The 1142546-nt window shown below is 39.1% G+C and overlaps 6 protein-coding genes, 2 long non-coding RNA genes, 2 other non-coding genes and 3 pseudogenes across 29 annotated transcripts in view; 9 read left to right on the top strand and 4 right to left on the bottom strand.

Annotated features, from left to right (window-relative positions):
- The first annotated feature begins 32433 nt into the window (after positions 1–32433).
- On the top strand, positions 32434–32538 carry LOC116272038. The gene has a single exon (XR_004180772.1). It is a non-coding gene; the product is annotated as a U6 spliceosomal RNA (small nuclear RNA).
- Positions 32539–148932: 116394 nt separating this feature from the next.
- Positions 148933–336638, top strand: ST6GALNAC5 (ST6 N-acetylgalactosaminide alpha-2,6-sialyltransferase 5). Of its 2 annotated transcripts, XM_003892090.5 has the most exons (5): positions 148943–149390; positions 150209–150448; positions 313358–313767; positions 319421–319528; positions 332094–336638. In XM_003892090.5, exons 1-5 carry the CDS (start codon positions 149376–149378, stop codon positions 332323–332325), a joined length of 1005 nt encoding a protein of 334 aa, XP_003892139.2. In that variant the 5' UTR covers positions 148943–149375; the 3' UTR covers positions 332326–336638. The 2 variants fall into 2 exon arrangements, with proteins under 2 accessions (XP_009209418.2, XP_003892139.2); XM_009211154.4 differs by lacking the exon at positions 319421–319528 and having other exon boundaries at positions 148933–149390.
- Positions 183323–189707, top strand: LOC101009244 (annotated as a pseudogene). Its single transcript, XR_159687.5, has one exon. The product of XR_159687.5 is annotated as an adenosine deaminase pseudogene (transcript).
- Positions 336639–357919: 21281 nt separating the features above from the next.
- LOC103886139 lies at positions 357920–359733 on the top strand. Its single transcript, XR_002516566.2, has 2 exons — positions 357920–358078; positions 359391–359733. It is a non-coding gene; the product is annotated as an uncharacterized LOC103886139 (long non-coding RNA).
- Positions 359734–363356: 3623 nt separating this feature from the next.
- Positions 363357–547219, bottom strand: PIGK (phosphatidylinositol glycan anchor biosynthesis class K). Of its 2 annotated transcripts, none has more exons than XM_009211223.4 (11): positions 546628–547219; positions 470190–470243; positions 466426–466517; positions 437943–438078; positions 435055–435166; positions 432199–432295; positions 429973–430090; positions 429666–429776; positions 422803–422975; positions 392757–392841; positions 363357–366870 (listed from the first exon to the last, which is right to left on the bottom strand). In XM_009211223.4, the coding sequence occupies exons 1-11, from the start codon at positions 546853–546855 to the stop codon at positions 366754–366756; spliced, it is 1323 nt and encodes a 440-aa protein (XP_009209487.1). In that variant the 5' UTR covers positions 546856–547219; the 3' UTR covers positions 363357–366753. The 2 variants fall into 2 exon arrangements, with proteins under 2 accessions (XP_009209487.1, XP_003892140.1); XM_003892091.5 differs by lacking the exon at positions 546628–547219 and adding an exon at positions 479179–479316 and having other exon boundaries at positions 366055–366870.
- LOC108587562 lies at positions 479370–502436 on the top strand. Its single transcript, XR_001906259.3, has 3 exons — positions 479370–479521; positions 480722–480849; positions 500546–502436. It is a non-coding gene; the product is annotated as an uncharacterized LOC108587562 (long non-coding RNA).
- Positions 545576–848825, top strand: AK5 (adenylate kinase 5). Of its 3 annotated transcripts, none has more exons than XM_003892093.4 (14): positions 545576–545967; positions 550541–550727; positions 557204–557371; positions 561028–561197; positions 561306–561419; positions 613813–614004; positions 691537–691627; positions 698428–698504; positions 774213–774255; positions 777217–777261; positions 808324–808487; positions 811891–812007; positions 824586–824777; positions 847476–848825. In XM_003892093.4, exons 1-14 carry the CDS (start codon positions 545908–545910, stop codon positions 847542–847544), a joined length of 1689 nt encoding a protein of 562 aa, XP_003892142.1. In that variant the 5' UTR covers positions 545576–545907; the 3' UTR covers positions 847545–848825. The 3 variants fall into 3 exon arrangements, with proteins under 3 accessions (XP_003892142.1, XP_009209455.1, XP_009209462.1); XM_009211191.4 differs by having other exon boundaries at positions 545610–545967; positions 557276–557371; positions 847476–848822; XM_009211198.4 differs by lacking the exon at positions 545576–545967 and adding an exon at positions 547155–547232 and having other exon boundaries at positions 847476–848822.
- LOC116272090 lies at positions 701099–701160 on the top strand. Its single transcript, XR_004180806.1, has one exon. It is a non-coding gene; the product is annotated as a U7 small nuclear RNA (small nuclear RNA).
- Positions 848826–851075: 2250 nt separating the features above from the next.
- Positions 851076–973704, bottom strand: ZZZ3 (zinc finger ZZ-type containing 3). Of its 6 annotated transcripts, none has more exons than XM_017962693.2 (14): positions 973568–973704; positions 929839–929972; positions 927784–927939; positions 920194–921749; positions 872863–873001; positions 870361–870508; positions 870158–870270; positions 869380–869451; positions 867944–868045; positions 867184–867279; positions 864376–864528; positions 857107–857241; positions 854922–855022; positions 851076–854625 (listed from the first exon to the last, which is right to left on the bottom strand). In XM_017962693.2, the coding sequence occupies exons 4-14, from the start codon at positions 921696–921698 to the stop codon at positions 854481–854483; spliced, it is 2709 nt and encodes a 902-aa protein (XP_017818182.1). In that variant the 5' UTR covers positions 921699–921749; positions 927784–927939; positions 929839–929972; positions 973568–973704; the 3' UTR covers positions 851076–854480. The 6 variants fall into 6 exon arrangements, with proteins under 6 accessions (XP_017818182.1, XP_009209555.1, XP_009209549.1 ...); XM_009211291.3 differs by having other exon boundaries at positions 870158–870273; XM_009211285.4 differs by lacking the exon at positions 973568–973704 and adding an exon at positions 972905–973281 and having other exon boundaries at positions 853346–854625; positions 870158–870273.
- Positions 973705–986167: 12463 nt separating this feature from the next.
- On the bottom strand, positions 986168–1056866 carry USP33 (ubiquitin specific peptidase 33). Of its 4 annotated transcripts, none has more exons than XM_003892097.3 (24): positions 1056637–1056866; positions 1034859–1034990; positions 1034625–1034678; positions 1034125–1034187; positions 1032496–1032648; positions 1029295–1029397; positions 1027278–1027347; positions 1023303–1023416; positions 1022537–1022615; positions 1020981–1021398; positions 1017683–1017823; positions 1014759–1014871; positions 1013463–1013635; positions 1013270–1013364; positions 1012299–1012332; positions 1009639–1009684; positions 1008916–1009096; positions 1006773–1006899; positions 1005412–1005581; positions 1004025–1004106; positions 1002564–1002672; positions 991234–991336; positions 988033–988101; positions 986168–987643 (listed from the first exon to the last, which is right to left on the bottom strand). In XM_003892097.3, exons 2-24 carry the CDS (start codon positions 1034937–1034939, stop codon positions 987486–987488), a joined length of 2736 nt encoding a protein of 911 aa, XP_003892146.1. In that variant the 5' UTR covers positions 1034940–1034990; positions 1056637–1056866; the 3' UTR covers positions 986168–987485. The 4 variants fall into 4 exon arrangements, with proteins under 4 accessions (XP_003892146.1, XP_009209520.1, XP_009209513.1 ...); XM_009211256.1 differs by having other exon boundaries at positions 1034125–1034182; positions 1056637–1056865; XM_009211249.1 differs by having other exon boundaries at positions 1013270–1013340; positions 1056637–1056865.
- A 6779-nt stretch (positions 1056867–1063645) lies between these two features.
- On the bottom strand, positions 1063646–1064847 carry LOC101013138 (annotated as a pseudogene).
- A 5034-nt stretch (positions 1064848–1069881) lies between these two features.
- MIGA1 (mitoguardin 1) overlaps positions 1069882–1142546 on the top strand; it is a 95272-nt gene continuing 22607 nt past the window's right edge. Inside the window, exons 1-8 of one of the 6 annotated variants that reach the window (XM_021943205.2) lie at positions 1069882–1070129; positions 1073646–1073759; positions 1093709–1093886; positions 1096292–1096428; positions 1099693–1099819; positions 1104151–1104284; positions 1105533–1105656; positions 1134110–1134210. In XM_021943205.2, coding sequence (XP_021798897.2) covers positions 1073661–1073759; positions 1093709–1093886; positions 1096292–1096428; positions 1099693–1099819; positions 1104151–1104284; positions 1105533–1105656; positions 1134110–1134210 — 900 coding nt within the window. In that variant the 5' untranslated portion in view covers positions 1069882–1070129; positions 1073646–1073660. Of the gene's footprint in view, positions 1070130–1070366; positions 1070488–1073523; positions 1073548–1073645; positions 1073760–1093708; positions 1093887–1096291; positions 1096429–1099692; positions 1099820–1104150; positions 1104285–1105532; positions 1105657–1134109; positions 1134211–1142546 lie in introns of those variants that run through there. The other 5 variants (XM_009211344.3, XM_009211336.3, XM_009211347.3 and 2 more) reach the window with 5 other exon arrangements.
- On the top strand, positions 1138578–1140973 carry LOC101013748 (annotated as a pseudogene). The gene has a single exon (XR_159690.5). The product of XR_159690.5 is annotated as a nuclear speckle splicing regulatory protein 1 pseudogene (transcript).

Consider the following 1142546-nt stretch of genomic DNA (forward strand, 5'->3'; position numbering starts at 1 on the left):
TCACTGAGCAGTGGTTTGTAGTTCTCCTTGAAGAGGTCCTTTACATCCCTTGTAAGTTGGAGTCCTAGGTATTTTATTCTCTTTGAAGCAATTGTGAATGGAAGTTCATTCATGATTTGGCTCTCTGTTTGTCTGTTACTGGTGTATAAGAATGCTTGTGATTTTTGCACATTAATTTTGTATCCTGAGACTTTGCTGAAGTTGCTTATCAGCTTAAGGAGATTTTGGGCTGAGACAATGGGGTTTTCTAAATATACAATCATGTCATCTGCAAACAGGGACAATTTGACTTCTTCTTTTCCTAACTGAATACCCCTGATTTCTTTCTCTTGCCTAATTGCCCTAGCCAGAATAGCAAAGACTTGGAATCAACCCAAATGTCCATCAGTGACAGATTGGATTAAGAAAATGTGGCACATATACACCATGGAATACTATGCAGCCATCAAAAAGGATGAGTTTGCGTCCTTTGTAGGGACATGGATGCAGCTGGAATCCATCATTCTTAGCAAACTATCACAAGAACAGAAAACCAAACACCGCATGTTCTCACTCATAGGTGGGAACTGAACAATGAGATCACTTGGACTCGGGAAGGGGAACATCACACACCGGGGCCTATCATGGGGAGGGGGGAGGGGGGAGGGATTGCATTGGGAGTTATACCTGATGTAAATGACGAGTTGATGGGTGCAGCACACCAACAAGGCACAAGTATACATATGTAACAAACCTGCACGTTATGCACATGTACCCTACAACTTACAGTATAATAATAATAAATAAATTTAAAAAAAAAAAAAAAAGATCTATCCACAAAAAAGAGCATTTGCTATGAGGAATCAATGTTGCACGGGATTCCTACCTTGCCTAAGTGCATCTCAATCATTTCTTTAAAATGTTTTCTAAGATCTTCATTCCCAAGTGGACTTTCTTCAGCAGACATAACATGCTGATTTTTTTCTATAAAAATCTTGGACCTTTGCCTTCTCTCTACACCACCTTTAGCATGTCCTGTTGAAAAACATTTCTTTTCAAAGGAATCCTACTTGCCTACCAGTCTTTCAACATGAGCAGGGCTGTTTGAAGCTAGCACCCTAGCAATCGTCATTTTCTGCCTTTCTCATTTTGAAGCAAAAGAGCCCTGGACATCAGGGCAATGGTGCATTGACTAAGCCTAGGCTTTGGCTTCATTCCACAGGCAGTCTTCTGCACCAGTATTCCGGGGACATTGCCCACAGTTCCCTGGGTCTACTCAAAACACCCCAACACACACAGCTAGTGAAAGCTCACAGAAGGCAAAACTAATACCAGAAATTTGGAGGCAATTTTACCCTGTTTTCTAAGTTTAATTCCTAAATATGTATCTTCTTCTGTTTTCTACTTTATTCTTCCAATTACCTTTTGCATTTTCTCCCCTTCTAGGGTGTACAGTTAAACTCTGCAACTCACTCAGAGCCCTTAAAGAAACAGAGCCCTTCACAGGCTCTTTCTAGGGCTCAAGACACACGGCATTGAAAATACTTTGTGCTGCAGCCATAGAAAGGGACACCAAGAAATATCGTTGTTTAACATGTTTAAATGAATGCTTCATTTTAAACAATACTAAAATCTCAAGAGAAGACGGCTTATTTCTTCTCACCTCATATGTTGGATCAAACATTTGTGAGAATGTGCTGCAATAAAATGATGTTGACACTTGCATTTCAGGAAACCATATTCTTACAAAAATCATCTGTCCTGAGTTATTTTCTGTCTTTTTTCTCTTTTCTGCTAAATATTTGGGAAAGGAATAGTCATTCCTTATGCTATATAACAGAAGACATACTAGATTTAAAAATGTACACACAAAGGCATTGCTGTTTTAACGGCTTTTAATCAACAGCTGTGGCCTTCCATAGAATGGTTTCAATTTTGATGGCATTACATAATTTGAGAACATTCGCAAAATGAAAATGGGCATTGTAATGTTCCGTTTGATACATTACGACCCTCTAATATGCTTTTGTGCCTATTTAAAGCTCAAATTAATTTTTATAGGCCATAGCATTTACCAGTTAGTATATGTCATCGTCATATTGGATCTTGGGTTTCTAGCCAATAGATTTTTCTTTCAGACCTAGCTGTAAAGTTGGTATCCAAATTTAGAACATTAGTGTACCTAATTGTGAAATCCTGTAAGTGATAGTAGACAACTCTCTGATTCTCTATTAAGGAAAATAAAACTTTCTCTATTAAGGAAAATAAAACTTTCAGCTTATGTTTCTCTGCAGAGCACAAATGATCGCTAACTAAACAAGGAATATAGGCCTGGTTCATAGGGCTCAAGAGTCTACAAAAGTAGGGAAAAACCATTGTCAGACTGGATGAGGAAGTTCAAAGTAATGAGGAGGACATGAGCAGGAATACTGGGGACAAAGGCAGGCCTGAGGCATCAGAGGGAGCCTGTGTGTGACAAGGAGTTCATAAATATCTGTGGGGGGAAAACTGTTTTTCACAGTTTTTTTCCATAATGCTTGATTTTAAAAATATCTTCCTGCATCCTCTTCCCATCAAAGCAAATGAGTTTTGGTTCATGAAACATATGCATTTCTGAATTCCAAGAAAAACAAAAAATTCTAAATGCTTCTGAAGAGGTAAAAACAGACTCTCAAGAAATTGCTATTAGAAATATTATATGAAACATTAAATTCTGGAAAACAATAGAGCAATGTCTTCAAAGTGTATCTGTTTTAAACATAGATTTGTTTGCCAAGCCAGCAAAAGAAGGAAAGATGGGATAGTTTTAGACATGCAAAGATTTGGAAAGCATATCACTGAAGAGCTACTTCTGCCAGAATATATTTCCACTAAATAAAAATAAATCCAAGCAGAAGGAACGCATGGGACAACAGAAAAAATGTTGACCAAAGGACCAATAAAACTAAGAGCTATCTATATCTATGTCACCTAAAGTGCGAAGGCTTCTGTTTCTGGCCATGACAGAGTATCAGGGACTGGAATAACAACTGGAAAAACATGCAAAATAGATGAAACATTAGTTTTCAGCCATGGAAAACTGACAGTACAGGATAGTTCTGCCTGAAAGTTCAAAAAAAAAAAAAAAAGATGAGTTCTATAATTTTCCCAGTTTACTTCTTGGGGTGACTTTCCAGGCCTCAGTGCAGGGAGACAGAAGCCAAATATCTCAGCAGTTTTTCTAAGTTGAGGAGATATATTTCATAATCTAGAGATGCTAAATGGCAAGAATTTGTGGGGCAAAATACTAGAGATGAGAGAGTTGCACAAAAACACAGCTCTAGAGGTCTGCAGAGAGATTCCTCAAATCTCATTCTGAGTACTAATGTGCACATGCATGGTAAGAAATTTTTCAAATCTGGAGAAGCAGCACTGGAAAGGAGTAGATGGAATAATCACAAGAAATCACATAGGATTGGGAATGTTCCAGCCAGCCAAAGTGGAAATGTCTCTAATCCACAGGGCAGTGGCTGGAGTCCTCAGCAGGGTGTTACACTCATAGTAGAGCCAAATCGGCTCCTGTTAAAGACTGCTCTAGAGCTCCCTTCACAAAGCATAAAAGTAAGACTTGAAAAAATCAAACTTATTCCAAGTAATTTAACTACGTCCCAAACAAAACCCCACAATATTTAAAGAAATACAGCAAAATCCAGTGCCTATTACACATTTCAAAATGGCTAGCTCTATTAAAAAATTAGGGTGCACACAAAGAATCCAGAAAATATAATCCTTGAGCAAGAGAAACACCAGTTAGAGAAATGACATCACTAAAAGTAATAAAGTAAGGAAATCCAAATTCTACCGCTCCATCAAAAAAAAAAAAATTGTAAAAACTTTTCGAATCAACTTCTGGAAATTAACCAAAGGCTTGCAGCAATCTGGTGCTGAGGTCAAGACTTCTCCTCCAGGCTCCACTTCTGGGCAATCCTGAAACTGACTGAGTCAGCCACAGCTTTCTGCTTCCCTGATGATTCAGTGTTTAGTTGTAATTAAAAGTGCACCTACCTTCTCTTAGCACCATCAGGAAGAAGGGTGAGATTTTTAAATACCCCTGTTCTTTAGCAAGACATCTCAGCATAGTACTTGGTGCTAACATAGCTCTTGGTATGTAATTACCTGTCACCTGGAGGAGCTATTAGTTTCCTTCTCCTTCCTCGAAGGACAAATGTGAAACACAAAAGCGTCCATCAAGATGAAGGATTAAAAATATTTTAAATGGTGTCATTATTTACATAGTACATGGCCCTTAACCAGATTGACAGATCCAAAGTGGGGCCCAATGAGTTGACGGCTTGAAATCTCAAAGCTTTATCCACCAAAGAGTGGCAGCAGGATTTAGTGGACAGTAGGACAAGCAACAACTGAGAGTGACTTTTCCAAGTGTTTTAGTCTGTACATAATGTAAATGTGTCCACACAGAAATAGGCTTCAGGGAAGGAGTGTTATACTGGTTGTATAGACCAATGAATACAAAGCAATGAAGAGAAGGAAAAGAATGTTGGGTGTGAGGTGCTTTTGGCAATGCCCATGTCTGTCTTTCACAACACCCTGCAAGATGGGTAATCACACCTCCATTTTGCAGATGACACAACTGAGGCCCTGAGAAAGAGTGCAGACATTCACAAGGACACACAACAGATGTCAGACCCAGGATTCAAACCATATTTCTCTTTCCATAACTTTTGCTCTCTCTTGTATCAAGCAATTATTCCATGAATACAAGACTTTCCCGACTACTATCTAAATATTTCAGCAAAACAAGATTTTCACACATGCCCCACTTAGAAGACATTTGTCTCAGTAAAAAGGCAGTCACTTACATTCTAAATCTCTCTCTCTCTCTCTCTTTCTCTCTCTTTCTCTCTCTCCCTCTCTCTCTCTCTCTCTCCCCGCCCCCCCCGTGCCTCACTGTGGAGAGGAATACTAGCCAACAACATGTGAGGACAGATAAAGAGAGCGATTAGAAGAAAGGGTGTGAAAATGAACTGTAAGAAGGCATGAAAGTCAGGTTCTCTACTTATAATTGGCTTCAATTGAGAGTTAACTGCATGAAAGAGAGTCTAGACCAAGCCCTTTATGTGTAATTATCAGGAAAGTGATTTTGAAATGACATCTTGTTACTCTGTATAACTGTTCCAGCCTGAGACCCTGTGCTGCTTATTTTCATATTTTAATAAGATTCCACCACAGTTCAGACAGTATAGCCTTTACAGCTATGAATACTCACTGGATTTCATCCTTTTTTTTTTTTTTTTTTTTTACAGATTCTTAACAATTAGCTAATTTCTACTAATGACAGAATACTGGAGGAAGTAGCTGATTTTGTCAGAGGTGCCAGTCAGTAAAAATTTTTAATGGTCTTACCACTCACCACAACCACTTGACTTCTATTTTTCTTATTTATTCTCATGACTTTTTTTCCCCCTCTTCCTTGTTTTCTGCTCACGTTGTCTTTTTTCATCTTTCCTTGTAGCTAATAGAGTTTTTTTCTTTCCTGATTAAACTATCCAAAGTTTCATATGGGTTTTCTTCTTCCCCAGAGTCTATTGCTAGATTCTGCCTATACATTCGTTACCTTTGGAATAAATTAATATTTCTAGATGATATGAATAAACTATTCCTAGAGAAATGGCCTCAACTCCCTGGTTCAAGCCATTATCATCTTTCTCAAGAACTTTAATGAACTCTTCAGTGGCATTCCTAGTTACACTCTGCAATTCCATTCTCACATTTTCATGCAGCAGCTAGAGTTTTTCCTTTTTTCTTTTTTTATACAAATCCATTCTTGTTATTCCCCTCTTTAAAACCCTCCAATGGCTTTGATCACACACAGAAAAAGGCTGTATAGGAACAGCTAGTCCTTTGCCTCCCTCTCCATCCTCATCTTATACTTCTCTTCCCTGTTTACTTTAGCTAGAAGGCCTCTCCCTGCTCCTACAGTCCAGCAGCCTGGTTTCCTCCATAAGCCTTTGCATAAGCTGGTTTCATTCTCTCTGTCAGGAATGCTCTTCCTGAGATCTTTCCACGGCCAGTTCATTTTGTTATTCAGCCACTGTTTAATGTCACGTTCTGAAGGGGCCCCCCTGCCCATGCAAACAAGAGTGTCTCTGAAGCTCTATCACATCAACTTGTTGTTTTCATCATATTTTCTTGTTCATTTATTTATTTTCTGTTCTCTCTACACACCCAAGAGAATCACTGCCTCCATGAAATCTGGAATTTGTCTTTTGTTCACAAATTGCCATGCTCAGAATGGCACCTGACACATAAAGGGTGCTTAATGAATACACGTGAATTAGCTTAATACATATTTACAGTATATTTTTGACTAGAAAAATATAGGCTATAAAATAGTACATCTCAATTTTTGCTAGTGTATTTGTGTTACATGCCCGTGTGTGTGTGTGTGGCATACGTATATGTACAAAGTAAATATTAAAGTAGCAAAAAAAGTAACTGGTTATTTCTTGATGATTATGAATAATTTTTTGTCTTTTTATTCTGCTGTATAATGTCTATCATTTCTACGTGTTCTTCAATTACTATGAATTTGCATGGGATCACCAGGTCAGACTTACTCCTCAGTATTTCTGATAAGTCTGCCCAACAGTGTAGAGTGAGGGCCAGCCCACCTCCCTATTGCCTCTGTAACACCTCCCGTACTGGAAGGTTATGGCACCTAGAATTTCAACTGTGAAATTGCTCCCCTCAGTCTATGGTTTGTGTGAGAGCGTAGATGACACAGTCATGCACAATGACAGTCATGGAGTCGAGCAGAAATCTAGCTGACAGTGAAATGCCTACCCCAGGAAACATCCCCATGGCACTGTCAAACACAAATGGAAGCAAGGCATATACAAATCACACAAACCTGCAGCTCCTAGCAGAGGGCTTGAGACATGCAGGCTCTCAATAAATCATTATTGAATAGAATGGAATATTGCGGGGTTTATTGTTCACAGTAAAATAAGAGGCTGAATACACAGCTTGATGTCCCTATCCCAGAGCCGCCCTGAGGTCTGTGACCTTGGCCAAATGACCTCATCAACCCATATACTTTGAGGTTTGGAGAGGATGAGCATTGTGAAATGGAAGTAAAAGTAGTCATGGTCCTGGTGTCATTTTGATGTCATTTCCAAGATATCTTCTTCTCACTTCACAATGAAGAGCTGGCAAAACTGCTCACCTGGAAAGGGGAATTAGATGTTTTTGAGTTTCGCCTTCCTTAATAGTTCTTTAGGGGTACGTAACATTCAGTTGCAACCACTGCCATTTTTCTTTGCACAGGAATGACAGCCAGATCAGCTTTGGCTATGTGGTTATATGGTTATGCAAGATCAATTGTTCAATACCGTAATTATCAGCTATACTGAAGAAATTGAATTTAGCCATGAGAGTCAGCAAGCCTGATGCATAGGATACATTGGGGAGAAAAGGATGAGTTGTTAACTGTTCAGTGAACATACTCGGGGCTCTGCAATTTTCATTATGATGAATTGTTGACCCAGGAGAGATTTGCTGGCCTGTCCTCTACCATATCGTTCTGCTAGAGCAATTCCATTGCAGGCAACGGTGGCTGTTACTGAAAGTTGAAGGGGGAAAATGAAGCTAAGCATTACCAGGCTGAGGCATAGCCTGTTTTCAGATCAATAATCAGCACTTGTGCAAGTGACGTTGGAATATATAGAATGAGTCTCTCTGGTTCATTTTTATTAAGGTGAAGTGAGTTTTATTGCAGCTGTTATGATCAATTGAAGGCAAATAAGGAGAGAGAAACCTACTCAGAGGAGAGGAGGGGCTCCTCTCAAGGGCAGCTAGAAATCCATCACAGCAGCCTCATCGCTCCCAACACACTGTGATCCTGGTGGTTCTTTCACAAAAAGGGTTTCCATCTGGACACAAGCAAAGGAAATGGTACATGTTTCCTGCAAGCTAACCAACTGCAGAAAGTTCCCTGTAAACGTATCCATCCACAATCTTACTTAAAAGTGTTGTGTGAGATAACAAAAGGAACATTCTTACAGCTGAAGTTGGAATCATAATCACATATTTTCTACTCAAGTTCTGCATAATTATGCACAACTCCACCCTATGGGGGAAAGAGGGTGGATCTGTAAACAAAACAAGCCAGATTCACAAAGTGAAATCGGAAAGCAGATGGGAAATGTATGATTGCTCCACAAACATGACAATGAGCTACCCATAAGGCACGTGACTCAAATTCTCTCTCCTTCAACATTTGTGCCAGCTCAGCTTTAACTTGTTTGTGGAGGGAGTAAGTGATCGTGACAGCAACAGCTTAGCACAGTAAAGCCTCATTAAGTCCATCGTCACTTATTTGAAATTTCCTAGGTCTGAGAGTGCTTTGTTTTTGACACTCTCTTCCCATCCTGGAGGGCCTCCCTTTCTGGCACTGCCTCCCTCTCTCCTGCCTCACCTGTTGGCCCCACTCTTTTCTTAGACCTCAAGATGGCTCTTGTCAGCCCCTGGATCAGAGCTTCTTTCCACTCCCCTGTCCCCAGGTGGCACTTTGCTCTTGCTCCACGCTCGGGTTTCCCTCCAGGTCCTACTCTGCCACTCAAAAGCCATGCAGCCATGGAGTGACTTAAACTCTCAGTGCTTGAGTAAAGCAGGAATAATAATAGTATGGTCTTCATCAGGCTTTGTGAAAATTAAATAAAATAATGCATATTATTTAGCACTTAACACCATGACTTATGAATATTGTTTTTTAATAAACATTATTGTTGCTACCTTTTTTTATTATAACATAAAAATTTCTTTTAGGAAACCAAATTCCTCTGCTTAGGAAGTCATTTCCTCTGTGGCTCAGGTACAGCTGATAAACAACATTTAGGTTTCCCCTCCTCTTCCAGGGCACGTGACTGACATAAACCAGGTCAAATCAGAGCACCCGTCTCTCTGGCTACAGTGATTTTTTCAAGGTTTGGTGCATCATCCCAAATTACGTGGGACTATTGGGAAAGAGAAGGCTTTTTTCCACCGGGTTTTCTGAGTGGTAAGATGTAAGTTTGGGACTGTTGTTGCCACCAGAAAAAGACATCCTTTCTGGAAATGAAGCCAACACAGTCGAAATCATTGAAAAAGAGAGAGACTTCATGGGAAGGAGACCAGATGACAGAGTTTGAGCATCTCAATGCAGTTGTGCCTGAAAATAATAACTTCCAGTGGTTGGCAATAGAGTCCCAATTAAACAAGCTCCTCTTATCCTTGTTCCTCTGGAATTTTGAGATACTAATGAACAAAAACCTATCCTGCCACACAATAGTGCCCACTACTATTAATTATGCAAAAGAGGAGCTCAGTATCTTTTGACCTAACTTGTTTTAAAATCACCCAAGCTCCAAGTGACCCAGTACCTGAAGCCGCATGTCCTCACAGGCCCAGTCCTCATCCTCCAGGCTTGCTCTACTGCTGAGTCAGCCTCTTTTTGCAGGAGAGAGAGCAGTGGCTTGAAGGTCACATCTCCCATTCCTAGTAAGCTGCCCCTCCACAGCCTCCACACTCATGGAACTGCCCTGGATGGAGAGCTGCCCTGCAGAGCCCCTTGGCCTTCCTCCAGGACTACACCATTCCAAGTGATAGAAGTAAAGAGCTGCCTAGTGACTGAACCAGAAAGTTTCCACTGATTACTTTCTTTCCAGAGACAATGAGGACTGATCCCAGGAGACCTCACATCTCTGGTTTCTTCAGGCACCATTCGACAGCCAAGCCCATCATTTTATTTCATTGTCGCATCCCTCCCTGTTCTTCCAAAACTTCCAGACTGCCCTCTAGCATTCATTCTGTTACAGCAATCTCCCCATGCCCTCAATCTTTTCTCTGAAACTTCTGGCTCTAAGGTACTGATTTCTAAGAGTATATAGTCTGTGGACCAGCAGAATCAGCATCACCTGGGAACTTGTTAGAAATGCAGATTCTTAGGCCTACCCCAGGTCTACCAAATCGTAAACTCTGGGGATGGGGCCCAGCAATATGTGTTTTAATGAGTTCCCTGTAGGATTCTGATGCTCTAATGGGAACCAGGATTTCCCCTGAAAACACTGCTTTCCTAGCAACTCTCCTAAGATTGCGGCATTTCCTCCTCTATCTTCCCTTGGCCTGTATCTTGGGAGTAGAGGTGGGTTACGTCCTGCTTAGTCCACTTTGCTGCTCTCAAGCCAATTATCCTTCTTTCTTCTAGACCCTTTAAAGAGTAAGTCATCAAATTTGGTACCTCCCATCCTTCCTGGTTGCTGCTATCAATCAACACTCCGGTCCCTGCTCCTCAATCATGGCGGCTATAGAATCCTAGCCTCTATCTTCGTATCCACCTCTTTTCCTGCCATTATTCTGAGTGACTGTAACATCCCCCGGAAGGATCAATAGCAATTCCCTAACACATCCTCCACCCTCCACCTCAGCACCTCCCTCCCATGCTCCTAACTTAGGCATCATTTTCACCAATAACAATCACAAATTCTCAATCGCCCTACTGTCTGAATATTCCTTCCACCATCCGCCTCTCCTACTCTGGTCCTCTCAACCTAACTCTCCTTTGATCCTATAGGAATAGTCAATCTACTGACCTGTTGCCTCCATTATTGATGACTTCCAAATCAGCATCTCCAATCCTAACACTGTCATGAGCTACAGACATATAATTATGACTACCTGTGAGATGCCTCTATTTGGATACCTAAAAATCTACTTCAAATTTAACATGTCTTCAAATAAGTTCTTGTGTTTTACCCCCTAAACTTGTTATTTTCCCAGGGTTTCCCCATCTCAGTAAATGGCACCACCACCCAGGAAGTTCAAACCAAAAATCCAACACTGTCATCTTTAATTTTTCTCTTTTTTACATATATTTCATTCAGTCATTCAGCAAGTACTGCAGACCCAGCTATCAATGCATAGTCCAACCCAACCACCTCCAACTGCTAAAGCTTCAGTCAGCTCTTGCTTACGCTATCACACAAGCTCCTAATTATTTTCCTGTTTCTTTTTTTTTTGTCTCCCAAATTCCGTTCCGTGCTCCACACTGTAGCTAGAGCAATGTTTAATGCATATGTTAAATCACATCAGCCACCACTACCTCCCCATTGCAAGGGTCTTAGTAGAGGCTTAATCTCTTGCTAACCTCATCTCCTCCTCTTTCTCTCTCACTTAATATATTCTAGCCATACAGGCTTCTTTTCTGTCTCTTGGACACATCATTTTCTATCATGTCTCAGGTTTTTGCACATGTTCTACCCCCTGCCTAGAGTCCTCTGCTTCCCCAATGTTAGTCTGACTGTGTTGCTGCATTCATTTCGATCTTCGATCCTTACATCAACTCAGAGATCTTTCCTGATGCTCTAACTGAAGCAACCTCCATTTCCCCAGGCATTCCCTATTCTAAATTTCATATTTAGTATTTTTTACAATACTTAGTGATATAAAAATGTGTTGTTATAGTAACTCTTCTATCTCACCATCCGCATACACCAAAATAAATGAAAGCCCTATGAGGTCAGAAATTTAGGCTTATAGTTTATGCTTTATCTCTTATTTGCCTAAAATAGTGCTGAACACAAAGCAGACCCTTGATAAGCATGTGTTGAAAATGAAGTCACTAACATCAAATTGAGAAACAGCCTGCAATTTAACTTTGTACTAACAGAGATAAAGTAGTGTGCTTCCAGAACAATGAAATGTATAAACAAAATTTTGAGGAAGATTTTGGCTGCATCATAGAGCAAAGCTTCTGAAAGCTTTGGAAGCACCCATTTTCATACAAACTGTGATTATCTAAATTCTTATGCTGATGCTTCCATTTAATAGCTATAGGTAATTTTTTATTTCTATATATTAGGTCAGAATAGCTATCCAGAATCATGTTAGCCGGCATAATTTCTGTCACAACACAGAGTGAACATAGTGATATTTATAATTGTTTTAAGAGCCCAGAGTTCAGACATTTTACCATGCATTCCAAACTGGAATTGTTTTTCCAGACCTGATCTTTGCACTGTATGCTAATGTGACAGGTGTATTGTGAGTACCCAACACAGGATGGTAAAAAGACTATTTCAAGGAGGCCCATCCCACCAAGGTGGTCAAGGAGAGCACGCTAAATACTGGTAGGCAGCCACCACACTTTTAATCTCTGTCGCTTTTTCAGCACGTGTCTACAGCAACACAGAAAAATGATTGATAAATTGTTGGAAATCATTAGCTAACAATTGACAGAGCTTGCCTGGAGCTGTGCATAGACTGGAATTGCACTGCCTTTCTAATCAATGTTTAAATTTACTCTGTACCAGGTGTGTTTAAGTAGTACTAAAACATGTTTGACAGTATCCATTTTGTTTGGAAACTGAAAAAAACTGTGAAAACATTGGACAAAAGGCAAACTGCTACTTACAGTCAGTAAAAAAAGGTAGTTCTTATTTTAAAATATATCCTATTAAAATAGGATAATATTCTATTAGAACCTTCTCCTCTTTCTTCTCTTATGATTCCCTAGCTGTTAAGACTATTCGCCATCATCAAGTGACCCAAGATGAAACCTTGCTGTCATCAGAACTCATCTCTCTCCCTTCCTTTGATTGCCTCTTAAGCTGAAATTTCTTTGACTCCATTGGTTCCTACAAGTCTGTGTGTGTTTTTTTCCCTAGCATTGCAGAGATCACCTAATTAAATTACCTCTCTGCCTGCTGTAACCAATTCTCTGTATTCCAGGCATTGAAGACTGGGGAGCCGGGGGAGATAGGGGTTGGTGATGTGTTGCAGAGAAACAAGGCTGAGTCCCTAAAGGCATGCCTAACACCCTCACAGCCTCATTAAATTGTCAGGTCAGAGGACTCAATGAAAAGGGCCCTTGCTCTTGCCCTGTGAAATTCACTGTTGAATGATCAGATTATCCATGTCAGGTGATCTCCATTAAAGAAAAACTTCATGAAACAGAACAGAAGCTTTTCCTGACATGCTCTCCCCACTCCCAGGGAGATTAGGTACCACTCTTCTCTTCTATCTTAGCACCTAGGCACAAATTTGTTAAGGGCCTGCCTGCCACAGTTACGGAGCTTATACAATTAAAGCTTTGTCTGACCCACTTAAGTCAGGAAGCCAGGTACTTATCATCATTTTGTCCCTAGAACACAACACCTAACATATGACCAGAGCATAGAAAAGAACCTGGTATGTAATATGCATTCAATGGCTTTCTGGTTAATTAATGAATTAATTATTGCAGAATTAGTTAATCAGATTGCTCATGGGATGGGAGGAGATGACATTAGGCATTTAAAACTTACATTTTTGGATACACAAAAGATGTGACATTGACAGTTCCAAATAGAATTTGAGCAGCCAATGATCTGTGCTATATTGTAAAATAAAAATACTAATGTTTTTAAGAGCTCCATTTTCATATGTCAGGTAATATACACTGTCTCAAGCATAGTCTTAATTCTCTGCATTTGCTCTATGCTTCTTCAGAGCTCAGTGAATGGTACTTTATGGTTGATTCAAGAAAATTGGTTTAAAACTCCAAGATTCTCTAATGAGTCAGAAAAAGAAAGATGTTACATTATCTACAGTCTGACCACTTTCACCCATTGCTCATTTCTGAACACATATTTATTTATTTTTTTATAACTGCATGTAATTTTAATTTGTGCATCCTTTTCATTGGGTAGTGGAAACAGCATTAATTAATTCAGAGTGTCCTCTACCAATTTATTTTTTTATTTTATTGTGGTAAAAACACAACATGAGATCTATATTTTGAACAAATGTTCAAGTGTATAATACATTACTTTTGTCTGTAGCTACAATGTTGTACAGAAGATCTCTACACTTTATTCATCTTTCTTGACTGAGACTTCACGCCTGTCCCTGGTAACCACCATTTGACTCTTTTAGATACTTCACATAAGTGGAATCATGCAATATTTGTCATTCTGTGCCCAGCTTATTTATTCACCATAATGTCCCCAAAGTTCATCTATGTTGTCCCATGTTGCAGAATGTCCTTCTTTTTAAATGGCTGGAGAGTGTTCCATTGGTTATATTACTACATTTTCTTTATCCATTCATCTATCTATAGAAATTTAGATTGTTTCCACATCTTGGCAATTTTAAATAGTGCTGCAATGAACATAGTTCATTGCTAATATCTCTTTGAGATCCTGATTTCAATTAAAAAAAAAATACCCAGAGATGGTATTGCTGGATCATATGGTAATTCTACTTTTAACTTTTTAAGAAACATCCATACTGTTTTCCATAGTAGCTGCACCATTTCACATGCACATCCATAGTGTGAAAGGGTTACAACTTTCTGAACATCCTTGCCAACTTATTTTCTGCTATTTATTTTGTGCAATAACCATACTAACAAGTGTGAAGTGATAGCTCATTATGGTTTGAATTGAATTTCCCTGATGATTAATGATACTGGGCATTTTTTCATATGTCTGTTGACCACTTGTATATCTCCTTTGGAGAAATGTGTATTCAAGTTCTCAGTCCATTTTTAAGAGGGTCTTTTTACTACTATGAGTTTTTATTTTTTTGGCGGGGGACAGTACTACTGAGTTACAGAAGTTCCTCAGATATCTTAGAAATTAATCCCTCGTCCGATAGATAGTTTGCAAATATTTTCTCTTCGTTCTATAGGTTATCTTTCACTTTGTTGTCTCCTTTGCTATGCAGAAGCTTTTTAGTTTGGTGTAGTCCCACTTGTTTTATTTTTGTTTTTGCTACCTGTGCTTTCAGTGTTATATCCGTTAAATTATTGACAAGAGTAACATTACAAAGCTTTTCCCCTATGTTTTCTCCTAGGAGTTTTGTGGTTTCAGGTCTTAGGGTTAGCTCTTTAATCCAGTTTGAGGTGATTTTTGTGAATGGTTTAAGAGTCCAATTCCATTATTTTGCATGTGGATATCCAGTTGCTCCAACACTATTTGTTGATAAGCCTATCGTTTCCCCACTGTGTGTTCTTGGTACCTCTGTCAAACGTCAGTTAACTATATATGCATAGATTTATTTCTTGGCTCTCTATTCTGTTCCATTGGTCTATGTACTTGTCTTTATGTCAGTATCACACTCTTTTGATCACTGTAGATCTGTAACTTATTTTGAAATCAGGAAATGTGATGCCTCTAGCTTTGTTCTTCTTTCTCGAGACTGATTTGGCTACTTGTGAGCTTCTTTGGTGGTTCTATGTAAATTTAAGAATCGGTTTTTTATTTCTATTCCTAAAAAATAATTAGGATTTAATAAGAATCGTGTTGAATCTGTAAATTGCTTTGGGCAGTGTCTCAGTCCATTTGGACTGCTATAAAAAATAACATGGACTAGGCAGCTTATAAAAAACAAAAACTGGCTGGGCGTCGTGGCTCACGCCTGTAATCCCAGCACTTTGGGAGACTGAGGCAGGTAGATCAGGATGTCATGTTGTTCCCCTCCCTGTGTCCATGTGTTCTCATCATTCAGCTCCCACTTATGAGTGAGAATATGTGGTGTTTGGTTTTCTTTTCTTGTGTTAGTTTGCTGAGAATGGTGGTTTCCAGCTTCATCCATGTCCCTGCAAAGGACATGAACTCATCCTTTTTAATGGCTGCATAGTATTCCATGGTGCAAATGTGCCACCTTTTCTTTTCTTTTCTTTTTTTTTTTTTTTTTTTTTTGAGACAGAGTCTTGTTCTGTCACCCAGGCTGGAGTGCAGTGGCGCGATCTCCACTCACTGCAAGCTCTGCCTCCCTGGTTCACGTCATTCTCCTGCCTCAGCCTCCCGAGTGGCTGGGACTACAGGTGTCCGCCACCACGCCTGGCTAATTTTTTTTGTTTTTAGTAGAGACAGGATTTCACTGTGTTAGCCAGGATGATCTCAATCTCCTGACCTCGTGATCTGCCTGTATGTTGGTCTGTATGTCTGTGTTGGTACCAGTACCATGCTGTTTCGGTTACTGTAGCCTCGTAGTAGAGTTTGAAGTCAGGTAGTGTGATGCCTCCAGCTTTGTTTTTTCCTTAGGATTGTCTTGTCTATACGGGCTCTTTTCTGTTTCCATATGAAATTTAAAGTAGTTTATTTCTAATTCTGTGAAGAAAGTCAATGGTAGCTTGATGGGGATAGCATTGAATCTATAAATTACTTTGGGGAGTATGGCCATTTTTACTATATTGATTCTTCCTATCCATGAGCATGGAATGTTTTTCCATTTCTTTGTATCCTCTCTTATTTCCTTGAGCAGTGGTTTGTAGTTCTCCTTAAAGAAGTCCTTCACATCCTTTGCAAGTTGTATTCAAAGGTATTTTACTCTCTTTGTAGTAATTGTGAATGGAGTTCACTCATGATTTGGCTTTCTATTATTGGAGTATCGGAATGCTTGTGATTTTTGCACATTGATTTTGTATCCTGAGAATTTGCTGAAGTTGCTTATCAGCTTAAGGAAATTTGGGGCTGAGAAGATGGGTTTTTCTAAATATACAACCATGTCATCCGCAAACAGGGACAATTAGACTTCCTCTCTTCCTGTTTGAATACCCTTTATTTCGTTCTCTTGCTTGATTGCCCTGGCCAGAACTTCCAATACTATGTTGAATAGGAGTGGTGAGAGAGGGCATCCTTGTCTTGTGCCAGTTTTTGGGAATGCTTCCAGCTGTTGCTCATTCAGTATGATATTGGGTGTGGGTTTGTCATACATAGCTCTTGTTATTTTGAGATATATTCCATTGATACCTAGTTTATTGAGAGTTTTTAGCATGAAGGGGTGTTATATGTTATTGAAAGCCTTTTCTGCATCTATTGAGATAATCATGTAGTTTTTGTCATTGGTTCTGTTTATTTGATGGATTATGTCTATTGATTTGCATATGTTGAATCAGACTTGTATCCCAGGAATGAAGCCGACTTGATTGCGGTGGATAAGCTTTTTGATGTGCTGCTGGATTCGATTTGCCAGTATTTTATTGAGGATTTTCACATCGATGTTCATCAGGGATATTGGCCTGAAATTTTCTCTTTTTTGTTGTGTCTTTGCCAGGTTTTGGTGTCGGGATGATGCTGGCCTCATAAAATGAGTTAGGAAGGAGTTCCTCTTTTTCTGTTGCTTAGAATAGTTTCAGAAGGAATGGTACCAGCTCCTCTTTGTACCTCTGGTAGAACTTGGCTGGGAATCCTTCTGGTCCTTAGCCTTTTTTGGTTGGTAGGCTATTAATTACTGCCTCAATTTCAGAACTTGTTATTGGTCTATTCAGGGATTCGACTTCTTCCTGGTTTAGTCTTAGGAGAGTGTATGTGTCCAGTAATTTATCCATTTCTTCTAGATTTCCTAATTTATTTGCATAGAGATGTTTACAGTATTCTCTGATGGTAGCTTGTATTTCTGTAGGATCAGTGGTGATATCCCCTTTATCATATTTTATTGTGTCTATTTTTTTCTTCTGTCTTTTTTCTCTATTAGTCTGGCTAGCAGTCTATCTATTTTGTTAATCTTTTCAAACAACCAGCTCCTGATTCATTGATTTTTTTTTTTTGAAGAGTTTCTCATGTCTCTATCTCCTTCAGTTCTGCTCTGATCTTAGTTATTTCTTGTCTTCTGCTAGCTTTTGAATTTGTTTGCTCTTGTTTCTCTAGTCCTTTTCATTGTGATGTTAGGGTGTCGATTTTAGATCTTTCCTGCTTTCGCTGTGGACATTTAGTACTATAAATTTCCCTCTAAACACTGCTTTAGCTGTGTTCCAGAAATTCTGGTATTTTGTGTCTTTGTTCTCTTTGGTTTCAAAGAACGTATTTATTTCTGCCTTAATTTCATTGTTTACCCAGTAGCCATTCAGGAGCAGGTTGTTCAGGTTCCATGTAGTTGTGCGGTTCTGAGTGAGTTTCTTAATCCTAAATTCTAATTTGATTGCACTGTGGTCTGACAGACAGTTTGTTATGATTTCCATTCTTTTGCATTTTCTGAGGAGTGTTTTACTTCCAGTTATGTGGTCAATTTTAGAATAAGTGTGACATGGTGCTGAAAAGAATGTATATTCTGTTGATTGGGATGGAGAGTTCTGTAGATGTCTATTAGGTCCGCTTGGTCCAGAGTTGAGTTCAAGTCCTGAATATCCTTGTTAATTTTGTCTCATTGATCTGTCTAATATTGACAGTGGGGTGTTAAAGTCTCCAACTATTATTTTGTGGGAGTCTAAGTCTCTTTTTAGGTCTCTAAGAACTTGCCTTATGAATCTGGATGCTCCTGTATTGGGTGCATACATATTTAGGATAATTAGCTCTTCTTGTTGCATTGATCCCTTCACCAATATGTAATGCACTTCTTTGCCTTTACCATTATGTAATGCCCTTCTTGCCTCTTTTGATCTTTGTTGGTTTAAAGTCTGTTTTATCAGAGACTAGGATTGCAACCCCTGCTTTTTTTTGGCTTCCTATTTGCTTGATAAGTGTGCCTCCATCCTTTTATTTTGAGCCTATGTGTGTCTTTGCACGTGAGATGGACCTCCCGAATACAGAACAATGATGGGTCTTGACTGTTTATCCAATTTGCTAGTCTGTTTCTTTTAATTGGGGAATTTAGTGCATTTACATTTAAGGTTAATATTGTTATGTGTGAATTTGATCCTGTCATTGTGATGCTAACTGGTTATTTTGCCCATTAGTTGATGCAGTTTCTTCATAGTGTCAATGGTGTTTACAATTTGGTATGTTTTTGCAGTGGCTTGTACCATGTTTTTCTTTGCATATTTAGTGCTTCCTTCAGGAGCTCTTGTATGAGAGGCCAGTGGTGACAAAATTTATCTGCATTTGCTTGTCTGTAAATGATTTTATTTCTCCTTCTCTTGTGAAGCTTAGTTTGGCTGAATATGAAATTCTGGGTTGAAAATTTTCTTTAAGAATGTTGAATATTGGCCCCCACTCTCTTCTGGCTTGTAGGGTTTCTGCAGAGATATCTGCTGTTAGTCTGATGGGCTTCCCTTTGTGGGTAACCCGACCTTTCTCTCTGGCTGCCCTTAACCTTTTTTCCTTCATTTCAACGTTGGTGAATCTGACAATTACATGTCTTGGGGTTGCTCTTCTCGAGGAGCATGTTTATGGTGTTCTCTGTATTTCCTGAATTTGAATGTTGGACTGTCTTGCTAGATTGGGGAAGTTCTCCTGGATAGTATCCTGAAGAGTGTTTTCCAACTTGGTTCCATTCTTCCTGTCACTTTCAGGTACACCAATCAAACATAGGTTTGGCCTTTTCATGTAGTCCCATATTTCTTAGATACTTTGTTTGTTCCTTTTCATTCTTTTTTCTCTAATCTTGTCTTCATGCTTTGTTTCATTACATTGATCTTTAATCTCTGATATCCTTTCTTCCACTTGATCAACTTGGCTTTTGATACTTGTGTATGCTTCACGAAGTTCTCATGCTGTGTTTTTCAGCTCCATCAGGTCATTTATTTTCTTCTCTAAACTGTTTATTCTAGTTAGCAATTCCTCTAACCTTTTTTTTAAGTTCTTAGCTTCCTTCCATTGGATTAGAACATACTCCTTTAGCTCGGAGGAGTTTGTTATTACCCACTTTCTGAAGCCTATTTCTGTCAATTCGTCAAACTCATTCTCTGTCCAGTTTTGTTCCCACACTGGCGAAGAGTTGTGATCCTTCGTCAGAGAAGAGGTGTTCTGGTTTTTGGAATTTTCAGGATTTTTGTGCTGGTTTTTCCTCATCTTCGTGGATTTATCTACCTTTGGTCTTTGATGTTGGTGACCTTCAGATGGGGTTTTTGTGTGGATGTCCTTTTTGTTGATGTTGATGCTATTCCTCTCTGTTTGTTAGTTTTTCTTCTAATAGTCAGGACCCTCTGCTGCAGGTCTGCTGGAGTTTGCTGGAGGTCCACTCCAGACCCTGTTTGCCTGGGTATCACCAGTGGAGGCTGCAGAACAGCAAAGATTGCTACCTGTTGCTTCCTCTGGAAACCTCATCCCAGAGGGGCACCTGCCAGATGCCAGCCAGAGCTCTCCTGTATGAGGTGTCTGTTGTCCCCTTCTGGGAGATGTCTCCCAGTAGGAGGTACAGGTGTCAGGGACCCACTTGAGCAGGCAGTCTGTCCCTTAGCAGAGATTGAGCGCTGTGCTGGGAGATCCACTGCTCTCTTCAGAGCCAGCAGGCAGGAACATTTAAGTCTGCTGAAGCTGTGCTCACAGCCTCCCCTTCCCCAAGGGAGATAGGAGTTTTATCTATAAGCCCCTTACTGGGGCTACTACCATTCTTTCAGAGATGTCTTGCCCAGAGAGGAGGAAGCTGGAGAGGCAGTCTGGCTACAGCGGCTTTAAGAGCTAAGGTGGTCTTCGCCCAGTTCGAAATTCCCAGCAGCTTTGTTTACACTGTGAGGGGAAAACTGCCTACTCAAGCCTCAGTAATAGTGGACGCCCATCTGCCCACTAAGCTCAAGTGTCCCAGGTCAACTTCAGACTGCTCTGCTGGCAACAAGAATTTCAAGCTCGTGGATCTTAGCTTGCTGGGTTTTGTAGGGGTGGAATCCATTGTGCCAGACCACTTGTCTCCCTGGCTTCATCCCCCTTTCCAGGGGAGTGAACGGTTTTGTCTCACTGGCATTCCAGGCACCACTGGAGTATGAATGAAAAACTCCTGCAGCTGGTTTAGCATCTTCCCAAATGGGTACCCAGTTTTGTGCTTGAAACCCAGAGCCCTGGTTGTGTAAGCACCCAAGGGAATCTCCTGGTCTGTGGGTTGCAAATACCATGGGAAAAGTGTAGTAGCTGGGCAGGAATGCACTGTTCCTCAAAACACAGTCCCTCACGGTTTCCCTTGGCTAAGAGAGGGAGTTCCCTGACTCTTTGCACCTCCTGGGTGAGGCAACGTTCCACCCTGCTTCAACTCTCCCTTCATGGACTGCATCCACTGTCTAACCAGTCCCAGTAGATGAGCAAGTACCTCAGTTGGAAATGCAAAAATCACCTACCTTCTGCATTGATCTCGCTGGGAGCTGCAGGCCAGAGCTGTTCCTATTCCGTCATCTTGCCGGTCACCAGCCGTGGGCTTATTATATGTGACATTTATTATGTTGGGATAATTTTTTTATTCTTAGTTTGTTAAGAGCTTTTATCATAAAAGGATGTTGAATTTTGTCAAAAGCTTTTTCTGCACCTATTGACATAATCATGTGATTTTTATCCTTTGTTCTGTCATTGTAGCAAATCACATTCTTTGATATTCACATGTTAAACATTGAGTTGCATCCCAGAGATGAATCCCATTTGGTCATGGTATATAAATCTTTTAATGTGCTGTTAGATTCAGTTTGCAACTATTTTATTGAGGATTTTGCATCTATGTTCATTAGAGATACTGGCCTATAGTTTTATTTTCTTGTGTTGCCTGTTTTTTTGGCTTTGGTATCAGGGTTACCCTGGCCTCATAATATGAGTTTGGAAGAATTCCCTCCTTTTCCATTTGTTGGAAGAGTTTGAGAAGAATCAGTGCTAGTTCTTCTTTAAATTATTGTTAGAATTTGCTAGGGAAGCCATCTGTCTTGTGTTTTTCTTTGTTTAGAGGTGTTATTATTATTATTATTATTATTATTTATTACCACTAATTCAATCTCTATACTAGATACAGGTCTTTGCAACTTTCTACTTCTTCCTGATTTAGTCTTAACAGGTTGTTTGTTTCTAGAAAAGTATTCATGTCTTCTAGTTTGTGTAGTTTGCTGGCATATAATTGTTTAGAATAGTCTCTTATGATCCTTTATATTTCTGTGAAATCTGTTGTAATGCCTCCCCTTTCATTTCTGATTTTACTTATTTGAGTCTTCTCTCCTTTTTCTAAGTTTGTCTAGCTAAGGGTCAGTCAATTTTGTTTATATTTTCACAAAACCTATTCTCAGTTTTATGATTTTTTTCTGTTACTTTTAAATTTTGTATTCATTCATTTGTCTCTAGACTTTGCTTTTTTCCTTCTGCTAACTTTTGGCTCAGTTTTTTCTTCTTTCTCTGATTCCTTGAGGTGTAAAATTAGTTCGTTTATTTGAGATCTTTCTTCTTTTTTAATGTAAGCATTTATCACTATAAAATTCCCACTTGGTTCTGTTTATTTTGTGTCCCTTAAGTTTTGGTGTGGTGTGTTTTCAGTTTCATTCGTCTTGAGGTATTTTCTAATTTTCTTCTTTATTTCTTCTTTGACCCAATCATTGCTCAAAAGTGGGTGGTTTAATTTCCACATATTTGTGAATTTTATAAGTTTTCTTCTGCTATAGATTTCTAGTTTTATTCCATTGGGGTCAGAAGAGACACTTGGTATGATTTCAATCTTAAATTTGTTATGTCTTGTTTTGTGACTTAACATGTGATGTATCCTGGAGAAAAAGTCATGTTTGCTTCATAAGAATGTGTATTGTGTATTCTGTTGCTGTTATGTGAAATTTTCTGTATATGTCTGTTAGGTCCATTTGCTCTACAGTATTATTGAAATCTTCTGTTTCCTTTTTGGTCTTATGCCTGGGTATTCTATCCATTATTGAAAGTGGGGCACTGAAGTCTTTTACTATTATTGTGTTGCTATTTATCCCTTCAGTTCTGTCAATGTTTGCTTTATGCTTTATATGTTTAGTAACTCTGATGGGGGCATATATATTTATAATTATTCTATCTCCCTGGTTAATTGACTCTTTTATCACTATAAATTATCTTTCTTTGTCTCTTGTAACATTTTCTTATATTGGAAAAAGATAAATCAGTCATTTGTATAAATAGAGCCACTTCTGCTCCTTTTCGGTCACAATTTATTTGCATGGAATATCTTTTTTCATTTATTCACTGTAAGACTATATATGTTCTTAATTCTACAGTAAGTTTCTTGTAGACAGTCTGTAGCTAAGTCCTGGATCTTGTTTTGTTATCCACTCAGTCACTCTATGTCTTTTGATTGGGGATGTTAATCCATTTACATTTTTAAAAGTTATTGATATAAAAAAATTTAATATTGCCATTTTGTTCATTGTTTCCTGTTATTTTTGTAGCTCTTTTACATGCCTTTTCCTCTTTTGTTGTCTTCCTTTGTGTTTTGATTTTTCATATAGACTTTAATTCCTTTCTTTTTTTTCTTTTGGGTAAATTCTACAAGTTTCTGTATGTGTGCCTGTGTGTGAGTGTGCATGGTTACCTTGGTGTTTTCATAAAATATCTTATAGAAATAACACTGTATGTTAAGTTGATAACAACTAAAAGTCGATGTCATACAAGAACTCTACACTTTAACTTATCCCCCCACTGTATTTTATTGTTATAAAAATTTCCATCTATTCATATTGTATAACTTTAAACATATTTTTAATTAGAGTTATTTTCAATACTTTGTCTTTTAGCCTTTATACTAGAATTAAAAGTGATTTAGCCACTGCTATTGCAATAGTACAGTATTCTGTATTTGTTTACATATTTACCAGCAGCAACAAATTTCATATTTTCTTATGCCATTGTCCTGCTGTTTAGCATCCTTTCAATTCAACTTGAATAACTCCCTTTAGCATTTCTTGTAAGGCAGATCTAGTGGTGATGAACTTTCTCAGCTTTTGTTTGTCTAAGAAAGTCTTTATCTGTCCTTCATTTTTGAAGGATAGTTTTGGGAACAGTATTCCCAGTTAGCAGTTTTTTTTTTTTCCAGCACTTCGAACGTATCATTCCACTCCTTCTGTCTGCAAGGTTTCTGCTGAAAAATATGGGGCTTGTCCTAAGAAAGTTCTTCTGTATTTGACAAGTTGCTTCTTGCTTGCAGCTTTCAATATTCTCTTTGCCTTTAGATTTTGACAATTTGATTATATGGCTCACTATGGACTTTTTTCGGTTCAAATTATTTGGTGCCTTTTGGACTTCTTAAATCTAGATGTCCTTTTTCTTCCCCAAATTTGGGAAGATTTTAGCCATTATTTATTTGGATAAGCCTTCTCTTCCTTCCATTTATTTTCTTCTTCTGAGACTCTCATAATGTTTATATGTCTGCTTGATGGTGTCTCACAGTTCTTTTACATTTTCTTCACTTTTTACATTCTTTTTTTCTTTCTGCTATTTTGACTGAATTATTTCCAGTGACCTGTTTTTGCATTTGCTGATCCTTTCTTCTGCTGTTGTATCTCTCTAGCAAACTTTTCAGTTCAACTATTGTATTCTTCAGCTCCATGATTGCCATTTGGTATTTTTTAATATTTCCTATCTCTTTATTAAAATTTTCACTTTGTTCATGCATTATTGTCTTGATCTCAGTGAACATCTTTATGAGAATTATTTTTAATTCCCTGTCAGGTAAATCATATAATTTCATTCCATTAAGATCATTTTCTGGAGATTTTTCTTATTTCTTTGTTTAGAACACTTTTTCCTGGTTTTTCATTTTTCTTAAGTTTCTGTGTTGATGTCTGCACATTACACAAAGTCGGCACCTCTTCCAGTCTTCACAGACAGGCGTTATAGAGAAGAAAATTCCACCAAACAACATGGTCAGATTCTGGGGGCCTCCACCAACTCTTTTTCTCTCCAGGAAGAAGTAGGAAGTTGTGGTTTTGTCCATGTCCTCTGTTATGACCCAGAAGGGAAAGCTATGCCATCTACCAACCCAAGATGCTGTCTCCATCCTACCCCATGTGGCTGGAATGTGCCAGATCTATTGGTGCTGCAGGGTTGGTGAGAAAGATGCTATTTCTTTGGGCAGCCCCAAAGAAGTTGGAGTGTGGGATCTATGAATCAGCTCTTCTGTCCGTGGGGAAAGGGAGAAGCTGAGAGCTGGGATTTTTTCATTCATTCATTCTGTATTGAGCAGTGGGGAGAATCAATGGCATTTACCAGGCCAAGCCACTGCCGCTGTTCTCTTTCACTTGGCTATACTATGCCAGACCCATCAGAGCTCCAAGACTGACAAGGCAGAGCCACTCCTCTAGGTAGTGGCTCATAAAAGTCAGAGTGCTGGATGTGTAAAACAACCCCTGCCTCCAATGAGTAAAGTTAACAGTGAGGATTCTCTTCTTGATCCTATGATGCTGCACTGGGGTCAGGGTCTCTGGTAAGAACATATCCCATGTCTCCCTATTGGCTTCAGTGAGTTGCTATTGGTCCCTCCCAGGATGCAAGAACCTTTCGATTAGTTTCTGGTTTCTCACGAAGGGAATTTGCCTATGAATTATTGCTTAATTTATGTGTTTGTTGGAGGGAAGGAGGATCCAGGTCTTCCTACTCTACCTTGTTGATAACATCACTCTCTGAGACATTTATCATGAGGACATACTGCACACTAGGCTCTGTAGTCATCCCTTTAGATTTATCATAGCACTTAGTCATCACAACATTACCACAAGATAGGTTTTATGATCATCCAGATCTTACAGACAAAGAAACTGAGGTTTAAGAAAGTTGAATAAATTGTTCAAGATTACAAAGCTAGTAAGTGCAGGGCCAGAATTATAAATCAGGTATGTCTAACTCCTAAAGCATGTCTTAAGCACCATGATATTCTGCCTTTGCACAGAAGATGAGAGGACATACGGAAGAGACAGGGGAGACAAGCCAACATTTTCTCAGAGGGAAGCAATGCTTTTAGGTAGTGCCAACATCGTCAGTCAGTCTAGGACTAATGCCAGTGTTGTCTACAGGAGAACAGCATGAACCCCTACACTGGGTAGGTCAATAGTGAATCATATATATGACACTTATGTATGCCTTGAATTGTGCTATGTGCTGGAAGGAACAAAATCAGTAAGACATGGTACCTGCCCTGGAGAATGCCTTAATGTGAAAATAAGATAAAGATATGTTTCAAATTCTCAGGAAACAGTAGACACAGTCATTTGGTCCAGTCTGGAGTCTAAGAAGGCTTCCCAAAGAAGCTAATGCCCAGAAGTTAGGTATCAGAAGCTAAGTAAGAAAGGGTTTCCAGGTTGAAGAAACAGGATGTGCAAAATCTCAAAGACTTGAAATTATATGGTGGGTACAAAAACCTAAAAATACTTAAGTACTACTCAAGTGCTTAAAGTAGAAATTAGAGAGTGGGCAGATGAATACAGTGACCATATGCCCAGGTTTCCCTGGGATGGTACAGTTTTATACACATTGTACCAGCTAGGTTGTCAATTACACCCACACTTCACACTAAAAAATATTCTGCTTTGGGTGAAAAATTATATGGCCACCTTACAATCACCCTACGAGATGAGGCTACCCAGTGAAATAGAGGCCAAATCACAGAGTCCTTTACATCATGCTAAGAAGTTGACTTTGGGTAGTTGTGCGGGTTGGTTACATGAGTATATAGTGTGACATTTACAGACATGTTTACAATATTTTCAACTCATAATGAACTTATCTGGACATAACGTCATCATAAGTCGAGGACTATACTGAATATGTGTAGCTTTCGCACTATTATAAAGTCAAAAGTCAAAACATCAAAAGTTGGGGACCATTTGCACTAGGTTTACCACTGGTAAAGGGGAGGTGACTTTAGGTAATAAACTTCTAAAAATTCATGGTTTTATATGTATTTTAATGTATGTTGAGGGAGAAATATATCTAGCACATTCAACGCATGGCTTCATGATTATTGCTGCCCTGGATAAACTAAATATGTATTGCTCTGGTGATGCATCCTATTTAAATCCATGAATTTTAAACCCAGTGCTCTTGCATGAATGTTTCAAACATTGAACAACTGAAACTTCTCTCACAACTTTGGAAGGTTGAGAAAGCACATGATATGTGTTGGTCATATGGATTCTCTTATATTGAGTATCTATGGGTATCAATGTATTCTTTCCAGCAATACACTGAATATCACTTCCAGTGGTATAATACTATGGCAACAATATCAAAGAACTATGAAAATGGCTGAAATCTAAGATGCACTATTATGGGAGACTGGGGAGGGGGTGCTGTCAAAGGGCTCTAGGCCAGGGATTTCCATGGGAATCTCACCATTTTACTCTCCTGCTTAAAGCTCTACATTCTGGTTCCTGGTTGGACTTAAGGAAGTAATTGTGAAAGAAGGAAATTATTTTAGTAATCAGTTAAAAGGTGGTAAAGACTAAACTGAAAAAGTGATGGTGAGCTGGTGGGAAGAGAAATTTTTGAGATGTATTTAAAAGCTAAAATCAATGTGTCTTAATGATTGAGCAGAGGTAGGAAAGAAAAAGTAAATAGTCAAGCTTGAGTCCTAGGTCCCTGACTCAAGCAACTTGATAGAGAATGGTTCCACCAATCAAACTTGTACTGTAGTCCAGGACTATAGAAGAAGCATGTTTAAAGTGAAAGACAACAAATTCATCAGCTCTCCAGCCACAGTGTAACCACACAGAAATGGGAGGGAGATAGGTTTTCCAGAAAAGAGCATCATATTTAGATTTAGAATAACTTGGCTCAAATTTTAGTTTTGTTAGTTGCTTCTTCTGGGAAATGTGTATAATATATTAGAAGGTTGTTGTGAGAATTAAATGAGAGGCTATGTGTGAAAGCACTTTGTAAATTGTAAAGTGTCAGTTGTTATTTTGAAGTAAATAAGCAGAAGTGATAATGAATTCTAAGACTTTAGAGATTATAAAGCTCAAAGGCACACTTAAGAAGGCAGACCACATGGTCTATTCTTAGCATGCTGTACTTAAACTACCTCCCACAGATAAGAATTTGTTTTTTAAAACTCCTAAAGTAACCTTATTAGCCCATTTTAGAGTTTTTGAACGCTCAGTATTTAACAGTACTTAACCTAATTTTATTATGCTCCAACTCCTTTTGTGCTATATCCATGGTTCCCTTACATTCTTGAAAACCCTTCATGAGGGTTTTCAATCTTTTCTTCAGTAGGCTAAATGATACTTTATCTTTTAAACTATCTATAAGCTATTGCATGCATGCGTTTCTCAGGGTAGCTAGATTAAAGTAATAACAACTTCTCATCTCCTTAAATCCTTTTTTGAAAAAAGCAGGCTATAAATAATGAAGGCTTATTGCATGCTGCTTTTTTTCAAACCTGAACATCAAGCTTTGCCACTTGTAATTTGTATGAGCTTAGATCAGTGACAAGACATCCAAGCTTTAGTTTCTTTATCAGAAGTCAATTCAGTGATGGCCGTTCTCTACTAGAGATGAGGGGTGGGACTAGAGTAATAATGGAGTAGTAAAGAGAAACTATGAGGACTAGAAAGTCAAGAGGGGCACTAGAACTGAGAGCACTTTGCAAACTGTAAATGCCTACACCTTGCAAAAACTATTTGTCATGCATTATCTTATTTGACCTTCTTTTCAGCCCCGTGAGGCATTGGCATGTAATGTCACCATTTCAGAGTTGGGGAAAAGCAGATATGAAAAAGTCAAGCCATGTGCTCAAGATCCTGTAGCCAATCAGTGATGAGGCCAAATCCCAGATCTACTGTCTGACTGCATTCATTCATCATTAAACGTGTTCTTCTCATGCCAGTAATCCCAGCACTTTGGGAGGCCAAGGCAGGTGGATCACAAGGTCAGGAGATCAAGACCATCCTGGCCAACATGGTGAAACTCCATCTTTACAAAAACACAAAAATTAGCTGGGTATGGTGGTGCACGTTTGTAATCCCAGCTACCTGGGAGGCTGAGGCAGAAGAACTGCTTGAACCTGGGAGGCGGAGGTTGCAGTGATCCGAGATCATGCCACTGCATACCAGCCTGGTGACAGAGCAAGATTCTGTCTAAAAAAAAAACAAAAAACAAAAAACAAAAACAAAACAAGAATATGTTCTTTTGATCTCTTACTATATATATGTGATACATTAGGTGCTTGGGAAAAAAGAAAACTACAGACCCTACCCTTCCTCACTGACTTCTCTACCATTCACCAGAGCTCACAGTCTAGTAGGGAAGAAAATAGATAAGGTCCTTGAGATCTAGGTCTAATATCCACGCCATCTCTGCACCAGCAGAAGTTTGATAGAATCTGGTTAGCTGTTTCCTTTATGTTACAGAAGCTTGAAATAACCTCTATGATGAATCACTCGGAGTACGAATTTGGGAAAATATTTATTCCATATGTTATAGCATGAGAAAAATATAAGCTGCCTAACCAATAACTTTACCAATAAGATATTAACTATATTTTTCACCAATAGGGTCCTGGAACTTTTACAACCTACTTTGCTAAGTGTGGCCATTTGCTCCTGTTCTGATCAAAGAAATGGAAGTAGAAATCGACACAGTTAAGATTTTAGGAAAAGCATTTTCCTGATAAAAAGGGACAGACTCAGCCAGCTTATCTCATTTGCTTTTTATCTTCCCTCTTCCCACACTCTCTGCTCTTTTTTCTTGGAATCGGATGTGATGCTCAAAAGAAAAAAAAAAAAAAAAAAGCCATCTTGGAAGAAAGCCATAAGGAAGAAAGTCAAGCAGTAAGGGAGTCAAAGCAGAAAGGCAGGGAGAGCCTGGGTTCTAGACAACATCATGGAGCTGCCCTAAAGAACTAGAATTTGTACGTTCATACTTGAGTACACAAGAAAAACAAAACCCTACTCTATTAAACCACTGAGGTCAAATTTCCATTACATGTAGTCTAACACAATTACCAATATAAATGCAGCCCGTATTTTATTAGCAATGAAGAATACTAGCTAGCACTCTCTGACATAAAAGGACATTGACAAATGTCACAGAGCCACCTGGACTTTGGTTTTGTTTCTGCACTCCACCAGCAACTTGGAAGTAATAAATGAGAATAATCTATAACAATGAGTGTTCTTAATTGAGATGTCTAAAATTTCTTTTAATATGGTTGCTAGATCACAATTTTTGGAGTAGTACAGATATCCCTCGGGTGATTGGATGGTGTCTGGTCAGAACTGTTTGCTGTGTGCCTTTACCCTATTTGTTTGATCGTCCACTGCCATGACACAAGGAGGTAGGTGTATATGAGATATCTGAGGCACAGTATCTTAGAACAGATGCTTGTATAGTCTGATGATGGAGATGCAAAATAGATTCTCTCCAAGATTAGTCTATTTACATGGAGTTATAGATTCACACCATCTGGATACAAACACAAGCAAGCACTAATGTCTTGGTCCTGCTGAAGTCTAGTGGAAAAGAGAATGAAGGATCCCTGGCAAAGAAGAGATGAACTCTTCAAATCTCAAACCACCCCAGGCAGAGTGTGGTGCAATTGTTCTGATAGCCACAGATCCTGTGAGATCTGGATCACTTTATCAGTGGGTCCCGACTGATAGGAGAGCAGCAGCATGGGCTAGCTGAGTGCCTCGCTGCCTCAGGCTGTGCTGGATAGCTAGTCATAGTACCATCCTCTAATAAGACTGGAGGAGATAGTCCTGACCCTTGTCAGAAGTAGCAGGGCAAGCAGAGATTGGGCTTCTAGCTTCACCAATGGTAACTAACTGTGCACATGTTGTACCGACAAGTATCAAAAGTGGCTAGGCATTCAAGAGCAAGAGACCTCAGACAAAAGTAACTCATTCTCCAGTCTTTTAAAAATGTATACCTAAGAGACAACACACATTGCTTTTGAAAAAAATTGATATATTAAGTTTTGGTTGCATGGTTGCAACAGCTGGTTTTATACCCAAGACCTAAAAGCTTTTTTTTTTTTTTTTTTAACTATTTCAGGGTCAGTCTGAAGAGTAATGAGAGGAAGATAAAAAGCACAGGAAGAGGATCTTTGTGCCTTCTTCCCAAGACAGCATCCAGTAAAAATGCTGAATAAACCATATGCAGATGTCCAGTAAGATAAGAAATCCTTCCTTCAAATGCAAAGAAAAAATCGTTTTATTAATTCAACAAATATTTATTGAATGCTGATTCTACAGGCTTAGTGCCCTTAATTATATAATTTTTCATTGTGCATGCATGGGTTTACACCATACAGCTTACATGTGGCAAGCTTTTACCCTGGCCTGACTTTCCAGCCAGCCAACATGTTTCTCCGTTCCTTCTCTCTCCCCATATACCTTGTCTTTCCTTTTCTCCTACTCTCCTTTCATTCAACTGCTGCCAAATATCTTCCAAATGCAGAATGACTACAAACTAATTTTACTATTAGCTTAAGCGAAGCAAATAAGATGTAAATCCTCTGCCAGAGAAGTCAAAGAGTGCATTCCAAAGTCCCATTTTTATAAGCAATTTTTAAATAATCTACTATGTGGTGTGATTCATGACACTGTTCTTCTTCCATTAACTGAGAGTTAATTATGTGACCTCTTCTTTTTACCACCTGAGATTCTAGAATTAAATTCAGCATGCTAAGAGTTCCTGTTACTTTCTGCTGTGGTGAACAGCCACTATTCTTATACTGAAATACACAGAGAGTCATCACAGTTCATTGGCACCCCCACCCCATCCCACCAGCAGTTTGCTTGATGCTTGTATATGACCTTTGAGAGTTCCCATGGCACAGGCAACTTTCTCAATCACTAAGTCCATATGTCAGTACAAAATTTCATAGAAACCACAGGTGAAAAGATGGTGAAGTAGCTCTGAAAATAATATTGTAAGGATCCAAATTGATATCCAGAGATAGAGCATCGCATAACCCAAAACTTGTGCCAGGAAATTATTTTAGTCCATTTAACCTTTGCTGCCTCTCCAAGTCTCTCCCTCTCATTGAGATGTATCTGCTTGGTTGTCTAGAGTTAACTTTCCTAGGCGTTTGTTTTCACAAACCTTTTTTTTTTTTTTTTTTTTTTTTTTTTTTTTTTTTTTTGAGACGGAGTCTCGCTCTGTCGCCCAGGCTGGAGTGCAGTGGCCAGATCTCAGCTCACTGCAAGCTCCGCCTCCCGGGTTCCCGCCATTCTCCTGCCTCAGCCTCCCAAGTAGCTGGGACCACAGGCGCCGCCACCTCGCCCGGCTAATTTTTTGTGTTTTTAGTAGAGACGGGGTTTCGCCGTGTTAGCCAGGATGGTCTCGATCTCCTGACCTTGTGATCCGCCCGTCTTGGCCTCCCAAAGTGCTGGGATTACAGACTTGAGCCACCGCGCCCGGCCTACAAACCTTTAATTTGTATCTTTTTTTCCTCTTCTCTTTCTCCTCTTCCTCTTCTTCCTTCTTTCTGTTTTCTTCTTTTATTCTTCTGATTTCCAATTATTTTAAAAATCCCATGCCTTTATTTGCTCCAAATGACATTTGCTAATGCTCTCAAATGAAGTCCAAAACTAAATTTAATTTTCTGATTGCCACTGGAGATGTTATGCACACAATGCTGCCAGAGTGTCCTTCCAACATGTAAATATGATCTTATTACTCTGCTGCACAAAATTCTTCAACTGTCCTTATTAGGATCTCAAAGTTAAATCAAGCTTCTTTACCGGGTCTTCATGTATTCATCTGATCAAATGAATGTATTTTTACTGAGAGACTATTATGCATGATTCTAACACATAGAAATACAATATTAAACAAAATGTCATGCTTGTTTTGGCAGCACATAAACTAAACTGGAATGATACAGAGAAGATTACCATGGCCCCTGCATGTGGATGACACGCAAATTCATGAAGCGTTCCATTAAAACAAAATGCCTTATATCCTATGGAGTTTACATTCTAGTACTGGGAGGGGTTGGGGGAGAGAGAGAGAAAGAGAGAGAGTGAAATACAATTTTTGGTATAAAATGTGAAGAAAATAAAAAAGTTATAAGGGGGAAGAGTGACTAAAGGAGGGACCTCTTTAGCTAGGATGGTTAGGGAAGGCCTCTCTGAGGCAGTGATATTTGACCTGAGACCTGAATAACAAGAATAATAAACTCTTAAGATTAAATTGTTACTTACCTGTGAAATTCAGTTATATAAATGAATTTTTCCCTTATAATATGAATCTTACTTTGTAAGAAGTATTTTGAATAGCAATCTAACTTTGTCTATTTTTATATACTGCTTCCTTGCAGACTAAATCTTTGTATTTGTGTGTGTCCTGTAAGTTAATAGAATTTTTTACAGTCCAAGAGAGCAAACTCCCTTCCAGTTAGTCCTACTGCTACTCAAAATATGGGTCTTATTGGGCTTGTAACTCCTAAGTATTGTGAGATCTTGGACAAATGGGTTCCCTTTCCGGCAGAAAATGAAAACAGCTACTATCTAAGATCCCTTCCAAGTCTGAAATATCTAAAATGGCATGATTCCACTTTGAGTCATATGTTTATGATCTACAAAAAACTAGCACCTAAATTGACAGAAATCTACTCATCTATGAGACAATGTTTTAATGGAATAGAAGGTAATTAATAATGATTGATGAATTTACTAAGTTTTAAAAATTAATTTGTCACTTAACATCTTCTAGATCTATTATGTATGCTAAGAGGTTTAATTCTTCAATGTTAGTGTTTTAGCTCCTTTTAAATTCCGACGGCTGTAGTTTTAGAAAACCTAATGAATGGCCTTATTTTTTCAGTTGCAAATAAGATAAACAAAAGGAAAATTGGACAATAATAGGTAACACTGATTGAGGTCTTATTACGAACCATGCTCGGTTCTAAGTCTCCATATGTGAAAATTAACTTACTCCTCACAACACTGAGATAGGTCATTATACTTTTTTCACAGATCAAGACATCAGGGGTGATTACTTTAATAATTCAAAACTATTCAATGGTAAAGCTGGAATTTGATCACTAGCAGTCTGATATTAGGGGCTATATTTTAATTACTACATTATACTCTACTCTTACGCACTATACTGAAGACCCTATTTACATGAAGGCAAATTTGCACTTAACGATAGGGCTATGAGAAACAGAGAAATTACAAAAGTTCTTACAGTTTTTTAAAGATAAATTTATCTCTCCGCCAAAAGAAATAGCAATCACTACTGGACAAAAATATTATATAATGCACTTTGCTAAGTCATAATATACAGGTAAGAGGAAGAGTGGAAGTGAAATTCACATACTCCTTTAGACCTTTGTGCAGGCAAGGCATCAAGACCACAACTAAAACTGAGAAGCAAGTACATGCTAATACCAGTAATTAACTTCTTGAACTAGCATGAGTTATATCTATCATCAACATGAATTGCATTTCTTCCCCATTTACCACCTAGCTTGGGTTATATCTAGCCATAGATATAACTCAAGCTAATTCATAAGGTGTATCTCATAAGTTATACCTATGGTCAGTTTCAGGTTTCTTGATTGTAACTTAATAGAGATATGATCACTAGGCTCCTGCCAAATAGCAGTGAAATATGACTGCAGGTACCATATTACATACATGTTCAATAAGTATTATGTAAAATTAGGCTGGTGGGCATGTATGTATAAGAAATAGATGAGCCGGGCGCAGTGGCTTACGCCTGTAATCCCAGCGCTTTGGGAGGCCGAGGTGGGTGGATCACCTGAGGTCGGGAGTTCAAGACCAGCCTGACCAACATGGAGAAGCCCTGTCTCTACTAAAAATACAAAATTAGCCGGGCGTGGTGGCGCATGCCTGTAATCCCAGCTACTCGGGAGGCTGAGGCAGGAGAATCGCTTGAATCCAGGAGGCAGAGGTTGCGGTGAGCCGAGATCGCGCCATTGCACTCCAGCCTGGACAACAAGAGCGAAACTCCGTCTCAAAAAAAAAAAAAAAAAAAAAGAAATAGATGCAAACTAAACACATGGTTTGTTTGTTTGTTTTGCATGTACATAAAATAAAAGAGATTCACAGAAATAAGTCAACATGTTGCTGGTTCTAGGGACTACTTTTTTCTTTCTTTTTTTTTTTTTTTTAAACGAGGAAAGAAGTTTCTGTCCATTTGGCTGAAAAGAGGAATCACGTTGGGTCCACTATCGTAACTCACCAGAAGACCCAGTAGGCACTGTAACGCAAACTATTATTGTTCAGTGAATGGACTCTGATGGGAGATTCTTAGAGGAGGGATTGCCACCATCACTGGCTATTACTGACTAGTGTCCTAGACCTAACAGACAAAGCCTCAGAAGGAACATGATAATGCCTAAGTCTTGATTGTGAGGATACCTGATCTTTCTAGGGTTTTTCACAGTTGTGCAGTCCACTGCCAGGGATAGGTTTAGCCCATGCAGCTATAAAGGTATATTTACATCCTGCTCAAGTCAATTTCATATATAACCTTTACCATGTGCAAAGCATTTGGAATGAGGCAGAGGATACAAATGAATAAAATACAGTCTCTGTACTCAAAAATTTGCTTTTTAACAAAATATGTAGCTATAATACAAGACAAAGTGAAATTCATTCTAATGACATTCTTGGAGAGGAGCTATAGGCGGACAGAACTTTGAGTTACTTAAAATTTAGTATATCACATGGAATTGGGATGGATCACTCAGTTGCAAGCAAAGACAACATCTCTAGCTAAAGTGAGCAGAGAATAGTTTTAATAGAAGAGTATTGGGTATCTTACAAAACCTCTAGAAGGGCCAGATATGGAAGCTTTGCAGACAAAAGCAGTGTCCAAAACCACATGCAGCAGAGCTGGTCTGATGAAGACACAGCTGCAGCAAGAGCTGGACACAAAGTCCACAATGTGTATTTCCAACTCATGGGCAATAGGCACACATTCGGTCCCCAGAGCCACTTTCTACTGCCTCAGAAAACTCGATGCTGCTGCTGCCATTCTCACCAGAACAGAGTCCATGCTGTCCTTCCTTTTCCATGTTATCAGCATCCAGCTTTGAACATGGAGTGGCTATCCCTCATTGTCGAGGTCTGGGTCACGTGCCCACTCCTTAGCTTCCAGGGTCTAGGCGAGCAATTATGATGTTCTCAGCTTCTCTAGTAGGAGCCAGCTCTTTACAATGTAATGGAGGGTGGGGGACTCACAAACATATGAAGAGTGCTCAAATGCTGGGAGACCAAAATTCATTGCAACCATCCATTCCATGAAGGAAGCCACACTGGACACTCAGCTTAAAGACAGGAGATCTGTAGTCAGCCCATTTTGGCTTTCATGTCTTCTTTCCTTTGTTCAGTGAGATAATGCTTTTTATCTCTCATTACCATCCTGTATTTCTTTTTGTCTTAGAGCATTTTACAGTTTCCTTGTTGAGATAATCTGAGTTGGGACTCCTAAGATTTATTTAATCATGGTATTTTCATTTGTGCTTAGGATTATAAACAAGGCAATATTGAAGGGCCAACTGGTTAATTAAGGGAAAAAATGATAATTCTTTGAAATTAGAAGATGATGTAGAAGAAAAACAGATATTACGGCATATATTTTCAAAGAGACAGTGGTGATAATTCATAGAGGTGGATCATTCATCTCACAATCAAGATAAGTTTGATACTACAGAAGTAGAGGTGACACCATCAGCTATTTGTTTCCAGACAATAAGCAACATGCAATACAATAAATTTAATGATGCAGAATGATTTTAGCAATGGAAAAATGCAATAAAGAGGAAAACCTCACCCAAGCATTTAACAGGATAATATGGAACAGGTTTCTCTAAGAGGCTCTGATTCACTAAAAGACACTCCCATGATATCCTCTGATTATTCAGTGAAAAACTTTTACTAACTAAAAAGAACTTTAAATCAAATAATCACACAGCACAAATGGCCCTATAGAAGATTTAAGTCATTCCCTCGGAATTTCAGGCTCATTTATACAAATGTCCACTAGAAGTTCTACTTAGACACCCTTAAGTACATCCCCCTAACTGAACTCATTATCTTCTTGCCAATTCCTCTTCCCTTTCTAGAATTTCCTATTTAGTGAATGATGCCCCAGCACACCCAGGCAACCAACCAGGTACTAGAAAGTTGCCAGCAAGTCTTCCCTTGCCTAACGTCCTCCATCTAATCTATCTCAAAATTCCTCAAATTTTATGTTCTAAATATGTTCACAGTCTCTGCTTCTCTTTGTCCTTATCACCACATCAACATATCCCAGCTGAAATGACAGCATCTTGCACAGGAATTATGGCCATGTGCTCACACCTGCCTTTCCAGTGGGCCTGGTGTCCAGAGAACCACCCCTGCACTGCAGTCAGGAAGCTGCTGAAACACAGTGCTCTTCATAGTTCCTCCTTGGGGGGGTTTTTTTTATTATTTTTTGATTCATGTGAGTCTGGTTTCAAATTCTGACTTTTCCACTTATTAGTGAGATGGTCTTGGGCAAGTTACTCAACCTCTAAGCCTCAGCATCTACATTTTTAAAAATGAAAAATAATGTTTTTTAAAATGGAGATTAGTCTGAGGATTAAATGAGAAAATGTGTTGAAAATTCCTAGCACAGTAGCCAGCATAAAATAAATCCTTCAGTGAAATTTTTCATAATCACCATAAGGAATTAAAATCTTTTTGATGTGGATTCCCAATCAGAGGAGAATTCTAATACAAAGCAGATTTCTTTTCTAAACTAAAGAAGCAGAAAGGACCATGGATAAAGAGTTATTTGCATGCCATAAGGAGCACCATGTAACATATGACACCCCTGGAATCTCATAAGGGAAAAGGCGAAAGGAGGTTGTTTACTTCTCAGTGGGAATAGTGTTCGAATGCAAAATAGAATTCCACTGAGACGCATGAGAAGTGACAGAAGCAACAGCTGCTGTGCCATTAAATGTTTTACAGGTATTTATTCATTTATGTATTCATCAAACATTTATTAAGCACCTATCATGTGCTCTATGCTTTTTGCTGGAAATACCAACAATAGAATTCAAAATATGCTCTTAGAAAAATTCACAGAGAAAACCATAATTTCACATGCTTTATATGATAATGCAAATACACCCCACATCCTTCGAGATCTATAAGACAAACATAGAGAGGGGAAGGAATTGAGAGGAGTGACCAGAGTAGGAGGAAAAGGAAGGAGGAAGGAAGGTCACCGGACTCAAAGAGCAGCACCTTGACAAATTCAGATATCGGAGTTCTGGTTGACAAGTCGGTGATGAGTCTAAGGTGAGTCTTTTGCTGTCACTGAAACATGCATCTGGTTGTGACAGGCCCTTGCTTTGTAGTGGAACACCAATCTGAGGCAATAACAAGTTTAGTACTATTGCCTCTGGAGCCCAGGGTCATCTGAGTGCCTCTAGATCATGCATCTCTCCAATATCCAAGCTTAGTTCATTCAAAAGACCAGTATCTCTGTAGCTCCTTTACCACTAAGACACACAAGAGGGATTAAATCAGCCTTTCTTCAGGGCTACTCGGTGTGTCTACTTCTACCTGACCAAACTCTCATTTCTGATATCTCTCTCTCTGTCCCTCTCTCCCTCTCCCTCTCCCTCTCTCTATCTCTATTTCTATCTCTATGTGTCTCTGCCTTTCTCTCTCTCCCCTTCCCCTACCCTCTCTTCTCCACACCACCCCTTCATATCTCCATTTAGTCACCCAACTCCCCCTCATAAAATTTCCTCCAGTATCTTCTTGCCTCAATTACTCATGGCATTCTCTTCAGCCTGGTTATTGAGAGCTCCAGAGAAAGAAGAAGGAAATATGTCCCCCCAATTCCAATCTCACCCCCTTCTCAGTGCAAACTGCAGTTCCCCTAAATTATTTACTAATACTGAAGTCACATTACCTGAATTTTAATTCCAGACCTACCTTTACCTGCAAAACCTTCAGAAAGCTATTTAACCTCTGTGCCTCAGTTTCTTCATCTGTAAAATGGGGATAATCACAGTATCTTCTAATGCTGTTTAATGCTTAAATGAATTAATACATATAAAGTCTTAGAATACCTGTTATATATTGAGTGGTAAGTATTATTATCTCCTATGAAGTAAGAACACTTAAAAAATACTCATTATATTCATTAACATTTCTCAGGAAAAAAATCCATATCTTTGGAGGAAATAACATTTTGCCAGTAGACGCAGTGTTAGATTAACTCTTTAGGTTAACTATCTCGCCCCACCCCCCTGCTAGTACTGAGAAACACTTCACTGCTCCTGCCCGATGTGAGTCTCGCTGAGGTATAAGGCATGCCCACACCTTGGGATTCTCCCTGCTATCAAGGCGGAAGGCACCGGCTTTGATGCTGCAGCTCACATTAAATCCTTTGTTCTCTCAGAGCTGATTCAAAAGGCCTTAAGATCACCATGAGGGTTTGTCAATCATACTAGTGTGTTTGGATTTTAATTTCAAGGCAGTGGGGATGCACCAAGATTCTTGAAGGAGGAAAATGGTGATCAAATTTCCATTTTAGAAAAAGAAATCTGGCAGCAATTTATGTAGCTGTATTGAATTGGAGGTAAGAGAAGCTGGAGGCAGGAAAACAATGCAGTGCGCTGGTAGGGGGGGGTATAGCTCAGGGGTAAGCGTCTGACTGCGTAGAGGGCACAACTGAAATAGTACAGGTGTGAGATGCTGAGGCCTGGCCTCAAGCATGGCAAAAAGAAAGATGGATTTCTTCTGAAGAAGACATGCTAAAATTTAGATATGTAAGGGAAAGGTAGCAAGTTTTTAGCTTAGACAACTGGGTAGATGACAGTCCATTAATTGAGATGAAGTATAGAAAAATCTAGAGGGTGAATAATGAGCCCCCTTGGGCCATGCTGAGTATGGGGTATCTCTGCACAGAGCACAACACACTGTTGGAAATATGGATCTGCCCCTTGGGAGATAAAGACCTAAGAGACATCATCATGCAGGGAGAGCCTAGGCCACCAAAATGGATGAGGTTGCCCAAGAGCAAAATATAAAGCAGAAAAGAAAAAGGACCAAGAACAAAATCCTAAAATCCAAGGAGAATGAAGATCAAGTGCAAGCAAGAGAGGGCATGGTCAAGGAGGCAATAGGAGGACCAGAAAGAGTGGCGTCACAGATGCTAAGAGATGAGGGGCATTGAAACTCATTCAACCCTTAGAGTAGTGACCAAGAGCAGCTACACTTACAGAACATCTACTATATGCTAGACACTACTATGGCTGCCAGAAATATACTTGCAAAACAAAGAGGAAGAGTCCCTGACCTCATGGAATTATATTCTGGGGGATACAGAAAAAGAACAGGTAGGTAATGATACATGCTCTGAGAAAAACCTAAAGCAGGTAAGAGGATAGAAAGTGATGGCAAAGAGATGGGCAAAGGGGGTGCACTTTAGATAACAGTGTTCAGGGATGGCTTTGCTAAGAAGTGACACACACAGGTATCAGAATGAAGACAGAGGGAGCCATGAAAATGTCTGGAGAATCATGTTCTAGGGGCAAAGGCACCAACGCATGCCAAGGCTGTGAGATAGACTGCCGTTTGCAGAACAGTAGTATGCCACTGTAGCTGTGGTGTGGAAGCAAGGGGGATGTAACAGGAAATGAGGCAAGAAGCTTGGCCCCAGGCCAACCCATGCAGGGTCTCGCTGAGAGGTCAAGTGTGATGACTGAGAAGATGCTATTGGATTTAACAATTAACAAGGCATTGATGACCACCGCGAGAGTAATTCAGTCAAGTGTTGTGGAAGGAAGCCAAATAGACTGCAGGAGTTGAGAAGTGGATTGCGCAAGAGAAAGAAGAGATGGCTAGTACAAATTCTCCTTCCAGATATGTGTCAATGGTGGAAAGTAGAAAAGGCAGGTGCTTGATTAGATCACTTCCCAGCCTCCAGAACCATAAGAAATAAATGTCTGTTGGTTATAAGCCACCCAATTTATGGTATTTTGTTATAGCAGCCTGAATGAACTACAAAAGTGACTTCTCCAAGATCACACAGCAAGGAAGAATAAGAACTGGGATTTGAACTCTGTTTACCCGACCCTAAAACATGTGCTCCTTTCACTAAATTGCTGCAAAGGTTTTCCCTTGCAAAGGTTACATTTACATGATAATTTCTAGGTATAGAATGTAATGTATGTACTTAATGGTATTCTTCTTTGAGTGGTTTGTGTGGTGTGCTTTCATATATACATCCCCGGCAATGGAATCCAAATCATCTCATACAACATCCACACATGTATGCACACACACACACACACACACGCACGCACACATACAAACATACACACTCCAAGCTGAACACTGAATCACACCCCAAGTTTTGAGGTTAAGTTTAAAGTATATTTATTTTGGTTTGGTTGTTTTAAACCTTTAATGGCATTTGATACATTAACTTTCTGCCACCCTGAAGTATTTTGAAAATGTCAACTGAAATGATTGATTTGCACTCACCTTTTAGAAGGTTGCTCAAGCCCTACCACAAAACGTAGATGGCTTATTAAAGAAAAATGAGCTATTTCCTTTATCTGTCTTAGGGTTTCCCCCCATAAACAGCACAGGACATTTCCATTCTGGATCCCTTGCTGAGCTGCAGCCTGCAGCTGCAGTCTCGGGCTTCCTAAATTCCAGTCCAGACTGCTCTGTGATGGTATTATAACAGATCTGCAGCAAAATGAGAAAAAAATAAAATAAAAATATCCACATGAACTCACCCCCAGAAACATCCGAGTATGTTTGCTGAGATTTCTATTTTTGGAAAGAATCATCTTATTAGAGATGCACAATCATATGATGCTCAAGATCCCACATCATACATTCCAGAGCCTGTCTTGTGGATTCAATTCCCAGCCTTACCATCTATCAGCAGATGACCCTAGTCAACTTCTCATCTCAGTGCCCAATTTCTTTTCTTATAAAATTAAGGTGTTAGTGTCCACCTTTTAGTCTTTTTGTGAGGATTAATAGAGTTTATGTATATAAAGCATTTGGAACATGCCTGGCACATAACACTCAAAACACATAACTCATTGGTATCATTATGACATGTTGTTCTTTCTGCTTTTTTGGTTTTAGAAATATCCTTTACTTTTATATATAATATCACTAGTTCATGGTTGTTACAGAGGTTGATTTTGTTTTTTGGTATGTTTAGGTGTTGGTTGTTTTAATATTCCTACTTGGTACAATTAAAAGGTTTAAACAATGTCACTAGCACATGGTGGTTGTTGATTCTTGTTCATTTTGTCAGTTGTTGTTTTAATATACTTATTTGACAAAAGAAAAAGTTTGCAAACCTATGTCATCTTCAAATTATGTTTTAATGTTTACTAGCCTATGAATCCCTTAAATTTGGGCATCACTATTCATCCTTAGAAATTCTCTCAATAAAATAGCTGCACTACTAGTTCTTGTGCAACCATGAATTGTATCCAATTTTAATCCATCCATTTTAATCCAACCACATGGGATAAAGGAATACAATACAGACAGGCTAGTGTAACTCCTGGAACACTTTCACCAACCTATCTAATTAAAGGCTGCAGCAGTTATTCAGGCAAGGCAGAAAGATCGTGTTGGCTTAAGTAGTGAAACCAGGTGAATAATTTGAACATTTGAGGATGGAAGAAGGCAGTCTGTCCATTTGCTTTACACAATATCTCATGTAATTGGCCCAATATTTTTCTTTTAATTGTGAAATAACATCAATATAGTCAGAATTTACTCTGCCTGCAAATATACAGAAAATCCTAAATTGAGTCTAAAACTTCTTAAAATCTCAGACTTCTGCAAATATATTGTTAGACCATTATATCTGTTATTGTGGTAAGCCTGTTAAGCAGCATTTCTCAAAGTTCCTCAAAACAGTGTTCCATTACATAGTGCATTAGTTCCCAGGGCTGCATAACAAAGTACCACAAACTGAGTGGCTCCAACAACAGATATTTATTGGGTCACAGTTCTGGAGGCTGGAAGTCGAAGGTCCATGTGTCATCATGGCCATGCTCCCTCTGAAGGGTCTGTTCAGTCCTCTCTGGCAGCTTCCAGGGGTTTCTCGGCCTGTGGAAGCATAACTCCAATGTCCATATGGCATTCTTCTGTGTGCATTTGTCTCTGTGTCCAAATTTTCCCCTTCTCTAAGGATATCAGTCATCTGGATTAGTGGTTCAGCCTACTCTGGTACGACCGTATCTGTACTAACTATATCTGCGATGATCCTATTTTTATGATTCTTTCAAATATTTGAAAGAATTTTTAAAGAATGTTTTCAAAAATTCGAAATAATAGAGAAAAAGGATTCTAAGGCCGAAAAGTTTGCAAAACTTTGCCTATTCTATTCACTATCCACATCCAAAAGGCACATCAGCATCTTAAAAATATTGAGCCACTTACAATACAGATACTTAATACAATTAGAAAACCCAATGTTTCTCAAGTTTAGGTGACCGAGGAATCTATTTCCATAAGTGACACCCATTTTCATCCCTCTAGTGTTCCATGAAATAACCCTTAAAAAATGCAACCAGATTTCAAACAGCCCAGTCGGAGAGCAGCCCAAGATTTAAACCCTGATCATTGTCTATAACAACAGTGAAAATAAATTTCAGGCAAGCCAGCAAGCCTATGACAGCCCATAGCCCTCTCACCTCTTCTTGCCTCTTTGGGAGGAGAGTGGGAGTGTTACAAAGTCCTGAACAGAAGCTCTTCACTGCAATTATAACAGACTCAAAATCAAGTGGCAAAAAGGAACGCCATCATTAAGCGAGGAGGGGAAAAACATGACGCTGACATTCTGCCAAAGCTCTTTAAATGAGGTCATGCACTCGAGCGCACAGACTATTGCTGATAACTGGCAGCGCAGGAAGAATTGGTAGGAAACAATAGAGCATGCATGGCGTGGCTGTTTTATGAGTGGGAAGGAAAGTGAGGGTGGGGCGAGCTCTGGAGCGGCCCTCGCTGCTGCCCATAATCAAATTCACAGCTGGCTGACTTGGGCAAATGCATCGGCCCATCTCAGCGCCCAGGCACCCGCGGGCCAGAGCTCTGCTGCCACCCGGGCAGCCGCCGTGCTGTGGGTTGATGCTCTGCTAATCCCACTCCGCACATCCCCCTGCTTGACGGAACAGGAGAAAAGTCACTGTGCAGCGGTTGATGTGCTTTCCTTTTCAAGTAGATGCTGCTTTATTGGACGCCCGACTTTGCGATTAACTTTGGCTTATTTTTTGCCGTATGCCTTTCCCAAAGCTGCTTTAGTTCCGGGTGCAAGCTGAGTGTCTGTGATTTCATTAATCCAGTACTTTCTGCTCTCAGTAGCCTGGTTCATCACCAGGTCTGAAATTGGCATTTTGCTTGTTTCCTTTGGCCTGGCTACAACAATTGCTGGCCTATTTGTCTCAACAGGCTCATTATCGATTTGGCCCACGGACTCATCTCAGACACTGCACAGGCACCGTCTTCATTCAGACCTGATAGAAAAATATGCTAACTATGACAACACCTTTGGAGTCTTCCTCAGGCCTGATATGGAAGGGGAAAATGAACAATTGTAGTGCAGAGAAGAGGACAGCCAACTAGAGGCATTTAATTGGAAAGCAAACTCGCCTCAGGTATGTGAAGATGTGGGAAGTGATACCCGAATGTTGATGAGAAACAAATATTGAATAAATCATTGTAAAAGAGAAGAACACAAAATCTGTTTTGTTTTGTTTTTAAAGAAAACCCACTCAACTGAGCTCTTCCAGGTATACATAAAGAGGGATATGATCTCATATAGAAGGCAATAGGCATCCTCTGGTTAAAAATGAGGCTTTGAAAGCAAACTTCCAGCACATTCAATTCCATCCTCTAAATCCCCAACATATCCACATGAAACAACTGCTAACCAGGTTAAATGATTAGCTGAGCAGGAGGATCAGAGATTGATATTCCAGTGCAACGTGTCATGAAACCCAAGCCAGTAGTGTCTGTAACATAAGCCTGAGCTCCCATTTGGTCATTATTTGAAGTCATACAAGAAGATTCCTATTATTCCCTTTTCCCACACTCCAAGGGACTCAAGTGCGCACATACACGCGCGCACACACACACGTACATGCACATACACACACACACACACGTACATGTACATACACACAGAAATATGGCTGAAGTTTCTGCTTCCTTATTTAGGGAAAAAAAAAAAAGTAAAACCTCTGCTTTTAAGACCGTCTGTGAGAGGGGTCTATACGTTTACCTGCCTCCCCTCTCCATTCCATCTTAAGGGAGGGTATGGAATAAAATAAGCATGAAACACATTGGGGAAAATTGTGGGAAAATATTACTTGGTTCTTCTGGTGAGAAATTGAAACCCAAAAAGACTATTATATAAAATTCAGTTTTTCTTCAGTCAGCAACATATCATAAATTCTGCCTTAGAAACCAAACCAAAGGACTGCAGAAAGTTTGGAGATCTAGAAAGAAGACAAAACACCAGAGAGTGGTTAGTGATTCTCTCCAGGTGGTCTAGAGTTTTCTTTAAAGCCACATCATTATGGCAGGCTCCCTGCAGGGCTTTCTCTAAGCAGCCCCTTCTAAATGCCCTGAGACTCTAAACATATTTTAAGTTCAATGAAGAATGAATTTCTGAGATGGAATATGCAACCTCTTTGGGATCTATGAACCAGAGGGTGATGCAGGAGAGCATTTGATGCTAGGCATTAGAATTGCTGCAAGAGATAAAATAGGGTGGAATTCAACCTTATTCCAGCAAAATTTGCAATATTTTGCAAAATTTTCACAAACAAAAAAATCAAAGCATTTTCTTTCTAGTTGCGTTTCTTTCTTTCCTACCCCAATGCTACCTAATTTTTGTTTCCACTAATAAACCACTTTAACAACAGTATAGATGTACTGAGATGATGAATTTCAATTCAAATACACTCTATTTTACTATTGAGACTAAATGTGAGCCAGGCATGCTATGGACCCCTCTGGACCCTTTCAGAAGAGAATATTCTCAACAAAGTGGTTCTCAATCTTGGCTGAACATTGGGATCACCTGGGAATTATTTTTTAAATACTGTTGCCAGGATCCTCTCTCTTCAGAAATTTTGGTTCATTATTGGTCTGGGCTACAACATGGTTTTTAAATTTGCAACCAAGACTGAGAACCAATGTAAGGGTAACCTATATTATTTGAGTTTGTCATTTTTCAGATGTGTTTCTCTGGTTCTGGCCCTTTGGAGATTCTCCACAGACATCTCTCCTAAACCTGTACTGATATCATCAGTCCAAGCCATAGCCCAGTGAATGGACATGATATCTTTTACAAGATGAACTAGGACAGCGCCCTCTCCCTGCTACCTGACCTCTCAGTCTCCCTGAATGCACCAGGCTATATCAGACAGATTGAAAACAGAAGGGTTTGAGTAATATCAGAAAAGAGTTACAATTCTAGAAAACAATAGGAGGTTCTACTAAATTGGACTTTTCTGAGCCTCAAAAGGAAGGTATCCCTCATGGATATTTTCCCCACTGTTTACCAGGGTTCCCAGCCATCATGTAGCAAACTTTTTCCACCAAAGGGCCTCTGTGTAAAGTCTCTCTGTAGAAATCTCTATCTTTCCTAGGAAAATTCCTCCCCTTCCCACTCCCAGATTCTCCCCATCCCCACCTCATACACCATTTTCCAAATTGGATTCCTGCCAGCTTAAGATACATCTGTATGTGTGTGCCAGATGAGCCCCCCAAGCCTCTCTACTTGCCAGGGGAGAAATGGGGTACAATCTCATACGCAAGGGTGGTCCTGGATCCTCCAATTGAGATTTTTTTTTCTGTAGCTCACCACTAGAGCTGTAGTCCTATCAGTGACTTCAACAAGAACATCTTAATTAGGCAATTTATCCCAAGGATAGATTAATTGTTCCTCCTAATTACCTATGCACACCACTACAGTTCAGCTAGGGGTCTCAAACTTAAATGACCTCGGAGATCTGGGAGATAAGAAATGAGTTAATGGTCTCGGTACAAGACAGTAGAGAATGTTGGGAACAGAAATCATTTAATACCATTTAATAATAAAAGCATAAAGTATAAAAAATAACTGTGGCATTCAAACAAAATACAGTTGAGGACCTAAGCCAGTCCACTGGCCCATTTTTGAACTCTAAATTCTTATTGAGAAAAAAATATTTTCATTCAACTTTCAAGGCATATGCCCTAGACTTAGAAGCAATAGGAGTCACTGCGGAGCTCATAAAGGGGTTTTGCTTGTTCCTGCCCCTTGAGGAGGTAGGTCCACCTAAATCAATGAAGGCCTATATTGGCATTAGTGGAGACATTCTGTCCTCCTGCCCACCTGTGCCATATGTACTCCCGCTTCTACACTTTCCATCAAGCTGCTCCCTTTAGCCCTACCACCCTTCCCACCTCCCTACACCTGGCTAATGCCCATTTATGCCTCAAAACTCAGCTTAGGTATTACTTCCACAAGGGATCCCTCTCTACCACACCTCCCATACTAGTTTGGACTTTCCTTACACATTCCCATAGCATCTTGTATTTGCTTGTTCACAGAACACGTCATAACACTGAATATCTGCTCTGCACCCACTGGCCAGATTGGAAACAATTAAAAGCCAGATGGTATTGTTTGTTGATGAGGTTGTGTAGCAACATGAACTGTTTAACATTGCTGGTGGTAGTGAAAATTTAAACACGTAATAATACAGGAATTCAATTCTTAGGTACAAACTTTTAAAAATTTACTGCAAATATGTGCAAGAGATATCAATGAGAATGTGCGTAATAGTATTGTTTGTAATGTCCATTATAAGGAAAATGGATATTTAAATTGTGTTAATGAAAGTTTATCCATGAAATGGACTATTACCCAGCAAGGAAAAGGGAATTATTAAAGCTACATGTACCAAAGGATGAATCTCATAAACATCATTCTCAGAGAAAAGTACTGATATCATAAGTCCGAGCCATAGCCCAGTGAATGGACCTGATATCTTTTACAAGATGAACTAGGACAGCGCCCTCTTTCTTTCCTACCCCAATGCTATCCAATTTTTGTTTCCACTAATAAACCACTCTAACAACAGTATAGATGTACCAAGATGATGAATTTCAATTCGAATACACTCTATTTTGCTGCTGTAAAAGTACTCATGGAAGACTACCTGCAAGCTTAGTATAACAACATAAAGCTTTAACATGTGTAAACAAAATTATGATTTGTTTAGGAACACATACAGGTATAATAAGTTGTGTTAGTTTACTGGGGCTGCTGTGACAAAGTACCACAAACTGAGTAGCTTCAACCGCAGAAATGTATTCTCTCACTGTTTTGTAGGCTAGAAATCTGAGATCAAGGTGTTGGCAGTGCTAGCTCCTTCTGAGGGCTTTGAGGGAAGGATCTGTTCAAGACCTCTCTCCTGCTTTGGGTGGTTTGTTGGCAATCTTTGGTGTTCCTTGGTTTCTAGATGCATCATCCTATGCCTTCCTTCATGTTCACCTGGCATTCTCCCTGTGTGCTCTATATCCAAATTTTCCTGATTTATAACAACACAGTCATATTGGATTAGGGCCCACCTTAATGATCTCTTCTTAATCTGATCATTTGCATGCATGCTGTTTCCAAATAAGGTCAAGTTCACAGGTACCACGGTTAGTACTTAAACATTTTTGGGGGAACACAAGTCAACTCATCACGTAAATACATAAAGAAATGCATGGTAATAATAAATGTCAAATTAAGGGAAATAATTATTTCAGGGTTGAAGGAGAAATCTGTGTTCAGGAAAGGTTTAACAAGGGTTTCAACTGCCATAGGAATATTTTATTTCTACAGCTGATTGTGAATACACAAGTGTTTCCTCTATTAGTCTCCATAGCTCTTTTTAAATCTAAAATACTTCATGGTAGCTACAAAATATATATTTTCTGATAATTAAAATAGATATTTTCTCCTGTATGTCTTCACATTACACTATGAAACATATGAGGGCAGTGCCGCTGTGTATCACAGGGGAGCATAGTGCTGATAACAGTAGGCATTCAACAAATCTTTGAATTAACTAATGAGGCTGACTTTATCACTATCTGGGTGTGAGGAACTGAGAGGACATGGGTTTTGATTGCATTATCCTGTGGGTGATCAGCAGCATCAGGATTTTAACTTAAGTAATCTAACCTTCCAAATACTATCATCTCTCTTCCTTGACGTGCAGGAGGAAAACTGAGTACTACAGAAATCCAAAGAGTTGTTTTTGCTTCTTTATTCTTGTCATTGGATACTCAACAGTTAAGTTGGCAGAGACACTCAGATGGTACTAGGTCTCAACATATTTAATTACAAACCCACTCTTCAAGGAATTCAGAGACCAAGATGTTAATATATAGAGATTCACAGACACTGTAATCTCAGCACTTGCCACCATATGAATATGGCCTGGGTGCAGATAGGTAGCCTTAAAGAATTACAGTGAACATACCTTCCTTATGACAATAGCATGTAAGTAATGAACTAGAAAAATCTAGGAGAAAAAAAGAAGGGTATACAACAGCACATTGCTGGGGATAACAGTACCTGGTAAATTTGCCTAGTTCCCATTTGTCCCCCCTTATTTGGGAATTATCCCTTGGTCCGCAGAAATGGGTCTTTCCATCAAGTTATACTCTGTGTTTTCACCTCTTCAATTGCATTTGGTTGCAGCAGAGATCACCACCAAACCAAAGCTTACCAATCAGATGCAGATTAGAAACTGGGACTGAGAAGTATTAGTCTCTGTAGCTGAATAGAATTTTAACATCTGAATTCAGGCACTGTGGGGTGGCCACATTCTACTTTTTGGAAAAAAAAAAAAAAAAACTAGAAAGAGGGTCTGCAGAGGAGAGAAAGAGAGAGAGACAGAGAGAGAGAAAGAGAGAGAGAGAGAGAGAGAGAACCAGTGAATCATGAGAAGATAAGAGATGAAAACAGGAGAGACTCAAAGCCTTTCCAGGTGCTCATTCCAAATCCTTCCTGAAATCTACCTGTGTTCCTGTCGAGTTCTATGAAGGTTCCCTGTATTGTTAAAAGAAATACCTATTTTATTTAAGTGAGGTCAAATTAGTTCCTGTTACTTGTAACCAAAGAGACCTGACTAATATAGCTTGGCAGATGGTGGGATAAAGCACAAAACAGAAAAGAACTGAATTTCTCAGCCTAACAGGTGGCAGGAATGATGCACCCAGTCCCATTCTTTTAGACCTGCCCACCCACTACCTTTCCATCCCACTCAGCAGACGAATTTCCATTTTTTTCAATCCAGAATGGGAAACAAATGAAAGAAACAAAACCTTCTAAATTATTAGCACAAGCCAAATGGAGCTGGACAGCCTCCAGCTACCCACTCAGCCGCCCTCAAGCAGCTGTCTCCAAGAGCTAAATGAGAACAACCATGACAATAAGAATTCAGCTTTGGAGCACATAGGAGCCTTTCCTGGAGCCAGTGAGGTGGAACACTGAGTCAGCCAAGGGAGTGGGAAAGGGTTTTGGGGATGAGAAGTCTGAGCAACAAAGGTGGGAACTGGAAGAAAAAAAAAAAAAAAAGAGGCTGATGGGCAGAACGACCAAATACCTTCTTTAACCTCTTTAAGAGCTCTATTAGTCACTATTAAATGAGTCAGTGACAATTTGCAGCCAAGAAGAAAAAGAAAAATGCCAAACTCACTTATTGGTATATCTCCATGCCTACTAGCCGCCCCACACTGGCAACAGGCATATATTAGATGAACAACATCATCTTTAATGAATTACACAGAACTAAGCTGTATTTGGACTGTGAGCGCCTGTAATCATATCTTGTTCAACTTTGTATCACCAGTAACTAGCCTGATTCTTGGCTTAGAATTGGCACTGAATATATGCTTAGTAAATGTGATTACATTTACTTGAGTGTGCTGTCAAAATGCCCATTATTGGTGCCGGAGCTTAGGAATATCCTCTTGATTATTGCAACCAGAGGTGAATACCTAATACTAATACATGGAACCCTTGTTTCTGCCCAAAAGAAGGAAAATTAAAAAGCTACTTTTCTACCAGGAAGGTTTAAAATGATGCCTCTATACTGCAGCATAACTAGGAAGACAAAACATAGAAAGAGGGCCTAAAGCATCCGGACTATAAAGAGATAAGAGTTTCAGTTCCAAGCCAAGTGAGACAATGAAGCATTCCCTACATAACTGGAATGCATTTCTCCAAAATGCCACCCTACCCATGTTTCCTTCCACACTGCCCATATGCCCACCAGCATCATAGGCTTTCATTGTTTGATTAAGAGAGCTTGTGAGTGTTCCAGAAGGGTTGAACAATTGGAGAATGTCCATTTAAGACAGTTCAAATGGAGCTCAGCAAAGCCACACTTCTGATGGACAACCCACCAGTGACAGGTGGGCTAGAAGCCGTCACCAAAAGGATCTCACCAGGCACACAAAAGGGCTAATGTAACTTCCTAGCCCAGATACTGGGTATTGCTTCCTGGGATGTTGCTGGGTGGTCCGGAGGATTGCTCTGACTTCCAGGAGGGTCTGCACTGCACTGGGAATCAGTGATCTTTGGTTGCTGACTTTATTCTTCTACCTGTGGTTCCTTTAGGGGGACCCCTCCTCCAGCTACTTCTCTATGCCCAAATTCCATTCCATTTTCTACTTCCCTCCAGGTCTCACTGACCCTCATTCCAATCCCCTAGGAGCAAGATCATCTGATCTTTTTGCTTCCCTTTCCAGCAGGTTATTCTGATATAATCTTTAGGTCCACTGTGCTCTAGGGCTGACCTTGGGATTCTCAAAGCCTTTCCTCTCTTAATTAGTCTCTTCTAACAAAAAAGCTTTTCCTTTTAAAATTTATTTCTCCTACAGACCCCAGTAGCCTATCTTGGAAATCAGAAAACCTCAATTTGAGTCTTTTTCCTCTTTACATTTCTGCTATACCAATTTTCATTCTTCTCAAGGTAGTGTGAATATTTCAACAGTCTAAGGAACATGTCACTCATCTACAAGTAGATGCTGAAGATAAATAGACTCATTTCTTGATATTACCTTCACAAACCATCTTAACAGGAACCAAGAGACCAGCATTTTGCAAAATCTTTTGCAGGAAGAAACCTTGGCAATATTATTTCTGAAGATGGTACCTAAAGGAATTCCAAGTAGGACCATAAAAAGAAATTTTAAACCACTTGTAGTCTTTTCTAAAGTTTTGTAGACAAAATCTGAAGTTCCCGAATCCTAGCTTGGAACGAGGCTTCTGATGCATAGACGCCCAAGAGACACCTCAGAAAAAGCAAACTCTTAGTCACTGGCGAGGCTTCGCCCCCTTCTTGCTCTCTCAAGTTTTCTGTCCTAGTGAAAGTAGCTGGTATGTATGAAAATTGAAAGAATAATATTTCAGGCTGAAGTCAAGGCTTGTTGTTGAGCGTCTACTCCCTCCTATCTTCACTTTGGGGCTCCCTTTGTCTCCTCGGACTTCCAAATGATGATGAGTCTAATAACCCAGATGTCCTCCAACATCAATGCTATATGATGTGGAAAGAACAATGAAAGAGAGGAAAAGAGAAGAAGAGAGGGAAAAGACAGCCTTTTAACCCTCTTGTTTCTTCCAATCCAGTTACATCCCTCTCAGAGAAGTTCCACAGGGTGTGACTCAAATATTCTATGTTTTCTTTTATCTAATCAAAGTTTATTTTTCTGAATTTCCACTGTCTAGTGTGATAGCCACTAGCCACATGTTTAAATTTAAATTTCAACTAATTAAGATAAAATTACAAATTCAGTTCCTCAATCACGTTAGCCACATTTCAAGAAGTCTAGAGCCACAAATAATAGCTACTCTTTGGAGAGCACGATATACAATATTTCCATCACTATGGAAAATCCTAATGGAGAGCACTGTAAGTGTGGACAGTGAGAAAGTGGGGAGTCCTTAGAATGCAGAGTTCCTTAGAACTTAATGAATGTGACCGATAAAGCAGATTCAGCTAGTAATGGTAGTAGTAGTAATAGCTTAACATTTATAGAACACCTCTCTAGGTTGTTACAAGGATTATTTTCACTTTACAGAAGGGATTAGGAAGACTATGGTGTTGTGGAGTTTGAATCCAGCAAGTCAGGTTCCAAGAGCCCATTTTCTTCACTATGCTTAGATATGCAATATAGAAAAAGTATCGACAGGACCTGAAAGAAGAGTCACCCACACCAAACCAAACAGAGCCTACTACAGTGATATTTGAAAACGAGTAAGTCTATGCTCTTGCAAATACTGGCTACAGGTTTCCATCTGCTACTTAGAGAAAAGGGTTAGGACATCCATATCAGAATCCAGCAATGTATCCTTTGTACAGATGTCAGTTGTTGTAAAATGCATGTTCATTATTATTCCACAATCTCTAATTATACCTTAGCTGTCATCCTAGCCTTCCTAGATTCTAAGTTTCAAGGAGGTGGGGATTATGCCTATCTTTAACATGACTATATCCCCAATATTTAACACCAGTATTTAACGTAATATAGAGTATGTAATAGTCTCTCAACACATATTTTTGCATGAATAATAAGAGAATAAAAAAATAATCTTTCTAAGTTTTTTTCTTTCCAAGACCTACCTGATCATAAAGTCAGAACTTTGGTGTGTACAGTAGGCAAAAAAAAGATACTCAGTACCCTTTTCAGAATGACTTTCTCATGTAATGGGCATTTGTTGATATAGTAACTCAGACTACATTCTCTCTTCCTATGGTACAACACCCGAATTTCTATTTAGGGAATGAATAATTCCCATCGTGTGCAATCTTAGAGTATTATCAGTCAAGGATATCTGTATTCCTCTAGCCAAATGGCAAGCCAACGTAAACCAACTCTCCTTCCAGACAGAGACTGCTAAGTGGAGCTGCACAAACTTAAATGATCAGTTGGAACACATTCATTCAAAGTGTGATGCCCATATGATTGTCCTTTCATTTCTGCACCTGAATCCCTAGAACTCTCCTGATTTCTTTCTCTTCTGCATCTATTTTCTCAGCTTTTCCTTCAGGTCTATGAGTACCCTGCATCCTCCCCAAACAAAACAAAGTAAAACAAAATGTTTTTCATTAAGTTAGCCAAGTTAGTTTTTTCTTTCTTTAAACCCCCAAATTCATCTAAGAAATCTTTTTCCTACTTGCACCCTTATACAACCCAGGGTTGGCCACATAATTTGTGGAGCCCAGTGCACTATGAAAATTTGGAACCCCAGGTACAAAAACAGGGTAACAGTGTCATTAAAGGTACTAAAATATAAAGCTCTTTCCTTTCTTCTGTAGTCTCTCTCAGTGCTCATCATAAAGTTTGTTCTTTTATATATAATGCTTGAAGTAAAGAAATATTGTAATTTTAAATTATTATCATAAATTTTATCATTTATCTTCATTGTATAATGCCTGTGTTAAGTGCAGTAGCATACCATTTAACTGATATCCAGAATTGCCAAAATTACACAATTCTCATTTCATAGTTCATATATGTGTATGTATTTTGTTCTTACTAGAATAGTGATTAAACAAGAAAACTTACTCAAACTGATTTTATTTCACTTCTTGATACATATACATTACACTTTTGGACTTAGTGATGAGTAAAGAAAGAATTGAAAGGAATGAGAATTACAGAAACCTTCCCTTTTATGTCACCATTCCCAGCCTGAGTTTCAGGGATGTAACAGAAGTAAAAAAAGAATATCATAATGTTTTTTGGTCATTCATATTTATTGGAACATCATTGCTTTCCTTTTGCATTCAATACAAGTTCTGGGTAAAATAGAAAGTATACGCTCTTAGGCTGTCAGTGCCCTTGTTTACTCAGTTGTAAATGTACTACAGTTAACCTTATATAGGCTTTGAATCTCATTGAACTTCCACACAGTGTGGATCCACCAGAATTCTATCCTCACGGGGCGTCAGGAAGGCTATATATGGATGGGGTGTCAAGGAACAGCAGCAAATACACATTGCCTTTATCTCCTCTGCTTTCACACCTACTCTATTATTCCATTGAACTTGGCTTACAAAATGTAAGTTCAAAAATAAAATTATTGAGAATGTCAGAATAATGACAGCAGACTACTAAACCACTTCTGGGCATGGGATCCCATGCAGCTGCCCAGTACGATGCTACACCCTGACATCACAACTTGCATTTGGACCAACAGTAGTCAAGCTACCTATCCTTTCATCAGCTTACGCCCTCAATTCTGCTTGACCTGTGGATATCTCATTGCAAGAAGATGTTCCTGTATGATGGTTCACTCTGTCCTTTGTGTGAGAATCACTGAGAATAAGAGAAGATGGAGTTTCAAACAAGGGTTTGTGCTTTTCCTATTTAAATGAGTTTCAGAGAAGCCTCTATAGCCTCACTTAGGAAGGAACAAAGAAAAACTCCTGAACATTCTACTGCTTTCTATAAAGGTAAATGAAGGGACATTTCACAGGGCAGGAGAGGATCCAATAGTGACCGTCTAGGAGAAAAGATTAGAACATTACAGGAAATATCCTCAGAGAGAAGACCAGAGAGTGACCCTACTCATTCCCAAAACCTCCGTTCTGTCCTCCTATGGCAATTCAGATGCCATAACATTTAAATCCCAAAATCATATGATTTTGAATTGGAAGGGACCTTTGAAGTCGTCAGATACAACTCTTTCATTTTACAGATGAGGGTAGGTGACTTTCCTGATGTCAACATGCCAGTTACTAGCAGCACCAGGCAAGGGTCTTAATTATTAACTTTTACTCCCATAATTAGCCAAAGTATTCATTCTCCTAAAGATGAAAATAAAGGGTATACTGTATTATTTTATTTTTACAGCATTCTTGAAATGACAAAATTATAAAAATGAGAACAGATTAGTGATGACCCAGGGGGTAGAGATAAAAGAAGGTGGAGGGAAGTGAATGTGTCTATAAAAAAGAAGTGGAGGGTCTTTGTGGTGAATCTGTGTCTTGTTGTATCAATATTAATATCCTGGTTAAAATATTGTACTATAATACTAGAAGACACTCATTTGGGGTAACAGGGGAAAGAATACATGTGATCTCTGTATTATTTCTTACAATTACATGTATCTACAATTATCTCAAAATTAAAAGTTTAACGTAAAAAATTAACAAAAGACACATTTAAAGTTTGACTTTCTTCACTTAAATAATAAAGAAGCCAAATACTTGGCTAAATTGATAATAATTGAACTATTGAAATGAATCCCATTCTCTTACATGAATGATTTGATGTTGTACCTGGATTTTTATTTTGTATGCCATTCCTGCTTTTTGTATCACTATTAGACCTCACTTTTCAGAGTCACCTCTTTTTGTAGTCTATCTGACTACACTCATCCAAGAGGGCAAGAAGTCATAACCCCAGAATGCACACAATGGAGATGACATGGATGCCACTGGTGACCAAGACTGTTTAGAATCCAGACAGATGATGAGCATCAGGCAGCACATCTAGATGACGTTGTTTTGTCTCTCTGGGATGTCTCAATGCAGGAGAATAAAAATTTTAGAAAAAGATCTTCATTGAATGCAAACCTAATGAAGATTAGTAAGGCCATTTGGAGCTGTTAGGACCCATTCTGAAAGACCAGAGAAATAGAGTGTTCCAAATGTGTCAGCCTCATCTTAAACTAAATGAATCATTAAAGGATGGTGTCACTTCTCTGAGTAAACACACTCAGCCATCTGTACCAACTACCATCAAAGAATTATTCCTTCCTTGATCAGACATACCCTCCATCATAGATGTTTTGGAATATAACTTTAAGGAAAGAGAGAGAGAATGGAAGCATTAAAATTCACAACAAGAATAATAAATTGGCTTCAAAGGAAGTTCTAAACAAGGAAGTTCTTTGTTCCACAGAATTCCCAGTGGGTCACCTTTGATTCTATTTGGAGGTACAGCTAAAGCACATTGAGGAAGAACGAGAGTATATTCAAGGGTGGATGTGCAATGCCTTTTCACAGACATGATTGCTTTGTAAACAATCATGAAAAAGAGTTTACATATATTATTAGAGTAATTAGGTGTATAGAAACATAAACAAAAAATATCAGCTCACCACTTTAGGTGTATCCATATTTTGATTTTATTCTAGAATTTGAGACAAAACAAAGGTATTTTGGTAAATGTGGACTTATTGACTTAAGAAAAAAATCTTTTTCCTTCTACGAAAAAGAGGAAATACAACCTTTGTTTCTCTTATTTATTCATTGATTCCTTTCATTCCCAACTCCTCTGCATAAGCACTATATTAAGCTTTGGGGCTACAGCTGTGAATAATAATAACAGCAACAGAAGTTTATATAGTTTACATAGGCATCAGACACTATTCTCACAAATATTAAATCACACAGTTTTTCTAATAGCCCTGTGAGGTAGATATTACCATCATCCTTGTTATGTGGCTCAAGAGGCTTAACTTTCCCAAGGTTACAAAGCTAATGGATAGTGAAGCTGAGATTTGAACACAGTAATCCTAGCTCCAGAACCAAATTCTTAACTGTTCCACTTAGGTAAAGATTCACTGATACCGCTCCAATTTCATGGAGCTTTTTGGTTTATCAGGGGAGACAGACATTAAACTAATAATGTTCATGAATATTAACAAATGGAAGTTTAGGGCATAGTGAGAATTAGCCAAGGAGAAATGGTCCTTTCATTCTCTTTTCCCAAAATATCTTACCCCTCCACCTTGCTGGGACAGACTCCCGTTCACTTTCATGGTTTTTCTCATTGATTAAATCAAGCACAGAACAGGTACTTGCCTTGTGCTGGATCCTGGCTATCTTCAGCATAACGCATCTGGAAACTTGTAAATTCTCCATAAGGAAAATTATCTCTGGTCCATGGTAAACAGCAAAGCTGTAAAACGTGCCTGGCAACCGGGTGTCAATTTCCAAGCTTTTCTTATGGGCATTTAAAAAAATCTTGCTGTTAGTATTTTATACTTCTTGCTGCTGATATTTCCACTGAAAACGATTTTTTTAATGCGAGGATTCAAAAGGACAACGTGAAGTGAAATTTAAGTAACTTTTTCACAGTACAATAAACCTTCATGTGGGAACTGATAGTTAGAGCTCAATCTTCTTTGCTCATTGAGGGCACCACAAGCCTAATTAACACTGGCTTGCAATCAAGGTTATTATTTGGTGGCTACTCCCTCCACGGACCTGCCACCACAGCATTTCTGACCCTACATCTTGTTTTCAAGTTCACACAATAGATCTTTTCTAAAATGTCTCTCTTTCCCTTATGAGAATGAAACTAGTGGTATTAGCTCTCTCCCCTACTGCTTTTCTTTGCAGATTCCCTTTTTTTTATTCCTAGGGCTCTCTCTGGAATGAAAGTACTTTTTCTATTTTGCAAAGGCCTCCTTTCACACTGGAAAAATTGGAATTTGGTACTAAGTAAAGTGGAGGCCCTCTGACAGTAAAATGATTAGAAAGCACTTTGTTCAGAATTCTAATCCCCTGCCCCACTGTGAGAACAGGATTACTCCCCAGAACACGTTCAAGGGGCCCTGCAGGAAACTGGAAGAACACAGGCCTCAGAGTGAGACGGGTTTAATTTTAAATTCTAAATCCGATACTTTCTAGTGCATGACCTTGGACGAGTTAGCTGAACCCTCTAAGCCTAAGTTTCCTCACCTGCAAAATAGAGGTACTAAAGTCTACTTAGCAAAGTTGTTTTAAAGATTCAGCGAGTGCAGGACAGGGTCTACAAAAAATGTATGTGTTTTTTTTTCTTGTTTGTGTTGGGGGAAGATGAAGATCAATGCCAGCAGGTAGAGCAATCAGACAGAGAGTGAAAGTAAGACCACTCTGTAAAGACCCAGGATGTGGAGGTCTAGGAATTAGTGACAGCAAGAAACTCATGACCACAGCACAGGCACCTAGTGTGGACTGTAGTTGAGGGGGTCCATGATGAACATCACCTGCCAGTTCTGGAGACAGACCTGAGTTCAATCCAGTCTCTACCACTTTCTAGTTATATGATCAATCTTTCCTTCTCCTACAAGTTGGGGGAATTGATATCTGTTTCAAAAGGTCATTATAAAAATAGTAATAATAATAATAATAAAAGTCCGGGCACACCTGTAATCCCAGCACTTTGGGAGGCCGAGGCAGGCAGATCACCTGAGGTCAAGAGTTTGAGACCAGCCTGCCCAACATGGCGAAACCCTGTTTCTGCCAAAAAAAAAAAAAAGGGAAAGTCATTATAAGAGTTAAGTTAGACAATATTTGCAACATGCTTAACCCAATGCATGGCACATGGAACTCTCTTAATAACTGATAACTGTTTTTATTATTATTGGCAGCAATTAAATGCCAGTTTTACCTTAATTAAATTTTTAAATTTTTCCAGGCCTCAATTTTCTCACCTCTAAAATTAGATGTAATAGAAGCTACTTTGTTTGGTTATTGTTAGAATTGAGACAACCCACTTGAAAACAGATGTTAACATACTTGGCACCTAGTGGGTAATCAATAAATTGTTTCTTTTCTTGCCCATTCTGATTATTATAATCATAGCCAGTAATTGCCCCCTTGACTTCATGAAAATGTACCTCAATGAATGAATATTCTGTTACTTGCATCTACTTCTCACAGTTTCTTTGTATTTCTCTCCACCTGTTAGAGATCGTGGTGTTTTTTGTTTATTTGTTTGTTCGTTTTCTGTCATTCTTAGAATGGGCCCTTAGTGTAGCAAAATTGCTGGTGACCTGGAAGATGTGTCTAAAGTTTCCCAGGAAGATCTTCCTTACAAAAAATGTCTCTGCCACAGATCCCACATGTTTACTATTAGTAATTTATTTCACCATGTTCTCTATGAAACAGAAATTCATTTTAACATTGCAGTCGGAGTGAGTTTTATCAGAAAACTCTGCTTCTTGACAGGAAAGCTCAGGATCCTATAAGGGACTGGATGCTGCAGTAAATGAAGGGTGAGAACATAGAAGAAAAAGCTTTACCAGGAAAGACAGGCAAAGGTGGCAGTTCTCAAAGGACACCAACTTCATATTTTTACAGTGTTTTAAGGAATAGATCAAGGCCGTCTAGAGTTACCCTCTGTTCTCTCCTCCCCCCATCCCCCACTTCCTTTCCCCCTCTCTATCCATCTCTTTCTCCCTTCCTTCCTTTTCTGATTTATATTTATTTTGTACATTTAAATAACCGCAACTGATTTCTCTTTCTCTACCAGAGTATTGGAATTCACATTTCTTTCCATCTAAATAACTGTACCTGCTTTCTCTTTTTCTATCAGAGTGTTTTAAACTGGTTCCCATTTCCCCTTCTTAGTTTCAGACACCATTTTTATTTCATTTGCAATCTATATGCTGACACAGCACCATTCCCCTCCCTCTCTTTTCCCTTTTATATCAAACACTATGCAGAAAATTCATCCTTCTCAGTGTCAAATGCCAGATCCACTTTGGATATGCATTATTTTTGTTCAATGTAGGCTTTATTCCCACTCTTTCCCATAAACCACCACGCCACCTTCTCTCTCTCTCTCTCTCACACACACACACACACACACATACACACACACACACACACACAGGCTTGTTCCCTACCATTACCTGCCCAATAAATCAAGAAACTGTCTATTTTTTATGCCATTTGGAGATGGGTGGAAATATTAGATGGTGAAAACTGGATCAGTTCAGAATGAATTAGTGCCCAAAAGCTAGACAGCATGGAAGCTGGAAGCTTATCTAATCAGATTTCTTTTTTTCTTCCTCTGAAACTTATCCCAGCTTTTGATTTTGTAAAGTGAACGAATAATTTGGTGAGAAACAGATTTCTCAGAAGATTTGCATCATCTTCAGCTTCTCTTTAGGCTGAATTTTCAACTAAGAACACTCTTGTCTTCTAGCAGTTCGAGAAATTCAGGTCCAGGGAAACAGAATTGACTCACAACCAAAGGACACACAGCTGAAGGAAACACATGTGCTATCAGAAATATTAGGTGAGTCTGTAATTATCTCCATTTGAGTCCAGTTTAAGCCTAATACAGAGATCAATGTCTACTCTGGTGTTAACTTTCATTGGATTGAAGATTTGATACGTAATCTGTGACCAAAATTATTGGAGAGTTCAACTGAAGAAATGCTCCCAACCATGAATCCAAAAACAAATAATTCCTTGGGGACACAAATGTGAAGTGCTTTGGTATATGATAATTACATTCCTTTGTCTCACTATGCCCATTAGACTCCAGTCTCTTTGAAGGAAGGTTGTGTGTGTGTTACTAATAATCCTGACCATTGAGCCCCAGCACAGTGCACATGGCAGGTTTGTGGTAAATGCTTTTTGTGGTGAACTGAATTGAACTTAGTGGATGTTTGCAAAGCCAATCTTAATGAATGATGCTCAAGATGAATAGATTAAGGTTCAAAATACAATAGCTAGCCTCTTGTCACCTTCTGCTATGTAGTCCCAGCCAGGTTCAACACACATTTAGACTCAATTTAAAGGCAGATACAGTGGCCAGAGAAAAATTGCCTTTCTCTCAGGTTATTTTCCATTTCTTTTTTCCTTTTGCAACAGTATTATGCATGTTATACTTATTTGGTTTGTTGCTTCACTGAATTGTGCAATGCAGTATCACCGGACTATAAGTTGAGACAGTCAATTTATGTGCAACCAGAAAGATCCTCGGAAGCAGTCATGTTGCACTGAAACAGCTTTGTCCTGACAGGAGGCTATTAGCAATGAGTTCCATCACTTCCAGGAAGATTTGCCTTTCTAAGACTGCAACATGGTTATCCTTTGGAGTATCATTTTTTATAGACACCTGGAGCTGGAATCAGGAATCCTGATTTCCATTTCTGCTTTTTCCTATACTTAGCTTTCGGAGTTTGAACAGGTCATTAAACCACTCTGGACCTCTCCAGAGACACTATAAATCTGTGCTTTTGCATGGATTATCTCATATTTTTTCCTTAATACAGTTGTTTAGGTTAAATGTTTCTATTCTTATACTATGGATTTTTTCAACAGCAAACATTTTTGAGCACCAGCCATGTGCCTTGCACTATCACATCCTAGGGATGATCAATCTTAAGACTCACAGGAGTTTTGTAGTAAGGTCATCATTACCTATAAATTTTTTCCGGTGATGGTGTTCTAGGTAATTTTAATCAACCTTCTCAACGAAGACAACAAAGGGAAGGGTTGAAGTATAAAAAGCACCTTTTTTAAAGTACCTAAAAGTTCACAGCATCTCAAGAATGACTCAGCCACAATCTAGGAGGAGCTGAGGATCCGGAAAGTAAGTGTAGCACTCAAAGCAGCATTTGTCCTCAGCATGGTTACCTACTTGGAAGAAATAGCTTCAAAACAAAGCTGTGGTTCTGATGACCTTAAAAGATGAGGAGGAAAAAATAAAATCCCAGGATTTTCCCAGGCTGGGGGAGTCTGACAACCCCTGCACATTAAGTTGAGACCTCCAAAGGGCTACAGTCTCAGGAGTAAACTAGTAATAAAACAACACTTGTTGAACTGGTAGCCCAGGTTCATAGCAACCAGGAGGTCCAGGGAACTTCAAAGAATATACTCTGATGAATGTTATCCAAGATTAGGATTACCCCCCAAGCCCTTGGAAGAGGCCAACAAAAATCTTCTTTGGAGAAAAGTAGCTTTATCCTAGGCCTCCAGTTATTTATGTAAATATTTTTAAATATAATGTCCAGTACATAAATATAACCAGACAGCCAGGAAACATGATACCACAAGCAAGACAAGCAGAAAAAAACATACAACAGAAACACATGTATCATCTTAATGTTGGAATGACTAAGTCAAGGGTTTGCATGGAGGGAACCTATAAAGGAATGGAGAAGGGACACATGGAAGGGAAGGCAGCCAATAAAAAGCATACATCCAGATAGTTACTGCTATGGGAGATTGGAGCTCAGTCCTGCTAGGGACCTCTGGGATCCAGTGAAGACACAAACTTCAGAGTTATCCACCTTAAGGTGAAGACAGCAGAGGCAAAGCTTCTCCCAGTCGATGTTAGTTGCCTAATACTTCTGACCTATGGGTTTAGACCACCATAGAAAGCCTCCAAACAAAGAGATGCAGAGTCTGGCACTGGGCCAGCATGCACTCAAATGGTAAGGTCTGAGGAACTAGGGGTGAGGCAACAAGGGTATTTTCTATACTCACAAAAACTTGATATCCTTAAGTTATCAGACATAAACAATAAAATAACACATTTTGCTTACCATGTTTAAAGAATAAAAGGCATGCTTAAAATATCTATAAGAAATAGGAAAGTTAAGAATTTACACAGCAAATTTGAAGAGGAACTTCTACAAAACTTCTAAAACTTAAATTGCAATAACTGAAATTAAGAACTAAATTACTATATTTAACTTTGTTAGACCCAGCTGAAGAGAGAATTGGTGAACTGGAAAATAGTTCAGAAGATATTTTAGCAAATGTAGCACAAAGAAACCAAAATACAGAGTATATTTTTTAAAAAGTAAAGTATATAGAAGATACTACAAGACTTTCTAACACATATTTAAAGTAGATTACCAGAAGGAGAGGCGGAAAAGAATGGAATGGAAGCAGTATTTGAAAAGATAATGGCAGATGATTTCCAGAAATGGGAAATTAAACTCAAGGCTTACAGGTGCAAATTGTATGCTCTTTCATGGTGTTTGGAAGAGACTTGGATCCCTTTATCACAAACTTTATTCATTTAACATTTACCTTTATTTTCCCTTATTTATTCTTATTATATATACTTTCCCTGAAAAAGTCTGGTCCTCAGAAGAATGATGATGAGGTAGCTCCCCAATCTCTTATAGAAAGAAATAGGGTAGAGGACTTACTGAGTAATTCATAAAGAGTTCACTACAATGCCAACGGATTCGTGCCACAGTGAAGTGTTTTTTTTAAATAGTGCTATGAGAACACAGAGCAGGAAGCAACTAATTCTGCCACTGAAAGTTTGAAAATCCTTCACCAAGGAGATGACACTTCAATTGGGTCACAAAGAGTCTTGAGGGATGAGTGGGAGTTTGTCAGAATAATAAGGTGGAATGGGCATTGCAGGGAGAAGGAAGAAAATATGTGCAGTCACCAAGACATGGTAAGTCAGGGAATGGTAAGGAAAAGGAAGCAATGCATATGGCTGGAGGACAGATTATACGATAGGGAGGAAGAAAGGTCTGGTGAAAAATTAAGGTGACATGTAAATGGAATGGATATTCCTTTAAGGAATTTGGATTTTATCCTATAGGCCAATATTTCTCAAACTGAAGCCCATGGACCCTTTAGGCAGAGAAAGTGAGGGCACACTTTTGGGATGCATAGTTTCTCTCAGAAAAGCTTTTTTTCTCCACTTAGTTTGAGGAGAATTTAAACAAAATGAAACAAAAACAAAAATCTTAAAATGAATACATATCTTTTCTGGATCATTTAATAACAAACATGTTTACTGCCCATGGTTACATTATAGTCACCTTGGATACAGTATGGGAATTGAATATTCAATGGGTTCCATTTTATAAATAAATGATCGTATACTAACTATAAAACTGTCAAGAGTGATAGAGTCCATTGTATATTAGAGATTATCTGCCTCATTTTTTAAAGTATTCAAACATGATTTTAAAACTAATAACTCCATGCAGTCCAAGCAAAATACTGCACCACCAGTTTGCAACCCTGACCTAAAGTGATAGTTTTCAACTTTGAATGTGCTAGTAAGTGTATTTCATTGTATGGGGTTAGATCGGCACATCAAGTGACAAAATGACAATTGTCCTACAAAGAATTCACTGTAATTGTGTTGAATTATTTTACCAGTTATAATAACAAAACTGTTATTTCTGACTGATAATTGAAATAAAACACATTTTCCAAAAATATGACTTTTGTTTCTTAAGGTAGACAATAAATTGAAACTCATGTGAAATCATCATAATAATATTGCAGAGAGGAGTAATCCCCTCCCTTTAAGTGTTTCTGGCTTATAACAAATGAACAGAGACAGACTTATTAAGCAAATGCTTTGTTTATGCCAAGTAAAGGCCAAATAACATCATAGGACACTGTATAAAGGAGGCTTTTGCTGTAGTTTAAATAGGCTTTCTTCTAAATTTTAGACAAAATGGAAACAATGATAGAAAATTTGATTTATGGCTAAGCTACTTAAAAATGGTCTGAATGAGTCACTTCCATTATTTACTGATGTCTTTCCACTGGCTCTGTGCTGGGACTATGAATATTTTTTCAACAACTATAGGAAACCAAAGGTAACCTCAAATATTGTTTTCCTGTTCACGAGTCCAGTAATAATTGGATTAGGTAATTGTTTAATGCAGATTTAAATATGCCATAATGATAACCTTATCTTTAAGTCAACTAAGACAGATTCATAGGGATCAAGGAATGGCTCATTAAAATTGGCATTTGATGATGACTCCACAGGCAGAATTAGGGTAAGTGGGTGATCTGAATACCCTAAAACAGTAACCAAAACTGTGATGTTACTTAATGTCGTTACGAACAACATTCTTCAGTAAACAGCATTGCCCACTTTACTACTTTTAAATTTAAGGTACAGAAGGAGATTAAAGACAGAACGTGCAATATAGAAAGATTTAGCTTTAGCTTTGTGCTATTAATCTTTCACATAATTAGAATTTTATTGATTTTTATCTTTTTTATGTTTAATTGTATATCTGTTTCTGGATTTAGATTTGTATATTATCCATGAGGAAAAGAAGTCATTATATCTAGTCTTATGTGTCTGTAGGCTTTATTAATATTACAATAAATAATTTAAGTCAATGCTGGGAGTTTGAAAGAATTACTTTTTCCTTTAAAAGAGAACCATTATCTTAGGACCTAGGTTATTATTAGAAGATTTAAAAAGGGGAGTAGGTAATCAGGTTTTTATTTTAAATTTACCCTTAGCCATCATATGAAGCTTAGGATGGGAAGAGGCAAGATCAGAGGCAGGCGTCCCACTAGGAAGCTCTTCCAGGAAGCCAGTCCAGAGGTGATGAGAAGTTTGACAAAAGATGTTGTTTTAGGGTGGTAGAGGAGGGGCTTGAAATGTAGCATGACAGGTAGATCCCTATGGCTCCCTTCCTTTTATGTACCATGATTTGAGATACATTCCACAAGGGTACATGGCAAGGGTTAAGGAACAGGCATCTGTGAAGAAGAGGGTAACTAACAAGCTGAATCAAGACACCAAGAAGGGGGCACCCAAGATGGCCAAATAGGAACAGCTCCAGCCTCCAGCTTCCAGCATGAGCGGCACAGAAGATGGGTGATTTCTGCATTTTCAACTGAGGTACCGGGTTCATCTCACTGGGCGTGTCGGACAGTTGGTGCTGGTCAGTGGGTGCAGCCCAACCAGCTAGAGCTGAAGCAGGGCGAGGCATCACCTCACCTGGGAAGTGCAAGGGGGAAGAGAATTCCTTTTCCTAGCCAAGGGAAACTGAGACACACAACACCTGGAAAATTGGGTAACTCCCACCCTAATACTGCACTTTACCAAGGGTCTTAGCAAACGGCACACTAGGAGATTATATCCCACACCTGGCCCAGAGGGTCCCATGCCCACAGAGCCTCTTCATTGCTAGCACAGCAGTCTGAGATATAATGGCAAGGCAGCAGTGAGGCTGGGGGAGGGGCGCCCACCAATGCTGAGGCTTAAGTAGGCATACAAAGCCTCCTGGAAGCTCGAATTGGGTGGAGCCCACCACAGCTCAAGAAGGCCTGCCTGCCTCTGTAGACTCCACCTCTGGGGACAGGGCATAGCTGAACACAAAGCAGCAGAAACCTCTGCAGATGTAAAAGTCCGTCTGACAGCTTTGAAGAGAGCAGTGGTTCTCCCAGCACAGAGGTTGAGATCTGAGAACAGACAGACTGCCTGCTCAAGTGGGTCCCTGATCCCTGAGTAGCCTAACTGGAAGACATCCCCCACTAGGTGCAGACCAACACCTCACACCTCACACAGTGGGGTACACCCCTGAGACGAAGCTTCCAGAGCAAGAATCAGAAAGCAACACTCGCTGTTCAGCAATATTCTATCTTCTGCAGCTTCTGCTGCTGATACCCAGGCAAACAGGGTCTGGAGTGGACCTCAAGCCAACGCCAATGGACATGCAGCTGAGGGTCCTGACTGTTAGAAGGAAAACTAACAAACAGAAAGGACACCCACACCAAAATCTCATCAGTACATCACCATCATCAAAGACCAAAGGCAGATAAAACCACAAAGATGGGGAAAAATCAGAGCAGAAAAGCTGGAAATTCAAAAAAATCAGAGCACATCTCCCCCTCCAAAGGAACGCAGCTCATTTCCAGCAATGGAACAAAGCTGGATGGAGAATGACTTTGACGAGTTGAGAGAAGAAGGCTTCAGTTGATCAAACTTCTCAGAGCTAAAGGAGGAACTACACACCCAGCACAAAGAAACTAAAATCCTTGAAAAAAGAATGGATGAATGGATAACTAGAATAATCGATGCAAAGAAGGCCATAAAATAACTGATAGAGATGAAAACCTTAACATAAGAACTACGTAGCAAATGCACAAACTTCACTATCCAACTCGATCAACTGGAAGAAAGAGTATCAGTGATTGAAGATCAAATGAATGAAATGAAATGAGAAGAGAAGTGTAGGGAAAAAAGACTAAAATGAAATGGACAAAACCTCCAAGAAATATGGGATTATGTGAAAAGACCAAATCTACATCTGATTGGTGTGCCTGAAAATGACGGGGGAAATGGAACTAAGTTGGAAAACACTCTGCAGGATATCATCAAGGAGAGCTTCCCCAACCTAGTAAGGCAGGCCAACATTCAAATTCAGGAAATACAGAGAATGCCACAAAGATACTCCATGAGAAGAGCAACTCCAAGACACATAATTGTCAGATTCATCAAAGTTGAAATGAAGGAAAAAATGTTAACGGCAGTCAGAGAGAAAGGTTGGGTTACCCACAAAGGGAAGCTCATCAAACTAACAGCAGATCTCTCGGTAGAAACTCTACAAGCCAAAAGAGAGTGGGGGCCAATATTCAACATTCTTAAAGAAAAGAATTTTAAACCCAGAATTTCATATCCAGCCAAACTAAGTTCCATAAGTGAAGGAGAAATTAAATCCTTTACAGACAAGCAAATGCTTAGAGATTTTGTCACCACCAGACCTGCCCTACAAGAGATCCTGAAGGAAGCACTAAACATGGAAAGGATCAACCGGTACCAGCCATTGCAAAAACATGCCAAAATGTAAAGACCATCGATGCTAGGGAGAAACTGCATCAACTAACGAGCAAAATAACCAGTTAATATTATAATGACAGGATCAAGTTCACACATAACAATATTAACATTAAATGTAAATGGACTAAATGGTCCAATTAAAAGACACAGACTGGCAAGTTGGATAAAGAGTCAAGACCCATCAGTCTGCTGTATTCAGGAGACCCATCTCACATGCAGAGACACATATAGGCTCAAAATAAAGGGATAGAGGAAGATCTACCAAGCAAATGGAAAACAAAAAAAGGAGGGATTGCAATCCTAGTCTCTGATAAAACAGACTCCAAACCATCAAAGATCAAAAGAGACAAAGAAGGCCATTACATAATGGTAAAGGGATCAATTCAACAGGAAGAGCTAACTATCCTAAATATATATGCACCCAATACAGGAGCACCCAGATTCATAAAGAAAGTCCTTAGACACTTACAAAGAGACTTAGACTTCCATACGATAATAATGGGAGACTTTAACACCCCACTGTCAACATTAAACAGATCAACGAGACAGAAAGTTAACAAGGATATCCAGGAGTTCAACTCAACTCTGCACCAAGCAGACCTAATAGACATCTAAAGAACTCTCCACCCCAAATTAACAGAATATACATTCTTCTCAGCACCACATCACACTTATTCCAAAATTGACCACATAGTTAGAAGTAAAGCACTCCTCAGCAAATGTAAAAGAACAGAAATTATAAAAAACTGTCCCTCAGACCACAGTACAATCAGACTAGAACTCAGAACTATGAAACTCAATCAAAACCGCTCAACTACATGGAAACAACAGCCTGCTCCTGAATGACTACTGGGTACATAACAAAACGAAGGCAGAAATGAAGATGTTCTTTGAAACCAACGAGAACAAAGATACAACACACCAAAATCTCTGGGACACATTTAAAGCAGGGTGTAGAGAGAAATTTATAGCACTAAATGCCCACAAGAGAAAGCAGGAAAGATCTAAAATTGACACCCTAACATCACAATTGAAAGAACTAGAGAAGCAAGAGGAAACACATTCAAAAGCTAGCAGAAGGCAAGAAATAACTAAGATCAGAGCAGAACTGAAGGAAACAGAGACACAAAAAACTCTCCAAAAATCAGTGAATCCAGGAGCTGGTTTTTTGAAAAGATCAACAAAATTGATAGACCACTAGCAAGACCAATAAAGAAGAAAGGAGAGAAGAATCAAATAGGCACAATAAAAAATGATAAAGGGGGTATCACCACTGACCCCACAGAAATACAAACTACCATCAGAGAACACTATAAACACCTCTATGCGAATAAACTGGAAAACCTAGAAGAAATGGATAATTTCCTGGACACTTACACTTTCCCAAGACTAAACCAGGAAGAAGTTGAATCCCTGAATAGACCAATAGCAGGCTCTGAAATTGAGGCAATAATTAATAGCTTACCAACCAAAACAAGTCCAGGACCAGACAGATTGTCAGCCAAATTCTACCAGAGGTACAAGGAGGAGCTGGTATCATTCCTTCTGAAACTATTTCAATCTATAGAAACAGAGGGAATCCTCCCTAACTCACTTTATGAGGCCAACATCATCCTGATACCAAAACCTGGCAGAGACACAACAAAAAAAGAGAATTTTAGACCAATATCCCTGATGAACATCAATGCAAAAATCCTCAATAAAAATCTGCAATCCAAATCCAGCAGCACATCAAAAAGTTTATCCACCATGATCAAGTGGGCTTCATCCCTGGGATGCAAGGCTGGTTCAACATATGCAAATCAAAAAACATAATCCAGCATATAAACAGAACCAAAGACAAAAACCACATCATTATCTCAATAGATGCAGAAAAGGCCTTTGACAAAATTCGACAGCCCTTCATGCTAAAAACGATCAATAAATTTGGTATTGATGAACGTATCTCAAAATCATAAGAGCTATTTATGACAAGCCCACAGCTGATATCATACTGAATGGGCAAAAACTGGAAGCATTCCCTTTGAAGACTGGCACAAGACAGGGATGCCCTCTCTCATCACTCCTATTCAACATAGTGTTGGAAGTTCTGGCTAGGGCAATCAGGCAAGAGAAAGAAATCAAGGGTATTCAGTTAGGAAAAGAAGAAGTCAAATTGTCCCTGTTTGCAGATGACAGGACTGTATATTTAGAAAACCCCATCGTCTCAGCCCAAAACCTCCTTAAGCTGATAAGCAACTTCAGCAAAGTCTCAGGATACAAAATCAATGTGCAAAAATCACAAGCATTCTTATACACCAGTAACAGACAAACAGAGAGTCAAATCATGAATGAACTCCCATTCACAATAGCTTCAAAGAGAATAAAATACCTAGGAATCCAACTTACAAGGGATGTAAAGGACCTCTTCAAGGAGAACTACAAACCACTGCTCAGTGAAATAAAAGAGGACACAAAGAAATGGAAGAACATACTATGCTCATGGATAGGAAGAATCAATATTGTGAAAATGGCCATACTGTCCAAGGTAATTTATAGATTCAATGCCATCCCCATTAAGCTACCAATGAGTTTCTTCACAGAATTGGAAAAAAATGCTTTAAAGTTCATATGGAACCAAAAAAGACCCCGCATTGCCAAGACAATCCTAAGCCAAAAGAACAAAGCTGGAGGCATCACGCTACCTGACTTCAAACTATACTACAAGGCTACAGTAACCAAAAGAGCATGGTACTGGCACCAAAACAGAGGTATAGACCGATGGAACAGAACATAGCCCTCAGAAATAATTCCACACATCTATAGCCATCTGATCTTTGACAAACCTGAGAGAAACAAGAAATGGGGAAAGGATTCCCTATTTAATAAATGGTGCTGGGAAAATTGGCTAGCCATAAGTAGAAAGCTGAAACTGGATCCTTACCTTACTCCTTGTATGAAAATTAATTCAAGATGGATTAGAGACTTAAATGTTAGACCTAATACCATAAAAACCCTAGAAGAAAACCTAGGTAATACCATTCAGGACATAGGCATGGGCAAGGACTTCATGTCTAAAACACCAAAAGCAAAGGCAACAAAAGCCAAAATTGACAAATGGGATCTAATTAAACTAAATAGCTTCTGTACAGCAAAAGAAACTACCATCAGAGTGAACAGGCAACCTACAGAATGGGAGAAAAATTTTTAAATCTACTCATCTGACAAAGGGCTCATATCCAGAACCTACAAAGAACTCAAACAAATTTACAAGAAGAAAACAAACAACCCTATCAAAAAGTGGACAAAGGATGTGAACAGACACTTCTCAAAAGAAGACATTCATACAGCCAACAGACACATGAAAAAATGCTCGTCATCACTCGCCATCAGAGAAATGCAAATCAAAACCACAATGAGATACCATCTCACACCAGTTAGAATGGCAATCATTAAAAAATCAGGAAACACCAGGTGCTGGAGAGGATGTAGAGAAATAGGAACACTTTTACACTTTTGGTGGGACTGTAAACTAGTTCAACCATTGTGGAAAACAGTGTGACAATTCCTCAAGGATGTAGAACTAGAAATACCATTTGACCCAGCCATCCCATTACTGGGTATATACCCAAAGGACTATAAATCATGCTGCTATAAAGACACATGCACATGTATGTTTATTGTAGCACTATTCACAATAGCAAAGACTTGGAATCAACCCAAATGTCCATCAGTGACAGACTGGATTAAGAAAATGTGGCACATATACACCATGGAATACTATGCAGCCATAAAAATGGATGAGTTTGTGTCCTTTGTAGGGACATGGATGCAGCTGGAAACCATCATTCTCAGCAAACTATGGCAAGAACAGAAAACCAAACACTGCATGTTCTCACCCGTAGGTGGGAATTGAACAATGAGATCACTTGGACACAGGAAGGAGAACATCACACACCAGGGCCTATTGTGGGGAGGGGGAAGAGGGGAGGGATAGCATTATGAGATATACCTAATGTAAATGATGAGTTAATGGGTGCAGCACACCAACATGGCACATGTATACATATGTAACAAACCTGCACGTTATGCACATGTACCCTAGAACTTAAAGTATAATAATAAAAAAAGAAAGAAAGAAAAAAAAAGGCACCAAGAAAAGGTCAGGGTCTCTGGATCTTGGGATTACTCCAGACAGGGTTATGCTGTGAAATATGCTCTACCAGACAGGCATTTTTAGTCTCTGTGCCAGTGGAAAGGAGATCTCCACTCAGCCATGGGTCTCTCTTTCTATAGGATCAGCTTGAGAAAATAGCCTTGCCACTGAAGTAATACATAGACTGCCTGGTACAGGACTGTCTGAATTTGAGATGCCAGCAATTTAGGAATTAACTAAGAATGTCGGCTCTTTAGAACTTAGGGCCATGAGATATTGCAGTTGACCCTGCTGGAAGGAGGAAACCTCTTGACCCATGGGAAGTAGAGCTTGGGTGCAGCCTTTCTCTCTGGAAGAAGAGTCCCTAGTTACTGCTGGCTCATTGGTCAACGAAGCTGAGGCCAGGCGCAGGGACTCATGCGTATTATCTCAGCAGTTTGGGAGGTTGAAGCAGGAGGATCACTTGAAGTCAGTAGTTATAGACCAGCCTGGGCAACAAAGTGAGACCCCCATCTCTAAAAATAAAATAAAATAGCCAGGTATGGTGGCACATGCCTGTAGTTTCAGCTACTCTGGACGCTAAAGCAGAAGCATTGTTTGTGTCCAGAAGTTTGAGACTGAACTGAGCTATGTTAGCATCACTGCACTCCAGCTTGGGTGACAGAGCCAGACTCTGTCTCTAAAGAAAAAAAATAAAATGAAGGTGAGCTTCCAGCATCACTTTTCTGTTCATTACAACACAATTCAAAAGTTATTTTATAGATAAAATTAACCAGACTTGATGATGAAGTGGATTCAGAGGAGTATATGATACAAGGAAAGAGAAGTCAAGAACTACTCCGAGGACTATACCTTGGCTAATTGAAAGTATGATGATTTCATTAACTGAGATCAGCAATATAGGAGAAGAATAGACTTTACAGGAGGAGATGATACATTCACGTTTGGATATATTGAGTTTGAGGTATCTATGAGACATTCATCTGAAAGAAATGTAGGCTAGGGAATATTAATTTGAAAGTCAGATGTATTCATTATACTTGAAGCTTGGGAGGTGAATGACAATGACATTGTTCTATGTAGACTGAGAAGACAAGAGAAGGGAAGGGAATTTTAACATTTAAAAGGCAGTTCAGTACAGTTGGTCAGCTGTTGAGTGAGGATAATGCTGAGGATGGAAAGAAAACAAACATGATTTACATTTTAGAAAAAAAACATGACTTCAGATGATAATGAGCTGTCAACAACATGAACCATTCAGACAATGTGAGAATTTGTAGGAAAGTAGTGAAAGCATGTTTTTGCTTTTGTTTGAGAAATGACTAAGTTGAGAAAGGAGATGGCTTCTTTTCAAGAAGTTTGCTGATGAAGAGAAGAGAAAGAGAGAAGATGGGCTAGGAATCAAAGGAGTATCAAATAGGAGAAGATAATAGTATTTGTTTTGCCATAAAATCATATTAAAGAAATACCTTATAAAGCTTTGGGTTCGCATTCTATAATATATGTAGGATAAAGTTGGGATATATTTGCCTACCTCAAATTTTTTTTAAATGGTAATTATGGTTTAAGGCATTTACCAGAAGAGATTTTACTTTAAGTATAAAATGGATCTTCAAAATAGTTCCTCTATTTTAATGCCTTTCTATGGCTTTCCCTATCTTCATTTTTAATCCCTCTGAGTCAGCCTTCCCCTAATTCCCAAGACCATAATAATTGATCAAAAATAAAAATTTAGTTACATTGCTAGATGTTCATGCCTTCCATGATCTGTTTCTTGCCCAGATTCAAATATCATTTAGCATATATTTATTACTTACCTTTATGTGAGGTGTAGTGCGGAAGAGAGAAAACTAAATGAACAACCATGATACAGCATGCTGCATGCTATAATAGGGAGAAGAATGGCAAACCAGATCTAGAGAGTCCTCCAGTGTGGTCATGGGTGAGCCAAGTCCTAAGGAAATGTCAGGAGTTGCCTTCATCTCCCACAAATGCCCCCGCTTTGCTATGGCCTTTCTGTTTCAGATTTCCATGTCTTCGTATGTGCTGTTCCTTCCAAATGAAATGCTTACCTTCACCCCCATCAGCCTGTGGAACTCCTATTTATTTTCAAGACTACACATACATGTCACCTATCCTTAAAGCCTTCACTTATACCTAGGCTCCTAGGCTGAATTAGGTGTCCTGACTTTGTGGTCCCAAAGGATGCTACAGCTGCTTCTGCAGAGACATTTCTCTCCACATATACCTAAGAATGTGCTCTTCAAAGGCAGGGTATGTCTTTCATCTCCAACTCCTCTCTTCCAGCATAGTGCCTGGCATATAATAAATGTTCAATAAATGTTTGTTAAATGGCTGAGTGAATACATGTTGTCTGTATTCTAGAACATTTTAGGATTTGAGGCAAGGGGGTGCTGTGACCCTTTGAAAACTTTTCTCTCCGATTTTCTCCAGCTCTGCATTTGGCTGTTAATTACTAAGGTCCTTTACCACAACAAAAGCCTGGGACTCCATTTGACTCTGTGTCTATAAACATATATAAGATTTGATTACTGAAACATGTCTGCAACTGGCAGAGTCTGATGAACTAATTCATTTGACTTTCAACCAATATTTATTAAATGTTTACTCTGTGCAAGGATCTGTACTTAGCATAACTATCAACCACGCAGACAGACAAAGACCTTGTCCTCATGGAATACATGATTTAAGGAAGGAAACAGTAAAGAAATCAACTTTTATATAAATACAATTTGGGATACAAGTAATGGAAGAAAAATAATATAACGCACCAAGAGAGATTAACAGGGGAGGTCTAATTTAGATTATGGAGTCAGAGTAGGTCCACATGGTGAAGTGATTAAAACTAAGACATAATGGGGGTATAGGAGGTGAGGAGAGGGCAAGATCATTGCCTGCTGAGGGGAGGCATTTGAGAAGGTCCTTTGTCAGGAAGGCTGGCATGACCAGAGACTGGTAAAGGAAAGGCAAGCCCCTCAAGATGAGGTTAAAGAGGTGGCAGAGGATGCTGACTTTCGGGCCAGGCTATTGATTGTGCAATTATTTCTATGAGTAATAGGAAATTATTGAAGGACTTTGAATGAGAAAATCATATAATCATTTATGTCTATGGTATAGAAAGTGGATTTGAAGAGGCAAGAGGGAATATGAGAGCCCAATTAGGAGGTCTATTGGTTAGGAATTTGGACTTGGTTCCTTGTAATAGAAAATCTCAGAGAAGAATGGTTTTAGAAAGCTGGAAGCTTGCTCTCCTCTCATGTGAGCAGAAACCTAGAAGAGACAACTCAGGCTTGAAGTAGCTTGTCAGGGCTGAGACTTCTTTGATTGCCTGGGCCTTTCTCTCATGGGGTGGGAAGATAAAGCGTCCGCCAGCACATTCACATTTCAGGCAGAAAGAAGAGGAAAGCTTTAAGGGCAAAGACAGAACATGTCAACATCCAACTATCCCTTGCAGCCCCTGCTTTGAAAAGACTTTTTTTTCCCAGAATTCCACCCAACAATTTTTACTCACATTTGTCTACCCAAAGCTGTGTCACATGGCCACCCTTATTTGCAAGATAACCTGGAAAATGTTGAATTTTTTTCAAAAACCGGATCTGTTACCAGCCCAGACAAAATCAGGCTTAGTAAGGAAGAAGAGAAAAATGAATATTTGACAGGCAACACACTACCTCTGCCCTGTCCACCACTTTCCATCACTTAAAGGGAGAGTGAGTGTGGTTTGCTTGTATGAGGGATGGCTGTACCCTGTTAGGCAGAAGCAGACTGTTGTTTCTAAGTTTAATCATGGGAAGAGAAAAGTGAATGTAAGCACTGAAGAGGAGGCCTAGCAAATGACTATAAATTGGCTCACTCAAAACCCACCCTTCTAGCTTACCTTCCTGAACTAGATTCCTTTGCAACTGAGATGCTGGTATATTATCTGGTTTACACCTTGCATACAGAGTCATCCAAATTTTGGATGCAGAAGTGAGCAATGTATAGTGGCATATCCATACTTATAGGGATATCAGCTTCTGTGGCAAGCAATTGGCAGATATATCTGGTCCACCTGGTGCTCCCACGTTCTAGGGTCTCAACCTTAAGCTTAATAGGTGCTAAACAGTCCAAGGGTGGGTGTGATTGGGCACTCTTCCTGAGTGTGTTGTCTCTAACTGTGATGTTCATTGCTACAAAGTATCCAAAGGTAGTCCTCTAGCTCTATCATACATTATTTGAGTCAACTAAATTTCTGTAATAAATACTGTCCTGCTATGAATAACTAGAGCAGATTCACTTGTCTACAACTAAGAACCCTGAGCAGGATAGAAAGCACCAGCCTATGGCCCAACATATAGGCAGTTTCTTGTATTGTTGTGAATGTATAATGTTTATATATTATGAATACAGGTCATTTTACTAAAAGCTTACTATGTGCCAACTACCTATTGAACTCTCCTCTTGGATATCTCAAAGATACTCCACACTTCAGCAGACAAGGAACTCCTGATTTTTGCCATTCAGCATTGTTTTTATGGCTTTGGGTTGTGTAATCCAGAAATCCAGTAATTTGGGAGGCTTTGTAGAGATCCCTCTCAGTATACACATTTATTCCACAACCAAGTTCTATTTTGCCTCCTAAATACTGTATCTCTGGATTTCAGACACTTTTCTACATTTCCATCATCATCATCATCATCATCATCATCATCATCATCATTCTAATCCAAGCTACCATGATCTCTCACCTGAACTACTAAATTAGTTTCTTAACTGATATAAGTGCATCTTCTCTGCACTCCCTCATATCTAGATTTTATAATTTTGCCACAGTTTTCAACATGAAATAAGATCATGTCTCTAACTGGTTAAAATCCTCCAATGGTTTCACATTGCTTATGGGATGCAGACAAATTCATGAACCCACCCAGAAGTCCCTGCACAGCCTGGCCCTTGCCCTCCTTTCCCACACTGCCCCTTGCTTTCTATCTGTCCGCATTCTTGTCACACTCCCAGCCCTTGCACATGTCACTTTCTCTTCTAGAATGTTCTTCCTTCCCCTCTTTTCCTAGGGAACTCTCATACATCCTTCAGATCTCAGCTTAAGCACAACTTCCTACTTAACCAGGCTCAGAAAACCATCCTTTACTGCATTAATCACAGTGGCAATTTTAAATGTATTTGTTATTATTTGGTCGATGCTTACCTACATCTACTAAACTGTAAGTTCTATGCAAAAATGAATAATATTAGGTTCTTTCAGTACCATATATTTTTTTAATTCATATTTCTTTGATCACTGAAGTTGAACAAGCATAGAACTTTTGAATAGTGAATAGAAGAATGATCAAGCCAGGTAGTTGTATGCAAAATTGATAATTTTGATGTCAAACTTGCAAAGTAGGCATTATTTCCAAATCTATAGACAGGTCCCAAAAGCACTATGTGGCAGGAAAAGGTGGGACAAAAATCCAGGTCTGTCTGAATGAACCCTAAATCTGAATTCCTCCTACTTGACCATGCTGTCTTCCCCTCTTAAACCGCACAGAGTATGTGAGAGGACTTTGTGAAAAATATTATTGTTTGGTACTTTTTATCCTTATTATGTAAGCTGGGAGAATGAATGAAGGGCAGTACTGCTGTCCATCATCAACATAAAATACCAAATAATGAAGGGAAGTATCTAGCACACCCAGTTTGCACAGCACCACACTGGCAGCATCCTTGCATTTCAGTTTGGCTGGCAGTCTCAGGAATTTCATATTTTATTAGGTGTCTTGTGATAACAACCACTCAAAACACAATTCATCTTGATTATTAATGTCTTCAGTATTTCTATAATAAATACAGTGTTCTGATCTGAACCAGATAAAACTAAGACTTTATTCAACTCTCCACATCTCCGAAACCTATAAGTCATCAAGGATATAATGTGAGAGGCAAAGAACAAAGGGGTAGAAAGATGAGGACAGACAGAAACAACTCATCATTTTCTTATTTCTGAGGAATGTGCCCTCCCTGTATTTCTGACTAACTCCAGCCAATTACTTTGATTTGTAGCTGGGGGGATTGGTTTCCTCCAGGTAAACGCATGGTCTACTCCTTATACTTAGCAGAGTAGCAAGAGGGAAAGTGCATAGCTCCTTGCGGTCTTACGCTGACCCAAGTCCTGAGGGCAATAACAAAAAAGCAGGCAGAATTTGGGAAACACTGCCACGGGCAGGAGGAGTAGAGACTCTGAGGACTATAAATGCAGGCTAACTGATGCCCAGCTACTCCAGTCCCCATCTTAAATTAGGAAAGGGAGGAAACAAAATCAGGACAGTTTTTCCAAGATACTCAACGTGACCAAAGTTACTCATTAAGTGGTGACAGATATTAAGAAGAATGCTCTGGTATATTGCTTTAAAAAAAAGTATCAGTTTTTTTTTCTTTGAGTTGGGGTCTCACTCTCTTGCCCAAGTCAGGGTGCAGGAGCACAATCATGGCTCACTGCAGCCTCAACCTCCTGGGCTCAAATGATCCTCCTGCCTCAACCTCCTGAGTGCTGGGACTACAGATGCACACCACCCAGCCCAGCAAATTTTTGTATTTTTTTAGAAATGGGGTTTCACCATGTTGCCCTGGCTGGTCTCAAACTCCTGGGCTCAAGTGATACACCTGCCTTGGCCTCCCAAAGTGCTGGGATTACAGGTGTGAGCCACCACACCAGGCCAACATTTCATTATTTTTCTATCGAGGATTTGAAAGCTGACATATTATAAGAAGCAGAAAGATGTGCATTAAAAATCAACCAATAATGGTGCCATAGAAATAGCCTCTGTTAAGTTTTGATCAGACATTTTACTTCCAGTGTTATATGAATCTCTTCACAGAGCTGTCAATAGCCTAAATATACAATTTTGCATCTTTTTTATAAGATATAGTGGTATTATTTTACCAAGTCATTAAAAATTTTTCATAGACATAATTTGAATAGGCAGCATAGTATTTAATTATACAGATACACATACCGTACTTAACCCTAGCCCTAATTTTAAGACGTTTTTCTTGTTTCCTTTTATTATATAGCACCATAATAAACATTTTTGTTGCTAAATCTTGTCTATATATATCATTATTTCCTTAGGCCAGATTCTGTAAGGGAGTTTTTGCATCAAAGAATGTGAAAATTAAGGCTTCCAATACAAATTTCAAAATTCCTTTCCACTGCCAGCATAAGTTAATCTCACTTTAAATATTAGCAATTTAGAAAACTTTTACTATTCCAAAGAGTAGTAATAGTCTTATTTAATTTTCATTTATTACTAATGAGAGTCAATGAGAATATTATATTTACAGTTTACATTTCTTATTTTAAAAAATACGTTTATGTATCCTTGGTCTGTTTTTCTACTGGACATTGTTCATTTTCTTAAAGATTTATGTAAGCCCCTTATATAGCTAAGGCCTATGAGTAGCTGTGTTTCCTGAAAACAATAGAGTTTGACAATTCAGTTTGCTCTAACTCATCTAATTTACTATCAACATTTTAGAAGACGGCCAAAGAGATTAAAGAGATAATCAAGACTAATCAAGTAACTCTAATTTTTTTATCTAAAATAAGTGATCTTTATGTAACCAGGGCTCAGGTAAAACAAGCATATTTTTAGGAGGAAAGAGGAGTTCCAAAGACCCTCATGGTCTGAAGGGAATTCGTGTTTGCATTCAAGGTAAGAATTTCATTTCCATTTGACTTCCTATCTAGGTGGTGACCAATTACGTGTGTTTAAAATGCAAACTGATCAGCGAGTAAGAAAATTAAGATGAAAAGGCTTGAGCAGTTCCTTCTATATTGCTTTATATTGCTAGAATGATGTGTTCCTAGACAAGGTAAAATAAGTTATCCAAAAGTCAAACAGCAAAAAGATACTTTGAAGGTGCAGAAAAAAATAAAAATCAAATTATTTTTATTTCCATCACTATGCTTTTTTGCATTTGTTTTAGTAAGTATGTATACTACAAACATATTGTCAGAGAAAACAATAAAGCTATCAAAAAGTGGCCTGAATTTTTGGCAAATTCAACAAATTTAACGGTTATTCCTCAAAGATCTAGAAGCAGAAATACCATTTGACCCAGCAATCCTATTTCTGGGTGTATACCCAAAGGAATATAAATCATTCTACTATAAAGATACATGCACACATATGTTCATGGCAGCACTATTCACAACAGCAAAGACTGGGAATCAACCCAATTGCCCATCAATGATAGACTGATAAAGAAAATGTTGCAGATATACACAATGGAGTACCATGCAGCCATAAAAAGGAACAAGATCATGTGCTTTGCAGGGACATGGATGGAGCTGGAAGTTGTTATCCTCAGCAAACTAACAGAAAACAGAAAACCAAAACAGAAAACAGAAAAACAGAAAACCAAACATCGCATGTTCTTACTTATAAGTGGAAGCTGAACAATGAGAACACATGGACATATAGGGGTAACAACACACACCAGGGCCTGTTGGGGGTGGAGAACATTAGGAAGAATAGCTGATGGATGCTGGGCTTAATACCTGGGCCATGGGTTCCTCCGTGCAGCAAATCACCATGGCATGCATTTATCTGTGTAACAAATGTGAACATCCTGCACTTGTACCCCGGAACTTAAAATAAAAGTTTATTTTTAAAAATCTAAAATAAAGAGAAAATGATACCACCAGAGCTGTAATATGCGATTATTAGTGGAGGGAAAGTCTGGAAGCAGCATTTCTACTAACACCAAAGAAGGGGCATGTATTCAGCGATAAGATAAATTCCCTTGTAGTTACCACGAGGAAAAACTAGAGAGTGTGATTTGGAGTCAGACAGACTTAGACTTACACCACTACTCATTAACTGGCTAATCTTAGAAAAGCCCCTTACTCTCTGATCCTCATCTTCCTTATCTGTAAAACAGGGGCTAAGAATACCCACTTGTAGGATAACTGTGAAAATTAGCGCCAAGATATGCAACACATTTAGCATAGATGGACACAAAGTAGGTACTGAGTAAATGGACAAATATTATGTTTATTATAATTGTCACATGCTGATCACATGACTTGTCCTGACACAGTGAATCAGCAGAATACTCACTGACTTCCTGAAGGGAAATCCAAGATAGGTACCTAGCAACTAGTCCAGAGCCTAGGATATCTTTTTGTAGGTATTATTTAAAGCCACTACTTATTGAGTACTCATTATGTGCCAGGCATTGGCATAAGTGCTTTTTATGCAGCACCTTATTTTAATCCTCAAATAATCATTTGAGGTGCTTTCTATCCCCACTTTACAGATAAAGACACTGCTCAGAGAGGTTAAATAACTTCCCCAGGAGTTGGTAAGTCATGGAATGGGATTTGACCAACAGATACTTAGCTTCATAGTTGGCTCAGAACCACTAAGGTGCTCAATATATGATATTTGAGTGAATGAATAAATATTGAATATGATGATAATATCCCCAAAGCCAGTTATGCAATCAAGAGAAACCTGGATTCTATCCTGGGTGAGTTTGAAGTTCTAGCTAGGAAACAGAAGGACTTTGGAGCCTACATGCATTTAACTTTTTTTCCCAATAAATGTTTCTGACTCTGTATGAAAAAGGACTCCTTCTAGTCAAACCTCCATACAGGGTGTTAGATGAACCAGATTTAGCCTTTAGATAAAATTTGTGTCAAGAGATAAAATACATGTCACAAAAGCTGGGAAAAATATGTTTGGCAGAAGACACAGTAACCTGACCAAGAGGGTTTTAACCTGAGATGTGGACAAGAGAAAAGTAAATAAAGAAAACCACCAAGGCGCATTCAATGGAGGACAGCAGGTATGACAAAGAAAATCACCATCATGAGGGTGCAGCTAACAATTCTCAAGGAAAGACTGTGAGAAGTGGGTCAGTCACAGGCCTTGCAGCACCAGGCATGTTGGCATGGCCAAGGGAGAGAGGGAGGTGTTCCAGGAAAAACAAACAGTATGTGAAAGCACGCATGGGATGAAGAGGGGTGAGGACATGGCACAGTAAAGGGGCTGTAACAGTGTTAAAATGGTTGTATGGAAGGATGTCCATGGCGAATTATGAGAGGGAATCTAGAAAGACTGGCAGAATTCAAACTAGAAATATCTAGCATGGCATGCTATGAAGTTTGGGTTTTATCCTGATAAAGAAGAGGAGCCACTGTCAGATTTTAAGACGGGCAATGATACTTTCAATTTTTGTGTTTTTAATGGAGACTGGATGGAGAAAGTAATGACAGTTGGCCATACTGGTGGTTAGGATGCATATGAACTAATTAGGGCAAGAAAACATGAAGACCGAAATGCAACACTGTGCAGAGAAACTGGAAGGCATAAGGCTGGTTCAAGAGCTGTTTAGAAAATAGAAGCCATAGACCTGGCTGTGTGGGATGCAGGAGAATGAAGCATTGCAGATGACTCATCAAACGTGGAACATCTGCACTTGCTTCCTTTTTCTCCCGATGTCTCAGTTAAAATGTCATTTCATCAGAGGAGTCTCTTACCACATTATTAAAAATAAATCTCTTTCCAATTTTCTGTCTATCACATCATCCTGTTAATGTTTTTCTTAATAGCAATCTCAATTGGCAATTATTTTACCTATTTATTTACTAGCTGTTGTTTGTGTCTCTCACTAAGTTGTAAATTCAATGAGAAGAAAGATATTTTTTGCCTTATTCATCACTACAGAGCCAGATACATACTAGGCAGTTGTGGTCATGATTCTAACCTGGGCAACTGAGAGACAGTGCCAATGACAAAGTTAGAAAATACAGAAAAAATAACAGATTTTGGTGGGGGCAGAGGAGGAAGTTGAGAAATTTTGCTTTGGAAGTAAACAGTTTTAGGCATTTGTAGAAATTACAGATGGGGTATCTAGTGGCCAATTGATCAAACACCTATGAAACTCAGGGCACAGACATGGGCTGGAAATGGGGGTTGAAGAGCCAACTGTATTTAACAGCAGCATTGAAAGCATTCATATGATGAGGTTCTGTGCTCACAGGCACTGATCCAAGGGGATTAGTAGCGGCTGAAATCCAAGCCTGGGTCTGGCTTGCCAAGCCTTATGCCCTAGAGCAAATCCAAAGCCCCTGGAGGAAAGAATGTTTTGTTCTTCACCAAAAACTCCTGTTGGCCAGACAAGCCACATGCCCAAGAAACTGTGACACCTACCAAAGCAAAAAGGACCTCCTTTTTCTAATTTGACAAAATTAGTCTAGGCAAACTGCATGCCAGAATATGAATGAAGAATATTCTGAGCATAGAATGGACCACAAAGGACTTACCACAATTATCATTCTGTTGGGCTTAATTTTGATGCATGGGTGATTTCAGCTGAGAATCTATGGGAGGCTGGGTGCGGGCTCCTGGGTGTGAGTGATTCCATTCAAAGCCTAGCTCCTCTACTTACTACCTGTCACCCCAGAAAAGTCACTTTATCTTTCCTGGTTTCAATTTTCTTATTTTTAAAATTGGGGAAACAGCAGTACTCATCCCACGGGATTCTAGAGAAGATGAGGTAAAATGATGTCAACAATGCATGTAGCACAGTGCTTGGCACAGACCAAGCCCTGGGAAATGCTGATTGTCATTATCAGAACTATGGGGGGGCCTGATGTGCCACCACACAGACTCCTCTTCAGGAATAAAAGATTTTTCCCCCCAGTGAAGAGTGCTGCTAACAGAAAGCTCTTACAGCTTCTACAGAGATAGTCATGGTCCCAGAGAGCCATTTTACCCTAGGTCACACATCGTCCCCAGAGTAACCAGCATCCAATGGATAGTCCACCTGTAACACAGAAGCCAATCCCCTTCACCCACACTCAGAAAAGCTCTGAAGGCTTATCCCAGCTTTGGAACTCCTCTTAGGGTCATCTCAGCCTCCGTGGTGACTGTATTACAGCTCCAACTTCTCCTTCTGGACCCTTGGTTTTCCTTTCACAGTTGAAAACATCCCCAATAAAGATTATGCACATTAATCTCCATCTCAGAACCTGCTTCCCAGCAAAACCAAATCTGAAACAGTGCTGAGAGTGATTGGAGGAAGAGATGCTGCGACAAGATTTTGGAGCTTGCTTACTCACCATCTGATGGCAACGAAAACCCAATCACTGGTGGCAGGTGGAGCACAGATAGTCCCTGATTCATGGTGAAATTGTTAAAACTTCTTGGCCGGGCGTGATGGCTCACGCCTGTAATCCCAGCACTTTGGGAGGCCGAGGCGGGCGGATCACGAGGTCGGGAGATCGGGACCATCCTGGCTGACACGGTGAAACCCCGTCTCTACTAAAAATACAAAAAAAAAAACTGGCCGGGCGTGGTGGCGGGCGCCTGTAGTCCCAGCTTCTCGCGAGACTGAGGCAGGAGAATGGCGTGAACCCGGGAGGCGGCGGAGCTTGCAGTGATCGGAGATCGCGCCACTGCACTCCAGCCTGGGCGACAGAGCGAGACTTCGAAGACTTCTGCCAGTGGTAAAAAGAGAAGGTACACTAGTGACTTCTGCCAGTGGTAAAAAGAGAAGGTACACTAGTGGAAGATAATGCATCAGCTGGTTGATGTATTAGGCTTTTATGAAATATGGAAGAAATAGTACCTCTAAGTAGAATGGAATTGGGTGGTCATTGCTAAATCAAACTGACCTCTAGAAAAAGACAACAAGAAGTCAAGAGTGTTTAATAAATGACAAACTTACTATGAAAGCTAAAGGACTTATTTGGAAGCATACAAAGATGCTCTGACCTCCTGCAGTGTGAAGGCAGAGAAAGCTGAGGACCAAGCGCAGGACTTCCTTGGAAGAGTAGCATAAATCCAAAGGAAGTTAAATTCCTAACCAGGGAAGGTCAGCTATGTCAAGCTCATGGCCTTGGCAAGAAAGAATGTGATGCTGACACGTGGGGCATCTATGCTGATGCACCTGCAAAAACTAACTTCCAGATTCTCTGAACACTCTGAGCCTAAGGAAGCATCCCTTCTTTAAGAATTAGCATTTCTCCTTTGCTTGTTACAGAGGAAAGGGAGGATGACCCAGAGGCCTCTCTCTAAGATGAAATGTGTTCCTCTCTAGCAATGCCTCACCTTCCCTCCCAGTCACTACACAGATAATAAGGGTAAAATTACACCACAGCCCAGCTGGAGAGGTACTGGGCTTGATAAACAGGAAAGAGAGTGTATCCCAAAGGAGCCACAAGACATAGCTAGCATGTAATGACAGGGGCTGGGATAATACATGTGGGACTGGATTTTGGGGATACTTTATCAAGGAAGTTGAACATAATGTTTGATAAGGAAGAGCTGATCAATTTGGGAGCGCTTTCTCGGGATGTAAGATTTAACACCCTGGAAAGGATTTTGGAAGATGATGTGAGCATGCTACTAGAATAACACCTATAAGCATGGTAAAAATGATCCACACAACACGAACTGGAATAACTATGACATATGGTAAAAGGAAGGAATAAAAGACTCAAAAAAAAAAAAGCGGGCCATAATAAAGTGGATATACTATTTAAGGCCAAAAAAACAACTAGAGGACTATGTTCCATGGGGGAGTCCAAATGATACACCATTTACCAAAGTAATAAAGAATGCACTAGTGAGATGGGCACCACTGTCACTAAGCAGTTTAGTGGTGCCTCGCCTCTGCAGGCCAGAGCTGACAGTTGGAGATTCCATTACAGGATTGGGCTCACAAATAATCAGGCAATAATAAGACCCTGAAACATTAAAGACCAGATGCCAGAAGACATATGGATTCAATTATGGTGAGTGACAAAGTCAGAAGAGCTGCCAGGGGACCTGACCTACAGAGGATATGGAGATGATTAATTGTGTATGACATTCCTGAGGGGGAAATAGATGAGTAGTCAAAAATAATACTAGTCAATATACCCAATCAAAAAAATGGAGGATAGATGAAGTGATATTTTGTGAAGATGAGAATGAAGGAACAGGGAAGTCACTCTAGTAAAAGGTTACAATTCCTTGCCCAGTTTCCCAGCCTAAGCTAGGTTTCAGACCCAGAATCCACTGACTAAAAGAGATGGTGAGTCACAAGAAGGGCCCTGTAACCACACAAGTATACATAATAATGATTGCCCCTTAGGGACTGTTTTAACTCGCAACACTTCTGACACAAAACGTGTGGAATTCTTCATCCATGCCAACCAATTTAAAGACACTAGCTGGGTGTCCTGCAATTTAATTCAATTCTGACACTGTGTACCTGGAGTTAGCATCAAATCCTACAAGTTAAGGACTCGGTTTCACAATATGGCCCTTACTTCAGATGCTAATCGCCAGTCCCATGCCTCCCATCACAAATTGGGGGTTCCCATGACTCTATCTTCAGGTTTAATAATTTGCTATAACCACTCACAGAATTCAGGAAAATAGTTTACTTGCTATTACTGATTTATTATAAAGGATACAACTCAAGAATTGCCAAATGGAAGTGATGCACAGTGCAAGATATGGGGAGGGGGAAAAGTGTGCAGAGCATTCATGCCCTCTCTGGATATGCTCCCTCCAAGCATCTCAATGTGTTTGCCAACTCAGAATCTCTCCTGAGTTTAAGGTTAAATCCTGTCATTTAAGGTTTCTATGGAGGTTCCATTACATAGGCACGATTGATTCAATCGTTGGCCATTGGTTATTGCACAAATCTCCAACCCCTCTTCCCTCCCTGGAGGCTGGTGGATAGAGCTGACAGTTCCAACCCTATAATTACATGGTTGGTTCTTCTGGTCACCAGCGCCTGATCTGAAACTATCCCAGGGCCCAACGAGAGTCAGCTCATTGGCATAAACTCAGATATTGTTGAAAAGATCTTATTATTAATAACAGAGTCTCCTTTCACTCCTATCACTCAGGAAACTGTAAGGGTTTTAGGAGCTCTGTGGTGGGAACCAAACAGGAAGACCAAATATATATATTTTTATATCACAATATCCCACCCCCAAACTGACCTGTAGCCATTTACTTGAGTGGCTGTACACTGAAGAAAGATTACTCAAACACTGAGAGGGCTCTTGGACACAGAGTCTAGGTTGACACCGATACCTAAAGACCCAAGGTCGCATTATAGTCCTCCACTAGCATGAGGATATAGAGGGACAAGGCAATAAATGTAGTCCTAGCCCAGTCTCAGGTCACAGTGGGTCCATTGAGTTCTTGGACCTACCTAATATTCATTTTCTCAGTCCCCATATGTACAATTAGTATGAACACACCTAGCAGTTGGCATAACTGACACAGAGAATGCTCCGCCTATAAGACAAGAGCTATTATGGTGGGGAAGGCCAAGTGAAAGTCTCTGAAATTGTTCCACACTCTAAGCCAACATAGAAAATTAAAAATAATATTACATCTCAGGGAGAATGGAAGAAATTCATGTCACTCTTAGACCTAAGAGATGTAGAGATGGTGATCCCCATCTTAAGAGCATTTAATTTATAATTCTGACCTCTATGAAGAAGTAGATGAATCCTGGAGGATGATAGTGTGTTACTGCAAATTCAAAGAGTAGGAACCCTATTTGTAACTGCTATACTAGATACGTTATCTATACTAGAGCAGATTAACACAACCTCAGATATATGCTATGCAGCTATTGATCTGGCAAATAAATTCTTTTCCACCCCTATCAGAAAAGAGGATCAGAAATAGTTGTGCTCACTCGAACAGACAGCAATATATATTTGCAGACTTGCCCTAGGGTTTTGTGGAAGAGACAGAACACAGGACATCAAACGATCATGCAGCCCGAACTGTCCATCATGTCAGATTCACCAACTCATAAAATTGGATAGGCCCAGCAGCAATCCATCTTAAATTGGAAGTGGTACAGCCAAAATTGAGCATGAGCAATTCGGGAGTGCGCAAGCAGGCTACAGGAGGAGGTAGGACAGATCGATATGCCATCCACCCTGGTTTTTGCACCAGCAATTCTCCCTCACCCATTCTCCCACACCTATGGGCCCCTGGGCAATCCCTGACGACCCACTAATGCATGAAAAAAAGGCCACCAAATTTGGTTTATAGGTATGTCAGTTTGGCATCGAAGTGAAAGCTGAAAATAAAGAGTGACAGCAATATGACATCACTTGGTGGTGTCCCTGATAGTAATGAGGGGAAATCCTCTCAATAAGCAGAGTTTTGAACAGTTTACCAGGCCATCCAATTTGTGTCAAAAGTGAAGTGACTCAATGCAAGAGTATATGTGGACTCGTGGACAGTAGCAAATGGTGCCCCTAGTTAGCCAAAGGCCTGAAAAGAGAAAAATAAGAACATCAGAAACAAGGAATTGTAACGAAGAGGGATTTGATAGTGAGCACTAAGTAATTGTAATCTACCAAGAGTATATTGCCACGTATTCTCTCTCTGCACAGTTCTTCCTTCTGCCCTTCGTGCTCTTACATGGTAAACCCAAGAGCACAACCGAATACATCTTCAGCTCAGAGTCTGCTACCTAGGGAAGCCAACCTACAAAAAATACCTCAAATATTTAAATCATAACTTCATTTTCTGCTGTATTCCCAGTGCCTCGTTCTGCCTGGCACATATTAGGTTCTTAATAAATACTTGTTAAATAAATTATTAAACCTCAAGGAAGGTGATTTGACAAGACCCATGACAGAACTACCTCTGAGCTCTGTACCCAAATGTAAATTCTTGCCTTCTTGGTCCTAATGTAGGTTCTAGCAGCCTGAGGAGGACATAAAATGGTAAGGGGAAGAGGATCATTCTTACTAAATTTTGTAGGTCCAAATGGTCATAACCACAAAGACACATACACATAGGCACAGACACATACACTCAAACAGACATACTGAAATGCACACTTTTGTCTGCATTTTGGACAGCCGTATTATATATTAATAACTTATAAAATCATTAATAACACAAAATATCATTATAAAATAATAGTTATTAAACTTCTTGATAAATTGTATTAGAGAAAAAAATAGCATTTTTGTACATCATTAGATCTTTTAAACCCACAAAAAAGAGTCACTTGGTTGTCATTCAATATTCGTGGCTTAAAATTTTTTCATGGGTACTCAAATGCAATGCATCAGTACAGTTGCAAATGTGTTACATATTGTAAAAATAATTTATGTTCACATATTCAAAATAACAGAGATATAAATTTTTACAAATATATATGTAGAGTTAGTTGAAGGCCAAACTGGAAGGGAGCTTGAGAAATGTTCTTGGTGATATTTGATGTTATGCATAATAGCATCTGCTGTGGTTTAAATGTGTCCCCCAAAGTTTATGTGTTGGAAACTCAATCCCAATGCAACAGTGCTGAGAGGTAGGACATTTAAGAAATGATTAGGTCATGAGAGCAGACCCCTCATGGACTAATGCTATTATCATGGGGTTGGGTTAGTTGACATAGGAGTGGGTTTCCAATAAAAGAATGAGAGTCAGCTTCCTCTCTCCCTCTTTCTCATGTGTGCACTCTCTTGCGCATATAATGCTTTCCTTCATGTTATAAGTTAACAAGAAAGCCCTCACCAAATGTGACCCCTTGATCTTGGACTTCCCAGCCTCCAGAATTATAAGCCAAATAACTCTCCATTCATTATAAATGTTGAAGTCTGTGATGTTCTATTATAACAACATAAAACAGACTAAGACAGAAAATTGGTACCAAGAAATGGAGCTGTTTTTATAACAAATACCTGAATATGTGGAAGTGGTTTTGGAACTGAGTGAGTGGGCAGAAGGCTGGGAGAGTTTGCAGGAGCAGCCTAGAAAAAGCCTAGATTTCTGTGAATGGATAGTTAAGGACATTTCTGGTGAGGGCTCAGAAGAAGACAAGAGCCATAGGGAGAGCTTAAATCATAGAGATGCCCTAAGTGGTCAGGATCAGAATGTTGGTAGAGACATAGGCAGTAAAGGCCATTCTAGTAAGGTCTCAGAGGGAAATGAAGAACAAGGTATTGGAAACTGGAGTAGAGGTCATCCTTGTTATGAAGTTGCAAAGTCCTTGGGCATGTCGTAGTACTTTGTGAAAGGCAGAACTTAAGAGTGATAAACTAAGATATCTGGTGGAAGATATCCAAGCACTCTTAGATTTCTCTTCTATTTTTGAGATGGAGTCTTCCTCTCTTGCCCAGGCTGGACTGCGGTGGCACAATCTCAGCTCACTACAACCTCCACCTTCTGGGTTCAAGCGATTCTCCTGCCTCAGCCTCCCAAGTATCTGGGATTACAGGCGCCTGCTGCCATGCCCTGCTAATTTCTGTATTTTTAGTAGAGATGGGATTTCACCGTATTGTCCAGGGTGGTCTCAAATTCCTGACCTCAAGTGATCCACCCACCTCAGCCTCCCAAAGTTCTGGGATTACAGGCATGAGCCACCGCACCCAGCCACGTTCTTAGATTTCTCAGCAGCAAAGCACTCAAGGTGCTGCATAGCTTCTTTTGGTTGTTTAAAGTAAAATGAGTGAAGAGAGAAATGATTTAAAGATGGAATTAATAACTTAAAGGAAAGAAGAATGAAAAGATTTAGAAAACTCTTGGCCTGGCCTTGTAAAGATTAAAAAAGCATGTTTGAGAAAGAATACCAAGGGTGTGACCAAGCAATTGTTTGCTAAAGAGATGAATATGGATAGAAGGAAGCCAAGTTCTATTCACCAAGACAAGGAAATAATTACCCTGAAGGCATTTCAGAGATCTTTAAGGAAAGCTAAAACCTTGAGGGCAAGGTTTCCAGAGAGATGCCCAAGGGACCTCAGCATTTGTTGCCTTACACTGCTTCAGTAGTCTGTCTCCCTATATTCCAATACAGTGCCCCTCAGTCACCCCAGCTGTGATTCAGGTGTTTCCAGGTGTGGCTTAACATGCCACTCTGAGAGGTGCAAGCCTCGGCAGCATCCAAATGGTGCTAATTCTGCAGTTGTGCAGAATGCAATAGCTGTGGGGCCATGGCAGCCTCCATCTAGATTTCAAAGGATGTTTTGGACAGTGTGAGGACCTAGGCAGAGACTCATCACAGGGCAGAGTCACCACAGAGAATCCTCGCTAGACCAATTCCCAATGGAGCCATGAGAGAAGGCAACCTCCAAAACCTCAGAACTGTAGAGCTACCAGCATGCAACTCCACCCTGGGGAAGTTGCAGGCACAAGACTTCAACCCATTTGAGCTGTAGGGTGGAATGAGACTAGCAAAGCCATAGAAATAGGGCTGCCTGAGACCCTGGGGGCCCAACTCCCACCCTAGTGTGTCCAGGATATGAGACATAAAGTCAAAGATTATTCTTCAGCTGTAAGGCTTAATATTGTTTTCTCTGTTGGTTTTTAAACTTGCTTGAGACCAGTTTCCCCTTTCTTCTTGCCTTGTATCCCTTTTAAAATGGAAAAGTCTATCCTATGCCTATCCTCCACTGATTTTTTTTTTTAACTTCACAAACTCACAGCTGGAAAGGAATTCTCCTCAGGATGAGATTCACCCACATCTGATTCAGATTATACTCTGAACATTGGACTATTGAATTGGTGCTGGAATGAGGTAAGACTTCGGGGCTACTGGGATGGAATGAATGCATTTTGCATGTGAGAAGGACATACATTTTGAGTGCCAGAAATGGAATGCTATCGGTGAAATTTGTGCCCCAAAGTTCATGTGTTAGAAACTTAATTCCCAATGCAAGATTGTTGAAAAGTAGGATCTTTAAGAGGCGATTAGGTCATGAGGGCTTGGCCCTTATGAATGGATTAATGCTGTTATCTCTAGAGTGGGTTAGACATCATAGGAGTGGGTTCCTGTAAAAGGATGAGTTCAGCTCCCCTCTTGCACACAAGTATGAACTTGTGCACTTGCTCTCTTGCCCTTCCACCTTCCTCCATGAGATGACACAGCACGAAAGCCCTCAACAGATGTGGACCCTTAGACCTTGGACTTCTTAGGTTCTAGAAGTGTAAGAAATAAATTCCTTTTCTTTATAAATCACCCAGTCTCAAGAATTCTGTTAGAGCAGCACAAAATGGAGTAAGACAGCATTCCTCCTAAAATGTGACAAATTAACTACTTGCTTTTTGTCAGGTTCCCTTCCCAACTTGCTCTCATATTCTACTTGCCTGAACAGAGAAAGAACTGAAAGTTCTGCTTGCACCACTATTTGTGAGATAATACAAATTCTACTTCTAATCAAAATAATTTTCTTTGTAGATGGGCCAGAATAAGTTGATTGAATATGAAGCTTGGGATCTCATATAATTTAATAAAACTGTATTGACCCAGCCTGGGTGTAGGAAAGAGCTTCCACTTATCTGAAGGCTGTGCTGGTGACAGCAGCAGCAGCAGCCTGACATGGTCCTTTAACGTACAACATAGTTGTCTGGGACATTGAAGTAACAGCATTTTAATTACCAATTATAGATGGTAGTTAGAAACTCACGTATTTCAGTATTTTTTGGCCTGGATGATCACTAAAATGTTAGGTTAATCTTTATTGCTAATCCGTCTTTCATTTATTTATTTTTAAGTATTTGGTTATGTTTACTATATTTAAAAGTAATATTTACACACTATAAAAATGCTAAAGCTAAAGTTATGACCCTCCCCTTCCCTTCCCAATTCAATCCATATTTCATTATTATGAACAGGGAATGTGTGCATGTGGGGGGGGTGTATAAGAATTTTATATACATTCATTTTTATATAAATGAATTGTAGAATCATCCTATTGTTTATATTTTTTCAGTTATTTGCTAGATGGTCTATGATATGCCTTGGCTGTGTCCCCACCCAACTCTCATCTTGAATTGTAGTTCTCATAATCCTCACGTATCGTGGGAGGGACCTGCTGAGAGGTAATTGAATCGTGGGGGTAGGTTTTTCCCCTGCTGTTCTTGTGATAGTGAATAAGTCTCATGAGATCTGATGATTTTATAAAGGGAAGTTCCTCTGCACATGCTCTCTCTTCCCTGTGTCCATATAGGACATGCCTTTGCTACTCCTTCGACTTCTGCCATGATTGTGAGGCCTCACCAGCCATGTGGAACTGTGAGTCCATGAAACTTCTTTTTCTTTATAAATTACCCTGTCTCTGGTATATGTCTTTATTAGCAGCATGAGAACGGACTAATATAGTCTATATTTTGGTTTTATTTTGTTTCGTAAATTTTCATTTCTGACCTACCTTTAGTTCTTTCAGTGTTAATTTTGTAACTACATAAAATACACAGATGTCTCTGTTTCTTAGTTTAACAATGTTATATTGAATCTGTTGTCTCTAATATGAAAGGTGAGAGCATTAGCATGTGTACCTCTCTCCTTGTTCTTCTCCAAATCTCCACCACCTCACAACCTCAGTTTTGTCAATGGTATTATTACGTTTTCACCTTGTCAATCATAACAACATTTATAATTTGGTTTGCAACCATAATTCTAATAGTTTGTTAACCCCTTCTCTTTTTGTAATAGCTTTCTAATGCCAGAGTTCTTCATTTCCCTTCTCATAATTGGCATAATTTCTTTACTAATTACAGCTCAAATGTTTGAGAATATATTACTCCTGTATTTTTTCATAAACAAATTGGCTTGATACAAATTTTTGGATTACCCTTTATTATCTCCTCTCAGACTTCTAAAACTATTTTACAATATCTCAAAAATTTGAGGCCAGTCTGATTTTTCCTTTCTGTATGGACTTACTCTTTCTACATGGATATCGATAGGGCTCTTTTTAATTTTTCCTGGGGTTCACTGCCTCAGCACACCATGCCTTGGGGTTATTTTTGTATTTTTTTGTGTTGTGTTGTTCTTTCTGGAACAACCTGATGTAAGAGAACAACACACTCTCCTGGAGGTCAAAAGACCTGGGTACTAGAACTTGAGATAAATGGATGATTTTGAATAAGTTATTGAAGCTCTCTGGGACTCAATTTCTATATAGTAATATAGGAGGAAAGATTACATTATCTCCAAGGATACTTGTAGCTCCCAAAGCCAATGATACCCATTCAGACACATGGCTTTATGCAATATTTATTAAGCTACTGCAATTCTTGATAAACTGATACTATCACAGTAAATTTAAGTTAATTATAACAAAAAAGAGAGAATAGATGTGAGTATCTCTTTAGCTCTTCCTTCTTGCTACAGGTTCAGTTGGCTAACATTTAACATAAATGAAGGTTCGTAAGTGATACTATAAAGGATATGGGAGAATTAGTAGGAGAAAGAAACAAAAAACATTCAGAGCCTCAGGCTTTATTCTTAGGGTCAAGGTTCAATCTTGCTTGGAGGCATCATATCAGTGGGAAAATCGCTGGGCCATGAGTCAGAAAATCTGTATTCTGGTCCTATTAATGCAACTGACTTATTGGTATGAACTTGGGCAACCGAGTCAGATAAACCCAGATTTGAATCCTGGCTTTTCCATTTCCAAGCTGTGTGATGTTGGACAAATTACAACATTTCTCTGAGCCCCAGTTCCCTCATATGTAAATAACAATAATTATTCCAATGTTCTAGTGATGTTGTGGGTATTAAAAGAAGCACATTTATTTAAATGGATGTTTGCTTCTCCACCTCCAAGCCACTTTCTGAGTGCTCTTCCCATTTTAACGTTCTGTGAGTCTAATTAAAATTGGGACAATATAGAATACTATTCATTTCCCCCCATTTCTCTGTAATATTTTTGTAAAGCACTTGTCATTATAGTTTAGGTATAACATTTTTCTATTATTTGGAAATCTCATTTTTAATAAAATATTTACCGAAGACCCATTTATGGTCCCTAATTAGGCATGACTGATGGGCATCCTTGAGACCACCATTTAGTAACTGCAAAATAGATACCATAAAAATACATAAAGAGGAAGAAAACTGCATCATAGCAACCAGATTCTCCTCATTCCTCTATTTAACAGTTTCATTAGATCTGGGGAATTCTCTGAGGTCAAAAAGAAATTAGATGTGTGAACAAGAAACTTGACATTTTGTTTCTAAATAATCCATCTGCAGAATCTGAATTTGACATGAAATCTTGTTCAATTAAAGAAAAGAAGTTAAATATAGTATTTTGAAAACAGAAAACAGGTGCTGATTAATATACTGTATTCTTGTTCTGTTAAAAATGCGAAAGAGAAATAAACTATATGCTTAACTGCTTTAACTCTCTTAATTTTGTTTCCTGAAGCCATACATCATCTGGCTAGGTGATGGATGGTATCAATTAAACTCAATTCTCAAAAAAAAAAAAAAAAATCCATTAGGTTGCAAATAAAATTGTCATATTTTTCATTGACAAAAAGAAAAGGTAAGAGATGAATAAATTAGTAATCTCGCATTCCTCCTCAGGGAATCTGGCATTAAATATTTTTGAAGTAATGAGCAGTGTGGTGGAATCAACACTAGGATGAGCTCTATTTACTAGTAAGGTGACCTCAGGAAATGGCTCCATCTCTTTGGGCCTCATTCTTTTCATCTATAAAGTGGTAGGGGGCGGGGAACTATTCCAAAGGTTGTTTTAAAGACGAGACTAAGATAGTAACCTAGAAAAGGCATTGTAAAATAAAATGGCATCATTAATAATGGCTAATAATTAAAATGAAATCTTGTCATCTCTTCATGCTTTTTATTTCATTTTCCTACAGCGCTAAATCTAGAAAATTTTTATTTCTTCCCTTTCTCTCAGTTTGTAGAAGAAAGTATAAATTTTAAGAAACTATCACATTCCTCTAGATTTTAGCTCCAAATTTAAAGCCTTAAGACATACCCATCTAATCAAATCAACACATCTTTGGGAAAGAAGGAATGCTGAGGCACATTAATTTATGGGATGTTATAAAACAGAATCACATTAAGCAAAACCTCTTCAGTAAAAACAAGGCTGAATATTAGAGTCCTCCTTTGAAAAGGGACTTACTCCAATCTCTTTTTTCTAACACCTTGAGTTAGATGTCTTCCTTTTGCTTCGCCTTCTTGTTTTCTGCCCTCAAAGGCTGATTTGTCTGCCTGTATCGGCAGTCTCCCCAGCCCTGGTTGATTTCAGTCAAAGAGGAGCCTCGCCGGTGACTGGAGGCAGGAAGGAGGCTGAAAATGAGATATTTCCGCAGCCCCTCCCATGGACTGGAAGTGACCTTCAGCTGAAGGTCACAGCTTCTTCTCTGCTTCCACTCTGGGGATGGCTCCTTCCTCCATCCTTGCTCATATAGTGGCATGAATGGTGTCTGGGCACTGTACTGCCCTTTATGGTTTTCCTACACTCTGCCAAAGTTGTAAACAGGCTCTTTAATAAACTCTCCTCAAATTGCTCATTTTGGACACAACTCCACTTATTTTCAAGCCCCTAATGACTACACCCTTCTATTCTCAACCTTCCACCCAACTCTACCTAGCACCCATCCACTTCCAATTCTAGGTCTTTATAGGAGAGGGAATATTTCACCTTTATTCTGTTAGAATCTCTAGCTGGGCTTAAGAATTAAACTAACATAAGACAGAATAACTGGAGAAAAGTATACAAGTTTCCTTTTTTTTTTAAGGTTCATGTGAGTTTCACAAGAAAAATGAAGACCCAAAGAGGCAGTTAGAGTTGAAACCTTATATACTAAGTTGGACAGAGAGTAGTAAATTGAGAAACATGACAAAGCAAAGGGAGCTGGGCTAGGGTAGTTAATCTTGAAGAAATAACTAGGAAGATAAAAGTTCCTTTGATAAAGTTTGTTTTGTGTAGATTTCTCTCAGCCTCAACTTTCCATTCTTAGTGATAAGAATGTTTCTTTCCTTCTGATATAGGAAAGGCATCCTTCTCAAAGTTGTTTCATCTCCTGATTTCAGGAAGAAAAAGAAAGTTCCAAGTGTCCTTCTTGCATCTGCTGATTTTCAAGTGCTTTCAACTCAAAATCATCAATATGCCAGAGCAGTATATTTGGGGGTGGTCATGAACTTGTTCATGCTGTTTAGTTTGGTGCCTGAACACCAGCGTTTCTCAGACTTAGGGATTTGAAGACCCCTGAGAATACATTTACGACATCTCGGGAGTCTATGGATACCAGTCGGGAAAGCATTGTTTTGTCTATTATTCCATCCTCACTCCCCAGCATGAGAGCCCCATGGACGAACTCTTTTTCTATTTAAAGGAAAATTACCTTACTAGGAAGAAATCAAAATAACAATTCTACGTTGTTGTTTTATTTTTATAACATTACATATTACAAAATCCAATAGTCTACATGACCTTAGATTTTTAGGACGAAGACAAAAACAGAGAATTTAATGCAATGTTTTTATTTTGCAAAATGAATGAACTGAGATTTAAAGAAGTGAAGTGATTTACTCAAGGCCCTACAGCTGTCATTGACCGAAGCTATAATCTGCTTCCTGGGTCCTAATCCAAAGCTATTTTCTGCCCAATACCATGCCCAGTGTACACTATCTTATATATAAGATAATGAAAAATATAATGTGTGCCCGAATAGGAAGATTTTTCTAAGAATCTATTACTAGGAGTGAAGAAATTATAAATCTGTGAGATATGGGAGCTAAATAAAAGATACTTTAGGACTCCCTGATTTTCTAGACAGGGAATCTGAGCCCCAGGAATGATCAATATCTTGTGCTCCCCACATTTCTTGGATGATTTCCATAGCATTTTCTCCATCACTTTCAGGATCCCTAGGGGAACTCTGAGTAATTTTACAACCCAAATGTCTCCATAAATCTGTCATTTTTCTTGATGGTAGGATTTTAAGGCTCAAAGAGGTAGAAAGATACAGAATGAAAAAGCAAAATATGCCCTCTGATAGTGAATATTACAAGAGCTGACCTGTAAATTGAAATATGAGTTAGTTAGCAGATCCCTTTATACTAGCTTGATGGCAACTGACAAAGGCTCTGTGAAAAGGACGTCCTTGACCAGTGAGCCCACAGAGTCCAGGTATCCGTGGTAGTGCATGTTCTATTAGTATGTACTCTGGCACTAACAAATACAAGGAACGCTTTTGCCAGTGCAAGATACTCAAGATAAAGTTTTCAATCTCCATCTGAGGAAGGAGCAACTACCATTCAATCCACGGGAACACTTACTCAGCGTCAAAAGATGCTATTAACGCTCAGCTGGCATCGTTTTTCATCTTAAAGAGGGCACTAAATAAGCACAGTAAATTCATACCAGTGAACCTACATGTACTAGCCATAAAACAGCACATTGTTCAGGTTGAATTCCTTTATTAATGCTTATTCTTTGAGTCAATTGACCAATAACTTTGCCAAATTGTTAATATCTATATTGAGGAAAGCCATGAAATTGAGGTCCAGGGCCCCCACTATGTTATAATCAGCTCCAATTGTCCTTTTCTGCCATAATCAGTGGGCACACTGGAATTTGAAGAGAGACACCTGCGTTTTGTCCTTGGGGGTCCCTTTCAGACAATGCAGGGCTACTCATCCCTGGTACCTGGTCATTACATGTTGCTCACCCTTAGAATAGAAAGACCTTTTGGAGCACAGGCATTTGCTCAGTCAGGTTAGAACTTCTCTATCAGAAAAAGAGACTGGAGGGGGGAAAAGAAGTGAGATGTCTTCATGTCTGAAATCCTAGTGAGAAAATTTGTAGATTAGGAAGGCAATTTGATTGGATAATCCTCAAGGTCCCTTCCAACTGTCTAATCCTCTGGTTAGGAACTACGATGTGCGCCTCTGCCATGGTCTACAGCTGAATTAATCCACCAAGATTTGCCACAGAGTAACCTAGACTTCCATGTGTCTCACTGACATACCCTCCAGCCCCTTTCTCTACTCTGCCCTCCATCCAGGATGCAGTGCTATGACTCTCTGAGACTTACCTAACCAAAAGAGGGTCTTCTACAGCTGCAGAAGATTTCTCAGGCCCATCATTCTGTTTGAAATCTTTAAATTGTCTGCAAAACAAGATGGAGTCCAGAGGTGCAGCCCACAAAGACCACTAGGGTGCTTAACCCAGTTTATTGCAGAATGAGAGCCTCACAATCCTAAATTTGAGTCCTGGTATAACCTTAGTCCAGTTAATTACATTCTCTGAGGACCCTTGCTTTCATCTACAAAACTGAGCATAGATTTCTATCTAGTGGGGTGTATGAAAGCGTTAAAAGAGATCATGTGTGAGGCTTGCACTGAAGTTCATCTCCAGGCCTGGGGTTTAGCCAAAATCTGGTACAGAGCTTCAGCTTTAGCCCTGATCTTTAAAAAGCATGATAGACAATTTACCTACTTCATCAGCATTTCTTGCATCCCTCACCTTGAGAGTGGTCAATGATTGTGTGCTCTCATCAGTAACACAGGATCAATACAACACACAACAAGATTGGTAATGAGAACAAGGGACTCTATTCAGATTCATCATTAATATCTTTATATTCACTTTCTAGTAGACTGACATTCCTGACCCTGCTTTATTTTTCTGTCTAGTCCTCATCACTACCTGACTCAATAACATAATGATATTTGTGTTTTCTACATATTGTCCGTCTCCCTAACTAGTACATAAGCTACACCAGGGCAGAAATTTTGTGTCTCATTTATCGCAGTTTCCTAAATGCCTAAGCAGTGCCAGCCACTTCACAGGCACTCAATAAATTATTGTCAAACGAGGGAATAAATGAATGAATCAGCAGCAGGTCCTAATCTCTATCTTCACACTCAGACATGCAAGAACAATCTCTTTTTTACTCCCCTGTAACTGAACTGACCTGCTCTTCACCAGATTGGCAGTGTGGGATTCAGCCCCTTTTCTAAGGTGGGTCTATTATATATAAGATCTGGACTTTACACAGTATCAGGGTATAGGGTGGCACCAAGACCTCAAAGTAACCTTTCACTTTACCATGATGACACCCACTGTCTTTTTCCATACTGTTACCCACAGATATATTCGTTCTAATAGCTACTGTGTCATTTCTTCTATTCCACCAGACTTTTAGTAGCTCTCTTTTCCTGCTATTTCTAGGCCACTCCTGGACACCCAGGAAACATTGTGCAACTCCCATGCCACATTAGAACTGAGGGGAATCCTGCATTTCTGAAGCCCAGTCTGCCTAGGCATCACACAGTCACTCCTCTTCTAGTGTCTATCACTTAACCAGGGCTCTAGCTAGGAGAGGTCCCAGAGACCCTCTATTTTCAGATTTGACAAGTCCATCTGAGTTTTCCAGTGGTCCAGAAAGCAGGACACACACAGCTTCTTCCTTAGGGACTCATGGGTGCTGCTTCTTTAGCTCCTATCCCTAGTGAGAGAATTCTTAGGCAGTCTTTGTTGAGCAGTCTGGGAATCTTCTCAGAGTCTGTGCTTTTGAAACTCAAAAACCAGGAGAGCAACTCCCTTTTCTCTTTTCTATGTAGGCATTTTCTTCATCTAGGCCAGTGAACACAGACTAGTTTGTCAAATGTGGTAGAAGAGTCAGGCATAAGAGGAAATATAAGGAAGAAAACATGCATTAGCATTTCCAAAGTATCATCCCCACCCCACCAGCACACACACATACAAAACTGAGCAAATTTAAAAGTATCAGTTCAGCTGTTTCAGCCTCTCAATGAAAACTTGCATTCTCTCTTATTTGGGAAATAGCAGACCAATTTACGTAAGAGCTCTCAAACCCTCCTTCTAATAAACTGGTCTAGGCATTGTCAACAACATCTATAAATAGATACTATGGTACCAAGCTCTCAACATCAAGGAATGCAAAGGAGGCTTATTCTCCCAGACCTGCTTTACTATCACCTACTCTGAGAAGCCTTCCCTGTTGTCCCAATTAAAAGGTCACCAGTCCCTCCTTAGTGTCCTTCACTATATCCTACTGTGTTAACCAAATTAAGTTAGGCTGCAAGTTGCAGAAAATGCTAAAGAATAGTAGCTTAAACAAAATGTATGCTTATTTTTCTCTCATGTAAATGAAATTTGATGGTAAGACACCCAGGCTGGAGGCTGGCCTCATAGTCACCAAAGGATCTAGATTTGGCAGTAAATCTCCTTTGCTGCACAATATTGTCTCCCTGCAAGACATCCAGCTCAGAGAGAAGACGACTGCTGAAGCCCCAGCTATCACAGACAGCAAAGGAGAAAAAGCAAAAGAAAAGGAGACATTAAAGAAATATGTGTTTACCTTCAGGAAACATTCCAGATGTTGCGCACAGATCTTGTGTTTATCTCTCATTGGCTATAAATTACTCGCAAGGCCATACCTAGCTATAAAATGGAGTTGGGGATATAGTATTGGAGCCAAAGGGCAATGTTTTCAACAAAAGTTTGGAATTCTTGTTTGTAGAAAAGAAGAAAAGATGGACACTAGAAGGCATCTCACACTTTCTTCCACCCCTTCTTACATTTTTTGTTTGTTCTGTTGTTGTTTTCACCCCTTCTTGTAAAATGGTCACCATGCTTGTTTACCTATCTTCTGAGCCAGGTAGTCAGTTTCTCAAAGAAAAAATAAAAGAAAATAACATCTCATTTATTTTTCTTTCCCAGATTCTAGCACGGGGCCTGATTGGAGTAACACTCAGTAAATTCTTATCAGTAAAGGAGAATTTGAAATTCCTGCAATGTATGGGACACCTGATATATGTAATCTCCAGTTCCTGATTAAAATACAATACCAAAACCAAGAAAAGTCAGTTTAAAAAGAAGCTGTTTCTTTTTTTGTTTCTTTCTAAAAGAAAAAAAATACTGGAACACTTTTTTCCTTCTCCTTTTCTAAAAGAATCCCATTTTAGGGGAAATGTAGAAAATAGACTCGAAAATATTAAGTCATTTACACAAGATTTCATGTCCTCTAAGTAGCAGAGGCCAGAATTAAAGAAAGGACTGCCTGATTCCAAAGTCATACTCCTCCTACTATATGAGTGTCCCTATTCACTGCTTTTGGGCTTTTCTTCCATCCCACTGTGGTGACAGTACCAGGGAGGTAACATGGGCTTCTGAACCTTGGTTTACTGAGTCCTGTGATCAGCCATATCGTGACCACTCTGGTGGGAAAAGCGGCTGGTGAGAGCAGTGCACCACTCCAGGCTCTTGAATGTGAAAACTTTTATTTACCAAGAAAACCCTTCCCCATTTAATCTCAGACTTTACTGTCTACTCCAACCATTCCTTTACTCCATCCCAAGCCCTACTTTCAGGGCTGGATGATATGAGCCTGTTCTATTCTGCCTTGGTGACTTCATTTGCATGTAATTTTGCTCATCTTAGTATCGTGAGATAAGGAAAGGCTTTGTACTTGGACCACCAAGAGTGATGCCTGTCAAGTCCATGCTTACCCAAGATTTCTTCCCATTTAATGAGATGCTAATTGATGTTCTTGGCTCTCATTATTGCTATGGTCACAAAAACACAGAACCTCACAGCCTCATCCTCTCCATCTTAATAGTGCCTTAAAATAGCTAACTATCTAGAATCTATTCCCCCGAACTCACTGATTCATTATATTCTATTTCCATTAATACAGCACAAATTATTTCCAAGCATATGTAACCGCATAATTATATCTTTATAAACCCTCTAACCAAATACATTTTATATGCTTATTAATTAAACTAATCAAATTTCCAATAAAATTTTATACAGATCTACATTATACACCACACCACACTATGTTGTCTCTCAAACAGAGAAATTCTTAACCACTTTTAGCCTGTGACTACAAAACTGAATTCAGTCACAGATCAGGATTAGAATATGAGGTCTTTGGAGAAATTGACTATCTGTACATCTTCGATGCCTCTGTTCTCTGGCCCCCACCTTGACATGCATCATATCAGCTCTCGCTTATTTCTCAGACTGATCCATATGGAATAACAAAGCCTTCAGCCAGTGATCAGGCCTGGCTCTAAATGTTCTTTGTCTTCTTACCAAATTAGAGCTTTCAAGAAACCAGTAACACTCAGGAAAAGAGAATTTTGTTCATGTTTGTGTCCTCTATTTTCTGACCAAGCCAGGTGGTAATAAAGAACATCTGAAGAAATGTTCGACCAGAATAGCAAACTGCCCAACCAAGGATGGGCATCCCTTATTTTCTTCAGGCAGTGTCTCTAAGGGTATTGCAGTCATCTCAGTGAGCCTTTGATTACAGCCAGTGAGGGATAAGTCAAATACTACTGGCATCCTCTACGCACATATTTGAAACACAAATATCAGGAGCTTTCAAGGAACTGGAACCTGGAATAGGCATAGAAATCCTAATATATATATGTGCGTGTGTGTGTGTGTGTGTGTATATATATATACTCAATATATGTATTGAGTGCTTAGTACATACCAAGGACAATACTAGGCACCATGGAGGGTCAGATCGATGAATAAAACACACTTTCCATCTTCAACAGGTTTACAGACTACAGAGAGGGATAGAAGTATGTATAATTAGTTGATTCATGGCACATTGTAGCACGCATTCTAATAGAGGTATAAGAATATGAATAAGAACATGAATAATAGTATAAATATAGATACAAACGCAAACATAAACATGGCAAATATTTGCTGAGTGCTTACTGTGAACTCTAAATGCATTATCTCTTTTATTCCTCGTGGTAACCTATAAGATAGATATCAGTCGTCTCCATATTGCAAACAAAGAAATGCTACTGGGATGAACAGAAGGGAGCAACAAATTCTGCCTTCAGGCATTGGGAAAGGCTTCACTGAGAAAGTAACATTTGTTGGTATCATCAAATCTTGTTCCTGGTACAGCCCCCAGCAGGCAGCAATGAAACTTCATAATAAAGTCACTAATAGAAATTACATACTGGGGGATTTCCAGTGAAATTGCTAATGGGGAAACTGCCTATATTCGATGACCAAATATGCTGTTCTGGGTCATTAAAATTGTATTATGCATATGCTAAGGTTGGGATTGGCTACAGCATTACAGAGGGCTGCTAATCTGATCACTAGACCATGTTCAGTAAATTTGTTCAGGGATGAGCTAAAGATAAAAGTATAAATCCAGCTGTAAATAAGGAAATAATTGGACTGCCTGAATCAGTTGATGGGAGTCTCTGGCCAGCTGGAAACTTTTAAAAAATGTATTTTTCATAAAATATTTCATACATTCAAAAAAGGATGTGTAATGAATACCTAAGGTATAAAGAATAATTAAGTGAACATCCTTGTGCCCACAGCCAACTTAAGAAACAGAAAATTACTAATTTTGGTAAAGCCCTTGATATTCTTCTCCATTACTTTTTTATTTCCCTTCTTCCACCAGAATTACAGTTTTAAAAAATAGTAGTAATAATCCACCAAGTATTATCGTTTTTAAAAATAGTATTATTACATATGCATATAACCCAAAATTATAAACTACTCATTTTTGTACATCTAAATGTTATGTAAGTGAAATCATGTTCTGTGTATCTTTCGTGATTTGTTTTCTTCACTCCAAATTATGTTTTTTATTCTTATCCATGTTGAAGCATGTAGTTGTATTCAATCATCTTTACTGCTGTATAGTATGCAATTTATTGATACATTCTTCTGTCAATGGACATTTGGGTAAACATAGTAGGAATATTATTATACAATGTGCACAAAAGCAAGAACCTCTTTACCACACATACCTAAGAATGAAATTGCTAGGTAATAGGATATAGTTTTCTTCAAATTTAAAAAAATGCCAAATAATTTTCCAAAGTGATTATAAATTTACAGTCCTACAAGGTCTAAGTGTCTCACATTCTCATCAAAAACTTGTCCAACTTTGCCAGTCTGATAAGTATAAGATGTTAATTTACAGTTGTATTAATTTGCATTCTTCTGATTACTAATTAGGCTGGATATTTTCTTCAGGTATTTACTAGCATTAGGGTTTCTTGTTCTGTGAAATGTCTTTCATGTCTGTGCTCATTTTTCTCTTAGGTTTCTTTTTACTTTTCTGTCTTCTGATAAGCATGTAATTTTTTGTCAGTATGATCAAATGTATTGCTTTTTAAATTTATGATTTATGTTTCATGTGAGTTGTTTAAAAATACATCCCTACTCTGAGGTAAATGAAGATTTTTCTCCTATATTCTCTTTCAAAAGTTTAAAGATTTATTTCATTTTTAAACTTTTAATTCACCTGAAATAGATATGTTTAGAATATGAAGTAGAGTTTCAATTTCACTTGTTTCCACACGGATAGTCAGTTGTCCCAGCACCATCAATTGTACAGTCCATTTCTTCCCCTTGGTGCGCAAAGAGCTCCCTGGGTAATAAGCTTCCATAGATGGGTTAGCCTGTTCCTGCTCTGTATTCTGTTTAGGTGATCTCTTTATGTACCCACATAGGAAGCTAATATAAAGCTTTATCATAAGTCTCCATAGCTGGTAGGTCAAGTTCTCCACATTTTTCTCTTTTTGGGATGTGCTTTGCTATTTGTTTTGCCTTCCGTTTCGTATACATATTAGATGGCATCTACCAAGTTTCATAAAGAATTCAATTTATATTTTAACATATCGGTTATGGGAGACCCGATCACTTTACCCAGGAACACTTCATGTCTCCATTTATTTAGGTCTTCTTTTCAGTAAAACTGTATACTTTTCTGACTGGTGTGAAATGGTATCTCATTGTGGTTTTGAATTGCATATCTCTAATGCTCAGCGATATTGAGCTTTTTTTCATATGCTTGTTGAACACATGTATGTTTTCTTCTGAAAAGTGTCTGTTCATGTCCTTTACCCACTTTTTAAGGGGGTTGCTTGTTTTTGTTGTTGTTGTTAATTTGCTTAAGTTCCTTAAAGATGCTGAATATTAGACCTCTGTCAGATACATAATTTGCAAAAATCTTCTCCCATTCTGTAGGTCATCTGTTTACTCTGATGATAGTTTCTTTTGCTGTACAGAAGACCTTGCATTTAATTAGATCTCGTGTGCCAATTTTGCTTTTGTTGCGATTGCTTTTGGCGTCTTTTTCATGAAATCTTTGTCTGTTCCTTTGTCCGGGATGGTATTGTCTAGGTTGTCTTCCAGGATTTTTGTAGTTTTGGGTTTCACATTTAAGTCTTTAATCCATCTTGAGTTGATTATTGTATGTGGTGTAAGGAAGGGGTCTACCTCCAATCTTCTGCCTCACCAGTTATCCCAGCACCATTTATTGAATAGGGAGTCTTTTCCCCCATTGCTTGTTTTTGTCAATAGCTATTATTAAAAAGTCAAAAAATAACAGATGCTGGTGAGGTTACAGAGAAAACAGAACTCTTCTACACTGTTGGTGGGAGTGTAAGTTAGTACCATTGTGAAAAACAGTATGGCAATTCCTCAAAGAGCTAAAAGCAGAACTACCATTTGACCCAGCAATTTTATTGCTGAGTCAGTATATTCCTCTGGTATATATTTAGAAGGATATAAATTATTCTGCCATAAAGACACATGCATGCAAATGTTCACTGCAGCCCTACTCACAACAGCAAAGACATAGAATCAACCTAAATACCCATCAATGATAAACTGGATAAAGAAAATGTGATACATATACACCATGGAATACTATGAAGCCATAAAAAAGAATTAGATTATGTCTTTTGCAGGAATATGGATGGAGCTGGAGGCTGTTATCCTTAACAAACTAACACAGAAACAGAAAACCAAACACCACATGTTCTCACTTGTAAGTGGGAGCTGAATGATGAGAACTCATGAGCACAAAGAAGGGAATAACAGACCTGGAGTCTACTTGAGAGTGGAGAATAGGAGGAGGGAGAGGAGCGGAAAAAATAACTGTCAAGTACTAGGCTTAATACCTGGGTGATAAAATAATCTGTACAACAAACCCCCATGACACAAGTTTACCTATATAACAAACTTACACACGTATATCAAAACCTAAAATATACGTTTTTCAAAAATCTTTTAAAAAATAGTGTACTTTTCTACATAAATAACTTGGATATCTTTTGTTTAAATTTATTCCTTGATCATATTTTTTCTGCTATTTTGAAACATTCTATTTAAAATGAACACTTTGTGGCTATTGGCTGTTGTTGTACAGCTATGCAATTGACTTTTTAAAATTGATCATATATGTAGCAATCTTACTAAACTCTCTTAGTGTATTTATGCGTGCATGTGTGTGTGTGTGTGTGTGTGTGTTGTATGTCTATAGTACACATTAGATTTTCTATGTGGACAATTGTTATATTGTCTCTGAATAACCAGTTTTCCAATCATGGCAATTTTTGTTTCTTTTTCTTGCCTTACACCAATGGCTGGATCCTCCAGTACAATGTTGAATAAAAATAATAACACTTGCCTTGAAAAAATTAGAATGTTTCAATAACATTCTTACACAGGAGTCATGCTAATATTCTCGGACTTGCTCCATTGTTAGCACATGTGCTGCCAAAGGGAGACAGCCAAACTGTGCTCCCCTAGGTGGCAATTGACCCCTCCCAGGTGGACCTGCAGGGACCTGAGGAAATGACTGTGCAGGTGAGGTCTGTTTTCTGAAAAAAGAGAGACTGCCTCCAGGACAAGAAGTTCTAGCCCTTGGATTGGAATCATCCTTTTGACCATTATCTCCCTCTGGCCCATCCCCTTAAATATATTCTGCATCTTATAAGTAACCATGAGATTTGTCTTGTTCCCTTACTTTAACCAACTTGAAGAGTGAGCAACATTTCTGCCACACAATGAGCAGAGATCCCAGGAGAACAGATTCTCAGTCCTCTAGAGGGCCACATTTGCAGTAGGTACTAACACACTTGATTATTTTGCAGCCCCAGATGTGTCATCTTTATCACCTAAGTAACCAAGTGAATGTACTTGGGCTTTCAGCATGCAGTGTTTTGCCTTTCTTTCTAAATCTCTATTACACAACTTGAAATTTCAGCAGCCAAAGGCAGGTTTTGGTCCATGCTACATTTTTCTAGTTTCTAAGATTGAAATTGAGCACATCAGTGTTAACTCTGCTGGCTATATAATTTAATGAACAAACTGGGACACTTTTGAGAGTGGAAAGAGGTGCTAAATGCATAAGGTGGCTGAGCATAGGTATAAACCGGGGCTCCCCTGAGCAAACCAGGGTATGCAACCACTCCAGCTATAATACTTTCATAAGTCCTGTTTCTTTCCGTAGCTCCTCTCCCACATAGCATTTCTGCCTGTTATATTTCATCCCTAGTTCAAACATTCCGCAGTTCTATTTTGGGAGGGATTCACCCAACCACTGTCCAACCTATTAGTCCACTTGAAAACTGTGAAGCCACAAATGAGGTATAGCTCAAGTACCTCATGTAAAATGATTTCAAAGAACCTCTGATTGACCTCTAATGCTGTTCCACATCCTTTGTAGTATTACAAAAGATAAGCCTCTAATCTTCTCATCTGCACTCTTCTTTCTAAATTGTACTATCTAAATGTCCTGTTACAGCAAACAGCCTACATTACTTAAACACACATACACATACATAAAATAAAACACAAATGATGCCTTTATCCCTGATCAGGGAAATTTGCTATAAGCAGCACCACATCAAAATGTTCTTTGGTCATGTTTTTTGTGCTTTATTGGTGACACTCAAAGTAAAGCATTTCAGTTCTTTTCAAAGAACATTTAGTTGGGTTTCTAGCTTATTCCACCAAAGTGACAGGCATGCTGGGCTGCTTGTCTCTGAACGCCTCTGCCACAAGCCAACATCATTCTATACCAGAGTTATTATTTATTAATTGCCTTTTAATTGGTCTAGCTATTGCCAGCTAATGAGGAGATGACTGTCAAGTGTGACAGATATGAACTTAAAAGAGTGGAGTAGGCACTACACAGAAGTGGCCAATTTGAGAACTGGCTTCTCTGAAAAAGGCAATATAACTTCCAGAAGCCACATTTCCTAATACTCCAGAATGGTCTCCTGATGGTCTCCAGTTTTATATTTGCACAAGAAATTATGTTTATCTGCCAGAAGGATGGCTCCAAAGAGTCAGATTGAAGACTGGCACTCAGTCTAGTGTTTCACAGGTACACAGAGAATGACACACTCACAAAATAGCAAATGATAATAACAGTTAACATTTATTGAATTTTTACTATGTTCCCAACACTTATCATGTCAAGAGCTTAATATTTATTATGACATTTAATCCTCAGATGCCTATGTTGTAGGAAATATTGTTAATCTTCAGTTTACAGGTGGAAAACCTGAATAACTTGCTATGGTTGTATGGTAGAGTAGGAGAGATGGAGTTTGATGACAAAGCTGGTGCCTCAGTGTACAGTATGGCTTGTACTATGTTTGCATTAAGTGTCAAGCTATTGATGTTTGTCTTTACAGCCTTTTGGTATCTTATTCTGCAGACGCATCCAACATGCCGAAGAATATTTTTTACCCATGACCCCATGAATATGGCAAGATACAAATTATTTACTTATTCACACATCCATTAATTCACCAAAAATATATATTGCTACAGCTTTACAAAGAAGGACAGTTTGCTTTCAGACTGCAATAATAAAGCAAGATTTCACAGGTGAGGTTAGAGTTAACCAATTTCTTTTAAAAGTTAGGATGGGAATCTTTCCAAGCAGAGGAAATAGAACGTACAAGACACAGAGTTAGGAAAGCACAAGAATTACTTAAGAAACGTGGTGGTTCAATGTGGACACAGCATAATACAATGTGATGGAAAATCCATGTGGAAAGGTGGGTTGAGCCAGATGACAGAATTTATTAGACTAAGCCAGGCATCCATGCTCACCCCAGAATGACTCAGAGTTCCTTGGGGTTAGGGATTATGATTATTCATCTTAGTGACTCCTTCTTCCCAGCAGGACGTTGCATGATGTCTGGCTCATTACAGGCATTTATAGATATGTGTAACATATAAAGGAATGAAGTGTCAATCTTACCAAGACATGATGTTTTTTAAAAACATGGATCTAAACAATAAAGGAAATATGTTCAAGTGTTGTAGTCGGAGTATCATAAGAAGATAGAGAAAAATTTAAGAAGTTTTCAGCATCTCACTAGAATTCCTAAAATTGCACAAGCTAATAATAACTAACATTTTCTGTGCTTGTGCTGTGTGCTAGACAATGTCCTTGGTGTTTCATTTAGCATCACACTTAATCTTCACAAATCCTATGAGTACATACAATTATTATGACTAGTGTCCATTTAGGGATACGAGGGAACCATTAGTAATCTTTGTCACATTAAACTAAAATTATGTGTTATCAGCATTTACAGAGGCTTCTAATTTAGTATTCTATTAAGTCTGACCACTCTTCAAGGCTTGGCAACACTGGGAACATTCTACTGCCTGGATGTATAGTAGTTACAATTCCCACTATTTGTGAGATGAAAACATGTCATTAGAATATTACTAATGTTGTCTTGATTGACCAGGATTTTCCATGGGTGCTATCCTTGCTTTTAAATTAGCATTAGTTTAATTTCATTGTTTTTACTTCAATTTGTTATCAGTTAATTAACTCTAAAATTAATAATGGCATTTTTGGCTTATAATTTTTCAGTAACTAACCTGAAAGAGTTTGACTATGGTTTTTATTATTTTGTTCTTCTCCAATTTTTTGTTACCATGGAGTATTTTTTACACTTGAAATTGGAAATGGAGAAGATATATGAATCAAGGAATCTTTTGATCCACCTAAGAAGGCTTCAGTGAAAGATAAAAAAAGAAAAAAATGACCTAGAAGAAGGCTACTAAACGAATACCAGCTATAACCACCTCCTGCTCTCACAGCTGACATCCTAATTAGTCATGGAACTCTTTTCACTGAGCTAAAATGCAGCTTCAGAATCCTCCTTAACTCAGCATTCCAGATAGCATGTGAGTGGAAGAGTGAAACCCTATTTCAGTTTCTATCTTATAGCTATTACTCTAATCTTTGATTGGAGAAAATCTGCAACATAATTATTGCTTGTAAGTTATTGTTTTGCTTGGCACAGTTAGGACTATCCAGCATAATCAACATCATCATTCCCATAGCCATGTTTAGGCATCATGCTAAGGGCTTCACATGTTATCTCCTTTAGTTCTCACAATAGCCATATGAGGCAAGTACAACCAACAATCACTTTGTGATAGTTTCGTATTTTAATTCTCAGAAGTGAATCTTATTTCCAAGCTATTGACTTCACTGTAGTCTCCAGATCCTAACAACTAATGGCATCTCAGTCTTTGGGCAAAGGACGGAGACCCTGGAAGAATATTCTGGAAAAACTTCAAACAGCAAATGTCTAAGCAGCTCTGAAAAAAATATGAATACAAGTGCAGTGAGCAAAGCATATTTGTAAAAGATAAGAAGACTGTGTAGTGGAAATGTTTTAAGGCAGACAAAGTTAGAGCTGAAATTAAGCCTCTGGTTATAATATAAAAAAAACACAAATATTCGCACAAGTGTGCATTATATCGGGGAATATGACAAGTTGTTTCATCACACCTTATCGCCACAGCTATCTAGAAGGTAAGTACAGTTTGAGCATCATTTATCCAAAACATTTGGGATCAGCATTGGATTTCAGATTTTTTCAGATTTTGGAATATTTGTGTATAAGATATTTTGGGGATGAGAGCCAACTCTGACTGTGAAATTTATTTATGTTTCATATACAGCTAATACACATAGCCTGAAGGTAATTTGTTCAGTATTTTTAATAGTTTTGTGCCTGAAACAAAGTTTTGACTACATTTTGACTGCTACTCATGAGGTCGGATGTAGAATGTTTTACTTGCATTGTCATGTTGGTGCTCAAAAAGTTCTAGATTTTGAAACATTTTGGATTTTGGATTTTCTGATTAGGGAAACTCAAGTTGCATTATTAGCTCCTTCTACAAAGAAGAAAAACAAAATTCAGTGAGATTAAGTCACCTTTCAAAGTCTCACCACCAGGAAGCAGGATTCAAACCAGTTTGCCTTTCCCTACTCTGTTGAGTAACTAACATGGAAGAGCTTCAGTAAGGGTTTTCATTATTTTGTTGCCTGATGAGGCAACCTGAGGAAAAAAAAAAAAAAAACAACGTCAGTCCTATGTAATTTTTTTACTGGGTTCAAAATTCACTGACATTAAAATTCAGATCCACTAGGTCCTACAGTTTGGGACTGACAGACTTAAGAGCAAGATCTAAGCAACTTGTAAGTGTTAAGTGTAGGGTTAAGTGATGAAAAGGAAAAAAGAGCTCCATTCTTTGAGCACTTTTGTCCAATAGTTCTTTAATCAAATATTGCTCTTCTCTAATAAAAAAAAAACAAAAAACAAACTCTCATCCTTTCTCACCCAAAGTACAGGTGCCAAGGGCCATGATCATTCATTTTTCCCCATTGTGTTGTCATCAGACAAATAATGCTAGTGATTATTTCTGCTCAAGACTTGCCAGTGAAAAATGCATCAGGAAATGTCAGCCTTCCATTTCTCATCTTAAAGACGACAACATTAAATAAGAACAGAAATTCACACAGGTAAACCCATCTGTGCTGAGCATAAAGCCACACAGTCTTCAAGATGAATTATTTCAGCGTGTGAGCCTTTGAGTCAGATGGCCAACTTTGCCAAATTATTAATGTGTTGGGTGTTTTTATCTTCTCTTAGAAAGAGACTGAATTCAGAAGGAAGTTCTCACTCATACTCCCTTAGAATCTGAAATTTAAATCTTGGGTTTCAATGGCTAGATTTTTCTGACAATTTGAAAGCAATCTGGGTTTAGAGAGTCTGCATCCTTTTTCTTGTTGTGCTGCGTTCAAAATATGTCTCCTATCCGTCTCCCAACCAGTGGGTAGCTCCAGCAAAATATGCTTCTTCATTTTCCCCCACCCTCTGCTATAATAACATTGGTCAAACTTCATTGACTCTCACTTGACACTACAGGCATTGCAGGGAAGTGTAAGATCACTATGAGGGTCAGGATTAGGAATCTGTTGATTTTTCCTATGGTGCACTTCGTCTTAATTTTTTTTTAAATGAGGACAAATATCCTTCCCTTCATAAAATATTTCTCTAAATGAAGTACAACTTATACAAAAATAAAATGTTTGTAAGTTCCTCCCCTAGCAAGCAAATTTTAAAAAATAATTACTTTTATACTTATTTAACAAGGAGAATGCTCAATTTTAGTATTATAGCCATTTTAAAAAGCAGTCGTTTCAGAATTATTTGCCAAGTCTTCCATTTTATGCCGTATATAATAAGAGTTAACATTAGGAGCTTAAGCATAAAAATTAGTCTTAAACATAATTACCCAATTTCTTATCCACTAAATACTCTATTTAATTATTTTCCTATCACAAGAGTAATATATGCTTCTTGGAAAAGTTTTGCTTAAAAATAAAATTCACCCATAGTCCATCATGTAGAGTTAAGCTCTACTGATATTTAAGTGCAGATGTCCCTCTCATTTTTCCCTAGGAATTAACATATAGATAATGTATTCACTGGATGTGGGCAGAAGAAACCTAATTGAAGTAATTAAAGCAAAAGGGAGATTTATGATAAGAATAGCAGAATGTCCCCCTGACCTCACAATAAAAAATTCACCAGGCCTTAGAAACAGACTTAAACACTGCTGGGAATTGGGAAAATACCTGTTCTCTGCATTCTTCACCTCTCTTTCCTCACCCTGTGGCAAAAAATAATAATAATAATAACAACAATGGCTAGTAACAACATCTTGTGATTTTAAATCTCCCTCTGCTTAAGATAACTGCCAGACTGAGACCGGACATTCTTAGTCACAATTCCAAAACCCTCTGGGTAGAAAATGAGGACTGGTCAGAGAACCCTTCACAGATTTAGTCAGCTGTGGACAGAGCCATGCATATGTTCTATAAATATGACTACCTCCATTGAAAGTGTGTGTCTGGGCTGAAGGGGGACAGGAAACAGAAAAGAGGCATTACTCTAAGCTAGGGAGACAACCACAGATATTCACTAGTGGTGGATTTGACATCTTTATTTTGCAAAAGTGAAAATAACTACACATATTGTGTTGTAACTTTCTCCCCTCATTTAATACAAAATGGTTAATGTTCAAATGAGTTTCCTTCATTGCCCCTTTATTTTTGTTATTAATGAAACTTTCTCTGTATATTTGTTTCCCTAATGCAGTGCTTCCAAACTTCTTTTACATTATGACACACACACACACGGAAAACAATACTTGTGTTGCACACTCAGTAAACTGGAGGAAATATGAGGGCATATATAGGGCTTGGTGCAAAATATATTTTCTTTGTATTGTAAAAGAAGTAAAATATATTTTCTTTATATTATAAAAAAGTAAAATAGTACAAACAGTAAAATTGAGGAACACATTAAATATTAAATTACATAAAGCTTCTAATTAGAGTATTTTCAAGATGTTTGATGAAAAATTTGAGCTTGCTTCCACAACTCTTTTATTCATGTCAGATTTTACGCTTGAAATAACTACACAAAATTCCTGAAGAATTTTCCATGATGATATTTTCAAATTCTTTATAAGCACCATCATGAGAAACTTTGCACATGTAGGTGATAAAATAAAGTAAAGCATTTTTACAATTATTCCGAAATGGACACATTTAAATTATATTTAAAGAAACTAACAGCTCTTCCTTTTATCTATTAATGTAATATTGAAATTTCTTGTGATAATGTGAATGGCTTTTGAATCCATCGAATTTTTTCATATTAAGTATCTCAAAATAACGGTAATTTTCTCATTTTCAGAATGAGCATATATTCTTAGAAAGGCCATTCTGAAGCTAGCTAAGTTGCCACTATAAAGACACTCTATCAGAAATGGACAGAAATTTCAGATACATGTGAAGGCAGATATTGAGGTTATCAGAGGGAGCGGTACCCACATGGGCCCAATCCCACCTGGAGCTAGTGCTATACTCTCCCAAGAACATCAGGTTAACATTCGCTGCTGAGGGAGATCCAGGTGATAGTAGTTCCTCCTTGTCAGTGCCATGCACATCATGGTGGTGCAGAGTGAAAATGAATGAAGACACATTGTCAGCCTGTGGGGATTGAGAGCATACTATCAGACCACTGCACTCTTCAAGGTGCCCTGGATGAGGCAGCTCCAAGTGAAAGGCTATGGGACTCCAGCAGCCCCAGGCCTGCCCAGCTACCCCATGGTCAGAGATCAATATCTCATGGCAAGTTGTAATCCATTCATAGCAGATTGGCAAAAGTTGTAGTCTAACAAAATGGAAGTTTTATTGATTTTATCCTACTAATGCAGTGTTTTCAAATTTTGTTCCATGAAGCAAAATCTATGCAGGATTTTGCTACAGGGCTCTGAAGCAAAATACAGGTGAAGAGAAAGCCCAGGGGTTAAAGTCCTGGGTTTGCTGCTCTGTCTCAACCAGCGCAGTCTTCACTGTTACTTTTTCTATATTCAGGTGTGTGGGTGCATGTATAGGAAGAGGGGTGGATTTTAACCACTAAAAACAAAAAGGTTTAACCTGCCACGCTGATGTCCATCCTTAAAACTTTTTTAAAAAATAAATGATTATATATAGATGTATATATATTTCTATAAATATCAAATATGACACAGTAGTACTCCTTCATGTAAAATGTGAAATTTCACATACACGTCTCAACACTCAGTTTTTGTTGAAATGATCTAGAATTTTAGATCTCAGTTCTTTTAATACATTTTGACATTAGGTATCTCCTGTTTCCCTTTATTTTTGACATTTGCAGTAAGTTTCATAACTACATTAGCATTAGTAATCTAAATGTAATACTATTTCACTAGTTCCATCTTTCATTACATTTCCTTTGAAAAATCTTCCTGATTTCTAAATTCTTTATTATGATTAATTTCTTGGTTCATTGGAGCACTTATTCAAGTAATTTTTTCAGGAAGAATACACTGACAGTATGCTTTCTGAAGCTGTGCACGTTGAAACTTGTTTTTCCTCTACTCTACCATTTGAAGACTAATGTGGGCAGGACTAGAATTCTGGGAACATATTTTGCCCCTGGAAATTATGTGGACAATGTCTCATTGTTTTCTGACAATGTTCATTTTAAGGAGAAAAGCTCTGATGTCACCTAGATTATTTTCCTTTACATTGAATCCATTTGTTTTCCTCAAATCTGCATTCAGGGATGCTTTGAAGGATTGAGAAGTCATTGAGATTTTAAAACTTTGGGATACAGTCATTTTAACTATTTCAACTCTAAGATTCAAGTTTTTCCTCCATTTAAATATATTTTCTTTGACTAGTTCTTTGGTTACTTCCCTCCACCTATCTTCTTCTTAAGGCATTTCAATTATGTGATGTTAAATCACCAGGATCATGCCCCACATCTCTTTTCTGTCATGATTTCCATTACTTTATCCTTTTCCTTCATGTCTTGTGACAAGTTATAAAGCTTATTTTTTATTCATTAATTGAATTTTCTACTATGTTTCACTTATTGCCTGCTTCTTCCATTGTATGCATTGAGAGTTCATGTTTTTCGTCTTCAAGAAATGTTTTTTACTTTCAAGAGACTCTTTTAAGGACTGCCTGCTTCTGTATTATAAATGAAATACTCTCTTATTAAAAATACAAATGAGTCATTATGTGGAAATTCTCTTCTTCCTGTGACTTGTAGGGTAACAGTTGCCCAGGTGTGTTAGCATATCTGCTGTCTTTTGAGCCAATGCCTCCTCTAAAATACCCAGTGAGTTTTCCATTTGCCTGCTCTGCAGAAAGATGGCTGTGTTTGCCCAGCATGAGGTACTCACTCAGATTCTGCCCCAGAGGATATGGGTCCCTGATCGAATATTTCAGGCTCAAGACAAATTAAAAAGGAAAGGATTTAGATTGACTGTAGTGTCACTTTGTGAGATGAGAAGTCTAGCTGCCCAGGGAAATTGGGAGGAAGCTACAGCCCCAGGGCTAACACTTCGGGAGCCTCATCTCTGTGCCCATGGTTCTGATTCTTTTCCATGCGTGATGTGGCAGCCAGAATGTGAGCTGGGGCTCTTGCTTTCCTTCTCCTCTAATAGGCACAACCACCTTTGTTAAGAGCCTGCACAATTTAACTGATCATCTGAGTCAATTACAAGCCCTTAAGTGAGTACTAGGAGGGAGTCCATTTTCTTATCTACACATGGGGATGGTAGTACTTACCTCATGATGGTGTTCTGATGATGGAAGGAGTTACTGCACATAAAGTCCATAGAACACTGCCTAGTGTGTAGTAAGCACCATGTTATAGTCTACTATTTTCATACCGGCCTGCACTCTGGGAATTCCAATAACAGCTGCCTTTCTCAGAGGTACAAGTGAATGAAGCTTTCTCTCTCTCTCTCTCTCTTTCTCTCTTTCTCTCTGTCACACACACACACACACACACAGAGTCACACACCTGTCACATCATGTGTCCTGCTGTGTAAGCTGGTAGTGTTGTGGACTTTCACTGTGTCTCTTCTTCTCCACCCACACATTGGACTCTTCCTTCACATACAGCAATTTCAAAGCTGGGGAATGCTTCCCTCAACCTGGCCACACCATCTTTTCCAGTAACATTAATTTGCTCCTTTCAATGAAAATTTGGCAAAGGGAGTAAGATTTTGCCCCATTCTGACAGTATTTGGCACATAGTCAGTTCTTAATTTAGTTCTGTTAAAGGAAAGGCTATCCATAGCATCAACTCCCTTTGTGAATCTAAAACTTTCCTGTTTATAAGTGTGAGAAGTGACCTAATGTCATCTCTAGAATGTCAAGGCTTACTGAAAACAGTTTTATCACAGCTGGCAGCAGCTGACACCAATCAAAGTCCAATTAGTCGATGAGAATGTCAGAGAAATGATTTCAGACTCCTTTAGGACTGGGAGTTGGAGCGGCAATCGGTCAGTTGTGTTAGACAAGAAGCTTGGAAACTTAATGAAGAGTTTTTAAAAGAGTTGGAACACCTAAGCGAACGTTCCTGATCAAAGACAGACTGAGCTGCTAAAATCTGTTCAAAGGCTTTTAGAGCTTCAGCACTGAGCTAATTTTAATTACCATCTTTAGATAAGGGAGAAGTAAACAGATCGCTTTGGTACATTTAGAAATGCTATGTGAGTTTTGAGCACTTTGAGCAAGGAGGTAGAATCCTGGGTCTAAACCTTCCTCCTTCACACCAGGATTGCAGAGGCCCAAATAGCACTCTACATCTTGAGACCAATACTTCAGTGCAGTTCCTGGAATAAGTTCAAAAGAATATTGAATTTGGAAAGCAGGATAAAATTCATTTTGGACCAACCAAACTAATCCTTCTTTAATGATTAAAAACATGGTACATCCAAAATCAAAACAAATCTCAAAATGGCAAGAGTCAAACTATGTAAACAAGCTAAGAGGATCTGAAATACAAGAAAATAAAATAATAATTCAGACCTTCATGAGGTCCTGTCTCAGTGGATTTGGTTATGCATGATCCAAATAGAAGCTGGTCAGGTAAGTTCAAAGCCATAGATGTTCATGACAATTAATTTAGCAATGCCTAAAAGGAGACTATATCCTGGAGAAAATGGAACCCCATCTAGCCTTCCCTAAATGAGAACATTAAACTCTTTTATGCCAAGCCACTGAGATTTTGAGATTTATTTATTACTGCAGTGTAGTCTAAGAGTGTCAGCTTTCACTAAGTTATACTGGAAAAACAACCACAAAATACTAGTGGCTTATAATACTATTAGATGTTCTCCCATCAGATATGGCTGTGGATTGGCTGTGTTTCTGCTGTATGAGTCATCTTTATTCACGGGTTCAGAGGGATGAAGCAGCTCTTGTCTTGAATATCATTATTCAAGACATGGAAGAGGCAAGAGAGCTGGTGGAACCACATGAAGACTTTTGCACCTTCTGTTCAGAAGTGGTACACAATGCTTCTGCCTTCATTTCATTGTTCAAAACAAGCCTCGTGACCAAGCCTTGATACAATGGGGCAGAGAACTGTGATCTTTTCACAGGGAGGGGTAGCAAATAATTGGGAATAATAATACAATCTATCATATCGTCTTACCTTGATGAATACATATATTGGGAAGAGAAGTGGTGAGCTACTACCAAATAACAAAGCAAAAACAAAAACATAAAGCTAAAATATGTGGCATTGGCCTAGCCATGAGTGTTGAGAAACCTGCTTTCTGAGGTTGGAGAGATGGAGATCTATGTAACATATTTGGTGGAACCATCTTCAGAGGTAGCATAGGAAGCTGGTCATGTGTCTGCTGAGCAGGCATCTTAAGAAGAGAGGTTGGAAAACCGAAATTTAATAGTTGTTGTTGTTATTGGCTGTTTGGCAATATTACAAGATAAATAATATCTCAGGAAAGAATTTGGCAATTTCAGGCAGAAATGAAGTAAATGGAGAGTCCAGAAATGTGAGGTCTTGCAAGACCAGAAAAACTGATTGCTTTCAGGCTCCAAACAGTACAGATGGAAAAAATGACCTTAAATGGCAGACTAAAATGGAATTTTTGTCTTTGGAACAGAACTGCCTACTCATGTTGGTCCTGTTACATGAAGAATAAACTTCTATCTACGGTGAGCTACCAAGTTTCGGGGTCTCCTTGTTACAGAAGCTTAGCTTGCACCTTTACTAACAGATAACTGTAAAGTCACTCTGAATACCAAGATTGCTTTCAAGATTGGTCTCTTGGAGTCTAGGACAACTGACTGGCCTTCTTTGGCATCTAACCTAACCTTGAATTACTTCTTGTTCATTTAGACTTTGTAACTCCCCAAAGACAGGATCTTGCCCAATATGAATGTCATTCTTAGGGAAATATATCAAGGAATTCAAAGCAAGTTCATTGCTCTGCAGAAAATTATTATCTAGTATATAATTTGCATTTAATTTAAAGAAAGCAGAAGATGCAACACCAAATGTAGGTACAGTCAGGCACCACTGACCAGGATACATTCTAAGAAATGCATCTTTAGGTGATTTCATCGTTGTGTGAACATCACAGAGTATACTTACACAAAACTAAATGGTGTAGCCTGCTACACACCTAAGCAATATGGTATAGTCTATTGTTCCTAGGCTACAAACCTGTCCAGCATACTAAATACCATATGCCTACTGAATAATTGCCTACTGTACTGAATACTGTAGGCAATTGTAACTCAATGGTGTTTGTATATCTAAATATAGAAGAGGTAATGTAAAAATATGGTATGAAAATCTTATAGGACCACTGTCATATGTGCAGTCCACTGTTGATCAAAATGTCATAATTTGACACATGACTATACTGACATTCTTGCCAACCTAGTTCAGTTCCTCATTTATTGAAAAACAGAAAGAAAAAAAAAAAAGGAAAAACAGAGAGATAAAGAGATATGCAGTTTTTACCCTCAAGAAGGTGACAATTGATTCAGGGAAACTTATCTTACACATATAGCAGTGATACAGTGTGATAAATGGTATTACAGAGAAAAGTAAAAGGAATGCCGCCGTGGAAACACAGCTATAGATGCCTATCTCAGTTGGAGGCAAGGGCTCGGGGCAGGTTTTACAAAGAAGGAGGTGCCTTAACAGAGTCTTAAAGAAAAATAATGAAGACATTATCCTGGTAAAGAGGGAGATAATCGTGTTCCCATCAGAGGGAGCCATGGGAGCTAAGTCAGGTATGCAACGGAGACATCTTTACTCCTACTCCAAGGTCTGCATTGAATACTGAATCCAGATCTGTCACTCTGTGAGTACCAGGTCGCTGAGACTCTGGAAGCTACTTGATATGCTTGCCTTTCCTTTCTTGAGGAAGCGTTCTTAGACAGGCAGTCTTAAAGAGTGTCCTTAGCTACATTTGGTCGTGTGTGTAAACTTACTAAAGGCTTAATATTCTTCTCTTAGGTGTCAGTTGACAATTCTCCATGGTGTTTCTGCATGTCACCTATCAGTTTTTGTTCCAGGCTACCTTGTCAAGGATGTTTGTTAAACAAGTAGCCTTGGAAGATAGAGATAGTGTCTCCCTTGAAAACAGAAAACATGTATGTTTCCTGACCTAGCATAATAAAGATAATGTCTCCAAGGTTGAGCAGGTTTACAAATAGCCTTTAAAAGATGTGGGTTTTTAAATTTGCAATGTATACCCACCATGTGCACATCATCACCTAGGTGTGCCACCAAATCTCCCCATTAGGATTTGACAGGTAAAGAGAACCAATGTAAACATGAAGTTCATGCTGATTGCTGGCTTGTTGTGCCTTCAATAATAAATAAAGTCCTTTGTCTCTGACCCGGGAGTTTCATATCTCCTGCCAGTATCTGTGAAATTGTGGCAGGGTAATTTGTTAGGTTCTGAGTGGGTAAAATCTCAGATTCCTCATCATTCTTCATATTCCAGATATATTTTCATTTTGGAATGGAAAACATTCCCCTAAAACAAGGTGATGAATTTCCAATTTGTGTTTTAGAAGGATGAATTTTCTTTATTAAGAATTTCAGACATTAATGAATGATTTTTAAGCAATAGACCTTTCCATTGTGTCCCTTATCCAGCTGATAGGACAGCCTGAGTTGAGTGCTTTGGCACTAGCTCACCTCCTGAAAGTAAAGGACTGACAAAGTCAGGGTGAGCAGAGCCTTTAGAAGACAACAGATGCATCTCAATATATTGTAAATAAAATGTTCTAGAAGCCTGGCAATATATTGCTAATATCTTTTCTATTGTTGAACGCATTGTGTCTGGCTCTGGAGTATGATCTGTGGTTCAGTCAACTTTATGGGAAACCATACATGTCAAGCTCCCTGCCTTCTGAGTGATAAGGACTCTGTCATCTCCTAGGGAGTAGTCCTAGTCATATCACCAAAACTATCTCAGAAGCCCAGTGCTCATTTCCAGCCAGTGGGAAAACAGAAAGTGAGTACCTGCCTGGAAGGCAACCAAATTTCTTTAAGGAAAATAATGGAAGTTGCATACTTCCCTTCCACTCATACTGTTTCAGGAAAATGTGGTCATTCCTAGCTGCCAGGAGAACTAGGAAATGTTGCCTTTACTGAATGCCTCTAGCTGTGTGCCCTGCTAAAATCTGGTGGAGTTGAGTGAAGGCTCTATAACCACAGAAAGAAGGAGAGAAAGAATATTGGGAGACAGCTGTCTCTTTCACAGACTGAAAATATATTAATAATAACCCACTTTACAGTGCATCTTTGCAATAAACCCAATTATCAAAGGTATCCTGGATGAGATAGTTCCTTAAAACGTCCAACCAGTACATGTGTAGGACCTCAACAAATGCTTTTTAGTCAAACTGAAGGATTAAAGGGTTCCTTTACCTTTATACTATAAGCAGAGCAACTACAACAGAACTTGTGAGTGTTCATGATAGGCCCCAGGAGAGATCCAGAGCTGATGCCCACATAGAAATGAAAATCCCTTGTGTGGCCTGGCCAGCTGGACTTACTCAGCAGTGAGAAGTCAGTATCACTCGCGCTGAAGGGTAGCAGACACTTCTCCCTCAGCATTACCTTATTAAAAGCCACTGGTGGTAGGCATGGTGGGGAGGATGGGGTTAATCGTCCCTTCTGATCTGAGTGAGGCTGACTGGGGGAAGACATTGTGATAACAGGAAAGCGTGGGGAAAAACTTTCTTCCTTGGATGCAGGTTGTTCTAGAATAAAAAAGAGAAGTGGTGTCCAGTTAAGACTGGTCTGTTTTCTTTCTCAGTAATTTATCTAAATAATTCAGCAACATATTTTCTTGCTTGATGCAGAGGATGCAGTTCAAAAGGTGCCAAGCAGCATTTTACTTGATATTTGTAAGAATTTGAAAATGAGTTACTAAATTGGTTTGGATCCCAAGAGTGATTCGAATCTAAGTTTAAAAACAAAACAAAACTAAAAAGACCAACAAGCCTTCCATCAGTATTTATGCATGTTAAGTGCAAACGCACTCTACTAAAATGAAGACTAAGTTGGGAGCCTCATGTCATCAGCACAGTCCCCATTAGCAGCTTATAGCCTGAGGGAAAGACACCTCTACCAGCTTAACCCTTCCACAGGCAGCACAACTGCCACCAGCATCTGAAATAAGCCCCTTTCGCGGTGTGATTTTATTACGCCGCTTTAGGTTGTTGGCTGGTTTTGCTCTGTGCTGCCAGTTCTAAAATGACACTCTCCTCATCTCAGGCATCCTCTAGCTGTATGTTTCTCCTTCTTCTGAATTATCTACAGGGTGGCTGGAATAATCCTTTTAAAACACAAGTCTCATCATGCCGCTGCTCTACTTAATTTTCTTCAGTGACTTCTCCTGGCCAAGGACAGTGGCTGTCAGTGCTCTTCCCCTGCAATACACAAAATAAATGTCATTTAGAAACAAGAATCCACCTATTGCCAAAGCCCACTCCCCTCATTTTGTGCACAAGCAGAGCAAATAGTATCACGAATATTTATCAGAAGAACCTCATGGACATGAGGTTCATCTCATTTCATAAGAAAAAATACTGCTAAATACTGCCAATTTTTATTTTTAAAGAGGGACTGGGCTTCCCCTCTTCCATTCCCCAGGACCATGAGGTTCTTCTCAGTTTCAAGGCCTTTGCAGCCTCTCACATCTTCACACAGTTTGCCACACACACTGGCGAAGGCAGATCTCCCCTCCTTCCAGTTTCTACTCTGTTGCCACTTCTTCAGGGACACCTTCCCTGACTGTTCCAGTCAACACCATCTGTTCCCTTAGGTACTTTAATTTTCTTCCGTGCATTTGTCACTCCCTGCAGTTTTATAATGCATTTATTCATTTGCTTATGTGTTTTCTCCTTCTGCTAACAGAATATAAGCTCTTTAAGGGCAAGACTTTTTCTTTTACGGCTATATCCCCAGTAACTACCAAAGAAAGTGAAAAATTATATTTGTTGAATAAATACATGTTCATACACTATTCCCTGTCTCCCAAGCTAGCATTATTTTTACATCCAAACTTTTAATTAAAGTTTAATATACATACATTAAAGTACATTTACAGATCCTAAACTTACAATGTAACGAGTTTCACAAGTTGAACACATCTGTGTAACCAGCATCCAGATCAGAAAATATGTTATCAGCAACCCCAAAGCCCTCTCTGTACTTCCTTTCAGTCACCAACCCCCTTCAAAGATAATTATTATCCGAACTTCTACAGCATAAATTAATTTATTTTGTTTTTGAATTTTATCTAAACAGGATTATATTAATAAGTACAGTCATCCCTCAGTATCCGTGAGGGACTAATTTCAAGACCTCCCTCAGATATCAAAATCCACAGATGCTTATGTCTTTTTATGTAAAATGGCATAGTATTTGCATATAGCTTGCCACCTGCACACATCCTCCCACGTATTTTAAGTCATCTCTAGACTATTTATAATACCTAATACAATGTAAGTGCTGAGTAAATAGTTGTTATGCTGTATTGTTTAGGGAATAATAATAAGAAAAAAAATCTGTACATGTTCAGTACAGACACAATTTTTTTCAAATATTTTCCATCTGTGGTTGGTTGCATCCGTGGATGCAGAACCCACGGATGTTGGGGGCTGACCACATACACTCGTTTGCATCTGACTTCTTTCATGAATTGTATTTGTGAAATTCATATATCTTGTTATATGTAGCTGTAGTTTGTTCTTTCTCTTTGCTGCATAGCTTTCCATCATATGAATGTGACATTATGTGTCTATCATTACCCAGTGTTGATGGCAATGTGGTAGTTTCCAGTTAGGGGCTAGTACACTCTGTGCTGCTCTGAACTATTCAAGGATGTGGTTTTGGTGCATATAACCAAGGTGTAACTTAGCAGTGAAATCCTAAGTCATAGAGTTTGCTATACATTCAGTCTTTTTGTTTGTTTATGTTTTTGTTTTTGTTTCTGTTTTTGTTTTTGTTTTTGAGACAGCGTTTCACTCTTGTCTCCCAGGCTGGAATGCAATGGCATGATCTCTGCTCACTGCAACCTCCACCTCCCTAGTGCAAGCAAATTCTCCTGCCTCAGCCGCCCGAGTAGCTGGGATTACAGGTGCACCCCACCATGCCTGGCTAATTTTTGTATTTTTAGCAGAGATGGGGTTTCACTATGTTGGCCAGGCTGGTCTTGAACTCCCAACCTCAGGTGATCCACCCGCCTCTGTCTCCCAAAGTGCTGGGATTACAGGTTTGAGCCACCGTGCTCGGCCACATTCACTTTTAATAGACACAACCAATCTTTCCAAGTATTTGTACCAATTTACATTCCCACTGAAACAGGTAGGCAGGCTGGTTTCCTGATTTGATGTTGTTTAGAGCAAAAGAACAAAAGCCACTTACTCAAGCTGTAGCTTACCTAACTTCCAGTCAATCAGCAACAAAGGAACCAAGCAGCTATTAACCACAGGTTCCTGTCTTAGTGGGGTAGGGACTTCCCTGAGGGCCCCGGCATGCACAGTTAGACTTAAACTTCATGCCTGGGGTGGAGACTTAAAATGCTAAGGTTACTTCCAATATATGAAGAAACATGTAAAGCCACTGTGCATGCATTAAAGAAACCCTCCTCTACATGCCCTGATGAAACGCTTCCCTATGGAAATGTCCTGTAAAACGAACCCACCACATACTACCATGGGGCCCAGCCCACCCTTTTCCTTTCATCATGCTCGTTTTCTTGTGCACAAACTCAAAACACTTTCACTTTCTCTTTGTTACTATGTCTGGTGATCTCTCTTGATTTTTCCATCCTGGGAGATTACAAGAACCCAGAGCGCAGTGCCAATAACATTACCATCAGTGTATGAGAGTTCTAGATGCTTTTAGCAATTCATAATTTCAATGATTATATATTTTTTCCTAAATATATCTGATTGTTTTTGATAGTCTCTTGTTTTTTGCTTTCTTTTCTTTGGCATTTCATACATAATTATCATACTGGTTTTTCCAGGACTGCCATAACAAAGTACCATAGACTGGGTGGCTTAAACATCAGAAATGTATTGTCCTAACAGGTTATACGTCCAAGATCAAAGTGTCTGCGGGGCTGATTCCCTCCGAGGGCTGTGAGTGGGATCTATTACAGGTCTCTCTCATTGCCTTGTAGATGGCTGTCTTCTGCCTCTGTCTTCACATCATCTCCCTTCTGTGCAATACTGTGTTCAAATTTCCTCTTCTTATAAGGACACTAGTCATATTGGATTAGAGTTCACTCTAATGACCTCTTCCAACTTAATTACCTCTTTAAAGATGCTATCTCCAAATGTATTCACATACTGAGATATCAGGGCTCAGGATTTCAACATATGAATTTGAGGGAGAGACACATAATTCAGCCTGTAATAGGTATATTATATTATGTCTCTGATAACCCAAGTATCTGAAGTTCATAGGGCTCAAATCTTTGATTGGCTATTTCTGTCGATTCTCAAACATATGTTTGCTAAGATTGAATTAGTTAAAACCATGAGCTCATATAAGGTCTGGTTTTCTCCAGAGAAGTTCTGAAAAAGTTCTGGATGCCAGAACCTGTTGAATTTCATCTGTTAGGTTGCTATTTCATTGGCCACAGAGGTCATATAAATTTAAATTCCAAACACCACTTGACAGTAGGTCAATGGTAGCAAATTCCCAGAAGATACCTCTGTTTTTCCACCTGGCAGAGATAGGCCAGTTTCAGTGTCAATTTCTAGTCTACTCTTTCAGTGAGAGTGCATACACTTAGAGTGTCTCCAGTGAATGTGGGAGTGACCCATTCAGCTGTCTGCATTGCAGAGGGCTCAGTCTAGTATTCCTCATCCCTGTACGTGTCATTGATCTCCAAAGTTCTATTTTGACGGTAACTGCATTTCTTTCCCCTCCCTGACGCAGGACATCCCCAGGTTGCTGTGCCTCTGGATCCCTCTGGTTTCAGCTCCTAACGATTTAATTTTTAATATTCCTCTGTTTATTATGTTGTTGGGGTTTACTGGTCTTGGGACACTCCCCTTACTTTTTGCATATTTAGTAATGTATTTATAACTTTTTTGTTTGTTTGATGTTAATTTATCCATCATCGAGATGTTTGTCAGTGAGAGATCTTTTCAAAAATATGCAATCTATTGAGAAAAGAAGCGCTTCTTCTTTCTTTTCTTTCTCCTCCCTCTCCCTTCCCTTTTCCTTGGAAATGATGGCCTAGCTGGGACCAGGAAAGTGGTGAAGCTGAAAGACAGCAGGACCAAGGAGGGCTGGCTGCAGGGTGGGAGGTCCAAGGAGGCAGTGGTGCTGTGGAGAGGGCAGCGAGACCAGGAAGTGCAACAAGGCTAGAGAGGCAGCAACAAGGCTGAGGACCAAAGAGACAGCTGCATGACCTAAAGATTGGTGCAGGAGGATTGAACAAATAAATAAGTGTATTGCAAATAATGGAAATAAGTTTCCCACTGTCAGAGAAAGGATTACAAATATAGAAAGAGGGAAGACTAGAAAGAGCTCTAAGGTGTTAGAGTGGAATGGGAGAAATCAGTGTGAACTCATGGTTTTTAATGGATATATAGATAAATATTGATGTATGTGTGTATAAATATATGTATATGTATGCATACATGAGTGATACCTTTTTAAAGGCTAAATATATATATGTATATATATGCACCACTCTTTTTATTCATCTTTCTACAGATACTAAGGTTGTTTCCATATGTCAACTATTGTGAATAATGCTGTAATAAACATGGAAGTGCAGACATCTCCATTTCCACTCAGTATCCTTGAGATACTGATTTCATTTACTTTGGCTATACACCCAGAAGTGATTTCTAGATCACATGGTAGTTCTATTTTTAACTTTTGGAGGAACCACCATACAGTTTTCCATAATGGCTAAACCAATTTACACTCCTATCAACAGCAAATAAGGGTTCTCTTTTCTCCACATTCCCACCAATACTTACCTTTTGCCATTTCAGCAAACATGAGGTGATATCTCACTGTGGTTTTGATGATGATCAGAGATGTTGAGCACCTTTCCCTGGTGATCAAAGATGTTGAGTACTTTTTCATATACCTGTTGTCCATTTACATGTCTTTGAGAAATTATCTATTCAGGTTCTTAGCCCATTTTGTAATCTGTTTTTTGTTTTGCTTTGTTTTTTTTTTTGTTTTGTTTTTTTTTTTTTTTGCTATCAAGTTTTTTAATTCCTTATATACTTTGGATTGTAACCCCTTATCAGATGTATGGTTTGTAAATATTTTCTCCCCTTCCCATATTGCCTTTTCATTCTGCTGATAGTTTTCTTTGCTGACCATAATAAGCTTTTTAGTTTGGTGTAATCCCATTTGTCTATTTTTACTTTTGCTGCCTGTACTTTTGGTGTCATATCCAAAAAAATCATTGCCCAGACCCTTGTCAAGAAGTTTTTTCCCTATGTTTTCTTCTAGTCGTTTATAGTTTCAGGCCTTATGTTTGAGCCTTTAATCTATTTTGAGTTGATTTTTGTATATGGTATGATAAGGATCCAATTTCATTCTGCATGTGGATATCCAGTTTTCCCAACATCATTTATTGAAGAGACTATCCCTTCCCTAGTGTGTGTTCTTGGTACTTCTGTCAAAGATCAAGTGACTTTATAGGCATAGATTTATTTTGGGGATCCATATTCTGTTCCATTTGGTTCATATGTCTTTTTTTATAATGCCAGTATCATGCTGTTTTGATTAATGTAGCTTTGTAATATGTTTTAAAATCAGGGAGAGTGATGCTTTCAGCTTTATTCTTCTTGTTCAATATTACTTTGTCTATTCATGGTCATTTTGGGGTCTATATGAATTTTAGAAATTTTTTCTATGTATTTAAAGGTTGCCATTGGGATTTTGATAGGAATTATATAGAATCTGTAGATCACTTTGGGTATGAACATTTTAACACTATTCTTTCTTAATCCATGAACTTGGATGTCTTTCCATTTATCCGTGTCTTCTTTAATTTCCTTCACTAATGTTGTACTTTCAGTATACAAATCATTTAACTCTCAGGTTAAATTTATTCCTAAGTATTTTAATTTTTTATTGCTATTGTGAACAGGATTTCTTTCTTAACTTTCTTTTCAAATATTTCATTGTTAGTGTATAAAACTAAACTAATTTCATATTTTGATTTTGTATCCTGCAACTTTATGAAATTGTTTATTATCTAAGTTTTTTGTTGAGTCTTTAATATTTTCTTCATATACAATCATGTCTTCTGCAAACGGAATTTTTCTTGTTCCTTTCAGTTTGAAATAAACTATTATACAATGTAACTTCTTCCTTTCTGGTTCAGATGTTTTTTTCTATTTTTCTATTTTCAGATGTTTATTTATATTTATTTGATCTAATTGCACTAGCTAGAACATCCAGTACTTTGTTGAATATAAGTGGTGAGAGTGGGAATCCTTGCCTTGAACTGGATCTTAGAGGGAAAGCTTTCAATTTTCCTTCACTGATAATGTTAGCCATGGGCTTTTCATATATGACCTTTCTTGTGTTGAGATAAGTTCTTTCTATTTTGTTGAGAGTTTTAATTATTAATAGATGTCAAACTTTGTCAAATGTTTTTCTGTGTCTATTTTTCTTTCATTTTGTATTTTTCTTTCATTTTGTTAATGTGGTGTATCACATTGATTTATTCATGCATATTGAACCATCCCTGCATCCCAGGGATGAATCTTCCTTGGCCAGGATGTATAATCCTTTTAATGTGCTATTTAATTTGGTTTTCCAGTGTTTTATTGAGAATATTTGCATCTATGTTCATCAGTAAGTTTTCTTCTGGTGTCTTTGTCTGCCTTTAGTATCAGTGATGCTAGTCTCATAAAATGAGTTTGAAAGTATTCCCTCTTCTATTTTTATAAGAAGTTGAAGAAAAATTGCTATTAATTCTTTAATGTTTAGGAGAATTCACTCATGAAGCCATCTGGTCCTATGCTTTTTTTTGTTGGAAGGTTTTTGTTTCCTATTTCAGTCTCCTTATTTGTTATTGGTCTGTTCAGACTTTCTATTTCTTCTTGATTTAGTTTTGTTAGAATGCATGTTTCTAGAAATTTATCCTTTTCTTCTAGGTTATCCAATTTGTTGGCATATAATTGTTCATAACAGTCCCTTATGTTCCTTTTTTATTTCTGAGTCATCTGTTGTAAAGTCTCCTCTATCATCTCTGATTCTATTTATCAGTCTTCTTTTTCTTAGTCTAGCTAAGAGATTGTTGATGTTGTTTATTTCTACAAAAAAAAAATCTTGGTTTGTAGATTCTACATATATACACATATATTTATGTAGATTCTACAAATCAAGATTTTTTTCTATTTTATATTTTATTTATTTCTGCACTAATCTTTATTATTTTCTTTCTTCCACTAACTTAGGGTTCAGTTTGTTCTTTCTTTTCTAGGTCATTGAGGTATAAAGTTAAGTTGTTTATTGGCAATCTTTGTTTTAATGTAAGCATTTAATATTATAAATTTCCATCTTAGTGCATCTTACGCTGCACTGTATAACTTTTGGTATATTGTGTTTCATTTTTGTTCCTCTTAAGATATTTTTAAAATTCATTTTTGATTTTCTCTTTGATTCAATGATTGTTCAAGAGCGTGTTATTTAGTTGCCACATATTTATGAATGCTCTTATTTTCTTACTGTTGTTGATTTCTGGTTTCATTTCATTGTGGTTGAAAATAATACTTGGAATGATTTCAATCTTTCTGAATTTGTTAAGACTCCTTTTGTGACCTAACATGTAGTTTATCTAGGAGAATATTTCTTCTGTGCTTGAGAAGAATGTGTATTCCTCTGCTGTTGACTGGAAAATTCTACATATATATATATGATATGTTTGGGTGTGTATGTATATATACACCATATATACACATATATTTATATATGTACACCATATATAGATATATTTTTAGATATATACCATGTGGAATATACACATCATATATACATATATACCATATATATATACCATATGTGTATATATGTGTATGTGTATCTGTATATGTTCTATATATGCCATATATGTACCATATATGTGTGCCATATATGTACCATCCATATATACCATATATGATGCATATCTATACCATCTATATATACTGTATACATATATACACCATATATACCATATATGGTACACATATACACCATATATACCATATACGTATATATGGTACACATATATGGCAAATATATTTGGTATATAAGCCATATACCTATATACATACATATATGTCTATATGTCATATATATTTACACATATGGTATATGTGGTATATATGTATATATGTTGTGTATATATGGTATATATAAATATATGTATACGTATATGGTGTGTGTATATATATGGTGCATATACACATATATTTTGAACATATATGGTGTGTATATATGGTGTCTGTGTACATATATGTACATATAGTCTATATGTATATATTTATATATACATCATATATTTATCTATATGGTATGGTGTATATGGTGTATAAATATATGGCATCTATGGTTTCTCATGTATATACAAACACATAGGATGCCATATATATGTATATCTATATGTACACATAGATGATGTTTCATATATGTGTGTATATACATGAGATACCATATACACCATATATACATGTATACCATATACACTATATATACACAACGTGTATCTATGTGGTGTGTGTGTGTATATATGTATATATCACTTATGAGAAAAGATTGGGTAAATGTGGTAAAATGTAAAATGTTAACAATTGGGAAATCTGAATAAAGGGATTTTGAAATTTTTTTTTTACTGTTCTGTTAGCTTTTGTATGTTTGAATTTTTTAATAATGTAAAAATGTACCTATGGATAAAATGAAAAATAAACATGAAATGAAAATGAAACTGCAACTCACAAACACCATAACAATGCATTGCCACTACAATCATCAACATCACAACAGTACCGGTGGCTCATCCTGCTCTGTGACTGAGATAAGATAGATGGTGACCTGTGTGCAATTCTTGGAGCCACAGTTAAAATTCTACTCCATTGTCTTCCATTCAAGGAAACAAATTAGAATGCAAATAGACAAGATAGATTAAAGAAAAGTCAGCCTAGAATATGCTCTAATTCATAAAAGAAACAATGCACCTATAAACTTTGTCATTTCAACTAATATTAGTATCGAATTGTGACATGATAGACAAGCATGTTAACCATTTTACAGTTGAGAACTGCTGAGTTAGATTAAATGGTTCCCTACCATTTGAATGGTAAGACTTCTTGTACTTCAAATTTTTTCACAGTATAGTACATGAAAGTAATTCCATGGATTTTCATTCAAAAGTTTGACCATATAGGGATTCTTAGAAACTTTGTTTTTTAGACTGTCCAATATCCATTGGATTCATATCTCATACTGGGAATTACCACACAAGGATAAAAACTCCTTTAGGATTAATTTTGCACTGATTCCTTGGTCTGATCTACTTGGAATTATCCAGACTCATCATGCTGTTTGAGACAGTCACCACTTTACTCGTGTCTTCCCTCTGTCAGGAGAACTTATCTCTCCTCTTCCTGCTTGCTTTAAAAGCTTTTCCATTCTTATGTACTTAGGATTGTTAGATGCCAAATCTCTGATAAACACAAGACAAAATAAAATTTTTTAGAAGGCTATAGGATGGTTCCCAAGACTGAATGAATATCAGAAGAACCAGGCTCAGAAGGGGCAGGAACCAGGTCAGCTCCAGAGATCCTATTGGAAAAAAAGTGAACTATGAGTACTGCCACCGTGGGGATGAGTCCACTTCTACTAGTCTTTGTTTTCATCTGTGCATCACTCTGCTCAAGCTCTTAAATCCTGGGGAGGGAAAGTGTGATTGGCGTAGGACATGTCTGCCCACTCATTGGCTAGAGGAGGGCAGGACCCTTTGATTAAGAATGCCATCTAGCTGACACAAATGTGAAAGAACTAATGCCCCAAAAGGAAACCAAGAGAATAGATTCTGGGCAGCAAGAAAACTAACCAAGCTTACCTCCAAAATGTTTAAGACTTAGTTCAAGAAGTATCTTTATCAGGTAAAATAAAAGCATATCAAACCAAAAATGTACTCACTTTCTCACCCCAAAATGAAGAATACAACAATGTAATATAATACGATTTTTTTTTATGGACTTCTGTCCTCCACCCAGCTCCTATTCTAAAATTGGGCCAAACAGAAATTCATATCTTCTTGAGAGGGGCAAGGGGAAAGGTCAAGTTAGAGAATGACTGCCTTATAATCATTTGGGACTTCCTTAGTTCAATTTATAGGACATATTTTGTTGGTAATTATTGGTGTATTTCCCACACAACTAATAATTTTGGATACTTTATTTCATAATGACTGAAAGACCAACTGTTTTAGTTCATTTTTGCTACTCTAACAAAATAACCAAGACTAGATAACTTAGGAGCAGAAATATATTGGCTCACAGCTTTGAAGGCAGTAAATTCCAAGATCTAGGGGCTGGCATATGGTAAAGGCCTTCTTGCTGCATCATCCTATGGCAGAAAGCAGAAGGGCAAGAGAGAACAAGAGGAGGATGAACTCATCCTGTCATAGTAGCTCCATGCCCATCTATCAGGGTGGAAGCCTCATGAACTAATCACCCCTTAAATGTCCGACATCTTAATACTGTTACAATAGCAAGTATATTTCAATATGTGTTTGGGAGGGGACAAACATTCAAACCAGAGCACTAAGTAATAAATACTATTTCTTCACCAACCTCATAATAACATAACATTTTTTTTTTAAGTTTCGGGCTCCACTTTTCATGTTATAGTGCTTTAATATGTGTGTGTGTGTGTGTGTGTGTGTGTGTGTGGTGTGGTGTGTGGGTGTATCTATATGTATATAAAGACACATGCATACACACATAGATACATATACATATATGCATGCATATACAGAAATATATAGACATATGCATACATGTTCATATTTGTATTTGCACATATATATATCTGTGTATATATGCATATGTCTATATATATAGAGTCAGATATATATATATAGACACATGCATATCTGTCTATCTATCTGTATATGTCTATCTACCTATCTACCATCTCTACAGAATAGCAAGGAGACGAATACAGGTCAAAGCTATACATTCTATGTTCCCTTACTTTGAATCATTGATTCAGCCATTGGGGTTCTCTGTCCAGTTAATTAATGCAGACTTTCATGATTTAGGGATTTGAACCCTTGGTGGATCTGCCTATGAAGGGTTGTAACAGTGTTCTGTTAAGATTCCATGCAGAGTCTACTGTTTCCATACTTTCTTCTCTCTATTCTCACTACATAACAGCAACCCTTGTTCAAGTTGCTACTCAAGTTCAACCAGCCCAGCTGAAATGCAACTTCTTTTTGTGTGATCACCTCATGGCATAAAGAACCAGAAAGGCCAAGGGGGCACTGGCAACCTCCAATTTAAAGGAAGAATAATGTCTTCTGTAGAAATAGAACCCAGAGTCATAAGGACAAGCAGCACAAATATTGCTAGGAGGTCATTAGATGCAATAATGCAAAACATCACTCCCTTCCAGCTGTTGGTTCCCAAATGTCCTGTCCACATCTTACTCATGAAGAGTAGTAGCAGGAAAACAATATTTATCAATTTCTGATTTATTGCAGCATCTAGAAGAACAAACCAGCTTTACAAGATGTTGGCATCAATCAACAACAATAGTCTGCAATATTGCATTCCTCCACTGTGGAAGAGTAGCTGCTCGTGGGTGTTGAGGCATACGACGGTACCAGTGATTTCCAGGAGCATAATCCCATTGCCCTTTATTCTGCTGTGATCTGCATTCTTTAGCCCAACATTGCATAGACGACCATAATATTGCATATGGCATTGGTATGCCCAGAGTGGGTGCTGGCAGAGGCATGATGAGTGGGGAAACAAATCCAAATCTTCTTATCCATACTATGATACAGGTATTCTTATTATTTCCACTTTACATAATGAGGCAGTTAAGACATAAGTTAAATAAAACTTGCCCAAGGTCACATAGTAAGTGGTAGAGACAGGATTCACATCGCTGTCTGGGTCCAGTGGAAGATCTTAACCACTGGGCCTCTTAGGAGAAATTAGGTGACTCAACCAATGCAATAACCAAGACACTGATCCTCTAATTACTGCTTCATCACTGTGTACTCTCTGCTATACTACCTGCCTGCTTTGTGGGTGCAGGAAAAACACTAAGGATTTATAATCCCTAGGAGAGAAAGAGTAAACATTTTTTACATAACCATTGAAAGTGCTAAACATATCATGTTGTTTATCTTACAAATACGAAATGTGAAACCTCATTAATTTTTAAGTAGCATAGATTCAGTAACATAGGTTTTCACCAAACAGAAGTAAACTGAAATCATTGTCACCCTCCTATGTAAAACCCTGAAGCAATTCCCCGCTCACTTTAAAATAGTGTCCAAATTCCTTAGCCAGGTGAATTTCATGAATTGACTCCTGCCTACCCCACCACCCTACACCACCACTCCAGTCTTACAGCTCCTGTTGTATCCTCACTACAGGTTCCAAATATATTGAAACACAAACAAATTCTTCCATGTACCTGGGCATTTGTGTAAGATGAACCCTCTTCCCAGAAGGTTCTTCTATTTCTGGTTTAGGCCTCTGCTCTGGTCCCATAGAGTTGTATTAAGCATGTTTTTTAATTTTGTTTATTTTGACACTTTGACATTTTAGGGCTTGCTGTCTCCCTGGAGGGATTGCCCTTCCAAAGGTTAGCTACTTCCTAGAGAGAGCAGACAACTAGCTGGGAGTATGCCTTTGATATGCAAACTACCAATGCAGAGCCTGTACCCCCAACCTCCATCTTTATCAGCTCCCATCTACCTGCCCGAATCACCCCAGGGCCAGGTATCAGAAAACTAGAAACAGCCCTTATGCCAGAGACTGCTGAAATTATTGAAACTAGCCAATCCTAAATCTGCTCACTCTGCTTTCTCTAGTCACAAGAAGGGCTGTTGCCCACATTGCCCCATCCATCCTCCTCCACCCCCACCTCCTGACTGACCCTAGTGCTTCCCCACATGGCCTCTCATAGCACATTGTACCCTCTCCTCTTGAAGTTTCTGAGTGTAACTATTTTTTTCTATCTATTCATCTCCTAATCTGTTGGCCTTATCATACCTAAATAATAACAAAAACTTTATTTTAAGATATGATGAGTTGATTGCTCCTGCTTTTTTGCTACCATCGTACCATAAACATACTGCTGTTGTACTTTTCACACACCACACTGCATTTCTTTATGGAACGGTCTCTGCTGATGGCCTATGAACTTTCTGAGAAACACTTCCATGCTTGTACTATCAGCGCATAGCCTGCTGCCGGTCACGGCACAGGCTCTCAATAAATGCTTAATAGATTAATTAATTAATTATTCCTAAAAACCACAGCATGTCAAGTCACTTCTATTCAAATCTCACTTTTCAGCTGCCCTTTCCAGGTAACAATGCTTATAAATCCAGGCACCAAATTTATGCACGAAAAATTAGAACTCAACTCATTGGTGCATATAACCAGTTAATGTAAGTATGAAACAATTCCAACCATGGTAGCAAATGTCCAAGTCAGAAATAGGCTTTACAACTGGAAAATATTATTATTAGCTACAAAAATGTGTGTGAAAGAAGTTGAGAGCAAAAGTACAGAATGTAGCTTTATTGCATTAATTTTAAACTCTTCATCCCAACCCCATGAATCTGAGGGTTCATAAATTCTATTTGATGATAACTTACAAAAGGAAGAAATGACCTCCATATATTTAAGCCCTAGATGTATAAGAATACATAAATTGTAAATGATCTCACAGTATTTCATTTCAGCTACCATGTTGCTAAAGAGGGGAAATATCACATGTAACTGGGGGCCTACTATGTGCCGGGGCCTGTGCCAGGTGTTAAATGAGTTATTGAGGTTAGGCCTCATGATCATCTAGCAAATTCAGTGCTGTGGCAGCCCTCTCCCTTCGAAGACACCATGTTAAATGAGCTCCTATCCTTCTACCTGACTTGCAAAGAGAAATAAATTCACATGGGAAGTTAGTCCTGGTTGGAAGGCAGTGGGAGGGCAGAACTGAAAATAGAGAATGAAACAATGCATGCTTCTGCTGGAAGAGAAAACAGAAACACCACCGAACATATAAGGATACGTGGGGAAGGATGCCAGTATCTGGGTTGAGATGGTGCAGCAAAGAAGTAGTCATCCAAACTTCACACAGGAGGAAATAAGTAGGCAGGGTGGGTGGTGGGGGGACTTGCAAGTGCCAAGGTGACATAGAGGGAGGAGGTGTAAGGGTACATAGCTGGGTTTCTGCTTCGATATCTTCAGCCCACACTAGAATTGTGTCTGATTCATTATTTGCACTCTCAATATTTGTTGAATGAATGAATGGATGAACCAATGAATTAACATTTTTCAAACAGTTTAAGTTGTCATTTAAGTACAACTTTTAATGCAAAACCCATCTGGTTGTGCCACTGACATACTTATGTGCGGATCTTATAAAAATGGGCCCCCCAAAAAACTGCTGTCATGGCTCTTGTCTGTCATCTTAAGAGATAACAGCTGTCTGTTTGTGGAACAAAAGGAGACATAGTTACTTCTGAAGTATCCATAAGACACTACAAACAGAACATAATGTACAGGGATCCATCAGCCTGTTTTCACTTCTTTTTATTAATGTTTGCATTTCTCTCCCAGCATTAGGAAGTCTTGTTCTTTCCAAGCTATGCTTGTTTTCTAAGGAAGTGCCTTGGTGGCCATCTCAGCGGGGAGAAAGAGATCTGGGCTTCCTAATCCGATGTCAACCACAGCAGCTTCGATTTAAATTCATATCATGAGCCTCCAGGTCAGAGTTTTACGATAATAATTAATATGATTTGTTTTAAGTTAATTATGTGCCAAGGTCCAAATTCTGACACTACCACTTAGTAACTATGTGACCCTGAGCTTTAGTAACTATGTGACCTTGGGCAAGATGCTGATCTGTAACTCAGTTTTCTTATCTGTAAATGGGGAATAGTAACAATACCTACCGGAAAGAATTGTTATGAGGATTAAGTATATGGAAAATGCTGTACCGTATACATATTAGTTACTCTTCTCATTGTCTCATTTAATCCTTAAAACAGTCCTTCTGAGGAAATATTGCCATCTCCCTAGAGAGATTTGGTATCTTATTCAAGGTCACAATCTATACGTGGCAGGGCTGGGATTGAAACACAGACCTAGTCAACAGTGGAGCCTATACCTATAACCTTACGCAGAGGTAAAATGGAGGTACCACAGATAAAAAGACATTTGAAAATCAGAAATTTACATCTTCTGATGAGGAGACAAGATTCAAACTGACTCTTTAACTGAATGTTGACTTTTTAAAGTTTAACATTTCAATGCTGCTTAAATAAAATCCGCTACTTTAAATGGCATATGCAACATTTCCAAACAAAAGTAAGAAGACACCAGGATGATATAAATTAACGCGTGAAAAGAGGCAGAAAAACACATGTAGATCAATCATGCCTTTTACGTTAGCAGAAATATTGCAAGGCCACTCAAGAATGCATGTTTAAATTCATTTTGAAAACTCGAACTGGTTTTCCTTCCTGCAGCTGCTACCCCTTATGTTGCATGCTCTACTAAAAGCACAAAAGAGCCTGCCTTCCTCAATGTGTGCCATCATCACCCTTGACTCTCTTGGTTAGCCAGGAGCGCAGGGAGTTGACAGCACAGCTTCTCATTCAGCTTCAGATTGTTACATTGGGTCCTGCAGGGATGGTCCCTTTTCTTTAATATTTGGAGGAAATATCTGTTTTCTTTTAGGGAGAGTCACAGTATTTGCCCCTATTTATCTTTCCCCATTTTACTTTGAGATACTATAAATAATAAAATGCAATATCTATTCCCAATGTGAAAAGCAGCTCCCCTTTCTGAAGTGTCCTGGTCTTCCTTCATAGTTGTTGACCTGACCTCATATATGCCACATTTAATATGCCATTGGGGTTGATGAATCCCCATACTTTCAAGAAGAAGGTGGAAGAGCTGAGTTCAAGCCCTGATGCCACTAATCGGGTGGGTAACTTTGGATACGTTGCTTAGCAATCTCAGTCCTAAGTTTAAAAAAAAAAAAAGTTAAAATGGTGATGACGATAATAATCATTTAGTTGTTCATTCACAATCACATTTTCTAAGCACCTACTTTTTGCGAGGCACTGGAAAACAATGATGAGTAATTAAAAAAATTTCTAAATGCAACTGCTCACAATCTAGATCAGGAGACAGGCATCTAAACAAATCAGTAATGAGAAAAAGAAGGGCTGTGACAAGAGATATCTCTATTTGGAGCAGCAGCTGTGGAGGGAGGAGGAACTGACCATTAATAAGAGATACACAGCCTTAGTTGGAAACCACCCATTTTTCTACTTCACAAGGTTATTGGGAGGTTCGAGTGACAAAATGAATTTGATTCCTTTGAGAACTTTACAGAGCAATTTCCATGTGCAGCAGATGCTGTTGATGCCCCGCCCTCATCCCTGTGCCTTTACCACTTCAGTGCAAACTGGGGACTTCAAACTTCCAGCACCTGCATGTCTGCCGGAGGGATTTTTCCAGCCTCCAGGACCCACCTGCTTTTCCACCTGTGCTGCCAAGGAATCAACGCCCACAGCCCCATGCCCAGAGCAGTCCTTAACCAAATAAATATCACGACTCCCTCACCCCTCAGGTGGAAAACTGAGGCCTGAGTTCCACACTGGCTGCCAGGAGGTTCCCAGCAGGACTGAGCTCCAGTTGCCTATAGTAGTAACTTGCTTGATAATGCAGCATGTATTGGCCGCCTTCCCTTCCTGTGCCACTCCCCTACTCTCCCAATGGGGTTTCTTTCACCTGCCAAATATTACTCCATATGGATCCTTATCCTAGGGTATGCTTCTGAGAGAACTCAAACTAAGATAAGATGTAAGCCATTTTTTCTTCTTATCCTGTATCATTCTGAAATGTGACCAGAATTATACACACCATTTTGCATGGAAAAAAGCACGCTTTGTATTTATAAATCCTCTTCACAAAGTTAGGATTTAATCCACTTTAGCCATTGTAACATAATACCTGCCTAAGAATTTCTCAAATCCATCCCAAGCCAACACTGCTCTGGCTGAAGCCTTCATCTCTCACTTGAATTTCTACAACAGTCTCCTATTGCTCTCTGACTCCACTCCTCCCCCCAACAAATCCATCCTTCTCACTATCTATCTGCAGTGACATTCACCTAGAAAGCAATTCTGAGCAGACTACTCCTAGCCCAAATAATACTTTTATGCATATTTATATAGGTCCCTGTTACTTGCAACACTTTACTTTTATCTACTGGAAAATTGTTGTGACACTGATATCTGGTAAAGCAAAATGCTTAAGTGTCATCTTCAAGGAAACTGACAGAATAAATACACAAATCTACAACATGTATGATGAGTGATGCCCATTTAGATGTACATCCTCAGGCACTGCACAACCTGCGCAACTGTACAGAACCATCTTGGCTCTGACAACTCCCTGCCTCACTCATGAAGTGCTTGTCTGTTTCCAGCACGTATCACGAGGTTCCATGCCTTTGTTTATGCTGCCCCCCCTGCCTGGAAACACTGACTTCTCCTGGCCTGCTTCTGGTGTTCCTTAAAAACCAGCTGAGCATTTCTCTTCTGCCAAAATTTATATCTGAACCTCTCTCACATGGCTACGTGTCCCTCTTCTGTGCCCCTTCCACTTCTTGGTTTGTAACTCAATCTTTACACTTAGCATATTGGGTTAGAACTATCTGCTTATGTGGGCTTAATACCTAGGTGATGGGTTGATCTGTGCAGCAAACCACCATGGCCCAGGTTTACCTATGTAACAAACCTGTGCATCCCGCACATGTACCTGGAACTTAAAATAAAAACTGAACAACAGCCAGAAAGAACTATCTGCATATGGGTTTGTCTTCCGCAGGGAGGGCTGTCTTTCTCTTCCTCACATCCCCGGTATTTAGAGGAGGACTTAGCCTAAGGTCAGAACATTTTGGAAACAGTGGAGTGTGGAATGTGGAGTTTGCGAGAGAAGGCTCCGCAGTGACACAGACCTAGTCAAATCTTGATCTGTCACGTTCTAGCCATGTGACCTTGGGCAAATGGCCTCACTTCTCTATATCTCAGTTTCTTTGTTGGTAAGATGGAGGTGACACCATTACCTGCCTCAGACAGTGATGGTGAGGGTGAAATAAGCTTCTGCGTGTATTGAGCACAACAGCAGGCACACAGTTCATATTAACTCTTATTTTTTATTATAAGCTCAATAAACATTTGAAAGACGAATGTGCCTCCCTTTATACCAAACAAGCAGTCCCTCATGAAAAACCTACCTTCAGATGGACCCTTCTGTATACCCAAAAGGGTGAGGAACACTTTATGTACATCAGTATATTTTGTCTATACAACCACTTTGCTAGAAAGGTTTAATGACCAGCCTGTTACAAATGAGGAAATTGAGAACAAAGAAATCAGTGGCTTCTCTTGGTGGTATGGGAGTTAAGTGTGAGAGGCTGGGCCAAACCTGATCTGCATGATACAAGCTTGTGCTCTTAACCAAATTATGGAAGCATAAAAGAGGAGCACCACTATCCTACTGGAAGTTGAGGAAGTAAGGGAGGCTGGTGGAGGGCGCAGATGGAGACATAAGGAAAGAGGAGGAGGTGGAGGGGTGGAGGGACTCCTTAAAAGACTCGATTAGTGTAAAGACTGTGAATTAAAAGAGCAGTTTTCATGAGTAGTTCCAAGGGTTCTTGTGCAGAAATTAGGAGGTGAGATTGAAAGGGAATGGTGAGTGCAATGTCAGTAAGGATCCTGTGTACTAAGCAAAGCTTTGGGTTTTTGTTTGTTTATTTGTTTGTTTTTGAGACAGAATCTCACTCTGTTGCCCAGGCTGGAGTACAGTGGCGCAATCCTGGCTCACTGCAAGCTCTGCCTCCCAGGTTCACGCCATTCTCCTGCCTCAGCCTCCCAAGTAACTGGGACTACAGGCTCCCGCCACCATACCCGGCTAATTTTTTGTATTTTCAGTAGAGATGGGGTTTCACTGTGTTAGCCAGGATGGTCTCCGTCTCCTGACCTCGTGATCCGCCCGCCTCGGCCTCCCAAAGTGCTGGGATTACAGGCGTGAGCCACTGCGCTTGGCCAAGATTTGGGTCTTTATCTTGAAAACTGTATAAACCTTTTGAAAGGCAAAGGACACTAGAAAGATTGACCACATCGAGGGCTTGACAAGGATGTGGAACTATCTAGAACTCTCATACATTGCAAGTGGAAATATAAAATGGTACAACCGCTATGGAAAATTGTCTGATAGCCTTCTAAAGTTGACTAGACACGTATCATATAATACAACCACTCCACTCTTAAGTTAATAGCTTTGCTCGTAAGCACCCCAAACTGGAAACAAACTAAATGTTCATTAACGGGAGGAAAGATGTTTTTAAAATATTGCTACAGTCACACAATAGAATAGTACTCAACAATAAAAAGGAATAAGATATTAATACACTCAACAACATGGATAAATCTCGAAAATGTTATGCTAAGTAAAATAAGTCAGAATAAAAGGTATATGCTGTATGATGTCATCTATATTAACTTACAGAATAGGAAGATAAAACTCAAAACAAGGTCTCCATGTTTGCTTTTTGGTTAGGGGTAGTATGACTCCTAGGAAGTATAAAAGTATTCTCTGGAGTGGCAGAAATGATCTATATCTTGACAGTGGTGGTAGTTAAAAATGCATAATTTTGTCAAAACACATCAAACCATACACTTAAATTCTGAACATTTTATTGTATGTATAGATCTTAAAAAATAAAACTAGCAAAAAAAGTACCTCACAAAATGATGCCTTTGGTTATACTATCTAAAGATTGGATTTTAACTATCCATACAATATTCTTGTAAATCAGACCAATTTAGGGTTCAATAGAAGAACTTGGCTATTGGAACTCTCACAAAGTTTCTATTCATTCTTTTGTTGTTGTTGCATTGTTGCTGAGATAAGGTCTCACTCTGTTGCCCAGCCTGGAGTGCAGTGGCCTGATTTTGGCTCACCACAGCCTTGACCGCCCATAGCTCAGGTGATCCTCCCACTTCAGCCTCCCTAGCTGGAAATACAGATGCAGACCACCATGCTTGGCTAATTTTTGTATTTCTTGTAGAGATGGGGTTTTGCCTTGTTGCCCAGGCTGGTCTTGAACTCCTTTGCTCAAGCTATCCATCTGCCTCAGCTTCTCAAAGTGCTGTAATTACAGGTGTGAGTCACCATGCCTGGCTTATTCATTCATTCTTTAACCAAAAAAATGTATTTGTTTTATCAAATGTTTATTTACCCAAACACTACCATCTACTATCTTGGTGACTTTGAACAAATGACTCTTTGATTTTCAGTTCATTCATTTGTGAAATGGGAATAGTAATAGTACCTACCTCATGAGGTTGTTGTAGGGACTAAATAAGTTGATATATGCAAAGTTCTTAGAATAGTGCTGGTGCATAGTAAGGGCTAACTAAATGTTAGTGATTAATATTATTATCCTCAGTTATGTGCCAGGCTTGGTGGATATAAACAGTAATAAGACATAGAAAATTTATAGTCTAGAAGAGAGGATGAACAATAAACATGTAAATAGATATGACTAAATATGCTTGGTGCAATAATAAAATTTGAAAAGTGCTTTGAGAACATAAATGACTGTGTTGGCATGGAAAAATCCATTAAAAATGAAAATAATCGGCCGGGCGCGGTGGCTCAAGCCTGTAATCCCAGCACTTTGGGAGGCCAAGGCGGGTGGATCACGAGGTCAGGAGATCGAGACCATCCTGGCTAACATGGTGAAACCCCGTCTCTACTAAAAATACAAAAAAAAACTAGCGGATCATGGTGGCAGGCGCCTGTAGTCCCAGCTACTCGGAGGCTGAGGCAGGAGAATGGCGTGAACCTGGGAGGCGGAGCTTGCAGTGAGCCGAGATCGCGCCACTGCACTCCAGCCTGGGTGACACAGCGCGAGACTCCGTCTCAAAAAAAAAAAAAAAAAAAAAAAATGAAAATAATCAGCCACCTAAATCAAATCAAGTTCTGATAGTCATTTGTTGTTTTTCAGTACCGTGGTTACTAAGATTCCTCCTTTTCTTGGCAACTCAAATTTACAACTCTCAAGACTCAGGCCTGTGACCTCTTCTGTTCTGTGGCTCATTCCTAGGTGATCTCATCCATTCCTACTTGTGATACTCAGTTCACATCTCTAAGCCCAACATCATGCTGAACTGCAAGTGCCTGTGACATCTCACACTGATTGTGTCTACATCCAAATTCTCCCTCCACAGCCTCTAAACCTTCTTCTCTCACAGTGTTCCCCATATTGGAAATAACAGCTCCATTCTCCAGCTGCCCAGTCCACAAGTCTTACAGTTTTCCTTCCCTCCTCTCTACTTCTATTATAGTATCTCATACCCAGTAATCAGCAAATCTTGAATTCAGTCACTTGTTAAAGTTCTATGACCTCATTTCACCTAGACCATTGCAATAGCCTAAACTGATCTCCCTGCTTCCACTCTCCCTTCTCCAAAAGCTATTCTCAGCACAGCAGTCAGGTGACCTTTCCAAGGCATTACGGATCCATAATCTTTACCTGCCTTAATCCCTCCAGTGGGTTTCCTTCACACCATCTATTTCATGGCTGAAAAGGTCCTAGATGATCTGGTTCCAGACTGCCTCTCTGCCATCCTCCTCTACCACTCTCTGGCTCCCTTTATTCCAGCCTCACTAGCCCCCTTGCTATCTCTTCAACATGCCAAGCAAGGTCTTAGGCAAGCTATCTCTTGCCTCGTGGTCTTTGCACATGATGTTCCCTTTGCATGGGATGACCTTCCTCCAGATAGCCTCATGGCTAACTCCTTCACTTCACTCATTTATCTGCTCAATTGTTGCCATCCTAGCTACAACAACTCCTACACTTCAATCTCTAACTTTTCCCCTGCTTTTCTTCCTAGCATCTGACATTCTTTTTTTTCTTGACACAGGGTCTTGCTCTGTCAGCCAGGCTGGAGTGCAGTGGCACAATCATGCCTGACTTCAGCCTCGACCTCCCAGACTCAAGCAGTCCTCCCACCTTATCCTCCCAAGTAGCTGGGACTACAGGCATGCACCACCATGCCCAGCTAATCTTTGTATTTTTTTGTAGAAACAGTGTCTCACCATGTTGCCCAGGCTGGTCTCGAACTCCTGGGCTCAAGCAATTCTCCCACGTCGGCTTCCCAAAGTGTTGGGATTACAGGTGTGAGCCACCATGCCTGGTCCTATTGTATTAGTTTATCATCCTTGCTTAAATATAAACCTGATGAGGCAGAGTCTGTCTGTGTCTTGTTCATATCTCCATGACCTAGAATAATACCTGGCACACAGTAGATGCTCAATTGATATTTGTTGAATTAATGAATGAGTTACTATTACCTTAGTTTATGCAGGGCTTCACAGTTTACAAAGCAGTTACATACACAATATCTTAATAAGCCCTCTAACGATTTGTGATATAGGCTTTGTTATATCCATTTTATGGATATATTGACAGTCCCTTGCTCAAGGTCATACAGCAATTAGAAGTAAAAGTCAAGCTCTGCTGTTTTGCCTTCAAGCTCAGTTTATTAATCATAAATATAAAATGCTATTAACAATTTATTAGTGTTGCTCAAGACGTTTCACTTGTAGTACCTTGTTTAACCTTCACAACAATGCTTTGTGGTGGGTGCTATTTTGCAGATGTGGAAAGTACATCCCTGCAAAGTAACATACCCTAGATCACAGAGCTGAAAAATGGTAAAGTCAGAATCTGGGTCCTCACAGCCTGATTCCAGGAGCTTATTCTCAACCGATGGAACCACTAGGCTTAGCCTATAAAATGAAGAGAGCTAAGGAAACTGCAAACATAAATGGACAAGTATCAAGTTTGTCCAATGGGAACTTTCCACCATTATTAAAATTTTTGTTCTTGTTGCATGTAGTAAAACTTTCTTCTTTTTCTTTGAGATCATAATGTGGAAAGTAATTGTATCTCAAATGCAGTTCATTATGTTGTTTTCTGGTTTTAATCCATCTTTGAAATGTTTGAAACGTTTGTTTCTAAATTGAGAAGTCACTTAGGAATTTTAGGAATCGTGGGCAGATCTCGTGGATTTCCAGCAGTCTGTCTTTCTTCCTCCTTTGGTAGCTTCTTGCTGCCTTTTGTGGCGTGAGCACAGGCTGGTGTTCCCTCTGAGCACAGATTCCACCTGCTGTCTCATCGCCCTATGACATGCCTTGTTTCATCAATTCTCACCTTCATTTTATCACATAACCTACGTTGCAGAACACTCAATTTCTTTTCCTTTCTTTTTTTCCTTTTTTCAAAAGGAAGAAGCTATTTGATTGGATGTGATGGCACCAGAGGCAGAAATGTGGCAAAATTTTAAATGGTGAGAAATCCATCTCAGCTATCTGGATTTTGAGAAACAAATTGTGATTTCTCAACTCACTTTGTATTGAACTGTGCAAGTTAGATGAACTAAAAAGCTTCACTGACTTGTCTACTTGTCCACTTGTCTCCAAGTCAGTCAAGTGTTTGTGAATGCTGCCTGTTTTCTACTCTGTGTAGCTATTCAAATGATTAACTTAAAGGTGCATATAAAGGTACATAAACATAGGTAGATGCCCTTGAAATAACAAAGCCCTCAGACCTTACATAAGCAGGCATTTAGAAGTTGAAAAACAAATCAGGTATGTTGACTGTTTCTAAAGGTTGTAACAGAAAGATTCTAAGCACTTATCTGGGAATAGACTATGAGGATAGCATGTGGTCTATTGATCCAGGTATCACCAATGCCTGGCACATAGTAGGTACTCAACAGAGTAAGTGCTTAACATAGGAAGTGCTTGATAAATTTGTGTTGACTCTATAGTACTCTGCCTTTTATTGCCTATTCATGAACTCGTCTCAACACACGTGCATACACACACACATATTAGGCTGTAAGCTCTTAGAGGAGAAGGTCTGTCTTATTCACCACTGTATTCTCTAATACAGAATCACCAAATAACAGGCGATCATTAGTGATCATCAAATTGAAGTAAATTCTATGACTTGTTTTCTTTATCTCGCTTCCCTCACCCTATCTTGTCCATCTGGCTCTCAAGCCAGAATGCCTAAAACAGCCGCATTAATCTAATCAAATATGTAAAAGCCAAGACCTTGAAATCTTTCAAATCAAGCTCTGAATTACATTTTTAAATTTACTCTGGCCATTTCATAAGTAGATTTAGCAACTAGCTAACTGCTATCCCAGGAGGGGAAAAAAACCCATAAGCTTAATGAATTTGGTCAGACATACAGTGTAACAGATGTCCAACATGCCGCCATGAACTTAAATCATAAACATGATGCCTCTGTTTGGCATGGCAAAATATATTAGAATTGTTTTATCAGTCACTGGGCAACTTGCTAGATGGAGAGGGAATAATCCTGAAAAATGCAGGAGCTGCTTCTAATAGCATCTAAAAGGATCCCTGGAGAAACACAGATAATCTGCTTCCAATGATTCATCAAGTTGGTCCTTTGTTTCATTAATTTGAGTGTCAAGTGCAACCATACAATAAAGAATTGCCAAGACCTGATAAGATTCTCCTCTGGCTGCTGCTTTTCCTGCCCTAACAACTGATACTATTCATGCCTAAAGCACAAACTGAATAAATAGCTTCAAGGCTGGCAATGTTGGACAGTGCTTCCTATTTTGCTTTTCCTTGAAAGGCTAAATTATGTGCTTTCTTGCCCTCTCCCAAACACGTTGCTCTGATATTCATTATTGCACCAATAATTTTAACTTTCTTAATACTAAGTATGGAAGGATGCCTCATAAGGTAAAAATAGTTCCTGTTGTATCATCAGTCCAGCAATAGATTAGGGAAGATTAAAAATGGATTGTAATGCCTTTTTTGGCCTTGAGAAAGCTCTTATTGTGCCCATGGTTCAGTAGGCCTGCTGATCATTTCCATTTTAATGTAATCTTTAACATTACACTGCTACAGGTGAGGTGTTAAGTAATACATTAAGACAACTATTTTCACTGAGCAATTTCACAAGAAATACGTTTTTAGGTAAATTAGACGTTTAACAAATGCCATTTGTAATTCAATGCAGAGGAGAGAGCATCCTTAAAACAAGCTATTGATGTGAATTTCCCAACATAAGACAATAATTATGTTCTTTTAATTTTAATTGAAGTCCTGAATGTGAAATTATGTGCCGTCAGTACAGTAGAACAACGGAAAGCACCAAAGACCTTAGGATTAGGAAATAAGCCATACGCAGTTTTATCTCTAGCAGACAGAAATTCTTCATCCAAATTAGGAAGAATCTACAGGTCAAGTTAATCATGTAGCTGTGACATGCTGAATGTTTTTAAAACTTTAAGATCATTTAGATGAACACTAGGAACCTCAAAAGTCAGGCAGAAATATAAATGGCAATATTTAATGAAAATAATAAATGAAACACTTGAGACGAAATATTGTGAGCTAAAGATTCCATGAGAATAACTGGATCTGATAAAGTAAAAATAAGAGGGAAGAGAAAATTATAAAGCGAGCAATTGAAAAACGTAATAATAAATAATTTTTTAAGAAAAATAATTTCATTATAGATTTCTGTATGCTACGAACATAAATGCAAACGCTATAGAGTTGTTGACATCTGGCAGACTGACTTGTTTTTATCAACATCGCAAAACAGAAAATTTAGTTTGCAAATTTTCAAATGGCTATCACGTTCAGAATCCAATCAGGTTCTTCTTCTTTATTACTTGATGACTTCTTTAAAGATAAATAAGCCCGCGGACCAAGAAGTGGGTACACTGGCTCGGTTAACTCTCTCTGTCCAGAAATCTCACTACTGAAAATTTCAGATTGTTATTTGGGGGCGGGGAGGGGGATGCAGAGGTCTTTAGGACCCAGCAGGCGGCGGCAGGCGGCAGTTGTGTAGATCACTGAGAGACTACGAGGGTCCGGTTCAGTTTTAATTCTGTCTCTAATCTCTGCAACAGCGGCGCTTCCCGGGTCCCGCGGCTCCCGCGCGCGATCTGCCGCGGGCGGCTGCTGGGCAAAAATCAGAGCCGCCTCCGCCCCATCACCCATCATGGAAACCCTCCAGGAAAAAGTGACCCCGGACACGCGAGCCTGAGGATTCTGCACAAAAGAGGTGCCCAAAATGAAGACCCTGATGGTGAGTCAGTTGTGGCAACTCCACTGGGCAAAGAGGGGGATCCCCGGGCTCAGGGTCCGCTGGACGCCCCGGGGAGACTCCGGGACGCCTAACCCTGGGCCGCGAGGTCGTCTGTTACAAAGGGACAACTTTCTACCCGCTCCGCGTTCCCTCCCGATTCTCCAGCTCTGCCTGGCTCGGAATCCCAGAGCCAGGATGGGAACCCGGGTTGCCTCGCCTCCTAGATCTCCGGCGAGAGGTCCGAGGGGGTGGTAGAGAGCTGCAGGTGCGATGGAGGAGTGGGCAGATTGCTCCAGGGATGGGGGTGCCCAAAAGCAGCAGCCTGCCAAAAACTAAGAGGGACAGGGAGGAGGGACCTTTGCAGACTTTCTTCGTTTTCTTGGATTTCAAACTTGCAAGGATCGCCAAGGGAGAGCCCCAGGGCCCCAGGAAAGGAGAGGTGTTAAGGACTCAAGATTCCAGCAGCTTGGCTGGGGTGGCTAAGGCAGACGGACCCTTCCACAAAGTGCAAACCCACCCCTGCCCTCGGCCCCGGCGCGCTCCCTCCCTTAGCCTGGGGCCGTACACCACCTGCCCTCTACCGAGAGATCTGGGCGGCGGCGGCCGAAAGCAGCGACGCGCCCGGAGCATCCCTTGCGGTACGCAAGGGGACGGTGCTTTCTCTGTCCCAGTTGCGTGCGGCGGGGCTGGGGCCCAGGCCGTCCCCCGCGCCAAATCTCCCCCACTAGTGTGACCACCGCGCAGGTGTCCCCGCTGGGCGCGCTCCTCCGTTGTCTGCACTCAGCCCCTCTCCTCTCCTCTCTCCCGCCCGCCCGCAGCGCCATGGTCTAGCAGTGTGTTTAGCGCTCACCACCATGTGCACCAGCTTGTTGCTCGTGTACAGCAGCCTCGGCGGCCAGAAGGAGCGGCCCCCGCAGCAGCAGCAGCAACAACAGCAGCAGCAGGCGTCGGCCACCGGCAGCTCGCTGCCGGCGGCGGAGAGCAGCCCCCAGCCGCGCCCCGGCGTCCCCGCGGGACCGCGGCCACTGGACGGATACCTCGGCGTGGCGGACCACAAGGTGACAGCATGCCCGCCAGCCCGCTCGCCACTCAGCCTGGGGATCCCGCACACCTGAGCCTTCCCCCTTTCCCGGGGCTGGGAGGCGCTGTGAGTAGGTGCCGTTCGCTGGCTGGAGGGGAGTGGACCTGCTGGGGTAGGGTGGGCTAGTTCCAACTTGGTATGAATTCTTATTTAGAGAAAGACACAAAGTTTTGTAGAAAATAGGGGTGAGGTGAGTGGACCCCAAAGTCTAATTTCCCAGCAGAAATCGGCCCTGGAACTAGAACTCCCTCATCCCCAGAATTGCAGCTGTGGATGGAGGTCCGGTTCCTGAAGCCTCGGGTTTGGCTGCCGAGTCACTCCCAGGTGGGAGGAAACTGGGGATGACGCGGGTACCAGCCTGAGCGTTCCTCTGACCCGGAACCGGAGGGTGAGCGCAGCCAGCCCGCGGCCACTGCTCAGGATCCAACGTTCCCCTCTGATCTCTCCAGCGCATTGCTTTGGGCTGAATTCTCTCAGCCCTGGGGAGCGGTGCCCAGGCACGCATGGAAGACTTGAGGCACAAACTCAGCTTCCATTGGTTTGAAACTCATCGTTGTGAGCCTGTCTTCCTCTGCCTTCCGGGAAGCTGCTGGATGGCGTGGCTAATAATTAATACGATGAATCTTTTAAAATTGAGCCTCCTTTCCCTGGAATAATAAATATCTGGTTTCAGTGTGTGAAGCCTCTGGGAGAATCCTAATCAAGTTTGCTGATTCTGAAGATATTTTAATACAGTTTAAATGTATCCCTCATTATTTGAAGTTGCTCATATGTTTTTATTAATACACAATTCCACTCAGCTTTATAAAGCTAGAGGATTTCTTGAAATCTCCCAATTATTCCTTTTATTTTACTAAATTTTATGGTTGTGAACCGAAGTAATATATAGGAGATACTCCTTTTGTGTGAAAAGGTCGCTCTAACCATGTGAAAAAGCCAAACTTTTTAAAAGTGGCGTTCGAAATATTGCCACACACTTGTTCAATGCATAATGCTAAGGATTTGAAAGGTATAAAAGAATTTAAGGCAGGACCCAGTCTTACAGATCTTTAAATACCTGAGGACAAAACAATGTACTATGAAATGTGTGTAGATAGATAAACCGATAGATAAAAATGTATAATAAATGCTAGAGATGAACAGTACTGTAGGCGTGCAAAAATGAGAACGATGACTTCCCTGGAAAGATCAAGGAAAGCTGCTTTAAAAAGTGGAATTTTGCAATGGGAAGAATTCAGGGAAGTAAAAAAGGAGGAATCAATTTCATCAGGAAGCGATTATTTATTTATTTATTTATTTATTTACTTATTTTTGTGGCAGGAGCAGGGGTTGGGGGTGTTAGTAGACTTAAAATCCAAAAGTAGATGGCTATCAATTTTACAGTTACGGCTTTCGTTTCCTCTCTTAGTTGTTGATTGATTATATGCTTCGTATCTGCATGTGGAAGCAACCAATAAGGGCTGGAGTTCTAGGAAAGTTTAGACATTAGCTTCTGACTGTGGATGGCTGTGGTGTTTATGTGTAACTGGTGTATGATGGATATATTGAGCTCATGGATTTCCATGGCTATTGTTTGGTGGAAATTACTATCTAACACTTGAGAAGCTTTGATTAATGGCAGCATCAAAAGGTAAATTTGCTGAAAGTTTTGATCAGCTTTTGGGAAGAGATTTCTCATACTTTTCTTCTTGTGTTCTTCTGCTGGACAGACACCAGCTAACAATATTGATAGCTTAATGCAAAGTATAATACCCTAAGGTTTATGTTCAAAACAATGTTTATTGACACAAATATATTTGATTTCAATTTTTGTTTATCAGAGCCTTATTTTACTGAAACAAAGAACCGTCCTTTTCTATTTGGTGGGGGGGATGTTGATACTCTACATGGGAAATTGAAATGATATGCAGTAAAAGGGTTTTACAAATTGTGAAGTGCTATATGAATGATAAATATTGTGTGACAGTCATTGGAATTCCTAGTAGAAGAAGGTCTTTGGAGATAAATATGAATATCAATGAAATTATTTCATGGAACACCAACATTTCACAAAATTCTATACCCAAATGTTTTGAGGGAGTTCACGTCACCACAAGCAAAGGAACAAAGGCATATCTTAAAGTCTATGTCTTCTGTTTAGACATTATCCCAATTGTCCCACTGAACTAAATATAAACTTCTCAGAATGCATTAACTGATTCTCTTTACTGCTACTATTTAGCTGACAGGAAATTGGGCAGAGTTCCCTTACGGATGGTCATATGAAGGTGCATATGTAAAATGTTGTTTATATTCTCTCCAAAAGTTGCTGTTTAATTAGGTTTATTTGAGATCTTTCTATAGTCTTGCAAAGGCAAAGGTGGAAGACATTTGTTAGAATATTGCTAGGAATTTTTTTTCCAATTAGCACAGGACAGAGTAAGAAATGAAAGCTTTTCTATTCTTATTATATTGCCAGATGATACTCAGATTGCTTATTTTTCTTTTACCCTCACATCAGGCCTCAGAAAAATGATGGAATATGCTGGATGTGATGACCACCAAGCCATATGCTGCTGCATATTGAATCAGAATTCCAACAGCCTTTTTTATCTGCCATTGATTTACACAGTCTGGAGAGAGTTACAGATATTATTTAGGAAAATATTCACACCTCCATAGCTGGAGGCCCCAAAGACTGATAAATATGTAGTGTTTATGCTCAGTTACATGATGTGGTTAACATTAACAGTTCCAAGATTAAATTCAACAGGTGGTCCTAATCCCCAGCACCTGAATTTCACAAATTACAGCCTGTCTGCAATGATGGTCTTGTCTCATATGGCTGCAGACTGAATTACTGTTGAGATTAAATCACTATGTGCTTTTGTTGAAAGATATGCTGCAAGTCAAGTCAGTGATGAGCAGCATGTGTTGAGGCTTAAAATATCACTTTTCATGGTCATATTCTCTACTTCCTCTTTCACAAACTATGTGAGCTGCAGTTGTAATTTCAGTATCACTAAATGAAGGCTACATGGAGTTTCTTGTCATAATGAAGGCATTTTCTGTTAGAGTCTTTCTCTTCTTTCCCAATCCCTCTCCCCAGACCTCTTCCCACAAATGTTCCACCAACTCATTTCCCTCGTGTTACATGTCTGTCTCTTCAGGTACTATAGCTGTATTCTAACATTACTCTCTTGGTCCCGATTTTTGGAAGCCAATGATAACAAGACTGCTTAGGTACAACTGAAGAAGCCAATTTTCATGGCTTTGGGAAACTTCTGCATTTAGAACTGCAGCCTGATGTATAACCAAGCTAACACACACACACACACATTAAATCAAGAAATCCTTAGAGGAAAGCTCCAAGTCTTATAGCAGAGTGGAAGGGAACTTGGAATGCAGTTCAGTTTCCAGTCCGGATCTCGTTTGGGTAGACGAGGTCATTTGCCATCTGGTAGACCCTGTAAAATGAAACTGTGAGCTAATTCCCATTTCTAGAGGATAGACTCTTATCACAGAAGGCCCACTATCACCCAGGCTACCCTTTACTGAAATGGCTTATGAAAGGGCAGTGATCAGGGGGGTCTACAGCTGAGCAGCTATCTCTTTGCTTCAGAAGTATCCCCCAGGGATGGATTTTACACATACCAATAACATACTTGTCCTTGGTTCTTTCCTTTTTTAGGCACTCAGTTATTCAGACAAATCAAAATTGCTTAGTTGTAATAGTACTATTACTATTAACTGGTAACTATCCAGTTGGAGTGGTAAGACAAGTCAGTGCAAAAATTGAAAAATAATAATCCAAAACCAGAATTTGGATAAATGCCATCTAACTTATTTTGAAATTATGGGATGAGTATTCCTCCTTTAGAAAAGTGTATAAATTCTCAAATGCAAGTTTACATAATGTATTTGACCGTATATTATGACATTTGAGTTGTGAATGAATGACTGAAATGAATGCTAAATCATTTGAATCTCAAGGAAATTCAAAGTGAGCTAATTTTCAATGTTCAGGTATTATAAAATGTAATTTGCCAATAATAATGAAACCCTGTTACCACAAAGCATCAAACCCCCAAAATCAGAAAAAGAACACTATTTCACAGGTGAGGAGTTGCAATAATGTAGTTGCTTTTAACAGGATAAATTGTTTTATAACATTTATTAAAATACTTAACCTTCCTTAAATATGTGACAGCCAGGATAATTTTTCCAGCTTCCCACGGGATAATTTCAAGATACCACTATTCTCCTATAAATGGCAGATGAGTTTGACCTGGCTCACTCTTAAATTCCAGGTATGCTGGCTTTCCTGCTGATCTGTGAACATTCATTCTGCCTCAGGACCTTTGCACATGCTCTTCTCGCTTCCTGGAAAGCTCTTCCCCAAGTCTTTTGCATGGTTGATTTCTTCTGGTCATTCAGTCATCAGGTCACATGTCATCTTCTTGTGAACCACATTCTTTAACTAGCCCCCTCTTCAACAGTCATTCTCTGTCATATTAGCCTGTTTTATTTTCCTTATAACACTTAACAATATCTGAAATAATCTTAAAGTTTACTTGTCTATTTTCTGCCCTTCCCCCAACTGGAATCTAAGTGCTGTGACAGCAGTGTCTTTTTACATCTTGTTGAACAGTTTAATTCCAGGACCTAGATCAGTATCTAAAGTTTAATGGGTGCACAATAAGTATGTATGGAAAGAAAGAAGGAAGTGAAGGTGGAGGAGAGAAGAACAGACCTACTTACCTATGTCAAATTTTTTCTCTACAAGAATCATCAGTGCAGTCTCAAGACCCTAGTGTGTCTCATTTTTCCTAAATTTGTTCTGCCCACAAAAGTAATTCTAATAACGGGGAGGCAGAGGAGGTAATGATTTAAGAGGAAAGACAAAAGAATCTTTGGGAATGAGATTTAGGTATCCATGTTTAACAAGCTTCCTTTTTAAATATTGCACACATTAAACTTTGAGAAACATTGTTTGAAATGTTTTTAATCATCACAATGTGTAGTTCTGCAGCTAATTCATTTCTAGGTTTTTGAACTCATCATAGCCCTTGGTAAATACTTGTTGAAGGCCTAATAGTTTCAAAATTGGGCATTCTTGAGGAAGAACACAGTCCCTACCCTCAAAGAACCTTTGATCTAATAGTTGCAGAGAAAAGACAAAGAAGCAAGAAAAGTTCAATAATAAGGCAAGCAATGAATAATAATTTGAAATCAGGAAGCAATAATTCAAGGCACTGACTCTAAAAAGAAGATAATTTCTGTGATCTTTCTCCATCTATAAAACGAGTTAAATTATATTATTACCTTAGAAGTTTGCAAAGCTTTCAAACTAATATTCCACTCCTTATTAGCCTCATATCTGTTCATGCGTGTGTGCAGGATATCCAATGAATAATAAGTGAACAAATTGGATATCAAAGCAACTTCAAAGTGGATTGATTTTAAATTCAAAATTTGTCTCTTTATGATTTTCCTTTGGCATGACATAGGGTCTTCTGCACTCATGAAGTTAAACCTTCTTAAATGTCTCTGTAACATATGGCGACCACCTTAACCAAGCTAAATCTCATAACTGATTGGATTAGTCAGGGTTCTCTAAGGAGATAGAGCTAATAGGGTATTTATACACAAACACACACACACACACACACACACGTGGGAGTTTATTAAGTATTAACTTACACGATCACAGCTTCCCACAATAGGCTGTCTGTAAGCTTGAGGAGCGAGGAGAGTCAGTCTGAGTCTCAAAACTGAAGAACTTGGAGTCCAATTTTCAAGGGCAGGAAGTGTCCAGCATGGGAGAAAGAGGTAGGCTGGGAGGCTAGGCCCACCTCGCCTTTTCACGTTTTTCTGTCTGCTTTATATTCCCTGGAAGCTGATTAGATGGTGCCCACCAGATTAAGGGTGGCTCTGCTTTCCCCAGCGCACTGACTCAAATGTTAATCCCTTTTGGCAACATCATGCAGACACACAGGATTAATACTTTGTATCCCTCAATCCAATCAAGTTGACACTCAGTATTAACCATCACAAGTCCACCCCTTGTCAACTTGAACCCATACACATCTCCTGAGATCATACATAATCTTCAAATAAAGACAATAATGAGGTCATAATAATGCTTAACATAATATAGCTATCCTTCACACAACTGGAAACACACCAACCACCAACCCAAATACTATTACATAAAGTTAATACTTAACTGCTGATATGTGGTCAATACATCTTATGTCACACGATAAAGGAAAAGGAAATAAAATGAAGATCTTTTCTTAGTACAAGTGTATACATGCACAAACGTGTTTTTAACAGAAGGAGGGAATACTCATGACAATTACAGTCTTCATTTCTGCAGCTGCTCAAGTAGCTAGCAATGATTACTACCTTCTTCTACTACCCATTCTGTATTCCCTTTGCCTTCAGCAAGTACCTCAGCAGGTCATGGTTTTTTCCCTGGTGGAGTGACCCAAACCTTCATTCCTGAAGGGTCATTTGTAGTCCTACCTGGATTGGGCGGTTGTAGTTTCCCATTGACTTTAGTCACAAAGCATGATAATACCCTAATGGACACCCTAATGGATCTCCTGTATTCCACGCATACTCTTCCTTACCTCTGTTGTGGAGCAGTGGACTGATTTCATCTTGATAGTCTGGGTCAGTCACCCTAGCCAACTGTATAACTCCCTTCTTGGCCTGTTGACTTAAAGGTAGGAGCAGCCCAAGGTGTCCAGGTGGCAATCTTAACTTCAGTTTAATGGAATCATTGTGTCTCCAGGTGGCAGCGTTCCTGTTTTTGTAGCTAAGACCTCTAGGACAGCAGAACGTAATGTTGCAGGAACAGGAAGCAAAAATTTTGCTAGTGGATCACTAGGGGTGATGGTGAGCTGTTCCGCTTCCACTTCCACCCCTTGATTCCTAGACCCGTGAATCCTGGCTATGGGAGAAACAGTACCATATATGGGACACTGACGCAGAGCATACGTCCCTGCCACCATGGCCTTCTGGAGAACTTTGCCCCAGCCCTGCAAAGTATTGTCACCTAGTTGGCATTGTAATTGTGACTTCGAAAGGCCAGTTCACCATTCTATAAATCCAGCTGCTTCAGGATGATAGGGAACATGGTAAGACCAGTGAATTCCACAAGCGTGAGCCAACTGCCACACTTCTTTAGCCAAAAAGTGAGTGCCTTGATCAGAGGCAATGCTGTGTGGAATACCATGACGATGGATAAGGAGTTCAGTGAGTTCATGGATGGTAGTCTTGGCAGAAGCATTGTGTGCAGGATAGGCAAACCCATATCCAGAGTAAGGGTCTATTCCAGTTAGGACAAACATCTGCCTTTTCCATGATGGGAGAAGTCCAATATAATCAACCTGACACCAGGTAGCTGGCTGATCACTCCAGGGAATGGTGCCATATCGAGGGCTCAATGTTGGTCTCCACTGCTGTCAAGTTGGGCACTCAGCAGTGGCAATAGCCATGTCAGCCTTGGTGAGTGGAAGTCCATGTTGCTGAGCCCATGTGTAACCTTCATCCCTGCCACCATGGCCACTTTGTTCATGGGCCCATTGGGCAATGATACGGGTGGCTGGGGAAAGAAGCTGAGTGGTGCCCACAGAATAGGTCATTATTTAAATCCTCCTCTGCTGAAGTCACTCCATGTGAACACCGACATGGGATACAAATATCTTCACATTTTTTGACCCCTCAAAAAAGTCCATCCACATACCTCTTCCTTAAATTTCTTTGTCACCAATTTTCCAATCATGCTTCTTCCAAGTCCCTGACCATCCAGCCAAACTATTGGCTATAGCCCATGAATCAGTATATAATCATACATCTGGTCATTTCTCCTTCCATGCAAAGTGCACAACCAGATGCACTGCTCGAAGTTCTGCCCACTGGGAAGATTTCCCTTCACTGCTGTCCTTCAAGGATGTCCTAGAAAGGGCTGTAGTGCTGCAGCTGTCTACTTTCAGGTGGTGCCTGCATACCATGCAGAACCATCTGTGAACCAGGCCTTAGTCTTCTCTTCTCTGTCAACTGATCATAGGGAACTCCCCATGAGGCCATCCATGGAGGCTGAGGGAGAAGGCAGGGTGGTAAGAGTGGAGACCATGGGCATTTGAGCCACTTCCTCATGTAACTAACTTGTGCCTTCAGGGCCTGCTCAAGCCCGATCACATATATACCACTTCCATTTGATGATGGAATGTTGCTGTGCACGACCCGCTTTATGGCTGAATGGGCCAGAAAGCACTCAGTTCATGATGGGCAATTCAGTTTGCATGGTGACTTGATGACCCATAGCCAAATGTTCAGTTTCCACCAAAGCCCAGTAACAACAAAAGGAGAGTAGTTATCCGCAGAAGATGGCAGGGCCTTGCTCTAAAATCTTAGAGGCCTCTGCGGTGATTCACCAAAGGCTCCAAACAGCATCCCTATCTGCCACTGACACCTCAAGCACCGTTGGATCTGCTGGGTCATATGGCCCAAGTGGCAGAGCAGCTTGCACAGCAGCCTGAGCCTGTTGCAGAGCCTTCTCCTGTTCTGGACCCCACTAAAAACTGGCAGCCTTTTGGGTCACTTGATAAATGGGCCAGAGTAACACACCCCAGTGAGGAATGTGTTGCCTCCAAAATCTAAATAGGCCCAGTAGCTGTTGCGCCTCTTTCTTGGTTGTAGGAGGGGCCAAATGCAGCAACTTATCCTTCACCTTAGAGGGAATATCTCGACAGGCCCCACACCATTGGACCCCTAGAAATTTTACTGAGGTAGAAGGTCCCTGAATTTTAGTTGGATTTATTTCCCATCCTCTGGCACGCAAATGCCTCACTGATAAGTCTAGTGTGTTTGCTAATTCTTGCTCACTGGATCCAATCAGCATGATGTCATCAATGTAATGGACCAGTGTGATATCTTGTAGAAACAAAAAGTGATCAAGGTCTCTCTGAATAAGATTACGACACAAAGCTAGAGAGTTGATATACCCCGAAGGCAGGACAGTAAAGGTATATTGCTGGCCTTGCCAGCTGAAGGCAAATTGCTTCTGGTGGGCCTTATGGACGGGAATGGATTTGCCAAATCAATGGCCAGATACCCGGTACCAGGAGATGTGTTCATTTGCTCAAGTAGTGAAACCACATCTGGTACAGCAGCTGCAGTTGGAGTCGCCACTTGGTTAAGTTTATGATAATCCACTGTCATTCTCCAAGATCCGTCTGTCTTCTGCACAGGCCAGGTGGGAGAGTCGAACAGGGATGTGGTAGGACTCACCACCCTGCATCTTTCAAGTCCTTGATGGCGGCACTAATCTTTGCAATCCCTACAGGGATGCAATATTGTTTTTGATTTACTGTATTTCTAGGTGGAGCCATCTCTAATGGCTTCCATTTGGTCTTTCCCACCATAATGGCCCTCACCCTACCAGTCAGGAAGCCAATGTAGGGGTTCTGCCAGTTACTAAGTATGTCTATGCCAATTATACATTCTGGAACTGGGGAAACGACTACAGGATGAGTCTGGGGACCCACCGGACTCACTGTAAGTCAGACCTGAGCAAAACTCCATTAATTACCTGACCTCCATAAGCCCCTACTTTAATGGGAGGACCTCAATGACATTTTGGGTACCCTAGAATCAACATCAGCTCAGAGCCAGTGTCCAGTAGTTCCCGAAATGTCTGATCATTTCCCTTTCCCCAGTGCACAGGTACCCTGGTAAAAGGCTGGAGATCTTCTGGGGGAAGGATGGGAAAAAGAGTCACTGCATAAATTGTCGGTAATGTAGTAGGGTCCTTCCTCAAGGGGATCCAAGCTCCCCTTCATTCAAGAGATTCTGGGTCTGTAAACTGGCTCAATGTTTGGAAATTGATTAAAGGGCGATGATTCTTTGTTTTTACAATTCAAATTAGTCTTTTGTCCATTTGACTTTGAAATTTTCTGCTTGTATAAATTAAGTAGAAATGCAGTGGGCTTCTTATAAATTTCACTTCTAGGAACACTTTGATTAATTAGCAAATGCCAGAGCTCTACATGAATCGGGCTATTCTGATTGTTGCTTTGCCTCTGCTGTCCATTACGGTAGCTATGCCCACTTTGCCTTTGACAGTTGAGTGCCACCACTTGGCCCCAACACCTCAAGATCCAATTATTCCCACTATATTTAAATTTTATAGTTGACTGACTTGGTTCCCACTGTTAGATCTGACATACAGAGAAGACCAATTATAGGACTCTTCAAAAATGCGGGTGCTGCCCTCATAAATCTATTTCACAAGGCGTTGTTCAAGGGTATATCTTCTGGACCCTCCCAGATGGGTCTAAAGTGACAAATCGACTCCACCATTCCAGTCTCCCTAAACCTTTGGGTCCCTTCCTCTCCATTAAACCAGGGGAGATCAGACATTTCCAGCTCACTCACAGTGAGTCATCTTTTAATCCATATTTCAGCTAACCAAGCAAATAAACTATTAGAACCTTTTTTAACTCCCGGAGCTGCAGTATTAAAAGCAGAGTGGGCCCAAATCAATAAATTCAACCTGATCCAACTCTATGTTCCTTCCACCATAGTCCCATACCCTTAATATGCATTCCCATGCCTATTCTCCAGATTGCTGTTTATATAAATTAGAGAATTCGAACAATTCTTTTCAAGGGTAGCACACCTCTTATTGGGTCACACTCTCAACCTCATCTCTAGAGGCCTACTGGGACTTTAGTCTAGTTATAGGTCTAGAAGCAAACAGCGGTGTTGGGGGTGGCTCCTGAGGAGAATCAACACTATTTGGCCTGGCAGCTGCCTCAGGGGAGGCCATCACTGTTGCCTCAGGCAGTACAGGGTTTATCTCCTCAGACGGAAGTGGAAAGGCTGATGGCAGCATGGGTCTGGGAGGGGATGTTGCCACTACTGCGGATTGGGAAGCTGTTCCTTCTGGCAAGTAAAGGTTCATCAGAGTTTACAAACTCAGTGTCCCCAGCTTCACTGGGGTCTTCCACATGTCCCCATTCCAAGTTGCAGGGTCCCATTCTTTTCCAATCAATGCCTCTAACAGTAGACACCTGGCGAGGCTGTGCACGTACCTTTTGTTGCAAGTCAGCCACTTGCATAATAAGAACTTGTGTCTATTTTCCACAATTTCAGCTCTTTCTCTACGGGAGATAAGACTTTCACTCAGGGCAGTCTTATCAGATTTGAGGCGCAGTATCTGCTTCTGAAGCCAAGAAACAGAATCCCTGAGTTCATCATTTTCTTTCATCACTTTGTCAACTGAACTTAGGAACAACCAACCAGCTTCATTATGTTTCTTGGTTCTCCACATATGATCAAAGTTATTACATATAGAGTCACTAAACTCCTTGCCTCTCACGAGCGGTGAATCAGGAGTGTCAAATGCATTTATTTTGCATAACTCTCTAAACAGTTTACACCAAGGACTATCAGTGTTCTCCATAGTATTAGAAGTAGAGTCCTTGGCATTTTAGGGTCTAATCATATTAAGCAACCAACTTCAGAAACCCCAAAACCAACAAAAGAACTCCATCCTTAATATTCTTTTCCTCTAGAACCACTCCTGCTACCAAAATCTGTATGAGTCAGCATTCTGTAGAGAGACAGAACTAATAGGATATACATATATATAGGGGAGTTCATTAAGTATTAACTTACACAATCACAGGTTTCCACAATAGGCTGTCCGCAAGCTTGAGGAACAAAAAGCCAGTCTGAGTCTCAAAACTGAACTTGGAGTCCAGTGTTCGAGGGCAGGAAGCATCCAGCATGGGAGAAAGATGTAGGCTGAGAGGCTAGGCCAGTCTCGCCAGCTTCGCTTGAAGCTGATTAGATTGTGCCCATCAGATTTAGGGTGGATCTGCCTTCTCCAGCCCACTGACTCAAATGTTAATCCCTTTTGGCACACACATACCCAGGATTAACACTTTGTATCCCTCAATCCAATCAAGTTGACACTCAGCATTAACCATCACACTCATGCTATGGTGAATGTGGATATAATTGTGTTGGCCCCACAAGACAGAGTATTTGCAATCAGGTCTGTCTTAGAAACATGATACCTGTTATAAATGAGAATTTCCATAACCTCTAGGGTGAAGTGTCAGTATAGTATAATTTCTGCTTTGCAAATACTAGGATTATGGAAGATTAAATATGTGAAAGGACTTTGAAAAATTAAAGCATATCATTAATCAACAAGTCATTCCTTAAAACCTCTTATTCACCTATTATATACTCTTTGGACAGCTGTGTAGGGCCTTAAGTATAGAATGACAAGGAGTGATTATCTCTTAAATAATATTGTCATCCATACCCCAGAACTTGATCCAATGGAAGAACTCTCATGGGAGTCAGTGAATTTATGATCAAATGATTGGTAAAACTTGGAGAGGTATGTGCATTTATGAGATGTGTTAAAATTCTTCTCCATAAGCTCTGAGTCTTAAACACTTAGTCTGGGCCTGGGACAAATAAATATTTTTATTGCATGCTCTATTCAATATGTCTTTCCAAATAAAAATCACAGGAATGCATATTCTCAGCATAGACAGCCCATCTGCAGTGAAACCTTCCCTGACTTATAGCCCAGGTTTGATCTGAGCTGTATGTTTTGTCTTCATAGTTGAGATCTCATGATAATACTTATTCCACTTTATTGTTATTTCTTGTCTAAAATTGTCTGCCTTCCCTACTAGACAGCCAGCTCTTGGAGACCAGGCATTTTTTTCTCTCTTTTTCTGTCATTGTATCCCCAGCCTTTAACATAATGCCTGGCGTATAATGAGTCTTCTATAAATACTTGTTGAATGAATGCGTATATCTACATAAAGATTTTGTATTTCTTCTAAAATAAGCCTACCTCAAGAGTTTCTAACCATTTGGAGTTACCGAAAAGGAATAGCTGCACGTCATAAATATCAATTCCTCCTGCCACAATTTGTAGGTCTTAACTAATTCATTTCTACCTTCTTGTACTAATCAGATCTCTTAAAACATACTCAGAATTTCAGAGCTAGAAGGAAAACTTAAGAATTATCAAAAGGAATTCCAGAGTGTTTGTGTGATTTGCCCAGGGTCGTGCGTTAGTGGCAGAGCTGGGGTAAAATGTCGATCTCTGACGTGAACATCATTACCATAAGGGAAATTCAGTGCCAGCATCTTCTAAGCAGTGACTCAACATTATTTGGACAGAATTTATTAAAATGAGGAGCCTGGGCCTACCCAGTTATTGAAAAGTAATAAATATTTAAACACCTTATTATTCTGAAATGAATATGAGAATATGCCTCTGGATAGTTAAAAAGAGTCTTTCACCAACCACCAACTTTGCAATGGCTGTTTCAGAGACCGCATATAATGCATGGTACTAATTAATTGAAATAATTTTCAAATCAGAGTAGATTTTTGCCTTTAAAACATAAACCAAGCCAAAAGGAGTGTCATGTTTAATTATTTGCACAAAATTTTCTGACCAGAGCGCTCATTTAGCTGAATTATCTTCTCCACAGTGGAGACTTAGTTAACCAAGTGTTTGAAGAACTACCATTCTGCAAATATCATTGACTCCCCCTAAATTCTGAGATGTAATACTTACTCTAGGCTGGAATTACTTTAGGCAAATAAGAAACCATTTTACCTATCATAGGGAAAATTAACCTTGATCATTGCTATAGCTGTGAAAAGGAAACTTTTTTAGTATATTCACTCTTAATGACTAAGGAAGTGTCTGTAGAGTTCCTGGGAAACTGCACAGATTCTGAGTATTCTCTGGCAGACTGAAATGCAGTGTCAAATACTTTTTTAATAAGAAAGCATATTCTGGAAATTGATTGCACATATGAGCCATCTCCACTGACTGAACTGCAAGCATGACTGCATTTCCAACTTACAGATCTTTTCATGTTCCTTGCATGTTTCCTATGGCTCCCCATTGCCTACAGAATCAAGTTCAGACCCTCAGGAAGGCTTGCAAGGCCCAACAGGATCTTGCTGGCCTAATTCTCCAACCCTACCCCCACCGCTGCCCTCAGTCTAGGCACCATGAACCCAGGGAACATACCTGACTGTTTTGTTCTTATCTGCTTTTGCTTCAGCGCCTCCTTTCTAAAGTTTTCCCAGATACAACATCTCTGCAGAGTAGACCCAACATTCTCTTATGTCAGCTACACATCAGTCAGTCAATCACATATTGGCTGAGAACCTACCATGTGGCAGGCACAAGGGAGGAAACAAGATAAAGGACACGGTCCCTGCCCACAGGAAAATCAGTGGAGTAAATAAATGTTATAATTACTACACCTTGGTAAGTACTAAAATATTCTCTGTATCTTACACATGCTTCTAATCACACAATGTTGCAATTATTTTCCACATGCATGTCTCCCTGACTAGGTTTTACCTTTCTGAGGCTAAGAACATAACTTATTTATCTCGGTATCCACAGAATTGAAAACTGTATCTCAGACATATGAAAGCTAAATAAATATTTGTTGGATGTTGGGTAGGCAAAGTTCTATTTTAATTATATGTAGTATGAAGAGATTTCACCAAGTCTGGCTAATAGACCCTTAATTATAGGAATGGACAGAAATGATAAGTAAGGGCAGAAGGGCTTCAGGTATCTGACATATATATCTTTAATTTCTGTTTCCCCTTTGAATACAGAGCAGCATCTCCTGACCTTTCCAGAACAGTTGACCAGATGTGGAGATGCAATGATGACCATATTTGAAAACAGTATAGTACCATGAGAGGCAGGCAGGCCCAGGCTGTTTATTTGTTGTGAGCTTTTTCAAAAGTCATAACTTCTAGGCTTGATCCAGTTTATAGAAGAGGAAGTTAAATTATATTCATTCATTCCCTCATTTATTAAATAATATTGTGTTTCTACCACATGCCTAGCATTGTGTTCAGGACCCAGGAAGCAATGAACAGTGAAAAAAGATGTGATCCCCAACTCCATGAAACTTACATCTGTTGGGAGAGGCAGAAACACACATAAAATTTCAGTGCAGATTTGGAGAAGTGTTATATGCTGTGGAGATTGAATTTTATCCTGAAAGCATTGAGGAAGTCTTTAAAAGGTAACTTAGAGGAGTAACTCCATCAGATATGTGTGCCAGTGGATCACCCTGGCTTCCATGTGGCATGGGTTAACGTAGCCATAAGTTGTAGGAAGAGGGACCAATTAGCAGACTGTGGCTGTGGTTTGAGTAAGTGGCACAGCCAGAGGATGATGAAGAGACCTCAGGTTTCTACCTGCTAAGTTTCTGTGATTGGCCACCCTCCTGTGTCTGTGCAGACAGTCTGAATGCAGCTCCTCCACCAGCAGAAGGTTTGTGGTTCAAGATTGCCTCACAATAGCTGGTAAAGAGAGCTGAGGATGATCCCAGATGGCACTTCAGCTTTGTCTAATTTTGAACCTTGCTGTGCATCTGAATACCACATACTGACTTGAGCAAAACAGTAGTGTTATGGTGAGGGCTGAAGCAAGCTGTTTGTCAAGACTCCATAATGCATACTGGTGGCAACAAGAATTAAACTCTCCACCTGCAGGAGAGCCAGCCAGTGGGGTGTAGAGTAAGTGTGCTGGCAGAGACTTTAGTATGTAAAAGTGCCACAGGGAAAGGGGGCACACTTTATTCTAGAATAATCTTGTCAGAGAGATTGTTACATAGTAAATTTTACCAGGTATAGATCTGTTGGAAGTATAGGGTAGAGAATAGTTTTCTCTCCTTTCATTTCCTACATAGCTATAGACAGAGCAGTTATCATTCTTTCAAATCACTTAAGTTTGTTAACAACTTCTAAGGAAAGTAAAGTTTCCATTTCACTTGCATCAGAAGGAAATTGGCCATAAAGTAATGTAAAATTTGTCAAGAGGAGCCTGGTTCCTAATTCATTCAAAAGCATTTGATTGGGAACACAAATGTATACATCTGAATGAACTCCAGTTTTATGGGGCATATATTTGGAGTTATATGGCAATGTCTCGCATCTACCAGGCTGCCGTCAGGGATATAGCCAAGTTGTCTCTCTTTACCTGAAGTGGTATCTGTCTCTGCTCTGTACTGAAAATCATAAAGCTGGTTTATTTCATTTTTATTCCGCTTGTACGAGATTTGAACAATCAGAGCACTGGAAGTGATAACGTGCCACTTGTATTCCAGAACACAGAAAAGGGAAAGAGCACTGTAGGAACTTGTATGTATTCCCCACTACCAAATCCCAGCCACACTGACTGAAGCTCCCACCATCACTAATCCCTGGAAGAATTATGCTCATTACTCTCAGTAGCAACTGTGTATGATTTGGGGCTCAGGTTGAAATGTGATGGGCTTTTAATCCAAAAGTTCAGAAATAAAAGAGAAAGATGTCATGGAGAACAGGGTAACCCAACTGAATGAGCCTGCAGCGGTGAAAGCTTATCTTAGTTCATCTTGTGTTGCAATAACACAGTAGTACCACAGGCTGGGTAATTTACAAAGAAATTTACAAATTTACAAAGAAGTTTATTTCTCACAGTTCTGGAGGATGGAAGTTCAAGACAAAGGTGCCGGCATTTGCTATCTGGTGAGGGCTGCATCCTCCAGAAGAAAGGAATGCTGCATCCTCATATGGCTGAAGTCAGAAGGGCAAGAGAGAACAAACTCCCTCCTTCAAGCCTTTGTAAAGACATCCAACCTCATTCACAAGGGAAGGAGCCCTCATGGGCTAATCACCTCTTAAAGGCCCCTCCTCTTAATATTATCAGATTAACAGCATCTGAATTTTGGAAGACCCCCAATGAAACCACAGCAGGTAAAGATATTATAATTAGAACCAGAATCAAGAATAAGTACTAGAGTGAGAAATGACACCAGTTTGCTTCTTCCCAGTATTTGAGAGTGTCTCTTTCTGGCTACACAGACATGAAATGTTGATTGGGTTCCAGAAAGGCAAGAAAGGGTGGCTTGTCATGGGCTTTTCAATGTCTACGAAGGACTCCACAGAGATATAGACCAATGTAACAGAACAGAGCCCTCAGAAATAATACCACACATCTACAGCCATCTGATCTTTGACAAACCTGACAAAAAAAGAAATGGGGATAGGATTCCCTATTTAATAAATGGTGCTGGGAAAATTGGCTAGCCATAAGTAGAAAGCTGAAACTGGATCCTTTCCTTACTCCTTATACGAAAATTAATTCAAGATGGATTAGAGACTTAAATGTTAGACCTAAAACCATAAAAACCCTAGAAAAAAACCTAGGTAATACCATTCAGGACATAGGCATGGGCAAGGACTTCATGTCTAAAACACCAAAAGCAACGGCAACAAAAGGCAAAATTGACAAATGAGATCTAATTAAACTAAAGAGCTTCTGCACAGCAAAAGAAACTACCATCAGAGTGAACAGGCAACCTACAGAATGGGAGAAAATTTTTGCAATCTACTCATCTGACAAAGGGCTAATATCCAGAACCTATAAAGAACTCAATCAAATTTACAAGAAAAAAACAAACAACCCCATCAAAGAGTGGGCAAAGGATATGAACAGACACTTCTCAAAAGAAGACATTCATACAGCCAACAGACACATGAAAAAATGCTCATCATCACTCGCCATCAGAGAAATGCAAATCAAAACCACAATGAGATACCATCTCACACCAGTTAGAATGGCAATCTTTAAAGAATCAGGAAACAACAGGTGCTGGAGAGGATGTGGAGAAATAGGAACACTTTTACACTGTTGGTGGGACTGTAAACTAGTTCAACCATTGTGAAAAACAGTGTGGCAATTCCTCAAGGATCTAGAACTAGAAATACCATTTGACCCAGCCATCCCATTACTGGGTATATACCCAAAGGATTATAAATCATGCTGCTACAAAGACATGCACATGTATGTTTATTGCGGCACTATTCACAATAGCAAAGACTTGGAATCAACCCAAATGTCCATCAGTGACAGACTGGATTAAGAAAATGTAGCACATATACACCATGGAATACTATGCAGCCATAAAAAAGGATGAGTTTGTGTCCTTTGTAGGGACATGGATGCAGCTGGAAATCATCATTCTCAGCAAACTATCTCAAGAACAGAAAACCAAATACCGCACATTCTCACTCATAGGTGGGAACTGAACAATGAGATCACTTGGACACAGGAAGGGGAACATCACACACCGGGTCCTATTGTGGGGAGGGTGGGGGAGGGATAGCATTAGGAGATAATCTAATGTAAATGACGAGTTAATGGGTGCAGCACACCAACATGGCACATGTATACATATGTAACTAACCTGCACGTTGTGCACATGTACCCTAGAACTTAAAGTATAATAATAATAATTTTAAAAAAGAGATGTTACATTTGAACATGATTTTGATGTGCTGTTTGATACAAGAACATCAATGGGCAAAAGAATCACTTAGTCAAAAACAAGTTCTTCTGACTAGGACTTATGACAGCTAGGGAAGAGTAGCAACTAGGCTTTTTTCTGGCATAAGCACTATAGTTTCCCTCTATGATGAGCAAGATCAGGTCCTCCAAGGAGTTATACATCACAATATGGACTGGTCTGACAAGTAAAAGACCATTCTTAGTGCCCCCACAGAGCATGCTGTTGGTATCCCAACCTTTGGAAGGTTTAAAGGATGGAATGGCACCCAGACCTTACTTTATATCTCTTCCAGGGTTTTGTGCCAACCTATCAATATGAAAACTCAGCAGTGTAGCAAACTATGCCTGTAGACCATATATAAGAGTATGGAATGGTTCTCTCTGGGAAGAGTTTCCTCTGCCTCATCCCCAGTATAGCATGTCGAAAAGAAATAAGGAAGAAGAAATCCAGGATGCTAGTTTTGAAAAAGAAATTTTGCTCCCTTCCCAATTTTAAATGAATGTATACTCATTGTCTTCTCAAAATGACAAAAGGAAAAAAAAAAGAGGAAAGTTAACAATTATTCATAAATCTACCAACAAAATTGTAATTACTGTTGATACATTAATGTATTTTCATACAATCGACACGTGTATATATGACATTTAAATGTATTCCTTCTAGTTTTTTATTCATCTATGTTGGATATGTGGGGTCTATGTGTACATTAATTTAGCAGTGCTAAATTAATATTTAGCGTGATCAGTGGTTTAAATATAGCATGATCAGTGGTTTAAAGGAAGGATGGCTTTGCTGTTAGATCCCAGTTATAAAGAGTTATCTTGCTTAATAGTTTGAAACCAAAATCTATTTCAATTAGAGTTGGAATAATTAGGAAATAGTCTTGATGCTTACACTAAATTATCCATTTACTAATCCAGAAGATATATTCATCCCTCTAGTAGCTTAAAAACCCCTTTCTTTCCCTGCTGTTTACAACCCTTAGCACTTTTCAGTTGTGGCATGCTTCCATCTCTTTCATCCCCCACCTGTATGCTCAGGCACAGAATGTGTTCAGGCAATTTTCAAGTTTTGTAAATCATTCCCAATAGTCCCTTAATCCTTCTTGCCACTTTTCTCTAAATCCCTTTCAGACGATCAGTAGCTACTTGGAGGGTATGGCCCGCGATAACCTCACACAGGCTTCCAGGACACTGTTAGAGATGATCGCCATCTTCATGGGCAGTGGGGCAGTCCTTTGTACATATGCAGCCTCACGTTTGCCTTTATTTTCCCGGCTTTTGCTCCGTGATTCGATTTCCTCTCCATAAATGGTGCAGATCTAATTCCCTGACCACATATAGTAAAAGTTTACTTTGACATACTGTCTTTCCTAAAAAGAAATTGTACAGCACAAATAGCTATAATTATCACATTTTTCTTAACAACCTCTTTTGTATTTCTTTCTCATCTTCCAGTTTTATAAAACATTTTCTTTATCTTATTTTAACCCAACTTACTGAATTCTATGACCATCTTCTTGATTCCTTTTTTTGTACTTGATAAGATCTCTGAGCTCCTCTTTATTGCTTAGATTTTTCAAATATGTGGTATTATATCTTAATTTTGGTGTAATCTCAGAACTCTAGCTATTCTTCCAGTCCATGGGTAGAATAATTCCATCATTAGAGACACTGGAGCCTGCCTCTCCTGTGATGGCCAGCTGGCAGGGGATGTATTTTCTATGTCTTGGTTGATGGCTTTCAAGTAAAAGGGTGAGTCTAAGAAGACCAGTGCTCCTTGCCAACAAGCTCTTTATAAAATCAATTATTTTATTTTGCTGCCTGAGCTCTCCTTTAGCCTCTAGATTGAACAATCACTGGAAGTTTCCTAAATTTGTCATCAGCCCAAACAGAGACTCTGTAATATTAAGTAATAACTCCTTATTTTCCCCTTCTACCAGTCCCTGGTAACCTCAATTCTACTTTCTGTTTCTATGAATTTGGCTATTCTAGATATGTCCTGTAAGTGGAATCATTCAATATTTGTCATCTTGTGTCTGACTAATTTTATTTAGCATAATGTTTTTAAGGTTCATCTGTGTCATAGCATGTATCAGAACTTCGTTCCTCTTTAACACTGAATAATATTCCATTGTATGGATATACTGTACTTTGTTTTTCCAGTCGTTAGATGATGGACACTAAGGTTGTTGTCACTTTTTGCCTATTAAAAATAATGCTGCGATGAACACTGGTGTTCCCGTTCATTTTTTGAAGTAACCCCCTCTTTTTTTCTTCCTTCTCAGCCACATGGTAGCACTTGAGTCTCCAACTGTCATATCCATGGAGGCTGTCCTACTTCCAGCTGTTCCCACCTCCACACACAAAACTAAAATAGAAATTTTTTAAAAGGGAGAAAAGAAGCTATTAGTTGCCCTAATTGTATTTCTTTGTTTAAAAATTATGTATATTTTTGAAAAATATAGAAAAAATAGGAGAAGGGAAATGTTCCCATACTCCTACCACTTTGGTGTACGTAATGATAGAATTTTCGTTTATTTCTGCCAGTTTTTGGTATTCCATTCTTTTTCATAGCTAAATGTGAGCATGTTATGTGTTCAGAAGTCTAAGTCTGTTTTGTTTTTGTTTTGCTGAAATTAAAATAGCCATTAAAATTTCCTTTGGTCAGTGTTTGCCTTTTATGTCTTTTTCCATCCTACAATTTTCAGTCTTTCTGTGTACTTACATTTCATGTATGTCCAAGTCTGCTCATAATATTTGCAGAGCCTGAGGCAACAATACAAATAGAGGCCCACAAACATCCTAATTGCTTTATTCAGTAATTATATCTTCATTTAGGAAAGATTTTTAAATTACAAAGGTCTCATCTGACCGATTCCAGTTACAAATTAGATCAGAATAATTCTCTTGCTCACTTTTATTATTTTGGCTAGTAATTAAATCTTCATTAAATATAAGATGTGTTGTTTGAAAATTTTTTATGATGAATGCTTGACAGAGATTTACCACTTTCATTATTTCTAGTTTTTAAAAATGTCAGTAGACTGCTTGTCTATTTTATTTTTTTGGCTTTTTTCCTCCTGAGATTTTTTTTCATAGGTTCTCTTTTATCATAATCTCAAATTCTTCTTGTTCTATTTCCCCTCCCACCATATACACTGTGAAGCAGTGACTAGCTCCTTCTTAGCTGCAGTACAACCTACAAATCTTTATGGCATTTGAACACAGTGACCATTTGCTTCAAGGATTTAGGGCAAGGAAATGTCGAGAAGTACATTTTCTGGAATGTGAATGGTATTAGACACAACCACGGATGTTTAGGATTATTGATCATGCTGTGACAGAATGACAAAGGTGTCAATGTGGTCTTTAATATAATTTGTGTATTATAATCTGTGATATGATGTGCCATTTAAAGCAGTGCTTCTCAAACATTAATGCTACATATGCATCACCTGGAGAAGCTTCTTAAAATGCAGAATCTAAATCTTTAGATCTGGGATGGGGCCTGACAGTCAGCATTTCTAACACGTGCCTGAGTGATGCTGTTGCTGTTGGTCCAAGATCCATCTCTTGAGCTTTAAGACTCTGAAGCATAGAACCTAGATCAGGGGTTTCTCTCATCTGATATTAAGAGTAATACTGTGTATGTCCTATATGAATACTATATAGCTGGAATTGATTTTTGATTTAAAATTATAATCATTGCCTTTTAAGGGTCATGTTTAATTTATTTACATTTATTGTAATTTTCATTGTAAGTTATTGATATATTGGAATTTTTTTCCCCTATTATTTAAACACTGGCTTTGCATTTTATTCATTCTGTGCTTTGGGTTTTTTTTTTAACTCTCCTTATCCCCTCGACCATTTTTTCCCCTTCTCTTATTCCATTTTTAGCCTGTACTAGTTTAAAAATTAAATACTTGATTTCTATTCTTTCAACAACATTCTTAAAATTTTAACGTGCATACTACCAAAGTCTTAAATGAATTAATTTATTTTTAAATTTATTTTTAATTGGCAAATAAAAATTATGTATATTTATTGTGTACAGCATGATGTTTTGGTATATGTATACATTGTGAAATGGCTGAATCAAGGTAATTAGCATATGTATTGCCTCACATACTTATCTTTTTTTGTGGTGAGAACACTTAAAATCTACTCTGTTAGCAGTTTTTAAAATACAATATATTGTTACTAACTATAGTCACTGTGATGTACAATAAGTCTCTTGAATTTATTCCTCCTGTCTAACTGAAATTTTGTATCCCTTAACTAACATCTTCCCAGGTGCACCCCCACCCCTCTGGTAACCATCATTCTACTCTCTAGTTGTATGAGTTCAACTTTTTTAGATTCTACCTATAAGTGAATTAATTAATATCTTTGTCATCTTTCCAGATAATTCAAGGACCTTAGCATTTTAACTCTAGTCAACTCCAATCTTACATTCCATTGTATCGCAGCATTTTAGTCCTCTTCTATTAAGCCTTACAAACTGGATATTAGCATTATTGTGGTTGTTGTTTCAGATAGTCAATATTGGTACAGATTTACCTGAATATTACCCATGATTACCATCATTCCTTCTTTCTACTTAGATCTCCATCATTCTTCCTCCTGAAATATAATTTTTAAAAGGTCCATTGATGAAGTTCTGTTGATGGTAAATACTGTTTTACTTTCTTTGAAAATGTCTTTATTTTGTCCACATCAGTTATTTTCTTGTTCAGTATTAAGAAAACCTAATTCCTGTGTTTTCTCCCAATCATTGTTAATATTGAGTTGTTTGCCATCAGGTGAATGTCATTACTTTTTAGGTATTCTAAACTGTTGTCTCTTTAAGTAAGTACATTGTCTCCCTTTAATCTATTCTCTTCATAATGTTTTATTTATTTGTCTCACTATGATGAATTCTGGACAGTTTCTTCTGATCTTTCTCTCAGTTTGCTAATTCTCTATTCAGCTGTATCTAATTTGCTATTTAATTCATCCATCAAGTATTTTTTCCTTAGTATTTTATTTTAATAATTTTATTTACTCTTTCTAGATTTTTTCCTAATCATCCTGGTCTTTGTCGTAGTATCTTCTTCTTTATATACATTTTATTTATGTATCTGATGACATTAATAACTTAAACCTTTGTAAGTATAAGTATGTTTTTAGTTTTTGTTCTGATTTCATTCAAAGGAACATATTTTTTACGTGTGTTGTTTGTGTTCATGCAGATGTGTATGCTTATCATCACTCTATGTTCATCTGGACTATATCTTTGAGAATTCTTCATATTCTATATTGAAAATGCACTCCTTCAAAGAAAGATTACGTTTGCTTTTGCCAAGCCCCTAGAAGCTCTACTAACTAGAACTAAAGCTTTACTAAAATAAGCCCAGACCTTGTGCACACATGCCAATGGTATGAATGCAAATCACAAATCTATATCATTTTTATGAATTCTAAACTTTTATGAAGCAGAGAATTTTTTTTATTCTTCACCCAGAGCCAAGGACAAAACAGACACGTTTTCTTTTACTTTCCCCGTGCTGGCTGGATTTTCTTTTTCTAGTTTACTCATTCCTTAGGGTCATGGTTTTTCAGGTCTTCCCTCATTGCTTAGGCTCAAGACTGTGCCTCTTGTCCCTCCACATGGCTGTTGAAATGCAAAACTCTAGGTTAAAGGATCAGCAGTTACACTTAGAGCAGCCACTGTCTGCAATGCCCATTCATTATGCTAGATTTTTACTTCAGGTTTTTTTCTTTTCTTTTTTTTTTTTTTTTTTTTGAGCTCTATGGATTTCCCTTACTCAACTGTTAACTTGCTTAATAAAAACAGATTTAAGAAACATTTTGAATGTTTAAATACCGGCTTTTCTTGGTGTTCTATAATGTGAGTGCTTGTATCAATGACAAATTTTAAAATACTATTTGTAAATTAAGTGGTTAATATGGTTGATTTAGAAGTGCAGAAAAATCGAAAAATAAAAAATTTTAGGAATTTTGTAAACTAGAGATAGCATAGCCATTATAAACATGTTAGAATTTAAGATTTTTTCCATATATGTTTTTACATAAATGAGATTACACTACATTTATCGATTTGTGCATAAGATATTCTCAAGTGAGAAAGTGAATGATTATATTGAGAGGTTGGCAGCAAATAATATCAAGTCTTTCCAAATGAAAACCTCAATTATCATATCATTAAATATAAATTTTTCAATGTGGTAATAATTCATCATGTATATTTTTAACAATAAAACTTTCCCTTAAGCAATCCTCTATTTGTGGAAGTACAAGTTTGGCTAGGGGACACATGTTTTCACTTTTCCGGGGTATATACCTAGGAGTAGAATTGCTGTATCATATGGTAACCTGAGTCTTAACCTTTCATGGAACAGTCAAATGGTTTTCCAAAAGGCTGTACCATTTTACAGTCCTGCCAGTAAGAAGAGGACAGTAGGACACAGAGACCACGTGAAGATACTTTGCCAACACGTTATCATCTGTCTTTTAAAATTTTAGCCATCCTATCAGGTATAAAGTAGTATCTCATTGTAGTTTGAATTTGCATTTCTTCAATGAAGAATGATGTTGAACATGTTTTTATGTGCTTATTGTCTATTTGTATATCTCTCCTGGATTATGTCTATTCAGATTCTGGGCCCATTTTTATTGGATTGTTTTTATTTTTGAGTTGTGTTTTTAATATATTCTGGATACAAGTTCATATAAAATACATGATTAGCAAATTATTTTCTCCCATTCTGTGGGTTGTCTTTTCATGGTGTTCTTTGAAGTACAGAAGTTTTTAATTTTGATGATGCTAATTTATCTATTTTTGTCTCACTTATACTTTTGGTGTCTTATCTAAGAAACTGTCACCTCATCCAAGATCATGAAGAATTACTCCTACGTTTTCTTCAAAGAGTTTTGTAGTTTTTGCTTTTACATTTAGGTCTACAACTCATTTTGGATTAATTGTATACATGATGTGAAAGAGAGAGTCCAGCTTCATCTCTTGCATGTAGATATCCAGTTGCCCAAGCATCATTTGTTGAAAAAACTCTGCTTTCCCCTATTCAATTGTCTCGGCATGCATTTTTATAAAAAATAAATTGCATATCTATGTATTTTAAATTCAGTTATATATACTGTCACTAGCCACACCAGGCATCATATGTACTTACAAGCTTAAGACTAGCATGGAAATGATTATCACTGGCCCTGGCAAAGAATAATGATCTGTTATTTCCAAAGATTCTGTGAAGATGACTGTGCAGCTGAGAATTTATTTGGTTTATACAGACTAATATTCCATCTGCTTTGTTCACTATTGAGTTAGTAGCTAAACGGTTGTAAAATTTCTCAAGTCTCTCAGAGCTCACACTTGCAGGAAGCTTGATTTCACAACTTGTACATGACAGTCTCACATAAAAGCACTCTCGTGAGAGTGTTACTATGGACAGAAAAAAAGACTATACCTCTTTTATGACTGCTGTTGTTATTTAGGGCTTCTTTTTTCTTGATGTTGTTTCAAAAGGTTGCATTTTGCAATAAGCAGCAACACCTTAAGATAGATCTTAAACAGAACCATGTTTAGGGTTTTTTTTTTTTTTCTCCCCTTCAGTCACAGTGATTTTCCATTTGCCCTGGAAGGCATTCAGCATTACTTGTAAACAGCAAAGATAAATGTGAATTCTGATATTCATCTTTATGAATAGTTCATATGTTTATAAATAGGAATAGAACAAAAAGTGCTGTCCCAAACTTTCCTTTAAATTCTAACCAGTATTTTAAATATTCCACCGCATTAATCTCACTTTTAAATAAAACATTGCATGTCTAAGGTGAAAAAACAGAAGACTCTTCGGCAATGCCACGCAACTGCATATTTTTGAAAATAGGGTGGTCACTTTTAATTGATCTAGAGGAAATTTGGGAAAGAAGAAAAGTAATCAACTTTCCTATATCTGGAGTCCTTTAACCAATAAACAGACAAACCAACATAAAGGACACATGGTAAGCTCAGCACACATAACTGAATTTCTCTTTTTAAGTTTTTGCACCTCAACCTGTCCAGTTGTGCAAAGAAGGGGAGGAGAATTAAATACGCAACTGAGTAGCCAGGGCCTCTAGCTGCTGGGAGTTCCTCAAAGCTGTACGTCCCTCCCTTACTATAACTTGTTTGTTCTCTCCAGGAAGTATCATTTACTAGGGTGCCCAAATTCACCTCTGTAGGCCCAAGACTGTGAGGTTCCTAGACAACAGAATTTTGCTCTAAATATCATCCATATATCCACTCTTTCATTTAGCCTCGTCTTGGCAGGCATAAGGTGTAGCACAATGAAAAAATGTAGATCCTGCCCCCAACAACTGTGTAAGCTTAGGAGACCAGCACTCAGAAGATATTTTAGCATAGAGTAAGTGCTCAGTAAAAGTTTGTTAATAAGGAAGGAAGGAAAGAAAGAGGAAGGGTGTGCAGGAGGGAGGAAGGACAAATTTGGATTTCATAACTCATACCAGAGAAAGATGAAAGCAGCATATTGAGATATAGAAGTGGTGTAAAAGACAAGAAGAAATCAGTTTAGGAAGGCATAGGAAACAGAAGTGGAAAATTATGGTATAATGCTTCAGTGTCTTTGGAGACAAATCGGATTTGAATCTTAGATTTGCCATTTGCTGGCAGTGGTTTTGGGCAATTTACTTTATTATGTTTGATCTTCAATCCACTCTATGATGTGTAAGGAGTAACAGTATCTACGTCATTGGAATTATTAGGAAGATTTAGTAAGATAATAAGTGTTACCAATTTAGCACAATACCCAGCACATAGGAAGGACTCAGGAAATATTAGCCATCAATAGAAGACACAATTTATTTATTTATTTATTTATTTTTGAGACAGAGGCTCACTCTGTTGCCCAGGCTAGATTGCAGTGGCATGATCTCGGTTCACTGCAACCTCTGCCTCCTGGGTTCAAGCGATTCTCCTGCCTCAGCCTCCTGAGTAGCTGGGACTACAGGTGTGTGCCACTACATCTGGCTAATTTTTGCATTTTTAGTAGAGACAGGGTTTCACCATATTGGTCAGGCTGGTCTTGAACTCCTGACCTCGTGATCTACCCACCTTGGCCTCCCAAAGTGCTGGGATTACAGGCATGAGCCACTGCTCCCAGCCTAGAAGAGACACTATTTATATTCGGGTTTTCTTTAACCCTGAGATGTGGCCATGGCACACAAATGTAAACATTTTCAAATCAGTCCCAGGTGGTAGGCTTCTAGATTTTTGTTTTTTACCTTTGAAGTTGGTTCAAGACAATGCCATTATGGAAAGCCTCTGTAGAAGAAACTATTTTTATTGTACCAATTGCCTTTCTAAAATCTGTCAAATCTCTTAAGTTTCTCCCTTGACCTTTTTGGAAGCTTAAACAGAAACTGAATCATCGTAAAATTTTTTAAGTTTGCCTTCAATCTACTTTGGAGCTGCATGAATTGAGATCTCTTGGTAACTGACCTTGTGTTGACCCAGATAGGCCTGTTGCTGTGTACACCGCCCACCTGCCACCGCCCCTGTGGAAGCAGTGTTCGCGAGCCTAAAGAGTTTTGGGTGGGGAGTTATGCCAGAAGTCAGCCAAGTGTAGGTAATGATGTCAGGTAGCATGGGAGGTTGGAGCGCAGGAAGAGGCAGGGGGGAACTTTAGGCAAGGAACCCTTGTAACCAGCTGTGCCAAATGGGCCTTCCCTGAGGACTTAATAGGCACCCTATTGTCACTTGTAACTCAACAATTGAGGTCACAGTCAAAGAAAAAAACCTTTATTTTTCACAATGTCATCTTTCAGCAGTGCAGCTTCATAAGCGAAGATGATGATGTTCCAACAGTTCATCTAAACTGTTTAAAATCCTACCAAATCCGTTGCAGGTGGTTGGTATGTAGGAAAGGTGGATAGGAGGAGGGTAAATATTAAAATCTGTTTGAGATGTGAAATTACATGAGTAAGGTTTGGTGTTTTCACCACAACCATTCATAATAACCAGAACTTTATATTCTTAGCCACAATTATTAAAGATTTTATAGGTTACAATACACTGGGATATTCCTTTCTCAAAGAAACTAATGTTATCCCAGAATTAAAATATGTTTTTGGAAAATAAAATGTTTATCAAGTCTGCCAAAAAGAGAGCCAATTATTTGGGTTTCTCTCTAGGATTTTAATAAATTCCTTTGATACCTAGTCAAAGCAGTTGAGCATCCTCACATTGAACAAAATGAAAGCAAGGAAGCGATCAATCTCATTTCAAAAGTGAACACACATAAAAACCATTATATTTTCAGATTTTTCATTTTTACATTTTGCAAATAAGAATAACCTTTCTTAGGTTTCTTACATGTTTCTTATTTCCTCAGTAATTTAAAAATCATATTTAGATACATTTATTACTAGTGAATATTTTTTCATAGTTTAATCACATTGATTTGTTTAGAATTATCAGAATATATAATTATTGAGATAAGGAACTGTGAGATAAGACAGTCTTATGGATTAATATGTTCTCAGAACATCAGTGTTTTAACAAATAAGATGTTATTTACAGTTAGCACATTGTTAGCCTCCCTAGATGTCAGTGTAGTTCTCACGTAAGTAAATATTTTACATAGTTCCTCAGTAGTGTTGAATGAGAAGATGTTTTGCTTTAGAACTTACAGATTGAGAAGATGGAATAGTTGCAATAAGGGTTTGTGGTACATTAATTCCAACATCCTTCTCTAATGAAAACACATAATTGGTAAATTTATACACATCAATTCAGAGCCACAAAATATTCCAAGGATGTAAATAATTATGGATTCATAGGATACATTGTGCTTTCTTAGTCACCAATGTATTCTCTGTAGAATGAAAAGTCTTACTACACATCACAACATACTGTCAGCCTTTTAGGGCTTTTCCCAATTGCAAAGGGAGCGTGGTTACTCCTGCCAATACCTACCTATGCCCTCTCAGCATCTGCCATGAGAGGGCAGCACTGAGATTGTCTCCAGCCCAGGGAGCAGTGGGCACTGTTTAGTATGGGTTAGCACTTAGGTTTTTATGTGGAAGCATTCAAGTCAGGTTGTGGTGATACATGTTCTTAGAGTCTACTGTAGTATCATTTTAGTGCTTTTATTACAAGTCATCAAACAGTGTATCTGAGAAACATGAGGATAAAATATGGTACTTTCAAAAACTGCTGATAAATAACAAAGAAGAGAACAGGACACTTTGGGAATATAAGGCCTTTTGCATGAGAAATGTTTTGTGCTACCTATGAGTGAATTTTCTACATGCAGAGAAGTTCCATTTGGTCCTCTGAACTGGTTAACATTTTCTTGATTCTTTGCTTAGTGTAACAAATAAAATTCTGTTTATTCTTTTTGAGAGTTCCCAAAGTATCTTTATTGATTTGGATTTTGCTTTTTCACTTTATTTTATAGTTGATTTTAAGTTTCTCTTGAGTGTGTACATGAGATAGCCGTATAAAATGGGACAACATATTTGTAATAGCAAATATTATGCATGATATCTTTTTGGACAGCCCAGTTGCACAGTCAACTCTGAAAGTGGAACGTATCACTCTCCTCTTAATTCCTTTTTCATGTTTTTCCTCTGGATCAGAAAATGTTACCTTCTCATATCCAGAAAAGTGTTATAAAATGATACATTGAGATCATCTGATTCCCTCTTTATTGTGATTGTTTCTTTAAAAGAAAAAAAGCAAAAAAGGGCCATGAACTTATAAAGAAAGTTTTAAAGAATACACCAAAAATTGTTAAAACAATAAATGATTTCATCAAGGTTGCAGGGCACAAGATCAACATACAAAAATTAATTATATTTTTATATAATTGAAATAAATGATCTGAAATGAAGGAAATAATTCTATTTACAATAGCATCTAAAAGAATAAAATATTTAAGAATAACCATAACAAAAGAAGTGTAAGACTTATACTCTGAGAACTATAAAACATTACTGAAATAAATTACAGAAGATCTATATACATAGAAAAACAGCCCATGTTCCTGAACTGGAAGATTTTAATCTTGTTAAGATAATAGTGCTCCTCAAATTGATCTACAGATTTAGTGCAATCTCTGTTGCAACTGGGATTCTCTAGGCCAGTTGGCTTCTTTGTACAAATTGGTGAGCTGATCCCAAAATTCATATAGAATTGCAGGGAACCCAGAACAGTCAAAACAATCTTTAAAAAATAGAATAAGTTGAAGGCCTTTCAAATTTCACAACTTCCCAATTTCAAAACTTACAATAAAGTGACGATAATCAAACATATGTTACTAACATAGGGATAAACATATAGATTAATGGGATAGAATTGAGAGTCTACAAATAAATCTATATGTCTTTGGTCACCCAAATTTAACAAGGGTGCCAAGGTTATTCAGTAAAAATATTTTTTAAACAAATGGTGCTAGGATGATTGTATATCCACATGTAAAACAATGAAATTGGACCCTTACTTCACACAATATAGAAAAATTAACTCAAAACTGATAAAAGATGTAAATCTAAAATGTATGTACATATAAATCTATAAAACTCCTCGAAGAAAACTCAGGGGTAAATCTGCATGAGCTCAGATTTGACAATGAATTCATAGGTATAATTCCCAAAACATGAGCAACAACAGCAACAAAAAATTAGTTTTCACCAAAATTAAAATTTTTTGTGCTTCAAAGGATGCTATCATGATGTAAAAAGACAACCCATGGAATAAGAGAAAATATTTTTAAATTATATATCCCCTATGGAACTTGTATCCAGAATATATAAAGACCCATACAACTCAATAATAAAACAAATGAACTCAATTTTAAAATGGGCAAAGAATCTCAATAGACATATCTCCAAAAAAGACATACAAATAGACAAAACACATGAAAAGATTCTCAACATCATTAGCCATCAGAGAAATGCAAATCAAAATCACAAAGAAACAACTCTTCACACCCCCTAAGATGGCTGTATTCAAAAGATATAACGATAACTTTTGGCAAAGATGGAAAGAAATTAGATCTCTCATATATTGCTGGTGAAAATGTAAAATGATGCTGTCACTTTGGAAAATGACCTGGCAATTCCTGAAGTGGTGACACATAGAGTTACATGCATCCCAGTAGTTCTACTCCTAGGTATATACCAATATAAATGAAAATATCTAGCTACAAAAAACTTGTAGACAAACGCATTATTCATAACAGCATTATTCATAACAATCATAAGGTAAAAACCTAAATGTGTGTCAACTGTTGAATAGATAAGCAAAATGTGGCATAAAATGTGGCGTATCCATACAATTAAATGTTATTTGGCCATAAGATGCAATGAAATACAGTAGTTAGTGATAGATGCTACAATACGAAGGAAACTTGAAACCGTGAAACCATTATGCTAAGTTAAATAAGACAACCACAAAGGACCACATATTATATAATCCCATTTATATGAGATGTCCAGAATAAGCAAATCCATATGAACAGAAAGTAGATTAGTGATTGCTCAGGGCTGGGGGTGATGTGTGGGTAGAAGATTGATGGCTAAAGGGCAAAAAAAAGTTCTGAAGTTGACTGTGGGGGTGGTTTCACATATCTCTGAATAAACTAAAGTCATCCAGTTGAGTGAATTTAGTGGGTGAATTCACACAGCTGTGAATTTTATCTAAATTGTAAAAATAAAACAGGAATGTGATGCTCTAACCAGCATATGCCCAAGCACATGCTTCTGGGGAAGAAATTCCACCTGAATACTTGGGCTGTAAATAGGTCATTTTCCTGGGAAAAGGATGAATAGACACCAGATGGTAAGAAGGGTGAAAGTCTACTACACATGTCTGTGAGGTCAATAAGGGATCTGGTCTTTGCAGAGGAAGGTTATATTAGAGCTCAGTTGAGAAGAGAAAGGGAAAGGGACTCAAATTCATGGTTAAGGGTGCTGTGACAGGAATCCATACCTTTAATAAGAGACATGTACAAGAATGTTCATAACAACACAGTTTATTAGCCCCAAATATCCATCAATATTTGGACAAATAAATTGTGGTATATTCATAATGGAATACCATATGGCAACAAGAATGAACAAACTACAAAAGCACACAATATGAATGAATCCCACAAACCTAATATTGAGTAAAAAGAGTTATTCGGCCAGGCGTAGTGCCTCAGGATTGTAATTAAGCATTTTGGGAGGCTGAAGCGGGCGAATCACTTGAGGTCAGGAGTTTGAGACCAGCCTGGCCAACATGGCAAAACCCCGTCTGTACTAAAAATACAAAAATTAGTTGGGCAGAATGGTGCATGCCTGTAATCCCAGCGACTTTGGGAGGCTGAGGCAGGAGAATCGGTTGAACCTGGGAGTCAGAGGTTGCAGTAAACCAAGATTGTGCCATTGCACGCCAGCCTGGGCAACAGAGTGAGACTGTCTAAACGAAAAAAAAAAAAGAGTCATTAACAGACATACAAACTATATGATCCCATTTACATAAAGTTCAAAAATAGGCTAAATGAATCTATGCCATAGGAAGACAGATTAGTATATGTCCTTGTGGGGGGTTGTGAATGGGCGAGTGGAGGAGAGGAAGGACTTTGGGGTGCTGACAGTGTTTCGTTTCTTGATCAGGGTGCTGTTTATATGAGGTGTTCACTTTATGAAAATACTTTCAGTAGTGCACTTGTTATTTATGCACCATTCTCTATGTAAGTTAGACTTTGACAAAAGTGAAATGAAAAAGAAACTAAATACCCTTGTTGTTGTTTACTTTCCCTAAAGACAGCGAGCACATCGTGTTTATTTCTAATGCTTATTCAAAGGAGTAGAGACTCTGAGGAAGGGTGAGGTGGCAGGATAACCCCTTACGAGAGTCAGAGTTATGGGCTACGATTTCCTGGGCATGGAAAGAGTAGACCCCTTCCAGCCTAGTCGTTTCGTTCTTATTATCTTGGAAGCAAACTGTCCAGCTGTTCTTCCTAATGTCAGGTTAACAATGATTGTGGCCGTTCCCTGCTGCATGGGTCAGGCTGTGAGACACCCTCCCCTTAAATTTACTTAGAGACAGAAGGTATAGATGGATGCAAATGGGAAGGGAACAGTGTATTTCTCCACTGTGTGCTTATGTCCAAATCAGAAACCAGCCTTATTCTTGCTTATTAATTATTAAGGAAAATAATTTTAACTATCAGGGCACTGTTCTTCAAATGGTGATTGGGTGAAGGGGATTTTCTTTGAGTTCTGTGAAATACCAAAAATGCTATGTGTTGATAATGACTAAAAATACATTTTCCACTCGTAAAGACAAAACTTTGGTATTGCAAAGTTATTGTCATAGAATGAAATCTTAGTTTCTTGAGTCAGTCTTTTGCAAATAGGGGTCTATGTATAAACTATCAAGAAAATATTTCCAATAAATGCACTGGGGTATATTTAGGTTTATTTGACATATACAGGAATATTTGAGGGAAGGGAGCAATAAATTCATCTCTTTAATTTGCTGCAGGCTTTCCTTAGAGGGAGTGCTTTTTTAGCTGGTGTTAAGATGGAGAAAGGTGCCTTCTATCGTGCTATTGCTGAATTCTCTGCTCCAGAAACATGCAGAACATTAGCATGACCCAACTGCTTGAAAGCATACAAGATGCTCTTGTCTTAAAGAGCATCATTTCGGAGGAAGAAAAGCCATAATGAGCCCTTCCTTTTTCTTTTTCTTAACTGAGGAGTAGCAAATGGTATTTAAGCTGTTATCTGGTAACAAAATATTTCAAGTAATGTTTTTTTAAAAAGCCTGCCAACACTTCTTTCTGTTGGGCAGTGATATATCTGAGTTAAAAGCCCTTTCAAGATGGAGAATATGACAAGAAAAGTTGCATACCCCTAACCAAAGCGGCTTTCCAAGAGCTAGAATAAAGCCACTTCATTAAGGTTTCTCACACTGGTGTTTTTTGGCAGCATTTTTCAAGAATCATTTCCTCTATGGGGGAAATGAAGTGGCAGTGTCTTTCCTGACTGTTGCTAAAGGTGAAGTAAGCATTTGAATTGAGAAAGGCGGTTAAAATAGTATCTGAACTTTTGAACTTCCTGATCAGATAATTATTCTTGAAAGTCTGTATAAGATGGAAAAGAGAGTTAATGCCACTTAAAATGTTTAATTTTAGAGGGATATCATTATTAAATAGTACTCCTTCTATAATTTTTTGATTATTGAGTACAGGTATGACAAGAATTAATGAAGATACTTCTGATTGATAACATGGGATATAAACAGAAAGTTCTCTTAAATAGGAAGGTGTATATGTTTGGAAATTGAACTTGTCTCTTTTGCTTGGAAGTGTGTATAAATTAATGCAAGATATTTGTCTATATCTCAACCCCAGGTCTCCCTCCTGAGCTGCAGATCTGCATATCAAACTACTTACTAGACACATCCCCTTGAATGCCCCATAGGTACCTTATTTCAACATATTCTAAGTAAAACTCATCATCTCAGCCTTCTCCTGCTCACCCATCTTGGCCTTTTACCACTATTTCCTCATTATTTTTTCTATTAATCATTGTTAAGCCAGTTTCCAAAATCATGCATCTAGTTATCAACCTTGGATTCTGCCATCACTGATGCCACACACCCCAACAGGCCACTTGCGATTTATTTCCTAAATCTACTCACTTTCAGCAACCCACTGTTGCCCATATAGAGGGGACCACTATCATTCTACCATTCAACATTCTGCTAATGAGTCTTCTTGTAGCCCTTCACTCTTTTGCCTCCTTCAAGCTGTTACCACGGGAGGGATCCAAGATTCAACTCTCATTTTTTCCATTTCTATACCAAAACCATTCTTTGGGTTTCTGTTCTTAGGATGAACTCCTCAACATGGTTTGTAAGATTCTATATACTCTGATCTTGACCCTGCTTACTACTCTCGCTGATGTGAAGCCTCCTATTCCTATTATCTCTGAGCACACCCAACCCTGCTTGTTGGCAGTAAGGGACAGAAAAAGCACTTGAGGCAGCAGGCTGTCACATTTGCTAACAGTGCAAGCCAACTTAGAAAAACCACTACGTCCAAGACAAGGGCTCTTTTTGTGAAGTAACAATGACAAGTAGAAGAGACATTTAGTCAGTGTTCACTGGCTGTACCTGGACTAGTGAGAGAAAGTCCTGCTCCATAGTTTCTTGCATCACTACACTCTGGGAAGCTGCTGTACTTTACCATGCAAGTGTAGGCCCACATCTTCTCACTCTTTGTCCTGAGTTTAAATTCCTCCAACTCTACCCAAGGGTCCACATGCTCCTATCCCTGGATGCCATGTGTTTCATTGACATGAGGTTTCCTCCTATTAAGCAAGGAGGAGTCTTATAAATGGCGCTGTGAGGACAGATACTTGCACTTTGTCTTGACCTCTGCTTCACCTAGTGTATTCTAGCTACAGCCTTAGCTCACTTCAGTTTTAGTCTCAAGATCGTCCCGGTCCCCTCCTCTATATTTGGTTCATGTTTTCATGTATTGTTAATCAGGAATGCTAAAACTATTAATTTGATGCATTATATTTATGGGAACACTTGAGATGTTTCTAGCACGCAGAACCACCTGCAGAATCTCTGGAAGGGTTTATTTCCTACATGCACAATTAGCGCAAAACCTTTTGAATAAAATAGATTTTTTTTGATGATACTATCTATTACTTACCTTTTAACATTTTCCTTTTCCCACCTATGGCTCCAAGCAGACTAAATTTCTCTCAGGTTCTTATTTTTGTTGTGCTCTCTGTCTTAGTCTGTTCAGGCTGCTATAACAAAATATACCATAAACTGAGTGGCTTATAAACTATAGAAATGTATGTCTTACAGTTCTGGAGGCTGGGAAGTCCAAGATCAAGGCAGTGGCAGATTTGATGTCAGGTGAGGACCTGTTTCCTGGTTCATGGATGGGGGCTTCTCACTATGTCCTCACATAGTGGAAGGGGCAAAGCAGCTCTCTGGAGCCTGTTTCATTCATAAGGGTGCTAATCCCATCCATGAGGACTCTGCCCTTATGACCCAGTCACCTCCCAAAGGCCTCACTTCGTAACCTCATCACATGGGTGATTAGATTTCAATATGTGGATGTGAGGGGGACACAGCATTCAGATCATATTACTTTCTTTCCAGACTTTTACACAACAGGTTGCCTCCAGATCACAAGGCTCTTAGCTCTCTTTTGTGCTTGGCTACTTTATAACATCCGTTTAGACCTCATTTCCTTCAGGACACCTAGGTTAGACCTTTGCCTGAGTACTTCCCTAGCACCTTCCACTCCCTTCACATAGCACCTAACACACTCTGTAGGGTTTCTCTGAGGTAAGCTCTGTAACAGCAGGGTTCTTGTCTTTCTTCTTCATCCTTGCAGTCTTCAAAGTCTGCTGCATCACCTGGCCCAGAGCAAGTACTTAATGATCATTTGTTAATGAATTAATAATAGATTTTTCCATTAATCATCTAATCAGTGAATTTACAATTCCATGCAATTCTTTGATGCTCTAAGAAATTGAAGTTTTATTTTCTGAAGTTATATATTAGTTTTATTTCCTAAGGAATTTGATTTATCCTTACTTGAAATCATCACTACCCAGTGGTTATTATAGCTATGCTGCCATATGGTAAAACACATGAAGCATCTAATATTGCCTTAAGAAAGCTGTTTCACAGTAAAAACTCTTCAGGCCTTTCTCTCCACACTTTTCATTTTATGTTGAAATTATTGGTGTTTGTATCTCTCTTACCTGTAAGACATTAGGTGCCTCAAAGGCAGTGACCATGTGTTATTCACCTTTGTATCCTCACAACCTTGTATCTAGTGCAGTGTTGGAAGTCAGAAATGTCTATATAAATGCTTAAGATAGGCCAGAATCCACATCTTGGCTCAAAAACTGTATAACTGCCAACACCTGTCTCTGTACTTACACTCTCAAAGCCTCAGTTTCTACACCTGTAAAAATGAGGATTCTGCTGTTATAAAAGATCATCTTGCAGGGTTGTTATGAAGTATTACATAAAATATAACGTAAATAAGGAACTCAGCATAGTGACTGAAACATAGGAACTATGAATAAGCTAGGATGGGGACAAATCTAAGTTCCTTTGTGAAGACGTATGGTGTGTCAAAATGTTAATTTTTCACTGCCACAGGCTGGCAAGACACGGTCTTATATCTAGTAAAATTGTTGCAGAAAGAAAACAATGAGGCAAACTTTCCAATTTTTATGTTAAGAATATTTGTCGGGCCCCAGAGAAAGCCAAGTGGCCACCGAGCTGGCAGAGACGGGCGGAGAGCGTAGGCGGAGGGAGCAGCACCTGGGCGCATGCGGGCACCATGACCCAGACGCCTGCCTTCGACAAGCCCAAAGTAGAACTGCACGTCCAGCTAGACGGAGCCATCAAGCCTGAAACCATCTTATACTATGGCAGGAGGAGAGGGATCGCCCTCCCAGCTAACACAGCAGAGGGGCTGCTGAACGTCATTGGCATGGACAAGCTGCTCACCCTCCTGGACTTCCTGGCCAAGTTTGACTACTACATGCCTGTTATTGCGGGCTGCCGGGAGGCTATCAAAAGGATCACCTATGAGTTTATAGAGATGAAGGCCAAAGAAGGTGTGGTGTACGTGGAGGTGCGGTACAGTCCGCACCTGCTTGCCAACTCCAAAGTGGAGCCAATCCCCTGGAACAGGCTGAAGGGGACCTCACCCCAGACGAGGTGGTGGCCCTAGTGGGCCAGGGCCTGTAGGAGTGGGAACGAGACTTCAGGGTCAAGGTCTGGTCCATCCTGTGCTGCATGCGCCACCAGCCCAACTGGTCCCCTGACGTGGTGGAGCTGTGTAAGAAGTACCAGCAGTAGACCGTGGTGGCCATTGACCTGGCTGGAGATGAGACCATCCCAGGAAGCAGCCTCTTGCCTGGACATGTCCAGGCCTACCAGGAGGCTGTGAAGAGCCGCATTCACTGTACTGTCCACGCTGGGGAGGTGGGCTTAGCCGAAGTAGTAAAAGAGGCTGTGGACATACTCAAGACAGAGCGGCTGGGACATGGCTACCACACTCTGGAAGACCAGGCCCTTTATGACAGGCTGCGGCAGGAAAACATGCACTTCGAGATCTGCCCCTGGTCCAGCTACCTCACTGGTGCCTGGAAGCCGGACACAGAGCATGCAGTCGTTCGGCTCAAAAATGACCAGGCTAACTACTCACTCAACACAGATGACCCGCTCATCTTCAAGTACACCCTGGACACTGATTACCATATGACCAAATGGGACATGGGCTTTACTGAAGAGGAGTTTAAGAGGCTGAACATCAATGCAGCCAAATCTAGTTTCCTCCCAGAAGATGAGAAGAGGGAGCTTCTCAACCTGCTCTATAAAGCCTATGGGATGCCACCTTCAGCCTCTGCAGGGCACCACCTCTGAAGATGCCACCCCTCCAAGCCTTCGCCCTGTGGAGTCACCCCAACTCTGTGGGGCTGAGCAACATTTTTACATGTATTCCTTCCAAGAAGACCATGATCTCAGTCGTCAGTTACTGATGCTCCTGAAGCCTGTGTGTCCATTTCTGCACACACATATACCTCAGCATGGCCGTATCACGTCTCTGATTATGTGCCCTGGCCAGGGACCAGCGCCTTTGCACATGGGCATGGTTGAATCTGAAACCCTCCTTCTGTGGCAACTTGTACTGAAAATCTGGTGCTCAATAAAGAAGCCCATAGCTGATGGCATGCAAAAAAAAAAAAAAAAGAATATTTGTCGGCAATATAAAACAAAGTGAGAAATTCAATGCAAATAAAATACACTACAGGAAAATTTATAGAGCTCTCAAATGGATGAGTTGCATAATTTGTCTTATGAATATTCTTAACTAAAAGCAAAATAAATTGGACAAATAACATTCTTAGACTGTGAATCATTGAAAATGATATATACAGTTGGAGAAAAGGACAAGAAAATCATAGCAGGACCTGCTCTTTCCTAATTACAACTCCATAGAGTTGTCTGTAGTGTGCTTGCTTTTCATTAATTTTGTGATTATCCTTCCCTTTTCTTTGAAATAACAATAAGAAAACACCAAGGAAAAAGGTTCTGTAGTCATAATATGTTTAGGAAAGTCAAGATGTTAAACATTCACATTCTAGGACTGAGAAACAAATTTTAAGGGAAAAGAACTTTACCCTTAAGCCTTAAGCCTCAGGTCTCCCAGTGTAACATGTTTCAAGTTGTTGAGACTAAGGTGTTTGGCTGGATTGTTTGCTGTTGTCTGGTTGGGTTCATCTTAAAGTAGTTTCTATTCTTGTATGGGTTTGTCTGACAATTTTCATATCATTTAGTGAGAATTTGTATTTTTTTCAATTGTTGCCTATTCCTCTGTAATTATTGTAATTGCATCTTATTTATATAATTTGTGTAAATATATGCAATCATGAAATTAGAAAATGCGGGTGGTGATATGCAGTGTCACAATTGCAGTGGTTAAAGATGTGTGATTTTTTAATCTTTGAAAAAAATAAAAGCTAAGTAAATATTGTAATTTCAGGGGAAAGCATTTTAGCTGTCTAAAACTGATTGCCCAAAGAAATCAACCAAACATTTTTATTTAGACATAGATAAGAGGTTTCATGTTTTCGACTGTTCTAACTCAGAGATTTGGAAATCTTAGTTTAAAATATCAGTTTGATGACTGCTCAAACACTTATAAAGTTTCAATATTAATTTTAAACTATAAAATACTGATCATATGCTTCTAATGATACCTTTTCTGTAGGTTGTTATCAATGTGAGTGTGAATAAGCATTTATTAATACCGTGAATAGGATGCGTATTATCAGTATTAACATCTGTATCCATACAGTTGGAGATATTTATGTTGATGTAAAGACACAGACAGTGGTAATTTATATGCCTTTCAAAATCTCAGTGATTATAAAATTCTGCTCCTCTGACTATACATTAGGTAAATGGTATATTTAAATAAGTGGTCAAGGCCAAAAAAAAAAGAGCATAATTCAAGTTCAGCACCCACTGCAATTGTACATGATAAAAATGAGGCATTCATCAGGCTAACCCTTTTGCCTCTAGAATTTCATGTGCACTGAGAGAAAAGTCCATTGATCTACATTCAGCTCTTAAAAACTGCACTTTCTATTAGAAGACAGAACATACGCTCACTTAGGAAATACTTCAGGCTGATACTGCTAAGATTTTAACACATTTATAAAACTTCCTTGGTGGTAATAATAATCATTTTTTCTACTTGAGAATTTGGAATGTTAACAGAAGACATGTTTTCTACCAAAATAAAGGCAAGATTGATCTAGCCATCTGCATTTTAAAAAAACCTCATTGAAATACTCCTGTAGAATAGATCGCTAACTTTTCCTTGCTTTTGTAGTTCATAGTTTTTAGGAAAAAAGTATCTTTTACCTTTAAACCAAGAAGGGAATCCAAATTTTGATTGAAAGCACTCCTGTACCTGTGTTCTCATAAGTATTTCTTTTTTTTTTTTTTTTTTTTGAGACGGAGTCTCGCTCTGTTGCCCAGGCTGGAGTGCAGTGGCCGGATCTCAGCTCACTGCAAGCTCCACCTCCCGGGTTTACGCCATTCTCCTGCCTCAGCCTCCCGAGTAGCTGGGACTACAGGCGCCCGCCACCTCGCCCGGCTAGTTTTTTGTATTTTTAGTAGAGACGGGGTTTCACCATGTTAGCCAGGATGGTCTCGATCTCCTGACCTTGTGATCCGCCCGTCTCGGCCTCCCAAAGTGCTGGGATTACAGGCTTGAGCCACCGCGCCCGGCCTTTCTCATAAGTATTTCTGAGACAGAAGTTTGCAAGTAGGAAGCTGGCACGGATGACACAACTGGGAGGGACGGGACTAAGCCAGCCTCATCCAGCTACATGCAGCTGCTTCACCTTTGTCTCCAAAGGACTCATCCCTTGTTCCACATTTTAAAAGCAATCACACATTTACAAAGAAATTCTCAATCTTCTTGTTTTCTCTTTAATTCTCTTTAAAGGAATGAAAAAAAAAAATCTGTATGTCCTATGCAGATGCTATACATTGGTCTTAGGGACTAGAACTGAAAACTTTTATGATCAGAAAATTTTCTCCTCCAGTTGTCATCCTGTTCTAAATTTTACTTTATTTTTTGATGTAGGGATGTTTCTTTAAACATCAAGATTTTAGTTTCCACTAGAAAACTAATGAATTATTAAAGGATGGGAACTTGAAACAATCTTTAGTGCTCAATAAGGAGAAACCACAAGGCTTGAATAAACTGTTCCAGACTTCTCTTTTAATGCTCCGTTTAAAATCTAGACGGTGTGTCATAAGCCTTTAAAAAAAAAAGGATTGTGTTTACCAATATGGAATATGAGGTTTTTGTTTCTTTTTAGGTACTTTTCTTGTAATTAGTATATACCTTGATGTTACCATGGCTATGGCTTCATGTTCCAAACAATGAGTTTTTTCTTATGTTTGGTTCAACCAAAATAATGTTAGTATAATTTCCCTGTAAATAATTCTTTGTTGATAATCAGTGTTAATGCCACTAAAAATTGAGTATAAATATCAACAGAGTACATTGGTAAATGATTAACAGGACAAATGAAAAGAAAAATAGAAATTCTAAACAGAATTGCTATACTTCTCCAGAATTCGTTCCTCCTAGAATAACTCCCTCACGGTGAATGAAAAGTCAGGTGGGCAAGGCTATGAGTTCCACTTCCTTCAACTATACAGGTTTTGATTTGGAAAAGGAAATTTTGACCTCATTATTTCATCCTGCCTTGAACCCAGTTTTTATGTATCTACTTTATTATTGCTCTTTGCATGTACATTAAAACAAATATTTTATTTTCACTTTAACCTAGAATGAGCATTACAGTTATAAGCAATTAACACAAGATAAACCTAAAAGAACTAAAAAAACACATAAGAGTAAGGTTCATGATAGACAAAAACTGACTTGCTGGCAATATTAAACATTGCTAAACTCAAGCAAGGAAAAATTAGGCTAAACATTGTCATTATTGTCAAAATGTCTATTCATTCATAATCTATTATTGATCTAGGATAACTAATAAATCTGTAGACTGCGATTCATTTTTTTGGAAAACTGAACTCCCAACTTACACACAATATTCTAGTTGCCTCTGAGTAATGAGGTTATAAATAATGTAAAATTTTGGTGTCTTGTTTTTCTTTAGTAGAAAATTTATTGCCTAGGTATAGTAGTGTATTAGTCAGGGTTCTCCAGGAAATCAAAAACAATAGGCATTACATATAAACGTATATTTATATTTGTATGTGTGTATTTATTATAAAGAATTGGCTTATGTGATTATGAGGCTAAGAAGTTCTAAGATCTACAGTCTCCAGGCTGGAGACCCAGGCAAGCCAGTGGTGTAAGTTCTGATACAAAGGCTAGCAGGCTGAAGACCCAGGAAGAGCCAGTTTTTCAGTTTGAGTCCAAAGGCAGGAAAAGACCCATGTCCCAGCTCAACAGTCAGTAGTAGGTGCTCCCTCTTACTGGGCCTTTTGGTGCTATTCGAGTCTTCAACTGATTGGATGGGGCCCACTCACATTAGGGAGCAGAGTAAGCTTTACTCAGTCTACCAATTCAGATGGTTATCTCATCCAGAAACACCCAGAATAATGTTTGATGAAATGTCTGGGCACTCCATGGCCAAGTGAATTTGACACATAAGTTAACTGTCACACTAGGTAACATATGAAGACTTATTTTTAAAAAATGTTAATCAGCTCGGTGGAAATTACCATCTTTCTAGAAAATAGAGTTGGAGAAGAGAATGAAGCTGATAATGTGCCTGAAGTCTTTTTTCTGGCTTCTATTCCAGTCTGAGAGTGAGGAAAAGAAGAGATCTCTAATGAAAATGCTTCTAATGTGTTGGTCATTTTTACCACGACATCAGTAATAGAAGAGAAAGTCAAAAGAATGAGGCTCCAGGCCAGGTTCGGTGACTCACGCCTGTAATCCCACTTTGGGAGACCGAGGCGGGCAGATCACAAGGTCAAGAGATTGAGACCATCCTGGCCAACATGGTAAAACCCCGTCTCTACTAAAAATACAAAAAGTAGCTGGGCGTGGTGGCACATGCCTATAGTCCCAGCTACTCAGGAGGCTGAGGCAGGAGAATCACTTGAAGCCCGGGGGGCAGAGCTTGCAGTGAGCCGAGATCACACCACTGCACTCCAGCCTAGCGACACAGTGAGGCTTCATCTCAAAAGAAAAAAAAAAAAGAATGACACTCCAAGCTGAGCACCTGGGCACCAGGCAGTCCTCATCCCTCTCACTGCTTTGGAGTTTGCCAGATTTGGGTACTTTGATCCCTAGGGAATAAACACTCCTTAGCTGGACAGCAACACAGATAACTCTTAAATGAACTGTGTCTGTTACACACACAGGCGCACATAGAGTTTCAATGAGGTTTACTGAAATAAAGTGGCCTCTACACTGAAGAATTGTAAGGACTGTATTCTATCCATTTCCTGTTTACTTCTCCATTTATTTGCATTCATAGATAAGGTTTACTAGCACATCATTAAGATACTGTAAAACAGCATTAAAATCCTACCGTTTAATTTCCTCAGGTAAGCACCTCTCTTCTTGTCTTAGCAATGCCTCGGTTCTCAGGCCTTGGTTATCTTACTCTGTAATTGTGAGTGAGGAACTTTCTGAACTGGATGACTGCCTCTGATTTTACCCCTTCAAATTCCTCTTCCTTGCAGCTGATTGACTGATCCCTCTAATGAACAAATATGATCATGCCCTCCCAATTTAAACAGCTTCCAGGCTGCCTCGATAACATGAAGATTGAGGGAAAATGCCTCAGCCTGGCTCGGACAGTGCCTCCTGTCTTGGGCTGCTTGGCTCCTCTCCTCCCATTCAGCCTTGTTACTCTCCGGAAGTACCAAGCAGCTTATAGGTTTTCACATGCCCCAAGGAATGTGTGCGCCATTGTTCACACTGTTATTGCTCCTAGATGGCTCCCCCACTCGCTGAAAATCCCCACCTGGTTCCCTTAATGGGTGTCGATTTAGTCGTCAAGGCATGACTCAGGCATGTTCCTTTCCCAAAAGTTTTCTCTGACACTCCCTCTATTAAAGGACTAGGTGCCTTTCCTCTGTCTTTCGGAGGAAATTTACCAGTGATCGCACCGAGCGTATATCCAATAGTCTCATCCCCTCGGCTATAAAGTCTTTGGTTTTAGAATCTGTATTAATTCATCTTAACATCCCCTGTGCCTAACAGAGTATAAGTGCTGAGTGAATGGGGGCTGAGCTAAGCTAAATTCCAAAGATCAAGCCAAGAGTTCTTAGTTACTTTAAAAATAAAAAAATAAACTTCTGACCTTTCTTCATTATAATCTTGGCAAATCAGAATACCCTTGCCCTAAAATAACTGTAATCAGGGAGTTGACGCTAAGGTGATAATGAGAACTGCAGTATTACTACAGTAATGAATTACTACACTAATGAATCTTTTAGCATTGTACGAAAAATAATAGAAAAGATCCATAACCAGTTTCACAAAGAACTGCTAATAAAAATCAGAGAAAACACTATAAATATGGCATTAAATACGGTAGAAAGCTGGGCTGAAACTTAAAGATGGAAATATTTGCAGAAAACTAAGGCAGTGAGAAATAACGCCCTGTATCATGTTTTGACGTGTTATATTCATCTTTCTGGTGATGACTTTATTTCACATGTAAATTAGGAAAAAGGAAAGGGAAGCGTATCCATATCATTCATGTCCAGGGAAGGAAAGTCAAGTATCTTAGAACAGCTTTTTGAGTCAGCTCTACATAGCTGGGCTTTTGAAGTGCTGGTGAATTTTTTTACTCTCACCTTCTACAAAGAAATTACAAAACTTAGAAATTTAAAAATCCAGGCTACTGTCAATTCTGTGACTTTCCATGAATCAGTCTCATTATTCTTTGACATATTAAAAGAAAACAGCCATATGACTGATAAAATTTGGTGAATTTCAGATGCATATGCCATAGAAACTGTGAAGAAATTTAAATCTTAAAGTACTGATCTTTGGGCTTTTTAAAAAACCTTCCAGTTCAGATATAATGTCTGACACTGAATAATCAACTTATCTACTTTACTAAAAATGGCCAGTACCCCAAACTAACACTGTAAGTATACCCAATTGGGAATTTTAAATTGTGGTATACTCTGAGTGCTTCATAGAAGTTCCCACTCTTACCTCCTTCTGAAAAGTTTTTTATGCATAGTCATATGCTGTGTACCTGCATTACCTTCTTATACTGGTCACAACGCATTGGATCAGGGAACAGTGGCTGGCCCAAAGTCAGCCTATGGGCTAATCTTATAAGTAGATGTGGCCAATCTGACATTTATACTGGAGAGTAACTGACAAGTCAATCAGATACTCTGTTGAAGAGTTTGAATATGGAAACACAAATAATAGAGTAATGCCCAAGTCCCCAAACAGAAAACATACCGTAGAAAGAAGAATAGAGAGCTCAGGGTGGGTTGCTGTAGTATAAACCATCATTTAATCGTAGTTAAGGCATGGTCATGAGAATAGGAAATAGCCATAATGAATGAGAAGTGAACTGCTAATGGCAGAGAATGTAGACTATCTGCTTGAGAGATTTGGTGAAGGAAAGCAATAAAATAATATTTTAGTGAGAATTATGCCTGAGAAACTTTATTTAGGGTAGACTGGTAGTAGGAACAAATTTAGAGTCTAAGGCATAGCTTGAAGATGAAAGAAAAAAGAAAGTTACAAATGTGGCATGGCCCCAGAGGAGAAAACTGAAACCAAACTGGGAAGAGAGAATTTATCCTTGGAAAGAGGGAAAAGCACCCTTTCTCTAACACAGAAAGAATGGAGAAAAGATAGTGGAAGACACTAAGAACTGGAAAGAAAATGAGTGAAAAGGGGCTCTTCTTTTCCTATCTTGGGGATTGATCTTCAGTACAAAGAAAAGTAAGAAATATAAAACAAGAAAACAATGGAGAAAAATCAATGAAACAAAAAACTGATTCTTAAAAACAAGTCAATAAAACTGATAAACCTCTAGTAAGACTCACAAAGTTATAAAACAAGAAGACAGAAATCACCAACAGCAAAAATAAAATAAGGATTTCAATACAAATTCTGCAGTCATTACAAGGATAATGGGAGACTATGAGCAGCTTTACATTCATAAATTTGGAGAAATAGACCAATTCTTTATAAATTACAAACTACCAAGCCTTGGCCAGAATAGTTCTATAACCATTAATGAAATTGGATTTGCAATTGAAAAACTTCAGAGATATGCAATACTAATTCACCATTTGGAAGTCAATAAATCATTAACAGAGTAAAGGAGGAAAACATGAGTATCTCAATTGACACAGAAAAGCATTTGACAGTATCCAGCACCCATTCATGAAAAAAGCTCTCAGCAAACTAAGAATGAGAAGGGAACCTACTCAACTTGATACAGAACATCTACACAGAAACCCTTACAGCATATATCATACCTAACAGGGTAAGACTGAATACTTCCTTTTAAGATCAGGAACAATGAAAGGACATTTGGTGTCATTCTTTTTAAGTATGGTACTGGAACTTCCAACCACTAAAATAAGGTAAGAAAAAGAATATAAAAAGCATATGTATTGTAAAGAAAGAAATAATGCAAAAAAAAAAAAAAAAAAAAAAGAGTAAGTGGACAATCAGGAACAGAGAATGGAGACCTACAGCCATTGGACAGGGTTTGGGACAGTCCATGTGGAAGGTACTCATTTGTCAACTGGAGATGAATAAAAGGATTACCCACAGCCGGGCACTGTGGCTCACACCTGTAATCCCAGCACTTTGGGAGGCTGAGGCTGGTGGATCACTTGAGGTCAGGAGTTCAAGAGCAGCCTGGCCAACATGGTGAAACTCCGTCTCTACTAAAAATACAAAAATTAGCCATGCGTGGTGGCAGTTAGCTGTAATCCCAGCTACTTGGGAGGCTGAGACAGGAGAATCGCTTGAACCCAGGAGACAGAGATTACAGTGAGCTGAGATTACACTGCTGCACGCTAGCCTGGGAGACAGAGCGAGTGAGACTCCATCTCAAAAAACAAACAAACAAACAAACAACAAAAACCAGTTCCATCACTAGTCCCACTGAGGTTAGATCTCATGGATTTGCAGCAGAACAATTAAGTGTATTTGGAAAAGCATGATCTCAAGATAGGATGACTTCATATCACATCTCATACATACTATATAGATATTCACAGAAACTATAAAGTATCAGCTCCAACATCTTAAAAATTAATGGCCATTCCAAAGAAAATATACTGCATGCACTTTCCTGAGCTTTTGCAAATGCATCAAATGAAAGTTCTATTGAAAATATGGTCAAATAAGTACAGCATGACGGTACAAAAATGTGATGCCAAAGAGTAGGAGGGACAGATTTCTGCTGGGTTGTCTTAATCTGTTGAGTGTGTGTGAGTGGGTGAGTGTGTGCATCTATGTAAGTTGAAGTGTGAACAAAGGACCTTTACCTCCAGATACAGAAATATTATTTCTATCTACAAAGCCCACAAACCAGATTCTGTTCAGTAGCATTGTTTTCCCATTCCACTAAGCCGTTCCATTCCAATTTCAACTGCAAGACATGAAATGCAGCACACTGAAGAGATACTCTGAAAGTATCTAGAGATCATGCTTCTACTGGGAGGAGAAGATTAATTTGAATTAAGTTTCTGGAGGGCAGGTCCATTTCATGCATCTTAATATCCCCTCCACAGTTACTTTTATGTAAGAACACACAAGTATCTTCTGAGTGACTGGATGAATACACTCCTTTTAATGAGCTCAAACTTTGTGTCTAACATTTATTGGACTTAATGGAGGATACCAAGGCATTTAATATACTGGTCTTTCCTTAAAATATTCATAACCAGAATTTTTGCCTCTCCCCTTTTCTCTACAATGACAACTTGATGGAAGAATTAGTTCAAATGTGTTTCTTTGTTTCCTCACATACTTTCATATATGTACCGAAGTTCCATTTACACCATATCCTTGGTGCACAATGACTGGAGCATCCAGTTCTATGAGCTCAAACACCTATGGTTTCAGACCAAGGGCAATTTCAACTAAGGTAACCAAAAGCTTCTAAGAAACCCTGAAGAAATCTGTAATCCTTTGTGTCCAAACATTCCTGACCTGTACAGACCCATGAGCAGCAATTAGATTTATTTTTCAGTGTTTTGAAACTAAGGAGAGTAAGTAATTCCAGATGGCCTGGTGTGTTAGTTTGTTTTTGTAATACTATAAAGGAATACCTGAGACTGGATGATGTATAAAGAAAGGAGATTTAAGTGACTCACAGTTCTGCTCACTGCACAGGAAGCATGGCACTGGCATCTGCTCATGGTAAGGGCCCCAGGAAGCTTACAATCATGGTGGAAGGCGAAGGGGGAGCAGCACATCACACGGCAAGAGCAGAAGCAAGAGTGAAGGAGGGGAAAGGTGCTACCTACACTCTTTTAAACAACCAGATCAGTCTCATGAACTAACAGAAGAACTCACTCATCACCAAGGGGATGGCATTAAGCCACTCATGAGGGATCTGCCCCCATGATTCAATATACCAGCAGGCCCCACCTCCAGTACTGGAGGTCACATTCCAACATGAGATTTGGAGGGCACAAATACCCAAACCACATCACCTCGTTTTCTTAAAGCAATCTATTTGAATTTGCCAATTCAAAGCCAAAGACACAGTTTATTATTACCATCAGAGTCACTCAATCTTGAAGACGATAGGGCTGACAGGATCAGAGCTGAGTCCATTTTCCTTCCTTCAGTCATCACTGCACTGAAATTAATTCAGATTAAAAAGAGTGAGTTCTTTGCTTTAAAATTTCAAATGACAGAGTCTCTCATGGAAATGCCTTCAGGAGTTTCAAAGCCTCCATCATTAGGTGCAGCCATCCAAGGCAAAAATTTGATACTTAATGAAGAGAACAAGCAATAAGAAGATATGTGTGTCCTACACGATACATTCCATAATGGATGATATGTTTTAAATATATATATACAAATAAAAACCTAGATTCTATTTTTTTCTGGTATTTCATTAATAAATATAAACATTTCTTGCATCTCTTGAACTGTGGGAAATACAAATTTCCTTTTCAAAAAGTCTGTTTTGCAGTTCTCAACTTTAAAGAGGCAATATTTTAAAAGGTAACTAGTGACAAAATTCTCTAGAAGAGATGGTTGGGACCTAAAAGGACATTTTGATCCATAAGCCAGCAACACTGAAACCAGGACTTTCAACCCACATGCAGCTCTTTAGATACCACATGCAGATTTGACGGGCTCTCTGGTTACAGAAACCTGGCCAAGTTCACAGAACTCTGACAGCTCCGTGCCTCCCACTCCAGCTGACACACTTGTGGGAAAACTGAGCAAATGGATCTGCCTTGCAGGATCAGAGGAAGTAGGCACCAGCAATTCCATGGCTCTTCTCTTCCTTGTTGTTTTATTTTTCTTGTTATGAAATAAAGCAAAGTCATACAAAATATATAAAGTACAAAGCAAAGAAAATGTTAAAAAGTAATGAATGCTCTAAAAGAGAAGTCACTTATAATTCCACTATCAAGTGTGAATCACTTTTATCTTTGCATACAAATCTTTTGCGAAAGTTAAAATAGCATGCTTATTTAGAAAATTCAACTATCACCCAGCGGCAACCATTACTAATCTATTGGTAATTACTCCGTCATCTCTTTATTCATACCTACACACACAGGTGTCTCTGTAATTTATGTAGGGGTCACTCTATATCATGCCTTGCATCTGGCTCTTTTATTCAGTTGAATTTCAGAGAGATCTTTTGATTATCAAGAAATATGAAAAAAGTATTTTTAATTGTTGCAGAGAATTTCTTCAAATGGATAGATAGATATTCTAGAATGTATGCAGCTAATCCCTCATTTATGAGTATATAGGTTGTTTCTAGGTTTCTCTTCTCTGAAATAATGCTTCAGTGAAGCTTCTTGTACATGCATTCTTGTGCTTAACCTAATAGTTCCTTGAGACAAATTTCTAGAAGAAGAATTACTGGTTCAATTTTGATGTGTATTTCAGGATTGCCGAAATAAAAGTTGTGAGAATGTATGCGCTCACTAGCAATACAGGAAAAGATGGATTCTCCATACCTTTATCAGTATTACTAATATTTCTCTAGGAGAAATTTACTAGGAAAAAATGAAATATTAACCCCATTTGTTAGGTAAAAATGATGGGCCATTTTTACAGGTAATTTTTCATTAATAGTACAATCAAACATCTTTTTGGATATTAATTTACCATTTTATTTCTTTTGTGAACTGCTCTTTTTTAAATTGTGATTTTTATCTTATTTAAAATTGCTTTGTAAAGGTTTACTTTATACCTATACACTTCATGTCTATCATGTATTGCAAATATTTCCCCAATTTGTTATTTGTCTTTTGATTTATGATGTCCTTTTACTGTACAGAAGTTTTTAAATTATGTATATATTTTAACACCTTCAAATAACACGTAATACATCATTTCATATCTGGCTTTTGCATTTTTAATACTGTATTGCTTTTGTTTTTCCTTGTTATTCAGAGTTCTAAAAAGTATTTTAATGATATATAAAATATATTTTAGGAATGTACCATTATTTTCTTAACATTGGCTATATTTATATTTTTTTCATTTCTCAACACTAATAGTGCTGTATTGGAGGACAGTGAGGCGATGAAGAGAAAGAGAGAGAGAAGTAGCTGTGATTCAAAACTCTAGTAAGAAGAGACAAAAGCAAAGTGAGACTGTTTCCTTTATCACTATTGGGAAAGGGACAAAGATTTAGCAAAGCCCCAATTTTGATATCTCAAAAAAAATGATGAGAGGCATGTTAAGAAAAAGTAGCCCTAGGGGAAAATAAATAATTCTTTCTTCTGAGTGGCAGAGGACTATAACACATTTAATTTGTATGTTTTAGTAGACTTATAATTTTAATTAAGCCTCTGGGTTTTGTCTTTGTGCTTGTCCCTTTTGTTTTAATGGGACATGAGGTCTTTTCTTTTTTTCCTTATCTGTAGAATCCCCAATGACCTCTATTGCGTTTTGTTACTCTTGGCAACAATAAAATGTATCTATTCTCTTTAGGCTTGTCTAATAAGTGGCATTATTGCATTATTCAAGCATTTAAATTTGATTGATGAGTTTATCCATAAGGTTGTTCATAAATCTGTTAAAGTCATTTATTTTTGATTCTGATATAATTGTGCATGCCATTATTAATGCTGCTTTCCAGAAGAGTAACCATATGTTGTAGGGCCTAATTTCGGATTCAAAATGGAAAGTGGTGATCTTCTCAATGTGTGATTTATTGGAGGAAAATGGAGCTTGATGGGGACAATCTGGGAGTATATGGTTGGGAGGGAACCCCCAAATAGACCTCATGTTACTTTGCTGTTACTCAACAGTTTGCATTGTAGGACTTCCAGCGCCAGTCAGGGTGAAATATAGTTCCATATTTTACTACCACCTCTATTGTTCCTCTCTATTTTCTCTACTAAGACCAAGAAACAGAACATAAAGGTCAACAGCTTTATCCTAATCTGAATTGTTTTGAATACTGCGCTTGTATTTTCATCCTTCATTGATTTTTAATGCCATGTGATGTATTATAGCCATATTCATTACAGTGTGCTGCACCAAAATTATGCTTTTGGAAGTGTGGCTTTTAATAAAAGGAAACACTTGTGATTATTTGGGCCATATCAGCTGTGTCACATCAAGTCCTTAATATACATAATTCAGTAGGGGTTCTTTTCCCAATTTCTTAGCAATCAAGGTAGCATATTGGCTCCATTGCCTTACTTAGGTTTCAGACTTGTTTTGAAATATTAAGGATTTTGATTTTAGTTTCTATGCCATTTCATTTACATCAGATGAGTAAGTCCACCCCAAAAAATGAGTTGGGTACATATTTGGACAGCTACAATAAGTGAGAAGGGTGCCTTATTTTGCAAATGGGCATGTCTACTCCTGCCTAGCCTCATCATCTGTCAACTTTGCTCTTTAGAATGTGGCTTCTTGCCACCCTCACTCTACTATCCCCACCCTCAGCCTGAAGCTGATTAATCACTTCCAAGGCTGTTTAGGTTCTGTTCCATACCTACACTGTAATGTTAAAGTATTTGTCTCCGTTATGTGCACCTTAAGTTCAAGATCTGGGCCTGTCATCTGCATTTCCTTCAGGGCTTGGTGCTCACCATAGGCTCCAGCACAAGGTAACATTTAATGGATTCAATTGAGTGAGCCCAACGTCACCATCTTAACATATTGAGCCATTAATACATGCAATTGATTGTTAAAATACCAAGTCCAGCTTCCTTCAAGCCTTCCTTTCTTTCAAAAATATTTGTTGAATACTTGCTGTTTTGTGGATGCTGTTTTGGCACAGAGAACATAGTAGAGAGATGATAGAAATAACCCCTGGCTTCAGGGAGTTGCAATCTCATGAAATAATTCATTATTCTTGTTTCTCCAATTCACATCCTTTCAAGTTTCAGGTTGAGAAAACAAATCAAATATCCCCTTAAACTGAAATACTGCATTTGGATGGCCAGGTGCAGTGATTCGCACCTCTGGTCCCAGCATTTTGAGATGCCAAGGCAGGAGGATGGTTTGAGCCTAGAAATTGGAGGCCAACTGGCCAAGACCATGAGACTTATCACTATAAAAAACTAAAAAATAGATAGGCACTATGTTGCATGGCTGTAATCCCATCTACTTGGGAGGCTTAGACAGGAGGCTCCCTTAAGCCAAGGAGTTTGAGGCTGCAGTGAGCTATGATCACGCCACTGCACTCCAGCCTGGGCAATAACATGAGACCCCATCTCTAAGAACTGAAAAAAAAAAAAAACCTGCATCTGGAGCTTTGCTACTGAGAGCATAGTGTAGCAGAGATGCATGGTAGAGAGCTATGCTGTGCATTACAGTAGCTGCTAGCCACATGTGGCTATTAACACTGCAATGTGCTAGGTCTGAATTGAGAGGTGCTGTCACTGTAAAATACATAACAGGTCTTGAAGATTTATATATTAAAAACTGTTCATTGTCTCAATAATTTGTAGATTGATTATATGTAGAAATAATATTTTTGTAGTTTGGATTTAATAAGGTATTATTAAAAGCGGGGCCAGGAGTGGGGGCTCACACCTGTAATCCCAGCACTTTGGGAGGTTGAGGTGGAAGAATCACTTGAACCCAGAAGTTCAAGACCAGCCTAGGCAACATAATGATACCTCATCTCTACAAAAAATAAAAATTAAAAAATTAATTACTCCTGGTTCTTTTCATATTTTTGTGGGATTATAAGATACATTTTAAAAAGTAGATGTAGCTTGTGTTTGTGGCTTGAATTATTTTGCTATTCAAAATCCAAGTCTAGAGTGAGGCATAGCATAGACTGGAAGCACATTGCTTCACTTCAAATCCTGATCCTTCCCCCTACTCATTTTGTGGTCTTTGATAATTTATTAAATATGTCTTTTATTATTTGTCTTATCATCTTGTAAAATCAAGATAGTGATAGTACCTAACTCAAAGTATTGTTATGAGGATAGTTTATATGTCTAAATCATTTAGAACAGTATCTGGCATAGAGTGCATACTCTTTAAACGTTTGTTGAATAAGTAAATAAACCCACTGGTCATGTGCACCTTCTCCCCAGTACGTAGAATTATCAAAGAAGTAATGCAGTTTTTAAATAGCAGTTTTGTGAATAACCTGTATTTTTCTAGAAGCAATAGTAGCAATTGTAGACTGACACAGTGAACATTTTTGATGGCTTATTAGTTTAATTCCCTTCTCCCCACTTTCTTCTCCCCCAAGAACAGGTGGAAGGAAAAAAGCAAAACTCAAATAAATTAATTACATTACTCTCTAGTAGACTCTTTGGGAGAATGATTCTGAAGTGGATGGCAAATCCAGAAATTTTTTCTTCGCATTATGGCAGTTTCCTGTCACATTATGTAGGTACCTTGAAAGAAATCTAATATATGAAAACTCAAGCTTCTACGTTAGGGAGTGGATTCTTTGGATCCAATGAAGAGCATTGTCAGCAACTATCCAGACACCTCCATGTATTCGTGTATTCATTAACTAGAGAAGAAACACTATGAAGTCAATCAAAATTTAAAATATTTATGAAGCCTATATATAAAGGGAAGATATATTGGTTGTGGCAGAGAGACTCTTAAAATGGCCTCCAATCCTTGTCTCCTGGTGTTCACGCCCTTGTGTGGGACATTCCTCTTGCGAGTAGGCAGGACACGTAACTTGCATAACCAGTACAATATGGCAAACAGGATGGAATGTTCATGATGACACATATGCAATAACATGACATAAGATGGTAGCACCCATGCTTCTGGAGTTTCTCCTTTGCTTGATGGCTTTCAGAAAGTATGAAGCCCTGCTGGGGGACCTGCATAGCAAGAGACTTCTGGCAGCTTCTAGTGGCTGAATGTGGTCTCTGCCAACAGCCAACAAAACACTGCCAAGAACTAAGTTCTCCTAACAACTGGATTAAGCTTATAAGTGAATCCTTCCCCAGTCAAACCTCTGATGAGACCACACCCTGCCAACACCTTCATTTCAGCCTTGTGAGACCCTACCAGAGGACTAGGTATAGCAGTGCCAAACTCCTGGCCCACAATAAATATGTGTTCTTTTAAGCTGCTAGTTCGTGGTATTATTGTTATTCATCAATAAATAACTAATACACTGGGCATTTTTACTTGCCCAAATTTAGCCTCCAAGCATATTTTATGGCAAAAGAAAGATATATGCATTGAAATTATTGGGTGATTTTTCCTTTTCTTCTTTTTACTAGCATCGGAGGGATTTAAGTGTACGATACTTAGCAATAGAATCAGTCACTATATTTATAATATTTCACAGCATTTAAAACAGTATACACACAAAAGACTTTAGGTTGGCAGATGATGATTCAGTTATTCATATGTTGGTCTGATATAACTATGTTGTTAGGAATGTATGAGACACATATATTTGGGTTTCTGAAGACAGATATGAACTGAAGATAATTTTTTCAAGTTATTAGCATCTTCCAGATGGTAGTTGGAATACTGAAATGGATTAAATCACCTGATCATCTGTAGACATTAAAGAAGGCTAAGGAAGAGTCCCCAAAGTAACAGCATTTAAGGATCATGCAGAAAAAGAATCAGCAAAAGAAAAAACAAACCAGGAAGGTAAGGAAGCTTTAGGAGAGTGATGTCAGAGATGGAAAGAGTTTCAAGATGAAGAGAATACCAAAAAGGAGAAGCAAAAATGAGACCGGAGTTAACTGAATTTAGGAATTAGGAAGTGACTATTGACTTCAGCAGGGTGGAGTGGAAGTTGGATTTTAGTGAATCACTAAGTTAGGAATAAAGAAATAGAGGTAAAATATTCACTTAGGTAATAACTAAAAGGAGACATTGAACTAAGGAAAGAGTTGTCCTTAAATGATGCAAGAGATGTTTATGTCTGTTGGCCTTGACAAGTTACTAAAAGAGGTTATCATATGGGAAAGGAAAGGAGTAATTGTTAAAGTGAGTTCCGGGGGGTTGAGAGGGAATATGCTGAGTGGCGTCATAAAGAATTAGCCTGAGATGGAATAGAATATATCTTTCTCTGACTAGAGGGGAGGAAACTAGCCTACATGGGGAAGTAGATGAGTTACAGGTGTGGGGGATAAGTCAGAGAATGCACATGTCTTCAATTTTCCCATTTGCTGAGAGTAACTGTCATAGGGCTGAGTAGGGCTTTCAGTAAGCATGTAAGTAGGTAAAACTGCTGATGGCAATTAGAGGGAAAGCTCACTAAACACAAATGAGAGTCTTGCTAAGTAGAAATGAACTTCTAAGAGGCATTGAGAATTTCACCAAATCTGAAAGTAATATCATTATGAAATCTCCCTTGGAATTAAAAGTGAAGGGATTTTGGTTTATGTCCAGCCAAGTGAGATAACTGAACTTGGGAAGTACCCTGCATCCCTACTTCCAAGCTGTTGCCAAGGCCATCCTTCTTGCACACATGCAGACTATGCTCATGCTTCTTGGCTGACAAACTAGGCTTGTGTTGTATTTTACCTTAGCATAGTTAAAGGAAGAAAAAAAATTAGGATTAGGTCTTCAGATTTGAAGTAACAAATTCCATATGTAGGAGATGCTCTTTTCAGTGGGGTGTGGCATGCCCACTTTCTTCACTAGAGGGTGTATTGCTGTTTTGCTCTCTTCTTCCTATTGGAAATATATTTTCAGTCACCATCCCTGTTTTCCCCCAATTTAAGTGAAACAGGTAAGAGCCATCCCTCATCATTCTCTCAGACTGGTTCTTTTGGAAACTGCACACATTATAATTCTTAGGGGTAACTTTTTTAAAAGAAGAATCTAAGACCGTAAAACTGGAATTGTTGTCCATTTAATTTCGTAAATGGAATCCTGAAATTTTGTGTCTAGGGAAATGTTCTATAAAAAAGGCATCCTCTATATCTAGATGATCTGTGTATGGGTGGAGCTTTGGCAATGGTTACTACAAGAGTCAACATTCAGATCTTCTGAAATTACTACAGCAGTTCATTCTTTCACTTAGTGTAATGATCAAATACCTGCTATCTGCCTGGTGCTATTCTAGGCTCCAGATAAGGACTCCTGCTTTAGGGAGCTAACACTGTTGTATGCACGCAATGGGGGAAAGGAACGAGAGTGAACCTGAAAATAAACAAATATAATATGTTTAAAAAAAAAAAAAGGATACATTGAATCATGTTAAGTGATAAGTATAAACAAATTAAAATGAAGAGAGGTGATGGACAAAGGCTGGGAAGAAGAGGCTGGCTTTAGACACCTAAAATCTACAGATTTCAGAAGATTTCTGGGTTGTGACCAGACAGCTAAACAGTCTGTGAGTACCTTGGCAAGAACATGAACTGCTGTATCCATATTTTTGAAAAGCTGACTCTAAGTCAGGAGAAATAAGTATCTTCTGTGAAGCCGGGAGAAGACACGTATCCTTGACATCAGCTGAGGTCAGTATGGTCAGTCAATTCTTTTCTCTGCCCTCCTCCTCCCCAAAAAAAGCCCAGAAAGCCAGGAAAACAAGAGGGCAGGAGCCTCATAGATGAGGAAAATCATATCTTTAAAACACAGTTTCTTGTTGATGAATAATCCTCTTACTGCATTGGCAACCAGGACTCTCTCCTGCCGCTCCCCCTTTGTCTTACGTTCTTAATCAGTTGATTACATACCACTAAAAATACACATAATGCCATTCCTCCTTTCCTGATCACGGCCACAAACCTCCATTTTCCTTTTTTGTTGCTGTTTAGGCTTTTGGTTCTGAACTTTGTGTTTTTAACTACATTTAGACTCTGGTAAATGGAGGTTTCTGAGGTTACCTTTGAAACATCTTTGAGTGACAGGCTCCCTTTGGCCACACAGAATTTCAAAAGTGGAATAAAAAATGTGGATTCAGTTCAAACTCCAGTAGCTTTTTTCAGCTCAGAAATGGAATCTGGCTTTGACTAGCCCCAGGGAATGTAAACAGAACCTTACCTGTAATTAACCTAGGGCTTCTCTTGTTCTCAATGCAAATGGAGTTATAATTGTATTTCTTTTAGTAGAATAGAAAGCCTGTGTTTCAGAGGGGAGCTGGCAGTTGAATAGAGGACAAGTTATCTGTCTAACTGTGACAGCTCTCTCCTATCTCCTTCTAGAAAAGCTGAATGATAATAAAACTGGAGTTGCATTTGATGTAAGACATATGGTAATTACTATAATAATATTATCACCCGGGTTCTGCAGTGGCTTTGTCAGTGAGGTGCAATTTCACATATTGTCTGCGATAAAATCCCCGTTTTTGGTTATTGATAGCCATGCCTTTCTCAAATGCTATAGGTATTTTGTGACAGCTGCGAAGTTCCTGCTTCATATCCAGGTAATTGGGTTGAGAATAAGGCCTGCATGCTAAAACCTGACGATGTGAGAAGCAGTGAAAGCCCAGGGAGTACTGTGAATATTTTGGTAGTTATTAACAGACTAAATGGGAAGCCTTTGCTAGTCAGTGCTTCTGAAGCAATTCTAGAGAAAAAGAAAGAAAAGAAAAGAAAGGCAATCTCCTTTAGAAAGCCTCTGTTGGGTCTTCAACAACGATTTGCAAATTTTGAGCTAATCAATTATATTATGAATCTATAGATAATATTTAAAAGCTATATACAGATTCACAAATTAATTACTTTCACATCATTCTGCTATTGATTGTTTCATAAGTCAAATTTTACTTGGCTTAATTATGGTTTAATAGAAGGTATTTCAGCATAATAAGTATGTGAGCATGTAATAAACATTTTTATTTATTTGTCACAGAAGGAATTGGTCCTATAGTATATTAGCCTGAGCTTAGCTGTATATGTTTAATTTCATGGCTGTTTCCAGGGAACCAAATTTTGAAGACACTAACAACATGTTAAAATGGACTACTATAAATCCTTTTTTAGAAATATGTGGGAAATAAATAATAAATAACAACAGTGTGTCAAAGCGATTTTATTGCTTAGATTAATAAAAGGAAACTAATACAATATCTGGATGGGGAAAAAATCATATTATGGATTTTTTTTTCCTTGTTAATGTTATCCCTTGTGCAGAATTCATTTTTTAAAAATCCCACCAAAGACCGATAAAACAGTGAGCTCTATTCCAGAGTTATTATTTAGGCACCAATAATCAGTAGTGGCAATATTCAGTGAGTATGGCAGAGCATACTCTTGTTGAATCAAATACATATGTATATGTAAAGGTACAGATTGACAAGTTAATTCTGCTATGAAGTGCTAAATAACTAGAAATTATGTTATTAATTTGGGGATAAAATTGGTATTTTACTGGTTTGTTGTCATGATTTACATTCCTTGGTTAATTCCTTTTTTTCCTCGTAAAGGGGAAAATGCCCAGTTTTTGAATAATTGAACTGCAAAGTTAGCACAAAAGCTGAAGACCTTTGGCCCTAGATTTTATGGAAAAACACTTGGGATTTCTATAAAAAACCTATAGCAATGTGGTAATTTAAATCATCTTGATGCAATTCAATTCAAGGATTGCAATTATTAAACGCCTGTAAAGTCCAGACACTTTCTAGCCCTTGGGATACAGCAATGAACAAAATTAAATTCTACTTCCATGAGCTTACTCTGATTAGGCATGGCTTCTGTGCCAGAGTATGTGTATAATGCAATATCTCAGGTATACTTGCTAATCACACCAGATGAAGTTGAGATTCTGAGTGGCCATTTTTTAGTAAGAGAAAGAACCAAGAATTAGCTCCTGTTTGACTCCCCAAGCACTCTGAACCCTAGTGTAGCAGAAAGATTATCTTCTGCAGAAGTAAAAATATTCTGGATTTCCCAAGAGAAGTTTGCTAACAAAACAGGCAATAGATACCTCTAATTGGGTGGCACAGTTTGCACACGTTTGGTAACTCACTGTATTATTTCCTTCTCCAAATTGTTCTTTGACTATTTTCCAGGAGTTTTAGCATTTTTACATTCATTTGAAGCTCATTGTATAATTAAGGTATTAAGCCTTTTTCATGTGTACCATAACTAGTGTTCCCACCTATGATTTTCTTTATTTTGTTGGTGCATACCTTTTTAAAGCAAATGTCTGATTTATTGTCTTTAATTTGGAGCAACAGACTTATCTTCAGATGGAAGTAAAAACTCAACTTGTAGCTTATTTGGTTGTTCATAGTCTAAAATGTAGTAAGAAAAAGGTAAACCCCGAGAATACTGGCCAGTGTGAATTAGCCTTTCTTCTTGGAGAAAAGATCACAGGTCAGTTTCACAGAAGAGCATTCTTTCTTTGAGATTTTATACACATGTGCTACTGAAATCTGAAGGAGAAGAAATATTTTCTATGGCATAGTTCCCTTTGGAGGGTCAACCCTTAATTTACAGATCATTATTATTAGATAATTCAATAGTGTTTGTGAGCTTGTCCAAAGGGAATAAATTTTATAATCACTTATCTTTTGAAATTGCATTAATTGTTGAACTACTGATAATAAAATTTAGATACTAAAGATTTTTTCTAAGGCAGAGGTTATGTGGTCACATGGTGGAAAGAGCATTGGACTTTGGACTCTGGACCAGAGGTTGTGGATTTTCACCTAAAAATGAGGGGATCATACTAAGACTGAAAAGACAATTCAAGTCAGGAGACTGGAAGAGAAGCACGGGGTGTGTGTGTGTGTGTGTGTGTGTGTGTGTGTGTGTGTGTGTGTGTGTGTTAGAAAGGGGAGCTATAAGAGACATATTTTGGACATATTCCTCAGAGATGCCATGTTGAGATGTTTTGTAGATAACTGAACATCATCTACTTCTCAAGAGAGTGGTATGGCCTAGAGAATATAGGTCTGTTAACAACATAGCAGCACTAATAGAAGCCAAAGAGAAAAACAGATGACTTAGGGAGAAGGTGTGAAATGTAAGCCCTAAACTGACCCTGCAAGTGGTTTTTATTATTTTCCTTGTTGTTTCTTTTGGTTTTTGATGTTTGAACATAACATCTTTTCTCAAAGACAAAATTTTGCAAAATCACACAATATAGGACATACTAAGTCCAATAAATAATAGGACTTGGGGGAAAACTGGGATGTGACGGATCACTCAAAAGTCATAGATGTGTAACCATAACACTAACAAAAATAACAATAACCTTATTAAATTATCAGCATCGTCAAAAAGCATGTTAACTTCCTGATGAATTTTTTAGAAGAAAAATATTTGACAACTTGCTGGAAGATGGAGTAAGGAAGGGTTGAGGCCTCTGAGTTATAGAGGGAAGAGCAGAGGCAAACACTCAAGGCACTTCCAAGTCAGAATACATACACACATAAAGGAAGGATGGAACACGAATGCAGTCAGCTGGCTAGTGCACTTTGTGCTCAGCTTCTGTTACTTGCTGGAGCAAGATGTTAGGACATTGAGAAAAACCACTGTGAACCTGTACCTCACACTGATGTTAGCCCCATTGTTACCAGAGGAGCACATGGAAGAAACACACTTTTCTTTTCCTCTGACCTGCCTGGCCAAATAATATTCGTAATTCATTACTTTCAGTAAGGCCAAGAGAACAGAACTTTCTGTATTCCAATCTATTTGCCATGAGATCCACCATGCCCTGTTGTCTTATATCCCCTCATCTCCTATCCATTTCACACACGTATGTTTCCTGTCTTTTTTCTGTTGGATTTAGTTTGCACGCCCTTGTGTAGGGAAGAAAAGAACTTAGAGGAAAAGGTTGCATTTAAGGGCAGGCTCTAAGAACTGATCATTAGAGAGATAGAAAGAGCACCGAGAAGAAAATGTTAGATTGGAAACAAAAGGAGGAGAGAATTTCAGAGTAGAGTTGTGAGTATAAGATCCTGCAGAGAGGTCCATTGAGATTATGGTGTCTCTCCAGTAAGACAGCACTGGTACCTTTGGTAAGAAAAATTTTTGCATGGTGTGGTGAAGGCAGAGCCAGGCTGCCATACCAGGGAAAGGGAGCAGCAAAGAGTGAAGAAAGGAATGTGCTCCACTCTTTCAAGAAGTTTGATGTGGAAAGAAAAGAAAAAGGAGGACTGGCTGCTTTTTAGGGAGACATGCTGAAAGAGTTTTCTTTGTACGGCAAGGAACACTTAAACGTATCATTTGTAGATGGAAGAGAAGTAGCTACTGGGGAGGAAAAGGGAAATGATTGAAGATGAGAGAGCAAGAGTAAGAGAAGAGACTAAATAGAACGACTCTCCAGGGAGCTTATTTCCATTACATAATTCACTCTACAAACGTGGGCTCATCTTTGTTGCATTTCTAGCTCCTTCTGACTGGAAGTGTGATTTCTAGCAACATATTTATAGAATCTCCTCTGCCCCCCTTCAAACACTTTTCAATAAATGCTCCATGTGGTTCACTTGTAGAGCTATCTCTACTATAGCAGTTTCTACCAGAAGTCATCTGCAGATAATGCAATTCACCAAGTCGGCAGGAAGGGTTGAATCCCTGGAACAACTAGGAATTGTTGCAGGCTATTTCTGCTGTGACACAGCCCTGAAGTGGCTAGCAGATATTCAGCCTGAGTAGACCCCCTTTATTACTGATCTATTGCCTGTCTAATTGTGCTTAACATTCCAAACATTATTAATTTTTAATTATTTACATTTAATTATCTGCATTACTTAAGCATTCGAATTCCACAGCTAATGTTCTCAATGAAATAGTTACTAAAGAGTCAAACCTCTTGGATTCCACAGAATAAAATGTTTTCAATTTGCAGCAAACCTTTCCTCCAAGAGGCATGCTTTGCACTGTAGTGTTCTGGAGGTGGCTGCAGTCTGGGTGGTCATGGCTTCAGCCTTACCAATCCTTTTCATCTCAGGGACACTGTCAACTCTAATGGGATGGATTGCTCTGCTTGGCATTAGCATTAGCAGGTTGAGTGCCGTTGGGACACTCATGCCATCTCTCTTCCCATTTCTCTTCTGTTAGGTTCAGAAAATGCATTAACAACAAGCCAGTTCTGGTGATAGGAAAGTGAAACAATATTATCGTGGTCAAAAGGCAGAGGCATGATGAAAACTAATAATAGCTCCTACAAGAGATGATTACTCACAGCTGATCAGCCAGAAAGCTTTTCCAGAGCAAAATCGGGACCCACTGTCAATGGAAATGCTGTTTCCAGAACAGAGGCCAAGGAAACAGGATTATTCACGCCAGCATTCTTGACATAAATATTTTATACCTCCATTATCCTTTGTACAGAACAAGGGGGCCCATGGTCAACAAAATGTGAATTGGTTTCAGTTCATTTTCTAGGAGTGGAGATGGATGGAATTGTGCTGATGTACCTATGCTCACTAATGGTACATCTCCCTTGTCATCAACTACAAAATCACTGGGAGGGTTGATGATGTGATCTGTACGCATATAGTGGTTAAGACTGAGGGATATACACTGGACCTTCCTTCATTCCACAACTATTTACTGATCACCTGCTCGATGCCAGGCACTGTGCTAGACACCTGAGAGATGGAATATAGCAAGACAAACATAGTTGCTTCCTTTATGGAACTTCTAGTCCAGTAAATACAAGACTCCCTGGATTTGAGTCACAATGGCTCCCTCCTAGCTGAATGACTTTGGGGAGCTTACTTAACCTCTTCAGACCTCAATTTGCTTATCTTTAAAATTGGAATAATCATAGTACTTTCCTCATAGGGCAGTTATGACTATTGAATTGTTGATATGGGAATGCATGTGAAACTCATAAATTGCAAGACTGGCACTTACAGGTTGTTTCACTGGGTTGTTGATTAGGTGTGCATGTATGGTTTCACTAAAAGCTTGTACTTGAGGCCTAACAAAATTAGCAATTTAATTATGAGTATTTAATAAACGCTATAATTACTGGACACAACTCTAAGTAGCAGAAGATATAGCTGGCGCGAGCAGGCAGATGTTAGAGAGTACAACTTTCTGAGTTTGGGTAACAAGTAGACACATTAGTCTTATTCCTGGTATGAAATAAGTGTTCAATAAATGTTTGTTGTTGTTACAGTTGTTATTATCATTATTAGGCCTTCATATTAAGCTGAAATTCATGTGAGTTTGTGCCTAGTAAGTAAAACTGACAAAATGGAGCACTGGCGTGGTACTTGTACATGTCAAATAGTAACTGTTAGCTGATGCACACGTGCACACCCACACAAGCACATACATGTTAGTGTGCATTTTTATTACAGGCTATTAAAAGCATTTGTTAACCAGAAGGGACCTTAGATATGATATAGCATGGTTCCCTCAGGATGATGAAACTCGAGACCTGGAGGAAGGGAAGCAACTTGCCAGACCACACAGTGAGTGGTAAACCAGGCACCAAAATCTGGTCCTTTGCCCCAGCTAGAGAAAGTCTGCTGGACCCCACCCTGCCTCTCTTCTAACTACTTTACAGCATGTACAATAACAGTGACAGTAAGTAATATCCACACCCTGCTGGCAGTCTGCAGACGCCTTTCTCTTTCATGACAAGCTGAATTAGAAGCTTTGGAGTATACTGATTTTGCCTTCTCTGTCTCACCACCTTCCTGCCACCTGTCTTTTTGCATTCCTAATGAAAATAAAACCCAAATGCATAAATCATATGACTGATAGTCATAACTGGTTTTATTAGATTGCTGTAGCTAAGTTATGCATGTATAGATTCACTGAAAACTTTTTTTGACACCTCATAAAATTAGTATGTAAATTGGAGGTAAAATTGAATACCCCTGATTTAAATTACTGGGCACAGTTCTAGTTAGGTAGCATTTGGAGACAAGGCTTGGAGACAAGACATAGAAGATGTGGCCAGGGTGACCAGATGTCAGGATTGACAACTCTGTGAGCTTAGGCAATGGGTTCAATGTTTTTAAATTCCTTGTTCCCACAAGCCTCATAAATACTACCTTTGTGCCTTCTTAAATATGCAGTGTTTTGCTTGGCTGTGTGCATGAGGCATGCGACAGACAGCAATATTTAGAAAGTTAGGGGGCAGCACCTTCCAAAATGGACCTGGATTTATCTTTTTATCGTGTTTTTCTCCTGCTGAGGAGTTCACATTATCATCAACATAATAAGCACCTCATCACTGATTATTTTTGTGTGAGGTAATCCACAGAGTTTTGTTTGAACCCCAAAAATCGAATTAAGAGAACTAGCTGCTGTTCTCACTTGCTACAGTGGGTGTGTCCCAAAAAAATATCCCACTTCCTAATCACTGGAACCTATAAATGTAGCCTTTTTCAGAAAAAGGGTCATTGCAGATATAATAAAGTTAAGGTTCTTCAAATGAGATCATCCTGGATTACTCAAGTAGACCTGAAATCCAATGATGAGTGTCCTTATAAGAGACAGAAGAGAAGATGACATGGATACAGAGAAGAGGAGAAGAGGCCATGGGAAGACGGAGGCAGAGATTGCAGTGAGGTAGTCACAAGCCAGTTATGCCTGGGTCACCTGAAGCTGGAAGAGGAGCCTTTAGATGGGGCAAGGCCTGGCCAACAACTTGATTTCTGATTTCTGGCCTCTAGAACTGTGAGAGAATAGATTTCTCTTGCCTTAAGCCACAAGGTATGTGGTAATTTGTTATGACTGCCTCAGAAAACTAACACACCTGCCAGCTGCAAGGTGGCCCTTCTCTGAATGCGAGGTGTTAGAAGGGACAGTGTCTCTCAGAGTCAATTCTGAAAAATACTAGTAGTGTGGGTGAAGAGATAGGTGGGCCTTAAATGGCAGAAGGAGTGAGTGAGATGAAAGTATGAAGAGACCAGACACCAAGACACCGGAGGGGGGGATTATTTTCTGCATAGGTGCATCACTTCTAAAAGTATTGTTTGTTTGCTTGTCGTCACACACATGCTTCCATTTATTCCCTCTTCTCATGTATGTGGTGGAAGAACACTCAAAATTGGCCTTTTGTCTTCTAACCTGTAACATAAGAACAACTTGAACTTCAGAACCAGCCATTTCAGCATGCAGTATTCCTGAAATTGGTTTTAGTTATTTCAATTAGGTATTTAAATCAGCATTCGTTTCTCTTTTACCATTCATTCTCACACATTGGTCACATGAAGTGTCAATGTTCTTTTAGGTTTGGGAAGTTCACTTGCAGTAGATAAATCAGTCACCTAAAAGGTTACTGCCCAAAATCACTGGAGCAGTTGATACCACCAGTATCCATGACTGAGTGCATTCCTTCATTTGGTCTATGGAGATACTTATCAAGCCCTGTGTGTGCCAGACACCGTGTCTGGCATGAAGTGAACAGTGCGGCACAGAACAAATATGATTTGGCCCTTCTGGAGCTCTAAGCACAGCAGCACATCTTCTAGATCTCTGCTGACTCTGGACTTGGTGTTGCCCAAGATCTTTTCAGGATCTAGCTGAGTTGGTTTTGTCTTAGACTCTTCTGTCTCCCAGGCTGAATTAGAGAAACCAGACTCGAAAAGGCAGCTGTATGTGGTCATCTATCGGTTTCTGGGGACACGGGATGATGTGTTTGGCAGAAGTCTCCTCTCCTGTCATTCTCCACCCCCACAGACATTTAGAAGAGCTCCGTCCAGCTGCATATCTAGACAGAACTTAACTTGACATACACAGTATCTGATTTGTACTGAATTTGCTACAGATACATAGAATCTGAAGTTTCCCTTCTAAAGGGGTATTTTGTGCCATAACAAATTCCATGAAAAACAACTCTATGTCCTCCCTAAGTGATAACAATATTAAGAGTGGAAATTGTCACCCACAAAGAACTTGACTAACAAATTCCCATTGTTTCTTACAGGCAACTTTTGTCTCCTCTCCTTCCTCTAGCCACAGTTAATGTTTGCTGAGATGTAAATTCACCCTCCACTGCTCTAAATATATTAGAGGTATCATACAACCAGAGATAGGTGCTATTGAGAGGCGACAATGTGCTAGCAGCCCTCACTCTTGCCACCTCCTCGGCCTCGGTATCCACTCTTCAGCCTGCCACTGCACTGTGGGAGCCCCTCTCTGGGCTGGCCGAGGCCGGAGCCAGCTCCCTCCGCTTGCCAGGAGATGTGGAGGGAGAGGCGAGGGCAGAACTGGGGCTGCGCGCCGCACACGCGGGCCAGCGCGAGTTCCAGTGGGCGCAGGCGTGGGCTCCGCGGGCCCCCACACTCGGAGCGGCCAGCAGGTACCACCGGCCCAGGGCAGTGAGGGACTTAGCACCTGGGCCAGCAGCTGCGGAGGTTGCGCCGGGTGCCCCAGCACTGCCGGTGATGTGCTCAAAATTCTCGAGGGGCCTCAGCTGCCTCCCCATGGGGCAGGGCTCAGGACCTGCAGCTCGCGTGGCCCAAGCCTCCACGATGGGCGCCGCCACCTGCTCCATGACACCTGGTCCTATCCACTGCCCAAGGGCTGAGGAGTGTAGGCGTGGCTCAAGACTGGCGGGCAGCTCCACCTGCAGCCCGGTGCGGGATCCAATGGGTGAGGCCAGCTGGGCTCCTGAGTCTGGTGGAGACTTGGGGAACTTTTATGTCTAGCTAAGGAATCATAAAGGCACCAATCAGCACTCTGTGTCTAGCTCAGGGTTTGTAAATACACCAATCAGTACTCTATGTCTAGCTCAAGGTTTGTAAATGCACCAATTGGTACTCTGTATCTAGCTAACCTAGTGGGGACTTGGAGAACTTCTCCGTCTAGCACTCTGTGTCTAGCTCAAGGATTGTAAACGCACCAATCAGCAATCTGTCAAAATGGACCAATCGGCAGGATGTGGGTGGGGTCAGATAAAGGAATAAAAGCAGGCTGCTGGAGCCAGTCAGCAGCAACCCACTCGGGTCCCCTTTCACACTGTGGAAGGTTTGTTCTTTCGCTCTGTTTAGTAAATCTTGCTGCTGCTCCCTCTTTGGGTCCACGCTGTCCTTATGAGCTATAACACTCACCGACTAGGTCTGCAGCTTCACTCCTGGCAGCGAGACCACGATCACACCAGAAGGAAGAAGCTCCAGACACATCTGAATGTCTGAATTTACCAACTCTGGACACACACTCACCGCGAGGGTCCACAGCTTCATTGTTGAAGTCAGTGAGACCAAGAACCCACCAATTCTGGACATGCTATTATTCCCATTTTACAAGTGAAGAAACTGAGGTAAAATTACTTGCCCAATTTTCAAGGACATTATGTGTAAGAGTTGGGACTCAAATTCAGACCGTTTGGCCCTAGGGTCCGCAGTTTTTACCATTATGCCAGACTACCATCACAGAATCAGATCAACATGCATTGTTAACCTCTCTGTGACTGATGGTGGTTTAGCCAATGAGTAACCAAACTGCAAAGAACCTGAGTTCTTCAACTACAGGTACTAATGTCTCTACTCTGAGCCATGTAAAAAAAATAATTGTAGAAGAGAGGGAAATTGAAAATTAAAGTGTGGGGGTATTGCATTGAAGCCGCACATTTACGTGAGTTAAGAGTCCCTGATCACAGAACACCCTCTCCAAACCAGCCTCCCATCCCCTGAAGGATGAGGCCCCGCTGACTGACTTCTACCACAGAACGTGCAACCTTTGAAACATTTCCAGAAACAATACAACAGTCCTTCATAACAGTGTAGGAATGAAACTATCTAATTCCCTATATCAGCCATCAGAGGTACAAGTGACTTGAAAGTTTAACTGGAATCTTTTTTTCCTTATGTCTCAATGCATACTTTGCACTTCTAATTCAGTATTGTGACAAGGTCATACATCTGATTCATGGAAACTACTTATAAAATATGAAGACACGTTAGCAACAAACATTTGGTTAATACACATTTCAAATGTTGTGGGATTTCTTGGAGTACAACAATACCTAAATGTTGCATTCCTTAACAAATGTTGGGGTGTGGGTTTGTGCACATAGGGTGCCCAGCAGGTAATTTATTTCGTGATCATTTCCTGATGAGCACAAGGGCCCGATTACAGGCAGATCAAAAGAGGTAGGACTATGTCCCAAGTGTTGCTTCTCTTACCCCAAGGTTGCCAATGCAATGGTTTTCATCCTGGTACATGCAGGCATGTTTCCTCTAAGGTGCAGTGCCAGAAACCTAGAGGAAATGTGTCTTGGTTTTGTCTGAGAAAACTGGCAACAATTCCTTTGGAATTGATTCCTTTTTATTATTATTATTATTTTAAAGAGAATAGATGGCTATTATATCACTTCCGCAGCTAATAGTTTGTAGGTCAAGATGATCTAGTGCCAAGAAATGTGATACTCATTAAGATACAGCATGAAAAAGAGAAAGTTTTGTTTGTAAAGGATGTTTTTATTAAGTCACAGGCCCAAGGGAGTACAGAAAGCTATTTAGGGTACCAAGAATAAATTGGATGGCCCCTCTCCATTCCCTTTTTTTAATCCCCGTAATTATTTATTCTGCAACTTCTCCCCCAACAAGAATGTAAGCCACATTAGGGCTGGGGTTTTTGTTTATTGTGGCATCCCCAGTGGTGGTATGTATTCTGTATTTAAAATATATGAATGAATGAATGAATGAATGAATGAATGAATGAATGAATGAATTTCATCTGAAGAATGAGTCTTCCAAGAGAATTGCTTGTTAAAATAAGCCAGTGCATTGTCTATAAAGCAGCTTCTTTGAGGGGCAAGCTCTCAGGTTAATGTGAGATAAGAGTTTCTGATTTCAGCATCCAGCCAAATGATACTGTTCTTTGAAACGCACTCTCTTCTTCCCTCCACTAGTTTTTCTTCCCTACGATTTGTTTTGGATCTGTAGTTACAGCATTTTCTGCTCAGAATTCACCCAAGGAAAAAAAAATGTGTTTTGAGTTATACTCATTAAAGTGAAAATCTGACCATATTTTGAGAAATAAGGGGTTTGGAAGCTCAGGACAGACCATCCCACTGCTCTCTTAGGGACATTGGGCCACTGGAGCCTGGCCTAAAGAAGGTCTCCTGGGAAATCAGGACTGAGTCTGGGCAATGCTAGAGTCAGTGGGTAAAATCGCTTTGGGGTGTGGCACACATAGTAAGGGTCTGTAGAGCCCTCCATATTGACCTGAGCCTGGCCTGAGGTAGGAGTCATCTAAACCTAACAAAAGGTGTCTACGGGACTTGGGGTTAAGGCCGAGTTATTCTTCAAGTACGCAATTATGGTTGCCAGTAAAATGAATTTCATGCTTGAGGTGATATTTGTGGGAGAAAAAAAAGGAAGATTAAAAGGCTGTGTCAAAATAGTGTTTTGATTAGACCAGAAGCATCGTTTTAGAAAATGCAAAATAGGAATGCAATAAAACAAACAAAACCCAAACAAACAAAAAATGCTTTGGGCATGTCTTTCAGGGATGAACGATGAACCAAGGTCATAAATCATCCCCCTGTATTCTATTTTTCTATTTTTCAGGCTTTATGTTTCTCTATTTTGTAGACTTTCATGTTCTACATTGTGAAAAAATAACTAATGCACAATCCTGTATATTTAAGCTTGTATGATTATATTTGTCATCTTTTTAATTTGTAGAGGATATTTAATTTACTCTTTTCTGGAATATATGATAATCCTGTGCTTTACTTTCTCATGAAGGAGAGAGAGTAAAACAATATGCACCTTGGTTTAAAAAGAACTAATTAGCAATTTCCCTCCGGTTCTCCAGGCTTATGGCAAATAACTTTCTTCCTGACAACTGAACTTTACAGCCCAACCTCCATTAGTCTTAATAGAAGTCACGCATTCTCTCCCACTTGCTGTGATATAAGAATAATTTTTCCTCTGAGTAGAATAATGGTTGTGTAGTCATTTAGGTAGTCTTAGAAAAAAATAGCCTTTTATTGTTGTTGTTGGGTTTTCTTTGATTCTGGGAATGAGGCTAAGAGAAACCTCGTTCCATTTTACCGTAAATACTATTAATCCAGAGATGTGTCCTTCGTTTTCAGAAATAATTGATTTTCATTTAGTGAGTGAATATTCAGAGTTTCTAGACTCAGATAAAACATCAAAATTATCCAGTGAGCATGACTACATTTTAGAGTTACTACTTAGGTGGCCTAAACAAAAGCTTATATTTTCAGCACGACTACCATCTGAAAAAAAGAATGAAAGCTACCATCCACCATTCTGATGTAAATTAGACCCTGAAAGTATACAGTTTACCTCCACTATTATTGATTTATTCATTTCTGACCTCATTCCCAAGACAGCTCACTCATTTCCTCCACCAGGTCCAGGACCAATATCTTACTTTAAGTAAAAAGTTTTCACTCAGAAAAATCTGGTTGACTTTTATATTTGACACAGTAGAAAACAGAGTTATGGTGCTGTTTTAAAAGAACTGGGGAGGTCTGATTCCCAATCTACATAATAAGGCTGTCTTTAGCACTGTGCATTAGCAGCAAGTAATTACCTCCAACTAGAATGAAATGAGGGTCAAGAATGGTTCCAAGTAATCCAGTGGAAGTGTTACTTGCTTTATTGAACATGCTAATACAAAGCTGTATTTGGAAGAGTCAAAGAAGAAAAAATGCCTCAAACCCAAATTGCCTTATGAGCTTTTTCACAAGAGCAGTCCAGAGTGGTTTGTAAATGATAAATCTAAGAGTTGCAGTTATTTAGTTTTACCACTTTAAATTAATTCACCTAAGAATTTAAATGATTTTGGGTTTCTGTTTTTGTGTCTAAATTTAATGATGCATTCTGTGAATATAAGGATAAGCACACCCAGATTTTTATACATGTAACCAACCTACTTTCAAATAGGTGTGCCTATTCCCGAATAGATAGATTGGTGTCCTACCAGATTGCAAATTAAGTAGACATGATTTATATGGTTTTAGTATGTGAAAGTATTAGCTGATGCTAATTTCTTCTTTTGAAATACTAAGCAAATGAAACATATTTACTAAAACTCAAACAAACTATTATTGATGTATAGTCATCTATAGTTCTAATCTGGATGGGTGACAATTCAAAGTCATAACAATAATTTATTTATTAGCAGCAAATTAGCTTTGAGAACAAAAATGCAATCAGCTCCAGAATTCATGCATTTTTTTCTTTCATTAGACATTAATCAACCAAAGTTTAGGGTGAATATATTTTATACATCTAGGTCAATAATAATACAAAGAATGCTGACCTAACAGCAATATCTTGCAGCTTTTTTTCCCTTCTAACATACAGCAGAAAACATGTAGAAAATAAGCTCTTTCAACGAAATAAGTAATTAGAAATGATGGATTGTTCAGATTTAAATTAGAGGATGATTATTTTAAAATGACAGAAGTATTGGAAGTTTATCATTCAAACCACCTTAAAAGTTTTTCCTAGTATACACTACTAAGACTTTGAGAAGCCAGGCATGGTGGCTCACACCTGTAATCCCAGCACTTTGGGAGGCTGAGGTGGGGAGGGTTGCTTGAGCTCAGAAGTTTGAGATCAGCCTCAAACTTAAAGAGACCCCATCTCTAATAAAAAATGTTTAATTAGCTAGGTGTGGTGGCATGCGCCTATAGACCCAGCTACTCAGGATGCTGAGGACGCTGAGTGGGGAGGATTGCTTGAGCCCAGGAGTTTAAGGCTACAGTGAGCTATGATCATGCCGCCGTATTCTAGCCTCGGTAACAGAGCTTGACCTTGTCTCAAAAAAGGAAAAATAATGATAATAAGACCTTGGGAAACTTTTAAAGCAGAAGAGAAAATGTGGTCATATGTATAACTTCTCCTCAAATTCCTCTATCCTATGCTGACACACTCATATTCCTAAGAAAGATAGCCAGAGAGAATTGCCAGAGAAATACAAACTTTTTTTTATCCTGCAGAAGTTTCCTGTCCTGCATTCTTGCCTTCTTGTCATCTTCAGATGAGATGAGCTTAATAGATCAGAAAAGTCAGGATACAGTAGGCTATGCTCCAGTAACAAATAAAACCCAAAGAGTGAACTGTTTAACACACTAAGTTTATTCTACACTCAAAAGTCCAAAATGAATCAGATGGCCCTCTTCCGTCTTATAGCCTGCAAGGGTGCTGTGTCAAGAAAGAGAGAGCTAAAAGTTTCCATGAGATGTGTCTGTAAGGGCCAGGTTTAGAAGTGCCTTGTGAAACTGCACCCCCCCGCCCCTTCTGCCCCCCCACCCCTACCAGCACCACATTGCATGGTTCAGGGCCTAGCCATGTGATCCCCACCTAAGGCAAGGGAGATTGGGGAGTGGGTGGCTCCCAAGAGGATGTGAAGTGGATCTTAACACTGTCCCTGCTGCAGGAGACCTTCTAGCTCCCTTAAGCTCATCAGGCTTAGCAGCCAGCTCTGTTTTCTCTCCTCAGGGCTGTGCTGTGGGCCCTCTGATTCTCCAGAACCAACATCCCTTCAGAGAAAGAAAATGTTTAGTGAAAGAGGAAGAGAGAGAGATGGAATAAGAGCACTAGCTCTCATACGAAGTCCCAAAAGCACAGGATTCCAGAAAGGAATTCATTCTGCACATCATTTTCTTCAAGTGGGGAGAGAGAGAGAGGTATGGGAGTGGGTGCAGAGAGAGAGAGAGAGAGAGAGAGAGAGAAAACTATTGAAATAAGAATATACCCTTACACTTGAAATAAGTAAGAATATAAATAAGAATATCCTTCTCACTCTCCTTCCTCCCACGTAACTACTCCCACCATAGTGAATATGATAAAGTATGTATCTGATTTCTTTACTCAAAAAGATACCAAATGAATATGATAAAGTATATATCTGATTTCTTTACTCCAAAAAGATACCAAGAACCTTAAGCTTTCTTTCTGAGCCACTCCTCACCAACCTTATCTTCATTTCTTTTCTTTCTTTTTTTTTTTTTTTTTTTGAGACGGAGTCTGACTTTATCTCCCAGGCTGGAGTGCAGTGGCGTGATCTCGGCTCACTGCAAGCTCCGCCTCCCAGGTTCACGCCATTCTCCTTCCTCAGCCTCCGGTGTAGCTGGGACTACAGGCGCCCACCACCATGCCTGGCTAATTTTTTGTATTTTTAGTAGAGACGGGGTTTCACCATGTTAGCCAGGATGGTCTCTATCTCCTGACCTTGTGATCCACCCGCCTTGGCCTGCCAAAGTGCTAGGATTACAGGCGTGAGCCACCGCGCCCAGCCACCTTATCCTCATTTCTTAAAGTATAACTATAGCTGGGCCATTTTACATTCTACTGAATATTCTGTCACATTGTGGTCACCAGCATGAACGACACTTTGGAAGCTCATCTAACCAATATTTTGGATGTCTCCCCATGTGCCAAGTCTTGTGCTAACTCCATCCTGAGGCTGTGCCTCTCTCAAAGGTCTTGTGTGTTCTAGCTGTTGACATCTGAATACTGACAGATACATTACAAGAAACACAGCTACTGTTGCTTGTAACCCACACCCTGAGGTGTGTTGCTGGGTATATGCCCAGCCTCACATCACACACAAAAATGCCTTCTGAGATACCAGTTGTGCACTGCTCTAGAGTAATCACATCCAAGATGGGATGGCACATACATTAAAGACCAAAGCTTTGCTCTTCTCATGGGTGTTAAGAACTGGAAAGTAGTTTCTTCCCAAGGCCAACTCTCACAGTCTTGATCTGTCAGAACTTACTGGGGTTAAGGAAAAAGGTGATGTTCTGAACATGGCCTGTTTGGGCTTGTTTGGGGCTCAGTTTTGCCATCAGAGATGTTCCTTGCTGGCAGTGGCACTGGTCCACAATGGATAGAGCTGGCATGAGGAGCAGAAGCTGTAAACCAGGACACCAGAAGTTGCCCTTTTTAGACCCAGCTCTTCCACTAACTCACTCGGTGACCTTGGAGATGTCCTTTTGGCCTCTCTGAGCTCCAGTTTTCCTCATGTGTAAAATCAAATGTTTGGACTAGACAAGGGTTTTTCCAGCTGTGACACCCTGTTATTCTGGGCATCTATGTTCCTGCCTCTGTAATTGAGGTCATCAGTCCTATGTCATACTGGGTCTGCAGGGAGGATGCATTGGAGCAGAGTCACCAGATTGATCAACTCGAGAGGCATCCCTTCCACAGCGACTCACCAGGAGAAAAACCATTAGACCCATCACCTCTGGAACTTGTTCACACTGATTTTGGTTTTTTTCTATAACTTCTAAATGCTCACAAACTGAAGAAGGCAATAACCCTTTTTCAGTCAGTGCAGCTACCAAAATGGAATGCAAGTACTTTTGCACCTACGGCTGAGCTAGCCTCTCCAAAATGTACTTAGCCCATTGCTGAGAAAGTCTGTGGGTTTAGAGAGAGGACTTTATAGAAGACAGAGCACTGCCTGTCACTGGAAGCCCAGCTTAGCATGAGGGGACTTGTCACACAGTACTGTGGTATTACGCACTTTTAGAGCTACCAGTAAGCTCAGCCTTCTCCTTACCTTCACACGGATTTCTTCACACACACTTTACACACAGGGAAGTGAAGCCCAGAGAGGTTGATTAACCTAAGATCATGCACGGTAGGAAGGACTGAGATGAGAACTGGCATCTTCTGACTCCTGACTGTTAGGCCAGTGCTCTTGCACTCTACTGCACTAAATAATTCGTAGACGCACTCACCGACACAGGAATCTGGTATCAAGAACAGTGACATGATAATGGTATAGCCAATAATGGTACTTACATATACCACATATTTATTTTATATGTATATAATATGTACAGTATATATAATACATAAACTGAGACATGTAGACATGAACTAATTTATTCATTTGGTGACATATAGCTCAGTTGTTCCACTGAAGCAATTTTTTTTAAGTGCTTGTCAGGAGCAGGCATTAAACTAGTCACTATGATGGAATTTAGAGATAAATTAGAGCTCTGCCCTCAAGGAGATGATAGTAACGTATAACCTAAACCACAGACATGGGTAACAGTTATATAAGGGAGAGGTGGGACTGATGTCAGAAGAGGGAGCTGGCTAGATTTGGGGAAATTCAAAGAAAGGGATGTATTTTTTTTTCCAGATTGAATGGGTTAGAGGAGGAAATACAAGGGAATAGGTGACTGAACTGAATCTCCAAAGAAGAGTAGGTTGTAGGGCATAGAATAGGGAGTGAAAAGCCAGAATGGGACTAAAATCTCTGCATGAAGCCAAACAGCACATCAGTTGAGAAGTTTGATCTATGACAAGTGTGCAGCCACAACCAAGGGATAGCCAGTGTAAAATGTTTAGTAGTAGGTGAAGACCGGGAATGTGACTAATCTCATGAACCACCTGTGATAAAGAAATCTTTGCTTTCTGATTTTGTTACACCAAAAAATAAAGAAAAGAAAGAAAAGCCATTAGAAAACTTGTAAACTTGGTGTCTAAACTATAAGCAAATTGAAACTGACCCAGCTCACTGTTAAGAGTCTCTTTGTGAGAGAAACTAGAGCATTTTCCTGTAAAGTTGACAGGGTTTACAGTTGTAATAGGCCATTGATTCTGAATACACAAATCTGAACAAACCAAGGGTCAAATCTGTCTCCCTGAAAGACGGCAGCTGCAAAAGGTAAAAGCCAGATGCAACAGAGTTAACCTACATCACCACTTTAAAGAGGAGCAGGGCTGTGATTGTCTCCACTGAAGAACAAAATGAAGATTGGGTTTAAACCAGTGTTGTGCTGGTAAATATTTGAACACTAGCTCTGTTTAAAAATGTGTGTGTGTGTCAAGAACAGAAAACCAAACACTGCATGTTCTCACTCATAAGTGGGAGTTGAGCAATGAGAACACATGGCACAGGCAAGGGAACATCACACACTGGGGCCTGTTTTGGATCTGTAGTTACTGGGGGCCTAGGGAAGGGATAGCATTAGGAGAAATACCAATATAGAATGACAGGTTGATGGGTGCAGCAAACCACAATGGCACATGTATACCTATGTAACAAACCTGCACATTCTGCACAGGTACCCCAGAACTTAAAGTATAATAAAAAAGATAATATTTTAATGAAATATTAAAATTAAACTGCCAAGAATGTATATTTTTAAAAGTGTGTGTTTATTATTAATTTTCCCAATAAAGAGCACATAATTTACAAATAACAATAAAATGTTCAGTGTTCTTTGTTCTAAATTCCATGTACCCAATTGTTTCTTTAAGAATGTTTTTATTGATTTTTGCCAAATTATTGTATCTATAGCTAACCTATGGGTGCAACTTCTGAATGAATATAGTCCCAAAATAATATGGTTAGTATTTTTGGTTACCTTAGTAGGTAAGAAGAAGGTGAAACCAAAAAGACCTGTGTTGGAACCTCATTTGCTCCTCAATAATATGAGTAACTTCCTTACTGAATCAAATAACAGTGTTCAAAGAATAGACCACCACTATTTTTCCAGTTTTCTGCTTCTCATGATGTAATGTCTACAAACACAACACACTTTGAAGTTTAATCTGTAATATTTACATTTTCTCCATCTGTTTCTAATAATCAACAGTATAGCAAATCAAGTCCTGATTGGTGGTGTTTGCTTATTTCTGTGATACAAATACTTCCTTATAGCTGGTTTCCAGCTACCCATCAGATATCACTGAATGCAGAGCTGGGAAGAGAGGTACAGTAGCAGACCTTACATTTTCACTATTATGAATATGTGCCTGTGTGTCCCCAAGTCTATGTGTTGAAGCCTTAACTCCCAATGTGATGGTATTTGTGGAAAATCGCAAAAATTTAAAATGAAAAAGACTCGGATTGAGTTTAGTGAATTATTCTGATGCATATGTACTCCTGAGCTTAAAATAGATGTTGAGAGGAAAAAAAGAAATAGTGAGTGTTTGTAAATAAATACATATTTAAAACATTATAAAAACATAAGGGCCCAGAGGTAGCATTAGTATCATCTTGTAGAAAATTAAAACTCAGGTTTGAAACTCACATTTTGCTAGCCTCAGAGGGAGGAACCAGGAATGGGATGTAATTCATGCTATTACTTTGAAATTGCTTAATTAATAGATTGCTTTCAAACTAATTGGGTGGCCAGGAAGCTTAGTAGAATAATCATGGCCTCTGTGGTCAAATGGAGCTGGGTCTGAATCTTGGCTCTGACATTTACCAGATTTGAGGAAATGCCTTATTCACCATCAGTTTTCCTTAGTGTTAAAATGGAGAGAATGCCAAGAATCAAAAGCTGTGTTCATTAATTTAACAAATACTTGATGAGTTCCGGTCTATGGAGAAGGGATTGGGGATACAGCAGTGAGCAAAACAGTCATGATTTTTATCCTCAAAGAGTTTACAGTCCAATGAAGAGGTAGACAGTGGACAAATAAGCACATTAGTGAGATGGTATTACCATCGTGATAAGTGGCATGAAGGAGAAAAAGCAGATGTAGTGGTTTAAACAGACAAACCCAACACTTAGCACTTTTCCCAGCACACAGAGTTTGCTCAGAGGCAGCTATTCGTATTGTTGCAGATTCGGGTAAGATCACTGTGGCCCAGGCAGAGGTTTGGAGGCCTGTCTGGGCACCTGACCACTGTCATCTGTGTTGCATGTTGTAGTGCTCATTTTGCATATCAAGCTGAATTGGATGTGCTTCAAGGTGCTCCTCTTACTCTAAAAATCTGTGTCCCTTAGGTGTGTCAAGCAGGGATGAGTTTAATTTCTTACAAAAGGTGAGGGTAAATTCAGCAATCAATATGGTAGTCATTGAGTCAGTTGCTATATGTATTTACATTTTAATAATGTTTTTCTGTTATATTCCCTACTCATTATGCCTTTTTAAAAATGGAGTAAATTATGAAAAAAGACTTAAGGAGCTAGAATCCTAGGACAATGAGATGACTGCTGAAAGTGTTTACCAACTTTGCTTCCAACTATTGGCACATATTGAGTTTTGTTTGGACATAAGTTATTGTTAGTCAATGTTTTTTTGTAATGAAGTCCATAAATCCACATTAAATACACACCCAAACTTGTCGAGGTCCTTTTGATTTTGCGTATTTCATCAGAATAATTCACTAAACTCAACCCGAGTCTTTTTCATTTTAAATTTTTGCGATTTTCCACTAAGTGTCCTCTGACTTATTGAGCAGCAAGTGCAGTGTTGGCTGCCTGGGCAGGGAAGGGAACAGCAGGGGCTATGTAAGCATCTGAGTGATTCAGCTTCTTGGCTCTTGTTCTTATGATTTAAAATAGAAGGAATAATCTTTTCACTACTGTCTCCACCACCTCCGTTTTTCAGTGGGAAGATGAGGAGTAAGAGCTATATGGTTAGTTATTTTCTGTTTCCCTTCTCTAATTTCTTTTATTATCAAATTGATACTGCCTTATTGTAGGAAATTTGGAAAATAAAAACTACAAAGGGGAAAATAAAACTTATCTATAATGTTATTTTTAGGAGTCATCGTCTCCCATACTTTGAAACCAGATATGATAATTCCATAATTTCAGGGTTAGACTCTATTAAAGTCCCTACTTATGCCTCTACAACACTTTGAGACTAATGGAGGAAGCCATACACCTAAATGAGGCCCAAGATCCAGAAAAAAAAAAAAAAAAAAAAAAAAAAGCCTGGGTAAGAGCCGTATAATGCTGTGTTACAAGAACTATTCTAAATACATTGCAACTATGTTTCTTACAACCACACTCTATGGGTACTATTATTACCCTCATTTTTCTATAGTCACAAAAGCAGTAAGAGGTAGAACCTGAATTCAGGCCCAGCAAGACTGGCTCCAGAGTCCACAGGCTAACAAACTTTATAATACTACAGAAAGCTGAGCAACCATTTCCCACTTCCCTCCTCCCCTCGCTCATTCCCTCCTGTAGGAAGTCAACACTTCCATTGTTTCTTTATCTCACTCATGGCCCAGTATTGACTTTGTTCCTATTTTGACTTGTTATGTGATGTTGTCTGTCACTCCTGTGAGTGGAGGAACTGTTTTGTCCCATTATCCTCTTTCTAGAACTTTCCCTCCACTCACTTTTACTGAAGGCCAGCTGTATTTCCGTGACCTAGCAATATAACTCACAACTATCTCCTGTGAAAATCTGGCAGTTTTACACAATAACTAAAGTCACATACAATCCTTAGCATAGATTTGGGAAGAACAGAGGGAGATGATTAAATGCAGTGTTTAACATGGGGTCGGGGAGGTTTTGTGAGGTCACTGAGGGGCTGACAATTCCTTCAAACCATCAGGGAGATAACCTCTATTGATCGGTGTATTTTTCTCGAATTTTTTTCTATGCATACACTTTTCTGAAGTTTATTTTATTTGTTTTTATTTTACCCAACTTGTGATTTTGAAATAACTCAAACCTATAGAAAAATGGAAAGTATTTTCTCTGAAGACTTTTTACCTTTACCTACTCTGTCAGTTTCCTGGGACTGCTATAACAAATTACCACAGACTGGGTAACTTAAAACAATATAAATTTATTGTCTGACAGTTCTGGAGGCCAGAAATCTTAAATGGAGGGGTTGGCAGGGCCAGGGCCATGCTCCCTCTGAAGGCTCTAGGGAAGAACTTTTCCTTTCGTTTTCCTACCTTCTGGCAATTGCCGGCAGTCCTTGGGTTCCTTGGCCTGTAGAGGCGTTCCTCGAATCTTTGACATCACATGGCCTCCTTCCTCATGGTTCTCTCTGTTCCTCCTCTCTTCTTATAAAGAATACAATTGTGTTGGATTTAGGGCCCACCCTAATTCAGTATGACCTCATCATAATTTAATTACATCTGCAAAGGTCCTATTTCCAAATAATGTTACACTCTGCTGTTTTGAGAGGACATTAATTTTAGTGGATATTACCCAGCCCAGTACACCTGCAGTCACCAATTATTAACATTTTGACACATTTGTTTTATTTTTAACTGCATCTGTCCACCCACCCACCCATACACACACACAGATTTTGTTGATCCATTTGAAAGTACTAAACACGACACTACACCCCTAAATACTTCAGCTGCTGGTATCTAGCAGGCAAAATAACATTTTCTCTACATAACCACAATACTACTATTATCTCATTTAATATGAATACCATAATATCTGATATAGAGATCATAATCATATTTCCCCATTTGTTCTAAAAACATTCTTTATGGCTGAAGGATTTTTTTCTCCACAAATCAAGACTTAATAAAGGATGAAACATTGCACTTATTTATTATGTTTCTTTATTCTCCTTTTAGCTAGAAGAATACCTCCCCCCCCTTTTTTTTTTCATGATACTCATATTTTTGAAGAGTCCAAGCCAGTTGACTTTGAGAATGTACCATATTCTGGGTTTGTCTGATTATTTCTTCATTATTAGATCGGATTAAGCATTTTTGGAAAGAATTCCCCGCACTGTCTACCCCAGTTGCCTGACATCCTGAGGCTTGCGATGCCCGTTTGCTCTGCTGGTAGTGATGCCACATATGACAGCTCTGCTGGGGTGCCGGCAACCGCTTCTCTGCACAGTCATGCACATTGTTTCCCGGTTCTTTCAACTCCGGCTTCACAACATCTTTTTATTTGTCCTTTTTTCTTCAGAGCTTTTGGATTTCTGATTAGAAGTGTTTAGAAAATATATATATTTTTTGTAGACATTTAACTCAGTCCAGCGGTAGTGTTAGTTTTCTTCTGCTATGTAGTTGTTTGGAAGAAAAGAATTTTCACCTGCTGAAATGTTTTGACTCTCATTTTCTAAAGTTTTATAGTGGCTTTGTGGGGATGTCATCTGCTGTTTTATGTTTTAATTGTCTTGCATTTTCCTGTACCAACAAAACCAGATGATTCTGTGTAGACAGCAATAAGGTTTTGGAGAGACTTAATTGATTTCCTGGGTCAAGAACACTGTCTTTTGTTGATATAGTGAAGTTTGTTTTTTTGTTTTTTAGTAGTAGATGGCACATTTTGTGTGACGGGATGGGGGTGGTAGTGTGCTGTCTCTTCTTCCTGAACACCCCTTAATTTCATGACCATCATATCTCCCCTGCCAGGTAAGTCTGATGTCATATGGCCTCCTTCCTCATGGGTCTCTCTGTTTTGAATGCTTACTTTCTTCTACTGCTTCACTATCTAGGCTCCAAGGGCACCTCCAATCCCAAAAACGCCATGCCTGGACGTGCATTCTCAAGCCTCCTCCCTTCATGCCCGAGTAGCTCTGATTCACCAGGTCATTGACCTTTCTGTCTTTACCCTCTTGGGTGTAACATTTTCTCACCGGGAATGATTTTATCTGTGCTCTTCCACTTGCTAGGCCCCACTGCCTCCTCCTCTTTCCCAAGCATTCTCCAGCTGACTTTCGGCTCCAGCAAGGCCTTCAGCGCTGGCTCTGCAGGTGTTAAATTTTTATTTCCCCACCTCTGTGTAAATTGAGATTTGTAGCATTCTCAGCCTCTTAGTTATGTTGTAGACAGGGGTTATGGGTGGTTTTATTTGCTCTCCTTGTTCATCTCTGTAGGTTTCAAAAATACGTGTGGAGAGATCCATATTTAGTTAATGTCTAGAAACTCCAAGCCTGGGATATTTATTTTTGCTTCATTGATGTTTTCATGTAAATACAACTGTATATTTCACGTTTTAAAAATCTGACATGGTCCTATTCATAGCATTGGAAGTTCTGGCCAGGGCAATCAGGCAAGAGAAAGAAATAAAGTGTATTCAATTAGGAAAAGAGGAAGTCAAATTGTCCCCATTGGCAGACGACATGATTGTATATTTAGAAAAACCCATCATCTCAGCCCAAAATTTCCTTAAGCTGATAAGCAACTTCAGCAAAGTTTCAGAATGCAAAATCAATGTGCAAAAGTCACTAGCATTCTTATACATGAATAACAGACAAACAGAGAGCCAAATCATGAGTGAACTCCCATTCACAATTGCTTCAAAGAGAATAAAGTACCTAGGAATCCAACTTACAAGGGAGGTGAAGGACCTCTTCAAGGAGAGCTACAAACCACTGCCCAATGAGATAAAACAGGACACAAACAAATGGAAGAACATTCCATGCTCATGGATAGGAAGAATCAATATTGTGAAAATGGTCATACTGCCCAAGGTAATTTATAGATTCAATGCCATCTCCATTAAGCTACCAATGACTTTCTTCACAGAATTGGAAAAAACTACTTTAAAGTTCATATGGAACCAAAAAAGAGCCTGCATTGCCAAGACAATCCTAAGCCAAAAGAACAAAGCTGGAGGCATCGTGCTACCTGGCTTCAAACTATACTACAAGGCTACAGTAAACAAAACAGCATGGTACTGTTACCAAAACAGAGATATAGACCAATGGAACAGAACAGAGCCCTCAGAAATAACACCACATATCTACAACCATCTGATCTTTGACAAACCTGACAAAAACAAGAAACGGGGAAAGGATTCCCTATTTAAATGAATGGTGCTGGGAAAACTGGCTAGTCATAAGTAGAAAGCTGAAACTGGATCCCTTCCTTACACTTTATACAAAAATTAATTCAAGATGGATTAGAGACTTAAATGTTAGACCTAAAACCATAAAAACACTAGAAGAAAACCTAGGCAATACCATTCAGGACATAGACATGGGCAAGGGCTTCATGTCTAAAACACCAAAAGCAATGGCAACAAAAGCCAAAATTGACAAATGGGATCTAATTAAACTAAAGAGCTTCTGCACAGCAAAAGAAACTACCATCAGAGTGAACAGGCAACCTACAGAATGGGAGAAAATGTTTGCAATCTGCTTGTCTGACAAAGGGCTAATAATATCCAGAACCTACAAAGAACAAGTGAAAAACAAGCAACCCCTTCAAAAAGTGGGCAAAGGATATGAAGAGACACTTCTCAAAAGAAGACATTTATGCAGCCAGCAGACACGTGAAAAAATGCTCATCATCACTCGCCATCAGAGAAATGCAAATCAAAACTACAATGAGATACCATCTCACACCAGTTAGAATGGCAGTCATTAAAACGTCAGGAAACAACAGGTGCTGGAGAGGATGTGGAGAAATAGGAACACTTCTACACTATTGGTGGGACTGTAAACTAGTTCAACCACTGTGAAAGACAGTGTGGCGATTCCTCAAGGATCTAGAACTAGAAATACCATTTGACCTAGCCATCCCATTACTGGATATATACCCAAAGGATTATAAATCATGCTGCTATAAAGACACATGCACATATATGTTTATTGTGGCACTATTCACAATAGCAAAGACTTGGAACCAACCCAAATGTCCATCAATGATAGACTGGATTAAGAAAATGTGGCACATATACACCATGGAATACTATGCTGCCATAAAAAAGGACGAGTTCATGTCCTTTGTAGGGACATGGATGCAGCTGGAAACCATCATTCTCAGCAAACTATTGCAAGAACAGAAAACCAAATACCGTGTGTTCTCACTCATAGATGGGAATTGAACAATGAGAACACTGGGACACAGGAAGGGGAGCATCACACACTGGGGCCTATTGTGGGGTGGGGGGAGGGATAGCATTAGGAGATATGCCAAATGTAAATGACGAGTTAATGGGTGCAGCACACCAACATGGCACATGTATACATATGTAAAAAACCTGCACATTGTGTACATGTACCCTAGAACTTAAAGTATAATAAAAAAGAAAAAAAAAATCTGACATGGTATAGTATAATTTATCTATCTTTTTTGTGGTTTGCTTTTTACATTTAACTCTTTAATTCTTCTGGAATTGTTCTTTGCTTTGGCTTGTTTATCTAGACCTTCTGTTCTTGCTTATGGCCACAATAGAACATAAGGAAACATGGCCTAGTTTGCTTAGCAATGGACAGATGCTTAGAGAAATGAGGGGCAAGTTCAGGCCTTGTGCAAATGTGATCCAAATGTGGTAGATGCTTGCTGAAGCACAGAATGGACAAGACCAGGGATGACCTGACTGAGAGTTTCTTAGGAAAGTTGAGTGTCGGTCTCTTGGCACTTGAGGCTCTCATTTCTACAGAATTTTTCAAGGACCAACTGTCCATCAAATCTGGCTGCTCGTCAGATGCCTCAAAACAACTTTATGGCTTGTCACATTATTAGTCACTTGCTTATGCCCCAAATTCTCTACTAACATTTCAACTTCTCATGAGTAGTGACTACTTCCTTGTCTCGGAGGACATCCAGCTGGAGCCTTGCCCAAAGTGATTTCTCAGAGACAATTCAGTCACCTTTGAAAGTTTCTATCCTGAGATCATAAAAGGTGTTACAAGAAAAGCAGTGTATTTTTCTTTGGAGATGGATAAGAAAAGAAAGACACCTGAGCACGAGTAAGTAGAAAAGGTGCTATGCAGCCTCTATGAGGCCTGACCCTGTGACATCCTCAGGTCCTCTCCATTTTGCTCAAGAAGAACTGAAAAAAATGAAGCCTGTCAATACCCCACTTTTAAATATACACTATGTTGGTATATTCACCAGCAGCCACCCAGATCCTGCCCTAAGTTGCCCATAAAGCACTTTTGGAGAGGCTGATTATGGATCCAATTAAGAATCCGTGTACTGCAAATTCTAAAGGTCTGGCATAGAGTCCTGTGAGCTATCCTGTTTACAATTGTTACTAGCAGCACACACATGTCTCTGGAATGCAAAGAAGAAAGAAAAAAAAAGACAAGGAACATGAAAATTGGGTGATGTTAGCCTCCCTTGGATAAAGCCCATCAATGATTTTTGTTGTCTTGGGGTGAGGAACAAATCCTTAACAGAACTAATATGATCCTCCATGATCTGCCCACGCTGGCTTCTCCCACATCATTTGCTACTCCAACTCCCTTGCTGCCTGTGCACCAGCCCCTGGCCTCATTTCAGTTTCTCAAACATTCTGAGTTTCTTTCCACCAGAGGGTGTTTGCATATGCTGTTCCCACTCCCTTGAATGCAGCTACTCCCTCTTTTTCCTGAGTTAATGCTTGGATATCTTTCATATCTCAGGTCAAATTTCACTTCTTCAGAAAGTCTTCCTTGATTGTCCCTCTTACACACACTTTCTCATAGCAACTGGTATTTCCAGGGTATTTCTTGCAGTTGTAATTTTACATCTTTTGCAGAATCCTTTCACTAATAATGTTCTTCTCCCTACCCCACCAGGCTACAATCTCCATGAATGCAGAAAAAGAGTTTATTTTTGCCAACCATTGAAATCCATGTGCCTAAAATAAAGACTGGCCCACAGAAGATGCTGAATAAAATGTTTGTGGTGTGCATGAATGAAGTGATTAATGTAAAGCAACTGGTGAGGGCTAAATGTCCAAAGTGAAATGAACACTGAACAATCATGTGGGCAGATAAACAGTTGGCTGATTTTTTTTAAGAAGTCATTCTTTGGTAATCTCTGACAAAGATGCTGAAACAACTGAATATATACATAGCTGAGAGACAGATGGAATAACTAAGACAAAAGTTGAGGAAGAAGACTGAAGAAAACATGATAAAAAATTCAGAGCTATTTGCTGGTTGTGTCTGAAAGTAGTGTTCATTTCTAGTCATATCACTGCCATAAGGAGTTGAAAGACAGTGAGGAGAAGAACCTAAGAAGGGCAGCATGGATGGCCCCAGATTAAATGTCAAGCCGCTCACAGAAAGTTTAGAGACTTACAGTAGAAAGTCAAAAGGACTCGAAGGAGATGTAATTACAGATTCAAAGCTCCATGACTGTATGTGATAATGTCACCTGCTTTCATTTTTACAGAGACCTATTTACACAACACAGATCCTAAAGCGCAGATTTGGAAAATTCCAAGTAAATTTATGAAGGGTTTTTTCAATAGCAACAAAAGGACCTAAAGGCATAGGGTAGTGGAAGGTATTAAAGTTGCTATGTGAGAAGAAACACTTGAATCTGTGAATGAATTCTCTTTCTTTTGCCCTCACTCTCTGTCTCTGTCTAGTGCATGTGCACACGCATTTATATTTTAAGAAAAGTATTTTTAAAAGGAATCTAACAAAGAGATGGTGTTAATTTGAATCTTTTAAACCAAAATACTGCATATTCATTTTGCATTTTAATCAGATTTTTTCATAATCTGAAAGAAACAGATATATGGCTGCTGTCTTCCACTCATTAGTATATTCTATTGACTCCAAAAGTAAAGGGAGATTTGTAATTCTTTACTGTTTACCAAGAGCATTGAAGGAAAAAGCTGAACATTGACTTTTTTTTATAGAGTTGTTATATTACACTTCATATGGGTATGGAGATGGAATTGGCTTCTCAAAGCATCATCCGTGATATTTATCTCTTCCTCCCTATAGAAAATTTGTGCACAGGATTATTAGGGACATTTGTGGAAGGTCTGGTGAGAATAGAAAAGCAGGGAGGTGGGAGGATGACTGGGAACAGACTGAGCTAAGGCAAGGTTAAGTGAGACCCTGATAGTAAAGAGAGATTGCCTGTTAGCTAGAAGTTATTGAATTACTTATCACATTAAAGAATGTGGCTAAAGGCTCAAATAGCCATATTTTTTTCCAGCTAGAAAATAAATCAAATTTAACATGACCAGCCAATGCTTTATTGATAATAGGCTAAGATCACACAGCAAGTGCTCAGGCTAATAGGATTGCTATGCACTTACAACCATTGCTATTACAGCAGATACAATTCTGCCTGCAAAAGCACCATGGAATTGCTCATGACCAAAGACTTGAGTTGTCCTGAATATCTTTGACCTTGAGAAGAGGAGATAAATAGGACTGAGCAACATGGGGACTAAGAAAGACATTCAGGACAGACCTGAATTGAAGAATGGGGTGTCCAAATCACTAGCCTGGTCTGGTTTAGGTGACTATCATATACAGAGTGGATTGGGAGTCTTAATTTAGTAGGTAGGTGGAGGCTGCCAGAAGCACTCGGGCTGTTTCTCAAAAGCAGGTGAATACTTTGATTATGTCCTCTTTTGTCCATTTTCACCTCCACATTTGTGGTAGACAGAACAAAGGTCCACAAATATACCCATGTCCTAATCCCCGAACCTTTTAATGTGTTACCTTACCTTACTAAATAATTTACCTTGACTTACTGAAAGGGACTTTGCACATGTGATTAAGGTGAGGGGCCTTGAGATGGGGAGATAATCTTGTATTATTCCATTGTGAACCCAACCTAATCATATGAATCCATAAAAGGGGAGAAACTTTTCCAGCTGAAGTTGAAGTCAAAGAGAGATATGCCTACAGGAAAATGCAATGTTTTTGAAGATAGAGGTGGGGGCCATGAGCCAAGGAATGTGTGTGGTCTCTAGAAACTAAATAAAGCAAGGAAATGGATTCTTTTTTGGAGTCTTCAGAAAGGAACACAGCCCTGCCAACACTTTGATCTTAGCCCAGTGAGGCCTGCTTTGGACTTGAAACCTATAGAACTTTAAAATAATAAGTTGTATTGTTTTAAGCCCCTGTGTTTGTGGTAATTTGTAACAGCAGCAATAAAAATAATAATAATAATAATAAAGTCTCTTAATCCAAGTTGCCAACACCACTTGTCTGAAGTACTTACTGCAGTAATCTTCATACGGGTTTCCCTGCTTCCAGTTCTGTCCTTCCAAAACCCACAATTGTTCAGAGTTGTCCTCTTGAAAAATACCAGGTCAGTGATATTTCCTGGCTCAAAACTATCCAATGAATCCATGGCCCATAGCGTGAAACCCAGAATTCTAAATGGCCCCTTTCAACCTCTTATCACACTACTTTCTCTCATGGGCCCAGAAGTTCCCCCTCAGAGATAACATTTCTGACTTTTATGATTGCTTTCTTGACTTTTTTTCATAACATGATTGTCTATGTATAATTTGATTTTGTCAGGTTCTTAAAAATTATGTAAGTATGATAATACAGTAACTATTTTTATTATTATACTTTAAGTTCTAGGGTACATGTGCAGATTTGTTACATAGGTATACATGTGCCATGTTGGTTTGTTGCACCCATTAACTTGTCATTTACTTTAAGTATTTCTCCTAATGCTATCCCTCCCCCTGACCTCCACCCGATGACAGGCCCTGGGGTGTGATGTTCCCCACCCAGTGTCTAAGTGTTCTCATTGTTCAATTCCTACCTATCAGTGAGAACATGCAGTGTTTGGTTTTCTGTCCTTGTGATAGTTTGCTCAGAATGATGGTTTCCAGCTGCATCCATGTCCCTGCAAAGGACATGAACTCATCCTTTTTTATGGCTGCATAGTATTCCATGGTGTATATGTGCCACATTTTCTTAATCCAGTCTATCATTGATGGACATTTGGGTTGGTTCCAAATCTTTGCTATTGTGAATAGTGCCACAATGAGCATATGTGTGCATGTGTCTTTATAGTAGCAAGATTTATAATCCTTTGGGTATATACCCAGTAATGGGATCACTGAGTAAAATAGTATTTCTAGTTTTAGATCCTTGAGGAATCGCCACACTGTCTTCCATAATGATTGAACCAGTTTACGCTCCCACCAGCAGTATAAAAGCGTTCCTATTTCTCCACATCCTCTCCAGCATCTGTTGTTTCCTGACTTTTTAATGATTGCCATTCTAACTGGTATGAGATGGTATCTCATGTGGTTTTGATTTGCATTTTCCTGATGACCATTACCATTGATGATGACCATTTATTCATATGTCTGTCAGCTTCATAAATGTCTTCTTTTGAGAAGTATCTGTTCATATGCTTTGCCCACTTTTCGATGGGGTTGTTTGTTTTTTTTTCTTGTAAATTTCTTTAAGTTCTTCGTAGATTCTGGATATTAGCCCTTTGTCAGATGGGTAGATTGCAAAATTTTTCTCCCATTCTGTAGGTTGCCCGTTAACTCTGATGGTAGTTTCCTTTGCTGTGCAGAGCCTCTTTAGTATAATTAGACCCCATTTGTCTATTTTGGCTTTTGTTGCCATTGCTTTTGTGCTTTAGTCATGAAGTCCTTGCCCATGCTTATGTCCTGAAAGGTATTGCCTAGGTTTTCTTCTAGGGTTTTTAAGGGTTTTAGGTCTAACATTTACATCTAATCAATCTTGAATTAATTTTTGTATAAGGTGTAAGGAAGCGATCCAGTTTCAGCTTTCTACATATGGCTAGCCAGTTTTCCCAGCACCATTTATTAAATAGGGAATCCTTTCATCATTTCTTGTTTTTGTCAGGATTCTCAAAGATTAGATGGTTGTAGATGTGTAATGTTATTTCTGAGGCCTCTGTTCTGTTCCATTGGTCTATATATCTGTTTTGGTACCAGTATCATGCTGTTTTGGTTACTGTAGCCTTGTAGTATAGTTTGAAGTCAGGTAGCATGATGCCTCCAGCTTTGTTCTTTTTGCTTGGGATTGTTTTGGCAATGCGGGTTCTTTTTTGGTTCCATATGAACTTTAAAGTAGTTTTTTCCAGTTCTATAAAAAAAGTCATTGGTAGCTTGATGAGGATGGCATTGAATCTATAAATTACTTTGGGCAGTATGGCCATTTTCACAATATTGATTCTTCCTATCCATGAGCATGGAATGTTCTTCCAATTCTTTGTGTCCTGTTTTATTTCATTGAGCAGTGGTTTGTAGTTCTCCTTGAAGAAGTCCTTCACCTCCCTTGTAAGTTGGATTCCTAGGTATTTTATTCTCTTTGTAGCAATTGTGAATGAGAGTTCACTCATGATTTGGCTCTCTGTTTGTCTGTTTTTGATGTATAGGAATGCTTGTGATTTTTGCACATTGATTTTGTAGCCTGAGTCTTTGCTGAAGTTGCTTATCAGCTTAAGGAGATTTGGGGCTGAAATGATGGGTTTTTATAAATATACAATGTCATCTGCAAACAGGGACAATTTGACTTCCTCTTTTCCTAATTGAATACGCTTTATTTCTTTCTCTTCCCTGATTTCCCTGGCCAGAACTTCCAACACTATGTTGAATAGGAGTGGTGAGAGAGGGCATCCCTGTCTTGTGCCGGTTTTCAAAGGGAAGACTTCCAGTTTTTGCCCATTTAGTATGATAATGGCTGTGGGTTTGTCACAAATAACTCTTTATTATTTTGAGATACATTCCATCAATACCTAGTTTATTGAGAGCTCTTAGCATGAAGTGCTGTTGAATTTTGCTGAAGGCCTTTTCTGCATCTATTGAGATAATCATGTAGTTTTTATCATTGGTTCTGTTTATGTAATGGATTATGTTTATGGATTTGCATATGTTGAACCACCCTTGCATCCTAGGGATGAAGCTGACTTGATCATAGTGGATAAGTTTTTTATTGCTGCTGGATTCAGTTTGCCAGTATTTTATTGAGGATTTTTGCATCAATGTTCATCAGGGATACTAGTCAAAAATTCTCTTTTTTGTTGTGCCTCTGCCAGGCTTTGGTATCAGGATGATGGTGGCCTCATAAAATGAGTTAGGGAGGATTCCCTCTTTTTCTATTGATTGGAATAGTTTCAGAAGGAATGGTACCAGCTCCTCTTTGTACTTCTGCTAGAATGCAGCTGTGAATCCATCTGGTCCTGGACTTTTTTTTGTTGGTAGGCTATTAATTATTGCCTTAATTTCATAGCCTGTTATTGGTCTATTCAGAGATTCAACTTCTTCCTGGTTTAGTCTTGGGAGGGTGTATGTGTCCAGGAATTTCTCAGTTTCTCCTAGACTTTCCTGTTTATTTTTGTAGAGGTGTTTACGGTATTCTCTGATGGTAGTTTGTATTTCTGTGGGATCAGTGGTAATATCCTCTTTATCATTTTTTTATTGTGTCTATTTGGTTCTTCTCTTATCTTTTTTATTAGTCTTGCTAGCAGTCTATCAATGTTTTTGATCTTTTCAAAAAATCAGCTCCTGGATCCATTGATTTTTTTCAACGTTTTTGTGTCTCTATCTCCTTCAGTTCTGTTCTGGTCTTAGTTATTTCTTGCCTTCTACTAGCTTTTGAATGTGTTTGCTCTTGTTTCTCTACTTCTTTTAATTGTGATGTTAGGATGTCAATTTTAGATATTTCCTGCTTTCTCTTGTGGGCATTTAGGGCTATAAATTTCCCTCTCACACGGCTTTAAATGTGTCCCAGAAATTCTGGTACGTTATGCCTTTGTTCTCATTGGTTTCAAAGAACATCTTTATTTCTGCCTTCACTTCATTTTTACCCAGTAGTCATTCAGGAGCAGGTTGTTCAGTTTCCATGTAGTTGTGCGGGTTTGAGTGAGTTTCTTCATCCTGCGTTCGAATTTGATTGCACTGTGGTCTGAGGAGGCAGTTTATTTGTGATTTCATGTTATTTTACATTTTGCTGAGGAGTACTTTGCTTGCTATGTGGTCAATTTGGAATAAGTTTGATGTGGTGCTGGGAGAATGTATGCTCTATTGATTTGGGGTGGGAGTTCTGTAGATGTCTATTAGGTCTGCTTGATGCAGAGCTGAGATTTCGGAATCCTGGATATCTTTGTTAACCTTCTGTCTTGTTGATCTGTCAATGATATTGACGGTGAGATTGTTAAAGTCTCCCATTATTACTGTGTGGGAGTCTAAGTCTGCTTTGTAGGTCTCTAAGGACTTACTTTATGAATCTTAGTGCTCCCTGTATTGGGTGCGCACATTTTATTTAGGATACTTAGCTCTTCTGGTTGAATTGATCCCTGTACCATTATGTAATGGCCTTCTTTGTCTCTTTTGATCTTTGTTGGTTTTAAAAGTCTGTTTATCAGAGACTAGGATTACAACCCTTACTTTTTTTTTTTTTTCCTTCATTTGTGATAGATCTTCCTTCATCTTTTATTTTGAGCCCATGTGTGACTTTGCACGTGAGATGGGTTTCCTGAAATACTGTGCAGCTGTGAGGTCTTGATTCTTTATCCAATTTGCCAGTCTGTGTCTTTTAATTGGGGCATTTATCCCATTTTACATTTTAAGGTTAATATTGTTATATGTGAATTTGATCCTGTCAGTATGATGATGTTTGCTGGTTATTTTTGCCCATTAATTTGATGCAGTTTCTTCCCTAGCATCGATGGTCTTTACAATTTGGCATGTTTTGCAGTGGCTAGTACCGGTTGTTCCTTTCCATGTTTGCCTGCTTCATCCAGGACTCTTGTAAGCAGGCCTGGTAGTGACATAATTTCTCAGCATTTACTTTACTGTAAGGGATTTAATTTCTCCTTCACTTATGAAGCTTAGTTTGGCTGGATGTGAAATTCTGGGTTTTAAAATTCTTTCTTTAAGGATATTTTGAATGTTGGCCCCACTCTCTTCTGGCTTGTGGGGAGTTTCTGCCGAGATCCACTGTTAGTCTGATAGTCTTCTCTTTGTGAGTAACCTGACTTTTCTCTCTGGCTGCTCTTAACATTTTTTCCTTCATTTCAACCTTGGAGGATCTGATTCCGTTCCAAGATGGCTGAATAGGAATAGTTCCAGTCTGCAGCTCCCAGCGTGATCGATGCAGAAGATGGGTGATTTCTGCATTTCCAGCTAAGGTGCCTGGTTCACCTCACTGGGACTGGTTGAACAGTGGAGTGCAGCCCATGGAGGGCGAGCCAAAGCAGAGACTGAGACATCACCTCACTTAGGAAGTGTGGGATTCAGGGGATTTCCCTTTCCTAACCAAGGGAAGCCATACAAGGCGGTACCTGGAAAAACAGGACACTCCCATCCAACTACTGTGCTTTTCTAAGGGTCTTAACAAACGGCACACGAGGAGATTATATCCTGTGCCTGGCTCTGGGTGCAAGCAGTGAGATCCAGCTGCAGGGCAGCGGCCTGGTTGGGGAGGAGGCATCTGACGTGCTAGCCAGAGGCTTGAGTAGGTAAAACAAAGCAGCCAAGAGCTCAAACTGGGCAGAACCCACTGCAGCTCTGGCAGACTCTTTCATGAATGGCATCCAGAACAGACTGTGCGAGAGTGGGCAACTGTAGAGCAGGCCTGTGAGCAGCTCAGAGGGCGTGGTGCCTGGGGTGCAGGAGCAGAGGGCACCTCCTCAAGTGGAGTCCCACTGAGCCCCCATGTAGCCTAGCTGGGAGACACCTCCCAGTAGGGGTCAACTGACACCTCATACAGGCTGGTGCCCCTCTGGGACAAAGCTCCCAAGGAAGGATCAGGCAGCAATATTTGCTGTTCTGCATTATTGCTGTTCACCGCAGCCTCCTGGAGATACCAGGCAAACAGGGTCTGGATTGGAACTCCAACTGACTCCAGCAGACCTGCAGCTGAGGGACCTGACCAAGTAGAAGGAAAACTAGCAAGCAGAAGGAATAGGACCAACATCAACGAAAAGGGCATCCCGCAAGAAACCCCATCTGGCCAGGTCACCAACTTGTCAGAGAACAAAAGGTAGATAAAGCACAAAGATGTGGAGAAACCGGAGCAGAAAGCTGAAAATTCACAAAACCAAAGTGCTTCTTCTCCTCCAAGGATCCACAGCTCCTCGCCAGCAACTGAACAAGCTGGATGGAGAATGGCTTTGACAGTGACAGTAGGCTTCAGAAGGTTGGTAATAAGCTTCTCTGAGTTAAAGAGGGATATTTGGAAGCCATTGCAGGAAGCTAAAAACCTTGGAAAAAGATTAGACAAATGGATGACTAGAATAAACAGTGTAAAGAAGACCTTAAATGACCTGATGGAGCTGAACACCATGGTATGAGAACTACGTGATGCATGCACAAGCTTCAATAGCCTATTTGATCAAGTGGAAGAAAGGGTATCAGTGATTGAAGATCAAAATTAATGAGAAGCCAGCAGAGTTTGAGGAAAAAGTATAACCTGAAAGTGACAGGGAAATGGAACCAAGTCAGAAAACTTGGTTTTATCCAGGAGAACTTCCCAACCTAGAAAGGCAGGCCAACATTCAAATTCAAGAAATACAGAGAACACTACAAAGATACTCCTCGAGAAGAGCAACCCCAAGACACATACAGTAACTATTTTTTTTAGTATGACATTCACTCAACACTATCATTGAGAATCATGTGTTGCATGTAGCTGGAATCTGTTCATTTTCATTCTAATGACTCATCTTTGAATTCTTTTTGATGTGTTACATAATTTGTAGCACTACATAATTTGTAGATGATACAATTTACAGATAATTACATCATTGGTAATAAGAAAATAGTTGTTTTCTTCCAAAACTACTTGTATTTCTTGTTCTTTCTTGATTGCACTGTAAATGAACTCAATTATTATAGTGAATTAAAATGGTAATAGCCACTGTTTTTGTCTCGTTCTCAATTTCAGAAGGTCATTATTAGGTATGAGCTTTATTGAAAGTTACTTTTTGTTTTGTTTAAATTTGTAGATAGCATTCCTCGGAGTAAGGAATTTCTCTCCTGTATCTAATTTGCTAAATGTTTTGGCATGGATGAATGTCGAAATTTACATAATGATTTTTCTATATCTATTAAGATGATCATATCACATAATTTTTCTCTTTTAATGCTATGATCTTACAAAATGGTTTCTCTTCTTTCCAATTCTATATTTTTCCCTGTTTTTTGCCTTTTGTTCAATTGATTGCATAGTTTTTATTACTCCATTTAGTCCTTCTCTGAGCTTAGAAATCATATACTCTTTCAGAACACTCACATTAGCCTACAGTTGGGCAAAATAATCCAACACAAAGCCTGTTTTGTAATAAGTTGTTGAATATCTCATGAAATTTATTGAATACTGTACTGAAAGTGAAAAAAAGAGTTCTATGAGTAATCGAAGTATAATTTCCACTGACTTAGTATCACTTTCACACTATTGTAAAGTCAAAAAATCTTAAGTTGGAGACTGTATACACATTGTTCAAATATCCAGAAAGTGTAAAACAGTATACAGTGAAAGTCCTTTTCCTGCTTTAGACCTTCATTCATCCAGTCTCCATCCCTCTCCACATAATGTGTAACTTTTGAAAGTTTTCATACTGATCTTTCCCAAAACATTTTATGCATATATAAGTCAATATAAGAATATTGTATTAGTCTGTTCTCACAGTGCTAATAAATAAATATCCAAGACTGGGTAATTTATAGAGGAAAGAGGTTTAATTGACTCACAGTTCCACTAGCTGGGGAGGCCTCACAATCATGGTGGAAGGCGAAGGAAGAGCAAAATCATGTCTTACCAGCAGCAGACAGAAGAGACTGTGGGAACTCCCTTTATAAAAGCCATCAGATCTTGTAGAGACTTTATTCACTATCATGGTATGTATAGGAAAGGCCATCCCACGATTCAATTACCTCCCATAGAGTTCCTCCCATGACACATAGAATTATAGAATCTAATTCAAGTTAGAGATTTGGGTGAACACATCAAACCACGTTTCAAATATTCACAACTCTTCATTTTATATAAGCGATGCTGCCTACACATGATTATGCATCTTCCTTTTTACCTTATATCTTTACAGCATTTCATAGCTACACATGGCAAAATCTTTATTTTTTCAATAATGTATAGGTTTGTCCCATATTATATATTATACGTAATTCAATCAAACCCTTATTTATAACATTTTGTGTTGTTTCTGATCTTTTGTTTTTACATACCTGCAAACATAGTACAGATGTCATTTTGCACATGAGAATTATAATCTGTAGAATAAATTTCTGGAAGTGAAGTGCTGAGTCTACAAGCAGGTGTCTGTCATCTTGATAGATAATGTCACTTGAGCTCCATATGGGTTGTACCATTTTGCACTCCCATCATCAGTGACGCTGGACACTGCTTATTTTCACCTATCCTCACCCACAGTGCCTAATACATTTAGATTTTTGTCACTCTGAAACTAAGAATGATAATTCTGTGTAACTTTATTTTTTGTTTGTAATTATGAGTGAGAGTGATCATATTTTCATAAGTTTAAGAGAGATGTGAGACTATTCATCTCTTTTGCCCATTTTTCCATTGGTCTGTTGGTCTTTATTGAGCAACAAATGATTAGTCTGTAGCAAGGATATTAGTCAATTGTCTGAACAAATGTTTTTCCTACTTCATGAAATGTATTTGAATTTTTTGATGGGTAGGGTTTCTCCTGTTTTGTGTTATTTGCTTGTCTCTGGTTTTGTTTGGTATATAGACCATTTTTCTTTGTATATGGTAGAATTTTTCATAATTGCTACAGTGTTTGTCAGTGTTCCTCAGACAAACAGAACTAATAAGATATATATAATTATATAAAGAAACTTATTTAAAAGGAATTAGCTCATACAATTAGCAAGTTCAAAAAGTGTAAAATTCCAGAGGGATGTTCTTGGGCGAAGGCCCATGGAAGAGTGGATGCTGCAGTTCCAGTCTGAAGATTGTCTACTGGCAGAATTTCCTCTTACTCAGGGAGCAGTCAGGGTTTATTATTATTATTATTATTATTATTATTTCAGGCCAAGTAATTGACCCATCTACCTTATGAAGGTTAAACTGCTTTACTTGAAGTCCACTAACTTAAATGATAATCTCATCCAAAATCACCCTCATGAAAACATCCGGAATAATGTTTGACCAAATATCTGGGGACTATGACCCAGTCAGGTGACATATAAGGTGCTATCACTGCCGCACATGGATTCTGAATTTTTGTGTCATTTTTGGAAGATCCACCCCTACTCCCAAGTTATACAAAAAATCCCATTTTTATCTCTAGTGCATTATGATTTCATTTTTAATATGTATATCTTAAATTCTCATGAAATGTTTCTTGTATGTGTAACCAGACTCAATTGTCCAAATATTGTGGATTGAATATAATCATGATCATCTTCTCCTGATTTAAGATGCCAACCTTTTCCTAAAGTTTCATGTGCATTTAGATCCCTTTCCAAGCTTTATGTTCTGTTTGGATTGATTTATTTGCCTTATTATGGAAAAGAACCAGACTGCTTTAATCACTGAATATTTATAGAATATTTTAATTTCTGATAAAGTTAGTCCTTGCTCTCTTATTTGGTTTCTTAACTATTCTAATATATAAAAATAAAAAAACCAACTAATTTTATTACACAAAAATGTCATGTACCATATTGGTGTTTTTATTAGATTTGAATTAAAATTACAAATTAGTGAAGATTGACATCTTTTTTAAATCTTCATTTCTAAAAATGTAGTATGTCTTTTCATTTGTTGAAGTATACTTTTGTATTTTTTTCTTTTTTTTTTTTTTTTTTTTTAAAGAAATAAGGCCTCACTCTGTCACCCAGGCTGGATTGCAATGGTGCAATCACAGCACCTCAAACTCCTGGGCTCAAAGTGATCCTCCCACCTGGGCCTCCCAAGTGACTAGGACTATAGACATGCATCACCACACTCAGTTAATTTTTCAAATTTTTTTTTGGCAGGAAAGAGATTTCTCCTGGCTTCCAGGCCTGATCCTCAAACTACCTGGCCTCACACCATTTTCCCACCTTGGTCTCCCAAAGTGTTGGGTTTCAGGCATGAGCCACTGTGCCATCCTTCTTTTGTATTCTTTAGACCTGTTTCAGAAGCTTCTTTCTTCTTAATATAAGTCTGTAAATTTTCTTGGTACATTTTTGCATAGTTATTTTATTATTTTTGTTGCTGTCATAAGTGTGGGTCTGGTTGAAGGTTATTGAATTATGTATGGTAGTTTATAACCTGATACATTTCTGCATTTTCATACTGCTTGTGTACGTTTTTAGATATACAATCTTATAATTTCTTCTCCTTTCCAATTTTTATATCTGTAAGTTTTTTCTTTCTCTCTTTTTTTTTTTTCTTAAAGACAGAATTTTGCTCTTGTTGCCCAAGCTGGAGTGCAATAACGTGATCTCGGCTCACTGCAACCTCCACCTCCTCCCGGGTTGAAGTTATTCTCCTGCCTCAGCCTCCCGAGTAGCTGGGATTACAGGCATGCACCATCATGCCTGGCTAATTTTTTGTATTTTTAGTAGAAACGGGGTTTCACCATGTTAGCCAGCCTGGTCTCGACCTGCTGACCTCAGGTGATCTGCCTGCCTCAGTCTCCCAAAGTGCTGGGATTACAGGCATGAGCCACCGTGCCCGGCCTTTTTCTTAAAATTTCATGAGATTCTAAGTCTGGTATATTGTTAAATAATAAAGTTAATACTTAATATCCTTTTCTTATGAGGGTACTTCTAGTATTTCTCCATTAATTTTAACACTGGCTTTGGGACAGAGATGGATACATTATCCCATAGTTAAGCTACCATTCATTGATGACTGTTTTCTTGAGTGTTTATAAAGAATGGATTTGGATCATTAAAATGGCTTTTTGTATCTATGGAGATTATTGTATTACTTTCCCTTTTGACCTACTGAAATAATAAGTTATATCTATAAACTTCTTGATATTGAACACCACCTTTCCGTATCTGGAGTAAGCTGCACTTGGTGAGAGTGATACTTTTAATTCAGCAGGGTGAGAATGTTTAGTGCAGCATTATACATTCAAAAACTTGAAATAATCCAAAAGTTCATCAACAGATAAATTGAGATACTTTAATAGGTGGATATATGTAAGTGGAATTAATATTGTATGTGAATGGAAATTAACAGATTATAAACATATGTAGCAAGGTAGATAAATCTTATAACTTTGCATCCTCTGCCCCTTCCCAAAAGAAAACCAGATGCAAAAGAATACGTACTGTGTGATATCATTTGTATAAAGTTTAAACGTGAGAAAATTTAAATGATAGTATTTAAGAATGCATATTTTAAGGAAATAATCATCATAAAAATCAAAATATTAGTTATTTTTATAAAACAGAGTGGGACTGGGCACGGTGGGTGGCTCACACCTATAATCCCAGCACTTTGGGAGGCTGAGGTGGATGGATTGCTTGAGTTCAGGAGTTCCAGACCACCCTGGGCAACATGGTGAAACCCTATCTCTAGTAAAATACAAAATTTAACTGGGCATGGTGGCACATGTTTGTAATCCAGCTACTTGGGAGGCTGAGGCATGAGAATCGCTTGAGCCTGGGAGGTGGAGATTGCAGTTAGTTGAGAGTGTACCACAGCATTCCAGCCTGGGCGACAGAGCAAGATCCGCCCCCACCCACCCCCCAAAATAAAGACAGAGACAGAGAGTGATTGGGCAAATGAGGGACTTCCAGGGTGCTGATATGTTTAAATTCTTGATCTCGGTAGTATTTGCAAAGCATGTGCTTTATAATAATTCATGGAGTTTTACATTTATATTTAATGTATTTTTCTCCATATGTGTATGTTGTATTATGAAAAGAATTTAAAAATTATTTGCTTATAAAGGTTTTCATGTCACTATTCAGGAGTGAAGATGTCTATAGTTTTCTCCTGTTTTTATTCTTTTTTTGAGGTTTGATATGTTGATTATATAAAAAGAACTTGAAGATTTCCATTATTTGTCTTGGCTCAGAAAATGTTAAAAATCACTGTATAATTACCCGTTCTTTAAAGATTTAATGAAAGTTCCCTGTGCCTTCATCTGAGCTTGTTGCTTTTCTTGTTCATTGCAGAGATAGTTGCTTCACAACTATCTGTGCTTTGTTTGTAAAATTTGGTTTAGGTTTTCGCAATACTATCGGTCACATTTGGATAAACTTCATATTCGTAGAAAATTGTCTGTTTTATCCAGGTTTTGTATATTTACATCAAAATAAATAAAGTAGTCCTTTTTGATCTTTTAATTTCCTCTATTTTTGTAGTACCTCCCGACCCCCCATATCATTTACTAGTTGTGAATTTGTACCTTCTCCTGTTGCCCCTTGATTAATGAAACTAATGGTTTTGAGATTTTTTTTTTTTTAAAGAACCAACATTAGCCTTTCTTTATAATTTAACTGATGATTTGTCTAATTCAATCCTTCTCAAACTTTGATCTCTATACAAATCACATGGAGACCTTGTTAAAATACTGATTCTGATATAATAGGTCTGAGTTGGGGCCTGAGATTCTGCATTTGTAGCATGTTGCCAGTGATCCCAACATTGCTGGTCCATACTTTGAGTATTAAGGTTCTAGCACATCTATTTATTCTTTTATATGTTTATATCTATGTTACTCTCTTTCTCCATTTATTTTTCTAATTTCCTGAAATTGATATTTAATACATTTCTTTTCATTCCATTTTATTTTTCATTACTAATAAGTTTTTTATTTATAGTTGACGCAATAATTGTATATGTGTATAGAGTGCAGTGTTATGTTTTAATGCATGTATACCTTGTATAATGATCAAATCAGGGTAATTACCATATTTGTTACTTTAAACATTTATCTTTCTTTGTGGAAATATCATGCAAAATCTTTTTTGCTGTCTTGAAATGTACAAGGCATTGTTATTCATTATAGTTGCCTAGCTGTGTTATAGAACACCAGAACCATTCTTGTCTAACTAAAACTTTGTACCCACTGACCAACCTCTTCTCATCGTGCTCTGCCCTACACCTACCTTCCCCAGCCTCTGAAAACCTCTACTCTCTATTTCTATGAGGTCAACTTTTTTAGAGTACAAATGAGTGAGATCATGCAGTGTTTGTCCTTCTGTGCCTGGCTTATTTCAATTAACATAATGTCTTCTAGGTTTATGCTGCCACAAATGATAGAATTTCATTCTGTTTTATGACTAAGTAGCATTCCATTGTATACTATTCCATTCTATACACCACATTTTCTTTATCCATTCATCTATGGATAGGCATTTAGATTGATTCTATATCTTTGCTATTGTGAATAGCACTGCAATAAAAACAGGAGGGTAACTATCTCTTTGACACAAATGATTTCATTTCCTTTAGGTATATATAATAATGGGATTGCTGTATCATATGGTAATTCTATTTTTAATTGTTTGAGGAACTTCTGCATTCTTTTTCACAGTGACTATATTAATTTTACATTATTACCAACAATGCATAAGAGTTCTCCTTTCTCCACATTCTCTCCAGTGTTTGTTATTTTTTATCTTTTTGATAATAGCCATTCTGACTAGGGTGAGGTAATAGTTATAGCAGTTTTGATTTGCATTTCCCTGATTATTAGTATATTGACCAATTTTTGTCATATACCTGTTGACTATTTGTATGTATTCTTTCAAGAAACATCTCTTCAAGTCTGTTGCCCATTATTAATCACTCTGCTTGTTATTTTGTTATTGCATTGAGTTCCTTATATATTCTGCATATTAACGCCTTGTTAGATGCATAGTTCACAAATACTTTCTCTATTGTATGGGTGCTCTTCACTCGATGTTTCCTGTGCTGTGCAGAGTTCAAGCACACAGTTTGATGTAATCCCTTTTGTCTATTTTTGCTTTTGTTGTCTGTGCTGCAGAAATACTCAACAAAATACTAGCAAATCAAACTCATCAACACATTAAAAAGATTATTCACCATGATCAAGTGATTCATCCCAGGGATGCAAGGATGGTTCAATATATAGAAGTTAGTAAATGCAATACATGACATTAACATAACTAAGGATAAAAACTCTATGACCTTTTAAATATATGCTAAAAAAGCATGCAGTGAAATTCAACATCCTTTCATGATAAAAACTCTTAACAAATTGGGTATCAAAGGAACATGCTTGAACACAGTAAAGGCCACATAGAACAAATTCATAGCTAACATCATACTGAACAGGGAAAAATTGAAAGCTCTTCCTCTAAGACCTGAAACAAGACAAGAATGCCCACTTTTACCACTTACATTCAACACAGTACTGGAAGTTCTAAGCAGAGTCATTTGGCAAGAGAAAGAAATAATGGACATCCAAATCTGAAAGGAGGAAGCCAAATTGTCCCTGGTTGCAGATGACATGGTCATATTTATAGAAAACTCCAAAGATTGCACCAAAAAACTGTTAAAACTAATAAATAAATTTAGTAAATTTACAGAATACAAATCAACATATAAAAATTAGTAGCATTTCTATAAACCAATAGCAAACTATACGAAAGAGAAATCAAGAAAGCAATTTCATCTGCAATAGCTAAAGGAAAAAAACGCAGGAATAAACTTAACCAAGGAGGTGAAATATCCCTATAGTAAAAACTATAAAACACTGATGAAAGAAATTAAAGAAAACACAAAAAATGGGAAGGTAACCTGTGATTAGGGGTTGGAAGAATTAATATTGTTACAATGTTCATATTACTTAAAGCTATCTGCAGATTCAATACAATCCCTATGAAAATAGCAAAGACATTCTTTACAGAAATGGAAAAAAATCTTAAAATTCATATTGAAATGCAGAAGATTCTGAATACTCAAAGCAATCTGGAGCAAAAAAATAAATAAGTAAAGCAAGAGGTATCACAATACCTGATTTTAAAATATACCACAAGGCTATAGTAATCAAAACAGCATGGTACTGGCATAAAAACAGACGTATAGACCAGTGAAACAGAATAGAGGGCGGTAGATGTGCCTTTACAACCAATTGATTTTCACAAAGATGCCAATAAACATACATTGGGGGAAAGAGCAGCCTTTTCAATAAATGGTGCTGGGAAAAGTGATTACATTCAGAAGAATGAAATGAGACCCCTACCTCTCATGATATGCAAAGATCAACTCAAATTAAGACTGTAATGTAAGACTGGGCATTGTAGCTCACACCTATAATCCCAGCACTTTGGGAGGCCAAGGCGGGCAGATCACCTGAGATCAGGGTTCAGGAACCAGCTACAGCCAACACAGCAAAAACCAACTCTACTAAAAATACAAAAATTATCTGGGTGTGGTGGCAGGCACCTGTAATCCCAGCTACTCAGGAGGCTGAGGCATGATAATCACTTGAATCTGGGAGGCTGAGGTTGCAGTAAGCTAAGCTCGCAACATTGCACTCCAGCCTTGGGGATAGAACAAGACTCCAAAAAAAGACTGTAATGTAAGACCCAAAACTATGAAACTACTAGAAAAAAAAATAAGGGATATACTTCATAAAATTCAACTGAGCAAGGATGTTTTTAAGAAGACCTAAAAAGGACAGACAACAAAACTATTTTATTTATTAATAATTTATTAAATAAGATTATTTTAAAAATTAACTTATGAAATTAATGATTTCTTAATATAAATGTTTCTGTGAATTTCCACAAGTCCTACTTTAATAGTATGTAGTAGGTTTTGACCTACATACTCTGGTATTTTTACCATTTCTTTATGAATGTTTTGATATTTCGAATATTTTGTACACCCTCTCACAATTAAGAGTTATTTATAATGAGAATTTTTTTAACATTTAGGTGCTATTGAGCATTGTTTTCTGAATTTTGTTAATTTTTTTCATTTTGCGTGATAAGCGCTGTTTCCTACTTCACCCACAATTTATTGAAGTTTTTCTCTTCCCAGAGGCCTAGTGGGTGGTTAATTTCTGTGACTGTTACACAAAAAGAAGGTGTATACTTCATCTTCAAGGTATATTTTGAAGCATATCAATTAGACTGTATCTATGTTAGTTAGCACTATATATTTTGCTACTTAGTACTTCTGCACCTTGACTAATTTTTCCCACTGGATGTGTCATAAACAGAAAGAAGAAAATTAAATTCTCCTTTAAATGGTGGAAAGAATAGGTTTTTCAACAAATGCTACCTGGACAACTGCATATCCATATAGAAGGAATGGATAGGGCAGCACTTCTACATACCACAAAACTATCTCTTGATAAGATCAAACAGCTAAATGTAAGAAATAGCACTACAAAATTCTCAAAAGAAAATGCAGGTACAAAATCTTTGTATTGTGATTAGGTAATAGGTTACTTAGATGTGATGCAAAACTTTAAGCAATATAAGAAAAAATAGAGAAAATGGAAATAATCAAAATTTAAAACTTTTTTCCTTCAACGGATAACATCAAGAAAATGCAAAAATAACCCAAAGATTCAGGGAAAATTTTAACAAATCATATATGTAATAAAGGACTTGTATTTAAAATAATATGTAATGCAAAAGGGGGGCACATTCCAAGACGCCCAAATAGAAACAGCTTCAGTCTGCATCTCCCAGCGTGACTGACACAGAAGACAGGTGATTTCTGCATTTCCAACTGAGGTACCTAGTTCATCTCACTGGGACTGGTTGGGCAGTGGGTGCAGCCCATGGAGGACTAGCTGAAGCAGGGCGGGGCATCACCTCACCTGGGAAGCACAAGGGATCAGGGGATTTTGCCTGGTCAGGGAGCCGTGAGCAGAACTACCTGGAAAAAGAGCAGGGCACTCCTGCCCAAATACTGCACTTTCCAGGGTCTGCTTAACTGGCAGACAAGGTTCTCTCCGTGCCTGGCTCCAGCAGGTCCCACGCCCACAGAGCCTTGCTCACTGCTAGCACAGCAGTCTGAGCTCAATCTGCGAGGCAGCAGCCTGGCTGGGGGTGTGTCACCTGACATTCCTGAGGTTTAAGGAGGTAAACAAAGCAGCCTGGAAGCTCAAACTGGGCAGAGCTCACCGCAGCTCAACAGGGCCTACTGCCTCTAGACTCCACCTCTGTGGGCAGGGCATAGCTAGACAAAGGCAGCAGACGGCCTCTGCAGACAAACGTCATGTCTGGCAACCCTGAAGAAAGCAGTGGTTCTCTCAGCATGGTGTTTGAGCTCTGAGAATGGACAGACTGTCTCCTCAAGCAGGTTCCTGACCCCCGTGTAGCCTAATTGGGAGACACCTCCCAGGAGGGGTTGACAGACACCTCATATAGATGGCTGCCCTTCTGGGACAAAGCTTCCCAAGGAAGGATCAGGCAGCAATATTTGCTGTTCTGTGATATTTGCTGTTCTGCAGCCTCCACTGGAGATACCCAGGCAAACAGGGTCTGAAGTGGAACTCAACAGAGCTCAACAGACCTGCAGCTGAGGGACCTGACTGTTAGAAAGAAAACTAACATACAGAAAGGAATAGCATCAACATCAGCAAAAAAGTCATCTACACCAAAACCCCATCTACAGGCCACCAACATCAAAGAACAAAGATAGATAAAATCACAAAGATGGGGAGAAACCAAGAGCAAGAAAGCGAAAATTAAAATCAGAGCACCTCTTCTCCTCCAACGGATCACAGCTCCCTGTCAGCGATGGAACAAAGCTGGATGGAGAATGACTTTGACAAGTTGACAGAAGTACACTTCATAAGGTTGGTAATAACAAACTAAAGGAGGATGTTCAAAGCCATGGCAAGGAAGCTAAAAACCTTGAAAAAAGATTAGACGAATGGCTAACTAGAATAAACAGTGTAGAGAAGACCTTAAATGACCTGATGGAGCTGAACACCTTGGCATGAGAACTTCGTGATGCATGCACAAGCTTCAATAGCCGATTCTATCAAGTGAAAGAAAGGATATTAGTGATTGAAGATCAAATTAATGAAATAAATTGAGAAGACATGAGTAGAAAAAAAGGGGAAAAAGAAAAGAACAAAGCCTCCAAGAAATATGGGACTATATGAAAAGACCAAATCTACATCGTTGGGTATGCAGTGATGGAGAGGATGGAACCAAGTTGGATAACACTCTTCAGGATATTATCCAGGAGAACTTCCCCAACTTGGCAAGGCAGGCTGACATTCAAATTCAGGAAATATAGAGAACACCACAAAGATATCCTTGAGAAGAGCAACCCCAAGACACATATTGTCAGAGTCACAAAGGTTGAAATGAAGGAAAAAATGTTAAGAGCAGCCAGAGAAAGTCAGGTTACTCACAAAGGGAAGACCATCAGACTAACAGCGGATGTTTCAGGAGAAACCCTACAAATGAGAAGGGGAGTGGGGGCCGATATTCAGCATTATTAAAGAAAGAATTTTCAACCAGAATTTCACATCCAGCCAAACCTTCAAGCTTCATAGAAGTGAAGGAGGAAATAAAATCCTTACAGACCAGCTACATGCTGAGAGATTTTGTCACCACCAGGCTACAGCCTCACAGAGCTCCCTGAAGGAAGCAGTAAACATGAAAGAAACAACGGGTACCAGCCACTGCAAAGAACATGCCAAATTGTAAAGATCATCGATGCTAGGAAACTGCATCAGTGTAGACAAAATAACCATGAAACATCATAATGACAGGATTAAATTCACATATAACAATATTAGTGTGGTGGTTGGTGAGACAGGGGCAGGATGGATGAGGTCAGGGATAATCAGTGTGCTGTATTCAGGAGACCCATCTCACATTAAAAGATGATATACATAGAGCTCAAAATAAAAGGATGGAGAGAAAGATCTACCAACAAATGGAAAAGAGAAAAAAGCAAGGGTTGCAATCCTAGTCTCTGATAAAACAGACTTTAAACCAACAAAGATCAAAAGAGACAAAAAAGGCCAATACATAGTGGTAAAGAGATCAATTCAACCAGAAGAGCTAAGTATCCTAAATAAATGTGCACCCAATACAGGAGCACCAAGATTCATAAAGTAAGTCCTTAGAGACCTACAAAGAGACTTAGACTCCCACACAGTAATAATGGGAGACTTTAACACCCCACTGTCAATATCAGACAGATCAACAAGACAGAAGGTTAACAAAGATATCCAGGACCTGAACTCAGCTCTGCATCAAGCAGACCTAATAGACATCTACAGAACTCCCCACCCCAAATCAACAGAGTATACATTCTTCCCAGCACCACATCAAACTTATTCCAAAATTGACCACATAGTTGGAAGTAAAGTACTCCTCAGCAAATGTAAAATAACAGAAATCACAACAAACTGCCTTTTAGACCACAGTGCAACCAAATTAGAATGCAGGATGAAGAAACTCACTCAAACCCTTGTAAACCACATGGAAACTGAACAAGCACCAACCACCAGACCAGTACTGGGTAAATAATGAAGTGAAGGCAGAAATAAAGATGTTCTTTAAAACCAATAGAACAAAGACACAATGTATCAGAATCTCCGGGACACATTTAAAGCAGTGTGTAGAGGGAAATTTATAGCACTAAAAATGCCCACAAGAGAAAGCAGGAAAGATCTAAAATCGACACCCTAACATCACAATTAAAAGAACTAGAGAAGCAAGAGCAAACAAATTCAAAAGTTAGCAGAAATAACTAAGTACAGAGCAGCACTGAAAGAGATAGAGACACAAAAAACCCTTCAAAAAATCAATGAATTCGGCAGCTGGTTTTTTGAAAAGATCAACAAAATTGATAGACTGCTAGCAAGACTAATACAGAAGATAAGAGAAGAATCAAATAGGCGCAATAAAAAATGATAAAGGGATATCAACACCTATCCCACAGAAATACAAACTACCATCAGAGAATACTGTAAACACCTCTACAAAAATAAACAGGAAAGTCTAGGAGAAACTGAGAAATTCCTGGACACATACACCCTCCCAAGACTAAACCAGGAAGAAGTTGAATCTCTGAATAGACCAATAACAGGCTGTGAAATTGAGGCAATAATTAACAGCCTACCAACCAAAAGAAGTCCAGGACCAGAGGGAATCACAGCTGAATTCTGCCAGAGGTACAAAGAGGAGCTGGTACCATTCCTTCTGAAAGTATTTCAATCAATAGAAAAAGAGAGAATCCTCCCTAACTCATTTTATAATGCCAACATCATCTTGATACCAAAGTCTAGCAGAGATACAACAACAAAAAAAGAGAATTTTAGACGAATATTCCCAATGAACATTGATGCAAACATCCTCAATAGAATACTGGCAAACCGAATCTGGCAGCATATCAAAAAGCTTATGCACCACGATCAAGTCGGCTTCATCCCTGGGATGCAAGGCTGGTTCAACATATGTAAATCAATAAATGTAATCCATCACACAAACAGAACCAATGACAGAAACCACATGATTATCTCAATAGATGCAGAAAAGCCCTTCGGCAATATACAACAGGCCTTCATGCTAAAAATGCTCAATAAACTAGGTATTGATGGAACATATCTCAAAATAATAAGAGCTATTTGTGACAAATCCATAGCCAATATCATACTCAATGGGCAAAAACTGGAAGCATTCCCTTTGAAAACCAGCACAAGACAAGGATGCCCTCTCTCACTACTCCTATTCAACATAGTGTTGGAAGTTCTGGCCAGGGCAATCAGGCAAGAGAAAGAAATAAAGGGTATTCAATTAGGAAAAGAGGAAGGCAAATTGTCCCTGTTTGCAGATGACATTGTATATTTAGAAAATCCTATCATCTCCGCCCAAAATCTCCTTAAGCTGATAAGCAACTTCAGCAAACTCTCGGGATACAAAATCAACGTGCAAAAATCACTAGCATTCCTATACATCAATAACAGACAAACAGAGAGCCAAAGCATGAGTGAATTCCCATTCACAATTGCTGCAAAGAGAATAAAATATCTAGGAATCCAACTTACAAGGGATGTGAAGGACCTCTTCAAGGAGAACTACAAACCATTGTTCAATGAAATAAAAGAGGACACAAACAAATGAAGAACATTCTATGCTCATAGACAGGAAGAATCAATATCGTGAAAATGGCCATACTGCCCAAAGTAATTTATAGATTCAATGCCATCCCCATCAAGCTACCAATGACTTTCTTCACAGAATTGGAAAACTACTTTAAAGTTCATATGAAACCAAAAAAGACACAACATTGCCAAGACAATCCTAAGCAAAAAGAACAAAGCTGGGGGCATCATGCTACCTGATTTCAAACTATACCACAAGGCTACAGTAACCAAAACAGCATGGTACTGGTGCTAAAACAGAGATATAGACCAATGGAACAGAACAGAGCCCTCAGAAATAACACCACACATCTACAATCATCTGATATTTGACAAACCTGACAAAAACAAGAAATGATGAAAGAATTCCCTATTTGATAAATGGTATTGGGAAAACTGGCTAGTCATATGTAGAAAGCTGAAACTGGATCCCTTCCTTACATCTGATACAAAAATTAATTCAAGAGGGATCAAAGACTTAAATGTTAGACCTAAAACCTTGAAAACCATAGAAGAAAACCTAGGCAAAACCTCTCAGGGCATAGGCATGGGCAAGGACTTCATGACTAAAACACCAGAAGCGATGACAATAAAAGCCAAAATAGACAAGTGGGATCTAACTAAACTAAAGAGTGAACAGACAACCTACAGAACGGGAGAAAATTTTTGCAATCTACCAATCTGACAAAGGGCTAATATCCAGAATTCACAAAGAACTTAAACCAATTTAGAAGAAGAAAACAAACAACCCCATCAAAAAGTGGGCAAAAAATATGAACAGACACTTCTCAAAAGAAGACATATATGAAGCCAACAGACACATGAAAAAATGTTCATCATTGCTGGTCATCAGAGAAATGCAAATCAAAACCGCAATGCAATACCCTCTCACACCAGTTAGAATGGCAATCATTAAAAAGTCAGGAAACAACAGATGCTGGAGAGGATGTGGAGAAATAGGAACACTTTTACACTGTTGGTGGGAGTGTAAATTAGTTCAAGACAGTGTGGTGATTCCTCAAGGATCTAGAGCTGGAATTACCATTTGACCCAGCAATCCCACTTGGAATCAACCCAAATGTCCATCAATGATAGACTGAATTAATAAAATGTGGCACATATACACCATGGAATACTATGCAGCCATAAAAAAGGATGAGCTAATGTCATTTGCAAGGACATGGATTCAGCTGGAAACCATCATTCTGAGCAAACTCTCACAAGGACAGAAAAACAAACACCACACGTTCTCACTCATAGGTAGGAATTGAACAATGAGATCACTTGGACACAGGGCCGGGGAATATCACACACCAGGGCCTGTTGATGGGTGGGGGGCTGGGGAAAGGATAGCATTAGGAGAAATACCTAATGTAAATGATGAGTTGATGGGTGCAGCAAACCAACATTGTACACGTATACCTATGTATCAAACCTGCTTGTTGTGCACATGTACCCTAGAAATTAAAGTGTAATAACAAAATGTTACATAAATAAACAAAAACAATAATAAGAAAATTTTTTTAAATAACTAACTATTACAATTCAATAATACAAAGACAAATAACTCAATTTTAAAAATGAGCAAAGGATTTCAATCGACATTTCTCCAAAGAAGATATGAAATTGCTAACAAGCACTTGGGAAGATTTTCAACACCATTAATCATTAGGGAAATGCAAACCCAAATCACAATGAGATATCACTTGACACCAGTTAGGTTGGCTATATTCAAAAAGACAAAAAATAACAGGATGTGGGAAAATTGAAACTCTCATACATTGCTGGTCAGAATGTAAAATGTGGCAACCTCTTTGAAAAGCAGCCTGGCTGTTCCTCAAATGATTAAGCATAGAGTTATTTTATATCTACCCAAGAGAAATGAAAACATGTCCACACAAAAGCTTGTGTATGAGTGTTCATAGCAGCACGATACACAATAGCCCAACAGTGGAAAAAACCCAAATATCCATAAATTGATGAATCGATTAATAAAATGTGGTAACCCATATAATGGAATATTCTTCAGCAATAAAAACAAATGAAGTACTTGATGCTTTTGCCTCACAACTCTTAAGATTATTTCATTTGTCTTGACTTTAGATAATCTGATGACTATGTGCCTAGGTGATGATCTTTTTGTGATGAATTTCCCAGGTGTTCTTAGAGCTTCTTGTATGTGGATGTCTAGATCTCTAGCAAAGCCAAGGAACTTTTCCTCGATTAGTCCCTCAAATATGTTTTCCAAACTTTTAGATTTCTCTTCTTCCTTGGAAACACCAATTATTCTTAGGTTTGGATGTTTAATATAGTCTCAAAGTTCTTGGAAGCTTTGTTCATTTAAATATTTTTTTTTCTTTGTCTTTGACAGATTGGGTTCCTTTGAAAGCCTTGTCATCAAGCTCTGCGGTTCTTTATTCTGCTTCTTTGATTCTATTGCTGAGACTTTCCAGTGCATTTTGCATCTATTTAAGTGTGTCGTTGATTTCCAGAATTTGTAACTGTTTTTTATTTATGCTATCTATTTCACTGAAAATTTTTCCTTTCTTATCCTGTATCACGTTTTTGATTCTGTCACTATCTTCTGTGTCTTTGTCAATATTTTAATTAAATTATTCACTCTGTGGTCAGTTATCTTCACTTTATTTTCTCTGTGAAGTTATATTTTGGTGCTCTTATTATTAGTTATCTTTATAGTTATAAATTGATCTTAGTCCTCTAGTGTTTGTTTATTCTTACTAGTTATAACTGTGAATATTATTATATTTCTTCCTTTTCTCTCCTTTTATCTCTGGATCCAGCAGCATACTGATTTTAGTCAATAATCTCTTTTCTAGTGTTTGCTTTGATATAATTGTGTTTCTGATTTATGACTTGATTTGCCAACTTTAAATGAAATCCTTTGACTTCCAGCTCTTTTAAATTAAACAGTAAACACATTTTCTCATCATTCCAATTTCTTTCCCTCTTTCTCTCTCAATGTTTCAGTTATGTTGTTTCTGCCACTCTAACTCACATTTTTCTAGTTGTGGTGATATTATTAAATATATAGTCTCCCTCAGTCTTTTCCCCAAAGTTATTGATTGACTGAATTCTGTCTTTTATTGGTTCCCACAAAAAGACATCAACAAAATAATATTGCTCCAGTTTTTGAACCTTATTAAAACTATTGTTTGTAGCCGTTATACTTCAAGAAGAGTTTGCATATATATTCTTATCTCAAACTCTCTTTGCTTGAGAATCTCATGGGATTGTATCTGTATTCAGTGTTGCTGTGTAAAAATAGGAAGGCAGCCTGAATTCTTCCTTCTTATAAAATTGACCTGATCTTTTCACCTGTCTCCCCAAAGGATTCTTTATCTTTGAAGCCCAGCAACTTTATTGGGATATGTCTCATTAGTCATTCTGGGTCTTTCTTTATTCTATCACATGAACTTACTCATTCTCATCCTCTGTGAATCTACTGTGCTTTTTATACTGTCTGATTCTTGTGCCCCATTTTGTTTTTATTTCCTTAATTCTTCTATTTTTTTTCTTGGACTATGCCTTTCCTTAGTTGTGCAAGCTCGTATCTTATCTCCTCCTGCTATGCTACCATACTTTCCTTGAATTATTCCGTTACTGCATTATATATCGTCTTTCATCCAAGTGATCACTTTAATTTGAAGGATTTTTTTTCCTCCAAATTCCTGGCAAGACATTTGTTCATAACATTCACTGCTATGGTAATATTTTATAGAAGGATGTACTTTATTAATAAATTTTTTGCCTTTTTTCCCTTTGTCTTGGAATATACGTATAATTTTTATTATTCATCTTTGAATGGTTTTCATTTTCCTAAACTCTGTATTTATAAGGGTTTCCTTGAGGCAGGACCAGGTCAGCTTTCCTGTCTAGCACGCTTGCCCAATGCAAAGGTTCTTCTTGCCACAGTCTCCACAAAGATAGAACGCTTCTCAAAAAAATGTGCCTTGTCTTTCCAAATCTTTATTTGGCCTTGCTTCTTCATTTTTATGAAATTAATTGTAGTCCCACTGGGGTAGAAAGTCACCTCCTGCTTCTGCCACACTTTTGCCAGCAAGGGGTACAGCTTCTGACTGTCAAGGTATACCCATCACTTTCGGGAAGGAAATTGTTAGTGGTGTGTTCTACGATCTGTCATGGCTGGTCTCCTACAATGGAGGTCTTGAGGTCGCTCTTTAGCCTCTCCCAAATTCTTCCCAGAAGAATTCAGTTGCTTTTAGAAAATCTTAAAAGTATGTTGAGTTAGGCTAAATACTTAAAAGTATTTAAACTCTCTCCGGAAGTGTATTTAACAATTGAGTTTTTGTTTTGAGTTTTCCGTTCTTTATTTGCCTTCGGGTGGTTCCAGGGAGAGAAGTCTGGAGAAGGCTGCATGATGCAGCCATGAGTATACACTGGGAGTTTCCACTCCATCCCCAATCTCCACCAAAAAAGACGGTGCTTCTGAAGGTATTTTTTCCTTCTAATGCCTTAGTTTCTTTATATAGTGGCCTAAAATAGTACAAGAATATCTTCATGGCAACTACAGGCATTGCTCATTGTATGGCAAGCTGATTTATGGAACTTTTCCACAGCGGAATTGATGGTTCTGAGCATGAACTCAAACAGCAGTTACCTGAAAATCCAGACACATGAGGTCTTATCCCCCAATCTGTCAGTTTTGTCAGGGTGAAATATGCGCCTTCTCAGCCTTCTGCCGTCTTTGGTGCTCATTGCTAAATGGGTGAGCAGAAATGCCTCAGAGGAATCATCTTGGTGCTGGCTCCAAGGCTCTGTGCAGTCAGCCAGGCTACCAAAGAAGGCAGCCTGTGCCTTCTCCAAACTGATTCCTGCTGCCTCCTCAACCTAATCTTCTTGAATACACTCTCCACTCAAGAGCTGATGGAAAAAAATGGATCACTGACAAATAACGAATTATTGTATGAATTAACCTCTTGCTGGCAACTGGACAATTTGATAGTAGACTCAAACTGGGTGATTTGAGAATTTAATAAAGGGACTACTAATTCATCCTATGCGAATGTGAACCCTCATTTAGAGTTGAGAGAGAGTAGCCAAGGGATAGTGCAGTTAGTTGGGGATTTATAAATGGCAGAGAGCCTTTACCATTTCTTGACCTGGAGGGGCTAAATGGCACAGGAAACTCCCAAAAGTATTGCATAGCGAGGGCTTCTGGAAAGGAGCTTTGGCCTTCAGTAGCAGGTTGTAGGCTGTATAAGGAGGGAAGTAGGGAAAAGAATCTCACCCTCTCTGTGTCACCTTCTCAGCTCCTGCCAGTGCTTCTCATTGGCCAAACCAAATCAAAAGCCAGATAGCAAATGGAGCTACTTGATCAAGTCCTTCTCCTATGATGCGGGGAAGACAGTGGATCTGGAGGGGCAGAATAAAAATAAACAACCTTCCAGGGATCCAGCAATTGCTTGAACAAAATTTCAAAGCTGTTTTATTCTGTACCAAACACATTGCAAATATTGTTGGCTTGCAGAAAGCAAATATAAGATTATTCTAAAGAAAACATTAAGCCTGAGGCCATATATCAATTACAAGGTGAATTTTAGGGCTCAATACAGTTATATATCATCATGTTCAAACGAACAAATGCCTGGATTTGAATGCTAAGGCATAGGATTATTTCAACATGCACACACTGAGCATTTTCTGAAAAGTATCAAGCTTTTATTACCATTTTGTCCTAAATCCCCTGACCACTTCTCATTCAATTTCCACGAACAGGCCTCCTCTTTCCACCCTTACTTTAATCCTGGGGTTTCCTAACTCAGCCTTCTTCTCTGCTAATTCTACTCCTTCTCACAGACAGGTATTTTTTTCTGTTCTTTGACATCAGTTTCCACGTCTTCTTTAGTGAGATTTCATACTATTTCTTTAGCTCAGCCCTCCGTTATGAATTCCCAGCTCGTAGACCGTAGCTGCCAACTGGACATTTTCACCTGGATGCTTTATAGACATCTTAAATAATGTTGAAAAACTAACTCATTATCTTAAGCATTCCCAAACAACCTCCTAACACACGCGTGCATGCGCACACACACACGCAGACACCCTGCCTATTCCTGAATTCTCAAACTTATTTAGTATTTTATGGCCTTCATTTTTGTTTTCTAACAAAAATAGATAAATGTATGGATGGAATTTCTTTCTTGGCAGAGAAATAAGTAAATATTTAAAACATTTCTTCAGTGTTTTCTACAATGAAAACGAAATCAACAATTTCTATAGTCTATGTAAGGGTGAGTTTCCCAAAGCTATGGCCCATTAGTAATCATTAACACCTTCTCCCTCGTGTCCCATATCCCGGTGGTCATAAATTCATGGCGAAGAAACATAGCTCATGTCTTCCTTGCTAGGAACTGTATGCCCATGTCTGGCATTAAAACAGCTATTTCTTGAATGAATAACTCTATGTCTTTTAGCTCTACCCTCTAACTATCTTCACTGCCAGCCCTGCTTCATCTATTTTAGTCAATAATTTCTTTTCTGGTGTTTGCTTTGAGGACCTATATCAAGGTCTGCTGCCAACATCTTGACATAGGTTCTCAGTGTCTTTGTCCTATAGCACCAAAGGGCCTTCCAGAGGCTTTCCTGCCTCCAAATATTCCCTTTCTAATCCTTTCTCTTCACTGCTGCTAATTACCTTTCTAAAGAGCAATTGTGGTCCCTCTTTAATTTTATTTTATCTTATTTTATTTAAGACTGGGTCTGGCTCTGTCACCCAGGTTGGAGTTCAATGGTGCAATCTCCGCTCACTGCAACCTCTTTCTCCCAGGCTCAAGCTGTCCTGCCGCCTCAGCCTCCCAGGTAGCTGGGACTATAGGTGCATGTCACCATGCCCAGCTAACATTTTTATTTCTTTGTAGAGATGAAGTTTCACCATGTTGCCAGGCTGATCTCAAACTCCTGAGCTCAAGCAATCCACCCACCTCGGCCTTCCAAAGTGCTGGTATTACAGGCGTGAGCCACTGAGACCATAAATAATAATAATAATAATAAAATAAAACTCTCACTACTTCTGCCTTGCTGGCTGGGCCACAGATGATTCCTGTGTATTTGCCAAAACAGTGTGCACACACTTGCATTTGCAGGTTAGAGACAAAGTATGTCCACTCTAGGTTCCTGCTGCCCTTGAGCTACCTTCCAGTTTGCTACCTCCTATCTACAGGACTAAGACCCAAGTCCTTAGCATGGAAATCAGTTTTCCATTTTAGCCTCACTTCCTGCCTTACCCATCCACTCACTTAGAACTTGGATTCTTCAACCTCTTACAGTCCTCAAAAATGTTTTCTGTGTGCCATGCCCCTTTTTGCTTCCCAGGAGTTCCTATTTATGCTTCGAGAAGCATCTCAAATATCATTCCCTCCATGACGCCTTTGTGAACTCTCTGGCATTAGCTGCTGCATCCTCTGATGTTGTCCTATTTTTGTCTATCTCTATGTTGTGCAATAATTACATCTTTACATTTCTGTTGGCCCAACACAAGCCCTACAGGCCAGGATGGTATTGTAGTTTTTCTTTGTCATCCCATCCACCAGTGCAAAATTTGGAAAATAGCAAGAACTCAATCAATAGATGCTAAATTAATGAACACTTTATTAGCCTACATTTATGGAGCATTCTTGGTGTCCATGAAACAGTTTCATCTCTCTCACATCTCAGTGTTATGTTTCACTGCAGCTTTCTCTAAGGAATTTTGTGAGAAATATGGAGTATTGCAGCACTATTCTTTGGTCATGTGGGGGTTTAATTCCTATTGATACTTTTCTGGTATTACTAGAAATAATGACTGTAACTACTTATCTGGCAAATCTCTGAAATTTCTTTTTAAGGAAATTGTTATTGTTGGAGAAATTTGCAAAGCCTGACTCTGCCGGGGCTCTATTCCTCTTATCTAAGCAGTTAATTCTCTACTACGTTATGTTTAGCTTTTGGCTCTGGAAAACACTCTTTGAACGCCTCCTTTGTGCAGATTTATCCAACTGTCTCCTCTTTCTTTCATTAAGCTTGCCCAGTAAAGCCATGTTCCTTCTGTTTTCAACTGCAAATTTATTTCCACTGGAGCTTTCTGACTTAGAATCTATTTGAACTTCTATAGAAACTTTGGTTGAAAAGGAAAAAAAGAAAAAAAGGCCTGTTTTTAAAGGTTTTCTCTTTCACCTAATATTAGAGGGGATTTCTTTGTGATTAAACAAGTTTGTTATAAAGTAACACACACTGTGAAATATCCAAACAACTACAATGTCTTTATAAATACATTTTTCTTATCGGAGAAGGCAACAGACAGATCAGCCACTCTTGCAAGGTCATATTTCACAGAGACAGCTGAATTCACCCACCGTTGAATTATGTTATGCAGCCAGTGATTTAGCATTGTCATCTATTTTGATTGACACCAAAAGCCTTCCAGGACAGTAAATGTAAAGACGTTAGAAGAAAATCACTTACAAAATGGCTTGATAGTTCCTGTTAATGAGTTTTAAAATGCGGTATAACAACTTAATCAAATCAGACAGCTCCATAAAAGAATTAATCTGGTCATTGGCTCTCTTTCCAAAACGACTTTGTTGTACTGAGTAAGGTGAGAATTTTTCTGTGGCTAAAACATTCACAACTAGATTCTAAATGACATGACCTGGAATAAGTTATGGATTACCCAAAGTTTCTCAGGAGTTATTTATATTGCGGCCTCTTGTTAAATGAGATGCATGTCTTTTCTAAAGTTTCATTTTAATGAAAAAGAAGAATATGAATGACATGTATTAAAGACCCTGGGCCTACACTTAAAAATCTCAGTTTTGGATAACTTGTGTGTTGCTGTTTAGAAATTAGAGTGACATTGAGATGCTACTATGGGTTGCCCATGGGAGGGGATTCAGGAATATCTCCATACTGCCCCAGACCATGGAAATAATTTTCTGCAATGTCAAGAGAAAAACACAGGACGATAACCAGTTGAAAGCAGCAAAGTTCTGCATTATTTTTTGCTGTCCTCTTGTTCAAACTCTAGAGGAGATTATTAGAAATGTAGTATCTCTCCCTGTAGAATTATGGGCTGATGCCAAGACTAGAGATCTAAGGAGACTCGTTTCTTGTCTACCTGGGCTCAAACACCAATCTCTTTAGTGCACCTCCAGACTGAAGCTGTTTCTGAGGTCAGCTTTAAGGAGAAAATTACATATAATCAGAATTACCCTCCAAAATTCATAAATCACCTTCCATTGGTATAGATCACTGTCCCTCGGATTGAGCAGCAGATTAAGTAGTCAGATTGCATTTAGGTTTACATTATATAAAATTTATTATGTTTTGACTGGGCTTGGTGGCTCACACCTGTAATACCAGCACTTTAGGAAGCCAAGATGGGAGGATGGATAGAGGTCAGAAGTTTAAGACCAGCTTGGGCAACAAAGCAAGACCCCATCTCTATAAAAACTTTAAGAATTAACTGGATACAGTGGCACATGCCTATAGTCCCAGATACTGGGGAGGCTGGGGCAGAAGGATCATTTGAGCCCAGGAGTTTGCAGCTGCAGTGAGTTATGATCATGCCACTGTACTCTAGCCTAGGTGACAGAATGAGACCCTGTCACTTAAATAAATAAATAAATAAATAAATAAATAAATAAACCCTAGTATCCTTAAATACTAGGAATCACCTTCAGAATGGCATTGAAAGGCAGGAAGTCTGCCAGGCAGTGCATGAGGGAAGAGCAGAGTCATAGACTCTCCCTCAGACTATCTTATTGACAGACAAGACACTTTTAAAATCAGTCTCTCCTTTTCTTCCTCTCTCTCTCTTTTTCTCAGCTTTCTGTCTCTCTCCTAGAGTTAAATTTTAATGAAAAAGAAAAATAATGTGAATTGTGTGTTAAATATGTATAACATTTCTATATATTTATATTATTAATATGATATAATAATATAATATTTGTATTATTAATATTTATTTAAAACCATCAGCACACACTTAGAACCTCCATTTTGGATAATGTAGTTATTACCACCATTCTTATCTGACATTTATTTGTGTATTTGTTCAGTGTACATCTGTGCATTCTATGAGACTGTGGGGTTTATGAAGAAAGGGACCATGTCTCTTTTGGGTCACCATTTCATTCTCAAAACTAGCATGGAGCCGAAGAGGAGCTGAAAACATTTGTATTAAATGAATGACTAAATGAGAGAGGCCATTAGACATTACTGTCTTTGGAAGTTCTCTTAGTGATTGTGGCTTAATCATGTTGCAGTGTTATAGACACCTTTATAATTTACAAAGAGCTTTCACAAACATGGCCTTATTTTAAAGGTGACAAACATGATTGTCCCCCACCCCAGCTTGTAGAAGAAGAAACTGAGACTTGGAGAGACTAACCAACTTGTCCAAAGTTGCACAGCTAACCTGTGGCAGAACTAGGTCTTGAACCCCTGTCTTCTAACCCTGAGCCAGACCAGTTGGAGTTCCCCATCCCTAGTGACCTCTCCTACATTTATGGGGACTCTTGTGTATCAGAGTTTGTGACTCTGTGCCCGCGTAAGGCAGTGGTCACATCTTGTCCCTCATAACAGGAATGTATTAAGTGCCTACTATGCACCAGACATTGCGCAAAATTTCCAGGACACAAACATGAATGAGATACAGTTCTTGCCATCAAAACAACTCACAATCTAATGCAGCATAGTGTTAAACATGCACATTTTTAATATACTGTTGAATATGTTTGTGGATGAAATCCTATCCTGCGCATGCAGTTGCAATAATATGCAGGTTAAATGAAAGGAAAAGCAAGCCTTGCTGGTTTGCACATACGTTAACAACTATTAGTTCAAGTTGGAAACAAGATTTTAACCATTCTGCACAAGTGTTAAGGAGTGTGTATTTGCAGAGCTGAGGCCAGGAGGCTTAAATTTTAGAAACAGCTGTGGAACTCCTTTCAGTATGTACAGTTGGAAGGAGGCTGGCATTGTCAGGGAGTTGCTCTGGAAAATACAGGCAGTGAATATATTTTATCTTTTCCCTTATTTCAGTGTTAGTCTCCCCATAGAATTCCAAGTGAGAAAATAACCTGCAAAGGTGTGAGGTGGGAATCATATTACAACATCGAAGCGGGTGAGATCCTCAGAGATGAAAGGGGAAGAAAATGACACTTTATTGCATGAGAGTAATCTTCCAGGATTTGTACCATGATGTGTTATATTTTAACAAGAAGAGTACCCAGAAGGGTCAGTTTCAGGAACATCACGTGAACCCCTGGAGAAAAGTAAATGGTTGATTGGCTGTCACACTTACAGTTTCAATATGCTGGGTAAAGCAAAGCAAGGAAAGGTGAGGTCTCACCAAGTGCAGATTACAAAACAAATGCATTTTTTGTGAGCTTTTTTCATAGTAGATGACTTTGAAACAAAAAGAGAAAAATAACCCTGTAAGTAAGTAGAAACTCTGGAAGTAAAACTGAGTGATAGAGGATTAGTTTTCACATGTAGGCGATACACAGAGTTTGTACAGTTTTCTAGTTACAAGACTGGGTAGAATTAATACTCAAAGAGAAGACTGTTACGAACAATGGTTCAGAAGGAAGAAGGAACTTGATGAGGTTGTGAGGGATCGAGAAGGAATGTTTTGCTTGAAACATGGAGTATGGCAACAATGAATTAGCCTAGTTTTGAATCAAAGTGACCTGAAAAACTTCTGTAGAAAGCTTCCAACCAAGCATTGCTATATTATGGAAGAACCTACCATATGGATTGAAACTTTTCTAGAACTTTTAATAGATGAGCCCTCGTAAGTAAGATCCAGGCTACCAAATTACTCCTCTTTGAATGCTATTGTGGGTATCATGTCAAGATCCAATGTTTTCTTTCCATGTTATACTAAAGAAATAAAACTTAATATCTATAGTTCAAGTTACAATTGAAACTTACAGTTCTTGACTGAAGCTAGTATAAAAACACTCTGTAGGCTGAACATGGTGGCTCACACCTGTAATCTCAATGCTGTGAGAGGCCTAGGCTGGAGGATCACTTGAGGCCAGGAGTTCAAGACCAGCCTGAGCAACACAGCGAGACCCCATCTGATATGGTTTGGCTCTGTGTCCCCACCCAAATCTCACCTCAAATTGTAGTACTTCCCATGTGTTAAGAGCGAGACCAGGTGGAGATAATTGAATCACGGTGGCAGTTTCCTCTATGCTGTTCTCATGAGAGTGAGTTATCATGAGATCTGATGGTTTTATAGGGGGCTTCCCCCTTTGCTCAGCACTCATTCTCCCTCCTGCTGCCCTGTGAAGAAGTGCCTTCTGCCATGATTGTCACTTTCTTGAGGACTCCACAGCCACGTGGAACTATGAGTCAATTAAACCTCTTTTCTTTATAAATTACCCAGTCTTGGGTATTTCTTCATAGCAGCATGAAAACAGACTAATACAGTAAATTGGTACCAGGAGTAGTGGATCACTGCTGAAAAGATACCCAGAAAATGAAAATAAAAAATTAGCCAGACACGATGGCATGCTCCTAAGGTCCTAGCTATTCAGGAGGCTGAGGCAGGAGGATCGCTTGAGCCCAGGAGTTCGAGGTTACAGTGAGCTATGATTGTGCCACTGTACTCTAGCCTGGGTGGCAGAGTGAGACTTTGTCTCTTAAAAAGTATAATTTAAAAAAACAGAAGGAAAGACTCCATGAATGACATTTTAAAGGGAAAAAATGTTTAGGACAATTACATTGTGTATTCGAACAAAATGTATTCTTATTTCACAACCAGTGAAAATCTGCACTGACTGGAAGAGAGATGAATTATGGTCACCGAGAAACAGAATGTAAAGCATTATTTTCGGGAAAGGAAAACCTAATTTCCTTTACATGCCACTCACATATTGATATTTTCTCATTATTAGATCATACATTTTTTTAAGTTCAGAGTTTTAAAATTCCCCAGAGACTTCTGCAAAACCTGAACCATCATTGAGTAATCCATCAAAAATCCAAAGGCATTAAAAATTCCATGACTAATATGTGTGAAATGTTTGAAGATGAAACTCTCTTTTGTAATTATAGACCGCGGAATGTGGAATAGTTTCTGCCGTTTGAATTACCTACCTGAGGATACTACTTGAAAGTTCCATCTTCCGTAAATAACAGTCAGCCTCTTACAGAAGACAGGCAGTGTTTTCATACCTGGCATAGAAATTATTTTAGAATCATTTCCATGCAACATTTTTTCATTATTACCGGGATCTGGTGACTATGAAAGGGAGTAAACTTACACAGCTGGCTCTTTTCAGACAGAGCGATTCAATTTATTCTTGCTCCAGTACTGTAGGAAAATAAAAAGGTTAAAATTACCTTTTGGATTCAATGTGGTATTTTCCCTAGATACCTAAACAAATGGAAGACAGGCAGCTTTCCCAGCTTTGGAATAGGGGACAGTAAGGGATTTCCCTTGCAGCGTGTTGTGTTTTATCTGAAATCTGGTGCTTTTCCATAATTAAAAAAGGGATTTAGATACTGAATTTCATCCTTAAAACAGTCAATATCTTGTAAATTTTCCAGGTATTTCCCTGGTTCATCACGAGGCAAGAGACTTACTTTAATTCTGATCTAATGTGCACATACCTTTTAATTAGGTGCTAAAACAATTTGGGAGATGGGATGGTTTGGTACAAACTTGCTCCTGCCATGGAAATGGTGACTTGGTTGATCTATGTTCTGGTTCAAGAATGTGCAGGTTTGGGTTTTTTTATGATGTATATTTTTATATCATAAAATGTACATATTATAAAATGTACCACTTTAATTGTTTTTAAGTATACAATTCAGTGGCATTAAGTACACTCGCATTGTTGTGCAACCAATATCACTATCCATAGGCAGAACTTTATTCTCATCCGTAATTGAAATCCACACTCATTAAACAGTAGCTGTCCATTTTCCTCTTCTCTCAGCCCTTGGTAACCACTATTCTACTTTCTGTCTCTATGAGTTTAACTATTCTAAGTGTCTAATATACATGAAATCATACAGCGTTTGTCCTTTTGGGTCTGGGTTGTTTCATTGAGCGTGTTTTCAAGGTTCAGCAATGTTGTAGTTTGGATCAGAATTTCATTCCCTTTCAAGGCTAAATATGTTCTACTGTATGTTATACACATTTTGTTTATCCATTCCTCCATTGATGGGCATTTGGATTGTTTCCACCATTTGGCTTTTGAGAAGAAAGATGCTATTGACATCGGTATACAAAATTTATTTGAGCCCATGATTTTAGTTTATATATATATATATATATATGAATTGCTGGAGGATATGGTAGTTCTATGTTTAATTTATTGAGGAATTATCATACTATAGAAATGTGTAGTTTTTTGTTGTTGTTGTTGTTTGTTTGTTTGTTTGTTGAGACAAGGTCTCCTTCTGTTGCCCAGGCTAGGCTTCGGTGGCATGATCACAGCTCACTGCAGCCTTCACCTCCCAGACCCAAGCAATACTACCACCTTAGCCTCCCAAGTAGCTGGGACTACAGGTGCATGCCACTACGCCCAGCTAATTTTTTATTTTTTATTTTTATTTTTTTTTTGAGACAGAGTCTCATTCTGTCATCCAGGCTGGAGTGCAGTGGCGTGATCTCAGCTCACTACAACCTCTGCCACTCAGGTTCAAGCGATTCTCCTGTCTCAGCCTCCTGAGTAACTGGGATTACAGGTGCCAGCCACCAAGCCTGGGTAATTTTTGTATTTTTTTTTTTTAGTAGAAATGGGGTTTTAACCATATTGCCCAGGCTGGTCTCAAACTCCTGAGTTCAAGCAGTTTACCCACTTCAGCCTCCAAAGTGCTGGAATTATAGGCATGGACCACCACACCAGGCCAGAATGTGTAGGGGTTTTTTTGTTGTTTTTTTGTTTTGTTTTGTTTTGTTTTGAGACAGAGTCTTGCTCTGTCGCCTGGGTTGGAGTGCAGTGGCACGATCTCGGCTCACTGCAAGCTCTGCCTCCCAGGTTCACGCCATTCTCCTGCCTCAGCCTCCCGAGTAGCTGGGACTATAGGTGCCCGCCACTACACCCGGCTAATTTTTTGTATTTTTAGTAGAGACGGGGTTTCACTGCGTTAGCCAGGACGGTCTCGATCTCCTGACCTTGTGATCCACCCGCCTCGGCCTCCCAAAGTGCTGGGATTACAGGCGTGAGCCACTGCACCCCGTGAATGTACAGCTTTTAATCAGCATTCCAGGTAATGTTATAATCAGATAATCTGAGAAACATTTATTTGTCAGTTACCTATAGCTATGCAACAAACCACTCCAAACAATTAGTAGCATATAACAACAACCATTTATTTAGCTCACAATTATACTGGGTGGCTCTTCTGGCCTGGGCTGGGTTCCTCTGGGTCTGTTGGCCTAGCTCATGTTTCTGTGGTCACTTGGCTGGTCATTTGGGTGCTGGCTGTCCTCAGATGGCCTCAGTCATGTATCCAGTGGTTGCTTGGCTGTAGGCTGAGGCAATGGCTTGACTAGGCCTAGAACCTTTCCTTGTTCAGTAAGCTAACCCCAGCTTGCTCCCAGGGTGGCAGGGTCCCAAGAGCAGCAAGTGAACAAGCTCCACTGCATAAGCTCTTTTCAGGTCTTTGCCTATGTTATGCTTGCTTGCCTATTGGCCAAAGCTAGTCACCTGGCCAAGCCCAGTGTCAGTATAGAGGACACTACCAAACGATGTGGATGCAGAGAGGCAGAAAAGGAGCTGGGACCATTACTATCATTATTCCACCACAACTTAACTGCTTAATTCAGTATTCTCATGTGAACTCAGGGTTATCTGAAAACTTTCTCCTGCCATAATAAATCTGTGAATGCAGCATAATCATGTCTGAAGTTGCATAGAGCCCTCTGAACCATATGCCCCAGCACCTCTACGATGCTTTCCATTTGAGGGTTCATTCGTTAATTTAATAAATACTTATTGTGAATCTACTGGTGTCTGGAACTCTTCTAGGACCTGGGGATATAGCTATCAACAAAACAGTCCAAGTTCCTCTTCTCTAGGGACTTACATTCTACTGCAGGTGGAAAAGTTTTAGGAGTGAGAATAAATGTTTGGATCCCTGGCACATATCCAGGAAGTTTTGTGGTTGTCATTGTTGTTTAAAGAAGAAGAAGCTTGGAGAATGTTCTTTATTCCCTATTCTCCACCACTATGTGCTTTTACTAATATTTGAGTAGAGGAAAATATTTTGGTTAATTAGAATTTCCAGGTATTTAAATGCCAGAAGGCAGATGCAAACCTGTGTCAGGACATGAGAATTGACTTTTAACTTGTAATCCATATAGCTTGGTGCAAAAGTAACCGTGGCTTCCCGTAACAGTAAAAGCCGCGATTACTTTTGCACCAACCTCATACAAGACTGATGGATTCGCATCTCACTTCATTTATGCTTTCGGCAAGGCTCTGTGGCTAATACTTTTGGCCCCTTAGCTACCTGAGGAAAGGCTACTGATCTTTACCGCTCAAAGGGCACTGAAGAGTCACACTCAGCCGAGTAGTGATGGATGGCTACAACAGACTGGATACTTCTTTATTTTATTATTATTATAGTGTGTGTTTAATCCTATGGGAGTAGACCAGCATTCTATATTTTTAAAGTAGCACTGGTTTGTTGAAAAACTTGACTTTTATAAACTGAAAGTGTATGTCATCAGTACCTGGAGATGAGATGGGTTGAATGTCCAGCTGATGCTCAGAGGGGCTGCGACTCTCTGCATGGGTTAGTTTGCCAACTAAAACTCACTTCATGCACAAGAGCTGTCATTGAATAACAGTCAAGCTTTGCTTCAGTGTAAGCAGATATTCCAGTGGGGGAGAATTAGGGGACAGCATGTAGGAGTATTCAAATTAGGATCTTTAGAGTCAGACAGATGTGTCCGTTACTAGCATGGACCTTGGGCAAATGACTTAACCTCTCTGAGTCTCAGTTTCTTTTCTACAAAATGGGATAATAGCACTATCTGCCCCATGAAACTGGAAACACTAACAGAAAGCATGCAAAGCTTGTAGCATAGTGCCTGCAGTGGGCACTTGATTAAAAATGTTAGCTAAAAGTTGTTATCTTTTTTTTTTTTTTTTTTTTTTTTAAGACGGAGTCTCACTCTACCTCCTAGACTGGAGTGCAGTGGCACAATCTCGGCTCACTGCGACCTCTGCCTCCCCAGTTCAAGCAATCCTCCTGCCCCAGCCTCCAGAGTAGCTGGGATTACAGGCACCCGCCACCACGCCTGGCTAATTTTTGTATTTTTAGTAGAGATGGGGTTTCACCACATTGCTAGGCTGATCTCGAACCCCTGACCTCAGATGATCCACCCACCTCAGCTTCCCAAAGTGCTGGGATTACAGACATGAGCGACCATCCCTGGCTTAAAACCTGTTATCTTAATAAATGCTGTTCTGATCTACAGTTACAGCACCACAAACAGGTGCCTTTGGCCTGGCTCACAGTGCCAGAATGTGAACTATAGGGGAGTTACTCTTGGGACCACCCTAGCACAAACCCAAGCTGAGAAAAAGACATTTATGAAACTGATTTGCCGTTTATGTGTAGCCAGTCAGGAATTCCTACTTGGACTCTTGGCCACTATTTGAGCAACTTTTCTGTAACACTGAACCATAGAAGCAGTCCATCCACCACCACAACAATAAAAACTAGCACTTCACACACTAGCACCTTACCTGGAATGATTTTAGGGGTGTTAGAAAGAGAGACCCAAAATATCTCCTGTGTAACTTTCCACCAGACTTTATGGAAGAGCCCACTACCAACCTGTAAATTGATTGAATATTGTATTTTCCTCTGTGGACTTAGCTGAAAGTAGCAGCTGGACCCAGTGAGAGTTTAGTTGGGAGTAGATTTTGATGGATGGGAACAGGAGTTTCATGAGGTAAGAGGAGAAGAGAGAGAGAATTTTGGTTCATGGATATAGGAGCCATGCAACTTGTATAATTTCATCATAAACATGGCACGCAGGGACAGGGTGAAATGCCCCCAGGTAGCCAGAAGAAATTGCAAGGCTTTGGTGTTGGGGAGACCAGGGAGATAAAGAAATTAGGGGTAGGAGAGGGATCCAAAGGGGAAATGAAGGAGAGTGAAAGGCAAACTTTTCAGCTGAGTTACATGAGCAACATCATCTGTAACACAAGGTGGAAAAATCCTATCTTCCTGTCCTCCCCCATGTGACAGGAAGCTGATCTGCCTTCTTGGATTTATTTCCTTCTGGGGTTGTATTTCTCTCCTTGCGCTTTGTCTCACCTCCTACCTTGTTATAGGCGATCTTTCTCCCCCTGAGGAAATCATAATTCTATCACTGTGGAAATTGAAGTGTCTTCAGCTTTCTTAGCAGTCTTAGAGTATTTTCTTAGGACAAATTGCCAATTTCCTCTTTTATGGAAAATACTAAAATACTTTTTTTTTTAATAGAGTGACCTTGATTCTTTCCCATTTGCTATTCTTTCTAATTTCTAGACTGGAGCTAGAAAAATTGAACGAAGTTGTCAGCCTAGTGGCAATAACCACATTAAAATGTTTCTCTGAAAGTCTTTGGAGCAGAGTCCTTGGGCATTTTTACCAGTGACCATCCATGAAGTGACAGCACTATAGACGCAGGGTTTTATTGTGCCCACAGAACTTTCCACCAGCCCTTCTGGTATGATTTACTGTGTCTGTCTTATCCGGGCCCTAACACAGGGCTTGGAGCACAATCAGTGATCAATAAATGTTAACTCAGTGACAGGACAGATGGTCACTGATTTAAAAATAACAACCTTGGGCCAGGCGCGGTGCCTCACACCTGTAATCCCAGCACATTGGAAGGCCAAGGCAGGCAGATTACCTGAGGTTAGGTGTTCGAGACCAGCCTGGCCAACATGGTGAAATCCCATCTCTACTAAAAATACAAAAATTAGCCAGTCATGGTGGCATGCACCTGTAATCTCACCTACTCAGGGGGCTGAGGAAGGAGAATCTCTTGAGCCCAGGAGACAGAGGTTGCAGTAAACTGAGATCGTGCCACTACACGTCAGCCTGGGCAACAGAGCAAGACTCTGTCTCAAAAAAATAAAAATAAAAATAAAAATAACCTTGCCTTATACTGTTGGGGTACACACTTCCAAGAAGTGGCCCTTGGCAGCTCTGGGAAGCTCTGAGACACTGTTCTTCCTTGGAGTAGTCCCTCTCAGCCTGAGACACTGTCCATCTAAATCTGCGGTACAGGTTCTCCAACTCTAGGAGGCCAGGGGGCACGGTGTCTGACAATCGTTTGACCTTGTGGCTCCAGGACACCCCAACACTCTGGACTGAACACTGGAACACTCCTGTCCTTAAAGACATTAAAGATTGTGCTCTAATTAGTTTGGAAATGGAATTTCTTAAACTATTTCTAAAAGCAGTAGCAGCCTGGGGACAAATTGATTAAATTCACCAGTTCTCCTGAAAATGATATTTGAAAGGAAAGTTGAGCTGCTTCTATCTTCCCAGAGAAATCGACATGTCATTCAGATGTTGGAGACCCTCAAGAGGCAGAAATGTCTTCATCTCCTGCTGTTCAGGTGCTGACTAAAACCGTTGATCCTTTTCCTTGAAGTATGAGTTTCAGAGGTTGGCCTCAGAAAAGCGGGGGACAGAATATTCTGGAGACTCTGGCAAGTAGAGGACCCCTTGCTGGGAGTAAGCTTCAGCCTCTTCCAAGGTCTGCCACAACAGAAGCAGTAACATGAGAGCGGCACTCAGTAGGACAAAGACGACGAGGCTAATGAGAGCTTTTGGCCGTGAGAAACACTGCCTCCAAGCAGCATTTGGATATGTAGAAACAGTCTTGTTTTATGTGCCGTGGTGCCTCGGGCCTGTACAAGGTCACCAACACATTCAAACTGGGGTGGAGAATTGGGGATATAAAAATGTGATTGCTGAAGACAGCACCGTCATAACCCCTGGAGTCGTCGAGTGCTCATTTGCTGCTACGGGACAGAAAAGCCATTAGAGATATTCCCTGGGTATGTAGCCCAGTTATTTTTGTTTTTTAACATATACTCCAAGTGATTCAAGAGCATGGCAAGGTTTGGGAATTACAGTCCTTAAGCACAATCTCCCATTGGTAGTTTACAAGGTTATACTTTAGACTAATTGAACTTGTTTTATTTTTATTTTATCTGTAATAATATTTGATATTCATTTTGTATATAAAATAATTTTGTTTTTATATTTTGTATATGTGGTATGTAATACAATATAATTATTTTGTTAGTAATATTTTTATTTTGTAATGTAGTGATAATACTATAGTAACTGCATATAAGTGCTTATTATATACAAGATATTGTTCTATTGTAATACAATATAATTATTTTGATAGTAATATTTTTATTTTGTAATACAGTGATAATGATAATAATATAGTAACTGTGTATGTAAGTACTACTTATTATATACAAGATATTATTCTGAGTGCTTTTACATACATTATCGCAATTAATCTTCGCAATGACTTTTTGAAGGAGATGGTATTATTAACATTATTTTACAGATGAGAAAAGAGAAGCACAAAGAAGCTAAATGATTTGCCCAAGGTTCCATAGCGGTCAAGTGGTAGAGCTTGAATTTACACCCAGACTTGGCGATTCTCAAGTCTGAGACTTTTAACTACCACACTGTGATGATCCAAGTGACCCAAAGCTTTAGGAAATTTGATTGGAGAGAGTTGCATCACTAGGTAACAGAGAGATATAAAAAGTCTGTGGGAAGGGAAAGAAAGATGCTTCTCTGCAGAAATAACGTTTAAGAGTTTTTTGAGCCTTAAGTAAATTAGACCATCTGTTTGTGGCCAGGAACATACTCAGTGGAATAATGTCCCAGCCAATAGAAAAATAGATTTTGCAGAACCCCAGCAGTCAGTTGCTGACATGAGTATGGAATCCACAGGAATTCCAGGTCACTCCTTGCTCCAGAAATAAGGAAAAGCATTAATACGAAGCAGATCTTGGTTTCACCCAACCTGGGAGTGGGAGTATGTCTGCCCCTGAATGCCAGAAAAAAACTATGGGTAGTAGGGGACACGCAATGCAAGCCGATTCCTCAAATCTCCGCTTGAAAGCTGGAAAGCTTCACTATGTATTCTGCACTGACAGGGAAAGATGGGTCCTAATTGGATTGACTGATCCTTCTCTTGGTGGGAGAGGCCTTGGCCTTTGTGAACCAAGGAAAAGATTTTTATGACAAACTGTTCTAGATGCTTTTTAGCTGATGTTAAACAAGATTATGGGTGAATTAGAAAAGGGATTTACAGTAGATCTTTGGATTAATTTATTCATTCACAAACATTTATTGAGTGCTTTGGCTGAATTAGGCAGTACTCTAGGGGATACAGAAATGAAGAAAACAATGGTTCGTCCCCAAGAATCTTACAACTGAGTGGTAGAGACAGACGGCAAAACCAGCAAACGCTTAATGTGGTGTTTCCATAGACATGTTTGAGAATTCCTATCGTTTACGAGGCAAGGGCACTTTAAACTTCTTAAGGGTGGGAAAGTCAAGTGCAAAAAACTCCTCCAAAGAAGGAGGCCTTGCATTATGTCACAAAGTAGTTGCAGTTGCCCAGGCTGATATGCGAAGACCTCCCTGGCAGAAGGAGCAGTGTGTGCACAAGAGGACAGAAGGCAAGGGCACCCCACGGTCCTGCAGGTGCACGGTGAGCAACCAGAACTAGCCAGCTGTTCACCCAATTCATGTCCTCTTTTGGTGGAATCTCCACATCCAGCTCTATAACCTCAAGAATCCCAAGCCAGGGTCTAGGTCTCAATAGGAAGTCAGATTCTGTTTCTGAAGCCTACTTTGTGATTCTATGCACAGTTTCATGCTGATATTCACCTGGACAATGCAAGGCATGAAAAGTCATTCGGCCTCTTTTGTGAAATTAGAATTGTCAAAGAAAGCAGCTGATACTTCTCAAGTAATCAGGCATGGGGCTAAAGGCTTTCTGGGTTTTGGCCGGGAGGTTGTTGTTTGATTTTACGTATCGTCTTTATTATAAGCTTTCTCACCCAACTGTTGCTGTCTGTCTTAATCACTGAAAAGCGTCCTCTCCTAATCCGCAGTCATGTTATGATTTGTTTTCTCCTAGTCTCATATTTTCTCTGGATGCATTTCATCCCCGTGTGAGGAGAAGTCATCCCTACATCCTAACGCTACATTGTATATTTCTAAGCACTTGCCTCAAGGCCCCACTCCCAGCAGCTATTGATTCCTGAGAGACTATTACATTTATTTGCATTGACACAGTGGCTTACCACCTTAAGTGAAAGAATAAACAATTAATGTCCCAGCTCCTGGAAGTTGGATGGCCTTTCTGGGATGCCATTAAGACTTGTCTTGGAGAGGGCTATTTAAAGTAGCTGCTCAGACTGAACTTTAACTAATTATTCAATCAACAATTTGGCAGATCAGTCAATGGGAAATGATGTACAGTCTGCTGAAATTGATCACACTTCATTTCCCATCAATTGTAAAGCCAAATTGTGGATAAAGTCATAAGTAAAGGATCATTGCCTGCCATTCTTAGGACCATGTTTCCCTATCCCTTCCACTTACTTAAACCCTAGCCTCATCCATAAAAGCAAGAGAATTTTGCACTTACAGGGGGAATCAGTATAAAATGTTTACCACCTTCTGAGATGGAAGGGGAAGGGAGAGTGTTTTCTATTTCATAATTGATGTGTTGCAGCCACATAATCCTCTAACCTTTTCAGGCAGCTCGGATGTGGAGGCTGGATTTTAAGTCCCATGATCCATTATGCATCACTTACTTCCACATCTATTACCATTCCGTCGGCCAAATGACAGGATTCCTCATCAGGGCCTTTGACTGTGTGGGGCTCTTCAATTTCATGCTGACGGATAAGCATGTGGAACTTCATACATGGGTGATTTACAGACAATTAGCAGGAGGCAATGGCAGATTTAGTGTAGCTTTTCTGAAAAGTTATGAAAAAAGGATATAAAAAGGAAGGTCCCCTCACCCGGCCCCTTCCCAGGAAAAGGCTTGGAATGATCTAAGCAGTGGATTTTATGACAGTAACTACCACCCTCTCAGAAGATGCAAAATGGAATGTGTGCTTGTCCACATTGATTGACAGCTTCTGAAAGCAGTCACTGGCCCAGGTCAGCAGAGCCCCAGTAGTAGGCCAATAGATCATGAAGGAAGCAGAGACATAGACTCAGATTTCCACATAAGCTTCCTCACCAGCTCTGTTCTCCCAAGCCAACTGGCCTTTTTTCTTGCACACTGGGACCTGATAAAAGCCTCTGGGATCTGAGATGAATCACTAGAAAATAATCAGAATGGAATTTTCGGGGAAATGTGGCCATATGAAAAAAAAATGATTTTCCTCACAAGGTGTTGCAAAGTGGAAAGAGTAGTATTTTAAAATCTGTATTTTGTAGCAGAGAAAACTAAGGTTTAAAAATTTGAATGACTTCCTTAACAAATATTTATTGAGAACTTACCACGTGCTAAGCACAGTATTAAGCGCTGAGCTTACTCAGTATTAGTCAGAATTCTCCAGAGAAACAGAACCAATAGGGCACACACACACACACACAGAGCTTCATTATGAGAAGTTGGCTCATGCAATTACCAAGGCTGAGACATCCCGTGATCTGCAGACTGCAAGTTGGAGACTCAGGAAAGCCAGTAGGGTAAGTCAGTCCAATCTGAGACCCAAGGGAGCTGATGATATAAATCCCAGTCCAAAAGCAGGAGAAGATGAGTTGAGATGTCCTAATTGAAGCACTGAGGCAGAAAAATAGGTTGTTAATCCTTTGCTTAACTCTTTGTCCTTTTCAGGCCCTCAATGGATCTGATAATGCCAGCCACACTGGGTAGGACCAGCTACTTTATTGAGTCCACCATCTCAAATGCTAGTCTCATCCAGAAACACCCTCAAGACGCATCAGAAGTAGTGCTTACTCTGTGAATACTGTAGCTCAGTCCTCAAAGGGCTCACAGTCCACCCGTAAATATGTACATATATTATGTATCAATAAAAATGGTTCTAATTGTTTTTATTAAAAATAAAGAGCTTGCAGACCTGAATGCAGGCAAAAATGATACAATATGGGCAGAGCTGAAGCGGTTGAAGTGGAAGTGCTTTGAGGGTTCAGAGGAGGGGCACCTGCCTCAATCTTGGGGTGGCAGAGGTTCCGGCAAGGTCTGTGCTGAGGAAATGACATAAGGCATCAAGGACAGCAGGAGTGAACCAAGTGGAGAGGGCTTTTCAGGCAGAGGGAACAGCATATACAAAGACCCAGAGGCAAGACAGGGCTTCACAGGCAAAAGGTTAGAGCCCCAAATACAAGGAGGAAAAGAGGAGAGGTGGGCTGGAGAGACCCAGGGGCCTGTTAGGGGAGGCGTGTGTGAGCTTGTAAGTTGCTTTCTTCTCAGAACCAGGCCTCTGATCCCAGCATCCTGAAAGGTACAGGGCTCAGCTTCAGCTCTAGCCAAATTCACCCTCCTCCATCTCCTCCTCCTCCCCTCGAATCTCCTCCACCTACCCCCGCATCCCCTCCTTCTCCATGCCTCCCCCTCATCCTCCTGTATCTCCTCCCTCTCATCCTCCTATAGCTCCCCCTCCTTCTGCATCTCCTCCCCCTTATCCTCCTCTATTTCCTCCCCCTCCTCCTGTATCTCCTCCTCCTCCTGTATCTCCTCCCTTTCCTCCTGTATCTCCTCCCCCTCCTCCTGCAGTTACCCCTCCTCCTACTCCTGTATCTCCTCCCACTCCTCCTCCTGCAACTCTTCCTCCTCCTCCTTCTAGTCCTCCTCCTCCTCCTTCTCCACTCATCCTCATTCTTGCTAGAAGGAAAAAGATTTGTTTTTTATTGATACATAATAATTACACGTATTTGTGGGGGGGGTGTGCTATTTTGAAATTTTCCTTTCAGTCACTGTCAAGCACTTCTGGAGGTAATGCCTCTTCTACAAAGTGCACAATGGTCACTGCACACTCAAACATCCCCCAGCCCCCTGCCCCCTGAAAGAAGGCCATATGGGCTAAGTGATCTGATCAAAGTCACTTGGTGCTAATTAGAGATGGAGCCGGGATTTAAGGCCAGGCTCTCTGTCCCAGCTGCTTTCATTGTGTAAACTAAACGCTGACTTGGCCTCTTTGTATGTCACTCAAAAAACTCACTGGGATGCACACCCTTTTAAATGACATCTTTTTCTTTTTAGAATTGTTTCATGTTGGAGAAAATAACATGGTTCTCAAGCCTTTCAACGGTCCTACATCCACAAAAGGGGAAAGGGACACTGCACTGAAATTAGAATCTTCAACAACTTCTTCAGTCTTTCCTGTTGAATTGGGTAAAAGTAATGTACTCATAATTATTTGAGAAATGATGTGATAAGCCCCATTATTAAGACCTCTTATTTCTGAGTGACATGAGCAATTTAAAAGGAAAGGAAATTAACAATGGCATGAATGGTGCATTGTGTGCTCCAAGTTCGGGTACAATCATTGAACCAAAGGAGAGGGGGCAGGGGAATGAGACTGGGCTTTCTCGTAATATTTCTGAGTTGGTGAGCATGAAGGGAGAAAAAACCCTAGTCCTAGCTTGTGTTACAGACTCTGTAATCAGGGAAAAAAAAAAAAAAAGTAAACACACAGTATCTTTCCTTTCCTTCTCAAGCAGTAAACACTGGGGGACACTTGTAGTGAGTGCATCTGACATCAATTTCTATTTCTTCAGCATCGGAATATCAATGAAGTAGAACAGGGGATGTTTCCACAAGATATGAAGATGACAGACAGTCTTACTCTCTGTTCACTGGAGAGTAGAGTTGGTAGCTTTCCAACTGGTATGATTTTAGGGGGTGCAAATACAAACGCCTTGGGGAACCAGGAAGGAGCTATCCGTGTGCAAGGCTGGCGTGGGTGAGGGTCAAGGGCATGGGCACGTGGCCTCTCTGCACATCAGGGCTGCTTCTCTGCTCTGCATGACTGTCATCATAAGCAAGAGGGACCCAGGGATCCAGGTCCTCTGAGTTTTCAAGGGAGGCCAAAGAATTCTAGGTTTTATGTTTATGTTTTTAAATGAGAAACCTCCTCATTTTGAAATGTTGCAGTGCTGTTGACATGTTACTAAATAAGGTTTGTGTTCTTATGTTGTAGAAGGAAAAGTAATGGTCTGCTGAATATTATTAAAAGTTCTTATGTAGGATTTTGTAAATCTCGATAGTATGAGAAAGAATGAATGTGAGATAAGGATTTGGTATTAAATATTGAAAACTTCAGAATATGGAGGTCATATTAAAGAGATAATATGTAAAGAGACATAATATGGTACAATGGAAAGAACACTGCACATGGGATGAGAATTACTCAGGATGTCCACAGACAAGGGCTTCATTAGCCCTGCCTCAGTTTCTACATCTGGAGAGCCAAAGATTCGATTCGCAATCTATCTAAGCTCTCTTCTAACCTTAGCCTTGGTGACACCCCTGGACCCACACTGAAATCCATCAGAGATCCTCCATTGGTGCTGAGCAGTTTTTGTTTCATTCTGAATGATGGAGTTCTTTTCCATTAGGCAACTTCAGGCAAGAAGAAGAAGAAGATTGTATCAGAGGTTCACAAAATAAAGACAAAAGAAAGCAGGAAGGAGAGTTCTAGAAAGAGCCACCCTTTAGAAAAATTCTGGTGCACCTTCATCTTCTCACCATCATGATACCCCCATTTTTGCTTCTGAGTCTTTATAGATCGTAAGCCAACTTCCTATCAACAGTTAAGAATCTTAACAACAGTTAGAAATTCAGAATCCTAGCAACACAGCCATCTTCTGACTACTCACCATGCACGAGGCACTGTGCCACTTACAAACATTCATATTCTTCACAACAACCCCAAGCGACAGGTTTCTAGAGAACTGTTACTGTACACATCTTGCAGATAGGAGAACTGGGGCTGAGGAAAAGCCATTTGTGCAAATCCACACAGCTAGGAGGAGGCAGATCACCCAGCACTGACTCCATAGCCCTTGATCTTAGTCACTCCCAAGAGGCTGAAACATGTGCTACACCATTTGGGCTCTGGGAATCTGGCCTCAGTTTAAATCCTGCGTCTGCCACACAGTGAATGTCCTTGAAAAAGTAATTTAACCTCTTTAAAGCCTCAGTTTTCTGACCTGTCATTGAGAGGATGAAGTAACTGCCACAAGTTTTGAGGATTAGTGAGCTCTACATAAGGAATGTCAGGTACATTATAAGTGTTCAATAAATGGTGATGATTATTGTCATGAGTCAACTATCATTCTCAAATGTCTTCTTTCTTACTGAACTGCCAGGAGTTGCAAAACCATCCTGTTAAGCAGGAAAAGCAAGGAAACCACCTAACAGATGCACATGGCATTTCACAAGGGAGTCAGACAGGGGCTGAGAAGGGACTCAGGTGGCTTCAGCCCAGCTCCTAGCTTACTGGACAGATCACTTCCTTGAAGCCTCTAGAGGAAGCAGTGAAATGATATCAATTCCCCTGAGCTTTCGGGAGGGGAAAAAAATTCAATCTCCCTTAAACTGTTCCACTGTATAGAAGTCACATGCTTTAGATGTCAGGGCAGTGGGGAAATACCCCTGCATCTTCCCAAAGGTCATTTTTTGCAGGCAGAGGGATTAAATACATCCCACTGCTTGCTGGCATGGAACACTGAGAACACATCTTCTCTCTAGATAGAATACATGAAACAAAAAGGAGCCCCCTTCTGCTGCCTGAGTGAAATTGTAGGGCCGTGCACTTTGTTGTCACCATGGAAGTGCCTGGCAGAAGAGGTGACATTGGGCAAGAGAAAGCCCTTCAGTGCCAGGTTTGTTTTCATCACTGTGTTCTGTTCTCAACATATTGTGGTGTGAGACTCGCAAAATCTCATGCATTCTCACCACGGGAGCCTGCATCTTCATTGCTGAAGGGAAGTGGAGAGCTCAAAGTAGTTCATGCAGGCAATTCCTCCAAAAAGTTCCCCAACTATCTGGAGCATCATCTCATTCTCCACTCCAAGTTAATTCCACAGGCTGGCCTGGAGGAACTTCTGCACAGAATTTATCATTAGCCCAGCTTCATGGAACAATCAGGCCCGAGTCTTTTGTTCACACTGATATGAGTAGCAGAAGGGTTTCTGCAAGTTCCTGCCCAGTTGCAATTGAAGTGTTTAGGCGGTTAGTTCTTTCTACCAAAAAACTCACCTTGGGTGTGCCTGCAACTCTGGCACATGTCTTCAAAAATGTGCTTTGTCACATTTAAATATTGGTGTTTTGCTCATAGTTATGGAAATGTAGGAGTGTCTGTCTGATGGTTCATTTCTAACCCCCAAATTCCTATCTTACACTTTAAACTGCCCTGAAAATTAAAAGCCCTTGGAATCAAACTCCAGATACCCAGCCACGTTGCCAATACACTACTTTAGCAAAAGATCCAGAACATGTGTTACATGAAAACCTGTCAGACTGGTTTTTATTGTAAAAATAATGTAAAGAATTGAGCCAAGCACCCATGTTATTCTGACCACGAAGAAAACGAATGGTGCTAATAACATTAAGCAGAGTCTTCAGCAATCACTCCGAGCTGTAAACTGGGGATGCTTTTTCAACTGTGGAGCCTCCTTATGAGGTATATGAAGATAACAAGCACGCTTTTGAGGGGATTCATGTGTAATTGACATTTTTTAAGTGCCTAGAATGTGGTTCTAAGAGACATTTGAGACTAGGGTCTTGCACTCATCAGGCGGTCCAAAGTATTTCTAGCTTCCTTCTCATTGGAGAGCTAGCATTTGGGGTGTAGGGAGAATGACGCTTATGCCATGTTTTTGTTTTGTTTTGTTTTGTTTGTTTGTTTGTCGGGGAGTGTGGGGATACAGGATCTCACTTTGTCACCCAGGTACAGTGGCACGATCTCTGCTCACTGCAACCTCCACCTCCCAAGCTCAAGCAATCATTCCACCTCAGCTTCCCAAGTAGCTGGGACCGTAGGTGTGCACCACCACATTCCTCTAATTTTTGTGTTTCTTTTAGAGATGAGGTCTTGCCATGTTGCCCAGGCTGGTCTTGAGCTCCTGGACTCAAGACATCTGCCCACCTCAGCCTCCCAAAGTGCTGGGATTACAGGCCTGAGCCACTGTGCCCAGCCTTATGCCATGCCTCTTACTGAACGCACCTAGTAACAAACTACCCTAAACTTGGTAATCGTTTATGATTATTATCTCTCAGAATTCTGAAATTTGCAGTTAGATGGAGGCTGAGGCGGGAATCATTAAAGGCTCCCTTACCCCTCTGGGGGCTGATGCTGGCTGGTGGCTTGCACCTCAGCAGCTATAGGCAGGAACACCTACAGATGTCCTCTTCATGTTACCCGGGGTTCCTCACAGCATGGCTGCTGGTTTGCAGCATGGAGCGTCCCAAGACAGAGAGCCAGGCAGAAGCCACATCACCAATTCTGATCTAGCCACAGAAGCCACACAGTGACACTTTCCACTGCATTCTGTTCATTGCAGGTGAGACACTAAGAGGAGCCCATATTTAGGGCAAGGGAAATTAGGTTCTACCTCTTGATGAGGGAAGTGTCAAAGAATTCGAGGAGATGAAAAACTTCAAATCAGTCTTTTTTAAAAATGTAGTCAAACCAGTCTCTTTTTAAAAAAGTATTCAAACCTTTCTTCCATCCCCTGCTTATAAACTCACATCCAGAGGAATAATGACTCGAATAATTCTACCAGAATCCAAGAAACCAAATTGGTTGGGGGCAGGGGTATGTTGTTTTTATTGTTTCCAAGATGAAGTTCTCTGTGAAACTAGAATGTGGTTCCTCTTATAGAACCCTCTGGAATTAGCAAATGATTCCCAAATAGTACAGGTAAGACTCCTGAGTGTTAATGACTTCATTACGTTTTGTTACCGCCATACCTCGAGTCAGGATGCTTGATGGCTTGATGTGATATGTGTGTGTCTCCTCCCATTCTCCTTAAGATAAGCAATAGGCAATATCCAATTGTGTGAGAACCTGCATTGTTCACATGAGCCTTTGTCCTGGATAACAGCTCCTGTTCATCAATATGATACATTGCACTCTGACTTTCTACTTCAGTATTTCTTTGTGGATATTCCTTTCTCCTCTCTGATTGCTTTTTCTTCTTAGACCATTACTCTAGTTGATAGTGCCAGGTTATCATTGGATCCCATCTCCCTCTCCAATAAGCCTGTGATTGATACTAATCTTCCTCATGGGACACATTTTATAGGATGCACATTGGAAACCACTCTCTAAATCTTAGCTTTCTATGTGCTGACAATTTACAAGGTTGCACCTCACACACATCTCAGGAGGCTTAAGGGGAAATTTGAGAGCCATGTAATCAGACCGCCTAATAAGAACAGAAATGCCTTTCATACACAGATGCTGTCATGCCATTCAGCAGTCTGTGTTGTGCCCCCGTTTGTCTTTTTTTCCCCCAGCCAACAAAATGCACATCTAGGTAAGTGCTATCTGGGATGTCGCCAGTTCCTAGAAGCCCAGCATGAATCATTTCTCTCTTCTGCAGGAGAGTAGTGTTTTAATTATTCTAATGAAAGCTTTCACTTGCCATGGAATCCATAAAAGCAGAAAATTAAGGTGGTTGCAAACACCTCTCTGAAGCAGAAACCTTGCTTTATAATTTATCTGCACCTTTCCTAGCAAAACTGGGACCCCGAGAAATTTATAGACACAGGATGTTACCCTTCCAGTTTAACATATGCTTTGGGGTTGAAGTTGTACCTTTTCAGACGCAAGAAAGTATTTTGTGAAAAGTTTTAATTTCTCACGTGAAGTTTGTACCCTTAAAATATGCAGGCCAAGAAAGCCAATATAATGCAGTATTTGCTTGCAACAGTATTAGATTCAGTGTGTCCTTTAAATGAAGGCTTGTGTCCAGAAAATAGAGGGAATCATGGGACTCAAAACTTTTAAGCAACCTAGGTTAGATTCATGATTCGATTATTAGTTTACAGGAAACTCAAAGGAGGACGCTGTGGTCTCTCATACCTCAGTAAGGTCACACTATGGACCAGTAAAGTTTAAGCATTAAGAAACCGGGTTTGTTTTGCATTTTAACTTAGAAATTCAGACCCAGTTATACCTATTGTGAAAAATAAATATTTAAAAACTTGGGTTTTCTTGAATTGCTAGACTTCATTCCCAATTTTGTTCTCACCTCTGAAAATGGGATACTCCTTTGTATTGGCCCTTTTAGGAGAAGTGACATCTCAGAACCCTTCTGTTTTTCTTCCTCTATCGTCTGTGTTCTTTATGGATATGTATTTCTTGGCAAATTTGGTGTCATGGGCCAAATTGTATCTCCCCAAATTTGTATGTAGAAGTCCTAATTCCTATCACTTCACCATGTGACTGCATTTGAAGATGCAGGATGTACTTAAGGAGGTAATTAAGTTGAAATGAGGCCTTTAGAGGGACCCTCATTCAATATGACTGGTGTTCTTATGAGAAGGGGTTGGGACACTGAAAACACAGGCCAAGGGACCATATGAGGACACAGTGAGAAGGCAGGCCCCTGCAAGCCAAGGGAAGAGGACTCAGAAGAAACCCAATCTGCCAACACCTTGATCTTAGACTTCAGCCTCTGGAACTGTTGCGGGGAGGGATTCTGTTATTTAAGCCACGCAGCCTGTGGTATTTTGTTATGGCAGCCTAGCAAACCAATACATTGGGGATTTCTCCTGCATACAATAGAAACTCATTTTTCCATATAACAAACTAAAACTCCCTTGCTCATCCCCAGGTACAGCTCTGTCCATGGTGACAGTGGATTAAAGCTGTAATACTCTCCATGGCTTAGCTCCAGGGCCACCGGCACCAGGCAGAGCCTGGAACCCGATAAGCACAACTGAAGCTCTTCCAGCACGGGTTCCCACTGAGAGGCAGGCAGAGCAACTGGAGGTTTGTGCTGACAAAGCAGCATGGAGCTATAACGTCCAGAGCCACTCAGAACTGCAGGATGGCACAAGTCAAGAAGGAACTGTGTCAGAGCAGAGCTGAAATCTGGGACAGCTCAGAAATCTTGGCACTGAAGGAGGCAGGAGCCTTCATAGTTAGATTGAGAGTGGACAGTTTTTTCTCTGTCTGCTGCACTTTATTACATTGTGTTTATAATTATCATCATTATTATTATTGTTATATTATATCCAGCGCCACAAGGAAGGGTGAGGCTGAGCACAGGGACCTGGTGGAACTGGGCCATTGTAGAGCCAACTAGAAGAGTGTGAACTACAAAGCAGGAGGAACAGTTTCTCAAAGGGCCGAATGGGGGGAGTCACTGGGGTGCCACGGGCAGGTGTCCTGTGCTGATGCTGGCAGATTAAGCCCGCATGGGTTTGCTTTACATTTTAACTTCAAAATTCACCCTCAGTTATATCTACTGGAGAATATACACATGAATAAAAGGGTCACTGTAAAGGAGACAGATCTGAGAGAGCCCAGATAACAAGCTGCAGCCAGGCCCCAGGCAGCAGAGGAAAGGGCTGCTTGGTTAGTATGGGCCTGGAAGCTTGGGAGCTTCCCAGAAGCCAGGACCACAGCTTTATTCCAACACCCCGCAGCTGACCCAATGTGCTCCCCACAGAGAATGTTCTCATTACACCTTGTACTTTTCTTTCATAGCGTTGGCTGCAGTTGTAATTTTGCATTTGTGCAATTCTCTGGTTAATGTTGGTCTTCCCCACCAAACCGCATGTTGGTTAGGGCAGTTGTGGCTGTTTTACTTTCCACCGTATTCCCTGTACCTAGGTGGTCCTTGGAAAGAGCTGACACTCAGGATATTTCTTGAATGAATGAATGAATGGATTCATGTTAATATCACCTCCCCTTCTCCAAGTACTCAGAGCCTTGCTACTGGTACAGGAACTTGTAAGATGCACAGAAGGCCAGGGACAGGAGACAGCGTCTCCCAGGGGCTCACTGAAAAACCTGTGCCCTTCTCCAGCTTCCAGGCTTCAGACGGCAGGTGCCTCCAGGCAGGCTGGGAAGCATCTCACCTCTGCCTAGCACTGTGTGCTCTGGTTGGCCAGGGAAGATCTCCAGGGCAAGACCTGATTCTAGGGATTTCACAAGGGACTTTGATATGTGAGACCCAGAAGCTCCCTGCAGAGAACAAAGGGGCAGTGTGGACTGCCTGTGGAGTCTGAGCCAAGATATGATCTGGGCCTAAGGAGGCACCATGGCATGGCTATTCAGCAGTCCCCCGTCCTGCTCTGGAGCAAACCAAGACCTAATCATTCACAGAGCAACAGAATCCCCAGCTAGTCAGTTCAGGGATTTAGAGAAGCTTCCTTTCTCCCAACTCCATCTGCTGTGATCCACCTTCCTTAGTCAGCCCCTCACCAGGCAGGTCCTCTTTCTTGCCTCTGCCCTTTCTACCTTCCTCTGTATCCTTCCCCTGGCCCCAGCTCTCTCTTTCTGTGGATTCTCTTTGTCCTGGGCGTAGGCATAAACATAATAGGTATCAAGAGGTGCTAGAAAGCCTCATCGATTCTGAAGTCTTGCACTCCCCCGCCATCCTATTAAAAATTTTAAAATGCCTGATATTCCACCACCATTATCCCTTTTGGCCTTAGAAATTACATTCTTACGCCTGGACACAATTTACTTTGTGAGAATCAACTCTCTCTATGACCCTGAAATAGTCTGTTAAAAATGGATCATGGAGCCTGGGTGCGTTGGCTCACTCTTGTAATCCCAGAACTTTGGGAGGTCGAGATGTGTGGATGACCTGAGGTCAGGAGTTTGAGACCAGCCGGGCTAACATGGTGAAACGCCCTCACTACTAAAAATACAAAAATTAGCCAGTTGTGGTGGCAGGCGCCTGTAATCCCAGCTACTCTGGAGGCTGAAGCAGGAGAATCGCTTGAACCCAGGAGGTGGAGGTTGCAGTGAGCCGAGATCACAGCATTGCACTCCAGACTGAGCAACAGAGCAAGACTGTCTCGGGGAAAAAACAAAAACAAAAACAAAAACAAAAGGATCGTGGAGTAGATCAATTTTGATCAGAAAATGTCATGAGGAAAGGTCTGAGCCGGGCGCGGTGGCTCACGCCTGTAATCCCAGCACTTTGGGAGGCCGAGGCGGGCGGATCACAAGGTCAGGAGATCGAGACCATCCTGGCTAACACGGTGAAACCCCATCTCTACTAAAAAAAAATGCAAAAAATTAGCAGGGCACGGTGGCGAGTGCCTGTAGTCCCAGCTACTCAGGAAGCTGAACCAGGAAAATGGCTTGAACCCGGGTGGTGGAGCTTGCAGTGAGCCGAGATCGCACCACTGCACTCCAGCCTGGGCGGCAGAGCAAGACTCCGTTTCGAAAAAAAGAAAAAAAAGGTCTGGAACATGGGGTGCATCTGTAGCCACACGGGATCCTTGGGTGGCCAGGAGGCTGTGGTGGGGTGACCAATTGGGGGTCACATGGGAAGGAGGCTTGGAAGAAGAAAGTGAGAGAAGGGGGTCAATGGAAAGACATAGGTCAGTGGGCTCACAGTGTCCACTGTCCTGGGTCATCAAGGCCCACTCAGGCTCCCTCCTTCCTGCTGCCCCTCCTCCAGGCAGTCTTCTCCCCTGCAGCTAGAGGGCCCCTGCAGCGAGGCCACAGAGACCCACCCACCCTCCACAGGCGGGAAACATGAACACAGGCAGGTCAGCTCAGTCTTCTATTACAAAGCTCACATACGTAGGGAGACCCAGTCTCCTCCAGGGCTGATTTCAGGAAAGAAGATTATTCTTCAAGATTTTCTCTTAGGAGGCAGCACCACAAAATGGAAGGGGAACTGACTGTAAGTTCTAACCTGAATTCTAGTCTTGGCTTTGGCAGTAACTCACTGGGTGACCTTGGGCAAGCTCCTTCACCTCCCAGGGCTTCTCTTTCTTCTGTGGCACTCATGTGGTTTATTTTAAAGGTCGTGCATGCTATCTTTGACCTGTTTGCTGCCATTTTCACTGGAAAAAAGAGCCCTGGGAGATATGATTAAGGAGAGACTCCTGGCCTGTTAGCCAGGGGAGGCCTCCTGCCCAGACCCTGTAAGCACTCTGGATCAGCCTCCGCTCCTCTTATGTTAATTTCCTCCTCTTTCTCACCTATCCTGCTGTCTCCATATAAGGGCACAGCATGGCCAGTTGCATTTTAAATTGCCTTCTAAAAGGCACACACATGCATCCTGGCTGGGCAGCCTTTGTGTGGAGCTGGGACTGATTCATCTCAGGGGCCTAATTCCAGCTTTCGCACTGGCTTATGGAGGTGTCACTGAGAAGGGTTCAGAGAGCTAAGCTTACCAGCCCTCCAGAACCGGGGAAACGTAGCCTTGGCTCCACGTGCCAAGCAGCAGCATAACATGCGGGGCTCTGCAAAGTCAGCAGAGAAAGGATGGCAGGTGTCAATCACTGCACGTATTTTACTTATTTATTGATTTACAGTCCATCTTCCCAGTTTGTATGTAGCCTCCTTCATAGTAGAGATTCAGCCTCATTACCTGTCTCTGGTATCCTTAGCTTGCAGAATGGTGCCTGGAACATAGTGGACCACTAAGGAACACTTTTTTAATGAATGAATGAATTAATTAATTAATATGTGTTGGGTACAAGTGTTGTGCTGTGGAACACACTCCTGGAGTCTGGCTCCTGCCCCACAGGCTTGTCTCTAAACTGATGAAGAGCAAGGCAGGCACTGGGCACAGTGGTTTCAGTCATCAGTGGCCCAAGAACGTTATCAACAGTGTAGGTGCTCCCCCCAGTTGATGGGAATCTGGGAGAGGTGGTACTGACAAGAGAGTTTCTTCACCTCCACTCCAAAGACAGAAAGCAATGAACGTTAATGACAGAGGCAAGCAGCAGGCGCCAGTGCCAGCTCCACTGCTCAGTGCTTCTGGATCCTTTCATGGTTCTGTAATGTACTCAATCCCCAAAGGTATATCTCCTGCCTTCTAATCACTTACAACAAAATACACGTTGCCCTTTACACCGAAGATAAATTGAAATGTGTTCAGGTTCCCTTCTACCTGGGCTTATGACCCAGTCTCAGAGCACCTACATTTGGGGGCAGGGGTGAAGTATACTCTCCCATGAAGTGTGAGCTTACGATGGGTGACCATTTATTGAGCATCTACTCTGTGTGTTGAAAACTGTGCCAAGCTCTGTAAGTAAGACAACATCCCAAGGCAAGGCGACTGTAACCTCCTGAAAGATGCTGGCAAACAAACCACCATTATAATTGAATTGGAGTCATTCAGGGCAGAGATGGTGGAGGGCTGGACTGAGGAGCACAATGGAAACTGGGAGATGCAGAGTCGAGAGAAATTGAGTGTTTTAAGACTTAATGGTTGATTTGTTGCAGAGAAGGAAATAGACGGTTTTTGTGACTCCCAGGTTTCTGGCATGGGCAGCCAGGTGGGGTTGCGACCTTCACTGCATGGAAGACAGGGTGGCAGATCTGGGGAGACTGAAGTTGAGTTCAGCTTTAGATGTGTTGGTGGTGATGTTCTGATGTACCATCCAAGGGGAAAAGTTCATTAGGAAGTGGAATTACTTAATACCAGGTATCATTCAATGAATGGGGGTGTTTTATTGTTTTAGTATTTTTAACTTCAATTATGTTTTAGAGAGGCATGTCCTCTTTGTGTCTGACAAAACAGATTTGCAGTTCTGGTATCCCTCCTGAGTAAGTCTTATTTTTGAGATAAACATCACATCAGCCCTGAGTGCAACTAAAAATGAGCTGGGCCAGGGCAGTGGGGACTGCGGTCTGTCAAGGCTCTGTATTTAACAATGCCTTTCTCCAGTGGCCTCTGCCCTGTGCCTCCCACACTGTCAGCTCTAAAGGATATTTAGTCCTTGCAGCTTCAAATTCTTTAACCCTTCTTTGGCCTCTCAAGACAAGCCCTGGGTGTCACCGAAACCTCAGGCATGTCCAGAAACAAGCACAAAAGAAGAATGTGACCACTTCTGCTTAACCTGGCCAGAGCAATTCACTAAGCTTTGCACCTGAAAAACGGAAACAAAACTTCCTAGCAAATCAGGTCCCCACAATCAAAGGGTGGAAAATTTCACTGAAGGTTGGAAAAATGATCAGAGCCTCTTCAAAACTTCAGGACATCCAAAGACCTCACTCTACTCTTATTAGAATTCAAGCTGGAAGGAAACATCATAGTCCTCCAAGTGACGCATGAATGAACGGAAAGCTGAAACCCACTTTCTGCAGCTTCAGAAATTCATATTGTTATTCATTCAACCAACATTTATGGAGCATCTTTTATATTTAAAACACTTTGTGAGACAGTGTGGGACACAAAGCAAAAGAAAGTTATTCTGCCTCCCCATGAAGAGACACACAAATGGCTGAGTTTGGTGAAGAAAAAACTGCAAAGAGTAGTGGGGTTTGCTAATAACAGTGGAGGAGGTGGAAGCTCCTCTACAGATTAACTCATTGAACCCTCACAGCATTATGAGCTCGGGTCTAGCATTACCAGTATTTTATAGGTGAGTTAACTAAGACACAGGGAGGTTGAGAGATTTTCCCAGAGTCAACAGTTGGTAAGTGATGGGATTTGAACCCAAGCAATCACTATTAAAGACAACTCTGCTGAATAAGTAACCTTTACATAGGACCTGGAATGTTGGGTTGGCTGTCAAAAACTGCAGCTGGGACAGCAGGGAGTGCATTCCAGAGGAAGGCTATTCTAAGGGGAAAGGCAAGGACAGGGTACATTTGGACACGTGGATGGTGGTCCAGTGTGGGCATGTGTAGAGTTCTTGAAATGAACTCTACACATTTTACAATTTTTTTTTTTTTTACATTTTGAAAATAAGCTATAAAGTGGCACTTTTGGAAATGTAGACATCCCTCTTTAGGGAAGAGAGGGTTACAGAAGATCATTGCGTTGGAGTGACATGATCAGAACTGTACTTTAGAAAGAACATATGACTCCTGCACTCTAGCTACTTAGTACAAAAAGTGGAAAAAAAGAGAAAGTTTCTTGGCTTCTGAAACAATGATTGTAGTTGCATTGGCTGCTATCACAAAGGGATCCCCAAACGTGTAATAGCTCCAAAATGACAGCTTTTGTCTTGTTCACATGGTCAAAAAAGTGGGAGTTTCTACTATGTCTCATCCAAACCTGCTGTTTATTTGTGTGAAGTGCAGGGATGGCTGCTAGAACAAGAATAGATAGCAGGAGGGCCAGTATGCCTCCTAGTTTATTAGGGATAGACTGTAAGATTGCATATGCGAACAAAAAGTATCACTCAGGTTTAATGTGGGGTAGGGTATTTAGGGGATTGGCTAGGATGATTCAGGAACTTGGTCTCCTTCTGTTCTTTGTCTCTGCCACCTTCTATGTGTGGCTTCCAATGTTACTGTGCCATGTGTATCAACGTGTCAGAAAGGGTAAGACTGGAGAAGACACCTGTTTCTGAAGTTTTCCAATGACCTCTGCTCCCGTTCCGTTAGGAGGCACAGGGCTCTCCCGAGAGGCATGGGGACTAGAAACGAAGTCCCTGACTGGGCAGCCACTTACATCTGTGACTCCATACTGTGAAAGGGAAGCATGAATTTTGGTGGAAAGTGAGTCATCACCATCATACCTGAGTGAGGAAAGAAAAACATATTTACCCTTCAGCAGTAACTTTTCAAAGTAGTCTGGCACCTCATTTTGAAGCCTGGTTGAGAAATAAGTTTTACGAGCAAATGAGGCTTAAAATAACATAAGCACAGTCCCATTTAGCACCAAAGCTTATTTGTCTAAATTATTGTTGAAGGCTCCAAATTGATTTTATACTTTCCTACCTAAGTGGACAAAACTTAATTTAAGCTTTTCTTGATGACTTAGGATCACCATTATGAATGTCATTTATGGGAATGCAGTGTGTTGTATACCAGCAGCTTCTGAGTGGTGTGGAAATGTTAGTTCCTGGGCTGAACGCCTCCCGAATTCTAGGCTGCTCACTAAGTCCCTTTGTCAATCTCTTGGGTCCCTTAGAATTTTTACAGTCACTGTGTGTTCTCAATACCTCCAATTTCTATGTTTTTCTGCTTTCTGATTTCTTCTGCCATTTTTATTATTTACTAACCCATTTATGTAGGTTTTCTTTTTTCTTCTTTAAGACTCCCCAATCCTCTTTTCTTTCCAGTCCTTCCACTGATTTTGTTTTGCATATTATGGTGGAAAGAGCATGCACATATGTGGGAGTGGCTTTGGCCTCAGTACTGACACAAGCTGTGCCGCAGAAACTATGACCTTGATCAATTTAACCCCGAGCCCCTGTTTCCTCAATATAAACTAAGGTGGTGATATGGATCTTACAGGCTTACATTGGGATTAACTGAGATGCTCGTAATAATACAAAAATTCATCTGTAAAAATTGATAGTCATTATGACTGTTATTTTGGCACTTGGACTTGGTTTCTATTGTCATCGTCAATAGAAATAGAAAGAGTTCATAGGACTCCAGGGAGTTGGAATCCAGACATGAACAGGGGAAGAGCTAGAATGCTCGAGACATCTCTACAGAGTGGACAGCTAAAGCCATGAGTCAGGCTCCTGAACGTCTCCAAGAGGTTATAGATCTACTAATGTGCTTAAGCAGAATCTAAAGAAAGGTCTGATATAAATGGATGAAGCCACAAGAGGAATATCAAGAAAAGAAGACTGGATAAAAATGTTCCCTGTTTCTAAGAAAAGAAGAAGTTTTCTAAACCTTGAAACTCTTTTAAGCTATTAATCCTATCTGCCTTCATTCGCTCCCAGCCTTCTTGAAGGAGCAGGGGGCCTCCATCTCTTCTTACCAGGAATCTGCTTCTTGTATTTTACAATTCCTTGCCAAATCTGGGCAGAGTCAGCAGAGTGAAGGCAGTTGTGTCTGGGCAGTCTGCCTAAGAGGTTCCATTATATAAACAGTAGGTGCTTAATAACTTGCATTGTGCACATAAAAGGGAAAAAGAAGAAAATGTGATTTTTCACTGCTACAGAGCAAACCATTCTGTGGCCCCAGAGGATGCATCATGTTTAGCAAGATTAACGCAGGTGGCAAAGCGCCTCCCCAGTGGGTATATCACAGCTAATGTCCATCAATGGTTAGCAAATGAGTAGACGGTGCCTGTGTCAATAATCCTGTTTCTACCCTCATGCTTTATTTATTTAACTAATGGCTGCCTCACTGGTAGCTCATCAAGATGGTGTTTACTGAGCTTGGCAAAGTGAAAAATTATGATTTTGTTTACTCATGTGTTTCCAGCTGGGGTGCTGAGTTGTTATCCAGGCAGCTGATGACCGTTCTTCCACTCTCAGAGCCCCTAACACAGGCAGTTCAGTAAACAAACCATCAGCTTGAGAACCAGAGCGTCAACACTGCCACAATCTGGTTATTTGCTATTTGGCAGTCGTCAGTGTCCAGAACCTCAAAGGATGACTCATTCTGGAACCTCCCTTATACTTAGATATTAAAACAAGTATAAGTCAGATTAAGTGTAATCGGTTTAGTTTGAGCTATTCAGTCGTTTTTGAGAAAAAAAAATGAGTATTTGCTCCAAATTAAATATTTGATTTGGGATAGATTTGTCTCTTGCTCTATACTCAGGCATGTAAAAATAGAATGAAAACCCAAATAGAAAACCTGAGAGAGGTCATCACTCTGGAATGGTTCTCACACCTGCATTAACTAATTTAGTTACTTGTACAGCAAATATTTAGTGAGTACCTACTGTGTATTAGGTCCTGGGGATATTGTGGTGACTTAAACCCAATACAAACATGAACCTAGTTCTTCAGAACCTAGCCACTTTGTAGGAAAGAGAGACATTGAATCAGTGATTGTCAATATGATGAGAATTATAAAGGGAGAAACAGGGTGCTACACTAGTCTTGGGAGTTTAGGGAAGGATCCTTGAGAAAGGGATGCTTTGAATGGGAGATGAAGGAGTTCCAAAAATCATAGACAGGGAGAGGCAGAGAGGGTAAGTTTAAATATTATTATCTCAGTTAAGTCACAAAATAACTCTGCGAGGTTGGTATTATTGCTCTGGTTTACAATTGAGGAGACTTGGGTTCCAGAGGAAGCATGTGCAAAGACCTGAGGCCAGACTTTATGAATAGTGCCACTTGGAGCTACAAGGTCGAGCAAAGTCAGTGTGGCTGGAGTAGAGAGGAACCATGAGAGGCATGAGATACAGAGGGACTTGCCAAGGAGTTCCTAATTAAAAGTGCATTTTAGAAAGCCCAGTCTGGCTGGTATGGAGAATGGATTGAGGTGGATGTGGGAGGACTGGCTTTGAGGCATGGCAGTGACTGGGTGAAGATGATAGTGAGTTGAACTAGGGGTGGAGTCAGGGGAAGCAACCTGCCAGAAGATAGAAATGATTAATGTCAACAGACACACAGGAGGTTGGGTCAGCAGGGTCACTGAGTGGCTGGATATGAGGGGAGAGGTACTGGCAGGTTATTCCACAAGGCTCTCTTTATATCTGTAACAATTAAGCCATAATAATACTAATAGCTACTGCTTACTGAGTGTCTACCATAGTCATTTTATAGATGAGAAAACTGAGACTGAGAGTAGGGAAGTACCTACCAATAGATGACTGAACTGAGATCTGAGCCCCAGCCTGACTCCCAAGCTAGTGCTCTCTCCACTCTAATGCTACACTTACAATTCTGGTCAATTCAATATTTTTCTCATTTGGTTGACTGAAACCTCAGCTTTTTTCCCCCAATTTCATTCAGCTATATTTACGACTCCAAGTTCTCATAATTCTTTTGCCTTTGACCATTAATTCTCAGTTATCCTCCAGATTTCGAGCCATGCTATGTTTATCTTAGGGACATTTCAAACAGCAGAGGCCAAAGAAGTCAGTTTCGTGGAATCGGGCTTGTCGGGCCACATTAAATATCACCTCACTCTAATGAAAATGCAGCTTTTTGTTTGTTCTAATGAGCGCAGGGGGCCTTTATGTCCAATCTCTTCCTAGAGGAAGTAATTGCATACGAGTGACCTTTGAAGGAAATCACATCAGGGAGTTATTTGAAGGCACTGAGGTGAGCCAGTGCGTAACATCAACCAATGTACTAGCATTCCAGAAAAGAAACAAATAGGTTTGTCCCACTGACAACTCGTCCATGCCCCCTTTGGACAGAGGAAAATCATCTACTGCTTGCTGAGAAATTGAGGCACTGAGGCACAGAGCTTTCTTTAACTATTTCTTGAACACCTGCTGTATGCCGTGCACTGTGCAGAATCGCTGCCTCAGGGTGCTCCTGTGGCAGGGAACAGACAATACAGAAATTTTAAAAAAAATTTAAATCATTAAAGATTTTGATAATTACCAGGAAGGAAACAAATTGGGTCATGAGAGGTGGCAAACTGTACCTCAACTTCCTCATCTAGTTAAAAAAGAGAGGATGGTAGAATTTGCCTCTCGGGGCTGTCTTCAGGACTAGGTTAGATAGCGTATGTATTGGGCTCGGAAGAGGTCCTGGCACATCAGTTGAACACTTAGTCAGTGTTATGCATGGTTAACATCTTTGTTATAGAATCAGTGGGGGAGGCAGTCAGGAAGGGCCTCATGGAGGAGGTGACATTTAAGCTGAGACCTGAGAGATGAGAAGGAACCAAGCTTATGAACAACTGGGAAAGCAAAGGCTGGAGACCAGAGAAGGAATGCCTACTGTCTCCCAGGAACAGAAAGAAGAGGGAAATCAGCCAGGCCGGAGAGTAGAGAGTAGGGAGGGGAGTGAAATGAGTGAGGGCCATGAGGCAGACAAGATCCCAACCAGGTAATTAACTCAGTTTTATTCTATAAGCAAGAGAAGGGAGTGGTGTGGGCTATGCTTTGAAACCACACTCTGGCAGGCGTGCAGAGAATGAACTGAAGGGTGAAAGCTGCAAGACAAAGAAGGAGAATTACAAAGTCGAGGCACCAGAGGGAGGGTGTTAGGCAGAGGGTAGCGACCTTGTTGGTGGCACAGTATTAGTTTCTTAGGGCTACCAGAACAAATTATCACAAATCGGCTGTGCTAAAACCACAGAAATTTACTCACAGTTATGGAGGTTAAAAGTCTGAAATCAAGGTGTTGGCAGAGCCTTGTTCCCCCTTCAAGCTCTAGGGAAGGATACTTCCTTGCATCTTCCAGGTTCTGGTGGTTGCCAGTGAATCCTCCACGTTCCTCACCTGCTAGACGCATCATCCCAGTCTCTGCCTCTGCCATCAAGTGGTGTTCTCTCTGTGTGTCTCTGTGTTTTGTGTCTCTTCTTATAACTTCACCAGTGACTGGATTGAGAGCCTGCCCTCATCCAGTATAACGTCACCCTGACTTACATCTCAATTACACCTGCAAAACCTCTGTTTCTAGATAAGACCATATTCACAGGTACCAGAGTGTAGGGCTTCAACATAGCTTTTGAGGGAGGCAGAAAACCTACAATAGCAAGTTGAGTCTTGACTGTCCCACCTCTAAGGGGCTGTGCTGGCCTGACAGTAACCCCCCATGGCCCAGCTTCTGGGGCAAGAAAAACCCCCAGCCATGCACAGAGATATTCAGCATCTTTCCTGTAATTGGGAGTTGAAATGCTGTGTAGCTATTCCCAGTTGCTTATTCCAAATAAGCAGGCAGGTGGTGGAGAGGAAGGCAGCCCGCTGTGTGAGGGCAGCATATTAAACAAGGAATGTTCCTTCTTATTTATCTGTTTCCTTAAAACCACTTACACTTTTAGGTTGCAACTTAAGTGTACTATTATTTAATGATTCCTTTTCCGTGAGTACCCAGTGACTTTGAACAGTCTATGAATACAGGTGGATTGTCTTGGATTTTTGGAAGTGAGGAGACTTGGGGTTCATCCCAGATGCTATCTTTTGTGTATGGTTTTGGACAAATCCCATAGCCCCATGAGCTTCGGCTTCTTCTGTAAAGTGAGAATGTTGGCCCAACCCAGTGCTTCTCAACCTTGAGGATGAAACAGAAGCACCTGGAGGGCTTAGGAACACACAGATTGCTGGGCCCCATCCTGGAGCATCTGATTCAGAAGGTCTAGAGCAGTGCCTGAATATTCGCATTTCTGGCAAGTTCCTAGACTTTGTTGTTGCTACTGGCCTGAGAACCACACTGTGAGAATTACTGGCCTAGATCATCTCTGAGATTTCTGCAACAATATTATTCCATGAGTCTATGAAACTCATTTTAATGTAAATGACTAGGTGAAGTGAATTTTCTAACCTTAGCTAACAAAATTTGGATTCAGTATAAAAATATGTCTCAGCTACTGCTCACTCTATTTTTCACTTTGGGTTTATCTCTCTAGACTTAAGAGTGTTGTACAGAGAATAGAAAAAGAGATGGGCCATTTAAACAACACCCTTAAGTGTAGAGAGGTACCCAAATTTTGCTAGGTAACATTAGAAAATTCACTTCATCTCCTGTGTCTAGTGGGGCCTCCACATACAAGGCTCCCAGAGAAGTCAGCTGAATGTTGGCTCAGAGCTCAGTAGAATCACTTAGCTTTAGTCGCACTTATTTAGGGTGGAGGGTGGGGCACAGTAGATGCAATTGAAAACCTGAGAATAATGGCATAAATAAGCCCATGAAAAGATGTTCATCATTAGTCACTCAGAAAATGCAAATCAAAAGCACAGTGAGGTACTTCTTTTCACCCATTAGAATAATCAAAAGAGACAGTACTAAGTGATGACAAGGATGTAGAGAATTGGAACATAGTGGGTGGGAATGTAAAATGGTGCAGTCACTTTGGAAAGTAGTTTAGCAGTTTTTCAAAATGTTAAACAAAATTGTCATATGACCCAGTAATTCCCCTGCTAGACATCTATTCAAGAAAAAATGAAAACATATGTCCACATACAAATTTGTATGCAAATGTTTATAATACCATTATTCACAATAACCAAAAAATGGAGACAAATCCAATGTACATCAAGTAATGACTGAATAAACAAAATGTGGTATGGACAAAACTAAAGTACTGACACATGCTAGACACATATGTATATATGTACAAGATGATGCAGAATTTTGATGAACCTCAAAATTATTATGCTAAGTGACAGAAGCAAGACACAAAAGACTATATATTGTATTATTCCATTTATGTGAAATGTCCAGAAAATGCCAATCTTTAGAGACAAAAAGTAGATTAGTGGTTGCCTAACGCTGGGCATGGAATGGAGAGTGACTATAAATGGACATGAGATTTCTCTTCAGGATGATGGAAATGTTCTAAAATTAGGTCATGGTGATGGTTGCCCAACTCTGTAAATATACAAAAAAAAATTGTTAATTCATGTTTTAAATTGAGGGATTTTATGGTTTGCAAATTAATCTCAATAAAGCTGTTAAAATAATTTTAAAAATAGAATGGAATTAAATAAAAAAAACTAATGGGATTTCCTGCATCTCCCTCTGAAGGTCATTTAGTGCTGAAGGTGGTTATGACATATGCAGATTCCAAATACTGGGCTTTAGAAAATATTATTCTAGTTACCCAGTGAGAAAATAGCAGGAACTGCTTACTGGAAGAATGGGGACACTTAAATACAATAAACACATCTATTTCACACTCGTTATGTGCCAGACACTGTGGTGAGTGCTTTACATGGCTTATCATTCACTTCCTCTTTGCAAAGTGTATTTGTTGAACGCTATGTGCTGGGCACTGTCCTTGGTGCTGAAGATACTGTGTGAACAAGACAAAGTCCCTCCTTTCAGGGAGCTTAAACATGTAGACATATAAAGATTATTTTATGTAGTGATACATGAATTTAAACAAAAACCTGGATAATGAGAGGTAGTTATAGTAGGTGGGAAAGGGAACTAGTTTAGATTGAGTGGTCAGGGAAAGCTTCCCTTGGGAGGCTGTCTGAGGTAACACCTGAAGGATGTGGAAGAGTCATCATGCAGACATGAGGAGAAGAGTGGCTTGGGTGGAAGAAATTGCTAACATAAAATATATCAGACAGCAAGGAGTAGAGAAATGACAGTGTAAGCAAGGGAGAGTTCTTTACAGGATGATGTTGAAAGGATACACAAGGATAGAAGCTGCAGATCTTGAGAGTCATGACACAGAGCTCAGTATAAAGTTTGTCTTTTCATGGAATAGTACACAACCATGAAAATGAAATCATGTCCTTTGCAACAAAAATATGGATACATCTGGAGGCCATTATCCTAAGTGAATTAGTGCAAGAACAGAAAACCAGATGCCACATGTTCTCACTTATAAGTGGGAACTAAGCATTGGGTAGTCATGGACATACAGATGGCAAAATAGACACTGGAGACTACTAGAGTGGGGAAGGACTGATAGGGGCAAGAGTTGAAAAAGCTATTGAGCATTATCCTCATTATTGGTGATAGGATCATTCATGCCTCAAAACTCAGTATCACACAATATACCCATATAAAAAATCTGCATGTGTACCCCTGAATCCAAAATAAAAGTTGAAATTATAAAAATAAATATAAAAATAAAGTTTGGTTTCTTATTCCAAAAGCAATAAGAAGCAAACAGTAAGATCTAAGCAGATGAGTGACATAATCTGATTTACATATTAAAGGGGATCCTGAGATCTACACAGGAACAGAAATATAAAAGAAGTGAACTTAAGAGCTAAGAGTGCTGCAAGAACTACAAGACAATGGTGGCTTAGATGAAGATGGTGGCAGTAGGGACGGTGAGAAGTGGTAGGATCAGGGGCATATGTAGTAGGATAGACCCAATAGGATTGTATGAGTTGTAAAGGGCAGAGAAAAAGAGCTATCAAGAAAGATCCTTGAATTTGGGCTTGAGCACCTGGGTAGAAGGTGCACCATTACTTGAGATGGCAAAACTTCCCTTTGAGTTTGACTTTACTATCTTCATGTCACAGATTAAAAATGGGGCTCAGAAAAGCTAAGCAACTTTGCTCCAAATTATCTATCTAATGAGTGGAAGAAGCAGAGTCAAAGCCAGTGACTCAAGAAAACTATCTTCTAAACCACTCAGTACTGCCTTCTGCCCGCGGATTTCTTGCATCCTTAGCCAGCCAGTAGATGGAAATCAGATGAGGTGGCATTCACTGGGTGGAGACAGGAAGACTTCTTGGCAGTGAAGGCTGGTGGGTGGGCTTGTCACTGAACAAAAAAGAAAGGAACAACTTGGAAGAGTAACATTTTCCTAGTGAATCACATTAAATAATCAGCATGGCTTATACCCAGTGTCAGCCTGAACTGAGATTGACAGCTAATAAAAGCATAGTAATTACAGAAAAACATCAGATTGGAAAGTGCAGAGATTCTTGAAACACCTGAAGCCATTTAATATGTCTTATGTTTGCTCCAGACCAACAGGCAGCTCCCAGAGCAAGACCGGTCTCATTACTGAGCTAATGGACATTGTGCTCTGAGGTACTTTTCCCTCTGCCAAATAAATCAGAATTTTAAAAACGGAAGCCTGATATTGCCATGCTGCAAATGTTTGCAAGGACATCGCTGAGTGGTTTAGGTGTCAAGTTTAATTTGAGTTGGCCTGGCCTATTCTCTTAAGGAAGGCTCCAGAGGCATCAGCTAGGTCACAGGGAGAATTCCTTCTGCTCTTGCTCTTCAGGCTGTGACAGATACCAGACCTTGATACCCTGAGCACGCTTCCCAAGAAGGGATTGCTCCTGTCGTCACAGCCCAAAGGAGTTAGTTGTGATGAAAGTTGTCATGCTTCCCTATTCCATGATGTTAGGTTTGTTTGGGGGTTTTGTTGATAATGGTGCTGGTTTTTGTTGTTGTTGTTGTTGCTGGGGGCAGGTAGGGGTGATGGAAGGAGAAACTCATTCACACATTCTAAAATATTCATGAGTCCTCCTCTAAACTGCAGATAGTGTCTTAGATTCTGGGATGATGGCAAATACCTAAAATTATCAAAGAACAAAAGAGACAGCAAAAATAAAATGGTAAGCTCTGAGTGTGCATGCGTGTGTGTGTCTGCACACTCTAGAGACCTGCCTCCCACTGGCTCCTGTACAGCATGCTGCTCCTGGGGGCCCAGGCTGTAGCCTTGAGCATCAGCAGCCTGGAGAACAGTCACTCCTCCATGTGCTGTGCATTTTCCTGGGCATTCTTCACCTCACAACAGCTCTAATGACCTTGGCATCAAGCTCTTACTGGGGATTAATAACTGGCTGGGCTTAATGGCCCTTACTGTGTCCTGGGCCATTTTCCCAGCCAGCCATTAATTCCAGGCAGTGCCCTGGACTCTGGTCATTATGGTTCCCTGGGCTGAGAGGCTGCCCAGTGGCAAATGGCTGCAGCCTCCTCTGCAGACAGAGGTTTCCATAGCCCACCACCCTTTCTCTTTGTGGCATCTTTACCAAGGCCTGGGGTTTACAGACAAGTGATTGGTTATGGCACCACATTATATCTACTTTGTATGTGACAGGAGGTAGGTTTTGCAGAGGATAGATAAGGCAGGAGGTTGGGTTTCATTCACTCATTTATCCATCCACCTATTCAGTATTAATTAAGTGATTTTTTTAATGAGTCAGGGTGGAAGAGAGACTACTAAGCTAGGAGTGAACTAAGATAGAGACCTATGTTTCCTAAGAAGGAACAGAGTATCTCACCAATGAGGCTTTAAGAAAAATGTTCCAAAGAATGGAGGAGGCTGAACACTATGAGGAAGAAGTCGGAGAGAAGGCCTTGCTCGGCAGAGAGCCCGCTGGAGCCACCTCCCCTCTTGTGTCCTCGGCAGTGCATCATCTCCCAGGCCTACGGGCAGAGCTTCAAGTTCACCTCCCCATGTTCCACTTAGTGATTCATCAACCCAGCATCTGAATGCTTAAGGGAAGAACATGTAAATATTACGTCAGGAATCTTGACTCACCAAGGCATGAATATTTCCACCCATATCATTAAGATGCTAAAGGTTATAATGGTACTGAGAGTATGGGAGCACGCTTCTCTCAGAGGACTGTACCAAATCATGAGAAACACAGTCACACAATTTGTACACTTTTTCGCCATTCTGCCTTCTAAAGTATCATCAGTCCCCCTGAATACAAGAAACAGACTTCATTTTGTCCTTTGGAAGTGGATCAACCTTTAGTACATGATCTTCTCAGCTGCTGGAATTGTAACATTATGTTTAGAACAGCTATTGTCATTTTATTGGCACCCCTTACCAAAAGCACCTAAGGCATAATTCTGACTTCGATCTTTTTGCATTGTTTGATGCATCTGCACAACTCAAAGAATGGGTGTTAGTGTCTGAGGTAATCAATACCAGAGCTCAGATTTCTCAGGTAGCAGAAGTCATGAGGGTGGCTTTTTAGAACTGGGCTGACCTGGCATGTTCTGGTGGTGCCCAGTAATCACAGAGGGTCGGTATGGCAAGGTCAGGAAACTTGGCCTTCTCTGAAAGAGTGTTCAGTTGGCCTTCTGTGGGCAAAGAGAAAGAAAAAGCACCAGGTCCTTGGAAGGCCCCGAAGGTGATATGCTTCACCTGCTAACCAGTCTCTGTTCTGAGAATCGAAGCAGAATAATTAATTAAGGGGAAAGAGATGCTTCTGGGACCTTTCTTCAGAATGTTTTCCCTAGTAATAATGACTATAATAAAATTACAGATCAAACCGGAAAATTCAGGATAATTCTAGGTGAGCATGATGAGAAAAAGCAGCTTCCCATGGCCTTAGGGTCCACTGGGATGAATTTACAAAGCAACCTTATTAAGCAAATGTGCTGAGTTACACAGAACCTCAGGGGTGTATTAAGTCCTCAGTGACGGTCTTTAGAATGAATGAACAAATCAATGTTGTCTGGACACAAGTATTTAGTGTCAAAGTCAGTCCTGCCATGCTCCACCGTCAACCCTCTATCAACTCTTTGCAGTCAGCTATAGTCTCTATTTCCTCAATCCAACCACAATCAGACTCTGTCACTTCTGTTCAGCTGAGACTATTTTGGCCAAAGTCATCAAATCCAAAGCCCACTCACCGAGTCTTGTTTTACTTGTCCTATGACACTGTTGACTACTTGCTCCTTTTTAAAATCGTCTCTTCTGCTGGTTTCCATTACATAATCCTTCCCTGGTTGTTCTCCCACTTCTCTGGCTCTTCTGAATAGGCTTAAATGTTCCCTCCTCTTTGGTCTCATGGCCCCTTGTGCCTAATTGCATTATAGCACTTACAGCACAGTCCTGTCATGGTTTTTCTGGGGGCACCCTCAACCTAGACTGTATGTTTTTTTTTTTTTTTTTGAGAAGGAGTCCCGCTCTGTTGTCCAGGCTGGAGCACAATGGCACAATCTCGGCTTACTGCAAGCTCTGCCTTCCAGGTTCATGCCATTCTCTTGCCTCAGCCTCCCAAGTAACTGGGACTACAGGTGCCCGCCACCATGCCCAGCTAATTTTTTTGTATTTTGCATAGAGATGGGTTTCACTGTGTTAGCCAGGATGGTCTCGATCGCGGGACCTCGTGATTCACCCGCCTCGGCCTCCCAAAGTGCTGGGATTACAGGCATGAGCCACCGCGCCCAGCCAACTGTATGCTCTTCTATTGTGTTATTAAGGTTGGTGCAAAAGTAGTTGTGGTTTTGGGCATGCTTTTAATGGCAATTAGTTTTGCACTAACCTAATATCTGTAGCACCAGGTTCAGTGCCTGGTACATAATAGAAATTTCACCATTGAATAAATTATCATGGAACTCTTCCCTCTTCATCATTTATGTATGGGATGTGCAAGTAAAATAAGGGAAAGGAAAGTTAAGCATTTCCTCCATTTTTTGGCCACTGAAATTGCCTCTCATCCCAACAGTTCGCCCAGGGATTCAGGACTCCTTACTCCAGGTTTCGGTAGTTTTCTGAGGGGATCAGGGGTCACCTTCTGGACACCTGGAATGTGGTTCTTCCTGAAGAAGGTTTGGTCTCAACCACATTTCAGCATCATGTACTTAATGTTGTAGTTAGATGAATCTATTTCAAATGATCCTCAAAGGAATGGAGGTATTTGGTAGAAGATTCTTGTCACTTTACTGCATCCCCTGAGCCCAGTGTCCTCAGAGTGGTAACAACACTACTGATTAAAACATAGCATCACTGTGTTTCTAAGAGGGAGGAAAGAGGCAGGGAGGTGAGAAAACATCCCATCACACTGATTCTGCTCATTCTGCTGTACTACTGTGTTGTCATAACGGTGAATCCCTTTGTCTCTGCAGTCGGGGTTTCGAGGCTCAAATTTCAACACTGCCACCGCCTTACAGTGTGATCTTGAGCAAATTGCTTCATTTTTCTATCTTTCAATACTCTCATTTGTAAAATGAGAGCGATAATATAGTATCTTAGAGTATTAGTTGAAGGATTAATGCAATTATATTTATAAAAAATCAGAACAGTGCCTAACACAGTTGTGGCCGAAAAGCACTCAATAAATATTAGCTGATTGGCCACTGTTTTCCTTTGTGCCCCCAGCGTTGCTGAGTTCTCAACAGCCCCTTACTCAGACTTCAGCAGGGCCTCCTGTCCTCATACTGTGTCACACTGTATTGTCCTCCTTTACTGACCACTGTCCCTCACTAAAGTGTAAGCTTTCAAGGCTGGTTGCCCCATTTTTGCATTCTGACTGCCTAGCACAGTGCCTGTCATGTAAGAGTAATTAGATGTTGGGGGAATTATGAAAATTTGCAATGGTAGAACCTCCATTTCATAAGCCCTGCATCAATTATAAACCCTAAGTGTTCAGTGCTGATATCATGAGTACTTATTGTACAATTACTTTATGGACCGCTGCATTCTCTTCTAAATGGGTGATAGGGAACACTGGACAGGAGCAAAAGGCTCCACACTGACCAATAATCCTGATCGCACCTATCATTTATTGAATGACCTCTGTGACAATCCTATGCTAAAGGTTCAATCACATGCAGATGCTATTTTTGCAGGCCAAATATTGGCAGTTTCAAAGGGCTCAATCTAATACTGTATGTATCTTAATTTTTTTTATTCTACCATAGTAGAGTGAGGTTTTAACCTCAGTTAGAGATGAGAAAACTGAGACTTGTCAAGGTTAGTGACTTGCCAAGGTCCCATAGCTAGTAGGTGGTGGAAGCAAGGCTGGGCCCATCCCAGAGCTGATGCTTTGAGGCACCACAAGGCGAGGGAAGCTGGCTGCCCTCAGGTGCTCTCAATGTAGTTCTGAAGACACAGCCATGTCTCAGGAAACTCCCAAAGTAAACACAAAGCTGAATATATGCAGTACTAAGTTGGATTCAATTTCCTGAGACAGTGCAGGAAGCCAGCATGTCCTGTTCAAAGTTAACAGAGAAGGGCATAGGCTCTGGAAAAAGTCTAACAATGCAACATGCCTTCAGAACATCTTGATTGTCATTTTCTTGTACATTTTCTGGCCTTGGCCTCAGGTCCTAATTACATTATCTTCAAACAGCAACTAGAAATATTGCTCATTAAACATGAACAAGGGAATGTTTAATTTGTTAGGACGTAGGTGTTTTGAAAGCAAATCATTGGTTCAGGGCATTGAACTGAGCGCTGCCATTGGAGTTGTCTTTGGTGAACACCATGTCCCGGCCAGAACTTCTCCAGGATGCGTATTCACTGCAGATGAGAGAAGGACCTAGGCCCTGCAATTCCTAGATGGGGTCTGTGACTCTGAGCTTGAGGCTTTCTTTATGTTTACGAAAATGGGACAACTGAGTTTCTCTCCCTCATCCGTTAAAATAGAAGAAGCAATCCTAATTGTCATTTCAAAATTATGGCCTCTAAGGGGTTACAATCAGCATGTCATTTCCCATATGATGCTTAGTTGATGTTTATTTAGGATAAACATATTTGTACAGCATCCAAGAATTCTAATCAGTGTTTAACTTTCAATAAGGTGAGTTAAGAGCATCACAACTAGTTTCACAGCAATTTGCAGGATAGTCTTTGCTTCAACTTGGGAGTAACTTTGGACTCAAAAATACCTAGTTTTGAAAGCTAAAAGCACGACTTTATTACTTGCTAGGAATACAGGGCAACTTTGGACAAATTTGTTAACATCTGTATGCTTGAGTATCTTCATCTGTAAAATGACCACGAGAGCAACCTTGCTGGGTTGATGTGTCGATTTGGTTATTTAATATCAGTAAAGCCCTTAGTCCAGTGTTTCACAGATCGGTGCTAACTCCCTTTTGCTCTTGTCCAGTGTTCCCTGTCACCCATTTGGAAAAGAACACTAGGGTCCATAAAGTAACAGCAGAAGGGATATACTCTGACATGACGGGGAGGAGAGGAGAGATGGGTGCCCTTCTCCCAAGGCAGGGAAGTAGCCTGCTGGTGCTGAGTGAGGGTTAAGCCCTTTGCCCCTGACAGTGTCCTTCTCCCCCTGCCTTCCAGCCCCTGAAAATGCACTGCAGGGACTGTGCCCTGGTGACCAGCTCAGGGCATCTGCTGCACAGTCGGCAAGGCTCCCAGATTGACCAGACAGAGTGTGTCATCCGCATGAACGACGCCCCCACACGCGGCTATGGGCGCGACGTGGGCAATCGCACCAGCCTGAGGGTCATCGCGCATTCCAGCATCCAGAGGATCCTCCGCAACCGCCACGACCTGCTCAACGTGAGCCAGGGTACCGTGTTCATCTTCTGGGGCCCCAGCAGCTACATGCGGCGGGACGGCAAGGGCCAGGTCTACAACAACCTGCATCTCCTGAGCCAGGTGCTGCCCCGGCTGAAGGCCTTCATGATTACTCGCCACAAGATGCTGCAGTTTGATGAGCTCTTCAAGCAGGAGACTGGCAAAGACAGGTACAAAGGCACAGGGAAGAAGATGCAGGGGAGGGTGAGGATAAGTCATCGTTGGCTGACTCACCCAAAGCAAAGCTTTTGCTACAGGTTTTTGTTGTGGGCTCCCCTGCTCATGTCATTGCTAGAGTTCACTTGTAGGGTCCTCTGCGTGACTGGGCTGCTCAAGCTGACTTTACAAGGCAAAGTGAAAAGAAGCATGGAGATAATTATATGGATATTTCAGGGCCTTATTTTTGAGGAAGGAGGCTACACAGCTACTGGCCTTCATTGGTTAAAAGTGCAATATAACAGTTTTATTGCATTTCAGTTTACTTGCATGAACACTCACCAAAAAAAAAAAAGTGTGTGGGTTTATTTTTTTCCATCAAAGGCAAACATTTATTTAGTCAACCAATATTTATTGAGTGCCCACTACTTGCTCAGCACTGCTTGGTCCCAGGGAAACAGTCAAACACAAGAGCCCACCCTCCAAGTATATAAAGTCTTGGACACTTACCAAGTAGTAGCCAGTGCACTGAGGGTCTTGGGAGGGAAGAAAATGGTGCTGTAGACGTGCCCTGGGCCCCAGTCCGTGGAAACCCAAACTGTTAGCTACAACTCCATATTAAGACATGAAATCAATGTAGTGAGGCACTGAAAGATTTTTTTCTAAAGTAATGGGAAGAATGGGATAAAATGGAACAGAGTAGAATAGAAAATATATTATCAGCATTCATCCCACACAGTAAGTTAGGCGAGGTATTGTTTCATGAAACTTTTATTTCGGTTTGATAGAGATGGAGATAGATGGATAGGGATTTCTTCTCAAAGTGATGAAAATGTTCTGAAATTAGTGGTGATGGTTGCACAGTCCTGTGAATGTAAAATAAATATCACTGAATTACACACTTTAGAAAATGAAATTAAAACTGTGTGTGTGTGTGCCTCAATCACGATGTAAAAATGTATTTTTCACTATAGGTTGAAAGATTTTGGAAATTACTGGTCTGGGAGATGAGGAAAATGCTTTCTCAAAAAGATATACATAAGCTGAGACCCAGGGCACCAAGTCTTGGATAAAGTAAAGGATCTGGGCGCGGGAGGGAGAAACCTCCCTGGAGATCCAGGGAATCAGGTGTGAGAGAACATGCAGTGGGTTGGAGAAAAGCCCCCTGTGGCTGCAGTCAGGAGAACTTGGGGGTGGGGGTGACACAAGGTGAAGAAGAGAGGTGAAAAGACGTCAGCTGGACAAATCTAGGTGAAGAAAGGACAATGAAGAATCAAGGGCCACTAGAGAGTACAGCTCTGGGTTGGAACTCTGGCTCTGTCACTCTCTAGTTGTGAGGACCTGGACAAGTTATCCAATCTTTTAGAGTCTCAGTGACCTTACTGTGAAAAGGGGATAGTGACTACCAATCGCTGGAGGGACTGGTATAATAATCAAATTACCTCATTTCTTTAATTCTAAAACCTGTACTGTTATACATTTATGTTGTAATTTATCCCTCTTACAAAAACTGTTACTGAGTCAATTGCTTATCTTTAAACTAAAGGAGAGTCAGACTTAGTGGTGCATGCCTATAATCCCAGCTACTTGGGAGGCTAAGGCAGGAAGATGACTTGAGCCCAGGAGTTCAAATCCAGTATGAGCAATATAGCAAGATCCCATCTCATAAAAATTTTTTTAAATAAAGTGATATGATAAATGCAATAAAGAATATAAAGTAATAAATCCATTATTTAGCTAGCAACTCATTATTAGAGAATAGTCTCAAAGAAAGACTTAAATCCAGTACCCCCAAATTCTTTGTGTAGAAGAGCTAAATAGTTTTTAAATCCTAGAAACCTTGTGACTAGTCAAGGGCTAGCCCAGGCAGGAGTGGGCATGGGTCTGGTGGAGGAAGGAGGAAGAGCTGGCTGTTGGTACTGTGGCCTTTCTCCCTGGAAGGCCCAGCAGACACCATAGGTAGCCCAGCCAGCAGATCACGTTGGGGATTCTGATCATCGCCAGCTGCCACAAAATCCAGTCGTGCATTGACCTTTGCAACTCACAGATAAGAGAGACTGTCACTCATTTGAATGAGTTATTTAATCAAGAAAATATTTTACAAGGAATCAAGAAGGAGGGGAGTTATTTAGCTTCATTTTTTACTTGCTGAAAAATCCGAAATAAGTAGAAACCGTCTCAACGGAAAACACTTCTCTCTTTGTAGTGTAATGGTTGATTGCTAAATAAGTATTCCTAAAACACTGCCGCAGTGTTAGCTATTTAGTATAATTAAACGTTGTTCTGGACTCCTTAAGAAATCATTTAAAGCTGATAAGTTAGATACTAAGTCATCATACCCTTTGGCCACTCAGGATCTTTAGGAAGCCATCTCACAGTAAGGCATATCCTGCTCACTAAATTCACTAAATTCTGACCAATGAGAAGGTTTTTCTCACCCGGTCTTTCTTCCTGGTCTTCCTGGTTGGTAAGGAGGGAGCCAAAGCTTTGTGGAGGGGCTGGTGGGCCTCTTTCCACAGACATCCGTCTGCCAGGGTCCACGTAGTCCTACTCAGGGGAATCACACTTATGAATGTGGAGGATGCCAGAGTACACTGCTGCTTCCAGAAACTTTGTGCCTCTTGCCTTCGGGAAACCATCTTAAAGAAGCCAATACTCTATTGACTTAATTTTCTTAACCTGTAGCCTGCTCCAAGCTGAAAGAAACAAGTCAGAAATGGCCCTTCAGGACAAAACTATTTCTGTAAATTAAAACCTAAAACATTTAGGGTGTAACGGTATTTCTCAATGCATGCTTCTCTTGAAATCCAACAAAACAGTAGCATCTGATACATAAAGTGCAGAATATCTAACTTGCAGATGTCATGATCAGGACTTTCCTTTTGGGTGAATATTTTGAAGAAATAGAGTCATTTAATGGATTGTGATTGATAGAAGTTTCACCCTCCCTAAAAGTGGAGAAATAAGTGGCTCAGGAACAATCTGCAATTAAGAAGTATGACAAATGACTTAGATGGCCAAGTGGTATTCTTTGATATTAAAAAGTAACTGTACTTGAAAATAACTTTATAATTGAATAAGGGTACATTAGGAAAATATGATTCAGAACCAATATTATAGTAATTAGATAAAGGAAGCATAAATGAAATAACTGCAGGAAGAATATTTCCATAGAGATTATAAATGAGATTCTGGTGGAGCAGAAAGGCCCTTAATTGTAATTTAGTGTGCACTATAGAATTATCAGCTCAGTGTGTTACTTCATCATATAAAAGAATATCTGATAATTTTCCCTAATAAGCACATGACAGCTCTTCATATTCTTTCATTACAGCTGATTAAGTATAAAAACAGTAGATATTCCTTTGTTAGAAAAAGAGTTCAACAAGAGTTTTAGAAAGACAGCACAAAGTGTTACATTTCTATAGCACGTGACCCCAAAAGGCTGTTGTTTAGGAAGTCTGGGGAATTTTAAGTGTCACTTTAAAGAACTCTTCACTTTAGTTTCTTTCGTCCTCTACCTTGCATTCTTCTCCCCATTTTACCCACAAAGCCTTTTCCTGTGCAGCCACATCCTCCTGTATTCAGGCTGTGGTTTATGATCTCTACTACATCACATAAAACAGAACCAGAGTTATGGGAGAGTTTCTGCCCCTGGAGAAAGTCCCCCTTCATGTGTCCAATAGCTCTAAAAACAGAGGGAGTATAAGTATGATTCCCAGATTAGGCTCCTGAAGCTGTAAGTGAGCTGTCATCCTCTTCCTGGGTTCCACATCCTCCCAGTTATTCACTCACCCGGATTAGGTCTAGAACACATGGCCAGTGCATTGTCATGGCCCATAGGTGAAAACAGCCTCTAACTTAAGGGAAGCCACTTCCTCTTCTTGCTCTTTGCCATTCAGTCAGCTCTACTCCGTCCCAGCTCCTTCAGTCTCAAAGGTCTTATGAATATATAGCCTTCGTGAGAAAGAAGGAAAATCATTAATACCAAATGTAGGCTGAAGGTTTCTGAATTTCCTAATTCCTGCCCTGACTACTGATGGTGGCCCCTACACAGCCCCCAGTAGCAGGGTGTTGGAAGAATTTTCTTCATGGTTGCTAAAAAGCACTGAAAGGAATGGTGAAATTATTTACCTTGTTTGCTCAACTTCGCAACTAAAAGAGGAGGAAGAGATGTCAATGTATCAACACAGCAAGCTTGGTGCTTTTCATGCATGCTTGCTCATTTAGCTCTCAAATAGCCCAGGGACAGAGATTCCTATGCCTCCTTTACAGATAAGAAATGGAGGGTCAAAGATCAACAATAACTTGCCTCAGGTCATCCAGCTGGTTATGATAGAAACAGGTAAGATTCAGCCCATGTTATTCCCAGGAGCTTTTAAATGTGCTTCCTGGGATGTTACCAGGTCAAAATACAATGGAATAGGGGAATGAATGACCAAAGGGCTTAAGAAATAGAAAGTTGAAGCCATGATCCTCAGGGATAACTAAGCCACCCATGCTGTCAGGTATTGGACAAAATGAAGGACTCCTTCAAAATGTCCTTTCTCTCTCTCTCTCTCTCTCTTTTTTGGTCCTTATATGAAATGGAAATAATGATGCAAACTGATTGACAGAAGGTTTTCCTTCTTCTCAAGGATGGGTGCTACACAGTGCAAATAGAAAAGCCTTCCTGCACCTCTGTTATTCACATCACAAATGGTGCTATGGCTGGGCAAAGTCAGACAGTCTGACCTTGGGGATAAGGTGTTTGAAACTGGCTAATGAGGCATGCCATAAGCACTGAAGGAAAAGTAAAAGCAGCAACCCCCGAAGAATTGAAATTAATATCCACAGCAGTGTAGCATGGTAGGCTGAGTCATTCTCGCAGGGTCAAATTAGACCTTGGCGTTATGTCTCCACAGTTATCCTAAGGCGTAGCATATGGTTGAAGCTCATTACAGATGTCTGAATGGGAAAATTAATGAACGGTGGGGTGCACCAGTTCATTCCTTAAATTTTGTCAATTATTGGTCTCCTAATAAAAATTTTCTTATATGTAAAATGAAGCAAATATTCAGTTAAATAGAAGCATTCCTGTGGCTCTTTTCCTCTGGTCATTAGCCCATATCCAATTGAGTGTACCCTTCTTATGGAAAAACATTCAATCAAGATGTTGGTGTTAGTCTACTTGAAGGCAAGCTTTCACCCTAAGTTCAGTCAATCAACCAATTGGTTAATAGATAAATACATGTGCATGTTTATTTATATTTAATAAGCTACTCATTATCTAGCCTGTTTGGCGAACAAGGAGAATTTCTAGTTACTCAAGTGTTCTTGTTAAGAAAGAGTTGTTAAACGGGGACTGTCATAAGAAATTGAGTTGTGGTAACATATACACTTAAACACTGAAACACCGATCATCATCTTTGATGATGCAGAAGTCCCTTGAGCATCTTTTATTGTCACAAATTCAACATGAGCATCAACATCAATTATGACTGTACTGTGGAATATGGTGATGTTAGTAAGAGATGTCAATTTGGTAAATTTCCAGATATTTACCAAATGGAGGGAGAGAGGGAGAGACTCTGTTTATAGTTAGCCTTACTCCAGAAAGAATTAAAGATGGTAGTGGGTATAATGGTTACTTTACCAGCTTGCAGACTTAATTATTGTTCCTTCCAGGAAGATATCCAACACTTGGCTCAGCACTGGCTGGTTCACAATGACAATTGCACTGGAGCTCTGTGACAGGATCAATGTTTATGGCATGGTGCCCCCAGACTTCTGCAGGTAGGATTTATTCTGCAAGTGTAAATCATCAGCCGTGTTGTGCAGGGTTTATAAATATCTGATTCTGAATATCAACCATGAAACATGTCTAACTATCTTCTTGAAGCAATTAATTAGCATGTCCCAAGTTCTCATTCTAGAAACAACAAACAGCATTTAATTATGTGATATAAAATATTGAAAGTTTTTATTTGTACTGCTGGAGAATAAATCCATCTTGTGGGCTTCATTTATCCTCTGAATATTTATCAGCCAAAAGTAATGCGATAATTGGCATAATATTAACGATGAGCAAGTATTAAGAAATATTAGTTTTACTCTCATTTCAAAGGAATGTGATAATTTTTTAATGAATTAAAGAGAGCAATTCCGTTGACAGTAAGACCTTTTTTCTAAAATTAAAATATTCCTCTGAGCCTCCTTCCCTTACCACATCAGTGGCCTGGGCTTGCACTTCTAAGGCCAAAAGCAAAGGCATAATTAATTTGAGGTGTCATTTTAACGGGAACATGCACACATCTCTGCTGCCACCTTAACTTTCCTCCTGGCATGTGCCCAGGCAGAGTTCAGGGCATACCACAGATGCATTCAGCAATATTCAGGGCCTGATTTTTGGAAGCCTGCTTGAAAACGCACCTGTAATTTAAAATAGTGAGGCCAGAAATCCCAGAAAATATCCTAGTTTTTGGGAATGCCTGATGGCCTGCATGTGGCCTGAATCCTGATCTTCAAATGGCAAAAGCTGGGGTGGGGGTCATTTTAAACTTGCTTTTTAAAATGTGTGCTTACTTACACCATCTGGTGTTTTATTTGTTTATTTTTTCTAACAATGTCTTGAAGGCCATGAGTCTTTAGGCAAAAGCTGCAATTTGGAGGTTTAAAGCAAAGATGAGAAACAGCATCTAATCATCCCATTACCATTTTGCCACTTTTCTGTCTTTTTAACCCAAAGATCCAACACAGCAACAATACTAATTGATATGGAAGACTCAGGCCACAAAGAAGGAGAGAGAAGTACAGACAGAGCAGACCTTTGATGTAAGGTCAGGGTCAGAAATGCTGGGGCTAGGCTACACAGGTGTAAAGCCTGGCCTGGTCACTTACCCACCTAGTACGACCTTGAACAAGTCACTTAGTGTCTCTAGGTCTCAACTTCCTCATCCATAGACGTGGATGTGATAATAATAGACTCTGCCTCAAAGGCCTGTAGGCAGAGTAAATAAGCTAATACATGTGAAATGCTTGGAACAGCGCCTAGTAAGTACATGGCAAGCACAAGGCAAGTTAGCTTGGATCCTCACCCAGTGCTGCCTCACTTAATTCACTGGCCCAGTGTCCCTGCTTAACAATCTATACTCAAAAAAGTAAGTAGAATGGCATAAAAAAGCAAACCGCCTCCTCAAACCAACAGGCTAACAGACAGTGAGAATGGCACTTATGGGCATGCAAAGAGCCATCAACGTTGATGGTTATACAGCAGATATAATTAAGCAATATTGCCATTAGGATGCCAGAAAGAAAAAGCATGAATAAATTGAAATGTTAATGACTTCAAGTGTTCAAGGAAATATTCCATTTATTATGGAAAACAAATGAAAGGCAAGTTAACCTGTCATTTCTCCTACTCAGAGTTAGTTCATCATGACTTCATGTACGGTAGGATGGAAACAATTTATGGAAAATACTAACAAAGAAGTTAAGATAATGTCAATGCTTTATATATTGCCACTGGCTCCGTGTTTCTCTTCCTAAGCCATCATCCCCAAAGGTTTGATAGTTGTTTGCACAAGACGGTTTCAGCAAGAACTCTTCAAAAGGACCCCTATGCCCAAGTTCTGTCAGAGAAGTGGAGAGTGTCATGTGGAGGAAGGGTTCAGTGCTGGAGAGAGCATCCTGCTCAGTCATAAAGCCTGTTTAAGGAAGGGTAAGAAAGAAGACCAGGAGTGGCACAGATGAATTCCCCGGTTCCATTCATCTGCATTTCCAGGACATGTTGACTGGACCACCGGGCATCCAGTTTCAAATTGTGGGGCCTTGAGCCTTGTTTTCCTTGTTTGTAAAATGGGTATAAGAAAATAAGAAGAAGAATAAGCAGGTCATGGTGAGAATTAAATGAGATAATAGATGTAGAGTGTTGGATGCAGTTCCTAGCACACAGTATTCAGGAAAGAGTATCAATATCATTAATATTAATAAGATATGTAAAATAATTTATATTATTAACATTATCCCAAGCACTTGAGAGTTTCCCTGAAAGATACCAAGAATTTTGAGCAGGGGGCTGGGCGTGGTGGTTCACGGCTGTAATCCCAGCACTTTGGGAGGCTGAGGCAAGCAAATTGCTTGAGCTCAGGAGTTCAAGACCAGCCTGGCCAACATGGCAAAACCCTGTCTCTACAAAAAATAGAAAAATTAGCCAGGCATGATGGTGTGCACCTGTAATCCCAGCTACTCGGGTGGTTGAGGCATGAGAATTGCTTGAATCTGGGAGGCAGAGGATGCAGTGAGCCGAGATCGTTCCACTGCCCTCCAGCCTGGGCGACAAAGTGAAGCTCTGTCCCAAAAAAAAAAAAAAAAACTTAAGGGGGCTTCAAAGAAGACACAGATCCTTGCCTCCTGGAAGCTTATAATAAGCCTTAACCATGCCAGAATATAAAGAACACAGCAAAGCCACTTACCATGTGACTATAAAAAGAGGCAGCTTTTGCAATCTTCATCTAAGAGTCAAATGAGTCTGTAAACAGTACCTTCCTCACCACCAGAGAATGAAAAAGCAACTGGTATGGTAGTCTGCTACTCATCTGACCATTCCCTCTTTTATCTTTATTTTGAAAGAAGCAGAGAACTATTAGGGGCTGAAAACATGGTGCATGTATCATGAGCTCCATGGCTTAAGGAGGTAAGCTATCGCCAGGGCCAAAAATGGTTGTGGATGGTTTTGTGAGGTGGCAGAGCTCACACTGGCTGGGGCCACTGGAATATAGCCTCCCTGAAAGCAGAGTTTTGTGTGTTTAGTTCAGTGTTTGAGACCTAGAACACAGGACAGTAGATATTTACTCTCCTGGCATATGGCAGATACTTCATAAATATCAAGGGAATGAATGGTTGTGTCCTCTGCTCTCTGTAGTGCTATAGTAAAGTGTGTTGTGTATGGATAAAAATAACCATTTCTGCCTCTCAGAAACTCTGACCTTGAGAAAGTTACTTGAACTCACTGAGGCTTAGTGACTGATACTGGGCAAGTTACCTAATGCTGCATCTCAGAAGCCTTACCTGCAAAATGGTGATGACAATTATCATATAAACTCTCTTGCATTGTGAGTTTATATGATAATTGCATGAAGTCATAGACGAAGAATGCTTAGCAAAGTCCCAGGGTCTGTTCAGTACACAGAAAGTTATGGGGTGAAGGGATTCACTGATCTGCAATTGTAGATACTCACTGGCGCATTTTACGGAACTGGCATTATGTGGCCTCCAGCTCCTTGCAGGGCATCTCATGGGCTGCTCAAAGTGTGCCTAGCCTTTCTATAGCTTCCCTAAAGTTCGCAGTGTCTCACTGCAATGAAGAGCTAGCCACATGGAGCAGATTTTAGCAGACAAAAAGAGAGCCGACTGTTCAGTTTGGGCAAATTAACCATTTCAGACCGTAAGACACAATTAGTACCCTCAAAAAAGTCACTAACTAAATAAACCACAAGCCTTTTATTCATTCCACTAACTCGTGTTGGGCACCAGGGAGGTAACCAGAGATGAATGAGACAGGGTCTCTGTCTTCAGTCGCCTGAGACTCACTTGACCACAGTTCAATCATGAGGTACAGAAGGTTACTCGAGGTGCCAGTGGGAGATGATGTTCACTCTCTGCCTGTCAGTAGCATCTGACCCACTGAGCTTTATTGGACCATCTGTCTCGAACTTTCAAACTAGACTCAGAGAAGTCCTTGCATTCCTCTGATTCTATCAGGTGGCACACGGATAAGGAGCTAGGACAACAGGAATATTGGACCCTTCCACCCTACTTGGTCAGGGGCAGACCCACTTGGCTCTGTTTGCATACGGGCTATTGTATAAGATTTCTTTTCAGCAGAAGATCCTTTGACAAATAAGAACTTTAACAACCTCTAGTCTAAGACATAACCATGCTGCTTTCCAATCTAAATCAAACTCTTTCACACTTTTCAGGAGAGTGGAATCATCACCTTCTTATTGTCCCAAAGAGAATGTCAGCTGTCATATGCATGGTGTGAGGGAGGGGAGGCAGTGGGACAGAGAGAGAAGAGCTGAATTATATCTTGGGGGTGCAAATAGCCAAGCAATCCGTGAGTGCCTGATCCCCAAGGGGAAGTATGGGTAGGCTGGAGAGTCATTTCCCATCTGCTGTCCTGGAGGTCTGCCTTCTCATCTCACCCAAAGGGCCGGAGTTACTTCTAGGAGTCATTCATTGGCAAGAAAACTTCTGGTACCCACTTAAAGTATTAAGCCCATGGACTTCTTAGGAAGAAAGATAGCATCACATTTCATATTTAAAACCACAAATGGAAGTGGTGGACATATAAATGGCCATGGTGGCAGATGACAGACATATCTCATTCAAGATCTAGCAGAATCTAACTGACTCAAAGTCATTTGAATGGCATGCAGCATCTTTCATTTGGTACTGCGATAGCCTCCTGGACTGCTCTCTCCAACTCTTGTCTTTCTCTCCAAACATGACTGCCTTGCTAGATGACAAGTCTGACTTCGGGGAGTTACTTAAAACTCCTGAGTGACCTCTTTCTGAGAAGAGTTCACACTCCCTAGGTTAGCACACAAGACCTTCAGGTTATGGCTTCTGCATATCACTTTAGTCACATCTTCTCTATTGATGCAGATTTATGTGTTTATTTGTTTATTCAACCTTACTGAAAAACTCGTAAAGCAACTCACCCTACAGACACCTGTTCCTATGCCCTCAGTTTGGACTGCCCATCCCCTACTTCCTTAAGCTGGCTGGTTTCCCACCAGCTCTTCACTAATAACATTAAAGGCTGATATTTGTTGTGCACATACCTCATGCTGGCTCTGTGCTTAACATGAACACATGCATTATTTCCTTGAGTCTTATAATAATCTTAGGAGGTAAGCATCATTAATATCACCATTTTACGTAGAAAGCTTAAAGACATGAAACAGCTGCCCATGGTCATAGAGCAAATAAATAGCAGAGCTGGGATTTGAATATGATCTCCAGGGCTCAAGAGCCAATGCTCTTAATCCTTCAGTTCACTGTTTCAGATACAGCAGCCCTTCCTTCTCAGCTCTCCCTAGCCCTGTCTGAGTCAGACCTACTGGGCCCACTGGGCCTCCGTCTACCTCTGCCCTGCACCATCTCACTGATTGGTTTGTCCATCTCCTTTGTTTGACTCTAGGCTCCTTAAGAGGAGTCCCCTGTATCAATCCACATTTGTCTCATTAGCACTTGTCATTGTGTCTGGCATAGAGTGTATCTTCAGTACAGATTAGTTCAATGAGAAACAAAAATAAGCCTTGTCCATGGGGGTGTTTAAGAGATTGATTCTAAACGTTATTACTGCAACACCAAAAGTGCCAGGCACATTAAAACTCTAACTAGCAAATTCAGATTTTGAGGGGGCCCCAGAAGTCAATGGAGGCCACCTTGTTTTATTTTCAGCCAGAGCCAGCTCTGGGTACTCAAAGAGGGGCTCAGGCATCAGTCCCCCACCCTGCCTGTATCACCAGACTTCAGGCACATCAAAGTTCAGAAAGCTAGAGAAAATTAATGCCATGTTGCACCAGAGACAACATCAAAATATATTATTCTGTGGACAGTGGACTCTTAAATCATGCCGTATCCATACTGTAAGCCAAATTCATTCTCTCTAGATGGCCTATAAATTGCGTGAAAAGATCGATTGTCGTTGCTTTCCAAACTAAGTTATGCTGAGTATTTAATCTCATTTTCCATTGTAAATTATTTGTGATAATAATGGGCCAAGCATTTAAATTCTACCTAATAATCTTATTTGTGGTCATACTTAGCACATTACCAAGTTTACAACTCTCTGTTACCCATCGTTTCTTGAGTATTAATTAGCGGGGTAATGATTCAGAGTGATCACTGTCATGGAACTAAATTAATATCTCATCTGTAATGTGAAGGACATCTCAAAGGTATCGTGAATATCAGAGAGTTGATGCTGCCAGAATTATTAGCTAGTGAACATTAATAAAGCTGCCAGCCTAACAGGGAAAGTTCTTACTTGGAGACAGTCCACCGGGTAGAATCGGAAGCTTACTTACAGAAGACGGGTGTGGAATGGCAATGCCACCCATGTGGTTTACGTTTTATGAAGTAGACTTAAAATATATGGTTGTGTTTCTTCCAGGGTGAGGGTGGGGCTTGGGTGATTCACTGTAGCTCTTTGTCCCATGAAGGGTGGGCAGCTGCAGGCTCTTGGTGCTCCATGCGCCCAGACATACAATGCTATTCCATGGGCTTCCAAGGTATACAGCTCTTTTCCTCCCAAAAGAAGATCCAAGGACCAGAAATTAAGGCAGTAGAATAAGGGTGGCTCAGTGCACCTCCAGGACTGTGACAGATGCTTGGGAAGGACTGCTGCAAGAATATTTTCTTCTCAACACCTCCTAGTGTCACCAAAGCCCCCAGTGCAAGCCAGTTGCAGAACAACCTAGCAGCTTCACAGCTATTAATTCAACCCTATTCTCTCTATTCTTCAAACATTTCCTGAGTACCTACTATATGCCAGGTACCGCACCAAGAATAGAAATGTGTTTAAAGAGAATGTCTAAGAGTTCTAGAAAGAGGCCAAGACACCATTCTTTCCTCAGGATATTTGCAGCCTTCTGCCTAGTCCAGCCCCAAACCCAGTGGGCAGGGTCAACCTAGATCATACTATAGGAGAGAAAAAGCAATTTCTTTTCCTCCTCCACCATAGGTTCTTTGCTGAGTCTCCTATGACAAAAGACAGATTAACGAGAGAAAAGCATACACATTTATTTAATATAAATTTTACGTGACACCAGCGCCTTCAGAAATGAAGAGCCAAAGAAACAGGGAGATCTCCTTATTTTTATGCTAAGTTTGATGAGGAAGTGGATAGTTGTGAAGAAGTAGGATTGGACAAAGAAGGTGTGATCTAATGGTAATAAACCAGGGTGGGTGGGGGGAGGTAGCAAGGTCTGTTTGTTCAGATTCTTTTTGGCATTTCCTTGTCTTTGAGGATAGGGATGTTCCTTTCCTCCGGGTATATGGAGGGTACCTCTGGAATGAAGGTTTACGACCTACTTTAGAGGAGGGCAAAGAAATCTTTTATGACCTGCATCAGAGGAGAAGGGTGAAGGGAGGCAAAAGTGATCTCCCTGCTTCTGTTGTTTCCTCAAATGCCAAGGTACCATATTTTGGAGCAACATGTCCTACACCTCGTCAGTACCCAGATATGGAAGTGTCTTCCCTTGCTTGTTAGGGTTATGAGGTTTTTTTTCAGTTGTAAAACTTAGCTTTAGAAGAGTCAAAAAGTGGAACATTACAAACCCCTGCTGCCATTAGCACTGATGGGCAGAACTGTACCTGAGCACAAAGCCTCTGTTTAACACCCTGAGCAGATCACAAGCACCACACACGGGGCTCCTCTGTAGCAAGAGCTCAGAGGAAAGCAGCAAGGACAAGCTGCTTTCAACCACACGCTGTTGATGCCCGCGAAACCTGGGTGCCATTAGTACAGAAACCCCACCTGGGGGACAGGAGTTTTTCCGAGACACAGAACCTCACTCTTAAGAGTACAGAGTCTGGAGTCAACTGGCTTTGGTCCAAACCTTGGCTGCGAAACTTCAGTTTTCCTGTGCATGAGTTTCCTTGTCTGCAGAGTAGGGGTGCTAATAGTAACTCTCTGCTATAGTGTGGATATGTTTTGTTTGTTCCCACCAAATCTCATGTTGAAATTTGGTCCTCAATGTTGGAGGTGGGGCCTAGTGGCAGGTGTTTGGGTCATGGGGGCAGATCCCTCATGAATAGATTAGTGTCCTCCCTGGGGTGGGGCATGAATGAGTTCTCATTTTGTTTGCTCCCAACAGAGCTAGTTGTTAAAAAGAGCCTGGCACCTCTCCCTTTCTCTTCTTCCTCTCTCGCCTTGTGATCTCTGCACACGCCAGCCAGCTCCCCTTCACTTTCTGCTAGGGGTGGAAGCAGCCTGGGGCTCTCGCCAGATGCCCAATCTTGAATTTTTCCAGACGTCAGAATCATGAGCCAAATAAGCCTTTTTTCTTTATAAATTACCCAGACTTGGGTATTCTTTTATAGCAACGCAAAATGGACTGACACTCTCTTATAGGGGTGTTGTAAGGACTAAATAAGTAAGTATATGTGGAGTGCCGAGCACTGTGCTCTGAGCTGAAATGGTCAACTCCAGCAGCTTGGATGGACAATGAGTGAGGTTGTGTGCTGAAAGCCAGGCAGTGGACTGTCTCCCTGGGCGTCAGATGCTCCCTATCAAACGGGGGCTGCAATATTTGCCTCAGAGGGCTGATGGGGATGTAAAGGAGATCACACCAGTTAAGCACAGAGGTTGAGCAGGTACTTACAAAATCAGTTGTCTCAAACTTGGCTGCATATTAGAATCTCAAGGAGCTTTCCACCATTAGAATCTTCTAAGGAGCTTTGTTGTTATGATATGTATTATTTAAAAATATATGTTTATTTTTGTTTTAAATCATCTTAGAGTTACAGAAAGATTGCAGAAATTAGTACTGAGAGTTCATATAACCTTTATCCAGCTTCCGCTAAAGCGGATTTGCGTTCCTGTGGTCCAATTATCAAAAGTAAGAAATTAACATCAGTACAATGGTCAGCTAAACTACATTTTACCAGTTTCTCTACTAATGTCCTTTATCTCCTCCAAGAACGAATCCAGGTTCCCTTTGCATTTATTTATCAGGTGTCCTTAGTCTCTAAATCCATGGCGGTTCCTCAGGCTTTCCCTGCATTTCATGACACTTTTGATGAGTACTAGTCAGGTATTTCATAGAATGTCCCTCACTTGGGGTTTATCTAATGTTTTTCTGTGCTTAGATTGAGGTTATGCATTACTGGGAAGGATACCACAGAAGCCATAGGCCCTTCCCAGAATCTCATAACAGGAAGTATGTGATGTCCGTATGTCTTATTACTGGCAATGTTAACCTTCATCACTTGGTTAAGGTAATGTCTGCTGGGCTTACCCATTGTAAAGTTACTGTTTTTCCCTTTGTCATTAATAAATAACTTGGGAGAGATACTTTCAGGTTATGCAGATAGCCTATTTCTCCTCATCTTTTTCCCCATTAATATCCCATTCATTGGTGCATCTTGCCTGCAACAATTACTGCAACGTTCTAAGGATGGTTTCCTAGTCCCTCATTCTTTCTACATTGTTTATTGGAATTTTTCTGTCATGAAATGCTGTTTCTTCTCCTCCATTTATTTATTCAGTTATTTATTGAAATTATCATGGACTCATGGATATTTATTTTATTTTATTGGTTTTATAATCCAATACCGACATTTTTTATTTTGATTCAAACCTAAGACACTTTCTAAAATACCTGTGCCTGAGTTCCCCTCCAAGTCATCTGAACCAGAGTCTAGGGGGATGGAGCATAGGTATTTCCTTAAAGCTCCCCAAGTGCACTAAGTGTTAGTTCCCTCACTCTCCCCACCTGCTCCCTCTAAAAAGAAAAAAAAAAAAATTCTTCCTCACATCATTCTGCAGGGCTTGTTCTCAAACTGGCTGTCAGAATGTGGATGGCAGGCTGCAGCCACTTGGGGAACCGGCTCTGTGGTCATCTCCATTCCTGCCTCCCCAGCCCACATATCCTTTCCTTCAGCTTACCGGGCCCACAATGGGAACTTGAGCACCAGAATCCCTTTTACAACTGCTTCATCGTGTGGAAATTCTGCTGATGTTTATCATAGTTTTCACTGAGGTCAGGTGAAGGAAGAAAAAACTAGGGCAGCCTTTAGAAAGTCAGGTTTGAGAAAAGACCCAAGGAAGTATGACCTTCAGCTAGGAGTGTCTTTCTAAATGGCATAGTGAATTTAGTGAATTCCAGCTGATGGCAGGCTTACAGCTGGGGGAGATGTTCCTGCAGTTTCCAGCTCTGCCTTCCGACTCCCAGAAAGCACTTTTCTGCTGCTTGGACAGAGTTTTAACATGTGGAAACAACTCGCTTACATGAATAACTTATCTTGACACCTCTGAAATCACAGTAACCAAATATGTAAATTTAATTCTCCTTTTAGGGGATCAATATAGAGTCAGATAAGTTTTTTTTCCAAAGAGATGGTCTTCTTGAATAAGGAAATTGATCCTATAGCATCTTTAGCTGGTTTCCAATTACCCTCCACTCCTAGGTGCCAAATCAATCTCATGATATTTTTAGAAACCTAATTGTTTCTTTAGTCAGATTGATGCCAATAAAATGTCCAAAACTTAGATGAATCAGATTTAAAAAGTGATTTGCGATGGAACAAAAACTTAACCCCAAGCATACCATGGCAACATGAAATTGGCATGGTTCCCCCAATTTATGCCATATGAATATGGGAAGATATGTCTCACAAATTCTTATTTTTTTCTTCGTAGTGGTCAGCTTCAACCTGAATTTTTGTTAGCAGGCATTCTCTGTATTGAAAACACGTTCTATTAAAATTTTAATGGGATTCCAATTTCTAGGGTAAGTAAGTTAATAAAATCTGCAATAACTAGTCAGGAAAGGATCCAGTGTTTCACTATAGAGCATAGAGATAATTCCAAGACAAGCATATTAGAGATGCAAAGTGTTAATTTAGCATAGCATCCAAGCCAGGATAAGGAATGTTTAGATGCTGCATGACAAAAATAAATCTCTCTTCCTGGAAGAACTTTAACCTAAGAGGAGAAACAGCTCAAAGGTTTATTGTTGTCAGAGCCACAAACATGACACCCCTCTTGATAAAAGACTTCAATCCCTGACCCCAGTAAAGTTGCTACTCTAAAAGCTATTTGTGTATTGATCTCCTCTGAAGAAAACAAATAGGTGTCTGGCAGGATGAGCATCTTTGGGAAACCAAGTTATTATACTTAGAGGAGAGCCCAGGTGACCAGAGTGGGAACCCTAGGGCATCAGGCTCTGAAAGATGATTTGCAAGATGCTGAGAAGCCCGGGTCTTCTCTTCTTAGTCTCTGCAACAAAGCCAGTTGCTGAGCATAGCTCAAATTAGGAGAGTTTGTCTGCCAAGAAACCTTGACTAATCTTACCATTCATTCTTCAAAAGACAGAAGAGGTGGGGTAGATTAGCCTATTATAGAAACCAGTCTGAGACCAAAACTCTTTAGTGCATAAATATTGTATTAATCCTAAAACAAGGGCACTTACCACCCCCACATATTAACCCTGTGCACACATCTTGAAGAAATGAGCTAGTGTTTCCTGTTTGAGGCTGAGACAGAGATATAGAGGCAGAAAAACACTTGAAGACTCTCAGGCCACCAAGCAAGGACTGAGGATGTAGAGTTTCTGGACTAAAATACTGTAGACTGAGTACATAGGCCATCTGAAGTGCCAAAAGAAAAATTGTGGCCTCTTGCTTGCTGTCTTCCTTTTTCTCCCATAGGATCAAGCTAGGATAATCAACTTTCCATACTCAGAGAAGAAAGTGTCTTTAGAAGTTTGCTGTTTAGCTGCTAATTCTATATACATTTCTTTCAACAACAGAATTTTTTAAATTATTTATTGAGCACCTACCAGGGACTATTCTAGGAATAAGAAAAAACACTGCCATCATGAACACCCAATAAACAAGTAAACAGTAACAACAATTTCAGAGAGCAGTTGATGCTATAAAGAAAATGAATTCAAGTGAGATGAAGTGAGGGGAGCAAGTGTCAGGTAAGGCCTCTCAGAGAAGGATATTATTTGAGCTCACACCCAATGGTGAGGAGTGAATTCAGAGTATTCCAGGCAAGTGACTGCCATCAAGTGCAAAGGCCCTGAAGTAGGGATGAGCATGGCAGAGTTGACCGGAAAGGCCAGTATGGTGGGAACATAGTGAACAAGGCTGAGTGGATTAGGAGAAGACTTGGAAGAGGAGCCACATCATAATGCACCCCAGCAGACATGCTCTCTGTATAACTGGAAGCATCTGGAAGCTTAGTGTAGTAGGGAATGGGAATGACATATTTTGTTTTGGTAATATCTCTACAACTGCATGTGGTAAATAGACAGTAAGAAGAGTGAAAATAATACTATTGTTGTGACTCATTAATATGTAGGGTCTAACTCTGAGGAGACTGAACATTCTGTAGCTGATTTTCAATCTTTTTGATGAAAATGATGGTCACTGATTTTATTTCACCACCTCAAAAACTCTCCACTTCCTTACTGTGTAATCAGAAAAACCATTTGTCGAAACTCATTTAACTAGAAAATACAATTTGTGTTTATCAGCTTATTAAAGATAACATCTTACCTCAATCAGTCAAAGGAAAAAAAAATTTCCTTTAATCAGTTATCTCAATTTCCTCCTACAGGGATCCCAATCACCCTTCAGTACCTTATCATTATTATGAACCTTTTGGACCTGATGAATGTACAATGTACCTCTCCCATGAGCGAGGACGCAAGGGCAGTCATCACCGCTTTATCACAGAGAAACGAGTCTTTAAGAACTGGGCACGGACATTCAATATTCACTTTTTTCAACCAGACTGGAAACCAGAATCACTTGCTATAAATCATCCTGAGAATAAACCTGTGTTCTAAGGACTGAGCGTGCCAGACTGTAATCCCAAGTATTCACTGCATCAGACACCGAGACCCTGAACTTGCTGAGCTACCAGACAGGAAAGGGTAGCAGAAAACAGCTTCACTCCTCAGGAAGTACCATGGACAGATGCCTACCAGGCGTGACAAAGCAGTGCAGTTGGATTGTAAGGAAAAATTCCAGAATTAATGCATTCTAATGAGTGTTGTCCCCTTCAATGGTGTTACTTAGGAGCTGAACACTCAATTCAGTTATACCACTATGGCTAAAAACATTTTGGATCTCTTAGTATTGCCTTTGAAACTGCAACATAAGCAACTCAACAATATTAGTTGCATTCCTTTATAGAAACACCGTGTCAAAGACATTTTTCTATCAAGTTGTATTCTTTCCTGTTCTATAACCTTTGTTATCTGTTAGGCTGTGTATGTGTGATTTGTAAAAAGCAGGCTGAAACTATGGACATGATTTCTGAAGAGCACATCTCCACTGACTTTCATAAAGCAAATGTCCAATATTTATTTATTGAGAGTTTTTTAGTGCAATCTAGGCCAGTATTTTTATAGATTATCATTATGTGGTAATTTATCCTTCCTAACTCTTTAATCCTGAATGATGGTTGGAAATGGCCTAGAATTGGGTTACTCTGTTCACAATGCTCATTGTTAGCATGCAATTGGTATTTGACTTGGAAATGTTGTGTTGTATTTTTTGAACCCCTAGGCTTCAGGAAAACTGTTCTTTTATAGAAAGAATAGCAATGACATTTTCTAATGTGCAGAAATGTTCCAAAAGGACAAAATTGAAAACCAAAACCTATGTTATTAAAACACAAAGATGCTAACAAGAGAAATTTAAAGGTAGTTTTCTTTAGTAATAATTGATATGAGTGTCCTCTCTTGAGCCCTGGATTCCTCTTTGGCAGAATGATGTCACTGTACCAGAAAACCTCTTAGGTTTCATCCCAAATCTAAACTTGTGGCCTTCTGTTGACTCATTTGAAGACTCTGCACTTGGAGGAATGGGGTCCCAACAGTAGCAGGAACCTTATCTACATTCATATTACTTATCTCACTCTTGTGGTTAAAACTACACTTCTTCCTCAGTCCACATGGGCTAAAATCTACCCCCTGCTTCTCTCGAAGCATCACCATCCACCTCTTCCCCAGCCTCTCAACACAAAAACACAGGATAGACACACACACACAAAAGGCATACTTCCAAGGGGTTCCCTGGCTACAAGAGCACAGAGCTGCCCTTCTGTGAGGAAAAGAGACTACAAGGACATGCCCTATCATTCGACTCATTGATGCTATGAACTATTTAGACTCACTACAAATCTTCTTAGATTATATTCATTACCATTCCATGGTCTGAAGGAGTATAAAGGACTAATTTTATTCAGAGCCAAGATAAATTCATACTACAGATTTTTATTAAAACAAGTAATATTGTTCAAAAATAGTCTCATAAATATACTAGTGTTTTCTTTACACATGACTCAGAAGGCATTAGAGAAACTAATTTGAAGGCACCAGCAAATATTATGTATGAAGACTGACATTGTTTTACAGACATGACCTGTCTTGTGATTAAAGAAGCTTTATCACATTACCACTTCTTTCCCTTTTCTTAATTAGTACACTAACTAGTACTATTAATTCTATGGAGTACTGTTGTTAAAATGCAAACATAATCAGGGTACTCACATAACATAATCAAAGTTGATATTGTTGAGTGTGACTTGGGCTGTTCAAAGCCAGTAAGGGTGAAATGGCTGTTCAAAACATACTGGAATATGTTCTTTAAGTTTTCTAATAGTTTTTAAAGGGACTATGAATTTTATTCCAACACATTGTCTTCCACAGCATGGACTCTGAACACATCGTATTTTATCAACATATGAAAAAGTGTATAAATTTTATACAATTTACTTATAGACCACCTTTATAATCACTTGAAGAGATTATGTTGCTCAAACATAAGTGACTCCTTTGACAATTTCTATATTTGTGGAAATTTGGAAAGGCATAGTTTCGATATGTAAGAATGTAATTATATTGCCTCATCTAATAATATCTCACATATCTGTGTATCTTCAGATTTTAGATTTTCTTTAAGAAAAAACCATCATGGTAGCTCCATCTTGTTTGTAACTTCTCCCTCTCAAATACTCAAAAGAATGAAAAGAGACCAAATTCGGAAAATCCTGGCTTCACTGGGAATGTTTTAAATCTACATGTAGCTAGGATATGTGATTTCATATTTTTAAAAAATGTGGTGTATACAAGTGTAAAAATTACCACTTGCAAAGTGGTTTTATTATAGCATTAAAGAAAATGACTAGAATTCTGATAGATTGTGCTGATGAACCTGGTTGTGGGCAATTGAATTCTTGTCTTGCCACGACCGTTTCATGACTGTCAGTCTTAACACTATTCAACACCATTAAATATAAACTCTGATATAAAAGATGACTACAGAACCATGTTTATAGACCTCAGTGATTTCAGTGTCTGATTGTGTTTGAAGCCTAAGTCATACTCGTTATGTTACATACCTTTTTCCTCTCTCCCAGCTGTGTCATCAGCTCCCTCCTAGCTTTTAAGACCACAGTAATACAATGCCACAGCTGGCCGATCCATGGCTTCTGTTATTTCAACACAAGAACATTTGGCAGAGGCCATTACAATAGATAGCCATTATGGGCAAAGATACAGGAATTTGCAAACAAAATCAATCACTTCAAATGGCCCATAAAAAGAGGAATCTCAGATTTAATACTCTACAGTAAATATTCACCCAAGAAAGCATACATTAAAAGAACATTAGGAGGTAAATATTCAGCATGCTGCGTGGGGACTTAGCTGTGTGATTTCCATTACCGTTAATGGGCGTTTTCTAACTAAGTCCCTGTGCTTCGCCAACCCTGGTGTGTACTCCTAAGGGCTACACATAAAACCTGAACAATTCAGGGAGTTCTGAGGTCGTCAGATTTCAGAGTAAGATCTTTTCTTTTAAAAAAAAAGAAAATAGATGAAAGCAAAATACAATGTACTGTACCTAAAAGAGAAATTTGTGTGGTCTCTCACAATCCTTAGGTTACTACCAGATTTGTGTATCATTTGTTTTCTGAAGTTCTCTCCATTACTGATCTGTTTGAATGACATGAGCATGGAGGGAAATAATCTCATTTTGAAATAAAAACTCTCCTCAAAAATTAAAATTACCAACTTAGAAGATAATGAATGCTGAGTAAAAGTAGAAGGAGAAAGTTGAACTTCTGTTAGGATTAAGACAGTGTTATTTAAAGGCATATGCACCCATTTGGTACCTGACTAAATATTTGTCCTTGTGTAAGAGCAAACTCATTTCAGAAATATATCCTGAATTCCACCAGGGTGATGCTTCAAATTGTTAAATAAACCTACTCTGAGAGAAGGGTCCATGTTCCTATTCTCTCTCTGCAGTGTTAGGAGGTGATGTTAACACTCTGTATGTTTTGTGTCTGACCCAACCATTTCTTCCATTCTTATTGCTTCTTTCTTAAACCTCATTGTATCTCTTTATTGTCATTTTCTCCCGATTGTCTTCTTTTGTCTACAGTGTGCTTTTTAAAACCAGCAGACTTTGGGACTGTTAAGGTCTTCCTTGTAGGTTTTTAAACTAAAAATCTATCTGGGGAACAGATTTGGGGTAGGTCCTACCAGAGTAATGACCATGGTAGGTGGGAGGACTATATCTGGCTACCATACCTGGTACTTCAGAAGTACCATTATGGTTTGCCCAGAGCCAAGTGAGGAGTGAAGAAGAGGAGTCCCCAAGACACAGACTTCAATGATAAAACTAGGGAAGCCCTGGGCTCCATGACAGTGGCTCACACTATCAGAAGACCATCTCAAAGAAAACTATAATAATAAGCCCTGGGGGGCAGGATGTGTGAACCAATTGCCTAGGTGTTAGCACATGCCAGAGGTACTTTGGAATGGAAAGAGGTGAGAGTGTCTCAAGGTTTAAAAATGAGCAAGCGTAGCCCCTCTTTGGTAGCTCACTCATCCCACCTTCTCAGGGTATTGAAATGCAAATGCAAAAAGGCTGAAACCCTGTTTGTTTCTACTCAGTGCCCTAATATTATATACTACCTTGAATTGTCCTTTGTATTTTTATGTATGTGTACTGTTAGTCTATTTAGATTGTAAGCTCCTTGAGGGCAGAGACTCTTTCTCCTTTGTCTCTGTAGCCTATACCTAGTATAGTGCCTTGCACACAATAGGCGCTCAATAAATGTCTGTTGTTCATGGTGACCTCTTAATGTTGACCCATTGGATTGGTAATTGTGTATAAACACATTCTTCTATTTTAAAAGTATAAGAAATGCAATATGTTGTGACATAGTAAAATTTTAAGTGGGTTTTTATAGGGTTAGTTCTTAAACCTGTAATGTTTTTAATCAACAGAGCTGACCTAGATTTCAGTAGGATAATGTTGCTGAATTCATTATGTTTGCTAATGCTGGCTGTACTGAGCACACAGGTGAAGTAAAGTTCAGCAAGCTTTGTGTTTTCGCTGTTAGTGAACTGCTCTTAGCACAAATTAAATTTAATATTGACAAATGCTATACCATCTGCAGAAAGGCAGAAGAACAGCTTGGGCTCTGACTTCTGTGGTTCAACAACAAAAGGAAGGCTAAAATGAGACAGGTTATAACCTGCTTTAAACTTGACAGCTTTCTAAAGCTGCTAGAAATCCAACTGGTGGTTATTGAAGGTCTATAAAAATTAAGTATACATTTATCTTAAAAACTAAATGAAACAAACAAACCAAAAAACATTTTGTTTCCATGAAGCAGATCCAAAATGGTTTCATCTCTACCAGAATATGAAGGGAAAGGAGAACCCTTGGGAAAAGCTGTCCTCAGGCGGAGCATCGCAGGCTCCTGAATCACCACCTGGCCAGAACCTGATGTTTGGTTACCTCCCAGCTACAGGAGAGGGCAACAGGCAGGCAGTAAAGGTGAGTCAGCTGCCACCTTTACTTCTACAAAGGACCATATTATTCCCTTCTTGAGCATGCGGACACTCTAGTATTCCTCTTTCATCATCTACTCTTCCACATACTTATTTAAATGTGCGATCTCAATTTCATTTTTTAAAGCATAGGAAAAGGGCTAGAAGATACTAAACTGAGAAAAGTGCTTATTTCTAAATGGAGAGGATCACAGATTTTCTAGCATTTTCAAAATTTAAATTATATTCACAAAATGTTATTTCATAAACTTTTAAGAATGTCTTTGCTCACAGCGTAGGTTATCTCAAGGGTTAGTGTCTTTAGTTCTTTACCATGTGACTAGCTCTTTAATTTCAAAACCAAATATAGGAAATCCATAAGATTGAGTCAAAATTTTTATAATTATACTCTACCTACTGAATATCTTCTGTGTTTTGCACAACGTCTTTTGTGACATATATGTTATTTCACCATAATCCTATTATCCCATTTTGCAGACAAGCAAATTGAAACTACCAGAAGTTGTGTATCTGGCCCCCTGGGTGATGAAGATGCGAACAGGCATAGCATGTCTTGTACCGAGCATTCTTCTATGTGCTTCACATATATAAATGCATGTAGTCCTCACAATAACCCCATGACATAGGTTCTTTTATCATTCCCCTTTACAGGTGCAAAAATTGAGGAACAAGGCACTTCAGTAACTTACCCAAGGTCATGCCTCCATTAAGTGGGAAAGGCAGGTTAGAAGCCAAAGGGTCTGTCTCTGGGGTGTCTGCTCTTTGTCACCAAGTACTTCATGGCAGAAATTTAATTCTATGGGCAACAATTGCTATTAGAATATTCATTATATAATATTTGATACACACCAAATAATGTGATGAATATGTATATTTTGAAGGAAACATAAAAAGAACATTATCACTACTTTTGAAGCTACCTGAGTATTTTCCAATTGCCTTGAATTTTTTTAGTTACCATTTTCTTGCTTTCTAAATGGTTTTATTACATACAGATTTATATAAAATTACTATATCATTCAGTTTTGTATATTTATAAATGTTATAAGCCTGTTAAAATGTCTTCTGAAACTTGCTTTTTCCCAAGATTTATCCATACCCTTTGCATATATACAAATCCAGTTTATTTGCACTACTGTATAACACCATCATGTGAATATACCATAATTTACTTTTATCCATTCTTTCAGTAAGTATTTGGGTTTTTTGCTTGTTACTAATATGTACAATGCTTGTATGAATGTTCTTAGAAAATTCTAGTACATGTGTGCAAGAATTTGTAGAGTGCATACCTAGGAATCAAATTGCTGAGCTATAGAGCGAAACAGTTCACATGTGCATGATGTTGCCAAATTGTTTTCCAAAGTGGTTGGACATTTTATACTCCTAACAGTAGTTGTCCACATCCTTGCTAACACTTGGTATTTCCAGACTAAATTTTTGGCCAACTGGTGGATGTAAATTATATCTCATTATGATGATCTTTACGTGTATTTCCCTTATTTTTTATGTAGTTCAGCATTTTTTCCTATTGTTAATTCTGCATGAGTGTTACTTCACCTGTGAAATGGCTATTCATCTTTGTTCAGTCTTCTCCTGGGTTACTTTACTTTTTGATTTAAAGAATTCTTAGTATATTCTTGATACTATTTTTGTTGATTCTATGTGTTATAAATATCTCCTTCCAATCTGTGGCTTGTCTTTTCTTTTGCTCTGTGGTGCCTTTCAAGGAACAAAAGTTTTACATTGTACTGCTTATGTCAATTTCATGTTTTCTATCTTACATCGTTAGAGCTTCTTATTCCTTATTTAATAACTCTTCCACTGTTCTTAATCATTAACTATTTTCCTATATCTTATTTTAGAAATTTCAAAGATTTTGTCTTTCACATGGCAGTTAGGGATTTATTTTCTTGAATGATGTGAGGTAGAACTCACTTTTGTTTTTATATAGATACCAACTGTCCCAGCCAGCACAATTTACTTAAGAATTTGCTTTTTCCCTAGTGATTTGCAATCAAATTTTCATATATGTGGGAATTTCTTTCTGCTCTCTGTAATCTGTTCAATTCTAATCAAATTGACTATCTCTTTACTAATAAATTAATAATTAAGTACTATAACTTTATAATAAATCTTGATATCTTGTAGTAAAATTTCTTCCTCACCTTATTCTGCCTCCGGGAAATGTCTTGCTTATTCATTTTTTTAGTTATAAATTTTTACCAAGGTAAAATTTTCATTCAGTAAGTACACAAATCTTATGTTTATAGATTAATGAAATTCTATATGTCTATGCCCCGAGTAACCACTACCAAGGTCAAAATGTGGTATGCTTCCGTTATCCTGGAGGCTCACTCATGTCTCTTCCAGTCAACCTTTCCATCCAGAGTAACCATCATTCTGACTTCTATCCATGTAGATTTGCTCTGCCTGTTTTAAAATTTCATACAAATGGAGTCATGTGCCATATACATATACATATATATATTTTTTTTCCTTTTTTTTTTTTGAGATGGAGTTTTGCTCTTGTTGCCCAAACTGGAGTGCAATGGCGCACTCTCACCTCACTGCAACCTCCGCCGCCCAGGTTCAAGCGATTCTCCTGCCTCAGCCTTCCGAGTAGCTGGGATTACAGGTGTGCGCCACCACACCTGGCTAATTTTTTTGTATTTTTAGTAGAAACGGGGTTTCACCATGTTGGACAGGCTGCTCTCGAACTCCTGACCTCAGGTGATCCACCCACCTTGGCCTCCCAAAGTGCTGGGATTACAGGCATGAGCCACCATGCCCAGCCCATGTGGTCTATTTTTATATCCAGCTTCTTTCAGTCAAAATTGTGTTTGTAAGGTTTTTTTCCTGTCAATAGTTATTCTTTCATTGCTGTGTAGTGTCACATTGCAGTAGAATTACTAATTCTAATATTCATGGTCTTTGGGGTTGCTTTCATTTTAGGGCTACTATGAATATAGTTGTTATGAACATCCCTAAACATGTATTTTGGTGGACTGTCTTGGTCCATTTGGATTGCTAACAAAGTGCCATAGACTGAGTGGCTTCCAAACAGCAGAAATTTATTTCTCACAGTTCTGAAGGTGAGGAAGTCTGAGATTGGGTGTCAGCATGTTCGGATTCTGCTAAGAGCTCTTTTCCACATTGCAGAGCCATCTTCACATTTTATACTCACCTGGCAAAACCATGGCAAGAGAGCTATTTGAGGTCTGCTCAGGGATTCTTCAGGCCCAGTTCCCACTTTAATTTACTCCAACACACTGATTTTCAAATGTTAATACAAACTTGCATCAATAGGAAAAAACCCCACTTAGTCATGATGTAGTATCCTTTCAACTTTTTATATTTGAGTGCTGCTTTGTAAAGGATTTTTTACACAAGTTTTCACAAGATAGCATGGTCTGTAATTTTTCTTGCTTGCATTAACTTTTTCAAGTTTTGATATCAAGGTTATGCTAGTGTCATTAATGGATTAGAAAGTGTTTCCTCTTTTTCTATTTTCTACAAGAGTTTGTGTAATGTTGGTATTATTTCTGCCTTGAGTGTCTGAAAGAATTGAAGCCATTTGAAACTGTAATTTTCTGTGTGAAGAGATTTTTAATTATAGATTCAATATATTTAATAAATACAGAAGTAGATTTTCTATTTCTACTTCTGTCAATTTCGGTGAATTGTGTTTTTAAATAAATTTGTCCATTTCATCTAAATGAAATAAAGTTGTTTGTGATATTCTTAGTCTCCTTTTAATTTCTGCGGGATAGCTTGTATATCTTTTTCTCTTTCCTGGTAGTGGTTCTCCCTCTCTCTCTCTGTTTAACTTGACAGGGGTTTCTTGTAGTAATTGTTTGTTTGTTTAACATATCCTTGAAATTTTTATATTTATTAGTGTTTTTCTCCTCCTGTCATTGGGTTTAATTTGTTGTACTTGTTCTAGCTTCTTGAGGTAGTTTAGATCTGTGATTTTTTTCATTCTTCTTGTCTAATATATGAATCTAGAGCTATAAATTTTTCTCTAAATTCTGATTTAGCTATATCTCACAAGTTTTGATATGTCGAATCTTCATTAACATTAACTTCAAAATATTTTAAAATTTCCCTTGTGATTGCTTCTTTAATGCATGAGTTATTCAGATATATGTTGCTTAACTTCCAAATATTTTGGCATTTTCTAGAAATGTTTTAGTAAATTTTTAACTTTGTTCCATTGTGGCCAAACATCACAATAATGCTCTGGCAAATAATACTCTGTATTATTGCCATTCTTTTTTTGAAATTTATTTAGACTTTTCTTAATGGTCCATAATGTTGTCTATTTTGGTGAATATTCCATGTGTACTTAAAAAGTGTGTACTTTATTATGGTTGTGGATAGTAATCTTTATGTGTCAGTTAAGTTGATTACTAATGTTGTTTAAATCTTTTTTATACTTAACTGATTTTGTTGTCTGTTCATTCTATCATTTACTAAGGGGAATATATGGAATCCTACAATTATTTCTCCGTGAATTTCTGTATTTCTTCTTTTAGTGTGACTTTTACCTTCAAAACGTGTTGTTAGGTGCATACATATTTAGGATTGTTATACCTTCCTTTCGAAGTGATCTTTTTGCCTTTATAAAAAGCATCTCATTATCTTTAGTAATGCTGCACTCCTTAAATCCTATTTTGCCTGGCACTGGTATAGCTACACTTGCTTTTATTAATGTTTTTATGTTTATATCCTTTTCTACCCTCTAATGTCCTTTTAATTTCAATTGTCTTGTGTTCTTTCATTTAAATTGTTTCTCTTATAAACAGCAGTAATTTACTTTTCTTTTTTATCTTGTCTGATGCAAGATATTTTTACTGAACATTGTCTTCTTGTTTCCATAGTTTCCATTTTCATTGTATAAGCATTTATATACACACATATACATATATACATATGTCTGTATTTATACATATAAGTACATATGCATTTTATATATTTATATGTACAAAGAGAGAGGGACGTTCTATCAGTTTTGTTTCTCTCTGAAAAATCTTGACTAATACAGGTACTGTCTTAGGTTTCTTCACTCGAAAGTTACTCTTTTCCCCTTTGTAATCGTTAAGAATCTTGCAGGTTGACACTTCGAAAATATGCAAATATCCTGTTTTTCATGATACTTTCACTCACTAATGTTAGCATCCATTGAAGTTCCTTGCTGCAACAATTATTACTCTGGTGTGTACCAAATAGTGATTTTCTTTTTATTTTCGTAATCTATTCTATATTTTGTCTGGAATTTGGAATTGTACTGTAAGGAAGAATCACCTCTTTTCCTAAGTTATTCAGATATTTTAAATTTCCAAATATATAGGACTTCATTATTCTTTTTATGTTGATAGCTAAGTTAATTGCTTGTGGTTAGAGAATATGGTCAGCATTATGTTAATTATTTTACATATTTGAGACTTGTTTTATACAGTACATTGTCAACTTGGGCAAGTGTTTCATGTGCATTTCTCTTTAAGACCGGGGCCCAGTTTTCCATAATATACCCATTACATCAAGCTTGCTAATTGTGTTGTTCAAATATTTTATATTTTTACTAATTTTAGTTAGGTTAAACAATAATAAAGAAGCAGTTTTTACTTACCTGATATAATATTGAATTTGTCATTTTTCCTCTATACATCTACAAATTTTTTTGCTTTACTTATTCTGAGGTATATACAAGTTTTTCATTGTTTTAAAGTTAGTTTTTATCATTTGGTATTAACCACTTGTATTCCTAATAACACTTTTACCTTAAAGTTTGTATTTTTCTGTCATTAATACAGCTGAATGCTCTTTTTTGTTACTATTTTTTATGAATATCTTTAAATAACACTTTTTTGCTTTCAATCTTTTGTGCCCTTATATTTTAGGTATTTCTTGTCAACAACATAAACAACATAATGTTTCTGCTTTCTGAAATCTGACAATCTCTGTCTTTTATTAGAAAGTTGACTTAATTTCCAATTTGGGGGAATTAATAATTTATTTAGACTTGTTACTATAATCTTATTTTGCAATTTCCATTCATTCATTCTTCTTCTAAGCCTTTATCTCCTTTATTGCCCATTTCTTCTAATTGGTTATGTTTATTGCTACTCCACTTTTCTCTTTCTGTTAGTTTGGAAGTTAGATACTTTTTCTGCTAATGGTTACTCTTGAAGTGAAATTTTATCATATATACTTAACAACTTAAGAAATTATATGATTAATCAATATCTTCAAATTCCTCCTCCCTGCTTGAATAATCAAGGACCTTAGAAACCTTTAATTCTCAATGATATCCTTTCTATGTACAGTCAATTAATTCTATACACTTCTTTTTCAATTCTACACATTAGAAATTAGTTTAATTTTGTATACATTTTACTTGTTTACTTTTTTTTTTTTGCTCTCCATCCCTTTTTTCATATCAGAAATTTTCACTGTTTTTTCCTATTGTTCTTAAATTTTTTAGAAGCTTCATTGACAAAGATTTATTGTGGGGAAACTACCACATTTGTATGCATGAAAATGTCTTCCATCCTTACCTTGCTTTTCTGTATACACAATTCTAGGTTAATAGTGATTTTCTTCTCACCTGTTTAAAGATATTGTTCAACTATCTCCTGATTTATGTCACGTTGAAAAGTCTTCTGTCATTGCTTTATTACTCCTTTGTACAGTCTCTGGCTGCTTGTATGATCTTGTCTATCTTCAGAGTTCTAAAGTTTCACTACAATATGTCTAGATATGGATTTTCTTTATTCTGCTAGTTATGTAGATTAATTCCTACATCTACAGAGGGACATCTTTTATCATCTCTGGAAAACCTTTAACCATGATCTCTTCACCTATTGCCTCTATTCTCCCTTTTAGGACTCGAGTTAGATGCATATTAGATCTTCTGTTTTATCCTCCATGTTCTCAATCATTTTTCCATGTTTTTCATCTCCCTGTCCTTTGTGTCACATTCTAGGTCATTTCTTCAATTCTATTTCCTAGTTTGTTAATTTTCTTTTACCTGGTCTAAGCTATTATTTAATTCAATCCGACCATCTGACCAATTCAAAGCAATATCCTTTGGCCCAAACCTGTATTTCTGTTAATACATTTTTTTAGGATGCAGCATTCCTTTGTAGGCTTCTCGTTAGACATGTATCTGTATAATCTATGTAAAATCACAAAATACCAAAGGAAATATACCAGCATACAGGAGATTCAACAGAAATAACAAACAACAATTTAGAAAGCTGAATTATTTATCAGATATAGAATATAAAATAATTACATATGGAATATTTAAAAATACTTAAAATGGATTTTTAAAAGAGCAAGTTATCACAAGATCAACTACAATTCCCAACAGCATCTTAGTCAGTTTGGGCTGCTATAACAAATTACCATAGACTGGGTGGCTGAAACAACAAGCGTTTATTTCTCACAGTTCTGGAGAGTGGGAAGTCCAAGATCACTGGTGCTGGCAGATCCAGCGCCTTGTGAGGGCCTGCTTCCTGGCTTAGGGATGTCATCTTCTTAGTTGAATCCCACATTTCCTCCTCTTTTGAAAAGGGTATGGATCCCATTCATTTGGGCTCCACCCTCATGAGTTAATTATCTCTCAAAGGCCCCACCTCCAAATATCATCACATGGGAGAATAGGCTTCAACATGGAAATGTTGGGAGTGGGAGTGCACAAATATTCAGCCCATAGCAGCATCTTCTTATAATCCTGTATACTAAGCCATAGAAACCTCAACAGAAGAAACAATCATCCTAAATACAGAAGTTAACATTTATCTATGTTAACTGTAATTGTACTGGTGTCAGCTTGTCAAAATAATTTTAATTCTGTCATCTCTTGGACATCTAATCCCTTATTGTTTATGCCACGTGTAAAGTTGATAAACATATTATTAGGAGATGGTAGGCCAGCCACGGATTCCCTGCAGGATAATAGAAAGCTGCTTATTTGGATGTGACTGATCCACCTGGTATCTGTTACCTGATCCAAAGCATATTTCACTTAATTTTACAAGGATGCAGTGGAAGGCTTTAGCAGATGTGTTGCTGAAATACAAACATTTTCTGACTGTATCATCCCCCTGGCCTGTCACCAGTCTAAAAAGAAAATCAAGTTGGTAGCTGGTGAGAGCTGCATTCCTTCTTGTAAGTTCTTGCTTCAAATGTAGAATTTTCAAAGCCCTTTTTTGGTGAGTCTTCATTTTACAGCATGATCCTTTCCTGCAGTATTCTACTATGATTTCAGCTTCCTCTTTTCTTGAACTGTGTTACAAACCATATTCTTTTGCCTCTGGTGCCCATATGTTAGCCTCCTTCCTTTTCTGATTTCAGACATATGAGTCTCATTTGAACTGGCCTGGTATTTTTAATAAGGGATTAAAACCAGACAACATGTTGGGAGGGTTACCTTGATTTTTCTCATGCCCTGCTGTATTATTCCACTCTCACGTTGCTAATAAAGACATACCCGGCCGGGCGCGGTGGCTCACGCCTGTAATCCCAGCACTTTGGGAGGCCGAGGCGGGCGGATCACGAGGTCAGGAGATCGAGACCATTCTGGCTAACACGGTGAAACCCCGTCTCTACTAAAAATACAGAAAATTAGCTGGGCGAGGTGGCGGGCGCCTGTAGTCCCGGCTACTAGGGAGGCTGAGGCAGGAGAATGGTGTGAACCCGGGAGGCGGAGTTTGCAGTGAGCCGAGATGGCGCCGCCGCACTCCAGCCTGGGCAACAGAGTGAGACTCCGTCTCAAAAAATAATAATAATAATAATAAATATAAAATAAATAAAAATCTGTGTAAACTCCAAATTTATATATTGATTTTTACCAGATGATTCACCCCCAGCGTGGACAGAGGTTGAGTCTATTGCCTGGATTCAGGCAACTTAGAGTCCTCTTAGAGTTTCTCTAAGAAATTGCTACGTATTTCTGAAGACATCATGAGTTCAAAGTTGCTTTGGCATTCTCCATGTTCAAACATCCATCTACCAGATAAGCACTTTCCAAAGACCCTCCTTTCTGCTGCCTTCTTTGACTACCTGTCTTTTAAGACTTGTTATTAAGTATTGCTTCTGATGAAGCGTTTCCAGTTCTTACCGCACACAGCGGACCTCTCCTCCCACTGCACTCTGTGCCCATGTCTCTCCCAGCACTTGTTAAATGCCTTACTTCCCACACTAAACCAGAGCCTCCCTAAGTTCAGGTCTAGCTGGGATTCATATACATATCCCGGCTCCAGCCATGGTGCTTGGATCCAAGTAGAGGTGCTTGTGAAAGAGGAAAAGAAATTATTTTACTCAACCTGAAGAGGTTTCTGTCACCCCAAATCCTCATCATAATCTAGTGGGTAATAAAAAATGCACATATGTAATACTGGATGGTTGGAATGAAGGTTCTGTAAGATAGGGATGAGAAGAATTCTAACCATAGGGCTCTAGGGAGAGAGACCTCTGGAGCCTGTTTGGTGACTTAGAAATGTCTTTGTTTCATTTCATTTGTTGCAAAGTAATTGAACCATGTGATGAAATAGACTTCTGTGATGAGTTACATAACTATTCGTTTATTTTTTTCGAACAGGTGATTTCTTCCTTTTTGAAAAGTAAAGCTCTCAGGAATTATTTAATCTTTGTTTGAAGCCAATTAAATATTAAAGGATCTCTCCCGCCTTTGCATAAGTCAACAGAATGGAAAATTTCATGGGGTGATGGGATAGAGGGGCACAGAGCTTTGGAATCAATTCCTCTCCTTTCTCTACACTCACTGCTACCCTGTTTGGCACTCCATTAACTCTTGCCTGGAATACTGTAATCTTCCAGGATTGTCTTTTTCCAATGCATTTCTGTCCCATTTCATTAATGCAAAGTTAATCTCCTACGGTGCTAATTTTACTTAAAATCTTTCTCTGAATTCTGACTAGCTGTTAAATTTAGTCTTCAGTCTGTAGCCTGGAAATCAGAACCCACAGGCTGCTTTATCAGCTCTCGTCTCATCTTTCACTGCTCCTCAGTGTGTGTCCTGAAGCTCCAGCTACACCAGATGACATAAGGTGGCCCCAGGCCTCACTCATGCTGCTCCTTCCACCTACAGTGCTGCCCTTGTCCCAGGCTTGCCTCCCACTGACAAGGCTTCCACACCACAACTTTTTTTCCTATCTCCATGTTGCATTTGAGGCTCAGGGGAGTAAGCACCTGCCCTTGGCAGCCCCACTTCCATTTTCCCATCTTCCAAGTCACAGTTCTCTTTATTTTCTTTGAAAAATCAGTCCTCTCGCTCTTAATCATGTGGGAGCTCCAGGAGCAGGCCCTGACTGGCTTACACCTGTTGGCATATCCTGTCTCCCAAGACACAAAAATTGGTTCAGGAATGAGAACATGACCCTAGGCAGACACATAAACTTTTCCTCCAGTTCATGGTGCTTTAGGGTTTGGAACTATTATAGTCATATTTGCAAACACAAGGGAGCCACCTTGAGAATGGGGACGTTTCAGGGAAGCAGAGCTGAGAGATACATCTCAGAATATCATTGAGTCCTGGATCAAGCTGAGCCTGAAGACAAATATCTGCTAAACATTCAGTTATGTAAATAAATTCTACTTTTTATTTAAGCGTGCTCAAACAGGATTTTCTGTAGCTTCCAAAAAAATTATGTCCAACAGATACTCTCCATTTAATGACATGTAGAAACCCTTCTAGAGCCTCTTCACCAGTATCCTGGCTCCCCATCCCCTATCGTAAGCACCTTACAGATAAAAAATATTAATATTTCACAAATATTGGGGGAACAAAGACACAATGTATAGACCAGATCGACAATAGGAAGTAGTAAAGTGCGTTTTCAGTACAAAGATGTTGTAGTGATTCTACCACCCTTTTGGGCACTTTCCTTGCCTGTGGTTCTCTATGCTGTCATTGAGTTGGCTTGATAGGAATCCTGGAGTTGCTAATGTAGGTAGATATAGCTGGAAAGCTGTAAACAGAACTATAATACAATACAGTAAAAGATGAAAAGATATGCTATTAAAAGAAAGAATATTGCATTGTGAAACTTTTAATTATATAGATACATACACATATGTATATTGGGACACAATGTTAAATGTATTTCTTAGTGTGGATGGAAGTATTTTTTTTTTCTTTTTTTGAGACAAAGTCTCAGTCTGCCGCCAGGCTGGAGTGTAGTGGCGAGATCTCGGCTCACTGCAACCTCCACCTGCCGGGTTCGAGTGATTCTCCTGCCTCAGCCTCCTGAGTAGCTGGGACTACAGGCGTGTGCCACCACGCCCAGCTAATTTTTGTATTTTTAGTAGAGACGGGATTTCACCATATTGGCCAGGATGGTCTCAATCTCTTGACCTCGTGATCTGCCCGCCTCAGCCTCCCAAAGTGTTGGCTACCGCGCCCAGCCAGCAAAATGTTTTTAAAAACCATTGCTCTAGCTCCCACATGAGACAATTCTGTAATACACAATACAAAAGAAAGCAACAGAGGGCATGATATTAGAGAGGGTATTTATTTTACAAATTTTATTTTTCAGTTATATAGATACATACGTATATATATGTATTGAGTCACTAAATGAAATGTACTTCTTATTGTGGGTGGTAGGGCAAAAGTTTGAAAACCACTGACTTGCTCTCTACCTGTGGCCTGAAATATTACAAAACAGTATGATTGTCTGAACTGCAGTCAGCAACGTGAGAAGAAGAAGGAGAGTCCATAATAACCTCAGCAACTGGAGCTACGGAGGCAGGCAATATATCTGTAGAGTGATTCCTGGGCTTCCTGGCAAGCAGTGAAGTGCATGTCTGCAGGACTGCTTGCAGAGCCAAGGCAGACAACAGAGCTGGCCAAACCAGGGCATGTATCTTTCCAGCCTGTTTCCATGGCCAGCTCCTCAAGTTATCTAATTAAAGGCCATGCAGACACGGGAGACAAGAGCCTTTGGAGAAAGAGGAGCCAGAAGAGGTTAAACATTTTGAACTGCTTGCTACCTTTGGCTTTGGCCTAAAGGAACCCTGAGGGATGCTTTGCAAGGAACCTGGCCTCCCGAATCAAAAGTACAGAGACAATCTACTGGAATGTGTGGCTGCTTTAGTATTTGGAGAATAATAATAACAAAAGCCAGATGTCTTTAAAAAGAAGGTAATTTGCTTTTCGAAAAAATATTTGCTCTTCTCATGTTTTAAATTGTTCAGCTCTTGTCTTCTACATTTAAGTTGTTTTGTTCTCTAAATGTTTAGCACTTAGAGAATGATATATTCCTTTGACTAGATTTTTGCTTAGTTTTTATCTTTCTTTAAAAGGTTTCAGCTACCTGGCTTACTCTTTCTATTCCATTTAATTTTTTCCTTCATTGTTTTCACTTGAAAACATTGTTGTTACCTTTTCTCCTTAAGCTTTATTCGCAACTATATCCTCGAAATTCTACGTTTCTGATTTTAACATCTAAAATTTTGATTATTTTATTCTCATTTTTCCCTAGTTATACTTTTAATTTCTGAGCCCCGGTTTTCTTTTTTTTAACCAGTTCAATGTGTTATCTGTATTCCTTTTATTTGATTTCTCTTATTTCAATCTCAATTTTTTTCCTCCACATTTGGTTTTCTTGGTTTATATATGTATTTTCTTATTTGTAATTTTAATCATTATGTTCCTTGTATAGTGTACATTTATTAGGCTGACAAGCGACAGAAATGCAAAGCTTAGGCTTTTAACCTCTATACCATTCAGGCTTCATCTGCAAACAACTTTGTAGCTAACTAATCTAGAACATTTCCTACACCGATTGGCCGCTAACATGTTTTTTTTCTCTTTTGATCTATCTCCTTTCTTAGCAGGGTTACGGGAAGCTCCTCCTGCTCCTGAATCTTTCCATTTCCTCCACTTGTCAGAAGAAGCAAGGACAGGCTGCCTAAGCCAGAAGAATTCAGGGTTATTAAAACAGTCACTCAGACTCTTGCGGGATGGCTTTCACATACATGATACGTCTGTGAGTCACATAGAACAGATCCAACTCCCAGAACAGTGTCAGAAAGTGGTGCCTTTTCATGTCTTTTTTTTAAACTTTTATTTTAGGTTTGCAACTACATGTGCAGGTTTGTTACCTAGGTGAACTTGTGTCACGGGGATTTGTTGTACATTATTTCATCACTCAGGTATTAAGCCCAGCACCCAGTAGTTACCTTTACTGAGCCTCTCCCTCCTCCCACCCTCCACCCCCAAGTAGTTCCCAGTGTCTTTGTTGTTCCCTTCTGTGTATTCATGTGTTCTCATTCTTTAGCTCACACTTATAAGTGAGAACATGTGGTGTTTGGTTTTCTGTTCCTGCATTAGCTTGCTAAGAATAATACTTCCAGCTTCATCTATGTTCCTGCAAAAGACATAATCTCATTTATTTTATGGCTGCATAGCATTCCGTGGTGTATATATACCATATCTTCTTTATCCAGTCTATCATTGATGGGCATTTAGGTTGATTCCATGTCTTTGCTATTGTGAATAGTGTTGCAATGAACATTTGCATCCCAGGGAAGCCCTCAGAATTAGGGAAGGTGGTCAAGAATGTGCTCTGACCCTTTTTTCATCTCTTTTGGAGAGAATAAGACTTTTCCTTAAACCCAGAGGAATAATCTGAACAATTTAAATGACCATGGCCAAGAATTTCATCATGTAATACTGAGAGATGGGACTACCTGGATTTCCTAGGTCAACTAAGAATCCCTAAGTCTAGCTGGGAAGGTGACTGCTTCCAGCTTTAAACATGGGGCTTGCAACTTAGCCCACACCCGACCAGAGAGCTCACTAAAATGCTAATTAGGCAAAACAGGAGGCAAAGAAATAGCCAATCATCTATTGCCCGAGAGCACAGCGGGAGGGACAAGGATTGGGATATAAACCCAGGCATTTGAGCCAGTTACGGCAACCCCCTTTGGGTCCCCTCCTCTTATATGGGAGCTCTGTTTTCACTCTATTTCACTGTATTAAATCTTGCAACTGTACTCTTATGGTCCATGTTTTGTTACCGCTCGAGCTGAGCATGCGTTTGCCGTCCACCACTGCTGTTTGCCGCCATCGCAGACCCGCCCTTGACCTTCATCCCTCCAGATCCGGCAGGGTATCCGCTGTGCTCCTGATCCAGCAAGGCACCCATTGCCACTCTCGATTGGGCTAAAGGCTTGCCATTTTTCCTGCATGGCTAAGTGCCTGGGTTTGTCCTAATTGAGCTGATGGTTCTCTTCCGTGACCCACAGCTTCGAATAGAGCAACAACACTCACCACATGGCCCAAAATTCCATCCTTTGGAATCTGTGAGGCCAAGAACCCTGGGTCAGAGAACACGAGGCTTGCCACCATCTTGGAAGCGGCCCACCACCATCTTGGGAGCTCTGGGAGCAAGGACCCCCGGTAACATTTTGGCGACCACGAAGGGACCTCCAAAAGCGGTAATATTGGGCCACTTTCGCTTGCTATTCTGTCCTATCCTTCCTTAGAATTGGAGGAAAATACCAGGCACCTGTCGGCCAGTTAAAAACGATTAGTGTGGCCGCTGGACTTAAGACTCAGGTGTGAGGCTATCTGGGGAAGGACTTTCTAACAGCCCCCAACCCTTCTGGAGTGGGGACATTGGTCTGCCTGGAGCCAGCTTCCACTTTCAATTATCTTGGGAAGCCGAGGGCCGACTAGAGGCAGAAAGCTGTCGTCCCAAACTCCCGGCAGTAGCCGGTTGAGATCATGGCGCAGCCAGAAGTCTCTACTCCACAGTTGCCCATGCGTGCACCCCTACCTTTCCTTCCGACCCACACCTCCTGGGTCCTGACCACCACAATCTTGAAAGTGTAGCCCCAAAATTCTCCTTACCTCTGAATCTACTTCCTCTGATCCCTGCCTCCTAGATACTAATGGTTCAGACTTTCATTTCCTCTAGCAAGTTGTATCTCCAAAGGGATCTAAGGAAGCTCTAGGCTGCATCCTTAGGCATCTAGGCTATAAACCCAGGGAGTCTTATTCCTGGTGTCCCTCCCGATTTAGGTCTACAGCTCTCAACATGGGCAGTTATGTTGGACCTGTTCCCCACCACCCTTGCCAGGGCCCCAAGTTTGTAATGGCTGAGAGAGAGAGACTCGGAGAGAGAGAGACAGAGAGAGAGAGACAAAGAGGGAGTCCAAGAGAAAAATAAAAAGATAGAAAAAGTTAAAAAGTGTGCCCTATTTCTTTAAAAGCCAGGGTAAATTTAAAACCTGTACTTAATCATTGAAGGTCTTCTCTGTGACCCTATAACACTCCAATACCACTTGGTTGTCAGTGTAAATAAGGGCATAGCCCGAAAGCACTGATGCTACTGACAACCCAGAGCTGTCCTGTAAAAAATCCTTAACCCAGCAGATTTCCTAACAGGGGATTAAATCTTAATTACCATGCAAGGTCCAACCAGAACTAGAAGGAACTCCCTTCAGGATAGGACGATAGATGGTTCCTCCCAGGTGACTGAGTAAAAAACCCAATGGGTATTCAGTAATTGATACGAAGACTCTTGTGGAAGCAGTTAGAAAATTTGCCTAATAATTGGTCTCCTCAAACGTGCGAGCTGTTTGCACTTAGCCAAGCCTTAAAGTACTTACAGAATCAAAAGACTATCTCAATCCTGACTCAAAAGGTTAGCTACACCCTTTCTCAAACGAATTTGCATAAGAACTGTTGTTTATAGGAATGTATCTTGACGGGGCAGCTGGGTTGTTATAAAATACCCAGTCCAGCTCTAGGACTCACCCCTGAGCGCAAAGGCAATGTTGGGCACACTGGTAAAGGACCACTAGAATCCAGCAGCCCAGACCCCTTTCTTTGTAGTCAAGAGAGGCGGGAAAACAGGTGCAGGACTGCTACATTGGTGAGCGTAACTAATCCGATAAGCAGAGGACCATGAGTGGTTACGCACCCTGGAAAGGAACTCACCGCCGAGCGCAAAGGCAATGTTGAGCACGCTGGTAAAGGACCACTAGAATCCAGCAGCCTGGATCCCTTTCTTTGCGGTCAAAAGAGATAGGAAAACAGGTGCAGGACTGCTACGTCAGTGAGCGTAACTAATCCGATAAGCAGAGGTCCACAGGTGGTTACGCACCCTGGAAAGGAATAAGCATTAGGACCATAGAGGGCGCTCTATGACGAATGCTCATGGGAAAATGACAAGGGGTGCTGGCATCCCTATGTTCTTTTTTCAGATGGGAAACGTTCCCCCCGAGGCAAAAACGACCCTAAGATGTATTCTGGAGAATTAGGACCAATTTGACCCTCAGACGCTAAGAAAGAAATGACTTATATTCTTCTGCAGTACCGCCTGGCAATGATATCCTCTTCAAGGGGGAGAAACCTGGCGTCCTGAGGGAAGTATAAATTTTAACACCGTCTTAAAACTAGACCTCTTTTGTAGAAAAGAAGGTAAATGGAATGAAGTGCCGTATGTACAAACTTTCTTTTCATTAAGAGACAACTCGCGATTATGTAAAAAGTGTGATTTATGCCCTACAGGAAGCCCTCAGAGTCTACCTCCCTACCCCAGCGTCCCCCAACTCCTTCCCCAACTAATAAGGACCCCCCCTTCAACCCATTCGGTCCAAAAGGAGATAGATAAAGGGGTAAACAATGAACCAAAGAGGGTGAATATTCCCTGATTATGCCCCCTCCAAGCAGTGGGAGGAGGAGAATTCGACCCAGCCAGAGTGCATGTACCGTTTTCTCTCTCAGACTTCAAGCAAATTAAAATAGACCTAGGTAAATTCTCAGATACCCCTGATGGCTATATTGATGTTTTACAAGGGTTAGGACACTCCTTTGATCTGACATGGAGAGATATAATGTTACTGCTAAATCAAACACTAACCCCAAATGAGAGAAATGCTGCCATAACTGCAGCCTGAAAGTTTGGCGAATCTCTGGTATTACAGTCAGGTCAATGATAGGATGACAACAGAGGAAAGAATGATTCCCCACAGGCCAGCAGGCAGTTCCCAGTGTAGACCCTCATTGGGACACAGAATCAGAACATGAAGATTGGTGCCACAGACATTTGCTAACTTGTGTGCTAAAAGGACTAAGGAAAACTAGGAAGCAGCCTATGAATTATTCAGTGATGTCCACTGTAACACAGGTGAAGGAAGAAAATCCCACTGCCTTTCGGGAGAGACTAAGGGAGGCATTGAGGAAGCATACCTCCCTGTCACCTGACTCTGTTGAAGGCTAACTAATCTTAAAGGATAAGTTTATCACTCAGTCAGCTGCAGACATTAGGAAAAAACTTCAAAAATCTGCCTTAGGCCCAGAGCAAAACTTAGAAACCCTACTGAACTTGGCAACATTTTTTTATAATAAAGATCAGGAGGAGCAGGCGGAATGCGACAAATGGGATAAAAAAAGGCCACCGCTTTAGTCATGTCATGGCCCTCAGGCAAGCGGACTTTGGAGACTCTGGAAAAGGGATAAGCTGGACAAATCAAATGCCTAATAGGACTTGCTTCCAGTGCGTTACAAGGACACTTTAAAAAAGATTGTCCAAGTAGAAGTAAGCTGCCCCCTCGTCCACACCCGTTATGTCAAGGGAATCACTGGAAGGCGCACTACTCCAGGGGATGAAGGTCCTCTGAGTCAGAAGCCAGCAGTAGGACTGAGGGTGCCCGGGGCAAGCGCCAGCCCATGCCATTACCCTCACAGAGCCCCGGGTATGCTTGACCATTGAGGGCCAGAAGGTTAACTGTCTCCTGGACACTGGCGCAGCCTTTTCAGCCTTACTCTCCTGTCCCGGACAACTGTCCTCCAGATCTGTCACTATCCGAGGGGTCCTAGGACAGCCAGTCACTAGATACTTCTCCCAGCCACTATGTTGTGACTGAGGAACTTTACTGCTTTCACATGCTTTTCTAATTATGCCCGAATGCCCCACTCCCTTGTTAGGGAGAGACATTCTAGCAAAAGCAGGGGCCATTATACACCTGAACATAGGAGAAGGAACACCCGTTTGTTGTCCCCTGCTTGAGGAAGGAATTAATCCTGAAGTCTGGGCAACAGAAGGACAATATGGATGAGTAAAAAATGCCCATCCTGTTCAAGTTAAACTAAAGGATTCCACCTCCTTTCCCTACCAAAGGCAGTACCCCCTCAGACCCGAGGCCCAACAAGGCCTCCAAAGGATTGTTAAGGACCTAAAAGCCTAAGGCCTAGTAAAACCATGCAATAGCCCCTGCAATACTCCAATTTTAGGAGTACAGAAACCCAGTGGACAGTGGAGGTTAGTGCAAGATCTCAGGATTATCAATGAGGTTGTTGTTACTCTATACCCAGCTGTACCTAGCCCTTATACTCTGCTTTCGCAAATACCACAGGAAGTAGAGTGATTTACAGTCCTGGACCTTAAGGATGCCTTTTCTGCATCCCTGTACATCCTGACTCTCCCTTTGAAGATCCTTCAAACCCAGCGTCTCAACTCACCTGGACTGTTTTATCCCAAGGGTTCGGGGATAGCCCCCATCTATTTGGCCAGGCTTTAGCCCAAGACTTGAGCCAATTCTCATACCTGGACACTCTTGTCCTTCACTACATGGATGATTTACTTTTAGCCACCCGTTCAGAAACCTTGTGCCATCAAGCCACCCAAGCGCTCTTAAATTTCCTTGCTACCTGTGGCTACAAGGTTTCCAAACCAAAGGCTCCGGTCTGCTCAGAGCAGGTTAAATACTTAGGTCTAAAATTATACAAAGGCACCAGGGCCCTCAGTGAGGAACGTGTCCAGCTTATACTGCCTTATCCTCATCCCAAAACCCTAAAGCAACTAAGAGGGTTCCTTGGCATAACAGGTTTCTGAACAATGGAACAACTTCAGCACAGAAATAAACACCACTTCCGTTTTAGTAGGACCTCTTGTTTCCAATCTGGAAATAACCCATACTTCAAACCTCACCTGTGTAAAATTTATCAATGCTATAGACACAACCAACTACCAATGCATCAGGTGGGTAACTCCTCCCACTCGAACAGTCTACCTACCCTCAGGAATATTTTTTGTCTGTGGCACCTCAGCCTATCATTGTTTGAATGGCTCTTTAGAATCTATGTGCTTCCTCTCATTCTTAGTGCCCCCTATGACCATCTACACTGAACAAGATTTACACAATTATGTCATACCTAAGCCCCACAAAAAAGAGTACCCATTCTTCCTTTTGTTATCAGAGCAGGAGTGCTAGGTGGACTAGGTACTGGCGTTGGTGGTATCACAACCTCTACTCAGTTCGACTACAAACTATCTCAAGAACTAAATGGTGACATGAAATGGGTCGCCAACTCCCTGGTCACCTTGCAAGATCAACTTAACTCCCTAGCAGCAGTAGTCCTTCAAAATCGAAGAGCTTTAGACTTGCTAACCGCCAAAAGAGGGGGAACCTATTTATTTTTAGGGGAAAATGCTGTTATTATGTTAATCAATCAGGCATCATCACTGAGAAAGCTAAAGAAATTTGAGATCGAATATAACGTAGAGCAGAGGAGCTTCAAAACACTGGACCCTGCAGCCTCCTCAGCCAATGGATGCCCTGGATTCTCCCCTTCTTAGGACCTCTGGCAAGTATAATATTGCTACTCTTTGCACCCTGTATCTTTAACTTCCTTGTTAAGTTTGTCTCTTCCGGAATCGAAGCTATAAAACTACAAACAGTTCTTCAAATGGAGTCCCAGATGCAGTCCATGACTAAGATCTACTGTAGACCCTTGGACCAGCCTGCTAGCCCATGCTCTGATGTTAATGACATTGAAAGCACCCTTCCCAAGGAAATCTCAACTACACCACCCCTACTAAGCCCCAATTCAGTAGGAAGCAGTTAGAGCGGTTGTCAGCCAACCTCTCCAACAGCACTTGGATTTTCCTGTTGAGAGGGCGGCTGAGAGAAGGACTAGCTGGATTTCCTAGGCCGATTAAGAATCCTTAAGCCTAGCTGGGAAGGTGATCACGCCTACCTTTAAACACGGGGCTTGCAACTTAGCCTACACCTGACCAATCAGAGAGCTTACTAAAATGCTAATTAGGCAAAACAGGAGGTAAAGAAATAGCCAATCATCTATTGCCTGAGAGCACAGTGGGAAGCACAAGGATCAGGATATAAACCCAGGCATGCAGGCCGACTACAGCAACCCCCTTTGGGTCCCCTCCCCTTATGGGGGAGCTCTGTTTTCACTCTATTTCACTCTATTAAATCCTGCAACTGTACTCTTCTGGTCCATGTTTTGTTATGGCTTGAGCTGAGCATTCGTTCTCTGTCCACCACTGTTGTTTGCCACCATCACAGACCTGCTGCTGACTTCCGTCCCTCCGGATCTGGCAGAGTGTCTGCTGTGCTCCTGATCCAGCTAGGCGCCCATTGCCACTCCATATGGGGCTAAAGGCTTGCCATTGTTCCTGCACAGCTAAGTGCCTGGGTTTGTCCTAATCAAGCTGAACACTAGTCACTGGGTTCCATGGTTCTCTTCCATAACCCACAGCTTCTAATAGAGTTGTAACACTCACCGCATGGCTCAAGATTCCATTCCTTGGAATCTGTGAGGCCAAGAACCCCAGGTCAGAGAACACAAGGCTTGCCACCATCTTGGAAGTGGCCCACCGCCATTTTGGAAGCCGTCCGCCACCATCTTGGGAGCTCTGGGAGCAAGGACCCCCCGGTAACAATACCATCTAGTTTCTTTAAGGACTTGTATCAGTGAAAGTCCAATCAGGACACAGAAATTACATGGCAATTTGAAAAAAGAAATAGAGTAAAGGTATCATGCGCACCCATGTGAAGAGAACACCATACATGCTTTATGTGAGCAATAAAGCTTTTTAAGTACCTGGGTGCAGGCGGGCTGAGTCCGAAAAGAGTGTCAGCGAAGGGAGATAGGAGTGGGTCGTTTTATAGGATTTGGGTAGGTAAAGGAAAATTACAGTCAAAGGGGGTTTTTCTCTGGTGGGCAGGGGCGGGGGTCACAAGGTGCTCAGTTGGGGAGCTTTTGAGCCAGGAAAAGGAATTTCACAAGGTAATGTCATCAGTTAAGGCAGGAACAGGCCATTTTCACTTCTTTTGTGGTGGAACGTCATCAGTTAAGGCATGAACCGGGCCATCTGGATGTATACGTGCAGGTGACAGGGGATATGATGGCTTAGCTTTGGCTCAGAGGCCTGACAAAAGGGGCAGTTGCTAGTGAGCGATAACAAGTACTCTAAAGAATACGGGAGTGGCAGGCACATTCTCTTGAGCTTTGCTACTTTGGAGGTCTTCATCCCCAAAAGGGGGAATGCTTTCATCAGGAGACACAACAGTAATTTCACTGAATTTGAAGAGATGATTGCCAACTGGTCATTTGAGGCTGTTTATGTCACTAAATCAATGGGCCAAAAATAAGGAGCTGCTTCACTGGTGGAGTGATTGATCCCAATTACCAAGGAGAAATTTAATGGGCAGCCTTCTCCCCTGGGACTGAGCCAGAAGTCCAAGGAAGAAGCCAACACCTCCCAGGGCTGAGATCAGACATCATTGGAGAGGGCATGGCAAGGCACACTGGCAGAGAAATTCACTGAGGTGTCATGTCAGTGGAGCTTGCTGGAAAACTGCCCCTTGGAGTGCTAAGGTAATATCCTCAGGGAGGAGCCATGTCTCAGAAGTCACTGGAAAGCCACCTGAAGGAATGTGGGGAAAGTTGTTCAGAGGAAGCTGCCCTGTTAGCAGCTCTCTGCAAGGAGGTATGCTGGGGGAAGATGTTCATAAGGATGTGCCCACCATCTGCACTTTGCTTAAAATGGCTGGAACCAGTTGCCTGAGGCAGCCATTCAAGTGAAGGTGTTTTGCTGGTAGCCCTCCCACTATAAAGTTGTTTACAGGAAGTGCTCTATGCTGCCGGCCACTGGGCACGGTAGAAAACACAGAGCGTGTGCACAAACACATGTACTCTCTCTCTATATATATTTATCTCTCTCTCTCTCTCTCTTTCTCTGCAGGAGATGATCACCAGAAACAAGAAGAAAAGCTCCTTCCTTCTGTGATCCTCCAGCACTGTCTATTGACAAAGCTTAGCAACATGTTCACTGTAAAGAAGAAATTCTTAAGGGGTTCAGCTCCATTATCCTAAAATGGTAATAAATGGATTGGGGGTTGAGACAATGAGTTGATAACTGGGAATAGTACATTCCTTTAGCTACTTATTTTCCATATTTACCCTTCACTCATGTGAGTTCTGTACAATGAAGCAACTCTGTGTTTCCACCTAACAAGATATTGCTATTCTCACAAATGAAGAAATTCTCACCCTTCACAAAATAAAGAGATGCACAGTCCTAACCATCACTGTATCCATTGCCAGCTATAGTCATTACTCCTCAAATTCTATGATAGTTTCACTGATTATTTTCTTGCCTAAAGACTATTATGTATGGTTAAGCATCACTAGTTTGTGTAAAAATAAAAATGGAAAAAAGATAAAGAAATAGCCTACATAAACATATAATAGCCAAAGAGACTACAAAGACTACAAATAACACAAAGCCACTACAGCCCTCATTTCAGTAGTGGGGCACAAGGCCATCGTTGATACCTCTGGCTTATATTTCTTTTGACCTTGGCCAGAAGCTCGGCGGGTCAATTCTTTATCCAGTAGAGTGACCTAAAACTTCCTTCAGAAGAGTGAAGTCCTTAATCGTCTGCCTTTTTTTTTTTTTTTTTTTTTTTTTTGGTATAAGAACTGCTAATGGGCACCCCAGATAATCCCCTGGATTCCACATAATCCTCCTTCTCCTCAGTGTGTAGCAGCAACTCAATTTCCCTTTGAAAATTGAGATCAATCACTCCAACCAGTGAAGCAACTTCTTATTTTTGGTCTGTTGTTTTAGTGACACAAACAGCCTCAAATGACCAGGTGGCAATGTTCTCTTCAAATTCAGTGAAACTGTTGTGTCTCCTGATGAAAGCATTCTCCCTCTTGCTGCAAAGACCTCCAGATTAGCAAAGCTCAAAGTTTCCATTGGATTTGGCAGTTCCATCACTGATAACAGTAAAGAGAATCATTTCAGGGGAGTAGTGGGAACAGAAACCAGATTACAAGAGGGTTTACGATGAAGAGAAGGCAAGGCAGGGAAGCCAGTAAGTAAATGCAGCCCACTCTTTCAAAAGAAAAGCTATGAAACTAAGCAGAGGAGAGCTCTGTAAAGCACTTAGAAGAGGACACAGTATTTTGAGAGGAATTTTTAAGATGAGGAAAACTTACACATCTTATAAAATTCAAGTGGAAATTCTTCTATGTAAAAAGAAATTGAAGGAAGAGATGAGTAAACAAGATCCCAAAAGGGATGGGATCAATATACTCAAAGCATTGGGATCTCTGCCTCAGTCTCTGAGCCCAAAGAAGTGGGTAGGGCTGTGATGGGAGAAAATAAAGGCAAATCTGTAGGAGGTGGAACAGGAAGTTGAGCTGGTTACCTTCCCCCAGTTTAATTTTCAGATTACAAAGCAAAGCCTTTTGATGAAAGAACTGAGTTGGTAGAGCAGGAAGATTGAAGAAAATGCACAATTTTGAAAAGAACAATAGTGGAAAATAGAGAGGGACAAGGGATAGAGAAATCTAATCTTGTTGTCTATAAATCATGACTCAAATTTTACTTCCTCCTTGATGTGTGCTGTGCCTCTTCAACTGATAGTAAATAAAAGATTAGTAACATCTCTATATAGCAATTAAAAACAGAGGTTTCTCTTTAAGCTCCTATCCTATAACTCTTATATAGCACTTGTCATTTTCTGCTATGTAGTTTTTTTCCTTTCTGGAATCCACTGTAACTCTTTAATGTATTAGATTTTTGTATCCCTCATAAGCATCTACTAGAGTGTGTAGCTCATTAACACAGTGTTTCAATAACTAATTGTTGTACAACAAACCACGCTCTACTAATGGAGTAAAGTAACAACCTTTTGCAATTATTCTCTCTCATGGTTCTGGGGATAACTAAGTGGTTCTCACTTGGGGGTCTCTCCTGAGGTTGCAGTCAGGAAACATCTGGAGGCTCCTGCCTGCACATCTCTGGAGTGTGATGTTGGCTCCTGGTGGGACCTCAGCCAGGGGGCTGCCCTCCGCAATACACATATGTGACTTCTCCATGCAGCTTGGGCTTCCTCAGGGGACAGTGGCTGGGTTCCGAGAGCAAGTGTCCTAGAAAAGAGCTGGGCAGGTGCTATAATCCTTTTTATGATCTCTGAAGTCATGCAGTAGTATTCTGTAACATTATATTTATTAGAATTAAGTCACTAAGGCCAGCCCATATTCAAGAGGTGGGGAGTTTAGACTCCATGTCTTGATGAGAGGAGTGTCAAGGGATTTGAAGATACTACACATATAAATGCTAATTAGTTGCTTGTTTTAAGCATTTATTGTATTTTGAAAAAGCCCCAGAAAGAGAATGAGAGTGGTGCACAGTCTTACAAGGTCTGAATAGAAGTCAGGAATAATGCTAAAGAGTCAATTAACCCATAAAAGATGCTAACCATGGCTGCTTATTTCACTAGTGTTTGTAATCTTCTTTTACAATCTCCTTTTAGGAGATAAAATTGAGCTGTTTGGTCTAGAAAGTTGTAGTAGGTCAGTGCTTCTGCTACTTTATGGGCACACAAACTCCTGGGGATCTTGTTAAAATGCAAGATTTTAACAATGTGATGCCAGGGGCATCACATTCTGCATTTCTAGGAAGCTACAAGGGAGATACTGCAGCTCCATGGGCCACCCATTGAACAGCAAGTTAGCAGAAAGTAATACGGGTAACTGCCTGGCTCCTGTGATCCCACCTTTCTCTGGGAGGAGCGCTAATGGGGTATGCCACCAGAGGTCCTTATGGGCTTACAAGACCTTAGCCCTCTGGCCTGTGAACTCGTGATGCCAATAAGGTTAATCTGTTCTTCCACAAGACTTGTAGAACTGGAATTAAAGGAAGAGAGTAATTTACCTCTCTCTTGTGGTAGAAGCACGGAATATGAGGCTCTATCCATCATGTCAGAAAGCCAGTTTCCAGGAGGAATAAAGGGAACACACAGAGAGAAGAGAATCCAGGTGACACTCCAGTGCCTGATGAGGCTCAGACCTGACCCCACTCTGAAAGATTATACAAAATATCCTAATATTGTTCCGGCAAATTCCCCTCTTGGCCTAAATTTGTTCTACCTGGGTTTTTATCATTTGAAACTAAAAAAGCTCTAACAAAGGGTAGGGAAAGTAGGGGATATGTTCTCTTGGAAATGTAATGCTCACTGTTTTGCAGTACTAGATGATTATCCAGACGTCTGCAATCTGAGGGTGAGGAAAGACTGTCCCTTAAGTCATGTTAAAGGTGTGTTCCCAACAGAGTGGACTGAATATGAAAGAAGACGACAATGGAACACTAAGGCCGAGGGAAGATGAGAAAAGTCTCAACCTACCTAAAATAGGAAAAACATCTGGAAAAGGGAGGCAAAGAGAGTCTATGGATTAAAATCGTTGGATAGTATCGAAAGAAACTGTTACCCAAAAGTGATGCCTGCTGAAAACAGATGGGAAAAGGACAGTCTAGGAATAGCAAAGCTAATATTCTCTAAAGAGTGACCAGACCCTGGGCCTGAGTGGAAGTTAAAAGCAAGATAGTCCTGCCCAGCAAAGAACAAAACATTGACTTTTCATATATGTTGGACATTGTGTGATTTGCTTTACATTTATGACCTTATTAAATGACCCCCTAAGAAAGTTTCGCTCATGCCCATCCCTGAAACTCTAGCACAGTCACAGCTGGCACTCCAAGTCGAAAGAGAGGAAACCGAATGTGGATCATATCATGTGGTTCTCACCTGGCAGACCCTATGACTGGGTATGCCTCAGCAGGCAAATCTCAGAGTCCTCCGAAGTCTCAGAGACTGCAAGCTGTGCAGGTGACACAAGAATGACACAGCCACCTTTCCATGTTTGGAGTAAATTTTTAATAACCAGTTTCTTGGTTACAACTTCATCTATATAAATCCCCTTATTCTAGGATCTACACAGTTAAACCTAATATTTCACAGCACATTTCTAAAACAGTACATTTTTTACACTAAAAAAATAAAATAAAATAAAAGCCTGGTTACCACCAAGGTGTATTGTCCATGAATTGAAACGCTTTCCTATTTAAGTAGCAGGTACATGTGTAAATAGGGCAGGCAGCAACAGAACAGCAATATTGGAGAATGCTTTCTTTGTAGTAAATGCCCTTGAGTATGAGATGTGACAATGAAGCAATAAGGCCAATTCTATAAAGCAAAAATGGATACTGATCTCCTTATTTTGTAGCCATATCTTATGGTATGTTTATAACGTATTTCTTTCACATGTTAAAACAGTATCTACTAAAGATGGGCTTAATTTTGGTAAAGTGAACTGAAAAAAGTTATATGTTAATGCAACATTTGTTGTAAAGATTCCAGAAACGCAGGAGTCAAAAATTCAAATTATGATTCCCACAGTAACTGTAACTCTGGTATACAACATACATAATGGAAGAAATGTTATCAACATATACCATAGTAGAAAATACTCAGTAAGCAGAAACAAGCTGAGTTATGCTTGCTGTGGGAATCATCATTCTCAACTAGCTGGGAATATATAAAAATCGAAACCATAAATGCATGCATTATTTTTTGCAGTTAATTCTAATTTTTCTTGATCCAATTTAATCAGCTTTGTATCCAAACTACATTTTCCCTTCACAAACTGCAAATGAATGTCTTTCGTAATTTTAAAATCCACATCATTTGATTTCTTTTTCTCACACAGGCTGCCTTTTGCAGGATGGCATCATTACACCCTGTCCCTCCCTGAAATGTCAGGACACATCTGCTGGGATTCATTTATCTACATTCCTTTTCTCTCTGAAGGACACCATGGGGAAGGAGAAAAAGAACAGCAAAGAGAACAAGAATCACATTGAGTAGCTTAGAAAGGTACATAAGTGCAACAGAAACAGGGACACTGTCACCATTAACTTCCCCTATGGTATCCTCCTGAGCTGACACAAGAACAACGCCACCATATATTTACAATTTCCAAAGTGTTTAGTCAAAATATTATCTCATCTGATTCTCACCACAACACTGTGAGAAAGGCAAAACCAAAACACCTTTCTGTTGTTCAGCTTTTGTGACTCAAGTAGAATATATTTAAAGATTTGTTTTTATGTTATCGTCTAAAGTGTAGGCCATTTAATTGCAATGACAATATTTCCTAAATATACTCATCTACCACATGCAGAGGATTTAGTTATTATGAAGGCAGAGTATGGTCTATGTAAAAAGATTATGGTTATAAGTGAAACATTTAACATATTTTAAGCTTTTGGCTTTAACTATATTCTAAAGATTCAACAATGAAACAGAGGAATAACTGCCCTTTGAAATTCTGCCGAGGCAAAATTTATCCTGAATATTTTATCCAGTATTACTTTTCCCAGTTTGGTTTTAACTAAGAAGGGCACCTTCTGTAACCTCTGAAGACGAATCCTTTTACTTTCTAGCAGTCTTTATCCATCAGAGTATGTTTCATTATATTCAAACTAAATTACTTTGGCTCAAGAACAATCATAGTTCCTTTACCACCCTAAATAGCTCCGCCTCCCCACGGTGTCCATGACCTTGGATGAGTGTCTGGAGGGTAACATGGTCAATCTGTGTGTGTCTCAGTGCTACTGTGATCAGTCTATTCAATTGCAAGTTTATTTTCCCTTCTTTTCACCTACAGAAAGATCCTTCACATAATCAGACAAAATTTTCCTTCCTCATTTATATAAGATACCAATAAAAAGATCAATTAAAATAAAGATTCAGAACTGGCAAAAAGTCTCAATATCATTTGTTCTAACTAGGGAGATAACACAGTCAAACCTTTGCCTGTGAAAAGTATGACAACCTTGCATGCAATTAAAAGGTAATATTTTAAGTGCAAAAGGAAAAACAAATCTTAAGAAATATTTTAGGAGGTTTTCTTGTGGAGGAAGAGTTGTCTTCTTAATGTTACCTACAATCATAAACAAAATTATAAAACAGATCTTTGCACTGAATAAAGATGGACACATAAGTTCTTGCATAAAACAGGTAAGACACTTGAAGGTATCGCCCCAGACATAAATGCTGAACTTTTAGGCTTTTCCTCCACTCATACGCAAAAGTTTGAAAAGAAAAAACAGTATCAGGGCTTGGTCATAGCACAGCCTCAATATTATTTCCAAGCTAAAATGTCAGTGATGGGGATGTGAGCTCTTGCATCTTATCAGAGACCAGAAAAAGGCCTTACTGCCTTATAGGATACATCAGCCAGACATGAAGGCTAGGCCATAAGCATACATTTTCTTCGCAGGTCCATCCACTTTATGGGATTTTTTCTCAGGGAAAGTATAGATACAGATAGTGGGCAAGGTTTACCTTAAACAGAATGAAATAAAGTCCTTGTTGGCTCTCTCTTTCAAGGTGGAAAATGAAAAGGAGGTGACCAATTCTAGAAGATCACAGAACGCTTACAAATGAAAAATAATGGGGTATGTTTCTCTTTAGCAGTCAATAAGTGAAATTATCAAAGGTCTAAAATTTCCCAAATAAACTGACAACATATAAGGTCCTGGAGACTGTCAGTGCCATAGATCAAAAAACCAATTTTTCATCTTTGCTTTTAATTAAAGTTGCAGGATTCCATGAGTGAACAGCAGTAAAATATTAATACATTAAAGAATAAACCAAAGGAAAATGTTTGGTGCAATGTAAGTGGTCAAACAATAGAAGACTGTGAAATGAATTAAATATTCATACAGTGGATATTATGCAGTTATTCACAATGTATTTTTGAGAGGGAAAAGGTTGATAATACATTGTAAGATGAAAAAAGATATTACAAAATAGTATATTCCATATGATCTCCATATTGGGAAAAAAATATGTGCATAAGTCGAAAGATTGGGAGGATATACAGAAAATAATTAACCGAAGTTACCTCTGTTAGTGAGAATTTAACGTCTTCACAATTTTTTCTTTTCCAAATGAAAAGGGGATAAGGGGAAATTACTATTTTCAAAAACAATCAATGTACTCTGATCTCTTTGTTCCATTTGCTTTTATAATACACAAAATACAAAACTGGAATATATTTTGTGCCATCACACAATTGCATTAACAATTATTTTTCTTTAAGTTATAAAATTAATAGTTGATTCAAATTTAGTTTCCTTATACTTATTTCCAATTCACACAAGAGAAACACATTTTTAAAAATATATAATGACATAAATTATTATCCAAGGTTGCAGTCTTCCATGCTTTCTTCACTCATCATCAAATCTAAAAAATGAACTTCATATGCTTAATTCCGTAAGTTTTGAAGAAAACCATGATAATAAGTGCCCATAATCCCAGAATAAAGCCCCCAGGAGGATGCCAGTCTTTCAGCTTTGGTTTCTGCAAAACAAGAATAACATGATAAATTTTATAACAGGTAAATAATTCAGCAATCAATAAAGCAAATATTGATGAAAAAGAGAAATTTCACTGGCTGTGTTTGAAGGGGGACTAGTTTAGTCAAATTAAGTATATTGGGATATCAACAATGGTAAAAACTTCAGACAGGGTAAATATCCCACAGGGTAAACTGGCTCCTAAGAAAGATCAGTTTCAGCTTATATTTTGTTTCATCAAAGAGTCCTTCCCTGATTACCCAATCACACCATCTATCCTCACTCAAGTTATTCAGTAGCCTAACAGTCTTTCTCACTTTGGATTTATATATTCATTAATTTGTTGGTTTTATCCATCTCTGCTACACTGTAGTTCCATGAGGGTCATCTTATTATATTCCCAGCACCAACCTGCCACGGTGCTTGCCATTCAAGAGGCATTCACGTATCATACTGAGTAAATCAGTGGAAGAACAAACACTACCCAACTCCATCAGATATTCAACACACACTTGTTTGAGGGCCAGTGCCTTGGGTCATGTTTTTCCCTTGAGGTAGAATGCTCCTTAACCTATTCACTGTGCCTATTCAAAACTCACTAAGTCAAATGCCTCCTCCAGACTCTACCATTATTCCCACCTGCTATGTTATTTTCTTTGAGTTCCTATAGTACCTGAACTGTAACTCCTTCTACTGTTACTCCTATTCACTATTATATTTACCTTTATCATTTATCTCCCTGTATACTCCCTAATATCAAAGTCCATCGAAGTCAATTTTTTATCACCCTTCTCTATTCCCCACCCCCAAGTGTCACATATGCTTTTCTGTCCAGCAAGAAAAGTCTTCCTCATTTAGTTGTCATTTCAACAGCTACATTACAGCCTTGTAATTGGAAGTTTGTGACAATGACTCTTTTCTACTTACTGAATTACCGGCCAAGACTCTAACAACAGTTATGATATTAGAAGCATATTTTAGACCATCGGGGAGAGAAATGGTAAGCTAAAATTGGCTTTAGTCATCATATAATGTTCATCAACTCAAAATTAACTTTTCAAACTAAAAGGAGAGGAAGCTACCTCAATATTTTAACTTGGATCATAATGCTAGAGTTTTCAGAGCTTTTAATCAGATGCTTAATATAAACTGACCTACCAGTGTTTAAAGTGGTTACCTTCCATCTTCATTCCTATGCTTACCCTCAACCTCTACCAGTCCATCCAGAAAACTCCCCCAAAATTTATCCCAAAATATTAAATCCAATTTTCCTCATGTTATTTTCCACTTAAGAGTCTGCAGTGGCTTCCACTCAACATGTGTAATGATAAACGCAAAAGGTCCTTGCCCTCTAGTATCTTACAAGATGGTAAGTTCGGGGGTTCTCAAACCATTTGTAATGGCAAAGCTCTTTGAAGTTACGGTGCTTTCTGTGCAATACCGTGACAAATCTTAATTCCAGTAGAAAATCTAGAATATTTAATAAAAAGCAAAGCTATATTAAACATAAGCTATATAAATATCACAAGCATGTGTCAATGAAAAAATAAGTGAGTGAACTAAACAAGATCACTGCTCAGTTTTTGTCCTGTTTATTTTCTACTAGTCAAACAATTTGTAATTCACACAAAAGGGTTGAAAACATTTAAGATCTAAAACTACTTTTCCACATACCGGGAAAAGATTATTCATTATTAGTGGAAGCACACTTTTATACAATCTATAGATATTCCCTGAAAGCCCAGTTTAAAAGCACTGACCTAGTTTGAGAGATAAGATACTGATTTTCCCTAACAACTAGGAGTCCCTGATTTATATGGCATTTAAAAACACTTACACTTAGGTTACTACTGTAGAAAAGTTAAATACATATTGTCAAAATCTGGCACCAATGTAAACTCTTAACTAAGGAGAACAGGCTATAGACAATTGTTCCATAAATCCAATTAATGAACTTCAGTGCTAAAAGAGTTAAGAAGGCATTTAAACCAACTCATGTTTTTCAAAAAATGGTGAACACCATTTAAGGTCTACATTCATTAGAGATTATAGAAATAATAATCAAGTAGTTAATAGCAAATCTTTTTTTTTTTCTTAATTATACTTTAAGTTCTAGGGTGCACAACGTGCAGGTTTGTTATATATGTATACTTGTGCCATGTTGGTGTGCTGCACCCATCAACTCGTCAGCACCCATCAACTCGTCATTTACATCAGGTATAACTCCCAATGCAATCCCTCCCACCTCCCCCCTCCCCATAATAGGCCCCGGTGTGTAACGTTCCCCTTCCCGAGTCCAAGTGATCTCATTGTTCAGTTCCCACCTATGACTGAGAACATGCGGTGTTTGGTTTTCTGTTCTTGTGATAGTTTGCTGAGAATGATGGTTTCCAGCTGCATCCATGTCCCTACAAAGGACACAAACTCATCCCTTTTTATGGCTGCATAGTATTCCATGGTGTATATGTGCCACATTTTCTTAATCCAGTCTGTCACTGATGGACATTTGGGTTGATTCCAAGTCTTTGCTATTGTGAATAGTGCCGCAATGAACATACGTGTGCATGTGTCTTTATAGTAGCATGATTTATAATCCTTTGGGTATATACCCAGTAATGGGATGGCTGGGTCATATGATACTTCTAGATCCTTGAGGAATCGCCATACTGTTTTCCATAATGGTTGAACTAGTTTACAGTCCCACCAACAGTGTAAAAGTGTTCCTATTTCTCCACATCCTCTCCAGCACCTGTTGTTTCCTGACTTTTGAATGATTGCCATTCTAACTGGTGTGAGATGGTATCTCATTGTGGTTCTGATTTGCATTTCTCTGATGGCCAGAGATGACAAGCATTTTTTCATGTGTCTGTTGGCTGTATGCATGTCTTCTTTTGAGAAATGTCTGTTCATATCCCTTGCCCACTTTTTGATGAGGTTGTTTGTTTTTTTCTTGTAAATTTGTTTGAGTTATTTATAGGTTCTGGATATTAGCCCTTTGTCAGATGAGTAGACTGCAAAAATTTTCTCCCATTCTGTAGGTTGCCTGTTCACTCTGATGGTAGTTTCTTTTGCTGTGCAGAAGCTCTTTAGTTTAATTAGATCCCATTTGTCAATTTTGGCTTTAATTCTGCAGCTGTAATAACTCCAGTGACTTTCCAGTGAAATGGATTTCTTGAGGTTGTAATTTTACTATCAGATCTTAAACTTAGCAGCCAGAAACAGTTGCCAGAGATAAGACAACTACAGAAAAAACAGCATCTTTGAAAGTATCATTTTTCCAAAGATTCAACAACTAGCCCTGGCAGTCATTTTGACCCATTATTCCACAGGCTGGCTTGGAGAATTCTGGAGGCACTTCATTCTGGTCTTTCAACCTCCTTGACAGGTATGTGTTTCACATCTAGATCACTGATGGCCAGGGTAGGAACAAAGAGAAAATCAAAGTGCTATTTCTCCAACAGCAAACTTTAAAAGTAATAATGGAGGACTAAGAATTATATGTAATTTCTCCAAAATTATAATGGAACGGTAAACTTATTCACATGATAACACTGCACCAGCTACCAAAAACAGCAAATCTTGGCCTTTCAAAACTGCTCTTTACAGTTGCTATGTTTTTTTAATGTTTATTCAATACCTTTTTTTGATTAATAAAAATGGAAAATGCATTATGAACTAAATGCACTTTAGACTCAGCTTAAGATGGTATCTGAATAGAATCCCCTAGTGCAGTCTCTCCCACCTTCTCACAACAATGCATACAAAGGCACAGAAAAAGACAACAGCACATCCTACCAAAATTCAGTTAACCTCTGATGAGAAATCTCTAACAGTTTCACTATCTGAAAGTCCCAGAAACCAGCACTAGAAACAAATTAATGGTAGTCTCAGTTTTCTGTTTGGTAGATACCATGCAAAGGCTTGCTTTGCTCTGTGAAACACAATACTTCTGCCAGCTGCGTAAAGGACTTTAGCTCACTCCCTTTTTCCGCCTGCTGTTTAACAGACACAGTGCTTATGCAGTAGAAAGATGGCTTTATGAGGCAGCCAGAGTTGTGTAACTCATTCCCAGTTCCCAGTGGCACACCTCTGCACAGAAGCTGTCATCAAGAGGTAGAATCTATATCCCTACCCTTTGAATCAGCAGGTCTTACGACTTCTTTTGGCCAACAAAATGCAAAACAAGTAACAGTGTCCCAACTCCGAGTTAGCCTCAAGAGTCTTGGCTTGCTTCTGCTCTCTCTCAGACCTCTTCCACCACCAGGAAAAAAGCCTAAGCTTCTAGAGGATGAAACATCAGCTACAGAAGAGCTGAGCTTCCCTCCAGCTAATAACCGGCCAACTATAAGGGCAAAACCATCTAACTAATCCAGAGTTGACCACACCACAGACTCACGATGGAGCCTGAGAACAGAACTGCCAACTAAACTCATACTAAATTGCCAGCCTGCAGCATTGTGAGCTAAATAAATGACTGATGTTTTAAATTACTAAGTTTGGAGTGGTTCATAATACATCAAAAGTTATGAAATACATCCACAGTGGTGACAATTAACGTGAAGAAAAGAAAAACCCTGATCCTTTATCACCATAACAAAATAGAAAAAGTTCCCATCTCCATACTTGTAGCTTTAGGTTTTTCTAACAATGGCATAAGAACAGCATGACAGGCAGCAGATCAAGCCCTCAGTTTAGTGGAGATGCAGTGGTACTCTCCTCTAGCTCTCCTTTATAGTTTTCCTGGAAAGAAAGAAACTCCAACTGCCACCATGCCAGGAATTGCTTTCAAGGAAAGACGGTGACGCAGGGGAATCTAGAAACTAACTCATCTAGCTTCCTTTTAGCCTTCTTCCAACTGAAGTCTAGATCTGAAGTTTGGTTCCTCTTCTTTTTAAAGTTACCAATTAGAGGTAATCACATATTACCCCCATGCTGGGAAATGCACACTACCCAAGATCTTTATGTACCTTTTTCCATGATAAATGTGCAAGGCAGTTAATGTAATCTAGAAAATTAAGGATGATTTGTTTTCAACTATGATTTGGGTTTTAACTGAAAGATGACCACAGTTTTTCCTTAATCGTGATTTTAACTTTCCTGTGATAAGAACACCCACTGTTAACATTATTAGTTAACATTATTCTGGAATTTCTAGCCAATCCAGGCATAACATGCAGGAAGGGAAAGTAAATGTTCACTACTCATAGATATTATCTTTAGATATCAAAAAGCTCCATAAAATCAATTCTTACAATTATTGAGAATAAAGGGCTCGGATTTCATATAAATATTTTTTAAAAATATCTTTCAAGTATGTCAGCAAATATGACTCAGAACATAGAAAAAATTTCATTCACAATAACAATAAAAAACAAAATAACCATGAATACCCATAACATGAGATGTAAGGTAAACACTCTACACTACTCTACAGAGAGGGGTAAACAGTCAAAAATATTAAACAAACAAACAAAAAAACAACAAAAAAAACGCTAAACAATAATGTGATTCTGATGCAAAAGTAGAAAGATGAATAAAGCAGAATAGAAACTAGGCAATCAGTCCAGTATCCCAGGATTTAGTATATTACAAAAGGGCTATCACATATCAGTGGGAAAGGGAATAGTAGTCCTACTGGCGCTGTAACAATGGATTAGCATTTGGAAACAAAATCAGTTTTGTTCCTAACCCAACACTGTAAACAAAAACACACTTTACATGGTTCAGAATTAAATATAAAAATAGAGAAGAAAAAAAAAGATAAAATGTAGGAGCATCTGTATGATAAAGGTATTAGTAAGCCTAAAAGCAATCAGTGAAAATAAAGAGAAGGTGGAGGAATTTTTTTTTTTTTTTTTTTTGAGACAGGGTTTTTGTCACACAGGCTGGTGTGCAGTGGCATGATCTCAGCTCACTGCAGACTCCTCAACCTCCCAAGTTCAAGTGATCCGCCAGCCTCAGCGCCGCCAAGTAGCTGGGACTACAGGTGTGTGCCACCATGCCTGGCTAATTTTTGTATTTTTGGCAGAGACAGGGTTTCGCCATGTTGACCTGGCTGGTCTCAAACTCCTGAGCTCAAGCAATCCTCCATCCACCTTGGCCTCCAAAAGTATTAGGATTACCGGGGTGAACTACCACGCCTGGTTGTAAAGGGATTTTTAGAAGAGTTTTTTGAAAGATCTGTATTTCAAAATATATAGAAACCAAATTAATAGGCACATAAATGGAAACTATGACAGAAAAGGGGATAAATCCAATACATGAGGGTCTCCCCCAAATCAGTAAAACACAAGGGTATATCAATAAATGGAACAGGGAAATATTTTCACAAAATTACAAATGGCTAACACTTGAAAAAAATCATTTTTCTTCATCATAAACACAATATATTAAGTATTTCCTCCTCTTCTTACAATTAAACTAGTAAATGTTAATAAGGACAGTCAACTTTTCTGGAAAATAACCCGTTAACATGTTTAGAGGTCTTTAAAATTCATTTATTCCAATTCCTAGGATTTGTAACACTTCTAGGATCTATATTAAGGAATTCAGAAATGCTCACAAAGGTTTTGCACAAAGGCTTTCTTCTCAGTGGCTACATAATAAAAAACAGGAAGGAATCTATAGTCATATAATACAGGAAACATTGTACATCCACATATTAATCAATAAAAATATTTTCAAATAATTTTAATGATTTGGAGATGCTTATACTAAATTAATAAAATGGAAATGATGCAAATTGAATCTGAAATACGATGTTTTTCTATAACAATATGCAAAGAAGGGAAATATACTAAAGTCTTAGTGTTTTTCTGGGGGAAGCAGGGGTACAGTTGGTTTTAAATCTCTTCTCTATACTTACCTAAGCTTTTGAAAATGTTTTCTATAATGAGTATGTCTTACTTTAGTTATTTTGGGGAGAAATCGGATTATGCAGCAAAAATTTGTATTGAAGGAATCCACCTAGAAGAATCTTCATATACTCTTTTCCAAATTAGGAGAAGCACTGCAGCAACACTGTTTATTACTGATACCCAACTTTATGAAAAAGTAACCTGAATAGCATAACAGCAACATAATGTAATAAAGTGCCTTTTCAGTATGTGTTTAATGATACTGTTGCCATATGACAACACTGCTATTTTTAAAACAACTATATGCAACCTTTTAGTCATTTTACAATGATTTTACTTAAAATCAAGTGACAAAATTGGTATAATTATTGCATTTGGCAGTATAGTTGCATTTGAGGTAAGTTCATATTAAAGTATATCGTGTAATTTCATTTGTGTCCATTAGAGCTTCTTAAAAAAATGACTGATTTTATGTAGTTACTCTAGTGACTGCCATTAAATGCACTCCTCTTTTTTTAAACTTTCACAATAAGTTACAATACAAAGGTAAAAAGCGTACATAAAACACGGCAATATGTTATAAGCAAACACTTAAAAGCTTAAGGGCTACCCTCTTATTGAAACGCCTAATATTTCAAATTTAAAAGAGAGGTAGCTAAGCAACACTGTACTTCCAATTGCAAATAGTATTTTGTTTCCCCCTCCATGTTGCTAGGAGAACATTACCACATAACTTTCAAAATAGTTAAGAGAGCACAGATCTAAGTATTAAAATTATGTAAAAAAAAAAAAAACTTAGGATTTTGAAAACTGTACACACTTATTGGGAAGCAAATGGAAAATTTCCAAGGTTTCAATGAGATTCTTAAAGTATAATGAGCATATCAGTTCAGTTAAATTGTATTTTAAGGAAATAAAGTATAAAACAATCTACTAAGGTTATAGTTATAATTATTTCAGAAAATAGCTGTGTTCAACTATTTAATTAGTGGTAGTTTATTAATATTTCCAGTCTATATCCTTTATATAAAATACAATTTGTATTTTTCAAATTATATTAATAGTATAAGTCAAACTGGTAGGCAGAATGTAAGACAGCTTCTAAGATACCCTCAACCTGGGATACATGCCCTATATAATACCCATCCTTTGAGTCTGGACAACACCTGTGAATATGATGGACTATCACTCCTATGATTAGGCTGAATTATATGGCATATGAGGGATTCTGAGGATATAATTAAGGTCCCTAATCAGTTGATTCTCAGTTAATAAAAAAGGAGATTATCCAGAGCATAAGGAGAGAGGTGGGAAATAAGGCACTGAAATAATCAGATGAGCCCTTTAAAAGGAGGTCTAGGTATCAGAGACTGAAATTGGAAAGACAGATATATTCGAAGTAGCCAAGATGCTCTCCTGTTGGCCTCCCTGAATCAAGCGGCCAGGTTGTACAGTGCAGTACAGACACGGAATGGCAGACAGCCTTTACAACCGATTGACACCCTCAGTCCTACAAACACAAAGAACTGAATTCTTTTAATTAGTAGGCTTGGAAGAGAACCCTCAGCCTCAAATAAGATGACAGTCCTGGTTGACACCTTGATTAAAACTTTGTGAGACCCTGAACAGAGGAACTAGCTAAGCTATGCCTGGACTCCACTCATGGAAAGTGCGAGATAATAATGGTTTTAAATCACTAAGTTTGTTATACACCAATAAAACTAATTCACAAACAAATCTGCCAAACCTGGATGAATAAACAATACATGAACAAGACATGAAACTATTTATTACATCTGATACTAAAAAAGTATTCAAGGAATCTACTTGCATTGTTGGCAGAGTTCCTTGGGTGGAATAACACAGTTATGACATTAACTTTATGTTTTAAAAAAATAGAAGTAAAGAAAAATAGCTGAATTCTTCCTAGTCTTCCATACCTATTTATTATTCTCTAAGACCTACCTCAAATTTCACCTCCAGATTAAGTCTATTCTCATACCCCAGTAAGAATTAATTTCTTCTTTTCAGGGCACTGGTGATATTTGGTTTATTATCTCACACGACGGATTAATGACGGATTAAATTAAATGTTAATATATGGGTGTCAGTCTACTACATTTTGATCTGTTAGTGATACCTATTTTTGAACCTGATCAGGCCCTCACAAGCTCTGGATACAACAGGCCAATTTGTCTTAGTTATGTATTATTTTCCTCTTGAAGAGAAGAAATATAAATTATTCAAATATAAACATCATCTATTTAATGCCAATTCATTAATGTTCTTGGTTTTAGGATTTAAGGAAAAATTAAGAATTGCAGTGATCACTTGTATAATCTACTTTAGGATTCCATAGTGAGAAGTCATAAGTTAAAAAATATTCTTTTGGCCAGGTGCGGTGGCTCACACCTGCAATCCCAGCACTTTGGGACACCAAGGCAGGTGAATCACGAGGTCAAGAGATCGAGACCATCCGGGTCAACATGGTAAACCCCATCTCTACTAAAAATACAAAAATTAGCTGGGCATGGTGGCGCACACCTATAGTCCCAGCTACTCGGGAGGGTGAGTCAGGAGAATCACTTGAACCCAGGAGGCGGAGGCTGCAGTGAGCTGAGATGGTGCCACTGCACTCCAGCCTGGCGACAGAGTGAGAATCCATCTCAGGCACACAAAAAACAATTCTTTTAAAATCATGTAAAAAATAGAATTCCAATGGAGGAGGTTAAAAGACTTTCCAATTGGGCAAAGTAACTACAGTTGGTGAAAACATTCAAAGTTGGCAGCAAGACCTGTTGTGGTATTCCATTCAGTGGATCTCATTTCAATGTATTACTTCATTGTGCAATTAATGAAATCCAAGGATCTCCACAGGAGTGGCATCCACTGAAGAGGCATCCAGGCTTAGTTTCCTAGTAACCACTCCTAATTTTTTGGATTCTATTATATTTCTAGAGGCAACATCCTCCAATATTGTGAGTGGCATACTTTAAAACTGAAGATTATGGATGAAATTAAATTTGCAAGTCCACTGACCTTAAAATAGTGATATTATACTGGATTATTTAGGTGAGCCCAATAGTATCACAAATGTTCTTCAGTGTGGTAGAGGGAGGCAGAATAGGGAGAACAAGAGCAATGACAATATAGCTTTTACATTCAAATGTCCAAGAGCTCTTTCTTATACAAAGAAACTTTTTTGTTTGTTTGTTTTATACCATCCTAGTCTTCTTTAGTATATAAAATAAGGGTCAGATGGCAATGACATTCTACCTTTAATTTACTTTGAAGAAAGTAACTCTCATCCTAGGATTCAACATTGAGGGTGAAAGAGGGAAGGAAGCAAGAAACCAAAGTAAAGTCCAGTTGTTTGTGTAAATGCCCTTCAATTTGGATCTTTCTGATGTTTTCTCATAATTAGATTCAGCTTATGCATTTTGTTTGTTTATCAGAAATACTTTGTAAGTAATACTGAGTCCTAATTGTATCACATTATGATCAGTTTGTTCCATTATTGGTGATGTTGGCTATGGTGGCATCCTTCAAGTTATAATACAATAAAATTACTATTTTGACTCTTTATAATTGGTAAGTAATTTATGGGACAATAAAGATTTTCTTTTCTACTCAAAAAATGTAAAATAATTTGAAGTTCAAAGTAAATGAATATATTTTTTAGTTCTTAACCAAGAAAAATAACCCACAGTCCCCTCAAATAAATAATAAAGCTTCATTTATCAACAGTGTCTATCAGTGTCTGTTTAGGGGTAATCAGAGTTTGCATGACGGATTAAATGCTAAGGAATTATCTGCCCATCTTGAACAATTAGAACCTCAGACAAAAGGTAATAAACAATGGTTTTCAGACATTGCACAATTTGTACCAGTTTTCTGATCCCTGAGAAAAAGGAAACAAATGAGTCCTTTAATTGCCCCATGTTCATTGCCTGTAGGCAGTTTCCAAACTACAGCACAAGGAAAGAGACCCAAACACAGCCTGGCAGTCTTGCTGAGTGTAAGAGACACAAATTAGAATTCAGGGAGGTTTAGGTGGTTAGAATTTGCAGGATAGAAGAGGAGGGAGCTGCACAGAAAGAAATATACGCAGGAGCTCCAGAGATCTGCAGAGGAATATACTTGCATTTTTGGCAGAGTTCTAATCTATGCATGCATGACAAGAAACTACCTATAGCTGGTAGAAGGGAAAAAATATCAAAAGGCCAAACAATTCCCAAAGCTCCTTCAGAGTTGGGAATTGTTCATGTACACACTTAAAGAAATGGACAGACCTTGTAAGATACAAAAGCATCAGGTCACAGCTTATAGTGAGGCTAAATCAGGATAGTGGGGCTATCTAACAAAAAAAAAAAAAAAGACTAGACTGCTCTGGATCTGTCGGTAACAACTTAAAAGCAATTCTTAAAGTGATCAAACTTACCCTCAAACAAAATTCATCACTCACTATATAAATAAAGCAAAAATCTAAAGTCCAGCAGCTAATAGCAACAAAAAACCTAAAAATATCTAGCATCCAACTTAAAAATCCAGGCATGCAAAGAAGAGATATATGACATACAGCCAGGAGGAAAAACAATTACTAGAAAAAGACTCATAAATAAAAAATGAAAAAGATGATGATTTCAATGGACAGGGATCTGAAAGCAGATATTTTAAATCAAATGTAAAGAAAAACATGAACATATGAGGAATATTTAAATAAGACCCATATAAGATCTTGAGATAAAAAAATATGAAATTTCGTTTCATATGAAATGAAAAATACATTGGATGGAATTAACAGCAGATAATACACTGGAAAAGAAACATCAGAGAACAAATAAAATAGCAATAGAAATTATTCAAAATGAAGCACAGAAGAGAAAGGGCAGGGAAAAAAATAAACAGAGCCTAAATAAGCTATGGCAAATATCAAGCCGGGTAACATTTGCCTAATTGGAGTCCCAAGTAGGAAGGGAGAAAAATATCTAAAACAAATAATGACACAGGATTTTCTCGCCCCTTCACCAGACTCGCAACAGAGGCACCCTGTTTACTCGGCCACCATGCTCAACCCCTTGTGGGAGGGAGCATGTGAGCGAGCAAGTGTGGGATCTGACTGGCCATTCCGGGCACTGGCAGGAGAAAGCTCCATGCAAGGCCCACAGTAGCACCCAGGTGAGGGTGCCCATGACCCTGAAGCCCCAGAGTGGGTGTTATAGTGTTCTCTTAGTTCTCCCTCTGTAGACAGTGGTGTGTTAGCAGCTCAGCTGGCCCCTTGCCTCAGTGCATGGAGCAACGGGGCGACTGCCCTCTACCAGCAAGGGTAAAAGGCTGGTGTCAGAGCCTTTCTAGGTACCCACGCTTGGTAGGTCCTGAGCTCTTGTCTGGTGTCCAAGAAGAATGAGGTCGTGTAGACAACTGAAGGATGGTGAGGTGGAGAATTTTACTGAGCAATGAAAATGGCTCTCAGCGGAGAAGGGAGCTGGAGAGGGGACAGAAAGCGCACGTCACCTTCCCTGAAGTCAGGTTATCTCTTCCTGAAGTTCAGTCCTATCCCTCGAAAGGGCACGTCACCTTCCCTGAAGTCAGGTTATCTCTTCCTGAAGTTCAGTTGTATCCCTCAAAGTCCAGCCATCTCCCTCCTTATCAACTTAGTCTGGGATCTTTATAAGCAGAGGATGGGGGTGGGGCAGGCCGTAGGTAGTTTTGGAAAAGGCGACATTTGATTGGTAAAAGGGCATTATTCAGAAAGAACCAACTGGGAGAGAGTAGGCAAACCTTGGGCCATGGGTTTCAGGCTGTTTGCTTTTTTTGGCCTGAAGGTGGGGTTTCACTGGGCACCCATCCCTGTCTGCCTAGAATTTCTCTATCTCCTGCCTCTATCAATAATAGCTGAAATTTTTCCAAATTTCATGAAAACTAGAAACTATCAGATCCCTAAAGCTCAACACCAAGCAGAAGAAACACAGAGAAAACCACACAAAGGGATAGCATAATCAAAATACTGGCAATGACAGAGAATATCTTTAAAACAGTCAGAGAAAAAGGGATTTGTTCTTACAGAGCAGGGTTCAATAAACTACAATACACACGCTGGACATCTGTTTTCATTACTAAAGTTTCAATGGAACACAGTCATACCCTTTCATTTACACATTATCTATTGGGACTTTCACACTATACCAAAAATTGAGTAGCTGTAACAAACACCATTGTGACCGACAAGCCTAAAATATTTACTATTTGACACTTTAAGAAAGAGTTTGTAGTTCCTTGCTACGGAGAAACAAAAATAAGAATGACTGAAGGTCGGCTGTCAGAAACCATGGAGGGCAGAAAACAATAGAAAGACACCTTTAAAGTGCTGAAAGAAAAAACTAAAAATCTGAATCTTGAAGTACAGGGAAAATGTACCACGTTAAAAATCCAAAAAGTACATTAAAACTATATTTTACGTGATATCAAAAGAAAACCACCAACACACCAAAAATCAATAATGCTTGTTTCCAGTTATACAGATATTCCTAAACGGGCAAACAGTTAATGGGAAAAGTTTTAAAATTATTGTAACAGGATTTTGTTACTTTGCTACTTAAAAGGTAAATTCCAACTCCTTGTTTTTAGGCAGAATTTCTTTAACTTCTTTAATATGGATCTCTCAAGAGAATCATCACATTCTTTCAAGTGTAAAAGGAGGACTGGCATCCTCCTTCTGAGATACATAGGCTGAAGAACAAATCATTAAGCCTCCCACTGTGCTTAAATGAAATCACTCTTGGGATAAAATAGTTAATTTCAGTCAAATTAATTTTTTGGAACACTATTTGCTTGTATTAAAAAAGATCATAACATTCCTTATAAAATAAATTATCTAAAGTTTGAAAAAGTATTTTTAACAAAAGTAATCACTTTTAGTCATGGCAGTCATACAAATGTTTAACATATTTGTACAACAAAAGTGAATCCCATAATTACTTTTCCCGTACTCTACTTACAATGATCTTTCCCATGGATAAAGGCCCTCTATGTGGTTTAATCAATGACAATACCCTGAAACAGTCCTTTTCTGCTTCTATATACTAGTTGAAGACAGCATGCTAATGTTTATAGTTTATTATAATAATTACTTGATAATTTTAGTTATTCTAGATACAGCTATTTAGCATGAGGAAAATGTTTAACTAGCATCTACATATCAATATATAATTTATACATCTCTCTCAGGCAACGTAACAGATTGAATAACACTACTCTTTAAAAGTAGACATTATTTCACAAGACTAAGATATCTATTGGCATATTTTAAACTAGAAACACCTTAATTAATCAAAACTAGGTAACATGGATACTATTCTGTCTTCACTAAGTATTAATAGCCTTGGATATAGAACTGGTAAATAAAAAAGATACACAAAATCAAATAATTAAATACACTGATTAGGCACTGATAAATATATATGAATGTAGATTAAAGTAAAACAGTCTTTTAAAGGAAAATATGTGTTTAAGAATGATCAGAAATTATAATCTGAGATAACTGACATAATAATACACAAGTTACCCACCAAACATGACTGGTATGACAAAATGAAAGTTAACCCTGAATGTTAAAAATCTACAACTAAAGATATTGATTCCTTTAATATAAAATGTGACTTTTCTGACATGCATATACCAGTTTTAAAGTGAATGATAATCTTAACTCTTATCAGGAAGCACATTAAGGTGATTTCAGGTCAACTTAGATGGCAGATTAGATAACTCCTAGTTACATTATTTCGAGCAGTTACAAGTCAGTATCTAAACTACTGCCAAGAATATAGCATGAGGCTGAAGGGAACTGTGTTTTAATTTGTCTCTATCCAGTCAGTTTCTGTATCTATGTGAGAAGAGATCCCCCGGGGCTTTAATTTCTTTTTTTCCAGTGATACTTCTGGTAATGTTTTTGGTGGATCCCTGGATTTCAGTGATGTTAAGATAGGCATATAATAACAAATTGATAAAAGTAACAATGTATTTTCCTGTTTTCTTTTATCAATTTGTTATTATATGTCTATCTTTTTCTTTCCTTTAACTAAGATGTTAACTTACCTTATTACATTGTAAGTCAAAACCATCCCACTAGAAAAACAGAATGCGTTGGGCATGAGTAATTTCATTTATTTTCTTCACTGTATAATGCACCATTTTTTCCTTGTATAGTTTCTCTACCTTAAAAGCAGGTACAAATATATAGCTAGTGAACCAAGAAGCTCCACTTTTCCATTTCCTGGAGCTGAAAATGGCCCATTTTCTCACTTACAGTACTGCTTACCTCAACTTCTGGAAAGTCAGTATTTATTAAAAACCAACAATCCTCCAGCAAACCATTCATATGCCCCTAATACTATGGTTTACACTTCACCCTTAAAACAAATACAGTTAGAGAACCTAATAATATATCAGATGCTATGTGATACATTTTGGCATAACGGACAACAGGAAAAGAAGACATTCTTCATATTTGGCACATTTATAAAATTACAATGAATTTTAAAGGATTAAAACTCAATTTAGAATAGTCATTATGCTTCTATCATGTCTTATTAAAGTCAAAATCTATTATAAAGCATATTTAATGTCTTTAATATTTGTAAACAAATTTTTAAAGAAAAAGAAAAATTTATTATATATTATTTGTGAAGAAGCACCAAAAACTTTTTTGAAAGCCTCTTTGTTAGTAACTAAGTTGATGAAGATGTAACAGAAAGGGAGTAAAGTTAATTACTACCAAGTATCTTAATATTCAAAGCAATACAAAGGGTCAAATGTCTAATATTCATTAGGGACGTTTGCGTTCTAAATGTGATGAACTGTGAATTACTTTGACTTGTGAAGATGTGTATCTGTCTAGTTGTTTTTAATTACTAATTGTTTTAGCTGTATGTAGCTAATTCTCAAGCATTCAAGGTCCACTCATAAGTTAATGCTTATCAAGGCCCACTCATAAGTTAATGCTTATCAAGGCTCTTTGACACTCACTTTTCTCACCACTTTGGACATTCCACTATGAGCTGCCCACAGTAGTGGGGAAGAGATTAAAAAAACAGTACAGGCAATCTTCAACCAGTGAATGAGTTATATTCTAAACATTCTCCTTATCATCAGTTTTTTGGAAATTAAAAATGATTTTATTGAAAATCATGTTATGAATGGTGGCTAGATTATCCAGATAGTCCACAAATGCCTATTAAATTCTGAAGGCCACTGTACCATTTAAACCAAATGGAACCTCGGAATAGGTGACCACATAGCAGAAACTTTCTCTTTTCAAGTGAGCCATCCATAGGTAAAATTTTAAATAAGCAAAGCTAATCTTTAGCACTCTCCCCTATCATTTTTTGAACCCACATCTCTTCATATCTCTACATGTCTTAAACCCTCTTTGGGAAGTCAAGTGCAGCTGGGGTGAAGAAAGCAACCGCAAACAGAATTGAGAAGGTAACTCTCTTTAGGCCAGTATCTAAATAAATGATACTCATTTGCTGAAGAATTCTGAACTAAATCTGTTGATACTTATTCTTCCAAAATACATTTTCAATTAATCAGAACATGAATTACACCTGTTGATATCTCCTTCATCAAAATTTTCTGGAGACAAAGCCTTCGTGAAAAAATGCTCATAAGGAGGAAGTATACCACAGTAGTTAAGAAGATAAATTTTGGAGTCAAACAGACCTAGAATCAAATTCTGGCTATCCCACTTATGAGATGGAAGACCTTAGGCAAATTATTTAAACTATTCTGAACCTCAGTTAATTCATGTATAAAATGGGAACAATTTCATCAACGGTACTAGTTATTTTCGGATGATCATTATCATTATCAATTGTAAAATATGTTTTGCACCTATTTACAGTTGTACAACAAAAACGAAAAGAAACAGATGCTTCCTCAACTATTCTCAGTTTAAAAATCTTTATAAATTTGGTGAAAACAGGTATCTGTTTCTGCTTGGGAATACTTACCACTAGTGACACAATTTCCATTTCCATCATAGAAATTTCACATATCAGAAAAGGGATGTAATGACAAATTTGTAGGTGGACCAAACATTTTCAAACTTAAAGTTGATGATAATTATTAAAATGTTGATTGTCATTCTCAAACGGCTTTACCCTTGCATTTATCCCTTGAGAAGTGACATTTTTGAAAGTGGCTGTAGTAAGTTATAATATGAAAGCTGATGTTAATTTATATTAATTTAAAAACATATCTGATATTAAGAGATTAGTCCATGACCTTCAAAAAGTTTAGTTTTCATTACTTGCCTCATCACTTGAATAAAAATAAATGAAAAATGTATTATTTTTCACTAGACATCAATTTTAAAGTTGCTATGGTTAGGGAAAGCTCTACATGATTTTAAAGCAATATAAGTCAGTCCTGAGGCAGACAGAGTGCTAGGGATTCAGCATCCTTTTGATGAGTTTCCAGATATTGATAATTCAATAGGCACATTTTTTAAAAGAAGGTGGCAGAGATTTCTACTTGATAGACATTTCAGTCAACCTTCAGTAAAGTTTAGCTGTAATGGGGTAGGTATTACTGTAACGGAAAAACACTAAAATGCCAAAATTGCAACAGTGGAACAACATGAAGAGTAATGACAAACAAAAACAGAAGAATTGAAAAATTACTGCAATCCATGTCACATAATGTAAGGAGCTAGAATTACACAGCCTGGGACAACATTTCAAAATGCAGAAAAGTGAAAAGAGATTCTCAACTATACATATTTTGAAATATCCCAATTACAAGAGTAAGAAGCTAATTATACAAATAAAATGTTTGTCTGTGGGCAGAGACTGCAAATAATTCAAATTACCTGTACTGGTCCTCAACCTGAGGTGGTACTATGTTCCAAAGGTGGGGAAGAGTTCAGAAAAGGTGTGGTCTTTTTTTTTTTTTTTTTTTTTTAGCATCACAATGACTAAGCAGTGCTACTGGCAACCAGTAGTTAGAAGGACAAGGGATGCCAAACATCCTGTGATGCACAGATCAGTCCTGCACAGTGAAAGAACTGTCCCATCCAAATACCTAGAATACTCCCACAGAGCAACAATGGACACACCAGGATACTGTACGAACTGGTTACATTGGAAAAAATGATCTCTAGCACTAAAAAGGAGTAACAAAGAACAGATGAAACAAGACTCTGCAAGATAATCTATGTTTTAAGCAAGAGCCTGGCAGGAGACCCCAGTACTTCTCTCTAAGAAACTAAACCTGTAATGGATACATAGCTCTAATCTTTTGTGCAGCTTATCTTAAAAAAAGAGAATAGTAAGGTGATACTATACCACCATCATGTGCAGTGTGCAGAGGGCCATTAAAAATAGAAATCTTGCAATCTACTAATCTTGTCAAAATATTAAAGGATTTGTAGGAGGCCTTATAACTGAAATAGGGGGAACCAGAGAAAGCCTAGAAGATGGTTAAGAACACAGTGGGGAAAACAACAGATATTTCTCCACAAAGATAAGGTATTCACTGATGTATAACATTTGATTAAGTTAAAGTTTTTTAAAGCGTACACGGGTTTATGGCTTTGTTTACATGGAGCCTCTGCCTTAGTGGAGGGACCTAAATTTATGAAGATAAAATTGACTCATAATGGTGACCCCCAGAATTGAATCTCTCACACATCTTAAACCCCAGGCAAGCATCTACCAAAAGGTTTCTAATCAAGCTGTTTAAATGTGTGTGTGTGCGCGCATGCACGCTTGCTTAATATAAGAAGCTGAGATAGTAAAGATAAATTTAGTGTCACATATAGAAATAATAATCATCAGGACCAAGAACAGAGAGACTCCTGGGAGGTTTAAATTCAGTACTTAGTTTACTGAGTTCACACCATGCCTCTGATGCTTTCATGTAAATATGATTACAGTCGAGTAATCATATTTACAGTCGAGTAATCATACTTACCATCACACATTTTCATTAAATAATTGTTTCATAGTTATAACTATGTAACTTTTGAGACATAAAATATTGATAATATATCTTTTCTTGTATTAACATAACTTTTACCACTGAAACTAATAGTTGCTTCACTACCCTGTTCACTTAATTTTCTATGTCACTCTAACTATTAATCTACTCAACTTTAAAACTTCTTTTAACATGGTCAGACACATTAGATAATTTGTCACCATTCCACCGACTGCAGACACCCATCTTGGAGTCCTTCATTGTCTTGCTCCAATTTGTACTCTTTACTCTTCAAACTTCTACACAATTGTCACCTCAGAACGCACTTCACCATAAATGGGAATTTCACTAGCATCTCACCATGATGGCACAATCTCTTGTGCCTTGGATGATTTTCCCTCAGGATTTTTGGTTTGCTCTTTCATTTAATGGATCATATCTCAAGTAGCTTCTTCACAAAGGATGAATAAGAAAAATTATCTATTGAGACTTGGAATGTCTTTCCTATTTTATGATACTTACACCATAATTTGGAAATGAACAGAACCTTAAGTTGGAAATTATTTTCTCACATAATTTTGAAGACACCACTCCACTGCTTTCTGGTTTGACTGGTATCTTCCGGGAGGAATTCCTCAATCTTCTGCTAATAAAATATAAGCCTAAATTCCAGTGTTCTGAAAGCTAAACAGGAAGAAGACACTTGGGAGGAAGACAAGAGGGTGTTTCTTTTTGGACCCAACCTCTGAGGTGCCTGGTACCTATCTTCCCAGGGTTCTGCAGTATAAACCGTCTAGTTCTTACAGGACTCCAGAGTGATGGAAGTTACGGCTGAGCTTTTCCACTCTGCTAAATGTCAGAGGGTAAAGCATAAAAATGTCTTCAACCTGTCATGCTTAACTAGTTTATAAACATACTCGCAAATGTTGGTACCAATTACCACAGTGTCCTCAATTTATGCCTATTTATACACCCCTCCAGTAGTATTACTGCCTCAGGCATCACTGAGTATTACTACTTTTCATATATTTGCTTGAAGTTAAAAAAAAAATGAAACTTTCTGATAAAAATAAACAATTCTAACATCATTAATGAACATCAACATGTTTTATCAGTTTATTATCCTCTACTATTTCAACTTTTGAGGCATGTCTGTGTGAGTTCTTCACGTAAGTGCATTAGGCTGTTCAGTTTTTTTCTTGCCATTCTGTAAGAGTTCTTTATAATACAAAGATGTTAATTCCACGAGGAAAATATTTTTCCACTTTGATATCTGCCTTTTCTTTCTTTTTGAGATAGGATCTCACTCTGTTGCCCAGGCTGGAGTACAGTGGCGTGATCACAGCTCACTGTAACCTTGAACTCCTGGGCTCAGGGTAACCTCCTGCCTCATCCTCCTGAGTAGCTACAATTACAGGTGCCCATCACCATGCCTGGTTAATTTATGTTTTTTTGTAGAGATGGGGTCTCACTCTGTTGCCCAGGCTGGTCTGCCTTTTCATTTCAATGTAGAGACATTTTACATTTTTACATCACTTGAACCCAGGAGTTCAAGACCAGCCTCAGCAACATGGCAAAACTCCATCTCTACCAAAAATAAAAAAAAATTAGATGGGTGTGGTAGGATGCACCTGTAGTCCTAGCTACTTAAGAGGCTGAGGTGGGAGGATCACTTGAGCCCGGGGGGTCGAGGCTTCAGTGAGCCATGATTATGCCACCACATTCCAGCCTGGGTGGCAGAGACCCTGCCTCAAAAAAATTTTTAAAAAGTAGATATTTTTTTCTACTGAAAAATCATACACACTATATCAACTACGCTGAGGGGCATTCACATTGTTTCCAGTTTGTTGTGGCCACATTAACGCTACTATAAATATTACTGTACTCAGATTCTTATACAGCAGTACTTTTCCTTATATATTAGAAGTACAAGCTAGATTCTCATGAGTGGAACGACTGTGTTGAAGAGTATGTATACAGATACTCCTGTAAGTCCTGATAAACCCATCATAAATTAAAAATATCATAAAGTTGAGAATGCATTTAATACACCTAATCTACCAAACATCATAGCTTAACCCAGCCTACCTTAAACATGTTCAGAACACACACATTAGCCTACAGTTGGGCAAAATAATCTAACACAAACCCTATTTTATAATAATGTCTCATGCAATTTACTGAATACTATATATGACATTAAACTTGTGACAGTTTTGCACCATAGTAAAGTTGAAAAATCCTAACTCAAACCATTCTAAGTCAGGGACCGTCTGTGTATTATATGTGAAGAGATGTTGTCAGTTGGTCATCTCAAGAGGTAGGAATAATCCATATTTCTAACAACAATGTACACAAGTACCTTTTTCCTAGCATCTCTGACAGAAATGGGTGATTTTGATTTTTAAAATATCTTTATTAGAGATCCAATCACATACCATAAAATTTACCCTCTTAAAATGTATAATTCAATGGTCTTAGAATATTCACAGAGTCATGCAATGATCACCACCAAGTTTAGGACATTTTCATCACTCCAAAAAAGAAACCCCGTATCATTAGTCAGTCCCCATCACCTCACCATGTCTCAGACCTAGGCACACATTTATCTGTTTTCTAGATTTGGCTATTCTTGACATTTTATATAAATGGAACCATATAATATGTTTTCTTGTGTGTGACTGGCTTCTTTCATTTAACATATGTTTTCAAGTTTCACTCACGTTTTAGCATGTATCTGTACTTCCTTTCCTTTTATTGCTGAATAATACTCTACTGTATAGATATGCTATATATGATTTATCTATTTATCAGTTGAACATTTGTGTTATTTCTACTTTTTGGCTATTAAAAATAATGCTGCAATGAATATCCACATAAGTTTTTGTGTAGCTGCATGATTTTATTTCTCTTGGGTATATAACTAGGTTGGAATATTGGGTCATATGGTAACTCTGTGTTTAACCTTTTGAGGAAATGTCAAACTGTTTATCAAAGTATTGTTTTAATTTTGCCAGTTTGATGAGCACTAAATAATTTCACTGAATTTGTAATGTGTACTTCCTCACTGAGTTTGAAGTTCCCTATTCTCATTCACTGGCCATGTCATTTATTTCTAAATAGATTTTCATCAATTTTTAAAATCTTTTTTCTACTGAGTTTTGCTTGCCTTTTATAAACATCCAAGAGTCCTTTGAATATTACAGATATTAAGGAATTTTCTGTTATCTTCTTTGTAAACATATTTGTCTTGATTGTAACATTTGTCTTTTAACTTTGTGGAACCTGTGTCATATAAAATATTCCATTTTTGTGGAGCTAAATATATCTTCAGAGTTTCAGGGTTCATTAAGAAGTTCTTCTCTACTTCCAGATTATACAAGCGGTTGCCTATATGTTCTTATAAGATTTTTAATTTTTATTTTACATTGTCTTTATGAAAAAAATTTACATTGCATATAGTATGAAATAGAGGCTTACCTGCTTTTCTACTGAAATAAAAATATATTTATCATATATTAAATTATCAAATATAATAAAAAAATTTTCTGGATTCTCTAGGATTCTGGTGTGTTTCAAGCTACAGGTCAGGACTACCTGTTGCTTACAACATCAGTTTAGTAGGCTTTAGCATTTAAAAAAATATAAAATAGAATACGAAAATAGAGTATATCATACGTAATAAGGATACGTGTGTGATAAAACCTTTTATTTATTTTAACATACACAAACATACACATCAAAGGTCATTATGCATATAAAATATTTCTTATCATGAATTAGAATCCATAAATTAAATCCATAAATTTGAAATTCACTCCTCCATGTGTTCCACTGATCCTCTCGTCTATTCCTTTGTCCATATAATATTTATCTGATTACAGATGCTTTAGGCTAATATTCTGATATCCAGTAAAAGAAGTGCCTCTCTTACATACTGTCTTTGGTTATTCTTGGACATTTGTTCTTCCACATAAATCATGTGGTCATTTTTTCCTAACATTAAAAAAGAAACACTTGTTTCTATTCTAATTAGAATTGCTAAATTGGCAGAATTTACACTTACACTTTCATCATATTGTTTATTTGGTATGTCTTTCTGTTTCTGAAACAGTACATTTCTATGATTCTTATTATACAGGTCTATGGTTTACTTGTTAAATCTAATTGTAATTATTTTATAGTTCTCTTCACTGCTGTGACAGAAAAATTTTCCCATTTTCATTTCTGTGTGTTTACTGCAAATACAGAGAAGCTATCAATTTTATTTAAGAAGCCAATTTTATTTGGCTATCTCATCACATTCTCTTATTAATTTTATTGTTCATAACTTGAGTCTCCTGGGTTTCCTAGGTATACAATCATATTTTCGAGGATGGCTAGAAAAATGGTAAATAATTTGACAGTATAAAATGGTAGTAGTGAGAATCCTATCTCCTGATTGTAAAAAGCAGTTTAAATATCACACACAAGAAATGAATTACTCAAATGACTGATACTCATTCCTCTCTCTTCTATTTCTTGTTTCTCCTTCTGTTTCAGCCTCTGTCCCTGCTTTGAAAGCTTCCATCTCTCCTGCAGCTTCTAAGTTGTGCTACTAGTGAGAGTCCTTGGCTTCTGGTGCCTGGGTAGTAGGGAAAAGAGGTGGTCCTGGCTTTCAGGGTACCATTAAAAATATGTTATCTATCCATTTAGAGATATGTATATGTAGTACAAGGCAAGATGCTAAAAGAAATATCAAGAAACTGAGACTGTCCAGAAAGATGATAAAATAGGATATATAAGACATAAAAATAAGTAATTCTATTTTAAATAGAAATGACATGTGCTCCAAAACAGGTATAGGTAAAGTATAATATTATTTCTCATGAAAGTAGTTACGGGGGAGATTATGCACTACAATAATGCTATAACTCAGATATAGATCAAAAAGCTTTTGTGAAACTAGCTGAACCTAATTATCACATGTATTACTATTCTCTTAGGAAAAAAGTTGCAAGCATTCATTCATTTATCGAGACGGTCCCACTCTGTCACCCAGACTGGAGTGCAGTGCCACAATCTCAGCTCACTGCAGCCTCAATCTGGATCCCAGGCCCAGGAGATTTTCCCACGTAAGCCTCCCAAGTAGGTGAGACTACAGGCACGCACCACCAAACCCGGCTAATTTTCTGTATTTCTTGTAGACATAGGGTTTTGTTGTGTCACCCAGGCTGGTCTTGAACTCCTGGGCTCAAGTGATCCACCCACCCTGGCCTTCCAAGGGGCTGGGATTATAGGCATGAGCTACCATGTGCCCAGCAAAAATTTGCTTTTAAATAATGGACTTATCAGTTAATTTCTGACAACATAACTCATACGTTTCTAAAAGACCAGTTGGACCGGCTAATGGTAACAGTACTTAAGTTGTAGTACTGTCAAAAAAGGGAAATAACAAAAGGAATAAATGAAGAGTCTGCTATTAACAATGACCTGTCCTGACTACTCTTTTACTGAGAACAGGATTCATTTTATTCAATAAAAATAAAATACATAAATTCCTATCATGCAAAATTTCTTAAAGATAGGTATTAAGTAAAATCAAGTGCTACTGAACTTTAATATAATGTTTGTAATTCAGTGTTAAAATTAACACAGTCTCTTGTACTGCCAAAAAAATCACAATCTAAAATTTTCACCAGGGTCAAAAATTCTTTATCTTGGAATTCACACAGTGTATAATAGCAAAATGCAGCTGTTACATAAACCAGGTAGTTTATTGGTTCATTCATGCTATAAAAATATTACTGACATTTCATCTGGTCAACCATCTTAAAGGTTAATTCTTGTTTCCTCTTTCAGATTTTATTCTAGGTGAACTGTTCTGGGCAGATTCTATTTACCTATTCTGAGCAAACCACAAACTGTTTCATTGCTCACTCTTACTGTTAAGAACATATTGACTTGCTGCCTGCTCTGCTGTTTAATTCATTTATGCTGAGAGTCAGGCATGAAGACAGAATTTTAAATGTGACATTTGCAGACTGTTAGGTCATTTAAGCTCTGACAACACTAGGGAATTCCTGACATATAAACTGGATCTAATTACCAAGCACAGACGAGCTTCCCAAAGGAGCAAATTTCTGATCATTTTTTGTAATTTCTCACAGAATTGCAATACTAAATTTTAATGTCAATGAAAAATATATATAGCCAACATTTGAAAGTAAAAGCCTCTGTTTGTTTCAATAAAGTTCAAACTGGCACTTCTAATCAATACATATCAGCTAAATAAAAATTATTTTGACAGAAAAAGGCATATGGAAAAAAACACAATAACAATCAACATTCATAACAATTCTGAGAAAGTCTGCCATTTAAGGGCTTTTAATATTTACTATAATATGTAAAGTTCTGAAAATTCTGCTAGGTCTAAAGGCTATAACTCTAGTCAACAGACCATTTAAAATTATTAGATTCTGGCCCAGCAGGGCAGAGGTTATATACTGTCAAATTATAGTACAAAGTCTAAACTTACATACTTAAAACACTGCCTTCTCAACAATTATAGTTATGTAGAAAGGATGATGAAATCATTATAATTGGAAATGAACAAATTGCCCACATGACATGCAGAATTACCCTTCACAAGGGTTGACAATGGGGCGGGGTAAAGGATGTAGGGCAAGACTGTTTTCTCTTTTTAGTGACTCCAAAAAATTACACTCAATGATATTTTTGCAGCTCTTTCCTTGTCACTAAGTACTAGACACAATGGGTCAAAATGAAAGTTTTCTAAAATTAAATTTCGTAGTCAAATAATGCACAAAAGATAATCCTTATTTTATCCTATATTTTACGTAAGTAAGAATTCTGGTGTTAAACAGCAAGTAGCCTTTTAATATTGTGCTTCGAATGGGACTTTCAACTGTAATAGGGGTAGTCTAAATAGGGATAGACAGCCCAGAATGCCTTTCAGCTACAACACATTGATTCTGAAAACCCTAACAAAAGCAATTACTTTTCAGAGATTAAAAATCTTGTTTCTTTCAAAAGAATAAAATGAAACGCAAACCTGGTGTATTATCTGAGCTACAGGAAGTTGTTCAGCATATTTCAGAGGTTCCATTAGTTCCTCATCCATCTGGTCTTCCTTATAGCTGGAAAAAGAGAATTTAAAAACACAAAGCTAAGGCAAATACTATTTTGAAATATGGCAAATATTTAAATATGTCAAATATGAAATATAGTAAAATGCATATATTTAAGTTTTTGAAATAATCGGTATTTATCAACAATCTTTGAAACGCTACCATTGAAAAATTTTAAATGACTATAAAGGTATTCAGACTACGTTAAGTAACTATGCAATAAAATTAGCTAACATCACTTAATGTTCTCAGATCCTGTCATTTTCTGAGACAAAAATATTTCAGTACACTCTGTTCAAAAGAGGGTGTTTCTTTCATAGCCCTTAAAGGTATTCAAAACCTGGCTCCAACCAAACTCAAGCCTCATCTCCAGCAACCCTTTCTCTACTTAACAGTCTACTGTTTTAGTTATATTTTACTGGCCAAATCCCGCTGGGCCTTGCACCTCCAGGAGAGAGACCTTAGGAGAAATCAATCCTGCTGACATCATCTAGCCTCCAGACTGTGAGGAAATACATTTATGTTGTTTAAGCCATCCAGTCTCTGGTACTTTGGTATGGCAACCCTAGCAAACTAATACCTATTAGCATTAGGTATTTTTACCTCAATTAAAAAATAAACTAAATACTCATTGACCAAAAGAAAACACACACACACACACACACACACAACTTGCTTTAAAGCATTTCACAGTGTATCTTTTAAAAGTTTATTCACTTTATGTATAAAAACACATACAGGCTGGGTGCGGTGGCTAACAGCTGTAATCCCAACACTTTGGGAGGCCGAGGGGGGTGGATCACTTGAGGTCAAGAGTTTAAGACCAGCCTGGCCAACATGGTGAAACCTCGTCTCTACTAAAAATACAAAAATTAGCCAGGCGTGGTGGTACACGCCTGTAGTCCCAGCTGCTTGGGAGGCTGAGGCAGGAGAACTGCTTGAACCCGGGAGATGGAGGTTGCAGTGAGCCGAGATCACGCCACTGCACTCCAGCCTGGGAGACAGAGCAAGAGTCTGTCTCAAAAAACAAACCAACAAAAAAACCCCACAAAACACGCAAACACACACATACACGCACACAGCAACAAAAGAAAAAACAGACAAACTCTATAGACATCATCAAATTTTAAGACTTTTTTGTTTCAAAGGGCACAATTAAGAATGTAAAAACAGTCTACAGAATGGGAGAAACTCTTTGCAAATCATATAACCAAAAAGGGACTTATATTAATAAGAATACATAAATACAACTCAAGAATAAAAAAGCGAACAACTCAGTATTTTTCCTTCCTTATCGAGGACATTCTTAAGTGCAAATGATGTATTTTTGTTTGTTTCTTTGCTACTGTGGTCAGCAGTGGGAAAAATACAGTGACCACTTATGCACTTTGGTTCCATGCCTTGATTCCTGTTAAGGCACCAGCAGTTTTAATAAATATCTTCTGAAAAAATAAAAATTAAATCACCGACATTAATTCTAAGAGTATAAAAGAAATATGAAAAAGTCACTCTTCATTGGTTATTCCAAAAATCTAAAATAACAATGTATAAGATGAAATACATTTTTTTTTTCTCACAAAATGTCTCTTAGTCAATATAAAAGATATTCTTTAGGTATACAAAAATATTTGAAATCTGGCAATTTGTTTTGAATAACTTTTTATAATGCCATGTAGCTGTTATGAAAAATTCCAAACACATTTCTATATTTTTTATATTATTTTTGCAGGATCATTTAAAAGTGAGCTGCAGATACCATGACAGTTCACATCTAAATCTTTCAGCAAAATATTTATCAACCAAGGATATGTCTGAAATGTTTCTTAATAACTGCAGCACTTTTTCCAAATGCAATTCACAAGTAATCTTGAGTATCACTATGGATATATGAGTATTTTATTTATCCAATGTTTCATAATCAATTAAAATGATTACTCATTTCTATAATTTCTTGAAAACATACTTCCACTGCTTTCTTGCTTTATTTTGATATCAAGAAGTGTGATGCTAAGTTGGTTCGATGTTAATTATTTTCATTTTTAATTATTTTTAATTTTTAAATTACTAATTTTTTGGCTTAGAAGCTCAGACGGCCTTTATTTTCCCTTTTGTTTTAAGGTCTAATACTATAATATATCTTAAAAGTTGATTGTTATAGATCAAGTTTCCCACGTACACGGGAAACAGGAGTCCTTTCAATATGGAAATTCAGATCTCATTTTATTTCAAAAAATGTTTTATTATAACTTTAAATACCATATCTGTTAATTTTCCACTTATTTCCTAGTTCAAGGTGTTGAACTAAATATATGGAAAATTCTCTCTTTCTGATCATTTTCATTTCTCTTATTTCAGTTTCATTTTCTTGGCTCTTTCTATTCTTTATGTCTTTTATTGAACTTCTGGAATATCTATCTTCCTTTGTCTACCTTGTAATTTACTTTTCATTTCTGAGATGATTTTTTTTTCTTTTTTCACCATTTACTTTCCTGAGTTCAGTCAACTGCTGTTTCACATATCTTTCTGTTTGTCCATTTCAATTGTGTGTTTTTGAATGCCTGATTCATGGTATCCTTTCATAATGCAATTGTTTGTTTAATACAGGTTATTCATGTTCAGATGTTTCATTTCAGTTTTCCTGTTTTGTAATTTTTCTTTTATTTCTTTCCTTCCTTTTTATTTGTGCTTTCATTCTGTGTGTGTGTGTCATTTAGTAAGAAGGTCTGATTTTAATTGTGTTTTATACTTATTGTAACTTTGTAAAGGTGCTGGCTTCTTTTTCTGTTGAGGATTATTTGTATTGGCTTTTTCAGAATCAGCAGTAACAAGTTATCCTGCCATGGAGGGTGAAGGGAGGTAAGCTGACTTACTAGGTTTCTCAGTTCAAGAGCACCCTCTTCTGTGGCTTCACTGAAGTGTAGTTGCTTTAATAAGTGGTGCTTTTTGTGGTGGGAGGGGCAGGATTTGTCTTAAAAAAAATTGTCTTGTTCCTGTAGTGCCCTTATCTTCAGCTGCTTTCTTTCCTTTCACCACCATGACTCCAAGGGACACCGCTGTCCCACTCTGTCCTTTGCAAGTAGTCTTCCATTATCCCAGAATTCATGCTTTCCCAAGATTGTCACCTAAGGTCATTCATACATTCTAAGCCCCATCTTGTAAATCATTATTAGTCAGGTCTCTGATAAACCATATATAATTCAGATAGAGAAAACTACAAATATTAATTTCAATTTACATGTGGCAGCCATCCTAAAGGAACCTGGAACTTTTCTCCTGTGAAATGGCAAAGTTCTCTTTTCTTAAAGTCATCCAAGTGTTCCTTTTACTTAACATTTTAAGTCATTTCAGAAGCCCCCCTAAAAGAATGTTTTTTCCATGATCTCTTTCCAAGATCCTTTACTAAGAAAATCTATTTAAATAACTTAATAAGGGAGTAATTTCTACATGGAAAAAGCTGTATATTCCTTATTTTGCTTTACTATTTTTTAAAATAGAGTTTTTGTAGAAGATAACACAAGGTATTTACTTACTTTATAAAAGGATTTTGACTTCAATAGAGTCATACTACCATCTCAAATGAAAAGGCAATTAAAATACTGTCCAAATCCTCTGCATAAATAAAATTCTCCTGGCAAATTATGAAGCCTATGAAGTTAGTCTTTACAATCCCCTGTGCTTTCTAGTGTTTTCTATATCCTTTTTCTCTTTCATAGCCAGTGCCCAAAAAATATTTCTCTTCTGTGCTATTCAAGCACCCTAAAATAACACTGTAAAATTATTTACTGTGTCCATACAGAAGGTTATCTCTAACTCAGAAAGAGTAAAGTTTATATTCTAGAGTGTCACACTGAGATCAGACAATTAATGTATAAAATAACATACAGCCAGGTATGATGGCATGTTCCTATAGTCCCAGGTACGTGGGAGATTGAGGAGGAAGGATCACTTGAGCCTAGGAATTAGAGACCAGCCCGGGTTATATAGTGAGATCCTATCACAAATAAATAAATAAACATAAAATTACATAGTTTATTTCAGGTTGAAGGCCAAAGCATCTTTCCAAACACTGGAAATAAAGCCAACAAACTGAACAAGAAAGCAGAGACACTGTGCTATGCTAGATACAAACTAAAAATTAAGAGTATCAATAATAATTAAAGACACATCATCTAGAGTAATCCAAAATCATTAGGAAGAAATTCTCTACACATACCAAAAACAGGAAGGTAGACAAATAGTTAGTATAACCTGTTTTGAAAATATGGCTCAAAGAAGCACTTGAAATTAAAAGGAAATAATAGAGAAATCAAATTAATTTCTTCCTAGAATCTTTGGAAAAAAGGATTGAAAAATTCACACTCCTAAACTGCATTTTTAAATTTTCAAATAGTCATATAATAGATAACACATATTGTACAAGATATAATTGACAAACCTGAAAATTTAAAGACACTCCAAGCGAAGAAAACTGAAGTTTATTGGTCAATGCAGACAAACACAAAATGCTACTACAAATTCAGACAGGTCCCAAGAGTCACTAAAGCTTATTTTTTGTGAAAACAGGCTATACAGCAATGATAAAACAATCTAATACATTACTTCCCTCGAAATGAGATCCCCTCCAAACTCCTTGCATCACTATTTTTCTAATTATCAAACTAAAAACTTGTGAGAGAAGATATGAAAATAGAACTTCAGTTAAAAGCTACTTTAAAGAAGCACAAGAAAGACGGTAAGCCAGGGAAAAAAGACTTAATATGAGGCAGAGAACAGCAAGTTAAGTCCAAAGAGAACTAAGGTTACACTAATTTATGGCCCAACTGTTGAAATGCATCTTATTTACTGTCAGTTTCCAATGTAGTATAAAAATGCACACACTAGTTAAATAAGAAGACCTGTCAAGCAACTCAGTAAAGCTAATATAATAAAATCCCAGAAAAGCAAACTCTTGTTCTCATTTGAGAGACTTTAAAAGTAACTTCCTGTTTGGTAAAAATTATAGGTAGGCTTTCCAGAAGTTCACACAACCAGCTAACTTGAATGCACAAGGAACTATCTGTGTAGAGTCAAAGGCAATTCTAAAATACTAGTGTAGAGTTCTGGGGGATATCAGAGAAAAAACTTGTCAAAATTATTGAGTACTTACTCTGAACTCTACTAAATCTATCAGGAGTTAATGTACATTGTTCTAGTCATTTTATTTTGCTTTTACCATACATATTTAAGTACGCATGAAAAATACATAGAATATCTACAAATCATTTCATTAATAAATTGTACAGTAAAATTCAGCAACTAGCTTTTTTCATTCAAATGTGAGGTCAAATGTGACCTGTCACCTGTTTCTGTATGTCCTGTGAGCTAAGAATGGCTTTTATGTTTTTGAATGGTTAGGAAAAATAAGTCTAAAGAAGAATAACATTTCGTGACTAGTGAAAATTACACAAAATTTGAATTTCAGTGTTGTACTATAACAGCAGAGTTGCATATTTACAACTGAGACCATATGACCTATAACCTACAAATGCTTTAAATATTTACTATCTGGCCCTTTACAGAAAAAGTTACGCAACCCATACATTAGAATAATTATTAAGAAGTGGACTTGCTGGGTCATAAGTTATGTACATTTTAAATTTTGCTAGAAACAAGTAAATCGCTATCCAAAATGGCCGCATCAACGTATACTGCCACCAGAAATGCGTAAGTTCCCATTTCCTTTCAACATCACCACCTAAATTTCTGTAAGACATAGTATCTCATTGTTTTAATGTCCACTTCCCTTCTAAAATCACCTTTAGGTGATCACTAACATGAGTCTTTTTCTCTTCTTAAACTGTATTTCTTTTTTCTTCTATTTGGTTTGTCTTTTAAAAAATTAATATTTAGAGTTATTTTGATAATCTAGACAGAAATTCTTTGAAATAGATGTTACAAATAACGTCACCACACTTTTTCTTCTCTTTTAACTTTGTTTGCATTGTCTCTTTTTTTTTGCTATATATGATATTCTATTCCATTAGTCTTTGACAATCTTTTTTTATTAGCCGTAATTTGAGTAGTGTGACACCTTTCCCTACTCCTAAGCAAAAAAAAAAAAAAAAAAGTTATTCTGCAATAATTCTAATGTTTCCTTTTTGCATTTTTATCTTTAATCCATTTGTATTTTGTACAGTGTAAAGGGGAAATCTAATTTTGTTTGTTTCTCCATGGCAAACCAATTGCTTCAACATAGAATTTTCTGACTTACCTATCCTCTCCTCCAAGTAAAACCATATCTATCATACATATATTGTTATGCATGGGTCTCTTTGGGGGCTTTATAATATGCTGTATATTTATTTACCTAATCTGAACCAATATCACATTATCTGAATCACCACAACTTTAAAACAGAAAATCCTGGTGTCAGATAGACTAAATGCCTCTCCCACCACTACTGTTCATACTCCGTAGTCATCCAAATGACTTTGGCTTTTTGTTCCTTTACTAGTCCACATGAATTCGATAGCCAGCTTATTAAGTTCCATGAAGAATCCTACAAAGGCAGAATGTAGTAATAGTTAAGAGAGCATACCTGGAGTCAGACAGCTAGCACTTCCACTTATGAGTTGTGTAACCAGATACAAACCTCTCCACATCTGTAGTCATATATAAAATGACTACATACTACACAGCTGTTTTGAAGATTAAACAAGTTAATAAATTCAAAGTGCTTAGAATAGTGCTGGTATTTATTAAATACTGGAAGTTTAAGAGAAATTGAATTGCATTTATTTACAGATAATTTAGATAAAATTATATGATAATTTATTCTCATCCCTAAACATGTTTCACCTCTCCATTTATAGGTGTTCCTTTGTGATCTATAATTAATTTTATTTTGTCTCCATAAAGAAGATGTACATCTTTTAAGATGTATAATTGGGTGGCTTATAGCTTTTGTTGCTTATTTTGTATTAATATATCTATAGATACATGCATATATCTATTATAAATAATATAGGCATATATACTATTGATTTCCATGTAATGATCTTTTATCTGGCAATCTTACTAAACTCTCTCATTAAATTTAATATTGGTAGATTCACTTAGATTTTTCTATTATACAGCATCTGTGAAAAAAAGGAAGGAAGAGTTCCTGATCCTCACACCTCCTATTTCTTTTCCTTACTCCATTAGTTGAGACTTTTTGTGCAGTAACAAATAGATGGGATTATAGCATGTATTCTTATCTCATCCCTGATTTTCATCGAAATGCTTCTATAATTTCATACTATATAAAGTCTGCTGCTAGTTTAGACACATTCCCTTTATTATCTCCCGTTTATCTGGAGTGTCTAAGTTACACTGCCTTTTTAAAAAACATTATCATTTATGATTAATGATTTTATTCAAATGTTTTTTCTGTATCTACTGAAATAATTACAAACTGTTTCTCATTTAATGTATTGATACGATGAAATACACTAATATATTTTCTAATTCTGAATCATTCCTCTCATTTTAAGATAATTTCTATTTGGTCATGAAATGTTTTTATTTATACACTACTGAATTTGAATTTTATTTAAGATTTGTACATCTGTGATCACAAGTGAGGCTGGCTCTCTATTTTTTTCATTCTCTCTTTGTCTAGTTTTGGTTTCAGAATTATATTCGTTCCACTGAACGAGGTAGGAAGCTTTTTTATTCTGTTCATATTATGTCAGCACCTCAAGTGGTTAATAAATGTCAAATGTAAAAACCATCTAAGCCTGCTGCCTTGTTTGCAGTTTGTTGGGAAAGGGAACATGTTTTTTACAGTTAAAAAAGGAGCAGTATCTTTCAGTTGAAGGCTTAATTTATTTCTTTTACTTACTTTTTTTCTAAATCTAAATATTACGTTAGCCACATCCAAAGTGATTTTTATATCCTTATATTGAAAATGTCTCATGTAAATAGCACATTTTTAGGTTATGTTTTTAATTCAGTATGACTACTTTTTTCTTTGAAATAGGGTACTTGGTCCAATTATAATTAATGTAATAATTGATATAGCTGGCTTTACAACTACTACCTATTTTCTATTTCCCATCTGTTTGAATTTCCTTTTTCTTCTTTTGAAACAGCCAAATATTTTATTACATCTTTTTTTCTGCTATGAACTTGATAGGTGTATTTTTACCATTATCGTAGCAATTACATTAGGACATCCAACTTGGACTTGGTAGTCTAATCAAACTGTTCAACATTATCATTTCTTCAATAATAGTAGTACCTTACAACACTTTGACTCCATTTATCCTCCTGCCTTTGGTCTTATTATTGTCATATATTTTAATTCTATGAATACTTTAAACTCAACAAGATTGTGGGGGTTTTTGTCTAATTAACTCAATTATTTTAATTGATATATTCACTGATTCTGGCTCTCTTCATTCTTTACTGAATTTTGCTGTTTCTCTTTGTAATCATTTCTGGCTGAAGAATTTCATTTAGTTTTATTTTATTTCAAGTGCACTGGCAACAAATTCTCTATCTGAAAAACATCTTGATTTCATCTTCATTTATGTAAGATATTTTTGCTGAGTAGAGAATGTTGGGTTAAAAGTTTTCTTCCTTTCACCACTTTAAACGTGTCTTTCTATTGTTTTATGGCTCTCATTATAATAATATGTCAGTATTAAAGATAATGTCAGCCTTTCCTTCTCTGTCAGGCTTTTAAATTTGTTCTCTATGTTTTTTCAGCATTTTGACTACGATGTGCCAAACTGTGGTTTTCTTTGCATTCATTTTGCTTACAATGAATTAACTGAATATGTGGTCCGATGTATTTCATTAGTTTAGGAAAATGTTTATTATCACTTTAAATATTGTCTCTTCTTCCTTATTTTCAATCTGTCATCTAGTTTGGGACATTATTTACACATATGTTGGACCATTTTTCTGTATCTAACATGTCTCGTACTCTTTTCTGTTTGTTTCTTTCTGTACTTCAGTTTCAATATTTTCTATTGTACTGTCTTCAAGTTCACTAATTCTATCATCTTCTGTATCCAATTTGCAGTTAAGTCATCGATTGAGTTCTTAATTCCAGATACTGTATTTTTCAATACTAGAATGTTCATTATTTTAGTTATACTCATATTCTCTGGTGAAACTCCCCACCTCTTCATCTATTTGCCAAGAATATTTTTCCTATTTTCTTGAACATCTTAAACATAGTTATTTCAAAGTTTTTGTCTACTACCTCCAAGTTCTGGATCACTTCTGAGTTTGCTTCTATATTCTGTTTTTTTGTTTTTCTCTTGGTATATGATTACGGTGTACTAGAAATTTTTAATTGATGGGTGTAGGAAACTGCATACTTAAGAAAGGTTATATACAGTGTTATTTTCCACTTGAGAAGGTCCGTGTGTTCTTCTGCTGGGCAGTTAAGAGTGATACTCTGATCACTTTTACTCATTCAGGGACTGAGCTGAATTTAGACCACCTGGAAATTTTGATAAGACTAATTCATTACACCTTAATGTGGCCCTATTCTAATGGTGAGGCCCTTCAAGGTTTTCAGTTGAGAGCCTGGCAGGTTTTGTTTCAACACAGAGAGAGTAAGACTATAGAGATTTCTACTATACTGTTCAAAGGTTTCTGACTTAGATTTTTGGACTATTGTCCTGCACAGCTTAAGGATTTGGTATGCCAGCCTCACTGAACTGCCAAAAACTATACTCATCACTCTGTCCCCATTAGTAACCCTTTAACAGAGGCCAAGCCCAAATTCTCACCTGTAGCGCAGAGGTATGTGACTTTTCTATGCAACTAATCACCTCAATCATAGTATGAAAGCAACCATGATGATATGTAAATCAATGAATAAGGCTGTTTTCCAATAAAACTTTATTTTAAAAAATAGTCAATAACAAGATTTGGCCCATGGGCCATAGTCTGCTGACTTCTGCTTTTGCTACACTGGGAAAAAGCAAGTGTACCCAAGAGAAAAAAGTGGCTAGAAACTGTCAGCATTAGTTCATCACCATCTCCACAGCTGTCAACTCTTACCTGGTATGTTCTTAAGGGGCTCTCATCCTGAAGATGTTTATCTCTTCAGTAATACAAGACTAGTAAATTCATAGCTCTGGTTATCAGATGTTTTTTGCTTAGTAATTTAGCTTCCCTTTAGTTTTAGAATTTGGCAAGTATTTTGAAAGGAAAATTGGTAACATAATTGAGACAAATATCTTGAAAAGGAAAGTTATTTTTTGAGTGAATGACAATTTTGTCACTCTAGCCTAACACAGTCACCAAAAATGTTGCTGGTGAAATTTCTCTATACTCTAGCAGTGGCCCACTGCCAAGCCCAGATTCTCAACCTTTGGTCTACTCCCAGAATTGGCAAATGATCACAGAGAAAAATTGGCTACAGATTCTCAGCTCATCTCTGAGAATTTTCCCCAAATCTGGATTTTTAGATTCTCAGTCCTCATTGCTTCTGCAACTGATATTTTTAAAAATGCAATTTAATCTGTCTTTCCTAATTGTTCTTGGTGAGTCCATAAGCCTACTGCAAAGTATTTCATCCTATTCAGAAGGAGAAATTGTACACTACTACTTTTGATATTTTCATTATCACTTAGTACCAAGTATTTTTTTAAATTTTCATAGGTTTTTAAATATTATTCTAAGAATTATTCAAAGAGTGTTTTTAAATTCCCAAACATACATGTTTTAAACAATTCTTTTTTACTACTGATTGTAACTATTACACTGTGATCAAAAAAAAAATGCTCCTTAAGATTCCAACACTTTACGTTATTAAGACTTACTCTTTTGGCCTAGTATTGGTTAACATTTGTAAATGTTACAGTTGGTCTTAAAGAGAATATTTATTCCCTAAGTGTTCAATTTCTTGGCTCAAGTTTATTGATTATGTTGCTTACATTTTCAATTTTAAAACTTTTGGATGGATCTTTTATTGGTTTTGGTACTGTAATACTAAAATATTCCATTACAATGATAAACTTATCAACCTGTTTTTTAAATATGTAAATTTTTGCTTTAAACATTTTGTGGTTATATTACTAAGTAATTAAGAGTTTAACATGCTTTTCTCTTCCTGATGAGATAAACTTTTACTTAGTTACCTTGCTTATGATTAATAATGTTATATGCTGTATACTCTATGTACTATGTGCAGACACATATATGTATATTTACTATGTATATATTACACACTATAAGTATTTAAGCTTTCTTTTGGTGAGCTGTTGCCTAGTAATCCTTTCAGTTTCAACTATTTAATATCATTATATTTTCTGTCTGTAGTTATGCCTCTTTTTATCCTAATACAGTATTCTGTTATAAACTATTACTATTCACTTACTTAAATTTATTGTGATTAAAAAATTATCACTATTTCTCTTCACTCCTTTACTGCCTTCTCATTGATTTTTTAATTTCATTTTTTTCTCCTGCAACGTTTCTGATCTTATCTCCTCTATTTCTATTCATTTATTAGTCACTCTAAATTTGTAAACTGCCTACTTTCCTCACTGTCTAAAGCTATTAAAATTTACAACCCTTTTCCCAAAAATTAAACCTTTCTCCCAAAGGAAAAAAAAAATCTGAAACTCCAGAATACTTCAACCAATCACTTCCTCTTCTCCTACATAATGTTGTTATTAAATACATTAATACTTTGGTTTATCTTACTCCCCCAAATAATTATTATCATTGTCATTATCATCATAATTATACAATATATTCAGTTTTTGCTTATATTTACTCACACTTCACCAATTTATTACAGCATTCCTATTTACACTCAGACCTCTCTTCTGTTTCATTTTCCTTTTTCAAAGAGCGCATCCCTTTAGGTATTAAGGTGTATTGATGTCAAATACTCTCAGCTTTTGCATGTTTGAAAATGTCCTTATTTTTCGTTCAGTCTTTAATGGTAGTTAAGCTAGCTTAAATTCTAAGCCAACAGTAATTTTCTCTCAGTAGTTTATTGGTCTTACTCTCTAGTATCTTTTGGTTTCCGCTGTTGCTATTAAGATGTTTGCTGTCAACTTAGTTGTTACCCATTGTAGATACCATTTTTCTCTTTGATTGATTTTTAAATCTCTTACGTACTTAGGGGATTCTAAAATGTTCACATAAAGTATGAACTCTGTGTATTGTTCTTTGGATTTGTTGAACTACCTTCAAAATGCAAAAGTATAAGCCATTATCTCTTATACTGCCTTTTGCTCATTCTGTATTTTCTTCTCCCTGGAACTAATTAGACATAGCCAACAGTTTCCAATATTATCTTCATGTCTCATAGCCTGTCTTAACACTTTTCATCTCTGTCTATATTTCATACTGAGTTATTTCTTTAGATCTCTTATTTTACTATTTCTCCTTTCAAGTATGAGTTATCTTACAAAAATCATTAAAATCTTTTACTCCTTCCTGTATCTATTCATACCTTTTTGAGATACGACTTTGTAGCTCCTTCCAAGAAAAGATATAGTCTGTTTTACCAGCCCTTGAATTTTACTTGGATTTGTGATTCCTTCTGCACAATAGGATGCAGCAAGAATAACAGGGCTCCAGTTTAAAATCTTGGCCACAAAAGGTCTTGCACACTTTTGGGACCCATGGATAACCTCCTGGAGGATAGAGGACCACATGGGAGCTGAATCAACATCAAAAGCCCCAGATATGTGAGACAGTATAGCCAAAAATTAGAAGTCACTCACTCAACCCAAAGATGACAAATTCTGAGAAAGCACAATATAAACTAGAAGAACCATGCAGGTTGAGCCCATCCTAAATTGTCAACCCTCAGAATCAAAAGCTAAATATGTGGTTGTTATTTAAAGACATTAAGTTTTGGAATGATTTTTGATGTGTCAATACCTCAATAATATGTCTACTATTTAATCTGTTTACTACATTTTTAATTTGAATAACTGTGGTTTACAAACAGGAAAGTCTATCTGGCCTTTTTCAAATATGCCTCATCATTCTTTATCATGTTGTAACCCTTGTGTAATCCTTCATTTCCTTCTTTTATTTTTATTTTCCTTTTTATTTGTATTTTATTTTATTTTTTTTGAGACGGAGTCTCACTCTTGTCACCCAGGCTGGAGTGCAATGGCACAATCTTGGCTCACTGCCACCTCTGCCTCCTGGATTCCAGTAATCCTCCTGCCTCAGCCTCCCGAGTAGCTGGGATTACAGGCGCACACCACCACACCCGGCTACTTTTTGTATTTTTGGTAGAGACGGGGTTTCACCATGTTGGCCAGGCTGGTTGGGAACTACTGACCTGAAGTGATTTGTCCACCTCGGCCTCCCAAAGCACTGGGATTACAGGAGTGAGCCACCACGCCCAACCTCTTTTATTTAAAAAAAATAATTTAAATGGTTATTTTGTATTTTGTAATTGATAATTCATATATCTAATGTTCTTGCAGGTCTAATTCTCCTGATTATTCTGTATTGTGTTAAGCAAAATTCTAAGATGACCCTCAAGATTCTGATCCCTTGGTGCTCATATGCCCTGTATTGTCCAATTTCCTGGAGCACAAGCAGGACTATGAATATGATAAACTTCACTCCTATGATAAGGTTATGTTATATGACAAAAGTGAGGGAATTTTGCAAATATAATTAAGGTCTGAAATCAGTTCACATTTAGTTAATCAGAAGGAGTCTGTCCTGAGTGGGCTTGACCTAACCAGGCAAACCATTAAAAGAGACCATGCCCTTCCTAAAGTTAGACAGATTCAAAATAGGAGAGACTACTGCAGGCTTTGAAGACACAAACGGCCATACTGTGAACTGCCTTTGGAGGGGCCATGAGGCAAGGACCTAAGACAACTTATAGGAGCTACAGATACTGTTTGGTTAATACTCATAAGAAAATTAGGATTTCAGCCCTGCACATGCAAGGAACTGAATTTTGTCAACAATGAGTGAGCTTGGAAGAGGACGCCAAGCCTAAGATGAGACCATGGTATCAGGTGGTCTTTTTCAGCCTGTGAGACTTCAGGCAAAGGACCCAGCTAACCTGTACCCACACTTGCAGCCTACAGATACTGTGAGATAATACATGGGTGTTGTCTTGCACTGCTGAGTTTGTGGTAGCATCTTATATAGCAATAGAAAACTAATACTCTTATGGGATTAGTTTGCTTTCTCAAATTGTCTGCCATTTAAGTACATGAACACCTTAATCTGTGAGGATCCTGAGGAACCTCAATTGAGAATGATTCCCAAATCGAATTTGAGTTTGCTTCTCTTGCTTTGGGTTGCTATCAATCTGGTATCACTTCAACTGAATTGCTCCACTTTAAATTTCTTGGACCAAGAAGGTTAACCATGTTAAATCACGTTAGAGTACGACTGATTACATATTCCCAGGTAAACCTCTTTTACCCCCACATCTCTAGCCAAGGCAAGAGAAATGTCCTCATTTTCTTCCTCTCAGGCTGTTAGATTTTATTCCAGCTCACTCTCTGAGGGTAATGAGAAGTTAACGGTTTTATGCAGAGGTCTTAAGCTCAACTGTCAACAAATGGATCCACAGTGTTTTGTCCTAACCATCACACAAAGCTATTCTAATCAAAACTCTAGGTTTCTATATTAGTACACACCACTTAGGCAGTCCTGCCTTCCACATTCATTCAGCACTTGGGTTTTAGTGTCTATGTGTGTTTTCCCAAGAGATTTCCCTACTGTTGAGCAAAGTGGACCTTCGTCTGTTGCAAGCCACTGTTCAGCAATAGGCTCCTGCAAATACTTTCTGCTCCTAGATAAAAAGGCCAACAGAATAAGGCACACGGTCCCCTGTAAAGGCGTCTTTAGATGAAGGTGCAGCTGGAAACACATGGGTTGGACCAAGAAGGAAATTACAACCCTAAATCACATGAGAGCCCTAAAGCAAGAAAGAACTCCCATTGATACTCCCTCTTTTTAAAGTAAATCTATACCGTCCTTGCAAAAGGAGACAGAGTCTGAGCTTGCTGCCAACTGTTCAGGGAAGCTGCATGTTTAGAATACCAGCTGTTACTATCTAAAAACACTGTAGGAAGTGGAACCCATGTAGTCCTTACCACTGAATGAGGAGGTGCCACCAGCTCTGCTTCAATCTGGAAGAAGCCAGCAATACTATTCATCAAATGTTGTTTGTCTCTACACACTTACTTTCTTGGCAGCTCAGCTAAGTATTTAAAAAGATATTTTAAAAAATATAATTTATAGAGCATCTAGGTATTTTGTAACAGAATTTTCAGAAAAATCCAGTCAGCAACATTACAAAAGTGAATTCAATTGATTATTCTTTATTATTAACTTCAAATCATCTCTCTAAACTCATTTACATTAATTTCTTGTTCTGAGAAAGTGAAATGTTGTATCTCATTCTAATATTACAGGGTGTTCTTTTATTGAGAAATGTTTCCTTCAAATGAAATGTGAAACTGTGAATGCCAAGGCTACGGAAGTCAAGCTGTATTTTTATATCTGATATAGTTTACAAATTTATCCTTGCTCAAATATCAGGTTGAGCTGTAATCCCCAATGCTGGAGGTAGGGCCTGATGGAAGGTGTTTGGGTCATGGGGGCAGATGCCTCATGGCGTGGTGCTGTCTTCACCACAGTGAGTGAGTTCTCGCAAGATCTGGTCATTTCAAAGTGTGTGGCACCTCCCCTAGTGTGTGCTCACACTCACTCTCTCGCTTTCTCTCTTGCACTCTCTCCCAAACCCTCCCCTTCCTTCCTCCCTCTATCTCTCTTAACTCTCAGTCTCCTCCAACCCCCCTGCCCCTGCTCACTTAAACTTGCTCCTGTCCTCGCTCCTGTTCTCACCATATGATGTGCCTGTTCCCCATTTGCCTTCTACCATAATTGGAAGCTTCCTGATGCCTCCCCAAAAGCAGATACCCCTATGCTTCCTGTACAGACTGTAGAACAATAAGCCAATTACCCAGTCTCAGGTATTTCTTTATAGCAGTGCAAGAACGACCTAATACAATACCTAAGGTAAAAGTGGGTTTTTTCAGAGTCAGTGTTAACTCATGGGAACATCATGTATTCTTTTATTACCAGAAGTTACCTAATTTTTGGATATTCAAGGTTTTACTATATCTAATTTTCAAAGAAACAACAAAAAAACAAAAAACAAACAAACAAAAAACCTATATTTGACACTAAAACCATACAAGATATATTTTAATCATATTCTATGATTTAGAATATACATATCACAGTATTTTTACATGCAAAAGAGAAACTATTGTGAACATCACTTTTTTTTAAAGCGTAAGTTAGATATGTTTTAAATATCTTGCTTATGCACAGCAATTACAGTAGTTACAACTTTATGTCGCACCATATAGTTCATTATCACCTGTTTCAGTACCTTAAAGGAAAAGTACCAAAGATTGCTATAAAACATGCAATCTTAAAATCACCTAAAAGAAATATAAAACACTATTTTCTTGCTCCATCTCTCAATGTACATGCTCTAAATATACATATCTTTGATATAAATAAATAAACATTATAAAAATTAGATATATGAATTTTAATAAAACCCAGTTTAAACTGCTTACCAAGTATCTCTGAATCTCTGGCTGGCAATATAGTTCAGGCCAAACAAAGTCCATTACTACCTGCAGTGTAGTACAATATAATTCTCAGCCAGCATAGTCAGGTATTTTGAGATCATATCCTAAGAACTCTTGTATTTCATTATTTTGTCTGCTCTTTACTTCTTGGGAAATCATACTAGAATATATTAACATTAGAAGCTGATGCCATCAGATAAGGAACAGAGAATGGCTTTTAATATTGAAGTTAAAATGAAGGAACTGAAAAAGGCATTCCATACAATATAAGCTGCACGCTTCCCTTAGTGAAAGTACTTTCAGAATAATAAGTCACAATTTCATCAAATTAAAGAAAGCAACAAGTCTGGAATATCTCTGAGTATAACAAGAACTATGTATATAATGAATGCATTTAAAGCAGAGAAAGATGGAGCATAATACAGCTTGTCAATGTTGGTAAGTCCCCTGATTTTCCTTTATTTTTTGAGAAAAATAATTTCAAAATGAAAATGTTCAATTACTTGATAGTAATTTATCTATAACATCTGTAGAAAAACATGCTTTAAACAATATTTACTATATCAATTTAATAAAAACTCACATAAATAACCTTACTTTGACTTTTTAGGTCCACTTTGGCATTATTCAAAAAATTTTTATCATGAAATTTTGATTTTTCGATTAAGCCCTGAGAAATCAGTTTTCTAATAAAGTTAACAGCTGTGCCCCAAAATGGTATCCAACATAAAGGATATCATGAGCAAAGACCTGAGGTCCGTATCATTTACCAGGTCCATTTTTCCCCCACAATAAAACCCATAAATAGTTCAACACTAATATTGCAATGTCAGAATGAGTATTAAAAAAGACTAATAGGCTATAATACTGAATTAACACTAGTAAGATAAAAACATAAAGAAATAAGCATAAATCCTGAAATTCAGTTTTCTGTTTTGTTTTTTTAAGTCAGCTACCCAGGTAAGTATGGGAAAGCCAGGCTAATAATAATTCCTGTCAGAATGGGGTATAGATGGCATGGCTGATAAAAGCACAAATCAAGCTATAGAAACAGAACTATAATACACCAAATAAAGATGGTATTGTATTGCTCATTGTATCTCTTGCACTGGAGGAAGACATCAATATGACTGTGATGAGTTTTAGATGGCACACTTTTAAAAAGGCATTGACAAAGTATGTTCATTTTATATACACTACCCTCAATCTTCAAAATAACTCATAAGGTAGAGAGTAGATCACCCTATGACAGATAAAGTATCTGAGTCTTAGAGAGATTAAGGTATTGTATTAGTCCATTTTCACACTGCTGTAAAGAAATACCCAAGCTGGGTAATTTATAAAGAAAAGAGTTTTAATTGACTCACACTTCCACATGGCTGGGGAGGCCTTAGGAAACTTACGATTATGGCAGAAGGCAAAGGGGAAGCTAGGACCTTCTTCATATGGTGGCAGGAGAGAGAAGTGCAAGCAGAGGAAAGGCCAGACACTTATAAAACCATCAGATCTTATAAGAACCCACTCACTATCACAAGAATAGCATGGGGGAAATCACACCCATGGCCCAATCACCTCCCTCCTTCTCTCAACACATGGGGATTACAATTCCAAATGAGATTTGAGTGGGGACACAGAGTTCAAACCATATCTGGTACCCAGAAAAAGCAAAATTTGAATGCAAGTGCATTCAGCTCCATGCTCTTTCTACTAGATCATGCTGCCTTAAAAGTTTCTTCTAGCACTAGGAGGGGGCAATTTGGCCATACTTCACTTGTAGAATATTTGAAACCCAGGTAGCAAGGCACACCATTATTTCAATAAAAATTGACATTTCTGAAATGGGATTACAGATTTATATATTAATGTAAATGTCTTTTCCCTCTTGTTTTACCTAACAGCTACATTCCTAAAGTGTTATTATATAAATCAGTTTTTAAAATGGAATCCACTTTCCCCAATGATAAGCTAGAAATAAAGATTGCCTTATTACTAATTAGTAATAAATAATCCTCACACACAAACACCCCTTAACTCTTTTTGACCCTTCAATTTCTTGGTCAAGTATTTAATAACATGGAAATTAATATCTAAAAATATGTCATAAGTATCTGATAGATTTACCTATTTCATAGATAAAATTCCATATTGTTAGGTTTTTTAAAAGCAAAACAACTTACATATAGAGAGAAATTTTTACCATCCTTTACAAACTGACAATTCAATATCAAAATTATTTTTCTCTACCAGTTGCCTGAAGAAATAACTATCATAATTTATTTGAAGGCACAAGCTACCTTGATCTCCAGCATTTAAAAAAATTAAGACAGTTCCCTATGTACAAATACATGATACTACTGCCATCTTCTGGTACAACACAATTTCCCAATTCTGTATAGTATTTCTATAAATGAGAATCCTCCAAATATGAAATAACTAGTTTATATCACTGAAACCAGAATTGATAATCAGCTAAATGGCTAAAATGCAGTTTAAATAGAATTCTAGCAATCATTAATTTTTATCAGTGTGTGAGGTAAGTGCTCTCAATAATACTTAACACTTAGTGCTTCACTATATTTGAGGCATAGAATTAAGTGCTTTCTAAGCAAAATAAAAATTACTTTATTAACTATATGAGGTAGAGTTATTATTCTCATTTTACAGATGCAGAAACTGAGAACAGAAGAGGTCCTATAGTTTGCCCAAGGTTGTACGGCTAATAAATGGCAGAGGATCTGAATTTAGGAGCTTATTGATTCCAATGACTTTGCTTTTATTATTATATTGTAATATCCCCTATAATGTCAGATAGCAGACAATAAGTAAGTCTGTTAACTCATTTAGCATGGTAAGATTTAATTTATGGAGTGGAACAATAATATTACAATTAGTGCAAAGATCGGAAGAGTCACATAAATCAAAAAGACATAAATCAAAGAACTAAAAGAAACCTTAAAGGTCACATAATTTATTTTTCTATACAATACAGAACTTTATCCTCTAAAAATCCAAATGGATTTGCCTCTAATTGTTTTATAAACATCATACGATTTGTAGATTTTAGACAATTAAAAATTTTAGGTGCTATCATGCATTTAGTGTTTAAATTAAAATTAACTTTGCTTTGACATACTTAAAAATATTAATAAACATTAGTTGGAAACTACTACTCCTAGTAAACATATTTGCCAATTTATATTTAGAGATGTTGTATTAACACAAAGGGATACAGTACTATGTTGTGCTATACTATTTATATATACTGATTTGTTAAAAGTCATAAAGCAACTCAATTGATGTTTTTGTTAATTACAGATAGGACAGTGAAATAAACTGCTAAAAAACAAAAACAAAAAACTACCCATGATATGACCAATCTATTTTGAAACTATAACAATGAGAACTTCATATGTATGCAAAATGACAAAATGAGTAATTTAATTATGTTTTGGTCCCTTTATAAATCAAACGAATCACATCTAATTTCTGAAATTTCATTTTAATGAGCTTTTGAATAACTGAAGTGACAAACAGCTGTAAATAACAATATAAAATAAATGACAAAATAAAATGCTAAGATAATGCGGAATTATACTGATGAGCAAATTACTCACTTTGAAAAATATAGTAACGTAGAAAGGGAGAAATCCTGCCAACTGTTACTTGAGCCATTTTGGTGAATTTTTGGTTCATAAAGTTTTATAATCGTAACAATTTACTATGAGAAATTTTAAGCAAATCATGTGATCACAGTTTCATATTCTTCACAATCAATTTTACTCGAATCTCAAAGAGATGTTACTATTGAATATGGAAATTTAACTTTTGATTTAATTTCCTAGTAAATATTATAAATAGACTAGAATCCATATGTTCAATAATATAATATATACTATAGTAGGTCCTTTACATTTCCATATAAATTTTGGAATCAGCTTGTCAATCTCTACAGAAAAATAAAAAAATAAAAAGTCTGCTGGGGTTTTGATTAGAATTGGGTTGACCCCAAATCAATAAGATCTCAGAAAAACAGTCAATAGAAAATCAACTGTAATATTTCTGCATTTGAGCAACAAACAAATGTAATTTTTTTAAAATAACATACAAAATATTTAGGAATAAATTTAATAAAATGTGTAGGAAATATCTACAATAAAACAATATGGAGAAATCACATGAGATCTAAATAACTGTAGAGATATGCTCATGGGTGGTGGGGACTCAATATTGTTAAGCTGTGATACAGCCCAATATAAAGTTAATTCAATCCCAATCAAAATCCCAGTAGGCTTTTATTCTTTTTATTTTTTTACTTTAAGAAACCTACAAGCTGATTCATAAACTTATATGAAAATGCAAAGAACCTAGAACACTGAAAACAACCTTGAAAATGAAAAAATAAATCTGGAGGACTTACATAATTTCAGGAGTTTCTATAAAACTACAATCATCAAGAATGTAATACTGGTATAAAGATAGAAATATTTCAATGCAACAAAATAAAGTCCAGAAGTAGACCCCCAAAACATGATTTTTTGACAAAGGGATCAACACAATTCAATGAGGAATAAATACAGATGCTGCTCAACTTATGCAGGAGTTATGTCCCAATAAACTCATTGTAAATAAAAAATACTGTAAATTGAAAATGAATTTAATACCATGATAAATCCATTATGAAGTAAAAAATGATAAGTCAAACCATTGTAAGTAAGTTGGGGACCATCTGCAATTTTTTCAACAAATGTTACTGGAATATTTGGAAGTCCATATGGAAAAAACCTGAACCTTAACCCCTACCTCACACAATACTCAAAAATTAATTCAAAGTGGATCACAGACCTACACATAAAAGCTAAAACTATAAAACTTCTAGAAGAAAACAAGAAAATCCTAATGACCCTGGTTAAGCAAAGACTACTTGCATAATAGGTACTAAGCATAAAGAAAAAATAAGTGAATTTCACCAACATTAAAATTTCTACCCTTCAAAAGACATCACTAAGAAAATGAGGCTTGGCACCATAGCTCATGCCTGTAATTCCAGTGCTTTGGGAGACCCAAGCAGGAGGACTGCCTGAGGCCAGGAGTTTTAGATCAGCCTGGGTAACAAAGCAAGACCCTGTCTCTACAAAAAAAATGTAAAAGAGGCCTGGCGAGGTGGCTCACACCTGTAATCCCAGCACTTTGGGAGGTAGAGGCAGGTGGATTGCCTGAGCTCAGGAGTTTGAGGCCAGTCTGGGCAACAAGGTGAAACCGCGACTCTACTAAAATACAAAAAATTAGCCAGGCATGGTAGCATGCACCTGTAGTCCCAGCTACTCAGGAAGCTAAGGCAGGAGAATTGCTAGAACCCGGGAGGCAGAGGTTGCAGTGAGCCAAGATTGTGCCACTGCACTCCAGCCTGGGCGACACAGCAAGACTCTGTCTTTAAAAAAAAAAAAAAAAAAGGAAAAGAAATATTAGCCAGGCATGGCAGCATGAGCTTGTAGTCCCAGCTACTTGTGAGACTGAGGTAGGATGATCACCTAAGCCTGAAAGTTCAAGGGTACAGTGAGCTATGACTCTGCATAGGCAAGAGAGAAAGATCCTGTGAGAGAAGGTGAGGGAAAGAAGGGAAAGACAGGGAGGAAGGGAGGGGAGGTGTATTAGTCTGTTTTCACACTGCAAATAAAGACATACTCGAGACTGGGAAGAAAAATAGGTTTAATGGACTCACAGTTCCACATAGCTGGGGAGGCCTCACAATCATGGCAGAAGGCAAAAGGTGCTTCTTACATGGTGGCAGTAAGACAGAATGAGAGGGGAGTGAAAGCAGAGGCCCCTTATAAAACCATCAGATCTCGTGAGACTTATTCACTACCATGGGAACAGTATGGGGGAAACCACCCTCATGATTCAATTATCTCCCACCGGGTCCCTCCCACAACACATGGGAATTATGGAAGTAAAATTCGAGATTTGGGTGGGGACACAGAACCAAACCATATCAGGAGGGGAAGGGAGGGAAGGGAAGGGGAGGGGAGGGGAGAAAAATTCAGACTAACTAAGTTTCTTCTAACCCATTAAGATAAAAGGTGAGTGTTTAGAGTTCATAATGTCCTAGGTTCTGTTTTTCCTTAGGTAATTCTATAGAATTAAGACTTTTACAAATTTGGTAACACTAAAATGTGCAATATTTTTACAGTCACAACCTGGAGGATATCTTCCTAATACAGAAAAGATACAAAACTGGTAACCTGAGTAAAAGGTTTGCTAACACAGAATTACCACCAGATTCTAAAAAACCCAACTCTTTGAATAGGAAGACCGTTTATCTGTCTGCATAATTATCCAAAGTCAGCCTATGTATACTACGATGAAGCTGTTTCAAATCAAGTTACCTAAGCAAAGCTTATTACAATCAGTCCTTATTTTACCTCATCTGCTCTTGCAAATAAATTACAACACAATTAGTAAGACATAGGCAGAAACAAGGTGTTGTTACTATATAACTTTATCTTAACATGTCTAAGTTTCAGAAGACATATGAAAACAATTCTTATTGCATATAGGTACTCCCAATCAGTTTTATGTACTAAAGTTCTCCATCATATCTGATTTTAGTCTAGTGTACTATGCAAAATATAAAATATGAATAACTGAACCAACAGACTCCATTGTTTCCCTAATATGTGTAGAAAGTATTTCTGATTGTCAATTTTATTTTATTTTATTTTATTTATTTATTTATTTTTGAGACGGAGTTTCACTCTGTCGCCCAGGCTGGAGTGCAGTGGCATGATCTCGGCTCACTGCAAGCTCTGCCTTCCGGGTTCACGCCATTCTCCTGCCTCAGCCTCCCGAGTAGCTAGGACTACAGGTGCCCGCCACCACGCCCTGCTAATTTTTTGTATTTTTAGTAGAGACGGGGTTTCACCGTGTTAGCCAGGATGGTCTCGATCTCCTGACCTCGTGATTCGCCCGTCTCGGCCTCCCACAGTGCTGGGATTACAGGTGTGAGCCACCGCGCCCAGCTCTAATTGTCAATTTTAATAACATGTATTGATAATTTAACCTAAGATTTTTAAAAATACATCTATACTCCAGACTATAATTTCCTTAATAAAACAGTTTTTTATGATATCTGATCTCTCATTATATACTTAACTCTAAATAAACTTCGGATTGCCATTCATATTTGTATGCAAATAGCACCTACATACAATGAGATAATATCTGTAGCATCTATGTAAAAATTCCTGAACCACTGGGAGCCTGATTCTCATAAATTAACTGAATAAAGTACACCAGTAATTATGAAGCCATCTGGTAAATAGCAACATTGTAAATAAAATTTGTTTATAAACACTAGAGGGTGCTCTAATTCCACAGTGCTTAGTATCTGGCTGTGATATTTAAAGTAATTTTCTCCTTGATTAAAAACAACAATCTTCAGCAATGACAATTTTTGCTACTGAGCTAATACATACAAATAATTTAAGAGCCAAAATTCCATTCTTCCAGAACATATAACAAAACAATTTGTCAAGATAGGCAGTATAAAAAAATGCACATTGTGACATGAAAAATTCAAAATGTGGGGGGAAAGGGAGTTAATATCTACAGGTTTCAGTTTGTTTGTTCCTTATCTCTTTTTTGGTGATTGAAGTCATGTTAGTATCAGTTTTTGGTTTTTTGGTTATTTTTTTTGAGGTGGAGTCTCACTCTGTCGCCAGGCTGGAGTGCAGTGGCACGATCTTGGCTTACTGCAGCCCCTGCCTCCTGGGTTCAAGCAATTATCCTGCCTCACCCTCTTGAGTAGCTGGGACTCCAGGGGCGCACTGCCATGCCCGGCTAGTTTTTTGTATTTTTAGTAAGGACGGGTTTTACCATGTTGGCCATAATGGTCTTGATCTCCTGACCTAGTGATCCGCCCACCTTGGCCTCCCAAAGTGCTGGGATTACAGGCATGTGCCACCACGCCTGGCCATATCAGTTTTAAATAACTTATTAGAACTACAGGATTTTTAATGAACCTAATGGTAACCACAAAGCAAAAACCTATAATAGACACACTAAAAGCAAAAAGCAATGAATTAAAACATACTATCAGGGAAAATCATTTAACCACAAAGGCAAATGGAAAAAAAGGAAGAGAGGAGTTATAAAATAACTAGAAAACAAATAACAAAATGGCTACAGTAAGCCCTTACCTATCAATAATAATATCGAATACAAATTGACTAAATTTTATTAAAAGACATCATAATTAAAAGACATGACTAACTGGATTAAAAAACAAAGACCCACCTATATATTGCCTATAAGAAACTCACTTTGCCTATACAGATACAGACAAAAAAATGAACAAATGGAAAAAGATATTTATGTAAATGAAAACCAAAAACGAGCATGAGTAGCAATGCTTATATCAGATAAAACAGACTTTAAGTCAAAAACCATAAAAAGAAACAAAGAAGGTTATCATATAATGACAAAGGAGTCAATTTAGCAAGAGAACATAGTAATAGTAAATATGTATATACCCACTGCAGTATTACCCAAATATAAAGCAAATATGATTAGATCTAAAGGAAGAGGCAAACTGTAATACAATAACAGTATAGCACTTCAACACCCCACTTTCAACAACAGACAGATCATCCAAGCAGAAAATCTACAAAGAGGTATTGGAGTCTATACTCTAAACCAAATGGACCTAATAGACATTTACAGAACATTTCAGTCAACTGCTGCATATTATACATTTTCCTCATCAGCACATAAAACATTATCCTGGATAGACCATATGTTAGGTCACAAAACAAGTCTCAACAAATTCAAAAAAGCTGAAATAATTTCAAGTATCTTTTTCTGACTATAAAAAAAAACCTAAAAGTCAGTAACAAGAGGACCTTTGGAAAAGTATACAAATACATGGAAATAACATTCTCCTGAATAACAAATGGGTCAATGGAGAAATTAAGAAGAAACTTTAAAAATTTCTGGAAACAAATGAAAATACAAACACATATCAGAATATGGGATACAGCAAAAGTAGTATTAAAAGGAAAGTTTATAGTAATAAACGCCTACAGAAGAGAGAAAGATTTCAAATAAACAACCTAACTATGCAACTTAAAGAACTCAAAAATCAAGAGCAAAACAAATCCAAAATTAGTAGAAGAAAGAAATAAGGATCAGACTGGGTGCAGTGGCTTACACTTGTAACCCCAGCACTTTGGGAGGCCAAGGTGGGAGGATCGTTTGAGCCCAGGAGTTCGAGACCAGCCTAGGCAACATACGGAGACCCCCATCTCTACAAAAAATAAAAACAAATTAGCCTGGTGTGGTGGTGCATGTCTTCAGTCCCAGTTATGTGGGAGACTGAGGCAAAATGATCGCTTGAGCCCAGGAGTTCCAGACTAGGCTAAGCAACAGAGCAAGATCCAATCTCAAAAAAAAAAAAAAAAAAAAAAAAAAAGAAAAGAAAAGAGAAAAGAAAAGAAAGAAAAAGAAATTGAGACTAAAAAATATATAAAAGATCAACAACACAAACTGTTGGTTTTTTGAAAAGATAAAATTGACAAACCAGCAGTTAGACTAAGAAAAAAGATTAAGAGCCCAAATAAATAAAATCAGAGATAAAAAAGAAAACATTTCAACTGATACCACAGAAATACAAAAGCTCATTTGACAATATTGTGAACAAGCACATGACAAAAAAATTGGAAAATCTAGAAGAAACATATGAAATCCTGGACACATACAACCTACCATCATTGAACCAGAAAGAAATAGAAAATCTAATCAGACCAATAATGAGTAACAAGATCAAAGCAGTAGTAAAGAATCTCCCATCAAAGAAAAGCTCAGGACCTGATGGATTTACTACTGAATTCTGCCAAACATTTAAAGAACTAATACCAAGTCTACTCAAACTATTTCAAAAAATTGAAGGAGGGAATACTTCCAAACTCATCTATGAGGCTAGCATTACCCTGATAACAAAACCAGACAAGAACACAACACACACACATAAAAAATCTAAAGGCCAGTATCTCTGATGAACATAAATGCAGAAATCCTCCACAAAATACTAGCAAACTGAATTCCACAGCACATTAAAAAAAAAAGACCATTCCATCATGATCAAGTGGGATTCATCCCAGATATGCAATAAGGGTTCAATACATGCAAATCAATAAACAAGATACATGATCAACAGAATCAAGGACAAAATCCATATGATAATTTCAATAGATGCTGAAAAAGCATTCAACAAAATTCAGCATCCCTTCATGATAAAAACTCTCAACAAACTGGATTAGAAGGAACATACATCAACATAATAAAGGCCATACATAACAAACCCACAGCTAATATCATACTTAATGGGGAACAACTGAAAGACTTTCCACTAAGATCTAGAACAAGGTAAGAATGTGCACTCTCATCACTTCTATCCAACATAGTACTGGAAGTCCGAGCCAGAGCAATTAGGCAAGAGAGAGAAATGAAGGGTGTCCAAATTGGAAAGGAAGAAGTCAAATTATCTTTGTGTGTAGACAACATGATCTTACACTTTAAAAAACCTAAAGAGTCCACCAAAAAATTCTTAGAACTGATAAACAAATTCAGTAAAGTTTCAGGACATAAAACCAACATACAGAAATCAGTCACATTTTTATCCAACAGTTATCAATCTGAAAAAGCCATCAAGAAAGCAATCTCACTTACAATACCTACCAAAGAAAAAAATAATCTAGGAATAAATTTTACCAAAGTGAAACATCTCTACAGGAAAAACTACACAAAGCTGATGAAATAAATTGAAGAAGACACAAAAAATGGAAAGACATCCCATGCTCATGGACTGTATAAAATAACGTTGTTAAAATGGCCATACTACCCAAAGAAGTATATTTGTTGATCTATACATATGCAATCTCTATCAAAATTCCAATGGCACTTTTCATATAAATAGAAAAATCAACCCTAAAATTTCTATGGAACCACAAGAGACCCAGAATAGCAAAAGCAACCCTGAGCAAGAAGAACAAAGCTGGAAGCATCACACTATTTGATTTCAAATTATACTACATAGCTACAGTAATCAAAACAGCAAGGTACAGGGATTAAAAACAGACACACAGACCAATGGGACAAATAGAAAACTCAGAAATAAACCAAGCACTTACAGCCAACTCATTTCCAACAAAGGTGCCAAGAATATACACTGGGAAAGGACACTCTTTAATAATCGTGCTGGGAAGAAGAATGAAACTAGATACCCATCTTTCACCATATCCCAAAATCAAATCAAAATGGATTAAAGACTTAAATCTAAGACCTGAAACTGTGAAACTACTAAAAGGAAACACTGGGGAAACATTCCAGGACATTATTCTGGGCAGAAATTTTTTAGGTAAAACCTCAAAAGTCATAGGCAACAAAAGCAAAAATAGATAAATGAAATTACATCATGCTAAAAAGCTTCTGCATAGCAAAGGAAACAATCTTCAAAGCGAAGAGACAACGTACAGAATGAGAGAAAATATTTGCAATTCATCTGACAAGCAATTAATAACCAGAATATATAAGGAATTTGAAGCAACTCAATAGCCAAAAATAATAATAATCATCTAATTATAAAATTGGCAAACGATCTGAATAGACATTTCACAAAAGAAGACAACAGGTATATGAAAAAATGCTCAAAATCACTAATCATCAAAGAAATGCAAATCAAAACTACGAGATATCATCTCACCTCACTTAGCTTATAAACAAGACCAAAAAATAACAAATGCTGGCAAGGATGTGGAGAAAGGGAACACTCATACACTGTTGGTGGGAATGCAAAATAGTACAGTCATTATAGAAAACAGTAGAGGTTGCTCAAAAAATTAAAAATAAAACTACCGTATGATCCAGCAATCCCACATCTAGCTACATATTCAGAAGAAAGGATCAGTATACTGAAGAGTTATCTGCACTCCCATGTCTATTGCAGCAGTATTCACAATAGTCAAGATATGGAATCAAGATGTGTCCATCAACAGATGAATGGAAAAGGAAAATGTATAAAATAACACAATAAAATGTTATTCAGCTATAAAAAAGAGTGAAATCTTGTTATTTGTAACAACATGGATGGAGCTGAAAGTTATTGTTAAGTGAAATATGCCAGGCACAGAAAGACAAACATCACATATTCTCATTCACATGTGGGAGCAAAACGAGTGGATGTCAAGGAGGTAGAGGGTAGACCAGAGGCTGGGTAGGGAAAGTGTTTGGGAGGAGAATGAAGAGAAGGTGGTTAAGGAGCATAAAAATACAGTTAGATAGAAGATACAAGTTACAGTATTTGATAGTATAGTAGGGAAATTATTGTTAACTATTTATCGCATATTTCAAAATATCTAGAAAAAAATACTAATGTACCCAACACAAAGAAAAGACAAATGTCTGAGGTGATGGATATCCCAGTTACCCTGATTTAATCATTAAACACTGTACACATGTATCAAAATATCACATGTACCCCCAAAATATGTACAAATATATATCAATAAAAAAGAAACTATTGTAACTAGGATCAAAGAAAAGCATCTTGTGCCAGTGTTTGAATTTATTCCTACAACATTCATAAGCTCAATTACAAATCTTCAAAATTTTCAAAATTGTTATAATTGTATATATTGCCCTTTTTCAATCCAAAAAGTTCCCTGTAGTGTGACTTTCTAATAGATAGCAACAGATAATCACAAATAACAAAGTTTCATGGTTAACAACATATGCCATTATATATTTCAAGAAACTAGCTATTGGCTGACTCATTATTTATTTCTAATAAAGTATTTTACCTTTAAAAATGATTAAAGAGAAAATAAAACAAATTATAAGTATTTCTAAAATTCACATACCCAAAGTGAACCAATGTCTCCCAACTTCCTCTCTCTTACAAATGTCCGTACTCACTCACATACAATTCACTCCCCAAGGCAGTAACTGGTTTACACTTCTCATTCCTTTCCCTAATGTTACCAGGAGGCCTAACAGAAAATTATGGCTCTCAGATAGCCAGTTATGGGAAAAGTTTTAGGCCTTTGTGGCAAGTCTCAAATTGAACTACTAGCAAGATTGTATTTTGGAGTTCCAACATAATCCTAATGATGATCTTAGTTTCCACTAATATTGACAGTTTTTGCCTATAAATCTGAAAAGCATACAGCCTACATAAAGTGAAGACTGGGTGAGCATAAATATGTAATTTTACTTACAAACACCAACTTTTGCCTCTTAATACAACGTTTCAAAAAAAAGGAAAAATTGTGAGACTAGTCTTCTATTCAAATAATGGTTTAAGATTAATGAATACCTGCTTTCCATGATTTCCGAACCCTGTTGCAAATTAATAGTCTCTGTTGTAATTTCCACTTTCCGTACACTTCCAAAGAAATCAGTTATCAGTACATTTTTAGGATCCCTCTGAAAAAGATCAGTGCGATGTCCGGGAGTAGACACACACAGACTTTTGGGACACACCTGAAACTGAAAAAATATATAATAATAAATTCATGCATCACACATATACAATGTTTATTAAATCCAATGACATAATACACTAAACTATAGTGTATTTTTAAAACTCTCCCAACCTAAAGAAGCTATGCATTCCAAAGAGCTTAAAGATTAAAGTTTCATTCCTATCATAATGCTTGGAATTTTAAGAAAACTATGCAGACATTAGGACAGTAATAAAAAAGTAGCTGGCCACTGTGGGAAAAGGCATACTCACTTTCTTGAATTATATGCTTCAAAGTGTATTGTGAACCCTTAACTCTAAGATCTCACACTCAACATGATGAAAACAGAATTGCTCTTTTTCTTTGTCTGTATCCGTCACAGTGGGATGCTCTACTGGAGTGGTTTTCAAACGTTTTGTAATCATGCCCTTTGATTCAAACTTTAAATTCAAATAAAGTAGTACATGGAGGCCCAATATGTAAAAAACATTTAAGTGGAGTTGCTCTGGATTTCAGAAAACTGAAGCACAGCCTCTCTACTGCATAACCTCTTGCTCTCCATTGTACTCCTATGTAGCATTTTATATATCAAAGCACTTTCTTAGTTTATCTATGAAAATAAGCCCAAGCCACCTCCACAAATACTCCAGTGCTCAGTCTGAAAAACCACAACTTCACTGCAAAACAGACATCACAGTAATTTTTCTGTTAATTTTATCACTGATACTCCATGTCAGTGAATTACCAAGGACAGACATATATTCATTCACTCAGCAAAGCATAAAAAATGTGTATTACATAGAATTCAGACTTACTTTCCACAGAGGATATGAAGATTGCTAAGACATGATCCTGTCCTCAAGGATTTCAGACTAATTAGAGATGAATAAACATAACAAGGTAGAAAAAAATGGAAAGTCTCACTTCAGAAAAGGATAAACTTCTTACAGTTTGAGGATGGGAAAAAAACAGACAGTGAAATTCAAGTCTTTTTTTTTTTTTTTTTTTTTTGAAGGAAAACGAGGACTTGCTGGTGGGAAATAAGAGCATTCCTAATAAAAGAGCAGTTGCAGAGATGTGCAAAGCAAATGATTTAGTTTGGCTGAAACACAAGATATATGAAGAAAAATATTATAGGCCTGACAGGAAAGGTCCAGGCACACAGCACCTATCCACCTGTGAAGATAAGACTGTCTGCACTGGCAATCACCAATATAAAGGCAGCAAGGTAGAGAAGGGTAAAGCAGCTACAATTTATAAAACACAGTGTCCCAAGCACTGTGCTAAGCAGTTTGCAGATATTCTCATTTAAGCCTACCAATAACTCTGAGGTATACAAAAATTATATCTCCACTTCAAACTAAGGCTCAAAGAGATTAAATAATTTACCTAATACCACACTGCCAGCAATCCTTGTCGTCCCTATTCAGGAAAGCAGTACAAGGAAACACAAAGAAGAACTCAGGATACAAATTAAAAAGGAAAAAAAAGTAAAATGCCAAACAGGAATAACAGATAGAAGACTGGAGGAAAAAAATGACAGATAAAATAAGCAGAGATAAAACTGAAGTCCCAAGAATTCTGAAGATCTCTTGGGTATTCCTGTATGAGCAACTTGATGGGCTTTCTTAGGTACCAGCAAAAGAAAACATTTAAGAGTATAGTCAAATGGGCAGGGAAACACTGAATAATATTATCTTATTCTTTGCTGCCAAAATAAACATACTTCCCCTTATTATGAAGTCACTTCTTTCTTTAAGAATTTTTATCACATCAATCTGATTTCCTTAGCTCAAGTAACACAATGACCCACAGATCTCATATTACTCAGTTTAATTTTCAATAATCTTCTTCAATTACAGAATGTCCACACTCTAGCCAGGCCATTATCAAAGGTAAGAATCATCTATTATTCCAACTTCTGTGTATCTGCACATATTCTATTTCCTTAGAGTACGCTATACTTTTCTTCCTTCAAACCATACTTCCTTCAAGCCATTATCAAAGACAAGGATCATCTATTATTCCAACTTCCTCGTGTCTGCGGGTATTTTATTTCCCTAGAGTAGGCTATACTTCCCTTCCTTCAAACCTATACTTACCTTTTCCAAGAAAAAGTTATTACTAATCTCACAATATTTAAAGGAACCATACAAATGTGCATTGTTGTCATGTCCTTTCATTCATTTAGTAGATATTCAAATGAGCATCTACAAATAAACCAGGTACTGTAATTAAGTTCTGTGGAGTGTAAGATGAATATAATATGGTCCTTACACCTCATTATTCAAGAAGCTCAAAGCCTTGAGGAAACATCACAAATATAAACAATTACAGTGCAATACTAAAAGTATAATAAAGGTACATGGCAAGACTTGTATGTTCACAAAGGAAAAAAAATTACCTGGAGGATCCAGACATTTCACATAACAAGTAATACTTTATAAATGTGTTCTTCAACTGTTACCAATGACACTATAAATTTTAAAGGGGCTAACACCAGGTCTTCAAATTTTGCTACTGCTAAAGCAACTAACATGGTACTGTGAATACAACTGATACTCAACAAACATTACTATATACATATACTCTAATAGAAAATAGGTATTATTACACAGTTGAGCTAGAGATAGGTTAAGTCACTGCCCTAGTAAACTGCCAGAAAATGAATCATTCTTATTGAATAAGATTACAATAGTCATCATCAAATTTTCAAAATAAAGGTGGTAGGGTAAGATGAGATATTAGTGAGGAATGTTTATTAAAAACTAAATAGCAATTACGAGCAATAAAAAAATTAGTTTCCTTAATCTTTCCTGCATAATCAACAGAAGTATTTTTTAAACAATCATTAGATATTCAATGTGCAAGGTACATATAAACTTTTGAGACAGCATGTCATGCCTTACACAAAATATACAATGTACAATCCAAAAATGAGAACAAACTTTTAAATTGAATTGGAACTTAAGTGACTGTAATTTTTTTACAGTTAAAGTAGCATTATCACGTTTTAATATTCAAATTCATATCAATATTTAATAAGCATCAAAATACATAATCTTCAAAATGAAGTTAGAAAGTAGTTGATATGGTTTGGCTGTGTCCCCACCCAAATCTCATCTTGAATTGCAGCTCCCATAATTCCTACATGTTATGGGATGGACTTGGTGGGAGGCAACTGAATCATGGGGACAAATCTTTCCCATGCTGTTCTCGTGACTGAGTAAGTCTCATGAGATCTGATGGTTTTATAATGGACAGTTCCCCTGCACAAGCTCTCTTGTCTGCCACCATGTAAGACATGCCCTTACACCTCTTTTGCCTTCCACAAGGATTGTGAAGCCTGCCCAGGCATGTGGAACTATAAGTCCATTAAACCTCTTTTTTTGTTGTTGTTGTTTTGTTTGTTCATATTGAGACAGAGTCTCACTCTGTCACCCAAGCTGGAATGCAGTGGCGCAATTTCAGCTCACTGCAACCTCTGCCTCCCAGGTTGAAGTGATGCTTCTGCCTCAGTCTCCTGAGCAGCTGGGATTACAGGCATGTGCCACTATGCCCAGCTAATTTTTGTATTTTTAGTAGAGACAGGCTTTCACCATGTTGGCCAGGCTGGTCTTGAACTCCTGACCTCAAGTAATCCACCCACCTCGGCCTCCCAAAGTGCTGGGATTATAGGCGTGAGCCACTGAACCCAGCCTAAATCTCTCTCTCTTTTTTTTTTTATAATAATTACCCAGTCTCAGGTATTTCTTCATAGCAGTATGAAAATGGACAAATACAGTAAATTGGTACCAGCAGAGTGGGTTACTGCTATGAAGATACCTGAAAATGTGGAAGCAACTTTGGTACTGGGTAACAGGCAGATGTTGGAACAGTATGGAGGGCTCAGAAGAAAACAGGAAGATGTGAAAAAGTTTGGAGCTTCTTAAGAGACTTGTTGAATGGTTTTAACCAAAAAGCCCAGGCTGAGGTGGTCTCAGATGGAGATGAGGAACTACTGGGAATTGGAGCAAAGGTGATTCTTGCTATGCTTTAGCAAAGAGACTGGTAGCATTTTGCCCCTGCCCTAGAGATCTGTGGAACTTTGAAATTGAGGGAGATGATTTAGGGTATCTGGTGGAAGAAATTTCTAAGCAGCAAAGTGTTCAAGAGGAGACTTGGGTGCTATTAAAATCATTCAAGTTTATGTATTCACGAAGATATGGTTTGGAATTGGATCTTATATTTAAAAGGGAAGCAGACCATAAAAATTCAGAAAATGTGCATCTTGACAATGCAACAAAAAATAAAAACCCATTTTCTGAGGAGAAATTCAAGCCCCCTGCAGAAATTTGCGTCAGTAACGAGGAGCCAAATGTTAATTGCCAAGACAATGGGGAAAATGTCTCCAGGGCATGTCAGAGACCTTCACAGCAGCCCCTCCCATCACAAGCCCTGAGGCCTAGAAGGATAAAATGATTGTGTGGACTGGGCGCAGGACCCCCTGCACTGTGCAGTATAGGGACTTGATGTCCCATGTCCCAGCCACTCCAGCTGTGGCTAAAATGGGCCAAAGTACATCTTGGCCCATAGCTTCTGAGGTTGTAAGCTCCAAGCCTTGGCAGCTTACACATGGTGTTAAGCCTGAAGGTGCACAGAAGTCAAGAACTGAGGTTTAAGAACCTCCACCTAGATTTCAAAGGATGTATGGAAATGCCTGGATGTCCAGGCAGAAGTTTGCTGCAGGGTCAGGGCCCCCATGGGGGGCAGTGCAGAAGGAAAACGTGGGGTTAGAGTCCCCACACAGAGTCCCCAGTGGGGTGCTGCCTAGTGGAGTTGTGAGAAGAGGGCCACCGTCCTCCAGATCCCAGAATGGTAGATCCATCGACAGCTTCCATTGTGTACCTGGAAAAGCCACAGACTCTCAACACCAGCCCGTAAAAGCAAACAGGAGGAAGGCCATACCCTGCAAAGCCACAAGGGCAAAGCTGCCCAAGGCCATGGGAGCCCACCTCTTGCATATGTGACCTGGATATGAGACATGGAGTCAAAGGAGATCATTTTGGAACTTTAAGGTTTAATGACTGCCCTATTGGATTTCTGACTTGCACGGGGCCTGTAGTGCCTTCATTTTGGCCAATTTCTCCCAAGTAGAACAGGTGTATTTAACCAATGCCTGTACCCCCATTGTATATAGGAAGTAACTAACTTGCTTTTGATTTTGCAGGCTCATAGGCAGAAGGGACTTGTCTTGTCTCAGATGAGACTTTGGACTGTGGACTTGGAGATAATGATGAAATGAGTTAAGACTTTAGGGGACTATCAGGAAGGCATGATTGGTTTTGAAACATGAGAATATGAGCTTTGGGAGGGGCCAGAGGCAGAATAAGATAATTTGGCTCTGTCCTCACTCAAATCTCATCTTGAATTGTAGCTCCCATAATTCCCATGTGGCATGGGAGGGACCCGGTGGGAGGTAATTTAATCATGCAGGGCAGTTACCGTCATGCTATTCTCATGATAGTGAGTGAGTTCTCATGAGATCTGATGGTTTTATAAAGTGCATTTCCCCTGCACATGCTTTCTTGCCTGCCATCATGTAAGATGTGCCTTTGCTCCTCCTTCACCTTCTGCCATGATTATGAAGCCTCCCAGCCATGTGGAACTGTGAGTCCACTAACCCTCTTTTTCTTTACAAATTACCCAGGCCCGGGTATTTCTTCATAGCAGTATGAAAATGGACTAATATAGTAGTTCTATCAAATTTTACAGCCTATAGCAGTGGGCTTCAGAATCTTTCAGTAAAACCCCCTTAATAAATGAGAACTTACTTAAAAGATTTGTATGTGATTAAAGAGATCAATGCAAAGTTGCTTGGCTGAAGAGCTAGAGGACAGAGCCCTGTCTACTCAGTTTCCCCTTCATTCTAAGTCCCATGAAAGCAGGAACTAAGGAAAGAGGCATCTGCCTCTTTCATTAGGAACAGCCTGTGCTTGGCACTTAGCAAACAAGAAATGTTTGTGAAAGAATAAACAAACTATAAATTAATGGAGAAAAGAATGAAAGTCATTGACACATAGTAAATTATCCAGTCTAGAATTGTTGTTTCAAGCTTTTCGTTATGCCTACTTTCAACAGCAACTTCAAAGTAGATTTAATTAAAAGAATCAGCACAAAAAAACTCAAGAAAAAAAACCTAAATTAAGTTCAACAAGCCTTGTCAAATGACTATACTATAAATTGTAGGGCCCACAAAAATATGTAAGAAAAGGTCTCTCTTTTCCAGGAGCTTCCCATTCAGTGAGAAAGACTTACATTAAATTAGTAAGGTCAATAAAAGACTATGGTAAATGTTACTAAGGAGAATTAAAGGTCTATGGAGGCTCTGAAGAAAAAACAAGAAATTCCCACAGGGAAGAATTCGGGGAGATTTCCTGAAGGAGATACAATCTGAGGTGGCCCCTGAAGAATATGTAGAATTTCAAAAGGTGAATCTAAAAAAAGTACGTTTCTGGTAAGGAAAAGAAAATGAGTAAAGGAAAACATCAGGCTTCTTGTAGTAGAGAGACAGAGAAATGCTAATATACAGGTAAAAGGTAGCTATCAAACAGTTTTAAAAGCTATAATTCAACACAAAAAACAGTATCCTCTAGGAGTACAGGGAATAATACACTTCTTTTCACATTAAGGTTAGCATACCTATATGCTATAATCAAATCAAGTGAATACTTACAAGGTCATTCATATTAGTTTGGCTAGCTGGGTTAATTTCTTCCAAAAATTCCAAGACATAAAATGTGTATCTATCCATAAGATGGACTCCAATTGCAGGATCAGGTTGATGCTATGAAAAGGTGAAAAAAAGTATTTTTAACAGTGTCATTATAACAAAATGTTTTAAATGTAACCAAAATTTCCTTCTAATGTATTAGTCTAAGAAAGAACAGATACATTGATAAAGCATTTAAAGCATTTAATTGGTTTCAGAAATAGGTGCACATTCCAAAGACACAGTTTACAAATGAGGAAAATGCACATACCGAGAGTGAATCTTCTCCCACTTGGCTACTAGCTAGAGCCATTATGTTAGGAGAATAAAATCGCTCATACATGGATGCTCCTTGGCAAGTATCAATAATAAACAGTAGCTCATTGTAGCTGAAAGAAAAGTGATAACATCTTTGACAAGGATCATGCTGTAAATCATAGACTAATATTTCTACAATACTTTCATAAGACGTTTAAATCATATGTTAGTCATTTCATTAGCTAAAAGTGTTCAGCAAAAATCCCAACAGAAATTTGACCTTAGAAAACTTAAAGGTATAAATTTGTCCAAGGAAACCACAGCGAGTATTGCTTGTGCCCAAGGTGGTTCTCCCAGCTCTTTTCCCTCTCCCTTGTCTACGCCATATAATTCAGAATCTAAATGAATATTCCATTCAACAAGCACTTATTTGGCATCCATGCTGTCCTAGAAATTGAGCTAGGTTCAGAAAAAGAAGTATGAATTAGTAACTATACTAAAAGAGCATAAACTCTAAGTGAAAGACAAACACATAACTAAATTGGAATGTGATGAGTACTACAAATATATATTGAGTGCCTACAATGTGCCTGATATTATGCTGGAGATACAACAGTCCCTGCCCTCTTACAGCCTACAGTCTAACAAAATCAAACTGTTGAATGAACACTGAGGAAGGACTAAGGAGAACTGCAAAGAAAAGCAGATCAGAGAAAGGTGATGCCCAATATGGGCAATAAAGGGTGTTATTTTGTATTTCAGAGAAAAGAAGATAACATTCCAGCAGAGGGAAAAGCACATAATGTAAGTATAAGTGCTTGCGAATAGATCTATGTACCTAGGATTTAAAGTAAATTTGGGAGAATGGAGCGAAATTGGTTTCAAAAAGCTAGAGTAGGAACAATTTGTAAAGGATACCATATGAAGTCTGAATCTTATCCTGAAGAGTGGAGAAACCATGAAAGGTTTTTGTTTTTGTTGTTGTTTTAATGAAAGAATAATATAATCAGGTATCTATTGCACAATAAGTTGCCTAGCTGGCAAAAGTTAAAGTAGAGAGGAGACATGTTTTCTGGGAAGGTTTTTCTCAGACACTGGGTCTAGATAAACAGCTAACAAGGAACTTAGAAAATAAAGCATTGAATCTTGAACTACAATATCATCCAAGAAAGTGATAGGAGGCACAATTAACATGACACATTTGTTCTGTGGCAAAATATGTGGAGGCTCCTATGCATTAGAAACATCCAAAGTTAGGAGAGGTTGTGGAGTAAATAAGAGAGCAAGCTCTAGGACTGAACCATTTGGGCATGAATCCTAGCTGTGTCAAGTTTGGCAAGTTACTACTAGCTGTGTAAAGTTCGGCAAGTTATTGAATCTTTCTGTGCCTAATTTCACTCACTTGTAAAAAGGGAATAGTAATAGTATCTAGCCCACAGAGTTGTAAAATTAAATGAGACAATAGATGTAAAATACAGTATGCAGCACCCAGTATGCATTCTCTAACTGTAAGCTATGAATAGGACATAATCAGTGCCCAGTAAAAGCTTCCTCTTCAACACTTCCACACATTGCTTATGCTTTTATTTTAACACTACAGTATTTATTTTGTAGCATCATTGTGTACATTATTTCTCTTTTCCATTAGATTGTAAACACTTTGAAGGCATCATATTCCACTTTCTGCCACAGGAATAGAAGATAGCCTGTAAGTATTTATTGAAAGTAATCAAGTTAAAAGTTCTTTCACTTACAGTCATTGTATGACAGCTTCCAACTAAAGAGATGCTTAGCAAGGGTTACTAACAATCATCCTTAATGTGAGTTAAGTTACAAATTTTATGCTAACCATAATTTCAGTAATTTTTTTCCATAGAAGAAATATGGCTATCACATTAGGGGCCAAAGAATGAGCTAGACAGAACAGGTACAAGTTGAAACATACACAATGTTCATAATCTCCATAATAATAGGTAACTTGGTTGGAGGGGCACTTACTTCCTCTAAAAAAGATGCTAAATAAGAAGAGATGGAATCTTAAAAGGTTAACTATTTCATGTTACAGAATAACTCTGTTTTTCTTTTAAAAACAACCCAGTTCAATGGAAATAACAAATGTAAATTTAAAAGAGTCAAAGAAATTGTCAAATTAAGTTAAAAATCTTATAAAATAAAAACAACAAACCTACTAACCATGTGAAAATTAGGTATGAATATAGCTTATGAACTTGTTAATTACCGTCTTTTCTGCCACATTTGTTCAAAAGCATCCGCAAGTTCTATGTTGGTAATTTCTTCAGAATCTTGAAATTTTAAGAAACCATTTCCACCATGTCCTTGTATAAAGAGTAAAAAAGATCAATAGATACATTTTTTAATGCAAACTGCATATATCTAGACATATACACTTACTTCATTACTTTTTGACATCACTTATTTTATACTCTAAAATATATACTATGAAAACAAAAAAATTGAATTTTCTACTACACCAATTAAAAAGAGAATGATAGACTATATAAAATAGCAGATATAATATCTTTAAGAGGGTTTCTAATATTCAATTCCAGAAACCTGTATTTATGCTCTTCCATTGGCTCCATTATTATATCAGAAATGAGTTTCCATTCATAAAAATGTTTCAAATACCAGGCAAACATTTTTGGTGAGAAAGAAGCTGGAGACACTAGCTAGTCCCACATTTTTACTACAAGAGGTGGACCAGAAGATAGTGCTATTTGTATGCAATCTAGAGGCAGGCTGTCTGGATTCAAATGGTAGTTATGCCATGTTAGTTTAGGAAAATAATTTAATCTTTCTATGCCTCAGCTTCCTCAGCCATAAAGTGAGAAATGTATCTGCAACACTATCATTAGCTTACTTATACAGTTCCTTTGTACAGGTTTTTAAAAGGTACCTTCCACTGGGCATGACAGTAGGAAAAAAAAAAAAAAAAAACCGTCTCCCCAGCTTCCTCCTGGATATATGCAGCCCTGCAAGCTTACAAGTGGTTAGTTGACTATGCCTTTGTGGGAGAAACAAGTATTCCTCCCTCCCATTAGAATACAACCCTGTGGTAGAGCAGATTGCTTAGTGTAAGCACATACTAGATTTCAGTTCCCACTTAACCCCCTGGCCAGATTCTTGGGTGCACTATACAACCCACACAACCACATACAGCAACCTTGAATATCGGCACCTAAGTCAATGCACTGCTGTGAGAATGAAATAAGTTAATAGACACAATGATTTAGAATACTGCCTGATGTATACTATGCCTCCATAAATATTATTATCATATTATCATAATTATCAACCCTTTTTTTCTCTTACAGACCCTGGTAACCTTCTACAAAAGAGCAGGTAGTAAATATTTTTGGTTTGTGAGTCACATTGTCTCCAGCACAACTACTGAACTCTGCTGTCGTAGTATGGAAGCAGACATAGAAACTGTGAAAATCATGGATGCAACCATGTTTCTATAAAACTTCCAAAACAGGCAGCCAGTTCACAGGCCATAGTTTATCAAATCCTATCTTAAACTATTAGAATTTGTTCTAAGCCTGCAGTTATTCTGAAATTCCTGAAAGAGTACCAACAGAATCAGGAAACAAACAAAAAATAATAATAATAAATCCTTTAGTTTAATACATCAAATAAAGCTAACCTACAAAAAAACTGAAAATTCCTTGTAATTTTCAGAAAAAGTAAAATAAAATTTTTCCTGGCTTCATTAACTCTATTGAGTTAATTTATAAAGTTTATAAATTAAGTCTTGAATGTTATAAATAAATGCAACATGATAGAGAAAAGCCACTAAGTAGGGGTCATTAACTATCTTGTCATGTGATATCTAAGAATTATTCTATACCTGTTTTATCATCAGTTGAATGGAATGCCCTCCAAAAAATTTATAGAACACCTTTTGATTAACATTCATATTTACCCAATACTACTATAAGACAGGCAACTGGTGATTTAAAAAAAAAAAAAAAAAAAAAGCAAATATATAATCAATGACATCTTGGAATTCAAAATACAGTGAAGGCAACAGATACCCAAACAATAAAGTAATAATAAGTTAAATGCTATGAAAGAAACTAAAAATTAACATGGAAGTGCATAGAGGAAAGTCCAGACCAGCCAGGGAGAAGAGAAATATCTTTGGATAGGAAAAATATAAGCTGTTATTTCATACCTCTTCTGAAGGAAAAACCAGAAACTATTAATAATAACACTGGGACAACAGGTATAAACTACAACTGTCCCAGGTAATTGGAAACATCAGTCACCCTAGACTTAGAAAGGAAGTCATGGAAGGAAGTGACTCCTAAGCTAAAACTAAAACGATATGGAATAATCAAGCAGGCAAAGTGGACTGAAAAGACGTCATAAGCAAATGCAAGAGCTTAAACAAATATTTGAAGGACAGAACAGTCAAGCTTGGAAGAGAATTAGAAAAAAGTATTAAGAACTAAGACAAGTTAAAAAATATAGCTAAATCATTATATATATTATTATGTGTAATACACACGATAACTATATTACATTATGGTACACTTTATCTCCAATATTCCTCAAAGTATAATCAAAAGACTACTGTATCTCATATCTGAGGAGTATATCCACAATACAGTTTCATGAATCCCAGCCCAGATGAAAACTAAATAAGAATTCTAAAATAAGGCCTAAGTATCTAAAGTTGGTAATCTTAATGTACAGCAAACTTTGAGATGGAAAATCATTATAAAGTTTTAAGTAGAAGAGGGATAGATTTGCAATTTCTATTAGACACTTTCACAGGATGATTAACAGGAGAACAAAACTGAAGGATGCTATAGCAGGATACCAAGCAAAAGGTGCTAAAGTTTACCAAGTCAATAGTAAAAAAAAATAGAGATAATAAGCAATGGCACAAAACGTTATACTGTTTTCAGATATCATCTCAAATACTTCTGCATCATGGAAAATATAACTACATGAGAAACCATTTTAACCAAAAATCATTTAATGTGTTTAAATTTCTTTCCACGTGCCTTTCTTTTCAAAGAGTTTCAATATATTCTACTATAAAAACTCTAAATTATGAAATTACCTGTCATATAAATTAGAATATTGCTTCTATCATCAGAAAGAAGACGTTTTGACCGAGGAGTACTAGGTGGGATCCTCCCAGTTAATACCCGTAAAAAATTCTCAACAGTTACCTAAGAGGGGAAAAACAAGAAAAATCAGATGAAATAAAACCTGGGAAATCCTGACAAATTACTTTTTACTTTCAAAAATGTTCCTTCTTCTTTCTCCATATATTACTCAGCATCAACTGAAAATAAAACACCCAAAAATTATATAACTTAATTAAAATACATTCATTTAAACATATACCTCCAAGTAACTTTGTTACTATTTTTAAAAGTACTAAAAACTAACAAAGAAGGCAGGCCATGGTGGCTCATGTCTATAAACTCAGCACTTTGTGAGGCCACGGCAAGAGGACTGCTTGTGGGCAGGAGTTCAAGATCAGCCTAAGCAACATAGTGAGACCCCATTTCTATGCACACACAAAAAATGTTTAGAATAGCCAGGTATGGTAACATGTTGCTGTTGTTCTAGCTACTCAGAAGGCTGAGGCAGAAGGCTCATTTGAGCCCAGGAGTTCACCACTGCACTCCAGCCTGGGCAAGAGAGAAAGACTATGTCTCTTAGGAAAAAACAAAAACAAAAACAAGCAAAGTAAGACTACCTTGGAGAAAAATAAGTTCTGAATTTAAAACTTTAAATGCTATGTGAAGTGCTGCCTTTAAATACTACCAAAAAGCTGCGCAATTATTAATATGGCTAGGCTGATGGCTCACACCTGTAATTCCAACTACTCAGGAGGCTGAAGTAGGAGGATCACTTGAGGCCAAGTCCTCAAAAACAGCCTGGACAACATAGTAAGACCCCATCTCTGGAAAAATAAAATAAATTAGCCAGGCATGGTGGTGCACACCTGTAGTCCCTGCTCCTCAGGAGGCTGAAGTAGGAGGATCACTTGAGCCCAGGAGTTCAAGGCTGCAGTGAGCTATGATATGGCCACTATACTCCTGCCTGGGTGACAGAGCAAGACTCCAGCTCTAAAAAAATAAAAAATAAAAATTATTAATCCCTCTGCATAGGCAATTCTGTGGGAAGATATGAAATATAAAAATTTTTAAATAAATTCAACTACACTATGGCAGCTAATTTGTACAACTACTTAGTCAATTATAGATTAACTATCAAATAAAACAGTTCCATGTTCACTACCTGGGTGACAGGCTCAATCATATCCCAAACCTCAGCATCACACAATATACCTTTGTAACAAATCTGCACATGTATCCCCTGAATTTAAAATAAAGTTTGAAAAAGAAAAAAAAAGTTCCATATATATTTCCCCAAAATTACATATCTGTAATTTTTGAATGCACTTTGTTTCTTAGATTTTGTTAGTGGTATCTTTAACATGTAAAAAATTCATAACACTTTAAACTAGATTTCCCAATCTAGAATTTCTATCCCTCTGGGATTCTTTGAAGGCATATTTAAAGTTGTAAAGAGTAAAACACTGATTTAAAGCCAACAGCTGAGTCATATATTATGCATATCTACATTTAAAAAGTAGAAAACCTATCCAGTTTTCTTGTTCATCTATTCCCTAGAACATGAGTGTATAAATTGTATGTATACACATTTGTGTGTGTGTAAACTGTTTGATTTACATTTTTCCTTCAAGACAGCGAAATGCTAATTGTTTTAACAGGAATTCTTGTTGGCCAACAAGGAAGGAGGATGTTTGGCCTATATTTTAAGATGACTACATAAACAAGTAAAAAGTCAAACATACATATTTAATTCAATGAGCCAACATTTTTGAGTGCCTAACACCAGGCTACAGGTACTTGCCAACTATATGATATATAAGATATAGGCCCTCTTAGCTTACAGTCTAGGAGGAGATAGATACGCTTTTAAAATTGCTTCGAAAGTGGTCTGGGAACACACAGGAAATTGTGTCTTACTTTTGGTAGGCTTGGTAAAAGGGGAAGTATTATCTTTTTTTTTTTTGAGACGGAGTCTCGCTCTGTCGCCCAGGCTGGAGTGCAGTGGCGCGATCTCGGCTCACCGCAAGCTCCGCCTCCCGGGTTCGCATCATTCTCCTGCCTCAGCCTCCCAAGTAGCTGGGACTACAGGCGCCCGCCGCCACGCCCGGCTAACTTTTTGCATTTTTAGTAGAGACAGGGTTTCACCGTGTTAGCCAGGATGGTCTCGATCTCCTGACCTCGTGATCCGCCCGCCCGATTCGCCTGCCTCGGCCTCCCAAAGTGCTGGGATTACAGGCGTGAGCCACCACGCCCGGCCAAGGGGAAGTATTATCTAAGAGGACTTCATAAAAGAAGACTTCAAATATTAAGCATATTCACCATCTTTTATATTTAAAATGAAGTTTCAAAGGGAGAAAACACAATGTAATACAATTTTTTTACATTTACATTTTTATTTCTAATCACATGGTCATAAAAAACACTAGAAGCATATTGAAAGTGGTTATTTCTAAGTAGTGGAAATACAGGTGAGTTGTTAGTCACTATAGTTTTTCCACAATTAATACAATTACTGAAACTAATAAGCTTGATAATTTAGGTCAAATAAGAAAAATATATGTTTACTATAAAATATATTTACTGTAAAAGAAAGGTGACACATTAAACCGCTCTATAATACTCTAACATTGAAGCCAATATAAAGTTTTTCTGTCCTAGATAAAAACATAAAATGCTCATGTTTTAATATTTTACTTATATGTCATTGCCTTAATATGACCTCCAGAGACAGTTACATCAAGGCTTCAGTGACAATTAAGTTTAAAGAAAAATAATAAGACAATTTTATTCTGCCATTGTTTTAGAGCTTAAAAGTAACAATGCCATTTCAAAAGTGTGGCTAGATTAAAGAATTTACCTCATAACTTCTATAATCCACTTCCACATCATCTCCATACACATTTAGTTCCATATTCTTGTGACTAAACACTGTAGCTGGTTTGGGATTTCTAGGATTACAGGCCATATCATCTGCAAGCATTAGGACAATGTGACTAGGGAAAAAAACAAAAACAAAAATAAAAAACTCCAGTAAATATATAATTCAGATAAAAGGAAAAAGCTAAACACAAATTTATTTATGTCATGTAGCTATTGTGTTCATTTTTCTCCTCCTTCAAAAAAACTATTTTCAACTACATATGTGAAGGCACCTTAATTATTTTTCATATCTTTATGTACTATATATTTTAAAGTAGAGAAATTAGAACAATCTGGCATAAACTTATGAACAGAATTTCAAGTTACTAATGTTTTTCCAAACGATGCATACTTTATGCCATACAGCAAAGGGAAGCTAAAGAAACTGTTTTTCCTCAAGCATCGAAAATATTTTTTAGTAAAATTTTACATTCTCAAAACTTACAGAGTCCACATTAAACTATGATGCCCAAAGAATTAACTTTCGGAATCCCAAATGCTTGAGTATAAAAACATGCAACTGATCAGCAAGTACATCAGTTTAGCACAAGAGCACACCTCCAAGCCAATCACTTCTGACAAGATCCACAAATCTACTCCATTTCCCTAACACCAGCAACCACCACCTTCTGGCTAGATGTTGGAATAGCTCCCTATCTGGCATCCTGCTTCTTCTCTCACCCTCTTTCAGTTCATTCTTCTAACAGCCCCCAGAGTGATCTTCCTTAAATAAGTCAAATCATTCAATGTTCCCACTTAAAAGTTTCCAAGGACTCCCCATTATATCTGTATTTAATTTTTTTTTTTTGTTCTCCTGCAGTTCCATGCATCCCTATTACATTTAGAGAGAAACTGCAACTCCTTGCATCATCTAAAAGGCTTATTTAATCTGGTCTCTGTCTCTCCAACTTCAGCCTCTAACACCCACATTCTCTATGCTACCTCCACAGTGGCCTTTCTGTTCTTAGAATATGCCAAGCCTTTCCCACTTAAGTGGCTATTGACCAAATTTAGACTTCACTCCTCCCAGATCTTCATATAATTTCAGCCTCAGCTATGGTACTCTATCTTATTATGTTTTATTTTCTTCAGGACATCTATGAATCTGAAATCCCCATCATCTCCTATCACCACCCCCCCCACCATTAGAATATAAGCTCTCTGAGGGCAAGGGCTATATCTGTCCTGTTCACCACTGTATCACTCACACTACATACTAGGGCTTGGCATATAGCATGTACTCGGTAAATAATTTTAAGTGAATGAAATATTTTAATTTTTGCTTATAATTTCTTTACAAAGATATAACATCTCTCTTTGATACTTCTCATCTTCACTCTACCATTAAAACTGGTGAATAACAATCAGGAAATTCTCCATTCTACCATATCTTGAGTTTCCCAAGCATAAGGGAAAAATTAATGTGGCATACATAATTAGTTTGGCAGGAGACAGCAAGAAGAAAATGTTCTGCTACATATGTTCCAAATACATTAAAGTTCAAAACTGAAACATTATGATTTTTCTTGAAAATTGGCTAGATTTCTACTCTGAAAGTGTTCCAACCCTGCCACGTTCAAAGATCAGATCTTCAGCTGTTACTGATTCATTTTCACAGCATAGTGAAAGTCATTCCTCTTAAAACAGAAAATGTATCTTCTCTTTTTTAAAACTTAAGGAGATCATTAATATATATTAAATAAATACCAATCATATATTCCTTTGTTAAACAAGACTGAATTGACCTCCAAATGTCAATATAAAAATGAGTATTTCTTTAGGCTATGTTTTCTGTTTAAGGTTAATTTCACTCTAGGAAATGAAATAATTATTCATAGCTATACAGTGTCAATATCAATCAGAAAGAAGTACTAACTTCAACTTAAAATCATAAATTTAATCAACATTTCTCTTAGAGATAATTTTGAGCCTCAATATAAGTACTATGACCTGTTAACATAATGAATATATTATAAAACACTGTACTTGAAATAATATAGAAAAAGAGAAGTTGGGAAACAGAATGGATTTCAAACGTTTTGAAGTCGAACCACATATTCTAATTCGCTGTTTCTAAAACTCAAGAAGTGTACAGAACTCTTTTCTAGAAAAAAAAAAATTTTTCACTTGGTCGAAGTGTTATTTATACAACAGTATTTAAGTATACACATGCAAACAAACTACTTAGGCTTATAGTTCTTACAAAACTGTAAAATCAAGAGAAAAGTATAAAATTCTAACAAAACGAGCAAACTAATAATACTATAAAAACATTAATCCCATTGAAAGATGACATTATTTTCCAAAAACTAAACACCTGCTGCTTTAACAGAAGAGCTTCAAGTCTGGTTCTACATTTAACTTTTTTTGTGTGCGTGTATGTGTTTTGACATCCATAATTGTTAAAGCGAACTAAAATGGCCTGAGAAGGACTCCATACTTCTATATTTGAGTCCTTGTGGACAAGCTGCAACCTAACTTAAGAGGTAGACAAGATGGAAAACCCAATTTAGGAGTATGCACCTGTAACAATGGCTGAGTCTTGGCCAATGCCAGCAGCCATACTTCAGCCACTCATACATTGCCAAGTGCTCAAACTGTGTTCAAATAAGTAAAATGCCAACCTGTAACCAATCCAGTTGTTTGTGTACCTCACTTTCCAATTTCTGTACCTCACTTCCCTTTGTCTCTAATCTTCTGCCATGTGCTGCACTGGAGTCTCTCTGAATCTGCTGTGATTCTAGGGGCTGGCCAATTAGTGAATCAACAGAAACTGGACCGGGTCCAGGATCAGATCTGTTCCAGTAATTAACTGGCTTGAATCCAGTTAGAGGCTTCTTACATCTGAGTGGGTGAGAAAGAAACTGGTAGTAAGTGGTAATATTGCAGGGGCTATAAAATTTGGCTTTTAAAAATTCGCAGGGGACGGGTACGGCGGCTCACACCTGTAACCCCAGCACTTTGGGAGGCCGAGATGGGCAGATCACGAGGTCAGGAGATCGAGACCATCCTGGCTAACATGGTGAAACGCCATCTCTACTAAAAATACAAAAAATTTGCCGGGCGTGTTGACAGGCGCCTGTAGTCCCAGCTACTCAGGAGGCTGAGGCAGGAGAATGGCATGAACCCATGTGGTGGAGCTTGCAGTAAGCCAAGATCGCACCAAAGCACTCCAGCCTGGGGGACAGAGCGAGACTCCATCTCAAAAATATGTGTATATATTCGCAGGGATTTTTGTGTTCTACCTCTGTTTCATTTTTCTTGTGCGCTTAGGTAGGAAAAAAAATTACTGGCTAAGTTAAGGGAACCCGAGAGCAAAGCCAGTATTTTGGGTAAAAATGGTATCCTTAATTTCTGAAGAACTGAGTTCCTTCCGGCTTATACATGCATAAATGTTAGGCCCCAGAAGCAGTGAAATCTCACAGAAATGGTGAGATCTCACTAAGGATAACTTACAATAGAACACTCCAAATGAACAACGCACTGAAGTGCATTTAAAACAATGAGGCTCCCAAATTAATCTCATCTACAGATGCCTACTGATCTGCAGAAGCTTCTAAAAAGATTTCAATATTTTTATTTAAAGCACACATATTTTACTCTGGCCAGAATGGAAAATATTAGAATTTGGGTCCTCCATACAACTGGTTGGGCAGCAACTTGCAAAACTGAGATAATTTTGCCTGTGGTTCCATTATTTTCCTTTGTGATGCAGTCTGGCCCCCAGAACTATGGTGTGGTAAGCAGGGTCACTGGGGCTACTCAGGGAAGGAGAACCCAGAAATCTGACAAGCCAGCAAAAGGGCAAGAATTTCTTACCAGGCTTCTGGCCTCAATCTGTGCAAACTGGTTAAATGAATGGTAAAAATCACGATTATCTCCTCTGTAAAGTTTTAATTAATGCAAAAAATGATTCTGAGTCTATTCTTAAGCTGTACCAAATCTGGTGTCCTTGTCTTTCTGTATGGTTCTGTCATAAAGAGTACCTTTGGATAGCACACAGGCTTAGGACCCCATAAGCTCACTATTCAAGACAGCGCAGCAAGCTGGTCAATAACAAACTTTGCTGTGGTTCCCTGAAACAAACAAAAAAACTGCCTGAGGTCTTGATCTTGTTTTGCCTTGGAAGCTTAACCCTGTAACCATGTGGTGGCACTTTCTCTTCATCTCCGCCTTCCAGGGAAAAAGATTTTTGGGATTCATGTCATAGCTAGCTCCAAAAATGGGATTCATGTCATAGCTAGCTCCAAAAATTATCTTGAGCAGTTAAAAGCCTTTGCAAACTCAAAACTGACTGCTCTAGACTTCTGGGAAGAGCAATGGAAGTTATACAATGTAGCTCAGTAGCTAAGGTGCCTTTTTACAATGGTGGCCCGAGTTCAATTCCTGGCTTAGGGAATGAGTCCCTTCTGGTTTGATATCTATATGATATTTACTATTTGTTGATTCTCTTCCTCATTTTCTTTCTCTGAGCCAGAAATATTGGCTGTTTGGCCTGGCTAAAGTCATGTAACAAGAAATTTAAAAGGACTTTTATAAAGAGGGCTGTGGCTAAAAGTCAGTTTAATTAAAAGTGGATATTCAGCTCTAACAGCCTGGGACTCCTTGGGAAAAGCAGAGGAGGCACCACAGACCGTGTTTTGGGAAAAACCTGTTTTCCTCAAGAAACCTTAGAAATTAAAAATTAAATCCCTCTCAAAATCTAAGGCTCTGTTCTGTTTTGTATTGCCTTATCTGATTTTTTTGCCTTTGGGGAGTATCAGAAATTACTTTGCATTATGAGAGAGCTTTGGTGTGTAATAACTAGGTAGGAAATATACTTTTAGGGATAGCTAATGGCAGTTACAGGGAGATACTCAGCTCTGCACACTTGGATCAGAGAAGCATGCTCTTGGCCACCTAGAAGTTATGGAAATGTTCCCACCCACCACTAAGAGAGAAGACACCCATGGGAGCTAGGTTGATTCATTCTTTATGGGATCCAGGATCTGATATAAAAATGAGAATAGGATCCTTAATTTCTAGAGATCTGTTTTGCCTTCCAGCTATGCCTGCTTATTATATTAGGCTGTAGAAAATGCATGTTCCTGGCCTTGTTCCTCCAAGGACTCCACCCTAAAGCCAGTAATCCGATTAAAAACCTTAAAAACTGACAAATAAAAAATCTTGCAACTACTGGATCTTCTTCTATCTGTATACTTATATATGTGTTCCGTGTGTGATTTTTTTTAAAAGGGCTCTAATTAATTGGCTTAAAGAAAAATAGGCACTTAAATCAAATATTTGAAAGAAGAAACTGTAATGCTTTTTAGTTCACGTAACTTCAGTAATCTTTGGGAAATAAAAAGTTTTAAAGATTATTGGTAAAATAAAGACATTTATTCTAAATCAGGCAGGTCAGAGGCTAGGTTTGCTAAATGCTTTAAGGTCATAAACTGCTTTGAATTTTGAAAATTGTTCAATTTACCTACCTTGGAAACAACAGATTCTAGATAAGGCCTGGGGACATGTGGAATTAGCCACGCCCTCTAGCTACACAAAGAAGGTTATAAAGAAAAGAGATTTTATACAAGAAAGGATCCTGTATGGTAAATTCTTGTCCTAAAGTAAAAGAACTGTTTGGTTAAAAACAGGGATGCTTAGAACAAGTCAGAAAGTCCAAGCATGACGTAGGTGGTCTGTGTAAGTCATGAAAGCATTCGTGAAAGGAAATTTATGCACCAAAGGTAAATGCTGCTAAGAGTTACTGTTACAAGATATAATTGAGACTACTGAAATAACAGTTTACATGCAAGGTGTGTATGGAAAGTAAAATTTGTTTTTGGTAAAAAAAAAATTATAAGAAAGCATGAGAATGTAAATTTTTGCCTAGTGTAGAGGGCTAACGGATTGTTTTAAATTAGATAAGACAAAGCTAAAGGTTGAGCTAGTTGTAGAAGGTTTGTAAAAATTACTTGTAAAAGAGATTCTGTGTGTAAACATATTAGCTACAGTTAAAGGGGCATTATTCAGTTTTTATGTAAAATGAACATTAAAAAAAAGCACAACAGGTTTTTCTTAGAGCACTTATCTGCTCTTTAACAAAAATTCTAAAGGGTTATAAAAGGTTTATAAGAATCTCACCTTATGGACAAACTGATTAAGATTGATAAATTTGTCCATAAGGTTTTATTAAAAATTGGGGTTGACATTAATAGTAGACTTATGAAAGGGTGAAATTTGGCTTTCCCATGAACAAGATTTTTATGTAATATTAAAGGATAATAAAAGATTTTTGTTTGCCTTTTGAATAAACTAGGAAAAAAAGAAGGGAAAGACAAAAGACAGACTGCTTGGAAAGCTAAGTCTTCCCTCTATCAATGAGTGAAAAGTTTTTGCCTTTTTAAAACTTCTTTATCATTTTGGCTAAATGAATGACTATGGTGACCTGTAATTCTATTTCATAATATCAAGTGTTTAAACCTCTAATGTATTTGATAGGCTTCCCAAAATCAAATTTCAGCTTCCAAATTATCTTTTCTGACCTCTAACTTTGGGATGCTACAGAGGGCCCCTGAAGAATCCAAAAGACAGGTAAACAGGATTATTTGACATGTTATTTGGAAAGCACTGTAAAAATAAAAAATAATGCTTAACTTTCTTTAAGTTATATTTTAGTGTATGTCATCAATATGTTCCAATATCACATAGGATTTCTAAAATTCTAATATGTCTAAGTAATGCTATCAATCATAATTATGGTTATTACGTTAAGCTATTATAGACCACAGAAATTATCCTTGTCAGCTGTGTTTTAAACTATGACTAATGTCATTTCTAGTTAATTGCTTAATGCTGGTGCAGTTTCTGAAAACTTCGCAAGCACACAAAATCCTAGAATATGGTGTCTTTTAGGAGGTTCATGAAAGGATGGAAAGAACCCAGAAAAGTACTCTAGAATACAGGTTTCTGATAACATACGTCAAATTACCTATGATAACCCATCAGTTAGCTATCAGTGCTATGCACCTAAATTGGAAAAAACAACTGGTATTCAAGATGACAAAAGTCCAGTGTTAAGCATTGACTCTTGGAGAACCAGAATAGCCACCTTGTCCTTCCTGAGTCCTTAAAGCTTTTGTTATTAAAAGTTATGCATTCCAAAACATCACAGAAAAGAGAAAATAATTCAAATTAAATATTGGTGCAGTAACTTATAAATTGCCAAAATAGTTTATAACCAATGTTTGGTTTGTCAAACCCATATTCATGGGAAAACAATCAAAGCTCAGCTACATTAGGTTACTAGATGGTAACCAGATGCCTGGGCCACATACACATTTTACAAAGGGATTTCATTCAACTGTCATTTTCAATGCATGTTTTCTGGTTGTATAAAAGCTCTCCCATGCAAGTGGGCTGATATTATAATGTAGATTATTATGCTACAGTGTATTTTCACTAGGTAAAGAAAGCTTTTTATGGTTCACTGAGGACAGTCAACCCCTTCTGTTGGGAATAGGCCCCCAAATCTGGCCATAAACTGGCCCCAAAACTGGCCACAAACAAAATCTTTGCAGCACTCACTGTGACATGTCTGAGATGGCCATGACGCCCACGTTGGAAGGTTGTGGGTTTACCGGAATGAAGGCATGGAACATCAGGCCTATCCAGGGTGGAAAACCAATTAAAAGTGTTCCTAAACCACAAACAACAGCATAAGCAATCTGTGCCTTAAGGACATGCTCCTGCTGCAGATAACTAGCCAGAGCCCATCCCTTCACTTCAGCCCATCCCTTTGTTTCCTGTAAGGAATACTTTTAGTTCATCTATAATCTATAGAAACAATGCTTATCACTGGCTTGCTGTCAATAAATATGTGGGTAAATCTCTGTTTGAGGCTCTCACCTCTGATGGCTGTAAGACCCCTGATTTCCCACTCCACACCTCTATATTTCTGTGTGTGTGTCTTTAATTCCTCTAGCACCACTAGGTTAGGGTCTCCCTGACTGAGCTGGTCATGGCACCCTTCAGCCTAGAACCCAAAGACTGGATCTTCTGAAAACATCAGAGAAAGACTGACCACATCATCCACACTGCAACAAAACTTTGGGTTCATAATCTCACAACTGGGAAAGATTCCTCCACACTCTTGGAACTGTACACCCACTTGCATCCTTAAGGTAAAGCTAACCAGGAAAGTTTCTCCCCAGAAGAAGATGGCATCTTTTCCCAAGATGACAGCTTTTCCCAAGTTCACGAATCAAGACTTCTCTACTATAATAACACTCTTATCTTTGAATGTTTTTTCTTTGTTTATGCCTCTATGAACAATAGAAATAAAAAAGGTGTCTCCTGTGTGCACTCTTGGGTATACTTTTATTTATGAAGGATTTTGCAGCCAGTCTTATATATAGATAACTTTGTGCCTTGACAGATAAAAAAATGAAGGCCCAATGTACATGAGAAACTTTGATGGTATATATGTTGCCTCATAATCAGCCAGAAACAGAACATTGGTTCACTCCCCTTAACCCACATCACAGGTTAAAGAGAACATTGCCAGGAGGCCTTCACACTTCTAGAGGGGCATCATTTGTTAGGTCCTTTTTCCATGGTTTGGAGTAAAAACGGCAATGATTAGAAGTGTATCCTTAATGATAGGCTCTATAGCAGATTATACTGTAATGTATATAGTTACACAACAGACTTTAAATTCTCCTATGAAAGTTATGCTAAATAACACAATTGGCTACACAGAAAAACATCTCTGTAGCTGCTGGCATTTGTGGCCTATGGAGAAATACATCAAATGTAGATTACAGAGATTTGGTTTTAGGGGATTAACAAAGAGACTGCTTCGTTAAGTGAGTAGACTCTTTATCTAACTCATTCTTCAATCTATTTGATTTTAGGTGATTTGGTTTATGGGGACCCTGGGTAAAGAGCATACTCCAAACTCTTCATATTGTCCTCCTGACAGTTACAATAACAGTCTCCCTGGTGCGCTATATTCTCTCAAAAGTTTTAAATGTTTACAAGTCAGCCATCTCTAAAATGTCAAATGGTCTCTCTTCAACTGGAATGATAAGAGCTGAAAGAAATGTGTGACCATGAGGACACCGTAACCTATGAATGACATGCTGAGACCAGAAACCCAAAATGATGGTAACTGAGAGTGGAACTAACACCCTAAGTTTTGGGTCACACTCTCACCTAAGTAAGAACCTGACTAAAAAGGGGAAATTTTTTAAAACAAAGTTATAGGTGGTTTGTTTTGGACTAAGCTCATGTGCTAGACCCCAACAGACTACAAAAAATGGAGTTGCTTGTGCTAAATGGGACAATAAAACTAAGACTTTAAGGAAACACACAAATCCTAGAACAGACCAGGTTTTGTTTTTCTCCTATCAACAAGACGTTCCAACATCAGAGGTACCCTCTACTCAGTCCTTGTTCCTACCTTTGCAAAACTCACTGTTCTACTGTTTCCCAGTGGGTTTCAAGACCAAATAAGTACATTTACAATAGTGACGGTGACATTAATGACTGAAGTTTTTGTCAATCTCTCAAAATTGAGAAAATAACCAAAAGCGGGGAATTGGTAAAGTGAACTAAATGTGGTCTGAGAAGGACTCTGCTATATTTGAGTCCTTGTGGACAAACTGCAATCTAACTTAATAGGTAGACAACACTGAAAACCTAATTTAGGAGTATGCACTTGAACAACAGCTGAGTCTTGACCAATCCCAGTGGCCATACTTCACTCCTACACTGCTGAGTGCTCAAACTGTGTTCAAATAAGGCAAACGCTGAGCTGTAACCAATCCAGTTGTTCCTGTTCCCATTTCCAATTTCTGTACTTCCCTTCCCTTTTTTTGTCTATAAATATTCTTCTACCACGTGGCTGCACTGGAGTCTCTCTGAATCTACTGTGATTCTGGGGGCTGCCTGATTCATGAATAGTTCATTGCTCAATTAAATCCTTTAAATTTAATTTGGCTTAAGTTTTTCTTTTACTACACTACAAATGTAATTTGATGATATAGGTAATGTCTGTTCATAAAAGTATGCTGTACACTATGTAATTCATAATTTCCAGGTTCTGTTTACTGTTCAGGACAATCAGATCTTATATTTACATAAGCGTTTGCCAATAAACATTCTTTGAATGCCATTTATCATAAGGTCTCATTTGATAACTCAAAGTGTCTTTTTCACTTACCAGGTCAGCATCACAGTAGTTACTTAAATCTGCACTGAATAAGTATCAAGTCAATCACTGCAGAAATCAAGACTCAAAAAAAAAAGCTACACTGAAGACATACTACTACATTCCTATAAATAACAATAACAAGTTGTTTTGTATGTTATTAAAATGAAGACAAAATTCCCAAAATATCCCCAATAGATACAAGAATATGTTGTTTTTACAGTTTGGCAAGCCTATTCTACCACGTGTGATGATTCAACTCACACTTTATTCTTTTCAAGCCCCTGCAAAACCTACTTCACAAAACACAGCATATGTAATATTACGTTCTCTCAACACAAAACCAAAGGAAAAAGTGGGCACTGGAATTGTATAGCAAGTGTAGTTACACAGTAGTTATTTATGTAAATAGGTTCCACATTTTCAAAATCAGGCATTCCTAGTAATTAGTTAAAAAACATGGGAGGGCATATACATATATATTTACTTATTTATAAGTCATACATATTTACTACTTTAAGTATATATAATAAATATTAGTGAAATGTGAACCCCAAAATACGAGACAGGTCTCAGTCAGTTTAGGAAGTTTATTTTGCCAAAGTTAAGGACGCGCACCCAGGACATAGCCTCATGCGCTGCCAACACGTGCCCAACGTGGTCAGAGCACAACTTGATTTTTATGTATTTTAGGGAAACATAAGACATCAATCAACATATGTAAGATGAACACTGGTTCGGTCTGGAAAGGCAGGACAACTGCGGGGGGAGGATTCCAGGTCATAGGTAGGTAAGAGACAAATGGTTGCATTTTTTTGAATTTCTGATTAGCCTTTCCAAAGAAGGCAATCAGATATACATTTATCTCAGTGAGGGGGGGAGGGGGCGACTTTGAATTGAATGGGAGGCAGGTTTGCCCTAAGCAGTTCCCAGCTTGACTTTTCTCCTTTAGCTTAAGTGATTTTGGGGCCCCCAAGATTTATTTTCCTTTCATAGAAGCATAATTTCTTTCTTATTTCCTAGATAAAAACAAAGAAAACTGCTAATATTTTCTTCCCTTACAACTTTTTGGTTATTTCATCTAAAGAGAATATCTGGATCATGCCTATATAGATTTTTTTAAGATCATCAATATAAAAGTGAAATTTTAAAACTTCTTAAAAAAGTAGTCATGAAGACCAATTTGATAAACATATATGAAGGAAAAAATGGGCTAAAATAATAATTTCCCATTATTATGTTTCCCAAAAACTGAAAAACCAGGTAAGCCCTGCATCAGGGATGCTAGGCCATTCTTTACCTGCCTCCCTGAAATTCTTCTGCAGCCCAATCAGGAACTAGTGACCAGTAGATTAAAAATATATATATTTCAAATAGATGAACAATCTTTCGCACTCCTGGACCATTAGAGTGTGAAATTTCAAAAAACACAACTTTTCATTTGTAATAGACTGGTATTACCTTAATAAAAAAAATTTCCACTGAATGAAACTTAAATAAATCGTATTGGTCAAAATGTTTTTAAACTGTTCTCTTAAAAATGTCATATATAATAATATAATAATATATCATGTATTCCACAGCCATGCCTAATCACATACTACCTTAGAGCATTATTTAGATACTAGAGCTAAAACCTCCAGGCTTATCTTCCAGAGAAGCATCGTCCCAAGCTATAATAGTAACTGAAATTAACACAGCAGGAGATATGAGGATCACAGGAATCTTTGATGCCCTCTTACATTTCTGAGTTTCTGCCCTGTAGGTGTTGCTTTTCCCCCGACATAAATTATTAAGGATACTCTGTAGATTATTGGTTCTACAGCAACGTAATTAGGCCAAGCAAATTCAACAAATCAAGCTTATCAGTAGCTTAATGCCACGGTAATTTACCTTTTGGTTTTTCTTCCTCCTCCCCTCCCACGTCTCGAGGAATCTTCAAGTTAATAACTCTAGCCACCAATGCACTGTGAAATTCATCGTAATAAATCTACTAACCACAGACGCTTGACCATCAAGATTTTCTGAATTACTTTCAATTTGCCAAATGTTGACCCATTAGCATTCTTTGATATATGATTCTAGGTATTTTATACTCGTATTATCAGAAATAAAAACTGAGAAAATTGCACTGCAGACAGTAAGACTCATCAGTAAGCAGACATGTTATCATAGAGACAAATTACATGAGGGTAGAGCTAGCTAGCTATAGGCTCACATATTTAAAGTTACATGTGGTTGAGTGTAACAAAGATAATAGCTAACATTTATTGAGCACTCCTGTGATGGTTACAACTGAGTGTCAACTTGACTGGATTGTGCGAGGGCAGGAAGCATCCAGCAGGTGAGACAGATGTAGTATTGGAGGCTAGGATAGTCTAGTCTTTTCACATTTTTCTGCCTTCTTTATATTCTAGCCATACTGGCAGCTGCTTAGATGGTGCCCACCCAGATTAAGGGTAGGTCTGCCTTTCGCAATCTCAAATGTTAACTCAAATGTTAAACGAAAGGGTTAATCTCCTTTGGAAACAACCTCACAGACACACCCAGGATCTATCTATCTATCCATCTATCTATACACACACACATACACATATATATGTGAGTTTATTAAGTGTTATATATATTTGCAGACAATTAGTTCTATCCCTCTAGAGAACCTTGACTAGTACAGATTTTAGTACCAGGAGTGATCCTAGAGGAACAGAATATTAAGGATGGAGTTCTTTCATTGGTTTTGGGGTTTCTGGAGTTGGCTGCTTAATATGATTAGTAACCAAAATGCTAAGGACTCTACTTCTAATAGTATGGAGAACACTGATAGTCCTTGACATAAACTGTTGTGATGGTTATGCAAAATAAATGCATTTGACACACCTGATTCCCTGCTCGTGCGAGGCAAGGAGTTTAGTAACTATCTATACATAATACCTTTCACCTTATATGGAGAACCAAGGAACATAACGAAGCTGGATGGTTGCTCCTAAGCTTGGTGGATAAGTGATGAAAAAAGGTGAACTCAGGGATTCCGTCTCCCGGCTTCAGAAGCAGATACTGAGCCTCCAATCTGCTAAGATTGCCCTGACTGAGAGTCTTACCTCCTGTAGAGAAAGAGCTGAAATTGTGGAAAAACAGACACAGCTCTTATCAGCAAGTGGCTGACCTGCAATGAAAAATGCATGCACAGCCTCGCCAGGTGTCTATTGTTAAAGTGAGGGCATTGATTGGAAAAGAATGAGACCCAGCAACTTGGAATGGGGATGTGTGGAGGACCCTGATGAAGCTGGGGGCATGGAGTCTGTAAACTCTGATGAACCTTTTTAGCCAGAAGAAACAGCTTCCCCATCCTCAGGAGTGGCAACATCCCCTCCCTGACCCATGCTGCCATCAGCCTTTCCACCTTTGTCTGAGGAGATAAATCCTGCACTGCCTGAGGCAACAGTAATGGCCTCCCCCGAGGCAGTTGTCAGACAAAATAATGTTGATTCTCCTCAAGAGCCACCCCCTACACCCCTGTTTGCTTTTAGACCTATAACAAAAGTCCTGGTAGGCCCCTACAGGTGAGGTTGAGAGTGTGACCCATGAGGAGGTGTACTACACTAGAAGTGCTTGAGTTTTCTCATTTTTATAAACAGAAATCTGGAGAACAGGCATGGGAACGGACATTAAGGGTATGGGATAATAGCTGAAGCAACACAGAGTTAGATCCAGCTGAATTTATTGATTTGGGCCCACTAAGCAGGGTCTCTGCATTTAATGTTGCAGCTCAGGGAGAGTTCTAATTATTTATTTGCTTGATTAGCTGAAATATGGATTAAAAGATGGCCCACTGTGAGAGTTGGAAATGCCTGATCTCCCTTGGTTTAATGTAGAGGAAGGGACCCAAAGGTTTAGGGAGATTGGGATAGTGGAGTGGATTAGTCACTTTAAACCTATTCATCCCAGTGGGCAGGATCCAGAAAACATATCCTTGACCAATGCCTTGTGAAATAGATTTGTGAGGGCAGCAACTGCATTGTTGAAGAGCCCTGTAATTGTTCTTCTCTGTATGTCAGATCTAACAGTGGGAACCGCAGTCACTCAACCACAAAATTTAAATACAGTGGAAATAATTGGATCCCAAGGTGGCAGGGGCCAAGTAGCATCACTCAACTGTCAAAGGCAAGGGAGGCATAGCTACTCTAATGACAGCAAAGGTAAAGTGGCAATCAGAATATTCTAACTTGTATAGAGCTCTGGCACTGGCTAATTAATCACAGTGTTCCTAGAAGTGAAACTGACAGGAAGCCTACTGCATTCCTATTTAATTTATACAAGCAGAAAACTTCAAGGTCAAATGGACAGAAAACTAATTTGAACTATAAAAACAGAGAATCACTGCCCCTCAATCAATTTGCAGACTTGAGCCAGTTTACAGATCCAGAATCCCTGGGATTAAGGGGAGGCTGGGTCCCCTTGAGGAAGGATGCCACTACATAACCAACAGTTTACGCAGTGAATCTTTCTCCCATCCTTCCCCCAAGGAAACCTCCAGTCCTTTACCAGGGTAACTGTGCATTGCAGAAAGGGAAATGATCAGACATTTCAGGAACTACCGGACACTGGCTCTGAGCTGACATTGATTCCAAGGGACCCAAAATGTCACTGTGGTCCTCCAGTTAAAGTAGGGGCTCATTGAGGACAGGTAATTAATAAGGTTTCAGCTCAGGTCCAACTTACAATGTGTCCAGTGGATCCCCAGACTCATCTTGTCATTTCCCCAGTGCCAGAATGCATAATTGGCATAGACATACTTAGCAGCTGGCAGAACTCCCACATTGGCTCCTTGACTGGTAGGGTGAGGGCTATTATGGTGGGAAAGACCAAATGGAAGCCATTAGAGCTGACTCTACCTATAAAAATAGTAAATCAAAAACAGTATCACATCCCTGGAGGGATTGTGGAGATTAGTGCCACCATCAAGGACTTGAAAGATGCAGGGGTGGCGAGTCCTACCACATCTCTGTTCAACCCTCCCACCTGGCCTGGGCAGAAGACAGACGGATCTTGGAGAATGACAGTGGATTATCATACACTTAACCAAGTGGTGACTCCAACTGCAGCTGCTGTACCAGATGTGGCTTCACTGCCTGAGCAAATGAACACATCTCCTGGTACCGAGTATGTAGCCATTGATTCAGCAAATTCCTTTTACTCCATTCCTGTCCATAAGGCCCACCAGAAGCAATTCACTTTGACTTCGGGGTATATCAACTCTCTAGCTTTGTGTCATAATCTTATTCAGAGAGATCTTGATCACGTTTCATTTCTACAAGATATCACACTGGTCCATTACATTGATGACATCATGCTGATTGGATCCAGTGAGCAAGAATTAGCAAACACACTAGACTTATCGGTGAGAAATTTGCATGACAGAGGATGGGAAATAAATTCAACTAAAATTCAAGGACCTTCTACCTCAGTAAAATTTCTAGGGATCCATTGGTGTGGGGACTGTTGAAATATTCCATCTAAGGTGAAGGATAAGTTGCTGCATTTGGCCCCTCCTACAACCAAGAAAGAGGCACAATACCTAGTGGGCCTACTCGGATTTTGGAGGCAACACATTCCTCATTGGGGTGTGTTACTCTGGCCCATTTATCGAGTGACCCGAAAGGCTGCCAGTTTTGCGTGGGGTCTAGAACAGGAGAAGGCTCCGCAACAGGTCCAGGCTGCTGTGCAAGCTGCTCTGCCACTTGGGCCATCTGATCTAGCAGATCCAATGGTGCCTGAGGTGTCAGTGGCAAACAGGGATGCTGTCTGGAGACTTTGGCAGGCCCCCATAGGTGAACCACAGCGGAGGCCTCTAGGATTTTGGAGCAAGGCCGTGCCATCTTCTGCAGATAACTACTCTCCTTTTGAGAGACAGCTCTTGGCCTGTTACTGGGCTTTGGTGAAAACAGAACATTTGACTATGCGTTATCAAGTCACCATGCGACCTGAACCGCCTATCATGAACTGGGTGCTTTCTGACCCCTCCAGCCATAAAATGGGTCGTGCACAGCAGCATTCTATTATCAAATGGAAATGGTATATACGTGATCGGGCTCGAGCAGGTACTGAAGGCACAAGTTAGTTATGTGAGGAAGTGGCTCAAATGCCCACGGTCTCCACTCTTGCCACCCTGCCTTCTCTCCCCCAGCCTCCATGGATGGCCTCACAGGGAGGTCCCTATGATCAGCTGATGGGAGGAAGAGAAGACGAGGGGCTGATTCACAGATGGTTCTGCACAATACGTGGGCACCACCTGAAAGTGGACAGCTGCAGCACTACCGCCTGTCTAGGACATCCTTGAAGGACAGCAGTAAAGGGAATACAAAACTCTGTGAAATATCTTTCCTCCAAAGAAAGCAAATTCTTTTCACAGATGTTAATTTCACTTATCCTTTTAATTTCTTTTAAAGAGTTAGATATAACATGACAGAGTAAGAACAGTTTCCATCAGACTGTTAGCTGACAGTGTGGTATGAGAGAGTGTGTGTGTGTGTGTGTGTGTGTGTGTTTCTCCTAAGCTTTGTTCTTTCCAGTGACAACTCAGGTAGGAGGAAATGAGAATTACAATGGCTGAGCAGAACATCCACCTTTGCATAGAAGCCTCACGCCACACTGGACTTTGTGCCTTATATAGCAACTCCATAAATATAGTTTTCAGGGTGTCTAAAAGGAACAGGCTCAATTATAAGAATCACTGCACTCAGGAAAGCCCAAAGATACATCCTTCTCCTCAGGCATTCATCATTTATTCATCCCAGTCCAGTTGTAGTCATCTAATGAATAAAGGAACATTTTTACTATAAGCAACATTGCCTGCCTTTATCGTATTTACAAGGGAACAAAGTTAGAAAGTGAACACAAGTCAAATTCTTACACAGAAGGAACGGACTTTGTTAACCCTTTACTATATTTTAATATTTATTCTAGTTATTCTTTTTAATTGCAAGGAATCACTAAAGCTGTATCAATAAAGAAGGAAATACTATTCTGGACACAGGCCCTGGCAAACATTTCATGATGCAGATACCAAAAGCAAGTGCAACAAAAACAAAAATTGATAAATGGGACCTAATTAAAATAAAGAGCTTCTGCACAGGAAAAGAAACCATCAGCACAGTAAACAATCTACAGACTGGGGGAAAATGTCTGCAAACTATGCATCTGACAACGGTCTAATATACAGAATCTACAAGGAGCTTAAAAAAGTTAACGAGTAAAAAATAAACAACCTTATTAAAAACTGGGCAAAGGACATGAACAGACACTTCTCAAAAGAAGACAAATAACCAACAAACATAGGAAAAAATGCTCAACATCACTAATCATTAGGGAAATGCAAATCAAAACCACAGTCAGATACCATCTCATGACAGTCAGAATGACTGTTACGAAAGTCAAAAAATAATATATGCTGGCAAGGTTGTGGAGAAAAGGGAATGTTTACACACTGCTGGTGGGAATGTAAATTAATTCAGCCACTGTGGAAAGCAGTTTGGGGATTTCTCAAAGAACTTAAACTACCATTCAACCTAGCAATCCCACTGGGTACATATCCAAAGGAATATAAGTCATTCTACTTTGCTGTTATATAAGGGATATATAATAGCAACCTAGGTGGCCATAAACAGTGGATTGGATAAAGAAAATATACACCATGAAATACTACACAGCCATTAAAAAAAAGCACACAACTATGCCCTTTGCAGCAACATGGATGAAGCTAGAGGCCATTATCCTAAGTGAATTAACGCAGGAACAGAAAATCAAATGCCACATGTTCTCACTTATAAGTAGGAGCTAAACATTGGGTAAACATGGACACAAAGAAGCAAACAACAGACACCAGAACCTATTTGTGGGTGGAGGGTGAGGGGAGAGTGGTGATCAAATAACTACCTATTGGGTACTATATTTATCATCTGGGTGACAAAACAATTTGTACACCAAACCCTGTGACACCCAACTTACCCATATAACAAATCTGCATATGTACCTCCAGAACCTGAAATAAAAGTTGAAAAGAAAAAAAAAAAAAAGACTCGGTGACTTTCAGGTCATCAAGAAAGGGAAAAAGAAAGGGAAAAAGGCACTGAGAAAGGGAAAAAGAACAAAACCAACCCTATATCTCTGGCTGGGAACCAGGTGCTGAAGTGGATGGAGAGAAGTCACGGAACTGAAAAAGCACTGACTACTATGCTTAAGTGTGGAGTGGAGGATCACGTGGAAGCAGTGAAAAAGCTCCAGAACTCCACCAAGCTCCTGCAGAAGAATAACCTGAATCTGCTCAGAGACCTGGCTGTGCACATTGCCCACAGCCTCAGGAACAATCCAGACTGGCGAGGTGTGGTCATATTACACAGGAAGGAGGGTGATTCAGAGTTCATGAATATGATTACCAATGAGATTGGGTCAGAGGAGACGCTCCTGTTCTTAACCGTGGGTGATGAGAAAGATGCTGGACTTGCCTTACTGGCAGGGCAACCTGCAGCTGTGGAGACCCTGGGGCCCAGGGTGGCTGAGGTCCTGAAAGGCAAAGGAGCAAGGAAGAAAGGCTGTTTTCAGGGCAAGGCCACCAAGATGAGCCAGAGGGCAGAGGCACAGGCACTTCTCCAGGACTACATCAGCAAGCAGAATGCTAAGGAGTGAGAGCTTAGGGCGCTCACTTCCTGTTTTCACAGGAACCTTTTTGTCAATAAAATAGTTTGACTCAAAAAAAAAAAAAAGAATGACTATTAAAATGGCACACAGTTTTATGGAAATTCAAGAATAAGGACTTACAGAGATTAGAGCTCAAAAGTAGTTATAGATATATCAACATTAACAATTGGTGGAAATACATGGGCTCCAGTATTTTGCCACTAATGTGCTAATATGACTAGTTATTCTGCAAACATCTGCTTCTTTCTCCTTTCCCTGCTAATAGGCTTATTATTCCTGTGACGTTTGTACACAAGTCATCACTAAAAATGTCTCAACTTACAAACATCTACGTTTTTATGACCTTTCATAGATATATATATACACGGAATAGAAAGAATCTAGATATTTACATATCTATATATTTAAATTATATATACATGTATTTGACTTTTATTTTGCATTCGGGGGTACATATGCAGGTTTGCTAAATGGGTATGTTGTGTAATGCTGAGGTTTGGGGTACTAATGATCCTGCTACCCAGGTACTAAGCACAGTATTCAATAGGTAGTTTTTCATTTTTTCAGCCTCTGCCATTCCCCACAACTCCAGAGGTCCCCAGTGTTTATTATTCCCATCTTTATGTGCATGTGTACTCAATGTTTAGCTCTCACACTTATAAGTAAGAATATGTAGCATTTGGTTTTCTGTTCCTGCATTAATTCACTTAGTAAAATGGCCTCCAGCTGTGTGCATGTTACTGCAAAGGACACGATCTTTGTTCTTTTTATGGCTGCGTAGTATTCTATGGTGCATATGCACCACATTTTCTTTATCCAATCCACCATTGATGGGCATGTAGGTTTATTCCATGTCTTTGCTATTGTAAACAGTGCTGCAATGAAAATATGAGTGCATGTGTCTTTATGGCAGAACAATTTATATTCCTTTGGGTAGGTACCCAATAATGGGATTGCTGGGTCAAACAGTAGTTTATTTGAAGCTATTTGACAAACCTCCAGACTGCTTTCCACAGTAACTGAACTAATTTACATTCCTACCAACAGTGTAAAGGTGTTGCCTTTTCTTTGCAGCCTTGCAACATCTGTTATTTTTTGACTTTTTAAGTCATTCTGACTGGTGTGAGATGGTATCTCACTGTGGTTTTGATTTGCATTTCTCTAATGATTAGTGATGTTGAGCATTTTTTCATGTTTTTTGGCTGTTTGTATATCTTCTTTTGAGAAGTGTCTGTTTATATCCTTTGCCCAGTTTTTAATGGGGTTATTTGGTTTTTGCCTGTTGTTTATGTTCCTTATAGATTCCAGATATTAGACCTTTATCAGATGCACAGTTTGCAAATATTGTCTCTCACTCTGCAGGTTGTCTGTTTATTCTGTTGATAGTTTCTTTTCCTGTGCAAAAGCTCTTTATTTTAATTAGGTACCACCTGTCAACTTTTATTTTTTGTTGCAAATGCTTTTGAGGACTTAGCCATGAATTATTTGCTAAGGCCAGCATCCAGAATGGTATTTCCTAAGTTTTCTTCTAGAATTTTTAGTTGGAGATCTTACATTAAAATCTGTAATCCATCTTGAGTTAAGTTTTGTATATGCCTTTTTATGATCTTTCTTACGATAATTAACACTCTCATAGTAATGACAAAACTAGTATTTGGCATCATTAAATTAATGCCAAGTCAGTTAATGCTAAACCAATGCAATCAATGTAATTAGAAAACATGATAGGCTGATTCGGGAGATTATATAACAAAGCAAAGGAGAACAAAGCTGGGAATTACAGCTGGGCCAGCCAACCAAAAATATTCACCCCTTTTAAGTATTGTTTCCCCTCTAAGCATTGTTACAGATGAAAAAACTCAGGCCAAGATAGATTAATTTTTCCAAGATCAAAAAATGAATAGTGACATTCTCAGGCTATTTCCAGGTTTATTGAAGGCCTGGTGATACAGGAAGAAGCAAGACATGTAAACATGAACCTCAGGCACAGTGAAGAATTGTCTTATGTAACAATAGGTAGAATTTTAAGTGACAAAGCAGTTGTTCTACAGACTATTCTGAATTCCTCTGGCCTGTATGATTTCTTACTCTCTGCAGGCTGTGCCAACTGCTAAACTTCACAATCACCACAGTGAGAAACAAGGGAAGTAGAAAGGCACTGTAGCCACTCATATTCTCATCACGTATATGCTCTGTATTACTTCTGTATTCCTTTGAAAGGAAGAAAACTCATTGAAGATTTTATAGCTATCAAAAATAAAAATTTCTAGTCAATTATTAGAATTAATAGGAGTTTAGCAAGTTGCTAGAACAATATATAAAAATCAACTGCATATACAGCAACAGAAGTTAGAAAATGTATTTTTGGAAAGGTAGCATTTACAATAATAACAAAAAATAAGGTAACTTTTAAAATGCTACCAAAGATGTTTATGCAGAAAAATAAAAAAACATATAACTTGAATGCTATTAAACCCATAATTAAACAGATAAACTTTATTCACAAATTGAAAGACCTAATATCAAAAAGAAGCCCCTTCTCTCTAAATTAATCTATAAACTCACTGCAGTGCCAATGAGAATCGTGACAGGGATTAAGAACTTGACAAAACAATTCCAAAATTAATATGGAAGAACAAGACCTAAGAATAGGCAAGACCATTCTAAAAAAGAATGAAGTCAAGGAAATCAACTTAACAGATACAAAGACAGTGACAGTAGTAAAGCCATTGTGCTATTGTTGAAGGAATAAGCATCTTTCTCTTCAGTATCAAAATCTTCCTCTCTATTTACAAATCGATAAAGAAATTTCCCCTATGCTTCATAAACCCCATTCATGGTCTTGTTAGACTTGCAAATCGGTCCTACGTATGATCTAAACATAAGAGTATCAAGGTAGTGGCCAAACTTCTCCTTTTACCTTGTCACTGTTCTCAGAACACATTTCAGCTTCCTAACTATTCTAAATGTTTCTCTATTCAAGATATTATACACTTCTCCACAAGGAACACCATGTAGAGCGGCAGATCAGCTGCCAATACGCGAATAAAATGACAGATTGTTCAGAATACATAAGCATCCTTATTCAAACACTATTATTTATATTTTCAGGAAGTATTTTAGAAAAAACTGTTGAGGCTGGGCGCGGTGGCTCAAGCCTGTAATCCCAGCACTTTGGGAGGCCGAGACGGGCGGATCACGAGGTCAGGAGATCGAGACCATCCTGGCTAACCTGGTGAAACCCCGTCTCTACTAAAAAACAACAAAAAAAAACTAGCCGGGCGTGGTGGCGGGCGCCTGTAGTCCCAGCTACTCGTGAGGCTGAGGCAAGAAAATGGCGTAAACCCGGGAGGCGGAGCTTGCAGTGAGCTGAGATCCGGCCACTGCACTCCAGCCATGGCACAGAGTGAGACTCCGTTTCAAAAAAAAAAAAAAGAAAAAGAAAAAACTGTTGAGAAGTGACAGGAGACAAGAGGAGAACATTCAAAGGCATGAGTTAAAATTATCTTCACAATAACTATGAATGTACATTGCAAATTATTTATAAAACTTATTACAGGACTGAAAAATCCTTTTGTTCATAAAAAACAAGACAAAATCATCACATATGTTTATCAATATATTAAAATAACATAAAATAGTAATATAATAAATGTAAAATATATATATTTAGAAATTTTAATAAATTGTAATGGCTTAAAAATAAAATCAGTGACCTCCCTAGACAGAGAAATCTATGAAGTTCTACACACAGGGAAACAAAGGAACAAAAGATATTTAGATAAAAAAGGCCACAAGGTATTCTAGATGTTCTAGGTTCTACAGCATTTACTTATATCACAGCTATCTTCTCCCCAAGAATTACAACAGTTAATATTCATGTAACATTTACAATTAGAAAATTATTTTAATATACATTATCTCATTTTATTCTTATGGCACTATACAGATTGGTATAATTATGTGCACTCATTCATCACTGAAATACCTTATTAAATGCTAAGTGTGCTAAATCACCAAAACTACAAATGAAAGTAACCATGTAGTAGTTGTCACAATGAATCAGCAAACGAAAATACTGAGCTGGAATTAATAAAGTAGTAGTTAAGGCCTGAAGGTTGGATGAAAATTTTGGATTTGTTAGAAAGGCAACACAGTTACCACAGGTTCTTAATTGTAGGAGTGAAAAGATGAAAGCAGTGTCTGAGAAATAATTCTAACAGTTATGTGTAGGATGAGTTGGAGGGGGAAAGGGACCAGAAGCAGGGAATAAACAGCTAAAAAGGGGTGGAAGTATAGAAGCATGTACCATAGCTACAATGTATATTGAAGTTCATGAATACTGAAGAAGCATGAAGTACAAGAAGCATGAAATAATAAAGTCTTAGGCAAAAGTAAAAATAAAAATATGAAAAAAGAAAATGATAAAATCAGAGAGGCATTTCTTATATTTATTTAATATTAACTATTTTCACACACCCCCAGTCCCACATTCAACATATATACATTTTAGAATTTAATAAGGTATTTAATAAGTATGCATAATAATACTAATATCTATAGATTGTCATAAGAATAAAATGAAACAATGTATATTATATACATTTTGAAATTTAATAAGGTATTTAATGAGTGTGCATAATTGTACTAATATCTATAGATTGTCATAAAAATAAAATCAGACAATATATATTAAAAGAATTCATTAGTTATAAATGTTACATAAATATTAATTGTTGTAATTTCTTGGGGAGAAGACAGCTGTGCTAAAATAGTAATGCTCTGGCCATTAAGTCAGAAGACCTGAATTCAAATTGTGGTCCTATTTTTATTAATATTTAATTGACCTTAGACAAGTCATTTAACCACTGTGAGCAACCACTTTTAGTATGTAAAATGGGAAAAAGCAATCTCTCATAAAGGTCTCTAGGAATAAAATAATTCATTATAAAATTCCTAACACAGTCTCTGAATTATGATGGATAGTGAATGTGTGTTACAGGAGAGGAAGAAGAATCCATATTGGCTGCTGTTACTGAATAGAAAGCCACAAGCATTTTTAAAGAAACATTTTAAGGAATTACCATACAGTAAGATTGCTAAACAGCTTATTAACGCTCCACTTCAGACAAGGCCCTCTTACTTATAAGGCCAAATCCACAGCAGCATAAAGAGCAATAGTCAAAAGCTATACGATCAACATGATTTAAAAAACAACAATAACAACAATTAGTGACTTTTTCTACTTACAGAAACATTACCAGAATTTACATAACTGACCAAATAGCTCCTACTTCTAATTCTAATACCTATTAACTGGGAAAGAAGTTAAAAGGGACAAAAGACAAAAAGGAAACAAATGCATCCTGAAGGAACTTAAATGGTAATATGTAAGGTTGAGGGTGACTTGTTTTGGGCAAGTAGTGCCCTGGTAAGATTGCCCCAGCCATAGATCCCTCAAGAATAAGTTAGAAGATAGTTCATAAAAATCAACTATAGCCAGGCACAATGGCTCACGCCTGTAATCCCAATAGTTTGAGAGGCCAAGGTGGGTGGATCACTTGAGGCCAGGAGTGTGAGACCAGCCTGGCCAACATGGCGAAACCCCGTCTCTATTAAAAATACAAAAACACACCTGTAATCCCAGCTACTCAGGAGGCTGAGGCACAAGAATCCTTTGAACCTGGGAGGCAGAAGCTTCAATGAGCCAAGATTGCTCCACTACACTCCAGCCTGGGCTACAGAGCAAGGCTCTGTCTCAAAGATAAAACACAAGAAAAAAAAAATCCACTATAGCTGGGCACAGTGGCTCATGCTTGTAATCCCAGCACTTTGGGAGGCCAAGGTGGGAGGATCACTTGATTCAGGAGTTCAAGAACAGCCTGGGCAACATTGTGAGATACCAACTCTACAAAAAAAATTTAAAAATTAACCAGGCATGGTGGTGCGCACCTGTAGTTCCAGCTACTTGGGAGGCTGAGACGGGAGGATCACTTGAGCCCAGGAGGTTGAGGCTGCAGTGAGCAGTGTTTACATCACTGTACCCCACCTGGGCAATGGAGTGAGACACACACACACACACACACAAAATACCTGACTAAAAAAACCTGACTATACAGCACTGTTAGCTCTGTGGGGGTTGAGATACAAGATTAAAAGAATATAAGTAAATGGTATTCATAAAAGTTTCCTTTCTCATCTAGACTAATGAAGTTCTACTTAGCTACAGGTCTTTATCACACTATTCATTCACTCATTTACTGCAACAATATACCAAAGAACGCACTGTGAGAAATACATAGTATAACACCCAGCCTTGAAGACATAAGATCAACACATGTAACAAAGTGCCAAAAGAGAGGTACGAATACAGCATTTATGCAAGAAAGACCAAGAAAGCTTCAGGGAATTCATGGATTGAATCTGGACGTCAGAAAACTAGAGGGGAAGGAGAAAGGAAAGAACTGTAGGTGAGTGACCAGTGCAAGGTAATGAAGGACAATACAGTGACTAGGAAGAAAATGGCTGGAGCATAAGAGATAGAAACTAAAAAGATCAGAATGTCAGACTTGGAATCAGACTGCAAAAAGTCTTGAGTACTAGAATAAGGGATTTGAACTTTTTTCTAAATACTCTAAAAAGCTTTGAGTAAGGGGAAATAAAGAATAAAAGCTTAAGATTAATCTCACATACGATTGAAATACAGAATAAGAAAAAAATAGTGTTAGATGGACTCAGAAAAGCTATTGGATTTTATAGAAACAATGCATCAGACAGAGATCACTACATGAACTCACATCCATCCAACCTGTAGTAGAGCTAAATGGTATTTTTAAAAAAAATTATATAGACATTTTACTCTGTGACCTAAATCTCATGCACTGAGCCAAAAGAGAGTGACAGAGACAGATCATGTCTATCAACCTAATACTAAATGCATTTATTCCCTAGAATAAACATAAGATGGGAGCTATGATTCTACATTCCCTAAGTTGGCCTCAATTCCCATGCGCTTTGCACAGCATGCGGAACACAATTCCAGGTTAAAGATATGTGTATTTTTTCATAAACATGGCCCTAATCATAAGTAAACCACTTTAGCCAGTGTGCAAATGAAGAAAATAGTAATAGCACTGGAGGAAAAACTAGCTGTGGTAGACCTGATGAAAGAAAATACTAAACTGTAATTTATGTGCTATCTGAGAATCTTTCAGGAGTAATTGTGGCTCAATGTTTGCTTCACATACTAACCTTAGAACCTAAACCCTACTTAATGCCTTTTCTTCATCTCAATCATACTAAACATACTGAAGTTAGCTAAACAGGGATTTAGTACAAAACAATTATTTGAGGGCAGAAATTTATCTAAAAATAATGAAACATTTTAAGAAGTTAAAACCAGGCAAATAAAAACAGAATCTCCATAAGGTTGGAGAAAAAGTGTGGGCACAAAGTACAAAAACCTCACCTGCATGGAACTTAGATAAGAAACTGGTCATACTCGAGCTAGAGAGCACTTACAAGGGTCTTATGAGTGTATCTTTGTATTTTCTCCCAGAACCATTAATAACCCTTTTCCCTGAGTCAATATTTTGAAATATTACAAAATTCTGGCAACCTATTTATTAAAATGTCTTTAATATCACTCTAACATTTTCTAACACTAGACTAACACAATTTAGGGGATATAAGTATTTTTACTTTTAAAATACAAACTGTGCTTGCTTTGTACAACTGATAAAATATTTCCAAATCATACATTTATTTACCCAACAGAAGCTTAGCAGAATCTTTTCTATTGATTTCTATTTATTAAATAACAAATGGCTTAAATCACCAACTGTTTAAATCCTTAATTACCCCACAACAAAGACTTCATAAACACAACTATAGATAAGCAATCATTTGAAAGAGAAATAAGCTTTTAAATAACATTCTTCAGAAACCTAAGGACAAACCCATTAAACATAATGTACAAAATACATCCTGTTGCTATTGTCTATTCCTAAAAACTCCCTCCAAATCTAACTTAAATCATTTAAACGTATCTTAATGATTGACTCATAGAATAAAGATTAATTTACCAAAAAAAAAAACCTATTGCCAAGCCATGCGTAGTGATTCTCTAGAAGAGTATATCCAGCATAGACGCAAGAGCAGTTAAAGACCAAAAGCTAACTACATAGGCCTATTTGAGAAAAACCAATTGACAAATGACAAGAATTATATCTATACACTTGATATAACAAATCAACCTCCTTCTCAGACTTAATGTAATTTTAAAATAGTAATATTATCTAGTTGCCATGATTTCCAGATGAAATATGGAAATTATAGTTTTGTCAGTTACTCAGACTGAAATGATCTATTGACAAAGACTGTAATATAACTTTGTTTCCTGAGTCATTCACTGCTTCCTTTCTGTTCCTGCAGCACTTTATGCATATCTCTATTTGTTTTTACTGCAAGTGCTGAATCCTGAAAGAAGGAACTATTATTACCATGTAACAAATGAGAAACAAGCTTAGTATGGTAAAGTGACTTTAAGAAAATTCATCACTAAAGCCAGATTTCAAAGTCATATCTAACTATATAGCTCTTTCCACACTGACTCACTGGTACTAAATAAATCAAACCTAAATAACTGAATTGACTGCAGTTTCTTGCTATAGCTGCTCTGGTAGTAGGAAAAACAAACCTATCATGGACAAAACAATGTAGAAGACGTGCTCTGAGTGAAGGTGTGGGTATATTGCCTATTACCTGAACTCCATGCCCTACAAGTAGGAAAATTCCCACTTTATGAGTCTTCATATAAGGCAAAGCCCACCTTCCTATATACAGGCTAACAATGCCATATACTAGCTCTTCCAGTCACCCTGCAGCACAGACATGGGTGCTGAACCTGGACTTTACCAATACAACATTTCCACCAAGACCACTATAAGACAGACAGTAAAAAGTTGGAACAGCAAAATTCGAATTTTGGCAGCAGGAAGCAATAGCAACATTGTGTAGCAGCTATGCAGTGGCTGAGTCTAGGCTTCAGCAATTTGCAGCTCCATTATTGTCACCAGACTGTTTTAAGTTATGATTTTTAGCTCTGCCTCTTCTGATATCTAGGCTTCCTTGTTCCTGGCTATTAAAGGATACAACCTTCTCACTAATTTGGCAAGGTAAACAATATGCTTTCAATGAATCCCTTTTCTGCTTGAATCAATAAGAATTGCCCTCTGTTATCTGCAATTAGAAACCCTGACTGAGTCATTTACTAATTAAATACATTACACTAAATAATTATATTTTATCCAATCTTTTTAGCTTAGCATTTGTTCTTTTATACAATTTGTCATTATGGTCGTAAGAACATCTAATTTATACTTGGTAGTATGTTCTAACGACAACAACAAAAAAACTTCAAATCAGATTTTTTTTTTACCTTTTTCAAAAGTAACACAAAATACAAATATAATAACAATTACCTAAGGGTTATTTTCACTGAAGTTCAAAGTTAAGCTTTATTGAGGCTTCTTACCTGTCAGGAATACCTAGCCTCTTGACACTTCTATAAACGGAAAGAGTATTTGCAACATGTCGATAATTAAACCAGAATCGGGACGTACACACCTAAAGTATTAAAACAAAAATACAATTTTTATGCATCAAAGCTAACCATGGAGCTGCAGAGTATTTTTCTTTAAGTAGGATACAGAGATCTCTAAAGAAAGAGGATGCCATAATTCAGGCTTTAAAACAGCAAACATAAAGAATTGTCGGTAAAGGCCAGGCACAGTGGCTCACACCTGTAATACCAACACTTTGGGAAGCCAAGGTGGGCGGATCACTTGGGCCCACAGGAGTTTGAAACCAGCCTGGCCAACATGGCAAAACTCCGCCTCCACTAAAAATACAAAAATTACCCGGGTGTGGTGGCGTGCACCTTTGTTCTAGCTACTTGAGAGGCTGAGGCATGAGTATCGCTTGAACCTGGGAGGTGGAGGTTGCAGTGAGCAGAGATGGCACCACTGCACTCCAGCCTTGGTGACAGAGCAAGACTCTGTCTCAAAAAAAGAAAAAAAAAAGAAAAAAAAGAATTTTCAGTAAAACTAATCTCTCCAAAGAGAAGTCTTTCATAACTAGTATTAGATTTTAAAAGACCACTCAGCTTAAGAGAAAGCATATCTTTGGGAAATTTAATCAAATACTGAACCAACTTAGTTATCACAATTTCTGTGACTCAATAGCATTTCTATTTCTAAAAAGTTAAATTATTTAGAATCAAAGACAATACCCATAATTTCTTTACAGAATAGAAAATTAGCTACATAGGGTTATACAGTATTTGTTTCATTCCAGATTGCTTCCTTCGTTGTGAGAAATGTAGGACACAGGATAAAACATAACATATAAAACAGTTATAAATGCATATAAGAGAGTGCATTATAAAGAAGCTATTGAACTAAAGAGAAAATTAGAAACAATCCAATCAAGTTTTATAGTTTAAAAAAATTCCTAAGAATTATATTAAAGGTGCTGGGAAAATGTAATTCCATGCCTCAAAAGTTAGTGTTGCTGAGAACCCATTCTAAGGTAGGTAAATATAGATCAGGGTCACTTGGTAATACATCTACCAAGCACAATCCTGGTTTCTATCACATGCCTGTGCCTTTAGTAGGTATAATGACAATTTTGAGAATAGTGTAAGTGTTCTTGCCCCTGCCAAATAGAAAGGAATTACATGGTTTTTTAAATTAAATTTTCAATTTAGAATCCAATCAGGAAAAGACTAAATTTTTGACTACATAAAAATGTAAAATTCCATATGTCAAAAATATAAAATTCTGGCTGGACACAGTAGCTCACACCTATAATCCTAGCAGTCTGGGAGGCCAGGGTGGAAGGATCACTTGAGGTTAGAAGTTAAAGAACGGCCTGGGCAACACAACGAGTCCCCCATCTCTACAAAAAAAATGTAAAATTTAGCAAGGAGTGGTGGTTTGTGGTTGTAGTTCTAACTACTTGGGAGGCTGACGTGGGAGGATCACTCGAGCCCAGGAGTTCAGGGCTACAGTGAGCTATGATCACACCACTGCACTCCAGCCTGGGAGGCAGCGCAAGACCTCATCTCCAAAAACTGCCTTTTTAATTTTAAAAAATAGAGAATAATTTATTCAAGTTTCACTATACTAATATGTAAAATATTGGACAAAAAAAGAAAACTGCAGTTGTAATACAAAGGTCAGTAATGTTTTTTTTTCATCTTTTATTTTTTACTTGAATCCCAGGTTACTGAAATTGAAGAGAGGTTTGGTTAGAGGATTCCCAGAGCAAGGAAGGCTTTCATGTGTGTGTCAGTATAAGCTAACAGTCTTTTAGTTCCAAAAGATAAGCCCTTTGGCAATTGCTGGTCTGCACATAGGCAGTTATCCCCTTTTGAACACTGAGGGGATCCTAGTCTCCTGTAGAGAAAGTTTATCCTGTCAAATTGGTAGATGATGGTCTGGCTCCTGATGGTTCTCCTTACTTTTAAGTAGGCATTGAAATCCTCTCTCCTTATCTTTAGCAGGCTTTCCTCAGTAACTTCAGAAAAATTTCTTGTGAAAGGTAGCATATATAAGAGATTTTTTCTTGAAGAACAAGAAAATGAGCCATGAACCCATGTTACACTGTCCTATTTAATCACAATGCTATTATATTTAAAACAAACAAGTATAGAATCTGTAATCACCCTATTTACTTCTAGGAACCTATGGATAATTCATTTATGTTTTTATCAAATGATTCTCAATAAATTTACAAAGCCTCAAACATTCATTTGGCGTCAATAGTTAATTATAGTCTTGCATGTTTATTCTGCACTTTAAGTTGAATTCCTCTACCCATCTCCTTTATATTCCCACTATATTCTTACCATTTATAATCCCCAGTTTTCTTCCTTTTCCAACATGCATTACTAGCTTTGAGATGCTGTACATTCTCTGCTCCCTTTTTCACAAAATCAGCTTCCTTTCCTGCCTCTTTGAACCTAATCTTCCAGTCCAACCCTTGTACATGTTTTTTCATTAAGTCAAACATTATATTTCCTAATCCTATAAATGCCATTAAATGAAACTCCAGTAGTGAAACTATTATCCAAATATTTTCCAACCATAGGAAAAACAAATTTGATTATGTGAATTCTACTTGGGGAATTAAAACTACAAATTTATGAATCCAGAAAAATTAAAGATGGTAATTCACACTAAGGTTGGGCAAAAGGCAGAAGAAAAAAAAAAAGGCCAATAAGCAGGCCTTACTAAAAATCGAAACAATGCAAATTAAAACAAAATTTAATTTGTTGACCAGCAGTCAAAAAGTTAAGATAAAAATTAAGAATATATAGCTAACTTGGATTTAGAAAAGGAGCCACAGCCTTTCTGGAGGCAATCATGCTCCATGACTTCACATTCTTATACTTAGGAATTTATTCTAAAGAGAAAATCAGTCAAGTCACAGAGTTATGTGTATAAGAACGTTCAACACAGTCCTATTTACAATAATGAAAAATTTAGACTCTAAATGCCCATAAACTGGAGGTTACAGTACATTCATAAAATGGAAGAAAATGCAGCTTTTGGAAAAGATTATCTCCATACCTACTGGCAGGAAAAGATCCCTAAGATATGCTAAAGGGTTGCAAAATAGCAGGTATAATATGATCCTAATTATATAAAATCATATATCTATACATCTTTATGCTTATATATGAAGAGGGAAAGGGCTTGAACAATGCTTACCAAAATATTAACTCTGGGATGTGGGACTTGAAGCCATTTTCCCTGTCTTCTTTAATTGAGGTGAAATTCACATAACAAAATTAGTCTGCCTTCTTTAAACTTTTCTGTGTAATTTGAACTTCTACAGTGGTCATTTACTATTTTTAGAAGCAGAAAAAACAACTGAAAAAATTTTAAAAAACATAAGTAGAGAGTATCTATAAACTAATACTATAGATAAGAGATGCAATTAGTAGTTTCCAGCATTAAAATATTTCTACCTTTTATAAAATGCTTCCTTTAACAATAGCATTCCTAATTTATTCTTAAATTTACTTTCAGATCACCACTTGACAGAGGACAAAGAATATTACTAGAATATTATAGTTGATGTGGTCAATTTAAAATACAGCCAAATCAAAATAAAGAATTTCTGATATAAAATGTACAAAAATAAATTGTATTTTCAAAAATACGATTCGCACAAATTTCTCAGATACATATCTAATGTGAACAGAAAGGTATACTTTTACAGTATACTTACCAGAACAGCCCAGTTGTTTGTATGGCCACTTCTAAAGAATTGTTCTGCTTGATCCTAAATAAAGCAAAACAAATAGAAGAAAAAGCCACAATTTCTCAGAATAAAGACTGATAATGGACAGTTAAGACTCCTGTAGTTTTTATAGTTGTAATAACAATCATCTTACGTAAGTTTATGAAGATTCCAGTATTTGACATTATGGACTACATAAAGAATCAAAAGAGCTTACAGCTTAAGATACTATAAGGGCAAATGTCCTGAACTGGAAATCTGGAGAAATGGGTTTCAGTCTTGGCTTAGACACCAATTAAACAGAGTAACCTTGATTAAGATACTTAACCTTCCTGAAGACTCAGTTTCCTCACGTGCAAAATGAAAGCAATGCCAATCCTACATCACAGCACTCTTTTAGAGAACTGTAAGATTTATGTGCAAGAGTTTCTGCTTTAAAATATTATTTAGCATTACTCAAATGAAAGTATACTATATAACTCATATCTTTCTATTTCCCATACCCTGAGAATTATTAAGAAAGTGAAATATATGCTCAATTAAGAATATACAATTTGCTTGTTCAACATTTAACAAGGCTATTATTTAAAACTGCAACTTCACCCCACCATTTTTCTTACTATGATTTATTTTTTCCACTGTGTTTATCATCTTCTTACATTATATATATAATTAACTTATTTATTATGTATATTATTAATCATCTGTCTTTCCCCAAAACAATGTAAGCCTCAGTAGGGCAGGGGTTTTCATCAGTTATATTCAATGATGTATTCCAAGTAAGCTTGGCATATAGTAGGTTTTTAATAAATATTTTGTGAATGAATGAATCCATGGTCCAAATGCCTTTACTGTCGCTGAACAAATTCAGAGTCTCCTATGGAAAACTGAAATCACATGGTTCATAGGTTCAGAATATGGTAAGAAGGTATTACATAAAGGTTGTACTATAAAGTTATAACTTTCAAAATCTTCTTTTAGGTTGTACTCTGATAATTCCTCTATTAAAGTGATCACTCTCTACAGTGAGAAGGCAAGGTAAAAATGCATATGCCAGGAATTTAACCGAAAATTAATATTTCACTTTTAGTAATGCCATACAATTTTTATCCTCATGAATTGCTTGTGCAATATAATCTCCTTACATCCTCAACAAAAACAAAATTTTCACTCTTTGAACTTCTCACAGACATCTTTTTAATCCTTTAATCATTTAATAGTCATCTCAGTTGATTCTCTAAAATCTCTGCAATTATGTCAACTAATTCTTTAATATTGGTCACAATATTAAAAATTAAAGATCAGACAAATGTGCTACAACACCCATAAAGATTGCTGAGGTTTCTTTTTTCTTTTTTTTTTCTGGGAGATATAATTGAAAGAGGGGCCTGATTGCTTTTAAACATTTTATCTCAAACACAGACAAGTCTTCTTCATATGCTTCTAATTTCCCATTCAGTCTTATAATTGTGAATGACTTATTTCATGTCTTCATTCTACACATAAGTTAATACGCTTCCTGTTAAAATTTCATTCAGTATCCATTCTTACTGTGTTCTAGGGACTTTATCTGAACTCATCAATACAGCTGATTGAGTACATCCTCTAGCATTCTGCCAGGGACCATTTCACCAATCTATTAAAGTAAGAATTATATCTGCCATCTCAAGACCCTAAAATTTTCTAACACCACATCCTGACACCTAATGAATATTATTTTGATTATATATTAAAATAATAGTGGATATAAGCCATACTGACCTCAGATCAGCTCCCAAACATTAATTACTAGACCTGTCAGAATGCCTAGGTTCAAATCTGGGCTCTATTACTTACTAGGTGTATAAACAGGAAAGTTCCTTAACTTTTCTGTGCCTCCAAATCTCCATCTATAAAACAGTAATAATATTATCTGATGCAGAGAATGTAGGAATAGTGACTGGAACATACTAATAGCCTGAAAAACATTTACAGCTTTAATTTTGAGCTAACAAGAAAATTTCAGGGAGAATAAATTTAAACTTCCACTTGTACACACATCTGTACTTGTGTGCACAAGTGCACACACCAAGTGTAAAGACCCAAGTATTATATATGCTGCCTACAAGAAACTCACTTCACCTATAAACATGCATAGACAAAGTGAATGAATGAAAACGGACATTCCACACAAATGGAAAACAAAAGGGAACAGGAGTAGCTGTACTTAGATAAGATAAAACAGACTTTAGGTCAAAAACTATAAAAAAGAGACAAAGGTCAATACAATGATAAAGGAATCGATTCAGCAAGAGAGCATACAATTATAAATATGTATGCACCCAACACTGTAGCACCCAGATGTATAAAGCAAATATTATTAGATCTAAAGTGAGAGAAGAGATCACAATACAATACTAGGTGGGGACTTCAGCACTCCACTCTCCATTGGACAGACCATCTGGACAGAAAATCAACAAAGAAACACTGAATTTATTTTATTTTTGAGATGGAGTCTCACTCTGTCACCCAGGCTGGAGTGCAGTAGCGCAATCTTGCCTCACAGCAATTTCCACCTCCTAAATTCAAACGATTCTCCTGCCTCAGCCTCCCGAGGAGCTGGGACTACAGGTGTGCATCACCACACCCGGCTAATTTTTGTATTTTTGGTAGAGACAGGGTTTCACCATGTTGGCCAGGCTGGTCTCAAACTCCTGACCTCAAGTGATCTGCCCACCTCAGCCTCCCAAAGTGCTGGGATTACAGGCAAACAGAACTAACAGACATTTATAGAACATTTCTTCCAACAATGGCAGATTACACATTTTTCTTATTAGCACGTGGAACATTCTCCAGGATAGACTGACCACATGGTAGGCCGCAAAACAAGCCTCAGTGAATTTTGGAAATCAAAATTATATCAAAAATATCTTCTGACTACAATAGAAAAGCACTAGAAATCAAAATACACAACAAATTTTAGAAGATGTTGAAATATATGGAAATTAAACAACATGCTCCTGAACAACCAATGGGTCAAGGAAGAAATTTAATAAGGAAATTAAAAATTTCCTTTAATATATGAAAATAGAAACACAACACACCAAAACCTAAGAGATATGGCAAAACAGTACTAAAAGGTAGGTTTATTGCAATAATCGCCCACATCAAAAAGTACAAAGATTTAACCTAATAACACATCTCAAGTTACTAGAGAAGAACAGACCAAACACAAAATAAGAAAAGAAATAATACACATCAGAGCAGAAATAAACAAAAGAGATCTGAAAAATACAAAAGAAGTCAATGAAGCAAAAAGCTGGCTTTTTAAAAAAACAATATCAACAAACCTTTAGCCAAACTAAGAAAAAAAGAGAGAAGACCCAAATAAATATATTCAGAAACAAAAAAGGAGATATTACAAATGGGTAGTACAAAGAATCACTAGAGACTGAAGTACAAAGAATCACTAGAGACTATTATAAACAACTATACACAATACATTGGAAAACCCAGAAGAAATGGATAAATTCCTGAACACATACAAGCTACCAAGACTGAACCAGGAAGAAAGAGAAACCTGAACGGACTGAGACTAAGTAACGAGCTTGAAGCAGTAATAGAAGTCTCTCAACGAAGAAAAGCCCAGAACGGGATGGTTTCACTGCCGAATTCTACCAAACTTTTAAAGAACTAACACCAATTCTTCTCAAACTATCCCAAAAAAATTAAAGAAGTAATTCTTCCCAATTCGTTTTATGAGGCCAGCATTACCCTGATAACAAAACCAGAAAACAAGCATACAATAAAAAAAGGAAACTACAGGCCAATACCTGTGATGAACATAGATGTGAAAATCTTCAACAAAATACAGTCAAACTGAATCCAACAGCACAACAAAAACATAATATACCACGATCGAGTAGTATTAATTGCAGATCAATAAACATGATGTATCACATCAACAAAACGAAGGACAAAAAACATATGACTGTCTCAGTAGACACAGAAAGAGCATTTGATAAAATTCAACATCCCCTCACAATAAAAACTCTCAACAAAGTGGATATAGAAGGAACACACCTAAACACAAAAAGGCCATCTATCAGCCAATATCACACTGAACAGGGAAAAGTTGAAATCTTTCCCTGTAAGAACTAGAACAAGACAAGGATACCCACTCTCATCACTCTTATTCAACATATCGCTGGAAGTTCTAGCCAGAGCAACTAAACAAGAGACAGAAATAAAAGACATCCCAATTGAAAAGGAGGAAGTCAAACTGTCCTTGTTTGCAAACAACATGATCTTATATATAGAAAAACCTAAACACTCCACAAAAAAATCTCTTAGAACTGATAGACTAATTCAGTAAATTTGCAGGATACAAAATCAACAGACAAAAATCAGTGGCGTTTCTATATACCAATAATGAACTAGTTGAAGAAAAATCAGGAAGGCAATCCCATTTACAATAACTACAGAAAAATTAAACACCTAGGAATAAATTTAACCAAGAAGTGAAAAATCTCTACAATGAAATCTACGACATATTGATGAGAGAAAATGAACAGAACACAAAAAGATGAAAATGCTTCCATGCTCATGAATTGGAAGAATATTGTATTGTTAAAATGATCATATCACCTAAAGTGATCTACAGTTCAATGCAATCTCTATCAAAATACCAATGATATTCTTCACAGAAATAGAAAAGCAATCCTGAAATATTTGCAAACTATTCATCCAACAAGGGATTAACATCCAAAATATGCAAGGAACTCAAACCTATGTTAACAGCAAAAAATAATAACAATAATAATAATCCAATTAAAAATAAGCAAAGGATCTGAATAGATATTTCTCAAAAGACATACAAATGGCCCACAAGTATATGAAAAAATGCTCAATATCACTAATCACCAAGGAAATGCAAACCAAAACCACGATGAGATATCATCTTAGGGGCTATCATCAAAAAGACACAAAATAACAAATGCTAGTTACGATGTAGACAAAAAGGAATTCTTATACACTGCTGGTGGGAATGTAAATTAGTACAGCCACTATGGTGAACAGTATGGAGGCTCCTCAAAACAATAAAAATAGAACTACCATATGATCCAGCAATCCCACTACTGGGCATATATTCAAAGGAAAGGAAACCAGTAGGCCAGAAATATCTACACTCCATATTTATTACAACACTATTCACAATAGCCAAGATATAGCATCAACCTGAGTGTCTATCAATAGACGAATGGATAAAGCAAATGTATGTGTGTGTGTGTGTGCGTGCACGTGTGCACACGTGTATATATAAAATGGAATATTATCCATCCATAAAAAGAATAAAATCCTATCATAAATAGGTACATGGATGAGCCTGGAGGAAATTACATTAAGTGAAATAAGTCAGGCACAGAAATTTAAATTTTTAAATTTCCGTATCACCCAGATATGGAAATTTTTAAAAACTTGATCTCGTGGAAATAGAGAATAGTGGTTACTAGAGGCTGGGAAGAATATGAAGGTGCCAGGGGGAGTACAGAGAGACATTAGTTAACAGATACAAAATTACAGATAGCAGGAATAAGTTCTAGCCTTCTATAGCACTTTAGCATAACTATAGTAAACAATAATTTATTATATTTTCTCAAATAGCTAGAACTGTTTTCTAACATTTTGAATATTATCAACACAAAGAAATGATAAAGGTTTGAGATGACAGATATGCTAATTACTCTGATTATTTCATATTGAATACATGCCTCAAAATATCACACTATCCCCCATAAATATGTATAATTATTGTGCCAATTAAAAAATATATATTATAAAAAGAGAAGCATCACTTAAAGAGAATACAACATTGGTCAGAAAGTAAAGTATCTGTTACTGGAGATTTGTGAAATACCATTAACAGATTTTAGAGTGTATAGACATGTAACCCTCAAGAATATCAATTTTCATCAGAATATGATTTGCTGTAGTAATGCAAGTTAAATCTTATGTTAACTACCAACAGAGATGGAAAAAAACTGTGATCTCTGAAATTACTATGGCTAGGATAAAATACACTTAATTTAGCAAGGCAATAACACAGTATTTCACATTAAATGAAACCATAATGGGTTTTCTATTGTTAAGCGTTGTTTCTGATAAATTACTGACATGATAAATATAGAATAATAACCTGAACAAAAAGAGTGTGTACGGCATGTCTGTGTGTGTGTGTGTGTGTGTGTGTGTGTGTATTTTTCCACCTCTAAACTCAACAGCTGCCTGGATGTTAAAGAAAGCAATGCGCTACAGTGGTTAAGCATTGATTTGGGAATTCAAAGACCTAAGCTAAAATGCAGGCCCTATCTCGCAACTGGTTGTGAAATTGGGGTAAGTCATTTAGCTCTTTAGACTTGACTATCCTCATGTCTCTAATGTGCCTTCCACCCCCAAAGTTCTTACTTCTTTTAGACCTTAGTGAAAAAATTTAGATGGCAAAACTTTTTTGTAGTTGTCTAGACAATACAGTCATTATAAAGTTATTCATTCTATATACAGTAAATGGAGCACCTATTATGTGCCACGTAAGTCAGGCACAGAAATTTAAATTTTTAAATTTCCATATCACCCAGATATCAAGAGTACCATTAATATATAGTGATACAAAAATCACTAAAAAACATGCTGCTTTCTCTCAAGAATCCAGAGTTCAATAAAGAGGAGCATGCAAACACTTACACTACAATGTAACATTCATTAATTCATCACACTCATTGGGTAACATGCCAGTCACTGCCCTGAGTGCTCCAAATACAATGCTGGGCAAAAATAGCCATAGTACTGCCTTCAAATAGGTTACTATCTATCTGGATATTGGATATTGGATAGATATACATTTAACAGATAAGGAAAGACATACAATATAAGAAGAGTACAACGGAGGGACCTGACCTGGTCAGCAAAGTTTTCCTAAAGAAGTGACTGTTGGGTTAAAATCCAAAAGATGAAGAAAAGAGGAAACACAATTCCAGACAGAGGGGAGACAGCTCTAATGTGAGAAGAAGCTTAAAGGTTTTGAGAAACTAAAAGAAAACCTAACTAGAAGTTTGAAAGAGAAAGAGAAAAAATTGGAAGTGTAGTCAGGGCCCAAAAACTATGCAGGGTTTTGTTTGTGGGTCATGGTGAAGAATTTAGAGCAACATTAAGGTGATCTTTTGAGCAACATTAAGGTGCCTGGGTGACATGATCGGAATTGCATTTTTAAAAGTTACTCTGCTTCAATTTAGAGAACAGATTGAAAGGAAAAAACAATGACTCAAAGAAAAACATTTAGGGAACTGTTGCTTCTATATCTAAGTGAGAGATGATGGAATAATAGTACAAAGTATACAAGGGTTATAGTAAATGAGTGCTGTATCAAGTGTACGAATTACAAAAGTAAAGGCAAAGGTAAGAGATATGGAAAGGTTCTACAGAGGTTATGACTTCACTGTATCCTAGCAAATGAACAGAGGAAACAGGATGTATAAAATATCATAATGTGAAAAAGCACAGCAATTATGTAACTACAAAAAACAGTAATAGTATCCAAGATGAAGCAGTCAAAATCAGAATAAAGGAAGGAAATAGAACTTCTATTTACTCATATTTATGTTCTCTAAAAAATATGCTATATAAATATCGAATATATAAATTAACAGTAATTCATAAATATATACAAAGTTCACGCTCAATATCTTTTTTTTAACTGATAGGGTGTGTATTCAAAAAGTTTGGAGTCCACTGGTCTAAACTCAAGGTGCCCAGGTGGTGGGGAGAAGAGGTTCCAAAACGGAACACTGGAAAAGTAGGCAAGAACCAGGTCATAACGTTTAGACTTTATTCTGTATGCAACGGAGAAATATTTAAAAGACTTCATCAGAAGAATAACCTGATCAGACTCACATTTCGTGGAGACGAATCTAGCACTAAAGTGAGGGAGTATGGAGGCCTATGGAAAACAAGATAAAGTAATCGCAAGAGTTTAGACAAGAAGTGATCATAGCCTGAATTAAGTCAGTGGAACTGGAGAGGTGAGGGCAATTTTCAGAATTCAGATCATAGAATTTAGTGATAATTAAAATATGGGATAAAGAGATTAAGACTCTCAGGTTTCTAGCTTAGGAGCAGCATATCTGGGTGGAGAAACGAAGGAGAAAAGAGGTGCTTAGTTTTTCAGTGTCTTCCTAAGAGTAGGTAGGCTAAGCAGAAGGCAAAACTTTGGACACAGATTTTCAAATGTCTCCTGACTATCCCGGCTTCTTAGTCAGCTGGATATGCAGGCCTGAAAAAGATACCAGACATCTAGATTGTAGACCTGGACTGAGGAATCATAAGACTACGGTGGATAGTAAAAGCATTATAGAGCACCAGAATGTCTTGTGTCCACGTTTAAAAATGGGACGCTGGGAGAGCCCATGATAAAACTGAGCACCCGTTTTCTCCTCCATTTCTTAACCCAGACATGTTGCTCCTAAGCCAGAAACTTGAGAGTCTTAATAAACACTTCTCTTTATCCCATGTTCTAATTATCACTAAATTCTAAGATCTGAATTCTTAAAATTGCTCTCACCTCTCCAGTTCCGTCTGATTCCTATCAAAACAGAGGGCTGCAGTTGCGCAGCAGGAAAGTAGTTGCTGCACACTGACATTTCACCAGACTCTTGCTCATATTTCACCTGCTAAGAACTGCACACATGTAGGAGCAAAGGATCAGGTCCTCCTCTGTCTCCGAGCGTTTGATTCTTTTAATTCATCCTTTTAAAACGCTGAAACAGACCAACACTGTCCTAACCCGTGCCCAGTGACACCCTCCTCAAACCCAGCCAGGGTCAGGGGCTGACTGACTCCAGGAGGCTTCCCTCAGCTGCTGTGTATCGGACATCTGCTGGAGAGCGCACAGTCACGACACAGCCGGCCTCCCGGGGCTCTGTGGTCAAATAAGCCTGACTCCTACCTCGATATGACTAGCGGCCACGCTGCCGAAAGACAAGAGCAACACCGCTACCAAGGCAGTCGCAGGCCGGCTGAGAGAGTAGGTGACGGCCATGTTTGCCGGCTTCAGACTTCCCGCACCTGAAGGGGCGGAGGCAGTGCCGTAAAGTAGCCCAGCGGGTTTTTGCGACGCCATCCGCGCCTCTTCGAGGCGGCCTCTGGACCGGCTTTAGGACTCCGCGCTTTTGCGGAGCTCGAGAGTCCGGAGCGGCTGGGACAAGGTAGACCCAGGATATCGACCTTAACTGCGTTTTCAGTTTGGAGGTTGTAAAATAGGTATAACGTTTAAGAAAAAAATTTGAAAGGTGAGCGGAGGAAAAACCCATGACTCCTTAAGCTTTAAAAGTTATTTCTCTATTCCCTTATTTCTTTTTTTTTTTTTTTTTTTTTGGGCAGAGTGCTGCCAATTCTTTGAAAATATGAAGCTGGATGTGGTAGGAAGAACAAGGATTCTGGCACAAAAAGATGATAAATTGGATAAACTATAAATGGAAAATGTGGGTGGGCGCTGCAATTCAGAGGCTTGGGGTCTCTTACATGGTGAAAGGATGAACATGGGAAACTAGTTAAGTTTTTGTTTCTTGAGTATCTTCCGTAATTATAGAACTAAAGCCTATCTGGAAGAGACACAGCTTGTGTATATGTATGGTCCACCACTCTCTTTGTTATGTGCATTCAGTTTTAAGTTCTGCATTTCATCGAGTATGACAAACGTTTCCATGCTGCTTCATAATCCTCACAATTTTAACATTTAATGGTGAGATAAAATTCCATCCATTATTGATGCCTCAGCCAAAGTAATTGTCCCTCTACTGCACAATGCGAAGTTTTTAAGTTTTACTATGAAAATAATATTGTAAAGAGTATCTTTTGTGCTTTGGCTTTTTAAATCTGCTGAATTACTTTGTTCGTATAATTTTCCTGAAATAGGAATCTGGGGTCAAAATATTCAAAAACATTTTAATAACTATAAATGATGTTGCTTTCCAAAATGAACAAACTTACAGCGCTATCAGAATATGCAACCTAACACCAAATCATACCATTTTTTTCCTTTAAATTCTTTGGTATGAAATGTTACCCCTAGGTTACTATATTTGTAATTCTTTGGTTACTATCAAGATCTGATGTTTTTCTTGTGTTTCTAAACTATCTCTGTGTCCTCTGATGTAAATTCTTTGTTTACACATTTATGTTTTGCATATGAATTTGAATAATATATTTATAAATAAGTAACATTAGCCGTTGCCATATTTTATGCTATTGCTTTTCCCATTCTCTTGTCTCTCTTTTCCTTTTGTTTCTTTTGCTATTGCACTTTATGAGAGGTTTCATGCTATGTAGTCAAATTTAGGTTTTCCATTATGTGAATCCTAGAAAGTGAATATACTGCCAGAATATCTTCCATTTATTCATTAATTCAACAGATATCTGTTGGATGCTGATGATTATTAAACAAAGTAGCAAAGATGAGAAGCCATTTGCTCATTCTGCTCTTTTGCCAGCAATGTTTCACAAAGCCCCTGACTCATTGACTGTTAGCAGACTTGTGGAAGAATGCCTTGAAGACCATGAGCAGGATAGGGAACAGGTTCTCACATCTCTTGCCTGAATCACTGAATTTTTACAAAAGGTAAGTTCAGTGATCCTAGCCTTTGCCTGTTCCTGTACATAAGATAATGTCTGACAGGATTAATGATTATGCCTCAAATTCATGACCAGATGTAACTTCATACCCATACTTTGATGAGACTTTACTTGTATTAACCCATTTTCATACTGCTATGAAGAAATACCCAAGACTGCGTAATTTATAAAGAAAAAGGCTTAATGGACTCACAGTTCCACATGTCTCACAATCATGGCAGAAGACACAATCTACCTCACAATCATGGTAGAAGATGAAGGAGGAGCAAAGGCACATCTTACATGGCAGCAGGCAAGAGAGCATGTGCAGAGGAACTACCCTGTATAAAACCATCAGAGGCCAGGCACAGTGGCTCATACCTGTAATCCTAGCACTTTGGGAGGCCAAGGCAGGCGGATCATCTGAGGTCAGGCATTCAAGACCAGCCTGGCAAACATGGTGAAACCCCATATTTTAAAATTAGCTGGGTGTGGGGGCGCATGCCTTGTAATACCAGCTACTAGGGAGGCTGGGACAGGAGAATCACTTGAATCTGGGAGGTGGAGGTTGCAGTGAGCCAAGAGCATGCTACTGCACTCCAGCCTGGGCAACAGAGCCAGACTTTGTCTCCAAAAAAAAAGAAATGAAATAAAAAATAAATAAATAAATAAATAAATCCATCAGAGCTCGTGAGGACTCACTACCATGACAACAGCTGAGGGTAAACAGCCCCTTAATTAAATTACTTACCACCAGGTCCCTCCCTTGATACTCGGGGATTATGGAAGCTACAATTCAAGATGAGATTTGGGGAGGGATGTAGCCAAACCATATCATTCCACCCCGGCCCCTCCAAAATCTCATGTCCTCACATTTCAAAACCAATCATGCCTTACCAACAGTCCCCCAAAGTCTTAACTCATGTCAGCATTAACTCTAAAGTCTACAGTCCAAAGTCTCCTCTGAGACAAGGCAAGTCCCTTCTGCCTATGAGCTTGTAAAATCATAAGCAAGTTAGTTACTTCCTAATTACCACGGGGGTACAAGCATTGGGTAAATACACCCATTCCAATTGGGAGAAATAGGCCAAAACGCAGGGACTATAGGGCCCATGCAAGTCCAAAATCCAGCAGGGCAGTCAAATCTTAAAGCTCCAAAATGAACTCTTTTAACTCCATGTCTCACATCCAGTTCACATTGATACAAGAGGTAGGTTGCCATGGTCTTGGGCAGCTCTGCCCCTGTGGCTTTGCAAGATACAGCCTCTTTCCCAGCTACTTTAATAGGCTGACATTGAGTGTCTCTGGCTTTCCCAGGCACACGCTGCAAGCTGTTGGTGGATCTACCATCCTGGGGTCTGGAGGATTGTGGCCCTCTTCTCACAGCTCCACTAGGCACTGCCCCCGTGGGGACTCTGTGTGGGAGATCCCACCCGACATTTCCCTTCTGCATTGTCTTAGCAGAGGTCCTGCATGAGGGCCCTGCCTCTGCAGCTCACCTCTGCCTGAACATCCCGGTGTTTCCATACATCCTCTGAAGTCTAGGCAGGGTTCCCAAACCTCAATTCTTGACTTTTGTGCACCCACAGGCCCAATACCACGTGTGAGCAGCCTGAGACTGCACAAAGCAGCAAGGCCCTGGGCCCAGCCCACAAAACCCATTTTTCCTCCTTGGCCTCCTGGCTTGTGATGGGAGGCACTTCCAGGAAGACCTCTTACATGCCCTGGAGACATTTTTCCCATTGTCGTGGTGATTAACATTTGGCTTCTTGTGACTTTTGCAAATTTCTGCAGCAGGCTTGAATTTCTCCCCACCAAATGGGTTTTTCTTTTCTAACATGTCATCAGGCTGCAAGTTTTCCTTTTATGCTCTGCTTCCTCTTGAACACTTTGCCACTTAGAAATTTCTTCCTTCAGGTACCCTAAACCATCTCTCTAAAATTCAAAGTTCCACAGATATGTAGGTCAGGGGCAAAATGCCACCAGTCTCTTTGCTAAAGTATAACAAGAATGACCTTTACTCCATTTCCCAACAAGTTCCTCATCTCCATCTGAGACCACCTCAGCCTGGACTTCTTTGTCCATATCACTATTAGCATTTTGGTCAAAGCCACTCAACAAGTCTCCATGAAGTTCCAAGCTTTCCTGCATCTTTCTGTCTTCTGAGCCCTCCAAGTCTCTAGGAAGTTCCAGAGTTTCCCACATTTTCCTGTTTTCTTCTGAGCCCTCCAAACTGTTCCAACCTCTGCCTGTTACCCAGTTCCAAAGTTACTTCAACATTTTCTGTTAACCTTATAGCAGGACCCCACTACCTCAGTACCAATTTACTGTATTAGTCCATTTTCATACCGCTATGAAGAAATACCCAAGACTGGGTAATTTATAAAGAAAAAGAGGTTTAATGGACTCACAGTTCCACTTGGCTAGGGAGTCCTCACAATCGTGGCAGAAGCAAAGGAGGAGCAAAGGCACATCTTACATGGCAGGAGGCAAGAGAGCATGTGTGGAAGAACTGCCCTTTATGAAACCATCAGATTTCATGAGATTTATTCACTATCTTGAGACTAACGGGAAAAACCTGCCCCCATGATTAAATTACCTCCCACCAGGTCCTACCATTGACACACTGGGATTATGGGAGCTACAATTCAAGATGAGATTTGAGTGGGGACACAGCCAAACCATATCATTAATATAATTTCTGAGCACATTTAATGTAACTTCTTAACACATGCAGAGCAGCCACCACCTATGTTTAAGCTATGGGGTGAAATAATGCTTTGGAGCAATATAACAAACTCTCTGAAAGATTCCCCCAGGTTGCAATACTCAGTCAGACTTCTGAATAAAATTAACTTTAATTATTTAAAAGCCTGTTTTTTTCTTTAGTTGACATAACATACCAGGATATTGTAGCTGGAAATATGTAGGAGGTTCTTGCTCTCACAAACCTTACATTCCAGTAAGGAAAGCAGACAATAAGAAAAAAGAAAAATGAACACAATAAATTCTCATGATGATACAAATAAGGTAAGATGACAGAAACTGCAGGGAGAGGGAGACACTACTTCAGTGGGGTGGTCAGTGAACACCTCTCTGCAAAGGTGGTGTGAAATCTGAGACCTGAATGATGAGAAAGAACTAGCAATGCAAACATCTGAGGGCTGCACATTTCAAATATTTATTTTTTACTAGTTTTATTTTGTATTAATTTTATGTTTAACTGTAATTATCTGGAATGTATTTTGGTACAGGAGTCCCCCTTATCCGAGGGGGATATGTACCAAGCCCCCCCAGTGGATACCTGAAATCACAGATAGCACTGAACCCTATATGTACTATGTTTTTTCCTACATATATGTATCTATGATAAAGTTTAATTTATAAATTAGGCATAGTAATAGATTTACAAAAATAATTAAAAAATTGAACAGTTATAACACTATACTGTATAAATCTTACGTGAATGTGATCTCTCTCTCTCAAAATACGCTGTACTTACCTATTGCCAGACCACAGTTGACCATGGCTAACTGAAATCATGGAAAGCAAAACCACAAATAGGGAGGACTACTGCATATGCTATAAGATAATGTGTGAATTGTCTATTGCTCCCTAACAAACCACCCAAAACTTTGTGATGTGTCCAAGCCCAAGGATGCAAGGGTTCCAAGGTTCCAGGTCCCAAGGATACCAGGAAACAGGATTCCCGGGAGGCCATTGCTATAATGATCTACCACTGTTTTTACCAAAACTGGTATTTGTATTTGGCTGTTCTCCCATTGCTGTAAAGAAATACCTGAGAATGGCTAACTTATAAAGAAAAGAGGTTTAATTGGCTCATGGTTCCATAGACTGTACAGGAAGCATGATGCTAGCATCTTCTCAGCTTCTGGGGAAGCCTCAGAAAAGTTACAATCATGGTGGAGGGCAAAGTGGGAGCCAGCACGTCACATGGCCAGAGCAGTGAGAGACAGGGGAGGTGATGCACACTTTTTAAATGGCCAGATGTCAGGAGAACTCAGTGTCCTGAGGACAGTACCAAGGGAGATTGTGCTAAACCATTCATGAGTAATCCACACATCCACCCCCATGATCCGATCACCTCCCACAAGGCCCCACCTCCAACACTGGGGATCACAACCCCACACGAGATTTGGGTGGGGACACAGATTCCGTATGAGTATTGTTATTCAAAAAATTTTGTACATGGTCCTTACCTTTCCCATTTCCTTGTGATACTCCCTTATTAAATTGTTAGAAGAAATAGAATATTTCAGCTGGGTGCAGCCTGTAATCCCAGCACTTGGGAAGGCTGAAGCAGGTGGATCCCATGAGACCAGGAGTTCTGAGACCAACCTGGCCAACATGGCGAAACCCCATCTCTACTAAAACTACAAAAATTAGCTGGGTGTGGTAGTGCATGCCTGAAATCCCAGCTACTTGGGAGGCTGAGGCATGAGAAGTGTTTGAACCTGGGAGGCAGAGGTTGCAGGGAGCCAAGATCACACCACTGCACTCCAACCTGCACAACAGAGCTAAACTGTCTCAAAAGAAAAAAAGCAGTATTAGTATTTCTAGGTATTCTGTTCCTTCTACACATCTATTTTGAGGCCAGTGCCATGTTGTTTTAATTATTGTTGCTTTTAATCTGTCCTAATATTTAGCCATTAGGGCTAACCATTTCACTGTATTTCATTGTTCACAAAATTATTTGATTTCACCTGAAAATTTTCTAACCAAATTTTACACAAATTTGTTCAAGTTAAAAGAAATGCTACTTGGATTTTTAGTGGGATTATACAAAATCTATTAATAAGTTTAATAGAAACTGACATCTTTATATTTACTCTTCTCATCTGAGAACATGGAGACCTATTTATTTGAGATATTTTAAAAAATTATTTTTGGCCAGGTGCAGTGGCTCATGCCTGTAATCCCAGCACTTTGGGAGGTCGAGGTGGGCAGATTGCCTGAGGTCAGGAGTTTGAGACCAGGCTGGCCAACGTGGTGAAACCCCATCTCTACTAAAAATACAGAAACTTAGCTGGGCGTGGTGGTGTGCACCCATAGTCCCAGCTACTCAGGAGGCTGAGGCAGGAGAATTGCTTGAATCCGGGAGACAGAGGTTGCAGTGAGCCAACATCGCGCCACTGCACTCCAGTCTGGCAAGAGAATGAGACCCCATCTCAAAAATATATATATATTTTCAATAAAACTTTAAGCCACAGAAATCTATGATTAAACTATTACCTAAGTATTTTTAACATTTGTTAAAACACTTTATGTATTTTTTATTTGGTAGGAAATATATAAAAATTATATATGTGCATAATATCTATAATATTCATTATACATTCAAATTAGTTATTGCCAATACACAGATCATATTTTATGTCCAACTGTTCTTTCATTGTTTTAATAAGAATTATTTTAATAATGAAAATTACTTAAAAACTTTTGTTCGACAGACTGGACTTTTCTAGTTCTGCAATATCTGTCAATTATCTTTTTGTCTCTTTATAGTATTATTTCTTTTTCACAGCTTGTTATGGCTCAATATTTATAAAGTTGATAGCAAGTAGCTTTTCTTATTTTGTTTTTGTTTTAAAATTAAAGTTTTAGCACCTTTTCATTAAGTTTATCATTAGTTATTGGATTAGAATATTCATTAACCTGTTAAAGAAGTAGATTTGTATTCCTCTTTGTTCATTTGTTTTTTTCATTTAACTGCTGATTTTCAAGTATAAGATAGAGGCAGCTTCCTACCTAAATGAAGGACATGAGCAGTTGTAAACACCATTCAATATTGGAAATAATTCCTTTTATCTGTGAATATATGAGATAGTATTGTTTATAATTTGTATGGTTAGAATTGTTAACCATAGTCTGTGTTTGAACTAGAATTCAATTTAGTTATTCATTAATTTATTATTGAGATGTTCATTAAATGAGTTAAGACAATTTGGCAACTAATACCAAATATGAGTATTCGATTGATCAAAATTACATACACACACACACACACACACACACAGGCACACATATATATATTTCTGGCTTCTCTAATAAAAGTTTTATAACTGACCCTCACAGTAAGTCATGCCACAAAGCCTATCCATGCTTTTTTTACTGTTGTTCTTCAATTGAATGACAACTTAAGATTGACCCTACTGAATCTAAGATCACAATTATATCACTCTTTATTCTTGCCCCCTCCTCTTACCTATATCCCTTCCATATCTTCTTTTTACTTCTCTTTTTCCCTCTGCTTCCTTGTGCACCAAGAACACAATTGTGTTACTCATTCACTCAATGAATATTTATTAAGCACTATGTACCAGGTATTGTGCTAGGCACCAGCAATACAAGAGAGAGCAAAAATTGAACAAATTCCTGACCTTACAGAGCTCACACACAGTCCAGGGGAGCCAGACATGAATAATAGAAGCATGTATACAAACGTAAAAGTCTAATAGGAGAGTTCCTAGTGGGGGATCCAACCATTTAAGAAAAATCAGAGTAAGTTTATCTGAGGAAATGGACTGAGCTGAAATTAATGAGTTAATGAGGCAGATATGGATAAGAGGGAAGAGCTTTCAAGGCAGAGGAAACAGCCCTTCCAAAGATGTGTGGCAGAACAGAGCTTGGCGTATTAGAGGAACTTCTAGAATTGCACTGGTCTTGCAGTTCAGAGAACAAAGGGGAGAGTGCTAAATTGCTAAGGGGAGAGGTTGAATTGCTAAGCAGGTGCCACCTCTCTCCATGGACTTGTGGGTCAGGTTAGATTTTGGTCTGTATCCTAAGGGCAAAAGAAAGCATCACAGTGGGAAAGATTATGCTGCTTCCAATGAGGAAAACTGGGAAATGCTGTAGGTACAGCATTTGAAAGGCCATTGCCAGAGTCCAGGCAATGGTAGCTTAGACCAGAGTGTTAAGAGTGGAGATGAAAAGTGAAGGGAACTAATAGGGATTTTAGAATTACAACTCAAAGAACATGATGATAGATTGTATTTGGGAAGTAAGAGAGAGGACAATTTCAAGGACGACTTTTAAATATCTGGCTTGTACAACTGAATGCATGGCAGTGCCATTTTTTAAAACATAGGAACCACAGGAAGTGGAGGAGGTTTAGGATTTACATACAAGTGAAGTGTGCTTTAAATATTTATCCAGAGCAATTTGAAAGGAAAACTTACATAAACCTATTATAAATACTTGTGTGACTACTAAATAAATGTTGTTACAAAATAAAATGAGTGGAAAAGATACATTTAATCAGGATAAGAATATAGACCCTGAGAGGGATTTTATAATGTATTTTATACTATATAGTTCAATTGCTACAGGCAAGTCTGTTTGCTACAAAAGTCTGTGCCAAAACTATTTTATGGAAGCGTTTCATATCTAACAGTCAAAATGTTTTTTGCGGCTGGGCATGGTGGCACACGCCTATATAATCCCAGCAGGGTGAAAGGTCAAAGTGGGTGGATCACTTGAGGTCAGGAGTTCGAGACCAGCCTAGCCAACATGATGAAACCCCATCTCTACTAAAAACACAAAAATTAGCCAGGCGTGGTAGCCGGTGCCTGTAATCAGAATTACTTGAACCTGGGAGGCAGAAGCTGCAGTGAGCCGAAATCGTGCCACTGCAATCCAGCCTGGGTAACAGAGTAAAATGCCATCTCAAAAGAAAAAAAGTTTTCAGAGCAAGGTAAAGTTCAATAAAAGGAAGTTAAATATGTAATAAAATACAAATAGAAAAAAGTAATTAAAGCCAAAGGGCTTTCATTCTAGTGTATTTATACCATTTCCTTGTATCTATATGTATTTCCTATTATGATCTTGATATTGCACCACCTTAAATTCCTTCTCAGTTTTGCCTGAAATACTTTTCTTCCCTCCTTCCAGTGAGCCATTTAACAATAGTTTGTTATTCTGCTATAATCCATTTCCATCTCATGACCTTCTCATTAACTTCAGCCTAAGCCATAATAACATTGCTTCAATACAAGAATAGAGCAACTGCCCTTCAGTGTCTCATTTTTTGAAATCCTGTGCTATTATAAAATGCCATAATGACCCGGATATAAAGTCATGTCAAATACTTTAGCAATGTAAAACTTGCTGTCTCATTAAGAGTATAGTTCTCCATTGTTAAACAAGAAACCACTGGCTCTATTGGCATAAAGCCAATCAATAGAGAGTTTAGTTCTACATGAGGCTGAGAATTTTCTACAAGTGCAATTAATTTTATTCAGTTGCTTTTTATTCAATTATACATTGATTTTGTTCATTAAGCATCTTGTGACACTCTGAAATCCCAGGGACATTTAGTAGATATTTTAATCATACCACATATTATAAAGTATGGGACATCCTGAAAGATCTCTCTTAGGAAGATATTAGAATAATGGAAAGGGTAGGGAGGAATGTGTGTGTTTTATAGAAAATTGTAGAAATGTACCATGGTAGGCAAAACAATGGCTTCCTAAAGATGTCTATGTCCTAATCCCTAGAACTTGTGAATATGTTACCTTATATAACAAAAGGGACTTTGCAAATGTATTAAAGTAAGGATACTGGGATAAGGAGATAATAATGAATTATCTGGATAGGCCCAGTGTAATCACAGGGGTTCTGATAAGAGGAGGGCAAGGGGGTCAGAGAAGAGAAAGAGTTGTGAAGACCAAACCAGTGGTCACAGTGATGAAGGACCAGCAGTGAAGGCATGTCTGTTGCTTCTAGAGGCTGGAGAAGACAAAAAACTAATTTTCCCCTAGAGCCTGCAGAAGAAACATGGCTCTACCAACCCATTTTGGACTTCAGACCTACAGAGGTGCCAGATAATACATTTGCTTTATTTTAAGCCGCTAAATATGTGGTTACTTATTATGGCAGCACTAGGAAACTAATACAGGCACCTCAGCTGTTAGCCATGGTTACCCCACTGGAGGTTTGGAAATGAAGATAAGAGTTGAAGAGGACTTTTATTCTCCATTCTTCATGTTATTTGAACTTTTATCATGGATTTATGTTGGTTTTATTATGGATCTATATTGCTTCTTAAATAAAAATAAGAGTAAAACTAGCTAATGTTTAGTGAAAAGATAGTGTAGAAAATTATATAGAAAATTTTCCAACCATGAAAAAATAGAAAAATATAAGAAGGAAACTTACTAAAATGTTATCCACTTGTTTTTCCTGAGTATTAAGAGTGTGCATGTTCTATTTTCATTTATCCTCTGAGTCACTCAAGTTATTCATTAAGTATCTACTCTGTGTTAAAGAATGTGCTAGGAACTGAGAATGCAGTGGGGAATAAGAGAGACACAATCTCTGCCCTCATGGAACAAGGCAGATTAAACAGATGATCAGACAAATTATTAATTAATTATATTGTAATAAGTTCAACCTAGGCAAAATACTAGCTGAAATCATCATGCACTAGGGCAATATAACATAGTCAGGGAATGCTTTCCTAAGGAATTTCAGCTTGGAATTTAATGAGAACTTTCCAGTCAGAGACAGGAAATAAAATTCTTTACAAAGAGGACGTACCCCCTTTTTATCAGGAGGAAAATGAACATTTTAAATGTTTTTTTAAAAGAAATAACTAACATTTCTCCATCCTTTTATATCTGGTAACAGCAGCTGCTCAGTGCTGGAAATGGTCTGCTCTTTCTGCTTGATTTAGCCAAATTCAGTTTAATGATCAGATTTTTTTTTCCTCTTGTTCAAACACTTCAGGCAAATGAAATATTTAAGTGAATAAATTGAGGCCACTACACAAAAAAGTAAAATAATAATGGTTAAATATCTTCCTTATCCAGAGCTCACATTATTAAACTATTAGATCTAATACCTTTTGATCGTCAATCTATCAAAAAAAGCTTGTGATAGGCCCTTATTAATATTGACTGACTTTGACAGAAATAAGACCCAGTGTATTTGCCAGTTGAAGTTCTGTTTTTGTCCAGCCAAAGCTAAGAAACACAAATGAAGAAGCAAAGTACAAGAATTATTTTGAAATCAACACAAAATTAGTATCACTAATTGAATTTTTCTCAAAAGAATTTCATAGATGAAATCTGTATCACTGGGTACTAAAAAGCAAGAATTTCAAATTTCTCAATTTTAGGATCTTCTCTTATAATTTCCAGATGAGTAGTAATTTTCCAGACGATGGTTTGGGATTACTTTCAGCACAAGAGCAGGGAGAATAACATCCCTGTAATGAATAGGCACTAATGATTTCATAGTTAATGATTAACATCTCTAGAGGAAAAAAAAAAAACAAAATAAAAATAGAGAGGCTATTAATAAATGTCTTGCCACCAAAAATCACTATGTGAATGTTAACAATGTTATTTAATTGTGCCTTTTTGTTTGTTGTTTGCTTGCTTTCCAAAGAGAGCACCCTCTTCAATAAATAATTGTTTAACAAGGTTTTAGAGCCATAATAAAACTATATATGAAGTCCTACTGGAATTTGGATAAATTGTTCATTCTAGTTAACATAGCTAACTTTTTTCTTTATTTCTATAATGGAAACTAACATTAGCCCTATCACATAGGATTGTTAAAAAGATTAAATGAAATAATAAATGTGAAAGTGTTCAGTACAGTGTCTGGCCTATGGTAAATTCTCAAGGAAAGCTATGCCACTTTTTTTTTAGTATTGCTGTAATTATTATTAGGAGTCAGGAAGACTTCGCTGGGGAGGCAACATTAGAACTGGATCTTCAGGAAAGGAAAGATTAAGAAGGAGTAAGGGGCCTGTTTGGAAGAGGCAAGGGGCATTTGAGACAGATGTACAGAATCAGAGAAAGGCATGTTGTGAGCTTTTGAGGAAGGATGAGCAACCCAAGTAACTGAAACAGAGAGCATGGGCTTGAATAATAGCAAATGGTACTAGTCTGTGAAGAAACATGTACTCTCTGCCAGAGTGCTAAACTTCTTCTTGTGAATAGTGCACAGCTATTAATTAAAGCAGCCTGAAATGGTGGCATGAGCCTGTAATTCCAGATACTCAACAGACTGAGCAGGGAGAATCTCTTGAGCCCAGAGTTTGAGACCAGCCTGGGCAACATAGCGAGACCCTGTCTCAAAAAGAAAAAAAATTAGGCAGCAAAGTAACATGATCAAATGTATATTTTAGGAAGACAGCAATAAAGAAACTAGAAACAGTTAGACCATGATAATAGTTCATGTGAGAAAAGTAATAACTAACACATAATGTTTATTATGTGCCTATGTTAATTGTTTATCATGTATTTATGTGCATTAATTCTTGTAACAGCTTTATAAAGCAGATGTTATTATTTTTGTCATTTTACATATGTACAACTGGGGTATACAGTTTTTATGTAATTTGCCTCAGGTTCCATGCCCAGTAGATATTGAAGCTAGGATTCAAACTCAAGTAGTCTTACTCTTGAATTTGCACACTTAATGAATATCCTTCACTGCTTCTCAAGTAATAAGAGTCAGGCTAGAGGGCTGGCAGGGTGGCCTGCACCTGCATACCAGCTGGTCAGGAGGGTTAGTCAGGAGGATTGCTTGAGCCTAAGGGTTTGAGGCTGCAGGGAGCTATGATGGAGCCACTGCATCCAGCCTGAGCAACAGAGCAAGACCCTGTCGCTAAAACAAAATTTTTTAAGCTACTTTAAAAAATAGGCTAAAGAAAAAAAAGTAAGAACAGAAAGGGAAGTTGTGTTCAACAGAATTGACTAGCTTGTTTTTTAATGCCATGAAGACTTATTGGGTTCCTATCACCTGGCAAGCACCTGCAGCCACAACAATGAAAAAACAATTTTAAAAAAGCAGCTACAACAATGCAACAATGAAAAAACAATTAAAAAGCAATGAAAAGGCCTATTCTTATAAAGTCTGTTTGCCAACGAAGGAGCAGACAATATGTGGGGCGGAGGCACATTGAAGGGAGGAAAGGTAAAATTTTACCTCTCTCCTCTTAGGACTTTTTGGCTAGGGCTGAGAATTAAATTGACATAAAAGAAATGAGTATAAAAAGACATAAAAGAGAAAAGCATATAAATTTATTTAATACAAGTTTTATGTGGCACAGTAGACTTCATAAGAAAATGAAGACCTAAAGACCCAGTTAGAATCGAACACTTATGTACGGAATTGGACAAAGAGTAGTAAATTATGAGACTGATGAGGCAAAGGGGCTTGGACTAGGGTAGTTAACTGGGTAGAGAAGTGACTAGGAAGATAAGGGTTAGTTTAACCAGATTTGTTTGTACAGAATTCTCCCCCTGTCAACTTCCTATTACTGAAAATAAGAATAGAACTTTCTTTCCGGTGCAGGAGGATTTTTCCATATGGGGGTTTTATCTTCAACTTTCAGAAAGAAAAGGGGAGGATTAGAGCACCTTTCTTGCAGCCACTGTTGTTCTTTTTCTAAAGTGCCTTTATATCAAAAATAATCCTTATGCCAAAGTGGTGTATTTGCATATGGCATATTCTGCCATCCTTCATTTCCCTCCTTTGAACCTTCCCCAAGAAGTTTCATAATTCAGAAGCTGAGTTGATAGATTGCAACCTTATCTTACTGAAAATCTCTTACTCCTGGAGAACAAGTCAGTTCCATTAAACAAACAGTTGTGTTTCACTTTAGGAGACAATGTTGCAGATGGGTTCCTACCAAAGTTAGGCCTCTATATGGTCCGAGCAATCAGGCATTTCTCTAGAAACAAACAAACAAACAAACAAAAGATCTGTTTATGAGTCCAGAGTGTAGCCAGTCAAGAAGATTTCTAGATACTGAGCTCGAAGCATCTTGTTTTGCTATCTGAATGTCTCTGGTGATGTCATCAGGTGTTATGGGTGAACTTTATGAGTAGCCCACACAGAAATAGGCATGAAGCTTGTTTATAGATGAGCTTTTGTGGTGATTTCTATGAAGTTTATATCAAGTCATCCAGCTTCAGCTTGCAAGGTTTTGGGAAAGGGGCAGATTTATTTTTTGTGATTTCAAGTCAGAAAGGTGGGAGAAAATTGGAAATGTTAGTTTGGAGAGTCATAGCCAGATATTGGAGGAAACTAGAAGAATTCAGGATACAGTCCAGTTTGCAGAAAGATAACAAAACCTCAAAGACAATGAACAAGTCTAGAATTGAATTGCTATAGTTTTCTATAGTGCACATAATTTTTCTCTCTATAGTCACCTTCATGTTTACCAAACCTAATCACATTAAGACTAATTTGTTTGTAAAATAAGTCTAGTCTCATTAAATTTGGCCTGATTATTTAAATAAGCAAAGCAAGAATAGTGACTGGTCATATAGACACTTTTTAAATCTGCTTTGCTGGAACTTTTAATAAGGAATCTCTGATTAGACTTTTAAAAGCCTCTCCATTCTGGACTCAGTGGTGCACGCCTGTAGTCCCAGTTCCTCAGGAGGCTGACGCAGGAGGATTGTTTGAGCCCAGGAGTTCAAGACTAGCCTGGGAAACATAGCAAGACCTCATCTCTAAAAAAATTACAATAAATATATATACATAAATATTTAAACATAGAATTAAAAAATAAAATAAAGGCTGGGCACAGTGGCTCATACCTGTAATCCCAGCACTTTGGGAGGCCGAGGCGGGTGGATCACCTGAGGTCGGGAGTTCAAGACCAGCCTGACCAACATGGAGACACCCCGTCTCTACTAAAAATACAAAATTAGCTGGGCGTGGTGCACATACCTATAATCCCAGCTACTCAGGAGGCTGGGGCAGGAGAATCGCTTGAACCTGGGAGGCAGAGGTTGCAGTGAGCTGAGATTGTGCCATTGCACTCCAGCCTGGGCAACAAGAGTGAAATTCCATCTAAAAATAAATAAATAAAATAAAATAAAATAAAAATAAAAGCCTCTTCAAGCTAGAAAGCTAAGCTAGAGACTATGCATTAGACTTCACCTAACTATAGACTTAGGTGAATTCCTCATTTCTCAAGCCTCTCAAAATACTGTGAGCCTCCTGGGCCTTCCAGGAAGTGACATTCCTTACTCACCTGTAAGGCTGGGATCCTTTGAAGCCAGATACTAGTCTTTTTTTTTCCTAAGTGGCTTTATTGGGTTCATAAAATCAACCTTAGTTCATTAAAACTGTCTGGTTATATCTGATCCTATGCACATAATTCTCCAATATGACATTCTAGTCAAAGCCTTGGTAATATAACCAATGTTTCCAATTATATCACGTTACAAAGAAAACCTATTCTTATTGAACTTATATAAATAACTACATTGTCATGAAAATAATACTCAATAAGAGTTTCTGAATTTTGGAGGGATCAGGTAGGGAATAGATAAATGCTTCAAATCTGTTTCCAAAGTATACTTTACTAGATTGCTGCAAGCTGTAACTAGCTTAAACAAAAAACAGAAAAAGTGTTCTTTAAATCTAGAAAACAAAATACTAAAGCATTAATATAATGGTTTAATAATAAAGTCATAAAATAATAATCATCCTCATCAGTTTATTTACTCCCATTAATTACTTTTTGTTCTGCTTAATCCTGGGTTAGAAGTTTTATGAATCAATCAGTTTATCCATTAGATTTTTAGAAATTCTTACCAAGCTCAGTGGTATGATCTTAACGTTATCAGAAGCTTGCACTTGTCAGAGTCTTTTCCATGAACCTCTTTAAAGATAAAGCAATTTTGTCTGTAGTTGATTTCAGGAAAACATCAGAGTAAAACAACTATCTGTGAATGACAAATGCTTTTAAATGGCCATGGTCAAAAATCTCATGAGAGATCATTACAATACAGTTGATAAGAAAATTTGGTTATTTCTGTGGCATGCAACATTTTCAGATAATAACTAGAATTATGACTGATGACATTATACCAGGACATATCAGATTTCTAGAAATTTTATACAATTTCTTTAATACTTATATTAATAATATATATTCATACAAATAACACATAACCCTAATTATTTTAATATTCTCTTTCAGAAAGATAAAAAACAAATCTTCTGAGATTTTCCAGGGGCCCACTGGAAAATCCCAAAGTTACTTTGAGGTCAAAAGCACTTTATTTAGAATTTGATCCTGGGAGTTCAAATGTTGTCAAAAACGTCAAAAGGTTTAAAACTCTTGATAAAACAGGATCGCAGATCACTTTGAAACAATATTCAGTTATCTATTGTATTAGTCTGTCTGTGTTGCTACAGAGGAATACCTGAGACTGGGTAATTTATAAAGAAAAGAGGTTTATTTTAGCTCGTGGTTCTTCAGCCTGTACAGGAAGCAGAGTGTTGGCATCTCCTTCTGGTGAGCGCCTCAGGAAGCTTGCAGAAAGTGAAAGGGGAGCCAACATATTACATCATAAGAGAGGGAGCAAGAGAGTTGGTGAGGAAGGGGCTGGGCTTTTTAAAGAACCAGCTCTTGCATGAACTCATTACCACTCATTACCACAGGGAGGGGACCAAGCCATTTATGAGGGATCTGCCCTGGTGACCAAACACCTCCCGCTAGACCCCACCTCCAACATCAGGTGTCACCTTTCTTTCTTTCTTTCTCTCTTTCTTTCTTCCTCTCTTTCTCCCCTTCTCTCCTCTCTTCCTTCTCTTCCTTTCTTCTTTCTTTCTTTCTTTCCTTCTTTCTTTCTTTCTTTTCTCTGAGACAGGTTCTCACTCTGTTGCCCAAGCTGAAGTGCAGTGACACCATCTCGACTCACTGCAACCTTTGTCTCCCAGGTTCAAGCAATTCTCCCACCTCAGTCTCCCAAGTAGCTGGAACCACAGGCACATGCCACCATGTCCAGCTATTTTTTTTATTTTCTGGTAGAGATGGGGTTTCACCATGTTGGCCAGGCTCGAGGGGGGTCACATTTCAACATGAGATTTGGATGGGACAGATTTCCAAACCATATCATCTATTTAACCATAGTGACAAAGATTTCAAAGACAAATACACAAAGTTGCATACTTGTAAAAATAAAAACTTTGCTCTTGTAATGTCTTTTTTGTTGTTGAGACAAGGTCTCACTGTTGCCCAGGCTGGAGTGAAATGGTGCAATCATAGCTCACTGTAACTGTGAACTCCTGGGCTCAAGCAATCTTCCCACCTTAGCCTCCTGAGAAGCTGAGATTACAGGTGTGCACTATCATGCCCAGCTAATTTTTCATTTTTTGGTAGAGACCAAGTCTTTCTATGTTGTCCAAGCTAGCCTCAAACGCCTGGCATCAGGCATTCCTCCCACCTCAGCCTCCTAAATTAGCACCGAGATTATAGGTATGATTCACCATGCATGGCCTTCTTTCAAAATCTGTTAATATTTTGTTTTCTTAAGTAATCAAGGACCTGTTAAAGACAACAAGGAGCATGAAAAATTATTTTGATAATTTGATGATTTGACAGGTAATGAAAACTCTTGTACAAACATCAAGAAAACTTTGTTATTTTAACAGAGAAAAGACCTAACTCTAGTTTGCTCACTTGCTTGCTTGCTCTTGGCTCGCTCTCTGCCTCTCTCTTTTTTTTTTTTTTTTTTTTTTTTTTTTTTTTTGAGACGGAGTCTCGCTCTGTCACCCAGGCTGGAGTGCAGTGGCCGGATCTCAGCTCACTGCAAGCTCCGCCTCCCGGGTTCACGCCATTCTCCTGCCTCAGCCTCCCGAGTAGCTGGGACTACAGGCGCCTGCGACCTCGCCCGGCTAAGTTTTTGTATTTTTAGTAGAGACGAGGTTTCACTGTGTTAGCCAGGATGGTCTCGATCTCCTGACCTCGTGATCCGCCCGTCTCGGCCTCCCAAAGTGCTGGGATTACAGGCTTGAGCCACCGCGCCCGGCCTCTCTGCCTCTCTCTTTTCCCAACTTTCTATATTCACTTAATTTTTGTCTTTTATTCTTCTCTTTTTAAAATTACAAAACAATCTTAAATAACCTCTAAACTAGGACAAAATTTTTCTCCTTTTCTCTCAACAAAATTCATCTTTTTATGCCTCATAACTTTTCTTGCCAAAAACACATCCTACTTTCATTACATTCTTTGCATACAGTTTTGTTTCTTATTATTTCTAGTAGTTTTATGACATATTTTTGTTTGAATTTTAACCTTAATAACCCTAATTCCCAGTGACAACTAGAAATAAGCAATTGTGAACTTTGTGTTGTGTACTAACATTCTGTCATGGATTAGGCAAGTTGTGAACAAACCATTTTATAATTTCTGGAGGCATAGGCCTCCTTCATAGCATACTTTTTTTAATGTAACAAGAAGAACACATTACTAACAGGTCCAAATATCTTTTGTCTTTGTATCAATTAAGAAGCTCAAGTAGATGAACTTATATTCAGTAATTAATGTTTTGGTATTTCATCTTATTTGTAAATGATCTAAATATTCAATTAATATTTATCATTTAACTTAACTGAGTATAACTTTAAGATTTCAAATTTCCGGAAAGATTTTGGAAACTGTATTTAAGCAGATACATTTTTATAAAACATAATCATTCTTGTAAAGTTTATTTGTAAACTCTCATCCTATTTACATGTATTTAATTGACTTATTCTTTAAAATTAGGTTTCGATTACTCATGAAAATTCCATGAGACATTAGACAAAGCTAGTCCTTATTTTAAGCTGTTTTTCTTATTGGCAGTTTTTATAACCTGTTAGGCAATCATCAAACATCATTGAAGCAAAGCACCAGAAAATTTAAACATATAGCTTTTTTCCCCTTTACCATCATGCTAGACATACATTAAGAAATTTACTTTTACTATATGTTTTATTTTTAAGTTGAATTTATAATCTTAAAAACTTAAATGTCAAACAGAGATAATGTGGCTTGTTTGACTAGTAACCCCAGGTAGAAAAAAAATGTATATTTGAATTATATTTAACATTGATAACCTGAAGACATGCCTGTTTTTATTAAACCAACAAACTTGAGCTAGCTTTACTTACCAAAAATGATCCCAGCTCGTATGAGCTTGGAAAACATGTGAGTTAGTGTCTATATTTCTCTCTATATAAGCATTTATGTTTTTTTCTTTAAGACAATTAAATAGAGCTCTTTTACAAGTTACTTTTGGCAATACCATCCAGAGGTAGATAAAATATTATATATATCAGCAATCACAGTCATACATAAAAACATGACCCAGATGCAAACAGAGATATTATAGCTTTCATTCTAAAATTTTAGCCGTGAATCAGGTATAATAACACAGAACTCACTAGTTTATCACAGTTTATAGAAGAAAAGTTGGTTCCAAACTGTGTTTCAGGCAGATGGAAAAAGTTAAGTTTACCTGCTCAGATAGAGATGACTTTTTAAAAATATTTATGGAGAAGACTTTTAAGATTTTTTATTTGCTCTTCATAGGTGATCTCATGGAGGCTATGAACTAGATTGGGGGAAAGGAAGTGTTCCTCATGGTTTGGAGTTGTTTGGTTTTTAAGCCACTTTTTTTTTTTTTTTTAGTTCCAGCTGGGCTAGGCATAGAAATTGTTTTAGTTAACTCGTCAGATGTTTACATTGTGAAGACATAGTAAGGTTTACATCTCCAAGGGACTGAGAAAAGATGTGGGTTTTCTCCAAGAAAGAGTTTTGGAATATATTTGCCTATTATTAGGCATATAGGGTAATTTTTTCTTTTTGTTAAATATTTATATTACTTTGAGTGTAATGAGGTGCTTCTTAGTGTTTCAAGACAGAGAGTGAATTGGTGTTGAGAAATGGGGAATTGTTGAGGAGCAGTTGAGTATTATTTCAGAATGAGTGACCAAGAAGATGATGCTGTTTTTATCACAGATGGTGAATACAAATTGGGTTGTGGGGGCTAATAGTGAATTCAGCCTCGAACATTTAGAGTTTGAATTACTTACTTAACCTCCAAGCTAAAACCATTGGTCTAGACTGAGCTTACTAGTAAAAGAGTCAAGGGCAAGCATCAATATTTGTAAGTCATAAGCATAAGTGATGATTCCATAAAGGGAGCGCCTGCAGATCAGGGCTTAGGCAGAGAAACATCAAAAGCCAATGTGAGGCCAGGCAAGGTGGCTCACGCCTGTAATCCCAGCACTTTGGGAGGCCGAGATGGGCAGATTGCCTGAGGTCAGGAGTTTGAAACCAGACTGGTCAACATGGTGAAACCCATTTCTACTAAAAATACAAAAATTAGCCAGGCGTGGTGGTGGGCGCCTATAATCCCAGCTACTCGGGAGGCTGAGCCAGGAGAATTGCTTGAACTCGGGAGGTGGAGGTTGCAGTAAGCTGAAATCGTGCCACTGCACTCATACTCCAGCCTGGGTGATAGAATGAAACTCAGTCTCAAAAAAAAAAAAAAAAAGCCAACCTGAAAGGAAGCAATCAGTGAGGCAGAAGAACCAAAAGGGAGGTAGGTGCTGAAGAAAACCGAGTAAGAAAAAAATTGCAAGGAGAGAAAGGGTAAAGAGAGTACATGCAACAAGTATCAGGAAAGCAGAGGCCTAGGGAATCAGGGCTAGATTTGAGGATTCCAATGTCATTGTTATCTTTGCAATTAAAAATCATTCCTCATTTTCCACAGAAACTGATGCAGAGCCTCATCAGTTTAATTTCTGCAACAACCAGTACAATTACTTACATGCAACTGGTATAGATAGATAGCTTTATATTTTATGTTTCTCTTTTATGATTATAATGAATCCTTGTTTTACTTCCTGTTATTATTTTGTGTTTCCAATAGAGAGGTTCAATTAAGAGGTTGAAAAGCTTCAGGAAGAAATTTAAGCTGAATTGAAATGAGGGAGTAACATCAGCAAGATGATGAAAATGGAAGATCCCCTACTATCACTCCCTGCAAAAAATACAACTAGAAACTACTTAAAGATGAGAACGCAACCCTGAGTTCACCACAATTCAAGGGAGAATTGAAGAAACCTCCGGGGCCCTCAGAAATGAGAGAAGCTGTGACAGGTAAGAAAAATGGCCATTTCAGACATCACAGCCCCCTCCATCAAGCTGGCATAATGCCACTCATAGAGAATTTTCCTAGACTCGTGGTTTCTGAGGTAAGAAGAGGGAGTTGGAAGTGGACATAGAAGTGGACATACGATCTCCCCACCAGTCTCGGAATCTTCTCAGGAAGCCCTATTGCCCCATCCTATGGGAACAATGGGAGTGCCAGAGGGCTGAATTACATGGGATGAACTGAGACAAAGAGTGGGACACTGATCATAGCAACTGGCATGTGGATCTTGGCAGTTACTCTTCACTCCAGTATGGACACCACATTGAAGAGACTGGCTGGCACTATAGTGCTTTTGTGGACACAGTCTGTGAGAAGGCCTGAATCCCTGGCCAGATTTCAACAAAGACTAGGTGTTCCCATGGAGCCTCCACTGGACCAGAAACAACTAGAAACATTGGGACTCAGTTCCAGTGACTGCTTAAGTCTTCCACAAACTGGGAGACAGTGGCAGGGCAGCAATATAGCTCCAGGGCATTGTTAACTTAGTGCTCACTATAAGTCTTCCCCAGACTGGGAAACAGTGACAGGACGAAAGTTAGTTCCAGTGCAGTGATTTAGTTCTGGTACTCACTATAAATTCTCCCTACCCCAGAAAATAAATAAATTAATAATAATAATAATAATATCAGCAGTTAAGTTCTGATACTAAGTAATAAAGGTCTAACACCAAAGAACACACCTGCAAGAACTGGAAGAGGTAGCTATCTCCTGAAATGTGCAGGTATTAAGGCAAAGCCACAAGAACTGTAAAAACTCAGAGAAATATGACCTTACCAAAAGAAATCAACAAAGCTCCCGCAATGGAGCCAGAAGAAGTGAAGATCTAGGAAATGTTAAATAGACAATTCAAAATAACCCTCTTAAATTTAGAGAATCACAAGAAAATATGGATAGAAAAATAAAATAAAATTTGGAAAGTGACCCAGTAACAAAATGAGATATTTGACAAAGAAATAAAAGAAATAAGAAATGAAACAAACAAATCCTTTATTTCTAGGATTTCTCTGTTTCTAGAAACCCTAGAAATAAAGGACACAATAACTAAACTGAAAAACTCATTAGAAAGTTTTAACAGCAGACTTGAATAGAGAAAAGAATTAGTAAGTTTGAAGACAGCACATATGAAATTACCTAATCAGAGGAGAAAAAAAGACAAAAGAATTTGAAAGTGTAAAGAGGAACTTTTTAAGAATTATGGCACATGATCAAGCAAACTAACCTCTGCATAGTAGGAATTCCCAAAGGAGGCAAGAGAGAAAAAGGCCTAGAAGACATATTTAACAAAACAATGGTGAAAATTTCCCAAAGATGGAGAAAGAGAACACCATTCAGATACAGAAATCTCAGAGGTCATCAGTCAAATTAAACCCAAAGAGGTAATCCCTAAGGCATATCATAATCAAATTGGCAAAAAATCAGAGACAAAAAATACTCACTGCAGCAAAAGAAAAGAAAAATATTACATTAAACAAAGCACCAATACAGCTTTCACTGGATTTCACAGCAGAAATCCTACAGGCCAGGTAAGAATGGGATGCTTGAAAGTGCTGAAAGAAAAAAAAACTGCCAACCAAGAATAATGTGTCCAGCAAAGCTATTAAAACAAGAAGAGAGGGCGGAGCAAGATGGCCAAATAGGGAATAGCCAGTCTCCCACTCTGAAGGCCGATGCACACAGAAGACCGGGTGATTTCTGCATTTTCAACTGGTACTGGGTTCATCTCACTGGGAGTGCCAGACGATCGGTGCTGGTCAGCTGCTGCAGCCCAACCAGCCAGAGTTGAAGCAGGGCTGCAGGCATCGGGCCACCTGGAAGCAAGGGGAAGGGAATCCTTTCCTAGCCAGGAACTGGAGACACACAACACCTGGAAAATCGGGTAACTCCCACCCCAATACTGCGCTTTAAGCAAACAGGCACACCAGGAGATCGCATCCCACACTCTGGCCGGGAGGGTCCCACCACGGAGCCTCCCTCATTGCCAGCACAGCAGTCTGTGATCTACCGCAAGTGCAGCAGCCAGGCTGGGGAGGGGCTCTGCCATTACTGAGGCTTAAGAAACAGAGCTGCTGGGAAGCTCGAACTGGGTGGGTCACAGCAGCTCACAAGGAAACCTGCCTGTCTCTGTAGACTCCACCTCTGGGGGACAGGGCACAGCTACACAACAACAACAACAAAAGCAGCAGAAACCTCTGCAGATGCAAACGACTCTGTCTGACAGCTTGAAGAGAGCAGTGGACTCCCCAACACAGAGGTTGAGATCTGGAGAGAAGGGACAGACTGCCTGCTCAAGTGGGTCCCTGACCCCCAGTAGCCTAACTGGGAGACATCCCCCACTAGGGCAGTCTGACACCCCACACCTCACAGGGTGGGAGTACACCCCGGGAGGAAGCTTCCAAAGCAAGAATCAGACAGGCACCTGCTGTTCAGAACTATTCTATCTTCTCTGCAGCCTCTGCTGCTGGGATGGCCCAGGCAAACAGGGTCTGGAGGACCTCAGGCACCTCCAACAGACTACAGCTGAGGGTCCTGACTGTTAGAAGGAAAAACTATCAAACAGGAAGGACACTCTACACCAAAACCCCATCAGTACCTCAAATTCATCATCAAAAGACCAGAGGCAGATAAAACCACAAAGATGGGGGAAAAAGCAGGGGCAGAAAGCTGGAAATCAAAAATAAGAGTGCATCTCCGCAAAGGAGTAGCCCATCGCCAGCAACGGGATCAAAGCTGGACGGAGAATGACTTTGACGCAGATGAGAGAAGAAGGCTTCCAGTCCACCTCAGAGCTAAAGGAGGAATTACGGTGACTCCAGTGCAAAGAAACTAAAAAATCTTGGAAAAAAAAGTGGAAGAATTGATGGCTAGAGTAATTAATGCAGAGAAGGCCATAAACGAAATGAAAAGATGAAAAACATGACATGAGAATAATGCGGACAAAATGCACAAGCTTCAGTAACAACTCATCAACTGGAAGAAAGAGTATCAAAGGATTGAGGATCAAAATGAATGAAATGAAGCGAAAGAAGAGGAAACCAAAGAAAAGAAGAAAAAGAAATGAACAAAGCCTGCAAGAAGTATGGATTATGTAAAAGACCAAATCTATGTCTGATTGGGGTGCCTGGAAAGTGAGGGGGGAAATGGAAACCAAGTTGGAAAAACACTCTTCAGATATCATCCAGGAGAACTTCCCAACCTAGTAGGGCAGGCCAATTCAAATCCAGGAAATACAGAGAGAACGCCACAAAGATACTCCTCGAGAAGAGCAACCCAGGACACATACTGCTGTGATTCACCAAAGTTGAAATGAAAAAATCTTAAGGGCAGCCAGAGAGAAAGGTCGGGTTACCCACAAAGGGAAGCCCATCAGACTCACAGACTGGCAGAAACTCAAGCCAGAGAGTGGGGCCACATTCAACATTCTTAAAGAAAGCAATTTCAACCCAGAATTTTCATATCCAGCCAAACTGCTTCATATGAAGGAGAAATAAAATCCTTACAGATAAGCAAATGCTTAGGAGATTTGTCACCACCAGGCTTCGCCTTTACAAGAGAGACCTCCCCAAAGCACTCAAACATGGAAAGGAACAACTGGCACCAGCCATTGCAAAACATGCCAAAATGTAAAGACCATCGAGGCTAGGAAGAAACTGCATCAACTAACGAGCAAAAATAAATCCAGTTAATATCATAATGACAGGATCAAGTTCACACATAACAATATTAACTTTAAAATGTAAATGGACTAAATGCTCCAATGAAAAGACACAGACTGCAAACTGGATAAAGAGTCAAGACTCCATCAGTCTGCTGTATTCAGGAGACCATCTCACACGCAGAGACATAATAATGAGGCTCAAAATAAAGTGGGATGGAGGAAGATTTACCAAGCAAATGGAGAACAAAAGTGGGTTAAAAATCCTAGTCTCTGATAAAAACAGACTTTAAACCATCAAAGATCAAAAGAGACAAAGAAGGCCATTACATAATGGTAAAGGGATCAATTCAACAGAAGAGCTAACTATCCTAAATATATATGCACCAATACAGGAGCACCTAGATCTGGCAAGCAAGTCCTTAGGAGAATTTTAAGCAAGAGATCTCTAGACTCCATGCTACAATAATAATGGGAGACTTCAACAACACTCCACTGTCAACATTAGACAGATCAACTTAGACAGAAAGTTAACAAGGATGTCTCAGGAATTGAACTCATCTCTGGCAAGCAGACCTAATAGACACATCTATAGAACTCTCCACCCCAAATCAACAGAAGTATTATTCTTTCTTGCCCACATCAAAATTTCATCTGTTCGACCACGTAATTAAAGTAAAGCACTCCCTCAGCAAAATGCACAAGAACAGAAATTATAACAAACTGTCTCTCAGACCACAGTGCAATCCTCAAACTAGAACTCAGGACTGCAAGTCCTGATCAAACCACTCAACTACATGGAAGTTAAAAACAACCTGCTCCTGAATGACCACACAAGGCTAAATTAAATGAAGGCAGAAATAAAGATGTTCTTGAAACCAATGAGAACAACGACATACAACATACCAGAATCCTGGGACACATTTAAGCAGTGTAGAGGGAAATTTATAGCACTAATGCCCACAAGAGAAAGCAGGAAAGACTAAAATTGACACTCTAACATCGCAATTAAAAAGAACTAGAGAAGCAAGAGCAAACACATTCAAAAAGCTAGCAGAAGGCAAGAAATAACTAAGATCAGAGCAGAACTGAAGGAGATAGAGACACAAAAACCCTCCAAAAAATCCAATGAATCCAGGAGTTGGTTTTGAAAAGATCAACAAAATTGATGGACCACTAGCAGTCTCATTAGCAGAAAAGAGAGAAGAATCAACCCAATCACAATTAAAAATGAGATAGGCGGGATATCACCACTGGACCCTAATAGAAATAAAACTACCATCAGAGAATGCTTATAAACACCTCTATGCAAAATAAACTGAAAATCTAGAAGAAATGGATAATTTCCTGACACTTAAAATCTTCCAAGACTAAACTAGAAGAAGTTGAACTCTGAATAGACCAATAGTAGGCCTCTGTTCGAGGCAATAATTAATAGCCTACCAACCAAAAAGTCCAGGACCAGATGGATTCACAGTTGAATTCCCACCAGAGGTACAAGGAGGAGTTGGTACCATTCCTTCTGAAACTATTCCAATCAATAGAAAAAGAGGGAATCCTCCTAACTCATTTTATGAGGCCAACATCATCCTGATACCAAAGCCTGGCAGAGACACACAAAAAGAGAATTTAGACCAATATCCCTGATGAAATACCGATGCAAAAATCCTCAATAAAATACTGGCAAACTGATTCAGCAACACATCAAAAAGCTTATCCACCATGATCAAGTGGGCTTCATCCCTGGATGCAAGGCTGGTCTAACATTTGCAAATCATCAAACATAATCCAGCTATAAACAGAACCAAAGCACAAGAACCACATGATTATCTCTAATAGATGCAGAAAAGGCTTTTGACAAAATTCAACAGCCCTTCATGCTAAAAATGCTCAATAAATTCGGCATTGATGGAACGCACTCAAAAAATAATAAGAGCTTACGACAAAACCCACAGCCAATATCATACTGAATGGGAAACTGGAAAAATTCCTTTGAAAACTGGCATTAAGACAGGGATGCCCTCTTTCACCACTCCTATTCAACATAGTGTTGGAGGTTCTGGCTAGGCAATTAGGCAAGAGAAAGAAATCAAGGGTATTCAGTTGGGAAAAGAAGAAGTCAACCCGTCCTCTGCAGATGACATGATTGTATATTTAGAAAACCCATTGTCTCAGCCCAAAATCTCCTTAAGCTGATAAGCAACCAACAAAGTCCGTGGATACAAAATTAATGTGCAAAAATCACAAGCATCTCTTATACACCAGTAACAGACAAACAGAGAGCCAAACTCATGAATGAACTTCCATTCAATTGCTTCAAAGACAATCAAATACCTAGGAATCCAACTTAAGTGGATGTAAAGGACCTCTTCAAGGAGAACTACAAAACCACTGCTCAGTGAAATAAAAGAGGACACAAAACAAATGAAGAATATACCACATGCTCATGGATAGGAAGAATCAATATCGAAATGGCCATACTGCCCAAGGTAATTTATAGATTCAATGCCATCCCCATCGTTACCAATGAGTTTCTTCACAGAATTGGAAAAACTGCTTTAAAGTTCATATGGAACCAAAAAAGAGCCCACATCTCCAAGACAACTTAAGTCAAAAGAACAAAGCTGGAGGCATCACGCCACCTGACTTCAAACTATACTACAAGGCTACAGTAACCAAAACAGCATGGTACTGGTACCAAAACAGATAGACCAATGAACAGAACAGAGTCCTCAGAACACACCACACATCTACAGCCATCTGATCTTTGACAAACCTGAGAGAAATGAAATGGGCGACCCTATTTAATAAATGGTGCTGGGAGAATTGCCAGCCAAGGCAGAAAGCTGAAACTGGATCCCGCTCTCTTTACCTTATACAAAAAATTAATTCAAGATGGATTAGGAGACTTAAATGTTAGACCTTTAAAAACCATAAAAATCCTAGAGGAAAACCCAGGGTAGTACCATTCGTGATTACAGTGGCCAAGTAAAGACTGCGTCTAAAATGTGCTAACGGTAAAGCCAAAATTCGACAAATGGGATCTAATTAAACTAAAGCATTTCTGCACAGCAAAGAAACTACCATCAGAGTGAACAGCAACCTACAGAATGGGGAGAAAAATTTTTGCACCACCATCTGACAAGGCTAACATCCAGAACCTACAAAGAACTCAAACAAATTTACAAGAAAAAACAAACAACCCCACTGAAAAGGGCAAAGGATATGAACAGACATTTCTCAAAAGAAGACATTCACAGCCAACAGACACATGAAAATGCCTCATCATCACTGGGCCATCAGGAGCCGCAAATCAAAACCACAATGAGATACCATCTCTCACACCAGTTAGAATGGCTTATCATTCAAAAAGTCAGGCAAACAACAGGTGCTGGAGAGGATGTGGAGAAACAGGAACACTTTTACACTGTTGGTGGGATTGTAAACTAGTTCAACCATTATGGAAAACAGTACATGCATTCTCAAGGATCTAGAACTAGATGCACCATATGACCCAGCTATCCCATTACTGGTATATATACCCAAAGAATTATAAATTATGTTGCTATAAAGACACATGCACATCGTGATGTTTATTGCCCTATTCACAATAGCAAAGACTTCAATCAACCCAAATGTCCATCAGTGACATTGATCAAGAAAATGTGGCACATATACACCATGGAATAATTATGTACGCAAAAGTATTGAGCTGTGTCCTTTGTAGGGACATGCATGCAGCGGAAACCATCATTCTTAGCAAACTGGCCTGAACAGAAAAACTAAAACAATCGCATGTTCTCACTCATGTGGTGGGAACCCAGCAATGAGATCACTTGACTCAGGAAGGGGAACATCGCCATCAATCGCCTATCATGGGGAGGGGGAGGGGAGGGATTGCATTGGGAGTTATACCTGATGTAAATGACGAGTTGATGGGTGCAGCACACCAACATATGGCACAAGCATATATAACAAACCTGCACGTTATGCATGTACCCTACAACTTAAAAGCATAATAATAATAAATTAATTTAAAAAAAAAAAAAAAAAAAAAAAAAAAAAAACAAGAAGAGAGATAAAGACTTTCCCAGACAAACAAAAACTGAGGGAATTTGTCAGCACCAGACCTGTGTTACAAGACATGCTAAAGAGAGTTCTTCAATCTGAAAGAAATGTATGCTAACATGTAACAAGAAACAATCTGCAGGTATGAAACTCATTGGTAAAAGAAAGAAAGAAAACAGACCAATTCAGAATACACCAATAGTGAAATTAGGATAAGTAAATGACCTATATCTTAAATATGAAGATTAAAAGACAAAACCACTAAAAAGAATAATGACAACAATTTATTAAGAGATGCACAATGCAAAAAAAGTAAACTGAAACACAAAAAAAGCCAAAAAGTGGTGAGAGGATGGTATTGAAGTATAGAGTTTGTTGTTTCTTATATTTTCTTTGCAATAAAATATAAGTCACTATCAGTTTAAAATAACCTATTATAAATATAAGAGGGTTTTGTAAGCCTCATGCTAACCATAAAGCAAAAACCTACAATATATATACTCAAAATAAATAGCATGAAATAAAAATGTACTACTAGTGGAAATCACTTAACCACAAAGGAAGAGAGTGAGAGACAAAAAAGGGAAGAATTCACAAAACAGCAAGAAGTCAAGTAACAAAATGGCAGTAGTAAACCCTTACTATGAATAATAACTTTGAATGTAAATGGATCAAATTGTCCAACCAAAAGACATAGAGTGGCAAGATTCAACTGTATGCTATCTACAAGTACTTCACTTAATCTATAAAGACATTCACAGACTAAAAGTGAAGGAATGAAAAAAGATATTTCATGCAAATAGAAACCAAAAAGGAGCAGGGAGACGTGTAGGTTTACTAATATCAGATAAACTAGACTTGAAGCCAAGAGTCATTTTTAAAATGACAAAAAAGAAGGCCATTATTTAATGATAAAGGGGACAGTACAGCAACAATACATAACAATTGTAAATATATATGCACCCAATACTGGAGCACACAAATATGTAAAAAAGTTAATAGACCTAAAGGGAGAGATTGACTACAATAAACAGTAGTAGGAGATTTCAACACCCCCATTTTCAGTGATGACTAGATCACTCAGACAGAAAAGTAACAAAGAAACATTGGAGTTAAACTGAACTCTAGACCAAGGGAACATAACAGATATTTTATGTTATGCTATATTTTATTTTATTTTATGTTACAGATATTACAGAACATTCCATCCAACAGCTGCAGAATACACATTTTTCTCAACAGCACATAGAAGATTATCCAGGACAGATCATATGTTAGGTCCCAAAACAAGTCTTGACACATTTTTTAAAAATCCAAATCATATCAAGTGCATTTCTTACCACAATTATTCCAATTATTCTACCATTCTGGAATAAAACTAGAAACCAGTTTTTTAAAAAGGAACACTGGAAATTGTACAAACTCATGGAAATTAAACAACATACTCCTGAACACTGAATGGGTCAATGAAGAAATTAAAAGGAAATTTAAAATTACCTTCAGACAAATGAAAATGGAAACATGACATACCAAAACCTATGTAATATATCAGCAGTTCTAAGAGCAGTTCTGCAGCAATAAATGCCTACATCAAAAAAGCAGAAAGACTTCAAATAAACAACCTAAAGATCACCTCAAGGAACTAGACAAGCAAAAACAAACCGTACTCATAATTAGTAGAAGGAAAGAAATAATAAAGATAACAGCAGAGTGAAACTGAGACTAAAACAATACAAAAGATTGATGAAGCAAAAATTGCATTCTTGAAATAATAAATGAAATTAACAAAACTTTAGCTAGCCCAAAGAAAAGGGAGAGGACTCAAATAAATAAAATCAGAAACAAAAAAGGAGATATTACAATGGATACCATAGAAATAGAGAATCATGACAGATTATTAGGAATAATTGTATGCCAATAAATTGGGAAAACTAGAAAAAAAAAAAGATTAATTCCTGGGCCCTTACAACCTACCAAGATGAAACCAGGAAGAAATAGAAAACCTGAACAGACCAATAACAAGTAATGAGATTGAAACAGTAACAAAAAGTCTCCCATCAAAGAAAAGCCCAAGATCTGATGGGTTCACCATTGAATTCTACCAAACATTTAAAGAAGAATTAATACCAATTCTACACAAACTATTCAAAAATCTTGAAGAGGAAGGAATACTTCCAAACTCATTCTATAAGGCCAGCATTACCGAGACACCAAAACTAGACAAATACACAATTAAAAAAGAAAACCACAAACCAATTTTACTGATAAACATAGATGCAAAAATTCTTAACAAATTATCAGCAAACTGAATTCAACAACATATTTTAAAAAATCATTCCATCATAGTCAAGTGAGATTTATCTAAGAGATGCAATAATGGTTCAACATATGCAAATCAGTAAACTTGATACACCACACTGACAGAATCAAAAATAAAAATTGTATGATCATTTCAATAAATGCTGAAAAAGTATTTGATAGATTTCAACATTTTTTCCATGATTAAAACTCTCAACTAATTGGGTATAGAGGGAACATACTTCAAAAAAATGAAGGTGATATGTGAAAAACCCACAGCTAACATACTGAATAAAGAAAAATTGACAACCTTTCCTCTAAGATCTGGAACACAACAAGGATCCCCATTTTCACCACTTTTTCAATAGATTACTGGAAGTTCTAGCCAGAAAAATTAGGCAAGAGAAAGAAAATAAAGGACATCTAAATTGGAAAGGAAGAAGTCATCTTTGTTCACAGACGACATGATTTTATGTTTTGAAAACTTTATGATTCCATGAAGAAACTATAATAACTGATAAACAAATTTGGTAAAGTTGCAGGATACAAAATCAACATATAAGAATTAGTAGCACTTCTACATGCCAGTGGAAACAATCTGAAAACAATCAATAAAGTAATCTCATTTATAATAGCTACAAAAAAATTGAAATAGCTAAAAATAAATTTAACTGAAGAAATGAAAGCTCTCTACAAGGAAAACTATAAAACACTGATGAAAGAAGTTAAAGACGACTCACAAAAAATGGAGTGATATCCCATGTTCATGGATTGGAATAATTAATGTTGCTAATATGTCCATACTACCCAAAACAATCTACAGAGTCAATGCAATTGCTATCAAAATACCAATGATATTATTCACAGAAGAATAAAAAAACAATTTTAAAATTTGTGTGGAACCACTAAAGACCCCAAATAACCAAAGCAAACCTGAGAAAAAAAACAAAGCTGGAGGTATTACACGACCTGATTTCAGAATATACTGCAAGGCTATGGTAATAAAAACAGCAGTACTGTCATAAAAACAGACACTTAGGCCCAAAGGAACAGAATAGAGAACCCAGAAATCAATCCACATCGTATTTTTATAACCAACTCATTTTTGACAAAGGTACCAAGAACATACTTTGGGGAAAGAACAAACTCTTGAATACATGGGAAAACTAGATATCCATATCTAATTATCCAGAAAAATAGAACTAGATTCCTATCCTTCACATATTCCAATACCAAATATAAAGGGATGAAAGATTTAAAAATAAGACCTGAAACTATGAAATTACTAAAAGAAAACAGCGAGGAATCACTTCAGGACATTGGTCTGGGCAAAGATGTTTGGGGTAAGACCTCAAAAGCACACACAGTAAAACCCAAAAATAGACAAGTGGGATTACATCAAGCTAAAAATGTTTTACATAGCAAAGAAAACAATCTACAAAGTTAAGAGACAACTTACAGAATGGAAGAAAATATTTGCAAACTATCCATCTGAAAAGTGATTACTAAACAGAATATACAAGGAACTCAAATCAATAAGATAAAAACAAATAATTCAATTTTTAAAATGGGCTAAAGATCTAAACAGACATTTCGCCAAAGCAGACATACAAATGGCAAAGAGGAATATGAGAAAAGTGTTCACTACCACTAATACAAATCAAAACTACAGTGTGATATCGTCTCACCCCAGTTAGAATGGCTACTATCAAAAAGACAAAAAATAACAAATGCTGGCAAAGATGTAGAGAAAGGGGAATGCTCATACACTGTGGGTGGGATAGTAAATTAGTGCTGCCTCTATGGAAAACAGTATGGAAATCTTCAAAAATTTAAAATAAATCCACCATACGATCTGCTGGGTATATATCCAAAAAAGAAAGAAAATCAGTACACCAAAGAGATATTGGAGGAAGAAGCAAAGCAAGATGGCCAAATGGAACCCTCCAGTGATTGTCCCCACTGCAGGAACACCAAATTGAACAAATATCTTTGCAAGAAAACACCTTCATAAGAAACAATAATCTGTTGAGCCTTCACAGTGCCTTGCTTTAACATGATATCAAGGAAAAAGGAACTGAAGAGGATAGGAAAGACAGTCTTGCACTGGCTACAGTACCCATCCCCCCATCCCAGGAAATGCATGGAAAGAAAATCTATGTGCTTGGGGGAGGGAGAGTGAAGTGATTGTGGGATTTTGCATTGGAACTCCATGCTGCCCTATCGCAGAGGAACCCAGCACAGGGAAGAATTCTGCCATTGCCCATGGAGGGATCATATAGAATAGCCTCAGCCAGAGTAGGATCCTCCACTCCAAAGAAGTTCTGGCTAGCTCCACCATTGACTCACTAAAGTGACCTGGAGTCCTGAATATATTTGAAAGGCAGTCAGGCCACAAGGACTGCAGTCTCTAATCAAGTCCTGGTACTGCATTGGGCTCGAAGTCAGTGAACTTGGAGTGTAGCAACCCAGTGAAACATCAGTTGCTACAGCTAAGGGAATGCTTACATCACCCCTCCAACAACTCCAAGCAGTACAGCTCAAGTAGACTCTTCCACTTGCAGAAAAGAGAGGGAAGATTACAGAGGACTTTGCCTTGCAACTTGGGGACCAGCTCAGTCACAATGAACTAAAGCATCAGGCAGATTCCTGAAGTCCCTGATTCCAGGGCCTAGTTTCTGGACAGTACTTCTAGACCAACCCTGTGCCAGAAGGCAACCCAATGCCCAGAAGGAAAAGACCCAGTCCTGGCAGAATTCACCACCTGATGACTAAAGAGCTGTTGTCTTTGAATAAACATCAGTGATAGCCAGGCAATAGTCACCATGGGCCTTGAGCAAGATACAGCACTATGCTGACTTCAGATGTGATCCAGCACAGTCCCAGCTATGGTGGCCAGGGAAGTGCTTGCATCACAACTCCCCCAATTCCAGGCAGCCTAGCATGGAAAGAGAGGCTCCTGTTTGGGGTAAATGAGGGAAGAAAATGAGAGATCCTGCTTGGTAATTCAGGGGATTCTTTTGGATCTTACCCAAGCCCTCTTCGAGCCTGCAAGTGTCACAGTGTTACTGGGCTTGGGGTGCTCTCTAGTCCAGATACAGCTGCAATGACCAGAGACTTAGATGACAACGTTCAATTCTCTTTGAATATCTCAAAAGCCTTCTCAAGAAAGATTGGTACAAATAAGCCCAGACTGTGAAGATAAGAATAAATACCTAACTCTTCAATGCCCAGGCATCAACAAACATCTGTAGGCATCAGGACTATCCAGGAAAACATGACCTCACCAAATAAACTAAATAAGGCACCAGTGACCAAACCTGCAGTGATAGAGATGTGTGAACTTTCACACAGGGAATTCAAAATAGTTACTTTAAGGAAGCTTAACAAACTTCAAGATAACAAAAAAGGAATCCAGAATTCTATTAAAAATTTTTAACAAAGAGATTGAAATTTTTTAAAAAAATTAAGAAGAAATTCCGGAGTGGAAAAATTCAACTGACAAACTGAAAAATGCATCAGAGACTCTAAACAGCAGAATTGATTAAGCAGAAGAAAAAATTAGTGAGCTTCAAGACAGAGTATATGAAAATATATAGTCAGAGGAGAAAAAATAGAAATGAATAAAAAAGAATGAAGCATGCCTACAAGATATAGAAAACAGCATCAAAAGGGCAAACCCTAAGAGTTATTGGCTTTAAAGAAGAGGTAGAGAGATTGAGCTAGAAAGCTTATTCAAATAAATAACAGACCTTTCCAAACCTAGAAGAAGATACCAACATTCAAGTATAAGAAGGTCATAGAACACCAGGAAGATTTAACCCAAATAAGAATATCTCAAGATATTTAATAAACCCTCAAAGGTCAAGGATAAAGAAAGGATTCTAAAGGCAACAAAAGAAAAGAAGCAGATAACATATAAAGAGCTCCAATGTGTCTGGCAGACTTCCCAGTGGAAACCTTATAGTCCCGGAGGTAGTGGCATGACATATTTAAAGTGCTGAAAGAAATAAAACGTTTATCCTAGAATAGTACATCCAGTGAAAATTCCTTAAAACATGAAGAAGAAATAAAGACTTTCCCAGACAAATAAAAGCTGAGTGATTTTGTCAACACCAGACCTATTCTACAAGAAATGCTAAAGGGACTCCTTCAATCTGAAAGAAAGGGTTGTTAATGAGCAATAAAAAATTATCCAAAGTTACAAAACACCGGTAAGAGTAAGTACACAGATAAATACAGAATACTCTAACACTGTAATTGTGATGTGTAAACCACTAATTTACTGAGTAGGAATACTAAAAGACAAACCTCTCAAATACAATAACTACAACAAAGCTTTAAGAGGCAGAGTGTATAAAAAGATAAGAAACAACAAAAAGTTTAAAAAGTCGGGGGAATGGAGTTAAAGTGTAGAACTTTTATTAGTTTTCTCTTTGCTTTTTTGTTTTTGTTGTTTTTCTGTAATCAGAGTTAAGCTGTCATGAGTTTAAAATAATTAGTTATAAGATATCACTTACAAGTCTCATGGTAATCTCAAATTTTAAAAACCTACAACAGATACACAAAAAAATAAACAGCAAGAAATTAAAGCATACTACCCGAGAAAAATCAGTTTTACACAAAGAAACCAGGAAGGAAGGAAAACCAAAATCAACCAGAAAATAAATAAAATGGCAGTAGTACCATATGATCCAGCAATCTCAATACTGGGTTTAAAAAGATAGGAAATTGGTACATCCAAGAGATATCTGCACCCCCACGGGTATTGCAGCACTATTCACAATAGCCAAAATTTGGAATTAACCTAAGTATCCATCAACAGGTGAATGGATAGAGAAAATGTGGTACATATACACCAAGTTTGTCCAACTCATGGCCCATGAGCCATATGTGGCCCAGGATGGTTTTGAATGTAGTCCAACACAAATTCATAAACTTTCTTAAAACATTATGAGGGTTTTTTTTGCGATTTTTTTTAACTCATCAGCTATCGTTAGTGTTAGTGTATTTTAAGTGTGGCCCAAGACAATTCTCCCAGCGTGGCCCATGGAAGCTAAACTGTTGGACACCCCCAAATGGAATATTATTCAGCCTGTCATTTGCAACAACATGAACAGAACTGGAAGACATTGCATCAGGCACAGAAAGACAAATTTTGCATTTTCTCACTCATATTTGGGAGCTAAAAATTAAAACAATGGAACTTATGGAACTAGAAAGTAGAATGATGCTTACCAGAGGCTGGGAAATGTAGCAGGGAGTAGAAGAAAGAGTGGGGATAGTTAATGGGTATAAAAATATAGTTAGAATGAATAAGATCTAGTATTTAATAGCACAACTGGGTGACTTTATTTTTTTTAAGTTCAGGGGTACATGTGCAGGATGTGCAGGTTTATTACATAGGTAAATGTGTGTCAAGGGGGTTTGTAGTACAGATTATTTCATCAGCCAGGTATTAAGCCTAATATCCATTAGTTGGTTTTCCTGATCCTCTCCCTCCTCCCACCCTCTGAGAGACCCCAGTGTGCATTGCTCCCCTCTATGTGTCCATCTGTTCTAATCGCTTAGCTCCTACTTCTAAGTGAGGTCACGTGGTATTTGGTTTTCTGTTCCCACATTAGTTTGCTAAGGATGATGGCCTACAGCTCCATCCATGTTCCTGCAAAGGACATGATCTCATTCCCTTTTATGGCTGCATAATATTCCATGGTGTATATGTACCACATCTTTTTTATCCAGTCTGTTGTTGATGGGCATTTAGGTTGATTCCATGTCTTTGCTATTGTGAATAGTGCTGCTGCAGTGAACACACACGTGCATGTGTCTTTATAATAGAATGATTTCTGTTCCATTGGGTATATACCCAGTAATGGGAGTGCTGGATCAAATGGTATTTCTGTCTCTATGTCTTTGAGGGATCGTCACACTATCTTCCACAATGGTTGAACTAATTTACACTCCCACCAACAGTGAAAAGCATTCCTTTTTCTCCACAACCTTGCCAGTATCTATTATTTTTTGACTTTTTAATAATAGCCATTCTGACTGATGTGAGATGATATCTCATTGTGGTTTTGATTTGCCTTTGTCTAATGATGAATGATACACAACTGGGTGACTTTAGTCAACAATAGTTTATTGTATATTTAAAAATAACTAAAATAGTGGAATTGGAATGGCACTAATATAAAGAAATGATGGATGTTTGAGGTAATGGATACTCCAATTACCCTGATGTGACTATTATACATTGTATGCCTATATCAAAACATCACATGGACTCCATAAATATATGTACCTATTATATACCCATAATAATTAAAAATCCATTAAAAAAAAAGTCCCAGTGCAGTGACTCATTCCTATAATCCTAGCACTTTGGGAGGCCAGGGTGAGAAGATCACTTGAGACCAGGAGTTCAAGACCAGCCTGAGCAACATAGCAAGACTTTGCCTCTAAAAATAAAAATAAAAATAAAACAGGAACAGTGGCAAGCACCCATAACACTAGCTACTTGGGAGGCTGAGGGAGGAGGATCACATGAGTCCAGAAGTTAGAGGCTGCAGTGATCTATGACTGCACCACTGCAATCCAGCCTCAGCAACAGAGTGAGACCCTGTCTCTATGAAAATTTTTTTTAAAAATTTACAGAGGTATCTGCACTTCCATGTTTATTGCAGCATTATTCACAATAGCCAAGATATAGCAGCAACCTAAGTGTCCCTCAATGGATAAATGGATACAGAAAAAGTGGTATATATACACAATGAAATATTATTCAGCCATAAAAAAATAATGAAATCTTGTTATGTGCAGCAACATGAATGGAAGTGGAGGACATTTTGCTAAGTGAAATAAGCCAGATGCAATAAAATAAATATTGCATGTTCTCATTCATATGTGGAAGCTAAAATGTTGATATCATGAAGAAATAAGCCAGATTCAATAAGACAAATATTGCATGTGGAAGCTAAAATGTTGATATCATGAAGATAGACAGTAGAATGATGGTTACCAGAGTCTGAGAAGGGTAGGGGCAAAGAGGATATGAAGAGAGGTTGGTTAATGGGTACAAACATACAGTTATATAGAAGGAATAAGTTCCAGTATTTGATAGCACAGTAGAGTGGCAAAAGTTAATAATTTATTGCATATTTCTAACTAGCTAGAACAGAAGATTTGAAATGTTCCTAACACAAAGAAATGATAAATGTTGGGGGTGATGATTATCCTAATTATCCTGATTTAATCATCATACATTGTATGCTTGTATCAAAATATCATATATACTCCATAACTATGTACAATTATTATGTATCAATAAATAAACAAATAATAAAATCAAAATGGAAGCAAGTGTATGTTTTGCAAGGGGAAATGGGGAAGGGAGTATGGTGGGGGGACTTCAGATATCTGAAAAGACAGATGGCCAAAAGCAAAAAGTAGTGGAGAGATGGTAATTAGACCAATTTAGTGGACTGGCTGAAGGTTCTTTTATGAGTGTTGTTGGCAGTAAAGCTAGAAAGCTCATTAGTGACAGAACACAGAGGCGCTTACATGTAAGACTCAACATGTTTGTTTATTCTCCTGCAATATGCAAACATGTTGCATATTGTATATATACATGTTGTATATACAAACATGAGGGATGCCCACAGACTAGGAAGTAAGGAAGACAAAGAACCAGACTACCATTAGTGTGAGGATGGTGTGCAGTAGATTGTGGGCAGCAAGGCAAGTTCATCTGAAGCCTTTTCCCAGTTAGAGAGAGGTCAGGTGAGAACTAGTCTCTATTAAGTGGAAGTTTCATCAATCAAGTCACATCTAGAGTTGGGACAACAGACTGAAAAATAAATACTCTGTGAAACACTTAGACCCAGAGCCAGGCTAGAACATCCAAAATCTATTTACTTATCTAAAAAGCAAGTTGAAATGTGTGAGCCAAGGTATAGAGCCAAAACAGGGTAAAAGTAACTGAGAGATCCAGCCAAGATGGACAGGGCAGAAGGAGGCAACAGTAGGAAATTCATAAGTTAGAGTGCAACTACTGGGTTAATAGGCTGCCACAGGCCCTTGGGGAGAGTCAGAATGCAGATGGGGTTGCAAATATAAGAGATATTCCAAAATAATAATGCGTGAGATTTGATGACTGTTAGAAACCAAAAGCAAGAATAATTGTCAACACAGTGACCAGAAAAATGGTAATGCCATTAACAGAAAGGGGGAGAAAAGTGAGGGTTAGTTCTGAAAGGTGGGGAGAAGATGAAGAATATGCTTTTGGACATGTTACTTTGAAGTGATGCTAGATCCTAGTAGAAATCTCTTCATGGTCATTGAAATGTGAGATTGGAGGTCAGGATGGTAACCAGGCATTAGTTAGTGTAGATATACCACAGGGTGGTATAGAAATGCCTGAAGTTTCAAAGAGGCAGAGGGTAAAAAGGGAGAACAATCGAGAGCCAAAACCAGAATCTCACTATTTGGGACAAAAGTAGCAACAGAAAAGAAAAGAAGTGACTGAAGAGGTAAGAAAAAACTTAAAGTAGACTGATGAAAAAGGTAGGAGAAAAATTAAAACAGATGAATGTCACAGAACCTGGAGAGGAATATACAAATGGCAGTGTTCACTAGGTCAGAGTAGAGGCCGTGGGATAATAGCTTCAGGTACTCACCAATGTGTCTTCCAGTCCCCTCTACATCCTCATCCTCTGCCCATTCCCCAGCACTTCCTCACATAAGTAGCTCCCCCTACTTGGTCAAGACATCATTGCCTCCAGGGGTAAGGAGAAAGAAATGATCAACACTCATATTTTGAATTTTTAAGTAGGCTCTTGAAGTTAATAGGTTTTTGAGTATTAAGAGACTGAGCTATAGAACTGAGGTCTGGGATTTCTTCTTATAAAGAGCCAAGTAATACACACTTGCCATCCTCTCAGAAGTTTCAAGAGCAGAAGGAGAAAGCTTAGTCCTTGACAGGTCTGTATGGAAGGTCCTTTTCCTGCCCACTCCAATAACTGGTCTTTGGGAAGGGTGGTGGATACTAGGCCCACCATAAAACTTTGGGGGATTTCCATAAAGGAATTTGTGTGTGCTTCATATCTTCAGCTCTGAAAATGAAGCACAGATGACCTCAAAGAAGTGCTTTGGACACAGTGAGATGAAGTAGTGGGGCAGATAGCCTGATGGCAGCTCTGGGTTGTTCATAGCCCCAAAGAGGGATGAGGCTGACCAAACCTTCCCTTCACTCCAGAGAATAAATTATACAAAGGAAACAGCCAGAGGCCCAGATATCTTATAGTCCACGAAGACCACACCAATGTGGACTGTGCAAATAGGAGACCAGATGCAGATCCAGTGTACGTGAGCATGCACAATTACCAGCCACCTCAGTAAATTCCAGAGCAGAATTCTCCGCTTATCCAATGCCACAACGCTATATGTGATGCCCCCAGTCTATGCCCCCTCGCCAAAGGAGATGCCATCCTGGGAGAAGGGAAGAAAGGAAAGTGCTCTGAACTGGACTTCATTTAAACCTAAATAATTGGGAAATTACTGTATTTTCCTGAGTTTACCTCGAGTAACAAGATAAAGCTTTCTGCCATCAGGAGGAAACAGGAGCTAGAAGTAGAAATTAAATTTAGTTATGGGAAAATAAAGTGAGTTGCCATTTTTGCACACATGAATTTGTGTCTGTGAAACTTGTCTCTGCTACACATACAAGCCTAACAACTATTTTGATCCATGAAAAATCACAATATTCTATTTTTGATACAGACAAAAAAGGCACAAAAATGCTAAAAAAAAATTAAGGACAAAATTGTGCTTAAGCAATAAGTAACAGTGCTGCAGCATTATATATAAGGTTATGGGTGTTGGTGAAAAATAAATTTTGCATTCTGTTGTATATAATTGGTACATTCTCTCAGTTTTTATTACTGCTCTTCCAGCGATGGCTATAAAGGGTAGCAAATATCATCTGTACAGCTTAAGTATATCAAATGCCATTCAATTTCTATTCTATGAATATATAAACGGAATCTCCCAGAAACAAGTCAATAGAATGTTTTTGAAATTACTCAAACAAAAGATCAATTTTTACCTCAAAATATCATATCGTGGAAGAAGGTGCTTTTAAAAATTTATTCATTATTTTGTCTGAGGGATGTAAGTAAAATGTAGTGTAATTTAGTCTAATGAAAAAAGCTTTATAAAGAAAATCTAACTCCATTTACTACTCTGAATTAATGTCATAGAATACTTATTAAGATCAAAAGAGCAGTGTGCTATCTCAGTGCCAAGCATTGTTGGATTTAATCAATTTCAGATGTCTACAACCCTGGCTTTTCCAGGCACCCCAACCAGATAGCAGAGAGGCAAGGGGGTGAGTATAGCAAAACTAAGTAATGAATGTAGTCTTTGATGCTGAACTTTTACCCAGCAGAATTACAAAATTCATCAGTTTTGCACTGCAAAATTTCTCAGGAATCTCAACTCTCTTCTATTTTAGTGTTAATTCCTTTATCAGACAGGGGACTTACTGGGAGGTTCAGGAAGTCTTTGTTCCATATGGTTTGCTCAAGGGTTCTAGTCTTAGCATGCCATTATCAATCTAGATAGATCCCGTCTCAATTTCTGATTAGAACTTTCAGGTATCCATCACAGAAAACCCATAATGGGTATGTGGATTAGTTCTACTTCTAGGTGCTTCCTATAGTAGACAAAATGTATTAACCCTAAAATACAAAAGGCATTTCCACTGCAGAAACCCAAAATCCATTCTCTGGCACATACCATGATTCATGATTTATCAAAGCCTAGAAAGCTCATGCCTGCCAGGGGCCTCTCAGAATAAGACCACCATGCTCTCAGCTTCTACTTATCCAATGGCAAGAGTAAGGAGTGGAGGCAGGGAGACTTATGTCCTCTTGAACTCACAGTCCATCATCAGCAAACTCTTATTTTCTCAATCTCTTCTGTCAACATTTCTCTCACCTTCTTGCTTTATTGTAAACTTGGCTCTCCCCAGAGCCCTCTCATGTGGCAGCTGTTTTTCTTTCATATTTCTGAAAATATTGGGCCTGCAGATAACACAGAAGTAGGCACCCTCCTTTTTTCATTCCAAATAATTCTCTTTTCATCCTCTCTAAAACTCTCTAGCTTTGAATTTCATATCACCTGACTAGATGATACCATTGCCTCTTCTTGTTGCAGTCATCCACCAGATTTCAATTACAGCTCACGGTCACCCTCTTCAACATTATCGCTGTCTTAATTCTTCGTTATTTCAAAATCCACATAGATGATCTTTCCAATACTCTAGCCTGTAACTTCCTTTACCTCCCCTTCTCCAGGATCCTGTTTATCACCACCATTGCTCATTCTTATGGTATATCTTAGACCTTCAAATTACCAAAAATTGCAACTCTTCCTTAACCTAAATTTGCACCATCCATCTTCCCACCACCATCTATTTCCCTTCCCTCCCCTCTGCTCCCCTCCCCTTCCTTCCCCTCCTCCTCCTCTCCCCTCCCCTCCCCTCCCCTTTCCTGACAATCTCACTCTGCATCCAGGCTGGAGTGCAGTGGCACAATCTCGGCTCACTGAAACCCCCACCTTTTAGGCGCAAGTGACCCTCCCATCCAGCCTCCCAAGTAGCTCGGACTACAGATATATGCCACCACACAAGTCAGATCATGTCATTCCTCTGCTCCAATCACTTCCATCTCATCCAGAGTAAAAGCTGAAGTCTTCAGAAAGACCTACAAGGGCATATCAAACAAATATTTGCAGTAAATAAATATTTGTTGAATGAATGAACATGTATGCATAAAGGACCATTCAAAAATTCGTCCATAACATCTGGGGATGCCTTCTCTGTGCTATCCTCCCTTCAAGGCTAAGAACTGCAGACTCAAAATGCATCTGACAGGCTCAAAATTGACATCTGATATACCCTCCAGACCATTAGTGGAATATTTTTTTTAATTTGATTTGAACTCTGTGAGGTCAAGATTCAAGTGTTTATTTTTATAGCCCTATCACTTAACATGGTGCCTGGCTCAGAGTAGACATGCATATATTTGCTGTGTACACTGCAAAATGAATTTCATCTCTGTCACATAGTCTATATTTTAAAGCAAACTATCTTAACTGAATTCCTCTCAAATGTGATGGAATATCACCCAGGTATTTTTGTATGATATAGTAACAGAGACAAACAGATAGAAACTTCGTTTTATTTACATAAAATAAAAACATATATGCTTTTATATTTATAGATACTTTCTGTAAAGAAAAATAAGACACTACTAATAGTAAGTACCTTTTGGCAATGGGATAAAATGTTGGCATAGAAGGTGAAAAAGTAGAACTTTCTTTTTCACTTCTATATCTTCTGAAATTTTAAATCCTTGAGTTTAGGTTCTTGAGTTGTTAATTTTTTATTCAACAAATATTTATCAAGCATATAATGTGGGCAAGGTGCCTATTGGGTAGACCAAAAGATAACTATCATTCAGCAGAAAATATAATTTCAACAATAAAAATCACTTCGTGTGCATGGATACTGGAATATATGAGAGGAGAGGAAGAAATCCCAGGAGACAAAGAAAAAGATTCTAAATTCAGTTTAGCAGACATTCCAGAAACCAATAGATGTTAGTGAATCTTTATCTGGTGCCACTGATGTGGGGTACTAGCTTGAATTTCTTCATTCACCCTTCACAGTGACATGGGATGTCAGGCTAGCATCTAGCCTGTGCTAGACCACATGCTGGATTCTTCTTTTGACCTAATAGAGTAAGGGGCCACCTGCTGCTCCAAGACGGCAGGGGGACTCATGGTTCTCCTGCAACCAAACCTCGCTATTGCATCCCCTTCAGCTCTACTGGGAGTTTTCACCTTCTGCAGATTCTCAGCACACAGGGCATACTATATCAGCTGGATATACACTTTTCTTTGCCCCTAGAATAACACACAGTGGGGAAGGTCAAACTCTCATTCAATGGTGACTTTTCCCATTAAATCCTCACAGCAGGTGTGCAGAGGAGCTCAATATCATCCCTCCCAGCCGCACTTAGTGGTCACTTCTGCTTCTCAGCATGCATGTCCCTGCAATCTGAGCTCCTCTTCTTCTGCTAAAGCCCCTGCCTAGAGTTCTCCTCAATTTGGGAAGAAAGTTGTATTATTTGTATATTTTGAAAATAGCTTAAATTAAGAAAAATTCCTAATTAATCTTTATAGAAATTCTGCAGATGTACTTTCTTTCTGTGTTGGCATGTCCACTGGTCTCACTGAAGCCACTTCACAATAATAATAACAGCTAACATTTAATGAACACTGATTCGAGCTTTGCATGTATTAACTCATTAAATACTCACAACAACTCTCTACAGTAGTACTAATTTTATCTCCATTGTTCAGATGAGGCAATTAAGGCATTGAGAGCTTCAGTCACTTCCCAAAGAGCATAAGTGACTTGCTATAAGGGGCAGAGCCGGGATTTAGATCCTGTCCATCAGACTCTAGACCCTGCCTTCTTAACTACTGTACACTGCTTCTTCTTATCCAAAAATTGAAAAGGGATTTCTCTAAGAATAAAAAAAAAAATGAAGTGGACTTCAGTTCATTGTAGGTTTTCAAAGTAAAATTTTGGCCAGCTAGTTTCTATTCCACATTGGTTAAAACACAATGACATATATATTACAAAGAAATTTGTGATTAAAAAACAAGTTCCTAAAATCCTGCACAGGGGTGCAGGACAGTTGTCTCGGTGAACTTGCTTTGCAAAATTGACACAGAAAGCAGGGTCTGGTCTGACAGAATCATGGCTCTAGGGCAAAGAAAGAAGGGCAATAGCCCCCATACCCAGCCCAGAGCAGAGACACCAATCTGGGGCAACAGGGGCTGTACATGAAGCTGAATGATCTATGGAGAAGAAAGGGTGATGAGTGGGATGTAGTTCACCCCCCGCATGGGGCTTGCTACATCGATTGAGGCAGAGACAAAAAATGTGGAGACAGGGGAGCAAGTCTCATGACCCTCTAGTTGTTGGGTACCTATGCGATTACCCATTCCTGGAGCCCAAGAGCTCAGGAAGTGGGTACTCAGATGGTTCTTGCGGCACCTGAGTGAGAATCAGTGCTTACAATGCAGGTCTTCACAAAAGGGGGACTCACAATCTAAAGAACAGATATGGAGAAAAGCTACGGACATCTCAGGCAGCATGGTTGGTGTGTTGGTCCGATAAAGGAACACTGCAGATCCGATGTCTCAAGCTGAATAGTGCAATTAGAGATGAGGCCAAGGCCTCTAGGTCCAGTGTCCCCATACCCTTGTCAGATAAAATAAGAAAAGAGAAGAATTCAGACCTTTGAGGGGTTCTTGGGTACTGGAACCTACATGACAATATTTCCAGGTCACCTTAGTGGAAGAAATAAACTGATGACATCACAGTGACCCATGGTGCTTATCTGCTTGTGTATGGAGCTCTTTGGACCATTCTGGGTCCCAGTCACTGTGATTTCTACCTCTGAATGCATTATAGGTATTGACATTTTGGCTGCTTCTGACACAGAATACCATAGCGGGGATATGCCTCTCACAGCTAAGAATTTGATCCATAGCAGCAGGGTATATCCATTCCTGTTGGCAACCTAAGCTACCTAAGCCCCAATGGGTAATTCCACTAAAGCAGTATTGCATACTAAATGGAAAAAAAGGACATTACTTTGTTAATTCAGGACTTGCTACAGACAGAATGTTGCAACCCATTTTGTCATAATCTAACAGTCCAATTTGGCTGGTCAAAAACACCTATGGGGCATGGAAACTGACAAATGGACTCTTGAAGGATGAATACCCAAGACATTTGGGCAAGAAGCCAAAGAAATATCTCAGATACAGTCAAGCAAAACTTATCAGCTCTGGTGGCACCCACTGATAAAAAAGAGGCCCAACAGGTTGTAGGCCTTTTGGGTACTAAAGACAGCATGTACCCCACCTAGGTGTTCTTTTGGCCCCTTAGACAAAGTAACCTGCAAAACCACCAACTTTGAATGGGGCCTTTGCAGCACCAAGCCTTGGAAGCTGTCAACAAGCTGTTGACATAAGCATTACCCTTGGAACACTTAGAGCCTGCTAACCTGATGAAATTAACAGGTATCCTCAACCTTCACACATATTGACTGGAGTCTGTGGCAACAGAAAACTGCCACCAGCTTATGCCAACTTCCTGGAGTTTGGATTCATACATTGCCTGAGGCAGATATATCCCCTTCTGAATGGTAACTCCTTGCTTGCTATTGGCACTGATGGTGACTGAATATCTTATAGGTGGCATGCCACATGGGAAGCTGTGACCTGAACTGGCCATCTCTCTTGGGCCTCACAAACCCAACCAATAAAGTTGGACAGGTTTAGCAGAGGTCGATGATGAAATAAGAATGAGACATTTAAGGTCAGGCCCAGATAGGATGCAAAGGGACTGCTCGGCTCTGTGAACAAATGACTAGTTGTTGTAAGAGACCAAGTGACCCATAGGGAATGCTTTGGTTCCTTCTACAGATATCTGGAACCCTAGATTCAAGACGTGTATACCTATACAATATGACATAGTTTATTGGTGGCTGTGAGAAAAACAAGCAGATGGGGTCCACTGGGCTGCAGTCACCACCTGGCCAGCGTATGGCCATCTTTTTTTTTTTTTTTTTTTGGAGACGGAGTCTCACTCTGTCACCTAGGCTGGAGTGCAGTGGCATGATCTTGGCTCACTGCAATCTCCGCCTCCTGGGTTCAAGCAATTCTCCTGCCTCAGCCTCCCAAGTAGCTGTGACTACAGGCACACAGTGCCACACCTAGCTAATTTTTTGTATTTTAGTAGAGACAGGGTTTCACCATGTTTCCAGGCTGGTCTCGAACTCCTGAGCTCAGGCAATCTGCCTGCCTAGGCCTCGCAAAGTGCTACGATTACAAACGTGAGCCATCGCACCCAGCCAATTGCCATCTTTTGGCTGAGACTGGATATGAATGTTCCACCCAACGTGCCAAACTTTATGCAGAGGTGATTCCCATCACTGCAGGGTATAAAACCCAAAACAGGCTGATTTTCAGGATCTCAGCTGCCATGCAAGTGAGGCACACAGAGATAAGACTGCATCTGCCCTGGGCAGTTTACCTGAATCTTGAAGACCAGTTCACTATGAATCCTAGGCTTCTGTTGTCCCTTGCTGCCTATGTGTAAGGAATAAACATCCTTCACATAACTCTTTGTGGGCAAGTGTTCTGTTTCACTGGACTTTGGCAAGTGATAGAAATGGGCACGGCTCAAGGCACAGTGGATGAGAATTTTAGGATTCTCTCCTGGGATTGATACCAGTGCACAGTGAACCTGCTTCACAAGAGGTATCATAGCTGTAGCATTCTACCAAAAACTAGGAAGCAGTAGCTAGGGAGTGACCTAGAAGTAAACTGAGTCATAGGGATGCAGGGAGAAGAACTAATAGCATCAGTATCTTTGCTGTTTTTTATCAGGAACATTTAATTCCAGGAATTCTCTACAAAGCACTGGCAAAACTCTGAAGACCCACAGTGGAAGGATGCCATTTCTGCACTGGAAGAGTTTGCAGTTTAATAGAGGAGACAGAGATAAACAGGTAACTTTGATCAAATGTGGTAAGTATCCCAGGTTTACACAGGGCTTTCTTTATGAGAAGGAGTTCTTGGAAGGCCTCCTGATACAGAAAATGAAAATGCCTGAGCTGAATCTTGGATGGATGATTCCAAGATTCCGTGTACATAAGCAAAAGCAGTAAGCGATGAAACAGCAGTGGTGTGTGTGTGTGTGTGTGTGTGTGTGTGTGTGTGTGTGTGTGTGAAAGAGAGAGAGAGGTTTAGCTAAGAGTAGTGGTATAAGGACTGAGGGAATAGTGTCTACATGTGGCTAATTCAAGCAGAATAAAGAATGGAGTGGAAGGAAGAGAGATAGGGAAGAGATGAGCAAGGATAATATCTATTTGCTTAAGAGTTTGAACTTCATGCCCTAAGTAATGGAAGCCATGACAGTACAGTCATATTACACTGAAATTGTACTTGTTATATTCATGGTGCTTTTACATGTAGGAAAACTGATTTTCTCATTAATTTTCTAGAATAGTTTTATCAATAGTTGTTTCATATTGAGATGCAACTGTTTTCTTATAAATTGCTTTCCTTTTTATTTGTGCTGTATGTTATACCTTAAGAATTATTTTTACTTTTGGGAGATGTATACACAGGTAACAGCATCAATGGGTCTAATAGCATTGAGGACTGCTGGCAAGGACAATAGATCTCAGTCTTTTGGATTTCAAAAGCCCTCTTAAGTAGATATCCTTAGTGTTCTTCCAAGATTAGGATTGGGTAAGATTTTTGTAACCCAATGTCGTTTGAGGCTTTCTTTCAATGTCCTTTGGGATTTATGGAAATGGCTTGATGCCTTAATTTCAAGGTTGATGGGATTACAGGGTCCTCTCTATATCCTTCCTATGTCTCCACTCAGGTATCTTCTGTTGGGCACAATGTTCAAGCCAGTAGTTTCCATGAAAAACAAAACAAAACAAAATATGATTTGGAGACATCACAGGGGAATCATCTCAAAACACACAGTGCAATCCAGGAAGCCAGGGTGGTGGAGTGGCAGGTGGGGCCACAGCAGGGAGGCAAGGGTGGGAACAAGATGACAAAAGAATGCAGTGAGAAAAATGAGATATTAAGGTAAGAAATACTTGATCTTTTTCCTAATGTGACCTAAGATACCTTACGTGATAACAAACAAAATAATTTATAGTTAATAATTTAAATGGCTCAAATATTGTTTTTTATATCCTGGAAATGCTAACATCATTTCCTAAATGAAACAAAATATGTTACCATTAATTACATCAGAAAGCATTCAGTTAGTGGCAAAATGTGGAGGAAAAATATGTATTTTAAGGAAATTTCTAAATCAAACTATAAAAATATTGATAGCATTATTAATTTAAAAATAATCTATTGTGCTTATTATATTATGCCAGAAATCCAACCAAGATTTGAAATTAAATAACTTGCCATTAATTTTTGTCAAGACTTTAAATATTTTCCAGCAATGAAGCTCTATCAAATTAAACCAAATTTCATTTTTTCTTCAGGATTATAATCTGCCTCGTAAGTTACCCTTCCAGACAATGAAGTTAGAGCATCTAACCTTTAATGTGTAACATTAATAAACAAAGAAGTAAAATAAATATTATGGAGAAACAAACTACTTCTTGGCAAAAAGGATACAACCTACATTTTGTGTCTGTTTTCATTTCATTTCTAATCTTTTCGGCAGTTGTGAAAACAACTTGACACATGTATCATACACTGATAATAGTAACTCACATTTGTATCACAGTATAAAACAATGCTGTGGGCAAGGTGTGTGTAATCAACTTTATTTTGCAGATGAGGAAACCAAATATTTTCCTGTGGTGTCAGGACGCCTACAGGGTTTAGAGTTGACACTCAGACCCAACCAAGTTTCATACTGTTCCCATCAGGCCTACAGGACAATATTTCTCAAACTGAAAATCAGAGTGCAAGGTCTGGTAGATGAAGATTCCTGTCCTTTGACCTGAGAAGTCTGATCTAGTCCTTTAATATTGCAAATGGGCCATGAACACCTTGGGATGTCCTGTGCCAAAAGACATAAATCTTAAATCTTAATTTTATATACTAAAAAGGGAGAAACGATTACTCTTCACTTTTCCCATTTGAGACTTTGAGTTGTAACCAACACCAAGGTTTTGGGAGTATCCTATTTCACTAACATCTGCTAATTTAATAAACCAGAAAGGAAAAAAAAAAAAAGTAAGACAATTGTACAAGTGGCATATTTAAAGTTATCGAGCCTTGAGGTGAAAATTTCTGGTTAAGATCTCAAACCCTGGATCTAGAATGCCTAGGCTGGAAATTCCTCTCCACTGTACCCTACATCACCGTATCACCTTGAGCCAGATACTTATTCACTTTGTGATTCAGTTTCCTTGTCTATGTAATGAAGATGATGGTATCACCTGTCTCCTAGGGTTGTTGAGAGATTTCAATTAACACATGTAAAGTTCAGGGTATGTCCACTATTGTTCATTTCACAAATATTTATTGAGTGCTTACTAGGTACAAGGCACTGGAGATACAGGAAAAAAGACACAACATTCATGAAACTGTCTCTTTTTATTTTCCTTTTTTATTTTATTTATTTATTTATTTTTGAGACAGGGTCTCACTCTGTTGCCCAGGCTGGAGTGCAGTGGCATGATCATGGCTCACTGCAGCCTCAAACTCCCGGGCTCAAGTGATCCTCCTGCTTCAGCCTCCCATGTAGCTGGGACTACAGGTGCATGCCCCGATGTCTGGCTAAATTTTTAAATTTTTCTTTTGTAGAAACAGGATCTTGCTATGTTAATCAGGCTGGTTTCTAACTCCTAGCCTCAAACAATTCTCCTGCCTTAGCCTCCTGGAATGCTGGGATTACAGGCATGAGCCACCATGCCTGGCCTGGAACTTACTTTCTTATTGGGAGAAGGCCATCCAATAGAAACTATAAACAACAAACTGTCAAACTATAGTTTGTTAGGTCGTGATCAGTAGTATACAGAAAAATAAGACAGGAGAGAGGAATAGGAAGTTCTGAGGCAGTCAGGGAAAGGAGGTTTACAGTTTAAAATAAGGTTGTCAAGGAAGGGAAGGAACCACTGAGAAGAGGACATTAGAGCAAAGGCATGAGGAGGTTAGGGAATAGACCACATGGTAATTTGAGGGAAGAGCAGTACAGGCAGAAGAAACAGCAAGTGAAAGGCCCTGAGAAAATAACATACTTGGAGGGAGCTGGGAATCACAGGGAAGCAGAATGAAGAAGAAAGAGAAAGATGGGAATAGTAGGAGATAGGTCATGAGGTCAGAAAAAAGGAGTGGAGAAGTATTGTGTGTGTCTGTGTGTGTCTGTGTGTGTGTGTGTAAGGGTAGGTTACATAGGGCACTTTTGGCCACTGTAAAATAATTTTGGGTTTTTCTCTGATGTGTGATGGGTTTTGAGCAAAGAATGACATGATTGGACTTAATTTTTGACAGCACCACTCTAGTTGCTGAGTTGAGAATAGAGGTGGGCAGCAGAAAGTGAAAGCAGGGAGACCAGCAGGAGCCTACTGCAAAAATGCAGGTGAGAATTGATGGCATTTGGACCAAGGTGGTGGTAGCGATGATGGTGAAGGGAAGTTAGATTCTGGATATGTTTTGAAGCTACAGTCAACAGGGTGTGAGTGATGAAAGAAAGATTCAAGAATAATCCCAAAGCCTCTGGCCTGGCCAACTGGCAGAATTCACTTGCCATTAACAGAGGTAGAAAAAGCTTTACAGGAACAAGGAGAAGAGGGGATGATCAGGAAGTTGATTTTGGAATATTAAATTGGAGGTGCCAATTAGACTTTAGAGTGGAATTATCAAGTAGGCATTGTATACAAAAGTTTCTGTAGTTTGAGTAAAGGGCTAGACTGAGGACATAAATTTGGAAAGACTAAGGGCATATAGATGGCATATAAAGCCATGAGGCTGGATGAGATCACAAAGGGAGTGGGTCCATACAGAGAAAAACAAGGTGTCCAAGGGCTAAGTGCTGGTGCCCTTCACAATTAGCAGTCAGGGAGGTGAAGAGGAACCAGTGAAATAACAAAAATGGAACTGTCAGTGAGGTAGACAAAATGTGGAATGTATCATTCTGCTGACTCTGAGTTTATTGCTAATTTAAATATTAGACTTCTACATGATTCATACATTGATAATGTAAGTCAACAACTGATTCTGAACTCCATCTGATTTTTTTTCATCTGCTTTTAAAGAAGCAAATATGACACGATGACAAGGTGAGGCAGAGCCTATAGCTAGAAAGCACTTAGTGCTCATAGATGAGTGGGGATGAAGGACTGACAACAGAATATCTGAATTTGCAGGTGTCTCAGAACATCCAGGAGTATGACTGCTGTAGTCGTAACATGGAAGAGAGAGAGTCATTGTAATCACAAGCAGCAGAAACATCGGGGCAGTGTTGAAATTGTGAGTACACATGATTAGGAGATGAGATCTGAACTAAGAAAATTCAGAAAGAAACATTTTTATTTAAATAATAAAAGATATCTAGGTATAGGAAATATCTGGATGCTTTACAGCTTCTCTATTTTTATATCAATGGTGTGAGTTATGTTTGCATACATTATGTCATCCTGAATTAGGAAGCTTGAATGATGTTTTTGCTGTTTTTTATTTAATGGATGTTAGTAAACATCTTTTTTGGTGTGGAGAAATGCGATGGATAAATAGGAAAAATAAATTACCAGAAACAAAATCTCAGCATCCTTTGTTATTTATATGTTTATAGAATTGGTAAATTATACTATTTTAGGAGTACATTCTTGTTACTTGTTATTCTTTTCACAAATAGTCTGTTTTCTCCATACTTTTTCCATCTGGACATGTACCTATTTAGCTCTCTAAAAGGAATTAAAGTAATTTTTTGATGTTTCAGTACAAAATACTCCTACTAGTTTGGAGAAAGAGAACTGGGTGCTAAAAATAACCTAATTGGCAACCTTTTGAGTATTAAATAAAAAATTCTCATCTCTCTATTTCCACTGTTTAAAAAACAAGTCTCAAGGATTTCATTAATGTCTAAAGTTTATTTTCACATTTTATTTCTACTTATTTTCCTATGATTCATTAAAGAATTATATTTTAGCTTAAAGATTCTACAAAGTAATACCAATAACAAACAGACTTTAACAAACAGATACCAATAACAAACAGACTTTAACCTTTAACACTTTAACCAGTGTGGTTCTTGGCAAGTGCAGGCTGTCTACAATAGATAGTGGGAAAATTAGCTAAGGCTAAGAGAGTCATCAAACCTTACTCATACAAAGCAAACAGTAAGCAGGGACCAGGGATTCTGACTTCCCTGTTATAGAAACAGTAAGACTTGTGGGAAAGGTGGGGGAAAAAAGAAAAAGAAAAAGTAACACAGCCACAGCATATAGTAATCATACTAATAGTAATTGCCAATGTTCACCATTGTTTGTGTGTCAGGAACTGTATTTGAACTCTATGCATTTTATTTCTAATCCTTATACAATCCAACAGGGTAGCTATTATTTTATCTTTTGTAAAGATAAAGAAATTGAGGCAGATAGATTAAGCAATGTGCCCAAGACCACACACCTAATAGGTGGCAGAACTGAGAAATGAAGCTGCTCTACTTCATGTCAAAACAGACTCTATCATAGATCATTTTTCTGCATCACACTACTTCTACAATACATTGCTTCTTGAAAGAATGTAATTATTTAGCCTTTTTGTGATCCAATTTATTGTTTACTCATTAATAGTGAGTAGGGAGTCAGAAATCCAGACTTGACAACCCAGGTATACAAAGCCAATATACATACTTTATTTTGTTTATGACTGCTCTAGACTTCCCCTGAACCCCTCATTTGTTGTCTTAAAGCTTAGTGTCATATAATCATTTAAATACCCATTTGGGTAGTTCTCAGTTTTAGATAAACATATATCAGCTCTTAGGCGGTCTTCCCTTGCCTCCCTTTCTGAAATTGTCGTGATGTGATGAGGGCAGGATGTGGCTTGGTGAGGACATGACAGAAAAGACTTCTCAGGCACCAGATCCTCTCCTTCCACTGGTCTGCTGAATGATGTCCTTTGTTTAACTGTTGCTTGACCTAGAGCTACTAGAACCCAAGATCTGAAGCTTATACTATTCATGATCTGGAATCTGCTGGCTTAGTCAGGGGTCAGTCTCCCCAGCTAACTCTGGCTCATCTCAGGGGAAGGGAAAGGGACGAATGTATTCTTCCTAGACTACCCAGGGTTACTTGATTGATGCAGTCATTCCTGGATGTAACCACTGTTCTCTTTTATGAATACTTCCACCGGGGTAGTGGCAGAGTTGTCCCATTTCTGTGATTTTCACCATTGATCCAGTTTCTGACCTACTGCCTCAGTATGGGATGAATGGGGACCCAACAGACTCAGATCCCTAAAACTGTCCACAGTCACTGGAGGTACTTTGTGAGACTGGGCCTGCTCAGTTGAAGAATACCTATTTAGCATAAGGCTACATCCTTTTTATGTAGGGCCCCTTCCTCTTGTGCTGCAGCAATCCCCAGCAAGCCTGTGCTCCCTCCCATCTTATGGACGCTCTGCTGTATCTCTCGGGAGTAGTGAGCTTGTAGGGAAATTTCTTCTCCCAGATCACCCGGCTTACTACAGTGATATCATCTCTTGCCAGTGATCTCTCCCTCACTCCAACAGCCCCAGGGCAGAACAGCAAGCCCTGGGTCAGCAGACAACCACCAGGATTTGAGATGTCAGACTTTTCTTCTGCCAGCCTCTCCACAAACTTTAGGAGGGCACCTCTTGGGCTCCCTTCCTTCAGCTTCAAGAAAGGGAAGCATTTGAGTGTTTCCTTCCTTCCTCCATGAAAGAGGAGGAGATAATCCCTAAAACACTCTACTCTCCCAGTCCCCCGGGGCTTCTTATCTTTCTCACTAGTAAAGATCATCAGTTCAGTTTGGCCTCTTTCGCCTGGGAATAAACCAGAAGTCTCATACCAAGAACAGGGTCTTTGTAAAACTCTGCACCAGAAAGTTTAGTAATTTTATTCTCAATATGGTGTTATTTCTTATAACCCCACACTATGTGTCACCTGGAGCTGGAAAAGTTCTCCTGTAATACTTCACACTGTCCTGTTAGTCATCCAAAATGATGCCAAGTCATTTAAGATTCAAGACATTTTATTCATTTTTCTTCAGTTCTTAATATAACTGTGTTTTTTTGTTTGTTGTTTAACAGATTTCCTTCATTTCCCTTCATGTGGTGGTTTCCATTATGGTCACTGAAAGTTTGAAAATTTATAAAATCACTGCCTTCTGATCATTGTCACTGGTATTTTTTTAAGGAATAATTTCAATCAGATGCCCTTTGTACAAAACACAGTTTTTCACATAGCAAGCACAGAATCATAAAACTCAGATGTAAAAGAGCTGTTATGCATCAGCTGAAACAAATTTCTTCTTTTACAAATGAGAAAACTAAGACTCAGAGGGTTAAGTAATTTGGCCAGTGCCATATTGCTAGCTAATTAGCAGAGTTTGGTCAGGACTCCCTAGTCCTTCAGAACATATATAAATCTTGTAGCTGGAATTATTTGCATAATTATGAATGTATAGTCTGACTTACTCCGCCCCCAAACACACATACACATACAGACACACACTTAAGCTCTTTCCAGAGGGGAATTATCTGTTTTGTTCTCTGCTGAATCCCCAGTGCCTATCACAGACTCCTGAATATAAAAGGTGCTTAATAAATACCTATAAAATAAAGGAATGAATGAATGAGTGGATATATTCAACAGTTATGTGTGCAGATACTACTATTATTTAGACAGCAGAGCTTGGTTTGGGAGATGTAAAGATGAATAAGACAGGGTCCAGAAGAGAGGCAGACACAGAAACCAAGGGCACAGGAGCCCAGGGGAATGATTCATTCTGGGAAATTGTGTTTATTCTGGTCCTGCATTGGGAAGGCAGCTCTAGGAAATATGTACAGAGCGGGGCAGCCTTGAAGACCTTCATCACCTCCTGCAAGATCCAGTACATAGATCTCCACTCAAGACCTTGTACACTATTTCCTCTTAGACAATTGCATATTGCATTTCTGTTCTGTTTTATTCTAGAAGAGTGGCTCATAGTAAGTTAAAAATACACCAATGTGTCCACAATTTCAGTGGAACAGATGACTCACAGTTCAAATCACATGAAGGGAAATGATTATAAGTCAGCTGTGAACTTATTGGTTCCAGAATAATTTAAGGCACCAGCCTGCCTAGTTCAGTGAAGACACTGGTGGAATTTTTTTCCATATATCGTCCACAATCACGTGTAGAATTGATTTCCCAGTCTCCTCAGGAGCCTTTTGATGTTGCTATGTGGTGCTATAATATTAGAGAAGTTATGTAATGGTCAGGTTCAATTATTTTTTCCATCATTGAGGGCACCAAAGGAGAGAGATGAGGTTCCTTCTTTTCTGTGTTCATGTTCAAACTTCCAGTCATGGGACTGTGAAAAAGGAAGTGCTCTCAGCTCACATTAGCCACTCAACAAATTATTATCCGATCCTATTTTCCTAACAACTAATGAGAAAGTGGTATGTGCCACTAAAAAAGAATGGTGAACACTTCTCCAGGGGCATAAGTTCTGCCCATCTATTAGATTTACCTTCTCTTTCCAGGATGATGCCCAGGTTGGGCACTCCACCCTATGACTGAGGTAAAGGTGAAGGTGCAGCTGGTAGATGTGGAAACGGTTAAAATAGGAAACAAGTTTATATCACCAGTTCCCTCATGCTAACATGGGTCAAGTATTTCAATGTGAAATGTCTCATATAGAAATTTAGCAGTGGGCAATGGCCATCAGCAGACTGTTTTCCAAGGGTCATTTGGGTAATATAAGCCTTCTGTATAGAGTAAAATAACTAAGAAGGCTGGTTAAATGAAGGTAACAGATAAATAAAGAAAAAAATACATATCAAATCTGAGAGAATGTGGGAAATATGCAGCAGAGATATTCAATAAAAAATATTTTGTTAATCACAGAAATAGAATTCTAGAGAACCTGGAAAGTAAAGAATAAGTTATTTGGCAGTCTTAACAACAACAAAAAGGGGATATTTATGCTATATAGTGTGTTTTGGCCGGTAGAGAGAGATAAAATGACCAAGATCTTGAAACTGAATGTCTAGAGGTGCTAAATCAACAGTGTTTTAAAACTCCTGCTAAATGACCAATGTGGAAACAATACAAGAAAGCAAACAGAGCTCATTTGCTTCACTGCATAGAGTATGAAAGTATATCTGTGAACTGGGATTAATAAGGTAGAGTTCTTCAAAGAGTTCATTGGAATCATTTGTACATATTCATATGTGCACTCATATTATACATAATTCAGAGTAGAGATGATAGTTTCTCCTGTAAAAAGAGGTACAATTAGCAGTATCAGTGGACATGTAAAGCTATCTGGAACTGTCTCTGGTCTGGTTTCAGTACGTCTGCTCCTTGCCTAGTTGCTGATGACTGCCATGAAAGTGGTGATAGTCCACCATAAAATCATATTTACTCTTCAGAGAGCCTACGCATTTAATAGAGATCAATGACATTTACTAATATTTACACAAACACAGAAAGTGAAATTACTTTGGTAATGAATAATTTAAATCTTATGTATTCTCAAAATCCTTGAAATCAAACTTTATAACAACAATGAGTACCAAATTGCTTCTATAAATATATTTCTTATTTATGGAAATTCAACATATTTATTGATTGAGTGATCTAATGGCATAAGAAGCAAATTAGATTACAGCAAAATCCACCCTTTATTCAATAATTAAAACATTTCTAAACTCTAGATGCTAACATCTTTTCAAGCATTCAAGACTTTAGAGAGATGGTTCAAAGAAAAATAAGCCAACAAACCCATGTTTACTAAGAACCAGGGTAACAAATAAGCTTAAAAACATCCACTTTGAAGTTGCTCATAAAGACTTATATCAGCTGGTTTTTATATCTGATTCATTACCACCATTTCTAATTTGCTTTAGAATCAGCTTCCTGAAGAGAATGAGAAGGTAAATGTGGGGAATTAGAAGTAGCAAGGGCAGACTGAGGGCTGGCTATGGAGAAAACTGATCATCCCTTTTCCACACTCCCTTAGGTTCTTTTCATTTCAAAGTCAAGATGGCACCACCACATCTTTCTCAAGCTTAAATGACAAACTATTGCTCCAGTTATAATGTTTCCGATGCATTGATATTAATTACCATTCTTATTCTAGTACTCCATGTACCTTGCCTCATAAAAGCATATTTAAAAAAACACTACAGGATTTTATGGGAAGCAGTTATTTCATAATGCAGAGGCCAAAAAAGCTTTATGAAGAAGATGATATTTCAACAAGATCCTTGAAGCAGGAAGAATTTAGCCACGCAGAACTGGGGAGGTATTCCAGGCAGACAGAGTACTCGGATCATCAGACAGGTGCACCCAATCAATTCAATGTGCATTTACAATGTGAGAGAGAGAGTAATGGTTAATGAGGATCAGGGTCTTCAATGATAGATTAAGAAATTCGGTAGGCAATGAATTGGAATTTGGAGGCTGAGAATTAGGTTTGGTTTCAACTCTGCACTTACCAGCTCAATTAACCCTTGCAATAGTTCAGTGAGCTAGGGATTAATATGCTTATTTTCATAAAAGAGAGGCTTGGACTGGTTAATAAATTGTGGACATCAAATAGCTGAGTAAGAATGAGACCAGGCTAGAAATTATGACTCCACAGCCTATACTCTTTCTACTCTGTTTTTATAGTCTCTTTGGTTTAGTAGCCTTTTCCTTTGGGGAGACCATGAGCATTTTGCCACACTGGCTATGACTTTGTTTCCTAAAAATCTAGCACAGTGCTAGGCATATAGTACGTGATCAATAAATATTAGCTAAATGAAAGTGTGGATATCTAGCAACCCATTGTCATGGCAGAACTGGAGCACAGAAAAGCCAAGGCTGAAGATAAACAGGTAAAAAAGTTGCCTGCTGAGAGGCCATTGGTGTAACCATAAGATAGATGAGTTGAAAGATGTTTATAGTAAATTTAAAAAGTATTTAATGAATACTTCAGGCTGAGCATAAGAATACTTTTTCCTTTCACTCTTATCAAATTGTAGATATGAAACGCCAGGGTGACCGTCCCCATGAAGCCACCAGGGCCATGTTAGGAAACTTCTTTTGAAAGTGGGTGCTCAGGATAACAGAGATATACAAAAACTTCTTCTCTTCTGCTTTCATAAAAGTGACAGAGATGGGAGACAGCCAAGGATCCCTGGCGAAATCCCCCTTCAAACCTAAAACAGCCTGAACGCTGACAGACCAGACTGCTGGTGCCAGATGAAACTGGGACCCAGAGGGAGAACTGCCCCTGTTTGCCCACATTTTCTCAACTAATTCTTTCTGAATAATGTCCACATGAGCACTGGGGGGATGGGGTGGAGCCACAGGAATCCATTCTTCGTGCAGTGGGGAGGAGCCTGGCCTCTTCAGCTCTTGGGTGGTGGCCTGATGTAGTGTTCAATCTGTGAGGTGGGAACCTGTTAGCAAGACTTCTCCTTTTTTTGCTGAGAGCTTTCTTTTAATAAATTTTGCTCTCCTCATCTTTCAATGTGTCTGCATGCCTAATCTTTCCTGGTCGTGTGATAAGAACCTGGTTTTAGCTGAACTAAGGAGCAAAAACGTCTGCATCAAAAGTAGTTCCAACACTGAGACTTCCAACATTTCATTAGCATGAAATAATCTTCGTAAATAGCACCTTCCAATTTCTGAAAATTACAAACAAGAATATTGTGGAAGACAAGAGGAACACAATACAACATTTCCTTAAAAGGAATATGCCATGGGCTTGTGATATATTTTCTGGAGGTGAGATGATTAATGACCTCTGAGAATCTATTTGGAGCTTGTAATTTGAAAATAGATTAACTGATGAGAAGCTTTGTTTTGATCCAAATGATGGAAGTGTAACAACAGGCTAGTTTTTAGAAACGGCACGAACAAGGTCATAACAATCTTTTTCTGTCCTAATGATTGTGATTCTGTAAAACTGGTGACCAGGGACAGCTGGATGGGAAGGACACCTAGCAGCAATTATCAGGGATTAGTAGACACTCTATTTGTTTGATTTAAATTGCATCCTGTTTGTTAGCTACAGGCATGAGAGAGAATTGTGAAGGCAATTCAAATGCTCGAGCACAACTCATAGTCATGAATAGAGAAACTTGGGTCTGTAACTTGTTGCAATTAGTCTTCTTTTCCTCCACATCTCAAGATTAGTTAATGCTGATAGAATCTGAAAATGATAACCCTAGAAAATAATGGAGCAAATACATTTACAAATTCAAATCACATCTAGCAATGGGGCTGCATATGCTCACAAAACACAAGTAATACTTAAATGTATTATAAATTACTCAAATCATAATTTTAGAGTATTTATTATGTACATGACACTATGATAAACTGCATAAGGGTACAACCATGAAGACACATTTTTGGGTCAAAGCAGATGAGAAAAACAAAGGTACATAAATAAGGAAGAAGGCAGGTTAGAGGCACAAGTAACATTCTAAAGAGGATAAAGCAAGAAATCACTTAAATCCATTAGGGCTAAATAAAGATGGCTTTTATAGAGAAGGTTGTCTTTAAATAGAGCCTTGAAGGGATGGAAATATTTGACTAAGTATAAAACAGGAAACTAATTGTATTTATCAGGTTGGTGCAAAAGTAACTGCAGTTCTTCCCATTAAAAGCAATTACAAATGGCAAAAACTGCAATTACTTTTGCACTAATCTAATATTTAAGGGTAAATAGCCATGTGAGGCTAGTGAGTGCCATAATGGACAGTGAAGACAGTGGTAATCACTCACATTTTTCCACAAGAGAGGGACGTTCCTGGAGAAATGTTTTAGTATTAGTTTTCCTCTGCACAATCTAAAATGTTGATTTATTTGGAGAAGGGATCTCTTTAACTTAACCACTACTCATATATCTCCAGTAGATCTTTAATTTTATGATTTCATCTTATTAGAAAAACAGTGCAAATGTTAATTGTATAGCAGAAGGACAATTAATAGAAGAAACGTGGTTAAACAGACTAGATAAAAACAGGAACAGATGGTAAATTCTGGTAAGTTTTAAAATTTTCTAGCACACCAACATGAATGCCTTGTGACTACTGAGAAAAAACACATTTTATTCCTTGGATGGAAAGATTTTTTGTTACTCATCCTAGACTAATTAGTGTATGCATCACTAATACATTGTTCATGAGACATATAGTAAAGACAAAAATAGGCAACGTAAACAACTCAGAAGGTCATACTGGTCCTGATACATAGGTATAACTTAGACATTTTAGGCCTCTAGGCTCACAGAATTGCTGCTTGTCAATAATGATAAAAAGGGTAGTATAATAAAAACTCAAATGTGTTATTTGCATTCTGTGAAAACAAATTTTTAAAAATAAACTGATCTGTTTTTCTCTAGGACTTCCAAAAGCTTTTACTTCTAAGCATATGTTAGTATATTTCTTTAAATCAAAACAATAATGCTTCTCTCCGTATTTTACCTGCAACTTTCAAACTTAGAGGGTCTTTGGAGTTCAAGTTGCTCCCTTATTTATATCTATCATAGCCAAGTTAGGTTGACTGGTTGGTGGATGAAGACTAGATTTGACGGAATTAGAGATTTCGCACGGGTAGGTAAAATATTCGTGCAGAATGGACATTGAAGTTCCAAAACATTTAAGTTGCAAGCATATCCTGAAGCAAATGTAAATTCCTCTCTTCTACTCGCACAGGAGGTTACACAACGTGTGAGTCAACCTAACATGTAGGTTACCTTTGGAGCTCAAATGGCTGCTATAAGCCAAGGGTTGCAGATGAAAATGAAGAAATATGGTCAGTAAGCAGTAGGGAGAACCTACCATCTGCCAGATGCCCTTCAGAGCCAGTTGTCCTGTTGCTTCTCTGGGTTGCATAGAGTTCCTTACCATCTATCTATTAAATAATTTTGTAAGTTAGTAAGCTTCTTGAGGCCAATTAATTGTCTCCATACTATCCACAGGCCAAAAACCATGAAGTCATAATTGAGGTTTTCTTTTTCTCTCATATACTACATCCAAGCTGTCAAGAAACCCTATTTGTTCTATCTTCAAAATATATCTAGAATCTAACCAGTTCTCATTGTCTCTGCTGCCAACATTTGAGCCCATGCTTTCGTCACCTCATACCTGAGTAACAATAGCCTTCCAAGTGTTCTCCCCACTCCTACCTTTTCTCTCTTACCCATACCTAAACCAGAAGACAGACAAGCCTTTTAAAATGTAAGTCAGATCATCTTAGTCTTGGCTTGAAACGTTTCTCTAACTTTCCATTAGAGAAGAACTGACAATGGTTTACAAGGTCCCAAGTGCTTTGGCTGCATTCCTCTCTGTTCTTCTCCTCCCTCACCCTGTTCCCGCTACACTAGCCTCCTTGCTGTTGCCAGAAAGTGCCAGGAATCTGCCCTTGCTAGGACATTTGAAGTGGTTGCTCTCTCGCTTTCTCAAACCTTTGCTGGAATTTCACCTTCTCAATGAGGCCTTCCCTGACCACTCTATATAAAACTGAAGCCAGCCTTCTAGTTCTCCTTACCCTCCTCTACTTTTTCTTTTCCCATGGTATTTATCACCATCTAACAACAATTTCATATACTTGTTTATTACATATGTTGCAAATTATCTCCTGCTCCTAGATAAATGCTCCATGCACGTGTTTTATTCACCTACACGCCTGACAGCACAGCAGTGCCAGCAATGCCTGGCACACAGGAGATGCACAAGAAATATCTGTTGACTGAATGAATTACCATAAAACACTATTTTCATTGTGACTCGTAAATGATGTATTTATACACCATCATATTTCTAGACATTACAAAGACATTGCTCGAGCTAGACTTTCTCAGCACCTAAACATACTCCTGCATGGTAAATCAGGAATCCCTATATATGGCATTTACTCTTTCAAGTCATCATGGTGTAATTTTTAAAGACTTCAACATATTTGTTTTTTAAAATAGAAAGTTTACTTTTTCCTGCTAGGGTACCTTTCTAAATTTCTTTGGCTGAGTCCTAAGCATTCTATAGATACAGCTATAGATATTTTATTCCTCCATTCATCTGTACCTATAATGACTCAGGGAAACATTCCCACCAAGAGCCTGAAGCATGCTCAGCCCTTTGGAAGTCCTAGTCATCATTCCAGTGGTTATTCCTTTGTTGTTGTTGTTGTTGTTTTGAGACAGAGTCTTGCTCTGTCGCCCAGGCTGGAGTGCAGTGGTGCGATCTCAGCTCACTGCACATTCCACCTCCTGGGTTCACGCCATTCTCCTGCCTCAGACTCCCGAGTGCCCAACACCACACCTGGCTAATTTTTTGTATTTTTAGTAGAGACGAGTTTTCACCGTGTTAGCCAGGATGGTCTCGATCTCCTGACCTCGTGATCCTCCCTCCTCGGCCTCCCACAGTGCTGGGATTACAGGCATGAGCCACCGTGCCTGGTCCCTAATGATTATTCTTACTCCCATTTCCTCAGTTGCTTCCACAGAACAGACCTGGAGCCTCTGCCCCCTTGCTTCAAATCAACAACTCTGATTTTCATCATCAGTTATCACTAACTGATATGTTCTTGTTTATGTCCTTTCTTGTATTTTTTATCACTATGTGATGTTGTCTATGCATTTTTATTTGCTTATTGTTCATCTGCACTTCTTACACAAACTCTTCACAGAATTTAAGTTCCTTGACAGCAAGGATCTTGTCTGTTATCCACTGCTATATCTCAGAACCTAGCACCCTCTCTCAAGGCGTGATGAGAAGAGAGTCTATCCGAAGACATCTGACATGCAGTAATCATTTTGATTCATTAGAGCTTGCAGGAAAGCATTCCCAAATAAACAAAGGGCCAAGGGCCATAAGCCTTCTATATACCCACACATAGAATTTCATCACAGGGAATGAGAGGCCAGCTTTCCCACAGCAAGGATATATTTAGTGGTCCTTGTCCTTTCTCTTTCCTCTCTTTTGAACCATTAGCTTGACTTTTAAGCATTATACCTCTCTCATGTAGCCCCTCCCTACAAAGCCACAACTTCCTTTGCAAAAGTAATTATGAACATCTTCCTCTTTCACACATCTCTCTCCACCCTGGCACACACCAAAATACACTGATTGTCCCTGCATAAGGCTACTTGAAAACTTGCTGTATCACCATTTACTACATTTTTCAGGCTGTCTACAATTTTTAGTGCAGTGCAGTCTTTCTTATCCATTCTCTTTTTACAAGCAAGTTGCCATCACTTGTCCAGTAACACTAAAGTACACTTAGAATTATGCATTTCTTCAAGGGAAGACAGGTGAGCCGTGCTCTGCCAGATTCTCGTCTGTAAAGGATGACCTTGAAAAGTCCTGGAGAAAGTGGCTTCTTCATTCCTACGTGTTTCACCTCCACTGTGCATGCTCACAAAGTAAGCCTTAATGCCACGGACCATCGTACTTTTCAAGCATCATTGCATAGGGAAGAGACACTGCTTTCGCTACTGCCCTAGCCGGTCTTAAATAAGGTAAAGAAATACTACAAGTTGGGACTGTAAGTGAAGAGGTATATTCTAAGGGCAAAAACCAATTTCCATGGAACTGAGATACCTGCCTCATTTAAGGCAACCATATGACACACGGGTTCACAAGTGTTCTCAAAACTTCATTTACTCCCGCAGGTAAAACAAAGCTGTAGCTATAGTTAAGGCTTGAGCTGCAGTTGCTTCTGGAACAAGAAATAGAACCAAGAAAATATCTGCAAAGATGCACTTGAAATGGACATTCAGACTCTATAGTTTTTTAAAGCAGAGGCAGCGTTGCTTCTTTCTCCAGCCAGACCCCAGATACCAGTGCCTACCAAAGGGTCCTCTCTCACACACCCTCCTATACTGTTAGGCTTTGTGGGAAGTTAGAAATCATATTATCCGGGGGCACGGACTACGGACTATCTCCCAAACAGGCAAAGAGAAGACACCTTAGTAGGGAATTGAGTCATCTTGGGAGCTGGGAGGAAGATGGGTTACACCTTGACAATGGTCTGCAGCAGGAAGATCCATTACCCATTATGCCCTAGCGCACCCACCCATACTCACTCATATTCCCCCAGGGGTGCTCTGATGCGACACTGTCCACGGGCTGCACACTCCTCAGGTCTAATTAATGATGCCCACCCTCCCCACCTACTAAACACATTTGCAATTTAAGCATCTCTAGCTCTCCACTACCACCCACCTTCTCCTCCACTGTCCCTTCCTCTCCATGGAGATAATTAACTAGTTAACTACTTATTAGTCCTTCAGTTGATTAGGATTTCAGGCTCACACTAAGGCCTTATCCTAAAGTCGATAAAGATTTGTGACACCGACAGGGAAAAAATTCGAAACCAGCTAGCAAAACTTTCCTGAAGGATAGAGATACTTAAGATCTAAAAATTATCTTAAGGGTTGGATTCCATACCACGAATCCCCTTTTCCTCCTTCCCCACAGCTCCCTATAGTGAAAGATAGGTAACCTTAAGAATAAATGATAAATCCTATGACTATTAGGTTTTTCCTGAGAGTTCCTCGGGGACCCGGAGGTAACCGTGTATGTGCGTGCGTGTGTGTCTGTGTGTGTACAGGGTCCGGAGAAGCGAAACGGTGGCAGGTTCCTACAGAACCCGACCCTGTTCCCTTGGCCACCTGGTCCCGGGTAGCCGCATCCCTGGGCGGCGCACGCAGGGAAGCGTCGCGCTCTGGCGCCGGTGCGGCACCGAGGGGTATGACTGCGACCCCCTGCGCGCGCCCGCCCCCACCCCCGCACCTCGCGCCCGCCCGCGCAGCGTGACCGGCAGCCGCCGCAGACCCGGTTCGGGGAGGCGCGGAGCGCGGCGCGCTGAACCGGAGAGGCAGGCGGGCGGGCTGCTGCCTTGCGTCCGCCACGCTGTCCTCCCTCCTCCGCTCCCTGCGCCCCACCCCTGGCGGCCGCGCTGCCTGGCAGCCCGGGAAGCCGCGGCACAGCTGCTCGGCGCCTGCAGCTCCGGCTCAGGGACTGCAACTGAAGCGGGGGCGGCGGGAGCGCGGAGACCACAGCCCCCGGGGAGAGGCGGAGGGGGTCCCTGGCCTGGACGGAGAGGCTGAGCTGAGTGCGCGTGAGAAAGAGGGCTGCACCGCTGCTCGGCGCGGACTCTGCCAGCCCCAGCGCCAGCCCCGGCTCAGGTCGCCGCAGCCCGGGATCCTCCCCGCTTGCGCCCCAAGGCACGCGCGGCACAGCCATGAACACCAACGATGCCAAGGAGTATCTGGCCCGGAGGGAAATCCCTCAGCTTTTTGAGGTAGGGGCTAGGGCTGGCCGACGGGCGGGAGCATCCGGGGACTGCATCTCGGGGGTTCGGGGTGAGGCAGCCGCGCCCCGTCCCACCTTCCCCACGCGGGGCATGTAATTGAAGGGGCTTGCAGAAGCGCACTCGCCCGCTCGCCCGAGGGTAGTCGCCTTTCCCGCGGGTTGCCAGGGTCCTTGTCAGATGGCTGGGCTTAGAAGCCTGAATCTTGCAGATCAAGTTTAAGTCTTCCAGCAGGGTTCTGAAAGCAGCCTGCCCCCATCGCGCCCCTCGGATGTGGACACCCAGGGTGGGCTCCAGACCGCGGCCGGGCCGCGCTCTCTGGAGGCGAGGGCCAGGCCAGGTGGCTGCACTATCTCCCAGCAGCGAGTAAAGATTCGAAACTGAGGGATTCAGAGCCCTGGTCACTCTACTTGTCCAGGGTTGGAACCCCTGGGGGAAAGAGGAAATGTGGACGAAGGCAGCCCTCCCCGGAGACAGCTTGGAAGAGAGAGATGAAGATGCAAAAAGCAAAACCCAACCTATCGAGTGCCACCTCCCCGGTGACAGGCCCCCAGCGTTGCTCTGCGCTTTCGCTGAATGAACTCCTGAGCACGTTTTTCCGTTGCCTAGGAAGGGTTGGGCCGCAGGTTTCGCCAGTGCTCGACAACCCACCTGGAGATAGCGGGTCCGGGAGGGAGCTGCGAGGCGGGCGGACTCCTGTTGCTCAGTCTTCAAACCGAAGCACAGCATCATCTGCACCGGGACCCAGAGTAGGGGGAACACTTGGAGACTGAGAGAGAGGAGGCTTGAGGAATGAACCTTAGTCGGTTCTAAGCCACAGCTCTGTCTCAGGTCGTTTTGGCTTCCTTTCCTTCTCTTCGTATTTGAATTTAAAAACATTCCTGAATCTCAAGTGCTTTTGCTTGAAGTGGGGGGAGGAGGAGAAAATAATAGAAGCAAGCCAAGCTTCCTAAGCGAGCTCTGAAAGGGGAAATCCATTCTCTGCAAACCTCGTTCCCATTTCTGAAAACTGATAGACTGATATCGTAAACTAAAGGTCATGAGGGTTTTTTCCCCCCGATTTGAGGGATTTGTTCTGTTAAAAGGAATTTTAAAGCACCACTGGAGAAAATAATTTTGCCTCAGTTTCCCTAAACTGTCTTTAAAATGGGTTGCCATAATTACAGATCTTCTTTTCTCTCACCTCTATAAGCCACCGTTTTCAGGTCATCTGAAGTCAAGATTTCCAGGTGAAGCATTCACTGAGCTCAAGCGTGGTATGTGAAGCCCAAATCTAGCAAATGTGTTACTCCTGCGTGAAAATAATTAGGTGGTGTTGCATAAGGACAGGTCTTGAGAATGTGTGGGAATCTTAAGAGTTGTTCTTTTTTTGTTTTAATTTTCAAAAAGTAAATATGGAAGTTAAGAGGCGAAGGTTTTTCTCACAAAGATTACTACTGAGATATATTTCATTTCTACGCTTCTGAAAGAATCATTGAAAACATCTGTAGGAGGACCACGTGATTGCAAAAATTCCTACATAGTACATCTTTTTGGTTTATAAATGTGGGTACTGTTTTTCCTCCTTGGTGGAAGGTAACCACAGAGAATTTTGATAGTTTATTAAAATCTACACCGTGTATGCAAATAAGTTATGGCAGGCCTTTTTGTTAAGGTTTTAGGTTTTTTATTTACTTTTCTGCATATGAATGGGATAAATAATGCACACCCAGAAAAGGAAGTCAACTTGCTTGGGGGAAATACAGTAATGGACTTAGATTCACTTCTGGACAGTAAGATGTAAGTAGACTGCTGGTGACCTCCAAAGGCTACATCCTTCAGTAAGACGAATCTGTGCTATGCGCAGCTCAAGAGGGAAGGAAAATCTGGCAGTTCTCCATGTGATGAGTGTAGACTGTAAAACTAAATGCTTTAGGTTTTTAAAATGGATTTTGCCCACCACAATATTCTAAGTGTACAAAGTTTAACAATTAGCTATCTACTAAACACCAAGACATTGGCCCCAGCTGTGGATATTAGAGGCCATTATAGACAAATTGATTATTGTATTGACGTATTTTCAGACAAGTAAATATATCCAACTGACCTTTTCAGATTTTTTCCTAATTTGAGACATCATGTAAGCCAAATGGAATATGGGATATCTCTGGTAGGTTCATGTTTGAAATGTGTTTCCGGTTTTAGACTTTTTTAAAACCACTTTCTTATTATTTTGTCATGAGTTCTTAATTCTGGCTAACTTTATGGTGTGTATATTGATCTTGTACCTTACAGCAGAGATTTGGCAATCAATTTGAATACTGTGGAAAGTCAAATTAGATTATTCAAGGTCTCAAAGGGTTCACTCAGAGACTGAGCAATAATATGTGCTGGTTGTCTTCAATCCCTGAGAGTGGCTGGCTGTTAGAAAAAACGATCTGAATTATCCATGAAGGAATGGAACTCATTGCCCTATTTTAAAATCAATGCCCTTTGGAGAACCAGTTTTGTTTAAGGATGCTGGAAATGTATATTTTCAGAAAAGAGTCATTGAGTGTGTTCACCCATTTCAGGCAATAGTAGGGATTAAAAGAGGGCATTTTGCAGATGGCACAGAGAATCTCATGTTTTCTTTTATCTTACACCACATTTCTGCAACAGGTACAGAGAAGAACATATGGGTTTTGGAATCAGAAACATTGAATTGAAATCCTGGGCCTAGGTGTAGAATTCTAGTTGAGTAAACTGGAGTAGTCACTAACATCTCTGAGTTGTGATTTCCTAATCTATAAAATGGGGGTAATAAAGTCACACAGGGCTGAGAATGCACTGGGTATGCAAATAAATATATGACATAGAGGCTTTTATTTATTAATAAGATTAATACTGGCTTGGCATATGGGAGAAATGTGAGAAGCTCAACTGCAATGTGTGTATATATAGGACAGATTTTGACAAACAAACTGGATTAGATGCCCTGGTAGTTTTTTCTGCTCCCTCTGCAATTGAACTTGGCTGATAGAGGTGCACACTCTAGCTTACTCTATTTAGGATTTCAGAAAACAAACGTACCTGGTGAGAATTGCCTACCATTCTGAGCAAATTACACAGGAAATAATTGAAAATAAAATACTGTATTTAAACAGATGTCAGCCCTTCAAAGGGTGTTTTGTATGCTAACAATGTATATTGGTAAGAATAATCCTTTATGCTTTTTCCATGAAATACTCCAAAGGAAAATATTTTGTACATCAGTCCAGCTTCCAGGAATCAGCATTTCCAAACTGGTAGCGTTTTTAGAAACTAGTACCAGTGACACATCAGACACCATGAACCATGAAAGCAATAGCAGGATCATGCCTTTTTTCCTTTCCCATCTGGAATCTTAGTGGATATTGTAGTGACCTACTCTATGTCAAACAGTAATTTTTTTTTTTTAGTCTCAGACCTCAGTTTTTTTGAGTCTCACTTAGATTTGAGCTTTGAGGGATTTTTTTTCCAATTGGAAAACAGTTAAATATGCACCTACCAAATGTCAGGGAAAGCATCAGTATCTGGGGATTGAAAAATGAATGAGACTCACTCTGTGTTGTTGAAGAGCTTATAATTTAGAAGACAGACCAATGCATAACCCAATGGTTTCAGTATAAATGACAAACAAGTATGATGTTTTATGCTGGATACCATGAGAACACGGAAGAAGGGGTTCACAGACCAACCTAGGGATTCAGAGAAGACTTCCTGATAGTAATAATAACTAAAACCACCAACAAAGTTTGTTCGGCACTTACTACGTGCCACGCACTTAATGTGCACTGTACAAATATGAAATTATTTAATTCTTTAAAAACTCTATGAGGTATTTATTATTACCCCCATTTTATAAAAGAAGAAACTGAGGTTTAGAGACATAAAGGGTGGGTAGCAGTGAGACAAATAATGACTGGGGCATTTTCACATGCTGCATTTTATCTCACTGTGATAAAGTGAACGGCTCTTCCATTTTAAACTATCTAGTTGCCTGAATTGCTTAAGAGGCAGAGAATGCTGAACTGAAAACTAATTAGGCAAGAATTTAAGGGATTATCTTAATGACTCCATCAGATTGTAATTTCAACTCTAACTGTTTATTAAAAGGCAAATGCAAAGAACAAAAACAACCAGAATCCAAAGATGAGCCATAACACTATTTTAACAAAGGTGGGTGGGGCCACGTGCGGTGGCTCATGCCTGTAGTCCCAACACTTTGGGAGGCCAAGGTGGGTGGAGGCCAAGGTGGGTGGATCGCTTGAGGTCAGAAGTTCGAAACCAACCTGGCCAACATGGTGAAACCCTGTCTCCACTAAAAATACAAAAAGTAGCTGGGCATAATGGTGTGCACCTGTAATCCCAGCTACTCGGAAGGCTGAGGCAGGAGAATCACTTGAACCAAGGAAGTGGAGGTTGCAGTGAGCCAAGATTGTGCCACTGTACTCCAGCCTGGGCAGCAGAGTGAGACTCTATCTCAGAAAAATAAATTAAATTAAATTTTTAAAAAAATAAAGGTGGGTTTAAAAGTATTTGTACATATTTTGTTATATTTCAGAGCCTTTTGAATGGACTGATGTGTTCTAAGCCCGAAGACCCAGTAGAATACTTGGAAAGTTGTTTACAGAAAGTCAAGGAACTGGGTGGCTGTGACAAGGTGAAATGGGATACATTTGTAAGCCAGGAAAAGAAGACCTTACCTCCGCTAAATGGAGGACAGTCACGGAGATCCTTTCTAAGAAATGGTAATGTATATGGAGAATAATAGACAGTTTTATAGTTATAGCAATTCTCTTTAAAACATGCCATATAGACTATACACAGTGATTTCATTTTTTGAGTTTATAAATGCCTGAAGTCCTTGGATCATGATTAATTTCTCTCTGCTACTAATTCTAATCACTTCCATAAAAAGACAAACAAAATTACACACCGTTGTCCAACAATTCACTAGAGGCTTAATGAAATTTTATATTACTGACTTCATTATTTTGCAAAATAAATTACATTAGCAAACCATACATACATTTTTCTTAAAATTGCAAATAAGATTTCTCACAATAAATGAATAGAATAGAGGTATAATTGGTAGTTATTGCATAGCAGTTCAGCATTTTTTTATTAACTAGAAAGAGATTTGGCTTACTAATGTTTCCAAGTTCAGAGTTCATAATAATGCATCTGCATAAATGCATGTAAAGTTTATACTAGTGATAAAAGAAAAACTTCAGCCAAATTAAATCTAAAGGAGTTTAATTGAGCAACAAACAATTCATGAACTGGGCAACCCCCAGAAACACAGCAGATGCACAGAGAAACCAGTGCAGCCACGTGGTGGAAGATTTATAGACCAAAAAAGGGAAATGACATACAGAAATCAGAAGTGAGGTACAGAATGGCTGGATTGGTTACAACTCAGCATTTGCCATATTGAACACAGTTTGAACACTCAATCGTGTATAAATGGTTGAAGTACAGCCGCTGGGATTGGCCAAGACTCAGCTATTGTTACAGGTGCATACTCCTAAGTTAGGTTTTCAATCTTGTCTACCTTTTAAGCTAGGTTGCAGTTTGTCCGCAAGGACTCAAATATAGAAGTATGGAGTCCTTCTCAGGTCATATTTAGTTCACTTTAACACTAGTTAATTCAATAAAAAAATTTTTAAGCATCTACTGAATGCAATGTATTAATACATTAGGCATTTGGGTGCTATAAAAGAAGTTGGAAAAGTAAACTTGTTTAAATTTTAGGAGTTGTTTAGAACTAAAACCTGTAGTTCATTAGAGAAGATTCATGGTGTTTTGATCTCTTTCTGAAACACGTGCTTATCAAAATTAGGGGTTCAACATGAGCCAACCAGCCTTTCAACTTCTAGATGAAGTTGAGACGTATAATAGTATGTGCAAATTGGAATCAGCTCAAATCAGGGGAAACTAAATTCTGTTCTAGTGGCCAAGATCATTACATTTTCAAAACTGAAACCATTCTCAAAAATTATACAACAAAAGGTTTGTGCTATACAGACAGCATCTGAAATGAAGACAATTCTATCTGCAATGAATATAAGCAGGAAGCAAATCTTAGTTTGCTTAACCTTATTAGTCATGACCCACATAGATTTTATTTGAATGCAGTGTGGGAAAAAGTCATAGTGTGCTAATTTTCAAGGAACACAAGCAAAAGAAGGCAAACAGAAATAGCTTTTCCTAAGAAACATCTCTAAAGAAAAGAGTCCTTCACGATTCATGCAGAAGTCAGTGATATGACCCTGACCAAATTTCCCAGTGCTGCTGAGAAGTAATGAGATGTCTGAAGTTGCTATTTAAAACTAATTTTACAAACTTTCAAATGTTATAATGGACCAAAAAACAGAAAAATAGCTAGAAAATTTTTGGTGTGACTATAAGGTAATGAGATTAGCACTCTGAGTCTTAGCAATTAATCACATTACCGTGCAAGGTCTCTCACCGCTGTCCGTCAGGTAAAATAACACTCAGTACAAAATAAGCCGTGTGGTTACATTCTATGGGAAGTCCTAAGGTAAGGTTGTGTCTTTATATACTTACTAAATCAAATTTGCACCAAATATTTTGATTTGACCTTTAGGACCTTACAATACCAAAGAGATTTTTCTCTTGCCATACAGTCTATTCATAGACCCACGTTCTGGTTTGATAACCAAGCAGAGTCCCAGGTATAAAGTTCACTCTTTGTAAATCAGCAGGATTTCTGGTTCACTGAGAACAGCCTGATACACAGAGTAGCAAATGAACAGAATTGGAGTTTAGAACTCCAAACTGTGCAGACACAGCTTAGATATGCCCTCTCTGTGGGCAGCAGGTACTCATGGTTGTATCTTTAGCCAGTTGCTGCTGCAGCATACCACTTAGTACATTACTACTTTGGTGAATAAATGATATTTTTGTGGGCTTGAACAGTTCATACACATCCCCAACATACGGGAAGCTTACTTCCCAAGGTGTTATCATACTTAATGTCTGGCTCCCTGTTAAATATATACCCCGTACTCTTGTTAGATCAAGCGAGGTAAATATGGGAATCTGCTTTCTAAACCTTAAAGTACTAATAAGCTTCAGGTATACATTTTAAAAATTAAATCTGAGAAGCTATGACATCTACTTAGTCGGATGCTGCTCTGAGTGGGTGTAAAAGTGACTGCAACAAAATGAAATCTTGATACTTCTATTTGATACTTTTTTATACTGTTACTTGGCCTGATTGTACATAGAAGCTAGGCAGGTCATGTGTCAATAGAGAATAGTAAGGACTGTGGCCAAACTAGAGAGCAGAGCTAGAGAGAACAATCATTGTTTAAAGACAGTTAAGTACAAATTTTGCAAAAATGTCCAGCTGAACAAAACACATCTGTGGGGCTATGTTGGGTACACAAATTGTGAGTTTGGAATTCCCAATCTAGCAGGATAAGCTAAAACAAGAATGGAAAATGTAGGCTTAATTTTCATTAAAATAAGATTGCATGTTAATTTTAGGTTCTCCATACCCACTGATACTTTACCAAAATTCCCACACGGGGATCTTTTAGTTAATCATCAAATACAAAATTTTCATATACCTATGGTGGTAAGAATGTGGCATCACATGGTCTTGTATCTGAAAGGTATGCTAAAAAGCGGAAAATGATTTCTAAACTGGTCCTGTAATAATACAATTCTATTTTATGAAATACTTTATTCATTTGTGCTTTGACGGTTTTAGTTGTAATGTGTGGAATCATTTATTACATTCAACAAAATTCCTAACTGCCCAGTATCTTAAAGCATAGTGATTATTTCTAGAAATGAGTGATTCATGCATTTTTTGTAAAAATATTGCCTTAGCTATGTTAATGTGTTATTACTATGAAAAATTATTCTGTGAAATGAAACATTTTCATCATCTAATCAAGTTACTTTCCTAAGTTAAAATATGATAAAGCAAGGATTAAATTATTGGCTGACTGTCTTTAAAGCATTAAATATGAGGTAAGCATCCCTTTCTTTCTGCCACATGCATACAATTGAATAATTATCTGTAAATAAGAGTTCTAATCCCATAACCCCAAACATTCATAGAGCCTGTCTTCCAGAATATCTCATTAGCTTATATTCAACATGTCCAAAACCAAACACACTATATTTATTTCAAAACCAGCACTTACTTCTTTTCCTGTTTCCATGAAGTCAGCCGGTAAGTCAGTTGGGCAATAAATTAACCATTTATTGAGTACTACTATGTGTCAGACATTCTTTTAGGACTGAAAATCCAACCACCAGGAAAGAACAGACATGGCACCTTCCTTTGGGGACCTTACAGCCTAGCAGTGAAGTCAAGCAGCAGGAATATAAGCAGGAGCACAACGGCACCAGAGGAAAATCATATGCTAAGGAATTAACCATGTTAACAAAGGACTGAATCTAACCTAGGCTGGGGTTCAGGATCAGCTTCCTGGAAGAGGTGATGTGCTTATATTTGGAGCCGAAAGCTAAGTGTGTGTTAGCTAGAGAAGGATGAAAGAGATTGTACCAGGGAACAGCGAAGAGAAGTTCCTGAGGCAGACAAAGAGGCTGTAATTTGGTTAGGAATGAGAGGAGTCCAATATTGCTGGAGCAGAAAAGAGAGGGCAGAAAGATACTATATGAAATGCAGTATGGTCCTTATCCTTTTAGACTTGAAGCCTGGAAATTGTTTTTAAACTGTCACCTCCTTTCATTTCTCATATTCCAACCCTAATCATATCCTTCAGATCTGGCCATCTATTTCCGTTTCCCCTGCTACCACTCTAGCCTAAGCCTTCATTTCTCATCTGTTGATTACTTTAACAGCCACCTAGCTGCTACTCTTTCTGTTCTTAGTCTTTCCCTGCTCCAATTCATTTTAACTAGCAGATTAACCTTCCTAAAACATGTATTTCATTTCATTGTTTCCTTTCTCTTACCAACCCTCCCCTGCAAATCCTCCACTGGCTTTCTACTAAAGCAGGGACCTCCACATTGAACCACGCTCTGCCCACCCATTTTATCTTCTGAGTTTTCTCTATGGGAAACTATTTCAGTAAGACATTCTTTTTTTTATTAATTCAACAAATATTTATTGGACACTGACCATCTGCCAAGCACAGTTCTAGATCCCAGGGATACAGAGCTCCAGACCATAGGTAAGGCCCCTGCTCTCATGAAACTTATAATCCAATTGGAGAAGACAAACAATGAATGAATGGATAAATGAAGAAACTCTCAGATGGTGAAGTAGATGCTGTGCAGAGCATTAGAGTGATGTCCCTGAGACTCACTAGGAGGCTGCACTAGATTAGAAAGTCAGTAAAGTCCTCTTGCAGGAGGTGACCTTTAAGGTAAAGTGTCAATGACAAGAAGCAGTCAGCCATGGGAGCAACAGGGGAAGAACATTTCAGGCAGTTGATTGTGGTGGCAAGCATGGAAGCAGGTAGATCAGTAAATAGTCTATTATGATATTCCAGGTAAAATATGATGATGGCTTTGGAAGAGTTGTGATAGTAGAGATGGAGAGAAGCATATGCATTTGGTATATGTTTTGCAAATAAAGTATTGGGAGTAGATGTGCAGAGAGAGGGAAGAAAGTAATCAAGGATAATGTTTCGAATTTTGTCTAATGTTAGATGAACTGATTAAATTTCAAGGCAGAGCAGGATAGTGTTGTTGGTGCTTTTCCTGAGGTAGCCCCTCCCAGATCTTTCTAAAGGAGATCTACTGTCATCTGCAGACTACTCAGTGCTTTTCATGAAGCTAAAATGAATCTAGTGGGTCCGTGGTCAATGGCCTTATTTATTGTATCAACAGAGAATGGAAAGTTCTAACGGATCAACATCCCTGGGAGGAGATGTGAGCCTTATGCCATGCTAAGATACGGTAGTCAGCAGAATTCCTCATGGAAGGCCAGGTGGCCTCCTGTTTGCTTTGTGCGAGTGCCTTTTGGGTAGTTAGTGCTTCTCTGTGCCTCCTAGAATACTGACACCTGAGGTAAAGAAGAGGGAGCCATAAACTATATATCAACAACTGGTTGAGACCATCTCCCTAGTTTGGACTTGCCAGCCCTGTCCTGTGGTCCTTTTGAGTATGTCATTTGAATTTCTGACTCGGAGTCTTCATAGTGTTCCCACCAACTGGGTTATATTTACTGCATTTCATAACCTGTGCTTGTCTTTGAAAGTTCAGGTCCTGCCTCCTTTGCAAGTCCTTTCTTACCACTGCAGCCCAAATGTAATTCATTAAATTACTGTGGTGTTTATCAGAGAGATACTCATTTTACCACTTATCGTGACTGGTGTTCATACAGCTATAAGATATAAACATATAAGCTCTAGTTTATAAGCACTGAAGGGACAGAACTACATCTTATTCTTACACTAAATTACTCTTAACACACTAACATATCTGGTGTGTTATAAACAGCAATAAATAGCAAGTATTTGTTGCCATTATAGATACAAACTTAAACTTTTACATCTTTAACTCAAGTAGATTAAAAATAATAAGTAAATTGATAAAGTAAAACTAGATGATGTTATAAGATATTCCAATTGTAGGAATTATTTGCACCCTCCTACTGACCGTGACAGTACTTTAGTTTTTTATTCATTATGCCACCAAGCCATTCCATTAGATCACAATAGCATTTCTGGGTCATAGTAAGCAGCTTGTCTATATTTGTTGAATGAATGAAATACACAATATATAAACATTAGCTTTATGGACAGGCAGCTGCATATGCTTGTGAAGGTTATGTACTACATAACTCTAGAGAGCACCATTTGCAGAGGCCACGATGTATGCAACCTACCAAACAAAACTAGGTAGTATCTGAGAAGGTTCCTTTTAGGGCAGAGGGTGGTAAAGTTTCATGAGCCAAGTTCATCTCACTGCCTGTTTTTATAAATGAAGTTTTATTGGAACACTGGCACACTCATTTGTTTATTATATTGTTTATGACTGCTTTCATACTACCATGGCTAAGTTGAACAGAAACTGCACGGCTCACAAAGCCCAAAATATTAACTATCTGCCCCTTTGTGATAAAGCCTGCTGACCCCTAAGGGAGACTTCTTCCAGTTGAGAACAAAACAGACCCATTTCATTTTAAAATTGCTTTTACTAATTGTTTAAGTGTGAAGAGTGTTTTATTGTGGTGTTTTTTCCTTTTCAAAGTTATCTTACTCTTTTGCAGTAATGCCTGAAAATTCAAACTTTCCATATCGGCGGTATGACCGGCTCCCTCCAATCCATCAATTCTCCATAGAAAGTGACACGGATCTCTCTGAGACTGCAGAGTTGATTGAGGAGTATGAGGTTTTTGATCCTACCAGACCTCGACCAAAAATCATTCTTGTTATAGGTATGAGGACAGAAAGCAAAAATTCTCATACTGTTGCTACCTTTGTTTATATATTTACATTTCAAAAAAGTAAATCGTGTATTGTATGTGCAAACACTTAGTTGGATAATGACAATCAATAGAAACAAAAGCTCAAGGGACAATAAATGGAAATATTCTTAGTATAAGTTGCAATAAAATGAAAATTGTTATAATTATATAATCTAATGCCTATTGCATTTTCATAGATTCCCATTAAAATGTCATAGAAAATCTCTATAATGAATTGAAAGTAACACCTTCAAGATTTATTGTCCTGTGGTTTTATGTATTTAATCTTGATCACAGATAACTGAGCCAGTTGAAGTTTTCTAAGAGCTGGATGTGGTGGTAGTCCCAGCTAGTAGGGAGGCTGAGCCAGGAAGATCCCTTCAGCCCAGGAGTCCAGCCTGGGCAACATAGTGAGACTCTGTTTCTAGAAGAAAAAAAGAAAGTCTTCTAAACATGATGTGATTTTTACCCCTTTGAACCAACAAATTAAATTTTTACTCACTATTAACTTTAGAGGGAAAAATAAATAATAATATATTGGTAAAAGTTCATATAAAGGAATCTTCTTTATGGCAGATTGGCACCTGTAATAAATCCAAAGTTTCATTGTTAAAAGACAAACAAATCTAATAGAATGGTGTTTTACATAGCACATAACATCTGAGTATTAGCCAAAATAACAATGATAATAGTTCATTTTAAAAGTTGCCACTATGAATCTTATGTTGAATATGGAAATATCAGCTCCATGACATTTCACAGGAATAGAAAATGAAAATGTTTTAAATATTTTTGAAAAATTCCTTTTTGGTCAAGGAGGGAGGATCACTTGAGCCCAGGAGTTTCAGACCAGCCTGGTCAACATAGCAAGACCCTGTCTCTACAAAAAATTTTAAAACTTAGCTGGGCGTGGTGGCACACACCTGTAGTCCCAACTATTTGGGAGGCTGAAGTGGGAAGATAGCTTGAGCCCAGGAGTTCGAGGTTGCCATGAACTCCACTGACTCCAGTCTGGGTGACAGAGAGACCTCATCTCGAAAAAAGAAAAAAAAAAATTGTGGCTATTTTTGCAAATTCTTTCTCAAAATCTATAAAAATCATGAAGAGACCTGTGAACATGCAACATGTAGTCATTGTTTCATATTCCAGTTAGAATCACCTTTCACAGAGATGACCAAAAGCAAAACTCTGGCATGAAATGTTCAAAGCTATTCTAGCCGGTTGCATTAACAGAGTGCCAGATTTATAGAGACCCCATGCAAGGAAGTAGTAGTGCTCCAGAGGACATAGCAATGTTGACAACTAGGAAAAAAGCATGCAAATAAACACACCAAGCTATAACAAGAATTTAAGCTCACTAGACTAGAAGGAATGACATTTGTATATTTTAAAGTGAAATGAAAATGAAATTGCAAATATATCTAGCCCTGAATTGTTAAAGACAAAATTACAGGAAGAGAGTTTAAAGTCAGTTTTTGAAGAGTTAAAATATTTTTTTGGAGAGTTAAAATATTTTTATGGCTTTATGGTAGCCACTGTTATGCCATAAATCTCTATTCTTGCAAGTGGAATGCATTCTTTTTGTGCTTAAAATTTTCAAATCCTTACCTAGAAGACAGGGAAACCCTTTAATAAATGATAGAACTACAGGTGAAAAATAATCGGGAATTATGTCATCATTTTATGATTTGTATGTGGACAGAACACGTTCTTTCTATTTTGCTGTTCTTGCTGCTAGTAATAAAGTATTGGTCATTATTAACAGGATGAACAAATGGAAGCTTGATTGTTCATGAAAATGGTTTGATAGCAAATTGATCTTGTATAAAAGAGCACAAATATTTTTTGTGTGTACTATGAATTTTATATGAAAATGATTAAAATATTTCAATAAACTAAGATCTTTGGAGAATATGTAAATGCTCAAATCTCTCCCACTTCACATTTCTTTCTATTCAGTGAAATCAACTTGTTTCCTGAGGTTGTGATTCTCATTATAGGCTTACATGCCGTATTGTAACATTTTATATATTATGAGAATGATGAACCAATAAGTGTAAATAATGTTAAGAGGATTGAAACAAGGGAAGAAAGGAGAAGGTGGATCTTAGGTTGTCTGAGAGAATTGGGGCAATTTTGTGACTTTTTTGGAATTATAAAATAATTGTACCTGAACCTTACAAATTTGTATTAGTTCGAACCTAAAAATGTGAGAGTGGGGTATAGATGCCCACATGGTTTCTCTTCTAGCACTGCAGAATTTTTTTAAGGCTGACTCTCTTGGAACAGATACGAATCTCTCTTATGTTAACATAATCATAAAATATCAGTGAGATGGACCCTAATATTTATAAGTATTAGAGATAAGTGAACAGATCAAAATTAAGCCCATTCTGGCTCTAGAAAATTAAATTGATTGGAACTTTCAGTTTTCAAAGTAAAATTAATTTGATAGAAACTTTCAGTAATTAAGCTCATCCAACAAATTAATGACAGAGAATATCTCTGTCAATTGTGCCAACTGCATTTTTTGTTGTCTACTGTTGCCTCCATTAGTTGACAAAATTTTTTTTCTTGAAAGTACCATAACATTCTCAGTGTGTCTGAATTTTTAAAATTAATGGAGTGTATGATCTCTTAGTTTGGTGGTTGTGATTAAGTGTGGAAATAGAGCTTCTGAAAGATACCTGATTCTTCAAGGAATAAATCAGTTTGAATTTGTCAATGGAATTGGTCAGATAATTTTTTTATTTCAAGTCAATTCATGATTTGCCCATATATTAGTAGGTTAAAAGCAGCTATTTAAAACCAAAACTTACTTTTGATTTGAAAAATAATCTAGTAGAAGTCTTTAATCCATTTTGATTTTATTTTGCATATGACAAGGGATAGGGGTCTGGTTTCTTTCCTCTGTATATGGATGTCTAGTTTTTCCAGCATCATTTATTGAAGAGACTGCTTTTTACATGGTGTGTGTTCTTGGCATCTTTGTGGAAAATGAGTTCACTGTAGGTGTGTGGATTTGTTTCTGGGTTCTCTATTCTGTTCCATTGGTCTATATGTCTGTTTTTACATTGCATAAAACTCTTGCATTCAAACAATATAAGGCAAGGACATGCACGAGCAAACATTTCAAAAAAGATTTAAATAAGCTGTGTAAATACTGGTGGGCCTTTGTCTAAAAATAATGGTTACATTTCACCGAATTACACATTAACTCTCTGTTGGCGTGGAATCCATTATTGTTATTTTGATCATTGTTTTTTATATCCCACAGATTTTTCTTTGATTACAGGAGGAAAAATGTTAGATTTTACATAGAAAAATGTCAAGATTTCTTTCACCTACATTGTTCAAAAAAATTTTTAATTAGCTGTTTGCTCAAATAGGTAGAGGAAAAACCTGTATCTCTCATTTAATACAGTTGGTCAAGACAATTCTTTCCTTGATGAAGTCTCTACTTGCTTTACATTCAAAGACAGCACTGAGAAAGCCGCAAATGGCTTTCCTATTTAACCACCTGCCTTGGTGACACAGAATCTGCATCCCAGATGAAGTAGTAGTTGTATAAAAGGGAGGTCCTTATTGTATCAGAAGATCACAGTTTTGCCTGTTTTAAATACTAGGTGGTCCAGGAAGCGGAAAGGGTACTCAGAGTTTGAAAATTGCAGAACGATATGGATTCCAATACATTTCTGTGGGAGAATTATTAAGAAAGAAGATCCACAGTACCAGCAGCAATAGGAAATGGAGTCTTATTGCCAAGATAATTACAACTGGAGAACTGGCCCCGCAGGTACTGCTGTATAATTTTCTTTTATTCTGCAAAATGTTTTCCTACCACTTGAGTGTACTAAGTTTAACTGTGGTTTTGTTTTTTTTTCATCCTTTCTGTTTATAAAAGGAAACAACAATTACAGAGATAAAACAAAAATTGATGCAAATACCTGATGAAGAGGGCATTGTTATTGATGGATTTCCAAGAGATGTTGCCCAGGCTCTATCTTTTGAGGACCAAGTAAGAATGTCTCCTTCTATTTTAAATGGACTAATTTTTGCTTAAAATTTTGGGAATTAAAACAAAAAGACTTCTTGGAAGACTTGTGCTTTTGAATGAATTCTGGTCTGAAAACAGGCAAATACATCAGTGTGGGTTGGCAGAAGGTCATTTCTTTGGCAAACACTTAAAAATTGAAGACAGTCTCTGCCAAAAGGAAAGATAGCTAATAATAGAATGCTTTTTATTGAAAAATGCAAATCTCTCTAAAATTTATTTCAAAATACTTTTCATACAATTGTTTTTTATCTTGAATTACTAAGAATAAGCCTTATTCAGTACTGTCCAGGGATGCAAAACATTACCCTGTACTTATATTCATGCCAACTAAGGAAACTTTCTTCGGGTTGTGAAATACTGAACCACCTACGTAGATTAAGATAGGGTTCGGTTGCCAGAATTTGAGTAGGCTATGCCTACTCAACCCCCAACACATCTGTTTTAAAGGAAAATAAATCAATTAAAGTATTTTATATATCTATTTAAGCTTTAAAATCTCATGTTAATTGGTTTTTCATTTTAAAAAATTAAGGCTGGACTCAGTGGCTCACGCCTGTAATCCCAACAATTTGGAAGGCTGAGGTGGGTGGATGGCTTGAGCCCAGGAGTTCCAGACCAGCCTGGGCAATATGACAAAACCCCATCTCAAAAAAAAAAAAAAAACCCGAAAATTAACCAGGTATAGTGGCGCACACCTGTAGCCCCAGCTACTCAGGAGGCTAAGAGAGACAGAGAGGCAGGAGAATCACCTGAGCCCAGGACATCAAGACTGCAGTGAGCCAAGATGGTACCACTGCACTCCAGCCTGGGTGACACAGCAAGACCCTGCTTCAAAAAAAATTTCTTTTAATTACAGAAATAATATATGCTCATACAAATTTTAAGTCTATCTGTAAAACGTGAAAGTCCATCAACACCCTCCCATCCCACTGCTCCTCCTTTCCTGAGAAATAGGAGTACTGTTAGGTTTGTTATATATTCTTCCAGACCTTTTTCTATACTTACATGCATACATACATGTATGGACACACATGCACATGCTCATATTCAAATGCATTCTAAATTTTCATAACGACTTTTCCAAGTTATATCAATGTTGAATGAGAGTATCTTTTTCTAGAGACCCTTTCCAACCAGATATGATTCATATGTAAAATTTTTGCCAACCTGATAAGTAAATGGCATTTTGTGTTTTAAACTTGCATTTCTTGGGTTACTATTAAGGTTAAGTATATTTTCATACACTCATTGGCCATTTGTATTTCTTCCTTATGTGAATTGCCTGTTCTCCTTTGCCCATTTTTCTACAGACTTTTAAATATTTTTCTTATTTGTTTCAAGGAGCGTTTAACATATTACAGATACCGTATTATACAGTATTAGGTAAAATACGATGTCAGTTTGTGTATCACATGAAAGAAGCCTGGAGTTGGGCAGTTCACGGCCAGGGTAGCTTTACAAAACATTTTTTTGAATGTTCCCATTAACTGTTTTGGATCACCTATTGTACTAGAATGTTTGCCTCCCCTTCTTAGGTTTCCTCTCCCACCGTCAGTCCAGAGCCTCTGGTGCTCAGTCAGCTTAAGGGCTTGGTTCTAATTGTTCTGGCTTTGAAGAGAGAAAAACTGGAAAATATCTGATGAAGTTTTGTTATTGCTGTTGCTACCACATTATATTCTGTTGAAAGCGGGTGCTATGGCAGTCATTGCATGTGATTCTTGGTTATTGGCAGAAGTGTGATAGGCAGGGAGGCAGGCATTGCCACCCAAACCTGGTTCTCCCACCCACATATTGAATGTGCTAAACTTGGTAGGGACAAGCAGATGAAGCTACTTGATTTTTTTTTTTTTTTTTTTTTTTTTTTTGTCTATTGCTTTTTAAACATGCTATGTTGAGTATCTTTCTTTTTTGTTGAACAATAACTCAGGACGAGTCCCTGACTTTTCTGGTCACTTAAAAAACATTAACAAAAGATCTCATTTTCAGCTCTTGAAAAGTCCAGTCCAATCTAAATCAAAACTTTAATTTCTTATTCACTTTAACATATCTCTGCTGTCCCCAGCTTGGACCAGATTCAAACTCAGAAACCTAAGGTGGTGTATCAGAATCTTGAAATTCCTACTCAATGTGACTTGCAGTAGATGGGAGAGGGAGGGAAGAAAGGATTGCCTCCTACATAGGGAAGAGGTAGGAAAAGCGTAACCCTCTGGTAACTCTCTCTGGATACCTGATCAATCTACATCTTCTTTTATATAGCTTAGTCATAGGTAACAGTACTGATTTGGTGTCTGTTAGCAAATTCTATAGGATGGTCTGTTATCTCTATGTAGAATGTGCAGCAACTTACATTTATTGTTTTCAACCACATTTCTGAGACTGAAAAGGTCCAATTTAACATCTTCTTAGGATGGCATTCTAGCAGCCTGGAGGTTCTTTGCCACTGTGGGCAGTACAGAGGTGTCTGAGGTCGATGTCACCTTTGCTTATCCTGCAGGAGTTAAGTGGGTGCGGAGGCAAAGCTGAAATGTTTTTGTAAAGCAGTGTCAGGGTCAGCCCTGATTATTCTACACCCTATGTAGGCTTAAGCTTCTAGGGTGTCTTTTTTCTGCTACCATTTCTGACACCAAATGTGTGGGGTCTTCCACACCAATTCTCCAGTTCTCCAACACCAACTGGGTGCCTAAGAATTCAGTTCAACTTGGACACTACCCAGAGTTAGTTCAGACCCCACAGGTTAAGAGCTCAGATCCACAAGTCTGTTTCTGCTTCAGACATCAGTTGCAAGTCCCAGCAACCACCTGTACTTCTGATTGACAGTCTATAAATTCAGGGTTTCCATAACACTCTCACACGTTGTATAATTCACTGCAGTGCCTCAGAACTCAGAAAAACACAGTTAGTGGTTTATTATAAAGGATACGACTAAATATATATTTTTATTATACTGCATCTTCTCAAGGTTTTGTTTTAACTTAGTTTTTGTTTGTTTGTGTAAATATAGGCACATACACACATACCAACATTTTCCCCAAGATTTCCAAACATTTTCCCCAAGATTTCCCCACAGATCTGGGGTGTGAGAAGAGGTGACTTTCTGATGTCAGCCATATATGGGTGATGGTCAGACCACTGTAACAAAAGGGCCTGACATTTAAATGGCTTTTAGGATGAAGAAGTGTATTTTTCGTCTTTTGGAGTAGTCTCCATGTGAACAGTCCAGCTTGACTGGGCAGCTTTTTTCCTTGAGATCACTGAGGGACCATGGTTCCTCCCAGGTTTTTCTGCCATCTCCTAGGACACTGTCACTGGCAGGATGGTTGAAACAGGGTTGTCATCACATATGGGTTCCAGCTAGCATGGAAGGGGAAGAGCATGTGAAGGTCTGAAGTCTCAAATCTGGAAGTGACATCTATTGCTTCTGCTCACATAGTATTGCTGAGAATTTAGTCCTGTTGGAATTGGGAGGAAGGCCGGGAAGTAGAGTCCAGCTGGGCAGCCAGGTGCCTGGCAGCAATGCTATTACTATAGACATCTGGGAGAACTAACTAGCAGCTTCTCCCCCAGTTTGCCTCTCTGGCTACACAAATGCCCGCCTGCTCCCTTCTTCCCACACCTACAATGTACTCACTCACTCCCCAAGTAAAACAACCAGAGTCCCATCAGTTAGTTCAAAAGTGGAGAATCTCTACTCCCTATATAGTTTTCTTTTTTTTTTTTTTTTTTAATTTATTTATTATTATTATACTGTAAGTTGTAGGGTACATGTGCATAACGTGCAGGTTTGTTACATATGTATACTTGTGCCTTGTTGGTGTGCTGCACCCATCAACTCGTCATTTACATCAGGTATAACTCCCAATGCAATCCCTCCCCCCTCCCCCCTCCCCATGATAGGCCCCGGAGTGTGATGTTCCCCTTCCCGAGTCCAAGTGATCTCATTGTTCAGTTCCCACCTATGAGTGAGAACATGCGGTGTTTGGTTTTCTGTTCTTGTGATAGTTTGCTAAGAATGATGGTTTCCAGCTGCATCCATGTCCCTACAAAGGACGCAAACTCATCCTTTTTTATGGCTGCATAGTATTCCATGGTGTATATGTGCCACATTTTCTTAATCCAATCTGTCACTGATGGACATTTGGGTTGATTCCAAGTCTTTGCTATTGTGAATAGTGCTGCAATAAACATACGTGTGCATGTGTCTTTAGAGCAGCATAATTTATAATCCTTTGGGTATATACCCAGTAATGGGATGGCTGGGTCATATGGTACATCTAGTTCTAGATCCTTGAGGAATCGCCATACTGTTTTCCATAATGGTTGAACTAGTTTACAATCCCACCAACAGTGTAAAAGTGTTCCTATTTCTCCACATCCTCTCCAGCACCTGTTGTTTCCTGACTTTTTAATGATCGCCATTCTAACTGGTGTGAGATGGTATCTCATTGTGGTTTTGATTTGCATTTCTCTGATGGCCAGTGATGATGAGCATTTTTTCATGTGTTTGTTGGCTGTATGAATGTCTTCTTTTGAGAAATGTCTATTCATATCCTTTGCCCACTTTTTGATGGGGTTGTTTGTTTTTTTCTTGTAAATTTGTTTGAGTTCTTTGTAGGTTCTGGATATTAGCCCTTTGTCAGATGAGTAGATTGCAAAAATTTTCTCCCATTCTGTAGGTTGCCTGTTCACTCTGATGGTAGTTTCTTTTGCTGTGCAGAAGCTCTTTAGTTTAATTAGATCCCATTTGTCAATTTTGGCTTTTGTTGCCATTGCTTTTGGTGTTTTAGACATGAAGTCCTTGCCCATGCCTATGTCCTGAATGGTATTACCTAGGTTTTCTTCTAGGGTTTTTATGGTATTAGGTCTAACATTTAAGTCTCTAATCCATCTTGAATTAATTTTCGTATAAGGAGTAAGGAAAGGATCCAGTTTCAGCTTTCTACTTATGGCTAGCCAATTTTCCCAGCACCATTTATTAAATAGGGAATCCTTTCCCCATTTCTTGTTTCTCTCAGGTTTGTCAAAGATCAGATGGCTGTAGATGTGTGGTATTATTTCTGAGGACTCTGTTCTGTTCCATTGGTCTATATCTCTGTTTTGGTACCAGTACCATGCTGTTTTGGTTACTGTAGCCTTGTAGTATAGTTTGAAGTCAGGTAGCGTGATGCCTCCAGCTTTGTTCTTTTGACTTAGGATTGTCTTGGAGATGCGGGCTCTTTTTTGGTTCCATATGAACTTTAAAGCAGTTTTTTCCAATTCTGTGAAGAAACTCATTGGTAGCTTGATGGGGATGGCATTGAATCTATAAATTACCTTGGGCAGTATGGCCATTTTCACGATATTGATTCTTCCTATCCATGAGCATGGTATGTTCTTCCATTTGTTTGTGTCCTCTTTTATTTCAGTGAGCAGTGGTTTGTAGTTCTCCTTGAAGAGGTCCTTCCCATCCCTTGTAAGTTGGATTCCTAGGTATTTGATTCTCTTTGAAGCAATTGTGAATGGAAGTTCATTCATGATTTGGCTCTCTGTTTGTCTGTTACTGGTGTATAAGAATGCTTGTGATTTTTGCACATTAATTTTGTATCCTGAGACTTTGCTGAAGTTGCTTATCAGCTTAAGGAGATTTTGGGCTGAGACAATGGGGTTTTCTAAATATACAATCATGTCATCTGCAAACAGGGACAATTTGACTTCTTCTTTTCCTAACTGAATACCCCTGATTTCTTTCTCTTGCCTAATTGCCCTAGCCACAACTTCCAACACTATGTTGAATAGGAGTGGTGAGAGAGGGCATCCCTGTCTTGTGCCAGTTTTCAAAGGGAATTTTTCCAGTTTTTGCCCATTCAGTATGATATTGGCTGTGGGTTTGTCATAAATAGCTCTTATTATTTTGAGGTACGTTCCATCAATACCGAATTTATTGAGCGTTTTTAGCATGAAGGGCTGTTGAATTTTGTCAAAAGCCTTTTCTGCATCTATTGAGATAACCATGTGGTTCTTGTCTTTGGTTCTGTTTATATGCTGGATTATGTTTATTGATTTGCGAATGTTGAACCAGCCTTGCATCCCAGGGATGAAGCCCACTTGATCATGGTGGATAAGCTTTTTGATGTGTTGCTGAATCCGGTTTGCCAGTATTTTATTGAGGACTTTTGCATCGATGTTCATCAGGGATATTGGTCTAAAATTCTCTTTTTTTGTTGTATCTCTGCCAGGCTTTGGTATCAGGATGATGTTGGCCTCATAAAATGAGTTAGGGAGGATTCCCTCTTTTTCTATTGATTGGAATAGTTTCAGAAGGAATGGTACCAACTCCTCCTTGTACCTCTGGTAGAATTCAGCTGTGAATCCATCTGGTCCTGGACTTTTTTTGGTTGGTAGGCTATTAATTGTTGCCTCAATTTCAGAGCCTGCTATTGGTCTATTCAGGGATTCAACTTCTTCCTGGTTTAGTCTTGGAAGAGTGTAAGTGTCCAGGAAATTATCCATTTCTTCTAGGTTTTCCAGTTTATTTGCGTAGAGGTGTTTATAGTATTCTCTGATGGTAGTTTGTATTTCTGTGGGGTCGGTGGTGATATCCCCTTTATCATTTTTAATTGCGTCGATTTGATTCTTCTCTCTTTTCTTCTTTATTAGTCTTGCTAGTGGTCTGTCAATTTTGTTGATCTTTTCAAAAAACCAACTCCTGGATTCATTGATTTTTTGGAGGGTTTTTTGTGTCTCTATCTCCTTCAGTTCTGCTCTGATCTTAGTTATTTCTAGCCTTCTGCTAGCTTTCGAATGTGTTTGCTCTTGCTTCTCTAATTCTTTTAATTGCGATGTTAGAGTGTCAATTTTAGATCTTTCCTGCTTTCTCTTGTGGGCATTTAGTGCTATAAATTTCCCTCTACACACTGCTTTAAATGTGTCCCAGAGATTCTGGTATGTTGTATCTTTGTTCTCATTGGTTTCAAAGAACATCTTTATTTCTGCCTTCATTTCGTTATGTACCCAGTAGTCATTCAGGAGCAGGTTGTTCAGTTTCCATGTAGTTGAGCGGTTTTGATTGAGTTTCTTAGTCCTGAGTTCTAGTTTGATTGCACTGTGGTCTGAGAGACAGTTTGTTATAATTTCTGTTCTTGTACATTTGCTGAGGAGTGCTTTACTTCCAATTACGTGGTCAATTTTGGAGTAAGTACGATGTGGAGCTGAGAAGAATGTATATTCTGTTGATTTGGGGTGGAGAGTTCTATAGATGTCTATTAGGTCTGCTTGCTGCAGAGATGAGTTCAATTCCTGGATATCCTTGTTAACTTTCTGTCTCGTTGATCTGTCTAATGTTGACAGTGGAGTGTTGAAGTCTCCCATTATTATTGTATGGGAGTCTAAGTCTCTTTGTAAGTCTCTAAGGACTTGCTTTATGAATCTGGGTGCTCCTGTATTGGGTGCATATATATTTAGGATAGTTAGCTCTTCCTGTTGAATTGATCCCTTTACCATTATGTAATGGCCTTCTTTGTCTCTTTTGATCTTTGATGGTTTAAAGTCTGTTTTATCAGAGACTAGGATTGCAACCCCTGCTTTTTTTTGTTCTCCATTTGCTTGGTAAATCTTCCTCCATCCCTTTATTTTGAGCCTATGTATGTCTCTGCGTGTGAGATGGGTCTCCTGAATACAGCAGACTGATGGGTCTTGACTCTTTATCCAGTTTGCCAGTCTGTGTCTTTTCATTGGAGCATTTAGTCCATTTACATTTAAGGTTAAGATTGTTATGTGTGAACTTGATCCTGCCATTATGATATTAACTGGTTATTTTGCTCGTTAGTTGGTGCAGTTTCTTCCTAGCCTCGATGGTCTTTACATTTTGGCATGTTTTTGAGATGGCTGGTACCGGATGTTCCTTTCCATGTTGAGTGCTTCCTTCAGGGTCTCTTGTAAGGCAGGCCTGGTGGTGACAAAATCTCTAAGCATTTGCTTATCTGTAAAGGATTTTATTTCTCCTTCACTTATGAAACTTAGTTTGGCTGGATATGAAATTCTGGGTTTAAAATTCTTTTCTTTAAGAATGTTGAATATTGGCCCCCACTCTCTTCTGGCTTGGAGAGTTTCTGCCGAGAGATCTGCTGTGAGTCTGATGGGCTTCCCTTTGTGGGTAACCCGACCTTTCTCTCTGGCTGCCCTTAAGATTTTTTCCTTCATTTCAACTTTGGTGAATCTGGCAATTATGTGTCCTGGAGTTGCTCTTCTCGAGGAGTATCTTTGTGGCGTTCTCTGTATTTCCTGGATTTGAATGTTGGCCTGCCCTACTAGGTTGGGGAAGTTCTCCTGGATGATATCCTGAAGAGTGTTTTCCAACTTGGTTCCATTTTCCCCCTCACTTTCAGGCACCCCAATCAGACGTAGATTTGGTCTTTTTACATAATCCCATACTTCTTGCAGGCTTTGTTCATTTCTTTTGCTTCTTTTTTCTTTTGGTTTCTCTTCTCGCTTCATTTCATTCATTTGATCCTCAATCGCTGATACTCTTTCTTCCAGTTGATCGAGTCGGTTACTGAAGCTTGTGCATTTGTCACGTATTTCTCGTGTCATGCTTTTCATCTCTTTCATTTCGTTTATGACCTTCTCTGCATTAATTAGTCTAGCCGTCAATTCTTCCACTTTTTTTTCAAGATTTTTAGTTTCTTTGCGCTGGGTACGTAATTCCTCCTTTAGCTCTGAGAAATTTGATGGACTGAAGCCTTCTTCTCTCATCTCGTCAAAGTCATTCTCCGTCCAGCTTTGATCCGTTGCTGGCGATGAGCTGCGCTCCTTTGCCGGGGGAGATGCGCTCTTGTTTTTTGAATTTCCAGCTTTTCTGCCCTGCTTTTTCCCCATCTTTGTGGTTTTATCTGCCTCTGGTCTTTGATGATGGTGATGTACTGATGGGGTTTTGGTGTAGGTGTCCTTCCTGTTTGATAGTTTTCCTTCTAACAGTCAGGACCCTCAGCTGTAGGTCTGTTGGAGATTGCTTGAGGTCCACTCCAGACCCTGTTTGCCTGGGTATCAGCAGCAGAGGCTGCAGAAGATAGAATATTTCTGAACAGCGAGTGTACCTGTCTGATTCTTGCTTTGGAAGCTTCCTCTCAGGGGTGTACTCCACCCTGTGAGGTGTGGGGTGTCAGACTGCCCCTAGTGGGGGATGTCTCCCAGTTAGGCTACTCAGGGGTCAGGGACCCGCTTGAGCAGGGAGTCTGTCCCTTCTCAGATCTCAACCTCCGTGTTGGGAGATCCACTGCTCTCTTCAAAGCTGTCAGACAGAGTCGTTTGGGTCTGCGGAGGTATCTGCTGCTTTGTTATTGTTTACTGTGCCCTGCCCCCAGAGGTGGAGTCTACAGAGACAGGCAGGTTTCCTTGAGCTGCTGTGAGCTCCACCCAGTTCGAGCTTCCCAGCAGCTTTGTTTACCTACTTAAGCCTGAGCAATGGCGGGCGCCCCTCCCCCAGCCTCGCTGCTGCCTTGCCGGTAGATCTCAGACTGCTGTGCTAGCAATGAGGGAGGCTCCGTGGGCGTGGGACCCTCCCGGCCAGGTGTGGGATATGATCTCCTGGTGTGCCTGTTTGCTCAAAGCGCAGTATTGGGGTGGGAGTTACCCGATTCTCCAGGTGTTGTGTGTCTCAGTTCCCCTGGCTAGGAAAAGGGATTCCCTTCCCCCTTGCGCTTCCCAGGTGAGGCAATGCCTCGCCCTGCTTCAGCTCTTGCTGGTCGGGCTGCAGCAGCTGACCAGTACCGATCTTCCGGCACTCCCCAGTGAGATGAACCCAGTACCTCAGTTGAAAATGCGAAATCACCGGTCTTCTGTGTCGCTGGCGCTGGGAGTTGAAGACTGGAGCCGCTCCTATTCGGCCATCTTGCTCCGCCCCCTATATAGTTTTCTTCATCAGGTCTAGCTTTGACTTCTCATACTCAGTCACCTGGAAACTGAACTTCAAGTTATCTTCCTTGTCTATCACTAATGAAGAGTGGAGGAGCAAGCCAAGGACAAGTGAAATAAAGGCTCCTATTTAAAAAAGGAAAGTTTGAGAATATATACAGTAGTCCCTGAACCATAGTGAATCCTGTTAGGCAGGGATTGCAAAGGGTCCTTGCCTTAGCAGTGCCTCTGAGAAGCTCTTCCTTGTCCATTATCTGCATGACACATTGAAGTAGTATATTGGAGACTAATATGCTCTCCTCTCCTTTTTTTTTTTCTCCTAAGTGACAAGATCCTTCTGTCAGCCAGGTTGGAGTGCACGGGCACCACTGTAGCTCACTGCAGCCTCAAACTCCTGGACCACATTCAGCTAGTTTTTTAAAAACCTTTTCGTAGAGACAGAAGCTCCCTGTGTTACCCAGGTTGGTTTCAAACTCCTGGCCTCAAGTGATCATTCTCTCTCAGCCTCCTAAGTGCTGGGATTACAGGTGTGAGCCACTGCAAATGGCTGAAACCTGTTTTAAGTTAAAAAAGAAATGCCTTTTTTTTTTTTTTTTGGCCTAGAATTATGTTTACTTTGGTAAAAACCATTTCTTTCCAAATTTGGTAGATTTCCTCTCAAAAAGAGGAAAAAACAAAAAGCTTCCAGTCTGTGCTAGAAACTATAAGTTCTTTTCCAGAGATAGTTATTAAGTTGCTTTCTTTTTTATCTTCCTATTTTTCTTTTTTCTTTTCATTTTTATAGATTGAGGGTACAAGTGTAGTTTCATTACATAGATATATTACATAGATATCATTACATAGATATAGTGGCGATTTCTTTGTTTTCTCATTTTAATGACAATTACCTTGAGACCATCTGAAACAGTGGGCTTGGGTAGAAAGGCAACATCCTTAGTCTAGGTTTTGCTTCAGGGCTAGGTGCCCTTCTTTTGGTGGTGGTGGTGGGTTAATGGGAATTCTTTTTGCAATAGCCTAATCTCCTGCTGTTTGGAGGTATACAAGCATACAAGCAGTTGGCTTGTTTAACCTTGTGTGGTCTTAAATTACTGAATACTTTCTTTTCTCTTACATGTGCTCATAAAGTAGTCAATTCTTTCTTGAGTTAATCTATTTCTTATAATATTTTGCTAAGCGCAGCAAAGAGCAGTCAATGTACACAGGTACTCTAGCTCTTTCCAGCCATGTGTTTAACTATGGGCTCCATTGGAACATGATCTGCTTCCCAAGTGATCACAGTAATAATGATGTTAGGCAATGACATAACGGGGGTTATCAACTTTCCACTCTAAAATGTCTGTGCCCTTACTACCCAAGCAAATCAATGTCACATATTTTAGTTTTTTTGATATGGTAGCATCCCCCCCCACTTATGTGACTATTGTCTGTATTATTTATAGTAAATCCCAGGTGCTACAATAAAAAGATACGACGAACAGTAGCATAATACAGAAACTTGTTTCTCTTTTATATAATGGATGGCCTCACTGTGAGTGAGGGGAGGGCAGTTTCAGTCCTCACATTCATGCAGAGATGCAGGGTTTTTTCCAGCTCATTGTCTTTCCAACTCTAGAGCAACAGCTCCAAAATTTTTGGTCACGGGACCTCTTTACACTTTTTAAAAATTATTAAGGACCTCAAAAATCTTTCATTTATATGTGCTATATCTGTTGATATTCACCATATGAGAAATTAAAACAGAAATTTTAAAATAAGTATTTGTTAAGTCCTTCAAAATAATAAATCCATACAAGTTAACCTGAATGACATATTTTTAGAAAAGTAATCATATTTTCCAAAACTTAAAAAATGATGCAAGAGACATTGCTTTATATATTTGCAAATCTCTTTAACTTCTAGTTAATAGAAGAGAGTTATATTCTCATATCTGCTTTTGTATTCAAACTGCTGTGACATCACACTTCCTGTAGCCACTGCAAAACTCCACTGTAGCTTTGTGAGAAAGTGAGAGTAAAAAAGGCACATAATGTCATAGTAGCAGGAAAATAGTTTGGACCTATGTCCTTCTGAAGGGGTCTTGATGATCCCCAGAGGTCTAAGAGCACAATTTCATAACCACTGCCCTGGGGCATTGTAGACGTCTGCATGGTGAAAGCTAGGTCACTGCCATGGCCAGGTTCCCACTGATTGGAAGGGGAGGAGAGTGCAAAGGATATATGCTCAAATTCTTTCTTAAACTTTTTTATTTTAACTTTTGTGAGTACATAGTAGGTATATATGTTTAAGGGGCACATGAGATATTTGGATACAGGCATGCAACGTGAAATAAGCACATCATGAAGAATGGGATATCCATCCCCTGAAGCGTTTATCCATTGAGTTGCAAACAATCCAATTACTCTATTTAAGTTGTTTTAAAATGTACAATTATTATTGACCATAGTCTCCCTGTTGTGCCATCAAATAGTAGGTCTTATTCATTCTTTCTAACATTTTTTGTACCCATTAGCCATCTCTGTCTCCACCTACCGACACACCTGCAACCCCTTATTACCTACCCTTCCCAGCCTCTGATAACCATCCTTCTACTCTCTATCTCCATGACTTCAATTGTTTTGATTTTTAGATCCCACAAATAAGTGAGAACATGTGATGTTTGTCTTTCTATGCCTGTCTTATTTTATTTAACATAATCATGTCCATCCATATCATTGCATATGACAGCATCTCATTCATTTTTATGGCCAAATGGTAATCCGTTGTATATATGTACCACATTTTCTTTTTTTTTTTTTTTCCTTTTCTTTTTTTTTTTGAGACGGAGTTTTGTTCTTGTTGCCCAGGCTGGAGTGCAATGGCACTATCTCGGCTCACCGCAGCCTCCGCCTCCTGGATTCAAGCGATTCTCCTGCCTCAGCCTCCTGAGTAGCTGAGTTTACAGGCATGTGCCACCATGCCCAGCTAATTTTGTATTTTTAGTAGAGATGGGGTTTCTCCATGTTGGTCAGGCTGGTCTCGAACTCTAGTCCTCAGGTGACCCGCCAGCCTCGGCCTCCCAAAGTGCTGGGGTTACAGGCATAAGCCACCATGCCTGGCCTTAGGTTCCACATTTTCTTTATCCATTCATCTGTGGATAAACACTTAGTTTGCTTGCAAATCTTAGCTATTGTAAACAGTGCTGCAACAAACATAGGAGTGCAGATATCTCTTCGATACACTGATTTCCTTTCTTTTGGCTATATACCCAGCAGTGGGATTGCAGGATCATATTGGAGCTCCATTTTTAGTTTTTTGAGGAACCTCGAAACCGTTCTTCATAGTGGTTGGACTAATTTACGTTCCCATTAACACTGTACAAGGATTCCCTTTTCTGCACATCCTCGTCAGTATTTGTTGTTGCCTGTCTTTTGTATATAAGACATTTAAGTGGGGTGAGATGATATCTTATTGTAGTTTTGATTTGCATTTCTTTGATAATCAGTGATGTTGAACACTTTTTCACATGCCCGTTTGCTATTTGTATATTATCTTTTGAGAATGTCTAATCAAATCTTTGCCTATCTTTTGATTAGATTTTTTTTCTATAGAGTTGTTTCATCTCCTTGTATATTCTGGTTATTAATCCTTTGTCAGAAGGGTAGTTTGCAGATTTTTTTTGCAGCCCACCATTCTGTGGATTGTCTTTTTACTTTGTTGATTTTATCATTTGCTGTACAAAAGTTTTTAAATTTGGTGTGATCCCGTTTGTCCATCTTTTCTTTGGTTGTCTGTGCTTATGGGGTATTGCTCAAGACATTTTTGCCCAGACCAACGTCCTGGAGATTTCCCCCAGTGTTTTCTTGTAGTAGTTTCATAGTTTGAGGTCTTGATTTTAAGTATTTGATCCATTTTGATTTTATTTTTGCATATGGTGAAAGATAAGGGTCTAGTTTTATTTTTCTGCATATGGACATCCAGTTTTCCTAGAACCATTTGTTAAGGCAGAAAGAGACTGTCTTTTCCCTGTTTTCATGCAGTACCACGCTGTTTTGGTTACTACAGCTCTGTAGTATAATTTGAAGTCAGGTAATGTGATTCTTGCAGTGTTGTTCTTTTTGCTCAGGATAGCTTTGGCTATTCAGGGTCTTTTGTGGTTCTATATACATTTTAGAATTTTTTTTTTCTATTTCTGTGAAGAATGTCATTGGTATTTTGACGGGATTTTAGATTGAATCTGTAGATTGCTTTGGGTAGTATGGATATTTTAACAATATTATTTCTTCCAGTCCATGAAAATGGATTTTTTTTCATTTTTTGGTGTTTTCAGTTTCATCAGTGTTTTATAGTTTTCATTACAGAGATTATTTGGTTAATTCCTAGGTATTTAATTTTATGTGTAGCTGTTGTAAATGGGATTACTTTTTTATTTCTTTTTCACATTGTTCACCATTGGCATATAGAAATGCTACTGATTTTTCTATGTTGGTTTTGTATCCTGCAACTTAATTGAATTTGTTTATCAGTTCTAATAGTTTTCTTCTGGAGTCTTTAGGTTTTTTCAAATATAAGATTATATCATCTGCAAACAAGGGTAATTTGGCTTCTTCCTGTTCAATTTGGATGCCATTTATATATTTTTCATGTTTGATTGCTCTAGCTAGAACTTCTAGTACTATACTGAATAATGGTGGTGACAGTAGGCATCCTTGTCATGTTCCCAATCTTAGAGGAAAGGCTTCAGCTTTTCCCCATTCAGTATGATACTAGCTGTGGGTCTGTCATATATGGCTTTTGTTATGTTGAGGAATCTTCCTTCTGTCTCCAGTTTTTTGAGCATTTTTATCATGAAGGGATGTTGAATTTTATCAAATACTTTTTCAGCATCAATTGAAATGATCGTGTGATTTTTACCCATCATTCTATTGATATAATGTACATATTGATTGATTTATGTATGTTGAACCATCTTTGCATCCCAGAAATAAATCTTACTTGGTTATGATGAATGATCTTTCTACTGTATCGTTGAATTCAATTTGCTAGTTTTGTTGTTGTTGTTGTTGTTGTTGTTTTTGAGGATTTTTGCATCAATATTCATCAGAGACATTGGCTCTTGGTTTTTTCTTTTTTGATATGTCTTTCTCTGGTTTTGGTATCAGGGTAATACTAGCTTCATAAAATGACTTTGGAATTATTTCCTCCTCCTCTATTTTTTGGGATGGTTTGAATATGATTGGTAGTAGTTCTTCTTTAAATGTTTGGTAGAATTCAACAGTGAAGCCATCTGGTCCCAGGCTTTTTCTTAACTGGGAGATTTTTTATCTTTGATCTTTTTACTTGTTATTGGTCTGTTCAGGTTTTGGATTTCTTCTTGATAAGTGGCATGCATCTTGGAATTTGTTCATTTCTTCTAGATTTCCCAATTTATTGGCATACAGCTGCTCATATTAGGCACTAATGATCCTTGAATTTCTGCAGTATTAGTTGTAATGTCTTCATTTTCATTTCCAATTTTATTCATTTGGATCTTCTCTATTTTTTTTCCTAGTCTGGCTAAAAGCTGCAAATATTTTCTTTGTCAATTTCATTTTACTTTTCAAAAAAACAAATTTTTGTTTCCTTAACCTTTTATTGTTTTTTCATTTCAGTTTCTGCTCTGATCTTTATTTCTTTTCTTCTACTAATTTTTTTTGTTTGATTTGCTTTTGCTTTTTTAAATTCAGGATGCATGTTTAGATTATTTATTTGAAATCTTTCCTGTTTTATAATGTAGGCACTTATAGCTATAAATTTCCTTCTTAATACTGCTTTTGCTGTATTCCATAGATTTTGGTATTTTTGTTTCCATTATCATGTGTTTCAATTCAGTTTCCTTCTTAATTTCTTGATTGACCAATTGGTCAATCAAGAAATTATATTTGTATAATTATATAATATATCACATGTATTTGTATTTTTTCCAGAATTCCTCTTATTATTAATTTCTGTTTTTATTCCATTTTGGTCAGAGAAGATGCTTGATATTATTTTAATTTTTTTAATGCTTTAAGACTTATTTTGTGACCTAAAATATTCTCTGTCCTTGAGAATGATCCATGTGCTGAGGAAAAGAATGTGTTCTGCACCTCTTGGATGAAATGCTCTGTAAATATCTATTAGATACATTTGGTCCATAGGTGCAGATTAAGTATGAAGTTTCTTTATTGATTTTCTGTCTGGAAGATCTGTCCAATGCTGAAAGTGAGGTGTTGAAGTCTCCAAATATTATTGTATTGTGGCCTATCTCTCTCTTTAGTTCTAATATTTCCTTTATCTATCTGGGTGCTCCCATGTTGGGTGCGTATGTATTTAAAATTGTATGTTCTCTTGCTGAATTGACCCCTTTATCATTATATAGTGACTTTTTTTGTCTCTTATTATAGCTTTTGTCTTAAAATCTATTTTGTTTGATACAAGTGTAGCAACTTCTCTTTTTTGGTTTCCATTCACATGGAATATCTTTTTCCATCTTTTTATTTTCAGTATATGTGTGTCATTATAAGTGAAGTGGGTTTCCTGTAGGCAACATATCAATGGGTCTTGTTTTTTTCATCTGTTCAGCCAGTCTATGTCTTTTAATTGGAGAGTTTAGTCCATTTACATTCAACATTATTATTGATAAGTAAGGACTTACTCCTGCCATTTTGTTATTTGTTTTCTGGTTTTCTTGTGGTCTTCTCTTCCTTCTTTCTTGCATTCCTGTCTTCCTTTAGTGAAGATTATTTTCTCTGGTGATATCATTTAGGTTCCTCCTTTTTTTGTGTGTGTGTATCCATTGTATGTTTTTTGATTTGGGGTTACCATGAGACTTGCAAATACTATCTTATAATCATTATTTTAACCTAATACTATTTGCATAATCAAACAAGCAAAAAGAAAGCAAATACAAACTCACCTTAACTTCATTTTAAACTTTTAAACTTTTTGTTGTTTCTGCTTATATCTTATTGTACTATGTCATGAAAAGGTGTTGTCATTATTTTTGATGATTTGTGATTTAGTCTTTCTAGTTAGGATAAGAGTAGTTTACATACCACACGTGCAGTGTTATAATATTCTGTGTTTTTCTGTGTACTTACTATTACCAGTTAGTTTTGCACCTTCAGGTGATTATTTATTGCTCAATAATGTCCTTTTCTTTCTGACTGAAGTATTCCTGTTAGCATTTCTTATAGGACAAGCTTGGTATTGATGAAATTCCTCAGCTTTTGTTTGTCTGGGAAGGTCTTTATTTATCCTTTATGTTTGAAGGATATTTTCATGAGATATACTATTCTAGGGTAAAAGTTCTTCTCCTTCAACATTTTAAATATGTCATACCACTCTCTCCTGGCTGGTAAAGTTTCCACTGAAATGTCTGCTGCCGGACATGTTGGAGCTCCATGGTGTTATTTGTTTCTTTTTTCTTGCTGCTTTTAGGATCCTTTCTTTATCCTTGACCTTTGGGAGTTTGATTATTAAATGCCTTGAGATAGTCTTCTTTGGGTTAAATGTGCTTGGTGTTCTAGAACTTCTTGTATTTGGATATTGATATCTTAGGAGTTCTCTGTTATTATCCCTTTGAATAAACTTTCTACCCCATCTCTTTCTTTACCTCCTCTCTAAGGCCAATAACTTACATTTGCCCTTTTGAGGCTATTTTCTAGATCCTATAGGTATGTTTCATTGTTTTTATTCTTTTTTTCTTTTGTCTCCTCTGACTGTGTATTTTCAAATAGCCTCTCTGCATGCTCACTAATTTTTTCTTTTGCTTGCTTAACCAATTCTGTTATTAAAGGACTGTGATGCATTTTTCAGCCCCAAAGTTTCTGCTTGATTCTTCAATCTCTTTGTTAAATTTATCTGGTAGAATTCTGAATTCCTTCTCTGTGTTATCTTGAATTTCTTGAAGTTTCCTCAACACAGCTGTTTTGAATTCTCTATCTGAAAGGGCACATATCTCTGTTTCTCCAGGATTAGTCCCTGGTGCCTTATTTAGTTCATTTGGTGAGGTCACGTTTTCCTGGATGGTGTCTATGCCAGTAGATGTTCTTTGGTGTCTGGGCATTGAAGAGTCAGTTATTGTAGTCTTCACTGCCTGGGCTTATTTGTGACTGTCTTTCTTGGGGAGGCTTTCCAGATATTTGAAAGGTCTTGGGTGTTATGATCTAAGCTGTTTCTGCTTTAGGGGGCACCCCAAGCCCAGTAATGCTGTGGTTCTTGCAGACTCATGGAGGCCCTGCCTTGATGGTCTTGGATAAGATCTGGCAGAATTCTCTTGATTACCAGACAGAGATTCTTGTTCTCTTCCCTTACTTTCTCTGACACATACAGAGCCACCTAATGCTGGGGGTGGAGTGCCACAAGCACCCCTCTGGCCACTACCACTATAACTACTCTGAGACAGACCTGAAGCCAACAGAGTGCTGAGTCTCACCAACTGTAACCATTCCCTGGCTACTGCCTGTATTCACTCAAGGTCCTTAGGCTTTACAATCAGCAAGTGGCAAAGCCAGCCTGGTCTGTGTCCTTCTTTTCAGGGTGGTGAGTGGGTCCAGAAGTGCCATCCACGAGTCTGGGACCACACTCAAAAACCTTAGAAGTCTACCTGGTATTCTATTGTATTTCAGCTGAGCTGGCAGTCAAACACAAGACACAGTCCTTCTCACTCTCCCCTCCTCTTTCCAAAGGCAGAGAAGACTCACCCCATACCCATCATTACCCCTGGCCATGAGGAGTACTGCCAGACTATCACCGGTGGGTTTCCTTAAGGCCCAATATCTCTTAAGTCAGCTTGTGTGAATGCTCCTGGCCTGGGACTCACCCTTCAGATCAGTGGGCTTTCCTTTGGCTCAAAGCAGGTCCAAAAATGCCATCCAAGAGTAAAGTCCTGTAATTGGGGACCCCAAGAGCCCACCTGGTTCTCTATCCCCTGTAGCAGTGTTGGTGCCTGAAGCCAACAAGTCTCAGAGGTTCACCAAAGCCCTTGATCTAGAACCTAGGTATTCTGCTGGTTATTCAGGGCCTAGGGACTCTTCGGCTAGCAGGTGATGAATGCTGTCAGGAATGGGTTCTTTCTGTCAAGGCAGTGGATTTCTTTCTGGCCTACGGTGTGTCTAGAAAGGTCATCTGGGAGGTAGGGCATGGAATGGCCTCATGACTCTGACCAGCACCCTACCCTGCTGTGGCTGAGCTGGTATCCAAGATGCAAGACAAAGTCCTCCTCACTCTTCCCTCTCCTCTCCTCTCCTTAAGCAGAAGGAAGAGGTCAACTTTTGGAGCTGTGAGCTGTGCATTCTGGGATTAGAGGAGGAGTGATGCCAGCACTCCCTTGGCTGCCCCAGCTGGTGTCCCACTATGTCACATCCCCCCCTCCCCCGCCCCACCCGACCACTGTCTCTGGGCCTAGTTCAACCCTATGACTTCCCCATAAGTTGCAGTCCTTATGGCCTAGATTGCCTTTCAAGTTCACTTAGAGATTAAGAGCACTTTGGCCCTCAGTGGGTAGTGAGGTTTGTGGGAATTCAAGTTCCGACTGCTGGGATTGGTGATTCCCTCTGATTAGGGCTGGTTTAAATGCCCCTCTGTGGGCAGACATTAGCTGAGTTTGGTCTGGTTTTCCTCTCTGCTCTAAGAGAACATCTGTGACTTCAGTGCCTCACAATTGCTGTGTTCTCCCTCCGCCAGTGCCCAGAGAGGCTCTCAGAACTACACCACCACTTCTAGGGATGAGGGAGGGGTGGCATCTACAATTCAGGACTGTTTTTTCTATCTTGTCAGTACTTCTTTCAGCAATATGAAGTTAAAACCAGGTACTGTTAGTGCTCATCTGGTTTTTGGTTCTCATGAAGGTGTTTTTTCTGTGTACGTAGTCATCAACTTGGTGTCTTTACAAGAGGGACGATGGTGGAGCTGTCTGTTCTGACATCTTGCTCCGCCTCAGGTGTATGCTCAATTTCTTAAGTCCCAGACACATCATTTCTCACACTCCATTGATGAGAACTTAAGTGACATGGCTTTATCTCGACTATAAAGGAGGTGGGAAATGTGATCAAGTGGTCAGTCATGGGTCTCTACAGAGCTGTTATCATGGAAGAAAGGAAAACAGGTTTCCATAGACAACTAGGAGTCTACCACAAGCTGCTTGCTGTGCATAGCGCCGTTTTTCCTTACTTCTCAGCCCAAAAGCTGGACTCTCCCAGTCCCCAGGCCTGTCATTTTAAACGAAAAGGAGGACATAAGACTGTACTTATCTACCATAGTAGCCACCTGGCTGTACTTCTTGGCTTTGTATAGTAGCTTCTTCGTGAACCTGGGAGGCAGAACTTGCAGTGAGCCGAGACAGTGCCACTACACTCCAGCCTGGACGAGAGCGAGACTCCATCTCAAAAATAAATAAATAAATAAATAAATAAATAAATAAATAAATAAAATCTTCTCACCTTTTGGCTTGATTGTTTAAAGGTTAGTGAGGGGAAAGGAATCAAGATAGGCAAGCATGGGAAAGTCTAAGATCTTTTCACTGCCAACTAAACATACTGCTAGCCAAGATTTCACTAGATAGCCCAGAGTCCACAGTGAAAACCTAAGCAATGTGTTTTTAAAAGGTTATAGAATTTCATATTCATAGAATGGGAGTGGGGAGAAAAGATGGATTTCCATGGGGAGGATTTATTAACCAAATAGTAAAGCTGAAACCAATAACAGCTCCATGACGTTATTATTGAAAATGGAGTTCAAGACCAGCCTGGGCAACATGGCAAAACTCCATCTCTACAAAAAATACAAAAGTAGCTGGGTGTGATGACATGTGCCATAGTCCCAGCTACTTGGAAGGCTGAGGTGGGAAAATGACTTGAGCCTGGGAGACTGAGGCTGTAGTGAGCCGAGATGGTGCCGCTGCACTCCAGCCTTGGTGACAGAGTGAGACACTGTCTTAAAAAAAAAAAAAAAAAAAATTAAGACAACCAAACGCCACATGTTCTCACTTATAAATGGGAGCAGATCAATGAGAACACATGGACACAGAAAGAAGACCAACACACACTGGGGCCTGCAGGGTGGTGGGGTCGGGCGTGGGAGAGCATTAGGAAAATTAGCTAATGCATGCAGGGTTTAATACCTAAGTGATGGGTTGATATGTGTGCAAACTACTATGTAACAAACCTGCACATCCTGCACATGTGTCCTGGAACTTAAAATAAAAATAAAAATTGAAAAAAAGAAAGAAAATGAAGGAGGGAAGTCTATACCAAATCTATAAACACACACAAACACTCAAATTGATCGTGATTAATAATATATTCAACCCTCTGGTCCCAACTAATTTTCCAATTTTATGTACCTATCTACACATTAGATATGCTGTACCACTTCCTATTTTTCACAGTGATCTGCTCCTGCTCTTTCCTCAGTGCTATTTATATAATTCTATAACTTGCCTTTTTCACTGTGCATTCTGTTTTTGAGCTTATCTGTGTTAATACATATAGACCTAGCTCATCCTTATAACAATTTCATGTTACATTCTATAAATACATTGTATTTTATTAGTGAACATTCATGTTGCTTTAAAATTTGTTTTATCACCAGTACTTACCTTTTTATTTTAGGTTACTGATGGATTAGAAATGTTTCTGTGTTGCTATTTTAATTTGCATTCATCAAATTACTAGTGAACTGAAACATTTACAAATGTGTTTTTTGGCCACCTGTATTTCATTTTGTGAGAATTGCTCAAACGTAACCCTGCCCCTACTCTTTTCTTGTTAGATGGAGTTTTTAAAATCGATTTGGATGTTCTAGATACTAATTCTTTGCTACATATCTTATAATATTTTCTTCCATTTATTTTTTTTCTCAGTCATATTCAAGATATGTTTTGTCATACAGAAATTTAAAATTGGAATTGGTGTATTTTTCATTATTTTCCCTTTGGCTTTTGCATTTGGATCTTAAGAAAGTGTTCCCCACAGTCTCATAAAAATCTTCTGTAGTTTTCTAGTTATTTTTAGTTTTGTTTTAAAGGTCCAGGTATTTATTCTGTGTACACTAATTCTTTTGTATAGTGTGAGGTAGCAATATAACTTTATTGTATGTTTTGAATTGAAATGAAAAATGTATTCAGTGGTCCAAAGAACGTTTGTTGACTTGCGCATCTTTTCCTTCACTGAAATGACTTATTCCTGTATAGATACTGGTCTGTTTATGGTTTCTCTATTCAGTTCTTTTGTCTGTTTATGTATTTCTGCACCAATATCATGGTTTTAGTTGAAGAAATCTAAATTATATCCTGATATCCAAAGAACAATCCCACCCCTTCTGTTCTTTTTTAAGCTAGGTATGCCTATACATTTATTCTTCTTTATAAATTTTAGTATCAGTTTGTCAGATTCATAAAAAACTGCTGAGATTTTGATTTGAATTTCAATATAGATTATATTATGTATATAGATTAATTTTAAGAGGACTCACATATTCCCATCCATGAACATTGTCATATCACTCTGGTTATTCTAGTTTTATGTTCTTCATTAAATAAGGTTTTATAGTTTTTCATATAAATATCTTATACGGTTTTGTTAGTTTTGTTCCTAAGTATAATTGTTTATAGGTTTGCTACTATTATGAATGAGCTATTCTTTTCTAACCAATTCTTAACGCTCCATCTTTATAAAATTATTGTTTGTTTTTGTGGGTATTTCTGTTTCCCCAGACAGACTTCTCTTCTGTTCTCTTTACGGCAGAACTGACTCATTCATGTTGTAAACTTCCTTCTTTTCTTCTTCTCTTCTTACCACTGCCACCTCCAGGACCCTCACACCTGCCTGCTAACTCAGCACATTCCTTTACTACACTGAATTCTATTAAATGTATTTGAAGTGGCAAATAAATATTTGTGTCATGGGTATTCAGACAAAGGAAAGATTCAAGTGGCTGCATAAAAAGTGATCTTGAGTTCAATTTCTGAGATTCTTATTTCTCAGATCCTCATATAAATCAATAGAGTTGATTACAGCATCAGCGAAGTATAGTAAGTTTGACTCTCATTCAGTGCATACTACTGGCCAATTTATGGACCCTCTTGAAGCCTCGGTGTTTTCCTTTGAAGAATGAGAAGAATAATGTCTCACAGGATTATTGTGAAGATTAAATGATATAAAATATCTATAGTTCTAGCACAGTTTGGGGCTTATAGTAAACACTCAACAAAAGGAAGTCGTTATTGTCATTAGACCATATTAAAGATAAACACTCCATAGATTTATAAGGAGAAGAGCCAACTCTTCCCTTTGTGTCAGAGCTTTTCCCCCCTGATATTGAATCCATTACTCATTGTCAGAGGCTTTGAAGGCAGAAGGACCAGGTTCCTTCTAGGGACTGTTTTTCAAATTGGTTGATGAAACCCTTAGAGGCCACCTTGAGGTGTTAAAGGCTGCCCAGAACAGTTCTGATTTTGTTCTGTTCTGAGGTTCCATGTAAGACTTTGAAGAAGGTTTTCTACCACTAAGAAGGTTTGAAGAAGGTTTTCTACCACTCTAGTGATCTGTCAGCTGGAGTCCTGGAACATTCACACCACTGGGCAAGAAGCATTTAGAAGCCCACTAATGAGCACATCCCATCTCCCTCATCCCTTCCTCCCCTACTGCTCCTGAAGCAGAAAAGAAATAATAATTCATTATTTGCAGCCAGAAGGATGATAATCCAGAGTTCCAAAATAAGTCCATGGTAGGAGAAGTAATATTTAGGAAGTATGTGCCAAGTGCCAGGCACATAGCTGTGGTTTAAATACGTGCTGTGGTTTAAATGCGTGATTATAATTCACGTTAATCCTATGAGGAAGTTGTTGACAATCCCCTCTCTAACCCAGCATTGGGTGGTCTCACCCCTTCTAGGTACATGGATATGGGTTGAGTTGTATAGTCGCTGTGCCCTTCACCGTAGTCTTCTATCAACTCTGCCTTCTAAGAATTGGTTCCTAAAGCAATCTAGGGCTGGGCATGGTGGTGCATGCCTGTTACCCCAACACTTTGGTAGGCCAAGGCAAGCGATGACTTGAGGTCAGGAGTTCAAGACCAGCCTGGCCAATATGGCAAAACCCTGTCTCTACTAAAAATACAAAAATTAGCCAGGCATGGTGGCACATGCCTGTAATCCCAGCTACTTGAGAGGCTGAGGCGGGAGAATCACTCGAACCAAGGAGGCAGAGGTTGCAGTGAGGCAAGATTGCATCACCGCACTCTAGCCCGGGTAACAGAGTAAGACTCTATCAAAAAAAAAAAAAAAAAAAATCCCTTGAGCAATCTGATTCATTCACATCACCATGAATGCAATCAGCACAGACAACCACGGAGCTGAGGTGTTCTCAGATACACATCTTGGTTTTACATATTTAATATAGCCCAAAGTCCCTCGACTACACGTACTGTCTTTTCTTTCCATCCAGTTTCTCTTCCAACTTCTCCCTCTGAGGGATTGATCCCACAGTGCTGCCTTCTTCCCTGTCCTAATTAGGCTTGTATATTCACTTCTATGTGATTTACTTTTCAGGAGTGGTTTGGTGTCCCCAGCTGCCTTTTAAGAACCTATGCAGACCTTCCTTCATAATGATGCTGGCTAGTTCTCTTCCAAGTGTGTACCAAAAAATTTATTTCTGTGACCCCAAATGTTGCAAAGATCCAGACTTCTTTCTATTGTATTTATAGACACTGATTGATGTTAAACTGACCTGGTTTTTCCACCATTTCTATATTTTTTATTCTGTTTTTGGTAAAGGCAAAGTGTTTTGTTTCTACAACAGTATTTATATTTGAATGTATACATTTTATTCCTGATTTTTACCATGTTATCACTTTCCTCCCCATCATTAGCTGTCATTATTCCACTTTACAGGTAAGGAAACCAAGGCTCAGGTGATAACTTGCTTAAAGCCACCAGCAGGCAAGAACAGAGCTAGGTTTCCAATCTTGCAGGGCATACAGACTCTAGACCACTAGCTTTCTCTAACCTGGAGGTCACAAACAGGTCGCCCTGAGGCTGAATGTGGGCTGCAGACAGTTGTGTAGGTGTGCACCAAATTTTAAAATTGGGAGCTTACCAATTCAAAAGCAGACTTTTGCTTTTCTTGAAAATTTTGGAGATTTGGCAGCTTTGAGTCTACATTCCTACCTGTGAGTAGTGTCTGTTGTTAGGCGAGGTAGGTGCTCCTCAGTTCACAGCAGCTCCTCTTCCTCCCCAGCCCGGCCCTCTCTCTCTTTTCCATCACCAACCCAGTCCCCCAGCCCGGCCCTCTCTCTCCTTTCCATCACCAACCTGGTCCTTATAAGGCAATGGAGTCCATACTCTACAGCACACCCTGTCCTCCCCTGTCTCAGCTATGGCCCTCTGCTGGCAGAACTGAGTCTGTGGGTTTGCTCTCCGTACCCTGTGGGCAGCTGCTGCCCTGATTCTTAGGATCCTGTTACTTATTTTACTTCTTTTTCAGTACAGCCTGTGCCCTCAGACAAAGATGCCTATGCAGTCAGATCCTCTCCCTTACGCTGCTCCCTACAGGGCATGTCCAGTCCATCAAGATTCTCCCTAAAGACACAGCCTGTAAGAAAGCAGAAGTCTTTGCCTTTGCCTGCCACATACCTTCCGTGAGGCAATGAAGTACAGAGCTAACTATTTGTTTGATGGACAAAGGGCAAGGGGGGAGAAATAACAAAATAATTATAGTCATAGTAATGACAATATTGAACATACATTGAGAATTTACTATGTGCCATTGTTCTGAACCCATATATGTTAATATATTGATGTTGATCCTCAAAACAATCTTATGATATAAATAGAAGAGTTGCTCTAATTTTACATGTAAGGAGATGGAGGCTACGTTTTCAAGGAGGCTGGGGAATCTGCTCCAAGTCGCACGTATCAAGAGGCAGAGGTGGTATTTGAACCAGGCTGTCTAAGCAGGTCCTGAGGCTTCAGTCTTAACTACCACCTACTTTTTTAGAAACATAGATTAATATGCCGGAATATTCTCTAGCTATAATTGTTGGGCTTTTATAACCTAAAATCAACTCATACTAAATGAATCAAACAAATGACAACCACAAAAATAAAAATAAAGAAAAGACTAGGAGAATGGACCAAGAAATACAGATGATATAAACACAATACATTTAAAGATATTGTTTTTTGTACTTTTTAATGTAACAATTTAATTTTTGAAATTGATACACAATAATCATATATATTTATGGAGTACAGAATGATGTTTCAATAGATATAGTGTATAGTGATCAGATCAGGGTGATTGACATATCCATCATCTCAAACATTGATCATTTATGTATGTTGGGAATATTCAATATCCTCCATCCTCCTTCTAGCTATTTGAAACTATATATTTATTGTTAAGTGTTGTCATCCTACAGTGGTATAGAACACTAGAACTTATTTCTTCAATCTAGCTATAAATTTGTAAAGGTACTATTTAATTCTAGCAGGAGAATAAAGTGAATGGGAGAGAGGAGATCACCTGTAAGGTCCATAGTATTCCAGATTATGAAATGACACCAGTATCTCAGGAGAAGATGAGAGCTTTTCACATAATCCTTCCAAGTAGTTTCATTTAACAACAGATATTTATTGAGATGCTATCATGTTCTGGGCTATTGTACTTTGTTCTGGAAACACAAAGATGAATGAATAATGTATCCTTATGGTAAAATACATTTACATATAATCATACATAATAGAGTATAAATACATACAATGTTTAACATATGGTCTCTCATTTTTTTTAAACTTTAATTTCAAATAGACAACACGTTTAGGTAGCTGAATATTTATTTAAGGATATAAAATTACATACACTGGAAACTCTCTCTTATTCTTGTCCTCAGGTACCTTCCTAGAAAGCAGACACCTTATCCTTCCAGAGATATTTTATACAAGGAAGCATATGTACAGATTCTTGCTCTCATATTTTTGTTTTTTTCACTTAATACATTGGATATTATTCTCCATACTTTTTTGATCATGCATACTACCAGTAAGTTATTTGAGCCCTTAGTATACATTAGAATGTGAATTATAAACCATACAAAAAGAATATTTAAGAAGGAGAGATGAAGGTGAAATAACCAATAACTTTAGCAATTTATATTTTATTTTAGTATAAAAACTATTTTATCTCACTAACATTTTAGGCACAATGTGATTTAAAATGAAACTACTTTGAAGAAACTTGATTAAAACTTTATGAGACAGGACTCAAAGATTTGATTAAAAACTTTATGAGACAGGATTCAAAGGTTTGATTAAAACTAAACTGACTGGATAGTGATTTTGTGTTGTCACAAAAAAAAATATTTTGTCACAAAAAATGCCTCACAAAGTATATAGATCCTATGTCACCGACAGGTGACTGTTTGGTACAGTGGGTGCCACAATGTCAGTCTATATGCCAAAGATTGGTGAAGCTTAATTTATTCTGCTTGTTAAATTTAAAAAGTCAATTTGAACAGAAGATCTAATATTTCTTTTTGCACCGCAATTTAGCATCTCGAGCCATCCTCCTGGATGTGTGCACCCTACTTAAGGAATCCCGGGCTAGGGAATTGAATATGTCTGATACCAAACTCTCAGAGATCATGTAGGGAATGACTGAAGGAATAGTTTCTTTAACACAAATTCAAACTCCTGTTGAAAGCTGCAGTTCATGGTGGTGCTTTTGTTTTCTGAGATGTGAAGTATGCTGTTTATAAAAGTACTGATGCTTGGTGCTAGCAGACACGAAGCATTTTTACTTGGATCATAGCAGAGTGGTCATGATGGGAAGGGACTTTAAAGCCCCCACGACCTCCTAAATGCCACTCTTACTCAGTTGCATTCCTTCCGGCTTCTTGAGTAAGACAGAAAGGACTCCAGGAATTGTGCTTAGGAAGGTTGTGGCCCTGGAGCAAACACAGTCCTTGTGAACTCCATTTGTCATGCACTGTGGGATGAAAGAGAGTGAGGCCTGCTGAAGCGTGTAGAATGACGATCTGTTCAGTTTTTTTCTTTTTCTATTTGTGATTTCCTCTAGGATCTGTAATTTAGCCTCAGCATTGCCATTTAAGGAGTCTAAAATAGAGTAAGTTCTGAGTTTGAGTGAGTGAGAGTGGATATATGAAAAATTCTCAACTAAATATGGTTTTTTAAAAAACGTTAGAGATAAAAGAAAATTAACCCTCAGAGGGCTATGATCCTACTTGCATAGTGAATTGATTTGACAAACTCATAATTTGATTTGTGGTTCCTAAGGGAGACAAGAGTGATTTAATTTTAATTATGCAATATTTTTTTCTAAGCATTAGCACTTTCATGAAAATATTAAAAGAAAATGTTGATGCTTTCCCTTGGAACTAATGACTTAGAAGCTTCTTTATAATTATTTAATAATTAGGTTTTGAAATTGATAATATATTAGTAGAAGATGATTATTCATTTATTTTTATTGCAATGTGCTGTGATGCTACAAAAGACCATTAAAGTTAAAAGGCTGATGAGATTTTTATAATTGTCCTATGCCAAGTGGAGAATCAATATCCAAACTTTGTATAAAGATAAAATTAGAGTCATCTTCGACTTTGCCATATATATCAAGGCACGGTTGCTGTGTAACAAATCAACCCAAAAACTTACTGGCTTAAAACAACAATATTTGAAATTTCACATGCTTTCTATGGGTCAGGAAGTCAAGAACTGCTCAGCTGATTGGTTTCAACTCAACATCGCTTCTGAGGTTGCATTTAAATGGTAGTTGGGGGTTGCAGTAATTTCAAAGTCTTCTCAATCTGTATACCTCATGCTTGGTTTGGGAAGACTGAAACTGTTGGGGGTGGAACAGCTGAGGCTCCTCAGGCATCTCTTCTCATCTCTCCACATGGAAGTCTCAGGGTAGCTGGACTCCATAGCAGCTCAAGGCTCTAAAGGCATTAACTTGAGAGAGCCAGAAGGAAGCCCTATCACCTTTTGTAACCTAGCTTTAGAAGTCATAAACTGTCACTTCTATCACTTTCTATTTGTTAAGAACGAGCCACTAAGACTGGCCTATATTCAAGGGGAGGGGAATTAGAATCCACTTTTTAAAAAATAGGAGTGTAAAAAAAAAAAAAAAAAAAACACTTGTTGACATGTTTTAAACCCCCATACCATAAAGGTCAATTAATAATAAATACCTGCCCATTTTTCACTTTGCTCATATGTGTCCCTTCCCTTAATTTCGTTTCTTGCTCATCTTTTCATGCCAGGTGTTCAGTCCCATCTGTTTGAACTTTTAGAGTCTTCCCTCGACTACTTTCCCTGTCCTCATTCTTTCCACATCCAGTCTATCTTGTGTCCTATGGCCAGACTAATCTTTCTAAAAGAGCACTGCCATTAGTTCACCCCTTTGATTGAAAACCTTTCATGACAATTACTGTCCACAAACATGTTTCTCCCTCTATGGTTTGATTCAGAATCAAGTACATGTCTTGTTAAAAAATGCATATTGTCCAATCTCCCTGAGAGAATTGCTGAATTAGAATTTCTGGTGAGCGGAACCCAAGAATCTGCAAGTTTACAAATCAGCAACCTTTAGTAAAGTTTATTCTTAAACACATTAACATGCAAACTTTAGTCTATAATGGCACATGGCAAAGATTCTTAGCCATAGCATGTTGTCATAGTTATGAAACAAGTGGTCTGTTGCGAATAATAGTGAAGTACTGAAATTGGAGCGCATCCACTGTTATCCCAGTTGTATTAGTTCATTCTCACACTGTTATAAAGAAATACCTGAGACTGGGTAATTTATAAAGAAAAGAAGTTTAAGTGGCTCACAGCTCCACAGGCTGTAGATGTGTAGCATCTCCTTAGTGTCAATCATGGTGGAATCTTAAAGGGGAAGATGGCATTTCACATGGCTGGAGCAGGAGAAAGAAAGAGAGGTGGGGAGATGCTACACACCTGTAAACAACTAGATCTCGGGAGAACTCACTCATTATGCAGGAGCACGGGGGGATGCTGCTAAACCACTCATGAGAACTTTGCCCCCATGATCTAGTCATCTCTCACCAGGCCCCTTCTCCAACACCGGAAATTAAAATTTGACATGAGATTTCGGTGGGGACATGATTCAAATCATATCATCAGTAATGCCACCTTCACTAGTCTTCACACTTTCTGACTGGAAGAGAAATTCCTTAGACTGTGAGGAATTTCAAGTAAGATGTGTTCCCAGTATTAATGTCATTCGGTGCATGAGTCTCCATAGAATCACTACCCTAAACAGTCTGATCTGAGCAATCCGATCTGAGCAGGACCTGGCTTGTTTTACCACTGTGCCTTCAATACACTTTGTTCTTGCTCCCTCACTGCTTGTCTCTCTTCAATGGGTCTTCTTTTTTCTGCTTGTCCAGTCTCCCCTTCTCTTGGACACCTTCCTTTAGGACCCTAAGCATTGGAGATTTCTGTCTACTCTCCACTTGTTCAGCAAATTATGTTACAATTTACAATATTTATATGGCCCTTATCACATAATGCTTTATATTGCTAATTATTAGTTCATATTCCTGTGTCAGGTTCCAGCAGGAAAGCAATGGCATACTCAAATAGACTAAACAGAAGAGTGTTTAATAAAGGTGTGCATAGGGCATGAGGAAACAATGGAAAGATATGCATGGGACAAACAACAAAAGATAGTTCAATGCTACAGGGCTGCTGGAAGTGGGTTCTGTTTCCATCCCTAGGCCTGCAAGTTCAAGGAGAACCCAGAAAAAGACAAATGTATGAAGAAAGGTTCCTTATAGGGGCCTTGACCTTCAGTAGAGAGAGGTAGCCAGCTCATGATGATTTCACAGGATGAGAGCCAAGGGAATAAATATCGAGACTTTCCTTTCCTCCTTTCCTCTGATCTCCTACTGATGCTTACCGTTGGTCAAAAACAGCTGCAAGCCAGAGATCAAGAGAACTGATTTATACATTTCAGAAAAGTCATCAGGGCACAGAATTGGGGAGAGAATGGTGTAGAGTAGAGCTAGAGGGGCAAAGGGAAAATGGATAGCACAATCAGATTCATTAAGGGCTGAAACTCTTTCATCTATGTTTTGTATTTCTCACGGCTCTGCAAGGCACTGCCCACAGCAGTTGTTCAGTAACTGTGTCTTCATTCTTTTATGCCAGCACACACTGGTTTCATTCCCCTAGAATGCCTCATAAGGATGAGTGACAAAAGGCTTCCCAGTGGTAACATTTTGTATTTTCTGCACCGAGATTCACTCAAATATAAACTATTTTATTTCCTTAATTTCCAGGCGCAATTTCCATAATTTCTTTAATAGAAAAGACCAGTTTCTTGAGAAAATGCAGAGACAGTTATAATTTGGATATCTTAAGTAATTGCCAAAAATATAAATTCAAATTAAACTGGCTGTCATATATGTTGGAAGTCCAAGATACTATTCTCAGATCCTACTGATTTAGTCTCACTGACTGTAAGCACATTGCATTCTTTGAAGAATGATTATGTGTACAAGTGTGCCCCACATTATGAGAAAAATGTTAGAGATGCTGAATTTCTAAAATGAATAAACAGGGTAATTATTTATTCTACAGAAGGTGTATTAGTCCATTCTCATGCTGCTATGCAGAAATATCCAAAACTGGTAATTTACAAAGAAAAGAGGTTTAATTGACTCACAGTTTTGCATGGCTGGGGAAGCCTCAGGAAACTTACAATCATGGCAGAAGACAAAGGGAAAAAAAGGCACCTTTTTCACAGGGCGGCAGGAAGAAGTGCTGAGCAAAGTGGGGAAAGCCCCTTAGAAAACCATCAGGTCTCATGAGAACTCAGTATCATGAGAACAGCATGGGGGTAAATGCCCCCATGATTCAATTACCACCCATCTGGTCCCTACCATGACACGTGGAGATTATGGAAACTACAATTCAAGATGAGATTTGGGTGCAGACTCAGCCACACAGTATCAGAAGGATTTCTACCATAACGGAAAGATTAAAATAAGATTTTCATTATATGGGTAGAAATAAGCATACTTCGTTTTTACAAGAGACACTTTTGAAAAAATTAAAACGCAGGTTGAAAGTAAAGGATTAAAAAGGTATACCAGGCCAGGTGCAGTGGCTCATGCCTGTAATCTCAGCACTTTGGGAGGCCAAAGCAGGCGGATCACCTGAGGTCAGGAGTTTGGGACCAGCCTGGTCGATATGATGAAACCCCATCTCTACTAAAAATACAAAAATTAGCCAGGTATGGTGGTGCATCCCTGTAATACCAGCTACTCAGGAGAATGAGGCAGGAGAATTGCTTGAATCTAGGAAGCAGAGGTTGCAGTGAGCCGAGATCATGCCATTGCACTCCAGCCTGGGCGTCGACAAGCAAGACTGTCTAAAAAAAAAAGGTATGCCATGAAAACACTACACATAAGAAAGCTGGAGTGATGTTACTGACATTAAAGTAGACTTCAGACAGTCTCACCAGAGACAGGAATATTTCATAGTGGTGAATGCATCAGTTCATCAGAAAGACATACAATTTATAAATGTATATATACCTAATAAAAAGTTTCAATATACATGACTCAAAAATTGATAGAAATAAAGGAAGTAATATACAAGTGCACATTCATAATTGGAAATTTTAACAATTTTTTCTCAGTATTTAATATAACAACTAGGCAAAATACCAGTACAGACATAGAAATCTAAAGAACAATAGACATGTCTAAAACACTGTATCAAACAACTGAATAATGCACAGTATTTTTGACTGCATACAGTACACTGACCAAGATAAGCCATTTACTAAGCCATTAAACAAGTCTCGGCCGGGTGCGGTTGCTCATGCCTGTAATCCCAGCACTTTGGGAGGCCAGGGCGGGCGGATCACCTGAGGTCAGGAGTTTGAGAGCATCCTGGCCAACACGACGAAACCCCATCTACTAAAAATACAAAACAATTAGCTGGGCACAGTGGCACGTGCCTGAGTCCCAGCTACTCCGGAAGCTGAGGCAGGAGAATTGATTGAACCTGAGAGGCAGAGGTTGCAGTGAGCTGAGGTCTTGCCACTGTACTCCAGCATGAGCGATAGAGCGAGATTCCCTTTCAAAAAAAAAAAAAAAAGTCTCAATACGTTTTAAAAGCTTGATGTTCTTTTTGATCATAGTAGCAGAAAAAGCATTTGACAACATTGAACATAAGTTCATAAAAAAACCAGCAAATTAGGATTGGAAGGGAATTCTTGTCTGATGGGGAGCATTTACAAAAACCTATAGCTAACGTCATACTTAATGGTCAAATGTTGGGTGCTGCCCCCTAATATTGGGAATTGTGAGGGTGTCAGCTTTTACAACAGCTTTAACAACATTAAATAGAAATAGTAAAAGTTCTAAATAGTGGTCTGAGAAGTTCTAAATACTGCTCTGAGACAAGAAAAAGAAACAAAAGGCATAAATATAGGAAAGGAAGAACTAATACTGTCTATACTGTTGAAATACATGATTGTTTACAAAGAAAATCCTAAGGAATCTACAAAATGTTTACTAAAACTGTTAGTTAAATTTAGCAAGGTCATGGAATACAAGGCCAATGTACTAATCAATTGTATTTCTATATATTAGCAGCACATTTTTATGTACTATAAAAACAGGGTGAGCCATGTCTAGCTTATTGTTTAACTTTCCATGATGATTTTTCCTAAAATATTGACTGAGAAGAATAACATCTTTATTTTTAAAATAGCGTTGTTTGAATACATAGTCATGGGTATTTGTCCAAATATGTGGATGGGTTAGAGGGTGATATGCTTATATTTGCTTTAGAAGAATGAGTAGTGACTAATTTACTAATGTGGTGAGTAGCCCTTGATTATTGCATTTAATCTGTTTGTAGTCCTTGATTCTTTTTTTTTCTTTTTCCTTTTCTTTTTTTTCTGTGAGTCATAGACTAAAGAAATTCTTTCCTTTCATGTTTAACTAATGGTTTCCATGAGTACATTGATTCATAGAAGAGTAACTCAAGCACAGATTTTACAGGCTACTTTATCCCGCATCAGGTGACGGGTGGTCCCTCCCTCTGGGGGCTGCTGAGTCATTGCAGAGGGAAACAAAGCTAGGCAAACAGGAGCCTTTTCTCAATCAACTGATACCAAAAGGATAGCTTTACCATGTGGAGATTCTTGGGATTTAAAAAACAAAAACAAAAACTTTAAAAACGGTCTTTGAACTAAAAAAGATTGGTAGCTACTGATCTCATTTTGTAAATGAGAAAACTGAGTCCCAGAGAGATTAAATGGCTGGCTGTAATTCACAAATCTAGTTAATGTGAGAGCTAGATTACGCACCTTACTGTCTTTTCCCCAGTGCTCTCTCTACCTAACTATACTATCTCCCTGAGCAGTAAAAAAGGTCAGTCTAGTCCCAAAGGACTGGGGTTTAGCATTCAAAAGATCCTCTCTGGAGTTAGATCCCAAAATGCTCTGAGCAGTGGACAACATATTAAAGTGAATTTTTAATTTTCCAAATGCCCTATTTTGTAAGAGAGAGTGCATTTAGTTTTACAAGTTCTGCTCTGTTTATTTCAAAAAAATTTTTTTTTCGAGATAGAGTTTCGCCCAGGCTGGATTGCAGTGGCGTGATCTCAGCTCATTGCCACCTCCGCCTCCCAGGTTCAAGCAATTCTTCTGCCTCAGCCTCCCCAAGTAGCTGCGACTACAGGCATGTGCCACCACGCCTGGCAAATTTTTTTTGTATTTTTAGTAGAGACAGTTTCGCCATGTTGGCCAGGCTGGTCTCGAATGCCTGACCTCAGGGGATCTGCCCACCTTGGACTCCCGAAGTGCTGGGATTACAGGCGTGAACCACTGTGCCCAGCCTGTTTTTCTTTATAGTCATCTCTTTATAACTGTTTCCCATGCATGTATAACAGTTTTTAAATAGCATATTGTCTGTTTCTTTTCTGCTGAGTAAATAAATTTGCATTTAAGAAAACAATTTTGAATTTATATAGGAGAAAAATCTCCTTAAAAGTACCATAAACATTAGAGCAAATTATTAGAGCCAATCATTGATTCTTCTTGTCTGAAAACTTTTAGGAATTCTTTAATATTATCTTTGTACACATAAACACTCAATATTTACTGAATGAATGATCGAAATGAGTGAGCAAATGAATAATTAGAATGAATAATGGTTTAAAATCTCCAGCAGGCCTTTCTATATCTGAGCTTCTTTGCTTTCTATTATAATTTAATAATAAGCCTTTTGGAAATTAACTCAAATATATTCCACTTGAACTACCAAATATTCTAATAAATATCATTCTTTAGTCAGTGTGTGTTTATGTATGTATATGTGTGTGCATACATACACATGTGTGTGTAGATAGATATAATGCACAGAGAGAGAAATAGAGGAGAGAAATATTTGGAAAGGGTTTCCAGCTCAGATTAGTTTCTGTCGAAATCACTCATACATTTCCAAAAATAAGGAAACAATAAAGCACCAAATCAATAATCTAAAAATATCCTGTGAGAATGATTGTGTTTCAGTGCTCTGGCTCCCTGCTAGAGCAGAAGACCAGGGTGAAAGCAGCTGCTGCTGCTGCAGCCAACAGAGACTCAAAAGTCTGGGTTCAACTCAAGGCACCAGCACAATTTGAAAAGACCCGTTCTTATAATAGCTATTGCCTTGTAGAGCATTGACAATCTACCCATTTACTAATGAGAAAGTAGGGTGAAGATTAGCCTCCTGAAAATGCCGAAAATTTAAAAATGGCATGAACAATGTTAGGAAATAACTTCTCTGATTTTAGTTAAAAATGCCTCTTGTGTCCACCACTGCTTTAAAAATTCAATTAATTAAGTGTGGAACATATTAAAAAAAATGTTCACCACCATTTGCGTGTGTGTGTGTGTGTCTTACTCATGGCTATAGAATAAGACTAAAACTAATTTTCATGTATGCTTATAGAGCCACCTCTTTTATGTATATAAACCAATGGTGGCAAAAAGATTTCATCTTGTGTACCACATTCAAATTGCAATGACTCCTTAACTCAGTGTGCTGAGAAGGATTCTGAAGCCGTATCTAAAGTGCAGTGATAATTAGTAATGATGATTCTCTGCTCATCCCAGATATAAACCCACCTGAATGGGGCCATACCCCCCAGGATGTAGACTGCAGAGTTAAAAAGTTTGAATTCTCATCTCAGATGTTCTAGAAACCCTGAATCTACCAAGCCATTTATTAGATCTTTATAGGAAAAAAACAAAACTTCTACCCTCCTCCTGGAAGTTGGGTTGTAGTTAAAGGGGCATTGGGGCGAGATGGGGAAGTTGTTGAACAGAGACTGTTCCTGATTGAAGGAGACTTGCTTCCGTGTATTCTGCACATCATTTCATTGGGTAGTCTCTTGGCTTAGCTTCCTCTTCTGGATGTGATGGTGGCTACCAGGCCATCATCCTCTAACAAGAAACTTGAATTTATAATTCTCTATTACATCAGAGCAATTCAGAGCTGGATGCCAGATTATGCGCTACCTTTTTTTTCCTTTTTTCTTTTTTTTTTTTTTTTTTTTGAGACGGAGGCTCGTTCTGTCATCCAGGCTGGTGTACAGTGGTGCAATCTCAGCTCACTACACTGCAACCTCCGCTTCCCGGGTTCAAGCAATTCTCCTGCCTCAACCTCCTGAGTAGCTAGGATTACAGGCACACACCACCATGCCCGGCTAATTTTTGTAGATTTTTTTTTGTTGTTGTTGTTGTTGTTTTGTATTTTGTATTTTTTGACAGGGTTTCACCATGTTGGTCAGGCGAACTCCTGACCTCGTGATCCGCCCGCCTTGGCCTCCCAAAGTGTTGGGATGACAGGCGTAAGCCACCACGCCTGGCCGCTACTTTTAAAATACAAAATTCAACTATTATATATCTGGTAGTACTAAAATAAAATCTCCCTAGTGAGTGATAGAAAGGTAATTTGATTATATCATAAGGGTTTTTCACAGAACCATTTTTGCCTGCCAGGACACAGACTTGGATGTAAATCCTTCTTTTCTTCCTCTCCCTACACACTTTCATGGGAAAAGCAGAGTCCTAAAAAGTTGCTGGGGAAAGACGACATGCCATATGGTCATGTGCTGCTCACATGGACCACAAGTTTCCAGACCTCAAGGCCCTCTTCTCTACCTCTGTTACACCCTGTGCTGGCCTCCATTTTGGAACTATATTCCAATTTAGTGAAACTTCCATAGAATTTCGCTGTATTGAAATAACATTTTATATGTCTGCTTCTACAATGGATTGGGAGAACCTTGTTGAGAGGGACTATGTCTTGCCCATTTTGCATCTCTTTCGTCTAGTGTCATAGTTGACTCATAGTAAATGCTTAGTAAATGTTTGTTGAACTGAAGTGGACACCTATCAATGCATTTCCAGGTGGTTTTAGAACCATACTTGTCAGACAATGTTTAAAAAGATAAAGAAATGAATGAAGAATAGTGAGCTAGTTTAACCAGTTAAAGGTATATATTAAACAATAAATGTTTATGGATTGAAGGAGTGGAAAAATGAATGATTCTTCCTTAATGTTTCTTATATGTAGGATGTGCAAGAAAAATTTGAGAACAAGATGCACTAAAGATATATTATCAAATTATGGCTGGACTTTGGGTGTTACTTAATGCCTCAAATATTGGCTGATGATATGTTTAAAGTGTTTTTTTATTACCAATATGAAAGAGAAGAGTTATTCTGAGACAACTCTCTGAGATAAGCAGAGAGGTCTGGTAAGACCTAATGAATAGAGTGCAATACCATCACTCCTCCATCCATTAATAACTTAATAGCCTTATGAATTTCTTTGGAGACAGTCATTGTGCTTGAGTGCTAAGAAATAAATGTGGATAAGTGTGAAATAGAACTATATTAAGTGTGAATCTTCTTTTGAAGTGTTAGCTTCTTTCAGCTACATGAATCAAAGTGACTTATTCCTAAAAAAAGATACCAGTTTGCCTTTGGAATAATACCAAAGTTTTTTTTTAAGTACTTTCATATAAGTTTCAAATGGAAATCTTTAATAATGACATTTTGTGGCAAATTTTTAGTCTGTTTTCCATTCAGTAAGTTTGTGCATGAAGTATTAATGGTGCTATCTGATAATTTCTCACTCTTTTGTATTCTCCCAATATCAGTTCACATTTAATATACTCTGGAGTTTTATTTTCCTACAAGAAATGCTTTTAAAAGATTTGAAAATGTGCTTCTTCCTTTAAGAATGTCTAAACCACTTTTCTAATACTGCCTTTGAATGGATGCAATATGTCTCAAAGTATAAAATCCAGTTGTCCAAAGTAGGTAGATCATGGAGAAATAACACTGTTACTTCTTTTTTAAATGAATGCAATGAAATTAAAGATATATATTTTTAGTTAGCTCCAAATTTTTTTGAAAATTAATTGCTATGCAGATTAAATAGGAATTTGGACCACATGACCTTTAAGGATCCTTCTCAATCTTTGCTTCCATGAACTCATGAACATAGTAGTCAGTATAAGTCATGATTGTGTCCACATACCAGTAACAGAATCTCATGGGGAATCATTCCTATAGTCAGTATTATGAATTTAAATGTTAAATGTTTGTAAGGAGGCAGGTAGAGAGAGCTGGCTTAGAAGTTTGCTAAATGGGGCAGGGTGCAGTGCCTTATGTCTGTAATCCCAGCACTTTGAGAGGCCAAGGTGGCAGGATTGCTTGAGGCCAGGAGTTCAAGACCAGCCTAGGCAAAACAGCAAGACCCTATCTCTACAAATAAATAAGTAAATAAATAAGCTGGGCATGGTGGCGTGCACCAGTAGTCCCAGCTACTCAAGAGGCTGAAATGGGAGAACCGCTTGAGCCAAAGAGTTTGACTGTAGTGAACTATGACTGAGCCACTGCACTCCAGCCTGGGCAACAGAGCAAGATCGTATCTCAAAAAAAAAAGAAGTTTGCTAAATGATGACATTAACAACATGCTGAAGAAAATCCCTATAGTGATTTTTCTTGGCTGAGTCTGGCAACATCAGCCAACATTATCATCCAATCATTTGACTACTTCTTAATAGATGCTGTTTGCAGTTTATTCAATCACGCATTACATGCACTAGTAATGAGGAGTCCATATACTGATCACCATGAACCAGGCAGGCATAGCTCACCCTACAGGTGTAGAAACAACTGATGTATTTTTTAACTTTACTCATTTGCCTTCTTTTCTCCCTCCCCTCCAATTTCAGAAAGTTATTTTGTCTTATTGCAGTGCTGTTTGCCTAGTGTTAGCACTTATGGTCATAAAGATCATGTTTTACATTATATGTTATTTGCCCTCTATTCATAAAGGGCACATAATTGTAGACAGTTCAGGCTCATTAGCTCTTCCAGATGATCTGTTTGCCTCTAGTCTCTCCCCATCTAGTCTGCTGCCTGCACTGCCATTGGCACAGTAAAGCACAAAATAAAATATATTACTCCCATGTGTATATAACAAAACCCCAGCTGCTTAGCATAGAAGACAATGCCAGCCCATCTAGTCTCAGTCTACCTTTCCAGAACTTCACTTCTAGCTCATAATAGGATCCTAGTAAATACTACCTGAATAAATTTGTAAATGAATGAAATAGATGCCTGAATAATCAAATTAACAGTGAGGAAAAGACATCTTAGAGAAAAAAAATAGCTTTGTAACTTTACATTCATTTCCTTATTGTCAACCTGGTATATACTAGTCATTAAAACTTCAGGCCAGGTGCAGTGGCTCACGCCTGTAATTGCAGCACTTTGGGAGGCTGAGGCGGGCAGATCATGAGGTCAGTAGTTCAAGACCAGCCTGACCAACATAGTGAAACCCTATCTCTACTAAAAATACAAAAAATTAGCCGAGTGTGGTGGCGGGTGCCTATAATCCCAGCTACTCCAGCTGAGGCAGGAGAGTCGCATGAATGTGGAGGTTGCAGTGAGCCGAGATTGCACCATTGCACACCAGCCTAGGTGACAGCGTGAGACTCCATCTCAAAAAAAAAAAAAAAAAAAAACCTTCAATGTTTCCTCTTTATTAAATTCGTATATCTTGAGAGCCTAATATACCCCAATCACTTTTATTGAAATGAAGATTTGAGCCACAAAAATCAAGCCACAGAAATACGTTTCATATACTAATTTTAACAATATGTTTTTGAAACCATTAATGATATTCTCTGTTCAGCAGATATGATTAATTAGGCTTCTGAAAGGACAGAGTAACTTAGTAACTAATTTATTTACTAAAGTAGTAGAAACCATATGCATTTGGGGCTTAGGAGATTACCACAGGATCATGGAAATGGATAGTGTCTTAGTTTCTTTTATGCTGTTATAGCAATACCACAGACTGGGTAATTTATAAAGAACAGAAGTGTATTTGGCTTATGGTTCTGGAGGCTGGGAAGCCTAAGAGGCTGTCGCCAGCATCTGGCAAGGGTCATCCAATGGCAGAAGGGTGGATGAGAGAACACAGACAGCAAAGGGGGCTGAACTCCCACTGTAATAGTATTAACCCAATTGCCTCCCAAAGGCCCCACCTCTTAACACCAATACAATGGCAACTAAATTGCCAACACGTGAACTTTTGGTGGACATACTCAAACAATAACAGATGGAATGCAGCTTTTCAACAGGAAATGGCTAAACTACCAAAATAAAGTTTCATATACTAGTTCTCTCCCTCAGTGAAAAAAAAAAAAGCTTTATTTTTTCCATTTTCATGGTTAATCATATTGATACACTTTGGATTTTTATTGTTGTTATTATTTTACTTTTAAATACCCTACAACTTCACTAAGGTCCTGTCTTGACCAGTCATTTCTGTGTAGAAAGTTTCATACAAAGAAGAGATTAAAACACACTTTCATGGGTCCCATTTCCAGAGATTCTGGTTCAGTAGAGCAGAATGGAGCTCATAAATTTGCATTTTTTTTAATGGGGTATTGCTATGTTGCCCAGGATGGTCCCAAACTCCTGAGCTGAACTGATCATTCCACCTCATCCTCCTGAGTAGCTGGAATTACGGGTGTGCCTCTGTGCCGGGCCATATGAATTTGTGTTTCTAGCAGGCTTCTGGAGGATGCCTGAACAAGGGCAACTAGTGCAAGGACTACCTTTTCAGAAACAAAACCATTCCTTTGCTGTGAAACTTTGTTATCAAACCCAAGGGGAGTCCCAAAATGCTATCTGAACCACATGGAGAATTCCTTTTATCTGGGCTGGGGATAGCCTGGAGCCTGGGACCAAAGCTGACCAAAGCCTCCTCCAATCCTAATTTCACCCCCAGTCTCAGGTTGTCCTGCTATTGTTATAAAAATGTTGATTCAGACAATGCTAGTGCAGAAGAAGCCAGGAACTGGAGCCAGAGAATCATAAACTCTGTCAGTGCTTAGCTGCCCAACAGAGGTCTTCTGAGAATTAAGTCAGGCAGATCTCAATAGCTGCACAGAAAAAGGAAGTTCAAAAAAGAAAGATGAGCAGCAGACAGAAAGAAAGAAAGATGGATATTCTTCAGCCTCTTGGTGATAAAAGAGAGGCAAACCATACCTCTGCTCAGTATTATAGCACAGTGAAAAGTCGTTCTGACCGACTGCAGACACCTATTTTCTCCTCAAAAGTGAAGAGAGGGAATGAGGTTGGTTATACATGTGGCAAACATCTTCTCCTGTGTAGCTGACATTTTCTTACTCTTAATGGAGTAGTTAATAATAAGAGTGTTTTTTCTATTTTAAAGCAATCAATTTTATCAAACTTTGCTTTTATGGTTAGAGTTTTCTAGGTTCTGTTTGACAAATCCCTACCAACCCTAAGATACAGAAACTATTTTCTTATATATTATCTTCCAGACTATCATTTTGTCTTTCACATTTAGATCTGAAAATCCATCTAGAATGAATTGTTTGCATATCATATAATGTAGGGATTCCATTTTTTTCCATATGGACATCCACTTTACCCAGTACGATTTGTTGAAAAAACTGTCCTTTCACCACTGCATTGCAGAGCCACCCTTGCCATAAATCAAATGCCCATATATTTGGACAGTGAATCTGTCTCTAGGTTCTGTCTTCTGTTCCAGTGTTCTACTCATTTTCCTTACAGCAATACCACACTATCTTTAATAAGTTTTATTGCTTTATTCTTTTTCCTCAAGATTGACTTGAAGATCACCTTGGTTATTCTTGATCTTTCTGCATTTCCAAATAAATTTGAATCAGCTTTTCAATTTCTGTATCCCTCCCCAGAAAACCTGTTGGAATTTAGGGATTACATTGAATCTATAGATCGATTTGGGGGAAAATGACATATTTTATGATATTAAGTGTTCCATCCATGAATATGGCACATGCCTCATTTTAAGTCTTCTTTAATGTCTACCAAGATTAGTATAGTGTTTTTCTACCATCCTTCATTAGATTTTCACCCTAGGTAATTAAATGACTTTTTAAAATTTAATATTTTTATTTCAATTTTAAGTTATTTGTTGCTAGTACATAGAAATAAAGTTGATTTTTGTATATTAGCCTTATATGCAGACCATGCTAAATTTGCATATTCTAATAGTTTTAAATTTTTTAATTTTTATATGTACAATTATATCGTATGCAAATAATGACAATCGTATTTCTTTCTTTCCAACCATGTGTTTTATTTCTTTTCTGTGTCTTATTGAACTGTCTAAAATATCCTTTACAATGTTAACTAGAAGTGCTGATAATGAGCATCGTTGTTTCAGTCCCAATCTCGAAGGGAAGGTTTCAACATTTCCCAATTAAGTATGATGCTTGCTATTCATTTTGTGAATTTATTCTTTGTCACATGAAAGAAGACCTCTTGAATTCCTAGTTAGATAATAGTATTATGAATGAATGTTAAATATTACCAAAGCTTTTTCCATACTTATTAATTTATTAAGATTATCAAATGATTTTCCCCTTTATTGACTTCATAAACTATAATGCTTGGTTTTTGAAAGGTAAATCAATTTTTCACCCATGGGTTAAATCTAAATTGGTCATGATACGTATAATCCTTTTTACATATTGATGGATTCATTTGCTATATTATTAGAATTTTTATGTCTCTGTTCATGAGTGAAATCAGCCTAAAATTTTTTTTTTTCCTCTAATGTTGTTCTCAGGCTTTGGATTATGGTGGCTGCATAAAATGAATTGGAAAGCATTCCCTTTTTTGGTATTTTACAGAAGGCTTTTGTTAGATTGGTTTCTAGTACATTTCACCAGTGAAGCCACTTAGGTCTGGGGTTTTGTTTTTGTGAGAGTTTTGAATTATGGATTTAATTATCTTTTATAAATATAGGACTATTTAGGCTTTCTGTTTATTCTTTTGTCAGTATGGAGAAGTTGAGTTTTTCTAGAAATCTGTTCTTTGTTTTTGAGACAGGGTCTCATTCTGTCACCCAGGCTGGAGTGCAGTGGCACCATCATGGCTCACTGCAGCCTTGACTTCCCCAGGCTCAGGTGATCCTCCCACCTTAGCCTCCTGAGTAGGTAGGACTCAGACATGCACTGCCATGTCCCACTGAAATCGGTTCATTTTATATAAAATTTCCAAATTGTTTTCATAAAGTTATTCTTAATATCCTCTTTTAGCATGTTAAACTTTATAGAATATTTAGAGATTCATTTATTTTTATTTTCAATATTATTTGTGCCTTTTCTGTTTTTCTTCGTAAGTTTTACCAGGGATTATCAATTTTATTAGTCTTTTCAAAGAACCAACCCCTTATCTATAATATGTTTATTTTATATTTTATTAATTTCTATTCTTTATCTTTTCTTCTTTCTACTTTTTAGTAGACCTTATAAGGTCTAAATTTTTCTCTTTTTTTTTTTTTTTTTTACCATTTTTACATGTATAGATCACTGATTTCAACCTTGCAAATGTTTTAGAATGTCATAATTTTGTTATAATTTAATATAAAATATTATTTTCTGCCATTGTGATTTTTTAACCCAGGAAATATATTAATATTAGTTTTATCATTTAATTTCAATACATGGGGACTTTCTAGCTATATTTTTATTATTTATTTATTTATTTATTTTTATATTTTTATTATTTATGCAGAGCTTATTTCTACTATCGCCATTGATGATTATATTATTTCAATCATTTCAAACTTGTTGAGGCTTCCTTTATGGCTCAGAATATGCTCAACTTCTATAACAACTTCTCTGTGTGTTTTTAAAGACTTTATCCTCAACTGGGTTGTTGCAGTGTTATAGGTAAATATTGGTTTGTCAATTGTGTTGAAATCTTCTATACGCTTACTGATTTTTTTGCTACTTATTCTCAGTTGCTCAGAAAGATACATTAAAATTTGCTACTATGATTGTGGATTTGTGACTTTCTCCTTTTAATTCTGTTCAAGTTCAGCTTTAAATACTTTGAGCTAGTTTACTAGGTCATGCAAATTAGAAGTTATTATTTCTTCCTGGATAATTAAACCTTTTATCATAATGACATGGCACTCTTTAGCTCTAGGTAATACTTTTCTCCCTACGGTATACTGCTATGTTTGATATTTGTATAGTTTTACCAGCTTTCTGTTGTTTAGTGTCTTCATGGTATGTTTTTTCATCCTTTTACCTTTAGCTTTTTTGTGTCTTAAAAGTGTACTGCTATATTGAACACCTCTGAGGCCCCACCTCATAACCTCTGAGTCCACCTTTTACTTGGCCATTTTTGCTGTGACTAGCTTTGTGCCAGTGTAGTGTGCAGTGACTCAAGGTGTATGTTTGGCTTTCTGCCCTGAGGCATCCTGCACAGGAGAACCCAGCCTAACACACTCTTATGAACAGCAGGTAGTTCAGTTTTGTTTTTGTTTTTATCCAGTCCATATTTTTTAATTAAAATATTTATTCTGTTCAAATTTAGTGTAATTACTTATATACTTGGGTTTAATTCTAGTATTTTACAATTTAACTCCTATTTGTTCCACTTGTTTTGTGTTTCTTCTCTCCTTTCTTACGTTTTTGAGTTAAACAATTTTTATTTTTTAATTTCCGCCCCCCGTGCTAGTTAATTATATCTTATGTGACTGACAGCTTTTTTAGTGGTTATTCTAGAGCAGGGGTCAGCAAACTATGGCCCATGTACCAAGTCCTACTGGTTGCCTGTCCTTGTAAATAAGTTTTACTGGAACACAGCCATGCCCATTATTTTGCCTATTGTCTGTGCTACTTGCACGTTACAAGACCATATGGTCTGCAAAGCCTGAAATATTTGCCATCTGGTCCTTTACAGAAAGAGTTTACCTACTCCTGTTCTAGAAATTATGGCATATCATCATTAACTTATTAATGTCTCATAGAAATCAGTACTTTTACAGTGGCAAAAGTACCCTTCCTGAACAAGTAAAAGACTTTAGAACAGTTGAACTTCATTTACCTGCCTCATGACTTATGTGCTGCCTTTATTTGTAAATATCACAAGATACTTTTACTATTCTTTTATAAGGTTAATATTTATTTAAGTTTACCTACATATTTACCATTTTCATTGCCCTTCATTCATTCTTCTGGGCCAAGTTTCTATCCTGGATCATTTTTCTTCTAGCTAAAGAATACTCTTTGATGTTTTAATTACTCTAGAATTTCTGATGACAAATTCTCTCAGTTTTCATTTGTTTGGAAATGCTGTATTTAGTCTTCAGTTTTGAAAGATTTTTTTTTTTTTTTTTTTTGCTGGATATAGAGATGTAGGTTGGCAGTTATTAAATATCAACACTTTAAAGAAATCATGTCATTGTTTTCTGACTTTCATTGTTTCTTTTGAAAATTTAGCTGTCAGTCTCATTGTTGCTTCTCTGAAAATAATCTCTCATTTCTTTTTTGGCTGCTTTAAAGATTTTTTTGGTCTCTCTAGGTTTTCAGTTTTACTATAGTGTGCTTAGGTTTGAGTTTTCTGTTTATTATTGTTGGTTTTTATACTGCTTCTTGGATCTGGGATTTGATGACTTTGGTCAGTTTGGAAAATTCTTAGGTATTATATTTTCAAATATTGCTTCTTCATTTTCTCTTTTTCTAGAGCCTTCTAACCATGTCTCAGGTGTCTCTTTTGCTCCTTTCCATATTTTTTCTACCTTTTTCTTCTTTTGCTTCATTCTGGATTATTTTCTTCTGACTTGTCCTTTTTGTTCTCTTTTCATTTGTCTCTGTTAAACACATTCAATCCCCTTAATACAATAAAAGTTTGAGGGTATCCTAAATGAAATTTAGTTATCTGAGGGTGGTTCACACATACTCTTGATAGTATACCATTTTGGAGTTCCAGCAAAAGCCTGGGGGTGGGGTTTGATGTGGTTACTTTCTAGAGCCTCTTCCCCTGGGTGGGCCCCATATACCACTTTTTGTCCCCTATCCCTGTGATCTGTTGAAAGCTCTGCCCAGAAATTGTCTCCATGTTAAACGATAGTGAAGACCAGTTGTCTGTCTTTTTTCCTTTTTTAGAAAGTTTTTGTTTCAACTGTGATTTTCTCTTTTCTTTAGTACTTTACTTTCCGGTTTCTGACAGTTTAGCTGGTCTGAATTATGGAGTCTAGACCCTCTAACACTTCTTCATAAAGAATAGGACAGTCAAAAGTACTGACAGTTAAGAACAAGGAGCATTAAAATGAGCTCACTTTGCGGTCTGACACAATGAATATGTCTTTGCTTACACAAAGGCAGTCACAGGTTCTTTCTAACAGAATAGTCATTCAAGTAAAGGCTTTAAAAATGAACGGAGGAAGATTGAGTTGCCTGGGTAATGAAAGAAGAAAAAAAGACTGACTGTTGATTCCACAGGAGAAACAATATCAACAATTTGAAAGTTTACTTCCGTGTAGACAAAAGTGATGCCTCACTTTTTGGTGGTGTTGTTGTTTTGTAATTTATTTATTCACTCATTCAATCAGCACATATTTTTTGAGAACATACACTAAGGAAAAGGATGCCAAGGATCCTATGACCACTATCTTGTTTGCTGATACTTCTCAACATTTCACAGTGAATTTCTTAAAAACTTTCAGGGTCTTCACATCTTTTAAAATGGAATGATGTCTGCTACTAAAGTTTGGGGAAAACATAAACAGTTTAAGTATATTTTCCCTTTAAAATGGAGCACTATTGGAGAACATGAGGCTGTAATACATGGTTCTATGCGGGGGTTACAAGGAATCCCATGAGCGTGCTTATGGCTGAGGTGGAGCAGTCAGCTGATTATGCCTACCTGCTGTGGTGATCTTGGCTATTTTGTATTTTAATTTTTTTAATTCCCAGTCGTATATTATTTATCTATTTATCCAGCCTTAAAAACGGTAGAAATTTACTTCTCATAGTTCTGGAGGCTAGGAAGTGCAAGATCAAGGCACTGGCATATTTGGTGTCTAGTGAGGGCCTGCTTCCTGGTTCATAGCAGTCTTATTTCTGTGCGCTCACATGGTGAAAGGGACAGGGAGTCTCTGGTTTCTGCCTTACAAGGGCACCAATCCCATTCATGCTTTTTATTTATTTGTGTATTCATTGTATGTTTTTTGGTTTGAGGTTACCATAAGGCTTGCAAATACTATTTTTTAACCCTTTATTTATTTATTTATTTATTTATTTATTTATTTATTTATTGAGACGGAGTCTCACTCTGTTGCCAAGCTGAAGTGTAGCAGCGTGATCTCATCTCACTGCAGCCTCCGCCTCTTGGGTTCAAGTGATTCCCCTGTCTCAGCCTCCCGAGTAGCTGGGACTACAGGCGCGCGCCACCATGCCCAGCTAATTTTTGTATTTTTAGTAGAGACAAGGTTTCGACATGTTGGTCAGGATGGTCTCAATCTCTTAACTTCATGATCTGCCCACCTCAGCCTCCCAAAGTGATAGGATTGCAGGCATGAGCCACCGCACCCGGCCGTAACCCATATTTTAATCTGGTAACAACACTGTTTGCATAAACAAACAAGCAAGCAAAAAGACAACTAATAAAAACTCTATGCCTTAACTTCATCCCCCCATTTTTAAACTTTTTTGTTGTTTTTATTTATATCTTATGTCTTGTAAAGTTGTCGTTGTTATTATTTTTGACTGGTGCATCATTTAGTCTTTCTACTTAGGATAAGAGTAGCTTACACACCAAAGCTACAGTATTATAATATTCTGTGTTTTTTTGTGTGTGTACTTACTATTGCCAGTGAGTTTTGTACCTTCATATGATTTCTTATTACTCATTAACTAACTTTTCTTTCTGGTTAAAGTACTCCCTTTAGCATTTCTTGTAGGACAGGTCTGGTGTTGATGATATCCCTTAGCTTTTGTTTGCCTGGGAAAATTTTTATTTCTCTGTCATGTTTGAAGGATATTTTTGCTAGATATGCTATTCCAGGGTAATGGTATTTTTTTCCTTTAGCACTTTAAATATGTCATGCTACTCTCTCCTGGCTTGTAAGGTTTCCACTGAACTAGTCATAAGGCATTAATTTATACTAAGGAAAGACAGCAAATTAATCACAGTTATAACATTCAATAGCTTAGTAGATTCATTTCAAGGTCATCTTTTTCAGACTTGAAGTTGCATTTATTGATCAAAAATCTTATATATCCCACTTAATTTTTCTGTAAACCTAAAATTGCTTGGGAAAAGTCTAACTAAAAACATACATAAGCAAAATGCAATTTTATTCAAAGTATTAAAAAATCACATAAATTTCAAGCTGTCGCTAGTATTTCAAAAGCCAATACCTGTAGTAAAAGACAGACTATAGTGATGATTGTAATCGTTGTAGTAATCGCACATGTGTAGAAGGCTATCCATGGCCTTACTGTGTCAAGGAAAGAGAAGCACTTACATTAACAGACTAAAACAAACACAAAATGTATTAAACTAAAACATTTCAGTGGGAAATGCAAAAATGTAAAAATGCAAGAAGTTTTTATCTGCATTCAATGCTGAGTTAATTTTTTCTTATGTTTTAATACACGTTATCACCAAACCAAGCACAATATATCATTTTATTTGTCAACAAAATTCTTATGTAATTTATTTAAAGTAAAATTTAAATTATATCTTTTATTATAGTGGCTGAAGCTGGATGTTACTGATAATTATGTTTATGAATTTTATAACATAATATTTGATAAAAATAAAAGCTTTAACTTCACATAATCTCTTTATGATATATCACACAAATATTCCAAGTGATTTTCTAATTTTTTAAGGTTTCTCAAAAATGATTTGCGTGTTTTTTAAAAATTAGGAAATACTAACTTCTGAGTTAGGAGTTTATTCCTTATTTTACAGTTGGGAAAACTGAGGTTCAAAGGAGTTGAACAGTTTGCACAAGGACAAACAACTAATAGAAGGCAGATTCTAGATTCAAACCCAGGATTGTCTGATTCTACAATCCATGCTCCTAATCACCTTTCCTAGCATATTCCTGTGCTTACACAGTGGCAGTGAGAATTGGAAGACGAGATGTCTGAACAATGTTTTGTTTTTTGTTTTTTTTTTTGAGACAGAGTCTTGCTCTTGCCGCCCAGGCTTGAGTGCAATGGCATAATCTCAGTTCACTGCAACCTCCGCTTCCCGGGTTCAAGTGAATCTCCTGCCTCAGTCTCCTGAGTAGCTGGGACTACAGGCACACACCACCACACCCAGCTAATTTTTGTATTTTTAGTAGAGATGGGGGTTTCACCATTTTGGCCAGGCTGGTCTCAAACTCCTGACCTCACGATCTGCCTGCCTTGGCCTCCCAAAGTCCTGGGATTATAGGCATGAACCAACGCACCTGGTCATTTGAACAATTTTTTTAAAGACAAAATCAATAGGCAGCAGTGATAACTTGGATAGACAGAAGTTTTGATGAGTAAGGGTTAGAATTGATGCTAAGTCTTCCAGCTAAGAGATTTAAGACAGGAGTGTTGCTACAGTAAAAATAAATAAGATGAGATTTTATTTAGGTGGGAAGTTGCTGAAATTAATTTTTGCCAAGTCACAGGTAGCATTCAGACATAAATAGAGCTGTCACGTAGACATTTGAAAATATAGAACTGGGGTGCTATTGAAAGTCAGTGCTGACAGTGGAGATTTGAACTTTATCAGCTAAAGGTAGTGGCTGAAACCAAAACAGTAGAAGGACACGGAAAGAGTGAGAACCTGGAGAGGGAAAAGAGTATGATCTAAGCCTTGGAAAACACCCCCATTTCAGGGATCTGAGGAGGAACAAATGTGAGCAGAGGACAAAACAACAAAATAAAAAATAAGAAGTTAAAGGAGAACCAGAGCCACACAGAATCATGAAAACTAAGAGATAGTAACTGTGGCTAAAATGTATTGAGCACCTGCCATGAAACATACATGCTGTGTATTTTATATTATTTAATCTTCATAATAACTCAAGGAGGCAGGTTCGTGTATCTCTATTGACAGATAAGGACATAGAGGTTTAGCAAGATTAAATTATGTGCCTATCGTTCAGCTGGTAAGTCCTGGGGCAAAAAAAAACTGGAATCCTTGTCTCCCAGCCTCCCAAGTCCATTTTTTTTTTTTTATTATACTTTAGGTTCTAGGGTGCATGTGCATAACGTGCAGGTTTGTTACTTGCGCCATGTTGGTGTGCTGCACCCATCAACTTGTCAGCACCCATGAACTCGTCATTTACATCAGGTATAACTCCCAATGCAATCCCTCCCCCCTCCCCCTTGGCCCCTCCCCGTGATAGGCCCCAGTGTGTGATGTTCCCCTTCCCAAGTCCAAGTGATCTCATTGTTCAGTTCCCACCTATGAGTGAGAACATGCGGTATTTGGTTTTCTGTTCTTTCGATAGTTTGCTGAGAATGATGGTTTCCAGCTGCATCCATGTCCCTACAAAGGACACAAACTCATCCTTTTTTATGGCTGCATAGTATTCCATGGTGTATATGTGCCACATTTTCTTAATCCAGTCTGTCACTGATGGACATTTGGGTTGATTATTGCAGCACTATTCACAATAGCAAAGACTTGGAATTAACCCAAGTCCATTTTTTAACTAGTGGTCTCCAGAGTGCACAAAGCAAACCACTGTGATATGGGAAAAAAATCATTAAAATTACAATGGTAGAATCCCATGCTTTAAAGATTGTATTTTTGTGTATATTTTACAATGTGTATTCTGTACTAGTATAGTAATACATGCATATCATATGTACATGCATAATTAGTAAATTAATAAGTAATTGGGGTATATGCTTAAAACATTTACTAATGTGAAGATGCAGTAAAACACTTTGGAGATTATTGCTTCAAACCACTATGCAAACTGTCTTTTTGCCTTCTCCTGTTCTCAGTTATAAGCTACATTCACCTCATATAGTCATGTTACGTTTTAAAATGCAATGCTAGTTCTAATTTAGTTACATAGAAACTTTTCACTTCATAGGTTCTTTTCATGCCACTCCTCAGTATTTTCTGAAATTTATGAAGACCTTTGGGCCTTTCAGTACTTTGTGATAGTGAAAGGAATAGAGGCCTTAGACCAGACAGACTTGAGTTCAAATATTAACTTTTATTTTACTGACCATGTGATCTCAGACAAGTACTTTAATTTAATTTTAATTTCTCAGAGCCTCAGTTTGCTCATCTATGAAATGGAGATAACATTTACTTTGCAGATTGTTGTAAAATTTAGCAATATCTTTTTTTTTTGAGACGGAGTCTTGCTCTGTCGCCCAGGCTAGAGTGCAATGACACGATCTCGGCTCACTGCAACCTCTGCCTCCCAGGTTCAAGTGATTCTCCTGCTTCAGTCTCCTGAGTAGCTGGGATTACAGGTGTGCGCCACCACGCCCGGCTAATTTTTTTGTATTTTTAGTAGAGACGATTTCACCATGTTGGTCAGCCTGGTATCAAACACCTGATCCACCCACCTTGGCCTCCCAAAGTGCTGGGATTACAGGCATGAGCCACCACGCCCGGCCAGCAATATCTTAAGGAAATAGCATTGGTCCTGGCATACAGTAGATAATTTTTAAATGGTACCAAATAGTAATCATAGCAATAGTACTTATTTACTGTAGAGAACACCTATGGCCCCTCTAAAATCAAGTCGCATATACAATATTTTTAGCAAAGTTTGGCTGAGACTGTTCTTAATTCAACTTGGAAACTTATTTGAGCATGTATGAAAAGTGTTGGCTACTACATATGGCCACATGAGTTAGGGAATGCTATTTACATGGACTACAGTGGGAAAGGCTACTCCTGGCCTTGGGTAGAGCGGCAGCCCTGGAAATATACTGGCAAAAACATACAGGGCCAAATATATGGCAGCCTCCACAGAACAACAGGAAATGGATGCAGCTGCCCACATGCATTGGTTGGCATGTTGAATACCTCTCTGTTTGTTGATGCTCTCCACAGATCTGTACCCCCGACTTGGTGGTATTCCTGGCTTGTGCTAATCAGAGACTCAAAGAAAGATTACTGAAGCGTGCAGAACAGCAGGGCCGACCAGACGACAATGTAAAAGCTACCCAAAGGAGACTAATGAACTTCAAGCAGAACGCTGCTCCATTGGTTAAATACTTCCAGGAAAAGGGGCTCATCATGACAGTAAGTTAGCTCAAGTTTTACAAGACCAATACAAGAACACTCTTTCAGATCTCTCATTAGCCTATGTTCTCATGTAGAAATCCTCTTTACCTTAAAAAGTGGCTTTTTGGGGGTACAGAACCAATGGAAAAAAAATGTATCATTTTGACCTGATTTGCCTTTTTAAGCCTTAATGTTTTTAAAAAACATTCATTTTAATTTAATTGATTTTTATGAAAGAAGATAAATTTTAACCTTGACCAAAATTCTTTGGTCCTCAAGTAAAAAAATGTTTTTAAAAAATTTTTAAAAATGTTTTAAAATAACTGTCTGGGTGATTGTAAGCGATATTTGTCCAATCTCTCCACTCTTCTGTCTGTCTTTGGAAGCCTAACAAAATTGATAGACTTATAACCACACAGTTGATGTGGGGTGATGATAGATTAAAGCGTTGTTTGTCATAATGTACTACATAAAGAAATGAGATTCTGACTTCACAGAAAAAGTTTCCTAAGGGTTTGACTTGTCATAAAGAAGTGATAATGTGTCAAAATGGGAGGTAGTCACCCTTCTGCTCCTTTGATGCAATGCAAATATTAATGTTTTCCTAAAATTTTAGTTTGTTTTGTGGCTGATGATATTCAATGTGCCAATGAAAGATGACACTGAATCATTAGTTTGTACAGTTTTTAGAATCTAGAACATTAGAGGTGAAGGTTGAGCTAAATTTATGATCATCACAACACCAGATTCCAGTATGAAAGTGTGGAGGAGACAAAGAGGATAATGGGTCATCTGAAGAAAGCACTTTATGCAAGAAGACACTAAAACCACAGCAGCTCCTTGACAGCTGGATGGTGGCAGACCTTGGCAGAATCCTCCTCTCAGCCCTTGGACCCGGGCCAGTGGACCAAAGGGTTTTGTCTACTTGGGTTACAAGCCTCTGTAGAGAACCTAATCAAAGCGATCCATGCCCATTGCAATAAAAAGCACATAAAGACTTTTTTTCCACAAATGTTAGGTAAACCAGCTGAAGCCCATCCAGAGAGCTCCTGTGATCTTAACAATTTCTGGGTTAAAACTCTCTTCATTAGACTAGGATGCCCTCGGGCCTGAAAGAGACAGACGTGACATTTGAAAAATAATTTCTTTGCAATCTTTTTGGCACCATAAAGAAATATTCAACATGATTTGCTCTTTGAGTCAAAGTTGTCATGTCGCAGAATTGTAAATCTGATCTGGAAATTGTTCACAAGCCACGGTTCATATTTTGATTTAAAGCAGGCATTGAGTAATTGAAAAGATTTGGGAAAATCAGGGTGGATGCTTCTGTGGCTGTGTTTTGTTGGGGTAGTTGTTTGGTTTTTGTTCTTTTTTTTTTTTTTTTTTTGTCTTGTTTTTTTGAGATGGAGTCTTGCTCTGTCGCCCAGGCTGAAGTGCAATGGCACGATCTCGGCTTACTGCAACCTCCATCTCCCGGGATCAAGCGATTCTCCTGACTCAGCCTCCCAAGTAGGTGGGATTACAGATGCCCGGCTAATTTTTTGTATTTTTAGTAGAGACAGGGTTTCACCATGTTGGCCAGGCTGGTCTCGAACTCCTGACCTCATGATCTGCCCACCTCAGCCTCCTAAAGTGCTAGGATTATAGGCTGTTGTTCGTTTTTCTCACCAGTTACCAACACTAACTTCCACATTGTATCATAAAAAAAGAAATTTGCCCTACAAACCAAACCCCAACTGTAAGGTGCAAGGCCAGATTTAATTGATATTTGCAAGGCTCAAAGGTGTTACCAGAGTGTCTCTGATTACTCCCTGCTTGTCACATTCGTCATCACAAGCAGAGCTGATTTCTCAAATGAATGCGGAGTGGAGATTGTTAATTTACTAATATTTTGCATGGAGGTGATATGCCATTGCCTCTAATTGAAGGAGTCAATAACAATGTGGATGACAGCCTGTAACCTCACTGCTAAAACCAAATGAGCTTTAAGATAAATGCTTCTAATTACTGAGATAAAACTTGCCTAGAAAAGTCACCTTTTGGAAAGCAATGAACGCAAACACAGGCTAAGCTCTGGGGAATGTAATTTGAAAAAATTGTCTGACAAAGAAGCAAAACACGTGTCCTCTTTTAGAACCTGGATCATAGTTTACTGCTGGAATTAAAATATATTTGCTGTCACATCTGCTTTTAAAGATGAGTTAAATAATAAAAATGGTCATTTATATTAATAATAAGCATGTTAAGATTTTAATAAAAATCTGGGGATTAATAGATAAAACCCAAATATTTCCTTTTCTCTGTAGTTTTTTTTCCCTTTTCTCCTACCTGCCCCTCCTAATTCATTCATTTACTCATTCAGTAAATATTTACTGAAAACCAGGACACTCTGCTAGGGGATAGGGGTGCAGAGCTAAGTAAACAAAGGGTAAGGATCTTTATTTTGACACTGACATATTGCAGGCACCTAGAACAGTACCTGCTCACTGTATAGTAAGCTCTAGGAAATGAACAGAGCTTGCAGCATGTGAAGAAAGAGATTAAACAATCAGTTATTAAGTGTGATGACTGTTGAGTTATTATGTGTGATAATTGTGATGAATTATTAAGTGCAAAAATGTGCAGGGTGTCCTCACATATGTCATGCACTGTTTTAGGCATTGGAATTCCCTGTGGTGAATAGAACATACTGTCTCCACACTCCAATAGCATTAATCACTTATCTCTGCACAGAGTTCTTGAGGGCCACAGAGACCATGTCCCTGTTTAGTACAGTTGAGAAACTTCATGTTGGTACTCCTCTTCTCTGGGGGTTTGGTGTCTGCATCCTGTCACTTGGAATCTCAGTTCCATTGCCATTTAATAATTTCATGATCCCCTACAAGGTACTAGCCTCTAGGACTCGATCTCTCTATTTGTAAATTGGAGACAGTGTTACCTACCTCATAATATTGTTGTGTGGGTGAAATGAGAGAATATACATAACATGGTAGATGATGGTAATGCAGAGGGCGTGTTTTAAGATGCTCCATGCAGCCGCTTTGCCTGATTCAGATTCCAGCTGCACTGCCTACCACCTGTGTGACTTCCTGCAGGTTACTTATCTCCTCTGCAACTCATATGCCTTACCTGTAAAATAGGTATAATCATCAATCCTACCTCAGCATGATTGTGAGGATTAAATGGATGTCAAGAGCTTAAAATGGTGTCTAGAATGTTGTAAGGGTAAATGACATGATTGATAGTCTTGTACAGTTTTTATATTTCTTCGTCTCTCTTCCTTCCCCAACAAATGCTCATCTTTTAGAACCTACAGTAACCACTAGCAATTCTGTGCTCTTTGAGGGAACTCTGTTGCCTTTTCTCCAATACATAGGTTATTGAAGAAATCCAAAATGAATAGGTTGTAAAAACTTTAGACATAACTCACCTTTTTCTTTAAAGATGTCTATTAATCAGTTATAAGTTTGACTCAGTGTCTTCTTTAGCTTCTATATTGTCTGTGTAATCAAGCTATATAATGGCAGTGTCTGTATAGTAACAGACGTCATTCCACTCTTTTTTCTTGTTTACTTCATTGACTACATCTGTTGGCAGATTTGACTAGAGAACAAACCCAGTGTAAAGAGAAAACCTAATCAGATTAGCCAAGAAAAACATGCTGTTGCTTGAATACTGTATCTTACTGACATAGTTCCCATTACATGAACTTCTTCATTTTTATTCTTGTATTAGACATGTCCATGTGCAGTCATGTGTGCAAGTATGAATGAAAATAATATGAAATCATAAGGCTGGTATGTTAAAGACTACTTCATAGAATTTTCTCAGACATATTTATATGTTGTCTTTAACTTACCGTGAGGTCGGATATAATTCCTCAATACATCTTTTACTGCTTTATGCTTGTAATTAAAGATTAGGAGGCTGTGAGTTCCCAATGTTTGTCAGAAGATTTTTCTGGTAGTTTAGGTATTGCTGGATCAAGGAAAGCTACTTTTAGTATTGCTGAGGAAGCTGTGTCTCTTGACATTTTAGAGCACTTGAACTTGAAACTGTGTAACTCTTGAATAATAATTTCCCTTTTATAGATTTTTAAAGTTCCAATAAAATGTGTGTTTCATGATCATTTTTCATCTTTCTTGTAAAAGTTTTTTTTCAACTAGTCTTCATTTCAATCAGTCTCACCAAGTTGGAACACTTTTTTTCTTTTTTTTAATTTATATTTTTTGTACATGAATAAGTTATTTAGTGGTTATTTCTGAGATTTTAGTATGCCCATCACCTGAGCAGTATTTACTGTACCCAATGTGTAGTCTTTGATCCCTCATCCCTCTCAGGAACCCTTTTTTAAGAAGCAGAATTAATTAAGACAGGTCAAGTTTTTGTAAGTTTGATGAACTTCTTAAAAAATATATGCAATTTTGTTTATTTTTAAAGAAAAAGATCTTCTTAAATTGTGCAAAAAGAAAAGTTCAGATGCAATGTATATGTTATTTTTCCAAAATGCATTCAAAACTTTTTGCCATTAAATGTTCTATTCAGCCAGAAAAACACGGAATTCACCAGGGAAATGGATATACACTTATGTGCATTAAACAAATACTACTGAATATTGGTAATAATCATTAAAATCCATATTTAGCTTTAGACTGTGAAGTAAACAAATGGTCATTTTCCTTTGGGACTTTTTGTAGGAGTATAACTTGAAATCAGAGGTAAGCTGTGGTAACAGGAGGTATGAAGAGGCCTACTAATTCATACCCAGGTTTACCAACTAAATCTCTTCAGCCAGGAAAGGCAGAGGCTGAAAAAAGGTTAAAATCAGGATTATTTATTGTTCGCCTCCTAGGAAGTGGTCGAGGAATGTGAGGAGGGCTACAATGGCATTTAACAAGGCTGTATAGACCAATGATTCCCTAATTTTAGTACTTACTAGGCCAGAAAAAAAATATTTTTTAAGTAGGGGCAAGATGGCTTTTTAATTTTACAAAGTGAAAGCATTAGAAGAAAACTCCCAATACTTGCCTTATTTTTCTAATTTTGCTGCGGATTGGGAAACACTCATCACAAACCAGCATCAGTATTGGGAAACGAGTGACATAGAGAGCATAGTCCTGTCAAACTACACCGTTGTTTATTACCAGACATTGCCCCCGAGTCCCAGATAACCCCTTTCACACTGCAGTTGCTTCATTTGCCCCATATCACTTCCTTCAAATTTGAGAATCCCTGCATTATGCATTTCAGATTTACCACTGAAACTATGCACAGTTGACCCTTGAATAACACAAGGTTTGGGGTGCCAGCCCCCGTGCAATTGAAAATCCACTTGAAACTTTGACTCCCCCCAAACAGAACTACTACTAATAACTTACTGTCAACCAGAGCCTTATCAATAACATAAACAGCTGATTAACACATATTTTGTATGTTATACATATTATGTACTGATTCTTACCATAAGGTAAGATAGAGAAAAGAAAATATTATTACTTAAGTCATGAGGAAGAGAAAATATATTTATTATTCATTAAGTGGAAATGGATCATCATAAAGTTCTTCATTCTTGTTGTCCTCACACTGAGTACACTGAGGAGGAGGAGGAAGAAGAGGGGTTGGTGCTTCTGTCTCAGAGTGACAGAGGTGGACCAAAGTGGACCACGTTCTTCAAACCCAGGTCGTGAAGGATCCACTGTAATTCCCATCCCATCAGACACTCCTAGCCAAAGGAAAAATAAGTAGGAAGAGTAAAAGTTAGTTTAGAGAGAACTGCTGAATAATTATTTGTTAACTGACTTCACATTTCATAGGAACCAACACTAACATTTAAAGTATAATAGTTCATTTATCCCTAAACTCTCGATGTACAGCCACTGGTTAATTATCACCAACTCCACTCAGCATCACTGCACAGGTGGTAGAAATGGGAAGAAAAATAACCCAAAGGAGAAAAGAATTTTTTTTTCGATACAGGGTCTGGCTCTGTTGCCCAGGCTGAAGTGCAGTGGCGTGACCTCAGCTCACTGCAACCTCTGCCTACCAGGTTCAAGCCATCCTCCCACCTCTGCCTCCCAAGTAGCTGGAATCACAGGTGTATGCCACCATGCCCGCTTAATTTTTTGTATGTTTTGTAGAGACAGGGTCTCAGTCTGTTGCTCAGGCTGGTCTCAAACTCCTGAGCTAAAGCAATCCACCCACCTTGGCCTCCCAAAGTGCTGGGATTACAGGCATGAGCCACCACACCCAGCCAGGAGAAAAGAAAACTAAACAGCATAAACACTTAACAGCAACCCACCTAAATGTGAGAAAAGCAAACAAACGTGTTTGATAACAACTTGCCAAAACAAACCCATTCTCCTAAAATTACTAGGAAGAAAATTCTGTTACAGCTTCTCAATAGGTAAGGGGTTGATGAGTTTGTAATGTGTGACATAATGAAGCTGTATTTCCTTTAAGTACCATCACTTATATCCTGTTTGAGCATCCATTGTCATGTAAGCAAAAGCTCCCACTAATTCCTATTTGGTGGATTTAGTAACTAAGAAAATAGTTGAGGAAGGGTTTTTAAAGGTTAATAAATAGGAAAGGCTGTGGAAGTATTCTGGAAGATATTTATTTAGGTGACAATGATATCTGTATTCACCTGGATATATGGTCCTCTAAATTGCTTTTCAGTTGCCAGAGTGTATTTAGATTAAGTAAATAGTACCTTCTGGCAAAAAACCTGATGCTGATAGAACCTCAGTGAGAGCCCTGAAGCAACATGAGAGATACCGTATCCATTTTTGACTGGAATAAAGAGCAGCTTAAAAGGAATCACATTCTCTGGGCAATAAGCACTTATTAAATCTTACTGTGTGTAGAGCTGCCAAGATGGTGCCGCCCTCAGAAAAGTCCTGTTGCTTCCCTAAGGAGCTTGCCATCTCTGGGGATTACTCAGTGTTGCCCACTTAATTTACCTATTTACATACCTATTTGTAATTTTGGTTTTAAAATATCCAGAACTAAATTGAAAAGTGAATCTGATTACTTTCATATACTGTCATTATTGTGGGCTCTAAAGCTAAAATACCATGATCACAATTTCTCTTTCTGATCTTTTGGATGGAAAGGAAAATAAAAGCACAAAGATAAAGCCATTTGCTCACAAAATGGCAGCCCGCATATAGCAAAGTATATCATCCACAGTCCTGGGCAGCAAATTCTGCTGGTTCCTGAACAGCATCAAAACAACAGGAAGAACAAGCAGATACCACATTTATAGCTCATTCTGGCATTCTGTCTCTGTCATAAGCAACGCCCTGACTCACAACTTTTCCATACCCAAAGCTCCCTCACTTCCAGTCGTCTTCACACCCCGTAGGCAGAAAGCAAATCAAATGACTCAGCAAATGCATCTGTCTCTCGAAGTTGGAAACTGCTGCTGATTATATGACAGTCCTACTGTCAGCATCGGATGAGAAGAGCTCTTGCACCAAAAATGCAATATTTTATTGTGATGTTTTGCTTAGGTATTAACAGGAAAAATAAGGAAGAACTTTAAAAATGAATAACTTCCTCCCCCAACAGAATGTAAAATATTTTTCTGTTGATTTTATTATTACAGACACTCATAAAACAGAGTCCAAAGAGCCCCATGAACAATTTTTTAACCAGCTGAAGTATAAAGCAAGGCCCTCACATGATAACTATAAAACAAGTAATGTGGACAAAATCGAGATAATTCAAGTGAAGACATTTGGAGATTCACATTAAGAAAATTCCAGTTCTAAGAACTGTTATTGACAGGTCTGTCTATAAATACTTTAGTTAAGATCTGTGCTATTTCTACGGGACTGTCTTCAACAATACCTTGTCTTTTTAAATTTTTTAAAGCAAAAGAAAAAAAATTACTAACTAGTTGGTAACTGAATGTCATGTCATACTAACAACTTCCTAAAACTCCTGTTTCAACCCTACAGGTTCTATATGTGTACACACGCACATACATATTTTTAGCTGGTTGATTCTCCAGGAGACACTCTGTGATCAGAACAATAATGTTGACAATAATGTCAACAAATATTCCAGACTTCAGAGTTAGGTCTTCATTTACTTTGAAATGTTATACTAAGACTTACTGGGAACATAAGTAAGAAAATAATGTTTTGGGGCCAGGCAGGGTGGCTCATGGCTGTAATCCCAGCACTTTGGGAGGCAGAGGTGGGTGGATCATGAGGTCAGGAGATCGAGGCCATCCTGGCTAACATGGTGAAACCTGTCTCTACTAAAAATACAAAAAATTTGCCAGGCATGGTGGTGGGCGCCTTTAGTCCCAGCTACTCGGGAGGCTGAGGCAGGAGAATGGTGTGAACCTGGGAGGCAGAGCTTGCAGTGAACCGAGATCTCACCACTGCACTCCAGCCTGGGCGACAGAGCTAAACTCTATCTAAAAAATAATAATAATAATAATATTTTTGGTAATGTCCTTAGACTAAATTTTTTTCATGCTTAAGGCCAAACTAATTGGAATTAATCAATATCTTTTAAAGAGAGATGGCACTATAGTTAAAGTAAATGTCTCCCCCCTGCAAAAAAAGAAAAAGAATAAGCATTTAAGGCTTGCCAGTCAGGTAAATACAACAAAATATTATTAACAGATGGTGTCTTAGAAAACAATGGCTAACAATTCCTGAGTGCTTAATATGTGCCTAGTACTATTCAGAATGTTTCTGTTCTCACTTATAAGTGGGATCTAAACATTGATTACAATTACCTATATAACAAATTTGCACATGTACCTCTGAACCTAACATAAACATTAGAAAAAAAAACTAAAAAACAAGCCAAAAATGTTTTGCATGTGATAACTCATTATTTCTCACCTAATCTTGTTGGGGCAGATACTATTGTTATCTCCATTTTGTAAATGAGAAAGATGAAAGCATGTGAAAGTGTAGCCTACCAGGATCCCACAGGAGCAGTGGAGTCTCAACCCAGATCACACTGCTGGCCCCAAAGGCTGTTTCGTGATCATTCTGTTGTTCGTTCGTTAAAACGCTTTATCCAGGCCCTTGTCATTTGACAAGCATCTCTATCCAGCTGTAATCTGTTCATTTCTGTTTTTTAGAAAAGAATAAATGGGAAAATTAATTATATTTGGTACATTACATTGAGAAGTTTTTAAAGTAATTTTTACTAGGTAATAGATGTAAAACGATTCAGATAATTCATAAAATTGATTAAGCACAGAAATATAGAAGCAAAGAAATTATACTACAAATGGCCAATTGTTGGACCTTGTATTTTTGTTTATCTATACTACTATCTCCTTCTTGCTCAGTCCTACAAATCAAACGTAAAACCAAGCCTTCAGTTCTGGGACAGGCAAAGCACTGTCCTTGTCTCCTTTAAGCCTTACAGTTCCCTTTCCCCATTATGATAGTCCTTTTATAGTAATTCATTCAAACCATTTTATTGAGGGCCTATGTATTCGTGGCACTCTTTTCATCAGACAATAGTGATCCTCCTTTTATTCAACAGCTATCTGTTGACATGCCTGATCATGACATTTTCCCATATCCAAGGTACCACAGCAGGCACTGCAAGGAATACAAAGATGATGCGGAGCCCGATCCTGTCTGCAGGGAGTTTGTGGTACAGGCACATAGACGATAGAAACATAAATAACTTGAACTCAGCTGAGGAAGGGGTACGTGCCACCACACCAAAGTAATAGAACAGGCCAGGAAGAATAAAGGGCAGGGAGTGAGTTCTTCCTGGAAAGATTAGGGAAGGCTCTCCTGGAAACATGGACCCTTGAGAGACGGGGAAGAGTTGGAACCCAGAAATAGGAAAGAAAGGCAGGATAAGCAGACACAGGACATGAGTGTAGAACAGAATACTGAGAATTTAGAAACCGGGGGACAGAGGTGCTGTCATCAAACTGAGCAAGGCACTGAAGTGCTAGGCAAAGGAGGAAGGGTTTTTCTGTTGGCAAGTGCCAGATTGAAAGGCTTGAAGCATGGGAGTGACACAGCTAGAAATATTAAGCTGGTAGCTGTGTGTGAAACAGTGAATGGAGGAAGCATCTGGAAGGGACGTGACAAGGGCCTGGACTGGGATAGTGATTGAGTGACACAGGTTTTACTTCTCCGTAGGGCAGACCTACAACCATCTGGCACAGATGGCAAACATGGGAGTAATTGAAAAAGTGCTCTCAGGAGAAATAGCACTCAAAAATCACCTGCATCTGAGGTGTAACATAAATTTTCCCAGTTTAACCATTTTGGTTTACCCTTTGGATAGTGTTCATGGCAAGGTTGAAAGGAAAGGAGATAGGGAAGGAAAAGGAATGTAATCAGGACTCTGACAAGCTAAAGCATTATCAAGTGACATTAAAATCCAAGCAAAGAGAAAGTAGATTCAGTTGAATCACCAGTTTTTCTTTCTACTAATAACTGTTTCAAAATAATTCATTGAGTGAATAAATTAATGAATTAATTCAATCATTATAGGTGTATGTGGAACCATTTATTTTCATGGCAGACAGCCCTGCACATCTTGTAGCAGTGAGGACATAATTCCATTAAAGCACTGTGCAATAATTGGTCTTCACCAAATATAAAACGTTTGTTTCATTACAATAAAAGAATAACTGAGCCAGGCGCAGTGGCTCATGTCTGTAATCCCAACACTTTGGGAGGCTGAAACGGGTGGATTGCTTGAGGCCAGGAATTGAAGACCAGCCTGGGCAGCGTGGCGAAACCCCATCTGTACCAAAAATACAAAAAATTAGTTGGTCATGGTGGTGCACACCTGTAGTCCCAGCTACTTGGAAAACTGAGGTGGGAGGATCACTTGAGTCCAGGAGGTGGAGGTTGCAATGAGCCATGATTGCAGCACTGCACTCCAGCCTGGGCAACAGAGCAAGACCCTGTCTCTAAATAAATAAATAAATAAATAAATAAATAAATAGCTATGGCTTAAATAAACAGGTTTATTTGACATGTGTAAAAATATGTTCAGAAATGGATGATCTAGGGGTGGTACAATGACTAGATGGTGTCATCAAGGACCCAGTCCCCTTCTGTCTTTCTGTTCCAACATCTTTAACGCTTTCTCATAGTGACAAAATGACTACCACTGCTCTGGTCATCCAATTTACCTTCCACACAGAAAAATGGTGAGATAGTAAAGGACTGGGAAGCCACAGCTATTGTCTGTCTTTAGGAAAGCAAAAGCTTTCCCATAAACCCCTTCTGCCTCCCTCATTGACTGGCTCCTGTGTCTCATTGGTCAGAAGTGGAGCATGTGTTTCCCCTACCTTCAGGGGAAGCTGCAAAATGGAGTTTTTAGCTTTACAGCCTCTGATATAGAGGAAGATAAAGGAGAAAGGAGCTAGAATAAATGAACGAGGCAACCTATTAATCACCAAAAGGTTAAAAATAATCCTTTTTTCTGTTTGAAAAGATATGATAAAGTACATTTGCAAGTAGTTCCTTTTTTTTTTTTTTCTTGAGATGGAGTTTTGCTCTTGTTGCCCAGGCTATAGTGCAGTGGCGCAATCTCAGCTCACTGCAACCTCTGCCTTCTGGTTTCAAGCGATTCTCCTTCCTCAGCCTCCCAAGTAGCAGGAATTACAGGCGCCCGCCACCTCACCCGGCTAATTTTTGTATTTTTAGTAGAGACTGTGGTTCACCATGTTGGCCAGGCTGGTCTCAAACTCCTGACCTTGTGATCTGCCCACCTCGGCCTCCCAAAGTGCTGGGATTACAGGCGTGCACCACTGCACCCAGCCCATTTGCAAGTAATTCTATCAAAAACGGTTAAAATAGAAAATGTGCTTAATAATATTAGCTACTTTTCAGTAAGCACTTCCAATATACCAGACTCTTTATTCACCTTATATCTAATTCTTCCAAGTCTTTTAAAATTAATGAAAGAAACAGAGGCTCAGAGAGGGTCAGGAACATGCCATAAAGCCTGAAGCCAGTAAACAAGGGAGCTGAGGTTTGAAATAGGTTCTATTTTGTAGGATCCCTCAGTTAATGATAAGGAATTGAACCAGAACTTATGTCCAAGTAGAGTTAAACCCCCCTCTCAAAACAGCCAGAAAATATATTGATAATGCCTGTTAATGTGAACGTGGAGGTTTTTGCTGATTGAGAAGCAACAATACCTGCTAAAAGGTAAACTGAGGCACAATAAAATTTGAAAGAGTTTATTTGCACAAACAGCGATTGATGAATTGAGCAACCCCAAGCTGGAAATGGTTCAGGAGATCAAGCAAGGGATCACAAGGGGAAGGTTTTTCTGGAGCAAACACGGAAGGAAGTAAAGAAAAGAAAATATTTGATTGGTTACCATTATACAGTTGCCTTATCCGAGCTATCCTTCTGGAGAGTCCTTAGTTATATAAGTTATTTGGCAGCTTCTGATGGGTTAACCTGAAGTTTCATTTTTTCTTTAATATAGGCATTTACAAGAAATAGCACAAGTTTTGTTTATGTTTGCAAATCAAGCAAAGTTAAGGTCACTTATGAGACCTAATTGGCTTTATCTGCTCAGAGATTCTTCAAGTCTGGTCTCCATTTTAATTTACCTTTACATACTTAACTATACTTTTTAAAAAATAAGAAATTTATTTCTAGGAGATGTGAAGAACTAACATACTGTATCAAGCGCAGCGCCCACTGGTTTACACATTTTAAACTATTTTAATCATTCACCTCTGTCATGTAGGTATTAAAATTATTTAGTGCCAACCGGGCATGGTGGCTCAAGCTTGTAATCTCAGCACTTTGGGAGGCCAAGGTGGGCAGATTGCCTGAGGTCAGGAGTTCAAGACCAGCCTGGCCAACATGGTGAAACCCTGTCTCTACTAAAAGTACAAAAATTAGGCAGGCATGGTGGTCCATGCCTGTAATCCCAGCTACTCGGTAAGCTGAGGCAGGAGAATAGCTTGAACCCGGGAGGTGGATGTTGCAGTGAGCCAAAATCGTGCCACTGCACTCCAGCCTGGGCAGCAGAGCGAGACTCCGTCTCAAAAAAAGAAAAAAATTATTTAGTGCCTTGTGTGTGTCAGGTGTTTCTATTTAGATTATCTCATTTCAGGTAAAGATAGGGACTTGCTGCCTTTTCTTAAATAAACTCTAAACTCTGCAGTCTGACTCTTGCCTCACCCACTCCGCATCTCACTCTGACATTACTCATTGGTCCCAGTCTGCCCTGCTTCACCCTTCAGACTCAACTGCTCTTGTCTTCCTCACTATAATGGGCTTCCTTCATCTGTCTTTTTGCCTCCCACTCAGCTGGCCTCTGGAGGGTCCTTTTCCAGGCACAACTGCAGGATGCTTCCATCTAGTTTAACCCAACCTGGCAGGTGGGCACAGGCAGGTATGCAGACACGCCGCTGCTCTGAAGGAGCCCATGGAGAAAAGGGAGGAAAGGAGATCAGTGAGTGGTCTCAGTGCATCTGACCATTGTAATGATAGGAGGAAGGATGTACAAAAGGCTGCAAGAGGGAGTAAATTGCACCCGCCTTTCCATGATAACTCTTGTAGGACTGGATGAACTTGACACTCTGTGGAACAGAGATTATTCCACGCATTCAAAGAAGAAATGAGGCATCTGAAATTTCTAAGTGGAGTTACAGCCACTACCAAGTTCAGGATTGGAAATGGGAGTAAGTGATGGGAAAGACAGAATCAAGAGCTGAGCAGCCAGGGAAGGAGTGGGGAATAAAATAAATTTTATCTAAACCATTCTAATTTCTGGTTGCTCTCTCCCTGTTCCAACAACCCCACTGAGGAATTTAATTTAGCTCAGTATAAAATAATCTACGAATATACCCATTCATCAGTTTCTTTTTAGGCAATTATTCTGAGATTTCTAGCTAATGTGGGGTACTGAAAGATGTATGAAAATGTTGATTTTTGGCTTTAAGAGCTCCTATATGAAGTAAGAAAGCCATCTCTGAATTTAAAGGGATGTCTGTGCAAAGGAAGTTTGAATGTGTGTAAGTTGTAATGTGATGCAGGCTATTCTTTTCAGTAGTCTACTTAGTAGGGACTGTGCAGCCAGCACAGTGCCAGACTGTAGTGGGTGCTTTAAAGTATTTGTTACATTAATGCCTACATTAATGAGTTGGACTACATCTGTTCATCCTAATAAGTTGAGAGTGAACAAGAACTTGTTTAGACTTCATTCACTAGGATTGAATAAGCAGCTTTTCAGTAATGCTTCAAATTTGAGCTTTCAAAAATTCATGCTTTCCACTGTGGTCTAGTCTCTAACCATTGCCAATTCACAGGTTATTTGAAGGTGTCAGCAACCATGAGAGATTTCTCAGAAAATACCAGAGTGTTGCTTCAAACAATTTCCACAATTGTTGTCAAGTTCACGATCAAGGAGAAAAAATAGAAGTAATAGATTTTTTTGTAAAAAAAAAACCAAATATATTGTATCTTACCTGAAAGTTTAATTTCAACAGATAAATAGTGTTGTGTATTGTAAGACAGGATTTTTCCTCTATTCTGAAACTTATGCTTAAAAATCTGAATACAGACATCATGATCACTTGACATATACTTGATAATGTTTATTTTTAATTTTTTTACCAAAGCTTTATTTGGAGTTCGTGTGTTCATGACAAATTAATTCTGGCAGAAGTCCAAAAAGATGATAAGGCCTCTTACAACTGAATGATTAATGCAGCAGTAATTTCCAACTAAATTCTGTCTGTCTCAGAAGATTTTGTAAAGCCTTAGGTGAAATCCTTTTTGCTCAGTGAGCAGTTGCTGGATGATTGCAGTACTTGTGATTGCTGGCTCATTTCATTGGTTCAATCTGAATTCTTAAAACAATGAAATATGATATTAAAAATATCAAGTAGTGCATTTTCTAAAATCCCATGGATAGGTAATTCCACAGTTGTACTGCTCCACTTCATATTCTGTGAATGATAGCCCCACTTCAAAAATGTAAGACAAGAGAAGAAACATAGCAAACTTCAGTTATCTCAAATTTTCCTCTGTTACTTGTCGTTGTTCAAAATGGCATTCTCTGCAGCTAAGGACTTTTCCCTCTCCCTGCAGTCCTGATCAACCTCATCACCCTGCCTCAACCTGGATTTTTCTGGGAAGCCACCCTGGGGACAGATGCCCCACTCTGAGGTCCCATAACACCCCATTTTGAGTCCATTCATGGCAATTACGTTATTTTATAATTCTACCTCTTTATGATTCTACTGTCTTTCTACTATAACTCTGTCTTTATAATTCCACTGTCTGCTCTCCTTTTTATAATTCTGCTGTCATCATCAATATTTTATTTCTAGCACCTGGCTTGGAGCCCATAAGTTCACCTTCAATATATATTCACTAAATGAATAGACTATTACTGGGTTGTGAATTTTTTGATGACCCTCATTAAATACACACATACACACACACTTAATATATATATAGTTAATACGTGTGGGGGAGGAAAGAGCAAAAACAAAGCCGGAAAAAAATGTTTCCACTTGAAAACCATTTTTCAAATCTTCTCTGCAGCTGATCATAGGTAACACTTTTCAAGATCTCTAATCTTTAAATTGCTGTAAACATGCTTTGTTTTCATTTTAAGACTTAGATCTCTTGGTTAAACTGCACATCAAATTTTGACATTTTTTGCTTCTACACTCCCATAAAGTTAATTGAAATTCTTCAAATAATGCAAATTTCAGAAATAATGTGTGATGTCACTGAAACAAAAACCCTATAAGAGAAAGTCTTTCAACTGAGTTCTTTACTGTCGCATCTCAGTCTCCTAGAACACTGCCTGGTACATAGTAAGTGCTAAGTAAATATTTGTTGAGTGAAACATAGATGTAAACCAACACCCTAATTGCAACTTGGATTTGGAAACATAAAGAGAAGAATCTAGAAAAGATGAACAGGACCAGACAAGTGAAAGCAACTCTTGTCTATCAAAGGACAAAAACAGGGCTGGTGATTAAAAACTCAGAAGGCAGGGGCAAATAGATCACAGTTCTAGGCCATTCACGAGTTCTTGACCTCTTGTCCAAGTTTTCAAAACTCTTAGGGCCTCAATTCTACCATCTGAAAACTGAATCTCATAATGCCTGCCTCCTAAGTGGGCTGTGAGGATTGAGTGAGAAAAGGTGATTTAAGAACTAAGCACAGTGCCCAGCACAGAGAAAGCACTAACAAGACACAGACACTCTTATTATTTTGATGAGATTGGCCTTGGTACTATCCAGAAGAATTATTAGTGCTATGGCAGCCATATGTGCTATGTACTTTCACGTACTAATTCTTTTAATGTATTGGATTTCTGACAAGAGAGAAACTCCCATATTCCAGTGGTAGTTTTTAAATCTCAGGAAAGTGGCTCCCACAGCTCCTATGAAACGATGAGCTGAGAAAAGTGAACACAGCTTAACAGTCAAAAGAAGTGTTGCCAAGCCTGTCACCAGCTATAAAAGCCCTTCAGAAGCTATTTGATAAGCTCTTATGTTGATTTTTCTCTCTTCTTCTGTCTTCTTCTGATTTGGCTTCCACTCTCTATTGATTTTTTTTCCCTTCTCTCTCTTTGAGCATGGTCTCAGTAGACACCAAGGACATTGGGAAGGATTGCCAATTTCATATTTTGTTCATGCCTATGTTATTCACAAACCTTCTCAATTTTTATTATATTCAAATAAACCTTATGCTGGTGAAATGTTACAAGGGACTCAATGGTAAATATTACATTGAGCAAAATGTAGTGTGGTATGGTGGTCCAAGGGCCGACTTTGAAGTCACAAAGACCAGGGTTTGAATCCTGGCAAGTCTCTTAACCTCTCTAAGATGAAATGTCCTCATCTGTAAAATGGGAATGAAGATAACTGACTTGCAAGATTAATTAAGGATTATAGATAATATATATAAAGCTCTCCTATGACATGGGTGGTGAAATAAATTATATATGTAGTTATTCATGTAATCTGTAATAGCATATACTCCAAAACAGAAATGATCTAATCAAAATATGTGCTAGATAATGACAAATAATAGCTTACATTCATTGAACACTTCACTGTGCTGGGCAACATCATGCAAATATGTTTTAGGAAGACGATAGGTACCCGGTGATCAATTCTCTTCTATTGCATGCTCAGTTATGTCTAAGGTATATCTATTCAAAGTCATGGATTCCATGAGAAAGCTGAAATCCAGTTCTGAGAGCTACTCATTACTTCTCAAAATGACTAAATCAGGAGACAACACCAACAGCTACTTATTTTAATGGAGACATTTTTCAGAAGAAATGTCAACCACAAATCTGTCTTGGCAGTTGCACGCCATGTTATTTTCTATCATTTTACTTTTCAACATTGGCAAGCGGGAGCTGCTGAAGGATGAGCAGCTTTCAAGTTTCTATCAATAGGAGGAAAATGGAGTCTGTTTACTTCTGTTTTTAATTTTTTCCATCTAAAAATCTCACACTTTCTTTTTAAAATGTAATATTTATGGAGAGGGGGGTGTGTGAGAGAGAGAGAGAGAGATCGAGCATGTGCTCATCTACGGGTGGTGCTGAGGGTCAAGAATGCAGAAGAATGTAAGAAGAAAGTAAAAATCATCCATTATTCTGAAGCCCAGAAATAACCATTGTTAACATTTTGAGTCTTTTTCTGTGCAGTGTTTTTCTATGATATTTTGATAGCATGATGGTTGAAATCATATTATACTCTGCTTTAAAATTTTTTTAACTTGAAATTATTCATGAGCATGTTTACAAGGCATCAGTTGGGCAACTTATTTACCCCCAAAAGCCTCAGTAGTAATGACCCAGTGTTTCTACTTCACAGAGTTGGCATGAGGTTCAAATTAGAAAACACGTGAGAACCCTTTGTAAGTCACTTACAGAAGGCACAAATGAAAGTATTTGTTCTCATGTCCATGTCTTGAGGAATCAAAAGGTCCCCATTAATTAAGCAGCTGCAAAATCCTCTGCAGATCACTCTGAGGATCTAGAAAAGACCAAGACAACTGAGAGTTTACAGAATGATCCAGAGATAAAGCTAAAACATGAAAACATTAAGGAAAAAAGTAGAGGGTTAAGCTCTCCTTTTGACTACAAGTAGAACTTTGTCTTAATTGTTTAAAAGGATTATCCAATACTGCACTCCTTCTATCCTTGGCTCTTTCCATTTGAAAATGAGTCATGCTTCAAAAAATTATTTTTTCTTACCTTAGACAAAAATTATAATTTTATCCACAATAATGTGATTTGTCAGTTGAATAGTAAGTTTCCTATCCCCTGAAAAAAAAGAGGAAAGAAAAAGCCTATTTTTGTAAATTCAGATTATTTATAAGGATTGGTTTAAATTAAAACCAGTGTTTTTACTGAGGAAAAAAAAAATCTTGAACTAAAACAAAAAAAGAAAAGGAAAAGAATAAAAGAATTATAAAAGAGAGCCCATTAAGATTCTATTAATTTATGTTATAGAAAAAATTAAAGCTATTTGTTTTTGCCACAAGCATATAAGGGATATTTTTTCATAATTCACACGTTACTATGGAAAATCCGTATGTAGCGTATTAATGCCTGTAAGTTAAAATGGTTTTTATCTTTTCTCTTATCCTTTTCTACAAATTTTTTACATGCATTCTGTAAACTTTTTTGTAAAAAATTTTCTGCAAATTTTTAACATGTATACAGTTGATAATCTGAAACAAATGCATAAAAATGGTTAAAACAGCATATACTTGAAAGTAAAACATAAGTAAAAACATAAGTAAGCCAGCTAGCTCAAATAAATGAGAAATGGGAGAATTCAGCTCAAATAGACAAAACATAGCAATATGATATCTACAGGAAACCAATGAAATATTTTCTATGAGGGAAAGTGCATACATAACTTATTCGAATTTTTTATAAATCCTCTCCCTATGTAATTCACTAGCTTTACTTCACATTATTTATTTGGTTTCATAGTTTGTTAAACAGCTGTCAAACACAATGGCAGTGTTTTTTCTTCCCTTCATGAAGTCTACCAGGAATTAAAAATATCAGAAGTTGTCCAAAGTTAAACAACTTTGTCAGAAGCAGGAATTGAATTAATAGGCCAAGGGACGAACTTTGAGTTAGCTGGAGCTGAGAGATAGATTGGTAAGGGACCAAATAGAGTTTACCAGTATTCAGAAGAAGAATAACACAGGAAAAAGGTCAAATGAAGCAGTCGGCACAAAGAGAGGGAAATGGATTTTCTTAGGGGCCAGCCCATAGAAAGCACTAGGTTGTTTTCCCATTCATTAATTGGGTAAGTATGCATTATCATTGGTGAATAGATTAAGATTGAATAACATTGACTAGAGAGCAACAAAACATCTGAGCCAAAGCAACACCTTAGGGTTGATAGAGGAAGAAGAGTCGGGGAGGGGAAGAGAAGGTGATCAAAGATGTGAGAGAAAAGGAGAATTGGGTATCATAGATGCAAAATTTAAAATGTTCCAGGGAGAGAAATGTCAGCTGTCCAAAGTTGCTTCTCTGAGAAGTCAAGCAAGATGAGCCTGTTTGTTTCAACAGCTGGCAGGAAGTTTGTGAGTTTTCTCATCTATTGCTTGTTTGATGGATTGACAGAGACAGAAACCAGGATAGAGTAGGCAGACAAGTTGAGGGGGTGGGGTGTCAGAAAATGGAGCTGGATGAGCAGATGCAGAAGACTAAAGACATCTGACTGCAAAGGAAAGAAAAAGTAAGGCAGCAGTTAGAAGGGGAAAGGAGGAATGGAGAAAAGAGTTTTTGGTGTGTTTGTGTGCTTGTTTGTTTTGGTTTTGTATTACATTGGCTTTGGTTTTGGGAAAGAGAGACTTGAGCGTGCTTCAGTGCTGGAAGAAGGTACACATTTGAGAGGGAGAGACTGATTTTAGTCTGTGAATGTAAGCAGCCTTGTCGAAAAGTCTAGAATAGATCAAAAACAGCAATTCAGCTAACTTCAACGAATATGTGTTGTCCTTATGGGCCAGGGATCAAACATGAATGAGATAAATTCCCTGCCTTTCAGAAGCTACAGTTTGGGGGAAACTTGCTCATAGGAAGGATATTCAGGCAACAGGCAGGAAGCCACATAATTGTGACAAAATACAGTCCAGAAGAAAATTACCAGCAAAATAAAGACCAAGGCAAGCCCACAAGCCACCACAAACTCTCCCTTCTCGCTTGGCCTCCTAATGCTCCCTGTCCAGTTTTCCTGTCCAAGCTTTGCTGCTCACTTGAGATGCTCTGGCTCTTCTGTTCTACCTTTCAGATCCTATATTTTGCTGTCATTCATTATTTCACCTATTTTCCCTGACTACTCAAGTCTCTACCAGTCTCTTCTGTTTCTAAATTCCTTTACTACTCAATGTTTGTACCAGACATTTTGGTTCTTAAGTATTTCTTGAGAGGCAATTTGGTATTAAGGGAAGGAGCTCTAGTCTTTGGTCTCACAGTGACCTGGTTCAAATTCAGCTTCTATCACTTACTACCTATAGGACCTGACAAGTACTGTATTTAGTTTCTCCATCTCTAGAATGAACGGAGAAGTTTACCTCTGACAGTTTCTATTAAGATTAAGTGAAATAATATGTATAAAGCAACTTATACAAAGTTTGGGCTCTTAACCCAGATTATGTGTGTCATGAGCCCAGTGTATTAGTCTGTTTTCATGCTGCTGTTACAGACATACCAAGACTGGGCAATTTACAAAGAAAGAAGTAAATTAGACTCACAGTTCCACATGGCTGGGGAGGCCTCACAATAATGGCAGAAGGCAAGGAGGAGCAAGTTACACTGTATGTGGATGACGGCAAGCAAAGAGAGCTTGTGCAGGGAAATTTCCATTTTTAAACCCATCAGATCTTGTGAGACTCATTCACTATCACAAGAACAGCACAGGAAAGACCCCCCTGCCCCCACCATAATTCAGTCACCTGCTACGGGGTTCTTCCCAGGACATGTGGGAATTGCAGGAGTTACAATTCTAGATGAGATTTGGGTGGGGACACAGCCAAACCATATCACCCTGCTCTGCTGTGGCATCTTGCATAGGTGACTTAACGTGCCTGTGCCTCAGATTCCTCCTTACAAAAAAGGATTCCTAATTGGTATCTATCTCATAGAGTTGTTGAGAAGAATGGGGCAATGAGAAGAATGAGGGAATACACATATGGTGCTTAGAACACGACCAGGCTCCTAGGAAACAAATGTTTGCTGTGATTATTATTTTTTTTACTGCCATTATGTTATCACAGTAAAGGATAGTTTACTTAAAATGTTCGCAACTCACCCTCAAGCAATATTGACATTCTAGTTTTCAGATCATTTCACTCCGTGAACACAATGTTTTAATTTTTAAAAACATTTTTGCATTCTTTTGATTTTTCTCTTTATTATGTGGTTTAAAAAGTGGGCTGTATTATATACGCTCCTCAATCGTAGTTCAATACTTTAATACTTTAAACCTGCCATTATCTGTCCAAGCACATATTAATTAAATGACCTGGAAAGTCACAACTCATGAGCCACTGGAAAGATCACTATGGTATCAACTAACCTTTCTTCATAGCCTATACTTCCTTATCATATACCAAAAATCCAAAAGATTATAAATAATTAAGACCCATAAAGTTATATATTATGCAAATCACAATCCCTTTTAAAAGCACCCCAACAGAAAACTTTCTCTAAGCAGGACATGAAGCATCAATGCACAGAAGAAATAGAAATAATCATCAAACAAATTATAAAAACTTGTTTTACAAGTCATCAGAAAAATCAAATCAGTAGTAAGACTCCATGTTTATATGTGTCAAATTAAAAGAGATTGCTTTAAAGCATAATGTTCAGTGTTGGCTGGAAATATAAATTGTTGCCACTTTGAAAAGTAATTTGATAATATGAATCAAAATCCTTAGCCATGTGCATACACTTTGACCCAATAATTTCACTCTTAGAAATCTGTCTTGATGTAATGACCATAGATAAGTGTTTATGAAGAAGAATATTCATCAAACACATAATCACTTCCTTGGTAATCTCATTTACCCTCATGTCTATAAACTCCCTATACAATGCTGACTCTCAAAATTATATTTCCAAGCTTGACATCTTCCTTGAACTCTGTACTCCTATATGCAACTGCCCGTTGACATCTCCACTCGGATGTCTAATAGGCGTCTCAGGTGTAACACATACAAACTGACCCCCTGCCTTCTGAGCCCCCAACACATACAGCCCTATGCTATTCCCAGTCTTCTCCATTTCTGTTGGTGGCACCTCTATCCTTCTATAGGAGTCTGAGCCAAAAGCTTTGTGATCTTTGTCAATAAATCCTATTGGTTCTTCCTTCAAAACATATCCAGAATTCCACTGCTTTCCACAGCCTCCACCAACTGCCGCTCTTGTCCAAGCCACACCATCTCTCTCATGGATTCTTGCCATGGCCTCCTAACTGGTCTTCCTGCTTTTGACCTTGCCCTCTTACAGTCTAGTCACATAGCAGCCCACGGAAACATTTTTTAAAGCTAATCAGATGACATCACTTTCCTATTTGAACCCTTCAGTGTCGTCCACTCTCACTCAGAGTTAAATCCAAAGTCATTCCCATGGCCCACGAAGCCCTCTGTATGATGTAGTATCCTGTTCTTTCGCTGACCTTATCAGCTCCTGCTTTCCTCTTTGTTTATCCCACTTCTCTCCCTGTCCCCACACTGTTCGTAGATGCCCCATGCACAATTCTACCTCAGGGCCTTTTGCTGTTCCCTCTGCTTCCATGCTGTGCCCTGATAGCCACATGGCTTGCTTCTTACTCCCTTCAAGTCTTTGTTCAAATGTTACCTTCTCATTGAGATCTTCCTTGACCCATTATTAAAATGCAACTCCCCTTAACCACACCCCTGATCCTCCCTACCTGCTTTATTTTTCTCCAGGTCATTTATTACTTTCTAGTGTAACATTTAATTTATGTTATTCATTGTCTACCTCTTCTGATTAGACTGTAAGCTCCATGAAGGCAGGGATTTTTTTGTCTGTTTTATTCATTGCTGTGCAATGCCTAGAAAGGTGCATGGTACATGGAAGGTGTTCAATAAATATTCATTGAATGCGTTAATAAATTTGCAAGAGCAAAAAAAGGAAATACAGTCCAGCAATAGAATTGTCAATTATATCATGGTACATTCAAACAATGATACGTTAATGGACATTAAGAATTATGTTTTCAGAGACTTTTAATACCATAGAAATGTATGGAATTAAAAATTATCTTAACACATTATACTTTTTAAGTTTTTTTAATTGACATATAATAATTATACTTATTTATGGGACACATAGTGATATTTCAATACATATAAGGTGCAATGATCAGATCAGGGTAATTGAGTTATCTGTCATTTCAAACATTTATCATTTCTTTGTGTTGGGAACATTAACTATCTTCCTTCTAGCTATTTGAAATTGTATGACATGCTATTATTAACTATAGTCATCCTATAGTAGTATGTAACTCTAGGACTTATTCTATCTAGCTGTAATTTTGTAGCCCTTAACAAATCTCTGTATCATCCCCTTCCCCCTACTCTTCCTGGCCTCTAGCATCCTTTGTTCTTTTTACTTTTGTGAGATCAACTTTTTTCAGCTTCCACCTATGAGTGAGAACATGTAGTATTTAATTTTCTGTTCCTGGCTTATTTTACTTAACATAATGTCATTCAGTTCCATCCGTGTTGCTGCAAATGACAGGATTTCATTATTTTTTGTGACTGAATAGTATTCTATTGGGTGTGTATAGCGCATTTAGTTTATCCATTCATCTGTTGATGCACACAGGTGGATTCCGTATCTTGGCTTTTGTAAATAGAGCTGCATTATACATGCGGGTACAGCTGTCTCTTCAGTATACTGATTTCTTTTCCTTTGGATAAATGCCCAGTAGTGGGACTGCTAGACCATACAGTAGTTCTACTTTTAGTGTTTTTGAGGAGCCTCCATACTGTTCTCCATAGTGGCTGTACTAGTTTACATTCCCAACAACAGTGTGTGGCCTACCCCTTTCTTTGCACGTTCATCAGCATCTTTTTTTTTTTAATCTTTTTGATAACATTCATGCTAGCTGGATGAGATGATACCTCACTGTGTTTTTGATTTGCATTTCCTTGATGATTAGTGATATTGAACATTTTTTCATATATTTGTTGGCCATTTGTCTTCTCTTAAGAAATGCCTGTTCAGGTCAATAGCTCATTTTTTAATTGGATTGTTTGTGTTTCCCCATGTTTGAGTTCCTTGTATATTCTGGATCTTAATCTCCTGATGGATGAATAGTTCACAAATATCTTCTCCCGTTCTGTGGGTTGTCTTTTTACTCTGTTAAAAAAATGTTTTTCCTGTCACCTGGGCGGAAGTGCAGTCGCATGATCCTAGCTCACTGCAGCCTCAAACTCCTGGGTTTGGGTAATGTTATACTTTGTTTCATCTTGAAGGAAATACAGCAAATTCTTAACTCTGGTGTTCTCTAGGTCAACAGTCGCCAACCTTTTTGGCATGAGAGACCAGTTTTGTGGAAGACAGTTTTTCCATGGGGCTGGGGGATTGTTTCGGGATGAAACTGTTCCACCTCAGATGGTCAGGCATTAGATTCTCATAAGAAGCACACAACCTGGATCCCTTGCATGTGCAGTTCACGATAGGGTTCATGCTTCTTTGAGAATCTAATGGCACTGCTGATCTGACAGGAGATGGAGCTCAGGCAGTAATGTTCCCTTGCCTGCTGCTCCCTTCCTGCTGTGTGGCCCAGTTCCTAACAGGCCATGGGCAGGACCAGTCTGTGGCCTGGGACTTGGGGACCCCTGCTCTAGGTGATGTTTCCAAGAGGTTTCTTTTATTTTTTTTTGTTTGTTTGTTTGTTTTTTTTTGTTTTTGTTTTTGTTTTTGTTTTTTTGAGACGGAGTCTCGCTCTGTCGCCCAGGCTGGAGTGCAGTGGCGCGATCTCGGCTCACTGCAAGCTCCGCCTCCCGGGTTCACGCCATTCTCCTGCCTCAGCCTCCCGAGTAGCTGGGACTACAGGCGCCCACAACCGCGCCCGGCTAATTTTTTGTATTTTTAGTAGAGACGGGGTTTCACCGTGGTCTCGATCTCCTGACCTTGTGATCCGCCCGCCTCGGCCTCCCAAAGTGCTGGGATTACAGGCGTGAGCCACCGCGCCCGGCCTCCAAGAGGTTTCTTTTATCTCTTTTGTAATTCCCTTTTATTTCTAAATATGCACATTGCTTTTATAATCCGTTTTTTTTTTCAAAAGCTATATAATTCATGTTTCTTTTCAAAAAAATCATATAATGCCACTGCTTGGGTGATGGGTGCACCAGAATCTCAGAATCACCACTAAAGAACTTATCCATGTAACCAAACACCACCTGTTCCCCAAAAACCTATTGAAATAAAAATAAGAAGAATGGAAAACAATGTAATGGAAATTAAATCATCATAATAATTATAGCTGCTGTTGATTAAGGGTGTCAGAGACTTTATGCACAAGGGCTAGGTCTTCTATGGACATTATGGAAGAGACAGAAAAAACAAGTTTTGTAGTCAGATCCTACATCGTTTCTTTAAGCCTCTATTTGCTCATCTGTGAACTAGCCTAACAATACCCCCAGAGAATTTCTGTGCAGATTAAATGAGATTAGGCATATAAAATATTTGGTCCAGCACCTAGCACATTGTAAGCCCTTGTTAATTTGTAGGTGCTATTGCTATTTTTGTTTTGGTTGCCATCATAATCTCCCATGTGTTTAACAACCTTTAATTGTAATATGGATAAGACTATCACATTTATAGAGATAAAATATTTGTCCAAGTTCACACAGCAAGTGAATGATAGATCCAGAATTTGTTTCATCCCTGCTGAGATGCAAAACCCATGCCTGGTCTGTCTACCACACCATTCTACCTCAACCCCAGGAATAAGGGTTGCAAAGTTATTTCGTGGTGAGCACCAAAGTGTATGGTATCAAGTTATCTCTATTCAGCTGCCTTATTTTTGACATTCTCCTCTGGATGAATGTGTGAACATGAACCATATGTCTTAGAGTTAAACTTTCAGGAAAGAACGTGTGATTTTCAACTCATGGACAATTTTTAGTTTATAGTATCTCTACTCTTCAGTAAGGTCAAATCATAATGGCAAGAGGTTGTCACTGGGCTAAAATGCTGGTAAATTCGTGACTTAAAATTGGCTTTTAACTTATATATACCTTAAGCAAAAGACTTAGTATTTTTTCCATCTTTAAAATAAAGGTTTTTGACTCATATTAGCCTTCACCCATCATTGTTAAATGTCAGCGGTCTATCTGTGAATAGTATCATCTTCACTTCAGAAATGCCAAGGCTCTGAAGCTATTTTATGTTGGTCTTTGGTTCCAAAATTAATCATCCTCAGGCAAACTTGTGAGGTGTGTTAAAGGAGGCTCTTTATTTTTTTTATTTTTTATTTTTTGAGACGGAGTCTGGCTCTGTCGCCCAGGCTGGAGTGCAGTGACCGGATCTCAGCTCACTGCAAGCTCCGCCTCCCAGGTTTACGCCATTCTCCTGCCTCAGCCTCCTGAGTAGCTGGAACTACAGGCGCCCGCCACCTCGCCTGGCTAGTTTTTTGTATTTTTTTTAGTAGAGACGGGGTTTCACCGTGTTAGCCAGGATGGTCTCGATCTCCTGACCTCGTGATCCGCCCGTCTCGCCCTCCCAAAGTGCTGGGATTACAGGCTTGAGCCACCGCGCCCGGTTAAGGAGACTTTATTTCTTCCAACTGAATCATGAGTTTGTCGTTTAATAGTTATACATGCATCCTTAAGGACTAATATAGTATATGGGTTGAGTATCCTTTAGACAGAATGCTTGGGACCAGAAGTGTTTCAGATTTGGGTTTTTTTTTTTTTCGGGGGGGTGGGATTTTGGATAATTTGCATATACATAAGTCTAAACATGAAATTTATTTATGCTTTTTGGATTTTTGGTTTTTGTTTTTTGAGACAGGATCTCACTCTGTCACCCAGGCTGCAGGGCAGGGGAGCAACCACGGCCCACTGAGACCTCCCAGGCTCAAGCCATCCTCCTACCTCAGTTTCTCAAGTAGCTAGGAGCACAGGCATGCACCACCACACCTGGCTAGTTTTTTTGTTTTTGTTTTTGTTTTGTTTTTTTGTAGAGGCAGGGTTTCCCTGTGTTTCCCAGGCTCATTTATGAGAGAAAGAGATATATATATACATATATACTCTCACACACACACCTTATACACATAGTCTGAAGGTAATTGTATGCAATATTTTAAATAATTTTGTACATGAAACAAAGTTTGTGTACATTGAGCCATGAGAAAGCAAAGATGTCACTGTCTTAGCCATCCATGTGGACAATCTGTGGTTGTTGGCATCACCATCATTCATGACTCTGAATTCATATGCTAATGATAAGCAATCATTTTCTTATACTTACTCACACATAAGGACTTAATGATAAAAAATATAGCATATCACTAATACAGTGAAACAATAATGTGATCAGTGTAGCTAAGCAGTACAGTAGCATCACCAGAATCCCTGTTGTGGTTTTGATTTGCATTTCTCTGATGGCTAGTGATGATGAGCATTTTTTCATGTGTCTGTTGACTGCATAAATGTCTTCTTTTGAGAAGTGTCTGTTCATATCCTTTGCCGACTTTTTGATGCAGTTGTTTGTTTTTTTCTTGTAAACTTGTTTGAGTTATTTATAGGTTCTGGGTATTAGCCCTTTGTCAGATGGGTAGATTGCAAAAATTTTCTCCCATTCTGTAGGCTGCCTGTTCACTCTGATGGTAGTTTCTTTTGCTGTGCAGAAGCTCTTTAGTTTAATTAGATCCCATTTGTCAATTTTGGCTTTTGTTGCCATTGCTTTTGGTGTTTAGACATGAAGTCCTTGCCCATGCCTATGTCCTGAATGGTATTGCCTAGGTTTTCTTCAAGGGTTTTTATGGTTTTAGGTCTAATATGTAAGTCTCTAACCCATCTTGAATTAATTTTTGTATAAGGTGTAAGGAATGGATCCAGTTTCAGCTTTTTCCTTATGGCTAGCCAGTTTTTCCAGCACCATTTATGAAATAGGGAATCCTTTCCCCATTTCTTGTTTTTGTCAGGTTTGTCAAAGATCAGATGGTGTAGATGTGTGGTATTATTTCTGAGGGCTCTGTTCTGTTCTATTGGTCTGTATCTCTGTTTTGGTACCAGTACCATGCTGTTTCAGTTACTGTAGCATTGTAGCATTGTTTGAAGTCAGGTAGCATGATGCCTCCAGCTTTGTTCTTTTGGCTTAGGACTGTATTGGCAATGCGGGGTCTTTTTTGGTTCCATATGAACTTTAAAGTAGTTTTTTCCAATTCTGTGAAGAAAGTCATTGGTAGCTTAATGGGGATGGCATTGAATCTATAAATTACCTTGGACAGTATGGCCATTTTCACAATGTTGATTCTTCCAATCCATAAGCATGGAATGTTCTTCCATTTGTTTGTGTCCTCTTTTATTTCATTGAGCAGTGGTTTCTAGTTCTCCTTGAAGAGGTCCTTCACATTCCTTGTAAGTTGGATTCCTGGGTATTTTATTCTCTTTGAAGCAATTGTGAATGGGAGTTCACTCATGATTTGGCTCTCTGTCTGTTATTGATGTATAAGAATGCTAGTGATTTCTGTACATTGATTTTGTATCCTGAGACTTTGCTGAAGTTGCTTATCAGCTTAAGGAGATTTTGGGCTGAGACTATGGAGTTTTCTAAATATACAATCATGCCATCTGCAAACAGGGACAATTTGACTTCCTCTTTTCCTAATTGAATGCCCTTTATTTCTTTCTCTTGCCTGATTGCCCTGGCCAGAACTTCCAACACTATGTTGTATAGGAGTGGTGAGAGAATAGGAGTGGTGATAGAGGGCGTTTCCCTGTCTTGTGCCAGTTTTCAAGGGGAATGCTTCCAGTTTTTGCCCATTCAGTATGATATTGACTGTGGGTTTGTCATAAATAGCTTTTATTATTTTGAGATATGTTCCATCAATACTAAATTTATTGAGAGTTTTTAGCATGAAGGCTGTTGAATTTTGTCAAAGGCCTTTTCTGCATCTGTTGAGATAATCATGTGGTTTTTGTCTTTGGTTCTGTTTATATGCTGGATTACGTTTATTGATTTGCATATGTTGAACCAGCCTTGCATCCCAGGGATGAAGCCCACTTGATCATGGTGGATAAGCTTTTTGATGTGCTGCTGGATTTGGTTTGCCAGTATTTTATTGAGGATTTTTGCATCAACGTTCATCAGGGATATTGGTCTAAAATTCTCTTTTTTTGTTGTGTCTCTGCCAGGCTTTGGTATCAGGATGATGTTGGCCTCATAAAACGAGTTAGGATTCCTTCTTTTTCTATTGATTGGAATAATTTCAGAAGGAATGGTACCAGCTCCTCCTTGTACCGCTGGTAGAATTCGGCTGTGAATCCCTCTGGTCCTGGACTTTTTTTGGTTGGTAGGCTATTAATTATTGCCTCAATTTCAGAGCCTGTTATTCATCTATTCAGGGATTCAACTTGTTCCTGGTTTAGTCTTGGGAGAGTGTATGTGTCCAGGAATTTATCCATTTCATCTAGGTTTTCTAGTTTATTTGCGTAAAGGTGTTTATAGTATTCTCTGATGGTAGTTTGTATTTCTGTGGGGTTGGTGGTGATATCTGCTTTATCATTTTTTATTGCGTCTATTTGATTCTTCTCTCTTTTCTTCTTTATTAGTCTTGCCAGCGGTCTATCGATTTTGTTGATCTTTTCAAAAAACCAGCTCCTGAATTCATTGATTTTTTGAAGGGTTTTTTGTGTCTCTGTCTCCTTCAGTTCTGCTCTGATCTTAGTTATTTCTTGCCTTCTGCTAGCTTTTGAATGTGTTTGCTCTTGCTCCTCTAGTTCTTTCAATTGTGATGTTAGGGTGTCAGTTTTAGATCTTTCCTCCTTTCTCTTGTGGGCATTTAGTGCTATAAATTTCCCTCTACAGACTGCTTTAAATGTGTCCCAGAGATTCTGGTATGTTTTATCTTTGTTCTCATTGGTTTCAAAGAACATCTTTATTTCTGCCTTCATTTCGTTATGTACCCAGTAGTTATTCAGGAGCAGGTTGTTCAGTTTCCATGTAGTTGAGTGGTTTTGATTGAGTTTCTTAGTCCTGAGTTCTAGTTTGATTGCACTGTGATCTGAGAGACAGTTTGTTATAATTTCTGTTCTTTTACATTTGCTGAGGAGTGCTTTACTTCCAACTATGTGGTCAATTTTGAAATAAGTGTGATGTGGCGCTGAGAAGAATGTATATTCTGTTGATTTGGGGTGGAGAGTTCTGTGGATGTCTATTGGGTCTGCTTGGTGCAGAGTTGAGTTCAATTCCTGGATATCCTTGTTAACTTTCTGTCTCATTGATATGTCTAATGTTGACAGTGGGGTGTTCAAGTCTCCCATTATTATTGTGTGGGAGTCTAAGTCTCTTTGTAAGTCTCTAAGGACTTGCTTTATGAATCTGGGTGCTCCTGTATTGGGTGCATATATATTTAAGATAGTCATTCTTATTGAATTGATCCCTTTACCATTATGTAATGGCCTTCTTTGTCTCTTTTGATCTTTGTTGGTTTAAAGTCTGTTTCATCAGAGACTAGGATTGCAACCCCTGCCTTTTTTTGTTTTCCATTTGCTTGGTAGATCTTCCTCCATCCCTTTATTTTGAGCCTATGTGTGTCTCTGCACATGAAATGGGTCTCCTGAATACAGCAAACTGATGGGTCTTGACTCTTTATCCAATTTGCCAGTCTGTGTCTTTTAATTGGAGCATTTAGCCCATTTACATTTAAGGTTAATATTGTTATGTGTAAACTTGATCCTGTCATTATGATGTTAACTGGTTATTTTTCTCGTTAGTTGATGCAGTTTCTTCCTAGCATTAATGGTCTTTACATTTTGGCAAGTTTTTGCAGTGGCTGCTACCAGCTGTTCCTTTCCATGTTTAGTGCTTCCTTCAGGATTTCTTGTAGGGCAGACCTGGTGGTGACAAAATCTCTTAGTATTTGCTTGTCTGTAAAGGATTTTATTTCTCCTTTACTTATGAAACTTAGTTTGGCTGGATATGAAATTCTGGGTTGAAAATTATTTTCTTTAAGAATGTTGAATATTGGGCCGGGCGCGGTGGCTCACGCCTGTAATCTCAGCACTTTGGGAGGCCGAGGCGGGTGGCTCACGAGGTCAGGAGATCGAGACCATCCTAGCTAACATGGTGAAACCCCATCTCCACTAAAAATATAAAAAATTAGCCGGGCGTGTTGGCAGGCACCTGTAGTCCCAGCTACTCGGGAGGCTGAGGCAGGAGAATTGCTTGAACCTGGGAGGCGTAGGTTGCAGTGAGCCAAGATCGCACCACTGCACTCCAGCCTGGGTGACAGAGCAAGACTCTGTCTCAAAAAAAAAAAAAAACAAAAACAAAAGAATGTTGAATATCAGCCCCCACTCTCTTCTGGCTTGTAGAGTTTCTGCTGAGAGATCTGCTGTTAGTCTGATGGGCTTCCGTTTGTGTGTAACCCAACCTTTCTCTCTGGCTGCCCTTAACATTTTTTCCTTCATTTCAACTTTGGTGAATCTGACAATTATGTGTCATGGAGTTGCTCTTCTCAAGGAGTATCTTTGTGGCATTCTCTGTATTTCCTGAATTTGAATGTTGGTCTGCCTTGCTAGGTTGGGGAAGTTCTCCTGGATAATATCCTGCAGAGTGTTTTCCAACTTGGTTCCATTCTCCCTGTTACTTTCAGGTACACCAATCAGATGTAGATTTGGTCTTTTCATATAGTCCCATATTTCTTGGAGGCTTTGTTCATTTCTTTTTACTCTTGTTTCTCTAAACTTCTCTTCTAGCTTCATTTCATTCATTTGATCTTCAATCACTGATACCCTTTCTTCCAGTTGATCGAGTCAGTTACTGAAGCTTGTGCACTTGTCACATAGTTCTAGTGTCATGGTTTTCAGCTCTGTCAGGTCATTTAAGGACTTCTCTATATTGGTTATTCTAGTTAGCCATTAGTCAAATCTTTTTTCAAGGTTTTTAGCTTCTTTGCGATGGGTTTGAACTTCCTCCTTTAGCTTGGAGAAGTTGGATCGTCTGAAGCCTTCTTCTCTCAACTCGTCAAAGTCATTCTCCATCTAGCTTTGTTCCGTTGCTGGCGAGGAGCTGTGTTTCTTTGGAGGGGGAGAGGTGCTCTGATTTTTAGAATTTTCAGCTTTTCTGCACTGCTTTTTCCCCATCTTCATGGTTTTATCTACCTTTGGTCTTTGATGATGGTGACATACAGATGGAGTTTTGGTGTGCATGTCCTCTCTGTTTGTTAGTTTTCCTTCTAACAGTCAGGACCCTCAGCTGCAGGTCTGTTGGAGTTTGCTTGAGTTCCACTCCAGACTCTGCCTGGGTATCAGCAGCAGAGGCTGCAGAAGAGTGAATGTTGCTGAACAGCAAATGTTGCTGCCCGATTTTTCCTCTAGAAGCTTCATCTCAGAGGGGTACCCGGCCGTGTGAGGTGTGATGCATCAGTCTGCCCCTAGTGGGAGGTGTCTCCCAGTTAGGCTAGTCAGAGGTCACGGACCCACTTGAGCAGGCAGTCTGTCTGTTCTCAGCTCTCAAACTCCGTGCTGGGAGAACCAGTACCGTCTTCAGAGCTGTCAGACAGGGACTTTTAAATCTGCAGAGGTTTCTGCTGCCTTTTGTTTGGTTATGCCATGTCCCCAGAGGTGGAGTCTATAGAGGCAGGCAGGCCTTCTTGAGCTGTGGTGGGCTCCACCCAATTCGAGCTTCCCATTGGCTTTGTTTACCCACTCAAGCCTCAGCAATGGCGGGCACCCCTCCCCCAGCCTGGCTGCCGCCTTGCAGTTAGATCTCAGACTGCTGTGCTAGCAATGAGGGAGGCTCCATGGGCGTGGGACCCTCCAAGCCAGGCGCAGGATATAATCTCCTGGTGTGCCGTTTGCTAAGACCCTTTGAAAAGCCCAATATTAGGGTGGGAGTGACCCGATATTCCAGGAGTTGTGTGTCACGGTTTCCTTTGCCTAGGAAAGGGAATTCCCTTCCCCCTTGCGCTTCCCGGGTGAGGCGATGCCTCGCCCTGCTTCGGCTCTCACTCCTTGGGCTGCACCCACTGTCCTGCACCCACTGTCCAACATGCCCCAGTGAGATGAACCCAGTACCTCAGTTGGAAATGCAGAAATCACCTGTCTTCTGTGTCACTCATGCTGGGAGCTGGAGGCTGGAGCTGTTCCTATTCAGCCATCTTGGAACCACCCCGCTTTTTTCTTATGAAAGCAGATGCTCCTTTTATTTTTTCCTAATTTTCTTCTTCAAATAAATAATATATACTTCTCTCTTCGAGTGTTGTAGGCTTTCCCAAATTATTCATAGTAATACAATCCTCTGTTGTCATGTTGATCAGCTATCACATGTATTAATCTTTTTGTCCCCTGTATCAGCTCATCATGAGAGTTATATTAATTTTGGCCTGTTTATATAATCGGAAGACAAAAATGGGACCACACTTCCTTTTGCATTATATACAGTGTAGAAACATGGTAAATGAGAATTATTTAAAATAAGAATGTATAATATTAGAATTACTTGTATTATAAAGAAATAGTATATTACTTTAGAGGTAACCATTGCTTTCTAAAGGTAGGAAACATTTAAGAAGTTTCAAAAAGTGTCTTGACAAAAGCATTAAGGATAAATTTGTCATAAATTATTAAAGGAAAACAAACAAGTTTTAGAATTAAGAGTGTAGTCACGCCCTTCCACAAAACACACTTTAATGCTGTTGCCAATAAATGGCATTTGCAATATGACATTTGCTATTAATGTGAGATAGCAGTTCTATCTGCTTTGAGAAAGTCATATAATTTCTCCATGTTGCTTTTCTTCCCAAAGCAGCATCCAGTTTTGTAGGGAGGAACTTTTCCCCGCAGTGCCTGTTCTGTCCTTGCAGAACAAGGCTAACGTGGCAGGAGCTGCCTGCTATGAGCCTGGGAGTAGAGACTAGTCAGATGTCTTCTAGAGGGTTCTGGTCCCACCCTGCTGGTCCTCACCTGCTCACACCTGTCCCGAGCAATGGTACACAGCTTTTGTTTTCACACTTCACCTCCAGCCCCATGGAGAATTCCAGCAGTGAGCTTGGCTGCCTAACACTTTTCCCCATAAATCACTGAAAAGCTGAAATCTCAAAGCTGAGAGGAAGCAACTAACAGACAAACTCTGTCTCACAAACTCACATGCAACCTCAAAGCCCTACAGGCTGTCTCAAAGTAAACTTTCACACCATGCAGAAAAAACTACAAACAGACTTGGGGGGACTTGGATCACAATTTATTTTCCGACTTTTTGCATGATTACTAGATAATCCACCACATTTTAATGAAAGGGGTTTAAAAACTTTAAAGATGAAATTCTCAAAGTCTTTGATCAAAATCTTGATCAAAGGATCAAGATTCTCAAAGGACACAATGGATAGAATGGAATGGAAATACTGAATGGCATTCTTCCTCTTGGCTGTTCTCCCATTTAGTACAGTCTCTTGTACTGGAAAGTCACAGAGAGTGGAAGGAAAGAAGTCTTTTACCTCACCGTGGGCAGAAAGTGAATGCCAGACTCCAACCCCAGACCAGTCCAGCTTGGCAAACTTGCCAAGCAATGCCACGCCAGCAGCTTGGGAACCGGATTCTGGGATCCTCCATCCCAGCTGCACATAGGCTCGAGACAAGCCAGTGCCTCCCGAATCATTCAAGCGCTCCTGAAGTTATTCTGGCTGTCCATTCCTATCCTAAGTTGACTATGAGTGTCGTACTTTGTTCCACAGCTTCTCTGAAGTCTTCCTTTACTAGTTATGCTTTCTTCTTTCTAAATCATTTATGTGTGGCTGGATGTCACATTTCGTTACCTACTGACTCCATCCCATGCCGACCCAGAGACGATGTGGGTATGGAAGGAGCTATAAATATTTACACTCCCTTTCCATTTGCATGCCTTCACACAGTTAAGGCACATCTCCCTTGCAGTCAGAATTCTGTTTAGGCTCTGATTCATAGTAATGTGCTTTTATTCCTAACCACAATTCTCACATGACCAGGACCCCTTCTTAGCACCATTCAGAGTCTTCCAAGGATATATTTATATGGGCTATTTAAAGGAACAGTACCACGCTGTCCAGGAGCTGGTTATCCAGTCTATCTATTCTGTATGCAAGAGGAGGAAGGGGCTCAATATTATAATTTTCCCTGAAGCCAGGAGATCTCCAGGTGGAAAGAGTACTTTACAGCTCTGGAGGTGCTATTTGGAAATGGGGTTTCAACCCGATGGCACTATCAGGCCTGCTGGTAAGTCCTTCCCTATCTTGAGTACCTTAATCTGGTTAATTTTTTTTTTTTTTCTCATGGTAACTCACCTCACAGTCATTTAATCATTCACTTGGGAGTATGGTGCAAAGAATGTGGGCTTCCAAGTAGGGAAGATGTAAGTGCTGACCTCTGACTCAACTGACACTGGAGCAATTTACTGTCTGTCTGGGTCAGTTTGCTTCTTTACAGACAGAAATGAATAAATCCTCCTCTACAGGTTATTAGAAGATAAGGAGCTTGGCATTTAATAAATGGAAATCTCTATGATTTCACTATTCCATAGATAGTGTGCAGACTAAATAATAATGGAGGGAAAGGAAATTAATAGTTATTAAGTTCTGATACTTACTAACACTCCTTGGAAAGATCCATCATGGGAGAAGGAAGAGGGAAGGAAGTAACAGAATTAGGTGATTTTATTGGTCCTACCAAACTGCTTGACCCTCTCAGAAGTGATCGGTAGAAAGACTTGCACTTCCCCATGAAGGTGTGAGTTCATCGGAACCTTTGAGTTTCTTTTACCTGCTTCTAATTTTGTTTATCAATCTTTTTCCCAATCCTTACTAATGCAACACGTGCTGTTAGCATGTCCTTATCTTTGATAAACCACTTCAAATAATACCACATACTTTTCATACATTTTTAATCACTGTCACTTACCAGACCTTGAATAATAATAGATTTAAAACAACAAAAAAATTCCTTTGAAATGTTACAGTGAATTTTAGAAAAGTGCTTAATGAAAATTTAACAACAAAAATTGCACAACAAAGAGAAATGGATGCCATTTTCTCTTTCACAGTAAGTTACGAAAATGCAACCATTAACCCAATCATGATAATAATTTTTATGAGCCCTTAAACACCAAAATTTAGACATCCAACGGCTTCCCACATACCACTCTCACCTTTTTCATGGAAAAACAGTTATTACATTTCAACACTCCGGGGAATTAAAAGAAGAGGCGTCTTCAACAAACTAGGCTTGTGGTTAAAATCTCCATGTTTAATATTCTGAAAAAGAAGTATGACTCTTAGTCATTCTTAATACATTTAACTTACAGTGTCAAAATATCAATGTTTCCTAATGAGCTTCTAAACCTTATTTTTTCTTTGATCAAGAAAAACTATCTACCAAATCACTTTGCATATATAAGGACTCAAAATTACTCATGCAAAAAGTAGTATTGGGCAAACAAGACTTTGAGAAGTCTTGTAGCCACCTGAATGTCACAATTTTCAAACATTGTGGTGTTCTTTCGAAATAAAATGTGTGTGTGTGTGTGTGTGTGTGTACATATGAAATGAAAGCATCTTGTATATATGAGTGAGTGCTCAATATTTGTTCTTAGAATTTTAACATGAGCATTGACCAGTGACAAATCCCACATAAACACCACTTCAGTGGCTGCCTTGTATTCTATTATGGGGATCTATGTCATTTGTTTGACCATTCTTTTATTCTTTGACGTTTAGGTTTCCAAGTTTTTAACCATTATAAAAATGTAACAAGCGTCTTTCCATTCTTCATGTCCAGACTTTTAATTATTTTTTCGGAATTGTGTCTAAGAAGGAAATTTCTGGTTCTTTCTTATCCTCTAGATACGTATTGCAAAATTACTTTCCAGAATAAGCTTGTAACCGTTTATACTCCCACCAGTTGTGTAGGAAGTTCCCACTTCACAATACCCTTGCCAGCATGGGCACTCTCATTTTTAAAAAATATTTTACATTTGAGGCACAGACTTCAAAGATGAGAGTCTTAGATGCCATTTAGTGTAACCTTTTTTTCAATAATTTGTCCTCCCAGTGCTCTAGCTATAAATTCTTTGAGGAGGATTCTGTGTTATCTATTACTATAATCTCAATTGCTTACATATATTAATAGTAATACAGTAATGTTTGTGTGTTATCTATTACTATAATCCCAATTGCTTACATATATTAATAGTAATACAGTAATGTTTGCTGAGGTAGTGAGTGAATATATAAATTAACATATGATTGAGGCCAGGTACGGTGGCTCACGCCTGTAATCCCAGCACTTTGGGAGGCCGAGGCAGGTGGATCACTTGAGGTCAGGAGTCTAGACCAGCCTGGCCAACATGGTGAAACCCTGCCTCTACTAAAAATACAAAAAGTAGCTGGGCATGGTGGTAGGCACTTGTAATCCCAGCTACTCGGGAGCCTGAGGCAGGACAATCGCTTGAACCCAGGAGATGGAAGTTTCAGTGAGCCGAGATCGTGCCACTGCACTCCAGCTGGGGCGGCAGAGCAAGACTCCATCTCGAAAAAAAAAAAAACACATATGATTGAATAGATGTCCTTAACAGATAGTCATCTAATTGTGAGATAATATTCAAAATTTAACTGTGTACTCCCTGAAGTAAATTGTAAGTTTACTTTTGCTTTTGAAGTTACCATATTCTTCATTTTTTAAATTACTGCTAAATCTTAAGCATTACACTGTAATAAGTATATCAGAAAAGCCTACTTAAAATATTACTCTAACATCAAAAATTGCCCAAGAAACTGTATGTATGCCTTTCAGCCCATAAAATACATATATGGAGTAAATGTGTCATTTCTGAGATTTTCATTTAGAACACTGTTATTTCCCAATGGAATTAATTCTAGCTCAGAGTCTGTAAGAACTCACCTGAAATTAGATTGGTATCTCAGTGTCTTTACTGAGGCATGTACCAAAAATATAGAAATTAGTTTTAGCCTCTTATTTGCACCATTCTCTGTACTATCTCATAGTAATTCAAAATGGGATTTTTTGTTCTCTTGGCCAAGCAAAATGCCCTTGGGCTTGCTTTTACTCTTTCTCTTTTACCTTGCTGGATAGTAAAGTGTCCAATTAATTCTCCAAGTAGTTATCATGAAATCCTCCCAAATAGAATTTCCTTCAGATTGAACTTCTCATTGCATTTCAGTTCAGTCCCTTTATGCCAATTGAGGTAATACTTTTTTTTTTTTTTTTTTAGAACCAAGAGAAGGAAGCCCAAAGGTCAGGTTTAGTAATATACCTTCCAAATATGTTTTATATTCCTGAGTCTCTTTTTCTATAAGTACAATTTTGTTTTAAAGAAAGAGTATATAGTAGAAAAACTTAAAAGTTGTCGTTGAGGCCGAGGTAGAAAGATCACATCAGGCCAGTAGTGTGAGACCAACCTGAGCAGCGCAATGAGATCCTATCTCTACACAAAATGTAAAAGTGTAGCCGGGTGTGGTGGCACCTATTTGTAGCTCTAGCTTCTCAGGAGACCAAGGCAGAATATTGCTTGAGCCCAGGAGTTCAAGGTTACAGTGAGCTCTATGATCTCACCACTACACTCCAGCCTGGGCAACACAGCAAGACCCTGTCTCAAAAAAAAAAAAAAAGTTATTGAAAAATCAGTTAAATATTCACTACATTTATCTGATTTGTCCATTTTAACTATATTAGTAAATGCATTCTTACCAAACTCTTAAAATTAATTATTTTCCTTTTGACATGGGCCTATGTAAGTACCCTCAGTAACAAGGTCACCATTTATTCTGTGCTTATTACATGCCAGGCTATGAGCTAAGTGACTCCTATTTATTATGTCATTTAGTCCTCTCAATAATGCTGTACTATAGGGTATTGTTAGTCTCACTTTATAAATTAGTCTCTCAGGCTAGAGAGACTTGAAGATACTTGGCAAAGTCACTGAGCTGAAGAGCAAGGGTGCTTTAATTGAGTCAAGCCAGTTCAGACCTTATGCTCATGATACTAGGAGGTAACATAGAGTAGTGCAGATCATCAACCTAAAGCAGGAATTTCAAAATAATTTTATCTGGCATGCCAAACTTGATCAGTAGCCCACATACATGCTGTGTTGAGGCAGGTGAACAATTTGAGTTCTATCAGAAAGAGTGTCACATTCTGCAGTAAATGCAAGAAGAGGACATCAGGGCATGCATGCTGGGGATCTGCCATCCCAGGCCTAAAAGAAACCATATGCAAACAAGTGGAAATGAGAACAGCCTCAGAGCTGTACTTCCCTAGGTGCTGATGCTCCATGCCCCATCTCCTACCTTCTCCTTGGGCTTTGTTAAATGGGCCAAGAGATTTTCTTTTTACAATCTCTATAGGTTGCAAATATTTTGATGGACTGGATCTTCAGCTGTTCTGCAAGCCTTCTTCCTAGGTCCCTGTCTGGGAGTATTCGCAATATGTCATCTGCAGAGCTGGGAAACTGAATCATCTTGGTGCTGCACTCGGCACTTTCCTCCTACAGCCACACAATAGAATGCAGCTCTTCAGAGACGCTGTGATAATCAAATAGATTCAAAGCATTGGTTCCATATGGGAGATGGTGCAGTGCAAAGGATCATGGTTTGGAATGTGGAAGCCTGTGACTGACTCTTCACCCTGCCACTTGCTATGTGTGTAACCTGATGACTTAACATCTGAACCTCTGTTTTCTCATCTGTGGGAATGAACACATCATGTTAATATTTATTTCCCTAGGCCACTGTGATGCTTAACTGAGAGAATGAAGGTACAAATGTATTGTAAACTATCAAGACCTCGTTATTAGAGATTGGTGTAGTAGCTAATGCTATTACTTTTGAAATGTTTAACAGTTTCTTATGAAAAACACAGCAGTAAAATTTATACTGCAGTGTTGAACACATTCAGCACAGCTTCAGACTCCTGGCTGTGTGTGAAAACTCCAAGAGGACACCACTGGTTTATGTCACTTGAGACTCCAGACATTGTACAGTAATTAGGGAACATGACAGTAATTTGATTTAAAGTCTGCAGCCACAGAGTTCAGGCTCCATCTCTCTCTCCTCATTCTCCCTCAGTGCAAATCCAGAGGGAGGACAAGTAGGTCGAAGCAGACTCTGATGGTGCTTGCTTGCCAGAGATTAGAAAAAGTGAGCCCACCAGTTCTACAGTTGTGCAAAACCAAGCCAAAAAGTGAGCACTTCAGTGCACTCAATGCCAGAAAAAAAAAAAGAAAAACCTGTCTTACTTTTTTTGTTATTACTGACTTCATGAGTAGTGCATGTAACTATTTCTGTGGGTCTTCTCTTTGATTTTTTTCTCTTTGATTTTCAAAAAGAACCATTAACATTTTGATGTTATATTTACTGAGAGGTTGCACGATGTCAGCCAAAGTAAAAGGGATATGAATGAAATAAGAAATACAGAAGTCTGGCCAGGCACAGTGGCTCACGCCTGTCATCCCAACACTTGGGGAAGACGAGGTGAGAGGATGCCTTGAGCTCAGTAGTTTGAGACCTGCTGGGCAGCATAGTGAGACCTCCTCTCTACAAAAAGATAAAAAGTTAGCTGATCATCGTGGAGCATTCTTCTAGTCTAGCCTTGGGAGGCTGAGGTGAAAAGATCGCTTGAGTCTGAAGGTTGAGGCTGCAGTGAGCCAAGATGGTGCCACTGCACTCCAGCCTGGGCAACAGAGTGAAACTCTGTCTCAAAGAAAAGAAAGGAAATATAGAAGTCCCACTTTAATCATTAAGTGACACCATTAAATAACACTGGTTTGTAGTAAAGCTGAAATAAGCAATTATGTGACTCTACTTGAATATTTAAAGAAATGGGACAATGATTTGCCCCAAAAGTATGAAGCAGCTCCTCTCCCATCTTTTGTGGGCTGTTTCTCCCCTCAGACTCTGTGTTGTCTTTCTTGGTTTCTCTCTTGACTCTTGTCATACTCTTTATGGGAGCTCCAAACACATGTATCAGACTCCCTGTCAGTGGTGTCCTCTCTACCTGGGTGTCCCACAACCAATTTAACACAGTTTATCCAAGACTGAATTTATAGTTTCTTCCCATCCCCAAACCTGCTTCCTTCCTATGTCCCTTGCCTCAGTAAATGTCAGCACCATCTCCTAAGGAGCCTATGTCAAAATCCTCAGTCATGCTAGACCACCCTCTCTCACTTAGGCCCATGTCCAATCAGTGGCCAAGTTCTCATCATCCCAGCCTCTCGATGTCTCTTCAGGTCAGACCCTCCTCACTAGTCCTGCTGCCACTGTTTTGATTTAGTCTCTTCCTCCCATGCCATCTTTTCTTACTGACATTGCTACAATAACTCACTGCTTTCCCTTTTTCTAGCCTACTCCCTTCCAACCAATATCCACATGCTTCATGGGCAATGTGTATGATCATGTCACTCAACTGCTTAAAATCCTTCAGTGCTTTCATATTATCTCTTGAATAAAATGAGGATCTCTTGGCATGACACTTAGGGCTACTCTATCATGTTATCTTCCGACTGTACAGAAATACTAGTGGTTCCCTAAGTGGGTGATATAGTTCCACACTTCTGTGCTTTAAGAGATATTCCTTTGCATGCCTTGTTTCTTTTTTTATTTAATTTTTCTTCTTATCCTCTTAGCATCCCAGTATACCTTTGCATGCCTTTTACCCTAGGAAAATGCCCACTGACTCTTTAAGCCTTAACTTGAATATCACAATCTTTATGAAACTTTTCTCTTTTGTGTTACTATAGCAACCTGTAAATACTTCCTTGATAGCACTTATCATGTTGTTTTATTATGAATTTTTTTTAAGCATCCTGAGACGATTTTATTCAAATTTCTTATATGCATCTCTAGCATCAGGGTATATGTCATCATAAAAGTCACTCTTTAAGTTCTCTCAGTTTTCCAGAATGCATCAACTTCACTTCCGTGTAAGCTGTTTGAGACACAGCACTTTAAAAATCCATGTAGGGTGTTATGAAAATTTTATCCCAAGTCTTGAATACCCATTTGAATAACATTTAATTTTTTTCACTCTTCATATATGTGCATATTGATAACCTCTGCAATGTGATGACTTACATTATAAGGTCCTCACACTACAGGTGAAGCAGTATAATAGTATTTTGTTTTTAGATGGAGTTTTACCTTTTGTTGTCCAGACTGGAGTGCAATGGCATGATATCTGCTCATGGCAACCTCCACCTCCCTGGTACAAGCGATTCTCCTGCTTCAGCCTCCCAAGTAGCTGGGATTACAGGCGTGTGCCAACACACCTGCCTAATTTTGTATTTCTAGTAGAGACGGGGTTTCACCATGTTGGTCAGGCCGCTCTCGAATTCCTGACCTCAAGTGATCCACCCGCCTTGGCCTCCCAAAGTGCTGGGATTACAGGCATGAGCCATTGCACCTGGCCAGTATAATAGTATTTGAAGGCAGACTCTGATTAATTAAAACTTCATATTAAAGCAAGTTTGGATTAATAAAAAACCTGGAGAGAGAATATGTGAAAACAATTTGCAGATGGAACTGAGGGAGCTCTCCAGGGAAGATAAAAGAGTTATTAAGGTAACAAGAACTGAGGTTGATACAATTAAAGTGTCAGGAATGCTTACAATCTCTAGGCTGAGGGGAGTTTTAGGTAGGCAGGACAGCAAACTGCCATCAGTCTGAATAGGAAAGAGGTAAAATAAACAGCACTGGAGGCGGGTTATTATTCCAGCTGTTGTGTTTGAGACGGGCCTGCTTTCATAGTCTTGAGAGGTCTGGGCAAAAACACACCACGGCAGGCACAAGAGAGAACATGCTGGGTTGCTGCTCTGTAAAAATCGTGTTTCTTAATCCTGCTCCCCCGGCCCACAGTTTTGTGGCCAGAATCTGTCATGTGCTCTTTGATTTTTGTGGGTCTGGGGTGATCCAGCATGAGAGGAACCAGTGGTTGACCGGGAAGTAGCGCTGTGTGGCAGGAGTCCCTTGCTCTGGGCGAGCCCTGGCAGAAAGCTTCTGATGGCTGTCTTCCCCATAGATAAATACCCTCCTTCCGATGGACACAGTTGGCATCTTCAGCACCCCTTCTGGAGACTTGCCCACTGTGGTTCACAGAGCACATTAATCATCATCATTATCACAGATCCCAGAAAGGAAGAGGCTTTAGGTTTCTTGCTTCCTTTCTCTGCTGGCAGCAGGTGACAGCAGAATTATTTATCCTTTGGACTTAGAGGAGTGCCATAGATTAGCATCAGAGTTGGTCTGGGACTCTGCACAGATTTAAAGGGCTGCTGGTTGTTGTATTTAGTGTCCTTTGTTCCTAGTAACCCAGGTAACCTTCATGGTGGCAGTATGATCCCCTGATACTACAGGAAATGTGAGAGTGAAGGAGCATGTTCTGTGTTGTAAATTTATGACTTCATTAGTTATTTTCTTAACATCTTAGGTAGGAATTTGGGCTTAAGCAGGGCACATCTATCTTTAAAGAATACACAAGGTTTCCAAGTTGAAATTTGAAAGTAAAATAAATGTAAGGAACAGAAACAAGAGAGGTGATATACTTCATTAATGCTGTTTGATCTCCATGCTTTTATTGCATGGGGATTTTTCTCAGATTTTAATTTGTATATTACATGAATCTAACAAACATAAATAACGTATCTGGGTCAGTATTTAACATATACATTTCATAAAGGTCTTGAAAGCCAATGGGGTCTAAAACATGTTTGATTATTTCTGGTAAGAAGGCTGGATTTTAAATCTGCTTCTGTAGCATCTCAACAGCTTGCAGGATTCCAAGGAACTCATAATTATTAATGATAAATCCTGAAGTTTCCCACTGAGCCCACAGAGTAAAGAATACTATTAAGAAGGCAGACACTGAATGAGCCAGCTGAAATGTGAAGACCACAAGAGTGCAGTTCCTGTTTGGCATCCTCCTCGGCAAGGTGGGATGCCTGAAACAACTGCTGAGTACAGCCCTGGAGGTTGGAAGGATAGTGGGGTGACAGGCACAACCCAGGCCTAGAGCCCCCAGAGCAATAATAATAGCTCATGTTTATCAAGCACTTGCTGAGTGCCAGATTCTGTGCTAAGTACTTTATAGCCAATCCTCTCAAAACTGCCCCATTTTTGCAGACTAGAAACTGAGGTTAAGAGAGGGTAGGTAACTGCCTTAGGTCACACAACTAGTTAAGTGATACAGCCAGGACTCTAGATCCTGCATTTCCAACCAGTTGCACTCTACCGTTCCCCACATTTCATCTGGAGGAGGCTCACTCAGTTCCTCAAATATTTATTGACCATTTACAATGTACAACACATGTGCTAAGCCCCAGTGGAAAACTGTGAACATATTTACTGATTTAATAAACAAGCATTTATTGAGCATCTTCTCTGTACCAGGCACTGTGCTAAATAAGCACTGGGGAGTGCAAATATGGCTAAGACATGTTCTGTGACCTCAAGGAACGTATAGATTAGTGTTGGGCACAGAGAAGTTATTCAACAGTCCTGGGTACCTTGTGCTGTCGAGATGTGTGCCACAGAGACAGGGCCATCTAACAAGGTCAGAGAAAGTCTCCAAAGAAGAGGTGGCCCTGAGTTGAGCCATGAAGGGAAGATAGGAATTAGCTGGGTAAAGTGTGGGGACCAAAGCCTTCTAGCCAGAGAGAGCATGGAGGTGAAAGTGTGGCATGGTGAGGAAACTCCATTATGGCTGGAGTTTAGAATGAGGTGGGACTTGCAAGAAGTGACTCTGAAAATCCTAACTCCACTTTTCATTTTAATACTGTTAATGCTTTAAGGTTGAGGGTCTCTCAGAACATTAATTCTCTCTTTCTTAAGCAAAAGATTCATTTTAACACATGCTATAGATTGAATGTTTGTGCTCCCCCCATATTTGTACACTGGAACCTAACATGTAATGGAATTAGGAAGTCGCTTCCACATCAACAACCTTTGGAAGGGGTCAGAGAGACCTTTGGGAGGTGATTAGGTAATACCCAGATAGCTCACTTTTGCCTTCTACCCTGTGAGGTTAAGCAACAAGAATGTTTATGAACTGCAAAGAGGGCCCTCACCAGACACTGAATCTGTCAGTGCCTTGATTTTGGACTTCTTCTCTGCCAGAACTGGAAAAAATAAATTTCTGTTGTTTGTAACTGACCTAATCTATGATATTTTGTTATACCCAATGGGCTAAGATAGCCCAGATTCCACTCATCTGTTTATTTCTTCAACAGATATTTAACACAGGCCAGTTGTGTACATGACACATGTACAAGACACCATGCTTGGAACCAAAAGAACAAAACATGGTCCTGCTTTCAAAGACATCGTGTACAGAAGGGCAAGACAGACAGGCAATCAAGCAGTAGCAAAATATTACTTTACTGAGTCCTTAATAGTGGGGTATCCTTGATTTCACAGGGGTTTGCTTAACAGAGGTCTGAACAAAGGACATATGAACAATTTTCTTCAACTCATAAATATTTGGGGTTCCCAGGTAACTCTATCTTATCATTACCACCATTCTCTATTATTACCAACTAGAGCACTCAGAGTTCTCTATTGTGTATATTCAGCTAAATTATAGAGACACTGTTATTTAAAAGTAACTAACATCTTACTAGGTGAAATAAATTCCACATTGACATGGAGGCAACCCTAATTAGTACTAGATAGCATTAAAATAAGCAAAGTAGGAGATTAATGAGAAAAAACTTAAATGCATTATTGCTTGCCAGACCTCCTTCGCCATGCACATGCCACCCCCCTCCACCCACCCTCCGCACAGGGAGAGGCTGCACAGGTTGAAGGTGGTTGCTGCATTGCCTGGGGATCTCAGGCAACCTTTTTCGCCAGCAGTTCCTCCATGAACTTTTATAAAACAGATTTTCAGACATTCTTTTCATTAAGAAATCTTTTTCTGCATTAAAAATGATATTAAGTCCTTTCAATCTTTTTCCCATAAATGAACCCAGATCCTTTTAAATTTCCTCATAAGACCCATTTTATAATCCTTTAATCTTTTTTGTTGTTGTTGTTTATTTCTGTTTAGAAATTATGCTCAAAATGCAAAACTGGGGCAAATGATAGTACCAGATTTAAATATCGCCATTTCTACTAAAGATGTAAAATACTTTCTTAAATGTTTCATTTGTTTTAGAGACAGGGTCTCACTCTGTTACCTAGGCTGGAATGCAATGGTGTAATCACAGCTCACTGCAACCTCAAACTTCTAGGCTCAAATAATCCTCCCACCTCAGCTTCCTGAATAGGAATACAAGCATGCACCATCATGCCTGGCTAATTTTTAATTTTTTGTAGAGAGAGGATCTCACTCTGTTGCCCAAGCTGGTCTCAAACTCCTGGCCTCAAGTGATCCACCCATCTCACCTTCCCAAAGTGCTGATATTACAGGCATGAGCCACTGCACCCAGCCTAGAACACGTTTTTGTATGTTTTTATTCTATTTTATCCCACCAACCATCTGTGGATTCTTGGGCAAGTCATTAACATCTTGGGTCCTTGGTTTCCTCAACTGCTAATAAAGAGTTAACATGGATACTAGATACTGTCTAACAGATCTTCTAGCCTTCAAACCCTATAGTGATGTGATGTTATTGTTAATAATACTCTTTCATCCAGAATCACAGTATTCTTGAGGCACCTGTCATCTTGAGCCTAAATACTGCCAAGTTTATTGCTAAAAGTAAAGCTTGTTCAGACAACCCACTTATGGTCCTAAATAAAAGAAATACAAAGAGAACAAATGAATATGTTCACCGATTCTTTTGTTATACCTAAATAAAGTGTATCCCTACAACACAGTTTAGTACCATATTAGAAAAACCATTATTATGATAAATATCAGCAGAATGATTCAAAAACATCATAATGAGTATTTGAATAGATTGCTTTAAAAGACACTTGATAAAGTCATACATTCTTCTGGAGTTTTTGAAAAGTAAAGGTTAAGCATAAAATTACTCTTTTAAAGTAGCATTTACTGAAAATTAATAGTCACTATACTTAACAAAAATATATTACACACGTTTCCAAACAAAACAAGAGTACCCTTTAGTGCACTCAAGTTATCTATATTATTAAGGATTCCTGCCACTGTGAGAAGTCATAAAAAATGGGGGATTAACACAGGAATAAAGAAAGACAAAGATTACCATTTGCAAACCATTTATGGTTAGGAAATCCAGGGTAATAAACTAAAAGCAATATGTGATGATCTAGAAAATCCAGTAAAGTGATCATAAAATGAACAATAATGAAGGAAAAGAGATGCCATTCCCTGTATCAATAAAAATGATGAATATCTGCTACTTATGCTAATATGGCATTCTCTAGCACTGAATAAAAAAAATTATGAAACCTTCATGGGAAAAGCAAAGGACTATTTGAGTAAAAGCCAATATATTTCTTGTTTCTGACCCTAATGTTGAAGAACAAAGTTACTACAATTCCAACTAAAATATCAAAAAGTAATATCAACATGTGAAGAACTTTATAAAATATGAAATACAGAGATATGTTAAATCAAGTATTTTTAAGTGGTAATAATACTCTAGGAAATGAGTAGCTGTCAATATAAAGAAAAATAAGCCACAATGAACTCTAGTTGAATGAAATAGTTAAATATATGGGGTTTTTCCATTTAAAATGTAATATAATTGCTCCAATTATTAAGGAAAATGTATTTCCCTTCACTGTTGAGCAAATAGAAGAAGGGTGAATGAATTTCATTATTAAAAGATTAAAAATATGTTATACTAGAGATATAATAAAACCACCATGAATATGACAGTTTCTTCATATCTAAATTTCACATTTTTAAAAAAGCCTTAAGCATAATAGCAGGCCCTTATTCTACAGATGGGCACAAACAAACATTATTTAGGAAAAACGTTCATACTTGGCTGCGAATCAAGGAAATATCAGGTACCCCAAACGTGCAGTACCACCTCACAACTACTTAAATCATCAAAAATAACGAAACTCTACAATGACAGAGCTGTAGAGTATATTCATACACTGCAGGCAGCAATGTTTTACACTATGGTTATAAAAGATAGTTGGAAGTATGTAACAAAATCTTTCAAAATCCTTTTTATGTGCAATATTTCTAGAACTATGTAGTGATGGTGATAATTATATCGACTACACTTATTGGAAAACTAAATTAAGCCCTGCACTGGATGCTTTATAGATATTATTTCATATCCTTACTGAAATGCTACAGGTGGACATTAGTGACTGTGTTTTAAAGATAAGGAAATTGAGACTCAGAAAGCCTGCATAAGTCGATCAGATCAGAGATTCAAGTCTTGGTTTACCCACGCTCTTTCTACCACTCCACGCTGCCTCTGAAACAATGCAAAAAAAAAAAAAAAAAAGAGAGAAAACAAGGAAAAAGAAAGAAGAAGGAAAATAAAAGAAATAGAACACCTTTCTGAACTAGTCCACATGCCCCATAACAGAAACTAGAAATAATTCAATGCCCAACAGTCACTATGGAAGTGAATTCAAAGTATATAAATAGCATCTATCAAAATGGACACACCCCTTGTATGCAGCAGTACATCTAGGATTTGGTAATGATGACACTACTTCTACAAATGATAACCAATTAGTGAATAGCAGGACTGAGGGTCATTTGGTAGTTGTGGAGTGAGAGGCAGAATGGTATAGTGGAAGTACATTGCCTGGGTACAAGTCCTGGCTCTGCCCTTTACTGGATGTAGAACAGTAAGTTTAACTCTTAATCTCTATTCATCAACAGCCAAAATTTGTTGATTAATAGATTGCTATGAAGTGGGTGAGATGCTCAGTATAGGGCAGTTTTCTTCATGTATCAGTGACATTTTGGGTAGTCTGACTTCATGAAGGTAAATTGAGACTTTACAAGGCTTTTAAGTGTGTGTTTCTGTTTCTGTCTTCTCCCCCTTCTCTGCCCCGCCCCCAAAATAATAAATATTTTGGCTACATTCTACTATTAGGCATCAAATTCCCACTGTTCATAAATATGTGTGGTCAACAAAAAGGCCTTTTGAGGAAAACTTTCAATGTGAAAGCAGGTGCAATATACACAACAAAAAGCAATGAACCTGGAAGAAGTGGAAACAACACAGGAAATGCGAGAAAACATTAGCAGCAGTCTAGTTACATCTTCAGAGAAATATGAGGAAGTAGTGTCACCACAGAACAGGAACAGGATGCCATGAGAGAATTAATCAAGTAATAGAAAACAGTGGCATAATAGTATTTGGAGATCATAACCATAGGAGGTGAAAAGTGGTATAACAGATAAATCCTAAAACTGAGAAATCAAGAAACAGCAGTCAAATATATTGTTTATAATGGCAATAACTTCCAGCGGAAACAGCTGAAGTAAAAATGAGTTTGCCTGCAAGAGAGCAGACTGCTGTTTTTCATGAAGTCTTTTGAAGCTATATTATCTTTCTTTTTAAACTCTCTGTATATATTACTTTGATTTAATTATTTTTAAATTTTTTAAGAGGCTTGGAATAGTCATAACCTTGGTTAGTATAACAGTTGTGTTCCTGGCAATCATAGAGTAATTTTTAATAAATTAATCAATATTAATTCTCTTTGAGCCCTTAGTAAGTCAAATAAATTATTTTAGGCTGTGTGTGAAATTTAGAGACTTGCAAGAAGTCCACTCCTTCCAAGAGTCTATCGTTTATTCAGGATGGCAATATTATAAGGCAGCATGTTCCAAATACTAAATAAGAGTAACAGCCTGACTCTGTCTGTCTCTGGACTTAAGAGAGGAGATGATGTAGGCTTCAATTCATGGAGAAGGGGGCTAGAGCTGAGTGTTTAGAAGAAGCTTGTGATTACGCAGAGGGGTGTGGAGGACTCTGGGGTGAAAGGGAGAGCACAGGAGCAGAGGCAGGCAGCTCATATGAGACTGTGAGATGAGTAGTAAACCAGGTTGGAAGAAGTATAAGATTTGTATTGAAAGAGTGGGGGAAAATCAGTATGAAAGGGCAGCCTGGAGACACCATGTCAGGGGTGGATTTTATCTCGTAGGAAATAATAAGTCCCTGAATGTCTTGTGTCTGCAAATTTCTGGAGTACGTGAGAAAAGCTGTTACATACGTATAATGTCTATGTAGTGACCAAGTCAGGGGTATTTAGGGTGTCCATCACCTGAGTACAATACATTTTTGTTAAGTATAGTCATCCTACTCTGTTATCAACATCATTTAATTTATTCCCTTTATTTTAACCTATTTCTCTTCATCTTCCCCTCTCCCCACCTGCACTCAGCCTTCCCAGTGTCTATTATCTATTTTTTTCACTTCCTACCTCTATGTGTTCAAATTTTTTCTCTCTCACATATAAGTGAGAATATGCAATATTTGTCTTTTTGTGTCTGACTTATTTCACGCAAGGTAATGACCTCCAGTTCTACCCATGTTGCTGCAGATGACAGGATTTCATTCTTTTTATGGCTGAATAGAATTCTATTGTATAAATATGCTACATTTTCTTTATCCATTCATCTGTTCATGGATGCACAGGTTTATTTCATTTCTTAACTGTTGTGAATAGTGCTGCACCTGAATGTTTTTGAGCAAGATGTAGGCAAGATCAACCTGCTGGTAGTATGTGGCTTGCTGTGACCAGAAGACTAAGCCAGAAGTCAAGAAGGAGTTAAGCAATGATTGCAACCTTTCAGCTAGGACATGAGAGTGACTTTAACTTGAACAATGGCATTGGCAATGGAAAGGAGGAATATTAAAATGTTAAAGATACAAAAACTTAGAGATATACAATTTTTTTCATCTCTGAGGAACATTAAATATTATTTTACCTTAATTGTCACTGTAAATTTCTAGAATGTCATCATAATCAATCAGAACTTTGACCAGCATGAGTTAACCACTGTTACCACTAAGTTGACAAGGCCAAGCAAAGAAACTCAAGGTTTTAGCTTATATTTAGAGCATCTTCGTGGACACAAATACAATTCCCATTAGGCATTCTAAAATGCAAAATTTTTTTAAAGTAACTTATGGATGCTTATCACTGCTTTCCTAAACCCCAGTCAGACCCCCAGGCTGGAAACCACTGACTGGACCTAGAATGTCTTCATTTATAGGTGAAGAAGCTTAATCACATGTGTCCGAAAACATACTCTAAGTGATTATCAGCACGGAGTCAAAACAAGCCTCTTGCATCTTGCTTAAAGTTAGCTACATTCTGCTGGGAATTAACAGGACTTGGTATCTGATTAGTAACATTTTTAGGGAACAACTGAATCATTTGAAAAGCAAATAATGATCCTCTCATTTATCTTTTGTTTAAGACTGACTTTCCATTAGTAAAGGTTTGCTCAAAGCAATGTAAACGATTATTTCTGTGTTAAAATTGGCTGCTAAAACCACCACCTGGATACTTTTGTCTAACATTGATTTCTCAGTTGCTTATTTTCTTATTATCCCGCCATTTTAAATGACAAGCATTACTGTTTCTTGATCCATTATGACATAATGCCATATTAACAATAATATTGTTTGAAAGTTCCATTGTCATGCACATATATAAATGAGGCTTTAAGAGACTCAAGATTTGAATTCCTCTTATTCTACTCTGTAACCTTTTTTCTTCCATAATTCTGCAAATATAATATCACAAGTGTTGGTTGGGCATTAATTGCTTATTCAGATCAACCTCACTGGTCTCCGTAGTGACATGCATATTTTATGATACAAGTCAAGCTGCTGGATTAACAGATGCTTGTCTTTAAAGGGAAGGAAAGGTGAAACAGCAGTCACAGCATCTCTGTCCCTGTATGCATTCAATGTTAAATGCTACATTTAAAGAACAAATTAATATGTGTATTATCTCTAAATTATCATCACCCCAAGCACTGCCCCTCTGTCAGTGAATTATTTTCAGCATTCAGGTAGTCTTTGCCACTAAATCTTTAACATCTGAGAAACCCAAAGCCGTGTAAAAGAACCTGGTTGTTCTTTTGGTTGTTTTGTTGTTGTTGTTGTATTAAGCATTCCTCATGTATGGGAAACAATGATAATTCAGAATGAAATGTGGGAGAAATACCTTTAAAATGTTATCAGCTACATAAAGCCTGACATTTAAGAAAACTATTATGCACTACTGAAAACAATGTGGCAAGTATAAGCTCTATGGAAAAAAAAAAAAAAAGATTGATTACAGCCTCGAACTTTCTCCACTTGGCCAAAAGGAGAAAAAAAGAATGTGAAGTGTGAAGGCTATTTTGATGGGGTGACTGGAAGGGCTGCTGTTGCGATGGACAGTCTGAGTCACAGACCACAAATTAAGGAAGCAAATTCAGAATATCAGGGAAGTGGAGGAAAGTAGAAGAGGAGAAGCAGGAGACTGGATGGAAGCAGAGCTAGCTCTGAAATGAGGACTACCCTGTCTGGAAAATAGAAGGCTTACTGATAGCCGAGTAGCATAATTAAGGATCAGTGAAGCTTACGACGTTGAGAATAGTAACTGACATCTTTGACTAGAGAGCAGCCTGAATTGCCGGGGAGTGTATTGTGGGACCCTGTGAGGTATGAAAGTGGACATCCCAAGCCTGTCTTTCTGATGTCTCCAGAGAGATACTGTAGAATTACTTTGATGTGATACACTATTAGTAAAAGCCAAGACCACAACTGCCTGAGAAAAGAAAATGGTGGAAATGAGGGAATAGAAACATTCCATTTTCAAATGTGTAGTTAAGATGTTTGCAAATTCTTGTCCCAAATACCAGGAAAGAAAGTGGACTAATCAGTGGCTACTGCAAGAATAGTTTCTGGGCCTTGCTAATAGGAAAGAAGGAAGTATCATTATCTGGGCCACTGAGGCTGCCGGAAACAGCAGAAATGCTGCATTACATAAGTTAAGTACAGAAAAGTGACAGAAGGATGTAGTGAGAAGGAGAAGATGATTGCAGAAAAAAGGAAGATGGAGGAAATGAATACAATTTTAGCTTTTCATAGAAACTGATAGTATGATTAATAGGAAATTTGTGAAAATTTGGGAGGTTAAATAATTGCAAATTATTTTATGCATAATATGACACCACAGTGTCTCTAAAATTTGTTTTTTAAGGCTAGGCACGGTGGCTCAAGCTTATAATCTCAGTACTTTGGGAGGCTGAGACGGACAGATTGCTTGAGCCCAGGAGTTCAAGACCAGCCTGGGCAACATGGTGAAACCCCATCTCTACAAAAAATACAAGAATCAGCTGGGTGTGGTGTTGAATGCCTGTAGTCCCAGATACTCGGGAGGCTGAGGTGGGAGGTTCACTTGAACCCAGGAGGTGGAGGCTGCAGTGAGCCATGATCGCACCACTGCACTCCAAGTTGGGCAACAGAATGAGACTCTGTCTCAAAAAGAAAAAAAAAATCTTTTTTTTAAAAAAGTATAATTTTGTGGCAAGCAGACTTCAAGCCTTTGGTCTGTCCAAATTCAGGAGTGAGAAGAGGGTCTCAGCTGGACATTCAAGGTCTATTTTAACCCTATAATTCTGTGATTTGGTGAAGGATTACCAGTTATGAAGGATAATTAGCCATTCAATAAGAGATCTGCAGAATATTAAGAAATCCATTCTGTTCATGTTTGATATTCCTACCCAGGTAAAATCAGTTATGCTTAATTTCTTTTTTTTTTTTTTTTTTTTTTTTGAGACGGAGTCTCACTGTGTCGCCCAGGCTGGAGTGCAGTGGCGCGATCTCGGCTCACTGCAAGCTCCGCCTCCCGGGTTCATGCCATTCTCCCACCTCAGCCTCCGAGTAGCTGGGACTACAGGCGCCCGCCACCACCACGCCTGGCTAGTTTTTTTTTTGTTGTTGTTGTTGTTGTTTTTTTTGTATTTTTAGTAGAGACAGGGTTTCACCGTCTTAGCCAGGATGATCTCGATCTCCTGACCTCGTGATCCACCCACCTCGGCCTCCCAAAGTGCTGGGATTACAGGCTTGAGCCACCGCGCCTGGCTTAATTTCTTTAAAAAGCCATGTAAGCACAATTTCTACTGTTGTGAAGTCCCTGTACCAGGCACTCATCTATAATTATTTATAATTGCATTATTTGTCATGGCTTACAAAACACAGAGGCAAAAGTTTTTACTAGAGCACATATTTCACTATGTGAAAATTATTTCCCTAGATTACTACATATATGTTGGATGGCCTCATTACTCAGTATCAGTAAACAGTTAACTGATAAAACTGTTACTCTGGACACTCAGGTGAGAGGGGAGAAGCCAATTTTAGCTCAGAGTTGATGATGCTAACAACTTACTCTTACACAGAAGGGCAAACCCAGACCACTTGTAATGAGTAAATGAAAAAAAGGCAATAGGAATAAACATGGAACCAGGGAGATCATCAAAATCACCAATCTGTTTTAAAAAAGTAGAAAGGCTTTTATTTCAACTTTGGAAGAACATAGGAAATGAAAGCAAACCCAAAATGTTTAAAAGTCCTTAAATAATATTTTTGTTCGACTTAATTTACATCTATTAGATATATATAATACTGTATGTATTTATGTTTAAAGATGAGGAAGCTCTAAAAAAGCTAAAGTAACAAAGAAAGGCAGAGGCACCTTAATAAGAATACTTAAAATGTATGTGTACAATCACTTTGGAAGAACAATAGATTATTTGTATCTATGTATTTTAAGGAAGCTCTAGAAATAGTTGGTTGACCATTATTTAATTACTTGAAACCTGCATTGCTATCAAAATTTGTTATCAAAATAATCCATGAACAAACTTTGTCTTGGGTTGGATCTCCTAGCGGCAGACCCTCTGACAAGGTCTGTTGAGGGAGCTCTCAGAAGACACCTGTCATTGAGCGAGGGGAAAAGCAGAAGGGAGGAAAAGGAGTCAGACACAAATAAACGGATTCAGGAGAAGTCTAGCCTCAGCCTGGTTGTACAGGCAGGTAGGATGATTATGGAAACAGCCCCAGGGGTTGAGGCCTGCTCCCAGACAGCACCCATTAGTTAAGAGCAGTCCTCCAGAGAAGGGTGCAGAAGTGAGCTCTTAGCTCTTAGCTGCCAACACTCACAACAGCTGAGGCATAGGCACATCAACCTGGTTTATATTTGTTTGTCTCTCTCAGTACCTTCTTTATGCAAATAAATATATATATATATATATATATATATATATATATATATATATATATATCTCCTCAGGCTGTTATTGCAGTATCTGTCCATCCCAAGTGTTCAATTAATAGCTAATGGGCAAATGAACAGATGGATAGGTGCTACCAAAAAAGACACTGAAGAACCAGATTCTAAGAAATAAATCATCATAATAACCAGCATCTGTAAAACATTTCCCATGTGCAGACTCACTGCATGAATTATTTTCATCAGGTGGGAATTGTTATTATCTTGATTTTATGCCTGCAGGAACTGAGGTGGATGTTTTCTAGAGCCACATGGCTGGTGTGACATCAGAGCTGACACATTTAACTTCTTCATTACACCAAATGCTCAGAAATTAGGGAGGTGAAATAAATGGGGTGAAACAAATATTGATAACCACTTATCCTGAGTCATTTATGGCTTCATAGAGTGGCTTTGTTTTCCTTTTAGAAGATAGAATTAACAGCTGCATTTTCCTCGTTCTATAGCAAAAGAACAGGTGTGTAGACTCCAACATACTCCTTGAATAAAAATGAGAAATTCTAGAATCCTTGGATCATGTAGAGTAGTTGAAACATCCAGAAGATTCTTAGTATTTTTGTCTCTGCTATATTACAGATTAACCATTGACTGTGAGCATATATAATTATACAATCTAAATTGATTGTGTATGTTTAGGCCTGACTGTAGTTTAAAATATGCTATGAGTATTATTACAAGGCATTGAGTATTATTACAAGGCATGAGATTACAATGGGTATTAATTTTTCAGTATTCCTCCTAAGCACAAGTTTCCAAGCTCAAAATCTCATGAATCGAATGTGAAACAGTCTCTGATACATTTGAGGCCTTTCTAATGAGTTGCTTAGCTCTTCTTCAGGGTAATTACTGATTTATTCTATGCTGTATATGAGATAACTGACTTAAAGTTTAAGGCAAAATCCCTCTGTAATTCCCTTGACATATTAGAGAAAGAAATAAAATGACACATTTTAAACAAACACTAATGTTTTCTTAAAGTGAGATAAGTATCTGGCTACTTACAAATCTTTAAAAATTATGTATCTGGATTTTAGAGAGAACCTATATTGGTTTCTCTTCAGTATGTGCCCAGGGGGTTGTGTTCAACTCTCTCGGCTGTCATTCAGCTGTGTTAATTGTGACTGGCAAAGACAGAATCCAAATCTGCTCATTCATAATAATAGTTCTGAGTCTTCTGACAAGACAGCTAAGTAGGTCATGATTTTATGCCAAAAGGAAATGGCCTTTTGGTGGCCAAGGGAATGATTGGTGGGGTTTTTTTTTAATATAATTCATGGAAACCTATTCTGTGATCTAGTATTAATGTCATTGTTGTAGTTTCTCATTCCAAATTCATCACTTTGCCCGCCATGTCCCATTTTACCCTTCCAACCAGGACATAGTAGTGGGATTTCCTTTAAAATATTTTTTTATTTATTTTTGTTGATATTTTTGAGACAGGGTCTTGCTCTGTCCCCTAGGCTGGAGTACAGTGATGTGATCACAGCTCACTGCAGCCTCAACCTCCTGGGCTCAAGCAATCTTCTGACCTCAGTCTTCCAAGTAGCTGGGACTGCAGGTGTGCCCCACCACATGCAGCTATTTATTTTTATTTTTTATTTTTATTTTTTGTAGAGACAGGGTCTCACTATGTTGTCCAGGCTAGTAAAATCTTTTAAATCTCAGGAAAGCATTTTGTGATACTATAACTATAGTTATTACCGCCTTCAGAGTAAACACATCAGTCTAGCTAGTTGTCAGGGCATAATTTTTGTAATACCTTATACTTCTTTTGGAGGCAAAGCCATTGAGACAGCAATTCATTTATTTATTCATTTATTCATTTGCAGGTCATCTCCTTTAAGTTAGTGTCTACTTGGTTCAAAAGAGATTATGGAAAAGTGAAAACTAGGCACAGATTGGGACAATTTGTTGCTATTGTGGCTTTTATTTCTCTTATCATTGTTATAATGGCATTTATGAAATAACTAAAACAGGGGATTTTTAAAAAGAAGTGATCATGAAAGCTAAGAAGTTGTCAGAAAGAGACGTAAGTCATTTTAGACTTAAAATAATTTATCCCTCAAATACTTCTAGAAAATGTGATTCTACATAGACAACCACTTGCCACTTCCCAGTATGATAATTGGCAACACTTAGATTTACTACATGCAAAGTTCTGTATATGGATTTTCTACCTTTCAGCATTCCATACCCACATGACACTATTTTCTAGATGAAGAAAGAAGATTAGAGAATCAGTAACTCCTCCAGAATCACACAGCTAGTAAGGTGGACCTGGGATTTGATCCAAGTGGTCTACCTCTCCACCTCATCACTTCCCTTTAGTGTCACCTGTGGTCAAAGACAAACGATGCACTATTGTTGGCATTATTAAGAAACTGATTTCTCAAGTCAGATTTTAAAATAATGTAAATCTGGGCCGGGCACAGTGGCTCATGCCTGTAATCCCAGCACTTTGGGAGGCTGAGGTGGGCGTATCACTTGAAGTCAGGAGTTCGAGAACAGCCTGGCCAACGTGGTGAAACCCTGTCTCTACTAAAAATACAAAAATTAGCTGGGTGACATGCACCTGTAGTTCCAGCTACTCGGGAGGCTGAGGCAGGAGGATTGCTGGAATCCGGGAGGCGGAGGTTGCAGTGAGCCAAGATCGTGCCATTGCACTCCAGCCTGGATGACAAAGTGAGACTCTGTCTCAAAAAAAAAAAAAAAAAAAAAGTAAATCTGAATGTGTGCTTTGTGATTCATAAATTATTGTCAGATAAAGAGTATGTGGTGGGGCAGCCACAAACTCAAACAAGGATCTTCATGGGCCTGGAATATTGTGGGCTCAAATTCTCTCTCCTATGACACTTTCTTTAATCCTCACTCCCACTTACTCCACAAACCCTTCTTAATCCTCCTTCCCTCTCTGAGACCAGTTAGTCCTTCTTTCTCCTTTGATCTACTACTATAGTTCTCTATACGGCTCTGTGACAGCCCTTATTTTGCATTACTGTTAGGGTTAAGTAAAAGTCTCCCTTGTAGTATAGTTTGAAGTCAGGTAGTGTGATGCCTCCAGCTTTGTTCTTTTGACTTAGGATTGTCTTGGAGATGCGGGCTCTTTTTTGGTTCCATGTGAACTTTAAAGCAGTTTTTTCCAATTCTGTGAAGAAACTCATTGGTAGCTTGATGGGGATGGCATTGAATCTATAAATAACCTTGGGCAGTATGGCCATTTTCACGATATTGATTCTTCCTATCCATGAGCATGGTATGTTCTTCCATTTGTTTGTGTCCTCTTTTATTTCACTGAGCAGTGGTTTGTAGTTCTCCTTGAAGAGGTCCTTTACATCCCTTGTAAGTTGGAAACAGCATGGTACTGGTACCAAAACAGAGATATAGACCAATGGAACAGAACAGAGTCCTCAGAAATAATACCACACATCTACAACCATCTGATCTTTGACAAACCTGAGAGAAACAAGAAATGGGGAAAGGATTCCCTATTTAATAAATGGTGCTGGGAAAATTGGCTAGCCATAAGTAGAAAGCTGAAACTGGATCCTTTCCTTACTCCTTATACGAAAATTAATTCAAGATGGATTAGAGACTTAAATGTTAGACCTAATACCATAAAAATCCTAGAGGAAAACCTAGGTAGTACCATTCATGACATAGGCATGGGCAAAGACTTCATGTCTAAAACACCAAAAGCAACAGCAACAAAAGCCAAAATTGACAAATGGGATCTAATTAAACTAAAGAGCTTCTGCACAGCAAAAGAAACTACCATCAGAGTGAACAGGCAACCTACAGAATGGGAGAAAATTTTTGCAATCTACTCATCTGACAAAGGGCTAATATCCAGAACCTACAAAGAACTCAAACAAATTTACAAGAAAAAAACAAACAACCCCATCAAAAAGTGGGCAAAGGATATGAATAGACATTTCTCAAAAGAAGACATTCATACAGCCAACAAACACATGAAAAAATGCTCATCATCACTGGCCATCAGAGAAATGCAAATCAAAACCACAATGAGATACCATCTCACACCAGTTAGAATGGCGATCATTAAAAAGTCAGGAAACAACAGGTGCTGGAGAGGATGTGGAGAAATAGGAACACTTTTACACTGTTGGTGGGATTGTAAACTAGTTCAACCATTATGGAAAACAGTATGGCGATTCCTCAAGGATCTAGAACTAGATGTACCATATGACCCAGCCATCCCATTACTGGGTATATACCCAAAGAATTATAAATTATGCTGCTATAAAGACACATGCACACGTATGTTTATTGCAGCACTATTCACAATAGCAAACACTTGGAATCAACCCAAATGTCCATCAGTGACAGATTGGATTAAGAAAATGTGGCACATATACACCATGGAATACTATGCAGCCATAAAAAAGGATGAGTTTGTGTCCTTTGTAGGGACATGGATGCAGCTGGAAACCATCATTCTTAGCAAACTATCACAAGAACAGAAAACCAAACACCTCATGTTCTCACTCATAGGTGGGAACTGAACAATGAGATCACTTGGACTCAGGAAGGGGAACATCACACACCGGGGCCTATCATGAGGAGGGGGGAGGGGGGAGGGATTGCATTGGGAGTTATACCTGATGTAAATGACGAGTTGATGGGTGCAGCACACCAACATGGCACAAGTATACATATGTAACAAACCTGCACGTTATGCACATGTACCCTACAACTTAAAGTATAATAATAATAAATAAATAAATAAATAAATAAAAGTCTCCCTCACTGGATTGTGGGCTGTTTAAGGGCAAGAGTCCTATTTTACTGAATAATGAACCCTAGTGCATGGCATACAGTAGGTGCATAGCAAGTTTTTGTAATGAATTAATTAATATAAATGTCCACACACTTAGTGGTGTCACTTTCTCACTCATCTCTAATGAAAGTTCCTACTTGGACAGGGAGAAGACATTCATAACAGGTCAAAACATAACCTGTATTATATGATACTAGAGAAGAAACATCTTTTCATACTATCCACAACAAATGTAGGTACTCAGTAAATATTGGTTGAGTCATAGTCAACTATTAGAAACTTCCAATGAGCTTGCGAATTCAAGAATTTACCGGGAAGTTTACCGAAAACTTAATTGTAACTCACATAGTTTTTAAGAATACTCTTATCTTATCTTAAAATGATCTAAGAATACTCAGGACAAGAGAACTTTAAATTTGCAGTCCCCTCAATAATTTTAAAAGTAAATATGAGGGCCCTCCTCTCCCTCAGTTGTTTCTACAGTGAAAGAAGGAGACCACTTTGGGAGAGTTCAAACATGTTGCTGATCTCCTACACTGCTGGGGGACATAGTGGATTCTTTTTTTTTCTGGATAAGAATGGAGCTTTGTTTGGAAGAAAAGGGGTCCTGCAAAATGTGATAAACTTTCTAAATATCCTACAAAGTCACTTTGTCATTTTGTAAAAGTGGACATACTGCCTTTGTTTTTGTGTGATCAAGTTTGACTCATTCTGCAGAGCCCGAGGGTTGCATTTAAAATTGGCATTAATTTTGTTTTTCTCAGGCTTAGCTTTTTTCCCTGAGGCTTCTAACAAATTCTAGTTGGCTTCTGTCTCTACTATTGACCATGTGTACCAAGTGGAATATTGTCTATAAAAATTCGAAGGCATCTGTTGCTTTGCAAAGACTATGTACCTTTTATGCCTTTGTAAGCTTATCAATTCCAGTCCCCTTTAGGAAGAGGCTGACCATGCCCATGGTTGCAGAGGTGAAAATATAAAGAGAAGCAGACCTGACTTGAGGCAGCAGAAGGCTAAGAGGCTCTTCAGAGCCTGTGCTCACTTTGTCTTTGAGTGAAGCTGCATCTTTGCAGAACAGAATCTCTCATTGCTAATGTCTTTGGAAGGCTCAAGCATATTTGAAAAAAAAAAAGAGGTATAACTAAACAAAGCATAATCTCAAACAAAAGTGATAGAGAAGGTCGAGCAGGACACATATAAACAGGTTTTGATGGGATGAGAAGTTATTCGAAGGCCTCCAAATAACTGTAGGAAGCAAGAAAGAGCATCATCTATTTCTTCTCAGAGGATAATCCCAAGATTCTTCGTCTGTATCCCCTGACTCACTCCTCTTCATCCCCACTATCAGCCCAACTCAACTACTGCCTGCAAGATCTATCAATACGATTCTTATTCAACAGGATCAACACTAGGCTATACATGAATCTGAACTTGCTGAGTTCATAGTTCGTTGATATGTAGCTAATAAAATTATTTTTCTCTATGAGCCACAATTCAGAAAATAAAATGTAGGTATGGATGGCAATCTCTTTTTCTACATGTTGCTTCCTGTCAAAGGTCTAGTCATTTTAGCAGAAGAATAAGAAGAGTAACTATCCATAGAGTTGAGTCAGCTAAATTCACATGAAGTCTTAGCATCAAAAGCATTTATAAGGATTTTTAAATCTATTTGCATATTTTCTTCCTCCGCCCATGGAGGTAAATGTCAATTCCATTATTATAAATCTGATTTCCAGTCTCATAATTTTCTTTGTCTCTCCTGCTTCACTTATATTTTTCCTAAAACTTGGGGAAAACTTGTTCAATTATCCAAAGAGCCCAGTGGCTATTAAGTTGTTAAACAATCCCCCATTCTGTTTTCACTCTGTAATTATTTTTTAAATCAAGCCTGTCATAGCCATCTTGCTAATAAGGTAATTATCCTGAAACAAAGATCAATTTGGTATTTTGGGAACTTGGTGCAAACAATATTAACACGAAGTTATAGACCTGGGAATAGTGAGTAAGAAAAAAATGAGGCTGGTTGTTTGAACGACTCTGAATTTGGAAATGACCCTCAAGCTAAAAATAGGAAGGAAAAACAAATGAATGTGGGATAACTAGGAACACAGGATTTGTTCTTCCCAGAGCTAAAATAACTTAATGCTTAAGGGCACAGGCATTGTAGTAAGACAGACTTGAGTTCTTATCCAAGCTGTGTTCTTCCCTAATTGTATGACCCTAAGTAAGTACTTACCCCTTTAAATTCTTTCCTTTGGAAAGTGTTACGTTGGGATTGTTCTGGGATTTAACTGAGATGTTTGCAAGATGCTTTGCATATTACCTAGCATATATAGTAAATGCTTAATAAATGGTAACTGGTGCCATGCACATGAGCCCACCTGTCGCATTCCTGTGTGCACAACACAGCACCCACTCACTATAGATACATGCTCAGGGATTTCTGGTAGAGAATAGTCAGCTACCAGGTGTTAAAATCCCAAGAAAGCCTTCAAATAACTGTAAGAAGCAAGAAAGACATCTCCCCTTCTCAGAAGAATCCCAAGATTTTAAGGCAGAGGTACCCTCATCTTCTTCAAAGAAGTTACATCTCTCTTACCTTCATTTCTTCTCACTGCTGTTCCTCTCCCTGGTACGCCCTTCCTTTCCTTTCTTCACCTCCTTAGTCTCACTTGTTCAGAACCTCCCCGAGCCCCACATTACCACAGGTACCCACCTTCTGGCCCCCAGGACCTCCAAGCACACCTCCATCACAGCCATTCCCACAATGAAGTAATGATTTTCTTATCAGTCTCAGCGCTTCCTCCGTCATGAGGGCAGAGATGTTGCTGTGTTTGACTGAATTAAATTATTTTCCCCAAGTCATCCTTACTTTGTGTCCACTTCTCCAACAGGGGGAAACATTAGCACAATTTTTCTAGCAGCTGCTTTACTATCCAGAATGACTGTTCACTAGTCCAGTTAAATATTTTTTTTTTGTAAATGTTAAGCCTCTCACTACTGGCAACATTAAATGTGTGTGTTAACTAAAAAGAAATGTGGGCCAGGAGCACTGGCTCACATCTATAATTCCAGCACTTTGGGAAGCCAAGGCAGGAGAATCACTTGAACCCAAGAGTTCAAAACCAGCCTGGGCAACATAGTGAGACCTTGTCTCTACAAAAAATTTAAACATAAAAAATTAGCCAGGCATGGTGCCACGTGCCTGTAGCCCCAGCTACTCAGGAGGCTGAGGCAGGAGCATCACTTGGCCCCAAAAGTTAGAGACTGCAGTGAGCTATAATCATCCCACTGCACTCCAGCCTAGGCAACAGAACAAGACCATCTCTAAGTAAATAAATAAATAAAATTAAAATCAATTTGATTTAAAATCCAAATGGAATCTCTCATCATAATGTCCTGTCTTCCTACTGCAAGTTGCATTCCCCTTAGTTTTCCATCTTCTAAGCTGTTCTTTTTGATTCCATTTGATCTCCATTGAATCTTACAATAATTATGAACTGACCATATTTGGCCATGGTAGTTAACGTCAACATTGCAGGAGATGAATTTTTTTAAAGGATGAATCATGTGGACTTAAATAAGTAATAATAAAAGGAAAGAGAAGGAAAAATAATAAAAGAAAATAGAATGATCCTGATCTTCCCAGGGCCTAAATTAGCCCCTAGTCACACATCTGTTGCTCAGGCAGCACAGCGGGTTTTTTTTTTTTCTTTTTTTTTTTAGGCTTCCAGGGTACCACTTAGAGCTCTGTAGCAGGGAGACACTCGAGCATTAAAGAGAATGGAGCCTGTAATTAGGAGAGGTACCAATGTCACATGAGGCTGAAATTTGACTTCTGAGGCTCTAACGAATTTCTTTAGTTTGGAAGCTTTCTTGGCAAAGCTTTAAATCTCAATGCCACTACTTTGTAGTTTTGTAAAGCCTCAAATTGCTGGAATGCTGGGAGGAGAGAAGAGAAAATAGAAAGGGGAAAAGGGTATGTTAATTAATTTAATTTTCTGGTTAATTCAGCTTGACGAGTATTTGTCTAACTGCTGGGCTCAGAATGCTGTAGGTGCAGTAGAGAAAAAATGAGAACTGCACAGTGTAATTCTTGTCTAAAATGAGCATATCGTTTTTCTCCATTTTCTCCCTTTAACACTTTCTTTACCAAGTCATTTCAAAGTATTTTAGTCCTCACTAGTGGTTTAATAAGTACAGAAAAGTCAATATGATTTAATCGATTTAATCTTCCTTCCATGCATCTCCAATGACCAGTCTAATACCTCGAACAAAGTAGGTGTTCAATATATCTTTATTGAATTGAATTGTATCTTGTAGGTGGTATACAAGATTGGATCCAATCTATATGGATATCAAGAGATATTCTAAAAGTTTATTTATTTAATAGAATCTATTAATCACCCTATTTTCTGGGCTACAGATCCCTTTCGTAGTCAACTTTTGATTGAGAAGCAATGCATTATCTAGTCAGTATCATCTTAATGAAATCTTAAATCCTCTTGGTATTTACTACGTAAGGGTTTATTTCAGTCACCCCCATTAGAAGTAAGTGCTTTCTGCAGCAACTTAATTTGAGAAGTGCTCTGTCATAGTACCCAAAGGTTAGCGAGCAGAATATTGGGCACTGGATATCCACTCATGATCTGGACATTGGTCAAGCTAAGGATGTTTGCTCTGGGGCTGTACCTGAATCTATAAAATTTAGACAATCGGCCACTGCAGCCACCCTCCCTTCAGCTAAAGAATTGTTCCAAACTCCAATTGCCACCACTGACTTGGATTCTTTTCTCTCAGGCCCTTTTCTCTCAACCACAACCTCCTGCATGGCCTAAAACCTAACCTCTCCCTTCTTATTGTTAGTGGTCTGGCTTTGAATCCAGTATCTCCTAATTAGACAACCAGATCAAGGGGCTCTGGGAAAGGAGTCTGGAATGCTTTCTCTTAGTCAAAGGGGCTACGGGGTCAAAGCCCTGGTTGGGCTATGGGAGAGGGGCAGCTAAGCCGGGCCTATGTGTGTGGGTGCTGGTGGCTGGAACTCTGGGACAGAACCAGAGCAGCTTCTTTAGGAAAGTGCCAGACCAGACATGGCCTATGTCAGATATCCATTCTCCCATCTTACAGAGGCTCTTGGAAGGGAGCTAGGCCCACTCTTCCTTTGATTTCTGAGGGAGACCGAATAGTAATGAGGGGAGAAAAACAAAATCCATGCTAGATGACCTCAATCCTCTCAACAAACTAAAAGGCAGGGTTATTTGCAAAGAGGTTTTAGAAGGCTGTTGTAGGGTGCAACTAGAGTCAACAGTAGACAAAGAGGATTGCTGGGCAGTAACCAGTTTCCCTGTAGCTTTAAGCTACCAAACCACAGAGACCCATAGGAGTTGGGAAGTCGTCTGCCACTTGCAGTCAACTTTGCCTGCCCTTGCTCCTTCTGATTTCCTGGCCAGTCTGCAGGAAAGTTATTCTGCCAACAACCACAGCCACCCAGCAAGGTACATACATCATGCAGAGAAACAGAATCACCTACTAAGATCCCCAAATGGGGAATATGATAAAGAATATTTCAGTATATTGCATCTGGACCTGGCTTGGCACGGTTTCTGGGGATTCTTGGGAATCCATCCTAAGACTACTTCCAAAAGCCCTGCTTTGTTCTGCAAGTGCCCAGCTAAGATCTGATCCTGCCAGCCTTGGCACCTGCATCTGTCCGATGCAGACAGATGTGGATTTGGATCCCGGCTCTGCAATGTAGTTACACAACCTGGACGAGTTATTTAATCTCTTTGAAGCTCAGTTTTTGAAAATTTAAAATGGAGATAATGTTTTATAATGTTATTGTAGGAATAAAATAAATCCATATAAAATCCAAATGATAAATTACAATTGATAAAAAAATGTATAAAGAAAACCTCTAACACAGTGCGTGGCACATAGTAGTTGTTCAATAAATGGCGTTACCTGGTGCTCCTGTTGTTGTTGAGTGCTGATGAAGATTCAAAAAAATATTCTCTGAGCTAATGTAGTAAGAATAATCAAAGTTATCTTAAGTTAGCCTTCTCTTCTAGGTTTCTGTAGCAGAATAAATCAAAGTCACTATTACATTGTTAAGCTTCAAGTTCAAGGAGAATTTTTTCATAAAACAGTTCCTAAATATCATAACAATTTTCTCTGGTATGTCTTTATTGTGTTGACTTTTTCCCAATAAAGTTCTCTGGGTGCTGCCTATATCCAGTGAAATAAAGATTCTATACAGAAAGCTGAGAAATAAGTCTTTTACTCAGATATACACAGCCTTCAAGCGTTCTGTACTCATCCCTTTGCATACCAATCATGTCTGTTTTTAGATGTCTTCTTTCATGATTTGTTCGTCTTTCATCCTGTTAAAAAAAAAAAAAAAAAAAAAAAATTGTGTGTTCCGCAGGGCTTGGTTCAGCAGGACTGTACCACAGGAATTCTCATCAAAATATGGAACTGACTCGACTTTCTCAGAGAATTGTTCCCACCTATCTCACTCACCACATCCACTTAGGCGTTTCTCTTTCAAATTTTGTAGTTAATTATGAAACTTTAGAAATATGGTTCTGCAAAGTAGTTTCAATGGTCGTTACTCCATTGCTGATAACTTCACTCCAGGCACCATGAGTTTTTAAAGTTTATTAGTCTTTTAGTGCAATCTTCAATTTTTAGTTGAAGAAAAACAAAGTCATTACAAAGAGAACACCTATCAATCAATCTTTTGGGGGGACATCTCCAAACATATAAAAGAAATTTTGAAGGGCCAGTTATTTGCATGTTGAAGGAGCTCCAGTAACAAACAAGAAACGCCATTGGTGGAGAACCTGCTTAATTGAAATCTCTTGCATGAAACAAGGCAGAAGTAAAAATTTCAAGAAGCTCATTTGGTTCTTAGAGAATGACACTTATGGGATATATAACACTGAAACAAAACAGCCAATTTATTTCCCCATCAAGAAGGAGAGGAAAAAAAAAATGGGAGACAGACCTAAGTTTAATCAAAAGCAGAATCTCAGAGGAAAGATTGAACTGGCACCATCCTTTTTTAGTCCATTTAGGGTGTTTCATAGACTTCACATTGCTCATTACGTGGCAAGCCCTATCTCTATGGAGAAGATTAGGGCAGCCAACTGCAGTCTGAAAATCAGAGCCAAAAGAAAATAAAAACAAAAACTCATTTCTGCCATTAAAAATGCAAATCATGATTGTAGTTTTTTCCTCAGATGGTACATAATTCTCCTCCCTCTGCTATAATTCCCTTTCCTAATCTAGATGTATTTTGTAGACTTTTGAAAGTTGTTGCTGCATTTGTTATTCAAATTAAAACATGTGTTGTGAATGAACTAGGGAATTTGGTGAGTATTTCTTTTTGAAATTTCCAATTGACTTCTCTAGCCCTCTTACAGTAAATGACATAAAACAGATTATGCAGACCACATCCTCTGCAAATTCTGTCCTTAGGAATAAGAAAAGGATTTTCTTAAGATTTCTAGACATTAAATAACAATTACCTAAAACATAGCATCCATCCAATCCCAGAATATCAGAGCTGTGAACAACTTTAGACATCATCTGGTCTGTTGTCCTGCAATTATGTCTCCCTGGATCCTTTTCTGACCCATGAGATGTAAATACGTTTTTATTCCTAGAAACTCATCACTCTACCTATGCTACCGCTGCAACACTGTCACTCCTGCTACCCTTTGTATTTTGAAGTTAGCATCCAAGGTTCTTGTAGCTCAAAACTTTTTCTTTAAAAAAATAAATAAATAAAGCATCGCTATTTGAATTTCAAAACACTGTTTAAAAATCCTAAAGCCAAGAATACCTAATAGACATATTAGGGCATCACAATTTTTTCACTACTGACTTTTTATGAGATGGGATAAATCTTTGTTGTGAGGACGGCTGTCCTGGGTACTGTAGGATAGTTAGCAGCATCCCTGGCAAGTAGCCCCCGACCCCCTGCAAGTGTGACAACCAAAAATGTCTCCAGCCATTGCCACGTTTCCTTGCGGGAGTGCGGATCGCTCCTGGTTGTTAACTATCAACATATGTTGTTTTTGAAAAACAAGTGAGAAAAACAAGTTTGATGATCTAAAAGCCAGTTCTTCCTTCCCCATACACACTACCGCTCCAAAACTGAATGTCATCATTTTGTAAAAATCTTTGCCAATTAAGTGGCAATTACGATAATATTCAATCAGAATGCTCCTCAGGGTTCAGTGCCATATTGGCTAAAAGAATACAAAGAGAAGTCCCAGGCCACTCTGGAGTTGTAGAAGTGAGGTGCTGTAGAAAATGAAACCTGAGTTAATTCTGTGGTCCGGTCCTGACATGAGAGTAAATTGATGTCAGCAGCATCTGCGCCATCCCATAGTTGAGTTGACTATATGAATGTTACCTTCATTCCTCATGGCTCTGTTTGTATGTCCAAAGCTTAAGTGGTCAGTTGAAGAATCTACATGTGAATAGCTAGTACATAGTAGTTATTCAACAAATACGTGTTAAATTATTTCATGAATTGTGCTTTACCTTTGCCTCTTGAATTGGACATTTAACTACTATAATCTACCCTGGAAATAAAAATATTCTTGTTCAAATTAGTCGGAGGATATAAGATTACCTACAAAGTCTCAAAGTTTCTTATATTCCTCACTCTGCATCCCCAGTTTTAAAAAAAATGTGTACGTGTTTGAGAGAGGGAGAGATCATATCCGTGTACATTACAGAAGCAATAAAAAATATATGGCACATGGTCTCTCAGCCCTAGGGTCTCAAAGAGAGAAATGAAAGTGACAATTTGTGTCAGGCTTTATGCTGGGATGTTAAATAGACCATCTCTGTAGTCCTCACAACAATCCCTTGAGGTGGAGATTATTACCACTAGTGTATAGATGCTAAGAAATGAGTTGCTCAAAGTCAGACAGCTGCTACACGGGAGAGCAGAAACCCCAGTCAAGCACCAGCTGTGTTTTCAGCTGTCTGAGCCCGGTTTACAAACCTCCCATGGCTCACTTGGCCTCATGTGCCCCCTTGGCCTCAGTTGCTTCTTGAATGGAGACCCCTGTCTGCCACTGCCCTGGCTGTCACTGCATATCCTAACCTTGGTGATGGCCCCAGCAAGCGTCTTCAAGGTTGAGGGCTGGGCCTCATCATTCTCTCTGTTGTGGGATCTCCTGCAGAGCCAGTACCTAGCCCCAACAGACCAGACTTACAACGGCGCTGGCTCCTTTCAGCACTTCTAGATTCAGGGGCTGTGCTGCTCCCTGAGCCCTGGCTTCCCAGTGGCTGCTCAGAGAGACTGGGCAGCGCAACCAAGAAGTGGGGGACCCAACTCCCCATAGGAAAACTTGGAGTAGTGAAAGACAGGAGACGGGCAGGAACCAGCAGCTGAAGTTCCCTCACTCCCTCCCCCTACCAGGCTGGCCTGAGAAAGCTCCATGTAGCCTTTCTAAAGACCGTGTTGCTGGCTGTGTTTTCTTATGAAGCTGGGGTGCAGCTCATCACATTGCCCTCCTTCTTTGCCTCACTCCCCTTTTCCACTTCACGCTTAATGCCCACATGCCGTTAAAATGTTAACTTGGAGGTTTTGCCTTAGTTTCCATTTTCTAGGGAACCCTGGCTAAAACATAAATCTTTAATTTATAAAATGACAATGCTGCTGCCCATCCCTCAGAAGTTCAAGGAAAGATAGAAATGAAACCGCTCTTAGTAGATTTTTTTTTTTTTTTTTTTTTTTTTCCTGAGATGGCGTCTCGCTCTGTCGAGTGCAGTGGGGCAATCTCAGCTCACTGCAAACTCCGCCTCCTGGGTTCACGCCATTCTCCTGCCTCAGCCTCCCAAGTAGCTGGGACTACAGGCGCCCTCTACCACGCCTGGCTAATTTTTTGTGTTTTTAGTAGAGACGAGGTTTCACCATGTTAGCCAGGATGGTCTCGATCTCCTGACCTTGTGATCTGCCCGTCTTGGCCTCCCAAAGTGCTGGGATTACAGGCATGAGCCACCGCGCCTGGCCGCCTCTTAGTAGATATTGCCCCAGACTGATAATAACTAACAGATATCTGAAAAGACAAACAGCCAGCATATGTGGATGTGAAAAGCAGTGCATTGAGACGGCACTCACTGTACCTTTGTGGCCACCTTGTATCTTCCCTAACAGTCCCTGCTTTTCTCCCCCTTGCTTTCAGACAGGAGGGCAGTGCTAACACATACTGGGGCAGACTGGCTGTATTTGTCTGACTATAATGATCGTATGCCATGTGGTAGGAGGAAGGTGTCAGTCATCCCAAGTTCAAGTCCTAACTCTTCTGCTTATTAGCTGTATGACTTGAGAAGGTCATAAAATCTCTGGGTAAATATTTCCTCACCTATAAAGTAGAAATAAGAAGGGTCAGAGAGTGGCAGGGGAAAGAGGAGCAATAAAGAAACCTTTGAAGGAGCAGCCATTGACTTAGAAGGAAATCCAGGAAAGGATTTCTGTCCAGGAAGTGTGAAAAGAAAGTTTTTCAAGGTGGAGAGAGCTCCTGATATTTCAGAAGCCCCTGATAATTCAAGACTTTCCTGGGGTAAAACCATCTGGTGCTGATAATGTTTTTATTTCTAAAAATCAAACAGGCCGGGCATGGTGGCTTACACCTGTAACCCCACACTTTGGGAGGCCAAGGCAAGTGGATCACTTAAGGCCGGAGTTCAAGACCAGCCTGACCAGCATGGTGAAACCCCATCTCCACTAAAATTACAAAAATTAGCCAGGTGTGGTGGCACGTGCCTGTAATCCCAGCCACTCGGGAGGCTGATGCAGGAGAATTGCTTGAACCTGGGAGGCAGAGGTTGCAGTCAGCTGAGATGGCACCACTGCACTCCAGCCTGGGCAGCAGAGTGAGTGAGATTCCATCTCAAAAAATAAATAAAAATAAAACAGAGCCTGTAAGAGAGAAGACCCAAAGCAAGACAATCATGGGCCTAAATCAGCAAGGGCTGGAAGATGGTGATAACTTCACATAATTAAAAAGTTGGGCTTCATTTTATTCCACAGACCTTGTTATATAGAAACAACCGGCTATGCCTTGGGATCAAAATCCAGAGCAATCAAATAGAAATTACAGTGAATATGAACGAAAGGGAAAGCAGAAATAGAGAGAAGGAGGAGGAGAAGCAGGTGAAAAGAGAGGAGAAAAAGGAGAGGACATGGAAAAGGAGCTGGAAGTTGAACAGGAAAAAGAAAGGAAAAGGGAAAATGAGGAACAATAGCTCAAGAAAAGACTAGTCAGCAAATCCCTCATGGACACTCTCCAGGCAAAGTTTAAATTAAACAAGTACCCCACAATACAAGAGAGCCTAGCACTCTCATTTGAATTTGGCATTACATATAAACAGATAAGTCAAAGGTTTTGTAAAAAGAGGAAGAAATACAATAAAGAAATGTCCAAGGAAAAGCATAAGGAAAGACGTAAGAGATGGGGTCTCGCTCTGTTGCCCAGACTGGTCTCGAACTCCTGCCCTCAAGCGATCTTTCCACCTTGGCCTCCCAGAGTGCTGGGATTGCAAGCGTGAGCCACTGTGCCTGGCTGAGATGTTTTATATAACACCATTCTCACCGATCATATGGAGTTCTGAAAGGATAAACAGGAAAACATTAACCACCGTTAATTCCGTGGAGTAGAACTAAATGAGGGAAGTGCAAAGAGTTCCCAAACATTCTGTTTTTACCCTACTGTGGATTTAAAGCTTTTATAATGGACATTAATTGATTTTATTTAAGAAACAAAATAAAGAAATAAGCAACCTCTGGAAAAAAAAAATACAGTAGAAATAACACTGTCTGCCTCACCTTTCCCAGGGGTTGATGTGACATAGTGAAAGCGCTTTGAAGCATTATACAGACATGCTTTAACAGTACAAAGGGAGGTAGGGAAATAACTTTCTAACTTAGCTTTTCCCTCACTAGCTTTTCCCAAATAATGAAATAGTTCAGTAGGAAAATATAAAGGAATAAATTACTTAAATATTCCGAAATATCTTCAAGATAATAATAAATAAGAATAAAAGCTAAAGGGTTGAGGCTTCCACCTCTCACCAAGTTGGAATAAAAAAGACTAGATTTTTCTTTTCCACATGAAACAGTCAAGAAAATAAACAGAAGAAAACCTATTTAAGAAAACAGTTTTCAAGACGCTGGACATCAAGCAATGAAGTGGTCCCTGGTAGAAGGGAAACAAATGCAGTGAGCCCTGTGATTGCTTCAGAGTCTGGAGATGTTTCCGGGCCACAGTGCAGGAAAAAGGAAACCCTTTGGAGGCTGGTGGACTCCAGGAGTTGAGGAGATGGAGCTGAGAGTCCAAGAAATCAAGGTGGCTAGAGTTGCAAGAAAAAAGTATCAGAGATGAGAGAGATGCACAGATAACTCTGGAAATATGCAGAGGGCCTAATCAGATATTCGGTGGCCACTTTGTGTCTGTCCTAATGATTGCCTGGTTTTCTCCCCTTGCTTTTAGACAGAAGGGCTGTGTTAACACTTACTGGAGGAGAACGGCTGCCTTTGTCTTACTATATTGATCATATGCCACCTGGTAGGATACAAAAGTGTCAGTCATCCCAAATTCAAATCCAAGCTCTTTTGCATGCACATGAGGAAATTGCCTGATGCTGAGGAAAAAAACATCCAAAAGGATTAGAGGAAACAGTACCTGGTGCTCACAGCAGGCTTGGAGTAGTGGCAGTGTCCTTCAGACAGACTGGAAAACTTTATAATTCACAAAACACTGGGGAGAGGCTTTGCTCAACAGTGGGGAATAATTAGCCCTAAACTAAACACTGCTCTGATCCAACCTAACAAATCTTAAAAGCAAGACCTGTTTCCAAGTAACTAAACTACATTCCAGAACAAAGCTCAAGAATATTTATAGAAATACAAAAATATCCAGCATCCAACAAGGTCAAATTGTAAATGTCTGGCATCCAGAAAAAATTAGCAGGCATGCAAAGAAACAGGAAAATATACCCCATAATGAGGTAAAAAAAAAAAACCCGAAACTGACTCAGAACTGACACAAATGTTAGAATTAACAGAGAAAGACATTAAAAGTAACTGTAAGTATATTTCAGATGTTCAAAAGCTTAAATGGAGACATGGAAAATTTTTTTTAAAGGCTCAAATCAAATATTTAGAGTTGAAAACTACAATGTCTGAGATGAAGGATATCCAGGTTGGGCTTCACAATATATCCACACAATGGAATACTAATGAATAATGAAAAGGAATTCACTAAGGATATAACAACATTGATGAATCTCAGAATAATAGTGCTGAGTGAAAGAACGCAGACAAAAAAAATTACATACTGTATTATTCATTTACGTAAAATCTAGAAAATGCAAAATAATCTGTAGTTACAGAAAGCACATAAATGGTTACCTGGGGAGAAGAGAAGGAAAAGGGATTCCAAAGGGACAAGAGGAGTCTTTGGGGGGTGATAGTATGTTAACAATTTTTATTTTTATGACGGTTTCACGGGTGTATACACATGTCAAAACTTATAATTTGTCTTTTAAAATATAATTTCCACTTTTATTTTGATTTGGGGGTACCTGTGCAGATTTGTTACATGGGTATGTTGCATGCTGCTGAGGTTTAGAGTATGATTGATGCCATCACCCAGGTAGTGAACACAGTACCCAATAGGTAGTTTTTCAAACCTTGTCCCCCTCCTTCCCTCCCCTCTCTAGCAGCCCCCAGTGTCTGTTGTTCTCGTCTTTATCTCCCCGTGTAAACAGTGTTTAGCTTCCACTTATAAGTGAGAACATGTGGTATTTGGTTTTCTGCTCCTGTGCTAATTCACTTAGCATAATGGCTTCTAGATGTTTCCATGTTGCTGCAAAGGACATGATTTCATTCTTTTTTTATGGCTGCGTCTTATTCTATGATGTATATGTACCACATTTTCTTTATCCAGTACACCATTGTTGGGGACCCAGGCTGATTCCACGTCTTTGCTATTGTGAATAGTGCTGTAATGAACATATGAGTGCATTTGTCTTTTTAGTAGAATGATTTATTTTCTTTGGATATATACCCAGTAATGGAATTCCTGGGTCAAATGGTCAAAGAACCTGTTTTAAGTTCTTTGAGAAATCCCCAAACTGCATTCCACAGTGGCTGAACTAATTTGTATTCCCACCGATAGTAAAAATATTTCCTTTTCTCTGCAGCCTCTGCGGCATCTATCTTTTTTTTGTCTCTTTTAATAATAGCCTTCTGAGTGGTATGAGACGGTATCTCATTGCGGTTTTGATTTGCATTTATCTGATGATTTATGATGTGGAGCATTTTTTTCAAGTCTTTTTTTGAGAAGTGTTTATGTCTTTTGCTCACTTTTTAATAGGGTTATTTGTTTTTTGCTTGTTGAATTGTTTAAGTTTCTTATAAATTCTGGATATTAGACCTTTGGGCCGGGCGCAGTGGCTCACGCCTGCAACTCCAGCACTTTGGGAGGCCGAGGCGGGCTTTGTTGGATGTGTAGTTTGTGAATATTTTCTCTCATTCTGTAGGTTGTCTGTTTACTCTGTTGGTAGTTTCTTTTGCTCTGTGAAAGCTCTTTAGTTTAATTAGGTCCCACTTGTCAGTTTTTAAAACTTAAAATCTGCATACTTTAAATATGTGCAGTTCATTGTATATCACTCAGAACTCAGTAAAGCTATTTTATTTTTGTTTGTCATGTTGTTTATTTTTTTCTTTTTTCTTTTTATTTTTGGTTTGGGGGCACATGTAAAGGTTTGTTACATAGGTAAACAGATGTCATGGAGGTTTGTTATACATATTATTTCATCACCCAGGTATTAAGCCCAGTATCTAATAGTTATCTTTTCTGTTTCTCTGCCTCCTCCCACTCTCCCCACTCAAGTAAACCCCAGTGTCTATTGATTCCTTCTTTGTGTTCATAAGTTCTTATCATTTAGCTCCCACTTACAAGTGAGGACATGTGGTATTTGGTTTTCTGTTCCTGCATTAGTTTTCTAAGGACAGTGACCTCCAGTTCCATCTGTGTTCGCATAAAAGACATGACTTCATTCTTTTTTATGGCTGCATAGTATTCCATGGTGTATATGTACCACATTTCCTTTCTCCAGTCTGTCATTGATGGGCATTTAGGTTGATTCTATGTCTTTGCTATTGTGAATAGTGCTGCAATGAAGATTCACGTGCATGTATCTTTGTGGGAGAATGATTTATACTCCTCCAGGTATACACCGAGTGATGGGATTGCTGGGACAAATAGTAGTTTTGCTTTTATTCTTCAAGGAATTGCTGTACTGCTTTCCACAATGGTTGAACTAATTTACACTCCCACCAACACAACCTCACTACCATCTGTTATTTTTTCACTTTTTAATAATAGTCATTCTGACTGGTATGAGATGGTATCTCATTGTGGCTTTGATTTGCATTTCTCTAATGATCAGTGATATTGAGCTTTTTTTTTCATATGCTTGCTGGCTGCATGTATGTCTTCTTTTGAGATGTGTCTGTTCATGTCCTTTGCCCAATTTTTAATAGGGGTATTTGTTTTACTCTTGTAAATTTGTTTAGCTTCTTTTTAAGATGCTGGATAGTAGACCTTTGTCAGATGCATAGTTTGCAAATATTTTCTCCCGTTCTGTAGGTTGTCTGTTTACTCTGTTGGTAGTTTCTTTAGCAGTGCAGAAGCTCTCAAGTTTAATTAGATCCCACTTGTCAATTTTTGCTGTTGTTCCTATTGCTTTTTGTATCTTTGTCATGAAATCTTTGCCCATTCATATGTCCAGGATAGTATTGCCCAGGTTGTCTTCCAGGAATTTTATAGTTTTGGGTTTTACATCTAAGTCTTTAATCTATCTCGAGTTCATTTTTGTATATGGTGTAAGGAAGGAGTTCAGCTTCAATCTTCTGCATATGGCTAGCCAGTTATTCCAGCACTATTTATTGAATAGGGAGTCTTTTCTGCATTGCTTGTTTTTGTCATAGTAAAGCTATTTTTAAAAACTAAAGAGACAAAAATGTGTTAACAAACCACTGAAAAACTCGGAAAATAGAGAATTCATAAATATAACTATGTCATTTTAAAATATTTAAAATTTTGTAAATTTTAAAGAATGGTAAAATAAATATTTAAATCTATAATTTTTGTCACATCTAAATCCGTAGAATCCATAGACTACATCTATAATACTGTATCTAGTATAGTATCTGAAATTTGGTTTGGAGGTTTTGTTGTTGTTGTTGTTGTTGTTGTTGTTTTTGGAGACAGAGTCTCAGCCCGTCCCCCAGGCTGGAGTATAGCAGTGCCATCTTGGCTCACTACAACCTCTGCCTCCCGGGTTCAAGTGATTCTCATGCCTCAGCCTCCCTAGTAGCTAGGACTACAGGCATGTGCTGCCATTCCTGGCTAATTTTTTTGTATTTTTAGTAGAGATAGGGTTTTGCCATGTTGGCCAGGCTGGTCTCGAAATCCTGGCCTCAAGCAATCTGCCCATCTCGGCCTCCCAAAGTGCTAGGATAACAGGGGTGAGCCACTGCGCCCAGCCTCTTTGTTGTTTTTTCTTTGTTGTTTCATTTTGTTTTATTTTTAAACAATAAGGTTAGAACATCTTTCCTCTTACTATTTAGAACTATAGGCCGGGCGCGGTGGCTCAAGCCTGTAATCCCAGCACTTTGGGAGGCCGAGATGGGCGGATCACGAGGTCAGGAGATCGAGACCATCCTGGCTAACACGGCGAAACCCCGTCTCTACTAAAAACACAAAAAATTAGCCGGGCGAGGTGGCGGCGCCTGTGGTCCCAGCTACTCGGGAGGCTGAGGCAGGAGAATAGCGGGAACCCGGGAGGCGGAGCTTGCAGTGAGCTGAGATCTGGCCACTGCACTCCAGCCTGGGCGACAGAGCGAGACTCCATCTCAAAAAAAAAAAAAAAATAGAACTATATATTTTCATGTTTTTCAAATTAGAAAAATGAAGTCAGAAAGCCACAAGGTAAATTTCAGTTATTTTTTCCAAATGTACCCCATAAATTAAGAAAACATTACACATTTTTTAACCATAAGTGACTGTACATTTACTCCCTAATACTCTTCTCTCTTCGATAGGAGGTCTGGGCTTAAAACCCTCTAAATGTCTGATTAAAGACTCAAATGCTTTAATTCCTGTTGTTCTGCTTCATTAGAGATACAGTTGTGTGATGGATGCTCATTATATTTTTGAATTAACTAATTTGTGCATTCTCACATTCCAAACTTGTCTGTCCTGATTTCCCCCAGTTTGATGCCGACCGAGATGAGGATGAGGTGTTCTATGACATCAGCATGGCAGTTGACAACAAGTTGTTTCCAAACAAGGAGGCTGCAGCAGGTAAGTCACTGTGTCCTTTAGACAATAGTATGCCGTGATCACCTGCCAAATGTCTGCGGCTTTGTATTAATGGATGAAGCTCAACAAACTGCTGCAAGGTTTGAAGGATGACAAAGTCTCATACTTTCTGGTGTAAAAATAAAAGTACAAAACAAAGTGGAGAGGAAGGGCTATAAATCTGTTCCTTATAGTTGCTGCTTTTCTTCCAGTCATTGCACACGTAAATTACCAGGTAGTCACAATGTAACATAGGGCTTATGTTACCATAATAGAAAAATATCTAACCTAACCCATACTTTGTACAACAATTAAAATTTACAGTATCTCCAGGACCCCCTAACTCATATGATAGGTTTCTCCCTCGTTGCCTGAATAAAGCATCCCCTCCGATCTGGTAGCCACTCCCATTCCAACCCACAGCTCCTGTGTGACCTTACCTCTTCTCTTCCTAAGTGCTCTTGCCTGGAACTTTGACCTTGGATACTGATGTAGAGTAATCATACTTCCTAATGTAGGCAATACTCATGGTTCTGTCCTGACCCTCCTCTCATTCTTTCCATACTCTGACGCTGAGTCAACTCATTGTCATATGTGGCTTCAACATCAATTCCATGTGGATGACTCTCCAATCTTAGTCTCAGTCCTGACCTTCTTTCTTCTGAGTAATGACCTCAAAGGGTAAAGACCAAAAGCTTGGGGCCGTAAAGAAAAAAGGCTAAACACTTAACATTTTAAATCACCTAACGGTAGCTTCAAAGAGAGACAGAATTACAAGAGTAAGGTGGTAATCTTTCTGGGCAGACCCACAGAACACAGGTAACTGATGTAAACTCATCTGCCTAACTTTCTGATGAGATTTATAAAAAGTTGGCCTATTGCAGGAAAGATGAAATAGTGAGAATCATGTAAGATTATGAAAACATGACTACAGCTGTTCTGAAAAATACTATGACTCCTGTGCTTTTCAAGTTAATATTTTATTTAGAAGATGCTTTAGAAACCTGTAATCCCAGCACTTTGGGAGGCTGAGGCAGGCGGATCACGAGGTCAGGAGATAGAGACCACGGTGAAATGCCGTCTCTACTAACAACACACACACACAAAAATTAGCCGCGCGCGGTGGCAGATGCCTGTAGTCCCAGCTACTCGGGAGGCTGAGGCAGGAGAATGGCATGAACCTGGGAGGTGGAGTTTGCAGTGAGCCTAGGTCGCGCCACTGCACTCCAGTCTGGGCAACAGAGCGAGACTCCGTCTGAAAAAAAAAAAAAAAAAAAAAAGAAATGATTACCTCTAACGACAAATATCTAACTGCTAGATATCCTCAGTTTGCTAATGCAGTGGGATAGAGGGGCTGATTTAAGCCGCCCCTTCTTTGGGACGCCCAGCACTGTGTGGTGTTTCTCCACTAGAGAGCCTTGTGCCCTGCGGTGATGCAACTGTGCTGGGTTTTGTACCAATAGGAAACTGCCTGAGGACAGGTGCTGTGTCCACGTTCTCTTTAGGTCCCCTTGGTAAAGTGCATAGTGCCTGAGCCTTAGCGGCAGTTTCCAGGTGTCTACTTTCTCCTCTGTGTACCTCAGAGCTCATAGACAGAAGACTCTGTGCTTACAGCCTCAACTCCCACTAACTCTTCCGCCCCTGAGACCTCCTGAAAGCTGGTTTCTGCTTCAGCCTTAGAATAAAACTGTTTCCTCTAAAACAGCCCTTGGTGAATAAAGTGCGGTAAACTAGAAGTAAAGGGTGCCTCCCCTATAGGAGGCAGATACTGTGTAGCTCCAGGGTACTGTCGCTGTTAAGGAACAATGGTGAAATCTCCTGTTGATGACTCACTCAATAAATAAGTCATATCCATGGCCTCTGCTCTGTGAATTGTCAGCCTCCAGGTTTGGTCCCTCCACTGTTTTTTTCTCTCTCAAGTCTCTTTCTGCAGAATCTCAGCTGCTCCACAGCTCCCATGTCGCCTCCTATGAATGGCATCCAATTCTCTTTCTCTCACCTCGACCTTTCTCCGGGGAGCCAGGCAGAAGCGTTCTTGCCCTCACACTCCACACTGATCATCATTCTGCGGGGGCACCTTGGGAATCCAAACCTTTGTCTCTATTCCCACCGCAGTCACCAAACGCTTTGTCATTCCTCATCCCTGGCCTCTCCTGTCTGTCATGAATCTCCTGCTGCCATGGGGATCTTCACAGAATGCAGCCCTAATCATTCTGCCTTTCTGAAACAAACAAAAAAAAATCCTTCAATGACTCCTGCAGGCTGGCCACCGGTACCCTTAGCACAGAAGAAAGCCCCAAAATCCTTTTCTTTCCTGCAGCGGTCCTGTTACTGCAACAACATCACCTCCCCTATGTCACCGGCACCAGCTTCCCCCAGTTCCCTGAATACCTCAAGTTCCTTCCTGCCTTAGGCAATTTCCACCTGCTCTTCTCTCTGCTTAGAAAACGCCTCTCCTCATTTGCATCCCTTCACTCTCCCAACCCCATAGAGCCCCCTCCTGCACCTGGCCAGATTCTATTTTGTGCCTCAGGGTAAACGTGGTGTTTTTCTCAAGGAGACTTCCTCAGACCCCACCCCAGACTAGATTAGGCCCTTGAATAGCACCCTGTGACCCACAGATGTACCAGGACTTTTCTTAGAGACTACCATTGCTCTGGTCATCGGCTTCTTCAAGGCCTGTCTACAGTGTCTCCCCCTCAATGGAGCCCTCCACTAACACTTACTAGCAAAGCTATCTGGCTGCGTCACTCAACTGCTCTGGGTCTCCATCTCCTTATCTATAAAGAGGGGATAATAATAGCAGCTACCCCAGAGGATTGTCCTGAAGAATAAATGGTTTCTGTGTGCAAAGTATGTGGCTTTCACATTGAAAAGGCTGTTTATGAGTTCCTGTCTTTGCAGTGGATTTGAGGGCTCATGGGAAGAAACCACATCTTACACAATACGACTTTTCCCCCTTTTCCTGGGTCTACTTCTGCTGTCTTCTCCCTCTCTGCCTTCCTCCCTGCCCCAACCCTGCCCTGGAGTAACTGAAAAACTCCCCGCTTCCCCTTCTCACCCAGGACAGCCCACCAACACCCAGATCCCTCAAAGAGTTCTAGTCCCAAATACCATCAGGATATTTTTCCAAGTAAATACAGTGCTCTTCCCACACATTGTAATGAACCCTTTCCATGCCTGTGGAATTCGAGCTGGACTCTCAGTGCTTAATGCAGGTCAGGCACTTATAGGAGACATTTAATGTTTGCAGCGTGGATCAATGAGAGCAAGAACCGTAAAGGTAAAGTGGACGTGTCCTTTCATTTTTACTCATTTGGTACATATGCATTGAACGCATGTACCTTCTAAGTTTTGTTCTTAGATTCAGAGATGAAACACAACCCTTACAGTTTAATTTTCGTTAAAATTAAACTGTAACGAAACTGTTAACGAAAATTAAACTGTAAGCTACCCTGTGAGAGACAGGACAAGGGAGAAACTGCTTTCTGCAGACGGTGCAGTTTAAGGGTTGGAGGAGTTTTATTCACAGACACCCTTCACTGCTTAAGAAGCTCTGCAATTGTAAGAGTGTCTTTATGGGGTACTCAAAGTGGGAGGAGGATTTTCCTACAACTTGCAGTTAAAGATCCACTAGGAGGAAAAACATACGAAACGTTGTCCCAGAAAGTCATATGGTTAGCCTCTGATACCTCTAAAGCCAATGTGTATCATCTTCCCACTGAAATTTAAGGAGCCAACTTGAAAATAATATTTCCAAAGGTCATTCTAAAACTAGTAGCCCTGGGTGCTTCCTCTGGGGTTCTGTATTTCAGCTCATACCTTTCTCTGTCATCTATAGAAAGAATATTTTTAAATCTGAAAAGAAATTGAAAAATCCAAACTAGGGGGAAATGAAAGTTACATGATCACTTTTTCATAACATCCTAATTTTGCTGTCTTTTTTGAGTAACGAGATCATTGCAGTTGTTTTATGTGTTAAATTATTCAATGAAAGAAGGCAGTAATGTATACATTTGTCTGTATTTTCCCTCTATTTTGTGTGTCAAACCTTAGACTGTTACTAAAGGTCCTATTTCCAGCAAACCCAGAAACCAAGGCTAAAAGAAAACGAAAGCCATTCAATCATTATCCAAGCTGATAATGATATCCTTTGTCTGTTGCCTCCTATGATATATTAATACTGTTGCTAGGAGTAACAATGTTTCAAGAAATTTCATCCCTGATGATACAATATAATTCCTGTGAAAAGCATTTTATTGCGACAGAGCAAGACTCCATCGAAAAAAGAAAAAAAAAATTTTATTAGGAAATCCAGTCTCTTCTTACTTATAAGCATGAAGCTTTCTTTTAAACAAAGGTCTTTTCATTCTACCATTGCTGAAGGTAGTTTTCTAATTATCTTGCTGCGTTTTCAAGTATTCACGTGTAATATCTGTTAACTGAGTTGTTTAAGAGCCCTTCACGTTGTCCTTTTTGAAAACAATGGAAAGAATGGTTTCTAATTAAATAAAATAAGTAGGACGCAGGTACTAAAAGCAGCTCTATGTTTAATAAGATTTCACGTTCAAATCACAGTACTCACTCCGCATGAATCACTGTAAATACAGGTGAAGCGAAGGTATCATTTGAATCCAATAGCTATCACCACTTCCACTAGTCAGTGGCAGATAATAATCATAGTGTGCAAGTAATGAAAGCCAGCTAAAATTTGTGTTATCTTTAATGATGCTGTCAATAGCATTGATTGCTACCAGCTTGAATGAGACTCCTTAATTCCACTTCTGATTCTTCCATTTCCACAGCCACCCTGTGACCTGCGTCATCATCAACTATTCACTGTTCCTCATCTTCTCAGCACATAGACTTGGCAGTATGCTCCTCCAGGTCCTTTCCTGTAGAGCACTGTAGCAAAAGGGGGATCTGTCTAAACCCATAAACCCATTTTGATTGCCCCTGCTTAGAATTTGGAGTCAGCATGGTGTGTTAGAAAGACAGTAGGAGCTACTGGCTCTGCCTTTGGTCTCAGGCTCTTTCTACATGACGTAGGCCAAGTTTTCTAACTTCTCTGCATCTCATTTTCCTCTTTTCTAAAATGAGAAGTGGGATTCTGTGAAATATACATTGAAAATAATGGCAAAAACCACAATTTCTTTTGCACCGATCTGATAGTTCTAAAATGTCTAGTATCTTATAATATATATATAATATATATAAATATAATGTATAAAAATATATATATATTTTTTTTTTCTGATACTTACTGCCTCACAACATAAGTGCAAACTGACCTTCAAACTGGGCTTTAAGACAGCCAAGTATTTTGGCCCCAAGATACATCTTGCAAAATTCTTTATTTGAAAAAAATACCAAAAGTTCAAAGGTAGAAAAATTATATATAATCCCACTAATTTCAAAATATGTATGTAAATTAAAGCTTCCCACCTCTCCCTTCTGATCTGTGTTAACAGCATGGTGGATATTCTTGCCAACTCCATTCTAGCAACCACCTTATGAACAGTGGTCTGGCAAGGGCTGTGCTGACAGTGTGACTAGCATCACCCAGCGTTGTTCTGAACACACTTATGCAACTCTTAGTGGCAACTCTATGATTACTTTTCCAAAGTGGGTTGATGGTTTAATATGTCCATTTTGAAAAACTTTGTCATCCTTTAAAAAAATGTAAAGACATAAACAGTAAACACTGGCATTGTAATGGCTATTACTTTGTCAAGTTGGTAGACAGCAGGGACAATGATAAGAGAAGAGAAGGGAGAAAAAAGAGAAGAGATGAGAAAAGACTGTGTAAGGACATACCCCGACTCATTTTGAAAGAAAATATGAAAGCAACATCGGGGACAGGTCTATATCTGAGAAGTGTATGAGATGCTTAACATTTTTTAAAAATTTATATTCATTATGCATTACTCATTGCATATTCTGACTAAGAATTATTTGCCAAGGCCTAGTTTACAGTGAAACAATGTTTTTTCACAGGATATATAATATTTTATGGGCAGCACTGAATTCAGTCTTTCTGGGTAGTTAGATGATATATATTTCCCTGCAGGAAAGAGTTATTAAATAAGAATGACGAATCAGTTGTGCTTCAGAAGTCCCACTGTAAAAATTACCAGTTTAAGTCTGAGCCTTGGGGATTAATGGGTGAGTGATTTAATGAAACCTGTAGTACCTAAGGGAAATAATCTCTCTATTCATACATTAAGTTAACCTGATTTTTCTTACCTTCAGCAACTAAGATGACCTGAAGGCTTGAGGAAAAACTCAAGTTTTCATGGAGTAAGCAAACTTAGCCCTTCCTATTTCTGGAAGCCCCTTAGTCTCCTCCCACTCTGTACTTTGCTCATGGTGTTCCTTCTACTTCCATTGTTATTGCAAATCCTGAAACTGCTCCCCCTCCTGGACAACCTGCATTTACCGTCAAAATTCAGGATCATAGATTAGTACCTGAAGAATAATCTTAATTAACTACACCATCATCTCTACTACTATTCAGAATCAGTAGCTCACTCTCTTGGGTTGCTGAACCTTTAGTAATAACCTCTTGTTGATCAATTATTCCTCCTCACAGTATTTTCTTCTTCTTAAGGATGTAGAGAGTGTCCAGAGTCTCTGCATTTTCAATCTCCAGCAAAACATTGTACCTGGCAGATGAGAAGAGTCCAGAAATATTTGTGAATTTAATGTAACATAGGAAAATATGGAAACCTAGTGAGAGACGGTTTGCTTTAGAAACATACATGACAACCTCCATCCACTTATCTTTTCTTTCCTAATCTTAGGTTCAAGTGACCTTGATCCTTCGATGATATTGGACACAGGAGAGATCATTGATACAGGATCTGATTATGAAGATCAGGTAATTAAAATCTAAAAATAGTTCTTTATTTAAATGTTTTTAAGTTGAACCTTTGTTTTATGAAAATTTGAATTATAAAAACGCATTTTGTGAAATATATACAGATAACTGATAACATATTACGTGATAAATTACAGTAGTCTACAGCTTTCATTCACTAAGTTTGGCTTTTTGACACTCCCTTATCCAAAGGTCCAAAACACAGTGAATTAAAGAAAGGTTTATCATCGAAAGTTATCCCACATGGGATAGAAATGAGGTTCTCTTGCCCAAGAATTTGCCTGTGTCTCTATCCCTTCCCACTAATAAACTAATAATATTTACTGAGCATCAGCTACAGGTTCAGGGCTCTGCTATTTTATTGCTAACTGTATTAGTCCATTTTCAAGCTGCTGATAAAGACATACCAGAGACTGGGCAGTTTATAAAAGAAAGAGGTTTAATGGAGAACTCACAGTTCCACATGACTGGGGACACCTCACAATCATGGCGGAAGGCAAGGAGGAGCAAGTCACGTCTTACATGGATGGCAGCAGGCAAACGGGGAACTTGTGCAGGGAAACTCCTGATTTTGAAACCATGGGATCTTGTGAGACCCATTCAGTATCAGAACAGTATGGAAAAGACCCGCCCCTCCATGATTCAGTCATCTCCCACTGGCTCCCTCCCACAACTTGTGGGAATTATGAGAGCTACAAGATGAGATTTGGGTGGGGACACAGAGCCAAACCATATCACTAACCTGTGGAAGGGAATGATGACCAAGGAAAGCACAGCCAATAAGTTAAATACATTTTCTCTTTGAATAAAACTGAAGACATTTTTCTGGGTCATTTTCCTCTCAGCAGAAGAACTCTCTCTGCTGCTATATTTTAATGAACCAAAATAGTTGGCAAATGAGCCAACCCCCTAATTAGGCTTTATTTTTAAAAAAGAAAAATGTACAAAACTTTCTTCTGCCTCTCATCAGTGCTCCTCAGCAATGGCTAAAAGCCAAGTGAACATGTTCTTGGGGGAGGTTTTGTTCCCATCTTTAACTAATATTCATCACAAGTAAAGCAAACAGATCTGGCCAATGTCCCCATGTAATGGCTGGCTGTATATTTCATATACATATTCAGAAGCTATTTTCTTGAGTATAAAGTTCTTTCCTTATAGCACAAAGAAAGGAGATGATGTTGGCACGTGCTATAATAGCTACACATGTTTATAGTAATTTTTAACATCTATTAAGCACTTACTACATGCAAAATGTTGTGCCGAGTTTCTTATATTAACTCACCAATTCTTCACAACATCTCTAGAAAGTAGGAATTATTATCTCTATATCACAGACAAAAAAAGAGGGACTAGAAGAGTAATTTACCCAAGGTTATATAAATAGTTTCACAGTAGGGATGTGAATTTAGGGCACATTCTCTAGCATACTCAAGACTGGGCAATTTACAAAAGAAAGAGGTTGTACTGCCTCTGCCACAATGTACTGCTTTCCATCCTAGCCTCCAAAGACAGGCCATTCAATGATATGTATTTGGAGCCTTTTCAGTTGCGGACCCATAAGACCCCAGCAGAGGCTAATGTCAAACAACTACTTACAATCTAAAATTACAGACTGCACAAAGAAATGATCCACAACAAGGAAGTCAGCTAGTTAAAGAAATGGAAGACTCCACATCCCCAAGAACTAGAAAGAACAGAAAAATCTAAAAGAAATCATAGTATAAGGATATCCAAAATATTGAAAGGGAAGATTAGAAGCCATGAAACAAATACATGAACAAATGGAAAAGAAGAAAGAAAAAGGGAAGAAACAGGCATTATAGGCACATACAAAAATATTGTCATTGAAATAGAAATTCAATTAACAGTTGAATAGTAGACTAGATGCAGCTAAAAAGGGACTTAATGATAGAGTAGAGGAAATTGCCATAGAATAAAACACAGAGCTAAATAGTTGTCAAATATGAGAAAGAACTTAGGAGACATCGAGGATAAAATGATTGGTTCAACATATTCTAAAAGGAATTCCAGAATGAGAGAATGGAGGGGATGGAGCCATTATAACCTGTTAAAATATAAAGGTTATATTTTAACAGATAATAGTTGAGAATTTTACAGAGATGAATAAGACAAGTCCCAGTCCCAAGATAGAAGGAACATATCCAGTCCTGAGCAGGATTTTTTTAAATCCTCATCTATTCTTTTTTCATTTAGTCATTCAACAAGTATTAATTGGACACCAACTGTGTAACAGTTTCTGTTTAGGCACTTAGAATGTAATTACGTAAAACAAGCAAGGGCTGTTGTGGCAAGGAGTTAACATCAGAGTGGGGAAGACAGAGAGTAAACAATAAACATAGTAAATTAGTCAGTTTTCTAGACTGTCAGAGGTGATAAACTCTATGAGAAAAGAAAGTAGAACAGGGTAACAGGGTTAGGAATGCTGGGGGAGGAACAGATTACCGCATTAATCAGGATGGTCTGTATTAAATGGTATGCCCTCATTAAAGAGGTGAGATTTGAGCAGTGACTTAAAATATAACATAAATCATCAGAAGATGGAAGAGAAAACTAAAATATTAAAAGTGAAAATATAGTGTTACAGCTCTTTTAGAATTTGTCTAGCAGGTTTTCTAGTTTTTGCTGGAAAGCCCAGAAAAAAAAATTCTTTTAAAAAACTAAAAAGTGAAAATGCAATTCCTATAAAGGAATGACAATTTTGTTTGCAGCAGATTAAATGAAACAAAAGCTTGCATTTATTTAGCACCTATTCTAAACCAAGAATGTGTTTTATGGTTTACATGCATTATTGCTGATCCTTACAATAACTCAGGAAGTAAGCTCTGTTAATCCCTAATTTACTGCCAAGGAAATTGAAGCTCACAAAAGTTAGCTGACTTCCCAAGACCATAAAGCTAGCAAGCTGTAGAGTCAGGAATCAAACTTTGATTTGCCTGGCACCAAAATCTATTCTCCACTTTCCCCACTCCAATAAAGCCGTTAACAAGATTGCTAGTAATCTTTTGCCAATTCCAGTTAACCTTTTTAGTTATCTTTCTTGACCTTTGCTGCATTTGACACTGTATACTAGGGATCACCACACTTCTTCTGCAAAGGACCAGATAATGTAAATATTTTAGGCTTTGTGGGCCCATATGGTATTTGTTGCATCTACTCAAACTCTGCCATCGTTGAGCAAAAGCAGCCATAACAATATGTAAATGAATGTGGCTTTACCGTAAAACTTTATTTGTGGATACTGAAATTCAAATTCCATATAATTTTCATGTCATTTATTTTGACCATTTAAAAATGTAAAATTCATTCTTGCTGAAAGGTCGTATAAAAATAGGCAGCAGGGTGCCTTTGACTCCTGTCGTGAACCATTCCCCCATTCCTGACATTCTTTCCATTAACTTTCAATATTTCTAGAGCTTTTAATACTGGTCTGTGTACTTCATATTTATTACCTTATTTTATCCTCAGACAACTATATTATTATTATCCCAATTTTACTGATGAGGAATCTGAGGCACAGAGAAATTAAGAAGTTTACCCAAGGTCACACGGTTGACAAGAGGTAAAGCCAGGATTCAAAAGGTAGAGCTAGGATTCAAATCCAGCTGTGTGACTCCAGAGCCAAGAGCAGGAAAGATAGGCTAGTTTGTGCTGGTATAATTAATAAAACTCAAAATCTGAGAACTTTCCTTCCAGATTTCCTTTTACATGTGACCTCCAAAGGGATAATGGATGGGAAGGAGAACTTGAGGAAGATTCACCTGCATTTAATTGCACATTACCTCATCTCACATTCAGTAGCAACCCTAGTCACTGGCTCTACCTAGTTGCAAAGAGGCTGAGAAATGGAGCTTATTTATGTGCCCAGGAAGGGAGAGATGGGCTTGGTGAGCACCAAGCCAGTCTCAGCCACAAAGCTTCTGCTCCTAACCACAGGCTGCGGCACCTGCCTCCATGTGATCCCTCCCTCTTAGTTCTCGCTTCATTCATTCTTGGTTTCCTTGCTGAACTCCTCTCCATCAGTCCATTATTTAACTGTGGACACTCGCCAGCATACTGACCATGGCCCCTTCTCTCCTAACTGCACATGTTCTCCTATGAGAGGCTCAGTCACAGCCATGGTTTTGACTTCACTTAGAGCTTCCTGGTGAGCTCCTGTTGCATATGTCTGACTACTAAGTAACACCAGTTGGATTTCCCATGTGCGTCTTGAATTCAACATGTCCAAAACCATGCTCACCATCTTCCCCCACAAAATCTGTTCTCCCTTCTGTTCTTCCTATTTCTGTGAATGATACCACCTTTCTCCAGCTGCCCAAGCCAGACACAAGGGCGTCTTCCTAGCCTCCTTCCTTTCTCTCTCTTCCTATATCAGTTTGATGAGAAGCTACTCAGTTCTCCTCTGCAGGAGTTGCTGCTCCCACTCCACTGCACGTGCTTTGGTTCACACTCTCAGCCTTCCTCCCTGGGACCATAGGGCCAGCCTCCTAACCAGTCTCCTTCCCTCAGTCTGCTCACCCATCAAATTATCTTCCTGAAAGCACATACAATCATGGCATTCCATGGCTTAAAACTTTTCTTGGCTCTTCATCGATTTCAGAATTAAACTGGAATCTCTTAGAAGATTCATAGAAACTTTCAAATCTGAATATGACCACTACATTTTTCTCCAAACTCATCCATTGCCAGTTATCAAAACACACTGACTGCTCCAGCCACACAAAGCCATTCTCAGTTCCCTCCAATGGATCATGTTTGCACAGTCCCTTTTCTCTATATGGAAGCTTCCCCAACCCTATTGCTTCTGTCTCATGTGACCTCTACTCATGCAACATCAGGACCAAGCTTCCCCTCTGGGAAACACTTCTCTTGTCACAGGATTGGTTCACCTTCTCAGGGGGCCCGTGATACTCTGTGGTGTAATGTTACCTTGCATTTCAGGTACTCTGTTCTGCTCTCTGTATCCTCAGTGCCTGCCATGGAGCCTGGCGTATGGCATACGCTCAATAAATGCCCATTTGTTTAAAGCCAAGAACATGAATTCCAGTTCTTCTACTTAATATGTGATGTTTTTATCTTACGGAGCCCCTTTTGAGCCTCAATTTTCCCTTCGAGAAAATGGTGGTGACAATCCCACTTAGAACTACTGTTGACTGGGCACAGTGGCTCACGCCTGTAATCCCAGTACTTTGGGAGGCCAAGGCGGGTGGATCATGAGGCCAGGAGATCGAGACCATTCTGACTAACATGGTGAAACCCTGTCTCCACTAAAAATAAAAAACAAAAACAAAAAATTAGCCGGGCATGGTGGACGGCGTCTGTAGTCCCAGCTACTCAGGAGGCTGAGGCAGGAGAATGGCGTGAACCCGGGAGGCAGAGCTTGCAGTGAGCCGAGATCACGCCACTGCACTCCAGCCTGGGAGACAGTGAGACTCCATCTCAAAAAAAAAAAGAAGTACTGTTGTCAGAGGTAGGGAGTGCAGGGTACCTTGTACAGAACAAATGCTGCATAAATGTGAGTTCCCTACCCTCCCTCCTTCAAATATGACTGAACTTTTCAAGATAGCCTTCTATAGCTGACAGAGGCCACCACTTCTTCAACTAAGTGAATGCCAGTTGTCTGAGCACTTCTGATTCCTGGACCAGCATGTGAGGCACTTAGAAGTTGCTGCTCTATCCTAACAACCAGTAAAAAGCTGAACAACTGAAAAATAAACAATCACTCAATTCACTCTCTCAGAGAAGTGAGGTTACAGGACAAACCATTGCACCAAAGATTGGAGAGACAATCAGAGAATCACAGCTTACCCAAACAGAAACCCACAAGCAAAAACGTCTGTGGAAGCCTGTACCAGGGCTGGAAACACTGAACAGTGACAACAGCTGGAGGTTCAGTGTGGACAATATGAGAGTTAAAAATCCCAGAGAGATCCAGTCATGGGACCCCACACTTCTGTAAGTTTTACCTCCAGGAGCTTTGCCAGGTCCTCGCAATGAATATCAGGAAAAATTCCCCTCAGTCTTCTGGCAGTGGGAGGAAAAAAAAAAAAAATTTTTGAAATATGCTAAAGCATTCTGTTCTTCTTAACAGGGCCTACCCTCAGAAGAAACTATTTTACCAGGGCCTAACATTCCTAGAGCAAGAGAAAATCCAACTCTAGCCCCCTCTAGCCATCCTGTCCCACCCAGAGGGAGAAGAAGTATCGAGAAGCACTGGCGAAGTTCACAGTCCAGGGCCACAGACTCACGAAAAAACTGAGACCTAATTATAGGACTGTAGAACAATTCCCCGGCCCCATACTTTATCACAGCATTACTAAAGGTTATTTACTATAGTTCCTTTTATTCAGTATATCATGTCCATCTGTCAAGGAAAAATTACAAGGTATGTCAAAAGGAAAAAACATTATTTGAATAGACTGACTAAGCATCAGAACCAGTCATATATGGCAGGAATGTGGGATTATCAGACCAGGAATATTTTATTTTATTTTTTAGAGACAGAGTTTTGCTCTGTTGCCCAGGTTAAAGTGCAGTGGCATGATCATAGCTCACTGCAGCCTTGAGCTCCTCAGCTCAAGCAATCCTCTTGTCTCAGCCTCTTGAGTAGCTAGGACTACAGATGTATACCACTATGCCTGGCTAATTTTATTTTTTGTGTAGATGAGTCTTGCTGTGTTGCCCAGGATGGGAATTTTTTAAAACTATGATTAATATGCCAAAGACTTTAATGATAAAAAGTAGACAACATGCAAGAACAAATGGATAAGGTAAGCAGAGAAGGAAATTCTAACACAGAAGCAAAAAGAAACTCTACAGATCAAAAACACTGTAATAGAGATGAAGAATGCCTTTGATGGGTACATTTAATAGACTGCCCATGGCTGGGGAGAGAATCTCTGAGCTTCAGGATATGACAATAGAAACTTTCAAGACTGAAAAACAAAGGGAAAGACTGAAAAAACAGAACTGAATATCTGAGAAATGTAGGACAGCTACAAAAGATGTGACATATGCATAATGGGAATACCAGAAGGAAAAGAAAGAGAGTAATGAACAGAAGCAATATTTGAAGCAACATTAACTGAGAATTTCCCCTAGATTAATGAACAACACCAAACCACAGATCCAGGAATCTCAGAAAATACCAAGCAGAATAAATGCCCCCAAATAGAAGGCTTTTATATTCAAACTTCAGAAAATCAAAAATAGAGAAACAAATCTTGAAAGAAGCCAGATTTTAAAAATGCCTTACCTGTAGTAGAGCGAAGATCAAAATCATTTTTACTTTCTTTTCAGAAACTTTGCATGCAAGAAGAAAATGGAATAAAATATTTAAAGTGTTGAAAGGGGGGAATAAAGCACCAACCTAGAGTTCTGTACTCGACAAAGTTATCCTTCAAAAATAAAGGAGAAAGAGAGACTTTCTGAGATCAACAAAAATTGGGAGAAATTGTTGCCAGCACCTGCCTGGCAAGAAATGTTAAAAGAACTTCTTTAAAGAAAAGAAAAATGACATAGGGCCATGCGTGGTGGCTCACACCTGTAATCCCAGCATTTTGGGAGGCAGAGGCAGGCAGATTGCTTGAGGTCAGGAGTTTGAGACCAGCTTGGCCAACATGGTGAAACCCCATCTCTACTACAAATACAAAAAATTTTAGCCAGGTATGGTGGTGCACACCTGTAGTCCCAGCTACTCAGGAGGCTGAGGCAGGAGAATTGCTTGAACCCAGGAGGTGGAGGTTGCAGTCAGCCAAGATCATGCCACTGCACTCCAGCCCAGGCAATAGAGCAAGACTCCGTCTCAAACAAAAAAAAGAAAAGAAAAGAAAAGAAAAATGACATACTTCAGAAACTCAAATCTATATAAAGAAAGGAAGAGCATGAGAGAATACATGAAGGTAAAATAAAGACATTTTTCTTACACTTAATTGATCTAACAGATGAGTATGTTCAAAATAATAGCAACAATATATTTAATTATATATGCTTATGATTCTGTATGCATGTTTATGTATAAGTGAAATAAATGAGAGCAACGATACAGAGAACAGAAGGGAGGAATTAGGAATGTTTTGATATTACAAGGTACTTTCACTACCCATGAAGCAGTAGAGTGTTATTTGAAAGTGGACTTGAAATAGTTGCAAATGTTTATTGCAAATTCCAGGACAATCAATTTAAAAAGTGAGAAAAGAAGTATAAGTGGTGTGCTCATAAAAGAGAGAAAAAGACTCATAATGCTCAATTAAAACTATGAAAGGCAGAAAAAGCATGCAAGACAAAAATAGGAACAAAGAACAAAAGCAACAAATAGGAAACAGTAACAAATATGGTATATATTAATCCAAGTGTATCAATAATCACTTTAAATTTCAGTGGTCTAAACACACCTATCAAATGACAGAGATTGTCAGAATGGATCAAAAAACAAGACCCCACTATATGTTGTCTACAAGAAACCCACTTTCAGTATAAACACACATATAGACTAAAAGTAAATAGAGAAAGATATACCATGAGTTGCTATGTTAATTTCAGAGAGAGCAGAATTTAGAGGAAAGAAAGTTATCAGAGATTTTTTAAAGCATTACATAATGATAAAGAGGTTAATTCTCTAAGACGACATAATAATTCTTAATATGTATGTGCCTAACAACTAAGCATCAAAACACATAAGGTAAAAACTAGTAGAATAGCAAGGAGAAATAAGTGAATTCACTATTATAGCTGGAGACTTCAACACTCCTGTATCAGAAATGGGTAGATCCAACCAGAAGAAAATCAGTAAGGATGTGGTTGAACTCAATAATACCACTAAACACCACCAGTCAACTGGATATAACTGACATCTATAGAATGCTTTATCTAACAACAACAGAATACACGTTCTTCTCAAGCTCACATGGAATATTCACCAAGACTACATTCTAGGTCATAAAACATACCTTAACAAGTTTAAAAGAATATAAATCATACAGTGTCTGCTCTCAGACCACAGTCAAATTAAACTAGTATTCAATAACAGAAAGACAGAAAATCCTCTGTGATTAAACAGCACATTTCTAAATAACACTTGGGTCAAATAAAAAACCTACAGAGAAATGTTAAAATATTTTGAACTAAATGAAAATGAAAATTTAACAAAATTTGTGAGGTGCACCAAAAGCAGTGATAATGGGGAAATTTATACAATTGAATGCATATATTTGTATATACATTGAATTAGTGTATTAGAACAAAAGAAAAATTAAAATTAATAAAAGTCTCCACCATAGAAAACTAGAAAAAGAAGTCCAAAGTAAGCCAAAGAAAAAAACTAATAAAAATTAAAGCAGAAATCAATGAAATTATAAATACAAAATCAAAACAGAAAACCAACAAAACCAAAAGCTGGATCTTTGAAAAGAGCCATAAAATCAATGAGCCTCTAGCCAGGCTAACCAAGGAAAAAATAGAGAAACACAAATTATTATCAGAAATAGAAGATGAGAAATCACTACAGATCTCATGGACATGAAAGGGGTAATAAAGAAATATTATTAACAATGCTATGCCCACAAATTTGATATGGAATGGGCCTTCTTTGAAAGACAGCCAAAACTCACACAAGAAGAAACAAACTATCTGCATAGGTATATATTATTAAATAAATTGAATCAATAACTAATAATCTCCCAAAACAGAAAGCTCTAGGTTCACTGGTGAATTTTACCAAATATTTAAGGAAGAAATCATACCAATTCTCTATCAGAAGATAGAAGCAGAGGGAATATTTTCTAACTCATTCTATGAACCATCCTCTATATACCAACACTAGACAAAGACATTACAAAAAAAGAAAACTACGGACCAATATCTTTATAAATGCAGATGTGAAAATCCTCAACAACATATGTAAAATGCCTACAGCTATCATCATACTTAATGATGAGAAACTTGACGTTTTCCTGCTTTTCTGCTAAGAAAAGAAACGAGGCAAGGATGTCTCCTTTCGCCATTGCTTTTCAGCATTATTCCTGGAAGTCCAAGCTAATGCAATAAGACAAGAAAATAAAAAGCATATGGATTAAGAAGGAATAAATAAAAGTATCCTTGTTCATAGATGAACACATAAAGTGGGAATTCACTTATTACCACAAGGACAGAACCAAGCCATTCATGAAGGATCTGCCTCTATGACCCGAACACCTCTCATAGGCCACATCTCCAACAGGGGAGGTCACATTTCAACATGAGATGGGATGGGACAGAACATCCAAACCATATCAATGACAATGGCTTTTTAGATATAACACCAAAGGTGTAATCCAGGAAAGGAAAAGTTCATAATCTGGACTCCATTAAAATGTAAAACTTCTGCTAATTGTCTGAGCAGAGTGTGTAGAGTTGCTGAACCCACACACTAAATCTGAGAATGACACCAGATTGACAAAGGTCACACCAAGGAAAATGTGTGCTGTTCCTCTTCTCTGTATACTTTTTTGTTCATTGAAAATACCTGCTCAACACAGAGAAAACTATCACTTAGGTTCTCAAAGCCTGAAGCCACACTTCTGCAGCTTCAGCTATCCAGGAGAACAATTACCCCATCAATAATAATAGGGATTTTTTTCCCATAGGACAAAAAGCCAAAACCAAAAACACCAATGAAGATGATAGTCCAGGCCTTCCACTCCATCATTAGGCTTATTTGTACCTTTGTCCATTCAACCAGCTTCAAAGAAGGAGATGTGCAGCTTGTCTTCAGGCTTATGTTTTATCCAAGTTCTTAATCCCAGCCCTCCTATCTTACCTAGAACCTTGCTCCATTCAACAGTATTGCTTTTTTTCCACAATGCTGTCATCTGAAAAGTATCCTTCTCTGTCTACTAACCCACCACCCCTACTTTTAGGAAAGAAGGGAGCCATCAACAGTGCCAAATATCATAGAAAGGCCAAGTAGGATATTATCTTTCCTCTCCCCTTCCTTTTATCATCTAATTTGGTAAAGAGAAGTCGGCTCTTTGATCCCATGTCCTCACCTCCCATTCTGCCCTACAAACCATCTTTATTTCCAGTTCTTACAATGTCTGGGTCACTGGTGACACTGATGACACTTCTACTTTCTCACAACTCTTGCCTCCCTTGGCTTATGCCAGCACTATGGCCATTATTTCCTTGTATCTTCTCCCTAATGTTGTTTCTCTTTCTCTGCCCTCTCTCTAAAGGTCGTGTTCACTAAGTTCCATCCTAGGACCTCTTATCTAATTATACAATGCTTCATCCAGGCTCATGCTTTCAACTTCACTAGTTTACTTATTTATTCAACTAATATTGAGAAAATTCAATATGCCAGACTCTATACGAGGTGCTGGGGATACAGTGTGGGCAAAAGATGGCACAGTTCCTGCTATCATAGAGCTTATAGTAGAAATAGACAAGAATAGAATAGTCAGAGGAATAAAGTTAAAACTGTCAAGTACTTGGGAGAATATGTGCATGGTGCTGTGTGTAGATGTGGTTGGTGAGGTGAGGAAAGGCTTCTCTAAGGCAAGAGATTTTTTTTTTTTGAGACAGTCTCACTCTGTTGCCCAGGCTGGAATGCAGTGGCAAGACCTTGGCTCACTACAAGCTGCAAGCTCTGCCTTCCAGGTTCACATCATTCTTCTGCCTCAGGCTCCCTAGTAACTGGGACTACAGGCACCCGTCACCACGCCTAGCTAATTTTTTGTATTTTTAGTAGAGACAGGGTGATTTCACCATGTTAGCCAGGATGGTCTAGATCTCCTGACCTCGTGATCTGCCCACCTCAGCCTCCCAAAGTGCTGAGATTACAGGAGTAAGCCACTGCACCCGGCCGGCAAGAGATTCTTGAATTGAGATCTGAAAGATTGGTTGTAGGTAACCAAGTGTGTGGGAGAACAGGAAATGGGGAGAAGAGAAAGGGATGTTCAAAAAGAGGAAATAGCAGGATGAGGCAGGAAGAAGCATGGCATCCAAAAGAAGACGAGTATAGCTGGAGTGCAGATGAGCCTGGAAAGTAGGGCTTTGTAGAGCAGGTTAAGGGTTTTAACTTCATCCTAAGAGCAATAGGGAACCTTGAAGAGTTGGGGTTTTTGAGGAGGGAGAAGAGTGTGTTGACATAATTATATTTGTGTTTATTTTTTAAAACATTGTTCTGGCTGCAATGTGGAGAACACATTGGAGAAAAGCAATGTATGGGGTTCAAAAAAAAAAAAAGGCATTTATGGAGTCCAGAGTGGGAGGCTACAGTGGTCCAAACAAGAGTTGATGGTGACACTGGAGTAAAAAAGGGGACAGAGAGAAAGAGGTGTATTTGAGAAGAACTTGTGATGAAAATCAACAGGACTTCATGTTGGAATGGATATGGGAGCCAACAGGGAGTGAGCTGCTGAAAATGACTTCTGGGCTTTCAACTTATACAGCTGGGTAGACAGTGGTGGCATTCACTGAGAAAAGACGAGTTCTGTAAAGATAGGGCATGAGTGTAATTTTGGACATGCTGAGTTCAAAGTGCCTTTACACATCCAAGTAGAAAATTTCAGTGAGCAATTAAATATAAAGGTCTGGTGTTCAGAGGAAAGATCTGGGCTGGAAATACAAATTTATGAGCCTTTTTAATAATAGATAGGACCTGAATTTGTGAGTGGAGATGAGATAGAAAAAGAAAACAAAATTGAGAGGAGAAGAGGATCTATAGCTGAACACCAAGGAAATTTAAGGTCTTAGTAGAGAAAGGTGAAACAGCAGAAAGACGTAGAAGAAACCATTAGAGAGATAGGAGGAAAAATCAGTAGAATGTAGTGTTCCAAAAGTCAGAGAAAACAGTATTTCAGGACACAGGGAGTGCCAAATGTGGCTGAAAAGATAAGGAAGAGAGAGACTGGAAAATAATCATTGAATATACAAACACAGAGGAAATTGAGGACTTTACAAAGAGCTATAAAATGAAGACACTTAAGCATGTTTTAACTCACAGGAAAGGTCTACTTGTTTGTGAAAAGGAGAATATACAAGTACAAGAGAGAGGAAAGTCTATCTGAATGTGGTAGGACTGGGTTTTCCAGCCCTGGTGGAGAGACTGGCATGAGACCAAAAGAGTCTCATGTGGGTTAAGACAGAAGGAACATTGATAGGATAGGAGGATGGGTTTGTATATTTAATGGTGGGAAGTCAGTGAGTTCCTGTAAGATGACTTCCAGAGGCAAAGCCATCTGTTAAGATTTCAGGGTTTCAAGAGAGTAGAAGCCTGAACTGTTGTGAAATCTAGCAGGCAGTGTGCTAAGGAAACAAACAGGATTACCAAGCACTTCATTTGATATTAGTGAATTGAGAGCCCATTTGACATTGGTGACTAGAAATTTATTTTGACCAATGAATCATTTTCATTCCTTTAGTAAATGTTTATTGGGTGGCCTGAGGTGCCAGACACTCTTGTAGGTGCTATACCGAGTGTTGTGGAACTTCTAGCAGAACACAGAGAAGGTCAGTAATTTGGTTCACACAGTGATGAAATTTTACCAAATATGTGCTTCAGAAAGACAGAGAGCAAAACATTAGCAGAGTATAAGTGGTAATGACCTGAGGACTCTAAGCAGTTTAGGAAAGAAGTGGGTAGAGAACAGCTAGGGGCCAATGCCCAAAAGCACTAGAAGCATATTTGACTTCTTTAAAAGTATAATTCTATGTCACTCTTTTAAATCAAGTGCTATCTCTTGATGTAAAAGAATATTTGATCCTAGCAATTTTGTCATTCTAACTAACAGAGAGGGAAATTCTCTAACAGAAAATGATATTTATTCAGAAATGGGCATTGCAATAGGAATATGGGTGCCATTGTAAACTATGTGTGTATTCAGGGAGGTAAAGGAAGACAAAGGTTTTGCAAGAAAAAATGAGGAGGATTACATAATAGTTTTGAGATAATTGTCCTTGGCTACAAGGATAAGTAACAAAGGTGGTGTCAGTCCAAGTTTGGACAGGCAATTGCTGGGCAGATGTCCTCAGAGAAGTGTTTTTTGTGTAAGGTTGTGATGGCCTTTGAGTGAAGTTGTGGTTTTTGCAGAATCTTTTGTGGTAGTTTTGTTATCAAGAACTTGTGTGTGAAAATCTTCCCTTTACGGCCTTCCTAAGCACCATTTTTCAGCTGTTTTTGGTTTTGTTTTTTTCTTGTTAACACACGTGACTCTATTTTGATTCTGATAACTTTCGCATTTCCCCCCTTTTGATCAAGATCTTTTTCTGAAAGTATCACCATTCAATCATCCTGTAGTTAGACTTTAATTGTCCCTTGGTGCCAGGATGTGTCCCAGGTTGTTGGTCTGGTCCCACATCAGAAGAAGTGATTGGTGAGTAGGAATCTGTGTCCAAAGCATTTTAGCCACATTTGAGCAACAACGGAGGCTTGAAGGAAATGGCTCTCAGGCTAAGTCTACGTGGAATTTATTGCTACATTCAGTTTTGTCTATTCCATAGTATTTTGGCCATGATCTCAAAGCACTGGGCCAGCATTATTCTATTAGGAGTTGCACTTCTGCAGAAATTTAACAAGAAACAGGTACAAGTTTTAAAAACAAAAATATAAAATACAATTAATAGTAATATGATAAACCCAAGTTTGTGTAATGGTTTTGAGCCATGAATTCAGTCTTAAAGACAAACAATTGAATAAAGCAAATGATTATTGAGAATTAGATGACATCTGTTGTTACCGTGTGATCCATTTTAAAAATTCTGTGGATATGGGCCTCAACTTCCCCAGAGGAATTTACCCAAGTATAACATGTAGTATTAGCAGAAGTATAGACTTTTTTATTATTTAAACAATAGATACCTAAGAGGTCAGGTTCTTTTAAGTTATAAGCAGAAGCTACTGATTGTGAAATCTGAATTACATCATTATCTTGCCAAAGAAAAAGGTAAGCATAAGAAAGGAAAAAGTAAGAGGGGCAAGAGTCTCATTTTGATGGAGTGTCTTGGGAAACGCTGCCTACAGCATGAAGCCATCAGCTTCTCTTGGCCTGCAGTTTGAATTCTCTGCTATGGCATCGGGTGGATTGGTAAACTTTCTGTGTGGCACAAGACTTGTCCTTCTTTTTTCAGGTATGAGACTTGTCTCTTGAAATTTATATCAAGTTGTCTAGCTTCAGCTTCTAAGGCAGCAAGCACAGAGCAGTTTTTGCTCTTAGTTGGAGAGTTGCAGCCAAATATTGAAGAAAATTAGGAGAATTCAGGTTCTAATCAGGTCTACAGGTAGATGACAAGAACTTGAAAACAATCCACAGGGCCACAGCCTAATAATAGGTGTATTATAGTTTTTTTCTCTGGAAACATAACCTTTTCTCTCTATAGTCATCCTTATTTTTACCAAAGATAATCACAGTAAGACTAATTTGTTTGTAAAATAAGTTTAGTTTCATCAAATTTTGCCAGCAAGAATAGTGATTTTACCATGTAGTAATCTCAAACTTAAAAACTTCCTGAGGGTAGGAAGCCAAACTAAAACTGACTTCAGACTTTATCTGTAGTACCTATAAACAATTTAAATATGACACTTTAGTCAAAACTTTGATGATAAAACCAATGTTTCCCCTTGTATCCCATAATAAAGAGAACAGATTCTTATCAAACTTAAGTAAACATTGTATTGTCATGAATAGTTTTCACATTTTGGAGGGATCAGGTAGGAAGAAAAAGTAAATGCTTTCATTTTTGTTCACAAATGTTTACTTTACCAAGTGGCTATAAACTATAGATGGCTTAAGACGAAAAGTTTTCTTCAATCTGGAAAACAAAACATTGAGGAAAAGAACCAGCAATGTTTCAAATAAATAGGCTATAAAATTATTTTTATCAGTTCATTTAATTTCATGTAATTAATTTTTGTCCTGCTTGAGCCTGATTAGCAGTTTCATAAATTTATCAGTTTCTTAATTAGAGTTCTGAAAATTTTTATTTAGTACATAAATAATTTGTATTTATTTTATTATCTAATAACTTTGATCTTAAAGTTATTAGAAACTTATATTTAAGACTACTTCTTAGAGTCTTTTCCATGAATCTGATTATGTCTTTAGAAAAGAACTCAAATCAGTAACCATGGACGACAAAAAGATAGAAAAAAACCATGGCTTAAAATCTGATGAAATCAGAAAAATAGAGTGCAAAGAAAAATAAATAAATAAATGAATGAAGTTTGATGAAAGTTCATGATAACGAGAAATTGACAAGGAAATTTGGTTACTTTGCAGCATACAACATAATAAGAATTCTTACTGATATATTAGATTTCTAGGAGTTTTATATAATCTTGGAACATTCATATCAATAACATACTCATAAATGTAACTGAAAAAAGATCTAGCATCACTTATCATTTGACAATGCTTCCCATACACTTTACTAAATAAACCTAATCATTTAATATCTCTATAAGATGAGAGATACAGTCTTTGAGGCTCTCCAGGGCCCAACTGGAAAAAATCACAAAATTAGTTTTAGGTCAGAAAGATTAAATTTAGAACTTGATCCTAGGGAAGCCTTTCAAAAAATGTCAAGAGGCTGAAAACACTTGATCAAAATTGGATTACAGAAAGACTTCAAAAACAATGCAGAAAGTTACATGGATATAAAACAAACAAACAAAAATCCTTAACTTTTCCAAAGCTCAGTTTTCCTAAGTAATCAAAAAACATAATAAAGACAACATGAAGCACAGGAACGTACGAAAATCTTCATCTTAGGCCAATTACCAAAAGGGGGGAAAAAAAAGCTTCCTGCAATATAATTGCTTCTTATGGGAAGCCTGTTTAAATAACCTGGAAGTCTAACCTGATGAAAACCTACTTGAATTTAATCAGACACAAGAAGAGTGTGTTCATTGTTATGAGTTTACATCATATCATAGAAGAAGTAAACAAAACTAGTACCTTGAGCTGAGGAATACATGGCTCTTAAAAAAAGTGAAAACATAGGGAATTGCCTGGTTACATGGAACAATTCAAACATATCAAGAAAAGCCAAGATTACAGAATCAAGATATACTGGAGGGAAACATTGCTCTTCTAGGGCTTCAAGTCAAACATTTGAGCATCAAGTCACAACAGCAGAGCTTGAAGTAGAGAAAAAAGTTTCAGCAGCTGACAAAAAGGTTGAAGGAGAGAGTTATCAACTTAGCCACGCAAAAAGATGAATCCTCCCAAGGAGGGACAGGAAGAGCAGAAGGCAGTATTGTATGACCTGCAAATCCTGTGCTGCAAGATACAGCAAAAATTGTACTTCTGAGATATGAATCTGAAAAGCTTCAAGAGGAAAACTACCTCAAGAAATGAAATTACCATCCTAAATGAAGAACATAGCACATTTAATTTGAAACTAGGGAAAGTAAATAGAGACTGTAAAACGGAGGCTGGGTATGGTGGCTCACACCTGTAATCCCAGCACTTTGGGAGGCTGAAGCCAGGGGGTCATGAGGTCAAGAGATTGAGACCATCCTGGCCTACATGGTGAAACCCTGTCTCTATTAAAAATATAAAAATTAGCTGGGCATGGTGGCATATGCCTGTAGTCCCAGCTACTCAGGAGGCTGAGGCAGGAGAATCATTTGCACCCAGAAGGCAGAGGTTGCAGTGAGCCAAGATCACACCGGCACTCCAGCCTGGTGACAGAGCAAGACTCTGTCTCAAAAAAAAAAAAAAAAAAAGAAAACAAAAACAAAAAGCAAAGAAGCTGCAGTTTAGGAGATGACTGAAATTTTACAGAATTAAAAATCAAAGACTTTTATAAATTTTACTAAGAGCAGATTAATACTTCAAGAAAACTCTGTTGTTCTAATATAAGGAACCAAAATCTTAGTTTTATATCATAGTTGTAAATGAAGTTTTAACTTACAAACTAAATTATGTATATAATCAAAACTTAATTCTTAGAAAGACATACATAATTCCCTTTTATTTATAGCAAATTTGATTACACACAAAACTTCTTTTATAAAATTCATCCCTCACAAACCTTTCACGATCTGCACAGACCTTTGATGACATGCTTAAGTCATTAATTTTGTCCTGTACTTTCACTTTTTAAAATAACAAGTCACCTTAGGATAAAATTTTGCTTTCCTTGTTCCCTTATTATTTTGAAAACTTATTCTCTTCTAACATTCCATGCCAAAAATACATCTTCACACTTACAACTTTCTTCACATCTCTGTTTCCTACTTACTGGTTCCTTTCTGTCTTGTGTCTATTTCCTTTCTAAATTCATATTTTGAAACAATCTTTAAATAACCTCTAAATTAGACAAATTTTTCTTTTTCTCAACAAAGAACATATTTTTATCCCTTTCTTATCACTTTTCCTGCCAAAAACATATTTTACTTTTATTGGTATGCTTTGTATGCAGAATTATATATGTTAATTAAAATTCAAACTCTTAGTAACATTAATTTCTAATGAAAGTGTAAGAAGCAAGAAATTTCGAACTGTTCCATATCAGTATTTTATAGATAAGAATGATTTTATTATTTTGCAAACATGTTTCCTCATAATTTTAATGTGTATTAATGAACCCAAATATATTTGTTTTTCTGTAAAATTTAAGAAGCCAAGAACAGACTTATATTTATGTTCAGCAATTTGTTTCAATATTTTATCTTATTTTGAAATGACCCAGGTACTTAATAAGTATCTGTTACTTAATTTAACATAACTTTAAGATTTTAAGTTATCAAAAAGATTTTTTGAAACTAAGGAGAATTCATTTATAAATGATTATGCCATTAAAGTTCACCTAATTTATTTTTAACAACTGTAACTATGTTACTTATGAAAACTAAGATATTAGACAAGGCTAGTAGTTATTTCAGGCTATTTCCTTGTTAGCCATTTTTATAGGCTGTGACTATTAAGCATTCCTCACCCTACTAAGAACCGTAAAGTTAAATACTTCAGTATCTTGCCAATAATTCAGAAAATGTAGCTGCTTTCATTAAATCAACAATATTAAATTAGTATTACTTATCAAGGAGTTACATAAACAAAGATCATTCTCTTTTTAGGGTGGATTCATAGTTCTATGACATTCATGTCAAACACTGACTCCTTAAAATATCTAGCCAAGATAAATGTAAAACTGCCTGACCAGTAAACTCAGGCACAAATGTATGCTGACAATTCTTAAGACATTTCTGTCTTTATTTTATCAACAATTTTAAAATCGGTTTACTTATCAAACATTTACCCAAGTCATGTGAACTTAAAAACTTTCAAGTGACTGTTATGTTTTTGATAAAGTACTTGATTAAAGTGCTTAATTTTTCCCTTTAAGTCAATTAATTAATTAATTAGCTCTTTGATATATTTTGGTAGAAAAATACATATATACAACATAAAAACATACAGACAACATGAATACATTGAAGCAGATTCTTTAGCTTTCATTTTGAGATGTTAATCATGAGACAGCAAAACATAGTAATTTAAACTTACCAGTTTATAAAAGGACAGTTGAATCCAAATTATATTTCTGACAAAATGGGAGCTGTTCACATGGCTAAATTGTATTTGCCCTGATAGGTGATCTTATGAAGGCTGTGGACCAAAGCTTTGGGTAAGGCAGTTTCCACAGCAGTTTGATTTTTAGAAACCTCTTTTTATCCTTCAAGTTTTCAATTAGTATAGGGGTTAAATATTCAAACGTTTTCATTTTAGATAGCACCAACTAAATTGTGTAGAAAAACAAATTATCCCAGTAGCCTTGAATTCCAGCAATAAATGTATCTTTTTATTTGTTTGTCTGATTTACTTGATTAGTCAATGCAGGTAAGAAAGCATTTTAGAAAAAAGTATTTAAAGGTTTTTTTGTTCCCCTCGGCTTTTCCTGGCTCACACACAGCAGACAAAGCAAAATTTTCATGTCAAAGATACCTTCTATTATTCCTCTGAGCTCAAGATTTCGACCTGTTTGATCTGAGAGCCTAACTTTTGTAAACCTTAATCTAATTCTTTCCTTCTTAGACTATCTAGCTTTTAATTAACTAAAGCAATTGTTAAATCACCCTAAGCAATTGCTAGTCAAGCAAAACTAAATTAACATTTCCAAAAGAAATGACTCTTAGGTGTACAGGATAGCTTGTTGGTTGTCATGGAACTACTGTAATTTGAAAGCCCTCTCTTTTTTTCTTATCTTGACTGAAATGCCCTTTAAAAAACTTATAAGTAGCTTTAGAAATAAGCAAAATTAGATTATTTTAATACAAGTGAAAAAGTTAGCAGATTCAGAGAAGCAGAGAGGGAAAAAAAAAAAAGAAAAAAAAACGAGAGGTTGAGAGCCTTTACGTACCAGCATTTTGTTTTAACCCTGTATTTGGTACCAACAAGAAAAAAAAAAAAAAAAACTTGGGAAGTTCAAATAATGCCTAAGATGGCCATTGGTTTAAAAACGTGCATGAGGAAAAACCATGTAGCTGGCTGGAGTCCCAGAAAAACTGGCATGCCTTAATGTTTGACAATCCCATTTTGTTTCTTATTTATCTCTTGAGAGAAAAGAAATCCATGCATTCTATCAGGGAATGTCAGGAGTTTGGTATTTTAGATAGTGGCAACCACCCTATGGTGGTGGCTTTTAGATAGTGGCTTTTAATTGGCCATCTCACACCTACCACTTTGAATGTTTATTTTTGCTCTGGGAAGATGTTCAAAAGCGAGCAAGAAGAGAAAAAAAAGTACAAGATTCAAATTATTTATAGATGTGCATAACCAAACCAAAATGAAACCAAAATTAGAGCGCTCACAAAAATGTTAAGCCAGGCATGCTAATCAACCAGAATATCAAACTGGGTATGCAGACCAAAAGTGAATTCACCAGAAAAGACATGCATCACAAACAAAGTACACATTCTATAAAAACCAGAGTACTCGAACCGGAAGAACATTGTCCTTAAACTAGAAAGGGCTTGCCAGAAAAGACGAAGTTTTTTATTATACCAGGGGGAATGCAAGGTCCATTTTTAAGGTGACCTTACAATCAAATCAGATCCCAAATAATGTCCAAAAAACTCACCAAAGGGAGAGAGTCAGAAAATCTGAGAAGAAATTCTCCAGGACCAGAAAGGCGACTCATAGAAACGAAGATCATCAAGGGCTCAGGTGATACTGCACTCCATTTCAGGGGCTGATAATCTATCTAAGGTGAGCTGACTTAGATCTCACTTCTGACACCATTTATATAATCCTAAATAAAAGAGAGAGAGACTCTCTGAAAGAAAATAATATTTATTTGGGAATGGACATTGCCATGGGAGTACATTTGCCATAGTAATCTGTGTGCATATTTAGGGAGGTAAAGGAAGAGAGCGTTTTCTAAAGGAAAAATGAGGAAGATTACATAGTTTTTATTAATACATAATAGTTGTACACATGGGGAACATGTGATGTTTTGATATATGCATACGATGTGTAATGATCACGTAGTTAGGATATCTATCACCTCATTTATCATTTCTTTGTGTTGGGAACATTACAAATCTAGCCATTTTGAAATACACAGTGAATTATTAACTGTAGTCACCCTACTTTGCTATCAAACACTAGAAATTATTCCTTTTATCTAACTGTTTTTTTATACCCATTAAACAACTTCTCTTCATCTCCTCTCCCTCATCACTCTTCCTAGCCTCTGGTAACCAACATTTAACTCTCTGCCTCCATGAAATGTACTTTTTTAGTCATTACATATGAGTCAGAACTGTGATATTAATCTTTTTGTGCCTGCCTTCTTTCACTTAACATGATGTCCTCCAGTTCCATCCATATTGCTGCAAATGACAGTATTTGCTTCTTTTTTTATGGCCAAATTTTTATATATATATATGTAAGTATATCTCATTTTCTTTATTCATTCATCCATTGATGGACACTTAGGTTGATTCCATATCTTTGTTATTGTAAATAGTGCTGCAATAAATTTGGAAGTGCTATATCTCTTCAGTATACTGTTTTCTGGGGTTTTTGCATATCCTTTGTTCTTTTCTTGCTTTCTTATTTATTGTTATTGTGGTTTGGTGTGTTTTTTGTAGTGATAAGCTTTGATTCTTTTCTTTCTCTTTGGTGTATCTATTCCACCAGTGAGTTTTATACTTTCATGTTTTTTCATAATGATGATGGTGATCTTTTTGCTTCCAGGTACAGAGCTCCCTTGAGCATTTCTTGTGAGGCCAGTCTAGTGTTATTAAATTTCCTCAGTTTTTGGTTGTCTGGGAAAGACTTTATTTCTCTCTCGTTTCTGAACGGTAGCTTTGTTGGATATTGTATTCTTGTCTGACAAGTTTTTCCCATACTTTGAATATGTCATCTCATTCTCTTCTGGTCTCTAAGGTTTCTCCTGAGAAATCTGCCGTACCTCTAATAGGGATTCCCTTATAAGTAGCTTTATGCTTTTCTCTTACTGTTTTTTAAAATCTCTCTTTGTCTTTGATTTTTGATAATTTGACTATAGTGTACTTTGGAGAGGACTTTTTTGATTGAATCTATTTGGGGACTTTTGAGTTTCCTGGATTTGAATGTCCATATCTCCCCTCAGACTTGGGAAGTTTCTAGCTATTATGTCATTAAATAGGTTTTTTTACACCCTTTACAACATCTTCTCTTTCTGAAACTTCCAGAATAAAAATATTTGTTCACTTAATGGTGTCCCATAAGTCTTGTAGGCTGTCTTCAGTCTTTTTCATTCCTTTTTTTTTTCTCTTACTGTCTAATTTATAACGGCCTATATTCAAGTTCAGTTCAGAGGTTCTTTCTTTTTTTCTTTTTTTTCTTTTGAGACAATGTCTCACTCTGTCACCCAGGCTGGAGGGCAATGGCATGCGATCTTGTCTTACTGCAACCTCCACCTCCCGGGTTCAAGCTATTCTCCTGCCTAAGCCTCCCGAGAAGCTGGGATTACAGGAGCCCACCATGCCCAGCTAATTTTTGTATTTTTAATAGAGATGGGGTTTCGCCATGTTGGCCAGGCTGGTCTTGAACTCCTGACCTCAGGTAATTTGCCTGCCTCGGTCTCCCAAAGTGCTGAGATTACAGGCATGAGCCACTGTGCTCAGCCAGAAGTTCTTTGTTCTGTTTTATCAAGTCTGCTGTTTAAGCTCTCTATTGCATTTTTTATTTCATTCATTGAATTCTTCAGCTGCAGGATTTCTGTTTAGTTTTTAAAATATCTCTGTTGTACTTCTCATTCATATCGTGAATTGTTTTCCTGATTTTATTGAATTGTCCATCTGTATTTTCTAGTAAATCATTGAGTTTCCTTGAGATAATTATTTTTAATTCCTTTTTCCATCAATTCATTGATTTACTTTTTATTGGGGTCTGTTACTAGAGAGTTATGTTCCTTTGGTGATGTTAAACTTCCATGCTCTTTTATATTTCATGTGTCCCTGCATTCATGTCTGTGCATTTGGTGGAACAATCACCTCTTCCAAACTTTCTAGAGTAACTTTCATAGAAAAAGACTTATCTACAGTTGGGTCCTGGTATGCTGGTTGGGAAAGATGTGGTGACTGTTTCCAAGTAGGTGCCATTTTATAGTCTCTCTGCAGCTTCTTTGACTGTGTTGAACATCAGTAATAACTGTAGGCACCTCAGTGGTTTAGGCTGTAGGACTTTGTGGTAGCTGTAGTGGCAGTGTTTATTGTTAATATCCTCAGTGGCAAGGGCTTCTGGGGTCTTCCTATTCTTATTTTCCCCACAATGGGGACACTTAGCTGAGAGGATCCTTCTTGATGTCAGGTCTGACACAGCCTAGAAGCAATTGCAGTGGCACTGGTCACAGAGGCAGATGCTCAGAATGACTGTGGGGCCAGGGTTCTATGCTCAAGATCTCTCAAACCTATTGTGACACTTGGGTATTGGGGTGCAGATTTGCTCTCTGTGGCAGCGTTGGAGGTAGGTTTTTCATAGAGCCAGTATCTGTGACTCTCCGGTGCCCCTAGCAGCTTGGGTCCAGGAGGTTGGGTTGTAGCTGTGATTCTGCCCCTGGGAGGCAGGGCACAGCCCTGGCCTGACTCCAAGGAATAAAGGATACTCTGGAGGTTTTTGCCCAGGGCACAGGATATGGTTGTAATTTGGAAACCTGAACCAGTAGGGCTTGGTAGCAACTCGGGTCCCTAGAGATGAGGCACTGTGTAGTGGTAACAGATGGGGAAAGGTATAGCAGTGGCTCAAAACTCAGCTTAGGGATGTCAAGCCATGGGGCAGGGATGATTCAAAAGCAGTTTAGACTCAGGAATGAAGTGCTGCCATGGCTACTCACACCCAGAGCAAGATACACTGCAGCAGTAATTCCATTTCCAAGATGGTGTGTAGGGCAGTAGCCATGTGGGCACAGAGGGTGGGGCTCCTTATCTAGAGGGAAGAGAGCTGTATGGACTCCAGGTAGCTCCTTCAACTAGCCTTAAGTGCCTGTGAGGGCTGCAGAAGATCCCAGTGGTAAGGACTGTAGGTATCCAAGGTGCTCACAGGGACTGCTGGAATTCTCTTGCTTACTTTTTCCCTATAGAGAGAAGTTCCTCCCGGTTCCCAGCTTATCCTAGCTGGGGGATAGGGTGGTGGAAGTCAAGTGTTTCCTTCTGTTCTCTGTGTGACCATCCTGAGTTTCTGTGCTCACCAGAGTTTCTGTTATTGTTTGGATGTACTCCAGTGCCCTCCTTCAGTTATTTTTATTAAAATGTAATTATTTCTTCATTGTTTTATCTGTCTTTGTTGAGGGGACAAGTGCTAAGGACTTCTAGACAGCTATCTTGCTGATGTCACCATCTGCATAATTGTTTTGAGATAATTATCCTTGGCTGCAAGGATCAATAACAAGGTTGATTTAAGTCCAAGGTTGGACGGGCAATTGCTTGGCAGATAACCCCCCAGAAGCATTTTTTGTGTCAAGTAGCAATGGCCTTTGTGTAAAATTGTGGGGTTTGTAGAATTTTTTAATTATTTTTATCAGGCATTTGTGCATGAGAATCCTTCCTTCATGACCTTCTCTGTCTCCATTTTTCAAGGTTGTTTTTAACACAAGTGACTCCATTTTGATCCTGACAACTTTCACACCTACCAGGATTTAAAATTAAATTCTGTGTCTTCTGACTTGAGATCTTCTGTAATAATTAAACATTAATTTCCTGCCACCGAACTCGTAAAGCATTAGAGGCTCATACCTTAAGTCTTAGCAATTGATTATACACGTTGAGTATCCCTTACTCAAAATTATTGAGACTAGAAGTGTTTGGGATTTCAGATTTTTTCTGGTTTGGGATGCTCAACTGGTATTTACTTTTATACTTCATTGTGTACTGACTCATATTACTCCCTAACTGTCTCCTATATGCTACATGCATCATTACAAATAAGAGCATGGAGTCTTAACCCAGATAGACCTGGATCAAATTACAAGTTGCAAGATACTTAACCTCTTCAAGCCTGCATTTATTTGTCTGTAAAACTAACATAACTTGCAGACTATTTTGATTAAAAGAGATAATCTATGTAAAAGCACCTAGCACAGTAGACCCATCCAGTAAATATTTCTTCTTCTTTCTTTCCTTCTTAAGAGGGAGGGCCCTACCAGTACTTCTTTTTTGTCCACTGCACTGTGAGGGACACTGTAGAGATCCAAATAGATTTAATGAATAAAATAATAATGCCATATTCCATGGCCAGATCAGAGTTTGCTGTGGGGGCTGTGTGTGTGTGTGTGTGTGTGTGTGTTCAACTGAATTTCCATAGTGATATTGAACTTCTAAATCAAGAAAAATATTTTTTCTAATTTATTTTTTAAATATTTTAAGTAAACTTTATTGTGTATGTCTAAGATATACAACATGATGTTAAGAGATACATCTATATAGTAAAATAATTATTACAGTGGAACAAATTGACATCTCTATCATCTCACATAGTTACCTTTTGTTCCCCCCCACCCCAAGACATGAGCAGCTTTAAGATACTTATTTAGAAGAAATCCTGACTGCAGTACATTATTAACTATAGTCCTCATGTTGTACATTACAACTTTTCACTTACGCATCCTACATATTTGCTACTTTGTATCCTTTGACCCATAGCTAACTATTTCCTGTTCTCTCCCTGCCACTGCCCAACCCTGATCCTAGTAACTACTATTTTATTCTCTCTCTTTCTATATATATACACACACGTATACACACACACACACACACACACACATATATAGAGTATATCACACCAAAAGCTCAGGCTACAAAAGCAAAAATAAATACCTGGAACTACGTCAAACTAAAAAGCTGCACAGTGAATGAAACAATAAATATGAAAGGCTGATATATATATATATCAAACATATATATATATTTGACTTTTTCTAGAGATGGGGGATCTCACTTTCTTGACCCCAGGGGTCTTGAACTCCTGGGCTCAAGCAGTCCTCCCGCCTTGGCCTCCCAAATCACTGGGATTATAGGTATAAAACACCATGGCTGGCCAATACTTGATCTTTATTTAAAGATTCCACAAATAACTGAGAGATCATGCAATATTTTTCTGTGTCTGGCTTATTTCACTTAGAATGTCCTCCAGATCCATCCATGTTGTGACAAATGGCAGGATCTCTTTCTCTTTTGCAGATGAATGATATTCTATTGGGATACCTAGATTGTTTCCCTATCTTGGCTATTGTGAATAATGCTGCAATGAGCATGGCAGTACAGACATCTTTATGAGGTGGTGATTACATTTCCTTTGGATATGAAAGGGAAGGATTGCTGCATCATATGGCAGTTCTACTTTAAATTTCTTTAGGAACCTCCATATTGTTTTTCATAATGACTACACTATTCTACACTCCCACAAACAGTGTACAAAAGCATTCCCTTTTCTTCACACCCTCACCAACAGTTATTATGTTGTCTGTTTGATAGTAGCAGTCCTCAAATGTGACGTGGTATCTCATGGTGGTTATTATTTGCATTTTCCTCATTATTACGGATGTTGAGTACCTTTTCATGTACCTGTTGGCCATTTTTAGTATGATCTTTGGAGAAATGTCTGTTCTAGTCCGTTGCCCATTTTGTAATCAGCTTATATATTTTCCTGCTACCAGAGTGTATGAGTTCTTTACAAATCTTGAATATTAACCAGTTATCTGACATAGGGTTTGCAAATACTTTATGTATAGGTTAATGTTTCATATTTTATTTTTTGAGACAGAGTCTCACTTTGTCATCCAGACTGGAGTGCAGTGGCATGATCTCGGCTCACTGCAGCCTCCGCCTCCGAGGTTCAAGTGATTCTCCTGCCTCCTGTGTAGCTGGGATTACAGGCACCTGCAACAATGCCCGGCTAATTTTTGTATTTGTAGTAGAGATGGGGTTTCACCATGTTGGCCAGGCTGGTCTTGAACTCCTGACCTCAAGATATCCACCTTCCTCAGCCTCCCAAAGTGCTGGGATTGCAGGTGTAAGCCACCATGCCCGGCCAGCCTTTCATATTTATTGTTTCGTTCACTGTGCAGCTTTTTAGTTTGATGTAGTTCCATGTATTTATTTTTGCTTTTGTAGCCTGAGCTTTTGGTGGGGTATACAATAAATCATTGCCAAGGCCAATATCAATACCTTTTCTCCTATGTTTTCTTTTAGGAGTTTTATTATTTCAGTCTTACTTTTGGGTCTCTTATCCATTTTGAGTTGAGTTTTGTGTCTGGTGTAAAATAAGAGTCCAATTTCATTCTTTTGCAAGTGGAAATCTAGCTTTCCTAGCACCATTTATTGCAGAGATTATCCTTTCCCCATTGTGTCTTTTTGGTGCCCTTGCTGAAAATTGGTTGACTATATATGTTTGAAATTGTTTCTGGACTCTTTATTCTGTTCCACTGCTCTGTGTTTCTGTTTTTATGCCAGTATCCTACTGTTTTGATTACTATACCTTTGTAATATGATTTTAAATCTGGAAGTGTGATGCCTTCAACTTTGTTTTTCCTCTCAGAATTGCTTTGTGTATTCAGGATCTTTGGTGGATAAATACAAATTTTAGAATTGCTTTTTCTATTTCTGACAAAAAAATATCTTTGGGATTTTGATAGGGATTGTGTTGAATATATATATTGCTTTAGGTTGTATGGCCATTTTAACAATATTAATTACTCTGATCCATAAGCACTTATTTGTATCCTTTTAATTTCCTTCATCAATATTTTATAGCTTTCAGTATACAGGTCTTTCACTTCCTTCATTAAATTTATTCCTAGCTATTTTACTTGTTTGATGCTATCATAAATGGGATTGTTTTCTTTGTTGTTGTTGTTGTTGTTGTTATTGTTCAGGTCATTGGTCAATAAATATTACATTTAGACAAAGTATGTGTTAGCTTATATTTGTAAGGCTGATTTAAAATTAAATTAGTGCCATTCCCAAGGCAGTATATTTCAGTAACACAGTGCTGATTATAATTTGAGGACTTAGCAAGTTGTATCTGACACACTGAGTCCTGTTGCAATAGGTAAGTCAAGGGTTTTGGGCAAGTCCTGTGAGGATCAGCTGAAGCCAGGAAGCTAGATGGCCAGATTTGCCTCCCAGCTCTGCAGGAAACACTTGTGCTTGATGGTGAAAGTCATTGGTGCGCTACTGCAAAAATAAGAGCAGGGATATTAAAGAGGAACAGCGATCAGAAGGATGTGAGTCTAGCTTTCCCCAAAGACTGAAATAAAAATACTTGCCACGGTTAGTTCAGGCAGCCAGCACTTTCTGGCTATCTCCATTGGCTGCTGAGACCAACTCGGTTGGGGAGACCCTAACCCAGTGGCGCTAGAGGAATTAAAGACACACACACAGAAATATAGAGGTATGAAGGGGGAAATCAGGGGTCTCACAGCCTTCAGAGCTGAGAGCCCCAAACAGATTTACCCATATATTTATTAACAGCAAGCCAGTCATTAGCATTGTTTCTATAGATATTAAATTAACCAAAAGTATCCCTTATGGGAAATGAAGGGATGGGCTGAAATAAAGGAATAGGTTGGGCTAGTTAACTGCAGCAGAAGCATGTCCTTAAGGCACAGATCACTCATGCTATTGCTTGTGGCTTAAGAATGCCTTTAAGTGGTTTTCCGCCCTGGATTCCTTGCCCTCATTCCCGTAAACCCACAACCTTCCAACGTGGGCATTAGGGCCATTATAAACATGTTACAGTGCTGCAGAGATTCTGTTTATGGCCAGTTTTGGGGCCAGTTTATGGCCAGATTTTGAGGGGGCCTTGCTCCCAACACATCCCCCTTCTCTGATTTGCAAATCAATAAAAGCAAAGGCAGCTTTGTCACGGTGAGCTACTTCTTGCAGGAGTCAGGATCCATATCTGCAGACTATACAAAGACAAACAACACAGATTAAAAGCACAATCATCATTGAAATCACAGAACTTCCAAGTGTTTTTATCCGTTTTAATGGGTTACTAGCTGCTAATTTGTCTGCAGCTCCTTTAAGCACTCCAGTTCCTGGCATTAAGGTCAGGTGTGCCTGGGATGCTTTAAATATTTGCTCTTTAATTTTAAATTCTCATGTTAAGCTCTTAGAGTGGGCCATATCATTTGAGGTTGAGGTGCCACCATACCTCCATGTTTCCAGATAATAGGAACTTTTGCCATACTTCTTATAATTTCTACCATCCGACCATTTTGTTCAGATCATCTGAATATAGTGTGGCCATGGCACACAGACTGAGAGGTGCAATTCAAGCTAAACATCCCCTTAGGGGACCAATTAATAATAATTCCATAGGAATCGTTGTGCAGCACCTCTGCCTGTTCTGCAAAGCAATCTTCCTAAACAAGCACATTCATTTTTTCTAACTGGGTCTAATCCTGTTTACAAATAGGTTTTTGAGGGCAGTATGCCCCAATTATAGGAGCAGATTTATTATGATAAATACTGAGATCAGAAAGCATGTGTAACTATGTCATAGAGTGATTGCATCCAGGCATTATTTCCAGCCAAGATTGATAAATATACTCAATAATTGTTCTCTGTGTCAGCCCTTATTGAAGGAATACTCATGGCATTGGTAGTAACCACTATCATAGCTACCATTAAATTATTCATTGTGATTGGTTGTCCCACTTTCCCCAGGTTTTCTTCTGCCATCTGTGATAGCTTCTTGATCTGTCCCCAGGTGGGTGGCTGTGTTCGACAGGTGTTGCTCGTGACAGTTGGGGTCCTCCACAGTGTCAGCCTTGATATGGCTGCAACTGGGGGGTCCTCGGGATCCTCCGGGAGTCTCTTCCTCAGCATCTGGCTCATGATAAGGTTTTAGGTGTCTTGATGGTATCCAAATCAGCTGTTGATTTTGGCCTGGAGAAACACAAGCATAACCTCTACCCCAAGTTATTATTTTACCTATTTCCGAACTTTTTGTAATTGGATCTCTCCACCAAATCAGTTGTTCTGCTTCTGTCTTTGCAGCTGGTTTCTGTAGATGCTGTTCAGTTGCTGATAGCATCTGGCTTTTGGGCAGGCTCAAAAAATTTAAAGTTAATAATGCTAGATTCAGTTGTATCTGTGGGATTCCATATTCTCTATTCTCTGTCTCCCCCTTTCTGCTTTTGCAACTGCTTTTTTAGGGAGATATTCATTCTTTCCACTATGGCTTGTCCTTGAGAATTGTATGGGATACCGGCAATGTGTTTAATATTCCACATAGAGAAAAATGTAGCTAGAGCTTGGCTAGTATAGCCTGGGGCATTATCTGTTTTAAAAGAAGCTGGAATGCCCATTGCCACAAACCACTGCAAAAGATGACGTTCAACACAGGCGGAAGACTCTCCTATTTGGTATGTAGCCCAAAGTGAGAAAAGGTGTTCACACATACATGTACATAAGCTAGTCTCCCAAACGAGGGAACAATGTGTGACATCCATTTGGCAAAGATAGTTAGGTTCCAGTCCTCGAGGATTAACTCTTCCTGTAAAAGATGAGGAATGTACCATTTGGCAAATTGGGCATCGCTGGATAATATTTTTAGCTTCTTTCCAGGTAATGTTGTATCTGTGTTTGAGACCAGAGGCATTAACATGGGTTAAATTGTGGAAGTGTCTAGCATTAGATATTGCATTAGCAGCTAGGCGATCAGCCATTTGATTCCCTTCAGTTGAAGGTCCTGGAAGAGGTGTATGAGCCTTAATGTGAGTGATGTAAAAAGGGTGCATTCTACTTCTAACTGCTGTTTGCAATTGGGTAAATAAAGTCATCAGTTGTTCATCTGTATGAAATTGTAACTGAGCATTTTCAATTAGCTGTGTGGCATGAACCGCGTATGAAGAATCAGAAATCACATTAGTAAGCATATCAAAAGCAGTCAATACCTCAATTACAGCTAAGTGTTCCACTTTTCGAGCTGAAGTATAGGGTGTCTGGAAAACTTGACTTTTTGATCCAGAATAAGAAGCTTTACCATTACTAGACCCATCTGTAAAACAATGAAAATGCTTAGCAGGCTGCAGGTTGTTTACTGCAGGAATTGTAGGTGCAAACCGTTCACAGTTTTGCTCAGCTAAAGGGATAGTAAAGAAACAGTCTTTTAAATCTATGACTATTAAAGGCCAATTTTTTGGAATGATAGCAGGAGAAGTCAATCCTGGCTGTATTGCTCCCATAGGTTGTATCACTGAATTGATGGCTCTTAAGCCAGTTAACATTCTCCATTTACCTGATTTTTTCTTAATTATGAAAACTGGAGAGTTCCAAGGGGAAAATGTTGGAGCTATGTGCCCATTTTCTAATTGTTCAGTAACTAATTTCTCTAAAACCACCAGTTTCTCTTTACTTAGCGGCCGTTGTTCTATCCAAATTGGCTTATCTGTTAACCATTTTAAAGGTATAGGTTCTGGAGGCTTAACAATGGCTGCCATCAAAAATGATATCCTAATCTTTGGCAGGAACTTTTTAAACCTTGCAAATGTTTTTCTAGTCTCGTACCAGGGACATACCCCATTTCATACATTGTATGTTGACTTTGAGGGCTATATAATTGTTCCGGAATTAGAACTTGTGCTCCCATTGTTGTAATAAATCTCTTCCCCATAAATTTATAGGTAAAAAGTTATAATTGGTTGAATAGTCCCAGGTTGTCCGTCAGGCCCTTCACAGTGCAAAATGTAACCACTTTTATATACTTTAGGGACTTTACCAACTCCAACTATGTTAAATTGAGCGGGTTGAACTGGCCGCACGGACAGCCAGTGCTATAGAGAAATGATTGAAATGTCTGCTCCTGTATCTACCAAACCTTTAAATTTCTTTCCCTGAATAGTTATTTCACAGGTAGGACATTTATCAGTAATTTGATTTACCCAATAAGCTGCTTTGCCTTGTTAATTTGTGCTTCCAAATCCTCCTGTTTGTTTAATTTCACTTTTCCCCATTCCCACATACGGCACAATCAGGAGCTGTGCTATCGCTCTCCCGGCTCTGCTTTCCAGGGAACAGAAGTAGATATAACAATTTGAATTTCCCCACTGTAATCTGAGTCAATGACTCCTGTATGTATTTGTACCCCTTTTAAACTTAAACTAGACCTTCCTAAAAGTAATCCTATTGTCCCCGCTGGCAAGGGTCCACAGACTCCTGTTGGGACCTTTTGCAAGGTTTTCCCAGGCAGAAGACTCCCAGCTTTTGTGCAGCATAAATCTACTGTGGCACTACCGGCTGTGGTGGGGGACAGACATTGTACAGGGGTGAGGGAATGGCCTGAGTTGGAAATGCCCCGGTTTAGAATGGGGCCCAGGATGGGCCCCTCATGGCATTTCCCGAAATTGGGTTCCCTTCTTTTTCAAACTTAGAGTGACACTGACTAGCCCAATGTTTTCCTTTTTCACATTTTGGACATATTTCAGGCTCACTAGTTTTCTTTCTTCCCCTATCTGGTGGCCTGACTCGCTGATTTTTTCTGTATTCTTTTTTAGTATGACCATGTTTCCCATAGTTAAAACAAGCTCCAGGAAATGGAGTAATCCTTTATCCACTCTCAGTCCTGCCATTGCCTGTGCCAACAAAGTAGCTTCATGCAGATTACCTCCAATACCATCACAGGCCTTGATATAATCAATTAAATGTGCTTTCCCTCTGATAGGTCGCAGAGCAGCCTGGCAATTGGGATTAGCATTGTCGAAAGCTAATAACTGCAGCACTATATCCTGAGCAGCCGAATCTGCAATCATCTTTTTAAGAGACTCCTGTAACCAAGCTATAAAAATCAATGTATGGTTCTCTTGGTCCCTGTTTTATAGCACTAAAGGAAGTGTATTGTTCCCCACCTGAAGTGATTTTTTCCCCAAGCTCTAATGCACACTCCTCTAAGCTGTTCTATGGCATCATCCTGCATGACCAGTTGTGCATCTAAACCAGCCCAGCCACCAACCCCCAAAAGTTGGTCTGCAGTTATATTAATTTGAGGTTGGGCCTGGGCATTGTGAGCAGCCTGAATGGAAGCTTCATCTGCCCACCAAGTTTTAAATTGTAAGAACTGAGCAGGAGTTAGACAAGCTCGAGTAAGAGCATCCCAGTCAGTAGGAATCATCTGACTGGGAACAGCAACATTCTTTAACAGTCCCATTACAAAAGGAGAACCTGGTCCATACTGATTTATAGCTTGTTTAAATTCTTTGAGTAATTTAAAAGGAAAAGGCTCAAATGTAGCTATAATATTTCCCTCTTGATCTCGGGCGTGTATTTTAACTGGGAACTGGCAAGCCTCTAAATCACCCTCTCGTCTAGCTTGCTGAATTCCTGCCTGAATAAAACTAAGAGGGGTCACTCAAGGTGCTGCTCGAACAGTCACTGGGGCAACTACTTTTCACCCAGCGTCCTCTGGAAAAGAAAGATCCGGAGGGTGTTTTTCTTCAAAATAATAATGAGGGAGTACAGAACGGTAGGGATGAACCTCTCCCTCCTTTGCCACTTTAGCTTTAGCTGGCAAATAAACATGCTCTGTAACCTCTTCTGTTACTTCGCTATACTCTCCTTCCTCTTCATCATCAGTGTGAAAAAGTTCCAAGGTGGAACGAACCAGACCCCACACCTGTCCCATTGTTACCCTGATGCTTCCGAGCTCCCCTTCTTACTCACCACGGGGATTGCTTTAAGAGTACTCGGGTGTCCTCCAGCTAGTTTTCCATTCCAACCGTCACTCCGGTGACCCTTCAACCTGGATTTGAGCCCCCATGATGGATGCCACTTGCTGAGAGCAGCTCAGATGGGGAGACCCTAACCCAGCGGCGCTAGAGGAATTAAAGACACACACACAGAAATATAGAGGTGTGAAGTGAGAAATCATGGGTCTCATAGCCTTCAGAGCTGGAAGCCCCAAACAGAGATTTACCCACCTATTTATTAACGGCAAGCCAGTCATTAGCATTGTTTCTATAGATATTAAATTAACTAAAAGTATCCCTTATGGGAAACGAAGGGATGGGCTGAAATAAAGGAATAGGTTGGGCTAGTTAACTGCAGCAGGAGCATGTCCTTAAGGCACAGATCAGTCATGCTGTTGTTTGTGGCTTAAGAATGCCTTTAAGTGGTTTTCCGCCCTGGGTAGGCCAGGTGTTCCTTGCCCTCATTCCCATAAACCCACAACCTTCCAACGTGGGCCTTAGGGCCATTATGAACATGTTACAGTGCTGCACAGATTCTGTTTATGGCCAGTTTTGGGGCCAGTTTATGGCCAGATTTTGTGGGACTTGCTCCCAACAATTGGCCTTGGGAAGTTAGGGCTAATTGATTCTGTAAGAAGAAAGACAAGTTCCACTTTTAAACCTCATAAATTAATATGGATAAATTTTCACCATTCTTGACTAAAAAGTCAGGAATGTCTTTCATAGTTTCAGTATAAATATGAAACAGCAACATTATATCACTTAGGTTGCCAATTCTGAGCCAGGAATTCAATAGATTTCCACTCTGAAGACATAAAAGTGAATGCCTCATCACTATGCATATCTGGCATGCTGTGTCACAGGAATATAGAAGATACCTTTGCAGAAGGAAATGAAAACTCATAGAATTCTTTATTTCAAAGCAACAGGAGTTAGAAAACATATGAAGGACTGATCAGTAGAGACTGTTTTCTTTTCAAAAACCCTGTTATTCTTGTCAGACAGGTATTATAATTAATTTCGTGGCTTCTCTAACATCTTATTAACCAGATAACCTTGAATGCCAAGTAATTCTGAAGGCAAGATGAAAACATTTGTGGTAACACAATAGTATCACTGCCTAATAAAGAAAAGGAATTAGAACTCACGTGTGACCCATCATCTGGTATGTCTTAGAGCCTTAAAAGACAGGAAACTGTTGTTAATGAGAAACCAAATAACCTCCTGGGATTATTGTGTATTTACAAAAGGGTTGGGTAGTATGCAAAAACCTGGAAACCCAGTCTAAAAGCAAACATAGGCTTATAGGCTTATGCAAACTTAAATGTGGCTGGTAGGAGAAAGATGTGATGAGGTTGCCCTTTGTTCCTCATAGGTAGTTGCCAAGGAGCAGAAGTTACCATTGTCCAACCATTGTCCATCCAGGCTTAGGGCGCCGATAAGCATGGAAGGGAGGCTGACAGGGGGCTGAGGGCAGCTCAGCTGAGGCCTGCAGGTCCCCCTCAGCATGAACAGCCTGGGTACTGTGGACAGCAGGTTGATGGCAGTAGGAAGCAGACAGGCCCTTGGGTGGAAAGGGGTGGGTCCTGGTGAAGCCCCACCTTCACACCAGGGATGGCCTGAAGCATGGGGGCCAGGCTGCCCGTTCCACAGACTAGAGTGAGAACTTGTGGTGCTCTGTTCAGGCCCATCCATGGCCTCCCATGGGCCAATCAGCATGCACTTCTTCCTCTCTGACACCCATGAAAACCCCAGACTCTGCCAAACTTGGGCAGACGATGGGACAACCTGCCTGCAGATAGGAAATACCCACTCTGGGTCTCCTCTCCGCTGAGGGCTGCAGAGACATTGGGATGACCTGCCTGTGGATAGTAGCTACCCACTCTGGTCTCCTCTCCACTGAGGGATACAGAAACATTGGGACAACCTGCCTGTGGATAGGAACCACCCACTTCAGGTCTCCTGAGAGCTGTACTGTTACTTAATAAAGCACCTCTTTGCCTTGCTTGCCCTCCAGTTTTCCGCATACCTCATTCTTCCTGGTTGCAAGATAAGAACTTGGGACCTGCCAAATGGCAGGACTGAAAGAGCTGTAACACAAACAGGACTGAAACATGCCCTTCACTCACCACATTGCAGACAAAAAGGAGGGAAGAAAGAAGGAGAGAAGAGCTGTGGCCCTCTGGAGAACCCAGACTTAGGAACTCCCTGAGCCAGGGCTGTAACACCCTCTTTGAGGCTCTGTGGTTCCAGTGTCTCCAAGCTTCCAGGTGCCACCGTGTTCCCTGGTGGCCACAGTGGAAGCCACTTGCAGTATGCCTGGTCCAGCCACCGCAGGGAGCTGCCACCAAGAATTGAGGTTTGGGAACCTCCACCTATATTTCAGAGGATGTATGGAAATGCCTGGATGTCCAGGCAGAAGTTTGCTGCAGGGGTGGGCTCTCATAGAGAACCTCTGCTAGGGAAGTATGAAAGGGAAATGTGGGGTCAGAGTCCCCACACAGAGTCCCTACTGGGGTGCCACCTAATGGAGATATGAGAAGAGGTCCACTGTCCTCCAGACCCCAGAATTGTAGATCCACAGACAGTTTGCACCATGCACCTGGAAAAGCCGCAGACATTCAATACCAGCCCATGAAAGCAGCCAGAAGGTGGGGTATACCCTGCAAAGCCACAGGGGCAGAGCTGCCCAAGATGATGGGAATCTACTTCTTGCATCAGTGTGACCTGGATGTGAGATATGGAGTCAAAGGAGATCATTCTGGAGCTTTAATATTTGACTGCCCTGCTGGATTTGAGAGTTGCATGGAGCCTGTAGCCCCTTCATTTTGGCCAATTTCTCCCATTTTCTCCCTGTACCTCCATTGTATCTAGGAAGTAACTAACTTGCTTTTGATTTTACAGGCTTATAGGCAAAAGACATTTGCCTTGTCTCAGATGAGACTTTGGACTGTGGACTTTTGAGTTAATGCTGAAATTAGTTGAGACTTTAGGGGACTGTTGGGAAGGCATAATTGGTTTTGAAATGTGAGGATATGATATTTGGGAGGGACCAAGGGTGTAATGATATGGTTTGGCTGTGTCCTTACCCAAATCTCATCTTGCATTGTAAGTCCCACAATTCCTGTGTTTTGTGGGAGGGACGTGGTGGGAGGTAATTGAATCATGGGAGGGACTGACATGCCCTGAAGACATTTTCCCCATTGTCTTGGGGATTAACATTTGGCTCCTCATTACTTATGCAAATTTCTGCAACTGGCTTGAATTTCTCCTTAGAAAATGAGATTTTCTTTTGTATTGCATTGTCATGCTACAAATTTTCCAAACTTTTATGCTGTTTCCCTTTTAAAACAAAATGTCTTTAACAACACCCAAGTCACATCTTGAATGCTTTGCTGCTTAGAAATTTCTTCTACCAGATACCCTAAGTCATCTCTTTCAAGTTCAAAGTTCCACAAATCTCTAGGGCAGGGGCAAAATGCTGCCAGTCTCTTTGCCAAAACATAGCAAGAGTCACCTTTGCTCCAGTTCCCAACAAGTTCCTCATCTCCATCTGAGACCCCCTCAGCCTGGACCTTATTGTTCGTATCACTATCAGCATTTTTGTCAAAGCCATTCAACAAGTCTCTAAGACATTCCAAACTTTCCCACATTTTCCTGTCTTCTTCTGAGCCCTCCAAACTATTCCAACCTCTGCCTGTTACCCAGTCCCAAGGTCGCTTCCATATTTTCAGGTATCTTTTCAGCAATGCCCCACTCTACTGGTACCAATTTATTGTATTAGTCTGTTTTCACACTGCTAATAAAGACATACCCCTTCTAACCAGCTGAGAACACCACTTAAAATGTCCAGGTTTTCATTGAATGTTCATAACCTTTAAGAAAAATCAGAGTCAACAGTTTTTATTAAGTGCCTATCCTGTGCCAAGAGTTCTTATGATCTGGTTTAATCTTCACCACAACGGTAAAAAATATATATATCATTACCCCCAGGGTCACACAACTAATAATGTCCTCACTCTAAGTTCATCTCTTTCCAATAAGGCATGCTGCTGCCCCGGATCTATAATAACTATCCTCAACAACCTTCTAACCCCCTCAAAAAACTAGCTTGATTTTAACCTCATATTTGCTATTATGTAAGTTAATTTCTTCACAGGTTTGTAAAATGAGCAAGCTATGTAAACAGATGCCTAAGATTGTAAGAAATGTCAAGTTTGTGATTGCTTGTCTTTCAAGCATAATACTCTGATTTCCTTATTTTCTTAAATTTAATAACTTTTTTCTTATTTATAAAAGCAAAACTAAGCTGGTGCAGTAGTTCACGCCTGTACTCCCAGCACTTTTGGAGGTCAAAACAGGAGTATCATTTGAGCCCAGGAGTTCAAGACCAGCCTGGGCAACATAGTGAGCCCCCATCTCTAAAAATTCTTTTTTAATTAGCCAGGCATGATGGTATGTGCCTGTAGCCCTAGCTACTTAGGAAGCTGAGCTGGGAGGATCACTTGAGCCTGGGAAGTTGGGGCTGCAGTGAGCCATGATTCCACCACTGCACTACAGTCTAGACAACAGAGACCCTGTCTTGAAAAATGTAAATACATAAAGATATAAAAGCAAAACTACATGCTATGGAAAATTTGAAAAAAATGCAAAAAGTATAAAGAAGAAAATTAACATTGACATTATGAAGTATTTCCTTGATTGATAGACATTTAATAATGTTATAATCAGATTCTACATTTAATAATATAGAATTTCCATGTCATCAAATAATTTTTGTAAATACATTTTAATGGCACTATAAAATATAATTCTGTAGGAACACCATATTTATTTTCATCATTCCTTTATTGCAGAGCATTATTTTTCTTTTCATCTTTTCACTGTTATAAATAATGCTGCCCTGGCACATCATGGCACATAAACTTTTCCTAAATCTCTGAATATTACTCTAGGAGTAAATAAGGACCAAAGGGTATAAAGGATAGTATTTTCAAACCCTCTGAATCTCAGTTTGCACGTGTAAGTACTTGGATACATAGGAGCTGTTTAATAAATAATCTTGAATGAATAAACATGACAGTAACGTCAGTCTCTCAGGGTTGTACTTACAGTTTTCCAGATCATTCTCTTCCTCTCAACTGTGCTTTTGTATATTCTATATTCTGTCGGGGATTGCCTTTGCACCATTTCACCTGGTTAACTGGTGCCTTCCAGAGAAATCTCTCCTGACAAGACCCTCCTACCCCAGGGACCTGAAATCTGTCTAAGGTACCCACTTGAAGCAGTCTGTGCTTACTGAATTAATCATGTGGAACAATCACATGTTTCTACCTATGTCTGCCTGCCAGACTGTGAGTTCCTTGAGGACAAGGACTATGTTTTATTCATTTATTTATGTACTTTCCTCAGGTGCAGAAGGTCAAGTTAAACATATCTTTTGGTTCAGGGAAAATTGCCTCTATTCCTGTGAAAGTCGATTTCTTATTTTCCCCCTTTGATATATTACTTTTTAATTTATTCATTTTTATATCCCCATAATCATCTTCCATTTTTCTCTCCTACACAAGCATCCATTATAATGCAATATATGTATCTTTTTGTTTGTATGTATTTTCAAAATGAGCTATGTTGTTCTATATATGTATGTCTTACTTAATTTTAATGAATTGACATACTTCTGTATCAAACACTTGTTTCTTGACTGGAATATCTTTAATTTTCAATAAATGCCCATGGAATTATGAAGCAAAAAAGGATAGCATTGCAATATTCTCCTTCTTTCTAATCAGATATACTTCAATAATAAATCAAGAATTATTGATGGGGCAAAGGACTCCGAAGAGGAAGATTTTTAGATAAGGCTGTTTATTTAAATGTTTGGGATAAGAGCTGTCAAACTGGATCCAATTTAGTCCCACATGACTCATGATGCAGAGTATATTACGTGCTAAAATATCTGCAGTCTGTAGATCTGCAAGGTAGTTCTCCAAAATGCCTCACCTGTGCGGCCAGGCTAGATTAAACGGTGCCACAAGAACACGCAGTAGAACCTCTCATGCTTTTCCATGGAACAAGTTCACTCCACATTCAGTCCTTCATTCAGCCAAGCATAGACTGAACAAACAAGTTTCACTGGGCCTGGCTGTCTGCTAGTGCTTCCATGAGCTTCTAGAAACAACAATATCATTTAAAACATCCAAGAGTTCTTGTAATTTCCAAGCACACGTGCTTTCTTAAATACCCTCAGCCAGAGCCCAGAATATATCCATTTATCTTCCTATATTTCATTTGATCTCATTTTATCTGTGGAGGTGAATGTGTTTTTATTAAAGAGAAAAGAAATTTGTGGACACGAAACTAGGAAACAAAATTAAATAGATTGTATAAAATATTTCATACAGACTAAAAGCTATAGAGAATGATATAACAAACATCACATATCCCCTGCCCAGCTTAAGAAATAAAACATTGCAAATAACTGAAAACCTCTGTGCACCCCCTCTTTAGTCACATTCCTCTGATCTGTACCCAGAGATGTCCCTGTTCAGTGTTTGTCAATCCCATATTTGTCTTTCTGTTTCTGCTACCTGTGTAGGTATGTCTCTAGAATGTTAGTTCCCAGAAAGCAAGTACTTTTCTTTGTTCACTGATACATCACCAACACCTAGAGCAACATTTGGCACATGACAGGTTTTCAAAAAGTATTTATTAACTGTTGAATAAATAATGTATTCATAATAATGTCAGGATTTTTTCATATTTTAACCCCTTATAAAGTGTTTCATATTGTATATATCCTTCTGCAACTTAATTTGTTTGTTCAGTCTATGCTGATAATGTAACTCTGCTCCATTCATTTCATTGCAATATAGTGTTCCAATGTAAGATTAGAAGACAATTTCTTTATCTGTTCTAATGATGGGCATTTAGGTTTTTTCCAATTTCTAATATTGTAAGTTTGTTGCAGTGAACATCCTGGTACTGTCTTTTTGCTCCATTATGTAAGCATTTTTCTATAATAAACAGTGGGGGAGAAAGTGGGAAGGGGCTGGCTCTTGCCTCTGCTATATTTCTTCCTCTTCTAAATCTCTAGATGAATGGGAAGTTGGGAAATCAGCTCAGTCCTCTGGGCATCAGCTTCCTCACAAGTAAGATGAGGCCAATTGGTCAGCCAATCTTTCAATGGGTTTATGTATCTTCAACTTTATTATTAGCAACAATGGTATAAGTAGTTCGGAAAGGACTAACTTCCTCCATGTAAACTTTTTGTATTTTTCTGAATCAGTTTTGTTCCATGGCCCTATTATTGGTAAAGGAACTTTCATTCTCAGTCATGGTACAGAGAGCCCCTTCTTCTTCTTCTCCAGGGTCTTAATAGGGTCTGGAAAGACTCACCTGGTCCAAAAAGTTTGAGGAAGAAGCTTCTAGTCTTCAGCTCTGTAGGGTCAACATGAGATGCTTATTGTTCAAGCCTGTGTGATCCACTCAAAAGTGGGCTGCTCTACTACAGCATCCATGCTGCTGTCACCGGATGGACCACAGGGACAGTTGAGACCCCAGCTATCTACCTGCCAAACCCAGGACTGTCAGCAAGGGAATAGGGTTCAGGTCTTCCCCGTTTGTAAACTACCAACCCCTCTTTACTCTGGAATATTCTCACTCTCCTGGCTGGGATAGACAGTGTTGGTTCATTCCACTGCCCTCAAATCCTACTTCTGATTTATGCCATCTTGGTCAGTATTACCCCATCCACCCCAGGATCCCAGAGCCTAGCCATTCTCTCTCTCTCTCTCTCTCCCTCTCTCTCTCTCTCTCTCACACACACACACACACACACATACACACACACACACGAACCAACAGCAGGAAAAGAAAAAGATATGGTTACTTTCTCATCACATATCTAGCTAGCTTTATTTCTAGAGATTTTAATTATTTTTATTTTCATCAGCTTTATTTACTCTGAGAATTATTGCATTGTAACAAAACACATTTAAATTCTGTAGACCAGACCATAGCTATATTGTTTAATTTATACTTTCCAAAGAGAGTTAATCGATTTACCAAAATAGGAAATTACTGTTTATCACCAAAACAAATCTTTATCAGGCAAAGTCAAGTTGAATATATAACACTTATACACGCAGCTCTTCAAAATGGAAAGGTTTTAACTGATTTCATCTGGCACACAAGTAATTGGATGACATTAGTCTTACACATTTTCTCGAGTGGGTCTAAGTTGCCATTTAAATGGATATGTTCTCTCTCAAGTTGTTCTTTCTTTTGTGGAGTTTAGTTCATACATTGCAATCCTTATCAAGAGTTAAAACTTCAAGTGTCATCTTCTCTCTGGACAAAGATGTTGAGCAAGATAGTTAATCATGTTGCCTTTCCTTTTTTGCGCTATAATAGGAGGCTTTTTCCACTATCCAAGCAATGATGATTACCAGCTCACTTTTGCTGAGCACTCAGTTGGGGTCCGGTATTAAACTGAGTGTTTCACAAACTTCTTTATCCATACCAGAGCCCTATCTAGTGGGCATTAGTAAGCCCATTTCATAGATGAGAAAACTGAGACTCCGAGTGTGAAATTACTTGGCCAAAAACATCTAATATATCGCTAACGCAGGAATTGAACTAGATCTCCCTGACTTCAAAACTGCTATAATCCGAATGATTGTTTTCCCCCAGAATTCACCTGTTGAAACCTAATCACCAATATGCCCGTGCTGGGAGGTGGGGCCTTTGGGAGGTGATTAGGTCCTGAGGGCAGAGCCAGCAAGAAGCCATGAGTGTCTTATAAAAGAGGCCCCAGCTCGCCCCAGCAAGCTGCCTTGCCCATCCCACCGTGAGAAGGAATTCCGCCATGGCAGGCAATGTTTGTTGGAGAAAATGAACAGGGGAAGCCCCTAAAACAGTAGTTAATTCCTCAATAGTAAGTTTTGAGATGTAATAGTGAGGGCACAGCCAGAAGGCATCATCTATGATCGAAAAAGAGGCCCTCACCAGACACTGAATCTGCCAGAGCCTTGAACTTCCACTTCCCAGCATCCAGAATGGTGAGGTATAAATTTCCATTGCTTGTAACTCACGTAGTCTATGATGTTTTATTATAGCAGCCCGAACAGATGAAGGCAAAAGCTACTGCTCTACACCCAGTAGTCATCGCCCTCGCTGCACATTAGAATCACCGGGTGAGCTGGTAAAACCTCCCGACATTCACGCCCCACCCCCAGAGATTCTGAGAGTGAAGGCTGAGCAAAGTTAGGCTTTAAAATCTCCCCCGGTGATTGTAATGTGCGTCTGGCATGAGACCCACCTGTAACTAGCTAGGAAGGCTGACAGCTGAAAGGGATCAAGTCTACAAGAACAGAGCAGAGCAAAAGCACCAGGAGTGGTGGTCTCCAAAATGTAAGAAAGAATGATTTTTAAAATTCATTTAAATGTGAAGGAAATGTGTTAATTCATGAAAGTGACCCGTAAAATCAGAGAAGAGTACCTGAAGTGCCTAGGATTTTGCAGTTTCCATGCAGTTATTCAGCTCGGACTTCGTCCACTCTAAGGCAGTGTCTGTTTGGAGAATATGAATGGTGGAAGCCCCTAAAACAGCAAGTAATTCCTCAATACTAAGAGTGGGACTTCATAGAATTTAGAGAACTGTAATGATAAGACTCTACTACTGCAGTTGTGTCCTCAGCTGATTGAGCTCTGTGGCAGATTTTATCTTTGTTTTCCCCCAGGTTAAGGGCACTAGTTTCTGATCTCCCAGGAAACTTGGGATAAACCGCACCCTGACTGCAGCTCTCACCTCTGAGCATGGAGAGGTTTCACTTGGCATCTGCCTGAATACAGATGTCTCAGGAGGTTACCAGGCTGTTCTGGTGTTACACCTTGCTAGAGAAGACAGCCATCTTGACCTGGTTACATTTCTCCATCTCCAAGCTTGGGCTGGGGCCCAGGGGGAGAGTAAGAATTGACTGGGCAGAGAGCATGTGCCAGGAAGCAAGAACAGCACCTTCAAAGGCACAGACTTAAAAGAATGAGGATGGGCCTCAGTTCCAAGTCTGGAGACCAGCCGTCCCAGCTTACCTGGTAAAACCCCCCATCTGGGGAAACCCCTTCATCCTGAGCAAATGGGATGGTTGGTCACCCTAGTTCCAAAGAACCATGCAGAATGGGAAAGAAGTGGCATGCAGGTCATCACCGAAGCCTCAAACCTGCTCTTCTCACCTGCTTCATGCAGCCTTTTCTGCAAACCAATGAACTCCTCTGTGTGCGCCTGTTTGAGTCTCATTCTAGTATCTGGGGTCTGTTGTCTTCCTCTCTGTGCATCACCTCACTTTTTCTGGAGCACATCCTGTAGTAGTTTCCTTAAAAAAAAGTCAGTGGGAGGTACATTTTCTAAAAGTCTTCCATTGCAAATGGCTTTATTCTTTCCTCATAATTTTCTGACAGTTTGCCTGGGTTTTTAATCCTTGTTTTCGCAAATCAGTTTTCCTCAAAATGTTGGAGGCATTGGGCCACTGTCTTCTGCCTTGCCATATTGTGGTCAGGCGTTGTTCTGATTTTCAGTCCTCTATCCTTGTGACCTGTGCCCTCCTCTCTCCTCACATTCCTGGAAGTTTTAAAGAGCTGTCGGTGTGGCTGGTGTTCTGAAGTATCCCGCTGATGTACCTTGGTGCGGATCTTCTTTCATTCACTGGGCTGCACACTTGCTGTGATCTCTCAATGTGGAGACTCGGGTCCCTCAGGCTTGGGACATTTTACAGTTGGTTTTTTTTCTTTACTCATTTTCTACCCTCTGCTCTTTCTGTTCTTGCTTTTTAGAATTGGGTATAAGGCCTTTAGAATTGATTCTCTCCTTCTCTAACTAAATTTTCTCTCATTTTCTACCACCTTCTGCTTTCCGCAGACTTCCTTAACTTCACCTTCCGTCTGTTCTACTGAATTTATTTCAGCTGTCATAGTTACAATTTTCAAGAGCTCGTTCTTTCTTTAACTGTTCCTTTTTCAAACCATATGTTTTTAATTTTGTGGATTTCTTGTATCTTTCTGAGAAGAAGAATGTTTAAATTGCTTTCTAAATTTTGTCTGTTGCATTATTTTTGTTTCTGTTGGATTTTGTTTGTTTATTGGGACCTCTTTCCTTTATATTTAAAAGTTTTCTCCTAAGCTTTGAGATTTGTGGCTGTCCATTTGTATTCGTGTGTGCCTGGGGGCCACTGGAGTAGGAGGCTCAGCCAGTGGTGGGCTGTAGTCCAGCATATTTAGGCTGCCTATTAACTTCCTATTTGCTATAACAAATTACCACAAACATAGTGACTTAACACAAATTTAAGTCCGGTCTCTCCAGTTTGGGAGACTGGAAGTCCTAAAGTCAAGAGGTCGACAGAAACTAGGCATGGTACCCAGCCCCTGTAGTCCCAGCTACTCAAGAGGCTGAGGCAAGAGGATCACTGGAGCCTAGGAGTTAGAGGCTGCAGTGAGCTGTGATTGTGCCAGTCCACTCCAGCTTGAGAGGCAAGATGAGACCCCATTTCTTAAAAAGGAAAAAAAAAAAAAGGCAAAACAAAACAAATGTCAGGGGTGGTTTCTTCTGGAAGCTCTAGGGGAAAATCCATTTCCTTGCCCTTTTCAGCTTCTAGAGGCTACACACTCCCTACCTTCTGCCATCTTTAAGGCCAGCCTTTTCAAGTCTCTCACTCCTCTATTGTCCCTTCTTCCTCGCTCTCTCACACTGCTTCTTTCATTATGTCTCCTCTCTGACAACGACCCTCTGTGCACCAACCCTAAGTAGTCAGTATCATCTCCCCACCTTAAGATCCTTAACTCAATCACCTTTGCAAAGTTCCTTTTGTAATGTAAAGTGTATTAGTCCATTTTCATGCTGCTGATAAAGACATACCTGAGACTGGTCAATTTACAAAGGGAAGAGGTTAAATGGAGAACTCACAGTTCCACATGACTAGGGAAGCCTCACGATCATGGCAGAAGGCAAGGAGGAGCAAGTCACATCTTATGTGGATGGCAGCAGCCAAAGAGAGAGCTTGTGCAGAGAAACTCCTGTTTTTAAAACCATCAGAACTCGTGAGATTCATTCACTATCAGGAGAACAGCATGGGAAGACCTGCCCCTAGAATTCAATCATCTCCCACCAGGTCCCACTACATGGGAATTATGGGAGCTACAAGATGAGATTTGAGTGGGGACACAGAGCCAAAGCACATCATAAAGTAACATATTCACAGCTTCTGGGGATTAATACATGAACCTCTCTAGGGAGAGGAGTGGCATTATTTAGCTTAACACAGGCAGGGACCAGTCATTCCTAGTAGACCTCCAAAGCCACAAGAGAGAGACTTTGCTGTCTTTTTCTAAACAGGGAACTTCTGATGTCTTGCCCAGGGAGCAGGATCCTGGCTGTTAGTTCCTCACTGCAAAGGGAGTTGGTGGTCCAGTTGCCACATAAGCACATTTTAATCTCATTTTCAGCCTCTGGCTTCCCTCATAGGTCCTGGGACCTGGGGCCTTTGTCTTCCACATGTATCCTACGTGGAAAACGTCCACATCACACTTCCACACTTTTCTCCGAAGGACTCAGTCATCTCATTTTTAAATAGATCTAATTTTATCACTGTCTTCCTTAAAACCCTTTTAATGGCTTCTCACTGCCCTTAAGAAGAATTTGAAACTCCTTACATGGATTATACTTTTCTAAATGGTTAGGCCCTTGCTCACCTCTCCAGCCTGTAACAGTTTTCCAAGCATTCTTTATGTCCCCTGCTGCAGCCAGCTTGGGGGTTTTTCTTTGCCTATTTATTTCTCCATGTGCCCCACCACCACCATTACCCCAGAAGACTGGAAGATCCACAAAAGCAGAAACCACTGTCTTCACTCATCTGTTTAACCCAGTGGTTCTCAAGCTTTAAGGAGCATGAGAATCATCTAGAGCACTGATTAGAACACAGTCCATTGGGCCCAGTCCCTACAGTTTCTGATTCAATAGGTCTGAAGTAGTCTAAGAATTTGCCTTTGTAATGAGTCCTCAGGTAATGCTGATGGTCCAGGGACCACACTTTGAGAACCACAGATTTAACAAATACTTATTAAGCATTATCTTGTTCACCTCTATACCCCAGCAGCTACCATAGTATCTGGCCCGTAGTAGAACCTCGGTACATGGCAGCTATCACTATTATCATGACTAAAAAGGGAGTTAGACAAGGAAGCAGGAAGAAGAAATACTGTGTATGTTTTTCTAGAGTTTCTTGAACTAGAAAACAGTTGCTTAACTGTGACTTCTGAATCATTAAAATACATTTTATAATATTTTAAAGAAATGGAATTTATAAACTTTAGTATAATGCAAGCACCAAGAAGAAACACTGCCATTCAGTGAAACCTGTCAAGGCTCTAGATCTTATGGTCTTAATGAGCAGAACAATCACTTCAGGCTCAAAGTACATCTGGTAGCTCAGAGATACGACACACTTCCGGAACTTGCACAAGAATACAAATTTCATTAATAAAGGAGTCACTGAGGCATCGAGACAAAAATAAAGAGCATTTTAAAACACAGAACCGTGTCCAATCGATGCTGATAAAGTGATTCAGACCTCACAGAATGGGTCACCATAGTCACAAATTAAGCAAAGGTGTAGATAAGAGATTATATTATTGCTAACTTCATTGCAAAAGATGAATCAAACGAAGAGCATTTAGAATACTAGCAAATGTCACAGGAAATATGCAAAGCAAGACAAAGAAAGAATGGATATTTGTACATAAACACACTCCTTCCTCCTTCAAACAGATCTAGTATTGAATCCAAATTAAAATTAGAACATACATTTGTTTGTTCATAGACATTGGCTCCAGTAAAAATGAAAGAAATATAATCTCTACTGTCTTTTAGAAGTTAATTTCCATTCCTGAGAATGCTCTATATTTCAACTTCATTTAAAATGATTCAGAAGGACAATCAAAATGCTGTATGCATACACAATGAAATACTATTCAGCCATAAAAAAGAACTAAATCCTGCTATTTGCAGCAATATGGATGAACCTAGAGGACATTATCTTTTTTTTTTTTTTTAATACTTTAAGTTCTAGGGTACATGTGCATAACGTGCAGGTTTGTTATATATGTATACTTGTGCCATGTTGGTGTGCTGCACCCATCAACTCGTCATTTACATCAGGTATAACTCCCAATGCAATCCCTCCCCCTCCCCCTCCCAATGATAGGCCCCGGTGTGTGATGTTCCCCTTCCCGAGTCCAAGTGATCTCATTGTTCAGTTCCCACCTATGAGTGAGAACATGCGGTGTTTGGTTTTCTGTTCTTGCGATAGTTTGCTGAGAATGATGGTTTCCAGCTGCATCCATGTCCCTACAAAGGACACAAACTCATCCTTTTTATGGCTGCATAGTATTCCATGGTGTATATGTGCCATATTTTCTTAAACCAGTCTGTCACTGATGGACATTTGGGTTGATTCCAAGTCTTTGTATTGTGAATAGTGCCACAATAAACATACGTGTGCATGTGTCTTTATAGCAGCATGATTTATAATCCTTTGGGTATATACCCAGTAATGGGATGGCTGGGTCATATGGTACTTCTAGTTCTAGATCCTTGAGGAATCGCCATACTGTTTTCCATAATGGTTGAACTAGTTTACAGTCCCACCAACAGTGTAAAAGTGTTCCTATTTCTCCACATCCTCTCCAGCACCTGTTGTTTCCTGACTTTTTAATGATCGCCATTCTAACTGGTGTGAGATGGTATCTCATTGTGGTTTTGATTTGCATTTCTCTGATGGCCAGTGATGGTGAGCACTTTTTCATGTGTCTGTTGGCTGTATGAATGTCTTCTTTTGAGAAATGTCTGTTCATATCCTTTGCCCACTTTTTGATGGGGTTGTTTGTTTTTTTCTTGTAAATTTGTTTGAGTTCTTTGTAGGTTCTGGATATTAGCCCTTTGTCAGATGAGTAGATTGCAAAGATTTTCTCCCATTCTGTAGGTTGCCTGTTCACTCTGATGGTAGTTTCTTTTGCTGTGCAGAAGCTCTTTAGTTTAATTAGATCCCATTTGTCAATTTTAGCTTTTGCTGCCGTTGCTTTTGGTGTTTTAGACATGAAGTCTTTGCCCATGCCTATGTCCTGAATGGTACTACCTAGGTTTTCCTCTAGGATTTTTATGGTATTAGGTCTAACATTTAAGTCTCTAATCCATCTTGAATTAATTTTCGTATAAGGAGTAAGGAAAGGATCCAGTTTCAGCTTTCTACTTATGGCTAGCCAATTTTCCCAGCACCATTTATTAAATAGGGAATCCTTTCCCCATTTCTTGTTTCTCTCAGGTTTGTCAAAGATCAGATGGCTGTAGATGTGTGGTATTATTTCTGAGGACTCTGTTCTGTTCCATTGGTCTATATCTCTGTTTTGGTACCAGTACCATGCTGTTTTGGTTACTGTAGCCTTGTAGTATAGTTTGAAGTCAGGTAGCGTGATGCCTCCAGCTTTGTTCTTTTGACTTAGGATTGTCTTGGAGATGCGGGCTCTTTTTTGGTTCCATATGAACTTTAAAGCAGTTTTTTCCAATTCTGTGAAGAAACTCATTGGTAGCTTGATGAGGATGGCATTGAATCTATAAATTACCTTGGGCAGTATGGCCATTTTCACGATATTGATTCTTCCTATCCATGAGCATGGTATGTTCTTCCATTTGTTTGTGTCCTCTTTTATTTCACTGAGCAGTGGTTTGTAGTTCTCCTTGAAGAGGTCCTTCACATCCCTTGTAAGTTGGATTCCTGGGTATTTTATTCTCTTTGAAGCAATTGTGAATGGAAGTTCATTCCTGATTTGGCTCTCTGTTTGTCTGTTACTGGTGTATAAGAATGCTTGTGATTTTTGCACATTGATTTTGTATCCTGAGACTTTGCTGAAGTTGCTTATCAGCTTAAGGAGATTTTGGGCTGAGACAATGGGGTTTTCTAAACATACAATCATGTCATCTGCAAAGAGGGACAATTTGACTTCTTCTTTTCCTAACTGAATACCTTGATTTCTTTCTCTTGCCTGATTGCCCTAGCCAGAACTTCCAACACTATGTTGAATAGGAGTGGTGAGAGAGGGCATCCCTGTCTTGTGCCAGTTTTCAAAGGGAATGCTTCCAGTTTTTGCCCATTCAGTATGATATTGGCTGTGGGTTTGTCATAAATAGCTCTTATTATTTTGAGATACGTTCCATCAATACCGAATTTATTGAGCGTTTTTAGCATGAAGGGCTGTTGAATTTTGTCAAAGGCCTTTTCTGCATCTGTTGAGATAATGATGTGGTTTTTGTCTTTGGTTCTGTTTATATGCTGGATTATGTTTATTGATTTGCGTATGTTGAACCAGCCTTGCATCCCAGGGATGAAGCCCACTTTATCATGGTGGATAAGCTTTTTGATGTGCTACTGGATCCAATTTGCCAGTATTTTATTGAGGATTTTTGCATTGATGTTCATCAGGGATATTGGTCTAAAATTCTCTTTCCTTGTTGTGTCTCTCCCAGGCTTTGGTATCAGGATGATGTTGGCCTCATAAAATGAGTTAGGGAGGATTCCCTCTTTTTCTATTGATTGGAATAGTTTCAGAAGGAATGGTACCAGCTCCTCCTTGTGACTCTGGTAGAATTCAGCTGTGAATCCATCTGGTCCTGGACTTTTTTTGGTTGGTAGGCTATTAATTATTGCCTCAATTTCAGAGCCTGCTATTGGTCTATTCAGGAATTCAGCTTCTTCCTGGTTTAGTCTTGGGAGAGTGTAAGTGTCCAGGAAATTATCCATTTCTTCTAGATTTTCTAGTTTATTTGTGTAGAGGTGTTTATAGTATTCTCTGATGGTAGTTTGTATTTCTGTGGGGTTGGTGGTGATATCCTTTTATCATTTTTTATTGCATCTATTTGATTCTTCTCTCTTTTCCTATTAGTCTTGCTAGCGGTCTATCAATTTTGTTGATCTTTTCAAAAAACCAACTCCTGGATTCATTGATTTTTTGGAGGGTTTTTTGTGTCTCTATCTCCTTCAGTTCTGCTCTAATCTTAGTTATTTCTTGCCTTCTGCTAGCTTTCAAATGTGTTTGCTCTTGCTTCTCTAGTTCTTTTAATTGTGATGTTAGGGTGTCAATTTTAGATCTTTCCTGCTTTCTCTTGTGGGCATTTAGTGCTATAAATTTCCCTCTACACACTGCTTTAAATGTGTCCCAGAGATTCTGGTATGTTGTATCTTTGTTCTCATTGGTTTCAAAGAACATCTTTATTTCTGCCTTTATTTCGTTATGTACCCAGTAGTCATTCAGGAGCAGGTTATTCAGTTTCCATGTAGTTGAGCGGTTTTGATTGAGTTTCTTAGTCCTGAGTTCTAGTTTGATTGCACTGTGGTCTGAGAGACAGTTTGTTATAATTTCTGTTCTTGTACATTTGCTGAGGAGTGCTTTACTTCCAATTATGTGGTCAATTTTGGAATAAGTGTGATGTGGTGCTGAGTAGAATGTATATTCTGTTGATTTGGGGTGGAGAGTTCTGTAGATGTCCATTAGGTCTGCTTGCTGCAGAGATGAGTTCAATTCCTGGATATCCTTGTTAACTTTCTGTCTCGTTGATGTGTCTAATGTTGACAGTGGGGTGTTAAAGTCTCCCATTATTATTGTATGGGAGTCTAAGTCTCTTTGTAAGTCTCTAAGGACTTGCTTTATGAATCTGGGTGCTCCTGTATTGGGTGCATATATATTTAGGATAGTTAGCTCTTCCTGTTGAATTGATCTCTTTACCATTATGTAATGGCCTTCTTTGTCTCTTTTGATCTTTGTTGGTTTAAAGTCTGTTTTATCAGAGACTAGTATTGCAACCCCTGCTTTCTTTTGTTCTCCATTTGCTTGGTAGATCTTCCTCCATCCCTTTATTTTGAGCCTATGTATGTCTCTGCATGTGAGATGGGTCTCCTGAATACAGCAGACTGATGGGTCTTGACTCTTTATCCAGTTTGCCAGTCTGTGTCTTTTAATTGGACCATTTAGTCCATTTATATTTAAGGTTAATATTGTTATGTGTGAACTTGATCCTGCCATTATGATATTAACTGGTTATTTTGCTCGTTAGTTGATGCAGTTTCTTCCTAGCCTCGATGGTCTTTACATTTTGGCATGTTTTTGCAATGGCTGGTACCGGTTGTTCCTTTCCATGTTTAGTGCTTCCTTCAGGGTCTCTTGTAAGGCAGGCCTGGTGGTGACAAAATCTCGAGCATTTGCTTATCTGTAAAGGATTTTATTTCTCCTTCACTTATGAAACTTAGTTTGGCTGGATATGAAATTCTGGGTTTAAAATTCTTTTCTTTAAGAATGTTGAATATTGGCCCCCACTCTCTTCTGGCTTGGAGAGTTTCTGCCAAGAGATCTGCTGTTAGTCTGATGGGCTTCCCTTTGTGGGTAACCCAACCTTTCTCTCTGGCTGCCCTTAAGATTTTTTCCTTCATTTCAACTTTGGTGAATCTGGCAATTATGTGTCTTGGAGTTGCTCTTCTCGAGGAGTATCTTTGTGGCGTTCTCTGTATTTCCTGAATTTGAATGTTGGCCTGCCCTACTAGGTTGGGGAAGTTCTCCTGGATGATATCCTGAAGAGTGTTTTCCAACTTGGTTCCATTTTCCCTGTCACTTTCAGGCACCCCAATCAGACGTAGATTTGGTCTTTTTACATAATCCCATACTTTCTTGCAGGCTTTGTTCATTTCTTTTTCTTCTTTTTTCTTTAGATTTCTCTTCTCACTTAATTTCATTCATTTGGTCCTCAATCGCTGATACTCTTTCTTCCAGTTGATCGAGTTGGTTCCTGAAGCTAGTGCATTTGTCACATATTTCTCGTGTCATGGTTTTCATCTCTGTCAGTTCGTTTATGGCCTTCTCTGCATTAATTATTCTAGTTATCAATTCTTCCACTCTTTTTTCAAGATTTTTAGTTTCTTTGTGCTGGATACGTAATTCCTCCTTTAGCTCTGAGAAGTTTGATGGACTGGAGGCTTCTTCTCTCATCTCGTCAAAGTCATTCTCCGTCCAGCTTTGATCCATTGCTGGCGATGAGCTGCATTCCTTTGCAGGGGGAGATGCGCTCTTATTTTTTGAATTTCCAGCTTTTCTGCCCTGCTTTTTCCCCATCTTTGTGGTTTTATCTGCCTCTGGTCTTTGGTAATGGTGATGTACTAATGGGGTTTTGGTGTGGGTGTCCTTCCTGTTTGTTAGTTTTCCTTCTAACAGTCAGGATCCTCAGCTGTAGGTCTGTTGGAGATTGCTTGAGGTCCACTCCATACCCTGTTTGCCTGGGTATCAGCAGCAGAGGCTGCAGAAGATAGAATATTGCTGAACAGCGAGTGTACCTGTCTGATTCTTGCTTTGGAAGCTTCCTCTCAGGGGTGTACTCCACCGTGTGAGGTGGGGGGTGTAGGTCTGCCCCTAGTGGGGGATGTCTCCCAGTTAGGCTACTCAGGGGTCAGGGACCCACTTGAGCAGGCAGTCTGTCACTTCTCAGATCTCAGCCTCCGTGCTGGGAGATCCACTGCTCTCTTCAAAGCTGTCAGACAGAGTCGTTTGCGTCTGCAGAGGTTTCAGCTGCTTTTTTGTTGTTGTTGTTGTTGTTTAGCTGTGCCCTGTCCCCAGAGGTGGGGTCTACAGAGACAGGCAGGACTCCTTGAGCTGCTGTGAGCTCCACCCAGTTCGAGCTTCCCAGCGGCTTTGTTTACCTTCTTAAGCCTCAGCAATGGCGGGCGCCCTTCCCCCAGCCTCGCTGCTGCCTTGCCAGTAGATCGCAGACTGCTGTGCTAACAATGAGGGAGGCTCCGTGGGCGTGGGACCCTCCCGGCCAGGTGTGGGATATAATCTCCTGGTGTGCCCGTTTGCTAAGATCCTTGGTAAAGCGCAGTATTGGGGTGGGAGTTACCCGATTTTCCAGGTGTTGTGTGTCTCAGTTCCCCTGGCTAGGAAAAGGGATTCCCTTCCCCCTTGCACTTCCCAGGTGAGGCGATGCCTCGCCCTGCTTCAGCTCTCGCTGGTTGGGCTGCAGCAGCTGACCAGCACCGATTGTCTGGCAATCCCTAGTGAGATGAACCCGGTACCTCAGTTGAAAATGCAGAAATCACCTGTCTTCTGTGTCGCTCGTGCTAGGAGTTGGAGACTGGAGCTGTTCCTATTCAGCCATCTTGCTCCACCCTGGAGGACATTATCTTAAATGAAATATCCAGGCACAGAAAGATAAACAATGCATTATTTCATTTTATGTGGAATTTTTTTGTTGTTGTTGAGACAGAGCCTCACCCGGTCACCCAGGCTGGAGTGCAGTGATGCAATCTTGACTCACTGCAACCTCCACCTCCTGGGTTCAAGCTATTCTCATGCCTCAGCCTCCCAAGTAGCTAGGATTACAGGTACATACTACCATGCCTGGCTAATTTTTGTGTTTTTAGTAGAGACGGTGTTTCACTATATTGGCCAAGCTAGTCTTGCACTTCTGACCTCGAGTGATCCACCTGCCTCAGCCTCCCAAAATGCTGGGATTACATGTGTTAGCCACCACACCCAGCCTGTATGTGGAATTTTTAAAAGTTGATCTCATAGAAATAGAAAATAAAATGTGGTTACCAGAGGCTGGGATGGTTAGTGGGGAGGGGGAAATGGGGAGATGTCAGTCAAAGCCTATATAATTACAGATAGATAGGAAGAATACATTCAAGAAATCTATTGTGGCTGGGCGCAGTGGCTTATGCCTGTAATCCCAGCACTTTGGGAGGCCAAGGTGGGCGGATCATGAGGTCAAGAGATCAAGACCACCCTCGCCAACATGGTGAAACCCCGTCTCTACTAAAAATAGAAAAATTAGTGGGGTGTGATGGTGCGTGCCTGTAATCCCAGCTACTCAGGAGGCTGAGGCAGGAGAATCGCTTGAACCCAAGAGGCAGAGGTTGCAGTGAGCAGAGATCGCGCCATTCCACTCCAGCCTGGGCAACAGGGCGAGACTCTGTCTCAAAAAAAAAAAAAAGAAATCTATTGTACACATAGTGACTATAGTTAGCAAAGATATATTGTATTCTTGAAAAATGCAAAGAAAGTGGATGTTAAGTGTTCTCACCACAAAAATGATAACTGTGTGATGTATTTGTTAATTAGCTAGATTTAACCATTTCACAATGTACATATACTCCAAAATGTGTGTGATAAATACATACAATTTTGTCTGTCAATTTTAAAAAAGTGTTCTGGGAACATTATTTGAAGAATGAAAAATTTTCTTTATAGAAAGATAAATAGTAATCTTTAGAAAAACATTTCTGACTTTATGCCTCCTAAAAATATTTCCTATTTTTCCACAAGCTCTTATCCTACTCAAAATTCATAGACAGGAGAGTCAATGGTGTGTATTATACACACCATAAACTTCTGGCATTACAACTTCCACACAAGAAAGTGATCAGGCCAAGGAACCCTTTCACTGCCTTGATCTAGTGGGACTGGGCCTGGCATGTTGTAGATGCTTAACAAATATTTGTTGGATGGATGGATGGATGGATGGATGGATGGATGGATGGATGGATTGAGGGATAGATGAATGGGCAGATGAATGGATGATTTATATGTGAGTCCTGAATTTTCTATTTAAAATTTTTTTTACTTGAGCAATAAATATTCATTTTATAAATATAGAACATAGATATTTAAAAGGAAAAGCATCTATAACCATGCACTCATATTTAAGCTATTTAATATGCTAACATCTTAATTTTTATTATAAATTATTGTGTATATATACATTTTTATAAAAATGGGATCACAGTATATCCACTATTTAGTTACCTGTCTATTCACATAATACGTTATGAATCTCTTTCAGTATTAGTACATATGCTTTCTCACTATCATTTTTAATAGCTGCATAAAAGTAGGAAAAATATAATAATTTGGGTATTTTCTGGGCTTCCTAAGCCTCAATTTCAGAATTATAATCAATAAATATGGTGGTACTGTTCCTTATACTTTAAAACAATAAAACTGAGTTTGTTGAAAATACCATTGAGATAGCTAAGAAGATAATTATTACTGATAACTTGAACCCTGCTTTACTGGAGAAAATAATTTGTCTCAATTCTGCATAATGTAGAAGCTCTGCGATCCTTAAAGTTATCTTAAAATTTATTCTAGTTTATTATGACTAGCTTGATTATGCTCCTGCTGCCTTATTTGCAATTTAGTACCAAATCTTTCTTTTTATGATGTGCAAAGAATCTAGATTCTAATGGGATTCTCATAAACGTGGATTACTTGGGCATGGATTAATGAACCATTACAAATGAATTACAGAACTTATAGACATGGGAGGCGGGGGACCTTCTTCTGTCCTAATGTTTGAGGAGGGCCCAATAACAAGCACCCCAGCTCCTCCTTGCCTGACTTCTGAACAATTGAGAAATCCCCAGTCTCTCCTCTCCGGGGAGGAGTAAGTGAGGGTCAGAGCTCAGCACAGTTCATCTGATCATGATCAGCTTGGCTCACATTGATTGAGAGCTTTATGGTTTTTGTACCTCTCACTTAAGAAAATGTTAACGTGTCAATTCAACAAACACATGTCGAACATCTACTAAATGTCAGGCACTATGCCGGATTCTGGGGTTGCAAAACTTAATCAAGATTCACCTAGTCCTTGCTTTCAAAGATCTGTCTCTTGGGAAAGATAGGCAATTTAAAAACATTCCCTCACTATGTGAATGTCTTGATTAAGATTCTTTAGATTGTAAGACAAAAACCTGTTTAGCTTCAAAAAAAAAAAAAAAAAGGTAAATTTATTGTAAACCTTTGGAGACCTCTCAAAAATCCAAGGAAGAATGCATCTGAACCCTAGGAACAGTGTGGAACTGAGAGTGGAAAGGTCTTTAAGAATTTCCCTCCGTTGTGTGTCTGTTTCCCTCTATTTTTCCCTTATTATGGGCCTATTTCTTCCCCTAGTTACATAGTAAAAGCATCTACCAACTGGTACAACCAGCAGGGAGGTCAGTCTCTTTCAGTCTAAATTCCTGGGGAAGGATGCTCATTGTCCAAGCTTGGTTCACGTACACTCCTCATTCAATCACCTGCAGTCAGGCTCACGTTATACGGGCAGGAGGGATGCTAAGCCGAGTTCAATAGGTGTCCAGTATATTGAGAATTATAAAAGTGCTATGGGTTAATGAGGAAGGAGCCACTTACTCTGCCTTCTACGTTCAAGGTACTATGAAAGATGAAAAGTTGAATAAAATACACAACTAACTCTGACATAGGACAGAGTATTGTTGTAGGACTTCTGCTTAGTTCAGCTGAAGACGAGATCCTTTGTCCCACAACCATAAAAATTCAGGCTTGCAGACAATTTGAATGGTAAGGTAGTTTTAATGGGTGAAAAGGAAGAAAAGGGGGAAACAGGGACTCTCTCAAGGCCAGAGTCCCCTGCTAGAGTGCTTCCCACGTGGCAGATTGAATCCCAGGTTCCACACAGGAAGAAGAGAGGCCAGGCTCCTTCCTGCTGCAACAGGTGCCAACTTCCCGAGGCTCCACCCCAGTGCACAGGCTGGTTGGAATTTTTACGGGGACCTCCTCCCACCTGGCTGTCTCAGTACGATGTGATGTGCACGGTTACAGAGATGTAACATGCTCAGTGAACACATTGGAGGGGAGATTGGTTCCAATGAGGGAAGAAGAGTGACTTGAGTTCAGTCTTAAAATGAGCCTTTTAATCAGATGAGTTGGGTAGGTAGCTAGGCAGGTCATTCTAGGTGAAGATGACAGGCTGAACAGATGACAGGGCATATTGAGGGGCAGCCGGGAGGATGTATGGGCTCATCAGTGGCAAAGATAAGCCTACGGGATAGGCTGGCCCAGATCAGAAAGAACTTTGCATACTATAGTAGTGTAAAGTCCCTGGCAGCCTTGGAGCAGAGCGATAACATGGAAACATAACATTGCCACCCATGTGGAGAATGGACTGAAGTGGAGAGACTGGTTTCAGGGATGCTAGTCAGGAGGGCATTTAAATTATTAGGGCAAAAGAGATGATGGAGGTGCAGCCAGGGGAGAAGCAGGGGGAATAATGAGAGGAGAGAGAGATTTAGGAGAACAAAGGAGAGCGAATATCCAGTACCTTTTATCTAATTCCGGAATTAAATTCTGATGGCAGACTCTGGGAACTCTTTGCCAAGAACCTGGGTGCTAACTTAGTGGTTGCTCTTGGAAAGAGGGAGCAGCCTCTTCCCTTTGCTTCTCTGCTTCTCACTGTGCTTGCCCTCCTGCTCTGCACACTGCTTAAATATTGTTAGCTGGCAGAAGGTTTGAATCCTGATGAAATGTCCAAACCCTCTCTTCCTGGGATATAGTTTTCTCATTCATGAAATGGAGGCGCTGCCACTTCAGGGTCCCATAAAGAGATAATGCTGATGCCAGGCCAGGGAAAAAAGCAATACTCAAGATCACCTTTTTTAAAAGTTCACTGCAACGTTCAGCAGATGAAAAATGTGTAGCTGTAATTCATTGAAGGTAATGAGTAGTCTGTTCTTAAGTTACCATGGCAACTGCTCAATTAAGTGAAAAAAAAAGAAATAAATATACTACAGTTTCTCTTGAGCTCAACATTCTTTAAAAAGAGAACAAAAAGTAATATGCTTGATGAGATATTTTCCCCAAAGCTTTCCTAGGACTTTGCATTTCCTTGCTTTGCATCTTAACCGGGACGTCTTATTCACCTGCTGCATACTGGGCTGAATGCTAGAGTTGTCGTTCGTGGTTGGGAACACATGCACCTTAAATGTTCCCCTCAGAATGCTCTTTGATAATGTTTGCTTACACCGATGCTTAGACAGAATTCTAAGGTGGTGGAGTGGAGCCTGTATCAGAAGAGTAAGTGAGAGTAGTGGGTGGGTTCTAGCACTGGATGTGACCCCAAACTTTCTTTATAACTTTAAACAAGCAATATGACTTTTCTGAAAATATGAATAATAGTTCCTGCCTTGACTGTACTAAGAAACAAGTGATATAATAATAACATCTTGCATTTCTACAAGAATTTACAAAATGCTCACGATCCTCTCGTTTCCCCTGAGTAGCCACCCTCTGGAGTGAACATCGTTCTTCCCACTTGAGATGGAAGGAAAACCTCCAGGCCATGCTTTACACAGAATTTAGAGTGATCTTTATTAAAAAGCACAAAACTGATCACGCCACTTCCCAGCTCCCAGCCCTCTGATGTCTTACTTCTTGCTGCTCCTGGGATAAAACCTGACTGCCTCACGATGGCCCGTGAGGCTCTGCTGGATTCCTCTGTGCACCGTCCTCCCAGCTCTCTGAACCCCAGCCTGACTGGCTTGCTTTCAGCTTCTCTAAGACGTGTGCTGCTCTTCCTGCAGCTCTTTGCATCCGCTGGTGCTCTTCCTGGGACGTGTTTCTCACTCCCCACCCATCCACCCTTCCTTTTCCTTCCCTTCCCTACTTGCCCAACTTAGAGTCTACTCCTCAGCCCAATCCAGATCAGAGCTCCTGTTTCAATTATCCTAGAACTCTATACTTCATATGCACCCATGTTTAACATACATTTATTTATATCATTACCTAATATAAGTTTGCTAGACACCAGACTTCACGAGGAGAGGGACCATGTTTGTTAACCTGCCATTGCACCCCCATCCTGGGCACAGTACCTGACAGATCCAGACAGATCATGCCCTCGAAACTGAATAAAGACCTCATTGATGTTAACTAGAGTGCACAGCAGAATTTGGCCCAAACCTAGTGACTTAGCCCATTTTGTGCTGCTGCAACAAAATGTCACAGACTAGGTGATTTATAAAAAAAAAAACGAAAATTTAATCCTCACAGTTCTAGAGTCTGGAAGCCAAGATCAAGGTGCCAGCATCTGGTGAGGGCCTTTTTGCTACATCCTCACATGTTGGAACACAGAAGGGCAGCAGAGAGCCCACATCCACAAGCCCTTTTTAAGAGGACTCTGCCCTCATGATCTGAACACCTCCCAGTGGTCCCCACCTTCTAACACTGTTGCACTGGGGATTCAGTTTTCAACACAGTAGTTTTGGAGGGGACCAAAACATTCAAACCATAGCACCCAGGGTAGGGATCTAGTGCTTTTGCCAACATACCACACTGCATTGCAGGTAGTAGAAATGAAAATATTTTCCATGTGTAAAGCAACATATAAATGCAAGACACTGAAATGTAAAGAAAATACAGTAGCTTCTATGGGACCACATTAACTTAGATGTGAACATGCGTCAAGTTGTAACTTCCCTGAATTGTAACATACTCCTGCATAGAAAATCATATCAAATTGCCTCATTTATTCATTCATGGATAGGGAAAAATGCATGGAGTCTTTGGAGTTCAATCCCCTGGGTCAGGGTATCAGCTCTTTTACATACCAGGGGTGAGACACTGGACCTTGTGTCTCTCCTCCCCCGAGCCTCCCTTTCTTTCCTTGTAAGGTAGAGGCTCCTGATTTCTCCTTCACAGGATTTCTGTGAACAGACTCACAACAATGAACACATTCACAACAATGAGAAGTTCTCTTTCCACCCCACAGACTTCTGTTCTGTGCAGAGCCTGCGGCTCAGTAATAAGCAGAAAAAGAACAGGAAAACACTTCGGAAACCCAAGGCTGATGATTTAGAAATGTGCTTTTGTGAAGCTGATGTTCAAAGGTAAAAACTGTTTTGAGCATAAAACAGTTATTTTATAGTCTACTTAGTTCTCATATGGTAATTTGGTACCTGATATTTTTCTAAAATATATACTAATGTGTCAAACCCATGGCATAATCTCCTCCGTATTTACTCCTCTTTAAGGCTTTTAATTCTTTGATTTTAGTACACAGAAAGAAAAGTCATGAAGAGGCATTGATGATAAGTGTTAATTCTAGCCTATGAAATATTCCCACTGTCCTTTAAAGTTTTGGGTCTTTACAGCCTCAGGGGAAGAAGGGGAGGAGGCTGCTCTGAATTCATACAGTATGTCTGGGAGGACCAGCCCTGTCCTCTCTCAAGGTGGACTGGTTCAGAAGCAGTCAGTCTGCCCTGCACTTACATCATCCCTTCCTCATCATCCCTCACCCGGTGCTCGCAACAGTATCATCATGTAAGCACAGGAAAGGAATGGTTTCTCTATTATGAGTCAGCGAAGGCCAAGACCAGCAGCAGCAGCTCCAGAATGTTTACAGGGGAGGGGCTTAAGTGCTGGGGTAGGAGCAAAGGGGGTCTTAGAGGACTGGCCTGAGGCCACTTTAGTACATCAAGCCCCTTGGCTTATAAATGGAGGCATGTTTATTTGAACTCTTGACGGGGGGTGGGAGACGTGGTTGCAGTGTCTGACTGACACCATTGAAGTGGCATTTGCAAAAGCAGTGAAACTCTGCTTTGCTTCTTTTCCCTGTACTCTCTTTCCTTAATATTTAATATGGGAAAAAATTGATAAGCCTTCACCTCAAGTCAGGCCACTGCTAGCCCATATGGTCCTTTTGTGCAAATTAGAAAAAGATCCCCCTCTTGGCAGATGCATCAGTGAGACACACAGGTTGGTGACTGGATTCAGTCCCTACTCAGCTCCTTAGCCAGGAATATTTGTGCAGTGCACAACTGTAGAGCTGTACCTGGCAGCCGTGCCTCCGAGGCAGGCCTGTGGCTTCAGGTCCCAGGAAAGGGCTGCCTTCACTCAGTGGCAAGGGTCCAGCCCTGGATTTTGAATTTCCCAGCTTTTAAGAGTTAACTCTCATGCTTGCTTTTCTGACCTGAGCCTCTTTCATTTCTGCTTTTGGCAGTTTTCTTTTTTTTCGGTACCACATTATATATGAAGGACTTTCAGAAGTGGAAAAGAGCAGGCCGGTTTCCTTGGCTCCTCCATCTATTTGTGTTTGGTACTTGGTTGAATGTGTGCTTTTCCAGATGATGTCACCATGTCTTTAAATAGTCCTCAGATACTCTTTGCTAAAGGCTTTTCAAAAGACAGTAAAATGTTTCTCTTTACCTGCTTTGGAGCTTAGTACTGAGATTTTGAAGACAAACAGGAGCTATAAAGGCTGGCTTTTGAGTTCAACACGTTTCCAGGAGGCACAGAGCTCGGCTAGGTCACTCGAGAAACCAACCTAGTAGCTGTCTTCTGCATTGTTTGGGGGAAATTATAGCAGAGAGCCAAAATAGAAAGGGTAAAAGTCCTTGGGCTAAAGGATTTTCAAATATTGTTTCAAAGTAAGAAGTGCTGCATATTCAGTTAGCTGTTGCTGTGTCACTGCCTAGATCTTAGTGACTTAAAACAACATCCATTTATTATTCCTCTTGGTTGCTTTTGGAGGGAAGGAGGGTTGGCTGAGCAGTTCCACTGATCTAGACTGGGCTCAGTTGATCTCAGCTCACTCACACGTCTGCAGTGGGATGGACAGTTTTGTGTGTCAACTTTGCTAAGCTATTGTACCCAGTTATTTAATCAAATACTAATCTAAGTGTTGCTGTGAAGGTGTTTTGTAGATTTGATTAACATCTACAATCAGTTGACTTCAAGTAAAGGAGAATTCCTCAGTAACCTGGGTAAGCCTCATCCAATTCATTGAAAAGTCTTTAGAGCAAGATTGAGGTTTCCCAGAGGAAGAAGGAATTCTGCCTATGGCCCGCAGTGAGAGCTCTTGCCCAAGAGTTTCCAGCCTGCCCACCTGCCCTATGGATTTCAGACTTGCCTAACCAGCCCCTACAATTGTGTAAGCCAATTTCTTGCAATAAATCTCATAGCTATAGACAGCAACATAAATAAACAACAGGTTCTGTATCTTTATAGAGCCCTAACTAATCCATGTGGTCAGCCAGAGCCTTGCTGATCTGGGATGGCCTCAGCTGGGATGACCCAAACTCTGCTCCATATGGTCCCTCATTCTCATGTCCTTGTGGCAGTGGCAGGAGCCTAAGGGAGGAAATGGAAGCATGCAAGATACTTGAAGCATAGCCTTGGACTGTAACCTCTTCCTCATTCTATTGACTGAACAGCAAGTAACAAGACTGGCACAGGTTAAAGGGTGGGGGGGAAATAATCACTTCTGGATGTGAGGATCTACAAAGTGACATTGCAGGGAAAAGTGAACATCTGAGGCTACAGTTGTCATTGATCTGCCATAGGCAGTTTGGTACAATGGTGCAGGAAAGGACAAACATTGGAATGTTTTGTAACTTCCAATATGCCTTTTCCCTCTCCTTAAGGGAGTTAAAACTATGAAGTAAAATACTCATAGTCTTAATTTTCTCACTTACAGATAAAGGATAATGAAGCTTACCTTGTAGTGTTAACATGAGAATAATGAGAGCTACAAAAGCATCTGTTGCACTACTTGTCAGGAGTTCAATAAATGCATCCCTGGCCAGGCGCAGTGGCTCACACCTGTAGTCCCAGCACTTAGTGAAGCCAAGGCAGGAGGATCACTTGAGCTCAGGAGTTTGAGACCAGCCTGGACAACCCGGCAAAATCCTGTCTCCACAAAAAATACAAAAATCAGCCAGGCATGGTGGTATGTGCCTGTAATCCCAGCTACTCAGATGGCTGAGGTGGGAAGATCGCTTGAGCCTAGGAGGCAGAGGTTACAGTGAGCTCAGATGATGCCACTGCACTCCAGCCTGGACGACAGAGTGAGACCCTCACTCAAATAATAATAATAATAATAATAATATTAGTAAGAACACATCTCTTTACCAGCAACCCTTGAGCATGTACTACATGTAAGAATAAACAAGACAAAATAAATTGGAGGCACAGGACTGGAAATTTTATTTAAGTGTCTTTGTAGATCGATATTCACAGGTAAAAACTGTGTTCAATAGAAAATATTTGTTTGACAAATAGTTTAGTCTTATGTGGTAATTCCAACACAGTTTTGAATTTATAGGTAAAAATCACCTTATGACCGCAAACGCAACCCAGTCCCCATAATTTGTCTTCATGATTTTGAATTTTCTTATTTTAATGGCACATTTAGAAGATATATATATCTATATTATATACAGATATATATATTTTTTTGAGACAGAGTCTCACTCTGTGGCCCAGGCTGGAGTGCTGTGGCATGATCTTGGCTCACTGCAACCTCTGCCTCCCAGGTTCAAGCGATTCTCCTGCCTCAGCCTCCCGAGTACCTGGGACTACAGGCGCCCGCCACCACGCCTGGCTAATTTTTTTGTATTTATAGTAGAGACACGGTTTTACCATGTTAGCCAGGATGGTCTCAATCTCCTGACCTCGTGATCCGCCCGCCTCAGCCTCCCAAAGTGCTGGGATTACAGGTGTGAGCCACAGCACTTGGCCTAGAAGACGTATTTTTTAAAGTTGGTGCCCAGATTTTGGAATCAAGCAGACCTGAATTCAAACTCTATCTCACACACTTTGTAGCTCTATGATTGAGGCACATCCCCTAAGCCCTAAGACACAGCTTTAGATCTGTAAAATGGGGATGATAATACCTCCTTCAGTTGGCTGCTGTGGTAAGCAAATTAAATAATACAAAGTAAATATAGTTATTGTTATTATAACCAGTATAGTATGATGATAGAAACATTCATTCAGGGTTTAGAGTGCACTGACATGCTTTCTGAATTGTTTCCACTGCCCACTTACTTCACCTCTTCATACTTTTCCCCACTGCAGTAGTACTGACCTTTATTAAACTAGCATATTGGGGCTGGTTAGAGACCTATCTTCTGCAACTGCAGTAGTATGGAGTTTCATCTAGAAACCCTAGAACTTGTGGATCTTAAAGCCTATCCCTAAAGATTGCCAGTGCAAAGGAAGTATCTGTCATTGGAGTGCCAAAGGACGTATGGAATGCCACATAAGGTGGCATTAACAGCCCACAGCAAATTAAATTGGTAGTGATGAAGATAAAGGCATCATAATTAATAATGAAAAAGCAAGAATAGCAGCAAAATGCATCCTTCCTGAAAACTGTTAAGATTGCCAGTTTTAGTACGTGTACATATTCTGTAGGAGCACTGAACATTGTTGGCCTTGTACAGCGGCCAGATTCTTAAGAAAATGCTGAATTGGAGTTCTCCAAAGCTATACAAACATGCTGAGCTTAGGTTATGGATTCCAAATATTCTTAACCCTTAATAACTTATTTATTAGATTAATGATAAGTACCTTTTAACTGTAGGCCAAAATGAAATTCTATATACTCATACCAGTATTCACCCAAGAAAGGATTTTGCAATTGTGCATAAGTTAAGCAGGATTCAGCGAACTTGCTGCCTGCCACCTGCAAGTAACCTAGCTAAAATTGTCATAAACAATTAAAAATGTTATTTTCTTCCTTACCCACATTTTAAAGGTAGATGATCCCAGAGTTGGTCCAGCAGGGACACAAGGTCACATGGGGCCCAGGCAGTTTCCCTATTTCCATCTGCCCTCCTTAACGCCTAGGGGATGCCTCCTTTTGTGGTTGCAGGGTGGCAGTGGTGGATCCAAACATGGCATCTCACACAACCACTTGTAAAACCAGAATGGGAGAGTGAGGCTGATTCTCCCATGTGTGTCTCTCTTTTTTAATAGAGAAAACATCTTTCTCCCGAAGTCCCCCAAAATATTGCTTTTCACATCCTCTTGGCCCTGATTTGGTCACAGACCCATGCCCATAATGCAAGGGAGGATGGAAATGCAAGGATGTGGCATTTTCTGCATCCAAAAAGAGAAGTGGACTCTACCTACAAGAAAAGAAGAGAGAGGAAGGGCCAGGCACAGTGGCTCACTCCTGTAATCCCAGGACTTTGGGAGGCCAAGGCAGGTGGATGTCTTGAGCTTAGGAGTTCGAGAACAGCCTGGACAACATGATAAAACACCATCTCTACTAAAAATTAAAAAGTGTTTTAAGAGGCTGGGTATGGTGGCACGCACCTGTGGTTCCAGCTACTGAGGAGGCTGAGGTGAGAGAATCACTTGACTCCAGGTAGCAGAGGTTGCAGCAAGCTGAGATGATGCCACTGCACTCCAGCCTGGGTGACAGAGTGAGACTCTGTCTCAAAAAAAAAAAACGAGGAAGACTGAGGAAGACTAGGCATCTAATAGTGTCTGCCAAAGAGGTCACTGAGGGAGGAGGAAGAAAGGACTCTGGAGCCACCCATTCCACCTTCCCCAATAGTAGCCCCATTCGTATCAGTCTTAGATGTTACACTTCCCTGTGAGATTTTGTTTGACCAAAAGCTTCCATGGATAAAATCATTTGCAAATCTTGATTTTGGCACACACTCAAATACCTAATATACTCAGCGACTCAAAACTGACTGCTCCCCATTCCATTCCCAGCACCTGGAACAGTTCCTAGCACGTAGTAGAAGTTTGTATGGATTTCCTATCATCGCCATAGCAGATTGCCATAAACTTAGTGGATAGAAGAGCACACATTTAGGATCTTACAGTTCTGGAAGTCAGGAGTCCAAAATAATTTTCACTGGGCTAAAATCAAGGTGTCAGCAAGATTGCAATTCTTCTGGAGGCTCTAGGGGGAAATCCATTTCCCTGCGTTTTTCAGATTCTAGTTGCCCACATCCCTTGGCTTGTGACTTCTTCCATCCGTGGCATCATTCTGACCTCTGCTTCTATCACCACCTCTCCTCTGACTCTGACCCTCTTGACTCTTTCTTAGAAGGACCCTTGTGATTGCATTGAGCCCACCCAGATCATCCAGGATGATCTCCCCATCTCAGGATCCTTAACTTATCCACATCTGCAAAATCCCTTTGGCCATGTAAGGTAACATACTCACAAGTTCCAAGTATTAGGACATAGACATCTTTGGTGGGGGTGGGAGGATTATTCTGTGTACCACAGAACTCAATAAATATTGGTTGAATTGTTGTGTGAGTAGTAGAATCTCAGCATTGGGATTTTTTGTTGTTGTTGTCGGGGCGGGGAGTGTTTTGTTTGTTTTGTTTTGTTTGAGACAGGGTCTCACTCTGTTGCCCAGGTTGGAGTGCAGTGGTGTGATCACAGCTCATTGCAGCCTCAAATTCCTGGCCTCAAGCTATCCTCCTACCTCAGCCTCTCAAAGTACTGGGATTACAGGCATGAGCCACCATACCCAGCCTCAGAAGCTTCTTTAGACAGCACCTAATCCAACCTCCTACACAGTCTAAGAATCTCTTGACTGCCAGATAGTTACTCTGCCTCCACTTGAACACCTCTGGTGCTGGGATCTTCAAATCCACCCTTCCAGGATTGGACGGCTACAGACCTTAAACATTTAGACCTTTCTAAATGCCTATGCACTGATACTACTTCCGCCCTTCTTCCTTCTGGAGAAATCTACTGATTGTATCTTCTCTATCACTATTTTTACTGTATTTTGAAAAAAGAAACTGTGTCTTCTTCTTATATTCATCATTTACAAATCTTTACTTAGCACATCTCTGTTAGTCATTTGGGTACAAAAAGATAAAAGACAGCCCCATCTTTGAGAAGGATTTTGGAAAGGCAAATTCTACACATATGCAGTTAAGTAGCAATACAATTAAATGAGATCATCTATGTAAAGTGCTTAGTGCTGTCCCTGGCATATAGCAAATGCTCTTGTTGCTGTTCTTACCACTGACACATGCTCTGAGCCAAATGGATTATTCATGGGGAGTTTGGTGAGGGTAAAGTGACTGCCAAAGGCTCAGGGAGGAGGGGAGGTGGAAGAAGGGGCAGAATGTAAACAAGCTCAGGGCATATATATATATATATATATATATATGTGTGTGTGTGTGTGTGTGTGTGTATATATATATATTTATGTATCTGTATAGCTCTATATGGAGCCTTTATATATATATGGTACCTAACAAAAGTAAGAGACAAGCCAGTGTGCTCTGTAATTCCCAGTGACTGAAGCTCAGCTTTGCCATTTTATTTCTGTTTTACAAGGAATTAGAAAACAAAGAGGTAAAGGTCAAATAACTCTCCTTGGCAAGACTAGTCAGACGTGACTTTATGGCCAACTTTAACTTTATATGACATTAAAATGGGAACTTTGCCCCTTCCTTTAAACCACCAGCCTAACAAAGCTTTTCTTAACAATGGTGCCACATTTGGCATCTGAAGACAAGATCAAAGTGTTTCATAATCTTCTGGCAGAGAGTTGAGTTAAACACATATTTGAGATGATGAAAACAGGAACTTAGAGAAAAACAGTGAGAAAATTTTTTCTTTAAAATTTCTTATTAGAGACAGTAATATTGCAATTTATACATAAGAGAGAAAAATACCATTTCTCCTAGAGAACTAGGTCCATTAAAGCAGTTTATATAGAGAAGCTGCAATTTAATACAACTGGAAAAAGGTTAGCCTAGCATCCACCACATTTTTTTCAACCCTGTTTACTCAGTTATACAAGTACTTCACAGCAAGCAGACCTCCAATTGTGTAGTTCAGTGAATGAGAAATGGGACTTGCTGCGGAATAAATTCTGGGGTGTAACTAAATTACATACCATTTCCCATATTTTTTTTCTTTCAAATTGCCCATTACTTTAAATGAAAACATGCTTTAGAAAAGAATTGCAACCACTCAAAATTTCTCAAGGACCAGTCTTCCTTCTCCCTGGTGATAAAATGTAGTTATGTTTTTATTTTTCAATATTCTCCTGCTAAAGTAACAAGGGATTTCAAAACTTCATTCACAGTTTACCAGTAAAACCTGTAAAATTTTCAGATCATTGGTTAAGCACGATCCAGCTTCAGCTCCACTTTTAGCAAATGAATCCATCTTCGTTTCTATTCATATGACATCAGGAGCATTTCTAACGATGCCCCTCCCTGCTCACCATACTCTGTCATCCTGCACTTGATACACGGATGTGTCATCTCACTCCACCCAGGTCAGCCGGAGGAAGGCAGAACTTGGACTTGGGGAATCGGGAAGCCCGACCCACCAGGGCAACCTGCACAAGTTGCATAAACTTTCTGAGCTTCAGTTTCCTCCTCTGAAAAACGGGAAGCATCAAACTTCCCTACTTCCTAGTTTTTTCTGAGATCAGATGAGATTGCACATGCTGAAAACACTCTAGGTGCTACTGAAATAATAGTTCCAGTAATCATTTTTTAAAATTGTTTAATGTGTAAGATGTTTTGCTGTTTGGGAAAAAAAAGGTATAACAAAAGTGCAAAAAAAATTCATTTTCAGGTAAAAAGATGGGGAAATAGCCTGATCTGTTTTTGATTGTTCTTGTGTGTGTGTGTGTGTGTGTGTGTGTGTGTGTGTGTGTGTGTGTGTTCTGAGACAGGGTCTCACTCTGTCATCGAGGCTAGAGTGTACTGGTACAGTCATGGCTCACTGCAGCCTCAACCTCCTAGGCCCAAGTCATCCTCCAGCCTTAGCCTCCTGAGTAACTGGGACTACAGGCGCACACCACCATGACCAGTTAATTTTTAAATTTTTTTGTAGAGCAGGGTCTCACTATGTTGCCCAGGCTAGTCTCAAACTCCTGGGCTCAAATGATCCTCCCTCCTTGGCCTTCCAAAGTGCTGGGATTACAGACGTGAGCCACGACATCTGGCCTGGTTGTTCTTTTATAAATTATTATTCCATCCTATTAAGATTCTGCCCCTCAGTGAAGTGAACCCTTCCAAGAACTACAAGAAATTTTTTTGCTCCACCTCTATCCCCACCACCCTGATATTACTTCCTATAACCAGAGAGGTCACTAGACCAATTTAAATAGAAATCTAGGAAAATCCTCATATGCTAGCATTTCATGGTTCATGATTCTTCCAGAATTTGGGTTATTCTGTTTAGTATTCATTGAGGTAAGAAAAAATTAGAAAAGACTGCCCTTACATTATCTTAGAGACCAAGGAATCGCTGTTAAATCCTTTTTTTTTTTTTTTCCATTTTGAAGTTATCTGTATTCAGTGTCAGAAAAACAAAGTCTCCTTTTTTTGCAGCATTCACTTGTGAATGTTAGAGCAAGAAATTAATCTTAGCTGTAACACTTTAATGTCAAGTAAGCCCCTTTCTCGTAATCCCATTTGAAGTTATACACATTTTGCTACCATGAAACACACACGCTGGTTAATACAAACAAGTTACTCTGAACTGGGAAGACACCCCCAAAATGACATAGTACTTCCTTCTCCTTCTCAGGAGAACTTTAATTTGATGGCCTCCAAAAGCATTTTTAAAAACCAAAACTGTTTAAGGAAGGACAGTAGGCATATCTGAATACATGATTGTTGTCTCCAAGAGCAGTAAGAGGATGCTGCTGAGGAAGCAGAGCTGTGTCAGAGAGCTGACTTCAAAGTTCAGCCCACCTCTTGTGCCGTGGGAAGCTCAGGCACATCCCCATCCTGTGGTCCCTCAGAATCTCAACTACAGGTTCCTCATCCATGAGGTTGCAGGGGGTGTCCAGTGAGATGGTATCTGCAAACAGGCTTTCAAGCCGAAAAGCATTATTTCAATGTCAGCTTCTTATGATGAGGTGATCTGTGATATGGTCTGACTCTGTGTCCCCACCCAAATCTCATCTTGTCCCATAATTCCCACGTGTTATGGGAGGGACCAGGTGGGAGATGACTGAATCATGGAGGTGGGTCTTTCCTGTGCTGTTCTCATGATAGTGAACAGATCTCAGGAGATCTGATGGTTTTAAAAATGGGAGTTTCTTTGCACAAGCTCTCCTTCCCTGCTGCCACCCATTTAAGATGTGACTTGCTCCTCCTTCCCTTCCGCCATAATTGTGAAGGTTCCCCAGCCATGTGGGACCATGAGTTCTCCATTAAACCTCTTTCCTTTGTAAGTTGCCCAATCTCAGGTATGTCTTTATCAGCTGTGTGAAAACAGACTAATACAATCTACTGTGACAATGCCACAGAAATTGGTTCTGTCACCAGGGACAGTCACTATGCTGTAATCAAAGCCAGTTGAAGAAGATAGTTTCTTAAAATTGGTGAACCCATCTGTGAAACTAAGTTGTTCTATTTTGATCTACCTCATTTAAAATTCAATAATTCAAGGAAATGGGAATGACTAGACATGCACGCATATCTTAAGGTGGTGATGATAGGTACCCTGATCCTAAAGGAAAGCACAGACATACCCCAATTAGCCACTCTTCATACAAACGATAGTACCAGAACCCAGCCTTGCAAAAGTAGTTTTTTTGCATACACTAAAAAAGTTTGTAAAAAACTTAAAAGGGAAATAAGTTTGAATGTGGGATCCTTTTGCCCTCCTAATGGGTCTTGATTGACTGGAAGATGAGGGATAGAGACCAAAGCAAGTCTGTAATCCAAATCTGCAGTTTCCCATAGCCACTAATCCCACTTTGAGGTTGTAAATGTGTCCTTCAATAGAATTCTAGATTTCTCCTCATCAATTAGCAACATATTACCCAATCTATAGCATCAAAATGATGTAGCAACCTGAAATTGTCTTTTTTTTTTTTAGGCAGAGTTTTGCTCTTATTGCCCAGGCTGGAGTGCAGTGGCACAATCTCAGCTCACCGCAACCTCTGCCTCTCAGGTTCAAGGGATTCTCCTGCCTCAGCTTCCCGAGTACCTGGGATCACATGCCCGGCTAATTTTTGTATTTTTAGTAGAGATGGGGTTTCTCCATGTTGATCAGGCTGGTCTTGAACTCCCAACCTCAGGTGATACACCCGCCTCGGCCTCCCAAAGTGCTGGGATTACAGGCGTGAGCCACCGCGCCTGGACTAAAACTGTCTTTTGGTGTTAATGGGCTTGCTGCAGCTTCTCCCACCTTAACCGTATTCATCACAGCATTGCAGGCTGTGCCTTGGCCCCATACTTGTGAGTCATAAAAGGCATTCACATCAAATCTGTGACTATATTTATACTCCCTCTTTCTGTCAGTTCAGAAGATTTAGTATCCCACTTCATGAACCTCAAAACCTAGTTTAATACTATGGAAAGTCACCTATGTCCCATTGTGCACACAAAGCCTAACTCCATAATTCAGACTTAAGGTGACAAAGGGCGGACTAGATGGAGCCTCAACACAGAAGAAGGCTGGAACACAAAGAGTCACCCACAGACACTCAGAGTGGTGGCTAATGGGTTGAGTCTTCTCAAGTGATGCCTCATTGAAGAGGAAGCTCCAAGGTGACTGGGCATAAACACCTTATCTGTCGTCTCCTGAATAAGGCTACAGCCTTTGCCTCCTTGTCCAAGTGGCATTCTGAAATTAATGCCTTTCATGCAGAACACACCCAACATTTGAAAAGTCACAAGATTTAGTGCTTACAGGGGCTGTTTGGTATCTTTTTCACCAAAACCAGAAGTGTTTCCCATTCACCCCGAGTGTGTGTGTGTGCGTGTGTGTGTGTATAAGATGCCAGATTAATTTTGTTTACAAAATATTCACATTGGAACCATGAGGTTTATTGAGAGTCCCTGGAAAATTACACCCTCCAATCAAACATCTCATTCACCTGGGCTTTCATGTCAGTGCACTGCATTCCTGGTGAGAGTTGATGACAGGCGCATCTATGTCCCAGCAACCTGTTCACTATTGATGAATTAATGAAAATAGAGCTGGGACTCATGTGAAGCATTTGAGCAAGTGTAATAGAAGGCTGTGAATAAGAGCTATGGATACAAATAGGTCAGACTCAAGAAGCCCGGCAGAGGTCAGATGGCCCCTTTTATAGTAGGATGCACTGTTTTGGGAATTCAGATTAACCATGATCAGACTCCCCAGACATGATAGCCATATACAAGAAAGATCTAATACAGCCCAGTCTATAAGGTGGGTGTAAGTCTGATCATCTAACAATAATACTAAAAATTGAGGGAGAGGACTCCATGGTTTCCTCTCCACATTACCTAGATATATTGAATAGCTGTTTGACAAACAATAAGCGGATTTAGATTAAGCAGCCCTTTTCCAGGAAATACTCTTGAGCCCCTTCTATGCAGCTGCACCTTAGGCAAACTTATTCATTGCTTCAAATAGGTCCCTTTCTTAAATCCAAAATTCCCTGAGAATTTGGGAACTCCTCAAGGTCCCTGTCTTGAGGAGTCATTGATATTTTTCCCCTAGAAGCAGAGCCTGAGACAAGAATTCTCATGCAAGTGCATTATTAGGGAACCCTCTGAGGAGAAGCCAGATAGGGCAGGGGTAAGAGCTAAGCAAGGATGTGGTCCTGGCTCCATCCTAACTTCAGCCTGAGACCACAGTGAGCTCTGGGGTCCAGCTTGCACCACGGATTCATCCCATCTTGAGGCAGGGAGCCAGACTGCAGTGGGCCCTTAGCAGCAGTTTGGTGGATGGGTGCCTGGCCAGGTAAGCAGAGGGGACGGGATGCCCCTACACTGATGAGACCAAATCCACAGGAGCCATGCAAAGTGGTAAAAGAAGTGGTTCTCATCCCATCCTGACCTCACTAAGGACATGATGGCATGGTCATGGGCCCCTCGCATGACCTCTCTGAACATCAGTTTCCTCATCCATAAAATGGAAGAGTGGATGGCAGGGTTGGATTAGGGCATCCCTAAACTCCAAGCTCTGAATTGCGATAATTTCAACAAGGGAAGTGGTGGAGAGGCTTGTTGAGGAATAACTGATGTTTTTTCTATTCACAGAAGAGAATTCATTAATGTAAATATGTCCCTGAATGACCACTCCGTTAAAAGCTCTTCTCTTACCTAGAATGGCACTGAATGCACAGGCAACTCTGAGAGATGGGCAGTAAAATTTCCCTGCAGGCATATATTCTAAACAGGATGGCAAGAATCTGTCTTTAAATCAAGTGTTTTGAGGGCAATTTACCTCAAGAGAGGGTTAATACAACCAGACAACCTCATTTAACTGACTCAGGCATCAAAGTGAATTAGAGGCAAAAGGCTGGCGTAAAGCACAAGCCAGAGGCTGTCCCTTCAAAATGGTACAACCTCTATGGGGAGCAGTTCGGCAAAATTCTATCAAAATTATAAATACATTTACTCTTTGACCATGCGGTCCCCTCTCTCAAAATTTAGCCTACAGTATGAAATGATATTTATGCAAATTTACTCACTGTGCCACTGTTTCCAAAAAAAAAGTCCGAGACTGGAAACTGATCCATCAATAAAGAACTAATTAACAGCAATTATGGTACCATACATACAATAGAATACTGTGCAACTGATGTTATTTGGTACTGAGACCATTCTGTACTTATATGGAAATTTCTCCAGGATACACTGATCAGAGAAAAAGCAAATGGAGGAGCAATGTATTATAGAATAGTATTATAAACACATATGTATATATAAAAAAAAGCATAATGCTTTTGTATAAGAAATGGATCATAGTATCTATTTATGTTCACATGTATCCCTGGATATCTAGAAGTCATTTTTGTGTACTGCAAGAACAATCTGTATAAGTGGTTACCTATAAGGGGTGACAGAGTGGAGAAATGGTACAGATGAAGACATAGGTGAGAGTGAGAGTTCTCACCTAGTGCCTTTTTATAAAATTTTCTTCTGAATTTTTTTCCAAACACCATGGGCTACTCCATAAGGAAGAGAGTATCTGTTTGATTAAAAAATAAAATGAAAAATTTAAAGGTAGGCATCAATAAAAACTGATCACCCCAACTTCTTTATTTCATGCTTTGGTTCGGGGATTGGCAAGTTATGACTGAATAGTTGCCCTGTAGGGCACGGGCACGGTGGCTCACGTCTGTAATCCCAGCACTTTGAAAGGCCGAGGTAGGCAGATCACTTGAGGTCAGGAGTTTGAGACCAGCCTGGCCAACATGGTGAAACCCTGTGTCTACTAAAAATACAAAAATTAGCCCAGCACGGTGGCACATGCCTGTACTCCCAGCTACTGGGGAGGCTGAGGCCCAAATTGTTTGAACCCAGGAAGTGGAGGTTGCAGTGAGCCGAGATTGCACCACTGTGCTCCAGCCTGGGCAACAGGGCGAGACTATGTCTCACAAAAAAAAAAAAAAAAAAAAAAGTAGTTGCTACAGGAGAACAGGAGACACAGTGGCTCATGATGATGAAAATAGTTACTATCTAGCCCTTTACAGAAAATGATTGCCAACCCCAGCTTTAAAATTTGGAGTTACTCATAAAACAGCTGTGATCACACCTACTAGTAAGCTTCTGATATCAAAGGATTTTGTCTTCTTGAAGTCAGCCTTCCTGTCCACAGATAGCTTTTGCACTTAAAAAAAAAAAAAAAAAAAACAGGTGAGATACTGTACTGGTTAAGAAGAGAGTGTGCACTCAGGACAGATGACTAGGTTTAATTTTGAGCTCTGTCCCTCACTACTCTGTCACCTTCGGCAAGTTGACTTTTAGAATTCTCAGTGCCTTTGTCTGTAAAATGTTGTCCCTCATAAAATTGTTTGGAAGTGCCTCCCTCTTACAATTGTTTGGAAGTTCAAGTATGCCAGTGTTGCCAAGGAGTTCAGCACAATACCTGCTCTTATTATTATCTAATATTGTGATTTTTTTTAAACAGGATGATGACCAGTTAAATGTATTTGGAGAGGACACCATGGGAGGTGAGTTTTCCTTACTGATCAGATCAAAGTTGTCATTACAGTAACTTTGACCATGCCTTTTTAATTAAACATCAACTTAAGAGATAAAATATTAACAGCATCACTTTTCCCTTAGCCAGGGAGCATGATTAAGAGTAGAACTCTTTGGGTCTCTCCTGCCTCCATCCATGTAAAGAACCAAAGGGGTGCATTACTAAGAGATGCATTTCCTAACTGCCCAGAGAACAGGACTCTGGAGAGGCTCAGTGAAAAGAGGATGCTCTACTGAAATATCTTTGAAACATGCTTAACACCAGGTCCCCACTGGAAGATTCAAGTATATAATAGCATCCAAAGCTCTCCCACAAGTCCTGCAGTAAAAACAGTTGTCAAACTTTAGTTCAACATTCTTTAAACATAACTGAAACACAAAAGTCTTTTTCCTGCATGGTAGTTACTATTCTGCATGTACCTTTGGGACCCAACCTATCCTACACCAGGATTATACTGCTTTGTCATTTTTGTCATATTAAAAGTTTTGCAAATGGCCGGGTGCAGTGGCTCACGCCTGTAATCCCAGCACTTTGGAAGGCCAAGGCAGGTGGATCACTTGAGGTCAGGAATTCAAGACCAGCCTGGCCAATATGGTGAAACGCTATGTCTACTAAAAATACAAAACAATTTAGAAAGGCATGATGGTGCACACCTGTAATCCCAGCTATTCAGGAGGCTGAGGCAGGAGAATTGCTTGAACCCAAGACGATGAGGTTTCAGTGAGCCAAGGTTGCATCACTGTGCTCCAGCCTGGGTGACAGAGTGAGACTACATCTCAAAAAAAAAAAAAAAAAAGTCTTGGAAAAAGTAAAAATTCCATCCATAACTAGCTATGCATGTAACTGAAAATAGATACGATTATGTGAATTTAGGACTATCCAAAAAAGAAAAGGTTTGTAATTGTCCTAAGTAAAAATACCTTCTAACATTTCTACACTGTAATAAAAGTTATACTATAAGTCATGGAAATATGTTTATAGTATTGATTCTAAACACATATAAGTAAGTGAGTTGGCTTTTTAAATAACCCCCGCTCTAATCCTGCATAGATCCATTAGCACAAGGTGGTAGGTTAAGTGTCATTTGATGATAATGGCGGGAGCAGTATGTGAAAATTACAGTCACCAAATGACATCATGGTGGTTCATGAGGAGAGGTACAAATATATGAGCCATAACTTAGCTGTCACTTAGCTAAGTGCAAATAATCAACTTGGTCTCAACTGGGTAGGGGATGACTGATGGCCTAATAAATTTTCCCTTTTATTCTAGTTATAAAATTAACACATACTGGAGAAATTTTTTCAGGTATAAAATAAGAGCCATTTAAAATCTTATGACTTATAAATGATCATGGTTAACGTTTTGGTACATTTCATTCCAATGCATTGCCTATATATCTATTTTTACGTAGTTGAGAATGCATATGTATATATAAGTATCTCCAAATGTTTTGTATATATCACAACATAAACATGTTCCCATGTCATTAAAAAACTATATACTTAATTTGTAATGACTACATTAGATGAATGTCATGTACCATCATTAATTTTAAAATAACTATTTTTGAAAACTGAAATAGGATACAATCATACCCAAAAAAATCACAGTAATAACCAGGGTCATTTTCCCGGATTGCAAATAGACTCAGAGTTCCTCAGCTTCGTAAACATAAACTCACAGGCTGGAGAACCTGAGCTGACCATCTGGTCCCACATGTTAGGAACACCAATGTATCTGCCTTTAATAGAAAACTCCAAACAATGTAAAGTGTTTCCTGTCACCATGGGTTATTCTGTAAGGAGACTGGATTTGATTTAAAAATTCTTTTTGTTTATTTGTTTTTTGTTGTGAAAACCATATGGTTTCAACAATCCCAAACTTACTTCTATCCTCTGTTTCCAGCTCTTTCTCAGCTCTTTGTTCCCAACCCAATTCATCTTGCCCCATGCTGTCTCTTTCTCGGGTAGAGCTGGGGCTTCACTCAGCTAATTGTGAATTCCTACAAAATGTGGTATTGTGCGTATAAATGAACTACCCCAATTTCACTAAAAAATGTTTCCTAACTGTCAGAATAGTGATCTAATTTTCAAAAGTAGTTATCTACAGAAAATATGAACTGTTGTTACTCAGATAGATTTATTTTAAAAGGAAATTTTATATCACTACCTTAAATGGAAAATAACATTATTTGCTCTAAGCAGAAACTAGGTTTAAAAATATTATTTTCCAGATACTCTACTTGTGTTTTAACCATCTGTATTAAAAGGAAGCTTAGCAAATGTTTTAAACATGAAATAACACCAAACTGAGATACTTAGGATGATTTAAAAGTAATTTTTAAAAATAGCCTTCTTTGTGATTCATGCTATTTAATGACATACATTTTTGCCACCAAAAGTTGATCATGCATGTTAAAATAAAAATACCTTACCGGGATAGGGAAATAAGACTGAAATGGCCAGGGTGCGGTCGCTCATGCCTGTAATCCCAGCACTTTGGGAGGCCAAGGCAGGGAGTTCACTTGAGGCCAGGAGTTCAAGACCAGCCTGGCCAACATGGTGAAACCCCCTCTCTACTAAAAATACAAAAAGTAGCCAGATGTGGTGGCATACCTGTAATCCCAGCTATTCGGGAGCCTGAGACAGGAGAATGGCTTGAACCTGGGAGGTGGAGGTTGCAGTGAGTCAAGATAGAGACACTGCACTCCAGCCTGGGCAACAGAGTGAGACCATCTCACAAACAAACAAAAAGACTGAAATGGTCATTGGTGCTTACTAATTGTAGCCTGTTCACACATTTATTCAACTTCAAGCTTTTGTTATCAAATAAAACTACAAGGTTTGGGTTTTTACATAATATGAGTAAAACCAGGGCTTCGGTACAGTTTTTCTTGCCAATAACTTAAGTTATTTTTATTTTGAAGGTTTCATGGAAGATTTGAGAAAGTGTAAAATTATTTTCATGATTGGTGAGTAGTAGCCCTTGCATTTTCTAACAATACAACTGCTAATCCTAAGAATTTGGTAGTGAAAAAGACTATTTATTTCTCACCCTATTTTGAAGTCTTTTTGGTCAAAATAGTACCCCAAGTTTTCCAGGTTCTTTCTTTCATGTATGCAGTTTTATATTGCTTTGGGATTTGTATCTTTTCAGCATGGGAAAAGGAGGACTTGAAAGAATGTCAAACTTCAGAGTTTAGCTCTACAGTAACAAAGTGCATTAAAAGGGTAAGAGGTTGTCATGTGTTAAAATCTAACACACGTGTTTTCTGTTTGAACACGGACCCTCTCCTTCCTAAACTGAATACATCAGTTGCCACATGTTCAAATATACCTCAATAGCCAGATCCTGTATTCTACACAGCAAACAGAAAAAACTATCTAATTTGCTCTTTGCTCTAGTACAGTGAAACTTATTGATGGATTAATTGTGGGAGAAAATATGTTTGAGGTTTACCAACATTTTATGAGCACCCACTACGCTCCAGGTTATCTCAATTAATCCTTATACAATCCCATTACCTAGTCTATTCCTATTACCTATCTATTACATAGACAAGAAAACTGAGAGACTCAGGAAGGTTAAGGAACTTGTCCAAGGTTATGAAGCTAATGGTGTGGGAGAACCAGATTTCCAGTTTTCCTCATGGAAATAAAGGGAACTCGTTGTGCAGTAGTTAAAAATGCACAAAAAAGGACAAATATTATCCTTTCAAAACTTAGTACTTTTTCCTCTAATCATTCAAGTGCCTCAAAAAATTAGCACACCTACCTGTACATTTTCCAGAAAATGTCTATTTATATTCAGAAATAATGAAAAGGTCCACACCTCCTCAATGAGTGGGAAAAGAATGGTTGTCAACATTACAGAAATATAATCAGATAAACTTAGACTCTTGCAAGTTAAAATCAGAATGCCTCCTTGGAAATCTCTGAGTAAAGTTCCCTCATTATTAGATGAGGAAACTGAGGCCCAGGGAAGTTAAGGGGTCTGATCATAGTCATTCAATTAACTGGTAGCAGGGAGGGGACCAGGATCTCTGACTGAAGTTCCTCACTCCAGGCTTCTCCCTCCTCCGCACACAACTCAGTTTTGTCGGTTGTTAACCTGAATGTAAACTGTCTCACACATTCAGCCATCTGACACATGCTTATTAAATATTGAACCCCGCTGGGTAGTGAGGATTCACCGAGCTGCCATCTTAGATGAAGAAAATAATGGATATATCATTAACCTTGAAAAGTATTAGGAAGGAACCAAAGAGCTGAAATAGGGAACAGCCTGGGTCAAGTGTTCGGAGTAAAATTAGGTGATTACTTTAGAGAGGGTGACTGGGGAAGGCTTCCCTAAGAACGTAACATTTAAGCAGAGAGATAAAAGGAGAGATGGGCCCAGTGAAGGGATGAATGGGAGGTGAGAGGAGGCAAAGAGAACAGTGTGTGTCAAGCAGTGGGAATTCTTGAGACCTACCTTAGGTCCATTTGTCATCTGCTTACCTCTAGTTGACCTTAACCTTGGGAACTGGATAGACTCTTCCCACACTTAGTTTACGTTTTTTTCAGAAAGTAAAACTTTGTTGCTTGTATCTCTTATTGAAGAGTAGCCCAATGTCATAATTTCAAAGGAAAATCAGACTAAAATTCCCTTTTCCACATAAATTTTAATAATCAATTTTCTTGGCATCCAGACCATACACAGAGTCTTATATTTTCTATTCAGTTTTTATATTAGGAGCCATATTAGGAAAAGGGGAGACCCTTTAAACTTGACAGCTAGGAATTCAAAGTAGGAGCCTGTATTAGTCAGAGTTCTCTAGAGGGACGGAACTAATAGAATACATCTATACATATAGGAATTTATTCAGTATTAACTTACGTGATCACAAGGTCCCACAATAGGCTGTCTGCAAGCTGAGGAGCAAGGAGAGCCAGTCCAAGTCGCAAAACTGAAGAACTTGGAGTTGGAGGGCAGGAAGCATCCAACAGGGGGGAAGCATATAGGCTGAGAGGGTAGGCCAGTCTCTCCTTTTCACTTTTTTCTGCCTGCTTTGTATTTGCTGGCAGCTGATTGGATTGTGCTCACCAGATTAAGAGTGGATCTGCCTTCCCCAGCCCACTGACTCAAATGTTAATCTCTTTTGGCAACACCCATACAGACACACCCAGGATCAATACTTTGTATCCCTCAATCCAATCAAGTTCACACTCGGTATTAACCATCACAGAGCCCTTTATTATCACATAGAAATCTGTGTTTTTAAAAATGTGGTCCAAAGAAGCTTCCAAAAATAATACAGTATGTTTTGTGGTTGTTGTTACTGTCTTGGCAGTAATATTACCTCAGACTTATCCATTGTTTAACACTCAGAGTTGAACTGTGAAATGTATTGTCAAATGCCACTTCCTCTCTCTAGGCATAACTAAAGACCTCACCTGTTACTAAGTCCTGTGCCCTTCAGAAGGTCAAACAACTCAGTAGAAGATCTTTGGAATTAGACAAAGCTCGAGACCTCCAAGGGTCCATAGATCACCCTCTAAAAATTGCTGCACTGAGCAAAAGATTTTTCTTCTATCTAACCAAACTCTCCTGTATTTCAATTTACGGATCAGTAAAAGAGATTTCAGCTTACTGTTTGGGCCATAGAAGGTACAAAGCCGCTGTGATACAAGGGAAAATGACTGCTCTTTTTCTAGTGTACATACTGGACTCTGAGAATTAAGGCCTTAGTTCTAAATACTTCCTTGCCAGGTGGCAGAATGGTATTTTGGGACTGCTTTATTATAAGTCAATTTAAACCTTATAAAAATATTCCAGATGTCATAGACACACCCATAGCTGTTTTGATGAGTTTTAATAATCAAAAGTCGGTTTCTTTCAGTGAAACAGTGTGGTTTTGTCTATTTGAGAAGATGGCTGAATTGTCACTTTTCAAATTATTGTCTTGGCATATACCCAAAAAACACTGGGGCTGCGGTATTACCCGGAGTCTAGGTTGACGTCCTCACTATTTGTCTTAAGACAAAATTAATACGTCTAAAGCATTCTTCCCCTGTTTTAACATATCCATTAGCTCCTTTTTGTCCACAGAAAGGTCCAGACTTCTTAGACTGGCCTTCTGGTCTTTCCCATTTCCCATCACACTCCCATGTCAATCTTTGGCTCCAGCCACGCCTGCATCCTTATTATCGCTTGAGCTTGTCGCACTTTGCCAGCGCTTTCACTTGAAATGTCTTCTCCCCTATTAATCATGCCCCAAGGTCAGAGTTAAGTTCTAGCTCCCTGAGAACTCAGCTGTAATCACCAGCCTTCCTCCTCTGCGCTCCTCCTCCCCTGTGTCTACATCATTCATTCAGTACTACTTAATGACTAGAACAACAAATATTTGTTGGAATAATGAATTCTTTAAGAAGCAGTGTAGTCTGTTTCCATAACAACCAAAATTGCAATTCGGATTCCTGGCCTAGAACTGGCAAGCAGCTTGTTGCTGCTGTGGCTTTTTCTTGCAGGATGGTTTTCATGTTAATTAGGAACCTAATCAGATGCTCCTTTCTCCACGAAGCTGCTACCCTCTCACTGAGAACAAGTAAAAGCAACTTTTCCCCTGAGCTGGTGCTGTTTCTTGCTCATTTGCAGGGCAGTAGTCACAGGTGGGAGCAGGTGATAGCACTGATGGTCATCTGAGTAGAAAAAATGTTCAGGGCAAGTGTACCATCTGCACCAAAGGGGAAGGTGGCAAGGACGGACCCAGTCGACCCTTTGAATAGTATGTGAATAGTACATTCTTGTTGCCAAAGAAAGCAGCTCAGTAGCTGTTTATAAAGAAATACCTTTCAAAGAACAAAGAAGGGATCCCACAGGGTAGGTCCAGATGATCGAAAGGACTGAAAAAGATGCTATGGACTTCGGTTGTTCACATACGAGATATAAGAACCTGTGCTGATATACAAGACAGGGACTCAGTCATTTCTGATAACTGAAAATTATTTGGAAAATGTAAAAATATCCTTTAAAGAGCCTCATTATGTCCCACTAACAGGTTCCTACAGTTTTTCACAACCTTTTCTGGTACATTTCTTTCCTTTTTTCTTTCTTTCTTTTTTTTTTTTTTTAATCTCTTGATCATTATTTTGCTATAAGCCCATTTATTTTGGCTTCTTTTTCCTTTCTCCATTTTTCATTGCCTGCCTATGCCCAAAATGTGACTAAATCTAAATTTCTCCTAATTTATATCCAAAGCTTGGGTAGAAGTGCTCCAATTTGGAAAACATATCTGACTTTTCAGGTGAGGTATGATGTTAATGACATAATGATCAAGACATCGTTCAAAGGCCATAGCTTTCAATGTGTCAGGGACACAGGTGGCCTGGTATACATTGGCATTGGTGCTGTGATAAACTGTTTTAAAGTAGTGAGCTTTGGGAGGTATTTTGGCAATATTTTATGTTAATTTCTGTGTTTTTAACCACTGCACAAATAGTCCTATCTATTTGCCTAAGGAAAACTGGAGAAATAAGAGTTTTTTGCTTAAAACTCAATATTGCAATGCCTGCCACTATTTCATTATAGCCATGTTGCCATTTCATTGTTGCCTTATTATTAAAAAAAACATGAATTGAATTTTTTTTTTTTTTTTTTTTTTTTTGAGACGGAGTTTTGCCCTTTCTCCCAGGCTGGAGTGCAGTGGTGCTATCTTGGCTCACTGCCACCTCTGCCTTCTGCTTTCAATGATTCTCCTGCCTCAACATCCCGAGTAGCTGGAATTATAGGCACCTGCCACCATGCCTGGCTAATTTTTATGTTTTTAGTAGAGACGGGGTTTCACCATGTTGGCCAGGCTGGTCTCGATCTCCTGACCTCATGATCTGCCTGCCTCGGCCTCCCAAAGTGCTGGGGTTACAGGCGTGAGCCCCTGTGCCCGGCCATGAATTGATTTTTTAAAGTCTCTACTTGGTGTTTAACATGAACACTTTTGATGGAATTAACTCACATATTTGGTTAAATTAGATATGAAAGAAATCGGATTATTTTAACTCGGTGTGGCTGTAACAGCAGCCAACATTTATTGAGCAGTTCACACGTACCAGACACTACATAAAGCACTTTACGCTGTTGTCTTACTGAATGCTCATACCCATCCTCTGGAGTCAGCACAATTACTATCCTGATTTTTCGAGTAAGACATTAGGGAGTTCAGTTATTTGCTAGTAAGTGGTGGATCTGGAGGTTGAAAGCATGGATTTTGGCAAAAAACACTGCCTGTTGTTTTTGTTTTTTCTTGAAGTGACAGGCTTTATTTATTTTCAAGAAAATTTCTGCCAGATACTGAAGTCTGAAAAACACCACAGTGTGTTTGTTAGATGCTCTTTCAGAAAGTAGACACAGTGTTCACTTTTAAAAGCAACTGATTCAGCTACTTAAATAATCACACAAGTGCTTTTCCCAAAACAAAAGCAAAAACCATAGGTGTGCTAAAGAGCCTTATGTGTATTTCCCATTTTGTCACAGAGAATATTAAAATGATGTGTGCTTAAGGGTAAAAATTAAATAAAATATGTCTTTTTTACTGCTTCATCAAGGGCATTCTTATGTAACATTGGCATTTTCTTTCTTGTTTTTAACTGTGAGTACATGGTAGTGAAGCACACGACCAGTACCACAGGACTAACAACACTGCTGCCATGCACCACAGGTTTACAACCATTGCTTCTGCACCACCTCCAAAAAGCTAATAACCTCTTAGTGTTATAATGAATATAGGGGACCTCTAATGTCTGTGGACCACACTTTGAGAACCACCACCATGGGGTTACTTGGGGGTTGGGGTGGGTGTGTTGAGCACGTACGTAGGACAGAGAGAAACCCCAGATATAGTACTTAGGGATCTCAAAAGGGAAAAGTTCCTCGTGCTTTTCCAAGCAAATAACCTCACAAATGTGAGGAAGAGGTCAGGGGGAAAATAGTGTATCTGCTGAAAGCCCTGTTTCTCTGGGCTCCTGTTGGCCTGGAAAAAGTTCTGAGTGTTTCTCTGTGGCCAGTGGTGCAAGGGGTGCCTAAAACGAAAGTCTGTGCACTTGTCAGAAGAAGGCAAAGAGGACTAGAGCAGGAGGTCCCAAAGCAGGGGGCTGGATGGAAGGTGGAGGGGGTATAGCCCAGAGGAGCAACAGCACCAGGAAGAACCAGAACTGAAGGGAGGGCAACGAAAACCTGCAAGGTGGGAGAATGACGTGGAGACTGAACTTTGAACTGGACTATCAAGGTTATCAGAAATGACTGGATTGGACTAAGAAAACCCAGACTGGATTTGACTGAGTTTCCACTCTGAAGTGAAATCGGGCAGCTCATGAGCTAGGGGCGGGTGTGATGGTTAATTTTAGGTGTCAACTTGACTGGGTTAAGGGACACACAGCTAGCTGGTAGAGCATTATTTCTGGCTGTGTCTGTGAAGGTATTTCCAGAAGAGACTGGCATTTGAATCAGTGGACTGAGTAAGGAAGATCCACCCTCACCAATGTGGGTGGGCACCATCCAATCTGTTCTGGCTCAGCTAGAACCAAACAGCTGAGGAAAGATGAATTTGCTCTCTCTCCTCTGGAGCTGGGTCATCCATTTTCTCCTGCCCTTGGACACCAGCAGCAGCCCCCACCACCCTGCCAGCTTCTCAGGTCTTTGGACTCAGACTGAACTACACCCCCCCACCTTCCCTGTTCCTCTGCTTGTAGAAGGCCTATTATGGAACTCCTTGGCTTCCATAATGGAGTGAACCAATTCTCATAATAAGCCCATGTGTACATACGGCCTTGTAATGGGAATAAGAAGCAACAGGATATATACACCCTGTCGCTTCTGTTTCTCTGGAGAACGCTGACATGCAGCTGGGGTCACCTAGAAAATAAGTTGCCATCTGACTCTCCAGCCTTTGGCCTGGCCCAACTGGAGCACTGTTCCAGCTCCAAACACAGGCACCAGATCTCCACAGTTCTTTCTCACCTGAAGGGATGCAGACACCAAGAGCCTCTTTCACACTCTCCCAGGCCCGACACCTGTATTTTCAAAGTCCAGGCCATTCAGAATGGGAGAGTAAAGAAAAAGAGACATTGGACTGCTTTCCAAGAGAGCCTCAAATGCATTTACCAACTAAAGAGATATACTTCTAATGTTGGAGAAATGTGGGCATTTTGTAGTGACAATGATCCTACTTAATTATATAAACCTTTTCACTGCAAAAAGGCTGTAAGTAATGTTTAACTAGAACGCAATGCATTCTTCATTTAATCAAAGCAAATTAATAAGCCTTTATCAAGGGCTTACTATGCTCAAAGAACCGTGAAATCCAGAAAGACATAAAACGGTCCTTGCAACACTGCATGACATGGCAGGAATTTAGGACTCATCTAGAAGGGCAAATTACTGCTAAACAGAAAAGAGCCCAAGTACATGAGGTTACCCGGTAAGGGGAATGGAGGCCTCATACTCATTGTGTCCCTACCCATTGGTTGAAATCTTTTTGGAAGCACTATTAATTATCAACTGAGGCACCTGATGAAGTTTTAGGCATTTGGCCTGTTCACTAAAGGCTAAGTGTATTAAAGGAACTGGCCAATGTTCCTTGTCTGTTTAGTCCTGCTTATTGATTAGCAATTGAGTAAAGGGACATCTCCAGGCTGACTCACTGAGAGCCTCTTTTGCTTGTTTAGAGAGCCACTCTGAATGATCAGGGGACACTGGCAGTTGCTGCAGGATCTAGCAGGCCCCAGCACTGGAGAGAAGAGAATACCCAAAGTCTTGTGTTTATATCCAAGTTCTGTGTACCCTTGGGCCAACCCCTTATCTCCTCTGGATTTCTTTTAAAATAACAAAATCTCTGTCAGCTCCAAATTTGAGTGACAAGTTAACACGTTGATAAATTGGAAACTTGTACAACAGAGACATAGCCCAAGTGTAAGTGAAGCATGAAGGCAATTAAATAAGTCAAACACCCCATCCTCTAGTCTTAAAATGTTCATTTTAATTATCTAATAACAAGATTAAAACTAGCATATACTGGTGACCTACTGTGTTCCAGATACTGTGCTGTCTTCATATGTAGTATCTTTTTTTTTTTTTTTTTTTTTTTTGAGACGGAGTCTTGCTCTGTTGCCCAGGCTGGAGTGCAGTGGCTCGATCTCAACTCACTACAAGCTCTGCCTCCCGGGTTCATGCCATTCTTCTGTCTCAGCCTCCTGAGTAGCTGGGACTACAGGCACCCGCCACCATGCCTGGCTAATTTTTTTGTATTTTTAGTAGAAACGGGGTTTCACCATGTTAGCCAGGATGGTCTTGATCTCCTGACCTCGTGCTCTGCCTGCCTCAGCCTCCCAAAGTGCTGGGATTACAGGCCTGAGCCACCACACCCGGCCCCCATATGCAGTATCTTATTTAATCCTCACACCAGTGATCAGCACTCATATTCTTCCCCATTTTACAGGGAAGAAATTGAAGAAATCAAGGCTCAAAAAGGTTAAATAACTTTCCCAGGGTTACACAGTTAATAAGTGACAGAATTGAGACTCAGACCCAAGTTTCTCAGACATCAAAGCCCATGCTTTAAAAGTGTCTATAGATACAAAGCAAGGAAACCAAAATGTAGATGAAGTTGTGGGAATATAGTGGGTGAGGGAAGTTTGCCATAATTATTTGAATAAGTGCTGCAATTTTCTGTTTTACTTTGCTCCTGTATATCTAGCCATTGATGTCTGAAAACAAAGGTCAAATATGATACAAAGTGAATATTAATGACAAAGACCTCTGTTTACCCCAGCCATGTTTCTCTCCATTATGTAAAATTCCATTTTAACTTCAAAACAGGAAACAATTTGAACCCATAAAAGTATCCTAAACCATCACTGAAAGTACAGTGATTTCAGAATTTGTGCTATGTCTTTTGCCATAAAGAAATAGCATAGGCACCTGTTTTGTGAGCATTGCCAAAACTACTTCTGAGGGCCATTGGCAAAATTCAGCAAGTGTTTGCGCGTGTGATGCTGGGTGGGTCTGAGGGAACCTGGTCATGGTGAGATTTTCTCTGTGGGTGGGATGGAGTAGCTCCCCTGTATACTGATCTCAAATAGTGGCCTAGTGTGGAGGTAGAGGGGAAAAGTCCTACATAAGCAGATATATAGACTTAAAGGAGGGTGCTTAAACTCCCCACATGATAAAGATATTCTCTCCCTGCTATAGTACATTCATCCATTAGGTATATATGGCTTTGGGTGAATTTTGTCAGTTCATTTGACACATTTATTGAGTTTCTACTATGTATCAGCAAAATGGCAGCCTAAGGATACACAGATGAAAGGCAAGGCTCCCTAGTCTGAGGGAGCTCATGTTGTAGGGAAGAAGCCAACAAATAGCACAGCTTGGCACACGCAATGGCAGAGGCGCAGGCCATGGGGAGCAAGACTGAAGTAGGGATCAGGGTTGAGAGAGGACCTGAGAGCTGAGTCCAAAAGAAGAAAAGGAATTGGCCAAGTGCTAAGTGGGAAGAAAGTAAGGGTGAGCCCAGGGCAAGGACTGAGGGAACGGTGTGTGCAGGAGGGAGCCTCAGAGATGAGATGGATGGGAAGTGGTAAGAGCAGAGCTGGAGACAAGGCAAAATGTGGGTCACGAGAGGCTGTGATCCAAGGAGAGGTAGTATGAACTTCATCCTGCGGCAGTGAGGCACCATGAAAGCTTCTACTTCCAACTTCAGATGGAGCACTCTGGCAACCAGGACAGGAAGCCTAGGCTTCAGCACAAGGTCAGCCGAGGTCATCAGAATGGTCATTCAGGTAAGGAAAAAGGAGACAGTTGAGGTCAAAAACGAAAAGCAGATCCAAGAGATTTAGGAGGGAGAATCAATGGACCATAAAGATCCATTGTGGGAACAGGTGAATGAGAGGACCTGAGCGTGCCTCAGAAGCAGCTGGTTTAAACAGCCACATGGATGGAAGTGCCATGCAAAGAGAAGGAATTTGCAGAAGAAATCAATTTTGAGAGACAGATGAGTTCAGTTTTAAACTTTTTTGTTTGTTGTTGTTGTCAGCCTTTGTCACCCAGGCTGAGGTGCAGTGATGCAATCATGGCTCACTGCAGCCTCAACTTCCCAAGTTCAGGTGATCCTGCCACCTCAGTCCCCGGAGTAGCTGAGACTACAGGCACACACCACCACATCTGGCTTAGCTTTTGTGTTTTTTGGTAGAGAGAGGGTTTCACCATGTTTCCCAGGCTGGTTTTAAACTCTTGGGCTTAAGCCATCTACCCACCTTGGCCTCCCAAAGCACTGGGATTACAGTCAAGAGCCACTGCGCCTGGCCAGTTTTAAACATCTTAAGATTGAGGTGCTTATGGGACATCCAAGCAGTGATGTCCATTAAAAAAGAGATTTTTCACAGCTGATACCAAAAAGACAAGTTCTGGCTATAGATACAGATGTGAAGCCATGTATGTGCAAGAAGTCACCCAGTGAACTTAGGGAGGGTGAGGCTGGAAGAGAGCTAAGACCTGGAGCCTTCCCAAGACCCCTGCCAGAGCCAGAGGAGAAGAGCACAGGGAGGAAAGTGGGACATCTAGAGCAAATGGCATCACAGAAGGCAAGGGAGGAGAGCTTCCATCTGGGAACGGTTCACTCAAATGTCATGAAATTTGTCTGTGGAGTTTGGCAACAGGTGAGTCATTGGTGACTGGTGACAGCAGTTCCAGAGGAACAGGAAGGGGTAAAGCCAGAGGGTTAGGGGTGACTAGGAGGTTAGTAAATGGGGATCTATCTGTACAGACTACACTTTCAAGAAAGTTGACTCTGAGAGAAGAGAAAGAGTTAAGACTATTTAAAGGAAAGTGAATATTCAGGGTGGAATATTTTTAAAATGAGAGACTCAAGCTCATTTGTATAAAGAGGGAGGCATTACAGGCTTTAGTGAAGAGCAACGCTCCATGAGTTCAAACACCAGTTCCTACGTGTACAGCTGTGTGACCTTGGGCATCATCCTTACACTCACTGTTCCTCGGTTTCCTCACCTGTCCTCTGGAAGTAATGATCGTACCTAGGTCATGGGGTTGATGGGAGAGTGAAATGACTTAGAACATGCAACAGGGCTTCTAGTGAATGCAAACAGTAGCTGTCACTGTAGCTACTCTATGCAGAGGGAGGGGAGACATCCAATGAGAGGGAGAGAGTCTTGAGAAAAGGAGGATGAGGATGGATTCAGGAGTGAATTGGAACAAGGAAAGGAACAAGATGAGGAAACCGTAACAGAAGTTTAGAGGTTAAATTCCTGTTTGTTTCCTCAGTGTTTCCTCCTCAACGTTTCCTGTTAACATTAAACACTCCCTAAGGGACTGAGCTGTTAAGTGGTATTTCACCTACACCCAGCTGTAGTTGGCTGAGATCAGTCAGTTGAAATGAGAATGGGTCTCTGAAGCCCTGGGCTTCAGCCTGCCTATATGCTGCCATTTTCTCTAGCTGACACATTCTTGCAGTTGTTTACAGCAACCCAGCCCTGCGGGAGACCATTTTACCATAGGAGACCGTTTTTTGCCTTGAAGAATGAAGCAGAGTAACAATGCAGTGATTTAGGGGGTCAGTGACTATTTTGGCCCTCCAAATGTAACACTCACAAAGTGTTTCCTTTCCAATTTGCTCCAGGCTCCTCTGAACCAAGAGTCTGAGTGTTCTCTTAGCTGCAAATGAAAACATATTTAAACCAACCATCAGGTGGTTAAGGCAATAAAGCACTCTTTCCTCTTGTAACAAAGTGTAGCTGTTTAGCTTTACTGTGACTTATGTTCCTGTGACCCAGGTAATAGTTTTTCTCATATTTGTCTGGGGCCCTGGCTCTGAAGATGTTCCTCCTGGTTCTGCCAGGCTGCAGGGAATGCCTTCAACTAGCAAGTGGGTCACGCGTTACTGCCACGCATCCACCCATCACCACCGGCCCAGCGGCTTTGGTGTAAAGTGCATTGAACCGATTTGGGCCAGTTATGTATGATCCTGTTTGGACTAACTCTTGTAGTCAATGCAGGGAAAGCTGGTGGGGAAGAGCCACAAGCAGAACACACTGGTTTTTTTTGGAAGTCCTCAGAATGGTCTGGGTGGAGCCGTTGAGGCAAGCACTGACACTATCTGTAATTCCAACATCCGCTGTTGAGAAAGGAAGAGAATGTTCAGCAGTGGGAAACCTGGCCGAGGCCAGCCAGCAGACTCCTAGAGAGACCCCTTGGGAACCCCTTCAGAGGACGATTTGCTGGAAGGCAGTGATGACCAGTTGATTGGAGGGTGACCTTTACTAAATCTCCTAGATGACAGAGAGCATGCCCTTTTTCCTTTTTCTTTTTTTTTTTTTTTTTTTTTTTTTTCATTTGCTTCTGCAGCACCTATCAGGATGCCTGGCATTTAGTAGGCATTCAGTATATGTCTTTAGAATGAATGAATGGAATGGAATGGAAGAGTGGAAAATGATGAAAGCTCAGATTAAGTTACTTCCCCCCCCAAGTTCCTCAAACTCAGGTGTGACTAATACAGACCCATTATGGAAGCAAATGTACTAATCTGTCTTCCAGTAATAACCATCTCAGAGCCATAACGATAAGAGCAGAGGTTTGAGGTAAAACAATGAGGCATGGCTATTTTTAAGAACCAACCATAACTAAGAAACTCTTCCTCTGGTCCTGAAGGATCAATGTGGGGTCTTTATAAAGTCTTTATGGCCCCTTCTCACAAAATAAATAAAACCAAAAAAGAGATACAGCTTTTGGTAAATTTGCCTTAGTAAGGTAGCACACAGTTTCCATATTAGAATCAGGTTCTAGTCCACCATTAGGTAGGTGATACCATCAGGAAGCCAAGTCAAAATACAAAACAAATAACGATTACATTGATGATACAGATCCCAAATGCCACCATCCTTCAAAGAATGGAGTGTGTACTGGAGTTGATGTGTTGATAAAGTGTCCATTAAAGACAAAAGAAGGCCAGGCACAGTGGCTCACTCCTGTAATCCCAGCACTTGAGGAGGCCAAGGCGGGCAGATTGCCTGAGGTCAGGAGTTCGAGATCAGCCTGAGCAACATGGTGAAACCCCGTCTCTACTAAAAATATGAAAAAGTTAGCCAGGTGTGGTGGATGCCTATAATCCCAGCTATTCTGGAGGCTGAGGCAGGAGAATCTCTTGAACCTATGAGGCAGAGGTTGCAGTGAGCCAAGATCACACCATTGCACTCCAGCCTGGGCAGCAAAGTGAGACTCCATCTCACAAAAAAAAAAAAAAAAAAAAAAAAAAAAAAAAAGAACAAGCAAAGGCTGACTTATCCATCATTATTGTGATAAGTACGGTCGTGTTCTTTTGTTTTGTTTTGTTTTGTTCTTGTTTTTGTTTTTTATATGTTCCCACCCATCGCAGAACTTACAATCTGTTCAGTGAAGCCAGAATTCATGCTTATGAAAACTTCGGAGCCCATACAGGGCAGTGCAGAATTAACTGAAAAGGAACCATTCAGTGAAGGTTAACAGAGATGAGGGGACAAAGAAAGCACAATGGTTGGAGCCTCTTCCTAGAAAAGCTGAGAACCGAGGGGAGTCTCAAAGAATGGATGGGATTTCCTAAGTTCGAGAGAGGGCTGAGGAGAGAGGGATGGCAAGCAGGCAGATTCCAAGTTAGGGGCAAATCACAGCAGTAGGGATATGCCCCTCATGGCCCAGGAATGGGAAGGAGATGGGCCAAACCTTGAAAGGCCTGGATGCATGAATGTGATGTTGACTGAAGACCAGTCCTGAGCTGGTGAGCACGGCAGGCAAGGAAACACCAGGAGGACAAACTGCCCTCCACAAATTCTCCCATATACAGTCATGCATCACTTAACAACGGGGGTGCGTTCTGAGGAATACCTCGTCAGGCAATTTCCTTGTTATGAAAACTAGTGTGTACTCACACAAACCTAGATGGTGTAGCCTACTATGCACCTAGGGTATGTGGTATAGCCTATTGCTCCCAGGCTACAAACCCATGTTACTATACCAAATAGCATAAATACATAGTAACACCATGGTCAGTATTTGTGTATTTAAACATAGAAAAGACACAGTAAAAATACAGTGTATTATAGTATGAGGGGACCATCCTCTATGCAGTTCATCACTGAGTGAAATGTTGTTATGCAGCCCATGACTGGACATTATACCTTCTTCTTTTACTTTTTTCTTTTAATACTGTCCATGAATGTAAGGGTGGGAGGATGCAAATATAGAAAAAGGTTTACATTTAAAGTAGTAGCTCAGGTCAAACAAAATTAGAGCCCTTGTCTTCTAGTCTTCTCCAAAGAAGAAAGAATCCTGAACTAAAATATTAGCCCCAGTGCTGTACAACATCACTGGATAGTGTAAAATCAGAGACTGTGCCTATTTTACTCACTCCTTTCTGGCAGGAGGAGCACAGAGGTCAAAGAGGGGTTACTCTAGCTTAATCCCTAATCAAGTCAGGAAGTGAATCTTGAACATCACTGACAGATAACTATCTAGTCTTGACTTCAGTACTTCGAGTGTCAGGGTATTCACTATCCTATTAATAATAGATGACTAATAACAATTGCCCCTCTTTGAACTCTGAATCAGTTAGGATTTTGTTTGGTTGAAAGTTTTTTTAAAAAATAACTAGTTAAGGTAAAAATGTATTTTATGTAAATTTTAGGTACAAGCAGTCATAGCAGTGGTATGACATGCTGTGGTCTCAGAGACTCAGGTTCCCTATATTCTTCTGCTCCTTTGTGTGGCTTCTCCACAGTTATCTCATGTCCCAAAATGGTTGCTGAAGCTCCAGCCCTTATGTCCTAAGCCCATTAAAAAGGAAAGAGGAAATGGGGCAGAAGAACTTGCTTCTTCCCTTTAAGGTCACTGCCTTGAAGTTGCATTCACCATTCCACTGACATCTCATTTGGTCAGGAAGGCACTTCTACCTGCAAGGAAGTCTGGTAAATGTAGTCCATGTTTCAGATAGCCGTGTGCCCACAATAAAAATCATGAGGTTTAATTTTTTACAAAGAAGGAGGAAGTAGATATCATGTTTCTATGACAGAGTCTAATATAGGCCTCTGCCTGGAAAATCCAGGAAAAATAGATTTGGCTTTCAAAAAAAGAAAAAAGTTTTGGTTTTTAACCTTCCTTGGTAGGACCGTGCTCACCAAAACAATAGGAAGAAGATGCTTGTCTGTGGAGTGGCTGCTACCAACAGTGTCCATGGCGGCAGCAGAATTTAGCTGCACCTCGCAGAGGCCTACAGTTTACTCTCAAAGTCAGAACAAAGCAAGTTGGCAGAAGCTGCACCCCCGCTTTTGAAGGCCTTCTTTTGGAGCTGTCCAACAGTCCCTCTTGGACTACTCACCAAAGCCCCAGGAATGCCACCGCCTCTCACACCCTGCTGTGGTATAGGTGAACTCAGGTGGCACTGTCCTAGCCTTGAGCCCTAGTGGAAGACACTGGCTGCATCCACTTGGTCTCCCCAGCAGAGGAGATGGTGCGTTTCTATTGGGCATCTGTTGTCCATAGGAAAGTCTTCCTAAGACTGAGTCAAAACCTGCTCTGTCAAAACTTCCAATATTTAGGCACTTCTGTCTGGTGTCCTAGGCTCTATATCTAGTACATAATTAAAATCACCTACCAGGTTTTTCACCAAAAATAAAAATTGCTAAGAGTTAACATTGTAACATGAAATTAGTACTACTAAAAACCATCAGTTTCACATGTCAGGCCTGTGAGGAAGTGAATTGTGCTTTTAGTAAAAGAGTATAAGAAGGCATGGGAATGTACATTTTTGCCTAGTTTGGAGGATTAAAGGATTGTTTAAAATTAGACATGATAAACCTAAAAGTTTGAGCAAGTTTTGGAAGGCTTGTGAAAAATTAATTGTAAAAGATTTTGTGTATGAACATATTGGCTAAATTTAAAGGGGTTTTATTCAGTTTTTTCCACGCTTTTGGAATAAAGCAAAACATGGTTTTCTAAGAGCACAGATCTGTTCTTTAACAAGAATTTGTAAAGAGTTATAAAAGGTTTATGAGAAGCTCACCTTATGGTCAAACTGATTTAGACTGGATAGATTTGTCTATACGGTTTTATTAAAAAATTGGGATTGATGGCTGGGCGCGGTGGCTTAAGCCTATAATCCCAGCACTTTGGGAGGCCGAGACAGGCGGATCATGAGGTCAGGAGATCGAGACCATCCTGGCTAACACGGTGAAACACCGTCTCTACTAAAAAATACAAAAAAACTAGATGGGCGAGGTGGCAGGCGCCTGTAGTCCCAGCTACTCGGGAGGCTGAGGCAGGAGAATGCCGTGAACCCTGGAGGCAGAGCTTGCAGTGAGCCAAGATCGCGCCACTGCACTCCAGCCTGGGCGACAGAGCAAGACTCCATCTCAAAAAAAAAAAAAAAAAATTGGGATTGAGGCCGGGTACAGTGGCTCACACCTATAATCCCAGCACTCTGGGAGGCCGAGGTGGACAGATCACCTGAGGTCAGGGGTTCAAGACCAGCCTAGCCAACATGGTGAAACCCTGTCTCTACTAAATATACCAAAAAAAAAAAAAATGAGCCAGGTGTGGTGGCGGATGCCTGTAATCCCAGCTACTTGGAAGGCTGAGGCAGGAGAATTGCTTGAACCCAGGAGGTGGAGATTGCAGGGAGCCAAGATCGTGCCCCTGCACTCCAGCCTGGATGACAAAAGACTGTCTCCAAAAAAAAAGAAAAAATTGTGGTTGAAAAAAATTTTTCACTGTTTAGTCTAGTCCTGCCATGCAGAGGAAATTAGCTTTCTCTCCACCCTGCCCATTCAAATATTTGAAGACATATACGCTTTTCTTGTGATTTATGTCTTCATCCAATTAAAAACATGCAGTTTCTTCTGTTGTAAGTTCCTCAAGAGCAGGGTGCCATCTTCTTGTCTCTGTGTCCCCAGTCCTTCCACTGCCTAGCTCATTTGGATTCCTTACATTTTCTGGTGGAATGAATAATAAATTCTACTTTTATTATTTCCCCTAAGTCATGTCTCTTTAGACACATGCAGCCCAAATCTTTCCTAAAACAGATTGGCCAGAACATTTTCAAATTTAAGGATTTCTTTTCTTTTTACAGAAAATAATACATCTTCATTCTAGAAAATGTGTATCAATAATAACAAAATCACAAACAGCCCAATGCCTGGGAATGAATACTATTAGTATTTTGATTTATATTCCTCCTAGTTTTTTTTTCTGTGTATGTATATATATTTTCATGTACATTTTTCATCGGAACGAGATCATAAAATTTTAAAACCCGCTTTTTATGCTTAACAAAACCTCAAGGGCATCTTTCCAAGATAGTATACCTGAATATGCTATGTCATTTTTTAAAGTTCTTTTGTAATTCAACCGAAATAGAAAAACAGAAAAGTGCACAAGTCCTAGGTATTCTGTTTGATGAAATTTCGCTCATTGGATGCATGTGTCTTACCAAGATGCAGATTAGGAAACTGAACGTGACCAGAACCTCAGAAGTCTCCCTTGTGTCTCCTCCTCATCACTACTCCCTGCAAGGACTACCATAGACATTTTTTAACTTCCATAAATGGAATCACACCGTATAACTCTATATATTATTTAGTATCTGTCTTCTTTCAGCACATCAGTTTAATGACTACATCCTATTCCTTTATGTTGCTGTAATATAATTTATTCAGTTCATACCTGTTGTTGTATTGTCATAATACATTATTTTTTCATTATTTTTGCTTTTACTAAAAATTCTGTAATGAATATCTGTGTACTAAAATAGTGATTTTTTTCTCTTTAGATAAAATTCACAGATATGAATTAAACTTTTAAGATTTTTTTTACTTATATTGCCAAGTTGCCCTTCAAAACAGTTGTGCCCATTTTATGTTCCCATCACAATGTGTAAGACTCCCAGTTTCCGCAATGTGGTCTAGAATTGACTATAAAACCTCAGACGTAATCCAACTAACATTCGCCCTGAATGTCTCACTTCCCTTTACTGTACGCAAATAGACTGCAAGTACAGATAATCTCCAAGTTCTCTGACAAAGAAAAAGTTAGGGTGATAGTGCTGGAAATGACCTTGGAACAACAAGACTCTTATTTTCCATCAACAAGCTTATTTTCAGAGAATCCAGAAGTCCAAAGAGGTAAGCTTTCAGAGCAGACAGATTCCCAAGGAAAACCAAACTAGAAAACTACATATAGGAAAAAAGCAGCAGAGAAACAAAATGTGTCTTTAGCAGTTACCTATGGGGAGTGAAACTATTTTTCTTCTTCATTTTGCTTTTCTGAATTATCTAAATCTTCAGTAAAGAGCATATATTTCTTTCACAGTGGAGAAAAAAAGTATTTCTTTAAAAGAAGAGGGCAGACATGGTGGTGCACACCTGTAATCCCGGCACTCTGGGAGACCGAGGCAAGTGGATAGCTTGAGGCCAGAAGTTCGAGACTAGCCTGGCCAACATGGTGAAACCCTGTCTCTACTAAAAATGAAAAATTAAAATAAAAAAAAATTAGCTAAGCATGGTGGTGCACGCTGCACGCCTGTAATCTCAGCTACTCAGGAGACTGAGGCACGAAAATCACTTCAACCTGGGAGGTGGAGGTGGAGATGGCAGTGAACCAAAATCAGCAGCCTGGGCAACAGAGCAAGACTCCGTCTCAAAAAATAAAATAAAATAAATAAATAGAAGGAAAAATAGAAAGGAGGAGGTAAATTTGTAAGTTTCCTATTCTATACACTTAATATATGCCTAAGACTTGGTACAAAGTAGGCTACAAAATAGGAAAAGTGGTATGTTTAAAAATCTGGAAGAGGGAGGGCACTCTAGAACAATGAATTCCAAGAATTCAGAAACCCAAGCAAGCAGAACCTGAGTGAAGTGACTTTTGAAAAGCAGCTCTGGTCTGTCAATTTGAAAAAATAAATGTGCTTGATGAGCTGGGTCTGGAACAGGCCCTGGAGACCTCTGGGTGAAGAAACAAAGGATCGGTGTTTGGTTGGTTTGTTGGTTGGTTGGTTGGTTGGTTGGTTGGTTGGTTGGTTGGTTGATTGGTTGATTGGTTAGTTGTTTTTTTCATTTTTTTGTGGTTTTTTAATTTTTTAATTTTTCTGTAGATTCGTATTCAGCTGAAAGGACAAGTGATTTCATGGTGTTTTCTTATGAGCAGTTTGGAAATCTTGTCTCTGTCTCTGTGGGGTTAGGGTACTGTGAGCTGTAGGAGCTCACCAGCTTCATGGGGTAAAAACATTTCAGAACCACCACCAACAGGCACCAGGAAAGGTGTCTGCCCTTTCCTGTCACCTGAGACTTGAACCTTCCTCATTTTCTGTCCATGTAGGAGCTGGAGTCTTGGCATTTGGTTTCAGAGTCTTGATTAATGAGGGATTTCACATCTCGCTGTGGCTGTGGTGGGTGTTGGCTGAATGAATCGTAAAATCAAAGAGTGTTAATTAGAACATAAATGAAATCACATCCCTAAAGTCTACTATTTATAGTTAATAAGTGGGCCACGCACAGTGGCTCACACCTGTAATCCTAGCACTCTAGGAGGCCGATGCGGGCAGATCACTTGAGGCCAGGAGTTCAAGACCAGCCTGGCCAAGATGGTGAAACCCCATCCCTACTAAAAATACAAAAATTAGGTGGGCATGGTGGCACAAGCCTGTAATCCCAGCTATTCTGGAGGCTAAGTCAGGAGAATCGCTTGAACCCAGAAGGCAGAGGCTGCAGCGAGCCAAGATCACGCCACTGTACTCCAGCCTAGATAAGAGAGTGAGACTCGGTCTCAAAAAAAAAAAAAATAGTGAATAAGTGATGGGGCCTGATAGGGTTGCCAGATTTAACAAATAAAAATACAACAGCCATAGTTAGATTTGAATTGTAGATAAACAATGACATGGCATTTAGTATAAGTCTCATGCAGGATTTGACTGGGTGTCCTGTATTTCATCTGGCCAGCTGATGGGGCCATGATGAAAGCCTAGCTCCCAGTGACCATTCCAGTCAACTGCAGGCTGTGCAGTGCATTTCCCAAAGGAAGTCTGTCTGATTTCCAGAAAGACAGGTCAGAAGGGTCCCACATATGAGAGGGTGTAGAGTTTAGTGGTACCAGGGCACAGCTGGCCCTTGGCACGGTTTCTTCATCTGTGATAGGATTACAAACAGCACCTTCTTCAAATAGCTGTTGTAAGAATTAAATAATTACAAATAGAACATATAAAACAGATATTTATTACATAAAATATCAAGCCAAAAGTATTGTGACTTTTATCTGAATAGTCTGCAATGACTTCTCAAACATATTTGGTCTCTCAACTATACCATTGGTGTAAAATAGGCCACAGTTCCCCTACTATTCTCTCCAGCTTTATGCTAAGAAAACCAAAAATTCCCTTCATCTGTAAGAGAGAGGCATGGCCCTGATTTTGATAAGGCAATAAGGATTTTTATTAACCATCATAATAATTATTCATTCATGATAGAACCATTATCTTAGCATTATTACATTGTAAATATAAAAAGAAAAATCAACAAAGACTTCCTGCAGTGACATTGGGGACTTCACAGCAAATTGCCTTCCTTAGGTTATCTAATCTAGAAGTTCCAAATCAGGCTAATCATCAGAATCACTGGGGAATTATCCTTTTTTATTATGAAAATATTTCAAACATACAGCAAAACTGGAAGACTATTACAGCGAACACTTGTATACCCACCACCTAGAGTCTTCAGTTAACATCTTACTACAAGTTGAGTATCCCTAATCCAAAAATCCAAAATCCAAAATGTTCCAAAATCCTAATCTTTTTGCATGCCAACGTGATGCTCAAAGAAAATGCTCATTGGAGCGTTTGGGATTTTGAATTTTAGGATTTGGGATGCTCAACTAGTAAGTATAATGCAAATATCCCAAAATCAAAAAAAATTAAAATATAAAACACTTCTGATCCCAAGCATTTCAGATAAGGAGTGCTCCAACCTGTATATCTTGTCTTGTTCTATATCTGTCCCTCTATTCATCCATCAATACATCTCTTTTTCTTGTACACTTCAAAGTAAATTGAAGATGTCTGTACACTTTCCCTGGGGAATTTTCTAAAACTCTTAAGTTCCCAAGCCTCAGCCCAGAGATGTACAGATCTGCTAATTCAGGAGTTTTTCCAAACAACTCCCCAGCTTCACTCTGGTAACCATGCCGATGGAGCCCTTATTAGCTGAAACATTACCAGTCTCATGGCGAAGGGAAAAGACCTGGCACACCATGTGCTGGGTGTGAAAACCTCTGCTCAAAACCAGTACACATCCGCCTCTGCCCACATTTCATTGACCAAAGCAAGTCCCCTGGAACTCTTAACTTCAAGAAGTTTGGGGCAGGCTGGGCATGGTGGCTCTCACCTGTAATCCCAGCACTTTGAAGGCTGAGGTGGGCGGATCACCTGAGTCAGGAGTTCGAGACCAGCCTGGCCAACATGGCAAAACCCCGTCTCTACTGAAAATACAGAAAATAGCCAAGCGTGGTGGTGGGTGCCTGTAATCCCAGCTACTCAGGAGGCTGAGGCAGGAGAATCGCTTGAACCCTGGTGGCAGAGGTTGTGGTGAGCCAAGATCGCGCCATTGCACTCCAGCTTGGGCGACAGAGCAAGACTCCATCTCAAAAAGAAAAAGAAAAAAGAGAGAAAAGAAAGAAGGTGGGGAAGAGTCCCCCTTCCACTGGCACAGGGAGAAGCACTATGGAAGGAAAGCTGGAATATTTAAGAAAGTAATACAACCTAACACAGGAAGCCACTCATTTAATTCAGCCTCTTCTCTTTACAAACAGAGAAGCCAGCACCCAAAGAGGCAAAGTGACTCTCCCAGAATCACTCGGCTAGTTCAAAGGAGGAGTGGTCAAGAACAAAGGTCCCCTAATTGACTTTCTTGTTATGTCCAGGGTTGCCTTTGTGAAGCTCACAGATAGTCCATCATTCATTCATTGATATACTATACACAGGCACTGATAAATAAGGCATGGTTTCTACTCTCAAGACATTCCCAGTCCCATTTAAAGTTTTCCCGTATAACCTTCAGCGGACCCTGGCATATTTCCACATATTCACCAAATAACCTGAAGCAGTCAGTGCATTTCAGAACTAACAAAGATGTTTTTGAGGATAAAGATCTATTTATCTCAATTGTTTTCGGTCCAAGAGTGTCAGTTCCCAGCAGCAGCCTGCTGAAGCTCGGCACAGTGATGCAGCTCTTCCCAGATGGAGAAGGTTTCAAGTGACTCATAGGCCCAGACTGGTTGAGGATCATTCCTAGGGCACAGTCAGTTCATGATCTGATGGCATAATAGTTTTTCTCAGAAAAGAGTCATTCGTTCACAAAAACCTAAACCCAACATAGGGACCTATTTTCATTTAGGGAGAAAGAAATATTTCAACAGGCAGAAATATGATAGGTTTCTAAAATATGGAGATGAGGAATAAGATAGTTTGATTTGCAAAAGATATTCGATCCTCTCACAAGCTATAACTGGGAAGACGATGCGCCTTTAAAGGTGTTAAAACAGTACCAGGATATAAAACTGCTGTGTCCAACCTTTGTAAGCTCATGGAATTTTAGTGGGAGTAAGTTAGAAAGAGTTAGAAAGACTTTTAAACGTCACCAACAGTAGCTGCCACATTTTGCAGATAATAATTATGATGCTTATTGTGCGTTTCACTTTGCCAGCTACCGATCCAAGAGATTCACATACATTATTTTGCCCTCACAACCAACAGGCATTGTGACCACCCCCATTTTCTAACTGAAGAGGTTGAAGCTCAAAGCAGATATGTGACTTGATCAAAGTCATCTAACCGGATGGAGAATGGCCTGAGGTGTCAACCTGGAACTCAAGCCCGTGGGTCCCGTGATCCTCTTACGTGAAAGGAGCAGAGGTGTCACTTTCGTAGGGCCACAGGCTCCTGGACACTGGCTGTCGTTAACAATTGTCTGTGACACTGGGCCAGGTTCTGTGGGGATGCCAGCCTAAGTGGTTTCTGCCCTCCGCGAGCTTCAGCCTGGCAAAGAAAGGAAGAGAACGTGAGCAAACTGTATGTGCTAGAAGCCAGAGAAGGAGAGAATTTTTAGATGTTGGTCGTTGGTGTTACAGAGTCAAAGGTATCAAAGACTAGAAGCAAGCCAACAAGTAATATGACAAATATGCAATCGCTGTTGAACTGTAAAAGAGCAATTTCAGAGTGTGATGAGATAGGAGATAGTTTCCAAGAGGATAGGGAGTCAATAAATGAAGAGGAAATGGAAACAGGCAGTTTTCCGCTGCTAAAAAAAAAAAAAAAAGAAAAGAATATAAAGATAACTCAGAGGACACACGCAATGGTAGAAATATTTTCATTTGGACTGGGGAAGAACCAAGCATGATGTTATACAGAAGAAAAGATGCCAACCAAGAGAAATATATTTCATATGGACAAAAAGGAGAGCGTCAGGTTTTTGGAGCAGGCAGAAGAGGATCCATTTATCATTAAATTTTTTAGTCTTTCAGCTGCTATTATGAAGTGTCTATTACATTTCAGGCACTGTGTTTGGGCACCATGGCGAGCAAAGTAGACTCAGATTCCACACTCATACCATAGAACCTAATAAGGAAGACAAAATTTTAAGTAAATAATATATATCATCCATATAAACTAGATGCATGTATCTGTACATACATATCCTTTATCTATCTGTTAATATATTTTATATGTATATAATTTCTCTGCTTTGGCTCCTATAAAATATATATATTTATATATATTTGTATTTTGTATATATTCAAATTTATATTTTACAGGAGCCAAAGCAGGGAAATCATATGTATAGTACCACAATAGTTGTTAAAATAGTACCATAATATAAAAAAACCTGTGTCCAACCTTTGTAAGATTATAGAATTTTACTAGTAAGAAGCTAAAAAGATTTCTAACCATCGCCAAGAGGAACTGCCTCATTTTACAGATAATTCTGATCCTTATTGTGTGGACTGGGGAAAACTGAGCATGATATTATACAGAAAAGAAGCTGCCAACCAAGAGAAATAAATTTCATATGGACAAAAAAAGAGGGTATGAAGTCATCTGTAATATATGTATATATTTTACAGGAGCCAAGGCAGATAAATTAGCCTTAAGCTAAATGGCATAAAATTTTCCAAACAGGAGAAAGAAGGATAGAGGGCAAAGGATGAAGACATCAATGTTCTGAAAATGCTGAGGAAATGAGACAGTCTTCATCTTAGTGAGTAAGAGGGTTAAACATGTGAAGAGTGAGAGAAATGAGGATGTGTTTGAGGGACAGTGGGAAGTATTAGCGTCCATTCATGGACATCCAATTAATGTCCAACTTGATACCAGGAAAAAAGAAGGATATTTGCCAAGAAGCACTAAAAACTATTATGAAGTTAGATAACATGACTCAGTTGGTTCAGTTTTCGGACTTTCTCAAGGGAACTCTTAGCAGCCCAGAGTAGATGCAAATAAAGCCTATGGTGGGCTGGGCAGGGAGAGTAGGCTGATGGTGACACGGCAGGTTCCATAGAACTGAAGTAGGTCAAAGGATTCAAGGTTGCTAGAAAGGGCCTGGTGCCCATCTAGCTAGGGAGGTAAGTGGAGCCCAAAGGGAGTGGGCCAACCCAGTAAGGTCATAACGATGGCAAGGAACAAGTTGAGAAGAAGTGAGGTCAAGGGAAAAGTGAAAGGGAGAGAAAGATGCTATCAGAGTGGGAGAATACATCCAAATAACGAACGCTGAGGTTCAGCCAGAGCCGCGGGGGGCTGAAATTGGGTTAGTGATGAAGGTCATTGGTACTGAGGAGGCTTAAAGATCTCTCAGACTGCGGTGGAATGGGAATTAAAGCCTGGAAAGCTTTGCTGATAGCAATTAAACCCAGAGAATACTGTTCTCTCTGCTTTGAAACTTGGAGAAAATAAACATTGAGTTTTCTAAACTAGATACATGTATCTTCACGTACACTGTCACATATATACACGTGTGTGTGTGACACACACACAGAGAGAGAGATCGTGCACACACGGATATATCTTAAGTACCTGCAAGTGGTCTGGAAGTCTGGAAGTAATGGCTAGTCCCCAGATTCATTACTGACTTTGGATTATGTTTAATTTAAACCTTGATGTGCCAGACAGTGTAACTCAGGAAGAGCTATGGAGGTGTATAACACCCCTTCATTGTAAATAGCTTTTACCAAGCACCAACATTTTAACAGAGATATGGAAACAGGAAAGTTTTCATTGACATTTGGGAGAACAGGGGACGAATTTCAGAGACTTCAAATGTAGACTTGACAAAGCTTGGCAACTGGTTGGGTATGGGAGATGAGGAGGAATGAGGCAGAAAGTTGGTGATTATTTCCCCCCATTTTACAGATGAAGAAACTAAGATTTAGAGAAATTAAAAGAGTGCTCTGTAACCACGTGACTAGTAAGTGGCAGAACCAGTGTTGATTCTCAGATCACCCGTCCTGTGCCCTTCATAATACTTCATACTCCTCCACTTCCACCCCTGTGCAGATGCAGAGCCCTTTCATGCTCCAGGTTCCATTACTGAAGACACCAGGCTCAGCCTTACGCCATCTTTCCCACACTTCCCTTGTGCTGGCAAAGGTGATTAATTACCCTTCCCCTTCCTACAGAGTCCCAGCCAGTGCTTCTGCGATGGTGTTTACAGGCCCCACTCATAGAACCTATCACACAGCTGTGATGATGGTTCACCTGCCCGTCCTCCCCACTAGACTGGGACCTTTCTGATGGAAAAGACCCAGTTCTGGGTCTTTTTATTTCTAGTGCTTAGCAGTGTGAAACCCACACTAGCTGTCCAACAGATGTTTCTGTATTAATTAAGCTTCATGCTTAATTCCAGGTAACATCCTGGAGTTAGTAAGATGCAATAAAATGTCAACAAAGGTCATTTTAGGCTGGGCCCGGTGGCTCATGCCTGTAATCCCAGCACTTTGGGAGGCCAAGGTGGGCGGATCACTTGAGGTCAGGAGTTCGAGACCAGCCTGGTCAACGTGGTGAAACCCTGCCTCTACTAAAAATACAAAAATCAGCCAGGAGTGGTGACACTCGCCTGTAGTCCCAGCTACTCAGGAGGCTGAGGCAGGAGAATCGCTTGAACCTGGGAGGCGGAGGCTGGTCCTTATCTTAAGGAGCCTAGCTAATGAATCCAGGAGCTATCTCACAAGAGAGGATTGCTCCCTGTCAATACAAAGCAAACTGGAAAATGTGACCCACGTGGGCATGCTGAGGTGATGCAGGTGGTTTCAGTTCTACCTCTCAAAGAACATCAGGTACCGAAGAGAAGGCAGACTTAGACTCCCTGGGCTGGCAATTCCCATACAGTCTCTCCCCTCCCTTCCTTCTATGGCGATGCTGTCGTGACCTGTAGGGACATGACTTACTGAGATGGGAAGTGGACGCTCACAGTACCTGCACTTTTCACAATATAGCACCTTTGGCCTCACAGGGAACGCTTTTTACATTTTCCACCTTTTTGTGAGGTGTTTACAGACATCTTCAAAATAGAATCTCATATTCCACACTCTTTGTGAATCACATCATGTGGTTTGGTGTATGGGCTTGTTCAGGGGTCCGAGCCTTGGGTAATGATACACTAAAAATTAGTGAGATGACAGTAAATGTGACAGCTCCTATCTGTCATCAGTCATCTTGCCACCAGAGGACACAGCCCACTCATTCTGAGATGTGGTTCCTCGAAATATCTTTTGCTGTGTAACAAATTATCCTGGAGGGATATCAAGGCCCCATTGTTTTTTATTTAAAAGTCATCAGTTAAGACCTCAAAGATATGTCAGTGGCAGTATATGAAAATTTATGTTTCTACCAGCAGTTTTTGTGCTTTCACTGCAGTGATAAAATCACTTTGTTCTTCAGTTTGGAGCCAAGGGAAGAATCAAGCTATTGTGTAGATTACTTAAAATTCCACAGTGCCTGCGCCATTTGGCCAAAGAATGCTAAAAATCTGCAGCTGTTGCTCCCACGAAAGTTTCTAACTGGGGCAGCGGCTGCTGTTCAACACACAGCTGTTGTTAATTTGAGCTGAAGATTTTTAATTGCCTTTGTGTCGACATTTATTAAATAACATTTTAGAGGAACAAAAACTGTAATAGTCATATTAGCAGGATGCTGAAGGAAGAAAATAATTGGAACATGGCATTTTTGCCTTGTAAGCCAAGTCTGAAAATATCTTTTCCACATGGAGGGCTCCCAGCCATCCCAGGAAAAGCATTTCCAGGTAAATCCAGCCGCAGAAACCATGATGGCCTTTGCAGGAGCTCAGCCACTTCACCCCTTAGTCATTTACCTGGAAGCACTTCTTCTCCGGAGTGGCCTCCTTGTTCCCACACTCTCCATTCCCGTTATACCGAGAGACAGGAGGCATAGTGCTTACAGTAAACATAGCATTAGCTGGCAATTGGCTGCTTCTTTAAGTGGTCTGCATTATTTTGGGGAGCCTCTATAATTGCTGTTTTCCTATTACATCCGGCCCATCCCTGACAATACTATGAGGGGTCTGACTGACTCCCTCCCCATTTGGCTTAGAGCAGCTGTATAGATGAGCAGAAGATAGAAAACTCAGATCTTTCCTGGATTTTCTGGCAAGGCAAAGAAGGGGAAATGACGGGCCGTTCTATTAAAAAGGGTCAACAACTAATGTCCCTTAAGAGGGAGGTTGCAAACTGCACAAACAAAGGAGCTTTAAGTATGACAAAAGGCAAACCAGGAAAATTGCAGAATGAGTTGTAAATCCTCATTACCATACTAAAATTTCAATCATGTTTTGCATGCTGATGGTAAATATTTCCTTTTAACTTTGTCAGGCATTTATGGCGAACTTACGATGTGCAAGGTGCTGTGTAATGTGCTCAGGGCACCCAGAGAAGCCTGCAGGGCCGGCGACCAGTGAGGGAGCTGCAGCCCAAGAGTAAGGCAGGCAGGGATTACACGGCGCTGTTTACAGCATTGGCTCCAACAGAGTCAAGGGTGAGAGGTCTGGCTCCCGCCAGAAGAGGGAAGCATGTGATCTGGGCCTAAGGGCTGAGGAAGACCTTGATCATTAGGAAAAAGGATGAATATGGCTGGGCACAGTGGCTCAGGCCTGTAATCCCAGAAGTTTGACAGGCTGAGGTGAGAGGATCGCTTGAGGCCTGGAGTTCAAGACCAGCCTGGGCAACATAGCAAGATACCCTGTTTCTACAAAAAATTTAAAAATTAGCTGGGTGTGGTGGTGTGTACTTGTAGTCCCAGCTACTCAAGAGGCCAAGCCAAGAGGATTGCTTCAGCCCAGGAGTTTTGAGTTCAAGGATGCAGTGAGCTGTGATTGTGTCACTGCACTCCAGCCTGGGGACAGAGCAAGACCCTATCTCAAAGAAAAAAAAAAAAGAAAGAAAGAAAAGATGAATGGGTAAAGAAAATGTGCTGGAATATAGAATATTATTCAGCCATAAAAGACAGAAATGCTGCCATTTGTGATAACATATTGGAAGACATTATGCTAAGTGAAATAAGCCAGGCACAGAAAGACAAATACTGCATGATCTCACATGTACGTGGAATCTGAAAAAGTCAAATTCATAGAAGCAGATAGTAAGAATGGTGGTTGCCAGGGGCTGGGGAAGTGAAGAGAAATGGTTCTGGAGACCTCATGTACAGTGTGATGGCTACAATTAACAACACTGTATTATATACTTGAAATTAGCTAGGAGAATAGATGTGAAATGTCTTCAGCACAAAAAAAAAAAAGTTAACTATATGAGATGAAGGTTTGTTAACTTGATTGTGGTAATCATTTCACAATATATATGTATATCAAATCATCACATTGTGCACCTTAAATTTATAGTTTTATCAATGATACCTCAATAAAGCTGGGGGAGAAAACAAAGAGAAGAGAAGGAAGGAAGGGCCTTTCAAGCTGAGGACCAAGAAGAACAAAAGCATGGTAGCCTGGAAAAGTCTGTATGGGCATAGGAGGCCATTGAATGCTACGGAGGTGGGAGTGCCCTACTTTCCAGGCACATGGAAAGCATTGAAAGAACTGTGTCAGTCCAAGAACTGTGTCAGTTGGACATGACAGTGCTGGAGGAGGGTAAGAAATGGGGGAGAGGGATCCGGCACAGTGGCTCATCCCTGTAATCCCAGGACTTCAGGAGGCTGAGGCGGGTGGATCACTTGAGGCCAGAAGTTCGAGACCAGCCTGGCCAATGTAGTGAAACCCTGTCTGTATCAAAAAATACAAAAATTTGCCAGGCATGGTGGCGTGCACCTGTAATCCCAGCTAACTGGGAGGCTGAGGCAGGAGAATTACTTGAACCTGGGGGGGTGGAGGTTGCAGTGAGGTGACATTGCACCACTGCACTCCAGCCTGGGCAATAGAGCAAGACTCCATCTCAAGAAAAAAAAGGAGAAGAAAAAGAAATAGGGGGAAAGATGCTGGAGAGGTAAAGTAGGACTAGATTCTGGAGAGTTGGGATGCTGCTGTAGGGAATTTGAATTTTACTCTGGGGGCATAGGAGGCCATTGAGTGCTATGGAGGTGGGAGCGCCCTGCTTTCCAGGCACATCATCCTGCTAGCAAGTCTGTGGGGCTCCAAAGCTCCTCCCATTCTGACATGCGGAGATGGAGTTCTCGCCATACGCCAGGCAGAGAGAGGATGAGGACCTGAAGTGTGGCCAGGTCAATGTGGCCACAGTAGGGAGGAGAGAAGGGAACGCCTCTGAGAGTCAGAGCTCAGGCTTCACGTCCTAGGCTTGCTACTCACTAGCAGTGCACATTACCCAATGGAGTTAACTTCTCTGTGCCTCGGCTTCCTTATCTGTAAAATGGGAATAATGACAGTGCATGCCTCTTAAGGTTATTTTATATAACCTCATACATAATACCTAAAATGTTTAGAATAGTGGCTGGTACAATAAGCACTTGACAAAGGTTAGCTATTATTGTTATTTTCAGATGTAAAATCCTGTGACTTAACTGATTGAACTTGGAAGGCAAGGGAAAGAGTCAAAGACATACTATTCATGAAAGGGATATGGTAGATACTCAGAATTGATAATAGCTAGGGAAAAAATAAGAAATAAAACATATTGAGGGACATTCTATAAAATAACTATTCATAATCTTCAAATGTGTCAAGGACACCCACAAAAACTGTTCCATACTGAAGGAGAGCAGAAGGACATGACGACGAAAGGCAATGTGTGATCCTGAATTTGACCCATTGACTTCAGAGGACATTATGGAGTCAATTGGGACAATTCAATTGAAATTTGGAGGGGTCCAAGGATATCATTATGAAGGAGGAAGTGCTTGTTTCCTTGTTTGTGGGAAATGACACTAAAAGGTTCTGGAGTGAAGAGGCATCCACTTAGCAACTTATTCCCAAGTGTTTCTGGAAGTTCTTTGTCCTCACAACTCTATTGTAAGTTTGAGATTGCTGAAAATAAAAACACTTATTTTCTTAAATTAAAAGCTAGCATTTGTTGAGCATTCATTATCAGGAACTGTGGCCAGTGCTTTGCACATGAGCAGGTTCAGTTCTCCAAGGAAACTTCTCTGACTTTGCATCTCTACCAAAACGGAGCCAAGTACCCCTCCTCTGTGCCCCCATAGTAGGTTGCACTCCTCTTCACTAACTGCCCATGACCATGAGTTACAAGTGGTCTATGAAAAGTAACTGTTTGTTTTTCTGTAACACCTGCCCCCTCCTGCTTCATGGATAGTCTAAGCTCTTTAAAGGTAAGGGCTGTATCCCATTCTCCACTTGCATCCACCACTCTCAGCACAGCTCCTGGTATAGCAAATCCCAAGCTCCCAACACATGCTTGGTGACTGGAACACTGAGGCTTGCTCACCATGGTGACTACCATTAAAAATGAGGCACCAGACTTGGAATGCATGTCTGACACATGACTTCTTTTCAAGGTGGTCCTGGCTCTGGCAAAGGCACACAGTGTGAAAAGCTGGTGGAAAAATATGGATTTACACATCTCTCGACTGGCGAGCTCCTGCGTAAGGAACTGGCATCAGAATCTGAAAGAAGCAAATTGATCAGAGACATTATGGAACGTGGAGACCTGGTGCCCTCAGTAAGCAACACGGCCTGCCCGACACTACTGCCCTTCCTGTCTGGGGAGATCTTTGGGGTTTTTGTAAGGAATCTGAGCTGCTGGAACTAAGAAACCCAAAGAAACAATAGCTGTATTTTATTGCCCTCCTTTGCAGCAATCCAGACGCAGGAAGGTCTACAGCAGACAGCCCTTCTGCCCAGCCAGGTCGAGCTGGCCCGGGCTCCTTCCATCTTGTTTGTCTACCAGACCCTCGAATGTTGGCCTGATTTCACATTTTCCCTCCAAATTCATCCCACTTTAGAATTGGAGAAGTTTCAAAACAGAAGTGAGTGTGGTGCAGCAGAGCCCAGAATTAGAAACCCCCAGAAAATATAAAATAATGCTTTGGTCTAGTCCTGGGAGGTATGATGGCATTCTCTTGAAATTTGCTATCTTCTTGTGTAATTTAAGAATATCCCCTTTTCTATCTTTTTTCTTCTTCTTAAGTCACCATCCATCTCTGAGAAGCTGGGTGGTAGGGATATCAAGAAATATTCATCCCTGCCACACGGGGTCCCATGCTAGGCTCTGTAATGAGGGCTGTATGATACAGTCTCTGTTAGCAATAGAGCTGTCTGGTTCCTCTCTAACCAGTTTCCCACCTGGAAGCCAGAATGGTCCTCATGAAAGGAAAACAGACCATTACAGTTACCACTTAGCTGGCTTCCTGGAGCCCACCCTTTTCCCTACAGTCTCCTCTTTCCACAGCAGCTGTTATCGGAAAGAGGTCCCGATCCAGACCCCAAGAGACTGTTCTTGGATCTTGTGCAGGAAAGAATTCAGGGCGAGTTGTAAAGTGAAAGGAAGTTTGTTAAGAATGTAGAGCCGGGTGTGGTGGCTCACGCCTGTAATCCCAGCACTTTGGGAGGCCGAGGCGGGCGGATTACGAGGTCAGGAGATCGAGACCAACCTGGCTAACACAGTGAAACCCTGTCTCTACTAAAAATACAAAAAATTAGCCGGGTGTGGTGGCGGGCATCTGTAGTCCCAGCTACTCGGGAGGCTGAAGCAGGAGAATGGCCTGAACCCAGGAGGCAGAGCTTGCAGTGAGCCAAGATCGCATCACTGCACTCCAGCCTGGGCGACAGAGCGAGACTCTGTCTCAGAAAAAAAAAAAAAAAAAGAAAGTAGAGGAATAAAAGAATGGCTACTGCATGGACAGAGCAGCCCCGAAGGCTGCTGGTTACCCATTTTATGGATTATTTCTTGATGATATGCTAAACAAGGGGTGAGTTATTCATGCTTCCCTTTTTTGACCATATAGGGTAACTTCCTGACGTTGCTGTGGCATCTGTAAACTGTCATGGCGCTGGTGGGAGTGTAGCAGTGAGGACAACCAGAGGTCACTCTTGTTGCCGTCTTGTTTTTGATGGGTTTTACCCAGTTTCTCTACTGCAGTCGTTTTATCAGCAAGGTCTTTATGACCTGTATCTTGTACTGACCTCCTATCTCATCCTGTGACTTAGAATGCTTAACCTGGCTGGGCGCAGTGGCTCATGCCTGTAATCCCAGCACTTTGGGAGGCTGAGGCTGGTGAATCACGAGGTCAGGAGTTTGAGACCAGCCTGGCCAACATGGTGAAACCCCATCTCTACTAAAAATACAAAAAATTGGCTGGGCGTGGTGACGGGCACCTATAATCCCAGCTACTTGGAAGACTGAGGCAGGAGAATCGCTTGAACCTGGGAGGCAGAGGTTATAGTGAACCAAGATCATGCCTCTGCACTCCAGCCCAGGCGACAATGTGAGACTCAGTATCAAAAAAAAAAAAAAGAACAACTTAACCTTCTGGCAATGCAGCCCAGTAGCTCTCAGCCTTATTTTATCCAGCCTTTATTCAAGATGGAGTTTCTCTGGTTCAAACACTTGTGACACAGCCAGAATGATTTCTTTAAAGCATTTACCAAAGTGCGTTATTCCCTTCCTCAAACCCTTCCAATGGCTGCCCACTGCACTTAGAATGAAATCCACAGTCCTTCCTGCAGCTCTGGCCTCCAGCTCCCTCTCCAGTGTTATTCCCACCACTCTCACCTTGCTCACTCCCACCCACCACTAGCCTCCTTGTTCCTCCCACACGTCAGACTGTTCCTGCCGCAGGGCCTTTGCATTTGCTCTGTCTGCAGCCTGATGCTCTCTCTTCATCCAGTCACACAGTTTGCTCCTTCATCCAGATCTCCACTTCAGTGTTACACTTTATCAGATGCCTTCCCTGACCACCCTATAGAAAGTAACACCTCTAGCATTCTGTACCTCTTTGTCCTGCTTTAATTTTGTACCTATCAGTTATCTGTAGCTGACTCTTCATTATATATTTATTTGTTCATCAATATTGTCTGTCTTCTTCATTAGAATATAAACTTCATGAGGACTTCATTCGCTATTATCTAGGGATAGATTCTGACCACACTTGCAATGGCCACATTCCCCAAGCCCCTGCCAGAAGGCACAGATCCCACAAGCGGGGAGTTCCTCCACTGGCAGCTGATTGCATTTTTCCTCTACCAATTTCCAGACTCTGGTGTATTTCTCCTACTTCATTTACTATAAGCACTTGTTAAATACAAATTTTCAACAAAGAAAGTGATCTTGCTTGAAAATGCTACTTTACATCTACCAAAAGTCTTTTAAGTAGATGTCAAATTTTATAAAATATTTACTGGAAAAAGGTTAACAGCAAAATACCTTTTTTTTTTTTTTTTTTTTTTGAGACACAGACTCGCTCATCACCCAGGCTGGAGTACAGTGGCGCGATCTTGGCTCACTGCAGTTTCCACCTCCCGAGTTCAAGTGATTCTCCTGCCTCAACCTCCCAAGTTGCTGAGAATACAGGCACCCACAATGATGATGCCCGGCTACTTTTTGTATTTTTAGTAGAGATGGGGTTTTGCCGTGATAGTCAGGCTGGTCTTGAACTCCTGACCTCAGGTGATCCGCCTGCCTCGGCCTCTCAAAGTGCTAGGATTACAGGCATGAGCTGCCGCACCCAGCCAGTAAAATACTTTTTATACCATGTTTTGTCTAGTTTTAAATTGCCATTATGCCTAATTCATGGAGTGATACCATATAAAATACAGCTACCTTATCTCATCTAGTCTAAGATGCCAATATTTTAAGATAGATAACTGGTAAGAATATACCAGTAAGAAAAAAACACTAACAATTAAACTATGATGCAGAACTGATTATAAATACCTGCCAATTTCATAGATATTAAAATATGGCGTGGAGGTGGAAGAGTGAAATGAAATATGGTCAATTGCTGTCTGCTGTTAACCTTATCTGAACCTTCCTCCCCCCCTCAGTGGATGACTGAAGGAGACTTGGGGTACTTCTAGTGTTCTGTGAAGGAGTTCAGGTCCTGACCACTCTCGCTTTGCTCTAGGGCATCGTTCTGGAGCTCCTGAAGGAGGCCATGGTGGCCAGCCTCGGGGACACCAGGGGCTTCCTGATTGACGGCTATCCTCGGGAGGTGAAGCAAGGGGAAGAGTTCGGACGCAGGGTGAGTGGTTGTTATGGGGATCCTTCCAGAAGAAAAATAAGGTACATCATTGAGGTTGGGGGATAATTCAAAGTCTGTGTCTTTCCCAATTACATTAATGAAAACTTTCCAATACAAGGGGCAGAAACTTAACTCAAACTAGAAATTTTTAAAAAGGAGTAGATTTATTGACTTAAGTAACTAAAACACCCAGCAGTGGTTTAGATTTGGTTGACTCCAGATATCCGAATGTGTTCATCAATTGTCTGACTCTCTCTCTCTCTCTCTCTCTAATTCTCTTTCCTTTGTGTTGGCCTCATTTTCTTCCTGATGAAGGCTTACCTTCTACCATCTAAGTGGCCTCATAGAAAAGTGTTTCTGTTTCCCAGTGGGTCCAGCAAAAGACCCAGAGTTATGTTTCCTTATCCTGGATTTGGTCACAGTCCCATCATCACTGAGCCAATCACTGTGGCCAAGAGGGAAGGGGAGGGAATATGCTGGCTGGCCCAGCCTGGAGGACCAGGGAAGAATGGGAAGGGAGGAGGCGGCAAGGGCACCACACCTGAACCACACAGGGAAGGAAAATCACCCCCAGGAAAAGTAGGGCTGCCTTTACAAGAAGACAGGGGAATGGGTGCTGGACAGGCAGCATCAGAACTACACACCACCCTCCCACTATCCTCCCGCCGTCCTACCTCCCACCCCACCCTCTCCTAGTGAGGAGGGTGGGTCCGGGCCACTCACAGGGGAGCAGCAGTAAGTAAAAACCATCGTGGCTGCCACGTATTGAACCCACTCTGGGCCAGATCCTGTGCCCACACTTTATAGAGGGTACCTGTAATTTTACAAGTCCAGGCAAGAAGGGTACGACTGGCCTCATTTGTTAAACAAAAACTGACCAGCCTGGAGAAATTCGTATTTATACAGAGATCTCTTTAGACTAGTTTTGAAACATTTTTCATATGCAGTTTTCTCATTTTTTTAAAATAACGTTTTTAGATAGATAGGGGAAGTACTGTCCTCACGTTAAGGGTAATGAGTGAAGCCCAGAGAGGGTTAATGACTTCCCCATGGCCACACAGCTGGTGACAACTTGCTGGTAAGTGCCACCTGCTGGCAGGACTAAGATTTTGCAGGACCCGTCGCCATCCACCTCCAGTGACATTGATTGAGGTGAATTATACTTGCGTGCCTCTGGGGGTTTACTTTGACCTCCTTCTGAGCTGTTTCATTTAACTTCCTTAGACAGTGTTGAAATACTTCAAGGTCAATTGCTCATCTTGCCCTACACTCCCTACAGGAAACCAGAGTCAAAGAAAACATGTCTAGGTCTAGTTGGCATGTGCGGACCCTGGACCCACTCTGGCTATCCCTCAACTCCAGAGCTTCCATCAGCAAGATGGGGGTGGGCAGGGAGAAGTAGATGTGCAGAGCAGAGCCCCATGACTGTGGAAGGTTCAGGCAGTTCTTGATGGGGGACACTCACAATGCCCAAGTTCTAATGAGCTTTTTCCCATGAAACAAACCACTTCAAGAGCACAAACCTCAACGTAAATCAACTAGTGTTTTACAAAATTGAATTGGGAGCATTGTTCTACTTTTTAAATAATTGTGGTAAAATAGACATAATGAAATGTGTTATCTTAACCGTTTTTAAGTGTACAGTTCAATGATGTTAAGTACATTCATATTGTTGTGAAACCATCACCACCATCCATCTTGAAAACTCTTTTTATCTTGCTAAACTGAAAGTCTACCCTTTATTTATTTACTTATTATTTTATTTATTTTTATTTTTGGAGTCAAGGTTTTGCCCTGCTGCCCCAGCTGGAGTGCAGTGGTGCAGTCATAGCTCACTGCAGCCTCAACTTCACAGGCCCAAGCAATCCTCCTACCTCGACCTCCTGAGCAGCTGGGACTACAAGTGTGCACCACCACACCCAGCTAAACTTATTGATTTTTCGTAGAGATGAAGATCTCACCTCAGCCTCCCAAAGTGCTGGGATTACAGGTGTGAGCCACCGCACCTGCCTGAAACTCTACCCTCTCCCTCCTTTCCCCAGCTCCTGACAACCATTTTTCTTTCCATCTCCATGAATTTCACTATTCTAGGTACCTCTTATTTCACTTAAAAAAAATCCTCAAGGTTCATTCATGCTGCAGCATGTGTCAGAATTTCCTTCCTTTTCCAGGTCAAATAACATTCCATTGTATGTATATGCCACATTATTTTTATTCATTCACCTATTGATAGAGACTGAGGTTTCTTTCACTTTCTGGCTATTGTGAATAATGTTACCATGACTACGTGTACACAGTATCTGTTCAAGTTCCTGCTTTAGTTCTTTTGGGCATATACCCACAGGAGGAATTGTTAGATCATATGGTAATTCTATTTTTAATTTTTTAAGGAGCCACCATACTACACATATACGTACATACTGCCAGCCATAGTGGCCACACCATTTTACATTCCTGCCGACGATGCATGAGAATTTCAATTTCTCTCACCAACACTTGTTATTTTATGGGTTGTTTTGATAGTGGCCATCCTAATGGGTATGAGGTGGTATCTTATTGTGGTTTTGATTTGCAGTTCTCTAATGATTAGTGACATTGAGCATCTTTTCATGTGCTTTTTGGCCAGTTGTATATCTTCTCTGCAGAAATGTCTATTTGAGTCCTTTACCCATTTTTAAATGAAGTTGTTTTCTTTTTGTTGTTGTCTAGTTGTAGGAGTTCTTTATATATTTTAGATAGTAACTCCTTATCAGATATATGACTTACAGATATTTTCTTTCATTTGATAGGCTGTCTTTTCACTCTTTTGATTGTGTCCTTTGATGCACAAAAGCTTTTCATTTGGTGTAGTCCAATTGATCTATTTTTACTTTTGTTGCCTGTGCTTTTTGTCCTGTACAAGAAATTATTGCCTAATCCCCATGAAGCCTTCCCTCTGTGTTTTCTTTTAAAAGCTTTGTAGTTTTAGTGCTTATATATTTAAGTATTTTGATCCAGTTTGTTTGTTTGTTTGTTTGTTGTTTGTTTGTGATGGAGTCTCAGTCTGTCGCCCAGGCTGGAGTGCAGTGGTGCGATCTTGGCTCACTTCAACCTCTGCCTACCAGGTTCAAGCAATTCTTGTGCCTCAGCCTCCCCAGTAGCTGGGACTACAGGCACATGCCACCACGCCTGGCTAATTTTTTTGTACTTTTAGTGGAGACGGAGTTTCACCATGTTGCCCAGGCTTGTCTTGGACTCCTGACCTCATGTGATCCGCCTGCCGTGGCCTCCCAAAGTGCTGGGATTACAGGCGTGAGCTACCACCCCCAGCCTTGATCCGTTTTGAGTGAATTTTTTGTATATGGTGTCAGATTATTTTGCATACGGATATCCAGTTTTCCCAATGCCATTTGTCAAAAGAATATTTTCTCCCACAGAATGATCTTGACATTTATGTTAGTCCATTTGCATTGCTATGAGGAATACCTAAGGCTGGGTAATTTATAAAGAAAAGAGGTTATTTTGGCTCATGGTTCTGCAGCCTGTACAGGAAGCATGGCATTGGCATCTGCTCCTGGTGAGGCCTCAGGAAGCTTCCACTCACAGCAGAAGGTGAGGGAGAAGCCAGTGCATCACATGTTGAGAGAGAGATGTCAGAGGCCCCTGACTCTTTTCTATAATCACATCTTCCGTGAACTCATGGAATGAGAACTCAGTCATTACCACGAGGATAGCACCAAGCCATTCATGAGCAGTCTGCCCCCATGACCCAAACACCTCCACCTGGCCCCACCTCCAACACTGGAGGTCACATTTCAACATGAGATTTGGAGGGGACAAATTCCAAACCATATTAGCATCCTCATGAAAAATCATTTGACCATATGTAGGTGAGAGTTTATTTTTGGACTGTCTATTCTGTCTGTATATCTGTCTTTATGCCTATACCACATGCTTTTGATTACTGTAGCTTAGTAATAAGTTTTGAAATCAGGAAGTGTGAGACCTCCAGTTTTGTGGTTCTTTTTGGTGATTGTTTTGGCAATTCAGGGCCTCTTGAGATTCTATATGGTTTTAGAATGATGTTTCTATTCCTGGAAAAAAAAAAAAACCATTGGGATTTTGATAGGGATTACATTAAATTTGTAGATCATTTTGGGTAATATCAACATCTGAGCAATATTAAGCCTTCCATGGATTGTTTTAGATTTTGTTTATTCTGATCTTCTAGCCAACGTCTAGGCTGCGGATAAGTCCCTAGGGATACATTCTAAGTAACTGAAGAACAGGAAAATTTTTTTATACCACCTGAGAATCAAGGCCTGTGCAGGGCTGGGGGTTGGAGGGGATACAAAGAGAGGAAGGTGTGGTCCAACCCTTGAGAAGCTTCCTGTCTATGAGGACTGGCAGTTGTGTAAACATGACACTAAAATACAATTGCAGATGTGTAACAACTGCTGCAGGATCAACAGTGTTTACTCAAGTTCAGGCTTTTCCCAGTTACCTTGCCCTTGAACTTAAGGTTAGAAGAGCTCTGAGAGAGCCTCCAGGAAAGTCAGGACAGGTCCGGTACGTTTTTGGAAGTGATGGAAATAAAAGTCTTTTCTTTTTTTTTTTTAATTTTTTTGATACGGAGTCTCGCTCTGTCACCCAGATGGAGTCCGTGGTGCGATCTCGGCTCACTGCAAGCTCCGCCTCCTGGGTTCACGCCGTTCTCCTGCCTCAGCCTCCCGAGTAGCTGGGACTACAGGCACCCGCCACCACGCCCTGCTAATTTTTTGTATTTTTAGTAGAGACAGGGTTTCACCGTGTTAGCCAGGATGGTCTCAATCTCTTGACCTCGTGATCCACCCTCCTTGGCCTCCCAAAGTGCTGGGATTACAGGCATGAACCACCGTGCCCGGCCAAATCTTTTTTTTTTTTTTTTTAATTGCTCTGAGAGGTGGTAGAATATTCTTGTGAAACCCTCAAATGGTCAAGGAAAAGATGTATAGTAAATAAATAAGGGCGCGCTCTCTCTCTCTCTCTCAGTCAACAACAAAAAAATTAAATTATAATCCTTATTCTTCTTTGGGGAATTTTAAAACTGAGTCTGAAGGCAAACCCCAGAACTTAGGCCTATGGGGTTCCACACCATTCTGAGCAATGACAGCCCTTGGAGCTTCCCAAGGTGGAATCATTAAAGCATGTCACTCATGTGCTCTGGAGTCAGAAAACCTAGGTTTTCACCTCTGTCATATATTACGGAGATAATAATACCTGTTAACACCCATTTAAAAGGTTTTGTAAACATCAGATCATACAACATACATAAATGTCTTCTAAGCTATAAAAGTTTATAAAATAGTATCTAGTTTAGCATCACTCATTTGTTAATCACACCTCATACAAACCTCTAAAATTCCTGCTCCATCACCACTTCCTCCTTTGCTTAAAACCCAGTTGGGCTGAGCTCAGAGCTCTATGCAGCCCATTGGTCTGTCCTCTGGCCTTTGGGTAAGTATGAATTCAAATGATCCATGTGATCTTCCCTAAAGTAAAGCAAAATCCTTCCTCTCCCACTGTGGTCCCTGGTCAGACAGGTTTTAGAATGTGGCAGAGAAGAAGCCTAACTAGAACTAAGGAACAAGAAAGTCATCAACATGGTGACTGGACACTTACACCCAATGCTAAAATTCATGATGCCATTTCAAACAACACACAGGTGACCTATTTCATTACTGAGCATACAACCCTTAAGTGAGATTTTAGACATCTACAAAGATAGTTTCTTACATACTGCTGGGAGGAACTTACAGAGACCAAGAGTGACACTGATTTGTCCCTGGACAGTAACTTTAGAAGATTCTAGTATCAATTTAGCAGGTGTGCAAGACAACACATGCAGCCCTCCAGAATGAGCACCTGCTTTAAACCTGACCAGATGGCCAAGCATGGTGGCTCACGCCTATAATCCCAGCACTTTGGGAGGCCAAGGCAGGTAGATCACCTGAGGTCAGGAGTTCGAGACCAGCCAGACCAACATGGCGAAACCCCATCTCTACTAAAAATACAAAATTAGCCGGGCATGGTGGCACATGCCTGTAATCCCAGCTACTCGGGAGACTGAGGCAGGAGTATCGCTTGAACCCAGGAGGCAGAGGTTGCAGTGAGCTAAGATTGCACCACTGCACCTCAGCCTGGGTGACAGAGTGAAACTCCATCTCAAAAAATAATAATAATAATAAAACCTGACCAGATAAAGATGCTATAAACACAGAATGAGCTACTGTTGACTCATTACTGCCCTGCAGGGCCCTTCATTTGTAGCTCCCCTCCAAATTATAGGTTAAAAATTCATTTGAAATTTGACAAAGACAAATGCAGACATCTGATTTTCCCCAGAGATTCAAAGTAATCAGCTTGGTTGAAAGCATATATTTCCCATTTGTGCATCAGGCCTGCAACTACGTTTGAGGTCCATTCAAGCCTGGAGAGGTTTTAACCAGCCCACAAAAATCTCACCAGCCTTTCTGGGGCACCGAGATTGATGTGTCCAATGCATTGGACCATCAGTTCCTTTAAAAATTCAGTTAGTTAGGCTGACACTTTTGCATACCTGTAGCTGAGTTATCCGAGATGCAAGGTCCTTTGACGATTTCCTTGGCCACTGCATATGACATCGCTAAAAATCAAATGCAAACTAATGTCCACAGCTTAAGGGTAAGTCTGTGTGTGGTTTCTCTGTTACCTTCCTATCTTCTATTCCCCAAGCTGGTTCTGTCCCTGTTGAATTACAACCTATGCCTTCAGTTTGCAGCATGATTTACTGGAGGAGGGGCTGTGTGTATGTACATGTATGTGTGCATATATGCATGTAGATGTGTGTAACGGGGCAGAAGGAATATGAGAAGAGGAGTCAGGGTTTCTGATCACCATCCTCATTCCCCACTCCAGCTGAGAACCCCTGCTTATAGTGACTCTGGTGTGAACAGGCCTGTATTTGGAAGCTGGCTTTGTAACTCATTGGCTGGTAAGCAAGTCAGCTAACTTTGTAGACCTCTATCTCCTCTTCTACAAAATGTTGGTTGGAAATATGTACCTCAGTGATTTTTGGGAAGATTGGATGGGATCCTTGACAAGTGCCTTTACACATTTATAAGCCTACATATGGTGTTCAATAAATCTTTACAGTTTTTTCAATAATGTGTATTTTTTCTGACTATAGAAATAAAAATATAATATGAAACAATACACAAAAATACAAAACAAAGAATAACTAACCATCCAGTGATAATACCTTTAACATTTGATGTATATTCTCGCCATCTTTGTTCTGCCCGTTTTTGCATAGTTAAAATCATACAGAACATAGGAATAATAATTATTTTTTCAGTACTTACAGTGTGCCAGGAACTGAACTCGATGCTTTACACATGCCATTTGATTAATTTTTACAGTCCTACTTAATAGGTGTTAGTACCCCCATTTTATCGATTTTTTTTTTTTCTTCATTTTTTTGAGACGGGGTCTTGCTCTCTCACCCAGGCTGGAGTGCAGCAGCGTGATCTCAGCTCACTGCAACCTCTGCCTCACGGCCTCAAGCGATTCTCCTGCCTCAGCAGCTGGGATTACAGGCGCCCCCCACCATGCTCAGCTGATTTTTGTATTTTTAGTAGAGATGGGGTTTCACCATGTTGGTCAGGCTGGTCTTGAACTCCTGACCTCGTGATCCACCCACCTCGGCCTCCCAAAGTGCTGGGACTACCGGCGTGAGCCATTTTATAGATTCTTACCATCTTGAGAAGGGCTCTGTGCTTAGCCTGACTCCCTGGTGTGAAATCGAAATGCTTTCCAGTGTTAAGCCAATCTCATACTCAACACCAGCCAAATTAACCACATATTAACAGAACTCATATTAACAGAAGTCATATTAATAGAAGTAGAATGCATGTGTTTGCTCTTGGCTTTTCCCTCCCAAAAGACTCTTCGGTGAAATTCTGCCTTTAGCCAGAATATGTACATAACTCTCGTGGAGGTGGGAATGATGGCTTCACAGTGATCCCTCTGCCTCACTACTCTCAACCATCTCAAGACACTTCATTGACAGAACCAGTTTTCTGTTTATAAGTGTATTCTAATCTTCAGAATGAGCTCTTAACACATACACACATATGCACACACGCACAAAGTTTGAGTCTGGCCAAGGGAATGTCCAGTTGGTGTGTTCGAGTTGTTTAGAATTGTGGGCAGCCCTGGAGGCCACATAGGATTTTCCACTTGAGATGTTCTGCTCTCTTCTTCTGGTTCCTGGTTCGCTGCAGAACTTAGAGCTGCGTAACGGCGGTGTGGAGGGAGAAGGTATATATCAATTGTGTAGTATTACTGTCGTTAGGGTTGTGTGTTCAGGAATGCTGGAATGACCCAGATATTCCTCCTCTAGTGAGGTTCCCCCAAGGGGACATACCTCAAGGTGAGAGCAAATGAGAAGTAGGCACGCCACTTTCTTTTCAGCCACGGCCCTTTCCTGCCAGCATAGGGAGACTCTGGTAGACATGCTGGAGCGTGTGACTTAGGCTAAAAGCCTGAGTGAAGCCACTGACTCTTTCTAGACCTAAATCTGACCAGTGGGATACTTTACAGTTCAAAAGATGACTATGTTGCCAAGCCCGCCTTAAATAACATTAGCTCCATTTATGTAGTGTTTGAAGTGGATCAGGGGTTTTACATGTACAAACTCATTTAACCCTCACAATAGTCCTGTGAGTCAAACACTATTATTATCCTCATTTTTAAATGAGGAAACTGAGACACACACCAAGAATAAGAGAGTTGTTATTCTCAACAAAGAGAGTTCCTGGATGGCCTGGAAAGCCCCTGCCCACTGGTAAACATGGGCTAACACCCATTCTGACTTACTCAGAAGAAAACTAAGGTGGGGGTGGAGTCAGAGGGCAGGAGGGCAAACTTCTCCTCCCGCTCCGCTTGCTGGAATGACCAAAGCAAAACCATGATCACAGCCCACGATGCTGATGTCCTCGTGCTGGTGGGCTGCCGTCATCCCCTAAGGGATGCAAGGATGAGCGTGGTCCCATTAGATCCCAAGAGGCAGCAGAGGCGGCTTCTGAAAACTAAAATAAGTGAGTAGGCACCCCTCTCCACTCGCTCCCTTTCCCATGGCCCTGCTCTTCTCTCCTGGTTCCATCTGGCCCACTCAGCTTCTTGCCCAAGCCTCATTCTGAAGGCGCTGGCTCTCTCCATCAGGGTGAGGTCACCAGGCGTTGGGGTTACATGCATCTGCTTCAGGCCTGTCACTCACTAGTCCCTAGTGACCTTGGCAAGGTTAACCTCTGAGGGTCTCCATTTCCTCATCCTTAAAGTGGGAATAATCGTACTTCCCAGCAAGGGTGCCAGAGGGCTTAAGGGATGGCTGTTTGTAAAGCCCTCAGCACAGTGAAGCTTAGCCAGCTGCTGAAATGTTGCTGATGGCACCTCAGCAGCCGTTCCAAGGGCACTTGTGTTCTAACTAAGGTCCCCTGAAAACCAAAGGCCGTGGAGAATCCAGTAATGCTGGTGGCAGAGCCCTAGGGTGCCAACAGGGTGATGCTGGGGGCAGGCCAATGTCCCGAAGTCTCTGATTCATTCAGCCACCTCTGCTCGCCTGCCTACTTGCTGTTGAAGACTAACCACAGTCCGGTGATAACAGAGCAGAGCTGGGAGCCAGACAGCTACTCCAGGGGACTTTCTAATGATACATAGCAAAGCATTTTGAAAAAAAAATTAAATGGTATCTCATTCAAACATTTCAAAAAATTGAGGTATTAAAAACAAATGGTTCAGGTCACTTCCAAATAGAATAACTGATCGATAGCTTTTTTATATAGGAGGAGAGTGCTGATTCCAGGAGAGAGAGTTTAGGCCAAACCCCCTAGTTTTGGCACAGGAAAATGGCTTGGCAGAGTAGCTTATCAAACTAGGATGTTGTGAAAACTCAGCGAGGGATCTTGTTAAGATGCAGACTCTAGGCTGGGCGTGGTGGCTCATACCTGTAATCTCAGTACTTTGGGAGGCTGAGGTGGGAGGATCACTTGAGGTCAGGAGTTCTTGACCAGCCTGGCCATCATGGTGAAACCCTGTCTCTACTAAAAATACAAAAATTCACCCGGTGTGGTGGCGCACACCTGTAATCCCAGCTACTTGGGAGGCTAAGACAGGAGGATTGCTTGAACTTGGGAGGCAGAGGTTGCAGTGATCACATCACTGCACTCCAGCCTGCGCTACAGAGACAACTCTGTCGCCAAAAAAAAAAAAAAAAAAAAAAAAACAGATTCTGCTTCAGCAGGTCTCATGTTATGCCTGAGAGTCTGCATTTCTAACAAGCTTCCGAGACATGGTGCTGGTCCAGGGGCCACACTTTCCACATCAGTGTGGAAGAAAAAGCTACCTCTCTGCCCTGTGCTTATTTTGGTCTAAAAGGTCATTTGTTGCCGGCTCCTGCTCAGTGACACATAATCTCTCTTTGTACCTGTGTCCCTGAATTATCTTTCCTGTCCCCACGAGTGGCCTGAAAATGACCCCACAATTGGAAAAATCGCCTGGCTGCCTCATGCAACCCTAACCTGCAGTTCTTTCAGGGAGAACATTAAGCCGCCTCTCAAGCTCGCCCTCTGCTGGTGAACAATGGTCATTTTTTCCCTAAACCCTCACCCAGCCTTTCTTGCTGCACAAGTGCTCTTCTTTTTTTTCCTTTCAATTAATACAGACAGAAGAGTCGCATGACCTATTCCAGAGGTTTATTGCACTGTTGTAGATTTTGGAGAGTGTTTCCACTCTGTTCCTTAAAGTACACCCCTCAGAGGAGGTAGATAAATGTTTCACCAACACTGTCTGGCAACTCACGATGTTGTGAGTTCTCCGTGTTGCCTAAACATCCTCTTCTTGACTGAACTTTGTTCTCATCCCACCCCACACACTTTCTACAGGGGTGGCAAGCCTTCATTTACTCACAGCTCGAATGTGGCAAGGTCACGGGGAGTAATGGTTTCCTTTGATCCAGGGTTGGAGGAGGATGCAAAGTAAGCATGTTCCAGAGACAAAAGAACATTTAAGAGAAGGATATGGAGATGGGAGACTCATACCACAGATCATACCACCATCGCTCATTCATTAAAACATTTCTTCATCACCTACTGTGTGCAAGACTTGGGACTAGGAGCGGAGAATTCTTAATCCCTGCACACGGGGAAACTAAGCCTCATAGAGGAAATAAACGTAATAGTGAATCATTAGTGTCTGCCGTATGCCAAGGAGCATACGTACATTATCTTATTTAATTTTATTTCATCCTCACAGCAATCCTATGATCGTCCTCATTGTATGAATGAGAAAACTCAGATGCAGAGAAGTTGAGTCAGACTTCTAGTTAATGAGGAAGTCAGTTGAACAATATGTAAGCCTGGCCCAGTGGCATGTGTGTGTAGCCCCAGCTACTCCGGAGGCTGAGGCAAGAGGATCACTTGAGTCCAGGAGTTCAAGACTGTATAGTGCACTATAATTATGCCTGTGAATAGCCATTGCACTCCAGCCTGGGCATCAGAGCGAAACCCCATCTCTTACAAAATAAAATACAAACTTTAAACAACAATTTGTTATTATCTCTCATGGTTCTGGAGGTTATGGGGCTCAGCGGGCTGGTTCTCACTTGGGGTTCCTTATGTAATTGCACTCAGAAAGTGGCCGGGGCTGAGATCCATGTCTGCAGCCAGGGCTGGGATGTCTAAAACAGTTGGGGGCTGGTGGGCATCTGCATCCACATGGCCTCTCCACATGGCTAGCTTGGCCTTCCTCTCAGACTGGCAGTCTCAGGATAGTTGGATGTCTTAGGTGGCAGCGGACTCCCCGCTGCAGCGAGTGTTCCACAAAACCAGACAGAAACTGCAGGATTTCTTGTGACCTGGCCTCTAAAAGCAGGGACATTGTTTCCGCTATAGTCTGTTGATCAAAACAGTTACAGGTCAGATTCAAGGTGTTTCTGTGTCTCAGTGCGAGGGTAGCTTACCAGTAAAGCGAGATAACGAATTGATGGAGCCCATCCTGGAGACAAGTCGTGACACCAGGGTTTGACCCTAAGCAGCCTGACTCCAGCCTCTAGTGTGCTCAAGCATTATGCCCCACTCCCCTGACACAGTACGGGCATAGCCACAGAATGCTACCTGTGGCTGTTATAAGATATCACGGTGGCTTCTAGGAGAAGTGATTAGCTCTGCCTCTGGTGGTCAGCAAAGGCTTCACATTAGAGGAAACACCCCCTCACACATACATACTCCTTTCTTCTCAGTGCAGAAGACAGACAGTGGCTGCAGTGGGTGGCACATGTGCCCCTGCATCACGTGAGGTGGCCTAAAAGCTGAGGGCGAGAGGCAGCTCTGAGGCAGCGTGTGGAAGGGAACTGACCTAGAAGAGGGAGCTATGGAGTCCAGTCCCAATTGCACCACAGTGTAATGCTGGGACCTTGAGGGGAACCAGAAGGCCAGGAAAGGAAAAAGCAGAGGCCCTGGGCCTTTGCAGAACATCAGCAGGGTGAGGTTTCTGACTGTGTTGTGCTCCACTCCCTTCTCCAGATTGGAGACCCACACTTGGTGATCTGTATGGACTGCTCGGCGGACACCATGACCAACCGCCTTCTCCAAAGGAGCCAGAGCAGCCTGCCTGCGGACGACACCACCAAGACCATCGCCAAGCGCCTGGAAGCCTACTACCGAGCGTCCATCCCCGTGATCGCCTACTACGAGACGAAAACACAGCTACACAAGGCGAGTCGCTTCACTTTCCCCTCTGAAATAAGTCACTTACCTATTTTTTTTTTTTTTTAAATGAAAAGAGAAAAAGCTGAGAACATTTTAGTTAAGCGATCTGGGAATTAGAACTCTGCGCAGCTGCAGCACTGGGGCCTAAAGGCCTAGCACAGTGGCTCTTGCCTGTAATCCCAACACTGTGGGAGGTCAAGGCGGGTGTATTGCTTGAGCCCAGGAGTTCAAGACCAGCCTAAGCAACATAGTGAGACCCCCGCCTCTACAAAAAATCAGCTGGGTGTGGTGGCACATGCCTGTCATCCCAGCTACTCAAGAGGCTGAGGTGGGAGGATTGCTTGAGCCCCAGAGGTGGAGGCTGTAGTGAGCTGAGACTGTGCCACTACACTCCAGCCTGGGCAACAGAGCAAGACCCTGTCTCAAAGAAAACAACAACAACAACAAGAATTTGGACCAAAATATGAATCCCTTACTCTTCACTTTTGTTTCAATCAAAATTAAATATCTGTCATCACATAGACCATAAAAAGGTGGTCATATAATTTTCACAGATGACCTTATAGTTGCTGAAAACAACTCCTTTTTCCCAAAAAAAGAGAGAGAGGGAGAGAGGAAGGAGAGGAGGGAGGGAGGGAGGGAGGGAGGGAGGTATGAATGAGATGTAAGCTCTGCCACTGACTCTGGACTGTGAAATGATTCACTAGAGCTAAGATTCAATGACTTTGAATTTCTATAATTTTACATCATTCACAATTGGCTGTTGGCTCCTTTGCCTCAATTTCTTGTGATAACCAACATTTTTAGAAGAGGCTGCATATGGGGCCAGGAGAGCAGGTAATTAAGTAAAACAATGAAGATAGTGTGAGGAAACGAGTGTATCAACCTACTGATCATGAGCTCTGTGCTGATTCACCATCAATTTCATGAATTTGGGAAAACTGCCCAGTTCTCATCCTTCCACTCATCCCATAACTATGTATCAGGCACCCATAGTCCATCAATTGCACTAGTGGTTTGGATGCGAATAAATAAGATTCTTGAATCCTTGCATAGCTTAGGGTTTCACTAGGAGAGAGAGACAAACGTGTGATCACACAATGAGATCAAAGCAAGCACAGAGTGTGTGGCAAGGGCCCTTTCCTCCAGTGTAAGGATCCAGGAAGGTGGCCTGAGGAGGACTCGGCTGAGTCTCTGAAATGGGGGTGCACACCACACCAGAGAAGCCCCAAGTGGAGAAGATGAGGAAAACCAAGTAACTCCATGAGGCTGTGACATAAAGTGCCAAGGAAAAGAGGAATGAGAGATGGAGATGGAGAGGCAAGCAAGGACTAGATGAAGGTGGATCATATGTGGGAGAAAATAATTGTCCTGTGAGTGATCGGAACTACCGAAGGGGCAGGAATAATCAGGATTTCCATGTAGAAAGCTCAATCCATCATCCTTATGGAGAATGGATGCAAGAAGGTAAGGCTAGGAGACCACTGAGAGGTTAGAACAGTATCCAGGAACAAATCCATAAGGACGACAGAGTGAGCTTTTGTCCAGGAACCAAATCCTGAGGACTCGAACCACAGAAGGGAGTGTGGGATCTCTTGCTGTTCACAGGATAGGAGACATCGTCAATAAATAACAAACTTGTCTCTGAGGAAGATACATTACTGATTCCTTCGGGGGAAACCATTGATAATTCTTATCTTCTAACTCTGTTAATGGTCCGCTTTCCAGAATCCTGAGAAACACTGGGTATAGAAGTCTGAAAGATGCCTCTCCATTTAACTCAGAGTGTAAAATATGTGGCATGAGAGCCATCATCCCCCACTTCCGCAGCCATGGCAGCCATTGCTAGTTTATCCCAGCACTGTTTCTCAGTAAACAGATGTGGCCTGAGAATGTTTGTCAACACAGCACTCCAGGCAGCTACTTGCCTATTAATAGGACTTGATGTGCACCTGAGACTTATTTGTTGTGCTTTGTATTACCTCTGACTGCCACATTTTTAAAATAAAGACTTAAATCTTTAAAAACAGGGCCAAGAGCAGTGGCTCACACCTGTTATTCCAGTGCTTTGGGAGGCCAAGACAGGAGGATTACTGGAGTCCAGGAGTTTCAAGACCAGCCTAGGCAACATTTCAAGACCGTCTCTCCAAAAAATGCAAAAATTAGCTGGACGTGGTGGTATATCTCTGTGGTCTCAGCTACTTGGGAGACTGAAATGGGAGGATCACTTGAGCCTGGGAGGTCAAGGCTGCAGTTTGCCATGATCGCACTACTGTACTCCAGCCTGGGCAACAGAGCAAGACTCTCTCTCAGACAAACAAAAAACATAAACAAAAAGTGCATTACATAAGAGCAATGTCTTAAGAATTCAGGGCTGCAAAGGCCTTTCCAAAATTAGATTGTCTAGTGATTTCTGCCTTTTGAGCAGCCTGGAACATGCACAGAAGTTACCCAGGTAGAAAGATTTCTTCTATCTGGGCACGGTGGCTCACGCCTGTAATCCCAGCAGTTTGGGAGGCCAAGGCAGGCTGATCACTTGAGGCCAGGAGTCAAGACTAGCTTGGCCAGTATGGTGAAACCCCATCTCTACTAAAAATACAAAAATTAGCCAGGCACGGTGGTGCATGCCTGTAATCTCAGCTACTTGGGAGGCTGAGGCAGAAGAATCACTTGAATCCAGGAGGCGGAGGTTGCAGTGAGCTGAGATGGCGCCACTGCACTCCAGCCTGGGTGACAGAGCGAGACTCCATCTAAAAAAAAAAAAAAAAAAAATTCCTGGTGTGGTGGCGCTTGCCTATAATCCCAGCTACTCAGGATGCTAAGGCAGAAGAATCACTTGAACCCAGGAGAAAGAGGCTGCAGTGAGCCGAAATCGCACCACTGCACTCCATCCTGGGTGACAGAGAGCATCCCTGTCTCAAAAAATAAAAAAAAAGAAAGAAAGCTATTTCTTCCACTATAAAGATTTGTAAAGGTGGGAAAATTCCTAATTCAGGATTTAACCACTTTTAGAGTTGGAAAATCCCTCTTAGCTCTCTGTTGTATTATTCCAACCCGAATTCTACAAAGTCACAAATGACTCCTCATAAGTGCAGGGTTGAGTTCTCAGACAAATCTGATTTCTGGAATCTTCCTTAGAGCTTTCTAAGTTAATGGTGTCCAAAAGACCAGATTGCAACACATTTAAAGATCTTTATTGGCTTTTATTCATGATTCTAGAATTGGGCAGACCTCAGGACCAGAAAAATGTTTGAAGAATAAGCCACATGGTCAAGCAATATTTATGTTTAGAAAACAGAAGCGAGGAACAGAGGTTAATTAGTTACAGCCTTACGTGAGTCAGCTGGCCACTTACCACTGACTTAAGCTCAGCTGCTGTAACTACCAAAACTCAGCCATCTGTTACAGTGTGTACACCCAAGTTGTTTGTTTCATTTAGCATGGATGACTCCACGTTGGTTGGTTTGGTCTGTTGGGCCCAGAACAGGAGCCTAGTCCAAACCAGTGGCCTCCTACAAATTGTATTTAATGGTGGAAAAGAGGTTTGCAGTCCCCTTTGGCTCATCTCTTCAACTTCCCCTGCATTTTGGAGATGCTGGCAGCTGGGTACGTGGTGAGGTAACATTATGATCCACTGCACAAATATGTAAAACCTCTCCAGCCCGGACTGCAGAGCAACATGAGCTCCTGCCTTCAGGACTCCAAGAGCCTCAGGGAGGCTGCTTCGTCCCACTGCCTCTGCCCAGGGCCATCCCCTACCCACACAGCTGCAAAGATGAACAGTCCCCCCTACACACGCAGCATAGAGACAGTGTGTGCTGGGCCCGGGAAGCAGAGATTTGTCTGCAGGTGCCCGTGGGGTTTGCCAGCAGCTAGGACGACAGAGGGGGACTGCAGGAGAAGCAGGGGAGGGGATGGGATTGTTTGCCTCTGGAGAGGGAGAAAGCCGCTGGCCCGTTCTTTGTCTGGCCTCTGGGTTTTTGCCCAGTCCTCTTGCATCAGCTTAATATCCCTTGGTTTCTAAGTAACAGCTTGTGGCCTGCTCCTGTGATGCTGTTTGGACTGTTTGCCCCTCCTCCCTGTTGTTTTACTGGATCCAAGACAAGGCTGCTCACCCAGGAGGACCTCTGGGTCACTTAAGGAGCTTTCTTAAAACTAGGTGGGGCTGGTGAATGCACTTCAAGAAAGCAAGTGAGACGAATCAGCAGTTCTGTGAGATTTATTTAGGAATGAAAGCCACAGGGTGGGCTAACTCATGCAGCCCACACATAGGCCAGAAGCACCCCCCTCAGGCCTCTACCCAGCAATGCTGACACTGAACCCATCAGCTGACACCCGCATCCCCTGCCCCATGACAGTCAGCCCTGTGGCCACCAGCTCGCTAAAGAAAGTGCAACAAAGTTTCAAACAAAGAGAATTTTTAAAGCAAAGCAGAATGTATACAGCTACTCCCTTATTCTTTATGTCATCATAATGCCATCCTTGTAAAATAAAGTTAGAATTTCTTATAACATGCCCACCGGAGATGGAAGTATACATGATACAGGTGTACCCCTTTCTGCCTGCTTTCCTCCCTCTCAGAAAGCAGAGCTTCGCCCTGCATCCAAGAAATAATTCGAACAGAACTTTCCTCCATTCCATCCCCCACCTCCCTGCACTGGGGCCAGGCAGCGTTCACCGGTCATGGCACTTCCTACCAAGTCTGAACACTGCCTCACAAACTAACTCAACACAGCAGGATGGACCATCACCCCCGACTGACTGGAGTTAGCCTATAAGAAGTTTTCTTTCACCTTAGCGAGATAATTTATTATGGCATAAATGACTGAAATGTAGCATTTGGGGATGAAAAGCACAGTTACTAGCCAAAGACCCCCTGCGGGGTGGGGGGGCGGAATATGGGCCTGTGCATCAGGAAGCCCCAGGCACACTTTCGTCAACTTTGGTGAGTCGTTTCACTGCTTCACCTCTCAGTTCTTCCTGAAGTGGATAGAACACGATCTACTAGAATTTACCAAGTCTATTATTATAAAAGTAACACATACTTGCTTTATAAAATATAGAAAACTGGTCAGGTGTGGTGGCACATGTCTATAATCACAGCAGTCTGGAAAACCAAAGCAAGTGTGGGTCACTGGAGCCTAGGAGTCCATTTTTTTTTGTTTTGTTTTTTGTTTTTATGAGACAGAGTCTCGCTCTGTCACCCAGGCTGGAGTGCAGTGGCGCAATCTTGGCTCACTACAACCTCCGCCTCTCGGGTTCAAGCCATTCCCCTGACTCAGCCTCATGAGTAGCTGGGATTACAGTACCCACCACCATGCCTGGCTAATTTTTTGTATTTTTAGTAGAGACGGGGTTTCACTATGTTGGCCAGGCTGGTCTCGAACTCCTGACCTTGTGATCCGCCCGCCTTGGCCTCCCAAAGTGCTGGGATTACAGGCATGAGCCACCATGCCCAGCCAGGAGCCTAGGAGTACTTGACTATCCTGGGCAACGTGGCAAAACCCATTTCTACAAAAATACAAAAGTTAGCCGGGCATGGTGGAACACATCTGTGGTCACAACCACTCAGGGGACTAAGGTGGGAGGATGATTTGAGCCCAGGAGGTCGAGGCTGCAGGGAACCAAGATGGTGCCATGCACTTGCCTGGCAAGATCTGTTTCCAAAAAAAGAAAAAAGAAACAAAGAAAATATAGAAAACTGGGTAGTCCCACCACTCAGAGGCAAACATTTTGGAGTGTTTCCACCATACCTTTTTGCTGTGAATTTTTAAAACATGATTGTGATTGTAGGTAATACTGAGCCAGACTCCGTGGTTGTAGGTAACAGGTGCCAACTCCTGCTGGCCTAACCTGAAACGCAGAACTTTTATAAGGTTAGAAGACTCAAGACTGAGGCACAGAAGGCTCCAGAGGGCATGTGGGATCAGGTCTAAAAAGCTCCCAGTGCTCCCCACTGCTTCACAAACGCCTTTCTAAGCCAGTTTTTTTTTTTTCTTTCTCTGGCCTACAAGCCAGAATATGCCCACCTGACAGCTTTCGCATTTATACGTTACCACGGCACTGTGATTCCCAGTTCCAGATTGCTGAGAGAAATGATGTGGTCGGCCTTGCTTTGCTCAGGGGCTTCTTGGCCCTCTTAGCTGTAGACAGGCAGCTGGGGTCACGGGGGAGCTTTTTCCTGTGTTCTGTACTTTACTGAGTGCATATGGTATGTTTGGGACCCGACACTTGGTGCTGGGGACACAGCAGTCAACGTGACAAAGCCCCTCACTGAAAAGAGAAAAACAGGCCAGGCACGGTGGCTCACACCTGTAATCCCAGCCCTTTGGGAGGCCAAGGCAGGTGGATCACTTGAGGCCAGGAGTTCGAGACTAGCCTGGCAACATGGCAAAACCCTGTCTCTACTAAAAATACAAAAATTAGCTGGACGTGGTGGTGCACATCTGTAATCCCAGCTACTGGGGAGGCTGAGGCATGAGAATTGCTTGAACCCGGGAGGCGGAGTTTGCAGTAAGCCAAAATCACGCCATTGCACTCTGGCCTGGGTGACAAAGCGAGACTCGGTCTCAAAAAAAAAAAAAAGAAAAGAAAAAAAGAAAAAGAGACAAATAGTATACAAGAAAATAAAGCAACCACTAACGAGTTCTGTGGATAAAACAAAACAGAATGCGTTGCTGGGAGTGAGCACTGCGGGCAGCTGTTTGGAAAGTCTGAGGAGGTAGCATTTGAATTAGGACCTGACAGATATAAACATGGTTACCTGGGACTCTTCCCTGTGAAGCAGATGGAGGACAAGGAATACCCAGAGAGAAGGGCTTGTTGTGAGCTGAGAGAAACCACAGAAACAGCTCTCTCAAGTGGCACAGGCAGAATTGTATCAAATGATATTTAAAGCCTCTTTTTTAACTAAGTATATGAGTAACACCTACACATTGTTTAAAAAAGAAACAAACTAGAAAATGTAAGAATATAAAGGTACACATTAAAATTATTCAGAATTCTTCCACCCGAAGATAATCACCAATGAACATTATATTTCCTTACATTTTGGTTTTTCCATTTTTTATGTACATTTTGTTCATGGCATAATTAGCGCAGAAACACCCCAGGCCATAGATGAAGAAGGTCTGATAACAGACTATATCTGTCCCTGCGTTGTTTGCTACTGTTAACTGATTAAAAAAATAACAAGAGAGCCCAGTGACTCGTTAAACATGAGTTTTACAGACACAGAAAATCAAGTTCCTTGGCAACTCTGCTTTTGTAGAGGAGATAATAAGCTTTTTTCCTCAGTGATTCTGCTGCTGCGATGTCTCAACTTTGTAAATAGTTTGACCGTTTCCATTAGGTCCTGAAATGCAATGGTCCTCATTGTTCTGGTCACCATGCTATCAGGAGAAGCCCTATGAATTGAGGCACAAAGAGTGAGAAGTTCCTGCAGTTTCTGGTATTACTGAGGAAAGTGGAAGCAGAAGGTACCATAAGGTCACATTTCACCGCCTGGTTGCAAAATCTACTGGATTCCCAAGTTTGGAGTCTAACACAAGTAAAGGAAAACCCAAAATTACTTTTATGCCTTGAGTTCTCTATACCAAATTCTTAATTTTGATTCTTCTTTCAGTTGGCTAAAGTAACTAATTTTTAGTTCAATTTCTTAGTGAATATCTGAGAATGCCATTATAGTGGCTTCACGCACAAATGACAGTTTCACTGGACATAATTTAAGTCATAATAAGTATTTTTCTACCAAAAGTCAATAAACATAGCTCTATTGGTTTTTTGGTTGGTTGTTTTGAGACAGGGTCTCTCTGTGTTGCCCAGTCGGGTTTGCAGTGGTGCAATTACGGCTCACGGCAGCCTCAACTTCCCTGGGCCCGAGTAATCCTCCCACTTCAGCCTCCCAAGTAGCTGGGACCACAGACATGAACCCCTGGTAATAGCGAGCAGTCCAAGTTTTCAGAATTCTTGTGACTATTCTCATTTTGGAGGGTCTTCACGAGTATTTTAGTGGGAAGCTGGGAAGCTGTATCGGGATGCTGGCCAGATTCCATACAAGGTGGAGCAGGGATGATGGAGGGAATATTTTTGATCTCTGGTTAGTTGAATCTGCAGGTGCAGAACTTTGGATACAGAGAGTAGACTGTATATATTTATGTGTGTATGTGCGAGTACACACACACGCACACACACACAGTCATGCATCACTTAACAGTAGGGATATAATCTGAGAAATGCATCATTAGGCAATTTTGTCGTTGCGCAAACATCAGAGAGTGTACTTACAGAAACCTAGATGGTATAGCTCACTACACACTACAGCCTGTCACTGTATTGAAGACCATGGCAATTGTAACACAATGGTAACCATTTGTGTATCTAAACATATCGAAATATGCAAAGATACAGTAAAAATACAGAATAAAAAATGTCAGTGGTAAACTTGCTGTATAGAGTGTTTACCATGAATCGAGCTTTCAGGACTGGCAGGTGCTCCGGATGAGTCATTGAATGAACGTGAAGGCCTAGGACATTGCTGTATACTACTGTAGGCTTTATAAACACTGTATACTTAGGCTATGCTACATTTATAAAATATTTTTCTTCAATAATAAATTAACTTTGGCTTACTATAACCTTTTTACTTTATAAGCTTTTAATATTTTTTCACTTTTTGACTGTTTCATAGAACTTAGCTTAAAACACAAACACATTGTACAGACGTACAAAAGTATTTTTTGCTTTATATCCTTATTCTATAAGGGTTTTCCTATTTAAAAAAATCTTTTCTTACTTTTTAAGCTTTTTTTTTCTTAAAAACTCAGATGGAGACACACACATTCACCTAGGCCTGCCTACACGGGGTTAGAATCATCATGCCACTGTCTTTACCTCCGTATCTTGCCCACTGGAAGGTCTTCAAGGCAGTAACATGCCTGGAGCTGTCACCTGCTTTGATAACAAGGCCTTTTTCTGGAACATTCCTGAAGGACCTGCCTGAGGCTGTTTGACAGTTAGCTCTTTTTTAACAAGTAGAAAAAATGCACACTGAAATAATAATTGAAAGTATAATATAGGAAATACATAAACCAGTAACATAGTCGTTTATCATCATTATCAAGCACTGTGTACTTTACATAATTGTACGTGCTATATTTTTACAACACCGGCAGCACAGTGGATTTCTTTACACCAGCATCACCACAAACACATGAGTAATCCATTGCGCTCTGACATTGATGGCTACCACATCACAAGGCGCTAGAAATGTTTCAGCTTCATTATAATCTTATGAGACTGCCATTGTATAAGCAGTCTGTCATTGACCAAAACATTGTTATCGGTGCATGACTATATACACACACACACAATTCACAATGCTCCTCACAACCTTGCTTCCCTCAAATAACCAATGTGAACAGCTTATTGTGTATCTTTCCACCTCTCCTCCCTTCCTCCTTTTCCTCCACCTCCTGTTCTCTTTCTCTCTTTCTTCTCTTCTTTCCCCCAGCCCCTCATTCTTTCTCTCTGAAATCAAACTGTTTACTACAGACACACACACACACACAACCACGATGGGGGGTGTGATTTCATGCAAATACTACCAAGCTGTACACATTTCTGCAAAACACCTCCAGGTCAACACATCACAATATTGTTTTCTTTTTCATAGCTATATAATATGCCACGATATAGATGTTCTATAGTTTATTGAACTAGGTTGTTTCTAGTTTAGTTTGGTTGTTTTTGTCTACTACTAACAACTATGTGGTGGAAAGACATGCTTGCTTAGATTTTTTTCTAGTAGGAGAAACTGCTGAGCTATTTTAAGCAGAGGCTGATGTCTTTAAACCCATTCATTTCTACTCCCCTGGCTCTCCATGTTGCCCTGGAAAGAGTTCTTTGAAGTGTAACTACGCTTTGGAATTTCCCAGCTCCTGGCTGCTTGCCCTCCTTTATCAGTGCCCCACCTTCGCTGGGGAGGCTTATCAGTTTCAAGTCTGAAGCGTCCCTGCATTTCATCTGGGCCTGCCTTGGATGACAACTAGAAACCTAGATTTAGATACAGCCCTCCCTCCTGCTGGTGCAGTGAAGAGAAAGGTGTGCCCGAAGGAGAGAGTGACGTAGAGGAACCCTAAGGTTCTGTCCTCTCACTTGACAAATGAAGCATAAATCTTCCATCTGGTTCTGAAAGACTTAAGAGACTTTTTCTTTATGACTCTGCTTAAAATAGTCTTCTCTCCACCCCCTTTCCTTCCTGATCTATCGTCAGACCTTCACCAGACTCTTGCAAAGACCTTTTGATTCAGTGCAATACCGTTTGCACCCCTGCAGTCCTGCTGAAATGAGTTGTGCTTGCTGCATGCGTGTCTCTTCCCCAAACAGCAAGCAGAAGAGAATTCCAGGCCCTTTTGACTCATCTGTACACATTCTTGATTTCTTCCTCTGTGGTTGTGATAATCACATAACAGATTTTGCCTTTGCCCATCTTACGGCACCCCCTTCACTAAGGTCCACTTTAACTCAGAACCCCTCCTGGAGTCACTGACATGAATTCTACCAGCAAAGAATTGGCGCTCTTCTATGTAAAATCTTTGACATGCTCAGCAGACATTTACTGGGCATCTCTAAGTTCCAAGGCATGCTACTTAATGCTGGGAATTCATGGGAAAAGACATGTGCTTGTAATCCCAGCACTTAGGGAGGCTGAGGAGGGCAGATCACTTGAGGTCAGGAGTTCAAGACCAGTCTGGCCAACATGGTGAAACTCTCTCTCTACTAAAAATACAAAAATTAGATGGGTGTGGTGGTGTGCATCTGTAATCCCAGCTACTCGGGAGAAGGCTGAGGCACAAGAATTGTTTGAACCCATGAGGCAGAGGTTGCAGTAAACTGAGATCGCACTACTGCGCTCCAGCCTGAACGACAGCGTGAGACTCCGTCTCTACACAAAACAAAACAAAACAGACTTGTGAAACTCTGTGACACATGAAACCCCAGCGAAGTGGTAGGTGCCGTAATAGGATCTACAGAATGCTCCAGGCCTTTAGGAGCACAGAGCTCAGGCCTGGGGAGGTAAGTAAAGGCTTCAGAGAAAAGAGGACATTTGAGCTGGGTCCTAAAGGATGAAGAGATACTCAAGCCAGATGGAGGAGAGGGAACAAAGCCACTGACTCGTGAAAGAGCCAGGAATGCTGGCCCAGATGAAGTGCCAAACAGATGAATTAAAGTCGTGACAGATGAGACTAAAGAGCAAGATTGAAGCAAGCAGTAAAGGACTTTGAATCCATTCATTCATTCATTCCTCCTGCATTCAATACATTTGCTAGCTCAGCACTGTCAAAAGAAATATAATGTGGGCCACATGTATAATTTAAACTTTTCTAGTAGACACATAAACAAAGAAAGGTAAAAAGAAACAGGTGAAATTAATTTAACAATATATTTTATGTAACCTAATATAGCCTACGTATCATTTCAACATGTAATCAATATAAAATTCTCTTTTTTTTTTTTTGAGACAGAGTCTCACTCTGTCGCCAGGCTGGAGTGCAGTGGCACGATCTTGGCTCACTGCAACCTCCACCTCCTGGGTTCAAGCGATTCTCCTGCCTCAGCCTCCCGGGTAGCTGGAAGTACAGGTGCACGCCACCACACCTGGCTGATTTTTGCATTTTTAGTAGAGATGGAGTTTCGCCATGTTGGCCATGATGGTCTCAATCTCTTGACCTCTTGATCTGCCCGCCTCGGCCTCCCAAAGTGCTGAGATTACAGGTGTGAGCCACCGTGCCCAGCCATAAAATTCTTAATGAAATATTTTTACATTTTTTTTTTTATGAACTATGTATTCAAAATCTGGTACTTAGGGCTTTACCTCAAATTTAGCTGCTAAGTTTCCATAAAAAATACTGGAACTATATTTATATTTCATAAAATTTACAGTTGAAAAGTAGATTTCACATACCCAAGTCATTCCAAAGATAGTTTTTAATTTTCCAAAAATTGGGTCAAATACCAGGTTTAAATTTTATATTAATTTTAATTAAACAGTATTAAAAATTCAGTTCCTTTCTTGTGCTAGTCAGATTTCAAGTGCTCCGAAACCATGTGTGGCTAGGGGCTACACCATATTGCATAGTTCTAGCCTACCCGAGGATGTTTGGACTGAATCCTGAAAGTACTCAGGTTCTAGGAGGGAAGCACTGAGAAACTTTTAAACAGGAAAATGATTGAGCAGGTGTTTTAGAGAGATCATTTTAGAAAGGATGATTTTTTTTCATATCTGCTAAAAGATGTTATTCAAAACTTTAGGCAGAACGGAGAGAAAGAGAAAAGGAAAAACAGTTACTTAAAACGTGTAAGTGGACAAGCTGCGCGAACTATGGGAAGTCCTATTTAGAGAAACCATTAATGTGCTGATTATAAATCATCCTTATATTTTTGCTGAAGTTTGTCCTTAAATCTCTCTAAAGTCAATGTATATATAGTCCTCCTTCTTTCTATGGCCTTGATAATGAGAACTATGTGGACTGACTGGATATGTGAACTGGATGACCCCCTATGAGCAGCCTTTTACATAACCCCAACTTTTGAAAACTGCATTTGATGATGTTCCCCAGACCATGCCCAGGTTCTGCACACTCAGGTCTGCCTTGCTGAGCCGCTGCTGTTATCCTCTGGCAGTTAGGGATCCCTGTGGTGTGAGGCTGTGTCTTGTTTAACAGGGGACAAGATTAGAAAAGGAAGGTGCTGGCACACAGAGCGTGATACTAAACCACGCTGTAACAGCTTGGCTTTGTCCCAGAGGTTCCATGGTGCCAATACATGAAAAATAAAATGAGACTCTAGCAATGGTTTCAACCGTGTGGGAAAACTCAGGAAAAACACCACTAGACATAGGCAATGTTTGGACTAGCCAACCATTTTATGATTTACAAATCCATGGAACTAAAGAGAAAGAGTAAACAAAATGTGTAATTCCCAAAGCAGTGTAATTGCTTTCTTCATTTAGTAATATGTTCTGTTGACTGCTGGGTAGAAATATCATTACCGCTCTACTTTTCCTTCAAGAAGTCAGGTAAAAACTCAAAAATTTACTGTTTCCTCTTCACTTGCTTTAGCTTTTTTTTTTTTTTTTTTTTTGAGACAGAATTTCACTCTGTTGCTCAGCTCACTGCAACCTCTGCCTCCCGGGCTCAAGCGATTCTCCTGCCTCAGCCTCCCGAGTAGCAGGAATTACAGGTGCCCGCCACCACACCCTGCTACTTTTTGTATTTTTAGTGGAGACCGGGTTTCACTATGTTGGCCAGGCTGGTCTTGAACTCCTGACCTCAGGTGATTCACCCGTCTCGGCATCCCAAAGTGGTGGGATTACAGGCACGAGCCACTGCACCTGGCCTGCTTTTAGCTTTTTAATGAAATAATATTTTGCTATACTTGTCAGAACATCACTTACTGCAGGATTTTATATCACGTCTCAGACCAAAAATGGTAAATTCTTTTTTATGCTTCTTTCTTTCTTAAAATTTTTATTTTTTGTGGGTACATATTAGTGTATATATTTATGGGGTATGTAAGATACTTTCTATAGGCATGCAGTGTGCAGTGATCACATCAGGGGAAATGAGGTATCTATCACCTCAAGCATTTGTCCTTTCTTTGTGTTACAGATAATCCAATTATAGTCTTTTAGTTATTTTTAAGTGTACAATAAGTTATTGTTGCCTAGAGTCACCATTTTGTGCTATCAAATACAAGATCGCATTCATTCTATCTACCTTAATTTTTGTATCCATTAGCCATTCCCACTTCCCCCTCTCCTTTCCCAGACCCTGGTAACTATCAATCTACTGTCTATCTCCATGAGTTCAATTGCTCTAACATTTAGCTCTCAGAAATAAGTGAGAACATTCGAAGTCTGTCTTTCTGAGCCTGGCTTATTTCACTTAACATGACCTCCAGTTCCATACATGTTGTTGCAAATGACAGGATCTCATTCTTTCTTATAGCTGAATAGTACTCCATTGTGTATATGTACCACATTTTCTTTTCTTTTCTTTTCTTTTTTTTTTTTGAGACAGGATCTCACTGTCACCCAGGCTGGAGTACAGTGGCATGATCATGGCTTACTGCAGCCTCAATCTCCTAGGCTCAAGTGATCCTCAGCCTCTTTTATTTATTTATTTTTTTTTTTTAAGGGACAGGGTCTTACCCTGTTGCCCAGGCTGGAGTGAGTGCAATAGCTCCATCACAGCTCATTTTAGCCTCAAGCTCCTGGCCTCAAGCCATCCTTCACCTCAGCCTCTCCAGCAGCTAGGACTACAGGCATGTGTCCAGCTAATTTTTTTATTTTTGTAGAGACACTATATTTCCCAAGCTGGTCTTGAGCTCCTGTGCTGAAGCAATCCTCCTACCTCAGCCTCCCAAAGCATGGGCAGTTTACAGGCATGAGCCACTCCATCCGGCTGGTAAACTCTTGAAGTCAGAAGCAAATCTACTTACCTAGTTTCTAACTAAATTAAATACATTAAGACCCCATACATACTGACTTTGCTGACTCAGAATTGCAGATCTTTTGGAGAAAGGTCACGATGAAACTTACTTTTGACTATTCATGATAAAAGAGGGTTACTATGAATTAATAGTATAATAATTGATTATGGAGTAAACATACTCTATGTTGGAGGACATATTACTTTCAAGTTTGCACAATTACTGAGGAAGTCTCATTCATAGAAAACAGTCAGTAAGCTGATTGTGCAGGACTGTTCTCTGTTTGCTAAGGACATTAAGCACCAGTACCTTGTAAGCTAATTGGTTTAAATTTGCTAAAGCTCTAAGCACCAAGAAAAGTTCCTGTAACTTTGAAAGCATTTAGTAAATTGGTTCTTTTCCATTTCCTTTGAGTTGCAGTTATATACAAAATGATAAATGCCACTTTTTCCCTTAAAATACTCTATACGTGGGAATTAGATGAGCAAAGAGAATCTACTTTGAGACTTAGGAAGAGTCGAGGTAACCTGTAGAACCAAAGGAGAATTTTGGAGAGTAGACAAAAGGCTTTGTTCCCACCCAGTTCAACTGGGCTCTCTTTTGCTCCTGAAAAATACACTTCAGGCCATGGGCAGTGGCTCCCAGCTGTAATTCTAGCACTTGGGAGGCCGAGGCAGGCGGATCACCTGAGGTCAGAAGTCAGAGAGCAGCCTGGCCAACATGGTGAAACCCTGTCTCTACTAAAAATACAAAAATTAGCTGGGCGTGGTGGCACGTGCCGGTAATCCCAGCTACTCGGGAGGCTGAGGCAGGAGAATTGCTTGAATCTGGGAGGTGAGGGTTGCAGTGAGCTGAGATCATACCGTTACACTCCAGCCTGGGTGACAAGAGCGAAACTCCGTCTCAAAACAAAACAAAACAAAATGCACTTCAGGAATCCAGCCTTTTCCCACCACACACACACACGCATACATGCCTTCTATAAGACAATAGAAATTGCCTCACTGCCTTTATTCTCAAAACTTGGCATCTTGGTCCTAAGGAGGATCCCAACTAACTTCACGGAGTTTTCTACTCACCGAAGTAAAAGACTGCTTTTCCCATCTAGAAAGCCTTATCATTTGATTTTGTCTTTAAACCTACCCACATCTTTGGGCTCCACAGGGGCAAGCACTACAGCACATGACTGACTGGTTGGCAATAAGCAGTTTTTTAATTTCATTAAGAAGTCCCCATATTTAAGCCACAAAACAAAATGAGGAGAGGGATTGGGGAGGGAAATAGAGGTGGGCAATGGACCACTGAGAGCTCCAGGACCCCGCCCCAGCCCTCCCCAAAACATCAGCTCTGGCCTGATTGACAGAAAATAACTAGCACTGTCCTTGAGGTGCTGTGTGCTGAGTCCTCTGTGCTGAAACCAAGTCGCCTTGTTTTTAGAAGGCAGAATGCGTTCTCCTTCCATAAAGCCCAGACTGCAGAAAATGGACTTTAAGAACATGCTTCTTCCCCCACAACCGTTCATTTCTGTGAGGAAAAGAAGAGCAAATGTGGGAATAGAGGATACATTCTTTTGTTTACCTTTTTGGTTTTTTGCCTTTCTTCCTAGAGCCAGGCACGGGGGATACTATGCTGAGTAATGGCCTCGTGCTCATGGAGCTTACTGTCTAGCTGGATATTGACAAAGGTTCTCTGCTGACCAAACTTTAGTCAGACTCTTGAACCTTCTCCTAGGCCCATCTGTGCACTTCCTTGTAAAACCTACTAAATCACTTTAGCAAGATCCCTACCCTCAATATCTGATTGGGGTGCTCATCCTCCATCATCCCCAGGTGCTGTCTGATCATGTTGGTCTGTCTTCAGCAAGGGTCCTGTCAGGTTGGTAGCCAGAATTTTCCTTACTCCTGATGTTATTACCTCTTAATAATTTTCCATCCACTGACACCCATCCTGCTCCTTGACTATAAATTCCCACTTGCCCACGCTGTATTCAGAGTTGAGTCCCATCCCTCTCCCCCGCTGCAAAATCCTGTTGCCGTAGTCCCTATCTATACCCATCGTTAATGGTCCCCAATAAAGCCTCCCTTACCATGCTTTAACAAGAATCATTGAACATTTTTTTTCTTTAACAATATACAAATATTTGAGTTAAGGCTGGGTTTTATCTGACCAAGAAGCGAAAAGTTAAATGTTGCACTGAATTGCAACGAGTGCATGTCCACTGTGATAGTCAGTGGGGAAGGTAATACAGAAAGAGCCTTTAGTTCACTGTGATAGTAAAAGGCAGAAGGTAATAGAGTACATTCAAAGGTTATTGTAATGAACAAATGTATTTTTATCGGAGTCTAAAAGAAATCCTGGACAAGGATCAACCCAATTTATGTGAGTGTAACACTGGCATTATGTTGAATGACCAAGTTATCAATTATGAAACATGGAGGAAATAGAACATAATAAATGTATTCTTGGCCAGGCACAGTGGCTCACACCTATAATTTCAGCACTTTGGGAGGCTGAGGTGGGAGGATCGCTTGAGGTCAGGACTTCAAGCCCAGACTGGGCAACATAGCAGGACCCCATCTCTACAAAAACATACAAAAAAGTAGCTGGGCATGGTGGCACATGCCTATAGTCTCAGCTACTTGGGAGGCTGAGGCAGGAGGATTACTTGAGCCCAGGAGTTAGAGGTTACAGTGAGCTATGATCTCACTACTGCATTCCAGCCTGGGTAAAAGAGTGAAACCTTACCTCTTTAAAAAAAAAAAAAAAGTGTTCTTTAAAAAAAATTGTATATTAATAGTGTTAAAAGACACATTATGAGTATGAGAAACATAGGTATGGTTTTCTTTTGGAAAGAAGATAAATTTAGAAAATCATATATAAAGTTGGGAATGTTAGTTAGTAATGGTTGCAGAAGACAGATTGGAGGAGAGAAATGTTTCAGGGCCCAGGAGCAGAAATAGAACATGCTAAGTCAGTTAAATGCAAGGAACTGGTGGGATTCAGCAAGAGGCTGGAGAACAGATAAATAATGAGGAAGATGCTGCAAAATATCCACCACTTTGTGAGGACAAGAAAGGGCCCTGGAACACAGTTGGAGTTTGTACAGATGAAGCAGAGGGCATCACTGAGGCTGAAAGTCCCACTACACGTGTGCCTCAATTAGGCAGTGATATTGTAGTGAGAAAATTCACATGCATTTGAAGTAGACGGTCACTTGGAGTCATTCCCTAGGCTACTTATCTTCCTCTTCTGGGGAGTATCTGGGGCTGATTTGGGGAAGTGTTTGTGCCAAAGACGAAAAATTGGATCACTAGGGTGAAGAACTTACATTATGCACAAAATAGTTGTATTTGAATCTTTGTCCTCATGGAACTTCTTGGGGACCAGTGACAGACCTGGTGCATTTTCCACTGATACGATCATGGACAGTGTAAATAATAAATCAAGTGTTTGTGGATTTATACCTTCTTACCCGTCCCTGCTACAGGGGAGGAAACCTGAGAAGGGGCAGGAATGTGAGCTAGCAACCCCTTCCTTTCCTCCCTCCTCCCAGCGTTTGATAAGGTGAGGTCAGGTGACTGTACAGTGGGCTGTGGGCGGAAACAGATTTGCTGAAAAGAGGTGAGGAAGGAAGACATCCCAAGGCATGTTTGGAACATTCAGGTTAAATGCAGCATAGCATTATTCAGCAATAAAAAGGAACCAAGTATTGATATCCACTACAACATAAATGAACCTTGAAAATATTATGCCAAGAAACCAGTCACAAAAGACCATATATTGTGTGATTCCATTGATATAAAATGTCCCAAATAGGCAAATCTATGGAGACACCTCATTCCAACCTATTTTTCCAGCTTCCTCTTTTTCTCTGCCTGCCCTCATCATCCCATGCAGCATTTGCTCTGTCCTCAACAAATGACCCACTGTTTGCTGAAAAATCGATGTGCTTTCAGATCTCTACACCTTTGCCACCTTTATTATCTTCCAGTACATGTCTATTCTTCTAGGCCCAGCTTAACTAGCAACACCAAACTAAACTGAACAATCCTGACGCCTGCTGAGAGGAGCTCATCCCCACTAAAAAGTGAGCTCAGATCTGGAATAGCATAGAACATCCAGGCTGGAACCAGACCTGGAGGTTATCTAGTCCTAGTTCAGTCCCTTCATATGATAGAGGAGGAAACTGAGGCCCCAAGAGGATGAATGGCCTGTCAAGTCCTGAAGCACACTGAGGGCAATCCCAGGCACGCCTCATACAGGGCTCTTTGCCTTGCACTTCCACCTTTCTGCAGTTTTTTTGTTTCGTTTTGTTTTCGTTTTTTTTTTTTTTTTTTTTTTTTTTTTTTTTTTTTTTTTGTATATTCAGTAGAGACGGAGTTTCACCATGTTAGCCAGGATGGTCTCAATATCCTGACCCATGATTCGCCTGCCTCGGCCTCCCAAAGTGCTGGGATTACAGGCATGAGCCACCGCGCCTGGACTCTGCAGTTATTTTTGATGGAACAAATATTTATCAAATATTTGCTGTGTACCCATATTTTATGATGTCAGCCCATTCCTTAAAAACTCTTACATGGGCTGGGCACAGTGGCTCCCACCTTAATCCTTAATTTGGGAGGCTGAGGCAGGTAGATTACTTGAGGTCAGGAGTTCAAGATCAGCCTGGCCACATGGTGAAACCCCATCTCTACTAAAAAGACAAATGGCCAGACATGGTGGCACACACCTATAATCCCAGCTACTCAGGTGTCTGAGGCAGAAGAATCACTTGAACTTGGGAGGCAGAGGCTGCAGTAAGCCAAGATCGCACCACTGCACTCCAGACTGGGCAACAGAGCAAGACCCTGTTTTAAAAAACAAAAAACAAAACAAAAAAACAGTTCTCACGTGGTTCCTCATTATCGTCATGCAATAGGGAACATAAGCCTTTTCATAGCCCAGCCTGTCATTACAATTCCTGCTTCACTCCTTGCTACTCCCCCTCATATCTGGCCATCCACCATTTTGAACTGGTCAGCATAGTGTAGTAAAGTCAAGACGTGCAAAGACTTCAAAATCAAAGGCCTGGGTGTGAACCAGTTCTCTCCACTTACTTAACTACATTATCTTGAAAAATTTAATTCATCTTTCAGAGCCCCTGTTTCATCATCTGTAAAACTGGGATAACAAGACTTCTCTTCTAAGATCATTGACAGGATTACTTTGGTTATTTAAAAAGCATTTCTGTGCCATTACTAGTAATGTTTATCATTTTAAATGATGACAACTATTACTTTCCTCAGAAAGCTTCTCTGCCCTCCCAACATTGTGGAAGGTGCCCCTTTAGCTCCTGTGTTTACCTCCTAACAGTGTAAATTCCTGTTGAATGTTCATCTCTACCACTGAGGGTGAGCTCTTGGAAAACAGGACCATTGTTTCTCATTCAACTTGGTAACTCCGAAACATTGGTGATAACCAGGAAATGCTTGTTGGTTGAAAGGAAAAGGAGGAAGAAGTAAAGCAATAAGCAAGGTGCTGTGGGGGCCATGAACATGGCTAAGGCTAAGCCCCTACCGTCCAGATGTAGAACCTCTAGCTGGACAGACAAATTGCAGATTGCTGTATTTGAGTCTCCTGTAAGGATAAAGTATGACATATTTATGAGAGGGGAAAAGAACTTTTAAAAAACTGATTTTTCCCTTATTGTGGGCTATATCATACATACAGGAATGCATAAAAGTAGTATATAGAGTTTGAGGAATAAAATGAACACTCATATAACCACCATGCAGGACGAGAAATAGAAAAGAATTGCAGAAGCTCCACCCTCCCCATATGTCTCCCCTGTCACAGCTTCCTTCCTCTCCCCAAGAAGTAACTACTATCCTGGCTTTCATGATAATCATTTCCTTGCTTCTATCTTTATGACTTTATTGCCTACGTATGGATCCCTAACCAAAATAGCTTTTATTTTAAACCTTATATAAACTGAACCCTACTGTATTCATATTCTTGAGACTGGCTTGTGTCCCTCAAGCTTGTGAAATTAATCCATGTTGTTGAAATAGCTGTGGTTCTTTTTCTTTTAATTACTATAGTATTCCATTATATGACTATGTCACAATTTATCCATCTATTGTTAATGGACATACAGGATTTTTCCAGTTTGGGAATGACAGTCATTATATTAATATTGTTGTATCCATTAATATTGTGGTATCCATTTTCTCCAGTATTTAAACATGCAACATTCTTTTTGTTGATGGTGTTGAGAATTCATTCTACCTCTGGAAGCAGTGAAATCCCTAGGGGTAGAAAAATGCAAACTAGTTTGCACAAAGATTTGGATAGGTAGACAAGAGTCTCAAAGTGTGCTTGAAAATGTATGTTTGAAAACTTTGTGTTTCTCGAAGTGTGCTCCAAGATGGCCCACAACAAAATCATGTGGAGAATTTGTTAAATATACAGATTAAAGACCCAGTCCAAACCCACCAAACAAGACCCTCTGTAGATATGGCCTGGAAAGCTGTGTTTTAGCAAGTTTACCACCCACCCCATGACTCATGTAGATCACCAACCCTTTCCTTTTTTTTTTTTTTTTCATTTGTTAGCATTTAGTTAAGCTCCCTCCTTGTGGCTTCAAGTCACCAGGACACAGCCTCCCTACTTCCCCCTATATATACATCCTTAGTCTTCTCCCAGCTCTCCTGCTGAAGAACTTGGCCTTCATGACAGCAGGCTACTTTGGAAGTTTCCCTTCCTCAGAATTCTGCAGTAGCCCATAGCACTCCATCAATGATGGGAGCAGCTCCAACCTGTTTTATTTATTCTTCTTCTTCTTCTTCTTCTTCTTATTATTATTATTATTATTTTTGTCAGCGTGTGATGACTCATGTCTCTTGACTGACCAAGGTCTACATTTGTCAAGGTCGAGAGTTGGGCAGAAGCCCTGGTTTCTCTTTAAGTGGTAATGCCTCATAACCAACTTTACCAAAGTAACCTGGGTGACACTTGTGGAAGTTGATGCACGCCACCAGCATTCCCCTGGCCTCCCATGTGCTTCCTGTGCTTGGCCAGGCCTTTACTTTCCGTAGACAATACAGGTGTAATGGAACAAATCTCAGCGGTCGGTGCAATGTTAGGACAGGGGAAGGGGCAGTACTTTCGTGCCCAGAAAATCAGCTTCCCTTGATATGTCCTCCTTGGGCTGGCATGTCAACAGTCTCCAAGCAGACTTTGCCTTTAGCACACCTACACACTGTGGTCCTAGCCTTTTGCTTTCTTCTCCACACCTCTCTCCCTCATGCCCCAATCTCCTTACTATTCCCAAATGCACCAGAACACTCAGAAGTCTCATTTTAAGTAACTCCAAAGTCTTTCCATGACCATAGCAATGCTTTACCTAGGGACTTGTTTTAAATAGGCCTTCCTTTTTAGAGAAGTCTTAGGTTCCCCGCAAAATTGAGCAGCATTCCCATAGACTAGTTACACTGCTCTAAAAATCCTGTACTCTACCTTCTCATCTCTACCTGCCCTCTGCCCATCAACCACTGATCTTTTTAAACCTGTCTCCAGTTTTGATTTTTCCAGAATGTCATATAATTGGAACCAAACAATATGTACCCTCTTCAGAGAAGGCTGAATCACTGAGTAATATAAAGTTTAGCACTGAATAATACTCCCCTGTGCATCTGGATATATCAGTTTATCCATCCATTAAAATGCTGAAGATCATCCTGGTTGCTTCCAAGTTTTGTCAATTATGCATGAAGTTGCTGTCAACATCCATAGGCAGGTTTTTGGGTAGATGCTCAGGTTTCAGCCCATTTGGGTAAAACACCAAGAAGTGCAACTGCTAAAAAGTATGGTAACAGTATGTTCAGTTTCAGAAACTGCAGTGTCTTCTGAAGTGGGTGTACCGTTTTGTGTTCCCACAAGCAATGAGTGAGAGTTCCTATTGCTCCATGTCCTCACCAGCATTTGGTGGTGTCAGTGCTTTGGATTTTGGCTATTCTAATAGATGTGTAGTGGTACTTCATTGTTGTTTTAATTGAGACATGTAGTTTTAAAACCACTACTCTTGACTTTTTTCTCTGTGTTTTGGGGGGTCTTGTGTTTTAAAATTTTGCAGAGCAAATTATGAGCAATTGATAGTGATCTTTCATTATTAAACATGATTTTATTTACAAATATTTCAGACTAACTCTCTTTTTTTCCTTTTAAATATAGATAAATGCAGAGGGAACACCAGAGGACGTTTTTCTTCAACTCTGCACAGCTATTGACTCTATATTCTGAAGGCGAAAATGCATGTTTGTTAGCGTGGAAACAGAAAAGCATTAAAAAGTTCATTCCTTAACACAATGTTTCAAGTTAAACCTTTTGTGCCCCCTGCCCCCACTCCCCCACCCCCTAAATCCTGACAGCACTGTTTGCTTCCCAGCTAGACCTGTGTGAGAGGTATCTGGAAATCATGCATGGTGTATTTGGGACTATCAACCTCTTTTCCACACTTCAGACAACTGTCTGCACTCACAGCACACACACTTTGTATCATGCAGGCCACACTCAGAGCTAGTCAGTACATAAACAGTGGTGCAGTACCAGTCTGTGCCTGTTGTGATTACAGGCCTTGCTAGACCTTGATCATCTGGTTCTCCTCTCATTAAGCATCCCTAACTCCCAGTCACATCTTCCTCTCCCCAAGATTTACATACTGTTCCCCAGTGGAGGCCCCTGGCACAGGGGACAGCCCTGGCCATCTTCCTTTGGTGTCTGGCTGTTTCATCAACAACTTTCATCTTCTGGTGGCTCAGAGCCATAAGGTGAGTTGATTACACAATGCCTTGTACATGATATAGAGGCATCAAGCAAAATTTGACAGAAATTTTAAAATATGAAATTGTATAGCTTTTCCAAGATGGTAAAACCCACGTTAGTCATCAGTAACATTCTCTATTATTTTTAAGAACTTTGGAATACTGTCATTATGGCTAAGGGAACAAATCTGATAAATTGTGTAACCTAGTCTCTTCTCTACATGGTGATGCATTTCAGCAATTATAAATTAATATCAATGACCAAAAGTAATTTAAAAGCATGAGATATTTGCAATTTCATTCATTGGGCACATATCAAAGTATAATTTTGATTTTAAATGGTCACCCATTTATTTGTTTCCAAGCAAGTAAAAAATACCGTAACAAACCTGATGTGGGTAGGAGGGGCATGTCAGTAAGTGGTGTGTTCAATCTTGTGTTTGTTTCATATGGGCCCTTTCCAGAAGTTTGCAAACCTTGTCATACCCATATGCAAAATTGTGTTTCCTTGCATTAAACCAGTGAAGTTTGGGTTTTCTTTTGTGCTATCAGTTGTAAAATCAGAGCTTCTTATATATTCTACTGGAATAACTGCATCTTCCACTGAGTCACTACAAAAAAACATAGTTTCAGTTTGCATGATTTTTTTTTCTTCAATGGTTGTGCAGATAAGGATCCATTTCTGGGATAGAATTGTATTTTTTAAGTCTCTTTTTTTCTTGAAATGGATATGTACAAATAAAATAAATGGAAGACAGGATAACTCTTTTTCTATTTATTTGTAACTCACATCATTCTGGAAAGCATTTGAAGCCTTATTCCAAACAGAATTAGAGGTGAACACAGACATAGTCAAGATTTACGATACGCTTATATGTTTTTAATTTTAGCTATAGATCAGTTTTGAGTTATTACAGAGAGAACTCAATGTATTCACGATACATGGTAACTTTCATATTTCCTTTTTCTTTAGCACTCATTCTGAAACAGAAATGTCAGTGTTTGCTAAAGAAGAAATTAAATTTCTTTGGTTACAATTATGCCTCTATTAACAAAAGGGGGCATGTTCCCACAACTCCAACAGTTGTCATATACTTTACTTTATTACTACCCCAAGTTGTCACACTCTCTATCGGGGAGCATAAGTACTTGAGCAAACTGGAAACAAAAAAAGGTTACAGGAAGAAAATCATCAGTTGTGCCAGAAAACATAAAATGACTCTTTGTAGGGATTAACATTCTTGAAGCACATACCATATACTGGCAAACACAGTCCATGCCCAGCACAGCTCTGACTGCATAGGTAAGGAAAATGAGACAGCAGAGGGGCAGAAAGGTCCAACCATCTTTTACAGGCTCTTACGGCTACAGCTGACAGCCACCTTGAAAAATTTAGCAAGGGTAAACGGCTTTGCCCCTGAAGAGTATCTAGAAGTGCAAATCAACTCTTCTCTAGAACACATTGCTGATTTGAATGGCTTGAAATGATATCACTACTTTAAAGTCATAAGATTTTAATACTGGAAAAGACCTTAGAGGTCTCTGTCCAGCAAAAGACGTGTGTGTATGTAGAAGACATCAGAACATAATCTAAACTCCTTTACAATGATGTGTATTCAAGGCCACATCTGAGCTGGCCTGTGCCCTCTTTGATGCCATCAAGTACTACTCTCCTCTTGCTCATTTGGCTTAAGCTACTCTGGCCATCTTATGTTGCCAGAACAAGCCACAGTCTACTGGCTCAGGGCCTGTGTGCTATTGCTATCCTTCTGCCTCTTCCTACAGATTATTCATGCAGCAAATTCCCTTGCTCCATTCTGGTTTCTATTTGAATTTACCCTGGCCAATAGAGGATTTCTCTGCTTATTCCATCTAAAATGGCAGACTATTCGCCATTCTCCCATTATTATTTTTCTCTGAGCATATTTATCTTCTTAGCATTTATCCCTGCCTGCAATGAATAGTTTTTATTTTACTTACTTATTGCTGGTCTTCTGCATTAGATTATAACCTCCATAAGGACACGGCTTGGTATCTCCAGTCCCAAACACAATAATTACTATTGAGAGCTAACATATTTAACATACTCTTTGCACCTCCAGTTTTCTCATGTATACAGTGGAGAACATAATAGTAATGAACCTCATAGAGGAACTGTGAGGATTAAACAAAAGTTAGTAAGACACACGAATCATTTACTAGCTCCTAACGTGCAATGAAAGGTAGTTCTTTGTAAACACTGAATGATTCACTTCCACGACTGGGACTAAGACCCAGAATTTTCACTCCAGTGTTCTTTCCATTACCTTTTTTTTTTTTTTTTTTTGAGACAGTGTTCTCCCCCAGGCTATTATGCCATGGCACCATCTTGGCTCACTGCAGCCTCAACTTCCCAAGTTCAGGTGATCCCCCAACCTCAGCCTCCCGAGTAGCTAAGACTACAGCCATGCGCCACCATGCCCGGCTAAATTTTTTGTATTTTTAGTAAAGACAGGGTTTTGCCATGTTGCCCAGGCTGGTCTTGATCAACTCCTGGGCTTAAGCAATTCACCTGCCTTGGCCTCCCAAAGTGTTGGGATTACAGACGTGAGCCACTGTGCCCAGCCTCATTACATTACTCTTAAAAACATGGAAGAGAATCAAGATACTAGGGCCCCACAGAGAACCAAAACCACATCTGCCATCCAGTGTTGAACCACAGCCTTCGGGTAAGATAGAATCCAACTCCCCCGTCCTCTCACAGCACTGTCAAGATGACCTTCTGATGCAAGGCCTCTAAGGATCTTACAGACACACTCAGTAATAGGTGGTGTCTCTTAAGTTCCTGGAGAAAAAAAATGTAAACTCACCAAAATGTTGGTCATGCAACCAACACATATTTATTGAGAATCGATTAAATGCCAGGCCCTAGAGATACAGACAGACATGGATGGTCTCTGTTCTCATGGAGCTAAATGTATTATAACTCTGAAAAGTCTAGTTAACTAGCTACATGAACTGTAGGAAAAAAGGGATCACATAAATAGAAGAACACTTTTCATCAAGAAATAAAAACAGTTTACAGCCTAAACAGGACAATGTCTTCATAAGCTTGTGGAAGAACCTACTGAAATCTGAAGACTTCCAATCCCATCCAGTGCATCCACAGATGAACAACAGGCTTCAAACTTCATTATCCACAATAAGAAATAGTTTTATATAGCACACAACACTTATATATATGATTGAAAAAGACATTTCGCAAAACTATTTATCTTTATTACATGTGATGTACCATTTTCTCTATTTCATTTTTTTAAATGTTCCTCATACCTAGCAAATTTTTGTGTTTTGTGAATTAATTTAAACAAAAAGGGGAAGGGGGGAAAACAGACAAGGCATACTATTAGGTTAAGTGAGAAGCACCCAACATGCATAGAAGAAAATCCTACCCGAGGCAGGAAACACAAGCTGTAGTCCCAGCTTCGCCTGAGACTTTGCAAGCCTGGACATATGCTCAGGTCTGTACTCTTAGAAAGCACACGACATCAGGAAAACAGAATGTAAGGCAACACCTGCACACCTCCACTCCTAACACCTAGTGTTGCCTGACACAAGGCGAAATTCCTGCTCAGGAAACAGGGTAGTAAGGCAGACGCTGACTCTGAAGTAATCTGTCTAGGTTAAAATTCAAGCATCACCGCTTTACTAACTATATGACCTTGGGCAGGTTAGTTAACTTCTCTCTGGCTAGATTTCCTCATATGACAACAGGATAATAAATGAACCTGCCTCATACAGTTAAGAATTAGTTATTATATGCTTGCTTGGCACATAGTAAACACTGTATCAGTGTTTTCTATTATTATTATGCATCACACAAAAGGAAACTTCCTCTGCCTAAACCTTACAGCAATGGTTTTAGATATTAAAAGTTTCTTAAGATGTGCAAATAACTTAAGCACAATGTATCAGGAAATAGATCTTATCTACTGAATACCACTGAATAAGCAATGCTTTAGCAAGTAGGTCTTTTACAGTCTGTTTTAGCTTTCAGTCCAATAATTCTCTGTAGGCAGATGGTGGCCGACTGGCAAATGACAGCTCTGCCCATTATTCCTGCAACTCTCAAATTAAAACAACAACAAAACACTACCTACTACTATCCGAACTTCAGGGCCTTTTAAAACCATGGGGGCTAGTTGCTTGGAGCTGAAAAATGCAAAACAAACACACCTTCTGCTCAAGCAGAAAAATCCTCTTTATTACTCAAAAATCTCAAAAAATGTTTGCCCTTGAAAAATGCATTCAAGTGGTTTGTCTATTCCATTTATATAACAATTGTATCACTCATAGCCCTCTTCCAAAGCATACATCATACTTTATGGAATTTTTGAATGGATCTGAATGGCTTTCCAAAACTAACTGGTATTATTTCTACACAAACATAGAAGTTACCATCAAGTGTTACTATCTTATCTAATTACAAGTTGAAAGCAGATCTTCTGGCATATTCACAAACCATTTAATATAAAAATGCCCAGAATGCTAATGATTTCCCTCTTCACCCCACTAATAATTCCAGGGTGAGAAGTTAAGCTCAAGTCCATTACTTTTCCTTCTGTTATGATATATTATATCTATATCATCAGTGATCTTTAATCAATATATTACTTTAAAATTCTCATATTTCTATATTTAAAATTTTATTACTTTTCTCAATTAAAAAACAATTCAGGGTATGATTTTAGTACCCTGCTATGTACTGAAGAGAACTAGTAAATAATGTTCCCTTGATTTAAAATAGGAAAAAACAGGTGATTCTAAAAATTGGGTCAAATATAACAATCAATCTTAGAATATTTATACTATCTTTTCCTATAGTTAATAATAATTTCCAGGAAACAAGGTGATTTTTCAAAAGCCATCTGTTTAAATACATGGGGGCTTATTTTCATGAGACACAACTAGAAAAAAAAATTTCAACTTTAGTATTCACACCTTAGCATTAATAACTGCCTTTTTCTTTAACCATGGTCTGTATTTCCTTTTTGTAAGCTAGTTTAATTTAGTGTTTTGGCACACACTGAGTAAAAAACATTACCGTCTTTTACAGGGTTGCTTAAGATCACCCTCTTTTCCATAATATATTCCTTATTCTTCATAAATGACAGAAAGAAAACTCTTAAATATGTGAAGCAAACCATTTTTAAAAATACCAATTTCTGGTTTTAACACTGGTTTAAAAAAAAAAAAAAAAATCCAAAATCTAAGCAAAAGGAAGTCACAACAAACATTCTATAATATAAACAGACAGTATCCACATAGTTTATTTCTCACAGTTCTCCTGACAAATGAACATCATTCAAGAACATACTGTATACACAGATAAGAAGAAACATACAAAATGTTTTAAATGATGCACAACAAAATCCAGCAGTATAAAAGAATGCATGTGAACTCTTGCTCACTGCGCAGACTAAATTTAATCACTTGTTTAAATAGTAATAAAAATACAATCTTTTATGGATCTTGTGCAGACTACAAAAGAGGGAAATTATTACCATATATATGATTTTTATATTAGGCAGTTTTCTTTGATGAGTTGTACTGACAACTCCAAATACAGAGGCAGAAGGCTGTGTATTTTAAAGGAATTAATGTTGTGAATTAGAGACTTTACACAGTTACTACCACTGGCACTTTTCACCATAGTTTGTACACATCACATGATCATCTTATATAACATTACATTTAAAAATATATCTGAGTGACAATTTTATAACATTCACACACCATGAGCTGGTTAAGGAAGCAGTGCCACAGTTGCCTCCTGTAGTGCTTCACTGTTGGTAATTAAGGACAATTCATTGTGGTTAAAAGAAATTAGGTATCAATATGATTAAGCAGCTCCAATTTACTAAAGGCCATCAATGACCAACACTGGGACAGTGAGTTCTTTTAAAGTGTATATCCTAGAAGCAAACACCATCATTGGTTAAAACTTTGTCTAAAGAAGTGAGTTTCTGTGCTGAAAACTATTTTCACAAAACTGAAGGCTACTAAACTGTTTTAATATAAATACTTTGTCTTCTCATTATCATATTTATCACCAAGTTCTTTGAAACCTTTGGAATTTACTCTCTCTTTAATGTGTGCTCTCGTTCCATCTCACCCATTTAAGATCACCACCTAAAATGCGGTGGTGAAAAATTCACCAGGGAAACCCTTTGCTCACCAGGAATGTTCAGCTGCTGAACAGTGATCTAGAGCCACAACGGTGCAGACCTGTACTTGACGAGAACACTCAGGAAGCTCTCATGCTGTGAGTGTCATTTCTGGGAAAGCAGAGAATCTTTCCAAACTGTGCACATAATTAACAATGATACCATTGCTATGTGTTGAAGAGGACTAGTAAATGATGTTCTCTTCCATGTCATCTGTTTGCTGGAAAGTAGTTTGGGTCAAGGTAATTATAACTGGTGCCCTGAGACACACAGTAGTCTCTGTCTAAGAATGTCTCTGACCTATAAATAGGTTCTAATTGGTGATCTTCCTTGTGAATATCTGTTTCATGTAGGCTGCAAAGAAAAAAAGACATGTATCATTACAAGGTATTGGATGCATTTTAGTCTGTGTATTACAAAGCTTCCTCACAGCTCTCCCTGTTTAAATCCATTAATCTATCAAAATCTCTAATGCAAAGTTACCTGATATGTGGTATGATTACAGGAAAAAATTAATTGCCTAGAACAACAAAGTTTAATTCACTAAGTGTGACTATTAATATTTTCTATGTTTGGAAATCAAATTCACTAATGGCTGAGAAGCTCTTTTCTTGTCTAAGTTGAAGACTGACAATGAAGAAAATACTTACCAGTCTGAACAAGAATCACAGAAATCCAAAGACATTTCTGGAGGACAATCCTGGCAATGCCATCGAACACCCTGGATGGGTTCTATGCCACAGTTATCACACTATAACAGATTCAGAGAGAAAATGTATTAAATTATACTGTTCCACGACTTTTTATTCTCCACAAGGAAACATACGATGTGCACATAGACATCTTCTCCTATCTCTCCATGCACAGGACAGTAATATACCACACAAATGGTTATATGTCAGAGATAATTTCTAGCAAACTAGGTAAAATTCCATCCACTCAACATCAAGGTATGCGTGAGTGAGAGGAACATTAGAAGGGATAATCTTCAATCAGCTTAAATTTATTTAAAAATTTTTAAAAGTAAATCATCTTCAACTTGGGTGGTTTTGTTATTTGTAACCATCTACTTGAAAGGTACCTCAGACCACTGTATGATGACTATGGTTGAGAAACAGAGAGTTAATACCATAGTTAAAACTATCCAAATATGATACAGAATTGTTTTAACAGGTTCTCTTGGCTGACAGGAACGCAGGCAACAGTAAACTTCTGTCTAAATTTTATCTTATTGAATCACTCTCCAAAGCCTAAAGACTCCTAATAACCAATGCCCATCAGGTGAAAAAGGCAGATCTGGCTCTTTTTCAGCGTGGTGGCATCATGATAGTCCTCAGAGTATTCTGTGCACTTTTGGAAATCAAAGGATATATCATTTCTAGTTTCTTTGATCATCTGGTCAACTATAGTGGCTGCCAGACTGGCAAACAAGCCATGGCTGGGTTTTGCAGCAAAATTAGGAGAAGGGAAGCAAGTTTCTTTTTGAAAGGCCAGAGCTGCCAGTTAGGAAAATCTCTAATGGAGAAGTAGGGTCACTGAAAGATCAAGAGGGAAGATCATTTAATATAGTATGATTACTGCCTACTCTAGAGGATCAAAGGTACAACTTTGTTTTCAATTTGGTTTACCAGTCACAGCACACATCAATACTTTCCTGTCTACCCACCAACACCACCAAGTTTATGGTCTCATTATTACTTCCTCCAGTCCAACCAAGTCAATTCTAATGCCTAAAGGCTTCTCAAGCTTGCCAATCTTTATTTCCATGGCCACCAGTCAAGTTCAGGACACCCTCATCTTTTGTCTAAATTATCAAAAGAATCTCTAACCGGTTTCCTTGACTCTAGTCTTGCCTTCCTCTAATTAAGTTTCCATACTATGGCCAAAATGATGAGGGGAAAAGCTGGTCAGTTTCAAACCCACTGCTTTCCTAAAGATCATCACCCCCAATAGTTTAAGTAACTAGAATGATCTTTTCAAAACATAAATTTCATGTTACTTTCTGCTTAAAATCATTCAATGGTTCCCCCACAACCTCAGGATAGTGTGAGTTCCTTGGCAAAATTTCCAAGGCGGTACAAGCAGCCTCTAACTACTCTCTAGTATGTACTCCAGCCACACTCAACTATTTTGTTTAACTTCTCTAAATACCTTATGAGAATGAAAACAACATAAGGGCAAGAACTGAGTCTGTCTTGTTTACTGCTGAATCTCTAGCACTTAGCAAAGTGCCTGGAACATAATGTGTATTACAAAATTCTGCGGAATAAGTATATGTATTTCTATTAGCCTCTCAATCAGAAAGGGGAAAAAAACCCCATTTCTGATCCATGGACAACAGCAACAAAAAGAGAAACAGCTAAATAAAAGCGCCTCACATTTTACCTCAATTGATAGCTACCTGTATGTTTGTCTTCACTCTAGTAAATAATACACTCTTCACATCAGGAACGATGGCACCACTACTTTGTATAAATGAATGGGATAAAAGATAAACTTTTTTCCTACATGCTTAGCAATTCTGGAGTTTAACACTACAGAAACCACTTTAACTCTTATCACCCTTTTAAATTAAATGAATACTCCAGCCTGGCCAACATGGTGAAACCCCATCTCTACTAAAAATACAAAAATTAGCTGGGCGTAGTGGCGCACACCTGTAATCCCAGCTACTTGGATGGCTGAGGCATGAGAATCGCTTGAACCCAGGAGGCAGAGGTTGCGGTGAGCTGAGATCATGCCACTGCACTCTAGCCTGGGCAACAAAGCAAGACTCTGTCTCTAAATAAATAAAAAAATAAAATTAAATGAATACTAAAATTAAGTAGAACTTACCTTAAAGCCCACATGTTGCACAAATCCACTTTCAGCTTGCATTTGCTGAAGTTTCTGCTTCTTTAACTTTTTAAACTGTAATAGTTCTTTATATTCAGGTAAATTCCTATACATGATAGGAATACTTTCGTCATCCTATCAAAAAAAACAAAATAAAAATGTTGGTTTGGTAATGAAAATGAATTAAGGGTAAGAAATACTGATACAGAATATTTTTCTACTGATATTTTTCATTTTTAAAATACCTTTTAGTACTCATAGAAAATTAGTGCTGCTATTAGCAGTATTTTCCACTAATGCTTTTGGAGGACTTTTCTTTAAACACAATAGTAATTCTGAATTGTAGCAGACTACTTCAATGCAGGTAAAAGGGAAGCACGGCCATGATTCTCACCTCTGTTACACACTATTGCAAACTCAATCCCATCTTTACATTTTCACGGTTACCTGAGTGACCTGTAATCTACTTCTCCCTCATTTAAGGAAGTTTCTCTTCTCCAATCTAACAGATTCTTACATTTGCTCCTGTAAACATGACACTTTCTCAATAATAAACAAACCAATCTCTGCTCTTGTTTTTTGCTCTGTACTCCCAATGATCAAAGTAGAACACTTCTCTCTTACTCAACAGGATGAACTGAGTTACAAAGATGACTATTTACAATAGACTGTAAAAGAAATAAACAGTAAAAACTATATAAATGAATTAAGCAGGCTAGGTGCAGTGGCTCACGCCTATAATCCCAGCACTTTGGGAGGCCGAGGTGGGCAGACCACTTTAGGTCAGGAGTTCAAGACCAGCCTGGCCAACATGGCAAAAGCCCGTCTCTACTAAAAATACAAAAATTAGCTGGGCATGGTGGCACGCGCCTATAATCCCAGCTACTCAGGAAGCTGAGGCAGGAGAATTGCTTGTACCTGGGAGGCTGAGGTTGCAGTGAGCCAAGACTATGCCACTGCACTCCAGCCTGGGAGACAGAGCGAGACTCCGTCTCAAAATTTAAAAATAATATATTAAATTGAAGTATCCCTTAATAAACTGGTCTTCAAGGTATAAAGTCTATTTATGATTCCGAACTTTTAGATACATATGTTCAGGACCATCCCCCACCTCCCAATTGACAGCAGTTTTCTACTCAAAAATGTTAACATGCAAAATTCGTCTATTTAAAATTGCTGACAACACTGTGGTTCATCATCCTAGACAACTTCAAGATTATCACAGATGCCCAACTCGCTATTTCTGGCCTCTAATCTTAGACTGATTCTACTGAAATGATCTTCATCTTCATTCCTTCTCAGAGTCTCCCATTCCAACAGCCATACCTTGGACCTTGCCTTCAACTCTAAGTATTTTACATCCAAATTATTAAGCTGAGATTTCCTACCTCCACTGTTATTCCTACTTCTCTCATATTCTCACCCCAAATAATCAGCTTTTTTTTTAACCTCATTGAAATTTCTAATCACTATTCTGCTTCCTATTCTCCCAATTCATTTGTGCTCTGCCACCCAGAATCCATTTCTTTCCTTTGCTACTCATGACTGATCCCATGCTCACTAATTTCCTAAAAGCATCCACAATTCTCTGATCTATGTTCTGTAAATTCCCAATCCTGGACCAGACAAGCCCTACCCCACCCATTCCTCCTGCTACATTAGGTATTAAGTGCTATGTTATTTTACATCAAGAAAACAAAAGCTTACACAAAGCAGCCCAAGTCAGAAATCTAAGTGTTATCCTCAGTTTTTCACTCCATTTTATATCGAATGTAACAAATCCTGTCATTTCTTAATATCTTCTACAATCTCTCTCAAATCGGTCCTCTAGTATCCACCCCCTCCTTTGCCCCTACTATTACTTAAAAGTTCCCAATGGTTTCCTGACTATTTACAGCATCAAGTCCAAAGTCTTCAGCTGAGTAAAAGATTCTTTACAATTTCACACTTCATCGATCTATCTCCCACTTTTTCCTGTTTTTTTTTGCTTTGTTTTGTTTTTGTTTTGAGAGAGGGTTTCTGTCACCCAGACTGGAGTGCAATGGTGGGGTTCCCTGCAACCTTAACCTCCAAAGCTCAAGCGATTCTCCCACCTCAGCCTCCTGAGTAGCTGGGATGACAGGTGCACACCACCAAGCCTGGCTAATTTGTGTGTGTGTGTGTGTGTGTGTGTGTGTGTGTGTGTGTGTGTAGAAATGGGTTTCGTCATGTTGCTCAGGCTGGTATCGAACTTCTGGGCTCAAGCGATTTGTTCCTCTAGGCCTCACTATTGCTGGGATTACAGCACAAGCCACTGCGCCTGTCCCCACTATCCATTTCAAATTCTTGTCAACTAAAGATGTTAGATGATTATTACTATCCTGTGTCACCACTGAGAAAGACAACATAAGTAATGCTATACACTAATAAATAAGTGACCCAAATAATTAGATAATATAGTAAGAAATGTCACAATGAAATTTACTTAATTCAGGTATTTTGCAAATGCAAAGAGTGTAAACACTTTTAATTTTTAAATTTGCATTTAAATGCTAAGGATATGATTACATGTGATCAGCAAGGCTAAGGTTAAGAAAAGTTAAATCACCTCACACCTAGTAGGTGGCTACTACTAAAAAAAGAAAACAAAAAATAACCGATGTTGGCAAGGATGTAAATAAACTGGAATCCTTGTGCACTGCTGGTGAGAATGTAAATGGTACAGCTCCTATGGAAAACAGTATATGGTGGTTCCTCAAAAAGTTTAACATAAAATTACTATACAATCTAGCAATTCTACTTCCCAAAAGAACTGAAAGCAGGATATTTGTATACCCATGTCCACAGTAGCATTATTCACAATAGCCAAAATGCGGAAGCAACCCAAGTATCCATCAACAAATGAATGGATAAAAATGTGGCATACAATGGAATATAATGCAGCCTTAAAAAGGAAATTGTGATACATGCTACAAAATGGATGAACCCTGAAGAGCATATGCTGGGTGAAACAAGCCAGTCACAAAAGGACAAATACTGTATGCTTCCACTTATTTGAGGAATGCAGAGTAGTCAAATTTATAGATACAGAAAGCAGAATAATGATTGCCAGAGGCTAGAAAGAGGGGTGTTGGGGAGATGTTTAATAGGTACAGAGTTTGAGTCAGGTAAGCTGAGAGCTCTGGAGACTGGCTGCACAATAATGTGACTGTACGTAGCACTGCTGAACTCTATACTATAAAAATGGTGAGGATGGTAAATTTCATGTTATGTGTATTTTACCATAATTAAAACAAAAAATTTTTTAAACCTCATAGATTTCCTAATCATAATCACTTTAAACTTACTTAAAGGGGACTAATATCAAATGGAGCTAAAACTGTATACAGATTTTGAAGCCACAGAGTAAATAACATATAAATAATTGTTCTGGCTATTGCTTTTTGAAAAGAGAAACTAAAATCTATAAATTTTTCCACAAGATGCTTCATAAATATACATTTTGAGTAGCTATTTTAAAGTGATCAGAATAATTTCAACTGGCACTCATTTTTAAATAAATAAATAAACTCAACAACAACAAAAATTACATCAAATCCAATCCACTGTACTGTATTTTGCCAATTTGTCAAACTGTACTTTTAGGTTTTGTTTTTTTGTGGGTTTTTCTGAGGGTTTTGGGTTTTTTTGTTTTGTTTTGTTTTTTGAGACGGAATCTCACTCTGTCTCCCAGGCTGGAGTGCAGTGGCACGATCTCGGCTCACTGCAAACCTCTGCCTCCTGGGTTCAAGCGATCCTCCTGCCTCAGCCTCCCAAGTAGCTGGGACTACAAGCATGCGCCACCATGCCCAGCTAATTTTTGAATTTTTAGTAGAGACGGAGTTTCACCATGTTGGCCAGGTTGGTCTCCAACACTTGACCTCATGATCTGCCCGCCTCAGCCTCCCAAAGTGCTGGGATGACAGGTATGAGACACCGTGCCTGGCCTTTTTGTTTTTGTTTTTTTTTTTAAGACAGAGTCTCCCTCTGTCGCCCAGGCTGGAATGCAGTGGCATCATCCAGGTTCACTGCAGGCCCAATCTTCCAGGCTCAAGTAATCCTCCCATCTCAGCCTCTTGAGTAGATGGGACTTCAGGAATGCACCACCATGCCAGGCTAATAATTTTTTCTTTTTCCTTTTTTGTAGAGATGGGGGTCTCGATATGTTGCCCAGGCTGGTCCTGAACTCTAAGGCTCAAGTGATCCTCCTGCCTCAGCTTCCAACGGTACTAGGACTACAGTTGTGAGCCACCACGCCGAGCCAAACTGTACTTCTTTTAAGTACTCCACCACCACTCCTCATCTGGCCAATTTTTATCCATACTTCAAGTACCATCTTCACTGTCACCCTCTCAGGTCTTCCCCTGAAACTCTCAATCTAAATTAAGTACCTCTTAAATAATTACGTTAGCATCTATTTTTCCTTTGAAGTACTTTTTAATTTATTTTTTTGGAGATGGAGCTTTTGTTCCTGTTGCCCAGACTGGAGTGCAGAGCCGCAATCCCAGCTCCTGGCAACCTCCACCTCCCAGGTTCAGGCAATTCTCCCGCCTCAGCCTCCTGAGTAGCTGAGATTACAGGCACGCACCACCATGCCCGGCTTTTTTTTTTTTTTTTTTTTAGTAGAGACAAAGTTTTACCATGTTGGCCAGGCTGGTCTTGAACTCCCGACCTCAGGAGATCTGCCCGCCTCAGCCTCCCAAAGTGCTGGGATTACAGGCATGAGCCACAAAAAAGTCTGAGGCACTTTTTTAAATGTGTGATTTACTGATGTGATTACACATTTATCTTCTCCCACAAGACTACAATTTATGAGCACAAAGATCAGACATATTTTGTTCATAACTATGTATCTAACCCCTAGCAAAGCCTAATAGTAAATTTAAATAAACATTTCTCAGATGTACAAATCTAATCATCACAAAGTATGAAATTATACATAAATGCTAATGTTTAAGACACAGCAGATAGTCATTTTTCAAAAGACAGGTTTAAAAGGAAATTAAAAAATTTTTATGAATACAGTTATTAAGGTGGTTTGATATCAGTATACAATCAGTATTTGATTAATCTAGCTATAGAACAAAGGAGCTTACTTTTTATTTGATAACTTTTCATTAAAATATACTTTTCCAATTCTATATAATCAGAGTATTAAGGAAGATATAGGGTAATCTTTATGTCCTTTAGTCAAGGAATCAGAATCCGGTTAAATATTGAGAAAATAATTTCAGGAATAGTAAAATAATAAAAAATATTAACAGCAACAAAAAGAAATCCCTATATATGTAAGGTAAATAAAGTGAATTAATATCCAACCATGGCAACAACTGAGAGGAATTATTTATTCCAAGATAATTTAAAAACCAATTTGACTTTACTTCTGTAGAGGGATATATATATATAAAAGACAAAATAAAGAACTGAAAAACAAACTGTTTTCAGGAACCGTATTAATAGTAGTGTTGGTTATTAATATATTCTGAGATTGTTCTGAGCAGTGTGAGACAAAGGAAGTGAGAACTGTGACTTTTAACCTGGAGAAAGGAGATACATATTTAACATCAATTAGGGTAGATAAAAGTCCTAGAGTTCTTAAATTGAATTTGAAATTAAAATATGAACTTAATGATGTCTTTCATCCTTAAATAAAATAAAAATGTATCATATTTCCCAGCTCTGTCCATTAACAGGCCTAGAAACAATGGTGAACCCAGCAGCAAGTAACATTACTACAGTCAAGATATAGTCTCTAAATACCATTTCCCAGTAAAAAGAAGGACTGACTCTGGGTCTGAGGCAGGAAATATACAAGGTAAGCCTGGATTTTCCTTGTTAAAACGGGTATTAAAGAAGCTATTAAACACTATTAGAGTCTTATCAAAAGAACTTAGAAGCCAACTTAAAGAGGCTACAACTAACCAAAAATGGGCCAGTTTGAACACTAACAAAGGCAGTAACATCAATGAATTGAACTACATTAAATACATTTATGGCCAATAGTTTATAAGAATACAAAAAAATTTTTAAACCTCATTGGTCATCTTTGAAGGATATGACAAAATGAACTCATTATTTTAAAAACCAGAAAATAGGTCAGGCATGGTAGCTCATGCCTATAATCTCAGCACTTTGGGAGGCCGAGGCAGGCGGATCACGAGGTCAGGAGATCGAGACCATCCTGGCCAACATGGTGAACCTCAGCCTCTACTGAAAATACAAAAATTAGCTGGGCATGGTGGCACACGCCTGTAGTCTCAGCTACTCAGGAGGCTGAGGCAGGAGAATCATTTGAACCTGGAAGGCAGAGGCTGCACCACTGCACTCCAGCCTGGGCGACAGAGCGAGACTTTGTCTAAAAAAAAGAAAAAGAAAAAGAAAATAAAGGGAGAATCGAGCAATTATCCTACCTTTTCTATATGTACCTCAGAGTAACCAAATAGTTGACTGGGGGGCAGGGGGATTACTTTATAAAATAGTCCATCAAGTAAATAAAAAAATGATAGCATAATCACTATTCTGTAACATCTAATGAATTAATCGATCTAGGCAATGATCAGTGGCTGTTATGCCAAAAAAAGAGACAACCAGGCTGACAAAAGTAAACTTGAAGTAGTCCTGCCCACCCTAACAAACAAATACATCTGAATCTCATCAATGCTCTTGACCTACTATGAATTTACAGGAAGTTCAGAAAACAGAGGAACAGATTAAATGACAAGAAGAAGATGTAATCAATAAAATCCATACTAGAAAATTCTACAGGACAAATGAACCAGTTCTTCAACAAAAACATTGTGAGAGGGGAAAAAAGGAAAGTGAAAGAGGGAGAATGAACCTATTGTGGCTTATGGGCTTTATTTGGATCCAAACCTGAATAACAAATTAGAAAAAAAATAATGAACGGTGACTATACATTTCACTATATAATAAATTACCTTTTATAAATATGAAAATTATGTTGTGTAGTATCTGGGACTTGCTCCCAAATAATCCAGAGCAGAGTTGAGGTGGGTAGGGAGGGAGTAGAGATTAAAATAAGGTAGCCTCAGGTTGATAATTGTTAAGGTTCATTATACTATTCTATTTTTGTATATGTTTGAAATTTTCCTCACAAAAGCACATTACTTAAAAACTATACATGTGACTTGTTCATTAAAAGAAACCAACATTCTCTGAAGAGTGGAATAATTAGAAAATCCTACTCTCTTCTATACCTTGATGTGTATAATAACTAAATAGGTAACTTACTGATGCATCTTCAACAGCAGTGCTCATGTGGCTATGAAAACAAGATCGGTCATCATCTTCATCCATATACACTGGTGGTTCATGGGAAGTCATGAAAGTGGAAGGCTTAAAGAGATGCTTATTAAGAGGGTGCTGTCGTCTGCTTGTTGAAGACTAAATAAGAAAACAAATTTTTAATTGGGACAGTGAAAAATCATTACAAGAATCAGAAATATAAAAAATACAAATGTTACTTCCAACAAGTCTATCAGAAGAATTTCACTCTATCCTTTAGCATACTCTTATGTTGTTGCTTTCTCTATGCTTTCTGTGTTTAATTTTAAGCATAACTAGCCTTAAAAAAATTTCTTTTAAATGTAGGGGAAATACTCCAACAATGGTAAAATGAACCACATGCTCAGTATCTAGCTTATATTTGTATCCCCAGCATTTATCATACTCTTGGCAGTCAAATGCTGGCTGCACTGAACTCTTATGATCATCTTATAGAAGATCAGAGAGGATGAAGTGGCCTATGCCAGGAATAAAACTACCCAATAAAAGGAAAATATCTATAACATTATGAATATCTGAAAATACTTATCTAACATTGATTGACTGCTTATTCTATGCCAGGGGTGTCCAATCTTTGGCTTCCCTGGGCTACATTAGAAGAAGAATTGTCTTGGGCCACACATAAAATACACTAACACTAAAAAAAAAAGAAGAAACTATTGTAATGTTTTAAGAAAGTTTATCAATCTGTCCTGGGCCACATTCAAAGCTGTTCTGGGCTACAGGTGGTATGTGGCCCATGGGTTGGACAAGTTTGCTCTATGCTAATGTCATTTAATCCTTACAACATTCCTATAAAGTAGTTATCATCATCTCTAATTTAAAGATGAGAAAACTGAGGACAGGGAAGTTAGGTTTCTTGTTCAGTGTGTTGCAGCTAGACAGTGGTAGAACAAGGATTATAAACTAGGCCTGTGTGGTGCCCAAATTCTCACTTTCTACCACTATGCTGCCTGCCTGTCTTGATCAATAGCACAGTCACAAAGAACACCCTCAGCTACACGGAGAACCATCATTTCACCTGCTTCCAAATTTAAACTTTAACCATGGCAAGCAATCATTGTAAATATAGCTGTACTAGATCTTCACAGCCAAAATAAAGTACACCTAAGGGAAAAAAACACATGTAGGTTTCTCCAGTATTCCTTTTGTTATCATTATCCAGTGTTAACTATGAAAACATATGGTTATAACCCATCTATAACGTTAGCTTAGAAATTAACCATGAAAATTAGAACTCTTACATTAAACACTGATTAACGTAAGGTTCCGATATTCCACAGTTATAGGATGAACTCTACATATCTAACACAGGTTATGCTATATTTGGTGGGAAATCCAAAACATTTAAAACAATTGGCAAATTAAAACAAGCTTCCAAAGCTTGGTTAAAAAAATTTTTTTTTAATGTGTAAAACATGAAACTGTATAGACAATATTCTTAATGTAAAATTACATTAAATAGCTTCAGTATGGAAGGGTAACAGCACTAGATATACTCTTAGCTTCTCTTTACGAGAAAGATGGCAGTGGTGGGGAGGGGAAAGTACCAGGATAACTTACTAAGGAAACTTAAAACAGCCAATTAGGTGTCTTTATTTTTTGCTATTACAAGAAACTGGCCTTTTTTTTTTTTTTTTTTTTTTTTTGAAACAGAATCTCCCTCTGTCACCAATGCTGAAGTGCAGTGACGCAATCTCAGCTCACTACAACCTCCACCTCCCACATTCAAACGATTCTTTTGCCTCAGCCTCCCGGGTAGCTGGGACTGCAGGTGTGTGCCACCATGCCCGGCTAATTTTTGTATTCTTAGTAGAGATGGGGTTTCACCATATTGGTCAGACCAGTCCTGACCTCGTGATCTACTGAACTCGGCCTCCCATAGTGCTGGGATTACAGGCCACCGTGCCAGGCCGAAACTGGCTACATTTTAATGTAGTGTCCTGTTTGGGAAAGAAACAGTAGCTTCTCCACCGTAGAAGGCAACAGAGAATAGTAGAAAAAGCGTGGCACCAGAATGAGAGAGAATCAGTGGTTCCCAGACTTAGCAGCTAAGTGACCAGATAATTCACTCAACATACCCGAGGGCCCAGTTTCCTTATCTAATAAAAGGTTTTAGAACAGTAGAGTCTGGCTCAGAGACCCTCAATATAACAGCTATTAATATTATGTCAGTAAAGTGAAGATGATAAGACTATTTATACTTCAAGAATTGTAGTAAGGATTAAATAAAATATTTTATTTTTTTAAAGACATAGGACCTCTCTATGTTGCCTAAGTTGGACTCGAACTCCTGGCCTCAAGTGTTCCTCGTGCCCCAGCCTCCCAAGTAGCTGGGGCAACAGGTGCACACCACTGTGCCTGGCTTTAGAATATAATAAACCTTTCTATTCTTGGATTTATATAGCATTATCTACAAAACAGAAATTGATTGTATTTATTAAATAATCAAATATCCTAAAAACTTTACCCTCACAAAGCCCTTTCTAACATATTTTGAATCTAAAATCTTTCAAGTAGCACTCATTCATATTACTCCTAAGAAAATAATGGAGAATCATTAAAGCTCACAGAATTTCACTGAGTAGCAATAATGGAGTCCTTACCCTGCATTTATGCACAATATAAGGAAATGCTTAGAATGAACAGAAGTTTTAAAATACAGCAACACTATTCTGTCAAATGTGTACATTTTTACATAGTCATTCTTTAATAAATTTAATCTACAGTTTACTTTCATGTATTTTCTTTTACCTTTTTGGAGTATATATATAAGTTTGGTGTTCTGCCTGGTACTGGAATGCCAGCTTTCGTTAGCTTTATGAAATACTTCTGTACTCGGCTGGCAACCTAAAGAAACATGACAAGTCTCTTAACACAATGAGATGACGTACAATACCTGAGTTGTTTTTAAAAATTAAAACGTACATGAGTATCTAATGAATGCTAAGAATTCAATACTCATCAAGAATCTAAAAATAACAATAAACTGTCACCAAATACACATATATTTTAAAATCTAGGCCAAACAAAAATTATTCAAGTAAATTTAAATTTGATTCTAAAGCTAAACACATATTTCAACTTATGAACACTTGCGTCTGTAGTATAAAAACACATCTATTAATATAGATGGGAATATGAAGGAGTAAACTGCAAGATACATTTTTAGAAAGACAACCAGGGAATACTAAGGCAATGAAACAAATCTGTTTGCACAGTATAACCAAAAAGTTTACAATTAGTATACTTAGTAAGCATTCAAGAGAAACTAAGTCCATTATATGTTCATTTTTTAATATTTCGTAATGATCCAAAGCAGAAGTATCTCAAGTTACTTGTTTCTGAAATCAACAAAAATATATACAATTTAAAAAAAAAAAAAAACAAAAAACATACTACAGCACTCTGTAGCTGAAAGTGTTATGGCAGATCGCCCAATGTCAGCATTATTCTCCTTTATTAAAAAACTACCAAAAGCATGCCAGCAATCTGTAGTCATCTCCTCAATTACCTGTTTTGCTGTCCTGTTGCCCAATTCATCTGCTATCTTCTGCCACCGTCGAGATTCTACTTCTTCAGGAGGGTATTTGATGAGTAGCTGTTCCAGTTTTTTCTAAGCCATACCCAAGACCAAATTTAAGAAAATATGTATTTAATTTTAAATACTGTATTTCTAAATAAATACATTCACATTTCATTTCTAAGTGTAATACTCTCTCCCACCTTTGGGGGTTACATTATTAGAAACCCTCATGGTAGGAAAAATTTCTAGTTAGAAACTTAAGACTTCACAGGGAACAATGAAATTAGAGAATAAACTTAGGAAAGAGTTTACAAAAGTTTTCTATTCACGTAAGTAAAAAGATCTCATAAGAAAACAGAAAATAAGTAAACAAATTGGTAGGTTACACATTTTAGTGATTTCCACTGACCATCTTTTCTTACTAGACCATGTCTTTCCCCTTACAGTTTTAACAAAAACGTGTAAATTCACTTAAATTTCAACTATTAAAAGAAGCTTTTCCTTCTTTTGTGTGGTCTTTTATTCAAATATTTGATTTTAATATTCCTTCTTGTCTCCTATATCTTCTCATAGTTGCAGAAGATGCAGAAAAATCTGGATGCTTGAAATAAATAAAGATTTCCCAAAGCTTTTTATAAACTGCTAAATGTATAGCTGTGGGGTTAATAACCATATGAGACAAAGATGTGCCTCAAACTTCACCCACTAACAACCCTAGCCATAGCCAAAAAACATGTTAGCTGTATGCCAACGCTGACTGGCTTCCTCATCTCCCTTTGACAACAAAAATAAGAATGCACTTTGAAGCTCAGTTTTACTGGCCTCAGGTTTTTCTCTCTCCCAAAGCTACATTACAAAAACATCTATTTTATTCCATCCACTTCTACTGCCATCTCAAAACCCAGGTTCCTTCTTTTAAAATTATCCCCAAACAAGAGTTTACACATTCTCAAAATCCAAAATTCTTGAAGTATGCAAAAAGGTATACAAAAATAAGTCTAAATATTTAAAACTCATGGTTAACAGGTATCACAAACAACAATATATACCTGACTCAAAATACGGACTCTTTTCTTTTTGAGATGGGAGTCTCACTCTGTTGCCCAGCCTGGAGTGCAGTGGCACGATCCTGGCTCAACGTAACCTCTGCCTCCTGTGTTCAAGCAATTCTCCTGCCTCAGCCTCCCGAGTAGCTGGGATTATATATGCACACGCCATCACGCCCAACTAATTTTTGTATTTTTAGTAGAGACAGGGTTTCACCATGTTGGCCAGGTTGGTCTTGAACTCCTGACTTCAAGTGATCCACCCACATCAGCCTCCCAAAGTGCTGGGATTACAGGCGTAAGCCTCATAATATTGACTGTAATGTTAACTGTTTACTTTTATTTTTTAAGCCTACACAATTTTGAAATATCTATTACCTGTTCTTCAACAGTCCACAATTGGTTAAATGTTTCAGGTTTGGTATCATCACACAGGCGTCCTCTTATCATCTACACGTAAGACAAGGCTTTTGTCAGAGAGAAAATAACAACATCTAACCTGTGATATAGCCAAATAACACACAAATTGTGGAATTTTTAAATTAATTTCGAAATATTTGAGTAAATTTTTTTTAATGTATATGCTTTTTGTTTTTACTGTTTACAAAATGCCTTCATCACATTATTTTATTTCGTTTGGTTTTATACTCCCAGCAATCCTGTGAAATACATAATAGTACTGTAACTTCATGTTTTAAAAAAGGAAAAGGAAATGTGGGCTCAGAATTGAAAAGTAACATGTCCACTGAGGGTCATCTACTAAGAGTGGCAAGGCCAGGACTCAAATCCTGGTCACATTTCACTACACACAAAGGAGCTACTATTTTTAGACTAAATACTATGTGTCGGATACTGTACTAGGCACATTGCATACACTACCTATTTAATCCTCAGCAACAACCCTACAACATAGGTAATATTAACTACATTTTATACAAAAGTAAACCGCAGCTTAGAGACTTCAACATAAATGATGTCTGAAGGTTCACGGCTAGTAAGTTAGGACTCCAACCTAAGTTTCTCTTAATTTCAAAGTTCCTATCTCCTTTACCTTCCAGTGAAAGACTGCTTTAATTTTAAAAACACAAACCACAAAATGTCAAAATGTTTTGTCTAAAATTCAAATTTTCCTACTCCAATATTTCACACTGCTTACCTGAGGACGACTGCTTGAGCCTTCTGGACCATCACTCAAAGGCAACATAGAATATGAAAGGGACTCTCCATCCTTCTTAGGATCTAAAGGACTTTTTGGTCTAGCAGGTAAACCTACTGAAAAATAAGACCACATACAGAACCATTAAAGCAAAACATTGCCAGATATTTTTCTACTTACATTCTTATCATATGATTTCTTACCTTTATCAAAAACTAGCTTAACTCTTCTAGTATGTCTTTTACGATTTTTAAATTCTCTTTCAAAGTTCCCAAGGCTATGGGTATATTGGTCCCATACGATCTCAGGCAACTGAACAACTCTCTGTGGATACGGAAGCCCTATATCAGCCTGGGGGCAGGGGAGAAAAAACAAGATAAAGTAAAAGTCTAAATTTAATTAAAGAAATAATCAACCACAGTCAAATTTTCAGATGACTCCAAATCCAAATAATCAACCGGGCATTTCTATTCATGTTTAAATCCAAATGACAATAAACTTAATTAATATAGTCTAAATATTAAATGCTAAAGATGATAAGTGAATAAATGAATTTAGCAAAACCTAAGTACTACTTCTAGATGGAGGGCAGTGTCTTTTAAAATAATGATAGTAATATTAAATAAAACTAACAACCCATAAATGTTCTCTGCATTCCATATACCAATATATATCACCAGTTTCATTAATATGAACTAAGAGGAATTTTTTATATGTCCACTAAAACAAACATGTTACAAGTCAACAACATAACTAATATGATAAACCTAAATAAAATAGGCAAATTGAGTTTGTATGAACAAACCCAGAAAAATAGAAGAATCAACCTTTTAAATTAAACCTAGTAGGAAAATTTTTTCCAAAGAACATAGGACTTTTTTAATTTAAAAAAAAAAAAAAATTCTCAGACACTAATAACTTCATGGTTATTAAAGTATCTTAATTTAATATATTTCTGTGTCTTTTTATAAAAAATTATTAAGATGGTCAACATCACATCTTTATTTCTGAAATAAAGTGAAAAGAAATTCCATTCTAGGCTGAGCACAGTGACTCAAGCCTGTAATCTCAGCACTTTGGGAGGCCGAGGCTGGTGGAACACTTCAGGTCAGGAGTTTCAGACCAATCTGGCCAACATGGTGAAACCCAGTCTCTACTAAAAATAAAAAAATTAGCCAGGCATGGTGCAGTGCACTTGCAGTCCCAGATACTCAGGAGGCTGAGGCAGGAGAATCGCTTGAACCCGGGAGGCAGAGGTTGCAGTGAACCGAGATCAGGCCCCACTGCACTACAGCCTGGGTGACCTAGTGAGACTCCCAACTCAAAAAAAAAAAAAAAAAGAAATGAAAGTCTGTTCAAACTAAACCTGAAAGTGAAGAAACAGGAAATAATCAACAGCATACAAATCTAGTAAATATGCCTAATTGCATCTTTTTGCCTACCCGGGAAAGTAAATGAAATGAAATTAAGGTTAATGAATTTTTCATTAGTATTTACTTTACTAACACCATCTGTTTTAGTTGAATTCACTGTAAATAACCATTATAAGTCTTATATCTTTTTGTACCAGCAAATTATTTAATAACAGCAATGCAGAATCAATAAGCACTTAAAGGGGCCTCACTTTAACACAGAAGATACACCAAAATTCTAAAAACCTTAGTTTTAACAAATCAACATATAGACTCTACATCTATTATGATATTCAATGTTTTCTACAAGTATGAAGAGAAAGAAATGTTTACCAACTAAATAATATACCTAGAAACATTCAAATAATAAATTAACACATCTAGTGAAATAAGGTCCCCAGAGCTGCTCTCCTAATACCTGGTAGACCACTTTTGTAACTAATTCAAAACAGGTAACTCACAAAGATACTAAAGTTGTCACACAAGATAAGATTTCATTTCTTTTTTAAGAAGAGGATTCTTTTTCATCTTTTTTCAGTTCTAATCTTTTCATACAATGCTGATTAATATTATACCTCTGAAATTTAATGAACAATTAGTGGGTCCCTATTACAGCACAAATGCACATCAAGATCATCTCCATATTTACACACCAAGAAACTCATTATAAAAACCTGTATCGCTTTCAAGTGGTTAAGTGTTAAGCATGAAAGTTCTGTTTTAAGGAAAACAAAATTATGGAGAATTTTCACATTTAAAAAAGGCATTTCAGAATTAAGTAAAATTTATACTTCTTCCTCATGGACTTGGCTATCGTAACTCTAAAGATATTTAAAAATAGATTTTGTTTTGATCACCATTGTTTTCTCTCTCAATATGCACAAAGGTACTAGTGTGCAAAAGTAACCCAGAAACAAATGTAGTTAATCAATTCTGAAGTATTTTTTTCTTTTAGCTTTACTAATCCCTAAGTCCTGATACAGAGGAGGAAAAATACTCAAAGAAGGGGAAGATAATAGGAAAAGCTAGGAAAAAAAAATGGCTAAGGAATAGGACAAGTTCCCATACAAATATCCAATAAAAGCTTCCAGCTATTTTCATTTGGATATATTTTATTGTCTGCCTGGTGGAGGTGGAAGAAGTTGGTATCTTGCCTTAAGTAGTACGGCTAATTATAGACGAAAAAAATTAAACATTTTAAAAAGTATATACCCATAAAAAAGAATTAGCCAAATTCTCTTAAGCTATTCCCAAACAGATCTTAGTAAATCTTAAAAAGGGTTCAATGTATACCTTCTTCTGGAGTTTTTCCACAAATCCAATGGGATTTTTTAGTGCTTCTCTCTGGTGTCTGCCTAAACTTTCAAGGTCTTGGACTGCTTGAGAACGCTGAGCCTCGAGTACAGCAATCGTCTGCAGTAGTCTCTGATAACTACAGAGACAAAGAAAACTATTTCACGAAAATTTTCTAGTAACAACAATAAATAAAAACTGAGTTCAAGCCATGATCTACTATTAAGTCACACAGTCTTTTAAGAGTTACCTGAAAGAGTTTAGTAAAACATATTACTGGGAATAAATGAGGTCTTCCTGAGTTACGAAGTACCTACAGAAAATAAGAGTTAGAGAAAGCAAAGCCTTCTTCCCCCATCTTAAGTTTTTAATTCTTGAACCTGAACAAGTACCAAAATAAAAGAGCATTTTAACTTTCCAACAATCCAAGTCGTTAAGAAACTGCTAGATTTAAAAAAAAATTAAAATGATAAAATCTTAACACTAGGAGGGATCACTCAATTCAGGCACTTTGTTGTACTCTGTTGAAATAAGGAATCTGAGGCATGTTTTCTCACCAAGAGACACGTGACATTGTCACATAATTCCAACGTGATCTTAGTCTCACGGTTTCCATTTGCTCTATTATACCCTCCCTCCTATTTGAAAGATTTACTTTTCCATCAACAAATCTGTCATTTTTTTCCTCCACATGAAAGATAAATACAAATGTTCAATTCTTAAGTATTAATCATTTGAAGAGAAGAAAGGCCATAAAGATATTTATTCTTTTCTGCTTGCAAAGGTACATTTGGCAAAACAAACATACAGTTTTATCCACACAAATGTATTACAAGTCATTATCCTGAAATCTCACTATAATACATGTATTCTAATATTCTCCCACTGTTTAAATTGTCTTGCCTCTCTAATATTTAATTTCACATTACCAGCACACATAGAGAAACATGTTAAACCCAAAGCTCTGAATGCGCAAATACATTTTGCAAAACAACTCAAGGAAAAGTCACTCCAAGTTCACTTTAAAATAATTGGTTAAATCCTTAAAGTATAAGCAAAGCACAATTTTTCTATATGGCTTCAAGTAACTTTCATTTTGTTTCCTACTAGACTGTAAACTCCATATGGCAAGTTCATCTGTTTCGTTCATTGTTTTGTTTAGCTAGTATGCAACATACTGCCCAGCACGTAGATGCTCAATAGATATTTTCTAAATGAATAGATTTTCTGAATCTTTTAAGTTCAGAAGTAAGCAAACTAGCAGAAGTATCAAAGGTGAAATACTGCAGTTTTGAGGTTCACAGGCCATGGTGTCATGGCAACATGATGTTCTCTATCAGAATACTTTTCTCAGCCTGCTGTCTAAAACAAATCTTATTCTTGTTTTCAAGACCTTGTTAACTAATCTTTGATGAAATTTTTAATAATTAAGGTAAAACTGCTAACGCTGAAGGGTAAGATTCCTCTCCAGCTAGAGATATTTCATTTAAAACTAGAGCTAGGAGTGGGAAAGGCAGAGCTATACTAAGTCACTACAGGATAAATTACAGAGGGTAAATCTAAACTCACTTTCACTAAGCCTTCTTTTGCTTTGAGGTGTATGCAGTGTACAAATCCTGTCTCAGCTGGCTGTTTCTACTAAGCAGGCTCACATAGGCTCAATCTTAGGGTGATGGTAGTGATCTGAGTGCTAGAAGCTATCCTCTCTAGGCAATACTCTTAATTGTCATACTGCACCTTCAGAATTCCTATCCCACTAGATGAATACAACCAGACTTACATTGTCTCTATCCCTGTTTTAAGCAGGAGTTACACACTTCAGTACCACTTTAAAAACAACTGTGAATATATTAAAACTTCAGTAAAAGGTGTAGGCAGAGTAACAATAAGGCACAAGTAAAAATAGGGTTATGAAAAAACAAATTTGAAAAAGGTACTACAGTCAATTACAATGGCAGCTGTCTTTTTGTTAGGTTTGGAGCAAACGGACACTGGGAAGAAGGGCCTCTAATTTGAAGCCAACAAATTACCACAATTTTACAATATGTAAATTATTCCATAATAAATCTGACTTAAAAAATAATTCCAATAAAGATGGCAAATAAGGCACAGTTCTTCAATTCTGCTTCCATTTAGCTACGACAACATGATTATCAGATTGGAAGGCCTATGATAAACATGGGTAAAGTCTTCAAGCTCAAAATAATGAAGACTCTAAGAAAATAGTAAATTGAAGTCTTCTATCCCAGATAATTGGATTTCTCAGCATACTCAGACACTGCACCAGTAAGATTACCATATATATATATATATACACACACACACACACACATATATATATATATCCATGAGCAGATATGGAAGAAATTATTTAAACAAAACCGAAGTGACATCTAAAAAACAGTAAACATAGACAAATCTGTTTTCAATCCTGCTCACTCACCTACACAAGCAAACTACAGAAGCTGATCCAGGCATGAATCCAAAGGCAAGATTCATTTTTCATTAATTCAACAATTATTTACTAAGAAAACAAGGCATTATCCTAAAAGCTTTAGTAATTATCAAGATAAACCAGGCATGCAGTCTAAGTATAATAGAGGAGTTACAATTATACCACGGAGGAACTGGATGAAGCACAAATAGGGCTGCATTGGTTGTGCTGCTGGGGATGGAGGATGGGTATATGAGGGTCCATCATACTAGTCTGTCTACTTTTTTTTAATGTTTTAAATTCCCCACAATGAATGTTTAAAAATCAATTCCAATTCTGAACCCCCCCCCCCTTTTTTTTTTTTTGGAGACGTTGTCTCGTTCTGTCGCCCAGGCTGGAGTGCAGTGGCGCGATCTCGGCTCACTGCAAACTCCGCCTCCCGGGTTCACGCCATTCTCCTGCCTCAGCCTCCTTAGTAGCTGGGACTACAGGCGCCCGCCACCTCGCCCGGCTAATTTTTTGTATTTTTAGTAGAGACGGAGTTTCACCGTGTTAGCCAGGACAGCCTCAATCTCCTGACCTCGTGATCCGCCCGCCTTGGCCTGCCAAAGTACTGGCCTCCCAAAGTGCTGGGATTACAGGCCTGAGCCACCATCCCCGGCTCTTTGACCCATATTAATGGGGGAGGTGAGGACTGTACTACTCCTTCTGGGCTGATCAGCTCACAGTTGCCACTGCATTCAGCTATGCTTTGAGAAAGACAAACAGGTTCATGAATAGACAAGATGGATGAGAAACAATGTAAGATGAAATAATAATACAGTTGGCCCTTGAACAACACAACACAGTTTGAACTCCATGGATCCACTTACATGCAAATTTTCTTCTACCTCTGACATCCCTGAGACAGCAAGACCAACCACTCCTCTTCCTCCTCTACCTCAGCCTACTCCATGTGAGGACAATGAGGGTGAAGACTTTTAGGCTGGCCCACTTTCACTTAATGAATAGTAAATACATTTTCTCTTTATTATGATTGTCTTAATAACATTTTCTGTTTCTAGCTTACTTTGTTGCAAGAATACAGTATAAAATACATGTAACAGACAACATCTGTGTTAATCAAATGTTCGTGTTATATAGTAAAGCTTCTGGGTCAACAGTAGGCTATTAGTAGTTAAGTTTTAGGGGAGTCAAAAGTTATATGTGGATTTTCAACTACGCAGGAGGTCTATGCCCAATCCCAGTGTTGCTGAAGGGTCAACTGTGGTGTCTGACATTTACTGAATGTGTACTACATGCCAGACAAATGTTGTATTTTAAACGTAATAACTCAATCCTCACAGTAACTTTATGACCCTGGTACCAACATTCTTAATTTTAAACACAAGGAAACCAAGCACAGATTAAATAACTCCCCAAGATCATACCAGCTATTTATGGTGGAGCTGCTATGTGAGGAATGGTTAAAGTCTCTGAGAATATTTACTCAAGAAATGAAAACCTCCACTAGAATACCATTTCCATTTTTATTTAACAAACAGCTATGCAGGAAAAAAAAAACAGACTTGTTTTATAGAGTATAAAGGGTCAAACCAGGAGCAAATTCTGATAAAGACACAATATGAAGAAAAACTTTGTCTCAGTCAAAACTAATAAAGGTGGTAGGATAGCACCCAATCACCAAGATGTTCAGACAGGTATCTAAAAGAAATTCAAGCACTAAAAACCTGAAACGCTTTAATGCCAGTAAAATATCCTGCTTTTACTTTTGCTACTCACTGAACCAAGCAAGAGAAGAGAATAACTTAAAAAAAAATTACACATATTTTTGCATGGATAAAATCATAGTTATACCTTTTCCATAAGGATAGCTATGTTAAATCTATTAAAATTATTTGTTATTTATGTCTAAATCTAAATCTTACACAATGCTAACAGCAGCAAACTTACTTGTGTCAAAGAATTAGGGTTTTCTTATTTTCGCCTTTTGAGACGGGGAGTTGCTGTGTTACCCTGGCAGGCGGGCAGTGTCAGATTATGGCTCACTGCAGCCTCTACCTCTCAAGCTCAAGAAATTCTCTCACTTCAGCCTCCCAAGTAGCTGGGACAAGTGTGCACCACCATGCCCAGCTAATTTTTTAATTTTTTTGTAGAGACAGGGTCTCACTGTGTTGCCCAGGCTGATCTCAAACTCCTGGCCTCAAGCTTTCCTCCCACCTTGGCCTCCCAAAGTGCTGGGATTACAGGCGTTAAGTCACCACACCCAACCAGAACTGTTTTTAATTTTACATCTCCAACATAAGACATTTTAGTTTTATATATTTGGCCAAAGTATAAATGCCCTTTCAAGTCCTTATCTAAGTTATTTTTACTACTTTTCAATATCTAAGTCCTCTTGAATTCTTTATTTACATTTATGAATATAAAAACATTTATATGAAAGAGTATATGGGTAAAAATCCTGACATCTAAAGAGAACGTCAAGGAATTAGTAATCTGGAGGTTGATTTACTTACTTACTTATCTATTTATTTATTTGACAGAGTCTCACTCTGTCACCCAGGTTGAAGGGCAGTGGTGCAATCATAGCTTACTGCGGCCTCAAACTCCTGGGCTGAAGTGATCCTCTCGCCTCAGCCTCCCGAGTACCTAGGGCCACAGGTATGCCACCTTTCCCAGTGAATTTTGTTCTCTGGGGTTTTGTTTTGTTTTGATTTTCGTAGGGACAGGGTCTCGCTTTGTTGCCCAGGCTGGTCTCAAACTCCTGGCTGCAAATACTCCTCCTGCCAGAGCCTCCGAAAGTGCTAGGATTATAGGCATGAATCACTGTGCTTGGCCTATAAGTTAATTTTACAGTCCAATTTCTAGGCAGTAATATTACATACACAATAATCAAGGAGGGATGGAAGGAAGGAGTGCAGGAGGGAGGCATAGACAGGCAGACAGAAACAGAAGGAAAGATTTTATATTCAACTGCATCAGAATCTTTTTCAAAAAACTAGATTTCCATTTCTACTGTGGTAACAACCCCTAAGATTCCATGGGCATTTGTAATCTTAAAAAAAACTAATGGAGAAACATTTTTAAAAATCCCTATCAAGGACACTCTGCCAAAATATCAGCCTGATTCTTCAAAATAGTCATTAAATAGTGTCATTAAAAACAAAAAAGAGGCCGGGCGCGGTGGCTCAAGCCTGTAATCCCAGCACTTTGGGAGGCCGAGACGGGCGGATCACGAGGTCAGGAGATCGAGACCATCCTGGCTAACACGGAGAAACCCCGTCTCTACTAAAAAATACAAAAAACTAGCCGGGCGAGGTGGCGGGCGCCTGTAGTCCCAGCTACTTGGGAAGCTGAGGCAGGAGAATGGCATGAACCCGGGAGGCGGAGCTTGCAGTGAGCTGAGATCCGGCCACTGCACTCCAGCCTGGGTGACAGAGCCAGACTCCGTCTCAAGAAAAAAAAAACCAAAAAACAAAAAACAAAAAACAAAAAAGAGGGCCCAGTGCAGTGGCTCACGCCTGTAATCCCAGCACTTTGGGAGGCCAAGGCAGGCAGATCACCAGAGGTCAAGGGTTCAAGAGTAGCCTGGCCAACATGGTGAAGCCCCATCTCTACTAAATACAAAAATTAGCTGGACATGGTGGTGCATGCCTGTAATCTCAGCTACCTGGGAGGCTGAGGCAGGAGAATTGCTTGAACCCAGGAGGTGGAGGTTGTTATAAGCTGAGATCATGCCATTGCACTCCAGCCTGGGTGACAGAGCAAGATTCCGTCTCAAAAAACAAAAAAAGAGGGAGAGCTATACAGGAGTCTAAAGTTTTATCGGAACATAGCCACACTCATTTGTTTACATAGTTTCTATGGCTGCTTTCTAGCTATAATAACAAAGAGGAAGAGCTGCAATGGAATCACATTATCCACAAAGCCTAAACTATATACTATCCTGGCCTTTAAGAAAGTTTGCCAAGCCATGCTCTAGATTAAAGGACACAGGGACATGACAAGCAAATGTAATGCAGAATCTTGGGCTAGATCCCCTCACGGGTTAAACAGCTATAAAGGACATTTTTGTGGATAAATGGAAAAATCTAAATATACATTGTGGAGTATATAATTTTATTGTACCAATGTTAAATTGCTGGAGTATAATAATGGTATTTAAAGTTATACAGGGAAATGCCCTTCTTTTTAGGAGATATTTGCTGAAGTATAAGAGGATACAACCCACTTTCAAATGACTCAGCAATTTTAAAAGTACATTGTACCAGATGGGAAGGAAAATAAGGGTAAAAGGAGAGAAAATACATTAGAAAATGTTAAGTTGTTAACAACTGGTGAATTTAGGTGAAGGTTATGCAGATTCTTATCATATTACTGTTTTAGTTTTTCTACGTTTTACACTTTTCCTAAATAAAAAACAAGGAATAAAAAGTCTTCATTATACTTTGCTACTCAAAAAGAGCAGCTTGATTTTCCTATGAACACTGAGCCTCATTGAACATACTGAAAACAACCAGAGGACATCAGGTGACTTAACAATAAATGTATGTATGCAGCACACAAAATTTTAAAATTCAGTGAAATAAGAGCTACATAATAAGATGCTTTCTCTTCCTTAATGAAGGGCTCAAAGAGTTTACAGGAAGTGCCAATTCAGTAACTCACAAATAATCTCTCACTTTCTTTCTCTTTCTTTTCTTTTCTTCCCTCCCTCTCTCCTTCTCCCTCTTCGTTCTTTTCTTTCATTAGAGATGCTGTCTCACTCTGCTGCCCAGGCTGGAGTACACAATCATAGCTCACTGCAGCCTCAAACTCCGGGGCTCAAGTGATCCTCCCACCCCAGCCTCCCAAGTAGCTGGGACTAGAGGCGCATAGCACCATGCCTGGTTAATTTTAAAAACATTTTTTATAGACAGGTTCTTGCTATGTGGCTCAAATTGGTCTTGAACTCCTGGCCTCAAGGGATCCTTCCAGGTCAGCCTACCAAAGTGCTGGCATTACAAGGCATAAGCCAGGCCCACTCACTTTCAATGAAACTCCAGAAGTCAATGGTGATCAAAAGCTTTTTATGATATTCTGTATTAAGACATAAACTAATACCTCAGCTCCCAATAATATGCCTTCCAGGTATAAAGATCAATTCTGTATTGAAAATAAGTAAAATCCTGAATTTAAAATGAGCAAAGCAAAAACCAGGTACTTGTTTATTTTAAAAGTATGGACAAATCAGCAAGACACTAAGGCTTTATTAACAGGCCAAAATCTAAGTGAAAGAATAAACAGACAGGGGCAAAAGGAGAACTAAAATTGCTTTTGGCTTGAGGGCAGGTACCGAACCATACAAGCTTGAGCTCAGTTTTCTAGACTTCACTTGGCCGAGGAACATAAGACAAAGCCACCAAGGTAGATAGTGTAATAGGAAACTCTCTCCAAGTTAAGCTGGGACCCTATCCCTCACTCCAACCCCCAAGGAGAGTTGCCTTTGGACTGAGGAAAGAAGACATATTTTACTGCCCCAAATTATATTACCTGGGTGGTCCCCTAAACCTCAATCCATGACTACAGTTTAAGTCAATGGCCCTGGACAGGGACACAATCCCCTCCCACCTCCAACGCTGAATCAAGATACCCACAGAAGCAAATGCAATCCTGTCTAGAGAAATACATTTTCATCCTGGGCCTCAAAGATAATCCATAAGTAATTTTCCAAAGAAAATGAATAGCTCACATTAAAAAAAAAAAATTGTTCCTTTTTTTTTTTGAGATAGAGTTTCGCTCTGTCCCCCAGGATGGAGTGCAGTGGTGCGATCTCAGCTCACTGCAACCTCCGTCTCCCGGGTTCAAGTGATTCTCCTGCCTCAGCCTCTGAGTAGCTGGGATTACAGGTACACACCACCATGCCTGGCTATTTTTTGTATTTTTAGTAGAGACAGGGTTTCACCACGTTGGTCAGGCTGGTTTCGAAATCCTGACCTCAAGTGACCTGCCCACCCTGGCCTCCCAAAGTGTTGGGATTACAGGCATGAGCGACGGTGCCCAGCCTGCTCACATTAAAAAATTATCAAGCATGCAAGAAAGCAAGACACAAATAATAAGAATAAAAGATGAGCTCAAAAATATTTATAAGGTATAGGAAACTACAAAAATTGAGCATGTAGCTCTGAAAAGGAAGCAAATAAAATATTTAAAAATACAGTAACTAAAACTAAAATCTCAGTGGGTTCAAATTTTCACTTCTGGAAAACACAGACAAGGCAAATTCAGAACAAATTCTTCCCTGAAGACAACCAATATAAAGCTGGAGAAAATATTTTAAAGTTTTTAAAAGCATCAAACAGCTAACAAAACTGTGAGTTATTACAAGGCAAAGATCCACAAGATGGAAACCAGAAAGATAAAACATGTTTTGGGGGCACTTTTGCCTGGAGCAATTTATTGATCCAGAAGAGAGGACTGAGAGGCTGAGCAGTCCTTTTGACAGCTTAAAACAGCAGAAGATCAGAGTTGGAGTCTGGGGCCTATCAAGGGAGAACTTTGAAATCAGTCCAGCCTTTGGGCTGAGATCCTGAAGGTCTATACCTTAGAACTAAGTATGAACACGAAGCAAACAGCTTTCTCAGAACAGACTAGAATATCTCAGTTTGGAATTAATTAGTAAAGTTAAAGATGTACATACCCTAAGATCCAGACATCCCAGACCTAGGTACAACCTCAAGAGACTCTTGAATATACATAGTGTAAGACATATGTTCATAGCAGCATTATTAATAACCCCAAAGTCCATCTAATATGAATGCTTAATATAGCAATGAAAATTGATATCTATTTACATCAACACATATAAATATCACAAACATAATGTATTACAAATGGACAGATACAGTGTGGTTCAAAAGCATGAAAAACTAAACTTCATTGTTAAAGGATACACATATAGGTGGTTAAAGCTTTTAAAACAGCAAAGAATTATTTTCTCAAAAGATCATATTTACCTCTGGGAAGAGGAAAGGGGCAAGGTATAACTGAAGAACTATTCCTAGGAGACTTGTGAAGTGCGATCAATATTTTATTTCTTAACCTGGATAGTGGTTAAACAATGATAGGTTATTTGATTTCATAATTACTCTATAACTGTGCATAGATATTTCATTAGTCTTATATGCATAAGAAATTGCACAATTTTTTTTAAAGGGAAAATAACTTTTCTAGGAAGAAAATGTTACAAAGAGATCACCTGCACTCTTTTAGAACTTTAAGATTCACCTAAGAGTCCTAGTTCAAGTTCCAGCTCTACCAACAACTAACCATGGTATTCAAGTCATTAAACCTTGGGTCTTGCTTCTTTGTCTTTAAAATGAAAACGGGTAAGACAGATAATTGCAAAAGCTTTTTTTCCAAGCAATATATTCAAGGATCCTAAGATACTTGTACTACTCAGGTCACTCATTACTACATATCCTTTCTGACTTGTAAATGGATTCCATTTATGTTGTATACACAAATACAGCATTAAGTCTCTGCTCTCCGCTTTCTTCATAAAGAATCAATCTGACAATTGGGCTTATCAGCTCTGCCCACAGCTAGAAGTATGCAAAGTTACTGCCCTCAAAGAGGAGAATTTAAAAAGACCTATGTGATAAGTTTCTCCTACTTCATAGTGTCTACTCATAAGGCATTAATAACATTTCTCTCACAAAAGACACTTCTAAAAGGAAATTATCAGGAATATTATGGTGGGTTTATGAAGAGACTAGCTGTTCCCTAGGTCACTAAATAGTACACTTCCTGAAGGAGAAAATTTTTAGGTACACCTATCCCTTTAGATCTTAAAATGAATGCCTTATTTTATTATATTGTGTGATTTTTAAGAGGAAAGCCATTTTTCTGCATCTTTAATGCTGTCCCATAGCATAGTAAAGTTCAAGAAACAGATAGTGCTCATAAAAATGAAAACAGAAACTACAAAAGAAAATAAGAGCTGAGTAGTTATACAGATGGATGACTTTTCAGTGACGACAGTTCAGATATAGTTCTAGATTATATTTAGAGCATTGTTTTAATATTCTGTTTATGATATCTTGGGAGTTAAGTATACTAAAGGAACATACAAGCCTCAATTCTTTGCAACACTTAACACTTAGATGAACACATAAAAGACAAACTTGCCAAATTTATGAATATGAAGCTGAGAAAGACAGCAAATACTATAGATTTTTAAAATCAGGATTAAGAAATAACAGGCAAGCTAGAAAACTAGATCAACAACAAGATAACATTTAACCACATAAACAAAAAATATGGCATTGAATTACAAAACAACCAGATAAGTATAGGATGGCATGAACTTGCCTTGACAGGCCCCCCACCCCCAAAAAAATTGTGGTCCTCTCAGCTGGATCATTGGCTTACTATGAGGTAAAGTATAAAGTGCTGCTCAAAAAACATGTAATATTATCTTGAACTTGCATCAACCCATTCAAACGCTTACCACACACATTCACTGTATGTTCTGTTACATCAACCATTCTAAAGGATGCACATATAACCAACATGCAGCACTACCTTCAAGACCATTACAATTTAGGGAAGGAGATGCGACTGTGTGAACAGTAGCTATTTAAATATTGAAAAATAAGAAAGCTTATAAAATTGAAACTGCATTCAAGATACGAATATTTGCTACGTAGAAAAGAGAACAGACCTATTTCAAGTCATCCCACAGTCAAATCCATATCACTGAGTAGAATTTCTGGGGAGGAATCTGAGGCTTAACACCAAGTAAAGAATTTGTTATAACAAACAATGGTATGTACTATTTCATAAAGTAGTGAATTCCCTAGAACTAGATAAACTGAAACAGATATTGAATGACTGACCATCAAAAGGATGCTGCAGAGAGGTGGTATATGAGATGGAAGTTTGGATTAGACTTTAATCAGTTATTCTAAATCAATGTTTCTAAAGATACTCGGAAAGAACATTTTAAAAAATTTCTTCAGTCTAAAAGGCTACATATACTTTATGATTCTCATCATATGACAATTCATAAAAAGCAAAACTACAGAGACAATAAAAACATCAGTAGTTCCTAGAAGTTTAACGTGGTTGGAGAAGGGTTGCATGCATGAAGCAAAGGGAACTTTTTTTCAGACGGAACTTTTTTCCAGACTGGTGAAATTTTTCCATATAACACTGCAATGTTGGGTATATAATACCATGCATTTATCAAAATCCATAAACCTTTAACGCACAAAGAATGAATCTGAATGTATGCAATTTTTTTTTTTTTTTTTTTTTTTTGAGACGGAGTCTCCTTCTGTACAGGCTGGAGTGCAGTGGCGCGACCTCGGCTCACTGCAAGCTCCGCCTCCCAGGTTCACACCATTCTCCTGCCTCAGCCTGCCGAGTAGCTGGGACTACACGGGCCCGCCACGACGCCCGGCTAATACTTTGTATTTTTAGTAGAGACGGGGTTTCACTGTGTTAGCCAGCATGGTCTCGATTTCCTGACCTCGTGATCCGCCCGCCTCGGCCTCCCAAAGTGCTGGGATTACAGGCGTGAGCCACAGCGCCCCACCTCGCAAATTTTTTTAAAGTCATTTACAAGTTCAGGAATAAAAGAATCTGAATGTGTCAAGAATGTCTCAAACAACCTCACTGAGGGGCAGGAAGAAAAGGTGCTGACCTAAATAACTGGAAATGAGTGGCATCTGTAAGACTAAAGGCAAGAGGAACTGTACATAGCACTGTATTCTAGTTGATAGAGTTTTTCACAATTCACAATTCTAATACTGATGTCCACATATAATGAAATTAAATAATTAAATGGCTGACAGGTGGCCAGGATTGCCACTTCTGGAGTGGGAGTGGAAACGTACAGATAAACAAGGGAAGGAGGTTAGAATGATCCATGTGGTAATGGATTAGAGTTGGGAGTCATTACATGAACTCAAGTTTAGCTCAGTTTATAGATACATGCATATACATGGGTTCATATACACACATTTTCTTGCTGTATCAGCTGAGACAGCTAAATAAAAGTAACAATGCCCAGCAGCAATAACTGCATTTGGTATCCAAATTTTGGTTTCTAATACCATTCTCCAATAGGAACTAGGGTTCCCTGGACAGATGGTTGATTCTAGAACTAAGGCAGGAAATATACAAAATGAGCGTCAAGTATTTTATAGTGCCAAGAAGTAGGAAGCGCTCAAAAAATAACAAAAAAAGATATCACCTTGATGGGGTTATATCACAGGGACACAAGAGCCAATAGAAAGGTTTCCAACAGCCAAAAACTGAAACAATTTGAGCAACAATAAATAAAGCAGTACCACCTTATAATCCAAAGTATAAAATAACTGTCAGTCCACACTGATATAAATGAGTAAATAAATACATGAGGAAAAAGAGAAAAAGTCTCCCTTGAAGAATTCCAAATAACTTACGCAGACACTCTGCCCTCAAGAATAGGGAACACAGTTCCCTGTTACTTCAGTGTGGCCTGTGCATAGTGACTTCCTTCCAAAGAATACAGTATGAAAAGGGGAGAAAAAAGAATAACTACAGTGGAGAAACCTGACCAACACGACCTCAGCTGGGTGATTAAAGTCACATCAATAGCAATAAATCTTATTGACAGTGTGCACCCTGGTAGCATGTGATAGAAACAGCATTTTACTTCTATTGTTTTCCTCTCAAAAACCCATAACCCCAGTCTAATCATGAGAAAAATATCAGACAAATTCAAACACAGAGGCATCTGTAATACCTGACTAATACCCCTAGGAACTGTTCAGATCAACAACAACAAGGCAAGTCTGAAAAACTGCTCCAGCCAAGCGAAGACTCATGAGACATGAAAACTAAATGTAATGTGGTATCCTACATGGGATTCTGAAACAGAAAAAGGACATTAGGTGAAAACTAAGGAACTCAATAATGTATAAAGTTAAGTTAATAATAACAATGTTGATTCATTAATTGTAACAAATGTACCATACCATACTACTGTAAGATAGTAATAATAGAGGAAATTGGGTACAGAGTATACAGTAACCCTGTAATATGTTCTAGACATTTCTGTAAATCTAAAACTATGCTTTTTAAAAAGTCTGTTTTAAAAAATAAATACAGTTGACCCTTGAGCAACAACAGGGGTTAAGAGCACAGATGCTCCCAGTGCAGTCTAAAATACTTTTAACTCCCCAAAACTTAACTACTAAGACTACTGTTGACCCAGAAGCCTCACCATATAACATAAACAGTTGATTAACAGATATTTTGTATGTTACCTATAATATATACTATATTCTTACAATAAAGTAAGCTAGAGAACAAAAAATGTTATTCAGAAGATCATAAGGAACAGAAAATATATTTACTACTCATTAAATAGAAGTGGACCATCCTAAAGGTCTTCATCCTCATTCTCCTCATGTTGCATAGGCTGAGGAGAAGGAAGAGGAGGGGTTGGTCTTGGTGTTTCAGCGGTGTCAGAAGAAGGAGAAATTTGCACTTAAGTGGACCTGCGCAGTTTGAACCCATGTACTGTAAATATAAATTTATCAACCTTCCTTGTAGCCACTATTGCTTTATCTTGGGCTAGCAAATGAGAAAGTATTTAATTAAGGTACTTAACTAAATATTTAAGATTGCACCAGTTAAAATATCACAATTTAAGAGATCCCATCTGATTAATTAATTTAAAATTAACCTTTTTATGTTAGCAAATTTATTGCCATTTATTTCTGGTTAAACTTTAAGACATAGTGCAATCATGCCACCAGTTCTGGAACTCATCAATTTGTAAATCTCGGCTGCTATCTAGACTCAATGGAGGGATTTATTTGAAATACCTTTTTAGATATTATCTGTATTCTACTAAAGAGTGACAGCTGCTAAAGCATTTCCCATGTTGTAAAACCTTTCTCAAACAAATCTAATCTTTACACCTACTACAGTTATATAACTTAAGCTATTAAGTAAGTACACTTCTACTCTTTCAATTTTAGTGCTAAAGCACAGTAGTTAAATAGGCACCATTATATCTGGCACAGCTGCTATATATTCTTAATACATTCTGATGCGGAGGCTGGAGACAGGACAAATTCAAGGGCAACGGTCCCTTCAATTTAGTAATGGCAGTCCTTTTATACAATCATATTAGACCAACTTAAGTATTTACAGGACAGTGGTTTTTAAAGAGTATTTAAATAAATAAATAAATGATAAAAGTAGTATTCAGGTGTATGAGCATCCAGTAAGGGCTCAGTTTATATAATTTTAAACTCGACGAAATTAAAACTTTTAAAGAAATTATTTTTTAGCTATTTGCTACCTTATAATATTATTCATTATAATTTTACAATTCTATTAATTTTATTCTTTATACCGGTATTACCTAACTTATACTCTCATTCCACAAATATTTACTGAATATACATTAGTTATGATTACATATGTAATCATACTTATACTTGATGAAAAACCCTTTGAATTAGGTATTATTACCACTTTACAGATGACATAAACAAAATTCAGAAACGTTAAGTATGGGTGGAAGATTCTTGCCATAAAATTCTTTTCATAATATAATTATTTACATATACTAATTTATCTGTAATATTGAGCTCAGATTTTATACATTGGGACAGTTAACCTATATCTAAAACTCAGTAACGATCCAAAAAACCTAAATGGGGACTTCATTTCTTGCCTTACTTTCAAATACAGCAGAAAGAGTAAAAAAATTAGTCTGTTTAACAACTCTTCCTGATCTTATTCATCTGCTAGTACAAATACTAATTCAGTAACAGAATACAAAGGCAGAGAAAGAAGAGTACTAGATTTTTTAAAAAATTAAATGTGTATATATATATCAGAGTAGACAATCTTCTAACAAAACATGTCATTCATAAAAGTTTTGATAACCTCAAACAATTGTACAAAAACACTTGCCTCTTTCCAAAAAGTCTTCATTATATATGTTATCTGTGTTAGCCCTCAGAAAGAAGTATATTTTCTAATGTGTTTCAGATGTTATTTTCTCTTGCATAAAAGGTTTCATCAGCAATCCTGAAAATATAGCCATTCTTTCAATGGCCTCTATTACAAAGGTTACCTGGTTTCTCTTCCCAGAATCTACCTTAATTTGGAAGGTAGACTACATCCACATTAGAGTGCACAATATGTATATTCCCTACAAGACTTCAAAAAAAAAAAAAAAAGATCATGTTTGACAGCTAAGCTGTATTTTCCTTGTTTTGTTTATTTGGCTTAAAACTGTAAGAAAAGATTAGCCACTTGGAGTGGTTTACATAGAAGGCTTAAATAAGCCAAACATATACTTAGGCTAAAGTAAAGATGTTTAATATACTTTTTCTTAGTTCCAAATACCTGAAGAACCAGCAAGATTTCACCCATTTATTCATTAATTCATTTACCTATTAAGCTAAGGTACTGTACTAAGCACTATAGATAAAACGGTGAACAAATAGACAAAGAACTTTTCCTAACAGAGGATATCAGTCAAAGGAGAAAGCTGAGAAAATTATATTTATTTACACAGTTAAGTAAATAAAATATGAGGTGTTAAGTGCTATAAACAGAGAAGCACATAATATAGGAGGGCATCAAACAAAAATCTCTAAGGGTTAGGGGTGGCTTCCCAAAAGAAGTTCAACAGAGACCACGCAGAAGAGAGAGAATTAGCTAAGAAAAGGGAGTAAAAAGGAAAGGGTTCCGGGGTTTGTTCCAAACAGAAGAGATATCATGCAGAAACGTTTCTAGGCAAAGCAAGGGACTTTAAGACCACAAACAGCTTTGGTGTGACTTGGAGTGAAGAAAGAGTTGAGGCTTAAGAGGAAGAAAGGAATCAATTACATAGTGCTCTATAAAACCAAGACTGGACTCAGACTAGACTAACTAGGATGGAGTTTTAACCTGGAGAATCAAAATAGTTTTGCATTTTACAAAGATCATTCACATCAGAACAAGAAGAATGGATTCGAATGGAACAAGACTCTACAGGAAGACCAATTAAGGAGCTGTTGTGATAATTCAAGAGAAAATGGACTGTATTAAGGTAGTGGGGATGGAGATAGAAAAGGTAAGTAGGGTGAATTTGAGAGCTTTGTAAGATAGGCCCTATAGAACTTGGTGACTGTCTAGATAAAAATAATACCACAGAAACTGAAAAAAATGTTTCAAGAAGGAGGGTATGAACTACAAAATCGACTACTAATGAAGAATCTAAGGTAAACAATGAGATGTCTCCACTGGACTTCACACAAGGAAATCACTAGTAAGTCACTTCAGTGGAATGATGGGGGTCAAACCTAGATTTCAGTGGTTTAAGAGTAAGTGAAAGATGAACAAAATAGAAATAGAAAATAGAATCAAGTTATTCAAGAAATTGTGAAGGGAAGAAAATTAGTAGAACAGTATTGCAAAAGTATATAGGATATAAAAAAGAGGATTTTTTAAATAAGAAAAAATTTTATCATGTTTAAATGCTGATAGGAACAGGGCCAATAGGAAGGTTGATTTTGAAAAATCAGTGAAGAGTGAGGATAAATAGAGCAATGTCCCAAAAGGGATGGGACGCAATTCACTGGCAGTAGGCTTAGCTTAGAGTAAAAGAGAGAAAGAGATCCCTTCATTTCCCTGTTTAAAAGACTGTTTACAATATCATCATCATTTTGCATTGAAAAATTAGTACTTATAATATGCTAAGGCCTTTACAACCTCTAGGAGTACTGTTAAGTATTACTGCCCTCACTTTATAGATTAGGAAACCAAACTTCAAGAAGGTTAACTAACCTTGCCTAAGGTTTCAAGGGTGGATTTGAACCCACCTAAGCCTGACTGCCAAGAGCATAATCAATAGGCTACATACTCTCAGGAAGGATGGGGACAGATACAGACAAATTAGGTTTAGTGGCAAGATGTTGGCTGAGGAAGTTCTGCTCTGCTAATCTGCTGAATGAGGAGATGGCAGCTTAATGAAAGTGAAAAAGATTTTAAACATGAAGAAAAAGCTGGTTAGAGAAACTTGGAAGGTACAGGGCACCTGAGAGGCGTCCAACTATAAATGGAAACCATGCATTTAGAGTTGTAGCAATATGCAGAACTATGTGATTTTTCTTCAACAAGAGCAAAGTAAAGGCAATGGGCGAAAGGAAGAAAAACTGTTGGCAAGAAAGCTATGCACTTAAAGAACAGGCAATCTAAGCCACAGAAGTAAAGGAAGCAAGTATAGGTAACGGGAAATACAGAAAAGGTGCAGCTGTAACGAAATAAAGAACTTCATGTATTCTTCTATGTATTTATTTCTCTATTATCACTTGTCCACCTATTCAGAGTAAACCAACAGCAGCTCAGTGTGCATATTTGTTGATTGATAAAATTAAAGAATCTATAATCTAAAGCACTGGCTTTGACCAAAGGTAATTACTCTAGCACTGAAATATTGTACTTGGAACCCTAAATCATAATGCCAGTGACCAACCAGAATTTCATTTATCATTAAGAACACTATGCAGGTCCAGACAAAACCATTATTTTTACTGATTTTTTTTTTTTTCCTCAAGACGGAGTCTTGCTCAGCTGCCCAGGCTGGAGTGCAATGGCGTGATCAGGGCTCACTGCAACATCTGCTTCCTGAGTTCAGGTGACTCTCCTGCCTCAGCCTCCCCAAGAGCTGGGATTACAGACATGCAGCACCACATCTAGCTAATTTTTATATTTTTAGTAGAGACGGGGTTTCACCATGTTGGCCAGGCTGGTATTGAACTCCTGACCTAGTGATCTGCCCACCTCGGCCTCCCAAAGTGCTGGGATTACAGGCAGGAGTCACCACACTCGGCTACATGAGTTATGAGTATGATGAACAGGGTACTGCAATTTTTTTCACTCTATCTTCAAGGCAGTTTTTAATTAATTAGTCAGACCTAGGACTCTGAACTTAAATAAAAATTGCCATATCTAGCAGTGGAAAAAAAAATAACTTCTGAAAACCAGAACATACCTATTTCTTCAAGCACCTGTCAACCTTTTTTTTTTTAAACTATTTTTTTTAACAACTATTTTTTTAAAAACAAAAAGAAAAAAAAAAAGAGTCTTACTCTGTTGCGCAGGCTGGAGTGCAGTAGGATACAATCATGGCTCACTGCAGTCTCGATCTCTTGGTCTGAATCAATCCTCCCACCTCAACCTCCCAAGTAGCTGGGACTATAGGCGCAAGCCACCATGCCCAGCTAGTTTTTGTATTTTTTGTAGAGTCAGGGTTTTGCCATGTTGCCCAGACTGGTCTTAAAGTCCTGGGCTCAAGTGATCCTCCCAACCTTGGACTCCCTAAGTGCTAGGATTACAGGAATGAGACACCATGCCTGGCCCCAACTATTAATACAACAGAAATCATACCACAAAAAACAATATCTATGTTTTCTTTGCCTCAATAATTTTCTTCCAAGCAAAGTGAAGATTCTATTTCTCTTCCACCTGCAAAAGTAGGGTCATGGAAATCTCTTAAGAATAAAAGAAAAAGCTTCTAAGGGTCAGGTTTCTCAAAGTGGTGTAAGGACTAGATTATCTGCATTAATATCCCTAAGACGCAAAGTTAAACATCCAGGTACCTATTTCCTGTCCCAAATCTACTAAAACACTCTCTAAATGCAGACCTAGGAATCTATACTTTTAACAGGACAAGGCAAAATTTTTTTACACTCAAGGTCGAATACATAAGTTTTATATAAAGATTATGAGCCACCGATTCAAAGAGCTTCTTAAAAAAAAAAAAGAGGAATATTTCAGATCTCAGATCTTATTTCTGACATAATACTTTTAACAACAAAATTCTTATTTCTGACAACAAAATCAAAATATCAAGCAGGCTGGGTGAAGCAGCTCATGCCTATAATCCTAGCACTCTGGAAGGCTGATGCAGGAGGATAATTTGATGCCTGGATTTTGAGACTAGCCCAGGTAACATAGTGAGAACCCATCCCTACAAAAAAAATTGTTCTAATTACTGGGTATGGTGGTCCACACCTGTAGTCCTAGCTACTCAGGAGGCTGAAGTGGGAGGAACGCTTGAGCCCCAGATTCAAAACTGCAGGCTGCTATGTCTCCAATTATGAGTAGCCACCGCACTCTAGCCTAGTCTAGAGATAATGTAGTGAGATGCCGTTTTTAAAAAATTAGTAATAGAGATGACTGAGGCTTCACAGATTAATTAAATCAGATTCTCTAAGGCAAGACTAGGCATTCGTATATTTTTATAACATCCCAAGTGATTCTAATGTGCAGCTAGATTTGAAAACCACTATGCTGTATCATTCTTAAAAAGAAATAGATTCATTAGGAATTACTAGTAATAGAAAACAAACTGCTATTCACGAGTAAAATGAAGGAATGAAATAACCCTAACCATTAAGGTACAAAGATAATGTATAACTGCAATAAAATTTTTTTAAAGTATTTACAGGCTAGATTTCTAAAATCTTCATAAATCAAGAAGGCAAGAATTACCAGTATCATCTACTAGAAGTAATATTTCTAATAAACTATGTGAGAACAGGCAACTCAAGCATCCCGTGTTCTAAACCCATTCCCTAGATCGATAACCTTGTTGAATGTCTGTATACTTTCGAATGTAAATATGTTTAAATTAAGGCTTACCACACCTCAAAATATTTCAATAAGCATTTGATAGTATCAGTTTACACTTAACCATATTCTTTTTCCTTTTTTTCTCTGCCACTGTAGTGCAAAATACACTTAACCACATTCCAAAGTTTCCTATGTTGTATCTGATAAAATTTTCTAAAAGAATGTTTGTCATTGTTTATAGACCAGCTCCATTATCCACTTATACATCTATCCCCGCCAACACACAAATTTTTTTAACTGCAAAGTGTAGGAGAAAATTTTTCACTTAGAAGATTTTGACTGAAAAAAATCCTAAAGAGGGGCAGGGCAAGATAACCGAGTATAAGACTCACCGATGGTCCCCTCACAAGGAACACAAAATCTAACAACTATCTACCCCAAAAAAAAGCACCTTCCTGAGACCCAAAAATCAGGTGAACACTCATAGTACTTGGTTTTAACTTCATGTTGCTGAAAGAGGCAATGAAGAGGGTAGGAAAGACAGTCTTGAATTGTAGATGCCACCCCTTCCCCATCCCCTAGCAGTGACCACAAGGCACAGAGAGAAATTCTATGATTTACGAGAGGGAGAGGGCACTCATTATGAGACTACATTAAATTCAGCGCAGCCCTGTCACAGCAGAAAGCAAAACCAGGCAGCTAACGCCCGCTCACACCAGCCCTAGCCAGAGGGCAATCGTTCAGTTCCAGCAACCCTGGCCACCTGGACTAAATTGCTCTAGAGCATTAAATAAACTTGAAAGGCAGCCTAGGCCACAACTGCAGTTCCTAGGCAAGTCCTAGTTGTCAGCTGGGCTCGAAGCCAGGAGACATGGGGTGCGTGTGACTTACTGAGACACCAGCCAGAGCTGTTAAGGGAGTGCTTGCACCATCCTTCCCCTAACCACAGGCAACACAGCTCGTGACCCCTTTCTTTCACTTGAGGAAAGGAGAGAGAAAAGTAATAAGGACTTTGTCTTGCATCTTGGTTATAAGCTCAGCTGCAGTAGGATAGGGAACCAGACAAGGTCATGAGGCCCCCAATCCAGGCCACAGCTCCCAAATAACATTTCTAGACATACCCTGGGCCAGAAAAGAACCCACTGCCTTGAAGGGAAGGAACCAGTCCCGGCAGCATCCGGGACTAAAGAGCCTGTGGGCCTTGAATAACCAGCAGTGACACTCAGGTAGTACACCATGGGCCTTGGGTGAGACTCTGAAATGTGCTGGTTTCAGGTGAGACCTAGCACATTCCCAGCTATGATGGCTATGGTGAGAAACTCCTTCTGCTTAAGAAAAGCGGATGGAAAAGCAAAGGGGATTTTGTCTTGTACCTTAAGTATCAGCTCAGCCACAGTGGGACAGAGCACCAAGTAGGCTCTTGGGGTCCCCAATTCCAGGCCTTAGCTCTTAGATGGCATTTCTGGACTTGCCCTGAGCCAGAAGGGGGCCCACTACCCTGAAGTGTTACTCCCCGACCTGGCAGCATTGACCACGAGTTGACTGAAGAGGCCTTGGGCCTTCAGTGAAAATTAGTGGTAGCCTGACAGTACTCCCCATGGGCCTGTGGTGATGGTGGCCATGGGGTGAGGCTCCTCTGCCTACGGCATGCAGGGAGAAGTGGGAAGCACCATGTCTTGTGGTTTGAGTGCTAGCTCGGCTGCAGGAGAATAGAACACCAGGTAGATATCTAAAGTCTTTTACTTCAGTCCCTGGCTCCTGGATGGCATCTCTAGACCTGCCCAGTGCCTCAGGGAACTCACCGCCCTGAAGGGAACGACACAAGCCTGGCTGGGGTTGCTACATGAATATAAAGCCCTAGAGCCTTTAGTGAACATAGGCTGTAGCCAGGTAGTGGATATAGCGGGCCTTGGGTGAGACCCAGTGCTGTGCTGACTTCAAGTCTGACCAAGCCCCGTCCCAGTGGTGGTGGCCACAGGGGTGCTTGTCACCCCATGCCCAGCCCCAAGCAGCTCAGCACAGAGAAACTCTATTTGAGAGAAAGTAAGGGAAGAGAAAAAGAATCTCTGCCTGGTAATCCAGAGAATTCTTTCAGATCTTATCCAAGACCACCAAGGTAGTATGTCTGTAAGAACTACAATGTTACTGGGCTTGGGGTGCCCTCTAATACAGATATAGCTTAGATCACAACACTCAAGTCCTTTCCAATACCTGGAAAGCCTTCCCAAGGACAGGTACAAACAAGCCCAGACCGAGAAGACTAAAATAAACACCTAACTCCTCAATGTCCAGACACTAATGAACATCTACTACAAGCATCAAGACCACACAGGAAAACAGAACCTCACCAAATGAACTAAATAAGGTACCAGAGACCAATCTTAGAAAAACAGAGATATGTGACCTTTCAGACAGAGAATTCAAAATAGCTGTGTGTCTGTTCTCATGCTACTAATAAAGATATACTCGAGACTGGGTAATTTAGAAAGGAAAGAGGTTTAATTGACTCACAATTCCACATGGCTGGAGAGGCCTCACAATCACGGCTGAAGGCAAATGAGGAGCAAAGTCACGTGTTACACAGGGGCATGCAAAAGGACTTGTGCAGTGGAATGTCCAGTTATAAAACCATCAGCTCTTGGGAGACTTACTCACTACTACAAGAATAGTATGCAGGAAACCATCCCCATGTTCAATTATCTCCACCTGGCCCTGCCCTTGACACACAGGGATTATTACAATTCAAGGTGAGACGTGGGTGGACACAGCCAACCGTATCAAACTGTTTTGAGGAAACTCAAAGAAATTCAAGATATCACTGAGAAAGAATTCAAAACTCTATCAGATAAATCTAACAGATTGAAAGAAAAAGAATCAAACAGAAATTCTGCAGCTGAAAAATGCAACTGATATACTAAAGAATGAATCAGAGTCTGTTAACAGAAAAACTGATCACACAGAAGAAAGAATTAGTGAGCTCTAAGATAGACTATTTGAAAATACACAGAGGAGGCCAGGCACGGTGGCTCAGACCTGTAATTCCAGCACTTTGGGAGGCCGAGGCAGGCGGATCACAAGGTCAGGAGTTCGAGACCAGCCTGGCAAACATGGTGAAACCTCATCTCTCGTAAAAATACAAAAATTAGCTGGGTGTGGTGGCATGTGCCTGTAGTCCCAGCTATGGGAGGCTGAGGCAGGAGAATTGCTTGAACCTGGGAGGCAGAGGTTGCAGTAAGTTGAAATCGTGCTGCTGCACTCCAGCCTGGGCGATAGAACAAGACTCTGTCTCCAAAAAAGAAAAAAGAAAAGAAAAGAAAAGAAAAGAAAAAAAGAAAAGAAAAAAAGAAAGAAAAAGAAAATACACAGAGAAAACAACAAAAAAACACAAGAATACAAAACAATGAAGCATGACTACAGGATCCAGAAAATAGCCTCACAAGGGCAAATCTAAGAGCTATTAGCCTTAAAGAGGAGGCAAAGAAAGAGATAGGGTAGAAAGTTTATTCAAAGGGATAAGAACAGAGAACTTCCCAAACCTAGAGAAAGATATCCAAGTATAAGAAGGTTCTAGAAAACCAAGGAGATTTAGCCCAAAGAAAACTACCTTACATCATTTAATAATCAAATTCCCAAAGGTCAAGGATAAAGAGAGGATTCTAAAAGCAGCAAATGAAAAGAAACAAATTACAACATAGCTCCAATATATCTGGCAGCAGACTTTTCAGTGGAAAGCTCACAGGCTCAAAGAGAGTGGCATGACAAACTTAAAGTGTTGAAGAAAAAAAATTTTACCCTAGAATAGTATATGCAATGAAAATATGCTTTAAACATGAAGGAGAAATAATGACTTTCCCAAACAAAATCTGAGGGATTTCATCAACATCAGACCTGTCCTACAAGAAATGCTAAAGGAAGTAATTCAATCAGGAAGAAAAGGACATTAATGAGCAATAAGAAATCATTTGAAGGTACAAAACTCACTGGCAACAGTAAGTACCCAGGAAAACACAGAATAATATAACACTGTAACTGGTGTGTAAGCTTACTCTTAAGTAGAAAGATTAAAAGATGAACCAATCAAAAATAATTAGAACTTTTCAAGACATAGACAGTACAAAAAGATATGAAACAATAAAAAGTTAAAAAGCAGAGGGACAAGGTTAAAATGTAGAGTTTTTTTAAGTCTTCTTTTTGCTTATTTGTTTATGCAGGCAGTGTGAAGTTGTTAAAACAATGGGTTAAAGATAGTCTCTGCAAGCCTCATGGTAACCTCACCTCAAATGAAAAAACATCCAATACATACACAAAAAATAAAATGGTAGAAATTAAATCACAACACCAGAGAAAATCACCTTCACTAAAAAAATACAGGAAGAGAGGATCACAAAACAACCAGAAAATAAATAACAAAATGGCAGGAGTGTTTACTTATCAGTAATAACATTAAATGTAAATGGACTAAATTCTCCAATCAAAAGACACAGACTAGTTGAATGGATGGAAAAAAAACAAGACCCATGGATCTGCTGCCTACAAGAAACACACGTCACCTATAAAGACAGATAAACACTAAAAATAAAGGGATGAAAAAAGATATTTCATGCCAATGGAAACCAAAAAAGAGCAGGAATAGCTATACTTTTATCAAACAAAATAGATTTTAAGACAAAATCTATAAAAAGAGACAAAGAAGGTCACTATATAATGATAAAGGGGTCAATTCAGCAAGAGGATATATCAATTAGAAATATATATGCACTCAACACTGAAGCACTCAGATATATAAAGCAAATATTGTTAGAGCTAAAGAGAGAGACAGACCCCAATACAATAACAGCTGGAGATTTCAACACCCCACTTTCAGCATTGGACTGAGCTTCCAGACAGAAAAATAAACAAAGAAACACAGACTTAATCTGCACTGTAGACCAAATGGACCAAACAGATACAGAACATTTCATCCAATGTCTGCAGAATACACATCCTTTACCTCAGCAAATGGGTCATTTTTGAGGACATGTTAGGTCACAAAACAAGTCTTAAAACATTCAAAAAAACTAAAAATAATATCAAGCATCTTCTCTGATCACAATGGAATAAAACTAGAAATCAGTAACAAGAGGATGATGGAAACAATACCAACATATGCAAATTAAACAATATGCTCCTGAATGACGTGTGAGACAATGAAGAAATTTAAAAGGAAAGTGAAAAATTTCTTGAAACAAATGGTAATTAAAACACAACATACCATAACCTATAGGATACAGCAAAAGCCATGCTAAAAGGAAAGTTTATAGGTATCAGTGCCAACATAAAAAAACAAAAAACTTCAAATAGATAACCTAAAATGCATCTTAAAGCAAGAGCAAACCAAACCCAAAATTAGAAGAAATCATATAGATCAGAAGTAAATGAAATTGAAACAAAGAAAATAATACAAATGATCAATTGGAAAAGACAAACAAAATTGAAAAACCTCTGGCCAGACTTAAAAAAAAAGAGCTCCAAATAAAATCAGAGATTAAAAAAAAAAAAGCAGACATTATAATCAACACCACAGAAATTCAAAGGATCATTAGAGCAACTAATTGCCCTAACTGGAAAATCTGGAATAGATAAATTCCTAGATACAACCTGCCAAGACTAAGCCATGAATAAATCCAAAACCTGAATAGACCAATAACAAGTAACAAGATCAAAGCCATAATAAAAAGTCTCTCAGTAAAGAAAACTCTGGGACCCAATGGCTTCATTGCTGAATTCTACCAAACATTTAAAGACGAACTAATACCAATCCTACTCAAACTATACCAAAAAATAGAAGAGGAGGGAATACTTCTAAACTCATTATATGAAGTACTACCCTGATACTCAAACCAGACAAAGACACGTTAAAAAAAGAAAACTACAGGCCAATATCTCTGATGACTGTTGATACAAAAACCCTCAACAAAATACAAGGAAACCAAATTCAACAATACATTAAAAAAAAATTCATCATGGCCATTAGATTTATCCCTGGGATGAAAACATGGTTCAACATATGCAAATCAATGTGATACATCATATCAATAGAATGAAGGACAAAAACTGTATGATCATTTCAATTGGTGCAGAAAAAGCATTGGCAAAGTTTGACATCCCTTCATGATTAAAAAAAAAAAACTCTCAACAAATTAAATATAGAAGGAATGTACCTCAACACCCTCAACACAATAAAGGCCATACACAACAATCCCATAGCTAACATCACACTCAATGGTGAAAAGTTGAACACTTTTCCTCTAGGATCTGAAAAAAGACAAGGATCCCCAAGTTAACCACTTCCATTCAACCCAGTAAAAGAAGTCCTAGACCGAGCAATTAGTCAAGAGAAAGAAAGAAATAGCATCTAAATTGGCAAGGAAAAAATTCAATTGTCACCATTTGCAGATGACATGATCTTATACATAGAAAACCCTAAAGACTCTACAAAAACACTTTTAGAATAAATAAACTTAGTAAAGTTGCAGGATACAAAATCAATACAATAATCAGTAGCATTTCTATACACTAACAATGAATTATACAAAAAAGAAACCAGGAAAACAATCCCATTTAAAAATAGCTACCAAAAAACAAACAAACAAACAAACAAAAACCAACACACACCAAAAAAAACACACACACAAAAAAAACCCTTAGGAATAAACTCACCAAGAAGGTAAAAAAAACTCTACACTGAAAACTATAAAATACTGATGAAAGAAATTGAAGAAGATAGAAATACATAGGAAGAATTAATATTGTTAATTCTTAATATTGTTAAAATGTCCATATTACTCGAAGCAACCTACAGATTTAATGCAAGCCCTATCAAAATTCCAATGTCATTTTTCATAGACATAGAAAAAACAATCATAAAATTTGTATGGAACCACAAAAGACTCTAAATAGCCAAAGCAATCTTGAGCAAAAACAAAAACAAAACCCAAAGCCGGAAGCATCACACTCAATGATTTCAAAATATACTACACAGAGGTATTACAATCAAAATAGGATGGTACTGACATAAAAAACAGAAAATGAAATAAAACAGTGCAGAAATAAACCATGTATTTGCAGTCAGTTGATCTTTGACAAAGGTGGCGAAAGCACACAGTAAGGGACAGTCAGTTCAATAAACGATGCTGGGGAAACTGTATACCCACAAGCATAAGAACAAAAGTAGACCTTTATCCAATACCATATACAAAAATCAAATGAAAATGGGTAAAAGACCTAAATGTAAGACCCAAAACCATAAACCAGAAGAGAACATAGGAGGAAAGCTCCTCAACACTGGTGCTGGCAAAGATTTTTTGGGTAATACACAAAAAGCTTAGGCTACAAAGGTAAAAATAAATGAGACTACCTCAAACTAAAAAGCTTCCACGCAGCAAAGGAAACAATCAACAAAATAAAAAGGCAACCTACACAACAGGAAAATATTTGCAAACCACATATCTGATAAGGGATTAGTATCTAAACTTTAAAGACAAATAATCCAATTTAAAAATGAGCAAAGGAGTTGAACAGACATTTCTCCAAAGACATAAAAATGGTCAATGGGTATATGAAAAGGTACTCAACATCACTAATCATCAGGGAAATGCAAATTAAGTCCACTAGATGATATAACCTCACACCCATAAGGATGGCTGTTAGCAAAAAGACAGATGATAATAAATGCTGGTTGAGGGTGTAGAGAAAAGGAAACCCTAGCACACTGCTGGTGGAAATGTAGATTGATACAACCATTACAGTAAACACTATGGAAGTTGCTGAAGAAATGTTTAAAAGAACTACCATATGACATAGCAATCCCTCCTCTGGGCATTTACCCAAAGGAGATGCCCAGTGGCATAAAGATATCTGCACTCCCATGTTCACTGAAGCATTATTCACAATAGCTAAGATATGGAAACAACCTAAATGTCCACTGACAGACAATGGACAAAGAAATGTGGTACACATATATACAATGAAATACTATTCAATTTTTTCAAAGAAGATACTGCCATTTGCCACAACACCAAAAGACCTAGAGGCCATTATGCTACATGAAATAAGCCAGACACAGAAACACAAATATTGCATGATCTCATTTATATGTGGAATATTAGAAAAGAAAAAGAGCTCTAATACGCAGAGATAATTAAACAGTGGATACCACTGGCGGGGGGTGGGAAAAGAGAATATGAGGAGACAGAGGTCAAAGGATACAAAATTGTAGATACCTAGAATGATCAAGTTTAGAGAGCTAATATACAGCATGAAGACTAAAGTTAATAAATTATATTAGAGATTTTTATTAAGTAAGCAGAGTTTAGTGGCTCTTGTCACCAAAAAGGTAACTATATGAGATGATAGATACGTTGATGTGCTTCACTATAGTAACCACTTACTACCTATATGTATCCTGTAACATATTACAAACTCCAAATCTACACAATAAAATTTATTATTTTCTAAATAAAGTATCTGACAGTCTTTACTTCTACCAATTCTTTAGGTTGCAGTTGACACATTTTGCCTTCAGTAAATCATTTAAGACATTGCATTTAGTTGAGTTATACTTTCAAATCCCAACCACACAATGAACCTGTGAAGATTAGGTCTTAAAATCAAGATATTTACTACATTATTTATTAGAACCAAGATAAATAAAACTCATTATTCTTCACTGCTATTCCATGCCTTTTAAAAAAAAAAAAAAAAAGCGTCTATTTTTAAATCCTGCTTCTCAGGTATCCATAATTAAAGAGTTTCTTGGTATATGTTTATATGGTAGGTAGAGACTGAGGAACCAAAATGTCTCATCTCTAGTGTTGCAGCAGGTAAAGAGATTTTTTTAAAAGAGGCAATAAATTAAATTATCCATTTATTAGAATAAAATAAAGACATCTAGCCAAGGACCTTTCTCTTTTCTCCTGACTGTCTCCATTCCTTGCCACACACATACCAGGAGTGCTATTCCTACCTGATAAACTAAACAAGTTATATCCTACATATTGAGTTTTCCCCTGTGTTGAAGATATATTAAAACTTAAGAATCTAACTAGGATCTCTTTAAGCATAGTCTAGAATACATTTTTAATATATCAAAAATTTCAAAGGGCCCTTAGACTGAATGACACAATAACTCAATAACAAATACAAACCAGTTAAAGCTCTGCAGTGCTACCTCTGATGCAGACTGCATGACATCTTTTTAAAAATATAGCAAGCCCCACAAAACACAGCTATAAACAATAAATAGAAAATTATTTTAAATGCATATCTCAACTAAGGTCTTCCAGTAACACATACAGATTAATGACATGATACTAATATAAAATATTTTTAAAGTATGTTTTTAAACATATGCAGATTGCTATCAAGACTTAAACACAACCCTTCAATTACTTTAGCCACTGAATGTTTCTGACAGTAGCTTATCAAGACACATTCAAAGCTGCAAAATCCGATGCCTCTCCTAAGCTGACTCTAGTTATGCAAAATTAATGCAACAGCAACTACAGATGTCACATAATCATAGAGTACCAAGGCTAGAAGTTACCACCTCAAGGATAAACACAACCTCTTCATCTCACAATTGAAAAAATGAAGTTCAAAGAGATTGACTCCTTCATGATGACCCAGCTAAGGGCTAAGATCCCCATTAATGTCTCCTGATTCTGTAGCTTAGTTCTGTTTCCTCATCAGCGCAAGAAAAGTAAAGTTGGTTTCTGGTTAAAAATTACTTTTAAATCCCCTATAATATCTTTACGAGACTAAATTTTGTTTTTCATTATTTAAATATTTTATAATACAAGATAAACTCGGTGCAAAAATGTAAAACATGAAAAGAAATAAAGTTCCAATAATCTTTATACCATAAAGTTATCACTTTTTTAAGCTTTAAGAAAAAATTAAATTTTAATAAGTTTAATATACTGTAAATCAACATACAGGGGAATATGTTACTAGATAAATTTCTTGTTCTAAAGGTTCTAAATCCCACAAAGTGTTTATCTACTTTCAAATCAAAACAGGACTTCAGGTTCTAACCATGGTCATGAAACTAGATGTTAAAATCTATTTCTAATATTAATGAAGAAAATATAAATAGAACATTCATGTTTATGGCCATACCAGCCTGAACATGCCCAATCTTACCTGATCTCGGAAGCTAAGCAGGGTAAGGCGTGGTAGGCTTTAAAAAAAAAAAAAGAAAAATTCATTCTTCAGAGAAGCATTAACTGAACGGGGTAGCAGGAGTGCAGATGACACAGTGGTGGCAGCAAGAGTGGAGGAATCCAGAGCAATCACTGCTTCCAACACTGGTACAATGCTCACTCTTTGCTCTATGCTTTTATAATTGATGATCAATAGATCAAACAATTTAAGGAAGCTTTCTTCCTACCTAACAACAAAATGGTGACATCACAGTAAATGAATTTAGGATAGCCAAGGGTCATTCAAATTTCAACAGATGCAGAATTACAAAATATAATCAAAGACAGTTATCTATAATAGTATGAATTCCCAGAATGCTTTTTACCAATATGTTTAGAAAAAGACACAGAGAGGGGGAAAAAATCCACAAAATATTCTGAATCTTTAAACAAGTATGGCAACGGTTAAAATCAATGTGGAGAAACTACATCATATACAACAAACTTGGGATCTAGCTTCAAAAACCTCAATCTAGGAAAAAAGATGGTTAAATTAATGGTCCACTAAGTGTTACATGCTATATGGTGTACATGCAAAATGCCTATGGAGTTGTTCTACTGGAATTCTTTCAAGCCAAATTTATGAGTCACATTTATTTAGTTCAGGTTAGTGAGGAATGAAAGGACATAAGTTTCACTATTTATAATTTCATTTTTGACAAAAAAAAATTTCTCCATGTTACGTATTTCTACATAATTAAAAATTCTAGTAAAAATTAAATATCATTTAAAAAGAACTGCCACCACTAAGGATATTCTGCAAACTGTTCCAAAAGTTGTCCAAATATATTTTGAACAACAAGGATTGAGTCCAGTAAAGTGAGACACTGATTCTTATAAAGAGGAAAACATTCTATTTGGTTTTATTTTTTAGATAAAGCTTGGTAATTCAGTAGTGCTACCTTACAGGCATATGCAACCTAATGTAACCACTACATAATTCCTGTGTGTCAAACAGCACCCACACACACACACACAAAATTAGTTTTTCTTTTTAATCACAATCTAAAAAGGAAATAACCATAATGACATGAAACACACCGTGTATAATGTTTATACACATTATACACTCTGAGTTATTTTTATTTAATAATTTGTCTCTTAAAGAATTCTCATTAATTGGTCAGACATGCTTCTTACCCCTGCCCTTGAGGAAATCATGACTCTTTCCCCCTCAATCACTGATTTTTCTTTAAATGCCAAATGCTCATATTTATTATCATTAGTATTATTGGCTTCACAGTTTCCAAGTATAAAGAACATTAACAAGTTTCTAATGCCCAAGAACACTCCAGTGGTCTTCTCAGGAACACCTGCCACATTTAAAATGTCAGTGCAGTTTTAATAGATGACACCATTTGTTTAAAAGCAACCCAAGTTATTTTCAAGACTGTTAAGTAAATGTCCACTGAGCCCTGTAGTTTCTCTAAATGTGTTACTAGGATTCTATAACCTATATACTTCAAGAGAATCTGGTACTATGTTTAAAAACTTCCCCTAAATGCTAAAGTAAAAAATCATTGAGCAACGCGCAGCTTTTCCTTATTAAAAACAACAATTTTCACACTTTTTGCTTTATGCATCTCTACTGGTAAAAAATAAAAATTGTCAGTCGAGCACGGAGGCTCACACCTGTAATCCCAGCACTTTGGGAGGCCGAGGCGGACGGATCACGAGGTTAGGAGTTCAAGACCAGCCTGGCCAATATGGTGAAACCCCATCTCTACTAAAAAAATACAAAAATTAGCCAGGCATAGTGGCACCCACCTGTAGTCCCAGCCCAGGAGGGAGACTGAGGCAGGAGAATCACTGGAACCCAGGAGGCGGAGATTGCAGTGAGCCAAGATCATACCACTGCACTCCAGCCTGGGAGACAGAGTGAGACTCTGTCTCTAAAATAAATAAATAAATAAAATAAAAATAAAAATAAAAATTGTCAGGCTTGTTCCCAATATATGTATACTAAGTAAACTATATGTTCTACTATACTTAAAGGAATTACAAATACATGTTATAATGTATTTCAAAAAACCCAGACATTCTTAAAATGAGCAAAAAACCTCTAAATAGTATTTTCTTCCTATCTCCCAGCGGATAATCTTGTACATACCCTGGTATGCACATAAACCCCCCATGCTTTAGTTTCATCTGTCTTACTGTGGTAAAAATCACACAAAATTTACCTTTTTAACCATTTTTAAAGTATATAATCCAGTGGCACTTAGTACATTCACAATGTTGTGCAACCATCACCATTATCCAGTTCCAAAACATTTTCATCACCCCAAAAGGAAATCCTATACATATTACGCAGTCAGGCCTCATTCTACCCTTCCCCGACCCCCTGGCTAACCATTCATCTGCTTTCAGTCTCTATAAATTTGCCTCTTCTGGATTATTTCATATAAACAGAAACATATATGACCTATTGTGTCTGGTTTCTTTCATTAGTACAATGGTTTCAAGATTCATTCATATTGTAGCTTCATTACTTTTTACAGTTGAGTACCATTCCATTGTATTGATATACCTTGTTGTGATGTATCCATTCATCAACAGATGAACACTTGAACTGTTTCCACCTTTTGGCTATTGTGAATTGTGCTGCTGTGAACACCTGTGTACAAATTTGTGTTTAAACACCTATTTTTCATTATTTGGAGTATACATCTAAAAGTGGAATTGCTAAGGGGGGTGTGCTGACTCACGCCTGTAATCCCAGCACTTTGGGAGGCCTAGGTGGGCGAATCACTTGAGGTCAGGCATTGGAGACCAGCCAAGCCAACATGGTGAAACCCTGTCTCTACTTAAAAAAAAAAAAAAAATTAGCCAGGCATGGTGGCAAGCACCTGTAGTCCCAGCTACTCGGGAGGCTGAGGCAGAAGAATCACTTGAACCCAGAAGGCGGAGGTTGCAGTGAAACAAGATTGCACCACTGCACTCCAGCCTGGGTGACAGAGGAAAACTCCAGCTAAATAAATAAATAAATAAATAAATAAATAAATAAATGAATGTGGAATTGCTGAATCATATGGTAATTCTACGTTTAACTTACTGAGGAACCACCAAACTGTTATCCACAGTGGGTGCACCATTTTACCCTGCCACCAGCAATGTATAAGTGTTTCCATATCTCATTTTATAAACAATGAATTGACCAAGAATACAATTTTACCCAAAAAACAAAATGGTCTATAATGGGCATGTTTTGGCAGCCTACCAACCTGTCCGCATACCTTTTTGCTGGAGGATATACCTTTGCTCTAGAAGAGTAGACCAATGCAGCCTTTTTTTTTTTGCCCAATAATCACACCCCTGACAATTGTTAATTCACCCAGGGATGGACTGACCAAGGAAGCCAATCTATTGGATAGTCAAAAACCAGGTTCTCTTTAGAGACTGTGACAAGGCTCTGGGAATAAAATGTCATATAAAGTTGGGCTCATGATAAGCACAGTAGGAAGCCAATGTCATTTGCAAAATGAAATTTCAGGGGAAAGGAAGAAAGTGTGCAAAAAACATTAATAAAATAAGAAAAACTAGCCTATACTGTACAAAGACAAGCAGTGATGAGAGAGTATATATAATCTTGAATACTGACGGGTTATAATTTCATGAGGCCTGCCTCAAATTTGTTTTCTGATCATGAGTATTCATAAGATTGTTTGCTATCATTTATTTAAAATAAACCCCTTTGTTGTTTGAGATACTGAGTGAATTTCTGATTCCTGCAACTAACAAGCTCCAAACAAGTTCTGATTACTGTAACTTTATTGTCCTTGTTAGTTTTAAATAGCTTAAAGAAGTTATTTACTAGTTACTGAATTTAAGTAACTTGTATAGGAAATTTTAAAAGACTGTCAGTGTTTTTTAATGACATTATTATAGCCTTCAAAAAACAGTATTTTTCCCCTGAAGACTCAAAGATCCTTACGGGAATAGACCTTAAAAGATGACCTTTTCAATTTATCCCTAGGTTCTGCTTTTCTAAATATATGCCACAGAATTATTGAGTTTTCTCTCTTAAAATAGAAAGCTGAATGCAACTACATTATAGCTAATAGAATAAAAATTTCACAATCATCTAGAAAAACACCCCTGACCAGTCACATCAAGATTCCCTTGATATTTCCCTACTCCAGAATTTTAGATTACCCATTCTATGAAACAATCCACTGTAAAATCTAAAATGTTTACCTCTTATTCTAGTATTACAAATACATAAAAGTTTCATATAATAGAGACAAGTTAAATAACTTCTAGTTAAAAACTAATACGGTAACGAACAACACACCTCAAATATACCCCAAACTACATGTATGTTAAACTATATGTATGCTATCATTTCATAGTAACTCCAAAGACACAGGACATGTCATTTTAAATTAATCTAGCATCTACTCAAAATTATGAGTTTTTACAGAGAAAGTTGAGTACTATCCTCTACTGAAAATCTTTAATAGAACAGACACACATAAAAAGGCAAGGACACACATTTTCTTTGAAGTCCTTCAATTCAATAAAGACAACCACAATCAAATTCTTAACCACTCTGTAGGCCTCTAATGCCTACTGGCAAAACTCTAGACTGTAAAATTATACTTACAATCATACAAAACATTCTGATAATACTAAATATAAATTTATTTTATAATACAATGACTTCTTCTCTTTGGAAGTCTGGTATTATTAAAAACTGAACTTACATTTCTTTTATGACCATGTAAAAACATGATTTTACCACTAGGTAACAAACTCAGACACCTCATCTGTAAACATAAGACTCCTCTTATATGTCTCCCCATAGCTGAGTTAAACAAACCATATGAATGATGGTATCGCATATTTATCTTTTCTTTTGAAAATTTAAATGTTAAAAAAATCACTAATGCTATGTAAAATTCAGGATCTTGAAAGTCAAATAATGATATCAAAATTTTTCTACTATGAAAAGCACGCTAAATTTTTCTCTGACATTTTCAAAGCAGGGTAATGTTTGAAATTTCACCACTGATACATCAACCAACCAGAAAGACATGAGTCCCTCAAAGAGCTTATGGTCTCTTGTACACATTTACAGGCAATTATAACTACAACACAGCACACAAGCAGCAACTAATAATCAGTCTTGAAGATGAGAAAGATTTCTCAGAGAATATGATGTCTAAATTGCGAAAGGCTTCTCCCTTTGTAGAAGTAGCGCAATAACTAAGAAAACGGGGGGAAAGTAGAGCAGGCAGTTAGGCATATGAGGAGGCCTAGAGTTAGAGAACATAATTCAGGAACTAAGGAAATCAAGATTCAATTGGAATAGAATGTAGAGGGAGAGGCAGACAGTAAAAGACATGTTTAAAAATCATGCAGTGATTCATTTTAAAGAGTCGATTTTATTCTAAGACATTTACTCCAGCTACAGTATAAGAGTTCATTGGCAAAGTAAACCAGCACCACAGAAAGCAAATAAATATGTTAAGTAATCCAGAAAACAGATGACAGTGGCCTACGAAAGAAAGACAGAAAGACAGACAGACAGACAGACAGTTTCAGACATGTTCCACTGGGTATACTATGGGACATGGAAATGCAGCTATCTACTAAACGGCCTGATACTCAAGAATAATCTGAGTTGGTGACAGGCATTTCAAAATTCATCAGTATATAGATAGTAATTTAAGCCACAGCAGTGAGTGGGAACACACAGAGAGAGTATGCAAAGGAAGAACAAAGCCAATAACTGAAGCCTAAGCAGTGCCAAAAGTTAAGGGCAAGAACACAGAAAGAAGTGAGTCCAAAACCATGTATATAATACACTAATTATAATTACAGAAATCAAAATAAAGTTTTTTGGTAGAAACAAAAGCTTAGCATCATACTGCCAGCTAAAAATAATTGGAAGGCAGTTGTAGAGTTCCTCAAATCTAGCCCAATCACCTTGATTTGGTAAATAATTTAAAAATAAACTTTAACAATATAGTGAGATCCTAGATCTAAATAATATAAGCATCTTAAAATAAAAACATTATCTAGTTATAATCAATGTCTCAAAAAAAACACTACTGGCCCGGCACAGTGGCTCATACCTGTAATCCCAAGACTTTGGGAGGATCACTTGACACCCAAAGTTCATGACCAGCCTGGGCAACACAGAAAGACCTTGTCTCTACAAAAAATTAAATAAAATTAGAAGGTTGAGGCAGGAGGATCACTTGAGCCCAGGAGTTCAAGGCTGCAGTGAGCCATGATTGTGTCACTGCACTTCAGCCTGGGTGACAGAGTGAGACCCTCCCTTTAAAAAAAAAACATCCAGTGAAGAAAGAGTTTGGGAAAAAAATTAAGAAATAAAAATTTAAATTTAAATTAAAAAAAAAAAAGTCCAGGCATGGTGCCTCACACCTGTAATCCCAGCACTTTGGGAGGCCAAGGTGGCCGGATAGCTTGAGCCCAGGAGTTTGAGACCAGCCTGGGCAACATAGCAAAACCCCATCTCTACAAGAAAATATAAAAATTAGCCACATGTGGTGGTGTGCACCTGTAGTCCCAGCTACTTGGGAGGCCAAGGCAGGAGGATCTCCTGTGCCCAGGAAATCGAGGCTGAAGTAAGGCATGATCACACCACTGTACTCCAGCCTGGGCAACAGAGTGAGACCCTGTCTTGAAAAAATATAAATATAATAATGATAAAAGAAGATACTTCCAGTTTTTATTGTAATCTTTTTCAGTCTCACATCTTACACTCATTGCCAATAAGAAAGTAACATGATCCTTCCCTCTAAGTTTAAGCATAATCTTAATTATGTTTTGAGAACCTTGAGTTAAAATATATGAATGCATTAATAATTGAAGGGTCGGGTGTGCTGGCTGACGCCTGTAATCCCAATACTTTGGGAGGCTGAGGAAGGAGGCCAGGAGTTCAAAACTAGCCTGGGCAACATAGTGAGGCCTTGTCTCTATTTAAAAAAAAAAAAAAAAAATTACCCAGGTGTGGTGGCACACACCTGCTACTCGGGCAGCTGAGGTGGGAGGACTGCTTGAGCCAGAGGGGCTGAGGCTGCAGTGAGCCTAGATTGTGCCACTGCACTACAACCTGGGTGACAGAGTAAGTGAGAACCTATCTCAAAAGAAACAAAACAAAACAAACAAAATAAACTAAAAGGAATGATAATGTAAAACAAGTGAAAAATAGCAAAAAAAAAAAAAAAAAAACCTGAATCAAATTTTTCCAACATAAATGGTAAAAATTAAAGTATACGGAAAAACAGATTTCTCCAAAATACTCTATATTTATTTAAAAAGAAAACCATGTACTAGAAACTGGATTAAACTGATAAGCCACATAAAAAGAGCATATTCACCGTGGCTTTATTAAAATACTATACAGCAAATCTGGTACAACAAAAATCCTTGAAATATCTATGAAAAATAGCTAACAAATACATAATTCCTTAGACTCTTAGAATTACCATTTCAAACCTAGTAAAAAAGTTTCATACCTTCTTGTGTGTCACATTCTCTCTTTTACCCATCCTCATGAGCTTTATCTCACCAGTAACCTAATCTTTATTTCTGTTCCAATCTCAGCAACACCTAATCATAACTAAAACAAGTAGGTAAAAGTTACCGGCATTCTTCAATTAAAATTCCTACTGTTCCAATTTCTGACTTCAACTTCTTTAAAAAAAGAAGTTGCTGAAACTGTTTTTTAAGGTATAAGTAAAAGCTCGCCCACGGTAATCCCCAGATAATCAAATTGCAGGCTTGGGGTTCAGTATTATAGGAATAAAACATACCTAGTGCATATTAAAATTACATCAGAGACATCCACTTACAGTCATAACAGTAACTGATACGGAATGGCCATCCTGCCATCCACAACTACAAAACTGGAGAAAATATACAAATGATAACTATTTCCAAACATTAGACAACAGACAGCCTGTAACTGTGATCTGTGAAAGAGGGCAAACAAACGAAATAAGCCCTATTATCACCCTCTCTTTCTACTTGGAAGTACTGTCAGTACTATAGAACAGGGAGGTGTGTTGCTGAGCAGAGAGACAGAAAACAGTTTGGGGAAGCTGAAGCAGCTAGAATTTGTGGGACGGAGTATCAAAAAGGAAGAAGCAACACAGAAAGACAGACAATGCTATCTGCATAGAGGTCCTCTCGAGTCTGGCTGAATATAATGCTGCACACACATAAGATGAGACTCCACAAATCAAGCAAAGAACAACTACCAAGGAGCTATATAAAGAACAACTAACAGTGTCCTCACAAGGCTAGAAACATTCAGGATTCTAACAACTATAGTAAATTACCTCTTTATTTTTTATTTTATTTTATTTTTTTTTTTAGACGGAGTCTCGCTCTGTCACCCAGGCTGGAGTGCAGTGGCGCAATCTCGGCTCACTGCAAGCTCTGCCTCCCAGGTTTACGCCATTCTCCTGCCTCAGCCTCCCAAGTAGCTGGGACTACAGGTGCCCGCCACCACGCCCGGCTAGTTTTTTGTATTTTTAGTAGAGACGGGGTTTCACCGTGTTAGCCAGGATGGTCTCGATCTCCTGACCTCGTGATCCGCCCGTCTCGGCCTCCCAAAGTGCTGGGATTACAGGCTTGAGCCACCGTGCCCGGCCGTAAATTACCTCTTTAAACAAGATATCACTAAGGCCATACTACAGAAGGCTAACCAAGATCTAGAGAACAGGCTACTCTGTACTTCCCCTAACAAAGGTAAGCATAAGCCTTAACAGGACCAAGTTTATCCCCAAATTAACTGCCTGTCAGAACAAATGTCAACATTTTTTAAGGAAAGAAAACAAAACCCTGACCCTCAGCAACATATGTACAATGTCTGTAATCCAGTTCCCAAGATTAGCAGACATGTGTGAAAATACTATCATAGCATACCACAGAAAATCTTGCCTGAGAGGGTCCTGCACGAATTATTAGTCTCCTCTGGCCACATTCAGATTTTCCCTGTTAAAATCAGAGAATAAAGAGACAAACAAAAGCAGCTTTCCACAATAAAAGAAATAAAAGGTAAACAAAAAGACTCCACTGAAAAGTGAGACCAAAAAAAAAGAGAGAAGTAGGTCACAAGACAGATCTCTTCCCATTTATTACTATACATTATAATATCTGATAACATGAAACAACACAAAAAATGGCATATATGGTATACTCTTCTTACTAATATGTAAAAATACAACATTCCTAAACCTACTTGTGAAATAATAAAAAATAAATATATTGGTCTCTACTCCCAGTTCTGGGCATAGAGCTCCTAAAACTCTTGTAAATAGGGATACTAGAAAAATCTTTGTTCCTAATAGTTGGTCTTTGATCTCAGTTCCTGACACATAGCTCCTAAGACCTCTACAATTTTCTGAGTGGCAGCAGTGCCTGACAGAGTTCCTGAATCCCTTAGAATTTCCTGGATGACAGGAGACCCTTTTGTTCTAATAAAGTCACTCTGGGTGGAGTCCTGGGTGCAAGATGGTCATTATAAAGAGCAAGCCAGCATTACAACTTACAAGCCCTAACCCTTGTATCCTCTGGGGAGGTTAGAGGAGCTGGAGATTGAGTTAATAATCATGCATGCCTGAGAAATTAAGCTCTATTTTGAAAAACCTTAAAAGACAAAGTTTAGAAGCTACTAGATTGGTGAACACATCTACGAGCTATGAGGGTGGCCGACCCAAACTCCACAGGCAAAAAAGCTTCTGTGCCTGGGACCCTTCCAGACCTTGCCGTACATCTCTCTTCATCTGACTCTTCATTTGGATCCTTTGAAATATCCTTTGTAATTAATCGGCCATAATAAATAAATTGTTTTCCTGAGGTCTGTGAGCCACTCTAGCAAATTACTGAATCTGAGGAGGAGCTGGTGGGAACCTCCACTTTGTAGTCAAGTCAGACAGAAACTGTGGGTAACCTGATGACCCACCATTTGTGATTGGCTTCTGAAGTGGGAGGCAGTCTTGTAGGATGAAGACTTTAACCTGTGGGGTCTGCACTAACTACAGTTAGTGTCAGAATATTGAATGGAATTGTAGGACATCCAACTGAGTCAGAGAATTGGTCAGTGGGAAAAATCACCACAAATCTGGTCACAGAAGTGTTGAGCGTGAGTACAGAGAAGAACAGTTAAGGTTTCCTATAGATCTGGTGTCAGAATTGAAGTACTGAGACAGAGTGAATACAAAAGGAAAAAAGTTGGGTTTTTTTCTGTACACTTCTATAAAAAATTACCAAAATTAAGTTTCTGCAACTAAAAGCTAAGCTTCAATTAGTGTCAAAATTGTAGATAAGTAATTGTTTCAGATGGGGTTTATTGCTAAATGAGTCTTTCTTACCATATATAAGGAAACAATTATTGTTTCCCTATTCAGAATTTAGATCTGGTAACTTACGTAAACACAGCCCCCAAACTGGAAAGCATACAAACAAGAAAACACAATCAAACATCCCACACACTAACACGTGTTTATTCAAAGATAAACTCCTCAATATATCAATCACTAAAGAACCATGAGACATAATTCTGACAGTGTTATTCTGATATCCAAGTTCAAAGAAAACTAAAAGCAGTCAATTAGAAGGAAAGTCTTAGTTACTAAAGGAAGGTACTATAATAGCAGTGACTCATGAAAGCCAACAAAAACGAAGAAAATAATAAAAAGTCACAGAACTTAGAAAAGAACATAGAAAAGAAACAGATTATAAGAACACAAAAAACCAAGCAGTCCAAAATCATTTACCACAGGAAAAAAACAGACCTACTCTGGCAATGATGCCAGAAAAGTATTACTTCATAACCTCTGTCAAAAGATGAACCTAAATCAAAAAGAAAAGGTTAAGTGTGGCCAGCTGTGGTGGCTCACACCTGTAATCCCAGCACTTTGGGATGTTGAGGTGGGCAGATCACTTGAGGTCAGGAGTTCGAGACCAGCCTGGCCAACATGGTGAAACCCCATCATTACTAAAAAAAAAAAAAAAAAAATACAAAAACTAGCTGGGTATGGTGGCACATGCCTGTAATCCCAGCTACTGAGGAGGCTGAGGCAGGAGAATCGCTTGAACCTGGGAGGCAGAGGTTGCAGTGAGCTGAGATGGCACCACTGCACTCCAGCCTGGGTGACAGAGTGAGACCCTGTCTCAAAAAGAAAAGAAAAGGTTAAATTATACTTGGGTACAAATATACTTGGATTACGGCAGAGAGTTACTTTTAGATACCATCTAAAGTAGTTGAAACAAAACAAGTTGATATTCAAAGGAAAAAGCAAAAACTTCACTTAATGTTTTGATTAGTCAATGGGTTTACTCTACTTACAAGTGAAACTTACATATTTTAGAGCAGCAGTCCCCAACCTTTTTGACACTGGGAACCAGTTTCCTGAAGTACAATTTTTTCCACAGACCGGGTGGTGGGGGTTCAGGAGGGGTGGTTTCAGGATGATTCAAGCACATTACATTTATTGTGCACTTTATTTCTATTATTCTTATTATTCCATTGTAATATCTAATGAAGTAATTATACAACTCACCATAATGTAGAATCAGTGGGAGCCCTGAGCTTGTTTTCCTGCAACTAGACGATCTCATCTAGGGGTGATAGGAGACAGTGACAGATCATCAGGCATTAGATTCTCATAAGGAGCGTGCAACCTAGATCCCTCACATGCACAGTTCACAATAGAGTTCATGCTCCTATGAGAATCTAATTTCACTGCTGATCTGACAGGAGGTGCAGCTCAGGGAGGAGCAGCTGTAAATACAGATGAAGCTTTGCTTGCTTGCCCGCTGCTCACCTCCTGGTGTGCGGCCTGTTCCTAACAGGCCACGGACTGGTTGGGGACCCCTGTTTTAGAAAGCTACCTCTCTCCTCCCATTAATCTTTGTGCCAGACTAGAGGGGTAAATCTGGCTATTATCCTACAGCCTTTTCTGGTAAGTTGAGAAGGTACACCAAGCATGAGCTTTCCTTAGTAATCGTTGACTTTAATATACCTACTGCATTCTAAAATACCCCAGAGTATTCTTTTCAAATTATCCAAATCCTCTATTTGAAATCAAGTTATAGCCATAGTTTTATTTCACCAGTTTATTCTTCACAAATAAGATGTTCTTTAAAATAGTGAACATGAAAGTATTTCATTCAATAAATAAAGCAAATTACTTACCTATAATGCTGGTTCTGTAACAAATAAAAATCAGATAATCAGATAATCAACAACAGAGCTTAACCTCAGGGTAAACAATTCCTGACAACTGAGTCCCCAAGATCTGCTCCATGAGGTTTCTCAACATAGAAACAAACCCAAAAGTCCATGAAATAAGTCCTCACTGGATGAGGTAACCAAGTATAGTTCAAACTAGTAATTAAAAGATAGAAGTTAGATCCTATTTAGTAATTCATTATGTTACTTAAAATTAATAATCTAAAAATCTTAATTACGAGTTAGGAAATGGGGACTGTATAACGGTACCTATCCTGTCTACTTTCAAACTGTCATGATAGTCAAATGAGAAACTAATGAAACTGATTGGTAAATTACAAAGCACAATACAAATGTAATCTTATTCAGGGCAGGATGACTCCTCTAGTGATTTTTAAGCAAGATTCTGGAGTTTTTCTGGTCCCTTGAAAGAAATTACTTTGACCAACAGTAAAAGTAGACTCTCAATAAGTAAATCTCCAAGAACTGATTAAGATTTTCTCTATGCAGCTTCCAAAATTGATGAAAATATCAAATGTTTGTTTAATCAACTATGAAATAAGCATGGTGCAATAGAAGGACATATTATAATTATTTACTATCATTAGCATTTTCCAAAAACCAAGTTTAACACTACAATTCTTAGAAACTCTTTAATGTGGCTTGAAAATAATACTCTCACCTGCAGAGTACCTGAGCAACACTCTTAGATGAGCGATAACTATCTTACAGGTTCATTACGTAGAAACTTAAGAACTGGTATAAATGTTAGCAATCCGTTATCAATAAGTTAATCTTTGTAAGATCTCAAGAATCTAGAATCCCTAAATTTGACTTTTCACCCCCTTATCTGTTCATGAAATGTTATAATACCAACAGTCCTTAAATGAAGATACCCAAGGTCTTTCAAACATAAATTTATTTAAGTAATGTTGCACAATGATAATTCAGAGGCAGCTGACCAAATCACATTTTCATTTAGAAGTTTATTTTCCAGTGATTACGTTTTGAATTGGAAGAAATGCTCTGAACATTAAAGCCTAAGACCTAAAATCTTCCACACTTGTGCTTCCTGGAGCCAGACCTTCAAAATTTAGAGATCTGTTTCAGTGCTCCTGTTTCAAAAATTAGCAAGAGGTCAATTCCCAAACAGAAAGGGCAATCACAGTTACGTAAATAATCTCATTCAGGGAGGCTATTTAAGCCAAAAAAGAAGTTATTAGGTACTGTATTATCTAACACTTTAACAGATTCTATCAACCCTGAAGATCAAAGAGCTTTCAGATAAAGAATATTTCTTTTGATCCTCCACCCCTAATCTTTCAGAAGTCATGTCTAATAAAATAATCCACAGATGGAATCTTGCCAGAGAAAAAGATATTCTCTGGTCCCTTTCTCACAGTGGGGTACTCCATTTGGAGAAATATATAAAAGAACACTGTGGATTTATGCACTAGAGAAGAGGGATGGCATCGAGACAGGCATCAAGCTAGTACCCGGAACATCCACAGATTTGTTTCCCTGGTCTGTTGCCTAACTTATCATAAATTACATCTAAGACTAAGACTCTACACAATACTTCTGCAAACATTTACAAGTGATCAGATGACCTTATATGGGATATCTTTGCACACAAGACAGATAAACTATAAGCTGAACACTAGGATAGAAGGCCGTTGATCACTGTTAGCTTAGAGGAAAAATTTCAACTAGAGTAACACAGAGTTATGTCCCCCCGGCTCTTGACAAACAACTATGCCATGCTCAGAATTTTCTGTTAACAACCTACTTTTAAAACTGGCTATCAGGAAGTATTCATTCCCTACTGGTAGAGATATTCATATTTAGGCTGGGCAATGCTCAACCTCGGTTTCAAAAAGCAATTACCTGGAGAACTTTTCTAGCATAGGGAGAATAAGGAAGTGAAGTAACATTTGACAAGGTATGTACACGTGTGTACAGGACAGTAATAAACCATCTCCTTCAAGTGCCTTTTTTTAAACCCAAGTGCTTTTTAACATCATTTTCAAACTGCCAGAAATTTACTTGAGATTTGAAAGCACCAGACAGATGTCATGATGCTATTTTTAGCAATGGCAACTTGGATTAAAAAGAGCCAATATTATATCCAACCATCTCTTGGCTCTAGACAAAAAGCACAGGAATGAAAGTATAGGGGAGGAAAGAGAGACTTTACTGAAAGAGATTAGATCTGACATGATCAAACACCCTCCCCCAATTTTCCTTAAATTAGCTCTGAGATGCTAATCATGATACTCCATCTCACTTCTGATTTGCTTCCTTTGAAAAAAACAAAAAAGATAAAGTTTCAAAAGTGCTATCCTGGCCTGGTGCAGTGGCTCGTGCCTGTAATCCCAGCACTTTGGGAGGCCAAGGCGGGCAGATCACTTGAGCCCAGGAGTTCAAGATCAGCCTGGACAACATGGCGAACCCCTGTCTCAACTAAAATTACAAAAAATTAGACAGGTGTGATGGCGTGCACCTGTAAGCCCCAGCAACTCAGGAGGCTGAGGTGGAAGGACAACCTAAGCCTGAGAGGTCAAAGCTGTGGTGAGCCATGACTGTGCCACTGCACTCCAGCCCGGTTGATTTAAAAAAAAAAAAAAAAAAAAAAAAGTGCTATCCTTCAAATGATCTGGAGCAAGGCAAAAAAGCAAGAATCAGTAATTTGTTTTCCCCAATGTCACCCAATGAAGCATTAATTTGAAAACACTGTCCTAACAAAGCAACTAGCATCCAAATTCCAAAGGACTCTATATCTTAAGGAATGCATGAAAAATAAACATATAAAAGCACACTATATTAAATGTATAAAAGCACCCATTAAGCTGTATTGTTCTCATCCTCAAAGGGTTATGAATGTGGAATATCAATGTTATGACTGTATCTTTAGATAACTGTTTTATGTGAACATCATCCTTCAGAATTATTATCAGGCAATCTCTTACAAAAAGTAATACTGTAGTGAATTACTAGAAAAAAAATTTCCACAATCAATAACCAGTCAAGATTAAAACAATAAAAAGCAAAGAACAGAACATATATCATTTTATAAAAATTCACATTTCTTTAGTTTTTGGTATTTTCCTAAGACATATGCTCTCCTTCCCTGCACTGCAGATAAACAGGTCTACCTTTAAAAACTGATACTAGGCCAGGTGCAGTGGCTCATGCCTACACCCAATACTTTGGGAGGCTGAGGTGCGAGGATCAATCGAGCCCAGGAGATTAAGACCCGCCTGGGCACCATGGCGAAACCCTGCCTCTACAAAATACAAAAAAAATTAGCCAGGCGTGGTGGCATGCGCCTATAGTCCCAGCTACTTGGGAGGCTGAGAAGGGAGGATTGCTTGAGCCCAGGGAAGCCAAGGTTGCAGTGAACCATGATTGCACCTCTGTACTCCAGCCTGAGTGATGGAGCGAGATGCTGTCTCAAAAAAAAAAAAAAAAAAAACTGTTAGTATATATGAACAGCAGAACTCAACTTATTTCTAATACAAAAAAACACTTCATTTATGAGTTGTTCTGCTATCTAAAATTAGACTTCAAATATTCCAAATACTCGAGACTCTAACATTTTCACAAAATTGTAAAATGCTCAGATGACATGAAGTACCAAATACAATATTAAAATAGTATTTCAAAAGAGCAGAAGAAAACTTTTCAGAAGAGAGGCCTACGCTGAAAGATCACTGTATTACCATATACAAATCTAAACTATCTACAATGCATGGCAAAAATAATATTATGTCCCCACAACCAGGATTTGATACTTTGATCTGACACATACCAGGGTCTGGCAATTGTCACAATAAAACTATTAGAAATGTTCCTCAAATCAAAGTATTTATGTACAGTCTATATAATCTGATTGTGGTATTAATTCAAAAGCCTACCCTGTAGGAGTAAAGGTAATTAACTTATTACATAAGTCTGTCTTTTACTGTTGCTAATCATGATATTTAAGAGCACTGTGTGCTATAGTTCCTTTCAGGATTATCTAGACATAGTAAGCTCCAAATCTTTTGTGTTACGGCCCCGAATATAGAAAATCTAAGCAAGTAATATTGTGAAAATTTTGGATACAGAATTCTTTATTTAAAACAGTGACTTAGCAAGGTTGAGAGCTGGTAATATTTTAAGATACAGTCTTCCTTTATATTTAGTATCAGGAAAAGCTACGTCAAATGTTTTATGTAAACTATCCAGTAGACTAACTCTTGCTAATATGTTAATTACAATATACTGTCATAGTGTTAACAGTAATATCCACTTCTCTAAGTCACAAAAGTCAAAGATGATGCATAAAGCACATTTTTTAATAAAAAATTTTAATTGGGAATTAAATGTAAGTAAGATATAAGTAGATATCAAGCCTGCTAGACTTCACATATCTGGATGATATCTAAGCACTCATTAATTGTTCTATGCTACCTAGAATTATAAATCAAAGCATACTGTGGTAACTCGATGTGTTTCCATTTTATAAATTAACTAAAAATGATATAAAACATATTAAAACAACAAAAACACTACCAACCATGTCTTTTCTAATTGAGACAAGAAATACCAGAACTGGAAATACCATGCTGTCATAGAACACATGTGTAGAGTTGAGTTTAAAAGTCTTTTTTTGGAGTTTTTCTAAGAGTTGAGAAAATCATGTTAAACCTAAAATTTTAGTGAAAACATTAATTTTAGCTGTAATAAAAACACTATGAATAGACATTTATGAATAGATACTGAAAAACTTGGGGAATAATAAACAAAGCAGAATTCATGGTTACCATATTTACACATACTCTTTGTTGTGTTTCAGTGCCACATGATCTGATTCAAAGTAATAAACATCAGGATCATCATCTTCCTCTTCTGTAATGTGCTGACTGGCACTCTCTTTGGCAGATGGCAAATGTCCAATATTGAGTCTTGCCTCTGAGGGCAGTTTACTTAGTCCTTCACTTCCACAATTTTGAGAGTCACAACATATCCCTTTTTCATTTTGAGAAATTTCACCAGGATTTGTGGGAGACTGACTTACATTATCACTAACAGTTGCATTTGTTTCATTAGGACTAAGATTATTCTCCTCAAATTGTCCATTTTCTCTGTAAGGAGAACTGTTTTTAGTAGGACTACCTCTGGTAGGGGCTGCCCTTCGTGGTGAGGTTCTCAGAGTATAACGATGTTCTTGAGGTTCTGATAAAGACATCATTTGAGCTGAAACACAGTCTAGAACAGAAGATGGTTCAGGTTCTCCGGAGGCTGGCATACTCTCAAGACTTGTGTCCAGGTTGTTACTGGTGTTTTCTTTACACTGCTCTTTTGAGGCACTGCTATCTCCCACCACATCTACTTCCTCCTCAGAATCCCTTAAAGATGACTGAGTTTCAGAAAAGGGCCCTGCAGCTGGCTCAGTAGTCAGCTGATTAACATGTTCCACAGGCAGGCAGGCAGTTACTATTTTGTGGTCCTCCAACTTGACCTGCACTTGTGAATTTGTGCAAGGCACGTTATGGTCTATATAACTGTCCTCCTTCCTACTATCAAGGAACATTGAAGTTTGGGTATCCGAATCCCCATTTTCAGCTACTGATTTTTCCTGTAACACATAGGAACCAAGGCTATTTTGTTTAGTGTTCCCATCAGGCTGACAGTCATCACAGTTTATAACAGCTGAATCACTGTCATCGACACCATTGACAGCCAAATAGCCTGTGATTTCTTCAACTACTGCAGAATTAAGTGGCCCTTCCTCACTGACATTCACCTTTTTAATTTCCCTTTTCTCACAATCATCCAGTATAAGACATCGACAAGCTCGTTTCGTCCCTTGAAAATCTGCATCATTGTCCACTACTGTACTCCTCTGTTCTACTGACTCCTTGTCTGATTTTATAGGTGAATCTTCTTCTGAACTGTTTGGTGCTTCAGATCTAACACAACGCTTAATTCTTTTTAAAACTGGTGAAACAGGTTCTGTTTGCCTTCTCTCACAATTTTCTATAGCCTGCCTTTCTATGTTATCCTTTTCTGAAGAAGAAAGTCCTCTTTTCCTAGGGCTTACCCATGATTCTCGGGTACTCTGCTGTTTTAAATCAGTGGTTCTCCCATTATTATTTCCTTTCTGAATTGGCACAGGCTCTGGTCTCTTCTTTGGTGATCTTGATCGTACTTGAGAATTAGAAGAGATTTCTTCAGGATGCGCAATGCTACGATTCCTTAAAGTTCTACCACAAAAAGATTCATCCAAGCCGTTTAACCCCACTGTTGATCTTGTAACACGAGTAGATCGGGAAGCAGCCATACTATGGCAAGTCCCTACAATACGGTCATCATGATCCACTCATTGGGAAACCTTCAAAAATGTAAACAAAATAATGAGAAAAAGGTAACAGTTAATATACCTAGAACGAAAGTATAAAGCTATAACTTTTTTAATCCAAGTATACTCGGACGTTATGGTCTATATAATGGTCTATATAACTGCCAATATTAAATTATGTGACAAAAATTCTTTAACATTTCCAATAATGATATAAATTGTAGCTAACAAGTATACAGCACTTAATATGTTCCATGAGTCTTTCTATATAGCTTACATATATTAACTCACTTAAGTCTCATAACAACTCAGATAGGTACTACTATCATCCCTACTTCACGAGTAAGATTAAGGCACACTGAGTAATCTATCCAAGATCACAATTCTAGTAAGTGGAAGGGCAGGACTCTAGAGACCATACCTGCCTCACTGTGTATTTGCCTCTCAGATAGGCATAAAATACCCAGAAAATATCTATCCTAAAGATGTGATTTCATTTTGGTCATTAAAATAATAATCTTCGGCTGGGCATGGTGGCTCACGCCTGTATTCCCAGCAGTTTGGGAGGCTGAGGCAGGAGGATCACAAGGTCAGGAGTTCAAGACCAGCCTGACCAACATGGTGAAACCCTGTGTCTACTAAAAATACAAAAATTAGCCAGGTGTGGTGGCACACACCTGTAATCCCAGCTACTCAGGAGGCTTAGGCAGGAAAATTACTTGAACCCAGGAGGCAGAGGTTGCAGTGAGCTGAGATCATGCCACTGCACTCCAGCCTCGGCGACAGAGCGAGACTCCATCTCAAAAACAAATAAAATAAATAAATAAATAAATAAATAAATAAATAAATAAATAAAATAATAATATTGAACCTATATAGCAGCTATCTTTCAAAAACTATTCCAATCATTTCTCGTGTTCTTTCAAAATGTCCCTGGTATATAGAAAGGCAGGCTCTCCTCTTTTTAATTTACTTTTGCCAAAATGAGTTTCAGATCAAATCCCTTAATAACTAATAATCTGGCATCCAAAAAATTTTGCTTGCAGTATTTTTCATAACTAAATAGATAAAAATCAAAATGCTAGCTTGCACTGGCTAAGAACAAAACAAAGCAAACCCAAGCCTTCCTAGTCTCTAGAAATAAAGCCATAAATTAGTAGGTGAAAGGTACTGTTCCAAAGATCGGAAAAATGGGAAAGAAGCCTCTGAAGCAAATACTTACATTTAAGAAATCAAGACTACTCATATAATCCCACCCTTTCCTTCTTCGCACTCCTGTGTATAGCATATGCAGTGCCAGTTTTAATGTGTGGTTTGGGAGATGAAAAGGTATTCTGGTGTGATGCTTGAGGTTTACATGACAGAAATGTAAGGGATATAGAAAATGCCTGGATTGATCCATTTGGGTAAACTAGTGAGTTGGTGATATTTTCCAGAGGCTCTCCCATCAAGCAAAATAAAGGAGCTGTTAACATTTGAAGTCTCTATTCCCCCTGCTCCTCTTCTGTTTAGTTTTCACAAAGTACCCTGTCATTTTACCGCCTAACTTTGAGTGAGATGCAGGATGATTAGTTAGAGAAAGAGGCCAGTGGTAGCAATAGTGCAAAGTTTCACAGTCCCTTCCTCCTGCCTTTGGTCATCAACAGTCTCCCTTCCCATGTAAACCTAAAAATGCCATTCTGACTCCTTTCCCTAAAAATCAAACACAATCTCTCCTTTGCTTCAACAAGAAGTATCTAATAGTGGAAAGGCTGGAAGAATTACAGAAGACACAGCAACATGCTACCACATATAAAAAAGAAACACTAAAGGAAATAATCTCCCTGTTCCTGCCTGCTGACAAGTGAGAAAGTACCCTGTAAATATTTAAGTTGGCTGAGTTTAGCGTTGTCTCAGAGTATGGCATACTTTTAAATTTTTAATTAACAATTTTTTAAAATCTTGTAAGAATCACAAAACTAGCCCTGGAATTAAAGCATGGTTATTTGTTCTAGAGAATTTCATAGCAATCAAGTGAACAATAAGTACGAGACACCAATCAGAACTTAGAAACACATTTCTTAAAGTAGTAAACCTTTATTGTTTTGGGGATTCCTTAAAAGAACTGCTGACATTTAATTCTCATTTGCTAATATATTATCATTAAGATTACAATCTTTCTGTTTTTTTCATGGGTAACAAACACTGAGTGTCCCATAATTTTCCACTTTTAGTTATAAAACATTTAAGTTAAACTTCAAATGATGTTTTAGAAGAACACAAACTGGCCAGGGACAGTGGCTCATGCCCGTAATCCCAGCACTTTGGGAAGTTGAGGCAGATGGATCACTTGAGGTCAGGAGTTCGAGACCAGGCTAGCCAACATGGTGAAACCCCATCTCTACTAAAAATACAAAAAACTAGCGGGGCATGGTGGTACATGCCTGTAATCCCAGCTACTCGGGAGGCTGAGGCAGGAGAATCACTTGAACCCAGGAGGCAAAGGTTGCAGTGAGCCGAGATCACACCACTGCACTCCAGGCTGGGCAACAGAGCGAGACTCTGTCTCAAAAAAAATAAAAAGAAAAGAACATAAATTGAAATATATGAAAAGCAACTTATTTGTTTCATGTATCCAAATCTGGCACTCTAAAATGTTAAGATTACTTATTTTTAAATATTAAATATGTATGTAAACACACAAAAAAGCATAAGACTAAGCTAATTTAATAAATAAAATGCCTATGAAATCTAATCCATATTATCTTTAATGCAAATTTAATTATACTCATAATTTATGGTTGAAAAATAATACTGGCAATAGAAATACTTTATAAACACACAAAAGAATCTGTTAATCTTTACTTTTCAAAATGCAATCCCAATTAAGGGCCTATAAACCTCTTAAATTATTCCAATAATCAATAATAAGACTTCCTTAACCTCTTCTTTCCACACCAATCTGAATAGGAGCAAAATCTGCCTTGCAGTACAAACTTCTCAAAGAGAGACTATTTTGGATGAAATGAACCTATTATTAGTAGTACTAAGAACCTGTTTTTTATACATATATTTTTTGCTAAAAAATATCACCTATAAGCTGGTCATGGTGGCTCAAGCCTGTAATCCCAGCACTTTGGGAAACCAAGGTAAGTGGATCACTTGAGCCCAGGAATTCGAGACCAAACTGGGCAACATGGTGAAACCCTATCTCTACTAAAAATACAAAAAATTTATCCAGGTGTAATGGTGCATGCCTGTAGTCCCAGGTACTAGGGAGGCTGAGTGGGAGGATCACCTGAGCCTGGGAAGTGAAGGGTGCAGTGATGTGACTGCCCTTCAGCCTGGGTGATGGGAGCAAGGCCCTGTCTCGAATGAAAAAAAAAAAAAATCACATATAGTGAGGCCTATCTTACTTCTTCACCATTCCACTGATTAAAATATGAAAACACTGATTAATATGAAAGTTAAATAAAATATGAAAACACTGATTAATATAAAAGATTAAGTCTCTTTTCATTTCTTCTACACCCTAAAAATGCTTTCATTTCACTCAATAACTAGAACAAAGCCCTAGTTTTAGGATTCTCAAATTCTGTGCTATTGGGCTGTATTGAAAGAGAACTTGTTTTATAACAAGGATCCTTGTGGTACCACAGACTCTTGCAACTCAATCGTGGGCATCTCCTGGAAGCTTGTTAGAAATGCAGAATATGAGGCCCTGCCCCAGACCTACCAGTGAATTAGGTTCCTAGGTGACTCATATATGTATTAGGGTTTGAGAAACACTGCCTTAGGCTACTGAAGTCAGACAGAATTCTACTAAGAGTCATCAAGTTTCAAACTAAATTAGACCTATTTATAATATATCCTTTAATTTCTTACTGGATCCTAATAATAAAAAAAAATACGTAAGGCTAAGGAAGCACCAAATGGAAGACTATAAAAATATCTTGCCTGAAATTAACATGTGATATGCACTTGAGGTAATAAACTGGTTAAAATTATTAAGATCAGAGTTAAACAAAATTTTGCTAATCTTCCCTCTGATGAATTTTTTCTGTTCTAATCTTTTTCTTCTTATCTTTTCTATTTTGGATAGGCATATATAAAAGGCACATACTTTCTATGATCATCTAATAAACTGAATGCAAAATTCAGTTAATAAAAGGGGACCAAAAATGTCTACATTAGCCAGGTGCAGGGGCAGGGAAGCGGGGGCACCTACAGTCAATAGATACTCAGGAGGCTGAGTCAAGAGGATGACCTGAGCCCAGGAGTTTGAGAACTGCCTGGACAATGGTAAGAGCCTATCTCTTAGAAAATAAAAACTAAAAAGTCTGCATTATCTCAACCAAGTCTCAACATTGTTTCGTCATGCTTAGCAAAATATTATAGACTAAAGCAGTTGTTTTCCTCATTTTAGCTGCATCACAAAAAGTTTCTTAAGAATACAATGAAGCTTAGAGTACAAAATTATATTTCTGCTAAATATTAAGGAATAAAAATGAACTTATTTACAAATTATCTCAGAAAATACCCCTGTAGGCTAACAAAATAAGAGGTATATGGTGAAAACCTTAGATAGCATCCATCTGAAGTTAGAAACGCAATCACTCTAGTTTTAGAAATAAGGGAAGCCATTAATTAACATATTCATACGGGCAAAACCCAATCTAACTACTACACTGGAGTTTTTCCTATACATTATCTACCAAATAATGAATAGTGGCACTTTCTAGAATACAGAGGAAAGAGAGTGTGGTCAGTAACTAGAATTAACCAGACTCCCTTCCTCTCTTCCCCACCTTCATGAATTATCATCCTATTGGAGGTCATATCTTAGAAGGACCAGTCAACCAAATTTCAACTTGTCCATTCATATTAAGCCCTGAATCCTACCTATGATTTCACATATCCTACCCACATATTTGCTGCTGAATTGCCCTCCCATAAATTTGAATCTATTGTTACCCAAATATAACTATAGGATTCTGAAAAACACTCTTTGAAGCATTATCAGCTATGTTTCAGGTCATAAATTTCCAGCTCCTGTGATCATATCTGTAGAACTGTATCAATAAGAACTAAAAGGAATAATAATTATTAAACAAAAAAGGCCCACCTAATGACACACTTCTCTAGCTATTTACTTAAGAGAAAGAAATTTCAAAAAGATATTTCAAAGACCTTGCCTATAAGCTTTTTTTCCTACTATAATCACCAAAATGGTAAAGTTTATTTTGGGAATTGAGGAGCTGGCAATCTTCCATCACACCAATGTTCTAGCTAATATTTATTATCATAATATTTAGTTTTATTAAGTGAACAATTTTTAGTAAACTGGTCATGATACCAGTATATATTCATGTAGACAAACCAAAGTAAAAGGAAAAAAGAGCAAATGCAACTGGAAAGTGTTAGCAATATGATTCTTTCTCTAGTTGTCTAGAATATAAACAAACTATTTAATAATGTTGAGGCCATGTTTGTCATGTAATTATTTTAAGACAATACCTCAGCAGTGCAATTACCACCATATCTATAATGTTAAAAGTAGAAGCATAACTGGTAACCCACCCATGCAATTCAACTTAAGGTTCTTAGTCACCTCTTTGAAGTCTGGGAACTCTATTATGTATTGTCTTATATAAAAAGACTTCTTAATTATTTCTCATTAATAGAAACTGATATATGACAGATGGTCGGTAGATTGGTAGGTAGGGAGGTAGGTAGGTAGGTAAGCAGGCAGACAAGCAGACAGTCAGACAGACAAAAGTAAATGAAAACACACTCCAAAGGACAATCGGGAAAAGGAAGTCAAGGAATTTCATAATGCCTCCTGAGTCAAAAATTCCAACATAATCAGTCACTTCATTTATACCCCTGTTGAAAAAAAAGGGGGGGGGAGGAATATTTCATTCCTAATCCATTCCCTGTAGCTCCATACTCCTATAAACAGCCAGCCAAACTACAATTTGCCACACAGAGAATGTATGGAAAAATAACAAATCTCCCCATCTCAAAAAAAAAAAAAAAGGAAGTCAAACTATAGTTGTCTTCACTACTGCAAAACTAAAGAACTTACCTGTACAACCAAAGATCTATCATTGTGGAAATATAATCTCTTTTCCTTATATCCTGAAGGAGTTGGAGCTATGATCTAGAATGGAGCTTAAGCATCAGGGTTTCAGACTCTCTCAGCTTCAGCCATGGAGAATACTAGAACCTCCTAAATTTCTTTCTTTAAAATAAAATAATGAAAAAAAAAGGATTAAAGAAGATGATGAATGTATGCTAATAGATTTACTCCTTCTATAATAAGAAGAAATAAAGGTACAGAATCTGTTCACAGTGACATCTTTCACGCTTCTTGGTAACTCCGTAGCCTCGAGGATACTAAGAAACTGAAACAGGATTTTTAGAAATCATCAAAAGCAAACCAAAAAGATCCTGAAATATACCAAATCCTTACAACTCAATATTAGTTTGAACTGAGTCAAAATGTGACTTGCTCTTTTCTAGACACTGCTCTAAGGCAGTATTTTTTGGCAGTGATCTAAAGATTGCCCTTGAAAACATTTCTCATAACAGAATTTATAATATCATCTCTTACTCTGGTCCTAGAGGACTTTCCAAATTCTCAACATCAAGTATACATAACCATTTAGGTTATGCATGAAAGAATCACACAAATAACCAAATCTTCTATACCCATAGGATAACCTGGATGCTTATTAAAGTGCTATAAAATTCAATTACAAAAGGACATTTATATTATTTTTGGCATATGTATTTTTTACAAGAACAAGAACAACAAGGATTTTCCGGTTTTAGTACCCAATTCGCCAGATAATTTAATTGATCTAATTACATTTCATTTCTTAGAACGGTCTGGTCAATTCTTACTTTATAATAATTTATTATGATATCCTTTTCAAAGAATGTACAGGCCAGGCGCAGTGGCTCACACCTGTAATCCCTGCACTTTGGGAGGTCGAGGCAGGTGGATCACAAGGTCAGGAGTTCGAGGCCAGCCTGGCCAACATGGTGAAACCCCATCTCTACTAAAAATACAAAAAATTTAGCCAGGCATGGTGGCATACACCTGTAATCCTAGCTACTCAGGAGGCTAAGGCAGGAGAATCGCTTGAACCTGGGAGGCAGAGGTTGCAGTGAGCCAAGACCACCCCATTGTACTCCAGCCTGGGCAACAAGAGCGAAACTCAGTCTCAAAAAAAAAAAAAAGGTACAATCTGGCTAAATGGGTTACTATGAGTGTCCATCTGAAAACAAGGAAGACGACTAAAAAAAGACCAGTAGATGTTTATGATAGAAACTGTCACTTTATTATAAGCATAAAACTAGATATTATAATGATACATTTTGGGGGAAGTGTTACAACTTAAAGACTGATATAATTACAAAATCTTGTAATGACTAGGCAGACTTACTGCCTAGTAAAAATAGGTTACTGCTCTAGTCAGCTAGAAAGGGAATAGGGCTAACAATATCTAATATCTATAGATGCCATCTCTCCCAAACATGCCCTGGAAATGCTTTAAAAACCACTAGGTAGGAAAATTGTCTAATAACCATTTAATACTACAGTACACTAAGAAGTGTTCTAAGTTAACATGGGGAGAAGCTCAGTGAAAACATGATCCTACAAAAAGTAACCCTTGACTTGAAAATCTACTCTTCTTGTAACAGACTCCAAGTGACAACTCCTTTGTACCAAACACTGAAGCCTTTCACAAACATGGCAAAACATTATGTTCTACAGTGTGTGATGGTAGTAGCAATCATCAAAAGCAAAGATCATCTACAACTTAAAGTATATCTCTGAGCATACTGGAATGTGCCCTAGTAGCAGTCTATCAAGTTCTAATCAACCACATAACTACTCTATTTGAATAGAGTTCACTATAGGAACATTATCCACTACGATATTTAGCAGACAAGAACATCTGCAACTGTTATTTTCACAGAGCTGACACTTACAGCTGAGCTCTACTGGCATTAAGATAAACAGGATCCTGCAGTGTTTTGTAAAAGCCTGATACACTGAAAAAGAAACTTCAATCAATTACTTCTAACTAAACCCCACTTGGCCTTAATTAAGATTACATTATTTTCTTACCTTTTAAAAAGCGTTTCGCCTAGTATTTGATTCCCACGCGTCTGTATTTATCTGTCATCACTGTTAATTGTCCATGTTACACTGAGACTTCAGGTATTATTTATTTATATGGTCGTACTAGAACAACTTGATATCTGTGAAGGGAAACCATAATATAATCACTATAGATGTGTTACTGTTTACAAATTTGTGAATAAAAGTGGTAATATTTCCAAACACTTACATAGCACACTTCATTTTCTACTAAACTTCACAAATAATTCCTTACATTTAGCTGTGAAATATGCGTCTTCAACAAACTAAGATGATTGGCTAACACTTCCAAGTTCTTCTCAGAGAGCACCCACATACAAGTTTTCTAAATTTAATTCTAAACTTAAATCCTTACAAATTGAAGAGCTCCTCAGGTTCCTTTTCTTACTACCAAGATAGATATATGTCATTTTCCTTAAGTCTACAATTGCTCTCCATTAATACAAAAGTACTTTTTTGTGTATTTTATATTTTAGGGAATAAATCTATAATGCTTAAAAATGAAGTAAAAAAAGATAATGACTGTCCTTTAAATGTCACTTTAAACATCTGATACCTTTCTCAAGTAATCTTGGAAGTAAACAGAAAATAAGTGTTATTTAAAATAAACTGAGATGTAGCTGCACAAACATTCCTTAAAGGTAAGCTTCTTAAAACAGACTTGGTGATGATTACAACTCTAAGAAATAGATACACACACTTATAATGATGACCAAAAGCACTGTACAGAATTTTAAATAATTTTAACCAGTTTATTGGTGAAAAAAATGAGCTACAAAAGAATGTTCATTCATACATATCAAAGAAAGCAGTGTATGAATGGCATTCTAAAACGTTTCATCATGCTGTACCACTACACTACACAGTAAAAAGTACAAATCTACATGGAAAATAGAGATAACCTGGCGAGGCATGGTGGCTCATGCCTGTAATCCCAGCACTTTGGGAGGCCAAGGCAGGAGGATCCCTTGAGCTCAGGCATTCGAGACCAGCATGGGCAACATAGTGAGCCCTCTTCTCTACCAAAAAAAATGAACAAAATTAGCCAGGCATGGTTGTGTGTGTCTGTAGTCCCAACTACTTGGGAGGCTGAGGTGGGAGGATCATCTGAGCCCAGGAGATTGAGGCTGCAGTGTGCCATGATCGTGCCACCGCACTACAACCTAGGCAACAGAGTAAACCGTATCTGGAAAAAAAAAACATTTTTTAATGAAAGCAGATAACCTTACACATGCTTTCTGGATAAAGTTATTAGGGTTGTCAACCATTCAGATATTCTCAGTGAGAACTTTCATTAACAATAGAGCGATTAAAAAACTATTATCTATCCTCAAACACAATTCCTTATTCGTTTTCAAACATTAAAAATATATAAGTAAAACCATAAAAAAATTAACACTTTGGGATGCCAAGGCAGAAGGATCACTTGAGCCTGGGAGTTTGAAACCATCCTGGGCAACAAAGTGAGGCCTCATCTGTACAAAAAATAGAAAAAGGTAGCCACGTGTGGTGGTGTGCACCTGTAATCCCAGCTGCTAGGGAGGATCCTTAGAGCTGCAGTGAGACCTGATTGCATCACTGCATTCCAGCCTGGGTGACAAAGAAAAAAATTTAAAAAAAAAACACAGATCTAACTAATTTTTAAGTTTAAAAATTGTCATGACCTCTCTTGTACCAAAAGCAAGGAAATTAAACTAGCCAAAACTCTTGTAGCCCCTATACTGTGTTCTTCACTTCATTCAACATACATTTCAAACTTAAGCATTCTGCAAAACTGTTATATGCTTTCTGCAGCAGAAACACTTCTTTGAATTATGACAATACACAGTACTTTTTTCATTTGAATTATTTAACTACAGTAACTTACTTCTAGAAGTTTAAAAAACAGCATTTTGTCATTTAAAAAGCATACAAAATGGAAAGCAAACTATCTAAGTCCTATTCCTAAAGCCATCTTATTTATTCCCTTGGAACAGAGCTTTGCTTGTTTTCATGTACTAATAAAATTCATTGACTATTCAAGCGTTCCAAAAGCAAACCCAAAACCAATCTTCACTGAAAGAATTACTTTTCCTACTTCTTGCAGTCTTAACACTGGTACTACTGTATTAAATAGATTACATGATCTCAGATTCACAGCACACATGTAATCACTCCAAAAGACTACGTAAATCTCACTAGAAGATACAGCTCTAGTGATATAACCAGGATATAAGCCACACAACTTACTATTAAAATAAAACAATGATGTTCAAAGCTAACCACAATCCCTAAATTTTCAGGCAAAATTATTTTTAGTTTTATAAGAGCTTGGAAAAAATTTAAAAGGAAGGTCATACAACAGAGTCATATTTATTACCTGATTCTTGTTGTAAGTGAAAATACCACATATGGGCACTATACTATGATTTTAAATGATTTTATAAGAAACAGACATTCAATTCAATGTCAGTTGTAAAAAGCATTAAAATACGGTCAAAGACACAAATACCTTTCTTTTTTTCTTTTTTCTTTTTTTTTTTTTTTTTTTTTGAGACGGAGTTTCCCTCTTGTTGCCCAAGCTGGAGTGCGATGGTGCAATCTTGGCTGACTGCAACCTCTGCCTCCTGGATTCAAGTGATTCTCCTGCCTCAGCCTCCCAAGTAGCTGGGATTACAGGCACCTGCCACCACGTCCATTTAATTTTTGTACTTTTAGTAGAGATAGGGTTTTGCCACGTTGGCCAGGCTGGTCTCAAATCCTGACCTCAGGTGGTCCACCCACCTTGGCCTCCCAAAGTGCTGGGATTACAGGCATGAGCCACCACGCCCAGCCCAGAAACACCTTTCCTAGATAATTAAGATTTCACAGTTACTTGCTATAAAGAGCTGAACCAAATTTTTATTTGGTACAATAATCAAAGAAGAGTACCTTTTTCTGGCTCCCTAAATTGCTCAGAACCACATGTTCAGTGTCTTGGATACCTTCTATAGATTTTCAAAGATAAGCCTATTTCACAGTCAGCAGAAAGATAGTAGGAAGAGTATAGGATTTGGTGGAGGAGACAGAAATGTGCTTCTCTGTCATCAATAATTATTTCACCACGAGCAAGTCACTTTGCCTATCTGTGCTTTATCGATAAAACGAAAGACATAATACCTGCCCACTACCTCTCAGAGTTATTGTGAAGTTCGAAAGAGTTCACATCTGTGAAGTACTTCAGGTTGCTGACTCCCAAATTTTAGTGTGTCTAAGAAATACCTGGACCCAATCACCTCTTAAATTAAGATTCAGAAGGCCTGAACAGAAATGCATAAATTTTCATTGTCAATTAAGCACTTCAAGTCATTCCAACGTATGGGCTCCCAGTGATGATCAGACTTTGAAAAAAACTACATCAGTTTCTTCTAAAACACTATAGTGTTTGGGCTGGGTACGATGGCTCATGCTGGTAATCTCAGCTCTCTAAGAGACCGAGGCAGAAGGATCACTTTGAGGCCAGGAGTTTGAGACCAGCTTGGGTAACATGGCAAGACCCTGTCTCTATAGGAAAAAAAAAAAATGCACACAATACATTAGTGGAGCATGGTGGTGTGCACCTGTTGTAGTCCTAGCTACTCAGGAAGCAAGAGGCCTGGAGTTTGAGGCTGCAGGCTACAGTAAGCTATGATCACACCAATGCACTCCAGCCTGGTGAACCAAGTGAGGCCCTGTCTCTAAAAACTTAATTAATTAATTAAAAGAAATAAAACTTTAGTGTTCATAAGCATTAAATCTAGGTACATGTTTAAAATACAAATTTCTAGCTAGGCGCAGTCACACATGCCTATAGTCCCAGCTACTTGAGAGGCTGAGGGAGGAGGATTGCTTGAGTCCAGGAGTTCTAAGTTGTAGTGCACTATGTCATTCAGGTGTCTGCATTAAGTTTAGCATCAATATCGTGATCTCAGGGGAGCAGGGGACGACCAGGTCACCTAAGGAGGTGAGAACGGGCCCAGGTCAGAAACACAGCAGGTCTAAACTTCCATGCTGATCAGTAGTGAGACTGCACCTATGAACAGCCACTGCACTCCAATTTGGGGAAAAGAGACCCTGTCTCTTAAAAATAAAAATAAAAAATAAGAAGAAAATGAAATAAAATACAAATTTCTAAACCTCATCCTTAAAAATCCAGATTCAGGCCAGGCGCAGTGGCTCACGCCTGTAATCCAATACTTTGGGAGGCTGAGGTGGGTAAATTACCTGAGGTCAGGAGTTCGAGACCAGCTTGGCCAACATGATGAAACCCTGTCTCTACTAAAAATACAAAATTAGCCAAGTGTGGTGGCATGTGCCTGTAATCCCAGTTACTCGGGAGGCTGAGTGAGAAGAACTGCTTGAACCTGGGAGGTAGTGGTTGCAGTGAGCCGAGATCACACCACTGCACTCCAGCCTAGGTGACAAAACAAAACAAAAAAAATTCAGATTCCATAAACTTGGAATGGAGCATACAATCTTCATTTATCATCATTTAGGAGATTCAGATGTAAATGAGTTATGATATACCCTTTTAGAAATCCTAGATTCTTCCTCCTAAATATTTCTCAAATTGTTCCTACCTCTGTACTATCATCATCCATGACCAACCTTAGGCTGTCATTTGAACTAACCCAAATGCCTTCTAATTAGTCTCTCTACTTTAAGTCTTTTTTTTTTTTTTTTCCTCTCTGAGACAGGGTCTCACACTCTGTTGCCCAGGCTGGAATGTAGTGGCTCAATCACTGTTCACTGCAGCCTTCAACATTCCAGGCTCAAATGATCCTCCTGCCTCAGCCTCCTAAGTAGCTGAGACTACTGGTGCATGCTACTACACCCAGCTAATTTTTGTATTTTTTGTAGAGACAGGGTTTCACACCATGTTGCCCAGGCTAGTCCTGCACTCCTGGGCTCAAGTGATCCTCCCACCTCAGCCTCTCAAAGTGCTGGGATTACAGACGTGAGTTACCGCGCCCAGCTCTGCTTTTGTTAAGTCTTATCCTTTAAAAATGCATGATCTACAGAATGATATGTCATTCGCCTATCTAAAACTCTTTCAAGAGACTTATGTTTCTTGCCAAGATAGAATAACAGGCATGAAACTTATGCTCCCACCTGAAACAACTAAAAATCTGGACCAAAAAAAATGTATGAAAATTATTTCTGACAAAAGAAACCAGACAACACAGGACAGTGATCAATGAAAGAGAAAAAATAAATGGGGCAAAGCCTACAATTTACTTACTGGAGAATTTCTCCAGTTTACTTACTGGAAAACTTCTAAGCTGCAGAGAAAGGCAGGTGTCCCAAGCAAGTTCAGTGGTTTTCTGGAGTTAAGATAATGAAGTGAGGAGTTTAGGGAAGGCCAAGGTAGCTACAGTCTCCCAGAACATAGTGCCACAGAGGAGAGAGCAGAAAGGAGAGGCAAGATCTCAGATAATCTGCAGGGGACCTCCTTAAATCTTGAGCTGAGTACTGATCAGTAAAACAGGGAAAGACATCCACAGGCAAGAGTATGCCAGAAAACATGTAATAACTGAAGGGTAGGTGGTATGTAGTTCCTAGTTTATAGGGTTACTAATGTTTGTGGTATATAACTTCCACCACAGCCAATTTCAAGCTACAAACATATCAGTGAATGAGAATCTGAAAAAAATACATGGCAACACATTATACATTACATAGTGTTTCTACCATAAGAACATAATAAGGCTGGCTGCAGCAGCTCACATCTATAATCCCAGCACTTTGGAAGGCCAAGGCAGGTGGATCACTTGAGGCCAGGAGTTCAAGACCAGCCTAGCCAACATGGCGAAAACCCATCTATACTAAAAATACAAAAATTAGCAGGGCATGTTGGTGCACACCTGTGGTGCCAGCTACTCAGGAGGCTGAGGCATGAGACTAGCTTAAACCCGGGAGGTGGGAGGTTGCAGTGAGCTGAGATTGCGCCACTGAACTCCAGCCTGGCCAACAGAGTGAGACTGTCTAAGGAAGGCGGAAAAAAAAAAAAAAAAAACAGGACCCACTAGATATAAATTACCATGAGTGCATAAAAATAGCAATATAAAATAATATAGTTACATGAAGTAATGAGTTTTGAGCATTTACTATCTTTGTTCATAAGTTATTTAATTATAAGTTTATATAATTTAATTCCCTTAAGAATTAAGCTAGCTCACAAATTTCCTGATATTTTAACAATTGGCTCTCATGAGCCAGCTCGAGCATACCACCACACGTGGCTCACATAGTCGGGAATAACTGGTTAGCCTACTAGCCACAGTAGAAAACCTCATAATTCGTGGGACATGAAGTACAATGCTCAGTACCACACTGCATCAGTAGTGGTGCAAACTGAGCTCTAAACTAAAGACTATTCTGGTCTCACCTAACAAAGAGAAAAGCAAGCCTCAAAAGGATAAAGCCATTTCCAATGAACTCCACTGTGTCCCAGAACAGAGCCCAAGAATATTTATGGGAATTAAAAAAAAACATCCAGCACCAACCAAGGTAAAATTGAGAATGCCTGGAATCCAATCAGAAATTACCAAACAGGCCAAGTGTGGTGGTTCACGCTTGTAATTTCAACACTTTGGGAGGCTAAAGTGGGCGACTGCTTGAGCCCAGGAGTTTGAGACCAGCCTGAACATGACAAGACCCCATTTCTACAAAAATTAGCCAGATGTGGTGGTGCATGCCTGTAGTTCCAGGTTCTTGAGAGGCCAAGGTGGGAGTTTTGCTTGAACCCAGGAGGCTGAGGCTGTAATGAGCCACGATCATGCCCCTGCACTCCAGCCTAGGTGACAGTGAAATCTTGTCTCAAAAAACAAAATCATATGAAGAAGCAGGAAAATACCACTTAAAATCAGAAAAAGCAATTGACAGAAAAAGAACTGTACATGACAGTCACTAGACAAGAATATTAAATCAGTTGTAACTGTAGTTCTTATGCTCGAAGTGGTAGAACATATTAAGCATGCTAAGGAGAGATACAGGAGTCTTTTTAACGCAAATTGATTCTTCTACTTAGAAAAATACAAAGTTTGGAATGAAAAATTATGCTGGGATTAGATACTGGAAAGAAAAGGTCAATCAATCTGATGTCATAGCAATAGAAATCTAACAGATAGAAACAAGAGTGGAAACAAAACCATGAATGAGATGTAGAATATCATCAAAACGCCTATAACATGGGTAACTGAAGTCCCCAAAAGACTAAAAGAGAAACAGAAAAAATATTGGAAGAAATGATCCCAAACTTTCTAAATAGGATGGAAATGACGAATTCACAGATCAAAGAAGCTCAATAAGCTGGGCATGGTGGCTCAGTGCTGTAATCCCAGCACTTTGTGAGGCCAAGGAAGGTGGATCACTTGAGGTCAGGAGTTTGAGACCAGCCTGACCAACATAGTGAAACCACATATCTACTAAAAATACAAAAATCAGCGGGGAGTGATGGTGTGTGCCTGTGGTCCCAGCTACTCGGGAGGTTGAGGCACAAGAATCACTTGAACATGGGAAGCAGAAGCTGTAATAAGGTGAGACTGTACCACTTCACTCCAGACTGGATGACAGAGTGAGACTCCATCTCAAAAAAACAAAATACAAAGAAGCTCAATAAACCCAAGCACAAGAAACATGAATAAAACTACAGTAAGCCAGCTCATAACCAAACTGCTTAAAAGTCAGTAATACAAAGAATGTCTTAAAGGCAGAGAAAAACAACACACTACAGGCACAGAGAGGAAAGTAAGAATGACAGCAGACTTCTCGGTGGAAATATATGCCAGAAGACAGTAAGGTATATCTTTGAGGTACTGAAAAAAATTGTCAACCAAAAATTCTACTCTCAAAAAAATGTGCTTCAAAAAATAAGGCGACATAAAAATTATTTCAAACTTAAAACAGTGAAAGAACCCATCATAGACAGACATGCATTGTAGGAAATGTTAAAAGAAGTTCTTTAGGCAGAAGGAAAAGATGCTAGATGGAAGTCTAGATGTATCCAAAGGAATATAAAGCACCAGAAATGGTAAATATGAAGATAACTATAAAAAACTTTTCCTGGCCGAGTGCAGTGGCTCATGCCTGCAATCCCAACACTTTGGGAGGCCAAGGTGGACGGATCACCTGAGGTCAGGAGTTCAAGACCAGCCTGATCAACATGGAGAAATCGCATCTCTACTGAAAATACAAAATTAGCCGGGCATGGTGGCATATGTCTGTAATCCTAGCTACTCGGGAGGCTGAGGCAGGAGAATCACTTGAACCCGGGAGGCAGAGGTTGCAGTGAGCCAAGATCGTACCATTGCACTCCAGCCTGGGCAACAAGAACAAAACTCCGTCTCAAAAAAAAAAAAAAAAAAAACTTTTCCCCTTAGCTTTTAAACATAAATAACTGATAAAAAGATACCAATATACTGTACAGTTTATAACATAAATGGGGGTAAATGTAATAGCACAAATGTGGGAAAGGGGACATACAATGTAAGATTCTTACACTACATGTAAAGTTATATAACAGCACTTCAAGGTACGCTATGATAAATTAAGACGTATACCATAAATTTTTAAATCACCACTAAAAAGCAGATGAACAGAGAAAAAGTAACAGTTAAACAGCTAACAAAAGAAACAAAATAACATGTTTTAAAGACTCAATCCAAAGGACAGCAGAATAAGAGAATGGAACAAAGAGCATAAAGAAAAAATAAAAAGCCAATAGCAAGGCGATAGATTTAAACTTTATCAAAAATCGCTTTCATACAGCCATTAAAACTGTAAATAGTCCAAAAATAGTTTCAAGCAGTTTAGTTATTTGGAAGCAGTTACTTGGAAGGAATATCAAAAAATAAACATAAAAAGATTCAAGTCATTTAAACTGTGACCACAATGAAATTAAATCAGAAATCAGTGATTAAAAAAATACATCTCAAAAATCCTCAAATATCTGGAAATAAATAACATGCTTCTAAATGACCCATTAAGTCAAAGAAGAAATCAAAGGGAATTAATGCAGCATATCAAAATATATGGGAAGCAGCAAAAGCAGCATTTACAGAGAAATCTAAAGCAGTAAACATATGTTAGAAAAAAAGGAAGGTCTCAAATGATGTCAGCTTCTACCTTAAGAAACTAGAAAACAAAGGATACTATAATCCACAGAAAAAGAAGAAAAAATAATAATGAGCAGAAATCAATGAAATAGAAAACAAAAAAGCAATAGAGAAAAATTAATGAACCAATAGCTGATTCCTTAAGAAAAATCAATAAAATTGACAAATCTCTAGACAGACTCATCAGGAACAAAATACAATATCAATATTAAGAAAGAAAGAAGAGATGTTGCTATAGATTCTATAGATGTTTTAAAAGATGGTTCTATAGGTATTTTCCCAACAAGGGTACCAAAACAATTCAATGAGGACGTACTAATCTTTCCAACAAATGCTGCTAGGACAACTGGATATCCACCTACAAAAGAATGACACTGAACCCCTACCTCACACCATATACAAAAATTAACTCAGGATGAACTAAATGTAGCGCCACATTTAGCACTAAATGTAGCACTAAAATGATAATGTTCTTGCCAAGCATGGTGGCTCACACCTGTAAACCCAGCAGTTTAGGAGGCTGAGAGAAGAGCATAGCTTGAGCCCAGGAGTTCGAAACCAGCCTGGGCAACACAGAGACCCCATCTCTACAAAAAATAAACAACATTAGTTGGGCAAAGTGGTGTGTGCCTGTGATCCCAGCTACTTGGGAGGCAGAGGTGGGAGGATCACTTGAGCCCAGGAGGTTGCACTGAACCAAGAACATGCCACCGCACCCCAGCCTGGGTGACAGAGATAGAGAATGTGTCTTTAAAAATAAAAAAAGCTGACAAATCTTTGTGCAAATAGGTGCAAATCTTTGTGACCTTGGATTAAACAATAATTTCTTACATATGATGCTAAAAGCGTAACTAACAAGGACAAATGTGTGATTCCACTTACTATATGAGTTTACCTAAAATTGTCAAATTAGTAAAAACAAAAAGCAGAATGGTGGTTGCCAGGGACTGAGGGAGGGGGAAATGTCAAGTCACTGCTTAATGAGTAGAGTTACAGTTATGCAAAATGAAAAACATTCTGGAGATGGACCATGGTGATGGTTACACATTATATGAGACTATATTTAATGCCACTAACCTGTAAACGTTAAAAATGGTTAAAATGGGGCCAGGCACAGTGGCTCATACCTATAATCCCAGCACTTTGGGAGGCCGAGGTGGGCAGATCACAAGGTCAGAAGATCAAGAACATCTTGGCCAACATGGTGAAACCCGTCTCTACTAAAAATACAAAAATTAGCCAGGCATGGTGGCACACACCTCTAGTCCCAGCTACTATGGAGGCTGAGGCAGGAGAATCGCTTGAACCTGGCAGGCAGAGACTGCAGTGAGCCCAGATCGCACCACTGCACTCCAGCCTGGGCGACGAGAGCAAAACTCCATCTCCAAAAAAAAAAAAAGGTTAAAATGGTAATTTTTATGTTACATATGTTCTGCCACAATTAAAAAATAAAAATTGAAAAAGCACAAGCAACCAAAGAAAAATACAGATAAATAGGGATCATCTAAATTAAAAACTTTTGTGCTTCAAAGAACTGAAGAGAATAAAAAGATAACCCACAGAATGGGAGAAAATATTTGTGATCATCTCTCTATCTATAAAAACCCTTACAACTTAATAAAAAGATAAACCTAATCTAAAAATGGGCAAAAGACTTAAACAGATATTTCTGCAAATAAGATACACAAATAGCCAATAAGCACATGAAAAAATGCTCAATATCATTAGCCCTCAGGGATATGCAAATCAAAACCACAGTGAGATACTTCACACCCACTAGTATGGATATAATAAAAAAGACAACAAAAATATATGTTGGCAAAGATGTAGAGTTATGTGCACCCTTATACATTGCTGGTAGGAATGCAAAATGGTGCAGCTGCTTTGGAAAATTGTTTGGCAGTTCCTCAACAAGTTAAACATAGAATTACCATATGACCCTGGAATTCCATTCTTAGGTATACACCCAAAAATAAAGGAAAACATATGTCCACACAAAAACTTGCTCAAAATTGTTCATAGCAGCATTATTCATAATAGTTATAAAGTGGAAACAACTTAAATGTCCATCAGACTGCTGGGAGGTAATAAATGGCAGAAAGCAAGTGCTATAGGTCATATCAATACTAATGAGAATGACTGTTAAGTCATATAAAGGAGTGAGGTATTGATAAACACTAGAACATGGATGAACCTTAAAAACATCATGCTAACTGGAGGAGGTCACTCACAAATGTTACATATTGTATGACTCCCATTTATATAAAATATCCTGAACAGGCCAGGTGCAGTGGTTCACACCTGTAATCCCAGCACACTGAGGGGCCTAGACAGGAGGATCACTTGAACTGCAGGAGTTCAAGACCAGTCTGGGCAACGTGGTAAGACCTCGTTTCTACAAAAAAATTAAAAAATTAGCCAGGCATAGTTGCACATGCCCCAGCTACTCAGAAGGATGAGGCAAGAGGACTGCTTGAACCTGAGAGTTTGAGGCTGCAGTGAGCCATGATCGTGCCACTGCATTCCAGCCTGGGCAAAAGGGCAAGACTCTGAAAGAAGAAAAAAAGGAGGGGAGGACATTACAAATAACTTCATGTCAATAAACCCAACTATTTAGATGAAATGGACAAATTCCATGAAAAACCACAAACTCCCCAAAACTCACTCAAGAAATTATTTCTTAAATATCCTAAAAGAAAGTGAAGTTACAGGTAAAAACTTAGCAACAAATAAATTCCAAGCCAAGATGAGTTCACTAGTAAATTCTGACTATGCCACTTGATATACATTTAAGGAAAAAATAATCCTAATTCTACCCAAACTCTTCTAGAAAACTGAAGAGGAAGATTTCCCAACTCATTCCATGAGGCCAGCATTAGTCTAATTTCAAAATCAGACAAAAACATTACACGAAAATTGAACTACAAACCTATATTCCTCATAAACACAGATGCAAAACTCCAAATAACTTTTTAACAAACCAAATCTAATAATATTTTTAAAATAATACACCATGACCAAATGGTGTTTATCCCCAAAATGTTAAGACTGGCTTACATGTACATAAGGATGGTTCAATGCAATTCACTCTACATTAACAGACTAAAAAAACAAAACCGAAAAGAAAAAAAAAAAAAACATAAGATCATCTATACAAATATAGAAAAGTTTTGACACCAATCTAGCATCCCTCTACGGTGACAGAATGCAGATCAGTAATTACCAGGGGATGTGGGAGAGGTGAGAGCAACAGTAGGGAGAAATTAGAAAATAGTATGAGAAAACTTTGGGGACACGAATTTGGTAATAATCTTGATTGCAGTGATGGTTGCACAGTATATACATTTATCAAAACTTATAACAAATTATATACTTTAAACATTTACAGCCAGGTATTCCTCAATAAAGTTATTTCAAAATAAATCCAAGAAACAAAACACTTTCAAAGATAAAAGTTAAAATCTAAGCATCTTAATGGAGATACAAATTGTACCTGGCCTTTCCATCTCTATTCTACTCTAAATCTTCCCCAGCAGCTAACCAGATCTAAATTTCAATCTCATATCACAGAGGTTTTCAATCACAGCAAAGTATCAGAATCACCCATGACATTTAAGGAAAAAGAAAATAGGAGTTTCTCGTTCCACAGGTCTGGAATTCAGTCCAGCTGTGATTTATTTTATTTTTTGTCTTTTTTTGAATTGAAACGAAGTCTCGCTCTGTCACCCAGGCTGGAGTGCAGTTGCACAATCTCGGCTGACTGCAACCTCCACCTCCTGGCTTCAAGCAATTCTCCTGCCTCAGCCTCCCAAGTAGCTGGGACTACAGGTGCCCACCACCACACCCAGCTGAGTTTTGTATTTTTAGTAGAGATGGGGTTTTACCATGTTGACCAGGCTGGTCTCAAACTCCTGACCTCAGGTGATCTATCTGCCTTGGCCTCCCCAACGGCTGGGATTACAGGCATGAGCCATTGTGCCTGGCCATTTTTTGTCTTTTTAAAATTTTTTATTACTTTTAACTTTTCTGCTGAAAGACATTATACATAAAGAGAAGTGCAAAATAATAAACCTATAGCTTGATGAACTATCACAAAATGTAGAGGTATGTATTATTTAAAAGTTCCAAAGATATGATGAACAGCCAAAAACGATTACCTCTGCCCCAAACATCTTGCCCTTCCTTGCTCACCTACCATTCACCTTGTTCTTTAAGTCACAAATCAGATGCACCCACCTACTCCAAGAACCTGTGTCCCCAGGGAACCCTGTTCATAGCTCTTACCATACCACTTGCCTTTAAAAAGTGTTTTTTAAACTTTTTAAAGGTAAGAATCCTTAAATAAATTATGTCCTGGAAAAAGAGAAAGTAAAGCTACTCTAGTTAAAAGCAAGGCTAAAGTGACTATAAGACAGTAAGCTTGCTTACCCTCCCTCAAACTATTCCCCCACTAGGAATTTCAAGATTACTATTTACTACACTAATCTATTCACTTGTCTGTTTCATCCATGAAAACTGTTTTGTAGCAAAGCCTATCTTATTTTTCATTTTCTTTGTGCCTAGAAAACATTCATTAAACATTATTATTTGGATATTATTCAAACTAAGTATGGAGAATAAATCAGTAAGGTTATTTTAAAAAGTCTGAAGGGGAATAGTAGCTGTACAGGCCTTGAAATACAAATGGGCAAAACTGGAACAAGGCCAATGAGGCTGAAACCTAACAGGCAAAGGGAAAAAGTATCATAAAATGAGCTTTCAAGTAGACAGATGCCAGACCATAAAGGGCTCTCTAAGCTATAGCAGAAATTTGATGGGTTTGTTTGTTTTGAGATGGAGTCTCCCTCTGTCGCCCAGGCTGGAGTGCAATGGCGCGATCTCGGCTCACTGCAACCTCCGCCTCCCAGGTTCAAGCGATTCTTCTGCCTCAGCCTCCTGAGTAGCTGGGATTACAGGCATGCGCCACCATGCCTGGATAATTTTGTATTTTTAGTAGAGATGGGGTTTCACCATGCTGGCCAGGCTGGTCTCAAACTTCTGACCTCAGAGGACGATCTGCCTGCCTCGGCTCCCCAAAGTGTTGGGATTACAGGCGTGAGCCACTGAGCTCGGCCTTGATCAGTATTTGTTTCATGTTTCTTTTTAAGTTTTATTTGGATTATTTATTCTATTGAAGTAAATGAAGAAAATGACACATAATCTAACATACATTTTTAAAAGATTATTCTGGCTGCTGTGTGAATGTGAACTCAGTGTATAATGGGAGAGGAACAAGAGTACAATAATAAATGTGATCAAAGCCGGGTACAAAGGCTCATGCCTTAATCCCAACATTTCAGGAGGCAGAGGCAGGTGGATCACTTGAGCCCAGGAGTTTGAGAACAGCCTAGGCAACATGGCAAAACCCCACCTCTACAAAAGATGCAAAAATTAGCTGGGTGTGGTGGTGCACACCTATAGTCCCAGCTACTGGGCAGGCTGAAGTGGGAGGATCACTTGAGGCCAGGAGGTCAAGGTTGCAATGTACTATACATAATTGTATACTATACATAACTGTATGTGCCATACTGTAGTGCAGTTTACTTTGCACCAGCAACACCACAAACACATGAGTACAACATTACAGTACAACTTTATAACAGCTACCACATCACTAGGCAATGGGAATTTTTCAGCTTTGTTATAATCTCATGGGCCCCACCATGGTATATGCGATCTGTCATTGACCAAAACCTAATTATGTAGTATTTGTCTGTTCCACTCCCAACTAACCACTTACTTGCTGTGACCTAACAACCATTTCTTAGTTGTTAAATTGGCGGGGGGCGGGGAAGCATTCCTACCAAACAGAATTGTCCTAAGAATTAACTGAAATAAATCATGTAGAGTAGCCCCGGCACATAGTACAAAAATCAACAAATGAAATAATGATTGCCAGCATTTATTATGTGCAATATACCACATACTATATATATATATATATATATAATCTTATTTAAAACTCTCAAAAACCTATGGAAGCAGGTACTAATATTATCCCTATTTAACAGATGACAAAACAGAGGCTTAAGAATACTAAATACAGGAGGCCAAGCCGGGCAGATCACTTCGGCCCAGAAGTTCGAGACCACCTAGGCAACATGGCGAAATCCCATCTCCACAAAAAATTTCAAAAATTAGCCAGGTGTGATGTGATGACAGCTGCCTGTGGGCCCAGCCACTCAGGGGGCGAGGTGCGAGGATTCGTCTTGAGCCCAGCAGGTTGAGGCTGCAGTGAACTGAGATCATAGCACTGCACTCCAGGACGGGTGACAGACTGAGACCCTATCTCAAAAAAAAATTTCCAGTATTGCAAAGCTAGTTAAGTGGCGGAATACAAAGTCTTATCCACTCTACTGACACTGTGCTTTACAATAACAAAGAACTTGCTCATTATATTTCCACAATCTCAAAAGTAGACAGGTGAGACATCATATTCATTTCCTAAACAGTATATGGCAACAGACTCAAGAAATGCCTATGATCACACAACTAATAAAGCCAGAATATGAAGCTAAGTCTTTTTTTTTATTATTTTTGAGATGGAATTTCATTCTTGTTGTCCAGGCTGGAGTGCAGTGGCACAATCTTGGCTCACTGCAACCTCCGCCTTCTGGTTTCAAGCAATTCTCCTGTCTCAGCCTCCCAAGTAATTGGGATTACAGGCCGGGCGCGGTGGCTCAAGCCTGTAATCCCAGCACTTTGGGAGGCCGAGACGGGCGGATCACGAGGTCAGGAGATCGAGACCATCCTGGCCGACACGGTGAAACCCCGTCTCTACTAAAAAATACAGAAAACTAGCCGGGCGAGGTGGCGGGCGCCTGTAGTCCCAGCTACTCGGGAGGCTGAGGCAGGAGAATGGCGTGAACCCGGGAGGCGGAGCTTGCAGTGAGCTGAGATCCGGCCACTGCACTCCAGTCTGGGCGGCAGAGCGAGACTCCGTCTCAAAAAAAAAAAAAAAAAAAATTGGGATTACAGACATGCACCACCACACTCAGTTAATTTTTTGTATTTTTAGTAGAGACAGGGTTTCACCACGTTGGCCAGGCTGGTCTTGAACTCCTGACCTCATGATCCACCTACCTCGGCCACCCAAAGTGCTGGGATTATAGGCGATGCCTAAATTGAGTTCAATCTGTAAGACTCTATGGCTCTCTGCATTGTAATAATTCTATAAACGCTTAGAATGAGGATCTTCTAACCATCTCATACCAGTTAAAATGGCAATCATTAAAAAATCAGGAAACAACAGGTGCTGGAGAGGTGTGGAGAAATAGGAACACTTTTACACTATTGGTGGGACTGTAAACTAGTTCAACCATTGTGGAAAACAGTGTGGCAATTCCTCAAGGATCTAGAACTAGAAATACCATTTGACCCAGCCATCCCATTACTAGGGATATACTCAAAGGATTATAAGTCATGCTGCTATAAAGACAAATGCACACGTATGTTTATTGCAGCACTATTCACAATAGCAAAGACTTGGAATCAACCCAAATGTCCATCAGTAACAGACTGGATTAAGAAAATGTGGCACATATACACCATAGAATACTATGCAGCCATAAAAATGGATGTTTTCGTGTCCTTTGTAGGGACATGGATGCAGCTGGAAACCATCATTCTCAGCAACCTATGGCAACAACAGAAAACCAAATACTGCATGTTCTCACTCATAGGTGGGAATTGAACAATGAGATCACTTGGACACAGGAAGGGGATCATCACACACCGGGTCCTGTTGTGGGGAGCAGTGGGGAGGGATAGCATTAGGAGATATACCTAATGTAAATGACGAGTTAATGGGTGCAGCACACCAACATGGCACATGTATACATATGTAACAAACCTGCACGTTGTGCACATGTACCCTAGAACTTAAAGTATAATAATAGAAAAAAAAAAAAAAAAAAAAGAATGAGGCTCTTGTTCCAAAAGGGGGTATGTCTGAAAAATAGATACATGATCTATGATAAGACAATTCTTCCCAATGGCCGTCAACATTCAAGTTTTAAAGAAGCTAAAATAGAGATTAATTTGAAAATACCAATGACAACTGTACCCTCATTGTATGAAATTTGTGAGAAACCCAGTGCTAATCAGAAGAAGAGATTTTGACAGGTCTATTACTATTTCCTGTGGTATGTTTCTTGTTTAATAAATGATATCACTTAACAGAGAATTAGAGGTGAGAATTTAATACTTCTTTGTAAGTCATTCAGTCTCTCCTATAAAATCATTCTCTTTGTTCGTAGAGATGGAAAAGATATCCATCTATCTACGGAGAGGCATGGGTACCAAACAAAAGGCACTATATAAGGCCTGATGCCAAAAGGGACAGTTATGTTTATTTCCTATTTATCTCCAACACTAGAAAACTTAAAAGAAGCAAGCTTAGTCCCTTTTCTATGTTTGTAACAGAATACCACAAATTAGGTAATTTATGGAAAATAAATTCCTTCCTTTCTTTCTTTTTAAATAGAGACAAGTTCTATGTTGCCCAAGCTGGTCTTGAACTCCTGGACTCGAGCAATCCTCCCACCTCTGCCCCCCAAAGTGCTGGGATTACAGGTATGAGCCACCACACTCAGCCAAGAAATTTATTTCTTACAGTTACGGAAGCTGAAGTCCAAGGTCAAGGAGTTGCCTCTGGTGAGAGCCTTCTTGCTCAGGAGGATTCTCTGAAGAGATCTGAGGTAGCACAGAGTATCACAAGGTGAGAAGGCTGAGCGTGCTAATGTGCTAGCTTAGGTCTCTCTTCCTCTTCTTATAAAGCCACCAGTTCCCCTCCCATGATAACCCATTAATCCATTAACCAATTAATCCATTAATCCATTCATGAGGACAGAGACTTCATGATCCAATCACCTCTTAAAGGCCCTATCTCTCAATAGTGCCATATTGGGGATTAAGTTTCAACATGAGTTTTGGATGGGACATTCAAACCATAGCATATCATAAGCCAATAAGAGAGTTAATATTTATATAATGTGATCAAGTAAAGGGTTTTTAAGATCAAAATTAATTTTCTTCTAGCATTACCTTTACTTTGATTGGGTTTAGTCAAGTTTAAGCCCCCTCAGCCATGTGAGGACACAGTGAGAAGATGGCCACTTATAAACCAGGAACTGGGCCCTTGCCAACACTTAGTCTGCCCTTGGACTTCTTAGCCTCCAGAACCATGAGAAGTAAATGACGGTTGTTTATTTGTACCCAGTCTATGGTTTTCTGTTACAGCTGCCCAAACAGACTAAGACAATAGCTAATGAGACAGACAGAGAAGGCAGATAGATAAAACTCTTCTTGCAGGTAGCAAAAAATAAAGCTGAATTTGTCAGCCGTCACGCAACAGAAGCAGAGCACTAGTATGACATTGTTTAAACATTCTGACTTAACTCAGCCTGAACCCAGATAAATACCCTGGACTTTTCAGTTCCATAAAATCCCTTTGTTGATCTATGACTTAGAAGAAGAAATGAGATGAGAAGGCACCATATATCATTCTTAGGTCGAAATGAGATAAGAAGGCACCATGTATCATTCTTAGGTCCAAACCAGGTTGTTAAATCCTGGAACAGACTAACTTGAAAATGATTATTGGACTAGCAAGACTGATTCATTTCAAGATACATTAGTTTAGCACATACTGTGTACTATGTACTTATCATTAAGACATAATCGCAGCTCTGGACAGCCATTCATCTTCAATGGACATTCATAAATGAAGCATAAATAATTCAGCAAGGCCTAGGTGAAATGCCTGATGTAAAAATCCATCTATATATTTAATTTTTACAAATGTTTCCCTTTCATCAACTTACAGTTTTCCTCACAGAGCTATATCTTATAGCTGTCTAAACTGTATACTGCATTTTGAAAATGCTTACAAAAAAATTTTACTTCTTTGCTTGCTTTAAATATTTTTTAAATTTGTCAATTAGTTAAATTTACGAAAAAAGTCAAAATTTCCATTAATTTAGTAATATTTATCCTTAAGGATGTTATTTAATGTCAGTTTTTTTTTCAAGCCAGTCACAGGTATTAATAAATGACTACTTAATCCTCTCTAAAAGCCATGCTCCATCTGTCTTAAAAATTTTCAATAGTTTCTGTCAACACAACAATCAAGAACAAGTAAGACTAGGAAAAGTCTTAAAAGCAAATAAAATAATCTAAATGAGACAAATGAAGGTAAAGATTCATAATGAGTTAGGATATGTTACCATTTCTCATGGGACAGAGTCCTCCCTGAAATATCTTTTGATATCAATGTCAAGGTCTGAATATCAAAATACTGAGACCTTGAATCTTATCAGATATGCACCACTGCTCTAAATTCTTGCATTTATACTGTCTTCAGAGGGCACAAAAACTTTTCCCAGCATATTAACCAACCTCTAAGCTTGATTCTCTGCCACCTCTAAAAATCTATAGGACACCAGGTAAAGGAGTTCCCAAGCTAGTTTCAATATTTCAAAAACCCTAAGTGCCATAACAGATCATATATAGTTGATTCTCATAAAGTTGCCATGAACACTGAATTATCAAATACTCAATACTAAGAGAAATTCAGAGTGAAGTTCCTGCTAGCCTCTGATTAAAACATTTTCAACAGCCTAATGACACATATCCTTGTTTTATCTGTGCTTTTATTTAAAAACCACTTTTATTTATTTACTTACTTACTTATTTACTACTTTTCGAGACAGAGTCTCACTTTGCTGCCCCGGCTGGAGTGCAGCAGCGGCGTGATCTTGGCTCACTGAAACCTCCGCCTCCCGGGTTTCAAGCGATTCTCATGCCTCAGCCTCCTGAGTAGCTGGGATTACTGGTGTGTGCCACCAAGTCCAGCTAAATTTTTTCTATTTTTAGTAGAGATGGGGTTTCACTATGTTGGCCAGACTGGTCTCTAACTCCTGGCCTCAAGTGATCGGCCCACCTCGGCCTCCCAAAGTGCTAGGATTACAGGTGTGAGGCACCACGCCCAGCCTAAAAACACTTTTATATTGCTGATTCATAAACACTGAACTCACAGTCAACAGCACTGTAACTTTTCATCACAGCTTTCTTGCACTTAGGAACACTATAGACAGCACTTTAGCACTACACTTAGGGGCAATTTTAAACAGTGAAACCACCTCTTTAAAAAAAAGTGGGAAAGATGTAACACTAAGTAAATAGACAAGACAGCTAGAACAAGAAGGCAGAGTGTCATTTTGTTTAACCTCATTTGGAAATGCATACATCAAACAACTCAAATGAATGGATAATTATACAAAATACAATAATTTAGACACATCAATAATAAAAAGTACAAATATAGCTTACCCCATTTCAACAACCACTTAACATACTAGTGTAGGGCCAGGTGCGGTGGCTCACTCCTGTAATCCCAGCACTTTAGGAGGCCAAGGTGGGTGGATCACCTGAGATCAGGAGTTCGAGACTAGCCTGGCCAACATGGCAAAACCCTGTCTCTACTAAAAACACAAAAATTAGCTGGACTCAGTGGTGCACACCTGTAATCCCAGCTACTCGGGAGGCTGAGGCAGGAGAATCTCCTGAACCTGGGAGGTGGAGGTTGCGGTGAGCTGAGATTGCGCCACTGCACTCCAGCCTGGGCAACAGAGCAAGACTTCGTCTCAAAAAAATAAATGAAAAAAATAAAAAACAAAAACAAAAACAAATACTAGTGTATTCTCTTCCATTCTTATTTCAACGAGCATTTTTAAAATCAGAATTTACACAACACACACTTTCGGCATCCTGCATTTATTCCCCACTTAAGCCACATAATTAAGGGCTAAATTGTTTGGGATTTTTTTTATTTTTTAGAGACAGGGTCTCACTCTGTCACCCAGGCTGGAATGCAGTGGCGAGATTACTGTTCACTGGAGCCTTGATCTCCCAGGCTCAAACGAACCTCCCAGCTTAGCCTCCCAAGTAGCTGGGACTACAGGTGTGCGCACCACCATGTCCTGGCTAATTTTTTTCTTCTTCTTCTTTTTAGTAGAGACAAGGTCTCCCTGGGTAACCCCAGGCTGATCTCCAACTCCTGGGCTCAAGCGATCCTCCTGTCTTGGCCTCCCAAAATGTTGGGATTACAGGTGTGAGCCATACCGCCCAGCCTAAAATTGTTAATGGCCATATAAAACCGTATAAATAGTTTCTAATTTAACCATTTCCATTCTGTTAGGACATTGCTTCTGATATTTTACGATTTATTATTAAAAATGCTGTGATTAACATTCTTGCACACTCTGTGTCTGCATTTGATTATTACCTTAAAACACTTATTGGGTCATAGAACATAAATGTTTCCATCCTTGAAGGACACTGTCAGGTGGCTTTTAAGATAAAGCTTCACTTGTTAAAAATTCTAAATGCATTTTTAAATGACTATGCAAGAAAGTTCATTAAAATATACTTCTGAAGCATACTTTACATAGAAGACTTATAATAGGCTTTACTAATTTGCTATCACTCAATGTAGCTTTAAGTGTTTTAGTATTACTAATGAAAGAAAAATGTCTAATTTAGTTTAACTAATTTGATTATCTCATTGAATTTTTTAAAAATACTTAATCAATTTTTAAATTTAAAAAACCAGTTGAGCCGGGTGTGGTAGCTCACTCCTATAATCCCAGCACTTTGGGAGACCAAGGTGGGCGAATCACCTGAGGTCAGGAGCTCAAGATCATCCTGGCCAACATGGTGAAACCTGCCTGGCCAACATGGTGAAACCCCATCTCTATTAAAAATACAAAACTTAGCTAGGTGGAGTGGCGGGTACCTGTAATCCCCGCTACTTGGGAGGCTGAGGCAGGAGAATCACTTTAGCTCAAGAGCCGGAGGCTACAGTGAGCCAAGATCACGCCATTACACTCCAGCCCAGGCAACAAGAGCAAAACTCCATCCAAAACAAAAAGAAAACAATGGTACAGAAAAACCAAGTAAATTTCCAATGCAATGACTAAAAGGGCTCTCAGAAGTTATTTAGCCTAGAAGACATACCCTAGTGGCTTTTCTGACACTTAGCTGCCCTGTCACAGAGGAATGATTAAGGGCATTGCAGTTAGATACCTGGTAACAAATTACAACCTCTCTGAGGAGAGATTAACTACTTTTCTCTTCCATGAAAGAAAAAGGCACATCAATCTTGAATAATTATCATTCCATATCAGATTATGGAACGTCTGGCATAAAGTGGGCACTCAAAATTGCTTTCTTTTTCCAAATTAGAGGAGTCTCTTAAATCACAAGACACCCCCTTTTCATTTCTTCATTATAGTTTCAAATTGCTAACAAGGAATATTTTTTGCTTTCTAGACTAGGTCTTGCTCTGTTGCCCAGGCTAGAGTGCAGTAACACGATCACAGCTCACTGCAACCTTGAACTCTTGGGCTCAAGCAATTCTCCCACCTAAATCTGAGTAGCTAGGACTACAGGCACAAGCCATCAAGCCTGGTTTTTTGTTTTTTTTTTTTTTTTTGAGACAGAGTCTCACTCTGTCGCCCAGGCTGGTACAGTGGCACGATCCAGGCTCACTGCAACATCTGCCTCCCAGGTTCAAGCAATTCTTCTGCCTCAGCCTCCCAAGTACCTTGGACTACAGGCCCGGTTAATTTTTGTATTGTTAGTAGAGATGGGGTTTTACCATATTGGCTAAGCTGGTCTCAAACTTCTGACCTCATGATTTACCCGCCTCAGCCTCTCAAAGTGCTGGGATTACAGGCATGAGCCACTGCGCCCGGCCTGGCTTTTTCTTTTTTTTTTTTTTTTTTGGAGAGACAAGGTCTCGCTATGTTGCCCAGACTGGTCTCAAACTCCTGGGCTCAAGGCATCCTCCTCCCTTGGCCTCCCAAAGTGCTGGGATTACAGGTATAAACCGATGTGCCCTACCCAACAAGGTATTTTTAAACATGAAGCAAAAAAACTTAAGATATCACAAATACGGAAGGGTAGGAAATGTGAACATACACTTCAGTGGCTGGAATTTAAAGTATCAGTGTACTCACCCTGAATCTAACCACAAGAAAACACTGGAAATTCAAACTGAGGGACACTAAATACCTTGCCTAATCTCTTAAAAAATGTCAAGAAATTTGAGGCTAGGACGGACATGGTGGCTCAGGCCTATAATCCCAGCTACTTGGGAGGCTAAAGCAGGAGGATCACTTGAGTCTGGGAGGTCAAAGCTACAGTGAGCCAAATTCATGTAGTACTCCAGCCTGGGTGACAAAGTGAGACCCTGTCTCAAAATATAAATACATAAAGAAATGTGAGGCCAGGTGCTGTGGCTCACACCTATAATCTTAACACTTCGGGAGGCCAAGGCAGGAGGATCCCTTGATCTCAGGAGTTGGAGACCAGCCTGGATAATACAGTGACGCTCTGTCTCTACAAAAAAACATAACATTAGCCAGGCATGGTAGCACGCACCTGTGGTCCCAGCTATTAGGGAGGCTGATGTGAAAAGATTGCCTGGGTCTGGGAGGTGGAAGCTGCAGTGAACCATGATCACACCACTGCACTCCAGGCTGGGTAACACAGTGAGACCCAGTCTCAAAAAAAAAAAAAAAATTTAATTAAAAAAACAATTTGACTAACTGTTCCAGATTAAAGGAGACTGGAGAGACATAAAATGCAATGTATGATCTTTGATTTTAAAAAGCTCTGAAAGTAATTATTAAGATAATTGACAAAATTTGATTGTGGACTGTAAATTAGATAACATATTAATGTTAAATTCCTAATTTTGATCATTGTAACTGCAGTTAAGAGAATACCCTAGTTCTCAGGAAAAAAAGTCTGGTGATATTCCAGATCTAATTCTGCTCTGTGGAACAACTCATTACAGCCCTGCATTACCTGAAAACAACTGTCCCCTTCCCTCCTTCACTCATTCCTATAAAGTCTTCCTTCTCCACAGAAAGCACTCTTAATTCCTTCAAAGATTTTCATGGGTTATCCTCCTGACATATCTATCTTTTCATTTACTTTTCTTAAAGTGTAGCTTTCAGAAATAAGGCCAACATTGTAAATGTGTCCTAACCAACATGGAATAAATATTATATCCCTTATTATGGACAAAATCCTATTAATGAAGCCTGGTAGTTCTTTTTTTTTTTTCTTTTTTAAGCAACTCACCAGTTGGATGTCTGAGACCATATAAACTCAAACTCCTAATAATATACAATCAATAAACCCTATTTATTCTATCTCCAAAATGTCTCAAAAAAAAAAACAAAAAAACTATCTACTCTTTCTGCTTTATTGTTATTGCTCCAGCTCAGGCCATCATCATTCTATTTAAACAACTGTAGTAGCCTAATTAATCTCTCATTCTAATCTACTCTTTATTTGCCCACAAATACATCTGTCTTCATAAACACTGACCTGAATCCGATTTTTCAGTACCTTAATGAAGAATTGGGAGGGAAAGAAAGGAGATGACTTTCTCTCCTCTTCAATTCCTAGAAAACTCTTATTCCTCAAAGGCTAATTCAATGATCCATCAGAATTAACTGCTCTCTCCTTTGCTCCCATAATGCTTAATAATTCTATCATAAAATCACAATGTATAGTTTGATATATCTATATTCCCTATTCAATTATAGGCTCCTTGAACGAATAAAGCAATACATTTTTTATTCTCTTAGTACATACAATGCCTTAACATTGATTAACTGAACAAAATTTTAGTCATATAACTTTTTCTATCTGAATTCCATATTTTTTTAATTCCACACTTTTAAGCAGCTCACACCATAGGTTTCTGCCCATAGTTTCAGACAGAACTTACAAGTTGTTTTAGTTATCCTTGCCAGCTAAATTGTTCTGACATTTTATAAGCACAACTGTACATGTATTCAAAACATTAATGAAAATATTAAAATGGACAAAAAGTAGCTTTTTAGATACTTCTCTCAAAGTCTGACATTAATTCCTGCTAACAGTATTTAAGAAAGTTTATTTTACACTATTAATGAAATGTTCTTAATGCTGATAAGCTAAGCCTGTATTTCTCTGCCTCTTTTCCAAGGCATACCTAGGAAAACAATCTCCAAAACTACTGCTTTCCTTTTTAAAAATAAGACTTTATGCTGTTCCTAGTCTTCTGGCATACTTTGTGTAACAACATATTAACAAAAGTTATCAATACCTCTTAGCTCCTTAATGTCTTTAAAATGATCTAAAACCTGTGCCATCAGCCAGACAGAAAATGGATTCCTGGAATCCAATCAAGTGGTGAAGTAATCTGGGTGAGGTTTACAAAACTTGATCTGGCAATAGAGTTAAAAAGCAATTGCAAAAAAATTACAAAATGTCTTAAACTTCAATTCAGAAGAAACCAACATCAACTTAGAGTTCCACTGTTACCATACCGACAATTTTTACTAACGGTTCATTATGTCCATCTGTGACATAAGAAAAACCACCTAGACAAAGGCAGATTCCAAGGCCAATGTCAGGCTGATAAACAGCCTGTCAAGAGATGGTAACAGAACTGTGGACATAAAGTATGTCACAGGAATCTCAACTTGCTTAAGACAGCAAAACTATTCCCGTACGTAAGTGACTGCCCAACCTCCATGGTTAATTAGAATATTGAAATTAAGTATATCAAACTCATGATACTAATACTGTGTGGTTTAAAACTACCCTAAATATTTTTTAAGTTCTTATAATGTTGAAGACAATTTTAACATTATAGATGATGATAGTTTCTAAATTTAAAATAGAAACGGACTTCACACTTATGATTTTAAGTTTAAAAGTGTAAGAATATTTAGCATGGTTAATAAGAATATTGGAATGTTTAAGAAAATCTGTGATTCACTGTAAGTCTCATTTATTAAATTTAAAATTTTAATATTTACCAATTATAACTCAATAAAGCTAGAGAAAATATAAAATTTTAAAGTTTTAAAGTATTTGGGAAGCCGGGTGTGGTGGCTCATACCTGTAATCCCAGCACTTTGGGAGGCCGAGGCGGGCAGATCACCTAACGTCAGAGTTCGAGACCAGCCTGGCCAACATGGCAAAACCCAGTCTCTACCAAGATACAAAAATCAGCTGGGTGTGGTGGCTCATGCCTATAATCTCAGCTACTCGAGAAGCTGAGGCAGGAGAATCACTTGAACCCAGGAGGCAGAGGTTGCAGTAAGCCGAGATTGTACCACTACACTCCAGCCTGGGAGACACAGTAAGACTCCATCTCAAAAACAAATAAAGTATTTGGGAAAATCCTACTTGTTGAAATTTACTCCACAAGGAATAGTGCTTAAAAATAAAACAGTATATCAAATGTATAAATACAGGGAATGTACTTAAGCAGCAGTAGTACTGGTAACAGCTAACATTCACACTACAATGTTCCTAGGGCTCACAACCTTGTTCCAACACTTTACTGTATAAATTCATGCATTCTGGCATGTTGGCTCATGCCTGTAATCCCAGCACTTTGGGAGGCCAAGGCGGACAGATCACTTGAGGTCAGGAGTTTAAGACTAGCCTGTTTACCAACATGGTGAAACTCTGCCTCTACTAATAATATAAAAATTAGCCAGGTGTGGCAGTGCATGCTTGTAATCCCAGCTACTTGGGAAGCTGAGGTGGGAAGATCGCTTAAACCCAGGAGGCAGAGGTTGCAGTGAGCCAAGATCGTGCCACTGCACTCCAGCCTGGGCGACACAGAGCCAGACTCCACCTCAAAAAATAATAACAATATAAATACTTATATGGACTTAACGTGTGTGTGTCCCCATTCATGTGTTGAAATCAGTCTCAAAAAAAAACAATAAACAAATAAATTCATTCATTCAGCAAGTATTCACTGACCATCTACCATGAACTAGGCATCATTCCAAGCTCTAATAACTGCGGCAGAAAAAACATAATACCATCCTTCATGGATCTTATATTCTTAGAAGAGACAAACAAATATCAGGTATGATCATTACTATTAAGAAAAACCAGGGAAAGTGAAGGAAGAAGATACTATTTTAGGTAGTATAATGAAGTTCACACCAATGAGCACCATTCACATTGAAGTCTATGTAAATGATGTCCCTTAAAAACTCCCTCAGGGAAAACCTTTCTAGCTGAGGTAACATTTGAATCAAAGAAGGAAGGGAACAGGCCATGAAAATATTTGAGAAGAGTATTCCAGGAAAAGAAAACAAGTATAGATGCCATTTTACCCAAGGATATTTTAAGGGAAACTTAATCTGTTCAATTATAATTACTAGGCTATTAATCAAAGTCCTCCCTCACTCAGAAAAAGTATTCTTCGTTTATAGTTAATGTGCTAGTTAATGGAATAAGAAAATATATAAGTTGAACTTGAAGACAAGTTTTTACATTGATGATTTTAATTACTCAATATTTTAGAAAAGCAAACATTGTAAACAGCTCTACAACCAAAAGCAGCCACTGACATCAATAAACTCAGACTGACACTTCATGGTTCTAAGTATTTTACTGGAATTGGAGCTCTAAATTTCTTTAATGAAAGTAGATGCTCTTTATCATGTAACATACCAAGGAATAAAACTTCATCTTTAAACAGCTTTTTCTTAACCGTCTCCCTTCCAGTATGAAAACCATTCTCCTACACATAAAACAGAAGTTGGGCATTTCTCATTATTTATCTCCCTAATCAAAAGGCTTCTTTCTTCCTTACTGATGTCGCTTTGAATTTGGCGGAAACTAGCCCTTTTTATTGCCCTTAAACATTTTTACAACCCCTCACCTCATTCCAGCTCTATCTAGCTTATATTCTTATATTCTATCTATTCTTTTATTACAGTTCTATCCAGCCTACCTACATTCCTAATTATCTTCCTTTTTTCCTACCCATTTCCTCTTCATACATTACACAGATTGTGAATGGTCTATTAAGTGAACGAAAGAATGTTTCCTAGCCCTAAACACTACTGTGCACATCACTTTAAATTCTATCAATAAGTCAAATGATTTTTTAAATTAACCTTATATACAATTAGTTAAATGGGTATCTTTTTTTTTTTTTTTTTTTGAGAGTCTCGCACTGTTGCCCAGACTGGAGTGCAATGGCGTGACTCGGCTCACTGCAACCTCCACCTACTGGGTTCAAGTGATTCTCCTGCCTCAGCCTCCAAGTAGCTGGGATTACATGCACCTGCCACCATGCCCGGCTAATTTTTGTATTTTTTTGTAGAGACACAGGGTTTTGCCATGTTGGCCAGGCTGGTCTTGAACTCCTGACCTCAGGAGATCCGCCCACCTCAGCCTCCGAAAGTGCTGGGATTACAGGCGTGAGCTGCTACACCCGGCTAATGGGTATCCTTGATATGTTTTTCTTTTGAAAAAATTTACTTATGAAGAAGTCATATTAATTTCTTTACATTACTCATGTTTTTCTTCCCCAATGGAATTTTTTTTGAAATTTTAATAACAGGTTTCATTTTTAAGAGCCTTCTATCAATATTGATTGCTTAAACTATCTGTGGTCATCACCAGTTTCTTTTCTGAACTTTCTGAAACCTGCTTTTCTGGGAATTGCTATCTAAGATAAACTCCAAGACAGCATAGAATGATCACTACCCTTTGATTCCCATCATTTCAATTTCTAGCTGGGAGGCATGGAAAAGCATGGGCTTTGGAGTCAGATATTTGTCACTTACTAGCTGTGTGACAAACTTCTCTGAGCCTCTGTTTCCACGTCAATAAACTAAAAAATAGCATTTACTGAGCATCTATTTTATATCAAGTACATTATATACTCTCTATATATGTAGAAAGTACCATATCTATTTATAATAAGGAAAACAAAGCTTAGAAATAAGTAACTTGCTTAAAATTACAGAGCTCATATGATCGCACCACTGCATTCCAGCCTGGGCGACAGAACAAGACCCTGTCTCAAAAAAAACAAAAAAAAAAAGTTACAGCGCTCATAAGTGCTAGAGCCAGGATTTAAATCAAAGTCTGATTCCAAGTCCATGTTCTTTTTACTACCCCACAAAAAAGTGACTATAAAAACAGTCCATTTGCTCAAAACAGATGTTCAATAACAGTTAATTCTGTATCTAAGTGTTCTTCCTTGTTGGTAAGAATCAACTTCATACCAGCAATTCTCTTCAACTTTTAGGAGATTAAACTGCCAAAAAAAACAAGAATTTATCAGAAGCTCTGATCATCTTTATTATTAGTGAATTATTTAATTAATCAAAACCAAAAACTGTATCAAACTATGCCAAATATATTCTTCAGATATTTCTGTGCTACCAAAAAAAAAAAGCTTTATGCACAACCATATCCGAAGTCAGCACACTGTGTGATTATTCATCCCCAGAGTTCTTAAAATACATACCTTGTAGACATAAAGCTCTTAAAAGAAAGTGTCATTCTTGAGAGGCATTCAGATCAAGACAACGGAAACACACAGTAGTTTGCCAGAATCCAAATAACCACCACAGACAAGAACTCTGAGGTTGTTAATATCATCATGGAACTATAGATATTAAGTTTCTCTTAATTATCTTCTCTTTCTCTTCTCTCCACTTCCTCTTCATACATTACATAGATTGTGAATGGTCCACTAAGTGAATGAAAGAACATTTCCTAGCCCTAAACACTACTGTTCACATCACTTTAAATCCTATCAATAAGTTAAACTGATGTAAGCAAACAGAAATTAAGAGCTAGAATAGCATTAAACTTTCTCAGTTTTCTTTTTTTTCTTTTTTCTTTTTTTTTTAAGATGGAGTCTCGCTCCGTTGCCCAGGCTGGAGTGAAGTGGTGCAATCTCAGCTCACTGCAACCTCTGCCCCTCCGGGTGCAAGCGATTCTCCTGCCTCAGCCTCCAGAATAGCTGGGATTACAGGCACCCACCACCACGCCTGGCTAATGTTTGTATTTTTAGTAGAGAGGTTTGTCCATGTTGGCCAGGCTGGTCTTGAACTCCTGACCTCAGATGATCCACCCACCTCAGCCTCCCAAAGAGCTACTATTACAGGCGTGAGCCACTGCGCCCCGGCCTCGCAGTTTCTTAAAAGTTTAGAAAGGTTTATAGATTACAGTTTATAGGTAGGTTTTATTACTAAGAACTTCTAAAATGCACCAGCTGATTTAAAAAAAAAAGAAAAAAAACTGTAATAGGCTGAAGGTGGGAATGACTTAAAACAGGTAAAAGAGATCATTTTGGTGTGACAGAAATGTTCTAAAACTGGATTGAGGTAATAGTTGCATGGTACTGTAATTTTACTAAAAAGCACTGAATTGTGCACTTAAAAAGAATATGATTAAGAAATTCCCCCAAAAAAACCTATTAATACAATAAATATTGTGACCCCACCCCAAATTACTCCCTTGAAATTAACACCAGTATTTAGGTCTATTATCAGGCAAATCTCCATGTTTTACTTCAATCAAACTCCAAAGTATAATTTTAGTACATGGGGGCCTCCAGATACTGAATTGCATTGTTGTCCTTCTCTAATAAACCAATATAATTCTAGAACATAACAGCATGCAAAAAAAAATTTTTTTTTTTTTTTTGGGGGACAGTCTCGCTCTGTCACCCAGGCTAAGTGCAATGGCATCATCTCGGTTCACTGCAAGCTCCGCCTCCTGGGTTCAAGTGATTCTCCTGCCTCAGCCTCCCCGAGTAGCTGGGACTCCAGCACGTGTGGCTAATTTTTTGTTTTAGTAGAGACAGGGTTTCGTCATGTTGGCCAAGTTTGTCTCGAACTCCTGACCTCAGGTGATCCGCCCACCTCAGCCTCCCAAGTGCTGGGATTACAGGCATTATGAGCCACTGCACCTGGCCGAGCATGCAAATTTTCACCACAAACATTAACCAGTTTAAGAGTTGCCTTACTGAAATTACACACAAAAACAAAATCTATTAAGGCAACAGAGTCTGGATGGATAACAACACCCTGATGAACAGACTTCTATGAAAGTTATCAGAATCAAACTGGAGTAGTAGTAGTGTTTTGTTTTTTAATAAAACAAAACAAAATGAAACAAAACAAAAAAACACCCTGACAAACAGCCAGGGAAGGCCATGAAGGAAGAGCTCTCACGAGGGTAATGCATGATAAAAACTGTCACAAAAGACTGCAAAAACTACAACCTTACACAAAACGTGACCAAAAAAACAAGCCAGGTGCATGGTACATACACACCTGTAGTCCCAGCTACCCAAGAAGCAGGAAGATTGCTTGAACCCAGGAGTTCACATCTAGCCTGGGAAGCACAGCAACACTATGGTTTTTTTTTTTTTTTTGGGGGGGGGGGGGGGTTTTGTTTTTTTTTTAAACTTCTATGAGGACATCTGCCCAGCAACTGCCGGTCCAACCTCAGAATGGAGGCACTTTACTTATTGACCCTTGCAGCCAAGAATAATTATCTCAAAATAATTAGGAAATCCTCCTCATTTTTCCTTTAAAAACTTTTGTCTTCTTTTACCTCCCTGTATATGCACACGGTTTACTATAGCAACAGTATTCCCACTGCAATGCCCTATTCCCGAATAAACACCATTTTCTTATAGAAAGCCTCTGTTATTTAGGTTGACAAGACCAAAGTATTCAAACCACAGCTGTTTCCACTTCTGATTGTTTTGGTGAATACAAGACTTGAAAGAAAATTCAAATGTCACTGTAAAATGTGATACCAAAAAAATTCATTAGAATATAATCTATGGCACTGGAACAAGGACGGACATATATGCACACAAATGGTACTGAAGATACATATGAAGATAGCACCTCAAACTCCGAAACTCCACAGTTTGAGTGCTTAGGTTCAAATCCCAAACCCTGCATTTAGCACCTGTGCGACACCAAGCAAGATACTAAACCCCTTTGCTTTATTTATAGAATGAGGGTTACAGTAACCCTCTGTATAAGGTAGTAGGGAGTAGTAATGATAATGAATAGATTATCTAGCATGTATCTGGCCCACAGCAAATGTCCAATAAATTTTAGTTATTAGTATTACTTTTGTAACACTTTTTAAAATCACCTAAAGCAGCTCTTTTCAATCTTCAATATACATACAAACCACCTGGAATCTAGTTACAGTAGTTCCCTCCCCCCATCCACAAGCGATACATTCCCAAGATCCCACCCCCCCCCCCCCCCCCCCCCCCCCCCCCGGATACCTGAAATTGAGGATAGTACCAAACTGGATATATACTATGTTTTTTCAGTCTGATAAGTGAGATGGCTACTAAGTGATTAACCAGTGGGAAGCATACAAAGTATGGACAAGCTGGACAAAGGGATGATTCACATCCCAGGCAGGACCAGAGGGACAATAAGAGATTTCATCAGGATACTCAAAAGGGCACACAATTTAAAACATTCATTGTTTATTTCTTGAATTTCCCATTTAATATGTTCAGTCCAAGGAAAGCGAAACTGAAGATAAGAGTGCCGGAGAGACTACTGTAAAATGAGATTCTGATATTCAGAATCTGTTATATGAGAGGTCTGGAGTGCAGTGTGAAATTTGAATTTCTAGTAAATTCCCTGATAGGTGCCAGGGAACTATAAAGTTACAAGGATGGTTGTCAAACTTTAGCACACACCAGAATCCTCTAGTGGTCTAGTTTAAAACACAGATTTCTGGGTTCCATCTCCAGAGTTTGAGAAAATCTGCATTTGTAAAATTCCCAAGTGATGCTCTGCTGCTATGCCCAGAACCATATACTGTATTGAGAACTATTGATCAAAGGTTCTCATCTAGGATATGTATCAGAATCACTTGTGGGGTTTTTGTCTGTTCATTTTGTTTTTTAATGCAGATACCCTGACTATACCCAAGTAGTGCTACAAAGTGTGGTCTCCTCACCTACTAAATCTGAAATTCTAAGGGCAGAGCCCAGCAATCTATTATTTAAAACAAATAACTTTCAGGTGATTATGATGAATGATAAATACTGAGAACCACTGCCATATACCTACAAATAAATCAAAATATCCTTGGTGACATTCTCCTAAATATACAAAGAGAAGTAGCTACCTGTGTGCTTGGCTTAGGTCAAACTGGAAAATGCTCTGACTAGTTCACTAGGTAGGAACAGCATTTATTCAAATTTAGAAGTAACTCTATAACCATTACAAAAGTCAGTTAATCTCTCCCCCATTCTTCAGGAGATAATGTTTCCCTATGGCATGATGATGTTTCCCCAAAGTCAGACATTTAAACTCTCCAAATTAAAAAACAAATGATTCTGTTTTTAGAAATTAGGCTAAAACTTTACAATCATTTAATTTCCACAAAAGCTCAGCAAATAAAAGATGATTGAAGTACAGGACTGCTAAGCATACACATTACTCTTAATCATGACCAAAATATCTAATTTCAACAACTATTTGCCATTTATAATACTCTGGCCCTAACACTTACTGACTGAAATAACCAAAATTCGCTTATAAAGGAAATTAAGCCTTTATATTAATTATATTAATTATATGCGCATATCATCCAGGCATATCATAACCATATGACTTATATGAAAGAAAAATTATGTGCAGGAATACAGTCATAAATCTATGACTTTCCTTAAAATTAAGAAAGTGAAATCGGAGGAAAATACAAAAGGAGAACTCCTGAGAAGAAAGCTGCACTTTACGGCCAGGCAGGGTGGCTCACGCCTGTAATCCCTACACTCTGGGAGGCCGAGGCAGGCAGATCACCTGAGGTCAGGAGTTCGAAACCAGCCTGAACAACATGGAGAAACCCCGCCTCTACTAAAAATACAAAAATTAGCCAGGCGTGGTGGTGGGCGCCTGTAATCCCAGCTACTCGGGAGGCTGAGGCACGAGAATCGCTTGAACTCAGGAGCTGAAGTTTGCAGTGAGCCAAGATTGCGCCACTGCTCTCCATCCTGGGTGACAGAGTGAGACTCTGCCACAAAAAAAAAAAAAAAAGCAGTTGCACTTTACACTTGAAGCTAGCCTGAAAGGGGTTAATAAGCTGGTAAGGCTCTTAGTTGATTCCCAGTATTTTACCAGCCTTTTTGATTTTATAATCTACACACCACAATGTTGTACTGTTCATGAACATAAAAGTTTTACTGTTCATAAATGTAAGTATTTTGAAAGTAAAGTGGCTTAAACTTAAATTGGAATCTTTTTCTTGGTGGGGAGGCTCACAACATGCTTTGAAATAACTGAAGATACTACATGGTATCATAAAAATTAGAATGGGAATCACTGCTTGAGGAATTCAAAGAATGAAAAGAAAGCTACCAACTCATAAGATAAAAGTCCAAATGGCCATTAGCTGGCCAGGAATCCTGTACTATAGTTTTTAAAACAAAATTTTTAAGTAGGAAAAAACAAAACAAAAGCAACTGAGGTACTGCATAAGCCACCAGTGACAAAAATTTTAAAATATACTGTTTACCCAAATAGCATTAAAACACAAAAGAAGGCTACCACAGAGTCTAAAACAAAGAAGGCTTTTATTTGATGTCCCCTCCTAGGAGTTCTTGAAAACTGTGAATGCCATGAGAAAAATATCTAAGTGTTGAGATCTCCAGGTACAAATCAGGTTGAGTTATAGGATTTCTCAGGTTACCCATATCAGAACAGGATGAAGACACAATAAAACAGTTGAATCTCACAAACATAACATTGAGCAAAAAAGGCCAAACACAAAAACAATACATACTGTATAAATCCTAGGCTCAAAAGCAAATAATTCTATGATACTAGACATCAAAAGTGGTTTCTCTTGGGGGGGGGGGGTGGCACCTAGGGACCATTAATGACCGGAATAAACACACAAGTTTTTGGAGTTCTGACAGTGTTCCTCTTAGTGACAGTTACACCAGTGTGTTCACACTGAAAATTCACTGAGGTGTACATTTATGAGAACTTTCTATGTGTACTAGACTTTAATTGCATTTACCTTTATTTAAAAAGAAGGAAAAAGAGATTTCTCCTTAGGAAAAGACACATTGGCCAGGTACAGTGGCTCACGCCTGTAATCTCAGCACTTTGGGAGGCCGAGGTGGGCGGATCACTTGAGGTCAGGAGTTCAAGACCAGTCTCACCAACATGGCGAAAACCCGTCTCTACGAAAAATACAAAAATGAGCCGGGCATAGTGGTGCGTGTATGTAGTCCCAGCTACTCAGGAGGCTAAGTCAAGAGAATTGCTTGAAATCAGGAGGCAGAGGTTGCAGTGAGCCAAGATCATGCCACTGCACTCCAGCCTGGGCGACAGAGTAAGACTCGGTCTCAAAAAAAAAAAAATAAATTACTGCAAAACCACCATAAAAATCTACATACGGTGAAGACAGTTCAGTTAAGAATTATAGGTCTGGGGTGGGGAGTGGAGAGTTAATATGGAGAAGTATTATATCTCCAATAATCTATGGAAATAAAAAAATGTAAATTAAAAAAAAGAGAAAGTATTACCAAGTTCTTCAAGGGCTATCAGTGGATAAATCTCACACACACCCCTTTGCCAGGAGAAATAATCTTGGTAGTTCCCTCTATAATACAGCCAAGCCACCTAAAAGCATTATTTCGTTTTATTTATGAAACACATCAATCTGCTTTCCAATGGGAAAGTGTGTAACAATGGCAGGATCTATTTTCCTTGAACTTCTGACCAATTAAAAAAAAAACTTTAAAAACTAGTAAGGAGGGTAAATAGTGCCAGAATATAATTAGCAACTCTATTTCCTGGACCATTTCAGTGACATTTTGAAAAAGCAACTCATCTCTCATGGGGCAGCAGAATTTCAATAGCAAAAAAAGGTGTAAGTTATGTTCCAATCCCTTTAAATCTCACCATAACCCAAGATAGAAGGAAATTACATCACATCGAATTGTTCATCTTCAATTCTCTGTAGGTGTTCTTCAAGCACAGGACACACTTTTTTTTTTCCAAATATTTATTATTTTTTCACACTCAGAGTTACTTAAATCTGGCTTTTCTTACTAGCATTATTGTAACCAGAAAAATCTGTGAACAAAAAACATTAAAGCCATTTAATAAAATTAACAGCTTTGCAGCCATCACAATTTCAAAATGTAAACAAACATAAATACCTTTTTTCAATTATTTTGAGATCACAAATTTCATAACAGAAAAAAAGGCATCATAGTAAACAGGAAGCATTTTCAGTATTAAAAACGCTCTCTGGCATAGGTACCTTCCTAAACCTTACTTGAATGTCTTGTGTTATTAAATTTCAGTATATGTATCATATTGCTATCTCAACATCTGAAGAAGAAAGTTATTGTGATTCTGTAACCCAAGTGCTACAGCTTTAAATGAAAAATTTAAATATATTAGAGGTATATGATATCAAGTTGTATACTGCTGTTTAACACTCTAAGCATACATCCTAAACTGTTAATTTTAGAAGTTAATTTCTCTAATTCCCCAAAATCCGCCAAAGTAGTTTTTCTCCTTACAGTTTGTTGTTGGGGGTTTTTTTACACAGGGTCTCACTGTGTCACCCAGGCTGGAGTGCAGGGGCGCAATCTGGGCTCACTGTAGCCTCAACCTTTTGGGGTCAAGTGATCCTTCCACCTCATCCTCCCCAGTAGCTGAAACTACAGGCACATGCCACCACACCAGGCTAATTTTGTGTATTTTTTGTAGAGACGAGGTCACACTACGTTGCACAGGCTGGTGTCGAACTCCTGGGCTGAAGCAATCAATCCTCCCACTTCAGTTTCCCAAAGTGTTGGGATTACAGGCATAAGCCACTGTGGCCAGCATAGTACTTTTAAGTAGTTTCACATTTTATCTCTGTTCAAGAAGGGGGAAATTTTCATTCAATGCAACTAAATTATGTGGCATGGAAAAATCTTATTTCAAATTTTGGCTGACAAGAAAAGGAATTATAAAACATTGTTTTGTTAAAAAATAAGCTTTATTATTCTCAACTTACAGTAATCTTAAAAATAAATAAGGAAACAAACACCACAATAAGAAACCCAAGGCAAAATATATTAAACATATCATAGAATCATCTAAAAACAATATGAATGTTTTTAAGGATTGAGATAAAAATAAACAATTTAAAATAAAAACGATTAAAATGTAAAAATGAAGCATAATAAAAAAATGAGAAAAATTAAAAAATTAAATAAAGCATTATTTAAACGAGTTGAGAAAATTACCAATGTGGAGGAAAATATTTAAATTCGCATTTCACACCAATGCCAGATGAGGTAAAAACTTAAATTTATTTAAATCTAACTTAGAAAAACTAAACAAAGAGAATTAAACCAATATTGTTTATTACAGTTTTAAAAAGGGAAGAATTTCATAAAATCAGTAGAACAACATTATATCAAGATGTTTGGGCTGGGCACGGTGGCTCACCCCTGTAATCCCAGCACTTTGGGAGGCCGAGGCAAGTAGATCACCTCAGGTCAGGAGTTCCAGACCAGCCTGACCGACATGGCGAAACCCCATCTCTATAAAAATACAAAAATTAGCTGGGCATGGTGGTATGCATCTGTAGTCCCAGCTACTCAGGAGGCTGAGGCAGGAGAATCACTTGAACCTGGGGGATAGAGGCTGCAGTGAGCCGAGATGGTGCCACTGCACTCCAGCCTGTGCAACAGAGTAAGACTCCATCTCAAAACAAACAAACAAAAAGATGTTTGACTGCAATAATGTTAAATTCTATTTATCTTCAAAGATCACAAGATAAATACATCTATAAACATGCTTCACCTCAGTAATTAAAGAAATAAAGCACAGTATGTCATACATCCCCATTAAACCTTTATAAAAAATGTTAAGTGTTGATGAGTATAGGGTAACAACCACTCGAAAGAGAATACAAATTTATCCCTTTTCATTAATATTGTGCAGTATGTTTTAAGAGCCTTTACCATGTACCTAAAAATTCAATTCTGGCAATACACAACAGAGAGATAATACTATATACAAGAAACGTGTATAAATATGTTCTTCACATGGGGGATAACATGATACGTTCACTGCACAGAACATTTTACAATCATTTATAATGATAGTTATTAAGATGCACTGTGAGAATGGGGAAGTGTTACCTAACAGTAGGTTAAAAAGCAGGACATCAAACTAAATGTTTTTTACCCACAAATATGTAAAAAATATACATTAAAATAATGGAAGCAATATATCAAAATTCTAATAATAATTCCATTAATTCCCAAAATCTAATTCCTCAAGCCAGCTTTCAAAATCATTAAAATACATATACACACCTTATACACAAGTCAAAGACTATCTACTTTACCACTAATGGAAGCATAAGGTTTAAATTAACATACTAGACAGAGAAGGCCAGCAATGCAACGAAGAAAACTCACTACAAAAACCTGGCACCTTAGGACACTTGGGCTAATAGACTCAATATCAGGATTCAAAACTATACAACTGAATCATATGCATAGGTCATTTACTAATTCTAATTATCTGCTTTACTATTTTCTTCATTAGCAAATGTGCTAATCTTTAGGCAACTGGTTGTTCATTACTGATATCAAATATTAAATATAATAGAGTCTTGTTTGGGAGTTTCCTTGAAATATTAAGTAGAAAGATAAATAGGTTAAAATAATAAAATAAAACAAAGGAAGTTCCACACACAATAGTACCATTTTTATTTGGTATCATCTGATAAGGAGAGATCTACAAGTAAATTTTCCAGAAAACTGAAACATAACATTTAATTAACAGAGTTTTGAAAATGTTTACTTTTATAGCAATCTCAAAAGACACCAATTTCTTACTTCCTTAAACATAATACACAGAATAAAGGTTTATTATTAAAGTCATCATCGTGACGCATCAACTTACTAGGCTGCTCTATGATACTGTCATTCCTTCAGAAGTTAATGATTATAGGAGTGTATGTCTTTATGTAACGGCCTTAAAACAGTATTCTACCATAGTTCCACCTACTTTTTAATAGTTCTTCCTTTTCCCCTGAAGATGTCATTTCAGCTGCCAATGTCCCTAACTCCAATGGCCAACACTGAAGATTTTTATCTGTGGACGACTTCCAATTAGTTGTTTCCTAATAAAGGCTAATGGCTTATTATACTTGGTTACAGTCATTCTGAAAGCTTATAGATTTTTTTATGTCCAGGATTTCTGCTATGTTTCAAATGGCTGAGGTCATTAGCAATAAATGTCAGCTGAATCACTGACTCTAACTTACAAATATACTGGAGTTCCAAAAACAACAGTAATAATAATACCTGAATAGTTTGATTAATCACAAAGTGATAGTCTCCTCAGGGCAAGTTACTCACTCAGTCCTCTCTAATAAGACAAAAATTACCTACATAAATGAGAAAGATCAGCTGAAAAGAAAAACAGAAAAAGTGAAAAGCAAAGGGTCAAACAAAATAATCAAGTCAAGACTTTGGACTTTGGGAAATATTTACTGAGAGTGGTTTTCAGAGTACAATTATAGTAGTTATCAGAGCATTAACGACAGAAATTTGCACCACAGTATACACCAAATCTCTAGTAAATACTACTATAAAAATGAAACTCTTCTAGCAACTATTCCTTGTAGGCAACTCCAAACTGAATTTTCATATGAAATTTAGGTGTTTTTATTTTATTTTTGACCCATGGTCTCACTCTGTTGCCCAGGCTGGAGTGCAATGGTGCAATCACAGTTCACTGCAGTCTCAACCTTCTGGGTTCAAGTGATCCTCCCATCTCAGCCTCCCAAGTAGCTGGTACTACAGGCATGCACTACCACGCCCAGTTTTTTTTTTGTTGTGGGTTTTTTTTGTTTTTTTTTTTTGGTAGAAACGTGGTCTGACTATGTTGTTGCTGGTCTCAAGTAATCCTCCCACCTCAGCCTCCCAAAGTGCTGGTATTACAGGCGTGAGCCACCAGGCCAGCTTAAGGCAACTTAAAGGTACAGGTTTGTGGAAACAGGCATGGTGTCAGACCTTAAGGAAAAAATTCAAGTGAGAACGAATCAGTATTATATTATCACTGTTACTAATTTCCTCTGATCACTGAAGTTCATTAGCTCTCATCATTTATATGACTGTAATAATTGAGAAAAATAAAATTAAATTTCTTGGTTATTTAAATTTTACTCAAGCAAAAACAAACCATGTAAAAACACATTTTTCCTCTTCCTTGGATTTTTCTCAGTATATTTCGACCAAGTACAAATAATTTCGTGTCTGTAAAAGACTGGTAATTCCCAAGACCCACTACTGAAAAGTTTATAAAACAAAAGTCCTAAGAACAAGGAACATACATTATTTCATAGATCAGATGTACGTGGACTATTAAAGGCCGAGTTACCAAGCTAAATTTATGCAGATACCTTTGCAAAGGCCATTGTAGAACTGTGACCTTCAAACTCATTGTCACTTTCACAATTTTCTACTTCTAAAAATAATAATAAAATGTACTTAACAAATGTTATTTAACAGAATAGCTTTATCTAAAGTAAAGAATTCACAAGGTTTCAATTAAGTATCACCTTAAGCTGCTGACTTTTATGACAGGAAGTATCTAGCAATTCTGTGAACTGACCCAGAACTGACTAAAAAAAAGAGGAGGAGAAAGTTGCCTGAAATACGGACTCGGCTGTCCTCCAACTATTATGAGCCTAACTATTCTTGGACCACGGCTCTTGACTCACTGTCAACTTTCTACATTCCTCTTTTCTCCCCAACTTGTCCAATTCCATTTCAACATCAACCTCTACACTCCCAACGTCCCCTTTTCCTCTTTCCAACATCGTCTCTCTCAACGCTCACTTCTATTCCTCAGCATTTCTACTTGCACTGTTACAACAAAAAACCACATTGCCCAAAGAGTGGACACTTTTCTTATGTGACTGGTCTGATAAATATTATTACTGGTAGGCTTAAGGGGGAAATTACAAAAACAACACTTAACAAAATGAAAGCCGCTTAGCAACTTCAAGTATATATACCTTTGTTTGTACGAACTACTGATATGTCTACCACTCTCCAATTGAGATCACTAAATTGCAGGGTCAGAACTACCATTTTAATCACACTGATAAGCTTTTAAAACGTCTGAAAAACTCCTATATAGTTAGGTTACAGTTTAGAATATATAAAGTTAAATATGTAACAAACATTAAACATAAAAATATAAAACTCAAGTGATAAAACATTAATTTATTTAAATATTGTTTTACATGTACTTTCTGTGCAAAGCTACTAAGCACAATAAATCAACTTTACTGCAAAAATAAGTCACTTGTGATATTTTCACAAGATTATACTACCAAAAAAATCAGTGCAAACAAAAAAATCTGCTTTTTATCTAAGTATGCATACATGAGTCTTGACAAACAGGCACATATCACTAAATAAAAATTTAATTTAGCTAAAAAATGTTTACTGATTGCCAATGTTGTGTTGACACCCCATTAAAACAACACTTTCTCCCCTTCATTTAAGAAACAAAAACTAAACTAAAACATGGAAATATCTGGAATGATACAGAGCAACCACAAAGGCTGGTTACAGAGATTTAAGACTGAGGAATGGAACTTTGTGGTACCTTGAAACAAGTACTGTGTTACTCTATGCTATATACCTCTGTATGACGTGCAGAAAAAAAAAAAAAATTTGTAGTTTTAAAAAACAAACTATGAATGAATTAACTAGTTACCTGATTCGTTTTGTAATTAACTCCCCACTCCCTATTTAGTACTGCAACTACCTAAAATAAAAATCCAAACACTACTTAAGAATACGAAAAAACAAAGGCATATTGTAAATTGATTTCTGAGACATTAGGGAATTGGAGAGAAATATTAAATTGATTTCAAACTCATTTAAGAAAAATAAAGCTCAAACTCTGATACCAAAGTTTGAGTTTGCTCTTTACTAAAAAGTCCATCTGAGGCCAGGCGCGGTGGCTCACGCCTGTACAGTGCTGTAATCCCAGCACTTTGAGAGGCCGAGGCAGGTGGATCACTTGGGGTCAGGAGTTTGAGACTAGCCTGGCCAACACGGTGAAACCCCGTCTCTACTAAAAATACAAAACTTAGCCGGGCATGGTGAAGCGCGACTGTAAACCCAGCTACTCGCTACTCGCTAGGCTGAGGCAGGAGAATCGCTTGAACCCGGGAGGCGGAGGTTGCAATGAGCCGAGATCGCCCCACTGCACTTCAGCCTAGGCGACAAGAGCGAGACTCCGTCTCAAAAATAAAAATAAAAATTCACATGAAACAAACAGTCTGTTACCCTAAATATATAACGTAAAACCACCATCCCTAAACATCAAAGATGGCAACGTCAGTAACACAGTGGTAATTAAAACCCTACCGATAACTGAGTTAATAGGCACGTACAAAATGATTAAAAGCAGGATTTCTTCTGACCTCAGGTGCTATCAGAGACATAATGGGCCCTTCAAATACTGCCAAAAGTTACTGAAAATACGAAGTCAGGGTGATGAGCAAATGACACCCAGAGAAAAGAGATGGGAGGAGTTCTGTTTCAGGAGACTGGAGACAGGTACTGCAGCAGAAAACGCGACAAAATAGTTAACAGGTCTGGAATACTTTAGAAAACGGCAACAAGGGAAAAACTGACAAGAACGTTTTAAAGTAAGAGGAACGGTATCCAATGGAATCATCAGGTCTGCACCAGCACGGCTCCGGACTTCCAGTGAGTGGGACAGGGTGGAACTATCACTGCGTGGGGAGAAGGACCCGGCTGAGGGGTGCATATGCTTTTGCAGGTGGCGGAGCGCCCGCAGGGGGATGGGGAGGGCAGTGTTGCCTCAATGGGGTTACTGTATTCCCTTCAAGACTATAGGAAGCTGATATAGCACGTATCCCGGCACCAAGAGGCACTCGCCCCGGGCCCCTCCCTAACGACTTGCCTTGTAGAAAGAGTTGCGGGTCCCAGGCCCCCGGAACCCAAGGCTCCGCCATCCAGGACAACTGCTCTGCCAACGAGGTCCCGCGAGAATCGAGAGATCTCGCGATACAAACACACTCGCATCTCGCGAGCTTCCTCTAACATGGCGGTACAGAAAAAAATCAGTATTTCGGAACTTAAAAAGCACTTCACTAACAGAGTAGTGAACATTTAAAACACTGAGTAGGAAGTCTTTTCCGCTTTATATGTCTCCTCCTTTCCCCTTGTACAGAAGAAAAGCGGCAATCTTAAAAACCTCCGATTACCACGGTTATACTACACAAACACAGCCCAACGCGCTGCCTCAGCCGGCCTCCCTGTCACGTGGAAACAGATTCTCGGCGTGCCCATCACGTGGGCCGCCACTGAGCGAGCGCGCGCCCGACGCCCTCCCAGGAGCCCTCCCCGCCCCCCTTTCGCCCGCGCACACGTGCGCGCGCACCCCCGCCCCACGTGGGGGCTTCGCCGTCACAGCCGTCGCAGTCGTCGCCTCCAGCCCACCCCCTCCCAGTACTTGGCTCCAAATCCGGGTCCCAAGCCGATCGTTTGCCACCCCCATTCCCTCCCCCTTCATTCTCCCTCCCCCGTGTCTGGCCCTCACCACGTGCCCCGAGCTCCTGCTCACCTTTCACGCGGGGTCGCACTCCACGGGCCACTTGGGGAGGCGCCGCCGCCTTGGCCGCTCTCCGCCCCCGCCACGGCACTTGCTCGGGTGGCCACCGCTGCAGGAAGCTCGATAGCGGCGCCGCGGCGCTTCCAGGTGGGTCCCCGCCTCCAGCTCCTGCCACTTCCCGCAGCACCAGCGGCTCCTTCCGGTCCCCTCCTTTCTCCTCCTCGTTGGGACGGGCGGGCGGCGGCGGCGGCGACTGCTGCTGCGGTAGCTGCTGCTGCTGCTGCTGCTGCAGGCGCGCTCACTACACCGCCTGCTGGTAACCGCGGCCCGTGCAGCGCCCGCGGGTCGGGGGCTGCCGAGGCCCTTCGCGGCCCATCCCTGCCCCTGGGCGAAGGTTGGTCTTCCGAGAGCGGGTTGCAGTCCATCCCTTGCAATTGTCCAACCTGGCCCTAACAGAGGAAAAGCGTCCTCGTAGCTTCGCCGTTGGAAATCGGCTTCATTCTACTCTTTGTGGCCTCCTGAGAGATTTGTAAACCCCACCTCCCTTAGCACTGTGGTCTGAAGCCAGGAGAACATCCATATGTGTATTTATGATGATGCTTCTGCCTCTCCTCGTTCACCTCTGGCTTTCTAGCTGGTACCACACCACGCAAACTCCAACCACTTCGGGCCTTTGCGCTTGCTGATTTCTCCGGCAGAACATTTCCTCCAGATTTTTTTTAACTCGTCGATGTTCGATGCATATTTCAGGTCCCTTCTCAGAGGGCTGCCCAGACCACTGTATCCAAAAAAGTACACCTGCACCATTGCTGTAACTCTTTACCTGCTTTTATTTCTTCATAACAGTTACAACTTCCAGACCTTATTTATTTGTCAGTATCCTCACCACCAAGAATGTAACATTTTTAAAATCAGGGACTTAGTAAACTATTTTGCTCATTACTGTATCCCCAGAATTGTGTCTGACACAAAGCAGTGCTCAGTAGTATCAAAACAGATCTACCAACTATATTGAGCATGTAGGAAAATGAAGCCCAACACACATTAATGAAGATAAACAACATTTATGAGCTGTGGAAAAACAGCTAAACCTCCTTCCCTGGCTATAAAGATTATGTTCCAAAAATACAAAATCCAGTGGTAGAAGCCATTAACCGGCGCTTTTCTTTGACAATTGTCCAGTACTGCTTCATTACTTTTGTTTTCCTTTGGAACATTATTTTTTTTTTAAGGCAAGTGGATACATGTTGTGCCTTCTTTTATGTTACTAATAAAAGTTATTAAATGGTTTAAATGGTGTTTTGGATTTTAGCTTTGAGTTCAACTCAAAGTAACATCTACTTCAAGAAAAAGGGTTACATATTTTTATATTAATTAACACATCAAGTATTTATTGAACATACCAGTGTTTCTGGGTGGCAGTATGTCAAAAAAAAAGGGGGGGTGGGCACGGTGGCTCACGCCTGTAATCCCACCACTTTGGGAGGCCGAGACGGGCAGATCACCTGAGGTGTCAGGAGTTAAAGACTAGTCTGGTCAACATGGTGAAACTTCGTCTCTATTAAAAATAGAAAAATTAGCCAGGTGTGGTGGCACACACCTGTTATCCCATGTAATCCCAGCTACTTGGGAAGCTGAGGCAGGAGAATCGCTCGAACCTGGGAGGTGAAGGTTGCAGTGAGCCGAGATCACGCCACTGCACTCCAGCCTGGGCAAGGGAACAAGACTCTGTCTCAAAAATAAAAAAGGAAAGATAAAACATACTAGTGCCCTATACTAAGACTAAGCACGTTTCCCTAACTTGCTCTTTCTACTTATAGAGCCAAATTCTATTATAATAACCATACTTAGCATGCTTTTGATTCCTGTGTGCCAAGCCAAATGCTGTGTACTTTTCTATGTTACCCTATTTTAGGCTTCTGACAATCCTATGAGATATATACTATTTGTGGTAGGCCTTGAGATGCACTTTACAGACCCCACTTCAGGAATAAAGCACTGAGCTGCTGCCGCCAAGAGTCATACCCATAGCAAGCCATCAGTTGTCAGCCCCTTTCAGGCATGCCAGTGTCACAGTGTCGTAATGTTCTCAGAGAGGCCACATCCAGCGACTGATCAATGCAGGGATAAAAGGCCCAGCCCTCTCACCTCCATTTGGTACAATTCTGATGGATTTTCTCATCTCCTGCAGAACAACTTGCAGGATCAGCTAAGGCATTCCATTGAGACTTCATTGAAGCCTAGCTGCTTCTGCCCAATTCAGCTTTTCTTCCCTCCCACAAGCAATGATTCCAAAATATATGATTCCAAAAGCAGGATCTTGCTCTGTTGCCCAAGCTGGTGTGCACTGGCACAGTCTAGGCTCACTGCAGCCACCCGTGTCCCTTGTAGTCGAGATACGCACCTCCGTGCCCAATTAATTTTTGTATTTTTTATAGAGATGGGGTTTTGCCATGTTGTCCAGGCTGGTCTCAAAACTCCTGGCCTCAAGCTATCCACCCACCTCGGCCTCCCAAAGTACTGGGATTACAGGCCTGAGCCACTATGCCTGGCCCCCTTTGTTATTTTCATCTAGGATCACAGAATATTGAAGATGGAAGATACATTAACATCAACTAATTCAGCAGTTTGTACAATATTTTCTGAAGCACTGGAAATTTCTTGTATACTCATATTCTTATGCCAGGATCCAATATTTGAGCCAAATAAAAGAGGACCTGGGAGTAGGCAACCAGCTGACATTTTCCTCCATCCCTTACCACGGCAGGTAAGATGCCACCTCAGAACACACTTTGAAAATCATTGATGTAGTTCTTTCAACAAATATGCCAGGTGCCATACAAGGTGCTAGAGATACAGTGGTGAACAAAGCAAGCAGAGTGTCTTTTTTTTTTTTTTTTTGAGATGGAGTCTCGCTCTGTCGCCCAGGCTGGAGTGCAGTGGCCGGATCTCAGCTCACTGCAAGCTCCGCCTCCCGGGTTTACGCCATTCTCCTGCCTCAGCCTCCCGAGTAGCTGGGACTACAGGCGCCCGTCACCTCGCCCGGCTAGTTTTTTGTATTTTTTAGTAGAGATGGGGTTTCACCGTGTTAGCCAGGATGGTCTCGATTTCCTGACCTCGTGATCCACCCGTCTCGGCCTCCCAAAGTGCTGGGATTACAGGCTTGAGCCACCGCGCCCGGCCGACTAGCAAGCAGAGTTTCTACTTGGACAGAGCCCACAGTCTAGGGAGGGAGGCTGACATTTAAAATATAATCACATAAATTGAAACTGGTTAGTACCATTCATGAAAAGTGTAGGTCATAGGTCTGGGAAGTGAGGAGCGCCTCTGCCCAGCTGCGGTCCCGTCTGGAAAATGATGGGGACCTCTGCCTGGCCGTCCAACTGTCTGGGAAGTAAGGAGCACCACTGCTCAGCCACTGCACCATCTAGGATGGCAGGAGCCCCTCTGCCCGGCCCGCACTGTCTGGGAAGTGAGGAGCGCCTCTGCCTGGCCCCCACCGCTTCTGAGAAGTGAAGAGCACCTCTGCCCATTCCCTCCCCACCCCCCGTCCGGAACTGAGGAGCACGTCTGCCCCGCTGCCCCATCGTCTGGGAAGTGAGGAGCACCTCTGCCCGGCCCCCACCCCGTCGGTGAAGTGAGGAGTGCCTCTGCCCAGTCCCCTCATTGTCTGGGAAGTGAGGAGCACCTCTGCTTGGCCCCCGCCCCGTCTGGGAAGTGAGGAACACCTCTGCCCCACCGCCCCACCGTCTGGGAAGTGAGGAACACCTCTGCCCGGCCACCACCCCATCTGGGAAGTGAGCATCTCTGCCCTGCTGCTCCACCGTCTAGGAAGTGAGGAGTGCCTCTGCCCAGTCCCCTCATTGTCTGGGAAGTGAGGAACACCTCTGCCCGGCCCCCGCCCCGTCTGGGAAGTGAGCATCTCTGCCCTGCTGCTCCACCATCTAGGAAGTGAGGAGCGCCTCTGCCCAGTCCCCTCATTGTCTGGGAAGTGAGGAGTGACTCTGCCCAGTCCCCTCATTGTCTGGGAAGTGAGGAGCTCCTCTGCCCGGCCCCCACCCCATCTAGGAAGTGAGGAGCGCCTCTGCCTGGCCACCGCCCCGTCTGGGAAGTGAGCAGCGCCTCTGCCCAGTCCCCTCATTGTCTGGGAAGTGAGGAGCACCTCTGCCCAGCTTCCCCACCGTCTGGGAAGTGAGAAGCACCTCTACCCAGCCCCCCACCGTCTGGGAAGTGAGGAGCACCTCTGCCCTGCACCCTCCCCCAACTGTCTGGGAAGTGAGGAGCATCTCTGCCCGCCCCACTCCCACCATCTGGGAAGTGAGAAGCACCTCTGCCCTTCCCCCCTCAAATCTGGGAAGTGGGGAGAACCTCTGCCGGCCCTCCCATTGTCTGGGAAGTGAGAAGCGCCACTGCCCAGCTGCCGCCCAGTCTGGGAAGTGAGGAGCGCCTCTGCCTGGGCCCCCCACTGTCTGAAAAGTGAGGCGAGCCTCTGCCTGCGCCCTCCCCCCACCCCCCCGGACCCGTCTGGGAAGTGAGGAGCGCCTCTGCCCGGCCCACCCCATCGTCTGGGAGGTGAGGAGCCCTCTGCCTGGCCCCCACCCCATCTAGAAAGTGAGGAGCGCCTCTGCCCGGCCTTCCCCCGCCCCTCATACACACACCCCATCTGGGAAGTGAGGAGCGCCTCTGCCAGCCACTGTGCAACCCTCCAAGGGTGAAGTGACAGCCTTGTGTGTGATCTTTCTGGCCTCCCCAAGTTTGCGAGACGGAGTCTCGCTCTATCGCGCAGGCTGGAGTGCAGTGGCCGGATCTCGGCTCACTGCAAGCTCCGCCTCCCGGGTTTACGCCATTCTCTTGCCTCAGCCTCCCGAGTAGCTGGGACTACAGGCGCCCGCCACCTCGCCCGGCTAGTTTTTTGTGGGGTTTTTTTTGTATTTTTTAGTAGAGACGGGGTTTCACTGTGTTAGCCAGGATGGTCTCGATCTCCTGACCTCGTGATCCGCCCGTCTGGGCCTCCCAAGTGCTGGGATTACAGGCTTGAGCCACCGCGCCCGGCCTGCATTTTCGACATTAAAGTTTACTTTTTAATTTTTAAATTGGAGAATATAAAAAAAAAGTGCAGGTCACTATAAGAATATGTCCATATGCCCAAAAGTACATACATGTTCTAAAGTACTTCTGAGGAAGCAACATCCAATCTGAGATGAAGTACGTATTCACTACTTCTAAAGTGTGAATGCATTTAGGAGTTGGGCAAAGGTGGGAAAAACACTCCAGAGAAAGAAAACAGTTGATGCAAGGCCCCCTACATGGGATGGAAGTTATTATTTATTTACTACTACTTACTATTGCCTGAAAGAAACCACTGGTTTTTTCCCCTTGTATATAAATCTGATATGAAGTCATATATCCTAATTCTTTCACTGGATCATGAGCTTTTTTCTATGTCATTAAATATTCTTCAAAAACCCCAAGAAATGGGCCAAGCATGGTGGCTCACACCTGTAATCCCAGCACTTTGGGAGGGCAATGTGGGAGAATCACTTGAAGTCAGGAGTTCAGGCCTAGCCTGGGCAACATAGCAACATCCCATCTCTACAAAAAATATTTTTAAATTAGCCAGCCATGGTGGTACACACCTGTACTCCCAGCTACTCTGGAGGCTAAGGCAGAAGGATCACTTGAGAGCCAAGGAGTTTGAGGCTGCAGTGAGCTATGATCATGCCATTGTAGCCCAGCCTGGGCAACACAGTGGGACCCCATCTCTAAAAAATAAAAATAAACCCTGATAAATGATTGCATAATTTATTTAACCACTCTTCTATTTGAGGACACTATCATGGCATTATCATTGGTTTAATGAGTGCTCTCATGTCCAAACACAGTATATGTCCAGATTTTTGGGGGGCTGAATCTCTAAGATTTGGGTAGTTGAATTAGTGGGAAGTAAAAGGAGAGTCTAGGATTCCTGGCTTGGGTGACCAGGGAGATGGAGGTGTTATTGATGACCACAGAAAATACTAAAGTAGGAGCAAGTTTAGATGGGGGAATGATGTGTTTCATTAGGGTATACTGAGTTTCAGGCAACCCCAGTACATCTAAATGAAGCACCCAAGAGTCAGTTAGAAACATGTCGAAGATGCTGGTTTCAGGTCTAAGCTGGAAGTACAGGTTTGTGAGTCTTTAGCTTAGAAATAGTAACTGGAACCTGAGTTTAGATTTGGTTACCCAGGGAGAGCACAGAGTGAGAAAAACAAAACCAATAACAAAACCCTGAGAAGCACTGACATTGTTGAGGGCAAGGAAGAAAGTAAAAACCACAGAGGAGAAATGAGGGACCAGAACTGTAAAGGAAAATTGAACAGTAGTAACCAAAAACCAGTGAGGAAGAAATTTGAAAATGGAGTCCTAAATGTGAACTTATTAGACAGATTTACCAGGAACCTATTTTGTCTCATACATTATGTTAAACACAAGGGGGGAACAAGACAAAACATTTTGGTGCCTACTGTCTGGTGGGGAAGACATTGTTATACATCACCAAAAAGGCCAATATATTTGGCATATTTTTAACAATTATACCTTGTTTCTAAAAAGACATGTAGCTCACCCAAAAAAATCAGTATAATGGGTAAAACAGAATTCAAAATAATTAAAATGAGAAATTTAGGGCAAAAAGAAAATAGAAACAAAAATGATGCACAAAAATACATGCTTCGGCCGGGCGCGGTGGCTCAAGCCTGTAATCCCAGCACTTTGGGAGGCCGAGACGGGCGGATCACGAGGTCAGGAGATCGAGACCATCCTGGCTAACACGGTGAAACCCCGCTCTACTAAAACACAAAACTAGTCAAGCGAGGTGGCGGCTTGCAGTCCCAGCTACTCGGGAGGCTGAGGCAGGAGAATGGTGTAAACCCGGAGAAGCGGAGCTTGCAGTGAGCTTGAGAGATCCTGCCACGACCTGCAGCCTGGGCGACAGAGCTGCAGACCTCGCCTCCTCAAAAAAAAAAAAAAAAAAAAAAAAAACATGCTTCGTCGGATGCAGGGGCTCACACGTCTGCAGTCCCAGGGCTTTGGGAGGCCAAGCTAGACGGACTGCTTGAGCACAGAGTTCAAGGCCAACCTGGGCAACATAGTGAGACCCCATCTCTACAAAAAATAAAAATAAATTAGCCAGGTGTGGTGGCGCATGCCTGTGGTCCAGCCTGTGGTCCCAGCTGAGCCTGAGGTGGAAGGATTGCTTGAGCATAGGAGGTTAAGGCTGCAGTGAGCCATGCCCATGCAACTCCAGCCTAGGCAACACTGCACGACTGTCTTAAAATAAATAATTTTTTTAAAAAAATACATGCTCTGAGGTCCTGAAAACTTACTTTAAGCTTTGTAGCAGATGTTGTAACAAGGAAAAAACAAAATCAGTTATAACAGGTTTAGTATGCCTAGGGTAACAAATATTTTGCCCAAAGGAGGCATTACTACTCCAGGACTAAGACTAAAGATGAATTTCTCTGAGTTTCTCACAATGACAACATCATGTGAAGAGTATCCCTAACAGCATCTTTCTAGTAAATCCAACAGTTAATTTTATGGGACTCCTTATTACAACATCTCTCAATCTAGGCTGAAAGCAATTCTGTGGGCTTGGAAGAGGTAAACAGCATATCCTAGGTAGGAAACTCTTATAGTCTGACTGTGTGTGTTTCAAATTAGCATGACTTCCACCCTAAAAACAAGCATTTCTGCATAAATTTCCTAACAAGGTTGTTCTCCTATATTACTGGTTATCATACTCAAGAAACTTAACATTGATATACTATTACCGAATATCTAATACATAGTCTATATTCAAATTTCCCAAACCGTTCCAGTATTGTTCCTTAGATATTATCTCTTCCAATCCAGGGCCCAACCTAGGATCACACATTGCATTTAGTAGTCATGTTCTCTTAATCTTCATCTAGCCTTTTTCTGTCTATCGTAACACTAATTTTTTAGAATTCAGGCAAGCTGTGTTTATGAAGTATGCCTTTAAAAAAATTACCCTGGCTGGGCGCAGTGGTTCATGCCTGTAATCCCAGCACTTTGGGAGGCCAAGGTGGACAGATCGCCTGAGGTCAGGAGTTTGAGACCAGCCTCGCCAACATGGGGAAACCCCATCTCTACTAACAAAAGAAAGAAAAAATTAGCTGGGCGTGGTGGCAGGCGACTGTAATCCCAGCTACTCGGGAGGCTGAGGCAGGAGAATCGCTTGAACCTGGGAGGTGGAGGTTGCAGTGAACTGAGACCGTGCCATTGCACTCCAACCTGGGCGACAAGAGCAAAACTCCATCTCAAAAAAAAAAAAAAATTATCCCAAGGGGTGGGCACGGTGGCTCATGCCTGTAAGCCCAGCACTTTGGGAGACAGAGGCAGGTGGATCACTTGGAAGTCAGGAGTTTGAGATAAGCCTGACCAACAAGGTCAAACCCAGTCCCTACAAAAATACAAAAATTAGCTAGGTGGGGTGGCGTGCACCTATAGTCCCAGCTACTCAGGAGGCAGAGGCAGGAGAATCATTTGAACTGAGCCAAGATCACATCACTGCACTCCAGCCTGGACAACAGAGTGAGACTCTCCTCCAAAAAAAAAAAAAAGAAAAAAATTATCTTGAGTAAACAGACAACCCATAGAGTGGGAGAAAATATTCACAAACTACGTATCTGACAAAGGACTAATATCCAGGATCTACAAGGAACTCAAACAAATCAGCATGAAAAAAAAAAAAATCCCATCAATAAGTGGGCAAAGGACATGAAGAGACAATTCTCAAAAGAAGATATACAAACAGCTAACGAACATGAAAAAATGCTCAACATCACTAATTAGCAGGGAAATGCAAATTAAAACTGTAATGACATACCACCTTACTCCTGCAAGAATGGCCATAATTAAAAAGTCAAAAAACAATAGATGTTGGCATGGATGTGGTGAAAAGGGAACACTTTTACACTGCTGGTGGAAATGTAAACTAGTACAACTACTATAGAAAACAGTATGGAGAGTCCTTAAAGAACTAAAAGTAGAACTACCATTCGATCCAGCAATCCCACTACTGGGTATCTACCCAAAGGAAAAGAGGTCATATAAAAAAGACACATGCACATGCATGTTTATAGCAGCACAATTCACAGGTGCAAAGATATGGAACCAACCTAAGTACCTGTCAACAACAAATGGATACGGAAAACATGGTATATGGGCGCAGTGGCTCACACCTATAATCCCAGCACTTTGGGAGGCCGAGGCGGGTGGATCACCTGAGGTCAGGAGTTCGAGACCAGCCTGGCCAATATGGTGAAGCCCTGATTCTACTAAAAATACAGAAATTAGCTGGGCGTGGTGGCGGGCACCTGTAATCCCAGCTACTCAGGAGGCTGAAGTAGGAGAATTGTTCGAACCCAGGAGGTGGAGGTTGCAGTGAGCCAAGATTGCACCATTGCACCCCAGCCTGGGCAACAAGAGTGAAACTCTGTCTCAAGGAAAAAAAAAAAAAAAAAGGGAAAATGTGGTATATATACACCATGGAATACTACTCAGCCATAAAAAGGAATGAAATAATGTCTTTTGCGGCAACTTGGATGGAACTGGTATTCTAAGTAACTCAGGAATGGAAAACCAAATGTCATATGTTCTCACAAGTGGAAGTTAAGCTATGAGGATGCGATGGCGTAAGAGTGATATAATGGACTTTAGGAACCGGGATGTAAATTTGGGAGAGGCTGAGGCATAAAAGACTACATATTAGGTAAAATGTACACTGCTCGGGTGATTAGTGCACCAAATCTCAGAAATCACCACTAAAGAATTTATCCATGGTAACCAAAAACCACCTGTACCCTTAAAACTATTGAAATTTAAATATAAAAAGTTATCTTGCTTCTCTTCTTAGATCCAGATTAAATATTTTTGACAGGACTCTTACATAACTAATGTTGCATCCTTAGAAATCACACATTTTGGGCCTAGCGTGTGGTGGCTCACACCTGTAATCCCAGCACTTTGGGAGGCTGAGGCGGATGGATCACTTGAGGTCAGGAGTTTGATACCAGCCTAACCAATATGGTGAAACCCTGTCTCTACTAAAAATACAAAAATTTAGCCAGGCATGCTGGCGTGCGCCTGTAGTCCCAGCTACTCAGGAGGCTGAGGCAGGAGAATCGCCTGAACCTGAGAGGCAGAGGTTGCAGTGAGCCGAGATCACACCACTGCACTCCAGCCTGTGCGACAGAGAGACTCCATCTCAAAAAAAAAAAAAAAAAAAATTACACATTTTGAAAAGAATGATGAATTACACCACCGAGTGTCAATTATGTTGTATATATTATATATAACAATACACATAATTATCATAATCCTATGATTGAGTTTGGCAGACATGAAGATTGCTGTTCAGACCCCTCTTCTAGAAAGCACTTGCTGTGCAGCTGAGAGGAAGAGGGGTGGGTGACAATCTCTGTTAGCTCCATCAGGGTCAAGCTGAGTTTATTCTCTTTTCCAGGTAGCCACTAGTCAGTGACAGAACAAGGCCTAGTGACAGTACAAGGGCCTAGTCATTTCTGTCCAATGCAGGGCTCCTCCAATGGGTAATCTTAGCTCCATATTGCCTTATGGGCCTGGCAGAGAATTTGTCAGGTCTGCATCATTCTGGTTACTCCTCCTGCTCAATCCTGTTTCTCTCATTTTCTTTCATCTGTGTTATTCGCCAACAAATTATTTGCATGCATTAACACTATCTCAGTGTCTGCCTCCTGGAAAGCCCAAACTACAACATTCTCATTTAGCAAATGAAGAAAACTGGAAATCAGAGAACTTTAAATATTGTTCCAAATCATAGTTAATATAGCTACTAGGATTTGAATTTAAGTAATCACCTTCATATTATAAATCAAGACTCTTTTTTCTTTTTTTTTTTTAGACAGAGTTTTGCTCTTGTTGCCCAGGCTGGAATTCAGTGGCATGATCTCAGCTCACTGCAACCTCCACCTCACGGGTTCAAGCAATTCTCCTGCCTCAGCCTCCTGAGTAGCTGGGATTACAGGCACATGCCACCACACGCAGCTAATTTTGTATTTTTAGTAGAGATGGGGTTTCACCATGTTGGTCAGGCTGGTCTCGAACTCCTGACCTCAAGTGATCCACCCACGTTGGCCTCCCAAAGTGCTGGGATTACAGGGCATGAGCCACCATGCACAGCCTATAAATCAATAGACTCTTAACACATATAGGTTCTCACTAGCCTTTGATTGCAATTTGCCTAATTCTCAGCTTAAGTACTTCTAGGAAAATCATCCTTACAGAAACTATTTATTTCATCCCACATCTGTCAACACATTGATCAATCTTTAGCTCCGAGTCTATGGTATTGCTAGCCCTTTACTTAACATATTATGTATTTTGACAATTATAATGTAAAAAAAATTGGCTGGTCATGGTGGCTATATATATATATATATAAGCACTTTAGTAAAATGACTGAAACAATCTAAGTTTCAATAAATAACAATCATTAAAAACAAATCTTTTTTGATTAACCACTAAATACTAGGCATTACACTAAATTCTGGTGATTCACAAAAAATCAATAACATTCAGACCGTGATGTAACATTCAGATCATAGAATCATATTTCACTATATATTTTTACAAACTTCAAGTAGATCTTAAATGGCTGCTTATTAAAATTCATTTCATTAAACATCAAAATTTTACTACACTGATGACCAGCCCGAGCAATAAAGTCTGACTTTGTCTCTACAAAAAATAAAACAAATTATCCAGGTGTGGTGGTGTACACCTGTGGTCTCAGGTACTCAGGAGGCTGAGGTGGCAGGATCGCTTGATCTCAAGAGATGGAGACTGCAGCGAGCTGTATTCAATGCTGGGCACTCCAGCCTGGGTGACAGAGCTCGAGAAACCCTGTCTAAAAAAACTAAAATAATAAATAAAAACCAACTTTACTACACTGAATGACTTGTTTGCATACTTCTGATTAAGAAATAAGAGGCTGGGTGCAGTGATTCACACCTATAACCCCAGTTCTTTGGGAGGCCGAGGTGGCTGGATCACATGAGCCCAGGAGTTTGAAACCAGCCTGGGCAAAATGGTGAAACCTCATCTCTACCAAAAAAAAAGATAAAAATTAGCCAGTCTCATAACCCGGTCTCAAAATAAATAAAAATTTTAAAATAAACTGGCTGGGCACAGTGATTCACATCTGTAATCCCAACACTTTGGGAAACCAAGGCAGGTGGATCACCTGAGGTCAAGAGTTCGAAACTAGTCAGGCCAACATGGCGAAACCCCATCTCTACTAAAAATACAAAAATTAGCTGGGCGTGGTGGCTCATGCCTGTAACCCCAGCTACTTGGGAGGCTGAGGCAGGAGAATCACTTGAACCCAGGAGGTGGAGGTTGCAGTGAGCCAAGACTGTGCCACTGCATTCCACCCTGGGCAAGGGTGAGACTCTGTCTCAAAAGAATACATAAATCAAATAAAATAGAAACAGCAAGAAGGTATTAATATTAACAAACTTTATACCTTTTACCTTTAACGTCTATCAAATAAATTCAACATTCAAGTTTTACATTTTAAAATCATTTTTATTGAGCTAATTTTAACAACATTGCTTTAGCTGGTGACAGCTGCCCCAAACCAAAACAAAGCCATCATGAATGATATTCAACATCCTCAATGTAATCAAGTATGTTTACGTACTTGGAATATAGTTAAACTTTTGACATTACATAATCAAGCAAACAGCAGTGCATACTATATTATTCAAAAAGACTTTATCTATTTCATTTTAAAAATCAAGCTACAAGTGGCGTCAGTTTTATCACCAATCGCAGTGACACATTCCACACTTCATGCTCTCAAAATAAAAAGTGCCCTAAAACTAACTCTAAGTTTTTTAGTTATTGACATTAATACTAACCAGAGTTACAGGAATTGAAGTTTAACATTGTACAATATAAGCGGCAATAAGTTACTGATATTTGCTGACAAATTCCACTCAAACTAAATACATCCTTGATACATTCAAAAAGACATTTTGTAAATTTTAATAAGCTAGTGTATATGTTGCAGTGCAAAAAAAGTGACACTCTAGTTTCCTGAGCTTTAGGAAATTAACAATTTTCTGACTACTACTTTCAACTTAAAATAGGCTCTTTATTATATGAAGCCATGACAAAACTACACAATTAAATTAGGCTTTTGGAGAACTGAAAGACTGGTCAGAGTTACGGTGATTTAGGGTAATGAAAAAGTTTTCAAAGTAAAAGTATTTACAACACTACAAAGGATACTATGGATCTGCATGTAGTACAAAGATTAAAGATAATCTACTGATTTCACAATTGTCCCTCCTCTTTCAAAAATATTACACTGGGCCAGGCGCTGTAGCTTACACCTGTAATCCCAGCACTTTGGGAGGCCAAGGTGGATGGATCACCTGAGGTCAGGAGTTTGAGACCAGCCTGGCCAACATGGTGCAACATGAAATACAAAAATTAGCCGGGCGTGGTAGCAGGTGCCTATAATCCCAGCTACTCAAGAGCCTGAGGCAGGAGAATCGCTTGAACCCAAGAGGCGGAGGTTGCAGTGAGCAGAGGTCGCACCACCGCACTCCAGCCTGGGTGACAGAGGAAGACTCTGTCTCAAAGAAAAATTACACTGAAAGACTTTATGGTAAGTATTTAAAATTAAATATACCAACCTGTGGTATATTACACATTTTAATATATTCTTCCATAATGCCCACTAAGAAGAAATAAATGGGATAAATGATGAAAAAAAAACAAAGAAAATAAACACGCTTTTAGGAATGTTTTCGCATGTGTACATGTCAGGGGACGTGAAAATGATTCCTCATGAGAACTCTCTACATCCTAAAAATTACAAAGACCGAGTTTCTACTTCAATTTTTTCTTCTGCTTGAAGTATATCTGGATCAACATGAACAACCGGAGGTCGTAGGATAACTTCAGGACCTCCACCATAAATAGACTGCAGAAAATTCCATGTTTCTTCAGAAATCTGGCCAGAATCTGCTCCTTAAAATTATGTAGAAGAAATAATGTTTACAAACCTACATTCATATTGCAAAAGCTTTCATAATGTACCCCCCAGCATGAATCTTCTAGGGATAACTGAGAACTTTTGGAACATGAATCCGCAGACTACCAGCCCATATTGTTATAAGCTGCAACATACGGTTTGTCTTAAAATGTCAGAGATGCTTTTTCTTAGCTCTTACCAACAGCCTTAAGACTTTTCCTCAGATAAAAAAAAATAGTGTCTGCTTTCCATTATTTGCCCCTAGTTAATGTATGGATTACATTCTTCAGCTGGCTAAAAGAGTACTATAGATGACTAATGATAACATATTTCTAACAGTGACAAATCACTCACAAGTAAAAGCTTAAATACAAGTCAAACTTACCTTGCCTAAGTATCACATTACCACATTTAGTGACTGCAATCTTAGTATTGTCAATAGGACCTGGAGGATCTAAAGGAAAAAATATCAAAATGTATTTTTCAAAGAAATGTAACAAAAATTGTGTAATTTTGTGCTTGACAAAATTGTGACCTGTAACTATATTATCAGATTGGTTATTTCTTAGCCAAATTATTAATCTTTTTTTCTTTTTTGAGATGGAGTCTCGCCCTGTCGTCCAGGTGGGAGTACAGTGGCACGACCTCAGCTCACTGCAAGCTCCACCTCAGGTTCAAGTGATTCTCCTGCCTCAGCCTCCTGAGTAGCTGGGATTACAGGCACACGCCATCACGCCCAGCTAATTTTTGCTTTGTTTTTCTTAGTAGAAATGGGGTTCACCATGTTGGTCAGGCTGGTCTCGAACTCCTGACCTCATGATCCGCCCGCCTCAGCCTCCCAAAGTGCTGGGATTACAGGCATGAGCCACCGTGCCTGGCCTATGGTTAATTCTTAATGTCTTCTCCTGAGCTTCTTCGTTTTTAGTTCTTAGTTCCCCCAAAACAGAACCAGGAAAGAAGATAAGAGAGACTTGTTCACAACCATCACAGTCTAACAGAAATTATTTTTTAACTCTCCGTTTGGGGATTACAAGTCAAAATGTACCACTAATGCTAAAAAATAGCAATTCCTTTGTAACTTTAAAGAAATTATACAATTAATGTGCTTCAGATTATCAAAGTAACATTAAAAACAATAAAAGCATTATAAAGGAAAGTGTTTAAATACATTCTTTTTAAAATTTAAGGCAAAAGTGAACCACATGGTCATCATCAAAAGCTGTAAAAGAAACTTAAACAAATTTACAATTAAAAAAAACCATTAAAAAGTGGGCAAAGACCATGAACACTTCTCAAAAGACGACGCTGAGGCAGGACAATCGCCTGAACCCAGGAGGAGGTTGCAGTGAGCTGAGATCTCACCAACTCCACTACAGCCTGAGCAACAAAGTGAGCCTCTACCTCAAAAAAAAAAAAAAAAAAAAAAAGAGTCAAGAAACAAGAGATGCTGGCAAGGCTGTGGAGAAATAGGAACACTTTTACACTGTTAGTGGGAATGTAAATTAGTTCAACCATTGTGGAAGACGGTGTGGCGATTCCTCAAAGACCTAGAACCAGAAATACCATTTGACCCAGCAATCCCATTACTGGGTATATATCCAAAATAATGTAATTCATTCTGTTATAAAGATACATGCACACATATGTTCATGGCAGCATTATTCACAACAGCAAAGACAGGGAATCAACCCAAATGATCATCTATGATAGACTGGATAAGGAAAATGTGGTAAATATATACCATGGAATACCATGCAGCCATAAAAAGGAAAGAAATTATGTCCTATGCAGGCACATGGATGGAACTGGAAGCCCTTATCCTCAGCAAACTAATGCAGAAACAGAAAACCAAACACTGCATGTTCTCACTAGTAAGTAGGAGCTGAACAATGAGAACACAAGGACACAGGGAGGAGAACACACACTGGGGCCTGTTGGTGGGGGGCTGGGGTATGAGGGGTGGGAGAGCAACAGGAAAAACAGCTAATGCATGCTGGGCTTGATACCTAGGTAATGGGTTGATAGGTGCAGTGAATCGCCATGGCACATGTTTACCTATGTAACAAACCTGCACATCCTGCACATGTATGCTGGAACTTACAAAATAAAAATACAATTTTTTTAAAAGTGTAGAAAAGTCAGATAAGGTGGTGTGCACCTATAGTCCCAGCTACTCAGGAGGCTGAGGCAAGGGGATCGCTGGAGCCCAGGAGTTTGAGGCCAGCCTGGGCAATATAGAGAGAACTCAGTAATTCAGCACTTTGGGAGGCCAAGGTGGGTGCATTCCTTGAGCACAGGAGTTCCTGGGCAACACTGTGAGACCATATCTCTACAATTAATTTTTTTTTTTTTTTTTTTTTTGAGACGGAGTCTCGCTCTGTCGCCCAGGCTGAAGTGCAGTGGCGCGATCTCGGCTCACTGCAAGCTCCACCTCCCGGGCTCACGCCATTCTCCCGCCTCAGCCTCCGAGTAGCTGGGACTACAGGCGCCCGCCACCACGCCCGGCTAGTTTTTTGTATTTTTAGTAGAGACAGGGTTTCACCATGTTAGCCAGGATGGTCTCGATCTCCTGACCTTGTGATCCACCCGCCTCAGCCTCCCAAAGTGCTGGGATTACAGGCTTGAGCCACCGCGCCCGGCCTACAATTAATTTTTTAAAATAATTTTTAAATTAGCCAAGTGTGGTAGTACATGCCTGTGGTCCCAACTACTCAGGAGATGGAGGTAGGAGGATCGCATGGGCTGAGAGGTCAGGGCTGCAGTGAGCCATGATCATGCTGCTGTACTTCAACCTGGGCAACAGAGGTAAGACCTTGTCTCTATTAATTAAAAATTTTAAAAAGTAAATACATAAATACAAAAAAGCTTTAACCGGGCATATTGTTGCAGCCTTTTTCACATATCAGAATGTCTTTTTTTTGTTTGTTTGTTTAAAGACAAAGTCTTGCTCTGTTGGCCAGGCTGGAATACAGTGGCATGATCTCAGTTCACTGCAGCCTCCGCCTTGCGAATTCAAGCAATTCTCCTGCCTCAGCCTCCTGAGTAGCTGGGATTATAGGTGCCTGCCACCACACCTGGCTAATTTTTGTATTTTTAGTAGAGACAGGGCTTCACTGTGTTGGTCAGGCTGGTCTCGAACTCCTGACCTCAGGTGATCCACCCACCTCGGCCTCCCAAAGTGCTGGGATTACAGGCGTGAGCCACCACGCCCAGCACATATCAGAGCATCTTATTTTCAAATTATTAAATATTGTTATACAATTTTACTTTAAAAGTCCACTGTATTGAATAAACCGTAACTTAAGCAACCTCTTATTCCTTATAAAGATTTCCAAAATTTTTTCAATATTAAGATCACAGATTTACTTTGTTCAGTTCTCTTATTCCTGCTATAATTCATAAAATAAGTTTAACAAAATTTAAAACCAACAGAATATAAACTAGAACGTGAAGATCCCTGAGGACAGGATTTTTTTCTCTTCTGTTCAATAGTGTAATGCCAAGTGCACATAGATATTCAAGAAATATTTGTCAAACAAAACAACAAATAATTTACCAAAAAAATTTTTTTCAGTTAACCACTTACCTCCATCTTTTCCCTTCACAAAACTTTCCCATTCTCTAAACCACTGCATACTGATGCAATAAAAAGTAGCTGGAGAGTCCTCTTCTTGGAACGCTCTATTAAGCTAGATGGGGGAAAAAAAAACAATCACCTAGTATCTAAAACTTGCTTTATGGCAAAACAATACAATCATTCCACTTCAGTGTTTGATAACTCAGCACTTTGGGAGGCTGAGGCAGGAGGAGTCTTTGAACCCAGGAGTTCAAAACCAGCCTGGGCAATATCGTGAGAACATCCCTACAAAAAAAAAAAAATATTATTTTTTATTTTTATTTATTTATTTTTGAGATAGAGTTTTGCTGTTGTTGCCCAGGCTGGAGTGCAATGGCACGATCTGGGTTCCCTGCAACCTCCGCCTCCCAAATTCAAGCGATTCTCCAGCCTCAGCCTCCCGGGTAGCTGGGATTACAGGTGCCTGCCACCACACCTGGCTAATTTTTGTATTTTTAGTAGAGATGAGGTTTTCACCACGTTGGCCAGGCTGGTCTTGAACTCCTGGCCTCAAGTGATCCACCTGCCTCGGGCTCCCAAAGTGCTGGGACTATAGACGTGAGCCACTGCACTCAGCCTATACAAAAAAAAATTTTTTTAATTAGCTGTGTGAGGTGATTCGTGCCTGTAGTCCCAGCTATTCGGGAAGCTGAGGTAGGAGGATCACTTGAGCTCAGAAGGTTGAGACTACAGTGAGCCATGATTGTGCCACTATACTCCAGGCTGGGTGACAGAATAAGACCCTGTCTCAAAAAAAAAAAAAAAGTGGTACAGTAAGATGTACCCTAACTTAGTACTAGGATATGTGGTAGCATATATGAATAAACAATTCTAGGTTCTGTCTCAAAATTTAACAAGTAAACATAAAAGGGGCATAAAGATTGGGTAAATGAAGATGGTCAAGACAAAGTCTTCAAAACAATAAATACTGCACATATTTATTAAAAATCTAATGCATAGGCCAGGCACGGTGGCTCAAGCCTGTAATCCCAGCACTTTGGGAGGCCGAGACGGGCGGATCACGAGGTCAGGAGATCAAGACCATCTTGGCTAACCCGGTGAAACCCCGTCTCTACTAAAAAATACAAAAAACTAGCCGGATGAGGTGGCGGGCGCCTGTAGTCCCAGCTGCCGGTAAGGCTGAGGCAGGAGAATGGCGTGAACCCAGGAGGCGGAGCTTGCAGTGAGCCAAGATCTAGCCATTGCACTCCAGCCTGGGCGACACAGCGAGACTCCGCCTCAAAAAAAAAAAAAAAAAAAAATCTAATGCATAAACTTTATTTATGTACACATATTATATCCACAGTCTATACTTTGTTTACTTAAGATACTGGTAGACAACTTGCTATTACCTGCCATGCTGCAATGAATGATCTTCTACATGTCATTTCACAAGCAATATACATAAATGTATAGGTAAATTCTAAAAAGCGGTGGGACAGTCCCTAAAAACCAATTCCCTCTTCCGGCCCTCGACCTAAGGAATGGGTATGTGACTCAAACTATACACAACTCTACCAGAAATAAAAATCTTCAGAGAAGTGACCTAATGGTTAGAATGGAATCACTCCAATGTCAATTCAGGTAGATACTCAGGGCTACCTTAGTTCTCAAACTTTTGGAGGTATGGTTTTTCAATTTTTATTCTTAGTAAATTTCTTTTTTGCCAGGTTAGCCAGTTAAAAAAAACTCAAGCGACAGAAAAACTGATACAGAAAGAGAAGCACAAGCAAAAGAGGCTTGGGAAAATTAAGGGTATTTGGAATTAATCTAATTGTAGCAGTGTGTAAGACTCCTAAAAATATCTCATGATGGGCAATTAAATCCATGGAACACACTACCTGTGGACAAAGACAACCAAGTTCAGATTATATAATTCCTCTAATCAAATTAATCAACCGCCTGTGGTTGTCCACAGATTTCCTTATAAAAATAGCCCAGAAGTACCTCCATGATCTCACCCCATAATCTGACCTCATCTTCTTTCTTCCTCATTTTTCACTGGTGGTCATACTGGCCACTTTGTTATTCCCAGAATCAAACAAATACACCCCTGCCTCACAAGGCTTTTGCAGTAACCCTTCTTTTTGCAGGTATCTGAATGACTATCTCCCTTACCTCCTTTAAGTCTTTGCTTAAATGTCATCTTCTCAATGAGTCCTATTTTGACCATCCTGTTTAAAACTTCAACCTGGGCTGGGCGCGGTGGCTCACGCCTGTAATCCCAGTGTCACAGATCACTTACGGATCACTTGAGGTGGGGAGTTCGAGACCAGTCTGGCCAACATGGTGAAACCTCATCTCTACTAATAATACAAAAATTAGCCAGGCGTGGTGGTGGGTGCCTGTAATCCCAGCTACTCGGGAGGCTGAGGCAGGAGAATTGCTTGAACCCAAGAGGAGGAGGGTGCAGTGGGCCGAGATCACGCCACTGTACTGCAGCCTGGACAAAAAAGCAATACTCCATCTCAAAAATAAAATAAAATCAAAATAAAATATAAAACTCCAACCTGACTCCTCCCCCTCACCACTATAATCTTGGTGCCTCTGATTCTATTCATTGTTTCCCCTTTCCATTGTACCCATCACCTTTTAATATAACGTATTTATCAAATATAAGCTCTGGCATGGCACAGTGGCTCACCTGAGACCAGAAAATTCAAGACCAGCCTGGGCAACATGGTAAACCCCACCTCTACTAAAAATACAAAAAAAAATTAGCTGGGGGTGGTGGCACATGCCTATAGTCCCAGCTATTCATCAGGAGGCTGATGTGGAGGATCTCTTGAGCGTGGGAGATCAAGGCTGCAGAAAGCTGTGATCATGCCACCACACTCCAGCCCGGGCAAAAGAGCAACACCTTGTCTCAAAAAAAAAAAAGTGTGTGTGTGTGTGTGTGTATGTGTGTGTATATATATGTATGTGTGTGTATGTATGTATATATAAGCTCTCTGAGGGCAAAGATCTTTCTGGGACACAAAGTAGCTAGCTGCTTCAGTGGAACAATGAAATGTAAAATGCTGTGGCAGTCTCTGATGGTTAACAAAGAAATCAAGGCTTATTTGTCTCAAGGCATGGAATTAAAGTTGGGGCTTTCTGTGGTGAGAAACTTATCCCTAGAGAACTGAGATTTCTAAAATGTAATGTCAGACTGAATCTGCCAGATGCTGAATTATAACAACCATTAAATTCATACCTCTACCATGTTTAAACACTTTCAGGACTTACTTTATCTTTGGTATTAAGTTACTTCCTATGTGTTTAGGTAGAAGCTTTTTAAAATTTAGTTAAGCAGTTACCTCATTAATTTAAGGACGTGTTTCTCTCTAGTTCTGAGAAATTTATCTAAATGGTTACTCTAAATGTAGTTCTCACCCTGTTCTCTTTTTAAAAATACATAATAGAAAAATATTGGATCCTATAGCTATTCAACATGTCAAAACTTTTCTTCCTTCTGTCTGCTTATCTTTTTGTGCTTTACCTTGGGAGAAATCTTTCCGCTACATCTTCCAGCACACTAATTTGCTCTCCAATAGTATTTATTTTGCCATTCAATCAACCCATGTACTGAGGTTTTGTTTTGTTATTTAGGATACAATTTCCTGATGTACCTCCCTGAATATCAATCATACTTCACACGTCTGCATTCACTGCTCTACCTAGGCAGATACCTTTATGCTTGCTGCCTGGTACAGTGCAACAGGTAGAATGCTAGGGTCATCACGGTATCTGCCATTTCCAAGATTAAAGCCCATATAGTCATTTCCTGTGGCACTTGCTTGCTTCTTTGATCTGATCCTATCTGCTTTTTCAGTTTTTCAGAAACTTCACCTAGCTTCCAATCCACCAAAGGCACTTATTTTTATATTCCAGTGTTATTTTTGTCCACACATGTGCTTTGTTTAAAAAAAAAAGGCGGGGGGCCTGAATAAAACAAACAAAAAATAAACCCTAATATTACAGAATAATAATCATAGGTTTGCACTTTTTCTTTTTCTTTTTTTTTTTTTTTGAGACGTAATCTCATTCTGTCATCCAGGCTGGAATACAGTGGTGTGATCTCAACTCACTGCAATCTCCACCTTCCTGGTTCAAGCAATTCTCCTGCCTCAGTCTCCCTAGTAGGTGGGATTACAGGCGCCCGCCACCATACCTGGCTAATTTTTGTATTTTTAGTAGAGATGGGATTTCACCATGTTGGCCAGGCTGGTCTTGAACTCCTGACCTCAAGTCATCCGCCTGCCTCAGCCTCCCAAGGTGCTGGGATTACAGGCGTGAGCCACTGAGCCCGGTCAATTTTATTTATTTTTAAAGACAGGGTCTTGCTCTGTTGCCCAGGCTGGAGTACAGGGTCATGGTCAGAGCTCCCTGTAATCTCCAACTCCTAGGCTCAAGCAATCCTCCCTCCTTAGCCTCCCAAAGTGCAAGAAAGGCATAAGCCACCTTGCCCAGTCCCAGATTTGCTTTAAAAAAAAAAAAAAAAGGCCGGGCGCGGTGGCTCAAGCCTGTAATCCCAGCACTTTGGGAGGCCGAGACGGGCAGATCACGAGGTCAGGAGATCGAGACCATCCTGGCTAACACGGTGAAACCCCGTCTCTACTAAAAAATACAAAAAACTAGCCGGGCGAGGTGGCGGGCGCCTGTAGTCCCAGCTACTTGGGAGGCTGAGGCAGGAGAATGGCGTGAACCGGGGAGGCGGAGCTTGCAGTGAGCTGAGATCCGGCCACTGCACTCCAGCCCAGGCTACCGAGCAAGACTCCGTCTCAAAAAAAAAAAAAAAAAAAAAAAAATTTATTAAGGTATAATCCTCCCACTCTTCGTGTGGACTTCAAAGGTTTTCTGTAAATTTACAGTTGTGCAACTGTCACCACAATCCAGCTTAGAGCCCTCCAACACCCACAAAAGCTGTCCTGCACCAGTTTGCAATCAGTTCCCCTTCTCTTGGTCCTTGAAATTGCTAATCATTTGTCTCTACACTTTTTCCCTTTTTAGCAATTTCATATAAATGAATTAGACATTATATAGTCCGTTGTACGTCTGTCTTACACTTGGCATAATCTTTCTAATATTTGTCCATGTTGCTGCATGGATCAGTATGCCATGACCTTTTTACTGCTGAGTAGCATTTTATTATACAACTATAACACATTTTGTTTATCCATTTGTCAGATGATAGACATTTCAATTGTTTCTAGTTTTGGGCAATTATGAACAATACTGCCATAAACATTTGTTTACATGTTTTATGCTAATATAAATTTTCATTTCTCTGGAATGAATACCTAAGAGTGGGATTGCTGGGTCATGTACTAGGAGTTGAACCTACAAGAAATTACCAAACTGTTTATCATTTGGCACACAGCATTTTGCATCCTCATCAATATTCATAGGAATTCCCTAATGACTGAGACTGTGTACTTTTTATGTGCTTATCAGCGCTATCTTCTTAAGGGTAATTTCTATTCAAATCTTCTGCCTATTTTCCATTTGGAATACTTGTTTACTTATTGAGTTGTATGTTCTTTATATAGTCTGGATACGAGTCCTTTGATGACACATGATTTTTAAACACCTATAACTTACACTGGATTTAGGTCTACCTTCCTAACTCAGTGTTTTACCAAGTACCACTATTCTTGGACTTAGTGAATGACTCATTCATAACCATAATATCCTACACTGGCTCTGACCTTGGAATTCATTTTACACAAAAGAAATGAAGAAATAGGCTTACTTTCATAAAATTCACTGATGTTACCATGTGCCATCATTTGCAAAAGATGTTGGCCTACTGGACTTAGTTTTTTTGTGTGGGTGGCAACACTTTGTGAGTTTGGTACTATCTTACACAATGACGTATATGCTCCAAATTAGATACCAATATATGGTGGTTTTTCCCATAACGAGAATACATAAACCTAGGAATCAGGTAAAGGAAATAAGAGAGCTCATCTACTACTACCTACTGACATATTCACAAAAGTTTTGCTTCCCACACTCACAACTTCGGCCTCTACTAAATGTGGAAGATTTGTATCCCGAGGGAACACAACAACAATTTGACTGGACTGAAAGTTGAGACAGCTCCCTGGCCATTTTGAGTTTCTCATGTCACTGAATCAGCAAGCAAAGAGGAGGTTACAGTACTGGCTGCAATGACTGATCCCAGTTATAAAGGGTAAATTAAATGAATACTACATTACTACATAATAGGAACAGAGGATTATGTTGGGAAATCAGATTATACCCACTGTATTAGTTTCAGAGGAATGCTATAACAAAGTGCCACAAATTTGGAAAATGAAAAGGTATTCATTCTCTCTGTTTTGGAGACCAGAAATCCAAAATCCCAGTGTCAGCAGAACCATTCTCCCTGTAGAGGCTCTAGGGGAAGACTCATTCCTTGCCTATCATGCTTCTAAAGCTTCTACCTTGCAGCTGTATCATTCCAACCTCTGCCTCCATCTTCATGATTTTCACCTCTTCTCTGTGTATCTCTCTGCTGTGTATCTCTGTGAAAGGTCACTTACTGGATTTAGGGCCCATTCAGACAACTGAGGATGATCTCATGTCAAAAAACCTTACATATGCAAATACCTCTTTTTCAAGTAAGGTCACATTCACCAATAAGGTTAAATTACAGAGATTAGAGTACGGAAATATCTTTTTGGGAACCACCATTCAACCCACTATAGGCACCATTTAGTATTTCCATACTCAGAGAAATCTAATACAGACAAGACTACTAAGGGTTCAAACCCTTCAGAAATGAAGGTCTTGGGTTATTTTATGAGGTAAACACATTTACAACCAGCCAAGGTATTGGCTGAGAACAGAGGAAATAAGGAAATAGTAGTGATTAGCTATAGATACATATTTCTTCCTTGCTCCATGTACATATTTATAAATATTTACCAGATGTTGAAATAACTACCAATTTATTTTTTTTCTTTCATTTGACTACTATCATAAGGTATATTGGTGGTTAACATTATAGTTCATTCTTTTTTTTTTTTTTTTTGAGACAGAGTCTCGCTCTGTCGCCCGGGCTGGAGTGCAGTGGCCGGATCTCAGCTCACTGCAAGCTCCGCCTCCCGGGTTCATGCCATTCTCCGGCCTCAGCCTCCCGAGTAGCTGGGACTACAGGCGCCCGCCATCTCGCCCGGCTATTTTTTGTATTTCTTAGTAGAGACGGGGTTTCACTGTGTTCGCCAGGATGGTCTCGATCTCCTGACCTCGTGATCCGCCCATCTCGGCCTCCCAAAGTGCTGGGATTACAGGCTTGAGCCACCGCGCCCGGCCTATAGTTCATTCTTTAGATCACGGAGTATAACAGGGAAAAGCGTGCCTATACTGTCTGAACTAAAAGATTTATGAATATCATTTAGAAATAGGTATAGTGACTGATGGGACTTTGGGTCTCCTAAACACGGGGAAAGGGCAAATGAAACACATACTGGTGCAGGAGCCTAGTTGTATTACGTCAGGCAGAAGCATGATATTGTTGCCACTGTTGTTTGGTTGTATAAGTGCATATGGGTGCTGGGTTGACAAAGGGGTAGGCTGTGCTGTATTATCTGTTAATGAACACCGTTTTCATTTATTCATATACTCCCTTCTGTGAAGACAAGCCTACATTTTACAGGATCCATTGCCAGTAGTATGCCAGACTATATATAACCATGATATATGAAATATATGAAAGGTGTAAGAGAAAGAAAAACGATTTCCCCCTCTGGTGGCAGCTTTGGGCAGTCTTGAGGCATCCACAGATAGCATAAGTAGGGTTTTGCCACCACTTCTAAGCATCTTCCAAAGAATCCAATCTCACTTAGTATTGTACACAGCTAACATCTTTAACAGCAGCATCCTGTGTCTTCTGGGCATCCTCTTGAATAATTCACTTGGGTCCTGATAGTAGCAGTAGCTTCTCAGGTTTCTGAGCATTGTCATAGGCAGACAGCTGAAATCGTTTCCAAGGGCTTTATGCAGTTTTGAATTTTTTTTAACTCTGAAGCAATCTGAAACTTACAGGAAAACTCCAAGTATACAAAGAAATTTTCTTTACCTAGTTTGATTTCAGAATAAGTTGAACAGATGTTCCTTTCTTCCAAATAGTTTGTTGTTTTATAAAATGTCCCTCAGTTTGAGTTTGTGACTTTCCTCATTTGAGATTCAGGTTATCCACCTGTGTATCAAAGAAGTGGTGCCATGTTCTTCTAATTGTACACTATTCTGGCACATAATTTTGATTTGTTTCATTTCTTTTTTTCTTTCTTTTAAGATACAAAGTCTCGCTACATTGTCCAGGCTAGTCTTAAACTCCTGGGCTCAAGTGATCCTCTTGCCTCCGCCTCCTGAATAACTGGAACTTACAGGCATACACCAGCATACCCAACTAATTGATTTGTTTCATTTTTAATGATGCTCATTTTATCTTCATCGAGATAGTGTCAGGATTCTCTGCTGAAACTTAGTCTTTTCCCTTTGTAATTAGTAAGTGTTTAATGAGGGAGTTAAGTTGAAATGATGTAAACATTCCATTCCTCATCCTTTCCATTTATTCATTTATTTATTTATACCAATATGGATGCAATATCTCCTATTTATTTAATGAGGTTGTATATTACTATAATTTATTTTGAGGCTAGGCACAGTAGTTTATGCTTGTAATCCCAGAGCTTTGGGAGGCAGAGGCAGGAAAATCGCTTGAGGCCAGAATTAGAGACCAGCCTGGGCAAGACAGAAAGACACTGTCTCTACAAAAAAATTTTTCTTTAATTAGCCACACATGGTGGTGTGCATCTGTAGTCCTAGCTACTCGGGATGATGAGGCAGGAGGATCCCTTGAGCCTAGGAGTTCAATGTTACAGTGAACTACGACCAGCCACTGCACTCCAGTCTGGTGACAGAATGAGACCCTGTCTTTTAAAATAAAATTCAGAAATATATAAATATAGATACATAGATATGTATAGATATCTATCTATATGTATAGATGGATATCTATATATCTATATACATATCTATATTTTATATACATGTTTGAATTGAACATATTCTCTCTCTATATATATAGAACATATTCTCTCTATATATAAAGTTACATATAGATCTATCCAGATATAGACCTATCTAGATAGACCTGTACCTGTTTATTAAGGTCAGTGACTTTATCAGTTTATTGCTTAATCTGCTCTATCTATATTTCATATACGGATCTAGATACAGATCTATCTAGATAGACCTAGAGAGCTAGGTATGATCAATCCTACTGGAGTAATCAATAGATTGGAGTAATCAATCTATATATATAGATCTCTATATAAATATATAGAGATCTATATATATCTGAGAGCCAGGTATGATCAATCCTACTGGAGTAATCATTGATCCAAGGCACTTTCAGTGAGAGTTAAGAAATATTAAGTTTCTATACATGCATACTCACACACACACACACACACACACACACGTACACGTCCATATTTACTCAGTTATTATCACGAGTTCACAAAGATACCCATAACTCCAATCCAATAACAATACAAGGTACAGTTTAGTTTTCTCTTTTTCCATATTTGAAACTTCCTCATCTGACAATGAGAAACTTGGCACTCATTACACTTATGACTTGATCATTTTCCCATATGGAACCAATCGCTCTCTGCCACTACCACCACTATGCTATACCCTTGTAGCCACCAATGTCAGGCCAATATGGGCATCCCTTCTCATTCTGCCTGGGCTCTAACACTCTTGATTGGGCTCATGCCACTCACTATACAGAAGTTATCTTTACCCTGTGTGGTTATAAAACACCATCCTTGGCCACTGCTTTCCTCCCACCCACAATGTGGTAACCCTATCCCACTTCTAGATTTCCTGAAAGTCAGCAGTGGTCTTCTTGGCCTCAACTGCCCAGTCCTTTCGATAGTAATGTAATGCTCTCATTCCCTATATTCTGATTCTATTCAAAATACTTAGAATAGCTTCTATTAATCAAACCCTGACAGACACAGTCATTCACCATTATTTAAGCATTGATAAAAAAACTATTTTTAATATTCAACTAAAGTTTGCTTCCTTAGATTCAAGAAGTAAATGAAGCCCATGTAAAATAAATAAATCTATACCTATATCTTTTTTTTATGTAAAATTTACTTTACTTTAGGCAAGGACACAAAAAAAGCCCTGAATCAATGAGGAAAAGCAGGTGTGCGTGTATGTCTACACATGTGCAGGAAAGGAATAATATGAAACATACTGGACATCTTATTTTGATCTGCTTAATATCTTCTCCCCTGCTTTTACTAAAAGAATTTTTTTTCTTGCAGTATTACTCCTCCCCATAATAGTGTCTCAGTAGATTTATCAATGAACATGTCTCTCAAGTGATCCAGTTTTTCAAGTGTCTTAAATAGTTGGAGCTATGTTACTGACAGCAGCACTGCAGAGACTTCTTGCTACCTCGATAATTGCAAGGGTACTAGTCCTTGCCCATAAAACCTGGTTGTTCGTGCTTTTGATTTTATGACCACACTTTCTGTTGCTTACAATTAAGGGACACCTCATAATATGCTCAGTTTGTGAAAAATGGGTATATTTACAAGCTCAGGAGTCTCTCAAAAAAACAAAACAATAATATATCTCACAAAAGAATGAAAGTAGTACATGCAGTCTGGATAGACTACAGACAATACTAACTTAAGAAAACCTGTAATTTTCCATTTCAATAAGATTTCTGCCAGTGCCAATACATTAAAAAAAAAAAAAAAAAAGTATTGTCAATCCATAAAAACAAAAACCCACAAAGGGGTCAAGCGCAGTGACTCATGCCTATAATCCCAGCACTTCGTGGGGCCAATACAGTGGATCACATGAGGTCAGGAGTTCGAGACCAGCATGGCCAACACGGCAAAACCCTGTCTCTACTAAAAATACAAAAATTAGCCAGGCATGGTGGGGCATGCCAGTTGGGTTGGGAAGCTGAGGCAGAAGAATCGCTTGAACCTAGGAGACAGAGGTTGCTGTGAGCCGAGATTGCATCACTGCACTCCAGCCTGGGTGACAGAGCAAGATTTTGTCCCATACACACACAAAAAAAAAAACACAAAGGGAGAACATAACTCAACAGAACTGTAGTGAACTGCCTGAGGTCATTCACCATTATGCACCTAGAACACTTGAAATCTATTACAACTCTTTCATCCAATCATTTTATTAATATCATATAGCTCTGATAATTGTCAGGTCTTCATCTTTATCCTAGATCAATTTAAAAAGCATCACTTTTTTACCCGGATAAAAATTTCCAGCTCAGTTTTTCTTCTTTTTTCAATTTTCTCCGCCTCAATTTGGCAAGTGTGACAAATGTACAGATGGTTAACAGCTGGTCCTCCACCATACCTAAAGCATGAAAAATTTAAGAATTAAAATTATGGCAATCTTAAGAAAGCTTATGTTCTAGGAAGTTTGTTTCTAACGTTTAAGTCAGTGGCCAAATACCCAGTAAAAATAAATTCTCTTAGTAAAATTCTCAAAGTAATATAAAAACCAAAAACCATATAAGGACTTGTTATTATGTTTATTAAGGTCAGTGACTTTATCAGTTTATTGCTTAACTTGCTTTATCTATATTTCAACTTTCCCTTACTTCTGCTCCAAAATGTTAGAGTCAATAACAAAGTAAAAGAAGTGATTTCAAAAATTATCATACAACACATAAATGTTAAATTACACATCACAGTTATAGTCAAGTTTTCATCAAATGAAGGCCTCCCCTGGCCTCTCAATTAAGAAGCATTGAATGTATGAATTATTTTCAATATTTAATTAAAGAAAACATAATTAGTAGGAAATTAGTGGCGCAAAATGTTTTAAAATAAAGGTCAGAAGTTGCAAGATCAACCTGGCCAACATGGTGAAACCCCGTCTCTACTAAAAATATAAAAATTAGCCAGGCGTGGAGACGTGCGCCTGTAATCCCAGGTACTCAGGAGGCTGAGGCACAAGAATCACTTGAAACTGGGAGGCAGAGGTTGCAGTGAGTCGAGATCACACCACTGCACTCCAGACTGGGTGACAGAGTAAGACTCCATCTTAAAATTTTTAAATTTACATTGTTAAGGCCAGGCCCAGTGGTGCATGCCCGTAATCCCAGTATTTTGGGAGGCCGAGGCGGCCATATGGCTTGAGCCCAGGAGTTCAAGACCAGCCCGGGCACATGGCGAAACCCCATCTCTACAAAAAAAAAAAACCCCAAAATTAGCCAGACATGGTGATGCATGCCGTGATCCCAGTTACTCGGCAGGCTGAAGCGAGAGGACCACTTGAGCCTAGGAGGTAGAGGCTGCAGTGAGCCGAGATCATGCCACTCCACTCCAGCCTAGGTAACAGAGCAAGACCTTGTCTCAAAAAAAAGAAAAAAAAATTTACAATTTAAGAGTAAGATACTCAATTGTGGGAGTATATACATATGTAAAATTTTAGTGTGGGGATATGCAAAATATTTTAAAGAAAGTACTTAAATTACTACAGCATACCTTTGCAGACAGATAATTAGAACAAAAAAATTAAAATTAATTATCTAGACTATGCCACAGTAGCTACAAAGTCTTCCTACTCACACTTTATAATGAATAAGTGAAGGAAAAAGAATAAACATACAGCACAAGGAGCATCTGTGAAATAATCCAATCCCCTTTTAACCAGTTTAACTGACTTTCACAACACTGTATGGTCTGATTTAAAAAACAAACCTGCTATATAGGTTATCCCAAATGTTCTGAGGCAGCATCAAAACCAGGTCTTCAATATAACCAGCTTTTCTTGGAGGAACACCTAAAAAAAAAAATTTAAACATATTTGTCTCATGCTTTTAATTATATTCCTTTCAAAGATTAAACTCATTTTTTTAACAATAACTAAATGACTGATCAATCCTCATTGTTTTTTTAAGTGGCAGGGTCTTGTTCTGTCACCCAGTCTAGAGAGTACAGTGGCATGATCATGGCTCACAGCAGCCTCAAAATTTCTGGGCTCAAGGGATCCTCCCACACCCGCCTCCTGAGTAGCTGGGACTAGAGGCATGCTTCAACACACCCAGCTAACTTTTTTATTTTTTTGTAGAAACAGGCTCTCATTATGTTGCCTAGGCTGGTCTCGAACTCACAAACTCAAATGATCCTCCTGCTTTGGCCTCCCAAAGTGCTGGGATTAGAGGCATGAGCCATTGTGTCTGGCCATTTTTTTGAGTCAAGGTCTCACTCTGTCACCCAGGCTGGAGTGCAGCAGCATGACCATGGCTCACTGCAACCTCAAACTCTAGGGCTCAAGGAGTCCTCCTGCCTCAGCCTCCTGAGACACTGGGATTACAAGTGTGAGCCACTGCACCCAGCTCAATCATTGTTCTTACATTCTCTCTCCCAAGAAAGGTAATTATAAAGCATTTTTGGTGATTGTGTTTTCTCAAGATGAACATACACCTTAAAATTTCTATGTCCAATACAGGTATCCCTATCCCTTTTGGTTTCACTACAAACATAATTACCATGAATATCCCATCTTCAACCCTGAAGTTTAATCAGCATCATACAAAGGTCCTATTTATTGTAGTAACAAACATTAACACAGCCAATCTCACAAGGGCCAAAGTTACATTTAATTATGAGGCTTTTTTTTCTTAAATCCCAGATACATTTCCATACTTGGGAAAAAAAACCAGCTATTCATTTAGACAATGGGGTTAAGAACCACCAATATAGCTGGCAGATAAAATCACCAGCACAGGAATGCCTCAAGTAGGAAAAATGATGTATAATGGAGGAGCTCACTGTAATGTAAACAGCTGTTTTATGTATCTGACTCTACTATGAAATTAGAGCTTTCACAGAAGAAAAAGGATCTTTAGTGTCCTTAGGCACTAGCAAAAAGTTTAGAAAGCATGTACTCAGTAAATATATGTTCAATAAAGAAGCTAGAGATTATCTATAATTAAAAAGGACAGGTGAATTTCTCAAACCATTAAGTTTGAAAGCAGGTGGGGAAATAGGAAATAAGTGTGTGAGGAAAATTCTTGGCTCTCCTAATTTGCAAATTATTTTACAGCAAACTTCTACCACTGCTTTGCATTACAGGATTTCTTACCTCCATGAATACAAAGGAAGTCATTATTTGAAATAGGGCCAGGTTCGGCAAAGGTCTTAAATTTATTTAGCCACTGTCGAGAAATATAAAACTGAAGGAGGCTTGGTTCCATTATGTTCAACAAATTTGATATCCTTCTCCTCTCTTTTTGTGCCTCTTCACTGCTCTTCCTATTAACAACAATGATTAAATTCAATATGCATTTTACTACATTACTAGTAGATGGATTTTTCTTCCTATTAGACTCAGCACACATATTAACACTATTAGGTCTTGGGAATTTCAAGAGAAATATACTTTGTATTATCCACCAAATACATTACATACCCATAGGGATGACACTGTATCCTATCTACGGGTATCCACATAACTACTGGAACACAGTAAGCATTCAAATGTTTGTTAATAAGATCAAGCTAAATAATTAATCTGCTTCTGTTTCAGGAGCTAGCACCTTCTTTTATAAGATGCTAAAAAATACCAAATATTTTTATAGTAATACTTCCATTATTAGCTACTTTAGGAGAAAATTTGGTACTTAATTCAGACCATCAATGCCTAATTTTTAAATTACAACTTTTTTTTTTTTTTTTGAGACGGAGTCTCACTGTGTCGCCCAGACTGGAATGCAGTGACCAGATCTCAGCTCACTGCAAGCTCCGCCTCCCGGGTTTACGCCATTCTCCTGCCTCAGCCTCCCGAGTAGCTGGGACTACAGGCGCGTGCCACCTCGCCCGGCTAGTTTTTTGCATTCTTTAGTAGAGACGGGGTTTCACCGTGTTAGCCAGGATGGTCTCGATCTCCTGACCTTGTGATCCACCCGTCTCGGCCTCCCAAAGTGCTGGGATTACAGGCTTGAGCCACCGCGCCCGGCTTTTTTTTTTAAGATGGAATCTCACTTTGTTGCCCAGGCTGGAGTGCAGTGGCACAATCTCAGCTCACTGCAACCTCCACCCATGGGGTCAAACCGATTCTCCTGCCTCAGCCTCCTGAGTAGCTGGGATTATAGGCGACTGCCACCATGCCTGGCTAAGTTTTGTATTTTTAGTAGAGACAGGGTTTCACCATCTTGGCCAGGCTGGTCTTGAACTCCTGACCTTGTGATCCACCCACCTCGGCCTCCCAAAGTGCTGTGATTACAGGCGTGAGCCACCACACCCAGCCCTAAAATTAATCTTTCTAAAACAAAATAAATCCCTTTGCTCTTCAAGTAAATGATTTAGCATTTTCTGAACAAAGAATCATTCTACATATACAGCCTTTTACTGTATTTTACTGTAATGAAATAGGAGGAAAACTTCTAATCACTGATAAGCCCAAACTGTGAGATGTTCTTTCACATCTATAGCTATTTCCATTACCTATAGAAAAGAACATAAGCTTCTGCATTTTGTACAGTAGATTCTGAAACTTCAGTGACACTCTGATCATCAAATTCATACCAGAGATTATTTAGATTGTTTCGGCAGTAGGCTATATAGTGTCCACCTGAATTTGAGGGAAAAGAAATCATTACAGTAATAGAAAAACAACACAAGAAAGGAAGATAAACATTTTATATTTCCAGTGCCTAGCACAGTAGCTGGAATATAGGAAGACCTATGCTTGTATTTTTTTTCAATTTGCATGCTTGCCACCATTCCTTCATCACTTGATGACAGAACATGTAATTTTTTTTTATTTTTTATTTTTTTTTTTATTTTTTAAGAGACAGTCTTGCTCTGTTCCCCAAGCTGGAGTGCAGTGAAGGGATCACAGGTCACTGCAGCCTCAAATTTCTGGGCTCAAGCCATCCTCTTGCCTCAGCCTCCTGAGTAATTGGAACCAAAGGTGCACATCCCCACAACCAGCGAATTTATTTTTATTTTTTTAGAGATGGGGTGTTGCCATGTCGTCCAGGCTGTTCTCAAACTCCTAGTCTCAAGTGATCCTTCTGCCTCAGCCTACAAAGGTGCTGGGATTATAGACATGAGTCACTAACACCTGCCAGGGTCTGTCCCGCAGACCCTGACCCAGTGACAGATGAATAAAGTACACTGACACAGATATTCTGCTTTGCCAGTCCAGCTGAGCATCCGGGCCACTTACAGACTTCAAGAAGAGTGCTGTAAGCAGTTGCAACCAAAGCCTCGACCAGCCAGTGAGACTCGCATTTGTTCAGTACAGATTAACTGACAAAGCCTAGAGTCAGCACTACTAGAGGGTAAATGACATTGCAAACATTCCAAGTAGAAAGCAATTAAGCACCCAGTAAATCAAAGGTTAGTCTTAGGACCACATGGGTAAACAAGCTAGTTAGATAAACTCCCCATATTCCTTTGTTTCTACTCTAATTTATTTAACTAAGGGGACAAGGCTGCCTTCAGCCAAGTACTATACGTAAAAACTCCCAGCCCTCCAGAAGGGTTTGTGTATATTTTCTATAACTACAATTTTTCCCACCAGTCTGACTGAACCCCCACAAACACCTAGTTATTAGAAAACATTATCTTTTTTTTCTTTTTTTGAGACAGAGCTTCGCTCTTGTTGCCCAGGCTGGAGTGCAATGGTGCAATCTCGGCTCATTGCAACCTCTACATTCGGGGTTCAAGCTATTCTCCTACCTCAGCCTCCCGACTAGCTGGGATTACAGGCACCCACCACCATGCCCGGCTAATTTTTTGTATTTTTATAGAGACAGAGTTTCATCATGTTGACCAGGCTGGTCACGAACTCCTGACCTCAGATGATCCACCTGCCTCAGCCTCTCAAAGTGCGGGATTATAGGTGTGAGCCACCACACCCAGTTAGAACACATAATCTTTAAAAAACCCAGTAAAAAATCATGTTAGGGCTAGGCGTGGTGGCTCACGCCTGTAATCCCAGCACTTTGGGAGGCCGAGGCAGGTGGATCACGAGGTCAAGAAATCGAGACCATCCTGGCTATCACGGTGAAACCCTGTCTCCACTAAAAATACAAAAAATTAGCCGCGTGTGGTAGCAGGCGCCTGTAGTCCCAGCTACTTGGGAGTCTGAAGCAGGAGAATGGTGTGAACCCGGGAGGTGGAGGTTGCAGTGAGCCAAGTACGTGCCACTGCACTCCAGCCTGGGCAACAGAGCAAGACTCCGTCTCAAAAAAAAAAAACAAAAAAAATCATGTTAATGCCTTATTATTTAACTGTATACAATTTTCAATATTGGAAACATCATAGTAAAAATATTTAATTTCATAAAATTGACATGTTTTTAACAATTAGCAGTAACATCTGTTTTTAACGTTTTTTTCTTTTAGATATTCAGATATTATTTAAAAGATCAATTAGGATGTTTAAGGTTTTTTTTTTTTTTTTTGGTAGAGATGGGGTTTCACTATATTGCCCAGGCTGGTCTCAAACTCCTGGCTTTAAGTGATTCTCTCACCTCAGTCTCCCAAAAGGCTGGTATTACAGGTATGAGCCACCATCCCTAGGCTTATTTTAATTTTTTTTTTTAATCTAGGAACATCTGTTAAACCTATATACTTACTACTTGCAGTTCCATGATGGCAAATGACTGACAGAAGATCATAAGTCACAATTTGAGCTGGACTATCCTTAGCAAGAAATGGCTGAAGATCCAAGCCTTCCAGTGGAAATGAAACATGGGTACTGATTTTGGTGGAAAACATTAGTTCATGTCTGAATCTTTTAAGGTGGATGCATAAAATCTAAAAGAATAAAATTCAAAACTAATTTGTCAATACAGAAAACAAAAAGCATTATAATAGGTAAAAGTTAGTAATATTTTTATTCAACAAGCAAGAAACTGAGGTGTTCAATCAAAATACAATTATAAAGTTATTTACATTTTTATTTAGTTTTAAATGCTAAAGGAGTCTATTCAATATATACTGAAGTGTCAAGGTTAAGTATTAATCTGCAATTATAACCTGCTTCCAGAGATGTTAAAAATATGGAAATGGTGAAACAAGGTACTTTCTAAGTTCACTGCTATTTGTTTTTCTAATTTTACATTTTAGACCTGGCAAGATCCTGCGAGTATGATTACACTTTGTTCAACGTAGCACACTGTTAAAGGACACTTACGGTATTTAACTTAATATTTTAAAAATGAATAATCTTAAAAAGGCACGCACAGCAACCATTCAATTCTTTAACCAAGCAAAGAGAATTTATTACTACATTTTGTTACATTAATACTCTATGTTCCTACCACATAATACAAGTTGAGCTAAAATAATGTCCATACCTCAGGAAACTTTTGTACTTTACAAAACTTTACTCCATTTCTCAACCTAAGGGGAGAAAAGAGAAAATCAATTAGTCTACAAAAAAACTTAGTATATTTAAATTTGCAGCCAAAATCTTTTAGAAAATGCAGAGATCCAGCCAGGCCAACATGGTGAAATCCCGTCTCTACTAAAAATACAAAATTAGCCAGGCATGGTGGCACATGCCTGCAGTCCCAGATACTCGGGAGGCGGAGGTAGGAGAATCACTTGAACCCAGGAGGCAAAGTTTGCAGAGAGCCGAGATCGCACCATCGTACTCCAGCCTGGGCTGGAGTGAGACCCTGTCTGGAAAAAAAAAAAAAAAAAAAAAACAGAACAAGAAAAGAAAGAAAGGGAAGGGGAAGGGGAAGGGGAAGGGAAAGGGGAAGGGGAAGGGGAAGGGGAAGGGGAAGGGGAAGGGGAAGGGGAAGGCAAGGCAAGGAAAGGCAAGGCAAGGCAAGGCAGAGACAAAAGATATCAGACTAGAAATACTTGCCACTGAATTATGTTACATGTATACATTAAATATCTTAATCAAAACACTGGAGTCCCTTATTGTAAAAAATAATTTAAACTGGCCGGGTGCGGTGGCTCACGCCTGTAATCTCAGCACTTTGGGAGGCCAAGGCGGGCAGATCATAAGGTCAGGAGATTGAGACAATCCTGGTCAACATGGTGAAACCCCATGTCTACTAAAATACAAAAAATTAGCCGGGCATGGTGGCACGTGCCTGTAGTCCCAGCTACTGAGGAGGTTGAGGCAGAGCAATCACTTGAACGCAGGAGGCGGAGGCTGCAGTGAGCCAATATCGTGCCACTGCACTCCAGCCTGGTGACAGAGCAAGACTCCATCTCAAAAAATAATAATAGTAATTTAAACCAAGGTATCAGTAATAAAAAATTTAGAGAGTTATAAAACTCTTTGGTGAAAATTGTTTTAACAAATGTGCTACTGTCTATGGTGTGGCTATGCCTTTAAAATATCTAGATATTCAGTAAAACCAGATAAAGCAAAATCTCAGTTTTATAAAATGTGTAGTTCAAGTTAATATATCAAAATCTTAGCCAGGCACCATGGCTCATGCCTATAATCCCAGCATTTTGGGAGGCCGAGGTGGGCAGATCACCTGAGGTCAGGAGTTCAAGACCAGCCTGACCAATATGGCAAAACCCCATCTCTACTAAAAATACAAAAATTAGCTGGGTGTGGTGGCGAGCACCTGTAATCCCAGCTACTCAAGAGGTTCAGGCAGGGAAAATTGCTTGAACCCAGAAGGCAGAGGTTGCAGTGAGCCGAGTTACACCACTGCACTCCAGCCTGGGTGACAGAGCAAGGCTCCTTCTCAAAAAAAAAAAAAAAAGTCTTGGCCGGGCACAGTGGCTCATGCTTGTAATTTCAGCATTTTGGGAAGCCAATGTTGGCAAATCGTTGTGAGCCAAGGACTTTGCGACCAGCCTGTGCAACATAAACCCCATCTCTACAAAAAATACAAATTAGCCAGGCATGGTGCATGCATCTGTAGTCCCAGCTACTTCAGAGGCTGAGGCAGGAGGATCGCTTGTGACCAGGAAGCTGAGGCTGCAAAGAGCTGTTATTATGCTAGTGAACCTTCAGCCTTGGTGACAGAATGAGACTATGTCTCAAATGGAAAAAAAAAAAAAAGTTTATTCTTACATGTGGTAAAAAGATAAAGGATGGTTATTATTAATAATCAAAATTAATACACATTCGACAGATCTCTACTTTGAATTTGGAGGTAGATGCAAGGTTCTTTTCCATCTTCCCTGTTATCTTTTTCCTAGTATGCTTTGCTTTACAAGAAACAATCCCTTTCCAAGCCAACTTCCTTCTCAGCAGGCAGCTAGGGCTTCAAGAACAAAGTGATAAAATGTCTCCAAAAGTAGAAGTCAGCTTTCTCATCTTTATCAACCAAATAGTATACCATTCCTTTCTGTCATGTCATGATCAGTTGCAGATCAATGTTTCCTTGAGGTTACTGCCAAGAAGTAGAAGTCTGTATTATCCCAGATCTTATTAGCAGGCCGTTGTATGTCTATTATAGAGATTGAGAAGAAATTTCCAGTTCACTCTGCCTCACAAATAGTTGCTTTTCGCCAAGTCTTCCAACACTTTTTTCTGACTTACCACTAAGAAGCATTGAAAGTCTAAATTGATTACAAGATAGAAAAAGGCAGCTGGTAGTAGATGTAAACAAAATCAGACTTTAGCTCTCTTTTTTGTCTGCCACTGTAACAGCAGATAACATTGAAGTTGGTATAACCATTAGGAATTTTATGTAGATCTGAAACGTTGTACCTTTTACTTCCTGAATCTAGCCTGTTAAAATCGTAATTCAGAAGAAAATATTGCCTTATTTAGGAAAACGTTTTATGCAAAATCACGTACAGATTTCATCCCTCAAAATATACTCTCTCACATCTTAGATAAGCCTATTAAATCTGTCAAATTTTTACCTTACATTTGTTTCACAAAACAGCTAATCTCTATTATTACTAGCATAAAGCTTTCTGGCCTATATTTTTCTAAATACAGTGCAAATTTAACTCCACATACCCAATTCGAAAAACCAAGAAAAATACACAACATGAAATTAAAAGCACTGTCAATGTCACTTACTTTTTGCATTTTTCACAACTGTACATATTGTCACCTGCAAATAAAACAGATGTGGCATTGGTTTCAAATTAACAGCAAATTGCTTATTATGGTCCTGTAATTCTTTGATTTTGCCCCATGCTGACCTCCCACCACAGTAAAACAAGGTTCCCTTTTTTCAGTCTATGCTCATGAATCAGGTTACTGTTTACCTTCCCCTCCCTTAACTCCTGCCAACATTGAAGACCTACCTCAAATAGTATCTTTTCCATTTATTCATTGAACAAAACTTACTGAGTGCCTGTCATATGTCAAAGCAAGGTACTAGATACACAAAAATAGTGAATGACCTTAAATGATATGGAGCAGTTCACAATTACAGACACATAAATAAGTCCATTATTTTGATTGAGTTTGCCCTTCTATGGATCTCAGAACAGCTTTAAAACATTTCACTGCTGGGCGCAGTGGCTCACGCCTGTAATCCCAGGACTTTGGGAGGCCGAGGTGGGCAGATCACAAGGTCAGGAGATTGAGACCATCCTGGTGAACATTGTGAAACCCCGTCTCTACTAAAAATACAAAAAAATTAGCCGGGCGTGGTGGCGGGCACCTGTAGTTCCAGCTACTCGTGAGGCTGAGGCAGGAAAATGGCATGAACCTAGCGGGGTGGAGCTTGCAGTAAGCGGAGATTGTGCCACTTCACTCACTCCAGCCTGGGCAACAGAGCGAGATTCCGTCTCAAAAAAAAAAAAAAAATTTCACCTATCATTTGTCTTATACTACAGGAATTCACATGAATTACTTAAGGATGCGATTTTTCTTGTTATATTTATATCATCAAGGTAGACACTAACCTAATGCCAATATGTGAAATTACTATTAAGCTGTCTTAAAACTTAGCTTTTATGAATACATTTTATTATTTAGTCCCACTTGTATTTTAGATTCACCTACAACAATTTAGCCATAGATATTACTGTATTTCTTACCTTTTAATTCATCTCTGGCAAAGAAGGCAGCAAGACAATCTTGCAAGGTTACTACTGGACCCCAAAACCAGCTAGGGACACATGAGACAACAAACCTGAAACATCATTGATAGAAAAAAAAGGAAGTGTTCTGCCAGTACAGCAGAAACAGCAGTTTTAACAATCATGTAATACAAAGAAAATAAATGCATACCTCTTCACATATTCCATGAAAAAAGCTATCCACCCTTGTGGAGCATATGCTTCGCCACATGATCCTGCTTTGACTATAGAAGTTGGATGACTTGATGAATGCAGCTTAGCAAGGTCTTCCTTGCCAGGAATTGGCAAGGACAGATCTTGAAAGGTCTCGAGGGTTACAGACACCTAAAATTGTTTCGTGTTTTAAAAATGGGATGAACATAATGCAGCAAAACATTTACAAGGTTAGATTTTAGACTCTAAAGATCAAAGCATGTTTAAACACGAAAAACAAAAAAAACACACACACAAATTGAACAGCTTGAATAGTCAAAATAGCAAAAAAAAGAAAAAAAAAAAAAACGCTTGCTCTGTATCAGGTATCTTCACATAAGCCCTGTGCAGTAGCTATTAGCATCCCCATTACAATCACAGATGCTGCAGCATTAAACACCCCAAATCCAGCCACTGCATCTTGAGGTCCAAACTCTTAAGCACTATTGTATTTATTTTTGAAAACTGACCTTGATGGTAGTTTTAAAATGTTTTTTTAAAAAGCCTCAGGCAAAACCTGGCATCTAATTTTAAATAGCTAAAAATATGTCTGATAATTTCACTTAAATATTTAGTACCAAAATAACCTACATTAAAACGATCCTATTGAAAGTTCTTAGATCTGACTTGAGATTCCAACACAATAATTGAAATCTTTTTTGTTTTTGAGATGTTATTTCACATTCATCATTGCACTAAAGTAAAACTGTACTTAAGAAAAGCTCAAAGAAACTTTGAAGGATTGAAGTGTTATTAAAAAAATCATGATTTTAATTTATGCCTTGGTTATTGTCTATGAATTTGATACTACCTTTAGTATCTGAGTACCAACCTAAACATGGAAAAATATTTACAAACCATATTATAACCAAATATAAAAGATACATTCACAGCTTTGTACCTGTGAATATCAACAAATTTCCAGTACACAAATTTCATCAGCCTGGGAGAATATGCAGGTGTTACTAATTCTTGTTGCTGAGCAACTTCTCGCCTTTATATGTAACCAAAATAGATGGCGAAGGATAATATGTGCCTGTCCAATGATGGGTCACTATCCTTTAAACAGGATGCTGCTACTTCCAAAAAAGTAAATTCTACACCTAGAATCAATTTGTATTGATGTAAACACAATAAATGCATGTAAGATCATCAATAGCAAAGAGAAGGAATTAAACTTTTCACATCATCTTGTCACATTTTTAAAGAGCATTTGACAGGAATTTTCTGTGTATTCTAATACCCTCATACTCACCCTGTCACAAGTCAGACACTGCACTGAACTAATGATTGTTCCATCAAATATGTCTGAAATAACACTTCTGTATTTCTTGTGCTGTTTTTTTCTCTTTGGAGATGCAGACTGAGCTAGGATTGAAAAACATTAAAAAAAAAATCAAAGCAGCTCTTCACATTTTTCTCTGGAATCTTTTTTTGTCTTGTCAATCTTACTTGTATATGATCTCTAGAATCCTTAAACTGTAAAACTTACTGTGTTGATAAGGAAATTTTCAAAATACTCTTCAAAAGAGCATAAGCATTAAAAAAAGAAAAGAAACTAAGCAGACAAGGCTTAAGATGTTTTTTGTTGTTATTGTTTTGTTTTGAGACGGAGTCTCGCATTGTCACCCATGCTGGAGTACAGTGGCACAATCTCGGCTCACTGCAAGCTCCGCCTCCCGGGTTCACGCCATTCTCCTGCCTCAGCCTCCCAAGTAGCTGGGACTATAGGTGCCTGCCACCACACCCAGCTAAGTTTTTGTATTTTCAGTAGAGACAGGGTTTCACCATGTTAGCCAGGATGGTCTTGATCTCCTGACCTCATGATCTGCCCGCCTTGGCCTCCCAAAGTGCTGGGATTACAGGTGTGAGCCACCGCGCCTGGCCTGTCGTTTTTTAAAAGTATGATCGTTGGCCACCATAAATGTAAGAAAGGGAACAAATTCATATAAGAAAAGGAACAAATTCTAAATTAGCACAATATTGATCACTGGGATGTTATTTAAATGTTCTACAAGTCAAAAGAAGAGGCAAAGAGGTTAGAAAGTGAGGGAAAGATGATGAAAGTCATCATCAGGCTGAAGATGAAATAGAAGGGGTTCAGTCTCCCTATCCTGATTTCAGAGCAATTCTGTTTTCACTTATTTGTTTTGGTTTCCAAGCAAGGCTTTATTTGAAGAAAAGATTCCATTATTTAAAGTTTTTAAGAGTTCTTTATATATTTCTGGATACATGTCCTTTGCTAGCTGTATGATTTATAAATATATCCAACCTTATCTTCCCATTCTCTGAATGTCCTTTGTCAACAAAAATTTTTAATTTTTTTCTTTAATGGATCATGCTTCTAACGTCTTTAAGAACCCTTTGTCTAACCCAAGGCCACGAAGACTTTCTCCTATGTTTTCTTCTAAGAAAACATAATACTGGAACTCTCATATATACCTGGAAGGAATACTAAATGGTAGACACTCTGGTAAAAAGTCTGGCAGTTTAATACAACTATAAGCATTAAACAAACATAAAACCCAGTAACCCCACTTCTAGGTATTTGTCCTAGACAAATGAAAACATGTTCTTATAAAAACCTGTACATAAATTTTAGACCAACATTATTCATAATTGCCAAAAATTGGAAACAATTCAAAAGTCCACCAATGAGTAAGTAAATAAATAGTGGTATACCCATAAAAAATGAAATATTAGGCCAGGCACGGTGGCTCACGCCTGTAATCCCAGCACTTTGGGAGGCAGAGCCGGGCAGATCACGAGGTCAGGGGTTCAAGACCAGCATGGTCCATCTCTACTAAAAATACAAAAAATTAGCCAGGTATGGTGGCGCACACCTGTAGTCTCAGCTACTCGGGAGGCTGAGGCAAGAGAATTGCTTGAACCTGGCAGGCGGAGACTGCAGTGAGCAAAGGTTGCACCACTCCACTCTAGCCTGGGCGACAGTGAGACTCCGTCTCAAAACAAAACAAAACAAAACAAAAAGAAGTATTACTGGGCCGGGCACGGTGGCTCAAGCCTGTAATCCCAGCACTTTGGGAGGCCGAGACGGGCGGATCACGAGGTCAGGAGATCGAGACCATCCTGGCTAACACGGTGAAACCCCGTCTCTACTAAAAAATACAAAAAACTAGCCGGGCGAGGTGGCGGGCGCCTGTAGTCCCAGCTACTCGGGAGGCTGAGGCAGGAGAATGGCGTAAACCCGGGAGGCGGAGCTTGCAGTGAGCTGAGGTCCGGCCACTGCACTCCAGCCTGGGTGATAGAGCAAGACTCCGTCTCAAAAAAAAAAAAAAAAAAGAAGTATTACTTGGTAATAAAAGGAACAAACTATTCAGACATGCAGTAACATGACTGAATCTCAAATGCATTATCCTGAGAGGCAAACCTGTTTCAAAAGACTACATATAAAAAGATTTCGGCCGGGCGCAGTGGCTCAAGCCTGTAATCCCAGCACTTTGGGAGGCCGAGACGGGCGGATCACGAGGTCAGGAGATCGAGACCATCCTGGCTAACACGGTGAAACCCCATCTCTACTAAAAAATACAAAAAACTAGCCGGGCGAGGTGGCGGGCGCCTGTAGTCCCAGCTACTCAGGAGGCTGAGGCCGGAGAATGGCGTAAACCCGGGAGGCGGAGCTTGCAGTGAGCTGAGATCCGGCCACTGCACTCCAGCCCGGGCGACAGAGCCAGACTCCGTCTCAAAAAAAAAAAAAAAAAAAAAAAAAAGATTTTAGAAAATCAAAAGACTACATACTATATGATTCCATTTATATGACATTCTAGGAAAAGGCAAAACAATAAGAAAAGAGAATCAAGGATGCCAGAACATAGGAGTAGAGAGATGATCTGATTACAAAGTAGTACTATGCAGGAATTCTTTGCGGTGTTAGAACTGTTCTGTATTTCGTTTGTGGTGGAGTAACAAGAATCTATGCTGCAGGTGTTAAAATTCATAAAGCTCTACACAAGAAAAAGTGAATTCAACTGTATGTAAAATTTTAAAAACAGAGTACCAACACACAAAATTTGTAATCATGTCTATGTAAAATTACGCTATCAATTTTAAAAGATCAAATCGTATTTCATAATTAACACTTTAAATTATCAAAAATCAAAACCATCATTTTAAACTAAGACCCAAAGCAAAAGAGACTGAATAAGAGAAACTTTTTACCTTTTTTGTGTGGTGGTGCCAATCCTGGCCATAAATTGCCTGATTTAGGAGGGCTTGCTGATAAACGTGGATTAACACCTTCATTTGACGGAAGGATTTGTGGTGTAGACAGGTCATTCGAATGGACATCAGTGATATATTCTGTAAGATTTAAAATTTGTATTATTACCCTAAATAGGAAAATTATTCTAACTGTCCAGTAATGTTAATTTAAAGGTTTCTTAATTTGATACTTTGAACACAATTCATACTAACAAATGTCAAGTTAAACACTTAACAAAGTGCTTACTAAGAAAAATAACAGTAACCTTCTACCCAGAAATCCAACTAATTTTTGTTTGTTTATTTATTTTGAGACAGAGTCTCCCTCTGTCCCCCAGGCTGGAGTGCAGAGGTGCGATCTCAGCTCACTGTAACCTCCACCTCCCAGATTTAAGCAATTCTCCTACCTCAGCCTCCCAAGTAGCTGAGATTACAGGCATGTGCCACCAGGCCCGGCTCATTTTTGTATTTTTAGTAGAGATGGGGTTTCACCACGTTGGCTAGGTTGGTCTCAAACTCCTGGCCTCAAGTGATCCACCCACTCTGGCCTCCCAAAGTGTTTGGATTATAGATGTGAACCACCATGCCCGACCCCAACTAATGTTTATAACATACTACTATTACAGGCAGTTTAGGAAGTGAGCATTGGAAATACAAAGCCAAAGAGGATCTTGTTTGTCCAAATATAGCATTAAAAAAAAAAAAGAGGCTAGGCTGGGTGGCTAACGCCTATAATCCCAACACTGGGAGGCCAAGATGGGAAGACTGCTTGAGCCCAGGAGTTCAAGACCAAACTGGGCAACATCATGAGACCCCCCATCTCTACAAAAAAAATCTAAAAATTAGTGTACGCCTGTAGTCCTGGCTACTCAAGAGGCTGAGGTGCAAGGATCACTTGAGCCCAGGAGGTTGAGGCTGTGGTGAGATGTGATCATGCCACTGCACTCCAGCCTGGGTGACGGAATGAGACCCTGTTTCAGATGAAAAAAAAAAAAAAAAAAAAAGATATTCAGGACAGTTTTTTAGAAGTTCAAAACCATGTGAAAGAAAAACAGATTATTCTCCCAAACTAACATAATAATCAAAATCAAGAAATGTAGGTATAAAGTAATCATAAATTATTTTGTTCTTACTGTAATAAAAGAAAAAACACACTACTTCATCAGGAAATACTTTTTCTAGAATTATAAGATGAATCAAGAAAATATAAGAGCTATCTTAATTGTTTGCTTTGGATTCCTAGTGCCTAACATATTCCAGGGCAAGGGAATGTGCTCAGTAACTATTTGAGTGAAGAAAAGAGAATTGTTCATAAGAGATCTTGAAAGGGGATGTACTCAGAAATTTTTCCAGATAATGCAAAATCGGTTTTCACACAGGCATTTCTCAATTTTTCAACCATGACTAAATGAGACTGCATAATATTGGGAGTGAAAAAACAACTCACTCTAGGACTTTCTGAAGGGAATAAAGTTAATGAGATTTAGATTGGGAGTTGGCAATTTTTTCCTCTAACGGACCAGAGAGTAAGTATTTTAGGTTTGTGTGCCTTACAGACTTCACCAGATTTTTTTCATTAAGCCCTTAAAACACCTAAAAGCTCAGACTCCTGACTTAGGTTATCCCCTAATTACTATATATAAGAACAAACCTGTTACAGAGCAATAAAAAATGAGTATGTCCCTAATTAGGCTTAACTGGGCTTTTGACAAGAAAATCCTGGACAGCAGTCAAAGCTAAGTCTTTCAATACTGATACCTGACATATTTATTCACTCCCAATTTCTACACAAGATCAGGATAATTAAGGAGCCTAACACTCTTAGTCTTCCTGACTAGAAAGCATCTGTGCACTTTACACAAGTGAACCACAAATCTTCCTATAGTTAAGAATATTTCTCAAGAAGAAATTTTGGATTCATTCAAATACCTAAATAAATTGTTTAGTTACTCTCACTCTTCAGTAATCACAGAAAAAAAACTTTTTTACATTACATGCCTGCCACTTATTTTAAGATCACATAATTTGAACCTCTAACAGCCCAATTTTGTGTGCTTTGGAAAACTAAATACCACATTTAAAGCCAAGAGAAGTTAAGTCTTGAAGAGATAAATTACAAGGCAATTCAGCTTTCATTTGGCCACATGCTCTTTCTCAAAGGAACACTGACTAGTATCACGGCATAATCTATCACAGCAGGGCTCACTATAGTTAATTAAACTTCTACACTAAAACACATCTGACGTGACTCCAATGACAACAATCTTTTTTTTTTTTTTTTTTTTTTGAGACGGAGTCTCGCTTTGTCGCCCAGGCTGGAGTGCAGTGGCCGGATCTCAGCTCACGGCAACCTCCGCCTCCCGGGTTTACGCCATTCTCCTGCCTCAGCCTCCCGAGTAGCTGGGACTACAGGCGCCCGCCACTTCGCCCGGCTAGTTTTTTTTGTATTTTTAGTAGAGACGGGGTTTCACCGTGTTAGCCAGGATGGTCTCGATCTCCTGACCTCGTGATCCGCCCGTCTCGGCCTCCCAAAGTGCTGGGATTACAGGCTTGAGCCACCGCGCCCGGCCAATGACAACAATCTTAATCTACTAATGTATATAATTAGAAAATTGCTGGTCGGGCGCGGTGGCTCACGCTTGTAATCCCAGTACTTTGGGAGGCCGAGGCAGGTGGATCACCTGAGGTCGGGAGTTCAAGACCAGCCTGACCAACATGGAGAAACCCCGTCTCTACTAAAAATACAAAATTAGTCGGGGTGGTGGCACATGCCTGTAATCCCAGCTACTCGGGAGGCTGAGGCAGGAGAATTGCTTGAACCCGGGAGGCGGAGGTTGCCGTGAGCCGAGATCGCGCCATTGCACTCCAGCCTGGGCAAAAAGAGTGAAACTCTATCTCAAAAAAAAAAAAAAAAAGTAAATTGCAATTTGGGTTGTTTGCTTTTTTCCAGGATCACAACATAATTTGCTTAAAATAAAAGAGAAAATTCTGGGGAGCCCAATTTTTCAGATTACTGCATGACTATACAAAAGACATCTGATGAAATGTTTACTTCAAAAGGAGAATTAATTTCTTATATAATTAAATGACCCCAAAATTTCCTTTTCTACTCAGGTTCTATCATTTTATGACCAATACTCACATGCAAATACTGCTAAACTATAATTCTAATTAGAAATACCCAAAGTAACAATTAAACACCCATGTCTACAAATGAAATAATATCATTTTCATGAACAAACTACTAAATTGTCACCTGAAGCTCTGCTGTGTATTTGCACTTTGACAGTTTCCTGGTTGTTTAAGTCAACTGTTTCAGATATAGAGTCTCTATCTTTATCTAATTCGCCTTCAGAATTTACTTTATTAATCTTATTGCATATCTTCTCTTTTTGCCAATCTTTTGACATTTCTGAATTGTTTTCATCATCCTGAATTAACATTGTTGTTTCATTATTATCTTCAGAAAAGCCTCTAGAGCCATTTTCATTTTCTGCTTTATCACTGTTGCTACAAGATTCACAAGACTGAAAATCTACATCTGACTGGCTCTTGTCTTCTTCCATTGTCTCCTCAGTGGTTATGGTTTGCGGATCTTCTTCTACTTCCATGACTTGCTCTTTCAATTCTTCATGAAGCAGATCCATTAAACATCGAAGGAATTCTTGAGCATCCTAATATATCAGCAACATAATGTTACCACTTCATTACATGTGTATATAGAAACATAAGGGAAAATATACAAAATATCATTATCAACTTATATATAAACATACAGCACTATATTGAGAAAATACCAGTTTGTAGAGCATAAAGCACTAGAGAAATGAAGATGCACTCACTTCCAAAAAGTTAGGTAAATAAAGTTTTCTTTTTTTGAGATGGGGTCTCATTCTGTTGTCCAAGCTGGAATGCTGTGGCATGACCACAGCTCACTGTAGCCTCGATCCCCCAGGTGCAAGCAATTCTCCCACCTCAGCCTTCTTAGTAGCTGAGACCACATGCATGAGCCATCACACCCGGTTGATACATATTTTTAAATTATTTTTAGAAATGAGGTCTCCCTATGTTACCCAGGCTGGTCTCAAGCCCCTGGGCTCAAGCAGTCCACCTATCTTGGCCTCCTAAAGTGCTGGGATTACAGGCATGAGTCATCACGCCCAGTCAGATAAAAATTTTAATAAACTAAAGATGATCTAAAGGTCAACTTCAGCTGGATGTAGGGGCTCATGCTTGTAATCCTAACATTTAGGGACACCAAGGAGGGAGGATCGTTTGAGTCAGGAGTTCAAGACCAGCCGGGGCAACATAATGAGACATTATCACTCTTATTAAAAAAAAAAAAGGCTGGATACAGTGCCTCATGACTGTAATCCAACACTTTGGGAGGCCAAGAAGGGTGGATCACCTGAGGTCAAGAGTTCAAGTCCGGCTTGACCAACATGGCGAAACCCTATCTCTACTAAAAATACAAAAATTAGCCAGGCATGGTGGCACACACTTGTAATCCCAGTTACTCCGGAGGCTGAGGCAAGAGAATCGCTTGAACCCAGGAGCTGGAGGCTGCAGTGAGCCAAGATTGCACCACTGCACTCCAGCCTGGGCGACAGAGCAAGACTCTGCCTCAAAAAAAGATAAAGATAAAGGAAAGTTGAAAAAATATAAATAAACAAGAAAAAGGGTTACTATTCTTGGCAAAAGAAAGACACAAGGAGTGATGACCCCAAAAGATAAGTGGACCAAAAAAAAAACATAATGGCATTTTCAAAATTTATTTAGATTAAAATTACAAAAGAAAAGCAATAAACTAACCTGCTGAGAATACCCCCGAAATGTTGGATTTACAGTTTTAATTCCTTGAAACAGATTAGTAGGCACAACAGATCCTGGCCTGAGCAAGAAAACATTTTTAAAGAGTAATTTTTGTTATTTTTAATTTTTATTTTAAAAATTAACAACCAATAATTCAAAGTGTTAAATAAATTGAAAATTACATTTCAAAAAAATCATTCAAAACTGCCTAATATGTTTCACAGGCACATCAGAACACCTTATCCTTGATATTTTAAGTGATATTTTACTGCTATACTCCCTCAATTAAATGATTATGCTTCACCCCATGACTTTTCAAAAATGCAAATTTCCCAAATAGTTCTAAAACAAAATTATTAACATATTACAGTAAACTGTGATCCTAATGCTAAACTTTAGAATAAATAAACATAAGCAGGAAAATATTCATATAGTATTTAGGGTCTGATTTTATCATTGTGAGAATGCCTACTCCTGAATATAAAACTCTAAAGTTCCAGTAACAGCAGCTGTATAGCAGCTTTAACATTCCAACACTATATCACCAGTCCAAATACTTCCAGACTTTCATGACACCTTCATCTGCTTCTAAACTTCTCTGACACCTTACATTCAGCTTCAAATGTAACATGCCTGAAACAAAGCTGTCTCAAATCTCTCTGTCTTCTACTTTTTTCTGGCTCCATAAATGGACCTGCATCCTTTAAATATTTATAATATTCATTTAAAAGTTTAATAACGAAGAAAAGTATATTAAGTTACATACCTGCTTTTATGCCACAGCTCTGTCATTAGTTTGAGATAACTTTTACAAATGGCAGGTTTCTTATCTGTTCGTGCTAATCCTCCACAATCAAGAAAAAACTGTGTCAAAGGTGGGCTAATTTTAAAAAGAGAAAAATGTTAGAGTGGAGTCAAAGCTAATACTGATTATTTCTAGTCATTCAATTAACTGACAACATGTACATCCCTATAGCTGTCATTTCTTTCTTTGATCCCTTTTACAGCTTCACTTTCATTCCTTCATAAAGAGCTCAGTCCTTTCAAATCAGATTTGGCCCCACCATATCAAGAGTCCTCCATGCTGCCAGATACACTTTTCAGTCCCCACTCAGTAACATTTGCCACAGACGACCATGCCCTCATTCTTGAACAAATCTTCTTTGGACTATTGTATGCATTTTCCTACTTTTCCTCTTTACCTCTTAAAATTCCTTTTTCCTCTTTATTGCTCTTTTTGGCCCCAGACATGTAAATGTAAGGATTCCTCAGGACTTGATCCTATGACTTTTCCCTATATACTTTTCTTCCCTGGGCGATCTAAAATTTTCAACCATATTCTAATCATCGTCAAATTTATATAAAGTCAACCATGTCATCTAAATTTCAGATTTATATCAAATGCCCAAACTGAACAGGATAAAAATTTAACTTTCAACTGAACCTGCACTTCCTCCGGCCTTCTACATTCCATTATTTGGTACTAATATTTGTTGGTGGCTCAAGTTAGCAATTTATAAGGAAGTATAGTCTATCATGAGTTTGATTAGCTTGAGGGAATCTCCATTAATCTATTTATAGGAAACTGACTGGGCAAAGGACCAAATTCTGAACTATATAAACCAAACCCCCTACGAAGGCAGTTAGATAACTACTAAGCCATCTCTTTGCCAAGTGTAATCCTTTTTTTTCTTTTTTTCGGTACAGACAGGGTCTTGTTAGGTTGCCCAAGCTGGTTCCAGAACTCCTGGGCTCAAGCAATCCTCCCACCTTAGCCTCCCAAAGTGCTACAGGCATGAGCCATCACACCCAGCCATCAATAGTGTAATCGTATCAGCCACATCTTTTTCAATGAAATGAGGAATTACAAAGTAAATCCATGGAAGCAGTATTGTGCAATAATCAACAAAAGATCTACAAAAACAAACATACACATAAAAATCTCAGATTCAGAATTTTGTCCCTGCCAGGCATGGTGGGTCATGCCTGTAATTCCAATACTTTGGGAGGCCAAGGCAGGACATGACTCAAGGACAGGAGTTCAAGACCAGCCTGGGCAACACAGCAAAAATCCATCTCTACAAAACTTTTAAAACATTATCTGGGAGCAGTGGCATGCACTTGTGGTCCTAGCTACTTGGCAGGCTGAGGCAGGAAGAGCCCTTGAACCCAGGAGTTCGAGGCTGCAGTGAGCCATGATCGTTCCACTGCACTCCAGCCTGGGTGACAGAGTAAGATCCTGTCTCTAACTTTAAAAAAAAAAAAAAAAAAAAAGGCCGGGCCCTGTGGCTTATGCCTGTAATCCTAGCACTTTGGGAGGCCGAGGCGGGCGAATCATGAGGTCAGGAGATCGAGACCAAACCGGCTAACACGGTGAAACCCCATCTCTACTAAAAATACAAAACTTAGCTGGGTGTGGTGGCCGGCGCCTTTAGTTCCAGCTACTCAGGAGGCTGAGCCGAGATCACATCACTGCACTCCAGCCTGGTGACAGATCGACACTCCGTCTCAAAAAAAAAAAAAACAAAAAACAAAAAACAAAAACCAGAATTCCGCCAGTACTTACTAGCTGGTTACATTGGCAAAGTTATTTAAACTTCTGTGTCTGGTTTTCTTATCTGTATAAAAATAACAATAGCAACAACCTACAGGTCTCTTAGGATTGTGTTGTTAAACTTTGAACCTCCTCTCCCTTTCTCTACCCACATCCTATCAATCAATCATCCTCCTAAAAATGTTTATCTCCAATTCCTTCACTCTTTTCCTACCACCCTAGATGATGTAAACTACCACTACTTCTTGTCTAAATCATTATCATAGTCTCCTAGCTGGTCTTTCAAATTCCACTCTCTTCCCCCTCCAATTCACTGTCCACGTGGCAACCACAGTAATATTTTAAAAATATAGATTATTAGCTACCCTACCATACAAACACTTCAATGGTATTGTACTATGAGAATAAAGACCTACATCTTTAATGTGGCCTACATAACCTAGACCCTTGTCGTTCAGCCCTATGATTACTGTACCCTGTCACACAGATTTTCTTTCAGTTCCTCAAATGTGTCAAGCTCTTTCCCATCCCAAGGCTGCTTACAAGGAGCATTCTGCTAGGAATGCTCTCCCCATCCTTTCAAACAACCAGCTCATACTTATTCCTCAAGTTTCAGAGTAAATGTCTCTTCTTTTTTTTTTTTGAGACGGAGTCTCACACTGTCACCTGGGCTGGAGTGCAATGGCGTGACTTTGGCTCACTGCAACCTCCACCTCCAGGGTTTACATGATTCTCCTACCTCAACCTCCCAAGTAGCTGGGATTACAGGTGCACACCACGACACCTGGCTACATTTTTGTATTTTTAGTAGTGACAGGGTTTCACTATGTTGGCCAGACTGGTCTCAAACTCCTGACCTCATGATCCACCTGCCTCAGTCTCCCAAAGTGCTGGGATTACAGGTGTGAACCACCACGCCTGGCCTAAATGTCTCTTCTTTAACGTCCGAGCGCAGTGGCCCATGCCTATAATCCCAGCACTTTGGGAGGCCAAGGCAAGCGAATCACTTGAGCCCAGGAGTTGGAAACCAGTCTGGGCAACAAGGCAAAACCCCATCTCTACAAAAAATTTAAAACTTAGACACGTTTGGTGGCACGTGCCTGTAGTCTCAGCTACTCGGGAGGCTGAAGTAGGAGGATCACACAAACCCAGGAGGCAGAGTTGCAGTGAGCCAAAATCGCGCCACTGCGCTCTAGCCTGGGCAACAGAGTGAGACCCAGCCTAAAAAAAAAAAAAAAAAAGTCTCTTCTTCAAAGATGTGTTCTCTGATTACTTAATAAAAATTGGGTTATCTTTATTTCACAAGGTTATGAAACACAAGAAAACTGAAGGCAAAATATTTTTGGAGGCAAAATATTATATCTAAACAAAAATTAGATTATTTTGGGAAGAAGTACAAGTTTAATATCCCTAATACAAAATACAAAATTCAAAATGTTCCAAAATCCAAAACTTTTTGAATGCCAACATGATATTCAAAGGAAATGCTCATTGGAGCATTTCAAATACTGGATTTTTGGTAAGGGATGCTCAACCAGTAAGTATAATGCAAATAAATACTCCAAAATCCAGAAAAATCTGAAACACTTCTGATTCCCAGCATTTCATAAGAGGGATACTCAACCTGTAGACATATGTTCAATCTCCAATCACTACACTATAATTTAATCCACGAGAAAGGGTAATGTCAAAGTCAGTGATTTCTGAATTTTGGTTCGGACTCAATGCACCTAAATTTAAAGGGTAATATCACCTGACTCAATGCATCCAAACTCAAGAGTAAAACCACCTGACATACCTATTGTGTAAGACTATGATTACAAAACAAAATCTGACTCCTTTATTAAAGGCTTTCCATCTACAGAAAAATATAAAATATTTTCATAAGATCTCTGAATTAAAAGTGATCTGAATAATTAGTTCACACTCTTCGTTTTCTAGATGTAAGAAACAATAACTTGCTCAAAGACACACAACTACCCAGGGTTTACACAAGGACCAGCAGCCTCAAGAAACTACAGGCATACATAAAGTAACATCATTGGGACAAGAATGGGTTATGTCCCAAACCAGATTCTTGCCTGTTCTACCTTGAGAGTTAGTCAACTACTATAGTTGCATGGTTTTGTGCTCAAAAAATAACTTTAAAAATCATACAAACAAAACAAAATTAATTTCTCTATTTACCAATTAGAAAGAGCCTGCAAAGCTGCATTCATGTAACAAGTATTTCCAATATTTTTCAAACCTGTAAGACCTATTAAGAAAAAATATACATGAAGTCATCATTCAATAAAGCAAAATGACTCAATTTTAGGGGTCATTAATATGGTTCCCAAATTATATTAAGGACCACAGAAATACAATACAGCAACTTGAATAATTCAGAGAGGTCATACTTTTGGAAGCGTTACAATCACCAAAAATTTTGTTTTGTTTTGTTTTGACAGAGTCTCGCTCTGTTGCCCAGGCTGGAGTGCAGTGGCGCAATCTCGGCTCACTGCAAGCTCCGCCTCCCAGGTTCACGCCATTCTCCTGCCTCAGCCTCCCAAGTAGCTGGGACTACAGGCGTCCGCCACCACACCCAGCTAATTTTTTGTATTTTTAGTAGAGACGGGGTTTCACTGCATTAGCCAGGATGGTCTTGATCTCCAGACCTCGTGCTCTGCCTGCCTCAGCCTCCCAAAGTGCTGGGATTACAGGCGTGAGCCACAGCGCCTGGCCACAATCACCAAAATTTTGAGTTTTACATAAGTTCAAGGATTAAACAGTTCAACCTTTGAAATTTGCACAGGAAGAATAGCCTTTCCTATTAACATTTAAGACTAGATGTTTTTAAAAATCATTAATTGAGGCTTTTACATTTATTATAACTAAAGTTTAATTATTTTGAGAAATAGTTTAATGACAATGCAAAAAAACTCATGTCATGATAAATGATAAACATCCTTTTCCTTTCCGTTTCAATGTATTGCATTGAAAGTAGTATTTATGCCAGGCACGGTGGCTCACACCTGTAATCCCAGCACTTTGGGAGGCCAAGGCAGCCAGATCACGAGGTCAGGAGATCGAGACCATCCTGACTAACAGGGTGAAACCCCATCTCTACTAAAAATACAAAAAATTTGCCGGGTGTGGTGGTGGGCGCCTGTAGTCCCAGCTACTCAGGAGGCTGAGGCAGGAGAATGGCATGAACCCAGAAGGTGGAGCTTGCAGTGAGCCAAGATCGCACCACTGCACTCCACCCTGGGCAACAGAGCGAGACTCCATCTCAAAAAAAAACAGAAACAAAAAAGAAACTAGTATTTATTAGGTTGAACCATAGGATACTGCTGACAATCTACAAAAACGGCAATTTCATATGGTTCAAGCTAATACGAAACGAAGCCATTGAATGACTTATCACTTCCATATATAGTCAAGTTCACTTTCATCAGTTTACTTTCATTATTAAAAGATGAAATAAATACTAAAAAAAAGTTATAAATGCTATTTGGATTTGGAGCAAAATGAAGAAAATTTAAAATTCTAAAAACCTCTAAAACGAGACTGAACTATCACTTATTGATAAGTATCCAGTAAAATTAATAGTGTGGGCTAAATCAATGGGTTAAAACTGGGAAATACATAAAATATTTATATATTAGTCACATCAAGCTTAAATGAAAGTGTTAATTTCCAGATAATTATCTAAATATACATTCAGTATACCACTAGCATCAATTATAAAACAGAAAATTTTAAGTTTATACTAAGAACAGTGGGCCTAAAAGAACATGGAAAATCCAAATAGACTGGTTCTCAATTTAGGGGAAGAAGGGAGAAGTGTATCACCTGATTCTTTTTCCAAATGTTTTCCCCTGAAAATTCTGCTAAGGGAATACCTTAATACCTAATACCTCCCCATCACTGACAATAGAAAAAGGAGTTGAGAAACACTGTTAAAACAGACCTCAAAAGGCAAGTTAAGCAAAAAGATCGTAAGGTTCAACTGCAAAAGAGTAAGTAGGATCCTAGCTTTGGTAAACTGATACCAGAGAAACCAAAAGTTTGTTTTGCAAATAAAATTTTACTAGGCCAAATTTCAAAGTCCTTTTGTTGTAATTATCAAGCCCGTTTTCCTCCACATTTTGAAACTTTTATATTATACGGTTTTCTAAAGAAACGGGCAGTGCCATACAAGGGTTACACAGGATTATTTTACCTCTTGCCCTAAGTTCATCTTCTTCGTCCACTTCTATATCCAGATCATCAAATACAGCAACCAGAGGAGTTTTTAATGTTGTATTACTGGGTATTTTAAAATCCTTGATAACAAAAAAAGAGAGCACACTTGAACAAATCCTTAAATTTTAAAAAAAGCTTTAATTGTAACATATAACATCTATACCATAAAAATTATTGAGATGTTATTTTAATAGTGGAACCATAAGAATTTGTGGTATTAGCAATTAAAGTAAACTTACATTTCTGTTTGAAAGGAAATAAGGATCTACCCTAGATAATAGCAATGTCAGCTCCACTTTATTAACATACGTATTTGAGTTAAAAGGGCACTTTTTATAACTGAATTTTCTGAATTAAAACTCTACAATAACTGCAAGTATGTGACATTAAAAAGTCACATAGCTAAAAAGACCTCTGAAGGACACTATCCTACACTCTTTTCAGATCTAATTTTCTACAGGGAAAAAGGCAAAAGTTTTTCATCATAACACATTATCTGTAGACTTCTACAATCTCTCCTGATACTACTATATTTACTTTGCACACTTTTTTTTTTTTTCTGAAACAGAGTCTCACTCTGTTGCCAGGCTGGAGTGCAGTGGCATGATCTCGGCTCACTGCAACCTCCACCTCCCAGGTTCAAATGCTTCTCCTGCCTCAGCCTCCTGAGTAGCTGGGACTATAGGTGCATGCCACCACGCCCAGCTAATTTTTGTATTTTTAGGAGAGAGGGGGTTTCACCATGTTGGCTAGAATGATCTTGATCTGTTAACCTCATGATCCATCCACCTCGGCCTCCCAAAGTGCTGGGATTACAGGTATGAGACACCACATCCAGCATGCATGATTTTATGCATATTAAATAGTTCAAGCACTTACTTTAAAAATATTCTAATATTAATTTCCAACAATTGGCTTGATTCAGAGGTTGCAACTGACAACCTGTTACTCAAATGCTAGCAAACACTTAAAAAAAACTTTGAGCTACAGTTTAAAAAATTCAGAGATGACAAATAAAAATCAAAATTTGAAAGTTCTCTTGTAGTATCAGAAGCTTGAACTACAATGAACCAACATTCAGCAACACCCAAACAGAGAAGGAAACTGAATAGCAGCATAAATTGAGCATGTACTCTGGTTCTCCAAGTTATTATAACCTTACTTTACCTCTACAATGCAGGCATATGCACTAATTCCCAACCATTTTACTTTCCTGACATCTGTAGAGACTGGACATTTGAGTAGACTTCATACTCCCATTTTGTTTTTATAAAGTAATTGCTTTTAAAAAGATACATGCTCACTACAAAATATCTAAATGCATGCAAGTACAGAGGCTTAAAAGAAATCACTTGAAATTTTACTATCTAGAAAAAGTGTCTATTTGAAAAATCTTATTAATATTTGTATGGCTTCCAATATTTTACTATTTTGCAAATATCCTGTGGTAAACTGGATTCAAACAGCATGTAAGTTTTAGTCTACTAAATAAATCTATCTGAACAACTTTTTTCTTCTGAATAATTTCTTCAACAATGGGATCATAAGGAAGTTGCATGAAATTAAGTTTATGCCTTTTATGTGTTAACATATTTACAAGTCATCAGAAAATTATTAACAAGCCATCAGGAAAGTATCAGTATACTTTTTCTATCAGATTCAACATTAATTAAAGTTTGTAATCTTGATCTTTTCTGGTAGAAATGGTAACAGACAGCTTATTTAACTTACTTCTCCAGTAAGTGATGCTGATAATTTTGCCTTTATAGATTATTAGTTTCTTGTGTGATTAAACTTTGGTCATAACATTATACTTTTTTCTTTTTTTTAATTTTTTCTACTTATTACCATTCAGATATCTTCAGTGGGACAAACTTTTGTTAATAATGTAAGAGGATTCAATAAAACTGCCATTTTCATACTACCTGGACTTCTGAAAAAGACTAAACATGTTTGTGAATGATAAATAGGTATAAGCAGGAGAAATAGTAATGGTTATAATTAACTAAAGCCATTCAACTGAGAAATTGAAAATGCAATAAATTACTCTTTGACTAAAATCTAGCCACCTTAAGTTATATCATGTGTAAGGCAAGCAAATTTATTATCACAAATGTCTACCATAAGAATGTGATACAAACATACAACAGAAAAATCTGAGAGTTGGTATCAGTGAACAAATACAGAAATATGTGATTTCTATAATCCACATGAGGAAAAAAACTCGCTCTTCATCAAATTCTGATCAAACGATGATCAGAATAAGAGGCCAACTATTTTAAGTTAATTTCCTTTTCCCTATTTTTCTATGAGTTAAAAATTCTGAAAATTAAGTGATAAATTCTGTGAGGAAACCTGTACGTTTTCTAAGTCTCTTGATCCAAAAGGAGAAAAACCTTTTTTTTTTTTTTTCAGATGGAGTCTCGCTCTGTCACCTAGGCTGGAGTACAGTGGCGCAGTCTCGGCTCACTGCCAGCTCCGCCTCCCAGGTTCATGCCATTCTCTTGCCTCAGCCTCCCAAGTAGCTAGGACTACAGGCGCCCGCCACCACGCCCGGCTAATGTTTTGTATTTTTAGTAGAAACGGGGTTTCACCATGTTAGCCAGGATGGTCTCGATCTCCTGACCTCGTGATCTGGCTGCCTAAGGCTCCCAAAGTGCTGGGATCACAGGCGTGAGCCACTGCGCCCAGCCCAAAGGGAGAAAAATCTTTAACCAAAGACTGATGCTAAGCTTCATTATATTCTACTTTGTTTTCAATAATAAGTAAAATGTTCACAGTAATAAAAAGGGGATGGAAGGGAGGACAGAATGAGGAAGAGAGCTGAATTAGTAAGTGTCATTCCCTATCAAAGAAGGCCTACCACCTTTCTTGGAATCAGATTTACCAGAAAAAGATAAAGACTACTTCAGTCATTAAAAAAAAAAAAACTTTAAAAATTCATTAGGGGCTTTTCCATCTTCAGACAGGTGGGCTTCAATCTCACCCCAATCTATCACTCTAAGTAACACAAGAAAGGGGAGCATGAGAACTTTATTTGAGAGAAAAAAGGCACATTACAGAAATTTTCAAAGTACAGGTTAGGCAGTATTCCTTTTTAAAATTTTAGCTACATAACAAATTCTGAAAGTATTACCTGAATGTTTTACAGCTTAACTAAGTGGATCTAGATTATTACCTGGACACTGTTTTCTTGTATTTGGTGAGGTTGTCTTACATGAGGCAACGAAGGCTGAGTTCCTAATTTCCTATCCAAAAATACTTCTTTGCTGCAAGCATAACACCATACTCGAAGAGTGGTAAGGTTCACAGTTAGATAATGCTTTGTCTCCTATATCATTTCACAGTAGAGGGAAAAGAGGAACCAAAATTACATATACTTGAAAACAGTTCTTCAAAAGATAACAGAAGATAAACTGCTGGCCTTTGATGAGTAACAATATACTCAAAAGCCAGTTTAGAATACCAAAAAAAAAATTCTTTAGATAAACTTCTAAGGTATAATGAACAGTAACAATATGTAAGCCTACTCTAGAAATTACTCTGCCATTTTCCCCTCACTATTCATTATACAAAAAGATAAATGGAAGAGTATAAGACCTTGCTTTGCAGTCTGAAAATAAATATAACACAAGAAAATAATTAACAATAGCTAGTAACTACTCTAAGAAATCAGAATGGCAAAAGAACACAAATGACATGAGTCAAAGCATAAAACAGCTCTAGCAATATAGAATATATAATCCTGGAAAGATAAAAGTCTAGCCTTTCTCAACCAGAGTTCCGCTAGAGAATTAAGCCCTACAAAAAATGATCTAAGTGACTAATTTCTCAATTCTCCCAAGGGTGGTACACACCAAGTACCATTTTAGATGCACGGAAAGAAGTAAATGATATACAATGATGCCTTCGAGTTTGGGTATTCAGGCTTAATTAATTCTCTAGCGGAATCCTGGTTGAGAACAGTTGATGCTGTAGAGGTATCAATGTGCATCTTAAAACACACTCATTCGAGAAACTTGTTTTCTTGAATTTAGAGAAATTTAGAATGGGAGGTCTACATAACACTATAGAAGAGGCATGCCAGAGTTACATGAGAAGTACCAAACAAGCAGAGCAAAGCAGAAAGGTGAGTCCAGTTAGGATGATGTGCAGGAAAAGGCAGTATGACATGAGCTGAGACTTAAAGAAGTTAGCCAGGCTATCTCATAAATCTATGTACCCATTCTCTCTCGGGCTTCAACCTCCTAATACGCCAGCTATCACCTCCAAATATCTGGAGATGTCTGGATGTACACTTTTTTTTTTTTTTTTAGATGGAGTTTCGTTCTTGCTGCCCAGGCTGGAGTACAATGGTACAATCCTGGCTCACTGCAACCTCCGCCTCCCAGGTTCAAACAATTCTCCTGCCTCAGCCTCCCGAGTAGCTGGGATTACAGGTGTCTGCCACCATACTCAGCTATTTTTTTTGAATTTTTAATAGAGACGGAGTTTCGCCATGTTGGCCAGGCTGGTCTCGAACTCCTGACCTCAGGTGATCTGCCTGCCTCAGCCTTCCAAAGTGCTGGGATTACAGGTGTGAGCCACTGCGCCCGGCTGGATGTATGCTTTTGAAATCAGTGCTTTCTTAATCACAACCACATTTTAACGTTCATCCTCCTAGCAATTCCCTTCCCTACTTTTCACAGAGAATGTAAGTGAAGTTTTAACTTAGAGCGCAAACTTGAATTAATAATGTTATACTGGCCTTCCCTTTCCTTCAGGTACTTTTTTAACAAGTCTTCCATTAAATTTTTTATATACATACCTGAGAATGTATGGTGCTGTGATCTACTTGTGATTCACCACAGCCAACATATGAACATCTATTCTATAAATAATTATATAGGAAGAAAAATAAGATACTTTATAATATACATGTAAATTTATAACAGCATTACAATTATATTTACAATTAAGTTTGGATTACCTGTTTTAAACTCAATGAGTAAATGACTTTCCAGTCATAAAATTTAACCAAATGTTTCCAGGCACAAAATAAAACCAGAAGATATATTTCTAAGCTAAAAGCTATGTCATTTCTAATAAAAGGCAAGCATAAAATACCTGAGTGATTTACTAAAAACTGCAAAAGCACTCTAAATTAAGATCTTTCCAAAGTTTATTTTTTGTAATCAATAATGACCTTTTAAAAGCAAGTTTAATTTACAAAAATCACTTTAAGTGTCAAAAATTTTCTGGTTATGATTATTCAGATCCAAATTTATTATTATTATAGCAATCTTTTCAGGAAAAAACAGTACACACCTCCAGGCATGCCCAAAGATTCGGTCCTCGGACTTTACAATCCTGACAAGTACCCTATAAAAAGAAATAAAAGACAACATTGGTTATATTGACACAAACACATACAATTCACTAATGCACTGACATCATACATATTTTTAAAACATGGCTCATAGAGTATTATAACAATTTATGAAAACTACATATTCAAGAAAAAAGTGAAGTTTTTCAAGGAAGAAAAAACCTGTTTCTTACATGAGATTTTTGTATCAAATCTTCTTTTGTTATTTCACCAACTGAATCCAAATGTGGACAATGATTTCGAAAAGCTGACATTTTGTTAGGAATTTTTTCCTGTTTCCCAAGACTTTCAAAATGAGGTAACACCTATAGGAAAAGTAACACACACACAAAAATTAGTAAGTTAATGCTTACAATGCCTGCAAAGATTCCAAAAAAATAAAAAAATAAAAATGCTAACACATTAAAAACGATTAAAAGATAACATAAGAATGATATGTTTATAAGTTTGCCCTGTAAAAGAGTGTATTCTCAAACATAGATGAGTTTTCAGAATTGAAGTTAATTTGAACACTGGAAATTTCTCTACTACATAAACATTTTATTAAAATTGACATCTATAAATAAATGTAAGTTTGTTTTTCCATGACTTTTGCTGCTTTTCCACTCTCATTTCACTTTTTATAGATAAATAAAAGGGGGGAATATTCACGTTATTCAATTGTGAAGCATTTTCATCCTTTTTCTAAAAAAAAAAAAAAAAAAACCTAATCCTTAGGCTGGACTACCAGTTGGGAAAAAAAAAAAAAACTTCAAGTAGAAAGCTTCATTTTTCTACTAATAGGACCCCTTACTGATGGCATAAATTAAATCATCTGGTATCCTGGCCTTATACCAGGATAGGCATTAAATTACATCAGGGTTTCTCAATCCCGGCACTACTGACACTTAGAGTCAGATAATTCTTTGCTGTGAGGTATTGTCCTGTGCATTGCAGGTTATTTGGCAACATTCCCGCTTCTATCCACAAGAGACAGACCAGCCCTGCCACCACTCTGAGCTCTGATCACCAGCGTCTCTAGACAGTATCAAATTATATCCTCCGGGGAACAAAATCTCTCCAGGTTTGAGAACCCCATTTTCATGATCTTTATAACCCCTGAAGTAGGTGCCATTATTAGCTTCATTTGCATATAAGGCTAAGAGATGCAAACTTTACTGATTCCACAGCGTTTGATTCAAGTAAAGTGAGTGATTTCCAAACAAAGGTCTCAAGTCTAATTTGGTATTTCTAGATCTTTTGGTTGTATCTTTTCACTAACAGGGTTTTTCAAGCTCTTAATTCAACTTTGAGGTTTGAGAACACTTTCCCAAAAAAAGTTAAGAATTTGCTAGGACAGAACAAAACAGTTTAAAAGTCTGAACTTCAGAAACATTGTAAATTTAATTTCTTTTGTGGTTTATAAGTTATTCAATAAACTATGCAGGTCTATGTAATACTTTACAACTACATACAACCCCTTTGTTACCCTATAGCTTATATAAGAGTGTCTGTCTGCCTTTTATTAATTAATTTATTTATTTATTTATCTTTGAGACAGAGTTTCACTCTTGTTACCCAGGCTGGAGTGCAATGGCGTGATCTCAGCTCACCGCAAACTTCACCTCCCAGGTTCAAGTGATTCTCCTGCCTCAGTCTCCCAAGTAGCTAGAATTACAGGCATGCGCCACCACACCTGACTAATTTTTTTGTACTTTTAGTAGAGATGGGCTTTCTCCATGTTGGTCAGGCTGATCTCGAACTCCTGACCTCAGGTGATCTGCCTGCCTCAGCCTCCCAAAGTCCTGGGATTACAAGTGTGAGCCACTGAGCCTAGCCTCTGTCTGCCTTTTAAACCCATTGCAATAAATTTGCAGAAATATTAACACATTAGTAAATACGTTTTTTAATTACACTTTAAGTTCTAGGGTACATGTGCACAACATGCAGGTTTGTGTAAATACATTTTTTTAAGTTAAAAAAAAGTTGAACAAAATCAAACCAAATAATTCACTATTACACTGCAATGCACAAACTTCACCAGGAACTACTCTTAGGGTTAATAGTACAAACATTTCTTTTTTCTTTTGAGACAGGGCCTCATTCTGTCACTCACACTGTAGTACAACAGGGCAAACACAACTCACTGCAGCCTCATCCTCCTGGTCTCAAACCATCCTCTTGTCTCAGCCTCCCGTGTAGCTACAACTACAGGTGTATGCCATGTGATTAGACTACCCCAACCCAGAGGAAAAAACCACAGAAAAGGATTGGGTAAAACAATTCTCAAAGCCTTTAAGGGTTGTTTGTATTCTCATCAGCCACAGTTGAAAGACACCATAATAGAGGAAATAAAGTACTCAGAAAGGCATTGCCTCAATAATGGGAAGAAATTATCCTTAATCTAAAGGCTACTTTGGTTCTGCCTTTAAAAAAGTTCAAAAAGGGCCAGGCGCAGTGGCTCACCCTGTAATCCCAACACTTTGGGAGGCCAGGTGGGCAGATCACGAGGTCAGGAGATCGAGAACATCCTGGCCAAGGAAACCCCATCTCTACTAAAAATATAAACATCAGCTAGGCGTGGTGGTGTGCACCTGTAGTCCCAGCTACTCAGGAGGCTGAGACAGGAGAATTGCTTGAACCCAGGAGGCGGAGGTTGCAGTGAGCCAAGATCACGCCACTGCAATCCAGACTGGGGACAGAGCAAGACTAACTCAAAAAAAAAAAAAAGAAAAAAAAGTTCAAAAAGAAGTCTTAAAAGGATCAAACTGTTCTGAAGGAACTGTGTTCAGAACAAAGCTTAAGGACATTTAAAGGAATGAAAAAATTCAGTACCCAACAAGGTGAAAATCACAATGACTGGCATCCAACAAAAAATGACAGGCTATCTAAGAAGAAAAATCTGACCCACAGTGAAGAGAAAAAGAAGAAACCAAGAAATAGGACCGATGACAGAACAAAGATAGAATAAATCTTAATCTTAAAAATTAAATCAGAACATCAGTGATATGGGGGAAAATGTTCAAATTTGATGAAAACTAGAGCCCTATAGATCCACAAGCAATTTAAACTCAGCACAAAACACACAAACTACACCATGCACATCAAAAACAAATTGCTTAAAACTAGTAATAAAAAGAAAATCTTGGCCGGGCGCGGTGGCTCAAGCCTGTAATCCCAGCACTTTGGGAGGCCGAGATGGGCGGATCACGAGGTCAGGAGATTGAGACCATCCTGGCTAACCCGGTGAAACCTCGTCTCCACTAAAAAAATACAAAAAACTAGCTGGGCGAGATGGCGGGCGCCTGTAGTCCCAGCTACTGGGGAGGCTGAGGCAGGAGAATGGCGTAAACCCGGGAGGCGGAGCTTGCAGTGAGCTGAGATCCGGCCACTGCACTCCAGCCTGGGCCACAGAGCCAGACTCCATCTCAAAAAAAAAAAAAAAAAAAGAAAATCTTAAAAAGTAGCCAACAGGCTAGGTACAGTAGCTAATGCCTATAATCCCACCACTTAGGGAGGCCAAGGTAGGAGGACTCCTTGAGCTCAAGAGTTAGAGACCAGCCTGGGCAACATAGTGAGACCTCGTCTCTACTAAAAATTTAAAAAAATCATCCAGGCATGGCGGCACGTGCTTATAGTCCCAGCTACCCATGAGGCTGAGGTGGGAGGATCACCTGAGCCCAGGAGATGGTGGCTACAGTGAGCTGTGATCACACCACTGCATTTCAGCCTGAGTGACACAGCAAGACCCTGTGTCAAAAACAAAAACAAATTTGGAATAAGTGCGATGTGGTGCTGTGAAGAATGTATATTCTGTTGATTTGGGGTGGAAAGTTCTGTAGATGTCTATTAGGTCCACTTGGTGCAGAGCTGAGTTCAAGTCCTGGATATCCTTGTAAACTTTCTGCTCGTTGATCTGTCTAATGTTGACAGTGGGGTGTTAAAGTCTCCAATTATTACTGTGTGGGAGTCTGACTCTCTTTGGAGGTCTCTAAGGACTTGCTTTATGAATGTGGATGCTCCTGTATTGGCTGCATATATATTTAGGATAGTTAGCTCTTCTTGTTGAATTGATCCCTTCAACATTATGTAAATGGCCTTCTTTGTCCCTTTTGATCTTTGTTGGTTTAAAGTCTGTTTTATCAGAGACTAGGATTGCAACCCCTGCTTTTTCTTGTGTTTTCCATTTGCTTGGTAGATATTCCTCCATCCCTTTATTTTGAGCCTATGTGTGTGTCTGCACATCAGATGGGACTCCTGAATACAGCACACTGATGGGTCTTAACTTCTTATCCAATTTGCCAGTCTTTTAACTGGGGCATTTAGTCCATTTACACTTAAGGTTAATATTATTATGTGTGAATCTGATCCTGTCATTATGCTGTTAGCTGGTTATTTTGTTCATTAGCTGATGCAGTTTCTTCCTAGCATCGATGGTTTTCACATTTTGGCATGTTACTGCAGTGGCTGGTACCAGTTGTTCCTTTCCATGTTTAGTGCTTCCTTCAGGAGCTCTTGTAAGCAAAATTGACCACATAGTTGGAAGTAAAGCACTCCTCAGCAAATGTAAAGGACAGAAATTATAACAAACTGTCTCTTAGACCACAGTGCAATCAAATTAGAACTCAGGATGAAGAAACTCACTCAAAACCACACAACTACATGGAAATTGAACAACTTGCTCCTGAATGACTACTGGGTAAATAACGAAACGAAGGCACAAATAAAGATGTTCTTTGAAACCAATGAGAACAAAGACATAACATACCAGAATCTCCAGGACACATTTAAGCAGTGTGCAGAGGCAAATTTATAGCACTAAATGCCCACAAGAGAAAGCAGAAAAGATCTAAAATTGACACTCTAACACCACAATTTAAAGAACAAGAGAAGAAACAGCAAACACAGTCAAAAGCTAGCAGAAGGCAAGAAATAACTAAGATCAGAGCAGAACTGAAGGAAATAGACACACAAAAAACCCTTCAAAAAATCAATGAATCCAGGAGCTGTTTTTTTGAAAAGATCAACAAAATTGATAGACTGCTAGCAAGACTAATAAACAAGAAAAGAGAGAAGAATCAAACAGACGCAATAAAAAATGATAAAGGGGATATTGCCACCGATCCACAGAAATACAAACTACCAGCAGAGAATACTATAAACACCTCTATGCAAATAAACTAGAAAATCTAGAAGAAATGGATAAACTCCTGGACACACACACTCTCCCAAGACTAAACCAGGAAGAAGTTGAATCCCTGATTAGACCAATAACAGGCTCTGAAATTGAGGCAATAATTAATAGCCTACCAACCAAAAAAAGTCCAGGACCAGACAGATTCACAGCCGAATTCTACCAGAGGTACAAAGAGGAGCTGGTACCATTCCTTCTGAAACTATTCCAATTAATAGAAAAAGAGGGAACCCTCCCTAACTCACTTTATGAGGCCAACATCATTCTGATACCAAAGCCTGGTAGAAACACAACAAAAAAAGAGAATTTTAGACCAATATCCCTGATGAACATCAATGCAAAAAACCTCAATAAAATACTGGCAAACCGAATCCAGCAGCACATCAAAAAGCTTATCCACCATGATCAAGTGGGCTTCATCCCTGGGATGCAAGGCTGGTTCAACACATGCAAATCAATAAACATAATCTGTCACATAAACAGAACTAAAGACAAAAACCACATGGTTATCACAATAGATGCAGAAAAGGCCTTCGACAAAATTCCGCAGCCCTTCATGCTAAAAACGCTCAATAAATTCGGTATTGATGGGACATATCTCAAAATAATAAGAGCCATTTATGACAAACCCACAGTCAGTATCATACTGAATGGGCAAAAACTGGAAGCATTCCTTTTGAAAACTGGCACAAGACAGGGATGCCCTCTCTCACCACTCCTATTCAACTCAGTATTGGAAGTTCTGGCCAGTGCAATCAGGCAGGAGAAAGAAATAAAGGGTATTCAATTATGAATTGAGGAAGCCAAATCGTCCCTGTTTACAGATGACATGACTGTATATTTAGAAAACCCCATCGTCTCAGCCCAAAATCTCCTTAAGCTGATAAGCAACTTCAGCAAAGTCTCAGGATACAAAATCAATGTGCAAAAATCACAAGCATTCCTATACACCAGTAACAGACAGAGAGCCAAATCATGAGTGAACTCCCATTCACAATTGCTTCAAAGAGAATAAAATGCCTAGGAATCCAACTTACAAGGGATGTGAAGGACCTCTTCATCAAGGAGAACTACAAACCACTGCTCAATGAAGTAAAAGAGGACACAAACAAATGGAAGAACATTCCATGTTCATGGATAGGAAGAATCAATATTGTGAAAACGGCCATACTACCCAAGGTAATTTATAGATTCAATGCCATCCCCATCAAGCTACCAATGACTTTCTTCACAGAATTGGAAAAAACTAAAGTTCATATGGAACCAAAAAAGAGCCTGCATTGCCAAGACAATCCTAAGCAAAAAGAGCAAAGCTAGAGGCATCATGCTACCTGACTTCAAATTATACTACAAGGCTACAGTAACCAAAACAGAGATATAGACCAATGGAACAGAACAGAGTCCTCAGAAATAATACCACACATCTACAACCATCTGATCTTTGACAAACCTGACAAAAACAAGAAATGGGGAAAGGATTCCCTATTTAAAAAATGGTACTAGGAAAACTGGCTAGCCATATGTAGAAAGCTAAAACTGGATCCCTTCCTTACACTTACACAAAAATTAATTCGGCAGGGCGCAGTGGCTCACGCCTGTAATCCCAGCACTTTGGGAGGCTGAGGCAGGGGGATAACGTGGTCAGGAGAACGAGATCATCCTGGCTAACACGGTGAAACCCCGTCTCTACTAAAAATACAAAAAATTAGCCGGGCGCGGTGGCGGGTGCCTGTAGTCCCAGTTACTCAGGAGGCTGAGGCAGGAGAAAGGCATGAACCCGGGAGGTGGAGTTTGCAGTGAGCCAAGATCACACCACTGCACTTCAGCCTGGGCGATTGGGCGACAGAGCGAGACTCCATCTCAAAAAAAAACAAACAAACAAACAAAAAACAAAAAAAAAAAAAAAAAATTAATTCAAGATGGATTAAAGACTTAAATGTTAGATCTAAAACCATAAAAACCCTAGAAGAAAACCTACGCAATATCATTCAGGACATAGGCATGGGCAAGGACTTCATGACTAAAACACCAAAAGCAACGGCAACAAAAGCCAAAATAGACAAATGGGATCTAATTAAAGAGCTTCTGCACAGCAAAAGAAACTACCATCAGAGTGAACAGGCAACCTACAGAATGGGAGAAAATTTTTGCAATCTACCTATCTGACAAAGGTCTAATATCCAGAATCTACAAAGAACTTAAACAAATTTATAATAAAAAAATCAAACAACCCCATCAAAAAGTGGACAAAGGATATGAACAGACACTTCTCAAAAGAAGACATTTATGGGCCAGGCGTGGTGGCTCAAGCCTGTAATCCCAGCACTCTGGGAGGTCGAGGCGGGCGGATCACGAGGTCAGGAGATCGAGACCACCCTGGCTAACACGGTGAAATCCTGTCTCTACTAAAAATACAAAAAATTAGCCGGGCGTGGTGGCAGGTGCCTGTAGTCCCAGCTACTCGGGAGGCTGAGGCAGGAGAACGGTGTGAACCCGGGAGGCGGAGCTTGCAGTGAGCCGAGATCACGCCACTGCACGCCAGTCTGAGAGACACAGCGAGACTCTGTCTCAAAAAAAAAAAAAAAGAAGACATTTATACAGACAACAGACACATGAAAAAATGCTCATCATCATTAGTCGTCAGAGAAATGCAAATCATAACCACAATGAGATACCATCTCATACCAGTTAGAACAGCGATCATTAAAAAGTCAGGAAACAACAGGTGCTGGAGAGGATGTGGAGAAATAGGAATGTTTTTACACTGTTGGTGGGACTGTAAACTAGTTCAACCATTGTGGAAGACAGTGTGGTGATTCCTCAAGAATATAGAACTAGAAATACCATTTGACCCAGCAATCCCATTACTGGATATATACCCAAAGGATTATACATCATGCTACTATAAAGACACATGCACATATATGTTTACTGAAGCACTATTCACAATAGTAAAGACTTGGAATCAACCCAAATGTCCATCAATGATAGACTGTATTAAGAAAATGTAGCACATATACACCATGGAATACTATGCAGCCATAAAAAGGGATGAGTTCATGTCCTTCGTAGGGACATGGATGAAGCTGGAAACCATCATTCTGAGCAAACTATCACAAGGACAGAAAAGTAAACACCGCATGTTCTCACTCACAGGTGGGAACTGAACAATGAGAACACTCGGGCACAGGGCAGGGAACATCACACACTGAGACCTGTCGTGGGGTGGGGGCAGGGGGAGGGATGGCATTAAGAGAAATACCTACTGTAAATGACAAGTTAATGGGTGCAGCACACCAACATGGCATATGTAACAAACCTGCACTTTGTACACATGTACCCTAGAACTTAAAGTATAATTAAAAAATAATAATATAAAAAAAAACACAGCCAACAAAGACCCACAATATTCAGAGGAACAAAGAAGCACAGAGGGCTTCTCACTGGAGATAACACAAGCCAGAAAACACTAGGGCAACATCTTTAAAGTACAAAAAAAACCCTGTTAACGTAGAATACCATACGTGACAAACATCTTACAAAAAAGAAAAGAAAGACCTCTTTAGATATACAAAAGTGGAAAAAATTTATCACTAGCATACCTGCACTATAAAATCTGTACCTTTCAATATTTTTCTATGCTCACATAATCATACAAAAGCACAGACACAAGGAAAAAAAAAAAAGCGCAGCCTTCTTCAGTCATCATTTCTTCAACAAACATGTAATCATTTACTTTTCTGAATCCTTCTCTTATTCAGGGTGAGGGAGGATTTAATGAACAGCCCTCTATGTCATTTTCATGGATACACAATACTTCATGATGCACACACTGTGCAGATTATTCAATCAATTCTCCCCTTGATGGACATTCACTTTGTTTCCACATTCTGCCAATAAAAACATCCTTATAAGTCAGGCGTGGTGGCTCACACCAGTAATCCCAGCACTTTGGGAGGCCGAAGTGAGTGGATCACTTGAAGTCAGGAGTTCAAGACCAGCCTGGCCAACACAGTGAAACCTCGTCCCTAGTAAAAACACAAAAATTAGCCAGGCGTGATGACACACCTCTGTAATTCCAGATACTTGGGAGGCTGAGGCAGAAGAATCACTTGAATCTGGGAGGCGGAGGTTGCAGTGAGTCGAAATGGCAACAGAGCAAGACACTTTCTCAAAACAAACAAACATCCTTATAGGGCAGGTACAGTGGTTCACACCTGTAATCCCAACACTTTGGGAGGCTGAGACGGGGATTATTTAAGCCCAACAGTTCGAGAACAACCGTGGTTAACAAAGAAGAACTCACCTCCACAAAAAAATTAAAAAATTAGCTAGGCATTGTGTGCATGCCTGTAGTGCTGGCTACACGGGAGGCTGAGGCAGGATAATCCCTTTAGCCCAGGAGGTCAACACTGCAGTTCATGCTACTGCATTTCAGCCTGGGTGACAGAGTAAGACCCTGTCTTCAAAAAAAAAAAAAAAAAATCCTTATAAATATTATGAATATTACCTTACATGGGCTGGTCTTGAAAAATAGGTTTTGTAAGATTACTTTCCAAAGGGGCTATACCTGGTCAGGCACAGTGGCTCACACCTGTAATCCCAGCTTTAGGAGGCTGAGGCAGGCAGATCACTGGAGGTCAGGAGTTTGAGACCAGCCTGGCCAACACAGTGAAACCCCGTCTTTACTACAAACACAGTGAAACCCCGTCCCCGTCTCTACTAAAAATACAAAAATTAGCCGGGCATAGTGGTACGCACCTGTAATCCCAGCTACTAGGCAAGCTGAGGCACGAGAATCGCTTAAACCTGGGAAGCACAAGTTGCAGTGAGCCAAGATTGTGCCACTGCACTCCAGCCTGGGCAAAAGAGTAAGACTGTCTAAAAACAACAACAACAACAACAACAAAACAAAGGGCCTATACCAACTTATATTTCATTAAGAATGTAAGGGAATACCATTTTCTGCACAGCAACACTATTCTTTATAAGTAAAAGGTATTGTTTTTTAATTCTGTCATTTGAAAGGCATGTTATAATATTTCACTAGTACTTTAATTTACGTTACCCTGACAACCATTAAGTTTGAATGTCTTTTCATAAATGTTACAGCCTTCTGGATTTGTTCTTTTATTAATTTTCTTTAAATCTTTTGCCCTTTTTACTATTGGGTCCATAACCTCTTCTTTTAAAATTAATTCTCTATCCTCTATATTGCAAAATATTTTTTCAAACTTACCTACCTACCTTTTTAATTGTGGTAAACACCATGCTGAAAAGATTGCCCTGTCCCCACTGAATGGTCTTGGCATCACTGTCAAAAATCATTTGATTATATACAGTACGTAAGGATTTATTTCTGGGCTTGCTTTTTTAAGAGATAGCGTCTTGCTCTGTTACTCAGGCTGGAGTCCAGTGGCATGATCATAGCTCACTGCAACCTCCAACTCCCAGACTCAAACAATTCCGCTGCCGCAGCCTTCCAAGCAGCTAGAACTAGAGGTGTGAGCCACGCCACCTGGCTAATTTTTTACTTTTTTTGTGGAGACAAAGTCTTGCTATGTTGACCAGGCTGGTCTCAAACTCCTAGCCTCAAGCAATCTTCCTAACCTTGGACTTCCAAAGCGCTGGGATTAGAGGCATGAGCCACTGCACCAAGCCTATTTCTAATCTATTCCATTGGCCAATATGTCTGTCTTAATGTCAATACTGTTATTAAATTTCTTATGGTATCCTTTACCATTAAAACGTTTTAATTTTTACTAAATTAAATATGCCTCTTAAAATAGCTTCTGAGTTTCTTATCTTCACGTTTCCTTTATCCTAGTTTGTATAACTAAATCTGTAGAATATCCAAGATGTTTATCCTTGTATTTCTACAAGGCTTTGATCCATCTGGAATTTATCTTAAGACAGGAACTCAATTTTATTTTCTTCCAGATGGGTAGACAGTTGTACCAGCACCACTTATTAAATAATCTCCTCATTTCCCACTGAACTGTAATACTACCTTTATCTTTTATTAAATCTGCACACATACTGGATTATTATTCACTTTTACTGTTTCAATGCATTTACCAGAACCTCTTAGGACAATACTGAATACAAATGTGATCATGGGCATCCCCACGTCCCCATCAAATTTCTAATTTTAATGCTCTTGACATTTAGGATATTTGCTGTAATTTCCCTCTATTTTTAATTTACTTATTTTATTAGAAATGGTCTTGATGGGCTGGGCATGGTGGCTCACATCTGTAAACCCAGCAATCTGGGAGGCTGAGGTGGGCGGATCACAAGATCAGGAGTTCGAGACCAGCCTGACCAATATGGTGGAACCCCATCTGTACTAAAAATATAAAAATTGGCCAGGCATGGTGGTAGGTGCCTGTAGTCTCAGCTACTCAGGAGGCTGAGGCAGGAGAATCACTTGAACCCAGGAGGAAGAGGCTGCAGTGAGCCAAGACTGCGCCACTGCACTCCAGCCCGGGTGACAGAATGAGACCCCATCTCAAAAAAAAAAAAAAAGAAAAAAAGAAAAAGAAATGGTCTTGATGAACTCTGGCTAATACTGTATTTAGAAATTTTGCATTTCTAGACGTAAGTGAGACTGTTCTTTTTGGCAGCATTCCTTTTTTTTTTCCCCCTCTGGTACTTGAATCAGGATTGGCAGCATTTTTATCAGAGATAAAATATGTGTGCTTCACAGAATGCATTGACTAGTTTTGCATTCTTGATCGTGGAAGAGAGTTCCTTTTTATTATGATGATTTGTTGTTCTTCATAAATGAAACTCAGCTGTGAAACCATATGCTATGCTGCCTCTGTCAAGGACCAGTCTTCTATCATTTTTCCAAACCTTTCATGGGGATTGGGCAATTAACATTTTTACTTCTTGGGTCAATTTTACTCATTTACATTTTGCTATAACAACATCCATTTTCTCTTGAAATAACTTTACATTATAGCATTACATGTATATTCTCAAGAAAATTTGCAAAAGATTCCATTAATGTCTCCTGTATTTGAGGTCTATGGTGTTTACTCATTCCTAATCTTGTGTATTTTTATTCCATATTTTTTTCTTCTACAAGATGTTTATCTAGATCACTCGTATTTGCAAAGAACCAGTTTTGGGATTTATTTATCTTCTCCACTATTTTTGTTCTGATCTGTTTTCAATTCCATTAATATCCATATCCTACTTGTCTTTGGTTTTATTTACTTATTTATTGGACACAGAGTCTCGCTCTGCTGCCCAGGCTGGAGTGCAGTGGTGCAATCTTGGCTCACTGCGACCTCCACCTCCCAGGTTCATACGATTCTCGTCTCAGCCTCCCAAATAGCTGGGACTACAGGCGTGTACCACCATGCCTGGCTAATTTTTGTATTTTTAGTAGAGACGAGGTTTCACCACGTTAGCCAGGCTAGTCTCAAACTCGTGACCTCAGGTGATCCACTCTCCTCAGCCTCCCAAAGTGCTGGAATTACAGGCATGAGCCACCACACCTGGCCTGGTTTTATTTTCTTAATCCCTAAAGATGAGTATTGAGTGCTTTGTTTACTGAAAGTATTTAAGTTATGTATTTTCCTCTAAAGTAAAAATTCTGCTGTTTGCCAATGAAATTGAGATGTTCTTTTTACTGCTTTTTAGGCAATACTATGTTGCCTCAGAGGAAAGAAATAGGATCAGAGGATTGAAAAGAAACTTCCAAGATAAATATTTTTTTCTAAAATCTCAAGCAAAAAACAAGATTAAAATAAATTCTCTCTGCTGATAGCTCAGATGAAAAAAAGAATAAAACATAAATTATCTCCATTCTGTTATTAATTTTGTAGTATCTAAATAATTTAATAAGAATTGGCTGGGCAGGGCTGGGTGTGATGGCTCACGCCTGTAATTCCAGAATTTTGGGAGGCTGAAGTAGGTGGATCACCTGAGGTCAGGAGTCTGAGACCAGCCTGGCCAACATGGTGAAACCTCTTCTTTACTAAAAATACAAAAATTAGCTGTGCATAGTGGTAGGTGCCTGTAATCCCAGCTACTCTGGAGGCTGAAGCAGGAGAATCACTTGAATCCGGGAGGCAGAGGTTGCAGTGAGCTGTGATCACGCCACTGCACTCCAGCCTGGGCAACAGGGCAAGGCTCCATCTCAATTTAAAAAAAAAAAAAAAAAAAGAATTGGCTGGGCAGCCGGGCATGGTGGCTCAGGTCTGTAATGCCAGCACTTTGGGAGGCCAAGGTGGGAAGATCATTTGAGCTGACGAGTTCAAAACCAGCCTGGGCAACATGGTGAAACCCCATCTCTCTACAGAAAATACAAAAATCAGTCCAGCATGGTGGTGCACACCTGTAGTTCCGCTAAGGCAGAACCCCTTGCGCCCAGGAGGCAAAGGTTGCAGTGAGCCAAGATTGCGCCACTGCAGCCTGTGCAACACAACGAGACTCTGATGAAAGAAAGAAAGAAGAAAGAAAGAAAAAGAAAGAAAGAAAGAAAGAAGGAAGGAAGGAAGGAAGGAAGGAAGGAAGGAAGGAAGGAAGGAAGGAGAAAGAAAGAAAGAAAGAAGAAAGAAAGAGGAAAAGAATTAGTGCATGTAAACAAAGGCTAACAATTTATCCCAAGGATATTTAGTATCCCATACAATTAAGTATAATGTTATCAAAATAGAAAACCCTTAGTATTCTTGTTACCTAGTTTTTACTCAGTTTATTTACTAGGGTAATAAAATTATTCTTTTATTCCTTTATTTGACAAAGATTTATTGAGCGTAGGGTATTCAGATACAGTAGGGTAAGACAATGGGAGCTCTTAGCTACTTCAATTTCTTCTCATATTGTACACCAAAAGAAAGAAGGCATGTATGCTTCCATTCTTGTCTGATAATTTAGTCACAGGAGATGAGTATTAGACATTAGAAAAACCAGAAAATGGTTGCATATAGAAATGCTATTGTCCAATCCACGGAAGTAGATTTTGTAAAACTAAGACTCCTGCAGAAGCTTGTGACATACAAGTTGGAACTCACAAAAAGTGCACAAGATTTTATCAGTTTGTCCTTATCTTTTTTTTTTTTTTGAGACGGAGTCTTTGCTCTGTCGCCCAGGCTGGAGTGCAGTGGCGCCCACTCGGCTCACTACAAGCTCCGCCTCCTGGGTTTACGCCATTCTCCTGCCTCAGCCTCCCGAGTAGCTGGGACTACAGGCGCCCGCCACCTCGCCCGGCTGGTTTTTTGTACTTTTAGTAGAGACGGGGTTTCACCGTGTCAGCCAGGATGGTCTCGATCTCCTGACCTTGTGATCCGCCCGTCTCGGCCTCCCAAAGTGCTGGGATTACAGGCGTGAGCCACCGCGCCCGGCCTTGTCCTTATCTTTGTAATCTTGTGTCTGGCAGCTTTTTCCTCTATCTGCCACACTAACTGGACTACTGTTAGTTTTCTCACCAATAATGATGGCAGTAACACCACTGAAAATTTTTCCAGATGAAAACGACTGCACTCATGCTCTATGATGTACAGCTGCAGTGGCTCAATTGCTCGTCTGCATTAAAGTAAATTCAGAACTGCTTCCGGGCTGGGCATGGTGGCTCACAACTGCAATCCCAGCACTTTAGGAGACTGAGGTGGGAGGACTGCTTCAGTCCACGAGTTCAAGACCAGCCTGGGCAACATAGCAAAACCCTGTCTCTACCCCCCAAAAAATACAAAAATTAGCCAGGCCTGGTGGCATGCGCCTGTAGTCCCAGCTACTCAGGAGGCTGAGGTGGGTGGGAGGCTGAGGTGGGTGGGAGGATTACCTGAGCCCAGGAGGCAGAAGTTGCATGCAGTGAGCTGTGATCACACCATTGCGCTCCAGCCTGAGTGACAGAGCTAGGCCCTGTCTCAAAAACAAAACAGAACTGCTTCTGAATATATTACTTTTTTTTTTTTTTTTTTTTTTTTTTTGGAGACAGTGTCTTGCTCTGTCACCCAGGCTTGAGTGCAGTGGTGTGATCTCGACTCACTGCAAGCTCCGCCTCCCGGGTTCACGCCATTCTCCCGCCTCAGCCTCCCGAGTAGCTGCGACTATAGGCGCCTGCCACCACGCCTGGCTAATTTTTTGTGTTTTTAGTAGAGACAGGGTTTCACCATGTTAGCCAGGATGGTCTCAATCTCCTGACCTCATGATCCACCCGCCTCAGCCTCCCAGAGTGCTGGGATTACAGGCTTGAGCCACCGCGCCCGGCCCGAAGATATTACTTTTAAGGGGGGAATATTTTAGTAGTACAATCTCCAAATTTCAGCTTGAAATTCTGACCCCTTATCCTAATAGAAGATAATCAGCTATTCAAATTTTAATATTAGGAAAAGCACAGGGAACCACGTTATTAATATAATATTTTTTTTAAGACTCTGTCGCCCAGGCTGGAGTGCAGTGGCACAATCTCAGCTCACTTGCAACTTCTCCCTCCCAGGTTCAAGCAATTGTCATGCCTCAGCCACCTGAGTAGGTGGGATTACAGGCATGTGTCACCACATCCAGTTAAATTTTTGTATTTTCAGCAGAGACGGAGTTTCACCATGTTACCCATACTGGTCTCAAACTTCCGGCCTCAAGTGATCCACCCACCTTGGCCTCCCAAAGTGCTGGGATTACAGGAGTGAGCTACTGCGCCCGGCCTTAATATAATAATTACACATTAGGACATAGTTGGTAACCTGAGGAGGAGCTTTTAATATTGAGAAACTGCCTGAATTCCATTGCCTAGTCGATTCCAAAAAGTAAAGCTCTTCATAAAAAGTCAGATTCGCATTACAGAGAAAAAAATTTATGTCAGAAGGATTGGTAGCTATTTAATAGTTACATATAAGATTAATATGAATGCAGGAGGTCTTCACTAGTAGGTGTCAGAACCGTTCAATATTTTTAACAATAACCTGGATAAAGCTACAGAAGGCAGGCTAGTAAAATATAAACTTAAAATTATAAAAATAAGTTTTTAAAGAAAAATTAAGCTATTTTTTAAAAATAAGCTAAAATTGGCCGGGTGCGGTGGCTCACACCTGTAATCCCAGCACTTTGTGAGGCCGGTGGATCACCTGAGGTGAAGAGTTCGAGATCAGCCTGGCCAACATGATGAAACCTCGTCTCTACTAAAAACACAAAAAATTCGCAGGGCGTGGTGGTGCGCGTCTGTAGTCCCAGTTACCTGGGAAGCTGAGGCAGGGAAATCGCTTGAACCTGGGAGGAGGAGGTCACAGTGAGCCAAGATCATGCCACTGCACTCCAGTCTGGGTGACAAGAGCAAAATTCCGTCTCAAAAAAATAAAAAAATAAGCTAAAATTAACAGGATGAAATTTAATAATGATGGATGTGATATTCGACATTAGGGTTCAAAGAATCTACCATATAAACTGAGAACAAAAAAAGGGGCAGGTATTTGGATTATAGACCCTTGAAGAAGTAGCAATTCCTACTCAATTAATCAACAGAACAATACGTTTCATGGTTTCAGAATAAAAAGAGTAACCAGTCTTGCTGAGTACAGTGGCTCACACCTGTAATCCCAGGACTTTGGGAGGCAGGGGCATGAGGATCACTTGAAGCCAAGAGTTCAAGACCAGCCTAGGCAACGGAGTGATACCCACTCCCCATCTTTACAAAAAAAAATAATTTTTTAACTGAATAGTGAAAAGGGGAAAAGAAAAATAATTTTCTAAAAAAGAAGAGTAGCCACTCTTAATGTACTCATAAACTAAGCAGATTATATCTGGAATACAGTATTTTATTTAAGAAGAATACTAAAAGCTATAGAATAAAAGTGCCTCTCATAGAAAATCTTAAAAGAAATAATTTGAAAATTGTATCTTGTAAGATAGCACTGTGCTGAGAGTCAAGTTTCTGGAGCAAGACTCTCCTAGATTTGGGACCAGTGGTAAGTTTCTTCTCTTTGCCTTAGTTCCCTCATCTAAATAACTGATCTAATTACAAATATCTACTTCATAGAGTTTTGGGGAAGATTAATATATAATACTTTAACCAATTATATAATTATACATGTTAATATATAATTACATATTATATATTAGTATACATAAAGTACTTAGAAGAGGGTGATATAGTTAAGTACTCAGTAAATGTCAATCATTATGAACTGAAAGCATGGATGTCTAAACAGCAGAAGGCAAAAGATTCCAGGACTTGACACACATGTTCCAATTGAACATGATGACCAAAGGGATCCTTTCTTTTCTATGCAACTTGAGAAAGTCAGAACAGCATATCCAATCGATGGTGAAGACTTTGGTTCAAATATAGATGAACTTTCATGGAAGGAGCATGTTCCCCATAACTGTTACGCAGAGGTCGGATAACTGTCAGAGGTGTTTCAAAGGACAGCAAGCACTTTGCACTAAAAACTCAGAATTAAGATTCTATGATTATAAAAAAAATTGATTTGTCTTTCAACAGTTTCAATCTAGACTATGGTTCCACCAGTACTAGTCCAGCAGTACCATATTAAATATTACACTTTAAAATTATTTAATAGCAAAAATACAATGAAGTAATAAGCTTATGGCTTATCTTTCCATATTTATCATTGCTACCAACAAAAGCAAGCCAAAAAAGTTGATGAATGGAAGGAAGTTATCACTGAAGAGTGCAGCAACAAGCAGAAAAGTTTATTTTATTCTCAATCCATAGTAAGTGTTCAGGGAGACTTTTCACGAATGAAATCAGCTGACAAGCATTTTAAAAAACTGTTTCTTGCCCTTTAAACAAATACTCTGAGAATAAAATCATTCAAACCTCTGTGAGGATTTGAAGATCTCACAAAGTCCTATAATACTTACCTAATTATTCTTCATTTTCATTCAAAACCACAACACAGAAAAAGAAATGTAGTGCTAATCTTTTTATTTCTCTTTTACTAGAAAATCTGTCTCATTGATCCTTAAGAGTCTAATTAATGAGAGCCTTAAGTCTATTAAGAGAAATACGCAGTCTCCTGATTTCTCTAGCTACAACCTATGTGTTCTAGAATCTATTCTTAACATTACCACAATTAATAATACTAAAGTATAGCTTCAATCTGGCAATCTTCATTCCAAATAACATCCTCTAAATGAGATTTGTAAATATTAATTAGCATTTCCTACAAAGATTTTTAAAAATCTGTACAATAATGAATGGCAAAATATGGTCAATTCTAGCCTTATCTCACTGAAATAATTTTGAGAAATACTGGAACAAGAGAGAGGAAATAGAAATGAATTAATGAATATGACAGAGTTCTAACAGAGTCTCAAGCTGATGATAATTTTCACTCTAAGTCTCACTTTTGAGCAAGATGAAGAGTTAAATAACAATATACTGGCATTATGGAATAGTCATTAAAAATATTCATGTAGCCGGGCGCGGTGGCTCACGCCTGTAATCCCAGCACTTTGGGAGGCCAAGGCAGGCGGATCACAAGGTCAGGAGATCGAGACCATCGTGGCTAACATGGTGAAACCCCGTCTCCACTAAAAATACAAAAAATTAGCCGGGCGTGGTGACAGGCGCCTGTAGTCCCAGGTACTCGGGATGCTGAGGCAGGAGAATTGCTTAAACCTCTGAGGTGGAGATTGCAGTGAGCAATCTCCTCAGAGTTTATACAAAACTCTGAGGCAGTTACACAAAAATCTCCAAAGGCTTAAGCAGCCTCCAGTTGGCCTTCCATTATTGACCTTTTTTCCTCCTTCTCTGATTCTACCTGGTTCCTCACTTGTGCTTTATAGCATCTCACCTGCACCCATGTCATCTCAGGTCCGAGTTCAAGACGCACTTCAGAGAAACCATAAGGGCTACAAAAATAATGGTCACAATCTAGCTTAACATAAAGCCACCCCAGCAGTCTTCCAGTTTCAATCTTCTAACAATTACAGCTCATTCTCCTTTCATGTGGATCACACACCTCTTCTGATCAAACACCTTCAGTGAAGTCTTTCATAATTTGCCTTCTTTATCTTTTATTATTAACTTAGATAAACTATGAATACCAGCCAAATTGTTCTACCGATGTTTTCTCAAATATAAGTTGTACCTTTCAAGGAGCTCATTAATCTGTTCACATTATAAATATCCTCCAATATTTACCTTTCAAAGCTCACTCATCTCAACTACTATCTTCACCAAGCTCCAATCACAAGTTATGTCTACCTCATCTAAATTCCTAAAGAACTTTTAAAAAAACTCATAAGGCATTTGCTATTGTTGTGTAAAAAACTGCCTCACTTGACAACAAGCTCTTTGAAGGCAGAAACCACGTTCCTTTCTTTTTGTTTTCCAAAGGGCCTTGCCCTGGTAGACTCAAAATATTGACCTAACTTAGCCTTCTGAACATTTGAGAGCACCATTTATTTTGATACACCTATTGCTTCTTAAAGACTAGTTCTCAGTACACAATACAGCACAAAATTCATGTGCATTTTTATAGATAGTTAAAAGCAACTGTACTCATCTCACAGTCTTTAGAGTTTTCCCACTTACCAAAATGCTCCCGCAGACACATGTACACTTTTAAAGTTTAAAAACTACACTAAATAGAGCTGTTACTTATTCCCTTCCTTTTTAGAAATGGTTACATTTCACATTTCTCACCAAAAGTCTTTCAGCATTTTATGTACTTCATTTTCTTGTGAAGAGTCCTCAGTCTGTCATATGTTATAGTTCACAGTGCTCCCATCTTAATCTATCTGAATTCCCAATCTGTATCAAAAGTTGCTTTGGCAACATTATTTCAGGCTTTAGGAAATTCTGATCCTTACACAATCTTGAAATGTTTCTGTCATGGGGAAAGACTTTATTTCTTGGCATTCCGGACTCAGAGGACTGGCATGAGGATCAAGTAAGACTGTGTAAGTGAAAGGTCACTGAAAATTCTAATAGTACTACATAAATGTAAGAATCATCATCTCCTTAATTCTGAATTTCAAATATTTAAAATCACCTATTTACTACAATCTAACGTCATTAAACTGCAGTTGTATAAAAAGATTTGCTTATTGTTAAGTTACAACAAGTTCAGAAAAGACAGAAAAAAAGTGAAAGCTGGCCATAAACCAGATCATAAATATGAAGCAATCTTAAGTAGACTATCCCTCTTGCACATATTAGGTCAAATATTTTATTCCAATCATATTTTTCGTACTGTACTTTCTTTTTTTTTTTTTTTTTTTTTTTTTCTTGAGACGGAGTCTCGCTCTGTCGCCCAGGCTGGAGTGCAATGGCACGATCTCCGCTCACTGCAAGCTCCGCCTCCCAGGTTCACACCATTCTCCTGTCTCAGCCTCCCGAGTAGCTGGGACTACAGGCGCCCACCGCCACGCCCGACTAATTTTTTGTATTTTTAGTAGAGACAGGGTTTCACCATGTTAGCCAGGATGGTCTCGATCTCCTGACCTAGTGATCCGCCCGCCTCGGCCTCCCAAAGTGCTGTGATTACAGGCGTGAGCCACCGCGCCCGGCAATTTTTTGTATTTTTTAGTACAGAAGGGTTTCACCATGTTAGCCAGGATGGTATCGATCTCCTGACCTCGTGACCAGCCCGTCTCGGCCTCCCAGAGTGCTGGGATTACAGGCGTGAGTCCAGCCCTGACCTTTCTTTCAATCCTGCCAAAAAAATGAAATAATACAAAGCTCCTAGCATTGTGACTATTTCTATTATTTTTTCTTAAAACTAGCATTCTTTCATTAAGATTCCTATTTTCTCCCTTATTTATAATAGCATGAATTCACCAACAATATTTGTATTATGTTCAAATCAAACAGCCTATGAAGATAACGTGACTTCGTCAGACCTTTCCAGATGAGACAGTAAGAGAAAAGGAACTAGGACGGCCTCGTACTTTTTGTAACGTTTTTCTTAAAGGAAAATAATCTGATTAAACTTAAAGATTCTCGAAATCCACATATTTGGTAAGCAAAAGGCCTAGAGATCGTTACAGTAAAATTCGCCCTCAATTTAAGTCTATGCTCCTGCCAATATTTCACCCTCTGGCTCAATTTTCCAGGCCTAATATTGATTTTATGAGAATGTAAACTCCAACTGTACTTGAGTGCAAAACACCCAGGAAAATCTCATCGTCCAACAGCTCCACGTAAAACCCTGTAAATACTCAAATGAAGAGCGTTTTGTATATGAGAAATATAAGTAAAGATCTGGGAAACCACACACTATGGATCTTTCAACCAAACAAAGGCTGCAGATGGACAGAAGGTAAGGGGTAACCTCTCAATCAGGATCAAACAATGGTCGAAGAAAAATTCCAGGGACGATGACACCTCGGTTTTTCCGTTCACAACAACAAAAAACGGGGCCAGCCCCCTCAACAGCGCCGCAAAGCGAAACCAGAATCCAGGAGCCGGCGTGCTGCAGGGCTCTCCGTCGCCCACCGAGAGGGACTGGCAAGCCTGAGTAGGGAGACCGAGGAAGGGAGCAGAGCCCCCCTCTCTCGGGCTCACCTGCCCCTCCCGCTTCCAGGAAAGAATCCCTGAGGACCCTTCCTCAAATCAACGACCGGTTCCCAGCCTCCACCGACCCCTGACAGGGCGACCACTAGATTATCTCCGTAACGCAGAGCACCGAGGGGCCGAGGCCTTCTTCCCGCCCGCGCACCCACTACCACCCAGGACCAAGAAAAAGAGGCTGCTGCAGCGGCCGCAGCCCTGGCGCGCGGAAGCGAGAACGTAGACCGGCCCCCGCAGGCGAGCGAAACGCCCTTCGGCCCCGCGCCCCTCCCAGCAGCGCCGCGCTCACCTCTACGGCCTGGCCTGTGGGACCCGCCAGCGCGACCAGCAGCGGCCTGCAGCCGCACCTCCGCAAGCTCCTCTTTTCCTTCTCAGCCCTCGTAGAGGGGCAGTGTCGCGTCAGGAGGGCCGGAAAACGGCCCCGCAGCGCTGCCCTCGGGGTGTCCGCCTCCCGAACCGGCGACTTCCCGCAGCAGCCACGGCTCCTTCCGGTGTCTCCGGGGTCGCCGCAGGCGTCTCGGGCGTCAGGGGAGGTGGGGGCGGAGCCTCGAAAGGAGCCCGTCCCAGGGGCGGGGCCACGGGGGCAAGGCCCAGGTGCGGGGACCCAGGCCGGCTCCCCGTTCTGACTGCAAACTCACTGTACAGGCCGGGCGCGGTGGCTCAAGCCTGTAATCCCAGCACTTTGGGAGGCCGAGGTGGGTGGATCACCTGAGGTCAGGAGATCGAGACTATCGTGAGCTGAGATCCGGCCACTGCACTCCAGCCTGGGCGACAGAGCGAGACTCCGTCTCAAAAAAAAAAAAAAAAACTCACTGTACAGAGTACTCACAGTATGTGCAGCAGTTTGAGGCTGTGAGCTTTTTTTTTTCGTTTTTTACATGTTTTCTCCTCCTCTTTCACAGTCACACACTACGACCATTATAAGGTCTTGTCTCGATGCATTACAAAACTGCATTAAGGCTGGCCACTGAAGGGCCTCAGGTTTCCAACCTTGTGCAAAGAAATATTAGACTTAACTTATCCCAATTCAACATTGTATTTCCTCCTCTCATCTGTCTTCCCCCAACTTCTTAGGACCTAGATTCTCTGAAAGCAGTTATGTTTCCCTTTTCCATCTATGCAAAGAAGAAATTTATCTCACTATTTTCCCCTTAGGTCAAAATCAAGAGGATCAAAGCAAATATTTATTGAAACCTTAGTATCTGCTTAGTGCCTGGAGCATTGAAGGAGTCTTGCCTTCTAATTATGTAACTGTTAAAATGTACTCGATTGAAGTTTAAATCTATGAATAAAAAAGGTTAAATTAATTTTAAAAATTGTTAAAATTGCCAGTTTCAATCTGTCTCATGACATCTGACTTTTTGGTCTCCAAAATGGGAGCATGTACCCAAGTATCATGCAAGATGCTCAATCTCCATTGGAATAGGTAGAAAATATAAAAGCTTCTACTTATTTTTATGGTAAAAATGAAATAAATTAGCCATGATACAAAATTCTATGTAGGCATTGACACTCAGGCCTCAGTTTGCACCACAAATGATCGCCTATGCTGGGTTCACTGAGGAGAATAGAAATTTCACAGAATAGAAGTTTCACAGGCAGGCGCCATGGTTCATGCCTATAATCCCAGCACTTTGGGAGGCCCAGCCAGGCAGATCACCTGAGATCGGGAATTCGAGACTAGTGCCTAGATAATAGTAGGCAGGTACTTCTCAGGTGGACACCAAGTGAAGTCCTTGCAGTGGACAAGTTCTCACGAAACAAATGCACTCTGATAGAATACAATGTAATACCTCTCCCACTTTTAACTTGGGTGAATTCCTGCCTCTCGCCCTTGGGTATTTATATTTATCCTTTTATCCCACAGTCCAGATTGCTTACCTTTTACTTTTCTTCAAACAATATTTCCTGATGGCTTATAATGGCTTATAAGGAAGAACACTATCATTAGGAAATAAATCAATCAACATCCCCTTTAGAGAATAGATTATACATTCCAAAGTGTGGACACCCTGCTGAGTCACTGATTCTGGAGTAGAATTCTAAAGGGTATGTGGACACCCAGCTGAGTCACACTGATTCTGGAGCAGAATTCTAGAGGTGCCATTCATGGAGAATATAATGTAAATAGTACAACTTAGAGTTGTGCATCAGACCGGGTACTGAAGTCTCTTCTAATGAAAGGGAGAAAAAAGAAGAAATGAAGAGTAAGAAGAAAAAGAAGAAAAGAAAAGGAGAGATAGAAACAGGGAGGGAGGAAGACAATTGAATGGTCATATCAAAAACAAATACTTTCTCATTTTTGTAACTGAGTAATGGCAAATGAAAAATAGCAATGTAGAAAATATACATTTTGGTGCTTATGTACCTGATACTAAATAAAACTTTGTGAATGCTGTTTCCGTAGAGACAATTTTACAGATGCTCCCAACCTCTATCCTTCATTCACCTGGCTAACTCCTACCTAGATATTCTCTGTTTAACACAGCACTCTTCACCCCATTATTTCCCATTTCAGCATCCTGCTTGTTTCCTTTAGAGAATATATTATAATTTGTAATTATCTTAAATTTTTTGGTGTACTTAATTTTTTGCCTGTCTCTCCTGAACTCCTCAATGGGAGCAGTGACTATTTATCTTATTCATAATATTCCCAGAGCCTAACATTGAAGGACTCAAAAACTTGTTGGCACTCAACTGGGGGTGGTTTTGTCCCCTGAGTTGATAGTTGGCAATATTTCTGAGGAAGATTGGTGGGAGAAAGAATTAGTCACATTCCTTTGCATTGATGTTACAAGAGAGTCCCAGGCATCATTTGTGCCACTATTGAGAAACCCTAATTTAAGCTGGGGCTTTAAAATATGTTTTTGGGCCAGGCACAGTGGCTCATGACTGTAATCCTAGCACTTTGGAAGGCCAAGGTGGGCGGATCACCTGAGGTCAGGAGTTCGAGACCAGCCTGGCCAACATGGTGAAACTCCATCTCTACCAAAAATACAAAAATTAGCTGAGTGTGGTGGCGGGCACCTATAATCCCAGCTACTCGGCAGGCTGAGGCAGGAAAATCACTTGAACCTGGGAGGCTGAGGTTGCAGTGAGCTGAGATGGCACCACTGCACTCCAGCCTGGGCAAAAAGAGCAGAACTCCATCTCAAAATAAAATAAAATAAAATATGTTTTTGGGCTGGGCGCAGTAGCTCATGCCTGTAATCCCAACACTTTGGGAAGCTACGGCTGCTTGAGCCCAGAGTTCAAGACCAGCCTGGGTAACATGGCAAAACCCTGTCGCTACAAAAAAATGCAACAATTAGCTGGGCATGGTGGATCATGCCTATAGTCCCAGCTACTATGGAGGGTGAGGTGGGAGAACCACTTGAGCCCAGGAAATTAGGACTACCATGAGCCATGATTGTGCCACCTCACCCCAGCCTGGAGAGTAGAGAAAGACCCTGTCTCTCAAAAAACAAAAACAAAAACAAAAAAGAAAGAAAAGAAAAAGAGAAAATTATATTTTAAAAGAAACCTTAGGCAATGCATTTTTGCTTTTCCACTCACTGTCACGTAATTAAAAAGTCCACCAGGCCAGGTGTGTTGGCTCATCTAAAAAAAAAAAAAGAATAATGATGCTAGGTCAGGCACAGTGTCTCATGCCTGTAATCCCAGCACTTTGGGAAGCCTAGGCTGGAGGATCACTTGAGTCCAGGAGTTCAAGACCAGCCTGGCCAACATGGTGAAATCCACACTCTACTAAAAATACAAAAAGTAGCTGGCATGATGGGGGGTGCCTCTAATCCCAGCTACTCGTGAGGTTGAGACAGGAGAATCACTTGGGCCTGGGAAACAGAGATTGCAGTGAGCCGAGATCATGCCACTGCACTCCAGCCTGGGTGACAGAGTAAGACTATGTCTCAAAAAAAAAAAAAAAAGAATAATGCTGCTATGCATATTCATGTACAAGTTTTCGTATGAATGTATGTTTCATTTCTCTTGGGTATTACCTAGGAGTAGAATTGCTGGACCATATGATAACTCTACATTTAACATTTTTGAGGAACTGAATCTGTAGTATTTGGATATGTACAGACCACTATACTCTGAATAGATGTTCTAAATTAGCATCTAAAACCATACTTTGAGTTCTAGATACCTTGGTTAGCTCAGTCATAGAAGGGTCCTGTAAAATAACTTGCAGTGGGTAATGAGACTAAAGCTATAATGACCAATATGTGACCTATAGCATTGTATACATTTGAAAGGAGGACCTGAGGTATCTCTGGGGACTGCCAAATTTTTGCAGTTAATAGAAAAATTAATTGGAGCTACAAATTGCCTAAAAGTGTTCATCTACTTAGGTGATATAATTGCTTTTACATCCTCAATGTGCTAGACGTCTTTCTTCAGGCTTAATGTCGTCGCTTGATAAATGTAGTTTCCACTAATCAATCATTCATGAAGTACATTGGTCACATATTGTTTCAGCTGGAATGAGCAGTGACCCTGACTATTCTAAATAAAATATCAGATATACCCAAACAGTGCAATTAAATCTGACTTTGGTGCTGGGCATAGTGGCTCACACCTGTAATCCCAACACTTTGGGAGACCGAGGTGGGCGGATCACTTGAGGTCAGGAGTTTGAGATCAGCCTGGCCAACACAGTGAAACCCTATCTCTACTAAAAATACAAAAATTAGGACCAGGCGCGGTGGCTCATGCCTGTAATCCCAGCACTTTGGGAGGCTAAGGCAGGCAGATCTTGAGGTCAGGAGATCAAGACCATCCTGGCTAACATGGTAAAAACCTGTCTCTACTACAAATACAAAAAATTAGCCAGGTATGGTGGCAGACGCCTATAGTCCCAGCTACCTGGGAGGCCGAGGCAGGAGAATGGTGTGAACCCAGGAGGAGGAGTTTGCAGTGAGCCCAAGATCGTGCCACTGCACCCCAGCCTGGGCGACAGAGTGAGACTCCATCTCAAAAAAAAAAAAAAAAAAGTGAAAAAAGAAAAATTAGCTGGACGTGGTGGCACAAGCCTGTAATCCCAGCTACTTGGGAGGCTGAGGCAGGAGAATCACTCAAACCCAGGGGGTAGAGGTTGCAGTGAGCCAAGATTGTGCCATTACACGCCAGCCTGGGTGACAGAGCGAGACTCTATCTAAAAAAATAGATAAAAATAAGTCTGACTTTGGTACCTTCTGCATGTGGCTCACTCCTAAATGCTGGCTCTTTTCTTGTCCCTTTCGTGTGTTCCTCAATGACTTCGTTGGGGACCTCTTATTGTTTCATTCTCCAACCCTGGACAAAAAAAAACCTGTGGCTGACCATTTAGATGGTCAATTTAAACCTGGTTTGAAGATACAACCTTCTAAGATAATTCAAGCCTGGCTACATTCTGTGACACTCATATGGTCCACAGGAAAATTTTTCTTGCAAAGTTGCAAGTACAGGCCCCTTCTGTTGTAGGCCCCTCTCTCTGTTCTGCCATCAAAGGCTTCTCTAGATAGTCTATTGCTTTTAGACTTTTCCAGGCGACATAAATTCCAGGGCACAGAGTCAACTCATCTGAATTTCTTAAAGTTCCTTTACTTGGCTTGCGGTGGAGAAAGTGTGGGATAAGCAGTCTCTTCTTCCCACTCTTGGGGGATGGGGAACAAAAATGCACAGCACTCCAGGACTCCAGAAAACCGTCTCCTAGGCTTTTTTTTTTGAGACAGGGTCTGGCTCTGTCACCCAGGCTGGAGTACAGTAGTACGATCTTGTATCACTGCAACCTCCATCTCCTGGGCTCAAGCCATCAGCCTCCCATGTCATCCTCCCACCACAACCTCCCGAGTAGCTGACATTACAGGTGTGCCCCACCACACCCAACTAGTTTTTGCATTTTTATAGAGACTGGTTTTCATCATGTTGCCCAAGCTGGTCTTGAACTCCTGGGCTCAAAGTGATCCACCCGCCTCAGCCTCCCAAAGTGATGGGATTACAGGCATGAGCCACCAAGCCTGGTCCTTCTAGGCATGTTTATTCTCCAATCTTCTTTCTTTTTTTTTTTTCTTTTTTCTTTTTTTTTTCCCAATCTTCTTTCATCAATCCTGACATATCATTCCTGGGAGGTGTGTGAGAACTGAGAATTGCTAAATGGGCTTCACATTCTTCCAGCATGTCCTGTGGGGATGGTCTGGCATCCTCGTTTTTAGAATGTTCAGGGTACTTCACATTTATTTTTCTCAGCTTTGGAGCCTCTGTTAAAAGACCCACTGAGGAGTCTCATTTAATATGCCATATATCTTAGAAATATGTGCCATGATTGTTCTATGTTCTTTTTTTTTTTTTTAAGGTGTGCACTTTTATTCAACTGGTCTCACGTCAGTATACAGGTAAGCCCTGGCTGCCTCCACCCACTCCCAGGGAGACCAAAAGCCTTCAAACATCTCAAGTTGGGGGACAAAAAAGGGGGGCCAAGAAGACTGATCATTCAAAACAAAACAAAATAGAAAAGTATTAAGGCAAAGATTTAAAAAAATTTGAGGCAGGGCATGGTGGCTTACGCCTGTAATCCAAGCAGTTTGGGAGGCAGACGCGGGCAGATCACGAGGTCAGGAGACAGAGATCATCCTGGCTAACATGGCATGGTGAAACGTCGTCTCTACGAAAAACACAAAAACAAAATTAGCCAGGCGTGGTGGCGGGCGTCTGCAGTCCCAGCCACTTGGGAGGCTGAGGCAGGAGAATGCCGTGAACCCAGGAGGTGGAGCTTGAACCCGGGAGGCGGAGCTTGAGCCCGGCACGCGGAGCTTGTAGTGAGCCGAGATCGCGCCACTGCGCTCCAGTCTGTGCGACAGAGCGAGGCTCCGTCTCAAAAAAAAAAGAAAAAGAAAAAGAAAAAAACGTTTGCATTACGTAATTTACACAATAACAATGCTATTACCTCCCCTGTGTGGACTCAGGAGAGGACTGGGACATTCTCCTTAGAAAGAAGTGGGGTGGCTTTTAGGAGGGCAAGGGACTTCCTTGCATCTCACGATATTTGGAATGACTATTAACAATGCATCTCATGATATTTGGAATGACTATTAAAAAAAAGAACAATGTACAATCAAAGTCCTCAGCCACATTGTAGAACTTTGGGGGATGCTCGCTCCAACCAACTGCTCTCACCTTCACTGCTACAGTTTTGAAATCCTGAATCAAGCCACCCCCCCGCCCCCGCCCCAAAACAAAGCCATGCCAATCTCTTCTTGTTTTCTGTGCAAGTTAGGTTTTGTCAAGAAAGGGTGTAACGCAACTAAGTAAAATTTCACCTAGAAGCATTTGTGGTGGACAATGGAGGGGCCGGAGGGACTGGACAAATTGTATTCCTGCTTGCTGATCCACATCTGCTGGAAGGCGGACAGTGAGGCCAAGATGGAGCCACTCATCCACATGGAGTAATTTGCACTGGGGAGGAGCAATGATCTTGATCTCCATCGTGCTGGGCAACAGGGTGGTGATCTCCTTCTGCATCCTGTCAGCAATGCCAGGGTACATGGTGGTGCCACCAGACAGCACTGTGTAGGCATAGAGGTCTTTGAGGATGTCCACGTCACACTTCATGGTGGAGTTGAAGGTAGTTTTGTGGATGCCACAGGATTCCATGCCCAGGAAGGAAGACTGGAAGAGCACCTTAGGGCAGTGGAACCGCTCCTTGCCAATGGTGATGACGTGGCTGTTGGGCAGCTTGTAGCTCTTCTCCAGGGAGGAGCTGGAGGCCACTGTGGCCATCTCCTGATCCAAGTCCAGGGTGACGTAGCCCAGCTTCTCTTTGATGCCACGCACGATTTCCCACTCGGTGGTGGTGGTGAACCTGCAGTGGTGCTCCATGAGGATTTTCATGAGGTAATCAGTCAGGTCCCGGTTGGCCAGGTCCAGAAACAGGGTGGCCTGGAGGAGGGCCTACCCCTTGTAGATGGGCACAGTGTGGGTGACTCCCTCGTTGGAGTCCATCACGATGTGCCAGAGGGGTACAAGGACAGCACGGCCTGGATGGCCATGTACATGGCTGGGGTGTTGAAGGTCTCAAACATGATCTGGGTCATCTTCTCGTGATTGGCCTTGGAGTTCAGGGGGACCTCGGTCAGCACTATAGGTGCTCCTTGGAGCCATACACAGCTCGTTGTAGAAGTTGTGGTGCCAGATCTTCTCCATGTCATCTCAGTTGGTGACAATGCTGTGCTCGATGAGATACTTCAGGGTCAGGATAGCGCCCTTGCTCTGGGCCTCGTCACCCTCATAGGAGTCCTTTTGACCCATGCCCACCATCACACAGATGTGGACAGGCAGTGGAGCTCTGTGCTCGTGGGGTGGACATGGTCTTAGCGGTTTGTTCGACTTTCTTAACCTTTTTTAAAAATTTTTTTTATGGACCTCTTGGCTTTCTGGTAGAGTCTGGGACCGCCTTTTCTTTTCTTTTTTTTTTTTTTTGAGACAGAGTCTCGCTCTGTCACCCAGGCTGGAGTGCAGTGGCCAGATCTCAGCTCACTGCAAGCTCCGCCTCCCGGGTTCACGCCATTCTCCTGCCTCAGCCTCCCGAGTAGCTGGGACTACAGGCGCCCGCCACCTCGCCCGGCTAGTTTTTTGTATTTTTTTAGTAGAGACGGGGTTTCACCGTGTTCGCCAGGATGGTCTCGATCTCCTGACCTCGTGATCCACCCGTCTCGGCCTCCCAAAGTGCTGGGATTACAGGCTTGAGCCACCGTGCCTGGCCTGGGACCGCCTTTTCAAAGTAATGCTTCTATGTGCATAAAACAAATACATGGGATTACAAAGCAAACCAACTATACTGAAATAGAGTTGCCTCTTTGGGTCCTGTGGAAGTCCAAGTACTGAAGTTAAAAATTTCCTTAAGAGCTGAGTGTGGTGGCTCACACCTGTAATCCTAGCACTTTGGGAGGCCAAGGCAGGCGGATTGCCTGAGTTCAGGAGTTTGAGAACAGCCTGGGCAACACAGTGAAACCCCGTCTCTACTAAAATACAAAAAATTAGCTGGGCATGGCGATGTGCGCCTGTAGTCCCAGCTACTCGGGAGGCTGAGGCAGGAGAATTGCTTGAACTGAACCTTGGAGGCGGAGGTTGCAGTGAGCCAAGATTGCACCACTGCACTCCACCCTGGGTGACAGAACGAGGCTCCGTCTCCAAAAAAAAAAAAAAAAAAAAAAAAATTCCGTAAGATTCTTAGTTCTTTATAAGCATTACTATATTTGTCTTTCTTTTTCTTTTTCTTTTTTGAGACAGAGTCTTGCTCTGTCGCCTAGGCTGGAGTGCAGCGGTGTGATCTCGGTTCACTGCAACTTCTGCCTCCTGGATTCAAGCGATTCTCCTACCTTAGCCTCCCAACTAGCTGGGATTACAGGCACACACCACAGCATTTGGCTAATTTTGTATTTTTAGTAGAGATGGGTTTTCACCATGTTGACCAGACTGGTCTCGAGCTCCTAACCTCAAATGATCTGCCCATCTCGGCCTCCAGGTGTGAGCCACAGTGCCAGGCCTATATTTGTCTTTCTAACACATCAGGAGGAAATTGAGACATGAAAAGGGTAAGTACCTTGCCTAAGACCACTGTGACATAAAAAATATATATTTGGGCCAGGCATGGTGTCTCACACCTATAATCCCACCATTTTGGGAGGCTGAGGTGGGAGGATCCCTTGAGCCCAGAAGTTTGAGAACAGGCCCCGGCAACATAGGGAGACATTGTTTCTACTAAAATTTAAAAAATTAACTGGGCATGGTGGCAAGTGCCTGTAGTCCCGGCTACTCAGAAGACTGACTGAAGTGGGAAGATCACTTGAGCCCAGGAGTTCTAGGCTGCAGTGAGCTATGATTGCACCACTGCAGTGCAGCCTGGGCAATAGAGTGAGATCCTGTATCAAAAAAAACCAAAACAAAACAAAAAAACAAGCAAAAGAAAGAAAGGAAGAAAGAAAGAAAGAAAGAAAAGAAAAGAAAAGAGAAGAGAAGAGAAGAGAAAGAGAAAGAAAGAAAGAGTATGGATTTGGTCTCTGTCGCCAGTTCCTGATACAGAGCTCCTAAATCTCTTGGAATTTCCTGGTTGATAGGAGTGTCTTTTTTTCTGATATTCTTGTTGGGCTCCTGGATAGCTTCAGGATAGAGGCTGGTCACCAGCAAATTCAAGCTATGATTAGAAGCTTAAAAATTTTGGCCCAATACCCAGCCCATCCTCTTTGGAGGAGAGAGGAGTTGAAGATTGAGTTAATAATCAATTATGGTTACATTGTCAGAGGGTTCAAACCAGAGCGACTCCATTTTGAGTGAGGGCTAGGAAAATGAGATTGGGACTTGCTGGGCTACATTTCCAGAAAGTTAGGCATTTCCAGCTTCTAAACGTTTACAGTTAAGGGAACAAATTGATAATGTTTACTAAACAGATCCAGACTTGGGAGTGTCCTGATGTCCCTGATACCTTGAGAGCAAAAGCATTCCTAATTTTGCTTTAAAGATAATAATATTAATTCTTGCAAAATATAATAATTAAGAAAATTAATCCTTTATCACAAACCGTTGGAGCAGAGCACATCTCCCCATGATCTGCTTTTAATCCTCGATAAATGAATATTGTACCTACAGTGGATGTGTTCCTCTTCTCCCTTTCGGGAACGCCCTACTCAGTCTATACAGTAGGTGTACATTCACCGCTTTACTGTCTTAAATTTACTTTTGCTTTGGACTGTGGACTTGCTCTGAATTATTTCTTGCACGAAATCCAAGCACCCTCTCTTGGGGTCTGGATTGGGACCCCTTTCTGGTAACAACATTATGAAGCCTCCATAGAAATCCCCGAAGTACGGGGTTCTAAGAGCTTCTGAGTTGGTGAACACATCCATATCCCAAAACGGGATTCCATGTAGACAGAAGTTCCTGCACTCAGGATCCTTCCAGATCTTGTTTTATGTACCTCTTCATCTGGTTGTTCATCTGTATCCTTTGTAATATCTTCTGTTATAAATCAATAAACTGGTTTGGGATGGGAGGAGAAGGTTGTGGGAATCCCTGATTTATAGCTGGTTGGTCAGATGTACAGGTGACAACCTGGGATTTGCAATTGGCATCTGAAGTGGGGGCAGTCTTGTAGGACTGAGCCCTTAAGGGTTTGGTGCATAGTATTGAATTGAATTTAACTGTACAACACCCAGTTGGTAGATACTAAATTAAAGAGTGGAGTTTATAATAAGACATAATTGGAGACTTGTTTGGTGGGGAAAAGCCTCCACACATTTGGTGTCAGAAGTGTCGAAAGTACAGAAAAATAGCTTTGTGTTTCTTTTCCTTTAACAATGGCTCTAGTAAGTGGTCAAGAAAGGATTCAAACTCAGGCAGTTTAACTTCACAGTTTTGTTTTGATATTATGCAGATAGGATCCCCTAAATTCATTAATGGTTGCTGTAGCATGTATTGCAGTGCTCGTACAGAAGAAACAACTGGTCGTATTCCATGAACTCCATTCTCTGGTTCACTGAGCATTACACGATGGCTTGGTTATCTGGGGGAGGTACGGGCCTTCAGAATTAATCCAGGCTCCAATTTTTTTTCCTTGTCCCCAATATCAGAAGACATTGAGTCCCCTGTCCTTCTGGTTTAAACCACTACTTGTTTGGTTTTCTTTTACTTGTAGCTAATATGTTAACTAATATATCCAATAATAGCTAAGATTGAGTGCAGTACTCTGCCAAACCAGAAGAAGGGAGGCTTAGAGCAAATTGCATTTGGTTTATATACATAAATTAAATGTGATATTTCTTTCTGTTTTATATATTTTATTTTTTATTATTTTGTAGAAATGGGGGTCTTGCTATTGCCCAGGCTAATCTCGAACTTCTTACCTCAAGGGATCCTCCCTCATCAGCCCCCGAAAGTGTTGGGATTACAGATGCGAGCCACCTCACTTGGCCTAAATGTGACATATCTTGTTCTCATGCTAAAGAATAAAATCTGTACTCACCACGTAATAATATTTCTCTCATAATGTTTATCGTGGAATTAAGGAGATAATGTGGCCTCAGGAAAATTGTGTTGAGTGGTAGTCATCATCAGTACTGCTCTTCCCATTAGGCTGAATGTTTGGAAGTTGTGGGAAATGGGAAAGAGGAGGAAATTGGGAAAATAAATGAAAATAGCCTTACAAATTTCAGGTTTTTCAAATCTGAAGAGCTCCATTTACCTTATAAGTGCCAAATATTTTCACATAAAACCCAGTCTGTGGATAGTTATTATTAATCTAATAATATGATAAATTGGTACTACTATTCTATTTTCCATTTGATTAAATGGGAATTTTGAAAACAATTATTTTGGCTTTTTACCACAAACAAGCTCAGTAACTAGAATTCTTAAATCTGCAGGGTTTTTTTGTTTTGTTTTTTTGCTTTGTTTTGAGACAGAGTCTCACTCTAGTCACCCAGGCTGGAGTGCAGTAGCACTCTCTGGGCTCACGCAACCTCCGCCTCCCGGGTTCAAGCGATTTTCCTGCCTCAGCCTCCTGAGTAGCTGGGATTACAGGCGGGCGCCTGGCTAATTTTTGTAGTTTTAGTAGAGATGGGGTTTCCCCATGTTGGCCAGGCTGGTCTTGAACTCCTGACCTCAAGTGATCCGCCTGCCTTGGCCTGCCAAAGTGCTGGGATTACAGGCGTGAGCCACCGTGCCCCGCCAAAATCTGCAGTTCTTTTTTTTTTTTTTTTTTTTTTGAGACACAGTCTCACTCTGTCTCCCAGACTGGAGTGCAGTGGTATGATCTCGGCACACTGCAAGCTCCGCCTCCCGGGTTCACGCCATTCTCCCGCCTCAGCCTCCCGAGTAGCTGGGACTACAGGCGCCTGCCACCACGCCTGGCTAATTTTGTTTTGATATTTTTAGTAGAGACGGGGTTTCACCATGTTAGCCAGGATGGTCTCGATGTCCTGACCTCGTGATCCACCCACCTCGGCCTCCCAAAGTGCTAGGTTTACAGGCTTGAGTCACCGTGCCCCGCCTAAATCTGCAGTTCTGATGGAATGTTTTGACTGAAGACTGAACATAGAAACCGTACCTTGGGTTTTGTTGTTGTTACTTTTTCCTAACCCGGCCCCCTATTAGTTTACTATGTATTAGACAGAACCTGAGAGCGGTGACTACTCTGCCAATAAATTGCTACATTCAATATTCTTCGGTTGCCTAATTCAGTGGGAAACAGAAAAAAGGTAAAGAGGACATGAAATCAAAAATAATTGCATCTTCTATACAGGATTAGAATGCCTCTTAACACTCATTCGAGGGCTGAGGGCCTGTGGTAGAAGTTCTTAATCTTAGATCCATGGATTGTTTTCAGGGTTTTGAAAATGTGTAATTTTTTTTTTTCCTTTAAAGTAATGAGCATGTGTATACGAATTTTTTTTTCCAGGGGAAAAGCTCCATAGTTTTCACCAGATTGACAACTGTTTTAAATCCCCCGACAGGTTACAAACTACAATACTAGTTTTTGACCGGTTTGTAAAAGGATGCAATTCTTCCAATCTAGTTTTTACATCCTTCTGACGAGGCAGGAGCCTCTACCCTAAACAAAAATGGCGGAAGCTGCTTCACACGTAGCCCCTCACGCAGAAAGCCCAGAAGGCCCCCTCCACTTTCTCTCCACCTTCCTACTCCTGACCCCGGAAGGACTCCGCCTTCCCTCCGTCTGGCTGCTGCTCAGCCCCAGGCTGCAGCTGGGAAGCAGGCGTGGGCAGGACGGCTGTACCTGGCCTGGAGCGTCAGGTACAGGGCCAGGGGCGGGGTGGGGTGGATAGGCGGGTGGGAGGAAGTGGAGAGTTGGGCGGCCACGCAGTTGGGGCAGAGGCCTCGGGGCACGGGTGGCACGGACTCCATCGCCGGCGTTAGCTCTCCGAGTGCCAGGTGGAGCGGCGGAAAGCCAGAGGGTCTACGGCCGTGCCACCCTGAACACCCCCGACCTCGTCTCATCTCAGAAGCTAAGCAGGGTTGGGCCTGGTTAGTACTTGCATAAGAAAGTAGGAGGGTCCCCACGCCAGAGGGAGGCCTGCAAAGGAAGCGCGGAATTGGGATGGGCTCGCCATCGGTCTGAGCCCGAGGAAGGGTCTGGACGGCCGAGCTGAAGGTATCCCCTTTTCTGGTTCTCTTGGTAAAGAAGAAGGAAGACAGCAGAGGAGAGCTCCGCGAGGGGCTGCTGTGGGGTCGGGAGAGAGCGCGCTGGAGATGGGGCAGCTGGTGAGGTCTCAGGTTCGGCTTGGATGCGGGTGGTTTTGAGCAGGGAGTGGCTTTTGGTTGTGAAAGATTACGCTGCTTTACAGGTGCTTTCAGAGAAAAATTTAGATGGGAGTATTGTGGTGTCTCTTCCTTCTGTAAAGTTGTTAAATATCTGTTTTCCGGAGGAAAGACTCAGCTTGTTTTTGCACAGGACTTTGAGACTTTTATTATTGTTGTTTTATTGTTGTTGTTATTGCAGCTAAACATTTTTCTCTGTTTAGAGTGTCTTCTCAGAGTTAGGTTATATAGATTTGTGCTTCACGTCAATTTTCTTTTTGGTATTTCAGACTTTCCTTCCTGTTGTATTATAAAGTCAAAGTTGTAGGATAGAATTTTAAGATGTGTAAGAAACAAATTGTTTATGACATTTATTTTTAATTACCCAGTAGTTGGAATGTAGAGGAACAAGTAATATCACATAGGACAGTATTTTTGGTTATATTTTATAGATTCCTTCTATAAATTTGAATAATCATGAAACTATCTTCATATTTATTTTTATTATATTTCTGGAAGCAACTGAAATGACTGGTTTTTTTGTTTGTTTGTTTTTAGTTTTTCAATGAATAATGATTAGGTTTGGAATCAACTTCCTCAGTAATTTTAAATGAAAAAGAATGAGGTAGTTAGAATGCAAAAATAGAGGTTTGTTGTAATCTTTTTTTTTTTTTTTTTTTTTTGAGATGCTGTCTTGCTCTGTCACCCAGGCTGGAGTGCAATGGTGCAATCTCTGCTCATTGCAACCTCCGCCCTCACGGTTCTAGCAATTCTCCTACCTCAGCCTACCGAGTAGCTGGGATTACAGGCGCGGCACCATGCCTGGCTAATTTTTTTGTATTTGTGGTTGAGACGGGGTTTTGATATATTGGCCAGGCTGGTCTCGAACTCCTTGACCTCAACTGATGCGCCTCGGCCTCCCGAAACGCTGGGATTACAGGCGTGAGCCACCACGCCCGGCCTAGGTTTGTCATAATCTTTTAAGAATATCTCTGCAACCAATTAAAGTATATGCTTTATTTTCTTTCTATTCTGCTTAAAAATTTGGAATGCTCTATTATAGGGAAAATTACTTTGGGTGAATTACTCAATATATTTTTTTTAATGCAGTAGCATAGATTGCTTAATGATCCAGACTCTAATTAGTAAAAATGTTTCTCAAAAGAAAATGTATTAATATTTAGGGAGGGAGAAGAATAAATGAGCTTCCCCCCACTTCCTTTTTACTGTAGTAATATTAAAAAAGTAATACGTGTAGGCAGATTTTTAAAAATCAAGTATTACAGACAGACTTATAAGGAAAAGCAGTCATTCTTTGCCCGGTTTCTCTATACCCTTGTTTTATTCTCCAGAGGACCATTTTTCACTTTCTTAGCTGTTCGTGGTTTCCTCTGTACTTTTTAATCATATGTCTCTATCACAAGTTGTTGACTGAAATAAATGTATGTCAGTTAAACTATACTGAGTCTAAAAGTTGTACTTAGAACACTGGTAGGGGGAATTAAATTTATACTGCTGTATCTCTAGTAAGAATTAAGGGACGCATCAGTAGTAGTAACCCACCCTAAGAGGTATCGCTGTGTTTGATTTTAAAGGAAGCCACTACTTAATCAGTGGTTTTGACACTTGTCTGAAAACAGGTGGGTATTAACAGAAGGGGATAGTCTATTGGAGTACAGAAAAAGAGAACATAGAGATATATGCAGAAATGAAGAGCCTAAAAAAAGTATAGCAAATACTTTTTTTTTTTTTGGTGTAGACAGGGTTTCACCATGTTTCCCAGGCTGGTCTTGAACTCCTGGGTTCATGAGCTCAAGCGATCCACCCACCTTGGCCTCCCAAATCACTCCCAAAGTAGCTCAGGCGTGAGCCACTCACTGTGCTCCGCCGCAAATTAACTTTTATAGAGGGATTGTTGGTGATTTTTATATTCTGTTATGTAATATACAACACTACCCAAATAAAATAAATAATGGATTTGGTAGACATCAACATTGTGGTTATTAGAGAAGCGCATTCTCTTGTGCATTGGAGATAGTGCTTAGGTGTTTTCTTGGCCTGAATGGAATATTCCTCAGGACTCTTGATTTTTGCACTCATCAGGCAACATTTTTGACTTATTAGTTCAGCTTCCTATAGTCTTTTATTTCAGGGATGGTATGTTTTGATAGAATATATAAGTATTCTGGTCACTAGATAGTGTATTTCTTTATTATAAATAGATAAACTTGTAAACTGGTTTATACATCAATACCGTGTAAATTTGTTTAGTGTGTGTTCAACTGGGTACAGTGATAATAAAATTATTTCTGGCTCTGAAACCCAGATCCTGAACCACTTAATGTAATGTTAAAGTTAATGACTTCTCTTTGTGCGACAACTACTTCTCTGTACTCATCTGACTTTTCTTTTTTTGTTCAAGAGGAATAATAGGCACTAAAACTATACCAAAATCATATAGCATGCATGTGGCATTTCTTTGAAGATCTTTAAAATGAGACAACAGGAGAATAAATGCGTGAGTTCTGATGTTCAGTCAGTGAACTCAGAGGTTCACAGAACCCCAGGTTTCTGTTCCGGATTCCATTCAGCAAACTGCCTGCCACCCGCTCTCACCCCCACAGTTATATGAAGGAAACCAAATGAATGGGAAGCAGTATATTTTCAGTTACTCTCTAAAAGATGTTAAATTTTTATGTAACCAGAAAAGAGAGAATCTAGAACTTGCGGTTTCCTAAGGAAAATTTGCTACCTGGACTCAAAGTTTAAATCTAGCTTTTTTGTTTTTTAACTTATTATTATTTTTTATGCTATCTCCTACAGGAAGGATAGCTTATTTTTTCTTTTACGCGTTTGGTGATTAATAAATATAATTTTACCTCAAGTGTAATGTCATCAATAATTGACTGCAAAAGTAAGCTGATAGAATTAAAATTTCAGTTTGTACCTTTCATTGGTAAAGTAACCAGAAATCTTTGTGGCTAATATGTTTTTATGTTTCATTTAATGAAGATTAGAAGAGGAGCCATGTCAGAAGAAACAGTAAGTGAATCACAGTTTTCATTGAGGACAGCCGCCCTAAGAGTGTTTGATCTTCCTCTGACTTGGTACTATTCTCTCTCCCAGGTAAATAAAAGAAGCAAACATGAAGTTGAATATTAAGCTTATTGCTCAGAGCGTATTTTGTTTATATTATTTCAGTTTTATTTGAGGTTTCTATATAGTACAGTCAAAATATTTATTACAGTAATTATTTTACAGTATGAATTTACAGTATAAATTTATTAAAACCTATTTGGTTATTTCATGGTTTTTTTTTAATTTTTGGTTATCATAACTCTTAAAAAGGGCTTAAAAATTTTTTTCTGTCTTAAGCAAACTTACATAGTCCATTATTATTACTTTCAGTGAATTATGTTATTCCAGTAGGCCTGTTCTCACTATTAACAATCCTTTTAATTTTATTGTGGTAAGGTACAAATAACATAAAATTGACCATTTTGATCATTTTTAAGTGTGTAGTTCATTAGCCTTAAGTACATTCACATTGTTGTACAAGCAATATCCAGAATTCTTTTCATCTTGCAAACTCAGACTCTACAACTGTTTATCAACATCTTACTATACCTCCTTCCCGTCGTTCCCCACCACCATTCTATTTTCTATCTGTATGAATTTGACTAGGTAACTCACAAGTAGAATCCTACAGAATCTTCTTGTGACTAGCTTATTTTACTTAGCATAACGTCCTCAGGGTTCATCCATGTTGCAGCATATGTCAGCATTGCCTTTCTTTTTAAGGTAGAATAATATTTCATTGTGTGGATATACCACATTTTACTTATGTGTGTGTTTGTTGATGGACGTTGGATTACTTCCATGTTTTTGCTATTGTGAATAATGCTGCTATAAAGATGGATATACAAATATCTCTTTGAGATCCTGCTTTTTTTTTTTTTTTTTTTTTTGAGACAGTCTCGCTCTGTCGCCCAGGCTGGAGTGCAGTGGCACGATCTCGGCTCACTGCAAGCTCCGCCTCCCGGGTTCACGCCATTCTCCTGCCTCAGCCTCCCGAGTAGCTGGGACTACAGACGCCCGCCGCCTCGCCCGGCAAAATTTTTTTTGTATTTTTTTTTTAGTAGAGACGTGGTTTCACCGTGTTAGCCAGGATGGTCTCCATCTCCTGACCTCGTGATCCGCCCGTCTCGGCCTCCCAAAGTGCTGGGATCACAGGCTTGAGCCACCGCGCCCAGCCTGAGATTCTGCTTTTAATTCTTTTGAGTGAAGTGAAATTGCTGGATCATACAGTAATTCTACTTTTAATTACATTTTTTTTTCTTTTTTTTTTTTGAGGCAGGGTCTTGCTTTGGAGTACAGTGGCAAGATCATAGTTCACTGCAGTCTCAAACTCCTGGGGTCAAGCAATCCTCCCACCTCAGCCTCTCAAGTAGCTGCGACTTCAGGCATGTGCCACCATCTCTCCACCAATTTTTTAATTTTTTGAAGAGACAGAGTCTCAGCATGTTGACCAGGCTGGTCTTGAACTCCTGGCCTCAAATCATCCTCCCACTTTGACCTCCTAAAGTACTGGGATTATAGGTGTGAGTTGGTTCGCCCAGCCCTATTTTTAATTTTTTGAGGAACTGCCATACTGTTTTTCAAGTGGCTATACCACTTTACGTTTCTACCAGTAGTGCACAGTTTTTCTACATCCTCATCAATGCTTGTTATTTTCTGTTTCATTGATAGGAGCCATCCTAATGGGTATGAGGTTATATTAGTCCATTTTCATGCTGCTGATAAAGACATACCTGAGACAATTTACAAAAGAAAGAGGTTTATTGGACTCACAGTTCCACATGGCTGGAGAGGTCTCACAATCATGGTGGAAGGTGAAAGTCACATCTCACATGGCAGCAGACAAGAGCTTGTGCAGAAAAACTCCTATTTTTTTTTTTTTAATTATTAAAAACTCCCATTTTTAAAACTGTCAGATATTGTGACCCTTACTCATTATCATGAGAACAGCAAGGGAAGGACTTGTCCCCATGATTCAATTACCTCCCGCTGGGTCCCTCCCACAACATGTGGGAATTCAAGATGAGATTTGGGTGGGGACATAACCAAACCGTATCATTCTGCTCCTGGCCCCTCCCAAATCTCATGTCCTCACATTTCATCATCCCTTCCCAACAGTCCCTCAAAGTCTTGACTCATTTCAGCATTAACTCAAAAGTCCACAGTCCAAAGTCTCATCTGAGACAAGGCAAGTCCCTTCCATTTTACAAGCCTGTAAAATCAAAAGGAGATTAGTTACTTTCTAATTTCGGGGTATGGGCATTGGGTAAATATGGCCATTCCGAATGGGAGAAATTGGCCAAAACAAAGGAGCTACAGGCCCCATGCAAGTTCGAAATCCAGCAGGGCAGTCAAATATATATATATGTATTTGAGATGGAGTTTGGCTCTTGTTGCCCAGGCTGGAGTGCAATGGCATGATCTTGGCTCACCGCAACCTCCACTTCACAGGTTCAAGCGATTCTCCTCCCTCAGCCTCCTGAGTAGCTGGGATTACAGGCATGCGCCACAACGCCTGGCTGGTTTTGTATTTTTAGTAGAGATGGGGTTTCTCCATGTTGGTCAGTCTGGTCTCGAACTCCTGACCTCAGGTGATCCACCCGCCGCGGCCTCCCAAAGTGCTGGGATTACGGGCATGAGCTACCACGCCTGGCCAGGGCAGTCAAATATTAAAGCTCCAAAATGATCTCTTTTGACTCCATGTCTCCCATTCAGGTCATGCTGATGCAAGAGGTGGGTTCCCATGGTCGTGGGCAGCTCTGCCCTTGTGACTTTGCAGGGTACAGCCTCCCTCCCGGCTGCTTTCATGGGCTGGCATTGAATGTCTGTGGCTTTTCCAGGTGCATGGTGCAAGCTGTTGGTGGATCTATCATTCTGGGGTCTGGAGGACGGTGGCCCTCTTCTCACAGCTCCACTAGGCAGTACCCCAGTAGGGACTCTGTGTGGGGGCTCCAACCCCATGTTTCCCTTCTGTACTGCCCTAGCAGAGGTTCTCCATGAGGGCCCACCTCTGCAGCAAACTTCTGCCTGGGCATCCAGGCGTTTCCATACATCTTCTGAAATGTAGGCGGAGGTTCCCAAACTCCAGTTCTTGATTTCTGTGCACTGGCAGCCTCAAAACCATGTGGAAGCAGTTAAGGCTTGCGGCTTGCACCCTCTGAAGCCACAGCCCAAGCTCTATGTTGGCCCCTTTCAACCATGGCTAGAGTGGCTGGGATGCAGGGCACCAAGCCCCTAGGCTACACACAGCACAGGGACACTGGGCCTGGACCCTGAAATCACTTTTTCCTCCTAGGCCTCCTGGCTGGTGATGGGAGGGGCTGCCGTGAAGACCTCTGGCATGCCCTGGAGACATTTTCCCTATTATCTTGGGGATTAACATTTGACTTCTTGTTACTTACGCAAATTTCTGTAACCTGCTTGAGTTTCTCAGAAAATGGAATTTTCTTTTCTATTGCATTGTCAGGCTGCAAATTTTCCAAACTTTTGTGCTCTGCGTCCCTTATAAAACTGAATGCCTTTAACAGCACCCAAGTCACCTCTTGAATGCTTTGCTGCTTAGAAATTTCTTCTGCTAGATACCCTAAATCATCTCTCTCAAGTTCAAAGTTTCACAAATCTCTAGGGCATGGGCAAAATGCCGCCAGTCTCTGTGCTAAAATATAGTAAGAGTCGCCTTTGTTCCAGTTCCCAGTGAGTTCCTCATCTTTATCTGAGACCACCTCAGCCTCACCTAATTATTCATATCACTATAATCATTTTGGGCAAAGCCATTCAACAAGACTCTAGGAAGTTCCAAACATTCCCACATTTTCCTGTCTTCTTCTGAGCCCTCCAAACTGTTTGAACCTCTGCCTGTTAATCCAGTTCCAAAGACACTTCCACATTTTTGGGTATCTTTTCAGCAGCACCCCACTCTACTGGTACCAGTCTACTGTATTAGTCCGTTTACATGCTGCCAATAAAGACATACCTGGTGGCAGTGAAACAGCATGCAATCCCAGCACTTTGGGAGGCCAGTGAGATCACGAGGTCGGTCCAGACCATCCTGGCTAACATGGTGAAACCCGTCTCTACTAAAAATACAAAAACTGGCGGAGGCGTGGTGGGCGGGAAGCCTGTAGTCCCAGCTACTGTGGGAGGCTGAGGCAGGAGAATGGCCTGAACCTGGGAGGCGGGGCTTGCAGTGAGCCGAGACAGCCACTGCACTCAGCCTGGGTGACATGGCAGAATAGTCTCAAAAAAAAAAAAAAAAGACATACCTGGGAGACTGGGCAGTTTACACGAAAGGGTTTGAAGTGGACTTACAGTTTCATGTGGCTGAGGAGGCCTCACAGTCATGGTGGAAGGTGAGAGGCACGTCTCACATGGCAGCCTCGAGAGAGAGAGAGCCAAATGAAATGGATTTCCCCTTATCAAACCATCAGATCTACCATGCCGAGACTGCACTGTCTTGAGAACAGCAAAGAGGAAAACTGTCTCCGCAGTTCAATTCCTCCCATTGATTCCCTCTTACAACATGGGATTCAGATGAGATTTGGATGGGGACCTGGCAAACCATATCAAGGTGATATATTCTGGTTTTGATTTGTAACACCAGTGGGCATCTTTTCATATGCTTATTGGCCATTTGTATATATCCTTTGGAGAAATGTGTATTTTAGTCCTTTGCTCATTTTTTTTTTTTTTTTTTTTTTTTTGAGACAGAATCTCACTCTGTTGCACAGGCTGGAATGCAGTGGTGCAATCTCACTGCTCACTGCAGCCTCCGCCTCCTGGGTTCAAGCAATTCTCCCTGCCTCAGCCTCCAGAGTAGCTGAGATTACAGGCGCCCACCACCATGCCCGGCTAACTTTTGTATTTTTAATAGAGTCAGGGTTTGGCCATGCTGGCCAGGCTGGTCTGGAACTCCTGACCTCAGGTGATCTACCCGTGTCCGCCTCCCAAAGTGCTGGGATTACAGGTGTGAGCCACTTGTGCCTGGCCCCTTTGCCGATTTTTGAAATTTTTGTTCTTGTTGAGTTTTAGTTCTCTGTATAGTCTGGATATTAATTCCTTATTAGTTATATGATTTCCAAATATTTCTCGAATTCTGTGAATTACTTTTTTTTTTCTTTGAGATGGAGTCTCACTGTGTCACCCAAACTGCAGTGTAGTGGTGCAGTTTTGGCTCACTGCAACTTCTGCTTCCTGGATTCAAGCAATTCTCCTGCCTCAGCCTCCCAAGTAGCTGGTATTACAGGCGCCTGCCACCACGCCTGGCTAATTTTTGTGTGTGTATATATATTTTTTAGAAAGAGTCTCGCTTCTTCACCCAGGCTAGAGTGCAATGGCGTGATCTCGGCTCACTGCAACCTCTGCCTGCTGGGTTCAAGCAGTTCTCCTGCCTCAGCTTCCCAAGTAGCTGAGATTACAGGCATATGCCAGCACACCTGGCTAATTTTTGTATTTTTAGTAGAGACAGGGTTTCACCATGTTGGCCAGGCTGGTCTTCAACTCCTGACCTCAAGTGAGCCTCTTGCCTCGGCCTCCCAAAGTGCTGGGATTACAAGCGTGAGCCACCACACCTGGCCTAATTTTTGTATTTTTAGTAGAGACGGGGTTTCACTATGTTGGCTAGGCTGGTTTTGAACTCCTGACCTTAAGTGATCTGCCTGCCTCGGCCTCCCAAAGTGCTGGGATTACAGGTGTGAGCCACCATGCCTGGCCCTGTGAATTACTTTTTTATTCTGTTGATAGTGTCTTTTGATGTGCAAAATTTAAAAATTTTCATCAAGTCTAGTTTGTCTATCTTTTTTTGTTGCCTGTGTCTTTGTTGTCATATTTAAGAGGTCATTGCCAAATCCAATGTTATGAAGCTTCTTAGGATTTTAGGACTTATATTTAGGTCTTCAGTCCATTTTGAGTTAATTTTTATATGTATTATTAGGTAAGGGTGCAGTTTTCCCCATACCATTTGTTGAAAAAACTGTCCATTTCCTACTGAATGATCTTGCACCTTTGTCGAAAATCATTTGACGACATATGTGAGAGTTTATTTCATATATCTTTCATATATTTCAAATATATTTCATATATTTTATACCATTTCATATGGTACTGATGCCAGTACCATACTGTTTTGATTACTGTAGCTTTATAGTAAGTTTTGAAATTAGGAAGTGTGAGTCTTCCAGCTTTATTCTTCTTTTTCAAGTTTATTTTGGCTATTCTAAGTCCCTTGAGATTCCATATGACGTTTAGGATGGGTTTTTCTGTTTCTGCCAAAAAATCATTGGGATTTTGATAGAGATTGCATTAAATCTGTAGATTGCTTTTAGTGGTATTGACCTCTTAACAATGTTAAGTCTTCTAATCCATGAACATGGGATGTGTTTCTGTTTATTCATGTTTTCTTTAATTTTTTTCAGCAATATATATATGTATTTTTAAATCATAGAAGTCTTTCACATATTTGGTTAATTCCTATGTATTGTATTCTTTTTGATAATAATCTAAATGGAATTGGGGGGAGGGGTTGCTTTTGTTTGTTTGTTTGTTTGTTTTTGAGACAAGATCTTGCTTTGTTGCCTGGGCTGGAATGCAGTGGTACAGTCATGACTCACTGCAGCTGAAACCTCCCAGGCTCAGGTGATCCTTCCACCTTAGCCTCCCGAGTAGCTCGTACTACAGGCGTGTGCCACCATGCCCAGCTAAATTTTTAAATTTTTTGTAGAGACAGGGTTTTACCATGTTGCCCAGGCTGGTCTCAAACTCCTGGATTCAAGTGATCCTCCCGCGTTGGCCTCCCAAAGTGCTAGGATAACTGGTGTGAGCCACTGTGCTTGACTTTCTCTCTCTCTCTCTTTTTTAACCAGATTTTAAAATAACAAGATGATTCTGTAGTATCCTTCACAGCCCATCAATGAAAGTTTTTAAAAAATCATTTTGATCTCATGGATTTAATTGTATTTGATGTTTTAAACCATTGCATTTATTTATTCTTATTTATGCCCAAATGATCTCATATTTGGCCAGTGAGAGTCTATTCAAGTTGGTTCCTGAGTGTTCTTGATAAAGCCCTGGTAATCCTTGCTATCTAGTATAAAATGGCACAGGCTCATCTTGTACTTTTCCTGCTCTATACCTGGAATCAACCACTTCTTCAAGGATCCCTTTAGTGTAAAATGATAAAGACACCAAACTAGGTACCATGAGTCAATTCAGATTACATTGAGTAGTTGTGAGAAGGAAAACAATCCAATCATAAAACGCTCCCAAAAGTTCTTTGGTTTGAATTATTCTGGATTAGAAACCAGGTTGGTACAGCCTATTTTTTAAAACTTTATTTTGAAATAATTACAGATTCACAGGAAGTTGCAAAAATTATACAGTGAGGCCCAGTGTACCTTTTATCTCATTTCCTCCAGGAGTTACATTTTATATGACTATAGGTACAATATCACAATCAAGAAATTGACAGTGATAATGTATGTATATAATTCTATGCCGTTTTACCATATGCATAGATTTATGTAGCCACAGCCTCTGTCAAGATCCAGAACTCTTCTATACCATAAATATTTAGCTCTTGCATCCTTTTTATAATCATACTCACACCTTTTTTTTTTTTTTTTTTTTTTTGAGACTGAATCTTGCTCTGTCACCCAGGCTGGAGTGCAGTGGCACGATCTCAGCTCACTGCAAACTCTGCCTCCCGGGTTCACACCTTTCTCCTGCCTCAGCCTCCCGAGTAGCGGGACTACAGGTGCCTGCCACCACGCCGGCTAATTTTTTGTGTTTTTGGTAGAGATGGGGTTTCACCGTGTTAGCCAGGATGGTCTTGATCTCCTGACCTGGTGATCCACCCGCCTTGGACTCCCAAAGTGCTGGGATTACAGGCGTGAGCCACCGCGCCCAGCCCACACCTTTTTTTCTGGCACCATTCCTTTTTTTTTGAGACGGAGTTTTGCTCCTGTTGCCCAGGCAGGAGTGCAATGGTGCGATCTTGGCTCACTTGCAACCTCCACCTCCCAGAGCAATTCTCCTGCCTCAGCCTCCTGAGTAGCTGAGTTACAGGTGCCCGCCACCACGCCTGGCTAATCTTTTGTATTTTTGGTAGAGATAAGGTTTCACCATGTTGGCCAGGCTGGTCCCAAACTCCTGACCTCAAGTCATCCACCTGCCTCAACCTCCCAAAGTGCTGGGATTATAGGTGTGAGCCACTGTGCCCGGCCCCGGCACCATTCCTAATCCCTGGTGAACCCTAATCTGTTTTCCATCTATAGTTTTTTTTTTTGCTTTTTTGTTTTTTTTACTTTTTTTTTCCATCTATAGTTTTGTCATTTCAAGACTGCTATATCAGGCTGGGAACAATGGCTTATCCCTGTAATCCCAGCACTTTGGGGGATCGCTTGAGACCAGGAGTTTGAGACCAGCCTGTAGTGACAGACCCTCTCACTACAGAAATAGCTGGTGGGTAGGTGCCTATAGTCCTAGCTGAGGAGGCTGAGAAGAGAGGATCACTTGAGCCCAGAATTTCAAGGATGTATTGAGCTCTGATTGCATTATTGTACTCCAGCCTGGGCAACAGAGCAAGACCCTCTTAAAAAAAAAAAAAAGCTATATAAATGGAATCATACAGGCTGTTACCTTTTGAAATTGGCCTTTTTCTTTTCTTTTTTTTTCTTTTTTCCTTTTTGTGGAGAACAGGGTCTTGCTATATTACCCAGACAGGTCTCGAACTCCTGGGCTCAAGCTATCCTTCCACCTCTGCCTCCCTGAGAGCTGGGATTACAGGCGTGAGCCACCGCGCCCGGCTGAAATTGGCCTTTTTCAACCCAGCGTAATGCCCTTGAGATCCAGCAAAGCTGTTGAATGTATTAACAGTTTTTTTCCTTTTTATTTTGTACTCCATGGTATGTATGGATGTACTACAATTTGTTAACCATTCACTTATTGAGGGTCATTTAATATTCCAAAATAAACCTGCTTTGAACATTTGTTTGTAGGTGTTTGTGTGGACGTGTTTTCATTTTTCTGGGATAAATGCTCAGAAGTAGATATTTAAGTTTGTTTTTTTTTTTTTTTTGAGACAGAGTCTTGCTCTATCACCCAGACTGGAGTGTAGTGGTGCGATCTTGGCTCACTGCAACCTCAGTCTCCTGGGTTCAGCGATTCTTGTGCCTCAGCCTCCTGATTTGCTGGGATTACAGGTGCACACCACCATGCCTGGCTAATTTTTGTATTTTTAGTAGAGACAGGGTTTCACCATGTTAGCCAGGCTGGTCTTGAACTCCTGACCTCAAGTGATCCACCCTCCTCAGCCTCCCAAAGTTTTGGGATTACAGGCATGAGCCACTGCGCCCGGCCTAATACTTAGTTTTTAAAGAAATTATCCCTGTAATCCCAGCACTTTGGGAGATCGCTTGAGACCAGGAGTTTGAGACCAGCCTGAGCAATATAGTGAGACCCTGTCACTACAGAAATAAAAATAAATATAAGCTGGGCATGGTGGTAGGTGCCTATAGTCCTAGCTGAGGAGGCTGAGAAGAGAGGATCACTGAGAAGAGGGATCTTTTTTGAGAAAAGATCCCCTCTGTCACCCAGGCTGGAATGCAGTGGCAAAATTAATTATTGGCTGTATCATTTTACATTACTACCATCAAAGTATGAGAAATCCAGTTTTCCCATATTCTCAGCAGCATTTGGTATTGTCACTTCAAAATAATTCTTTTAAGTGGTCTAATATAACTGAACAAAAGTCTGGCTGCTCACTGCTTGAGGACCAAAACATGAGAAGGAAAGAGTGGTGAAAGGAAAGCAACTTTATGGAAATGCTAGCAGTTGGGAAAGGCTAGGCTTATGTCTACAAAAGACCATTTCAAGTGTTAGGCTGAGGGAAGGGGTTTAAAAAGACGAGACTTGGTAGGGGAAATGTGGGAGTAACACAGGATGCAGGTTCCCATGTGTTGTTCCAAGGACTATCTCGAATTATTGTCTGCCTGGAGTGCAGGCTGGTGCCATTTTATTTGCTGCTGAGTTATAGATTATCAGTTTTGAGGTAATCTCCCTGTGGAGGAGAATTCATTCCACAGCTGGGCCTTTTTGCCTGGGTTGTTGTAGCCCCTGGAATTTCTTAACAAGCATGCAGTTAGATAAGTGTGCATGGTGCAAGGGAGTGTCTGGTGGGAAAGAGAGGGGAGCAGAGTTTCAGAGAACATTTCAAGGCCATATTTTAAGACTAAGGACACAAAGTTTCTATAGTTTGTTTCAAGGTTACATCTTAAGACTAGAGAAAAAGGAGGAAAAAAGTTTTAAAATGCATTTCTAAGCTGAAATACTCAGTTACACTAATAGTTTTGTACTGGTATCTCACTGTGGTCTTAATTTGCACTTCCCAATAGGCTAATGATGTTGAACATCTTGTGTTTGTGTGTGTTTGCCGTCTCTGTATCATCGTCAATGAAATGAAATGTCTCTTCATGTCCTTTGCCTGTTTTCTAAATTGGATTGTTTGCAGGGTTTTTTTCTTTTTCTTTTTTTTTTTTTTGCGATTGAGTCTCACCCTTGTAGCCCAGGCTGGAGTGCAGTGGCGTGATCTTGGCTCACTGCAGCCTCTGCCTCCCGGGTTCAAGTGATTCTCCTGCCTAGCTGGCACATGCCTGTCATGTGCCACCACGCCTGGCTAATTTTTTTGTATTTTTAGTAGAGACGGGGTTTTACCATGTTGGCCAGGCTGGTCTTGAACTCCTGACCTTAGGTGATCTGCCTGCCTCGGCCTCCCAAAGTGTTGGGATTACAGGCATGAGCCACGGTACCCGGCCGGTTTTTTTTTTTTTTTAAGACAGGGTCTCTCTCTGTTGCCCAGGCTGGAGTGCAGTGGTATTATATCGGCTCATTGTAGCCTCAATCTTCTGGGCTCAAGCAATTCTCTCACTTTAGTTTCCTCGTTAGCTGTGACCACAGGCATGCACCACCATGCCTGGCTAATTTTTATATTTTTTGTAGAGATGGGGTCTCACCATGTTACCCAGGTTGGTCTGAAACTCCTGAGCTCAAGCAATCTGTCTGCCTTGGCCTCCCAAAGTGCTCGGATTATAGGCATGAGCCATGGTGGCCAGCCTGTTTGCTTTTTTTTACTGTTGAATCCTGAGAGGTTTTTTTGTTTGTTTGTTTTTTTGCTTTTTTTTTTTTTTTGAGAAAAGATCCCCTCTGTCACCCAGGCTGGAATGCAGTGGCACAATCTTGGCTCACTGCAACCTCTGCCTCCTGGGCTCAAGTGATTCTCATGCCTCAGCCTCCTGAGTAGCTGGGACTACAGGCATGCGCCACCATGTCCGGCTAATTTTTTTTTTTTTTTTGTATTTTTTAATAGAGATGGGGTTTCACCACGTTGCCCAGGTTGATCTACCTGACTTCAAGTGATCTGCCTAACTCAGCCTCCCAAAGTGCTAGGATTACAGGCGTGAGCCACTGTGCCTGGCCGCTTTGTTAAAATTTTATCTTGATTTTGTTTGTTTGTTTTTTTTTTTGAGACGGAGTCTCGCTCTGTCGCCCAGGCTGGAGTGCAGTGGCACGATCTCAGCTCACTGCAACCTCTACCTCCTGGGTTCAAGCGATTCTCGTGCCTCAGCCTCCCAGGTGGTTGAGATTACAGGTGTGCGCCACCTCACCCGGCTAATTTTTTTATTATTTTTTGTAGAGATGGGGTTTCACCATGTTGGCCAGGCTGGTCTGGAACTCCTGACCTCAAGTGATCCACCTGCCTCAGCCTCCCAAAGTGTTGGGATTACAGGCATGAGCCACTGCGCCTGGCTTTAAACTTTTATTTTGAAAGAATTTTATTTACCAAAGAGTTGCAAAGATTGTACATAGAGTTCTCGTATATGCTTTGTATTAATATCTTTATATTAATGTCTGTTATAACTCTAATACAATCATCAAAACTAAGATTAACGTTGTAATCTTAATTTTGTAAGTAATCTTAACTATACTCTAGACTTTATTTAGGTTTTATTAGTTTTTTTCCACCTTATGTCCTTCAGGATCTTATCTAGGTTCCCACATTGCATTTAGTTGTCAAGTTTCCTTAGTCTTCTCCAATCTATGACAGTTCTTTCAGTTTTCCTTGGTTTATATGACCTGCTGCTTTTGAAATATATAGGTTAGGTATTTTGCAGAATGTCCCTCTGAGTTTGTCTAATGTTTTCTCAGGGTTAGATTCAGGTTATGCATTTTTGGCAAGATGTCACAATATCAGGATACATGATGATGTCTGTGTGCCTTGTTACTGGTGATAGTAGCTTTGATCACTAGTCAGGCATGGTGTCTCATTCCTATAATCCCAGCACTTTGGGATGACAAGGTGGAAGGATTACTTGAACATGGTGATGCATGTCTGCAGTCCCACCTACTCTGGAGGCTAACGTGGGAAGATCGCTTGAGCCCTGGAGTTTAAGGCTCTAGTGAGCTGTGATCGTACACTGCATGCTAGCCTGGGCAACCAAGCGAGACCCTGTCTTTTGAAAAAAGGCACACACACACACCCCTTGATCATTTAGTTAAGGATGTGTCTGCCACACTTTTCCACTTTTTCTCTGTGGTAAATAAGAAGTTTGGAGGTAGATACTTTGACACTATAGGACATTTTGATTCTCCTTAAATTTTTGCCCACTAACTTTAGTACTTATTTTGATGCTGCCTTCAGGTTTTTTTTTTTTTTTTTTGATGGAGTCTTCTTGCTCTGTCCCCCAGGCTGTAGTGCAGTGGCATGATCTCAGCTCACTGCAACCTCCGCCTCCCAGGTTCAAGCAATTCTCCTGTCTCAGCCTCCCGAGTAGCTAGGACTACAGGCGCATGCCACGACACCCAGCTGATTTTTGTATTTTTAGTAAAGATGGGGTTTCACCATACTTGTCAGGCTGGTCTTGAATGGCTGACCTCAGGTGGTCCACCTGCTTTGGCCTCCCAAAGTGCTGGGATTTACAAGTGTGAGCCACTGCGCCCAGCCAGCAGTTGTTACTGAAGTGTTTATTGGTGATTTCCTATTTCCTTCATTACTTCTACATTTGTTACTTAGAATATTTCTTTTCTTTTATTTTTTTCTTACTTATTTTTTTTTTGAGCTAGTTTCTTGCTCTGTTGCCCAGGCAGGAGTGCAGTGGCACAGTCATGTTTTACTGCAGTCTCAAACCCCTCGGCTCAAGTGATCCCCCTACCTCAGCCTCCCAAGTAGCTGGGACTATAGGTGCCCACTGCCATACCCTGCCAATTTTTGTATTTTTGTTAGAAATGGAGCTTCACCATGTTGCCCAGGCTGGTCTCAAACTCCAGCTCAAGTCATCTCTCCACCTTGGCCTCCCAGAGGTGTGAGCCACCATGCCAGTATATTACTTTCTTTCTTTTTTTTTTTTTTTTTTTTTGAGACAGAATCTCACTCTGTCGCCCAGGCTGGAGTGCAGTGGCACGATCTCTGCTTACTGCAACTTCTGCCTCCTGGGTTCAAGCGATTCTCCTGCCTCAGCCTCCTGAGTAGCTGGGATCACAGGTGCACACCATCATGCCTGGCTAATTTTTTTTTGTATTTTTAGTAGAAACGGGGTTTCACCATGTTGGCCAGGCTGGTCTGGAACTCCTGACCTCAAGCTATCCACCCACCTCGGCCTCCCAAAGTGCTGGTCATACTGATACTTCTGACTTAGTCCAACAACAGAGGTTTCATTTTAGCATTCCTAGTTGGATCAATTATGACTTGTTTATTCAGCAGTGAGATACCTTGCTGTCATAAACTATAGTGTATTACTCATAATATATTTACTTATTATAATATCTAGTGTATACATAAAGAAATTTCAGAATTGGCACCCCAATACTCCTCTTTTTTTTTTTTTGAGATCGAGTCTCACTCTGTCGCCCAGGCTGGAGTGTAGTGGCGCGATCTCGGCTCACTGCAAGCTCCGTCTTCTGGGTTCACGCCATTCTCCTGCCTCAGCCTCCCGAGTAGCTGGGACTACAGGTGGCTGCCACCACGCCCGGCTAATTTTTTTGTAGTTTTAGTAAAGATGGGGTTTCACCGTGTTAGCCAGGATGGTCTTGATATCCTGACCTGGTGATCCACCCGCCTCGGCCTCCCAAAGTGCTGGGATTACAGGCGTGAGCCACCGCGCCTGGCCTTAATTTTTTTTTTTTTTTTTGAGACAGAGTCTCGCTCTGTCGCGTGGGCTGGAGTGCTGTGGCCGGATCTCAGCTCACTGTAAGCTCTGCCTCCCGGGTTTACGCCATTCTCCTGCCTCAGCCTCCCGAGTAGCTGGGACTACAGGCGCCCGCCACCTCGCCCGGCTAGTTTTTTGTATTTTTTAGTAGAGACGGGGTTTCACTGTGTTAGCCAGGATGGTCTCGATCTCCTGACCTCGTGATCCGCCCGTCTCGGCCTCCCAAAGTGCTGGGATTACAGGCTAGAGCCACTGCGCCCGGCCTTTTTTTTTTTTTAAGAGATGGAGTCTCGTTTTGTCACCCAGGCTGGAGTGCAGTGGTGAGACAGTAGCTCACTGCAACCTCCAACCCCTGGGCTCAAGTTATTCTCTTGCCTCAGCCTCCCAAATAGCTGAGACTACAGGCGAGTACCACTGCACTTGGCCCCAGTACTCTTTTGAGAAACAAATTTACCAATAGGTTACAATGTTTATGTCTAACTCTTTTTTTTTTTTTTTTGAGATGGAGTCTTGCTCATCGCCCAGGCTGAAGTGCAGTGGCACGATCTCGGCTCACTGCAAGCTCCGCCTCCCGGGTTCATGCCATTCTCCTGTCTCAACCTCCTAAGTAGCTGGGACTACAGGCGCCTGTCACCACGCCCAGCTAATTTTTGTATTTTTAGCAGAGATGGGGTTTCACTGTGTTAACCAGGATGGTCTCGATCTCCTGACCTCGTGATCCGCCTGCCTCGGCCTCCCAAAGTGCTGGGATTATAGGCGTGAGCCACTGCGCCCGGCCAAACGAACCCCACGTCTAACTCTTTTTGTCAGTAGCCTTACAATATCCAGGCAAAACACTGTCACTTAGGTCAGCACCTTTCTTCCTCACGCCCTTCAATGTGCTTCATTTGGAACAAAGTTTGTTTTACTTTTCACAGCCTGCGATTTATCTTGGGATCCATCTGTGATCCCATATCCTGGTTGATTTTTTTTTCAATTGACGTGGAGCACAATTTATTCTTTGTTGTGTCCAGTTCTGTGTGTTTTTACAGCTGTGCAGTCATGTGTCCATCACCACAGCACCAAATAGAACAGTTCTTCATCCCCAGTTCCCCTGTGCTGCCCCTTTGTAGTCACCTCTGACCCCTAGCTGCCTTTGATGTTTTCTGTCCCTATAGTTTTATCTTTACCCACAGATGTCACATAAATGGAATTATACAACATATAATCTTTTGAAATTGGCTTTTTCCTTTTAGCGTAATGCATTTGAAATTCATCCACATTGTTGTTTGTCTGAATAGTTTGTTCTTTTTTGTGGATGAGTTACATTCCATTGTATGAGTGTACCACAGTTTATCTGTTCACCTGTTGAAAGGCATCCAGGTTGTTTCTGATTTTAGGTGATTATGAGGTCATACATATTTTCTCCTGTGTTTTCTTCTAGAAATTTCTTCTTTGAATGTTCTTTCCACCTTTGACAAAAATGGATTGACTATATGTTTGTGTGTGTTTCTTGCAGGCTGTCTATTCTATTGTATTAATCTATACATCCACACTGTATTGCCTGTTGCTTTATAGTTAAGTCTTGAATTCAGCTAGTGTGAGTACTACAACTTTGTTCTTTTTAAACTTGTTTTGGTTCTTTTAGTTCCTTTGCCTTTTCTTAATTTTTTAAAAATAGGCTTATCAGTATCTACAAAAAATTTTTCTGTGTTTTTTGTTTGGATTATGTTGTTTATATAGATCAAATTGGAGATAAAAATTCCTAGAATCCATGAATATGATGTCTCTCTCCTTTTATCTTCTTTGATATCTTTTGTGTTTCATTGTTATCTAGCACAGATTTTATTAGATTTAGCTCTAATATTTTCCTTTTCTTTTTCTTGATGCTATTATAAACAGCATTACTTTTTAAAATTCAAATTCCAGTTGCTTATTGCTGTTATGTAGGAATACAGTTGATAGTGTATATTGACTTTATATTCTGTTATCTTGTGAAACTTACCTACTAGTTATAGGAGCTTTTTTGTAGATTCTTTGGAACTTTCTATATAGACAGCTGTATCATCTGTGAATAGTTTTACTTCTTCCTTTCTAATATGTATTCCATTTATTCCTGTTTCTTAACTTTTTGTACTGGCTGGTACTTCTAATATGACATTGGTAAAATGACATCCTTGCCTTGTTCATGATCTTATGAAGAAAGCATTTAGTCTTTCACCATTAAGCATGATCTTAGCTAAAAGTTTTAAAAATAAATACCCTTTATCAGATGGAGGAATTTCCCTTTTGTGTTAGTACCCTAGAGTTACCATAACAAATTATTACAAACTTGGTGACTTAAAACAATAGAAATTTAATTTTTTAGTTATGGAGGATGAAATCACAGTGTCGCAGAGCCACACTTCCTCTGAAGGTTCTAGGGGAGAATCCTTCCTTGCCTTTTCCAGCTTCTGGTGACTCCAGACATTGTTGACTGTAGCAGCATGGATTAGTCTGTTCTCACTCTGCTGATAAAGACATACCTGAGACTGGGTAATTCATAAAGAAAAAGAGGTTTAATGGACTCACAGTTCCACGTGGCTGGTTGAGGCCTCACAATTATGGTGGAAGGCAAAAGTCGAGTCTTACATGGTGGCAGACGAGAGAAGTGAGAGCCAAGTGAAAGGGGTTTCCCTTATAAAAGGGTCAGATCTTGTGAGACTTATTCTCTACCATGAGAACAGTATGGGGGAAACTGCCCCCATGATTCAATTATCTCCCACTGGGGCCAACCCACAACATGTGGGAATTATGGGAGCTACAATTGAAGATGAGATTTGGGTGGGGACACAGCCAAACCATATCACAGCATAACTTCAGTCTCTTTACATGGCCTTTCCCTTTGTGTATTTATGGTTTACAAAGATACTGTCATTGGATTGAGGGCAATATGGTCTCATCTGAATTGTTACCTTAATTATATCAGCAAAGACCCTATTTTCAAATATGATCACATTCTGACATTCCAGGTGGACATGAATCATTCTGGGACACTATTCAACCTACTACACCTTCTATTCCTAATTTCCTGGGAGTTTTTAAGTAATCATAAATTGATGTTGAATATTTTAAAGTGTTCTTTTCATGTCTGTTGAGATAATATTATGACTTTTCTTTAGTTGATATTATGGTAAGTTACATTGATTTTTAAATGTTGAACCAGATTTGCATTCCTAGGATGTATACCACTTGGTTATTTATATGCTTTTAAATATATTGATGAATTTTATTTGTTAATATTTTGTGGAAGTTTTTTGCATCTATCAGTGAGGGATTTTAACCTATAGTTTTATTTTTTGTGATGTCTTTGTCTGGCTTTGATATTAACTGTCCCCAACTTAACAATTTTTTGACTTTATGATGATGCACAACCATTGCAAATTTGACGTAATGTATGGTATTCAATAAATTACATGAGATATTTAAGACTTTATTATAAAAGAGGCTTTGTGTTACATGATTTTGCCCAACTGTAGCTGATGTGTTAATAAGTGTTCTGAGCATGTTTAAGATAGGCTAAGCCATGATGTTTGGTAGGTTGGGTTTATTAAATCCATTTTTGACTTATGTTTTCAACTTAGGATGGATTTATTGGGCTATAACTCCATCAAAAGTCAAACAGCATCTGGACTAGATTGATAACATGATTGGGAAGTATCCTCCTCATTGTGTGAAATTGATACTGTTTCTTCTTTAACTACTTGATATAATTTGGCCTTCAGTTTTCTTTGTTGGAAGGTTTTTCACTACCTATTCAGTTTCTTTCATAGATATTTAACTGCTTGTGTTACCTTTTTTTTTTTTCCAAGTGAGTTTTGATTTTGTCTTTCAAAGAATTTGAATTTATGGACATAGAATTGTTTATAGAATCCTTTTTACAGACCTTTGTGAGGTCTGCAGTGATGACTCCTCCAATTTTTTTTCTGATTTTGGTAATTTGTCATTCTTGCTTTTTTTTCTTAATGAGACTGGCTAGAGGTTTTATTAGTTTTGCTTCCCAAAAAACCAGCTGTTGGTCTTATTGGTTTCTGCTTTAATCTTTATAATGCTTCCTATCTCCTGCTTGTTTTAGGTTGAATTTGTACTTCTTTTTTCTAGATTCTTTTTTTTTTTTTTTTTGAGACTGAGTCTGGCTCTGTCGCCCAGGCTGGAGCGCAGTGGCCGGATCTCAGCTCACTGCAAGCTCCGCCTCCCGGGTTTACGCCATTCTCCTGCCTCAGCCTCCGGAGTAGCTGGGACTACAGGCGCCCGCCACCTCGCCCGGCTAGTTTTTTGTATTTTTTAGTAGAGACGGGGTTTCACCGTGTTAGCCAGGATGGTCTCGATCTCCTGACCTTGTGATCCGCCCGTCTCAGCCTCCCAAAGTGCTGGGATTACAGGCTTGAGCCACCGCGCCCGGCCTTCTAGATTCTTAAGTTGAAAGCTTAGATTACTGATTTGATATCTTTCCCTTTTTAATATAAGCATTTAATGGCATAAATTTCTCTCTAAAGTTAAAGATGCATCCACAGTTTAAGGCTTTTGTTCTTTAATGGGGATAGAGGAGAAAGGTTCTGGTGCTGGTTCATGCTCTCCACAGAAGCTACTGTTTCCCTCCCTCTGTACCATTAGGGAGACTTTCGTAGGACTCTTTCAGTATTTTCTATGAGTGCCTGGTGATTCTTGTTGATAAGATATGCAGAAAAGGTGTGGATTTCACCTACATTTGCAGCACCTCTCTCCCACCTCTCAACAGTATGTTCTTTCTCCACCAGTTTTGAAACCATGCTTGCTGACCTCTTCTTGCTAATGTTCTGCTGTGTTTTGTCCATGTAAGCCAATGCTAATGTCTTACCTCTCTGCAAATGCCTGTCTCATTAGTTTAGGGGGCAATTGGTTGCCCTCTGATCTCCGTATTCTGATGGAGTCAGAATACTTTATTTTGGTGTTGGAAGGTTGGAAGTGACATTCTTTCCAGCTCTCTACATTCCAAGCCTTAGCTTTATTTTAGAATTTCTTTGCTTTTAGTTATTTAATAGTATTTGTCTCCCAAGAGAAAGTTAATCACTTCTTGCTCTGATGTTGTACTTATATAACTTAGTACTTGTATAACTGTATTTATCACATTGTGCTGTAATTATTTGCCAACGTATCTGTCTCCACTGTTAGCACACTGCTTGAGGGAAATAGACAAGTATATGCAGAATGCAAGATCTGTGACCTCCATATATCTAGTGCTTCCTGATTGGTTGTAGGCACTTATTATGTGTTCATAGAATAGAATTACAGTAAGATTTTAATTCATAACACAGTCCTGGTACTTTGAGATTCTGAAGAAATATTTGTTAAATAATTCGTGAATAAAATGGCTTATTTAGAAAGTATTTAGAAATTGATTTAGCTTCTATTTCCTCAAATTTCCAGATAGTTTTTTTAAAAGCTCAGTTTAATTTAATCATCCATGTAATTAAAAATCTTGCTGTGATTCAGACAGAAGATTCAGTTGTGCGAATTAATCCTTAATTGCTCAAAAAATATTAATGGGGTTGAATTATTTTCTGCTCCCATTGACTTTGGAGTAATATTGTTTACCTGAAATCTTCAGAGTAGTGAGTAATAAATTACAACATTTAAAATATTTTTAAAAAGTAAAATTGGGCTAGCTTGTCATTGAAAGAGTAAAATGATATTCTCTTGTTAGTAGTTAGAAATAGGTTGGATTAAGAGTAAGTTTAGTTATTAGGTCCTTCTTTTAAGTGAACAAATTAAAGAGATTTTTTTCAATTTTAACTGCATCTTTTCCAGATCAAATTTTCTCCAGTGGCTAAAAAGTTGTTTGTGGTAACTGCAGTGAGTGCTATATCTGTAATTTTTCTGGCCCATCACTTTAAAAGAAAACGTGGAAAGAAGAAAGGAAAAATATTACCATGGGAACCAGAGCACCTCATACTTGAGTACACTAAAAGAGCAGCATCAGACAAAGGTATGTGGAAATAGTTGAATTAAGTGTACAAAAGGAATTTTATGTGTAAATCATAACTGCAATATAGTGATTTTGGTCTTTAAGTCTCCAGAATTTTCTTCCTAATATATTATTTAACTCAAAAGTAATACAGATTTATTTTAGAAAGATTAGAAAATGTAGATAAGCAAACAGAAAAAAATTAAAATTACTAACATTCTGGTACCCAGAAATAACTACTGATAATACTTTCACGTATATCAGTCCACTTATATTTGCATTTAAATGTCATATTGAGACATAAAATGTTATATACAAGTAAATTATTTATGTATTTTAAGTAAAATTGTGATCAGACATTTTGTAACCTGCTTTTAAGATATTTGACAGTGTGTAAGAATGTCTTTCCAGATCAATAAATATCCCTCTGTGCTATCATTTTTAATATATAACTAGTGTTAATTTGTACGAATGTACCCCAATTTAATCATTTCCCCATTGTTCCCTTTAGGATGTTTGTGTTTTTCTTATTTTGCATATCGTTGTCTATTTCCTTAGCGTGTAGAATTCAAGAAGTAAATTGCTGTCTTTTAAAGGATCTTTAAGTTTTGTTAAAGATATCGTATGAGGCCGGGCGCGGTGGCTCACGCCTGTAATCCCAGGACTCTGGGAGGCTGAGGCGGGTGGATCATGAGGTCAGGAGATCGAGACCATCCTGGCTAACACAGTGAAACCCCGTCTCTGCTAAAAAATACAAAAAATTAGCCAGGCGTAGTGGCAGGTGCCTGTGGTCCCAGCTACTGGGAAGGCTGGGGCAGGAGAATGGCGTGAACCAGGGAGGCGGAGCTTGCAGGGAGCTGAGATCATGCCACTGCACTCCAGCACTCCAGCCTGGGCCACAGAGCAACACTCTGTCTCCAAAAAAAAAAAAAAAAAAAAGATATCGTATGAATAAAAATAATTTCTTAAGCATGCTGAGTTTCTTAGTTTTTTATTATTTAGTGAGTGTGTGGTATGCTTTTGTGATTCAACTGTCCAGCATACAATTAATGAGTGACATTTTGTACCAAGTGCAGTGAACATTGTAACAGTAATGATTGCTGTCACTTGCTAAGATTTTATTAGGTCTCAGGTAAGTGCTATATATTCAGTGCTTTATTTAACCTTACAGCAATCCTATGAATTAGGACTGTAGTCTTGTTATTGTTTCTATTTTCTACATAAAGAAAACTGAGATATGCAAAAGCTAAGTGACTTGCCCAAGGTCATATAATTTATAAATGCCGGGATTTAAATCCAGGAATGTCTTAACTGCTGCATTAAGAAAAACTAAGGGCCGGGCGCGGTAGCTCAAGCCTGTAATCCCAGCACTTTGGGAGGCCGAGACGGGCGGATCACGAGGTCAGGAGATCGAGACCATCCTGGCTAACACGATGAAACCCCGTCTCTACTAAAAAATACAAAAAAAACTAGCCGGGCGAGGTGGCGGGTGCCTGTAGTCCCAGCTACTCGGGAGGCTGAGGCAGGAGAATGGCGTAAACCCGGGAGGCGGAGCTTGCAGTGAGCTGCGACCCGGCCACTGCAGTCCAGCCTGGGAGACAGAGCGAGACTCCGTCTCAAAAAAAAACAAAAAAAGAAAAAAGAAAAAAAGAAAAACTAAGACCGGGCATGGTGGTTCATTACTGTAATTCTAGCACTTTGGGAGGCCAAAGCAGGAGGATGACTTGAGCCCAGGAGTTTAAACCAGCCTGGGCAACATAGTGGGATCACATCTCTACAAAAGTAACAGTAAAAAAATTAGCTAGGTGTGGTGGCACATGTCTGTTGTAGTCCTAGCTACTCAGGAGGCTGAAGTGGGAGGATCACCTGACCCCGGAGGTCAGTGCTGCAGTGAGACGTGATTGCACCACTGCACTCCAGCCGGGGTGACAGAGTGAGATATTTTCTCAAAAAAAGAAAAAACAAAAGACTAAGATATAATGTCTGCCTTAGAAGAATGGATAGACGAGTAGAAAAGACAGAAGTATAACTAATCACAATGCAATGAGATACGGGTAAGGTTTTGATGAATTCAGAAAAGGAAATGCCTGTATTTTGTTAAATTTACAGTTCAATAAAATTGTAAGTTTAACATAGTCACCAGTATTTTTATACTGATTACAATAGACCATTCAAATACCATCCTAATTTATTAGGTAAACATTCTATTCTTCATTTCAGAAGTGGATTTTAGCAGTGTTAAAAAAAGATTATATAAAGATTTAGATTTTAATAATGGTGTACATTTAATAATTTACACAATTGAGTGATGTGTGTTTTAAAATTAGGAGCTTTCTGGATGAATATATTATAAACTCTGAAATTTTTACCTGAAATTTATCATTGGCATTATTGATACTTTTAATATCAGTATGTTTATGTGATAGGTTCAAGTTGTTCCAGTAGCAGACAGAATTTGACATTATCTTTAAGTTCTACCAAAGACAAAGGATCTCAAGCTTGTAACTATGCTAATGGAGGACTTTTCAGTAAATATTCGGGTTCTGCACAGAGTTTGGCCTCCGTAAGTACAAAAAAAATATTAATTTAAAAAATTTTTGTTTATATATCTTGTGATCTATTAGTTTAAGTGTCATATACTTATAGTTCTTAGTATGGAAATAATCTTAAGAAATCATCTGATTAAATCTGCTTTGTTTAGGCAAATAAAGTACCTTTTTGCTGACTATTCAGTCAATTTGGTTCTAGGTTTATTTGAATAAGTGATGTGGTCTCATGGGGTCCTGTGAAAATGGTGTTGATGTGGAAGTATTGCTTCAAAATTAGATGTTCTTGTTTTCACTTATTTGTGGGAGCTAAAATTAAAACAATTGAACTCATAGAGATAGAGAGTAGAATGATGGTTACCAGAGGCTGGGAAAGGTAATGGGGGGTGGAGGGGAAGTGGAATGGTTAATGGGTACAAAAATATAGGCGGATAGAATAAATAAGATCTAGTATTTGATAGCACAACAGGGTGACTGCAGTCGACATAATTTATTATACATTAAAAAATAACGAAAAGAGTATAATTAGATTGTTTATAACACGAAGAAGGGATAAATGCTTAAAGGTGATGGATACCCCATTTACCCTGATGTGATCACTACACGTTGTATATATCAAAATGTGTTATGTACCCCGTAAATATATACACCTACCATAGATCCGCAAATATCAAAAATTAAAATTAAAAAGAGTCATTAAAAAAAATTAGCTGTTCTGCAAGAAGCTGGACAATGCAGTCAGACTTTGTGCTGGACCACAGTAATCACTTGATGAGCCTACTTAGATGAAAGTATTTGGTTTGCTGAAGCCAAGTGTGAGGTTCTTCACCTCCTTTTTTGTATCATTAATACAGTATTGAATGACAAGCAGGAGGCTGCCCATCTTTATTTGGAGCATTAATATTAATGCTGATTGACAAGTGAGGAATGAAGTTAGTATTTGTTTAAATCGAATGTGATTTAAACATTAATTTAAAAAATGGATAGAATATGTACCTGCTATTAAATATAGAACAGGCAAAAGAATATACAGTGAGAGCTGGGTGCTATGGTGGTACCTATAGTCTCAGCTATTCAGAAGATTGAGGCAACATCAGTTCAGTCCAGGAGTTCGAAGACAGCCTGGGCAATGTAGCGAAACCTTGTCTCAAATAAAATAAAATAAAATAATAATAAAATTAAATTAAATTAAATAAATAAAATAGTGTTCCTGATCCATTCACTTCCCCTCCATGGAGATAAACAACATTAACAATTTCTTTTTTTTTCTTTTGAGATGAAGTCTCGCTCTGTCGCCCAGGCTGGAGCTCAGTGGCATGATCTCAGCTCATTGCAACCTCCACCTCCTGGGTTCAAGCGATTCTCCTGCCTCAGCCTCCCAAGTAGCTGGGATTACAGGCATGTAATTTTTGTAGTTTTAATAGAGATGGGGTTTTACCATGTTGGCTAGGCTGGTCTTGGAACTCCTGACCTGGTGATCCACCCACCTCAGCCTCCCAAATTGCTAGGATTACAGGCATGAACCACTGTGCCTGGCCTGTATTCATTTTTTCTTCATAGTTTATAGAACACCATATTCTATTCTGTACCTTGCTTCCATATTTCATTGGAATCTATAGCTGTCCTATTCTGTAATGCCTAAAAATGTACTAAAGTTTTAAAGGTTTTTCTAGGATAGGAACAGCTAAATCAAAGGCCTGCAGACTTTCAGTTCTTCTGTGAAACCAAGCAGCATAATGGAGAATATGCCTATTCTTTTTTCTTTTTTTTTCTTTTTGGCAGTGTATTGATGGAATATACCTATTCTTTTTTCTTTTTTTCTTTTCTTTTCTTTTTTTTGTTTCTTTTTTTTTGAGATGGAGTCTCACCCTATTGCCCAGGCTGGAGGGCAGTGGCGTGATCTTGGCTCACTGCAACCTCCACCTCCCAGGTTCAAGCGCTTCTCCTGCCTCAGCCTCCCGAGTAGCTGGGATTATAGGCATGCGCCACCACATCTGGCTAGTTTTTGTATTTACATGGTTTCACCATGTTGGCTAGGCTGGTCTCGAACTCCTGACCTCAAATGATCTGTCTGTTTCAGCCTCCAAAGTGCTGGGATTACAGTCGTGAGCCACTGCGCCTGGCCAGAATATGCCTGTTCTGTAATGTGGATTTCCTCAGTGTCTGCGAAGTGCCTCATCTGAATTTCCTCAATTGAAAGTTGAAGCCCTTGTTGACTAGAAGTAGATAAGGCGAATTTCAGGATAATAGTATAACAAGTCTTTAGAATCACTGTACTGTACTTGCCTAACTGAACACGTCATTCCTCTTTTGTTAAATCTTACAATTTAACAAAAACATAAATTTAGCATAGTTGCCAGTATTTTTATACTGGTTACAGTAGACCATTCAAATGCCACCCTAATTAATTAGATGAATATTTTACTCTTCATTTCAGAAGCAGCATAATCTGCAGGCTGTATGTTGTAATTTGTTGCTCCTAGGCTGCAAATCTGTACCACATGCTACTGTACTGAATAATGTAGGCAGTTGGAACACAATGGTATTTGTGTATCTAAACATCTCTGAACATAGGAAAAGTACAGTAAAAATACAATTTTGTAATCTTACGATAGGGTTGACTGTTGTATATGCAGTCCATCATTGACCCAGATGTTGTTATGTCAAAAGTGTCAGATGCCAGCAGAAAAGCCAAGTGGAGTCACCTAAAAGGCAAATGATAATGTGGGCTTAGATTTCTCAAAACTGAACTGGAATTAGGACAGAACTGGGATTAGGGATTTGAGAATCACCTGCATAGAGGTGATTGAAATGATTTGTTCAGTGGACCTTGCTAGTAAAGGGCATTTACAAAGATGATAGTGGCTTTTTTATTTTAGGTCTCATTTAGCAGAGAGTCAGCATTGTAAAACATTCTAAAAGAAAAATAAGCTAGCTAGCTTAAATCAAAGTAGGTATAGATAAAATTTATAAGCGAATGCTTAAAACAATACATGATATAAACATAACTGCCTGATTTCTGATGGAAATAAGTGATTTACATTCAAAATATTATTCTACTTGTGTATTTTTGAGCAAACAGGCTTATAATAGAGTTGTGATTTCTAAGAGTCATGATTTCTAAGTTTGATTGAATATCATCAGAATTATTTCTTCATGTGGAAATTACCTGGATTGTCTTACCACTAATAGGATTTATAAAAGTAATTTGTAAATATGAAAGATCACAACATATTATCATGAGAGAGATTTGAAGTAACTTCTGTCCGTCTTAATTTCAGGTCCAGAGTGTCAATTCTTGTCATAGCTGTGCCTGTGGCAATTCTAATTCCTGGGACAAAGCAGATGAAGATGATATTAAACTTGTTAATATTCCTGTGACTACTCCGGAGAACTTATACTTAATGGGTAGGAATGAGATGATAACATTTTAAGATATTGTGCTCACATTTAATTTGTTTTGTTTTTGTTTTTTATTTATCGAGACAGACAGGGTCTTGCTCTGTCTCCCAGGCTGGAGTACAGTGGCCCAATTACTGCTCATTGCAGCCTCAACCTCCTGGGCTCAAGTGATCCTCCCACCTCAGCCTCCTGAGTAGGTGGGACCACAGGTGCATGCCACCATGCCCAGCTAAATTTTTAAAACATTTTTGTAGAGATGAGGTTTTGTCATGTTGCTGGGTTGGTCTTGAACTCCTGAGCTCAACAATCTGCCTGCCTCAGCCTCCCAAAGTACTGGGATTACAGGCATGAGCCACCGTCGTCAATGGTAAGTTGAAATTAAAGAACAGTGAATTGTTCTAAGAGAAGCAACTATAATTTTAAATGTTCTTATATCCGTTGTATCTGATCTTCATAACATCATACATTGTATTAAACTAATACAACAAAATTAAAACAACAGAAATTTATTCACTCAGAGTTTTGGACGCTAGAAGTTCATTATCACTGGGCTGAAATCAAGAAGTCAGTAGAGCCATGCTCTCTCTGGAGGCTTAGGGGAGAATCTTTTCCTGGCCTCTTCCAGCTTTTGGTGGCTTCCAACTTTGGCTCGTGGCCACATCATTCCAGTCTCTACCTTTGTCTCCGTGTCACATTCTCCTCTGTGTGTATCAAATCTCCCTATCTCTCTCTGTCTCTCCCTTTTTTTTTTTTTTTTTTAAGACAGAGTCTCACTCTGTTGCCCAGGCTGGAATGCAGTGGTGCAACATCGGCTCGCTGCAACCTCCATCTCCCAGGTTCAAGTGATTCTCATGCCTCAGCCTCCCAAGTAGTTGGGCTTACAGGTGTGCACCACTACCCCTGGCTAATTTTTTGTATTTTTAGTAGAGACAGGGTTTCACCATGTTAGCCAGGCTGGTCTTGAACTCCTGAGCTCAGGTGATTTACCCGCCTCAGCCTCCTAAAGTGCTGGGATTTCAGGCATGAGCCACCTCACCCAGCCACCCTTCTCTTGTAAGGACACTTTTGATTAGATTTAGGGTCCACCTAAATATCCTAGATAAACTAGGATAATCTCCCTGTGTTGGGATTCTTAATTACATCTACAAAGATGTAAGATGTTACCTTTATTTGTAAGGTAACATTTACTTATTCTAGGAATTAGGACCTGATCTTTGGGTGACCATTATTCAGCCTACTACACTATCTTCACCTAATCTGTTGACTGTTATGTAATGAATCTATCAGAATTCACTTTACTAAATATGTTTTATCTAGCTATCATTTGTATTGTTATATCCAGAAAACAATTTTAAATAGAAAGAGGCCTTCTGTGTTTCACATCTCAGTATTTCTTGACTTGACCATGAACATGTCTATGGAGCCTCACTGGAGCCTTGGAGAAGAACCAAAGGAACTTGTTGAATCAGAAGATTCAAATGCTTTTCCCTATTCTCTATTCTTTTTCAGGCTATCTTCCTTTTAATGGAAATGCATACTAAACAGAAAACAAAACCAGTAAACTTGATGTGGCCCTGGCCATTGAGCAGTAAAGGGTTGATGGCTCTGTGTAGAAGGACTGAGTGCCTCAGAATGCATTCCTGCTCTCTAGAATAGTTAGACTATATCATCTCCAGTGCCATCACTGTGGGTACTCCTGTGGGGAAAGAAGGTCTCCAGAGAGTTAAATTCACTGTGTTTCTAGATTACCCTGTGTCTAGAAAACTTACACTCACAGCTTCTGTTAATATTACAGGTTTATGGCTGGATATGGTGGCATGTACCTGTAGTCTTACCTACTTGGGAGGCTGAGGCAGGAGGACCACTTGAGCCTAGGAGTTCAAGGTTACAGTGAGCTAATTGTGCCACTGCACTACAGCCTGGGTGACAGAGAGAGCCCTTTTTCTTAAAACAACAATAACCCAGAATATTAAAAATTCAAATTGAAGAAATACAGAGTAAAACTAGAGATGCCACAGGGGGTCTTTGTGTTATAGGATTAAGATTGCTAGGACCCCTATGGATCACCTGGTATCATCACCCATCTGTTTCAATTCTCTTTATAAAATTGATGACATTAAAAAAAGATTGGTGACCTATATTTGACTTGCTGTTACAAAACTGATGATATTTGGTAGTCTGAGCTATGTTCTATAGTGAGGTATACATAGTACTTCTTGAGGAGACAAGTTTTATCTTTGTATTATACAACTCTGCTGCAAAATAATTCTTCCTGAAGCCAAGTGTGGTGGCACATGCTTGTAGTCCTAGCTACTTGAGAGGCTGAAGTAGGAGGATCACTTGAGCTCACAAGTACAAGACTAACCTGGGGGAACATTGTAAGACCCCATCTCTAAAAGAAGAGACCAAAAAAAACTAAAAAAAAAAAAAAAATTCTTCCTGTGTTCGTATGTTCAACCCAAATAATAAATGTATAGAAGGGATAGTGTGAGAAAAGGATGAAGGAATTAGAGTTGCGTAACTTGGAGAAAGGAGACTAGATGGTGATATAATTGGTTTTTATGTGCTTAAATGTTTTAGGAGGAAGATTCAAAAGTTATTTTTTGCTACAGAAAATCAAACAAGAAGGAAAGGCCTACATTTCATTTTAAGAAATTTTAGGCCAGGTGCGGTAGCTTACACCTGTAATCCCAGAACTTAGGGAGGCTGTGGTGGGAGGATTGCTTGAGCCCAGGAGTTTGAGACCAGCCTGGGTAACATAGTGAAACCTCATCTCTACAAATAAATAAATAAATACTTTTAAAAAATAAAAGAATCTGGGCGTGGTGGCTCACGCCTGTAATCCCAGCACTTTGGAAGGCTGAGGTGGGTGGATCACCTGAGGTCAGGAGTTTGAGACCAGTGTGGCCAACATGGTGAAACCCCATCTCTACTAAAAATACAAAAATTAGCTGGGCGTGGTGGTACATGCCTATAATCCCAGCTACTCGGGAGGCTGAGGCAGGAGGTTGCAGTGAGCCGATATGGCACCATGGCACTCCAGCCTGGGCAACAGAGTGAGACTCTGTCTCAAAATAATAAATAAATAAATAAATAAATAAATAAGAAATTTTATTCATTTAGGATTGTAGGTTCTATAGGTAATTGAAGAAATTACTTGAGAGGAGAGGTATTTTTTAGCTACTGTATCTTAAAAACATCGAGAGAATGACTTGCCCAGATTCTTAAACAGCTTTTAAAGATCTTTCTTTAATATTTAACATTTTAAAAATACTTTAAAAGTTGAAGTCTTAAACTATTTTTGTTTTGTTTAAAGTACATAATTATTTTTGTAAGCCTTGTTTTTTAATTTTGAGAAAAAGAATCACATGTTCCTCTTTTTTCCCACAAAGCTTTCTGTCAGCAAGGAAATGAAATTCCTGCTTGGACTATAACTAACTTTTGATGGGTTCATCCAATATCTTGCAATTTTTAACTCTGGCCCACCAATTTATCCAAATCAGCCTGTTGGGATCATAGTGGTTCAAGACACCCTTTAAGGGACAAAAGGTGGAAAAGACTTATTTTAGATTTCTGTATTATTATCTTTTCTTCAGCTTTACTTTCTTTTTTTTTGAGATGGAGTGTTGCTCTGTAGCCTAGGCTGGAGTGCAGTGGCGCAATCTCGGCTCATTGCAACCTCTGCCTCCCAGGTTCAAGCCGATTCTCCTGCCTCAGCCTCCTGAGTAGCCATGATTACAGACACGTATCACCACACCTGGCTGCTTTTTGTATTTTTAGTAGAGATGGGGTTTTACCATGTTGGCCAGACTGGTCTTGAACTCCTGACCTCAGGTGATCCACCCACCTTGGGCTTCCAAAGTGCTGGGATTACAGTCATAAGCCACCGAGCCCAGCCATCTTCAGCTTTACTTTCTTCTGAGAACTTATAAACCAGGTAGCTTTTTGTAAACTGGTTTCTTCCCATTAGTTTTCCTTTTAATTTGCAGGAATATTTTGAAACATAGTTATGTGACTATAAAAAATAGCTATTACTGTGGAACTTTTGATGAATTCATGATACTCCTTTAGGAAAATTCTGAGCACCATATACGTTTGTATTATAAAGAAATGAAAACATATTGGCCATTTTGTCTCTCTGATTTTTGGTTAACCAGAACCATAGGCTGAGAATATATTGGGAAATTAAGATTCTACCATGAAATGATGTATGATTCTTTAGTGTCAAAATTTGACTGTGCCATTGGTGATAATGTACGAAAACACTTCAGGCCCCAAATAATTTTATTTTGGCATTGGTTTTGCTCACTTAAAATTGTTCTGTTCTTAATTTTTAGGTATGGAATTGTTTGAAGAGGCATTGCGTCGATGGGAACAAGCTCTAACCTTTCGCAATAGACAGGCTGAAGATGAAGCCTGTGGTTCCATTAAACTGGGTGCAGGAGATGCCATTGCTGAAGAAAATGTAGATGTAAGGGTGATTTATTTGAGTGGTCTTCATAATATTAGAAAAATCAAACAAATCTTTTTTTTTTTTTTTTTTGGTAGAGGTAGGGTCTAACTATTGTTGCCCAGGCTGAGTCTTGAACTCCTGGGCTCAAGTGATCCTCCCACCTTGTCCTCTGAGTAGTTAGGACTATAGGGATGCACCACCATGCCTAGCTAATTTTACATTTTTTGTAAAGGTGGTGTCTCACTATGTTGCTCAGGCTGGTCTTGAACTCCTGGCCTCAAGCGACCCTTTCACTTTGGCCTCCCAGAGTGCTGGGATTATAGGCATGAGCCAAGGTGCTGGCCCAAAATATTTTTTAATGTTGATTCAGTGTATTTGCTTTATGTTGTATTTAATAGAACTGTTTTTTTCTTCTTCCTTGGGACTATGTGGGGTATTTCTTACTGGTCTTTTTCTGTTCAGGTAGTTGTTACATGCCAGATTTACCGTTCATCAAGTTTATTGACTTTCCCAGGATATGCAAAATAAGCAGATTGATTTCTAAAGGATTTTTTTTTTTTTTTTAAAGAAATGGGGTCTTGCTTTGCTGCCCAGGTTGGAGTACAGTGGTTGTTCATAGGAACAATCATAGTACACTATACCCCAGAACTCCTGGGCTCAATCAGTTTTTCTGCCTCAGTCTTCCAAGCAGTTGGGACTGCAGGCACGTTCTACCTTGTCTGGCTTGGAATTTTTTAAAGTTTGATTTGTACTTTGGGATTAATTAAGTGCCATTATGTTCATAAAAATCACATAAAGGTGTAGAGCTAGACTAGTCCTTATTGATTATTTAGTTAAGCTGGTGGTTCTCAAACTTGCTAATGCATAAGACTCACCTAGAGGACTTGTTAAAACCCAGATTTGGAGGCCCCACCCCATGAATTTCTCATTGACTAGAACTGGGGTGGATCCTAAGAATTTGTATTTCTACCAAGTTCTTGGGTGATAATGAAGCTGCTGGCTCAGAGACCTTACTTTGAGAACTACCAATCTAGTCTAACTCCTTAATTTTATAGGTAAAGAAACTGAATCACTAAGAACTAAGGTAATTTTGCCACAGACACAGCTATAACCCAGGCCTCTTGACTTCTACTGCTGTACTCTTTCCACTATCAGTAGTTTTTTATATTACTCACTTTCTTTGCCTTTTATTTAAAAGTGGGAAAAATATTTAGAATTTTAACATTAGAATTTAATTTGTTATGTGTACTTTTTCTCTCCTTGTAGGATATTATTAGTACTGAATTTATCCATAAACTCGAAGCTCTACTGCAAAGAGCCTATCGTCTCCAAGAGGAGTTCGAAGCTACCCTTGGGGCATCTGATCCTAATTCCCTTGCTGATGATATTGGTAAGATGGATATTTTATATGGCATTTATGAAATGTTTGCTTTTTTTTTATATCCTTGGAATCATTTGCGTGTCTGTCTTATGTATTAATAAGTTAGTTACTTAAAAAAAAATAGCCAAGAGAAAAAAATTTTATCATATTTCTTTTTTCTTTCAGTTTTAATTTTCAAATGAACTAATGCCCTTAAGATATAAATTCAAGAATTTATCATAGGCAGGACTGTGACATTATTTTAAAATGTATTGTGGGGGAAAAAAATCTAGTTAAGAGTGTTGGAGGGAGAAAAGAATAAACAAAAATATACAGAGACTCACCACTTCGGAAATATGCATGTAATATTACCTAAAATACTTGAAAGAATTATATGTTGAGGCCCACTTAATCGCAGGATAGCTGTTGATGTAAGTAGTCAATACTTCATTATGGGTCATTACCTTTGTTACTTTAAAGAGAACAGAGTTTTAAAGATACTTTTTTAAAAGTTTTTTATTTTTTATTTTTTTGAGACAGGATCTCTGTTGCCCAGGTGGGAGTGCAATGACACGGTCACAGCTCACTGCGGCCTTAACCTATTGGGCTCAACTGATCCACCTGCCTCAGCCTCCCAAGTAGCTGGGACTAGAGGCACATGCCACCATGTCTTGCTAATTGAAACTTTTTTTTTTTTTGTGGAGACAAGGTTCTTTTTTTTTTTCTTTTTTTCTTTTTGAGACGGAGTGTCACTCACTCTGTCACCCAGGCTGTGGTGCAGTGGCATGATCTTGGCTTACTGCAACCTCCGCCTTCCAAGTTCATGCAATTCTCTTGCCTCAGCCTCCTGAGTAGCTGAGATTACAGGCATGTGCCACCATACCCAGCTAATATTTGTATTTTTAGTAGAGACGGGGTTTCACCATGTTGGCCAGGCTGGTCTCCACCTCCTGACCTCAAGTGATCCACCCACCTCAGCCTCCCAAAGGTGAGGTTCTTGAATGAAGTCTTGGAAGAAAGGAATGATTAAAGTTGCTTCTTCAACTTCTATAAATGCCCCCAAAGAAAGAAAGAAGACAAAATTATATGGTTTTTTTGGTCAAAAATAATTTCAGTCTTTTTAGTATGAAGAGGATTATTATTTTCCAATTAAAATAAACGCTAAGCAGTTTTAACGTTTTCCACATTAGTACTGAAAGCAGCTGAACTTTGAGATATTTACATCTATGCATTTTGAGTTCAGGTGAAAGATTTTGTTTCTATTAGAATTATGAATTACTGTGTGTATGATCATAAGGTTATATGAAATCTCTTTGGTCTCTGCTTTGTTGTACTATTATTGTCACCAAACATTATTTATTAGACTTGAGTGTTTTTTAATAGCTTCTCTGCTATTAGCATAGGCATACTGTTTTGACATACCTAGGAGATTACAGTCTAGAAAAAAAGTAGGCAGTATTCATGTCAACAAATACAGTTTGTCAAAGCCTTATATTAATTTTTTCTACAGTTTCTTTTGTAACTTTTTAGAATGTTATTTATGACAGTAAGTAGGAGAAAGAACAGAGAAAAGGAATTTTTTAAAACCTCAAATGTAGAATGAGAATGGAACAACCAAAAAAGTTAGAAAAGTGGTGAAATGGCAAGGAATGCCACAGAGAAAAGTAAGTAGGAAAAAATTATAAGGAGGAAAGAGGAAGAGGATCCTGGGACTTTTAATGCCTTACTCTAGGAATGGAAGCTTTGTCTATACTGTCTAATCTTTGGCAGTTTCTTTTAGTCTCATTATAAGGATCTTGTGGATGTGTAGTTCTTGTTCTTTTAGTCTTGTCATATGTATCGCAGATTTGGTTCTGTTTGGCATGCCTGGGCACATTTTTTCTATATCCTTCTGTAGCGGTTGGCGGAGTCTCTTATTTCTTATTTCTTCAGGTTGAAAAGATTCCTTGGGTACAGTCTCAGAGGTCTGCTTTAGATTCTTGTTGCTTTTAGAGAAGAAGACCTCTGGGCATGTGGCTTAGTTTCTGGGGTCTTCAAGTTGTTTCTGAGGCAACTATTTTAATCCAGAACTCTAAATGGATAGGGTGGGACCCACAGTCAGTCTGTGCATTTAGTTAGCTTAGGTTTGGAATAAGTTTCTGACCCCGTGCATGTTTTAACCTGAGCTGTCACTGCCTACTAGACTGATGTGCTTTTCCCTGTAGCCTTCCAGTTCATTGGCCTCCTGTTGCCCTGGAGATTCCAGTTAACGTGAAGCTGTTATATTTTGTTCGTTTTGGGGAATTGTTTGAATATTGCAAGTTTGCATTTTTGAGCTTCTGGATCAAAAGAACTGAATTTATGGCCAAGACTCAGGGAGCAGCTTTGTTATAACTGTTACTTGACATTGATCAAAATTGCCTAGAAGTCAGTTAACTCTCCTCATTCTTTAAATCCAAAGTCATTGGATACATTTAACTTGAATTATTGAGAGGCAACTTAAAGTTAATAGTTATAAATTAAGATAGTCTAACAAATGCCTTCAGAGGCTTGGGGCGAATTTAAAGCAAGTATTGATCTGATGTCAGTGAATACTTCATTGTTTTGGAATCTGCTTTGTCTAATTTGATGAACTTCATATTTTTTTTTTTTTTTCTTGAGAATCTGGTAGGATTTCAAGATTGGAAGAATTTTTTTTTTTTTTTTTTTTAGCAGTCTTGCTCTGTCACCCAGGCCGGAGTGCAGTGGTGTGATCTCAGCTCACTACAACCTCTGCCTCCTGGACTCAAGCCATCCTGTCACCTCACTCTTCTGAGTAGCTAGGACTACAGGTGCATGCCACCACGCACTGCTAATTTTTTTTTTTTTTTTTTTCTGAGATGGAGTTTTGCTCTTGTTGCCCAGGCTGGAGTGCAATGGCATGATCTCGGCTCACTGCAACCTCTGCCTCCTGGGTTCGAGCGATTCTCCTGCCTCAGCCTCCTGAGTAGCTGAGATTACAGGCATGCACCACCACGCCTGGCTAATTTTGTATTTTTAGTAGAAATGGGGTTTCTCCATGTTGGTCAGGCTGGTCTCGAACTCCCGACCTTAGGTGATCCACCCACCTCAGCCTCCCAAAGTGCTGGGATTACAGGCATGAGCCACCATGCCCAACCAACACCCTGCTAATTTTTTAAAAAGTTTTCTCTAGAAATGAGGTCTTGCTATACAAGGCTGGTCTCGAACTATCCAGGCTGGTCTTGAACTCTTGGGCTCAAGCAGTCCTCCCACGTCAGTCTCCCAAAATGCTGGGTTTGCAGTCGTGAGCCACCATGTCGAGCCAGGAAAGACTTCTTAGCCATCATCTAATTTCATCTTTCTCCCTGTGTGTAATAGCTAGGGGGAGCTAGTTAATAGTAGCTACTAGTTATTAGTACATCCGTGTGTCTTCTCTGGGTCAGGTACTGTTATATTCTGAATGAAAATTATCTCAGCGGGACATGGTGGCTTACACCTGTAATCCCAGCACTTTGGGAGGCTGAGGCAGGTGGATCGCCCGAGGTCAGGAGTTCGAGACCAGCCTGACCAACATGGTGAAACCCTGTCTCTTCAAAAAATACAAAAATTAGCTGGGCGTGGTGGTGGGTGCCTGTAATCCCAGCTACTCGGGAGGATGAGGAAAGAGAGTCGCTTGAACCCAGGAGGCAGAGGTTGCAGTGAGCCGAGATGGTGCCACTGCACTCCAGCCTGGGCAACAAGAGCAAAACTCTGTCTGAAGAAAAAAAAAGAAAAAGAAAATTATCTCAATCTGTACAACAATTTTTAGGATATAAATATACCTATCATCCCTATTTTTCAGAAGGGGAAAGTGAGGTACAGAGGCATTAATAACTTCCCCAGGGTTACACAGCTGTTAAGTGGAGGAGGAACCTGAATTTGGACCCAGTCAGGCTAGCTTTAGAGTCCTTCCTTTCCTTTTCTCTTCCCTTTTCCCTTCCCTTTTCGTTTTTTCGTTTTCACTCTTGTCACCCAGGCTGGAGTGCAATGAAGTGATCTTGGCTCACTGCAGCCTCCACCTCTTAGGTTCAAGCAATTCTCCTGCCTCAGCCTCCTGAGTAGCTGGTATTACAGGCATGTGCCACCATGCCCAGCTAGTTTTTGTATTTTTAGTAGAGATGGGGTTTCACCATGTTGGCCAGGCTGGTCATGAACGCCTGACCTCAGGTGATCCACCCGCCTTGGCCTCCCAAAGTGCTGGGATTACAGGCAGGAACCACTGCGCCTGGCCCATTCTTTATTTTTTTGAGAGAGAGGGTCTGACTGTGTTGCCCAGGCTGGAGTGCAATGGCTCGATCTTGACTTTCACTACAACCTCCACCTCCCAGGCTTAAGCGATCCTCTCACCTTAGCCTCCCAAGTAGCTGGGACCACAGGCACTTGCCACCATACCTGGATAATTTTTATTTTGGGTTGAGATGAAGTTTTCCATATTGCCCAGGCTGGTCTCAAGCTCCTGGGCTCAAGTGATCTACCCAACTTGGCCTTCCATACTGCTAGGATTACAGATAATGAGCCACTGTGCCCAGTCGCAGAGTCCATTCTCTTAACCACCATGCTGTATTGTCTTACCACTTATAGGACAGACATCTTCTTTGAATGGGAGGATTAACTGTGAACTTTTTGTGGACAGAGTATGCCTATACCCAAAATTCCCTGTAGGAAAGGTCAGCTTAGAGCAGGCAGCCTGGAAATTCCACAGTTGACAGAGTAAGGAGACTTTTATTTCTGGTGGTGATATGCTTTTGTATAGATCTTTTATTATTATTATTATTTTTCTTCCTCTATACTCATGTGGTGATCTATAGTTAACTCATACATCTTTCTTCCTTTCTCAGGCTTTCTAGGCAGATTTCATGCATTTTGTAGAAAGAAATTGTCAAGGTTTAATCCAAGAACAAAAGAGGCAAGCTATGTGAGATAGAGGGCCTAACTGTGACCCTGAACTTAGTGTAGTGCTAATGAGTTACTCTGATGGTTTATCCTACATCTGTATAATAACTGAAAGTACAGACTGTGGATGCAGACTAACTGGGTTCAACTCCTGGCATTTCCATTTATCTGTGTGATTATAAAACCTGTCTAAGCCTTGACTTCCTCTTCTGAAAAATTAACATGTAGAGTACCAATTTTATAAACTGATTTTGAGGATTAAGTGAAAATTCTAGGAACAGGGTAACAACGTTTATTGGCTCGGAATTTGGAACTTCTCTAGGACACTCTCAGGAAGACCATCATTTTACCTCTAGAATCTTAGGCTGTCGTTTTTGTTATTGTTGTTGTTCTTGTTCTACCTTTGTGATCCAATATTTGCCAGTTTCAAGACGTTCTTTAAAATTTCTGGTCCACTGATGTCCTATTAATGTTTTCCAGTGATGCTATACTTTACTCCATTAAACAAAATTTCTTCTGTCCTTTTTAATGGGCCTTTGGGAAGAAGGAGAAGTACCTTCTTGAACTAGAAGGTAATTTGCCTACCATGTTCAACTATAAATTCTGGACATTAGGTCAGGCATGGTGGCTCATGCCTGTAATCCCAGCACTCTGGGAGGCCAAGGCGGGTAGATCATGTGAGGTCAGGATGGAGACCAGCCTGGCCAACCTGGTGAAACCTCGTCTCTACTAAAAATACAAAAATTAGCTGGGTGCGGTGGCGGGCGCCTGTAATCTCGGCTACTTGGGAGGCTGAGGCAGGAGAATCACTTGAAGCTGGGAGGTGGAGGTTGCAGTGAGCCAAGATTGCACCATTGCACTCCAGCCTAGGCGACAGAGTGAGACTCCGTCTAAAAAAAATAATAATAAAATAAAATAAATAAATTCTGGACATTATAATAATAGAGTCTACGGTTTACATTAGCTTTTGTTGAACTCATGGTTAACAAAAGAACTTACGGTTAACTTTTGTTAACTTATGGTTAACTTATGAAATTTCTAAGTTCTTTGTTATTATTAGTTTCTTACCATTAAGCCACACCTTCCCTCATTTATTCCTGCACAGTTGTTCTTTTGGACCAAGGATATAGGTACTGTATTTCTTATTCTTACTAAATTGTTAATTCTGAGTCATCATTCTGAATTGTTAAATAGTTTTAGATTTTTTTTTTTTTTTTTTTTTTTTGAGACGGAATTTTGCTCTTGTTGCCCAGGCTGGAGAACAATGGTACGATCTTGGCTCACCGCAACCTCTGCCTTCTGGGTTCAAGCGATTCTCCTGCCTCAGCCTCCTGAGTAGTCGGGTTTACAGGCATGCACCACCATGCCTGGCTAATTTTATATTTTTAGTAGAAATGGGGTTTCTCCATGTTGGTCAGGTTGGTCTTGAGCTCCCACCTCAGGTCATCCGCCCGCCTCGACCTCCCAAAGTGCTGGGATTACAGTTGTGAGCCACCGTGCCCAGCCAAATAGTTTTAGATTTTGATTTGACATCTAATGTGTTAATTATTCTTCTCAACTTTGTATCATTCTCTAGTTTGGTTAGTTTTGTATAGTTGGTAATCAGTGCTGTCATTGAAATCATTAGTAAAATTTGTTAAAATGGGTAGTGTCTGAGTCAGAGACCTGAGGCATGACACTGTCAAATTTCCTTAGGTCACAAATAATTATTAAGATACTTTGTAAGCTTCAGTTATTCAAGGTGAATAAATTCTGGAGACCTAATGTATAGCATGGTGACAGTAAATAATACTGTGTTGCGTATTTGAAGTTTGCTGAAAGGCTAGATCTTAAATCTTACCTTACATACCACACACACACACAAACACATAGTCACTATGTAGAGGTGGTAGATATGTTAATTAGCTTGATTATGGTGTCATTTCACGTTGTATACGTATAACAAAACAATCATACACCTTATATATACACAGTTTTGTATGTCAGTGATATCTCATAAAGCTGTTAAAAACAAAACAAAACAAAACACTTCATTCAACCAGCTATGAATTCAGCTTATTCTGTTTTACACAGTTTTCATCTTGATTATAAAGAGACCATGGGGCCGGGCACAGTAGCTCACACCTGTAGTCCTAGTTCCTCAGAAGGCTGAGACAGGAGGTTCACTTGAGCTCAGAAGTTGGAGGCTGTAGTGAGCTATGATGGTGCCTCTGCACTCCAGCCTGGGTGACAGAGTGAGATCCTGTCTCTAGAGAAAAAAAGCGTGAGAGAGATCATGGGATACTTTTTTGTATATCATAACAAAATGTTAACTGGGAATTTAGGAAAATATAGAATTTTTTTGAAAAAGAGCCTAATGTTAACATTATTTGGAAATATTGCTGAGGCTGAGTTTTTTGCAGCTAGGGATTTGCCATCAAATGTTCACAGCTGGCTTTATACTCACTTGCAAATCATTTTAGTATTGGAAAGCCGATGTGTCAGATTTTATTTACTTTAGAAGAACCTTAGCAAAATTTATTTTACTAATTTGGAATTCAAAATTTAAGGACTCTACTTATTATACATTTGTACTATTTATAGAAGAGTAGTTTGCCAACTTAACATTATGGATGAGATTATAGGGGGACTGTTTAAATCCTTTCAGCATGTTTTTTTTTTTTTTTTTTTTTCTGAGACAGAGTCTTGATCTGTCACCCAGGCTGGAGTGCAAGTGGCACAGTATCAGCTCACTGCAACCTCCACCTTTTGGGTTCAAGCACTTCTGCCTCAACCTCCCGAGTAGCTGGTATTACAGGCGCGTGCCACCATGCCAGGCTAATTTTTGTGTTTTTAGTAGTGACGGGGTTTCACCATGTTGACCAGGCTGGTCTCGAACTTCTGAACTCGTGATCCTCTTGCCTCGGCCTCCCAAGCGTGAGCCACCACGCCCAGCCCAGCATGATTCTCCCAGCATTTTTCTTTGTAGATAACAATGTATTTATTGAAAATAAATGTCTATTCTCCTTTTTTTTTTTTTTAAATAGCAGATCCAAAAAACTTCTGAGTTATCAGTATTGTGAATTATTTGGGGTTACTTTTGGTAGATGAAGTTAATAACATATATTTTGAAAAACATATACTATGGTTCTAACACTGGAATATGGTGACTGTTACACAGCTCTATACATTTAAAACTAAAACAGACTGCACACTTAAAGGGGGATAATTTTGTGGTATGTAAATTATACTTCAATAAAGATGTTAAAAATACACTATGGATGGTGTTAAGCTAAGCTTAAGTACATTTTTGTGAATTTGAAATAGTGCAAAATGGCATTTCATACTAAATTGAATGCAAATCCCAAATTTTCGTTTTGGGTTTTTTGGTTTTTAGAGACAGGGTCTTGCCTTGTCTCCTAGGCTTCAATGTATTGCCACGGTCATAGCTCACTGCAGCCTCAAACTCCTGGGCTCAAGCAATCCCTCTGCATCAGCCTCCTGAGTAGCTAGAACTGCAGGTGCATGCCACTGTGCCTGGCTAATTTTTTAATTCTTTTGTAGAGACAGTGTCTCACTTTGTTGTCTAGACTGGGCACAATTTTTAAAAAGTTCTTTAAAAAATCACTTAGTTTCAAAGCTGGTGGGCCTGTTTAATTATAGACTCTGTTTCTCTGTTGCCACATTGGTCGTGACACCTCAGCTGGTAACCAGAAATATTAACTGTCCTTTGTGAATAGCCTGTGAACCATACTGTTGTTTATATGCATGGGAACTTCTGCAAGTGATTTGGATGTGGTGTTGTTTTTACTTTGGTTAAATTTTAAATCTATTTTCTATTCTATAACATTGCCATCCAAGAAGCCATTAAATATGATAAATACTGAAAAGAAGATCTGCTGACATTTCTGTTAATTTGGCAGCAAGCATGCTGGAAATATTAGAACTAATGCTAAGAAAATAAAAGAACAGTATTAAAGTAGGAGTACTTTTATTTTTAAAATTAAAAACTTCTCACAACCTGGCTCTAAAATTGCAAACTTTCAAATGCATTCCTAAGTTGTGCTGTCATCTGTGTTAAAATAGAAAACAGGCTGGGTGTGGTAGCTCATGCCTGCCTGTAATCCCAGCACTTGGGAGGCTGAGGTAGGAGGGTTGCTTGAGGCCAGGAGTTCAAGACCAGTCTGGACAACATAGCGAGATCCCCATCTCTATAAAAAAATTTAAGAATTAGCCAGGAGTAGTGGTGTGTGCATGTAGTTCTAGCTAGTCAGGAGGCTGAAGCAGGAGAATCCCTTGAACTTAGGCATTCAAGGCTGCAGTGAGTTACGATTGGGCCATTGTACTTCAGCCTGAGAAACAGTGAGACACTCTCTAAAAAAAATTAAAAAAAATAGGAAATATTTTTGATATTTGGGAAGGAAGTGATACTGATACAAAATGGTTTACTGTAATATTTTGTGTTTTAAAAGCATACTTAAACACAGATTTTATTATAATGTTGTTTAAAAGTATGCCTGCAAAAAGAAATACAGCACAGTAGATGTATTTCAAGCCATCTTTACAGTTTTTCCTATGATAAGAAAATAGCTTTGCATTAGGCAGGGTTTGAATTATGTTTTAAGGAATGAATTCCTCATGTAAAATATAACCCACTCCATATCTGTAATTTATTGTTTGCCATGTTCCATGCTGCATTTCCTTAACCATCCTGGATTAATGAATAATTATTGCATGCATTTCTGAGCACTAGTGCACCAAGAGTTTAATACAGGCTTAAACAATAGTTATTTGTTCTATTCCTTTTTTTTTTGACACAGGGTGTTGCTGTGATGCCCAGGCTGGAGTGCAGTGGCACGACTGATCTTGGCTCACTGCAACCTGTGCCTCCAGGGTTCAAGTGATTCTCTTGCCTCAGCCTCCCAAGTAGCTGAGACTACAGGTGCGCTGGGGACTAGAGTCGTGCACCACCACACCCAGCTAATTTCTGTATTTTTAGTTGAGGCGGGGTTTCACCATGTTGGCCAGGCTGGTCTCGAACTTCTGGCCTCAAGTGATCTGCCCGCCTCAGCCTCCCAAAGTGCTGGGATTACAGGCATGAGCCACCATGCCCGGCACTGTTCTGTTTCTCTTATAGGAATATAGAAGTTGTGCAATCACAAACAAATGAAATGAAAATTTGAGTTAGTTCTCTAAAACTGAAAAAAGTGTTTTCCTTATTCACTTATAAGAACGTTTAGTGTTGAATGTGAGATGTTGAAATCAGTAGAGGGCAGCACGTTTTATCTACATGTTGGATGCCTGGGACTCAGATGCCATTCTGTGTTGCTACTTGTAGCACTGGGAGTTAAATATAAGTCAGCACTTGCTGGCAGGCTTTGTATACACCTGCTACTGTAACTCAGAATGAGAAAGAACATGGAAGTTATGCAGAGAAGACATGAAATAACATTAGTGTAAATTTCCATTAGTGTGCAAGTTCTAGCTAAAAGCATCTGGAAGTGTTATGTTTATGTTTATTTGTAGCTTCTATTTTCAGAGATCGTTAAATTATAATTGTTAAACTGTATTTTTTTGTAACTTTTGAAGGCTTAACCAAAACCTCCAATATGATTTCAATTATACGTAGTATAACTTAGTAATTAAGAACATGGGCTTTGGAGTCAAGCAAGCATGGGTTCAAATCCTGGCTCTACCAAGACATTAAGCAAGACGACTTTGCTTAGACTCAGCTTCTTCATCTGTAATGTGTAGCACTATATTAGGATCAACTTCGAACTGTGAGGATTAAGTGAGATAACATAAATATTTAGCATAGGCACATGGTAAACACTTACCTATTCATTATTATAATTATAGTCTAGCAGTTTAAAGAGGCCTGTTCTAAGCTGGTTTAAAAATTTCATAGTTAGGAGGATGTCACATGTTCATAAGTTGTTTTACAATGATATTGTTAGTCAATTCTGCAGACAACATTCATTTTTTTCTGGGAATTAATTTGATTTTTCTCATAGTAATGTAAATATGTATTTAATGAAACAAGGTAAGCCATGTTTAAAGTTATTTTTTGGGAAAGTATAAAAAGATGCTCTTTATAAATCTACCTTTTTTCTGGGTTAGAAATCATCTGAAGGGTTTGCAAAAAATAATTATTCTAGATGTAGCTGAGATTACTGACTTTCCCTCATCTCTGACCTTGTCAAAAAATGATGATGGATATACTGCCTCTTGCTGGTATATCCTATTATTATTAATTATTATTATTATTTGAGACAGGGTCTTGCTCTGTTGCTTGGGCTAGAATTCAGTGGTGCGATCATGGCTCACCACAGCTTCAACTTCCTGGGTCCAAGTGATCCTCCCATTTCAGCTTCCTGAGTACCTGGGACTATAGGCGTGCACTACCATGCCTAGCTAATTTTTAAATTTTTTATAGAGACAGGATCTCGCTGTGTTGCAAGGCTGGTCTCGAACTTGTGGGCTCAGGCAATCCTTCTTCCTCGGCATCCCAAAGTGCTGGGATTATAGGCATGCGCCACCATGCCAGGTCAGGATTCTGAATAAATTGAGAACACAAAAAAGAGCCTTTTTTTTTTTTTTTTGAGGTGGAGTCTTGTTCTGTTGCCCAGCCTGGAGTGCAGTGGCGCCTTCTTGGCTCACTGCAACCTTTGCCTCCTGGGTTCAAGCAGTTCTCCTTCCTCAGCCTCCTGAGTAGCTGGGATTACAGGCACCTGCCACCACGCCCGGCTAATTTTTGTATTTTTAGTAGAGACAGGGTTTCACCATGTTGCTCAGGCTGGTCTTGAACTTCTGACCTCATGATCCTCCACCTCAGCTTCCCAAAGTGCTGGGCTTACAGGCATGTGCCACCACACTCGGCCTTTTTTTTTTTTTTTTTTTTTTTTTTTTTGAGATGGAGTTTTGCTCTTGTCACCCAGGCTGGAGTGCAGTGGCATGATCTCAGCGCACTGCAACCTCTGCCTCCTGGTTCAAGTGATTCTCTTGCCTCAGCCTCCCAAGTAACTGTGATTACAGGTGTGTGCCACCACACCCGACCTAAACTTTTTTTCTTAGTAGCCGGATTGGACACTGTGTTAAGGCTTCTTACAACTTCTTCCTTTCCCCTCAAAAAAGTTCTCTGGAAGCTGAGTGTGTTGGCTCCTGCCTGTAGTCCCAGCTACTTGGGAGGCTGAGTGGGGAGGGTTGCTTGAGTCTTGGAGATCAAGGCTGCAGTGAGCTATGATCACACCACCACACTCCAGCTTGGGTGACAGAGTGAGACCCTGTCTCAAAAAAATAAAAATAAATAAATAAATAAATAAAATAAAATAAAAATAAAATAAAATGTCTGGAGAAGAGAATACAGAGCAAATTAACAACATACTTACCTAGCCAGCTGCTTAGAGATTCCCTGCGTGCCTTACAGTTTCTGCCAACACTTTGTCCAGCTCAGAAGGAGTGAGTTCTAGAGCAAAAGTGATGGTGGGTTTGCAGACTCTGACCTTTCTCTAGAAAGTCTGAGGAGAGTGAACTAGTGTACACCAAGAACTAGTGAACGTTAATTTTATCTTATTTTCCTCTCCCTGGTTAATTATATGCAGGTTCTCAGCATTAGCCAAGTTACTCTTCCTATGGGGAGGAGCAAATGAAGAGGTGAAGGGAGCAACTTAAAATGTAAAACCAGAATAGCTGCTTCTTGGAGATTGGAGTGGAAGTCCTATATGAAATATGAAGATGGGATACAAAAATTAGCTGGGCGTGGTGGTGTGCACCTGTGGTCCGAGCTACTTGGGAGGCTGAGATAGGAGTATAGCTTGAACCCAGGAGGAGGAAGCTGCAGTGAACCAAGATTGGGCCATTGCACTCCAGCCTGGGCAACAGAGCGAGACTCTGTCTCATAAATTAATTAATTAATTAAAGGTGGGTGGGGAGGTTTAATGGTTTCCTTTGTGACATTGATTACTTTTGACAGTATATTATGATTATGTACATATCCATTCTGTTTTGCTAAACCTTAAACTCCTTGTGGACAGAAGACATACTTAAATCTATTCAGTGTCTGAAACTGGTTTGAATGTAGTATAGGTAGTAATAGGTCTGTGGGTCTTCTGTGATGTTTATCAGAGGTTTCATAGGTTTTGCTCTAGACCTACTGAAGTTGAAACTTTGGGGTTGGGACATGAAGCTGTGGGTTTGTATTTCCTAGTTCAGCAGGTGATTCTCATGTGCGTTTTCTGCTTATGAGGCTCTGCAGGTAGTAGTTGAATGATAGATATTTGGATGGATAGGCAAGATGGATAACGTTAAGGTTTTTTGCAATAAATTTAAGTAAATTAATAATTTCAGCTTATTAAATATAGAACTTTATTTTTAGTGAAGTAGAAATTTAAAACTAATTTTTAAAGTACATGAGGAAAATGTAATGTGTGGTTCATGTGTATTTTATTTTAAGCCTCAAATATATAAAGTACTACTGCCAGTAAGTCTGCTTCGCTTTTTGTGTTTTCTTTTTAAAAATTTGAGACAGGGTCTCACTCTTGTCACCCAAGCTGGAGTGCAGTGGCGTGAACATAGCTCACTATAGCCTTGAACTACTGGGCTCAAGGGATCCTCCCACCTCAGCCTCCCAAGTAGTTGGGACTACAGACATGTGCCACTCCACCCAGCTAATTTTTTTGTATTTCTTGTAGACATGGGATCCTCCCTGTATTTCACAGGCTGGACTCAAGTGATCTTCCTGTCTCACCCTCCCAAAGTGCTAGGATTATGGGCATGAGCCATTGCACCTGGTCCAAGATATTTAATTTTAATGTCACCACATTTTTCAGTCTTTCCTATATGGTTTGTGCTTTCTATGTATTGTTTAGAGGGGTAAAGATAGTTCTTTTATATTTTCCTTGGAAAGTGTTAAAGCTTTGTTTTCAAAGTTTTGTTTTTCATATTTAGGTCTTTATTCTTCTAGAAGTTGGTTAGGTGTGGTGGCTCATGCATGTAATCCCAGCACTTTGGGAGGCCAAGGTGGAAGGATTGCTTGAGGCCAAGAGTTTGAGACCAGCGTCGGCAACATAGACACCATCTCTACAAAAAAATAAGTAGAAGAATTAATTTTATAAAAGTAATTAGCTGGGCGTGGTGGCATGCCTGTGGTCTCAGCTACTTGGGAGGCTGAGGTAGGAGGATCTTTTGAGCCTGGGAGTTCGAAGCTGTAGTGAGCTAGGATGGCACCACTACACTTCAGCCTGGGTGACAGAGTGAGACCCTGTCCCTTAAAAAATGTTCTAGAAGTTTTGTTTGTTTTGACAGAGTCTCGTTCTGTCACCTAGGCTGGAGTGCCGTGGCACGATCTCAGTTAACTGCAACCTTCACCTCCTAGGTTCAAGTGATTCTTGTGCCTCAGCCTTCCTAGTAGCTGGGAGTACAGGCACCTGCCACCACGCCCAGGTAATTTTTTTGTATTTTTAGTAGAGACAGGGTTTCACCATGTTGGCCAGGCTGGTCTTGAACTCCTGATCTCAAGTGATCCTCCTGTCTCAACCTCCCAAAGTGCTGAGATTATAGGCATGACCCACTGTGCCTGGCCATGGAAGTTTTTTAAAATTTATTTTGTTGTTTTGTTTTTAACGTTTGAATAGGTAGTTGCCTCAGCACCTCTCTTTGAATAATACATTCTTTTGTGACTGATTTGCAAAGCCCCCCCCCCCTTGTCATATGTTAGGTCTTTCTGTGTGTCTTTTCTGGGCTCTCTATTTTATTCTGTTAGTCTGTTTGTTTCCTGCATTGGTTTCACAGTGTCTTAATTACTGTAGCTTTACATAGCTTTATAATAAATCTTGACACTTGGCAGGGTGAGTCCATTCGCTGTGGGGCTTTTTGAGACTTGTCATGACTATTCTTAGCCCTTTGCTTTTCCATGTGAAGTTTAGAACAGCTTGTCAAGTTTCATGAAAAACTCTCTTGGGATTTTGATTATTATATTGTATTTATCGGTCAGCTGTAGGCGAATTTACATTTTCATAATAATAACTTTTATATCTGTGAACATGATATGGTTGTTTACTTAGGTCTTCATTTATATCTTTCATAATGTTTTATAATCTTCTTCATAAATGTCTTATATGTCTTTTTTCCTAAGTCCCTTATAGTTTCGTTGTCATTATAAGTGGTTATCTTTTTTAAATTTACATTTTCTAATTTGTCATTGCTGGGATCTTAAATGTTGGTTTCTGCATTTGAATATTAACAATTCTTGTGAACTCTTATTAGTTGTAATACCAGTAATTCGACATAGGTTCTTTTGGAGTTTTTATTTAAACCACATATTATCTGAGAATGATAACATGTTTATTTTTATTTCATCTTTTCACCACTTATTCTTTCATCCTGATTCCCCACCCCCCTCCCCCCACCCCTGCCCTATCTCACCACTTTGGGTAGAGTGTTATAATCTTTTTATGTCTGAAGAGAGCTGTGTCAGAAAAAGGACCATAAGTCAGCTGGCCCACCATACAGAATCAAAGACTATATTTCCCTGTGGCTATAGCCTCTCATTAAGGTAAAGGAGCATTAATGGCAGAGATACACGTGGAGACTTTAAGGCAGATATAGCTTAAAAATCAGTTTTTAAGTATTTATTTATTTTCTGCGTACCTTACACAGCAAACAAATAAAACAAATACTTAAACACAACTCTGAAGCATGTGATGAAATTCAGATGAAATAAGGGTTAATGTGCCTATTTTCAGGTTGCTTGTAGTCTGATGGGGTAACTAACACACTTAATGGAGCAGTTAGAAAGCAATATAAGTTAGTATATTCTTCAATACTGAGCAGTTAGACTCAGAGCCTGACCTCCATCCATAAAGCAGAAGATCCTTCTGTAACTTTTCCTCTCCACTTCCATTTCTTCCCACACCTCACAATTGAAGTGCCCTCAGCTTGTTTAAGAGCCTAAGATAAGAACTTAAAAGTAAACAGATTTTGTTTGGGACATGTGGGTTAATTCTTTAGTTATCTGCAGCTGTTTTTTGCTGCAATATCTGAGTATCTATGAAATTCATTTGGGAACCTGAGTTTCACGTAAGAAGATATGTGCAGTGTATTTCTGTGTGATGGTGTTATCTTTCCTTAATAAACAAGTAATTTTGTAAGCTTTGAAAAGTGGCTATAAATGGGTGGCAAATGCAAACATGTTTGTTTTAGTATTTTGAGTCCAGAAGCATGTCTATGCTATGTAGATAATTTTTATACATTTCAAATATCACACAATAAAGTGTATATTTATATATCTTATAAGAAACAGAAATTTGTATTATCTGAATTATTATGGTAAAAATTAGGCTTTAGTTGGCCACAACAACTCGGGGATATTCTACCAATCTCTCATGAGGAAATTCTCATCTTCCACCAAAATGTGGGATTCTACCAATCTCTAACACCAGGAATAACTTATACTTTAGGAGACCTTCTGTTACTGTCATATCATGAAGAATGTGTGTCATTACATACTTTGGAAGTTTATTTTTGTAACAGTACATTCAGGAATTAACATTATTCTTCACCCACTTTAGTTAGGCTCTTTGGCCAGGAATAAATTGCTGGATTTGATGCCAGTTTAAAAGTAAACTGGGTGTGAGGTGGGAGGATTGCTTAAGCCCAGGAAGTTGAGGCTGCAAGACCTTGTCTCAAAACAAAACAACACCACAAAAAAGTGAACCCGATTAACAACAGATGTATCTTGCCCACAGTTTCTTGGGGACATTATATAGTTGGTATGGTTTAAATGAATAAAGTTCCAACTTACTAATCTCTAATTTCATTTCCTTCTAAAATTAATTGGGCTTAATATTTTGGGTAGTTACACTTCGTGTGAAGAGTAGTATATATTTGCAGTGCAGGCAACTCTGAAGCCTGTATGATAAATGTTATTTTTATGGTGGAAACAGAGGACTTTGAGATTCTTTTATATTGATGTGTAGGAACAGATTTAGTTCTTAAAAACAAACCAGGAATTTTTGTGTCTTTATTGAAAGCACTGCTTCACATATTTCAGATATGTGTTTAGGCATCTTCCTAATCTATGTTTTTGCAGAATGAGCTCACAGAATCTTGGGTCTGGAATATTTATTTAGCAAACATTTAATTTCCTAGTATATGTCAAACATGGTGTAAGACACTGGAAAAATAAAGATGAAGATTTCATCTCTGCTTTTAGGCAATGCTTAGTCTAGTTTTGGAAACAGGCATTAAAAAATACACAGACAGTGGAGTAAGTACATAATAACATGTTATAAAGTGCTATGGGAACACCAAAGAAAAGCTTGTGATTATTCATGGAGCGGGGCTCATGGAAATGTTTCACAGAAGGAGTGACACTTAAAGAAAAGTGGTCCGCTAGGGAGACAGTTGAGAAAAGAGCATTCCAAGTAGAGGGGAGAACATGGATCAAGGTGCAGAGTGGAGCCTGTTTAGGGACCTACAAGTTATTTGATATGTTTTGGGAACACAATATATGTGGGGAGTGGTGGGAGATGAACCTAGAAAGCTGGGCAGGGCATAAATTATGAAGGTCCTTGCTTTGTACCTTTAGGCAAAAGGGAGCCATTGAGGATTATAAGAAGTCATAATCAAATTTATGAGTTTGAAGAAGTCTGGAAGTGTGACTGGCACAGTTTAAATATTTCATCCATTTTTGTTGCTGCTGCTTTATAAGATTTTATTGAGTTAGGGAGACATCCTTTAAGGGAAAATTAGAGATTTTGCCAGCTTAGTACTGACTGCACAAATTCTCTGGCACAGCATAGGAAAAGCTGTCAAGTAGAACCTCTTGACCACTAGAGAGATGTTATTCTTCTTTTTTGGTAAGCAGCCAGATAGAACATTTAGAAATACTGAATGAACTTGGCAACAAGAGGAAATACCTCGGCCTGACATCTTACATCAAATGTCAGCCCCAAGTTGAAGCTCTAAGACCTTGTCGTCTCCCTTTCCTGCAGAATCATTGTGGTTGGAGGATAAACTCCCTGAGGGTTTATTTTTAGGGAATGATATGAATTGTCAGCTTAAGTTGTATACTCAGACATCTAAATATACAGAGTACACATTGTGCAACATATGAGAAATTTGGCTTAGTAATTTCCTCCCATGTGTTAAGGCTCATAATCTTATTTTTAAAGGGTTTAGTAATAACACAATATGAAACTTAACTGGTATTATACAAGTTAAAGTAGGTTCAGAGAAGAAAACAATATAATGAAAATTGTTGGGGTCCCAGAAACATGAGAAATTTCTGCTGCTTTCCTTTGCCTGTTTTGTATTGAAGTTATGTCTTAACAGCTTGGATTTCTATGTCCAGGACCATCACTGCCCATATAAGGCCTGTATGTGATTTAGACAAAGGGCCATCCATGTAAGCCCCTTGGGATGGGACCTTTGTGCCAAGAAGGTCTACTTTACTTCAGGAAGATGCAGGTCTAGTATTTGGGCTGGATTTCTGCCCCGACTTATTCCCTTGGCAGGGGTCCTTTGTGTAACATACAGAATGACCAGTTGTACCTCGTGGCCCTGCTCAAGTCTCTGTAACTGCAGACCTAATCTTAATGACTTTTTGCTCCACTTTGGGTTAATCTAGTCACTTCTTTCTTCTTTAAATAAAAGGGGGGAGGGTGTAGAAAGTGCTGTTACTCTTCTAAAGTGTTTGAATGATTCCCATTCCCTTTCCTTCTAATACTCAGTTTGCATTGGCAGCTGTACTTCCCAGTTAGGAATCACAGTTGTTGTGTTGGTCAGTCATAGCATATAAAAATTTTGATAAATAGGGAATGCCAGAGACAACTATTGTGGAAATCTTTTCAGTAGTATCAGGCTGTTTTGTACATACATAATTTCCCATAGGTGAAACTTTGTAAGTCATCACAAATCAAGAACTTTGACAAGTTCTACTTCTTTCTTTTTCTTTTTTTATTATTCCCACCACCACCATATGTAACTTTTTTTTTTTTTTTCTTTTTTAGAGGAACAGGGTCTCACTCTGTTGCCCAGGCTGGAGTGTAGTGGCATGATCCTAACTCACTGCAGCCTCAAACTCTTAGGCTCAAGTGACCCTCCTACCTCAGTCTCCTGAATAGCTGGGACTACATTGTGTGCACAACCACGCCTGGCTAATGTTTTTATTTTATGTAGAGATGGGAATCTCAGTATGTTGCCTGGGCTGGTCTTGAACTTTGGGGTCAAGTGGTCCTCCCGCCTCAGCCTCCCAAAGCACCAGAATTGCAGGCATGAGCCACTGCACCTGCCCCAAGTTCTCTTTTCTTTTGTTTCAGTGGATTTTATTGTATCTCTTTTCAATATTGAGGCACACTGAGGTTAAAAATCAAGAAAATATCATAACTCTGTTAGTTTTTCACTTTCTGAAATTATGTTTTTTCTGATTTTTATATTCAACTTTGTTCTTTCTGTCAAATTATACTGTAGCATTTTTTTAAAAATCAGAAAATATTATCTATAGTATGTATGGGCAGATAGTCATACAAAATAAACAAAAAGCAGCAGTGGTTTCCTAGACTTGATTATTTAAACAAATTATAACAGACTGTGTTTGGAAAATAGCTTGTCTTGTCAACAGCAGAAGCTTTTCCATTTTTAATAAAAGCATAGAAAGGACAAGGTTCCAAGTCATGTTTAAGTTGCTGAATATCACCTGCAGAAAAGTTGTTGACATAGAAGTCAAATGACATTGAGACAATTGGCAGGCTTCGTTGTCTTGCTCGCGTTATAAAATCTATAGTGGACAGCCTGGATTTTAAAAGAAGAGTGGCATCTTTGGAATCTCTACTAGAATCTGCTGAGGTTAAAATAGACCCAGTGTTTTCTGAGTGATAGAAAATAGAATGTGCCTAGTGATGGCAAAAGTGAAATGTAGAAAACCCACTTGGATGGGTCTAAGGAAATAGATCCAGACCTGAAATTCCAAGTTCCAGGACTTCTAGTTTTCTTTAAAACTTGTAAAGCAAATCCTGCTTTGGAAAAAACTCAAGTAATACGTGAATTATGGGATTGTGAAAGAAGGGGTAAGGCTTGAATCCAGTCAGATTTTTGGCCTAGAATATGTGACAGTTGAGTTAAGAGTAAACATTATGGTTTTAATGTACTTCCAAAGAATATCATTGTTTATATCTGTGTACAGTGAATGTTTGAAAAGTTCTGGGTGATTGAGACAGTTTAAAATTTTTTTAAATTTTGGATTTACTTATTTTAAAATGTTACCAAAAATAAAAAAGAGCTACTTCACTGAGAGCCGGTGTGATAATTTACAGAGCATTTTAAATTTAATGTACAATCAACCAGTTTGTGGAAACTTTTTTTTTTTTTTTTTTTTTGAGACGGAGTCTCGCTGTGTCGCCCAGGCTGGAGTGCAGTGGCGTGATCTCGGCTCACTGCAAGCTCCACCTCCTGGGTTCACGCCATTCTCCCGCCTCAGCCTCCGAGTAGCTGGGACTACAGGCGCCCGCCACCACGCCCGGCTAGTTTTTTGTATTTTTAGTAGAGACGGGGTTTCACCATGTTAGCCAGGATGGTCTCGATCTCCTGACCTCATGATCCCCCCGCCTCGGCCTCCCAAAGTGCTGGGATTACAGGCTTGAGCCACCGCGCCGGGCCCGTGGAAACTTTTTAAAGTGCACTTCTGATGTTCATTATCATTCATTAAAGAGTGTAAGCTGCATACTTCAGGTTTACAAGATAGTATGGTAAATTTAGTTAAGTTAGGGCTGGCTATTAGAAACATAAGAAGTAAGCCAGGTGCGGTGGCTCACACCTGTAACCCCAGCACTTTGGGAGTTCAAGCTGAGTGGATCACTTGAGGTCAGGAGATCGAGACTAGCCTGGTCAATATGGTGAAACCCCATCTCTACTAAAAATATAGAAATTAGCCAGGCGTGGTGACACACCTCTTAATTCCAGCTACTTGGGAGGCTTAGGCACAGGAATTGCTTCAACCTGGGAGGTGGAGGTTGCAGTGAACCAAGATCGCTCCACTGCACTCCAGCCTAGGCAAGAGAGCGAGAGTCTGTTTCAAAAAAAGAAAAAAAAAGAGCGAGAAAGAAAGGTAAAAAAATTAACAGGATTCTGAAAACAAGTTAAAGTCATAGGCAAAATGACCCAGAGTAAGTATATGATAGGCTTTCTAGAGATTTTCGTGTCCTGGGGACAGTCCATTTATTATAATAAATTTTAGTTTACATGAACAAATATTTTAGTGTTTATTATGTGTTCAATAATCTCCTGAGAACTGTAGGAACCACCAGGAAAAACAAAAGGGAAAGGAAAGAAAGTAAAGTCCATCCACTCAAGTTATGTTACAGATGGGAATATTGAGGAACAGAGAAGATAAGAAACTTGCTCAAGGTTACACAGCTAATAAGTAACAGAGTCAGTATCGGAATTCAAGCTCTAGAACCCATGGTGTTTAACACTTTTGCTATACTGCCTTACATAGGAGCAAAAAATTAGATAAATTTTGGAGGATGTTTACAGGGGATAATACTTGAGCTGAGTATTTAAAAAAATGTGCTTGTGGGTAGCATGGGGCAAGGGAGCAGAAGGAGAGTAGGTTATATGTAGAGAAGAAACAGGAGGAATCACAGGCTTGAATAAAGAATGTATTTGGCAATGATAGTAATAGCAAAAATTATTTTACACTCATGATGGACCAAGTACTGTGCCTCCACAAATCTCATTTAACTTTTGCAACAACTCTAGGAAATTAGTATTGCTATCCTCAGTTTACCTAGGTGGGTAAGTAGCAAATCAGGATCAGGATCCAGATGCTGACTGGCTGAATCCAGAAACCACGCTTTTACCCACTGCACTACCGTATGGCAAGTGGGGATATGGTGAACATACCCTCAGATAAAGCAGAGAGTTGTGTTTTTTTAAGTAATTGATGGAAAAGAACATTGGATAGGTAGGATAATCAGAGATAATGGAAAGCTTTGAAAACCAATAGAGGAGCCATCTGATTAGAAAATGGCTTTTTTTCCCCCAAGTTACAATGAAAAACTCAATATACATAATTAGGCTATTCTTCTCTAATAATTACATATGTCAAGTAAAATGGTCTGTGAAAGCCCTTAGTAGAATACTTGGACACGTAATAGTCACTCAAAAAATATAAGCTGAATCTGAGTCTTCTAAAGAACTTGGAAGCTCTTTGCACTGTAGTTAAAATATGAACAACGAATGCTCTAACAGCACTGTCCAATAGAAATATAATGTGAGCCACAAATGTAATTTTAAAATTTCTAGTACCCACATTAAAGGCTCAAAAGAAACAGATAAAATTAATTTTAATATATTTTCTTAAGCCCAGTATGTATTAATGTTTTCTGTTTTTTGGTACTAAGTCTTCAGAATCTATTATGTATTTTACACTTGCAGCACATCTCATTTCATGTGTTTAATAGACACATTTAACTAGGAGCTACTGTATTGGACACCAGGGCTCCATAGTTTTATAGCATAGCATCTGGTATCAGATCACCTGAGTTTGAATCCTACTGTTCTCTTTCTTAGATGTGTATGTATGTAGCAGCTACTTAGCCTGTCTGTGCCTTAGATTCCTGGTACATAAAATGAGAAAACTAATAGTATCTACCTCATCAAAGGGTTATTGTGGGGATTAAAAATAAGATAATACATATAAAGCATATAACTTGGTATCTGGCAAGTATTGAGTGAAAAATAAATATGTATTTTGATTAATCGCATCACGCTTCTATTGTTATGATTAAATAGCAGACATTCCTTAGTTTCCATGTCTTCTTCTTGAAAGTATTTGGTTATCCCCACTTAAACATTCCCACTTAAAATCCTAAACCAATCACTAAATAGCAAAGAAAGGTTGCAGAGCTAGAGAAAAACGGTTATGAGTGGTATATGCTTGGCATTATACATTACTACTATTGGTATTCACTACAGGGTACAAATAAATTATTTTTGATTTGTTGTTATATTTAACACTCATCAGGTCTTTTGACTTTTGAATCTAGCATCATTATAGATGCTTTCTCAATCAGGATATAAAATTCATGTCTGGTAATAATTTACAGCATCATTGGCAACACTGAAATATAGAAAACATTCATTTTCTTACCCTGCTTCCTCCTGCCTTTGAAGCTCTGATTGAGCCTTTTCTGCTTTCAGCTATTTGGGACCAAGATATATAGTTGATACTGCTTTCTTTTCTTTCCTTCTATTTAAATCCTTAGAGGAAAGTGCACAAAATAAAAAAGTACAATGATTTATCACACATTCTTATGTAATTATCATGTACAGCAAAACGTAAAACATTGACAGCTTTCCAGATGGATCTTCTTGTAATCCCTTCCAGTCACCTGCAGAATGAACCAGTGTCCTGATGCTCAGGCTAATTACCTTCTAGTTTATTTATTTATTTATTTATTTATTTATTTATTTATTTATTTTGAGACAGAGTCTCATTCTGTCACCCATGCTGGAGTGCAGCTGTCCTGATGCTCAGGCTAATTACCTTCCAGCTTATTTATTTATTTAGAGACAGAGTCTCACTCTGTCACCCAGAATGGAGTGCAGTGGTACGATCTTGGCTCACTGCAGCCTCCACCTCCTGGGTTCAGGCAATTCTCGTGCTTCAGAATTCTGAGTAGCTGGGATTACAGGTGCCTGCCAACACACCAGGCTAATTTTTGTATTTTTTGTAGAGGCATGGTTTCGCCATGTTGGCTAGGCTGGTCTCAAACTCCTGACCTCAGGTGATCCACCCACCTCAGCCTCCCAAAGTGCTGGGATTACAGGCATGAGCCACTGTGCCCAGTCACCTTCTAGCTTTTAAAAATAATTTTATCACTAAGCGTGTTTAGTTTTGTCTGTTTTTGAATTTTGCTTGAGTGAATTTAATAATAATTTTTCATTGTGAATGAATTCTGCATATAATCCTTCACTCAACATATTGTTAGATTGATCCATATTACTGCATGTAGCAGCAATTCATTTATTTCCATTGTTGTATAGTATTTCATTGTATGAATATACTATGGTTTGTTTGTTCTGTATTTGGACATTTGTTTTTTTTCCAGTTTGGGGCCATTATAAACAGTATTATTATGAACACTCATGCATATAAGCATGCATTTCTGTAAAACACACCCAAGGGTAGAATTGTTAGATCATAGAGAAAGCAATCTTGAACTTTCATAGGTAATGCCAAACTTTTCAAAGTGGTTCTACCAGTTGTTTCTACCAGTGGTGTGTGAGAGTTTCCACTGACCATACATCCTCGACCAAAAAAAAAAAAAAGCCATTTTTCCCCAATTTTAGTGATTCTGGTAGGTGTGTAATGATATTTCACTGTGGTTTTAGGATTTTTTTTTTTTTTGGCTGAGAAAAATTCAGTAAGAAGTTTCTGAAAATATTGACTAAGATCAATGAAGCCTTAGGTTTTCTTTTTAAGAGACAAGGTATCATTCATGCCCAGGCTGGAGTATAGTAGCCGCGATCATGGCTCACTGCGGCCTTGCCAGACTTGGCCAGGCAAAGCGTTCCTCCTGCATCAGCCTCCCAGAGCTGGAACTTTGGAGTGCGTGCCACCACTCCTGCCTAACTTTTAAAATTTTTTGTAGAGCTGGGTCCTACTCTTCTGGTACCCAGGTGCAGATAGGGCTCCTGGAGCTCAAGTGATTCTCCGCCTCAGCCTCCCAAAGTGTTGAGATTACAGACGTGAGCCATTGCACCCGGCTGCCTTTGGTTTCAATTTTCCATGCTCTCACTGTCTTTCATTACATGATCCGAGTTGATATTACTTTTTCATTTTAGTTTTTGATTTGTTTTGAGACAGACCATTGCTCTGTCATCCAGGCTGGAATACAGTGGTGCAGTCTTGGTTCACTGCAGCCTCTGCCTCCCAGGCTCAAGTGATCCTCCTGCTTAGCCTCCCAGGTAGCTGAGACTACAGGTGTGTGCCACTGCGCCAGCTAATTTTTTGTAAAGACAGGGTTTTGCCATAGTGCCCAGGCTGGTTTTGAACTCCTGGGCTTAAGAGATTCTCCTGCTTCTGCCTCCCAAAGTGCTGGAATTAAAGGCGTGAACCACTGTGCCTGGCCAAGAGTTGATGATACTTCTTTGTTTTTGAGATGGAGTCTTGATCTGTCACCCAGGTTGGAGTGCAGTGGCGCGATCTTGGCTCACTGCAACCTCCATCTCCTGGGTTCATGCAATTCTCCTGCCTCAGCCTCCTGAGTAGCTCGGATTACAGGCATGCACCACCACGCCTGGGTAATTTTTGTGTTACCAGAGTAGAGACCAGGGTTTCACCATATTAGGGTCCAGGGCCTGAGTCTTGGGAACTCCCACAGGCCTCAAGTGATCCACCCACCTCAGCCTCCCAGAGTGCTGGGATTACAGGCGTGAACCACCACACCCAGCCAATGATGATACTTTTAAGAAAGAGTATTTTAAGCTTTAATTGGATGCATGAAAGCAGTTAGTTTGGGATATTGGCCAAGATTCTTTCTTTATACTTTTGACTATCGTATCTAAAAAACAGATGTATTTTTTCTCTTTGTAATAATTTAGCTGCCATTCCCGGAATCATAGCAATTACTGAAATAAGAGGTATAGTCTATGGTTTATGGACTTGGATTTAATGAGTAAATCCTTCTAGTTCCTCTGGAATTGAGCCATTTTTCTTTGTTAGATGTTTTAAAAAATAAAGTACAAGTATGGTAACTGATCTGGATGACATTGAATAGCTAGTTACTGTTGACTAAAGTAAAACAGACTTTTGACATCTCATGGGTAATGTCTGAAAGGTAAAGTAACGCTAGATAAATGTCTGTATTCTACTCTGAAAATAGCAAAAGCCATATGGAACCAAGAGTTAATTGTCTTGTAAATTTAATCCCACTCTCAGCCGGGTGCAGTGGCTCTCACGCCTGTAATCCCAGTACTTTGAGAGGCTGAGGCGGTTGAGTCACCTGAGTTTGGGAGTTCGAGACCCGCCTGGCCAACATGGTGAAACCTTGTCTCTACTAAAAATACAAAAAAATTAGCTGGGAGTGGTGGCACATGCCTGTAGCCCCAGTTACTCGGGAGGCTGAGGCAGGATAATCACTGGAACCCGGGAGGCGGAGGTTGCGGTGAGCCAAGGTCACACCATTGTACTCCAGCCTAGGCAACAAGAGCAAAACTCTGTCTCAAAATAAATAAATAGAATAAAATAAAATTTAATCCCACTCTGATAATGCCGTGACATAATGAAAATTGTAAAACTGTGATTTCTTTTTGTGAAAGTAATACTGAGAATGGAAAATAATTAAGATAACGCTGTGAAGGTTGTACAGGAGGATTAAGTTTTGTATAAAAGCTCAGTGTGTGTGTATTTGTGTTTAAAAGGCCTTCATATGCACTGAAAAGAGAATTATGGGAGTTTTTCTGGATAATTGTGTCTCCAAAAATACCAGTTTGATAGCTATTTATAAGTGTGAAACAATTATGTTGTTTTATTCTCCAGTTTAATAGAAAAATGTAAATTTCTAAAATGTTTTTATAATGGAATAATTTAACCTCAGATTTTGTCCCATTAATAGTCATTTAGTAGTAGAAAGATTTTTAAGATGAAAAGTTTTAGGTACTTTAAAAGGATTGATGTAAATGTCATCTGAAAACAATTATACTTTAAACTTGGAGGGTAAATACTTAAAACGTAAAGTCTGATTTCACCAAACATAAAATAGGAAAAAAAAATGTTACATGTATGATTATTTTTGGTACTTAATAGGAATGAACCTTGCACCACTTGTGGCTTATTCTCTCTTCTGCTTGTTGTAGAGCTTGGAATATAATTGGTTGTGTAACTTTTGATTTAAACATTTAATTGAAGCTAAATTGATGCTTTGAATAAAAAAAACAAACATACTTCCTGGGTAGAGTCACAAGTTGTGTTTTCTGGTACTTAGGGTTTTAAACAGAATTTGACAGATTTCTGGTAGAGGCAATAAATTTTAATTTTGGAAACATTATGAAAATTTGGAGAATGAAAGCCAAGGAGACTTCTGGTTTCTCTCTCCCTCTCTCTCTCCTTTCTCTTTCTCTTTCTTTTCACAAGGTCTCACTCTGACATCCAGGCTGGAGTGCAGTGGTGCAGTCATAGCTCACTGCAGCCTCAAATTCCTGGAGTCAAGCAGAGGCATGTGCCACAACACCTGGCTTTTTTTTTTTTTTTTTTTCGAGGTCTCACTGTGTTTCCCAGGCTGGTCTCAAAACTCCTGGACTTAAGTGATCCTCCTGCGTCAGCCTCCCAAAGCACTGGGATGATTACAGGCATGAGCCACCTCAGCCAGCTGGTTTCATTTTAAAGAAGATAGTGTCTGATAAATTTAGCAGATTGAGAATCAAAATAAGAATATATGTATTTTATTCTTTGCTCTTTCATACTTGTGATACATTTTGAAGTTTATTACTTGTTTTCTCCATGTTAGTCACATACGTAAGCAGGAAAGTATTTGTTTGAAAATTTAATGTTAACAATTAAATTCCTGATAATAGTACATGAGGATATTCATACCCACATTCCGAATGACAAGTATTGCTAACAGCCTGTCTTGATAGGGTGAGATTAACCCTTTCCAAAGAATTTGAACTTTTTCAACCTTTTAAAATTTGGGAGGTATTTATATTTGACCCTCAGGTAAGCAGAGTAAACATCAAGGACCTAGGTCTGGTTGTTTTTAACTGTTCAGTTTTTAAAGTAGGTCTCATTAAAGCCTGAAAAAGTCACAAATACCTTCTTGTTTTTTTTGTTGTTGTTGTTTGGTTTTTTTTTTTTTGGTGGTGGTGTTTTTTTGAGATAGAGTCTTGATCTGTCCCCCTGGCTGGAGTGCAGTGGTGTGATCTTGGCTCACTGCAACCTCCACCTCCCAGGTTCAACCAATTCTCGTGCCTCAGCCTCCCAACTAGCTGGGACTACAGGCTAATATTTGTATTTTTTTAGTAGAGATGGGGTTTCGCCGTGTTGGCCAGGCTGGTCTCGAACTCCTGACCTCAGGTGATCCACCTGCCTCAGCCTCCCAGAGTGCTGGGATTACAGGTGTGAGCCACTGCACCCGGCTGTGAATTGTTTTAATTGATCAGCTTATCACAAGTGACAGGCCAGATATTTTATGTTAATAATATAGTTGATTTAAATGAACCTACAAGTTCTTGTAATTTGGGCAAGACCACTTGCAAATAAATTGCTCTGTTGCAAACTAGCTGTGATATATGCTGACTTTACCATGTATAGTAGATAATCCAACTCTGGTTATTATGCACTAAAAAGCCCTTTTAATAAAAAATTAAGCTTAATTCCTTCTTAAATTAAAAATGAATATTTGCTTTGTAACACTCTCTCCCCTACTTTGCAGAGTTTCAGATTCAGTTAAACATTGGATACTTACTGTTTTCCTTTTGACACTGGTAGTCTAAATAAAGATAGGGGAAAAAAATCAAAATCAAACTATGGAATACAAAGTACCACAATGATGTGGAATATCACTTTCTGAACTTTTCACCTTTTACTTTTAAGATAAAGATACAGATATCACCATGAAGGGTAATGTGGATGACTTTGGCCTGCGAGACACCTTGAGCGTCGCATCCACGGATTCCTTTGCTTCAGCAGCAGAGGTAGGACATGTGTGTTCCTAATGAGGATTTCTATTTCTTTTTTAGTGGAAACAACAGTCTTGTCATTATACTGTAATTCAGTTTGGTCACTGTTTATTTAGCATCTACCATGTGGTAGGTACCAGGATACAAAAATGAATAAATCTAACATGAAAATAAGCTCCTACAGGAGCTTACACTCTCTTTAAGGAGATGGACCTGTAAACACGTGATTTGGATGGGCACTTTCATATACTGTAGATTATGGGGGAGGAATAGAAACTAGTATGTTAATGGAAAGCAGTTTTTCAGCTTATATCAAGAGTCTTAAAGATGTTCAGTTTCTTTAGTTCAGAAATCATACTTTTAGATTTTTGTTCTAAGAAGGTGATCAGATTCAAAGATTATATGTTAAAAACAATTCACTGTTGGCCAGGTGCAGTGGCTTACACCTGTAGTCCCAGTACTTCAGGAGGCTGAGGTGGAAGGATTGCTTGAGCTCTGGAGTTTGAGACCAGCCTGGGCAACATAGTGAGACCTTGTCCCTACAAAAAATTTTAAAAATTAACCAGATGTGGTAGTGAGTAGCCTATAGTTCTGGTTACTCAGGAGGCTGAGGTGGGAGGATCCCTTAAGCCCAAGAGGTCAAGACTGCAGTGGGCCATGATTGTGGCACTACATTCCAGCCTGGGTGACAGAGCAAGACCCTGTTTCAAAAAAATAAAATAAAAAATATATATATAGATAGATAAGATAGATAGATAGATAGATATGTATACACACACACACACACACACATTCACTGTGGCATTTTAATAACAATGAAAAATGGAAAACAATCTAATGCCAGATTATGGCACATCTGTAATTAAAAATGTTATAGAGCTATCAACATGTTTCCAATAATTTTAATGTCATGGGAACATATGTTAAGTGAAAAGATTAGTATGTAAAGTTTTATATAGATTGTATGATTATAATTTTGTAAAAAGGAAACAAAAACATGCATGATATATAAGTATATAGGCAGAGGAAAAAAGACTAGCTATAAATAAACAGTAGTGATTACTGAATTATAAATCTGTGGGTAATTTATTTTTCACTGAGATTTAAATTTTTTACCAAAAGAGACTGCTTGCAAAGAGGTCATCTTTTTGTTTTTATTTTTGTACTTAAATCAGCTTTAAAAATTATATGTGACCAATTTTATATCAGAATATTTGCATTTTTACAGTAGATTTTGGATATTATAATTTTAGGTGGTCTTTTTTCATAGAAATAGTATTATGCATCTGGCCAGGCACAGTGGCTTATTCCTGTTATCCCAGAACTTTGGGAGGCCAACGTGTGCAGATCACCTGAGGTCAGGAGGTTGAGACCAGCCTGGTCAACATGGTGAAACCCCATCCCTACTAAAAATTTAAAAATTAGCCGGGCATGATGGTGCATGTCTGTAATCATAGCTACTCAGGAGGCTGAGGCACAAGAATCACTTGTACCTGGGAGGTGGAGGTTGCAGTGTGCCAAGATCGTACCACTGCATTCCAACCTGGGCAACAGAGTGAGACTGTCTCACACACACATGCACAAAAATAGTATTACACATCTATAACTGATATGTGAATTTTATCTCTAGTTTGGAAGCTTTAGATATTCCAATACCTGTACCTTTAACTTTGGATCTGCCTTTTTAAAAGCAGTACTGATTCATAATTTCTTTTGTCCTCTCAAGGTTTTTCTGTATGTGTATATTTCAGCCATCACTTACAGTATCATCTCCTAATTGTTTACATTAAAAAAAATTTTCCGCCGGGCGCGGTGGCTCAAGCCTGTAATCCCAGCACTTTGGGAGGCCAAGATGGGCAGATCACGAGGTCAGGAGATCGAGACCATCCTGGCTAACATGGTGAAACCCCATCTCTACTAAAAAAATACAAAAAAAAAACTAGGCAGGCGCTTGTAGTCCCAGCTACTTGGGAGGCTGAGGCAGCATAAACCCGGGAGGCAGAGCTTGCAGTGAGCTGAGATCCGGCCACTGCACTCCAGTCCGGGTGACAGAGCGAGTCTCTGTCTCAAAAAAAAAAAAAAAAAAAAAATTTCCACTTATAAGTTTGCAATAGACAGAATATATTTACTTGTTCTATGGGAAAGCTGTTTCCTCTTCCTTTTACTGTTATTACATACATGTTTATCTTTCTATTCTGTAGATGCTATGTCCTAGATGGTTTGTAAGGAGAAAAATTGCTATTTACTTTGCACTTTTTTTCCATTGTGAGGAACAATATACCTAATTGCTCTAAAGTTTTTTTTTTCTAATATGCAACTTTAAAAAATATTTTGCTAAGTGTTCATTGTACTCACTTTAAATTTATTGTTTAATAGGATTTAATAAAAATTATTAAATACTTGTGGAAAACGAAATGCATGAATATACACAAAAAGGACTTACTATTCAAGAAATATCCTAAGACTGCTTCCATGGTGTAAATGTATGGTCTCAGAATGTGAATGTTCCAAGATAAATTCTTTTATAAGAAATGTTTGTTAAATTATTTTTAACTATATGCCAAGCAGTTAAGGTTAAATTAGGGAAAATTGTTTTAATGAAGAAAGTTACTAAGTTAATAGATTCAGAACCTTTTGGGAAGTTAAACAGTTTTTCATCATTCGAAAACGTTTTCAGGATTACCAGAAAGATTTCTTGCCTAGTTAGATTAAAACAATTTCTGGTATAGGTTTTTCTATAAACTAGATCAATCATTTGTGAAAGTGATTAAGAAGATTTTCCTCTATAAGCGTTGCCAAACATTGGTTTGGAACCACGGATGAAGAGGTTTTTTTTGTTTTTTTTTAAATATAGCTTTCTTGACAGTAATTCATATGCCATAAAATTCAGCCTTTTAAACTATAGAGTTCAGTGGTTTTTAGTATGTTTATGTAGTTGTGCAGCCAGCAGTACTTTCTAATTTCAGAACATTTTTATTACCCTAAAACCCCTACCCAATAGCAGTCACTCTCCATCTCCCTTTACCCCCCAGCCCTTGGCACCCAATACCTTCTGACTCTATGAATTTGCCTTATTCTGAACATTTCTTGTAAGTGGAATCATACCATGTGATATGTTGTATTTGACTTTCTTTCACTTAGCATAATGTTTTCTTTCAAGTTCTGAAAAGTCTTTTTGATATTAGGATACCTTCACATTTTACTCCTAATCCTTCCATCTGTTAAAGAGATTCTTATTTAATAGGTAGAAACTAATATTGTAGAGAGCAGTTTGTAGTTGTAGATTCCTTTTTTTTTTTTTTTTTTGAGACGGAGTCTCGTTCTGTCACCCAGGCTGGATGGAGTGCAGTGGCGCCATCTCGGCTCACTGCATGCTCCGCCGCCTCCCGGGTTCACGCCAGTCTCCTGCCTCAGCCTCCCGAGTACCTGGGACTACAGGCGCCTGCCACCACGCCTGGCTAATTTTTTTGTATTTTTAGTGGAGACGGGATTTCACCGTGTTCGCCAGGATGGTCTCGATCTCCTGACCTCGTGATCCGCCCGCCTCAGCCTCCCAAAGCGCTGGGATTACAGGCGTGAGCCACCTCGCCCGGCTGATTCCATTTTTTAAAGAATTACCACTTTGCAATTGTGTATATGTGTTTAATAGAGAAATCATAGGCTTCTCTTAATTTTTTAAAATAGAGATGGGGTTTTGCCATGTTGTCCAGGCTGCTCTCAAACTCCTGAGCTCAAGCAATCCTCCCACGTCGGCCTCCCAAAGTGCTGGGATTATAGGCTTGAGCCACTGTGTCCGGCTGAAAATTTTATTTTTTATAATTCAGATACCTCTGCTGGGCACGGTGGCTCACACCTGTAATCCCAGCTCTTTGGGAGGCCGAGGCAGGCAGATCACAAGGTCAGGAGATTGAGACCATCCTGGCTAATACGGTGAAACCCTGTCTCTGCTAAAAATGCAAAAAATTAGCCTGACGTGGCGGCGGTCACCTGTGGTCCCAGCTACTCGGGAGGCTGAGACAGGAGAATGGCATGAACCCGGGAGGCGGAGCTTGCAGTGAGCCGAGATCGCGCCACTGCACTCCAGCCTGGGCAACAGAGCGAGACTCTGTCTCAAAAAATAAAATTAAAGGCCGGGCGCAGTGGCTCGCGCCTGTAATCCCAGCACTGTGGGAGGCTGAGGCGGGCGGATCACGAGGTCAGGAGATCAAGACCATCCTGGCGAACACGGTGAAACCCCGTCTCTACTAAAAAAATACAAAAAGTTAGCCGGGCGTGGTGGCGGGCGCCTGTAGTCCCAGCTACTCCGGAGGCTGAGGCAGGAGAATGGCGTGAACCCGGAGGCGGAGCTTGCAGTGAGCCGAGATCGTGCCACTGCAGTCCAGCCTGGGCGACAGAGCCAGACTCCGTCTCAAAAAATAAATAAATAAATAAAATAAAATAAAAATAAAGTAAAATAAAATAAAATAAATTTTTTAGATACCTCTACTTGTACTCTAAATGGAACCTTGGAAAGCTTTTGCTATACACACCTCTCTGATTTGACAACACTTATTTATAGCAATCCAAAAACTACACCAATAATAGGGCCACGTTCAGCCATCACGGGAGCAAGATGGCGATTCTGGGCAGGCAGTATGGGCTTATTTTGCCAAAGAAAACACAGCAGTTGCATCCTGTTTTGCAAAAATCATCAGTGTTTGGGAATGATTCTGATGATGATGATGAGACCTCCATGAGTGGAAGCCTTCAGAGGGAAGCTGCTGAGAATAGCAGGCTGTGAAACAGACCAAACTGGAATCCAGAAGGCCCTTGAAGAAGATGCTACTGTGTATGAATATGACAGTATTTATGATGAAATGCAGAAAAAACAGGAGGAAAACAATCCCAAATTGCTTTTGGGGAAAGACTGAAAGCCCAAGTATATTCACAACTTGCTAAAAGCAGTTGAGATCAGAAAAAAGGAACAGGAAAAAAGAATGGAAGAGAAAATACAGAGAGAACGAGAAATGGAAAAGGGAGAATTTGATGATAAAGAGGTATTTGTGACATCTGCATATAAGAAAAAACTGCGAGAGAGAGCTGAAGAAGAAGAAAGAGAAAAGGGGGCAGTTGCCCTGGAAGCATGTTTGGATGTAATCAAGCAGAAAGATCTCAGTGGATTTTATAGGCACTTATTAAATCAAGCAGTTGGTGAAGAGGAAGTACCTAAATGCAGCTTTTGTGAAGCCAGATCTGGTATAAAGGAAGAGAAATCAAGGGGCTACTCCGATGAAGTAAGTTCAAAAACCAGAGTACCACAAGAGAAATGCATTCTTCAAACTGATGTGAAAGTAGAGGAAAACTCAGATGCAGACAGTGACTTTGATGCTAAGAGCAGTGAGGATGATGAAATAGAAGAAACTAGAGGAATCCGCAGAAGGGAAAAGGTCGTAGAGACCCCTGAGAATGACCCCCAAGCACCACAGGAATCAAAACCACTCTCAGTCACCTAGTGAAGAAAGAGGGCACAGTGCCAGACACCACATGAAAGGATCACGAACGTCGAGAGGACACGTGAAAAGGGAAGATCAGCACCAACAGAAGCAATCCAGAGACCAGGAGAACCATTACAGACTGTGATTACCAGAAAGGAAGGGACTTTACAGGGCACAGGAGGCCAGCCAGCTCACAGAGATTCTACTGGAAGAGGCATGAACAGGAAGATAAACCAAGGATGTGAGACCAAAGAGAAAGAAGTGATAGAGTGTGGATAAGGGAGAAAGACAGGGAGAAATATTCCCAAAGAGAACAAGAAAGAGACAACAAAATGGTCAGAACTGACACAGTGAGAAAGGAGGGAAGGAAGAGAAAAGAAAAGCTGCTGAAGAGTATTATGAAAGTAAGGGAAGAAAAGATATGAAATAATGGTAAAATACAGAGATAGAGAAAAATGAGAAGTAAGTGTTCAGTCTTCGGAAAGAAATTGAGACAGAAAGGAAAGCTGCCCAAGTTCTAGGGCAAAGGATAAATTTCTTGACCAAGAAGGATCCAACAAAATGAGAAACATGGCAAAGGACAAAGAAGTAAACCAGGAGAAACCTGCTAATTCTTAATAATCACTGGGAGCAAAACAGAGACTCACAGAGGAAAGGCAAGAAGAGAAGGGTAAAGAACAAGAGAGACCACCTGAGGCAGTGAGCAAGTTTGCAAAGAGGAACAACGAAGAAACTGTAATGTCAGCTAGAGATAGGTACTTGGCCAGGCAGATGGCGCAGGTTAATGCAAAGAGCTATATTGAGAAAGAAGATGATTGATGGCTACCCCAAGAGAAAGATTTAAGGAAGCCCAGAAAACTGTAATTCCTGGAACCTGCTGTGTAAAACCATAAAGGAGTGTGTTGCCAGTAGTTTGGAGGGCATTTTAAAATTTATTTTCAAAATTTTAGGTTAAAATCAAAAGTCTTACATCTTGGATGCTTGGATGTGAATGTTTGGCTGAATTTATATATAGTGTGTACTTATCAATACCATATTCTTTGTTGTATTCAAGAACTGCAAGAGTGTACTAATTCCCTGTGGGTACATAATGAGGAAAATTGGCTTCACTACAACCATTAAAAAATAATTTTGGCCAGATGTGGTAGCTCATGCCTGTAATACAAACATTTTGGGAGGCGAGGCAGAAGGATCACTTGAGGCCAGACATACAAGACCAGCCTAGGCAGGATAATGAGACCTTGTCTCTATTTAAAAAACAAAAGGCCTGGCATGGTGGTTCATGCTTGTAGTCCCAGCTGCTTGAGAGGCTGAGGCAGGAAGATCATTTGAGCCTAGGAATTTGATGTTACAGTGAGCTGTGATCATACCACTGCACTCCAACCTGGGCAACAGAGCAGGACTCTGTCTCTAAAAAAAATTGTTTTTAATAAATAATTGAACTCTTCTAATAATGTTGGTTTTGTTGCAGGAAATACTGTATTTCAGATAAAATATTATTTTATAAATATTGTATTTCAGATAAAATGGATTTGAACAATAGAAAATATACTTTATGTTCTGAAATTTGTATTAAAGTATAAAATGTGGATCATCTTGTCTAAATAGCTTACAGCATAGTTGGCTTAAATGAAAATAAAAAATAGTGATATGCTTAAAAAATACACCAATAATAATATACAAAGCAACAAAGATGAATATTTAGGATACTTATAACCTGAACAGGCAGGGAGGGCTATATCTATCATTTAAAATTTTTCTTGTATGAAAGTATGAAGGCATGGCCGCCCATGGTGGCTCACGCCTGTAATCCCAGCACTTTGGGAGACTGAGATGGGCAGATCACCTGAGGTCAGGAGTTCTAGACCAGCCTGGCCAACATGGTGAAACCCAGTCTCTGCTAAAAATACAAAAATTAGCCAGTGTGGTGGCACGCGCCTGTAATCCCAACTACTTAGGAGGCTGAGGCAGGAGAATCGCTTGAACATGGGAGGCGGAGGTTGCAGTAAGCCGAGATTGTGCCACTGTACTCCAGCCTGGGCAACAGAGTGAGACTCTGTCTCTCTCAAAAAAAAAAAATATATATATATGTATATATATGAAGGCTTGACTGCAATGGCACGGTCTCAGCTCACTGCAACCTCTACCTCCTGGGTTCAAGTGATTCTCCTGTCTCAGCCTCCCAAGTAGCTGGAATTATAGGCACCTGCCACCACACCCAGCTAATTTTTGTTATTTTTAGTAGAGACGGGGTTTTGCCATATTGGCCAGGCTGCTCTCGAACTCCTGACCCTCAGATGATCCACCCACCTCGGCCTCCCAAAGTGCTAGGATTACAGGCGTGAGCCACCGTGCCCGGCCTTGTTTGATTTCTTTTATGGTCATATTTATGGCATATGACCATAATATTTGGGAAATATTGGGAAATATGGGAGATAACTAAAAAGGTAGGATGATGATTTGGTGTGAACAAATATAGTATTTTCTTTTTGAAAATATTAAAATGAGTTTTAAAAATGTAGCCTTTTGGGAGAAGAATAATTTCAAAATATATGGGAAATTTCATTTAAGCTAGTAAAAAAAAGGACCCCCTTTTAATAGTAAATTGCATGTTCCATAGCTGCAATTAACTGCATTATTGACTGCTGCTTCTGAAATAACTTCTCAGCTCTATTTAAATGTTAATTTTTTTCTAAAACCTGGTAAAACATTTTTGGGAATTTTGTTGAAAAATTCTTCCTATATGGTGTATTCTGAAATGAGAATTTCAACCAATGTTTTAATGAGTTTCTTTTTGCTTAAAAAAGTTTAATGATTTAAATAAATGTTTCTGAGCTGAAATTGTCTCTTTTTTTTTTTTTTTTTTTTTTTTTTTTA

The sequence above is a fragment of the Papio anubis genome, chromosome 1, assembly GCF_008728515.1.
Source record: "Papio anubis isolate 15944 chromosome 1, Panubis1.0, whole genome shotgun sequence".
Classification (NCBI taxonomy): Eukaryota; Metazoa; Chordata; class Mammalia; order Primates; family Cercopithecidae; genus Papio; species Papio anubis.

Excerpts from the sequence above, each read along its gene's own strand:
- AK5 (XM_003892093.4), top strand. The coding sequence starts at position 545,908 with ATGAACACCAACGATGCCAAGGAGTATCTGGCCCGGAGGGAAATCCCT. Across the intron at positions 550,728-557,203 it reads GAGATCCTTTCTAAGAAATG|TAATGCCTGAAAATTCAAAC; the intron begins GTAATGTATATG and ends ACTCTTTTGCAG. Across the intron at positions 561,198-561,305 it reads CTGGAGAACTGGCCCCGCAG|GAAACAACAATTACAGAGAT; the intron begins GTACTGCTGTAT and ends TGTTTATAAAAG.
- ZZZ3 (XM_009211291.3), bottom strand. The coding sequence starts at position 921,698 with ATGGCTGCTTCCCGATCTACTCGTGTTACAAGATCAACAGTGGGGTTA. Across the intron at positions 869,452-870,157 it reads GCTCAAGCAGTCGTCCTCAG|ATGATAAGAGGACGCCTGTG; the intron begins GTAAGCAGTGTG and ends TCTTACGTGTAG. Across the intron at positions 854,626-854,921 it reads TGTGATTCTTGTTCAGACTG|CCTACATGAAACAGATATTC; the intron begins GTAAGTATTTTC and ends TTTTCTTTGCAG.
- USP33 (XM_003892097.3), bottom strand. The coding sequence starts at position 1,034,939 with ATGTCAGCTTTTCGAAATCATTGTCCACATTTGGATTCAGTTGGTGAA. Across the intron at positions 1,027,348-1,029,294 it reads AGATGAACTTAGGGCAAGAG|GTCTTACAGGTTTGAAAAAT; the intron begins GTAAAATAATCC and ends TTTTCTTAATAG. Across the intron at positions 1,005,582-1,006,772 it reads GCTTATGTTCTTTTCTATAG|GAAGAGCAGTGAAGAGGCAC; the intron begins GTAATGGAAATA and ends TGTTGTTAATAG.
- PIGK (XM_009211223.4), bottom strand. The coding sequence starts at position 546,855 with ATGTTTTTAAATTCAAATACGAAGAGAAGGAAAGGAAGCCAAAACGAC. Across the intron at positions 470,244-546,627 it reads CCCGGACCCGCTATCTCCAG|GATCAAGCAGAACAATTCTT; the intron begins GTGGGTTGTCGA and ends TGCTTTATTTAG. Across the intron at positions 466,518-470,189 it reads CAAACAACTGGGCTGTTCTG|GTGTGTACGTCCCGATTCTG; the intron begins GTAAGTATACTG and ends TTAATACTTTAG.
- ST6GALNAC5 (XM_003892090.5), top strand. Across the intron at positions 313,768-319,420 it reads CAGGAGACTGGCAAAGACAG|GAAGATATCCAACACTTGGC; the intron begins GTACAAAGGCAC and ends TGTTCCTTCCAG. Across the intron at positions 319,529-332,093 it reads GTGCCCCCAGACTTCTGCAG|GGATCCCAATCACCCTTCAG; the intron begins GTAGGATTTATT and ends TTCCTCCTACAG.